General features: G+C 42.5%; 4 protein-coding genes and 1 non-coding gene across 9 annotated transcripts; 4 read left to right on the top strand and 1 right to left on the bottom strand.

Moving 5' to 3' along the window:
• The first annotated feature begins 74,630 nt into the window (after window positions 1-74,630).
• On the top strand, window positions 74,631-95,659 carry PLIN2 (perilipin 2). 3 transcript variants are annotated; one of them, XM_054031592.1, is made up of 10 exons: window positions 74,631-74,770; window positions 76,803-76,893; window positions 79,876-79,932; window positions 80,016-80,211; window positions 80,970-81,052; window positions 82,632-82,917; window positions 83,231-83,415; window positions 84,250-84,384; window positions 85,598-85,888; window positions 94,261-95,659. In XM_054031592.1, exons 3-10 carry the CDS (start codon window positions 79,903-79,905, stop codon window positions 94,393-94,395), a joined length of 1,341 nt encoding a protein of 446 aa, XP_053887567.1. In that variant the 5' UTR covers window positions 74,631-74,770; window positions 76,803-76,893; window positions 79,876-79,902; the 3' UTR covers window positions 94,396-95,659. The 3 variants fall into 3 exon arrangements, with proteins under 3 accessions (XP_053887567.1, XP_053887566.1, XP_053887568.1); XM_054031591.1 differs by lacking the exon at window positions 76,803-76,893; XM_054031593.1 differs by lacking the exons at window positions 76,803-76,893; window positions 94,261-95,659 and having other exon boundaries at window positions 85,598-86,845.
• A 2,077-nt stretch (window positions 95,660-97,736) lies between these two features.
• HAUS6 (HAUS augmin like complex subunit 6) lies at window positions 97,737-120,207 on the top strand. Its single transcript, XM_054032507.1, has 17 exons — window positions 97,737-97,999; window positions 99,428-99,523; window positions 100,326-100,404; window positions 101,802-101,934; window positions 105,134-105,281; window positions 106,435-106,500; window positions 106,613-106,664; window positions 106,873-107,046; window positions 108,083-108,276; window positions 109,088-109,217; window positions 109,817-109,919; window positions 111,721-111,808; window positions 112,965-113,037; window positions 113,710-113,895; window positions 115,398-115,533; window positions 116,035-117,081; window positions 118,817-120,207. The coding sequence occupies exons 1-17, from the start codon at window positions 97,884-97,886 to the stop codon at window positions 118,912-118,914; spliced, it is 2,919 nt and encodes a 972-aa protein (XP_053888482.1). The 5' UTR covers window positions 97,737-97,883; the 3' UTR covers window positions 118,915-120,207.
• LOC128839906 (small Cajal body-specific RNA 8) lies at window positions 112,760-112,891 on the top strand. The gene has a single exon (XR_008445559.1). It is a non-coding gene; the product is annotated as a small Cajal body-specific RNA 8 (non-coding RNA).
• Window positions 120,208-123,558: 3,351 nt separating the features above from the next.
• On the top strand, window positions 123,559-196,600 carry SAXO1 (stabilizer of axonemal microtubules 1). Its single transcript, XM_054032528.1, has 4 exons — window positions 123,559-123,869; window positions 186,660-186,839; window positions 189,991-190,193; window positions 195,573-196,600. The coding sequence occupies exons 1-4, from the start codon at window positions 123,811-123,813 to the stop codon at window positions 196,598-196,600; spliced, it is 1,470 nt and encodes a 489-aa protein (XP_053888503.1). The 5' UTR covers window positions 123,559-123,810.
• Window positions 196,601-212,854: 16,254 nt separating this feature from the next.
• ADAMTSL1 (ADAMTS like 1) lies at window positions 212,855-910,835 on the bottom strand. 3 transcript variants are annotated; one of them, XM_054032714.1, is made up of 31 exons: window positions 910,447-910,835; window positions 723,563-723,682; window positions 509,418-509,474; window positions 448,537-448,664; window positions 430,167-430,212; window positions 415,401-415,637; window positions 393,385-393,511; window positions 386,301-386,375; window positions 384,192-384,349; window positions 372,450-372,561; window positions 364,584-364,722; window positions 349,254-349,304; window positions 344,107-344,311; window positions 342,548-342,695; window positions 338,218-338,302; window positions 327,007-327,308; window positions 317,861-317,990; window positions 296,564-296,774; window positions 291,036-291,215; window positions 285,266-285,419; window positions 282,675-283,803; window positions 272,187-272,314; window positions 267,394-267,522; window positions 252,306-252,485; window positions 248,586-248,720; window positions 230,163-230,363; window positions 226,401-226,581; window positions 222,882-223,089; window positions 217,914-218,023; window positions 216,797-217,017; window positions 212,855-214,833 (listed from the first exon to the last, which is right to left on the bottom strand). In XM_054032714.1, the coding sequence occupies exons 1-31, from the start codon at window positions 910,531-910,533 to the stop codon at window positions 214,727-214,729; spliced, it is 5,481 nt and encodes a 1,826-aa protein (XP_053888689.1). In that variant the 5' UTR covers window positions 910,534-910,835; the 3' UTR covers window positions 212,855-214,726. The 3 variants fall into 3 exon arrangements, with proteins under 3 accessions (XP_053888689.1, XP_053888690.1, XP_053888691.1); XM_054032715.1 differs by lacking the exon at window positions 509,418-509,474; XM_054032716.1 differs by lacking the exons at window positions 509,418-509,474; window positions 723,563-723,682; window positions 910,447-910,835 and adding an exon at window positions 476,844-477,101.
• Window positions 910,836-926,491: the final 15,656 nt, after the last annotated feature.

Below are 926,491 nucleotides of genomic sequence, written 5' to 3'. Positions count from 1 at the left end.
AGGCTCTCCAGGCGCAGAACTTTTACAAGCCTACAAGTATTTATACACCAATGTACTCAGACACACTGCACTCATCCATTAAGGCACTTATATTTATGCTGTTGTAAGTGCTGACATTTTACTTTACCATCAAATACTAAAGTGTGTCTACATACTACATACTACTGTGTGTCTTCCAAAGCAGGCACCATTTTCTACAGTGGGAAAAAACATAAGTGCTAAACAAATACAAGAGAGCTCATGCATTTCTTCCCTCTGTAAACACAACAGGTCTTTGCACTAATTTTTCAGAGACCAAAAAGCACCAATTTCCTTTAATGTTAAAGGTCCCATTGTTTCCTTTGAGGTAAGCTCTCAGCTTTTTTTTTGCTTTTTTTTTTTTTTTTGTGACCTACAGTGGGTACACTGCTGAAGATCCATTTACAAATATTTCACATCAAATCTCTGGCAAAACTATAGAAGTTAAAAATTAAGGATTGAGGGCCTGATCCTGTATCCCGTATTCATCTGTGTAGTTTTTAGACCTGATTCTATTACACCAGTGTAAATCAGAAGTAATTCCTCTGAAGTCAGTGGTGTTACCCCAGTATAAAGTCACTGAAAATGAGAGGAGAATCAGGCCCATTGCATGTAATGACACAAAATGCGCCAGAAAGACTTCTTCAAAGCCTCTTCCATAGCTGCCCCTGTTCATCCTTGGAAGACAGTCAGAGAGAAAGTGGGGCCAGCAGGACAACACAGAAGAAATGGATCTGTACTTCTTAGCAACTCCCTTCCACAGGGTTAGTAAGTGGGAATAACTGTTCCTCCCACTTAAAAGGCTGATTTTCTGGAAATTCTAGAGGGCAACCTCAGGGAGTTTCTTGCCCTCATTCTGCAGATTTTATCATGGGAGATGACGATTTAACCACCAATCGTGTAAAGGCTGCTTGAAAGATAATACCTAAATTATTTACTTTCACTTTCCAGTCAACCCTTGAGTTTTGCTGAGAGCCTATAATTTTAAAATCTTACATTATAATCATCCATTCACTTCTCTTTCTGCACAACAGTACGGAGATCTCTATTTAGCGTGGGTTCAGCCAATTGCCAAGAATCCATTACATTAATTTACCACACAATGCTGACAAACCTGCAGCTGTAGGAGGCCCCCAAGCAGAGCATGGGCCTCCCACTACAAGTAAGATGTTTACTACTCATGTTTCAGTGGTACATGGGTGGAGTATGAGATGATTTGTATGATTAAGCTCTGTGATGAAAATAGTTTGAGTTCTTGGGGAATCAAGATGCCTTCCCTTTACCATGTCCCTGGCAGAGTACTTCAGATCCCTTTTACCCTCCTGTTTACAGGAAGCATTCATTCACTCATACACAAACACACTAGTTGTGGACATGTTACTGAGAGCTTGTCTACACTACAGGTTATGTTGGTATAATTTATGTCACTCGGGATATGTCTACACTACGAAATTAGGTCGAATTTATAGAAACCGGTTTTATAGAAATCGGTTTTATACAGTCGATTGTGTGTGTCCCCACATAAAATGCTCTAAGTGCATTAAGTCAGCGGACCGTGTCCACAGTACCGAGGCTAGCGTCGACTTCCAGAGCGTTGCACTGTGGGTAGCTATCCCACAGTTCCCGCAGTCTCTGCCACCCATTGGAATTCTGGGTTGAGATCCCAATGCCTGATGATGCAAAAACACTGTCGCGAGGGGTTCTGGGTACATGTCGTCAGGCCCCTCCCCCTCCATCAGAGCAACAGCAGACAATCGATTCACGCCTTTTTACCTGGGTTACCTGTGCAGACAATATACCACGGCAAGCATGGAGCCCGCTCAGCTCAGCTCAACTCAGCTCAGCTCACCATCACCATATGTCATCTGGGTGCCGGCAGACGTGGTACTGCATTGCTACACAGCAGCAGCTAATTGCCTTTTGGCAGCAGATGGTGCAGTATGACTAGTAGCCGTCATCGGCTATCTGGGTGCTGGCAGATATGGGGCTGCATTGCTATACAGCAGCAGCCCCTTGCCTTTTGGGAGTGGATGGTGTATTAAGATTGATATCCATCATCATATTCCTCAGTGAGTTCGGTCAGAGGCACCTGGGCAGACATGTTTTGTCTCCTGGAGACTCAGTCCTGCCAGCAGTCCTATTGAACCATCTTGACAATGATGGCTAGCAGTCGTAATACAGCATTTTCTGCCAAGCACTCAGAAGATGCCGATGGCTATCAGTCATGCTGCACCGTCTGCTGCCAGCTTAAGATGTAAAAAATAGATGGACCAGATTTGTTCTGTATTCATTTGCTTCCTCCTCCCTCCGTGAAATCAACGGCCTGCTAAACCCAGGGTTTTGAGTTCAATCTTTGGGGGGGCCATTCTGTGTGACAGTTGTTTGTGTTTCTGCCTGATGCACAGCCACCTTTGTTGATTTTAATTCCCTGTAAGCCATGTCGTCACTTGCCCCTCCCTCCCTCCGTCAGACAATAGTTTCGCACCTTTTTTCAGCCCAGACGCCATAGCACTGGGATCATGGAGCCCGCTCAGATCACCGCAGCAATTATGAGCACTATGAACACCACGCGCATTGTCCTGGAGTATATGCAGAGCCAGAACATGCCAAAGCAAAACCAGGCGAGGAGGCAATTGCAGCGATAGCAGCGCGGCGACAAGAGTGATGAGGAAATTGACATGGACGTAGACCTCTCACAAAGTACAGGCCCCAGCAATGTGCAAATCATGGTGTTACTGGGGGAGGTTCATGGCATGGAACGCCGATTCTGGGCCCGGGAAACAAGCACAGACTGGTGGGACCGCATCGTGTTGCAGGTGTGGCATGATTCCCAGTGGCTGCGAAACTTTCGCATGCGTAAGGGCACTTTCATCGAACTTTGTGACTTGCTTTCCCCTGCCCTGAAGCGCCAGAATACCAGGATGAGAGCAGCCCTCACAGTTGAGAAGCGAGTGGCCCTGTGGAAGCTTGCAACACCAGACAGCTACCAGTCAGTCGGGAATCAATTTGGAGTGGGCAAATCTACTGTGGGGGCTGCTGTGATCCAAGTAGCCAACGCAATCAAAGACCTGCTGATATCAAGGGTAGTGACTCTGGGAAACGTGCAGGTCATAGTGGATGGCTTTGCTGCAATGAGATTCCCAAACTATGGTGGGGCGATAGACGGAACCCATATCCCTATCTTGTCACTGGAGCACCAAGCCATCGAGTACATAAACCGCAAGGGGTACTTTTCAATGCTGCTGCAAGCCCTGGTGTATCACAAGGGACGTTTCACTAACATCAATGTGGGATGGCCGGGAAAGGTACATGATGCTCGCGTCTTCAGGAACTCTGGTCTGTTTCAAAAGCTGGAGGAAGGGACTTTCTTCCTGGACCAGAAAATAACTGTTGGGGATGTTGAAATGCCTATCGTGATCCTTGGGGACCCAGCCTACCCCTTAATGCCATGGCTCATGAAGCCGTACACAGGCAGCCTGGACAGTAGTCAGGACCTGTTCAACTATAGGCTGAGCAAGTGCCGAATGGTGGTAGAATGTGCATTTGGACGTTTAAAAGCACGCTGACACAGTTTACTGACTCGGATAGACCTCAGCGAAGCCAATATTCCAATTGTTATTGCTGCTTGCTGTGCACTCCACAATATCTGTGAGAGTAAGGGGGAGACATTTATGGCGGGGTGGGAGGTTGAGACAAATCGCCTGGTGCAGCCAGACACCAGGGCGGTTAGAAGAGTACAGCAGAGCACGGTGCACATCAGAGAAGCTTTGAAAACCAGTTTTGTAACCCGGTTCACTCTACTTCCCTAACCACCTTCCCCTCCCCCCTTCGAGCACCGCTTGCAGAGGCCATAAAGTCATTGTTACTTCACATTCATGCATTCTTTATTGATTCACTGGGGGATAACTGCCAAGGTAGCCTGGGAGGGTGGGGGAGGAGGGAAGGAAAAGGACACACTGTAGTTTAAAACTTTAAAACTTTAACACTTATTGAAGGCCAGCCTTCTGATGCTTGCGCAATCATCTGGGGTGGAGTGGCTGGGTGGCCGGAGGCCCCCCCACCGCGTTCTTGGGCGTCTGGGTGAGGAGGCAATGTAACTTGGGGAGGAGGGCTGTTGGTTACACAGGGGCTGTAGCGGCGGTCTCTGCTCCTGCTGCCTTTCCTGCAGTTCAACCATACGCTGGAGCATTTCAGTTTGATGCTCCAGCAGCCATAGCATCGACTCTTGCCTTCTGTCAGCAAGCTGACGCCACCTATCCTCTTCAGCCCGCCACTTGCTCTCTTCAGCCGCAATTCAGCCCGCCACCTCTCCTCTCGTTCATATTGTGCTTTTTTGCACTCTGACATTGACTGCCTCCACGCATTCTGCTGTGTTCTGTCAGCGTGGGAGGACATCTGGAGCTCTGAGAACATATCATCCCGAGTCCGCCGTTTTCTCCTTCTAATCTTCACTAGCCTCTGTGAAGGAGAAACATTTGCAGCTGGTGGAGGAGAAGGGAGAGGTGGTTAAAAAAGACACATTTTAGAGAACAATGGGTACACTCTTTCATGTTAAATTTTGCTGTTCACATTACACAGCACATGTGCTTTCGTTACAAGGTCGCATTTTTCCTCTTATATTGAGGGCCTGCCGGTGTGGTGTGAGAGATCACTCACGCAGTGCCAGGCAACAGAATTCAGCTTGCAGGCAGCCATGGTAAGCCACAGTCTTTTGGCTTTTTTAACCTTCATAACATGTGGGAATGGTTTCAAACAGCAGCGCCCTCATTTCCCATACCAAGCACCCGTTGGGTTGGCCATTTAAAATGGGTTTGCAATGTAAAAGGAGGGGCTGCGGTTTCCGGGTTAACATGCAGCACAAACCCAACTACCCCCCACACACCCAATTCTCTGGGATGATCACTTCACTTCCCCCCCCCCCCACCGCGCCGCGTGGCTAACAGCGGGGAACATTTCTGTTCAGCCGAGCAGGAACAGGCACCTCTGAATGTCCCCTTAATAAAATCACCCCATTTCAACCAGGTGACCGTGAATGATATCACTCTCCTGAGGATAACAAAGAGAGATAAGGAATGGATGTTGTCTGCATGCTAGCAAACACCGGGACCATACGCTGCCATGCTTTGTTATTCAATGATTCCAGACTACGTGCTACTGGCCTGGCATGGTAAAGTGTCCTATCGTGGCGGACGGGAAAAGGCAGCCCTCCCCAGAAACCTTTTGCAAAGGCTTTGGGAGTACATGAAGGAGAGCTTTCTGGAGATGTCCCTGGAGGAGTTCCGCTCCATCCCCATACACGTTAACAGACTTTTCCAGTAGCTGTACTGGCCGCGATTGCCAGGAAAAATTAATCATTAATCATTAAACACGCTTGCTTTTAAACATGTGTAATATTTACAAAGGTACACTCACCAGAGGTCCCTTGTGTGCCCTCAGGGTCTGGGAGCATGCCTTGGGTGAGTTCGGGGGTTACTGGTTCCAGGTCCAGTGTGATAAACATATCCTGGCTGTTGGGGAAACCGGTTTCTCAGCTTCCTTGCTGTGAGCTATCTTCATTGTCTTCATCATCATCTTCCTCGTACCCCGAACCCGCTTCCCTGTTGCGTGATTCTCCATTGATGGAGTCAAAGCACATGGTTGGGGTAGTGGTGGCTGCACCCCCTAGCATGGCATGCAGCTCCGCGTAGAAGCAGCATGTTTGCAGCTCTGCCCCGGACCTTTCGTTTGCCTCTCTGGCTTTGTGGTAGGCTTGCCTTAGCTCCTTAATTTTCACGCGGCACTGCTGTGCGTCCCTGTTATGGCCTCTGTCCTTCATGGCCGTTGAGACTTTTTTAAATATTTTGCCATTTCATTTACTGCTACGGAGTTCAGCTAGCACTGATTCATCTCCCCATATGGCGAGCAGATCCCGTACCTCCCGTTCTGTCCATGCTGGAGCTCTTTTGCGATCCTGGGACTCCATCATGGTTACCTGTGCTGATGAGCTCTGCGTGGTCACCTGTGCTCTCCACGCTGGGCAAACAGGAAATGAAATTCAAAAGTTTGCGGGGCTTTTCCTGTCTACCTGGTCAGTGCATCTGAGTTGAGAGTGCTGTCCAGAGCGGTCACAATGAAGCATTGTGGGATAGCTCCCGGAGGCCAATAATGTCGAATTCCGTCCACACTACCCCAAATCCGACCCGCAAAGGCCGATTTCAGCGCTAATCCCCTCGTCGGAGGTGGAGTAAAGAAACCGATTTAAAGGGCCCCTTAAGTCGAAAAAAAGGGCTTCGTCGTGTGGACGTGTCCAGGCTTAATTCGATTTAACGCTGCTAAATTCAACCTAAACTCGTAGTGTAGACCAGGCCTCAGGGGTCTGAATAAGCCACCCCCCTAAGTGACATAAGTTATACGGACCTAAGCAACAGTGTGGACAGTGCTATATCAGCGGAAGAGCTTCTCCCGCAGTGCAGACATACATATTGCCTTTCAGGGAGGTGGTTTTATTATGCTGATGGGAGAGCTCTCTTGTGTTGGCAGAAAGCATCTTCATACGCACTAGAGTGGTGCAGCTGCATCAGTGCAGATGTGGCCTTGTAGCATTTCTAGTGTAGACTAGCCATGAGACTCCCTAATTTCCCAAAGCTGGCATATGGCATAGGAGTTTGGAGAAGAAGGGGGAAGATAAGTGAAGAGAAGACCACACACTGAATCTGGGTCCATGCAGCTAGGTAGCCCCATTCAGTCAAACAGCTGTTTAAGTGTGAAAGAACTGAGCCTGAGTGTTTCATTTGATTTTGCAGCTGGCTATAATTTTGCAATACTTAACTTTAGATTTTGTGAGAGAGGATGGAAATAGAAGGTTTACATGCTCCTCATGGTTCTAACCACTGATCACACAGTGCTGAAAGTTAGGACAATGTTACTCTTAAGCTTTAGTTTAAAGTACAGTATATAGGACTTACATTTGGCATGTAAAAGGTAAAGCTTGTACAAATACATTTGAAGGTAAACCATCAACTTGAAAATCAAATTTCTGTCTGAAACTTTTTGGCCAACAATTATTACAAGTAATATCTGAGATAACTACAACTAAAAGAATTTAGTGGGGGGAAATATTTTTCTCTTTTTTTCAGTTTGGTTATTGTGTACTTGACAGCATAGTGTAGTACAGTTTTCATTGTTTTCCTCTGTATTTTCAGTTGGACCCTGATCCACCTTCCTAAATTATGTTCAGGAGTATCTTTTGGGGTTACCCCTGGCTTAAATTCACCCTGTGTAGAGAGCCAATACAAGGTTTGTCCACCACTTAAATTCCACTGAAGCTCTAAGCAGCCTGCAATACAGGAGCAAATTGTATCCCAGGAGTGAAATCCTAGCTCCATTGAAGTCAGTGGGAGTTTCTGGTGTTGACTTCAATGGGAACAGAATTTCACCCCAGTTATGTAAAGTCATTTGCAGGATCAGAACCTTGGTAACATCAATTTCTCCCTTGCTGGAAAGATCTTCATAAACACCACCAAGAAAGCTGAAATCTCTCTCTCTCTCTCTCTCTCTCTCTCCCCCCCCTTTTTGTTGTTGTTAGGAATTTCTTTAAAAATTAAGGGATGCTTTAGCAAACCCTGGAATATTTTGAAAGTAGTCATTTTGAAAAAATTCAAGTTGACACTTAAATCCCTTTAAGTGAAAATAAAACGATGTAATTTTTAGGAGAGTTTATCTAATAGACGGGGTAGATTTACGTCAGCTTATTTTAGCTTTTAATTTTCTCAAGAAGCCTCCAAAGCTTTCCTTAGAGTCTCTAGGATCCCTCTATTCTGTTCTCCAGACACACATTATGCTCCCTTTCCTCTCAAAAGCCTCACATCACAGCCGCTCTCTCTTCAGCCTAGAATGATTGGATATGGCTCCCATCAGTGCTTCTTCTTATATCAACTATTGTTAGCTGAAAGTGACAGAAATGGCACTCCTTCCCCCCACCACGCCCCCACAGGGGCTGAGTATGCTGCCTCACAGCCAGGGGACAATGAGCCTTCCCATTAAATGGGTGCACTATACTAGACTCTTCTTGGACATGATTTTGGGTTGTAGTCAAGGGGTGCACTGACCACCCACAGCTTCACCCTCTGTTCTGGCATCACAGCCCTAATGCTAGGCCAATGCAGAAGGGAGGCAGTGGGTAGGAGGGTAGCCCTGCAGCAGGAGCTCCTGTCCAGTGGGGCTGGACCCAGCTCCCCACTCCAGGCATCGCAACCTGGCCTGTGAGGTCACAGCACCATTCAGGTTCAGTGCAGCCACTCCTCCTTCATGACAGAGGTGTGGCTGGGCCAAATTTGAGTGAGTAGTGTTGCAATCTGGCATACAGAGTCACAGCACCACTCAGGTTTGGAACCCTTGATTTTATGATTTCTGTGGGTGCAACTGAACCCATGAACCCACACTAAAGTTGCTCTGCTCACAGCACTGACAGCCCACAGAAAACATGACTGTGAAACACACATTCGACCTTTTCTGTACCCCCTTTTTGCTGCAGGTCTCTATTGTCCCATCCTCATTGTCATCTTTTTGTTTGTTTGTTTGTTTGTTTGTTTTTTGCATGTATTATGAAATTAACTAGCTGCTGTACAGATGCAGCACGGCCCTCTATAGAACAGAATACCAGACATACTCAAACGTTTATAGGCTCTCCCTATTGGTTCATCCAGTCCATTGAGCACATAAAGGACTGTGTTTTTGCAGCCATCGGTTGCGACTTCTATTACCTGTACCTCCAGTAGGTTGTTAGATAATTGCAATATACGTTAGGAACTTCCTTTTAAAGTTTGGATCAATTTGCCTGACTCACTCTTCCAGCTGGCCACTAGCTCATTTAACTGCTTTGTGGCCCTTAGACACTTACTTAGATCTCATTGGCTGAGTCTATACTACTCTTTATTCTTAAAATCTCCCACCATTGTTAGCAGGAGGACAGCTTCACCAGTGGCAGCAACGGGGAGCCATCATGTAGACTGGATGCTGGCTTTTTAACCACTGTGTTCCCTTGCTCCACTCAGAGCTGGTCTCAGTGACATGCTGGTTAAAATGCTGCCAGAAGCTGATGGTCCGTCTACACTCGAACAGACCTGCCTGCATTTGCAGACCGAAAAGCCAGAGATTTTTCTCAACATCTCCTCCCATTTTCTCTGTGGCAAATGACATGCGTCTGATGAAGTGGGTATTCACCCATGAAAGCTTATGCTCCAATTCATCTGTTAGTCTATAAGGTGCCACAGGACTCTTTGTTGCTTTTTGCAAAAAATCTGACATTACTGGAATTTATACACACACATACATATAAGTTTGTGTGAAATATCAGATCGTCATGAGATGCCACCTAGTGCATAGTTAAGTCCCAATCTCCATTCTGGGGGACTTTATTGTTATTCTGCTATGCAGGCTTCTGAGGCAGTCCTTTCTGATTGGAGTGAGGCATACTGTATTGCTAAAGTTAATCATTTTGAGGCTGGTTTTGATCCCTGTCCTTTAAATAACTATTTTAGTTGCATTATAAAAACCTCATGCTGTGACTGTCATCTGGAAAATTAGCAAATCTGTGACCCATATTGTCTCCAGAGGACTCTGAGTCATTCATTCAAGCCTTTCCTTCATCTCAGCTGGAATTTTGCCATTCATTGTTCACAAGCCTCCTTGACTGGTTTACATTGTAAGTTAGAACTTATTCAAGACTGCTTTTGGAGCACTAGCTGTCTAATACCCAGCCAAAGCATCAGAACAGAGTTGAATGAGATTTTCACCCTTGCTTCCAATTAAATTTCAGACAGATTTTCTTTTCATTTGGCTGATTTCTTGGCTCTTGAGTTTAGCTGTACCAGAGAAATTGTTGATGCCATAGGCCCTGCCTACAATAGAGAAAACCGGTCTGTTCACCATCACTTGGTCCCCTTAACACAACTGTGACACATCATGTTCATGCACAAAAATACTGCAGACTGTGTACAGGCAATCACCAGCAGGTAGATTAGATTTGCTTTGAGATAAACTAACCACTGTGCTAGGCTCTTCCATTGTACTGCCAGTGTGAACAGGAATAGCTGGCATAACAACTATAACAGTGCAAATAATTCTCCTTCCACCATTCCACAGTGCACCAGTCACCATTTGATCTGTTTGCTCTACTTTTTTAATTCTTCGGAATAAGAGTCAAGTTTGCCAAAAGTTACTTTTCTGTGCACTGCAAACACTGTAGAACTCATTTGCACTCTTATCTGGCTAGCATCAATGTCTTCCTAGCAATCTACTCCACTGGTAGCAAGCATGCCTGAGATAAAAATTTCCTACAGATGGGCTGCTAGCTGGCAAGATACAGATGAGTGGCACTAGTAACTACCTGATTTGATGAAAACATTCCGTGCCAGTTTACCTCAGTCATTTTGAACAGTCTATGGCAAATTTTACCTTAAAATCCAGTCTAGTAAGTCCAGGGGCAATAATAGTGTGCCTGGTGTAAGGAGAAAAACCTGTCCTTTCTTTGAAGAGCTGGATTGAATTTGCTCTATTGGACAGCACAGAGGCTCAGTGTTGTAGTGATGGATGAGAAAGAGCAGAAGGCGAGCACCATTTCCATGAACCAGGCAGTGCACAGGAATGAGAGGCTGGACCAGGAAATGCCAAAGACCTTTCCAGGATTTCACACTATTCTGGGAGTCTGGGAATCCATACAACATAGCAAAGATGGCGGATGAGCCACTTCAGGAGAAAAAGGAATCAGGGCTCTCTACACAAGGTATTTATTATAGTGTGTACAAAAGGGGACTGATTTTGCAGGCTCAGGTCAGAATTTTATAGGCCTAAATAAATGTAATTAGTGTTGTTGCCTCATGAGGTTGGAAGCGTCCATCTCTCCTTCAGCTCTGCTAGCCCTCCTTCTGCCCCACCTCAACAGCAGAGACAACGACTGCTGAGCCTGTCCCCAGACTCAGTTCTTCTGTATTTATCCAGGGGGGACAAAAGAATAATTTACAGTTTCTTAATTCTAGGGTTGATTCTGAACCAGCCCGGTCCCTTCTCTCGTTCAGAACAGCCTTACCTAAGTAGTTTTCATGATCCTGGCCTCCAAGCTCACCTCTATACCAACCAAGCTGAGGCGCACCGCTGCACTTCATTCTGCACTACCCCAACTATCCAGAGGATCAGTCATCATGCTTTGCTGCTAGGCAATGTGAGAGCAGACATCTAACACAATCCATAATCCCGTACAGACCCTACCCCAACTTATGCAATCGTTCCGTTCTGGAAAGCCTTGCATAACTCTAATTTTGCATAAGTTGGAAACGTATGAACCCATATGTTATGCAAAAATTTCCACAACTTGAAAATCCTATTTCTGGCTTATGGAACTTTTTCCATAAGTGCAAATTTGCGTAAGTCGGGTCTTGCGTAACCCGGGGAGCATCTATATAGAGATGTCAGGATTTAGCCCTGTGGTAAAACGGAGTCAAGAATATCTCTCTATTTTTGCTGGTTGTAAAAGGTCCTTGGTTTATTACTGACTGACTTAATGACACTCAATAAAGGAATTTTATTTGGAATTGTACATAGTGGAATGAAGGGAGGGGGAAGGGAGCAGAGCTCTGGTGGCATGAACTTTTCACTAGTTTTGGTAGATCAGTCCCTTTCCTGAAGCATATAACTAGCTTCTTGGATTCTTGTAACACAGTTAGGAACATAAGAACATAAGAAAGGCCGTACCGGGTCAGACCAAAGGTCCATCTAGCCCAGTATCCTATCTACCGACAGTGGCCAATGCCAGGTGCCCCAGAGGGAGTGAACCTAACAGGCAATGATCAAGTGATCTCTCTCCTGCCATCCATCTCCATCCTCTGACAGACAAGGCTAGGGACACCATTCCTTACCCGTCCTGGCTAATAGCCATTAATGGACTTAACCACCATGAATTTATCCAGTTCTCTTTTAAACTCTGTTATAGTCCTAGCCTTCACAACCTTCTCAGGTAAGGAGTTCCACAAGTTGACTGTGCGCTGCGTGAAGAAGGACTATAAAGAAAATCAAATTAGAGGTTAATGAACTTGGTTTCATTTCTCTCATGCTAATAACACTGTTATGTAAGATACAATGATCAAGGTGCAGGATGTATCTTGGAGATTACTGCTAACTATGAGGAGTTGAAGGCCCAGGGCAGAGACGGTCATTAATCTTCAGAAAATGCTCTTTTGCCAGGATAACTATTGATCTTTTATACTGAAAAAGGCAGTGCTGGGAGAGATAGCTGTATACGTTATTTTTATGGGTGATACAGTTTCAATTGAATGTCTAGAGCATTTCTAGAGAATTGGGGTTATTATAGGAATCCCAGTATGCAAAAATGAAAGTGCAATTGTGTGCCTAATTTGCAAATGCAGCTACTGCAATTGTGTTGAAAACTGGGTACTTTTGTATACAAATGGCACCAAAACACATAACTGGCTGAATAATTTGCATGCACAATTGCATTCATTGCACACACAAATTAGACACACAATGGCAAACTCATTTTTGCATGTACAAGAGTGCTTTAATTTCTGCAACTCTGCCCCACAGTGCTTTACACAGTAGCCAGATTTCTTGAGTACATGTCAATGGGGAATCATCATTACATAGGGGCATTTCTAGTGGAGTTCTGTAGGGACTGACACTATTCAATGTTTTCATCGGTGATCTAGAAGTAAATATAAAATCACTGCTGTTGAAATTTGCAGCTGACACAAAGATTGGTGAAGTGGTAAATAATGATTAGGAAAGGATAGTTATAAAAAACAATCTGGACCGCCTGGTAAACTAGACAAAGTCTTTTAATTCAACCAAATACAAGGGCATAATCTGGAATGGATTGCAGATCCATCAGAATGGGGGATTGTGTCCTGGAAAGCAATGGCTCTGAATAAAAGATTCAGTGGTAATAATGGACAAACAACTCAACATGAGCTTCCGGTATGATGCCGTGGCAAAAAGGGCTAATGCGATCCTTGAATATATAAACAGGGAAGGAGTGAGTAAGAGTGGGAGGTGATTTTACCTCTTTAGATGGCTTTAATGATACTGATGTTGGAATACGGGGTCCAGTTTCAGCAGCCTAATTTTTAAAAGGATGTTGAAAAATTGAAGAGCCACAAAAATTATTTGAGGGCTGGAGAAAATACCCAACAGTCAGAGACTCATAGAGCTCAATCTCTTTTGTTTATCAAAAAGAAGATCAAGAGGCAATTTGAGCGTGATATCTAAGTATCCTCATAGCGAGAAAATACCAGGTGCTAAAGGGTTCTTCAATCTAGCAGAGAAAGGCATAACAAAAAACAATAGCTGGAAGTGAAAGCCAGACATATTCAAATTAGAAATATGGCACACATTTTTCACAGTGAAGATAGTTAAGCATTGGAACAGACTATGTAGTGAAGTGGTGGGTCCTCATCCCTTGATATCTTCAGATCAGACTAGATGCCTTTCTGGAAAATACACTTTAGTCAAACACAGGGCTCACTACAGGGGTAACAGTGAAATTCTATGCTTGTGTCATACAGGAGGAGTCAGACTAGAATTAGATGATCCAATGTTCCCTTTTGGCCTCAAAAATCTATGAATCACTGAATAATCTCAACATTCCATTCAATTTGTTAAGAGATAAAGCCCACCCTGAGCAGCCCTTTACTAGTCCAGTAAGAACTGATTGGGAGTGCATGAGATGAAGCAAAAGTTACTTAATATGCTGCCTGTTCTTAATAGACAAATAATAGGCAGGTCGGGAGGATCTTTTAGGTATTAATAGTTTGTTCCTTCTTAAGACTGTCTGTTAGTGTAATGGATGCATGATTACAAGCTGAATAGAAAAGAATATGAGATGGGGGTCAGGTGCGATTTTAGGGGGTTCACATCCTCACAGAAAGATGCGGGTGGGAGTCTTCAGAAGGATCTGCCAAATTCAAACAGGGCTGGCTTTTAGAGAAACCTCTGCTCTGGGTGAATGACTTGTAGAAAAGCCACCACCCTTATGTGGTCCCAGAAGTTTATACTAAGGGTACTTATCTCTGAGATAAACAATCAGTGAGAACAATAACAACAAAGAGTCTGGTGGCACCTTAAAGACTAACAGATTTATTTGGGCATAAGCTTTCGTGAGTAAAAACCTCACTTCTTCGGATGCATAGAGTGAAAGCTACAGATGCAGGCATTATATACAGACACATGGAGAGCAGGGAGTTACTTCACAAGTGGCGAACCAGTGTTGACAAGGCCAATTCAATCAGGGTGGATGTAGTCCACTCCCAATAATAGATGAGGAGGTGTCAATTCCAGGAGAGGAAAAGCTGCTTCTGTAGTGAGCCAGCCACTCCCAATCCCTATTCAAGCCCAGATTAATGGTGTTGAATTTGCAAATGAATTTTAGTTCTGCTGTTTCTCTTTGAAGTCTGTTTCTGAAGTTTTTTTGTTCAATGACAGTGACTTTTAAATCTGTGATAGAATGACCAGGGAGATTGAAGTGTTCACTTACTGGCTTGTGTATGTTACCATTCCTGATGTCCGATTTGTGTCCATTTATTCTTTTGCGGAGGGACTGTCCGGTTTGGCCAATGTACATGGCAGAGGGGCATTGCTGGCACATGATGGCATATATGACATTAGTGGATGTGCAGGTGAATGAGCCCCTGATGGTGTGGCTGATGTGGTTGGGTCCTCTGATGCTGTTGCCAGAGTAGATATGGGGACAGAGTAGGCAACGAGGTTTGCTACAGGGATAGGTTCCTGGGTTGGTGTTTCTGTGGTGTGGTGTGTAGTTGCTGGTGAGTATTTGCTTCAGGTTGGGGGGTTGTCTGTAAGCAAGGACTGGCCTGCCTCCCAAGGTCTGTGAGAGTGAGGGATCATTTTCCAGGATAGGTTGTAGGTCGTGGATAATGCGCTGGAGAGGTTTTAGCTGGGGGCTGTATGTGATGGCCAGTGGTGTTCTGTTATTGTCCTTGTTGGGCCTGTCCTGTAGTAGGTGATTTCTGGGTACCCGTCTTGCTCTGTCAATCTGTTTCCTCACTTCCCCAGGTGGGTATTGTAGTTTTACGAATGCTTGATAAAGATCTTGTAGGTGTTTGTCTCTGTCTGAGGGGTTGGAGCAAATTCGGTTGTATCTTAGGGCTTGGCTGTAGACAATGGATCGTATGATGTGTCTTGGATGGAAGCTGGAGGCATGTAGGTACGTATAGCGGTCAGTAGGTTTCCGGTATAGGGTGGTGTTTATGTGACCATCACTTATTTGTACTGTAGTGTCCAGGAAGTGGATCTCTTGTGTGGACTGGTCCAGGCTGAGGTTGATGGTGGGGTGGAAATTGTTGAAGTCCAGGTGGAATTCTTCAAGGGCCTCCTTTCCGTGGGTCCATATGATGAAGATGTCATCAATGTAGCGCAAGTAGAGGAGGGGCACTAGGGGACGAGAGCTGAGGAAGCGTTGTTCTAAGTCAGCCATAAAAATGTTGGCATACTGTGGGGCCATGCGGGTACCCATAGCAGTACCACTGACTTGAAGGTATAAGTTGTCCCCAAATCTGAAGTGGTTGTGGGTGAGGACAAAGTCACAAAGCTCAGCCACCAGGCTTGCTGTGGCCTCATCAGGGATACTGTTCCTGACAGCTTGTCCCATAACCTCAGCCGTATAGAACGCAATGCCATCCACAGCCTCAGAAACAACTCTGACATTATCATCAAAGGGGCTGACAAAGGAGGTGCTGTAGTCATAATGAACAGGTCAGATTATGAACAGGAGGCTGCCAGGCAACTCTCCAAGACCACATTCTACAGGCCACTATCCTCTGATCCTACTGAGGAATACCAAAAGAAACTACACCATCTGCTCAAGAAACTCCCAGCTACAGTACGGGAACAAATCTACATGGACACACCCCCAGAACCCCGACCAGGGGTATTCTATCTACTACCAAAGATCCATAAACCCGGAAACCCTGGACGCCCCATCATCTCAGGCATTGGTACTCTGACAGCAGGATTATCTGGCTATTTGGACGCTCTCCTCAGACCCTATGCTACCAGCACTCCCAGCTATCTTCGAGACACCACCGACTTCCTGAGGAAACTACAGTGCATTGATGTTCTTCCTGAAAACACCATCCTGGCCACCATGGATGTAGAAGCACTTTATACCAATATTCCACATGAGGATGGACTACAAGCTGTCAGGAACAGTATCCCTGATGAGGCCACAGCAAGCCTGGTGGCTGAGCTTTGTGACTTTGTCCTCACCCACAACCACTTCAGATTTGGGGACAACTTATACCTTCAAGTCAGTGGTACTGCTATGGGTACCCGCATGGCCCCACAGTATGCCAACATTTTTATGGCTGACTTAGAACAACGCTTCCTCAGCTCTCGTCCCCTAGTGCCCCTCCTCTACTTGCGCTACATTGATGACATCTTCATCATATGGACCCACGGAAAGGAGGCCCTTGAAGAATTCCACCTGGACTTCAACAATTTCCACCCCACCATCAACCTCAGCCTGGACCAGTCCACACAAGAGATCCACTTCCTGGACACTACAGTACAAATAAGTGATGGTCACATAAACACCACCCTATACCGGAAACCTACTGACCGCTATACGTACCTACATGCCTCCAGCTTCCATCCAAGACACATCATACGATCCATTGTCTACAGCCAAGCCCTAAGATACAACCGAATTTGCTCCAACCCCTCAGACAGAGACAAACACCTACAAGATCTTTATCAAGCATTCGTAAAACTACAATACCCACCTGGGGAAGTGAGGAAACAGATTGACAGAGCAAGACGGGTACCCAGAAATCACCTACTACAGGACAGGCCCAACAAGGACAATAACAGAACACCACTGGCCATCACATACAGCCCCCAGCTAAAACCTCTCCAGCGCATTATCCACGACCTACAACCTATCCTGGAAAATGATCCCTCACTCTCACAGACCTTGGGAGGCAGGCCAGTCCTTGCTTACAGACAACCCCCCAACCTGAAGCAAATACTCACCAGCAACTACACACCACACCACAGAAACACCAACCCAGGAACCTATCCCTGTAGCAAACCTCGTTGCCTACTCTGTCCCCATATCTACTCTGGCAACAGCATCAGAGGACCCAACCACATCAGCCACACCATCAGGGGCTCATTCACCTGCACATCCACTAATGTCATATATGCCATCATGTGCCAGCAATGCCCCTCTGCCATGTACATTGGCCAAACCGGACAGTCCCTCCGCAAAAGAATAAATGGACACAAATCGGACATCAGGAATGGTAACATACACAAGCCAGTAAGTGAACACTTCAATCTCCCTGGTCATTCTATCACAGATTTAAAAGTCACTGTCATTGAACAAAAAAACTTCAGAAACAGACTTCAAAGAGAAACAGCAGAACTAAAATTCATTTGCAAATTCAACACCATTAATCTGGGCTTGAATAGGGATTGGGAGTGGCTGGCTCACTACAGAAGCAGCTTTTCCTCTCCTGGAATTGACACCTCCTCATCTATTATTGGGAGTGGACTACATCCACCCTGATTGAATTGGCCTTGTCAACACTGGTTCGCCACTTGTGAAGTAACTCCCTGCTCTCCATGTGTCTGTATATAATGCCTGCATCTGTAGCTTTCACTCTATGCATCCGAAGAAGTGAGGTTTTTACTCACGAAAGCTTATGCCCAAATAAATCTGTTAGTCTTTAAGGTGCCACCAGACTCTTTGTTGTTTTTGTAGATACAGACTAACACGGCTACCCCCTGATACTTGACAACATGCAAGGCACTAAATTTAGCCGTATGGAGTGGAAATCCATCAACCTCAACAAAAAACTTGCACAGATACAGACAGACATCATCTTCCTCTCCAAATGCAAACAGATGGACATCATACCAAAAGGACTGAAGGTAAAAAATCCATTGCAATCAACATACTACACTGAGTATGGTGAGAGACTGTGCCACACACTCTCAAAGAAACTGAGGAACCACCTGATCAGCATCCTATACAGCAGACAGGAGAAGATCAAGAATGAGCTCTCAGAACTGGAGACTCTCATACAATACCAGCCTTCTACACAAACTTCAACGTGGCTGGACTTTACAAAAATGAGACAAGCCATTTACAATGCACATTTCACTTCTCTACAGAGGAAAAAGGACTGTAAGCTATCTAAACTAATACCTGCCACTGGGGGCTATAACAATGGTACCCTCAACTCATCTAACAACATTGTCAATCTTTCCAACCACACACTTAGCCCAGCAGAAGAGTCTGTCCTATCTCGGGGACTCTCTTTCTGTCCCACCATCCCCATGAACATGATACAGTTCTGCGGTGATTTGGAAGCCTACTTTCGTCGTCTCCGACTCAAGGAATATTTTCAACGCACCACTGAACAGTGCACTGACCCACAGGAACCTTCCTACCAACACTACAAGAAGAGGAACTCTGCGTGGACTCCTCCTGATGGTCGAAATGACAGACTGGACCTCTACATAGAGTGTTTCCGCAGACGTGCACAGGCTGAAATTGTGGACAAACAACATCACTTGTCCCATAACCTCAGCCGTATAGAACGCAATGCCATCCACAGCCTCAGAAACAACTCTGACATTATCATCAAAGGGGCTGACAAAGGAGGTGCTGTAGTCATAATGAACAGGTCAGATTATGAACAGGAGGCTGCCAGGCAACTCTCCAAGACCACATTCTACAGGCCACTATCCTCTGATCCTACTGAGGAATACCAAAAGAAACTACACCATCTGCTCAAGAAACTCCCAGCTACAGTACGGGAACAAATCTACATGGACACACCCCCAGAACCCCGACCAGGGGTATTCTATCTACTACCAAAGATCCATAAACCCGGAAACCCTGGACGCCCCATCATCTCAGGCATTGGTACTCTGACAGCAGGATTATCTGGCTATTTGGACGCTCTCCTCAGACCCTATGCTACCAGCACTCCCAGCTATCTTCGAGACACCACCGACTTCCTGAGGAAACTACAGTGCATTGATGTTCTTCCTGAAAACACCATCCTGGCCACCATGGATGTAGAAGCACTTTATACCAATATTCCACATGAGGATGGACTACAAGCTGTCAGGAACAGTATCCCTGATGAGGCCACAGCAAGCCTGGTGGCTGAGCTTTGTGACTTTGTCCTCACCCACAACCACTTCAGATTTGGGGACAACTTATACCTTCAAGTCAGTGGTACTGCTATGGGTACCCGCATGGCCCCACAGTATGCCAACATTTTTATGGCTGACTTAGAACAACGCTTCCTCAGCTCTCGTCCCCTAGTGCCCCTCCTCTACTTGCGCTACATTGATGACATCTTCATCATATGGACCCACGGAAAGGAGGCCCTTGAAGAATTCCACCTGGACTTCAACAATTTCCACCCCACCATCAACCTCAGCCTGGACCAGTCCACACAAGAGATCCACTTCCTGGACACTACAGTACAAATAAGTGATGGTCACATAAACACCACCCTATACCGGAAACCTACTGACCGCTATACGTACCTACATGCCTCCAGCTTCCATCCAAGACACATCATACGATCCATTGTCTACAGCCAAGCCCTAAGATACAACCGAATTTGCTCCAACCCCTCAGACAGAGACAAACACCTACAAGATCTTTATCAAGCATTCGTAAAACTACAATACCCACCTGGGGAAGTTAGGAAACAGATTGACAGAGCAAGACGGGTACCCAGAAATCACCTACTACAGGACAGGCCCAACAAGGACAATAACAGAACACCACTGGCCATCACATACAGCCCCCAGCTAAAACCTCTCCAGCGCATTATCCACGACCTACAACCTATCCTGGAAAATGATCCCTCACTCTCACAGACCTTGGGAGGCAGGCCAGTCCTTGCTTACAGACAACCCCCCAACCTGAAGCAAATACTCACCAGCAACTACACACCACACCACAGAAACACCAACCCAGGAACCTATCCCTGTAGCAAACCTCGTTGCCTACTCTGTCCCCATATCTACTCTGGCAACAGCATCAGAGGACCCAACCACATCAGCCACACCATCAGGGGCTCATTCACCTGCACATCCACTAATGTCATATATGCCATCATGTGCCAGCAATGCCCCTCTGCCATGTACATTGGCCAAACCGGACAGTCCCTCCGCAAAAGAATAAATGGACACAAATCGGACATCAGGAATGGTAACATACACAAGCCAGTAAGTGAACACTTCAATCTCCCTGGTCATTCTATCACAGATTTAAAAGTCACTGTCATTGAACAAAAAAACTTCAGAAACAGACTTCAAAGAGAAACAGCAGAACTAAAATTCATTTGCAAATTCAACACCATTAATCTGGGCTTGAATAGGGATTGGGAGTGGCTGGCTCACTACAGAAGCAGCTTTTCCTCTCCTGGAATTGACACCTCCTCATCTATTATTGGGAGTGGACTACATCCACCCTGATTGAATTGGCCTTGTCAACACTGGTTCGCCACTTGTGAAGTAACTCCCTGCTCTCCATGTGTCTGTATATAATGCCTGCATCTGTAGCTTTCACTCTATGCATCCGAAGAAGTGAGGTTTTTACTCACGAAAGCTTATGCCCAAATAAATCTGTTAGTCTTTAAGGTGCCACCAGACTCTTTGTTGTTTTTGTAGATACAGACTAACACGGCTACCCCCTGATACTTGACAACATGCAAGGCACTAAATTTAGCCGTATGGAGTGGAAATCCATCAACCTCAACAAAAAACTTGCACAGATACAGACAGACATCATCTTCCTCTCCAAATGCAAACAGATGGACATCATACCAAAAGGACTGAAGGTAAAAAATCCATTGCAATCAACATACTACACTGAGTATGGTGAGAGACTGTGCCACACACTCTCAAAGAAACTGAGGAACCACCTGATCAGCATCCTATACAGCAGACAGGAGAAGATCAAGAATGAGCTCTCAGAACTGGAGACTCTCATACAATACCAGCCTTCTACACAAACTTCAACGTGGCTGGACTTTACAAAAATGAGACAAGCCATTTACAATGCACATTTCACTTCTCTACAGAGGAAAAAGGACTGTAAGCTATCTAAACTAATACCTGCCACTGGGGGCTATAACAATGGTACCCTCAACTCATCTAACAACATTGTCAATCTTTCCAACCACACACTTAGCCCAGCAGAAGAGTCTGTCCTATCTCGGGGACTCTCTTTCTGTCCCACCATCCCCATGAACATGATACAGTTCTGCGGTGATTTGGAAGCCTACTTTCGTCGTCTCCGACTCAAGGAATATTTTCAACGCACCACTGAACAGTGCACTGACCCACAGGAACCTTCCTACCAACACTACAAGAAGAGGAACTCTGCGTGGACTCCTCCTGATGGTCGAAATGACAGACTGGACCTCTACATAGAGTGTTTCCGCAGACGTGCACAGGCTGAAATTGTGGACAAACAACATCACTTGTCCCATAACCTCAGCCGTATAGAACGCAATGCCATCCACAGCCTCAGAAACAACTCTGACATTATCATCAAAGGGGCTGACAAAGGAGGTGCTGTAGTCATAATGAACAGGTCAGATTATGAACAGGAGGCTGCCAGGCAACTCTCCAAGACCACATTCTACAGGCCACTATCCTCTGATCCTACTGAGGAATACCAAAAGAAACTACACCATCTGCTCAAGAAACTCCCAGCTACAGTACGGGAACAAATCTACATGGACACACCCCCAGAACCCCGACCAGGGGTATTCTATCTACTACCAAAGATCCATAAACCCGGAAACCCTGGACGCCCCATCATCTCAGGCATTGGTACTCTGACAGCAGGATTATCTGGCTATTTGGACGCTCTCCTCAGACCCTATGCTACCAGCACTCCCAGCTATCTTCGAGACACCACCGACTTCCTGAGGAAACTACAGTGCATTGATGTTCTTCCTGAAAACACCATCCTGGCCACCATGGATGTAGAAGCACTTTATACCAATATTCCACATGAGGATGGACTACAAGCTGTCAGGAACAGTATCCCTGATGAGGCCACAGCAAGCCTGGTGGCTGAGCTTTGTGACTTTGTCCTCACCCACAACCACTTCAGATTTGGGGACAACTTATACCTTCAAGTCAGTGGTACTGCTATGGGTACCCGCATGGCCCCACAGTATGCCAACATTTTTATGGCTGACTTAGAACAACGCTTCCTCAGCTCTCGTCCCCTAGTGCCCCTCCTCTACTTGCGCTACATTGATGACATCTTCATCATATGGACCCACGGAAAGGAGGCCCTTGAAGAATTCCACCTGGACTTCAACAATTTCCACCCCACCATCAACCTCAGCCTGGACCAGTCCACACAAGAGATCCACTTCCTGGACACTACAGTACAAATAAGTGATGGTCACATAAACACCACCCTATACCGGAAACCTACTGACCGCTATACGTACCTACATGCCTCCAGCTTCCATCCAAGACACATCATACGATCCATTGTCTACAGCCAAGCCCTAAGATACAACCGAATTTGCTCCAACCCCTCAGACAGAGACAAACACCTACAAGATCTTTATCAAGCATTCGTAAAACTACAATACCCACCTGGGGAAGTGAGGAAACAGATTGACAGAGCAAGACGGGTACCCAGAAATCACCTACTACAGGACAGGCCCAACAAGGACAATAACAGAACACCACTGGCCATCACATACAGCCCCCAGCTAAAACCTCTCCAGCGCATTATCCACGACCTACAACCTATCCTGGAAAATGATCCCTCACTCTCACAGACCTTGGGAGGCAGGCCAGTCCTTGCTTACAGACAACCCCCCAACCTGAAGCAAATACTCACCAGCAACTACACACCACACCACAGAAACACCAACCCAGGAACCTATCCCTGTAGCAAACCTCGTTGCCTACTCTGTCCCCATATCTACTCTGGCAACAGCATCAGAGGACCCAACCACATCAGCCACACCATCAGGGGCTCATTCACCTGCACATCCACTAATGTCATATATGCCATCATGTGCCAGCAATGCCCCTCTGCCATGTACATTGGCCAAACCGGACAGTCCCTCCGCAAAAGAATAAATGGACACAAATCGGACATCAGGAATGGTAACATACACAAGCCAGTAAGTGAACACTTCAATCTCCCTGGTCATTCTATCACAGATTTAAAAGTCACTGTCATTGAACAAAAAAACTTCAGAAACAGACTTCAAAGAGAAACAGCAGAACTAAAATTCATTTGCAAATTCAACACCATTAATCTGGGCTTGAATAGGGATTGGGAGTGGCTGGCTCACTACAGAAGCAGCTTTTCCTCTCCTGGAATTGACACCTCCTCATCTATTATTGGGAGTGGACTACATCCACCCTGATTGAATTGGCCTTGTCAACACTGGTTCGCCACTTGTGAAGTAACTCCCTGCTCTCCATGTGTCTGTATATAATGCCTGCATCTGTAGCTTTCACTCTATGCATCCGAAGAAGTGAGGTTTTTACTCACGAAAGCTTATGCCCAAATAAATCTGTTAGTCTTTAAGGTGCCACCAGACTCTTTGTTGTTTTTGTAGATACAGACTAACACGGCTACCCCCTGATACTTGACAACATGCAAGGCACTAAATTTAGCCGTATGGAGTGGAAATCCATCAACCTCAACAAAAAACTTGCACAGATACAGACAGACATCATCTTCCTCTCCAAATGCAAACAGATGGACATCATACCAAAAGGACTGAAGGTAAAAAATCCATTGCAATCAACATACTACACTGAGTATGGTGAGAGACTGTGCCACACACTCTCAAAGAAACTGAGGAACCACCTGATCAGCATCCTATACAGCAGACAGGAGAAGATCAAGAATGAGCTCTCAGAACTGGAGACTCTCATACAATACCAGCCTTCTACACAAACTTCAACGTGGCTGGACTTTACAAAAATGAGACAAGCCATTTACAATGCACATTTCACTTCTCTACAGAGGAAAAAGGACTGTAAGCTATCTAAACTAATACCTGCCACTGGGGGCTATAACAATGGTACCCTCAACTCATCTAACAACATTGTCAATCTTTCCAACCACACACTTAGCCCAGCAGAAGAGTCTGTCCTATCTCGGGGACTCTCTTTCTGTCCCACCATCCCCATGAACATGATACAGTTCTGCGGTGATTTGGAAGCCTACTTTCGTCGTCTCCGACTCAAGGAATATTTTCAACGCACCACTGAACAGTGCACTGACCCACAGGAACCTTCCTACCAACACTACAAGAAGAGGAACTCTGCGTGGACTCCTCCTGATGGTCGAAATGACAGACTGGACCTCTACATAGAGTGTTTCCGCAGACGTGCACAGGCTGAAATTGTGGACAAACAACATCACTTGTCCCATAACCTCAGCCGTATAGAACGCAATGCCATCCACAGCCTCAGAAACAACTCTGACATTATCATCAAAGGGGCTGACAAAGGAGGTGCTGTAGTCATAATGAACAGGTCAGATTATGAACAGGAGGCTGCCAGGCAACTCTCCAAGACCACATTCTACAGGCCACTATCCTCTGATCCTACTGAGGAATACCAAAAGAAACTACACCATCTGCTCAAGAAACTCCCAGCTACAGTACGGGAACAAATCTACATGGACACACCCCCAGAACCCCGACCAGGGGTATTCTATCTACTACCAAAGATCCATAAACCCGGAAACCCTGGACGCCCCATCATCTCAGGCATTGGTACTCTGACAGCAGGATTATCTGGCTATTTGGACGCTCTCCTCAGACCCTATGCTACCAGCACTCCCAGCTATCTTCGAGACACCACCGACTTCCTGAGGAAACTACAGTGCATTGATGTTCTTCCTGAAAACACCATCCTGGCCACCATGGATGTAGAAGCACTTTATACCAATATTCCACATGAGGATGGACTACAAGCTGTCAGGAACAGTATCCCTGATGAGGCCACAGCAAGCCTGGTGGCTGAGCTTTGTGACTTTGTCCTCACCCACAACCACTTCAGATTTGGGGACAACTTATACCTTCAAGTCAGTGGTACTGCTATGGGTACCCGCATGGCCCCACAGTATGCCAACATTTTTATGGCTGACTTAGAACAACGCTTCCTCAGCTCTCGTCCCCTAGTGCCCCTCCTCTACTTGCGCTACATTGATGACATCTTCATCATATGGACCCACGGAAAGGAGGCCCTTGAAGAATTCCACCTGGACTTCAACAATTTCCACCCCACCATCAACCTCAGCCTGGACCAGTCCACACAAGAGATCCACTTCCTGGACACTACAGTACAAATAAGTGATGGTCACATAAACACCACCCTATACCGGAAACCTACTGACCGCTATACGTACCTACATGCCTCCAGCTTCCATCCAAGACACATCATACGATCCATTGTCTACAGCCAAGCCCTAAGATACAACCGAATTTGCTCCAACCCCTCAGACAGAGACAAACACCTACAAGATCTTTATCAAGCATTCGTAAAACTACAATACCCACCTGGGGAAGTGAGGAAACAGATTGACAGAGCAAGACGGGTACCCAGAAATCACCTACTACAGGACAGGCCCAACAAGGACAATAACAGAACACCACTGGCCATCACATACAGCCCCCAGCTAAAACCTCTCCAGCGCATTATCCACGACCTACAACCTATCCTGGAAAATGATCCCTCACTCTCACAGACCTTGGGAGGCAGGCCAGTCCTTGCTTACAGACAACCCCCCAACCTGAAGCAAATACTCACCAGCAACTACACACCACACCACAGAAACACCAACCCAGGAACCTATCCCTGTAGCAAACCTCGTTGCCTACTCTGTCCCCATATCTACTCTGGCAACAGCATCAGAGGACCCAACCACATCAGCCACACCATCAGGGGCTCATTCACCTGCACATCCACTAATGTCATATATGCCATCATGTGCCAGCAATGCCCCTCTGCCATGTACATTGGCCAAACCGGACAGTCCCTCCGCAAAAGAATAAATGGACACAAATCGGACATCAGGAATGGTAACATACACAAGCCAGTAAGTGAACACTTCAATCTCCCTGGTCATTCTATCACAGATTTAAAAGTCACTGTCATTGAACAAAAAAACTTCAGAAACAGACTTCAAAGAGAAACAGCAGAACTAAAATTCATTTGCAAATTCAACACCATTAATCTGGGCTTGAATAGGGATTGGGAGTGGCTGGCTCACTACAGAAGCAGCTTTTCCTCTCCTGGAATTGACACCTCCTCATCTATTATTGGGAGTGGACTACATCCACCCTGATTGAATTGGCCTTGTCAACACTGGTTCGCCACTTGTGAAGTAACTCCCTGCTCTCCATGTGTCTGTATATAATGCCTGCATCTGTAGCTTTCACTCTATGCATCCGAAGAAGTGAGGTTTTTACTCACGAAAGCTTATGCCCAAATAAATCTGTTAGTCTTTAAGGTGCCACCAGACTCTTTGTTGTTTTTGTAGATACAGACTAACACGGCTACCCCCTGATACTTGACAACATGCAAGGCACTAAATTTAGCCGTATGGAGTGGAAATCCATCAACCTCAACAAAAAACTTGCACAGATACAGACAGACATCATCTTCCTCTCCAAATGCAAACAGATGGACATCATACCAAAAGGACTGAAGGTAAAAAATCCATTGCAATCAACATACTACACTGAGTATGGTGAGAGACTGTGCCACACACTCTCAAAGAAACTGAGGAACCACCTGATCAGCATCCTATACAGCAGACAGGAGAAGATCAAGAATGAGCTCTCAGAACTGGAGACTCTCATACAATACCAGCCTTCTACACAAACTTCAACGTGGCTGGACTTTACAAAAATGAGACAAGCCATTTACAATGCACATTTCACTTCTCTACAGAGGAAAAAGGACTGTAAGCTATCTAAACTAATACCTGCCACTGGGGGCTATAACAATGGTACCCTCAACTCATCTAACAACATTGTCAATCTTTCCAACCACACACTTAGCCCAGCAGAAGAGTCTGTCCTATCTCGGGGACTCTCTTTCTGTCCCACCATCCCCATGAACATGATACAGTTCTGCGGTGATTTGGAAGCCTACTTTCGTCGTCTCCGACTCAAGGAATATTTTCAACGCACCACTGAACAGTGCACTGACCCACAGGAACCTTCCTACCAACACTACAAGAAGAGGAACTCTGCGTGGACTCCTCCTGATGGTCGAAATGACAGACTGGACCTCTACATAGAGTGTTTCCGCAGACGTGCACAGGCTGAAATTGTGGACAAACAACATCACTTGTCCCATAACCTCAGCCGTATAGAACGCAATGCCATCCACAGCCTCAGAAACAACTCTGACATTATCATCAAAGGGGCTGACAAAGGAGGTGCTGTAGTCATAATGAACAGGTCAGATTATGAACAGGAGGCTGCCAGGCAACTCTCCAAGACCACATTCTACAGGCCACTATCCTCTGATCCTACTGAGGAATACCAAAAGAAACTACACCATCTGCTCAAGAAACTCCCAGCTACAGTACGGGAACAAATCTACATGGACACACCCCCAGAACCCCGACCAGGGGTATTCTATCTACTACCAAAGATCCATAAACCCGGAAACCCTGGACGCCCCATCATCTCAGGCATTGGTACTCTGACAGCAGGATTATCTGGCTATTTGGACGCTCTCCTCAGACCCTATGCTACCAGCACTCCCAGCTATCTTCGAGACACCACCGACTTCCTGAGGAAACTACAGTGCATTGATGTTCTTCCTGAAAACACCATCCTGGCCACCATGGATGTAGAAGCACTTTATACCAATATTCCACATGAGGATGGACTACAAGCTGTCAGGAACAGTATCCCTGATGAGGCCACAGCAAGCCTGGTGGCTGAGCTTTGTGACTTTGTCCTCACCCACAACCACTTCAGATTTGGGGACAACTTATACCTTCAAGTCAGTGGTACTGCTATGGGTACCCGCATGGCCCCACAGTATGCCAACATTTTTATGGCTGACTTAGAACAACGCTTCCTCAGCTCTCGTCCCCTAGTGCCCCTCCTCTACTTGCGCTACATTGATGACATCTTCATCATATGGACCCACGGAAAGGAGGCCCTTGAAGAATTCCACCTGGACTTCAACAATTTCCACCCCACCATCAACCTCAGCCTGGACCAGTCCACACAAGAGATCCACTTCCTGGACACTACAGTACAAATAAGTGATGGTCACATAAACACCACCCTATACCGGAAACCTACTGACCGCTATACGTACCTACATGCCTCCAGCTTCCATCCAAGACACATCATACGATCCATTGTCTACAGCCAAGCCCTAAGATACAACCGAATTTGCTCCAACCCCTCAGACAGAGACAAACACCTACAAGATCTTTATCAAGCATTCGTAAAACTACAATACCCACCTGGGGAAGTTAGGAAACAGATTGACAGAGCAAGACGGGTACCCAGAAATCACCTACTACAGGACAGGTCCAACAAGGACAATAACAGAACACCACTGGCCATCACATACAGCCCCCAGCTAAAACCTCTCCAGCGCATTATCCACGACCTACAACCTATCCTGGAAAATGATCCCTCACTCTCACAGACCTTGGGAGGCAGGCCAGTCCTTGCTTACAGACAACCCCCCAACCTGAAGCAAATACTCACCAGCAACTACACACCACACCACAGAAACACCAACCCAGGAACCTATCCCTGTAGCAAACCTCGTTGCCTACTCTGTCCCCATATCTACTCTGGCAACAGCATCAGAGGACCCAACCACATCAGCCACACCATCAGGGGCTCATTCACCTGCACATCCACTAATGTCATATATGCCATCATGTGCCAGCAATGCCCCTCTGCCATGTACATTGGCCAAACCGGACAGTCCCTCCGCAAAAGAATAAATGGACACAAATCGGACATCAGGAATGGTAACATACACAAGCCAGTAAGTGAACACTTCAATCTCCCTGGTCATTCTATCACAGATTTAAAAGTCACTGTCATTGAACAAAAAAACTTCAGAAACAGACTTCAAAGAGAAACAGCAGAACTAAAATTCATTTGCAAATTCAACACCATTAATCTGGGCTTGAATAGGGATTGGGAGTGGCTGGCTCACTACAGAAGCAGCTTTTCCTCTCCTGGAATTGACACCTCCTCATCTATTATTGGGAGTGGACTACATCCACCCTGATTGAATTGGCCTTGTCAACACTGGTTCGCCACTTGTGAAGTAACTCCCTGCTCTCCATGTGTCTGTATATAATGCCTGCATCTGTAGCTTTCACTCTATGCATCCGAAGAAGTGAGGTTTTTACTCACGAAAGCTTATGCCCAAATAAATCTGTTAGTCTTTAAGGTGCCACCAGACTCTTTGTTGTTTTTGTAGATACAGACTAACACGGCTACCCCCTGATACTTGACAACATGCAAGGCACTAAATTTAGCCGTATGGAGTGGAAATCCATCAACCTCAACAAAAAACTTGCACAGATACAGACAGACATCATCTTCCTCTCCAAATGCAAACAGATGGACATCATACCAAAAGGACTGAAGGTAAAAAATCCATTGCAATCAACATACTACACTGAGTATGGTGAGAGACTGTGCCACACACTCTCAAAGAAACTGAGGAACCACCTGATCAGCATCCTATACAGCAGACAGGAGAAGATCAAGAATGAGCTCTCAGAACTGGAGACTCTCATACAATACCAGCCTTCTACACAAACTTCAACGTGGCTGGACTTTACAAAAATGAGACAAGCCATTTACAATGCACATTTCACTTCTCTACAGAGGAAAAAGGACTGTAAGCTATCTAAACTAATACCTGCCACTGGGGGCTATAACAATGGTACCCTCAACTCATCTAACAACATTGTCAATCTTTCCAACCACACACTTAGCCCAGCAGAAGAGTCTGTCCTATCTCGGGGACTCTCTTTCTGTCCCACCATCCCCATGAACATGATACAGTTCTGCGGTGATTTGGAAGCCTACTTTCGTCGTCTCCGACTCAAGGAATATTTTCAACGCACCACTGAACAGTGCACTGACCCACAGGAACCTTCCTACCAACACTACAAGAAGAGGAACTCTGCGTGGACTCCTCCTGATGGTCGAAATGACAGACTGGACCTCTACATAGAGTGTTTCCGCAGACGTGCACAGGCTGAAATTGTGGACAAACAACATCACTTGTCCCATAACCTCAGCCGTATAGAACGCAATGCCATCCACAGCCTCAGAAACAACTCTGACATTATCATCAAAGGGGCTGACAAAGGAGGTGCTGTAGTCATAATGAACAGGTCAGATTATGAACAGGAGGCTGCCAGGCAACTCTCCAAGACCACATTCTACAGGCCACTATCCTCTGATCCTACTGAGGAATACCAAAAGAAACTACACCATCTGCTCAAGAAACTCCCAGCTACAGTACGGGAACAAATCTACATGGACACACCCCCAGAACCCCGACCAGGGGTATTCTATCTACTACCAAAGATCCATAAACCCGGAAACCCTGGACGCCCCATCATCTCAGGCATTGGTACTCTGACAGCAGGATTATCTGGCTATTTGGACGCTCTCCTCAGACCCTATGCTACCAGCACTCCCAGCTATCTTCGAGACACCACCGACTTCCTGAGGAAACTACAGTGCATTGATGTTCTTCCTGAAAACACCATCCTGGCCACCATGGATGTAGAAGCACTTTATACCAATATTCCACATGAGGATGGACTACAAGCTGTCAGGAACAGTATCCCTGATGAGGCCACAGCAAGCCTGGTGGCTGAGCTTTGTGACTTTGTCCTCACCCACAACCACTTCAGATTTGGGGACAACTTATACCTTCAAGTCAGTGGTACTGCTATGGGTACCCGCATGGCCCCACAGTATGCCAACATTTTTATGGCTGACTTAGAACAACGCTTCCTCAGCTCTCGTCCCCTAGTGCCCCTCCTCTACTTGCGCTACATTGATGACATCTTCATCATATGGACCCACGGAAAGGAGGCCCTTGAAGAATTCCACCTGGACTTCAACAATTTCCACCCCACCATCAACCTCAGCCTGGACCAGTCCACACAAGAGATCCACTTCCTGGACACTACAGTACAAATAAGTGATGGTCACATAAACACCACCCTATACCGGAAACCTACTGACCGCTATACGTACCTACATGCCTCCAGCTTCCATCCAAGACACATCATACGATCCATTGTCTACAGCCAAGCCCTAAGATACAACCGAATTTGCTCCAACCCCTCAGACAGAGACAAACACCTACAAGATCTTTATCAAGCATTCGTAAAACTACAATACCCACCTGGGGAAGTGAGGAAACAGATTGACAGAGCAAGACGGGTACCCAGAAATCACCTACTACAGGACAGGCCCAACAAGGACAATAACAGAACACCACTGGCCATCACATACAGCCCCCAGCTAAAACCTCTCCAGCGCATTATCCACGACCTACAACCTATCCTGGAAAATGATCCCTCACTCTCACAGACCTTGGGAGGCAGGCCAGTCCTTGCTTACAGACAACCCCCCAACCTGAAGCAAATACTCACCAGCAACTACACACCACACCACAGAAACACCAACCCAGGAACCTATCCCTGTAGCAAACCTCGTTGCCTACTCTGTCCCCATATCTACTCTGGCAACAGCATCAGAGGACCCAACCACATCAGCCACACCATCAGGGGCTCATTCACCTGCACATCCACTAATGTCATATATGCCATCATGTGCCAGCAATGCCCCTCTGCCATGTACATTGGCCAAACCGGACAGTCCCTCCGCAAAAGAATAAATGGACACAAATCGGACATCAGGAATGGTAACATACACAAGCCAGTAAGTGAACACTTCAATCTCCCTGGTCATTCTATCACAGATTTAAAAGTCACTGTCATTGAACAAAAAAACTTCAGAAACAGACTTCAAAGAGAAACAGCAGAACTAAAATTCATTTGCAAATTCAACACCATTAATCTGGGCTTGAATAGGGATTGGGAGTGGCTGGCTCACTACAGAAGCAGCTTTTCCTCTCCTGGAATTGACACCTCCTCATCTATTATTGGGAGTGGACTACATCCACCCTGATTGAATTGGCCTTGTCAACACTGGTTCGCCACTTGTGAAGTAACTCCCTGCTCTCCATGTGTCTGTATATAATGCCTGCATCTGTAGCTTTCACTCTATGCATCCGAAGAAGTGAGGTTTTTACTCACGAAAGCTTATGCCCAAATAAATCTGTTAGTCTTTAAGGTGCCACCAGACTCTTTGTTGTTTTTGTAGATACAGACTAACACGGCTACCCCCTGATAAGTGAGAACAATGGAACTCAGGTCCCCATGGGTATTTAATTACACCAGATGGATGCCTTTTTTACTGTAAAACCTGTCTGGTTCTTTAATAGTGCTGACAGGGTAAGGGTGTAGGAAGGCACTGTGGGGGGAGGACTGGCTTGGTCACAGCAGCTGGAGTCAGACTGCAAGTAAAATTTTAGTTTTTATTTCTTTTGATCCTGTTAGAGATCCACAGAGCACAGCAGTGACTGCTCTCTTTGGGCTTGAGGGATAAACATTTAACTAGAGAAATGCCTCCCGCTCCCACCCCTTTTGTTTTCTCCCTGTATTTATTCAGTTAATGGTGTTTTCATAGAACAAAAGAGATTGCAATCTCCACAGCTCCTCCTCAGCTCAAGCTCTGCATTTCTCCTGCATGAACAAACCTGAGGGGAATGACCTTGTAGCATGCTGCTGGCATCAGATGAGTGAGGACTGAGATAGGCTACCTGCCTACTCTATGTTCATATCACAGGTTCAGATCCTATCAGGAGTGATTCAGTCTTTCATCCTTCTGAGGTAAATAAATGGAGTTGTGTGCAGTTTGCCATGTGCAGTGATTTCAGATGTGACCTAAACTAACAGGTTCTGTAGGCTGACCTCACTGCACACACGAGGGGCTCCTTGCATCCCTCTATTCCCCCAACAAGCTCCCTGTGTAGCACCCTCCTATCTCCCTCTATTTCAGGGACTTCCTGCAACTCCCTCCATCCCACCCTCATGCCTGGGGCTTTGGACATCCACCATTCCCCTCTGGCAAGGGGTCTGTGTTTTTGCCCCTCTGCCACATGCCATGGTCACTTACTTTCCCCATTCCCCCATACCAGGAAGTCTGTCTGCTCCACTTCCCCCCACATGCTAGGGGCTCTGTTTGATTCCCCTACCCAATTCCAGGATCCTTCATTCTCAGCCCATGCCAGGGGCTGTGTCCGCCAACTCTCCCTCCACTACATGCCAGGGTCCCATATTTCTCTCCATAACATGGGCTCTGTGTGCACCTCCTTCCCGCTATCCCCTCCATTCCCCCATTCCCTCCATGCCAGAGGCTCTGTATGCTCCACTTCCTCCTTCCTCTGTATCAGAGCCCCCCAATCTCCTTCCCAACTAGGAGTTCTGTGTACCTCTCATTCCCCCCATGCCCATTCCAGGTCCCGGTACCCCTTTCTCCTCCCCATGGCATGGGCTCTGTGTTCACTCCCATCCTCTCTTTTCCCCTCATGTTCCCCATTTCTCCCTTTGACCTTTGCCAGGGTTCCTCTTTCTCCCCTGCCAGGTAATCCATGTGCATCCCCTTTCCCACCTTTCCCCCCAAGCTAGGGGCTCTGTGTGCTCACCAGTCTTCCCCCCCCCTCCAGAGTAGGGTCCCCCAGTCTTCTCCCTGACAGGGGTTCTGTCTGCCCCCATTACCGCCTCCCTTATTCCAGGGTCCCCTGTACAACTATTGCTCCTTTCATAGGAGTAGGTGTTTGCCTCAGTATGCTTGGACTAAATTTGCTTTCCTCTCACAGCTATGCAGTGTGCTGATTGACAGTTATCCATGACTAGTAGGCACCCTCCCCCCCCCAGAAGTGATTGCATTTCAGTAGTGCTTGCTTGTGAAATGTGTTGAGATCCTTCAAGGTGAAAGGTGCTATATAAATGTTTTTTGGGAAACAGCATGGTCTTATGGTTAGAGCATGGTACAGGAATCAGCATATATACACACCAGTGCTGTTCCCAACTCTGTCATTGTTCTTAAAGCTACCGTGGATAAATCACTTAATCACTCTATGCTTCAGATAATTATGCATACATACTTCTTGTAAAGTGTTTTGAGATCTTTGTATGAAAAGCACTGTATAAGTGCATGATATTATAGGTATTAATTAATTATGTGGAATTTTCAAATAGAAATAAAGATTCTTCACTAACATAATATTTAGCAGACTTAGCTTTAACTTTTGTGCATATTTATATGTGAAAGGTTCACCCCTCCTTCATCCCCTGCATTGGGTAACCCAAACACAGAGAGTGGATTTTCCTCGAATTGTCCAAAAACAAATGTTGTTTTACAAATAAAAGAGGAGGAGCAAGGAGGCATGGATTTTTGGCATTACACTGGGGGAAAGTAGTTCATGCATAGCGTAACTTTACAAAAATATTGCTCTTGCACTGCTTGCCTGGGTCATCAGCCTGCCATATTTGCTGTTCAAATTATATTCCTACAAATTAGACGATATCTAGCTTAATATGCACATCCAACTTTTCCAAACATTTTCATTTGTAAATCAGTGTTCTTTGCTTCTTTGTGATGGATTAACCCACTCTTCCTCTCATTCCCCATTTTCTTTTATGCTCTTAACTATCAAATAATTAGAGATAGTGTGGTCATCTCTTTGGTATTTGAACACTTGGCTTGTACTACTCCTGACTGCATACTAGAGGTGTGTCTCAGCATTCCAAAGGCAGCAAAAATGAAACTCCCAAAACAATGAAGTTGCACAGGCAAAGCATATATAAATTAAAATTGAAGTTTGTGTGGGTCATTAATCATTAAAATCCCCCAGGGCTCAGTCTCACCATCAATCTGCTGACATTTAATTTGTTGGTGTCCCCAGTGCATAAAACTCAAAACCTATATCAGCCTATGGTACATTTATTGCCAGCTGTACATTGGAACAAGCAGCAGTCATAATAAACAACTTCCCGATGCCAACATACCGTATATGTTTTCTAGGTTTTCTTCATTGTCTTTATGTTCTTATTAAGCACTTTTATGGCTTTGCTTCACACAAAGCAACTGATATGACAATGATCTCAGTCAGATAAGAAATGGGGATCACTTTAAAACAGTGTACCATTGTTTAATGTTTGGTTGCAATGCTATCATATGACACAATCAGATTCCTGGTTCACTAGTAACTGGTCTAACTTCTACGATATGTTTAAAGTAACTAGATTTAACTGAAAATGTTGATTGATGCTACATACTCCAGGACTCGCTGCAAAGTATCATTTTGAAGCGGTCAGTTATAATTCTGTAGTGTTCACATTTCCTTTTTTAATATAAATCTGATGAAAGTGCAAATCCATAAGGTGGCATAGACCCACTTTTGTTTTGTTATTTTTGGGTCTATTTAAAATGGTTGAATGATTCACATTTGGAAATCAGCTTTTACAGATTCAAGAAGCTTTCCTCCATATGTCACCCCTATAGTACGTTTTATACTCTGTTCTGTGGTATAGAGTCATATGATACTTAGTTCTATACTAAACGACTCACATTTTCAGAATGATAGGCCTTATTCTTATTTACACTAAGACCCCTTTACACCACTGTGGAAGTATAATGATTTTTTATGTAATGCCTATTTACACTGCCAGAGAAGTGTAAATAGGCCTTGATTAAATGAGTCTCTGGCCCAATAATTGTAAATGGACGCGTATTTCTGTGTGTAAAGATAAAAGGCACTGTAGTTTCTAATCTAGGCATCCAAGCTCTTTCATTATAAACTTTCTGGTTTATCTATCTTTTAAATTCAGAAGAAATAATGTGAATTTGCCTAGCATTGCCTGCCCTAGCTCCACGTGGCTCCCGGAAGCGGCCGCCTGGTCCCTGTAGCCCCTAGACGCATGGGCAGCCAGGGAAGCTGTGCACACTACCCCTGCCCGAGGGCTGGTTCCGAAGCTCCCATTGGCCGGGAACTGTGACCAATGGGAGCTGCGGGGGCAAAGCCTGCGAGTGCGAGGTCATGCGCAGAGCCTCCCTGGCTGCCCATGAGGCTAGGGGCTGCAGGGACTTGGCAGACGCTTCCTGGGAGCCGTGGTAAGTGCCACCAGGACCCTGCACCCCGACCTTCTCCTCAACACCCCAACCCCCTGCCCCAGCCCGGAGTCCCCTCTCGCACCCAAACTCCTTCCCGGATTCCACACTCCCCCAAAACTCCAACCCCCTGCCACAGTCCCCTCCTGCACCACAAACCCCTCATTCCAGGGCTGGCGCTTCCACTAGGCGACCCTAGGTGGTCACCTAGGGCGGCAAGATTTGGGGGGTGGCATTTTGCCATCCTCGGCGGCAATTCGGCGGTGGGGGTCCTTCCGCTCCACGTCTTCAGGGTGCTTCGGCGGCGGGTCCTTCACTCGCTCCGGGACCCGCCGCCAAAGCGCCCCGAAGACGCGGAGCGGAAGGACCCCCACCGCCGAATGCTCTGAGGAGGAGCGCTGCCGCCTTGAGCGGCAAAAACCCTGCCTCATCCCCAGCCCCACTCCACAGTTGACACCACCAGCCAGAGCCTGCACCCACTCCCGCACTCCAAACCCCTCGGCCCCAGCCCAAAGCCCCCTCCTGCACCCCAAACCCCTCATCCCCAGCCCCACCCCAGAGTCTGCTCCCCCAGCTGTAGCTCTCACCCTCCTCCCACACCCCAACCCCCTGTCCCAGCCTGGTGAAAGTGAGTGAGGGTGGAGGAGAGCGATGGAGGGAAGGGGAATGGAGTGAGCAGGGGTGGGGCCTCGGAGAAGGGGCAGGGAAGGGCCTCAGGAAGGGCAGAGCAAGGGGTGGAGCAGGGGTGTTCGGTTTTGTGTTATTAGAAAGTTGGCAACCCTACCTCAAGGCACCAGCCAGCACAGCAAAACTGGGCACCACAAGAAGTAATCTGTACCAGGTTTAGGGTACTTATGCATTGCCCATTGCTCAGAACTTGTGGAAAAGCCAAAATCTTTGACTCATAGGTGCTGACTCCGTGGGTGCTCCGGGGCTGGAGCATCCATGGGGAAAAATGGTGGGTGCTGGGCACCCACTGGCATCCCCCCATCAGCTCTCCCCCACCTACCCAGTGCCTCTTGCCTGCCGGCGGGCCCTGCAGATGAGCACCTCCCATTCCTTCCCTGCACCTCCCACCCTCAGCAATCAGCTGTTTTGCGGCATTCAGGAGACTCTGGGGGGTGAGGGGGAAGGACCGAGGATGCGACATGATCACGGGAGATGGTGGACTGGGTGAGAAGAGGCGGGGTGGGCATGGAGCGGATGCGGGAAGAGGCGGGGCGGAGGTGGGTCCTCGGGGAAAGGGGTAGATTGGGGGCTGGACTTGGGGCAGAGCCAGGCACTTTGGAAAGTCAGCGCCTGTGCTCCAGTCATCTCACAGCATATAAAATACAACAGTCTCTGTAACACTGAAAATCTTCACTGCAGTACTTCAGTTACTGAACTATTGGACTTCCCTCAAGAATAATATAATTAACCACTAGACTCCAGCTATGCCATCCTAAATTCCACAGTTCCACCTCTTAAAAATTCACAGCTTTCTCCAAAGCCTATGAAAAAAGATGGGCTTTACAGCATACCTGGAAGTATGTCTACACAGCAGTGGAACACAATTTCTAGCTCAGGTGGGCAGACGTGTGCTAGGTCTGTTCGAGCTACTGTGCTAAAAATAACTGCGTGGACCTGGTAGCACAAGTCACAGCTCAAGCAAGCCACCCAAGTACGTACCGAGTCACTGCCACTGTGGCCACATTGTTGTTTTTGGCTTGATAGCTTGAGCAGTGCTAGTGCATGTGTTTTACTTGTACTGGGAATTAACCTACCATATGCTGTGTAGTCACGCCCTAGAGGGTTAACAAATCCAAACTATGCACATGTCCAATTGAAAAAGGGTTGATATATTAAAAATCATTGCACTGAGTTGACTACCTATGTTCTAAGTTTGTGCCTGGTGAATACAGGTACAAATTATTAATTCCCAATTAAGCAGTGCATAGATGTTATGCTGTATTTCTTAATGGAGTGAATTTCCTCCACTAAGAATACTGTGTATGATATATATTATTAATATGCAAAAACATCAGTAAATAAAATAGTATATATTGGGCCAGAACTTCAGCTGGTGCAAATGAGTGTAGTGCCATTTAACTGCAATGGTGCTATGCTAATTTATACCAGCTGATGATCTGGCCTGAGTACACCACAGATGGAATAACATTCAAAATATAGTATTCTTCTTATGGAAAGATCACAGCTAAATGGCATAGCTCCACAGATAATGAACGATCCATAACTGTTCCATCTGTGACAGCACATTGAAGTGAGTTACAGATGTAGTGATTTGGCACTTCCTAGCTTTTGTTAGTTTAACTGATACTCTTAATAGTATATTAATATAATTATGTCTCTTGATTTAATGCATGCTACAATGTTGTAACCTGGAACACTGATTTAATATAGAAAATATAAACTGAACAGTAAAATGATTTTCTTTCTGACCATTAGGTGGGGCTAAATATCCTATACAGTTGAACCTCTGAATTACGAACACCAGAGTTACGAACTGACTGGTCAGTCACCTCATCTGGAATTCAATGTACACAGACAGGCAGCAGCATACAACAAAACAAACAAATACATAAAAAGCAAATACTGTACTGTACTGTGTAAAACACAAACTACTAAAAAAATAAAGGAATGTTTAAAAAAAGATTTGACAAGGTAAGGAAACTGTTTATGTGCTCGTTTCATGCAAATTAATATGGTTAAAAGCAGCATTTTTCTTCTGCATAATAAAGTTTCAAAGCTGTATTAAGTTAATATTCAGTTGTAAACTTTTGAAAGAACTACCATAATGTTTTGTTCAGATTTATGAACATTTCAGAGTTACGAATAACCTCCATTCCCAAGCTGTTCATAACTCTGAGATTCTACTGTAAATGGAAAAGATGTTTTTTTGAAAGGTCCTCTCACAATACCAATGAGGCTTGACCAAGATTTCATTTTTTCTCCTCTGAATGTGGCATTGTGCAGTAGGTTGCATTCAGAAAATCCCATCCCATATTTCAATATTACCTGAATAATTCTTTAGAAACTTAATAATAAAGTCTTCTGGAGAATGAAACCCTCTTTAATTATACTGTGTTTTTATCTGCCTGTATTTTTTTTACAGAATTTGAAGTGTAGTTGATTGTTTTGATGCTTTAATGGTAAGTCAGAGTGAATCAATAAAAGACATACCAAAAGTAATAGACAGCATGGATGTGTCAAGAATAAATCGTGCCAAACCAACCCAATTACCTTCTTTAACAGGGTTAAAAGTCTAATGGATGGGGGGAAGCAGTAGATATGATATATCTTGATTTTAGTAAGGCTTTTGACACAGTCCCACATGATATTCTCATAAGCAAACTGAAGAAATGTGCTCTAGATGTACTTACTATAAGGTGGGTGCACAACTGGTTGAAAGACCGTACTCAAAGAGTAATTATCAGTGGTTCTCTGTCAAACTGGGAGGGCATATCTAGTGAGGTTTCCCAGGGGTCATTCTTGGGTCCGGTTCTATATAAATATTTTCACTAATGACTTGGATAATGGAATGGAGAGTGTGACGGGTTCCCCCCAGGGTGACACCTGGAACTGGGGTACCACTGAGCCCTCTGACTCACCAGCTTGGGCTCCCTCTCACATTGTACTTCTGTGACAAGCTGCAAAGCCCTCTAATCTGCATTTCACCAGCATTCACACAGACAGGACACTACCCAGCTGCCGTGACACACAGGTTCTCTAACCACCAGCTTCCCAACCTCGGGCCCCAAAGCAGTGCCGTCCTACCCTGGTCAAATCTGGCTAGTATATGGGTTTAATACCCGGTCCGCCTCTCCCTCAGTGTGGAGAGGAATATGCAACAGCCTTTTCCCCTTGAGTTACAATTTTCATACACTTCACTCCAAATCACTGGTTTAGATAAAACCAAAACAAGTATTAACTACAAAAGATAGATTTTAAGTGATTATAAGTGATAGCGAACAGATCAAAGCCAATTACCTAGCAAATAAACAAAAAATGCAAACTAAACTTTATATACTAAATAGTTTGGATATGAACAGGAGATTCTCACCCTAACTGATGGTACAAGCAAACTTGTAGATTCTTAAGGCACAAGCTGCATTAGCTTTACAGCTTGGGTTTCTCAGGTCTTCACACACAGGCTAGAAATCCCTTTAGCCTGGGTCCAGCACTTCCCCCAGTTCAATCTTTGTTCCTCAGGTGTTTCCAGAACTCTTCTTGTGTGGGGAGTGCATATGGCGGGAACCCTTTGTTTCAAAGCTTGGTTCCCAGACCAGTTTGTGGAAAAATATTGACATCCCAAGATGGAGACCAACATCATGTGACCTCGTCACATGTCCTTGTAGAGTCATAGTAGCCATTACTTACAGGTTGTCTGTAGCATTCTCAGGAAGGGTCACCAGGTGAGGGATAAGCTTCTCCTAAGGCCTATTGTTTTTCCTAATGGCCTATTGCCCTGAATAGGCCCTTCCCCATGCACTATAGACTGAAAGCATCTTGTCTAGTGGGCATTACCCAGTGAAACTACATTTGAAGTACAGATACATAGTCAGTATTTATAACTTCAGATACAAAAATGATACATGCATACAAATAGGATAATCGTATTCAGCAAATCATAACCTTTTCAATGATACCTTGCATGACCCATCTTGCATAAAATGCATCATAATTATGCCATAATCATATCATAATAATATCACTGTGAAGAATATGGGGTGCAGTGTCACAGAGAGTATGCTTACAAAATTTGCAGATGACACCATGCTGGGAGGGATCGCAAGCACTTTGAAGAACAGGATTAGAATTCAAAATTACCTTGACAAATTAGAGAATTGGTTTGAATTCAGCAAGATGAAATTCAATAAAGATAAGTACAAACTACTTCACTTAGGAAGGAAAAAATCAAATGAACAACTTCAAAAAGGGGAATAACTTGATGACTTCTCGAGGTCCCTCCGAGCCCTACATTTCGATGATTCTATGAGCTTTAAAATGCACTATGGCCCAGATTCTATGAAACATTTAAGCACATGTATAAATTTAGGCATATGGGTAGAGTAATTGAAATCAATGGATTTATTCACATGCTTAAAGTTACAGTACATGCCTGGTTAAGTGCTTTGCTGGATGGGGTTTAAATGTCTACCTCAGTGGCTTGAGCTTGATGCACATAAATTGCCTCTACATTGAGAATGAAGTCAATGGAGCTAAACTCATTCACACCATACGTTTCAGTGTAAGTGGTTCTAGATATCCTTATAATGCAGATTTTATTATTAAGGACCATGAGCTACAACAGTTGTCTTGCGTAAGGCCATGATCTTGCAGATGGATTCACGTGGGTGCACCCTTTACTCTGTGCAGTGTTCTACTGAAGTTAACTGGACTCCGCCTGGGCATAGGGGTCTTCCCACACAGATCCAATTACAGAACTAGGCCATAATTTGGCCATAATATGTGTATTCCAGCTTTGTGTTTCAGAAAGATACAGCTGCTCCATGAAAATAATATGGTCTTGTGATTTACAGGTTTCGTTATGCACTGAGGAAAAAAATTCAGATCATTCAACTTTAGCATTATTTTTATAGAATAAGGGAAAATAGTTCAAATTTACAGTTATTTCCCCAAGTGCCTTGGTAGTATGCTTTAGATGACAAATTATCCATGGACAAAACCACAAGCTAAGTGTATATTTTGCTAATGTTCCATGGAGACAGTATAAAAGATTCTTTCCTATGGGAGAATTTTTGGCTATTTTTCCTCATCCTTCTATGGTAGCCCTTCATGGCTCTATGTAATAGTGTTATTTGTAATGTACAGGGCATTCATGTGGAAGTACTTCCAATGTCTTTTAATCTACCAAACAACATTGCAGGCAAAGATTTCTCTTGTGTCTCCAGTGAGACAAACTTCTTTATATTTGTGTCACACAGGTGTAGAAGTTAATATTCTTTTTAATTAAAAAGTTTAATTCATGTGTTTTATATGGAAAAAACAAATTAGTGCTGCTGCTGATGATTTATGTAAAACCAATATAATAGTGCTGAACGGGCAGGGTGACAATTGGCAGTCAGAGCTAAAGCTTCCATCTGGTTTTGGTGACAGTTTTATTGGGGATGGGGGGAGTTTTAGAATAACTAGATTTGTGTCCAGATATATAATTATTCTGTTCTATTTTAGGGACTCATCTTGCAAATCATCACTCGCACAAATACGGCTCAGTACTGCACCCAGTGAAGCCAAAACTTTCATTGTTTTACAGCAATGTAGGATCTCGTCCATAGTCTTTACTCTCTTCGAATGTAACTCATCTCTGTGCAGAAGGCCAGTATAAAGCCTTGACACCACTTACATCCCCTGAGGGCTTCAGTGGGACTGACATGTTGCATATGCACTTTCCTGACCCTCTACACTGGGTCAAATTTTCCCCTTAAATGTCCCACTGAAATCCATGGGCATTCTGCCTGTGTTAGGTCTACAGAATTTCACTAAAAAGGTTAGCAGTGATCTGACATCTAACATAGTGAATTCCAGTGAAAATGAGGTAGGAATCAGACGCTAAAATAGGGAAAGAACAAGTTAAAAATTACTTAGACAAATTAGATGTCTTCAAGTCACCAGGGCCTGATGAAATGCATCCTAGAATACTCAAAAGAGCTGACTGAGGAGATATCTGAGCCATTAGCAATTATCTTTGAAAAGTTTGCACAGGAGAGATTCCAGAGGACTGGAAAAGGGCAAATATAGTGATAATCTATAAAAAGGGAAATAAGGACAACCTGGGGAATTACAGACCAGCCAGCTTAACTTCAGTACCCAGAAAGATAATGAAGCAAATAATTAAGCAAGCAATTTGCAAACACCTAGAAAATAATAAGATAAGTAACTATCAGCATGGATTTGTCAAGAATAACCTAATAGCTTTCTTTGACAGGGTAACAAGCATTGTGGATGGGGAGAAGTGGAAGATGTGGTATATCTTGACTTTAGTAAGGCTTTTGATACTGTCTTGCATGACCTTCTCATAAACAAACTAGGGAAATACAGTCTAAATGGAGCTACTATAAGGTGGATGCACAACTGGTTGGAAAACTGTTCCCAGAGAGTAGTTGTCAGTGGTTCACTGTCAAGATGGAAGGGTATATCGAGTGGGATCCCATAGGGATCAGTTTTGGGTCTGGGTCTGTTCACTATCTTCATCAATGATTTAGATAACGTCATAAAGAGTACACTTATAACGTATGCAGATGATATCAAGCTGGGAGGAGTTGCAAGTGCTTTGGACGATAGGATTAAAATTCAAAATGATCTGGACAAACTGGAGAAATGATCTGAAGTAAATAGGATGAAATTCAATAAGGACAAATGCAAAATGCTCCACTTAGGAAGGAACAATTAGTATCACACATACAAAATGAGAAATGACTGCATAGGAAGGAGTACTGCAGAAAGTGATCTGGGAGTCATAGTGGATTACAAGCTAGATATGAGTCAACAGTGTAGCACTGGTGCAAAAAACCCAAACATCATTCTGGGATGTATTAGCAGAAGTATTGTAAGCAAGACACAAGAAGTAAATCGTTCACTCTACTTTGCCCTGATTAGATCTTGACTGGAATACTGTGTCCAGTTCTGGGCGCCATATTTTAGGAAAGATGTGGACAAATTGGAGAAAATTCGAAGAAGATCAAGAAAAATGATTAAATGTCTAGAAAACATGACCTTTGAGGGAAGATTGAAAAGATTGGGTTTGTTTAGTCTGGAGAAGAGAAGATCGAGGAGGGACATAACAGTTTTCAAGTACATAAACGGTTGTTACAAGGAGGAGGGAGAAAAATTGTTCTCCTTAATCTCTGAAGATAGGACAAGAAGCAATGGGCTTAAATTGCAGCAAAGATGGTTTAGGTTGGACATTAGGAAAAACTTCGTAAGTGTTAGTGGTTAAGCACTGGAATAAATTGCCTAGGGAGGTTGTGGAATCTCCACCATTGGAGACTTTTAAGAGCAGACAAAGACCTGTCAGGGGTGGTCTAGATCAGTGGTGGGCAACCTGCAGCCCGCAGGCCGCATGCGGACCATCAGGATAATCTGCTGGTGGGCCAGGAGACAGTTTGTTTACATTGACCATCCACAGGTACAGCTGCCCACAGCTTCCAGTGGCCGCAGTTTGCAGTTCCTGGCCAATGGGAGCTGCAGGAAGTGGCGATCAGCATGTCGCTGCGGCCTGCGCCGTTTCCCGCGGCTCCCATTGGCTGGGAACAGCGAACCGCAGCTATTGGGAGGTGCGGGTGGCCATGCCTGTGGACGGTCAATGTAAACAGGAGTGCAAGGAGTGGTATGCTCCAGTATGCAGTACCGGCAAGAGATTTTTAGCGGATACGGGTTACCAGAAAGACTTGGTGAGGCTAGCCGCCCCCCCTGGAGGGGGTGGAGCTTCACTCTGCTCCTTAAAGGAGCAGAACATGGCAAGGGAGGGCATTAATTCTTTATATGGGTTTAAGAGCACAATACATATGTTAACAAATTTAAACAAAGGCTTTAAGTTTGTTAGCATATGTATTGTGCTGTTAAGTTGGTCAGGAGTCCTCAAGAGGGGAGGGGTAGGGGGACGGAAGGTGTTTAAACGGTGTTTTTGATTCCCGCTCCAGCCTCTGGACTATGAACATATACTGATGGGAGCATTCTAACCAAAGGACTGAGGACTTTAAGGTAATCTGGAGCCTTCATATTTCCTTGATCCTTTGCAGATGGACTTATCAGTTGGATATGGTACAAAGACTGTTCTAGACTCATTGATTGCTGATTTCTCCCTTGCAATGGACAAAGATCAGATGTCTGCTGACTTTCTCACATGAGTCAACTGCCTTTGATACCTGTGGTATAAGCAACATAACCCTTGCTTGAGTGGTTTTGTTCTTTCCTCTTCAAATGTCAAAGCCTGTTCCCATTGAATTCAATAGCAAAACTTCTTTTGATTTCAATGGGAACAGGATTTGGCCCCAAGAGATCAGAGAATGTGATTTTGATCAATTGCACATCTGTCCAGAGATAGTTCTCATGCACATTCTGCTAGGCTGATTTTGCTTGCCCCTCCTATATGTCATGCTGAGGAAAATAATAAAACAATTTGGGGTATAATTCTATCAAGATGCACATGGCGCACACACTTTTCTATCAAATCCAGATGGCGCAGCATCTTTGCATTCCTAGTGCCTGGCGGAGAGCAATACTTAGGCCTTGTCTACACTGCCACTTTACAGCGCTGAAACGTTCTTGCTCAGGGGTATGAAAAAACACACCCCGAGCGATGCAAGTTTCAGCGCTGTAAAGTGGCAGTGTAGACAATGCACCAGCGCTGGGAGCCTTTCTGGGAGCTACTCCCCTCGTGGAGGTGGGTTTTTTACAGCGCTGGGAGAACTCTCTCTCAGCACTGGTGCCGTGACTACACAGCCATGTTAAAGCACTGCCGCAGCAACGTTTTAATGTTGGTAGTGAAGTCATACCCTTAGATAAAGGTAAGGTCGCGGAAGCTTAGTTTGGACATAAGGGAGGCACTGATAGCGTGTTAAGAGAAAGTGGGGTGCTTGTCCTTCCAATCCTTCTTTCATTTAAGAAGTTTTCAGTTTGGGGTGCTGCTGGATCCTCAATGACACCTGGAAGTACAGGTGGCACCAGGGGCCCAAAGCATCATTTTACGGCTGCAATTGTTTAACAGATGTAGTTGTAAAACTTTAGACAGGTAAGGGGGGGCGTTGGAGGGGACGGAGAGATCGTGTGGACCCTGGGCTGGGGTGGGGAGGAGTCACATGGAGGATCATATCGGTAGGTCACGTGCCCCCCCTTGTGTCCCTCCCATGCAGGGCCGGCTCCAGGCACCAGCCCACCAAGCATGTGCTTGGGGCGGCACCTGGAGGGGGGCGGCACAGCGTGGTGCTCCGGCCCGAGAGCGGGGCTGCGACTGGGCTCGCCGCCCTCCCCACGGTGCTCCGGCCGTCGGGGAGAGCGGAGCCACAACGGGCTCGCCGCCCTCCCCCGGTTCTCCGGCCGGTCAGGGAGAGCAGGACGCCGGCCGGGCTCACCGCCCTCCCCCTGGCGCTCCAGCCAGTCGGGGAGAGCAGAGCCATGGTAGGCTCACCACCCTCCCCCCGACGCTCTGGCCGCCAAGGAGGGCAGAGTCCCGGCCGGGCTCTCTGCCCTCCTCCCGGTGCTCCGGCCGCCGGGGAGAGCGGGGCTGCAGCCGGGCTTGTCCCCCTCCCCTGCCGCGCTCCCCGCCAGGGGCGGGGGGCGGCGGGAGGCTTTTTTGCCTGAAGCAGCAAAAAAGCCAAAGCCGGCCCTGCTCCCATGAGTGCAGTATCGGCAATAATGATTTCTACTTGTACCACTGAATGTAAACAAACTGTTTTGTGGCCCGCCAGTGGATTACCCTGATGGACTGCGTGTGGCCCGCAGGTCACAGGTTGCTCACCACTGCTTTAGATAATACTTAGTCCTGCCATGAGTGCACTCTTGAGGTCCCTTCCAGTCCTACAATTCTATGATTTGGCCCTCTAAGAATATTCAGCCACTAGAATAATTCAATTGCTGGTCATCCCCTTCGTGATTTGTAATAGAAGTGAAAATAGCAACGCTAATTAGAAGAGAGACAAATAAATAGGTAGCCTACAAAGAAAAAAAAATTATATTATTAAACACTACTAATGAAGCTAGTTCAAAATACCTTATGCATAAACACTGACATAACAGGAAAGATCTTTTCACTGCAACACTGAATACATGTTGAAACAGACAATACCTCTGTCCTTATAATGTGGTTAGAGTTTTCATATGTATTTTATGAAATCTTCTTTCATATGCATCGCAAGTCAATATTAGGTTGATTCAGTGGATAGATGGCTGAACATTGAGGGTCGCAAGGTGTTGCAGTCCACACTCCAATCTTCTAATGGTGCAGACTCCCACCACATTTGATCATCTGCACTGCTGCTCTGCAGTCACACGTGAAGACCGGACTAAGCTAAATTTCTGCATTGTGGCAGCCACTCTGGCCATCCAGACAGCAGTTTGTTAAGCCTAGTCCAGGATCTGCATACCAAGTTGCAAACAGGTGGGTATAAATTAGGGTTTCAGAAGTTCGTCAGCATGCCTTTCTTGTTATCCCAGAGCTGCTGCCACTCTGAGAGGACATAGCTGTTGCTCCTGATATACCATTGTTCATCCGCGTCTGGCACTGGCTCACCTGCACTGGACTTGAACACATGAAAGGCTATGGCAAAAGGATGTTGCAAAGTCAGTCATGGCAAGTCAGCAGGAATGGCAAGGGAAGGTATTTTCTTCTGGAATTGGGCAGATCTTCTTGTGGGAAGTATGCTTATTTGCACCTACTGGAACTATTATTAGGATTCTGTGCAGCAGGTTGTTTTAAGCAATCTTAGCCCTCCAGGCATTTTTAAGGGTGATGGCATCTCATCGAAGTTTTGTGGAAGCTATATGAGCCAACACACATACATTATATGTTAATGTGTGGCTAATGGAACTACTGATGATACGGTCAACTGTATTCATCTCCGAATCAATGGGATCATATGCCAACTTCTGTCCCAAACTGCTGCACAACATTCCAATGGAATGAATATCAGTGTGAGGATGGAGGTTTGTAGAACATTTGCTTCTGCTTCCCAGGAGATTCCTCCTAGCTGCTGGATCAAGGCAGTGTGGGAAGTGATCGGGGGACATGTCTACTGCCTCCTTGTTGTATCACCCGTGAGTAGGGAAAAGCAAAACAAAAGTAGACAAAATGCAGAACATAGGCTACACTTTATGCAATGTTGCATGGCTGCTGTTGAATAATTTCCCTTAAAACATTATTTCCACTTTTTATGGGCTGCATACTTTTATGGTGATACATGTTTAACTGTACTATTACATAAGTCTTAAACTTTGGTCAGTCTCGTGGCAATTACACATTTACACTGCACATCTACTGTAGACTTTCACCTAGGGTAAAGGTCCCAGATTTCAGTGACGATGCCACTTGTGCTGTGTCAGCACTAAGGGCGTCTCTATATAGAGAACAAGCTCGGAGTATCTAGTGCAGAGTAGCTAGTACACTTTAAATTCACATCCTAGCTCACTCTGCACTAACTCCCCTGTAGACAAAACCTAAAAAATGGAACAGTTGCTCAAAATGGTTTTCAGCAAGAATTCCCTTTAAACTACAATTGAAAACAGTTTAAAACGTGTTTCTAACCTCAAAAGTGACTTTGTAAAAATGTCATTGTAGCTGACTGAGTTCCATATCAAATTAGCTATTTGCAAGTATCTACATACATACGTATATAACTGCCAACTCCTCCTGCACTCTGACTGTCAAGCTTGGGTTCTTTACATCTCAGAGAACACTAGCAATAGAGGTTCTTCAAGCAAAACTATGCCTTTGGCTACAGTTTACCTCATTAACCTTGAGTGGGTGTAACCAGGGGCCACTGAGAATATAACCTGAAGACAATGGGGTTGCACAAGTGTAGCTCAGGGTCTCATTTGGCCTGGAAAACTGCAATTCATGGCAATGATAGATGAGATGAAAGTCTAGCTTGACTGTCAGAACCATGTGGAGTTTATGGGGCTGGCAATTAGAAAAGAACTATTTTTAATCAGTAAATTTGATAAAGAAATCAGAGCCATAGTAAAAAGGAACCTCACAATGGCATTTATAAAAAGACTGTTTTCAATACTGTCTGGTCTACACTAGCATTTACACTGTTTTCAATATTGGTCCGGGGAGACTATTGTCAAAAACCACTTCCAGCAACAGCATAATTTATAAAGCCTTGCCTTAGCAAAATTTGGATCCATGGTTCAGCTCTTGTTTAGTTCCATCAGCAGTAGCTACAGTAGAAGGGGTAGTGCAGGCAGACTGCAGGTATTTTAACCACTGTATTTTCTGTCCCTGAGGCCCCATCTACACTAGGGAAATATTCTAAAAATGTCCTGTCGTTGCTAACTATTTCAGCTCTATTGGTGTTAGCAAAACTGGGAGTACTATCACAAAGATGTTGTTGTTGGCTGGCACAGATGTTTGACATGCTCTGACCAGGATTACATGACCTGGTGGTAAAAACACCCGCAGCATCTGATGACTTATCTACTCTAGGGTCCCCAACATGGCTACCATCAGTGGAGCTGCTCAGGTGGGGAATTACAGGTCCAGTAGACTCACCCAAACTGTGTTGTTGCATCCCACAATGCCATATACAGATCCTTGGAGCTTCCTTGTAGCAGGTGCATAGTATGTCTTTGGTAGGTAGGCCTCAATTCGGAGCAAAGCACTTAACTATGCACTTAACTTTAAGTATGTGAGTTGGCCTCAGTGGCTACTCAAATACTTTGTTGCATTGGGGCCACAATGTCTGTTTGCACCTTGTTCACATTTTTGTTTTTTTCCATTAGCTGATTTGAATGGTTAGATGAAAACACTAAGTGCTGTTCAATGCACTCCTTGGATGTGCTGGAAGCACATCATGAGGCACCTAAAGTGTACAATAATTAGAACCATCACAAAGTCTTGTTACTTCTTTTTATTATGTATTTATATCGCAGAAGTGCCCAGAATATGCTATGCACTTTCCAAATACATAATAAGAAACAGTGCTGTATAACTGAATGGAGTAGGGAAAACAAATATTGCATCAGCTACTAGACGTACAACTTTAATATAGGCATCAACATTCAAATGTTAGAAGAAACATCAGACATCTTTTCATAAGAACATAAGAATGATCATACTGGGTCAGACCAAAGATCCATCTAACCCAGTATCCTGTCTTCCAACAGTGGCCAATGCCAGGTGCCCCAGTCTAGAGGGAATGAACAGAACAGGTAATCATCATCAATCAATCACTTCATGATTACCTGTCGCCCATTCCCAGCTTCTGGCAAACAGAGGCTAGGGACATCATCCCGGCTAATCGCCATTGATGGACCTATCCTCCATGAATTTATCTAGTTCTTTTTTGAATCCTGTTATAGTCTTGACCTTCACAACATCCTCTGGCAAGGAGTTCCACAGGTTGACTGTGCATGGTGTGAAAAAATACTTCCTTTTGTTTGTTTTAAACCTGTTGCCTATTAATTTCATTTGGTGGCACTTAGTTCTTGTGTTATGAGAAGGAGTAAATAACACTTCCTTATTTATTTTCTTCACACCAGTCATGATTTTATAGAACTCTATCATATCCCCCCTTAGTTGTCTTTTTTCCAAGCTGAAAAGTCCCAGTCGTTTTTATCTCTCCTCCTATGGCAGCTGTCCCATACCCCTAATCATTTTTGTTGCCCTTTTCTGAACCTTTTCCAAGTCCAATATATATTTTTTGAGATGGGGCGACCACATCTGCATACAGTATTCAAGATGAGGGCATACCATGGATTTATATGGAGGCAATTTGATATTTTCTATCTTATTATCTATCCCTTTCTTAATGATTTCCAACATTCTGTTCGCTTTTTTGACTGCCGCTTGCACATAGAGCTGATATTTTCAGAGAACTATTCACAATGACTCCAAGATCTCTTTCTTGAGTGGTAACAGCTAATTTAGATCCCATCGTTTTATATGTATAGTTGGGATACATTTCATTCCATGGTTGTTCTTGATTTTTTTTCCTTAAAAGTTCTGCTCCTGTTCTCATCAATGTCAATTATATAAATGTCATTTAAATCAATGGGAACAATAGTGGGTCTAAAAATCAATCATATTTTCTTATAAACACTGTAAATCCAAATGACCTAAACATATAATTTAGCACTGAGTATATCTAAATAAAATATATTCAGTATATTTAAACAATACCCATAGATTATGCTGATACTAATAGTTTCTTAGAAGTTAGTAATAAGAAATCAGAAGTAGTTTTTGGAAATAACATTTTAACTTTGTAAGAAAAACATTCATGTCTACAGTGACTTCTGTATACATTACAACAATTACAAATCTATTGTAAAGTCACAAACAGTTGCATACAAATCACTTTTCAGACCATATAAAAATGTAGCAAATACATATAACACTGAAATAGCACACATGAAAAATGCAGAAACTGAAATGCTTTGAAAATAGCCTACATTCAAATACTGTATCTTTCTTTTTTTTCATAAAAACAAACATTAGTTTGCAGTAATTGTGAGGCATTTTGGAATGTTCTTTTAATCCATTTCAGTTCAGTTCAGCCATGAGTACAGTCTAAGCACTCGCACAGAGTTCTCCAGAGAAAATAGCCATATTTGACTATTACTCAGAAAGGCATGCCAGTGATATGTCCCTAGTAAGAATGCAAAAGATCTAGACAACACCTCCAGGGTGGAGTTAAAGTTAAGATGTGGAAGAAAGGAGTAGAATAGACTCTCATGAGCTAATCTGTGTCAATAGGGAAGAGAACAACTTTACTTGGTTCAACTTTATTTTTATACTTTGAAAAAGGCTTCCTAGGAAAAACAGGTTAGAAACATAGGGGTGAAGAGAATCAAAGAAGGTATCAAAATACAGTCAAGTTAAGTCAAAAAGATCAACATTAATAATACTTATATATTTGTATAACTAGCTATTACTTGAGCCTTTAGCACAGGGCCTCTCAGTTTTTAACCTAAATACAGACTGTTGGAAATTTGCCAGGAGCCCAAAAGCTGCATCTAATTTGGATAATATTAGAGGTCTAATCACATAAAAGTTGATATGTACTGTGGAAGACCAGGAGTAGAAAACTTGTGAATAACTGGTTTTTTCAATTCACTGGCAGTTAAAAAAAAGACCCAGACCAGTGGTGTACAGGAGTCTGGTAGAGAGCAAATATACTGGTCACTGGATGAGTAGTTTTCTGTTCCCTGAGTGACCAGAGCAGGGGCTGCACTAGAGTAATCAGAAACCTGCTAGAACCAGTTAAGGCAGGCAGGCTAATTAGGACACCTGGAGCCAATTAAGAAGAAGCTGCTAGAATCAATTAAGGCAGGTTAATCAGGGCACCTGGGTTTTAAAAAGGAGCTCACTTCAGTTTGTGGTGTAAGTGTGAGGAACTGGGAGTAAGAGGTGCAAGGAGCTGAGAGGGTGTGCTGCTGGAGGACTGAGGAGCACAAGCGTTATCAGACACCAGGAGGAAGGTCCTGTTGTGAGACTAAGGGTATGTCTACACTACGGGATTAATCCGAATTTAGATAATTCGGATTTGAGAAACAGGTTGTATAAAGTCGAAATGAGTGCGGCCACACTAGCACAGTAATTCGGTGGTGTGCGTCCAAGTACCGGGGCTAGCGTCGATTTCTGCACCGTTGCACTGTGGGTAGCAATTCCATAGCTATCCCATAGTTCCCGCAGTCTCCCGCGCCCATTGGGATTGTGGGTTAAGATCCCAGTGCCTGATGGGACAAAAAACATCGTCGCAGGTGGTTCTGGGTACAGCCTCACTTCCTCCCTCCCTCCCTGCATGAAAGCAATGGACGTCAGACAACCATTTTCGCGCCTTTTTTCCTGGGTGGGTGAACACTGCAGACTCCATACCACGGCAAGCATGGAGCCCGCTGAGGTCAAGACAGCACTCATGAATATTGCAAACACCTCGCGCGTTCTCGTGGAGTTTATGCTCAGCCAGGACCAGAAAAACGAGGCGAGGAGGCAGCGGCGGCGGCAGCGCAGCGACAAGCATGATGAGGACATGGACACGGACACAGAATTCAGTGAAACTACAGGCCCCGGTGCTTTGGAGATCATGTTGTTAATGGGGCAGATTCTATCCATGGAACGCCGATTCTGGGCAAGGGAAACAAGCACAGACTGGTGGGACCGCATAGTGTTGCAGGTCTGGGACGATTCCCAGTGGCTGCGGAACTTTCGCATGCGTAAGGGCACTTTCATGGAACTTTGTGACTTGCTGTCTCCTGCCCTGAAACGCCAGAATACCAAGATGAGAGCAGCCCTCACAGTTGAGAAGCGCGTGGCGATAGCCCTGTGGAAGCTTGCAACGCCAGACAGCTACCGGTCAGTCGGGAATCAATTTGGAGTGGGCAAATCTACTGTGGGGGCTGCTGTGATGCAAGTAGCCAAAGCAATCACTCAGGTGCTGCTACGAAAGTTAGTGACTCTGGGAAATGTGCAGGCTATAGTGGATGGTTTTGCTGCAATGGGATTCCCTAACTGTGGTGGGGCAATAGACGGAACCCATATCCCTATCTTGGCACCGGAGCACCAAGCCACCGAGTACATAAACCGCAAGGGGTACTTTTCAATGGTGCTGCAAGCACTTGTGGATCACAAGGGACGTTTCACCAACATCAACGCGGGCTGGGCGGGAAGGGTTCATGACGCTCGCGTCTTCAGGAACACTACTCTGTTTAAAGGGCTGCAGCAAGGGACTTACTTTCCGGACCAGAAAATAACCGTTGGGGATGTTGAAATGCCCATAGTTATTCTTGGGGACCCAGCCTACCCCTTAATGCCATGGCTTATGAAGCCATACACAGGCAGCCTGGACAGGAGTCAGGAGCTGTTTAACTACAGGCTAAGCAAGTGCAGAATGGTGGTAGAATGTGCATTTGGCCGTTTAAAAGGTCGCTGGCGTTCATTATTGACTCGCTCTGACCTCAGCCAAAGAAATCTCCCCATTGTTATTTCTGCTTGCTGTGTGCTCCACAATCTCTGTGAAAGTAAGGGGGAGACCTTTATGGCGGGGTGGGAGGCTGAGGCAAATCGCCTGGCTGCTGATTACGCGTAGCCAGACACCAGGGCGATTAGAAGATCACACCATGAAGCGCTGTGCATCAGAGAAGCTTTGAAAACCAGTTTCATGGCTGGCCAGGCTACCGTGTGAAATATCTGTTTGTTTCTCCTTCATGAAAACCCTCCCCCTTTACTGACTGATTTTCTGTAAGGAACCCACCCTGCCCCTTCCCCCATCTTTCTTTCAAACCAAATAAAGTCACTATCATTTAAAAATCATTTATTCTTTATTAATAGATTAGAAAAAGAGGGAGGGAACCCGGGTGGTATTTGGGAGGAGGATTGCTGGGAAGGAAAAAGCCACAAAGAAAAGGTTAAAAAAATGACAGCCTTTTGCTTGGGCTGTCTACTGGGGTGGAATGGGAAGGTGTACGGAGCCTCCCCCCCCCGCATTCTTACACGTCTGGGTGAGGAGGATACGGAACATGGGGAGGGGGGAGGGTGGAACAGGGGCTGAAGCGGCAGTCTGTTTTCCAGCAGCCGTTCCTGAACCTCCACCAGACGCCGGAGCAGCCCCAGCGTTGCATCCTTCATCCTCTGGTCTTCCTGCCGCCATCTCTCATCTCGATCGTCTCTCCTCTCCTCACGTTGGTCCCTCCTCTCCTCACGTTCACTGACTTCTTTCCTATACTTTGAAACTGTTTCCTTCCACTCATTCAGATGAGCTCTGTCACTCCTGCTGGATTGCATAATTTCAGAAAACATGTCCTCCCGCGTCTTCTTCTTACGACGCCTTATCTGTGATAACCTTCGGGATGGAGGAGGGAGGCTTGAGGAATTTGCAGCTGCTGTAGGGAGGGGAAAAAAGAGAGAATTGTTTTAAAAGCTACATTTTGCAGAACAATGCTTATACTCTTTCACGGTGACCAACACTGTTCACATTACATAGCACATGTGATTTCTGTGCAAGGTCGCATTTTGCCTCTTAATGCTGAGTGCTTGTGGCTTTGCTGCTAGAGATCACAGGTCTGGGCAACAGAATTCGGCTTGCATGCGGCCATGGTAAGCCATTGTTTTACAGCTTCTGCACCCTCCTTTCCCACATACCAAGCATAGCCTGTAGAGTGCTGCAGAAGCCTGGCCAATCTCAGCCAGTTGGGGGGGGGGGGGGGCAGTGTGTGGGGGCTTGTCTGGGCCCCTTCAGGCAAGTAGAGTGCTGCGGTTTTTCTGTTAACATTCAGCAGCACCAGAAAACAAACTAACCCCACCCCCCGCCATGAATTCTCTGGGATGATCACGGTACCCCTCCCCCCACCGCGTGGCTGGTATCAGGGAAGATCCCTGCAGGCACCAAACTACCCCCCCCCCCCGCCGCCGACCCCCCCCCTCGCCATGAATTCTCTGGGATGATCACGGTACCTTCCCCCCACCGCGTGGCTGGTAACAGGGAAGATCCCTGCTAGCCAAACGCAGAAAACATCAGGGCCAATTTCCCATCTGCGCTTGGCTAACTGCAGGGAAGGATTTATTTTCCGCCACAGGCAAACAGCCCAGTAGGAACGGCCACCTCTGTCCCCTTAATTAAGTTCCCGTATTTCAACCAGGTTACCAGGAGTGATATCACTCTCCTGAGGATTACACAACAAGATAAAGAATGGATGTTGCTTGAATGCCAGCAAACACCGGGACCATACACTGCCAGGCTTTGTCAGGCAATGATACCAGATTACTTGCTGCAAGCATGGCGTGGTCAAGTGTCCTACCATGGAGGAGGGAATAAGGATGCACTGCCCAGAAACCTTCTGGCAAGGCTTTCGGAGTACCTCCAGGAGAGCTTCATGGAGATGTCCCTGGAGGATTTCCGCTCCATCCCCATACACGTTAACAGACTTTTCCAGTAGCTACAGACTTTTCCAGTAGCTGAACTGACCGCGAATGCAAAGTCAGGCAAAGTAATCATTAAAAACCGTTTGCTTTTAAAACAAGTTTTATATTTTAAAAGGTAAACTCACCTGAGGTCCCTTCCATGGGGTCAGAGTCTTGGGTACTGGCTTGGGAGGCTTGGGAGGGTACTTCAGTCAGGGTGATAAAAAGATCCTGGCTGTTGGGGAGAATGGAGTGCTGTGTGCTCTCTGCAAGCTCATCCTCCTCCTCCTCCTCCTCTACCCCATCGGCAGAATCCTCAGGCGTCGAGACTATCCCCGACCCAGAATCCATGAACAAAGGTGGGGTAGTGGTGGCAGCCCCCCCTAGAATTGCATGCAGCTCGGCGTAGTAGCGGCATGTCCGCGGCTCTGACCCGGAGCGACCGTTTGCCTCCTTTGTTTTTTGATAGGCTTGTCTGAGCTCCTTGACCTTCACGCGGCACTGCTCAGAGTCCCTATTGTGGCCTCTCTCCATCATGCCCTTGGAAATTTTTTCAAAAGTTTTTGCATTTCGTCTTTTAGAACGAAAAGCACTGAATCCTCTCCCCATACAGCGATCAGATCCAGTACCTCCCTCACGGTCCATGCTGGTGCTCTTTTTCGATTATCAGCCTGCATGGTTACCTGTGCTGATGAGGTATCTGTGGTCACCTGTGCTCTCCACACTGGGCAAACAGGAAATGAAGTTCAAATGTTCGTGGGGCTTTTCCTGTCTACCTGGCCAGTGCATCCGAGTTCGGATTGCTGTCCAGAGTGGTCACAATGATGCACTGTGGGATAGCTCCCGGAGGCCAATACCATCGAATTGCGGCCACACTAACCCTAATTCGAATTGCTAAAATCGATTTTGGCGCTACTCCGCTCGTTGGGGTGGAGTACAGAAATCGATTTAAAGGGCCCTTTACATCGAATTAAATGGTGTCGTTGTGTGGACGGTTACAGGGTTAATTCGAATTAAAGCTGATAAATCCGAATTAAAGTCGTAGTGTAGACCAGGCCTAAGGAAGGTGTTTGGAGGAGGCCATGGGGAAGTAGCCCAGGGAGTTGTAGCTGTTATGCAGCTGTTACAGGAGGCACTATAGACAGCTGCAGTCCACAGGGCCCTGGGCTGGAACCTGGAGTAGAGGGCGGGCCTGGGTCCCCCCTTCCCCATTGACCTGGACTGTGGGTTCTTCCAGAGGGGAAGGTCTCTGGGCTGTTCCCCAACTCACATGGTGAATCTCTGAGGCAAGAAAATCTGCCAATAAGCGCAGGACCCACCAAGATAGAGGAGGAACTTTGTCACAGTGGTTAAACTAGAACAAAAACTGGAATTTTTCAAAATTTTTGGCAAATTGAAAAAGTCATAATTTCATTTTGAGTTAAACAAAACATTGCATTTGGGTTATCTTTAATAAAAGCAAAGGAAATGAAAAGGCAGATTCACAAAAAAGCCAACCTCCCACCCCAAAATGAGAAAGTAGTGTCTTAATTATACTTAATAGCCCAGTGGTTAGGCTCTGTTCCCAGCTCTTCCACAGACTCTGTTTGTGACCTTTGGCATATCACTTTAAAATATCTCTACATTGTGCACTAAGCCTGGGCTCTGGCTTAGGTTCCAGACCAAGCCCCACTTCAACGCACACAGAAATCAGTCTCTCTCGGGTCAGCAAGCACTCAGGACCTGCTATAAGGGTGAGTCACAGGCCAAGCCCTATCATTTTGCAGTGTGGATACAGTTCAAACTGCAGATCTGAGTCAGAAGGTCTGTGTAGTGCAGTATGGACATGATAGCACAGCTGTGAGACCCAGGTCCAGCAACTGTAAACCCAGATTGACAAGGCAGGGTGGCTGCTCAAGCGTGGACTTCTAAACACCAAGTCCGCAAGCTTGCGTCCCACAGACCTGCGTTTACAATGGTGTGTAGATATTAGGGGGTAATTGAAACTCCCTTGAGGTCAAAGGGAGTCTTTTCATTGGCCCCAAGGGGATTTGGATCAGCATTTAATCTCTTTGTGCTTCAGTTTCCTATTTGTAAAAACTGGGATAATATTTCCCTTTGCCTAATCTCTTTAGACAGTAAAGTCTTCAGCGCAGGGACTGTTTCTCACTATATGTTTGTACAACACCTTGCAAGAATGGGGCCCTGTTCTAAGCTAGGGCCTCTCAGTGCTACTGTACTATAGATGATAATTATGGTCCTCAGCTACACTAATTTACACTAGGGAGTAGACCAATGCTTGGCCTACTCAGAAGCATACATTTGTAAAAATGGATTAGAACCAGCATTGTAATCTCCTTTCCCAACTGCTCCAGGCACACCTGGCCCATCTATTGTAAATGCAAAGTATTTTTATTGTAGAGGATGTTGCTGTTCCAGCTCTCCATAGAAAGCACCATCAGTGTGCCTGAAGAAAGCAGAGTGAATTTAGAAATGTGTAGTGATGCAGAGAGTTAATAGTAGAGAATGAGAATTATGCCTGGTGTCTTCCAGTGTACGAGGAATTTACAGCTGTAACTCCCATTAGTTAATAGTTCCTAGATTTAATGTTTTTTTATGGTATAATTAAAATGACAGATTTTAGGTCTGAAGTTGCTAGGATCATATTGATACAACTGAGTTCCTTCTGGGAAAAGTAAGTTTATAAAGGGAAAATATTAGTATGATTCCTTTTGCAATAAATTTTGGCTGAAGGACCCAAGATTTAAAAAAAAAAAAAGATGCCTACATCTTCATTACAAATTGGAGGATGGAAAAATATCAAGCTAGGAGTGAAAGGTGGAGAACAGGGAATGAAAAGCTGATACTTATAAAATCTTCTAGGAAATGCAAGATGGTACATGGTGGTGGCGGTTGAGAAGCACCCAGGCAATTCTGAAAAGAAGGTCATATTTGGGAGGCTGTTGCAACAGCCAAAGGTTTTTTTTATTGTAAAATGGAATCCTTGCGCGAGCAAATGCTTAGGCACATCAGGGCCTGCAGATATGTTTGTGAAGGTATCTGTAATGTTTCTGTTGCAGGCTCCATGATCCTCTAATTTGATAAGAAAGATGGCATTGTTAGTAAGGGCCTACTGGAGGGATATAACAAGAGTTAGGCCATTGACATTGGATATCTGTTAGTTGTAAAGGGCTGGAAAGGTCAAGGATTATACATTTGTTGTCTGAATATTTGTCCTCAGTATTTGTATAAGTGTGGTTACCTCCCAGGCAACTGATAAAGAAAGGGGGTGAGGCAGGGGATTGTTGTAATTAGTTACTCAAACTATTCCCTTTCCTTGTCATCTTTGGTGATCAATGGACATTGGTTCTGATATAGGAGGCCTTAGGACTTTTGCAAATGGCAAGGAGAAAGGTACAGAGAAGTCAGCAAAAGATGCAGTGATTAAATATGACAGTCATGGTAAGGCTCTGCAACAAGCCTGACATACCCCAGTCCCCACCACGTTAGCAGGTGTTGATACTGCAGGAAAAGGGTGAGTGGGTTCTTCTGACTCACTGAAGCACATGGTTTCTTACCTTCCACATCCAGGAGGCCTGGTTCTTTAGAAAGGGAGAATCTAGGATTTAACCTGAACAGTTTTGAGGGAGAAACCCTAGGAGCCACCAAATCTGGGGAGAAGGGTGGATGGGTGCTTTTTTACCTTATTGTTTTCTTTCTAAAGAAAGCCACACCCCAGGATGGGGGTGAATTTTGACTCTACAGAGTGAGCAGATTTTTTTGTAGAGCAGGTTAGCCAAAAACCTGCATTCACAGTGCTACCAAGATTGTGTAGCTAGAGCAGGATTTTGACAAGGGGGGGGGGGAAAAGAGCAATAACTGTTACAAAAGTCACTGGAGACTTGGCAACTAATGTAATAAAGAATGGGAGAACCTGGGCTCAAATTAGGTAGTGTTTGTGAAGTAGTGGTACTTTCCCAAACTCTGTCCACAAGCCAATGTCCACCTGCTTGAGCTACCCAAGTGAGTTGCCACTCACAGAGATTTCACAGATGTTCAAATTGTGATTGCTCATGATCTGCTGGCTCCTCTTTGAGGTGGGTTCTGCGGTGGCTCAGCCCTTGGTGGGACTCCACTCCCCCGGGCAACAAAGTGGAAGGTTGCTCATGTAGAGTCTGCAGACCCCTCCTTGCTTTGGTCAGCAATGAAGCAGTTAACAATATTCACAGATAAATGATAATTACTGGACATCTGACTTAAAGCCTCATTGAGGCGAATGGGACAGGTCACACCTCTAAGGCTATGTCTTCCTAGCATAGAGAAGCGTAGAATGAAATCCTGGCCTTGTTTTCATCAGGCAAAAAGGTGTGTTCTTACCTCATATTAGTTAACACATGGTAACTAAGATGAGGTAAAATTCTAGTGAAGATAAGGCAACACAAGCTAACACATCAAGATAAACCCCCAAGATTCCCCAAATCTTTACCTCAACCTCTTACTATGTGAAAACTACAGACTGGCATTCACAAAATGGCAGCCTAATAAAAAGTACCAGGTCACGGGTGGCCTCTCCAGCCCAATTCATTCCCTAGGGAGAATCATGGATCATCTTGTGTTTAGGAGATGTAGGAGGAGTACATAGGGTTTGGGGACTAAAGGATCCTGGAAATCAGATGGATGATTCTCAGCAAGTTCTCAAGCCTGACCTGCTCCTTGTAGTTCTTCACCAGACCCTTTCCAGAGACATAGCTCCTGTTCTCCCCTAGAGTGTTCACAGCTCTGTTTAAGTAGTCATCTGTCTGAAAACCCACAGTTGGGGTCAGTCATTATAATTAAATCTCTATCACACTTAGCTAGGTCACAGGCAAGACTGAGCCCAGCTTGTCATAAAGAGCCAGGCAACCTGTCACACTCCCATAGTCTTTAATTCAATCTGCTAACTCATGTGAAACTTACAAACTGCCCTGTCTGCACTAGGATTTTATCTTGAGTTAGTTAACTCAGTTGAGAACACCTTTTATTTCTGACTAAAGACAAGGCCTCAGGAGCTTAAGATTTGATCCAGCATGCATTAATGTTAATAAGAACCTTTCCACTGACTCTAATGAGCACTGGCTTAAGCCCTGAGCAGGGAGTTATTCCCCTGTTTGCTGGCAATGAGGTAGGGGCACCTTTAACCAAGTTCCAGTGACAGAATGGCAAAAGGAAGAGTGATCAATAGATCAAAACCTAGTTGTATGCATAAAGGGCCAAAACTTGCCTTTCCCAACGCTGCAGAAGGCCCTCTTAGCATAGCATAGCAGTGGATGGGGAGCCCATGCGGAACCTGTACATCCCCTGCATGCCACACAATCCCTGGGTCAGGGTGGTCCCTCCATGTTATTGCACATGAAAGATTTGGGGTATCTGGAGCTGGTAGACCCACCTCCACACCAATCCACAGACCATTCTACCACTCAGAGGACCACAAGCAACACAGGTGCTTACTCAAGCCCTGAAATAGATAAGCCATTGAAAAGCAGCTGTTCTGTCACTCTACAGCCCAGAGGGAAGTTGCCTTCTTCCCCCTCTCAGCCCCAAGTGAACTCTTCAGCAGATGTTCGGGCTGTGCTCTGAGCTCAGGATTTGGGTCAAAATCAGAGTTTGACCAATGGGGTCTTAAAATCTTAGATGACAATATCAAAGTAGAATTTCAAATCAGTGCCAAAGCCAATTGTTTACTAACCACTAATAAACCAGCTGCCCTTGAAAAAAGTATCTCATAGCAGACTACAGCAATTACATTTTGACATCAGGAACAGAATTTCTGCCAGAGGTGAAATTTGCATCCTATCTTCACTGCTGTCTCCCATGTCAGTCCTCTGCATTGTGAATTTAAAGCCATCACCCCTACTACAGAACTAGGGTGACCAGATGAGATGAGAAAAATATTGGGACACCGGGGGCGGGAGAACACACAAAAAAAAAAAACTGAGTGCTGCCGGCCAAGCCAAAAAAACCCAGAGTGCTGCCAGCTGAGCAAAAAGGGGGGGGGGGGAGAAAGCCGAGTGTGTCCTGACCGATCTCTGGGGGACAAACAGCTAAAAGTCTGGACGGTTTTATCAGGATGTCTGGTCACCCTATACAGAACTGAACTACAGAGTACCTCAGAAAGTGGGATCAATGTAGAAAGGCGTCACTGTGGTTTAAATAGCTCATTGTAGAGTAGATTTGGGCCAGTCTGGGAGCTTCCAATCAGGAGACCTCTTTGCCAGTAACCTCCCCTCCTCCAGTGATTGGTCTGCTCTGGATCAGTCATAAGCTTTGTTTTGAATGCAGCTGTCCTCTCTACCCCACAGCCTCTTTGCAGTCACTTCTGTCCTAACTGGAATGCCATGAAAGTGCAGCAGTTGGTCAGGGATTGCTTACATGTGTCCCTCTTTGTCCATCTTCATGGTGACCAGGCCAACTTTCACCTTGGGTCAGGCCTCCCTTGTACCTGTGTTGCACAAATATATCTATCGACACTTTTATAGATAGGCCTGAGCATAAACTTTAGATTAGAATTAAATCTTCCCCAAAAATCTGATGGCGCTTGGTTAGATCTCAGTATTGTGTTTTGATCCACTTCTCTCTACAACATCCATGAAACCCACTCTTAACAGAGTGAGTACTTTAATTATCCTATCTAAAACTGTATGAACAAGTTGCCTAAAACTGCCAGTTTATTCTTATCAATGACTAATAAATAATATAACAATAATAAATAATATAATTAATAATTATCTCTGTTTTTCCATCTGTGAAACTGGGATAATTATACCCTCCTTTGTAAAGCACTTTAAGATCTATGGATGAATAGCACTACATTATCACTAAGAATGTATTGTTTACAGAGCATCTTTCATCAGAGGATCTTGAAGAATTTTATGAAGCCTTTGATTAATTAAGCAAACTGATTAAACCTCACAACATCCCTGTGAAACTTTTTACAGATGACACTGAAAAATCAAGTGACTTGTCCCAAGGTACACTGAATAAGTGTTACAGCTGGGTTTAGAAACTTGCTCCCTTGACTTGAAGTTCTATGTTCCACTGGCAAGACCATATCACCTCAGTTACATGTTGTATAACTCTGATGGACCATGCCAACTGTCTGCAGTACATTTCACTAACTAAAAATCTGTCCAAACAACATTGTTTGATTTAGCAGGGTAGTGACCTTTGTATTACAGCAACAGAGGAGTCATTTCTTATAAATGATATCATTGGAACTAAGGTCCAATGGAGTCCAAGGTTCATTAACATTTTGACACATTACTTAGTTGCACAACAGTTTCTCATGTTCTAAGCTGATTTCTTCTCAAAGGGACACTGTCCAACATCTGCTCTGATGCTAACATGCTCCTGAGAGAACCACATCTGGCCCTGTTCAGCTGAAGAGAGACTCACTGAGATGTGGAGCTATCAAAGGATGGTGAAGGGAGTAAATGGAGGGATTGGGGAAGAGATCCCAGAGGATCTCATTTCTGATGCAACAAAGGGAATTTTGCAATGTTACCCCTAAAATTTGATTTTCTTTCCAAAGCTTTTAAGGGTAGATCCTCAGATGTTTTAAGTCAGCATGTCTCCAATGAAGTCCACAGAGTTGCACTGATTTACACCAGCTGAAAATGTGGCCCAGTTTTCTTTTCCTACACCAAGGAAACCAAGGTATAAATAGAAGGAGTTTGAATGGGTTCATATCACTCAGTCCTCACTGCCCTTTAACTTTTCCTGTCAAAACTTTTCCTTAAATATGTTTTTTCCATAACCCCCCTGGTAGCCTTCTTCACAACAGCTTCCCTTGATAGCAAGCCCCAAGGAGACATTTGTGGTTACTTGTATCTTTATTAACTAATGCTTTACCCTGATAACGACCACACAGTATATTTAATGGGTATATGTTACAGACTTCTAAAACACACCCATCCCATGTGTTTGCAGCAGCCTTGAGCTTAGTTAGGGCCTGTTGGTGATACTGTGATAATGAAGTGTCATCAAGATCTATACCAGTTCTTGCAAAAGCATGGAGCACAGAAGATGTATACATTAAAAGTTGTAGGCTGTTAAGAACTTATGGCAGGAGTGCAGTAGGTATGTGATTGGTTTCATTTTCCTGAAGCTTTCAAACATTTGAGAAATACTACTTTAAATCATTCAAAACTGTATTGAACAAAGCACTGGAAAGGGTGCTATAGGGAACAAGCCTGCATTGCTAGAGGAACAGACTGGACTAGACAACATAAGGTCATTTTTATTTCTACTTTCTCTCATTGCACAGGCCAGGAGCTAAGTGACTCATGGTAACAGTTCCAGTGGAAATCCCCGAGTCACTGACCAAACATTTTGGAGGGATCTCCCTGGGTATCTGAAGTGTTATATTGTCAGTGATTGCTTTTGAAGAGGACTACAATGTCAAAACAAGAAAAACACCACTGATAAAAGTTAATAGCAACACCAGAATGAACCAATCCACCACTGAGTACTAATTCTATTAGAATTTAGCAAGGACACCTATAAGTAAAGAGAAGCATTTTATGAACTTGTAACACAGGCTAAATTTTCAAAGGCTTTGCACCATTAAAGTGGGCTTTTGCATCCACATTTACAGGTGCAAGTAGAACTTGGGTTGCTGAGTATTTTCAGAGATGCAATGAGGCACAAGTGAATTGCACCTGGCAGGAGCGATATGGGTGAGTGGGGCTAGGAAAAATGTCACACCATGGAATTTTCAACCAATCACACTGGGAGAAGCAGAATTTAGCCTTATCTTTATACACTTGCCTTATTATCCCCACCATGTTTTATGGGGCAGATGTAGGAAAACCAGAACCAACTGTCAACTGGTGACAGAGACAGCATGAAACCTGGAAACATTTTGGGTAACAACGGACTCTAAGGTCCCTGAAGGATGAGAGATCAGGGAAGGTGAAGGAGGGGGCCCAAATGACCCAGGCAAAACAAAGAATCAAACTGTACTCTGCTAACAGGACCCACTCGGGGGGAGATGGGGAAGGCTTCTTGGATTTATCTGAGGAAGAAATCATCTGAAGGTACAAGTTTAATTCTGCAGTTGTCCTGCATTTCTCTGAGGTGTTGGCCAGGTTTTGAGTCAAACACAGAAGAGCCATACATTACCTGTAGTAGTCAAAATCACCTCAGCTCTGGGATTCCTTCACAACAGGAGTATTTCAGAGATTGAGTGGTGGCCATCACAGGAATAAACCAGTCTGCCATCTACACCTATGTTAATCAGTTTCTTTATGCCATTTTCAAGAGGTTTAATTTATACTGATTTCCTCCCACCAGCAGATGGCAAGTCCTAAAAAATGTGACCATCTGTGATGAATGCTGTACTTGTGTTCCCCCTAAGGGTACTTTCAGCCACTGACAACCCCTTCAGGGACAGAAAAAAGCTCTACTCTATTCATGTGCAGATTACCTACCATGCCAATTACATCATCACAGAAAAACTGACCTGGTACTCAGAAGAATGTCACAACTCTGCCATTGGCAGGTTCTCTGGACTAGCTGGGGAGTTTGGGACTGGCTGGAGTGCTAGAGCTTGGGTAAATACAGATAAGTTAGTTACAGTAGCCTTAGGAGTCTTGATCATGTGTTTACCATGTGCAAGACTGGTTGATATGCACATTTCCCTTTTGCTGGGGTCAGGGCCTACCGCTTGAAAATATGGATCATAACTCACACTGCAAATCCCCCAGAAATAAACTATAATGCAGCTCTTCCTGACAGCATTCTGTGATGCTTTGGGGGTTTCACCCAGACCAATAAGGGGTTGTATCACTCCCTGCTCTGTAACCCTGGATGCCTCTGTGCTGTGCAGCTTTGGCTCAGAGCCCTGACATCAGCAGCCTGCTTACAGCCTCACCATAGCTTCCACCAGCCTGGTTACTCCTTGGATGCTGACACCAATAGCCCTTCCAGTCCCAAGTGTCCCCAGAATTGTCTTCTCGGTCCTGCTCAGCCCTTCTCACTGTAGCAGTCACAAAATCTTATCAAGTGTGTTGCACCTTTAAAGAGACAGTCCATGGCACCAGCCTGTTAGTTTGGCTGAGGATTTTACTCCTCCGTTTGAAACACTGCACTAAGACGGTTGTTTAATAAAATAAGATTACGCATATTAACAAAGAACAAATTTTTAAATGATCTCAAGTAGAATGAATTGGTTACAAACAAACAAACATACATTTCTAAGACCAAAACCTAACTTAACAAACAAGAGTCTTTTGATCAAAGTAGTTTTCTCACCCCCATTCTTCCAGCATGGTTGGCCAGTTTTTACACAAGAGCCAATGTATAGCTTAAAGTGTTTGGTTTCTTTGTCTTTTCAGATGAAGGATGCCAAAATGACTTTTTTCTCTGTTTATATTCTGAAAGTTTATCTTTGTTTTCAAAGCCAGGAAACCCTTCCTGGGGCTCAGGGAGCTGCACTATGTTAATTTTTGCAGTCTTCTCCCCTTGTCATGATAGGTAAGTGGCTATCTCCTCCATTTGCTAATTTGATCACTTTGTTCATCTTTTATGTAAATGTGCTTCCATGATCTCTCCTTGCTCAATTTACATTAGAAACCGACATTCAAGCAGACAAAACCACATTCCTTTGTCTAGGGCCAAGCACATTTGAAGAACATATTTCCAGTACACATTTATAATTCTTTATACGTTAACCATGCCTACTTCACACAAGGCTATTAATGATCAGTGAGATACTAGTTTTCCAGTAATATACTACAAGACACCTATTAAATTAATATCATGGCAACACTGTGTGAGGTGCCATGAGCTGGTCAGACCAGCCGAGACTCTCTGCTATATACCAGGGAGCCTTCTGGCATTGGCCTGTTCTTAGAGTCACACATTCCTTGTAAATTGTCCTTTTTTGGATCAGTTCTGATGTGTTTGTCCCTCCCTGTGAATAGACACAGGAGAGTCACAGTGCTGCAGTGTCAGGGTATGTGCTGGGGTGGGGTTATTGTGACATGCTGCAGTGTGACATGGAAGCCTATAGTGATCTTCCTGGGAGGGTATATTGTTGCCATAGCAACATGCTTGTTGCCTGCCCAGTATTCCTCTGATATCTGGACAACAGTGGCTGAAGGAATGGTGACCTCCTGAACAATATGCAGGTACATGCAATTGATATTGTGCCTCCACCTCCAACATGAATGAGACACACTTCACTTCCCCTCCTGTGTGTCTTACTTCACCATGCTTCTCCCACCTATGACTTGGAGCACTGTGCTGTCCCCTGTATGGACAATGGTGTTTATCTTTACCCAGTGATATTTTTGTTCCTCCATGGCTATTTTGTTTGTCTAGATGCTATCCTCTAAATCCTGGGAGGGAACCACTGTGCATGAGCACAGTGAACACAAACTGGACACTTCAACATTATATCTATCTGCAGATGATACTTCCTTATGTGATCACCTCCACCCTCTGCAGTCCTTTTTGTGTTTCCTTTAGTCTTGCATCTGTATCTCTCCTGGGGAAGTGGGTCATTTCCCCTCTTCGTGCCATGCACAGGAAAATAAATTATTGAATTACTACATCTGTCCATGGGTCCTTAAGTCATCTGCAGCCCAGTAGATTGATCTTCTGCAATCAGCTCTTGCAGCTTAGGGACTGATCTGTTCCCTCCCCTTTCTGTGCTATATTTTCTGGAAATCAGATGGGTGAATGGATGTATGATAGATACAGATAATTGTGCAATTTTCTCCCCACTTGCTTTTGCTCCCACCCATTGTGCTCATAATTGTTGACTTCCAAACTTTTGTTCCTTTTTGCTTATTTAAATTGACAGGACATCAGTGTAGCTCTAGATTATGGCCTCTGCATAAATGACTGTAACAGGAAGCTGGCACATTTGAAAATTTAGCCCACAAGAAGCAAGCTGGTGGAAAGATTTTTGCAGTGACAACCACATCCGAAGGAACAGCATAATGAGACAATATCTAAAACCAAGATAACTTGCAAACAGGACATGCTAAAGGTAATGGGAAATCTCAACAATCAATCACAAATTAGGGTCAAATTCAACCCTGCACTGAAGCCAATAGAGTTTCACTGTAGAAATAACAGCAATTTGGAGGACACAAGTACAGGGCTGCTTTCTTGTACATGGCCAGACTGATGCCTTTCAAACAGAAACCCACAGGAGGCAATGAGACAGTCAGGAAAACTCTAGTGCCTTTAGTGTTTAAGAAAGGAAATAGGAAAGGGGAAATTCTCAACTGTCACAGGAACTCAGTCACAGTAGAATAGGTGACAAAGAAAAATTAGAGTGCCTAACAACTGATGAGACACCTTCCCAGAGAAAGTAGAGAGAATGTCTGCTAGAGCAGGGGTTCTCAAACTAGGGGTCGGGACCCCTCGGGGTCACAGTCGCAAGCTGTCAGCCTCCACCCCAAACCTCATTTTGCCTCCAGCATTTTTAATGGTATTAAATGTATTTAGAAGAGTTTTTCATTTATAAGGGGGGGGTCGCACTCAGACGGTTGGTATGTGAAAGGGGTCACCAGTACAAAAGTTTGAGAACCACGGTGCTAGAGGATATAGGCAGGATACAGTGATCAGAAACAAGAAGGGAGGACTTTATAGGAGAGATGCTGTCATTCGTAAAAACAGTCACCATGGATTCACGATCATGCCTTAAAATATGATATAATCTTGTGAAGAAAAAACAAAATAAGCATCGCAGGGAAGCTAAGGATATGATTACCCTAGACTAGGAAAAAGCTTTTGATACTGGAACACACAAAGGCTTATCCACAAAGCCAACAAGTACAGTAAAAGAGACAGACTACTTAGATGAATAAAGAATAAGTGCGGAGTCCAAAGACAAAAGGATGCAGTACGGGATTGCAAAACCTAGAAAAGAATTATGTGAGACTGGAAAGGATGAGGAAATGTGGGAGAGCCAATGGGGACAATCTTGAGTTAAGTTTGATGATGAATAACATATCCCAAACAAGGATATGTTGATTACCAACTCAGAAGGACCATTTGCCATATCTCTGATAAGTAGATAATTACAGACATTTGGTCTGAAAAAAAAATTATGCTTTGAAGAGCATGGATTTTTAAGACCAGAAGGGGCCATTATAATATAATTAAGCTATTTGTCATTTATCTTACATACTTATAAGGCTCTTTCTAAGCACTTCACAATCTTCAATATCCTTACAACACACCTGTTGGGTAAAGAAGGGTTATGGGACATATTTTACAGATGAGGAAATAGGGCATAGAGAAGCTAAGGCCTAGATCCTCAAAGCTATTTATGTCTAACCAATACTGATTTCAATGAAATCAATTGATTTTGAAATCAGTGGGAGGTAGACACCTAAAACCTCTAAGGAACTGGGCCTAAATTACTTGCCCAAGGTCACAAAGGAAGTTTATGGGAGCATAGGGAATTGAATGCAGATCTTCCAAGTTCCAGACTAGCACCCTAACCAATAGGCTATTCTTCTTCTCTGTATCCTCTTCCCCTTTTGATACAAGGGTGCTGTGGAACTTGGTGGAGACAGGTCAAACATTTAAACTAACTAAATATTTGGACTACTTATAGCCTTGATTCAGCATAATACTTAAGCATGTGCCCTGACTACTCATGTATTTAAAATTTTGTATTAAGTACCTCATGGGACCAGTGTGTGCAAAGGTGTGCAAGATTGGAGCCTAGAGCATGTACATTTGTCAGGACTAGATGCAGTAACATTAACTTATGAAGAACATCAGCATACTCTTCTGGAGCTAATTTTGATGATGTGATGTCAACTATGATCTGAGGGTCCTGTGGCACCTTTAAGACTAACAGAAGTATTGGGAGCATAAGCTTTTGTGGGTAAGAACCTCACTTCTTCAGATGCAAGTAATGGAAATTTCCAGAGGCAGGTATAAGTCATGCCTCCAGCTTCCACCCTGGACACACCACACGATCCATCATCTACAGTCAAGCGCTGAGGTACAACCGCATCTGCTCCAACCCCTCAGACAGAGACCAACACCTACAAGATCTTCACCAAGCATTCTCAAAACTACGATACCCACACAAGGAAATAAAGAAACAAATAACAGAGCCAGATGTGTACCCAGAAGCCTCCTACTACAATACAGGCCCAAAAAAGAAACTAACAGAACTCTACTGACCATCACCTACAGTCCTCAGCTTAAACCTCTCCAATGCATCATCAGTGATCTACAACCCATCCTGGACAATGATCCCTCACTTTCACAGACCTTGGGAGGCAGGCCAGTCCTCGCCCACAGATAACCCACTAACCTTAAACATTTTCTCACCAGCAACCACGCACCGCACCATAACAACTCTAACTCAGGAACCAACCCATGCAACAAACCTCGATGCCAACTCTGCCCACATATCTACACCAGCAACACCAACACAGGACCTAACCAGATCAGCTACAACATCACCGGCTCATTCACCTGCATGTCCACCAATATTATATATGCCAGCAATGCCCCTCTGCTATGTACATTGGCCAAACTGGACAGTCACTACACAAGAGGATGAATGGACACAAGTCAGATATCAGGAATGGCAATATACAAAAACCTGTAGGAGAACACTTCAACCTCCCTGGCCACATAATAGCAGATGTAAAGGTAGCCATCTTACAGCAAAAAAAACTTCAGGACCAGACTCCAAAGAGAAACTGCTGAGCTCCAGTTCATTTGCAAATTTGACACCATCAGATCAGGATTAAACAAAGACTGTGAATGGCTATCCAACTACAGAAGCAGTTTCTCCTCCCTTGGTGTTCACACCTCAACTGCTAGCAGAGCACCTCACCCTCCCTGATTGAACTAACCTCGTTATCTCCATACTGATTTATACCTGCTTCTGGAAATTTCCATTACTTGCATCTGAAGAAGTGAGGTTCTTACCCACGAAAGCTTATGCTCCCAATACTTCTGTTAGTCTTAAAGGTGCCACAGGACCCTCTGTTGCTTTTTACAGATTCAGACTAACACGGCTACCCCTGTGATACTTGAAACTATGATCTGAGATAATTAGTTGTAGTACTTTGTAACCCCTATTTTGAAATGCTGCCATTTATAACAAACAGCATTGTGTTATTACTGCAATAATATTGTTATTTTTTTTTAAAAGCACAGGAGATAAACCCACTCAGAGAAAATAAAAAGACTAATGATAATTTTAAATTGCACAACTATAGTGTTGCAATTTAAAATGTTGCTAGTGGAGGTGAACCCCAGGAGCAGGGCATAGGCTAATTTCTACTAGTTACATCAGCATAAAAACTAGAGTGCCTTGTCTCTACTAGGATTTTACAGTGAGATAGGTGCGTCTTTACATCAAGAAAGCTATTTTTGTAGTGAAGACTTAATTTCCTGGCTTAGAGTCCTCTCTCACACGCCATGTATACTCTTCAGTAACCTACAGGTCCCCTCACACACTCCAGCTCTGAAGCTCCTTGCCTGGCAATTGTCTCAACTGTGCTTTGTTGAATGGGAATGTAATCTCTGCTCCCTCACCATGCTCCCAGCCATGGTCCCTGCTATGTATGCTAGCCAGAACCATTTCCCCTCCCCTCCAGTTGATATTCCCCTCTCTGTTACTCAGCTAGTGATTGGCTAAATATTTAGCTCTGAGGAACCACAAGAAGTTAGTCTGAGTGAAAATAGCAGCAGCCAGCTGAGACTGTAGCAGAAGCGGAGCTAGTAATGTGCTCCTCTCATCCCCCAGCTTCTCAGAGCAGGGTTACAAAACATACTGGTAGGAATGTCTGAGTTCACGAGAGTATTGTCTACACATCAGTTTCTTCCATTGCTACCACTGGTGGAGGAGCATTACATAAGGCCCAAGAGTCTGAAACTAGAGTCAGTATTTAGTAGGCAGGAAGCTATGGTGAGGTTGTAAGAAACAATCAGCAGGCTAAAGATACAAGCTGGTTATTGTCCTTTTCCTTCTCTATAGGTTGGTACCTCTTTAGATGAACTCTTACTGAGTTAGGGCTGGATATGTTTACATGTTAGGTATTTTCAGCCAAGCTCATACAGTGTAGTGATGGGTGTGATATAAGAACTTAGAAGTTGTTTTAATATTATTTCCTAATCAATCTTGTTTTAATAAGATGCATGTGGCCTAACATTAGCTTGTTTGAGAAATTCACACATCCTGTGGCACAAGTGATAACAAATCTTCAATCACTAAGTGACACTAAAGTAACAAAGGTGCAGACCCCCAGCCCTGAAATTTGTTGCATGAGGATGGAGATTTGCACTCAGAACCACATTGAGTTAAGTGAGGCTCCAGCCAGACACAAGTCACAGGATCTAAGCCTTACCTCTTAAGGTGTAGGACAGGAGTCGGCAACGTTTGGCATGCGGCTCGCCAGGGTAAGCACCCTGGTGGGCCAGGCCAGTTTATTTACCTGCTGACGTGGCAGGTTTGGCTGATCGCGGCCCCCATTCGCCACCCCGGGCCAATGGGGACGGTGAGAAGCGGTGTGGGCGAGGGATATGCTGGCCAAGGCTTCCCGCCGCCCCCATTGGCCCGGGATGGCGAACCGTGGCCAGTGGGGGCCGCGAGCGGCCAGACCTGCTGTGTCAGCAAGTAAATAAACTAGCCCGGCCCGCCAGCGTGCTTACCCTGGTGAGCCGCATGCCAAACGTTGCCGACTCCTGGTGTAGGAGGTAGCAAAGGACTATGTTTTACAGTACTACTATCCTAGCATAATGGGTCCCTGATTTCAGTTGGGGCTGCACGGTGCTATTGTACTATAAATAATAATTAATGTGATCTAGAACCTAATCCTGCTCAGAAATGTCAGACTGCACTGACAAAAAGGCAGCTATCCTATAAGGTGTGTTTTGGTGCCAGGGATTATAATCTGTGTTACATGGGAAATGCCTCATCACTGTGGATGAGAATCAAGTTACAGGAGCTTAAGAACTGTAATGCAAGAAGAGATTTAGCATGCTAGTAGGGCAGCCAAAGTGCGAGGTGTAGGTTACAGTGAAAAGGCAGAATAGAGACACTGTACTGAGATGAAGGCACCCTACTCTGGCTGGGCCAGGAAAGGATTAAAAGAACCTTAGAAGAAAAGGAGAGAACCAGCTCCTCTACAGAAACAGCCTATGGGTGCTGTCTGGGGTCCTCTGCTTAGTATCCCCCTCTGCCTCTCTACTTTAGGGTGACCAGATGTCCCATTTTTAAAGGAACAGTCCTGTTTTTTCTTATATAGGCGCCTATTACCCCCCCCCCCCCATCCCATTTTTTCACAGTTGCTACCTGGTAACCCTACTTATAGTCCTGTAACCCTCATGCCCGTCCATGTTTTATCATTAGTTGTCTGCTGGAATTGCTTGGGCTTTGGATCCCGTAGCTCCTCCCCTTAGGCTGGGAGGAACTTTTAGCTGTGGGTGGGCTTGTACCCACCCATCCCTGGATTCCCAATAGGTACAGAAATGGCACTGTCTGGTATTCTCTGCTTGGTGTCCCCTTCTGGTTCCCTTCTTTTGAGTTTGTAACCCTCATTCCCATTCTTGCATTGTCATTTGTTGTCCCCCGACTTTATTTGAACCCTAGGCCTAATGGTGCCTCCCCTTAGACTGGAAGACAGACCTGCGGATGCAGGGGGGCGCCAGCAATGGGTACCCTTAGCGGCCGGGCCCAAGAGCTGATCACAGGGAAACGTGAATTGATCATGAGACGTAAGTAGCACAGACACCTAAGCAGGGGTGAAAGTAACTTAAGAGACTTACCGGTACACAGGGCCGGGGTCCTCAGTGGGGGACGGGGCCTCAACCCGAAGAGGCCGGGCCATTAAATCCCCAAGACATTTAAATCCCGATTTAAAGGGCCTGGGGTTCCAGCTGCGGCAGCTGGGAGCACCAGGTCCTTTAAATCGTCGCTAGAGCCCTGGGGTTCTCAGCCACTACCCCGGGGCTCCAGCAGCAGGGTTCTGGCAGCAATTTAAAGGGCGCGGTGCTCTGGCTGCAGTAGCGGCGGCTAGGAGCCCCGGGCCCTTTCAATCACCGCCAGAGTCCCGAGGCTCCCAGCCGCTATCCCAGGGCTCCAGCAGTGGGGCTCTGGCAGCGATTGAAAGAGCCAGGGGCTCTGGCTGCTGCCCGGAGACCAGGGCCCTATTAAATTGCCAGCCTGGGGAAGCTGCCCCTGGCCGGTACGCTCGGCTGTGTACCGGCTCTTGACGACGCGCCCTATCAGCTTACTTTCACCTCTGCACCTAAGAGGCACAGAACGAACCCCAGGTTGGTGGGAACACTTGAAGCTAGCCCCTATCCATAGATCACTTCAAAACGGCCTCCCCTCGTCTTCTAGTGCCGCCGGTGCCGCGCTACAAAGCAAATAACGGCATGACCGCAGGGAAGGCAAGGGCCGCAGGCTTCTCTCCCCACCCCGATCGATCCCCGCATCAGCGAGCACCCCAGATCCGGGCAGCCCGGCAGCAGCGGGGCGTTCCCCGCCGCAGCAGCGGCCGCGGGCAGGCCGGACCCAGCGCTCGCTCGCTCGCTCGCTGGGCCGGATCAGCTGACAGAGCGGCCTTTCCCAGCCGCAGCTAATCACGTGAGAGGGGAGGGGGAGGGGGAGGGGGAGCAGCAGCAGCAGCCATGACACGCAGCGATCTCGCGAGAGGAGAAAGCGGCCCCGAGGCAGCCGCTCTGCATAAATAGCCGGGGTAGGCTGCCCTGGGTCGCGGCAGCGTCCGGGAGGCGGTCAGAGGCAAGCGAGGGACGGGGTCTCAGGGCCGCTTGGCGCTAGCGCAGGGGGTGTCTCTAGGCGCAGGAAGCCCAGCGGCGGATCGGCAGCGCTCTCTGCTCCCGGGTGAGTGAAGCTGCCCTTGGCAGTGCGGGACAGCCTGTAATCTACCGCGGTGGCGCATTTTAAGCGGCTGCGGAGCCGGGTTAAACCCCGGGGCTCGCTGCGGAGCGAGACCCCGATAATGGGGCTCGCTCCCCTTCGTGCACGGAGCTAGCACAGCGCTGCGATGGCTCTCGCCCTCCCATGCCGCAGCGCCGGGTGGCCGCCAGCGCAGCCGCTGACACAACTGCGGCAGGGCTGCAGGGGCTAGGGCAAAGCGCACGCTGGTGTGGAAGGAGAGGGGAAGTGGCTGTATTTCTGGGATGTCCAGTCCAGCTATCTTAATCTGCAGGGTTCCCCTTTCAGCCTCACTCCTGTGCTAGCCTGGGAGGCTGTTCAAACCCGTCTCCCTGGGGGCAGAGAGGGTTTTGTGTTGTTGCTTTAATGGGGCATTTAAATTTTCACTCCTAACGTTGTGTGACGCCTTCTTCATTCAGGTGGCCCTAGCAGGAGAGCTCTGTTGAGAGTGGTCCTTGTAGCTGGAGTAGCCTGTGGGCGTGACCAGGTGCCCCTCTCCTGTTAGCACACATGATGCTGGTCCAGTTTCTGCCCAGTGGGTCACTGAAAAGCTGCAGTTATGATATCCATATACAGGTGTTTTGTCTGCAGTTTACACAGAGCAGATAGGAACAAATTCCTGTGTCCACTCAGTGTATTGAGTGGAAAGGGGGTTTCTTGTCACCTTGCTTGAAAGTTGAAAACCATTCACTTCTGTTCCTCTTTATGAAAGTAGGAACAAAACTTCTGACTCAGTCTGCTTATTAATTTTTCCTGTCTATGGAACTAAGCTGTCTCTAAAATATGCCTTCAAACATGCCAAACATAATGTGGGTCTGACTCCAACACCTTTCTCAAATGTGCTTTTTTTGGTAAGGCCCACATTGACTTTTAACTAGAAGGGATAGTAAAAGTGGCTGAAAATACACACTAGCATTCTTGTGGGGTTATATTCATGTAGTGAACTCTAAAATATTTTGGAACCTGCAGTAATTATGGTCTGGAGATGGCTTAAGTAGTATTGGGTTAGCTCCTGGAATGAGAGGTTAAAATCATGCCAGGAATGGCTAAACTCAACTTTTCCATGAGAGAAATTCAGTATGTCCTCTGTGGTGTGGGTCTTTTGGACTAGACCTTTTAAAAACTAAGGTCACGTCTGGTCTGCATAGATATTAAAACTTGCACAGCTTTTCATAGAGTAGATTTCTCTTCGTGTCCTTGCTTTTAGCTAGGTGCTGCTACCCCATCCCAGTGTTGTGGTACTTTGCAGTCCAAAGGTGGTGGGTGAGGTTTTTTTTTTTTTTTTTTTTTTTCAGATGTGCTCTATGTATATAGTCCAGGGTGGATTTGATTTAAATCACTAGTAAAGAAGACTTGCTTTAATCATGGATTTCTACATAAAAGTGCATTCTTGTTGGCTCTTAATACATTCTTCGCAACTCAGAGATGTAGGTTTCATTTTTAGAAGGTACACACTATATATATGTTTTTAAGTGATTTATTTTGAAAACTTTTCAGATTAGTTTTACAGCTATATCAGAAAATGAATGATTGTTTGGTTATTTAATTTACCAAAGGTAATTGAAGCAGATATTCATGAAGTCATTGAGAGGTGAACCATCTCCAATTCAGCAGGTTAATCATTAACATTTGGAGGGTTTTCTTGCTTTGCTGTATTAGGAGGAGAACATCACCAGACATTTAAATTGTTTTATTTAACTAAAACAAGATTATGTATTCTGAATTTTTTTCTTCAACAGCAAACCTTAACAAAACAAGCATATGAATTTTTGAATTTCATTAAACATTCAAGTTTTTTTAAAATTCGGTTTGTTTTATCTAAAAATAGTTTAAAACCCCCCACAAATTAAATCTACTGTCAGACAGGTCAACATGAGAAACTTAAAATATTGGCTTCTGCAGCTAACTCTGTCGTCTTCTCCATTTTCCTGTTTGTTCATAATCTGGAAAGGAAAAACAAGCTTTCCTGCTTTTTCAGGTCCCAAACGATTCCTCAGTTTGGAATGAATTAGTCCAAAGGAAGAAAATATTCTTTCTACACCAGAGGAAGAAGCTACTGCTATTTAAAAGTGAGATTATTGCTTCAACAGTCTCTGAATCCAAGTGCTTAAGTGACTTCCACCAGTTCACTGGTGTGACTTTCTTTAAAACATTAGTAGCAAACATTTCTTATTCCCACACTGGGTCTCTTTTACAGCCTGCTGCCGTTATAGGGTTTCCCTGCTAGTGACGGAATGCTTTGGTAGATCTCAAATCAATGAAGGCTACACTCAGAGTTCTAGAAAATGCTGCTCAAACAGTTTCACTTTTGTTTCTACTGCCTGTCCCTCCCTTCTCACATTTACCTCCAGACTTCTTCTCCAGAGCTATTCGGGCCCCAAACAATCTTCTATTATTGAACTTTTTGAAGCTTTGCACCCTTAGAGAGAAGGGATTGACTCTGTACACAAATTTGCAGAGGGACAATAGGGTTGAGATCTGTCATTTCTCACCTCTTTATTTAAAAACATTATTGCTGTGAACAAGCATGTTATCTCTGGACACACAAATCCACAGTTTGAGAACTGCAAAACTAAGCATCTCTGATAGTATTTTCTAGACTGAGACCCATTGGATAGATAGAAAGATTAACCTAAAGCTATACAGAAGCCCCTAGAACCACATAAGATTGGGTCCCTAATCCATGAACTATTGGAATTAATTTACCAAAACTTAAACATTACATGAATAGATTGTCTCATACTATAGAATTAGACTTTACAATCACTATTCCATGATGAGTTTTAATTAATATAGCTTTTTCCTCAAAGCATTTTATCAAATCTGATTTAAATCAAGCTTTTTAAAATCCTGGATTTTTATCCACCCTGATAGTCTATAAAGGAAACATGACTACAGTATTTTATTGTCATCTGATGTGGAATCTATCCTGTAAGCCTTAACACTTTATACAAAGTTTCCCCTGCCCCCCCCCACGTGTCTATTTGTATTCCTTAGTAATAGTCTGCTGCATGCCACATTTGTTTTGCATACAAATGGTGGCTGATCTTATTACTATATCAGAGAGGGGAGAAATACAAAAGGCATCTGTGCACAGTCATTCCCTGTGGGTCACCTGGCAGTGGCCACTGTTGGAAGGCAGTATACTGGGCTAGATGGACCATTGGTCTAACCCATGTGACCGTTCGTATAATGCTATCACTCCTCGGTGTTTTGTGTACTTTTGTCCTTGTTCGTTGGGCATTAGAGGAAAAAAGCTGTGCTTGAAGCTGTAAGCAGAACAATCGAACTGAAACAGGAACTCTAGTGTTAACTACTGTACTAACTCTGTGGCACATATTAAATGTGGAACTGTTTGTCAGGAGCTCCTGACAAACACCCCCACACTGAGGGTGGTGGCTTGCATGTGGTGTGTGTGGGTTGTGTGTGTGGTGTGGTTTTTTTAATGGTTCTTTTGTGGCCTAAACTTTATAGTGGCATTCTAATGTTCTGAGACACATGGGTCTTTTGAGACTGAACAGACGCTTAAAAAGGCATGGTTATGTTTGACTCTTACAAATAAAGAGCACATTCTTGTGGCTTAGTTTCAGTGTCTTCTGTCATGTCTCTCTACACTATGAAACTACACCATGGCTTGTTCAGGAGTACTAGTATAACCAGTCCTAACTGAATTATCTACTCCCCCTGTATCTCCACAGACAGGGATGAAAGCCTGGCAGATTTAGGGGAGTTGTGTGGGAGGACTGCCAATACCATTTCCCTGGCACTACAGATGTCTGCCTGTGGAGAAGCAGGATGGGTGGGTCTTGGTGTGACAGCTGCTTTCTCTTCCAACCCCATGTGATTTGGCAATAAATGTTTAGCCTGCCAACTAATTCAGGGTTCTCTGCAGTGGGGAAACCCTGCCCTGTATGTGGGACAATGGCTTGCCCTAGAACGCCCATGTGGTGGGCATGACCTTGGCACACATAACCCAGTCCTAAATGATCTACAGCTTACATGTCTTAGGAGTGACAGGCTGAAACCCCCTGCCATTTTGGTGCAGGTGAGGAAGGAAACTGGTACAAATGCCAGCTATAAAGACAGCTATGTTACAAATTTGTTTATGCCTCTACAATTTAAATCCTTTGTAGGGGGTGGGATGATACACTACCTAGTGTACAGCAATATGTACACTAGAATCTGATCCTGCAGAAACACATGTTTAACTTACAAGTTACTTGTGTGCTTAAAGTGACACATGTGCAAGTGTCTGCAGGATTTGGGGCCTTAGCGATACATAAATTCCTAACCTTTTTCAAGGTTCTCCTATGAGTTGACCACTTTAAAATCTAACAGAGTCCTGTGGCACCTTTAAGACTAACAGATGTATTGGAGCATAAGCTGTCCCCATCCGACAAAGTGGGTATTCACCCATGAAAGCTTATGTTCCAATACATCTGTTAGTCTTAAAGGTGCCACAGGACTCGCTGTTGCTTTTTACAGATCCAGACTAACACAGCTATTCCTGATACTTTAGTCCATTTTGAAATATTACTTGATTTTAAAGTAGCTGCAGATATTCCATTTTACTCAGTCCTCCCACCTAAAATCACAATTTTTAACTTCAATATTTTTCTGTTGCTATGTGGAAGATGCATACAAACAGGGGTAGCCTAGATTAGAGAGACGGACTGTCAAATCAGTGAAGTAATCAGTGAAAAATTTGTTACAAACCTCTCAAACTATTTAGTTGACCATCCTTTTTATTTTCGTATCTAGTATCTGAATGCCTATTACCCAAACTGGTGAATGTGGTAGAGAAACAAAGCTGTAGCTGTCTAAATTATTACAGTAGAATCTCTAATTCATTACGGCCCACATTGTCTGTCTGGATCCTTCTCATGAAGGAGATGGTACACTCACAAGTATTCAAAAGCCTTTTTGGGTGGCTTTAAGAACTGCTTTCTTCTCCAGAAGGGAAAGAACTCCAGCCTAGATTATTGAAGTGGAACAGTGGTATGGCTATTTAGGACTTAACTTTTTTAATTTGGATTATCTTGTTCTTGTAGGCTGTACAAGATTCAAGACCTAAAAAAATGGCATTAGTAGCAGCTGACTCACAACAGGTATGTATGAGCTGATAATCAGTCAGTCTTTGTCACATAGCCAAGAAGGATGTGAGTTTAAACTTCTCTCTCTGTTTACACAGAATGTGGTAGCCAGGGTTGTCAACCTTCCCTTGGTGAGTTCCACCTATGACATGGTGTCCTCTGCTTATGTCAACACAAAAGATAACCATCCCTATCTGAAATCAGTATGTGAGATAGCAGAGAAAGGAGTGAAGACCATCACTGCAGTGGCCATGACAAGTGCTATGCCTATCATCCAGAAGCTGGAGCCACAAAGTAAGGCATGACTCTACTTTACTTTTCTGTGCATTTGTTCAACTATTCCATTGAGTTCCTATATAAATATATAGGCTTTTTTTTTTGGAGGGGGGGGGGGGGGTTGAAAAGAATCCGGGGGCACTATGAGTTAAACCTACTTGTAACAAGTTAGTGACAGCAGAAAAACTGTTACCTTTGTGCAATAAGCCATGAGCAACTGTAATTAAATGAGCTTTTATAAATAATAAAGTCAAGCAAGTTCTGGATCTCCTAAGATTAAACCTCTAATGACTTGTTCCTAACTAACATTGATTTCTAAGTTTATTGCTTGAGCAAGAAGCCTCTTGCTCAACTTCTGTCCTAACCCTTCACCCAGTTTTGAGCTCTGCATCATACTTCCCTTTCACCTACTTCTGAGTAAAACTTGCAGTTACAAATTTGGCAACTGTTTCATGGCTGCTTGCTCTGGTTTTAGCTCAGAGCCTATTCTTAAGAATTGGCAAATGGCCAGGAAATATTTCATCAGTCTGTTCTCAAGGTCACTTCCTTGAAAGATATGTCAATTGTTTTTTTTTTCACTTGCAAAGCACTTGAAAGCTATTCTAGAATTAAGCTGCATGAACTTTTTCCCTTACTCCTCTTAAGGAAGAAACTAACCAAAATGTTACTTGTTTGGACTGGGCTTCCTGTTTCAACAAATGTTCACCTTTAGCTTTGTGTGTAGGGTGTTTTTAAACATCACAAGGGCAACTTAATCATTCTTGAAACTTCTCTAGTTGCAGTTGCCAACAGCTATGCATGCATAGGACTGGACAAAATTGAAGAGAGGCTGCCTATACTATATGAACCAACTGACAAGGTAGATTCAATTACTGCATTTAAATCTCTAAGTGGGACAACCAGAGATTCAGTAATTCCTGGAGTAGCAAGGCTAGGAGCAGAGCACAATGTAGAAAATTTGGAAGCTTGGATTTCTCCTGGACACCCTATGGCCTTTGGAGTCACTTAGTGCCTTCTCTTCCTCCCTCCCCCACCCCCAGGTGTGAGTATCCATAACTCCAACTGAAGTCAGTGGCTGCATGGCACTATTGTAATTCCGGCCCTCCATCTGTTTCCCCTCCCCCATTTAAATGGGGGGGGGGTAATACTTTTCTGACTTACCCGAGCAATATAAGGGTTAATGTTTTTGCAGTGCTTCAGATATCTAAGCATTATAGAAATGGCTTGTATGTAATTTAAGTAGAAAACTTCCACATTAAACTTATATTACAATGACTTGAACATACTTCATTTAAAAACATTTTCTATAACTTAAAAATGAGCTCTAACTGGAGAACCAACTATGAAGTGAAAGTTTGTAGCTTTCACTATTCATTTGGGTGGAAAGGAAAACTAAGTAGTGAATTTATAACTTGTCTACATATTGCTGTAGTGCCCAAGGGTTCCATTTAGTATGAGGGCCCCATTGTGCTAGGTGCTGGTCAAGACATGACAGTCACTGCTCAAAGAGCTTAATTTAACTACTTCCCTGTGGCTTAGCATACTGCAAAGTAGGAGGATCTACTTTCATCCATTGCTACCATGTGAGTACAATGAAAAAATACTTTTTGTGACTGAGAGCTCACTTTTTCTTCAAATTTTCATTACAACAGTCTCTTACAAGAGAGATCTTTCGACTCTTAACACTGCTGCCTTCTAGCCTGAAGTCTTTCAAGGTCTTCTAATAAAGCTAATCTCCTGGCCCTCTCTTCATATTGAGTTACTGTCGTTCCTTAAGGTAGCTGGAAGCTTCTTTGCAGGGGTTTGGGGTTTGTGTTTTGGTTTGGGGGATTAGGGGACCTGTCATCAAGTAGTCTTCGGTATGGTGCTACCAAATGGGCCACATAGCTGGGTTTGTCTATTATGCTACTTGGGTTCCTTTTGGTAATGATGCTTCAGTACTACCTGGAAGGTTCTCTAGATATGGAGAGACACAAACCATCTATGACCACTTAGCCTAATTATGACCTGGTGGTATATCTATACTAAAATCCACTGTAGGAAGACTAAATCTTCCTAACCCAAAGGACTCTTGATCAGAACAGGGCATTAACACCTGGTCCCTCAAAGTCACAGGTTAGGCACACACAACTTTTTGGAAAACTTGTTCCTTAAGGAACAAGTCTCGTTTTTTCCTATCCTACTCATTCTAGGCTTGCATCAGTGTAAACTACTAATCTACTTTGTGGTGGAAATGCCTCCTCTAATGCGGATTGAGTAGCTGTAGGTTTCTGCTTGTTATGACAGCCAAAATTCTATCACTGTAGTGAATGCCTCTTAAAGAATCCTGAAACCAGTTATACTAAACATTAGTTCTCTACTTTTGGAAAGTGCGTATAAATCCAGAACTTAAATACCTCCCCACTATTTAATGAGGAATGTGCTTGTCTTCCTTGCAGGTGGTTGCCGATGCCAAGGATGTAGTTGTTGGTGCAAAAGATGCTGTAACAATCACTGTGACTGGTGCCAAGGATACTGTTGCCCATACAATTACTGGAGTCATGGACAAGACTAAAGAAGCTGTGCATGACAGTGTGGAAATGACTAAGTCAGTTGTCAATGGCAGCATTAACACTGTCCTGGGAAGCCGTGTGGTGCAGATGGTGAGCAGTGGGGTGGATAGCGCACTCAGCAGGTCGGAGATTCTTGTAGACCATTATCTTCCACTTACTGAAGAGGAGCTAGGTAAGACTACTTGAGATGAGACACTAACTGGGGATGGGGATTGGCAGTGGGGGAGAGACTAGCAGTGTCCCTTGACAACCCTACTAGCTGAATGGAGTGGCACTGTAATGAAACTAAACTCAGACATGGCCCTTCACCATGCCAACTAGGATGCCTTCTTGTCAGCAGGGAAGGCATATGAAGGAAAGTGATATTTGGAATGAAGGGGTAGGTTTTTGCCCCATCCAGATACACGTTGGGCTGCCATGTAATCCTTCAGAGGCTGGACTGCTAACCTAACTTTCAGTCAGTTTTAACTAACTTTTCTCTCTAGCAAAAGAAGCTACAAAGGTTGAAGGATTTGAAGCTGGAGTTCAAAAGCCAAGCTACTACATTAGACTTGGATCCTTGTCTTCAAAGGTCCGCAGCCGTGCCTACCAACAGGCCTTAATCAGGGTTAGAGATGCTAAGTACAAAAGCCAAGAGACCATTTCACAGCTCAATTACACTGTTAATCTGGTAAGTTAACAAGAATTCTGATTTGGGGTGTGAAGTGTAAATGCAAAATCTCTTGGTAGTCTTTTATCTTAGAACTGTTAAACATGGATAACTTAACTAAAATTGTTTCACTAATTAAATCAAAGGTTCTTAATGGTACAAAACACATCCATTATCTTTCAAGTTCTCATCTCTTAATCTAAAACAGATTCAGTCTCCACTCCTAAAATAAGATTGCATCTATCTTGCAAGGCTAAGAGGAAAACGTACTTGTTTAATACTGGTTGCTGTTTAAAGGACCAGCTTAGACCCTAAAGTGAAGAATGTCTTGCAGTTCTAGTAAAAAAAAAAAAAAAAATCCTACTCAATTCCATTAGTAAGATACTTTAAATCTTGATATGACTAACTTTTTGAAGTTGGAACAGAGGGTCCTGTGGCATCTTTAAGACTCTAGTCTTAAAGGTGCCACAGGACCCTCTGTTGCTTTTTACAGATTCAGACTAACACAGCTACCCCTGTGATTTTTGAAGTTGGAACTACTTGTTCTTGCATGCTCCTGCATTGTTAGAATCATGCAACAGAATACTCCTCATTCTCAGTCCTGGTATACAGTTTCTCGTTTCTTTCTAAGACCTGTACATTACTTCAACATTTGCACATACTACTAGAAAACAAGAGGAAGGCAGACTTCTTCTCTCCCCCCCCCACCCCCGTCACTCTAAAAATATCCTTTCACCCAACAAAACTGTCCCCCTTGTATTGACTTTTTTGCAGAGTGGGAGGGCTAGAGAACATTTATAATAACCCTAAACTGTTTGGGATCCTTGCTTCACTACCTCATTGGTTGTTTCCTAGATTGAGTATGCCAGAAAGAACATGAATAGTGCCAACCAGAAACTTCATAATGCCCAGGAAATGCTATATCAGTCCTGGGTAGAATGGAAGAAAAACACAGGCCAAAACGATGGTGATGACTCTCACAGTGCTGAGGTAAGTAAATGTACCAAGAGTATAAATGACATATTACAAAGTATATACATACAAGTAATTTTTGGTCCTTGAAGTTTTCAAAATGATTCATGGAACATCCTATGCTGTGAAGATGCACTACAAGCATGAAGAACTGGAATGGTGTCTCACCCCTTCCCCCTGCTGCTCCCATTGCTCTGCAAAATTAATTAAATTTAGCTCAATGGTGGCCAGCTTAAGTAGTGACTTGATTATTGGCACCAGACATAATTAGTGATGCAAGCTAATTGGCTACACCTATTGTGTTCATTTCAACAACAAATTAGTTTAACTAGATGCAGATGTTTCCTAGAACCCTAAACATTGCAGTAATGGTCTAATGCAGTAACTGGGTGCCATTTTCTACTACAGTCTCCAAATGCTGCTATAATTTTAGCAGTCAAGCTTTGGCATACTTATTGCAGCCTTTTTTTTTTTTTTTTTTTTAAGAGAATTAAAAAAAAAAAAATTGGCCTTTTGACCTCTATACTCAGCTGCCATGACCTACTGTCCAGATTGAGCTTGTGAGTCTAACTATTGCTAGGGGATAAGCTACTGATGACTTGCTCTCCCACACCTAATCAGGCATTCAGATCTGTCCTGGACACCTTTTCATCTAGCTTATCTTTGGAAGGTCAGAACAATTTGGGTGGGACTGACAATGCAATTTTTTTTTTTCTTTTCACTACCCTGCCAGACTATTCCCTCTCCTTCCAAGCCTCTTAGCAGGATTGGTTGCTAACTGCACAAATGCAGTAATTGATTAGCTGAACTTAAAATGCTATCTCATAAGTGCTTGTAGCTTTAAGCTGGAAGCATTAACTGTTTCACTAAAAACCAATTGAATTATTGAGCTTGTACTACAGTACAGTTAGCTGAGACAAGGAACAGCCAGACCTCTTCTATACATGACATGTAGTGCACTTCAGAGACTTGCAGCCTTCAAGGGTTCATGTAACCCAGGTCTGTCAGACATGTTTTCAAAAGCAAGGACCCTAGTAAACTCCTTCAAGCCAACCGCTTAAGTTTTCTTTCTATGAAATGAAGGCCCTGCTCTCATCTGCCACAGCTTCAATTCTCCATCTCCCCTTCATTCCATGGTGTGAGCTTTCAGCAACAGTACAGTTGCTGCAGTGACCAACTCTCTGGTCAATGAAATGCTTAACTCTAAAGTGCTATTATGCTTTGTTTCCAGCACATTGAATCACGCACACTAGCTATTGCACGGAGCCTGACTCAGCAGCTTCAGACCACTTGCCTCACCCTGGTGTCCAGTATACAGGGGTTGCCGCAGAACATTCAGGACCAAGCCCATCATGTTGGGGCAATGGCAGGAGACGTCTATAGGAGTTTCCACTCTGCTTCGTCTTTCCACGAAGTATCAGATAACCTTCTCACCACTAGCAAAGGACACCTGAAGAAAATGAAGGAGTCTCTGGATGATGTGATGGATTATCTTGTTAACAACACACCACTCAACTGGCTGGTAGGTCCCTTTTACCCACAACTGGCTGGGTCTCAGCATGCTGAGCGCAAGGGTGAAGGGGAGAAAAATGCCAGCCAGGATGACAAACAGCCTGAACACAGCACAAATTAAATTGCATAGCCCACACATACTCTGCAGTCTGAGCTAACAAGGTGACTTAACTACTGTAGCTGTCGGGGGACCTATGGGGAAAAATATCCACAGTGTGGGGATGGTGGAGGCCTAAAGATATGAATGTGTCCTTTCTCCTCTAAGGAGAGGAACTTTCATTAGAAAAAGGATTTTGCTGTCCTGTTTAAGTGCCTCTGAAAACAATGACCAGCATAATGTGCCTTGAGGCTTGAAAGTTCAGCAGCTTACAGCAGTGGTTCACCTTGTTTAGTTACCTGGTTAAGAAGCCTCTTGTCTGACAAAGTGTCCAATATCAGACCTTAAATGGAACTCATTGCACCCAAAAACTTTGACTAGTCTGTGACCTGTGCAGGAAAAATATAAAAGTACTATGATCTCATTTGGCACTCCATTTAAAAGTCCTGTAGCTCAGCAAGAGAACTTGATCAAACTTCCACGGATGTTTCAGTATCCGATTGTGCACTTGGCTATGATGACTCAGACTGTACAATTGTCTTAAGAATCGCCTCATTGGACAGGTCACACAAGCATAATGCCTTAATATGAATCTGCTACTTGATTTGCTTTCAAGTAAGGCTTCTAACTTGTTCAGCCAAAGTTATGTAAATGCTGAGTTTTCATTACCCTGATTAAAAATTTTTTTCTAAAAAAATCCTTATTTAACTACCCAATAAATTAACTAAAACCAGTACTGAGAATTAAATCTGCAGTATGGAATATGAACACATGTTTGTACCAGGGTGCCTAGTCTCATGTGTCTTTGTAGTGCTTTTTCACCTTTTTTGTAATTTTGTATGTTCAGTAATAAATGCTTCAGCAGCCAAAGTCTGTCTCATTTGAATGGTGTAAAAACAAACATTTTAGCACTTCCTTATTAATACTGTGACTCACTGTCTTGTTAAATTGAATTGGGTCCAGGAGAAGGCAGGCTTGAAATGCAAACAAAGTAGATACAAACTACTGGTTACTAACCCACATCAGATGCATTACACACAGAGATGGGTCAGATGTTGCTGCTGCATTTGTTTCCTACCTGTGAGTCCCCATCCACCCTTCCGCTCCCTCTTAGCTTTATTCCAGCTTGTCTGTGCTTATTGTCTGCCTTAGTGAAAACCTGGACTGTAGAAATGACTGCTCAGTAATGTAAAGGAGGTGGTCTGTGCAGTATGGCCTGGACAGATGTTTGTCCTGCTTGCAGTATGGGCATTCTTGCATGTGACTTCTAATACCTACTGCACTGGCAGTCCTCCCCCCGCAGCCAATATACTCTTAGTTTGAAAAATCAGAACTGAAAATAGATGGCTGTCCTGTGTGGTTTTTGTATTATCAAACATGCATTTGAAACTACAAAGACTTGAAACTTAATCACACTACTTAATTTGCTTATTATGTGTGCTGCATATTGTACACTCTGGAGAGATGTAATTTTAAAAAATTCTGATATGTACTAATGGACAATAGTTAATTTATTCTACCCTAGGTCAAGCTTGGACTAACCAGTTCCCCCATCTGGGCTCTCCCTATTGGCACAACTAAAGCCTCAAACCACTGCATATCCACTACTAGAAATGAGGATGGCTTTTTTGTGCCATACTGCAGTAAAGCAACCATTTAAAGATGAAAATCAAAGTGGCTAGTGAACTCAAAGTGAATAGTGGGCCGAGGCTGGTGGAAGAGACCTTCATGCTTAATGAATGGGCAGGTTAAGATGTTCAAGCTTCTGGGTTAATAGCATCTTACCAAATTCATGGTCCATTTTAGTCAATTTCAGTCATGGGATTTTTAAATAGCTGAAATTTCAGTGTTGTAATTTTAGGGGTGGGGGAGTCCACAAGGTTATTGTAGGGAGGGTCACAGTACTGCTACCCTTAATGCTGCTGCCAACAGGGCATAAGTGCCTTTGGAGCTGGAGAGTATCAGCTGCTGGCCAGGTGCCCCGCTCTGAAGCCAGCAGCACAGAAGTAAGGGCGGCATGGTATGGTATGGTATTGCCTTCAGAGCTGGGCACCCAGCCAACAACTGCCACTCTCCAGTTGCCCAGCTCCAAAGGCAGCACAAAAGTAAGGGTGGCAATACTGCAACCCACCTAAAATAACCTGGTGCCCCCCTACACAACTCCCTTTGGGTCAGGACCCCCAATTTGAGAAACACTGATCTCCCCTGTAAAATCTATATAGTACAGGGTAAAAGCGCACAAGACCAAATTTTTATGGGGGAGACCAGATTTCATGGCTCATGACACTTTTTTTTTTTATGCCCATGAATTTGGTAGGGTGCTAGTTATTAGTGGACTCAAGAGTATTCTAATGGATTTGTTTTTAATGTACCATGAGATAGGGACTGATTTCTGCTGTTCCCTTTAACCTGTATTTTACCTTGTAAAATCTCTAATCTTAGGGTTTTGGGTGGGTTTTTTTTTAATTATCTTACAAATGTAAGTAGGACTGTGGATACTGGAACAACTGTTTGGTAGCTCAGACAACCCCCTGCATTCTCCCTTATTGTTGGCTTGTGGTTATCAGTGGAGAACAAAGTCCTAATTCAAACTAAGGCACTAGCAAGCTGCTGTAATTTACATATTGAGGGACCAAAAGTGCGGGAGGAAAAGCCAACAGGAGGTTGTAAGTTAAAGTAGGAGTCCTAGTGCCTCCTGTTGGACCCTCTTCTGGGCCTTTTGGCATCTAAGTTACACACCAACTTAGACTATGGGATGAATTCAGAGGATGTGTCAGGAACTATAGCACACCATGAATGAGCAAGTCTGTGTAACTCCCTTGCTGAAGGGATTTGAAGGTGTGGAAAATCTAAAGCAGCTTAGATCTCTGAATTGGCCCTAAACTTTCTCCATGGTAAATTGACAGTTTAAGAACTCCTTAAAACAAACCAAAAACCCACTTTTTTTTTTTATGCAGAAGCCACACAATGGAGTTTCATGATCAGTTGAAGAGTGAGTTGGTGGTAGAGGATTATTAGTAAAAGCACTTGCAGCTACAGTAGCTAGGACTGAGGACAAATGGGTTGTAGTGCTAGAGTCATTTGGACCATGGGCCAAATCCACACTGCCAGACACTGAACAGACTGCAAAATCTTATTTACTTAACATTATTGTTGCAGTGGGAGATGGTTTTTCTGTAGTTTAGACCCTGACTATACCTTGATCAAGAAATTTGGACTTTAACAAAAAAATAGACTATCCCTGTGCTAGACTCTATCCAAATGGGTGCCTGTGAAAGCATGATGCTGTCAGTTCTCTCAATCTGAGCACAGGGGCAGCCTTGGGCAGTAGAGGGAAGACTTAAGAAACCAACTGCTACTCTGAGGTAGGCTGAGAGATTCAGGATTGAATTTCCAAATGTCAGCTGTTTTGAGGCTGTTGGGTCCCTGGGAGTGGAGCTCTTGAGTAGCCCTGGTCAGCCATTCTCCTGAACCATAAGACTGAGCAAAAGTATTCAGGTGACTTACTGACCTCTTTCTAAGAAGGTAAGACTTGCCACCTGAGGAAGAGCTCAGAAAAGGTTTCCAGGAAGAGACAGCTACTACAGCATTAGGAGTAATTTCCTTAGATGAATAGAGAACTGAGGTCAAACAAGTGAATATTCTGGGTTCTTTGCCCTCATAGTTGAAGGGGAGCAGTATGGTTCACAAATGCTAGTTAAACTGAATCACAACTAACTCTAAAGGAAAGAGCTGAATGAGACACTAGCTGTCTGTATACAGATGTTCCCTAAGCAGCTCCTGACACGTGACTCCAGACATCAACTGTGTCTAAGCTCCCATTAGATAGCTCCAGTGCTAAATTACAACACCTAGTGCAGATACATCCATGGGCTGGTCTGTGGTTTGACTACATCCATATTTGCCTGCTACTTTAACCAAAATGGCTTAACATTGTACTATATTTGCTATGGGACTATTTTGAAGCTATAGCCTAAAAGCATAATAAATCTTCAAATGTGAAGAATCTGTACGGCTGATAAAGCCCTGGTAAGAGTAGAAGCTGTTCATATAGATGTTTAACTTTTTTTTCTTTTTAAACCTTCCTTACCATGCTTGTATAATAAATAGCTCAACTGCACTTGGTAGAAACTCTCCCCTCTACCATCAGCCTGAGAATAAACATGAGCTTTCATCTTTTTTTTAAACATGGTTTGATACACTATTCCAGTAGGTCATTATACAATGTAATGTGATTGCAGTGACATAATGATTAGTGTGGGTGGGGGAGAGATCTGAAACAACCAGACACTCTTCTAAATGTGGGAGGAAAACAAAAAAACAAACCACTATACGTCTCAGCTATTGATTTCTGCAGTCAGCTTCACCTCCTAATTTCCTTTCCTATACAGTGACAATCATTTTGTAAGCTACCCGAGTCTTCAATGTACTGATTTATAAACAAGTACACTGACCCCTAGAGTAAAGTGTTATAAAGTAATAATTGGTAAAGTTAAGCCTCACTTAATTGTAATGCAAGATCTTTGACATAAAGATGAGCCTGACTGACTCTACACCCACTTTTAGATACTGGTTACTACTACTTCAGGTTTTTGGTCTAGAATAACAATTTAAGGTTCCAGAAAATACTTGTACCTTGCAATGCTTTTCTACTCCAAAAGTGAATACTTAACCTGAGGAAGTTAAGTTCTGGAATATGTACTTGGATATTATTACAAAATATGTCCCTACTTTACACAGTGCTCTCTGGAACAAAGAGCTTTCAGTTTCCATAATAACATAGTGACAGCTTCTTTGGGGGATCAAGAGGGGTTGGAACATATTCGACTCTCAGCAGACTATCTTAAAAAAACATGTGTTGGTGCTCTTTGTAATATTATTACTGACTACACCAGGACTCTCAGGCTTCATAATGCATTGACTGCTTACACATCTTTTTTTTCCCCCATATGAGTTGGGAAAAAATTGCCAAAAAGTCTCATCCACAAAAATGAGGCCCCATATTCTAACCTGCAATTATCAATTAATTTTGTGGATTGCTTTCTCAATAGAGTATTAAACTCAGGCAGTTCAGTGCTTGTTGTTTTAACATCTGGTCAGTAGTAGTGTGAATACTCATTAATTAAATATTGATATCTGTTTTGAATGTATTAGTTTTGAAACTTCTTAGATTGAAACTTGAGTTTTTTTGAAATTTTCAGTCTCTTAGATGCATGCAAATAAAGGCAGAATCCATGTGCTAAAACTGTAAAGTAAGGAACTGCTTTTCTATGCTCATTGTGTGTAGTTGTTTCAAAAGTCTCTTCAGAGCCCCCACATTTTTCTTACTAAAGTTACAAAATACACATTAAATTCTGATAAGACAGTAGCTAAATGCACATATCACTAGAGTACAGTTTAACTTTTTATGGAGTAAAGTAACTTAATAGATTATATAACTAGTGTTGATGGAGGGGGAAGGAGTGCAAGAGATGTTTTACCTGCCTTTTTTGGTCATAATCACACAAAAAATGAGGATTACACGTTCTGCCATTCCCCATCAAATATGAAACAAGTGATCTATAAGGGCAAATACAGAGGTGATGTAGAAGTTAGACTCTCTTACATTAAAGGCTTATAATTGGGAGGGGCTTTTGCATTGATCTCTATGGGGGTTTGTATAAATGTGCTCCACTGGTGCAACTTACCAGATTCAGAATAAAGATAAATCTGATGCAAACCCTGTTGTTGGCTGACATGGTGCATTTACACAGGGTTTGCAGCTGGTGTAGCAATCGCTAATATTAATAGGCCCTAATTTAGAGTCCCTTAGAGCTACTTACATCCATTCTTTTAATATCTAAAGGAGTTTAAGTGCAAGTAACTTGACAAGGTGGCTGGAGAAGGTGTAAATGACTGTGACTCCAATGTAGACTCCCTTAAATATGAGTATAGTGGGTGGGTAGTAGTAGTTCTGCAGGAGTGTATTGCAAGTCTAAGGCTATGTCAACACTGTGCATCTTACAGTGGCACAGTTGTATTGCTACATCTGTGCCACTGTAAGGTACTCCATGTAGCCCCTCTGTCAGCAGGAGAAAGCTCTCCTACCACCTACCAACAAAATAAAACCACCTCCAATGAGGGGTGATAGCTTTGTTGGTGAGAGAGTCTCCCCCACAGACAAAGCGCTGTCCACACTGGCACTTTTCATCAGGAAAACTTTTGTTGGGCAAGGGTGTGTTTTTTTTCACATCCCTGACTGACAAAAGTGCAGTGTAGACATAGCCTAACTTACTTACCGCCTCCACATTTGGCTCCTGATATCTTGGTTACATTGTTTTAGATTTCCTAGTCCGTTACTAGTGTGGCAAGGAGTGCTATGTCCAGATCCTGAAAGTATACAGAGTTATTTTAAATGTGTTACTATGTGGAGTCTTTCTTACTATGTGGATGTTTTGTGCAGCAGCGTGCAGAGTAATTTCTGCCAATAGAGGGATGGAGCCTCATTCTTGCTGCCATCTGAAGTCAGTGGGATTAATGCTATTGATCTCATTAGAAGATCAAGCTCTATCTAAAACTAGTCAATGGCTGCTGTAGGCCTTTATGCTGCACTCCTCATGCTAAGTGTCATCATCCTGGGGCTCAAGCAATGTCTTTTGAAACCCAGTTTTATTTTACAGGAGGCACTCCTCTCTCTGGAGCCCTGTTCTAGATTCCCTACCTGTAAATCAACTTCAGAGCCAGAGCTCCACAATCTAGAGAGGTTGCTGAATAAGATGAGGAGCCACTTCCTTCTTGGGCCCATGCCTCCCTGTTCCAAAGGTGTCATCCCCGATAACAAGGACTGAGCATAGTTTGCTGCATAGCAGTGCATACAGTGCATCAAGATAGTTCTTTAAAGAACAAACTTAACAGAGGGGGAAAAAATAAACTGGGTTGCTTCTCAGTCTAGCATGTTTCAAATAGCAATGAATCTCCTACTCCAATTGAACTATTTGCTTGCTATTTTATCCTAACTGTAAACCCCAGCACCACACACATCCTGCAGTTGCTGCACAAATGCTGTAGCTGAGTTTGTGTTTTCTCAGCTTGCTTACATTTAAGCCAACTCTGCATTAAACTGTGAAAAATATATTTACTTTGCTCAGACTGGGTAACATTTTCAAAAACGCCTGAATCAGCTAGCGTAAATCCCATTTTCAAATGTTCCCAAGCTCCTAAATCACATACATTTCACTGACAGGAATGGAAATTAAGCTCCTAAATGGCTTCTGAAAATTTTGCCCAACATCTAGATGTGCTAAGAGCTTTACTAACCAATTTAACATAGATATAAAAATCACTTTGACCGTCATTGCTCATTCAACAGTTAACGGTCCATACTAATTCTACATACCCAGTTACGGTAGGGATTGAATAATATGCAACATTGAAACTGAGGAGTGCATGAGTGATGGAATGGGTATTCTCCACTTGTAGTAGGGTAGTGTCAATTCTGCTGGGGATGATGGTGGTTGGTTTAAAAATATATTATTAGTAGCTCTTGAGTTGATAACTATTATGAAGTTACTTGGTGGCAGATTTGAGCTTTGACAAATGAAAGTTTAGCCATGTAGTCTGTTTCTTAAAATGTTGATCAGTGTGAGTCCATTACAAATATAAACTTTCCTTGGCAAACTATTGTGAAATGTTAATTTCTCACAATTAGAGGCAATCACTTCCCCATACAATTTCTTCAGAACAAGATTGAAGCCTACTGCCTCAATTGAGTGCAGTGTAGAAGAGCTTGTGTTGATATCACCTGTGCTGTATCTGTTCTGTGAATAACCAGGCTCTCCAACTAGCTCCTTACATAACCATTAATTTTTTCTCTATTTCTCATTCCCCTCTCAAGTTTGAAGAGGACTGAAGATAAAGATGATATAGCAAACATATATAACACCTATAAATTGATGTGAGATATAATATACACTGTCTCTGCAAGAGACTAATCTTATTAGAAAACCTTCTTAACATACCACCCCAAAGTATTATGAAATGTTCTGTGTTTGAGTGCAGTTCTGTTCCACCTTTATTATAAGAATGTATCCATTAATACACTAATGTATATTATTTAAGATGTTTCTGTCATTCTATCTATCTAAAATAAGACTGAGAACGTTTGATTTGCTTAATACTTTGGGCCTGATTTTCAGAAGTACTGAACACCTTGGTTGACTTCAGTTGGAGGCATGAGTGTTCAGTTCCCTGCAAATCAGGTCCTTCAGTTTTTACCTTCACATTTATTTGGATTTCTTCCTCTGCAGGTGCCAGATTTCACTATCACAGATTTGTCTTCAGAATCTGATGAAATTCCAGACATTTTGGGTTTGGATGAGGAAGACCAGCAAGATTTTTCACGCACAAATGGTCCTATCACCACGGGACCAAGAGCTGAATAAACATCAGGCACAAAACTGTTCTCTTGATTTGATATGGGGTTTTTTTTGCCATGTTAACTTATATTTCTGCTTTTTAAAAAGAAATCTATCTAGCTCTTGGAATGTACAGTTTTTGGATCAATTTTGTTTCACTTAGCTGCATTGAAATTCTGATTTGCATCTCTTTTTTTAAGGACTGCATTTTAGTGTAACTCAATAGCATGGGTGTCAAACTTCCATCTTCCAGGCCTCCTATGGCCCAATCAGTGTGTAGCCGACTGGTGTACACATCCATTTAAAACTGCCCTGCTATTTTGTTTGCTGTCAGGAACAGCCAAAATAGCACTCCAGCATTTTGCACAAAGGACTGTCAGTAAAAGGAAACTGACTAGGATTTGCTGATAAAAGTTTCCCTTTTTAGTCTATGTGTAAAGCACTTCTGCATCTACCTCTTTGCTGCTGAAAAGGATTACAGGCTTGGCTTGTCCATGGGATCCTAGTCAGTTTTGGTGAGACTCTGTCTCTAAAGAGCTTGAAACAGTGTCCTTTGTAAGAAGAGTTTAGAATGAAAAAACTCGATTTCCCACTGCATCCCTTCCATGTGTAAGTACTTCTGCTGTCTGGGGGAGACTAAGAATGGGAATTGGGGTTAGAAGAGCGCAAATATGGGGCAAAGTGCAGAAAAAATACAAATAAGAAGGCAGGGAACACAAAGGGAGAAAGGAGACAGGAATAAAAAAGACATAAAAAGGAGAGCGAAAAGGAGAAAACGAAGTATGGAGGAGAGATACAAATAATCATGGGCAAAAGACAAACGGAAAGAAAGATAGAGGAGAAACTGAATTGAAGGAGAAATTGTGGTGGTAGTAACTTAGACACACACCATCTTTTTTGCTGAATAACCAAATAGAGCGATTAACTTTAATAACTTAATGGCCTGATACTGCACTTCTTGCATGCACCATTGACTTCGGTGGGAGTTTTGGAGTATGCGAGGAATGCTGCAGGATCAGACCCATTCAATGTTATGTTATTATTTATAGATCATGTTCTATTCTTATTCTTTGTGCAAAAATCCTACTGTCATCACTGGGAAGCCATTGTGGATTTGTGGGTTTTATATGGTGCTAATTTTGTAGACCAGGCCCACAGATCCTGATTAGGCTCTCGCTATAGAATGAGGTTGACACTCCTACTCTATCATAAGGTACTATCTGATTTTTGTGAAAGCTTTTAAGTCTAGTCACTGAAATGCCTTGAAATAAAGTTTGATCTATAAATCTTAGAGTTGGTATGGTTGGACTTCTCTTCTTCGTTGTCTCTTGTACTTAATTCCTGTCTAAAGAGCTCTCGTTTTGATTATTTGAAGTAGGGGAAAGAATGCACTTAAAAAGGACCAGATCGGCTTCTGATTCACAAATAGTCAGATATACACTGAGTTGCACCTGACCCTACCCAGGCAAGGGACAGACTCATTTGTGGGGCTCACAGATACCCATTTGTGGGACAACCCAAATTGACTCCTGTATTCTGAATGCAGATTCACAAAGCCAGATAGGGACTGATTATATTTGTTGTAATATAACAGGTGCTATGGTGTAATGATTTTATTTGCAAAGTGACAGATAATGTTTGACAATGTGGCATGAATGACTTTGACAGGTAGGGTATGTCTAAGCTTAAAACGCTACAGCAGTACAGCTGCAGCACTGCTCTTGTAGCTCTTCAGTGTAGATGCTCACTACAGTGACAGGCGCGGTTCTCCCATCATTGTAGTTAATCCACCTCTCTGAGGCTATGTAGAAACTACAGTTTATGTTAATACAAGTTATGTTGCTTAGGGGTGTGAATAAGCTGCCTCCCTGAAAGACATAAGTTACACTGACCTAAGTGCCAGTGGAGACAGCGTTATGTAGGCGGGGGAGCTTCTCTCACCAACATAGCTACTGCTCCTTGTTTGGGCTGGATTCATTAAGTGAGCGGGAGAGTTCTCTTCCATAGGCTTAGAGCATCTGCCCTAGCAGTGCTACAGTGCAGTGCTGTAAGCTATGTAGTGTAGCCATGGAGTGCTGCCTACACTGGGGGTTAGACTGGCATAGCTATGTCTCTCAGGTGTGGATTTTTCACACCCCTCACAGATGTCGCTATGCCAAGATAAGTTTTCAGTGTAGACCAGCCTGTATTAAAATATTCCAAAAGATAGCAGTAAGTCCAGTCTTTTTGGAGTTGCCCCAAATCTGCCTGGCTGAGGGAGGTGTGTTTAATATGCATTAAATGTTACAAATTTTAGTTTGTAATCTTCTTTAGTTTAAAGGTGGTGGGGGGGAAGAGATTGTCTGTTTGTTTATGATGCATAGAGAAGTCCTGAACGGTTATTGGTGGGTTGGCTATCCAAGAAAACAATGAGGAGTCCGGTGGCACTTTAAAGACTAACAGATTTATTTGGGCATAAGCTTTCGTGGGTAAAAAAACTACTTCTTCAGATGCATGGAGTGAAAATTACAGATACAGGCATAAATATATATTGGCACATGAAGAGAAGGGAGTTACCTTACAAGTGGAGAACCAGTGATGACAAGGCCAATTCAGTCAGGGTGGATGTGGTCCACTCCCAATAATTGAGGAGGAGGTGGAGGTGGCAATACCAAGAGAGGGGAAATTACTTTTATAGTGAGCTGGCCGCTCCCAGTCCCTCTTCAAGCCCAAATAGATGGTGTTAAGTTTCCAAATGAATTGTAGCTCTGCAGTTTCTCTTTTAAGTCTGTTTTTGAAGTTTTTTTGTTGGAGGATGGCTACTTTTAAATGTTATTGGATGTCCAGGGCGATTGAAGTGTTCTCCTACTGGCTTTTGTATGTTACCATTCCTGATGTCAGATTTGTGTCCATTTAGCCTTTTGCGTAGAGACTGTCTGGTTTGGCCAATGTACATGGCAGAGAGGCATTGCTGGCACATGATGGCATCCAAGTAGTAAACCCTTTATCCTCCCAAGGACAGGCATGTGTTTAACATTAGAAATCCAGAGCCTTGTTTTTCTCTACAAGAGTCTCTCTGAGAGCTTCTGATTAACCCAGCCAAAGCCTGGGGCTCCCCATGCTGCTCTGAGGAATCCCTGGCCCCGTGCCACCTATGACCAGAACAGTAGCTTGCCCTTAGTAGTTCATAGCCATAGAGACTACAGTTCCCAGCTGGCAACATGGCTGAGACTACAGCTCCCATCAGGCCATGCTTTACCCAGAAGGAAGGGAGTGTGCCGCGCTGCACGTTGGGATTTACATTTCTGCATCTTCTTTCCGGGCTCTGATTGGTCGGCGACGGACGCGCTTTTATGGCGTCACTTCCGCTGCGAAGGACGCTCCGCGCACTGTTTTTTTCTTTGGCGGGTTAAACGAAATGGCGGCCGCGTTAGGAAGCGGGAACGGCGGCGAGAGAAGGCCCCGCCGGAGACAGAAACCCTCGGAGTAGAGACGCACGATTCCTCCGGCCCCGCCCCGCGCTCCCGGCCCTCAGCATGAGCGTCTGGGAGAAGGAGCATCTCTGGCTCTACCTGCTGGCGCTGGGCTTCGAGCCGGGAGCGGGAGCGGCCGCCGCTGCCGGGAGGCTCAGCATCCACCTCAGCCTGGGCGTGTGAGTGCAGGGGGGAGCGCCCTTAGGCCGCGTGCGAGCGTTTCAGCCGTGACCACCCCCATCCCCAAGCAGGGTGCCCAGGCTACTGCGAGCCTGGACGCTTCTGAGCTAGTGCTGGCAGATTTGGCGGGCCGGAGGGGGTCAGCGGGCCGGGGGGATCCCTTGAGCAGGAGATGCCTTGCGTTGGTATTTCCTGGTCTGGTCACCTGGGAGCATCACATGCGGCCCCGCCGGGGCTGCGGGGCGCAGACGCTGCACAGTAGGGTTACCATATTTCGTTTTTCCAAAAAAGAGGATGTTGTGGGGGTTGGGGGAGCTGAAGGGGGTATCTGCGGCGGGGGTACTCACTGGATGTGGGGAGCAGTATCACTCCCTAACACAGTGGCAGGCTGGCGCAAGCCCAGGACATGTCAGTCAGTGCCTTCCTACGGGGCCCCCTGCTCGGGGCTGGGTGCCAGGGCCTTGGTGGGCAGCTGTGGATGCTGGGGAGGGACTAACTGGGAAACGGACCAATCGAGGTTCTTTCTGAGCTGCAGCGTTTGCTCTGAAAAAATCCAGAAATTTCCTGTTTGAAAAATCTGCACAGACAGAGGATGAATCCTCCAAAAAGAGGAAATAGCCAGAAAAACATTGACTGTGGTAACCCGCACGGGGCCTGGCTCTTCCCCAGTGAGCCCTACCCATGACAGATGGTAAAAGGGGGTGGGACTCCCATTTTGAAGGCAGGGTGGGATGTGTCCATTCTAACACAGTGGCTTCGAGAAGCCTGTCCCTGACTTGCTGTGGCAGCACAACTCTTTCACCAACTCTACATCTGCCAACATGGAGCTAGCTGTCCCTGAAATCCCTTCTGTTGTGGATATCGACCAGCGAAATGTGATGTTATGCATGTTATTGTTCACTGGTTTATAGAAAGGTCTTTCACATGGAGCAGTCAGACTTTACAGTGCCCTGCACAGTATCTCTGGTAAACAAAATGGACTTTTTATTGGGTTGCTTTTCACTACCAGTGTACGTTATATTTGTCAGAAAAAATGAGGTCTGGAAATAGCACTAGCTCTTGCTGTGTAGATTTGACACAATTGGATGCAGTTTATATGGAAACAGTCACTTTGGTAGTGTGTTGGCACTGAACTGACATAACTCTGCTTTCAAGACAGAATAAACTCTTGATGGAATTGTCTAAATGTTATTAAGGAGACTAGAATGCTGCAGATTCCTTCATTGGATTACAAATTGGCTCTTTGAGCTCTGGTCAAGTGAAAAATTCTCTAAGTTATATCTGGAAGAGTTCTGCCAAATTTGCAGGCCAAAGAATTTGAAGGGTTTTGTAGTCTTAAATTCACATACAAACCTTAAATTAGTTTGTTTGAATGCTTAAATGTCAATTATTTTGGTTGTTTTCACTAACTACTTTATATTTATCAGGAACATGTTTGACAAGCCAAACAAGGATGCTTTTCATGTGGTTGCGCGCTTCTTGTTTACTAAACTGGATCATTCACGCTCAATAGAGATCTTCCGGTATGCACAATTTTTGTGTAATCAATAACAATGTTCTGTACACACACCCAATAGGAATAATCACTGATGTAGTCTCTGGGGCAGAGGTAACCTGTTTGGAGATTGCGTTACAAAACTACCATCTGTGTAGGTTTCTCACACTTGGGTTACAGCTTCTTAATGCATGACAGACAGCTTACCTAGCTCAAATTTTTACGGCAGTAGTTGTAATGTAGACAATTTTGGGGAAGTTTTCACAGAGATGGCAAAAGGCACATCTCTTCACCCTCTATCCAAATATCAAGTATCAGGTTCAAGCCATAGAGCCTCTCAATGAAATGACAGCAAGCATTTTTTTTAACATGGGCAAAAGATTTTCCCTAATCTGGTTCTCAGGCAGCCAAACTGTTTTTTTTAATCAGAAACTTTCTAAAAAAAGAATTCTGTCTAAAACAGACACCTGGCATGGAAAATTTCAGCCCAAACAGCTGGGCAAAGTTATAAGCAGTTGGAAACAGGGCCTTATAATACGGAAGGGCAATCTTAAATATAAGTGGCACTACCAGCTCTGGCTATAATGTATTTACTGTGAGCCCTTATAGCAAAAATCTGTGCGTGTGAACCATTTCACTGCTAGTCATTTTAGGAAACTTCCAGGTACCCTTTGATCATAGTTTGAGTACTGTTACTTCTTTCCGACCTTATCTTCCTCCTAAAAAGAATCACTACAAATCTTAGCATTTTCCAGCTACATACTTAAAGAGGTAAATTAAATTATTTACAAATATACTGAAACTGACTTTTCTTCTTTTGGAATGGAAAGATTTTGTTGCCCTCCAGCGGATAAAAAGGGAGATGCTGAATTCAGGAAGCAATGCTGCGAATGGCTAAAAAAAATTTCAGTAAGTATTGGCAAGTATGAAATGATCGCTGCAGGAAATTCTTGTCTGTTTAGAGTACCACATGTATAAGTAGTGTTTTAGGTTATTAAACAAAGTACCTGCAACCAAAGAATAACTCTAACTTTCCCGAGTACAATATATGGCATAGATCAATTTTTTTAGACTTATTTGAACTAAAAGTTACAGCGTGGTATGGTAAAGCTTAGACTGCAAAGCTGATACATTTGGGCTTCATGCATGCAAAAAGCTATAGCCATGCACTTAGTTTTCTGTGTATTTCATGCCTCAGATAGCCTGTTCACTTATAGGTTTTTCTTAAAAGGTAAGTTGGGAAGAGTTTATTTCAACATAAATATTGTATGTTTCAATTAATTACAGCCATTGTAGAAGACCTTGATATTGAGAATGCAATTTTACTGATACAAGAAACTTTGCAGCTGTAGAATATTAGTCTGTCTTGGGTAAGGGCAAAGCTGCTAAAGTTTAAACAAGCTTCTTGAATTGAAATGATAATCAGGCCCAAAGCAAAATTGGTTCCCTAACTGTATCCTGGATCTTTCCTCTACATTAGCTTCTGTCTAAATGAGATTCTGCTAATCATGGCCTTCATGCTTGAGGGTTTCCAGTTTGTCATAAGATCCTAACCCCTTTCCATAATGTCAAGTTGGGTGAACTCTATGGGCTGGTCCACACTAAGCCCCCAGTTCGAACTAAGATATGCAACTTCAGCTACATGAATAACGTAGCTGAAGTCGAAGTATCTTAGTTCGAACTTAAAGGTACTTACCACGGGTCCACACGCGGCAGGCAGGCTCCCCCGTCGACTCTGCCTACTCCTCTCGCGGAGCAGGATTACCGCGTCAACGGCGAGCACTTCCGGGATTGATTTATCGCATCTAGACAAGACACGATAAATCGATCCCAGAAGATCGATTGCTTGCCGCCGAACCAGCGGGTAAGTATAGACGTACCCTATTATGCAAAATCATTGAAGAAAAGGAAAAAGTACAGTCAGTGCCTTTGATATGGAAAAGAAACAGTGGCTAAAGTATTTTCCAGGACACTGTAATTGGAATAGAGCACTTACCTTTTAAGGGGTTGGGACAGCAGAGGAAGTCTAACGGGTATTCATAACTAATCCCGACCATAGTTTTGAAACCATTTGTTCCCATCCCGGAGATGGGGAGGAGGGGATCCAAACTTTCAAATTACCATATCACAACTGTCTATTATTTTGACAACACATAGACTGCGTTTGCTTCAAAGTTATGTAGCAGCTAAAGACCTTTATGCCATTACAGTGTCCTTTATATTTAATTAAATGTGTGGTAGTTTTTGCTTTGACAAAATCACTTCTTTGGAGAATTTATTAATAGTAGCCAATTTCATTTCCTTAGGATGAATGTGGAAACAGCTTTCCCCCGGTTGTAGCCTCACTATTTCTTTCTCCTGGTGGTCCTAAATTTATTCATCTAATGTACCACTTTGCAAGATATGTAATATTACAACATATGAAAAAAGATTCTGAAGGTAAGTTTTTGTTGCCTGTTTATTGATTCATTCGTAGTATGTTACACAGTGTGAAACTGTTTGGGGCTTAATCCCTTATAAAAATCTTAAAAGGGCCTGAGTTGTTAATCCAGATCTTCATTGGAGGTTGGAAGGGAGTGGGTTCAGATCTGGTCTCATTTTAGACCCATTTTGAATTACTGGTAGTATTGCTGCCCGGTAGTATAGTAGTTTTGTTTGGAAATTGATTTATCTAATATTATCTTTTCTAGTTCCTAACAAAAAACACTTGCCTGTATCTTGGTGCTAAAACTTATGTGTGTGTTCTTGCTCCATGTAGTTCTAAAATACTCATCCTCACAGAAATGGCAGCCATTTAGAGTTTCCTTTTTTTTTTTCCTAAATGGAAAACTGGTAATCAGGCAGTACAAATCTCCTTAAGCGATAAAGGTGTGTAAGGTTCTACGGGTTGATTTTTATTCACTTAAAGGCGTGATAAACAATATTTCTGTCTGCATGTTTCAGAATATTCTGTGAACTGAGCTGGTAGTTTGTCTCCAGTTGTCTGACTGTCAGTAGCACTAGCTGATACACTTGTTCAGCAGTGAGTCAAGATATGTGCATGAGCATGGAGACTAAACTACTCACTTCACTCTTGCAGCTTGTGTTTAGACAAGGTAGACCAACTTAAATAAACTGGTCTGGAAACAGGTTTGAGGCACAATGACAGCAGCTTAGGAATCTGTTGAGTGTTCTGTCTTTATGTAGAGAATTTGTCTCCTAGGTGTGTACATCAGGTACCTTTTGTAAGTACTAAATGCACTGGTATGGGGTGAGAGCAGCAAAGCTTTCTTCTGTTATCAACCCCATCTGGTCCAAGCTGAATGAAACTTAATGAATGAAACTAAGTGAAAACATGACTTCTGAAATATCAAGTGCTTCAGAAATCATAATTAATTAAATTCATTCTGATTCCAGTGCAAGTGAGCTGACAACACATGCAGGCTATAGCATTGTACAAGTTGTGTAGGAACTTAAAAACTGCAGTCTACACTCTTCGCAGTGTTACCTGTTTTTGTATTGTTTCCAGTGTTAAACTTGTTTTGCTAATAATGGCTGCAGGGAGGGTCTTGGGAAGATGGCAGAGTTTTATTACGGTCTAATTGAAGAATAGAACAAGCATGTTGTCAGAAATAAGACTAGCCTGCTATTCTTGGTGGTCTGAGTTACTGCTTACTAAAATACCCTTTATCACGTCACCTGTTTTTAAAATGGGAACTAAAAACACTTAGACGGATGATTGTGGTCTCACTGTAGTTTCTTTGAGTAACTCCAGCTCTTATGAAAAGCTGCCTTAAGTTAAAGGGACAGTGTCATCTTATCTGTATTTTTCTATTGTTAAAGTAATTGTTTACTGTAACTGAAAGACTAGCTTTTTGTAGTTGGGTTGCTAGACACACCTGACAGCGCTTTGTGCGTTTATAGTGGGGTGGTAACACCAGTATAGTTAAGATGGTTCTTGTGGAAAGAACGAGATGAAATTTATATGTGACTTTTACTTAAAAAACTGGCAGGGGGAATTAGTTTCCCTAATACTAGTTTAATCACTTTCTGAAATTGACTAAGTTGAATTTCTATCTGAACAAACTTAGTCAAACGCAACCAAATACCCCTCTGTTACATGCAGGTACTGTGAAGTAGAGGAACCAGTTTCTTCATGCTCTTATGAGATACTGTGTTAGTGTTTCCTAATCTGGGGGTGAGTAGACAACATATTAGTCCAAGAAGGGTAGTGGTATGAAAGGTTATGTCTACACAGCAAGCAGAAACCCGCAGCAGAAAGTCTCAAAGTCTGGATCAACAGACTCGAGATTGCACTACAGTGCTAAAAATAGCTGTGTATATGTAGCTTTGGCCCTGAAATGTAGAGAAGGGGTTGGGATTCAAAGCCCAAGCCCAAATGTCTACAGCAGGGATCTCAAACTCAAATCACCACGAGGGCCACATGAGGACTAGTACATTGGCCCGAGGGCCGCATCACTGAAACGTTTTCATACAACAATACAAAAGTATAGTAAAAAATGAAGAGTAATACAGTATGCTATTAAAAGTCAATGTATTAACTTTTTAAAACTGTAATGTGCAGAGGGGTTTTAATAAAATATAAACACTCAGTAATGTACCTCAGTCAAATGACAAAACACGCATTTACTTTTAGAATTACTTTGGTTAAAGCCCCCCTTCTGCCCTGCCCCGCCCCCACTCCACCTGTTCCATGAGGACCCGCCTCTTCCCACCCCTTCCCCACCCCCACCCCCATTCCCACTCCTTCCCCAAATCCCTGCCCCGGTCCTGCCTCTTCTCCACCACCTCCCCGCTCCTCCCTCCTCTCTCCTGGAAAGTCCTAATGGGAAGCGATGGGAGGTAGGCGGAGGAGCAGGGATGTGGTGCACTCAGGGTGGGGGCAACAGGGGCTGACAGGAGCTTGGCTGCCGGTGGAGTCGGCGCCTATGGCGGGCCGCAGGAAATAACTCAGTGGGTCGTGCGTGTTTGAGACGCCTGGTCTACACAGCTATTTTTAGTGCTGTAGCATGAGTCCAAGTCTGTAGACCAGGGTTCTGAGACTCACTGCTGGGGTTTTCTGCTTACCATATAAACATACCCTCTTGTACAGTATGCTGGAAGGGAAAGGTGTATGACAAACTAGTCCTCCTACTCCTCCCTGCCCCATTTCAAAAGTGCTCATGTAACAGCAAGAAAGTCAGCAGGCAGGGTCTTAAAATCTGCCTTTCCTTCCCAGCTCCAATAGTGGTCCTTGCTGCAGGGGAACTTTTCCTCTACTCAGCTCAGATAAGCTTGGGCAGGAAAGCTACTGTCTTCTCTGTTCTGATGGCACTCTTCACAGCACATGCGGGTTGGCTCTATGGAGTCCCCAAGGAGCAATTTTCCCCCTTTCCAAGGAGCATGTAGTCTTCTGGTAAGATGGTGAGGGAAGAATGCAGAAAGAACAAATGTACCCTGAAGGGGAAAAAGGCGAAGAGAAATGGATAAAAGGACAAGGTGAATAGGGGCCATATATGTTGATCCATCCCGTCTAAAGAGATGGGAACCTCCGTTTTATATTTTGCATTTAAATTAAATCACCTAAATTAGAAACATGTCTTATTACCTATAATTTTGACGGCACATTTTGAACTTTCTGTTTAACTGATCTATATAGACCCCAATATACATCTTCCGGAAGCTGTGAATTCAAGGCCTCGTGACTCATATAAGGCAGCAGCAAGATACAGGGTGGCATGTATTAGATTTTTACAGTCTATACAAAGGGAAGATTTTGTAATTCGAGAGTACCAGAGAAAAGCACAGTAAGTAACTCTTGTGGGGGAGGATATTTTTAATTGAATGTCTTCATAAACATTACTTATTACATGTGTGGCAATATAGATAGACATTTCCAGCTTATAGTAACATTTTTGCAAATGTCTTGCCTACTAGTATGAAGAAATTCCAGCTTTTTGCAATTGACAACACTTTGTGCATATTATTTTCAGTTGTTCCCTGTATAGTCTTGCTGTTTTTGTAGACCTTAACATGTAACAGCAGAGAGAAATTTTAAATATTAAAATGTGATTATTCATCCACCAAAATGGCTGGAGCACTCTGGGATGGGTATAGAGTAGACTTTAAGTTAATAGTGTATTTAAAGTTACTGCTGTTTAAAAAAACATAGTAATTATGTTGTGGTTATAACAGCTGTTTGACCTCTGAGTTTATCAGTTTGAGATATGCTTTATCAGTATCATGCTTTAGTTGTCTTACTAAATTATCCTCTTCGGTCTTCACCTGGGACACATCCAGTCTCTTCCTGCTGGGGAATAATTAACATCCCGACTTCCACTGAGTGACATCTTTTCAAAGCTTCCTCTTCTTTATTTTTCGTCTTCCATCAAAACATTTCAGAATACTTGAAGAGCCCATTGTACTTTTGCAAATCAGGCTATTTATATATAAATGGCAAAATAAAAAATCAAGTTAGGCTGCTAGGCTCTTGGGTCTTGAAAAGTTTAGCCACTGCAGCTATGTAAATCCCAGTGCTCTGGCTCCTAGTGGGTACTAGTCAATTAGAACACGGGTATTTGTATGCCAGATAGTTGAGAAACTGTATATTAACATGTAAATTGGCCCTCAGCCATAATTTAAGTACTAGGATAGCTGAGAAATAATATTTCTAGTAACTATATCATTTCTGTAGCTACTGAAAATTATGTTTCAGTGTAATCCAATGGAAGACAGTCAAACTTTCAAGTTTTTGGTCAGATCTTTAGGAAAGATCTTGCACAAAATAACTTGTGTGAGCCTATTCATAGTGAACTGTGCAAGGCTTCAGCGCTATCTGGATATTCAGGTTGGGCTTCATATTTTCCAATGTCAATGGCCATTAGAATTGGGATATCAGAACAAAAATGAAAGTCTTCAACTTGATATAGTAGCTCTGTTTTGCTCATTTGTTTTTTGCAGATTATTGACTAAACAAATAAGAGATCCAAGATCTGAATGTGCAGAGCTGCACAAACTGCTTCAAAAGTAGGTATTCCTTCCTAACTGTTCTTCAGATTCATGAAGTTAAAGGCAGACTATTGTAAACTTTAATGGTAGTTTCATCATAGCTAACTCAATTATCTATTTTTTTAACTAGAATGGAGCAAAATAGCCAAAAGCAAAGTAATAAAGCAGAGAGAGTTCAAAAGGTGAGGATTTTCTTCTTGATGGCAGATGGCTGACTTTATTTTTTTTTTTAGTTAACATACCCCTCCACCAATTACTCCATCCCAGATACTGCTCTCCTACTTCAAACATACTAGCGTTCCTCATTTAACTTTATGCATTTCTGGTCTTTTAACCAAGATAGTGTGGCAAACGTTTGAGCCATGACATTTTTTTCCTTCCCCCATTAAGGTTCGCTCCAGGTGGGCATCTGTAATGGAAACACTTACATTCTTGGAAAAGGAGAAAGAAGTTGTAGATTCTGTTATTGATGGTCACGTGGACCAGTATGCTTTAGATGGAACTAATGTCACTATCAACGTTCCAAGGCTGCTGCTTGACAAAATTGAAAATCAAATGTACAAAGTATGTGATTCTTTAAAGTGCCTAATACTTGTCTCTTCATGTTTGTGCTTTTTATTCATAGAACTCCTAGTTGCCTTACAAAAGCAACAAGTGAAATTATTATCACTTAATGGAGCTGCACTTCTGTTTTGTCATCTGTTATGTGCCCAGAGTAATGCAGCATACTGCTCATAAACCTGGGAACATGCCTTGATTAGTGTTGCATCAGATGCCAAGTATTTTTGCGTAGCTGGGGAGAACGAATAAATCTGATCTGATTAAATTTAATGTTCTTACTGTAACCTGCCCTACAAACATGCACAAATGCAGTAATGATATCATGTTTGGGTGAAGAAAAGGCCTAGATTACTTTTGGAAAAACACAAAGGGGGGATTTCTAAGACCTATATGGAAAACATGATCTTTCCTCAAACTTAAAAAAAAAAAAAAAGTTTAGAGAGGGAGATGTTGGTCATTGTCAAAATTGAGGAATAAGGAAAAGTAACGAGACAATTGGTTGGGGGCTTATTTTCTTCTACATTCAAATGTGCTTGTAGGTATTGAGGTAAAATGTCTTGCAGTATGGTGTTACAAATATTCTTTATTTGAAGTCCTATTTTAAGTGTAAACATCACTAAAGCTATTAAATCAATAACTGCATTGCTAATCCCATATTAAAATTAACACTTAAAACTAACTTTATTTTTTCTGATTACATTTTGCATTTCACTCTGCTTGGACAACAAAACTAGACTGGTCAGACTCATGCATTGTGCATGTTGCTGTTCAGGTTCATAGAAGTGCTGGGTGGTTACAAACTGTGTTCGTTAAAATGTTTTCATTTCATGTTATATATAACCCTCTAAGCAGCCTTAATTTTCTGGATCTAAACCAAGGTGAGTATCTCTTAATTAAAAAAAAAAAAAAGTACAGATTGATAATCATAAGAGTTTTTTGTATCCCTATACTATACCTCCTCATAGAAAAAGTAGCGGTCTAATAACTGATGTATCTATGTAACTACTAATCAGTTTTCTCTTATTTTCAATATTTGAAGTTGCATATAGGAAATGTATATGAAGCTGGAAAACTCAATCTGTTAACAGTCATTCAATTATTAAATGAAGCATTGAAGATTTTAAGATATGAACGTCAACAAGTTGACCATGAGGCACTAAAATTAGATCTTCAGTATATTGAAGGGAAGACCAAATTTCAGAATAAAATTTTATTGGGTCTGAAGTCCATGAGGTAAACTCTCTTAACATTTTTTTCTGAGGCTCTCTCTGCTTATTTTCTTGCACAAGGGAAGCTGTAGTCTCCTGTGTCCCTCTTCCAAAATAACACAACACTTCATATTTTGGCCTTATTTGCTTTACTTAGAGAACATGCTGATATCAGCTCTACTCTTGATAGATATTTTGGCTGACAAATTCATTGGTGTTACTTGGGGTTTTACATCTACAGAGGTATCTGCAAACTTCAGCATTTCCCCTCTTCTCTCTTTATGAGCAAGCCAGCTTTGCTCCTGGCTGTGTGAAAATGGAGGTTGGGCATCTTAGTTCAGTGATGGTAGTGAAGGATTCTTACTCCTTTGATCTTAAATGATAGGTGAGAAATCTATTGTACTGGCTAAATTTTAGCATAGTAAACTGAAATTAAGATTTTAAATCTCTTGTATTCACCCTTTAATTATTTTAGGTATTGTGTTCTTAAAGATTCTAATGACAGTGTTTTAGTCATTTATCTATGCTTTCCTTGCAAAGCTTGTATTTGGTATGTAAAACTGGTTTGTAAAAAAGAAACAACTGGACACTTAAGTGGGTGATACTCTAGAACTCTGTCTTTTTAAATTTCAGTGACTATATTATCTGACAATTGTTACAAGATAAACAAAATCAGCAACTAAATATACTTTATGATAGCACAGAGTTGTCCATCCCAAGCAATTGCAACATACCCAGGGAAAACATCTGATCTCTATCAAAGTCTGCTTTCTATGTAACATGATTTTACTTCCAGTACAGATACTTAAGGTCCGTTTGTTTTTTAAATGTTGCAGGCACAAACTGAAGCGAGAGGATCACGTGTCCATAGTGGAATCAATTGCTGAAAAACAAAGAGATTGGGATATGAAGTGGGAAAACTTCCTTGGCCAGTCTCCCTTCAGTTTAATTAAAGATCAGAATCCAGTAAGTAATATGAGCTTTTTGGAGAAGTTAGATTATGGCTGTTTTCTGGGGTTGAGAGAGCTGAAGCAGACTTTCTAACAAATATATAACTGCAGTAGAATCCTTTTAATGCTTCCAGTGTACCAGATATTAAAAATGTTCTAGCCTCTTTGGCCTTTTAAAAATGAGTAGGTGTAAGTTTAGTTCAAAGTAGACATGAGTCCTTTATGATAACCAATCAAAGTTGGTACCCTTATAGGTAATTCAAAGTTGGTCCCTTCAGGTCAGGAGTGAGTCATAGTAGCAAGTCAGTGGGCAAACTTGCATAGCAATTACCTCATGAAATTTTCTGTAGTTAAAAGAGCACTTAATTTTCAAGTCGTATCTGTCTTTGAGCATAAAATGTACTTTATAAAATTTGATCTGGTAAGTTTTTAGTCTATTTCCAATGAATGAAGGATAACGGTTTCATAGCATCTGCTAAACACTTTCTTGTAATCTCACTGCATCTGGCCTTTAGCTAAAAAAATATTGCATCACTTTCAGTAGTGTCAAATATTACTGATCTGAAGTCTTTCACAAAAAATAACTATTTAATAATTTATTTTTATTTTGAAAAGGTACTTGATTTGTTACCAGCTATGTCTCCTCTTTCTTTCGATCCTGCAACAGAAGAGGCTTATAAAAGCAGCGTCTTCTGTAAATATCCAGCATCAATTCCAGGTGAGAAAATTGGATAAGGTTTTTGGTTATCCCTAGGGTGTTGCATGGCCTGAAAGGATTCTCTGCTTGCCTTTGATACTCCAGTCCTCAATAGTTCCTTGTCATGGCAGTCTTCTTCTGACAGATGAGTGCTGAGGATTTTTTTTTTTTTTTGAGCCTTTCAGTACTGCTTCTTGTATCTGCCAAAAAATAAGACTTTCTTGTTCATGGAGGAATAAGGAAACTTGGGCTGAGAACCCAGCTTTTATCAGAGGAAAACTGCTAATAGGTCTAAAACCTGGATTTCAGTGCCACTTTCATCTCACTAATGCATGGTGAGCGTTTAAAGTATATTGTCTCTTGCAGTTGTCGTGAGCCTTGTTTCTTCCCCACTTAGTCAACTTTTTTTTTTTTAATTAAAGTAAAACCCTTGTGGGTCCAGCTATTAGATTTCTAACTGCAATAACTTAAACCTGTTTCTAGTAGAAACATTCATTTTTAGGCTGGATAGGTAACACTACAAAAACCTAAGGAAGTCTCAGAATTCTGGTAACACTTCCATAGCATGTATGTTTGCCGTGGCTTTTTTGCATGCAGATTCCTGGCTGGAAGTTCTTTTAATTTGCAGTTTTTAATAATTCTAGAGAACCATCCTGGTTATTACTCTGCCTTTGTGATCTATCTGTTGCATTAGCACAATGTGTTTTTTAAGTTAGTTAAAATTGTATTCACTAACATCCATTTCTACAAAGAGCTGCCTGCATATTAACTGTAGCTAACTCCTAGAGCTTAATTTAGAATATATTGGCATTGTAAATGTAGTGATATAATAAGAGGTTCTTGTGGTTGAAGTGGCCTTATCTTTGACTTAATTAAAAAAAAAACAAACCCTATTGTCGGGGACTCGAACCCAGACGGCACGGTTCGTTGTCTGACCGCAGAGAGACAGGCAACACCAGCAAGGTCCAAACACAAGCTCTTTATTGAAGAGTGCACACAACAATAGAGAGCGGCCCGTCTCCAGAGAGAACCAGCCCCAATTACAATAACTAGTAAGGTTATATAGACAGTTTCTTCACGTCATAGTTAAAACAACCCAACCCCCCTTTATTAGTTAGAAAGCTTCTAATATTCATGCATATCTATCTATCTTTGACACTACAAACAATTTGTGATGCCTCAGCAACTTCTTATGAGCTTTGTTGTCATGCACCAGAAACTAGGAGAAAGGAGGGAGTTAAGAACAGATAAAGGACAGAAACAGGGAGTGGAGACTGCAAGTTTCCATATGTCCAAACAAACTGTTCCTAGCACTTCTGGTACAAGAATGCGGCCCCCACCTCTTATCTCATTCTCTGCAGCTCAAGCAAGCATGCCCTCAGGTTTCACAGAGAGACAGGAATGGCCCAGCAACTACTGTTAGCTTAACTTTGGCTAAGCTGGCCAAATAATGTTCTATACTCCATATTTTTTGGGCCTAACACTATCACTTGGGTTGAATTTTTATGCCTGCAATGAATCAAAATACTGAATTTCTGTTAATTGAAGAGCCCTTGTACTAAACTGTGTATGTGTTTGCTATTGTTTGATATCTGCACACTTTTCTGCCCACTAGCTTTGTGCCATAACTTATTTTCTGGTATTGGCAAATCACTGTAGAGTACATAAGGGTTTTGTTAAATTGGCATTTTGAATAGCCTTTTGAACTGGTCTGCTTATAGCACTCCTAGATCTAAAATTGTTGTCACCTCTGGTCCTTTATAATCAAAGAAAACAGACCAGGCAAAAAGTGGTAACAAATCTCTTCCATTCTCTATTCTAGATACGCCAAAAAAGGATTGTCGAGCAAATGACGATAAGAAAGAGGATGCAACAATGGAAAGTATAATGGAAACCACATCTTCAGGAAGGTATGATTAAAAAATGATCTAGGACCATTTAATACATGAGTAAAAGAGGTCAACTGGTGCAGATGGTTACTTTCCTCATTAAGATTCTTCCTCTAAACGCTTTCTTCTATGAAGCTTTAACATATTCCCTACAAAGGATGAAACTATATAACTATCCCTATCTTGAGGGTCCAGAGTTGCATGGCAGCTGTTTACCCTAATTGGTTCTCTATGGCATTTTAGAAGGTTGTATTTTTCATGGAGCCACATAAGGACTCCTACAAACCTGAAAGCTGTTATGTTTGAAAAAATAAAGGGAGTAAAAATTTCAACAAATTTTGACTAGTTATCTCATTCCTAGAAATCAGTTCATATCATCTGCATCAGAGTTCTCTTCAGATTATCAAAGCAGTTAAAGCTAGACTTGTGCTATACTGAGTGACTTTAGGTAACTTTCTGAAAATTCCAAGAAACTAAATGTGTAACATGGACAAATACCTATGTTATAAAAGGTGGTAAAATGGGTAGGAATACTACTATACATAATTAGATTACTTGCTTCCTAGTGAGTGAACTGAATTTTAATAGCATAGTTTTTAAAAGAGAAAAAGGTAAAATTACTTAGAAGCAGTGATGGTATTTAGTTTAGTTCTTCTGCTTTGCCCATCAGAGCTGACTTAAACTTGTACTAGTAGCCAACTATCTGACTTCATAAAACACCTAAAACACAATTCAAATCCACAAGCACCAAAAAGCTTACAGACAGGTTACTTAACACTTAAAGAATACATACTTTCATGTGGTGTGACAAGTGAACTGAAATACATTGATACTTAAAATGATGCCCTTATCCTTCAACCGTTTGCTGTAGAACTCAAGTTGATCTCAAATTCCCAATACAAATAATACACTTCTCTTTATATAAAGTTCCACTCTAGAAGTATATGTGGGGGTTTCATATTTATTACTGCTTGGGAGACTGATACACAAATAGGGCTAAAAATTCGCTCTAATTGTCACAAGTCCCTCCCTATATAAAACTGCCTTCTGATGACCGGGATGAATTGAGGGAAATCATAACGGACAGATACGGGGCAGACAATAAACTGAGCTTCGTAAGACTTGTATGCAGCATGTTTGGTTTAGTTTCAATAACTGGAATCTTGTCTGTTTTTAGGATGCTCTCACACTTGCAGTCAGCTACACAGAGCTTTCTCACAGCTGAACCCAGCAGTGTGGTACTTGAAAAGGTCAGTTTTTAATAGCTTAAATTGTCTTTGGAAAAAAATTAAACACTTGAGAAATTTATATTCTGTCTGTCTGCATTAAGAGACTGCAAGGTAAACTTGGCATACTTTCCTGGGTCCTGATGGTAGATTGAAAATAGTCATGATGTTAGCAGAACCACCTACCAGAGGATTCCCCAGGCATTGGGAAAATTGCCAGGCTGCATAGCACCTGTGATAAGTTTCCAAGCCCGACTCCCAGCATAGGAAGTGTCTGTACTACACTAGTAATATCTGGTTGTTGGAACAGCTCCTTCTGGGGGCTCTGAAGTGGCAGCACAACTTGAGCACCATCCATAGGGCCAATCCTAAATTATGCTTCGGGGTTTGCATGGTGGTCCCAGGTTGAGGAATGTAAGTATGGTCTAAAAAGCACCTTTGCTGCATCTTGGCTGCACTAGGCACAGAAAGGGCAAACCCAAGGGCTTGCTGTTATCTATATGCAACACTTTACCTACGTAGTAGGCATGCTTTGTGTCCACTTAAAATCTGACTGGAACAAATGTTTTTCAGTGTTTGATTTACTATTTGATTAAATAGTTGACACTACAGGTGCTGTGCAGTTTAGTATGGTAGTTCCTTCAGGTTTTACATTTTCACAATATAAGGCTTAAAAACTTCTTTATATTCCTTTAGGATGTACATACTACAACTCCAAAAAGGAAAGAACGGTCTGTTTCTCAAAAAATCTTAAAATATGCAGTGCACAAACCTAGACCAATAGAAGCTTGGGAGAACGGAGACACTCATGTACTCCAATCACCAACTGCAATTAGAAGAGAAGATCCCGTTAAGAAAGCACAAGAGCAACTGGCAGAAGAGGTTAGGAGAGGCTTCATTTCTTAATTACACTTCATTCACTAATCCTGATCTTCTAAAGATAATTTGATCTTGGTACTCCATTTGTTTATGATAACTGTTCTTATTTAATTGTAGCTGTCTAAGCTTAATTTTCAGTCCTTTAAGAAGAAAAGGATAAAGGCTATAATTTAAAAGTACACATTGCCCAAATACAGTACAATAGAATACTCTTAATTGGAATATCCTAGTGGGTGGTGGCCTTTCTGATTTACCAGAAGAAAAGTAATGCTGCTGTGCAGGAATCTATAAAGCCCATAATATTACTGGAGAGTGTTTACAGTGCTTGGATTTTTCTAAAGTACCTCATTTCTGTATTTGTATTAGATTTCTGTAAATAGGCCTACTTCCACTGGGAGAGGGCTTAAGCCTGTCCCTCTATTGCATCTACTGCTGACACTGTGCAGTAAATAGAATAATAGTCAAGTATACGTAGCTGCCGTTGATGGAACAAACTAATAGCCCAGAAGAGGGAGGGTAGAAAGTTTGAATTCCTTTTCTATATCACACAAATATAGAAGGGACTGAAAGCTATTAAGGCAACAAACTATCAGAGCCAGTATAAGATTCATGAAACTAAACCATGCTGTTAATCAAAGATTGCTTGTTCTTATTAAGCAGCCGTCATTGGTCTTCCTTGGGAGACTATGTGATTAAGCATACCCTGGTGACATAGAGCTTATTGTACCATTCATGCATTTTTTTTTTATATGCTTGACAGAGTTGATGGTTTTTCCTTTATTTCACTTACTGAAAGCTTTCTACAACTTACAAAACTGATCTTAGGTCTATAACTAGTACATATTTTGGCATTTAACTATAGCATCTGAATATTGTTGGACAAACATTTGGACGTGGCCGATGTGTCCAGGCACTTTAAGTTCTTCGAAGGGACTTTTTGTTACAAGAACCTCAAAGTTGTGCTATATAGTGAGATGGAAGACTAAGTGTCTTCATCCCTGAAATGGTGTAGTTAATTGTCAACTGCACTCAAGAATATTTGTTCATTAATAGAATATTGACATCCTAAGTGATTGTGATTTTTCCCATAATTGTACAGATTGGAACTTAATACTTCTCTTAAATGCTTTTCATCCAGGACTCTTAATTCCTGGTTAATAATGAATCTCACTTCCTTGTCTCTCAGGGAATCTTGTCTCAATGTTAAAGAAAGATGGGTGAACTAAAGCATGGGCTGAAACAAGTCAGTGGTAAATTAGAGAATAGAATGCAGAATTTGATTTCCAGTCTCATATTCTGACCAGGAAGCTTTCCGTTCTTTTCCCACTTCCTCACTTTAAAAGGCGCATTTTCCATAATGACTCTCTCTCTCTCAGCAAGGGTTGTGGAACTCCTAAAGCTTTGGAGCGGGTGGAGAGAATGGGATTCATTCAGTGCTATTATTGGCAGGAACAAAAGTTATTATCTTCCTCAAGAGTTTCCATTCTCTAAACTTTCTCCTACAGGTTGCAGATGTAGTGGTATCAGAATCGACTCAGGGTGCTGGAGGAAAAGGAATGGAGTTAGATGACCTAATTGGCTCATTAGCGTCTAACCCTTTCTTAACAAGGAAACAGATCCCACGAACTCCAGAAAATCTGAGTAAGTTCTGTTTTCATAATGTAGAGTAGTTAAACTTCAGTGAATTTCTGTTTAATAGAGATGCTGCCATGTTAAAGGACAGCCCCACCCCTCCAAACACTGTTCAATCACAATGGCTTTAACTCCTAACAGTTGTCATCAAGATGACATACTTATTATCTGTAACACAACATAGTACCTGTAACAAAATGAACATAGTATGACTAAGGCAGTGTAGAGCAGTGTTTCTCAATGACTGGTGCACGGACTGGCGCCAGTCCCAGAGATCTCCCTGACACAGTTTAGGAGGCAAAAAGTGGTTTCTGGTATCTAAAAGTTTGAGAAACACTGGTATAGAACTCCCATGCCATCACCTCTGTGCTGTCGGCATTCGGGGCATGGGTGGGAAAACATCAATCGTTTCAAAGGTAGCATGTTTACATTTTTATAAAAGTAGAAAAATAGGTGGCTAAACAATATGGAATTGCCCTTAAGTATGTTCTTAATTTGTTTCAATCTTAGTTACTGAAATTAGAAGCTCATGGAGAAAAGCTATTCAAGCTGAAGATCCTTCGGATACAGAGTTGGCTCAGACTGAAATGGTGACAAAAGAAGCTCCATTGGATCTAGAGTCTGCAATTTGTAGCCGAATAGATTCTAGTATGGCCTGCTTTATGTCTTCATCTCACATGTCTGACCTTAATGTTTCTAATTTACTAGAAGGGAAATCTTCAGTAAGCTGGATGACACCTGCACCTAAAAAGCAGGTGGTGGTTAGTCACATCAGTGAATTGCCAACACAGATACCAGCTACAAGAATGCCAGATAACGAAAGCTCCTGGGAGCTTGGATCAAAACATACTGTTTCAAGTAAAAGTCTCACAGAAAATCTAGAAGAATCTGTCTTTCCAGCTGTAGATAAGAGCATGAATCCTCTGGATAATAGTGCAGAGAGAGAGATTAAAACAGATGCTCTATCACCTTATTTTTGTCAGAATTCTTCAATGCATACAACTCTGTCATGGGATGCCTCTCAAATGGTAAGTGGTACTAGTTCTGACAGTCATGAAGTTATCCAGTTTGGAATACTACATGAAACTCTTCCAGAGGAACTTGGCAACATAAGTCTTAATAGCTCTAAAAGTTTAGAGACTGATGATGAAGTCGAAGGTAACTCAAGGGACAGCAAGTCTTTAGAAAACATAGTGAAAAATGAATGGGCCGCTCAAGAATGCAAACAGGATTTACAGTCTATTCGCAACAGGTATGAAGCACTGAAAAAGACAGTTTTTGGAAATGAGGCAGATTCATTTCAGTCACCTAGAAAACAATTTCTGAGGCATAGATCAGAGATAAACCTTACTCCAGGATGCACAGAAACAAAAGAAGTATTTAGTCCTCTAGGAAAACTCTATGCATTGGATGCAGAGTATATCAAGACACCTTCACGCATGTCTCTTTTTGAAAGAAGGCACACTTTTTCTCCACTGATTGCATTTTCTCCAGTTCAAGACAGACTAAGGCCAATGATGCAAAAGAAACCTGGAGACTTCCTGCATAACTTGAAGGGTAAGTTTGTGCTTTTGACAGGATTGTGCCACTATCTGTACATGTGGAACTCTTCACTTCTGGGTTTCCTGAACATAATCTGAGCACTTGGCTTCTGCTTTAGGAGTTAAGGGGAAGAAGGGAACCACCAAGGTAGTGGATTGTTGCCACAATTACAGCTACTGTCATTCTCCCTGGAAGGAGCAATGTAGGGGTGTGTGTGTGTGTGTGTGTGTATATATATGTATATATATATTAAAAAAAAAAATCATGGAAGGAGCGAGAAAGATGTAGATCTGACCTTTGGGTTGTGTGCACTTTCTGATGTCTTAGTCTTTTCAGCAGTGGAGTAGAGGGAGCCTTTTAAACTTTTTAAAAAGTGTATATTCAGTACAAGTATCAGAGGGGTAGCCGTGTTAGTCTGAATCCGTAAAAAGCAACAGGGTCCTGTGGCACCTTTGAGACTAACAGAAGTATTGGGAGCATAAGCTTTCGTGGGTAAGAACCTCACTTCAGATGCAAGTCAAGAAGTGAGGTTCTTACCCACGAAAGCTTATGCTCCCAATACTTCTGTTAGTCTCAAAGTTGCCACAGGACCCTCTGTTGCTATATTCCGGACAGTCATCCTCCAATATACTCGTTTCTAAAGATTTCACATATGCATAGTTTTCCTTTCTTGAAAAATGACACTTCTCCCCAGAGGTGGGTGATTAAATTGATAAAGTCCATATCTTGCAAGTTACATTTTCCAAATATGGAACTATGGGAGTCTTTGCCAGACTATAGACCCCAAAATGCGAGAGACACCTAGGTAATACTTACGCTAATGAAACACAACATAGCTTTCCACACCAGAAACAGAAATACAGTGACACTAGGCATTTACTGGCACACCCTTAAGCATCAGTCAGTATACTTGAGTAATTAGTATGACAGGAATTAGCTTTGTAAGTGCACTTGCATTTAACGTGGACCCTACTCAACTGTCAGTCTGCAGTAAGTATCCAGGACACTTTCACTTAAATGTCAAATGAAAAAGTTGATAAGTTGAATTTAACAGGTTAATCTTAAAGGGACAATGACAGACTACAAGATTGCAATGCACTCTACGGGGCTGCATCCTGCAGCTATCAAGAAATTGAAGATAGTAATGAATGTAACTGCTTGGTTAAGTGGTCCTTCTTAAATTGTACTTGCTGTCAGTTAACTTATAAACAGCTTAGATGACACCTGAAAGCTAAATGTCCTAAATGGTTTGGGACCAGATTGCTTATTACGAATACATGCAATGCCATGGAAGGAAATCAAGCAGACACTTAAACTAGTTCTCCCTTGGCCCTGCTTGCTGAGAGCTCTGAGTAATCCACATTCAGTAACGTTCTCATTTATTGGAAGTGACTTAAAGATCATCACTCCTGTAGTCCACATTTGATAAGCCTTTTCTCCCTCGGCAGCAGCGGGTAGTTAATATATATTGCTACATAATTGATGCTTTTACATATACCAAACAGCAATAACACTTCAAATTGGCTGCTTACAGGTTGTACTTCCAGTGTTGGTGTACACCAGAATCCTCTCTAGTTATTAGTTGCAGCTTCTTTGGTTGTGCAGATATGGGAATTTTTCCTTTCCCTGATTTGGAACAATTGTATCTGTAGGAAGTGTCCTGAAACACTACAGCCTTTTTCCTAAGGCTATCTGGTATGTCAAATTTTTTAATACTATACGTTTATATACCACTACATTCTTTTTCTAGAAGAAGAGAATTTGAAGGAGAAACTGGATGCAAAAGAATCATCATCTGATATAAAGACACGTAAAGATGAAGCAGTTTCACACTTAATAGAATTATGATGCATTGGATGCGTAATGCTTGTGTACTAAACAATTAGACGTATAATTTAAAATGCTATTTGTAACTTACATTTTTCAAACTCATTCTTCCATTTCAGACAGAAATTCTGCCAATACATCGTTAAAATAAGCATTTAAATGTAACCTGGGAAGAAATTTCCTTTGTGTACTGTGTCCATTAAGGCTGAATTCTTTCTTTGGTCATTGACCAGAGGGACTTGGAGATTTTTGACCATTGATATGAGAAGACTAATAGTCAGATGTGTGGAATCAAACATTTTGTTGGATTGTGTGGTTAAGTCATGCACGCTGAAACTCCTGAGGCTGACGTGACTTCCTAAAACAGTTCACTTTTTAATCTGAAGTATTTAAAAAAAAAAAAAAACTAGTCAAGGACCCTGTTGAAAAATTACATTTAACCACGTGCATTATAAGATATCAAGGATATTATTTAATTTTTGAAGTCTAGCAAAATTGGAACTTTAATTACCACACAAATTGTGAATGGACTTTGTAGGAGAAAGAGGATGGATTCTTGTAAAAGCCTCCTCTCCCCAGTTTCCTGTTTGGGAGGCAAATGTCATTCCCCAATCTGACTTGTCAAGTTTATTTTATGGAGGCCCTTTTTCTGCCACCAGCTCTGGTGCCCCAATTCCACAGCAGCATAGTTCCACTGGTAGTACCCTTGGTTATAGCATTGTTTGTCAGGAGAAATGATGGGGCTATTCAGAGAAGGCCGGGAGACCTTTCCAGGTTGGATACCTGGGACTGAAGGGGGATACATTTGTATCCATCCTTCCCTGCCCATTGTAAGCAACTGAAAACTTCTGTGTGTTCAGATCAAGGTGTGGGTGTGATTTAGCCTAATTTATTGACTTGCAAGGGAAGAGAATCAGTTTGGTAAGATGGAGCCCTGATGTCTATGGCCTCACTATTCCACCTTCCATAAACAAACCTCTTGACTTAAAACTCTGGGGACCAGTGACTGTTCAAGTAGAACTAAAGGCAAAGTGAGGAAAGATTTAGGGAGAGGGGAGTCAAGTGGAAGAAAGGCACATGAAGATTAGGACAAAGGAATGCTCCCAAACACTGTAACTAAGCCCACTAACAAGACCAATCAGAAATCCACTTGTGGGTTAAAGTAATTTAGGATTTTTGTCTAACTTTAGATTTCATGTTTGACTTTGTCTTGTGTTTATTTAAACTTTGTTTTTAAATAGTTTATTAAAATGAAAAACAGTTTTCAATCTTGTTACAGAAATATTTAATTTTATAAACTTCATCCTGCAAACCGAGTCTAAATTTGTCTACTTGTGTTCTAGGCAGTGAAATGGGACTTGATATCTAAAGTGACTCTGCATTACTATGAAATAAAGAGAATTAGCAGCATATTTACTCTGAAATCAAACTGAGCTCCAGTCCAGCACTGGGCTGAGGATTTTGTAGAGTTGTCTTTATCATTGTTGAACTTCAGCCACTGATCGGAGTATACAAAATGATATGTGTCAATGAATTTCCATTTTAAATGGTCAAAATAATTGACACCAAATGACCAGGATTTGCTGGATAAGGTATTCTTGTAGAAGACCAGTAGGTATTGTTGGAGCAAGTACAGTAAGAACTAGATAATCTTTGTCTTCATGAGAAATAATTGGATATAAGGTTTTAATTACTAAACATGTTAGAAGGGTTGGATTGTTTAAGCATGGAGAAGTTTTTTTTCCATCAGCTTGCCTATGAACAGACACTGTAGCTGCCTCCCTTCATATAATTCTCCACTGCTATAAAAATGCTTACACAAGTATTTCTTCGCCCTTGTTTGTTTTTTAAAAATCTGAATTCCATGGGCTAGGAAAGATGGAATTTCTCTTCAGCAAACAATGCAAGAGTGAAAAAATTAAGCCCTTTATACAAGTCTTTGACCTCTTGGGCCCTCCATGTGATTTTTGCATTCATCCTTTGTGATGGCAGGTAAGTTAGCAAATGGCCATCACCTTCTGAACTGCTAAGTAAAATGTCATGTTAGAAAAGTATATTTCTATTTTTTTTTTGCCATCAACTTTCTCCTAGCAGATTAATTCACTAGTCCTACTTTACACAGTGAATTCTGCTGACAGCTAAATCTGAATTTGGAAGACAGAGCACCATTACTTTCACTAGCTGAAGTTGTTACTCTGAGAGGGGGGGAAAAAAAAAGTACAGTGTGGGCTTGTTTATCCTCCATGATTTTCGATATCAGTATACATTGATCCAAACAGTCAGTCACTCATTCTGTAATCCACATTTAGCTGCCACTATTGGTGCTTCGTTCTAGCTCACTCTTCAGTATTAAACATGTAACTGTCACATTCAGTGTACTGGTGCTTTGTGATATGCTGATGGGGTACAAGGTGAGGATATGGAAGAAAGATGAATGGTGCTATACTAAAGTTGCTTTAATCTAAGAATCTGAAATATGATAAGAAGTACCTTTAAAACTACATAACCCACTCAGCCTAGAAGCTATGTGGTCCAGACTCTAGGTGTTTGCTATGTTGGCAACATCATCATTAATGGAAGCAGAGTAACTGTGTTGTTCAATAGGTGAAGCTATGTTGCCTTTACATTAAACTAGTGTGACAAATCAAGATTAAAAAAGAACATAACCTACATGGAGGCCAGAATCTGTCCCCTGCAACAGTTGAGCAGCAGGTGCTGCTGTCAGGGCCATTCAGAGTGCCAGCAGCAGCAGGGGGATTGCAGAACAAGAATTTGAGTAGAGAAGGGAGAATTCAAACATACCTGCTTAATGTATTGACAAAAACAAATTTCCTATTACCAGCACTGGCACTATATTGATAGTTGATCTAGTGCATTGACTGTTTAAGTTACATATTTCATACATTTAAATATAGGAAAGGTTTGTTAAACTACATTGTGCAAATGCATTTTGCTATGTTTACTATAGTGTATGTGTACTGCAGGCTACTGCCCCAGTCACAATATGGCAGTAATATCAAGGTTGCAGTGACTTATTTGTAAGACAAAGCCATGGAATGTCCTTGCTGGTGGGGAAACCTTTCCACTCCCTCCACAATGAAATAATCAGTGGTAGATGTCAGTTCATATTTTATTGATGCTTTTTTATTTAATCCCATGCTTTAGGTTATAAATAACTATTTAACCACTTCTCATAAAATCAAATATTGTGTACCAATGATTTCACTTTTAATGTACCTTAGCATTCTTCCACATCAAATGAGCTCTTGCATACTTCAGTTGCTGTGTGTAGTGCACATGCTACTGCCATGTATCCAGCTCTTTGGGAAGAAACATATCTACTGTCTAAGAACCTAACACCTTCACCAGTAATTCAGGACAGAAGAATATTGTATCCCAGTGTTTTTCTAACTCTTCTGTAGTTAGATGACTTCTTAAAACAAGAAATGTGCACTGCCTAACCTCCCACTCTATTTCCTCTCTCTGGTGAGGGAGGGTGGCTGTAGTTTAAGAATTACTGCTCTAGCCTGGTGAAATGCCAGAGGAAGTGCAGGTAGAATGTACTCAGATTGTAATTTGCCCAGATCAGCTAGTGTTAATGTGCCACCTCCTGTGCAAAATGCTATTGTTCAAAAGGTCACTGCTGCTTAAAGCCTTGAGTTCATCTTATCCAAAGGACAGCTCTTCCAGTACCACAGGGCTCCCTAATAGGAGATTGAGGCAGTTATTCAAGAATGACACAGGGCAGGTCTTCACTGCGGGGGGGGGGGGGGGTCGATTTAAGAGACGCAAATTCAGCTACGCTATTCGCGTAGCTGAATTCGACGTATCGGCGCCGACTTACCCCGCTGTGAGGACGGTGGCAAAATCGACCTCCACGGCTCCCCGTCGACGGCACTTACTCCTATCTCCGCTGGTGGAATAAGCGTGTCGATTCGGGGATCGATTGTCGCGTCCCGACGAGACGTGATAATTCGATCCCCGAGAGATCGATTTCTACCCGCAGATTCAGGCGGGTAGTGTAGACCTAGCCTCAGAGAAGAGCTGGTACTGGACCATTTTCTGTAGCTCTAGTCCCTTTATTCTACAGGCTGAGCTGTGTTCAAAAGCATTTCTGAAGCAGTTTCAGGTAATGCAGTTTTGCCAGCCTGTGTACAACTTCTTTCCTTTAAACTAATTAAACTGCTCATGCCAAAGGCTGTGCCTACCCTAGACTTTTCATTTCAACTTCCTTACTCCAGAGGAGGAAATTTCATTCTTTCTTATCCAGTAGTCCTGCTCCACCAGCTGTGATAGCCTAGATGGCCTAGTGACTAGCTGCCAGCATTTTAACACTATCTAGAAGAACAATTGGTCCTTAAAATGTGAGTGGCTAGTCTATACAAGTGTGTCTCTCTTCCCCCATCCACACCCTCTTTTTAAGTAGTGTAGACAAGGCCTTGTCTATCCAGGTGCCAATTCAGCCCCATTGTGCCCAGCCCAGGTGTCGGGGAGTCATTAATTACCTACACTGTAGGGACTATGCTGACAGCAGAGCTGAGCGCTAAGGCTTGCCCTGGTGACCTCACAAAGGCACCCTGGGTGACCGGGTGGTTGTAATCCCCTGGACCTCACAGTGCTGTTTGGGGCTAGAGGAGAAGCAAGAGATTGAGGAGAGGCTTGAGAGCAGAGGTGGCCGGGAAGCTCGGGCGTGCGGCCGCAGGGAAGCGGACTAGCTGTGCTATGTAGTTCACTTAGTACCGTTCTCACCTGCTGCAGCGAATCCGGCTTCCGGCCGGGGCTAGCCCTGTCCCTGGCGCTTATAGGAACTTTCTCCGAAACACGCCCTTGGAGGGGCTGCTATTAAAGCGGCTCTTGGTCCCAGAGCTTCTGCTGGAGGGGGAGAGACAGCGGCTCTAGCTCCAGCCCGCCGCAAGGATGTCGCCTCCCGTGACTCCGCCCACCAAGAAGTGCATCTGCCAGCTGTGCTCCTGCGGGTATGTAAGAGAGCCGGCCGGACTGGCAGCTTCAGGGCAGGACCCTGCTGTGCTGCTGCCATAGGAGCCCGTGGGCATTTAGCCGCTCTTATCTAGGAGTAGTATCGTGTCCCCCCCCCCCCCCAAATCAGAGGGTTTCCAGGATGGATTTTGCTTAGATGTTAAATTCCCCTGAGGCACGTGTGACTGCAGCTGGTAGGTAGTGCCCCAGTTGCTAAGACTTCACGGGGGGATGAATAAAGGGAAGAGGGCGAGAGAGAGGAGTTTGAGTGGATTTAAATATTTTCTGAAATAGTCTTATTAAAATATACAGGGATGTAACCTTTCTGTGTTGTATCCATCTGCGACAGTATCACTCCATTATTTGTAGCTTGTTTTGTTTTCTATTTATTGTAAAATCTTCATTCTAACTGTTCATTATTTATTTCTAAACTTTCTTGTAGGTAATTGAAATGTGCCCCCAATAAGACAGCTTTAAATTTCTTGGCTAGAGCCATTCTGGGGGACTGGTATCATTGTTACAAGTCTTTGCTTTCCTGTAGTGAAAAACGATAGTGCTTCTAAATGTGTTTGTTCCACAGGGTATGCAGGGTGAGAACGGTAGAAATGGAGCAGACATCTAAAAATAACACTGTTCATTCCTCACTTTTTAAATTTCAGTTCTCTGGTGGCTACTTGTCCACCAGCAGTGGTCCAGAAATAACCAGATCTCCTTTTTCATAGGATCCATCCTCCCAAATCTGCAGAGGAAAGAATAAGATTATCAATCAAAATACTCTTTCTGGTTGCAGCTCAATTCCGATAGTCACCATAGATTTAAGACCATAAAACACATCTAATTTCCCCTCAAGGCAAAGGAGAGCTCTGAATAATAAATGAGGGAAATAAAAATACTATAGTTCATAAATTTATGTGAATGTTATCCTGAGATTATTCTATGTTTCAACTTGCTTGGGCTTGTTAGTGAAAAGAATTCTGCTAACACACTTTTGTATTTCAACTATGACAATAGATACATTTTTGCAAAATCTTTCTTTATTGTTCTTGCTTATGGTCTGTCTAATGTCTGTCAACAATTTAAATTATATTATGTTAATTATTTTTTTCATTTTATATTTATATTGTGGTAGAAACTAAAAGGTCACAACCAGGTTGGGCCCCATTGTGCTAGGCCAGGGATCGGCAACCTTTCAGAAGTGGTGTGCCAAGTCTTCATTTATTCATGCTGATTTAAGGTTTTGAGTGCCGGTAATACATTTTAACCTTTTTAGAAGGTCTCTTTCTATAAGTCTATAATATATAACTAAACTATTGTTGTATGTAAAGTAAATAAGGTTTTTAAAATGTTTAAGAAACTTTATTTAAAATTAAATTGAAATGCAGAGCCCCCCCGGACTGGTGGCCAGGACCCGGGCAGTGTGAGTGCCACTGAAAATCAGCTTGTGTGCTGCCTTTGGCATGCATGCCATAGGTTGCCTACCCCGTGCCAGGTGCTGTACAAACATAATAAATGACCATCTCTGTTCTTAAGAATATAAAATCTAATATAATTGTATTAATCTAATCTACCTGTCCAAGTACTTGTATCAAACTCTTTGTAATATATGAGCATCTCTGTGTTCATTCCTTTCATCTTTCTAGCTCTTTTTTTTTTTTTAATTTTATTATATATTTTTTTATCTATGTTGATAACTCCACATTTGGCTCTGTCTGGGAAATGTAACTGATACTTCAAGCAATGGTGTAGCTCTCAGACTGACATTGTACTTTGGATGTGGTGACGGAGCTAAGTTTCTAGCTTTACGGACTGGATCCACCAAGATGTTGTGCATTTTGTCCCCAACAGAGCGAAGTACTTGAGCACACAGTTATCTTCATGCGTGTGAGTAATTTCATTGAAGTCAATGGAACTACTCACATGCTTTAAGTTAAGCATATTGGGTGTCTTGCTGGATTTGGGCCTATTTTGGCAAAATCTGTGCCATGGTCTTTAGTACATTTATCTTTTGATGGCAATGAGCTAAGAGAGTTGAACATCCAAAAATGTTTCCACCTGGGTTGTGAAGCTCAGGTATGGGATTAAGGCTGTATATTTGGCTCTGAGGCCTGGTCCCCACTTAGTCCGGACTTCGGACTAAGGTACGCAAATTCAGCTACGTTAATAACGTAGCTGAATTCGAAGTACCTTAGTCCGAACTTACCGTGGTCCAGACGCGGCCGGAAGTCTCCCCCCGTCGACGCCGCGTACTCCTCTCGGCGAGCTGGAGTACCGGCGTCGACTGTGAGCACTTCCGGGATCGATCCGGGATCGATTTATCGCGTCTTAACCAGACACGATAAATCGATCCCAGAACATCGATGGCGTGCCGCCGGACCAGCCGGTAAGTGAAGACTAGGCCTGAGGGTGAAATGGCTGTTTACTTCTGGAACCCTTTTGCTGCTTGCTGACTTGTGGAGTTGTCAGTGCTGTAGGCAGCTACTTGCCCGCCCCTCAGTTTAATGAGGTGTGCAGCAATCTTGTTTTAGCTAAACTAATGTAAAGTGTTTTTATAATTATGCAAATTACTATTGGCATTTACCCAGTAATAAGCAATGGTCTCACTTACTGAGGATTGAGGTGACTTTTGTCCCTAATGGCCAATAAGAGTTTAAAAGTCAGTCTTGCTGTATCTTTTTCAGAATTAAAATTGAACCCGAAACAATGTACTCTGCTCCTCTTGGGCAAAAACTGCCTTATGTTGCTTAACTGAACAATTTAAAGAGGTGGCATGGGTAAGGCCCCAAAAGATTCTTGCCAAGATGTTGGATGGTGGATATAGATACACTGTTGCACACACCTTTGTGCATCTTACTCTGAAAATCAGACCTTTAGTGTCCAAAGCTATATCCCACTGCAGAACTGTCATGACTATGTCACAGCCCAGATTTGCCCACCTTTAGCATGCTGGTGTAAAAAGGACCATTTTATTTACCTCTCATAGTTTTCCCCAAACTTCAAAAAGCTGTTCTTACATTCCCTCCTCACCAAAGGGGATAAGCATTGTCACCAGAGGATGTTCCACAGTGCAGAGTATACATTGGTTTCAACCAACATTACTAAGCATTCACTTTCTCTAATATAACATCTGGTGTATAACAAAATACATCTGTCTATAATTTTAAGCAGGACAGCAGAGATCAAAATTTGTGATGTTTCTGTAGAATGTTCTATAAAAATGCTGCACTTCCAGTGCCAATATATTTTCCCATGCTTTATTCTGTGTTTAAAAATAAATAGCCTAGAGGATAACATGAGTGGGGTGAGGGTCCCAATTAGGGGCTTTTGAACATGCCTAGATTTACCCATCTGTCTTACCTGACTTTCAAACATACATTGGTCATAAAAAAAAAAAAGTACCCTCAAAAAGTAAGAGGGTGAAACATCCCCACTCTCAGAATAGGAATACCCATCCTCCTCTTCTAAGGAAGGGGATGGACTGGGCTCGATTTGGAGGGGGGGGGAGAACAGGACGACCATACTAATCTCCAGGTGACTTGCAAAGCATCCCCTGATTGACAGAAACATCTAATAATGGGGAATCGGACTGCATGGAAATGGCCAAATCACTGTGTGCCATAGAGGTCGGCCCCAAGTGGTGCTGTGCCATAGGCTGACCTGGTAATAACAAAGCCCCTGCTGCCTGGAGATACTAATACTGGCAGTGGTCGCTCTGCTGCTGGAGGAGTCAGAGCTGCTATGTTAAAAGCAGCCACAGCAGCTGGCTCCAAATGCTAAAGGCACAGACAGTTGCTGCTCTGAGCATGCCTGGAGCAAGTCAGTGCTGCAGGGGTCCCTGTAACTGACCTGGATGTTGGAGGATGAGCACTCTCACAATGAGCTGGTGCAGACCGATAGCAGCAAACATGGACACCAGTGAAGTCTTCTGGGCTGCTGCCTCCCACTGAGACGAGGAGTGAGGGCTGCTTCTCTTCTTCCTGGAGACAGCAAGGGGTGAACCAACCCCTTTTCTTTCTGAGGAGGTCTTGTGAGGAGATCTTCCTCTGTGCTCCTCAGAGGAGTGATGCCTGTCACTACTCACAGCCACAGAGGCAGGAGCAGGCAGCACCCTGAAGATTAAAGCCATTGTTGGGACACTTCTCATAGAAGACTCTCAAAATTTAAATTTGGGGGGGGGGGGAGAGGAGGCAACATCACACCTGATCCCTTTGTACAGAACAAAAACTAACCCAGAAAAAGCTAAAACTTCCTAAAAGCGCCATACTAATCACTATGCTAAATACCTCATCTAAATCAGTAATTAACCATTTACAAAACTGTAATAAAATTTGCATTTGGAAAAAAGAGTGGACACTGCTACCTGGCTCCGTCTCACAGCCAGGAGTGGTTAAAAGGAACTGAGGGTCAGTTGATTGCTCTGCCCCCTTGCTACCCTCAAGGGCTCTATGTCATCAGGGGAGCAGATGCTACCAATGGGCACTGCTGGCTCTCCGGTGGTGCATGCACACCGGAAGTGGAACGCATGTAAACAAGTACTCAAAGCAGAAAAGGTGGCTACTGTGTCTTTAAGAATGATTATAAAGAGAACACAGAGTTGTATTCTGTCTTCATTCCTCATCCAGAACTTCCATGAATGCCAGTGGGATTTGTGCATGCAGTTTGAGGGAAGTATATGGCCCTTAAGGGAAACAAGTTATACATACTTCGGCACTGTCTTGTTACGGTACTCATCTGGACACAGGGAAGATATGATTTTTCTTTAACCACCAGGGGGAGTCAAAGGACATTTTTGAAGCTCTAAGACGCTATGTTCAATTTTGTTAGCACTTTCAGAGGGTAGGAAAGGAATCTCATTTGATCTAGTTCTAGTATAATGAGTGAATTGCTGGGATGTTGATCCCATTTGGCTTCCCCATATTTTCTAAAAATTGTAATGATGCTCAGCACTCATCTAACACGTTGTATCTGGGAATGCTACCCAAACATCTGCTAATGAATTATAAATAGTATTTATGACTGGTTTTAGATCTGGGGTATATCTTTTATTCCTTTAGGGGCAAACCCAGACCCCCCCCCCAGTGAGTTCATGAGATCTGAAAAAATGGTGGAATGGCACAGATTCTGTTGCCTGGAGCATGTGGGAGATGATGCTGGGGTTCTGTCAGGGTCTGTGTGCCATGGATCAGTGCTCCATGGATCAGTGCTCCATGTTGGTTCTCTGTGCAGTACCACAGTGAGGAGGGGGTTTGGGGGCGGGCGCATGGTCAGTGAGTTCACAGCTATGTGGATTGTGATGGGGCCCACACTGAATCAGGGCAGGGAGTAGAGAAATACTGGGCTAGGGAGGCATCGTCCCTCAATAAGTGGAAGGCTTGCTCTCTGTGGAGGAACCGTTTAAAAGAACACTGGTAGCCCAGGAGACGGGAGGAATTAGCAGAAAAAAGCAAGACTGATGCTGAGAGCTGTGCAGGGAGTGGCAATAACTTTGTGAAGGCTGCTCTAGCAGCAGGGACTTGGGTCCCTGCGCTATTCGGAGTCGAAGGCCCTGAGAGAGAGGGACCGACTGAATTGGATGCTAAGAAACTGAGGAGAGCCTACTAAGCCTGTGGCCATGTGCCAAACTGAGGCACTCCAGACTAGTAGGAAGTCACCTAGGGGAAACATAATTTTGAGCTGGACACTTTGAGAGACCCCTAAGGTCAGGGCCCAGTTCAGTGGGTGGGCCTGGGTCCCCCTACCTTGCTTTCCCCCATTGCCCCCAAGCTCCTTTGGTCCCTCAGAGCTTGGTTACTACAATCAGAGCACCAGGGGGTGAATAAGGCTGCAGCTGGGGTCCCCTCTGGATGCCTAGAGTGGCAGAAACAGTAAGGCCATGAGCTGACCACTAGGCCAGCTGGCCACCAGACCTTCCTTCTATGTGGATCCACTGGCAAAAATACCGCTTGTAAGGAGAGCTTAGGGACGAGCTGCTGTGGATCAGCCGGCTTGATGCTCTGTGACCTGAATGAAAAGTTCTGTTTTCCTTCTCCCTTGAGTATCTTGTGCAAAAACTATTTACTCCCATGGGCGCAACATTTGGCCCTTAATAATTACATTTGCCAAATTCAATAGAGTGAAGCCTTCTTATCTGGTCACTCAAAGGATGAACAAAACTCAAGGAGGTAATCTTCTAATAGACTGGAGCAGAATTTTGTTCACTACATTTGGGAATATGTTAAAGGGGTCTCCTAAGGCTGGAGGTTGCCTAACAATGACCCTCTGCTTTCACTGAATGCCTTACAGGGACAATGAGCCGAATTCATCTCTGGTGTAACCCTAGTGTGTTTTCACAAGGAGGAATCTGGCCAACACAACTAGCACTGCTTAACTGTACATGACAGTAAGTGGGAATTCTTGACCTGTTGGCTTAAATCCAGTGCGGTATGATAGTGTCTGATGCACCCTTCCCCAAGGGCAAGAATGCCCGAGATAGGATGGACTCAGTGGTATGATTGGATGTATTCTACCTCCCACTGCCATGATTATACTTCTGATAAAGACTAGCAAGCCCTGACGTCTTCATTTCAGTCTCCCACGGGGGCGGGTATTAGTATTCCTTCAGTAAAATGGATTTATTTCAAAAAGTATTTTAATTGTCTGCAAAGTATCGTTTTGTAGGTCTTCTCTTTTCATTTTAGAGGGGGAGTGAGCGTGAGTAGGATGATGGTCCTTCTGGGTATGTCTACGCAGTCATTAAAAACCCATGGCTGGCCCATGCCAGCTGACTTGGGCTCACGGGGCTCAAGTTAAGGGGCTGTTTAATTGCAGTGTAGGCATTTGGGCTGCAGCTCTGAGACCCTCCCACTGCCTTATACAGCCCCTTAACTCCTACCCTATGAGCCCCGAATTGGAGAAACTTTTTTTTCTTCCCACCCCTATAAGGAAGTCTGGATGTTAGTTGTCTTGCAATTTAACTTCACTCCTACCACTTGAGCATGAACTGAGATGCTTCTTTTAAGCCCCTGCACATCCACGTACCTACAGTGAGTGAACATTCTGGCCCCTCCCTGCTGCTGGTGCAGGAAGTGAAGGATGGAAGAAAGGTCCTGAGCTCAGACCCTTTGCGTGGCAGTATGTTCCCTGCCACTAAACCATCAATCCAGATGTTTCCATTCTTTTGTTTATTTTATTTTCTAAGCTGGGAAGGAATCCTGAGCAGTTGGATGGCTGTGTCAGTGTCATCTTCATGTTAATTGTTTGCTCTTGAGACTGTGTGCACCCAGTCTCAGCTGCCTTCTTCTATTGGGGAACTAACCTTTTTTGTCCTTTTTTCCTTTTCTATTTAAAAAAATAAATCCTTTTCACCTAGGAGGTGTATGTGTGCTTTGGTTAGGGGGCCCAATGGGATCCTTGTTTGCAGGCCTGAGTGCGTTTTTGGCTTGATAGATAAACCATGTCCTAAAGCTAGAGGCAATACTTGCCCCGAGGATGCTGCCGTTAGTTATGTAACCCTTCTGCCCATCTAAGTTGGCAGCAACAAGGGCCGGGTTCTGTATCTAGGGGTTCCGTTTCAATAACGCAATGCAAAACCGGCTCGACCCCCCACCCAGTGACCTGGGAAAATTACATACCACCCCCTGGGTGCCTCTAAGAGGCAATACTTCCCCTCTTGCAAGCACGGAGTCTGAGTGTAACAGAAAATGTTTAATAACATGAGGTAAACGACATCAGCATTAAATTGGAAAAACACCACAAACAGGATTCATAACACAAACCATGAGCAAAAAACCCACCCCAGCAAATTGGGCTGTGTCCTTTCCCTTTGGTTCTTGAATCCAGCAACCCAAAAATCACTCAGAGTCCCCAAAGTCCAACACCCCCAAAGTCTCTTGGGTCCAGCAACCACCAAAAGTCCAACAGACCCCGAAGTCTCTGTCTCTAGTCAGTGCAGCCCCAGAGTAAAAGGGGGGGGGGCACGCAGGGTGTTAAGGGGCACCTTACGTGATCCGAGGCCAGCTGGCCGTCTCTCCATGGGGTTCCGCCACAGTCTTCACCACAAGCCAGTCCACTTCCTGCCGTCCCACAAACTGCTCCGCTCTACAAGCTGCTCCGCTCCGCTCACCGACCTGTGAGCCGTTCCAGCCATCCCCACAAACAGCTCCGCTCGCCGTTCCTTGGACTGCTCCAACCGGCCCCACACCACTCACTGCTCCTCCAGTCGTCCCCACAAATTGCTCCACCAGCTGCTTAGCAATATAGCTTCAGGCTCTCCCCTCAGTTAACACAGCACTCAGTGATCTCAGCTCTTAATAACTTTAGCTCTTTTGTGATTTCAGCTCATAGTAGGGGAGCCCCAATGCTAGTGCACCATTGGCCCAAAGGGAATTCAGCTCAGCAGCCTGTAACTAAACTCCTAATAGAATTAAAGTTAGCTCTGATATTCAACAGTGGAGAGAGAAGGTGGTAAAATTGGTTTCAGACCCTCAGAAGGGTGCCCATACCATCAGGTACAAATGCCTATCCCCAGCCTCTCTCAATTCACTGGGTTTTGTAACCCATGCCCCTTGTCAAGCAAGTGCTACTTAGGTAATGGTGAAGGACTCTCTCAGTCCTTCTGTCATAAAACAGTTCCACTGGCCTTGATTCACAGAATCAGGGTAACAAAACTTTATTCTTCCTGCCCCAATAACAGAGAAAACTGGGGATCTCACACCAGCCAAAGTAACCACTTTGAGTTGCTGCTGTTTCATGCCAGGCGAGTGGGTGTGCCTATGCAAACAAGATCAGCCCCTGAAGTTCTTTTCCACACTCGCCATAATTCACCACCAGATGTCAGGGTAGAGCTCATCCTGACTCTGCTTACAGTTATAGAGAGAAATGAGCAACTCCAGGGCGGGTGCTGGTAGGGACAGGATTTTAAAGGGTCATGACACATTGCTGAGGAGGGAAGAATGTGAAACCTACGATCTCTGAAGAATTACTCTTGTATTTTGCATCAAAGCCAGGGACCGGAAGTATATTTTCTATCTCGGATACAACACTGAACAATTAACACCTGCAGGTGAATATGAAAAATGGTTAGTAAATTTAGCATTTATGGATCAAAAAATGAAGGGCAGTCACATGGGTAAATCATGCTGTGCAGGGAGGATGAAATTTGTGTGCATTACAATGAGTAACTTGCCTCAGGTGGCTTCCCCTTTTGACTTAGGTCGGCGTGGTGCTCATCCGCACAGACCGCACATCAAGAAAGATGGGCATACGTCGTCTGCATTTGCAGTTGGGCCAATGCCATAAAGCATGGGGAGAAGGTGTGATCAGAGGCTGGTTCAGCATGAAAGGCCTAGGAGTAAAGGCTCAGGAAGGTGTGTGTGTGTGGGGGGGAAATAGGTTCACTCATCTGTGTGTAGTATATCACTTGGGTGGAGTGCCACAGCTGTGCTGTGTGTGGCCTGGTGTGAGTTCTGCCTACCCAGCTGCAGTGCTTGTGTAAGTGCAGCTAGGATAACTGGGGACTATGCCTGGCACTGGCTGACACCTTGTTTTAAGAGTGCTGCTGCCTGCATTGCTTCCTTATGATCTGAAAGCCCCTTATGTACTGCAGCTCACTCGGCCGTGTGCTTTCATGATCACCCAGATGCTGTCCTCCTCCCTATGCCCTTCCCCCAGTCGCTCGTAAACTGCTCTACAATCCAAGTACCCTCAAATGTCAATGACTGACAGCATTTAGGAGTGATCTGGTTGTCTTGAGCCGGGGTTCATAACCTTGACGCCCCAGTCTGTGGGAAGCTGTTTAGCTGTCTGTGTCTGGAGCAATGTGTGTGGGCTCACAGCTGGGGAACTCCCTGTAATTGGCACAGAGCAGAGAGACACACACATCGCCCACAGTTAGTACATCTGTGTCTTTTTATTTTGGGTATATTAACACTTCTGCATAGCATTTCACATCTGGTGGTGCTTTTCCACGGTACTGACAGTGGTTTCTGATCATTTACACACAATCACACCAGCCGTCAATCTGGTTCATGATTGCCTTAATCACTGATTTACCTACTGTGTGGCTATTCAACCATCCCATCCAGCTGCACGCATTTCAGCAGTTAACATTACAGATGTCATGCCGTGATATCTGCGAGAAGCTGGGTTTGGGTTACATGTACAATGCCGCACACAGCCAGCGGCACCATAACACTATTGTGCAAATGATTTGTGTTTGTGGCAAGACGCTTACTGTGTGCAACACAACATTGCCTAGCCAATAGGCAATATTTATTTTATTTATAATTAAGCACTGACAAAGTGTTTGATTCTGTACAAGAGGCAAATAGACACAGTTCTTGTCCCAAACATCTTGTAGTCCAAAATATAGACAAAGATCTAACAAACAAACAACCTCCCCTAAACAACAACAACAAAAAACAACCCACGGCAAACAAAACAAACAAGCAAGCACACACCAAAAGAAACCCTGCTGGGTGACCCAGAGGATGGATGTATTTTTAAAAAGTGGAAATCAGGATGATCTAGTGTTTGTGGGTCTCATGGAAAATATTTGAATAAAGAGAGGGAAGGAACCTGGCACCCTGGACTGGAGAGGTTGTTTCAGGCATAAGGGACGGCACGAAGAGGAGAGGGGGAGAAAGAGACATAGGAAGAGGAGGGATTGGCATCACTGTTGAAGTGGGTGAAGTAGGACATAAGGGACAAGAGCATAGATGTATGCGGGAGCAATGCTGTGCAGAACATAGCCTTCAATGAGACATGGCACATAAGGGACAACTTACCTGGTACTTTGACATGGCCTGGAGCAGGATGTGCTGTAGCACTTACACCTCCATGGACACTCTTTCCACATTTCCCCCCCCTACCGGCTCTCGTATGTAATGCACAACCATGTTTAGGATCTAGGTCAGCTGTGGTAATGGAAAGAATGCTAAGAATGCTTGACAGTAACACATCAAGGGGTCTTGCTCTGATTTGCAGTATTGGGTGCTGTAGAATTCAGGTGAGGGCATAATCAATTTGTAGATCATGTATAAGATACCAATATGCATATTGCATTGCCTTCAGTTCAGGTATGTAATTCATTCTTTTCAAAGCCTAGACTGCAGGGGGGAAAAGGTGGTACCTTTCCAAACTTTGTCCACAAAATAAGCTCAACTCATTTAAATTGTCAAAACAAGACTCTATTCATAGTAGATCCTGCAGATGTTCAAAACATGATTGTGCAGCTCTGTGAGCTCAGCTGGGCTCCTTTGCTCCCTCGTAGTGGGGCTTGTATATGCCCAGGGCATTGCTAGGCTCCTTGAGCTTGGCTCTTTCTTGATTGGGGGGAAAAATTAATGATGGGTGTATTGTTCCATGCCCTCTGCAGATTCACATAGACCTCTCTGCATTGGTTACACTGCCTACACAGTTTTGAGACTTTCTTCACACACAGCTTTTTTCTGTCTTTAAAAGTTGAGATTCTGAAGAAGAAGATAGCAGCTTCAGAGAGGTGCTAGCAAGATACATTGGCATACACTGGCTGTTACTCAGTTGTTGTTGTTTTTTTAATGATATTGTAGCCAAAATTGTTGTCAGTGCGTGCTCAGCCCCTTTGCGTATCAGGCCATTTACACCTCTACCCCGATATAGGGTGACCAGATGTCCCAATTTTATAGGGACAGTCCCGATTTTGGGGTCTTTTTCTTATATAGGCTCCTATTACCCCCCACCCCCTGTCCCGATTTTTCACATTTGCTGTCTGGTCACCCTACCCCGATATAACGTGGCCCGATACAACATGAATTTGGATATAACGCGGTAAAGCAGCACTCCGGGGGTGGGGGGGGGGGAAGCGGGGCTGCGCACTCCGGCGGATCAAAGCAAGTTCAATATAACACGGTTTCACCTATAACGCAGTAAGGTTTTTTGTTTGGTTGGTTTTTTTTGGCTCCCGAGGACAGCGTTATATTGGGGTAGAGGTGTATTTAGATCTCTAGTAAGAATTTAGGAATCTAAATTCAGGCTTCCTTTTCCTTTTGGAAAATCTTGGCCTATAATGTTATGATGGCATTTTGGTACTTAATTCAGTTGTTGCAGTTAGTGAGGTATGAACAATCAAAGCCAATCAGACGACACTGTATATTTTGATCAGCCTAGCTTTGCATATTTAGGCATCTATAATAAAAAACACTTCTTTTTTTAACAAGCTGCACGTCACCACTCTGTCACTTGCAAGAGAATTCTTCCAATGCTGAACACCAAGTCCAAAAATATTGCTAATAATTCTTCTCCTGACATTCTCTTATACCAACTCCAGACATTCAGCGCAGTGATACACTGCCAGAAGCTGGAGACAGTCATGCTAGGATGCTGAGTGATTTCATTCCCCTGTGAAAGGGGAACTTTCCAGATTCCTCTTGCCAGTTCTTTCTCTCTCCTCTAGCAGACCTTGCCAGCTGGAGTGTGCAGTTTTTAATATTTATTTTTAGATTTTTCTTGAGCCGTGCATGGAGCATTTACTCTTTTGCAGTGAGAGTTGGTATGGAACAGGGGCACCAGAATGGGGTGGGAGGACCAGGGGCCAGGGCCCCCATCACTTTTTACCTGCCTTAAGGGCGAGGAGATGGAGAAGAATGAACAGGGGAAGGGGCAGGGTGGGGCCAAGTTCTGGCAACCAGTGCTCCCCTCCCCGCACTTCTAGGAAGCTTCCAGTACTCTTGGGATGGGAACCATGAGGCTGAGAAACCTGCTTAAAGTTTAGATAAGCATCTCAGTGTTCAGACTCTTCACCAATCTTTTTCTGAATTGGGATAAGTTGAAATTTCAAGACTTATTGAGGAACAGAAATTCTGATTTTTTTTTCCTGAAACATTGAAACAATCTTTTTTACAAATGTTTTTATGTCAAAACATTGTAATTCTATGTGGGTGTATATATAATATATTAACACTGAATTCAAAGTTAATTTTTAAACACTATCATTTTGGTTCAGCTTCGAAACTCAGAACAAAATGCAACCAGCAAGTTGAAATAAAACAAAGTTGAAATATTGCTGAAATTGACACATTCCACCAAACATTTCAGACAGTATTTTCCAACAGAAAACTGTTCTGTTGAAAATTTTTTTGAACAGCTTTAGTTATAAGAGGGCTTGGGACTCAGCTGTCTGACAGCTCAGATAACTGCTCTGAGATGCTTTTAGAGGCAGTTTTCAGGAGCTGTAGGTACTGGTACAGATTTCTGAGGCTGCTTAAGTCAGTTAGGAGTTTATGGCCCTCAATTCATTCTCCAGTTCCTTCCTTGGATCTTCTCTTTCTCTTTGATAAAGTCTGTGTTTGAATTTTTTCAGGAGATATCAAAGTATTGTATTTCCTATTCCTGGAGGTACCATAATATTCTTAACAGCCATGTGCTGTCACTTATGAGCGCCTCAGCTACAATGAGGGATCATTGAGAGGGGCACACCTAATCCATCACTACTTGACCTGCCAAAGTGCTGTGGTAGACAGTTCTTCATTTTGTACCTTTTGGTACTGTTTTGAGATTTAATTGACATTAATCAGTAATATCTTCCTGTGATCTGTAACAGAAACATGTATTTTAGCTTAAGTGTCTCATAGATAGCCCTCATAGAACTTACTTTTTGATCAATGAATTAAGTTCTAATTAGTTAATATTTGTAAAGTGTCTTGAGGTCCTAAATGATTTCAAATTATTATTATTTATTTGGTGTTCCGTTTGGAAATTTTAAGCATCTAAACTGATGTAGGAGAGCAAATTTCTCATCCCCATTTCTTATCTCCTCTCCCACTTCTACTGAGACGGAGAGCACTCATTTGGTTGGTTCTGCAGATGAGTAGCTGTTTGTTGGTTTCACATGCCCAAGTCAACTCTTGTCTCCTCTTGTAGAAGGGAATAATCTCTCACAGATTTCTAGCATCCCTGTGTATTCATTGTCTAGTAAGGAGGAACTATGCCCAACTGTCTAGACTAACACAAAGAATATAAAAGAAACAAGATTTCCTAGCTGGGAAAGTGAAATAATGGACCAGATCCTCAGCTATTGTAAATCAACAGAAACTCTACTGAAATCAATGGAACACCAATTTTCACCAGTTGAAGATTTGATCTGATTAATTTATACTTTAATTTTCTTAGCCTTGAGTAAAGATAGAATTGAAGAATCCACAGTAAATGGCAGAATATACTTTTGAAAAGTAGCTGGGCTGACTGATTTATTTGACTAATTGAGTACAGTAACTGGTACCTTTTATATTGAATCAGGTTTATAACTCTGAGCATTTCCACCCAAGTTACTTAGTTATGACCTCTTTAGAGATGTTGTATACAATAGGAAAATGAAAGCTATGAAAGGAGTCACAACTTCCCTGAGAAATCACTACTGGATGAAGGAGAGAATCATGCCTGGTTTGTGTCTCATGAGGCCTCTGGAGGGTGACCAGACAGCAAATGTGAAAAATTGGGACGGGGGTGGGGGGTAATAGGAGCCTATATAAGAAAAAGACCCAAAAATTGGGACTGTCCCTATAAATTCGGGACATCTGGTCACCCTAGGTCTCTGCTACAGCACCTCATATACTGTTTGGATACTGTAAAGTATGACACAATGACTAGAGAGTAGGACTATCTAGGTCTAGTCTCTAGACTATGGTTCAGTCACCATAAAGACCCATAGTCATTTTTAGCATTGTAACTGTGTTGGTCCCAGGATACGAGACAGACAAGGTAAGTGAGGCAATATCATTTATTGGACCAACTTTTGTTCCACCAACTGACGCTGGTCCAATAAACTATATTATCTCACCCACCTTGTGTCTCTCATAAAGTTTCATGCATTCTTTAGCATCCTGACTTCTTCTAACCAGAAGATGGCAGCATTCTACTAACCAACCATGTGCTGTAACTCCAGCCAGCGACTTTGTGTCATGCCTGTGTTATCCTTTGGCATATAAGAGAAGGAACAAATAATTCTAATCAGTCATATTTCTGTCACATAGTGTTGTTGTGTGATGGATGGATACGGTGTTAAATACATCGAGCTGAAGAGCTTGTCACAGCTCAACAGTTCACAGCAAGAAAGAGGAAATTGCAAAGAATCAGGTTTCAAAGAGTTCAGTAGGTTTAGAGATTTATAAATCTCTCTGCATCACATAGCTTTAAATGGCACAGACTTTTAAACATAGACTTACTCAATTCAGACACAAAAATGTGCATTGTGCAAACTGATAGAGGGACTGCCATTTACTATATGTATGTACAGTGACTAGCACAATGGGGTCCTCACATGGTAAAGGTCCCTAGGCACTTCACAAGACAATAAAGAAATAATATAAACAGATTCAAATGGTTTATTAGGCTCTTTGTGGCCAATCCTTAGACTGATTGATTGGTATTAAAAGGGGGGGAAAAGTTAAAATTCTTCTAAGACATATTTAATAGGTTTTTGAAGTCCAGAAGGGACCATTGGATCATCTATTCTGGCCTCCTGGCGAACCCAGGCTGTAGAATTTCACCCAGTAATTTCTGTATCAAGCCTAGAACTTTTGGTTAAGCTAGAAAGTCTTTTAAACTCTTGATTGAATGACCCCAAATGATGGGGAATCCACCACATCCCTTGATATGTTGTTCCAGTGGTTAGTTACCCTTGCTGGTAAAAATGTGTGCCAATTTCCACTTTGATTTTTGTCTAGCTTCAATTTCCAGTCACTGCATCTCAGACCTGTGTCTGTTAAAGAGCCCTCTGCTATTAGAAATCTCTGTGGATTACTTGTAGACTGTGCTCAAGTCCCCTCCCTAACCTTCTCGTAACCATTTCCTGTTGGCAATTTTGGAACCTTACTAACTTTTCAAATTACCTCAAGGGGGAGAGTTTCTAAAGCACCAAGGGATTTGGGCACCTAAACCCTACTGACTTTCAATTGGATGTGTTCCTAAAACACTTAGTTGCTTTAGAAAATCTCCCCTTTAGCCTGTATATCTATGGACATCAAAGGCAGACATAGGCCTATTCAGCCACACATTCATTCTTTTCATATCACATGAACCCACTTGATGTGCCAGCCAGAACAGCATGCATAGTCTGCTGTCCATACTCCCATCTGATTGGTGCCACTGGGCCTCAACAAAGCCAACATTCTCTAAGGGCCTGATCCAAAGCCCTTTGCAGTAATGGAAAGACTCCCTTTGATTTCAATAGGCTCTGGATCAGGCCCTAAGTGTCCCCTCCTGCTTTCTATTTGGAAAGCTCCACCATGTGGCCTCCTGATGCATGTAATAGGATCAAGAGAGGTTTCAGAGCTTCATAAAAGAGAAAGGTGTTCTAACAGCCCAAGCAGGGGTTACAAGAAGACAGTCATGGTCACTGGGTTTCCTGACTAGGGACATCCAGCCACAGTTGTGGGAGAGAGGCCCTGCACTTGTATTGGAGAGAACCTAGCCAAAGTTAGGGTCTGCTCTAGGCACTGTACATGTCATGGGACAGTAAGGAGTGTGGCACAAGGTTGAGTGTCACATGGAGCCATCATGTGGACCCTGTAGGCATCTAACAAGCAGTAGGCTAGAGAGAGAAACATGGAGACAAACTGAATAAGATCCTGAATCCAGCTTCATCCAGAATGTTGCTGTTTTATACTGGGTTTTTCCCAGCATAGGGAAAGGAATCAAAGGGGCTGAAAGGAATCAAGCACCCAACTCCCAAGGAATTTTGATGGGATCTGGGCTAGGGTGGCCAGTACTGGCATTCCGGTACTCCTTTACCAGAACTACAGGGAATGGCATGGGCACGCTTCCATGCATGGAGGATGCCGTTTTGAAGAGCACATGCCGTGTGTGAAGTCATGCTGGTGGGCTGGAGCAGCACACTCTTCAAAGTGGCATTCTTCCTGCATGAAACTGGACAAAATCACCTCTGATTTTTATAGCAATATTGGACTGGGACAAACCCCCATTAAAAAACAGAACTGCCTGGCTTAAAACCAGATGAATGGCCTGCCTAATCTGGGCACCTGACTCCATTAGACTCTTCTGAAAATCCTGGCTTTCATTGTTCCATAAAAGCATTTCACTGAAACCCGAGAGTCCCTGCTCCCTGAAGAATGCTATGACAGACCAAGAGCTAATAGAGCTGCTGCTTAAATCATATTGCATCGGTTATGTATTGCCTTTTAATTCTGGAAAATGTTTGCTTCCATGCTTGGAATTAATTTCCCTGGCAATAAACTTTATTTAGTTAAATACATTGTGTGTTCACTCTGAAACAAAGAGAGAAAATGAAGGCGAGAGGACTGGAGTTGATATTACATGTTACAGGAAGAATTCTTGTTTTAATGAAAAGCCTGTCTAAATATTGATTAAATAAAAGGTGACATTGAACAGTTTTTGCAGATACTGTGCAGTATCTCTGGTGGAAAATTGTCTCTGTGAGCCAAAAAGCAAAAGTTGTTGTTTTTCCCCTGCAGCCTTGAAGTAACCTTTATTGTACTAGCTGTTTTCCATATTAATCAACGCGGTATGTCAGTGTCTAGATACGTTATGGGTTGTCTCCTTTCTGTATGCTCAAAACAATTACAGATAATTTTGCTGTTGGCAAAATTTCCTCTGAAGAATGTAACCATCTGCATTTTGTTTTACTTCTCGTCTAAGAGAATCCAAAATATTATCAACCATCAGATTTCGGTTTGATAGAACCTTATATCAAGCCCTGGGATTGCAACGTGCGAGGCAAAGGCCCTAGTCCTGCAAGGTGATCCATACAAGCAGAAGCTCATGGAGTTCCACTGAGGTCATTGGGGTTCTACATGGGCACAGGAGTCTAGATCAGCTTGCAGGATTGGGCATCAACTCACTGACTGAGACAGAGTTGCTTGGTTAGCTATCTTGCATAAATGCACCAGACTAGCAATAGCATAAGCAGTGTTCATGGCGGCTGTTACTCCTTCCCATGAGTTGATATCTAACCTTCATCTTCAGTAGTGACATACCAGCAGCCATTTTTACAAAGCTATTTGGCCTAAAAAATCTACAGTCCTGAAACAAACAATGGGCCTGATTGAAATCCCTTGGAAATCCAGTCCTAAGGAAATCTTTCCAATGATTTCCATGGCTTCCTATGGAAAATGTGGTATGTGATCATGTAATTGAAGACTACCTCATAATGCATATATGCAATGGGGCTGAATTAAGGTGCCACTAACTTTTTTTGAATGCTTGACTCTGCAACTTTGATGTTCTTTTAATATAGTTTTTTTAAAAAATGTAATTATATGTATAATCCTGGGTGAAGTCCTTGAGAGAAGTATTATCTAAATCAACTTTCAGATCCATAAAGTGAATGCATCATTTGCAGTGATTACAGCTTCTGATGACTATTAGGGAAGAGGTTTAATTCATGATTTGCAATTAATTTAAGATTTGCACCTTCACCCCTAAGGGGAAAGGCTAGTGCACGAATCCCCTCACTACACAATGTATGTGTCTTTGTGTAATAAAGACCCACATTTTCAAAGAGCCTTCAAAAATGTACTTACCTAAAATGTGCCCATTCACCTGTTTGCACACTCAAAACCTGCAATTTCAATATTGGTGCACGTCATTATAAGATATTTGTGCACAGATGATTTTGTCCATCTTTATCTCCGAATTTTTCTCTTTTGGTTAGCCATACAAGCATGGGTATCACTTTATTGCTGTGCTCATGAAACTGTTTCATATAAATCAGGTGCTTTTGTGTCTTGTTTCTGAATGAAATAAGTTCAGACCTGACTGCCCTAATTCTCTTGTCTTCCTTTTCCCTTCAAATAGGTGACCCCTAGTTGTAGCAACTCTGATTTCTTTTTTCTCTCTCCTATTACGTCTTTGAATAACTGTTGTCTTTTGCCCTTTGTACAACAATATTCGCACAAAGAAACAACATGGGCATGGTAGGGCCAAATAACTGTTTTCTCAATAACATGCAAGGCCTATTTCTATATAAATACATGCACTGCAGTTCTGGCTTGTTTCTAGAACACAGTGGGCACCACTAGAGGGTTCACAAACTATTTAAAGGGATACTGTTGTTGTCTTCTGTACACAACAAGCTTAAAGGAAGGAACAAAACTACCTGGGTGCAATGAGGGCCTAGTAACCCTATTTACTAACTCTAGACAACATACAAGGCCTTCCTACCTATATACACTGCTGCTCTGGCAGGGTTCTCTGATGGCTTCTACCACACAAAAGAGAGGGAAGGCCCTAGAGGGCTCACAGACTATTTAAAGTGCTACCACCTAATTTCTATACCCTACAACTCTCAGAAAAGCTTGTTAATGTTTCCCAGCACATTCCAGGGCCCATATGCTGTGTGTAATTATTTGTGGCCTTGTCCATTACAATTTTTGTCTGCGTTACATGTGAAGAAGTCTATATCTATCAACAAAAAGGTATTTAGTCTATGCTGTGGAGCCAGTTTTGGGATCTCTATCGTAGCTGTGCAGAGTGCTGGGAAGTGGTTCAGGAATGTGTGTGTCAACAACGTCAATACATCTGTGGTTATATATACCCTCCTGCATGGCTGTGTTTAATTTTCCAGACTGATCTGCACTTTGCTGGAGAGATTTAATCATATGAGAAGCTATTATCCAGATTAGAGTAAAAGAAAAAGAGCAATTAAAATTCCACTCCTCTACATTGTGAAAGTAATTTGGAAAGCTGGCCAAATGCATAAAAATACCCGGTATGACAGATTAATATGACTTTGTTTACTTTTAAAGAAGTCATTCAACACCTATCGGGGTTCCCATAATTAATTTGGATGAACAAGCAAAGACTGGACCCAATCCTTCCTACTGAACTCAATGGGAGTGGCTTTGCTGGGAACAAGAACAGACCCAGTAGTGGTATGTAGAAAAAAGCTAGCTTAGGAATAACTTTATCAGCATTATAAAATATATTAAAATTGCTGTTAATAGAATGATCTGTCATATTGATCCAGAATTCTGAACACCCTCCCAAGATTTGTTCCTGGTATCTGTCTGAGAAGGCTACTTCCATGTCTATGATTTTATTTATTTTTATAGCATCCACATATGGCCAGGAACTCCTTGGGAAACACCCATCTCTCCCTCCCCAGAGAGTGTGCAATCTAAATATGCACCTGAGAGACCAGGGAGAGCAGAACCTTCCACAGGAATGGCTCTTCCCAAAGAGACCAAAGGCCCTAGTTACACTAATAGGATTATATAGCTATTCAGTTTAGGAAACCAAGATGATTTGGGTTTAATCTTATTGTTTATTATTTGTATTACCATAGTGCTTAGGAGCCTGGTGCCAATTTCTTATCTTTACGGAAGCCCTCCCTTAATCTCTCAATTCTAACACTTCCTGTTTTACAGTTCCATGCTATTAACTCTGGGCCCAATCAATCCCTCCTGCAGGAAGAGCCATGTGGGTCACTGGGGGCTCCCTCTGTGAGCTTTACAGACATTTCTCCCTTGTTGTTCTGCCTTGGGGGGCCTGAGGTTTGTCCCCAGTGGACAAGCCACAGGACCTGTCTGCAAACCTTATTGGTCCCTGGGCAGACCTCAGGGGATAAGAGAGGTCAGAACCTTCCACACAGAGGCTCTGTGCCTCTGTAGCAGTTTTGGCCCCCTGTGCCTCTGGTCTAACTCCTTGGCAGTGTGGATTCAATGGAGCTGCAACCCTGGGCCTTTGTGAAAGAGAGAAGCCCCAGTCACAGGCTGTATTACTTTCTGTCATAAGCTGGTGCTCAGGGCTGATAGGGGAATGACATATGTCTCACGCAGCTCTATTCTTGGCCAGCCCGCTCCTCCTCTGACCCATCCTTCCTATGCTGCCCATCTTCTCTCTTACATTGGTGGTAGCTGACCCCTCTTTCTGCCAAGACACGGAGAACTGTGTAGGGAGTGTCGCCTCTGCACTGGGATCTTGGGGCCACATCTTTGGACCATCACATGAATTATTTTTCTGCAGACAAACACAAAGCTTCAACGTCTACCTTTCTGCGGGCTGATTTCACCATGTAAATATGTGTCTGTACACCCTACTACCTCTGCTAATTTCTGTTTGGCACCTTCTGGGGCAATGCTTCCTTTTCTGAAGAATACAAAAAGAACCATGAATGTGTAAAACAATGAGAACATTGCATTGTGGTGGCGTTTGTATTACGGTGATTCTCCATTGCACTAGGCACTGTGCAAACACAGTGAGAGACAGTTCCTGCCCTGAAGAGTTTACCATCTAGATAGCCCAGACAACCAAAGGGAATGTAGGGGAAAGCGAGAGACAGAGCTGAAGTCTCTCAGCAGGTCACTGGCAGATCTAGGATTCCTATACTCTTTAGTGTCACCATGTTTTGTCAGCAGTGAGTATCTTGGGTCTGAATAGTTGGAATAGAGATTAGTGGAAACAGCAGCACTTTTTCTAGAGAGGTTTTTCCTATTTCTCATCAATTTGACACTGCAGCTGGTTTCCACAGGGTGGCAATATACACGTTAAAAAGCCAGTGATTTTCTGTAATTGCATTTGCCTATTTTCACGGCACCCATACAGCTTGGTGCATGGATTTTAAACGTCTTTCTTTATTTTAGAACATTTTCTAAACATTCGGGCCAAAATTTAATAGGAGTTCTGGATGCTCCTTGCCTCCATCAGACTGCTCTAATTTAGGTGTCTCAGTATGGATTTAGGTGCCTAACTTTAGAGACACATCCATGAACATTTTGGCCTCAGTTTACATTGATTATACTTTGTGCTACTGATAATTTATTACACACAAATACTGCTTTGGTCTTTAAAGTAGCACAGACTTCTACTTTTAACGTGATACGTGATAATTTGTAGATTTCATTCCTGGTGGAGAAACTGAAGGGAAAAAGAGAGAGAAAATAAACTAATTCCCACCCTTCCCCCAAGGATAACATTTTTACTCTAAATAAGCCCACTGCACCTTTTATTAGGGGAAGTAGTATAGTCTAGTGGTTAAAACACAGATTTAGGACTCAGGGATGGGGAAATGGAACTGGTAAAACACCAAATTATGTACCAGTTGTTAAAAGGGACACCCCGTCAAGTTAAAGTCCTTTTTAAAAAAAAGTCCTTTAACCCAATAGCACCTTAGTTATAAAAAATGGAATGATTCATTCCATCTAATTTACTTGTCACTGATGATGCTGATACCCTGCCAGAAGACAGATTCATAGATTTTTTTTTTTTTTTTTTTTTTAAGGCTAGAAGGGACCATTTTGATCATCTAGTCTGACCTCCTGTGTGGCACAGGCCATAGAACTTCCCCAAAGTAATTCCTACAGCAGTGATCTTTTAGAAAAACATCTAGTCTTGATTTAAAAATTGTCACTGACGGAGAATCCACCATGACCCTTGGTAAATAGTTCCAATGATTAATTACTCTCACTGTTAAAAATGTGTACCTTATTTCCAGTCTGAACTTGTCTACCTTCAACTTCCAGCCATTGTATTGTGTTATACCTTTCTCTGCTAGACTGAAGAGCCCATTGTTAAATATTTGTTCCCCATGTAGGTACTTCTAGACTGTGATTTCAAGTCACCCCTTAACCTTCTCTTTGTTAAACTAAATAGACTCAAGGAACTCAATCTATCACACTATAGGACATGTTTTCTAATCCTTTTTTAATCATCCTTGTGGCTTTTCTCTGAACTCTCTCCAATTTATCAACATCCTTCTTGAATTGTGGACACCAGAACTGGACACACTATTCCAGGAATGGTCACACCAATGCCAAATACAGAGATAAAATAACCTCTCTAATCCTACTAGAGATTCCTGTTTATGCATTTCAGGATCACATTAGCTCTTTTGGCCACGTCAGAGTGGGAGCTCATCCATGACAACCCCCAAATCTTTTTCTGAGTCAGTGCTTCCCAGGTGAGAGTCCCCCGTTCTGTAAGTATGGCCTACATTCTTTGTTCACAGATTATTCTGAATCTGTGACCTGTCCTCTTCATTATTTATCACTCCCCCACTGCAATCTTTATCAATGATTTTGTGTTTTCTTTCTTTATCTTTAAGGGCCAAGAACTGTTCCCTGTGGGACTGCACTGGAAACAGTCCTGCTTGATGACAATTCCCCATTTACAGTTACATTTTGAGACCTATCAGTTAGCCAGCTTTTAATCCATTTAATATATGCCATGTTAATTTTATATCCTTCTAGTTTTTTTAATTAGAATGTCATGCGGTACCAAGTTAAATGCCTTACAGAAGTCTAAATATATTACATCAACACAATTATCTTTATCAACCAAATTTGTAGTAATCAAAAAAAATATCAAGTTAGCTTGACTGGATCTATTTTCCATAAATCCATGTTGATTTGCGTTAATTACATTTCCTTCCTTTAGCTAATTATTAATTGAGTCCTATATCAGCCTCTCCTTTATGTTGCTCGGGTCCAATGTCAGGTTATAATTATGCAGGTCATCTAGTTTATCCTTTTTGAATATTGACACAGCATTATTTTATTACCTGTCTTCTGGAGCTTTCCCAGTGCTCCAAGACTTATTGAAAATCAACATTAATGGTCCAGTGAACTCCTCAGCCAGCTCTCTTAAAACTCTTGGATGCAAGTTATTTGGAGCTGCTGATTTTAAAATGTCCAACTTTAGTTGCTTCTGTTTAACATCCTCCAGAGGTAGTAGTTGAATGGAAAGAGTGTTATCACGAGACTGCATCACCTACTTCCCCGCTCCTCCCCCAAATACAGAACAGAACTATTTATTGAACACCTCTGCCTTTTTTCCATTATTGATGATTCTACCATTTCCATCTAGTAATGGACCAATACCACTGTCGGGGTTCTTCCCTCCCCCCCCGAATATATTTTAAAAACTCCTCCTTATTGTCCTTAACTCTGCTAGCCATAGGTTTCTCCTTGTCCCTATGCTTCCTTTATCAATTTTGTACATTTTTAACTTCTGATTTATATTCATTACTATATTTGTTACCTTTTTTTTTTTCCGTTTTTTTTACAACTGCCTTTACTTTCTCTCTAAAGCAGGTTGGTTTTTAAACCAGCACAGCCTTCTTCTTTGACCATAGCTTACTGGGCATCTTGTAAGGTGTTCTTAAATGATTCCCAATTATCATTCACATTTTTCTGATTAAATTCTTCCTCCTAGTTGATTTGGTTCATAATTGTTTTCAGCTTTGTGAAATTGGCCCTATTAAAGCACCAAGTATATATATTACTACTCTATTTATTCTGTTTGCACGTTTATTAATGTGATCAAGTCATGATCATTTGTACCTAAACTACCATCAACTTTTAGTTCTGTGATCAGTTCCTCTTTATCTGTTAGGACAGGCTCTAATATAGAATTTCCCCATGTTGGCTGCAACACTTTTTGAGTTAGGAAATTGTCATCTATAATATTTTGAAATTCCAAGACTGTTTTAGTACTGGTTGCATGAGGCCTCCAGCATGTGTCACTCAAATTGAGGTTCCTCATGATCTCGCTGTTTTTTTCTTACTCATAGATAGGCACATAAGGAAATGATCATCTGGTTCCCCAGGGTGATTTGGTGGTCTGTAGCAGACACCAATTAGTATCCCTCTTTGTGCTTTATTTGTTAAGACGTTTATCCATAAGCATTTAAGATCATTTTCTTCTGAATTATCAGTGACTCGGAAACAGGTAATACCATTTTTGACAGTGCCACTCCCCTCCCCTTTTGGTTCTTCCTAAATAGGTTATAACCATCGATTTTTAACATTCCGGTTGTGCAAATCATCTCACCAGGTTTCAGTAATACCAACAAGATTGAATTTTGCTCATAAATGAGCAATTCCAATTTTTCTTTGTTATACAGGCTCCTACCATTAATGTATAGGCAATTAAAGAATTTCTTCTCTTCATGTCCTTTGTTTCCTTGATTTAATTTAGTTTTGAGCATCTTAAATTCGTGTTGGGTGCTCATATCTTAAGTATGTATGAGTATCTCAACCAGAGGGGGAGCTCCATGCCCTTTCTCCTATGCATGTACCACACATAGCAGATGTTGGTCATAGCACTTAATGCACTACTGGAAGGCACTCAGTTACTATGGTGATGAGGGTAGTATAAAACCTATATAGACTAGAATAGCACAGTGGTGGTGATCTTGATCATATGATGGAGTCTATATAGTTCTAAGCACATTGTGAGTTGCATTTTTATCTTTTTCCCCTTACACTAAGCCTTGTTCTTAAGGCCAGATGGGACCATTATGTTCCCAGATTTGATCACAGATATCTTCTCTTGCTGCCAGGTATGTCAGGCACTGTGTTCCTTAACTGGACAGAGTCACAAGAAGCTTTAGTGTATGCACAATATCAACCCTGTTTTATTTTTGTATTCAAACAGTTCCTTGTTTAAATATACTGAGGCCTGTGTCTTGGCAGGCATGGCTGATACAATTGCAGATACTGAAGGAAGGCAAAAGGGAAATCTATCAAGTCTAATTTCTCTTTTGAAAAGATGTGACATACAGTCTACTCCTGTGTGGCTCCTGAGGTCATGATGTGATACCTTGCAATTTAAAAAAAAAAAAGTTATTTGAAATCATACAATGATAATAGACTTCAATGGGAACTGGTCCTCTAAATCTCTTAGGTGTCTTTGAAAATCTCAGCCATAGTTCTTAAGGCCAGATGGGACCATTATGTTCTAGTCTAATTGATAATCTAGTTTGACCTTCTATATGATAAATAGAATTTCATCCAGTACTTTCAGTATCAAACCTAATAACTTGTGGTCAAAATACAGCTAATAACCCTAGCTACTGTCCTGCATTCAACACTCAGTATGCTGCTGATAGTCCATCTGTCTCTCATGCCAAAGGATGTGGAGAATGATCCTTTTTCTCTGTCCACCTAGTGATACAGCTGCTAAGGAGGAATGCCAATAATGGAGGTTTCTGCAAAAGCAGGTCCAGTCATACAGCTTCAAGAGACCTAGTTTTAGTTGTCTTTTTTGTCATTTGTACTCATGAAACCATGTGCTTTAACATTTTAAAGACAATTTGAGGAGCTGCATACAAATCTTGGCGGGGTAACTATGCAGGTTATGTTCACTCTGCCTAGCTAGCTAGTTCTTAGGGGTGCCTATTCCGGCAGATTTTTTTTGTTTTGCTTTGGCAATGGGAGACAATTACATGTGTAAAGATCTGCTGGATGAGGAGTTCAGGGTGAAGGCACAAATGGAGTCTAGGCACCCAACTCCAGTTGACTTTCAATGGGTGCTGGACAACTTTCTGCCTTTGAAATCTCCTTTTTAATGTATACCAAGATTAATTAAGCCTTTAGTGGGAAATGGTAGGTGAGGCAGGATCCATACATCTGCTGCTTGATTGTGTAATCTGGGGCGAATCCCATAGCATAACATTTGGAGACCTGTACTATGCACTCTAATCTGGCTTTGTACAGTATATGCAGTAGCTACTCTGGACAGATGCTGTTGGGTCATCCATGGTGTTTGTTCCTCACCTGGACTGTTATACGCTCTTATTGCAGGTCATTTGAGCGGGGTTCTGGCAGGAAAGCTATGTAACCGCAAGGGAAGGAGGGGAGATAAGGAGGCAGCCTCTAACCAGCTGGCAATTTAGCTTTTAGTTCTGCTTTCATTTCTTGTAGCAGCAACTCTGAGGGGTGGTGGCACACAGTATGTGGTCATGATCAAAGGGATCCTTCCCAAATCTCATATGTCCCAGGACCTTTACCAGAGGTAGCACCATTCAGTATTGTCAAAGGCCTTCTGGCATCTAGTGCAGATAGAATAGCATCTTTTTCAAGGATCTTGAGCAGGGTATCCTTGTGCCCTCTTGATGTGGTTATCTGTAGCTACTCTCACATTGATAAAGTAAGGTCGCCTTTAGTTAGGGCATTGGGCTGGGACTCAGGAGATCAGGGCGCAATTCCTGGCTCTGTCATAGGCTTCCTGTGTGACCATGGGTAAATCTTCACTCTGTGCCTCCATTTCCCATCTGTAAAATGGGAACAATATTTCCTTTGCCTGTCAGGTTTATTTAGATTATAAACTCTTTGTGGGCATGGACTGTGTGAATGTACATCTCTGAGCACAATGGGGCCTCAGTCTTGGTTTGCACCTCTCAGGGCTGTGTAATATAAATCTCCACCGTACACTCTACAGTTTAAATGATAAGTTCATAGATCTCTCTTGCTTTTCTTCCACTTTCCAGAATTTTTGGACAAGATTTTAAAGACATTGTTAGGAAGTAAAATGGCATGGTAGCCAGAACATTCTGTTAGAGGTGCTGCTTAGATGGTGCACTGTTGGGCACCTTGTAAATAAATTAAATTAGATATCAAGTGTGCAACATCTTATGTGCAGGTAGAGAAGCACAGTACCCTTATCAAAAACATGGCTCTTTTACCTAGAAGAAATTAACAAAACTTGTAGTGAGAAGCCATCTGGGCTTATTGTTGTTTCCCCATTTAGTCGAATGTGAAAATGTTGACCATGATAATTCAGAACCCAGCTTTAATTTGACTGGTGAAAGTTGGCCAATACAATAAACCAGAGATGAAAAATATAAAGGCCATTTTTACACTAGGTGTGCTAGAAAATAAATCTCCCCCCTCCCCACCCCCAGGAGGATCAAATATTCTTTTCTTTGAGAAGCATGGAAATGTTGAAACCCAGAAGCAAAGGAAAAGAAGTGATTGTTTCAGAGAGGAAGAGAGCTAAAGAATTTCAGGATTTCCGACTGATTTCCCATGGCTGAACTACTTCTGGTCAGGGAATAGTTCAGCCAGAAAAGTTGATTTTTCCTGATGTTTGGCCCATTTGTTTCCTCAGATGATTTAAAATCAAACTTTTTTTTTTTTTGGTATGACTACAAAACCTCCATCCTCTGTGTGTGTGTGTGTGTGTGATTGAATCTTTAATTGTTAGCCAAAAAAGTGCCTGTAGCTCTCACCTAGAAAAAGTTCTAAAGCCGCTCACCATTGGGGTTCTCTGTCCATGCTGTTTATATAATCAGTGGTGTATCTCCCTGCTACTAGCCAGATTTTCCCATATTGAGTCGGGTTCAATTGAGGAAGTGGGGGTGGCAGAAATAGGGCTTTTCTTTTGTGCTGAAAGGTGTTGGGTTAGTGTAGTGATGAGTCATTTCTAAATCTCTATCCCTGCTGCTTATTCCTGTGCACATTCTGCAGAATATATTAGAAAGAACTCAGTTCACAGCAAATTAGGATAGCCAGATGTCCCAATTTTATAGGGACAGTCCCGATTTTGGGGTCTTTTTCTTATATATAGGCTCCTATTACCGTCCCCCCCACCCCACCCCCCGCCCCCTGTCCTGATTTTTCACACTTGCTGTCTGGTCACCCTACAGCAAATAGAAGTGGAGACTGTCCGGCACAGTTTTATCAATGCAAACCTTGTGCTTCCAGAATGCTGGGAACAGTTGGTTAAAACAGCTTTGGAAATTGTTTTGCGAAGGCTTTTAGTTTCATATGGCATCAAACAGCTCAGGTCTAATAGATGAATACAGGGTCTGACTCCCCTGTCAGTCACCCATTTTACACCAGTGTCATTCCATTGACTTCAGTTGAGTTACTTCTGATTTACATCAGTCTGAGAAGAGAATCGGGCCCAAGAAGTGTAGCCCCATCATTGGACCATCCACAGCAGTTTTTTAAGACCATTTAGCAAATAGCTGTTTTTTCCTAAAACCACTGGGATCCTGCCTCCCTTGTATAAACAACTTTATTTTATGGGGCATCTTTTATAGAAACAATATTCCCCCAAAGCCTTTACAGAACTAAAAATGACTAGACAGTGATGAGGATATGGATAAATTACAAAAATGGGTATCGTGTATGTGGTTAAAGCATCTGCTTGGTCAAAAGAACAATAACAAAGGGAGAGAGAAGTAAAAGGTATCTGCATAGCAAGCAAGCTATGGGACCAGGTGGTCAGCTGGTGTAAATCTGAGTAGCTCCATTGTCTTCAGTAGAGCTTCAGCAGCTGAGGCTCTGGCCTGTATATTTTCATGTGAGGTTTGGAAAGATATGGAGAGTCCTCGAGGGATGAAGGAAGGCTGTTAAAAAATTACAGAGCAGCTCTCATAACAATAGCAGTGAAGTTGTGAGAAAAGACCTATAGTGCTGCATGAGTTTGGAGAGCCATCCACGATGCTACTAACTCATTTTCTTCCATGGTGCAGAGGGAGACCATGGTTTTCCTTTGCCATGTTGGTTGTTGCTTTTCTATGATATCCAGGGATCAAGTCACGGTGTCTGACATTTATATTGGTAGGTAAATTGCTGTGTGTTCCTCAGGAAAATCTGTTTCTAAGGGCTGGACTACGCTGAGAATTGAGGCCTTGTCTACACTACCAAGTTTTGTTGCCAAAAACTGCCTTTTGTCGACCAAACAGTGAGTGCATACAGTGTGGCTTGTGTCAAGGAAAAATGCCAGTTTTGGTGACTAATTACATCCACCCCAATGGGAGGTGTATGTCTTTTTCCTATACATTTTTCTCGACAAATTACCAGTATAGACACCACGCTTGATTTCACTTTAATTGGCCTTTAGGAGGTGTCCCACAATGCCCATCCTGACTGCTCTGGTCAGCAGTTTGAACTCCCCTGCCCTGCAGTCAGGTAAACAACCATCCATCCCTCCCCCTTAGAAGCCCTGGGAATTTTTGAAATTCCATTTCCTGCTGGCTCAGTGTGGAGAGGTTTAATCTCATTTTCCCAGGTTACCATGGTGGGTTATTGCCAGGGCCGGCTCCAGGCACCAGCCCAGCAAGCAGGTGCTTGGGGAGGCCAAGGGGAAGGGGCGACACATCAGGCTGTTTGGCTGCAATTCAGCAGTGGGTCCCTCTCGGAGGGAAGCACCTGCTGCTGAAGAAGAAAGCGACGAGGTGGAGCTGCTGCCGGAGTGCCGCCAATCGCAATTGCGATCGCAGCTTCCCCCCCTCCTCCCCGCCTCTTGGTGTGGCAAAAACCCTGCAGCCAGTCCTGGTTATTGCACCAAACACTCTCCCACTTGGACCACTGCGGTGCTGTAGGGTCTGATCAGTGTATGGGGAGAGGAGGCTGTGCAGTCTCAGCTGTGCTTGAGCTGTAGGAATTGGGATATCTGTGGGCACATTTCTCGAGTCTTGTGCAAAGAGGGCTATGATCAGTGCAGAGCAAAGATAAAGGAGTGGTGGCAGGCGTACCATAAGGCGAGGGAGGCAAACCATCACTCCGGTGCTTCACCTCAGACCTGCCGGTTCTATAAGGAGCTGGATGCTATACTTGGTGACCCCACCTCCACTGCCAAGAGCCCCGTGGATACGTCAGAGGGCCCAGAGACCGTGGAAAGAGGACCTAACTTGGAGGACAAAGTTATTGATGAAGAGGTGCAGGTCCCGGCGGGGTCGCCCAGTGAGGCAGGCAGCCAGAAACGGTTCTTCACTCCAGAGGTGTCTAGCCAGTCTCAGCAGTTGCTATCCGGGGAAGCAAATGAGACGCCTGGTAAGTGGCTGTAACTTGTGTAGGGCAGAGGTGGGTTCAAGGTATAGAAATGTCCAGCTCAGAGAAACACAGCCAGCCTTGTACATTTCCCCGGGTAGCTAATCAATACTGCAGAACAGTGTATTGATGCACGCTGAGATCTCATGGGAATCCTCCAGAGAGATCTCCAGGAAGGTTTCCTGGAGGTACTCTACAATCCTCTGCTGAAGGCTCCTTGGCAGAGCAGCTTTGTTCCTTTTCCCCCATTGTAAGAAACTGTCACACACCATTCGACAATCACTTGTGCAGGGACCAAAGCAGCACATAGGCATGCAGCATAGGGAGCAGGATGGAAGCCACAACCATGAAGTAGATGTAGCCTTGTTTCCCTGCTTACCCTTAGCAGTCAGATATCTGCTAGAATGACCCCTGCTTGTGGAAAAGCGTGGGAGAATTTTATAATTATTTCCCTAGAATGCTGCACTGTGGCCCTTGCAAAGAGCGTGCACTCTTTTTCCTCATGTGGAGTGCATCCCCATACCACACCAACACTCACCACGCTTTGGGTGTTCAGAGATGTGTGCCTGGCTGGGGCCACTGAGAAAGTGATTGCAATGTTGCAAAAGGTGTATTTCACTGAAATGTTTCAATGCAGGGTGTGAATTTAACAATTCAACTTCTGTGCATTGTCCCCTGTGCTTCACCAGATGTGGCCTTCAGGAACCCCCCATGTACCCCAGCCGAGCATCTCTGCCGGATAAGAAAGCACCCAAGACGCAGCAAAAAAAGACATGTTCGGGGAGGTACTGCACTGCTCCAGTGCAGAGAAAAGGGAATGCAAGGAGTGCTGGGAAGCTGAAGGGCAGGATGGAAAAGAGAATCACACGTTTGTTAAGGAAGCAACTGAGTGGATAATTAAAGTAATGGAGGAGCAAATGTTGATGGTGAAGTCCTTAATAATGCTGCAGACTGAGCAGATCCATGTTCCAGCTCCACAGCAGCACGTTTAGAACTCTTTTCCAGGCCCCTTCCTAAACTCTGCCCACACATTACTTCTCGGTTTCCCCGTCACTCCACCCCCTCAGACAACTTTCACAGTGATAGCTGGACCTACATACAGCTGTGAAAGTCTGCCCTTCCCTGGTTCCTCCTTTGTGTGTGTGTGTGTGTGTGTGTGTGTGTGTGTGCTGTTTCTTGTGCAAAAGCAAAGTTTTATAATGGTAAATCATCTTTATTTTTTTTTCTATAAATTGAGAATGCAGGCACCACCCACCCACCCACACACACACAGACATTTTAATCATTTTCTTACTGGAATATAAGGCACCAACTGTCACCATTGCCTCATAGGAAAACTACATGTAATGTAACATTGAAGCACCTCTGACAGAGAGATATGTTACTGGTGGTCATTGTCTAAGTGCTGCCTCAAAGCCTCCCTGATTGGAATTGCCCCCTTCTGGCCTCCTCTGACAGCCCTGGTATCTGGCCACTCAATATCAGTGGCCAAATGGTCTGCCTCAGCACTCCAACTCCTGAGCAAGCCTTTCACCCTTAGCTTCACAGAGATTATGCAATGTACAGCATGTGGCTATGACCAGGGGAATATTAGCCTCAGTAAGGTCTAACCTGCCATAAAGGCATCACCAGCACCCCTTTAATCTGCCAAAGGCACATTCATCGGACAGCTACTCAGCCTGCTGTCCAGGTGTCCCGTGTAAGGTTTCATGAGCCACAACTGTAAGGGGTATGCCAGGTCTCCCAGGATCACTATGGGCATTTCAACCTCCCCTACTGTAAACTTCTGGTTTGGGGAAAAAAGTCCCAGCTTGCAGCTTTCTGTGCAGGCCGGGGTTCCTGAAGATGCGTACATCATGCACCTTCCTGGACTGCCCCACTTTGATGTCAGTGAAATGCCCACGGTGATCTACAAGATCTGCAATACCATGGAGAAATACCCCTTCCTATTGATGTACTCCATCACAAGGTGGTCTGGTGTCAAAATTGGAACATGTGTGCCATCTATTGCCCCTTCACAGTTAGGGAAACCCACTTCTGCAAAGCCATCCACTATTTCAAGTACATTTCCTAGAGTCACGGTCCTTCATAGCACAATGTGATTTATTGCTCTGCACACTTGCATTAACACAGCCCCAACAGTTGACTTACTCGCTCCAAATTGATTCGTGACCGACTGCTAGCAGGCTGGAGTCGCCAGCTTCCATACAGCAATTGCCTCACGCTTCTCTATGGAGAGGGCAGCTCTCATTCTTATGTCCTTGCGCTGCACGTGTGGAGCGAGCTCCGCACCCAGTTCAGGAAGGTGGCTTTCCACATCCAAAAGTTCTGTAGCTCCTGCTCTTCATCCCACACCTGCATGATGATACACTCCCACCATTCAGTGCTGGTTTCCCGAGCCTAAAAGCGATGGTCTACCCTATACAGCTGCTCTGTGAATGCCAAAAGCAATCTAAAGTTATTCCTATCCATATCACGCAGAATGTTGGGCACTTGCGAGTCATCTTCAGTTAAGAACGTGATGATAAACTGCACTGCCCTCTACAATGTCTTCATGACAGTTAACAGAGCATAGGAGAGCAGTATGGGATCCATCCCTTCTCACAAAGATGCCGGGGTGCACAGCAAAGAAGGGCCATTGCAAAAATGTCATGAAAGAAAGCTGGAAATCTATAGCATGCTGGGACAGAAAGCAATGCATCATGGGACACTGAGCCTGGTCCCAAGATGTGCTGTGATCCGCTCCACCTTCCCACAACACCTAACGACAGGAGGACTGTGGGATAGGTACCCACAGTGCATTACACACATTGTCGATGATGGTGCCCCCACTGTGGACGCGATCTGCCGACAGAGGAAGCAAGTGTGACCGTGCAATTCCAATTTCTATTATGTCAACTTTTGGGTGTCAACATCACTTTTGTGGACAAAAATTGGTAGTGGAGACATGGCCTTACATGGCCATAGATATGTCTCTCGGTGTGTGTGTGAACAATCCCCACCCTGAGAGCTGTAACTATGTCAACCTGACCCATGGTGCAGACAGTGCTAGGCAGCTGAAAGAATTCTTCCGTCAACCCAGCTACTGCCTCTCGGGGAGGTGGATTAAGCGCAGTGATGAGAAACAACAGCAAGTGGGAGGGGTTGAGTGTCTACACTGAAGCGCTACAGTGGTGCAGCTGTAACGTTGCATCTGTGCTGCTGTAGGGGTTTAAGTGCAGATGAAGTCTAAATGAATTCCAAAGACGGTTCTGAAAAAGCTAGTCAAGCACCATGCAGGGCTACCCGAATTCACAGCCACATTACATAACAAAGCTGTTCTGACAAAAGTCTGTTTCAGATGCATGTTTTCAGATCTCATAGATTTTCCACTTCTAACTTACTGCCCTAAAACATGATGCCAATCAGACAACATCAAAAATAAAATCCATTTTTATCAAATCATATTCCTCTTCCTCTTTAAAATTTATAATAAAGTGGTACCGAGAGGCGATGATCAGCATCGGGGCCCTATTGTGTTAGACATACAGGCCAAAACAGTCCCTGCCCAGAAAAGCTTGCTTTCTGATCATTGTTGTAGATGATTTATTTATTTATTATTATTTGTATTGTGGTAGCAGCTAGGCTACCATGGAGTGAGACCCCATTGTGCTAGGCACTCTGCAAACACACAAGAATGGATGGTCTGTGCCCTCACAAGCTTACAATCTAAGTGTTTTGAGATTTTACACAATAATTTATGAGGCCATGATGCCCCCTTTCTTGTTGTTTTTTAGATAAACAGAGGCCCCCAACTAAAAGTGCCCTACAGATAGCCATAATGAGCAGAATAGCAGTGCAAGGTTAAAAAAGACTCCAGCAAATGCGGTGGTGGAATTATGGGGCCACATTCTGCACTCAGCTCCTTCGGCTTTACACTGGTGTAACTGAGAGCCGAATGTTGTCCAAGATAATCTTCACACCTCAAACAAAGACTCGAAAACAAAACTGTTTCTCTAACAGCTCATCCCAGTCTGATTTACATCCCATGTGTTTCTTCAAACGCTCATCAAGCCCAGGGCAGAAATTACAATGATGTTTTATAAAAAGATTCAGTTTTTATATTATGTAGTTCAGTGGGATCCAATGTACAAGCAATTGTTTTCTGCTATAGGAACACAGGGCCTGGTTCTCATTTACACGGAGATCCCTGTATACCACTTCATCTGTGTAAACTGGCCTTACATAAATATAAATTATACTGCTTTTAAGGCCCCTTTATATTGCCACAGCAGCATAAAGGGGCCATAGTATAAAAGGAAAATCAAGCTATGGAAATTAAGGAATGGTCTTGAATCAAAACTCTAGATCTGAACCCCCTCACATTTTGCACAGGTTTCAGTCCAGACTCAGATCTGACCTTTGTGGCTCAAACCCATCTCTTGTACAGATTTATCCAAATCTCTGCTTTGGTGACTACCGGGTGAGAAACCTATTCATTCCTCAAATAGTGAGAGTCATGCCCTTTTTGTGGTCAGATCACCACCTCCTGTGGCTTAAGGAAATATGTTTAGATGGCCCAACCTCAGGAGATTAATAGAACCAGAGCTGTTTGAGGGAGAATGCACATTATTTACATCCTGGTGGGCACCCTTTGTCTTTGACTGTTTATAAGGTGGCTCCTAAAGTTTCCCCCCGTTTGTGCCATCCTCACAGATCACTGTAGTTTACAAATAATCCGCTGCTGCTGCTACTCCTGTGCAGGTAGTGGGCAGAGTTTTGGGAGGCAGTGTTGATTAGTGGATAGAGGACTAGACTGGGACTCAGGAGACCTGGATTCTATCCTGGATGCCTCTGGTATGCTGGGTGACCTTAGGTAAATGACCTCAACTCTGTGCCTCAGTTTCCCCATCTGTAAAATGGGGATAGTGCTATCCTTTGTAAAGAGCTACAGATGAAAAGTTCTATATAGGTTTGCCTCTAGGATAGTGCAACTATATACTCCCCTTCCCCAGGGCTAGTGGCACAATCACTTTAGCCCTAAATGAATGACAACTTGCATATTAAAGCCCCCTTCCTGTTTCACTGCATTGACACTGTATTCAGTCTCATCTGAGTCTAGGTGACATTATACCTGAGAATTAAACTTACTTAATTCTTTATTAAGATTAAGTAACTGTTTACAGCAGTGGGCTCTCAACCTTTCCAGATAACTGTACCCCTTTCAGGAGTCTGATTTGTCTTGAGTACTCTCCAAGTTTCACTCACTTAAAATCTACTTGCTTAGAAAATCAGGCATAAAAATAAAAAAGTGTCACAGCACACTATTACTGAGAAATTGCTGACTTTTTCATTTTTACCATATAATCATACAATAAATCAATTGGAATATAAATATTGTACCTAGATTTCAGTGTATAGTATATAGAGCAGGATAAACTAGTCATTGTATAAAATTTTAGTTTATACTGACTTTGCTAGTGCTCTTTATGTAGCCTGCTGTAAAACCAGGCAAATATCTAGATGAGTTGATGTACCCTCTGGAAGACCTGTGCAAACCCCCAGGAGTATGTGTACCTCTGGTTGAAAAACACTGGTTTATAGCAAAAAGAAGTAGGAAAGTCCCAAGTAAGATTTTTTTTTTTAAATTGAAGAATTTCTTTTTAAATTGACATCTCAGACCCGGAAGGCAATATTCAGCTGATTATCCAAGCAGGTTCCATTTCCCACGTCTAATCCTGCTGAGCACCTGCATATCAATTTCTCCATCAAATTCAATGAAAGTGCCATTCAGGGCTGCTCATTCCAGAAGCTGTGCCTCCTACTAGCTGAGCCCTTCTGGTTGCCAGGAAAGCTGCCCTCTTGCCTCAGGAACTCTGTGATCTCCCCCATGAAAGCCTCTTTGTTAGATTTAGTTTCACCAACAGTGGAAATATTATATTCCTTCTATTTGATGGATATTTGGGGTCCTAATAGTTGCACCTGCTGGTAAGCTGTACAGTTTAGGCCTTGTCTATACTGCCAGCAGCAGGTAGGGTATGTGTAGATACACGCAGCAGTGAAAAGCAGACTGCGGGGTGTAGCTACATGTGGCTGGGAAAGGCTCTGGCAAGAGGAAGGCGGTGGGGAAAGGCTCCAGCAGTTGGGCACTATGTTGCTAAAAATAGCAGTGTAGATGGGGGAGGAACTGGTTGGGTATGTAGAGCCGTATAGGTACATACCCATAGGTTCTGGTGTGTCTGTTCTCTCCTCGCCTAACCTGCGCCTCACCATCTCTGCTGCTACATATTCCTGTGCTAGTTGGGCATGTGGTGTATGGACTATACACACCACACTGTGTAGACATAGCCTTAGTTAGCTACTCTCCACAGAGAGCCTGGCTCCTGGTCCAATGCCCATCTTGTCTCATCATCCATCTCTTTTGAAGAGTTTGGCCTTTCTGTAAGATTTTTTTCCATTTGCTATCTTGATTTTAGAAGGCTTCCAGTGCATTCACTGTCCACATTGGAACCGAATATGTGACTGACTATTTGCACTATTAAATTACAAAACTGTCAGGGTACGTCTGTACTTACCCGCTGGTTCGGCGGCCAGCAATCGATCCCGGAAGTGCTCGCCGTCGACGCTGGTAATCCTGCTCTGCGAGAGGAGTAGGTGGAGTTGACGGGGGAGCCTGCCTGCCACGTGTGGACCCGCAGTAAGTACATTTAAGTTCGAACTAAGATACTTCGCCTTCAGCTACGTTATTCACATAGCTGAAGTTGCGTATCTTAGTTCGAACTGGGGGCTTAGTGTGGACCAGGCCTCAGATTCAGAGTCCCCAAAAGAACTTATTTTGGTTGGGGCTGGGTGACACCTGCCCTCAGACAATCGGGGCCGTCTAAGGTGAGGCACCTCAAATCACTAGTCATGGCTTTAGATGAGCTGGGCCATGAGCAACAGGCATGATGGCGCTACCCTCCACAGGAAGGCAGAGATTTTAATGAAAATGCCTGCTCTTATTTCCATTTGACTTAGTTGTGCTTTTCATAGAAGGTAGAGGTGTGTTCCTTAGGCTGCATAAGGAGCAGGTCTTCAAGACTGAGCCCCACCTCCATCTTCCTGTGGGAAGATCTGTGCTGCTATAAGCCGGACTTTGCATGTACATTAATGCTGCTTCAGTAGTATAGGCGTCCATCGTTGTTTATGAATCTATACCTTGTCCCCATTGTGGGCCAGAAATTGGCCCATAGCTTTTTAACCTCCAATCAAATTTTCTTAGGCCAGGAGGGCTTCCAAAGAAAAGTGTTCACATACCTTACTGAGTCTTACCATGATACATGAAATGAGGCCGAACAATATATATTGGTGTATATACATAGTCAAAACATTTCTCCATCATTTCCTCTGTAACGATGATAACTCTCATATCTCGCACAGGGACTGGAATTAGAATTAGTATTATATTAATTTTTTATGGTAGGTTCTAGAGCGCTCACAAAAGTGTGGGCCCCATTGTGCTAGGCATTATACAAACAAAGAGCCTGATCAAAGGTCTCTGAGGTCAATGGAAAGACTCCCATTAACCTCAATGGGCTTTTGATCAGGCGGCTACAGTAAATTATAGTCATTGCCCCAAAGAGCTTACAGGGTAAAAGATAAGACATCATAGGTGAATGAATCAAACAAGCAGACTAGTGGGGTACAGATGGTGGGGTAATACAAAAGATATTTTTAGCAGAGACAAATACATACATATGACTGAATACATAATTTATATGAGGAAACGTTTACTAGTAACCTGGTTTTCTGAGGAGTCATTCTATAGCTCAGTATTATGTCCATTTTACAGATGAGAAAACTATCTATTTTACAGTGCTGGGAGGCTTAGCTCACCTGTGGGAGATATTTGATTAAAAAGTATCCCATATTTTACACAATAAAACTTATTATTTTGATTGCCTTAACATTGAGTTGAAATAATGCCCTCCCAATGATACACTAGTCTCATTAGTTTACACAGTACATTCAGATGTTCAATATCTTCTTTCTTCCCTGTTCCTCTTAAGTTTGCACAGCAGCATTTGGTCTGTGCTACACCATGTTTATTTCCACTGCAATCATGACTTATTGTTGCTGCAGATGCTAAATTACCAACATAGAAAGGAGTTACCACATAGGCCAATGAGGTTCTCAATAGATACGTGGAGGCTGCACTTTTTAAATTATCACTTGGATCACTGGGTTACTCGTTTTAGGTTGCCAGTATTTTCTGCTGCCTGTGGGGTGCCAAATGAAACCATCTGGAAGGAAGATCATCCAATAATCCAGGATGTTTCCTAAGCGTGCATATGGGGTTTGTATGACGAACTGACTCCATGTGTATCTGTGCATGCATGAATGTATTGTGACAACAAAGGGCCTGATTCTTCTCTCTCAATGTTTTTACACCTGTGTCACTCCATTTCCTTCGATGGAGTTACTCTCCATTTACATGGGGGTGAGAGCGGAATCAAGCCCCATTATTCTGAAACTAGTGCGCTCATTTATTCCGTTGAGCTGCTTTCAATTTTCACAGATGTTTCATTTCTCTCAGCCAAACTTCTTCTATTTCTCCCCCTCTGCTTCATCTTCCATGTATGTGTCATTAAACAGGATTTTGCTTTTGTTCTTACAAGTGCATACAGCAAAACATTAATTGAAATGAGAAGAGCAATTAATAAAAATCTAACACATAGAGATGGACTGGAATCACAAAGTTCTGCTCAAGATCTGAATCCACCCCCCAACTCTAGGAGGTGTTAGGATGCAGGGTTTTGGTTCAGCCTGATATAAAGCTAGAGGCCATATGTGAAGCTTGGGTCCATACTTAAAATCTGGGGAGTTCAGACCCAGGGATGGGGTTCACATGCATCTTTAAATACAGAATCTACCCACCTAGCTGTGTGCGTGTATGACCATCAGCACTGAAAAAGAGTAAATCCAAAAATCACACCCACCCCTTCATGAAAACTGATATTTTCCCATTGATTTTTGTATAGTTCTACAACAGCCTGACCTTTTGAACAAGTAACAAATAGACAAGTATGGAGGAATGGGGTCTATACTTATTTCCCATTTGCGACGATAAGGTAATTTTACTGCAATCAAATGCAAGTTAACATTTGAAATTTTGCCATGTGTTTGAGAGTCAGACACACACACTTGCACCCTTCCCTGCCCCATCCCACACAAAGACCAGTAATAATCTGGTCCATGGTACTTACAGGAATTGTTTGTTACCTTTAAATGAAATCATTTTACATTAGTAACTGTTCAGTATAGGTGCCGTATATTACTGCCACGTGACAAGCCAAATGATCACAGTACACATAGGAAATTAAGCCTGAAAGAACCATTATCCATCTAATCCATTCCCCAGGACTAACTGACCTTTCAGCAGGCACATCCAGAAATGTTGGAAAGCCCAATATGTGACCTTTGCATTTATTTATATTTCATTATAAAGTCAACCACCAAGAGCCTTTTGCCAGACAGAGAGCCAAATACTGCCCTCTGTTGCACGCCCAGTGCTCCCATACACATCAATGGAAAATGCAATGCTATTCCCAGGGCAGAATCTTGCGGTAGACACATTGTTGCCCCTTCTCCCGACATCAGTGTCCTACTCTTACATCAGCATTGCCTCTCTGCAGTGCAATAGCAGAAGTCTGGGGCCTTGCAGGTTGGCTTCCCAGAGGCGGAGAAATCAGCAACAAGGAATCTGGGAATATTCTTTGCATACCTTGGTTTATTTATACATATACTTGTCCTGGAACAAAGATGATCAAACAGCATGCAGGACAAGCGCTTTTTTTCAGGAATCTCAGCCCCACACCAGTGTCCAGTTCCTAGAGAGCAATTCTGTTTCAAAAATTGACTCTAATCAGAGATCAAGGCAGAGAGCAAACTCTCCTGCTGTCCTCACAGATCTCTCTCCAATGACCACTGGCTCTACACAATGCCTTGTACAACCCCCAAACTAACAGTGCAGCATGTCTCTCTAACACTCAACATTTGCTCACACACTAGGAAAAAGAACTTGGAAAGCTATATGTAAACACACCTCCTGGTGATGCTTGCCCTAACAATATTCAATTCATTATATGTCCTCTTGCATCAGTCCATTTATTATTATGAATAGGTCAAGTTTCCAAATTTGTCATTATGGATGTTCCAATTGTGGTCCCATAGTGAAGGTTGAGTGAGTTTTGCACGTAAAGCAGGGATTCAACCCCTGTGTTGTGTGAGGAATACAGCATCTTGTCCACAAAAATACTGCACTTACTCTTTGCGTATAGAATGAATTATCTGAGAATTTACAAGTAAATCTATGAATTAAAAATTAAAAATTAAAAATAAATAATTCAAAGGTATTCTTTTATATTTATGCATTCTCCCTCTTTCAAATATACATGAAGTGTGTATGTGTGTCTGTTAAAAAGCTTAATTTATGGTAGAACTACACAAAATAAATCAAAAATATGAGGGCTCATGAAAGAGAGAGTGCTATTGGATGTATATGTTCCTGGTTCTGACAGAGGTGTGTACACATGGGAACAGAGTAGAACCTCACCAGTTTTCACAATGGTAAGCCACAGAATCCATCCTAGTGAGGCTGTGCAAAACATAATATGCAATGCATGTATTAATGTGTTTAAAATCTAGAAACCATTCAGACGTGACATAAGGAGGGCATTACAACATGTTATTGCTGATCAAATTATCCTGTGATTGCTTTCTCTGGGAGGATAAAATCTTAGTCCTCAATAAGAAATCACAGGTAAATCAGTATTTTTAGTTTATGAAACTAAACTCCATTGCAGTTATCCACCAAATTTTAACATACTTTGGATACTGATGTCTAGCTGTCTGCTGTCAAGATAACATCTTATACCTAGTTTAAAAGATAGTGTTCTTGTAAGTAATTTACTTAAATGATTAGAACATATTGAGTCTTTCTCTTGCTAATGATTTGAGTCCAGCTGCCAAAGCTAAGGCAGCCTTATACATTTATTCTGCACTCCCACCAATAGTTCTGGGGCTCCTTGAACTAGTGAAGCTCTGTCCCGGCATAATTTCATCACTGTTTGCTACATTTGCTAAGTTTAGTCATCTCTGAAAATCCAAATCGGTCACTCCCCTTTAAATCTATACAGTGTAATGTGACAACTTCCCCACCCCTGACTATGGATAAATGACAGCTAAAAACAAACATGATAATTTCCATTGATTTCAATGGTGCTGGATCAATCCCTGAACCTCAGCATTTGGTTTGTCCCCAGACTCGGAGCTCAGCATGTCTGAACTTTGGGAGTATTCAAAAGCTGAACCCAGGTGTGAATTTTGAAAGTGGTCCAGCTCTTAATGAGAGTCTGAACCAAAACCCAAGGTCTGGACACCTCCAATCATTGGGCAATCGGCAGGTGTATGCGTGCACACACATGCTCTAGCACTATCTTTAAAAGATGTAAACATCAAGGAGAGAGAGGAATTATTTAGGATGGTCCAAGAGGGTATGGCTAGGAGTAATGGGATGAAATGAAGAAAAGATATATTTCAGGCAGACTATCAAGAAAATTCCCTAACATTGAGATGTTAGCTTGTGGAATAGCCCAAGGATAATGGTGGAAACCCCAGCTCTTAGACATTTAGAACTTCCCTTCATGTCTAGAATGCTTTGATGACAAATCTGCAGATATATGTTAGAACATCCTGTGCCAGAGCAGGGCAAAAATCACTCCTAAGCAAAACCAACCTCCCCACCCCCATATTCAATTGAGCATTATTACAAGGGGGCCTTACTGGATTGGGGACTGATCCTACCCCACAGGAGGGAATGGGCATTTTGCCTTGACTTCAAAGGGTGTAGGATCAGGCCCTGATAAATGGAGATGATCCCAAAGGTCTGTACAATTTCATCTAAGATTATTAGGTCATTTGAAATCACCTGTAAGGGCTGTTACTTTTTGAGAAGCCATCAGTTTTAACCATCATTGCTATGCCCACTGGGCTTTCTGTTTTAAATGGTATATGTATTGCTTATATTATTATTTTATTATAACAACGCCAAAGTGGGAGGACATAGCTGTCATAATAATCATTAATAAATACTTACCTTTTATGTACAGACCGTTAATGGGGACTTTTGAACAGCAAAATGAAGGCAGACATATAGCACCCTTTGAAATGCATTGGAGCAGCTGGATTATTTTGGTGTGAGACAGCATGAAAAAAAATGGGAAAACATTTGCTCACAGTAGAGAGAGCGATTGTCCGTCCCAAAAAGGGATCTTTGGGAGCAAATCTATTGAGTAGGAAGGTGAGGTTTGTGGGTTTTTTGTTTTGTGGGGTTATTTTTTTTGTTTGTATAATCGGTTTTTTTTTTTGGACTGCTAGTGCACTTTGAGAGAGGGGGAAAGAGATCTTAAGAAAATAGCTGCTAGGCATTGGGGCTGCCTTGTGAAATATAGTGACCTCATTGTGGATCTTTTGCTGACCTGGTGAACATTCAGCAAAGACGATGACCTTGGCACATTATCACAGCTTGTAAAGGGACAAAATTCACGTTGGTTAATAACACGCTCCAAACTGTTGTCCTCTTTTAGGAGGTTGAGCTCATTCCAAATGAATAAAGTGTTCCAAATTGTTGATAAGTGGTGGCAGAATCTGTCATGGCCTGCAGAGTTGGTCAAGAACAGAGGCTAAGCTTTTGTCTTTCACAGTTAATCCACACTTAAAGAAAACAAAACAGCTTTATTTTGCCCACATAGTGCAGGCTCTGTGTATGTGTTCATGCACATGCCAGTGTCATGTGAAATAGAATCTCTTTACTATTAGCTTTTTGTGTGATATGACCCATATGTTTTAACATGTTGGGCTGAGAGGTGGGGGCAGAGAAGTGAGGTTTACCATCCAGAGTGTAACATTACACCCATGACATTAAGGGTATGTCTACACTACGAAATTAGGTCGAATTTATAGAAGCTGGTTTTATAGAAATCGGTTTTATACAGTCAATTGTGTGTGTCCCCACATAAAATGCTCTAAGTGCATTAAGTCGGCGGACTGCATCCACAGTACCAAGGCTAGTGTTGACTTCCGGAGCGTTGCACTGTGGGTAGCTATCCCACAGTTCCTGCAGTCTCCGCCGCCCATTGGAATTCTGGGTTGAGATCCCAATGCCTGATGATGCAAAAACAGTGTTGCGGGGGGTTCTGGGTACATGTCGTCAGGCCTCTCCCCCTCCGTCAGAGCAACGGCAGACAATCAATTCACGCCTTTTTACCTGGGTTACCTGTGCAGACAACATACCACGGCAAGCATGGAGCCTGCTCAGCTCAGCTCAGCGTCACCATATGTCATCTGGGTGCCGGTAGACGTGGTACTGCATCGCTACACAGCAGCAGCTCCTTGCCTTTTGGCAGTGGATGGTGTATTACGACTGGTATCCGTCATCGTTGTACTCCTCAGTGAGTTCGGTCAGAGACACTTGGGCAGACATATTTTATCTCCTGGAGACTCAGTCCTGCCGGCAGTCCTATTGAACCGTCTTGACAATGATGGCTAGCAGTCATAATACAGCATTTTCTGCCACGCACCCAGAAGATGCCGATGGCTATCAGTCATGCTGCACCGTCTGCTGCCAGCTTAAGATGTAAAAGATAGATGGACCAGATTTGTTCTGTATTCATTTGCTTCCCCCTCCCTCCATGAAATCAATGGCCTGCTAAACCCAGGGTTTTGAGTTAAATCTTTGGGGGGGGCCATTCTATGTGACAGTTGTTTTTGTTTCTCCCTGATGCACAGCCACCTTTGTTGATTTTAATTCCCTGTAAGCCATGTCATCACTCACCCCTCCCTCCCTCCCTCCCTCCGTCAGACAATAGTTTCGTGCCTTTTTTCAGCCCGGACGCCATAGCACTGGGATCATGGAGCCCGCTCAGATCACCGCGGCAATTATGAGCACTATGAACACCAAGCGCATTGTCCTGGAGTATATGCAGAGCCAGAACATGCCAAAACAAAACCAGACAAGGAGGCGATTGCAGTGATTGCAGCGCGGCGACGAGAGCGATGAGGAAATTGACATGGACATAGACCTCTCACAAAGTACAGGCCCCAGCAATGTGCAAATCATGGTGTTACTGGGGGAGGTTCATGGCATGGAACGCCGATTCTGGGCCCGGGAAACAAGCACAGACTGGTGGGACCGCATCGTGTTGTAGGTGTGGGACGATTCCCAGTGGCTGCGAAACTTTCGCATGCGTAAGGGCACTTTCATGGAACTTTGTGACTTGCTTTCCCCTGCCCTGAAGAGCCAGAATACCAGGATGAGAGCAGCCCTCACAGTTGAGAAGCGAGTGGCGATAGCCCTGTCGAAGCTTGCAACGTCAGACAGCTACCGGTCAGTCAGGAATCAATTTGGAGTGGGCAAATCTACTGTGGGGGCTGCTGTGATCCAAGTAGCCAATGCAATCAAAGACCTGCTGATATCAAGGGGAGTGACTCTGGGAAACGTGCAGGTCATAGTGGATGGCTTTGCTGCAATGGGATTCCCAAACTATGGTGGGGCGATAGATGGAACCCACATCCCTATCTTGTCACCGGAGCACCAAGCCACCGAATACATAAACCGCAAGGGGTACTTTTTAATGCTGCTGCAAGCCCTGGTGGATCACAAGGGACATTTCACTAACATCAACATGGGATGGCCGGGAAAGGTACATGATGCTCGCGTCTTCAGGAACTCTGGTCTGTTTCAAAAGCTGGAGGAAGGGACTTTCTTCCCGGACCAGAAAATAACCGTTGGGGATATTGAAATGCCTATTGTTATCCTTGGGGACCCAGCCTACCCCTTAATGCCATGGGTGGGGGAGGAGGGAAGGAAAAGGACACACTGCAATTTAAAACTTTAAAACTTTAACACTTATTGAAGGCCAGCCTTCTGATGCTTGGGCAATCATCTAGGGTGGAGTGGCTGGGCGGCTGGAGGCTCCCCCCCCGCGTTCTTGGGCGTCTGGGTGAGGAGGCAATGTAACTTGGGGAGGAGGGCTGTTGGTTACACAGGGGCTGTAGCGGCAGTCTCTGCTCCTGCTGCCTTTCCTGCAGCTCAACCATACGCTGGAGCATTTCAGTTTGATGCTCCAGCAGCCGGCGCATCGACTCTTGCCTTCTGTCGGCAAGCTGATGCCACCTATCCTCTTCAGCCCGCCACTTGCTCTGTTCAGCTCACGATTCAGTCCGCCACCTCTCCTCTCGTTCATATTGTGCTTTTTTGCACTCTGACATTGACTGCCTCCATGCATTCTGCTGTGCGCTGTCAGTGTGGGAGGACATCTGGAGCTCCGAGAACATATCATCCCGAGTCCGCCGTTTTCTCCGTCTAATGTTCACTAGCCTCTGTGAAGGAGAAACATTTGCAGCTGGTGGAGGAGAAGGGAGCGGTGGTTAAAAAAGATACATTTTAGAGAACAATGGGTACACTCTTTCACGTTAAATTTTGCTGTTCACATTACACAGCATATGTGCTTTTGTTACAAGGTCGCATTTTTCCTCTTATATTGAGGGCCTGCCGATTTTGTGTGAGAGATCACTCACGCAGTGCCAGGCAACAGATTTTGGCTTGCAGGCAGCCATGGTAAGGCACAGTCTTTTGGCTTTTTTAACCTTCTTAACATGTGGGAATGGTCTCAAACAGTAGCGCCCTCATTTCCCATACCAAGCACCCATTGGGTTGGTCATTTAAAATGGGTTTGCAATGTAAAAGGAGGGGCTGCGGTTTCCGGGTCCTATCATGGCGGACGGGATAAGGTAGCCCTCCCCAGAGGGCTTTGCAAAGGCTTTGAGAGTACATGAAGGAGAGCTTTCTGGAGATGTCCCTGGAGGAGTTCCACTCCATCCCCATACACGTTAACAGACTTTTCCAGTAGCCGTACTGGCCGCGATTGCCAGGGCAAATTAATCATTAATCATTAAACATGCTTGCTTTTAAACCATGTGTAATATTTACAAAGGTACACTCACCAGAGGTCCCTTGTGTGCCCTCAGAGTCTCGGAGCATGCCTTGGATGAGTTCGGGGGTTACTGGTTCCAGGTCCAGGGTGATAAACATATCCTGGCTTTTGGGGAAACCGGTTTCTCCGCTTCCTTGATGTGAGCTATCTTCATTGTCTTCATCATCATCTTCCTTGTACCCCGAACCCATTTCCCTGTTGCGTGATTCTCCATTGATGGAGTCAAAGCACACGGTTGGGGTAGTGGTGGCTGCAGCCCCTAGCATGGCATGCAGCTCTGTGTAGAAGTGGCATGTTTGCGGCTCTGCTCCGGACCTTCCGTTTGCCTCTCTGGCTTTGTGGTAGGCTTGCCTTAGCTCCTTAATTTTCACGCGGCACTGCTGTGTGTCCCTATTATGGCCTCTGTCATTCATGGCCTTTGAGACTTTTTCTAATATTTTGCCATTTCGTTTACTGCTACAGAGTTCAGCTAGCACTGATTCATCTCCCCATATGGCGAGTAGATCCCGTACCTCCCGTTCTGTGCATGCTGGAGCTCTTTTGCGATCCTGGGACTCCATCATGGTTACCTGTGCTGATGAGCTCTGCATGGTCACCTGTGCTCTCCACGCTGGGCAAACAGGAAATGAAATTCAAAAGTTCACGGGGCTTTTCCTGTTTACCTGGTCAGTGCATCTGAGTTGAGAGTGCTGTCCAGAGCAGTCACAATGAAGCACTGTGGGATAGCTCCCGGAGGCCAATAATGTCGAATTCCGTCCAGACTACCCCAAATCCGACCCGCAAAGGCCGATTTTAGCGCTAATCCCCTCGTCGGAGGTGGAGTAAAGAAACCGGTTTAAAGGGCCCTTTAAGTCGAAAAAAAGGGCTTCGTCGTGTGGACGTGTCCAGGCTTAATTCGATTTAATGCTGCTAAATTCGACCTAAACTTGTAGTGTAGACCAGGCCTAAGAAAACTGTTTCTGAGCTTTGTGTGAATTACAATTAGCCTTGTAAAGGTTTCAGATTAAAGTCTTTTGTACAGTTATAATCACAGAAACTTCAAACTTCTGCTCTCCTGAGGGAACAGTTGCCTTTTATTGTGCATTTAAGTCTTATTTAAAACCATGTAAAACCAACATATTCTATTTTCCATATGCCTTTATGCACAATGTGTTTCCATTTTCCTAGTGGTGGTATCACACCCAATGTATGTATGTGATACATTTTGACACATTATGCATGTTTTTTTCCTCCCTAAACATCTATCTATAATCATATGACTGAACCTCGGATTGTTTCTCCATTGCTTGCGAGAAAGGAGACTTCTATAAATATAGTCTGAACTTCAGTGAGTTGGTTTGCAGTCTGCCCCTGACACTAGATTCCTGCTGTAGTGCTAGAATGTGCTCCCCAGTCCTTTGTTACTACCTCTCTCACACTTGCTATGGTGGTGTCCTAGGGATGGTATCATCTGATCTGAAGCAGAGATTTGTATAAACGTGGCAAGGCCTGGCCAGTACTGGAATGAGAAACCTCCAAGGCAGACCCAGCTGCTGCAGGAAGCAGTGCTGGTGACCCAGCAGGTGGACCTCTTTCCTATGAGTCCGCACTGGACCAATGACTTAGGGTGGCAGTAGGGGAGATTGTACTGTTGGATACAATATAAAACCAATGGCTTTGGGATGCTGTGAGAACCACTTCTGGTTAATTCATGAGACTTTGCTCTTTAGTAACAGTCATGGCACCCATTGTTAAGTTATCCTCAGCTGTGTGTGCAGCTATAGACAATGAGACGGAAATGCTTTAATTAATAATAGTAACCCAGTGGTCCTGGCCAAATTCTAATGTGGGTACTTACATTTTGCTTGCCTTACATTCTTGCTGCAGTTTCAGCTGGATACAATATTCTCCCTCACTTTGTTTATTATTAATAGATTTTTCTATGGCATCATTGCTCTAGTATGAGATGCTCACAAACATTACTGAATTTATTCTCAACCTTCTGTATCTGAGAAATGTTATTCGCCACCTTGTACAGATGGGGGTCAACAAGACTGAGGGACTTCCCCAATGTCACAGAGAATAGATTAGAATTGAACCCAGATGTTTTGAGTCCCAGTCCAGTGCTATGGTCACAAGACCATCCTTCCTGACCTAAACGATTGTGTGGTGTGAGCTGTTCAGTTGCTACTCTCACTCTCACTCCAGTGTTGACTGCATTCCAGTGCTTAATGAAGCGAATCTTGTATATATGTGGTCAGATTTTTTACTAGTGTAAATCGGTGAAACTCTCTTGAAGTCAATGGAGCTGTGTCAATGGAGCAGAGAATTTGGCCCAGAGCTTGTAAGGAGCATAAGTCCTACTTGTAATCATCTTGCAATCTGCTTTTAATTACCAGAAGTGCTCTGTGCAGGACAAGGAAAGCTTCATAGAGTGCTCAACTACTATCAGCTCACACAGTGAAGGATCTTTAATCCATACCTTTAGTCCTACTTCATGAAGTGCCTTCTATAGTGCAAGGTATTACAGAGAAGCTTATTTAACCATCAGATAACACATGTTTTAGCTGGCAAATCATCATGGCACAAGACCCAGGCGATGACTTAGTAGCTGCAACATATGCTGTTCCATGTCTAAATAAGCTTTTCTGCAATACCTTGCACTACAGAAGGTATGTTATGATGGAGAGAAAAAGGTATGGGCTGCGGATTCTTCACTGTTAGGCGCTACCCCTTATGATTTGAGAGTTTCTAGGAAGGTAGGAATTGCATTCCAGATGACATCAGTGGTCCATCTAGTCTAGTATCCTGCTTCTGATAGCAGCCAGCACCAGAGGCATCAGTGGGCAATTTGAAGTAACCCCCAGCCGAAAGGGAAAGAATTTTCTTATTCCCTGAAGCATGTGAGTATATCGCCATTATATATATTGCCCTTTATCAAACAGTAGATGATCTTTCTCATTATCCATACAAATGTCCATCCTTTTAGGAATCCAGAAATGCTCCTGGCCTAGTAGCAATGAGTTCCACAAGCTAATTACATGTGTGAAAAGATATTTAATTTGTCACCTTTCAAATTCTTTAAACATCCCTTTGTTTTTGGATCATGAGAAAGGGTAAATAGGAGCATTCTATTTACCTTCCATCCTACACACCAATCATAGTTCTGAATGCCTCTATCATGTCCCCTCTTATTTGTCTATTTGCTAAACTAAAGAGTCTGGATCTTTTCAATCTCTCTTTGCATGAAAGTGTCTCCAGGTCTCTAGCCATTTTGTTGTCCACCTCTGCACCCTCTGTATTTCTGATAATCCTTTTTGAGATGGGCTGGCAAGAACTCCCCCCAGCATTCCAGGTGAGGGCCTATCATTGACTTATGTAATGATGTTACAATATTCCCAGTGTCATTTTCTATTTTATTTCTTATTCACCTTAATATTGTGTTTGCTTTTTTTGTCCAATGTTGCACAATGAGCAGCGGTCCTTCCCCTGTGCACTGCTTTGGGATCCTTTGGAATGAAAGGTGCTGTAGAAACATAAGATAGTATTGTTATAACAGGTGGCATCTGGTGGCGTTGTTACACACACCCTCCCAAGTTCTTCTTTGTATGGGCTGAGCAAGCTCTGACTCTTGCAAAGACATGCTGGGTTGGTTAAATGTTTGGTTATGCAAAGTTTTGTGTAGAGGTGGCTTTGGGAGAGAGGGATCTGTGTGAGCAGAAGAGATTGCTCTCTGCTTGGGCCTCTTATTAGAGTTAATTCTTGAAGCACTGGGTGTTTGGCGTTGGGTTGAGATTCCTAGGAGAAGGAATTGCCCTGCATGTTGTTTGACCACTTCCCTTCTAGGAGTGGCTTGTATGTGTAAATAAAGCAAGTTACACTTAGAGTCTATCCAGATTCTATGTCACTGATTTCTACTCCACTGGGAAGCTGACCTGCAAGGCCTGCTACCCACTCAGCAGAGGGGCAACACAGGTATCAGAACTGGACTTCTGAATAAGGAAAAACAATATTTTTACTAAAAAGAACGAGGAGTACTTGTGGCACCTTAGAGACTAACAAATTTATTTGGGCATAAGCTTCCATGGGCTAAAACCCACTTCATCAGATGCATGCAGTGGAAAATACAGTAGGAAGATATATATATATATACATACACACACAGAGAACATGAAAAAAATGGGGGTTGCCATACCAACTCTAATGAGACTAATCAATTAAGGTGGGCTATTATCAGCAGGAGAAAAAAAAACTTACATAGTGATAATCAGGATGGCCCATTTCAAACAGTTGACAAGAAGGTGTGAGTAACAGGAGGGTGAAAATTAGCATGGGGAAGAAACTATCATAGTACTATCACTAACCACTTATATCATGCATCACAGGCCAAATTTGGCCTTAACATAAGTGGGTGAAATTTTGCTGTATCACCCTCTTACACTAGGACTGAATCTGACCCTATGTCTTCAAAGAGCTGCAAGAAAGAAAAAAAAACCCTGTAACTCATCAACCCTAGAGTCAAGACCACACTTTGGTGCTGGGCAAGAAGAATTCAAGATTCTGTCTTCCTTTATGGGGTCCCTGAAATTAATGGGCCTTAGTTGTACCCTACAGTGGGAGACTAAGGTCGCTGAAATCCATGGGAGTTGGCAGGAGAGTAAGATCCTGGGAAAGCTGTTGATTACTCCGAGGTGACTGAATCATAACCTCAACCATTGGAAGATATGGATAGTAGTGAGCAAGCGACAAAACATGAAGTGATCAGCCACTGATGTTCTAGCCTTGTTTCAGAGCAACTTCAGAACAAGGGTTATTTACAAGCCCTTTCAAAACCATTCCTAGGAGGATGAAAAAAGCAGCCCATGGGTTTAGTGCCAGGACACTAGTGCATCCTAACTAGCTCAATCAAAATGTGGGGCAAAGCCTCAGTGGGTGTAAACTGCCATTGCTCCATTGACGTCTATGAAAGCTGAAAATCATCCCCAGGGTGGCTTGGTCATTCATCAGTACAAACCTTGTGTTCTGTATCTTATTTCCCACAAAGAAAATGTATGTGCTAACCGCTTTCAGGTAGGCAACACATTCACTTGTTTTCCTAATAGTGACTATGGGACCTGTTTTCTTCCTTCTAAAATTACAGACATCCTATATGTGGCTCAGAGTTAAGCAGCTGTATGAGACCACATGATGACGACTATCTTATATCTACAGCTCTTCTTCTTTAGCTTTGATTTATGATTACAAAACAATACTGCACATCTGCCTCTAGTAGTGAGGACTCTTTCTTTCTTTGGATTGACATTTGGTTTTTCATGTAAGTGCTCTAATTTCATGGCCAGAAGATATAAAATTTGCTTGCTCTGTGTCTAATGACACTTGGAGAGTTGGCTGCCCTCGCTTAGGTCTCAATCCTGCATTGTCTAATCAAGAATTTGTAAAACTATTGTATGTGTAATGTGTATTAATGTAAAGATGGCCATAAAGTGGTACCTCTACTGTATGATTAAGATTAAAGCATAAGTCTAGTCTTTTGGGGTCACTGATGAAATGAAAATATTAGCTATGGATGGATAGAGTAGTGTGTATTTCTTCTTTTCTCAGAGCACCGCCCTGGAGGCAATTACGGAATTTATGTGCATTGTCTGAGACTTGCAACCTTAATTCTGCATTTCTTGGGTTTCTGACGCTGCTTCTTCATTTTCAGTTTTAATGTTCTTGAAAGATAATGTGCTCAAATTTCTGATATGTGCCTGCAACCTTAACCACACCAAGGTTTTGTGTGGAACTATAATTTATTTTTTTCCTTCTACCCCATTCCCTAGCCTCACGACACTGCCTATAGTTGTTTGGTTTGATTTTCTTTTACATGACAAATCTCCTCAGCAATTGGGATGTACTTTGAGGTGTACCACTGCAAGGAAAAGTGCTAGTGATTTACATTTTCTTAAATGAAAGTTTAGGTCTCTAGCACTCCTTTGATGTCCTCACCTAAGCTTGTCAACACCTGTACCGCATAGCTACATTATCACTCTTCTTACAGAAAAAAAAATATGAAAAGCCTTTTTGAACACTACTGAATATCTCTCTGTCTCGGGTTCCACCATTCAGGAGCCAAGGCCCCACATCCTCAAAGGTATTTAGGTGCCTAACTCCCATTGATAACAATGGGAGTAGGGCCTAGATCCTCCAAGGTATTTTTGTGCCTAACTGTCCAATCCACTTCACGTTTTGTAAAAAAATTCTACGTCGAGCCCAGACCTAACCTACTAAATTTGAAGTCAATATTACTTGAAGGATTTTGGGCTGCAAAGTTAGATTTACAATGGAAACTCTCTGGAAGTACTACTGTTGCTTCCTAATTATTAATAGAAATTAAAAACATATGGACTGATTCTCCTCTTACTTATACCAGTGTAACTCAATTGACTCCAATGGAGTCATGTATAATTTGTGCTGGTTTACGTCAGAGGAGAATCAAGACTATGCAGCATCCATGGGAGCATAACAAATGTCACAGTTTATGGATAATCAGGGGTTAGAAATTAGAATCCATGAGGTAATCTATCATTTGCCCAGGTGTATTAACTATTAAACTCTCACTGATATACCGACTTACCATGTTCAGATAACAGTGACTTCAGTGCCTAATGACTGTGTAATTGTTTTATAAATATTTAAAGGCCCAAAGGAACAGTAAAGTAGAGCTCAAGGTTTGCTTCAGTATTGGTCTACTCCTTGTTTTTAAGTATCTTGCTCTGTGATTTACAGTAGTGTCCATTTAAAATATTTTTTAAGAAAGGCTCTCTCGATGCAAAAGTGGCTTATTTTATCAGACGTCAGCGGTGAATTACCACCAGTTTATCCTTTCCCCTGCTCATTGTGTGTATGGGATATTGTAAGTGTTACAGTAACATGTGTGCATACGTCACAATTTTGGGCAAAGAAGTAGAAGGCAAAACACTTAGGCCTGGTCTACACTAGGCGTTTATGTCGAAGTTAGCGCCGTTACATCGAATTAACCCTGCACCCGTCCACACCGCGAAGGTATTTAGTTCGATATAGAGGTCTCTTTAATTCGACTTCTGTACTCCTCCCCGACGAGGGGAGTAGCGCTAAATTCGACATGGCCATGTCGAATTAGGCTAGGTGTGGATGGAAATCGACGCTAATAGCTCCGGGAGCTATCCCACAGTGCACCACTCTGTTGACGCTCTGGACAGCAGTACGAGCTCGGATGCTCTGAACAGCCACACAGGAAAAGCCCCGGGAAAATTTGAATTTGAATTCCTTTTCCTGTCTGGCCAGTTTGAATCTCATTTCCTGTCTGGACATTGTGGCGAGCTCAGCAGCACTGGCAATGATGCAGAGCTCTCCAGCAGTGATGGCCGTGCAATCTCAGAATAGAAAGAGGGCCCCAGCATGGACTGATCGGGAAGTCTTGGATCTCATCACTGTGTGGGGCGATGAGTCCGTGCTTTCCGAGCTGCGCTCCAAGAAACGGAATGCAAAGATCTACGAGAAGATCTCTAAAGACATGTCAGAGAGAGGATACAGCCGGGATGCAACGCAGTGCCGCGTGAAAATCAAGGAGCTGAGACAAGGCTACCAGAAGACCAAAGAGGCAAACGGACGCTCCAGATCCCATCCCCAGACATCCCGTTTCTATGAGGCACTGCATTCCATCCTAGGTGCGGCCGCCACCACTACCCCACCAGTGACCGTGGACTCTGAGGATGGGATATTGTCCACGGCCGGATCCTCGGACATGTTAGCGGACGGGGAAGATGAGGAAGGAGAAGAGGTGGACGAGGCAGTCGACAGCACTCACAACGCTGATTTCCCCGACAGCCAGGATCTCTTCATCACCCTTACAGAGATCCCCTACCAACCGTCCCCAGCCGTTACCCCGGACACAGAATCTGGGGAAGGATCAGCCAGTAAGTGTTGTAAACATCTAAACATTTATTTTTAACAGAACAGGAATATTAACAATTAAAAAAATGGGTTTCTCATGATTAGTTTGCCCTAGGCGCTTAACGGTTCAGTCATGGGCAGTGCAACTATTGAAAAAAAAATCTAGCAATGTCCAGTTTTGCATGATTGTCCTGCCCAAGCCGCTCTACTGTTTAGTCACTGCTACAGCAGCTAGAGTAAAATGCGGTCTATATGTCCGGGGATGGAGCAGAAATCCTCCTGTGACATCTCGAGGAAGCTCTCCTGGAGGTAATTGGAAATCCGTTGCATTAGGTTCCTGGGGAGAGCGGCCTTATTGGGTCCTCCGTAGTACGACACGTTGCCGCGCCACGAGACAAGCAAGTACTCGGGAATCATTGCTCTGCACAGCAGGGCGGCATACGGCCCTGGTCTTTGGAGGCTTTCCCGGAGCATTCTCTCTTTCTCGCTGTCAGAGATCCTCATGAGGGTGATGTCGCTCATGGTGACCTGCTTTGAATGAGGTAGGGGAATGTTAGTGTTGGGACTGCTTTACCGTTCCTTTACAGAACTGTAACCGCTGGTTTGCAGCCACGCGGTGGAGGCGGGAGAGGGGCAGCCGAAAGGGATCGTTCCCGGGGACAGCCGCGAGGGTGTGGGACAGGAGCAGAGTTCCTGCTTGCCGGATTGCTGGCAGCAGGGACCGACATTGATTTCAATGTGAAATGAGGCCATTGCTAATATTAAAGTTTTAAGCTGCCACGAGTCTACGGCTTACCATGTCTGCCTGCAACAGAAATTCCGTTGTCCTGACACGCTTCTCAAATGTGCTGTGCAAGACCCCAGGCACTGAATGCGAAGGCCGAGAATTCGACCTTGTGCTGAGTGCGCATGTGATAGGTGCTGTGCATGGTCTTGTTCACAGAGAAAGACTATGTTCTTTATTCACAACTACATTTATCTTTCTGAGGAATTCACTCCCTTTTTCCCATTCCCACAGCCCCATCTGCGACTGTCTCACAACCTAGCCTGGCATCACACTCCCAGAGGCTAGCGAGGATTAGGCATAGGAAGAAGAGGACACGGGAGGACATGTTCTCAGAGCTTATGGCCTGCTCCCGAGCCCAGGCAGCACAGCAGACCCAGTGGCGGGAGAACTTGTCCCAAATGCAGCAAGCAAACATGGATCGGGAGGAGAGGTGGCGGCAGGAAGACCAGCAGGCGACTCAAACCCTGCTTGGACTACTGAGGGAGCAAACGGACACGCTCTGGCGCCTTGTGGATGTTCTGCAGGAACGGAGGCAGGAGGACAGAGCCCCACTGCAGTCCATCTCTAACCGCCCTCCCCCGCCACCAAGTCCCATACCCCCCTCACCCAAAGTGCACAGAAGGAGAGGCGGCAGAGTCCACGCAAACTCTCACTCCACCCCTGCAGAGAGCTCTAGTAGCAGAAGGCTCTCATTCCCCAAAATTTGACAAGTTCTTTCCTTCCCGCCTGACACAAGCCCCCGTCCAAGTTTCACCTCCCAGTTCCATGTGTAGTTGATAATAAAAAATATGTTTCTGTTAACTAATGTTTCCATCATGTTCTTTTGGAGGAGGGGGGGAAAGGGGGATGGTAATTGGACAGGACAGTCACCTTTGGCAGGGTACATAGGCGGGGGCAGGTACAGCAGCAGGGCACATACACAGTGCAGTGACTAGTTGCCCTGGTCAGTCTGGGAGGTGGTTTTCATGTTCTGTAGTGGGGGGTGGGTTGCTCTGTAACTTTGTGGCGGGGGAGGGCAGTTACAGATCTTAAGCGGCGGTCCTTATGCAGGATCACAGAGCCACACAGCAGGAGATCTGTAACCGTCCTCCCCCTGCCACAAAGTCACATAGCCCCCCCATACACACAGTCCCGATCAGGAGGGGTGACAGGCTCCGTTGAAAGAACCAGCCCACCACAGCGGAGCCTGTCAATCCTTGAGTTTAGAAGCTTTCTTTGCGTCACTACACTACACCCGCTCCGCACCACAATCCGCGTCCCAGTTTTAAAAAATTCCCGCGAAAACAGTAGTAAAGAAAACGGTGTTCATTAACAAAGTAGAACTGATTTTATTTCGAAACGTGTGTTGGAAGGGGGGGAGAAGGGGGTATGTAACTGGAGAGGATAGTCAACATTAACTGGGTAAAGAAACGGGGGCAGGTTCGGCTTCTCTGTACACAAACTTTACAGTCACAGGTTACCCTGCTCACTCAGGAACCTAGCTTTCAAAGCCTCCCGGATGCACAGCGCGTCCCGCTGGTCTCTTCTAATCGCCCGGCTGTCTGGCTGTGCGTAATCAGAAGCCAGGCTATTTTCCTCAACCTCCCACCCCGCCATAAAGGTCTCCCCCTTGCTCTCACAGAGATTGTGGAGCACACAGCAAGCTGCTATAACAATGGGGATATTGGTTTCGCTGAGATCACAGCGAGTCAGCAAGCTTCTCCATCTCCCCTTGAGACGGCCAAAAGCACACTCCACCACCATTCTGCACTTGCTCAGCCGGTAGTTGAAGAGTTCTTTTTCACTGTCCAGGGCGCCAGTATAGGGCTTCATGAGCCAGGGCATTAGCGGGTAGGCTGGGTCCCCGAGGATGACTATAGGCATCTCCACATCCCCAACAGTTATTTTGTGGTCCGGGAAGTAAATACCTTGCTGCAGCCGTCTAAACAGACCAGAGTTCCTGAAAACACGAGCGTCATGAACCTTGCCCGGCCATCCGACGTAGATGTTGGTAAAACATCCCCTGTGGTCCACCAGTGCTTGCAGCACCATGGAAAAGTAGCCCTTTCTGTTAATGTACTGGCTGGCCTGGTGGTCCGGTGCCAGGATAGGGATGTGAGTTCCATCTATGGCCCCACCGCAGTTTGGGAATCCCATCGCTGCGAAGCCATCTATGATCGCCTCCACGTTTCCCAGGGTCACTACCTTTGGCAGCAGTACATCAACGATTGCCTTGGCTACTTGCATCACAACAACCCCCACAGTAGATTTGCCCACCCCAAACTGGTTCGCGACTGACCGGTAGCTGTCTGGCGTTGCAAGCTTCCAGAGGGCTATGGCCACTCGCTTCTGGACAGTCAGGGCTACTCGCATCCGGGTGTCATTGCGCTTCAGGGCAGGGGACAGCAACTCACAAAGTTCCAGGAAAGTTCCCTTCCGCATGCGAAAGTTTCGCAGCCACTGGGATTCATCCCAGACCTGCAGCACTATGCGGTCCCACCACTCAGTGCTTGTTTCCCGTGCCCAGAATCGCCGTTCCACGGCATCAACATGACCCATTGCGACCGTGATGTCCTCGGCGCTGGGTCCCCTGCTTTCTGAGAGGTCTGTGCTACTCTCAGACTTCAGGCCATCACCGCGGTGACGTAGCCTCCTCGCCTGACTTATCTGCATCTGCCTCAGGGAAAGGTGTATGATAAGCTGCGAGGCATTGAGAGCGGCCACAACTGCAGCGATGGTCGCAGTGTGCTCCATGCTCGCAGTGCTGTGGCGTCCGCGCTGTCACTGACTAGAAAAGTGCGCGAACTGATTTCCCGCCGGCGCTTTCAGGGAGGGAGGGCGGGAGTGATGGACGGATGACGACAGTTACCCAAAAGCACCCTGGACACATTTTTTTTACCCAGAAGGCATTTGCGGCTCCACCCAGAATTCCAATGGGCAGCGGGGACTCCGGGAACTGTGGGATAGCTGCCCACAGTGCACAGCTTCCAATGTCGACGCTTTCCCCGTTAGTGTGGACTCACAAAGTCGAATTACTGTCCTTAGTGTGGACACACACGTTCGACTTTGCAATATCGATTCCAAAAATTCAATTTAAGTAAAATCGAACTACTCTCGTAGTGTAGACAAGGCCTTAGAGATTTTCTACCCTGCCATGGATGATTTATTATGGGTAAGCACTTGACTCAACAGCTAACTTTCAGACACCTCAAAGTGTTGTTTTCATAATCTGATATTAAATATAGAACATACACTTGTATAGCTTGGAGAATGAAAAAAATAATTGAAAGAGGCTGAGTGTATATATTGAGGCAGGCGAAGAGTCTGGGTTTAAACCCAGGCCCATCTCCAGACCACGCTGGGCTCTGCTCAACACAATAAATGTCTGCCCCGGTCTGCCACAGTTCCATGGGCCTGGGATGAGACTGTTTGCAGGAGATTGAGAATATTTCCAGGCCCTTTCCCATTAGAAGGATCATCTCCCTCCTGAGGTCCACATCACTCAGCACTATCTTACCACTGTCTTCAGGGGAGCCGATTCCTGTGACCCCTCTGTTCAGCAAATGAATGAAGGAGAGAACCAATGATAGAACAGCTAGTGAGCAAGGTGTGAGGTCAGGGTAGAGGAAGGAGTCTAGAAGTTGTATGGAACAATTTCAGCTCTATCTGGTCAGGGATCCTGAGGCTGGAGCTCTGAGCAGCATTAATCATTGCGGCATTTTGCTGTGAATTTTAGCTCTCCTGTAATCTTGCCAGGAGAACCTGCAGCTTCACGGCTCTGCACTTTGTTGGCATGGCAAACTCACCTCTACACAATTTGTAACAGAGCCCTCAAATGACCAATGTTCACATGGAGGGGCTGCTTTCACCTCCAGGCAGAGTGAGGGCCTTGCACGCATAATTGCTGCCTCCTTCCATGCTGTGCAGAGGACAGGAATATCTGGCACCTATTAGGTGAAACTAAAAGGCACAATGCAGAGCACAGCTTTGTAGAAGGGCAACTAGAGAGGCATGACTATTGGGGGTGATGTTTAGGAAAAGTGGGGAGTACGGCTTACTTCTGCTTGGTTACTTAGCATTATTGTATGTTATGGGTGTCTGTTTTTCCTTAGATTTATAAGTATCTGAGGAGCCGAGACTGTCTCCTGTGTTTTTACAAATCCAAATAAGTAAATGAATGAAATCACTCCTTGATTTAATGTCTTCAACCTTTTAGGACATTTGATTAAGATTGTTATATAGAACAACAGAGGGGCCCCATCTTTCTTATCTACTATCAACAGTATACACAGGGCAAATGGATTTTTAGCTAGTGCCAGTAAAGCTCTGTGTTAAGTATCTGTGCTCCTTGTAAAGCACCTATTAGCTAGGCACTACTCCAGCTTAGTGGCATACCCCATACTTCAAAGAAAGTTAGGACCCAGTTCACTGTTGCCCTGCATTGCATGCAGCCACTTACTCCAGTGTAAAGTGAACTCTTTGCACTTTCTTTGCTCTGGTGTAAAAGACTGGTCACAGTGCAGGGCAATGACAAACTGGGCATGAGGTGTCCATCCTGCTCCGAATGCCTCCATTTTTTTGCAGGATAGATGTTTTCTCCATAGTCTGAGTAGTAAATAAGAGTGGATTCAGTGTGGTTCCACTGTAACTGGCTGGATATCAGGGCCCCATTCACTCCTTGCTCACTGCAAAGCTGAACTCAGCAGGAGTTCACCGTGTCCAGTCCGCAGAGGAAGGAAAGGAGCTTAGGGTCAGGTATGAGACAAGCACATTTGAGGCTGGAAGGATCCAGTGTCCATTGCCTCCCCTGGAGGGCTAAGGAGGAATTGCTGGGGATGCTATGAGACTGCATCAGAGGTCACTGTCTGTCTGTCGCTTCTGAGTGGCCTCTTGTTTGGGAGGATTGAGTGTTTTCGCCATCCCCTCGAAACACGCTGCACCAAGGCCAAGTTGGGTTAGGATTGGGGGGAAGATTTGCCCCTTATTTTCCTTTTTGTCCTCTTTCCTGCTGAATAAAATCTGGGATTTTCAAAGGCACCTAAGAGTTGACCTTGAATGGGGAGTGGTGCTATTTTCACTAGCCTTTCATTAGGAGATGGGTCCTACCTCTCTTAGGCTCTTTTGAAATTGCCAGTTTAAACTTAACTCTTCGAACATGGTAACAAACTGGGATGATCTCCTTCATTCCACCGTCCATCCAAGCCCTAAAGTCTCTCCAAGGCAAAGATGAATCTACTGGGGCTCTTTCTGATTTACGGTTTCATGGAAAGATTCATCGCCAGAGTAGAAAATTGGCTTGTCAAGCAAAGGCTGAATTTTATCTGAGCGCAGAGTCTGTCCTTCCCTTGTGACCTGCAGTTTGGAAAATAATTCTATGTGACCCCATACATAGATCAGCGGCTACCTCTGTAACTTTGGGTAATCAGACATTGACTGATGCTAGATAGACAAACATTTGATTTAACAGCTACTTTATTAAGTATGGAAGCCCCATTATTTGAATAACTTGAAAGGAGACTGGCTAGAGCACTGGAGAACATACAGAAGGGAATAATCACACACTGGCAGGGATGATGCACTAGACATAAAACCACAGGTCTTTTCTAGCTGTAATCCCTGTTGGCCCATTCCTGAAGTCTTTACTCAGCAAAACGCACATCGACATCAACAGGAAGTTGAGTTAGAAAAAAAGAAGAATATAAATCCCCATGTTTCAGGGCATAAACTGGTCACTGAGGACCTGGTCAGGAGCCTATCTGAGACAACACGCCTCTTTCCCATGCTGACTTGTGAACACTGATGCTTGGAACAAGGTGTAGCAATAGTTATTCCCTTCATGCACTTTCCAGCACTCCCAAAGAGATGTGTCTGCCTCAAGCCCTGGCTTAAAGCCACAAATGAGCCATTAAACTTACTTGTTCTAATCAACACCATTTCATTATTTCTAGTGTTGTCTAGAGAAATATTATTACAATTTACCAATTAAGTCTTTCATAACAACTATTCTGAATCTGGTTTTAGATCCTTCCTTAAAGGATCACTGCCACCTAGATTTGTAACCCTCTTTTCAGGGCTGGGCCTGTCGTCTTTGTGTTTTGTTTGTACAGCACCTAGCACAAAGGGGATCCTTGACTGAGATTCCTGGATGCTCCTGTAACAGCAACGATAATTACTACAAATAACTTGAAATCCCGTCAATTTCAAAAGACAAGTTAAAAGTAGCTCCTTTCTATACCTACCTCCAAGTCCCTTTGGGGCTGGGGGGAGAAGGGCTACAGTCACATTTTGTATGGGACAGTCTCTCCTTTGCTGCAATGTGAAAGAGCCACATAAACAAGAGAAACTGAGTAACTAACCATACAGTGAACCTGACTATACACAAAGCGCTGTCAAATGCACAAAGAAAATATCACCCCCCGCCAATTTCTTTTGAAGTGATTTCAGGGGTTATTTGGAACCATAGTATGTAAAAACTTTCCAGACAGAAGAGTGGTTTTTTTAAGTAGAGGGAACCTCTTTAAAATTACAGATAGCATCAATCAAACTTTGGCTAATGGTTTTGAAATGAGTATATTATTTGATGATTTCCATAAAGCTCCTGACTTACTGTCAATGAAAAACGGAGTGACCTTGACTTTGGTTTTGATTTGCTTAATCTGAAAGAGAATGTTTGTTTAGCTCAGCACCAGATTTCAGAATTTTTTAAGCTTGTGCAGAGTGTACCTCAGGGATCCATACTGAAAGGTTTATTGTTTACAATGCTGGCTTATGACCTGCATCAACTTGAAAATCCAGAGGTATGCAGATGTTTCCAGGCATTATGCTACTTTGCCAATGCAAGATGTGTTGAGAGCCAAAGAGATGGTTTTAAATGTGCTAGATGCGAGTGCGGTTTGTAAATAAGTTTAAAAGGAAGTAAAGCACTGTAAATATGCCATTTGGCAGTAGATTGTAATAGAGTGTTTCACAACCTGACAGGCCTTCGGGGTTTCAGAAGACATAGCTACCAAGTGTCAGTGGGAATCGAGAGCACTCAGTGCCTTGCGGGATCGAGTCCCTTTGCTTCTGTTCCTATTGACGGCAATGGAAACGGGAGCAGGTTTATGCTGTTAGGGCTGGATTCTCCCTTGTCTTGCACTTGCATAGCCATTTAGTGCTGGTATGACGTGAGTGTGAAAAGCCACACAGAGGTGAGTGCTGACCTGGTAGTACTTCACAAACACTTTGCATAGCTTTGGACAATTGCACAAGGTGCAGGTTGTGGAGACTCCAATTCTTAATCAGAACAACTGAGCAAAAGGGTGTTAAATGGAGTGCCCAGTCTGGCACAGTAGGGTGTATTTAGCTAAATCTAGGATTAGTTAACCTTGAGCTAACTCCCTGTTCTAACCTAAGGCTGGTGTTTTTTTATAGGTTGTCATTAGTGCAGGCTATTGTAACCAAGGGAGGGGGTGTCACTATTTTCACAGGCCAGAACTTTGCCTGATGCTTCATAATGCCTATAGTTAGTTGTAATTAGTTACTTGTGATGGTGGGTGATTTGTAACCAGTGCTGCTGAAGCCCTGCACCAACATCTCTGCTCCTTCCTGAAGCTCAGTCGATAATGTCCATGCTACTCTCTTGCACAGGCGCCACCATTGCCCACATCTTCCCACCAGGATCTATGAGAAGAGCGAGAAGCCATGCTTCCTGTCGGAGTACGTGGAGCAATACCCCCTGTATCCCTACGCCCATCCCAGAGACTCGTTCAAGCCCAAGGCAGAATACCAGAAGCAGCCAGTGGCTGTGGAAGGAATGACAACGTTCAAGTAAGAAACAGTGAAAGGGAGGGAGGGTGAGAGAATGAATGTGGGGGTGGGGCATAAGCATTGCTTCCCTCAAGGAGCGCCTGAGGAGAACAGTTAGTTATGTGCTCCATACTGGGGCTGTGTAACTTTGCTGGGGGGGGGGTGGCATTGGGTAATAATGTAGGGAGCCAGAGTTTGGGGTGAGCTGCTGCTGTGAAGGCAGCTGACCCTTCCAGGATGGGGAAATGTGATCTGCTGAGAGAGCATGTCTGGGCTCTTGGCTTTCACCCTAGTTTTACTCACTTGCAGCATTGGGCAGACTCCCTGGGAAGTCAACAGGAATTCTGCATGAAAAAGAACTGAGTAAGGCTGGCAGGCCTAAGCTCATTGGATCAGGGACTATCTTTTTATACAGTACCTAGCACAACAGGGGCCTGGTCCAAGAGTGGGGCTTCTAGGTGCTAAACCGTACATACAATAAGTGGCCATGTGCTTTTAATGATGATGGGGAAAATGAGATACACACAGAGTACCATGCCATGCAATGCTGAACCATTTTTGAATCGTAGCTGTGCTGCTGTTCAGATTGTGAAATTTAAATACAAGACCTTGGGTTTAACTGTGCCCCTTCCTGACTTCCCCCTAAATTAATCAGCAAACCTGCTCCCTGCTAGTGGAGCATGTGGTGTGTTATGCTACTGAAATGCAAGACTCTGAATCTTCAATACACAGCTGGCAATTTGATTTCTCTTTCCTCAGCTGAAGGCCTCTGGTTGATGTTTGAATATATTGCTGTTACTTACTCTGTGGCCTCAGGCTCTGTCATCAATAATCCCTTCCTCATCTGTGCTCCAGCTAATGCAAGACCCAAAGAGCTGCCGGGGAGGGTACTTTTCAAGCCCCGCTTCTCTCTTGGAGGGGGATGTGCTGGTGTGTGATGGGTCAGGCGACCTCTGCTCTTTCAGTAGATCCCAATAGCAATTTGTGCAGCCCTGGTTACTTTCACTGCTGAAGCAAGAGTGGCTGGACGTGGAACACTTGTCCAGAGCTCATACAAATGCCGGACTCAAGTTCCGCGTGCAGGAGCCACTCAGGGCTTTCAATCATGGTATCTCTTTGTTAGTCTAGTGGAAATGTAAATTTCCATCTGAAATTCCGTTTTCCTATTCCAAATTCTCAGTCCTCTGGTTAGATTCGGTGACTTTTGTATAATCTGCAAAAGCTAAAGGCCTAGATCCTTACTACACAGAGCGCCACTCAAGGTGGGGTGTGCTGTCTCAATACCGGGACAGCTGTTGTGCTGATTTAGTTCCCTGGCCAGTGACCCCAGGGGCAGATACAGCTGCTAGGGATCAACAGGGTACAGAGACACCCCTGCTGTGCTCCCTCCACCAGCAACAAGGTGTAGTGGCACAGTTGTTGCTATGTTGTCTGATGTTGGAAAGATCCTTCAGGGGACAGTTACTGTAGCTTTTGGGCTGGTGGTTTGGTGCAAAGTGGCTGTGGTACCCCGTACCACATGGTACAGCATGACATAGGACCATGTTAACAAAAATACAATAGATCGGTCATCCAGCACTGGTCTCTGGCTGTTTAAATAGTTACCTTCCTCCAGTAAAACTTTATATATTGGGACAGACCCAGACCAGTGGGGTACAGGAGTCTGGGTAGAGGGCAAATATACTGGTCACTGGATGAGTAGTTTTCTGTTCCCTGAGTGACCAGAGCAGGGGCTGCACTGGAGTAATCAGGAACCTGCTAGAACCAGTTAAGGCAGGCAGGCTAATTAGGACACCTGGAGCCAATTAAGAAGAAGCTGCTAGAATCAATTAAGGCAGGCTAATCAGGGCACGTGGGTTTTAAAAAGGAGCTCACTTCAGTTTGTGGCATGAGTATGAGGAGCTGGGAGCAAGGAGCTGAGAGGGTGTGCTGCTGGAGGATTGAGGAGCACAAGTGTTATCAGAGACCAGGAGGAAGGTCCTGTGGTAAGAATAAGGAAGGTGTTTGGAGGAGGCCATGGGGAAGTAGCCCAGAGAGTTGTAGCTGTCATGCAGCTGTTACAGGAGGCACTATAGACAGCTGCAGGCCCCTGGGCTGGAGCATGGAGTAGAGGGTGGGCCTGGGTTCCCCCCAAACCTCCCAATTGACCTGGACTGTGGGCTCTTCCAGAGGGGAAGGTCTCTGGGCTGTTCCCCAACCCACATGGTGAATCTCTGAGGCAAGAAAATCTGCCAATAAGCGCAGGACCCACCAAGATAGAGGAAGAACTTTGTCACAATATAAAGATATTGCATCAATGTGTTGTGTGGTGTGTTTTTTTTTTTTTTTTTTTTTTTATATATAAAAATAAAATGATACACACAGTAGAAATTGATCCACACTGAGAACAGAAAAACACCAGTTGAGGAAATGGTTACTATTTTTTTCATTAATAGTGCCCCATCCAGAAATGCAGCAGCCCCTTCGTTGGCTGGGCTGCTGTGGAATGCATGGTCAGAGGATACCTGCCATTTCCCCTGCACAGAGGGGGGTCTTGCATGTGTCCCAAAATAGTCATGGGGCTGAAATACTTTAGGCTTTTAAAAGGAGCCTATGGGAGCTAGGTGCCCAACTCACATTGAATGTCAATGGTATTTGGGCACGTCATTCATTTAGGCACTTTTGAAAAATTCCAGCTTTAAAGAAATTATTGCTCATGAATATTATGGAGTGATGGTGTTGTCTCAGGCCATGCCTATTACAAGCGCTGGCCCAGCTCAGTGCTTAAGAGAAACATGCCACCTGTTCCACCAACGTGGACCTTACCTGTAACATGGGCCTCTGAATAGTGTGGTGAGCTTTGTGATGTGCACAGATTAGAATGAGTCCACAAAACTCATTGGCTAGATTCTTTCTTGGTCTAACTTCATTGAAGTCCATAATTAACTCTGTGTAAAGCCACCGAGTTCCAACAAGGAAGAACTTGGCCCACTTGAAGGAGTCCATGCTCCTGTTTCACACATACAGTAATTACAGGAGTACTGCCAGCTTTCTACATGTGAAAGTCTTGTGTATTGCATTAGCCACCTTTATTGCATTATCCAAACTTTCTTTGGGTATCCAGCAAAAGGAACATATACTTAGTCCTCCAGACAAAGACACAAGTAAGATGTATTGCCTTTATTATTCACAGGAGAGATTACGTACCTCATGAAGTGTTGCCAGTGAAATTCAAACCACCTGAAAAGTATGTCAAGAGTGACGAGAACATGGATTTAATCTCAATATATAAACAAGACTACAACCCCTATCCTATCTGTCGAGTTCCTCCCTGCTTGCCCCGTGAGACTAACTACACCTCCAATGTCAAGATGGACACAATACCTACTTACAAAGGTATGTACCCTCGCAGCTGTTTTGTAGGAGAGCTTCACTTGTAACATCTTGCTTCAAGAGAACAGAATGAGGATACAGAGACTTCTGCATTTGTTATTTCTTATATTGCCCTGATAGGTTGGTTCTGTAGGAACCTTAAGAGAACGACTGGAAAGTCAACTAACCTGGGCGCTTTGGGCTGGACTGAGGCTAAGGACTGAATTTTAATCTAATTTAACTTTCTTCTTAGTGTCAGGTTTGTCAGGCCCTTTTTTCAGGGTGGGAGTGGGCTGGCTGTTGGGTCTTTGTGGAGCCTTTCCCGTCTCTTGCCCCTTGCCTAGAGCATCACTGAAAGCTTCAGCACTGCCCTAACATCAGCCATGAGGTGACAGGGAGTGCTGAAAAGCAGTGCTGAATTCTCTACCGGCGTGGGCCAGGCTAGCCCGGGATCGTAACTAATTCCTGATTAGCTCACTAACTCAGTTAGTCCAGTTCAGAATGGCGTCTAACACAAGGCAAGAATCTGCTCCCAGTGATGCTGGTGTAAACTGGGAGCCGTTCCAGTGTTTGTGAATTAATTATATATATTTTAAAGAATGAATAATTGCTGCTGTTTCATGTCATGAGGGGTGTGTGTGTGTGTGTGTGGGGGGGGGGCTCCTATCGGGGCTGGAATGGAAGTGGCATTCTCCTTTTTCGTCCAAGGTGAAGGAGTCCTTTAAATTCTGACAACTGCTCCCACAGATAAGGCTCAACTTCTATTGCACTTCACCATCATAGCCCACAAAACATGTCAGATGGGTGGGCAAGTATTCCTAGCCCCATGTGATGGGTGAGTTACTTAATCTCTCCCTCTATGCCTTAGATCCCCATCCAAGGCCACACACCACGTCAGTGGCAGAGCCTGGTCTCCCAGTCTTGTGCCTGGTCTACTAGACCATTACACCCCATTTAATTTTTACTGCCCTCACCAGAAGGTCTCTCACTGCAGGGATCATCTTTCTTGGCTCAACGAGTGCTAAATGCTGCTCCCTCCAGAACCTGTAAACGCTACTCATGAAACAGCCATCGAATGGCTACAAAGCCACCTGCACTGCTTCCCTCTCCCTGGGGGTTGAGCACACTGGGATGAATACTGAATTGTTATACTAGCAGGAATCCAGAGCAACTCCACTTGCTTTAGAGTTTGTCATAGAACACTAAGGCATTTTGCCTCTGCTTCTAACCTCTGCTGGATCAGGACCTTGGTCTTAAATTGTGATCTGCTAATGGCAGCCTGTCGTGCTACCACTAGAGGGCTGGGCTCGCACTTTGTGTATTACTTTAAATAAGGGTGGAATATTTAATTTTTTTTCCTGCTGTCAAACAAGAAGTCTACTTACTCAGGCTGACTGCTAGTATAAGGGTTTGGCCCTGTTCAGCATAAATAATTCTCTATATTTAAAATAAAAATCATGCAAGAAAATAAAAATGGGGGGAAAAAACCCATGTGACTGCAATGTTAAGGTTACACAATTAAAATGACAAAAAGCCACAAAATCAGTGTCCATGTTAAAGCACTCAATGCTTTATACCAGCTGAGGATCTGTCCCTATGTGTTTAGCCATGCTTCCATTCGACCTAAGAACCATATGTAAATCTTTTTGTTTTATCCGTGTTTCGGTCAGGACCTTTACTAGTGCGCTCAAGAGCTCTAATAAAATGCAGTACAGCCACATTTGGTTGCAATTTGCAGTATTTTTCAAAACACTGTGCAAATGGAAAGCTCCATCTAACAACCCCACAAAGATTTGGTTCCATATTGTGTTAATTCATTTTAAAAGGCCATAGGTCACAAATGGGAAGGTTTTCAATGTGCTTTTACCTATTCAGCCTTATGGCATAAAAAGGCTTTATTAATCACCTTTCAAGGTGCAATTTATTTGTAATGTGCTGCTCTAGGAGGTTTCAAATAATGCCACCTTGGCAATAAATGCCTTTCATATGAAGTCGTGAGTCCGCCCAACCCAGTGGTATAGGGTGGTTTTAAATTATGCTATCAGATATAACAATTAATGTTGGACAGCTTTGAAACTTGATTTCTTAACACTGCATGAAGCCTGGTTTCAAAGTTTTCATCTCCTCTTAGTCGTGTGTGTCTATCTACAGGTATATAATCGAATTAAAGTGTTGTCTAGCTTGGTTATATGGAGAGCTGCCTGAGCCTAGGAACATGTGGTTTGTATTGTAGGCTCCTTCCCATACCCCCTAAAGTTTTCAAGCTGGTGATACATGGGAAACCATTAGTATCTACTGGAAAAGAATTTTTTTCAATAAAACTAACATTTTGAAGGGATAGTAGCATTGTTGGCTTAAACTAAAGTAAATTCATAATGCCTAGGAGGACTCCAAATGTGTGGCACTTATCGAAGTTTAAAATTGAAGACATGTGGAAACTATTTCTAAAACTATGGTCTCAGTGAAGTGCCTGGACTCGATTATCCCAACTGATGATGGGAAGCCCTGAACAGTTTTGGGGTGCAGTTTGGTTTTGATTAGCTTCTAATGCTCATCTGAAATGTCAGGCCTTTTCAACTGGATCTACACTTGCTTGGAGACTGCATGTCATAAGCAGTGGAGACTTCAAAGTCACCCACTTCTTAATAAGCCCCTTACAGCCTCTCTGATTCATCTTAACATGCGCCCTTTGTTTCCCCTTCTAGACCTCCTACTTTGGTAAAGTGATGTGGCCCACCCACCTTTCAGTTGGGTCTGGGAGGGTGCTCACTTCAAACTTCTCAGCATATGCCTCAGAGATCATGGGGCATGTCTGTGAGGCTGGAGTTAGCCTGAGGGCCAGCCCCGCTGTGCTGGGAAGTGTGACCCGAGTGCAAGGGCAGCTTTAGCTTTAGGCAGGATAGACTGTCATCTCCAGGATGCTGCCACATCTTGGGGGTGGGGCAGGGGGTGATGGAATGACTTTATTTTAACTCCCTAAAACCAAGCATGTGCTTGGGGCAGCACTTTTCAAGGGGTGACACTCCGGCTTTTTTTTTTTTTCTTGGGGCGGCAAAAAACCTGGCACCGTCCCTGGGGTGGGAGGACAAATGACTTCAATGTGCTTTGCCCATAGGCACTGAAGGCGCAGCAGAGCATTCTCTCCTGCATTAATAGGCTTTAAAAGTAGAGAAAAGGGATCAACAGAGGGGGGCTGGAGTAGATTGGGGATCAGTGAGAGGCTGCAATGGGCAGATGAACTAACTTAGAAAGGACAGGTGGGATAATAGCAAAGGGAATTGATCAGAACTAACATCGGCCTATTTGGATCAGTCCTTATAGTTTCCAGGACTAATGCACCCAGTCTTGATCATTACCTTTAGCTCATGACTCTCATCCAGGTGGGTACCACACCACTTTATATACTTAACTGGTTGTGTAAGCTGCACAGAGTGGGCATGGCCATGCAAACAGTATATTTCTTGAACAACATCAAGACCATTGCTATTTAGATTCCTAGCAACAATCTGAGCATTGCTGATATCTTTGAGTGTCTGGAAAAGTTACTACTTCAGATGTGCTGCAGGTGGCAAAACACCCTTCCAAATCTCAGTAGGGCTAGACATCCCCACAGATCTAGTAGTGGAGCCTGATGGACTGAGGCCAGGACTTTAGGGCCATATTTTAAAGGTATTTGGGCACCTAAAGATGAAGATTAATGATTAGTGGGATTTTCAAAAGCTCCCAAACTATCTGACTCCCATTGATTTCAATAGTAGCTAAGCTTCTAGGCACTTTTGAAAATCCCATTAGGGACCTATCTTCATCTTTAGGTGCCTAAATACCTCTAAAATCTGGCCTTTAGTACCTAAATATGAGGAAGGCTGGTACTATGTAAACACTTAAAATAAATGAGGCCAGATTAGTTTAGACAGATCTTCACTCTGAGGAAGAAAATAAAATCCTGGCCCCACCAAAGTCACTAGAAGTTTTGCCATTGATTTCAATGGGGCCAGGATTTCATCCAAGCTGAATTTTCAAACATCAGCCATGGCACTTGGAAGGTCTCCATGCTAGCAGGCCCTCCTTGCAGTTTTGCATGGAATCCATTTTTGCCTGGTGCACTGGGGAAGCTAGGCTGAGGTCGGAGTATGAGCAGTAGCAGTGCTGGCTACTGCTGCCACTTCATGCTGGGTGTCAGGGCAGAGAGACTGGAGAACAAATGCTTAACTTAAAAATAAGCTTTAATTTTTCAACTTTGCATTGTAACAAGCGCAGCTCTAATGTAATTGTGCTGTATTATAGCACAATCATTCAGAGGGACTAATACTGTTTGGACTGGAAAATTCAAATATCCCGATGCCTAATTGCATCATTTACTTTCTGGTACTTTGAAATCCAGACTTCCTTCCTATAAAGAATCAGCTGGAACGTTATTTGTCTCATGCCTCTCAATGTGGTTTCAAAGCAAAAAAATAAGACTTGGGTTACTGCCACGGTTATTTCATTTCAACTTCCTACCAGTAACCATATTGCTCTCTAGGGGCAATTGCACAAGATTAGTAAGAAGGAAGAAAGATGGCTTTGTGGCTACAACACTGGTCTGAGAGCCAGGAGTTTTTGCCACAGATTTCCAGTGTGCTCTGGAAGTCAATTTAACTCCCTAGGCCTTGGTTTCCCCATCTATAAAATAGGATATAATATGCACCCATCACCCAGGGCTCTACAGAGAGTGTACTAATGTTGGCAAAGTGGTAGATTATACTTAGCCTTATACTTAAGACTGTAAGCAGTTTGGGGCAGGGATCAACTCTGTTCTATGTTTGCACAGAGCCCAGCACAATGCAACTAATTAATAATAATAATAATAGAGGTCAGGTTCTGCACATGTTGATTGCACTGTTCTATATGTTAGCAGTGCTAAGAAAGCAGGAAATGCCTCTCAATGCACTACTCTAGATGTCATCAAGAAGAAACCCTGAACTCAGTTCTGGGCCGGGAAAAACTGTCTAACCAATTGAAAAAATCAGTTGTCCTCAAAGAGGAAGACACAGTGAGGAAGGACTGGCTTGTAGCTGAGGCTCTAGATTGAGACTTGGGAGGCTTTGGTTCAATTCCCAGATTTCTCCCAGACTGTGTGTGACTTTGGGCAAGTCACTTAACTCCCAGTGTCTTATCATCCCCATCTTACTGAGATGAACTAATCCTCCTCTCTTCCTACCATTCTCTGTGTGGTCTATTTAGATTGTAAACTACTCAGGGGCAGGGATGGTCGCTCACAATGTGTTTGTACGGTGCCTACCTGATTGACACGACTAACACAAACAACAAATACTAATAACCAAAGCATGGGCTGTTATATTTTTAAACTAACTACAGAACTTGTGCATTGATGGACACTTAAATCAGATTCTTACATTTCAGGTGATTATGTGCCATGGAATGAATCAAAACGAGAGATGATTAAACCAGACAATAAATACCATCCATCAGAAGCAAAATTTGACTACAGAACCACTGTCCAGGATGATTATGTATATAAGGGACCAGTCGCCACTCACAGCTGCAAACCTCTGAATCCAGCCCACATGACCAAGGCACCTTTGGAGGACCTGACAAATTATAAATTGAATTATGTACCACATCCCTTGGAGAAACGCTTTGTCCATGAGTATGAGAAGTATAAACCCACTGAAACCCCATTTGATGGCCTCACCACCCACAAACAATCATACAAGGGTCTGGCTGGCCCGCCTGCCAAGATAGTGAAACCGTACCAGTCAATGCCAACCCACGATCTCCCATTTTCCTCTTCCACAGAGTTTCGGGAAAAATACCAAGCTTGGCCACAGCACCCCATGTTCACCAGAAAACCTGATGTGTATGTGCCCCCCGTAGAGAAAATGGACCTTCAGACAACTACTCAGACTCATTACACATACCCTAAGGGACAGCCAGCCAAGGCATGTCGGCCCTTGGGCCATGTTCAGAAAACCACTGCACCCTTTGACAGCTGCTCCACCATGAAGGATGATTACAAGCCATGGCATGGTAAGAAAGCAAAACCCATCATACCTGTCTCAGAACTTACTTTGCCAGCAGAACCAATGGAGAACCTGACCACCTTTCGGGCCCATTACGTGCCTCACCCCCCCACTTTAACTAAGAGCTTTAAGCCAGGTTGGTCAGCTGCACGGCCTAACATGCCACTCGATGCAGAAACCACCTATGCCACCAGCTACACACCGAAGGAAATTGTCAAATGCCTTGCCTCCTACAAGGAACCCCCAGGCTATGTGCTTCAAGAAATCGATGCTGTCGGTCACAAGTTCTACCGCCCTGTTTCAGAGGCTGAACGCCCAATGAGTTCAAAGAGTAAAGAGCGAAGAAGCAGCTTTTCTGGGAATGGACTATACCTACCTGGCCCAAAGGAACTACCAATGACAGCCTGATTTGTTTTGTAACCCTCTTTTAAATTGATCATTGATTATTGATTTTATTCCTTTAAAGAGCTTAAAATAGCTCCCAGGACCTAGCTCCTGGTGGAACACCTGAATAATAAGAATCCTAATGTCTGGGGCAAGAACATTTTAATCACTGGATTGTCAGTGTTTTTCCTATCTCCCAAACTCTGTCTTTAGTTAAGCAATGTCTATGGTGTGGTGACAGATTTCTTGTTCACAAACGTATCAGGCACTAAGTTTCCTCCATGATGAGTGTGGTACAGCAGCCTAGATCATAGGTAGACAGATCCCTTAAGTTACAATAAAAACAGAGGTTAGTTTTGAGTGCAGGTAAATAGCACAAACCCAAGGTCCAGCCTTATTTGAGTCCATAAAAGACAAGAAAAAAATGTTTAAAATTAGATTTTTCAGGGTTGTCTCCTTTAATAATCACAGAATTGTAGGGCTGGAGGGGACTTTGCAACATCTAGCCCCCTGTGCTGAGGCATGACCAAATAAACACAACCTCCACCTTTGAAGCCTATTCCAGCACTCAACTATTCTTATAGTTAGGAAGTTTTTCTTAATATCTAACCTAAATCTCCCTTGCTGCACATTAAGCCCATTGCTTCTTGTCCTACATTCAATGGACACAGGGAATAAGTGGTCACCAACCTCTTTATAACAGCCCTTAACACATTCGAAGAGTTATTAGGTCCCTGCTCAGTCTTCTTTTTTTCAACATTAAACATGCCCAGCTTTAAAAACAAACAAACAAAAAAAAACCCCTCTTTCCTTATAGGTCAGCTTTTTATTGTTCTCCTCTGAAATCTCCGCAAGTGATCTACATCTTTCCTAAAGTGTGGGGCCCAGAATTAGATGCCATAGTACTCCAGCTGAGACTTCACTAGTGCTGAGTGGAGTGGACAATTACCTCCCCTATGATACTCCTGTTAATATACCCCAGAATATTAGCCTTTTTGCAACTGCATCACATTGTTGACTCATGTTCATTTGTGATCCACCATAACCCCCAGATCCTTTTCAGCTATACTACTGCCTAGCCAGTAGTTCCCAATTTTGTAGTTGTACATTTGATTTTTCCTTCTTAAGTGTTTTGCACTTATCTTTATGAATTTTCATCTTGTTGATTCAGACCAATTCATTGCAGTTGTGTAGAATTCAAATTCGGTCTTCCAAAGTGCTTGCAACCTCACAGGGTGGTGTCATTCACAAATGTTATAAGCATACGCTCCATTTGATTATCCAGGTCATTAATGAAAATATTGAATAGTACCAGATCCAGGACTGACTCTGGCAGGACTCCACTAGATATGTCCTCCCACTTTGACAGTGTACCATTGATGACTAATTTGTGAGTACGGCCTTCAACTACTTGTACATCCACCTTATAGTGCAGGGGTCGGCAACTTCTGGCATGCGCTCACCAGGGAAAGCACCCTGGTGGGCCGGGCCAGTTTGTTTACCTGCCGTGTCGGCTGGTTTGGCCGATTGCGGCTCCCACAGGCCAATGGGGCTGCTGGAAGCAGCATGGGATATGCTGGCTGCGGCTTACCTGCTTACGTGGCAGGTAAACAAACTAGCCCAGCCCACCAGGGTGCTTACCCTGGCGAGCCGCGTGCCAGAGGTTGCCAACTCCTGTTATAGTGATTTCATGTAGACCACATTTCCCTAGTTTACTTATGAGAATGTCATGTGGAACTAGGGCAAATGCCTTAGTAAAATCAAGATATCAAGTTACATTACTGCCCAGAACTAGAACACTAAATGGGAAATCTTCAAATCTCACAAAGTAGGAAGGGTCAGTACTTGGATAGGTATACCTGGAGGTCTCTTGCTGCAGGAAGTTGTACAAGTACTAGGAAGTCAATACTGTTAGGTAACACAGCGGTTCTCAACGGGGGGGCCCGCAAGGCCCCATGGCTAAAACCCAGAGCCCGAGCACCAGCGCCTCCCATGGGTCTGAAGCTCCAATCCTTGGTGCCCCCCACAGGGCTGAAGCTACAAGCAGAAGGGCTGAATTCCAGAGCCCTGGTGCTCCCCACAGGGCAGATGCCCTGAGCCAATGGGCACAGTTGAGGGGGACATGAGGGTGTTGCCCCTCCCAAAATTACAGTGCAAGAGCAGGGCAGTCCCAGGGCAGCTCCACTCCCCCCACCTCCTTCTCTCCCCGCCCCCTGGCCAGGTCGGAGGGGGGAAGCCAGAGCCAGGCAGTGTGGGACGGCTGGTGCCATGGAGCAGGCAGCCACAGCATTTCCTCGCTTCCTGCTGCTGCAGGGGGTTGAAGCTGCTCCTCAGCTCCCAGCCTCCTTTGCTCATGCAGCCGGTAAGGGTCGCCTGGGCGGGGGACCCTGCTTTGTGGCTGGCAGAGCCCTTAGGGAACCGGGAACCCTCCTGCGACACAGCCCCTCCCTGCACCCTCAGCTACCCCCCTGCCGGCATACAGCCCCTACCTACCTGCTGCCTGCACCCTGAGTGGTTTTCAAACTTTTTGAGCTGAGCCCTGCACCTTTGAGTTATAATTTTTGGTCACCCCTCCCCCCAACCCAGATAGGCTGGGTGGGTGGGTGGCCTGCTGAGGTGAGTCAGGGGGTGGAGGTGGTGCTCCCTCCCTGGACCCCGCCTTGCAGAGCTGACAGGAGCCCTGCTGGCCCCTGCCCTCCCAAAATAGAGTCAAACTACACCTATGCCCAAGGGTCCCCCCTCACTGAGCCCTGGAATTTTTATAGCATGTTGTGGGGGGCCAGAGAAAGAAAAAGGTTGAGAACCTCTGAAGTAGCAAATTTCCCTCTGAGTCAGTGCTAAAGCAGTGCCCATGCATGTTGCTAGGTGGGTCACGGTGCAACTGGAGGTGGCATCTTCTGGCTGTGATGGAAAACCAAGGTCCTGACCACTGGTGCTTATTTAAGTTCCCATGGTGCTTTTCTGCAAGATAGATACATTAGTTCTGTTATCCAGGCCAATTTCCTAAAATCCCCCCCTGTTGTAAATTAAGCAGTGGTTCTCAACCATTTCAGGCTCTCGACCCATTTGTAAACCTTGATGGCCCATCATGACCCAGAAAATAGCTATAGTGCAAACAAAAATTAAATATTTCTTACCCACGCTGTATAATGTACACATTAATGTGGTAAGTACTAAATAAGTGTACTGTGCGTACTGTAGTGCATCTCCTGTCCCGTGTGTCTGGCTGGGCTCAGCTCTCTGCTCTCTAGAGTTGGAGTGCCGTTCAGGTTTGACCCAGGCCCCTGATGTGGGGGCTGGTTGGACCACATTTATGAGCATGGCATTGCAACCTGGAGTAGGGTTACAGCAGCACTCACTCAAATTTGGTCTGGACAGCTCCCCTTCCCCCCGTCCCCCCAGCATCAAGACAAAGGGGTGGCTGGGAGAAACCTGAGCAGCACTCTGACCCATGCACTAGGTTGCAACACCTTCTCTGCCTCCCCCCCCCCCCCCCCGCAACTGCCCATTCCCCACAGGCGCAGTAACTCCCTCTCCCTCTCCCACCCCCAGGCCATTGACACAATTGTGGATGGCTACCCACAGGCTGAGCAATCATGATCTAAAGTATTGTTAATTTCTAATCTCAAGTGCTAAGCATTGTTGCTGTGCAGTGTTGCAGAGAAGCTCTGTTTCAACCATAGAGGTGGCTCTATTTAAATAGATTGAAGTGATCCTATGTATAATATGCATTTTAGTTATATGCGTGAAGCCCTCTGAAGCCCTTGGGAATGCAAGTTCTATATCAGTGATTGGAAACTGACAAATTCAGACAAGAAATAAAGTATTTTTTTTTTTTTTTTACATTGAGCTTAATTAACCATTGCAACACTTGAAGTCTTCAAATCCAGACTGGATGCCTTTCTAAAAGACATGCTCTAGTTAAGACAGAAGTTCTGGGCTTGATGTAGGAGGAACTGCATGAGATTACAGGGTCTGTGTTATACAGGGAGGTCAGACTAGAGGATCAGAATGGTCCCTCTCAGTGTTAAAATCTAGTAAATGTTCTCTCACCTCTGCTGGTGCAAGAACTCTCTCCTTTTACAGTTCATGCCACCTGTAACAGACTTTATGGCGCATCAATAAACCATCTCAGGTCAAATCTCAACTGAAAAGATTTTACTTGCTAATCTCTTGCTGTTTGCTGCTATTTATTACAGATATTTTGAAAACTCTCTGGAACACAGGTTCTATGAAAGGTGCTACTCAGGTTAAGTGCTGGGGAAAGAATTTGTCTTCTTATACAGTAAAGCTCTTTGCCTGTTAATTTAACACTCTCACTTTAACCTGACCATGAAAATGGAGCAGCATGTGTCTAGGATGTAAACCTATCTTTTTTACTGTATTTTGCCATATGGAATTTATCAGTATCAATATGGATTTAAGTATAAATGTTAGAGCGTGTGAGTAACTGCTGGTTTTCAAACATTAATAACAAAAGTCCAGATTCTGCAAACACTACACCAACTTCCACTCCACAAAAGCATGTGCCAAATCAATGGAACTGATTTTTTTCCAGGGATTTCACAGCATGGGAGCTAGCTATGTATTTTTGCTGACTTGTACCTTAATAAAATGCTTTAATGTTTTAAAACTAAACCAGAATAATACAAGGAGCCTAATTTATTCACATGAATAAATAATTTGCAAAATCCCACTAGAATGTCCTTTGGCTTTTTTTTTTTTTTTTTTTTGGTGTGGTCCACATAACACCTTAAGTGTCCATGGTGCAGTGTAACAGGTAAAATGACAAAAAACAAACAAACCAACTTTCCTGCCCTGAAGAGCTACAAATTAAACACATACCACCCCCCCCCCCCAACAACAGGACTGCTACTACTTCTGAACAGAGGTTTCTGCTTAGAGCACAAGGAATTTCATGGACAAGTTGTAAACTGCACAGTGTCCGTGTTGACTTTTTAAATGAGCTTTAGTGATGTGTCTAGGTTTGTCACATGCATAACATGAATATAACTAGCATTAGGACTTAAGTTAGACCCGCTGACTCCAGAACAGTGACTTGGTTCTTTTTATTTGCCCTCGTGTTCTACAGAAGCTCAGCTTCTTTCCCATACTTGGGACACTGTGTGCCCTCCCATTCTGTCCCTCCTGCATGACAGGGTTCCCCCATTCCTGGATTTTTTTAGCATTCTCCCCATGTCAGGGATACTGTGTATCTCTTCCCCTCCCCACCAAATAGCTTTCTTCTCTTGGACTGGAAGGGACAGGCCGACAGCTGGCATCTTTCCCACTGCATGAAGCAGGCACTGGAGATGTTGAGAGTTAGGAGGGAGGAAGGAATGAAGCCTCCTTTACTCTCCTTTCCCTCTGGCTCCTCCTGCTGACTAAACAGCCACCGGATAGGTGTTAGGGACTTTACGGAGAGTTAAGAGCAACTTTTTAAATAATGATAGCTCTTCCAGTTTTCACTAAAGTCAACAGGGGTCTGCCTATTGATGCATAGAACATTGCCTAAACATTTGCAATCCATCAGATTTGGCATTCAGAAGTTATCATGTTACATCAAGACAGGCAGGCAAACAGAGAAATGCTGGGCCTCGTTTCATCTGGTCCATGCCCTCATCTCCTACTCACCCACTCTGCCCCACTAAAAGTAGTAAATAAAATACCCCCCTTGAGCACAGCTGTATTTAATTTGCTGTGATTTGTATATAACGGGTTGACACTGAGATTTTCTTTTTTTGGTATTGAAACCACTAGGATGGCCTGTTAGTTGAAAACTGACTCCATAAATGTTTCAGTAAGTGAAGTGTTTTAACAAGCATCCACCAACCTCAGAGGCTACTTAAACCAATAATGTATGCTTAAAAAAACAGTGCATGGAAAAGGAAAAAACACAGCCTAAACCAAATTACTCCTCAGCCCAACCATTAAACGTTTCCTTAAAGAAGGCAAGGAAAATGTCCTGGCTCCTTGCTTGGTGATTAAGCTCTTCATGGCTTGTCTGGTCTGATCTTTCTGGTTCAGGTTTTATTTTTGTGATTCACCATTGGCCCTGGGGATTTGTAAATGAGGTCAGCCCAAACCCCACATGAGATCTAGAGGCAGCAGACGGTTTTATAGTACTGAGGAGGGTGCTAAGGGAAATGGTTTCCCATGCTGGTGTGATCTTAACCACGTATGTGTATCTAAATGCTGACCATGCACTCAATCACATCCTGCTAAGGGTTCTGCCTAAACAAACCCTATTTATGTGCACCAAGAGTACAGGCTTCCAGTGCCCACTTCCTTCTCAGCCACATAAAACTGCCATGTTTTACTTATGTCGGCACAGAACTAAATAAAACAGTTAGTTAGTAAAGGCTTAAATGCAGAGTTTATAGAACACATTTATATGTACAGCCTTAGCAGACAGGCTGGAGGACCACATCCAAAACAAGTGACATTTAGCTTGTTCACCCTCTGTAGGGGCTTTTAGCTAATAGCACACATGAGCCATCCTCCTCCTGTCCCTGGCCAGCCAAATTGCCCTGAATGGTTGAGAGCAAGTGCTCTGCAGGGTGCAAGGGGAGTGGACTCTCTGGGAAGTCTCACAGAATAGCAACCCCTGTATAGGCGGAAGGATTTAGCTGATTGCATGGATGTCTCATTGGCATCAATGGAAAATATGTATAAAGAACAAATGTGGAATGTCCCATAATGCTCCACAGTGCAATTGCAAGAAGAGAATTTTGTCTCTAGTGAGGAACAAACCCTTAGTGATAACAGGATAGCTCCTGCCCTTAGTTACACCAGTGTAAATCTGGAGCAACTCCCCTGAAGCCAAAAAACAACAACCCGGAACACAAAACTATCTTGCCTGTCAAATAGCACAAGTGGACACACCACAGGAAAAGCAGTATTGTGGCCTCCTTCTTCAACTCACTTGATGATGGAGAAGGTAACTTTGGAGGACACATGGAAGGTGTGTGGTGGAATAGTACCTCTCCTTTAAAACATTGTATTGTGCTTCGCTCTTTAAACAGCTTGGTCTTGAAACTCATAAATAAGTTCTCACTAAGCTGCAAAAAAAAAAAAAAAAAAAAAAAAAAAAAAAAAAAAAGAAGTAAGGGGCCAAATCCTAAGCAGCCTCAAAGTCAGCATAACTGGCCCAGGAGCTCTGCAGATGAGATGCCTCAGCAGCCAAAGACCTAAAGTAGCAGAGACTGTACCATCATTTCATCTCTCCATGACTAGGACAGAGAACATGGTTGGGGTCAATGGGCATCCCCAGAGCAGCCCAATGGTCTTAGTGACCCCTGTCTTCCATAATTGTTCATTAGGACCATTGGAAACTGGTGCAATTTAGAGCAGCCTTCAGGCTGTTCCAAGTTGTACTGGGGTCTTACTTGGTGTAGATAGCAGAGAATCAAGGGAGCACAAGAGAGTCTTAAAGCCACCCTTGCACCACTTTGTCTAGGGAGGTGTGCCACGGACTCCTCAGCCACCACACAGGATCTGGGCCAACAAATGTACACCAGTGTCAAACTGGTGTAAGTGAGGGAGGGGGAAACCAGGCTCTGTGTGCCTGTTGCAAAAAAAAAAAAAAAAAAGAAGCAGCAGCATAATTCACATGGGAATTAAGGGTCCCTTTTTAAAGTAACATGATTATTATACTCAGCAAATATTCCAGCTTTTCATAGAATCATAGAACTGGAAGTAACCTCAAGAGGTCATCTAGTCCAGTCCCCTGTACTCAAGGCAGGACTGAGTATTATGACCATCCCTGACAATGATGGAGATGCCACAACCTCCCTAGGCAATTTATTCCAGTGCTTAACCACTCTGACAGTTAGGAAGTTTTTCCTAATGTCCAACCTAAACCAGTCTTGCTGCAATTTAAACCATTGCTTCTTGTCCCATCTTCAGAGGTTAAGAACAACAATTTTTATCCCTTCTCCTTGTAACAACCTTTTATGTACTTGAAAACGGGTATGTCCCACCTCAATCTTCTCTTCTCCAGACTGAACAACCCAATTTTTTCAATCTTTCCTCATAGGTCATGTTTTCTAGACCTTTAATTATTTTTGTTGCTCTTCGCTGGACTTTCTCCAATTTGTCCACATCTTTCCTGAAATGTGGTACCCAGAACTGAACACAATACTCCAGTTGAGGCCTAATCAGTGTGGAGTAGAGCGGAAGAATTACTTCTCACGTTTTGCTTACAATACTCCTGCTAATACATCCCAGAATGATGTTTGGTTTTTTTGCACAAGTGTTACACTGTTGATTCATATTAAGCTTGTGATCGACTATGACTCCCAGATCCCTTTCCGCAGTACTCCTTCCTAGGCAGTCATCTCCCATTTTGTATGTGTGCAACTGATTGTTCCTTCCTAAGTAGAGTACTATGCATTTATCCTTATTGAATTTCATCCTATTTACTTCAGATCCTTTCTCCAGTTTGTCCAGATCGTTTTGAGTTTTAATCCTATCCTCCAAAGCACTTGCAACCCCTCCCAGCTTGGTATCGTCCACAAACTTTATAAGTGTACTCTCTATGCCATTATCTAAATCATTGATGAAGATATTGAAGAGAACCAGACCCAGAACCGATTCCTGCGGGACCTCATTCGTTATGCGCTTCCAGCATGACTGTGAACCACTGATAACTACTCTCTGGGAATGATTTTTCAACCAGTTAGGCACCCACCTTATAGTAGCTCCATCTAGGTTGTATTTCCTTAGTTTGTTTATGAGAAGGTCATGCGAGACCATATCAAAAGCCTTACTAAAGTCAAGATATACCACATCTACCACTTCCCCCCATCCACAAGGCTTGTTACCCTGTCAAAGAAAGCTATCAGGTTGGTTTGACACGATTTGTTCTTGACAAATCCATGCTGACTGTTACTTATCACTGTGATGGATTCGGTCACAGAGGCCCTCTTGGGACTGTCACCTGATGTGCTGAAACTACCCCTGAGCCCGTTTTCCCTGTCAGCTTGGGACTCCAGAACCCTGTCCTGTTGAGCCAGACATGCAAGTCTGCTGCAACATAGACCCAGAGTCTGAACCACGTCCCCAAAGCTGCAGGCTTGAACTGAAAACCACTCAGCAGAGACTCCTGTCTCCAGCACCCAGACACCCTGCTCCCAATCGGATCCAAATCCCAAATAAATCCGTTTTACTCAGTATAAAGCTTATACAGGGTAAACTCAAATTGTCCACCCTCTATAACACTGACAGAGAGATATGCACAGTTGTTTGTTCCCCCAGGTATTAATCACTTATTCTGGGTTCAATAATAAACAAAAGTGATTTTATTAAGAATAAAAAGTAGAATTTAAGTGGTTCCAAGTAATAACAGACAGAACAAAGTAAGTCACCAAGTCAAAATAAGACAAAACATGCAAGTCTAAGCCTAATACATTAAGAAACTTAATACAATAAGCTTCTTTCACAGACTGGACTCCTTCTTAGTCTGGGCTCAATCCTTTCCCTGGTACAGTTCTTGTTAGTTCCAGCAGGCATCTTAGGTGAAAACAGGGGATTCCACATGACTGGGACCCCTTTGTTCTGTTCCACTCCCTCTTATAGCTTTGGCACAAGGCGGGAATCTTTTATTTCTCTCTAGGTTTTCTCCCTCCTTCTAAATGGAAAAGCACCAGGTTAAAGATGGATTCCAGTATCATGTGACCTGTTCACATGTCCTGTGAGACTTCATTACCCATTCACTGGCACATATGTATACAGGAAGACTTACAAGTAAACAGAGTCATCTACAACCAATTGTCTTAGTTAATGGGGGCCATCAAAATTCCAAACCACCATTAATGGTTTGCATAAGTACACACTTTGCGTAAGTACAACAGGACCTCAGAATTATATTTCATCTTCCTAATTTCAGATACAAGAATGATACATTCATACAAACAGGATGAACACGCTCAGTGGATTATATGCTTTGTAATGATACCTTACAAGAGACCTTTTGCATAAAGCATATTCCAGTTACATCATATTTACACTTATAAACATATTTCCATAAACATATGGAGTGCAACATCACACCCTCCTCCTGAACTTACTGCCGGAGTCTTGGACACTGTCCATGGCGGAGGCAGTACATGTAAAATCCCTGTTTATCTCTAGTCACACCCCCTTCCAATACCCTTAAACCCTATGATGTCATTCACAGGTGTCCTAGCAAAGTTCTGTGTTCCTGGTCCCTGGGTGCCTTAAAACATGTTGGGGTGCAGTATTGCTAACAGAATGCAGATAGCAATATCTGCTAAAGTGTAGGTGTCTTGGCATTTAGCCACCAATGCCATGAGGCAGCATGCCTCAGTTTCCCCATCCACACAGCAGTGTAGGCCTGTTATGCTTCTGCTGCTGTGCCAAGCTCTAAGCCTGTTTACAGGTATAGGCTGAAAAGCAATATGCTTGTGGGACTGTCTTGTTACCATCCCTAACATGTACAAAAGTTTTTTCCACAAATGAGGTATGTTACACATCTTTAAAAGGTTTACCATTAGTATTAACTCCCTTCTCTTGACCCATAGATGAAGAAGCAAAAGGCACAAGATTAACAGCCAATTTATGACAGATAGACTTTGTTCACACAGTTTGACTTGTTCAGTGTCTATTCCATTTTCCAATCCCTTTGTGTACCATGGTAGGTCCTCAGCTACAGATTCTTCTGCCCCTTTGGAGAAGGCTCTTAATTCAGGCATGTGTTTGAGGTTTCGGCAAGGAAAGGGTGCCTGCCTTCAGCCCCTCCCTCTGGAATCTCTTTATAGTGGACCTCACCCCCTTGTGAAGCTTACCAAATGCAAAGTTTTCCTTCTTCCAGCCTTGAAGAGACAGTGTTATCTCTCACAAAGGTAGCAGGAACAACATTTTTCAATGGAGTGCTTTGGATTGGTAAGATCCCCTCGGTCACCCCATTCTCTGTTTCCAAAAGGTTTGCGGGGTGGACTTGCTCCTCCAGGAGATCTGACCCCCAGTCTTCCCTTAAAACCTGCTCCATAGGTGGGGGGTCTGGCATTTTAGATGCAGATCCTTCACCCTCCTCCTGGGGAAAAGCCTTCCTACAAAAGGTGGGCGGTCCCTCCTGTCCCCTCATACCTTCCATCTGGACTTCCTTCTGAGGCAGACACTCCTGTGTCCCCTAAAAGGGAAGGTGACCCTTATCCAGCTGTGGGCTCATAGCTACCAGCTATGACAGACTTTTCACTGGCCAGCAAAATTCCCCCTTTCACTCAAGTTGGGCTTGCTTTAAGCTACAGAGCCCTTGGGGTCTGTTCCCACTGCAGCAGTCACCAGGACCCCAACTTCCATCTCCGGGATACATGGCTCTGTGCACCCCAGGGCAGGACCTGTCCCCTGCTGGCCTGCAACTCCTGGAAGTCAGCAGCTGGGAAGGCCTCCCTGTTACAAGGTGGAACATCCCCCTCCCCCAGGGAGATGATCACAGGACAGGAGCTGGCTCTATCCAGCCCTTCTCGCAGGGATCTGCCTTGAGACCCGGGGCTGTAGGAACTGGTTTCAACCACCCTGCCCCAAAGCTGCATTCTCCACTGCTAGAGGAATTAGAGAGACACTCTCCTATTCCCCCAGCAGCACATGTGACTTCAGCCTCCCTCTGGGGCTTTTAGCACAAGATTCCTTCTTGCTGCTAACAAACCCTGGGACAGATTCCGCCACATCGAAAAAATCATTTCCCAGTAGAAACGGTGGAAAATTACGTGTCACTGCTGCAACAGTCAGTTCAGCCTGCAAATCACCAGTTTCCATGTGTACCTTAGCTAAAGGTGCAAGGACTTTGTAACCTCCCACCAATTCTAATTCTGCCATTTTCCATGGTAACAAATCCTTCTCCTGGATCAGGCCCCTCTTGACTACGGAAATTTCTGCACCAGTGTCTCTCCATCCTTGGAGCACTTTGCCATTAAGCTTAACAGCATGCATATGCTCACTGCTTGTACAGGAGACTTGGGACAAGTAACAGGGGAATGGGGAGGTGAATGACGAGCCTTTTTTTTCCCCAGGGGTAAAATGGTGATTCTGCTTTCCACCAACCCTGTACCCCTCTGCCAGTGGTTTATGTTTAACTGCAGCTTGTGACTGCTCGTAAGAGTCTGCAAACCCAGCTATTTCCCCCCCTGCATTCACCTTTTTGTCCCACAAATACTGCTTTACATCATCACTGCGCATATTCAGGAACTGTTCCTGAGTAACCAAATCATACAATTCTTCGAAGCTTGTAATGCCTTTTCCCCTCACCCACTTGTCTAACAAATCTTTCATTTCATTTACATAAGCCATATTACTCAATCCAGATCCCCTCTTAAGACTCCTGAATTTAACCCTGTAAGTTTCAGGTGTAATCTGAAAAACTGTTTCAAAACCAGTTCCTTAAATTTACCATAGTTTGAAGCATCAGCAATAGTCATCTTACTGAATATGTCCAGAGCTCTCCCAGTCAATTTTGCAACCAAAGATCATTTTTTGATCTTCAGGAATTGCATGGAGAGTGCAAAGTCTCTCCAAGGGGAGGAAATGTTTGGCAATATCACTGGATTCATCATACTACAGGCATAACCACTCCCATTTATGGATTTTTTGGGAAGTGGAGCCAGCTGCTGAAGGGTTTTGTCTCTTCCACTACGTTACAGCCAGTTCATGCTTCTGGGTCTCAATCTGGGCCTGTATTTTTCTGTCTTTTAACTCCAGAGCTAACCTCCTCTCTCTCTTTCCTTCTCCACCTGGCCAGCTTTCTGGTCTTCAAGTTCTTGGTCTTTTAGCTCCATGGCTCTTTCGTGAGCTGCTTTCTGTGCTTTAATTTGAGTCTATTTCTGGGCCTCCATGGTTTCTCTGGCCACAGCTGCTTCTTTGAGCCTCATTTCTGCCTGCCACATTTGAAACTCACGGTCCTTTGCCTTCTCTTCTGCTTCCAGTCTGGCCAACTCTAATTTTGTAGCTGCCTCACTGGTGGTCATTTTCCTGCTTTCTTGTGCTTATTTCCCTCACCCAAAATAAACAAACAGAAAATAACAAACCAGTAACCACTTTGTCTGTTCTCTGGCCACCACACTTAAAACTCACTTAAAATCACTACCAGTGTCTCAAAGCATTCAGCTGTGCACAGATCCTGTCGACAACACCACTGTAATGGGTCTGGTCACAAAGACCCCTTTGGGACTGTCACCTGACATGCTGAAACTACCTCTGAGCCCGTTTTCCCTGTCAGCTTGGGACTCTGGAACCCTATCTTGTTGAGTCAGACACACCAGCCTGCTGCAACACAGACCCAGGGTCTGAACCACGTCCCCAAAGCTTCAGGCTTTAACTGAGAACCACTCAGCAGGTACTCCTGTCTCCAGCACCCAGACACCCTGCTCCCAATCGGATCCAAACCCCGTTTTACTCAGTATAAAGCTTATACAGGGTAAACTCATAAATTGTCTGGCCTCTATAACACCGATAGAGAGATATGCACAGCTGTTTGCTCCCCCACATATTAATCACTTATTCTGGGTTCAATAATAAACAAAAGTGATTTTATTAAGAATAAAAAGTAGGATTTAAGTGGTTCCAAGTAATAACAGACAGAACAAAGTAAGTCACCAAGTAAAATAAAACAAAATACGCAAGTCTAAGCCTAATACATTAAGAAACTGAATACAGGTAAATCTCACCCTCAAAGATGTTCCAATTAGCTTCTTTCACAGACTAGACTCCTCCTTAGTCTGGGCCCAATCCTTTACCCTGGTACAGTTCTTGTTAGTTCCAGCAGGCATCTTAGATGAAAAGCAGGGGATTCCACATGACTGGGACCCCTTTGTTCTGTTCCACTCCCTTTTATAGCTTTGGCACAAGGCAGGAATCCTTTGTCTCAATCTGAGTTCCCTCCCTCCTTCTAAATGGAAAAGCACCAGGTTAAAGATGAGTTCCAGTATCATGTGACCTGTTCACTCACTGGCACACACGTATACAGGACGGCTTACAAGTAAACAGAGTCATCTACAACCAATTGTCCTAATTAATGGGGGCCATCAAGATTCCAAACCACCATTAATGGCCCACACTTTGCATAACTACAATAGGGCCTCAGAATTATATTTCATCTTCCTAATTTCAGATACAAGAATGATACATTCATACAAACAGGATGAACACGCTCAGTGGATTATAAGCTTTGTAATGATACCATACAAGAGACCTTTTGCATAAAGCATATTCCAGTTACATCATATTTACACTTATACACATATTTCCATAAACATATAGAGTGCAATGTCACAATCACCTCATTACCTTCTAGGTGTTTGCAAATTGATTTCTTAATTATTTTCTCCATTATCTTTCCTGGTACAGAAGTTAAACTGACTTGTCTGTAATTCCCCGGGTTGTCCTTATTTTCCTTTTTATAGGATGGCACTATCATTTTAAACGTTTTAAAACGTTGCTTTTCACATCTAGAAAATGTCCAGCTACTGCCAAGTTCAGGTCACAGGATATGGTCTTTATCTCAATCTCCATAGCAACTGTGCTTCCGGGGGCTCTTTTATTCTCAAACAATCTTAGCCACAAAATAGAGTGAAGCCATTTTACATAGTGCTACCCCTGTCCCTCCCCTCATTAAATCACCCATTACAGGTGGATGAAATAATATACAAAGTCTGGACTTTGGGAAGCTGCTGTTGACAACTCTGTTTTAAATATGGCTCCTTGTGCTACTTTGTTACCAGAGTGCACGGAGCCAGGTAACATCAGTCTTTGTGTAAAGGGGCTTTTGTGGAATCCTTTTGTCACTGCTGAGCAGTATTCAGCTGCCAATAAATTCAGAAGTGACTGTTAAGGGTGAGGTTTTAATTAATCTCTGATTGATTCTGATTTTAGATTAGACCCGCCCCCCCCAGTCACAAGTTGCTCCCCCCGCCACTCTTTTAAACCAAAAACTTTTCCATGTGGAATTTCCTGTGAAACTTACAATTAAAAGCCACCTATTGGAAAAACTAGATCAGGTTTTGAATTACAGGAGAGCGAACAAAATCACTATTCCCTTTGTAAAAGAGCTGCAACCTCACTTGTTTGAAAAGGGCTCCAGCAGAAACTTGAAACTTGGCACAGACATACTCCTAACTGAGGATTAATACCTTTGCTTGCGCTTAAAAAAATATTTTGATTTAACGACTATATCACTTTTATCAGTCTGAGCCCCGTGGAAATCAATAGCTGGGCAGAAACAGATGCACCATACCTGTGTGTACTGAATTCGGACTCATTGTTTATTCAGGATTTGTAGGGCTGGGGAGGACAGAGTATCTGCCATGGAATGACAATCCTCCTTCCCAACTGGACCTGGGGTATGGCTCAGCTGTACAAGTCACTGTTGTTTGAGGCTATTCTAGTGGTTGCAACATACTACCCTCTTCTTGCACAATGGGTGTTTGTGAGCAAATCTGTGTTAGTTCCTGACTCATGGCCCACCCCATGCTCACATGGGGAGAGTTAGCCACACTGCTTTTCAGGCTCAGTGTGCCAGTGCAAACAGAGGCAGGATTTCCCCCTAAGTGTGCATTTGATTGTTCAAGAAACTTACGAGATCCATTGGCGATGGCATGGAGATGATTAGCTTTGCAAACCTGAGCAACTGTGGAGATAGAGGAGGAGGCTGGAGAACCTTGAAAGCTCTGCTATCCTGGTAGCTCCTGTTTTAAGGTTAATAAAGAACGAGTCAGACAAAAGTAATTAAATAAATAAGCTGCATTATCTGTACAAAAATGATATAAATACAGGTTTTCTGGGGAGGAAATCCTCCTTCTATAATACTCAGCAATCCTCATCATCTTATGGGGGTGCTGCCAAGTCACAATTCATAGGACAAACATCTGAAATTATATTTATACGGTGTGAAAGGGACACAGTGGCCTTGCCAGACCTTGTCTCCAAGTGTTTATCCTAAGCACAGTTACACGGCTAATATCCAACATGGGATTGTCTGAATATGTTTTGCTATTAAAAAATGTAAATACTTCCCTGCAATGCTTTTCATTAGCTATTGTACTAGAAACAACCACCAAATTATTAGTAAGGAATTTGTCCTTCTCGTTCCATGCATAACTATAGTTTCACAAGTAGAAAAGCCTCTCCCCCCCAATTGTCATAGTTTATGAAGCAATCTGTACACAATGAAACGTATCCAAAGTTAAATGAAAGTGCTAATAAAAACAGGAAAATTACACTATTACCACTAATTTTAGAGGAACAAAATTGCAGGGAGATCACAAAAAAGTCCCCAAAATAGTTTTTATCTGGACAACAATGTACAATTATTAATATTGCACTTTTTATACAAGGAATCCTAATAAATATACACAAAAAGATATACATTTACATACATAAAAAGACTTTTTTTTTGTTTGTTTTTAAATAAAAGTTACACTGATTCTTAGCAACGTGATTTCTCAGAGACCCATTTATAGAGAGAGTGTTCCCTGCCAGACACACTTTGGAATGACCAAACTGGAGGCAATTTAATGCAATGGACCTGGTGTTAACCTCACAAGAGAACTTCCAGGCTTGTTGAAAAATCCACATGTAAGGTAAGCTGCAACATATCAATACTTGAACAGTGTTTTATTACTGCATCACAAGACGAGAGTCCCAATGGGGGTGCTACAAGAGGCACAGCCAAACCTTACATTTAGAGATAGTCCTAAACCAAAACTCCGGATCTGGGCACCTCTCCCTCAGACTTCGGGTAAGTTCAAATTCAAACTTTGTAGTTAAGGACGATTTCTGCAAGGTGCTGAGCAACCTGGATTTACACTGACTTGAGGATGCCTAGCACCTTGAAGGATGAAGCACTTAATTTTTGATTATCGATGCAATTAGGAGAGAGAATCACAATGAGCAGGCAAAATCATGTTATGAATGTGAAATTGGACACTCACTTCTCAGCTCACCTCTGACAGTAGAGTTTTATTCATGGACTACAACTGCTTCACTTACTAGCGTCCACCTTTTTTGGTGTGTCTTTTAGGAATCTGTGCTACCACTTTGGGACCAAAGCTGATGATGTAGCATTCTGCATGTCTATGTGACAGAAAGAACTATAACAAATCAGAGCAGCTGAATTCTCCTTCTTGATAAATTAATAATTATCACTGGAGGATCTGGCTGTAATTGAGAGAAAAATTCCACACTGGCAGGACATAGAAATCATTTCTACAAATTCAAAGTTAGAAATAGACCAAAACCCCAGATCTGAAAGCCCAATAACTCTGGGATCTCAGGCTTTTCTCTTCCCCAGATACATTTTAATCATGTTAAGATGCAGCATGGTAAGTAGCTCTTGTTGCCACAAATATATACAACCCCTCCTATAAGTGCTCTGTACAGTGCAGTGATGGCAGGTATGCACGTTGGCCTGTCAATAACAGATCATTCTGTCACTCACTTTCCTTTTCTGTGTAATACTGTACTTCATTTTTTTATGTTGAGAGAAAAAACTTGTTGCACTTATTTAGATGTATTTTAAACTCATTCATGCTTTCGCACAATGTTTAACCTCTTTTTCAGATCCTAAGTTCTTAGCATGAGAGGGAGAGAGAGAACAGGAATACAGCTTTAGGATAGCAGTTTTAAAAAAACAAAACCACACGTTTATGTTAACAAACCCATCTAGGGCAAATGATGTCTCTGCCCATTGCTTAGCTGAATGTTTAGTTCAATCCCTTTTTTCAGTAGTCCATGATCTGTCAAGCTGTTTGATCCATGCCCTGGTGGTCTGATCTGCTGCTAATGGGAGTTTTTGCTTTGGTGTTTTTCCCCATCTGCTGGTTGATGTGTATCACAAGGCCTGTACGAGGATTCCTAGGCAGCTCTGTTCCACTCAGGCCCGACATGTTGCTTGTCTTCTCTTTCTTTTTGGTCTCCCACCATGACTGTGCTTTGCTGCATTCCATCTCCCAGCCTCACTGAAGGGAAAACTTGCCAAGTCCTTTACAACAATGATTCAGTAAAGTTAAAAAATAAAAAATAAAAATAAATAAATAAAATGAAGAAAACTGAATTCTGTCCCATTTGTTTTGTAACAGTCCTTCCTGTAGTGAAGCAAAGGCTGATGCCTCTGATTCCCTATCTCAATTGCTCTCATCTTCATGCTTTTCCACAAGTCCCACAGCAGCGAGATTTGAACTGGGTGAGCTGGCAGAGTTTGAGCTGCTTCACCTTCTCACAGTACCTGGTGGTGTCTCTGCACTCCACTGGCAAAGGGGGAACAAAAAGGAGATGCAATGAAAGAACAGTGACTTACCTCCCAGTAACTGTGGTTCTTCAAGATTTCTTGTCCATGTGGACCTTCCCCGGAGGTGCACATGTGCCTCAAGAATCTACACAGACATGGGCTTGAAGAATTTAACATCCAGCGGTTGCTTTTAGACCACACAATCAGAGAGGGGAGTTCTGGGTTAGTAGTAATACTGTTGACAGGTTAGTGGGATACCTGCACCTTGCGGTTGTCATTGCACTTGTGGGAGTTTTGCTCTTGGGTACCCACAGGAGATATCCCTATTGTCAAGTTGGCATTAAAGATACAAATAAAATAAGGAGCTGCTTTTTTAAGAGAGTCGCTCCATGGCACCTTTATGTACTTTATTGGCTTGGGAGGTCCACACTGGTTGATCTGGAGCTTGGAAGCTCCATACTGGCTAGTTCTGAAGTTATCAGGTGAGATTCTGTGCTGTGTTTCTAACAGGTGGAGCACTGAACTTGCAGCCTGGGGAAGGGGTTAAGCAACCTTTGTGCTGTTTCAAGGCCCAGAGACCCTCCCAATGTAACTAAGGCTAGGTCTACACTACCCACCTGAATCGGAGGGTAGAAATCGACCTCTCGGGGATCGATTTATCGCGTCCCGTGGGGACGCGACAATCGATCCCCGAATCGACACTCTTACTCCACCAGTGAAGGTGGGAGTAAGCGCCGTCGACGGGAAGCCGCGGAGGTCGATTTTGCCGCCGTCCTCACAGCGGGGTAAGTCGGCTGCGATACGTCGAATTCAGCTACGCTATTCACGTAGCTGAATTTGTGTATCTTAAATCTACTCCCCCCTGTAGTGTAGCTGTAGCCTTAGACAGCCCTAGGGGCCTGTCTCATTTACAGCAGCCTCTTGGTGTTGCCCTATGGGCTGCACCAGTGCCTGGAATCTCCACAAGGCTGTGTGTCGTGGCCACAACACACCCTTCCCCATGCCAGCTTGTGAGAGGACCCTCAGAGGGCAGCTTTATTGTTGTCTGCTGTAGTGCTGGTGCCAAAGGAATTCTCCCCTGGCTGGAGCTGTGGCTTTTAGGGTCCTTTTATGCCCTTTTATCTGGCAGAAAGGGGCCAGAGTGAGGGAGAGGGTCTCACGCACCTCCTTTAAACTCCACCTCTGACAGTCCTGTCCTCCCTCAGCAAGCCAAGCCATGCTCACTGTGTTTGGTCTGGTTTTACCGAGCCCCTGTATTTGCCTCTAGAGGGGGGAGAAGGACTGTAGCAAGCCCTTCTGTAGTCTAGTGCTGCAGAGTGGTTCTGCTGCGGCTCCAGAATGCCCAGCCTCTGTGGAGATCCCCAGTGCTCAGCCTCAGAATTGCTGGCTGCACACTAGACTCCAGGTTTTGGCCTTTAAATGTAATGCTTCAGAGTATTTGGGAACCGTGACTGGCAAAGAGGTTGTGATTTACACTCACGCTGCTTGGTGAACACTGACATAACACTGGGCTTGGTTTCCAAAGAGGCACATCTGTTCCAGATCATTTATTCTTTTTGCAATATTTATAATGTGTGCGTTTTTTGGCAGCTCCAATTAAATGCTAGTCACCTGAAAGCCACTCCAGGAATTCTCAGCACTAACCAACTCAGCCGCTTCAGGTTTGCTTGATGTTAACATCAGCTAACTACCTGTTTATGACTTATTATTTCTCTCCATACCAACAATGGAAACTTAGGACAACACCTATTACTTTTAGCCCTATTAGCAGGGAGATGAGATCCCAACTCTTAGAAAACAACAACAACAAACAACACTGAAGCCATTCCAATAGGAACACTTGATTTTGCAGGCTGCAATTTGCCATTTTTCAGACAAATGTTTTCCCAAGAAGCCCAGCAGTGGGGCCCAACACCGCGCTCTGGGGGCCCAGCTCTGTGGTGAAGATTCACAGATGGCTCCTTTCTCCCACAGGAACGTACTGTTTTCGCAGGGGGTGATGTTGCAGCGTTGCCAGTTCGCAGGTCTTGGCCTCCAGGAACAGTAGTGCTCCGGCACAGGTTTGTTGGTGCGGACATGCACGCATTCCACTCGCCTGGACTGGAAGCCATAGTTCCCACACGTAGCTGTACACAGAGTCCACAGACTGACCCTCCAGTGCACACCACAGATGTCTGTCCAGCAGTTCTGTGTGCTCAAAGGCCTGTTAATAAAAAGGACAGAGATATTATTATAATACCAGGCAGGAAATAAGAGGCTTAGTCACACTGGGTATTCCTCAAACACAGGGGATACTATGGGCCCTATAGCTCTGGACCTGATCCACAATAATTGTAAACTAGCGTAGATCCATTGTCTTAATGGACTAGGTTGAGGCTCTGGCCCATTGACTTCAACTGGCAATTAAAGAACAGGACTCAAAAGGCCAGATCCTCAGCTGTTGTCAATTGGCATAGCTCCAATGAAGTCTATGGAGCTATGTATCCATTTACGCCAGTTGAGGATCTGTCTCAAACAACTTTAGCACTCCTTCTGTCCATAAAGTAGTTAACAACCCGATACTGCCTGCAGATCTACTGAGGAGTTGTAATGAACCAAGAAGTGGCTGATGTAAGCCACTAGAGCTTCATTACTATAAATGCAACAAACCTAGGTTTCAGATGTTGTTGTTATGGTTTTACAAATGGCACAAACAAAAACCTGTGTTCAGAATCCATCCTTTTCCTTCTGTACACGCTATCAGCTAATATTCAAGAGCACTTGGTGCTCATTTAGTTATTGCACAGGAGAAATATTGAGATGCTGCCAAGCAGTGCTAGTTGGGATGGCTTTGGCAATGTGAATGCTCATCCACTAATAAAAAACTTGAAGGGAGAATTGGGGTTTCTCCTTAAAAATGATCTCAAACATACATGGAACCTGATTCTCCTGTAACTTGTACCAGTATAACTCCATTGACTGCAACAGAGTTATTCCTGAGAAGTGAAAGGAGAATCAGGCCCTCAAATCCAAAAAACTATGAAGGCAGTAAAATCTCTGGCCTAATTCATAGGTCTCTGTACAGAAGCATGGTTCTGATGACGAGGGATTCTGTAATACCTTGGCAGGGCACCGCACTGGTCAGAAGACACAGAATTCCCATCCCTGGTCTGGCAGAAAATCTGTCTGTGCTGTACAGCTAGTCGTGGTCCGATGCATGGCCCATTACACTGCGAAAGTAGAAAAAGGACAGTCGGTGGCATAAAGTGAGAACATGCCCTGCTTTTATGAAGCCCTTCTTGGGAGCTGATGAGCAGAGATGTATGTTGCTGAGATGCAGATGCTCTCAATCTCTTCATAGAGATCAGTAGGTTTTTAAGTCCAAGTGCACAGTCTTTTTGTATCCCACACAGCCTCCCCAAGGCAGCATTAAAACTCATTTCTGTATCTGCTCTATAGATTAATTCCCCTCCCCCTTTGCCTATTTCAATCTTAAATCCATCTGCTTGGACAAATAAAAAGCTCTCATCTTATTAGCCCAGAGCTTGTGATCCATACAGGAAATCTTGCTGCAGTCCCTTTACTGTGTATTTTACAGCTTGTACTATCACAATTTATAGCCAAATGGTTCATAGCAAGACTGAATCAGGCCAGCAATGTTTTTTTCTTTAACACAAAGATGTCCTAACTAATTCAAACCTGTCAGTCAGCCTTTTGTGGTTTAATTTGTTTCCACTCTTCCCAGCTTAAATCACAGAAAGCTAAAGGCATGAAGCATGTGACCATGGCACCATCTTTCATCAACCTTATGAAAACTGCTTGGTTTCCAGGCAGCCAATATCTGGAAACTGTTTTTGGAAGGGGGGGACTGCTGATTTGGAGATGGACAAGAAGGGACATGAATGTAGAGATCAAGGACAGGGCCGGCTCCAGGCACCAGCTTAACAAGCAGGTGCTTGGGGCGGCCAAGGGAGAGGGGAAGCACCTGCGGCAATTTGGGGGTGTCAGGTCCCTCACTCCCTGCCGCTGAACTGCTGCCGCCAATCGCGTTTTTTTTTTCCCCCCAATTGCCACCGCCAATTGTGGCTTTTTTTTTTTTTTGCTTGGGGCGGCAGAAATGCTGGAGCCGGCCCTGATCAAGGAGTTTCCATCAGTGCAAAGGTGGAGCAGGTTGGGATTCCTACCTGACACTGACCTGTGCCACCTCCCTACTGCCAGGAACCCTCTTCCTCCCTGGCATGCCCTCCTCACATCTGGTACTAGTTCTCAACCAACACCTGGACCAGGGTCCAGCAGAAAAGAGGAAGCTTGGTTGGGATAACAACAACTAGGGTGAGCTGGAGTGGGGAGACAGATTAATTGATTGCAAGGAAGGGTGTTAAGTAGATAAGATAGGTAGACAGGGCCTCAGAAAGAGGAAAGGGAGTAATCACCAGCTTGGCTGGGGTCAGAGAACCAGTTAGGTGGAGAAAGTGGGATCGAATATGCTCAAATTCATCTTGAATGTCCACCAAAGACCTAAGTGGTCTACAGAGTAATACTCTATTGTTAGGCAGCCTAATGCTTTGGTGCAGGCGCAATAAGGATAGCACTTCCCTGCAGACTGAAAAAGAGAGATGCAAGTCAATGCAAGGCTTTCCACAGGGGGTTCTGGTTCAGGTGCATGTAAGTAACATTAATTTGTGTACTTAGGGCAGGACTGCTATAGCTGTACATGCTGGCAATCTTCATCATAAACAACCCTGAGTGAATGGGAGTCTTAGGGGGGATAGCTCAGTGGTTTGAGCATTGGCCTGCTAAACTCAGGGGTGTGAGTTCAATCCTTGAGGGGGCCACCTAGGGATCTGGGGCAAAATCAGTACTTGGTCCTGCTGGTGAAGGCAGGCGACTGGACTCAATGACCTTTCAGGGTCCCTTCCAGTTCTATGAGATAGGTATATCTCCATATATTTATTTTTTAGGGGATACGTCTTGATGCTTTATTGCACTATAAGAAAACACAGGCTGTGGAGGTTAAATAGCCACAGTAATCCACTTAAAACTAAATGAAAGAAGATGGGAGGTACAAGAAAATAACTCGTTTTGGAGGGGTGTAGGTCATCTATTTATTTTCACTTTAGTCTGGGAAAGCTAATCACTAAACCTGACCAATATGAACCTGACGTCCCCCAGGGTGAAACCTATGAAACAATGGAGAAATGTCACTGATCCACAGCCAGTGGTCTGTTCCTAATTGTAATTAATGTAATTGTCTTGTAGACATGGCTTGGAACAGAGCTGTATGGGTTTACATGGAGCTTGAGAAATGCTTTTTTCAGGTAGGAGAAATATTATATTATAAAGTACAAAGGTCAGTTATAACAGATGAATTCATGCATCTTTGATGATTGAGACTAGGTATGACATCATGGGGAATGATATAAACCACCACAGGTTACAACCACCCATGTGAGTTAACTGGCCAACAGCTAGTATTACACAATCCTTACCCGAAATTTCAAAGAAAGTACAAATTGAGCAATTTGCTTCTCTGTTTTGAAAGAATGTTCAGCTCTTTACTCCTAAACGCAGCATAACTCTATGTTCTGAGTGAACTTTCTCCAAAATACACAGACATAGGATTTAATGAAGTTATTTTCAGTTAGCTAGTAGTAACAAATCTCATTTTAATGATGGCGCTGGGTGCTCTGCAATAACGTTTGTCCATGAACATTTCATAAAATGAGTTACTGACCTTGATGGAATAAAACAGTCAATGTTGTATGCTGGGTAATGAGTAGCTTTTGTCTACAAGGCTGTATTTAGTATATTAGTGTATACACCTCTACCCCGATATAACACGGTCCTCGGGAGACAAAAAATCTCACTGCCTTATAGGTGAGACTATGTTATATCGGGTTCAGTCTGGCTTCCCCGGGGGTGATTTAAAGGGCCCAGTGCTCCAGCCGCTGCGGGGAGCCCTGGGCCCTCTAAATCACTGCCGGAGCTCCGGCTGCCGGGCTCAGGCGGTGATTTAAAGGGCCTGGGGTGCCACATGAATTCAGATATAATGCGGTAAAGCAGCGGGGCTCGGCTGGCGCTTTAAAGGGCCTGGGGCTCCCCGCTGCTTTACCGCGTTATATCCGAATTCGTGTTATATCGGGTCACGTTCTATCGGGGTAGAGGTATACTATATATATAATATATGAGACTATATATGGTCATATCAGAAATTACAGAATTTATGTGGCTAATATCTACTATCATATCACTATGAAATCTAACAAAATGAGATAATGTGATTTATTTACCATTGTTTCCACATTGACTTACCAGGCAGTAATCATGAAAAGCTGCAAAATATTTCACGGTGACTCAGTGTATATTGAAAATGAAGCCAATCTCTGCATGCACAAAGCTGACTCTGCATAATGTTTTTATTAGGCTTTTAGTGTGCTCCTCTAAACTTAATTTCCTTATTGTTGCCTGACTAGTACTGATTAAGGATATTGATTTAAAAGTATGACCTCTTCAGATTTGTTATAGATGAACTGTTCTTCACTTTTGGCTTAATAAAGGTTTTCAATGGATGTTAAAATAACAACATTAATATCTGACTTTAACTCATAACATCAAGTAAAACTAGCCTGTGGATTAAACTCTGGCCTTCACTTATTCCATTCTGCCCCTGGATGAGTCATCATCAGCATGGACTGACCCTCAGACGTTTGCAACTAAATATATAAGCCTCTTCTACCTAAGCTAAAACTCTCATCAGCCTGTACATGTGGCCCAGCTACAGTTGGGAGGGAGAGAGACAGAATACCACACTGACTGGGCATGGATTACATTCACAGCATATATATGCTACAATCCTTTCTGGAGATCTGCTGGCCCACACAGATCCACGGACAATAAGGGGATCTCCCATGAATCTCCCCAAGAGAAGGATTTCACTCATAATACTATGAATCATTCACTATTTACAGAACATCTTTTTAGTATCTGAGCACAACATGAAGCAGTAAGGACGGTGTTTCAGACTGACTTGTGTGGGATTCTTAAAATGCTTTGAACCCAATGTCTTGTATCATCATTTCAGTTTCCCTTACATAGTGGTTCAAGTACATCCTGATTTTATGAGGTGTTAGGGGATATTCAAAACTTTTGTAAAACTGGGTGTTTGTTAAAAAAGACACGACAGCCCAGAACAGGACCAGATATAAATGTTGCATAACAGAGGCAATCAGGGTCTGGAAATGTGTTTCACTGTGGCCAGATATATAGGTGTCAGCAGAGATAGCAAGGATTGACTAGGCCATGGAAACTGACCAATTTCTCCAGGTCATTACTGAGGCACATTGGCAGAACAGGATGGGGACGGTTGAGCTGCCAATGTCCATGCTCTCCAGGGTTGTGTCCATCACTACAAATAAATAAATACATAACAAGAGGCTGCAAGAAGAAGCCTCTTCTTCTGTGAAGACAGTCCAGTGGAGAGGAGTGAAGGGCCAGATTGTGACTAGCTCTTCTAGGGTGTACACAGGTTTGGGGATGGGAGAAGATGCAAGGAACTTTCCTCTGCTCCTTGCTTGCCCCAAGCAAAGATTGGTCACAACCACAGTCTTTGTACTTGGAGGAGGGCTGGGACTGTTCCCTCCAGATTGCAGATCTCCCCAAAGGAAATAGGGGAGAGGAAGAGGCAGGACCACATCCACCTTACAGAGCAAACTCAGCACACACTGCAGGGGATAGGGAAAACAGGCCGCACCATCCCAAAGGATGCTTACTGCCCCATTGAGAACTGGGGAGCAGTTATGCCTGCCGGAGATGTAATCCCTCCACGAGCTCCCCCGGGACAATGTGCCTCCATGCTCTAGGCAGTACCAATCTGGCACAATCTAGCCCTGTCTTTTAGGCTGCTATCTCTTTCACGAAATGTGTGAAACTTTGTTATCCCAATCATCCAATGCGTTAAACAAAAGACATGAGTTGTCTCTTAAAAGCTCATATGATGCATTAATCACAGATGCAAAATCATTGCTCTCGTCTTCAGGCACCTCTTGTCACCGAACTGTACAAAGATTTGTGTGTCTGTGTGGCTCTTACCTGACCCCAAGAGGAAGCCACCCACTCCATGCACAGCTGCCTGTTACAGATCTGGGTATCCACTGGGCGTTTGGCAACCTGGGCACATGCCTCATTTGACATGGGGACAGAACTGCCCATAGCGGTCAACCTCTGACATGTCACGCGCCGGGTCTGGACGCCTCCACCGCAGCTCCGTGTACAAAGGGACCAGGATGTCACCATCCACCTGATGGGAGAAATGCAAAGGGGTCAAGGAGCAGTACAGAATTGCCAGAGGCAGAAATGACAGTGTCACAGGGATCTCATAACACAGATCCTCTGAAATCACAGAGGCCCTTGTGGAAAGCCAGCCATTTGATCACTTTGGGCTCAATCTTGGGGGATGCTGAGCAGCCTCACCATCCACTGAGGTCAATGGGAGCTGAGGAAATTCAGCTCCTCACAGGATCACGGGCTAGGGACTAATGTTACATTTTAGTGCCTCTGTCAAGGGGGTTGGGCCCAGAATAGAAGCTATTCTGTATTTTCTTGGCTCTGTTTGCAAAACCCATGTAAATACTTCTAACCCTGGGTGCAATATGGTCACTTTGCAGCATCAGGTTGGCAGATTCTGGACCTAAGGCCAGTATTACAAGCCATGGGAGGATCAGCCAAATAAGGGGATTCTTCGGTTATGTAAAGACCACACAGCAGCTCCCACTCTCAATTTGCTGCTGACATAGATGCATGACTTGTACATCTCCAGCCCTGCTGACCCCTGGTCGCTATATTGGCTTGTTGGGGCCACTGGTTCCCTGGATAACTTACAGCAGCTTCTAGGCTGCTCTTACTGCACGGGAATGGGCTGGTGCACAGCCAGGCAGGGATTGGGAAAGCACAAAGGGAGTTGTACCATTTTCCCTGAGCTGCATGGATGAAATAGAAGATCTGGCCCTATATGTATTGACTTTTTAAAAACACTAAAACAAATTAACAAACTAACATTTAATAAATAAATAAATAAAGTTTATATTATTAATAATATTATTATACTGGTCTACCACTTACTACTAACTGGGTAGCAGATTTAGCTGGTTGTTCAGAGATCAGCAACCTTCCTCCAATCCCTGGATAATGTGAAATAGCCAGGCCCTCCCGCTCAGCTAGTCTGCAGCTTATTACTGGCTGTTAATACTACTTTGTGGAATGTGTGAAAGAAGCGAGTCCCTTGGTAATCATGAATCACAGGCCATTTTCAGGCATGCACATTGCAGATAAGGGTGATGCTGAACACTGCAAGAGCTGGGCCCATGTGCCAAGCAGTTAGCACAAGGAGGCAAAGAGAGTTGTTTCCCAGTGCAGTGGTGCGATATTTACCCAGATGGTTTTTGAAGAGAGTTTGGGGGAAAGGAGGGAGGGAAGTGATTATTAGTTCCAGGGGGAGATTTCTGGTCAAGTCAGGAGCTCTGCTGAACTAGGCTTCAGGCTACTTTGCAGGATTTGTGTGTTCTGGGTGGCGGGGGGGAGAGTGGGGGAAGCCCAGCATCTCCCCAACCAGCAGCACCATATTTATGATTACTTTACAAAACAGGCAGTAGGTGCTTCCAGTCCTTTGCAGCTCTGATATTCAAGTAAAGGCATCCATTATATTTTCATTAATGCTCTGCTGACTGATTCCCACTGTTACAGAAACAATAAAATAAATAGAGTTCTTGGCAAGGACAAAAAATACGTCTCCACGTATCATAGAGTTTGGCAAGGTTGATTCTGCAGCTTCTCTGCCTTTTGTAAAGCTCAGCTCTGCATTTCAATCAACTTTTATTTCCAAACATACAGTTCAGCAGCTTTCTCGGGAGCCGGGAAGAGAAGCGTGGGCTGCATTATAGCTCAGGAAGGGGATAAAAGGACATAAATCATTCCTGTGGAAATATTCCCATCAGCAAGTCAAACTGCTGATATTAATGAGTGCGTTTCATATTTCATCAAGTCTCTCGTGGTTTCAGCTGCTCCTTATGACTCAGCTGGCAATCCAGAAAACATTTGCCTAAATAGAGGTGCAGGAACACATTATAGAAAGGTAATGAAATGGGAGCCATGCCGCCTTCCCAAGCCACAGCCAAAGCAAATGGCTGGAAAGTTGGCTGCTCTCTGCTCATCAGGATACTTTCTGATTCTCAGCTCCTCCGCTGGTGTCAGAAATTGTGGCCAGATTCTGATCTCAAATATATGAATGCAAAACCAGAGTCATGCTGGTGAAGTTACTGGAGTCACTCTGGATTTTAACCTGAAATTTGTAGTTTGGGCCTATCTCTAATTTTGATTTGTTAATTTTTGATTTGTTACAAATGTCCCATCACATAACAGAATATTAATACTGATACAGTTCTCAGAGGAGTCACTAGTTGGTGTGGTTACGCAAGCAACATACAGTCATTGAATAAATGGTACACTGTTAGTTTTGGGATGCAGTTTCATTTGTGGGAGCTGTTGTAGGCAGCTGGAGAATTTACTCGCTTCCCTTTATCTCTCTATCTAAAGTCAATTCTTGGGGCAGAGTGGCTTCTTGGGAACTGAGCATTGGTGCTGGGGCTGAATTTCTGAAACATGGGTTTGCTTGCATGCTGTTTGTGATCACCTCTGTTTAGGGGCTGGTCTATATAGAGTATACAAAACCAGCCATGCTAAGGCTATGTGTACACTATGGGGACTATCCTGGCATATTTATGTTGGCATAGCCAACTTGACAGGAAGATGCAGGAACACCACCTCTCTGAATGACATTAGGTACCCTGGCAGAAGCACACTTCCATCGACATAGATGCATCTACACCGGAGGTGGGTGTGGGTGGGAGGTTGGGGTTCACCAACATAAATATGTCAGTCAGGTGTGATTTTACACACTCCTGCCTGACATAGATATGCCTCTATAACTTTGCAGTGTAGACCAAGAGTAGGAAAATAAACAGACTACACATCACTGATTTCCCCTCCAATGGGAAACTGACTGGCAGGGCCCTGAAATCTGCTACTGATTGGCAGAGGGACAAAAATACATATATATTATGGTAGTACCCAAAGGCTCCAATCAGGATCAAGACTCTCTTTTCTGGGTGCTGTACAAACAAATAGAAGGGCACGGTCATGTCCCCAAACAGCATATCTTTAGTCTGGAGTTGACAAAGATATGGTTGACTAATGAGTCAAAGAGGAAAATTCAGTCCCCTAGCCAGCCACCTATAATGAACAGCATTCTTGGGTACTGATCCTTCCTGGGAAGGCTCCAAAAGACCATTAGGTTGTGAACTTTGCTAATAAAAAGATGATAAACCACTTTAACAGAGGGAGTAGACATAATCTCTGCCATGTACTGTGAATGTTTTCCCCAATCCACCACCATGACCTCTAATTTATCTGGATTAAGCTTCAGTAAATTTACTCTCAGATACAATTGTTTCCTGCACAGACATTAGAAAAGCAAAGATAACACCTTGTCCAGGGCAGAGTATTATTAAATGCCTCATAAAAGCATACACGGTATACTACAGCGCAAAGACAAACCTTGAAGGGCAGTCTCTTCTGTTACAAGCAACAGGCTGTAGCACTGGCTTGGGCTTCTCTATGCAGTGGGATGCATTGACCTCAGTCCTGTCCAGTAAGCACCTCAGCTGGGGTTGCTGCACTCCTTTGTTACCACAGGAGGCCGAACATGCCATCAGTCTGTCCGCTGACCACCAATATTCTGCCACAAGCACAAGACACCCAAATTAACATTTAAAAATCAATCAGAAAAGCCAATTAGTGGTAAAATATCAGTGATTGATGCCAAGGTGCTCCTGTCATTTTGGAGATGTTTTGTAAGATAAAAACAACGAGGAGTCCAGTGGCACCTTAAAGACTATCAGATTTATTTGGACATAAGCTTTCGTGGCTAAAAAACCCACTTCTTCAGATGCATCCCCAGTCCCCAAATCTGAAATGGTTCTTCAGACGCGAAGTGGGTTTTTTACTCATGAAAGCTTATGGCCAAATAAATCTGTTAGTCTTTAAGGTGCCACCAGACTCCTTGTTGTTTTTGTGGATACAGACTAACACAGCTACTCCTCTGATGTAAGATAAAAGTGACTCCTACAGAAATGCTTAAAATAGGTGAATTATGTATAGGAAAAGCATGTCACCCTAGGAATCATCAGGCACTGGGATACCAGCCTTAGACCGACCACCAATCCTCTCTGATAGGGCAAATTCTATGTTTTGGAACTCATCACTGTAAGGCATGGCGACTAAGTGATATGTGACTTCAGTGCTGGCTAATGGATGGTCCAGTAGTTAAGATGGAAGTGTGCAACTCAGGAGACTAATTTAATTCTCTGCTCTGTCACAGACTTTCTGTGTGACTTCAGACAAGTCTCTGAGTCTCTCTATATCTCAGTTCCCAGTCAATGGGGTGGTGTGAGGATAAATTCATTCCAGTTTGTTAGGTCTCAGAAACTGTGGTAATGGGGGCCATATAAATACCTAAGATATATACATACCACACTGGGGAAACAGGGCCTGGGGACTATTGTATCAGTCCCACATGATACCTATCCCTTATGGAAAAGTCCTGCAAAATTTAACAGAAAATAAAAACCTTTCTACAGCTTTTTAAAAAATCATCCTGAGGAATTTAAAGGAGAACATCTCTGATACAGAAGTGTATAGGACACTCAAAATAGTATAGAAATTATTTCAATGTATATTAAATTCTATCATTTTTTAGAATAATTTCTGTAGTACTCTATAAAATTTCTATACATATCCTTTAAAGTAATCCTTTTAAATTTAATAAGACTTTCCCATACTAGGTAGGAAATAAGCATATTATTAATCCATGCTGTAAATCAATCCTTCATTCCTTTGCAGAAAGGCAGCAATCCACATACTAGATGTACTCCTGACAGAATTCTGTGCCCCTTTGGGGGTGAAAAATTCATATAGACCACATTTTTCTGTGCCCCCCCCCCCAAGCAGAAAAACACAAAAATAAATCTGCCAGGGGACACGTGCCTCTTCCCCAGCAGCCCAGGGTGTATTATGCATGAGGCATGCTAGAGGCAGAAATGTAGCAGCCTGCCTGTGTAGTAACATTGTTAAAGTTGCTGTTGATGGTTAATTGATCTCATTCTCTGAGGCAGACATGTAGCAGCCTGCCTACGTAGTAACATTGTTAATGTTCTTATTGTTAGTTAACTGTTCCTATTCTCAGTCAATTCCCCCAAGAGCATAAAACCTGTGAAAGTTTTAAGACCCCAACATTGCCAGAGTGACGTAAATGAGCCTTATTATACATGACAGTACGGGAATCCTCAGCTAGGAAGATGTATGTGCTTTCTTACTTTCTTCCTGTGCCAAAGTGGCACAATGGGGTTAGATTACAGCTCAGGATTTATTTTACTTCCCCATTAAAAAAAAAGACCTTGAGGGCAAATAAAACATTTACTAAGCAATCAATAAAATGTCAGGACATTCAGGACCAAGCACTTCTCAAAGTACCTAGCCAGGTCCAGGACAATGATTAGCAAAACTGTATGACTTTCATGTATGAAAGTCTGAGCAATTTAAAATGACATACTTTTTTTTTCCTGTTTGGTGTTCTGTAATGTAATTTAAATGAAAATCCAGAATTATAACTGGAATGAAGGGTATTAGTTACCAAGTGTTTGTAACTTAACTTTCATGTGTTTAGGAAATGCTCTATAGTAGTTGTGACTTTTTTCTGTATTGTAGTTTAAATAAATTATCAAAAACAATTGCAACTGGAGTGATGCATTATTTTGACAAATAAATATGCAGAATTTTGAAATTTTTGGAGCAGAATTTTGAACTTTTTGGTGCACAATAACCCCCCCACCGGTGTAAATCATCAGAGTTCCATTGAAGGCAGTGGAGTTACACAGATTTACAGCACCTGGTGATGTGGTCCAGTGTCACTTACAGATAGGCTCAAACCAGAAAATTTGGATCCAGGTTTCAGATACCAACAAGTTATGGTATATGAACTTCATGTTTAGGTTTGATCCTATTTCTAATTTCTGCATGAAACAGTTCACCCACACAGATTAATTAGAGGATGATTGTAAAGCACTTTGAAGATGCAGCTTCACTTTCTTCAAGTATAATGTGCTAAATAACATTATTCAAGGAAAACGTATCTAAATATAGAAAAGAAATCAATTTTGCACTTGAATTATCATTAATTCCTAGATGCAAGAATCTCAAAATAAAAACACTCAGTAATGTTGATGCATTGTACAAAGTTCTAGATGCTATTGGTGTCATGGGGCTGAAACTCCAATGCAATGCTTTCAAGGGACATAATTAATTGGGCACCAAAAATATTTCATGATTTCCTTTGAAAAACCTATCCTTAAAACTTTAACATCAAAACTTAAATTTAATGGAAATATCTACCCTCAAAGTAGTCTTTTTAAGAGGAAAGGAAATATACGAATCACGCATTAAAAGATCAACTAGTAAGATTAAGCAATTTTCTTTGTTAGCACCTAGAAGGGATGCTGCCAAAATAAAATTCACATATTTACAATTAAAAACCCATTACCTGTGTTAATAACAAAAGACTCAGATCAGTTTTTCTCAATTGGTGGGTCCTGACCCCCCCCACAGGAGTGATAAAAGGCATTCGGGGAGTAGGTAGTCACGAGATGTTGAAAATATTATTACAATTTAAATGAAAGAAACTCTTGCTCCCCTACTCCTGCCCACCCTTACTCTTCAAAGTCAAGTACTCTGTAAATTTTTTGGAAAACACACACACACACACACACACACACAGTGTGGCTAGATCATTTTTCTCATTGATACATGTTTCACGCTTACTGTTATATCAAATATAAGATGGTAGCAAAATTTTTGGACTTCAGATAAGGTGCTCAGCCTGAAAAGGCTGAGAAACAGCATCATTAGGTTATTAAAATTGGTGGCTTCTAATATTGGCGGCCCATCCTGTGATGCCTATGTCCTGACTTTCAGATATGTTGAAAATGTACAAGTCCAGCTGAAATCAGAATGATCTGTATGTGCTCAACAACCCTGAAAATCAGGTCCAACGAATCTCAGTGTAGACCTCTAAAAACCAAGATACCCAGAATTACTGGATATATCTACAAATTCACTCTTAGTGGTGAAGGTACCAAAACATCTCTTGGTTGCCGTTTCTTGTGGCCTCAGAGTGAAGGAATCCAGAATGATGATGAGCCAGTTAACAGCACCATCCTGGCAATGCCAAGATCTTATAAAGGCAGCAAGATAGAATTATTTTACCTCGGATTGTCAGAGATGTTTTTTGCATAAGTGAGCCAGCTTCATTCTGAGCCAGGCAGCTGAATTCACCTTGATAACCGTCACTGATGTTTAGTAGCTGAAGAATCTGACCAGCTGCCAGGATGTTATGTCTCATGCTGATGGGTTGACCAGCATAAAACCAAGTGATGTTTGGAGTTGGGTGACCATCCACTGGGCAACCTAGAAACCAGGGAAGAGAAATAATAAGCTTTCTGCCAACAAAATGAGAATAAAATCATCCATGAGTTACCTACAGCAGAACATGGTGTTTTGAAATCAATACAACAAGGAAAAAAAGTTGTTGTTCTCTGATTTTCCCTCTTCCTCTCAATAATTAAAGATCTAAGAGATGTTTATAATGGGTACCTTCTTATCAACGGAAAAACAGTTTTTAAATGGTCCATAATGCTTTGCATTTCCATAGTGTCTTTTATGTGAAGTTTTAAATCACCATACACATCTGAGTGAATAATTCATGTTAAGCCTTGTAACCCTCCCGTGAAATAGGGCAGTATTATTCCCCTTTTCGTGATGAGGAAACTGAGGCACAGTGAAGTTAAGAAACATGTCTTTGGCAGAGGCAGAAATAGAACCCACACTGTTTGATGCCTAGTCCTGTGCTTTAAGCCACAGGCTCATCTTTCCATTTGTGATTTAATGGGAAAGAATTAGCATCCATAACAAGTGCAGGGATGTATATGTGTGAAGGTATGCGAGTATAAACACACACACACAAAACTTGCAAAGTCAAGCACTCAAAAACTAGGAAATGCTAGCATTAAGGTTGTCAGTGCATTTCCTAACTTTTGAGTGCTTGACTTTGCAGTGTTTATGTTCTTTTAACACAGTGCCATCATATTGACACCCACATGGTTCGTCCCTGACACAAAGGCCACACCCTTGCCAAATTTCAGGTCCTTGCTCCAAACGTGGGGGAGTTAGAGCATCTCAAAGCAAAGGTCACCAGAATTTTTTTTTAACATTGAAAAAAAAATATGCTTCCCCCCCCACAACCTCATTCTTGGAATTGGCTGAACCATTTTGGCTGACATTTACCTGGATCTCCCCACACCCAAAAGAAAAAAAATATTAGCCTGATGCAAACACCCAGCATTGGAAATTTTAGCCTAAATGTTTAAAATTTACCAAAGTTATAAGAAACTGAAAACAGGGTTTTATAATGGAAAGTGTTGGGTAATCTTATTAATATAACATTCTAACCTATATATAGTTTTTTTTAATGTGATTACAAAGAGGTCTCTCAAAGATCAACATACAGACATGCAGTTAATTCAGTTTTACTGTGTGTCTGCAAAATCAACTACCATGGTTTAAAATGAGAAAGTAGAAAGATCAACCCAATAACACGCAAGTACAAAGGGAACTGAAATTAACTACAATCCATAGCTGAGCTCTTTTGTTTCTTTTGCAGATTTTTCTGCCAAATAAATTAATTACTGCCCTTCCCATCACTGTATATTTTATTTGCATCATCTATATTTCTTTTTCCAGATCTATATATAAAATAATAGGCTACGGGAATAGCTAGTAACCAATAATATGGGAAAAAAATCAACCCCCCATTCTTTCCATATGTGTTACCAATGAATAATTAGTAATTTTTTCCACTTCTAATGAAAAAAACCTTGCCTGTACCTACGAGGCTCGTATGAAATGGATATTTCCCATTTGTGTACGCAGAATGAGCATCAATCACCCTTCACAGATGATATATCCTACATGTATTCACTTGGACAGATGCATAAACTGTGGGATGATATGTTAGGCATATTTAGCAAAAATCAGACTGTAATGAAAAATATGTTCCCATAACATCCCTTTTCCCCTCTCCTCCCAGCAATAATATGAATACCATTTAATACAGATTACCAACACCTATTTTCCATTTCCTCCCAAACATGTCATCGTTGACTGTTTTATCCTTCCAGTGTTCAACACCTGCCCCAAGCATGGGATAAACAGTATGGGAGTGAAAAACTGTCTTCATCTCTAGCCAGTGCAGTTACTAAGGGGTGTTAGTACAGCAGGACTCTTATGATGGGGAAGCAGTGTTTGGCAATGTTTCCTGACTAGAGAGAACTCTGGCAGTAGAAGACCCTTCTCTATCAGCCCTTCTTAACCAGTGAAAGAAAATATTGCTTTTAGGCCTCCTCTTCCAGGTCCACTGTGACTCTAAATTGATCTAAAGCCAGGGTATGATTCACAGATGTGAGAGATATTTTTTCTTTCTTTTTTTTTTTTTTGGAATTGCAAACAAAAACGTATATAAATTATACATTTTTGTGGGCGGTGGGACACTGGGGAGAAAGGGAAAGTTAATATTTCAAAGTTAGCAAAAAGGGCTTGGCCGGCAGGAGACCAAGGTTCTACAGCAATGCCAATGACTGCATGAGAGGAAAGAATAAATTAACACTGCAGGCCAAATCCTGTTCTCAGTTACACTAGTGCAACTTCATTGCATAGCTGTAGCTGAAAAACAAATCTGGGCCAGCAGCGCTAAAGCTAAGGGAACAAATCACAGAACAGACATAACTCCTCTTTTTCACCTGAAGGACAGAAACAAATGAATCCAGCCACACTGCAGTTGTTCATTGGGTGCAGTTTATTACTGCATCTGAATACAGAGCTCCTTTTAGAAGCCTGTTACAATTCCCAGCAGAGCCCTATGGCCAGCAGTGGTGATGTCAGATGTAAGCCTGGCATTTGAAAAAATGATTGGAATTTTCTTTAAAAAAACAAAAACAACCCCCCCAAAACAATTACAAATTGTTCTTAAGCTCCTGTGTCTGACCAACAAAATGTTCTTTGGGATTCTTCTCAACCTAATACTAGTGCCCAGCAGATCTTTCTAATAGTTATTAGAGATTGGCCCAAAATACAGAGTTCAGATACGGACCGGATGTGGGAGAAGGGGCCTCTTTGGATTTTGTGTTTCAGTTTGGGCCTAATAATGACACATAGCCTTTTATGTAGTGGTTTTCATCCATAGATCTTAAAGTGGTTCACAAAGGAAGGTAAGTATCATAATATCCAATTTAGCAATGCATAAACTGAGGAAAGGGGAGGTGCTCTCCACCCTCCATGTCTGGCTGGGCCCCCAGGACGGACCCACCTCTCCTGCTACATGGCATTGCGTCTTCCTGAGGCAACACGGGGGGTGGGGAGGGAAGGGAGGGGAGGAGGTGGGAGGTCACGCAGGATCATGGACCCCCCTCCCCAGATTTCTCTCAGGGTTCATACTAGAATGTGGCCAGCAGCAGCCTTTCAGTACTGTGCAGGAGGGAAGGGATGAGAGCTGCTTCCAGCCGCCAGGGGAGAGGGGAGGGAATAACCTAGCTTGTGTCATTGCAGAGCTTATCTCTTCTCCGTCCCGCCCCCCCCTACCCAGAGCGGCTGGAAGCAGCTTGTTCCTTCCTGCCTGCACAGGGTCCAAAGGCAGCTAACACCTCCAGGCTGCTGCTGGCCACTGACATAACCCAGCTGCCTCCTGTCCCCCAGCTACAGCACAGGCAGGAAGGGGTTAAGCCCTTACAATGTATTGTGCACAAGGGCCCAGAAAACCTGACTGCAAGGGCCTTCAATGAGGGTCAGAGATGTGGCTCACCAGGGGAGGGTGGGGATGGAGCAGCCCCGTGCTCCCAGGGGGCAGGACCCGGGGGGGGGGAGGGAGGAGGAGGACAGGTGAAGAGGGTGCTAAGCCCCTGCCCAGGAGGCTGCTGTGGAACCTGAAGGTGTGGGGCCTGAACAGGCTCGAATTTGCTTCCTCCCCTGCCCTCCAGAACTTAGCTGAGGGGAGGAGAGGCTTCCCCGTGCCAGTGCTGTGGCACATGGAGGGCTCAACTGCTTCTGGCCAGCACTCCAGGATAGATGGTCTTGGGCTTTCCCGGGGTGCCGGCCCAGCCACAGGCAGAGGGGGAAGGAAGGAGCCTGCCGGCCAGGCTGTTGGTAAGCTGAGCACTCCGACCAGGGGCTGGTTCTCTGCACAGTGCTGGGAGGGGAACACGCCCCAATGGGGGAGATATGGAGGAGCAGCGGGGATGGGGGTGTGAAGGGACAAAGCAGGGAGAGGACAGCAAGAGGGGGAGCATGTAAACGTCTGATGGATGGGCAACAGAGGCGACACGTAGCCAGCCCCTGCCTGGCGCCTGCCCATATACACCAGCAGTCGCAGCTCGCAGCCAGTGCTGGCCGGAAATGGGACAGAGGATGGAGCTGGCACACAGTGGGGGCTGCACTGATGGACCAGCAGGGGGAGCAGTCAGCCCTGCATGCTGCATCTTCACCCTGACACCAGCCTTGTACACCCGCCTCCCAACGTCGACCACTGGACCCCCCCATTCACAGTTGGTGGGTGAGCGGCAGGCGAGCAGGGATCTGTCCAGCAGCAGGACCCGCCAGTACTGATGGGTGGTGGTGGTGGTGGTGGTGGTGGTGGTCGTGGGGGTAGGGAGGAACAGAAAATACATGACAATTAGCCCGTTTTTAAGAAAACTCAGGACACCTGCAGGAGGGCTTAAATATGGGACTGTCCCTTTAAAAACGGGACATCTGGTCACCCTACCCCTCAGCAACGTAATTAAGCCAACGTAATTAAGCCAACCTAAGTCCCTGTGTAGACTGTACTAAGTTGATGGAAGCATTCTTGGGTTTCTTACAGAACCCATCCAGTCGCTGTAGTAAGTGTCTATGCTGAAGTGTTACAGTGGTGCAGCTGTAGCTGTGCTGCTGTAGCGTTTTCAGTGCAGATACAGCCTAAACCTCTCCCTGTCTCCATAATATAGAAAAAATAAAACTTCCAAAGGAATATTGTGAGGCTTTATTAATATTTATAACATACACTGAGATCCTCAAAAGGAAGGAGCTGTGTAAGTGAAAATATTATTATTTTTCCCAAACTGTATGACAAATTAAAATCAGGCAGAATTAGCATGAATTAGTTTTAGCAGAGTAAAGCTGAGTATTTAGCATTTCTTAATATATACCAATACAGCTGATGACAACAGTAAAAAACCCTGGTATTTTAAATAAAGCTTTTATGGCACCAAAGGAGCAGTTAAAATCTATGGTATTAAGTAAATGACATGGTTTTAAACAGTCCACAAACACTTATCACAGAATCATAGGACTGGAAGGGACCTCAAGAGGTCATCTAGTCCAGTCCCCTGCACTCATGGCAGGACTAAGTATTATCTAGACTATCCCTGACAGGTGTTTGTCTAATATGCTATTAAAAATCTCCAATGATGCAGATTCTAGGCAATTTATTCCATTGCTTAACCACCCTGACAGTTAGGAAGTTTTTCCAAATGTTCAACCTAAACATCCCTTGCTGCAATTTAAGCCTATTGCTTCATGTCTTATCCTCAGAGCTAAATGAGAACAATTTTTCTCCCTCCTCCTTGTAACAACCTTTTATGTACTTGAAAACTATTATCATGTCTCCCCTCAGTCTTCTCTTCTCCAGACTGAACAAACCCAATTTTTTCAATATTCCCTCATAATCCTATCCTCCAAAGCACTTGCAACCCCTCCAAGCTTGGTATCATACACAAACTTTATAAGTGTACTCTTTATGCCATTACCTAAATCACTGATGAAGATGTTGAACAGAACCGGACCCAGAAATTATCCCTATCGGACCCACCTCGATATGCCTTTCCAGCTTGACTATATATCTTGGTTATATAATACCACACGTTATTTTTCTTAGAAATCATGTATGTAGTGCTGTAAATTTATACAATATTTCACAAACATAGATACAGATATGTTCCTTGCCCCATAGAGATTGCTAAAAATGTTCCCAAATACCTAACCACATGGTGGTCCCTTTAAGAGGTCAAAGGGTTTTCAAACTGTTGGGGGAAACAAGGTGCTTTGTAAAATAATTCTGAAAAGGAGAATCTTATACACCGAGATACAACTTTACAATATCATTAAGAGTCAAGCTGAAGCCACCTAACGGTTATGAAAAATGGAAGCTGAAGTCTGAGAGGATGGAAACTGAAGGCTGAAACTCCATCCTTAACTCGCTCTGATGCGTCTGTTCATGGAGACACACAGATTGAAAAAGAATATGCTGTAGTTCATCTCTGCTCCACCACCACAGCAGCCACAGGATAGCCATATATTTATACATGAGATGAAGGATGGTTGATATTCACAGCAGGTATCCTGAGAGGCGCCACTGCACCGTGTGGAGTTCAACAACAAGTCACAGGAAGGAATGACTGCTCCATATGAACACCAGACAGAGGGGTGTCTGGCCAAATGCTTGCACCAATTAAATTGTCAGTGTGGAGTATTGTGGGACAGCTTCTAAAAGTCAACTACACTTGATGTAAGCAACACAGTATCTACACACACACTGCATTGACCTAACTCCATCAACATCGACTCTCTGCCTCTAGTGGAGGTGGAATTATTAAGTTGGTGTAGTGGGCGAGTTATGTTAGGGGGAGTGAAATTTTGGTGTAGAAACATAGTTAGGTCAATGTAAGCTGCCTTGCGTTGCCCTAACTCCGGAGAGTAGACCATGGCTTTGGGTCTGTCCACCAATATTGACTACACTTTGCCAGCTTTTCAGCTTTGGTGTTGTCTGTTAATTTGATCACAAGTGAATTCACACCAAAGAAACATCAGGCAATGAATGACATGTTGCAGGGAAGAAAAGGACTTTTTTAGGGGCTTAACTCAAAAAGTTTGAATGTTTACCTGAATCTCTTCAGTCTGCAAAACTGTGCTGGAAATCTCACAGGAGCAAGAATTCATGAGAGATTACCAGTGTTTCCTGCTTCCAGTGAAGCTGGACACACTGAGACAAGTCTTTCTTAGGGCATTTTGTCTCTTCCACTTTTGGACCCAGCAAGAGATGAATGAAAATAAAAAACAAAATAAAAATGGGTAATTGAACTTTTATTTTTTTCTCTTTAAACTTTTGAGAAGATTAATTTTAAGTTTTGGACACATACATTCTGCTCAGGTCTTATTTTATCAGAATCTGTCCAAATCTCACTATATGAATACGTCTTCCACTTAACTCTGTCCCTGGTTTAATTTGGTCAAATCTGCAGGAACTAAGCCATGTGTGTAACAAAAGAATACAACCACCATCATTTATTTTGATCTAGTTTGATCATGTTAGACAGATATTATTGGAAAATCCAATTACTAGCAATAGGGAGTATTTAGGGCTGTAATTGAAATCCATATATTTGAAAATATAGAAAAACATCAAAAAATATTAAATAAATTTCAATTGGTAATCTATTGTTTAACAGTGCAATTAAAACTGTGATTAATCACAATTAATTTTTTATTATGATTAATTTTTTTGAGTTAACTGCGATTAATCGACAGCCCTACTTTATACCAATGCTTAGTATGAAATTAGAGTGATAGCATCAGATTGGTGAATGAATGATATGGTTCCTATGAAGTAATATATATCCAGTGATCTTCTATTTGTATTTAACTTTGATCTTGACAAATATACAACTTACATGTGATATGATTTATATTTAAAAATCAATATGAATGGAAATGTTATCATTATGCAATCTACAATTGCTCAAGTAACATTATTTAAAATGAATTCATGCTTTCAAAACACACTAAAGTCCAACTTCTTATAATAATGAAACCCTCTACAATGTTCTGAAAAACAGCCCATTGGATATTCCTGAATTTATCTCACCCCAAATATGCAATTTCTGTTTTTCCTTCCTTGGTCTAGATACTACTTAGTCCTGCCATGAGTGCAGAGGACTGGACTAGATGACCTCTCGAGGTCCCTTCCAGTCCTATGATTCTATTCCACAAGGGAGCTGAGACACCAGATTTATCATAATTATGTGAGTTTTTCCCTGTTCTGTTTCCTTGTGCACAGTGTAAATTATTCTGTATTTCTATCAATAACTTTTAAATCATAACAGTAATTGCCAAGCCTAGTAAGATTTACATGAGAGAACTGGGGAGTGATGGGGGAGGGAACAGGACAGGAAGGTATTTAGGAAAAATTCTGATGTTTCAAGTGGATGAATTAATCGCTTTTGCGTATATCACAGAGCTTCACGTTGGACTCATATTTACAGCTCTGATGATATTAAAGAGTATATTATTTTGGTTCATTTCACACTGATTTTTAACAAATATTGATATTCCATGTTAAGAAGGTGAATTTTGTGAGACTGTGATGTCCTGAGTCCAAGAAAGTGTTGATACATTAATGTTGGCCTCTCCTGGTCAGCCAGTCAATCACACTGGATTGTACTCACTATAAAACACCCCACGACATCCAAATGAGATGAACAAACTCCTTCTATTCATCACCAAATCCAGCTATACTCCCCAGTCTCCAGAGATGAAAATACTAGCAATAAGCCTGAGCCAAGCCTCTGGATTTGAACTCCTCTGAACTTTGAGTTCTGCAAAATCCAGATCTCAATTTTTGCAGATTTATAATTAGTTGTTTAATCATACTGTGTAAAGAGAATGTATATAGCTATAAACAATAGCTAGAGCCAGAAAAACAACTAACAAAAGGACACCTGGCTACTGAACCTGTGATATCTGCTCTTTATGGGCTCTATTCTCCTGCCACATCATTAGAGCATAGGAGAGAATGACTCCAATGGAAAATCCATGTGAGATACTGTTGTGGCAGAACTAAGCCATTTGTATCTTTCAAGTGAATTCCACTTTCTCTACTGATGTAAACAGGGGGGTGGTTGTTTTTTAAACTAGCATCACCACCAAAGAGCCTGTTTATTTGCAGAACAGGAAATTGTAGTCTAACTCTTCTGCCTCCTGAATCAAGAGTGAAATTGGCAGCTAAGCTCTGACTCTCCAGTCATTGGGAATAAGGTATAAAAGTCGAAAGGAGATTGCTTTCCAAGACTGTGCTCACAGTGCTGCCAGTTAGGAAAATCTTGCTCTGACTTGTGAACTGAGCAAATTTGATATGGAAGTCACCAAGGGAGAGCACAAAACATATGGAACAGCAGGATTTCCTTTTTACAGTCGATTGTACTTTTCTGGTCATAAAAAGCACACTTCACCATCTAACTTTACTGTTATTGTTCAGTATCCCCTACATATAGGAACTTTGTTATTTTTTAAGCATGCCACACTCAACAGGCATGTCATAGTTTGGATCCCCCATAATGAGTCCAGTGCCTCCTGCTGCGGTGATGGTCAGGTTTCCATTGAAGGAGCTGGTGTATTGTGATAGCCACAATAGTTATATGACCCCAGAGTATCTGGGCATCTCACATCTTTTGATGTATTTATCCTTAAAGCGCCCCTGTGAGGTAGGGAAGAAGGATGTTTCCTCCCATATTACAGAAGGAAAACAGAGGCAGAGACTCTGCCTGCGTAACCTTGAACAAGTCATGGACCACTGACTGTGGCACTAGCCTTGGAGTCGAAAGATTCTAATTCAGTTCCCTGGTGCATCCTCTCCTCATGCTCTCAGATACCCACTTTGGGTGATGGTCTGTGAAGGCTCCTCAAGATAGGCGTTGCTCTCCTAGATTTGAATCCAAAACATTATGATCTTTACCCATAGACTCCAGACTGGCTTTGAGAAAACCAGTCATATTACAGCCACTTAGCATCAATCTCCACAGTTCCACGGCCATCATTTACAGCATGATTGCTAAGCATACTGCATCTCAGGGGCATTCCTATGGCTCCCATAGATTTCATTATGAGTGGCATGGGCACATCTGAGGGCAGCTGAGTCCAGAACAAAGTGAAAGCACCAGAAATGTTGGCTAGAAACCACTAAGAACAATTGTAAAAAAAGGTTTTGAAATAAAATATTACAATGAGATTTTTAATTGAAATATCAACCAGAACAACTACAAAATAAAGGCCTAGAATTTTCACAGAAATGTTGCATCCTGCATTTTGGCCAGCTTTTGAGCTAAAATGTTTAAAATTCAGAATATCAACTTATTTTTTTGTCCAAAAAATTCTGATTGTTTTCCCCCCCATGGTAAAATACCATCTGTTTTTTTGACCAGCTCTTCCTGCACGTAGGTATCATGGAAATGTGTGCTTTAAAAATATATACTGATGGGCACAGCAGATACCAGTGTCAGAATATATTGTAGGTATCATTAGCAGGGGTATTAAAATACCCAACATTTGTTTGCTATTTTCTCTTCTTAAGGATGATGCTTAAATTCTTCTCACAGCTCTTAAGCAGTGGCTGGAGCAGATGGATTTACTGCCTTTGTTTCAGTTCCCAGCTATTTTAAATGTTACCTATGTTCCAGTCTCCCTCTAAATTCATGAGCTTGAGCTTCATTCCAAAAACCTGCAGCATCTCTTCCTGTGGCTGCCTTGTAAATGCCATCCACAACATTTATTTGATTATATATAGTGCATGCTGCTGTGCTTCTCCCTCCTGCTATATACTTATCCTCGGGTGTGCATTATATTTTCAAAAATCACCACACATCAGGAAGATTGTATTTCTGCTGATCTAAAAAAAAACACGTGCAGCTTGTGGACTGATGCTTTGGGGAATGATTTATCAAATGTTTTCATATCCATTTTCCATGCAACAACAAGCTGCTAATCTACAAGGAAATATTTAAATGAAGAAACAGATGCCAAGTAACCTCATGCTATTTTAAAAAAGTGGTCAAAATATATTCTTCCTCCTTCTACTGTGCGTCATCTCTGCATCGGATAGTTAATCACTGTTTTCATCTGCAATGCATCTTCAAACTCCAGTGCGCCTGAAGGCAAATGCCCTCACTCAAAGATTATCTCTCATGTATAGAAAAAGGAGCCATTAATGATTCTGCATTCACCATGCCAAGTATCTGCTGTAACCATGGTATTTTACTATACTTTGATGAGGAGGTATCATTATACCACAATCATTGGGGAATTACACATATTATAGTTTTAATGGCAACAAACTTCACTTAGGGCCCAAGCAAAGTCTGACTCCAACAAAACTTAGCTTTTCCAGAGTGAGGATTTCAGGAGAGACTCTGACTTTCTAGTTGAGATCTTCTCTAATGTAAGAAAATTATGATCTTGGGCCTGAAATGAGCAATTCTGTCTCTGTTCTAAACCTGCAATTTTTACCATATCTTCCCCTTCATAAATGAAGGTATGAACTCTGCTGCCCTGAGATGCTTTCTGCCAGGTGCTGAGTGCCTTCTCAGATACATCAACGCACCATGAGACCTCACTAAATTCCAGGGGACCATCAGGCACCTCACTCAATGGGAACTGATGTGTTCAGAACCCGGAGATGCCCAGTATTTTACAAGACCAGCCTCCTTGCTTGCATATGGAATACAAGCATGTGCGAATGAGTTTGTGTAGTTCCTATCCCCCAAATACACAACGCAGAACATGCCATTGCTGGTACAGTTTGAGATGACAGTCCATTGTCCAATTCATTTAAAAAGGTTTTGCTCACTTTTAACATTCATGGGTATGATGCTACTCACGGATAAAACATCTGTCTTCTTTCCCCCTTATTACTGGGCAACCTCATTTCAGCAGCAGCTATCACATGACGTATTGCTCTACAGCATCACTTGCCACCATAAATCTCTGTGACATCTCTTCAGCACTAAGCATTAGCAGCAATTGTTGTGTCAAAATACACCACCACATTGCAAGCAAAACTGCTTCCTGACTTTTTGAACTCTAAACTTGGATATGTCACGGAATGATATTCCAGTGAGACTTATTCCCAGTGATCGCATGTGGGCAGGCAAAGACTTTGATCTAAAGCACAGGTCTTAAAGAAAGCCCCCACTCCTAGAAATATGGATAAGGACTGACTGAGACTCCCCTTGAGGTAACATAGTAGAAAATGTGTCTCTGCCTATTGGCCCAGAAGGCAGAGCCAGAGAGAAACATAGCTCATTTATGAATAGAAGTGATTTATCTCCTTTCTAGCTGGGGGAACCTTTGCAAAGCACCAGTGAAGAAACAGCCTGCCCCAGAGTCAAAAAAAGGCATCATAGCTGAAGAATAGCATCTTCTTGCATGAGGTAGACTGTCCTTGATGTTTTCTCATATATGGGCAAGTAAGAGGGCATTTCCCACCAAATCTACTACATCTCTTATTACTAAAATCAAGGGAAAAGGAGCTTTAAGCAGAAGTAGGAGCATGGGTGCGAAGATGCCCTTTAAGCCCTCTCTACGCAACATGGCCCAAGATGCACTCTGAAGTTTGACTGCAGCTCAGACCTGGCCCATAGGTTACTCTTATGATTACATTTTGCTTATGAGCGAAAGGATGGGCAGACTGTGGTGACTCCCCGCAGTGACTTCCATAGAACTACTTGTGTGGGTAATTGCTCTCACCAGTAGGAGTAACAGAGTCACAGCCTGCCCCAGTATAAGCCACAAATTCCATATTTTGTTGCCCGCATAAAGTGGTGAGAAAATAAAGTTAAAAACAAGACAAAACAATGTCTTTAGATTCTTAAAAAAAAAAAAAAAAGTCTGGTATCTCTGAAAAGTCCCCTCTTGGCAGCTCTCTAGCAGCTCTATGTAGCAGCTCTATGTAGCAGCCTGCAGAAAAAGCAAGCTACAGTAAACTTTAGGACAGCACCTAATAATTGTTCTGCTAGTTTCAGAATTTTGCTGAATTGGTCAAATTTAGCCCACATTTTAGGTTTTGTCCAAACATATATTTACTAGGGCTGTCAAGCGATTAAAAAAATTAATGGTGATTAATCGCATAGTTAAATAAATGATATTCAATTATTGTTTAAATATTTTTGGATGTTTTCTACATTGTCAAATATATTGATTTCAATTACAACACAGAATACAAAGTGTACAGTGCTCACTTTATATTTATTTTTTATTACAAATATTTGCACTGTAAAAAAATAAAATAAGTAGTATTAGGTGAATTGAAAAATACAAGTACTGTAGTGCAATCTCTTTATCATGAAAGTTGAACCTACAAATGTAGAATTATGTGCAAACACGTTTGTTTACATTTACAGGAGGTAATGCTGCTCTCTTCTTGTTTACAACGTCACCTGAAAGTGAGAACAGGCGTTCTCATGGCACTGTTATAGCCGGCATCGCAAGATATTTATGTGCCAGGTGTGCTAAAGATTCATATGTCCTTTCATGCTTCAACCACTGTTACAGGGGACATGCATCCATGCTGATGATGGGTTCTGCTTGATAACAATCCAAAGCAGTGCTGACGGATGCATGTTCTGAAAACATGCTCCACACCCCAGCTCGATCAGATTTTGGATGGCACTTCAGATTCTTAAATCTTGGGTCGAGTGCTCTAGCTATCTTTAGAAATCTCACATTGGTACTTTCTTTGCATTTTGTCGAGACTGCTATAACGTGAAATATATGGCAGATTGTGGGTAAAACAGAGCTAGGGACATACAATTCTCCCCCAAAGAATTCAGACACAAATTTAATTAATGCATTATTTTTTTAACGACTGTCATCAGCATGGAAGCATGTTTTCTGGAATGGTGGCCAAAGCATGAAGGGGCACATGAATGTTTAGCATATCTGGCACGTAAATACCTTGCAATGCCACCTACAAAAGTGCCATGCAAATGCCTGTTCTCACTTTCTGTTGACATTGTAAATAAGAAGAGGGTAGCATTATCTCCTGTAAATGTAAACAAACTTGTTTGTCTTAGCGACTGGCTGAGCAAGAAGTAGGACTGAGTGGACTTGTAGGCTCTGAAGTTTTACATTTTTCTGGTTTTGAGTTCAGTTATGTAACAAAAAAAATCTACATTTGTAAGCTGCACTTTCATGACAAAGAGATTGCACTTCAGTACTTGTATGAGGTGAATTGAAAAAACACTATTTCTTTTGTTTATCATTTTTATAGTGCAAATATTTGTAATAAAAAATATACACTTTGATTTCAATTACAACATAGAATATAATACAGTATATATGAAAATGTAGAAAAACATCCAACATATTTAATACATTTCAATTGGTATTCTATTGTTTAACAGTGCAATTAAAACTGCGATTAATCGTGATTAATTTTTTTTATTCGTGATTAGTTTTTTTGGGTTTATCGCTTGAGTTAACTGTGATTAATTGACAGACCTAATATTTACAAAACCCAACACCACTGGTTCCATGGGGTTGTTTTAAAAATTCCAGTGTTTTTTTATTGTAGCGTAGGCATACCCTAAACACACTTAAATGGTTACAGCAGCACAGCTGCATTGCACTTCAGTATAGACACTACCTATACTGACAGGAGGGGTTCTCCCATCAGTGTAGGTAATCCACCTCCCCAAGAGAAGGTAGCTAGGTTGTTAAAAGAATTCTTCCATCGATCTAATGCTGTCTGTACCGGAGGTTAGGTTGGAATACCTACATCTCTCGGGGGTATGGATTTTTCACACCCCTGAGAGACAGAGCTATGCCCTTGTAAGTTCCCAGTGTAGAAAAATTCACATCCCTGAGCGGCATAGTTAAGCCGAACTATGGGGTAGACAATGGTAGATCAACAGAAAAATTCTTCTGTCAACCTAGCTACTGCCACTTGGGGAGGTGGATTAACTACAGAGACAGGAGAACCTTCTCGTCACTGTAGTAAGGTCAGGTCTACACTAAAAAAGTAAAGTCGACCCAGCTACATCACTCAGGGGAGTGAAAAATCCACACCCCTGAGTGATGTAGTTAAGCCAACCTAATCTCTGGTGTAGACAGTGCTAGGCTGATGGAAGCATTTTTCTGCTGACCTAGCTACTGCCTCTCAGGGATGTGGATTAACTACAGCGACATGAGAACACCTGTCATCACTGTAGTGAGTGTCTACACTGAAGTGCTACAATGGTAAAGCTGCAGCTGTGCCGCTGAAGCAATTTAAGTGTTGACATACCCATAGGGTCCTAAGCCACTTAGGCACATTTGAAAACTCCACTTATAGTGCTTACTACCATGAATAGGTCCCAGTGAAGTAAAAAGTGACTACTCGTTGAAATAAGCACTATGTTTGATAGCAAATGTATCTGGCATGAGATCCTTAGTTATTAAAATTATTTTAATTTGCATGAGTTTTTATTGGGAGTGTAGGTAAAGAAATTCTAGTTGAAGTATATTATTATTAATCTTAAATTGTCCTTTTAACCCAGAAAAATAATTCTGCATTTTGACAGAAGCGTAGGAAAGTGCCAAGTGGCCAAAAATATGGTTATAAAATCCCAGCATGAGAGAGTTAACAGTAACAGCTTCTCTTTTCGCATACTTATCTCCCTCATAGTAATCTTGTGGTCAACGTTTGAAGAACTGTGTCCAAAATAAAAATATTTTTGTACTCCTGACAGAAAATCTTGGAAGAATAAGGACTAATCTGAAAGCTTTCAAAGGAAATAAGTGTAGTTGCAGAAATTTACTACTGTTTCCCAGATATAAAAATACATGTTAAACTTTCTATTGGTTTTCCATGATCAAAATATGGCTAAATGCTAAGTTTGTGTCACTTTAAAGCACTTATGGAAATATAAAGCAAAGAACTGGACCTGTGACATGAAATCTTATTTTGCACATACCACAAGTTAAGCAAATCAGAAATTATTGGCATATGTAATATTTGGCTCATCACTTCTTGCCAATTTCAGTTAATACAAAAAATTGGGTATGTTCCCAAACTGAGAGGTGCTGCAGGTTCTACTATGAGAAAATCTTGTCTTTAATAGTAGGAGTTGTGTTTGCTAGATAGCTGAGAAGAGCCTGCTATAGGGTCATCAGAAAAGGGTTGCAGGGAGAATGGCGGCATAGCTGGATGCATCTTACTGATGATTTGATAAGGAGCAATGGTACCCTCAAGTCACTAACTGAGAAAGATAACTACAGTGTACTAACTAGACAGCTGGTGGGCACAGCTATGGAGACAACTGTCCCTTCACTTCTAACAGTGGTTTGCTTCTGTTACCTCTAAAAAGGACATTGTTTAAGGATCTGCTCCTCCACCTTGGAAGACAATCAGAGTTTTGCCACCGACTCCAATGGGCAAAGGATGAAGCCCCAAAAGAACTCCTTCTCTGCCCCTGCAGCCAAAATGACACAGTTGGGAAGTGTGCTACTTAAGGACCTCTTTCACCTGGTGAAAAGCAGCCCCCAAAACTTGGCACCCATGTTGTGGCCCCAAGACTCAGAGCTTTACCACAAGGGAGGTCCACAGGGGTTGAGATAGGATGGCAAATGGATCCATGTAGTCATTGAAAATATATTGGGGCAGACACACTAGAAGAACGTATGCAGCATAAATGACAGGCTGCAAGCCATATCCTTCTGCTTTTAATTCTCACTCAATTAAGTAGTGCATTCTTCTTCTCAATGTGCAAATTTAACCTCCTCATCTTCTCATGCTGCACATTTTTTCCTCTTCCTGTTAAGGAAGTTCTGTTTAACGAGGTAGCAGGCAAACCTCACCAATTCAGATTCCCATTTCTCATAAATCCCGAGAAGTCTGGATACTTATCAGAATTTATCCAAGGGTTTCAAAGTTCTCTTCTTTCCCTTATCTCTTAACTCCCTCTCCTCACTGCATCCTTCTGCTCCCATGATACCCAACTTTTCCCCAAGAGAATTCTCCACTTACATCCTATCTCCCAATCACTTGACTCCAAGCTTCTTGTTTCCTTGCAATTCCCAACAGCATCCTCTTCACTCACCACACCCTCCCACCATCAGGTCTTTTAGAATTAAATTAGAATATCACCATCCAGAGCATGTGAGATCTCTGTGTAGAAGCTGACTCAATGCTTAGGAGGCATTAAAATGGACCTTCTAGATTACACAATAGGAAAGACTAGAGGGGACAGCCAGATGGGGTAGCTGTGGAGAGGGGTTATGGAGAACGAATGTCTATTAGATAGTTGCAGAGAAACAAAATTTGGAAGCCAAAGGGGAGGGAGACTTTTATCCTAGTCCATGCTGACAAAATCTTAAAAATGAATCTAGTGTCAGTTAAAAGAATGGCTGAGGTGTGGGTCAATTGTTTTTGCGGAAGTAAGTGGTCTATCTGTAGCTGAATGCAGCTGGACAATAATTGTTTGGATAATTTGTTTGTGTATCGAATGCTTTGTGCACATGGCTATGCCATGTTGTGTCACGCACTTACGTATGGACATTTTGGTTGTATCTGTATGAATTCTAGCAGACTGGATATTTCAGTCCCAGCCCATCTCTTATTAGAATATCTATCAAGAACTTTCCTTAGGTTTTTATAATATCAGGTCAACTTCAGCAATGTGTATCTTCATGGAATAAATAGAAGTACATCAAGAATAAATTTTGCTTGATATTGGGAACTCCTGGAGTTTCCTGTCCCCTAAGCAGGAGCAGCAGGCTGGGGGATGATATGGCCCCACGAGACTGAAGTAAAGGTTATTATGTACAAACAGATGCAAAACCCATTTTATGACCTCTTTCAAACCCCAACAAAAAACTTCTAAAGATTTTGCTTTGAAAACCTGCGAAGAAATGGATGAAACAGAAGTGTGACCAAGTCCTAGGACTGAGAGTGCAATAAAACCACACCTGAAATGATTTATTGAATGCTATCAAATACCTTCAGATATTTCCCTCCCCCCCCCCAAGAGCTCCTTAACTGCAGGTTTGGTGGAAGCACAAATGCAATCCAAAGCAGCTTGCTAAGAAACAATTACAGAGGGACACAGATGTCAGCATTGGGGAAAAAATAAATCCAAAACAAATAAAAATGTAAATGCAACCCCCCATCATAGAAATATTTGCTATTGAATGAAAGCAAAGAGCTGGTAGGAGGCCTGTGGAGAGGAATACAATCATTCTTATCAGCACTGAGACAAGGTACAGATCCTCTGCTAAAGATTTACACTCCTGCTTCTGCAAGGCTAAAAATCAGTTTACAAGAGAAAAGTAAATGTAGAGAGCTGGACAAAGCTCTGGGAGAAACCCTGCAGAAAGAACAACAGGAATGGATGACTTTGAAAAGTAGAGACCAGTAGTTATGTGGAGAGGAAAAAGAGAGAGAAGCTCTATCTAGAGTACCTTTAACCTCATCCTGACTCCTCCCCCCTCTGCTTGTTACAGCCACTTGCTGTGGCTCTTACTTCGTGTATGTACAGTGTCCAGAACAAAGGAGCCCTGAGCCTGTCTGAGGCTTTTGGGAATAACAATAATAATAAACCCTGCACTATGGTGGTATTTAAAATTTGAACTTGAGTCCCTGAATCCAGAGCAAGAATTTGCAAATGGCCCCCATTTATAATGGGCTGACCCAGCGCCCCCCCCACCCAATGCCCCGGATCTGGATGAACATCTGGATCTGAATTTTGCATGTTCAGCCTATTTCTCATACTTTTATCCAACAAACTTTAGAAATCAACTTACCGATGAGGACAGAACTTCCAGGATTTAGCACCATCCTTGTTCCTGAAGGAGAGGTCAGCACTGAGGGAATATCCGGCCCCGTGATTAAAAGCATGGTTGTCAAATCTTCTAATTGAAGGAGGGTTTGTGGGGGATCTGGAAACAGATTGAGAGACTGAGATGACAAAGACGACCATAGCGGATAAGATATTGAGGAAGTTTTAAACCAGCTGTCACATTATTTGCTGTGCTGGAACATCAGCATTCCAAAGGGGACATACTAGGTAACATTGGACAGCATTAGAGGTGTGCTTTGCCTGATGTATCAGATACATGAGGAGGCAGGGAAGAGGTTAAAATAATAATTCAGGGTCAGGCACAGGCCCGCAAATGCTAAGAACATTTGCATTAAGGCTATCACAGCATCCTTTTTGTGACTAGCCAGGCACTGCAGCACATTTTGTTCAGTAACAGATACAGTAGCTAAGAACAGATGGTAAATTCACATAGCACAGCCAATACAGTATCTAGTCATAACATACTACTGCTTGAAGTATGCCAAGCCACACTCGGGGATATTCACTGCTCTGTAGCTGTGTCCACATGGGACGTTATTGAGTAGCAAACTGGTACAATCTAGATTCACACTTTGGCTTGCCACCCAGAAATTTGCCACATAGAGAAGCCTCAAATCACAGTGACAATACTAATGGTCTGATCCAATGCCCACTGAAGCCAATGGGAGCCTCTTTATTGACTTCAGAGGACTTTGGATAAGGTCATAATTCAGGATTGTTTTAGCACTGAGCCAAATCCTGAGAGCTACTCAGGCAAAACTCCAAATGCCTAACAGGCCAAAGCGGCAGAGAGTTATTACATTGAATATAGTTACTCTTGTGTACAGTAACTCCTCACTTAACGTCGTCCCGGTTAACGTTGTTTCGTTGTTATGTTGCTGATCAATTAGAGACCACACTCATTTAAAACTGTGCAATGCTCCACTCTTATGTTGTTTGGCTGCCTGCTTTCTCCACAGCTAGCAGCCTCCCTACGCCGCTCCCCCCCCCCAGCGCCTCCCGCCCGCTGGCAGACCCCATAGATCAGCACCTTCCCCCTCCTCCCCCAACCTCCTGCCCACGGCAATCAGCTGGCTTGCAGCATTTAGGAGGCAGGAGGGAGGAGCGAGGACTGAGTGTACAGGCTCTTCCCCCGCCTCCTGTCCGCGGCAATCAGCTGGCTTGCAGCGTTCAGAAGGGAGGGGAAGGAGGGGGGAGGAGCGAGGATGCAGTGTGCGAAGTAAAGGGGAAGTAGGTGTGGGAGGAGAAGAGGCGGATCAAGGGTGGGGTCTTGGGGGAAGGGGTGGAGTGGATGGGCCGGGGTTAAGCCCCCGGCTCCCGGCAAAGTCAGTGCCTGCACTTGCAAGAACAGCAAGAGGAGCAGCTAGACAATCAATCCTCTTCCACTCTCTGACTCCACCACCTCAACCAAGCTTCATACTCAGCAGTGATGACTGTAGTATTAAATTGTTTCTTTAAAATGGTTAAAACTTATACCTGTATTAAATTACTTGTTTAAAATGTATATAATGCCTTTTGTCTGGCAAAAAAAAAAAATCCCTGGAACCTAACCCCCCCATTTACATTAATTTTTATGGGGAAATTGGATTCGCTTAACATCGTTTCACTTAAAGTCGCATTTTTCAGGAACAGAACTACAGCGTTAAGTGAGGAGTTCCTGTACTACTGAAGTCAACGGGACTCTGTGCAGGAGTAACTGTCTGCGTAAGGATCACTTTTCACAGGATCAGTCCCTAAAGACTGTAGGATTTGGCCCATTATTAATTACGATGATAACAATGATCCAATTTTTGTATTTTGTTTCCTGTTTTCCCCCCACTGTCATTTAAATGACGGTAAATGTGATAGAGGACAGAGAAGGTGAGTGAAGTGATATCTTTTACTGGACCAACTTCTGCTGGTGAGAGAGACAAGCTTTCGAGCTTACACAGGTCAAGACCTAGTTCAGTGAAAGATACTACCTCACTCAGCTTGTCTTGCTAATATCCTGGGACCAACATGGCTACAACAACACTGCAAACAGTAAACTTGATGTAAGGGAATGGTGGCACCTTCCCATTCAGTTAAATGGGGCTGCATGTTGAGCCGGGGTTGCTACTGCCACGTGTGCTCATTATGAAATGTATGTGGCTCATGTGTTTCATACTATTTCTTTTTATTAAAATGATTGTGAAAGTGATTTGCCTACAAATGGGTATAAGCTGCCTGGAGAAACAACGGTAACTGTATCTTTAAAAAAGAAGCCATTTTTTCGTGAGCAGGAAAAGGGTCTGAAGACATGTGAGAATTATGATCTTTAAGATGAAACTCAGGTTGTTATTTTTTAAAATCTAGGCAGACAATTTTTAGATCAAGTTTCTAGGGTTGATTTGAAGTCACAGGGGACCCATGTGCAGGGCTGGCTCAGGCTTTTTAGCCACCCTAAGCAGCAAAGGGGGGGGGGGGGGAAAGCCGCGATTGGTGGCACTTCGGCGGAGCGCTACCGCGCCGCTTCATTCGCAATTCGGCAGCGGATCCTTCACTCCAAGAGGGACTGAGGTACCCACTGATGAATTGCTGCCGAAGACCCGGACGTGCTGCTCCTTCCCATTGGCCGCCCCAAGCACCTGCTTTGTACGCTGGTGTCTGGAGCCGGCCCTGCCCATGTTAACATCAAACAGAGGCTTCAGCGCTGTCCATAAGATTGCAAGAACTTTCACTTTCAAATCTGCCCCAAGAACTGGAGCCCCTGAGGCAGCAGATTCTGCAGGGCCTAGGTTCACCCTGCAAGGTTGAGTAGTTGAGATTTAAAACAGGCTATATACTAAGCCCTGAAAACAGAGTTCTGTAATGGACGCTTTTTAATGGTGTTGCTGCAATAACATGTACAGGGTTACAAAATGTGCACACTTCATTACCCAACGTACAGTAGCGTTTACATAGTCCTGCCGGATCTTTCATCTCTCAGACAGCAGGAAATGACACAGATGTGTTATTAGGGAGGAAAATCCATCAGCAAGCACAATAAATCAGTCGTGGGTAACACTTCCATCCAGGCTTTGGGCCTGACAATATCTTTCTAAATCACCTAGCTAGACATTCAGCCTGCTACCATGAAACCCAAGACAAAGTAAACTTCACCCTTCAATGAACTGAGTTACTGTTTTGTAAAAGTGCACAGGGTTTATGCATCTGTTAGTGAGGTGTGAAATTGCTCAGTGTCACTCAGGGGGTCTGCTTCTCGGAGATGGAGCATTACACAGGGTATTGCCTTCATTTCACAGGTGCCATTTTGGGGAATGGTCAAAGGAGGGGACTGGTTCTTTTATTAACCATAACATCTGAATGTGTGAAAATGACATATTAAAGTTTTTTTTTAGCTTATACTTTTTTTTTTCCTTCTAACCCATGCACTCTTCCCCCCAATTCCAATATCTTCTGCCTTCTCCACAAATGAAGACAGCCTTATGTAGGCTGCTTATGTAGGCTGCTAACACAATTAGAGGTTTTTTTCCCCCCACTGGAATACAAGGCTGTTTATATCACTCTCTCGTCTGTTATGTTGTCTGACTAGCTCCAAAGAGCAAGGTCTGTTTGGTGCCTAGGTTTCATTATTACAGTGACATGTGGGAAATGTCATGAACAAATAGCCGTTACAAAGGCGACATGCATTTCTGTAGCTTACCAAGAATCAGCAGCTGTGTGCTTTCAGTCACCTCCCCACGAAGATTGGCTGCCCTGCAGGAATATAACCCCTGATCGGACAGAGTTACATTTGCAATCAGCAATGAGCCATCATGCAGATGATAGGCAGGGGCCAGCTTGATCCTATTCCTCAACCAAGTAACTTCTGCTTCAGGTACACCTGGAAAGGCATTAAAAAGAATAGGAGCTGGATGAAGGTTTTACTACTTGGGACAGACAAAACAGTTGGGATAAAATAATAATCAAAACAAACCTTTAACCAAACTTCCAGCCCAAGGCTTTTTGAGGTTCAAGAGAGTTTGGTCAACTCTTTCAATACATTAAAATATATATTAAGATAAAATAAATGCCTTTGGATTTCCTGGATCCACTCTGGCCTGGAAACAGAAGGGCCACACTTTTCCGAGGGATGATTTTATAGTAGGATTTGTGTTCTGACTATAAGCGGACAGCACCACTGGAAATCCTAAGAGAAAACATGTTCTTAGGGGATTTCCAGTCCAATTTAGCAGAGGGAAAGGACACCCTTTTCTATAGCTTCTTCCCATGTCATGATCTAACACAGGGGCAGCATACAAGGAACAGAACATCCCCCTCTGCAGCACCAGCATGGAGGTACCACCACCTGCGTGGGACTGTCTCACCTTCATTGAATGGTCTCTATGTAATATCACTGAAGAATGTTCTGTATTTTACAATATGGTGCAGATAAACAGGGAAGAGATACATCAGGATAAGCAGTCGATTTAGTGGAGCTATACCTAGCTAGAGAATTTTTCAGATTTCCACACCTATGGTTCAAATTTCAATAACTCCTTCAACTTCCAATTTGTTGTCTAATCCCAAGGTTCTTACACTTTTTCCACAGTGCAAAGTGCATGTGAACATGGCAACTGTCTTGTGGGCCACCCTCGCCATCACGATCATATAACATCCTTGTGGCAATCGCTTACAGAGCAAAGTAATATTTAGGAACATATTATATTTTTACAATCTTTTAAGATGATTTAGAAGCTGAGAACACGGTGCAGGAGACAGTACAATGTGATGAGCCAGCTGTTGGTGGGCCACTAGCAAGTGCTCTACAGACCATGAGTGGTCGATAGATGACATTTTGTGAATCACAGGTCTAATCCTTTGATATAGACTGACGAGACTCTTCCTTGGGGCTGTTACACTTCAAATTCATGTTGGGGTATGTTTATCTGTGACTATCTGTTCAGAAAGATAGATCTTCCCAACAAACAGATGGTTTGAGGCAGTTGGGAGGGTGCTGTACGTTTTATGGTAAGAAGTCTATTAGACTAGAAGAGGTCAGTTATTTTTGGAGAGTATTAAGATACAAAGTAGCCTTTTGAAATCCCCCAGACCTGCTGCAATTGAGTATTAAAGTGTGACCCTACCTTCCACTTCGCTCCAAGTAAACTGGCAAGGACAAGGTACAAAAATTTAAACAAGGTTTGAAGTCTGCCTGGTAGTTATCCCAGTTTGTAAAACAGACAGTCTCCACCTCTGATCTCTGTACTCTTTCACATAACAGGGATACTTCTGTCTTCTTTTTCCTCTAAATCAGTGGTTTAAAGCCACCCCAGTGCAGGTAATTCCTTGCCATCGGACAGCTGTTCGGTAGCTTAGGCAGAAGGAACTGGTGGTCTCAATACAATCCTTGTGGTAATGTGCCCACATCATGAAAACCATCATACAATTGGCAATTTTGTTGTCAGTCCCAGCAGAAAGACAAGACCCAGGGGGCACAGAGAATGAACACATCTCTAGGGACTAGGCAGGCACTGCATGAAGTCTCAATGACTAACTTATTCTAAATGTTCCAGGGGGCCAATAAGCACCATACAGTGCTAAGCAGCCAGAGCTTGAAAGAGAACAGCTTGCCCACGTTTGCATCCCACCTGCACCACCAGCTGACTTTGCCAGCATGTGGCACGTGCCTTCCGTGCCACGCCAATTTAGGCACAATCCATTCTAGAATAGGTATTTCTGCTTTCAAGTCTAATACAGTAGCTGCACTACTTCAGGCTGCTTACAATGAATCACATCTTCATGTTACCAGCACTGCCAACCCCAATCATTCAAAAATCATGAGCCAGGCTTAAACAAACAAACAAACAAACACCAGGAGATTTAAAAAAAAAAATGTTTGGAGCTCTTTTTCATTGCTTTCTGAGCCTTTTGGGTGCATGTGATCACATTTTCAAACTTTTATCTGCAACTGTGAGGCTAGAAATTTGCCTTTTTTTGTTAATGAAAGCTGAGATCTTCCACAATCACATGACCCCTGGAGCTGGGACTTTAAGAAAAACATCAGATATGGCAATACTTGTGATCACAACAGTTGCCAACACTGTGTTACATTAATTCACTTCTTTGCAGATGACTGCATATCTATTCAGATGGGCCAAATCCTGAAAGACTTACCCAGCTCTTACTCTGGTAAAACTCTCATTCACGTCAAAGAGAGTTTTGCTTCAATAAGTACCACCAAGGATTTCAGGATCTAGTTTGTACACCACTGTACAATCTGCAGCTACCTTTGCTACAGAACAGATAACTATGTACATCCAAAGAGTACAGAACATCTATAAACACCTTCTCTGACCACCTGTACAAAAAGGTCACTCTTCCTTTCTTCTTTAATCTAAAGATTCCAAGTTAAACATAAATGTATTGCAACCAAATATTATAGCAGCACAGAGCAAATTGGATGGGGGAGGATGAGAAGAAATGTAGATCTCAATGAGCAGCAACTTTGTTATTGTGTATCCTTCTTACATGAGTGGCTTACACAGGTTTATACTACGGAAACAGGTAATGAAACCAAGGTCATAGCAAGCTGGCAAACACTTCAAAAACTGAAATATAAAGATCCAGGTGCAAACATGTGCAAAGCCACTCTTCCAAAGCCTCACCACAAGAGGGAGCAAGAGCATTTCAGTCAGCCCCAGCTTTCTGTTTTGTCATGCAGTTGTTGTCCAGAGGAAAGTAGCCTAAATAATAGTGTCCAATATAGGAGAGAATGCAGTTTAAAGAAAATAATAATAGAAAATGAATGGCTGAGAGAAGGGAACTGAAACCAAGTCTCCAGCGTGAAGTCATAATACAATACTTTTCATAAATGTGAAGGAAAGAGCAGCCTTCAGGGTCAGATCCTCAGCTGGTGAAAGTTGGCATCACTAATTTGGTTTCAATGGAACTACATCACTTTACACCAGGTGAGGATCTGGCCCTAAGCCATTTAAATTCCCCTTTGGAAGTAAGATTCTTTTGTCTTTGTGAACTTTTCTTTTGTTGAGCCTATTGGGCATTGAATGATGGTGTTTACACCGGCAAGTCAATACTTGCTAATAGTATTTATGCCCCCTGAAGACTTCCCTTTTCTCCATTCTTCTTCAATAGCAGATGTCAACAACTTTATTCCTCTACCTTTCACTGGACTTAGTTTATCCCTCACACAAAAGGCTGACTGGTATAAGTGACAAGCAGCGTGTGCTAATTCTGCTGCTCCTTTAGCTATATGATGTGCATATTCTGTTAAAGGCAATTTGGAGATCCTATAACAAAAACTAGTTTCCAGTGCTGTGATGTTCTGAAATTGTGATACTTTTACGGACGGTGTTGTAGTGATAATGAGCAACACCAAGGCTTAAAGAGAAAGCCAGGAGCCCAAAAGAAAACTCTTGCGTTTGAATGAAACACAGAGGGAAGAAACTTAGGGAAGTGTTGGAGGAATGAAGAACATAAAATACAAGGAAAAGAGAGAGTTTGCAAAAAATATTAAGTTGCCCCTTCTAATTTGGCCAGAGTCAGTAGCGACCAACACCAGATTTTTAAAACTGACCTCACTTTTAGCACCCAACATTATTTCCAATATTTCCAGATATCGTTTTGATATCTAAGGGCCTGCCATGCAGATACAGTCAGGGCATTTGAATTTAGGACCTGAGCTGATGTAGTGGAAAGACTTCTATTGACATCTATATGATCTAAATTGCACCCAGTAGTCATTATGTGAGTACAACTGAGCCCATAGACGTTGAATCTTCAGACACAAAAAAGGTGCTTGAGTTACAGATGGGCTGCAGATCGCTTCCTAAAAGGCGCTGCCACCTGCAGGCTGCCTCGCAGGCTAATGGGTAGGAGTTGTTTCTCTTTGGCCTGGTCTACATGAGAAAATTAGGTCAGCATAATCGCATCACTCAGGGGTGTGAAAAATCCATACCCCTGAGTGGTGTAGTTAAGGTGATTTAAGGACCTTGTTGGCAGAAAAGGAAGTTATTCACCTTGTGCAGTAACGATTGTGCTTCGAGATGTGTCCCACTATGGGTGCTCCACTGTAGGTGTATGTATGTCCCTGCGCTTCTGATCAGAGATGTTTGGTAGCAGTTTACATTCAGCCCACAAATGTGCTCTCCCCTCCTTGAGGCTAATTAGTGCTGCGGGGGCGAATCACCTTCCATTCCTTCTCTACCGCATAGTCCTTATCAAGAACTCCGAAGTAGAGGGGAGGAGGGAGGGTTGTGGAGCACCCATAGGACACACATCTTGAAGAACCATCATTACTGCACAAGGTGAGTAACTTCCTCTTCTTCTTCTTCGAGTAGTGTCCCTACAGGTGCTCCACTGTAAGTGACTCCCGAGCAGTATCCCTAATCGGAGGTTGGGGCTTTGGAGTCCAGTCTGTTCTGGATGATAATACGGTAGAGCCAAAGCTAGCATTGGAAGCAGAGTCTCCAATAATCACATAGGTGTTCTGCGAAGGTATGTACAGATGCCCAGGTGGCTGCTCTGCAGATTTCCAAGAGAGGGACATTCTTGAGGAAGGCGACAGAGGAGGAAACTGACCTTGTGGAGTGTGTGCAAATTCCAGATGGAGGTACTATAATGTGAACATGCTAGCAGAGCTAATACAGTTTGAGACCCATTTTGAGAGCTTCTGGGCCACTACTGATGTGCCTTTAGACCTTTCCGCAATGGAAAGGAAGAGCTTGAGAGATTTTCTAAAAGTCTTTGTCCTGTCCAGGTAGATGGCCAGGGCTCTCCTAAAGTCTACCATGTGTAGCATGGCCTCTGTTATTACAGTGAGGCTTGGGTTAAAAGGCTAGGAGGTGAATTGGTTGGTTCATGTGAAACGATGAGGACACCTTGGGAATAAACTTTGGGTGTGGCTTCAGAATAACCTTGTCGTGAAAGAATACTATAAAGAGGGTGTGCCATAAGTGCTGCTATTTCCCCTATTCTCCTCACTGAGGTGATGGCCACGAGAAATGCTGTCTTTATTGATAGGTGTGTTAGCCAACAGGTGGCCATAGGTTCAAAGGACTGTCTAGTCAGGCTCTTTAAAACTAGATTCATGTCCCATGTTGGAGTGGGGCATCTGGGTTGGGGAAACTGGTTCGTTATGCCCTTGAAGAATCTCTTTGTAGTTGGGTATGAGAAAACTGAATATCCTTCTACTTGTTGATGGAAAGTCGCGATGGCCACCAGGTGTACATTGAGCGAATGGAGGGATAGGCCTCACTTCTTGAGAGCCAGTATATAAGCTAACACTACAGGGAGAGTAGCAGATATTGGAATAATTTTGCCTGGAGTCGCACCATACCTGAAACCTGGTCCACTTTTGTAGATAAGTACGACAGGTAGCTGATTTCCTATTGTGTAGTAACACTTCCTGTACCTCCTTGGAGCAGGAGCTCTCTATGTGTTGGAACCATGAAGGAGCCAAGCCTTGAGCCAGAGTATCTGCAGGTTGAGATGGAGAGTGTGTCCTTTGTTCTGCGAGAGGAGGTAAGGAGCGGGTTGAAGAGAGATCAGTGGACATGTTAACATGTCCCCAGCTGTACCATGTCTATCTCGGCCAGTGGGAGCAATCAGTATAACATTTGCTTTTTCTCTTTTTATTTTCAACAGGACCTGCAACCACAGAGGGGGCAGGGGAAAGGTGTGAAGAAGGCTCTTGTCCCATGAAAAGAAGGAGAGCGTCCCCTACTGAGTGCAGTCTGAGCCCAGCCCTGGAGCAGTAGTGTGGGAATTTCCCGTTCACGTAAGTAGCAAACAAATTTATTGCTGGCATCCCCCATTAACAGAGTATGCTGTGAAGTACTGCTGGGTTCAGTTCCCACTCGTGGTTGTGTGAGAACTTGTGACTGAGACTCTCCGCTGTTGTATTCTGCACTCCTGGCAGTAGGTTGCTGATATTAGAACATTATGGCAAATGCACCAGTTCCAGAGTTTTAGTGCTTCTGTGCAGATGGAGGATGATCTGGCATCTCCCAGACAATTTATGTGATGTTGTCTGTCATGACCTTCGTGTGTGTACCTCTGATCAGTGGGAGAAAGTGAGCGCAAGTGTTCCTGACTGCCCTGAGTTCGAGGAGATTGATGTGGAGAATCACTTCCATGAGCAACCATTTGCCCTGAGTCGTGAGGTTGTTGAGGTGTGCTCAAAATTGTTCCCATTGTGATTCTGGGAGACGGGTCAATAGGGTGTTCAATTTGGTATAGTTCATATGTAGTCATACTTTGCTGTTAAGGCCTGGTAATTTGCAATTCTAAATTGCAGAGTAGCAGAAGAGTAGCCCTTTCATCCAAATAAGTCAAGGTGCTCCCAATCCCTATCCTAAGGGTCTGACTTGGAATGATGTTGCCAGCCATGGAAGTACACTGCTACGATACTGCATCTACCACGATAGAATTAGGTGGAGAGTAGGAAAAAAAAAAATTCCATATCCCTGGGAGGTACATAATATTTTTTTTGGCCTGTTTGCATGTCGGTGTGGCCGATGCTGGCGTTTGCCATATAAACTCAGCTGGATCCAAAAGCGCCTCATTGATGGGAGGGCTATCCTGGAGAAGAATGATGTATGTGGAATATCCAGAAGCTTATGGTGAGTGTCTCTTACCTCCTTGAGAGGTATCTGTAAGGTGTCTGCCACCTTTTTAGTCAGGTCTTGGAAGAATTGAAAATCATCTGCCATAGATAGTGGTTCATCTGTAGAGGAGGAAGAGATGTAAGTGGTGTAACCTCCTCCTCTAGTCTGACCTCCTGCTCCTCCAACATCTCCTGAGGAGGTTCTGAGGTTCTTGAGATGGTGGCTGAGGGGGAATGGCTCACAGTCTCTCGGTTGGTCACGCTAGATGTCAGAGAAGCATGATGCCTATAAGCTACCCACAGATCCCAATAGGGCCACTGGGGCAGTGGAAAAGGCATGGGTGATTGAGCCCATGCTTGGTCATACTACAAGGGTTGGCTATACCGAGAGTATGACTGGGCAGGCCCGCATTTATAGTGGAAGGAAGGATGATGAGACTGGTGGCAGAGGACCTTCTTCTGGTCACTATCTGACGCTCCACTGGAAAACAATGAAGCCGATATGGAGAGTGGAGGTGCAAGACTTGGTGCCAGTGGTGATTCCTGGGCTCAAGATGTGCACGGTACCGGGGATCCGGTACCGATTAGAGAAGACACTGGTACTTCAGACAATGTGAGGTTCTTAGAGAAATTAAATTCCTGCAGTGCTGCAGTAGTTGGTACCATCGGTGGTTGCTCGTATTGAGTCGGCAGTACTGAGGGAACTGGCAATCTTGTCCGCATGGAGCAGTCCAATGATGGTTGTCTCGCAGCTGTCAGTACTGAGAATGTCCGTATCAATGCCACCTGCCCGAAAGTGGTACGGTCTCCACTTCATTCCCTGACCGGTGGTACCGCTGCTTTGGTGCCTGTGCCCATAGGGTCTTTAGGCATACAAGCGGTATCTGTTTCACTGGACCCACACGATCTGTGAGTAACGTGCTGAGATGCCTTCAGTGCTGTCGGTACTGAAGAGACCGAACATGGTGGAGATCTCCTCTCCTTGGTTTGGGGCTCACTATGAGGGCTTGAAGCTTTCTTTTTAATCTTACGTGGGGAGCCCAAGGATTTCTTTCTTGGTTCACTGGACTTGGAGGTAGAAGTCTGAGGAGAAGACTTATGTTGCCTGGGAGTCTCTGGGCATGGGACAGTTGCAGGCTGAAGAGCTCCTCCATGAGGAGCAGCTTTGTTTCAGAGAAAAAAATCAAAGGAAACCCCCTGAGATTAAGAAGAAAAACACTAAAACAAGCTGGAAACGAATTTCTAAAGAAGTAAGGTATCTGTGAGTGGACTGCTAATTGCTCCATGTCTAGCCAGGGGCGGTTGAGAAGGAACTGAGGGTGGTTCGCCCGCGCAGTGCTAATTAGCCTCGAGGCAGAGCATGAAGAGGGGAGATCACATGTGGGCCAAACGGACACTGCTACCAAAGATTTCAGATCAGAAGCGCAGGGAGGCACATACACCTACAGTGGAGCACCCATAGGGACAAGAAGAAGAATTCTTTGTCAACCTAGCTACCCTGTCAGGGAGATAGATTACCTACACTGATGAGTTCTCCTGTTGTAAGGTAGCACTTCACGTGTAGATAAGTTCTTAGGCTCAGTGCCAGAGGGATCCTGGGGTTGGCCACAATCACCTACCAAGTCTTTAAACACGCCCTGGCCTCTCTAGACTAGGTGCAAAGTCCCATTAGTTAAAATGTTTTTCCAATAGGACATATAGTCCCAGTGGGGCAAACCCACAGCAGAGTCCTGGTGAAATGAGAGAAGAACTGGGTCCCACAGCTGCACATGCCTTGGGCCACATTCATCCTTGGTGTAACTCAGTCAAGGTGTATCAAGCAGGAAGTTAGCCTCTTTTTAGAACTACTATAATTTTTAACTACTTTTAAAAAACACCTATAACTCATTTCAGACCACAGAATTTGTCAGCATTTATGCCCCTAAAAGAAATTAAAGCGCTATATAGAAACAGTTCCCCAGGCTCTAGTAATGGTCCCTTTCATTATCTCTTATTTTCGAAGAAACCAGGCTTATCAGCACCTGTCAGCAACCAGCCCCTATTCCTGCCTGCAGTAGCTATAGCAAATGTCATAATTAAGCCTTGCAGCTAATATTTCTTTTCTGTGTATATTCATTCTGCTGCCCTGCAGACTTTCGTTAAAAGTATCTCTCTGCATGAGCCAGAGCTGCAAGTTGTGACCCTAGAAGCCCTCCATCATGGACAATTCAGAGCAGTGCCATCTGCACAAAGCTTCTAAGGATGAGGTGAATTGGGCTTTCAGTTGAAAGGAGAATGGCTCCAAGGCTGCTTTTTGGAGCAATTCTCCAATCCTTGTGCTACTGGCTGTGGTGCACCCCTGAGATTCATAGAGAAAAGAAATAAGGTTTTACAAACTTTGGGAAGTTTCTGCCTGCAGAGATTCCTGACATTGGCTTTGTAAATATCACTTTGACCTCTGATTCTCTCCTCTTACCTCCAATATTCTGCTTCCTTTCCCTCAATGTCTATAACAGGCTGTAGGATTAAGTACTCTATATGAATTTAGTAGCACTTTCCAACCATTCCTTTGCCTCTAGCACACCAAACAAGATGTTCTGGAGAGCTGCTCATGACACCTGGGGAACTGTGACATTATGTTCTGCCATCAAGTTTGTCTACACTGGGAAAATACATTTTCTAACCAACACAACATCACAAATGATTTTCTCCTTAGAGTGGACCAGGGCAGTTGTGTTAAACCACAATCAGATAACTTAATCCTTGGCCACACTAAAGGCAAAATTGTATTTCATGTCACGCTAGTTTGCTGACATGTTTTCTAAGATGGTGCCTTTTCTCACTATAGACAAGGCAGCAGACAGAAATCATTTTGTTTCTATGGCCATGTCTACACTACAAAGTTAAGTCGATTTTATGTCAGTCGACATTGTGCCCCTGATTTAAGCAAGTCCATCTTGTGTGTCCCCACTGTGCTCATTGTGTGGGTGGAGTGCATTCTCACTAGCAGGGCTTGCATGGACACATGGAGCACTACGCTGTGGGTAGCTATCCCACAGTGCATGTAGCCAAGTAGAATTTTGGCCTGGGCTTGCAATGCCTTATGGGACTGTAGTGGGGCAGCTGCCCCACTCCCCGGAGAGTATGGGCTGCGGCAGGCCAGTGGGCCTGCACAGACAGGGAGCCAATGGGAGAAGGGCTTACTGGGAGCCAATCAGGGCCCAGATTGGAGGCAGCCAATCAGGGCCCGGCTCAGCCCTATAAGAAGGCTGCTCAGGGAGCGGAGAGTCAGTCTGTCCCAGGCCTTTGACAGGGGAAGGTCTGTCTCCAGGAGGGGAGGTTAGCACCTAGGACAGCACAGTGCTGGGCAGGCCCCGGGGGAGCAGAAGCTAACTCCAGCCCAATGTCTGCCAGGCTGCAGGCCCTGAGAGGAAGGGCCTAGCCGGTGCAAGGGGCCGTAGGGGAAGCGGCCCAGGGAAGTGGACAGAGAAGGAGAGAGAAGGACAGTGAGGCTGCCGCCAGAGGGTCCCTGGGTCGGGACCCAGAGTAGAGGGCGGGCCTGGGTTCTCCCCTTTCCCCCTTGCAGTACACCCAGCCATCGGCCATAGGGAGTAGCCATCATAGACCCGCCAGGTCCCTGACGAAAGGGATTAGACTCAAAGGGTGTGGTTGGACATGGTGGCTGGATAGTAGGTCTGCTGATCAACCCCCCACCGGAAGAGTGTGTATATGGACTAAGGGGCACTGCCAGAGGGCAGTGGCTCAAAGAGGACGCCGCGAGCTTGGGAGCGATGCGGGTCCAGACACGCCAACCGAGGGCGAGGTGACGGACTGGATACCACCAAGAGGGGGCGCTCCACTGGACAAAGAGCTAATTCCCGAGACAACCAGTAGGAGGCGCCAGGTGGTGAGTCTCAACTCCATCACAGGGACCAAAACATTTGCGTGGATGGTTATGGGAACATGGTGTTAGCCTCCCATGATGCACTTACCTCCCTCCCTCCCTGAAATCAACAGCAAACAAAACCAAGCCTTTTTCCCACCTTTTTTCATAAGTCTGGGTTACCCATGCAGACACCATAGCACAATAAGCACGGACCACGCTCAGCTGTACACTCCGCTGCTAACTGCTTCTGTGAAGAGATGGGCTCCAGGGTTAAAAATAGTTCTTGATTGTTGGGGAGAATGGATCCTCTGCTTGCCTGCCTCACATTCTCCTCCTCCTCGTTGTTGCTCTAGGTCGCCCGGGGTTCCTGGGAGGTATCCACGGAGCGTTTTGGGGTAGTGGTGGGGTCGTCACCGAGAATCGCATGCAGCTCCTCATAAAAGCGGCATGTCTGTGGGGCAGAACCAGAATGACCGTTTGCCTCCCTTGTCTTCTGGTACGCTTCCCGAAGCTCCTTTATTTTCACGTGGCACTGCTGTGTGTCCCTGTTGTAGCCCTCCTCCCCCCTGCCCCGCACGATTTTGGCATAGATGTCAGCGTTTCTTCTGTTGGATCGGAGCTCTGCCTGCACAGACTCTTCTCCCCACACAGCAATAAGATCCATCATCTCCTGGGTAATCCATGCTGAAGTGCGTTTGTGGCCTTGAGTCTCCATGATCCGCTGGAAAGTCCTCCACAATGATCAAACAGGAAATGGTTCCTCAGAAGTAAAAGATACTGTGGCAACTTTGCACTGCCACATCCTCCTCCCTGGAAGCATCTCCACCAGTGTAGATTTGTCCTTTGGTTTATGCTGCTGGAATCCAATGTTAACTCAGGGTGAATTTGGCCACAGTTCCTTAACAGTATTCACCATCTGAATCAATGGCATTTCCCAGGTGCTGTTGCAAAGAGCCCGGCATCCAAAAAAGGGAAATCTATATGTCCATATTTAATTTGCTCTCTTTTATATTCCATCAATGCTGGTGGCCATGAAGGTGCTTTGGGAAAGTTAACAGAACCTTCCTTAGAAGGCATTGGGAATCAGTCTGATTGCAAGGGACTTTGGCAAGAGAATGCTGCAGAATTACTGAGTTTAATCCTCCTTGAGCTGCCAGGAAGAGTAATACTGTAATTTTCTTTCGTTAATCCCAGAGACAGTAATTAATTATCTGGGATCCTATCCGAGTGTTGTACTCCACATGTCATTTGGACTGTTTTTATCCCCGCTGACCAGTACCACATGTACCTTGTTAATTTAAAGAGATGACAACGCAGTGCAAAGATGCATCATGCACTCATTACAGTCAGGGATTTTGGGGGAGGGGATTGGAAGGTGGGGTGGAAGATAGTCTGCTGAATTTTCTATCTTGTGGAGAGACACGCTGTTTCTCCATAGTTAAGATTGAAACAAATCTCCTGCCAGAAGGCCGATTTCCCTCCTCCTCCAATTTAGTCGAAAAGGAAGGAAACAATCAAACTTAGTACTTATCTTCCATGGCCACAACATAAACATTTCCTACCAACTTTGGTGTAGGTCAGAAACTGGATTTTGTGTTAGTGGATCAGATCCTCCACCCCCATTCCAGCTGCTCTGCACTATGAATAATTTTCAGGTATCCCTTACACAAAAGTCCCAGCATGGTTATACCACCTCTGCGCCACCCGCTTCTGATCTCCCTGGTGTAGGGAGCATATTTCAGACTGGAGGGGATATGGCCAAAGCACCCAGTGCTCCAGTGATGCCTGGATGACAGACTATTTCTTAGGGGGCTGTTACTGTCAGCATAATTTAATGATCACTCTATATCTGACCTATCAGTCCTCATCCTCAAAGGAAACCTGAACAACACTTTAAAAAGATGAGCCTGGGAACTTAAATTCATAACTTTGCTAGATACAAAAATCATGGTCTTAATAAAGATACTGGATTTATGGCTCATTACAAGCTAACCCACTAAACCACCATTTTGTCTTCTGACTACAAGGGTGTTAACAGACCACTTCACCTTGAATGGTCCCTCATAATATGTGCTAACTACTTATGTTAAACTATCTGTTCGTATTTATCTGTGACACTCTGGGTGGGTCTACACTGCAATTAAAAATCTGTGGCTGGCCCATGCCTCGGGTTTGCAGAGCTCAGGCTAAGGGGCTGTTTAATTGCGATGTAGATGTTCGGGCTCAGACTGGAGCCTGGGCTCTAGAACCACGTGATTCCCAGGGTCCCAGAGCTTGGGCTACAGCTTGAGTCCAAATGTCTACACCACAATTAAATAGCCCCTTAGCCTGAGCCTGAGCATGGGGCCAGCCACAGGTGTCTAACTGCAGTGTAGACATACCCTCATACCTTTCCCAGACCTGAGAAAGAGCTCTTTGTATCTCAAAAGCTTGTCTCTCTCACCAACAAAAGTTGATTCAATAAAAGATATTACCTCACCTATCTTGCCAGCATAATTTAGAGTAGTTTTGAGCAGCTCAGTGTGTCCAAAGAATCTGGCCTATTGTATCTGATATCGTAAAGTCCCCTCTTTAAAAAATGATTCCAATGTCTTATTATTTATATAGTTGTATACAAAAATACCTGTCCAGAGTAGCAAAGTATGCAAATGTGCACAGAAAATTATGTTTATAAATTTATAAATTCTGTGCCAATTTGGGAATTTTACTCTTACCCCCAGGCAGGTAGTGGCTGGCTTCTATCCTGAAGCATGAGAGCTGAGATTCCTTACACATTTTTTATTCTACCGTGTGTATCAGTGACCTCTTCTATTTTTTTTCCCCCATTTACATATACCATATACAAATGCATGGGTTCCCTGTTGAATTGGTCATTGATTTGAATTATACACTTGTATATAATATTTTATATACAAGAATAACTGCAGTATATAATTCAAATCAATGACCAATTCAACAGGGAACCCATGCATTTGTATATGGTATATGTAAATGGGGGAAAAAAAATAGAAGAGGTCACTGATACACACGGTAGAATAAAAAATGTGTAAGGAATCTCAGCTCTCATGCTTCAGGATAGAAGCCAGCCACTACCTGCCTGGGGGTAAGAGTAAAATTCCCAAATTGGCATAGAATCACAGAAATGCAGGGCTGGAAAAGATCTCAGGAGAACATCTGTTCCAGCCTCCTGTAAATCTAGACCATCCCTGACAGGTGTTTGTCTAAACTGTTCTTAAAAACCTCCAGAGATGGGGATTCCACCTCTCCCTTGGAAGTCTATTTCAGTGATCAGCTATCCTTATAGTTAGACAGCTTTACCTAATATCTTACTTAAAACTCCCTTGCTGCAGATTAAACCTATTACTACTTCTCCTACCTTCAGTGGACATGGAGAACAATTGATCACCATCCTCTTTATAACAATCCTTAAAATATTTGAATAACTTATCAAGTTCCCCCGGTCTTCTTTTCTCAAGACTAAATATACCCAGTTTTTTCAACTTTTCCTCATTGGTCAGATTTTCTAAGCCTTTTATCATTTTTGTTGATCTACTCTGGACTTAAAGTGTTCCACCCAGAACTGGACACTGTACTCCAGTCGGAGGTCTCACCACTTCCAAAAATAGCAGGACAACTACCTTCCATATCTTACATATGACACTCCTGTTAATACACCCAAGAATGATATTAGTCTTTTTCGCAACTACATCAAGTTGTTGACTAATTCAATTTGTGATCCTCCATAACCCCAGATCCTTTTCAGCAGTACTATTGCCTAGCCAGTTAATCCCATTTTGTAGTTGTGCATTTGATTTTTCCTGCCCAAGTGTAATAATTTGAACTTGTCTTTATTAAATTTCATCTTGTTGATTTCAGAGCAGTTCTACAATTTGTTAAGATCACTTTGGATTCTAATAATATCCCCCAAAGTGCTAGCAACCCTTCCCAGCATAGTGTCACCTGCACATTTTATAAGCATACTCTCCACTCCATTATCCAAGTCATTAATGAAAATATTGAATAGTTCCAGGATGCCCACCAATTCTCCATTACAGGGATTTTACACTTTCATCTGAAGTAGTTGTTATTGACCACTATTGGAGACAGAATACCAGGGTAAATGGACCACTGATCTGACAGGGGATGACAACTCCAATGCTCCCATAGTATGAAAGCAAAGAAAATTTTTGCCTGATACCCAAAAATCTGAAACAATGGCACCTGTGCACAGACACAGACATGCCAAGGAACTTCAGAGGAAATCTATAGCTAAAAACACACTTGGTACTTGCTAGCTATAAGGACCGAGCTGTCTCTCACCTGCAACTTGGCAGCTAATGGTAACATTTGCACCTTGGATTGTTTTCACTGTGCTTCCAATGTCAACCGTCACAGCGGAGGACTCTGTGTTGATCAGCGTAGCTCTCGATGCCTTGATCAGTGGTTTTCCTGTACATAAGAGACACCATGGTTCACAAAGCAAAGTACATGGTAGTCACAAAGGGAAGACTGTGAACAATATGCTTGGTATAGAAATACAAATGGCTGATGTAGGACAGCTGCCTGCCAGCATGTGATGCTGGAGTATGAGTGATGCAGGCAACCTGCTCTTGGCCTTTACTATATTATGCAGGAGTTGCTCAATTTCATAGTTGATGTTGCTTTGAAAAAAAATCCCTTAAAGCAGTGAATGAATAGCATTAAAGTCATGCCAGCACATCTGAGAACCAGCTGAACCAATAAACAGCAATGCAACTGGAGCTGCAGCAAGTTGTTCACCTGATATTGCAAGGCAGACAGGACCACTTGCCAAGGACCAAACATAGGACAAAGCCCCCAAAGCGTGGATACGGGCTCTTTAGCAGTGCAGGAGGCTTAGAACAACATGTGATCCATTTCTTTAACATCAGTCATATTTTCCATAAACTCCATTTTAGGTGCACAAAATAATCGATAATAACAGAAGCGAGACATCAGTAGTTCTGCATGGGAGTGAGGTAAATGTGCCAAAAACTCACAGTCAAAGGTTCTAGCCCTTGACTGCTGCCCTTCTGCTTAACTATGGCGTTGTGCATTATGTTGCTCTGGGACATTTTTGTAACGTATGACATGGTGGCACCCTAAATGCAAACAGGGCAGCTGGCAGAAGAGAGAGAAGGGCAGCCTATGCAGCAAGCCCAGCACGTAGAAAGCTGGGCCCAGCGGGGACTAAGATGCAATGGCAGCTAGCAGTGTGACTGTAAGAGTGGCCTGGGAGCAGCCGGTGCTGGAGGTGAGTGCGGTGTGTGTGATGGTTGGTACAACAGCATGACCGTGAGGGTGGGGGGGCAGCAGGGGAAGTGTGTGTATTGATGTGTGCATGGGGCCATAGGTGTGTTTGAGAGTAGCGGCGTGAGAGCTGTATGACAGTGACATGAGTGCAGGGAAGCAGCAGCATATGTCTCTGCATTAAATGGGACTTGGGGTTGGTGTGGTGTATGGGTCAGTGCCAGGTTTAGGCAATCTGGGGCTCTAGACACAGCAGCATGTGGAGCCTTGGCCCTGTATTTTGGCCCACTCCTTTGGGGATTGCAGTGGCCACCCATACAACGGCCGTCTGATGGGGGCCCACTACTGCTACATGTTACACGGACTGGGCCTCCTCTCTCTGTTTTCAGGAGGCTTGGGTACATCTTAGTGGAGGGAGTGTCCCCCAACCAAACAGATGAGGGGAGGGAGTGTCTGTGTGGTCCCTGTTGACACTGCTGTAGATCCATGACAGGATGATAACAGCAAAATCCATCCCTCTTGGGTGATGGCAGTAAGGGACCGAGCTGTGGGGTTCAAAGTTAACGACCCATTAAAATGGAAATTTCAAACCTCTCAGAGCTATTTTTTGGGCTGTCTGCATGCTCAGGCAGATGACATTGCCTCAGTTATACCTGACTTACATTTTCCAACTCATCTTCACCACCATAAGGGCTGGAAATGTTTTTATAAATGAAAGCTTAGATTGTGACAACATCATGCAACTTCAGGGGCCAGGGCCTTAGGCTTGTGCCTATATTACTTATGATTTAATCTGGCTGTAAATCTGCAATGGCAGCAGAGGAGGAAACTGGCCTAAAAAGCCTGAGTGGAGGTAAGAAAGGCGGGGGGAAAGGGAGAAAGAGTTCAGCTTGTTTTGGTTGGATGGATGATTTTGCTCAAACAGTTTCAATTGCCCCAATTAAAATCCATAAACTGCCATGTGGATTTAGAGTATTTCCAGGACTGTTAAAAGCACTTTTTATATGGAGTTGCTAGTGTATCAATCCATCTATCCATCAACCTACTGTGTCTATCATGTGAATGGAATATCCAGCAACAAATGTTTCGCTTCACTGATGAAATGCTCACAAAGTTCTGATGTTTTAATGTAACTACTAAATCATAAAAGAAGTAAAGAGACCTCAAATAGCAACTCAGCTTTTATTTTCCCAGTGGGGGTTTCATGATCTCTTCATTAGATTAAAAATCTGTCAACTGTTCAACCAATAAAAAGTAGCAAACCACTCCAAAAATGGAAGCACATTTTCAGTGTCTCTGCACATGCTAAATTCATCAGTGAGGCCAAGTCCTTCATTTTTAATGAGATAAGCTTTCCCCACATTTCCCAGTTCCTCTGAAGAAGCTCTCTGGCCTCCAATGCATTTGGGAAAATACTTCTTTTGTGCCAAAAAGTTTTGTTGCGTTGTTTCAAAAACTGCCCATTATCTCATCCGTACAACTGGGGATCATCTTGCAAAGTGCTGGCGGAAGATGTAGATGCACAGCACCTTACAGGAGGAGCTCAGGGGCCACCAAGATCACGTCCAGGAAGTCTGCAATTGATAATTCACCTCAGAAAGTTGACTGAAGTCTTGGATAATTCATTACCTCAAAAGAGCTGCTGGGTCTGTAAAATCCCGCCTGCATGTCAGAGTCTGTGTGGACACTACTATAGCTTGAGATCCATTTGTCTCCATAAATTGCCTGGGATGAAAACTGATTTGACCGTAGAGGCTTCCTAATTATCCCACAAGGAATTCACCCATCAGGACTATTAGGACTGTAAAGCCTCTTTACCACTATGCAACTTCCTAAAGATGCCATTTTAAAATTGCATGTTACATTCATCTCTGATGTAACTCTAGAATTACACTAAGCATGAACTTTGTCTAATATTTTATAATATAGTATCAATACAAAATTTAGGGCCTTGCACCAGTTTTACAGTGGCATAACTCCAGATTTACATAGGAGTAGATGAGAGTAAAATCAGGCCCTTTGTTTTTGCTAACTTTAAATGTTTAATTAAAATATTATTTTAGGTTTGATTTAGCTCTTCCCTTGTCCCTGCAAGGGCTCCAGCTGCTTCTACTCCATGGGGTAGGTGGGGTGTCTTTTCAACCAATCTTATTAATGAAATAAAAGAGCTGTTTTCAGCACAGGCCATGTCTCTCCTAGTGCTCCCTTGCTCTAGAGTCAGCCTGTGTTCTGTGTTAAAACACTCACTCACAAGTCCAATGATGCACCTCTGCCTCTCTAGTCAGCACACCCACCGCTGAATATTATTACTTACATAGACACATACTGGGGAGCTGCAGCAGTGAAACACGAGTGAGCTATACTGTTAGATATGGAATTTCAAACTACTTAGTGGTAGTTTTACTAATATGTTTTCTTCAGCCCCCCTCTCTCCCATTAAAAAACACATTCCACTTCCCCTTGACCTCTTTGTCTTGTTATAACCCCTGAGCTTTGACTGTCCCACCTTCCTACTCCCCACCCTTTGCATCCATTCCCCATTCACCCTCTTGCTGCTTTGGCATTCTCCTCGTCCTCCTGCTGTGGCTCTGAACCTGCTGGAACCCTCTGCGGAGACAAGCACAATCTTACAATTCCCATGTTTTTCCCCAGGGAGGTTTTTATTAGTTTTGATGCCTAAATGAACAAAGAATATTTAGTCTGGTGTGGAACTGAACCATTACTGGATACATATGAAGCAGAAAGTTAATCCTTTATGAATCTTTATTTCTCAGTGGGTGGAAGAATGTCAGTCATGCTTTGGTGAGAACAGGTTAGAAAGGACATAGGGCTTGCTTCTGAAAAGTGCTGAGCACTCTGGTCCCAACCCAGCGAAGCACTTAAGCACTTGCTTAACTTTATCTACTTGAACATTCCCCTTGACTTCAACAAGACCGTTCAACAAGGTTTAAAGTCATGGTTTATGTGCTTAGCTGGATTGGGACTAAAGTGCTCAGTGACTACAGGATGGAGCCAATAGTAACTAGAGTCTCACAGGATGCATGCTGTACAAGGGTGGTGAGAAAATCACTGACGATTTGAAATAGTCACTGAAAATGCACATATTTTATAAATGAAAGCTCTCTACATAATTTGAAGCTTGAGCCTGGGACGTGGCCTGCGGCTGTCCAAAATCCTGGATATTATCTGTCTGGCCTCAACATACATCTTCCCTCAAATCTAGCTCATTCACTGGGGCACCCCAGCTAACAGAGCAATTTCCAGTGGAACAAAGTGGATTGACGTTATTTCCATACAGACACGAGAGGGAATAACTTATGTTGTCCATTTTGACATTCGGCTTAAGAGGTTCCATGTTTTTAGTCACACAAGATTTGGAAGGAGGAAATGTTTTAGGGCCTAAGCACCACAGAGACTGCCTGTCTCCTCTGGTGTTCCCAGGGTAGTTGAGATTGTCCAAGCTGCTCAGGCTGCCACTCCCAAGTTTAATTATGCACATGGGGAAGAGGAGCTAGCGGCAGAGTGCTCTGGGTGCGGGAACTTCTAGAACTGTTTTCCAGTCTCAGTTTGCTATAGCTGGAACCTGCTGATCTTCAGACCATGCTGCAAAGCCTATTTGTCTTTCCAGGGTTTTTCTGGAAGGGAGGGATAAAATGTTAGGTGGGGGTTGAGGGAGAGTTTGGGGATTATTTTGGTGAGCTTTGGAGAGTTTTATTATTGTTTTTAGGATTTTGCAATTTGTGTTTTAGTTACATAATATCTGAATGCACGTACCCATCTGTACTTGATAATAACATACCAGTAGCAGAAAGAGTTCTGTATAACTGATATAACTTTTCCGTTACCTGCTAAAGTGACCGCAATGGAGACAGAGTCAGATCCCAAAGCATTAGTTGCATTGCAGGTGTAGAAACCCACATCAGCCTCCACTGGTGCTAGAATCTGCAAAGAGTCATCTGGCTGAAGGAGTATCCTGGAGCAACAGAGAAATACAGAAGCGAAGGTCTCAGCAAGTCTGTGTGAAAATACTTTCGCAAGGATTTAAGAGTTATGTTTAAAGAGACACAGAATGACAAGTAAATTACACAGTTTCCTCACATTTTGGGCCTGCAGATTTTCTTTAAATAAAGAAATAAAGTTATGAAAATCAGGGGTTAAACATCTTATGTGGCGACTGTGATTACATGCAGGTTAATTTCATTCTCAACCCTGCTGCAATAGGTTGCTGATGGAAGAGGCAGAATGGTCCAAAGGCTAGGACTTGGAAAAGTGGGGTCTCCACTCTGTCACAGACTTCCAGTGTGATCGTGGGCAAGCCACTTAGCTTCTCTGTGCCTCAGTTACCCACCTGTAAAAAGGGGATAATAGCACTACCTTATGTCTCGGGGAATAGTGAGGATAAATACATTAAAGGTTGTTTGGTACTCAGATACTATGATATTGGAGGCCAGGTAAGTACCTTAGCTAAACAGGAGCTAGCTAGCTAGATTAGTTAGACATGCCTTGAAGTGTGGGGTGGGTGTAGCATGTGAGAACAGCTAGGTGCACTTTTTGGACTGGTTTCAGTATGAAAGCTCTCTTTCATTTGCCTGTATTGGACAATGAATCTGGTGATTCCTGAAGACCAATCAGCAGCAAATTATGGGTCTGATTCTCCACTGATTTAAGAGGGATCAGGATCACGCCCTATACCATAAATAACTGAAACGTTGAGAATGATTCAATTGATTTTAAAGAAAAAGGTACCTTCACAACTGGAATGTAAAATACAATTTGTTTAAACTCTCTTACACGGAAATCTTCAACGTTACCATTACTTAAGTAAATCAATTCACACAAAGAGCAGGACTCCAGTGCATGGCCTATACTGGTAATAACTACAAAGGCTTTCTAAACCTTTTATATTTTCCAGTCTTTATTACAGGTCACATTTTAAAATAATTACCAGATTTTCTACAAATTATTTACCCCACCTTTTAACAACACTGCACAATAAGGTGGTACATATTTTTATTCATTCAAATTTTATCATCAAATTTTGCTTCTTACAAACTATCTCACAAAAATGATATCGATTGGGGACAACTGAGAGGCTTGAGGCACTGCTAAACTGCTACCGTAATTGCACTTTAAAATACTAATACAGTTTTTAGAGTGATTCCGGATTCCAGCAATATTCACCATTTTAAGTTTCGGGACTCTCTCTTAAATGGGTAGTATCTTTTAAAATGGAATGAACCTCTATAATTAGTTAGTGTTTGTTTTTTGGTGGCGTCTGGATGCCTCAAGTGAAACTGAAACCCTATTGTGCTAGGCACTGTACAAAATCATAGCCAGAGACAGTCCCTGTCTCGAAGCGCTTACATTCTAAAGAGACAAGATAAATAGAGGGTGGAAGTGGAAATGGAGGCATCACTATTGCCAATGCCACGTCTTCAAAAGTTATGATTCTGGAGGTCCTAACTCATAAGTTTAGCTTGTAAATCAGGAGGTTTTAAAAATAATACATTTGGGGTTCTCTTTATTTTCTTTGTCTTTTTGAAGTCACATTGTCAAGCTTTTCTCTGAAATAGTGGGGAATAGAACCTGCTTTAGAAAAAAAGAACAGAAAACAGATTCCCTCATAATCAAAGGGCCCTCAACATTGGGGCTTTAAGGAAAACACTGAACATTGAGAGACCTGTGATTAAAAATTGTGAGAGTTGACAACACTGAGCACAGAGAGGTGAAGTGAGTTGACCCAGGCCAGATAGTAAGGCAGTGGCAGAGGTGGAAACAGACTCCAGGTCACCCTGACGTACACTGTGGAACTTTGTATGAACTGAGAGCACTAAAGCTTGGTTCTATACCTCTAAACTAGTTTTACATCAGTGTAACTCCACTGACTCCTGATTTATGCTGTGTAAGTGAGATCAAAATGGGCCCTGAGAGTTCAACCAGCATGTGTATCAAATGTCCTCAACTGCAGCATTATGTATTTCCTGTTAAGGTAGGAATATAGAACCTACTTCCATTCAGTCGTACATTTAACTAATGACAAAACCTAATGACAAATTTGCTTTATTCACCAGAAACTTTCAGCAGCTGTTCTGCATAAAACTCTTAGCCAGGATGGAGATTAACTAAGACAAGGGTGGGAGTGGGAGTGGGAAGAGAGGTGGAAGGAAAAAGCCCATCCAAGTCATGCAATCAAAGTCTGATCCACTAACCCTGAGCTGATGAGAGTTTTCTTTCTTGAATGAAAACTGCTGTCTCATGGACCACAAGGCTAGGGATATTTGATCCTGCTCAACACCATGGGTGGTAGCTCTCTAAAACAAACCAGATTCAGGCCACCCATTGAATTCTATTAAGATCTGAGAGGAGTCTGATTTCCTTTAAAACCCATTTTTAAAATAATAATCACAATAATAAAGATTCAGCTTGTGCCAACCATGTCTTGCAAGTGCTTAGTGAAATGCAGAGTCATTTACAAGCCAAAAATGTTATTCATATTTAAATTGCTGACATGCTTGTGTAGCAAAAGAAAATAGTTGATAGAAGCCCCTCCTTCGGATTTAAAGATCGTTTTATCTCTTAAAAACCTGTGAATTTAAGGGGCAAATTTTCAGCAAGCCGGTGAGATCGTGCCAGCAATATTTACATATGCAAACAGCTGTGCATGCAAAAATTTGGTAGTTAGAGGTCTATTGGTTCAATCTGCACATAAAAAGGACTTTAAACCCACAAGACTTTGCAATTTTTTCCCCAGTAGCATCCTTCCAAACAACAACAAAGAAATGGCTTAACTTTGCTTTCGGGGATATATCAAAGAATCCAGAAAACAGCAAAGCAAACACATTAGTACTAAGCATTGTGTTGATGTCAAAATGAAAAACACTTGATGGTGATGAATAACGGGTATCCTTGTATCCATCATATTTAATCATGGCTGATTTAACTGGTTTAAGCATTTTAGCTGACTCTTGATGAGCCATCCTGGGCTAAAAATTTGTATGTTACACACCCACTCCCCCCACAAATATAGACTCAGGGCTTTCTATAAACAGACAGACTGATTGATCCCTAGGGTTAAAGCAACACACTTTTTTTAAAACAGATAGGAATCTTTTCTAAAAAGTCCACATCACCATCAGGGTAGGAATACATTTCTTTAATTTAGATGGTTCTGGTTTTAATGCTACTATAGTGCTGGCACAACAGTTGATTAACTCTGGGTGTTTCCATTCTGTTTTGGGGTGAAGACAAAAACATAAGGGGCTAGATCCTCAGCTGTTGTAAATTGGCTCCATTGACATCAATGTAGCTGATGATCCAGCTCAAGTCCTTTTAGGAACAGGAAAAGACCAACTGAGTTCAACACACTCGCCTTTAAAAAAAAAATCTGCTTCATTTAACCTTCTGGCTTTTTCAGCATGTCTCTCAATCCCCTCCTCCAGAAATAAATCTAAGTTTCTCTTGAATTCATTAACACTTTTTGCTTCAATTGCTTTCCTTGAACACTTCTTCCACATTATTATCCTTTGCATGAAACCATTCTGCCCTGAGATTCCTATTTACTCCTAGTCTCCTGTTTTTATTGTTAGGTTTTGAGTGTCTTATCTGTTGTGAAAAAATACCTACCAGATGTAACAATCCTTTTTATAACCTATATCATTTCAAAAACTGTTTTTCCCTATGAAAATAACCCAGCTCCCTTCACATTTTAATCTGTCTGATCTTGGTTGACCTACAATGCATCATCTCCAAGAAAATATATTTTGAGCCATATTGACTAATTCTGTAGTCCAGATGGCATCTAACAAATGCCTAATATAGAAACTCCTTATTCTCAGGTTCCCGTATTCAAAGGGTTCCTACCATTGGAAATTACAGAATAGTTGGAACACAAGACACTTTTTATAAAGTTACTGAAGCTAGAGCAATTGAGCAATTCATAATCTCTTACAAAGATCTGTATTCCTCAGATTTGATTTCTAAGATAGCTAATCTGAATACCTTCTTTGCCTATATTAACTTTTCATAATATATAGAAGGCCCAGGTGCTGGAATTTGCACTTTCCCCCTCTGAAACTGAATAGTGGATGAAGCTAGACGGAACACATGATGATGTCAGCCTGGGTAACACTTCTTTTAATACTATAGTGTAAAAATTGACAATGTAAAGTCAAGGATCAGAATTCCTGCAAGTGCCATCAAACATATTTGTCCAGCCACTGAAACTTTTTACGATGTATGTTTAGTTTGCATGAGCAAATAAAAAACAACAACACTGCTCTTATTTTGTTGGCCTGTCCAGTATACAGATAGAAGTAGAAGTATATATTAGTAATCATGTATGCTTTTGGGTTGACTAGGTGGCTTGTTGGGCTATGTAATGGGTTATAAAGTCTTCCATTGGAAGGTCATTGGTTCAAATTGAGCCCATATCATACAGGCTATTACCCTCTGACCCCACTGAGGATTACCAAAAGAAACTACATCATCTGCTCAAGAAACTCCCTAAAGAAACACAGGAACAAATCTACACTGACACACCCCTAGACCCCCGACCAGGGGTATTCTACCTGCTACCTAAAATTCATAAACCTGGGAATCCTGGATGCCCCATCATCTCAGGGATTGGCATCCTGACAGCAGGATTATTTGCCTCAGGCCCTACGCTACCAGCACTCCCAGTTATCTTTGAGACACCACTGACTTCCTGAGAAAACTACAATCCTTTGGTGATCTTCCAGAAAACACCATCCTAGCCAGTATGGATGTAGAAGCCTTCTACACCAACATTCCACACAAAGATGGACTACAAGCCATCAGGAATAGCATCCCCGATACCATCACGGCAAACCTGGTGGCTGAACTTTGTCCTCACCCACAACTATTTCAGATTTGGGGACAATTTATACCTTCAAGTCAGCAGGACTGCTATGGGTACCCGCATGGCCCCTCAGTATGCCAACATTTTTATGGCTGACTTAGAACAACGCTTCCTCAGCTCTCGTCCCCTTACGCCCCTACTCTACTTGTGCTACACTGATGACATCATCATCAGCTGGACCCACGGGAAGGAGGCCCTTGAGGAATTCCACCAAGATTTCAACGATTTCCACCCTACCATCAACCTCAGCCTGGACCTGTCCACACAAGAGGTCCACTTCCTAGACACTACAGTGCTAATAAGTGATGATCACATAAACACTGCCCTATGCTGGAAACCTACTGACCGCTACACTTACCTACATGCCTCCAGCTTTCATCCAGACCACATCACATGATCCATTGTCTACAGTCAAACTCTAAGATACAACCGCATTTGTTCCAATCCCTCAGACAGAGACAAACACCTACAGAATCTCTATCAAGCGTTCTTAAAACTACAATACCCACCTGGTGAAGTGAAGAAACAGACTGACAGAGCCAGAAGGGTACCGAGAAGTCACCTACTACAAGACAGGACCAAGAAAGAAAGTAACAGAACGCCACTAGCCGTCACCTACAGCCCCCAACTAAAACCTCTCCAGCGCATCATCAAGGATCTACATCCTATCCTGAAGGACGATTCCTCACTCTCACAGACCTTGGGAGACAGGCCAGTCCTCGCCTACAGACAGCCCCCGAACCTGAAGTAAATACTCACCAGCAACTACACACCACACAACAAAAACACCAACCCAGGAACCAAACCCTGTTACAAACCCCGGTGCCAACTCTGTCCATACATCTATTCAAGGGACACCATCATAGGTCCTAACCACATCAGCCACACCATCCGGGGTTTGTTCATTTGCACATCTACCAACGTGATATATACCAGCAATGCCCCTCTGACATGTACATTGGCCAAACCAGAAAGTCTCTGTGCAAAAGAATAAATGGATACAAATCTGACATCAGGAATCACAACATTCAAAAACCAGTACGAGAACTTCAGTCTCTCTGGTCACTCAACAACAGACCTAAAAGTGGCAATTCTTCAACAACAAAAAACTTCAAAAACAGACTCCAACGTGAAGCTGCAGAACTGGAATTAATTTGAAAATTGGATACCATCAGATTAGGCCTGAATAAAGACTGGGAGTGGTTGGGTCATTACAAAACCTAAACTTAATTTCCCCAATACTAATTTCTCCTTACTGTTACTCACACCTTCTTGTCAATTGTCTGTAATGGGCCACTCTCTTACCACTTCAAAAGTTATTTTTCCTCCCTTGGTATCCTGCTGTTAATTGATTTATATCTCGTTAGACTGACCTCACACTTGGTAAAGCAACCCCCATCCTTTCATGTATTTATACCAGCTCCTGTATTTTTCACTTTATGCATCCGATGAAGTGGGTTCTAGCTCACAAAAGCTTATGCCCAAATAAATTTGTTAGTCTCTAAGGTGCCACAAGGACTCCTAGTTGTTTTTACCATTATTCATGAGTGTTAAGTGCCAACAGTGTGCTTGGTGCTGTGCAGGACACAGGAAAAGACTCAGCCCCTGACACAGGAGCATACAATCTAAATACACAGACAAACCAAATTACCACGGTCGAGAGCCTCTCTCTTCAATGCTGATACAGGAAGCAGTATCCACATTCTTTTTCTCCTTCCCTTCTGCCTGGGAGGTTGGCTGGCAAATTAATTTCCTCTCCCTTGTGTGGTCAGCAGAGCATGAAGAGGACAGACTGAAGAAACTCAGGCATACCTACTGGCTACATGCAGGCTGCCTTGTCACTCCTAATGGAAAACATCACTTTTGTTCTGATTTACACAGGTGATTGGCAGCTAGCAAGTGGCTATTTAGCCAAGAAAGGAATGCTGCTTTGAAGCACTTCACAACTCATCTGTGGCCTGATTTTCAAATGTGCTGTGGTCGCTCAGCTACCACTAGGTTCAAAGTTATTGGTCCTCAGCACACCAGAAAATCAGGGCACTGGCATTTAGAACTTCTCCCACCCCAGTCTGGAGGGAAGATCGGGTGGTGGTGGGGGGTGCAGGATGACAAAATGAGCACTGCCTGCCTGGCTGTCTGAAGTACAGCTGTCAAATGGTACCATGGGCCACCAAATAACTGCACGCCCCTACGAGCAGTTCTGATAATATGTTTGAGCATGTGTAGAAGTAGTCTGTTGCCAGCCTATCCAGAATGATAGCATATCATTTGATGCTATTTTAGTCAAGTAGAATGGAAAAAAATTGAAAAGCATAATATAGACCATTGCCAGGTGTCCAGTTTTTAACTGGAAAGTCCGGTTTTCAGAGGACCTATACAGTCTCTGGTCAGAAGTATTGACTGGATACCAAAAGTCTGGTTGCCACAATTTTGTGGTCAATCCAGCCCATGGCCCCCCTTAACCTAAGAGTGCTGGGCCCAGAGCCAGGGAGGGGCAGAGCTGGAAGCATCCCAGGTGCTAGTCCTGGCCAGGCTGGGGAGGGACACTTCGTCTTCCCCTGCAAGGGCTACTCCCCATCTCCGGAAACTTCTCCCAGCTGCAGGAAGCTCCCCCGCCCCCACTTTCTGCTCCCATCACTCCCTGCAAACTCTTTGCCTCGGAGCTGCTGCTGGATGGAGAAGGAGAGACGCAGTCCCTTCCAACCTCCCTCTTTTCTTTATGGTGAGTTCAGCCTTTGGACAAGGAGGTGGGGGGCCTTGGTTTTGTAGTGTCCAGTTTTGAGAAATTGGAAAGTTGGCAACCCTAAATATAGTAAATATATATTATTTAAATTAAATTTTAGAAATCAAAGGCTATTTGTTCTTTACCAACAAAACAGTAAACCATCTATTGCTAAATTATGGTCTCTCATATGGTGTGGGATAAATATATAATTTTCTCATGAGTCTAATATTCAACATAAACCACAGGTGGACTTTATGTAACCTATATTCCTTTTAAAGCATGCCACAAAAATCACAGTAGTTTCAAACAGAAGAAATCACTCGATGGCAAATTTCCAACAGGATGTAACCACCGGCAATGGAAATCTGTGCATGCAACTTTTTGGGGGCCAAAAAGATATTTTCACAGGACTATGTCCAACCAAATGTATACCATAGGCCCAACTCTTGATTAAGACTGCATGTGGTTTCCACAAGAGATACATTCTTGTTCTCATAACCAAGAAAATAGTTCTCATTTTTTGTCAAACTTAGCACTCTATCTGCCAGAAAGAGAAAAGAAAAAGAATCAGAAAAAGCACAGTTGAAAGGGCAATGACACTGCAAGTGCCAATAAATTATAGAAACCATTGAGTCTGGAAGTGATTCAACCATGAAAGTGAGAAAGGAGCAAGCAAACTAACTGTATATCTAAACCAGGGACAAACTGCACCTTTGATAAATCAAGAATTTACTAGATGTTCCACAGCAACAGTGCTTGAAATTAATGTTAGCCTTGAGACTAGACTCCTGAGTTTCTTCTCATTTCCCAGGCTGACCCTGGTGACCAGACTTAGATGTTTAACCTCACTCCTATAACTTATGCAGAGGGAACTGGCAGCATATTCTTGGACGGCTGGCTTGTACTACATCAGCTAATGTAGCTGCCTCCAAGCACACCATCACCTCTTGTATGCTACTTGGAGTAAACCATAAAATCCTGAGTATATACAGGATAACAGCATGTTACCAACACATAGCTAAGTACATAACTAGAAAATAAAGTGGCTGTGTGTTTGTGTGTGTGTAAATAATGGTAAGTAAGTATTAGTCTTTCATAGTGCTCCCAAAAATTTGTTGCAAATGGGTACTTGAGGGGGTCAGTCTAAAGGTTTATAGGAGTGTGCACAGGGCTGGCGCAACCCATTAGGCGACCTAGGCGGTTGCCTAGGGTGCTACAATTTGGGGGGCGGCGACCGTGGTGATATTTTGGCGGCGGGACCTTCCGCCGCCTCTGTGGGGGGCAGCATTTCGGGGCAGGACCTTCCGCCGCCTAGGGCGGCAGAAAAGCTGGCAGCACTCCTGAGTGTGCAGATTTCTTTCCATTTAGCAAAAACGGAAGATAGGATACAGCATTCTTCATGCAATGAAATATGACATTTTCATACAGCAACATTATTTTAGCAACATTTCCAATGTCTAAGGGTTGAACAAAAAATGTGGCCTTTTCAAACCCTATTTCCTTTACCTGCCCCTTCACTTGAACTCCTGTCTAGTGAAAACACCCTGAAAAATAAATGATTGTCCCCATATCAATTCTATAGGGGCTAATGATGGCTAGAAACGCAGCTCAACCCAATCTGTGGCTACCAGTCTGTCACAAAGCAGCGCAAACAGCAATTGTGTATGTTCTGTATATGCAAGATGTATCAGAGAAATATGTGCTACGAAGGTCACTGGAGGATAAAGGATAAAGGCTGGACTCAGCAGACCTGGCAGCATTTCAGCCATTAGCAAATTAACATGGAGGACCATGGACAGTATTTTTCCTGCAGTTGTTCTCAAGCCACACTCAAGAGTAGAATTCTGCATACTGGCAGTCATGATGCACCTAGTCAAAGCAGAAGACTTTGATGCAACGGAGCATCATATTGTGCTTGTAGCAATGATGCCTGAAAATAGCTGTTAAGCATGATCCTGCCATATTAAGAATAAATACGACTGACATCTATTTGCAAACACAGTAGTAGCCAGCTCAGTTTGGTTCTCCGGCATGGACCACGCTTTGCTAAGTTTCCTAGGTTAACTGAAACCATGTTCAATACCAAGACAGTTACCCTACCAATGGACTGAGTATTGTTTCCAATCACTCTTATAGTACAACTGGGCAACCGTGATTTTGGATACAAACTATGTTGCAGCCATCTTCTAAAACAGTTTTAGATATGGTTACAAACTCTAGGAATATAGCCTCATCAGAGAACCTGGTTAAAGTGCAGTTATAAATATCACTCCAATTCATAGTGGAGATGGGACCCTAACCAGCAACCACAGAATTCACTCGTTGCCAGAAAACTGTACCCCAGAATCTCATTTTTACTATTTCATTGCTGATCATTTTAGCAGAAACATCCAGCAAATGTGTTTAATCCACTACCCAAAATTGCTTCCTGCACCTCCCCATGTGGTGAATTTAATATCAAAATAAATAACACAGAGCACTGTGCTGATTGTCTCATTTTCACAATTAACTGAAATATTTTTTTATTTAAATGAAACTGCCCCATAGACTCCTGTCTGTAATACCAAGCTGCTCCAGAATCCAGGTACCGAGCTACAGAGTTAAAGTCCAGCTTGCCACTGCATAAGCGTGGCCTTATCTGTGTCATGTAACCAGACTAAAGCTAAATATGGTTCTATTAGTAATGTAGACGGGCCCTAAAAGAAAGGGAACTGAAAGTACTTCTCCTACCTGTCACTGTATTGCACCTCTGCTCCATTTTTAGCCCAGCTAATGGTGGGCTTTGGGTTCCCAACAGCCTCACAGTGAAGCAGCACACTTAGGGTCCCGCTGGCTAAGACGACTGTCTGTCCCAAGTGGGTGACAACTTCAGAGGCTGAGAGCTGCTGAGCTGCAGAAATCTTTCTGAGGATTGCAGGCTTTCGATGGGGCCTGCGTGAGCCATTCCCCACCTCCACTGAAGTAGGCAGGTGTGCTTTGGCAGACGACGTTCTCAAGGAACTGGTGAATCCAGACATAGGGTTGCGGAAAGAGAACTCTGCTGTAGCTGAAAGAATTCTCCCCTGGAAAACAGATTCTTGATTTTCCAAATGGCTCCTGAAGATGTCATCAGCCAGCTGCACAACAAGCTGCTTGCTGTAGACATCCTTAAGTTCCTCAGGCTGCTGAGACAAATTCCTTATGATATCATCCAAGCGTTTCTGCTCCGTGACCATGGTAAACGGAAGGCTGTAGTCCTGACTGTGCTCCTCCTCTGAAGAGGCATTTCTCTCTGTCGACTCCTGAGCCTCCCAGGATTCCAGGTTTTCCCCAGGCCAGCCTCTCTGCTCCAGAAGTCTTGAGACAATGTCATCGTACTGGCTGCTAGGATCAGCCAGATGCCCTCGTTTCTCGGCCTTGCTCCTATTGAAGAGAATCCCATTCTGATGCTTCTCCTGAGTGTGCAAGGCTTCATTCAAACTGGACTTCCTTGTACCCTCTTCCTCTCTAATCCCAGCTGGTTGGTTGATGAGCTTATTGTTGCCTCCAATTAGTTTAATCACAAAATGTTCCCGGGCTGGCCCTGCCGTGCAGGTGTACGTCCCAGCATCTGAAGGCTTTAAACGGTGGATCTTCATGTACCCGTACGGTGCAATGGTAATGTGAATTGAACTGAGGAGTCGCTTGTTGTCTTTCTCCCAGGTGATCATTGATTTACGGAACCTTCTCACCGGACATCGGAGGACAACAGAGGTTTTGGGCAGCAGGTAGGCATAGCCACCCACAATAAAGTGTAGCTTCTTCTGCTTCTTTGTCTGGATGTAAACTTTCTTCAGGGCCATAATATGGGGGCTTTGCTTTTGAGCTGGCCTGTTGTGCCCTGAAATGTAACTAATAATATTAGCATAGGGGTACTGTTAAACAAAACAAGCCACTTATTTTGGCACTGGCAGTAATTTCACCTATTACGTTTTATGGGAATAATAGGTTAACAGCTGCTGAACATCAAGCTACCACCATCAAAATGCAAGAAATAAGGTGCAATTTAGCAACACAAATGTCATTCTGCGGAGGTTAAATGTAGAAGCCGTAGTGCCAGGGATTGGACTGAGAGGGGAACTTGGTGGGGAAACACAGTCCCTATTGGGTGATATTTAAATGAAGAATGTGGTTAATAAACACGGAGAAAGGACAACAGGGAAGGAGAGTTCCTCTTGTTAAATGTTTACCATTCAGGCCCTGCAAGGCACCACAACTTTGTATCTCATAGCATTGAGAAGGAGTGAAAGTGTTACGACCTCAGTGATTCATACTAAACAGAACAAATCTGTTTAGAGTAGGTTTAAAACCCCAAGGTGCATAATATTGGACTTAATTAGTTATGTGGGTCCCTCCAGCTTCCAGATCTCTCTGCCAGACAAAGGAAAAACATGGCTCCATGGGAAGCACAGCATAAAGCAGCATAGGTGTATTATTAGCAGAGACGTCTTGAATCTGGACATTTGGTTCTGAGTTTGGCTCTGGATTTCAAAGCTTCTGCTTCTCTTCCCCTCTACACCTGAAGTTTATGAGGTCTGGGATCTGGGATTCTCGTTCAGCTCATTGTAGATCTAGGGACAGATTTGCTTTTAAATCTCCCTGCACCAGACTATCCCGCTTCATCCAAGTGCATACAGGAGTGCTGACTATTTCATCCTGCATACAGGATCCTACTGTCTTCCCAAAGGGTCTCCACCAAGAAAGCAGGTTTAATTTCTGCTGTAAGGTTCCATAGGAGCCCAGCTGGCACAGGTTGCTGAGGGGATGTGCTAAATGAGCATGTCCTCAAACCACCAGGACACACCCTCCTCAGCCAGTGCTGTCCACTTCATTGGTGGCCCTTACTCCCTATGGGCCCCTGGCAGAGAGGACGTTGTAACTGCCAAGAGGGTATTATGCCTCTAAACCCTAACTGTGAAAGTTAGATCTGGGTTTCAGTCTGGATCACTCCTCATCAAATGGAAGAGGTTCTGGTTCAGGGGGTTTGTCTCAGACCCACCTCTAATAATTACCATTATAGCTCCCATTCCCTACTCTGTCTTGTTGCTATGTTCACAGCCAACACTGGCAAAGCATCAGCCACTCAGCTCTCCTTATAAACCATGGGAGAAAGGCTCAAATAAGGAAATACAGGCCCCAGTAGTCATTCAAGGTGCTGAGCACCTTTGACTCCCAGTGAGGTAGTTGGGAGCAGAGGGCTCCCAGCACCTTGCAGTGCATTTAGCAATCTGTAGTACCAGATACTTAGTGGTGGAGCTCCTGCCCTCTCCCCACAAACACACCCAAGTTTCTTGTGTACTCACTTGTGCAAGCTGCTGGTGCACAGGACCTGACTAAAGAAGAGAGAGGCAAAGGTGGGCACATTGAGGAATTGATAATGACAGAACCTCCAGTTTTCAGCATCTTCCTGCAAATGGCATTTCGAGTCTGGGTGCCCTCTCCACAACTCACTGAACACTAGAAACAAAACGAGAAACAGTATGTGAAACATTAGGTTTGACATATATCCCACTGCCCAGATACTATGTAGTCAAACGCACCGTACATCTATGTTATATCCAAAAAACCTATATATGGGGTCCTGTGGAAAAAGCAATACAGGACAATGTAATTAAAGACTTTATCATAATGGATATGCACAAGCAGGATGAATTAAGGTAGCATGGGTAACCATAATTCTGGCATTTCCTAACTTTTGAGCATTTGACTTTACAACTTCGACATTCTTTTAAAGTAGATTTTTTCTATGTAATGTCCTATTTTTTTTAAACAAACTGAAAAAACTAAAATACTATCATGTGGAACTACACTGACACCCCAGTTTGGGTCTTCAGAAGGGTTGGATCCATCACACAGACTTCTCCTCTTGAGACAATGGAGTAATGGATAGCAGTAGTAGATTGACATCCTTTGTGTAGACCCTGCACTAGCAGGGGGATAAGACACACACTTGCCAAAGGGTTTCATAGCTATTTGCTTGAAGCAGAGGAACGTAGAGACTCAGCCACTCTTGAGATCAACTCCAGGTTTTGGAAGGGAGTGACCTCTTTTGATTATACAAACAATTGAAAACTGGGTCTTATACTGGGAATTGTCAGGCAACCTTAACTATAGTAGTGAAGTGAGTGGCCTCTCCTTTTGTCCCTCCAGACCCATGAATATGATACAGTTCTGCGGTGACCTAGAATCCTACTTTCGACGTCTCCGACTCAAAGAATATTTCCAACATACCTCTGAACAGCATACTAACCCACAGAATCCTCCCTACCAGCACTACAAAAAAAAGGATTCTGCATGGACTCCTCCGGACGGTCGAAACAACAGACTGGATTTCTACATAGATTGCTTCCGTCGACGTGCAAAGGCTGAAATTGTGGAAAAGCAACATCACTTGCCACATAACCTCAGCCATGCTGAACACAACGCCATCTACAGCCTCAGAAACAACCCTGACATCATAATCAAAAAGGCTGACAAAGGAGGTGCTGTCGTCATCATGGATAAATTGGAATATGACCAGGAGGCTGCTAGACAGCTCTCTAACACCACATTCTACAGGCCATTATCCTCTGATCCCACTGAAGATTACCTAAAGAAACTACACCATCTGCTAAAAAAACTCCCTGACAAAGCACAGGAACAAATCCGTACAGACACATGCCTAGAACCCCGACCAGGGGTATTCTATTTGCTACCCAAGATCCATAAACCTGGATATCCTGGACGCCCCATCATCTCAGGCATTGGCACCCTAACATCAGGCTTGTCTGGTTATGTAGACTCTGTCCTAAGACCCTACGCTACCAGCACTCCCAGCTATCTTCGAGACACCACTGACTTCCTGAGGAAACTACAATCCATCGGTGATCTTCCAGAAAACACCATCCTGGCCACTATGGACGTAGAAGCCCTCTACACCAATATTCCACACAAAGATGGACTACAAGCTATCAGGAACAGTATCCCTGATAATGTCACAGCTAACCTGGTGGCTGAACTTTGTGATTTTGTCCTCACCCACAACTATTTCACATTTGGGGACAATATATACCTTCAAGTCAGCGGCACTGCTATGGGTACCCGCATGGCCCCACAATATGCCAACATTTTTATGGCTGACTTAGAACAACGCTTCCTTAGCTCTCGTCCCCTAACGCCCCTACTCTACTTGCGCTACATTGATGACATCTTCATCATCTGGACCCATGGAAAAGAAGCCCTTGAGGAATTTCACCATGATTTCAATAATTTCCATCCCACCATCAACCTCAGCCTAGATCAATCCACACAAGCGGTCCATTTCCTGGACACTACTGTGCTAATAAGCGATGGTCACATCAATACCACCCTATACCGGAAACCTACTGACCGCTACACTTACCTACATGCCTCCAGCTTCCATCCAGGACACACCACACGATCCATTGTCTACAGCCAAGCTCTAAGATATAACCGCATTTGCTCCAATCCCTCGGATAGAGACAAGCACCTACAAGATCTCTATCAAGCATTCTTAAAACTACAATACCCACCTGCTGAAGTGAAAAAACAGATTGACAGAGCCAGACGAGTACCCAGAAGTCACCTCCTACAAGACAGGCCCAACAAAGAAAATAACAGAACACCACTAGCTGTCACCTTCAGCCCCCAACTAAAACCTCTCCAGCGCATCATCAGAGATCTACAACCTATCCTGAAAGATGATCCTTTACTCTCACAGATCTTGGGAGACAGACCTGTCCTCGCTTACAGACAACCCCCCAACCTAAAGCAAATACTCACCAGCAACCACACATCACTGAACAAAACCACTAACCCAGGAACCTATCCTTGTAACAAACCCCGATGCCAACTCTGTCCACATATCTATTCAAGTGACATCATCATAGGACCTAATCACATCAGCCATACCATCAGGGGCTCGTTCACCTGCACATCTACCAATGTGATCTATGCCATCATGTGCCAGCAATGCCCCTCTGCCATGTACATTGGCCAAACCGGACAGTCTCTACGCAAAAGAATTAATGGACACAAATCTGACATCAGGAATCAAAATACTCAAAAACCAGTGGGAGAACACTTTAACCTGTCTGGTCATTCAGTGACAGACCTGCGGGTGGCTATATTACAACAGAAAACCTTCAAAAACAGACTCCAAAGAGAGACTGCAGAGCTAGAATTGATATGCAAACTAGACACAATTAACTCCGGTTTGAATAAGGACTGGGAATGGCTGAGCCATTACAAACGTTGACTATCTCCCCTTGTAAGTATTCTCACACTTCTTATCACACTGTCTGTACTCGGCTAGCTTGATTATCACTTCAAAAGTTTTTTTTTTTTTTTTTTTTTCTCTTAATTAATTGGCCTCTCAGAGTTAGTAAGACAACTCCCACCTGTTTATGCTCTCTGTATGTGTGTATATATATCTCCTCAATATATGTTCCATTCTATATGCATCCGAAGAAGTGGGCTGTAGTCCACGAAAGCTTATGCTCTAATAAATTTGTTAGTCTCTAAGGTGCCACAAGTACTCCTGTTCTTCTTTTTGCGGATACAGACTAACACGGCTGTTACTCTGAAACTTGAGCTGCTCTTGCGAAGGCTGAGTGGCTGTTTCCATTATATATAAAATCCCACGGTCAGTGTTTCTTTTTCTGTTCTCTTCAAATAAGCTCGATTTTGGTATTACATGTACCTTAAGATCAAGCTTTTAAACCACACCTCTGTAGAAGGGGAAGTGTGGAGCCAGGCTCCACAAGGAGAAGCATAAAGGCACAATCTCTCCCAGCACCACTCCTTGTGCCTGGGGGTTGAGCAATTTGATGCATCCATTGGCACAGAGCAGATTGCTCCCCTTGGAGCATTAGCTCAGCTCTGAGAGCAAAGAGGGCAGGGCCATAACCTTTCTTCTTTCCTGCTTTCTCTTCAGCATACTTTTCTCTGGAAAGGGGAGCAGAAGCAAACAGTGACTGTGCTACTTAAAGTGTAGGCAGCACAGCTATTGCGTGTGGCTGTTTTGCAGTCACACGAAGTAGAGGGAAAGGCACTTGCTCACAGACATTCAAGGGCAACACACAATCTAGCCCTACATTGTCAAATTTGATGCAAACTGGCAAAAATTCTTCAGATTGCATTAAACCTTTGATTTTCTGTTTTACTGTTGTAGAACTATTAAAAATTAACCTGGGGGATTAATGATGCAATGATCAGATGCAAAAGAGATGCCCCCGTGCAGTTGTCCTCAAACTATGGCCTGTGGATTATGGTCCATGAAGCAATTGCTGGTGGTCCACTGAGATGGTGTTCATGCAATGAAAAAGTTTGAGAGCCCTAGATCAGGAGACTCAACTCAATCCTGGACCTGGCACACAGTTTCTTGGGAGCCACCATACCTAGTATTTTTCCAGCGCGTGTGTGTGTGGCTGTCAGTCTGTTACAGAATTGGGCATGAGAGACAGAATGAGAGGAAAGAAAAGAGTTGAGTGTGATCAGAGAAAAAGAAAGAACCAAATGAAAGGCTACTTAGAGCAGAAAAAAAATAAATTTTAAAAAGTGCCAGCGTGAGAAACATGAGTTGTATGGATTTTAATGTAAATAATGTACAGTAAAAATGTTAAAGCTGCACTTCTTGCGACGGAGGATAGGTTGGGATGGGTGGGAATAGAATTACCCCTTTGCTGCCAGAATGGGTGTGTGTCCTGGCAGCAGATTTCATTAGAAAATCCATTTATTTGACTGGAATGTCAAGAGAGATCGCCACCCATGTGGGGTCGAGTGGAACAGCTCCCTTCCCCAGCACGACTGGTGCTTCCTTCATGATGAAGTTATTAACCATCTCCTTGTGTGAAGGAGAAGGGGGGAATTAAAAGGGGGAAGAGTTTACAAATATCCTTTCATAAAGGGACCAGAATCTGTTCTCAGTTATGCTGGTGTAAATGTAGAATAATTCCTCTGAAGTCAAAGGACCAAAAGCCCCTTGACTTCAGTCGGGTTGCATGAGTGTAAGTGAGAGCAGAATTTGGTACAAGGAGAGCAGGGGCAATGTATCAGGGTATACTATCCCTTAAAGGGCAGGGACAGCCCAGCACTCCTGTCACTTGACCTTGGCCTCTTTGAGGCCTGGTATTCTGGGGGTTGTGGACTCATAGGGAGCATGTGACTGAGAGCAAGGCTTGCTGGGAAGAGGGAAAGCAGGATAAAAGATGGGCTGTTCCTCAGTAAGAAGAAAGACTAGGGATTTGTCGGGACCTGGGGTAGGGCTCTGCTCTAAGGGAGCTGGAGAAGTTAGCCCATGGAGGAGCTTGGGAGAAGGGAATGCTGTGGAGGCACAAGCAAGTTCAGTGGAGTAAAAGTCTGCTTGTGACACTGAGGGGGTGAGGTTCAGAGGTGCAGGAAAAGCAGGAGAAAGCACTAGCCTGGGTGACAGAAGAGGTGTAGGACTGCGGCCAGGCATGTGAACCCTTTCTCGTTTAGTGGCCCAGGCTGATGCTTCTACAGAGAATTGGAAGAAGTTCCATTCACTTCCCTGCATCAAGGGAAAATGCCAAGGTGGGCTCTATTGGCATCGGCCTGCATCCACAGAGGGAACTCTAACAAGGGGAGGAAGCCTGGGGGAGGGTAAACCACTCTTTGCAACCATCAACAGAAGTGAAGGCAGTGGCCTGGGAAAGGTCAGTTTATTATTTTGTGTTTGGATTCTTGCTTACCCCGGAAGGGAAGGTCTTTAGGGTTTGGCTGGAGGACTACTCCACATCAGTGGAGCCAGTCTCCAGAGAGGGGCCACAGAGCAAGTGGTCATACTGGATGCCAGTAAGAAAAGAACCCCACCACAGGGATATAGCTGGGTAAAACTGACTCCTCTTTTTGCAGTCTGGGCATAGGATTCCCATTGTTATAAATGGTTTCTGCTTCATCAGACCCTCTAGTGATGAGGATTTGCTTTTCATTTCTCGTCTCAAGAACTTTTCCGGATATTTGTAACTCAAAAAAGACACTAGGAGATGGCCCCTCTGGACAATGAGATCTATTTCCAGTATTGGACTCCTCACTTATACAGATACCACATACCTGTGTCCAGTCGGAAAGAAGCCATTCGCTGGGACAGTCTTTGTTTTTGCAGGCTTGTTGGGCAACTGGTCTCAGAGCGGAGCAGAAGGTTTCTGGAAGCTCCAAAAAACTTCCATCTGCCATGCGCTGCTTACAGAGCACATCTCGCTTCTGAGTGCCTGCTCCACAGGTCTGTGAACACTGGGGGAAGATCGAGAGAAGCTGAGGGAGTGGGAGTCATCCATGCTGACCTTAAATTCTGACTTGTGGCCATTTCCAGGTAAAGAGCAAAGAAACAAACAGCACAATGGAAACTGCCTATTGGTCTTTCAGCTCACTCTGAACCCATTCATTAATCAACAAACCCAAACTTAACTCCCCACCTTAAAGTCCTGAATTTGAAATAAGTACTGCATTGTGGGATTTCTCGGATTTTTAATTCGTGGGAAAGCTGCACACGGCCTCTGATCTGCAGCTACACTAAACAATTTGTTTATAAGGTTAGTATAATAAACCATTAAGTAGCCACATAGCCCTTTATATTTATGACTGTCAGTGACAACAGTGTATGTTATTTCCAAAAGGGAAGGAGGAAGGTTTATTTGACTCAATGTAGATCTGGGAGATTAATTTCTAGGGATTCCAGCTACCCTCTCTCCTAATATAAATAACCTCCTCCATATCCATTTCCACCCAAGGAGGGCAGGAACTTTAGAACAAGCATATTTAAGAGCTTTCCTTGACCCTCTTCTATAAACATGGCAGCTCAGCCCTACTTCCTGATGCACTTGTCATTTGGCTAGAAATACGCTCCTTTTCTCCTGTACGATCCAACTAATACAGTTCCAGGTCTGTCTCATCCTATCAGAGGAGAAAAGAAAACCTGAACTAATCTTCTGAAATCAGTGGGAGCTGCTTATAATCTGCAGCAGGGGAATCAAGCCTGAGAAGTAGAGCATGAAGTGGAAAAATGTTAACAAACATATTCAAGTAGTTAAAAAATGAACGCTCTATAAAACATTGTAGACATCATAGGTCTCTCTCTCTTTCTCACACACAGACATGCTTAAGTGCAGACCTCATGTTACTAGAATGTAATTGGTCTTGAAAGACAAAGTGGGGAGTGCAGACATTAGAATTGTGTAAAAAGATTTGCATTCAATTTTGTTTTGCTCTCTGAGGACTAAAAACAGCTTTTGCCCAACAACAAAATTGTTAGAAAGCACAAAAGCTTCAAGAAAAGTTTAACCCAATAAAATACTACTTGAGTTTTCAGCAGATGAAAAGATTGAGAAGCCTCACATTCAAGAACAGAAAACAAGTAAAGCTTATTATTATTATTGTTAGAAGTAGTAGTATTGCAGGAGCACTGAGGCACTCCAATCAGAGATCAGAGTCTCATTGTGCTACGTGCTGTACAAAACACCTAACAATAAGATGCTCCTTGCTCCAAAGAATTGACTGTCTAATGTTGGGGAATCGCGCCTTTTCCAAACCCCATGCATTTATTGAGAGTAGAGGGAGAAAACAGAATTTTTCTACCAATTCTTTTTTCTCCGGCCAGTCAGGCAATTTTGTTCTGTGAAAATTAATCAGCTACTCTAAATCAGCCTCCGTATTTCAAAACACTGGATAGAATGCAGAGACTGCAACCGATTCCCATTCTGTCCTGATGACTGTATCTAGTGCAGGGCTAGACTAAAACCTGGGCACTATTAGCTCTCAGAATCAAGTTATTACTTCAGACTTCTTTTTTAATGGAAGTTTCTAGCCCTCATGGCTTGCCCCTTGCGTCTCTATGGTGTGTGTTAACTTTTTCTACTGCTCTTGGGCCCTCCATCAACACCACTCCAGCAGAGGACTTTGTGAGTGTGGCAGGAGGAGAAAAGCTTAGGGGTTAGGCCCATTTGCCTAAGCAGGCACACTGAGTAAGTACCGGGGGGCCACCGTACTGCTAATCCTGCTTCCCCAGAGGGTGGTGCACAAACTGTGGAGAACAGAGAGGTGTGGAGAAAGAAGGTGGGGCAATGGCTCTGTGCCCCATCTTTGCCAGTTCATGGAGCTGGCTGAAAGTTCTGAGGGAGGGTGTAGCATTTGCAGTTCTCCCTGTCCACTGGGGCATTCGGGAAGGGACTGTACCTCCTAAGGACAATCCCCCCACTCCAAGTTCCTCCTGTAGCAATCCAGATCTGCATTGCCCCCTACACAGGACAATGTGCTGCAGTCTAGCCTTCAAGCACAGTTTTTACTGTCAAAAACGACTTGCTTCTACGGTTCCGTAGCAAGGCAGAGCAGCTGCTTTGGGAGCCTAGAGCAAGCATCTTCCTGCCAGCAGCTCTGCGTGATCCAGCTGGCTTCTAAGGCCTGCCACTTCTTAAATTTAAAAATACATTTTAAAATAAGGAGAAAAATAGCTTGGAAAAGTCTGAAGAGGGCAGTGGTTTTCCAGTGCTGATCTAGGTCAGGAAATTGTTCCAGAGTAACCTTAGTGACAGGACAGCACTGAGCACCAACAGAGAGGGACAGGCCTGAGACTTCGCCCTTTATTCAGTAATAAAACCAAGACAGATGAAGATTTATTAATGTGACATCTTCCACTTGATCTCTGCAGAGCAGATATTTACTAGGGCTTGTAAAAAATGAATACTTGGTATCCACTTTCCTTCAGAAACACACTACTGAAAACAAGATAAACATCCTAATGGCTCAGTCCTAGGGACACAGCATTTTTAAAATAAATATAGTCTTGAATTTACAAGGATGCATTTTTAATCATTCGGAATGTTACATGCTCGGATGATTATTGGGACTTTATTTGCCAAGAACATGGGGCTTTTAAACACATCTAATTCAGACCATCTTCCTTTAACAAATACAAAGAGCCTCAGAGAAGAAAATATCATTCCTGAACCTTTGTAGGTTAAAACTTTTGCTGCTGTTTAAAAATTACCAGGAGGGACTGCTATGAAAAGCAGAACCATAGACATTATACGGGCAAAATTCACAACTAGTCAGGAGGCAAGCACAAGGGCCTGTGTGGCACCTTAAGGGCTGAAGTGGGCCTTAGGGCTTGTCTACACAAACACTTAGCCTGTGGCAAGCTGGGGTGTGAATCTACCCTGCACTAGCCTTCCATGCTGTAGCTGTGGTGGACTCTGCTGATGCATGTTAACAGTTTGTTAATGCACTTTGATCCAGTCCTGTTTCAAAGAGGATTCTGAACTGCAATTGTGCATAAGCAAGGTCCACATGGACAGCTAAATCATGGTAGGCTAGTGCAGGGTAGATTCACAACCCAGCTAGCCACAGGCTAAGTGTTAGTGTAGACAAGCGCTAAGTGATTCATCAGCTTTGCATGGGCCCTGCAAGGGAGTAGATTTCACCCTATGTAAATTCTACTTCAGATAAAATGCTTATAGGGAAATTGCAGCATACCTTGTTGTGGGAAAGGTGTGTGTTCCTATAGGGGCTTGATTCACCTCTGCTGGAAATGAACCCTCCCCTGCACCCTGGGAGAGGGATTCACTCTGTGTCAGGGCAGGCAGTGTTTAAACTCTTCATGCAAAGTTCTGCAGCTTTAAACTGTGGCCAGACCTTCACAGGAGCTCTGCCAGTGGAGGCTCCCTGGGAGATAAGCTGAAACAGTACATACCCCATCTGTCAGGCCAGACCCTGGTACCCCATACCGTGAGGGCTGCACTGGCCAGTTGTGGCTTCCCCAAAGGAGAAATGGCTGCTGACACCTGGAGCCATCACATCCAACTCTGGGTGTCCTTTCTACCATTGTATGCTTTGTTCCAGATGCCAACCAGTGCACTGTACATTCCACAACAGTGAAGAGCAAGAGAACTCACAGCTAGGGACACCAATGGAAACCCTTACTCTTACAAAAAGGCCCTAGAGTGGAGATAGGGCCTCAGCTTTAAAGCCTGCTTCCAAAAACCAGCCTCCCTACCAAGCTCAATGTCCTAACTTAGATGGAACTGCAGCATACCGATATTCTAACAGTTCTCAACTACATTAGAGCAGTTTCTACTCTGCAAGAACTTGTTATATGCTTTTGTGTAGGCACAGGCAACCTTAAATCTGGCATTTCCTAACTTTTGGAGCACTTGACTTTGCCACTCAAACATCCTTTTAATGTAGTTTTTTGGATGTAGTTTATAGTTACAGTGTGTATGTCCAGGATGTGGGATAGACACATTTAAAAATACATGTGTGTAATATACATATATACCTTAATATTTTAAATGTGTAGATAATGTTGAGTCTTTTTAAAGAGATGTGATGGACTCACGCTGTGGGGTTTTAGCAAAAGAGCACACTGAATCAGAGCTTTGTTGCAAAGATGGCTGCATAAGCCCTGAGCTCCCTCATGTATTACTGCTGTACAAGTTTAATAGCACCACTAGGTGAATATATACGAAGATGTCATCTAACTCAACTGGCTTTTAAATAAGTGGCATACATTACAGCTGGAGCCAGGCATAGCACGGGAAAGCACTGGGTAAAACTCCCACTCATTTCTTATTGGTCAAAATTAACCCACATACAGAGGGCCAGCAAAGGGCTGATGTACCACTTAAAATCCTACTCAAACCATATTTTGAAGGTTTTAATGGGAGGTAAGTGGTGCATTGGCCTTTTTTCTGGCCTCTCTGTTGGGGAGTGAATTTCACCTTCAGTCCTGACCCGCAAGACCTCTTGCTGTGCAGGGTTACACCTAACTCAAGCACTCTCTGTTGTGTCAAGAAGCTCAGAGTTTTATTTTGCATCTACATGGCAACAAACTCATTTCAGTTGTGATCTAAAATAGATCTTCCAATTGCCTTCCAAAAACACAGAGCTACTGCACTGACCCAAAGTATCACACAATTTAGAAGGAGATTTTTAGACAGCAGTCAACTAGGCACCTACCACTACCACTGAAAGTCACTAAGACTGAAGTGTCTAAACTGCCATTTGTGCCTTTGAAAAATCTCACCCTTAATAAGTAGAGGAAAAATCCCTCCACAACTAAAATATTACTTTGATTTTCAAGGAGTACCCAAAAACTTGTTCTACTCATTCTCTCCTTCCCCATCTGGTATCAATACAATCTCTGTATAGCTCGACTCCATGGACCTTTGTGTGGCTACCCTGCAAGCCATATGATGGCAGCTAAGAAGTATGTGGCATGGCACCTTTTTTCATTACTCGTGACTCTGATTTATGATCCTTTTGGATTTGAAGCTGATTCAGACTTAATAATAGTCAATATTTATTTGTGAAAATCAATTACAAATTAATAAAAATCACTTTCGTGAAAAAAAATTCTCTGTCTCTTTGTTTTTATATTGACCTTTAAGATGAGATAACAAGATACCACTGTCCTGGGATCTTCAAGACAGACATCTATGTTTCATTTTTTAAATGAACTTACCAGCCTGCCCTGGGTGATAAATGAATCTTCTTGCCTGCACTGAATGACTATGTATCACTGACTAAACTAGATCAGTCTGTTTTATGAGCATCAAATGGGATACAATGGATTAGGTGTACACTCTTACCTGTTGCCATTCTGTAGGGTACCAGGATGGTGGGCAGTCAAAACGATTGCAGGCTTGCACTAAGGAGGGCTTGGGTTTATGACACAGCTCATCTGCCAAAATCACTGTCTCATTCGTCTCTCTTGAGAGGAGGTGAGAGCAGAAGACATCTCGAGTCTGCAGTCCAACTCCACAGGTGAGACTACAGGAGCTCCATTTCCCAATCTCCCACCTGAGAAGGGACCAGAAAGAGGAAGCCTTGAGTATACAATGAAAACAACATCACCCACTTCTTATCCCAGTGATATCTGGACTGGAGAAGCTGTGACTGAATGGAAACCTCTGAAGCTTCACTTTCAGATTAATTTGGATTATTTTGCCCTTCTTCCCCCCCAGCATCCTCATGTCTGCATTATAGAAGCTAAACAGAACCACTGATTGATTATTGTTGTTTTGTATTGTAAATTCAAATCAAAAGCTCTTTGACTTCATGTCTCTCAGCAGCCTGCTGTCCCATGGAAACATTTCTGCCTCATAAAAAAAGGTTATTGCTGGCTGGAAATAGGCTTATGAGCTCAAGATAGAACAAGCTAAAACAGATGGACTCTTTTGTGGAAGGGCAGGGAGGAATAATCTAGTAGCAATTTCATCAGTGTAAATGCTGCTGTAGTATTGGGGAGGAACCTCTGCCAGGAGACTAGGTTGTAGGATTCCTAATTTACTTGCTGTTGAGGTTGGGGAATGCCAGAGCCTTCATGAATGGCAGTAGGATGGCACCACTAGCGTTCCAAGTCACTGGCTGGATGCCTACAGTTACAAACATCACCTCTGTATCAACAGAGGGACTGTAGGTGCCAGCATAAATCTGGGCTGAATTAGCCCTTAAAAATACCCTAATGTTCATCACAATAAACACAAAACTTTCTTGCAGCTGGGTCCCTCTCCAGCCCCACAGGTTAATTTCAGGAACTGATTGTTGAAAACATTTACTAACATGGTCAACCATGCACAGACCCCAGCACAAATAGCTGGGCCCCACTCCTTGTACACCAGAGAAACCTAGTGGCTGACTTAAGGCTCTGACTTACACACACATTATTAAAAGTGATGTTCATGACAGGAGCCCAAAATGTCATCTCATCAACCTTCCCCAAAACACTAGGGCTAGCCTTGAATGCTCCTATGTATGTATGGAAGACATGAGGGCTGGATTCTGCCACCTTTCCTAATACTGAGTCATACTTTCCTTCCGGAGTAGTCCCACTGAAATCAGACTGCGTGGGTGTAAAGCAATACTCAACACCAATAAGGATGGAAGAATCTGTCCCTGAGGAAGCAAAACAAGATAAAAACCAAAGGAAACAATCATCAGGAGAGACATGGAAGTTGGAGACTCTGAATAGGACAAAGGTAGAAACTGAAGAAAGACTGATTAAAAGCTGTAGAAAGAGCAGGAGGGAATCATTTAAAGAGCCATTTAACCTCACAAATCACAATAGTTATTCCACCCATGACAATACAGAGCTGAATCAACAGCCACATGGAAATGGTTGGAATCCGAATGCCGAGCACACACTGCACTAATAAATGCACTGTGCAGAACAACCCTGCACTGGCAAGGAGATGGACTAGATAAAATAGCAGATATATTCCATCTCCAACTCTTCTGGTTCTATGAGAAGGGTAGGTTCTATATTTGTTCTCTCTCTCAATTATGTCTATATCAAATTGTTCAGGTTACAAGTAAAAAGATTCCCTCCCGCAAATGACAGGGCTGAGCTGCTCTGAGTGGGACCCAAAAGCCACAGTGTGCCCTTTCTGGGCCCGATCTGTCAACAGGGCTATATCATTTGACACCAGCAGAGGATGTGCTTTGTACACCATCAGAAACAATAAAGATTCTGTAGTTGGAACTTAGATGCCCATTTGTTGTTGAAATCCAGTCACCCTTATCTAGCTGGTTTGGCTCTGCAAAGCTAGTGACAATAATAAAAACTTGTTTTTGTCAATAAAATAACCCTATATAACATGGAGCACATACCAAGTAAGAAGGTGCCATTTTTACATAGTCACTTGCCTGACCATAACATATTAAACGCCAGTAAGTCTGATCAGTGCACCAGCAGCTATATTTCCATTAAACAACAGTGACATCTGGCAGCCAGTTCCGCTAATCCAGTGTGCTCCCCTTACAAATGAGAGTATTACATCAGATTTTCCTATAAAGTTGTCAATCAAAATGAATGTGGATATCAGCTACCCTCTGTTCATTGAACGTCTTAGATTGAGATATTTGAGCTGGGTGCTAAAAAGAAGGCATTTTCCTCCTCGTGAATTTATTTTGATACAGGGCTCATTATATCAGCTGCCAAAATTTCTTGTCTTCAAGAGTGGCTAGTCACTGTTCCCTCCAGCAACTCGTTGTTTGTTTTGGTATAAATGTTTCTGTTGACAGTTCACATCCAAGTGGCTAGAGTGCCACAGTAACGCTTCCTAATTCTTGGCTTCTGCGAAAGAGGGTGTCTGTTTCTTTATACAAAGAATAATGTCATTTTTCAATAGGAAGAAAAGATTTGCCTTTGCAGCCTTTAAATTTCTCTGTTGAAAGTTTCACCTATTGCCCCATCTGTAACACTGGCTTGTTCAATTTTCTCCATTGGCTCCAAACGGGAGAGTCTTAGAGGATCAGGAAATATGGGGTCAAATTCTTCCTTTGCTTACACTTGTGCAACCCCACTGACTTTAATGGCATTTCAGGAATATAAGTGAGAACAGAACTTGGTCTTTAATGGGCAGGTCTAAATAACCAGAAAAAGCAGGAGTTATGTGGATAATCAGTAGTATTTACAACCTAATAATAAAAAAGGACAAAGATCAGTGATAACATCACAGAAAATTATCATAGAATGTTATGGATAGTGTTGGTAGCATCACTATTATTACTAAAACTGCCTAACACTTCCCATTATAAGACCCTATTTTTTCAGTTGCTTATAAAACTGTCCCAACTTTTGATAATGTTCTTTTAATGTATGCATGTGTGTGTGTAATTTTCTAGACTTTTAAAATATTATTTTTCCATGGGACCCCAGCCTCATCAGTGCACCAGATGGACCTGCCCTGGGGATAAATCAAATTTGAGTGATGAAGAAGGCTGTTGTTTGTAGGAGCCCTGCTTCATTTGTTGCAGTAATTGGAAGGTGTGTAGTGAATGAGGCAGGGGATTTCAGGAAGAGAAAGGATGATCTTGTGGTTAAGGCAGCTGAATGATGTGCTAGGGAATTGGATTCTATCCCTGTCTCTGTCCTGGGGTTCTTAAGTGAAGCCAAAGAACTCACTTAAACCAAACTTCTCATAGGCGGTCACTAATGGTGTGTTCCTCATTTTCTGAGCTTGACTTCAGACCCTGGCGTCTGATTTGCAGAAATGCTGCGCACTCACAGCTGCAAATGAAGTTAATGGGAGTTGTGCTTTGAACATATAAAATGCTAAATAAAGAATTTTTTCACTTGACCACAGCTCAGAGAGCCGGGAAGCGATAATGCTACATACTCCGAAAAACCAGGATCTAGGAGTCTCAAATTGGGCATCCAAAATTAGAGAACCTTAATGTTTGTGTGTCTCAGTTCCTCATCTATAAAATGGGGGTAACAACTCCCCCTGCATCTCACAGGGGTGTTGTGAAAATAAATTTATGTTTGTGAAGCTCTCAGATACTATAGTGATGAACACCGTAGTGAAGACCATGAGAAAATTAATAATTCTGTCTTCAGAATAGGGTCTGAATAGTGTGCAGTAAATAAGATTTGGGGCCAGACATTTAACAATGGGGAGAAAAGACAATATCAAATAGCTGCTGGTTAAATGAGCACCATCTATTCTGTGCATTCAATGAGGCAAGGATCCTGTGGAAAATATATCTGTATCTTAATGCATATGCCCAAGGGGGCTGAATTAAAAGTATACAGGCAATCTTAATTCTGGCAGTTCCTAACTTTTGAATGATTGACTTTGCAATCTTGATAATGTTCTTTTAATCTGGTTATTTGCTGTGTAATTATATACGTGTCTGTCATACTGCAGATATTTCAAAGTCCTTTATAAGGATGAATTAAAGACTGGTACTGCAGAATAGCTATATAGGCAACGATTATACTCTCCCTGCGCTAGCCTTGGGCATTAAAATCTGTTTTACCAAAATAGAGAATACTGGTTAGGACAAAGGGTTAACTCCTGTTCTTTCCGGGATATCATGGGATTTAATTTCCACTTGAGCCACCAGTGATAGGCACCTGATGAGTTTAGAGACTCATCTGAAGAATAGCCGCTCTCATGACACTATGGTGAAAGTTGCTGTATTAGGTTAGATAGCACAATATCTCTTCACCGCATGGCTGTGGGCATAACTCAATCATGTTGCTAGTAACAGTACTGAATTATTATAATCAGTTAATGTCTTATTTTACAGTCACTTATACACATGAATAAAGTGTTTGCAGGATCAGGAACTGAACAGAGAGAGGTTTGTTTAACTGGAACTGGTGTCTTAGTGAACTGACTGTGGCAGTTAGAATAAAATAACATAAAAAGCTATAAGGAATATTTATTCTTGCTGGTTGACAGACCAGCTGACAGTTTTTGGCTTTGTACTCTCTCTATTGTTTCCTGAAAGCGAAAGAAAAAGATTGCATGATCTTTGTGTAAAACACACTTTGTCTCTCTCTCTCTCCCCACCCCACACATCTGCCAGTGCCCAAAGTAACATCAATAAGTAGCAGCAGAACTGCAATGCCATTCCAGCTTTTCCCACAGAAAACTTTGGCATGTGTGCGTATCAAACCATTAGGCTGTGCTTGCTCTAGGTCTATTAGTTTACCTGTAAGGGCAACGGCTTAAACAAGTAACCTCCCCAAAACCTCTCCTCACCCCACTTAAGTCCTGGAAAGCAGTTTTATATTTTAAACACAAATGAGACACCTAAAAGATTTCAGCGACCATAGCTCACAAGGACCAGAAGCAGAAAGCTTTTGACCTTTGCATAGACTTGCACACATACTCCACACTGAACTTTTGAACTGGCTGAAGAAAAACTGTTAATACTGCTGCAGAAAAACAAAGGCATTCAGAGATTGCTGAAAAGAGGAAGGGAAAACGGGGGGAAAAAAACTATTCACAGCGCTTGATGTGGTTGGGATTTTTTCCCCATAGTTACACTTTGCAAATGAGCATAAATGAAAGGAGGTTTATTTTCAAAGGTTCCTATGGAACTGCTGAGTATGCAGATGACAATCAAAATTATACATCCTGATTATTGCTGTTGCTAGGTTGTGTGAAAAGTCTATGACAAAACTGAAACACACCTGATTTTGTATCATTACAAACTTAAAACAGACCAGTTTTCTTAAAAGTTTATGATCCTTTCAAGTGAAGCCAGGCTCAATTTCCTGCAGATCTTTATTATTATTTAGTATTTGCTCTGCACTGACAATACACTTGGAGCTGTACAGTACACAAAGACAGCCACCAGCCCTTGTATTGAACCTAGGCTGGTTCTGCCATGAAATGGTCAAACGGTGCAGCTTCCAATATGTTTTATTTTGAGGTTATGGGTTCACGTGTATGCAGCTTCAGAGGTACATTGGAATGGGACAAAATGTCCATTCAAAGCCCTGAAAATCAAAAGCACTAAGTGTCATGTAACTCTAATAAGTGTTAAAGAATAAAAGGGGAGTAGTGATGTATGGTGTGATGGATGTTATAAAGTCTGAATAATTACAATTTCCAGACAAATTATGTGCACAGAAAAAACATCCATTTAGGAAATCTAGAGAGATCAGCTCCTGCAAGGAGCTGGACAAATAATCTGTAATGAATAATTTATTTGACTAATTCCACCTTTTTTTTTCTATTTTTTAAATTATCCATGAACAGACTGATTTTCCTGAATGGATTCATTGTCCAAATTTAGGCCTGATCAAGCCAAGTACTTAAGTCTGTGCTTAACTTCAGGCATGTGAGCGGTCCCACTGAGTAAACTGAGGACTAGAGTGCTTAGCAATTTGCAAGAGAGAGAGAGAGAACAGGACAGAGATACAGACAACTCAAATCTAGCAGCAAAAGAGCGAATGTACCAGAAAATGCCTTCATTCTGCAAACCTTCATTCATAATTTGGGCATTAATTATACTATATTATTACTATTACTGGTAATGTGAAACAGGATAAGTAGTTTCTAAAGCAGAAGCACAGGTAGATAGTAACTTAGAGCTGCTCTAAATTAAGAGTCTGATTCTGTAGCTGCTACACAGGAAAAGCTCCCAGAACAGTCAATGGGATTTTTGCCAGTAGTCCCTAAATCAAAATGTCTTCATCATGTTATAAGGCATTTTTAGTTGTGTAAGGGCCTAGGGCTTGGAATGGGAGAGGACCCAAAGGTTTACATCCAACTCTTAAGTTTTACATAACCTAATATGAATGGAAAATTTTAAATGGCCTTTTAAAATAATTTCAATGAAAGCATGTTGTTTTTTATTTTTAGAATGAAAGAAAAGTAACAGAAATGATGGCCTTGCAGTACTGGATTAAGGCTCAGGACATCTGGGGTCAGTTCCTGGCTCTGCCACAAACTCCGTCTCCGACTTTGGGCAAATCATTGAAGGCATGATTTAGTAAAACACTTCAGCATGTACTGTACTTTAAGCTTGTGACTAATCCTATTGACTTCCATGGGAATACGCAAGTGCTTTGCTGGTTCAGGGTCAACTGTTCTGTGCCTCAATGCCGCATCTGTAAAATGGGTACAATGATACTTCTGTTCTTTCACCCGTTGTCTGTCTTAAGACTATGCTCTTTGAGGCAGGGACTGTTTCTGACTACTTGTTTGTACAGTACCTAGCACAATGGGACTCTGATCTTGATTGGAGCCTCTAGGCACTACAGCAATACAAATAATAGTAAACAGATAATTTTGTTAATAATCCTCTATTCACCATAGTGATTGGTGCCAGTATAAGGTCCTAGACAGAGACATAGATCATAGTTTTAAAGATATGGGAACTAGAAAGTGATGATAGCTATTAACTAACTATTCATGGAAGGTGAAACTTACAAATCTAGTTTCACTGTCAAAATTGGGCCCAAAAAACTCTAGACTTCAGACACCATGGTGATAAGCACAGTATAGATAGATTAGATAGGCAGAAGTTTAAAAATGTGAAGTGCCTGCTCCAAAGCCTGTTTGAGGCCAATGGAAAGAAGTCTTTTGGATCAGGCCATAAATGAAAAGCAGAAATGACGAAAAAACAAAGTAAATTTTAAAACATTCTTATAATCGAGATGTTATAAGAAAGGAACAATTTGAAAGATATATGATTGTCATCTTGAAAGTTTCCCTTCAAGTAATGCCAAGAAAATTGAACAGCACATGAGAAAAGCAAACACAAAGACCTCCCAGCCCAGTTATTAAAAAAAAAAAGGAATTATCATTTTATGTAGTTAAAGCCATATGAAAACGATACAAGAGGACTTATTTTTAAAATAAGCATTCTTCAGTTTGGAGTGAGGTCTATCTGTGAGCCTCTTACCTCTTAACATCTGGCACCTGCACATAGAAACCCTCCTTATTGTTCAGGGGCTGCATGGCAACAGTGTATATTCACACACATCAGAGTGAATTAATCACATATTACATCAATACTGGGGGCTTTTTCTCTCTGCCTCTCACCCTACACGTCCTGCACCAGACACTGGAGACAGAGGAATCTCTGATGGGATGCACACATCCTTTTGATTTCAGTTCCAGTGCTCGATTTGTATTTGTGGCAATGCAACCATTCTCTGTGTGCATATATGCTTGTTGGACACTTGGGTATAACATCCGCTATGGGGTGAATCAGTTTAGTCAATGTTAGATTTTAATTGCTGACAGGAAATCCAAGATCCAATTGTAAAGCTACCAGCGTTAATCCTGAAGAGGAAAGCATTGCCTTCTAATAGATCAGATCAGACAGGACTCTTGAGTTCTATTCCTGGCTGCTTACTCATACTTGTTTCAAACTAGGATGAGTAAAGTTAAGAACCTAAATCCATATTTGAGCACTTAAAGAAGTGGGCTGTATTACAGGTGCTGAATACCCATATTTCCCATTCCTTAGCTATAGGAGCTATAGAACCTCAGCACCTCTAAGAGCCACGCCACATATTTAGGAATCTAAATATAGATTTCAGGGTCTAACTTCAAGCACCCAAGTTTGAAATTTTTGAATTTTTTGATCTTAATATTTCCATGCCTCGGTTTCTCCATCTGTAACACGGAGCTAATAATAAATGCACACATACCTCAGAGGAATGTTGTGGGGTTTCACTAATGTTTGAAAAACTACTTTGAACCTTAGATAAAAAAGGGCTGTATTTATGCCAAAAATTATTATTAACAATAACAACCATAAACAACATTATAGCCATTCATGTTTATAGCACCTCAGTGCTAATCTGACAAACTAAGGCCCAGGGACTAAAGGTCTAGTGGTTTGATTACCGGTCTTGGCAGTGGATCAGAACTGCTCTGTACAACCTAGTGGGTTCTAGGGTTCTTTGTGAGCAAGGTAAAAAGATGGGTGCTTTTTCTCAAAAAGCATCCATCTCACAACTGAGGAGAACCTATGAAAAGTGATAATTGTACCACATTTCAGCCACTTTAAGCCAGTGCATGCAGACCTATCAAAGGCTTACTGAGATTACTTTGGGAACAGACAGAGGGGGCCTGCATTGACTCTGCAGTTTTGTCAGTATCAATGAACACTGCAGCTCATTATGAATAACTGGGAGGGAGCAATATTTCTATAACAAAGTTAAAGAGAGGAAAAACTCTAAAGCCAAAGAGGGAGAGAAGTTACACAGAGCTGGTACTGCTGCCTCCTGGAAGCAGCATCTCCACTACTGACCATCCTGATTAGCTGATGTTTTGACTTTTTGATGAAAACTAAAATATTTCAGCTAAAATTTTATTGGATGAAAACAAAAAATGTAAATTTGGACATGGTGCCACAGTACATTATGGCAATAGTAGTTCAGGTGCCTTATGCTCCTATTTCTCTTCTAGAGACCGAGCTCCTTGGCTGGACTACATCTCCCATGATGCACCATATTCTCCCCTCTTGCTAGGCTACTATATTGCATCATGGGAGTCCCTAACCGTAATGCATCATGTAATCTGGCTGCAGAACATAGACAGTAGAGGAAAAATAAGTACACCTCTACCCCAATATAACGCGACCCGATATAACACGAATTCGGATATAACGCGGTAAAGCAGTGCTCCAGGGGGGGCGTGGCTGCGCACTCCGGTGGATCAAAGCAAGTTCGATATAACGCGGTTTCACCTATAACACGGTAAGATTTTTTGGTTCCCGAGGACAGGGTTATATTGAGGTAGAAGTGTATGAGGTTTCTGAACCACAATTCCCATGAGACACTGTGGTGGCATTTTAAAATATTTTTTTTCTTCAATTTTTAGCCAAAAATGTTTTTTTAAGCCAAAATTAAAAAACCCCAAACCGTTGGGGATTTAAAGCAGATGCTTTTTGTGAAAAAAATTATTTTATTTGAAGACACAATTTTCCATTAAAAACCATACAGATGGAAAAATTTTGACCAGCCCTAGTAGACATCTCTTTTTCTAGTGTAAGAATGGTCTCAAGTTGCGGTGGGGGAGGTCCAGGTTGGATATCAGGAAAAACTATTTCACTAGGATGGTGGTGAAACACTGGAATGCGTTACCTAGGGAGGTGGTGGAGTCTCCTTCCTTGGAGGTTTTTAAGGCCCGGCTTGACAAAGCCCTGGCTGGGATGATTTAGCTGGGAATTGGTCCTGCTTTGAGCAGGGGGTTGGACTAGATGACCTCTTGAGGTCCCTTCCAACTCTGATATTCTATGATTCTATGATTCTAAGCCAAATAGATGGATGCAGTCTAACACACAATGTGGGTTTCCTGGTGGACAACACCAGAATTGCACACACTACATGGACCACAAGGGAATTTGCAATAGAAATATAAGCTCAGCAAATTACAACAGTGGGAGAAAATGGCAACCGCATAGTTACCACACAGAGTTTTGTGACCCAATATAACAATTGAGGCAGTGAGGTATGATGGTGACAAGCATGATAGAAATAGGTAGACAGATTACATTAAATAGAGACACCCATCTTGCTGATTCAAATCTAGGCTCTCACCTAAAACAGCAGTGATGGAAAGTCTTTCCCATTAGAAGGCTGTTCAGTGGTATATGTGAAATACAATAAAACCTGGCCTAATATCTTTCATAAAAACATATTCCAAAAGGTTTACATAATTAAATAATACAATTACAAATTAAAATGCAAAATAGTAGCAGAGGGTGAGAGAAATTAGTAGAAATAGGAGCAAAGATGGAGAACTGGTGAAGGAGAGTTACAGGAAGGCGGTTACTACAGATGACAAGAGCTGTACTTGGACCATCTGAGTGAAGGACTGAGAGACAGCTAGTACAGGATGAGTGTAAGGTACAGGGATGACAGAGAAAGGCGCAAGGCCTGTGAGACAGAGCAGAGGGTTTTAAGGTGAAGGGATGGTCTAAATCCTGTTTCCTAGTGGAAAAACGTCCACACCACAAAACCTATCATCCTATTGGCATTCTTGTTCAGAGTATAAACAGAAAGGCTACAGATTGAATGGGCACAGGAACTGTGAAGCACCCTACTGTCCTAGAGGTGGTTCCTCCAGGAATCAGAATGAGGAATGTTGCATGGTTACTGCCCACATTGTATATGATTTTTGGTTGGAATGTGGATTTTAGCTGTCAAAACTGTCAATCCAATTGATATCACCCATGGCAGGGGTCTTTCAGGGACTCCATCTCCTTCTATGGTGGTCAAATAAACCAACACCTTTCCCCTGTACTAAGTTAACGTAATCTGGAAAAAGTGACAACGCACAACACAACCCCACCTCCCACTTTAAAATGACTATTTGCAAAATGATCCATTTTTAGTTAACATTAGGGCAGCCAGTAAAAATTGACAAAAAGACTGCAGATATTAGAAGGCAGATGTGTATGAAAGTGTTCAGTTGGTGGGGGAGACGTGCAAGAAACTGATTTCCTTGTGATGGAGAAAAACACATTTTAGAACCTGCAATGAAATGTTTTTAAAATGAACAATGTACCCTGTGTCAGCTTGAATTGTCTGTGAGCTGCATGGGGAAAAAAAAAATCACAGACATAGCCTTGACTTCATAACCTGAAAGATCAATATTCATCAACATGAGATTTTATTCCACAATGTAACAAGACACTTTTCGAGTTGAAGGATGCCTGTGCTAAAATGGAGTCAGAGAAAAAAGGAGAGAGAGGAGGTGTTACTGAAACAAATGAACAAAGAGAGTAGATTCACAAATGAAACAATGTTGGAAAAAGTGGTCTGTGGATTGAAGTAACTCCCTGTCCGGTCTCACTTCTGCAACCAGCGCTGCCACTTAAATGGCAGATAATGCAACTCTTGGTGACCCTGGCTGGCAGCATTACAGAGATAATATTTGCACTGGGATGAACTGTTCTTGAACTATTTCCCTAGTGTATCAGGCACAAACAGTCTCTCTCTCAATTTCAGGCATGCACATTTATTTCATCATAAAAATATATTTACAGCATTGGAATACCCAACCTCTGCTTGTATTTGAGCTCCCCATCCTGATGCCTCTTTTGCAACATGGTGGTAGTGATGCAGCATAGAGGCTTGTTCCAAAATCATGTCCAAAACCAGTGTTTTCTCTTTAATTCTCCCTTTGAGATAATGCTGCCATTGCCGGACTAGAACTCTGTTTAGTAACCACTTCAGTCTTTTGGAATAGAAATTGATTTTTCTCATCATGGCATACAGAGATCGAAACACATGTGTGCAGCTGCTCCAGATGCAGAGAGCCAGATTGCAGTCTCAGTTACACCGCTATAAATCTGGAACTAGCTGAGGAAATCAATGGATATATAGTGCTTAAAATGAGATCAGAATCCTGCTCAGAGGGTCTGGAAGCAGCAGCTTTAATGGTATCCAGGATGATGGCAGCAGAAGTATCATTATGAACATGAGTAGACTTATGCTGAGGCACTTCTACCAGATGCCCTGAAATTAGCGTGTTAGGCCTTGCCTACACACAAAATTTGTATTGCTTTAACTATATAGGCATAATTAAAGTGGTATGACCCAGCTAATGTGTGGATGCAGTTACACTTGTATAAAAGTGCCTATTCCCACATGGGATGGGGAATAAGCCATACTGGCATAAGGCACCTTTATACTAGTATAACTGTGTTCACACTGTACTAGTAGTATAACTATTTTGGTAAAAAAAATTCATATCCCTATCCAACATATTTATACCAGTCCAAAATTTGTGTGTATCCCACGGGATGTGGTATTATTGTGTCAGTGGACATGGGGGGGGGGGGGGGGGTCCTGTGGGTGGGACACAAATTTAGGTGTGGACTTATGCAAGCCTGTGGCAACTAAAGTTGACTCCAACAAAACTCTGTAGCATAGACCAGGCTTTTAGAGAATTAGACAGTCCAAGTAACTGTAATGAAATATAAAGCCTTCACCTCTGTGTAAGTGGTTCAAATATCTCTCAAGGGTGTTAATAACCAAAAGTTGTTAACGTCTGCTGCTATTCAGAGGTCTGTACGAAGTGAGTTGCTCTTAGTTCTGTCCCTACGGGCAACAGTGCACGTGACAAAAATCTACTACTACAGTTGAACCTTTAGGTTAGCAGAGAGGCCAAGGACTTAATGGGAATGGAGCCTGAGGAGCTGCATCCTCATCCCTAGTGGAAAAGAAAGTTTGATGGACACGTGTGGGGAAGCTAATCCTGCTACTCCCAGGCTGCACCTACTTTGTGGATACAGAGCACTTTGTTTTATCAATCTGGCACTTTTCGTGGGAACGTACTTCACTCCAAATTCAATTACAAATGAAAATCAACCTGTTTCCTCCCTTTATTTGATGAATAAATGTGACTGACTGAATTAATTATACAGTTCCTTTAGAGTATGTCGGGTCTGCTTTTATTTGTTCTTCTAATAGAAGCCGCCTGTTTTCATTAGTAAATCTTTATTGATTCCACAAATATCAGACACTCCTCAACTTACTACAGCAATAAGATGCTTTAACAGAGTTGTGATTGGAAGATAACATGATGCTAAATAAAAAAATAAAATAAAATAAATGAATGGAGATATCCTATCTCTGTGAACTGAAAGGTCATCGAGTCCAGCCCCCTGCCTTCACTAGCAGGACCAAGTACTGATTTTGCCCCAGATTCCCAAGTGGCCCCCTCAAGAATTGAACTCACACCCCTGGGTTTAGCAGGCCAATGCTCAAACCACTGAGCTATCCCTCCCCCGAGTATATGCTAGTATACCCTCTACTTCATGTTAGGCCTCACTGTGGCATATTGCTGTTTTTTTTTTTTTTAATTAAAATAGTGGTTTCACAGTCAGATAAACCAACTGGGAGATCATGTAAGGTATTTTGCAGAATAACGCAATAAATGTGAAATTAACAAAGGCCATTGTTGTGCAACGTATTGGACTGAAGCAATTTTATTTTTGGCTTGAAAGCAGAGACTCCCTCTTTACAGCCACGGTTGGGAAATCGTTCCTTTTGTAGTAAAAAAATGTGAATTCCTTCTACTGAGGCAATTAAGCAGAAACCAAGAATAAGAAGTGAAAGTAGAAAATGGGAAACTGAAAGCACAAGTCTTTCAAATATTGAAAAATATTATATGGCAGCAAGTATTTGGTTTTGATTAAATGGGCACTAGAAAAGAGAGGGGTGGAGGGAAATCGACTGAAGCAAGCTGGCTGCAACCAGGAAAACAACAGTGCCAGGAAAAGGCAAATGAGGAGAAATTTTCCTCTACATGGCTCACAAAGACCCTACCCACCATGTAAGCACAAACTCATCACCAACTATTCTATGAGGAAAAGTATCAAATTATACTCCAATTTGGGGATGTACTAACATGTCTGTCAGTGCCAAAGTTTGTGACCATGAGACCTGTGCAGAGAAAGGCATCTATCTAACTATCTGGTTCTCTGACTGAGAAGGGTAATCTGATGTCCTTAGACGTAAGAGGGAAATATAGAATGTCCAGAAGTCATTTTCAAAGATTATTTAAAGATGTGCTCTAATATTTCACAAACATATTGGACTATGAATTGAACATGAGTTGAAGTGAAGGAGAACATTCATGGGTAAAAACCTATATTATTAAAGAACCAAAATGGCCGAAGAAAAGATGAATATTAATCTAGAGAAGTTGGATTGAGGAAAAAACAATTGCAAGGGAGTTTCTAAAACTGTTTTATTCAAACAGACAATTTGGAAGTTGTTGAATTATTGATGTGTACCCTGACTCTGTGGTAGAAATCTTTGTGCTGGAAATGAAGTCTCTGTCTGGGCATGATTGGGTAGGCGTACTGGGACTGGTACAGAATAAGATGTACAGGAGTACATGTTTGATATTGAATCAAAACTGATGGCTATGAAGCTACTAATATATCCAAGTATAGCTGGGAAGGTAAATTTAAAAAATGAGCAGCTTTGGGCATGACAGGCGCTTGGCATCTTTTGGACAGCCTCTTAAGGGGATGGCACCCTTGAAACCAGAAGGGTTGGCAACACGTGCGGAGATTACAGAGAAGATAAATGGTTCTCCAGGTCAAAGACGTATAGATTTTAATGCCAAAAGGGATCATTAGGATGAGTTAGTTTGACCTCCTGCATAGCAAAGGCCATAGATCCTCACCAAGTGATTCCTGCACAATGCCCAGAACTTCTGGTTGAACTAGAGCATGTTTTAGAAGACAGCCAATCTTGACTTCACGTGAGGGAGAGTGCACCGCAGAGGTGCTGGAATTAGGGGTGCTGCCGCACCCCCTTGCTTGAAGTGGTTTCCATCATATACAGCAGGAGTCGGCAACGTTTGGCATGCGGCTCACCAGGGTAAGCACCCTGGTGGGCTGGGCCAGTCTATTTGCCTGCTGACGCGGCAGGTTCGGCCGATCGCGGCCCCCACTGGCTGTGGTTCGCCGTCCCAGGCCAATGGGGGCGGCGGGAAGCCGCGGCCAGCACATCACTCACCCGCGCTGCTTCTCGCCGCCCCCACTGGCCCGGGATGGCGAACCGCGGCCAGTGGGGGCAGCGGTCGGCCGAACCTGCTGTGTCAGCAGGTAAATAAACTGGCCTGGCCCGCCAGGGTGCTTACCCTGGCGAGCCACATGCCAAACGTTGCCGACCCAATATACAGGGTTTACATGTTGGTTCAATGGCTCTCAGCACCCTCACTCTACAAGTTATTCCAACACCCCTGGTGCACCACATCCCTTGGTATGTTGTTTCAATGTTTAATTACCACCTGGCCCTACTAGACAGTGGCTCAGGCAGTCAGTGAAGACAGGCAATGCATGACATAACTTAGGCTTTTTCTGGGAAATGGCTGTAATGAGAATAAGAACTGGTATTTCCTGCCAGTGGCGCTGTATTGTCATATCAATGTACCAATGATAACACAACATGAAATCACAAGTCGCAATTGTTTTTCAAGAAACAGACCGAGAGGCTTCAATTCAGCCTGGCTACGTAGGATGGGTAGGCTTCTTATGGTCTCCCCCACACACTGAGCACCTGTGTATGGGTCAGAGGAAGTACCTCAGGGTTTGACCCTTAATACATGCTTAATTCATTTCAGTGTCTAGGTGGAATTCACTTATAGTAGGTTTGGCCCACAAACAATCTGACACCTCCAGGTCCCCAAACAAAACAAAAAAAGTAAATTCTGTTTTCACCTGTATAATCTGAATTCAACTGGGAAGTGAGAAAGAACAAAACGGGGGAAAAAAATACAGCATCCAGCAGAGAAAACAATACATTCAAATGTGTCCTATGTTAGACAAAAATAGAACAGGCAGCATCAGAGTGAAAAAAAAGAAAAACGGAGGTGGTTACTGAGCATTGAGCGGGTGCCCAGCCTGGCTTATGGTGCCTTGTTACCTCAGCCATGTATTGGGTCCATCAATTTGCTCTTACAATCCCTGCTCTATTCTCATTAGAACTACCGTTTTGAGAAAGAGGAGGTAGGGAGAGGTGAGAAGGAAAACCTTGTGTTATTCCTGGAACGATGTGCTTTTTCTTCACTGTTTATCTGTTCTGTACCATTCAGCTGTTCTTTATTGCACAGGAATAAAAGTTTAGTTTTGAAAGTATGTGAGAACAAAGCTGCAGAAATTGCCTGGAATTTCCTTCTTTTTCAGCCATCTGGCTTTCATTGCTTTGCTTCTCTCCCCTCCTCCACACACGTTTACCAAATCTTTTCAACACACAGTGACCAAGCTATTGAGCAGTTATAATTAAGAACACAGCCATGGCACACTCTTTCTTCCTTTTGGTAGTGCTCAGTGGTTTATCGTGAGCTGCTCATGCCATAGCAGTTATAACCAAGGGTGATTATATCTGATTAAAAGATGACTGCCTTTGTATTTTGGGCGGGGGAAGGAAACGTTTTTAGACATGGGTCAATTTTGCTGTCAAGAAGAGTGAAGACATCACTGGAAATTAATTCTTCAGACTATTTTTAGAACAATTTAAAATACAAACATAGCAAGCAGAAGAAATGTGTGTTTTTCTCTCTCAAAGAATCGCTCTCCCAGTGCAGTGGGGGAGGGGAGGACTTTATTTTTAACTGATGAGCTATTCTGAATCTACTACTGGATATATCTATTCTATCTTCACTAATCAATTGCTTACAGCTTGATTCTGCACTCCTGTTACACCTGATTTTCACTGATGTGTGATCAGAATTATGCCCTGGGTGTATCTCTGTTGTGTGCACTCAGAAATAACAAATAAGGATACCTTAGTCTAAGGACAGGCCATTCTATTCTGTTAATTTCTAATACACCAAAAACCACAGTATAGAGGCACCAAGTTCAAAAATAAGAACTGCCAGTGTCCTCTACATTCCACCATTCCTTGTTTCAACATCTATTATTTATGGGGAGGTTTTGTTTAGCTGTATCCAAGAGAAAAGTCATTGGGCTTTTCTTCTGCCATTTTTCTTGAAGGAAAAACTTCCTCACAACAAAATCCAAAACCACGGGACACTCAGCTGCTTTGAGGTTTGAACAAGGAAACAAAACCAGCTAAGTTTTGTGTGAAACTTCTCTGGGTTCTGAAAATCTTCTGTCTAAACTCAAAACAAAATTTTTTGTTGACTCCATATAGCTGTGAATTTTTGAAAACTTGAGTTTTGTGGTTTTGTTTTGGTTTCTCACGAATAGATGTATTCACAGTGTAAAGGTTCTAAGATAGCAGGCCAGATTTACAAAGTTCTTTAGGCACCTAAAAATGAGGGTAGGTGCCTGGTAGTATTTACAAAAGCAGCTAAAGCAGGGCAAGTGCCTCATTCTATTGGGAGTTAGGGGCCTAACTCACTTAGGTGCTCTTATAAATCCCATAAGTCTGCAGTCCTTCAGCCTACTGCCCTGATCCTGACTTAAAGGGAGAAAAGTTGTCACACAGTAAAGTTCCCTTCCCTGGGCTATCTCAAATGCCCAAGAAAAATGATGGAATAACAAATAGAGCGAAAGTCATTCTTTTCAATTCCTCCTGTGGTAAGTAATTCTCTGTTTTGAGAGGGTCTTCTTAAAAAAATGGCCAATCATAAAAATCTTCTAGAATTCCAACGTCCACTATTCTTGCACATACGGTATGTAACAAATAAAGCTGGTTGTTGCCCTGGAAAAGCTTGTTTTTAAGCCTTATGCCTGGCTGGAATAACCCTTCGAGAAGCTATGGAGATTGCCATTCGTAACCCGAGAGTGACTGTAGCAGAGGTAAAGCCCTTAAGCCTACAAATGTTCTCACTCTTAAACCAACAGGAAGTTCTTAAAGTGGATTAGACTCAAAATGTAACCATGTTTTGTCCCTTTGCTAGCTGAATCTCCACTGAAGCAGTTTCTCCTGACTGCCTAAATAAAAAGGGAGGGAATTCTCATTTTATAGGGCAGGGATTCTCAGAGTTTTTCACAGTGTGAACTACAGTCTAGTATCTTAAGGGCCACCTGCCACCCCATTTGCTATGTCCAGTGGACTCCCTCTCTTCTTATTCACAATAAACACAATTACAGCAGTCACTTACACAGCACAGTCATATTAGGAAAGAATTTAATACATTTTTAGCTTCTTTTAATGTAGTTTAGCAGCTGGAAACAAGGAGGAAGAGCCAGCACCACGAGACGAGCCAGCTTTCCCCATAATTCATCAACAAGAATACTGGGAATCATGGATTTCGGTTTGGGAACCTCTGCCGCAGAGGCCTCAAAGCACTAGAGGTAAAATCCTGTCCCCAGTGAGATCAATAGGAATGATCCCATTGACTTCAGCGGGGCTAGGATTTTACTTTAGATCAGGGGTCGGCAACCTTTCAGAAGTGGTGTGCCGAGTCTTCATTTATTCACTCTAATTTAAGGTTTCACATGCCAGTCATACATTTTAACGTTTTTAGAAGGTCTCTTTCTATAAGTCTATAATATATAACTAAACTATTGTTGTATATAAAGTAAATAAGGTTTTTAAAATATTTAAGAAGCTTCATTTAAATTTAAAATGCAGAGCCCCCCGGACTGGTGGCCAGGACCCAGGCAGTGTGAGTGCCACTGAAAATCAGCTCGCGTGCTGCCTTTGGCACACGTGCCAGAGGTTGCCTACCCTTGCTCTACATTGCCACCAGAACTCCTGGCTCAAGATTTCTTGAGTTAAGATTCTGAAGGATCTTTCATTAGGATGATGGGATTAAAAAGCAAACAAACCTTTTTGATGTTATGTGCGCCCCTTTGGAAGCTGCGGACTGTTGCTATTAATATTACTTGGTAATTTATATTTATATAATGCCATTAGTGGAATGGCACTTTGTAAGCCTCTAGGAAACTAGGCTCCTGTCCTAAGGAACTTAAGGCATGATTCTCATTTACATAGTAAATATAATTAATGCCTACCTTAAGGCCCCTTTACATTGCCAGAATTGAGTTCAGAGGCCTTAGCCCAAAAGAGAACCAGTCCCTTACAATCTAACCTAGATATACTTATCCAATGGAGCTATGCCACTACATCTACCACAACTGCTGTGGATCTGTCCTATTATACATACCACAACAGGTGACAGTTCAACTGCAAAGCAGTGCTGACAGCAAGAGAGATGAGATCAGTGTTGGAAACATTCATGAAATCATGTGTTAAGGGGGGATTTCAAAGAAGAAAGGGAGGTTGATTGGTGCATAAAGCGTGGAAGGCTGCCCCAATCCAGGGGGCAGTATAAAAAGTTACAAAGCCAAGAGTGCAAGGTGAGAGGTAGGCTGGAGAAATGCACAGGGAAGGAGGGTGGGGAGAACATTTAGTAAGAGGTCAGAGGAAATGCGAAGAGAGACATAAGAATGAGCAGATTGGATCTACATACTTCCCTTTTTCCCACTCCCACCCTGACCTTCCATCAAAGGAGAGTTAGATATGGCTATGGCTGGAGAGGGGCAAAATTGCCACCTTTAAGTCTGTTACTTAGTGACCAGAGAGGTTGAAGTGTTCTCCTACTGGTTTTTGAATGTTATGATTCCTGATGTCAGATTTGTGTCCATTTATTCTTTTGCATAGAGACTGTCTGGTTTGGCCAAGGTACATGGCAAAGGGGCATTGCTGGCACACGATGGCATATATCACATTGGTAGATGTGCAGATGAACGAGCCCCTGATGACATGGCTGATGTGATTAGGTCCTATGATGATGCCACCTTTTCATGTTCTCTGTATATATATATCTCCTTACTATATGTTCCAGTCTATGCATCCGAAGAAGTGGGCTGTAGCCCACGAAAGCTTATGCTCTAATAAATTTGTTAGTCTCTAAGGTGCCACAAGTACTCCTGTTCTTTTTGCGGATACAGACTAACACAGCTGCTACTCTGAAACCTAAATCTACTGATATAGCAGCATAACCATACACCCCTGAGTATACTACTCACACATATAGTACCATACATGTGCCTATGTAAAGGCTAAGAGATTGTCATTTGCAGCAGTGCCCCTTTTATACCACTCCGTCAATATAAAGGGGCATTAAAGTGGCCTTATGTTATCTTTAAACCCATTTTAAGGTCATTTACATTGCCAGAGAAGTGTAAAGCGGCTTTGATGTAAAAAGAATCAGGCCCTAAATAATTACAAACATATATAGCACATTCACATACATAATACAGTATAATTACCCACAGACCTGGAAAGGCCTAATCACATCTAAACAAAGCCCTAAGAATCTTTTAAAAGCCATTTTGCTTCATGAGTGACAGAGATAGGATACCCTGCCTTTTTCCTGGAAATGGGCAAGTGTGCTATCTTTAGGGTGAGTGTTTTCCAAAGCATCCTTCACCATAGTATCTAAGCACTGGGAAGAATAGGTTCTGGAGGACTTTTGAGGGCCAGGTGGATTGAGAGGAAGGAGGGCAGACAATGTGGGCATCCAAAAGCTTCAGGTAAGTTTGGATAAAGTTCAGACGAACAACCAAACACTTGGATGCTTATCTGATTTAAATGTATGAGCCTTCTGAGATATGCCCCTCCATTTTAGCACGGTTCTGTGACTCTAAGCAAAATAATACTATAAAGTGAAAAAGTTATAATAGATATTGTGGATATTGTTTAAATAGCTTACACTGAAATCACCTCATGATAGTATATTTGATTTGTTTCTGCTGTGGTATCTTTAAATCCCATTGAAAAATCTTCAAGCAAAGCTCATGATCTTGAGCCTTCCATCACCATGGTACACAGCTAATAATTTTTTAAAGCCAGAAGGAACCATTAGGTCATCTAGTCTTACCTCTTGTATAACAAAGGCCATAGACTTTCATCCAGTTAAATTCTCTCTCTTCACTTTACAACAATTAAAAAGAATCATGTGGGATTGAAACAAAACGTTTAGTTTATGAGGTGCCACTTGGCTAAAAACCTCAGGCCCTGATACTGTTCTCAGTTATACTCATATACACATAGAATTCCAGTGAAGTCCAGATTCACACCAGCAAATCTGGCCCCAAATGTCCTAGTTTCATAGACATTTAAAATAGTTTTAAGTGAGAGTTTGGGACATTGCAAATTAGTTTTAAGCATCAAATAATAACTATCCTCTCCTGCATGCACAGGAAAGCATGTGCTGCTGAAGGTAAGGATATAAGCCGCCTACCTTGGGGGGCAGGGCTCCAGATTACAGGCTTTCAGTAGCTGTGGAGGACGGCGGCTGGTCACACACAGAGTTTCATCTGCAATCTCTCTTGTCTGTTTGTTCAAGCAAGTCACGACAGCCTCCTGGACACCTGCATACAACATTCCGGTCAGGACTCAGTGCATAGAACCCAAGGGGTGATGAAGTGCAGACATGGCACCTGCAGAGGTCATGCTAAATTGCTGTGGGGGCCTCTGCACATGAGAAAATACAGTTTGATACTCAGGACGATCAATGGAGCCAGTTCAGACATTGTTGACAAACCTGCAGATGGGGGCAAAGGGAGGGGCTCCCACACCCGATGAGCTGATTGACATGCTAGCGTGAAGTTTTGCTGCTCACCCTCTACAGCCATGTAGTGTGCAGGGCGAGGTGTTCCATGCTGACTGGCAGCTCAATGAGGACACTAACTTGAGCACCTAAAGACTAGGAATGTCTCTCCTGGCATGTTGGCCCTGAGTGACTGGGGTGAATCACAGGCCTCCACTCCCTTTTGTTTTAACAGGAAACCTCCACCTACAATTCCTGTAACTCTCCAGAAACAAACACGCCTCTGGCCACATTCACCATTGCCTCTCCTTTCCTCCTGTTCCCCACCTACCAGAAGGTAGGGTGACCAGATGGCTTGATTTTGTAGGGACGGTCCCAGTATTCGGGGCTTTGTCTTATATAGGCACTTGTTACCCTCCACCCCGGTCATGATTTTTCACACTTGCTATCTGGTCATCCTACATGAAGTTCCAATAAAATAACTAAAAAGGAGGCTCCAGCTTTGCTTCAATCAGCCATTGCTGTCAATCTCATAAGAAAACTTTATGTGGGTGACAAATTCCTTGGTCCCCCACCTTCCACAAGTGTTACTGAAACAAGCAGAAGCACAAAACAAATGTCCTTCTAACACTGAAACAATGAATGCAACCATTCTGCATACCAGCCAAGGCAGCGATGTGATCATTCAATTAAGAGTGGGCGTGGTGTTAAAGATGGCCCATTTATATGTTATATTTTAAGCAGCAACAGGATTGTTCTAGGTGCACAAAAAAAAAAGTGATATGATAATATTCAACATTTGTGAACAATAGCTGTTGTCAGACTGCCGCATCCAGAGACTAGAACTCTAACTTGCACTCCCCTAAATCCAGTGGCGGCTCCAGGCACCCGTGCTCCAAGCACATGCCTGGGGCGGCAAGCCACGGGGGGCATCCTGCAGGTCCCTGCGAGGGCGGCAGTTAGGCAGCCTTCGGTGGCATGCGTGCGGGAGGTCCGCTGGTCCTGCGGATTCAGCAGCGGGTATGCCAAAGCCGCAGGACCGGGGACCTCCCACAGGCATGCCGCCGAATCCACGGGACCAGGGACCTCCTGCAGGCATGCCACCAAAGGCTGCCTGACTGCCGTACTTGGGGCAGCGAAAAAGCTAGAGCTGCCCCGCCTAAATCTAATCTGGACACTGGTCATGCAGGGGAGTAAGGCACCTTGGAGAGTTGGAATGAAGGCAGGGAACAGAGCAGGAGCAGCTGTGGGAACTAACCAGGAGGAAGTATAGTCCTGTGATTAAGGTGATGGACTGGAACTCAGGAGTAAAGCTTGGTGAATAAAGCATTTTTGACTTTGCTGGACATTTCAAAGAATCAAAAGAAATTTGCTTTGGATCAGGCTGCAAATGATTTTTTATTTTTTTGGCAAATTGAAAAGTTAAAAAAAATTGTGGCGCAAACAAAATATTTTGTTTTGCTTCCAACCATTTAAAAACTTTTTACAATTTTTAAAAATAAAATGGAAACATTGAAACAAGTCGTTTCAAACAGAAAAATCAAAATATCTATTTTTGAAGGTTTTTTTCAAAATGAACAATTTTGTGAAATTTACATAAACTCACAATATGTTTTGGTGTCACCAAATCTGCATTTTTCACCTAAACAAATTTTTGGATGAAAAATTTCACCCAGGTCTACTCAGGCGATCTAAGTTCTGTTTCCAGTTCTGCCAGCTTCTGACTGTGCTTTGTGACAAAGTTCCTCCTCTACCTTGGTGGGTCCTGAGCTTATTGGCGGATTTGCTCACCTCAAAGATTTTCCCCTCTGGTGGAACCCACAGTCCAGGTCAACCCGGGCCCGCCCTCTACTCCGGGTTCCAGCCCAGGGCCCTGTGGACTGCAGCTGTCTATAGTGCCTCCTGTAACAGCTGCATGACAGCTACACCTCCCTGGGCTACTTCCCCATGGCCTCCTCCAAACACCTTCCTTATTCTCACCACAGGACCTTCCTCCTGGTGTCTGATAACGCTTGTGCTCCTCAGTCCTCCAGCAGCACACCCTCTCATCTCAGCTTCTTGCGCCTCTTGCTCCCAGCTCCTCCCACGCGCACCACAAACTGCAGTGAGCTCCTTTTTAAACCCAGGTGCCCTGATTAGCCTGCCTTAATTGATTCTAGCAGCTTCTTGATTGGCTGCAGGTGTTCTAATCAGCCTGTCTGCCTTAATTGTTTCCAGAAAGTTCCTGATTGTTCTGGAACCTTTCCTGCTACCTTACCCAGGGAAAAGGGACCTAGTTAACCTGGGGCTAATATGTCTGCCTTCTGTCACTTCCCTTTGTTTAGCCCTATGACTTCACTCCCATTCCTGTTTTTTTCATTAGTTGTCCCCTGTATTTATTTGGTATCATGGACCTGTGGATCCTCCCCTTAGGCTGGGGGGAGGTCCTTTCGCAGTGGGCAGGCTTCGCCCACCCATTTCCTGGATCCCAATAAGATCACTTCCCTTTGTTTAGCCCTATGACCTCACTCCCGTTCCTGTTTTTTTCATTAGTTGTCCCCCGTATTTATTTGGTATCCTCCCCTTAGTCTGGGGGAAGGTCCTTTTGCAGTGGGCAGGCTTCGCGCCCGCCCACTTCCTGGATACCAACAGGATCACTCTCCTGTAGCCATCTGGCCTGACCCTGTCACAGCTTTTAGGCATGACAGTTTCTCTCTCTCTCTCTCTCTCTCTCTTTACCCAAGTGTAAAATGGGGATATTAGTACTTCCCTATCTCACAAGGATGTAGTGAGGTTAAAATCATTAATGTACGTGAAGTGCTCAGATATTGCTGTGAGAAGCACCAGAGGAAGACCCACATTTTAAAAAAATCCATGTAAACTAATTTACTGTTTAAGCCCCTTGAACATGTCCAATACAAGGGTTCATGTAAGTTGATGATTTGCATATGCTACTTGGATAACCCAACCCTCAGTAATTCAAGGGAAATCTGAGCACACTTTCTATAATCGTGACTTCACTTAACTGGGAAAAGTTTAGCTAGACTTGTCCTTTAATAACTGGTCCACCACCACCACCACAGTAATCTGTTTTCCAAAACACCCCTATCCCCTGAAGATGACAACATTCACAAAAAAGTGTTGGACAAGCTTGAGTAACTATGGGAAAGCAGCAAGAATAATATTGCTGTGTGTATAAACAGAACTTGCAATACACTGTGTTATTTTTGAAGCTAAAACTGATGCCACTAGGAAAACAGCAGCACAATATTATTCACCAATATGCAACAACTTACAATAATGCTACTGGAGTGCAGTTTGTTCAAAGTCATAGATCTTCCTATTCATGGATCTATTGGCCCTGCTTCTCTGTTCTCTGCTCCCAACATACACTGCAGGCTGGGGTGGTGATAGCCCCATAAAGCACAGCTCTATAGTATGCAGGGGATATAGACAGGAGTGGGCTGCTAGAGTAGTGCACATGCCCATTCCAGGTGTGCACAGGACTTCAGGAGCTACACCATTCCCAGGTGTTCTGGTTGCAGCCACAGTGAGCTGGGGCAAAGGGAGAGGGAAGGAAATCCGCCTCTTACTGAATATTTACATCACATGGGACACTACTGAAATCCCCAAAGTCAGCCAATATCATTGTGGGTTTTTAACCCTACCAGATGACCCAGAGAATGGTATTTATAGACACAATATTTTGTTAGTGGGACACTTAGAATAGCCCCCAAAGATGATTCTATTTGATTTTTAAAAATAAAACAATAGCTGATTGAGAGATTAAAACAAATGTCAGTGATTTATTTGTATGAAGGGAAACCAAACAAATTCCCTACATGTTCCCTACCTCTAAATGTTCAATAACTTTCTAACCAGGTCACTTTTCTGCTGAATGCATTATCATATGCTCTAAAGAGAACACTGTTTTGACCATCCAAGGGTGTTACAACTACTGTCTGAATAGTAGAGAAGGTCTTCTAATCAAAGTAAAGCATCATTGTGCTCAGGACATTGGACAGTTCTTTGGGGTGGTTTCTTGTACAGACTTAACCGTACAGAGTGTATTTTGTGAAAGCAACAATCAAGGTGAGAACGGGCTGCCAATCAATGCAGATGGAAACCAGAGAAAATGGTTTGTACTGCCTCCTATGAAATGAAATCAATGAGTTTCACAGAGCTCTCTGACAACTGGCTAGAGCAGAGGTGGGCAAACTACAGCTCGCGGAACCATCCTGCCCAGCCCCCGAGCTCCTGGCCCAGGAGGCTAGACCCTGGTCCCGCCCCTGCTGTCCCCCTCCCCCACAGCCTCAGCTCGCTTGCTCCACCGCCGGTGCAATGCTCTGGGTGGCGGGGCTGTGAGCTCCTGGGGCAGCACAGCTGCAGAGCCCGGCCTGACCCGGTCTCTGTGCTGCATGGTGGTGGTGGTGTGGCCCGGCTCCAGCCGGGTGGCATGGCTGGAGTGCTGCCAGCCACCAGTGCTCCAGGCAGTGCGGTAAGGGGGCAGAGAGGTTGGATAGAGGGCAGGGGAGTTCAGGGTGGTGGTCAGGGGGCAGAGGTGTGGCTAGGGGTTGGGGTGGTCGGGGGAGGAACAGGGGGTTGAATAGAGGCAGGGGTTCTGGGGGGGGGGGGCGGTCAGGAAGGAGCGGGGGTTGGATAGGGCGGCAGGGGGTAGATAGAGGCAGGGGTTCCGGGGGCGGTCAGGGAATAGGGAGAAGGGGTGGTTGGATGGGGCAGGTGCCCCGGAGGGGCCGTCAGGAATGAGAGGAGGGGTTGATGGGGTGATGGGGATCCGGTCAGGGGACAGGGAGCGGGGGTGGTGGTGGATGGGGCAGGGATCCTAGGGGGGGCACAGATAGGAGGTGAGGGCCAGGCCACAACCCCCTCCCCTAACCAGCCCTCCATACAATTTATGAAACCTGATGCGTCCCTCAGACCAAAAAGTTTGCCCTCCCCTGGGCTAGAGATAGGCCTGGACCACAACTGTGATAGGAAATACCTTCAAATTTTCAGATGTAGATTTTGCAGCTAAAGTCCATCTCTACTATTTATTTTGATCTGGTAGCTTCAGTACCTCATTGTGGCTTCCCCATGTAGGAGTTTCACAAATAAATTGCTGTCTAATGTTATGTGCAACATAAAAGTGTTAGCATTTTCACTGTGCTTGCCTTGGATTTGTAATCCACAAGTGGTCTAATCCTGAAGGTGCTGAGTCTAATCCCTCTCCCCAATCCTCCCTGCAACTGAGGAGTCTCTACTGCTCTCAGGATCAGTCTCTTAGGCTACTCTTTACTGTACAGTATTTTTTTTAAACTTCCAGGCCCTGTTTGCATCTCCTCCTTGCTTATTCAATCCATCTAAATTGTCTCTCAGTGTATGTCCAGTAGCTTTATTGTCTATCCTGCAAGGATACCACCCCACTCATTAGAAAGCTTGCTAACTTTTTAAGAAATTCCAGATTTTATTTCAAAACAGTTATGTCAATGAAGGGTGAAGTGTTTGAAACTTACCACTAAACATCCCCTACACATATGCTGTAACGCTGACAGCAGGTTTCAGGGGGTAGTTCATTTGTATTTTGCTGCAACAGGCCATTGCAAATCTAAAGTCATGTCAATATCAAAATATTTAGCATGAACTGAGGACATATTAAGTAGCATGTTCAATTACAGTTGACTGGCAATGCCAACAGAATGTTTAAATTAATATTCCAACATATACACTATCATAACAGATGTACCCAAATATTCAAGATGTGTTGGATGCAATCTCAGAACCTTACAACAATTATCCAAGATAGGAACAGACTCAGTTATTATTTATTGCTTGTATTTGCCATCTAAGACGCCTACAAGCCAACAGCATTATGATAACTTTGTAAGTTGCACTGTACAACTTCTAGGGTTAAACCCTCCCCCTGCTACACAGACACATATGGTGGCAGAAGGGGGGTAAAAAGTCAAAATGCAGTGTGGAAATTGTGGTGCTCATGATGTGGACTGGATACAACATCTAGTCATAATGCACAGACTTGAACTGGCATTCCCCCCGCCCTCTCCTAATATGATGGGACAGGCACCAGAGACACAGGGGTCATGATTATTCAAGCAGGGAGCATGGCTAGCACTCAGCCCAGCAGACATGATTTCTGACACCGTCAGCAAGTGCAAACAGCAAATACATGTCACAGCGCAGTATGCTGGCCCTATTGTTAACACCTTGCCCGATGACTGCAGGATGTCTCTTGCCTGCTCTGTACAGGTCTGCCTCCCAGGCTGACTGCATTTTGCTGCCACGGGGAGGATTTGGATTTGGTCTTGGGAAATAAAAAAATCTCTATCTTTCTAATGAAAATGAAGAGTTCCCAAAGGAACTCATTGCAAACTGGAATTTTTTTTTTTAAATTGTTTTTATCGCTATGCATGAAAAGCTGATTTCTCAATATAAATGTTATAGGCTAAATTCAGTGGTGTGATCCTACTGATGTGAGTTACCACAGTAGTACAAAAGAGCTGGAAACCTGGTTCAACTGGCACTAGGGGGACTCTCCGAATATAGGGGACTTCCAGTGGCACAGGACCACCATAGTGGCTCTAACATGACCTGCCATCTTGTCTGCCAGCATACGTGTTGTGGAAAACTGCGGTGGTGGCTAAGGAGCCCCTGAGTCCATCTAGTCCCTGGCTGCCAGATTGACTCCTGAAGGCTATGGTCATAGGGTACAGGCTGCAGTAACTCGTGCCAGGAACCAAACAGTCTTCTGACTTGGCCCAGCATCAGGGGAACATAAAGGTGGCTGAAAACAACTTTTGCCTGCCCACCTCTCCCCACAGTCTCACACTTAAGTGTGTCTCAGCAGGCTAAAATAAACTGTCCCTATATTTTGGGTAGGCCAATGCATGTAATTGAAGACAAGTTTTAAATCAATACAAGAACCATTGCTTATGTCCTCCAATATTCTTCTTCCATTACCTGTCAGAAACTGTGCAGGAAAGTACTAATAAAAAAATAAGAAAAGGCTTCTCCTTCCACTTTCCAGAGGACACTTGATTGAGGTTCACTTCTAAATATTATTTATCACACAACATTTCACCATAATGAAGCTGTCCTGCTTCAAACTGTTTTCTTTCAAAATACCTATCAGTTCATGAATCGGAAATTAAAATGTAACAGGGTACGGGAGTGGGACATGAATCTAAGAAGTTTAAATTCACTTTCAATATACCATCAAATGGGATTTTCTATGTTTATATCTACCAGAATAGCATAATTGTTACATGATATTTGATGACAGCTCTGGGAAATGTAGCCACTAACGCAGACGAAATTACTAACTAGTTCCTTCTGGTTGCTACCTCTCCAAGGTGAAAGGTTACTTCTATGTCTATCCAATTTCATCTCCTGAGAGTACAAAACCAATAAAATTAGCTTGACCTGACTTGCAACTGTAGCTACAAAAATTTTGATTTAGAATCTATTTTTTAATCTGGAATATTTTTGGTTAACCATATAATAAATAAATAAATAACCCCCCCAGCTAACCATTGTCGATAATCAAAAGATCTTACATTGGTAAAGCAAAGTATTTCCGTCATAATAATTTATGTATTTTATGTATCTTCTATATGAAAATGCATACACATATATATACTGTATGTACTGAAATTGTTTCTTTTCCGTTCAAGGGACATTGCTTGAGCTATTCAAGATTCCAGGTTCAAAATATAAGCATTACAAATCATTATTGGCCAGTCAGACTCAAAATACAGTGGTTGCTTGCTATTAAAAAGTCAGCATTTGCCTCTAGTCAACATGCACGGATATAACTAGTTATAATTAGAGCAAGAAATAATGGTGGTAATTGTTGGAAAACTGTACGTTAACTGCAATCAAGTGCCAGCTACTGTAGCCAGCAATATATAAGCACTTTGCGATATGCTTTGCATCCTTTTCTATCTTCTGGAACCTTTTTCTATTGTATTTGACTGCTGGAGGATCAATATTTAGCCAACTATTAAACTTCAATCCACTACTAACTTCTTTCCAATTCTGCAATATCATTCTTATTTAATACAGAAAATTGATTCTTTTGGCCATATTATTTATCTGCATTCTTTTGAAAGCAGCCTGAAAATTGCCTTAGAAGGGCAGCAGCTGGGAAAGCCTAGGGTTTTAAACAATTGCAATGGGAAAATTTTTCAGAGCCAACTGGACAAAAGATAGTATAAATTCAAATTAATACTATACAATGTGTAAATAATTATCATAATATTCAGAACCTTTGACTTTCATCAACTTTTAGACTCTCCAAATGCAAAGTCTGTTAAGCTTTAGGAAATTGAATGGTTGGCTATTTTTGCCATATGTTTTCTTTTTGCACTGGGATCCAAGTTAACGTCAGATGGTAGCATAAGCTACAGAAACCAGCTGAGCCCCCAGTAGTTCAGTAAGCAAATGCATCTGCAGTGGCAGAACGATTTGGTTCTGTATGTCTGTGCATATATGACCATGTCAAGAGACAAGCACAAAAAATGATGCTAGTTCATCTCACTAGGCTGCTTTATATTATTCTTCCTTGTGTGAATAAAAAATGTGAGTCATCAAGAACGAAATGTAAACAGCAGTATTAGCTGCATTAATCATTCACAGCTCAGAGCATGAGCATGGCATTTGATACTCAAGGGGTCCAAATGGGAAATACATTTAGTTTATTCTTAATAGCTTTCCATTGAAGCCTTTTTTAGTCTTCAAACAGACGTAGCAAAGCCGTCTTTTAGACAGTGTGCATTGCAAAGCATTGTATACCGGAAAAGGGGAAAACAAATTAACCAGAGCAAAAAGCAAATTGCCCTCACCTCCTCCACAGGATTCTGAGCATTCCGTAAAGCCCTCGTATTCCCAGTCATAGAGTTCATCAAAATCCTGGAGACCTCCATAGATCAGTTCGGTTTCCTCAGGGTTAGATTCAGCAGCCTCCCCACTGCAGGGGCCGCTGTAACAGGCTCGCTGTGATGCAGGTTTGGGACCTTCACATTCATCGATAGGCAGGTCAGCCACAGACTGAGAGAAAGACAGGAGCACCTGACACTTCACAGGCCGCACCTGGCTGCCCACCCCACATGTGACACTACAGGCAGACCAGGCCTCAGGAATAAACCTATGGTAAGCAAGAGAAAGGGCAAAGTAAGCAGCAATGTTCAAGATAACTGGGCAGCATCCCTTGTCCAGTGGTTGCAGAAAACATCATGATTTGTCTGGGAAACAAGTGTTTCATCTCATCATACAAGTACTTCTGTAAAGTGCTCATCACAGCCATACGTCTTCAACACGTTATGGTTCTTAGGGCAAAACTCAGTATAATTCTCTCACCCCCTTCCTCACTCCTCTGATCAACACACACAACATTCAGAATCCCAGATGTGAGAAATGAAAGACACCTATTACATCATCTAGTCCATTTATACCTAAATATATATAATACACAAGCAGACCAAAAAAAAAAAAAATACTATGTTACAGCATCTTGGAGCTCTTTGGAAATGGGAGTTGCTATATAAATACCATCTATTATTATATAATTTCACCATCCTCAGCAGCTGATAAGGCAAATACTGGAAATAACTACAGGAATGTATATATTTTTTCCAGCTTCCTAGACCCAACTTTTACATTATGAGTTCTAGGTCTGGAAGGATAGGTTTCCTCTACTATAATCACTGACCTCAAAAGCACATAGGAATTTGGTGGAGCTGAAAACAAAAAAACCCATACATGGGTTGCCATTAGAAATACATTTACTAACAGCAACCTCGTAATAGTATCAAAATTTCTCCGTACACTAAAACCAGGAAATAATTATGGGCTTTCAGATACTGTTGTGTAGTTATCATTGGTGAATGTTACTTACTGACTAGTGCAAAATCTCACAAGCTTTGGAATGCAAAGTTTTTCTGATTGGTCTATACCTAACATACCTATCTTTGCTGACACGATGTGCTTTTCTGTGTATGAGTGACAGAGTCTATCTTGCAGACTTGAGGTAATGGAGCAGATTTACCAAGCAGCAGTTACCCTAGGAAATAAGAAGCAACTGTGGTGTTTCAGAGCCTATGCTGTGGTAACTACTGGTAAATGTTGCCTTCTCAATTGTGTTCACAATAATAATAATCAATAATTCCCTAGAAGCCTGAATCATGGACCAGGACTCCACTGTGCTAAGCTCTATAAAAAGACGGTCCCTGCTTAATTCTAAATATTTTAGTGAATTAATACAAAATGCTTTCCAAACTTGCTATTTAAGTAACACAAAAAAGAGTACACTTCTCTGGCACTGGTGCATTGCTCTGTCATATCTAAGGTAATTTTCTCCCTTCCTCTGTGCAGCAAAAGTGATGCTGCTTCTTTCCCGAAGCAACAAGGGTGTTGGCCTGCCCTCCCAAATGGATTCTGGGGAGATGTCCTTTCTTCTTCTCTTCCCCTGCCGCTTTTTAAGAGGACTCACTCACTTACTCTTTCAGGGGACCCACTATTAAGAAGAGAAGGGAAAACTGGAAGGAGGGCACTTGGTGACCTTGTTCTGTTATGACTGACCTTATAGTGTTCGTTGTTACTGAATGGCTGGAACACAGTTGACATTATGGAGCCCAGCTGTGGGAAAGTCTGAAGGATGCTACTGTCTGCCACCCCCCAGCGGGCGTCTCTTTATCAGTGGCACTGACAAGCCGGTAAAAGGGGAGGGGTTGGGATCAAAAGTGGATTACTTGAGAAAGAAAAATATGAGTTAAAAATAAATGGTTCTTGTAAAGAAAGCCATGTACTTGTTCCTTTTAGCTGCAGACACTCATCTGGTGGACCACACAGCCTTCTCATATTACAAGAGTTTTCTAGGCTCCCTTGCAATGTGACTGACCCTGTATTTAAAAGAGGCAGTGTATTATGATTTCTTGGTTGCTGCTGTTGGGCATAGAGCACAGGACCTATTTCAGCTGAAAAGATTTTTGCTGTACCAGTTAGTATGTATGCAAGGTTCATAAAAATGTAATAAATACAGCATTCCAAACTGTGCACGCCGGTACGCTGAATGAACCCAGCACCATTGACTTCAATGGATTTACTCTGGATTGATGAGATTTTGGCTCATTGGTTCTGTAACATAGCTAACAAACCTTGATGAAAATATATTTTAAGGAAATGTGGGAATTAAAACAAAAACAACATAGAACATGGATTTGTAAGGCAATCAAGAAAAGTGGGCCAAATGTTCAAAGGTCCCACCATCCGGCCTTCAGTTTGCACATACAATCAGTTGCATGTGCAAGTGAATAGTGCTTGTATGTGAAAACCCAGCTGTGCATGACAATTGGATACAAATCCATTTACCTACTTCGTGTACATAAGCAATGTTTGCACATTTAGGCTTTTGCATGCAGAAATAATTGCACCTGCCAAATTGTGGACACCAGAATCTTTTTGAAAATAGGTCCTCATTAAATTCAATTTTAATTTTTCCAGACTCATACTCAAAACACAAGATGTCAGCTCACTTGCTGTCTCATGTGGTATGCTGCATGGTATTTTATATCTCTCCCTCTTAGTTTAGATAGCATGATCTAAGATCTTCTATAATTACATAAGGGAATTTATTTCAAAATTCAACATGATTGGCATTTAGAATGTGGCTTTTCAGCTAAAGATCATCTCATTTATAAAAACAACATAATGGACTTGGCTATTTTAAACAGATATTGGTGGTGAGAACATCCATACTTTGTTTTGTCATGAAATTATCATATGAATTTAACTTCAAAACTCTCCAGAGGGCAGCTGAGCAGCAGTGCATACTTTGCTTTGTGAAAGTAGCTGCAGGGAAACTGGTGAACTGGAGGCTGAAACATAGAGCCTGATCCAACATTCACAGTCAACTCATGACTTCAGTGGACACTGGATGAGACCCACAGCTGGCCCTGTTGTCTTTATGGGGAGATCCAGACCATTCCATTTGACTGTACATGCCATGGACACTGCTCCTTGAGAATCTGCGTATCCACAGGTATATTATGAAGAGTCAGAATGAATACTGATTGACAGAACATACATGATCTAATGGGCATGGTGAAAACCTCTTCTCCCCTTCTTCACTGCCACTCCTCCATCTGTTCCCTTATGCTTCCTTTTGTTCCTTTCTTAAGATGCTATTTACATTTTTTAAATCTTCTTTGGGTTACTCTGGGGTTTAGCTAAAGATCTGGGTGCTCAGAACCTTTGAAAAAAATCACAGGTGTCAATTTAGACACCCAAAAAATCAAGACATCCCAAAGCACTTTCAATTGAATGTAATATTTTTCTTCACATAGGGTCACACCATTTTGTAGTCTCAGTATTTAGTGTTAAACATTTACTGTTTTTCTCCCCAGTGGTGGATATAGCAATTCTGATATACAGTATGTACATATTATACATGTTAACTCCCTAAGGCACTGCAGGATTCTTCTACATAAAAAGACACAAACATGATCTAATGTTAGTTTAACACATTTATGATCTTTTATGCAGCGGCACTTATAGCCGAATTGGATATGATTAAACCCCAATAGGGGAAGAAGTTTTCCCTGTTTTTGCTTTTTCTTCTGTTTCCTGAAATTGATGGAGAGAAGCACTGAAAGACTGGCCCTGTTGGTAATATTTGTATGTGTCATTACTGCCATCTTGCTCCGTCAATATATTTGGCAAAAATAATTAAAATATCATATATTTAGTATTTTTAGTCTAAGTCGGAACAACTTTTAGTTCACTTTTTAACCTGCTAACTAGTCAATTTCTATGTATAAATATCTAAAAGATGCACTATTTTAATAGGAAAAATGGGATAAACTATATATGGATGTTTGCATACACAAAAATCTTATTTAAAACTGTGAAATGGTGCTTAGGTGACTCTGGTACACTGGGCTTTCTGCCGGTGTGCAATTTCCTGTGAGTTCTGTTCACACAGATGCATGTCAGGAATTTCCTTTTGTTTCTTACTGATTCAGCCCCATCACTAAGCTGGTGCCATCTGGCATCCAGATATTATTGTTTGCCCTCTGTTTTTTATGGCTCACACCAGGGTTATTTATGGCAACATGTTAAAAGCTGGGTATCATGTTAACGTACAAAAGTGTTTTTCAAGAGTTACACAGCAAAAAACAAAGCCCTTCCCAACAAAACCAATCTGATTAATAATAGAGCATCCCATACCTTTTCAGTCATGCCTGAGGCTCTTTCTGACACTGGCTGTCATAGGCTGTTGGTATAAAACTGAGCCCCAGTGAAAAAGCTCTCACATAGATATAAACATCCCTCATGTAAGATTTTCTGGAGAGTGGTGAATGACCATTCCCCAAATGGGTAATATTAGATACACTGTACATGTAGAGACAAAGGAGCACAAAGAATTATAGAACTACCTTCTATAGTTTTAATAATCATTCTGTGATTTTCTTTTCATTCGAGGTTCATTCATATAAAAGGTGTCTAACTCATTATTAATTATATATATATATATATAAATTTATATATATATATATATATATATATATATATATATATAAAAAAAAACTATTTCAGGAGCATGTCAAAATGAAATCCTCTGGCCTGTGTTATGCATAGGCTTGGAAGGATTAGATGTTTATTGGTAAACATAGATAAACATCAATTTCACCATATACAAAAAATATTTCCATTGATAACAGAAATTTACTGATATGCAGAGTATGAAAAATGATACTTGAGAGCTTAGAGTTTGATGTAAGGATATTTACTTTGTATATTTTGACATGTGATGTTGACAGTTAGTGTTTTAATGGTTACAAAACTAACCTTTGAATCTCAACATCTACTGTCACTAAAACACTATTCATAAATTCCAAGCCCAGAAGGGACGATTGTGATCATCTAGTCTGACCTCGTGTACAACACAGGCCATAGAACTACCCCCAAATCATTCCTAGATCAGATCTTTTAGAAAAGCATCCTATCTTGATTTAAAAATGGTCAGTTGATAGAGAATCTACCACAACCCTTGGCAAATTGTTCCAATGGCTAATTACACACATTGTCAAAAATTTATGCCTCATTTCCAGTCTAAATTTGTCTAGCTTCAACTTCCAGCCCTTTGATGATGTTATACGTTTGTCCGCTAGATTGAAGAGCCCATTATAAAATAGTTGTTCCCCGTGCAGATACGTGTAGACTATAATCAAGTCACCCCTTAACCTTCTAGCTGTTGAACTAAACAGATTGAGCTCTTTGAGTCTGTCACTATAAGGCATGTTTTGTACTCTTTTAATCATTCTCGTGGGTCTTCTCTGAGCCTCTCCCATTTATCAACATCCTATTTGAATTGCGGGCACCAGAGCTGGTTGTCTGATCCACCCCCATTGTTCTACCGCCTACCCCGCAATTATTTCCTGAAACGGTGAAAATTTAAATAAATAAAAACAAATGGTTAAAACCCATAACTTTGTACAGCTATGATAATTTAAATCGATAATAAAAATACTTCTAAACAAACATTGAAATCAAATTCTGCCAAGCCTAATTATGCAGGAGGTGAGCCTAGATCAGGGGTCGGCAACGTTCGGCACACGGCTCGCCAGGGTAAGCACCCTGGCGGGCCAGGCCAGTATTATTTACCTGCTAACGTGGCAGGTTCGGCCGATCGCGGCCCCCACTGGCCGCGGTTTGCCATCCTGGGCCAATGGGGGCGGCGAGAAGTGGCGCAGGCGAGCAATGTGCTGGCCACGGCTTCTCGCTGCCCCCATTGGCCCGGGACGGCGAACCGCGGCCAGTAGGGGCCGCGATCGGCCGAACCGGCCGTGTCAGCAGGTAAATAAAACTGGCTCGGCTCAGTAGGGTGCTTACCCTGGCGAGCCGCATGCCGAACGTTGCTGACCCCTGGTCTAGATGATCATAATGGTCCCTTTTGGCCTTACATTCTATGACTCAATCAGACAGCTAGGTCCCATTATGCTAGATACTCTATGCATATGAAATTAAAAAAAAAGAGTCACTGCTCCTAGAATCTTACAAATATAGCATTGACCACAGACAACAAGTAGATACAACAAACAAATGGAAGGGATGTAACTGTGAAACAGACATGTTTAGTATAATGTCACAGTCACAATGCACCAGCTGACCAGACATTGCTATATGTCTGGTAGGCAATCAGGACAGAAGTAAATTTTATGACTGATGATGTAGTGGCTTTATACGCTTTTATGGGATGGCATAGAAGAAAGTGTGAAGGTGCTTGGGGGAAAATTGGATTAACTGGCGACAATGGCTGGCATTATTAACAAAACAGAGGCAGGAGTTGAAGGCTTGATAGCATATTAGAGCTGACTGATGCTATCTTGTCAAGTATATTGAAAGAATTACTATTTATTCACAATTAATCATGGGCTGGTACAGTGTAGGCAGGAAAATCTCATGGACATGGTATGGATGAAAACAGCAGTCTAACTGGCTGAAGAGACTTCCAATCTTTATAATGGTCTTCAAGAAAACACAACCATCAAAACTGTACAGTCTCTTCACCAACCAGATCACTGCACTACCAAATCTGCCACTCAACTGAATAACAGGGGCTTCTGTTTTAAAAAACATTCCCCTTCTCTTTCTCCCTCTATTCACCTCTTCTCCTCCCCTCCTTTCCTAATGAAAAGGGGAGAGGGACTCCCAAGGAGAAGACAACAGCCCTGCTCTACTGAGCTGAGAGGGGGGCTTCAAAGGAGAATCAAAAAACTTTCTCAGATGAAGTCCTGCTACTGGAGCCCAGCTGAATGGAGTGGAATAATATGGATGGCTTCCCTTTGGAAGCCCTCCTCCTCTCCCCACCATATGAATAAGAGACGATGAGGTAAGAAACAACTATCATATTTGCAAAACTGCAGCATTTTTGGAGCTATTCTGTACAATGTTTATAATGAGTTAACATGTTAAAACAGAACTGTATCTCTTAGGTGGATGAATTTTGATAGCTATATGATATTTCAGTGGTTCAAATTCAGAGCTGGTGTAAGAGGCTGGAACTCCATTCACCCTCTTATACCAGTGCTGTATTTGGCCCAATGTCTAAAAATGTGTCTTTCCCCACCCCATCAACCCTACCCAATAAATTCAAGAATAAGGGCAACAAAACTCCAGGGCGTGCTAAAATATGCACACTGTGGATGTGCTGAGGCACACGATTCTAGCTTGTGTCTCAGTATACTCAAGAGGTGTGTATACTGACTGTCAGATTCACTGTCATGTATTATTGGGTACTTATCAACTAATGTTTATGTTGGTATTTCTTTTGTAATTCCTATGTGTTAGACTCTGACAAGCAGGGCCGGCTCTGGCTTTTTGGCCGCCCCAAGCAAAAAAAAAAAACCTGCAGCGTGGCCGGAGCGCGGGTGCAGGGGGACCGGCTGGGGGAGGGAGCGGGCGGGAGAGAGAGAAGGGGGCGGCCAGGGCTACAGCAGGGGCGCTGCCACGCGGCCCCTCCTTCTGCGCCGCCTTCTGCCGCCTGCCGCAAGGGCTCCGCTCCGGTCGGCGGGGAGGGAAGGAAGAGGACTGCCCTGCAGGGGGCTCTGGTTCTCTGAGCCGCTGCCCCCTACAGGGCGGCCGGAGCGGAACAAGAACAAAACCAAAAAAAAAAAAAAAAACAGCCACCGTGCCGCCCTAGGATTGGGCAGAATGCCACCTCGAACAGTCTGCCACCCCAAGCACCAGCTTGCTCAGCTGGTGCCTGGAGCCGGCCCTGCTGACAAGTGACTGTATAAAACCAGCAGTTTATAGCATCTCAATGAGTTCAGAGTAAAATTTCCTCAGTTTTGTTTTCTCAACTCCAGCCCAGCAAACCCAACTTGGGATCTGAAAGTTAAGATGTGCTCCTTCTGCCTCATGCACCACCAGATAGGGACCCAAACTAAAACCCAAGATTTGGGCACCTCTCTTTACAGAATATTGAATATGGATGGACCTTTTGCAATCTTGTCTCACATCTATTAATCACCATTAATAAAAACTCGGTAGCTGGATCTTATTTAACAACTGTGTTGATTATGCATGGGCCATAAAAGAAACTTCACCCTGGTTTCTAGTATAAACTCAGAATGGTGACACACGGATGTTCCACATGGGACAGGATCTGCAGATCTCTTTGCAGGATCGGGACCTTAATTTGGTCACTAAAGCGAGCAAATATGACTCTACATACACACTGAGAGCAGATCTGTTCTGTAAGAAGGTATCAGAACAACACTTTAAATGTTTTAAAATTCTTAACGTCCTTTCCTCTTATAACCCAAGCCCTGTTTTTATATCATGGATCATATACTCAATTTTTCTCAAGAATATTTTGAAAATACCTCTTCAGTATTTTCTCTGCAATTCATCCACTTTCTGCTAAGATCCAGCCATGCTGCAGTTCACAAATCCCTCATGTTAATATTAAAAAAAAGAATGTAATAATATATAAAATAAATTAACATTTTTTAAAGCAATGTCAAAATTAAATTCTCAAAATTCAGCTTAGACTGTTGTCAATAGGCTAAAATCACAGCCTCCTCCTTCATCACTTTCCAGCAGAAATGTGGGCTGCATTTCAAATCATCATCGTAGTTAAGCAATATGATTCCTTTTTTATGAATTTGCTAACAATACAGCATTTTCGTTATGCTTTTAGGGGGTAATTATAGTTTGTTAAATACATATTTAGAGGAGTGGTTTAATATGGTAGAAAAAAAATAAAAGCTGAAAACACCAACTGTGCTCCACAAGTTAAAAAAAAATTCAAATAGGTTCATTTGTTTTTCTGGATCTTCTCTATGCATGAACTGAACATATGAAGTACATAAGACTATGGAAGCAGTATACATGTCACCATATTATATGCTACAGCTGGAACTCATCTATATATCAGGGAGATGGGGTAAAAATAATTATTGTCTTGAGCACAATATTATACATTTCCTTTGTGTTATACCAGTGCTCCAGCTATAATCTACTTCAGTTTGGATTAACTGTGCCAGAACTACAATTTTACTCCATGAAGGATAACATTTATTAGCCTAATAGATGGCTGTAGTTACAGTGGAAAGAGCCATGTGTTTAACTGCACCATTCTGATTAAAACTATAAAGAATTTATTATTATAAATACACATTTACCACTGTTCCCATGTAAAATAAAATAAAAATGCAACATGTTCATTATGTATTTGTAATTTCTCTAAAGAAGCTTCCTTTTCATAGCAATTCAATTGTCCTAGAGAGATATTTAATTGTCAATAAACAGATTGTCTAACAGATTGTAATTTATTGAAAATTAAACATCTTTCACACAATTACATTGCTATGAGAAGGAAGCTGCGGTGGAAGTAATGGGATAAATGCAGGCACTCTCAGCAGGGCCACAAAACTTCTTCAGAGAAATTACAAATACCATAATGAGCATGCTTCCTTTCCCCGCCCCTTTCCTCCACATTGGAACTGTGGTAAATGTGTGTTTCTGATGGTTTTTAAAACCACATATAACCCCATATTTATTATGGTATTCCTACTGTGAATAAATACCGCACATACAGTATGCAGTAGTTCCATCTGGCAGAAGCATATTTCTCATTGTGGCTCTAACTTTGTGTGCCTTACTCTAACTTGCTGTATCAAGGTCAGATTCCTGCAATCCTGGTGCAATCAAAACTCCTACTGGTTTTACTAGGAATACAGGTACTAAATTGAAGAGAAAGTATTTAGCATTTTTAGCTCCCTTTTTAGGTTCTTGTTGGAATGTTTTGTTTTAATTTTGCAGCATTAGCTGTAACTGCATATTTTCCTTCAGTTACACTGCTAATTTTTCCATAGGAGCAATACAAACACGAATAGAAAAAAATATCTGTATGGTTTCAAATGCAATAAATGCATAGATTTAGAAAAAAAGGCATAAGGACATTCCTTCAGGAAACCCTGTGTTCCGACTTTTAACTTAAGGATGTAGCCCAATCTGCTATCCAAACGTGCCTGCCGCATGATACAGGGATACTACCTGGTCAATGGGGAACAAGGTGTTAATCAAGATCAACTTTGTATAGGCACTTTGGGGAAGAACTATAAACCAGATGCTCGGGGGACTGAGGGGAAGAACCCCTGTAGGGGTGACAGGATTGGGTTAAACCCTAAGGTTGTAGAGTTTTCTGATTTATTTTCTGCTTATGGTAATTCATTTCACTTGCTACCAGTGCATTAGCCCTTGAGAAAAAAGCCCTTGCTGGCTGCTTCTGTATTTTTCTCTGCTACGTCATTTCACTAGCTTACAGGGCCAATCCCCCAGCCTTTCCACACAGAGCTCCCTCTGAAATCAAGAGGGAGTTTGCATGTGAAAGGACTGTAGAATCTGAAAAAGCATGTGATTGAACACCACTTGTTTTAAAGTGATGCTGGTCATTGGTCCAGCTGTACTTTCCCCGAAACTACTGTGTTGTGTCTACTTGAGAGGAAGGATGCTCCAGTGGTTAAGGCATTAGCTTGGGAGACCTGGGCTCAAGTCCCTGCTGTGCCACTGACTTCCTCTCTGACCTTGGGTAAGTCACTTAAGCTCTCTGTGCCTGAGTTCTCTACCTGTAAAACAGGGATAATAGTGCTGCCTGACGTCACAGGGATGTCGTGAGGATAAAGAAAGACTGCGAGATGCTCAGATAGCATGGTAATGAGGGCCATACAAGTACCATAGATAGACAGACTTTCCACACAGTATTATTTTAAATGCCCTTAAATAAAAGACATCATGATTATAAGTTTGCCTGAATTCAGTCAGTCAATCTCCAACGTACACCATACTCCTGTACTCAATTTCTCCATCTCTTATCTAGAGCCTGATACAACTTCCACTAAGGCCCATTAACTTCATCAGGATTTGAATAAGGCCCTTATATCTTAATGAAAGAACCAAATACAATTCAGGGTAGAGTATTATTTTAATGCAGGCCCTGAATCCTGATCTTACCATAGCGTGTTTTCAACAAATTATGTTTTAAGACTTACGATGGTTCTTCAGACACCATTGCTCCTTCTTCCAGCTCTTGTGCCTGCTTGTACCATGGCAGTTTAGCTTCCACAGGAAGTTTCTCTAGAGAACATACACAGGCACATGAAAACAAAAACTGTATAGCTATGCACACTGCTTTGTTTCTGTAAGTGACTATATCTGCATTTCTGTAATGTTCTTGTGTGTATGGATGTACACATGCATTCTGAGCAGCACAGAAGAGGGCCAGGGAGAGAGAGAGAGAGAGACTCCACTATGGTGCAGAATATACAGTCTATAAAGAAATACAGAGTTTCTATGAAGAAAGAGAGTTTGTTTTTATAATGCTAGAATGGCAAATTAAATGCCATTTTAGAGGCAAGCCAAGTGGTCTACACAGATGGGCACTTTAGCAAAGTATTTTTCAAAAACTCTTCTAACATCTATGGGGAGAATCAGGTTTTCATCTACACTGCAGAGCTACAATATTCATGATGGTTGTTTTGGCTTTGAGTTTTGTATTTGCACAATAACTGCACTGCCAATAACTGTACTTACCACATGGAGATAAATAATTGGAAATTGCAGTGCACCAAATTCATCTGCTCAAGTAACTTTTTTTGGGGGGGAGCAGCCCAGGCCTAAGCATGAATTAACCTCATGTAAACCCTCAAAATAAGGCTTATTAGGGGCCTAAGTAATACATAAACCCTTGTGAAGACCGCACCCCAAAAGACTTAACGGGGGGGAAAGGGGGGAGAGCAATCTCCATAGTAACATTGTTGCTGACTCTACAACAGACCTTCACCAACCTTGCATTGGCCCTGTGTGTATCCTTAAATTTTACAGCCTCATAAAGTACATTAAATTCACTTTTGATAGATTATGACATTGAAGAAAATCCACATCTGATGAGTGATACTGCAAGAAACTGAGAAACTAGAGTGAAATAGTTCAGTGATGTTCTCTGACTGTAAGCTTATCAGTTCATCAGCTATGTGGATTTAAAAAAATGAGTTGGATATTTTTTCTGTCATTTTTGATAGAAAACAGTACAGATGCTTTTTATTCTCCAATATCTGCACATAAGTTGATTTGGGGAAGAAAAAGTCCACTTTATGAGCCAAATTCTACTTTCACAGCAGTGTGAATTCAGAGTGTCTGCACTGAAGTCAATGGAGCTGTTCTGGTTTTACAGTGATCTAAAGGGAGAGCAAATTTGGCACAATTTCTGTGAAATCAGCTCTGCATTTCTTCTGAGTAGTTTGGGTCAGGATTAGAAAAAAACTGATAAACACACAAAGAGTGGTATTCAGCCCTATACAGAGAACCAGTGCAGGGTCTCTGTACCACCTGAGTCTCATTTGAGCCTTTTGGGTTTAAGTGGCAGACACACCTTGCGCTGGCCTGCTGCAGAGGATTAATTTCACCCCAAATATATGAGAATTTTCAGGAAACTGGTGCATACAACATTGGAATTTTTACATAAACATGCAAACTACTGAAACCGTCAGTAGCACCATTAGCAAAGTACAGGGATCATAACTTGCCATTTGATTTCACAGCTACTGCAGCTTCAGCTGAGCAATACAAAGTTTTTTGGGAGTAAACCAGTGGCTGGGAAGAAAGGGTGCAGTAACACTTATTATGCCTTCACTTCCAGAAATAGCAGGCCAGGCTTCTACTCTGATATATTTATTAGTGACATTTAAGGATGAATATGTGCCAGCACAGCTCTTAGTTTACCGCATTTGCTATCCAAAATATGTAAGAGATATTTTTATTTATATACCATACAGCTTATTTTTATGAGCTTTGGAAAGCCAGATCTTACTCTTTTGCTTTCCTTGTTGAATGCAAAGTCTTGTAAAAAGCAGTTTGTGCTTTCCTACACAGCTGACTGCAAAGTGACTTTTATTTTAACCTTCCCTTTTTTGGGGGTGTGGGGAGCAGTGTTATATGTTGGTGGGGAGAAGCAGGTCAAATCAATTCCAATAAACTGAACTGTAAAACACACTTCTGTATTAGAGATGTTCACTTTTATTAAATAACTTGTTACAAATAATGAAACAAAACCAATTTCTAAAGTAATTTAGTGAAGAAACCAAGACTTTGGAGATAAAAGAAAAGCCCCCTGCTTTTACAATAGATTCATGTTTTTAGCCTAGTACAAACTCTTAAACTCTATGCCCTGTGTTGTGCAGGAGGACAACTATATGAACACAAAACCAACGAGGAGTCCAGTGGCAGGTTAAAGTCTAACAGATTTATTTGGGCATAAGTTTTCGTGGGTAAAAAACCCACTTCTTCAGAGGCATGGCATGCAGAGCCACTGAAGAAGTGGGGTTTTTTTACCCACAAAAGTTTATGCCCAAATAAAACTGTTAGTCTTTAAGGTGCTACTGGACTCCTCGTTGGTTTTGTGGATACAGACTACCACGTCTACCCCTCTGATATATGAGCACAGTGGTCCTTCCTATCATTAAAAACCACAAATCACTATTTAAGTTAGGGATATCTTAAATTTTCCCTAGGATTCTCCAGTACATTATGAGGCACCTAAGAGCTTTAATGAGCTAAGAGTGGGATAAGTTACAGCAACTGCATACCCTTCATTTTTATTTAGCAGACGTGTATTAAGATAAAGACTTGCTTTGTATTTTTTTCTTATAATCTTGACCAGCCATAATCACTGATTTTTTACCCTGTGGTAATCCATCTTCAGAATGCAATGGCAGGCTTTGTTGAAGTGTTGACTAGCAGATGCATACTTTGCCACAGGTATTGACTCGTTCAACTGTAATTTATAACTCTAAATTTATTAAGCAAATCACCTCTTTTTGGATAGATTTCTAGTAAGATTCAGCCCTGCAAGTGCATGAGGCAGGAAACTGTACCACCGGCACTTGAAAGGGCAACTGTGAAAGAGGAGGCATTTGACCTGGAAAGGACAGCAAAGTGTATTTTTAAAATCAGACCAATCCCTCCCCACTCCCAAAACAAAACTCTACCAAACCAAAATGCTACACTGCATGCACATTTCTCCCCTCTGGGGAGCTAATAAGAGAAAGAATGAACTACGTGTCACAGATGTTGGTTACATCACTTAAAGCGCTACTGGAAGGCACTCAGATATTATCTTGATGAGGTTGGCATAAGAATCTACATAGAACAGGATAGAATAGAATACTGGATCAGAAAAGTAGCTTTGCCATGTGGATGGGGTTCTATAGGAGCCCCACCAGCAGAGGTTTCATCATGGCATTTGATGCTCTCACTTATCATGGGCCACTGGGTATGGAAATAAAAATTCCAACTTTCTCCTTTCCATTTGCTGTCGCTAAAAAAGTTATAGGCCACTTTTATTGGATTTCAACCATTCAAATGCCCTTAATGTGTATTATCCGTAGTGATTTACAAAATTATTTTACTTTTATTCATGAGTGGCTCATGTTGGGTCTGGAGCCTCCAACTCAGAGAAATGAAGATCACATTTATCGTATTTTAGCCAGGAAAATTTCCATTAAAAATAAACTCACACCACACACATGAGAAGGGTATATCCATGTGGAGGTATATATATATATAAATAAAATTGTAGAACCATGTGATAATTTATCAAGGACCGTTGACTGCTGCACCTGCCCCCTGCCCATTACTCCATTTACCCCAAGATTTACTCTTACATTCCAACCCCATGAGCAGCTTCAAATAGCTGCCTTTTAGAAATCAACATGGCTCAGCAACATTTCCTCCTCCCCTCAACCAAAGTGGGGAATTCCTCTCAATGTCACTTACTGTCTGAGGCTCAAGACAGGGACTATTCAATTCTGCAGCAGCGAGGGGTTCTCTACACATAAAACTGTTGTGATTTTCAAGTCTATACAATCTTGCGGCCTGGCTAGTAATAGGAGCTTCTCCATGGGACATACAGTGCTTGCTTTTAGCTTAGTTAAAGCTGCTGATTTGCCTGAAGGCTGTTTAAACTTATAGGTAAGTTTAAACCAGTCACTTTAAACATTTTTGTTTCCCTTTAATAAAGCACTATGGGCCAACTTTAGCCCTGATGTAGTCAGTGAAGTTGCACCCACTTACATCAGGGCTGAATTTGGATTTTTTTCTAGGTTGGTGGATCACCAGCTGACAGTAATAAGATCTATTTTGTTTTGAAAGATCTACAGGTTGCCAGCATTTCAAACCCCACCACTTACATCCAAACTGGTACAGCAATGGCAGTGTCTCTCGATAGAAAGTCATGAATTACTGCATTCAGACAGACTTGGGAACTTGTAGCCAACAAGCAAAAAACCGTGTGGCAGAGCTGTAAAGCTTCATCTGCCTTTTTACCTTTGGGTTTGTAGCAAGGAGTGGGTACAATGCATTCTTCTTTTATATGAGGCTTTGTTTTAGGGCTGCAGCCTCCTGTATGCATCCCTCTGTGATCAATGCAGAGAACCACACGGTATCTCAGCCCCTGGCCACATGTCACAGTGCACTGAAAGAAGAAAAGAAAAAGTAGCAATTAAAAAAAACAAAACAAAAAAACCCACCACACCCTGTGAGAAAATGGAGTACACATGTAACAGCATTAGAGGGCAAAATTTGGATCATAAACAGCCCATATTGGCCCATAGATTACTTGTTTGATACTGGTTAGGGATAAAGTTGACAAACATTCCTTTCTGTTCTGCACAATTGTTTGGTTTAGAGATTCAGCTGCTGGATTTCTCTCTCAGTGTCACTCTACTAACTCCCTCAGCATTGGTCATTTGGCCTGTGGCCATCAGTCTCATACTGGATGTATTCACTAACACCTTGTCAGTTTCATCTGTGGCCACTTCTGCTCTGCTTGGACAAGGCACTGGAGTTTATGGGTTAATGGGTGTAACAACAAAGTATTTTGGAACATGGGAACAGAGTGTATAGAGTGGGAAACTATTTGGGCTTTAAACTCCATGTATTTTCTCAAGTTGAATTCTTTTATATGGCACGTCATTTTCCCCAGGATAGTGGGTTTCTGAAGCCGCAAGGACCAACCAAACAGGAGAGAGCAGAGAGTAATAATAATGCTTTGCAGATATCTGCAATCTTTAATCTGAAAATCACCAAGCACTTTATAGATAATAATCTACCATGCCTCACATTTTGGTACAGTAGGTAAGTTTTTAAAGTCAGTTTTATAGGTGAAGAAATTCTGGCATAAAGAGGATAAATGACTTGACTAAGCTCAGACCTGTTGGGATAGGACCCAGACCTCGTTTTCCTCCAGTCTTGTGCCTTCAGCACAAGTCTTAAAGAAAAAGTGGTGAGTCAGGGCTAGACAAGTAGGTAGCGACTGTGGTACTAAACACTGATTATAGAGCAAAGACTCTCATGACTATGCTTGCATGGCTGCTTATATTTCAGACTGCAGAGCGGCAGTCCAGGATATTTGACTTGTGGACAAAGAGTACAAGATAAATGGGTATTAGAATGTGTCCATGAACAGCTTGCATCTCTCTGCATGTACATATATGTTTCTACTTCATCATTTATATCTGATCATTATTTAACATGACTGATCTGATTTGCTCTTCCATCATTCTCCTCAGCTAATGTTATAAATCCTGAGTATTCACTCTGTAGTAGGATAAATGCCATTGCTTGAAGCAGAAAGATCTGAAATTTCCACAAGGTAAATAAGCTTAGTGAACATTCTTATTCTACTACATTCTCACACACAGGGCTTTGGAGTAGAGCACGGAGCAGCTCCAGAGCAGTGGAGCTGCAGGTTTTTGCCTGGAGCTGAGCCGGAGCACAGCTCCAAAGCCCTGCTCACACACATTAACAAAACAGAAGATTTGTTCCCAATGCCTGGCTTAAATACAAACAACAACAACAACAAAATCCAACAAAGAACTGTGTACCGGAGACCACTCCTGGGCCAGCCATTTTGGGCAGTCAAATATGTTGCAGGGCTGGACAATGGGCATCTTTGGTGTGTACATGCACTTCCACTCTTCCACAGGGCTGATGTGCCCCTGAATGTCCTCCTCCACACAAGAGACTGTGCGGCTCTGAATGCCCCCTCCACACGAGGAGGAGCAGGCTGTCCATGGAGTACTCTCCCATCTGCAAAAAAAAAAAAAAAAAAAAGGCATCAATGAAGGGGTAAAAAACTCCCAAATGCTTGAACTTTCCTTGCGGTCTTTTTTTTTTTTTAAGATTATTATTATGAGCAAAACTTGGTCATTTATATGTATGGCCCGAACAACCAAGCACTCTTACATCTGGCGCCTTTAAAAGTTTTCTTGCCATTAGTATTTAACTTACAAGATGTTCCCTTCTCTCCCACACCCAGTAGTCCAGGTTATTACCACAGAGAATTTAACTTATGTTAATTAGGGAGACTATTATATCTTGGCACTATGTGCCACATATTGGGAGACCCAAGTTCCAAATTGTTGAAAGCTCAGGGCATGTCTACACTTAAAACGTTACAGCGGCACAGCTGTTGTGTACTTACTACCTATGCTGATGGGAGGGATTCTCCCCTTGGTGTAGGTAATCCTCCTCCCCGAGAGGTGGTAGTCAGGGCAGAGAAGAAAGTTTCTGTTCATAGATCATAGAATCATAGAATATCAGGGTTGGAAGGGACCTCAGGAGGTCATCTAGTCCAACCCCCTGCTCAAAGCAGGACCAATCCCCAACTAAATTCTCAAATAGCCCTCTCAAGGATTGAACTCACAACCCTGGGTTTAGCAGGGCAGTGCTCAAACCACTGACCTATCCCTCCCCACTTTTAACCTAGCACTGCCTAAATGGGGACTTAGGTCAGCTTTACGTCTCTGCTCAGGGGTGTGAATTCCTTTACACCCCTGACTGACATAATTGAACCCACTTAATTTTCTAGTACAGACCAGACCTCAGTGTGTTATGAAGTTGATGTCCTTCTTTGCATTGCAAGGGGAAAGGGCAATGCCATCCTGAGCTGCTACAGTCATCATATGCACAGTGGGTGAGGGGAAAACAAAGATAGAAGCAATTTTCTCAGGAGAATAAAATGAGTGTGTGATGAAGTGTGTGAGAACAGGGGATAGAACTATAGCTAGCATTACACTGATATGGTTAGTGACTATTAGAGAAAGACTGGTTAGTTTGTGAAACACTGTTGCTTTTGTCTGACTGCTATTGAGGTAATGAGAAGAACATTTTAATTTGATTATATAACAAGTGACATTTTGTTGAGAAAAAACAGTGAAATGTGTGTGCTCTGGCTGCTTTATGAGAATGTCTATATATATACACACACATATACACATAGATTTCAGAAAAATATATATACTGTATATATGCATAAACAATGTGTGTGTGTACGCAGAATACGCACAAACAGAGTAATGTTGCTTCTCTTGAAGCAGTTGTATTAGCCATTGTCACACATAGGATCAAAGACTAAATGGGCCCTGGGTCTAATCCAGACTGGTGATTCCTACACAGTGAATATATATTAGAGCTAGTCAACAGTATTCAGTGAAACATTTTTCCTGGAGAAAATGCCTTTTCAATTAAAATGAAAGTTTTTGCAAAAACAAAACAAAAAATGTCTGTTTTTTTGACAAACAAAAACAAAAATTTCATTTTTAGGAAAAACTAAAATCTCCCCCTCCCCCCATTCTTTATTCCAGGAGATAAAAAAATAAGCAATAAAAAAAGAAAGTGTGGTGCTCCCCAATCAAAACAAAATCAATATTTTAATTAAAAACAAATGAAAAAAATCATGGAAAAATTCAGACAGGATTAAAAATTTTCAATTCTTCTCAAATGTTTCACCAGCTACACTTACCTTTTTCTGACCAGCTCTAATGTATGTATATCTGCACACACACTAGCTAATGGCTGATTGTATTGTGTTGTATATTGACAACAATGTGAAATGGCCACATTGTTTACCAGTGGCAAAGCCATTGATCCGTTATGTAGTTCATCTCAAAGGAGTGCCAATAAAACTTTTACACCACACCTTCTATTCTGCAACTGCTACAGAAGTTAAAAAAAAGGTATTTTTAGAACTTAGTTTTAAAATATTTTGCTAGGGAGTCTTTCCAATAATGCTCCCCCTGTAGAGCCAGAGTTCTGTTTGAGCCCACCTAGACAGGCCTAAAATTGGAACTAATAAACATTAAAAAAGCCTGTAATAATTACCTACAATAACTTTTCCATACATAAAAGTGTGATGTTGGAGTCTGATACCCTGGGACTTGGAATCCAAATCTGCCCTTTTACAGCAACTTTCCAGCTGCTTTGTGCTACCTCAACACTACAAAGCAGCAGAAACGGGGGGGGGGGGGGGGAGGAGAGAGAGAGAGAAAGAATTCAGCCCTCAGGCACTATACCAATATAAAATTTTTGAAAGAGTTTCTGGGATCATGGCTCTCAAAGCATAGGGGTCACAGTCACCTGAAACTCAGGGAGGATTACCAACTACCAAGAATTTGGGAAGAAAGTTGTGCCCAGTGAGGACTCTGGTACCACAAGAGTGTATTACATGCAATGGACCACATCATCCTCGCTCTATGATAAAAAGCATGGCAGAGGGAAGTTCCTGCAAGGATTCCCTCCCAGATCTCATCCCAACCTGCTCCCAACCTTTCAGATCCAGTGGAGCCTTGCTACCTACTCCACTTGGTGCTAACCAGCCTTGCAGTGACTAGGCTACACAGACAAGACAATATGGCCTGGGGCTGTAAGCTCTATAGGTCTAGAGGCAAGACAATTTGCATCCCCCTGATCCTGGCCCTGCCTCAAGTCTCCCCAAATCCTCCCTCTAGTCCCTTTAACCTCAGCCCATTCCTTCCCCAAACAGATTGTAGACCTGTCACATCTGGAGTGGGAGTGGTGATGCTAAGGAGGTGTCTGACCCTGATCCATGCACAGAGGGTTCCAATCCATATGTGGATTTGGGGGGAGGGAAATGATACCACCCATGTATAGAATGGTGGTGGGGTTGGAATAGTGGATCTAAAGGGATTGTTATAGGTTGAGACCAAAGCCCAGAAAAGCTGAGAAGCACTGCTTTGGGCCTTTGATCATTTCCCATGGACTGATATTTTCTTTCTTTTTGTGTTGCTGAAAGGCAAATACTTCAGGGCATGTCAGTCCTTTATTCTGGATTTTCTACAACTGTTAGAAAACCTCTGTCTAGCTGCCAGGTTCAGGATGCTTTTTGCTCAAATACAGTCCTTCCACTGTTGAGTGTTGCTGGTTCATCCTGTGATCTATAAAATTCGGTCTCTCTCTCTGTCAATGTTCAAGAATTTTGTTCATAATTAAGACAAAATACTTTTTTACCCCAAGACCCTCAGATCTTATTAATGATTGTCCTTTACATCCATTTTAAAATCTTTTGTAAAGTTTTGAGGGTGGTGGGTTTTTGTTTTATAGGAAAGAGAAAAGAGGTTTCCAGAAATGAGGAACAGGAAGTATATATATATATATATATATATTTTATAAGAATATGTATAGTGAGGTAAATGACCAATATATTAACTCTGTGTAATCATATGTAAACATGCAGGCATGGGAAAAAAATCCCTAACCCACACAAAATATGTATCTAACATTACTAGAAGGTGAGAAAGACAGGCATTTGGCATATAAATATAAACTATACAAATGATAGGTCAGTGGTGACAATGTGAGCAGCAGCCACAAATGCAAGCAAGAGCTGTTTTCCTCCCTGTCCTTCTACTCTCAACTGGGAGGTCTGTTGTGTGGTCCTATACCATATTTCAAATCTGAATGCACTGCCTTTGTTCACACACTATAGCAAAGCTCTGTGGTACCTATGCTAGGACTCACTGTGGTTGGGGAAGGATCACTTTCTCAGCGTGGTGAGATTAACACAATGGCTAGCAGGTGCCTTTAGTGCTAGGAGGCCCAATGACATAATAAACTAACAGCAGGAAACAAAGCAGAAAAGCAATACTATTTCAAGCTATTGCCTCAAGACAGTGCAGATTCTGGTTATTGATGGGCTTGCTTCAACTGGGAGAGCACCTTTGTTAGCGCTCTTACTCTTACTTTATTATTAATACAATCACCAATGTAACAGACTTATATTTCCTGTTCATTTATGTTCCAGGTTTCTAATGACACACATAAACACAGCTAATAACATGAGATTTTTCAAGCACCCCCTCATGCTTTAAAGACATTCTTAACCATAAGGTAATTAATAGGATATGTCAGAACTCTCTTGCATTGGCCATATTTTTAACGGAGTGTTAGTTCATCGCAAGCTGAGGTGTAAATTTATGCTGCTCTAGCTTGCCGCACACTAACTGCTCTGTGGAACTTGCTACAGCACACTAAAAATTCCATAGTGCGCTTACTTTTAGTAGATGGTAGCAGGGTCCACCCAGCCAGTTAGTGCGTGGCAAGCTATAGTGCTGTAGATTTACATCCCAGTTTGATCCTGCAAACTCATGTGAGTACATTTACCCATGAAAGGCAAGCTGGGTGCAAACATACGTAAAGAAAAGTTACTTGCGTGGAAATGTTTGCAGGACTGGGCCTTTGAACACTATTCATTGTAAAAAATAAAACCCTTCACAATTAATAAACTTGTGACTTTTTTAAAACAGAATTTAATACACAAAATGAAACTACAGAATCTGGAGTTCTACTTTCATAGCAATATAATACACTATGGCATATGCTAGATACTTTTGAGGGGGAAAAGTTGAACAGTTAGTTAGCCATAAAGCCAGTGGTTTAGGTACAATTCATGGAAGGGCTGGGGGTGGGGGGAGGGACATAGAGAGATAGATATCCAGTAGACAATCAGACTGAATTACTGCTTCAACTTACTTTGATGTAATTTTAGCTCTGCTTCAATAGTCTTTATAGCAACAAGTTTAGCGCTTGAGCAACTCATGATTATTCCATAGGAGAGTTCAGAACAAGGGGCAGGCAGCATCAATTGTCTTAGTTCTACAGAAAAGCAGCAATGCAGGAAAAAAGCAGTAAACTTATTTGCTAATCCTAGCGTCTGGTTGATTGTTTTACATACCGAGGAAGGGGATGGTAGAGGTCATAGGGCATGATCTGCTTGTATCCATCACTGTTAGGAACAATAATGCCAACCCTCTGAGTAGAAGGTACACACAATAAAACAAACACTAAATGATTACATTATACAATTGTTTTTACATGGTATTAAAAAACTGTCAAAATATTCTACCCACATTGCTAACGTTTTGAAAACAAAACGTAAGAAACCTTTCCAGAGTAATTCTCGCAGTTCACAAATTGTTCTACAAGTTAACCACTTAGCATACCAATTAACCCTCTGCTTCTTAGTAAGCTACCCCCCACGTAACCAAAAAGTTGGTTCCACTGTTACAAATGACACTAATAAACACATAAATTCTCTCTTCACTTACAAAGTAATTACATGCCATGAGGGATCATTTTTATTCGTACTCTGAAAACATAGATTTAGAGCTTGATTCAAAGTCCATAGAAGCCAATGAAAAGACTTCCATTGACTTCAGTGGGCTTTGGATCAGCCCCTTACTTAACAATTACATGGTTGTTTCTGCCCTGCAGATGAAACAGTCCACTGGATTTACAGGAACTTGTGATGCGTAACTAAGGGCATTTTCCATTCCGGGTCCCTGACACTGGGACTCACATCTCTCCAATCCAAAGAAACTCAATTATGTTCCTCTTCAGGGTTCATTTATTTACTTGGCCTTTTTGGAAGAAGTGTTTGTGTGGAGTGAGGAAGACTGAGCTGTTGCATTTTTTGTTGTTGTTGTTTAGTGATTGTTCTTTGAGGAGTTTATGGCGTTCTTGTCTAATACGATATTGTTCGTGTGTCTAAAGACTGCGATAGGCACTTATGTAAATCAAAATATGTAAAACTGAGAATACCGTGTAATATGTGAAAATTTATGAAGTTGATTAGTTAAAAGGTGGACAGCACCTAGGAATGGCCACTTGGGGGGGGGGGGGGAGGGAGGTGAGAGCAGGAAGGTTTAACTAGAGGGGTCCTATTTGGTTAGCCCAGGATTTTAAGTTTTGGTGGGGTAATGGGGTTTGATGAACTTCTTGCCCAGAGTGGTGACTCCCTCCCTGCCACTGGAAGCTCTCATTGATCCTTGGTCAGTGTTCCCAATGTCACCCATATACCATCCGTTATCATTTTGTCAGGCTGGGAACCTGCCAGAGGCTTGAAGTAGGAGCTTGTGGAAGAGCTGAAGTAAGTCACATTGGAATGAAGTATCTGGATGTAGAGGCCAAGGCTTGGATGATTTAGAGAGGCTTCGATAGCTGAGAGAGGTTGGGTGAAAGCAGATGAGGGCATCTGTTAGGGGAATGGGTAAGAATAAAGAATTGAGAACAAGTATTCTTCATCCTCAGTGCAATGTACTGAAGAGACATTCTCCAAGAGTTAAAAAGGGTCTTGGCATGTTCAGGCTAAAGAGTTCTGTTCTCCTTTTGATGGGCAGAGTGTTTATGTGGATAATTCCTCCACAATGGGAGAATAGATCCCACTGTATTTCCACAGTGAGGAGTCACAGCTAGGTCAGTGTGATGGAATTTTCCAGCTAATGCATTAGAAGATGCTGAAGCCACTAAAGTGTGTGTGATGAGAACTGGACTGCTCTCTGTCAGATTAACAACTCTCTGACATGACAGCAGTTGTGTGTGCGCACACTGAGAGGAGTCCAGCCTCCCCATCGACTTAAAATCTGAGAGAGTTCCAAGATTTGGGTAGGTTTGGAAAGGGAAGGATGGATCAATTAAAGTTTGTTCAGTAAGCAAATAATTCCAGTTTTGTTCTGACTGAACAGAGAGAGGGGTACTGATTTGGGAAGCTCTTGGTAATATTTTAAATATAATGGACATTTTGTAATGCTCTTGCAAAGTACACCCTCTTCCCCCATCCCTCTACTAGTGCTGCTCCAATCAAAAGTTGTTAGCTCACTCCAGCTCCTCAACCTGCTGAGAAACATACAGGAAAAGATTAACAGCAAGTCCAGAATTGAAGCAATTATATTGCCAAAGAGGCTACATTGTTTGAGAGCCAAATGGGTTTCAAATCCTAATTTGTAACTCTTTGCAGTAAATAATTAAAACTTTTTAATAAGTTTTTCTTCGAATAAAACCCGGTTTGAACAGTTAGTCAGGAGACTGACTCTCGAGGTTAAACACTGCCACACCAGGGCTGTTGTGAGGATTAATTAGTTAATGTTTGTAAAGCACTACAGAAGGGCCAAACAACACTCTTATTCGGGATGTACAGAGTATTTGACATTGTAAAGCATTTTGGGGCCACAGTTTGTATTTTCATTCACATGTAATTTGTATCATATTGTTTATTCAATCACTGTGTATTTGGGAAATATTGTCAAGGGACTATAATACCATATAATAAATTCTGTAGCAAAAGTGCCAGAGAGAAGCTGAAAAATTTATTGAACTAACCCCCAAGCAGATTTTTCAAAGCAGAACATATTTATCCTATTCCTTTAACAACTTTTACTACAATGACTTTGCTTTGCCATTGTTATATGCTGACTAAATCCCCCCCGCGCAAAAACTACCTAAGGGCATGTCCACCCTGCAGTCTATGGTGTGACTGCAGTATGCACACACACGCACCTCCCCCCCCCCAGCTAGCTTTGATTTAGCCAGCGTGAATACATAGCAGTGAAGATGAGGCACCACGAGCTGAAGGAGCCCACTGCCTGGATGTGTACTGGAGTGGCTAGTTTGTACAGCAACTTCACTGCTAATGATCAAAGCTAGCTCAGATATATCTACAGGTGCTGTAGTCACATCTCTGACTGCAGTGTAGACATATCCTAAAACCGGTTCTCAAACAGGGGTATGCATACCCCTCGGAGTACACAAAGGTCAGGACCCTGGGGGGGCTTGCAGGATGGGTTTATGGAGGGGGTCGCAAGTGCAGGGCCAGCGTTAAGGGGTGGCAAGTAGAGCAATTGTCCAGGGGCCCAGAGAAGCTAAGTTACATGCTTTAGCCCAGGTGGTGGGGCTCAGGCTTCAGACTCCTGAGAGGGGAACAGTAGTCAGGAAAGGTTGAGAACCACTGTCCCAAAAGACACAAAACAATAGAAGATGATTACTGTAACATAACTGCATCCTAGCTAGTCAGTTTACACAATGTACCTGTTGCTACCAATCAAAACAAACAAAAGCGATTCACAAAAAAATACATTTACTTAAAGATCTTCTCTACAGTTCTGAATTGTCTGGCTTCTGACTCAGCAAAAGGTATTTCTGGGTTTTTAAAACTCTTATTAATCAATTGTAGCATCATTGAAATTAATGATGGAAGAGATCTACAGCCAGATCATGGACCCTGGCTCTGTTCACTTTGTGGTACTCTGACCATGCCAAGGGGATGCAGAGCTGCTCTAGGAGGGCAGCTGGATATTCCTCTGATGTAATGGAATCCCTAGGTGGTGTGAAGCTGGCATAACTAGCTCTGTGCCACCTGCTCCCCATTTTGGGCATAAGGAGCAAGTGAGAGAGGCGGAGACAGAGTAAAATGTGCAGAGAAGTCTCCAGGGGACTGCTGCAGCCAGTATAATTTAAAGCAGCCCCCAAACTGCACTAAGATATACTGGGGTCCATTTTGGTCAAATGGAAAAGTGTCTTGACCCACCATTCCTCACCCCTAGTTTCTGCACCCCTAGACTCGGGGGCTGGGCCCAAAATGTTTAGGTGACATTTAATAATACTTTGGACTTCTTATATACGGGGGTGGGAGGGTGGGGGAAGAGAGAGAAAAAAAACTTGTTTAATAAGGCTGCTGTTGGAGTAACAAATGGGACTTTTCATGCACCACATGGCACAATCCTACTCCGGCAGGGGCATGGGCATGGACTAGATTTTAGAAGGCTGTCCTCTCTCTAACATGTAAATTATGTCTTCTCCCACTTGACAAGTTGCTTCGTTCACACTGCAGTTTTGCTTTATTTCTGCATGGAACCCTGGCAGGTTTGCTCTTTGAGTGCATATGCCAAGCTGCCTTGGGAATGAAACATGCCAAGACTGGGTGCACTACGAAGGCCGGCTATTTACCTAGAATGCCCCTTTTCACTGTTAAAGCCACAAAGTTGGTCCTAGAAGCTGCTGCTGTTCAATTGTATGGAAAAGCACCACTGCACCTCCAAGTGATTAATCTAGCTTCTAGACACTTGGGGCCTTATTCAGCCCCATGTCAGTGCAGGTGCCGACACAGGGATGCAGGGCAGGCAGTTTGCCTCTCCCCCAGTTCATGATGAGCAGGGGCTTGAACAGCCCTTGGGTGCTCGTTAAAGCAGACCTCAGGGACATAGAATATCTGGGACACAAGCCTGTCCTGGCCATACCCACTCTTGCCTCTGATCTATTGCCCTCTGCTTCAAGGGCTCATGTGGAAGTGGCTTGGACTATGCCCGCGGGGGGAAATTTACACCTATGGAGACAGTGGAGCATTGCTAATGCTAAGGACCAGAGGCTAATGATGGTCTTTCGTCTGTCTAAATGGATGCCTATTATTGGTTTAAATCAGAGAATCTTTTAGGGGCTGAAGCCCCGCTTTGTGGTGGATCTGCACCTGGGCCCCACATATACCTAGAGCAATTGCTGCATCCCACCTCTTCCCCATTCCCTCCCTTTTCTCATTTTTAATGATTTTGCTGTCCATTTGTGACTCTTATTCTTCCCCTTCCTTGCCCCTCTGTGAAACCACCACTTCTTAATCCCCCTCTCCAAGTTCTCTCCCCCAGATTCCTCTCCCCACCAGTTTTTCTTCACTGTTGCTCCTAGATCCCTCCCACTATGAAAAATGTGGCCAGAGTCAATTCTCCTAATAATCAGGAACTCTGGGGTCTGCTAGGTCCCCAGCCAATAAACAGTTCTTCTGGCTTGCGGGTGAGTTACAGGGGTGTTTTCTTCTTAGGAAGTGAGTGAAGCATGGAGAGAAAAATCATTGCAAACTCACCAGCATGCACATCAACCCCCGAGTTGTCCCAAATTTCTGGCTGATGTTTAGTGCAATCCCTTGAAAATAGTGTTTGCCCCTTTCTTCTCCTATAGCTCCCTGGTCCCCCCTCCATTCCTTGTGGCTTAACTCAACTCCTCAAATGGCTTCCTCCCATAGCTCAGCCCATCTGCCCTGGAGACACTGACACAGAGAGTGCAGGCTCCTCTCCTGGCTTGTTAGTGGCCTCTTCCCCACTTCACTACATGCATCTGGCTCCCAGATCTGCCACCTGTTGAGCTGAGCACAGTTCTAGAGGCAGGTGCAGAGGGTTGGAGCTGGGAGCAGCAACCAGCAGGAAATAGAGAAGGGGACTGCAAAGCAGCTGTCTTCCTCACAATCTCAGGATAGTGTGCACATGACTTCTCTGTGATGGGCTCCAATTGGGTCTGTTGTCATCTAACCAGGACTACTGGCAGGAATGCTGGCAGTTTCCACAGCACTGCTTACTGGAAGGATCTATGCAGGAGGCAAGGGCAGGATCTCTTGGTGCCTCTGGACTATCTGTGAGCTCCAAAGGGAGCAAAGAAGAAAAACTTGGCCTGATCAGCTGCTTGAAGAGAAGTCAGGTTGGGGGCTTAAAAGGAACTCTCCTGGTTTCAGCCTTCTAGCTAAAGAGCATTGGAGGGCACTTCTGCACAGAAGACAGGAATCCTGCAGATCCCTCATCCCCACTTCTCTTCCCCCAATCTCTGCAAGCCTTTCTGCCCTCACCTCCAAATCACATTGGGCTAATTGGAGACAGAAGTAGAGAAACTAGAGAGTCTCAATCCAATCCCCAGGTTACCGGTACTAGATAAGTTCACGGAGGATAGGTCTATCAATGGCTATTAGCCAGGATGGGCAGAAACAGGGCCGGCTCTGGCTTTTTTGCCGCCCCAGGCAAAAAAGCCTCCGGCCGCCCCCCCCCCCCCCCCCCGGCGCGGCAGGGGAGGGCGGCCGGAGCCCCGGGGGGAGGGCAGCGAGCCCCAGCCGGGGCTCCGCTCTCCCCGGCAGCACCAGGGGGAGGGCAGTGAGTCCCGGTTGGGGCTCCGCTCTCCCCGGCGGCCAGAGCGCTGGGGGGAGGGCGGCGAGCCCGCCGCGGCTCCGCTGTCCCCGGCGGCCAGAGCGCCGGGGGGGAGGGCGGTGAGCCCCAGCCGGGGCTCCGCTGTCCCCGGCGGCCAGAGCGCTGGGGGGAAGGCGACGAGCCCACCGCGGCTCCGCTGTCCCCGGCGGCCAGAGCGCCAGGGGGAGGGCGGTGAGCCCGCCGCGGCTCTGCTGTCCCCGGCAGCCAGAACGCTGGGGGGAGGGCGGCGAGCCCCGGCCGTGGCCCCACTCTCCCCGGCGGCCGGAGCCAGAGCACCGCACCGCCCCCCTCCAGGTGCCGCCCCAAGCACAAGCTTGGTGGGCTGGTGCCTGGAGCCGGCCCTGGGCAGGAATGGTGTCCCTAGCCTCTGTTTGCCAGAAGTTGGGAATGGGCGACAGGGAATGGATCACTTGATGATTACCTGTTCTGTTCATTCCCTCTGGGGCACCTGGCATTGGCCACTGTCAGAAGACAGGATTCTGAGCTAGATGGACCTTTGGTCTGACTCAGTATGGCCATTCTTATGTCACACCTCCACTAGTGATCTGCACCTGAAGGCTGTAAAAATGCTGCCATATAAAACTAGAGTTACTATAGGGCCAATATTCACAGGAGAGTCATGATTTCATTGCACTGTCCCATGCACCATGAGAAAGTCTCATATTTTAGGTTAGGCATTCTGCCATTAAGTCACAGTGTGATGCTGCTGCATTGTCACATCGTGAGGACGATGACACCATGATTTTGTGAGATAATTGCACTGTGATTGTTTTGTTCTGCAGAACAGATACAGTACTCACCCTTAAAAGTGAAGCATTTTCATACATTACTATCTGAGATCACCACTGACTCCCCCCAGTCTTAGGAGATATCTGTGTTAACTGTGTGGTAATGGTTGCTAATGACTTTTTAATTCAAACTTCTGTATGTGAGCAGCCTACTTCTAAAGTAAAGTCACTCCCATTTCTGGAATCTGGATCATCATGCTTAATCCCTAACTATATAGCCAAAAGACAAGTGCCTTACACTTCACCAGTGTCAAAAAGCCACAAGTGTAATATTCTATTTATCAAGTTGACAGTGCCTTACATCTGCCAGGTGCATTAGACAGGTAAAAGCCATTGTTGGCTCTCTAAGGAACTTATGAAACTGAGCTGATTGTCAGTGGCTACTTAAATACTCATAATAAAAAACTGCAGATGATCCTTTTGAGAAAGCCAGCTTTTCTCACATCTCTGGCTCAGCATTCTAGAGTGTCTCATACCTAGATATTGGTGGATTCTCATCTCATCTATCTAGAGCTATAATATCTTGTCATTGTAACAAATGAAAGCGACCTCCCTGGGGTGCATCTCTTTCATTTTTCCTTGCAGAAACGCATTGCTAGCATTTACTATACATGACATTGCTATAGACTTCTGAAGACCAATTCCAGAATCTGTATCAGACTTTTTGAAGCTCTCATAACTGAGGTTAATCAAAAGTGGCAAACAACAGTTTTGTTTTGTTTTTTAGAGAAGGGTTCCCAGAGTAATGTTGTGGGTTCTGATTAGGCTTGGCAGTTTGTTTAGATGCCTTGGAATGGGTAATGTCAATTTAAATTGGGAAGCAGCAAAAGCACAAAAGTTACTTTTCTTTCTGTGGCACATATAATAAAGCCCCTTAAAATATGCTGTGCCACCAATTAAAACAGAAGATGTCAAAATCAACAACATTTTCATCTAGTCTAACTTTTCCATAGTGATTTAGATGAGGTCTGATGTACATAGGGATTAACATTTGCGATATCTTCTTCCACTAAACAACCACAGCAGAATATCCAGTGCGAACCGGCCAGGTCTATTCTAGCGAGCTTACAGCGGCACAGCTGCACTTATGCGGTTGTGTCACTGTAAGATTGCTCGTGTAGTTGCTCTATGTCAATAGGAGGGAGCTCTCCCATCGACCTACTTAAGCCACCTCCAACGAGCACCAGTAGCTGTGTCAGCAGGAAAGTGTCTCCCACCAACATAGCACTGTCCACATTGGTGCTTCTGTCGGGGTAACTTATGTCACTCAGAGGGGTGTTTTTTCACACCCTGAGCAACATAAGTTATGCCGACAAAAGTGCTAGTGTAGACATAGCCGATTCCAGTAGTCAACTTTCTTTCTATATTTGCTGGAGTTTCATTCTCAACAAGTGCTTCATTAAAATAGCCTGCAATCAACTTTAACATATCTTGCTCTAGGACAGACAGAAATCTGAGTTTGGTGCTAACACTAGCACGGAAACTGTTCTCTGCCATGTAGCTTATTAACTGCTGCTGATGGCACCCTCCTTGTTTCCCTTATCTTATCTTGTCCTTTAACATTAATTAACACTTTTACACTGATGTTACTCAACTGCACATAGCTTTTAACACCTCCCAATCCACCCTCCCTGCCTGTCCTAACAAAGTCATCTTGTGGCTTCATTTCAGATTCCTTCAGCTCTATGCAGCATTTCTGGTTTTTACCTACATGTCCGCAAAAGAAAACAGAAAACTGCTTCTTCAGGCAAGCAGAGGATTCACAAGCACAATTCTATTTTATCCATCCTCCTGTGCAACTCTAATGACCCACTTGCCGCTACTCTGGTATCATCCTTGACTCTAACCTCATTCTCTTCCCATATTTCCTTTGCCTTCAGACACGTATATTATCATCTCAACTGCATTGCTCATACCTAGTATATCGCAAATTCAATTCCATGCCTACTAAAATCCTCATCCATACTTTCATATCCGCTTGCCTTTACTATTCAGTTAGTCTCCTCTGGCTCCTAAATCCTACCTATGAAGACTGCAGCATGTGCAGTACATCCTACTGTCCACCTTCTCACAAATACAAAGAAGGATGAACAATTTCAGTAATACCATCCGACAGCTACACTGGCTCTGCATTCATTTAGGAATAAATTAGAAATTGCCCTTCTTACTTTTATAATTCCATGCACTTCACTCTACCTTGTATGACAGAGCTTGTCTCCCCACTGTTATTTATCCACTCCCTACATTTAAATAATATCAGCCTCATTTCTCTAGTACACACAATTTCATCTGCATTGATGTGACAGCCACCTTCTTTGCATCTCCTACCATCTGGAAAAGGCTTCCTTGTCTCATCATCTCATTGACTTGATCTATTTCTAAATTGAATCCAAAATAATCTTTTTGCCTCTCTCTGGTTAAAATCTGCAATTAAATTATGTACAGTAACTATAAGGCATTTTGCAGTCATTTTATATGGAAGACTATTCAAAATATAGTTTATTGTACATCGCATTGGAGGGCAATAGGGATAAGTGAACTATCATCTCTCAGAACCTCATAATCACAGATTTACTGTTGCTACTGCATGCATCAGAGAGAGAGGGCCCCTTCTCTTCAGAAATGTGCCAGAACTCTAATTTCATTTATCTTCTGACAAAGAGTGCAGTGAAAACAGGAATACTGATTTACTGCGGTAGTTGCCTCATAATTGCTATCAAATTAAATACATTTAAAGGAGGTGATGACAAGCTAAAAGGAAGGCAGTTGGCAATTTCCTGCACTGACTGCCAATTTGTAATGAACCAAAGAGACCTTTATGATTAGTTAAGAAAATATCTTAGTCCGCTTTTTAATTGTATGTGTTCATTCATGATACTGAAACACTAGCTGCCTCTCTGATGAGATTCACAAAAGGTCACCACACAAATGTCTTCTATTGTTGTTGAAGAAATACTAGTGACCTTCATAATCAAATCATCACAGAGTGAAGTGGACTATAAAGTCCATGCGATCTTGTTCTCTGATGGGTTTCCAAGTACTCTGGCTTGATCTGAATGGTCATGACATACTAGGAATGCTTTCATGTGCTATGATTTGTAACACGCTGTTGCTGTTAGAATAGCTAAAAAGTTAACAACTACAACTAAAAAAAAATAGGGACAATAATTTTTATTTAATACTGAAGTTTCATTTTGCTTCTTGGTACCTATCAGACATTGTGCCAAATAATATTACGTATACTACATACACGCGCATGCGCATACAGAAATGATACGTCAGAATGCCAAAGGGAGATGGTTTGTTGCAATTTTGCTGGGAATGCTAAACATTGAAACTATGTTTGGGAATGACCTCAGGTCTCCACCTGTTGAAGGCCATGTTTGAACCAGAAAATCTTCCAAAAAATTCCCACCAGTATTAGCACCAGTTCTGGTAGGAGCCATAGAGTCAAGGCTTCAGGTGACTTCTGGCATTGTTACCAGTGTCAGTTAAGCAGGTTTAATTGATGAAGTACTCCACCTGCCAGGGGCGTGTCACAGGGAATATTTTTTGAAGTATAGACAAGGCTTATAGGTGGAATGCATCTTGGTGAAGAGGACCTGCACAAAGCCGTACATACCACTGAAACCATCCAATAAAGCAGTTGTTCTCAACCAGCGGTCCGGGGCCCACTGGGGGGCTGTGACCAGGTTTCAGGTGGTCCTCCAAGCAGGGCCAGCATTAGACTCACTGGGGCCCAGGGCAGAAAGCCAAAGCCCGCATGGGGCTGAAGCCCAGGGCCCTGAGCCTTGCCACCCGGGGCTGAAGCCAAAGCCCAAGCCCAAGCAACGTAGCTTTGCGGGGGCACTGTGGCGTGGGGCCCCAAGCAATTGCCCTGGTTGCTACCCCCTAATGCCGGCCCTGGCTTTTATATGCAGAAAACCAGTTGTTGTGGCACAGGTGGGCTGTGGAGTTTTTATATCATATGGGGAGGGGGGGGGAGGGCTTAGAAAGAAAAAGGTTGAGAACCCTTGCAATAAAGGCTTAAGTAGAGCTTAAATGACTCAAAGGACCATAGGTTCAGAGACAAAGGAGATAGGAATGGTATAAGATCATGGAGTAGATAGAGAGATTTCTGTGCATCAGTGAATGTCACCTGAGATAGCTTGGGAAACTGGAATCTAGATGCAACTTCAATGCTGGAAATTGGGGTAGGAACAGTGGGGGTAGGAACTAAACAGTGACCTGGAACGGTGTGTGAAGTGAAAACCTTTCAAACTCTTGTTATCAACACTGCTTTGAAGAATGCCTTTGAATTATGAAAGGAACAGTTTGTTCAGTTTACAGCACCTCAAAGATATAAGCAAGTCCACAGCACACCCAGTTAAGTCAAGTCCAAACAGACTTCCTTTCTCAAACAGGAATAAAATTCCATTCTCCGGTCATTAGAAAAGGGAGTCATTTTGTGCAGCCATCAGGAGACTATTGATGACACCTGAACTTCCCATCAATTTTTTTTTCAGCTGAAAGCTCTCCATCATGTGAATGTTTTGGAAAGTTAAAAGAGGGCTGCTATGAATTTAGCATTCATGAAAACCTCAGCAACTGAAGTCCTGAATTTTGTCACAGAGCAGGTACAGCACAGGATTTGGCAGTGTAAGCTTCCCCACGCTGCTCCTCAACTCTGAGCTGGAGGAACAACCTCTAAGGAAGAGAGGGTGGTTCATTTTCCACGTCCATTCAATCCTTGGCCTCTCTGCTGCTGACAATGCCAAAAATGGTGCTAATTATTGCCAATAGGGAGCAACAAGCTAGAGGTAAAGGACTGTACATATATCCACTGTAAATCCCCAGAACCACAGAACACAATTATTAGAAAACAATGCTGTCCTTCCTCTCAGTCTGAATTCAGATATAAACTCCATTACAGTAAAGCCTCTTCATTTCTTTTTTCAAAAACACTTACATCTATCAGCTTTTCTATGGCACTTATCACCATAGTTTATGAGCACCTGGCAAACATTAGTGAATTAAGCCTCGCAGCAACCACGTGAGATAGGGAAGAATTATTATTCCATTTTTACAGCTTTGGAAATTGAGTCACAGAGATTGTGTGTTTTAGCTACTCATATAATGAATTCATGGTAGAGACTAGCACCCCAAAATCTTGATCCCCCCAGCCTATGCTTTAACCACAAGACCATCCTTATTTTCTATAGTTTTCTGAATCTTATCTTCTTATCAGAGACTGTCCTTGATTCTGAGTCTGTGTTACTGATTCTTTGTGTTCTCCAGAAAGTCATGGTTGTCAGTAACTTGGCATTCTGTGGAGACACTTCCAGTAAGTTGAGTCATTTCTGGTACTCCCTGTACATTAGGACAGCATAGCTTTGTTTCTAAATGACTCTCCTCCCCAGAGTCTTTATGTCAACAGCTCTACCTAGTTATGTGCCTTGGAGAAAACAAAAATTACTTCCTGACATCTGCCCAAAAGCTTTTTTCTCTCTCTTTCCTCCCACGTATCTTGCAGCCACCTGCCTTAACATTTGAGCATGTGCAATTTCAGATTATTAAAAAACAAAAACAAAAAAACCCTTGGGGTAAATGCCAGAGAGAAAAGACATGTGTGATCCAGAACTGGATTTTTAAAAAAAACACAACAAAAACCAGGTCAGGTAACAGTTTGTCAAAATCAATGCCAAAGTAAAATTATCCCATTACAGTAGGTGCTGCTCACGCCTCCCTTTGAGCCAGTGGTGTGATTCCCAGCTCAAGTAAACATACCAACACGAGCTCGAATAAAGCTAGCCTGCTAAAGTAATGAAGTGTAGCCACGGTGGTGCAAGTGGTGGGAGGGGCTAGCCAACATGCATACATGTCCATCGGAGACACCAGGTACATATTGGGGGCAGCAAGCTTGTGAAGCTGTGGCTACATTTTTTTCTTTGGCCCACAAGCTCTATGAGAGCTAGCCTGAATAGGTTTCCTTGAGCGGAGAATCACATCCCTAACTCAAAGTGTAGACATACTCCCAGTACTTGATTTCCATTATAGCCTGCCGTTTTTCCATAGTCACGCTTTCTGAAATATTTTAGCTCTAATACTTGACCATGGTTGGTCTGTGCTCACTGGGAAATTTGTTTTGGGAAAAATCACTCTCCCACCCCCGCTCACCCCCCCAAAAAAAGATTGTAATTGTTTCAGTGGAAAACCACAGAGAGCAAAACCCCACAAAATGTTGCCTTAACATCAAGGGCAAGAGAACATTGAATCCAAGGGAGAGAGGGAGAGGGAGAAATGGATCCAGCAATTTTAGTCTGTCTTCCTTTATCTAATCTATTGAGGGTTTTATACTGCTGCTCATTGCTGTAGTATCTGAGCACCTTCTATGTAAAAATCAACAGCCATAGCAAAGTCCCTAATGGACCTAATGGAATCTCTGGTTCTTCTCCCTTTCGGGGCTATGAAACCTCTGTTTGGAGCATGGTTATGGTTTTTTGATTTGTTAGTTATTTTGAGGCATGGTTTTTGTTTATTTTGATTGGGGGCGAAGAAGGCAAGTAGAAGAGTGTGTTGACAGTGAGTGTCATTGGGCTTTGTCCAAGAGAAGGTTTTGCAGTGTTTCCTAAACATGACCAGCCTTTGGATTGGCCTAATCTTCTCTGGAAGTTTGTGCCATAACCTATTCTCAATTTGGCTGCATTCATCAATATTATGCTATTTTCTAATCTTTCATTTTTTTTTCAAGACAATGCTTCTTCTTGTACTAAAGTTTTGGGCATTGTATTCTATTCCTGGATCCATAAGAATCACCAAGGGAATAGTGAGAGATTGCAGTACTACCACTCCCTTCTGCTTCCCAGCTCATTTCCCTTTGCCACTAATGCATGCCTAACTAAATATAACCCCTTATTAGGGTTGAGATACTGAGCTAAATTCTGCCTGTAAATTAGACGCACACAGAGCCCACAGTAATACCAACTGAGAGCCAGCGCTGTGTGTTAGGGTGTGACAGAAACACATGAAAGCCAGGAATATCAAGTCCATCATCTCCCATTGCACACTCCCTTCTCATCACAAGGGCAGTACAATTTAAGGAAGGTTGAGACCAAATTCTACCTTGACATAAATCACCTGCAATCCTCCTGATGTCATCTTTAACTTTGGATTTCCTGCTTTTATACCAGTCTGTGTCACATCATTAATCATAGCTCAGTGGGCTTTGTTCCCCTCAGTCTTTTTGAAAGATTCTACAAGGTGTATTTATTGGTGTAAGAGCAAATGTACTTCAGGTTTTCTGTCAAGTGTGTAACATTACCTGTCTCCATGACTGTAGGAGCTTGAGTGATTTCCCAGTTGTGACTATGCCAATGGCTCTGTCATTTTTTAAAGGGATCAAGGGGCAGTCACCTAATGTGAGAGCAACTTTGTGCTCCTCTGCCAAAAGCCAGTTTACCTGGTTAAAGGAACACCACCCACCACTGAAGGCTCCTTGGGTGGTGCAGAGAAACCATAAGGGCTCCAGACCACCCTCCTCCTCCCTGCAGCTGGTGCTGGGAAGGGGACTGGGGATGGCCTTACACCCTGGCATACCAGAGGGTGTACATGCAGCGGGGCCACTGGAAGCCATTGAGGCTGCTCTAATTTGAGTGTGGTTTGAGCCTGGCACAGAGCAACCCCAGGGTAAAGGGAGAGAGTAGGTGTCTTTAAGGCATCTTTGCACACTTAACCTCGAAACTGTGTTGAGCACACTTCTGGCAGAGCCATGAATTGGGACACATGTTTAGAAGATACATGTAATACGTGATTTGTGAGCAGTTACAGCCCCACCATTCAGCACCCTCAATTCTCACTGAGTTCAGGGTGCTCAGTACCTCACAGAACTGACCCCTAAGTGGCTAATTGTTGAATTTTAAATGGATCAGAGAGCTCTAACAAGCTGGTGGATGCCCTGATTTTGTGCATCTCCTGTTTCTGCAATTAGTTCTATGGGACGGGGTTCTTGGCAGGGGACAGGGAAGGGGTCTTTTGCTTTTGGTGAAAGGTCAGAGGATGTTGATGATTAGACTATGTTCCTGCACTTAATTTTTCACAAGCTGCTGTTGTGGCAAGCAGTCCTTTTTCAAAGGCAAAATTTAATGCCTATAAAAACAAGATCTACCCACTGCTAGCCACATGTTTTCCCCTTCAGGATTTGTTATTATCTTAACACTTTTAATGACATGTGATTATCATAAGATATTATCTTGGGTAGTTTGTTTTCCCACACTTTACAATACACAATGAGGCAGAAAAAATCTGGAGGGAAGAAACAACCATCTCTAAAACTGTTCTCTGCACTGTACCTGGGATAAACATGCCAATTTTACTTTACCCAGTACACACTGCCCAGCGAAAAAGGTGGAGATATTCTGTAGGTCAATAAACAAACAGGAAGAGGAATACATAGATATTTGGTTTTGCTCAAGTAAAGCCTGGTCTCTTCTAATGATAGAGCTGACTGACCTGGCAGGACAAGGGTCCAAGTTGCACTCCTGAAGTTTTGGCTTTGGCTTAATATTTTCAGGGTAGTAGTGACAGTATTGATCAGCCACCACCCGGCTGCTTCTCAGATCATAACACTCAGCAGATGTCAGCTGGTAACCTGTGACATTCAAAGAGTCAAAAAACAGAGCATCTGAGCTCAATTTCTTTCTCTGTATATGTATTAAATACAAGTAAACCCTGGTTTTGTACAACATTATCCAAAATGACAGTCCCCCTCAATGTAACAAAAGGCTTACCCCAGATTTAACAAACTTATTTTACAAAAAGATTAGGTGTCTCCCCAAACCTTCATAAAACAGATTTGCCCCCATACATTACCCATTAAATCTATTAAATATAGATAGGATCAATGTATATAAATAGATCTATAAACACTCACACATACTTTAACTCACAAAAATGCCTACACTACTGAAATTACTTCTTAACTTTTATTTATTTATTTTACTTTAGAGCCAAAGAAGCAATATAATTCAGTTAGCACTGCAAAGGTAAATAGTCATGCTTCACAGTTCATATTATTGTATTATAAAAGCATATACATTAAAAGACTAAAGAGCTGATTCGGCTCTTAAATGCACTATTATTTGTAGAGCCCTGTGTGGATACAAATTTATACCCGCGGATGCAGATATCTGTGAATATAAATCGGTATCCACAGAACTACAGGGCTCTCCCAGGCACCACAGCACTGAAAGGAGCAGAACATGGGGCTGCCGCTCCCAGGAGCCCAAGGTCCCGCTGTACGTTTGTGGCAAGGAACCCAGATCCCTTGAGTAACAGTCAAATACCTTAGCCACACGACAATATTTCCGGTTAATGGTGTTATGCTGGTGTAAAATTTATTTCATTTGTGCTGGTGTAAAAACAGTATAAGTGAAATCTGCATTAGGGCAAGAAAGCCCAGTTTTCAAAAGCTTATGCCTAAACTGCATGTGCAAATGGACATTTAAAGGATAACGGTGCACCTCAGTGGCCATTTAACTCATAGCCTTTAAGGTCAGATAGGAGCATCATGATCATCTAGTCTCACCTCCTGCAAATTGCAGGCCACAGAACCTTGCCCACCCAGTCCTGTAATAGACCCCTAGCCTCTGGCTGAGTTACTGAAGTCCTCAAACAATGATTTAAAGACTTGAAATTACAGAGAATCCACCATTTACACTAGTTTAAATCTTCCAGTGACCTGTGCCTCATGCTGCGGAGGAAGGTGAAAACCCCCAGGGTCTCTGCCAATCCGACCCAGGGGAAAATTCCTTCTCAACCCCAACCCAGCGATCAGTTAGACCTTGACCACATGGGCAAGTAGTAACTTGGAGCCCTCCCATCTAGTGTCCCATCACCAGCCACTGGAGATATTTACATGATCAACAGTAGATATGCAGTTTTAGTTAGTAAGCTATCCTGCGTCATTCCTTGCATTTCAGTCTGCACTCTAACCTTCTCCTCTTTTGTAATTGTAATGCTGCCAGACTCACTTCATGATCATGTAGTTTTGTTTTATTTTCAACTTAAAAAAATAGTTAAAAAAAATAAGAAAGAAGGAGAAACCTACCATGCAAGTGTTGAAACGCATGCAGCATCTAAATGTATGTATTGTAAACAGTAATTTTTATGACATTATTTAAAGCTACTATGAATGTGCAGGACAGAACTTTGAAGGCTCACTACTTCACATGTGTAGCTATTATTTAAAATATGAAGGCAGTCAAGACTGTAGTCTTAGTTTCATTTTAATAAATTTTACACGGACCAAAGATTTACCAATACAGTATTTAATAAACTGCAGCAGAGGTGTGACTAAGTAACAGATCCAAAATGCACTGATGTCAAAGGCAGTTTTTCAGTGGGTTTGGATCAGGGGTAAAATTTTCAGAAATACCTATGTGACTTGGGACCCTAAATCCCATTTACAAAAGTGATGTAGGTACTTCAAAAATGGGACTCCTAAGTGCCGAAGTCACTTTTGAAAATGGGACTTCGATGCTTTTGAAATTTTTACTTCAGACCCTAACAACCCAATAAGTAACACTGTATGTGGCCAGCACTGTACTGGTACTTAAGGGAATATGCATATTTTCTTTTCACTGAGTTCCTTTTGATTTGACTACATATCTAACTATCTTATATATTCATTGAATTGTGTTATCTATTGTTGTAATTAACCTATATGCAATCAATGTGTGATGAATAGATTAAATTTGTAGGTATGAGTATAGGAATATGTAGAGGTATTATAGAGGTATAGGATTGATAAGGATGTATTATTGGTAAGAGTTTGTTAGGTATATAAGTAATATAAGGCAGTAAAGCAACACCTACAGGCCTGAGGCCTGCCAAGTTTTAGCTTAGCCATATCAGGCCTTAGGTCGGAAAGAAGTTGACACAACTAGCTGACCCAAGGGCAACCTTGTAACAATAAAGTTTCAAGATTATTGTAACAGATGTGATAATGGGTGATTGGAAAATATGCCACAATATGCCCATCGCTATCGCAAGATGCCCAATTGTAACATGATGGGAAATTCTGCATTGACTGCAAGTTACAATGGGGACTTGTTGATTTAAATGTTAATGAAGATAAGGAGAATTAAGAAGATGGCCTCTGCAAAGTGGGGCATCCCAACATTTATTAATAAGGGTTACGAGCGTGAGTGTAACTCAGGATAAAAGGGGTACCCTGGCATGAATAAGGGAAGACAAACCCATCAAGAGACCCACCTGTTGAAAGATTCACCCATTTCTATGGTGCCCTTGGGGATGTGAATATGTAAACATTAATAATAGACTAGGACTTTAAGGTCAGAAGGGACCATTATGATCTTCTAGTCTGACCTCCTGCACAACGCAGGCCACAGAAACTCACTCACCCACCCCGTAACAAATCCCTGACCTATGTCCGAGCTATTGAAGTCCTCAACTTGTGCTTTAAAGACTTCAAGGTGCAGAGAATCCTCCAGCAAGTGACCCATGGCCCCCTGCTGCAGAGGAAGGTGAAAAACCCCCCAGGGCCTCTGCCAATTTGCCCTGGAGGAAAATTCCTTCCTGACCCCAAATATGGTGATCAGCTAAACCCTGAGCATATGGGCAAGACTCACCAGCCAGACACCAAAGAAAGAATTCTCTGTATTAACTCATATTCCACCTTATCTAGTGTCCCATCACAGGCCCTTGGGCATATTTACCGCTAATAGTCAAAGATCAATTAATTACCATCCCACCATAAACTTATCAAGCTTAGTCTTGAAGCCAGATATGTCTTTTGCCCCCACTGCTCCCCTTGGAAGGCTGTTCCAGAACTTCACTCCTCTGATGGTTAGAAACCTTCGGCTAATTTCAAGTCTAAACTTCCTGATGGCCAGTTTATATCCATTTGTTCTTGTGTCCACATTGGTACTGGGCTTAAATAATTCCCCTCTTTCCCTGGTATTTATCCCTCTGATATATTTATAGAGAGCAATCAGATCTCCCCTCAGCCTTCTTTTGGTTAGGCTAAACAAGCCAAGCTCTTTGAGTCTCCTTTCATCAGACAAGTTTTCCACTCCTTGGATCATCCTAGTAGCCCTTCTCTGTACCTGTTCGAGTTTGAATTCATCCTTCTTAAATATGAGAGACTATCAGAATGGACGTTATAGTTACTCTCCATCTTGATTCACGTACATATAACTGGCATTAGCATTGATTATCGGCATAAGAAGATTTGCAATAAAGGGACAACTGATAACTTGTGAATGTTGATGAGGTCATTGATTCTGTTCTTCATGTGCTTCTAGAGTCCCCCAACCCAATGATGTTCCTCATGGTGAGTCTCACCTTGCTCATTCTGATAATGTAGCCATTAGGGAATGTGAACCTTTGGCATCTGTCACTGTGGTTTAAAATGTGGATAAAATATCACTGGCAATACCAACCTATCAATATTCTAAAAGGCTAAACTATATATCCTTTAAAATAAAATTCCAAGAATTTCCAACATTGCAATGGAAACTCTTTGTCTACTGCACTTAAGTATGGTTAAAGGTAATAAAATAGAGCAAGATCAAGGGAAAAAACCCACATAGGGCCAGGAACTTCCCTCATCTCTCACCCAGGCAGGAGATCTGTGTATAGAGGTACTGCACCGGAGCCCAATGCCAATCTCATACACCCTGGGACCTGATTGTGGACTCACTCTCCAAGTATATAAGTTGCAGGTTACTGTCCATCTTTTCATTCTGGGTGAACCTTTCCCTTGCCCTCCTTCGCCTCATCCATCCTCCTCATTTCTTTTATAGCAGCAGCAGCAGTTGGGGTGACACCCTCTCCTTTGTGGAATTCTTGTTCTCCCTAGAAAAGGGGCTTTCATCAAAGCTGTTTGACAGATTGGCCAGCAAGGATTTATACCTTTTGGTATCTAATTATAAACAGTTGTTACAATCAACTTTGTAAATTAGTTTTACATGAATGCAGTGTAGAAAAGTATGAGAAGAACACAAAAGCAGTAAAGCTGCAAGATTTCCAATCTGATGTCACTACATGTATTACTGGGGTCATGAGCAACATATTGCTCATGACATTGCTACATAGTATCACATTGCTACATAGTATCACATGTGTTGACAAGACAGCTTGTCTTACAGTTTTTGTTTTCATTGTTGGTCTTCAAATTGGGAAAAGACTGGACCAGGCACGAGCAGGTTACTGGGAACTCCTTGAATTAAAGCCCTGAGGCTTAATATCAAGCTACATAACTGATCACGTGTGCCCTGATTAAGGGAATCAACATAGAATAGTCTAACTTCCCCAGATCCCTGGTCCAGGATGCACTAGGCAAAAGCCTGGAATGATTCTGTTGACAGACTCTTCTTCAGTTGTTCTAGAGTCAGGAAACTGGAGAGCATTTTGTCAGGAACATGGATTTTTCTGCCTTCATCAGGAGGGTTAGAAGGCAAAGGAAAGTCAGTTACCAAACACTGTCAAATACAAACTCAAGAGCCCAAAAGAAGAAAGATAAACTAATTGTGACGATTGCTTGCATACAAAGGCCCATATCCTCAGCTCTGGAAGGGGACAGTAAAGAAGACCTTTGCACTCCCAAGATTCTGGGCCTGCTGAACGGCACACTGGTCCCAGGAGTAACAGCTCTAAAGGGCCCAACAGAGCAGCCACAGATCAGCATGAAAAGGAAGTCCCTGGCTATGCTCCATTTTCCTTAGTCACATCCCTAGGCCATTAGCAAGGGAAGAGTGGAGCAGTTAACTAATATAGAATATGTATTATGTGCACCATACATGCATGTATGTATGCATTGAGCATCAATAACATTAAGCACAAATACTGTAACAGTGATATAACCTAAACTGACTTATACCATAATCCTGTTCACTTATGCTAAATATCTCATAACTCCTTGCATTTACTGAAGTGAGCATTTGGCATAAGCAGACAGGAAACTTGTCAAAAATCAAGATACATCATTGTGACTCAGTACAAGCTAGGGAAATACCTTCACAGACAAGTACCTGGAATGCTAGTTGTGACACTGGCAGACCAGGTGCCAACTCATGCCAAGGCCCCAGACCTCACTGAACAGTGACAAATGCATAGCTGGAAACTAGTCTGACTCACCTGCATGTTAGCATTTTTAAAAATAGATGTTAAGTTTATAAGAACGTGTTTAGTCTTTAGGAAATATTTGTAAATTGCTGCATGCGTTAATCTCAAGCAATTAAAAGAATTAATCACGCTGTTAAACAATAATAGAATACCATTTAATTAAATATTTTGGATGTTTTCTACATTTTCAGATTGATTTCAATTATAACACAGAATACAAAGTGTACAGTGCTCACTTTATATTTATCTTTGATAACATGGTATTTTTCAATTCACCTAATACATGTACTATAGTGCAATCTCTTTCTCATGAAAGTTGAACTTACAAATGTAGATTTATGTATGAAAAAAACTGCACTCAAAATAAAACAATGTAAAACTTTAGAGCCTACAAGTCCACTCAGTCCTACTTCTTGTTCAGCCAATCGCTGAGACAAACAAGTTTGTTTACATTTACAGGAGATAATGCTGCCAGTTTCTTATTTACAATGTCACCTGAAAGTCAGAACAGGCGTTCGCATGGCACTTTTGTAGCCGGCATTGCAAGGTATTTAAGTGCCAGATATGCTAAACATTTGAATTCCCCTTCATGCTTCGGCTTCCATTCCAGTGGACATGCTTCCATAATGATGACGCTCAATAAAAATAATAATGCTGTAATTAAATTTGTGACTGAGCTCCTTGGGGGAGAATTGTATGTCTCCTGCTCTGTTTTACACACATTCTGCCATATAGTTCATGTTATAGCAGTCTCAGATGATGACCCAGCACATGTTGTTCATTTTAAGAACACTTTCACTGCAGATTTGGCAAAAGGCAAAGAAGATACCAATGTGAGATTTCTAAAGATAGCTCCAGCACTCGACCCAATGTTTAAGAATCTAAAGAGCCTTCCAAAATGTGAGAGGGGGGTGAAGTGTGGAGCATGCTTTCAGAAGTCTTGAAAGAGCAACACTCCAATGTGGAAACCACAGAACCCAAACCTCCAAAAAAAGAAAATCAACCTTCTCTGGTGGCATCTGACTCAGATGATGAAAATGAACAAGCATTGGTTCACACTGCTTTGGATCGTTATCGAGCAGAACCCATCATCAGCATGGACGCATGTCCTCTGGAATGGTGGTTGAAGCATGAAGGAACATATGAATCTTTAGGGCATCTGGCATGTAAATATCTTGTGATGTAAATATCTTGCAGCAACAGTGCCATGCAAATGTCTGTTCTCACTTTCAGGTGACATTGTAAATAAGAAGCGGGTAGCATTATCTCTCTAAAGTTTTACACTGTTTTATTTTTGAGTAGTTATGTAACAAAAAAATCTAGATTTGTAAATTAGACTTACACGATAAAGAGATTGCACTACAGTACTTAGATGAGGTGAATTGAAAAATACTATTTCTTTTGTCATTTTTATAATGCAAATATTTGTAATAAAAAACAATAATATAAAATGAGCACTGTTACACTTTGTATTCTGTGTTTTAATTGAAATCCATATATTTGAAAATGTAGAAAAACATCCAAAAATATTTAGTAAATTTCAATTGGTATTCTATTGTTTAAAAGTGTGATTAAAACTACAATTAATCAGAATTATTTTTTTTAATCACAATTAATTTTTTGAGTTAATTGCGTTAGTTAACTGCAATTAATCAACAGCCCTAGTAAAGAGAACTTGTAAAATCATCATATAAATAATACCAGCTGAAATTTGTAACTTGGGAAGCACGTAATGCTGTAAAGTAACAACGCTGCACAATACGGTTCCCGGAGACTGGTATCATATAGAACCTTTCCCCCTGTACTATATTATTATTGGCTTAAAGCAATAAACCTGGCTGACATTGGTTATTTGGCATCTTGAGTATATTTTATAACAAACCAAAGTGAGGTCAAGCAACTGACTATACAATTTATCAACAGTAGCCATCACACCAGCTTTATACCACTTAATCTGGGCCATTATTTGATAGCTTTATCATTCACTATGGCCACATGGTCTTCAAGGTTTCAGCAACAATAGAATTTAGGACTTTCTAATCCAAAAATACAGGCTACTACCATGGAAGTGACAGGAGAATCTCCCTTACCTGCAGTAGTATTCGTGCTCACGTTTTCTGTAGACTAGCCACTAGAAGGCCACAGTCACAAATAACTGAGCAGGTCTGAGCTATCTAGTAGGTGGGATCTCTCTCTCTCTCACACACACACACACACGCTATATATTACCTCCTCCACAGGATGCTGAACAAGGAAAGAAATCAGTTTCCCTCCATCGGTGAATGATGGGCTGATAGAAGATAAACTGAACTGCGCTGTCAGCAGCACCAGCGTAACGGACCTGAAAAAGATGTAATGATAATGGTAAAGCTGCCACGGTTTGTGACACTAACACTCATTTTGCTGTAAGGATCTTGTAAATACCATGCATTACATGAAATACCAGAGGCATTTTGTAATTAAAAACTGAGAGGCACAAACAGAATGTTGCCTCTTGATATTCAGACTGAACCATTGCCAGAAATTACACTCACACAAATGGTTAGCGAGTTGGGTCCATGGTGTTTTACAGCTTGTGTTCTGTAATGATGAAGGAACAGAAGTGTTATTGCTATTGAATAACTTTAAGGAGAGCTACCACACAGAGGACCTGGACTGAACTTCACACCACCAGGAGATCATCCACTGGCATTTAAAACAACACACCTTTCCTCTGCCTCACTCCAATGAAGGTTACATTCTTAAGAGGGGGAGTGGCTTCAAGACAATGAAAGGCTAGACCCTGTAGTAGCATAGAAAGAAAGATAGCTGATTGTACCAGAGAGAAACACATGCACATAAAAGAAACAGATGCAACTATCAATGTTACTTTAATATGTAAAAGGAAGTAAAATACTTCAACTAGAGCAAACTAAAGCTTTCAGGAAGGTCTCATTCTTTACTATGCCAGGAGTATCTCTTATTCGGTCAGTAATGCATTCATATTCTCTCTCTTTACTGTGGTGCTGTTACATATTATAAACTAGTCCTTTTAGTTAATTGAATTTTGGATTTCCACATACAGTTTAGGATCTGATTGTATTTTTAATTACAGGCTCAGGTTCTTGGTGGTGGCCAAGGCGCATATGCTAACACTCAGGAGGGATGTGTGTGCATGTGTACTGAAGTCATTCTTTGTGCTCCTCCCCCCCGTCTTGGGTGATCTGTGTGCAGGACTGGTCCCCTGGCATAAAGCAGAGTGCCTGGCTGGTAATGGCCCCACGGGGTTGACAACAACGAGGCACTGTAGGGCACAGGGAAGCCCTGGTCCCACACCCTTTCCCCCAGTGATGCTCCTTACACTGACAGCTGGGAGGGGGATAGCATGGGAGCTGTTGTGCCACTAGAGAATCCCCCTAGGCTGGGTGTTATTGCCAGGGCTGAATGTGTCAGTGTTGCTAGGGCTGTTCTGCACCAATGCCATGGTGCAAAGGGGACACAGCACAGGGGAGATTCTGACCCACAAGTCAGAAATGGAGACGGCTTATTAGGTCACCTAGTCCTTCCCCTTGCCAGTGCAAGATTGTTCCCTGAAGTGAGTTTTTTAGTGCTTTATCCAGACTAGTTTTAAATGTTTCACTCTCTCTCTCTCTCTCCATATAGTCAGTTAGTTGCTCCATTTTAATCTTTTGGGCTCTAATTGTTTTTAACTCTGTCTTTATTTCTCCCTCCAAAAATTGAGAGGCACCAACAAAGGGAAAGGGACTAGACAAAAAAACAAGAATGAAAAAAAATGACAAATCAAGTTGAATTGAACAGCAGAGTCTGTGTTGTGGGTTTCTCCCCTGCCCTCCGTAGATGGACAGAAACATGATAACAAATCACAGTAAATCTTGAACTGCATGAAGGGGGAAAGAAGAAAACAGAAATGCTGCAGGATATGTTGGGGGCCACAAGAGTTCTGGTCCACTGAGAGTATGCTGGTCTCTTCTAATTAGAGTAAACACTGAGGTAAATTCCCAACAGAAAAAATACAGCTGTAGCAATACAGGTTCCTCAACAAATGAGAGGCCTCTTGTATGGATTCATATCATTTAGTTCTGTATGTCAGAAACAGGATATCTAATTCCTTGTGCTGGGATGGTCCATTAATCAACTCTTCAGAAAGACCTTTCTTAGTTCACAAGAGCCCAGCACACTCCTGGGACTAGCACAGTATCATGCTGGAAGCCATTAGAGAAGGTCTCTGGTTTGAACACACAGAAACAAAATTCACTGGGGAGAATTTACTTTTCCTCTTTAAAATAAAGATCAACAATGATGCTTAAACCAAAAAGATCCACTCAGCTGTGCAGTCTTAGGTGGAACGAGATAAATGAGAAGATAGATTACACAGGGCTTAGTAAAAGGGGGTGCGGGGGAAGGAGTTTCACATCAAAAGTCAGGAAGACATAATAACCCATCTCCCCAAAGAGTATCCCTGTGTGTCTGTGATTGTCTGTCTGATCTGACAGAGAGAAAAGGCAGATGCGGATCTTTTCCAGAGCTAGGTGGAAGTTACCCACACAACCATGACAACCACATGGGTACAAAGGAATCGCAATGAGCTACAGATGCGAACTGAATGATACTAAATAAGTCAGGTGAAAGAATCAGACAAATCACTGTTTATTTTCTCTATTGAGTACTATAAGCACAGGAAGACCAGTGTATACTGATTCCATGCAGCAACAACGTCTTTAGAATTTTGTTTGACAATTTGTTAAAACTAAGGGTTTGATCCAGCAGAAAATATCAGTGGTTGTCTAACCCAGGCAAGGCCCAGAAAGTAACACATGCTGGCTCTGTAGCACATCAAATGCTTCAGGAGACAGTTCAGATTGTTGCACAGGGCCAACTCCCACACACACAGTCCAAATTGGAAGACTAGGAAACTTGTGAAGCTGTCCCATCTCCAGTAGCCTAGCTGTCCTTCTCCTAGACTCTGCCCTACCAATGGTGGTAACCAGCACCCTGAGAAGAGGAGGCAAAGTCTTTTAAAATAATAGAGAGAAGAAACTCCAACTGACGTTGATTTGCTGTGTGGTCCTAGGGATATCACTGAGTCTCAAAATGGCATATACCCATTTATATTGCATTTAAAACTGTTTTTGTAAATCAATTATCAAAGTGGTGCACATGTGTGTGTACACAAGCACCGGCTGTTTAGTTCCCTGATGAATAACTGCACTTTGTTAAAATACTATACTGATTTGGGAAAAACTGCAGCATCCTGAATGAAAACCAACAAATAACCTAACATTTGAAGCACAAAATTAACTATGTTTTGGAACAATTAAATTTCCAAATGGCCCTTCTGTAGCAACAGATTTGCTAGTGTAACACTGACAGACCCTGGTAGTTGGCGGGCGGGATCAAATGTGGGACCTCTGGAACTTAGTGCATGAGCCTCTACAGCAGGGGTTGGCAACCCTTCAGAAGCGGTGTGCCGCGTCTTCATTTATTCACTCTAATTTAAGGTTTCACGTGCCAGTAATACATTTTAACATTTTTAGAAGGTCTCTTTCTATAAGTCTATAATATATAACTAAACTATTGTTGTATATAAAGTAAATAAGGTTTTTAAAATATTTAAGAAGCTTCATTTAAAATTAAATTAAAATGCAGAGCCCCCCGGACCGGTGGCCAGGACCCGGGCAGTGTGAGTGCCACTGAAAATCAGCCGAAGGCGGCACGCGTGCCATAGGTTGCCTACCCCTGCTCTACATCATGAGCTAAAAGCCAACTGGCTGTTATCTAAGCCTGTAGAGCAGACTCATTAATTGCTCTCTCTTTAAGTGGTCTCGGTGGCAATAGATGGGATAGAACATCACACCCAGAAGGTGTGTAGGTTACACTGGCACTGTGCTTAATCCTGCTAGCTCTGGGGTTAAGTAGGTTGAGCATCCCAGCCGGTTGCCCTTCACTCCCATTGAAGTCAGTGGGAATCGGGGGAAGGAGGCTCATCACATCAGATAGGTGCTAACATCTTTCAGGAACAAGACGCAACAGAAGACCACCAGTTTTGTGAAGATTTGGGAGAATGCATATACTCACATCTGCCCCAGGGGAACCAACTGGTTACTTCCTCTTTGACAAACAGTCACTACTGATTTTTTTTCTCTAAGGCAGAAAGGAAGGAAGGGCCCCCGTAAATAATTCTTGTCCCACATTTCTCTCCTTTTTAAAACTGTTTTTGTAAATCATTTCTCAAAGAGGTGCATGTGTGTGTACACAGGCACCGGCTGTTTAGTTTCCTGATGAATAACTGCACTTTGATAAAATACTATACTGATTTGGGAAAAACTGCAGCATCCTGAATGAAAACCAACAAATAACCTAACATTTGAAGCACAAAATTAACTATGTTTTGGAACAATTAAATTTCCAAACGGCCCTTCTGTAGCAACAGATTGAAATATTTAGGCTTTATTTTACGTAGTGCTGAGCTGTCCTTTGAGTCATCAGAACAAAATTAGCCTATATCGTTAAAAAAAAGTGATTTGGTTTTTGCAATGTATGCCTCTGCAATCTATTTATGTCTGTCTGTTATAGATCACAGTAATCTGACTGCCAGGACTGTACTAAGTTTACATCAGCAGTTGTGCTGTTTAATCAGCAGGCATTATTAACTCATCCTTTCCTGCCCATCAGGTAGTTGTCAGTGTACGATCTATGGTCAAGTAAGGATGTCTGCATTCTAATAAAATGCCCAGAGACTTTATGGAATTTGTATGTGTGCATGTGTGTGTTTGTGTTCTTTTTATGTATAATCCAAACCAGGGGTTGCATCACTCTGCACTCTCTTTTGTCTAGTCAAGTTTGATCTGGCATGTTATGATCTAACTCAGTCACCACCATCCCTACCATAAAAGTTCTGAAGAATTTTTCTGCATCATTATCACAGATGCTTTTGCAAGTGCCAAATCCCAAACCATCAAGTTTGATTTCTTAATGGCAAACTGAACATTAAAGCCTTATATTAAGTAACATATAAAGAGGGGGGGGGGGGCGAGTGAGCCACATCTGGCATATGTAATTTTGACCTTTTTATGTTAATAAAAACAAAAATGGCAAGACTCTTTTATACAAAACTTTCCTTTCTATAGTTATAGTGCTTTAATATTCCTAATTATATCTACAATTAGAGAGCTAGGGTGTGTAGGAGACTAATTGCTGTTCCTAATTTGTATATGCAGGAAAAATAATTTAAGATGATCATTTAAAATAAAACAATAAGCACAACAGACTAAATAAATAGAGATGCTGAAGGCTTTCAACTGTATAGTATAAAACAGAATTAGAGGCTGATTCCTTTAATACTTTTTTGTTCCTTGGAGGAAGGAATGCATGGCGTTTGAGCCCCACGGATTATTCTCCCAGTCGATTTTTGGCCTCAACTTCCCTTAGTTTCAAAGGACCCGAGAGTGGGGCCAACTGTCTTTCTGACAGATGAGAGCTCCCTCTGGTGCCTGTCAATGTCACTTCTTAATCAGCCAAGGGAATCACCAAAAAATGACAGGAGGCACCTTGCTGACCAGGGACCAAGCACAAATCTTTGTAGTGGTGTCAGCCTCTGCTCCCCAAGAACAAAGGATCAAGCATGATCACTGGGGCGACTATTAAAACGGACTCTTTAAAGTGTCTTTGAACCTAAGCTTTCTACAAGTCTAAAATAAAAAGCTATCAGGTTCAGGTGACTGCTTGACTCTCAGTAGCGTCCCCAAGAAAAGAACCAGCATGCAAATGAATGGAATGGAATGGGGGAGAGGGAGAAACATAACTGCAATGAACAATCTACATTATACACACACACAAATTATAGCAGGCCAGGCAAGTTCCCCCTCCCCCAATTACATTACTGAAATAGGCCCCCCCGCTTTTTTTGGTTACTATGGACTTCATGAAGAAAAGCAAAAAAATATTTTTGAGGGAGAATGCACCCTTATCACCCACCTAATTTTGTTTGACTCATGCCAGGCCCATTCCCCACACCTTAATAGCTCAACTTCCTCTCCCGAGTGGCTTCTCTCTTATTCATAGAATCATAGGACTGGAAGGGACCTCAAGAGGTCATCTAGTCCAGTCCCCTGCATTCAAGGCAGGACTAAGTATTATCTAGACCATCCCTGACAGGTGTTTGTCCAACCTGCTTTTAAGAAATCTCCAATGATGGAGATTCCACCACCTTCCTAGGCAATTTTTTCCAGAGCTTAACCACTCTGACAGTTAGGAAGTTTTTCCTAATGTCCAACCTAAATCTCCCTTGCTGCAATTTAAGCCCATTGCTTCTTGTCCTATCCTCAGAGGTTAAGAAAAACAATTTTTCTTCCTCCTTCTTGTAACAACCTTTTACATACTTGAAAACTGTTATGTCCCTCCCATCCCCCATCCAGTCTTCTCTTCTCCAGAACAAACAAACCCATTTTTTTCAATCTTCCCTCATAGGTCATGTTTTCTAGACCTTTAATCATTTTTATTGCTCTTCTCTGGACTTTCTCCAATTTGTCCACATCTTTCCTGAAATGTGGCACCCAGAATTGGACACAATACTCCAGTTGAGGCCTAATCAGCGTGCAGTAGAGCAGAAGAATTACTTTTTGTGTATTGCTAACAATACTCCTGCTAATACATCCCAGAATGATATTTGCTTTTTTGCAACAGCGTTACACTGTTGATTCATATTTAGCTTGTGATCCACTATGACCCCCAGATCCCTTTCCACAGTACTCCTTCCTAGGCAGTCATTTCCCATTTTGTATGTGTGCAACTGATTATTCCTTCCTAAGTGGAGTACTTTGCATTTGTCCTTATTGAATTTCATCCTATTTACTTCAGACCATTTCTCCAGTTTGTCTAGATCATTTTGAATTTTAATCCTATCCTCCAAAGCACTTGCAACCCCTCCCAGCTTGGTATCGTCCGCAACGTTATAAGTGTAATCTCTATGCCATTATCTAAATCATTGATGAAGATATTGAATAGAACCGGACCCAGAACTGATCCCAGTGGGACCCCACTTGTTATGCCCTTCCAGCATGACTGTGAACCACTGATAACTACTCTCTGGGAATGATTTTCCAACCAGTTATGCACCCACCTTATAGTAGCTCCATCTAGGTTGTATTTCCCTAGTTTGTTTATGAGAAGGTCACGTGAGACCGTATAAAAAGCATTACTAAAGTCAAGATATACCACATCTACTGTTTCCCCCTATCCACAAGGCTTGTTACCCTGTCAAAGGAAGCTATCAGGTTGGTCTGACACAATTTGTTCTTGACAAATCCACACTGACTGTTATTTATCACCTTATTATCTTCTAGGTGTTTGCAAATTGATTGCTTAATTATTTGCTCCATTATCTTTCTGGGTACAGAAGTTAAGCTGACTAGTCTGTAATTCCCTGGGTTGTCCTTATTTCCCTTTTTATAGATGGGCACTATATTTGTCCTTTTCCAGACTTCTGGAACATCTCCCATCTTCCATGACTTTTCAAAGATAATTGCTAATAGCTCAGCTATCTCTCTCAGATATTGAGTCTCTCTGCTCACTTCCCAGCCATCTAAGGTATGTCTGCATTGCAATGTAAGCCCAGGGTTAGCAGAACTCAAGTTAGCAGAGCCTGGGTTTGTTAACCTAAGACTTGAGCATCTACACTAATTTGTAACCCCAGGTCAGGAATGCTTGTATCCTGGGTCCAAACCTAGGTCTCCAGCATCTACACTGCATAATATGGGCTCAAGTCCCACCACCCATATCCCAGTCATCTTAACACCCTCCCAAAATATGGCTTCTAAAGCCAGAGGAAATGCATGGGGGGGCATGTGGGGCCATATGCCTTCCAGATTGCATGGTCATATGGTGTGGCTGGGTCCCCTTCCTGTGGGGCAGCTGAGGCAGCGAGCTGTGAGCTATGCCAGGCAGGGAGCGGCAGAGGCAGGAGGAACAGTTGGAAGCTGAAGGGAGGGGGGAAAAGGTCATGACTCGAGCTGTTCCAGGGTTGCGTCCCTAACCCCTCACTATCAGCAGGCACGGGTCATCTCTGGATTTGTTCATGCTGCACTGTGGGAAAACTTGACTGTCCACCAAACTTGACTGTCCAGAGGACAAAAAAGTCGGCCTGTGGGATGGTGTGATACTTTTGGCAGACTTTCAGAACATGAGTCCAGTGTGGTTGAGTCTACACTGCATGGTCGTGGCTTAACTCAGGCTGGGACCCCACACACCCCACAAAGTCCTGGGACTCTAAGTCTGAGTCCTGCATTAGCGTGATGTGTGTGTAGATGAAAAGGGGGTTAGATTGGAGCCTGAGTTAAAACCCTGGACTTTCATTGCAGTGTAGACTTACCCCTAGAGGTTTTCATATCTGATGGAGCTGGCTGGTCTGTTTTGTTCCTCTATTATTGGAGCCAGTCAGTCATTCAGCTACTCTCCCTCTCTGAACAATCAGGGTATGTCTACACTGCAAGTAAAAACCATGGCTGGTCCGTGCCAGCTGACTCATGGGCTTTGGGGCAGTTTTAGGGTTAGGCTGGAGCCCAGGCTCTAGGACCCTGAGAGGCCCAGAAGTCTACACAGTAATTAACACTGCCCCATAGCCCGAGTCCCACAAGCCTGAGTCAGTTGGCACAGGCCAGCCCTGGGTGTCTTAACTCCAGTGTAGACATACCCCCAGTCTACTTAGCTCTTTCCTCCTCTCCAAGAGCCCTATTTCTCCCAGCAACCAAAGCTGTAGCAACCACTGGCTCCCCACACTGCCCGGCCACCAACTGCTTCTGATGGAGGGTGAAAAGGCTTAAGTGGGAATTAAGTGGAGCATATGCCCAGTGCTGGCCACTGCATAGGGGTGAGGAGTTTCACACATTATGGACTCTAAAAACAACAACATGGAACTGTCAGGACAACTCCAGGCTTTTCCTCCTACATTTCTAGAGACCAGGATTCTTTAAAAACAGAATTGGAGTTTGCATTCAATTCTCCTGACTATTCATACATTCTATTACCAAAATGTGGAAGCAGATGATGGGTGGCTGGACAGCACGGTCTATGGACTCCAATTTATCACTCACTATTACTAAGTAAAAGAAACCAAAACAATTATTTCAGTACAACTCCTGTAGGATTTGCATGCAGTTGCTTCCTGCAATTCAAAGCAATCAGTACTTAACAGTAAATAAGCCCAAATGTCAGCCCTCCTTTGGTTTCTCACTTCTGGTAGCAACTTTTCAGCCAGTGGGAATGTAATGTTTGCATACCTGGGATTATAACAAGTTTGCTAACTTGACTTTTCTAAATGAAAACATTTTCAGCCAATCTAATAAAGATTCTAGGAGTGTTTCAAGAGACAAGCCCCTGAACTAGAGCCCTTTTTATTACATTTTCACTTAGCTCTGTTTGCACAAGAATTGCTTTTCCAGGGAAGTAAATCAGGGCACTCAAGTGAGGACACCCCTTTGTGAGTAAAGCTGGCTGCCGCCATTCTAGGGCCTTTAATTGGCTTTTCAGAGATACGTTAGCTCTGCACATTGCCAGCAAAACTCTCATCGCTCTCGTGGACAGGAAAGGTTGTGGGCACACCTGGTTTGGTGTGGAGATGCCTGCATTTGTATATTCTGCCTTCTGCAAAGTTAGTCTTAGGGTAAGCCTAACAAAGAGAAAATCTAGCAACTAAAAATTAAAAAAAAAAGGGGGGACTAATTAAATAGTAAAGAATAATGGGGCAGGGTTTGTTGTGTTTGAGGATAGCTGTTGGCTAAATATATGTTCCTCTAGTCTGCTCTTACATTTACTGTGAGTAAAAACTGAAATTGTCTACATATTTAAATAATGAAGTGTCAGAAGGATTTTATTCCTGCTTTAAGAGCCTGATCTAAAGCCAATGAAATCCTTGGAAAGATTCCCACCAACTTCAAAGGGCTTTGGTTCAGGTTCTATATGCAAATTTCTATGCAACCTTAATGAGAAATATGCTAAAGTGCCTCCATAATTTTTTTGTGTGAAAAAAGAGAACAGAACCTGTCTTTGCTTTTTGTGTATTGTGCAGCACCAAGTACTTTATCAGCATTTATCAAATATCTCCTTATCTTGTTCATTTCTTATTCTGCACTTAACAATTCCCTTTTTCATACTGCAACACAGGAACATTCTTAGTCAAATTTGGCCAAAAATTTACCAGCAGGTTTTGTGAAGATAAGTCTTTACATAACTTAAGACCAATAGAAATGTTTCCTTGCATTTATTTATTTTAAATTCCAAATGAATGTGTTATAAATAGAAAACAAAGCCATAACTTTACGGAGCCCATACATAGTGGCCTGGTGCTAGGGAAAACCTGAAAGCGTTATGGACTAGAGACACAAGATACCTTCCATTGAAATCAATGGCAAAATTTCTATTAAGGTCAATGGCAAGCAGGAGCAGAATGTAGAAGCTAAGCCTTTGCAAATAATACCACTTAGCTCTTATATGGCATTTTTCATCCCTGGGTCTTAAAGTGCTTTATAAAAGGAAGGGAAGATTTATTATCTCCATTCTACAGATGAGGAAATGGAGGCATGGAGAGGTGAAGGGACTTGCCCAAAGTCACACAACAGAGCAGTGACAGAGCCTGGAACACAAGCCAGCTCTTCTGATGCTCCGTTCAGTGCCCTGGACCATGTTGCTTCCAGCTATTATATTTCAATCATCCAAGCTGAATGAAATTCCCAACCACGAGTAAATAATGAAAAGTAAATTAAATCTAAGATTATTTTGGCTTTTATAAGTGAGGGTGTAATTTGTAAAACAGGAAAGGATTTTTTAAAATATATAAACATTTTTAATTGAAAAAAGTATTTTGAGTTGGAATATATACAATCAGTGCTGTGGGGTGACATTTAGGGGGTTGAACTGCTCTCTTTAAACTATTCCCGCCTTTGACCAGGAAGATACAACTTCAGCTTGTTTTCCTTTGGCTCTTTGTTCACCAGACACTTTTGGTTGCGGGGTCTGGACTGGATTAGGGGCCGCTACCATGCTGAGAGAGACAGAGGACAGTGCTCTAGTGCAGTGCTCCAATTCAATCCAATCACCTATCACATTTTCCAATACAGCATTCATACTTCCAGCTGCCACAAGGTCATCAGCATTAGCTTAAATCAAACATCCTCTGGCTCTAGGTCCCATGATGAAAAATTTATGGAGTCCTGGACATGGTACAAGTTTTACAGCTTTATGGATGAAATTCTTCAGGTCTCTCTGACCTACTGAAAAAAGGTTTTATTTTATTGTAATCCCCAAACGTTCAGTTTTGTGTGTGCGTTTTTCCTACAGAATGTGTGCATTGCTTCCAGCAATGTGTTTTGTATTACCTGGAAGAACAGAAAAGCACTAATGGGAGGAAACAACTTGATTCTTATTGCCAGTGCAACACAAAACAGAACCTCCAAACAATACAATGGCTTCTTGACCAAAGCCATCCTGCTTACCTTGGGGTCTTGGAGCCTAGTTCTCTACTCTATTACACCCATTTTACACTTTCAGTGGGGCTAAACTGGTATAAAAAACAGCATAATGGAGTGAAAACTCGGGCCCTCGGTCTTTTTTTTTTTTTTCATGTCACAAGCTAAGTAAGCTGCTTGGCTTTCAGTTTATACCTATCCCAGACAGCATCCATGGAAAGTAATCTGCCTTCTCTTGCCATTAATCCATCTTTTGTGTGTAAGACACACATGGAATGTGTGTTCCTCTCCATAAACTCAGTCTCCTTCCCAAGGAACTTCCAGTGAAACTTTTATAATCTATTTATCAAGAAATTCAGAGAGGGTGCAGGAAATAGCCTTCTCTAAGCCCTAGATATAAACATTTCCTGGCAAAGGATGCTGTCTAGGAAAGATCCCTGTGGTCTTTCTGCTGCACCAACCTGGTTTCACTTTGGGCTTTTGTTTTTACAAAGCCATGTTTGGGCCACCTCACCTTGACTGTGAAGTCTGCACTGAGAGGCCCAGATATTCTCAGTATCTCCTTGTCCGGAAACTTCTGGAAGTCGACGCTAGAATTGTCCACCAAGAAGGAGCCTGTGGAGCTGAGGCTGTTTTCGCCCTTCACACCTTGTAGAGTCTTGGTTTCCAAATCTGACAACCACAAAAAAGATTATCCAGAGCAGGCAAGCACCTGACAGTGACAAAATAATAATACCATGGGGATGGAGTGTAATAAATAGTAAAGGAAAACCAGGCCCAAATTAACCAACGTGCACTCAGTGCCTCTCGGGGGGCGAGGGGGCAACCACCAGATTTGTGTGGCTGGCATTGGAACTGAGCAAAACTGATTGGCGTTGTGGCCTTGTACAAAGGGTCACAGAGCCACTCAGGTTTGGCCTGGATGCCCCTCCATCATGACGGGGAAGTGGGTGGGGAGAGTGGGATTGGTCAGGACAAATTTGAGTGAGTGGCGTTGTGCCAAGTGATCCAAATCCAAATCTCAACCTAGTGACTTCATCTATGCCCCACTATCCCAAATCTTCGCTGAGGCAACATCTCATTCCAAAATAAAAAAAGATCCTGGATTGACCTTTTCTCTCTTCTAAAAATTTCCTCGCTTGGCTGCCATACAGCTTAATTCTATTGCGAACGTTTGCTAAGTTGGGAAAGAGCATATACGCTGGGAGAGAAGGCAGGAGCAAGGGAAGAGGGAAAGTAATTTACAGGGAAAGGAATAACAACTACACTAGAGCAGGCCAGGAATACCCGACAGTCCACTTAAAAATTATGCATTTCAGAGGATTTGAACTTTTAAGAAAATGTTATGTATTTTTTGTTCTAGTTTATAACCTGTAATTTGCTGGTCATTATTCACAGCTCTAAATCTAAACAGCTATAAAAAGATTATTAAGTAACTACTGCTGTCTCAACACAAATAGCAGATCATATACTGGGATTTCCAAACACCCTTTCCATTGTACCAGGATGCAAGCACTTTGGCATGATTGCCTGTGCATTTCAGCTCTGTGCTATTACTGGTGCTCTGTTAACGTTGACATATGGCTTGCTGTCTCTTACTGGGGTCTACGCTGTCAGAAAGGTGTATCCAAACTTAAGGGAAAAAAACCACTACAGTATTTTGTAATTGCCCCAAATGCTACATCTTACCAGTTACACCACTTTGAGTGTTTGGGGTTATTATTAGAGAATACTGCAGCATTCTCTTCTATAAAAGCATGGGCAGCATACTCAGCTCACTTCAGTTTTGATCTATCTTCAGTGCCACTGCTGAAAAGGAGGCAGCAGGTGGCTGGCTACTGCACGGGTATGAAAGAGAGGGGAAGAGTACAAAGAGCTTTACTGCCCTGCCTTGTGTCCTTGCCCACAGACCAGTCAAAGCTGTGTTCTCCTGAGTGTAGAGAATGTTCTCTGCTTGCACGCTCTGGGGTACATGTCATTCCAAAAGGTACAGGGAGGAAGCAGGGCCATCGTCCCGTCTCCCGCTCCCTCCACACCAGCGGCAGATGTTGCAACCATGAAAGGGTTAGTCTAATAGTCAGTGGGCTCATCCCCGCTGGGCAGGGTGACTCCTTAACTGCACAATTTGGCTCTACACATGTGTATCTTTTCTATTCTTCTCACCATAGATGAATGGGGAGGGGGTATGTGGGATAAAAAGAGCAAGAGATTTGCATACGAACAGAAGCATGTGCTAAACTCATGAGCAGTTTGATGACAGAGCTCAGTAGCAGGGAAGCTTGTCCTCTAACCTCCTCAGTATCTCTGCAGTCAGTGGGATTTTTTTTTTTAAACAGAAGTGCTTGTCATCGAACGAGTCAGCCAAAAGATGAACACACAGAAATGGTGGAAAAATTGTGGAGTGACAGAAAGATTCTGAGCCTCTGGCCACATTCTACTCTCAGATGCATATGTAAGTCCACTGATTTCACTGGGATTGTCCAGAGCACCTGAAGGCAGGATTCTGTCCCGTGTTGAAATCAGTGATTTGAGAGAAAGAAACCAGACATTTCTGTTGTAAATAAAACACCAGAGGATACCAAGGCTCTTATAAAGCAACACCACGCTGGCTTTTTCTACTTACGTAAGTGATCAGGTCCTTTCAACACTAGACGAACATGCCTACTTCCATAGGGAACAGCGACAACTGTATCTTCCGCTGCAGAGAAATGCAAAAATGCATGGAGTCAGTAAGCAAAGGAAGCCTTCCTGTCTCCAACCAATCATTGAAAGAGCTGTTCACAGGAAAATTAAAAGCCAAGCGTTTGGTACCATAACCCTTCCACCCCCACTCCCGCCAAAGTCCTGACAAAAGGCAAAGGTCAGCAGTCATCTTAAAGGGATGTTCACATTCCGACTTACTGATGTTATTTATACTCCACTATTACCCAAGTGTCTAAAGAGGGACTGACAGTTTTTTATTTCACCTGGCCTCCAATTAAAACAAAGCATATCTTACTCTTCCAAATTATTTTGGCATGTATATTTGTGCTGAATTAGGGAAGTATAAAAATATTCAAATGTTCAAAGGGAAAAGTTAAAACACTGAACTCTAGAACTCCCTGTTCGTTCACATGCCACATGATCCTCTCCCAGCTGAACCCCCAAAACCCTTTCCCTTCCACATGCCTTAGCATGCCATGTGATCTCCCAGCTAAACTCTGCAACTCCTTCCTGTCTCACAGCACACCCTACTAAGCCATGCCCCTATTGTGATGGTCTAATTGTGTTTTCCTTTCCATACCATCCCCAAAAAGCCATGGTAGTACACAGGCCCATTAGACCTGCAGCATAAACAGGCTTTTGGGGCCTGATTCTGCACCATTGAAGTCATTGGGAGCTTTGCCATGGACTTCAATGGAAGCCATTTTGCGCCCTTAATGAGTCCAAGGCAGTAGTCACTTTAACCTGCTCTCTCCTGCTGTTTACATGCTACTGTTAGACCAATGAAGCTAAAGAACCAACTATCTCAATAGCATCTTGGTGCTCTGCGGGGGTACAGGAGGGGAGAGTGTTGTGGCTCCAGAGAGCAGATTCCTCACCTTCCTTCTAATCAGCTGCTAAGCCAGGCAGACAGGAGAGGGCTCAGCTACACTCAGTAGCAGCCTCAGGCTGTTCCGTCCTCCTCTCTCTGCTTCCTGTCTCTCTCCCTCCTCTCGAGCTCAATGCTGACAGTTGGGGGCAGGAATCAAAACAGTGTTGTCCCCCTCAAAGCTGAAATTTGCACGGGAATGCAACCCCCATAAAAATTATTCCCAGGTTGAATCATGTGACTCCCTTCGACTAGGAGCTGTGAGGCCTTGCTTTGAAAGCAGCAGGGTGCTATTTTGGCACGTGAAAGCAACACAGCCAGTAAGAGGCTAGCTTTCATCTGAAGATCTGAACTGTCACCGGGACTTTTTGAACAGTGGTCAGACATTGGCAAGGAAAATAAAAAGATTTACAGTACTCAGGCCCAACCCTGGATCCTAGAATGATGAGCATTTCTATTAAAAACAACCGATCGTGAAATAGTTAACAAGGTCAACATTTTAATTGTCATTATTGTGGTTCAGAATCAACACCCTGTTGTGATGACTAGGGCAGTTCAAACATCTCTTAGAATTATTCTTTCTGTCTGCAGGCTCAGGAAGATGACATGTGTTCTGTTCTCTCTTCTGTTTTATTCATAACAACAACAGCCAAAAAGTTATCCACTATATGACACTGCCTCACAATGATTTTCCATAAAGGAAAGCTTTGGGTTCTTCGTAGATATATTTAAAATGTTGCAGACAGTGGGGAAAAGGTTGATGGAGCCTTTAAAACTACATCTATGAACATTTTTAGTACAAATGTATGTTCATAAAAGTTAATGGACTGAGAGTGCTGAAAATAGAAAGTCTCTGTTTACCCATAGGTCATGGAAAGTGCAAGCAAAGACAAACTCTCCATTTTAGCCCTCAGTGTGCTCAACTCTGCCTTAAAAGGGCTCCCCCCTCCATGATTCCCCACCCTTACTCTTTTGCAAAAAGTGATTCAGTGTCCACACTACTCTATGACCCTCTGATGACCAGATATTAGCACCTCTGTCATATTCAGTGTATAGTTATGGAGTCTGTTTATAAGCCAAGTTAAAGTCTTGTAACTCAGTTCACCGAGTCATGTCACCGTCTAGACTTGTAGGTGTAAGACCAGTTCAGTATTTACAATACTTTCTATCTAGCTGCCCGATCAATACGACATAAATCTCATCTGGTCCAGACACCACAAAACTGTTCCCTTTTTTGGCCCGGTGCAGCTTTCATAGCATGAGTGAAACCCTGAATAGAAGATACAGCTTTCATTTATGATTGGTTGGAATATCACTAAAGAAAACTTTCTTCCTAGGGAAAATATTTGGGAGCCATTAAGTCCATAATCAACTTAGGACAGTCAGTGCTGGGAAAAAGTTCAGCAAGCTTCCCTGCTGATGTCCTAAAGGATCTTTTATCAGCTGATGCCACTTTATTTTTGTGGAACAGTGGCCAAATAAGAGCTGACAGTATGTGTACGTGCATGGCAAGGAGAGGTGGAGAAGGAGGAGTGGGAAGCTGGAGGAGGAAAAGATAGGGATTCTTTTATACAGTAATGATAATAAGTTCATTCAATCAAAATTTGATTATCCAAACCCTGGTTAACTAGAACACTTTCTTATCCAAGGTTTGGATATGTCCCTAGGGGTTTGCTGAAAAATTGTTCAAAAGATCTCCCAAATACTCTAGGACCAGATCCTAGAAGCAGCACAAGTCTGAGCTGGGGTCCAACCTACCAGACTGATCTCTTCTGCAGCACAATTGTGCAGAACCCTTAGACTCTGCGGGGCTAAAGCTCCAGTCTCGGGGAGCTCCTACACTTTGCAGAATAGAAGCTGCAAAGCCAGCTAGACTTGGTGAAGCCGGATAGTGTCTATAATTGGGAGAGCAGCCCAGAGGATTTGAACACTGTGTTCAGGGTTTCCTGATGCTAATTAGTGAAAATTATCCCAGCAGATTTTGAAAGCTATTACCCTAACCCAAAATAATCCAAGGCTTCAGGTGTCCTCTGAGACCTTTAGAAAATTGAAGTTAAAACAGTCAACTGTGTTCTGTAATGTATCCTGCATATGTGTGTGTCTGGTATCATTCATGATAGCAAACACAAATTTATTTCATTTTTACACATAGGTTCTTGTTCAATTATTTGACCAGCTATAGATTCTTACCTGTTTCACTATGTATTAACAGATTTCCCTGTTACCCTTGTGACAATAATGTTTAAGGAACCCAGTAGCACAAGTATTTTTCCTTGCATGAGATTCATGACTATGACATATAGTTTCCCTGCTTAACCAGTTTTCTGAGTGGGTTTCAGAAAACAGAATATAGTGTCACGTTTCCAAAAATGTTAATATTCCCTTTACAAATGTTATATTTAAAAAAATCACTAGACCTCCCCATCTGTATTAGAAATCTTATTGTTCAGTAGCTCACACTGACAGGGTTCCTTTTGTTTTATGAGTTTTGTGCTGAAGAAAATAGAGAAAATTGTCCCAGCAGATTTTGAAAACTGATTAGTGTCAGGATACTTTGAACACAGTCTTCAAATTAAAGACTTACTAATGTGCCATGGAACAATTGGAAAATCTTATTGTTTAAAGACCACTCAGCTTATATCACATAACTTCTTTGCATTCTTTCTCTCTCCATTTTATTACTAGGGATATAATTCACCTACTCTTGTTGCTTATTCTCCATGTGAAATCATAGTACGCTCTTTGTGAACTAGCATCTCTCCAGGGGATTCCTTATTATCATAGCACATCCTGGAAAGTTTCAGCTTATGTAAAGCAGCAGCAAGACAGTAGGGCCATTTCTTGGGGCTTATGAGCTTATGAGGAGGAGAAGGGAAGTGGACACATTCCTCCCTCATCCCCAAGAAGAGACATGGTGGGAGTGGGAGAACACCTGGTGATTGAACCCTCAGACAAACAATATGGAGAAAAGAGGATCAACTGGCTGCCCTATGAAGCTGAATGGAGAGAGGGTGGGGAAGAACATGAGGCCTCTGGCTCCTTCCTCAGAAGATACCTAAAGGTATTGTGAAGAGGGAGCCCTGGCCTGATGGGTGGAGGGAGACAGAGGAATTGTGGAGGGGATACAAAAGTCCATGATCCACCCAAGTGTTGATGTTTCAAGAGCATGCATAGAAATCCAAAGTCAGATCAATTCTCCTGGCTTTGGGTTTTGATGCAAAAACTCTGTGCAGTCCTACCAATGATACTCATGCTTAAGGGCAGGAGCAGAAAAATAATTAACCCCCCATTGTCTAGTAGCATTATATGGGGATGGTGGACCTGTAACTACATTTGAAGTATGTGAGAAAGACAAGGTATATAAAGTAATATCTTTTATTGGACCAACCTCTGTTGGTGAAAGGTACAAGCATTCCAACTACACCTCTACCCTGATATAACGTGACCCGATATAACATGAATTCGGATATAACGCGGTAAAGCAGCGCTTCCGGGAGGGGGGGAGGCTGCGCACTCCGGTGGCTCAAACCAAGTTCGATACAACACGGTTTCACCTATAACGCAGTAAGATTTTTTGGCTCCTGAGGACAGCGTTATATCAAGGTAGAGGTGTATACAAAATTCTTCTTCAAGACCTGAAGAACGAATGCGTTCTTTTGTACCAAAATCTTGTAATTATCTTAATGGGTGAAAAAGGGCATCAGCACAGCTGTTTCTCCTGTAGAAAAATGCAGGGGGGAAATCAAGGACACATCTTTTCCTACCCTGCTGCATTTCAATTGCTGATGCCTTTGGCACAGATATACTGTCCCTATAAATACTGAGGAAGTCATTTCTGTAGCAAGTGCTAACTGCTTTAAAGCTCTGTGAACCTCTTCCCTTTCTGGTATTATCCTTCCTCCACCTATCTGCATGGTATAAACAGTGTGGAGAACAGAGATAGATACAAGCACCAAGAGAAAATGAATTCAGTGTGATGAGCACAACAGCACGTTTGGGATGGTTTTGAGAAAATAAACCATTTCCACCAACTCTTAGCACACTAGAAAAAAGCCGCTGCCCAATTCCTCCAGCACAGCCTGAGAAATGCATGTTTGTAAATGTTCCAACGACCATCAAGGGTAATAAAATCATACACATGCCCAAGGGACACCTACGATGACTTCTAGCCACCTGCTTCACATATACTCCTACTGATTCTTCCTATCTCACATAACAACATGGCTCAAAAGTCTCTTATTGCTGCCCTCAGAGCTTTTCCTGGGGGACACAGGAAAGAAGCATGAGAAAAGAAACGTGTCCTTCCTGGGTCAACCAATTCTTTTTAAAGAGAAGGCCTGAGATTAAACTGGCCATTACTCAAAAGTCACCACGCATCCCAGAGAACAGACTAAGCCCCGATCCTGTGAACACTTAAGTACATGCATATATTTTACTCTTGGAATTAGTCCTACTAACTTGAGTGGGGCTATTCAGATGAGGAAAGTTATCCGTGTGCTTAACTGCTTGCAGGATCAAGGTCTAAGGGCCCAATTCTGCCTTCAGACAGGCATGCATGACCTGCACTGGGTGAAATTTTTGGTCAAATAGTAAATTTGTTGAAAAACACAGTTTTGGGGCCACTGAAAATATTTGCAAATGTTGGTAAAATCAATTATTCCCTCAGTTCTATGCAGGACTCCAGTTTGCTCCTCTGGAAGTTACACAGGTATATCTGAGAGGGCTCTAACAAAATTTCTTAACCTGGTTTTTCTTGTCAGATGTTTGATGCGTCCTGAATGATATGGAGGGAGGTTACCTTGTACCTCGCCGTCATGTATGTGTTTCTGCCTGTTGTTTCTTGTCTTATACTTAATTGCAAGCTTTTTGGATCAGGGACTGCATTTTAGTTATGTGTTTGTACAGTGTCAACAGTGCCCTGATGTTCGATGGAGGCCGTTAGGTATTACTACAGTACAAATAAATGATGATAAAAATGAGCTATTCATAAAATATATTTGTAAAGACATTCAGAAGTGATTTCAAGTCTGAGGACTGCGCAATCTGCTCGTGAACATTTCAGAGGCGAGATTCCACTCCTTGCTTTGCTATGAATTATTCCCTCAGCTCTGCCATATGCAGTCCTACCTCAACAATGCCAACTCCTTCCACAGATGATTCCTTCCCCTCCTCTGTACAACAGAAGGTCTCAGCCATCTCCCTCCCACCTCAGCTAGCACATTAAGATGCAGAAGGTCACTGTGCTAATGAGTGGTGTGTGCTGTGCTCCCTGCTCAACAAGTTATTCTCTGACAGAGTAAAGATGATTCTGTAAACAAACACCTCTCATTGTTCCCCACAGAAACCAAATGCAAATATAAAGAGCAAGATATCCAACAGGAATCCACAAATGTACATACACACACTCACAGGAAATTAGTGTTATTTGAAACGTTTAGATCATGTACCATCCAGCATTTAAAAAAAAAGGATGATAAAAATATAGATCTGGCCCATGTAACTCCAATGGAACTCACTGAAAGAGTAAAGCAGGTGCAGGTATTGTAGGAAAAAGCATGAGCTCCCTTAGGGTTAGGCTCAACTTGTAGCATAAAGGGCAGCATAGCTACACCATCCCAAGAGGAGCTCTGTTGTAGAAATGTGCCCCAGAAAGACATGACAATTCCTCCCCTGCTCCCCCTGGTGCTGGTGGAGTAGCATAAGTTACTTCTTCACCCCTATACAGGATGCAACACACTCCAGGCTATGTGCCCAACCAGCTAACCTGAGTAGTGAGTGGAGTGGATGAAGCCAACCCTCTTCCCATTCCCTACTCACTATCTTGAAAGGGGGAGTAACGGGCAAGAAGTCCCTGCTTTCCCACTCTCTTCCCTCTGCAGACAGCACCACAATCTGAGCAGTTCTTACTTAGCCAAGAAGGGTTATTGAGGATGGGGAGGACATGGACTGACTCTACCTTACTCCCCTGCATGGCTTAATAAGGCCTGGGGACAATCTAGCCCTTAAGAAGCTTGTGTACTTCAATAAGAGGAGGAAAGTTGGCATTTTACCCGTCTACTTGTCCCTCTGACACCTCATCACCACTTTCAGTTCGGAGGGCTTGTTCTACCCTTTGAGGTTAAAGTCAACAGCTTACGTTTATTTGCTGAGAGCTGGGATTTATACTGGCCTCGAACCAGCCGGCAGGTGGACCCATCGCCATTGCAGACCCCACAGTTATCTTCCTTGACAGTGCTTCCCAGCTGGTGATCACAGCCAACGATCTGACAAGAAAGAAAGATGTGCAGTTCAAACTGAGCACCTACTGACTGCTGGATACATCTCTGCAACTAATTACCGCCAAATTTCTCTCACATCATCTCCAGAGGGCCATAAAGTACATTAGCAATGAAAGAATCTGAATGAATCTGGCTGAGAGCTTCAACTGAACTCAGGAGCTAGATACTCGGCAGGTCTGCACTAAATGGCTTTTGCAGTTCAGAGAAGGAAAAAGCATGTTGATTTTTTTAGGGTCTTGTGAATGCTTCTTGGTAACTGTCCTATCAGAGATAATGTTTTTAAAAGGTTTATAAAGTAAAATAAATGATTCTAGTTAGACTGATAGATACATACAGAACAGATAACTAAAAAGCTCTGCTGTGATCCCAGTAGTGTCTTACCTGATATGCAGTTGGGAAAGCCATGTGGTTTTAATTACATTTGACAATAATCCCATTCCACACAATCAAAGCCAGCGTTCGGATAATGTTAAGGATTTGATGAAGGAGGGGAAGAATGGTTAACACAAAGGACTGAGAGCCAGGAGATCTGGATTCTATTCCCAGCTCTGCAAAAGGCTGTCTCTCTTTGGGCAAATCATTTTAGTTAAAAATTTTAAACTTGGGTGAACAAACTGGGCTCCTAAATCCAGATGTAAGCTCCTAAACAACCTATAGTGCCCACTGAAGTAAACAGGATTTAAACTTTAAGCCAGGGGTGAATTTGGCCTTTTATCTGAACTGATCCTGGACCTGAAATTATGGAGTTTCACCCAACATTGTTTTAAAGCCAAGAAAATAAGCAAGTCCATATTACACACATTAAATAAGCATGAAAGGCCTCCTAGCACTCTGGCTTTCAAAGCCAGCCATGGACCAGGTTTGTACATAAAATTCTTTTCTACAGTGTTTGTGCTAAGACTTCAAGCCAAATTTAGAATAGATGTAAACAGTAGTGAGTTATGAATAAAGTGTTAACCTTAATGCTAAATCTGCATGCTTTTGTGGGCTTCAGTTAAATTCAAAGTGCCAAATTTTAGAAGGCGATTACAACAGGTGCAGCTGTAAAAATGTATGCTCATCAGCTGGGCTCATAAAAACACACATGTACATGTGCAAATTGGGTTACTGAGCACTAAAATAATGGTGCATGCAAATGGGTTTTTAGACATGAGTCCCTGACTTATACGTGCATATGGTTGTTTGTGTTTTGCTGGGCTTTGCTGAAGCAAGGGGTGTTCTCATTATTTTTGTCTGTTCCCCCTTTTATGTTCTCCTGGGAAAAATGTTGAACCTGTTTAATGTTATGACTTAATATTAACTTTTTAGTGGTTTAGTTTCTCTCTCTTTTTTTTAAAACTTAAAAATTGTGTAGTAACTGTGATCCAGGGAGTCCCTCAATGCCAACTGGCAGAGGGCACACCGTACCATAACTCACATCAGGCCTGACACACTCATTGCCCCAACACACTCTTGTCATAATCTGTATCTAAAAGGTGTCATATTAGGTATCATATGCAAACTAGTAACATGCTGGTCAAAAATATGTACGGGAGGTGTATAAAGAATTAGAGATGTGTAATGGAAATATGTTCTCAGAAGGTGTTTTGCAAGCAGGGCATACACGCAGCCTGTCCTAAACAAAGGAATGCTGTTTTGCCTGTCTTCCTGTGTATTCACTGTAAATTGATCCAGGTAACATCTGAGAGGACAATGAAAAGCAATGAAAGACCTCTGAACAATCACAGGGGATGGAGCCTGCACCCTCAGGAAGCCTTCTAGGTTCTTGAAACAGAGATAATAGCAAAGGCAGAAAGCCATTTTGGCATCCATGATAGGGGACAAGGATGACCAACGTCCTAGGAGATCACAAAAAGTGGATCCTCTTAACCTAACAAAAAGAATAGCTGGAATTGACTATAGGTGAGAAATCTGCTTAGATAAAGATTACAAAGTGCTGAAATTAAGTTTTAGTCACTAGAAAGCATGTTTTGTTTGACTTGTAACAATAACTGCTTTTTCTGTTCTACTTATTATAACTTAAATAGATGTTCTTTGTTAATGAACATATTCTTGGTTTTATTACAAAACCATCTCAGTGCTGTACACTAAACTGAGGGGTGAAGTCCTCAGCTACACGAACAGGCAGATGTGCTCTGCCTCCTGCGAGACTGTAAACTTAATACCTCCTGTGAGTAACCAGTGAGCGGCACTGGGTGCTGCAGGGTAAATGGTTTTGGGGGGGATCGGGACCAGAAGCGCTGTTGGTGTCACCCTGCCAGGAGTAACCAGGCTGATGGAAGCTAGGCTGAGGCCATTGTGCTGCAAAGAAGCTACTGGTGTCAGGGCAATGAGCTAAAGCTGCACAGCACAGATACACCCCGGGTTACAGGTCAGATGGTGACAGAGCCCCTTACTGGTCTGAGTGAACCCCCAGAGTGTCACAATAATAATAGTGATATTACTCCGTACAGTGAAAGCTCCTGGAATTAACGTTGGTCACATCAACACACTATGTAGACATTTTAAAACACAATGGGGTCAAATTCAGGCTGGATGGAAGCAGACCCAATTTCTTTGACTTCACCCACTTCAACCCTGTTCAATTTGGCATACTATACTTCTGTGTGAGGCCATAATGACGCTATAGAAGCTAACAAAGGCCACGGGGTAAACGTTAAACATGTTTGATCAGATATACATGTACAAAAACTGCCAAGATCTAAAGACACACTGTTCAGCTTTGTAACAATGTCAGATAAAGGTGAAATAATCAAGTTTATAGTTACTTCTAACCTGGCTGGAAACTACTTAATCCATTTGAAGCTCCTGCATATATGTTTATGAATCCTGTGGGCAGAGCCATAATAGACCTAATTTTACATTGTCAATCTTGACCCTATGTCTAAGGCCTTGTCTACATACAAACTTGCACAAAAATAACTAAACTGGTTTTAATTGGCACTTTTTGTTATTTCAGTGCAAATTCTGTGTGTGGACAGTTTTATTCTGAAATAAATATACACACACAGGCTTGCACTGAAACAACAAAAAGTGTGAATTACAACTGATCAGTCAGGCTATATATGGAGTTTTTTTGCCCCCATATTAGGACACTAGGATATGAAATCAGATTGATACAACGGCATGATTGAAATGCTTTTGCATGGAGCTGGATTACAGCCCACACCTACATACTAGGCAAATAGGCTCCTGTTGAAAATCCTGATGCCAGAGGATCTGCAGGCATTTCCCCTTCCTAGATCCTGGCACTATACAACAATTTAAAGGTATGCTCTACAATGGAATGCAAATCTAAATGTGCCCACGCATACCTCATACTGTAAAGCACATCTGAATTCCTTCGGTGTGAAAGGGCCTGGATATAAAAACAAATTCTGTTCCATCCATCCAATTTCAACATCAACTTTTATCCCCTTAAGCCTTCATAACTTTGCATGTGACTCATCAACAATCATATCACCTCCGGCTGTGATCTTATTATATCTCATTTATAAATTGAGCAATGTTGGACCAGGTCAGTACTTGGATGGAAGACTGCCAAGGAAAACCTCAGGTGCTGAAGGAAGTTGTGTTTGTGATTCAGTATTATTTTTGAAACAGTATGGAGTCATTGCCCCAGCAAGGCACTTTTCTGCTGGAAGTGCTGTATTTTAAATGGGACAAAACAGCATTCTCTAACCACTTGTGATCCTAAAAATTCTATGGCACTGTATACAAGATCAGAGATGTTAACCTCACTGTCTTGGCCAAATTCTAGTTTAGATCATTATATTCTGCCTAAGTAAGTTCCTCTGCAGCTTTAACTGGACACAGTATTTTTCTTCAGTTCTTCTCCTAAATTGCTGCCCAATTTTGTTGTTATTTATGTCAATGTATTTAAAATATCCCCATCCAAAACTCTGGGCCCCTATACAGATTATAATAAAAAAAATCCTCAACAGATGAACTGGACCAATTGTTCCTTACAAGACAACAACTGGACCAAAATTAAAAATGCCCTCCCCCCCCCCCCGAAAAAACGTTCCCTCCAACTCATTCTTCACCCCCTCTCGGCTCCAGGAAAAGCCTGGGAAAACAGATGTGTTTATCTGTTAAATGGCTGCCACGTTCCATTCCCCAGAAGTATCTGTATTTAAGTGAGGTGGCTGGGGGTGAGGGGAGAAATGGGGAGAAATGATTTCTGCACAGTTTGTAATGAGCTTGGTGATTCTTTAGGATGAAAAAAGATGTAGAAAATCCTCTTGTGGCGTTTATAGGAAAGAAACTGTACAAGTTGGGGCTGTGCTTGAATATGGTAAGTCAACCTAAAAAAACCCACAGAGTTCCTGAAATACTAAGGAGGCTGAAGCAACTCATCTACGAGTATAGATCTCTCATTTCCTCCACTAGCAGAGGGAATCTAGTTCTGGTGGAGCTGGGGTAGGGACATGCCAGTTCTGTAACATTATTTTCACCTCCCTAGGACCTCACAAGGTCCTCTGCAAGGATCAAGACCAGAAAGAGGGTGAGAGCGGGGCTATGGATATGACCATGGTCCATGGCATTGTATCCCCAGAAACCTGCACAGAATCAATGAGGAATGCAATGCTCACTCAGTCAGCACTCTTCCTTGTCCATCTCGGTGATGTGAATCAATTCTAGAGAAGAGGTTCTGGGGTAATGCACATCAGTGCATTCACAGGAGCACAACTCCTAGAGAAATCCTTCTGCCATCGAGTCCAGGATCAGTTGGGTTGAAATGGCTATGAAGTATTGCCAAGGCACAGGGCTCCTGGGCAGATTATTCCCAACCATCTGTAGTCAGGACAAACTACTGAAAAGTGTACCGTTGGAGATGATGTATGGCCAGAGTTTGGCCCATGAGGGAGAATGGGGCCATGAGGCACTTGATCTACAACTCCCCTGAGGCACCGTGACTGCTCAGGTGGACAGAGATTAATGTCACCATGACGTGAAACAAAAAACTTCTGAATGATAAAATTGCATGATTTTTCATTCCACAAAAAGTTTTGAAATTTCGACTTTTAATTAATGATGAAAACAAATGTCAAAAAATTGGAATTTCCCCTGGATGGAAATTCTGCTTTTTGATTAATTTTAGTTCTGACCTTCATAGATCTCAGGAGAATATGGAATATAGGGAGATGAATCCCTGCCCATTTCACAAAGGGTGGGGAAAGGAAAACCTGCCTTATCTCACCCAGATAGGGTGATGAAGTATAAACTTTGCAAGTTGAAATTCTTGGAGTTTCTAATCCCTTCAATACACTCTCACAGTGCTGGGACAACCTGTGCACTGCAATATGCTACAGCATAAAATGTCACAAGTAGCAATCATGACATTCATTTTGGGCCTGATCCCAAACCCATTGAAATCAACACGAAGGCCATTATTACGTCAGTGGATTTTGGATCAGGCCCTTATTTATTTTTATAGGCATTTCTATGGCGCTTATGGCTGTAGTACATTTAATAGTATGAGGTGCTTGAATACATCATGTCAAGCCTTGGAGGCACCCCAGACTTTGTATAATATAAGGAAGATGACAGCTACTTTGCACACCATACAACATTGGGGAAAATCACCAGTTAGATCAACAATAGTGTTTGCTCTCTGCACAACAGATGTTAGCAAGTGTGTCATCTTCTGACAGTGCACACCCTTAGCCGAGCTGACTTTTAACTCTCCTTTTGGGTTTAGTAAAGAAATAGCCCAACAAGAAAAAGCCAGAACAATAACAGCTCAGCCTCAGTTGGCTCAGACTATATTGTTCTCTGGATGCAGCACAATGGCTCTGCTCAGAGGCAAAGATTCAATATTGCGTTTTAGGCTGAAGTCCCATACTTCGTGCTGCGTTGGATTCCCTCCCACCACCATACTTGACTGAACTGACAGCAAAGTAAGTTGGAAGAGTTGGGATACTCCTGACATTTAGCTACATACATAAAAATATTTTTACAAGACACAACATGAGAAAGGAAGGCCATTGAGCTAACAGAGCAAACTAGGGTGACCAGATATCCTGATTTTATAGGGACAGTCCCGATATTTGGGCTCCTATTATATAGGCTCCTATTACCCTCCTGATTTTTCACACTTGCTGTCTGGTCACGCTAGAGCAAACTGCTTTTGTGCAGTTTAAAGATACCAAATGGAAGGTCTGAGAAGATGACTTAGAGCTGAGTGTGTGTTGCCCTGGTGGACATGAACTCCGGCTCTGCTTAGCAGTCTTTTCCAGGAATAAAACTGCACCAGCAATGACATGTTCTGGTTGAATCCTGCCTGCCTGAAAATGCCCTGGAGTAAGTTTTCGTAATCATTTCTTTTCAGCATTGAGAAATCTTGGGCAGGAAATAATATGATAAAAGTAAGCTTGCAAATCTAGCCAATTATAAATAAATCTGCTTTCCAAAGGCCCTGTCTACATTACAAATACAAACAGCTAAAACCCCGTTAGCAACACTATTATCCCTAAGCTGGTTACAAATAAGGGGCCAAAGCCTTGATTTATGTAAATTGACATAGCTCAATTGAAGTCAATGGAGCTGTGACCATTTACAAACAGCTGAGGATCTGGCCCATGGGTTCAATTTAGACCTTAACCATGTTTTATAATCAGGCTGACACATTATGTGCCCTTGAACTTTAGTCTATTTATGAAATAGGACTAAGGTCCAAGTTACTCTGAAAACTCATACCATGTTTGTTACTGGGTTATGGGATCACTGAATTGTAGCCTTATATTCCTGGTCATTGCTGCATCTGCAGTGCAGCTATGCAGTCCACTTACATTCTGCATTTGCACTTTTTGCATTTGCTCTCAATATTTTTAAAATACAGCCTTAATATAGTAAGTATGAGAGCTGAATTTGGCCTGCAGAGCCTTTGTCTCAGATGATTTATTACTGGTGATGACATCCAAGGAGGAAAGAACCTTTTGCGATACAGATTCCAAGGTGAATTTTGTAGAGTTAGCAGTAAGAAAACACACTTTTGATTTGTAAATTGAGTACAGTTTCTATAGAATTTGTTGAAAAACAAACATGGAACCCCACAAAATCATTTCTATAATTACCTTTTAAAACTGAATTGCATTTTAATATTGCTACCATATTTCTCTCCATCTCCTACTGTCATTATTATTATTCATTATTTGTATTATAGTTGCACCAGGAGTCCCAGTCATGGACTCAGGGTCCCATTGTGGTAGGCTCTGAACAAACACACCTGTAACCGGGCGCAAACTCACCCGGCAGCGCCTCCTGCTGGTCGTCTCGGGGAATTAGCTTCCAGCCTCCAGAGCTCTGTTGGGCTTCTGGCTCGCAGCCTCTTATAGGGACCAGCTGGGCCTGATTGGGGCATGGCCCCAGCTGTTACTGCCTCCCCAATCAGCCCAGGCTTTCCTTCACAGCCTCAGCCCTCTCCCAGGGCTGGCTTTAACCCTTCCAGGGCTGGAGCGGGCAACTGCCCCGCTACAACACCAAAAAGATGGTCCCTGACCCAAAGATTTTACAATCTAAGTTTGCTCTGCCTTTCTACCTATTATTTAGTAACCCTTTGTTGAGCCCAGACTATGACCTTAAGGGACTGCATGCAGATGCCAGGGTCCATGCTGCAGAATCAAAACCCAGGAGACAAAACAGCTAGTTATAGTAGTAGGAAAAACACTGTAGACATTCCCAGTGGTCAGAGAGGGGAGGCATCAGGGCCGGCTCCAGGGTTTTGGCCGCCCCAAGCAACCAAAAAAAAAAAAAGCCGCGATCGCGATCTGCGGCGGCAATTCGGGGGGAGGTCCTTCGCTCCGAGCAGGAGTGAGGGACCGTCCGCCGAATTGCTGCCGAACAGTTGGACATGCCTCCCCTCTCCGAAGTGGCCACCCAAAGCACCTGCTTGGTAAGCTGGTGCCTGGAGCCAGCCCTGGGAGGCATGGTGGCCATCATGCATCTTCTGTTACAAGTTACCCCATATTTAGAGGCTTCACATTTACTAAGCAATCCTCAGCAAAGAGAAATGAATTTTAAAAAGATGTAGCCTCCTTGTGAAACCACCCTTGATTTAAATGAAAATCATCAGAGGTCACCCTTCCTATGTGAAAAATGTTGCCTTTTCAGGCTCAACTGTTATTAGTACAGTAACTCCTCACTTAACATTGTAGTTATGTTCCTGAAAAATGCGACTTTAAGTGAAACAATGTTAAGTGAATCCAATTTCCCCATAAGAATTTATGTAAATAGGGGGCAGGGGATTAGGTTCCAGGGAAATTTTTTTTGCCAGACAAAAGACAATATATATACGTTTTATACAAACAATTTAATACTGCAATGATGATTGTGAAGCCAGAGGGTGGAAGAGGGTGGGATATTTCCCAGGGAATGCCTTACTGCTAAATGATGAACTAGCACTCGGCTGAGCCCTCAAGGGTTAACATGTTGTTAATGTAGCCTCACACTCTACAAGGCAGCAAGGATGGAGGGAGTGGAGACAGCATGGCAGAGAGAGAGAGACAGAGACACACCCTGTGTGAGAGAGAGAGCCATGCATTGCCCGTTTAAATACACTGACCCCACTCTAAGTACATTGCCTTAAGTAGATCAGCAACTAGAGACAGCAGCTACTGCCAGCAAGCTCCCTCTGTCCTGAGCACTGTCGTGTCTCTCCCCCCCCACCCCCTCACCCCCACACTCTGTGGAGACGAGATACAGGAGTGGGAGGCAGGAGCAGAGGGAGGGGGACACCCTGACATTAGCACCCCCACCACCACCACCCTTCACAGCAAGCAGGAGGCTCCTGGGAGCAGCTTCAAGGCAGAGGGCAGGAGCAGCACAGGGTAGTGGGGGGAGGGACACCTGAACTGGCCGGCAATTGATAGCCTGCTGGACGGCTGCCGCACAGGGAATTTAAGGGGCTTCCAGTAGACAAAGCAGGCGGCTGCCAAACAACATTATAAGGGAGCATTGTGCAACTTTAAATGAGCATGGTCTCTAATTGATCAGCAACGTAACAATGAAACAACATTAACCTGGATGACTTTAAGTGAGAAGTTACTGTAGAACATAGGCAACCTACCCATTGGGGCTAGTCCACAGACAAGGACACAAGAGTCTGGGAACAGAAAAGCATAGTTTGTTAGCTTTCTGGTTACAAAGAAATCCAGAAGCTGTCACATTCTATAATAGGCACCATTTAAACAGGAAACAGTCCCCAGTGACTTATAAGCAGAGGATGAGAGGAAAAAACTGCTGTGGAAGAAAAAGGCTTCTGTAATGTTTACTAACTCTTTTCCTTTATTTTACTCGGTCACTTTGTTCACAGTTTTCTTTCTTTGTTTTGCTTCAGTTTGGTTCTGTGGACTCTACTTTGCCAGAGCAAAAATAATTTTCTGGCTTTATCCCCTGGACACTCAGTAAAGTCTATGGGTTGAATGTTAGTGGTAGTGTTGACAAGTGAGAATGTAAGTGACTTTTAAAAAAAAATAACAACTCGACTGTAGTAGATTCCTCCTGAAATATTTACTGGTTCCCTCTGTAGGAATCCTGCAGGTCCCTCCCTTGGATAGTTAGCTCATTTAACTTTTTGAGGGGAAAAAGATGCCAGGTTTTCCAGAGGAGCAGGAAAATATTCCAGCAGAAGATCCAAGAATTATCTAGCACAGGACAGTATAAATTAAAACACAATGTTACAAAATGGTCAGGGCAACTCTGCACCAACATCCTCAGAACAATGTGCCCTAAGAAGTTGAAAGTTATATAAAAAGTCTGCCCTCCAGTATCACTCTGGTCTCCCAGACTGTGAAGTATTAGAATAGTGAGAGCATTTAATTTGCCCTTGTTTCCCATTACACTGAATGTGATCCTTTGTCAATGGTGATGACTTCATGGCATACTTGGATATCTCCACTGAGCCCTCTTTTCTCTTGGGCATACATGCTTTCTGTTTAAACACAGGGCTCTTTTGTTGATAGGAGCCAGTCTTCTATCCTGATGATAATGTGGATCCTGCTGGAGGACGTCGTTATTGACAGAGACAATGCTAATGCAAGCCTTTCTGATGCTGCAGTCCAACAAGCAACCTGTCCCCTTGAACAAATTATATCCACAGCTCACAGACTTAGAGATCCCAGGTCACTGAGCCATTAATAAGACTCCCTGTGCTGTATCATTAAGCAATATGGTATCACAGCCTAACCTCCATGCTGTAACGGAATAAGTGCGTGAAAAAGGAATGAGATTCTCAACTATTTCAGGGGACTATGGCCTAATCCTGGGAGCTTTGCCATCAACTTCAACGAGAGTACAATCAACCCTATGTCCCCTTCTTTGTAGATTCTTAAAACTGCTGCTCATTACAGATATCTCAGTGCAGGTCACACAGCATTCTGTACATGACTAAGTTCATTAAGAAAAGATACCTTCTGAGGAAAATAATCAGAGCACCTTCTTCCAGCTCAGCAGGGGATGACAGACATTCCCGACTCTATCATGACCCTGAGAGAACAGGTCTCACCTGGAGCTATCACTTTTTAAGCATCTCCCAATTCTTTTTTCTGAGAAACTTCCCCAGGAATCCTCAAATATTGCAACGTCTTTCCATACAGAAAAGGAAGGTGTGACATGTCTCTCTCTCTCTGGAGCTCTTCAGTGCTATACCTTGCAGCAGACAGAGGGCTCACTTCTGAACACCACAAAGTACTCATTCTATTGAGTCACACGAACACATTGCTGCTGCAGTGCTGCCAATCCCGACTGGCTTACAATGGGAAGATCTAAGCTCCGGGCCTGGAGAGAAAGGACCAAGCTAATGACTCAAATTCTGATTCTTCCACATGGCAGGGTCTAGATCAGTGGTCTCCAAAGTGGGGTGCATGTACTTTAGGGGGTGCGCAAAAGGATCCTTGGGCAGCAGGAGGAGCGTTTTTTTCTTTTGCTTCATCCAAGCAGCTTATTTATTTATTTATTTTGGCTACGGCAAAAATGGTAGAGCCAGCGCGGCAGGGGGTGCGTGCTCAAGATTTTTTTACTGATAGGGGTGCGCGATCAAAAAAGTGTTAAGACCACTGTTCTAGAGCACCTATTCTCCTGCTAGCCCATACCACATGTATGTTGGTAGCTGGCACCATGATGGTTATATATGCATATAAGTGCATAGCCCTGGCAGACTAGAAAACCTGTTGTGCTCTTGACTTCATTCCTTTAGGGACGGTGCTGAAACTACACTGAGAAAAGGCTATTTCTCCATGACAGAATGATGATTTTAAACAACAAACTCAAAAATTAAACTACCTTACACACAAAAGGTCTTTAGATGGGGATGAAGGTAATGGAGAATGCTGTCCAAGGGTATGTCTAGACTCCAAGCTAGAGGCGTGATTCCCAACTTGAGGAGAGCAATGAGCTAGTGTGCTACAAATAGAATGTAGCCGAGGCAGTGTGAGGGTTGAGATAGGCGCCCCAAGTACATGCCCATCAGAGATGCTAGGCATGTACTCAAGGCAGCTAGTCCCTTGTGATGCCCAGGCCACTGCAGCTACACTCGGTTTTTAGCATGCAAGCAAGATGAGAGTGTGACGGTTTAGATCACAGAAACCCTCTTGGGAATTGCCACCTGATGTGCCAAGACTACTTCTACCCCTGCTTTCCCTGCCAGCTCGGGGCCCCAGCACCCTGTCTTGCTGAGCCAGACACTCCCGTCTACTTCAACAAAGACCTAGGGTCTGAATTACTTGCCCCAAAGCTGCAGGTTTACCTGAAAGCAGTTAACAGAAGTGTTCCTGTCTTTAACACTCAGATGCCCAACTTCCAATGGGGTCTAAACCCAAATAAATCCGTTTTACCCTGCATAAAGCTTATACAGGGTAAACTCATAAATTGTTTGCCCTCTATAACACTGATAGAGAGATATGCACAGTTGTTTGCTCCCCCAGGTATTAATACATACTCTGAGTTAATTAATAAGTAAAAAGTGATTTTATTAAATACAGAAAGTAGGATTTAAGTGGTTCCAAGTAGTAACAGATGGAACAAAGTAAGTCACCAAGCAAAATAAAATAAAATACGCAAATCTATGTCTAATCAAACCGAATACAGATAAGATCCTCACCAGTTCCAGAATGCTCCCTTTTACAGACTAATCTTCTTTTAGCCTGGGTCCAGCAATCACTCACACCCCTTGCACACTGTCCTTTGTTCCAGTTTCTTTCAAGTATTCTGGGGGGTGGAGAGGGTCTCTCTTTAGCCAGCTGAAGACAAAATGGAGGGGTCCCCCAGGGGTTTAAATAGACTCTCTCTTGTGGGTGGAGACCCCCTCCTCACTCCTATGCAAAGTCCAGCTCCAAGATGGAGTTTAGGAGTCACCTGGGCAAGTCACATGTCCATGCATGACTCTCAGTTGTTACAGGTAGCATCCATTGTTTACATGCTACCTTGAACATCCTCAAGTAGACTTCCTATGTGGATTGGAGCATTCCAAGAACCATTGTCCTTTAAATGTTTCTTGATTAGGTACTTAATTTCAACATTCCTTTCTCCAGGAACTGACCAAATCCTCTACTAAGGTTATTTAGAAATCAAGCCAGTACACAGCCAACATTCATAACATTCATAACTTTGAATACAAAAATGATACATACAAATAGGATTAATACATTCAGTAGATCATAACCTTTACGGAGATATGTTACATGGCATATGTAGCATAAAACACATTCTAAGCATATCTCCATAAAGCCTTATGGGAGGTACCATCACAGAGAGCTAACACAAGTGCATCTCCTCGAGCTGGGAATCACCCCTCCCCCTCAGTACCCTAAACATTCAAAAGGCAATTAGTGATTTTGGGTGCCTCAATTTTCAGGTGCCCAAGCTGAGACAACATAAAAGCACCTGATTTTCAGAGGATGCTTTCAGAGAGTCAGCACTCTCTGAAAATGAGGCCCCATTCAGATGTCTCAAGTTGGCAACTAAAAATCGAGGCACCCCAAAATCATCAGTAACTTTTTGAAGATATAAGTCTGGGAGCCTAGCACATACTTCAAGAGTCATGAGGCTATCATGATCAGCACAGGAGGATGTTATGCCAAGATAAAACTGATTAAGGACTGATCCCATCACTAATGCTTTCTAAATTTTTGGGAAGGTAGCCACCCTTGTACCTAGGAACTACAATAATGGGTGCATTACAAATGTCAAAGTTCCCATTTAAGAGGAAAAATTAAATTACCAAAAAAGGAACCAAGGCAGCTGAATTACAGGAGACTGAAAACTATGCTTTGTTTTAAATGCTTTCTTTCATTTTAGTCTGGCTTCTGCACTACTTCTGTCATTGCCTTGAGAAAAGAAAGAAAAATTATCAACAGTAGCAGCTGGCAAGGAGAAATGAAGTCCCTAAAAATGAACAGATATTGACAGCAGCCCAAATGCTGGTTGTTAGATAATTAACCAGAGTGTGTTTATTTCCAGTTCACCATCAAAGGGCCTGTGATAACTGTTCCACTCCAGCCTCTCTCGCCATGGGAAGTGAAAAGCAACAACCCAAGTATGACAATCTCAGGGCTCAGTTACACTGAAACTTCAGTCACACTTAGTTGTCATGGATAGTTAACATGCTGTATTTAATGATATGGACACCTGCCATGCCTGGTCTGAAAATAATGGTGGTAAGTGTTTAACAGCACTTTGCTGAAGCATATAAGAATATTTGCTACAATCATAGTCATGATTTTGCAGGGTGTGCAGGGGTAACAACAACAAAAGAGGAAAAAAAACACTGGTGAAAAATACACTTACATAAAAAAGAAATCATTGAAATGAATGGTACACACAGAACAGGAGAAAGAGAATGAAGAGAGGAAGTAGAAAATAAAGCAGTCTGGAACTTTAGTAATCTTAAACAATTATAGACAATTGTATTTATTCTTCATGTGTTCTGTTTTTTTTTTAATTCTTTTTATATCGTCCCAAACCTTACCACATTATCATTCAATCAATATATCATCTGAAAGGAAGCCATTTCTCCCGTCTACTGAAACTAATCTTTTACTATTGGTGGATCTGGATCCATTATCTTGGTAGTGGTACAACAACTTTTCCAAACATCATACTGGTAGTGTTACATGCTTCTTCAACTGTGATAAGTTCTGAATTGCAGTGAAATAATGCAAGAATATTAAACTGTAATACTAGATGTCAAACTGGCTGTACCTGTGATCAAATCCACAGGATAGGATTGTCCACTTGACACCTCCAACAATATGTTTAGAGCTCAATGAATCTAATGCCTTATTTTGGACTGAACTGGACTAGTCATATTTTACAGACTACCCGAGTGTTCTTTTGAGCACAGCTAGTAAAATACTATTCCTCTATTTGCTTCAGAAAATCATTTCAGAGGACAACTGCACTAAATCTTCTCTTATTTTAGATGTTTATTAGTTGTTCCATTAAGACCAGTTTAACGCTACTGAAGAATAGTTTACATTGAAAGTGGATTAATTAGTTCTGAGAATGTCATGTATGTTTTCCACCTTCCCCCCAGAAAACAGAGCAAATGCCAGTAGAAGCAGACAACAGGGACATTGTACATAACAAAGCAATCCTAGCTTAGGTCATAATTTTATGAACACAAGCTGGGTCTGGTTTGCGCTACTACAAAACATACCACATAACATAGCCAAATGCAGCCTGACAGATTAGCAGCTAAGAGGTCCAGGACTGGAGCAATCAATAGTGTTGCAAGTCAGGACTGAGGAACATTGGCAGAGTTTGATGGGAATCTTGCGAAGTCCCTGCTCACAAACTCAGACCTGCCCAGACTTTTGCCTGAAGCCAGAGTGTCTTACATTTGAAACTTGGTGCCTCTCATGCAAGACCTGTCTAATTTCTCATTAGTCTCTTTTGATCTCCTGCTTGCCCAGCAACTCCCCTTTACCATCCACCTCCACCCCCGTATCTGTGCTGCTCCACTAATCAATTTCTCTTCCTACTGTCACAATGGGCACCCCATAGTGAGAAGCTGAATGCCTATCTGAAGAGCATTCTATGGTCAGTGTTCCCCAAATTACTCTAGGTTCCCTTCTGATTCTGTGTTTCAGGCAAAACAGAATGTGCTGATGAGGAATTCACTGATAGGAAGGAATCTGTAGGGGGGTATAGGAGGGTAGCACTCTTACCCTGACAGCAAGAAAGGAGGCAACTACTAACAGGGGAAGAAACAGATCCACATCTACCTCAAGCCAATGGTTGGAACTGGACAGCTCTTTGAATATTGGGTCTAATTCTGCACTTCAGTCTACACCATGAGCCAAATGCTGCCCACTGTTACACCAGGGTAAATGTGGAGTAATTTCATTGACTTAAACAACAGGCAAGACTGTTTAGCATCAAGAAGTGGTTTGTCAATGAACACACAATCAGATTAGAGTGGAATTGTTCCAGACTCATAGCAGTAAAACTGAAGGCAGAACTTGGCCTCATGCATCTTCCTTGATTCCTTGTGATATTTTATATAATTAAGCAGCTGTTTTCTGCCTGCTTATGTATGTACCAATCTACTTGAATTCTTCCATATCCAAACATGCACCTCTTCAGGTCTGTATGTAGATTAGTGACTCTCCAAAAAGAAGCAGAGTACTAACAGGTTGCAATTCTTCGTATGGTCGATTTTTTGCAAGTGAGTTCAGAATCTGTTTCATGTGCATTGGTTTACAGCTAACAGACTTTTGACAGAATAACTTACATGCTTGCACCGCTTCAGATATTTAGCTAACAGGGAGCTGTCTGCCTACATGTGTTTTCAAAGTCTAATCCTTTAACCTGAAAAAGTTGGAAGTTTCAGGATGGGACTTCATTTAGTATCGAGACTATCATCACAAATAGAGATAGAGAACTCTCTCCACAACCTGGAGCCTCACAGATAAACTGAGTGTAACACTGATTCACATACTTTGTCTTGGGCTGTTTTCAAGAAGCCTATTTGTGGAGTTAGCAAAAGTAGGAGACAAAGTGAAACAGAGGGAGAATAACGTGTGAGGGTTATGAAAACAGGAGGGACAAGCAAGGGTAAAACAGTGAAGATAGAAAAGGCCAACAATGAATAAGAAGCATTTCCCTGCTCATCAGAAACAGAGCAAAATCCAAGTTTTTTGGTGTAAGAGAAAACAGGGAAATGCTAGAAAGAAATCGGTCACTGTGGGACAGGAGATAATTTTTGTTTTTATTTTTAAAAGTCCTAGTAACTTTCATGGAATATTGTTATTTGTACACACCAATCAGAGGGGCCATGCTTCTTTCTGTTTCTGTGCTACAGACATCCAGCACTAGCTTACAGTACACATAGGCTGGGATTAGGAGGGAAAGGAGAACTCCATAAACAGGCAGTTGATTATTTGGATAACCAAGGGAAATGCTACATCAATTACAATCGGGACAACAGATAAGAACAAAGTCCACAAACTACCGAAATTTACTGAATGAATGCAGAGAGAGAATATAAATATGTAACTATATATGGAACAGTTCAAAAACTTACACATTGTTACTGAAGAAAACAATAATTCTACATGCAGTGCAGTGTTACTGAACACTGACTGGGGCCCAGACACTGGTTGGGGCCTCTTGGTGCTACCATAATACAAATAGCGCAGGAACTCCCCCACGTGAACCTTACAAACTTCCCTTGGAATACTGCCCTTGCAGGAGATCAATTTGGAGTGGGGAACGGTGGAGGAGGGAGAGTATGAGACTTGCAAACTCTGCCAATCCTGGGGATCTTTGGGAAAAGGAAGCTGCAGAAATGGAATACTTATTAAAAGGGATTCACTGTCAATTTAAAAATCACACTTCTGCCTACAAAATGTTCACCCCATTACTGCTTGTTAGAAGATTTACTACAGCTTATTGGAACTGAAAGAGGTTATAGAAAAAAATATTCCAATGCATTTTCAGTTTGGATCCTTGCAGCATAGAAGAGCATTTTTAATTCTTTTCTTCCAAACAGATAATCATACTTCTCCTCTCTTCGAATGGACCTTTCACACAGCAATGAGGGAGAGAAAAACATTTTAAAATGCAGGAAAATATGTTTGTAAAACCACAAAGATTGGGCAGGGAGGACTCACGGGCAGGTGTAAGACCTGAAACTACTTTAAATTCACTTAAAAAAAATAACCAAGTAGATTGTGAGCTGATGGTATGTACCTTTAAGTCTGCTTTCACGTTAGGTGTGAGCTGCATAAAACAAAGTGACAATATAAGTGCTTTAACAAATGCTCAGAGCTGTTGGCTCACCCTCTGTTGCTGCTGGTGACGACGATGATTGAAGTATGATGAAAAATGGCAACCTTGATTTCAAATAAGTGTAATATGATATTTTATAAGAAAAGCAGAATGAAAGAACAAAGAGCCCTGTTATACAACTTAACCATTCAGCAGCGAAAGTAGAATTTTCCACTTATATTCAAATTCCCATGTATTTTTTTATTTTTTCATGCAAAATATTCTTTTTTTAAAAAAAAACATAGCTAAACTGCTTTCATATCAGTTTACTTTGTTATAGCTTATGCATTTCTAATGCCAGGAGATTTTGATCCTTTGACATAGACTGAAAATTGAAAGCTACCAAGTTATCATGACTCTAGCTAAAGTGACTGTTTCTGAAAGCAATTAGCAACTTCATATCTCCATCAGCTCACAAGCAAAGTGTCACAGATGGCTACTGAATCAGAGATGAGAAGGCACCAACAATATCTGCACACAGTAGAGTCAGTGGGTTGGTTTCTGATGTTCGTTATCTTGTTCGTTAGTGTAATTAAGAATCACTGGTGGAACAGAGATCAGAATGTGGCCCGTGATACCAGGAAATCAAGATGGACCCATTAGTTAGTCAAGATACTGAAGGGAGAGTGTCCAACAGCCTTTTGAGGAAAATCCCAAAGCCCAGATATATAGACTAGAAATAGGAAGAGCTGAAGTTAAAAAGGAAAAGGGACAGTTTTAAATTGCTCCAATCTTTCTAGTGTGCCCAGGCTCCCTTTTCAGCAAGTTTGTTGCCCTCCAGACACTTTCTATTATAAAAACTACAATACTGATCCTGTAAAAATGTATCTAACTTTATTCATGTGAACAGTTACATTGACTTCAGTTCAAGTACTCATGTGGGCTAAAGCATACATATGTAACATACGGTTTGCAGAATGGGGAGGGGGCTCTAAGCTAAGAACTGCTCAGTATTTCAGATCTGGATTTTATGACAGAAAAATGAGTTGAAGATAGGGACAAGAAACAGCTGCCAAAAGGCAAGATGGGCTTCTAGAAGATTGGAGGAAAGAGAAAGGGGTTCAAATAGTCCAGGAAACCAAAGAAAAAAAGGAGATTTAAAATCGTTAGAAACAACAATGAACAGGAAGGGTGGGATTTTCAAAAGTGCTCAGTGTTGGCCAAACATTGCTCCAATGGAGGTCAATAGCAAAACTCCCAGCAGCATTAGGCCAATGTGGAGTTTGCTTTTGAAAACCCCACCCTAAGTGTATTCTAAATATTAAAGAAAATCTGTTTACAACATTATCCACACTATTCCTATTCTTCCACTAGAATCTGCCTTTCCTATTGACGGACACATTGCATGAAGTGCACTAGAGCCACAATTAACAAATAGAGTTATGGAGGATAGGCAAAGTAGGATTCTTAAACTTCTACTGCTGATAAGAATGTACGCGGTCACCGAGGTTTATGTGAAACTCCCATTGGCTTCAATGGGTGTTGTACATCAGAACAAAGGCAGGATATGGCCCTTATGTGTTAGCAAATCGTTTCATATTGTAATCAAAGGGACCTGGGGGGGGGAAGGGATACTGTATATCTTGTAGGACTCCCTAAATAGCAGAGCCATCCTCTCTGCTTGCTACCATAGGAAGGAATAGTCAAAGGTGAAAAAGAAGCATTTACTGAATCAGCAACAACAAATGAATGGTACATTTCTCGCACACACACACACCCCTCCCCCGCCACGTTGTAAATAAAGATAACGTAAGCATCTCTGCAACAACATCTAAACGTTTTCCTAATGAGTCTAGGATTCCTGATACAGCTGCTTCTAACTCCATAACACATGATGGTAGCTTTGCTTATTCTGAATATAGTCAGAAGTCTGTGTTGATTTTATGCTAAACTGGTGGGTGGTCATATGTAGAGCAAAAATGTCAGATTGCTTGTAATACTTATTACAAAAATCCTCATAAATATGACACTCAGCTACTGGGATCTCTAAACCTCTGAGAAATATGAAAAATAAGGAATAAAACCCTGAAAAATATATCTTAAATTCTGCATGGAACAACTTGAGAAGGAAATTAACAAATGCACACTCGCCAGTGCGGGGCAGAGAACACCACCTTCTACTCAGGGAATGGTAGTGAGTCACACAAAGAAAGCTAACTCTTTATTCCTGACATTACCCCCTTTGGGAACAGCTTGTAGACGCATGATATGCCACAGACTGACTCCTGTCACATACACGAAGAAACAGTCATCTAGTTGGGCTGGAAATCTGACACATATAGCTTATTGTTGGATCCACTGGAAAAACATGTGCCATTTCTATAAAAGCCCATACCTATCTTAATGTCACTGATACCAATGGAGAATTGTTACTAAGATTCATTAATCTTAGTAGCAATGTTTATATGCTTTACAAAGTGCACACTTTTTTTTCTAGCTTTAAAACATTAATTTCCTGCTCTACTGCAAGTTAGAGAGTATAAGAAAGCTATGGTCGTGTAATCAGAAGAATATACTATGAGAGTCCATGGGGTTCCCTTTATTACAGAATCAGTCAAATGGTGCCCCAGGTCAGTGGGAACCTGCAAGTGAGCCAGCAAGACACTTTTTGACTTTCTTGGATTTTGTGACAATTTCAGCATGAATAATCTAGAAAAGGTACCCCTACCTCCCTGTGACAGAGTGATCTTGGGGCTTGCAACCAGTCTATTCATAAACACGCTGTCACTCCAGGGTCATAGAAGGACCTCACAGTAAATTTGCAGCTGTGACCTTTGAAGGTTGCCTTTTTCTGTAGCCATGACAAATTCACATGGCTGCAGGCTTGAAACTGTCTGCTATGGTGTCCTCATTGACGCAATTGTGATGTCATCTCCAGTGAAAATATCACAGAAATATAGATAGAAAAAGTTACTTTGAGTTTTGAGATGTTAAGGTTAAAGTTTATGGACCTGATTAACAATGGGTTACCAACCTGGATATGCTAGCTCTGCCTTAATGTAAAATATTAACTTGAAAGGATTATTTTTCCTCCCCTAAAATCTGTATACACCCAAAATGTATGCAGCTGAGAGTTTATCCAAATAGAACCTCCAGGCCAAAAGGTTCCCCCATTACTAATTTTAACAAGGATACAAGAGTCTTTTCCCTTTGCTCGTCTACACTCCTAGCCCTGTCCCATGCTCTCAGGAGTCACTAACTTTTTCAGCATAGCAGGTACATGAAAAGTACTACTCAGATTGTGATTCTTCATCAGACACAAAGAGTAAATACAGTTGGCCAGATGCAGAGGTGGTGCAATGACTGAACCCCTAAGTTGCCTTAAGTATAAAAGGTACAGAAATCTCAATGTTAATTCATTATGAGACATGGAATTTTTTTTGGTCAGAAATTATGCAATATTTATATAGGTCACAAATCATGAGGAAAATTTTGGAGTAATAATACTTATGGTTAAGATAATTTCCAAGATCTTGGAAAAGAGTTGATCATTTTATTTATGAATTTAAAAATTATGCCACATATACATGGTTGATACATCTAAGGAAAAGATCAGTGTAGCCGAAGTTTCTCAGCTAAGGCCGGTACTAATGTGCTTTAGGACAGCAGCTAAAGAACTTATCTATCTATCTTAGAAATACTGAATGCACCTGTCCTCGTGGTGTCTAAGCAGCATAGAAAGTCCAGAGTCTTCCGAAGTTCAGGGATGTTTGGATCCAAAGTTCTGGTTTGTCACATGAGAGAGATAGAGCCCCAGCAGCTGAGTTCAGATCTCAATCTGAACCTCCCCAAAGGTTAGAGTTTAAGTCCATCCAGTCTCTAGATAGCCCCATGTGTGACAATTTAAGTACAATCTCAAAAATAAATAGCAATGCTAAACCAGTACAATGGAAGAAATTAGATGAATTAGAAAATCAATAAAATAATTAAAGAATCAATAAGTAAATCTGAAAAATCAAAGCTAATACAGAGCATTTTGACAGCCCTTTCCACCTGTAAATCTGAAAGTACTTTGCAGAGCAGGGTTAACAATATTTTCCCTATTTTACAGATGAGGAAACCGAGGCATAGAAAGACTAAGTGACTTGCTCAGAGTTACTCAACAAATCACTGGCTGAGTTTCCAGTTTAGTGCTCCATCCACTGAATCACTATATTGTTTGAGACTTTTAGAGAGAATAATTTGAATAGTAATATTCCAGGGCAGATTAATTTCCTCAATCCTGGGAAGTTTTAAAATATAATTAAATATTAAATTGTTCCTTTTGAGGGTATTTTTTCCAATAGGATCAGCTGCTATAGCTAAATGTATAAAATGCACAAACCATCAACCACATTTTTTCCAGGTGAAAAGAAAGGAAAGTCCCCCCCCCCCAAAAGAGAAAAATCCCTTTGTTTCATGAATCCGTCAAGCTCTTCCTATAGTACTTTACAGAAAGCGTATTAAAATGATTGTGAAAATAGAAATACATAAAAAGAACCCCTACAGCTGTGCAAATAAAGGGGGGGGGATGGAGGAGAAGAGAAAGAAGGAGTGAGTGACAGACAGATATTCAGGAAAAGAATCATTACAACATATGCTAGAATAAGAACTCCTGGCTTACTTGGCACAAGCCACTAATGCACATATCCAGTGACTCAGTGTAGCATCGCGTGCCGTCAAGAACCTTTGGAGCCAGTTCCACAACAAGGGTTGTCCCTTTGGCTTGGCACTTCAGTGAACACGGGTTGTCAGGGTCATTAGAGACAGGAAGCCATTCATAAAACTGTCCCTGGTACTTGACATCGTTATGAGCAGAACACTGCTGGGCCCGAAAATCACCGGCTTCTGGAGGGCAATCCTAAAGAGGAGAAAACGGAGAGAGGTCAGCTCCAAGGGGGGTAATTACATTTTTGTCAAAGGATGTACAGCTGGCAGCACCAGAGTAACACACTTAGATGTAGGAGTTTTTCACTTAGGCAAACACACTGGTCAAAGTATTCCATGCCATTTTATCTGCCGATAGTTCACCAGGCTACTATGCATTCAGGGGATTACTGTAGCAATACTGAAAAACACCAACGCCACTAGGAAATATGTTTCAGCATAGGACAGACACATGCTTGTCCTACCCATAAAACTTATCAGTCATGAAACGTTCTTATTAACTTTAAAACTACATACACACACAAATCTTTAGCTAACTTTTCTTTTTCCTTTGGAAAAAAAATATATCACAAATTACTCAATTCAAATGTTTGTTTGTATAAGCATTCCTAACTAGCTTCCCCACCCCCCGAAGTGACCTAAATCAGTCAGTGAAGCAACAAGAGCCAGAAAAATGCTACGTATATTTGTATTACTTCAACCTGGCTAATACAGGCACAGATTTCACAATCCACAGAATCAGCAATTTTTTAGATTTTGCTGTACAAATGTTCAAAACAAAATCCTTTCTTAAGCTCTCTGGGAAGGTTTCTGAAACATTTTGGGTGCAGACATAAATGCCCTAGTTTGCAATAAATTATGTGATAAGGACTGCTAGCTGCTGATATTCAGACCACCCAGTACAGATTTCACTTATTGGTGAATACAGATCTTATTTGAACTGCTCTCTCTGAGATGACAGTTGAATGCTTTCCATAGACAGAGAGATACTGTATCAGTATTGCTAAGCCTTAGCATTCAAAAATATTTAGTTGAGTCTCATGAAATCATGAGATTGACTTAAAATCATGAGATTTCTAAAAATAGTAAAATTTGTCTTCTGCTTTTTGATCCCGTAGGTTTCACATTTTAAAGCTTTTCTCTGCAACCACAGGGCTAAAAACTCCTTTTTTTTTATTAAATGGAAGCCAAGAGTCTTGAATAATCACATGATTTCAGGCTCTGGGTCTACAGGACAAACACTAAATATCACAAGATCTGTGGTAAAATAGCAAGAGTTTGCAACGCTGCTGCATTAGGATTTCAGTGACCCTTGAATCCTCCCTAGCTCATCCTGTTTCTGCAGTGAAGGCTATTCTTCTTGGTGTTTGTTTAAGTGCTGGTTCAGTGTTATATCTGTCACCTCCTTTATCTGGGGGCTATATCTTTTATCTACTAAGGAGTATAAAAATGGACCCTGGTCTTGATTCAATTGGTCTTTAGCATATCTAACTACAATGATCCTAGTATTCACAAAATTTTACAGTATCCTTATTAGCTTCCTGTATATTTAGTCTTGCCTTGAAGTAAACCTCTTCTCTGATGGAGATTCCAACATCTTTCTCGACAGCTTTGTCCAAAGAAAAGCCTTCCTGCTATTTAGCCAAAATGTGTCCTCTCAGTTTTATACCATCACTCCCAGTTTCTGCTGTGCTACCTATTTACAATACTTCTCTTGCACTTCAATTTGTTAACTCCTTGCTGGTATTTTTAAACAGTTCCAATTTCTACATTGTTCTGTAAGAAAGGTATAGTCATTGTGAGTGTTGCAGGTAAATTTTAAAACTTAAAAACTTTATGGCTTGTATTGATCAGGTTCTAAGAAGTAGTATTTCTTACTTGGCAAGCTTTCAGACTACGTTTGTGAGCAAACTGGGAGACACTTTTTATTGGTGCACTCAGGCTGCACGGAAAACAAATATTCTGTTTCGTGAAAAAATGCAATGTTTCGACATTTGTTTTTGTTCCGCTTTGGAACTAGAACTAAAACTAGACCTTGCCAAAAAAAAAAAAAAAGTGTTAAAAAACAAGCAATAACAGCCAATGGCCCTGTGTTTATGGCACTTACCAGGGATATAGAAGACCTGGGCTCAAGATGCTGCTCTGCCTGATTCAGAGCAGGTTCAATCTCTCCTGTTGGAGCTATTCCACTTTGTATAAATAATTAACTATTCATTGAGCCACAAAGAAAGACTGACACAGTAGCCTAGTGGTTAGGGCACTTGCCTAGGAATCCTGCAGAGCAAGGATTTGAGCCTGGGTCTCCCATATACTATGGGAGTGGATGGATGTCTTCCATGCTTAGAGTGTGAAATAAATGGTGTCCCCACAGCAGACAACAGCACAACTTTATGACAGTCGGAGGAGCGGTGGGAAAAGGGACTTTGGCTGCCCCCTACTCTAGAGTAGTGTACATCGAAGTTCTAAAATGAGCTTCAATCACCCTCTCCCTATAAGTGTAGTGGGTGAGGACAAAGTGGGTCAACTGCAGGCTTTACTGCTGCAGAACTCAGACAACACACAACTTCTGTTAATCCATAATGGAAGAATACAGGAACACATACATGTTATGTCTAGATGCATTTATTTTCCATTCTAAAAAAAACCCTGTAAAATTATACACAAGTTAGTTGTGTCCCTCCTCATGCTCCTGGCAAACCGCCAATGCGGATCTGCATGGGGCAAAGTTTGGGCACCCTTTACACTGACTGAACAGAGTAGAGTAGATTCATATTCTAGGTCCCGTTCTGCCTCCATAGATGTGTATCTGCAGGCAGAATTGGGCCTTCCGTTCTACTTTTAAACAAAGGTGAACAAGGCAATCAAAGCTTGACCCAAGATCTGGTTTAGCTATGCGTTCAGGACAACCTGTGGCCTCACTTCCTGCCACAAAAACCTTACAGTGCATATCCCTCTCTGAATTTTCCTGTCCATAAGTGTATAGAGTCAGGTCTAATAGCTTGGCTTATGCTGTAGCTCACAGAGCCAAGCCAGAACTCTTGTTTGGTTCTAGCTTGGCTCTGCCTTCAAAACTTCCTGGCTTGTACAGTTTTATTTTTATGAAGACAAAAGGCCCAATAAAGTGCACAACATGGAGAGTTCATAATCCTGCTTTGTACAAGTTTCACTACATTTGTTTATTTGGGTTTTATTTTTAAATCAAAGAAATAAAAATACATAGTCAACATAAGCTCTCAGGACATTGCAGGTAACCAAGACCCAATGTTAACTACTTCCAGTCTTTGATTTCCCTGATCAGAATAAAACAATGGATTTGAATAGCATATAGAGCTAGTTTTTAAAAGAAGTTTTCATGGGAAACTTGAAGCCATTCAAAGAATAAATGTAAGCATCCATACCTATACTGCACAAGCATACACATACTGGCATGCACATGCAAAAGAGGGTGAGAATTTGACCCTGTTGTGCAGAAAACCATTACAAGCCATGTATGCCACTTTTTTCCCATTGATGCCCTAGGCCTGGCACTAAACGTGTTTGAAGGCCTTGTTTGAGCCTCTTCACTGGGCTTGGGGTGAATTCCACTGCCATGCAGGGCCGGCTCTAGCTTTTTTGCTGTCCCAAGCAGCAAAAAAAAGCGCCGCCCCCGAGCCCCCCCGCCGAGCGCCATGCCGCCCCCCCCCCCCGCCGAGCGCCGGAGCCCGCTCCCCCTTGCGCCGAGTGCCACTGGAACCCCCCAAGCGCCGAGCCCCATGCCGCCGGAGCCCGCCCCCGCCCCCTGCCGAGCGCTGCCGGAACCCCCCTCCAGTGCCGCGCCCACGCCGCACCCCCACCGAGTGCCACGCGCCGGAACCCCCCCAAGCGCCGCGCCCCGCGCTGCCCCGCCCCGCCCCGCTGAGCGCCGCGCCGCCAGAACCCCCCTCAGCGCCGCACCTGCGCCACCCCCTCGCCGAGCCCCGCGCAACCGGAGCCCACCCCCCCCCAGCGCCGCACCACTGGAGCACCCCCCCCCACCGCGGAATGCTGTGCTGCGCTCCCCCGGCCGCCCCTTACCAGGTGCCGCCCCAAGCATGTGCTTGGGTGCCTGGAGCCGGCCCTGCTGCCATGTATACATACATACATACATACATACACACACACACACACACACACTTTTATTCTGTGATTCTGCTTGGAAATGTAAGCAATTAGTATCTTTTTACACCCAAAGGGAGACCATTAAGAAAAATAACAGCCCAAATTCTTTCTTCCATTATATGGGGTATAATGAAGACATATGGAGTGTCAGTACAGAATTTGGCTCATCTTTTTTCCCCCTCATGTGCAGGGGTGTTGGGTTTTTTTTTTTTTTTTTTTTGGGTAAGTATTATTATTTGTTGTTTGTAGTATGGTAGTGGGCAGAGCCTCATTGTTTTGGGCATTGTGCAACCATTCAATTAAAGACAGAATATAGTCCCTGCCCCAAAGAGCTTAGAGTCTAAAAATTGGTATTGTAGCTGCTGAATGAGCAGGCCAGACAAAGTCATGATATTTGGCCACGTTTGTTCCACCCTGTAAAATATGATTTACTGCTAAACAATTATTACACCTTCATATAAGATAATGAACTTTCTTTTCTTTTCTGTCACAATCTCCCTGCACCTCACTTTTTAAAATTTAAATGTCAGACGAGCAATTTTTCAGTCAGCAGAAACCATAGGGTCTGATTTCATGATGCTTTTCCACTTCTGAAAATGCTTTGTTCCAACCATTTAAAAAAATAAATAAATAAAAAGAAGGTCAGCTGTTGCAAATGGATGGGGTTGGGAGAGTTGGAAGATCCTCCACTAGTGTAAACTGGCATAGCTCCATTGCACCCCTACAGCATTAACGGTTTTATACCAGTTAAGTATCTAGCCCTGGAAGAGTAACCTGCCAAGCTGACTGAACCGGAGATGGGAGTTACTCTAGCTTAGCACTACATTCAAATTTTAATATTTTTTAGAAAAGATGGCTGTGGGCTTGGGTAGAAATAGGACATAAAGGCCTTTCCTCTCCCTGGAGAATCAGAAAGAAATGGATAGAATGGAAAGACTCATTCAACTAAGTCTCTTTTCAGCTGTTCTCCCCTCTCTCCTCATTAAGGCTTCTCAGGGCAGGTAAAAGTCTAATGAGTTAAAAAAAAAAAGAAAAGGCATCAGTTCCTGAATTAACTTTGCCTAGAATCACTCTGCTAGGTGTGGAAGGCTGATCATCAACATACAAAGGTTTATGGAATATTTCTGACCAACAGAGTCAGTGCAGGATGTCCATAAACTCAGTTAATCCAGTTAGGTCGATATTGTCTCCATCCCTGCGAAAACAGACTTCACTTTAATGATGGCCAGAAATTCCCTTAGGTGTATAAACCTACTATTTTAAAATAAACACAAGTTTCAGCCTCATCTCTTAAGCACCTAATCCTGACTGCATTATTAAGGCTTCATTCACTCCCTCCCCTCCAATTTTTTTTTTAACCTGACCTTTTATTTGCCCCTATTGTAATTCATAAGGTTCGTGGAGTTCTGCCATATCTGAATCCAATTCAAAACACTTTCTATTAATCAACGAGCCAGTGGAAAAGATAAGATGAATCCCAGATGTCCCTTGATGGCGATAGGTAGATCAGATTACATGGGACAAAAGAGGGTCAGCCTTTTAAAAGTTTACTTAGTGGGTGAAATGTAAAAGATCATATCTAGGCTGTTATAAGGTGGAAGCAGTTGTGGAGTCTTTAAAACAGTTTACAGTGTAGATACTTGTATATTTTCAGAGGCCAAGAGAGATTTACTGTAGATTGAGCTTTTCCTTTGCGCAAAAAATGGCAAACAACTGGACTATTCTGCGTAGCATCTGACATAACAGCTTATTGAATCAGTTCCATGGCATATGTGCTCTAGTTTGACTCCACAGGCTTATTTAAAAAAGATCCTCCCGACTCAGAGTTTGTCCGAGTAAAGACTGAGTAAGCACCTGAGAGTACGTCTACACGACCTGCAGCAGTGAGCCTCCCAGCCCAGGCTGACACACATGAGCTAGCACGGCTCACACCAGTAGCCTAAAAACAGCTACGTAGACAGTGCTTTGAAGTTGCAGCTCGGGCTGGAGCAGGGGCTCTGAAAGCTAGGAAGGAGGTGGGCTTCTCCACACCTACCTGTTAGCCCAAGTCAATCAACCCGGGCTGGGAGGCTTGTTGCCTGCTGCAGGTTCTATAGACATATGCAGAGATGCAAGCAGTGGGAGAAGAATCAGCTGCAATAGGGGAGATTTGCTATAAATGTAGGACTCACATTACAGAGCTCTCACTACTGCTTAGCTCACTACTATTTTTTCCTCTGTACTATTCTAATTATTTTGAACAGTTTCTTTGGTATTACACAACCAGGGCCGGCTCCAGGCACCAGCTAAAGAAGCAGGTGCTTGGGGCGGCCAATACCAAGGGGTGGCACTCTGGCCGCTATTGGGGCGGCACGTCTGGGTCTTCGGCGGCAATTTGGCGGCGAGTCCACCAGTCCCTCTCGGAATGAAGGACCTGCCGCTGAATTGCCGCCAAAGAGTGGAGTGGCGCGATCGCGTTGCCGGAGTTCCCCCCCCCACGTGAGGTGGCAGAAAACCTGAAGCTGGCCCTATACACAACCTTACATTTCTTTAAGCCTTCCATAAAAAAAATCTTTAAAAAGAGAGAAAAATTCATTGCATGATGTCATCCAAAGAAAGAAAGAACCACCACAGTGAGAGGAATTTTTTAAAAATAAGATCAGGTCGCACCTACATTCTCTTTTGTTTGTTAAAAGCAAACTATCTAGAGGCTTTACCCCACATTCTGTTCCCATTGACATTAACAGCAAAATGTCCTGTGATTTAGTGGAGCCTTCACTGGGCCCTAATGCCTTGTCTATACTGGTTGGGGGTTTTTTTGCGCTAGTGTAGCTACTCTGATTCAAGTGCAAATTCTTAGAGCCTGAATCGCCATTGTTCTGCCCCTTCTGTTGACTTTCACGGGACTTATGCACATGTTTAAATGCTTTGCTGAACTAGAGCCTATACAACAAACTTTCAGTGAGAACCACTGCAGAACTGCATCACCTAAAGAAGGAGACAGCAACGTAGAATAAATAAATACCTACAAATAAATGAGGTACTGTCAACTGGAGTGTCTATTCTGTACCAAATTCCAATCTCTGTGTCACCACACAGTGACAGCACAACTAAGATAACCAGCCAAATAATGACCAAAGATCACTTACCTCTGTGCAATTGCGTAAATCCACTAGGATTACATGGGTCTTATGCCAAGGTAGGATTTTGCTCTGAGAAGGCAAAGCTACTGTCCCATATTTTTAGTTATCTTCAGAATAAGGACACTTTCACTGCCTGTCCCAAGGATATCCCTCGATGAACCCACTGAACTGGATACCATCAGAGCAGTTTCCAAGGAGGTTTGTTATCAGAGCTCGTTTGTTTTGTTTCTAATTGTAATGTTCATCTTTCGAAGTCCAAAATGCAATGAACATTTTTGCTTTGTTTCTTTTCTAACTGAAATTTTAGTTTCATTTCTGTTTTCAAAATGCAAACTAAAACATAATGCTCAGTTCAAAATGAAAATTTTGTTTCAAAATTTTTTTGTTGAATAATCTAAAATGTTACAGAAACTTAACAGGTTTCATGAAACAGTTTGAATTGGAGAAACAGTTTTTCAAAAAACAAAAAATTTCAGTAGAAACATTTTGACTAGTGATATTAGTTATGTAGCTGGGATAGCACTGTATTTTGCACGAAGCATTTGGGGTTTATCTATATAGAGACTTAGTGCATGGCAATCTGGGGTGTAACTCTATGCTCTTATGCGGACTACACTGCATTAAAAACCTACGGCAATAAGTCTCATAGCCCGGGTCTACAGATTCGGGCTTGCATTACAGCACTAGGAACAGCAGTTTAGACATCTGGGCTCAGGCTGTGCAGCCAGAAGTGGGGGAAACTTCAGATCCCATGCTCCAGCCTGAGCCACAGCATTGACACAACTGTTTTTAGCATCATAGTGCGAGTCCAAGGCCTGGTCCCAACTTCGGAATAAGGTACGCAAATTCAGCTACGTTAATAACGTAGCTGAATTCGAAGTACCTTAGTCCGAACTTACCGCGGGTCCAGACACGGCAGGGAGGCTCCCCCATCGATGCCGCGTACTCCTCTCGCCGAGCTGGAGTACCGGCGTCGACGGCAAGCACTTCCGGGATCGATCCGGGATCGATTTATCACGTCTAAACCAGACGCGATAAATCGATCCCAGAACATCGATTGCCTGCCGCCGGACCCTGAGGTAAGTGTAGACGTACCCCAAGTCTGTAGACCCAGGCTCTGAGACTCACTGCAGTGGGTTTTAAAATTCAGTGTAGACATACCTTAAGTATTCATATGGACCATGCTGCCATGTGCTAAAAGTTCCATAGTGCACTTTGATCTACTGCTGTTTCAGAGGGACAAGAACAGGTTATCAAAGGTGTTTCTATATAAGGATAAAAAAAATTTCAGGGGGCCAGTACTTTGTTTGTAGACTTCTATTTGTTTCATTCCCAGTGCTGCTTATTTGTACACAGTGGTAATTCAACAGCTTTCCAAACAAACATGAATCACTTCTGTTATCAAGTGAGATCAGGACATGAGTGTGTACTTTACAGATGTACAGTAACTCTGTAAACAGCACTACTGATACCATACAAAAGTCATCACTAACTCAACAGCACATACATTGGGAGGCTTTGTCTTTCTGCTAGCAGAAGCACCTGAGGAACAAGTTGATTAAGAATTCCCAAATTATCATGACCCTGAGTTCATATATGAAGACTGCTTTTCAAAGTCTAAGGAGAGTTTTCTTTCCAATGATACGTAGCACAGCACAACATTCAACTTCTTATACCAAATAAGGAGCTTGTGGCTGACTATTTGAGGTCAAACCCAAAAAGTCATGAATAAAAATTCAAAAAAATAAATTAATGAAGATCTCGAGAAAATTACATATCCAATTCTCTGACACAACCTTTAATTCCTAACCCTCTAAGAAGAGTTTGCCTCTACCTATTACGAAAATACTCACAACTGTAGTTATGGTATAAACGTAGGTAGCATGCTGTCAAACTGAACTGCTCCGGGGTGTGTGTTTGTTTCAGGGGTTGGGATGGTGGGAATTTGGTGACACTTTTCTCATACTTTACTGCACATTTAATTACTCTATTTCAGTAAAGAATCACTGATTTGATACAGATCAAATCACCTATAATAGACTCTTTCATTTGTTATTTCATGTTAGTTAGTGGATTGCAACCTGAATTTGCTTTGGGCTCTTGCTGAGTAGCACAGCTGTGTTGAGAAACAAGATTCTCTCCAGCTGCAGAGTGATCTTCAATATGCCACTCTGGACACTTTGTGGTCTGAAGGGTGTATGATAGAATAATATACTACAACGGTGCTTACACAGAAAATGGAAATACAAGGGCTTGAAATGAAAGACTGAACAGAAAAACTGAAAACAAATCCTATTAAATTATCCAGATCAATTCTAGTCTGATCAGAATCCTAAAATGCCTCTTGTGTAGAGGGGACAGAGAAGAACACCTGCAGTGGTCCCCCTAGTCTGCCCTGCCAATCTTCTTGATATATTTATTTAGGACAAAGCCTACCTTAAAAAAACAACGGTTGTGCACAATCACAGTTATTTTGCTAGATGACAGGGAGACACGAATTCAGACCTTAAAGCATCTATCATTACAATAACATAGTTAATGGCACTTGTTCACTAACATAAAGAACTAAGTCTTAGGCAGTTACTATGAAAATAACTTCTGAAAATGTACATGTCCAGAGGAAAAACACAAACCAAACACCTTCCACAATAAGGGATGTAGCCATAATAAGTGGTCTGAGTGCAGGAGAACTGTCATTTAAAACATAATTCAGTTCCTACTCAGGAAGTTTAAGTAAAGTTGGTGTTAATAAAGAGATTCGAGTTAGCTTATGGTTGCCTTCTTCATATGAGCAAGTTTGCACATATTGGCAGCCTAGGCAAGTGGCTTATAGAATCATCCAAGTGAAGGAAAATGCCTACATTTGTAATAAAGCCCCAATCTAGGTGGTTTTGTTACAAAAGATTTTATTGATATGCCAGCCACAGGAAGGTAGAAAAACTAAACAGTGCTAAACACCTGAACAGATCTGACATTCCCTCCGGCAAGGACAGTGCTGCCCACAGGTACAAGCCAGTATAACCCGTCTGAGAACATTTCACATCCCTTACAGGTTTGATATTTTGAAGTGTATTTATGTAACAACATTGCCCCTTTTAAAAACTGGACAGTGGTGTTGATGCTTGTTTACACAAAAGGAGCACATGGTAAGAAGCAGGAATGGAGGAAGTTTGTATGGGAGTCAGAAGGTGGTGTAGTCAAATAAATAGACTCAGATTCCAAGGCCAGAAGGGACCACAGTGATTATCTAGTGTGATGTCCTGCATAACACTGGCCACAGAACTTCCCCAAAATAATTCCTTTAAAAAAATCCAATCTTGATTTAAAAATTGTTAGTGATGGTGATTCCACAACATGTTCCAATGGTTAATTACTCTTACTGTTAAAAATGTACGTGTTGTGAGGTAGCCAAGTAAAGAAGATAGGCTTTAGGGGGAAGTGGTTATGGGCAACGCTCACAAGGTTTGGTTTGAACTAACATCCATAGGTTCAATCTTGGGTCTGTATAATTGATCTAAAAGGTATTACAAATATAGACATTCTTGGGGGATTTCTGGCACATTCTTGTTTTCATTTGAGGAAAACACCACAAGAGCCTTATTTGTGGTGTTCAATATCTGGGAATGATTCTTTAGTGTGTTGTAACATACTGGCGTGCTCGTGGGAAGTACCAATCCAACAGGATGGAATGTCAAACCTGCTCAAGTGCTTATCACTGTTTCTGTCTAGAGCCAAGAAGCAGTATATCAAAATGAAAAGTATTCGTGACAAATCTGAACATTTTCAACTGTGCAAAAATGTTTGAATTTTGGGGACAGTGGATGTTTGGATCAGACAGAGAAAGCAGTGGACAGTGGGGGGTGAGAGGCTGGTGAGGGAGAGGCAGACAGAAAGGGAGAACAGGAGGTTGAATGATGACCTGAATATGATAAATAAGAGAGAATCTGGTAGCTGAGAAACTGACTGAAGGAAAGAAAAGGCACAACTCATCAGCTGAAAAAAAAATCCATCTATAATCTGCTCACAATGCAGCATTGCAGAAGAATCCAACTCCAGAAATTGCACCCAGAGTGAATGTCACTTTTTAAAATGTTTGTTTATTTTTCATACCATAAGATGTGTAGTTATCAAACAAAACATGTTTTTATTGCATTCAGAATAATTTTCTAAAAAAACCCAACTGGGTTCTCAACCCCCACCAGAATTTCTACAATGGTTGGAACCATATTTGGAATTAATATTAGTATTTATACAAAAATGTTTCCTAAAATAATTAAGAACCCAAATCATCATCAGATTCTTTCATTCTTACTTTCAATATTTACACATGTGGCTTCATATTCATAATATTTCTAGTTTCTGATAGACATAAGGCAGTAACTGGTAAGCAAGCCAAATCAGATGTGTTCCTTTACAGGACTGCTCAAAAGCTTTCTAGAAAACAGTGTCAACCTCTCTCACAGCCCCCAGCTGTGGTTGGGGCTCTCAGAAGAATAATACAGGTCACTGAAGAAACAGATGCACCTCTCTCTCCTCTTTCCTTTCCTCTCCCTTTTCCCGTTCTACATTTTTCCCCTGTAATCTAATTTCAGGATGAATTAAAAACAGCTGTGGCAAAAATCCTACAAATGATAATGTCTGTGAAAATGTGTTCATTGCCAAACTCCACGAAGTACACTTCCAGTTCTCTAATTTCATCTCCCCCAAATAAAGAGTTTGCTTTTAGCATTTATAACTGCCTTTCTCTGGGAGAGGACAGTCATATAAACAAAGGCACGTGAGCTCTGAGAGATAACTACACTCTGCAGCAAATAAAAAGACTGGCTAATTTTATCCATGAAGTTATCCATGCTAACATAGTGGTAATCAAAGCTCGTGCATAAGTTGATCCCTGCAAGAATCAGAAAGGAAATTTTCCATGTGTTAAATAATGAAGAAGAGGCTAGATTCATTATGGATTTTGAAAGCCCTTGCTAGAGGCAGAATGTTCATCCAGGATGGTGCTTTCTGTTTTCCAGGTTTTTATGGAACAAAGTTTCAAAGCTGGATACTTGACATTTTTGAGCAAAAATGCACATGCAACTGTGTTTCCACATTCCTGTACCTGGATACATAAGTAAGTTATATGAGTAACTAGCCATTTGCAGGACCAGTTATTGGATTTACATGTATACTCATGATAATTGAGCATGCAAATACAGAAGTTATAGTTCACAAGAAACATACGACTCTTTTACTATTCTGAAAGACATTAGGGATATCCTACTACCAGAGCGACATAGGGAATACATCCCAACTTGTTAAAATGATTCAAAATGGTGAAAAGGTAAATAGAAAACACTTATTTGTATCCACTCTATAGACATGTAATTGCATGAGGTCATCGGGCTTTTTCTTTAAATACATGACTATCTGGAAACTGTTTCTTGTTAATCAAGTATGCTGAGCATTCCAGTCAGATGCTAGGACCATCCAGATGGCCAAAAGCAAGCACAGTGGAGGTCTGAGTACACTAAGGTCTGAATCTAGAAGGCCTAATTAGGTTTATTTCTAAAACCTATCTATTTATTGACAATAAGTGAACAATGGAGGAAAATTCAGTATTGCACCTTCTTCAGAATAAGTTCATGTTAGAGTCAATCCAGGCCCTACTGAAATCAAAAGGAAAACTCTCACTGACTTCAGTAGGGCCTGGATTTCACACCAGGAGTTTAACTTCTCGTTAATTGGTGTTGGATAATCAAGAGAATTTTACATTACTAACATGATCAGAAGTTTGGAGCCAATATTATTAAGTATTAGGTAAGTAAAGATCCTACTTCTAGGCAAAACTACAGGAGCTTTTATTCTGAAGAGAAACCATCCAGGTCCACAGGCCCAAAACTGAACCTAACCTAAAAATAACATTTACAAAAAAATCCTGTCTTGGAAAATCAGCTCAGCAACTCCAAAACCAGGGTTGTAATCTACATGAAATCACAGCTTCTCAGAAGGGTGATCCAGCAACAGCAAACCCATGCAGAGCAGGATCCTAGTACATTTCGCTTCCCTCAACGCTTACAGAAGCCAGGCAGGCAGGCAGGAGGGCTGACATGATGTGCATGCACTTGAAAACCAAACTAAAGCCAGTGGGTCTAATTTTAGGCCTATCAGCCTCGACAGTGTCTCTTCCTTTTGTTCCATGTCATATTCCATGGAGCTACAGCTATGTGGCTTGACTGACACAAATTAACCTTCCTGCTCTCTTCAGTGTCCTGGTGTAGTGTAAGTGCCTCACAGTTGGAAAACGGCCCATGAAGCAGCAGGCAGGCTTATTTACTGACTGCTCAAGTTGTTGTCAGTTAGTGCAAGCACACGTCTAGACTGAAGCAAGATTTCAGTGACCCAAGGAAAACCCCTGGAGTCGCACAATTTTTGACTGAAGCAGAAGTGAAAGAAAAAGGGACAATGATTCTCTCTGCATGGGGATGCTAGAGCTGTGCAGAAATGACCAATTCTTGGTGAATTGTGTTCTGTGAAAAACATGAGCCAAATCCAGAGGAATTTACTCAGTTTTTTACCCTGCTGTTTCTCAGACATAGCTCCCATTGAGAGGCCTCTGCATCTGACCCTGTGAGGTGTGAAATTTTTACCGAATGCATGACTGGCTTTAATTTCCATTTTTACCAATGAAATTCATGCTGACCCAGGTAATTTTGGAATTTTTACAATTTTTAGCATAATACAAGACTTTTCACATTATAGTCTTTGCTTCTGTTTTCACCAGTGTAAATAGCTTATTGTTCTGCTGAGAGAAGTTGGAGATGCTTATTTTCTTGTATTGAAAACTGCATTTCACTACCAGATATAACTGAAAACCTTTAGAATGGCAGACAATGGCAAAATATTATAGGTGAATGCAAGGGACCATTGCAAAACACCCTAATAAAATGTTCAAAGGGATTTCAACCCTGGGGAGGAACAGAAGAATGAGAGAGAGAGAGAGACACACACACACACACACACACACTTCTCTTCAGTCACCAACTTCCTCCCATTCTCTGTGGAAGTCAGTCCTTTAGGGCTCAGTCCTGCAGCCAGACAAATCTCCTATTCAAGTCAGTAAGAGTTTTACCAAAGTAAGGACTACAAGAGGACCAGGCCATTTCTACCACCAAACTAACTATACAGAACAGTGAATCCACTTCTCCATGCTTCATGGGCTCAGTCCAGTTTATAAAGGAAGTAAATAATCATGGCTGGAATGATGCTAGTATCATGGTTCTACCACGCCTGCTCCATACCCTCCAAATTAGCTCTAGAAATGGTGAGGTACATAACAGTATTCCCATGGCACCAGCATTATTTAAATAATTACATTATTAGTACTACCATCCAATTTTTATTATTTACTTATTTTACATAATTATATTAATTACAAATAAATGCTATTAGCATTACAATCATAAGTAAGGTTCACTTACCACATTGCTGCATGTTCTGTATCTAATGTTTCGCCCTTCACAGCTCCTGCGTCCAAAAAGAAAAATACCCCCACACATTAATAACTTAATATCACAATTTTTAGTGTTTACTGTATATTGCAACTTTTCATCCATAGATCTCAAAGCACTTTTTACAAAAGAGAGTAAGGATCATTATGCCTATTGTACAGATGGGGAAATGGAGGCATAACTCTGTTTCTTGAATGCAATTGCATATTTGTATAGATACTCCTAGCATTAGTTTCTTTTCTCCATTCCTTCCCTAAAATACTCTCTCCTGATGTGGAGCGGGTTTCCTGAAGAAGTGCATCAACTATGTAATCAGAGTAAAGAAATGCAGCGTCAGAAACTGAACTGGAAGCCTATACCTGAATTTCATCAGTAATTTTTCACACCTCCCAAGAACGCATAAGTGACCTTGCAGCAGTGTGTATCTGGCTGCATAACTATACTTTGCATCCACTTCGGCCCAAATCCTAACACTGACACACAGCATTGGCAGCCAGACTGCATGAGGGGGTATTCCTCATGGGCTAGGAGAAAAGGAATCATTTCACTAAGCCACAGAGCAGCAGTGGAGCCATACAACCTCCTCAGTGCTTGCCTCACATCTTACCTGGCAGGGCAAGAGGATAACTGTGTAAAAGCAGATCTCCCAGCCCCACTTCACTCCCAAATCTGTGCTGCAAAGCCACTGAGCAGCTGGGCCCTATGGAGCTTAGGGACTCCGCACCCCTTATGTGGACTTCGCTAAATCTTTCTTTTTCCTCCCACACAGCAGAACCACATCAGCAGGGCCTTCTAAAGGACATTTTGAAACAAAAAATAATTTCAAACCAACAAAGTTATTATGTTTTATTTAAGAAAATGTTGAAACAAAACATTTTGATTTTGGGGGAATTTCCTGACCAAAACAATTGAGTGAAACAGATACAAATTTGCGAAATGTTTCAATAACATCAAATCTTTATTTTTGCCAAAAAAAGGTTTGGGTTGAAAAATCTCATCCAGCTCTGTTCAGAATATTCAGCAGAGGTTCTCAGTGAAAAACAGAATGGAGAACTCGGCCCTTACACTGTTCTTCATCTATACCAGAACAGAATTCCCTTCATTTTTAATTTCTTTTTTTTCCAGATTGAGCAAAGCATGCATTCCTTGAGGACTACATGCCTGCCAAGTCAAAAGTTTTAAACCCAAACCATTTCTGAATTATCCAAGTGCCAGGACAGTATCTGCATGATTTTGATTTTTTTTTTTTCATTAAATGATCGAAAAACTTTTTCCATTCTGAGTTAACTCTAAAGTCACCTGAATAGGTTTTCTTCACCCTACTCAAACAAACTTAGAAAACTCACAAGACTCAATTCTCTGCTGCCTTGCACTATGTGTAGCCATTTACACTTAAGTGAGTACAAAATGCTACCAGATCAGAAGGGTAGCTTTACACTGTGTAAATGACTGCACAAGGTGCTAAGGAATGGAGAAAAAATACCCAGTCAGTCTTCTGGGATGAGAATGAGCATGAGAAATTTCAGCCCAAAGGTAATAAATTTGAAAATAATTAATATGTAGGAAAATGCTGTGTGAACCATAACTATAGTTCTGTTGATGCAATGCTTTCATGGTGCAAGAAAATTAATTCAGATAAAAGTTTGACCATTTCGATATAACAATTAAGGACCTAATTCTCCTAGTAGGGCTTGTCTACACATACAAATCTGTCCTGCTTTAAATATAACAGTATATTTATATATATAAACATTTAATTTATATAACAGTATCTTTAAAGCAGTACAACTTGCCAGGTCTGAGCATAGGGTACATCTACACTACAGCGGGGAGTCGATTTAAGATACGCAAATTCAGCTACGTGAATAGCGTAGCTGAATTCGACGTATTGCAGCCGACTTACTCCGTTGTGAGGACGGCGGCAAAATCGACTTCTGCCGCTTTTTGTCAGCGGCGCTTACTACCACCTCCGCTGGTGGAGTTAGAGCGCCGATTTGGGGATCGATTGTCGCGTCCCGTTGGGACGCGATAAATCGATCCCTGAGAGGTCGATTTCTACCCGCCGATTCAGGCGGGTAGTATAGACCAGACCATAGTGTACTAGTATAAAAGTACTTATACAGGTTTAGCTTATTCTGGTTCAGGAACAAAATAAGCAATATAGGTATATCTTGCTATTGGTAGAACTGTGTCCGTACTAGCGCTCATTCTGATATATTAGTAAAAAATACAACTCTAACTGACATAGCGATACCGGTAATTTTTTTTCTAGTGCAAGGCTTTATACTAGTTAAACTGCACTGTCAATGAAAGTGAGGGAAGAATGAGTCAGAAGACTCCTTTACTTAGATTACAGGCAGATTTTAGAACTTTTGCTCCTTGCAAAGTCACTTTTTGGAAATGTAAACTTCTTTGACAGAAGCCTTCCCAAGGCTGGATCTCTGTTTCTTCATATTATCTGATCTAAAAATCAAGAACATCACTCATTCATTCCCTGTATTTGGTGGAAAAACAAAGTACTGTACTTTGATTAGCCAACTGTCGCACCCGCAGCCACTTTTTCCTCCCACTTCACTCCTTTGGCTGGCAGCTGTGCTTGTTCTGAACAAGTGTGCAGATCTGCATGGAACTACAGCCACTATGACTCATGAAAACTAGGAGTTGGTCTTGCAAAATCCTACTTATCCACTTGCCTGGAGTACGTAATTTTTCTTGTGTATGACTACAGCACCTTTCCTTCATTATCACCACTCATCGTGATCAAGAGCAGAAAGGTAGATTTTGTCTGGGCTGGTGCTTTTTCATGGCACCTTGGCAAGGCTGCTAAGATTACTGGGTTGTACAGGGCAAGGTACCAGATAATCTTAAAAATGAGAGAGACCTCTGCAATCATTAACATTTTATTCAAAATGGTGTGGGCTTAGGGAACCTCAAACCTGAAAATGACGATGCTAGTAACCTCTGTACTTTAAACACAAAGTTATGTCTTGGACTATCTCAGCATTTAAAATAGGGCACCATGAGTATTTAATTTAGTTTGATAGAAACTTTTTGCACGACATTAACATTAATGTCATTTCCTCATCTGTTTTTCACCCTGTCTAGATGCTGTGCTGGACTGTGGCTGCTTTGCAGTACACTCCAACCCAAAACAGCTTGAAAGCTGGTATGGTAGAATTGGGAGCATCACCCTAGACCAGGGGAAAACCTGTGGTGGCACAGAACTTAGGTAGCATTCCCTTAGCTCCTGCTGACAAAGAGGTGTGGCTGGGAAATCCTTATGTCCCAATGAATTCCGGCATCTGAAGAAGTGGGTTTTTTACCCACGAACGCTTATACCCAAATAAATCTGTTAGTCTTTGAGGTGCCACCGGACTCCTCGTTGTTTTTTGGATACAGACTAACATGGCTACCCCTCTGATACTTGGTACCAGCATAAATATTACACCGGGAGTCTAGCCCCATATCAGGAAAGTGCAAAGGCTACTGTTACACATCCCCTCGTGAACTGCACTGTGCGCTCCTTGGCCTTACCTGACTATCTGAGCCAATACATGCAGCAGAAGGCTGCCCTCCGTTGGTGGATGTTGAAAGAGGTTGTACATTCCTCTGAAGTCTTTGAGACCTCCAAATCACTATTTTTTCAGAAAAGTGTCTAAAAGAACCAAATGTGCTGCAAAAACACCTTATCATGAGGAAGAGCTAAATGCAGAGCTGTGGTCTAATCCTGCTCCCATGAATGGTAAAAGCATTATTAACCCGTGGTGCAGGATCAGACCCTTGCTTCCATCAAAATAGGATTTATTATGGGTAGCTGCAGCCCAACAGATGTTTCTTCTGAAGCTTGTATTTCTAATGATACCCTTTTGTTCTCTGACTGAGAAGGCACGTCTGAGAGCAATGATGATCCACAAACTGTGCATCTGTACAACTGGGGCTTCCATCAGGCACAAGCTGTAGTGGATTTTACATAGGAGGGGCTTGTTGGGGGTGTGACTTGATATTCAAATCAACTTGCAGGTTGTATTAATATGCAAATATGGAAGAAAAACCCAGGCTGCTTGGACTTGAACAAGCAGGACTTTTAAAAGAACACAAAAGAACACAACTTTAAGTTTATTAAAATATTCACCCCCTATTTAAAGTAAACAATTCCAAAGCTTTCTTACCATGTTTTCTTAGAACACTTTCCCACAAAAAAGAAATCTCACTTTTTCTTTATCTCTACAGCTGTCTGCATGGGGGCTTGGTTCAAAGTCCCCTAATGTTCACAATGGAGATGGAGATGGTGCTCCTTGCACTCAGCTGGATTTAGAAACCTTTCAACAGCTCATGTAGTACAACCACCCTTCTTCCAGTGCCGCAGCTAGCCCCTTTTCCTTGTATCTAGCAAGGGTGACACTAAGATTCGCAGAGAGGGTATGACACCAGAGCCTACGGAAATGTCCCTTCCCCCAGAGTTGCCAGCATTTGAACTGTTTTTTTTCCAGAAACAAATTGCTGGGGGTCTGGGCCACTAGGCTCCAGTCAGTGATGGGAATATTAATTTTATTTTTATATGAATATCCAGCATTGGGGTCTGAAAACGGATGTAGTTTTTAGATTGTTCTCATTCTCCTTTATTTGCAAACACCTCCCCCCGCCTTCCCTACCACTTGCCCGCGTTGCCTATGGAGATGTCTAGCAAGCTCCTACGTCCTCTGGTATTTCAGGGAAGTTTGAGCACAGGCTACCTCCTTCCCTACCCCTGGAGGGGTAGATGTTAGGCCTCCCCCTTGCACCACATATGGGCAACACTTCAGCCCTCTCTTTCCCCACAATGATGCCCTGACTTCCCTGGTATCATGCCCTCTCCCCTTTCCTGAAGTTCCCCCCTCGCTCACCCTTCCCATACCTTCACTTTCCTTTCTCCCTCTCCCGCAGATTTCCCGATCTTCTTCCATGTACACTTCCTCTCTTTCCCCATTAAAGTGTTCATCCCCTACTCTTTGCTGCTTCCTGTGTCTCTGCTCCTTTCTCACCTGTCCAGCCACCCAGGACAGCTACCAGAGCATTCTCTCCTGCTATGGAGCCCACATGATTGTAGCAGTGAGGCACGTGGCAAGAAGGTAGCAGAAGCCAGTGAGGACTAGAAAGACAGGCAGCTTCTGCAGCCTATAGAACACACTTGAGATTGGCAGTGGCCCTTGCTAGTGCAAGGCAGGACTGCAAAGGCAACTTCTGTCCTGTTCCAAGTCTTCAGAACAAGGTAATAGCTAACTAGGACCCCAAGCCTCAAGATAGTGCCAGCAAAAAAGGGACTATCGGTAAGAATGATACCCCTGGGAAAGGGCACTCAAGTCAAGCCATGTCTTTCCTCTTAGGAAGAGGTATGGAAACACAGTAGAAGCTCATTTCCTTTGCTGTGTCCCACTTCTCCTCAGCAAGGAGTAAGGAAACAAAACGGGTGGCTCATTTCTCTTATGTTCCTTTTCCGAGACATCAAACGTAGCAAGAGGGCAGGCCCAAGCACTGAAAATCAAGGCCAAAAAATTGTTTTTTTTATAACCTGGAGGTGTGCATATATTGTGTGTGCAAAACAGGCCGTTAACATGCTCAAAATGAGAAATTGTCCAAAGAATTTACAATTTCCCATTGTTATGTTGCCACTGAGCTGCCCCGTGTTTTGCACATGCAATTTAACCTTGCAGATTTTAGAAAATTTAGCTCTTTAAGTTTAGAAGACTAACAGCTTCTGCTAGACTCCCACACCTTGTCCTGTAAAACATCAGACATGTAATGGGAATAATTAACTTTAAGACAAGAAAAGTGGGCAGGGATAGACAAGCCAAAATGCCCAGGCAAATTTAGAAATACATCTTATGAATAACTTTCTGTAGCAGTAACAAAATAAACAACCAGAAGGCAAAATGCCAACTTCACTCACTGCAGTCAGTGAACTGGCTAGGAAAATCAAAACACAAGTCATACGTCTCAGGTTGCCAAAGGCCCACATGTGGGAAGCGGAGTAGGATAATGACCTAAAGTGAGAGCAAGACTAGAAGTAGTAATGCAGGAGACTTAAAATAATTAGAGATTAATACCTGGGCATAAATAACATTTCAGACAGTTTCAATTTGAGGGAATCAGCATTTCTGGTGTAAATAATTTATCACAATTAAAATGAAACAAACACCGGCCCTGTGTGTGATGGCAGTAAATTTGGGTTCTGCTTGGTGTTACACTGATGTAAATCTACTGAAGTTAACTGAATTACTCTGGATTGACCCCAATATCACTGAATGCAAAATAAGGGCCTGTGTTGTAACAAGAGAGACATTGTTATATAGAATAAAGAGAATTAAATTACTTTAACTAAATATAGGCCTGAGCCAAAATGAGGATGCGAACACCCTGAGACCTTGCAAGTGTTTGAAAATCTCAATCGCGCATATAAACAATCTGCTTTTCAGCCACTGAGGGTCTTTTTAAAATTTGACATTAATGCAAGGAAAATATTTCTTTCCTGGTGTATGTCCTTTCATAGTGCTGGCTGACTGACTTAGATTAGAAGTTCTCAAAGTTTTTCAAGATAGCCCACACTTTAACAATAATCTTGTGGATTATATCACGCCCTACCACTCATAAACACACAACATTCTACAGCACTACAGCAATTGTTTCTATGGAAAAGTAATACTAGTAGTTCATTTTTAGTGGTTTTTAAATCCTCTTCAGTGGCACCATGGAGGAGAACCAGAACCATGTTGACCAACCATCTCTTCACAGGATCACCAGTCAGAGGACCATTGACTTGGATATAACTAGTAGTAGAACTGATTGAAAAATTTAAAAAAAAATTGCAAAAGTTTTCACCTTTTGAATTTTGAAGGCAACTTTTATCAAAATTTGATAATTTTTTTTTGACAACTCTGCCCAGTAGAGAGAGCTTGATCAACCATCAGGTATGAGAATTAGTGAACTTTAATAGTTTAATATCTTATTGTTACCCAGGGTTTTCAGAACCCACAGCAGGGGCAACTTAACCATTTTACTCCAGATGGTGTCAGGAATAAATTAATAGGAACACAGAAATTCCATTTGATAGGATTTATGCAGGTAAGCGTGCTTTATTTAAAACGGCAGTTTATTATATATAAGCACACACCAACATAAGCAATAGGTTTAGAGCATTCCAGATATTTACCTATATTCCGAGATGATATTGAGTAATTAACGACAGGTCAGCGGTGGCCAAACGCCTCCCTGCTGGGGAGTAAAGATGTCAGGATAGCTTTCCCAGGATCGCTCCAGAGAACTGTTTGAAAGTACACTTTTTGATTTAATCTTTTTATAACTTTACAAAACACACAGGTTATAATGACCCCTATGAAATTATCATTTTTTTTTAAACTTTTAATATCAGAGACATTTAGACTTTAAGGCTGTTTATTTATATTTTTTTTCATTTTTAATTATTTACTTTTTTCCTCCTTTCCCATTCTGATTAGCAAAAGTGCCAGTAGTTATGGCCCTGCTTCTGAAAGCCTGTTTTTAAATAAACCCTTAAGTATGTAGTGTTTTATTTTATTCATTTATAGTGGCTGAGTGCATATAATATGGTTGCAATTAGCTTGATTACATTCTGGGGTATATACACCCTTCAAATTCAGGGCAACATTATAGGCATGACCTTACACATTGCTGCATCTTCCCTTAGTCACCAGTGGAAGCACATGAAAATGGGAGCACATACTCAATGCTGCTGAGCAGCGGAAAGGGAGCCAACATTGCTATTACTTTACTCTATTCAACCAAAAGAAAGTGATAAAGATAATGGTTAAATAAACGGTATTACCTGAAGATGCTAAACATGTGTTAAAACCCTAACCATTTATCTAACCTCCCTTTGAGTTTTGAGGATTCAGACAAACAAAGACCCTGGTCAATACCAGCCAGAATCACAATTTGGCCAACCAAATTCTTGACCAATGAATGAATGGCAAAACCCAAATCACAACCTTGTTTTTGCTTCCATTGAAAATTGAGAAAAATGGGTCTGAGACCCTAATCACATTCGTTTTGGTTTTCTATAACCTTAACATGAGTGACGGGACTTCACAAAACCAAAGCCATGTCTGGTCTTGCCTGTCTCTCTATAACTAAGGGTGGGATTTTCAAAACAGAGAGCATAGGTTTAACTCCATTCCCAATGAATTCAATGGGGTTTTACTATGGACTTCAACAGGAGCAAAGTTAGGCCAATGCTGTACATTTGAACACCCTGCCCTAAAAGTCTAATCATGAGAAGAGTTGCACCCAGGACTCCCACTGGTTTCAGCAACAGTTACAGAAGAATCTACTGGAGACAAAGATTGACATGGCAGTCGGAACAGTGAATGTTGCTATCCCTTTGAAGTATCAGAAGCAGGGATGGGTTGGGGACACAATTTGGGTCCATATTTTAAACACCCTGATATTTGTGAGCAAGGAAGGTTGAGATCCCAAAGTTTCATTTGGCCCATTACTGAAATAAAGGTTAGTTACAAAATTTGGATCCTAGTTCAAATTCTGATATACATACCACACTTGTGTCCAAATGTGGGGTTTGGTCTCGTAATGCTGTAGACCATAGTGTTTTGCTTCCCCCCACCCCTGTATGTATCAGTTTCTACTTTCAACAACTCTTTTGCTACCTGAACAGTGAATGTTGGACTATAGTAATAATCCTCAGTGAGACATCTCTAGTCTAACTAAATTGGCAACAATAAAACTTGAGAGACTAATACACATGCTAAAGAAGAAAAAAAAAGTGCCCACACTTGGCCAGATTACTTTTAGACTTATGTTTATTTTCATATATTTAGTCTCTCTCTGGTTTGTTTGTCACTACAGTATCTTTGCTTTCCCTGAGAATAGTTTAAAACAATGCCTTTGGCTTTAGAATTATCAGTAAAATACACATACAGTGCATACTGTATATATACACAAAGCCCATTACATTTGCAAATATTTTTGCAGTTGTTCCTTAGCCAAGAGAGGCAGAGAATGAAAGGGTTAGAATTAATATAAATGTTTTTCAGTAAAAAAACAATCACAGCTTTCTCCATTACTCCAGTGGAAAGCAAGTACAGTACTACGAGTTACTCTTGGAAACCTAAACGAATATAACCTGGCCTACTGGTAGCACAGAGATGGGTCTGAGCCAAAAGCATCTAGAACATCTTTGGGATGCAAAATAATAAAACCCCAGATCTGACCATGCCTGACCTCAGTAAAATCTCAGATCTAGATCCAAATTGTGTGGCTGGTCCCAATGGGCCAAACTAAATTCTAGACTCTGAAACACAGTAAACTTTGAGGAAATTTGAATCTGGATCTGAACTACATGACTGTACTATAATGCTCACTTTCTTATACATCTAATCCATTTCTCTCTGTAGGAGCTTTAGTGAATGACAATATAACTTCTTGCCTGTAGCTAATACAGTTGTGCAAAATATTTACAATGAAACTCCAAACTACATAAAAAACTTGGCTGGTTTCATACTTTTTCATTCAAAAATCAGAACAGGTTTGTTGAAAGGCTTATGAACATTCTTCAGGTGAACTCGGGCATATTTACCATCTAAATGAGCGATTCCCAAGAATTTTCATAGTGTGGGCTACAGCTCAGTAGACAGACTTTTACCTCAAAACTAGGATTTAAACTTGGAGTTTTTGACATTATCTTAGTTGGAAACTATAACATCTGTGGAAAAATGGGGATGTTCCCCCACCAAATTAAAACAACGAAAGTTCTCCCAATCACTGTGAAACCTTGTTTAGCCCTCAGCGACTAAAACAAACAAAACAAAACAAAAATGATGCTAGGGGATGTTCAAATTACCCAAGTGAATTCTACCAAATAATGATATTCAGAGTTTCTTCCAGGTTTTAGATCTGTAACCACAGGACAATATTATGTACACACACACATGCCCAGTTTCTATTCTAGGATGATGGTGTCAGTGAGAATCATTCTCCCAAATCAAATAACTTTGCCTGTGCAAGCTGCTTAGTGATTCCACAAGTGTTATAATGACCCTATTAATGATCATATGTGTTTCATTAGAATACTGTATCTAAACTTTTGGATACATATGTTATTAATAACAATGCCACTTTTACCCCAGAAACATTTCTGCTATGTAGTATATGGAATTTCTAATCCAGTGATAGCAGAGGGAACATTATAAAGAATAAATTTAAAACGTTATTTAAAAAAAAAATCATTCCTACTCTGCTCAGAACATTTAAAAAGTCAGTTTATGTAACAAAGGAAGCAGAGGGAATAATAACTAGAACAGTTATTTATTTTAATTAGGGTGTGCGCTTGTTACTTTCGAAAAGGACCCATCTCTAAATACAGTAACTGGGATGCTGTGAAATATGACTTAGAACAAAACTGGGACCAGTCCAGATGTTACCAGCCAACATAAACTTAGGAAAGAAAACAAAATTCAAAGGATGTGATGATGATGTAAGTGATTAAAAACAGTCACAGCGGGTGCCAAGCAACATAGAAAAGCCAGTCACAAAACACTAGAGACAGCCCCTGATGTCTACATTGCAATTAAACATCCACGGCTGGCCCTTGTCAGCTGACTTGGGCTCATGGGGCTTGGGCTGCGGGGCTGTAAAGCTGTGGTGTAGATGTTTGGGCTCGGGCTGGAGCCTGGGCTCTGGGATCCACCCCTCTCATGGGGTCCCAGAGCTCAGGCTCCAGCCTGAGCCCAAACATCTACACTGCCATTTTACAGCCCCGCAGCCCTGCTAGCCCAAGTCAGCTGATTTGAGCCAGCCACTGTTTAACTGCAGTGCAGACATACCTCAGGGACTCCAGATGTCATCCTCAGGGTAGGAGTTCCATTAAGAAGGTCCCTGATCAAAAAAAAAAAAAAAAAAAAAGCAGAGCTTAACGGAGAATGACAGCCATGTTAAAGAAGGTGTCATGTTCAAAACTGAGCCTAGGAAACCTTTTTCCATGCAATGCATAATTAAGCCTATGGAATTCACTGCCACAAGGTCTGATTCATGCCAGGAGTTTACCAGAAGTCAAAACAAAATTAAACATTTCTAATGAATAATAAAAATATCCAGAGTTATAACAGTAAACATTAAAATGATAAGGCGTTGTGGAAAGGCAATAATTCCTCATGCCTCTGTGAATAAGCCAACTCCCTAACTAGTTGGGGGAGGGAGGAGGAGACTTTCCTGGGGGCAGTACAGCAAGTGTGCCCCCTCCTCTGAAGCATGTTACTAGCCTCTGTCAGCAGTAGGGTACTGGACCACATGGACCACTCTCTGATCTAATACAGAACTTCATATGTTCTTAGAATTCTATAGGTCGGTTTAAAAAAAAAAACTATAGAAATTTTATTTCTAAAGAATTTTTTTCATTCTCTACTAAATAAGTTCTGTACATAGAGTCTTGGGACAGAGAGAAAAAACCTTACCCATCTCAGTTGTACTGGAAGGACACATGCATTATATCTTCCTAAACCTAAGGTTTCCTTTACACTACAATAAAAGAATTCTTACAATTTGTGGTGATCTGTGTTAAGATATTACAGATAAACCTGTCTATCTTCAATTTGTCATTTGGTTTTTATGCCATTTGTTTCATGCTGAAAATATGCAAATACACCCATTGTATATGACCCAACGTATAGTCTCATATTATAAAGCTATACAAGGGCACTTCAGAGATGACCATCATCATCACCCTCCCACTTTGTGATTATTATTATTCTTTACATCAATAATAGCCACCAGCCTTATGTGGCTACATTTCTAGCCCAGTGTTAGCTAGTCCTACATTTTTGCAGGTGCTCTGGCAATTGACATTACTGAGACAGCTAAGTCCATGATTGCATCCACAAATCAGGAGCATAGACCTCAACAGTTATTCTGAACTGAGGCTTGGAAAAAGTGCTGGAGCACCAAGGTTAATAATGCGATAGTAGACTATGGTATGGACCTTAGAACCAAGGATATATTGCAGCAGTTCTTAAACAAGACGTAGCATAACATATATCAAACTCAGAAGTACTTGGTGTACCATCTTCATAATGTTAAATAGTGTTGTTATAATGGATTCTTGTTCTGATATTGCATTTTAAAGCAGCCAGTGCACCATGTGAGTGCACCATACACACAGCGGTTTCAGAATCACAGGTCTATATGAGGTTGGGTTATTTTAATTCCTTAATTGATAATCTGCAGCATCAAGAAGAGATGACATCTAGTGTCTGGTGTAACAAATCCACAGCTAGACACTGTCCTGGAAAAATGTTACACAGGATACAGGCATCATAAAAGTATGCCATTTATCCTCTCTCACTCCACAAAGAAAAGGTGTCTATCAATGGCTACTATATTGAGTGACTGAATCAAGCTGGAGTAGAACCAAGGATCATTCTAACTTAGCAGAGACATTGGATCCACTCTGCCATATGTAATAATAGGAATGCTGAGCGCTGCCCTAAAAATCTAACCCACTACGTCACTATCTTCAAGCCCTCTGAGCGATGTGCATCTGCCAATCTGGCTCAATGGATACCTTGCACCGCTTGTAACAGCTAGTGAAAAAAGAGTGGGATGGGACTGCTCCCCAATGACAGATGAATTCAGAGACCATTTCAGTTAGCAAAACAAGTGGAGCTGGTGCAGCTGGATTTGTGGTTTGGACGTATTACCAAGGAGAAGTCACCATCAGGAAGGAAGGGAGGGATTTAAATAAGGGAAAAATGAATTCAAACAAGTGACTGGACCAGCATGAAGACACTAAACAATGCTAGGATTGTGACTCACTCGTGCGGATTCCTTCCCTTTCTCACCCCCATTGCTTTTAGTGCTGAGGAGAGCTTGGCAGGAAGATGTTAATGTTTACTTTCTTTCCCTCCACACATATATCACCCATCTAATGTCAAGAAAACCCTCCATCCTGTTAAGCAGTTTATACAGGATTTCCTAGAAGAAAGAATGATGATAATGGATTTTGACCCTTAAACTCGAATTCAGCAGGTCAGTATCCATGGGATTTCACATTCCACTAAGCATTCTGCTTTACATTCACAGAGCCATGTTCCATCCTTCTGCCGGAAACAGCAGCAACAATAATGGCTAGGAATTCTAAGCAAATACTCTGGATTTTCAATTAACCTATTATCTCCTAAAATCATTCGTATAGTCCCGTGAGTTTCTGCTTTCCTGATGTCTCCTCCTTCCTTCCTTATTATAACTTGATGAAGAATCTGGAAGATTATAGGGAGGGAAAAATCACATTTACCTTCCAGCCAAGACCAGAAGCAGTAGAATAATTTTAATATTATGGCAACACTTGTTAACATGCAAACTTCAATTCCAGAGCTCCCTGTGTATTTATAGGATTAGGGTGGGGTGAATTTAGATGAGTAGAACTGATGTAACAGCTCTTTGCAATTGTAAAATATTTCCAATGAAAGTTGGACTCAAAATAGATTTGAAATATACGAAGAGTTCCCAGCCACTTATTTTTCTGCGCAAATCCACTTGCATCAACACACGTGCTGGGAATATTCTTTACTTGATTGCAACGTACACTTATTCTAACAGTCACAAAGCTGAAGGATATAATGTTATTTTCATTCCAGTTGGGTGCTGAAATAACTTCAGTTCCTATAGTAGGCAATAAATAAAGGCTAGATCCTCGGGAATGGAGCCAAGCCCATGTATAAGGGCTTTTCTATCTGGTCTATCTATGTATTTCTAGGGCTCCCATAAACACAGTATTTAGCAGCTAATACAAATTTTGTCTGTGTGAAAGCAGTGCCATGGTTGCTACTACAAGGCATAGGAAGGAGTAGCAGATGTGACCTGCTGCTCTCCCATACCTGAGAATTTTAGATCAGTGGATGCATGTAATGTGGGGACCCACTGGACATTCCCAGGGCTGCCATGTTGCAGCATAATCTTAATCCCCCTCTCAAGGAAACCTGTAGAGATACTGCATGAAGATCATCCCCACAGTGCCAGGGTGTGTGTGGAATCTCCCTACATCAGGTCTCCATTACTGATACTGCCTTGTGCCACCACACTGCAATTTAAGTACTTTGTGGCGTTTTGTTAGCATACAGGGTGCCTCACCTATCCTCTTTACCTTAAGTCTCAAGAACGAGATCTAGAGAATGTGTCATCTCTTCTCCATAGCTCATGGATTTTAATATTGTGATGTCTTATTTTTTATGATAAAACTACTAATCAAATGGCAAGTCACAGTATAGAGAAGGCAGGTTGGGAGCTTCTGTTCTCCCTGTCTCCCAACACAAGAATAAGGGGACATTCAACGAAACTGAAAAGATAGCAAATTCAAAACTAGAAAAAAAGGAACTACTTTTTCACTCCATATAAAATTAGACTGTGGAACTCACTGCTACAGGGCATTGTTGAGGCAAATAAATTAGTAAGATTCAAAGAGGTATTAGACATTTATACAGAGAACATGAATATCCAAAGTTATAAAAATTAATGCTAACAAAGAATATTTGAATGGAGTAAAAGCCGCATGCTTCAGGATTTAAATCCATCTAACTACTATGGATTAGGACAACATCTTCATGGAGTAGATTAAATCACATGTGGGAGTTCCTAATCTTCAACTGAGGCATCTGGTGCTGGCCACTATCAAAGACAGTATACTGGACTGGAGGAATCTCGGGTCTGTACCAGTCTGACAATGCCTGTGTTCCTAATTTAGTTATTTTATTACTGGTATTACAATAGTTCCTGTAGTCCCCAAAAGTGATCAGGACCCCTTGTGCTATGCACTGTCCATACATACACTGTATGACAGTTCCCGCCCTGAAGAATTTATTGTCTAAAAGACAAGCCTGAATGTGTGGGAGAGGAAACAGACACAGAGAGGCAAAGTGACTTGCCCAAAAGTCGCAGAGACAAGATTAGAACACAGCTCCCCTGGCTCGCAGCCCAATGGGCTGTCCACTGGACCACATGCAAATAAGGATCACACAACTGGGTCCCACATCTTAAATGTACTGTACATGCAAAATACATACAAAATGTGGGGGGATGGAGGGGGGGTGACAGCGAGATCAAAATCCACAGCTTCTCTCATGATTTCTCCTTTGCATTTTGTAAGAACTATTAGAAGCAGTACAGAATAGCCCTTTTGTTTTTGTGGATATTATTTTCCCTCTCTTTTCTTCTCATGCAATATGCAGTAATATAATAATATATATTTGGCCAAACTCTTCTCTCATTTACACATGTGCAAGCCCCACTGACTTCACTAAGGGTTGTAACCATATAACTGAGACCAGAATTTAGCCATTATATTTAAAACCACATTTTCAAAAGGAATTGGCTGCATTACTAATTAATTATCTCTTACTTAACGACCAAAAACCTTACAGCACAGCTCAACTCCAATATTCTGCTCCTCCTATAGTACGTGTATTTATATCCCACTGGTATCAAAAGTAGCTCTGCACAGAATATTAGTTTGGAGATAAACCATGCAGCTCAGAGAAGAGAATTAAGTCCTACATACCCATTATGTTATTTTATTGACTTATGCAAACACTGACGTTAATTGGAGTTTGCTGAACGTAAGAGCATCAGAATGTCAGAGTTAGGATCTTCCATGGGGATCTGAAAACAGAATTTCAAGCTAACACTTCATTCTTGCACAATTGCCACAAAGGCTTAACAACAAAACAGTACTGAACCTAACGAAGGGCAGGAGCACTGTGATACCAATCAGAACATTGGCAACTGCAGGTTGGAAAGAAATTGATTTCAGTTAGTCAGCTGCATTTCGTTTAGAAATGGAGCAAGTATTCTTTGCATAGCTTTAGAGCTGAAAAGATGGGCTCCCTCTCTGTTTTCCCTTACCATTCTGGGAGCCATCACATACCATGAACATTCCTCACAGGAGAAGAAATCTTTAGATTTGCTTTGTGGGTTGGTTTGTTCCACAACATTGAGCTAACTTGCCAATTTTTAATTTGTATAAAAAATTCTAGCTTCCTCCTTGTAATGTTATTTGTTGTACAATTCTATATAGCATATACATTTCTGTAATGTGATCAAATGTATCAAGCAATGAACTGTCCCACACATATACCTTCAGGTATTTCTTCATATAGTCTTGCCAGGTTTTCAACTGTCAAGTATTTAGGTTTATTTCAAAATCCCCAATGTTCGGGTGTGTTTCTTTCCTCCCTCCCTTACACCCCACCAGCTTATTTTTTTTATAAATTGTAAAATGCTTTCCCAGCACAAAAATTAATCATTTAACATTTTTAAAATTTGGAACTGCATACAAACCAGAAAAAAAGGAAAAACAGTTTTACATTTATGACAGTGCTAATTCCGGGTCAAATTTTACTGTTTACAATTTATTGTTACCGGCTAGCAGAAGTTGTGCACGTAATAACCCCCTGCATTCCACATTAAAAATATGGAGATCAATCTCTGATTGGACACAAGCTCTCATCTAGTTTCATAAGGCAGGAAGAATTGATTCTGTGTGAATGGGGCAGTGAAAACCTACTGTATTAAAGACCAACAATGGAGCTGATTTATGAGTTTATTCCATAGACACTCTCTGACTCTCCTCCTTCCTTCTCCTTATTTAAACACAAGGACGTAAGTAGTAGCAGATCCACCGTGGTTCTGTTGCATGTAGGGACAGGAGGCTGCATAGGTGAATTTCACACATCCTTGTGCACTATGGAACATTGATCACTGCTCCTCCCTCTAACACGACACTGAAGGTAGTTGGGTGGGGCGGGGGACAGAGGTGTGGCCAGGAAGCCCAGACATTACACAGATCCTCTTGCCAGACATCAATCCCCACATAAGGGCATGTGGTGTGTAACAGATGCTACCTTAAGCTGGACTCAATAGCATGCTTGACGTCTTGCATGCGTGAGAGCCACTCTTTGACTCCGAAGTATGGTTGGGTAGAGAAGGTTCCCATCCTGACATCTCCTGAGTCTGTGCTGAGGCTTTGCACAGGGACAAGAATTTGGCTTTCAGTATAGAAGCAGAACAATCCGCTGGCAGTTTTACCCAGGGAGGGAATGGAAATATACAGTTTTCTCTTTGACTTCATGGGGCACTCACTTATCAGACAGAGCACTCTACACATCAGCCTAGTAATTACAGGTACCAGGAGAGTCAACTCTAGTCTCTGTGCTGTCTAGATCTGATGCTAAAACACATAATGTTTTATTTTTGTCTTGTGATACAATGTCTTATGCCATCTCATGTCTTTGCTAAGCAGTGTTATGTGTTGTAATATCAGACCTATGCAACACTTTCAGAGAATGCTTTTCTTGATTTGTTTTATTACATGTTTTAATTTCATCGGTACATGAAAGTAAACATATGCAGGATGGAAAATTATATTATGTTCATGTGCTACAATATAAAAGGTGTCGGAGATGAGTTTTAAGCCACAAAAGTTACATCTGGAGTTTTTCTTCATACCCTTCTCTAGCAGATGCCTATTTATACTGATCACGTAGGCTTGGCTTATGAGGGCTATACTGACTTGAGTCGACGTAAATAATACTTACTAGAAATATTTCAGAAATAATGCTTATCAATAGTACAAAGTGCTTTCATCTACATTTTACAGAATGGGAAACTGAGGCACAGATAGGTTAAGTGATTTCCCCAAGGTCCCACAGCATATCAGTAGCAGAAATAGAACCCAGTTCTTCCATCTTTCAGCCAAGTGTCCTGACTACTGCTGCATGCTGCCTCTCATAACTATTTGGTAATTTTATCATAGCCTGTGATGGAAGGAGACTTTATTGCATGAACTGTTTTTAGGGAACTCTGGTAAATTTGAAGAATACCATCTGTAGAGCTGTTATCATTCTCACTTATACAGCCCAATATATTATTTTGTGTCTATGTGATGCATTTGCAATCTCTATGCTGCTAAAGATTTTAGGGTGCTAAACCTGGAGAATTAGCTCCAGTTCAGTATGTGGGTGTGAAAAGGATTACCACTCAAACACAGATGGTGCATGGGAGTTTCACTTTTCAATAGCTGGCAAGGTACAGTATGCTTAGGTAAAACTGTGCAGAAAACTTTTGTTCCTCTATGGGTTTCATATTTTAAATGGTATAGTGGACTATCAAACCTGCTGGCTGGTTGCCTGAATAAAAAAAAAAAAGCAACCTTCTTCCACTGAGGCTGAAATTTCAGCACCATCCAACACATCCACTGCTCTTTATGCTGTGACATATGTCAGCGTGTTGAGTTCTCCCACCGCTAAGATAAAAGCATTTATCAACTTACTTGCTGCTCAGGCAGCGTCTGAGTGAATAGGAAGCCCCTCCTCCACAAGTGCGTGAACATTCACTCCATGAACCCCAGGCATCCCACAGTGTATCTCGGTCTTCTTCAGACCGAGCTGTTCTGGAACTCTAGAAGAGGGGGAAAAAAAACATAACCCAGGAGATTAGTGAAGAAAAACTTGTTTTAAATCAATCTTATTGTAATTCACTTAGTCTTTCTGCATATCAGATATGCTGCAGGTCTTAGCAGACCCTGCAGAAAGATGTTTTGCTGAAATTCCTAACTGCTGGGCATTAATGTGGTGTTCGCAGTAGGTGGGTATTTAAGGTACCTAATTTCATCCTTTTAGTGTTCACATTCCATCCCAGCCTCGAGACGGGAGGATTAATATGAAAGAGCATTTTATACAGCAGTGAGATCAGGCATTTTCTGTGCTTGTGGAGAAGGGGGCTGTCATTAGGGCAGAAGAAAAAAATACAGGATTGTTCATGAGAGTATTTTTGCTGCACTAGAAAAGAAGAAAACAAAGCCCCTTTGGACAATTGGTTTTTTGAGGCGAAATTCCATAATCTGTGCAGGTGATTGGGCTTGTAAAGTATATGTGTACAAATGGAGGCCAACTAAAGTACTCATTGAAAAACTGGCTCATTGCACTTTGAGCCATCCCTAAAGAATGCTGCATTTTAATTGTATTTAGAACAGACTAGAGGAATGAACAAAAATAAGGGGGAACTTTTGCAGAGGACCATCTTAAGCATCATTACTAACCACTTGTATAGTAGTCTGGGAACCTGTGTTAGCTGTAAATCTGCAGGGATTCTTCTCGGAAGCAGAGACAGATCAACATAGAAATCACTTTATCATCATAAACAGAACTATGTACAACTTTTGTAATGAAATCTGAAACCTGGCAAAGACTCCAGTGTTATTCACAGGCAGAAGAGAAAGCATTGACTGATCTGGGGCAGTGAACAGTTACGTATATGTCTATTCAGAACAGCCTTAGAACATATCACAAACCTAGACCTACATCCAAATTCAAACCCTCAATATCTACTGAGTTGGGCATTATGCCTGCTGCCCTCAGTCTTTAAAACTGTTAACCAACTGGGACTTACAGTGTGAGAAATGTGTTATTCAGTGTAAAGGTACCATTGTTTGTAATGCAAGAACCAAGAGTTAATTATTTATCCTAATTATTCATACTGAGGGAATGTTCTAAAATGGGAATTTTCTAATCCTATCAGAGATGGCAGGGTGTGCTGTAGTATATGTTCTCACAGTCATATATTATACAGGGTAAGCACCCAGAAACAAGGCTGGCTGAAGAGAAGACAGCACTTTTATACAATGCCCCAACACCGAGCTCAGCTGGCTCTGCTCAAGCATCTGGACACATCTAGATCACACAGGAATGCTCAGAGGCTTAACTTCGGTATTAGCGTAACCACTCTCATATTAGTTACTTGAGTACAAACAATTCACCATGACTTAGTGGTACACTGTATGTCCTTAACAACCAAATAAGGGGGAAATGAAAACTGTAGAAAAGAGACAAAGCAGATTGCCTTCACTGGAGTTGCACCCATTTACACGGAGATGAATTTGGTACTCAGTTCGTGTGCGTTCCTATGCCTGTGTTAATTCACGATATTAAATAGATTAACATTACAGAAATGTCTGATTTTCACAATGATCAGTACGCTATTAAACTCTCCTGTATATTACGGTATGAGTTCACTTTATTTGATGGGACTCTATTCTTCCTACTTCATTCTAGTTGTTACATAGTGGTTTCTGCATTTGTTTTCCTTTGAGAAGTTGTTGCTACAAGTGTCTTACAATAAGACCCCTTATTACTTCGACATGTGTTAAGAAAAGTTATGGGTAGCTTACACTTTGTGAAATAATTGATTAACCCTATGCATGCTGTGCTGCAGAGCACATATGAAAGCATTACACCTTTTTTCAAGGCATTCCTTTTAGTTTTATTGCCACAAATATCCATATGGCAATTCAGGTGTTGCTTCTCTAGGAACACAGTTATTCTGCAATCTCTAAAGACACCAAAGGGCTAAATCGATTAACAGAGAATAGATGTTTTCTAGTTCTCTGATGCCTTCTGAAGAGCCCCTTTCTGAAAAAAGTAACAAGTAAATACTTATAATTAAAAAAATTGCTTAAGTTTTGAAGGCCCAATTTTGCCCTCAGTTACATGGGTGGAGGTATATGGAAACTGCTCTTGACTAACAATTTAGTTCATGTAAAAATACTTAGACTGCACAGGTTGAAGTGATAATCAAATCATATTGTTATATTCACTCCAAAGGCCTGATTCTACTTTCACAGACACTGGTGTGAATCAGTGGTTACCCTGTGGAAGTCAATGGTGTTAAACCAGTGTGAGATCAGAACCAGGCCATAAATTGGCAACTGTTAAGAAAAAAAGATTTTCAGGGCAGTGATCAGGCCAATTTTTCTTCTGCATCTCTGTACTTGTTTTTTTATCTTACACAGTCCAAGCCCAGTCTTGGAAAATGAGTCACATATATATGGGCCGCATGCGTGAAAAAGCAAGTTGTTACTCTCCAGCAGCAGCACTGAATACAGCTGTTTGTTTTTAAAGGAAGCCCTGAGTCAGTGGCGAGGCTAAGGTGAAGGGCTGACGGAAAAGACATATAATACCATTGTCCGCTGGACCCTTGCAATGGCACTGGTGCTGCATTCCTGACACTATTGCTCATGTATCCTTAGAGGCATAGAATCATAGAACATCAGGGTTGGAAGGGACCCCAGGAGGTCATCTAGTCCAACCCCCTGCTCAAAGCAGGACCAATCCCCAGACAGTTTTTTACCCCAGTTCCCTAAATGGCCCCCTCAAGGACTGAACTCACAACCCTGGGTTTAGCAGGCCAAACCACTGAGCTATCCCCCCCTTGCATAACAGGTTTTTTTAAATTAGAGTATACATTTTGAAATATACATGTGTGTAAAGTCCCGCCCCCCAAGTAAACAGTCACCTTTTCAATTCTGAAGCAACCTCTATCCACTTGACATGATACTCATGATGCCAGATCCTCCTGGTACACCCCTTTCAAGAGGGCATTAAGGGCCTATCCAAAGCCCACTGAAGTCAATGCAAAAACTCCCATTATGTTTAGTGGACTTTGGATCAGACTTTAAAATAACAGGCTGCAAGCAGGCCCCAGTACAATTTTTAAGGTGGAGTGCAAAAGAGGATGTGATGAGTAAATGACTTTGTTTGGATCTTCTTAAAGAGATAAGCAAGTGAATCTAATGACTGAGGGATCACTGGCTTGAGCCAGAAGCATACAGTGGGCAAGCTTTTCTCATGCAGCTCTACTAAAGCTCCTTAATTGTGACTCTACTACTCCATTCCCGGACCTCTCCCATGCTGAGGTTGCTTGTCATGCCAAATTGTGTGGTGGTTTTGAGGATGTGGCCAATCTCCATTTCAACTCTGCTACATGGCAAGGATACTAGAAATGTGTCTAAAACAGATGCAGCACTTTCTTCTCCAGATGCAGCTTTCTTAAGAGCAGGTTCTAATTTAGATGGGTAACTGAATCATGTTTTAACCACCGTGACCATGCAGTACTATGTTGTTTTGCTTTGGATCCACCAGCTGTAAAAAACAGACCGAATTAATTTAGTGAGAGAGAACACTAGATCCAACCATTGTGTGTATTATACTGATTAGTCACACTAAATTCTATCCTCTCTTTCTCATCTTTATGAAAATGCAGCTCAACTTAATTTTGAATCAACCCTATAATTGCTAGGAATAAATGCAGCAATTAAAATGAGTATGATAAGGGATTAAACTCTTGACTATAGCCAATCCACCCACCAGCTGCAAAAGATCACACATGCAATAGATTCCCAGATGCATTCCATCCCCTCGATGCAATCTTTTTAGCCTTTACATGTGAGATAAGAATAGCTGGGTGCCAGTTCACTGAAGTTATTTCAACTGGCAGCTTCCTGGCTACCAGCTTCATAAAACAAAAATGTGTGCTGCTTGTTTCTATTTTTCAAAGAAACAAATATCATCAAATTGCATACAGATACATGTGCTAATTATTCAGCACTGGTATCAAGTCCACTCTGAAGAGCAGCTAAACAGGGTTGCAAGGTGAAGCCACATAACTGAGGACTCTAACCTCATCACAAGTTACAAGCAGCTCAACTAGACATGCGAAGGGTCCAAATTTATCTGAAATAAATTGCACACCCACCCAGAAGAGATTCATGTGCCAGTTATTTGCATTCCAAGATTTGTTATAAGACCTATATATTCCCAGAAAGCATGTGATCTCAAGTTGGAACAGGCTCCAAGTTTTCTTTTAACAAGAAAACTTTTAACAAGTGGAATAAACATAGTTCATTTTCAACTCACTCCATGTTTAATGTTAAAGAAAGTAAAGTGAATTTCCCTCCTCTGAACTGTGCATTTGAGAAACAAATCCAAGGTATTTCAAATCTAAAATCGTTTGTTTATTGCAAATTTGAAGAGCCTGGAATATAAACATATAAGTAGTTTAAGCCAGTTGAATCTATTTTCTTTTTTGGTTTATGGCATTAAGGATTTACTGTACTGTACAGATTTAAGACAAAAATTTATACCCCAAGGAAAATAATTTCAGTCCCACATAGCCAATGACTCTAGAAAGAAGATTTGACTAAACTGAAGAATGCATATTAAAAAAAACAACCTCTACATTATTAGGCCAGAACATTCTAGTTATGCTACTATACACTTTTGTAATATTTCAACCATTACCATAGAATTCTTTAGCAGATGAGAAGCAGCAGGACTATCCCACGCCAGAGCAGCTGAGAAATTCTGCCACCATTTGAAGCTCCCTTCAACTAGCACTTATTTCCTTCTTAGAAAAGCCTTTATAAGCTGCTGGTTGCTTTCCTTCAGGTTGATGTTTCTCTAAGCACTAAATGCCAATTGCCCAGAATGCAGACTCTGAGCATGGCTCATTGTATGTTTCCAAGGGTTTTTCTCATGCTGGCAGTCATAATCAGGACTCTATTTGATCTCCCTTTTTGCCATCCACTGATTTGTCTACAGTCATTTCATTTATTTGTTATATTTGCCCCAACATCTGAGATAGCAACTGCAGAAATATCACCTCATGCAAGAAATTCCCAACAAAGCTTACAAATAACAAGCATTAAAAATTAACTGAAAGCAGATCTTTCCTTGTACACCTCTACCCCGATATAACGCTGTCCTCGGGAGCCAAAAAATCTTACCGCGTTATAGGTAAAACCGCATTATATCGAACTTGCTTTGATCCACTGGAGTGCGCAGCCCCGCCCCCCGGGGAACGCTTTACCGTGTTATATCTGAATTCGTGTTATATCGGGTCGCGTTATATCGGGATAGAGGTGTACTTCATTGCCTTAACATACACTTCACCTAGGACTGATCCTGTAACTACCATGGGACATAGCAACAGACCCCCGCCAGAAGAAAGGAAAGTGAAAATTGAAAAATTCTTTAAGGAGTCAGAGAAATCCCCATCACTAGTGATTATGAAAGCTGGATGAATCAGGCGCATACATAAAGAGTGGTGAATGCACAGGGCACGTGGTCCCAGAGCCTTACAAAGGAGAATCAGGTTTTAAACTACAGAGCTATACAAAACCTTCACCTAGCAGATAAATAGACTGGATTTTTCAAAGGAATCTAAGGGAGTTAGGCACCCAAATCACAATAAACTCAGTAGGAGTGGGTGCCATGAGCTACCCCAGGGTCTCCCTTAGGCTTCTCAGAAAACCCCATCTTCATTGTTTAACAATCTGCCTTGAAGGACTGTTTATTACACGGTCTTCAGGTTTTCATGTTAGTTGCAGAACAACAGGTCTTCCCTCCCCTAATACACAGCACGTAGTAGTCACTTAAACCATTTGGAGTAGTATGTGATACAACCCAAATGTCACACCCCTTGAGCTACAGCAGCCACCCTGACCAAACAGGAGCTGTGTCCATGGTGAGAGAACCATGTTTCTTCAATGTGTGTGACGGGAGAATGGGATGGGGAGCAAGACCTCAATTAATATTCTAAGCTCTATAAAAGAAGCCCATCCCTAAGAAAATAAATGACGTGTTCACATACTGGAATTCAATTAAAAATTCTGTTTGAAATGGGAGTCTCCCTATTGAAACCAACCATTTGCCCATGTCACACAGAGACCACCACATACAAATGTAGATCACATAAGTTTAGTTCAGATTTTCCTCCTCCTCCAGTAAATTGCAGCTGGAGTCGTATCCTCCAAGCAGCCAGTGAGTTCTAGAGATGAACCAGTAACAGAGCCCGTTGAAAATGCCATTAGCCCACTGACGGATGAGGATGCTGATGTGGAATCTGAGTCACAGCTATTTCCCAGATGACAACTGCTGCTGGTTTTGGTTGGGAAATTCAGATCATCTGGTTCTTATCACAGCCCCACTTTTGGGGACATGATGATCTGTCAGTGACAGTACGCAAGGCTCCTCTGAGGCCATTGCCCAAACTTGTCTTTTGCTACTGCAGAAATGAAGCCAGTAACAGAAAAAATATTTTTTCCATATAAAGCCCTCCTCTCCCTCCAGACACACACAGTTATATCTCTACACGGGTTTCTGCCAGGCTATGTATTCACTCTCTTTTGCAATTGTGGGTGTTTCTTATTCTTCAGGTATGTCTGACAGGTCATGAATTTGCTACAGTATAACGATGCTGTCTCTAGTGTGTCAAGAAGTAACTGCACTCAGGGCTTATCTAGGTGCATAATGTTAGGAGACGGGATAAGTGACCTCATCCTTTTGTAAGGAATAAAAAATTCAAAATTTTCCCCACTGTAAATATATGTTTTACAAATTTTCACTTGCAAAATATTGTGCATCTTTCTTGTGTTCCATCCAAGGTGACAGCTTCATTAAAGCTTGGCTAGGAAATTGCTTGGAAATCTGTTTTTTTTTGACAGAAGGCAAAGCTAGAAGATAACTTCACAGCCAGTTGAATTAATATTGATAATTACTGTCAAACAAAAAGTTAGCTGCTAAGGCATTTCTGACTAGTTGTTGGAACTTTCTGGGTTATTTTCTCTGGAAATCTCATGAATCAAATATTCTAACAGTGTTTCCAGTGACCAGAGCACATGTTTACTATATTTAGGCACAAAAAAAGAGTTGTACACTATGATACCGTACCACAATAGTGATGTACATCAGCTGTACCAAAATATATGTTACCATTCTGCATATCTCATCATAGCAGGAGCATAGTGGTTATCAACAATCACCAGGCTCTTCTGTGAAATGCATTAGTAGTCTCAGTCCAGCTTCTAATGGACACATGCCCATTTCATGGAAACCAACACCACCACAACAGGTGACCCACTGATGGCAAACTCAGTGGAGTTGCAAGGACTGAATGGGTGTGAAGACTGAACTAGCCTCTTACCCCAGAGGTGCTTACTTCAGGTCAGGATGAAAGGATGGGGAAGCGGCGTGGGGTTGCTTGAATTTCTGTTCCCCCCTCCGTTTCTCTTCTAAGGCTAAATAGAAGACTACAGTATTCAGAGTTGCCAGCCTGCCAACTTTCAAGAGAGTTTCACAAACTGTAAGAGCTTGATTTTTGGCTCCTTGCACACACAAAGCTACTGAATGCAAATGGAGTTTTGCTTGCACAGAAGTTTTACTTTAAAAAGTAAACAGTTAGCTGTCCACTGTTGTTGTTAGCAGCCCACACGTGGGGTTGTTTCATGACAACCACTCTGTTAGAGGAGGTATGATTTACTGTATATTGCCCAATCAAAAGGATGTTGCTGCTTAGAAAACTACACAACCCCCTGGAAAGCACTTAGTTTTCTGGCAAATACCATGGAAGGAATCACAGAATATCAGGGTTGGAAGGGACCTCAGGAGGTCATCTAGTCCAACCCCCTGCTCAAAGAAGGCCCAATCCCCAACTAAATCATCCCAGCCAGGGCTTTGTCAAGCCTGACCTTAAAAACCTCTAAGGAAGGAAATTCCACCACCTCCCTAGGTAACCCATTCCAGTGCTTCACCACCCTCCTAGTGAAAAAGTTTTCCCTAATATCCAACCTAAACCTCCCCCACTGCAATTTGAGACCGTTACTCCTTGTTCTGTCATCTGCTACCACTGAGAACAATCGAGATCCATTCTCTTTGGAACTCCCTTTCAGGTAGCTGAAAGCAGCTATCAAATCCCCCCTCACTCTTCTCTTCTGCAGACTAAATAATCCCAGTTCCCTCAGCCTCTCCTCATAAGTCATGTGCTCCAGCCCCCTAATTATTTTTGTTGCCCTCCGCAGGACTCTTTCCAATTTTTCCACATCCTTCTTGTAGTGAGGCCCAAAACTGGACACAGTACTCCAGATGAGGCCTCACCAATGCCGAATAGAGGGAAACGATCACATCCCTCAATCTGCTGGCAATGCTCCTACTTACACAGCCCCAAATGCTGTTAGCCTTCTTGGCAACAAGGGCACACTGCTGACTCATATCCAGCTTCTCGTCCACTGTAACCCCTAGGTCCTTTTCTGCAGCACTGCTGCCTAGTCACTTGGTCCCTAGCCTGTAGCAGTGCATGGGATTCTTCCGTCCTAAGTGCAGGACTCTGCATTTGTCCTTATTGAACCTCAACAGATTTCTTTTGGCCCAATCCTCTAATTTGTCTAGGTCCCTCTGTATCCTATCCCTACCTTCCTGCGTATCTACCACTCCTCCCAGTTTAGTGTCCTCTGCAAACTTGCTGAGGGTGCAATCCACGCCATCCTCCAGATCATTAATGAAGATATTGAACAAAACCGGCCCCAGGACCGACTCTTGGTGCACTCCGCTTGATACAGGCTGCCAACTAGACATGGAGCCATTGATCACTACCCATTGAACTCGACGATCTAGCCAGCTTTCTATCTACCTTATAATCCATTCATCCAGCCCATACTTCTTTAACTTGCTGGCAAGAATACTGTGGGAGACAGGATCAAAAGCTTTGCTAAAGTCAAGGAATAACATGTCCACTGCTTTCGCCTCATCCACAAAGCCAGTTTTCTTGTCATAGAAGGCAATTAGGTTAGTCAGGCATGACTTGCCCTTGGTGAATCCATGCCGACTGCTCCTGATCACTTTCCCCTTCCCTTAGTGCTTCAAAATTGATTCCTTGAGGACGTCCTTCACGATTTTTCCAGGGACTGAGGCGAGGCTGACTGGCCTGTAGTTTCCCAGATCCTCCTCCTTCCCTTTTTTAAAGATGGGCACCACATTAGCCTTTTTCCAGTCATCTGGGACCTCCCCCGATTGCCATGAGTTTTCAAAGATAATGGCCAATGGCTCTGCAATCACATCCGCCAACTCCTTTAACACCCTCGGATGCAGTGCATCCAGCCCCATGGACTTGTGCTCGTTCAGCTTTTCTAAATAGTCCTGAACCACCTCTTTCTCCACGGAGGGCTGGTCACCTCCTCCCCATGCTGTGCTGCCTAGTGCAGTAGTCTGGGAGCTGACCTTGTTCGTGAAGACGGAGGCAAAAAAAAGCATTGAGTACATTAGCTTTTTCCACATCCTCTGTCACTAGTTTACCTCCCTCATTCAGTAAAGGGCCCACACTTTCCCTGACCTTCTTCTTGTTGCTAACATACCTGTAGGAAACCCTTCTTATTACTCTTAACATCCCTTGCTAGCTGGAACTCCAAGTGTGATTTGGCCTTCCTGATTTCACTCCTGCATGCCTGAGCAATATTTTTATACTCCTCCCTGGTCATTTGTCCAGTCTTCCAGTTCTTGTAAGCTTTCTTTTTGTGTTTAAGATCAGCAAGGATTTCACTGTTAATCAAAGCTGGTCATCTGCCATATTTACTATTCTTTCTATACATTTGGATGGTTTGTTCCTGCAACCTCAATAAGGATTCTTTAAAGTACAGCCAGCTCTCCTGGACTCCTTTCTCCCTTTCTCATGTTAGTCTCCCAGGGGGTCCTGCCCATCAGTTCCCTGAGGGAGTCAAAGTCTCCTTTTCTGAAGTCCAGGGTCCGTATTCTGCTGCTCTCCTTTCTTCCTTGGTAACACTGACAGTAACAGTGATGGGTGTCAGTTCTTAGAGATAGAAGTCATCATAGTCTGCTTGCCTTGTGGGTCTTCCACTTCCTGGTCAGCGGTAGTTTTCTCCCATCTGCCGATGTGCCACTGATGAAGCACTAGTTCAGTGCACAATAATTCTCAGCAGCCATTACTGTTACTCGGCCTGGAAAATCCACTTCTTAACTGTGTCTCCTTTTGCACCAGCTTAACCCGGGCAAAGGGATCACAAGTCCCCCCGTGGAATACCTTGGTACAGGACACCCCCAGTGGGCTCTCTCTGATCCACAAGGGAGGCTCCACGGCAGAGGCATGGAGGGCATGTGCTGGAGGTGTAAGGGGCAACTGGCTATTTTGGGCAAGTGCATTGTCCCATAAGCCCATTTTCTAAGTGGATAGGGTTTGTTCTCTACTATGAATGTGTTAAAAATTTCTTAACAGAAGATTCCTAGTTATTCCTAGATTATTTTTATTTTAGCCTTTATTATTATTGGTTTGGATCATCCCTCTTGCAGAACAGGGAGAGGCAACTCAGGGGAGGAAATCTCTATGAGAATCCCCTGGCAAAGGTCTCCCTGACTGTTTTGCTTGTGTCAATGTGGGACAGAGATCCCCTCTTCCCCCAGTGGAAAAGACTTGGCAGACCTGCACCAGCCCCAGCAGCCCCTGGTTCCCAGCAGTGGAGGTCAATTGGAGTTGTGATATTAGGGGCTCCCCCTGATAGATGCCAGGCCACGGAAAGGGGGAGTGGAAAGGTGCTGCAGAGGTGGCCGACCCTCTCTCCTTCAGCACAGGAGCAGTGACTATCTGCCAGGCAGGAACATCTGGACAAAATCTTGACTGTTTAGTATTAAGACTGAAGTCACCCTCTGAGCACCAGTGTCCTTAACACAGGATGACTTTAACCATAAGAATGGGGGAACACACACACATTTACTTCCTCTACTTATTCTGCAGCTCAATATGCAGAACAATATTTAATGGGAGGTGGCTGAAGGGGGTACATTGTCTAGGTCATGCCCATTGGATTATCCTCATAAAACTCCCATTGCCTGAACATGTGCCACGTGGCTATACTGCCACACAGCACTTCACAAATGTATCCCTTCATGATTTATAATGCATGCACTAGTCCACAGCAATAAGTAAAAAAAATTGATTTATTTAAGATCCAAATAATCATTTCCCACAGCTGGACTGATGGTTGTATCCCAGGAGAAATGTGCCAAAGGTGAGCTCACTTGTTCCCCTTTAAAGAGCAGCAGCCAAGCTGGGAGGCGGGGGGCGCGGAGAGGGAGGTTGGCAGAGTATGGCGCTGACACTGTATTACTTCAATATGTGGCACACTATGCTCACCGTAATATGTTATAACAATGCCTTATAAAATCAGTCACACTCTCATTCCGCTTAACCACCGAAAAATAGACATCACTGGGCAACGTGAGCGAGAATAAGAGAGAGAGAAAGCGCGCTCACACAGATGAAAGTTACAATGCTCTTCTGTATTTTATTCATTCTGCACAAGTGTAAACACCAGACATGGATGATCCAATAGAGAGAAGAGTACAAGCTGGCTCAATGTCAGCCTTGTTTTCTAATTAAATCAGAACTGTTTTTAAGGCATGGACTGATTCACTTTCAGTTTGGGTGAAATCATTTTTGTAGAATTCTGAACCCATCCAAACATTGCTGGGTTCAAAAGTTCACCTTAAACTCCAACCTTTTGGGTTCACCTTCCATTTAGAAGACACTGGGAAGGAAGAGAGGGGCAAAGAAGGAGCATAGAGAAGCAGGATACTGAGTAAATTAAATTATTGTTTATGGTAGGTGCTTTCCAAAAGGTCAAGAAGGGAAGCTGCTCCAAGAAGCTCACAACCAAAGGACAAGAGACAAGTGGACAGAGGAACAATGAGAAGAACAACAACAATGCGCAACTCAATTCACTGTAAGTCGCACAGAAGAAGTGGGTAATTCTGAGAGACTTAAATATGCACAGGTCAGATCAGGCATGTAAGGCCAGTTACTGGTACCACATAACTGATTATAACCTGCCGCAGGTTGGGTGCTCATCAACTAAACTAGGAACCCCACCATTCACTGAACTATGTGGAGTATGCCAGACACCCATTGGAGTGAAAAACAATAGCCACAGAGGAATAACTCCATCTGGCATTGCTGCCTTACAGCTAGTTCTTGATTGAACAAAGGATGGGGAGGAAAACCCTGAACTAAGGGTATGTCTACACTACGAAATTAGGTCGAATTTATAGAAGCCGGTTTTATAGAAATTGGTTGTATACAGCCGATTGTGTGTGTCCCCACATAAAATGCTCTAAGTGCTCTAGTCGGCGGACCGCGTCCACAGTACCGAGGCTAGCGTCGACTTCCGGAGCATTGCACTATGGGTAGCTATCCCACAGTTCCTGCAGTCTCCGCCGCCCATTGGAATTCTGGGTTGAAATCCCAATGCCTGAATGATGCAAGACAGTGTCGCGGGGGGTTCTGGGTACATGTCGTCAGGCCCCTCCCGCTCCGTCAGAGCACCGGCAGACAATAGATTCGTGCCTTTTTACCTGGGTTACCTGTGCAGACAACATACCACAGCAAGCATGGAGCCCGCTCAGATCAGCTCACCGTCACCATATGTCATCTGGGTGCCGGCAGACGTGGTACTGCATTGCTACACAGCAGCAGCTAACTGCCTTTTGGCGGTAGATGGTATAGCATGACTGGTAGCCGTAGGGCTGCATTGCACCAGCCCCTTGCCTTTTGGTAGAAAATGGTATATTACAACTGGTAACCATTGTCATTGTACTGCTGTCAATACAATGGCTGTCAATCATGGGCACCTGGGCAGACATGCAACTGTCTCGATGATGATGGCTATCAGTTGTAGTATGCTATTTTCTGCCAATCGCCCAGTATTGTCTGCTAAGCACCCAGAAGAGGCCGAGGGCGATCTGGGTGCTGGCAGACGTGGGGCTGGCAGATGTGGGGCTGCATTGCTACACAGCAGCAGCCCCTTGCCTTTTGGTAGAAGATGGCATATTACGATTGATATCCGTTGATGTCGTACTGCAGTGGTTATCAGTCATGTTGCACCATCGACTGCCATCTTAAGATGTAAAAAATAGATTTGTTCTGTATTCATTTGCTTCCCCTCCCTATGTGAAATCAACGGCCTGCTAAACCCAGGGTTTTCAGTTTAATCTTTGGGGGGGCCATTCTGTGTGACAGTTGTTTGTGTTTCTCCCTGATGCACAGCCACCTTTCTTGATTTTAATTCCCTGTACCTGTACGCCATGTCGTCACTCGGCCCTCCCTCCTTCCCCTGGTCCGTCAGATACTAGTTTCGCGCCTTTTTTCAGACCAGGCGCCATAGCTAGCACTGGGATCATGGAGCCCGCTCAGATCACTGCGGCAATTATGAGCACTATGAACACCACGCGTGTTGTCCTGGAGTATATGCAGAGCCAGGACATGCCAAGGCGAAACCTGGACCAGCCGAGGAGGTGATTGCAGTGCAGCGAAGAGAGTGATGAGGAAATTGACATGGACATAGACCTCTCACAAGGCACAGGCCCCAGCAATGTGCAAATCATGGTGTTACTGGGGCAGGTTCATGCCGTGGAACGCCGATTCTGGGCACAGGAAACAAGCACAGACTGGTGGGACCGCATCATGCTGCAGGTGTGGGACGATTCCCAGTGGCTGCGAAACTTTCGCATGCGTAAGGGCACTTTCATGGAACTTTGTGACTTGCTTTCCCCTGCCCTGAAGCGCCAGAATACCAGGATGAGAGCAGCCCTCACAGTTGAAAAGCGAGTGGCGATAGCCCTGTGGAAGCTTGCAATGCCAGACAGCTACCGGTCAGTCGGAAATCAATTTGGAGTGGGCAAATCTACTGTCGGGGCTGCTGTGATCCAAGTTGCCAGGGCAATGAAAGACCTGTTGATATCAAGGGTAGTGACTCTGGGCAACGTGCAGGCAATAGTGGATGGTTTTGCTGAAATGGGATTCCCAAACTGTGGTGGGGCCATAGACAGAACCCATATCCCTATCTTGGCACCGGAGCACCAAGCCATAGAGTACATAGACCGCAAGGGGTACTTTTCAATGCTGCTGCAAGCCCTGGTGGATCACAAGGGACGTTTCACCAACATCAACGTGGGATGGCCAGGAAAGATACATGATGCTCGCGTCTTCAGGCACTCTGCTCTGTTTCGAAAGCTGGAGGAAGGGACTTTCTTCCCGGACCAGAAAGTAACCGTTGGGGATGTTGAAATGCCTATCGTGATCCTTGGGGACCCAGCGTACCCCTTAATGCCATAGCTCATGAAGCCGTACACAGGCAGCCTGGACAGGAGTCAGGACCTGTTCAACTACAGGCTAAGCAAGTGCCGAATGTGCATTTGGATGTTTAAAAGCGCGCTGGCGCAGCTTACTGACTCGCTCAGACCTCAGCGAAAAGAATATCCCCATTGTTATTGCTGCTTGCTGTGGGCTCCACAATATCTGTGAGAGTAAGGGAGAGACATTTATGGCGGGGTGGGAGATTGAGGCAAATCGCCTGGCCGCTGATTACGCGCAGCCAGACATCAGGGCGGTTAGAAGAGCACAGCAGGGCGCTGTGCGCATCAGAGAAGCTTTGAAAATGAGTTTTGTGACTGTCCAGGCTACGGTGTGAAACTTCTGTTTGTTTCTCCTTGATGAACCCTCCGCCCCCCCGACCCGGTTCACTCTACTTCCCTGTAAACCAACCACCCCACCCTCCCCTCCCCACTTCGAGCACCGCTTGCAGAGGCAATAAAGTCATTGTTATTTCACATTCATGCATTCTTTATTAATTCCTCACACAACTAGGGGGATAATTGCCAAGGTAGCCCGGGATGGGTGGGGGAGGAGGGAAGGAAAAGGACACACTGCATTTTAAAACTTTAACTCTTATTGAAGGCCAGCCTTCTGATGCTTGGGCAATCATGTGGGGTGGAGTGATTGGGTGGCCGGAGGCCCCCCCACCGCGTTCTTGGACATCTGGGTGAGGAGGCTATGGAACTTGGGGAGGAGGGCTGTTGGTTACACAGGGGCTGTAGCGGCGGTCTCTGCTCCTGCTGCCTTTCCTGCAGCTCAACCATACGCTGGAGCATATCAGTTTGATGCTCCAGCAGACGGAGCATCGACTCTTGCCTTCTGTCTCCAAGCTGATGCCACCTATCATCTTCAGCCCGCTACTTGCTCTGTTCGGCCCGCGATTCAGCCCGCCACCTCTCCTCTCGTTCATATTGTGCTTTTCTCATGTCTGACATTGACTGCCTCCACGTATTCTGCTGTGCTCTATCAGCATGGGAGGACATCTGGAGCTCTGTGAACATATCGTCCCGCATCCTCCGTTTTCTCTTTCTAATGTTCACTAGCCTCTGTGAAGGAGAAACATTTGCAGCTGGTGGAGGAGAAGGGAGAGGTGGTTAAAAAAGACACATTTTAGAGAACAATGGGTACACTCTTTCATTACAAGGTTGCATTTTTCCTCTTATAGTGAGGGCCTGCCGGTTTGGTGTGAGAGATCACTCACGCAGTGCCAGGCAACAGATTTCGGCTTGCAGGCAGCCATGGTAAGCCACAGTCTTTTGGCTTTTTTAACCTTCTTAACATGTGGGAATGGTTTCAAACAGCAGCGCCCTCATTTCCCATATCAAGGATGAATTGGGTTGGCCATTTAAAATGGGTTTTCAATGTAAAAGGAGGGGCTGCGGTTTCCGGGTTAACATGCAACACAAACCCAACTAAACCCCCTCCCCCCACACACCCAATTTTCTGGGATGATCACTTCACCCCTCCCCTCACCACGTAGCTAACAGCGGGGAACATTTCTGTTCAGAAGAGCAGGAACGGGCACCTCTGAATGTCCCCTTAATAAAATCACCCCATTTCAACCAGGTGACCGTGAATGATATCACTCTCCTGAGGATAACAAAGAGAGATAAGGAATGGATGTTGTCTGCATGCCAGCAAACACCGGGACCATACGCTACAATGCTTTGTTATGCAATGATTCCAGACTACGTGCTACTGGCCTGGCATGCTAAAGTGTCCTACCATGGCGGACGGGATAAGGCAGCCCTCCCCAGAAACCTTTTGCAAAGGCTTTGGGAGTACATGAAGGAGAGCTTTCTGGAGATGTCCCTGGAAGATTTCCGCTCCATCCCCATACACATTAACAGACTTTTCCAGTAGCTGTACTGGCCGCGATTGCCAGGGCAAATTAATCATTATTCATGCTTGCTTTTAAACCATGTGTAATATTTACAAAGGTACACTCACCAGAGGTCCCCTGTGTGCCCTCAGGGTCTTGGGTGAGTTCGGGGGTTACTGGTTCCAGGTCCAGGGTGACAAACATATCCTAGCTGTTGGGGAAACCGGTTTCTCCACTTCCTTGCTGCTGTGAGCTACCTACATTACCTCCATCCTCATCTTCCTCGTTCCCCAAACCCTCTTCCCTGTGTGTTTCTCCAGTGAGGGAGTCATAGCACACGGTTGGGGTAGTGGTGGCTGCACCCCCTAGAATGGCATGCAGCTCCACGTAGAAGCGGCAAGTTTGCGGCTCTGCCCTGGACCTTCCGTTTGCCTCTCTGGCTTTGTGGTAGGCTTACCGTAGCTCCTTAATTTTCACGCGGCACTGCTGTGTGTCCCTGTTATGGCCTCTGTCCTTGGAGACCTTTTCTAATACTTTGCCATTTCTTTTACTGCTACGGAATTCAGCTAGCACTGATTCATCTCCCCATATGGCGAGCAGATCCCATACCTCCCGTTCGGTCCATGCTGGAGCTCTTTTGCGATCCTGGAACTCCATCACAGTTACCTGTGCTGAAGAGCTCTGCGTGGTTACCTGTGCTCTCCACGCTGGGCAAACAGGAAATGAAATTCAAACGTTCGCGGGTCTTTTCCTGTCTACCTGGTCAGTGCATCTGAGTTGAGAGTGCTGTCCAGAGCGGTCACAATGAAGCACTGTGGGATAGCTCCCGGAGGCCAATACCGTCGAATTCTGTCCACACTACCCCAATTCCAACCCGCAAAGGCCGATTTTATCACTAATCCCCTCGTCGAAGGTGGTGTAAAGAAACCGGTTTAAAGGGCCCTTTAAGTCGAAAGAAAGGGCTTCGTCGTGTGAACGTGTCCAGGCTTAATTCGATTTAACGCTGCTAAAGTCGACCTAAACTCGTAGTGTAGACCAGGCCTAAGTCAGCTCTGGAGACAACATCAGGCAGTTGGCCTTGTAACTCAGTTGTGCCCTACAACATCTGCTGCAACTGTGCTGGCTTCCAAACATTTTGGTCTCCATTTTTTGGGTACAGTCCGTAGTGCTGAGGGTTCAGGGGAGGGCTTTGGTCCGAAGGCAAGCCTCTACCACCTCGTTTTTTTTCTGCCTAGGCACGAATGCCAAAAGGTTGCTTGTTAGTATGTCAAATGTTCTGGATGAGTTCAATGACACCATCACCAACAGAGAGCTGAAGAAGCTTGACATCAATGTAGCCGCTCTCTCTGAAACCAGACTAGCTGACACAGGCTCTTGATGCAAGATGCATTACACCTTCTGGTGTGGAAAAAGCAAACAAGACTTCCAACACAGGGTGGGTTTTGCAGTCAAAAACTCATTAGCATCCATGGTTGAATGTCCCATTGCAACATCAGAATGCATCATATAACTAGGAATATCTACAACAGGTGGTTTTGCCATCATCATCAGTACATCTGCCTCACCACTTTCCTCCATCTCTCAAGAGAAAGATTTGTTCTAGCAGCACTTCTGCAACATTGTCAGTAAGCTGCCTTTGGGTGATCAGATCAACTCTACCTACTGGGAGATTTCAATGCTAAAGTCAGCTCAGATCACTGGATGTTGCCACTATATATAGGCCACCATGAACGAAAAAAATGGCTTATAATGGGCAAAGACTACTGGAGCTCTGCACCCACATTACTAGAACCTAATTCCAGGGGTTCACCACTGGAAGGTCTCATGGAGAAACCCTAGATCTGGACAGTGGCACCAAATGGATTTGTCACCCATAGAATTATATACAGGATGTTCTCCATACTCACTGTTTTTCACAGTGTAGACTACTGCACAGACCATGTGCTTGTATTCTGCAAAATAAAACTTTCACCATGGAAATTTCATCATGCCAAACAAAGAAGTTGCCCATACATTAACATCAACACAAAAGATGACTAAAGAAGGTATCACCAATTCACTATGAATCTCAGGGAAGCTAAGCCATTGATTGCACCTCTCTGAACATTGATGCAGCATGGAACACACTCAGAATGAATATTCATCTAGGTGCAACCTTGTTTTTGGTAAAAAGACTTTACAAGATAAAGACTGGTTTGCAGCATATCCTGAAGAAATACTTCCAGTTATCAAAGCAAAATGCACAGCACCACCGCACAATGAACCCCACTCCTGAGACACATGCTAACCTCAGAGTGGCTAAGAGCACATTACAATGAACAGGAAGGGAATACATTCAGTCACGCTGGCTCAAACTGTGTGAGAAGGCACAAACATCCCTTGGAAATGGAGATGTAAGATGTATGACGAAATCAAGAAATCAATAGGTGCCTCAACCAAGAAGATTGCCCCACTCAAATCTCTTAATGGAGACAATATTATTGATGGAAGCAAACAGATGCAATACTGAATGGAACATTATCATAAACTCTATTCATGTAAAACCACTGTTTCTGAAGCAGCACTACATGCAACCATCAGGCTTCACACTATTGAAGAACGTGATCTAGAATCATCTATGTATAAATGAGCTTGAAAAGGCAACCACATCCCTAACAGGAAAGACTACAGGAAAAGATGGAATTCCAAATGAAGTACTGAAACAAGAATGACAGGTTGCATTTAAACATCCTCACAATGATGGATGCATTCTAAACAATCTCATGCATGGGGAACTTGAGAGACCAGTAGTGACCTATGCTTAAGGATGTTTGCAGCATGGACACCACAAGCTGGGAAGATACAGCTAGCAACAAGCTACAATGGAGAGTTGCACTGTGCCAGGGAGTCAAGAGAGGCTGAAGAGAGGTAGTTGAGAGAGAGGAAAGCACAGCAGGCCTCAAGTGCTAGTCTTGCATACTCTATGCCTTCCATATCAGAAGTGCACAATACACCCTGGGAAGGATTCTGATTTGATATTAAATTTGAAAGGGAGAGTGAAGGCTGTGGAATCTGCTTTCCAGGTAAGAGAAGAGGTAGATGGTGTCAAGTCCATGAGATGGAAGTCAAGGCCTGAGTAGACACGTATGGAGATAAAAGAAGGATGATTACATGGAGGCTGGTTGATGGTTGGCAGAAAGTGTGGAAAACCAGGGAATAGAAGTGTAGCAGACTCATCAACTTTTATCTGTGGCTCAGCCATCTCTAGAGGGAGACAGAGTATCACACTGAGTGGATGTGGGTTATACACTTCCACCTGGCTCGGAGAGCTCATCCTGAGCTTTATAGGTTCACCCAATTCAAATCCCTGTAGGGGCTACTATCTGTAACCCCCCCCCACCCACTCACATGAGTCATCAACAGCAGAACCTGAGATCTCAGGATCTAAAAGCATGATTCTGTACTGCCTCAGCTAAAAACAGAGTGCTACTCTAAGTGGGTGTTACAATAGGATGGAAGGGAAATAGGGAAATGATCTCTGGACAGTAGGTGGAAAATGTTTGGGAGTGGGGAGAGAGATCGCCAAAGATTTGTATAATTTCAGATAAGCAGCCACAATTTTGGGGCTTATCCAAAATAAACCTCCCAATCTTTTGAGCATTTCCCATCACTCACAGTTACCTCATGGACTCATATTTGTATTTATTTTAATGACGATGGGCCATTCAGAGGGTTCAGAACTTTAGCCCTACCAGAGCCAAAAAAGGGAAAGGCATGTGTTTATGTGAAATATAAAAAGAAATTAAAAAAAAAAAGCATGATCTAAGCTCAAGTTCCCGCATCAGAATTAAAATAAAAAAAAAAAAAAAAGGGAGGGGGATGCACACAGAACACAAAAGAACTACTATAAATCTTGGAGTTTGTCTACCACATTTTTTTCCTCTTAAATCATTGTAAAATATAGGTATGTTGACCTCATATTGGTGCGTGTATTTTTTTTAAAGATGGAAAATACACCTTATCTCATTATTACTTTATATATACCAAGCAAAGCAAGGTTTGCCATGAGTAGCAGGGATTTTATTTAAACTGAATAACATATAAAACCCACATAAATTACCAGGATATTAATTATAGCTGTCCTTACGAGTTCCCTCTGATATCACATGTGGAAAAATACATATTTGCACGGCTTGCGCTCTCTCTCTCTCTCTCTCTCTCTCTCAAAAAAAAAAAAAAAAAGACATCCACACATTGGAGTCAAAATGTTTTTCATAAGAAACTGTTCTCCTATGTGTTCTACTCACTTTTGATATAAATCTTTGGTAAGAAGTTTCCATCCCCCCTTCCCTCTTTTAAATCACTAGCTCAGCTATTTCTTCTTTGAAAATCGCTGCCTGGGCTAGATATTTAAGGAACACGTTGTTGATATCATGCTGACTTGAAATTTTCCTTTTTTTTTTTTTTTAAGTTACAGTAACTATGAAAATATCACATCCAAAGTACAATTATAATCATAACCCACCCATACTGAAATGAAAAAGAAAGGCAGGGCATGGCATGCATATCAGGCAGTTATATATGAGCCCTCAATGACAGATGGTTTTAACAGTTGAATGAAAGAAAGAGATATAAATAAATAAATAAATAAATAAAATAAAATTCTCCACTTTCATTTCAGTACCAGAGCAGTAGGAGTCCTTATTGCTTCCTTTATTCCTTTTCATTTCTGGCTCTATTGATGCAACACAGGATTTGAACAATACTCTGGCAGACTTCAAATGGAAACAAAAATTATATCCAACTAAGTAGGGAGGGGAAATCTGACACCGCTATGGTACCTTCGTGTGGAAGCAAAATGACTTATATTTATTTTATGGGACAGTTTAAATTTATTATATGTTGCATATAATTTCCTGTCTCATTTCTTTAGTGTTCTTGGAATTTATTCTAGGATGTCTTACTTTATCACATACCCCCACCCCTCTGCCCTGACACCCTCTGTTGAATTTGCTGTAAAGGAAATCCCAGAAAGGCAAAAAGCCTAGAGCACCACTCTAAGGAACAGCTGAAGCCATAGAAGAAATTCTGTAAGACCAATGAAGATGAAAATGGAAACTCTGTGAAAATTAATGTACTATAGAATCAGTGTATATACCACTTATTTCTCTACGCAAATAGAAAAAGGAACCCGCTTATGAGATGTATCCAAATAATTCACAGGTGGTGAAACTATTAGAGAGTTCTGCAGATGCTTGCCTCATAAGCAGAATAAATCTCACATGCTACATACACTGCTTTCTCTCCTTTTTCCCCAGTCACCCGTCCATAATGCCTTCCGATTTCACCACAACTATTTTGGTTATTTTTACAAGAAATTGGGACAACGTCTATATCTGGCAGGCGAGAGAGGCTGCTCACATGTGAAAGGAAATTCTAACCAGTGTATTTAAAAGGAAATAAAAGTGTTTATCCATTTCTGAGAAATGCAGCACAATCTGGGTACAGTGAAGTCTGATATGGTGAAACTCCAATGGATAGTGAAATAGAAGGAAAGTTCCAGATTGTTTCAATGGATTTCAGGGGGGCCTGTGAAGTTCAGGTTATAATGAACCCCCAACTTACAGACAAGTTGTTCTGTGAAATAAAATGTCTCCACAATAAGACAATTCACAATCTAATACTACACAGTATACAAATCATGGTAATTGTGAATGATCACTTTTTAAAAATGGATACTCTCTACTATGTGCACATGCTACACATGTAAATGCTCACTTGAAATAGGTATTTAAGAAGATACTTAGGCCCAGATCCTAAGTTGGTATTAATCAGCATAGCACCATTGAAGTGAAGGGAGGTGAACTGATTTACACCAGCTGACGATCAGTTTTCAGCTAGCACCACATTTACAAATGTCCATTTAGTTTTGGCATCACTACTTTAAGTATAATATTTGCAGCTTGTGTAGAGATGTGCAGATGTTTAAACACCAACTAACCAAGTCCAGTCACAGGAGACACTGCAATGACATGTATGTGCAGAGTTTTCTCTGTCATTCTTGGTAGGAAGGTGAAGCATTTGAGAATGACATTGCAGCACCATTAAATGGCATTCAATCTTTCCAGCACAACATAATCCCCACAAGAATCCTCTTCTGGATGTGTTCCTCCAGAATGAATATGGAACTACTTCTTCACAGGTAACTAGATACAGAAGCTTTGTTAGATTTCCATAGTGCAGTCCAAAGCAACACACAGCCCCAGGTTTTGTTACAAACGGAAAACCTCAGGCCTGCTGTGCAAGTTTGGAGAAAACTTGGAATAGGGTATATATTTGGGTGGAAACTACGTGACATTCAGTGGATTTTTCATGGGTTTCAGCAGAAACTAGACAATGCTAGGTGGCTTTAGCTGAGGCTTGGTTTGAACTTTTGGGGTTTCCCAAACCCAAAACCTCAAAGTGAAAGTCAAGGAGTAAGAACGTATGTGCGTTACATCTGCCAAGCTCCCACAAAGCTCTGCAAAAAAGTCAACCTTCTCGATGCTGGGGTGTGTGTATGGGGACAGGTAATACCCCCAATGTTCAGAGATATCAAAATGTATTTGCAACATCATGTCTTGATTATATAGGTGCAATTTCCACCCATGCAGAGAGGTAGCACAATGATTAACATTGCTCCACAAGGAGGCTTCTACCCCTCCCCTCAACTCCTTCATGTGTGGGTGCATCTCCTAGGGATGGATGGATTAGCCAAATTTTAGCCCAATCCCAGATTAAAATCCAATATTTTGTTTTAAGATCTGGATTTGTTCAAGAGTCCTTTCTCTCTCTGCTGTCTACCCAAGACATCTCTATCTTCACTGATAAAGATAGAGGTCTCAGCAGGTGCAGCAGTTTCTCTGCTGGGCCCCCAGCACCACAACGGCAAATCTCCCAAGCTCTGATATACAGTGAAATCTTGGCACTCCTGTCAGAAGGGAGCAAACCACGAGAGAGGATGATATCTCAAAAGATTCAGGTTGGGATAAGCATTGGTCATCACCAATCACCCAAACGAAGTCTTACCCATCACTAACTACCCTTTGCAAAGCTTTCTCCATCACTAGGCAGAGAGTGGCTGGAACCTCTGATAGATCACAGTGTGTCTTTTCATGATTTATCTTCTCTGCCTATTTCTTCTTTTCCTTCTCTCTCCTTGCCCTGTATTCTTTTTTCGCTCACTCTCACTTTCCCTAAATTATATTTTCTACCTCCTCCTCCATATTTTCTGTATCCTCTCTATATTGTACTCCTTTTTTCTAACTTAACCCATATCACTCTCTCCTCCTACACATCACATTCCCATCCTTGCACCCCCACATACAATGTTTGGAAATGTTACCAGACACCTAAAACCTAAAGGACTAAACCTAACAGCCAGCAACTGATATGAAAGATGCTTCCCACTGACCAAGGCAATGGCCATGTGAGAAGCCAACTGCTCTCCTCTACAACTGCTAGAAAACGGGAAGGTGTTGTGATTCCTAGCCGGGTGCTGTCCCTCAGCCCTATTTTGATGACTCTAACTTGTCTACTAGCTTTTGGCTACATTTGAAGGCTGCCTCCACAACTCTCACTAGCTACCAAAAGAAAGATGGAACATTCTCTTTCTGTTGCTCTCTGTTCCCAGAGCATTCAGGTTGCAGCAACTGGTGGGAAGTGTCTTCACTACTCTACCTTTGGATCAGCATCCTGGTTGTTGCTATGGGGATGACCTTGCTACTCTATCCCTCTCCCAACCTCTGTTTCTGTGCCGGCCTCTGCTAATGCTCAATGCCATAGCAGAGTGAAATTGATCTGATTTTTTTCTTTTTTTAAATCAGCTTCACTGCTGCCAACAGACTGTACAGCAGTTTGAGAAAACAGCTATGAGCAGCAGCAGAGGCAATGCAGCTGTCTGCAGTCTCAGACAGACAGCACTGCACCAGATATTCTTGGTTCACATTTGGATGGCTATCTTCACAATCATAAGAGCTAGAGACTTTTTTAAAGAACAAAACTGCACCACTAACTCAGTTCATCTGATTACAGCAGTTCCCACAAATCCTTGCCCTCAGTGAATGGAGGGACAATAAATGATATACTTGGAAAAGCAATCTGGAAAAGTTCAGCAAAGCAAGTCTAGACATGAAACTCTAGCACAAGATATCAAAAAACTGACATATTAGACACACTTACTAGTGATTTGGCCATTCATATAAAGAAATTTGTATGTTGTGTGTATAGATGTGAAACATTCAGATTGAGAGTGTACTGGCTAGGTTTTCAAATGCCAAAACTGTGCAAAGTTTTGAGTGCACCTCATTTGCACGAATGAAGCCTGCATTTGTATGTATAAACTGTGTAGTTCAGCGTGCCACTACCCAGTCGGAATGTTCAAATGCCAGTTTGCGCACACACACGAGCGTGCATAGAAAGTGTACATGTGCAGTTTTGGAGTCCAGGCTGGAAAATCCATCCTTATACAGCTATAAACGTAGAAACAGATGGGCATACATACAAGTGATAGACAGACATATCTGCACGTGAAGAGAAATGACAGAGTCAAGCTTTCTACATTCAGCTGTAAACAAGGAATTTAACATTCATTCCACAGACTAATTGTGCTTATGGTCATCCAAGACAGATCAAGTTAGATAATAGAGGAGCAGAGTGCCAGAGAACCTGAAAGGAATGAACTATTGTGCTTGACTAGTTTCCATGTATAAATTAGTGCAGAGAGAAAAAAAAAGAAATTCTACAGACACATGTACTTTATTATAATTCCTAGTGTTATTCCCGCACAACTACCACAATAGCAGGCCAGAGAGCTAAAACCACTAAAAAGAAGCGAAGAGCAAATGCAAATTTGATTAAATGCCTTTCTGACAAGAAGTGGCTTGACTTCAGGTTTGGATGAACACACGTCAATGACTGGTCTTAGACATTGTGGTTTGCTGGTGATGGGTTTTTATTTTTAAATGAATAGAAAGGAAATCTTTGGAAGAGAATGCCTGCTCATTTTTGTTTCCCTCAAAAGAGGTGTGTTACAACTTCCTTAGCATGCAAAAGTCTGTAGGACAATGAGCAAAATTCCCCAAATATCTCATTTTAGTCTGGAGAGAGAAAAATATATATTTTAAGAAAGTATCAAGTCTGCTTTAACTCTTACAGACTCAGACTCTGGGCACTCAGTTCCAGGACAATTAACAAGTTAAATACCTGACCCTGCGGTCCTTCCTCAGGGAAAACACCCCATTGAAGTCAAAAGGATTTTGCTCTGACTTAATCCTAAGGAGCCCCGGAGGACTGCACCCATCAACACCTATTGCTACATCTTTTTAGAGGGTGCAAACTGGTCTAATGGTCTGCCCTGCCCTGGCTCTGCTCTGCTCCTTGGGGTGAGGAGGCAGAAAGACTAGCACCACAGCTGGCTCTAAATTCCTCCATTCTTTTAGCACCAGCAATGCCAGGGCTGGGGTTGCATCTGGACTATGCCAACCTTCCCTGCTGGTGCACCCGTGCAGACCAAGCCACTCTCTAGCCTTGAGCATGTTTTTCTTTCAGGGGGGTTTGCTGCACACACATCACACACAGCAACACATGTGCTAAGTGACTTAAGAGACAGATCCTGTGAAGGCTTTCTACTGGATGTAAACTGCTTACTCCCAGGAGCAGTCCCATTATAGTCAATGGGGCTACTTGCTGCCCCAAGCGGCGAAGCGAAAGAAAAAAAAGATAAAGCCGATCGGCGGCACTTCGGCAGCAGGTCCTTTGCTCCCTCTCTTCCTCTTCAGCGGCAGCTCAAAGAGGAAGACAGGGACTGAGGGACCCACTGCCGAAGTGCTGCCGAAGACCTGGACGTGCCGCCCCTTTCCATTGGCCACCCCAAGCGCCTGCTTCCTTCGCTGGTGCCTGGAGCCGGCCCTGCTCACAGTGCTAACTTTTTGCAAGACTGAGAAGTTAATTTTTAAGTACAGATCCAAACTCTGACTTTACTTACAGCTGAAGTCAAGGGGAGTCTTTCCATTAATTTCAATAGGCTTTGAATCAGTCCCTTTATGAATTTACTGTTTGGTATACTCTGGAGTGACACATATATTAATATATCCCAACACTTCACCATATTAACATCCAAGTCAAAATCCTGTAGTCGTTACTCAGTCAAAACTTTCACTGAAACCAAATAAGGGATTTGCCTAAGTGGGGACTGAGAAAAAATGCCCTGACTCCAAAAAAGAAAGTTTTGCTTGTTTCATATCACTATTCTTAAGGCACAAAGAGAGTTTTATTTTAAAAATCTCTGCTGGAGGGAGGGACACACAAAAAAACCCCACACAAACTGGTATAGTATTAAATATAATGCATAATGGTTGGCAGCAGAATGCACTATTTATTTTCATGAATTAGGGACTGAGTGCGCAATTCACAAGCAATGGAGTGAAGCAAGTACAAGTGGTGAGGCTAGGGGTATTAACCTGGAGTCAAATCCTGCAGTCCTTACTCAGTTCGAACTTAAGAAAAACTCCTACTGATTTTCCCTGAGTTAGGACTGCAGAATCTGGCTCATAATGCGTAACAGTTGCCAGGCTAATAAACTTTTCATTGGTTAAGGAGAGCATGTTCTACCCTCTCATGCCTCTCTACAGTAATTTGTGTGGCTTACATTTTATTTTATATTTGAAAGAGCCTTTTTTAACCAAAATTATTTTTGTGGAAGATATTCATATTTACAATTATTTTGAAAACTCATATTTAATGATCTGTGAATAACTGTTATTGAGACCTGACAAAGATCCATAACATGCATTTTGAATAGGGATATATTGTTTCTGATACTCTCGTGGCTATCAACGTTAACATTAGCATACAATAATTAGCACATTTTGTTTCATTCACATGTATATGAAAACATAAGCTCAGTTTGATCTGGAAACAGATAATGAACTTTGGAATAAAATAATGATTCTTCAGTAATTAAGTATATAAAATATGCACTTTGCATTGGAGTCAAAGTTGTAAATTAATGTTTAAAAAAACACAAGAGTTTTTGCTTTTGATCACAATTTACAAATTAATCTAACCTTCAGATGAGCTTAGCTAACGTGCATGCCCACGACACTCTCCTGTTAAAAATGTGTGCATTACTACTAATGTTTTCACTGCAGACTTTCTGGAGAGTAAACGCGCAGCTCATACCCATAAAATTAAGTATGAGTCACAATGGAACATTTACTTTCAATCAAACAACGCAGCAATGGTGTTCAGTTGTAGAGCATCTTATCAGTCTCCTTGGGAGACACAATAAAATAAACAAACATCCACCAAACAATAACCACCAATTTTGCATCTGTAATGTACACCTGAGATCACAGAACAATATTTTGCTTCCAAAACTTAGAGTTAACTTGTCTCTCTAATAACTTACAGTAATTATCAGAGATAATCCAAGCTGGCTGCAGAAGTCCCAGTACATGCTGTACATGGTTTCTCTGCATTTGCAGAGGAAAAAATAGTTTTTAAGAAGAGAAGAAAAACCCAACCCCTAGTACATAAATTTCCAGGAACACTACAACATTTTACAATTTGATTTCAACAGGGAAAAAAGGCTGTTGTCCAAATTCCAAGCACTCAATCCATCATTCACAGTTCATCTCTCCCCACATTTATATAATCTATGCCAACATTAAACTTTTGGTTCTACCTGGAGCAACCTATACTACAAGACCCCTCATAGTAGTGTCCTGGAGCCTGGACTTCGACACAGCAGTTTTATAGCCCCGCAGCCCAAGCCCTGCGAGTCCAAGTCAGCTGACACAGTCCACCCTTGGGTGTTTAACTGCAGTGTAGACATACCCCTAGAACCTGTGTTGGGTTAGAGGGGATGATACCTGCGGAATCATTTCTTTTTACCTGGGTCTTAAAGATTTAGAAAAATGGATCTCTCGACTGCAACAGTTAAGTATTTAAATAAAAGAAATGACATTTACCAGGAGCAGAGACGCCAGGAGCAGGGTGCCAGCAGTTGCCCAACTGCAGCATTCCATGCTTGGATCCTTGCCGCAATCTGAATCGGACACTGAATAAGCTGCTAAGTGCTCCTCTGCCTGCTGTCACATCCAGTACTGGTGCTAACACTTCAGCCCTGCCTATCAGCTTCCATCAGCTCTGCTCACATTTCCTGACTAAGGGGTGAGTGGGTGGGGGGTGAGCTGAATGGAATCTCTCTCTGAGCAGGCAGCTAGCCAATCAGGCTCTTGCTAATCAGACATGCAGAATAACAAAGCCAAGGGGTCCAGGGAAAGTATAAGAGAGAAAGAAAGAGGGGAAGGAATGAGAGAGAGAGAGAGAGAGAGAGAATGGCAAAGCTGAAGGGAGTGCTCTGCCTTTAGTTAACCCGACTCAAGAGAGCTAGTCCTCTACTTGCCACAAGCTGTTTGTGGCTTTTGCTAGTACAATCGCGTTCCTTCTAACTGTGCATTGTTCCATTCAGGAGAGAAACTTAATCTGTGTCAATATAGAACACATGCCATAAAGGGCACAAATCATAAGAGACAGAAATTTGCCAGAGAAAAATAAATTCTACTTAAATAAGGTCCTCCTGTATTCCTTAAGGGAACATGGACTGTGCAAATCTTTTTTATGCCACTTCGCCACAAAGAAGCATCTCTTCCCCTCCCCCCCATCATCTCTTGTCATACTCATATCTATCTATTTTTAAACTGGTTTCAGAATTTCCTGCTTTACATGGATGATGGCTGCAATGTTGTGGTAACCAAGTCAGCTGGTAAAGATGCTGGTCTGTAAAACAAAGAATGAAGAAAAACGTTCTCATCACCTAAAGAAAAGCAATTTCAATTATCCACATTCAAAAGGGACCGAGATACCGACTGAGGGATGTGCTTGCTTAGCTCCTTCAACTGATGAGTTAGGTAACTACCAGTCCAGAGCTATATTGACCACTTTCTCACTGAAGTCTGTGATGCCTATTATACGAGCACAGTATCACCGCCTGTTAGTAAGGTTGCCACTTCCCATCATAATACCTTGTTTTCAGTGGCTTATAAAACCTTGCCAAACTTTAAATGTTTAGGCAGAAATTTCCCCTGCCAGGCCTCTGCCTCATGCTGTAGCTTTCTGGAGAATTTCAGCCAGAATGGATCAGCCATTGCTGAGAACAAGAATAAGGGCAAATAAATTTTTGCCCATGTTAAAAACTTCTGGCAACCTTTTCTTTCAATAGCTCTAGCACCTTCTGGTTTGGAGCAAGAGCCTGAAGTTTGCCACATGGGTGGCCTCTGTGTCTGTGATGGGCCTCTTGCTGTCCTTTTGAAAGTCTGCCATCTTATAAGCTTTAAAAAAAAAAATCACAGGTCACACATACCTCCCCACCTACCTATTGGCTCCCAGCCTCCCCACAGCTAGTCCAGCTCTTGTCCTCTCTGCATTCAAGTGAGGCAGTTTTTTCCTCTATGCTGCAGGAGGGCCTCTCCGGTGCTCTCAATGACTCTCCTGTGAGCAGGACAAGAGCTGGACTGGGGTGGGTGGAGAGAAGGGGAGCAGGTGTGTGTGGGGAAACTGGCATAAGGAGCCTGGGGGCAGATACTGGGACTATAGGCTGGCAGGAGATGGGGAAGAGACTGGAAGTGGCTTGGCAAATTGACAGGGACTGGAAGTCAGGAAGGGAAATGTGAAGAAAGGTGGGGAAGCTAAGAAAGGAGGAGGAGCTGTGGAGGGAGAATAGAGTCAATGGCAAGGAGACTGGGACTGAAAACTAGTGGGATGTGTGCATGCTTATGGGGGTGGGGAAGAAGGGGAGATAGATCTGATGAGGAGCCAGGATGCAAGGGGAGAACCGAGAGTGGCTGGGCGAAGAGACTAGACTGGAAGCTGGAGGGTTTGTGGAGAAGATTAGCTGGGCAAGGAGACCGGTACTGGAATGAGGAGTCCAGAGGGTTGAGACTAGGATTTGGGCAAGGAATGGGGGACTCGGGCTGGCTAGGGTAAGAGAATGGGACAGGGATGAGGAGCCAGGGGTGGGACATGGACAGGGAAAGGGAAAGGGCAAATTTGGTAAACCTTGCGGGAGAATGGGCAAAATCTAAAGGTTCTAGCCCTGCTAATGAGCCATGTTGGTATCAATATATGGAATTTCTGTTTTTTTCAGTTTGCTTTTTTAAGAAAACCTAAGAAAATACACAAGTTTAAAAACACTACGACAAAAGAACATTAAGGTTGCAAAATCAAGTACTCAAAAGTAAGGAAATGCCAGAATCTAGATGGCTTGCACAACCTTAATTCGGCCATCTTGTGCCTATGCATTATACTACATTATGATAGCAATGATGCAATTAAAGATAGTATCACAATGCATACACAGAAGGAGGCCAAATTAAGGTTGCTCATTCAACCCTCAATTTTGGAATTTCCTGATGTTTTGAGTGCTTGACTTTGCAACCCTAATAATGTTGTTCACATATTTTTGGTGTATAATTATAGCATTTTCAAAAGCAGCCTGTTCTTAGTGAGTTAATTTTTGGGCACTCAACTACCAGGCAACACTGTTATGATCAATACACTGGCTTGCAGTAGATATATGAAGTGATCCCAGTAGAATGCTTCCAGACATGCACAAAATTCTGCTTTTATTTTTCAGAACCAAACCACTCAATTCCTGACTACCTGAATGGTAAGGGATGTACCAATTAGAGATGGGCATGCCCTTTAAAATTCCAGTTCATATTTCTGACTGAAGCCAAAACACAATAATATATTCATTTGTTTGGTAGCAAACAGTTAATGTGGAAAAGCAGATACTGATGCTACACATGCCCATCCCAGATTTACTGACTCTTGAAATGCCGTGTTCAGCTTTGGAAAAGGTAAGTTGTTGCATTTTTTTTAAAGAAAACTCTCAAAAGGCACATAACATCCTCTAACGCTAGTAAAACCGGAGCCTACACATGCACAATTTATAGTCCCACCATTGTTCTGTGTATGGAACTCCCATTGCAGTCAATGGAAATTTTGCACGCAAAATCATGGCAGAAGAAATATATTGGTAGAGGCCAAATGGTGTTGCCTGCTATTATCAGATGCCTAAAAAATGTGATTTGGCCGAAAAGAGCTCGTTTTTGTTCAAGATTGATATTTAAAACAATAGCAGAGCTGTCCAAGACTTTCATAATGAAACAGAAAATGGTGCAAAACTCACATGACTTTAGATTTTGTTGCACATTTAAAACTCAGACCAGGTTCAGGAACTTAGGTCCATTTTTGATTCCAAGACAAAGTCATGTAAAACCCATGGTTTTGACATGAAGCCAGGTGAAATGTCACAGTTCTGAGAGTTTGGCTTTGAGTTTCTGAATGCATTTGAACCAAGAACTCAAAGTGAACCTCAGGGAGTGGAAACTCACATGAATCAAATCCAAAGTAAAGGTCCATGCAAACTCTTGAATTGCAATAGCATTAAGTTTCATAGACATTTCAGTCCAATCCTGAATCCATATCACTCAAAAACAAAACTCCCATTAACGCTAGTGGACACAAGATTGGGCTCCAAGTCACAAGTGAAGGGCATCCACTCACAAGCTCTGAAAATGACCACTTCTGGTATCCACGTTGACCATTAACTACACTCCTTTTTTCCCCTTTCAGGTGTCTAAATTAAAGCAGTCTGCACAGGTTTGTAAGCAGCGGTGCTGGTTAGCAGCACTGCACAGCAATGGCGGATTATGTGGAAAGAGAGCAGAAATGAAGGAGGGTGTCAGGATTGTCTGAAGCATCATTCCAAGCTGTACAGATTTTAACAATGCTTAATTTAAAAAACACTAGCCCAGGAAGGAGAAAGCTGGTAACATCAATATGCTTTATAGCAGGAAAGAGTGAACTAAACTGTGGAGTTGATCTCCCTGGGGAGAGTATGTTACAGTTTTCACTCAGAAGCCACCTGCCTCTTCCTGGAGCTGAACCTCCTTTTTTCCCCATCAGATCTGCAGCAACCAATATTTTTTATTTCATTTTATTTTTCAGTTAGCAGTTATTCTTAGATTGCCTCGTATTAGTTTGGATTGGTTTCTGGGATGTTGGATGCTCACATAACCATGGAAAGTGGGAGGGAGCGTGTGTGTGTGTGTGTGTGTGTGTGTGAGAGAGAATTTAATGGCTGTGAAAGATGTCAGATTGACAGCGGTGGGGACCACAATCTCCTGCAAGTGAAGTTCACCCCTGTGCGCAAGGCTGACACGGCTCTTAAATCCTACATAAACCCCTTCTTGGGGCTTAAGTGATGCACAGTCTTTGTGCAAGCACTCCATACAGGAAGAAATGACTTCCCACTGAACAAACATAGCATTACTCTGCACTGTGCAGGTTTCCTTGCTTTTATCTGTAAGGACAGCCTCTAGGGGTAGGGTGACCAGACAGCAAACGTGAAAAATCGGGACGGGGGTGGGGGGTAATAGGAGCCTATATAAGAAAAAGACCCAAAAATCGGGACTGTCCCTATAAAATCGGGACATCTGGTCACCCTATCTAGGGGTGAAAGGATAGTTCAGTCTCCAGACCCACTCGGTCCTTGGCCTTTATGCTGAGAAAAACTGCCAAAAAGATTGCCAAATAGTACATAAGAGCGGCCATACTGGGTCAGACCAAAGGTTCATCTAGCTCAGTATCCTGTCTTCTGACAGTGACCAATGCCAGGTGCCCCAGAGGGAATGAACAGGACAGGTAATCATCAAGTGATCCATCCCCTGTCACCCATTCCCAACTTCTGGCAAACAGAGGCTAGGGACACCATTCCTGCCCATCCTGGCTAATAGCCATTGATAGACCTATCCTCCGTGAACTTATCTAGTACCGGTAACCTGGGGATTGGATTGAGACTCTCTAGTTTAGATACTTTTATGGCCCCCTTCAGCGTAATAACTGATCACCTTACAATCGGTAATATATTTATCTTCCCCATACCCGTGAGGTACAGACTAAAGAACACAGCAATATATGGCTCTATATTTAACTGACTAGATTTCAAGCTGACGATGTACCTTTAAATCATATGACACATTCCAACCCAACCTTGAAGAACTACAGTCTGCTTCACCCTCAAAAATGTTGGGAACATTTGAGAAAAGGAATGGTCTCTCTTCTTTCTTGAGACGTGACTGCACTGATCGAATTGGTGAGGTTGGAGCAATCCCCTGTATGTATCATAAAGCCACCAGCAATGCTGCTTTACAACTGACTCTGGCCATTTTGAAAGGTTCTTAGCATATCCAGCAATGAGCCTGATCTCAAGAAATAGGACAATTCCTCTGGATTACAGTTAAGGGAGTTAGTGGCACATCAGGGAGGTGGACTGTGTGAAGTGGCTGTTTGTACTGCCTATCATACAACCTTGTCCAGTGGTAACAGTTCTTGAACCTTTGGTAGCCAAAAGACAGACAGACACAGACACAGACACACACACACACACACAGAAGGAAAGATAAATAAATGTTAAAATAGTTCATAAAACTTGCATTGCACTCTTCACAATAATGTTATATTACATTCACAGTTTTCCACTGGTAGGGTGTGGCTTAGTGGCTTAGCCAAACATCTTGAACAAGCATGCTTCAGATCTGAGTCACAACATCAAAACAGGGAAATTCTACAATAGAAAATACAAAACTGCTTTTCCATCCTATTTAGGAGGGGAATCTCAGGTACAATAGACAAGCAGATTTCAATCACTACACTTAGGCATGATTGGTTTATCACCACTTGGCCTTCCATTGCGCTAGCATCATTCTCCTTTGCATACCCTTAACACCTCTCCTCCCCCAACAACAGCCTAGGATCTTTCTGGTCAGACTGAAAAGGTGAGCACAGGCTTTTAGCTCAAGTTCAGTGCCAATCTGTGAGCTAACACAATTTAATGCCCTGACATCACGTCTCTATCAAGGTCCCCTTAAGAATGATCATGACATTTCTTTAATGCTCCACCTTTAGCTCTGTCTCCAGATCACCTGACTGCTTTTCCCCAATCACTCCCTTCCCCCTGCCCTCAATACCTAATTAATCACACAGCGGAAATTCTAGCCATCAGCTTGTCAGATGCTGTGTACTGACCACATTCATGGTGCTGGTTCTAGACAACTGAAATATGTGGAGTTACTAAAAGTAATTAGTTTTGTAACCCTAACAACAAGTGCATTAGTCTTTGAAGTTACCACATCATCTGAATGTCTTCAGCCTCCTTTCCCTGCCATTCTTAATATACTGCTGCATATTTTACAATTCTGGAAACACTTGCATCCTGTCTTAGGTACTTATATGCCCCCTCAATACCACAGTATCTGAGCATCTTTTTAATGTATTTATTCTCAGAACAGCCCTGTGAGGTCAGGAAATACTAATTTCCCCCCTTTTACAAATGAGGAACTGAGGTACAGAAAGAGACTAAGTGACTTGCCCAAGCATGGTGGGGCAGGGAACTGAACACTGGTCTCTCAAGCACTCTAACCACATAGTACTGGCTTTCATGTGTACTCCCAATTAAGTGACTAGGACTACTCGTGATACTAAGCACTGCACCAGGGACAAGCATTTGTAAGATCTCACCCTTAATTGTAGCTCTTTAGGACAGGGAATTTCTCACTCTATTCTGTAAGGTGTCAGGCATATTTATGGCATTATATAAATAATAATATTGAAAGGACTTAAGGCTCCAATCCTGCACTGAGCGCTGTTCACGCAGATCTCTGTGCAGTGCTGCCAACTCTTGTGATTTTGACATGTTTGTTTGTGTCTATGTGGAGCTCATTGCAAGAAAAGGGCATACTCCCTCCCCCCTACCCCCTTTGGTAAGCTTTCAAATTAATTTGGATCCAGTTTGGGCTTTGAAAGTTATACCAGACTTTATTTAAAAAAAAACCACACATTTGAGCCTCCTCAGCTCTTTAATCTGCAAGGCTGTGCATTTTTTCTCCTTACAAAAGTTTGTGATATCTACGTAATTCTTTGTATGCTTTTTTGCTTTTCCAAAACAATACCCTTCTTTTTATAAAAACAAACAAAAAAAAAACCTAAACACTCATGAGCAACCCTCAAATAAATCAGCTGAATCTGCCAAAAATATCAATTTTAAGCTTGTAATAAATAAGAAGGAAGAGAAAAGAAGTTTTAAACTAGAGAAGGTCTCAAACTGTGCATTTTGGATCTGGATTTGAAAAACCCTTAGGATAGGGGGAGGTAGGGCTGGTGTTTGGCCCAGTATAAAGATGGCCATTTGCAATATTCACATCTGCAGCTAGATTCAGATTTCCAATGCTTCCAGAATCCAGGGGAGGGGTGTACGCAAGTTAAGGTTTGGGCCCATCTCTAGTGTTAACAATTATGAAGAATGCCTGGACAGCATAAAGCAGACTTTGAAATGATGTGGAAGGATTTTTGAATAGAGAACATCTAAAGCAGGGGTCGGCAACCTTTCAGAAGTGGAGTCTTAATTTATTCACTCTAATTTAAGGTTTTGCGTGCCAGTAATACATTTTAACATTTTTAGAAGGTCTCTTTCTATAAGTCTATAATATATAACTAAACTATTGTTGTATGCAAAGTAAATAAGGTTTTAAAAATGTATAAGAAGCTTCATTTAAAATTAAATTAAAATGCAGAGCCCCCTGGACCGGTGGCCAGGACCTGGGCAGTGAGTGTGCCACTGAAAATCAGCTCGCATGCCATAGGTTCCCTACCCCTGTTCTAAAGGAATCCCTTTTGTCATCTAACAGCTTTCATATGTCACAATATCAGTGAAGTGCTTCTGCAAATAGAACTCTCACCAAAGCTAATGGGAGCTCCGCCTGCGGAGGACTGGCAGGATTGGACATCAAGTCAGCAGAATTAATGCATATTAGCATTTGAAATAAATAGTATCACAGATTACAGCCTGGTCAATTTAAAAGCTGGAAACATTGTGGCTCCTGTGATTTGATGATAATGATTAGGGTTTAGTACTGGCAGAGAAGCCCCCAGCCCCCAATTTAAGTCAAAGCACATTTATATATATAAGGGGGAAAAAAAACCTGTCATAAAACATAAAAGATAAGTGGTAGGATTTTGGAGCAGCACCAGGCTCAAACTGCTGCAACACATGCACATAAAGGAAAAGGTATTTGGTGAAATATTTGAAACATATGGTTTTGTTTGTGTTTCTTGCAAATGTCTGAGAACAGTGAACAATTCCTACCTGTATACAATCGTGACCATGAATGCACTATTATGTTGTAACAAAAATGTATTTATAAGCAACCAGTAAAATACTGGAAGAAATCATAATGTTAATAACTAAGAGGTTATCAAGTTCCATATTGAATTTCTCAGTGCTAAAGATTGCCATGCAAAGAGCAGCAATTTTTACTTGATGGATTAAACAGTTTCAATATGGTAGAAATACAGGAAACGATTAAATAAAACAGATAAATTTCTCCCCTCAAGCTGAGCAGAAAAAATTCTCAGCCTCAGCTAAACAGGTGAAAAAGCAAATCTTTTCCGTATTTTAAGTTTCTCTCTCTAACTGGAACCCCACTTTGAAACCACAGGTTTAGGGGCTCTAAGTCCAAACCCAAACAGGGATCAGAACTTCATCACTCAGGGCCACCACTCAGGTTATTGAAGACCTACTGCTGCTGATGCATCTGTGAAAGACTAGATTATCTTATCATAGAATCATGGAATATCAGGGTTGGAAGGGACCTCAGGAGGTCTTCTAGTCCAACCCCCTGCTCAAAGCAGGACCAATCCCCAACTAAATCATCCCAGCCAGGGCTTTGTCAAGCCTGACCTTAAAAACCTCTAAGGAAGGAGATTCCACCACCTCCCTAGGTAACCCATTCCAGTGCTTCACCACCCTCTTAGTGAAAAAGTTTTTCCTAATATCCAACCTAAACCTCCCCCACTGCAACTTGAGACCATTACTCCTTGTTCTGTCATCTGCTACCACTGAGAACAGTCTAGAGCCATCCTCTTTGGAACCCCCTTTCAGGTAGTTGAAAGCAGCTATCAAATCTCCCCTCATTCTTCTCTTCTGCAGAATAAACAATCCCAGTTCCCTCAGCCTCTCCTCATAAGTCATGTGTTCCAGCCCCCTAATCATTTTGGCTGCCCTCCGCTGGAGTCTTTCCAATTTTTCCACATCCTTCTTGTAGTGTGGGGCCCAAAACTGGATGCTGTACTCCAAATGAGGCCTCATCAATGTCAGGTAGAGGGGAATGAACACATCCCTCGATCTGCTGGTAATTCCCCTATACAGCCCAAAATGCTGTTAGCCTTCTTGACAACAAGGGCAGACTGTCGACTCATCCAGCTTCTCGTCCACTGTAATCCATAGGTCCTTTTCTGCAGAACTGCTGCCTAGCCATTCGGTCCCTAGTCTGTAGCAGTGCATAGGATTCTTCCATCTTAAGTGCAGGACTCTGCACTTGTCCTTGTTGAATCTCATCAGATTTCTTTTGGCCCAATCCTCTAATTTGTCTAGGTCCCTCTGTATCCTATCCCTACCCTCCAGCGTATCTACCACACCTCCCAGTTTAGTGTCATCTGCAAACTTGCTGAGGGTGCAGTCCACACCATCCTCCAGATCATTAATGAAGATAAATTGATCACTACCCATTGAGCCCGATGATCTACCCAGCTTTCTATCCACTTTATAGTCCATTCATCCAGCCCATACTTCTTTAACTTGCTGGAAAGAATACTCGGGGAAACCGTATCAAAGGCTTTGCTAAAGTCAAGGAATAACACGTCCACTGCTTTCCCCTCATCCACAGAGCCAGTTATCTTGTCATAGAAGACAATTAGGTTAGTCAGGCATGACTTGCCCTTGGTGAATCCATGCCGACTGCTCCTGACCACTTTCCTCTCCTCTAAGTGTTTCAGAATTGATTCCTTGAGGACCTGCTCCATGATTTTTCCAGGGACTGAGGTGAGGCTGACAGGTCTGTAGTTCCCCAGATCCTCCTCCTTCCCTTTTTTAAAGATGGGCACTACATTAGCCTTTTTCCAATCATCCGGGACCTCCCCCGATCGCCATGAGTTTTCAAAGATACTGGCCAATGGATCTGCAATCACATCCGCCAACTCCTTTAACACCCTCGGATGCAGCGCATCCAGCCCCATGGACTTGTGCTCTTCCAGCTTTTCTAAATAGTCCCGAACCACTTCTTTCTCCACAGAGGGCTGGTCACCTCCTCCCCATGCTGTGCTGCCCAGTGCAGTATCTGGGAGCTGACCTTGTTCATGAAGACAGAGGCAAAAAAAGCATTGCATACATTAGCTTTTTCCACATCCTCTGTCACTAGGTTGCCTCCCTCATTTAGTAAGGGGCCCACACTTTCCTTGACCACCTTCTTGTTGCTAACATACCTGAAGAAATTCTTCTTGTTACTCTTAACATCTCTTGCTAGTTGCAACTCCAAGTGTGATTTGGCCTTCCTGATTTCACTCTTGCATGCCTGAGCAATATTTTTATACTCCTCCCTGGTCATTTGTCCAATCTTCCACTTCTTGTAAGCTTCTTTTTTGTTTTTCAGATCAGCAAGGATTTCACTGTTAAGCCAAGCTGGTCGCCTGCCATACTATTTACTATTCTTTCTACATGTCGGGATGGTTTGTTCCTGCAATCTCAATAAGGATTCTTTAAAATACAGCCTGCTCTCCTGCACTCCTTTCCCCCTCATGTTATTCTCCCAGGGGATCCTGCCCATCTGTTCCCTGAGGGAGTCAAAGTCTGCTTTTCTGAAGTCCAGGGTCCGTCTTCTGCTGCTCTCCCTTCTTCCTTGTGTCAGGATCCTGAACTCTACCATCTCATGGTCACTGCCTCCCAAGTTCCCATTCACTTTTGCTTCCCCTACTAATTCTTCCCTGTTTGTGAGCACAGGTTAAGAAGAGCTCTGTCCCTACTTGGTTCCTCCAGCATTTGCACCAGGAAATTGTCCCCTACACTTTCCAAAAACTTTCTGGATTGTCTGTGCACCGCTGTATTGCTCTGCCATCAGATATCAGGGTGATTGAAGTCTCCCATGAGAACCAGGGTCTGTGATCTAGTAACTTCTGTTAGTTGCCGGAAGGAAGCCTTGTCCACCTCGTCCCCCTGGTCTGGTGGTATATAGCAGACTCCCACCACATCACCCTTGTTACTCACACTTCTCAACTTTATCCAGAGACTCTCAGATTTTTCGGCAGTTTCATACCAGAGCTCTGAGCAGTCATACTCCTCTCTTACATACAATGCAACTCCCCCATCTTTTCTGCCCTGCCTCTCCTTCCTGAACAGTTTATATCCATTCATGACAGTACTCCACAGTCATGTAAATTATCCCACCAAGTCTCTGTTATTCCAATCACATCATAATTCCTTGACTGTACCAGAACTTCCAGTTCTCCCTGCTTGTTTCCCAGGCTTCTTGCATTTGTGTATAGACACTTAAGATAACTCATCAATCGTCCTGCTTTCTCAGTATGAGGCAGGAGTCCTCCCCTCTTGCGTGCTCCTGCTCATGCTTCCTCCCAGTATCCCACTTCCCCACTTACCTCAGGGCTTTGGTCTCCTTCCCCCGATGAACCTAGTTTAAAGCCCTCCTCACTAGGTTAGCCAGCCTGCTTGCAAAGATGCTCTTCCCTCTCTTTGTTAGGTGGAGTCCGTCTCTGCCTAGCACTCCTCCTTCTTGGAACACCATCCCATGTAGGGTGACCAGATGTCCTGATTTTATAGGGACAGTCCCCATTTTTGGGTCTTTTTCTTATATAGGCTCCTATTATCCCCCACCCCCTGTCCTGATTTTTCACACTTGCTGTCTGGTCACCCTAATCCCATGGTCAAAGAATCCAAAGCCTTCTCTCCGACACCATCTGCGTAGCCATTTGTTGACTTCCACAATTCGACGGTCTCTAATCGTCGTGCAGTTTGTAAGCTGATCACCCTCATCCTACATCCGCTGGATCCAACTCTTCTCACTTACAAAGAAGAATTCAGGAACAATTGCACTGCAATAAATGGAGTTTTAACAGTTGAACATTGATGTAAATGGGATGTCAATTTGTATTTTAGGCATCAAGGGATCAATTAATCATGCAACTCTATATGTGCAGGTACATTTTATTGGATAAAAGCCTATGTTATATTAAATAACTGAGCTGAAAGTCAAAGGCCCTACCTCATATTAACTGAAATAAGTGGCAACAAGTGTGACAAAGACCACCCCCTGAGTAATAAGGCTAGTGAAAGAAATGGACGTGACCGACAGAATCAATGCCTCTCAACCTCTCATGAGGCTAATGTGACATTCCAGACAAATACATTTGCATGACGGGCAGGATCGGGATTCTCTGCCCTGCAACTGATGGGAGATAAAAACAACGGAAAATGAAGGACCACCGATGAGAAAAGTCTTCCAAGGTTTCTTTTATAAAAATGCTTTTACTCTTCTGCAACATGTGAGCCCGGATCCAGCTCTGTCCCCAGATTCTGAGGGAAAAACACTTTGAGCTAGTCACAATTTTTTCCATCAATACTTTTTTTTTGGGGTGGAAATTTTTCATTTTGAAAAACTCTACATCTCTGTGGCATTCCTGATTTCCACTCACCTGAGAGCAAATAGTCCCAAGGTTGTCCCTAAATCCAAATTCCGAAACGGAAAACTTTGCAGAGTCAAGGCTTAGCACTCATTTCTTCTCCCACTGATATCAATGAGCATCACAGGCATGAAGCCAATCTTACCAACACTTTTCACTGTGTGGAAATGGGAAAGCACTTTGAATCCACTATCTTACCACGATTCCATTTTTGAGAAAAGAAAGAAAATCTGTGCTCAATTACACTGGTGTAAATCCACAATAACTCCACTAAAACCAACAGCATAACTGTTACAGGATTTGGCCTAGAGCTGAGTGAAAGTGGACAGTATGGGTTTTCAGCGTTCATGCAAGCCTGTTTTAAATCAGTTTCATTTCAAGTATTCTGTGGCAGACACCCTGCTGTCAGTTCTCTTGATTCTCCCAATAACTCATTCGCCAGCCCAAATTATGTGAAGTAACATGTCCCAAATTTATTAATCTAATTCATTAAGTTCTTACAGGCTACAGTTCCCTCTGGCTCTTCAGGCCCAAGCCTTTCTTCTTGGGGCTTCCGATTCACCTTTATTCCAGGCATTCAGGTCTCATGTCCCTCTCCCACCTCAGTTTCCTCTGCGCCAGGGAGCTCTGAAAGTCCCACTGTGGCCTGGAACTGTTAGGTCAGCTTCTATTTGGTCTATTTACATATATTGCTCTCATCAGTGCAGAACTGAAACACCTCACAATCATTACTAAATCTAGTCTCACAACAGCCCTGTGAAGTAGGAAAGTGTTACCCCCATTTTTACAAATGGGGAACTGAGACACAGAGAGATTAAATGATACACGAGAGTCTCTGGCAGATCCAGGAGTTGACCTCATACTTTTTGAGTCACAGTCCAGTGCTTTGACCAGCACAGGCCTTTAGGCACAAGCCCATCCTTCAAATAAATCTTTGTGACAGTCTGAGCTATGCCAACTACCCACTGACTCCTGCACTACAGAGCGCACAAGGTGTGGGATTCTACCTCCCCTCCACAGGAGTGTAGAGATAGAAGAAGGAAAGGCTATCATGCCTTCTCTTGTCCTCACAAAAGAAACCTATAGCCCCATTCCACCATAGTCTCGGTTTGTCACCGATTCACAGTTTGCTCTCACTAGATAGTCCCTATTTTGCTAGTACATTTGACTTGTCTGTTCAGTTGTCCTTAGTTTTGCATCATCTAGCATCTTGGATACAGTCACGGTTATTGTAGGGTCTTCATCCTACACACTTCTATATTCCCCATTATATATTATAACCCCCCATCCTTTTAAAGCCCCATGCCTTACAGTTTTACATCTTTTGCTGTTTGAATCTGATACCATCTATTGCATCGGTGTATTTTATCCACATATACTTTGTGTATGTCAGTGTCTATTTGTTTCAAAATGCTACTTCTGCCCAGAACACAGAATGGCCTGCTGTATTTTTAGCTTGGAAACATTTTTTGCAGAGCCATTTAAATGAAGTTTTTGGCTATGCCTGCTTCCTTTTATTTGAGTTCTGATTTATAATTGACTTTAACAATTGCTCTGAGCACTGCAGTCCATAGTTTTATGCACCTGCAAATCAGCATTTGAGCTGGTAATCCCTAATCTACTGCTAGGGTATGTCTATATTCTAACAGTGCAATGAGAGCATGGGGAAGGATTCACTTTCCTTCAAAAGCCTTGCTGCAATAATTAGAAAGAAAGAAAAGCTGCTGAACCAAGGAGACGCAAGGAGCAGAGTCCACTATAGGGAGCTCTAGATGAATCTTAATTGTTTATTGTATTTAGTATTCTGGTGATCAGAATTTTTCTGCAGCACTCACTGTATTTTACAATATAACCACTGTGCACGAATTTACATTGCTGCACTACAAGAGTTGCCACTTTTTTCTTCCCACTTTGACCATTCCACCTATACCGGTCTTGTGCCTCTGCTCGAGTTCAGAGTACAAGGTATAGCAATGCAAACATGTTTGTACTGCTAGCCTCCATTGTAATTGGTCTGTGGATAACCAGAGGATTGTGATTTCCTTTGTTGGTAATTCTTTAACATTTATGAACACAGAACTACACTACACATTAAAAAAAAAGAGAGCGAGAGAGAGTGAGTGTAAATCATACACTGCTGGGTCATAAAAGGCTGTCAGCTCATCAATGACTTCCTATGATGTCATCATCAACTGTGATGCTAAAGTGGTTAAATTATAAGAAGCTGGAGATGAAATTACAGCTTTAGTATTGACCCAGCAATAGAGCTCAATAAGGCTAACAGAGTACACTTTAATATGCTTCCCTATCCCTATAAAATACATCAAAGGCTTGACTTTCAAAGGCTTGAGTATAGCTTGCCATTTGGAAAGACGCAGAAAAGACTTCATTTGAAAATGCAGCCAGCAGTGCAATGTAACAGGTGAAGTTTAGGAAGTGCAGTGCTCTACAGGATTGTAAAATCACTGAGTTTTAGCACTGACTAGAACACTGGACATAACTACCGATTTTAGGTAATCTTAACGTACCTATCACAATGCCTTCTAGATGCCAATAATACTTTGCACTTCTAGGGCCTTCTAAGCGAGAACTGAAAAGGGCTTGGATGCCATGAATTAATGTGACCAATAATAAAACAACCTTATTTACCACTGTGAAGTAGGGAAGTATCTGGACTTCACAGCTGAAGAAAGTGATGCACAGAAAAATAAAATGACTGACTTGCCCAAGCTCATACCGGGAGGAGGGATAGCTTAGTGGTTTGAGCATTGGCCTGCTAAACCCAGGGTTGTGAGTTCAATCCTTGAGGGGGCCATTTAGGGATCTGGGGCAAAAATCTGTCTGGAGATTGGTCCTGCTTTGAGCAGGGGGTGGGACTAGATGACCTTCTGAGGTCCCTTCCAACCCTGATATTCTATGATACCAGAATTATCTAGCAGAGTTGTGAGTAGAACCCAGATCTCCTGACTCCCAATCTCTTCCTCCTTGGCTGTCTGGAACATAGATAGAGACCACTGTTTTAAAAATAGACTTAAGTGTAGCATGCTTTGTGTCAGAGCTGGCCTTACCATAAGGCAAACTGAAGCGGCCACCTCGGGGTGGCAGACTGTGCGCCACTAGGACCCAGAGTGTAGAAAATTGTGTCTGCTGCTGGTGCATATGTATTCTCTCTGCTCTAGATGCACAGAGATGGTGGAGTGCTGTGCTGGAGGGCACAAGAGACATAACAGGCAGGCAGGATTAAAGGTGAGAGGGAATAACAGAAAGCAGCAGGAGCTACAGGGAGAGCGAGGAGGAGGAGCCTCTTATGTACCTCTCTAGCACCCCCAGGAGCCTGGACTGATTAACACCAGCTTCTCAGGGAGCTTCCTGTTTCCTGCTGCTTCCCTGAACCCTCTTGAGGAGAACAGGCAGTCAACTGAAGTAGTAGGAGTCAGTTAGGCCCTTAAGACATTGATATCTTCCCTCACTCAAGGCCTGCTACCAGCCTGCTTTTTTGTCCCCTTCAATTGAGTGTTGAGAGCCACTATAGCTGGCACAGAACAGCAATCATGAGTGAAAGAAGAAAACGCCCCTCTGGGGCAGCATTCAGAAAAAGAAAGAAAGCAAAGGAAGCTTTTCTATCTAAGCAGGAAGGAGCTCTCCTGAGATACATAGACACAAATGTTCACGGTGAGCCTTCTGGCCCCAGTGAGGATGTGAGTGGTGAGGAGATGCCTGATCTTCCAGTTAGTCAGAGTGCAGGTGACCTGGCAGCTACTGCAGCATCCATATCTCCATCTCAAATGGATGTAACCATGCACATTCCTGGAGAAAAGTGTAGATCAGAGAAGAGTGTGATGGAGGTGCAAGAAACAGCTGCTGATGAGTTTAGTTCCTTAAGTCTAGACGATCCAGGACTGTGGACCCATTTGAGCAGTAGCCTGACGGATTTCCTGGTACTGCATGGGCCACAGCAAGTGAAAAACTTCATGTTCCCCAAAGACAATGAAAATAGAAGTTTCCATCCAACACATTACTGGCATGAAATCCCCAATGGTGACAAAGTGGAGAGACCATGGCTTATGTACTCAAAAACCCAGAATGCTGCATACTATTTTTATTGCAAACTCTTCCAGTCTAATGTTCCAGCCACGTTGGAACAAAGGAACAAAGGACTACAGGAACAAAGGACTGGAAAAAAATCTGGCTAGAAATCTGGTATGCCATGAGAAGGCAGCAAATCACCAGAGAGCATTCTATAGGTGGAAAGAGCTTGAGATGAGACTAAGGTTAAAGGCCACCACAGATGATCAGCATCAAGAGAAGATTGCATCAGTGTCTCTTTACTGGCAAAATGTTCTGAAAAGGCTCTTTGCCATTGTGAGAATACTTGCTACCCAAAACCTAGCACTGCATGGCACTTCAGATCAGCTGTATGTGCCAAACAATGGAAACTTCCTTAAAATTGTGGAGCTGATGGCTGAGTTTGATGCTGTACTCCAGGAGCATCTATGAAGAGTCACCACCCAAGAAATGTACACACACCACTACCTTGGAAAAACAATTCAAAATGAGATCATACAGTTACTGGCAATAAAAGTCAAACAGAAGATTGTGGCAGATCGGAAGTCAACAAGATATTACTCTGTTATTCTGGACTGCACACCTGACATCAGCCATACAGAACAAATGACTTTAATGGTGTGTTTTGTAACAACAACAGAACCTAGTGAAAATGTCCCTGCAATGGTGACGATCAGAGAGCATTTTCTAGAATTTATTGACATTGACGATACTATAGGAGTTGGTATTACAAATGTGCTTCTTAAAAAGCTGGAAGATATGGGAATTGCGATAGCTGACATGAGAGGTCAGGGCTACGGTAATGGTGCCAACATGAAAGGAAAGAACAGAGGAGGGCAGACACAAATCCGAGAGTTAAACCCTCAAACTTTTTTTGTCCCGTGCAGTTCTCATTCATTGAACTTGGTGGTCAGTGATGCAGCATCAGTTTCTAGTGAGGCTGCTGAATTTTTTAATGTAATTCAAAGTAGCTATGTATTTTTCTCTGCATCAGCTCATCAATGGCAAATTTTGAAGCAACATCTGTGAACATCCTCTCTGACACTGAAACCACTGAGTGCCACACCATAGGAAAGTCGAGTGGAGGCGATAAAGCCTATCGAACACCAATTGGGAAGACAGATGATGCCATAGTTGCCATTATGGAGGATAATGCTACCACAGGAACTGTTTGTGGGAGAACAGTGGCAGAGGAAAATGGAATCACCAGAAACATACATAACTTCAAATTTCTGTGTGGCTTAGTGTTGTGGCATGACATACTGTTTGAAATAAATGTTTTAAGCAAGAGACTCCAAGGTGTTGACCTTGATATATCTAGAGCAATGGAACAACTGGACAAAGCAAAGTCATACCTACAGTCTTACCGGTCAGATGAGGGATTTCAAAATGTTCTGAAGAGTGCACAGAAGTTGGCAGAGGATCTTCACACTGAAGCTATTTTCCCACCCATTCAAGAATACAAGAGTCACCAAAGAAGAAGACATTTTAATTACGAGGCATGGGATAATCCCATAAGAGACCCCAAACAACAATTCAAAATTGAATTCATTAACCAAGTGCTAGATTGTGCAATACAGTCATCTGAAGAACATTTCATGCAGCTCAAAGACCACAGCAGCATATTTGGGATGTTGTATGATATTCCAAAACTCCTCACTATAGCTGAAGAAGACCTACACCAGCAATGTAGGGCACTAGAGACAGTGTTGACACATGATGACATGCGTGATATTAATGCAAGTGATTTAGGTGATGAACTGAAAGCCCTTTCAAGATACATTTCTGCAGGATCAACTCCAAAGGCTGCTCTGGAATATATGTACACAAATAAGATGATCACCCTCTTTCCAAACGCTTTTGTTGCTCTGCGCATACTTCTAACATTTCTTCTAAGAGTTGCCAGGGGAGAATGCAGCTTCTCCAAGCTAAAGTTACTAAAAACACATCTAGTCTCCACAATGACACAAGAGAGGTTGGTCGGCCTTGCAACCATCTCACTAGAACAGAGGTGGGCAAACTATGGCCAGCGGGCCACACCCGGCCACGGGATCATCCTGCCCGGCCCCCGAGCTCTTGGCCTGGGAGGCTAGCCCCTGACCCCTTCCCTGCTGGCCCCCTCCCCTTCAGCCTCAGCTCACTTGCTCTGCACTGGTGCAATGCTCTAGGCAGCGGGGCTGTGAGCTCCTGGGGCGGCGGCATGGCCCGGCCCGGCTCCAGCAGGGCAGTGCAGCTGTAGCACCACCAGCCACTGGTGCTCCAGGCAGCGCGGTAAGGGGGCAGGGAGCGGGGGGGGGTGTTGGATAGAGGGCAGGGGAGTTTGGGGTGGTGGTCAGGGGGCAGGAGTCCGGGGGGGCAGTCAGGAAGGAGGGGGGTTGAATGGGGCGGCAGGGATTCCTGGAGCAATCAGGGGACAGGGAGAAGGGGTGGTTGGATGGGGCGGCGGAGGTCCAGGGGTGGTCAGGACAGGGAGAAGGGGTAGTTGGATGGGGCAGGGGTCCCGGGGGGGGGGACGTCAGGAATGAGAGGAGGAGTTGGATGGGGTGGTGGGGATCTGGTCAGGGGACAGGGAGCGGGAGTGTGTGGATGGTGCAGGGGTCCCAGAGGGGCTGTCAGGGAACAGGGGGGTTGGATGGGGCAGGAGTACTGGGGGGGGGCAGATAAGAGGTGGGGGCCGGGCCACAACCCCCTCCCCTAACCAGCCCTCCATACAATTTACAAAACCCGATGTGTCCCTCAGGCCAAAAAGTTTGCCCGCCCCTGCGCTGGAGCATGTGCATTTACTATGCAGAGAAGACAAGTTAACTTTCAAACACCTGAACAGCAAATGTAAGTGTTACTTAAAAGTTTTGAATAAGGCATTTTAAGTTGTTAGTTCTCCTTTATTGGGGTAGGTAGCAGAGCAGTACTATGAGGGGAATAGAACAGGAAGAAGGTAGAATTGAGACCTTTCAAAGTTTTGGCCCAAGCAAGGGGGATGGGGTCGTGATTTGAGCTCCCCGCCTCAGGTGCCAAAACGTTGTGGGCCGGCCCTGCTTTGTGTACAACACTGGAAAAGTAAAGCGCCTCATAGATACCTTAATTAAACTGCAGCTATCTTGGTTGGGTATCCCAGATAACCAGGAAATCCAAACCCACGGATCCACACTCACCAGTGGGGGAATTTAATAACAAAAATAATTAGTTAAATTAAACAGTATTTTAAAACACCAAATTTAGCCTTGAGATGGGGGTACCCGTGGCTCCCTCTGCGGGTAGATTTTTGGTCCTTGGCAAAGTGTTAATTTGTTGGCAGGAGCTCTCTTAGTTCTTGACCTGATTCTCCTCTCACTTACACTTGTGTAAATAAATTAGGAGCAGCTACACTGGCATCTAACTGGTGTGAGAGAGGTGAAGCAAAATCCTTAGTTGCTCACATTTTCCTGCATTTTTAGCAGCATTTTTTAAAAATAAAAAAAGTATTTTATTGGGTAGCAAAAACTATTTGGCCCAATTATGGCCTGACATCTATCTAAAAGATGTGTTAATTGTTCATGTTCTGGAAAATATGCCCAAATGTATCTGTTAATATTGCATGATGGCTGATAGTAACTTTTTTGGGAATGCCATAATAACCTCATGTTACCATAGTAACTCAATGTATATGTTAATGAAAATAAGGGGAACTAAGGGGATCAACTATGAGAAATGGGGCACCTGCAGATTAGCAAGGTGTAGAAGCACAAATAAGGAAAAGGGGCTGATATTTTTATGCAAATGCAGAAGCTTAGTGGGCATAAGAGTAACATAGGATAAAATGTGCTGCCCAGCCTGAGTGTATGTGTTTGGGAAGCACATGAGCAGACACCCAACAGGATGGCCACGGCCACCTGATGATCATCTTACTCATCTATATGGTTTCCCAGGCAATGAGAGTATGAAAGCTCAGATGCTGGACATCTTATGGTTTATTTCCATCGCTGTGTATGTTTCACTAGTTGCGGCATTGTTCATCTGCTTAACGACATTGTTAATAAAAGGACATTTGATAACTTGTGAGTGTATGATGTATGGTCACAGTTCCTTGTGTATGTCTAGAGTCTCTACATCTAATGATATTCCTAAGGATGATTGTCATCCTGCTAATTCCAACATTGTATTCGTTCAGGAGACTAAACCCTTCACAAAGGTCACTGGTTTAAGATACTAATACCAATTATTAGTAATGGGTAATACCAACCCAAACATACCAATATTATAAAGGCTACAAGTGCATCCTTTTCAAAATATAGCACTGAAGTTTAATTCTAAAATGGCAGCTTTAATAAAGCACATGAAATACCTGTAAAATTGATGCGCCTCCCACAACGTGTTTTGGATTAAGAAGCAACTTGCAAATTGAAATAGTACATCCCTTCTGATGCCATAAAAGCTACAGAGCAAGATTTTTGAAGCGGCACCAAATAGACACATAGATTCACGTTACATGTACAGACACCCTAGTCCTGCACTGTAAGAAATAATGGAACCAGCTACAAAAAAAGGTCCAGGAGTGCTGTGCAGAGAGATGCAGCAGGCGAGGAGTCATCTTGGGGATTATTTTTATACTTACTACAATACTTATTCCATTTGTTAGGCAGGAAATACCCCTGGAGTATCATGTAAGGCCTGGTCTACACTAGGCAGTTATGTCGAATTTAGCAGCATTAACTCGAATTAACCCTGCACCCGAACACGCAACGAAGCTATTTAGTTCGACATAGAAGGTTCTTTAAATCGATTTCTGTACTTCTCCCCGACGAGGGGAGTAGCGCTAAATTCGACATGGCCATGTCGAATTAGGCTAGGTGTGGATGTAATTCGATGCTAGTAGCTCCGGGAGCTATCCCACAGTGCACCAGTCTGTTGATATTCTGGACAGCAGTCCAAGCTCGGATGCTCTGACCAGCCACACAGGAAAAGCCCCGGGAAAATTTGAATTCCTTTTCCTGTCTGGCCAGTTTGAATCTCATTTCCTGTTTGGACATTGTGGTGAGCTCAGCAGCACTGGCAACGATGCAGAGCTCTCCAGCAGAGGTGACCATGCAATCACAGAAAAGAAAGAGGGCCCCAGCATGGACTGATCGGGAAGTCTTGGATCTGATCGCTGTGTGGGGCGATGAGTCCGTGCTTTCGGAGCTGCGATCGAAAAGACGGAATGCGAAGATTTACGAGAAGATCTCAAAAGCCATAACGGAGAGAGGATACAGCCGGGATGCAACGCAGTGGCGCGTGAAAACCAAGGAGCTGAGACAAGGGTACCCGAAGACCAAAGAGTCAAACGGACACTTCGGATCCCAGCCCCAGACATGCCGTTTCTACGAGGCACTGCATTCTATTCTAGGTGCAGCCGCCACCACTACCCCACCACTGTCCGTGGACTCTGACGATAGGGTATTGTTGACGCCGCTTCCTCGGAGATGTTCGCGGACGGGGAAGATGAGGAAGGAGATGAGGAGGACAAGGCAGTCGACAGCACTTTCAACGCTGATTTCCCCGACAGCCAGGATCTCTTCATCACCGTCACGGAGATCCCCTACTAACCCTTCCAAGGCGATCCCCTACCAACCCCCCGGACCGTGAATCAGGGGAAACATCAGTAGATAAGTGTTTAAAACATTTATTTTGAACAGAATAGGAATGGTATCTTAACAATGGGTTTTTCATGATTAGTTTGCCCTAGGCGCTTTACTTTTTAGTCCTTGCCAGTGCAGCTACTGGAAAATTCTGTCAATATGTCCGGATAGAGCAGAAATCCTCCTGGGACATCTCCACGAAGGTCTCCTGGAGGTATTATGAAAGCCTTTGCATCAGGTTCCTGGGGAGAGCGGCCTTATTGCATCCTCCATGGTAGGAAACTTTTCTGCGCCAGGCTAGCAGCAAGTACTCCAGGATCATTGCCTCGCAAAGCATGGCGGCATATGGCCCTGGTGCTTGCTGGCATTCACGCAGCATGTGGTCTTTCTCTGTCTCCGAAATCCTCATCAGAGTGATATCACTCATGGTGACCTGCTTTGAATTAGGGGAATGTTAGTATTGGGACTGATTGCCTGTTCCTTTACATAATGTAACCGGCCGTTTACAGCCACGCGGTGGAGGTGTGACAGGGGCAGCATGCAGGGATCTTTCCCGGGGACAGCCACGAGGGGGGTGGGACAGGGGCAGAGTTCATGCTGGCCGGATTGCCGGCAGCAGGAACTGGCCAACGCTAGGAGCATTGGTTGGAATGTGAAAGGAGGGCACTGCTATAAATTAAGCTTTAAGCAGCCAAAAGTCTACGGCTTACCATGTCCGCCTGCTAGCTGAATTCCGTTGCCCGGCCCCGCTTGTGTGATCTGTACAGCAAGACCCCAGGCACTCAATGGGAAGGCCGAAAATTCGACCTTGTCCTGAGTGCGCATGTGATAGGTGCTGTGCCTGGTCTTGTTCACAGAGAAAGACTATATTCATTGTTTGCAAAACTGTATCTTTCTGAGGAATTCACTCCCTTTTTCCCATCCCACAGCTGCGAGTGTCTCCCGAGCTACCCCGGCATCCCCCTCCCAGAGGCTGGCGCAGATCTGGCGACGAAAGAGAAGGACACGGGACGAGATGTTCTCAGAACTTATGGGCTGCTCCCGAACCAAGGCGGCACAGCAGACCCACTGGAGGGAGAACATGTCGCAATACCAGCGATCACACAGCAAACAGGAGGACAGGTGGTGGCAGGAAGACCAGCAGGCGACTCAAACGCTGCTTGGACTAATGAGGGAGCAAACAGACACGCTCCGACGCCTTGTAGATCTTCTGCAGGACTGGAAGCAGGAGGACAGAGCCCCGCTGCATTCTATCTCTAACCGCCCTCCCCCGCCACAAAGTCCCATCCCCCCCTCACCCAAAGTCCCAAGAAGGAGGGGCGGCAGGGGCCGTGAAAACAGTCACTCCACCCCTGCAGACTGCTCAAGTAGCAGAAGGCTCTCATTCCCAAAGATTTGATAAGTCCTTTCCTTCACTCCAAAAGCACCTCACCCAAGCCCCCGTCCCAGTTTCAACCCCTAACTGTGTAGTTGTTAATAAAAAATACGTTTCTGTTCATTACTGTTTCCGTCATGTTCTTTTAAAGGAGAGTATGTTTGAAAGGGGGGAAGGGGGTTGTTAATTGGAGAGGACAGTCACCTTTACCAGGGTACAGACACGGGGGCAGGTTCAGCAGAAGGTCACACACACATTGCAGTCACTAGGCACCCTGGTCAGTCTGGGAGGTGGTTTTCCTGTTCTGTGTGGGGGGGCTATGTGAGTTTGTGGCGGGGGAGGGCGGTTACAGATCTTATGCAGCGGTCCTTATCCTGGATGACAGAGCCACGCAGCAGGGGATCTGTAACCGCCCTCCTCCCGCCACAAAGTCACATAGCCCCCACACACAGAGTCCCAAAAAGGAGGGGTGGCAGGCTCTGTTGAAACAACCAGTCCACCACTGCGGACCGCTCTAGGAGCAGAAGCCTGTCATTCCTCGAGTTTAGAAGCATCCTTTCCATTACTACACCCACTCCCCACCACAGTCTGCGTCCCAGTTTCAACACTTTACCACGAAATCCTTAATAAAGAAAACGGTGTTAATGAACAAAGTTTCATTTATTTTATTGTTAAAGGTGTGTTGGAAGGAGGGGAAGGGGATTGGTAACTGGAGAGGATAGTCAACATTACCTGGGTAAAGAAACGGGGGCAGGTTCAGCTTCTGCTTAAACAAACTTAATAGTCACAGGTTACCCTGCTCACACTGGAACCTAGCTTTCAAAGCTTCCCGGATGCACAGCACATCCCGCTGGGCTCTTCTAATCGCCCGGCTGTCTGGCTGGGCGTAATCAGCAGCCAGGCGATTTGCCTCAACCTCCCACCCCGCCATAAACGTCTCCCCCTTGCTCTCACAGAGATTGTGGAGCACATAGCAAGCTGCAATAACAATGGGGATATTGGTTTCGCTGAGATCAGAGTAAGTCAGTAAGCTTCTCCATCTCCCCTTCAGACGTCCAAAAGCACACTCCACCAGCATTCTGCACTTGCTCAGACAGTAGTTGAAGAGTTCTTTTTCAGTGTCCAGGGCGCCTGTATAGGGCTTCATGAGCCAGGGCATTAGCGGGTAGGCTGGGTCCCCGAGGATCACTATAGGCATCTCCACATCCCCAACCGTTATTTTCTGGTCTGGGAAGTAAATACCTTCCTGCAGCCGTCTAAACAGACCAGAGTTCCTCAAAAAACACGAGCGTCATGAACCTTGCCCGGCCATCCAATGCTGATGTTTGTAAAACGTCCCCTATGGTCCACTAGTGCTTGCAGCACCACTGAAAAGTAGCCCTTTCGGTTAATGTACTGGCTGGCCTGGTGGTCTGGTCCCAGGATAGCAATTTGACTTCCATCTATAGCCCCACCACAGTTTGGGAATCCAATTGCAGCGAAGCCATCTATGATGACCTGCACGTTTCCTAGGGTCACTACCTTTGACAGCAGTACATCAACGATTGCGTTGGCTACTTGCATCACAGCAACCCCCATGGTAGATTTGCTGACGCCAAAGTGGTTCGCGACTGACCGGTAGCTGTCTGGCGTTGCAAGCTTCCAGAGGGCTATGGCCACTTGCTTCTGGACAGTCAGGGCTGCTCGCATCCGGGTGTCCTTGCACTTCAGGGCAGGGGAGAGCAACTCACAAAGTTCCAGGAAAGTTCCCTTCCGCATCTGAAAGTTTTGCAGCCACTGTGATTCATCCCAGACCTGCGGCATTATGCGGTCCGACCAGTCCGTGCTTGTTTCCCGGGCCCAGAATCGCTGTTCCACAGCATCAACATGACCCATTGCCACCCTGATGTTCACGGCGCAGGGTCCCGTGCTTTGTGAGAGGTCTGTGCCACTCTCAGACTTCATGTCCTCACCACGCTGCTGCAGCCTCCTCGCCCGATTTCTCAGCATCTGCCTCTGGAAAAGGTGGATGATAAGGTGCGAGGTGTTGACAACGGGCATAACTGCAGCGATGATCGCAGCGGGCTCCATGCTCGCAGTGCTGTGGCGTCCACGCTGTCAATCACCAGAAAAGTGCGTGAACTGATTGCCCGCCGGCGCTTTCATGGAGGGAGGGTGGGAGTGAGAGTTGAATGACGACAGTTACCCAAAACCACCCTCGACACATTTTTGACCCCAGGAGGCATTGGGGGCTCGATCCAGAATTCCAATGGGCAGCGGGGACTGCGGGAACTGTGAGATAGCTGCCCACAGTGCACCGCTTCCAACGTCGACGCTTGCCCCGTTAGTGTGGACTCCCAAAGTCGAATTACTGTCCTTAGTGTGGATACACACGTTCGACTTTGTAATATCAATTCCACATATTCGATTTAAGTAAAATCGAACTACTCTCGTAGTATAGACATACCCTAAGGCTAACACACCTTCCCGTGGCATGCACACACTCAAACATAAACAAACATTTAAAAACTGCTACATGTTTGTGGAAATTTCAAAAGATATGGTCACTGTGCTTTTCAACAGGAGGACCAGCCAGCTATGCTCTGACTGCAGACCATAGCTAGATAAGGGAAGGGAATACGACATGATAAAGACAAACCACAACTCTATAGAATGAGGAAGCCATGCAGGAGCTTGATTTGCAGAGAGCAGTTCCATTAGTGTAGACAGAGTGGCCTAAATTCATCACTGGGGTAACTCCCTTGAAGTCACTCAGGATAGCTATGCCAGGAATGAATATGGCATTATGTCTCTATGTAAGAACAGAAAGTGTGTAAGTGCACGAGTAACGGGAGAGCAAAACTTCAGCGCTGACGAGCTGGCACAGAGCCTCACACTAACACCCAACAGAAGCAGGCGACTGCTGTCAAGAAGCAGCCAACAGTGCTACAGCGCCCTCCAGCGTACCACTGAGGAGCTAAAGAAGAAAGCAGTAGCAGGATGGATGTGAGGAAGTGGTGGTGGTGGTGGGAGGCTTGGAAAGGGGAAAAGGAGGAGGAAAGAGTGTGCAAGAAGACAGGAGAAGAGAGAATAAAAGTACTTCCAGGGAAAGAGTCTGCAAAGTCCTGCTGGACATATAAGGAATAATCTTCCACTGCAGTCCACAGGTATCTCAGTGATAAAGGTCAACAGCACAGTGGGGGTTTGGGGCTCCCCAGCATGTGCCACTGGAATCAATGGGAACAACAGCAGGGGCTGTTAAAGAGACCAAGCAAGACTTCTCCAGGTTAGAGAAAAACCCCACCATGCAATAAAAACAAGTTCCAGCAAGGAATATTTTTTAATATGAATTCCCATTAAATTGTTTTGTCTCCATGGGGTTGGAGGGTTTTTTTTTTTTTTTTTTTTTTTTTTTTTTAAATTTGGCCTTTAAATATGTCATTACTTAGAAGTGGCTTGTCTGGGTAAAAGAAAAGATTGGCAAGTTGGTGCACCAGTATAACCTGTCTTGTCTCGTCTCTTCAGCAGGGCCGGCTCCAGGCACCAGCTTCTCAAGCAGGTGCTTGGGGTGGCCGGTCCGGAGAGGGGCGGCAGGTCCAGGTATTCGGCGGCAATTCAGCGGACGGTCCCTCACTCAGCCTGGGAGTGAAGGACCTCCCGCCGAATTGCCGCCGCAGATCGCGATCGTGGCTTTTTGTTTGTTTGTTTGTTTTGTTTTTGTTTTGGCTGGTTGGGGCAGCCAAAACCCTGGAGCCGGCCCTGCTCTTCAGATGAGCACAGCCATGCTTACTTGATCTGGCCTGGAATGGACAGGTGGGAGGCATGACTCACATAGCAGGCTCATTAATGAGCAATACTGCTCTCCTTCCCCATCCTCCCCAGAATGACTCAGGAATCCAGTGGAGATGGTGAAGTGCCCTGGAAATGCCATCTGGTGCTGGCTCGGAGACGATAGCAGAGATAACAGCTGGGTACATAAGTCATTTTCAAAAAAGATTTAGTGGTAAAACTCCAGTGTTCAGATTAGGCTGTATATCAGACAGCTGTTGGTTTCTAAGCAGCGCTGGGCAGTGGAAATGTCACATGGTTCCCTGGGATCAATACCTGTATTTATTAAAATGCCTCTCATCACATTAAAAGAACAGGAGTACTTGTGGCACCTTAGAGACTAACAAATTTATTAGAGCATAAGCTTTCGTGGGCTACTGCCCTCTTCATCAGATGCATCTGAAGAAGTGGGCAGTAGCCCACGAAAGCTTATGCTCTAATAAATTTGTTAGTCTCTAAGGTGCCACAAGTACTCCTGTTCTTTCTGCGGATACAGACTAATACGGCTGCTACTCTGAAACCTCTCATCACATTGTTAGGTCAGCGGCTGTGTTTCTAATTAGAAGATCACTTCTACAAATAAACAAGGAGACATGGCAACATGTGCTATTGGTCTAGCCTTTCAGCATAGCTTATCCATTCACCCTTGACCATAAGCAGAAAGCAAGTGAGCATCCTGGATACAAATCCGCTGAGCCAGATCCCCAGCAACCGTAAAGCAGGGTAGCTCCACTGACTTCAATGGAGTTGCATCAATTTAAACCAGAGGAATATCAGGCCCGAAGTGTTTTCAACAGCAGATGAGTAAAAGAACTCACAGCAGGTTATACTGATACTATGTCCAATTAAAACTTATTTAGACTGAATTGATTCAGAGGGCATCCGGCAAAGATTGTGTGGGAGGGATATGTAAACTGACACATTCATTTTGCAGTATCCCACAATACATTACACGGTTATTTGCAGTTGGCCAAATTCTCACCTCGAATGAATGCACAACTCCAGGTGAAGTCAATAGGAGGTGGGCACAGGAATCCAACAGGCAGAATTTGGCCCACTGTACAATAGACTTTTCTTGCTGGCTCCTTCTTCCTAAAGAAACTAAGAGCAGGAAAATATAGACTGAATATCAGGAAACACTTCCTGACAGAGAAATCTATTGGACTGTGCAACAGTCTCTAACCTGGTAAGCGCAAAAAAAAATTCACTTGAGATAAGAGACAAAGCACTTAGGCAGCTCTTAGGGGCAGGACCATCTTTTTGTTCGGTTTGGGTATAGCAACTATGACAATGGGGTCCTGGTTCATGCTGAAGCTCCTAGGTGCTACCACACAATAATAAATACTGCACACAGCAGGAGGATAGGAAAAGTCACCTAATAGTTCTTCTCCACCTCTGTCATTTCTTCTCTCTTGTTCAGGAGGAAACATTAAAAAGAACTTTGTGAACTGACAGAACAAAATCGATGCAATCCTGTCAGCTCAAAGAGGTAACTTTCTTCACAAGTAATTAAGACATAATGTTGATGCATCAGAACATTGTCACAGGATAATGGTTTCCTGCTGCTTGATTAATGCTATGGTAAAGCAGGGATGTTTATTTGCCCAGCAGAAGACAGGAATCCTGCAACAGTGATCAATTAAAATGACACTGTTTCTCTTGTATCAAATGATGACTGCAGAAAGAGACATTTTTGTCTCATACTGTTGATGTTGATACTATGGGGTGAGAGCTGGCTCCTTTTACTATGATTGATTTAGAATTGGCTTGGGAAACACACTGTGCGTGTGGATTTGTGTGCATGCACATATGCACTACAACCAGTCAAGAAAGTAGCTTATCCAAACACAAGGCCAAGCTTCACCTTTGGATATGCACAAACTGCTTCAATCGATTATAATGGGAGCAGCTCTGAATGCAGAACTTGGCCCATGGTACTACAAGGAGCATGATAATTTGGCTCAGTAGAAACTCTCTTCCCCTCCCACTAAGAGAAGCAGGGGTCAGATGGCCAGCAACACAGATTGCCTGGCAGAGAAAGTATCTTTTAGTTTGTACATTTCCAGGGCTGACACTGTCTTGATCCTTGTCATGTTTAGCACCGAGCATATTGTTGTTTTTTTAACAAATAAGTGATTATCCTCCATAGCACCTCAGAGTTAAACCAGTTTCAGTCCAAGAGCACCAACTCTCCAAGGCTGCGATGAATAATGTATTACTTGTTTTATGCTATGGAGTGTTATCAAGTGGAGAGACTCCTCCTATTGCAATCAAATAAGTTATATAACGTGGTTACTATTTTGGGAATTTCAACAAAATAAATATAAAGTTAATGATGAGATTGACCAAAAACAAATGGGTTTTTAAAAGATAACAAATATGGGTTCATTTTGATAATATTTGTATGAAAAGTTCATGTATGTTAATATTGATTAAATAATTTTTTCAAAAAAGGGAAATGTCTATATTTTTGCGATCTTCTTTATAAGGAGGACAATGCTGTTGTTTTTATGTAAGGTTTATCCTGAGTTCCTTAATTATTCTTGGCATTGTGCCAAAAGCTAATCATTTTTCTTATGAAACTGACGAGCAATTGCTTTTTTTATCCTCTAAGGAGACGTTAGGAATAATAGACGAAATGTCAGGAATAAGTAAGAAAAATAGTGCTGTGTATATATCCCTCTCCTAAAAGAAGAATACATCCCTTGCCTTTAACTTTATTTTTCTTAAGAATATAATCTGGGCTCAAACGAAGAGCCCAGTAGGGAAAGACTATTTTTTACCCACTAAATCAGCCTGCAGCATTTCATGACTTTCCTTCCAAAGATTACAATGATAATGTGATTGACACAAAGTGTAACCTTTATAGTGTAAGCAGAAGACCATGAACAGCAGTGGTCAATTAACAAGCAGATATTTGGTGAAAAACAGAAACTCATGAAAAGCAAATTTAAAATTTGACTTATTTTAGTTAGTAGTTCTGAATGGCGAAAAATGCTCTCATTATAGCTAGATATCTTGGATTCAAGACTCCAGAGGTCACAATTACTTCCAGACATCGGAGATTTTAGCAGCCAAAGATACACTACACAATATTCCAATCACACACACTCAAGGATTTTCTCTTGGGCAGAGAATATTTTAAATATTAGTGATGCCATGACACTTTTCACAAGCATAGCTTGCTTCACTGCCCTGGCTCAAATCTTATTTCCTCTAATTATGTTGTACCAAACTACATTCTGTCCTTTAAGACTAACAGATTTATAAAAACAAATAAATCTGTTAGTCTTTAAGGTGTCACCAGACTCCTTGTTGTTTTTGTGGATACAGACTAACATGGCTACCCCTCTGATAATTCTCTCCTTTGTTTCAACTGGATAAGTTCTTGTTCACCTTCCCTTCTAAAGCCACTCCTTGATCACTTTCCCTTCTAAAGTGGCTGTTTGTTTCTAGTGGGGAACGACTGATTGCTGCATTCCATCTCAGAGGTAGATGCATTTCAACAGAAGATGGCAAATTGATCCCTGCATCTAAAAGCAAGGCACTTTGGGATGTAATACATTATAGCAGGGGCGGGCAAACTTTTTGGCCTGAGGGCCACATTGGGTTTCAGAAATTGTATAGAGGGTTGGTTAGGGGAGGCTGTGCATCCCCAAACAGCCAGACTTGGCCCGCCCCTGCCCCATATCCCCCCCCGCTTCTCGCCCCCGGAACCCTTGCCCCTGACTGCCCCCTGTTGCCCCATCCAACCCCCCCTCTCCTTCCTGACTGCCACACAGGACTCCTGCACCCATTCACACACACCCCCGTTCCCTGCCCTCTGACCGCCCCGACCCCTATCCACACCCCTGCCCCCTGACCACCACCCTGAACTCCCCTGCCCTCTATCCAACCCCACCTGTTCCCTGCCCCCTTACCACATTGCCTGGAGCACCAGTGGCTGGCGGCGCTACAGCTGCGCCGCCCAGAGCACCAGGACAGGCAGACGCATTGCCCGGCTGGAGTCAGCCACGCCGCCGCGCAGCACAGAGCACCGGGTCAGGCCCCGGCTCTGCAGCTGCGCTGCCCGGCCACCCAGAGCATTGTGCCAGTGGCGCAGTGTGCTGAGGCAGCAAGGGAGGGGGAACAGCAGCGGAGGGGCCGGGGGATAGCCTCCCGGGGCAGGAACTCAGGGGCCGGGCAGGAGATAGGAGGCTGTAGTTTACCCACCTCTGCACTAGACCATGATACATTAATGACTAAAAAAGTACTACAAAAATATCTGAATCTAACACAAGGCCCCTCCATTTGCAGAGGCTGGACAGCCAGGTACAGCTGGTTTGCCTTCTGCTGCTGCTACTTAGATCAAAGCAGTGATTTCTAAATATGAGTTATTGATTATTTTTTAAACAAACACAAAACATAGATTGCAAATATGCTCTGGTTTTCTGCATTTTTAGTGAGCTTATGAGATCCTAGAAGAGCGAGCCTCATTCTCCTCTTGGCTTTTATCCATGTAACTTCATTGACTTCAATATGCCCTGAAATTTGATGGAGGCAGGCTACATTCATGTTTAATTCATTCCTGTGCTTATCACTGAGTGAAATCAAGCTCCAAGAATGAATATTTAGGACACAAAAGCCTGTTGACAGCATACAGTTGGTGGTGCTACTAAAAACGAGATGTTTACTAATCAGCGGAGATACATTTAGAGCAGTGTGAGCTATATTTCCCATCTTAAGGTGCACATTGGAGCATCCCGCGGCAAACCAAAACACCAGGGCATGGCAATTGCCCATTTTCAACAACACCCACAAAGATGCCTGTATTATATTTATTGTTAATGACGCTCTGAATGCCATTTGCCAGGTAAAATAATTTGTGAGTGTTACTCTTTGTGCAACTGCTAAGGAAGTGCAAGATTCTCTAATTGACGATGCTTCCTAATTGTAGTACATTAATTTGACTGGATTGCCTAGTGCTACGGAGACAATGCAATTCCCTTATGCCCTCATTAGACTAATGTGAACGCAATATTTCTAGAAGCCACAATTTTCATTTTCACTGATACCAAGTTAACTGAAAGCACCTCACAGAGTATTATTACAAATATTATGGAGAGTCTTACTGCTTTGGTTAACTGTTCATCAAGTAACTCCAAACCATTATCTCCTCCTCCAGTGCCCTAAAGAAAAAAAGAAGAGAAAAGTAACCACAAGAGGAAAAGCTTTAAAAACTAGGAATTAAATTAACATTTGGAGTTATTTGGAGTTATACTGATGATTCCTCATCATCAGTATAATTCCTTGCACTCCTACTACTTTCCGGTTGCCTCTAAGACATCTGCTGGTGATATACTGCAGCCTTTACCACAGCTAAAGTAAGTCAGCTATGTCACTCAGAAGCCAGGCTGTGTTCTTGTACTGGAAACCCAAAGGGAATTAGTTTATGCAGGACATAGCTTCCTTTCAATAAATTATAACCTTCCCATCCCATGAATGCTCAGATCCTGCATCTTAACATTTATTTTAGTTGACAAAACACTGGCTGAGCCAGCATGGTCTGGATCATGAGGCATATTCATAATATAACCTACCCAGTTTAGAAGCCTACACTCTTTAAAGGGAAAGTTCTGCCTGACAGAAAAGCTATAAGAAAACTCTGAGGGAATGAGAAGTTTAAATATTTTGGACACTGAAAAACAAAATAGAAAAAGAAGAGCCTGAATACGTCACCAGAATATTCAGATCTTAAAAGATAAATATACAAGGGAATACGGACAACGACTCTCATAACAGATATGCACAAGACTAATTTAAAATAAATTTGTGATGACCAATGCAACAAACTTTTGGCGTTATCCAGGATGCAAATACCGGATTTGATCAAAGGTTCAGTGAAGTCAGTGGGAGTCTACTGACTTCAGTGGGCTTTGCATAAGCCCATAGCATCCCCCTCTTGCTAGCAGACACAGGCACTTGAAAGTCAACAGTTTCGAGCCTCTTGATTTGCATATTGGCTTAAGGTTAGCACCCTTTTGAGCATCTCCAACAGGAGATTCTTAAAACTAGATTAGTCCATTCTCCCTTTTCACAAATATGGGAACAGGGTTTTAAAAGCACAAATCTGAAATTATTTGCAAATCAGAATGAAATACTCAGCCATCAGTTTCTGAAATTTCCCATCTGTTATTTTGAGAAGGGCTTGGTGGTAAGGGAATTTGGGACTGTTGTTGTGCTACCTTACCCAAATCATGCCATCATCCCTCTACCAACTAGAGGTATATATTTACATGCATATCGTAGGGCAACCTTTCTTGGAGTGCTTCCCTGATGCAGGCCATGGCATGACAGGGACAGTTTCCCCTCTCAGAGCCACCAGTAATTCCATGCAGGCTTATCCTCTCATTCAGCAATGTGGTTATTAGCAGAACATAGTTCAAAACAGTCCATAATAAGAGTCCCAAACATGTAGTTCATTTCCCATTCAAGTGCAAATGGTCATTAAGATCCCCTGACGTCTCTTCCCACGATGCTCGACGTATCATATCATATACTGGTGCCTTCGACCAAGCCTAGACTCTGTTGGTCCTTGTACCAGGACAGACACCCAGGCCTTCCAAATGGAGTGAACACCTGCTCTTCCCAATGGGAACCCCCCAGCCTCTCTGCTGGAAAATCATCCTTGCCAGAGGTGCATCCATCAATTCCTCTGGCCCTCTCATGGCTCTTCTGGATCCAGTTCTCTGGGCATAGAGATGTCAGTGGGTAAGCTCCTCCACTACTCCCCTGCCTTCAACCCTCTCCAGGCCTTGGCTCCAGCTCTTCAGCTTAGAAACATCAGGTAACTTCTTTTTTCCACTGCTCCTCCTCCCTTCAGCCCTCTGATCCTGGCTTGGGGATGCCAGCCAGCAAATCCTTCTTGCTAATGCCCTGCCTTCAACCCTCTTCCAGGAACCAAACATACAGTCTCCTAGCCAATTCCTCCCTCTGCCAGGGAGAGTCCACAGAGAGCTTTCTGCAGCTTTCTCCAGAGAGCTCCTCCAGTCTCCTGATATTTCCTGACTCTCACCAGGACTCCCCCTGACCCTTTATAGCTCCCAGGTACTGCTCTAATTGGCTAATTAGGAGCACTGGCATATTGAGACCCAGTGTAAGCCACTCTGCTGCACAGAGAAACATAATACAGAAGAATGCATGGATGAGGTATTCTGGAAGTACAAGAGGATTGAGTGTATTACATTGATCTATGGGATTCTTGTAAGGCCTGAGTCTGCAGCTCATCAAATGCTATAATATGCCAGATGGCGAAGAAGATGAGGGCGGCGGTGAGCAGCAGCGCCAGCATGTAGCAGAAGGCGGCGAAGGTGAAGGCCATGGCGGTGAGAGCGGGCGGCACGGCCAGTGGGGCAGCAGGAGAGCGAGGGATGCCGGGCCGGCTCTGGCTCAGGGCCGCTGGATCTACTTTATTTACAGGGGCCTGCCACCCTATGACAATGCACATACATATCATATAGCTCACTCTAATGCTATATAATCATTAGTAGTATTCACATAGAGTTTACTTTTTGTACACATTAATGTTCAATGTCAACAAGAAACTTAAAGACAAAAAGATTAAAAATGACTTCACTTTCCTGGAAACATGTTCACATTTTGGAGTTATTTTCTATTAGTTTTTTTAATTATTTGCCTTTCTTTACTCTCCTTCCCACTCATGTGTTTACTTGTAACCAGTTGAGCTTACCCATTATCTCTTAGTTTTCTTACTGAGAGTACTTTAATTATTTTTTGCTTCTCCCCTGAATTCATTGTTAGCGAGAGGATAATCACATGGCCACGTCAAGATACCAATTCTTATTCATTCATATAAGTTCTACTAATATGGTGATGATTTGTCTTCTGAAAACAGGTATCATTAGCTGAATTCCATTTGAAAAAAACTGTAACCCCAACTATTTCCCCCCTCCCACCTTTTTTAACACACGCTTGTTTTTTATTTTGAAATTATGAAAAATTGATACCAACTGGTTTTGAAAAGCAATGGAGCAATACATGCTAACAAAGCATCCACAAAATTGAAAAAAAAACAACCACCCCAAAACAGCAGTACAATACATACTTCTCTTCACGTTTGAAAGAGAGAGAAACAAGAGAAGAGATATGGAAGGTCTGCATGATCAGACCTTATGTGGAATTTCTGTCAACTCCAGCTGGAGTTCAACATGTGGTGGGCTTGCAGAATCAAGCCCCAAAAATGTATGTGGAACCAGTAGGTGACTTTTGCACATGAAATCTGAGGCAATTAACTTACTTCACAGAACACAAAGAGGCCTTCAGGGTACTCTAAGTGTGATTTAACTGAAATCAAATTAGTGGCTGTAGAACTGAAAGATGAAATTTCATTTTAACTTAAAGACAACAACTCCTTCCTAACCTCAATCTTCCCCGATCTCTCACACAAATTCTTCCCAAGCAAAAATGTAAACTATTTTTTTTTTGGGGGGGGGGGGGGGGGGGAGAGGAGGAGGTGTGCACAGATTTCCATTGTGCCACAAAATCAGTCATTTATTATGCAATAAAAATAAAATTTTTGCAAAAGTAGTACAATATGTGATCGAAGCTGCAAAAGCTATTAAGTCAAATTTAGAAAGTCTAAGCTTGTGATTTCTAAGTGGAGTTGTGTAATATTGCCCAAAATAGTTCTGGTATTCTAAGAGTGAGAACACAGAATTTATTTATTGTATGCATATGTATAAAAGATTCTCCTTGGGGAAACTACTATTCCCTTTCATGGGAACATAATTTGGTATATTATGTACATTAAATATCTCACTTAAAAAATTGGGAAGACATTGTAACCTGTAGGTTACTTTTGATTCATTTTTACACAGTCCCAGCACATATAGTTTTCATAGATTCATAGATTCTAGGACTGGAAGGGACCTCAAGAGGTCATCGAGTCCAGTCCCCTGCCCACATGGCAGGACCAAATACCGTCTAGACCATACCTGATAGACATTTATCTAACCTATTCTTAAATATCTCCAGAGATGGAGATTCCACAACCTCCCTAGGCAATTTATTCCAGTGTTTAACCACCCTGACAGTTAGGAACTTTTTCCTAATGTCCAACCTAGACCTCCCTTGCTGCAGTTTAAGCCCATTGCTTCTTGTTCTATCCTTAGAGGCTAAGGTGAACAAGTTTTCTCCCTCCTCCTTATGACACCCTTTTAGATACCTGAAAACTGCTATCATGCCCCCTCTCAGTCTTCTCTTTTCCAAGCTAAACAAACCCAGTTCCTTCAGCCTTCCTTCATAGGTCATGTTCTCAAGACCTTTAATCATTCTTGTTGCTCTTCTCTAGACCCTTTCCAATTTCTCCACATCTTTCTTGAAATGCGGTGCCCAGAACTGGACACAATACTCCAGCTGAGGCCTAACCAGAGCAGAGTGGAGCAGAAGAATGACTTCTCGTGTGTTGCTCACAACACACCTGTTAATACATCCCAGAATCATGTTTGCTTTTTTTGCAACAGCATCGCACTGTTGACTCATATTTAGCTTATGATCACTATAACCCCTAGATTCCTTTCTGCCATACTCCTTCCTAGACAGTCTCTTCCCATTCTGTATGTGTGAAACTGATTTTTTCTTCCTAAGTGGAGCACTTTGCACTTGTCTTTGTTAAACTTCATCCTGTTTACCTCAGACCATTTCTCCAATTTGTCCAGATCATTTTGAATTATGACCTTTGTCCTCCAAAGCAGTTGCAATCCCTCTCAGTTTGGTATCATCCACAAACTTAATGAGCGTACTTTCTATGCCAATATCTAAGTCGTTAATGAAGATATTGAACAGAGCCGGTCCCAAAACAGACCCCTGCCGAACCCCACACGTTATGCCTTTCCAGCAGGATTGGGAACCATTAATAACAACTCTCTGAGTACGGTTATCCAGCCAGTTATGCGCCCACCTTATAGTAGCCCCATCTAAATTGTATTTGCCTAGTTTATCGATAAGAATATCATGCGAGACCGTATCAAATGCCTTACTAAAGTCTAGGTATACCACATCCACAGCTTCTCCCTTATTCACAAGACTCATTATCCTATCGAAGAAAGCTATCAGATTGGTTTGACATGACTTGTTCTTTACAAATCCATGCTGGCTGTTCCCTATCACCTTACCACCTTCCAAGTGTTTGGCAGATGATTTCCTTAATTACTTGCTCCATTATCTTCCCTGGCACAGAAGTTAAATTAACTGGTCTGTAGTTTCCTGGGTTGTTTTTATTTCCCTTTTTATAGATGGGCACTATATTTGCCCTTTTCCAGTCTTCTGGAATCTCTCCCGTCTCCCATGATTTTCCAAAGATAATAGCTAGAGGCTCAGATACCTCCTCTATTAGCTCCTTGAGTATTCTAGGATGCATTTCATCAGGCCCTGGTGACTTGCAGGCATCTAACTTTTCTAAGTGATTTTTAACTAGTTGTTTTTTTATTTTATCTGCTAAACCTACCCCCTTCCCATTAGCATTCACTATGTTAGGCATTCCTTCAGACTTCTCGGTGAAGACCGAAACAAAGAAGTCATTAAGCATCTCTGCCATTTCCAAGTTTTCTGTTACTGTTTCTCCCTCTTCACTAAGCAGTGGGCCTACCCTGTCTTTGGTCTTCCTCTTGCTTCTAATGTAGTGATAAAAAGTCGTCTTGTTTCCCTTTATTCCTGTAGCTAGTTTGAGCTCATTTTGTGCCTTTGCCTTTCTAATCTTGCCCCTGCATTCCTGTGTTGTTTGTCTATATTCATCCTTTGTAATCTGTCCTAGTTTCCATTTTTTATATGTCTCCTTTTTATTTTTTTAGATCATGCAAGATTTCGTGGTTAAGCCAAGGTGGTCTTTTGCCACATTTTCTATCTTTCCTAATCAGCGGAATAGCTTGCTTTTGGGCCCTTAATAGTGTCCCTTTGAAAAACTGCCAACTCTCCTCAGTTGTTTTTCCCCTCAGTCTTGATTCCCATGGGACCTTACCTATCAGCTCTCTGAGCTTACCAAAATCCGCCTTCCTGAAATCCATTGTCTCTATTTTGCTGTTCTCCCTTCTATCCTTCCTTAGAATTGCAAACTCTATGATTTCATGATCACTTTCACCCAAGCTGCCTTCTACTTTCAAATTCTCAACGAGTTCCTCCCTATTTGTTAAAATCAAGTCTAGAACAGCTTCCCCCCAGTAGCTTTTTCAACCTTCTGAAATAAAAAGTTGTCTGCAATGCAGTCCAAGAATTTGTTGGATAGTCTGTGCCCCGCTGTGTTATTTTCCCAACATATATCCGGATAGTTGAAGTCCCCCATCACCACCAAATCTTGGGCTTTGGATGATTTTGTTAGTTGTTTAAAAAAATGCCTCATCCACCTCTTCCACCTGGTTAGGTGGCCTGTAGTAGACTCCTATCATGACATCACCCTTGTTTTTTTACCCCTTTTAGCCTAACCCAGAGACTCTCAACACTTCCGTCTCCTATGTCCATCTCTACCTCAGTCCAAGTGTGTACATTTTTAATATATAAGGCAACACCTTCTCCCCTTTTCCCCTGCCTATCCTTCCTGAGCAAGCTGTACCCATCCACACCAATATTCCAATCATGTGTATTATCCCACCAAGTTTCAGTAATGCCAACAATGTCATAGTTGTATTTATTTATTAGCACTTCCAGTTCTTCCTGCTTATTACCCATACTTCTCACATTTGTATATAGGCATTTAGGATACTGGTTTGATCTTTCCTCCCAGTTTTCTAGAGAAACAGTCACATATAGGTAACAGAGAAGAGCAATAGCTGAACTATGCAGTCTTTGAACTACTGTAACTGTTTTCAATTATATTTGGAAGATTTATAATGGGCACAGTGAGCTTTTCATGTATGAGACACCACATTTCAACAATACAGAGTGATAAAAATATGAAAAGAACTGGCTTGATTTTTTGAATACCTAAATATAATGCACTCTAGCATGACGACATGACAAGCCATACATAGCCCTTTAAGCTGTAGCCAATCACTTAAGTTGTACTTGTGACAACATGGCATGGTACAGGTGTCATTCTACAAACAAAACAGCCTGGTGGTTGGGTGGCGACAGACAAACCTTGACAAGTAGTCAGAAGAGCCGGGACATGTCTAAAATGGGAGGGACCAGTTCAGTTGGTGCTCTCCTCACCAAAGCTCCCCAAAAAGGTTATTAAGTAGCAACATACTCAGCAAATAAAATGTACGATGGAAACATTACATCATCAGAACAAACTTTCACTGCCAAATAAGTGATTTTGAGAGCAAAGAACTATTGCCTGATAATTTCAGTGTTGTTCTCACTTGATTACCATTTTTGTGGGTGTCATTTACTCCTACCTGAAATGCCATATACAGTACACAGATGACATGTGTGACACATGCCACAACATTTTGCAGCTTCTTCTTCTATTTTAGATAAATAAATCTTGTCCCTGGGTGTTTGCCCACACATGGTGCTTGGAACTGGAAAACTGCACCCCTCGTGTTCCTACTGGAAGCTTTAAAAGATGACAAATTAAGTTCATAAAGATATCTTAGTTTATGTCTGCTTTGAACAGCATTTTATCTTTTGAAATTTCAAAGTGCTGGTCTTCTGATGAAAACGAGTCAGGTTTCCTTTGACATAACAGGAGCAAGATATAACTGTCACGGAGGAAAATACTATATTTATGTCTCCACGTAATCCATTCATTGCTTTATGGAACTAAGGTCTTCTAAGGAGTGTTACAAATCCAGTTAATGCTTCTGCATGCTGTATTTTGTGTTTGGTTCTGTGATTGAGCTGACAGATGTGGAAAGGCACATAAAAGTCTCTAACGTAAATGTACACATACGCTGATGAGCTCAGTTTACTTCTGCTAAAGCTGGCATCAACCTGAGCTTAATTCTTTTCCTCCAGATAACGTTGTTTGGCTTGATGTGCGTTTTCTTACACTAATTCCACACATTCTGGGGTTCAACTAACATGAAAACAGAAAACATTGGGATACCATGTTAGTGCATGAGCTCACACTCAGTCATCTCCCTACAGACAAGAGAGACGATACAGTTGAAAAAGAAATCTAAGTTAACCGCTCCATTTCAAGGTCACAACTCAAACCCACAGCATTTGAGTTTTCTGCATTCAAACATCAGTGCCTCTTGTGATACCAGTGATTCACCTAATGTCACTCACGACCATCTGATCCCATCAGAGCTATACTGTCTTTCTCCAAAATGTGGGTGAGAGATGTTTAGGACCTGGCTTTCAAAGATACACATGAAATGACATGAGACTAAGTTCCATAGGATCATACACAAGTCATATTTGTACAAATGAGCACACTGAGCATATGTTTAAATAATAGATTTTGCACATATTAGCTATACATTTCTGACTATCGTGAATAGGGAAAGCCAAATTTCAAAGAAGTACCTTGTGGTTCCAAAGTTCACATATGGGCCTGTGAATCATCAGATGAATGTAACAGTACTTCAGAAAAATTGATATTCCAGTACTGAAAACTTCTAGTTGTGCTCTAATATTTCTAAAAAAGCTTGGGCGATATAAATTTCTTGATCTTCTCCTACATTTCCTGTAGATAGAAGACCATAATAAAGAATGCTGTACTCACATGAGCATCAACTACCATGAGCAGAATATGGAGGACAGAGGACTTAATGAAGCAGGGCAACAGGGGCTTGGATCCATTAGTTCTATTAATACTAACTAGTGTACAAAGAGCTACAAAATGTGACTGAAAGAAGTGGAACTGCTATGTAATAATGTTATGAATACTGAGCTGTAACAATTTTATGAACCTTGTCTGTGATCTGGACAGTGAGGGTAAGCTGTTGTAAACTGGGGTTATAAATCTTTCCTATGTGAATGCATTGATCTACTAAGAGAGGAAGAACCAGCAAGCAACACAATGGCTTCCAAGATAAGAACATCTAGGTCATCCCTTGAAAGACAATGGAGAAAGTTGTTGGCTTTATAGATTCGGTGTCCTATTACCAACATGCTATAAGCCTTGTTTTTCAGGAGCTGCCTAGAGAGCGTCAGTGAGCTCACACAGAAAGACAAGGTAACACAGTGGAAAGCTCTGTAGAAAAGCCTATAGGCAGTTATACATTCCAAAGTCCCCACGTGGCAGATGGTTGAACATCTGGAAAACAGGCATGCATATAGGCTGTTTTATTGTTTTTAAGATCTGTTTTACCTCATATGCTTTTGTTCTAAATAAAACAATACTTTGCTTTAAGAAGGCTGTTTGATCAATGATTACAACTGTCACTGCTGCGTAGGGAGTGGAACTGTAAAGTCTGAGCCTAAGGCCTGGTCTACACTACAGAGTTAGGTTGACATAAGGCAGCTTATGTCGACCTAACAATGTCAGTGTACACACTCCCAGCCTTGCTCCCGCCAGTGTAAGTGTCCTACTACTCTGACATAACTCCACCTCCATAAGAGGCGTAGGGTTTGTGCCAGTGTAATTAGAGCAACACAGTGTCTGTGGAAAGACTACATTCCCTACACCGGCTGTTGGCTGTCTTGTCAATGTTACAGCTCCACTGGAACCATGAAATTGGGGAGAGCTGCTGGTTCCCAGCTCCCCAGCTGGTCTGCTTCCAGGTCTCCACTCCAAGGCGGGCTACCACCCAGGCTCCTGGCTTGGCCCACTGCCCACGGGAGCTGACTGGACTCTGGGTGCGGCTTCCCCCACACACTCTCAGTTGGGAGCGCAGAGGCAAGAAGTCCTGTGGGGGCAGCTGGGCTCCCAGCAGGGAGCAGTGCAGAGCTGAGAGCCCTGGCTCTTGGCCCCCCACCCCCCACTCAGTGGAAGCGCACCTGGTGAGGACATGCACCACTGACAGAAAGAGGGTAGTGGGGACATCGGGCCAATTTTAGATTGTAGTGTAGACATGCCCTAAGTCAGACCCGTTGAAGTAACCATGGGGACTACAACTGAGCATCTGCACTGAGAATGGGAGAATCAAATGTTTCCACCCTGAGAGACAAGTGACTGCCAGAAGCCAGAGACCTGCAGGGGGTGCACTTAGAGACACTAAAAGTGGTCAGAGGTACAGTTTGTCCACTAACTGAGACAGTGACATCTGCGGTGTGACTCACAGGACAGCAGATAATGTGTACAAACAATTTTTTTTTTTTAAACTGAAACAAAATTAGGAATGAAGTCCATCTGGAGAACCTTCCTTTCTGCTCCTACTTGATGGAAGAGAAATCTCACATTGTCAGCATGATCTCCCTCCCCAATAAGGATGTCTGCCACGTTCAGGAGAACTCTTCAGGCATGAGAGTTGCTTCAGGGGAGTTGTGGAAGGTTGAGCCCAGTGAGAGAGGCGAGTGACTAGATACATTGTATAGCAATTTAAAAGCTTTTCTTCCATAAACACGCGTGCGCGCGCACACACACACACAATTCCTATTTAAATTGAGCAGAAAGTAATTTCTCTCCATGAAGCAATAAACCATCATGAGGATTTGGGCATGAGGCCAGATTTGCTTCTGAACATGAAATCCCTATGGGCCTTTAGGTCACCAGTGAAAGCCCTGGAAAATTTAATTAAAGTGGGTTCCAGGAAGAACTCTGAGGCTGATATGGTTAGCTAGCTACCACTAAATAAGAGAGTGTGTTCACATACAAGTGTCTTATAAGCAAGACATGCCCAAGTCTGGACTGAGAGTTAAATATTTCAGTGACCTTGCTACAATAAAAGTAATATGGTAACCAGATGACAACTAACACCATTTCTAGCTATTCTTAAATACAATTTTTGGGGGGTAAAATTATTTCCTGCCTTTCCTCAAAGGAAACATTATTATTATTGGACATGCAAAAAAACCCTGATGCTACTCATTTTAAAAACGATTATATTTTCTCAGAATGAAATTATTATGAACTAATAAGCAAAAGTGGAATCAGCTAACCCCTTTATATATGAACTAGGTTTCAAATTATTTAAGAACCAAAACATCTGCCCAATGCCCAGGCACCTGATTCAAACAAACTATTTTATACAAACAATATTAGAATAATTTTGAATGTAATTTTATTGGGGCGGGGGAAGAGGAGATGAGACTTGATAATGTCTCAATAGTGAATGGGCAAACAATAATTGGATAGCAAGAGCATAGACATTTATGAGGTATTTCATAATATTAGTTAAACCTCAACTGAAGCAAAGAGGTGTGTTTTGTTTTTCCACACATAAAGAGCAACCATATAATTTCATCCAGAATGTCCTTAATAGAAAATAAAGAGAACAACCAAAACAAGAAAAAGACAGATTTTCATGAGACAGCACACAGGGTTTGAGTCACTTTGAAACAAGGGGCCCACAAAATACAAATTCCTGCTTTATCTGCTGATGGAACTTCTCTCCACTTAAAATGCAGTATACAGCAAAGAAATCATAACAGGAACAAGGAACATATACCAGAGTCAGCATTCACCCTCAGTCCCCACAGACTGATACCTGGGATAATACAATTATGTTCTAATTAAATGAAGGGAAACTATTGTGGTATTCCAAATACCTATGATAACTCTAGGTAAATGATTTTTTCCAGGGGCAAACAATTTAAGACATTGTATAATTCAATAGTTGTAATAGGTTTTTGCATTGAATAAATAAAAAGAGGGTGATCTTACAGGAGCCCTGAAAAATCTGCATCCAAGTTAACATACAACTAGGGCTCTTAAGTGATAAAAAAAATTAATTGCAATTAATCGCACTGTTAAACAATAATAGAATACTATTTATACATTTTTTAATGATTTCCACATTTTCAAATATAGTGATTTCAATTACAACACAGAACACAAAGTGTTCAGTGCTCACTTTATATTTATTTTTATTATATTTGCACTGTAAAAATAAAATAGCATTTTTCAATTCACTTAATACAAGTACTGTAGTGTAATCATAAAGTTGAACTTACAAATGTATAATTATGTACAAAAATAACTGCATTCAAAAATAAAACAATGTAAAACTTTAGAGCCTACAAGTCCATTCAGTCCTACTTCTTGTTCAGCCAATTGCTCAGACAAACAAGTTTGTTTACATTTGCAGGAGACAATGCTGCCCACTTCTTATTCATAATGTCACCTGGAAGCGAGAACAGGCGTTTGCATGGCACTGTTGTAGCCTGCATTGCGATATATTTATGTGCCAGATGCAGTCACATGTCCCTTCATGCTTCAACCACCATTCCAGAGGACTTGCGTCCATGCCGATGATGGGTTCTGCTTGATAATGATCCAAAGCAGTGTAGACCAATGCATGTTCACTTTCATCATCTGAGTCAGATGCCACCAGCAGAAAGTTGATTTTCTTTATTGGTGGTTCAGGTTTTGTAGTTTCCAGATTGACGTGTTGCTCTTTTAAGACTTCTGAAAGCATGCTCCACACCCCATCCTGATCAGATTTTGGAAGGCACTTCAGATTCTTAAATCTTGGGTTGAGTGCTGTAGCTATCTTTAGAAATCTCACATTGGTACCTTCTTTGCGTTTTGTCAAATCTGCTGTGAAAGTGTTATTAAAACGAACAACATGTACTGGGTCATCATTCAAGACTGCTATAACATGAAATATATGGCAGAATGCGGGTAAAACAGAACAAGAAATTCTCCCCCAAGAAGTTTGGTCACAAATTTAATTAACGCATTACTTTTTTTAACGAGCGTCATCAGCATGGAAGCATGTCCTCTGGAATAGTGGCCAAAGCATGAAGGGGCATACGAATGTTTAGCATATCTGGCATGTAAATACTTTGCAATACTGGCTACAAAAGTGCCATGCGAACGTCTGTTGTCACTTTCAGGTGACATTGTAAATAAGAAGCAGTCAGCAGTATCTCCCATAAATGTAAACAAACTTGTTTCTCTTAGCTATTGGCTGAACGAGAAGTAGGACTGAGTGGACTTGTAGGCTCCCAAGTTTTGCATTGTTTTGTTTTTTAATGCAGTTATGTACCAAAAAAAATCTGCATTTGTAAGTTGTGCTTTCATGATAAAGGGACTGCACTACAGTATTTTTATGAGGTGAATCTGCCTGCAGCTCCCCCCAGACACCTTAGCTCTGTGCAGCTGAAGAGCGGAGCTGCCCGAGCGCTACCGGCTTCACTGTTTGCCGGGCAGCCCCCAGATCTCTACACCCTGCACCCCCAGCTGGGTGCTTCCCCTCCCGGGCTCCGTCTGCGCTGGGGAAGCACCCGCCCGGGGGCGCAGGGTCTGGAGATCTGGGGGCTGCCCGGCAAACCGTGAAGCCGGTAGCGCTCAGGCAGCTTCGCGTGGCTGTGAGGGAGGAGGGGGAATGCGGGGTGTTCAGGAGAGGGGGTGGAGTTGGGGTGGAGACTTTGGGGAAGGGATGGGGCCAGGGAGGGGCTGGGACAGAGTTGGGTGGGGATGGGGGCAGGGGCAGGGCCCCGTGGAGTGTCCTCCTTTTTTAAGGTTTAAATATGGTAACCCTATTACTGCTAATATGTTAGAGCTAAACCTGGCTCGGTCACAAACTGTAAAGTGTACTGCACTGCTTATCTTCTACCACAGTTCAGAGCTCTGGGGAGGTTTTTTAAAAAACATTCATATCAGACAAAAAACAACTCAGCCATCCATTTGCAATAAAGTAATGCATGTATGTCTCTCGAGATTCAGAAATGTAGCTACAAAAAAGGCTTCTTGTTGCAGACACAGTAATTTCTCCTCAGATTTCGTCCTGCTCATAATTGCTTAATTTACCAATAATTTCTGGTTATCGGGGTCCTGCAGCAGGGGAGGGAGGTAGAGAGGCAGCGGGCCCAGGCCTCTAGTCCCTAGAGCTAGAGGAGGGAGGCAGAGAATCAGGGCACTCAGTTTTGCAAAAAGGGCATTTTTCATCAGAAAATTATTCAGATTACATTTTTGACCAGCTCCAACTCTGATTCAATATTCCAGACTAAATGCCTCTAGTAGAGATGGACCTAACTCATGAAATTTGGATCTGTATCAAAACTTCTCCAAACTCTGAATGGATTGGTATCTGGTGTTCAGCTCACAACCCATCCCTATTCTTGATTTGTACCTTCTGAGTAAGAAATCTCTGCAGCTACTTTTAACGCCTATCTGGACACATTTTCAAAATGTGGCCTACACATTTGCACAAGATCACTTGCTAATACCAGTGGCTGGAATATACCCACGCAAAGAGAATTTGTACATTCTAGATTAGATGCCTGGTTGAGCCCTTCTATTTTAATGTTGTCCTTAATGCACGGTGCATTTGAATGTTCAAATCTGCTTTCCCAGCACAAGATGAAGAGGTGAAAACCTCTGCAAACTACCACAAAGTCTTCCTCCTTAAGTGGAGCAAATCCAAGATGGCAATCAGGATTTCATTGCTCCTGCAAAGGTACATATTTGCTGCTGAATAAGTCAGGACTGTAGCTACAGATGAATAAAGTGTATTTTAATTTGCCTCAACCCAGATAATACAACTTCAAAAAAAAGTTCTGAGGGCCAGATCCTCAGCCGGTGTAAACCAGCACACAGAGCAAGCTAGAAGCTCAATACATATATAAGCAGAGTCACATCCATTTTAGTGTTATATCATCTTGTTTGCAGTTACCCTGATAGCAGTAATTTGATACCTGTTTCACAACCGTGCTTCGTTAAAGGGGTAAAAAAAAAAACAGCTTCATTTTCAGATATCATTTATTGGTATCTGAGTGAGGGAGAGTCTGCTGTGCTGGCAGTTAGAAACATGTTTTAACTTGTAGACTGAGGACTTTTGGGAGGAAGGCCAATGAGGGAGAATAAATATGGATCAGGAAAGTGCTCTTTTACTGCCACTTTTTAACTGTATCTACCCTTTTTCAGATGTGATACTTTTCCTACAGGATGCATTACAGCTGGAGCAAGTCACTGGTTATTGGAGAAGTTAATTTATCATTATTTTCTATTACAACTTCCCCCCCTAACCTTAAAGCAGTTATTGTCTCTTTGCATTTTTAAATGACATCTGTCCAAAGAGAGACTCTTTTAGGATCACTAGGAATTAGGAGTTCAAATCCTTTTCAGAAGTGATTTAGGAACTTAAAAGCCTTATCCCCATTGACTCTGAATGAAACACAGGCTCCTAAGCACCCAAGCATTTTTGAAAATGTCACTCTTTGTCTCTGATAAATAGTGCTTAATTTCCCATGCTAACAACTTGTGACTAAAGTCATTTAACTTTTTCTGCATGGACTTTCTCTCCAGTTCTTATTTAACACAGTATCTCCAGTCTAGCGTGCCACAATCAAATACAAAGTCTGGCAATCAGTATTACTCATCTCCAAGCACACGATCATAGTTGACAGAGATGCCATAGCCAATGTTAATTAGCATGCAGTGGCCTCCAAAGTTCACAGTGGCAAGATGAGCTGCAGAGACGCATCCACTTCCAGATGCCAGCTGCACACTTCCAGTATGAAGTAAGGTATCAAATGAGTGGCTGCTAACTTCAAAAGCCAGATTGCAGGTGGCAGGGTTTTGACTAGGATTTCAGTGAAATGAGAGTTTGTTAGTAATTTATAAACATATGCTTTCCAACAGTCAGAGGCCTTGACATGGCTTGGAGAAGTTTTGCTCTTGTTCTTCAAAGCCTGTACGTGACTGAGTAGTTGTCCCATTTATTGAAGTGAATTGAATATTGATGAAATTTGCCATATTCATAACTCAGGATACTCAAGTTCTCCATTTACAAAATTGATGCAGCACAAACATACAAGCGTCCCATGTTGCCTTAATGTGATTCAGCTTTCCCCAGAGGGGAAATCCTGGCACCACTGAAGTCAATGGCAACACTCTTATGAACTTAAAATGCAGCTAGAATTCCTCCCCCAAGACTAGGGGTGGCTGGGTACTTTTCCACCCTAGGTCTTGTCAATCCTTGGTCTCTTTACTTAGATGGCCATCAAGTGTGTCCACTGATATAAAATCTGATCTTAATATCTATTCACTAGGAACTGCCTGCCCAATGTGGAAAAGTCCTATAGTATTTAATAGAAAAATGATAACTTTTTATAGGTTTTTATTAAAGACCTTATGATGATATCCCTGTTGAAAAATCCCATGGGAAAGCTCCAAAATCCTATAGAATGGATTTCATTGCCTACTGAATTCTGTAGTATTTAGAGTAATTTCTATAGAACCCACCTGGTTTAATCCCTGCTAAATTCTATAGGATGTTCCCATAATGAAGAATTGAGACCACCAATTTAATTCACATAGACCAATGGACAAACACAAAAAGGTAACAACATTCCACCACTGCTAACCTGAGACCCAGTCCTGCAAACACTTACGTATGTGACTAACCCTTTGCTGATGTGAGGAGTCATCCCATTGAAGTAAATAGGACTACTTGTGTGCATAAAGTTATACACGTGCTTCAACGCTTGTGGGCTCAAACTCCTAGGCTGGATTTGAACCTGTGTCCTAAAGGTGAAAATAACCCAAGATAAACCTTTTGCCATCCTTAGTGTTTTTTGTGGAGAGCACCAGGCACCATTAGGAGATACAGGGGAAAGGTGTAGTAGCTAGGAGAATTTATTATGCACTCTATTTCTTCTCTCTGCAAATCAGGACACAAATTCAAAGAAATTACACAAATATATAAATAACACTCCCTTTCTGGAGGTGGTGGGTTTTTTCCTGACTTGAGTCATCATAAAATTCCTGAAGACTGTTAATTGCTATAATTTCATAATAGATTGTGCAAGAGTATGCAGACTTTGAAGTATGATGCCTGTTTCATTATTTTAAAAAAGGAAAGATATATGGCTTTTAAAATTTAGCTAACATTTTTTAAACTAAAAAGTAGTTCTGATGTCATTCCATCTGATGCTTAAAAATGAAGCTGCATCAGCAGAAGTAGTTAACTGTTGCTATATATATAATGAAGGCAACACAGTAGATGGATGCCTGATCAGCCTGTGGTATTAAGGGATTTTCTGAAGAAATTCTGATGACCACAGAGCTTAAAACAATAGAGAATTAATAAAATGCTTATGCCAGCAATAGTAATAATGTATATTGCTAAAACATCTTTTATCCTGAAGGATTACTAGAGGGTGGTTGCCATATCTACTCCCAGTTCATTATCTGTGGATCCAATATATGTCTCCACTATATTTTCCTGCCAGCAAACTTCATGCTTAACTCTATTCTAGTCACCAAGATGGTCCACAATACACTGCATAGTAACAAAAGTGCTGCAAAACTGGTGACCAGACATCTTTCCAGTCCCCAAAAGACACGCTTATTGTTGGGAGGAGCAGAGCTCTCTTTACCAACCCTCCTTAAAAAAAAAGGGGGTGGAGGTCTAGAGGCAAGATGAACAGTGGGGCAAGCCAGCCAGCCACCTCCTGAAAGCCCCAGAAAGTAGGGTATGAGCCATCTGTCTTCTCCGTTGCTATGTCTCAGACAAAAGACAGAACTTCTATCAGTGGAGTGACATTTATCATCAGACTGGGGAAATGGTTCAGTACCAACTCAGAGGTTCATCTACTGAACTACAAATACATCTTGATTTATTTCTGGAGGTCTAAGCCTAACCAGGCCTGTTCCTGCTTAGATTCTGAACCTAAAATGAAGGTGAAAAAGAAGGAGCCTAACTCCTCAATCCACACTGGACTGTCTGAAATTTAGTATCAACATGCATGAAAATTCCCAGTGTTATTTGCAGTATAGATTAGGTTTAAATTGTGTAGGTCTGGTGTTGTGTATAGTTCCAGGATACACTGCACAATGGTTTTGCTTCATACTTTACTCTTTAAAAAAACGCACTAGCTTTGGAATGAATTAAAATGGAATCCTATATAGTATGCAGCCATCCTTCAAAGGTTCCATGGTTTGATTTGGATCTGACTTGAAAAATTGGGATCCTTATATGATTCTTTGGGAAATGAATGAAGCTTGGAGGAACAAACAAAAACAAGAACACCTGGACCTTCTAAATAGAGACATGCCTAAAACAGTCTTCAATTAAATCCAGCATTGGAAGAGTATGAGGAAAAGTCCATCTTCATTTGAATTAGAAAAAAAACTTTCTACAGTACAGAAGCAGTGCCAGGCTGAGAGGGCACAAAGCATCCTCTGCTACCAGGGAGGGTGATACTGTTTCCCTCTACAACACACAGAGGGTGTAGGAGGAAGAGGGATGTGCCAAGATGCTCATAAGAGAGGCGGGATATGTGCTTATATGAGCTTATGGAAGCTAATAGAAAAGCATGGGATGCAAGTTATTGATAATGCCTGCTTTGGAAAGGCAAAGGGATATCCCAGGTTGGCTGAAATTTGACACTATCTGGTGTCTAATATTCTAGCTACAATTCAGCCTCAAGCATTTAGCTGAGTCTCCAAGAGACTAAGGACTGAACAAGCCTGGAAACTGAATTACCATCTCATCCTGTAGGGGGGAGACATCGGTTGGGAAGATTGTACTGCTGTTGCCTACTTGGTACAAGTTCTGTGGTAAAAACCCAGGCATGTCATTCTTGGACTTTTTCCAATAATTATATTGCCTTTTTTTTTTTAAAAGTTACTGTGTGCAGAAGTTATTAGAAACATTAATCAGGGATTGTATTACATAGCTTCCAGTCCAGATTTATACACTCATATAGGCAGTGTGGTCCAGTGGACAGAACACTAGCTTGGAATCAGGAGTCCAAAGTGCTATTCCTGACTCTGCAGCTAACATATAGGACAGTTTTTTAGTGTACCTCAGTTTCTCCATCTGTAAAATGAGGATAATGGTACCTATCCTTCTTTGTAAAGCATCTTGTGATTTGCAATGAAAAACAACATATACAAGAGTTAAATGCCATTAATTGAAATCAAAGTGTTACAAAACTAATGTCAACTTTATGTGTATCGGATTTAAAATACTATTATATTCTGGTTTTCTGCCTTTTTTAGGAAGTATATAGAGTTATATATATATATATATATATATATATATTAATTAAGAATAAATTGCTAATTGTAGCTTTTTTAATGTTCCAGATCAGAGAAAACAAAACATCTACCATCCATGCTACACACCCTTAAAGAAACCCTGAAACAGCGGCTCAGGCAGTATAGGAACTGGCTGGATTCTTGTTGCTCAGTTGGGCACTATTTAACATAAGTAGCAGATGAATAGCTTTTTTGCTTGCAGTTTTGGGCTTTTTTCACTGCTTTTTTGTTTAAAAAGTATGTATTATCGTTATTAGTATGCAGGGGAAAGAGAATGAGTAATTTTATTTTATTGTTTTTAATCTTTGTCAACCAACATGGTTAAAGAGCAATGCAGGGATAGAGCTTTACATGCCCAGAAATGTTTGGTTAGAAGTGTGATTGTTTTTATATAAAATGCATGAACAATGTCCCATTCTGTCTAAGATTCATTAGCAGCTGTGCAAGATATAAGAAAATGTTTTTTTAAAAGGTGTGCATGTGTAAGTAGCTGCACTCATATTACCCACCCTGCAAACCTGTGTACTTCATAGTGAGTTTTCGTTGATAAATTGATATTAAAATATTAACTTCATGCTTCTGGCTAATGTCATTCTTCTACATAAAAATGTGTATCCCAAGAGCCCTATATTGTAAATATTCTTTTCAAACCTTAAGACATACTTTCCCTGCTTTATTTGTGCTGTTTAAAGATTCAAAACTTAGACCCAATACTGCAAGATTCTGAGCATGCTCAAATCTCATAGACTTCCATGAGTCTAAGACCATCAGCATCTTGCAGCATTAGACTTTATGCAAGCAAACTGGTTTCTGACACCATCTCTGAAATGACAGAAAAGCTCCACCTTCCATAAGGGAGTGTAATCTGATTGATTTTACTGTGGTGAAGGTATGCCCATAGGATACTCATAAATTTGCTAATAGCTCATATGTATAGTAACTTTGGTTTCTTTAATTCCTGGGGGTAAGGGTGGGGGAGGTTGTACTTTACATTTGTTGACCATTGCTGTACAGTTTTCCTTGAGTGCCAGATACTAGTACATTTTACTTATGCAATATTTGGAATGTAACATAGCACCGTTTATAAACATTAATAAACATTTATTTAACAAGTTAGACCTAAGTGCTCATTAAAAAAGAAATGTAATTTCTATACCATTTATGTCTACTCATAACTACTTCAGCAAAGATTCTTTAACAATCTGTTCTTTCGATTTTCTCAAATTAAATCTATATTCAAAGGAGGAAATCTCATCCTTGTTACAGCATGTCAGTCAGGAACCCTTAGGTGTTTTCTGTTGCCAGTGATCAGTTGTCCTTAAAAAGCTACAAATCACTGACCACTATTTTCTGGGGTTGCTCAAAAATCATTTTGCATTTACATCTCATGACCCCTCATTAAAACACAATTTTCTAGAGACCTGTAAACCCTCCTCCACCTCTCCAAAGAGTGTTTACAAAATATACAGAAAATGGATTCTAGAAAAAGAAAACTCATGGAAACTAGACACATGAGAAACTTGACAGCTTCAGCATTTTAGTTCTAGTTATATCCCGTCTCCATCTGTACGTGTTCTATTTTGATTTTAAGCTCTTTGGAAGAGGGGTTGTGGGCCAGAACCCAGCTGATGTAAATCAGCACAGTTTACCAATTTATGCCAGCTAAAGATTTGGCCTCATATCATCTTATTGTCTGAAAAGTACCAACCACATTTTTGGCACAACATAGCTGTATCAAAATAATAACGTAACAAATGCGTTTTTGAACAAAACAAAGAATGAGGCTGAATGCTCCATACTGTGCTCTGAAGGCAAAATTTGGCTCTGAAGCAGCTAAAATATAAGTTGTCCACTTATTCAGCTCCACTGGAGCAAAGCAGATTTAGGCAGAACCTTACAAAGTCACGTGTGGTCAGATGTATATTAAACCTATGCAAATTCACATAGACTTAATGTGAGCTCTTTTGAAAACAGGTTCACAAGACACTATTTCTTATTTTCCATGACATAATGCATTTGGATGAAATAATACTGAACCCGGTAATGGCTCAGAATGAGAATCAGAGAGAAATGACTGACAAAACTGTTTTGGGAATTGCTTGAGCTATTTACAAAATCTGAAAGCCAAACCTCCCAGCACACACAGATCTAGTTAAATCTGTATTTTCCAATAATAGCCATCAGTCTACTCTTTGTACCTAAGACTAGCATACAGAAGAACCAAGGAACTGTAAATGTAACATTACAACACTAAAATTTGCCTGTATGTTTATTTCCCCCCATCACAGTGTTTATAACTTGAATATAATGGGAAGCTTTCTTTTGGCAAAAAAAAAAAAAAAGGCTGATTAAGTGTTCCATTTAATAGTGTAATGCAAAGAATGCTTTCTTCTGTCAAACCCACTATTACTTTACTGACCAAATGGAGAGCTATCAGCGTTTTTGTTTGTACTTGTTCAACTTGTATACAAAATAATCAAATTGAATAATTCAATTATACGTACACCAAGGTAAATCTTTCTGTGGCTAATACACTAAATGCCAAATAGATTGGACCTATTTTCTTCTTCTAGCCCTACCACCACCTACTCTCCAGACGCATCTGACACAGCTTAAATCTGATTCCCTTTGGAACTCATCAATGCCACTTTTCTTAATAATGCTAGAGGAGGTAACTTGAGGAATGTGGGGCAATTCACTCCCCCATTTTCTCCCCCACAGCACACACAGAGCCTAAGCATGCTGCTGCCTTTCTAGATCTACCTACCCTTGCTGGCCAAAGCAGCCAGGCTCACAATCACCTGGACCTAGGTGATTTGCCAAGGTCACATAGGTAGCCTATGGCAGGGCTGGGAAGTGAATCCATATCCCCTAACTCCCAGCCTAGCACCCCAACCACTGAGCCACCCACCCTCTCTAATCCTTTTAAAGGTTTTCATCCACATTTACTGCCCTTCCCCTATTCTCTGTTCCCATCCCATTCCATTTTCCCCATCACTCCCATTAAGACTGTTTTCTCCCTTGTGCAATCTGTTCCCACATTATCCAAGCAACCAACAGGTACATGGCCCTCCTGATTAGCATACCTTCTTCTTAAATACCTCAGCACAATTTCCATGTTCCCTCTACGTTGTTGGCCATGTGCTCTGGAACTAATGTTTTCCTTTGATTGGTATCAGCCACATGAAATCAAAATGGGGATGGAGGAAAATTGGGGGCCATTGTGATTCATTTTGATTTACTGCTTTTCTCTCCCCCTTTCCTTCATTTTCTCCCATCTTGTGTGTCTGCTTTCTCAGTCTTCTCACTCTCATTTGTGGCTCAATTTTCTCTCCCTTTACTGTCTTTTATCTTGTTTTCCTCCCAGCTCTGCTATCATTGCCTCCACTTCTCACGATCTGCTGATCCTTGATTGCTTCCCTCTCTACCCACCATCCCCCATTCTCCCGCATCTTGCTTGTAATCAGAACAACATGTTAGAGTTTCTGAGCCAATAACATCCCAGAAATTGGAATCTTCACATAAAACCAGCAAGTTAAAGTTGATGAGGCAGTAATCACACAAAGACGGACTGCACCGTGACATCACACCACCCTACAGCTGTTGGTCCAGTAACACTCATGGAGGCCTGTGCCTTGACATCAGACCAGCTCTTAAGAAGCGCAAAGGCATTTCCCTCTCAGAGGCCCATCCCTTGACATCAAACCAGCAGGCAGGTGGTACTGATAAGCTAAGGAGCTAAAGAGACCTTGACATAAGCTCTGCAACCTAGAGTTGTTTAGCCAAAACCTCAAAGAAAAGCCTTTACCTTGATATCAAACCAGCAAGTTAGAGGCACTGACCCAGAAACGTTATTGAGGCTTGTATGTTGATCTCAGAGAAAGAAGATAAAGATTCTGAGTCAGGAACTTCAAAAGAGGTTTCTGTCTTAACATTGTCACAGCAAGGTAGTTGTATTTACTAAGTAATCTCACAAAGGCCCGTGCACTGGAATAAGCCCAGCAAGCTAGAATCGCTAAACCTGTGAGCTCAGAGAGGCCTGTCACTTGTCCAACTAGAGATACTCAGTAAGAGCAGCTTGTGAGGGAGCCTGTGGGAGCACTGTTCCATCTCTACACCCTCCCTGAGACTTGGGGCAGCTTAGGTCCCTCAGAACTCTCCTGCCTCTTCCTTTACTGGCTGGTGAAACAAGGACTCACTAGGCAGAAGAACCTTAAGTGGGAACAGCAGGAGGAGCTGGTGCCTAGCTGGGGAGTTTATGGATCTCCAGAGCTTTCCACTAGAAAGCTGGAGGAGCACCGACACCTAATGGGAGAAGAACTGTCCAAACTGGGAGTCCAACTCCGTTCTTTTAGAGGAAGATTTCCCACTTTCCTCCAGCTCTCCCTACTCCACGCGTCCCTCCCTTGTTTGAGTGGAAATACTCAACTAAGGATTTTATTGCAGAAAACACTGATCATGTAGCTAATGAAAGGCACAAAGATTCTGGCAAGTGATCTGCTGTTTTGTCTTGAGAAATTGGTCTGAAGACAGTAGCACTTGCAATGCCAGTTGCCCCTGGCCCACAGATTACCATTTAACTATCTGAACTTTGTGAATAGTCTTTCTAGCACAGCAAAGAAAAATGATGCCTAAGAACAAAACAATACACTTACTGTGTTGTTAATACATTCCAAAGTCTCATGCCAAAACTTAGAGGAGGAATGAACTGCAGTAACACGGATGCAGATGTACTGAAATAAGGGAACTCCATGCAGGTGTAAAGATCTGTCCATATGAACCAGAACGCAAGAGCCTTGCTTTGAACACTATGACGGGTTGCTAGTTTCTGATGATAAATGCATTTATATCTCATGAGCCAATATGGATTTCTTTATTTTACCACCACAGAAAGGCAGGTAGGGTAGGAGTGGAGGAACAACTGAAACATTAAGGTCAAAAGGTAACTGCAGTGACAGACAGTCCCATATCACTAAAACAAAATCCTGCCACTGTATTCTTAGAATAGTTTTCTTGTGCCATGTGTTGCTGGTTAGCAGCTCTAAATGTGGCAAGCATCAGAGAAAGTGAAATGTCAGCCAAGTTCTGCTTAGCAGTGAAGTACAAACAAGAGCCAAAACGACATTCTTAGATACTAGGGACTTTGTTTTTTAAAGTAATTAATAAAATGCTGCTTGCTGCAAGAATCACAGGTTGCGATAAAAAAAATAAGCTGGATTGATATCCCTAGATTTAGTTTAATTACTATTGTTTGTTATTAATTCATCTGTGTGTGCAAAGTGCCTTGAGATCTTTCAATAAAAGAAGCTATTATATGTGCAGAGAGCTATTATGTATGTATTTCTTTTGTCACAATAAGATTGGGCAAAGTGAATACAACTAATCTTACAGCCCTTTCTCAGACATAACTGTCATAGTCACCAAGAGACTCATGTCAGTTGGATCAGGCTTAAAGATCACCTATTAATTTTGTGAAGCTAACTAAGGGCCTGGCCCTGGTCCCATTGACGTGAATGAAATAATCCCCATTGACTTTGATAGCAGAAGGCTCAGGCCTTCTGTGTGAATGAAAGGCCAAATTTCCAAAGTGAGTTTAAATGGCCTCTCAAACTGTGTCTGCTATTTCTCTGGGTAACATTTTTGTGTATTCAAAAACTTACAGATGGAAAATGCACCACCAGAAAGTTGGACAGTGAAAAGTTCGGGACTACTTTTGAAAGAAACTTGGCCTTAATAAATATGAGGTAGAATGATTAATTATTATTAAAGCAACACACAGAGTGAACACAGAAATACATTGCACTTTACAAATATAGGCCCTGATCCTTATGCATTTGAGTAACTTTAAGCACCAGGGGCCTCAATCCAGCAAAGCACTTAAGCATGTGCTTAATTTTAAGTACCTAAATAGTCCCACTCAATTCAATGGGACTTCTCCCAGGGGTAAAGATACTCACAAGTTTGAACTCAGCAAAATTAGGATCACTGTGCAAGTCATGACCCCTCACCCAAACTGCTTGAAGTCTTTATATTTCTTTTACAACCTTATGCTGACAGTCATTTGTTGTTTCCATTTAAATTGAGTTTTCTCTATTCCTCCGGCTCTTAATGCTGTTCAAGAGGACAGTATAGAGTATTTGGATTCAAAACACTCTTTTCTAAATCATCAAGCAAAATGGTTCCCATTGAACTGTTGCTTCCTAACAGCTGTAAAGTACTCTTTTGTTCAGCAGGATATATTGGCCAAAGAAAATTACTGGCCCTCTATTATTAAAGAAAATTCATTCTCTCGGATACCCGATCCTGTTCCCATTGAAATCAATGGCAAAATTCCCATTGACTTCAGTGGTGCAGACACTCTTGATGAACTCTAAAGTTATGCCCTTCTTATTTTCATGCTGATTCTGATATTTCTGATATGAGAGTAAATAATAATAATATTTATAACATTTATAAGCAGGCCTTCTCCTGCAAAGCAAACCCAAACAAACATACATATTCTGTGCACACAGCCAGAAAGATACTAAATGGTTATGTTTTATTAAAGGAAAAATGAAGTCTTTACATTACAACCAAGGGGGGGAGGGGAAATGGATAAGCTTCACATTTGGTCTGGATTTTGGATTCAGACCCCCCCAAAACAAGTGGCTGTATTTAAAATTCCAAATTGATACTAAGCCTGAAAAGAATGCATAGTGGAAAAAAACCCCAAAAAACTAAAAAAGGAAAAGAAAGGAGGGATGGGGTGGGTATATTCAATGCAGTGGTTAGCAATGGATTTGGCAAACAGAAGTATTAATATCACTAAGATACAGGGTGATTATTTTCTCTGTTCACTCTTAAAACAGTCAGACGTTTAATCACTGGCCCTTCTTTATATCTGCAACAACCTAGAACACATTCCCAAAACCACTGCTGCTTTAAAAGCAGTGCTGATCAACTCCTGAATCTCCCAACATCTTGGCAGCAAACTGGGTTGCTGAATGATGGAATTTTTCAATGCTTCTCCACCACTCTGCCCACTCCCGCAGTGAAGAACCAGCTCCCTAACACGTACTAACTCCTGCCAACAGAGATGAGAACTGGAAGCTCACTGTGCTAACAACGTGGAGTATCAGCTTCTCATATAGAAAACTGTCCTGGGATGTAAAGTAAAGCTGCCACAGACAGGGGAAAAACCAAACACACCATTTAAGGTAAAGGAGTAAGTTCAGCCCCACTTTATTAAACAAATACAACTAACTCCTGAATGTGGGCAATCTAGAACTGCAGGGCCATTACAAGGAGTCACACCTTGCAAAGTCACCACTGGCCTGTCACAATGCTTACAGGAGGTTAGCACCTGAAATAACAGCTGGTTCAAACAGCCCAGCCAACTTCAAAGAGATACTGGTTGGAAAGGGGGCTTCAAAGAACAAGCCAGAACACTGTCCTCCACTGCCATGAAAGATAGCTGGCCCATTCATCGGATTGAAACGAAGACTTGAGGACCTGTATAAGTCATTTCTAAACCTACGTGATCAGGTAGAGTTTGTGGTGAAAATAAATTTTTCCCTACAGCTTGTTAGGAAACCTCACTCCTTACTCCCTGCTCTCAGCTATCCATTAACTCATCATCTCAGCATTCTGCCTGGACATCAACTGAGCAGGCCAGTAACCCAAGACATCTGTGTCTTGACATCAGCCAACCATGGTAAAGATAGCAGACCAGCAAATAGACATTCTGAACCAGTAGACTCTGAAGCCTGTGCCTTGACAGTACAACAGCAAGACAGAGAGAGGTACTTAGCCAGCATCCTCACCAAGGCCTGTGCCTTGACATCAACCAGAGAAATGAAGTGAGGTCTCTGAGGTCTGAGCCATGGCATCCGGCCTACAAGCTTAAGCTGTTGCAACAGAGAGTTTAAATGCTGCTTTCTAGTTCTCCCTCCTCTGCAGGGAAAAAAGTGAGATCCTGCCACCTGATTCCCGAGCTACAACCCAGAAACAGAGTGGTCCTATTTGTTCTTTCTGCCCTCTTAGCATTCTAGTAGGGTGTATGAATGGGAGCACGAGAATTGATCCCCAAGAATTGCGCATGCTGTGTGAACACATGCATGAACACACATAGAATACTAGAATATCAGAGTTGGAAGGGACCTCAGGAGGTCTTCTAGTCCAACCCTCTGCTCAAAGCAGGACCAATCCCCAAATAAATCATCCCAGCCAGGGCTTTGTCAAGCCTGCCCTTAAAAACCTCGAAGGAAGGAGATCCCACCACCTCCCTAGGTAACCCATTCCAGTGCTTCACCACCCTCCTAGTGAAAAAGTTTTTTCTAATATCCAATCTAGACCTCCCCCAGTGCAATTTAGGACCATTACTCCCACATCTTTGTCTGTCTACGTGCTTGCTTGAGGACATGGACTGTTTAGTTACAGCTTGTGCCCACTTTCTTCTCCCAGCCTATCCCATCTGCCAAAACAGGGACATTGTGAAATTGTTTACAGCACATAGGACTTATGCAAATAATGTATTTGAAAACAGATAGAAAGTAAATTTGATGTGCAAAATATAGTGATAGCGTAAAAAGTTATCAAAGGGTCAAAATTCTCACTTAACTGCTGATTCCCATTGGCTATAAAGTCATGAGGACCAGTCAGTCCTTAATCCTGGAAATCTCCCATTAGTGTCAGTGGTAGTTTTTCTTAAGGATAGGAGAACTGGCCCCATGGAGTGCATCGGATCGGCCTTTAAACTGATGTTAAATGGATAACTTTGAAGGTTCCAACATCCTCCAAGACCCTATACAGCATTTCTCATTGGCTGCACGGACACATCGCTTGGGGAAATCAGAGTCAGTGATTCCTTCCCTCATCATCAGTGATTTGATTCTGTATTCTCAGGTTTATCTTTCCTTCATCTCCCAGGAGCAAATGATATCAAGGCTATGGAACAAAAACTTGTCTCTCAACACTAAGAGCTAGACTAACCCAAAAGGCAGCAGTGGAATGTGAATCATGGCAAGGACAGGGGGCTCTCGGTGGTTTGGAAGGGCGGGGGAGAAGAGGGAATTTAATAGATGGAAGAGAATGTTTAATTGAATAGCATGAAAGTGCTCTCTAACCATAGTGACAGATTAAGTATAGGTCCACAATCCTGCACACAGCACTGTGATCCATATCTATTCATTGCAATCTCCTGTACAGTACAGTAGTGGCCAGTGGACTCCCTGTGATTCTGCACATAGGAGATAGCTTATGCTTCTAACTGGCATAACCTCTCATTGTACTTCTAGCTTGGCGAACACACTGGGCAGTACAGTCTCACCTGATTGCCTCGCCAGAGTCATCTCAGTCCTGCTTGAATACAGAGAAGAATGTTTTCAGGCCCCCATTAGGAATGCAGTGTGTACAAAACTTAAGTAACAAATGCTAAAACGTTAACATACTGTGAGCTCAATTATGGTTGCTCCCAGGATCCTATCCCTCACATCAGTGTACTAATGCAGAAACCAGTCAGCATTCATGTGACTGTTAACGTATCTGATACTACTGCTCAGGCACCAAGCTGGAAAATGTGGCCAGTCCTCATATGGCATTGGGCAGGTGCTGAAACACTGCAGGAGGCACTGCCTCCAAGACCTCCCAAAGCCATTTTAACAATATCTGACCTGCACTTGCAGAAAGATTTGGGGAGACTACTGCTGCTCTGTTCCCCTTTCCTCCCAGTGCACTTCTGACAAGATTACAAAATACTGACTGTTCTCAGTGCCAGAAATCAGCATGGTACTTGCTATAACTGAGCCAAGCTCCAAGGCCCATTTTATACACATTAGTCCTGTGGCACCAAGAAAGAGATTGCTTTCCTGAAGTCAGGTCCGCATTTAGTTAGATGCTATACAAAACATAAGATGACACAGTTCCTATCCTAAGGAGTTTACTTTTCCTGTGTACTGCAGATTAAACTACTGCAGAGACAGTGTCAGAAGCCATTTGCACCCATACAGCTCAGCTAGGGCCCTTAGCTGGTAAATAGCTTTTAATTTCTTACTCTTCCTAACGGCTTGTGATTATTGCTTGCTTATAGCCAACTTCATGCGTTACCACAGCACTGATTATTATGTACAGTCTCAGCGTTGGACTTGGAATTCAGTGAGAAAATTGCATTCTGTCCATGTACAATACAGCTGCAGGCTGCCAAAGTTTATGAAAACGAACATTCGTTTGCCTGCTACAAGCATCCCTTTCTCAAACATAGATATTACATTGAGAACATTATTGGTCCCTTTATAAGAAACCGACACCTTAAGACAAAGAACTTCCTAAGCTACTAGGTATAAAGCCAAAAATGTTTAAAGATAATTTGCTCCTTTTCTAATGCTATAAAGTGGTTGGTCCTCACCAGAGATGATGTATTTAGATCTGGATCCAAACTTCCCCAAATATCCTCCAAACTTTGGATCTGATAATCTGACCCAGGTTTATCCATGTCTAGTAGGCAAGACACAGGAGAGCATTTTTATCTAAAAAGAGAGTCCTTTAGATACCTAAAAACAGAGATGACTATATGGGAGGAGGGATGGTCTTACAATTAAAGCCTATTATTAGGACACAGGAAAACTGGGTGAAATTCTGGTCTCCATGTAGTTTTGCCACTGACTTCAACATAGCAAGATTTCATCCAGGGGTCTATTCTGAGCTCTGCCTCAGACTTCCAGGGTAACCTTAGGCACACCAGTTTCCCCATCGGCAAAATGGAGTTTAAAACATTTAATCCATTAATATTAGAGCCGGTTGAATAATGCTAAAGACTTATGAAATTGTGAAATAATTTTTGTTTCACAGGCTCTGAAAAAGGATTTTTTTTCAAATTTTGTTTTAGTGTCCACATTTTAAAAAAAATGTTGAAAAATGGGAAAGGGTATACAGAAGAGCCACAAAAATTATTCAAGGGCTGGAAAATATGCCTTACACAGTGAGATTTCAGGAGCTCAATCGTTTAATTTATCTAAAAGAAGACAAAGAAATGAGTTGATTAAGGTGTAAGTACCTTCACTGGGAGGAAATACTAGTCAGTAAAGGACACAAATCTAGTGGGAAAAGGCATAAGAAGAACTGATGACTTTAAGTTAAAGTCATTCAAATTCAAATGAGAAATAAACACATTTCTCCCCCTCCTCCATACATTTGTGGCTTTCTTTTGGGTGAAACGTAGGAATTGGATAACGTTTCTGATTCCATATTTGCTAGTGTGACACACATGGCTGCCCTATCTATACAGATGGAGATAGTGTTTTTCATTCACATTACCAGCTTGTAGTGTGAGCACAAGAGCCAGATTGTTTGGGGTTTTTTAGGAGGAAGAATGGCACAAGATAAATCTTTTTTATTTCTTTGAGCACGGGATGGATTGGGGCTGGAAGGCAAAACTTGCCCTGGGCATGTCAGAAAACATTACTGCTGAACCTGGTTAGGTCTAATACTATAACAAGGAGTTTGCTGATGAAATTTGCTGATGATACAAAGTTGGGAGGCATTATCGATACAGGGGAGGATTGGAATATTATACAGGAAGATCTGGATGACCTTGAAGCCTAGAACGACAGAAATGGGATGCAATTCAACAGTACCAAATCCCAGATCATGCATTTAAGATCTTCTCATAAGAATTTCTGCTGCATGTGGGAGCTCATCTATTGGAAGCAACAGAGGCGGAGAGAGGCCTGGGCATGTGTGTTGATCACAGGATGACTGAGCTACCAATGTGATGCAGCTGTGAAAAAGGCAAATACAATCCTAGGAGGTATTAGGCAAGGCATTTCCAATAGACATAGAGAAGTATTAATGCCATTGTACAAGGCATTGGGGTAAGACCTCCCTTCGAATACTGTGTACAATTCTGGTCATCCATGTTCAAAGATTAATTTAAACTGGAACAGGTGCAGAAAGAGCTGTTATGATGATCAGGGGAATGATATTGTGAGAGTTTGGCTTGTTCAGTACAGCAAAAAGGTGGTTGAGGGCAGATATGATTACTCTCTATACATACACTAGCGAGGGTGAAGAATTTAAGCTCTAGCACAATGTTGACACAAGAACAAATGGATATAAACTGTCCATGCACAAATTAATGCTTGAAATTAGAAGAAGGTTTCTAATTATTGGAGGGGTGAGGTTCTGGAGCAGCTTTCCAGGAGAAGTCATGGGGGCAAACAACTGAATTTGTTATGAGAGGGCTGGACAAATTTATGAGTCTGACTCTATTATGGTGTTGTTTTTGATGGTAGAAGGCAGGGCTCAGCTACCCTGGAGCTCTCTTCTGGATTATGTCTTGTGATCCTAGAGCTCATGGTTCAGGGTTCCAGCTGGACCATCAGCAGGGGGTCAGGAAGGGATATTTTCCCCCAGTGTATTCTGGGAGCTTTTTTGTTTGGTTGTATATCTCCTTCCTCCTAAGCATCAGGGAGGGCCACAGCTGGAGATGGGACATTAGACAGGGAGGACCAGAGCTCTGAGGTTGCACTGAGTGCTTGACTGGCTGGTTCTTGCTCATATGCTCAGGGTTTCACTGATCACCATATGTGGAATCAGGAAGGAATTTTCTCCCAAGGTCAGATTGACAGTGACTGGTGTGGGGAGGTTTCACCTTCCTCTGCAGTATGTGGGGTTTTGTCACTTGCCAGGATTATCTGGGTGTATCTCATTTACCTCCCATTTACCTGCCAGTGTGGGGGCCTCAAGCACCTAGGCCCCTCCTATTCTCTGCCTGTGAAACATAATAGTTGAATCTCCCAGGGATTGGCATACTTTGGTCTCATTTCCATTGCTGGGTTAAGTTTGTGGGTGCTGGGTGGTGTTGGTGATCTGTGATATATAAAAGTCAGACTAGATTATGTAGCAGTCACTTGTGACCTTAAACCATATGACTGTGAGGTATAGTTAAGAGTTTTAGAGAAATTCAAATGGACTTATATATTCTACAAGTCATTACACAAATGATTGCTACATGCTTTAAGGGGCAGGACCAACACAATGGCCCCTGTGTCCCTTGATCAGACGGAGTGCGAGGGAGAGCACAGAGTCAGTATAGCCAAGCCAAAAACAAGAAAATGTGCTTCAACCTCAGTTCCCTGTTACACTTAAGATGTTCTCATCCAATCTCCTGCAAATTACCACTATACCCAGGTCACTGTGGACAGCAGTGAGTTCTTCCCACCTGCTTTCCAAAATAGCAGTTAGATTGTATCTAAAAAACTAACTCCCTTTAGCCATGTATGGAGTAATTTTGGCTTTGGATATAGGGTGTGTTATGCCACACTTTCCTGAAAAATAAAACTAACTTAAAAAAAAAAAAAAAAAGGCAGCAACAGTGAATACATTTTACAAGCTTTGTCCCAGTCTGCACTCATGTATCCAAGCCATACATATTTATCTGAAATTCAAGCAGACTTTATAACTGTTTTTTTTTAAATCATCACTACAAAGTTATTATTGAAACAAAGCAAATCTGGCTCAAGAAACCTCTCTCAAAAACCAAGAGATGGTCACTCCACCCACTTCTACTGTCCAGATATGTGGTAAGCAATGGAAACTTATCTGAGATAAATGAATACTAGATTCATGTCAATATTCAGGGTGACGTAGTAAAGAACAGATTTCAGAACGTCAATCTCATCATGCTTAAAATAATTGCCTGTTTTTTTCCATTGCTATTTATTGTTTTGTACCCAACAATAGCTGGAATTTCCAAAGGAGCTGTATAAGGCCATACATCAAGAATGCAGTACATTTTAACAAACATGTATTTAGAAGCAAATAAAAATTCCAAGCAAACCTAACAGTAACAACTAAAATAATATCAGATTCCATTACAAAAAATCCTCTAGTGGCTATAGCTTGTATTTAAGGTTTGGCAACATAAGCAGTTTGCAATGTGATATAAGTTTCAGATGCACTCCACCCTTGTTAAAATACCAACTTTAGGAGACAGGCATTTTGCGTGTTAGCATAATGTATTATTCTAATGATGGTATGTATGATAGCTCTACCGGAGCCTTATACCAAACAGCATGTTAAAACAGAGACAGCCTCATAATGAGGGGGACAGTGTTTGTGTATGATAGATTATACAAACCTTCATCTTGTAAATGGGATATATTTGAAAACCTAACAGAATCAAGCAAAGTATGATGGTAATGTATTGTTTAAAAATGCAAAATAATTTCCAGATTGTGGGGAAAGTTTTTCCTTTCATTTAGAAATCTACATATAGAAATCTTATTCATAAGATAAGGTTAACACACATTAACCAGTCAATTCTGCTATTTCTTAGCGAAGGTACCATAGTATTTTGTAATTTAAAAACAAACATCCATCGCATATTACAGCAGGTAATTTGTTGTTTGCAATATCTTATTTCATCCTGAAAAGATTTTTCCTCATCTACTTCTATTATTTGCAAATGGAGACATACTCTAGTACAAAAACCAAACTGTCTTGGGTTTTTTTTTTAAATGGAGTACTCTAAAAGCAGGACTGGCCTTCTGGCTTATTGATGCCTCATTTTCCAGCAGCCTGCCCTCTCCCATCCATCCCAACACATTCACCATATTTGACATAAGTATCTATATACGTAGACACACACAGGGGGAAACTGATTTTTTGAACCTCAAATATCAAAATCTGTGTTCAGAATCAGTGATTGACCAAAAGTATGTGTGAAGTCAGAACTTTTCCCCCACCTAGTTAGAAACAAAATTAATCACATGGACCCAGTCCTGAAAACTCAAGGACACAAGAAACTTCTAAAACTCCTGTGCAGGGAATACTATGTAGCCCAAAAGCAAGGCACTGATGATCTGATAAAATACCATGATGACCCTACATATACCAATGTAACCCAACACCTCCTGGATGTGGTGTTCTGTCCCATCTGTGGCACTGAGACCACTGAGAGAGAGATATATAATGAGTTTGCTCTACAGCCTTAGCTGCTAGCCCATGCGGTAGAGGCTCATCCTTTAAGCTCTAGAGGCCCCAGGTTCAATCCCGCCTGCCGATGACTGGGGTCTGTTGGTGTTACAAGTGGGGACTCGTCTGGGATTTCAACTGGGAAGACTCCGAAGCTCGGGACGTGCTTCCTCAACTAGGGGAAGTATGTAACCCACACCCTTCTGGGTGTGGTGTTCTGTCCCATCTAGTGGCACCAAGACCACTTAGAGCGAGAGAAAATGAGTCTGCTCTACAGCCTTAGCTAACAGCCAGTTGGCTTTTAGCTCATGCACTAAGCTCCAGAGGTCCCAGGTTCAATCCCGCCTGCCGACGACCGGGGTCTGCCAGTGTTACACCAACAATTGACATACTGGTTACAAAAAGCTTCCTGGGAGCACATCCTATTCACAGGCTCCTGATTCTCTGATTAACTCAGACAGCTAATGTGTGAAGACAGGAAGCCAGAAAGCTGGTGAAGGGAGCCTAGCTGTGAGCCAGACTGCTGCTATCTAAGGAATTCTAACAAAACTATAACGGTAGCCCAACAGATCCTTTTTTGCCATCAGCCAAATGCTGAACAAAGGCACTGTTCCACCTCATAGGCCCTCTAAGTAACCCTGAATTCTTTCAATCACAGGCCCAACCACTTCATGCTGTGGGGAGGAAACTGAGGTGGGGAAGAGCAAATCCATGGAGTCTTTTGGGACTGGAGATAAACATACTGGAAGAGAAAACAGCATGCATGCAAGGATTCCAATCCTCTGACACATAGGCCCAGTGTGGTATTAAAAATACTGAAAGAAGTCTGTGATGCTACTATGATGCAAACAAATTCATGATCCTCCTGGCTGGTGTGACAAAGTTCCTCCTCTATCTTGGTGGGTCCTGCACTTATTGGCGGATTTTCTTGCCTCAGAGATTCACCATGTGGGTTGGGGAACGGCCCAGAGGCCTTCCCCTCTGGAAGAACCCACAGTCCAGGTCAATTGGGAGGTTTGGGGGGAACCCAGGCCCACCCTCTACTCCGGGTTCCAGCCCAGGGCCCTGTGGACTGCAGCTGTCTATAGTGCCTCCTGTAACAGCTGCATGACAGCTACAACTCCCTGGGCTACTTCCCCATGGCCTCCTTCAAACACCTTCCTTATTTTCACCACAGGACCTTCCTCCTGGTGTCAGATAATGCTTGTGCTCCTCAGTCCTCCAGCAGCACACCCTCTCACTCTCAGCTCCTTGCGCCTCTTGCTCCCAGCTCCTCACACTCACACCACAAACTGAAGTGAGCTCCTTTTTAAAACCTAGGTGCCCAGATTAGCCTGCCTGCCTTAACTGGTTCTAGCAGGTACCTGATTACTCTAGTGCAGCCCCTGCTCTGGTCACTCAGGGAACAGAAAACTACTCCTCCAGTGACCAGTATATTTGCCCTCTACCAGACTCCTGTACCCCACTGGTCTGGGTCTGTCACACTGGTCAAAAGCAGTGAGGAATGCCTTGGTCTACTGCTGATAGAAATAACACCACCTCCTTCATGGAAGGCATGCGTAACTGCCGTGAAATACTGGCCTATTCTCAAAACACCATTCAACTCTTAGGACTTCCCTCGCTACTGTCTAGTCTCAAACCACTCATTCCTCAGCAAAATTATTGCAGAAGACTTGGAGTGAAGCAGCTCCAACAATACATGACTTTCAGGTATGTCCTAGTCCCCCCAAATCTGACTTCAGGCCAAGGTATGACACAGAAACAGCACATAAACTGACGGACATACCTCCTCATAGCACTGGAGAACTGTGAAACATCTATGCTGATATTACTTATTTGCCTTTGCCGCTGGTGATCACAAAGCGCAGCTGACCCACCTTCATGACCAAGTGGGAGATGACAGAATTGTATTAAAGTGACTATGCTCATTTCTTTCAAAGAGTTCCTATGATAGGTTATAGGCAGCTGCTGCTAACCTATAGAGATCTGACAGATAAGGCCCAACAATGCTCTTGTCACCACTCTTATTAAACATCTACATACAACCAGATAAAGGATATAATGAAGTGACATGGAGCAAAATTCCACCAATACACGAACAACTCTCTCATCTCTGTGTATCCTAGTCATCCACTACAGATAGGGGTCTCCCAGCTGTCTCAGTGCACACAGGAAACTTCAAGGTGAACTTTTGTAACTCTCTCTCTCGAGGTCTAGATAAGAAGTCTACAAAGAGGCTGCAGTTAGTGTATAATGTAGCAGTCTGTGCCCTGAGTGGAATGATCTGTGACAGGTGAAGTGAGAGAGAAGATAGCGCACCAGTGACAGAAGTCTTGTACTGAAACTGATCAGCTGCAGCAAAGTAATTTTTACCATGTCTATGCAAAAGGGAAATAAATGTTTCCTTGCTTCCACAGTAGTGTCTGCAAATTCTCAGTCAGTGTACTGGTTCAGAGTGGTGGGCACACTTTCATTTGACTTTTTTTTTCAGCTGGCTGATGCATTGTGAGGAAATGTCAAGTTATTTATTGATAAATTTGGATTCAGACCAGACTGTCTGTAGGAGGTACGGCAATATCTGGAGGAGTCATATGTTAAGTCTTCCCTGCTTGACATGTGGGGGGAGACAATCTGGATGTGTCAAGAGAACTTTGCGCCACACCTTGTGCTTTGGATCCGTGCCCTCCCTGGAGAAGCCTGTGGGAAAGTAGCAAGCCCATTGTTGGTGGAGCCTGTCTTCGCTTCCTTTAGAAGAGGGCACGGTGCCAATTGCTTTAAAGGAAGCATGTGTTTGACCTCTGCTCAAAAAGTCATCCCTTGATGATGACAGTCTATTTAATTCCGGACCAGCATCGAATTAGCTCTCTTTGTTAAGAATACAGAAAAGGTAATGGTGAGACAACTCTTGTAGTGTTCCAATCCCTCCAATCTCCTTCATCTTTATCACTTGGGTTCCAACCATCAGATAGCACAAAGACTACACTTGTAGTAATGACTGATCTTCTCTTGGCAATGGATAAAGATCAGTAATCTCCAGCCTCATATGATTAGATCTATCAGCTGCCTCTGATGCTGTGAATCATATAAAGTGTGGTTGACTCACCTTTGATCGTTGGTGGGCATGGACAGAGATGCCCTCAGGTGGGTACATGCTTATTTCATGCGAAAAACACAAGGGTTGGTTTTAGGTAATTGCTCTTTGTTCCTAGAGCTCCTGTATTCACCCCCTCTATGTAATATATAAATACGTGCAGGCTGACGTACCTACAGTTTGCTGATGAGATCCAGCTTAGCACAGCACAGTCTCTCATTGACTGGGCCAGATAGGGAATGGATGAAAACAAGTTGGCTGAGTTTCAATCCAGATAACGCTGTCATCATGGTGGTGTATTGGGGGAAAAAAACAGGAGGATTTAGCAGAGATTATACTATTCCCCTCCAACTCCCCTATCCATTCACCCATAATTTGTGACCAAAACTTGAAACGTGGGGGTCTAACTAGATTTCCAGCTGCCTGATGATCAAATTGCAGCATCAATCAAGACTGCCTTTTTTTTTTTTTTTTTTTTTTTTTAAATCAGCAGCCCAGCACTTTGTAACCTTGTCTCTCAAGATACTGATCTTGCTACTGAGATCCATTCCTTTGTAGGGTAGGCTCCTGCAATGCACTGTCTGGGAATAGATCCTACCATCCATTCGGAAGCTGAAAAGGTTGAAGAATGCAGTGGATCTCTTGCTGAATACTCTTTAGGGAGCAGATGGTGCCAGTATTTCAGGAATTCTTTTTTTAAAAACATGTACATTCTTAATTGGCCTGGTTCCTGCCTATCTTAGAAACTCTCTCTCGCCTCCCAGGCCTTATTATTGCTACTTATGAGCTGTGGTGGCTGTATGTGTGTGCGCGCGCATGCAAGATGTGCCTCATTGTGGCCGACCCAGGGACTGAACTGTGGATCTCCACAGTTAAAAGCATGAACTGCTACAGCCTGTGCTAAAGAGCCAGGTTCTGTATCTAAGACTGAGCGAGACCCATATCCTCTGCAGATGTGGTACCGAGGAGCACTTAAACACACACTCACCAGCGGGTTACATGCTTTTTTTTTTTTTTTTTTTTTTTGATCAGAGAAAGTATGTCCTGAGTATCTGAGGCGCACACCAGTTAGAATCCTGGATGTCCAACTTATGTGACAGCCTCCAGAGCTAAAAGGGTGAGCTGCTACAGCTTGATCTAAAAGCCAGAGTCTAGCTGAGACCTGCTGCAGACAAACATCCTCTGTGGATCGGGCACAGAGGGCAATACATCACAAACAAAGACCTGTGGGTCATACATATGTGCAGCAGGAGTTCTTAGGGACTCTGAGGGATGGTGAGGTTCTGTTTTGGAGTATTTTGTTGCTGATTGTCTATTATAATGTTGTGGGGATTTGCTGCTGTTTTGTTCTGCTCTAATTTTATCATTTGTTAGTATTTTTAATTGATGGCAGGGTGCCTAGAGCTTAGCATGGGTGCTTTATATTTAAATCAAAATTAATAAATAAAACAAATTCACAGCAAATGACAGTTCTCAGAAGATATTAAGTTTGTTTTCAAGAAGAGTTTGCATGCTGAAGAAGTGCAGCTAAATATACTCTTTTGATCCCTTGTCTGGACCAACTCGAGCTGTGAAGTTTCCCCACTCGCTTTGAAACTGAAGCATCTCGGGACTAATGCTGCTACTGCTTTAGAAAACAGCGTTTAAATTCTGGAGCCAAGTTTAAGTGTGACTCCACAAATTGAAGAGGGAAAAAACACTAATTTTCTTCATCCCTGAGATGACTCAGTTTCAAAGCTAATGGGCAAAATCTACAGCACAAGTTGGGCCAGGCCAAGGATCAAAGAAGCAACATTACTGACTTTCAAAATGCAAGCACTTCTCAAAATACACTTAAATCAACAACAAACTGACCTACCCAAAATGAGGAGTTCATTTTATATATTGTTGCATTTGGCTCTGAATAAAAAACAAAACAAAAAACAATCAAATCAAAACTTAACTGAATAAAAAAGGGATCGTTTTTAGTACACGAGCAATATCCCAAAGGGTTCAGAATCTCTCATTTTATACCCTGTTGTAAATACCACAAAATGGTGGGGTGGGGTGAAAATGTCTTATGACAGCTGCCATGAAAGATGGAATAAGACATGAGTTCAGAACAAAGTTGTAAGCTGTTACCACCAGAAACTGGGTTCTAGAACAGCCCCCAAGAATCAAGAATTAGTGAGATTCAATACAGGTGACCACACTACTACTTTTTAATGTAACATATAATACATGGGGGGCAAGCGCCTAGCCCTCCCCCCCCTCCAGACCCTTTACACCAGGTAAAAAAAGCATAAAGGGGCTCTAAAAGCCTCCACTGAGAGAGGATTCCCTTGGTGCAGGCACAGCGGGAGACAGCAGTAAGGTTGCCTTCCAAGGCCTTGTGAAAGTGGTGTTCCATGGGGGAGGGGCACAGAGGGGGAGGGGCACGGTGAGGTTGGGACTGCAGAGATTGCTGGAGCCCCCTGAGGCTGCTGTAATTTGGACCAGAAAGATGCAAAGGTGGCTTAAAGCCACCGTAATTTTACCTTGTCCTGGGCTGTGAATTCTGTATTGCACAGGAGAGACTCTAATCCCTCTGTTTAGATGGGAACATCTATCTCTTGTCTATGTAGATGGTTGTGGTTGCATATAGAATCATAGGACTGGAAGGGACCTCGAGAGGTCATCTAGTCCATCCCCCTGCACTCATGGCAGGATTACGTATTATCTAGATCACTCCCTGACAGGTATTTATCTAATCTGCTCTTAAAAGTCTCCAATGATGCAGATTCCACAACCTCCCTACACAATTTATTCCAGTGCTTAATCACCATGAAAGTTTGGAAGTTTTTCCTAATGTCCAACCTAAACTGTCGTCCTTGCAATTTAAGACCAAATGTCCTACCTTTTATGTACTTGAAAACTGTTGTCTCCCCTCCCCCCCCCCCGTCTTCTCTTCTGTAGACTAAACAAAGCAATTTTTTTTCAATCTTTCCTCACAGGCCATGTTTTCTAGACCTTTAATCACTTTTATTGTTCTTCTCTGGACTTTCTCCAATTTGTCCACCTCTTTCCTGAAATGTGGCACCCAGAACTGGACACAATACTCCAGTTGAAGGATAATCAGCATGGAGTAGAGCAGAAGAATTATTTCTCGTATCTTGCTGACAACACTCGTGCTAATGCAGCACAGAATTGTGTTTGCTTTTTTTGCAGCAGTTTGTATGTGTGCAATTGATTGTTCCTTCCTAAGTGGAGTACTTTGCATTTGTTCTTCTATGGATGAGCTGGTATCAAGATTACATTGGGGAGCTGACTATGTGTGGTTATGTATCCTTTCTGGGTGTTGTGGGGCCTACTTACATAACAGTTCCCACTAAATTATTATTTATAAAGTACCATAAGCATAAACTATACAGATAAATACAAGACAACATCCACACAGGGGTGACGGAAGCTTCCTAAAAGTGGGGTCGGGCACTGGTGCCCAAACTGTGGCCCTGCTCTCCAGGCTGCCCCTTCTCCTTGAGGTCCCACCCTCATGCCGCCCCTTCGAGGCCGTACCCTCGTACCACCCCTTCCCCGCCCCCCGAGGCCCCGCTTGCTCCTCTCCACCCCTTCTCCCCCATCACTCACCTTTACAGGTGGTAAAAAGTGATGAGACCATGGCTCTCTGCCCCCCGTGTTCCACATCCCAAATGCAAGTGCATGAACTCTCACTCCCTTGAGTAGCTTTTATTCATCTGAATAGTCTCAGTGGCTAGTAAAGGACTGGATTATGGTTTGCAGGAACTCACCTTAAATTGAGATATTCTTTAAAAAGGGATGGCAACTACCCTAGAAGCAGTAAGGGTGCTTTGGGCCATTTGAAGTGGAGTTTGAGGGTCACTGCCCCAATGAAACCACTAAAATCCAAGATTATATAGACAAAAGATAAGTGGGGGTATAGTGGATACTCCAAGTCTGATGGTGAAAAAAAGAGAAAGAGAGAATGAAGAGGAGAAATGATAGACAGCATCCTTCCTACTAAGAGTGATTAGGAAGTGTTTTTAAATAGGACTCTAGGATGCTGCAATTCTATCTGAAATAGACAAACCCTGATGTTGTAAAGATTGCTTTACAAGACTCCGAACTACCATCAATCAGGCCAATCATTTGCTCATGTGTTCGTTCACTTGATAATCCTTTACCTCTCTCTGAATTTAGGGTTACTCTCTCTCCTGGGCTTTCACAAACCTGAAGTTGGGGTACTTCAGCTCATTACATCCCCATCTCTTGCAGTCTCTCTAGCTGTGGAAAGCTTTTTATTTCTGCCTGCTCAGGTTTCCTGCTCACACATAATCTGTTAACTCTCATCTACCTTTTAGTGTTCTTCCCATATTTAAATAAAGATATCATTACAAGCTACATTCCTCAGCGATATTAACAGAAGCCCCATCTTGCAGACCTACCCTCTGAGGCTGAGCATTGCTTTTGCAAGGTTACATTGTTTTCCCTCTGAAGTGATATAATTCAAAGGACAGTATATTTTTAATGAAGTTCTATTGTTGAGTGTAGAATTACAAGTGCCTTCTCTGGATCTAATAAAGTTTAACCTTCCTATTAAGAGGAGGCAGAGAACTAATTGAATGGGCAGGTTCAAAGCTTTTGCCTCAGAGGGTAAGACACACATATTGTTTCACCTTTCTGCCTTACACCACCTTTTGTTATTAATCATTTCTTCTAGAATTTGAAATAAAGCCAAAACAGCACCTACAAAATAAGAGATCATTCTTTGCAGTAGTCTTGAGTATTAGTTATATGGAGAACAATGAAAGAGGTTCAGTATGTTTGCTATGACCAATATTGCCAAGTCATCCAGATTGGGACATCCAGTTTTTCTTCCCCATGAAGCATGTAGAAGAGGCATATTCCAACTGAAGGGTTCAATTTTTTAAATGTAAACAGCTGGTCAGATCTAGTGCCTTATGAATGTTTAAGATCGCCAAGATCTTGGCTAATGTAATTCCAGTGGTCAGTGGGGATGTCATGTGTTCCTCTCTGTGACTGATACACAGAGGACACGGGATCTGCGTCAGCCAAAATGGCAGCACGCAAAGTAGCTATGTACATGAGAGCAAGCCACCCCACTTCATTCTTTGTGCAGGGGCCAGCCATACTACTGCTGGGAAGTGGTGCCATTGCTCCATGGTAATGGCATTGCAGACACTAGCCTCCCCAAAGGGGAGCACTCACTACACCTGTTCAGAGGTGGCACAGCTGCCACTGCAGTGCGTGCTCACCGGAGCTCCAGGAGGGGTTCTGGTTGAGTTGGTTTTTTCCCCTCTACCCTTTCCATGTCTTTGCTGCTCACTCTTTTCCCGTAGAGTAAGTCTCTTTCTAACCACAGGCAGTTAGTGGTCGGTGTATGAGAGTTATACCCAGTCTTCTTTTATCCTGTCTGAAATACTCACATTATCCATACAATTGTTGAAATCTTTTGTGACTCTGATTGATTCCTTGACTGCAATGATACCTTAGCACAGCAAGTCCCATAGCTAGTTATGCTTTGAGTAAAAATAGTACTTGTTTCCTTTTATTAGGTTTAAATGCGTTGTTTTTCAGTTTCTTTGCATGTCTAACTTGTACTATGAGAAAAAGTAAATGACAGCACTTAATTTACTTTCTTTATACCAGTCATTCTATGTCCATCTTTCATATTCCCTCTTATTCGTCTCCTTTCAGACTGAACACTCTGAATCACTTCTTCCATGCCTCTAGTCATTGTCATGATGTGCCCTTCTATTTCTGTAGCACTTACCTATTCCTTCCAGGCCTCCAAATGCTAAGAGGGCAGGCAATTAAAAACATCAAGTACTTAAGTAGATCTAACATTCACTACAGCAGATTGCATTGGCACACAAACGCAAAAGCCAGCCAAATACACCATGTTTAGGTCATGTGAGCTACATTACAAGAAAAACAAAACAAGTTACACAAGCATACAGTAACAAAAAAATTATTCTATTCTGCCCAGGGAGGCAAAACAAAAACTGCTAAGATCACTTTGTGACATGGGAATTCCTACTTTTTTTAACATCCATGCTTTATCTATCAGTATACCACTATAACGTGCATTTCTTTACACAACAGGCAAAAATTTTATGCTGCAGCAGAGAGAGAGTTGATAGTTGCAGGGGTTCTCACAGGGACAATATATACCTTAAAGTCAGCGGCACTGTATGGGTACCCGCATGGCCCCACAGTATGCCAACATTTTTATGGCTGACTTAGAACACTTCCTTAGCTCTTGTCTCCTAACGCCCCTACTCTACTTGCACTACATTGATGACATCTTCATCATCTGGACCCATGGAAAAGAAGCCCTTGAGGAATTCCACCATGATTTCAACAATTTCCATCCCACCATCAACCTCAGCCTAGACCAATCCACACAAGCGGTCCATTTCCTGGATACTACTGTGCTAATAAGCGATGGTCACATAAATACCACCCTATACCAGAAACCTACTGACCACTATACTTACCTACATGCCTCCAGCTTCCATCCAGGACACACCACACGATCTATTGTCTACAGACAAGCTCTAAGATACAACCGCATTTGCTCCAATCCCTCAGACAGAGACAAGCACCTACAAGATCTCTATCAAGCATTCTTAAAACTACAATACCCACCTGCCGAAGTGAAAAAACAGATTGACAGAGCCAGGCGAGTACCCAGAAATCACCTACTACAGGACAGGCCCAACAAAGAAAACAACAGAACGCTACTAGCCGTCACCTTCAGCCCCCAACTAAAACCTCTCCAGCGCATCATCAAAGATCTACTACCAATCCTGAAAGATGATCCCTCATTCTCACAGATCTTGGGAGACAGACCTGTCCTCGTTTAAAGACAGCCCCCAATCTGAAGTAAATACTCACCAGCAACCACACACCACAGAACAAAAACACTAACCCAGGAACCTATCCTTGCAACAAAGCCCAATGCCAACTCTGTCCACATATCTATTCAAGTGACATCATCATAGGACCTAATCACATCAGCCACGCCATCAGGGGCTCGCTCACCTGCACATCTACCAATGTGATATATGCCATCATGTGCCAGCAATGCTCCTCTGCCATGTACATTGGCCAAACTGGACAGTCTCTACGCAAAAGAATAAATGGACACAAATCTGACATCAGGAATCATAACATTCAAAAACCAGTAGGAGAACACTTCAACCTCTCTGGTCACTCAGTAACAGACTTAAAGGTAGCAATCTTGCAACAGAAAAGCTTCAAAAACTGACTCCAATGAGAAACTGCTGAACTTGAATCGATATCCAACTAGATACCATCAATTTAGGCTTGAATAGAGACTGGGAATGGCTGAACCATTACACACCTTGAATCTATTTCCCCATGTTAAGTATCCATACACTTTCTTGTCAAACTGTCTGAAATGGGCCATCTTGATTATCACTGCAAAAGTTTTTTTCTCCTGATAATTGCTCATCTTAATTAATTAGCCTCTTAGAGTTGGTAGGGCAACTCCCACCTTTTCATGTTCTCTGTATGTGTATATATATCTCTTTACTATATGTTCCATTCTATGCATCTGATGTAGCCCACGAAAGCATATGCTCAAATAATTTTGTTAGTCTCTAAGGTGCCACAAGTACTCCTGTTCTTTTTGCAGATACAGACTAACACAGCTGCTACTCCGAAACCTGTTATTTGGTTTGGTGTTTCAACAAAAGTTGTTCAGATAACCTGACGCAGTAAAGGATTCCCCAGTGAGCCTACATAAGCATACCCACCCTCCACGCTACCAGTGCATGTGATAGATTTGGGTTTGTAAACTATTTAAGACCAACATGCACAGGATATGAATTTTAGTGTTGTTTTTTCAATAAAAAAAATCTTTACCTAAAACATCACAACAAAAGGAAAGGTTGAAGAATGAGGCAGCTCCTCCCCACATATATGCAGAACCTTTGAAGAGGAATATAAATAATTAGTAACGTATTTCAAAAAATCTTTCTTTCATACACATGCACTATCATAATATTGTTTCCAAAGAAGCTATTTAAATATTGATATTCTTGCATAGCTCCAACAGACTGGTGGTAATCTGAGGATCTGCTTGCAGTTCTCACCACCGCACAGCCTTCCCTTTTAATTTTGTGGATATCACTGTAAATGTAGAAATAGTCTTTGGTATTCCAAGATTATCACTAGATCTAATTCTGGAGTCAAGGTGGTAAGAGGGCTGCTCCACTAATGCAAAGAAAAAATAGGCTTAAATTGGACAAAGTGAAAGAAACCTCTAACTGTTGTAATCCAGTTCAAAAGGTTTAAAAACAAGTCTCAGCAAGGACAAAGAGAGAAGCTACAAATTGCTGGCTGTATTCTTCCCCTAGAGTAAAACTGGTGAAATCAGAAGAGTTATTCCACTGATTAACTTGACCCACTGTCTTATCCTTTAAAATGTTTTACAGTTATATAGCGCTAAAAGATTTACAATCTATTGAACATCATGATTTCCCAAACAAACAACTTCATTTTAAAGGTTGAAAGTGTATTTCAGTGGAGTCCAATGTGGAAAAGGAAGTGTTTTGAAATCTTGTAAAGTTTTATGGGAAAACCATGTCACACCCAGCTCTAGTTGAGATTCTCATTTTCCTAACCACGCGTGGACAATACTGAATCAGGGCTAGTGACATCTGAATGAAAGCTAATAAAACTGCCATGCAGAGGTGAATCCAGAGGTAATTTAATATTAAACAAGTAAAGTGCCTAGTGAACCTGACTTGAACAGGAAAGAGAAAGGCCTGCTGTGAGCATCCTCTTGTGATTCCTAGATACCAGCAGAGACTTTACATTTGTCCGTTGTTCGGATACAGCACAACAGTTGCTAAATCAACAAGTGCTTGACAACACTGCTCTGTGTCCATGATATACATATACCCTTGATCTAGGAGTACTGCTCCCTCTAGGCATGGGAAGTAATTCAGTCTTCTGTAGCTCAGTCCAGAGAGCCTCTTCTAAACAGGGGCTGGCAATTGTACCAAATTGCACATAATGAATTTGTAATGCAGGCTAAAGCTTGCTAGCAACTCAGCTGAGACCACCATACTCATTTAGCTTGGTTTGGTTTGGTTTGAGGCTAATCCTTTATTCACTAAGCTACAAAGTCTTTGGAGTTTTTTTCTGTGCTCACAAAAGTATCTGGATCCCAAACAGAGCCTTCCACTCTACGAAAACAAAATCAGTTTGTAATGTGCTCTGAAACCACTTTATCAATTGACTATCTATAGCGCAGTGCTACATGATTTAAAAAGAAAGAAAGACAGCACACTATTTAATTTCACAGCAACTAACAAACCTAAATTTTCTCTCCACCTTGGCACAACACAGCAGCATTTATGGAGCAACTGAGCAACATTTAAGAATGATTCCTTGAAAAAAAATTCAGGATCTTTTTGTTTTTAACTATATGCTTTAGTTCTGCAGTGTTCATACTGAACAGTGCAGTGTAGAAAATAAAACTGCTGGGTTTTGAACTAGGGATGAGTGAATGACTACAGAAAACTAAGCAACAACCTGAATGCTGAACTGAACTTTCTTGAAGGCTGGGACAAAAGTAAGACACTCCTTTCATCTGGAACTAAGATCTACTCTGCATCCTTAGTCGCCTTTGCTATTATTCTGCCACATATTTTGCAAGGTCTTAGCAGGTCTAGCAGATTTCGAGGAGTCAGATGATGATGTCTTTGAATCTCTTTAGTATTACAGGCACAAAATGCATTCTGTGGCACCAGTGGCCTTGAGAATCCCAAGGACACTGCAAGATTTGGAGGCATCACAGTATGCAAAACAAGTCAAGCTCCTACAGTAGATGGGGTTGAGTATCAACAAAGGTAGGGAGTCTGCTCAAGGTAATGAGAAGTATTAGTGTTATGTAGGGATAAGAAGGGGACACTCAGTCTATGCTAGTTGGGATTGACCTCCAGTATTCTTAAGTACTGTCTGAGCGGTGTTTAGGGAAGGATCAGGCAGAGGGAGGGATACCAGTGATGAGCACCATATACATTCCTAGATAGATGCATACATCCATAGGTAGGAAGAAGACTTCTGCGGGCATCCAATCTTGTGAAGCAACCCCTGAACATTTAGAGGTTTGCCTATTATTTAAAACACTAATTATTGACACAAAATGCAAGGTTAGCCCACACTCCCAAACTACTCTTCTAAACCACGGTCATGTCTTGGAATGAGACTTGTCCACTTCACAAGAGGACAAGTGTTTAATGTCTGATAAGGAACACAGGAGGCTTACACCATCAAGTCCATCTTCCCACAACTGTCACAACACAGTTCACTGATTTTACAGCAGTATCACCATTTTGTTGCCTCTAACACACACAGTCTCCTTATACAAGCAATCACCACAGGTTTCATGTGAGAATCGTGGCTTCCTTTAGGAAAGATAAATGGTTCTTTTTTTCTGAACCAATTCCTTTCTTTGTGGTTTTAGAAGTTACAGAGCAAAAGTGGGGAAGAAAAATAAGACAGGTTACCTCCCTGCTTTTACATTGCATGACCTCTTTATGAAAATGACCAGAACGATTAGCTAAAAGAAAGCACTGGCTCCAACTGACTAAATGTATCAAGGAAAGTGTAGCTGCATTATAACAACCTGTTTTCCATTTAACAACTATTTTGATACTACAGTAAAAACATAGGGTATGCTTATTAAAGTATGCCAGGACATCATATGACAAAGGGCTGTATCAAGCAGCTACAATAACACATTCTGCTTTCGGAGGTTATCACCACTCTGTCTTTGATCCGCCCCACCCCAATTTATTATGAAATATAGCAATTCTCTAGTGTCGAACAAATGTTGGGGAGGGGGGAAAACTGCAGCTGATATGAGTAATTTGTCGTCTAAAAACAAATAAATCTTTATATTTATTATACTCGACTCCCAGGGCTTATTAGGATGATGTACAGAACGTGTGTGTTTTTAAAAATAATTCATCTACGTCGCACATAGTGAACCAGATGCTCAGCTGGTGTAAATCAGTGCAGCGTCATGGAGAGCAGTGCTGTAGGGGTCCACAGAGGGGAGAATATCATACGCACGAAAAAAATTCAGGTTTGTAGGAAGGCTTTAGGTTATGTCTTCTAAAAAGTATGTCTGGATTTTTCAAAGATCAAGGGTGTTAACTGCCCAACACCCAATTCAATGGACTGAAATTTGGACACCTTGCTGCGATAGGCCACTTCGAAAGTCCCACCGACACATTTTGAGATGTCTGAAGCCTGCCGTTGAGAGGTCAAAGAGTTATTTTCATACAAGGATTCATTTTAAACGTAATACTGACTTTTTTTTAAGCAGTGGGAGTGGGGAGATCAACCTTTAGCAGTGCCCCTTTAGTGCCGAGAGCCACAGAGTAACCACCACCAATATATTACATTATCTGCAACAGTCACTCAGTACAGAGATTATGTTCAGGATGGTGGCTTTTAGCTCTAAAGGTCATTGCATATATGTCTGCAACATATTTGGAATGTGATAACATTTGTGTGTCTTAACAGCTTAATTAATGGGCCCAAATGTTTTCTTTCCCAACCAGCTCAATTAGTGGCACATACCAAATTCTACTTCACTTAGTTTATCTTTGACCGCAAGGAGCCAATGGTCAAGTTCTGGCACTGAGCAGTGTCAGCCCTTATCAGCTCATTTTAACACCCTGCTCAGTACATCATAATGCCAGGTGAAGTACAGGGAAGTTAAGCTGGTTTATTCTGATGACAGTTATGTTCACTGGCAGTCTGAACCTCTCTCTCATGGTGAAATACTGTGCCTGGGGGTTGAAAAGATGTGCCTTTTTGTGAATACAGCAGTAGTTCTGCTCACAGGCATCATCCATATGTGCAATAGTAAAGGGACTGCTATAGGTTGCTTTCTTGGTCAAAACCGCAATATTTGTAACAGGAATCAACAATGTATAGAGTCATATACTCATTTCCTGGGTGACCCATGTTTGCTTTCCAATAGACATGCATCATACCATAGCATCTCTTCTATAACCCAATGGCTAATATGTGGATTAGTATTGACCAAAATGAAGTAGATCACTCTTTTCCCCCTTCCAGCTAGCTCCTTAATGCCACAATATCTAATGTAGTGACTTCTGTCCAGTGAAATATATAATTCATCCTAGAATTGGTGTAGCATCCTCACGCAGACTGGGAGAATGCAGAAGCCAGACTGCACATTACGTACAACCAGGAATGCAGTTTCTCTTGGAGGTTTTCTTAAGAAAAGCAAATATTTAGGGTGGGCTATTTAAAAGTGCTCAAACATTGGCTTAAGTGTGCTCCACTGAAGTCAATGGTAAAACTCCCATTGGCTTCAAGGGGTATAAAGTTAGGCCAGTGCTGGGAGCTTTAGAAAATCCTACCCTAAATATTTCATTACTCATTATGTTGTCTCATTTCAGCTACCTTAGTGGGATATTGCAGGTAAGAGTTTCTGTAAGGAGGACAGAAAAGTCACCTTGCTATAGCATGGAACTCTGTAGGGTGAGTGCCAATCTGGATGGAGCAGTTTAAATTTGCACATGTCCAATTTCACCCCCAATCTACATAACTGCTGAATAAATCTTTGTAGTGAAGTTCGGGGAAGCAAAACAAACGCAAATTCTCTCCTGTGGCTCGTGGTAAAGAGGCCACCCAGAAAGGGGAGAAAATATTAAAGGCTCATCAGGAGCGTAAAAGAAATGTAAATGCAAGCTATTAAAAAGCCACACAAAGACAATGGAATAATACTGTACTGTTTCAGAAAAACACAAACCTTCCATTTAAAACACATCTTTGGTAAGATTAGAAATAGTTAGTTTACTTAAGTTTTAATTTCACACCGCACACAGTGACAAGTACAGTATTCAAAGCTAAAATGCTTATAATTTTTTGCCAAAGGGAAAATACGTAGTGACCAATAAATAAATAAATAAATAAATAAAAATCACACTCCCAGTTAAACTGTGTTATTTGCAGATGTCAAAACTCACTAATGCTAATGTACTAAATGTAATCACCAAAGAACAGATACAGTTGAACATAAAAAGAAGCTGTCCATAGCACACATTGTCTTTTTATATCTAATGTAGCTATTAGAGTAAGAGGTTTGGAAAGAGTGGTTCATTGATTAGCTAATGCAGTTCATTCTACAGAATCAAATGGCAATTATACAAGACCAAAATACTCATGGACAAGGAGGAATATCAAGACTTGCAGAGACCTATCAGCCTTGGTGAGTGTATGAACGGTGAACTCAGGTGCATGGATATCTAGCACCAGTTTGATGCCCCACAGGGTATAGGGTTGCCACATGTCTGGTTTTCAACTGGAATGCCTGGTTGAATAGAGACCCTGGCAACCCCGGTCAGCACCACTGACCGTGCTGTTAAAAATCCGGTTAGTGGCGCAGTGAGGCTAGGGCAGGCTCCCTGCCTGCCATGGCTTCGCGCAGCTTCGGAAGCAGCAGCATGTCCCTGCTCCAGCCTTCTACGCGTAGGGGAAGCAAGGGGGCTCTGCACGCTGCTCCTGCCCCAAGCGCCAGTTCCGCAGCTCCCAATGGCTGGGAATCGTAGCCAGTGGGAGCTGCGGAGGCAGTACCTGAGAACAGGACAGCATGCAGAGCCGCCTGGCCACACCTCCAAGTAGGAGCTGGAGTGGGGATATGCTTCTGCTTCTAGGAGCTGCTTGAGGTAAGCGCTGCCTGGAGCCTGCACCCCTGACCCCCTCCCGTTCCCCAACCCCCTGCCCCAGCCCTTATCCCCCTCCTGCCCTCCGAACCCCTTGATCCCAACCCAGAGTACCCTCCTGCACCCCAAATCCCTCATCCCTGACCCCACCCCAGAGCCTGCACCCCCAGCCTGAGCCCTCACCCCCTCCTGCATTCCAACCCACTGCCTCAGCCCAGAGCCCGCTCCTTCACCTTGATCTCATTTCTGGCCCCACCCCATAGCCCGCACCCCCTTCCACACCCCAGCCCAGTGAAAATCAGCGAGCAAGTGAGAGTGGGGGAGAGCAAGTGACAGAGGGAGGGTAGATGGAGTGAGTGGTGAGAGGGAGCTTGGAGAAGGGACATGGCAGAAGCAGGGCCTGGGAGGAGGGGCGGGACAAAGGTATTCGGTTTTGTGTAAGTAGAAAATTGTCAACCCTAACATGGTAGTGAGCTGTCACAAGGATGAATTCCATCTGCAATAGAGGTAATCTACAGAATTTCCACTCCATAATTCCCATTCTTTTGCTAGACGCTCCTCCCTCAAACGAAGAATGTTGCCACTGCTCATTCTTTTATCATGATATTTGTGGGTTTTCTTAAAGCTCCTGCTCCTGGAAATCAAGTGAATTTGTGAAAATCTCAGATTTCATTAATTTTTAAAGGACATTTCTAGCCCTTGTGGCTCAGGATAAAAGCTTGACAACATGAATCCTAAAGGCCCAAAACCCAGAAGGCAAATAAAAAGAATCCAACATTTATTATTTTTAAAATATTATTTTTAAGCCAATCTCATAAATCTGGGGAGTCTGCCACATGATTTTTCATCACTGGGGGTTGGCAATACTTCACTCCCCTTCCTGTCCTTCCTTGTTGGGTTACATCTATTTAAAGGCTGGATACTGGGGTTTGTTCCCTCCCCCCCCCCCCCCAGACAGAGTGCAGAGAAGCTACACTTCAGCCAGAGCCTCCAGGAAGACTAATGGCTGACTCAGGACTTCTGGGAAATGCCCACCAGTGTGGTGCCCCAGAAGAGGCCATAATTCACACCCCTTCTATGCCTGACCAGCTCCTTTGGCCACCTTTTGAGGGACTGGAGGGTCAGCCAAGACTTTATTCTCACCTTATTCCCTCACATTCACTGTCAGAAAGCCAGCATTATCGGGGTCCCAAAGGGACTGGCCTCTCTGAAGGAATGCAAGAGTCAGGGAGGCTCACTGACTTGCTGGAAATATATCTGGAAAGTTGTGGCATATTCAAATTCCCTGCTGGGAACACAGACAGCATTCATTTTGGGGAGGAACACATGGAGGCAGCATATTGGCCCAGATTCTCATCTCACTTACAAAGCAAGGTATATCAGTAACTTCATGGATGTCTCTCCATACTTGGAACAAAGTAAGTGAGATCAGAATCTGGTCCCTTATGTTTGTAAGGGAGTATATATTAAGTCTCATTTAAAAAATAAATAAAGACAATGTTGAACTGAGAGATGAGCCCAAACCAAAATCCTGGTTCTTAGCCCTTCTGATCATTGCAAGAGTTCTGATGATCCTGATCTGAACTTTGCAGCTGATTTCTAGCTCTTAACAGGCCAAACAAAACCCAGAAGTCAGTTCTTAGCTAATGCCTGCAGCCCCTGGCATCTGGCCTGCCAGCATCACACTATCCTCACACTTTGGAGAATTTCAGATCCAGCCTCGTGACTTGGTCCCGTCTCTAGCTGGCAAGGATTGCTTTGATGTGGTACAAGAAGTCAGCAAGAGTGAGTCAAATTCAAGGTCACAAGTCCTTATCTTCAAAGCCCTCAATGGGGTGAGGAGAGGATGCTTTCACTGCTACTGTTCGTGCTATATATCTTCAGTTTCCAGAGCTGTCAAATCCTGCCCCTTTCACCAGGTCTAAATTAATGGATATTTATAGAGAACAAAAACTGAAAAATTTAAATGAAAAAATTGCCACTTCTTGCTGTGATAGAAGAGTTCATGATGAATCAGGGTTTTTCCAATGCCCACTGCTACTTTTGGTTGGTTGTTTAACAAACAGCACCTCCCTCCCCAGAGAGCAGATGACTCCATTTGACACTTTCTCAGGGTGTCTAGGACACAGAGTCACCACGCTACCCTCCTGCCTTCAGCAAGAGGGAATCTTTCTGTCAGCTCCCTGACATGGACAGCCTTTCAGCCACTCAAGCACTCTCTCCTGGGCTCTGCCAGCCAGCTATGTTGCCATGGAGATTAACACTGGGCATACTTCTGTCCCCAAACTTTTCCGAAGCATCCCCTGTAGTGTCCAGCACCTGTCACAGGACAAATTACCAGATTTGCTACTCCCAAGGGAACTGATTCAGCGGAGTATCATCTCCAATAACACCACAATGCTGTAACCTATTTATAGTAGAAACAAGTATAAGCTTGTTAACAAAAGTAAAGATTTAAGAGATACGAGAAAGGGTAATAAGAACAACAGGTTACAATAAAAAAGTATAAACACACTTCTACCAGATGAAGACTTAACTTTAATAGGCTAACCTCGACTAAAGCAACTTCTTACCACACCCTTTATTGAAGCATTTCAACCAAAACTGGTTGAGATCCTGTTTTCATGAGCTCAATCACGCTGCCCAGTTACCCTCTCAAGTGCAGAATAAAAGAGGGGTCGTTGTGCTTTCCTCTTAGACCACAAAGTCCATTGTTTTTGTCCCCAGAGTCAGGATAACTCCCTCTGGTTTCTTTCCCAGAGTGTTGGCTCCAAGGTATCTTCCCATACGCCTGCTAGTTTCACCTCCCTCCATCAACCTATTTCTCCTATTGACTTTCACGTGTAAATTATGCCTCCTTTGTGGTGGCTTTAAAATGATTAATTTACATATGAACTGAGGCAGGTGATTTCACACCCCTTTGTCCTGCAAAACTCTGCGAACCCTGCCTGGGACACAGATTCTAAAACATACCTACAACTTCTCAAATATCACCTGTACGTACACCAGACAACGATTATGAGGATCCGTGTGACATAAGCTTCCATTAGACACTTCACAGGACGCTTTTGAGGTAAATACTATGAAAGCAATGTGTTAGGAGTTGCTGCTACAGAACAGTGAACCCTTTTGCCAGTTGGCATTGAGGGGTTCTTAGGGTTACATTTCATGAATTAAAAGCATAAGTGCTTTAAACTAATATGCCTAATCAAATGAAGACTGAGGGTACATCTATACTTACCTCCAGGTTTGGCGGTAAGCAATCGATCTTCTGGGATTGATTTATCGCGTCTTGTCTAGACGCGATAAATCGATCCCGGAAGTGCTCGCCATCGACACCGGTACTCCTGCTCCGCAAGAGGAGTACGCGGAGTCGACGGGGGAGCCTGCCTGCCACGTGTGGACCCGCGGTAAGTACCTTGTAGTTCGAACTAAGATACTTCGACTTGAGCTACGTTATTCACGTAGCAGCTGAAGTTGCATACCTTGTTCGAACTGGGGGGTTAGTGTGGACCAGCCCTCAGCTCCATATACCTCTCAGGTGGTGTTACCTACTCAAAATCCCATAAATCTACGACATCAGTTTTCATCACTGCTTCTCTCTACTGCGATTATTTAAAAAAAATAGTTTAGTGGGGAAGAAGGAACAGCTGAAGTTCCAAGGCAGGCATTGCAAGTGACACAAATATTCTCCAGGAGTAATTCCTGAGGATTATATATTCTCCTGGTTTATCAGGAGAGGTTGATTTGAAACTAATCTGGCTCCTGTTGGGCTACAGTTTACAGTTAACGCTCACGTCATTTATCACTGCTCAGGCACAAAACGGGCAAAGGAAACCTCATTTTCAAATAGTAAAACTGGGGAAGGAGGAAAAAAAGCAGGAAATAGGTATAGTGAAAGAAAAGAAGTTCTTAAACCTAACAAAACTGCTGTGGGATGGGGGGAAGGGACAACTCCAAAAAGGAATATTCCAGTTGGATATGGGTCTAAATCAAACTCCTGTTCCACAACCCACCCATCCAATTTCAATCAGCGTTTGCAGCTTGGACTTTTTATTATACTGGGCTAAATCCAAACACCATGCATTTCAGGAAAGTTCAGATTGGGATCTAGGTTCCAAACCCTCAAATTTAGATCCAGGGTTTGGGTCTGTGCCCATCTCTAATTTCAAAAGCACTAATCAGCTTCTTCTTGATTGAATAAACAAGCCAGGCTGTTCATCAAGGAAGAAAGAGCATTTGAGAGACAATAAAAACATACAATAGAGATGAGCCATGCCCACCCTATTTCCTTTACAATAACATGCTTCCTTCTTCAATGGCTATGCTTTGAAGCTGATGCAAATTTAGCCTTCTGCAGCAAACTGCTAGACAGAGAAAGTGAATAATCTAAGTCAGAGAAACAGAAGCTGAACCTGTAGTGTTATTGAAAACTGTGTTAGAATTATAATTATATATCCACTTTAAATTCTCAAGGATTTTACTGGTCCTGCTTGCCAGCTAGGGGTCTCAATAAGGAAGCATGCAACTGGGTCTTCAGAGTCAGTCTGAAAAGAGCCAGCCTAGAGCAAGCTGCCTTAACAAGCCGCCTGCTTTCTCTATCTCTTTCGGTTCTCGCATGTCAAGGTTCTGGATTTTAAGAAATAAAGTAATGTTTTGCTGCAACCTTCCAGGAAGAATATTTTATGTTTTTAATCTAACTTCTGTTTGTATGCTGCAAACATAAGAGAGCCATAGCTCATTTGTTTTACCACTCATTTTCTGTTAGAATACAACAATACCACTAGGACCGGATTAACTCTCCTGGGTGTAATAGTAGTCGCTGGAGTCATTGGATACTGACACCTGTCATGTGACTGAGGCCAGGAGACAACTTCCTGCTGGCACCCCTGTGACTTAGCAGATCTTTATTACAACTGACACTGGCAGAAGCACTCATCCTCCAGGGAGGCAAATGACTGTACCAGTGAGAAGGATGGTTTATCACTCAGCGGTACTTATATGACCTCCGCTACCACTGTATCTGAATGGCTCACAATTGTTAAGGTATTAGTCCTCACAACATCCTGCAAGGTAGGGAAGTGCTATTCACTGTATTTTACAGATGGGGCACTGGGAAACAGAAAGGGTAAGGGCCAGATTTTTAAAGGGATTTAGGCTCCTAAAGATGAAGATAGGTGCTTAGTAGGATTTTCAACAGCTCCTAGGCACCGAGATCTCATCGATTTCAATAGGGGTTAGATGTGAAGGCACTTAGGAACATTCCACTGGCTGCTTATATGCATCTTTACATGCCTGAATATCTTTGTAACTCTGACCCTTAGTGACTTTCCCAAGGCCATATGGAAATCTGTGGTGGAGGAAGAAACGAGGTCTTTCAAGTCTCAGGCTGGTGCCTTAACCATTGGATCACCCTTCAGCTCTAATATCTAATGGCTAGGATACTGGACTGAGACAAGGGTCAATTTCTGCCTGAGCCACAGACTTCCCATCTAACAGTGGGCAAGTCACTTAACCTGTGCCTCAGTTCCCCCATCTATAAAATGGGAATAGTACTTCCCTGTTTCACAGGAGTGTTACAAGGCTAAACCCCATTGATGACAGTGAGGTACTCAGACACTGGGGTAATGAGGGCTAGGTAAGTATATAGATCAATATGACCACAGGGCTCCTCCATGGTAGCAAAACTTTATTTTACAGCCAGGACTCCAGGGAAGCCTGGCTGTGGAATTTATCAAGCAGAGATTCTGAATCATTTAATTTCCAGGCCAGCCCTGTCCTTTCCAGGGTTCTCTGATGGAGCTGGATTCTTGTTTCACTATGTATATGTATTTATTCTACCATTGTCCCCTTTCTCAACAGCTAAGACCCCTTGGAATAGTTTCTAGTTGTGATACAAAATAGAGAATTAGTTAATTGATACTTACCTTTCCTATACTCAATGTGTTATATACATTCAAGTTGTTTTAAAAAAATTCTGGATTTCAATTATCTGTATATTCTTTGTCCTTTTTTGGAGTTAAATTCACAGAAGTATTTGTACAACCATACTGAACTTTGCCTTCCCATGAAATAAAAGTTAGAAAATAAGTTAGCAAAGAAATCAGTAGTTAAAAATTAAGCACAACTGTCACCTCCATTAGTCCAGTTGTGCTTGCATATTGATGTACAAAAATAGGATTATTCCCTCTGCTAATCAACATGCCAAAAAGAATGGCCAATTTCTGATGCCATTTCAACCAAAGCAATACTGCAGATCACACTGAAGTCAATGGAAGTTTTACCATTGACATAAATGGGAACAGAGGTAGGCTAGTACGGAGCGCTTTTGAAAATCCCATCCTAAGTGACCAGAAACACACACTCCATTTTTATTTGGCAACACCTAAGTCTCACCATTAGTGGCATCCAGGGCCATGATATAAACAACCAAAGCAGTATATGAAACCCTAAAAGATTCCATAAATACTGCTGGAAAGTAAAAATAAAAACAACATCTGGATTGCTGTATGTCCCTATACAGAAACATCTCACTGAGCTTTGCAAGTTTGACTGTAATATAATAGTCTCACACCAAACCCAGAATTTAGCAATCACAAAGTAGTACTGTAAAAAATCAGCAAGATAGATACATAGGTGCTGGAACTAGGGTTGCTGGGGGTACTGCCGCACCCCCTGGCTTGAAGTGGGTTCCATTGTACACAGGGTTTACCGTTTGGTTCAATGGCTCTCAGCACCCTCACTATACAAGTTGTTCCAGCACCCTGGATAGATATCAGTTATACTTTAGTTTTGTGAAAATGGTAACATTTGGCAACAGTTAAGTTTATTATGTTTGTTATACAACAACTTTATGTAATCATGTTCACCTAAAATAGTTTGAGGCTGAGTTCTTTCTCTGCAAAAAGAAGTTTGCATAACAAGTATAAATGAATTAGGAAGTATTTGCTATGCAATACAAGGATGGGGAAAACACAGCAGGAACTCAGTAAAGGGCCTGTTAAAAAGAGGTAGAAACAGAACATGAGGGAAAAATTTAGCAGCCAATGAAAATCACCAGCTGAGATTTCTACATTTACTTCCCAAGGTCATAAAGCATCCAGGTTTTGAGGCTGGAAGAGATTTGGGGATTCTAGACCCAGATAAATTGAGACTCTGAGTTCTAATGGGATGTAAGGAAACTCAAGAATGTGGGAAATAGAACAGTAGGTTCCAGTTTTGTGTGTTCCGATTTCACTTCAAGATATTAAAGCCCTTACTCAGCAAAGCACTTAAATCAAAAATTTAAGTTCTATTGATGTCAATAAGCATGTGCTTACTTGCTTTGATGAAACAGAGCATCAGAGCTGATTCCTTCCTAAGGCCCTGTCTAAATAGGCAAGTTTCTAAGCAGTAAAGCAGCTTTCTGCATTGTAACTCCGGTATACACATTGCCAAGCCACTTAGTGCACAGAAACTGTGCAGTTGCAGCGCTGTAAAAAAAACAAAAAACAAAAAAAACAAAAAAAACCCCCACAAATCCACCCCGACGAGAGCCATACAGCTTTCTGCGCTGGGGATACAGCACCGTGGTGCCAGTGTAGACATCCTGGTCGATTACAGTGCTGCGATTGGCCTCCGGGAGGTGTCCCACAATGCCTGTTCTTGCCTCTCTGGTCATCGGTTTGAAATCTACTACACTGCCCTCAGGCAGTCCCCTTCCTGCTTGCTCGGTGATTGGTGCAGTGGTCTCAGCTCATCTTTCCAGGTGGTCATGCATGCTCCACGTACCAGGCGATTCCCCACTTGGAGCAATGCTGAGGGACTGGACCTGGGAAAAGGAGACTGTCCAGTCCCAGCTGCACTCCAGCCGTAGGACTTATGATACCTACAGACAGATTTCACGATGCACGACAGAAAGGGGCCATGACTGGGACACTACTGCAGTGCAGGGTCAAAGTGAAGGAGCTGCGGAATGCCTACCACAATGCGCGGGAGGCAAACCGCCACTCCGGTGCTGCGCCCAGGAGCTGCCGGTTCTACAAAGAGCTGGATGTGATACTCGGTAGCGACCCCACCTCCACTGCGAAGGCCACTATGGATACTTCGGTGGCTCACGTGCCAGTCAAGAATGGACCGAGCCAGGAGGAGGAAATCTTGGACGAGGATGTGGAGGGGGAGGAGGACCCAGAGGCAGAGGACAACTCAGAGGTCAGTGATGCATGCAGCCAGGAGCTCTTTTCTACCCCGGAGAAGGCTAGCCAGTCACAGCTGTTGGATCTTGGCCAAGTGCAAACAGGAGAGGAGGCCCCTGGTAAGTGGATTGCATTCTGGGATTAACTGAAGAAAGTTGTTGAGGGCAGAAGGGTTGCAGAAAGCAGGCTTGTGTCTGTATGATGTGCATACCAACACATGCTTAGTCTGAGCGGCGGAACAGGCTGGTTGATTGACTCCCTCACTTCACATAAATCTGCCTCAGATCTCTGGGAAACTCTAATGGAGATACTGGGCAATCTGCTGCCGCAGATTCTTTGGCAGAGCTACTTTGTTTCTTGCCCCATTAACAGTAACTCTCTCACACCACTCTGCCCCTCTAATAGCCCTGGTCTCTGGCTGTTCAAATTCAGCCTCCAGGCGCTGAGCCTCAGTGGTCCAGCCCTGAGTGAAGCTTTCACTCTTCCCTTCCCAAATATTATGGAGCATACAGCGTGCGGCTATAAGCATAGGAATATTGTCATCGGCCAGGTCCAACCTGCCATATAGGCAGCACCAGTGGGCCTCTAATGGCCAAAAGCACACTCAACAGTCATTCTGCATTTGCTCAGCCTTTTGTTTAACTGCTCCTTGCTGCTGTCAAGGTGCCCTGTGTATGGCTTCATAAGCTACGGTATTAAGGGGTAGGCAGGGTCTCCCAGGATCACAATGGGCCTTTCGACTTCCCCTGCGATGATCTTCTCTCTGGGAAGAAAGTCCCTGCTTGCAGCTTCCTGAACAGGCCAGTGTTCTGAAAGATGTGTAAGTCATGCACCTTTCTGGACCAGCCTGTGTTAATATCCATGAAACATCCACAGTGATCCACAAGTGACTGGAGAACCATTGAGAAATACCCCTTCCAATTAATGTACTCAGTGTCTAGGTGGTCTGGTGCCAGAATTGGAATGTGCGTGCCATCTATTGCCCCTCCGCAGTTAGGGAAGCCCATTTGTGCAAAGCCATCCACAATGTCACGCACGTTGCCTAGAGTCACGGTCTTTTGGAGCAGGATGCAATTAATGGCCCTGCACACTTCCATCAACACGAGTCCAATGGTCAACTTTCCCACTCTGAACTGGTTAGCAACCAATCGGTAGCAGTCTAGAGAGTGCTTCCATAGTGCAATCGCCATGCGCTTCTCCAACGACAGGGAAGCTCTCATTCTCATGTCCTTGCGCTGCAGGGCTGGGGCAAGTGCATCACACAGTCCCATGAATGTGGCTTTCGCCATCCGAAAGTTCTGCAGCCACTGCTCGTCATCCCAGATGTGCATGACGATGTGATCCCACCACACTCTGCTTGTTTCCTGAGCCCCAAATGGCACTCCACTGTGGTCAGCACCTCCATGAATGCCACAAGCAATCTCATGTTGTAGCTACTACGCGTGGCAAGATCAATGTCACACTCCTCTTGCCTTTGTAGTTTAAGGAATAACTCCACCATCACTCATGATGTGTTAGGGTATGTCTACACTACGAGAGTAGTTCGATTTTACTTAAATCGAATATGTGGAATCGATATTACAAAGTCGAACGTGTGTATCCACACTAAGGACAGTAATTCGACTTTGGGAGTCCACACTAATGGGGCAAGCGTCGACACTGGAAGCGGTGCACTGTGGGCAGCTATCCCACAGTTCCTGCAGTCCCCGCTGCCATTGGAATTCTGGGTCAAGCCCATTGGAATTCCCCAATGCCTGCTGGGGAAAAAAATGTGTCGAGGGTGGTTTTGGGTAACTGTCGTCATCCAACCGTCACTCCCGCCCTCCCTCCATGAAAGCGCCGGCGGGCAATCAGTTCATGCACTTTTCTGGTGAGTGACAGTGCGGACGCCACAGCACTGCGAGCATGGAGCCCACTGCGACCATCGCTGCAGTTATGGCCATTGTCAACACCTCGCACCTTATCATCCACCTTTTCCAGAGGCAGATGCTGAGAAATCGGGCGAGGAGGCTACAGCAGCGCGGTGAGGACATGAAGTCTGAGAGTGGCACAGACCTCTCACAAAGCACGGGACCCCGTGCCGTGAACATCATGGTGGCAATGGGTCATGTTGATGCTGTGGAATGGCGATTCTGGGCCCGGGAAACAAGCACGGACTGGTGGGACCACATAGTGCTGCAGGTCTGGGATGAATCACAGTGACTGCGAAACTTTCGGATGCGTAAGGGAACTTTCCTAGAACTTTGTGAATTGCTGTCCCCTGCCCTGAAGCTCAAGGACACCCGGATGCGAGCTGCCCTGACTGTCCAGAAGCGAGTGGCCATAGCCCTCTGGAAGCTTGCAACGCCAGACAGCTACCGGTCAGTCGTGAACCACTTTGGTGTTGGCAAATCTACCGTGGGGGTTTTTGTGATGCAAGTAGCCAACGCAATCGTTGAGCTACTGCTGTCAAAGGTAGTGACCCTTGGAAACGTGCAGGTCATCATAGATGGCTTCGCTGCGATGGGATACCCAAACTGCGGTGGGGCTATAGATGGAACTCACATCCCTATCCTGGGACCGGACCACCAGGCCAGCCAGTAAATTAACTGAAAGGGCTACTTTTCAATGGTGCTGCAAGCACTGGTGGACCATAGGGGACGTTTTACAAACATCAACGTCGAATGGCCAGGCAAGGTTCATGACGCTCGTGTTTTCAGGAACTCTGGTCTGTTTAGACGGCTGCAGGAAGGCATTTACTTCCTGGACCAGAAAATAACTGTTGGGGATGTGGAGATGCCTATAGTGATTCTCGGGGACCCAGCCTACCCGCTAATGCCCTGGCTCATGAAGCCCTATACAGGCGCCCTGGACACTGAAAAAGAACTCTTCAACTACCGTCTGAGCAAGTGCAGAATGGTGGTGGAGTGTGCTTTTGGACGTCTGAAGGGGAGATGGAGAAGCTTACTGACTTACTCTGATCTCAGCGAAACCAATATCCCCATTGTTATTGCAGCTTGCTGTGTGCTCCACAATCTCTGTGAGAGCAAGGGGGAGACCTTTATGGTGGGGTGGGAGGTTGAGGCGAATAGCCTGGCTTCTGATTACACCCAGCCAGACAGCCGTGCGATTAGAAGAGCCCAGCGGGACGCGCTGTGCATCCGGGAGGCTTTGAAAGCTAGGTTCCTCAGTGAGCAGGGTAACCTGTGACTATTAAGTTTGTTTAAGCAGAAGCTGAACCTGCCCCCGTTTCTTTACCCACTTAATGTTGACTATCCTCTCCAGCTACACACCCCGTTCACTCCATCCCCCCCCCTTCCAACACACCTTTAACAATAAAATAAATGAAACTTTGTTCATTAACACCATTTTCTTTATTACGGATTTCGCGGTAAAGTGTTGAGACTGGGACGCAGACTGTGGTGGGGAGCGGGCATAGTGATGGAAAGAATGCTTCTAAACTTGAGGAATGACAGGCTCCTGCTCCTAGAGCGGTTTGCAGTGGTGAACTGGTTGTTTCAACGGAGCCTGCTACTCCTCCTTTTCGGGACTCTGTGTGTGGGGGCTGTGTGACTTTGTGGCGGGGGAAGACGGTTACAGATCCCCTGCTGCATGGCTCTGTGATCCAGGATAAGGACCGCTGCATAAGATCTGTAACCGCCCTCCCCCACCACAAAGTCACATTCCCCCTTCCCCCCCCGAGAACATGAAAACCACCTCCTAGACTGACCAGGGTGCCTAGTGACTGCAATGTGTATGTGACCTTCTGCTGAACCTGCCCCCGTGTCTGTACCCTGGTAAAGATGACTGTCCTCTCCAATTACCATCCCCTTCCCCCCCTTCAAACACACACACTCCCCTAAAAGAACATGATGGAAACAGTAATTAACAGAAACGTATCTTTTATTAGCAACTACACAGTTAGGGGATGAAACTGGGATGGGGGCTTGGGTGAGGCGGGAAAGAAAGGACTTATCAAATCTTTGGGAATGAGAGCCTTCTGCTACTTGAGCAGTCTGCAGGGGTGGAGGGACAGTTTTCACGGCCCCTGTCGCCCCTCCTTCTTGGGACTTTGTGGCGGGGGAGGGCGGTTAGAGATAGACTGCAGCGGGGCTCTGTCCTCCTGCCTCTGGTCCTGCAGAACATCCACAAGGTGCCGGAGCGTGTCCGTTTGCTCCCTCATTAGTCCAAGCAGCGTTTGAGTCGCCTGCTGGTCTTCCTGCCAGCACCTCTCCTCCCGTTCGCTGTGTGATCGCTGGTATTGCAACATGTTCTCCCTCCACTGGGTCTGCTGGGCTGCCTAGGCTCGGAAGCAGCCCATAAGTTCTGAGAACATGTCGTCCCGTGTCCTTTTCTTTCTCTGCCTAATCTGTGCCAGCCTCTGGGAGGGGGATGCCAGGGTAGGTCAGGAGACAGTCGCAGCTGTGGGATGGGAAAAAGGGAGTGAATTCCTCCCAAAGATAATTTTTTGTGAACAATGAACGTAACCTTTTTCTGTGAACAAGACCATGCACAGCACCTATCACATGCGCACTCAGGACAGGGTCGAATTTTCGGCCTTCGCATTCAGTGCCTGGGGTCTTGCAGTGGAGATCAGACAAGCGGGGCAGGACAGCGGAATTCGGGTAGCAGGCTGACATGGTAAGCCGTAGACTTTTGGCTGCTTAAAACTTAAATTATAGCAGTGCCCTCCTTTCACGTTCAAAGCAATGCTCCTATTGTTGGCCAGTTCCTGCTGCCGGCAGTCCAGCAAGCATGAACTCTGCCCCTGTCCCACCCCCTCGCGGCTGTCACCAGGAAAGATCCCTGTATGCTGCCCCTCTCCCGCCTCCACCGCATGGCTGTAAACCGCCGGTGACGGTTCTGTAAAGGAACGGGCAAGCAGTCCCAATAGTAACATTCCCCTAATTCTAAGCAGGTCACCATGAGCGACATCACTCTGCTGAGGATTTCTGAGATCGAAAAAGAACGCATGCTGCATGAAAGCCAGCAAAAACCAGGGCCATATGCCACCATGCTCTGCAAGGCAATGATCCCAGAGTACTTGACGATAGCCTGGCGCGGAAAAGTTTCCTACCACGGAGGACACAATAAGGCCGCTCTCCCCAGGAACCTCATGCAAAGGCTTTCCAATTACCTCCAGGAGAGCTTCGTGGAGGTGTCCCATGAGGATTTCAGCTCTATCCCCGGACATATAGACCTTCTTTTGCAGTAGTTGCACTGCCAAGGACTAAAAAGTAGAGTGCCTAGGGCAAACAAATCATGAAAAACCCATTGTTAATATTCCTGTTCTGTTCAAAATAAATGTTTACATGTTTAAAACACTTACCGACTGATCCTTCCCCTGATTCAGGGTCCGGGTTAACGCCTGGGGACGGTTGGTAGGGGATCTCTGTGAGGGTGATGAAGAGATCCTGGCTGTCAGGGAAATCAGCGTTGTAAGTGCTGTCAACTGCCTCGTCCTCCTCATCACCTTCCTCATCTTCCCCGTCCGCTAACATCTCCGAGGAAGCGGCCGTCGACAATATCCCATCCTCAGAGTCCACGGTCAGTGGTGGGATAGTGGTGGCAGCCGCACCTCGAATTGAATGCAGTGCCTCGTAGAAATGGCATGTCTGGGGCTGGGATCCGGAGCGTCCGTTTGACTCTTTGGTCTTCTAGTACACTTGTCTCAGCTCCTTGATTTTCACATGGCACTGCGTTGCATCCTGGCTGTATCTTCTCTCTGTCATGGCTTTTGAGATCTTCTCGTAGATCTTCGCATTCTGTCTTTTCGATCGCAGCTCCGAAAGCACGGACTCATCGCCCCACACAGCGATCAGATCCAAGACTTCCCGATCAGTCCATGCTGGGGCCCTCTTTCTATTCTGTGATTGCATGGTCACCGCTGCTGGAGAGCTCTGCATCGTTGCCAGTGTTGCTGAGCTCGCCAAGATGTCCAAACAGGAAATGAGATTCAAACTGCCCAGACAGGAAAAGGAATTCAAATTTTCCCGGGGCTTTTCCTGTATGGCTGGTCAGAGCATCCGAGCTCGGACTGCTGTCCAGAGCATCAACAGAGTGGTGCACTGTGGGATAGCTCCCAGAGCTATTAGCGTCGATTTCCATCCACACCTACCCTAATTCGACATGGCCATGTCGAATTTAGTGCTATTCCCCTCGTTGGGGAGGAGTACAGAAATTGAATTTAAGAGACCTCTATGTTGAACTAAATAGCTTCGTTGTGTGGACAGGTGCAGGGTTAATTCGACTTAACGCTGCTAAATTCGACATAACCTCCTAGTGTAGACCAGGCCTTAGTGAGCAGCATACTGGTCAACAGTGCATGATCCATTCCTGAAGACCGAAGAGGTGGAGTGTGCAGTACACAAACAATTGAAAGATGGCTCCAAATGTGGACAGAAGTACAGGGATTTCTGGGATGTGAAGCAATGAATCACGGGGCATTGGAACAGGACCCAGGCTGCCCCACGACCCCTTCTGCCTTCCCACAACTCTTAGTGGCAGAAAAGGAAGAGATGTTCTGTGGGATAGCTGCCCAGAGTGCACCACTCTAAATACCGCTGCAAGTTCTGCAAGTGTGAACATGCTATTGCGCAGGCAACTGACAATGTGAACACACAACAGCAGCTTCCCTTCAGTGCTCTTTGAGCAGCACTGTAACTGCCGGTGCTGTAACTCTGCCAGTGTAGACATACCCTAAGATTTAAGGACTAGAGTTGTTAGAAGAGTACATTGTATATGTCAGGAGTTAAGCCTGCTGTTATCTCCTACTGAGCGGAGCCAATTACATCTGAACAAAAGCTGATGTATTCAAAAATGTTTACAAATATGTAGGTATGTAACTGCAATTCATTATATAAAAGTTATTGCAACTCAAACTGAATACACATGCAAACTAGATAGCTCTTAATGAATGTTATATTAGGTATGACAGTAAAAAGATGAGTTAAACATGTGTACAGATTTAGGTGTAGAAATGCATGCTGCAAGCGGCACAATCATGTGTAGAATCATTTAATAATAGTACATTGCACTTACAATCGTCTTCACTAAAAGTTGCTCCAAGTGTCTTTATAAACATAGGTAAGAATTATCGCTATCGTGGGGGGAGGGGGGAAGTGGGGGGGAGTGTGGCAGGTGTATGAAATCCTGGTTTCACTGAAGACAAAGGCAAAATTCTCATTGACTTCCATGGGGCCAGGATTTCACCCAGGCTGACTTGCCACAGGTCACATAGGGGAACAAGTAGCAGAGCAGGGTATAAGTTCCATCTGTCCCAATTCTGAGAACTTTGCTCCTACCACAAGCTATGCTGCTGTAGGATGTCAATGTAGGTAAGATGCATTTGAGAATGTACCCTGGAAACTGGTAAGTCACTACTGAAATACAATTCAGGATAGCAGCTGAATATTTAAACAAGCCTCTTGATTGCTTTGTAGCACTTTGTAGCTGAGATGCAGGAGGCACTGGAGAGAAGGACCCCTTTGAGTTCGCTCCCTGACACAAGGGGGTGCTATGGGTGATGAGTGCGCTACATTACAATGCACAACAAGTCAATGAAGGTGGTTGTTAATATAGACTTAGCCGCAATATGAAAAAAAAGAAAAATAGTAAATACTTCTTAGCACTTACATAAAGTTTTACATTTCCGGATCACTGTGAATGCAACTTATTCACTTCAGAAAATGAAATTCTTCCCTTTCTCTTCAAGGGTTTTAAAGTGGTACATCATGGTAGTGACAAATATCTAAGTAGAGTTGGGAATAAATATGGAGCTACTCAGTGTGTGAAATAGTCACTCATCTAGGGAATGGCTAGCATGATGGTACTAGAGATCCAGGACCCAATCCCGTAATCAGTCTCTCTCTTTTTCTCTCTGTCTTGCACGCGCACACACACACACCTCTCTCCTATGATTTAGTCTATAGGATTTATGCATATGGGTGGTTTGCTGGATCAGGGCCACAGTGCAGTTTGTCAGAATGACCTGGCCAAAGCTTGCATTATGTGTAATGTAAACACATGGAAAGGTGGCCTTTTTTCCAAGTGTAGAACCACACACTAGGTTTTGAAGATCACAATATACCATGGCCCCAGTCCATAAATTTCAATGAGCTTTGGATCAGGCCTTATAGGATTATACATATTTGGATACATTTTAGCATGCAAAAATTGATCTATTTCACAGTATATTTATATGGTGATTTTCCAGGAGAGTATTTTTACTTTCATATTCTCTCAGGCTTTAGTTCCATGTTCACTATATGGAAGACATTAGTATCTGAATAAAGCAAGCACTCCCTTTCTTTTACTGGATCATTAGGCACCAATGAAGTAGTTTAGAGCGTCCAATAAAGCAGGCGCAGGCCTGCAATTTTGTTCAAAGCTTAAGTCTAATCCAAATGAACCTTGTCAGATCCTAAAAATCTCTGCTTACATAGTTAATTTTACATACCTCTGCACTTCCTGGTTCTAGTTAAGACTTGAAGCAAAGTGATAAAATACCAAGAGAAATCCTGTTCTTGTGAGAAATGCCTCAGAACAACAGGACAACCTGCTACTACATCAGAAATGCTAAACAGACTTGAAGCATTACTGCACAGCTTGTTCCTAGATAGATAGTTGAAGTAATCGATACACTGATAAACTTTTGGCTACTTGTATTCGTTGTCATACCAATTAAGAGTCTGGAATTGAACTTGTGCAATTTCCATCCCCAACTTCCAAATCAAGAGAGAATCTCGATCAGCATCATAGCTGGAGTTAGTGCTGGGGTTGTTCATCTGACCCCTGGGCTCTCTCATCCGGGGGGGGAGGAGGGGGCGTTTCTCACAAAAACCACATTACACAAACACTCCCCGATCTGTATGGGTTACTTGCTTATTTCCAGTGGCAATTTAAAATGTGTGTGTCATAACTTAAAGCTTAAAATGGGTTGGGTTCTGGTTACCTCAGAGGCTGCTTCTCTCTTCATATGACCATACAGTAGCTGAGGAACTTGAGCTAACAGTCGCCTTAGTCATGAAGAAAGCTAGTGGCAGAGTATTTTCAAAGAGGAATCTCACTGATTCTGCCAAGATCAAATTAGTTAACAATCAGGGCATGATCACAAGCCTGTCTGTGCTCCTGGGCCTCTCTTCAAGGGGAAAGAGGAAATGCTGAGTAGATAGGAGCTGATGGTGGAATGGTTTTGGATTTGATTTGATCCTATTTGTTATGTAGTTTTACTGACAAAGCTTGGCACCTGGAGCATCAAGTGAATCTTTATTTTAATAAATTATATTAAATAGCATGTGTGAATGAGAGTAGATTGTACATACACTCATGCTTATACTGAAGACAGAATGGCTTGTCAAGTCATATAATGTTAGGGTTTGTTCTACAGGAATTATTCCTTGCCTCCAGCTCTTGAATTTACTACAGCTGCCAAACACTTCCAAACCTCTCAGTCTCAATCCCAGTGTCGAAGAAATTCCATAGCCCAGGCAGATCAGATTTCGCATCAATATTTTGGTGGGCTGCTTGCCAGTGCCTTATCAAGAAAAAACATAATTACAGGCGAGACTGTTGCAAGTTGATTCTACAATACACCCCCCTTCTGTCTCCACAACTAATATAATAAAAGTGTTATGAGATATGGTATCTGTTCTTTCTTTAATCTTATTTTCATTTTGGTTCAATTGCTGAATTGGGGAAGGCTCAAGGTAATGTCAGAACTACTGACACTCATGTGCTTTAATACAGAGGTATCTTGAATGTTAACCGGATAATGATGAAGGAAAATATTTTGTGGGGGGAGCTCCCTGTATAGGACTTACAAATACATGCAACTGTAAACATGATATCTAAGACACCTACAACTTTGCTGTGATCCCTGGCATTCTGCATTTCTTTCCTTCCTCTACTGTTTGTATGTCAAAAGGCTCTGCGTTACTTGACTCAGAATTTGGGTCTTTACAAATCCATTTTTTCCTGGAAAGTTGTCATTACTTGTAAATGCACTTACCAATGCTATACTTACCCATTTCTTTTTCTTATTCCTTGCATTATGGAGCATTGTCACCCTTCATGTTTTGATAATGACAGTTCCAACCCAGGGCACCTAGATGCAGGCCATAATTTGCAGCACAGTAATATCTGCTTCAGCTTAGAAAAAACAGCCAGTGGGTAGCATGATTTCGCATTTCCTTTCCTCTTACACACAGCACTGGCATAACTATTTCAGGCGCAAGCACCCCTGAATGTCCTTGTGTCTGTCTTTAATGCCCGTACTCTTCTTTAGCAGCAACAAGTGCCTTACTCTTTTTGCAATATCTTTGTATAGACAATTATCTTATGGGGAAATGTAGTCACACTGGCAACTCAGTGAAATGCAATGTTCAGGCAAGAGTTGCAATTGCAAGCAGGTCTGGCCTGGAGCTGAGAATCTGAGCCTACTTGGGACCTTTATAAAGATCCTGTTCTAGATGATAGGAGAAAACAATGGGGGAGGGAGGGAGGAGATGGACTACCCTTCACTCTTCCTCAGTTAAACCGTGTGTCCACTGAGAAGAAATATCACAACTGGGTTCCTCACAGGTCAGCATAGAACATATGGCCATTGGGCAGGCCTCACATTTTATAGATAGGTCTTTTGCGCCACTTCTGTGTATTAGCAGTATGTGAAAATATGTTGTCACTGGAAACTGTCGGTCTGCTTCCATACATCCTCCAGTACATGGGGAAAAAATAGCTGTCAATGCCCTCTTGCACTGCCGGCTCCTGCATAAACCACGGAAGCCCTGCTGTTTTGAGAGCGTGAACACATAATTCAGAATGACACACACCACATAAATATGGATACAGGCACGTGAACTACTTAGTTGTCCATAAAAAATACCAGCATTTAATATATCAGTTTCTGTTACTTCAATCTAGCATCAAAATGTGATCAAATCCTCTCTACAATGAAGCACTAAGGAACAGACCTTGAATGCAACACATTTATGTTTATATTTTGCAGAGTAAGTTTTCCATTGCTATTCCATCCAGGACTTTGCTGAGCGAAATTCAGATGCCTATTTCATGCTACTTGTCGTGCTTTAGCACATAACAGGGCAGACCATGAGAATGTTGTTGTCACCGTCTACTACAGAAGGCCTAAATAATATACCAATCCAGAAAACACTTTGGATTTGTAGTTCAAGACCTACTGAAGAGTCAGGGTTTTCCCTGAAGATCAATGGCAAGTAAAGTGGAAGGATACCAACGTTCTGAATAAAAATCTCTTCAAGGACCCACCCAAAGTACCCAGTGGCTTTTCACTCCCCAGGAAAATATGATTCACTCTGAATCTTATCTGCACATTACCTAGCAAATGTGCTTACCTTCTCCATAAATGGGGACTGAGACACAATCCTATTTCTGACTGAGGAAACAGACTTCAAACTATGGAACACCTCATCAACATCCCAAACTATTATATTGGGGTATCTCTGCCATCCACGCCATGTCACCTGCAGCAATCAAATGGATCACCAATCTAGACTTGGACATCTAACATTAATATTTCATATGACTTAAAAACAGCACTTTTTTTTTTGCCATGCGTGGAAATGAAGTATTATTTTTCTCTTACTTGGACTTGTTAGGCAAGGGAGTGGGAGGTACAAAATGAAGAATACCCATTTTATTTTAATCAGGGCTGAAAGACAAAGATCATATTTTACCTGAGTAATGACAGGTAGACTTATTTTGTAGAAATTCTTACATGAGAGTTCCACAGTGAGGAACAACAAAAACAAAAACTGAAAATGCAGCATAAATGTGGGAAGTAGAGTCCTGAGCAGCAAACCAGTCACAATCATCTGCATTCATACTAAAAAGATGGAAAAGACAAGTGTGAATGCATCAACAAAGTTCTGGAAAAATCCATAAATCACTTTGCAATGCTTTCTATTGAAGTTACTTCATGTTAAATGCCAACTGAATGTTTAAAAAGACTTTTTTTTGAAGGTGCAGGGAAGATTCTTGGCCCCTGCTCAGTGGATCAAGACAGCCAAAGAGCTGCACTGAAGAGGCAACCAAGTGTTCCCCTTGGGCGATGTACAGTACAAGATGGGGGGAAACATTTGAACTTACTCCCCAAGAAGACAGAGTGGAGAAAGGAAGCATTTTGATGATGCAAGTATTTTTTTCAGCTTTCTATTCTGGAAGGTGCTCAGATACCACCATGACAGGCACAGTAAAAGAATCTAAATAGAAGAGAAAAGGTATGGATAGTGATGCCAGATTGCCTGCTATTGGGCTCCCCCAGGCAGAGCACACAGGTCAGACTACTGAGAGCAATGGGTAAGAAAAGAAAAGAAAACATAGGAGAGGGGCCTAGGAAAAAAAGGAGACCTTGGTTTTCCCCAAAGAAAATGGCAGTATTCTCCCCTACTCCTAGTAGGCTGTTGATAGGCACTCAAATACTATCTTGATGAGCACAGACATGCCAGTCAAACTATAAATCCCTTAGAACTTGAGGCAAAATTTGCAGTGGCAAAAAAAAAAAAAAATAAATAAAAAATCACTGATGCAGTTAAAAAACAAAGAAGACAGGGTATAAGAGCTGACACTAATCATTGAACCAAACACATTTTCAAGGATTTCTAACTTCATATTAGAGTTCACATCTGAGAAACTGTAGCACAAAAGATGACCAAATACAGCTTAGGGTCACTTACAGTTTGCATTTTTCCAAACTGAACAAAGGCATTTGTAACGAGTATGAAAGAATTCAGAGCTAACTTTTAGGAACTCAAAATGGGGAAAAAAAAAACACTAGTATCTATATTTTACCTGATTTAGTGCAGACATGCAAGTTATTACAGCATGCAGTTCTTAACAGTAGAAGGAGGCCTGATGGATAGCAGCTGACAGAGATTGCTCAGAGCACACATGATTATAAATGAAACAAAAGGAGCCAAAACAAAAAAATATGAGGGCTTGGGTTTTTTTGGTCTCCACAGCTTGCAACATTGCTTAGGTTCATATTACTAATAAGGACTCAATCTCTGTGTTACTCCAGGTTTTCAGCAAAAACAGTTAAATGCATATTGTATCAAATAATATTTAACGTCTGTAAACACACACGGTAGTGTTGTAAGTTTATGTACATGTGTACACACACACCCACCATGGTCTGGAGTTTTATAAAGAGTATATTGGTGAGAGTTTGTGATGGCTACATTATTGACAACTCATAATAGATATTGGAGATGCACACGTAATGCTGACAGACCCTGGTCATCGGCAGGCAGGACTGAACCTGGGGCATCGGGAGCTTAGTACATGAGCCTCTACTGCGTGAGCTACAAGCCAACTGGCTGTTAGCGAAGGCTGTAGAGCAGAATCATTTTATCTCTGTAAGTGGGGTCGGTGCCACCAGATGGGACAGAACACCATATCCAGAAGGTGTGTGGATTACATACACACTCACACACAATCACATGCCAACCTTTCACAAATCCCCTATACCTATCAAAAATGCATGTGTACTGGAACATCATATTCAGTGCGCTCTCAAAAACTTTTAAAGTATTACTAACTTTCCTTCTCCAAGCCTTTTGGTATTACCAGTTAACAGTAACAAATGAAATTTTTGCAGTAACTTTTTAGTTGCCAAAAGAGTTTGAGAAAATGGAAATCTGCACTGATTCCTCCCTCATACACAGATTGGGTTCGTGATCTCTCTACTACTACATTAATAGAAAAAAAAAAGTCACTCCGTCTAATAGAAACACTTGGAAAAATGAGGATGTCTGGTCACACATGAAAGTATTACATACTTTTGCAGTTTAGTATACATTAGTCCTGGATACTTGTAGTTATGTTTTCATTTATCTATTTAATCATTTTAACTATTGATGCTCTGCATGACCTCTATGGGTTTTTGTTTGTTTGTTTTGTTCCAGGTTTTAAAAATAATGAATGTTGAATAGTGTGACGTAATGCTATTTCCATCATGCACATGTATTTATATGTTTTGTTTTGCTATATATTTTATATGAAAAATAAAATTAAAATAGGTAAGATCTTCAAATACCTTCTGATTTTCACACGCATTATAGTTTACAAAATGAGAGTAAAACCATGTAACACCTCAACTTTCTTAATGACGTCCCACAGAAGTACCACAATTTACTCAGAATGACTCCTCTTAGCAACTCATCTTGTCCTAGATCACAATTTATTGAATATAAAATGAAGGAAGGAACCCTGCATTAGTACATAGCCACCAGAATCCCCATAGCTAACAACTCTGAAGATCATGATTGGATTCAGAATGTGGTACACTCACTGATTTTTGCCATTAGAAGATAGCAGCAGAACTGATGATTGAAATCTGGTTATTTCAACAAGTTGAGAAGATTATTATGAAGAAGATATCTCTGATAAATTAACAATTTTTCAGTCCACGATACCTTTGAGATCATACTGTTCTCAGAGAATAGTACTTCAGATTCTCTTTCATGTAATAAAAGTTATTTCATCAGGCCCAGTGAGTTCACTCTTGAGATGATCAATATCTGATGCATAGATGCTCCATAGGTTTCTGTAGTACAGGAAGTCCCAAGTTTTTGAGAAGCTGTTTTCCAGGAAACACATTTAAAAAACAAATTGTTGAAAAAGATAATCAGAGTAAAATTCAATATTCTCCAAAGCAACATAAATCTAACAAATGTTATATGCTGTAATCTAATAATATTCAATGTTCTCCTGGACGGTATAATGCTTCCTTCTTATGATGAGGAAAGAGAAAATAGTTTATTTAATCCATTTACATATTTCCCTGCTAACTTAAAACAAAATTATTCCAAAGTCTACCTGTAATTATTAAGAGCACTTCAGGCACTTTAATGCCTTTTTGTTATTTAAAAACAGCCATCTATTTCAGAAGCACAATTTCTCTTCAAAGTAATACTACGTGGAATATGGTCTCATGTTGACAACATTCACGGATCTCTGTTGCTTTAGTCTTTCACAGGTTGGTTTTAATTTTTTCAAAACATACTAATATTTTGGTTGGGGGTTGTGTATGTGTGTGTGTGTGTGTGTGTGTGTGTGTGTGTATTTCTTTTACCTCAGCTTCTTGTTCCATTTTAGTGATATTTTATTGCTCTTTCAACTGAAATTCTACCAGTTTTTCTTTATGCTCAAACTGCTGTTTATTTGCCACCAATTGCATTCTAACTGCTTCTGCTGCAATTGCATCTGAGACAGGTAAAGACAGACCCTGTTTTCTGATCACTGTCCCTTAGCAGATTTTCCAGTTCTTGCTCTGGGGCTTTCTTCTTAAAGGATAACCTCCTTTGTAAGCATAGATCTTCAAGGGCATTTCTGTCAAGACCTTCATATGATCACAACTCATTCATTGTAATTAATCTTTAACCCTTAAAACTCAAGTAGCGTGCAGATTTTGATCCAAACCCAATTGACCTGGTTCTGTGGATCCTGCCAACTATGCCAAATGTGACCAGGTGCCTGGATGGGCCACACTGATAATGCTATAATCAGGGCAGACTGGAAGGAATAGGGCAGACAATCCTTCAAACTATATATCCTTCAAACTATATGGTTTATTCTATAATTAGATTCACCAAGCCAGTAACAGAATAGCTTCTGTAATATCACACTAGTCATCAAGAAGCCAAATACCGTCCCCTTTAAGCATTCTAGTCCTCAACTTCCATCTAGACAGCAAAGTCGAATATAGTGAGGAGTTATTGAAAACCTGATGCACCATATGCGAGGTCCATCAATCCCAAAGGACCAGACACTTATCTCCAGGTCAATACGAGTCTCAGATTTTACGCAGATGCCAATCCTTTAATAACTATAAGACTCAAGGTTTAATAATAAAAGGAAGGAAAGAACAGAGTTGCTGTGGTTAAAAGATCAATATACATACAGATATCTGAAAAGCCCTTAGATCAGTTTCATAGCAGAGAAGGTGACGCTGCTGATTTGTAAATATATTTCTGGAATAAATTTAGAAGGCTATAGTCCAATAAGCGGTCCAGGTGTATCGTTTGTTCAAGTTCTTCCATGAGAATTCCGGAGTAAATCCACAGTAAACCTGGAGACCTCAGTCTTGTGGCTTAGACCTTCCCAGTTAAAGTTTAAGCAGAACTGAGATAAAAAGGATCAGGCCCTAAATTTTCTTTAGAGTTCTCTAGCAAGCTGATAAGCCTCTTGACAGCAATTGTCACAGGAGAACCTTTACCCAGTGAAGAATAGTCAGTGCAGATTGTTGCTTTGAAGCTAAACTTCTTTTTTCTATGCATACACAAGTAAACCAGTTGCATTCATTTACATAAGGCAATTAGCCATTACAACTATCAAAACAGTTCACAAATGGTTTGCCATGTGGAATTACAAGTTTCAAGGTGAGATTAGGACAATAATATTACACCAAAAGTCTCATCTAAATGATAATATCCTCTTTTGAGCTCTGAAGGAATCAATAGAATACAGTAATAACGCTTTATGAGACAGGAACAGTATTTAGCATCTACAAGCTAATTAGATCACACTGTTAAACTTCTAACAAGATACAGGTAAACACTAACAAATACACTTAGCACCTATTCTTGAATCTCTAACAATACAGGCCAACATAATAAAGATTTGCGTTTACTTAACAAGGCTTTGATAACTATCTACAAGGAATGGCTTTGTTTACTATTTCAATATCCTTTTGATATGTCCTTAAGGGCTGCTTCCAGGTCACCCGGCTTGCTGACTTTTTAACTTTCACTGGTGCAGTGTTGCACTATGTTAAAACAGTAAAAACAGCAAACACTACAAGAAAAAACGATACACAATTCTAAACCTTTTAAGGTGTGTCGTACACAAAAGGACACTAGTAGCTCTGACTCAGATTATGTGGCGTTGAGAAGGAACTGGAGTTGCAGTCGGTACCCTCTATCCTTTATCACCTTGGATAGAAACCAAGGTGATAAACCATGAGGAGAGGAGAGGGTGTATGCGCAGACCAATGGACACTATTTCTTTCAAATTCTCTGGCTCCAGACTCATGGTGTGCATGAGTGAACCCCTCCCCCCCCGTGGACCATTACCTGAAGAAGAATTATGTCTTTTTGCAATAAAGTATTTCTTCACACAACGCACAGTCAACCTGTGGAACTCCTTGCCAGAGGATGTTGTGAAGGCCAAGACCATAACAGGGTTCAAAAAGAAACTAGATAAATTCATGGAGGATAGGTCCATCAATGGCTATTAGCCAGGATGGGCAGGAATGGTGTCCCTAGCCTCTGTTTGCCAGAAGCTAGGAATGAGCAATAGGGGATGGATCACGTGATGATTATCTGTTCTGTTCATTCCCTCTGGGGCACTTAGCACTGGCCACTGTCGGAAGACAGGATACTGGGCTAGATGGACCTTTGGTCTGACCCAGTAGGGCCGTTCTTATATTCTTAAGGTAAACACAATTCCATATTTACACACAACTTCAATAGGCAAAGACAAAAAATCCTTTTTAACATGGAGGCCTTTATCCCATCAATTCTACTCAAGGGTTTGAACAGGAATTGTATGTCTGTGTTTTCAATGTGTTTTTTTTTCATGGACTTTCTTAATGCCACATGGATGTATAAGACTTGAGGCAATTTTTTTTTGTTCCACAAACAATTTTAACATGTTTCCTTCATGCCTGAGTGTACTATTTCTTGCTTGCAAAAGGAAACCTGTCCTTAAAAAAATAAAGACTAATAATTAATGGTATGGATCTTGATTGTTAACATGGTTAGAGGCACAGGCTCAGATTTGACTGCTAGATTCACTACTTTTGCAAAAAGACCAAAACAAAACCATAAACAAAAGCACAACATGTAAATCATCATCACGATACATCTCAAATGGACATGGCCTACTTGCAAACCAAGGGTCATCTGAATCTCTCTCTGGCAAGGTGCTAAATTGGTCTGATTGTATATTCAGTTTATGTCCATCACCGGCCATCTTCTTGTGCCACCAAAGCTTTTGGCATCCACACGATTGCCAGCTGTGTATCAGCTTTGGCATTTGTTGGTATTCCAGTCTTATAATATCTTCAATAAATGTAAATAGGTAAGCTCCTCTATTATTTACAGGACATTACTTAGCACTTATCACTGCAGTACCTGAACACCTCAAAATCAATGTATTCTCGCAAACATCACTGGGAGATAGATTGCTGTTATTATCTCCATTTTACAGATTGGTGATTGAGGCACAAAGAGGTGAAGTGACTTGCCCAGGGTCACACTGAATACCACAAAGTCACAAGATAGTATACTGTACTAGTTAGATGTAGTGTGTAACCAGAACTATACACAGCCCCCCAAAATGTATAGCCATTGTGTTTATTTGCAAGGATAGATATGGAGAGACAGGGGTCTCTATTCATTGGAATAATATATGGAATGATATAAAAATAAAAGCCAAATATTCAAAAACCTCTTCACACTGAAATATAGTGGTATCCTAACCCCATTGTTTTCAATAGCATTAATAGTTTGTACTTTATAGAACTCAGGGCAGATCCTCTGATGGCATAAAATGTCATAGCTCACAATGTAGCTATGACAATTTACTTTGAGGATCTGCCTAAGACATGGAAATTGTTGATGTTATTGTGAGAGTCTGAAGGCTACTGATTTCAGGCTCCAGTGTTGCATTTCAGTTCCTGACTCAGTGCTGTCTCTCTCTGCATACAAGGTGATATGTCAGCTCCCACATAGGCTAAATGACGTCACAAGATATGCCAAGTGTTCCCAATTCCAGCCCAGGAACAAAACCAATTCATTGTCATTGGCAATCATCCAGTTCCCTCATGTCTGATCAAAGATAATCTTGGAGGAGGATGCAGCAGTGTCCTCTGTTTGCTTCTTTTCTAAAATGTACGTATCTTAAAGAATGTCCGTTTTTGGTTTTTTTTTAAAAAAGTTAGTTTGAAAACTAAACTTACCAAAAACCATTTGCCCCCCCCCCCCCCAAAAAAAAAAAAAAAGGCTTTTCAGATTTCATCTGAAGATGGAAAATTTTCAAAGGAAATTAAAAAAAATCAAAACAAAAACAAAACAAAAAACTTCCTGCAAAAAACGGACTTTTTTTTAACCTACCCTAATAGTTGAGGAGCTGACTTTCTATTGATAAAGCTTCAGGCATGGTATTTAAAGCTCATCTGTCATGTTTACATCCAGATTTAAAAGGATGATTCAGAATAGGATGGAATATCAGCATCTTTATGAGATTTTCCCCTCTCATGATAGCCTACTCTAGATTAAAAGTGCCTCCACTCACCATCTTCCCCCTAGCTTATCTAGGTTTTCCACTGAGTTTTGCACTGACCACTTATACAGATTTTCTTGTTTCATATATAGTAATGTGTGTTCAGATCCACAGAATCGATTTACAACTGATCTGGAGGGTGAGGGGGGGGAAAACCATCTCCATTATTTCTTGGGAATGGATAAAATGACAATGGTCCAAACTGTCAAAGAGGCCTCTCAACACAGCTTCTAAATTTGTATGCAGTTTTACACATGCAGTGACTTGGAGCTCAGCAATATAAACTGTGCTCACAAACTGGGTAATCTATCTACCTGACAGGCATTCAAAGACAGTAGTTTGTGACTTCCTGGTTTGCACACACTATTTATATAATTTTTGCTCACAACATTATACATGCAAATAGAAGCCATTTAAAAAAATATACCTCAGATCTAGTTTAATACATTTAAATCTCTTCCTTTCCCACTCCATGGCTGTCCATGCTCATCTATTACCTGGTAATCTCTACCTCAGCTACTGCAATCTCAGTTCTTCATCTCTGACCTGTCTCTTTCCCAGTCTTGCCTCCTCTCACCTATCCAAAACACCACTGCTGAAATCATTGTCCTCATCCACTGCTCATTCTTCATCCATCCTGTATTTGACTCTCCACACTAGTTTCCTCTCATCTTCTCTATCAAGGTCACACGTCTACAAAGCCCTACTCCAACTTACTGATGTTCTCATTTCTTCCTCCTCCTGTTTCCTCAAGTCCTGTCAAGTCACCATCCTAAACACTCCCTTTGTTTCTTTATTCCCTTCTACTCTTCAGGCCTTCCATGCTGCCTATTATGCTCAGAACTTCCCTCCTTTCATTGTTCAAGTGACAATTCTTTCCCAAACATATTTTTAAGATATTCCTTCTCTGGAGCTTAGGATTAATCTGTAAAGCAATCAAAGAAATAGATATAGAAATAAACAATGGTTATACAATAAACAAACCACATTGCTAAACCTACGAGATTCAGGTCATCTGGTGCATAACACAATATGGCCCTGATTTTGATCTCCCTTATACCAGTTTTATACCTGTGTAACTCCATTAATTCCAGTAGTTACACTCCCAAATCATGCCAGAATAGGCAAGATCGCATTCAGGCAGTGTCGCTCTACCATTATGTTCACTTTAGAAAGTAAGTTGCTTGTGGAAGGGACCTCATCTTCCTCTTTTGTTTGGTACAATACTGAGTGCACTAGACACTACTTATATGAATGATCATTTTTAAAATGAAAATAAGGAATATCTTTTTCCATCTCTAGGTTCTTTTTATTCGCTTTAAGGACTTATCTATACTATTTAAAACATTCCTTCATGCCATCCAGTAGAAAAACACAAGAAGAGGGGAGGAAGGGAATTGAAACATGTCTCACATTTTACTCATACCTTCCTCTCTTTCTTAGCTGCACTGAAATTGAATTAATCAAACAGTATCAAAAACAAAATCCCGATAAACAGATCACATTACTGGCAAACTTAACTGAATTTCATCTTCTTAAATATATATGCACAAACCTCCATTGCTTTTTTAAAAAGAAAGGGTTTCTGGAACAATGCCAGAGTTTCCTTCTTATTTTTGGATTAAAATTATACCATAATACTAGGTACACTGCAGTCCGTTTGTTTTTTTATTCCCCTTGGTGTTTCCTGCATTTTAGCAGGCCAGCATCACCAGTGATGATGCTTAACAAAAAGCAAACAAAAAATAGCAGACACAGCAAGATATATTAAATTAGAGACCCACAGCATATGCATTTAAGGGCAATGATTCTGCATAGATGTATTTAAATTTACCACAATTGTAGGGATAAAAAGTTACCTGTCTTTGTTCCGTATTTTCACCTGCCTCCAAATGAAGACTGCAAGTGTTTTCAAAAAGGCTGAAAGGTTGTCTGGTGCCAGGTACTGTTACACCTTTCTATCACCAGCACTGCAAAAGGTTGTGCTACAAATGATAAAGATCCCTCAGCATAAGGGACAAACAGAACTAATGGAAACAGTGTGGGGGTGTGAGGAGCAAAGCAGGATCTGACCAGTGCACGGGGGAGAAGTACAGCTCCATGGGGGAATACCTGGTATTCCAGAGCAATCAGGTCTGGATTAAGGCCTTCCAGGGCCCTAGGCACATTAGAGCATCACATCATGACTCCACCCCCACACAATGGCCCTGCCCTGCCCGCCCCTAATGGCAGTGGCAGAGGAGACCTCCTTCCTTTTCAGAGACAGAAACTCTTCTCCTCTCTCTGGGAGCAGCAATTGACATGCCACTTCCCTCCTGAGCAGCAGGAGTGGCAGCAGAGGCTTATACTTACCTTAGCAGCTTGGTGTATAGCACTGACACCCCTGGGTGTAGGGTTACCATATTTCAGCAAGCAAAAAAGAGGACGGGAGGAGCCCCGCCCCTGTCCTGCCCTAGCCCCGCCCCTGTCCTAGCCCCGCCCCCACCCACTTCCCACCCCCCCTCAGAACTCCCAACCCTCCCCCCCCGCTCCTTGTCCCCTGACTGCCCCCTCCTGGGACCCCTGCCCCTAACTGCCCCCCCAAGACTTCACCCCCTACCTAAGCCTCCCTGCCTCTTGTCCCCTGACTGCCCCCTCCTGAGACCCTCCCCCCCATCCTAACTGGCCACCTAGGACCCTACCCCCTACCTGTGCCCTGACTGCTCCAACCCTTATCCACACCCCCACCCCCAGACAGACCCCTGGGACTCCCAGGCCCCATCCAACCACTCCCCACCCCCTGACAGCCCCCCCCAGAACTCCCGACCCATCTAAACCCCTCTGCTCCCTGTCCCACTGACTGCTCCGATCCCTCTCCCCACTCCTGCCCCCTGACAGCCCCCCCCAGAACTCCCAACCCCCCCCGCTCCTTGTCCCCTGACTGCCCCCTCCTGGGACCCCTGCTCCTAATTGCCCTCCAGAACCCCACCCCCTACCTAAGCCTCCCTGTTCCTTATCCCCGAACTGCCCCTTCCTAAGACCCCCCCACACCCTAACTGCCCCCCAGGACCCTACCCCCTACCCGTACCCTGACTGCCCAAAACCTTATCCACACACCTCCCAGAAAGCCCCCCCCGAACTCCCGACCCCCCCCGTCTCTTGACTGCCCCCTCCAGAACCTCCCTGCCCCTTCTCTGACCCTCTGGCCCCCTTGTTGTTGGCCTTCGGTTCGCCTAAGGTCTCTCTGGGAGCTTGCTGAGTCTGAGCCGTTCTCCCGGCACGCTGGGCAGCAGCGGGGGAGGAGCTCCAGACTGCCGGAGGCGAATGCAGGGAGGGAGGGAGCTCTGCTGCAGGAGGAGGAGGGGCTCTCTCTCGCTGTCGGAGCCCCATGTAAGTGGCACCATCCGGCTGCCCTGTTAGCCGCACGTGCTCTGCATGGGGGGGGGGGGGGGAGGGAAGTCCGGACATTAACAAATTCCCCCCGGATGCTATTTTTAGTTCAAAAATCCGGACATGTCCGGGGGAATCCGGATGAATGGTAACCCTACCTGGGTGGGTTTGTCAGCAGTGGAGATTGAGATTGAACTTGGGACCTCTGGATCTTAATGCGTGAGCCTCTACTGTCTGAGCTAAAAGCCTCACCTCTTTCAGCCAAGGCTGTATCAGCCTCATCAATTGCTAGTTGACCTAGCCCCAACTTGACAGGGACAGATTGTGATACTGAGTAGGCATGGTTTATAGGGGGTTGCGCTGGGCTCACTGCACTCCTCACCTCTTGGTACACACTGAATCCTCTTCTGGAGCAATACTGACAACCCATAGAGGCGAATGGGGCAGTTCACACACTTCCCACAGCTATAATTTTAGGCTCTCTGCAGGTTGACAGATGTTACTGCCCTGGTTACACCTAGTGTAACATTTTTCAAGCTTCACTTCATATCCACAATTGCTAAAAACTTACTCTTTCAAAAATGAAAGCTGAGACTCTGATGTAAACACATGACTCCCAGAGCTAGGGCTATAGGCATGGTCTGCAGTACTTATGCTTCAGTCCAGTCCTGTGTGCCATAAGCACTTAGGGGAGTAGCTCAAGGGAAGCCACTGGCTCTTCTTATATCTGGATTCTCTAGTCCTTGTTCTGGTGGGGTAGAGACAGTGCAGATGTGACAGAGGCTACCCCAAGCCTGGGGGTGGAACAGCTGCTGCGTGTAGGTCAAATGACACTTCATGTAGGGTGGGGGGTTTCCTTCCTTCCTAGACCTCCAGAGATTCCCACTGCACAGCCCAGCTACTCAGACTGTGCCCTACTGAAAGACCTTTGGCATCAAAGAGAAAACCTTAAATAACAGGAGTTTAAGAAGATCCATAAGGCTATTTGGTTTTGTTCTGAGCCAACTTTCATCCATCATAACCACAAGTTCCTCTGGCCTCATTCCATGGCACGATCCCAACCCTCCATTCTTCCCCGAAACAATGCTCTTCTGGGAACTAGGAAGCAAGGATTAGGCAATGTAAATTCTAAGATTAACATCAAGGCTGCATGACAAACTTCTTTCCAACAGAAAAGCACTCCTAACTCACAGGGCACAGCAGCAACCATCAGCAGAAGCATCCATGTCCTGGCTTGCGTCAAATCTGTGCCATGGCATCCTCCTCCTTAGGCAAAGGCCTCCTGCAATGTAATATTCCATATCTAATTCTGCCAGTAGAGGCTGTTACGATAGCAGCATTTAACATCCCACTCCTCATCAGAACGGACTGTATAAATTTGTCTCCACAATGTTCCCACGAGGCTCTGTACTGAAAGACCACAGGGTACAATGTGAACTTTGAGCTATTCTCACTATCACCAGACCAATCCCCTATACCTCACTTTAATTCACTTCAGAAGCTACCACTTTTAATTTTAAAAGCAAAAACCTCTCCTCATGTAGAGGGAAATGTTGGCATGCCAGATTTCTGCTTGGAGTGCTCACCTTCGGCCAAGCTACAACCCCCTGAAAATATAGGTTTATGCTGGAAGTGCTGACACAACCTAAGATACAGCTTTGTGAATGGCATGTTACTATCTTTTATGAAATTCCCGTTTCACTGCAATGATCTACCTCATTCAAGGGTTTTGTTGTTACAACCTCAAAAGAGTGATGCTAAGCCCTTATTGCCAGGTGCTCGCAAATTAACCTTGAGTGCCTCAGAACAAATATACTCATCCAAAGGGGATAAAGGAAAGCCTGGTACATTTAGCGCCCATTTCTCTTCCTCTTTCTCCTCCCCACTCTTTGCCACCAGCTCTACATTGCTCCCTGCTCTTCCTTGAGACCCCATTCCGACCTATCCCCCCTATGCTCCTGTTGAAACACTGTGCAGGCCTTTTTACCTCAATGACTATATATTCAACCATGCATTTGTTTTGATCTGTGATCCTCTAGGCCGGTGAGCATTCAAACATAATAAACGCCTGTATTTGCATTTCATATTGCACATTTGCACACAGCCATTGCACATTCAAATTTATTTGAATATGTGATCAGAGTTCTCTTACATTTAAAAAAGTAAAGATGTTTATGCAAAAACGGTCTTAAGCAACATTACAGTTGAAATTCTTCTGGGAGCAAAGTGTTATTCAATTTTTAATAATGTGAACAGCATCAAATTTTTCAAAGGTAGGCACCAAAAAAGTTAGGCATTTAAATCCATAATTAGAAACCTCAATAAGTGACCTGGTATTCAGATACTGAGCAACTTCTATTGTCTTTGACTTAAAACTGTTTTAAGTGCTCAGCTGGTCAAAAAATAGACCCCCACTTATAGCTTCCTAATTTTCAGCAACCAAAATTGGGACAATCGGTTCAATACAAATGCTACATTAAGGTGTTATGGCAGTATTTCTTGGACAGTGAAATAGTAGAAAATATAGTTTAAGCATATTTAAAAAACAAACAAACAAATATTATGGAGGCATTGGTTGTGGCCATGCATTTAAGGCCGAGTTGAATTTTACACTTAAAGCAAGGATTCATCATCTTGGCTTTTCATGATAACCATATGGTCTTTTTCACTGCTTAGGTAGCTGTAAAGATAACACATGCATTCAGGAGGAAATGGAAAGAGTGAAAATATATTGACCAATGTACCTGTAGATATAGGAGGACACAGAACTAGATTTGAGCAAAAAGTGTATCCTCTCTCAGCTCAGGTCCAAAAAGAGTGGTTATTGTGAACACCCAACAACTGCGGAATTTGCTTAAAAAATCCCTTAGGGCAGATATCAACATTCTCAAGATGGCCATTAACCCCAGGATAAGTTCTATGAGCTGAATGATCTCACTTTACATTTCAGAAAGCACATTAAGGCATATTGACAACATCTTCAGGGTTTTTCAGTGGGACGGTACGAAAGCAAGGCTATATCCAGATAAATAATACTGTATTGCTCGTGTACCAAAGGAAGAAAATATATTCATTTATACCAACTAGATATTACACAAAACATTCTTTGCAATTGAAGCACATCTCCTTGGAACCCAAATAAACACTGAAGCTATAATGGATTACAAACATCAGCGAAATAAGATGCCCCAAAAGATGGAATTGCAGCCTTAGGAACATTTATGATGATTCAAATGAAAGATTTGTACGTCAAAGCCATCAAGTTAATCCTTCATCGAATTTTGTGGGCACCATTCCTTTTACAAAGAATGAGTCTACTTGCCCGTGAAGAATGCTGGAAATTTTAAGGTTGAGATTTTAAATACTAAGTACTGCACCCATATACCCATGCCTTGCATATGTTAAAGCACAAAAAATACCATAACAAATAGTAATTTATCCCCCTTGCTTTGTATTTAGGACCTGATTGTCAGATTCAGCCAAGCCCTACTTGAAGTAGGAGACAGTTTTGGGGGGGTTGTGCATACAGGGCACAAAGATGGCTTTCTGCTGTCTTTGCAGCTACTGCATTCTGGGGCCCAGTTCAGTCTTACTTGTTTATGGTAAAGCAGCCTATTAATTATTATCATTAAATTGTTGTACTATAATTGCACCTAGCAGTCCTAGTTATAGACCATGCATAGCCTCCACTGGCAATGATGCCACAGAATCACCTTGGGAACCAGGCATGAAGACAAATTCCAAACACTTATCCTTTGCCCCAGTTTACACAAGGGACACAAAGGGGTGTATGTAAAGCTGCTGTGCAGACCCTATGTGATATACTGGCAGAGTGGCACAAAGGAGATAAAGTACACAGAATCATACCCATTTAAGTTGTATTTTGTATATTTTTAGTGTTTATCTGGGATCCAAGGAGATATGTTTGCAATTGCAAGGATAAATTTTAAATATCTTAGCATGTACAATGTTATTGTTGCTGTGCAAATCAAGCTGTGTTTATTTAAAATCTTTAAGGGCCTTCCCAAACAAAGTCACATCAATGATTAATATCTATTTGTGTATATACAGAAACATAATATCCATTAGTGGAGGACTGAATAGCTGTAATTTCTAGATTGCAGATACAAACCCAATTCAAGGTGGTAGTGATCAAGGATTGAAAACCATCAGATGGAAACAATGTAAAATGGAATAAATCTGTAATCTGTTTACAGTCTCTTGAGGACAGGTGTCTATAAAACAAACATAATCAGAAGTGGTATATTGCCAACAGTCTCATTCAGAGCTTGGTCTTCTGTAGAAACACATTTTAGTCCTCACGTTCAGCATAGGGAAGCTTTTTCTGTGGACCAGAAGAGGATTCCAGGTGTTCTCCATCGCTCATAATTAGAGCTAATCCAAAAATTGGAACTATTAATAATTTCCTGTGTGTGCATTTTTCGACCTGTTACAGTGGTCAATGTTTTTTCAAAAACTTGTTTAAAAAAATTGAAAAAGTTGTTCTGGATTTTTTGACAACCTCTCCCACATAAGCATCTCCAAATGTACTTTGACAAAGTTCTTAGGCTCAGTGATATGTTTTCTTCAAAGACAGCGTACTATCTATGGCCTCTATTTAGCAAAGCACTTCATACAAGCTTAACACCACTGAGTTCAATGGGATTTAAACACATGCTTACACTTCAGTAGGTACCTAAGAGCTTTGCTGAATTGGGACATATTTTCCACACTTCTAGAGCACAGCTAACTAACATTTAAACACCACCTTGTCTTGTTTGAAAAGATTGGAAGTAATGGTAGCCAAAAAATAGGATACTGCAAGTGGCACTCTAGTCATCCAGCAGTAGGCAGACCCAAAACCCACTACAAATACCAGTCAGCTGCTGCCATATTCACAAGGCAATATCCCAAGTCATGCCAATGAAAATTCACTTCACAGAGAGTACACAGTTTCATGCATGTGAAAACAGGGTAGAGCTAAATACATGGTAGGGATGTATAATAAGTGACGAAGAAAAAGAGGAAATGATTTCTCAGTGGAGTTTCCCCACTTTGGTTTGTGGTAGCAATTCAGTTTATTTCAAGTTCTGGGAAAGGTTGAGAGGGTTTGGGGTTTGAATGTAGCCCAAACCTAACTTCAGAGGTTTGTCCATCCCCTTTTTCATGGAAATGGCATTTTTATGGCTCACCACCTCTTGAAACAGATTTGTTGTAAATTGAAACTTGACCTTTTTTGTACAACCAGTTAATGACTAACACTGTTCTGCTGTTTAATAACTGTACACACTAAAAAAGAATATTCAAAATGTCCATAAACAAGCCATATTTGGTTCTTTTTTGAAACTAGCAACCCTTCTAACTTATAAATAGTATTCTATTATCAGGAATATTCCTGGTGTCCTATTCCATCACCCGAGGACAGGTTTTTTTGCCTCTATGTACTGGTACTTAAACTGACCCAACACTTCTAACACCAGGGATGGGGCCATCCCTTCCCCCCCAGTATATTAATACTCACACAATGGTGCAATTTATGCTTTTCGACTGTAATTTCCTCCACCGTTAAATTGTTATTGGATGATTCAGTTTAGCTACAAAGCAAGGGTACATACTCTCACCATCATTGACATCCGATCCTTGAAAACTTAGTTAATTGTGGGGCCCTTGATATTCAAGGTTAGGTATCAAAAAGAAACAAAATGTCAGACTTGCAGGTTTTCCAGTTCTCTCGTTTTTCTGCATCCAGGCAAAGTAAAGTATCCTCAAAGTAAAGCTGCTAGACACTATACCACTTATAAATAACGTACCTTCATGTTTTCTTATCCATAATATACAGTGAACCTCGGCAATCAATCAGTCAGCTACAGAAATAGTTCACAATTTAGGGAAGAGTATGTTGCCCTTTCTTTTCTTTTTTTTTCCATTCTCATTTTTAGTCACACCACTCTCTTGGAAGGAAGCAAGAGAGAATTCCCAACAGCGTATAGGGAAATGAATAGAAGTATTGTTAGCACAAAGAGGATCTGAATGCTTCATAAGAATATCAAAGTTTGCTTGTCGTTTTTTCCCTTCTTCCTTTAAGTGTTTAGAAATTACTAACACGTTACCAAGAAGCAGCTTCTTAAATCTCATCCAGACTAATTAACCAGGGTTCCCGTTACGTCGGCAACCAAAAGAATCATTTAACAGAGCATGTTATTGGCCAGGAGGGGAGGGTAAAGTGGTGCATGCACGTGGGAAGGTGGGTAGTTTTTTGTGTGGTTTTGTTTTTCCCCTTTTAATAACATGTCAAGCATAATTATACTCCTGTCATCTGCATCTACAGGACAAGTTTTTAGTCACGATATCTTGCCTAGCATGTCGATGTTGACAGGCTCCTGTGACTCTATTCCAGGCACTCTGACTCTAAAGACGACAGGACACTTGCCAAGATCCAAGTAATAGAATCCCTAGGAGGATAAGACTGCCCTAAATGACTGGGATAAGAGAACATTACGCTGGAGAAGGGTACGGTTCACTTTTGGGCCCATGGGGTAGAGATCAATCTACTTGGGATGAGGGACTTTGATTCAGGATGTTGAATGTAACCTGCCTACACTTAAATTTTAACAACTCAGAGTTCTGGGTAAAACGTTGTCAAGGCACAGGTTCAGAGGACTAGACCACTAATACACTTTTGTAAGATCCTTAAAAATAACTTAACTGGCATGTGAAAGAGCTACCTAGAACTACAACAAGATCATAGCTTAAATTCACAAAAAGTCATTACTGTTGTAAGGAATGAAAGTTCAGAATGCATGAAGCAGCACAGCAAGTGAAGTCACCTGGCAATGAGTGTTTGTGGTTTGATGTCATTATCCGGGGGGGGGGGGGAGAGGGGGGGAAATCTACATACACACCTCCAACAAGGACTGAAACATTCACCAAAACATTAAATACCTCAGGGCCTTCTGGAAAAGGAGAAAGACAGATTGATGCTTATACACTAAAAACAGCACAGCCTGCATCACACTTTTCCTCCACTGCCCTGCTAGAGGTACTATTGGCTTCCTAATTGAGAAAAACATTCATTCAGATGGGTTAAGGGATCAGCTCTCCCAATGCCCAGAGAAAAATATTTTCAGTCTTGAACATTCGGTTTGGGATTTGGAGAGCAAATCTGGATGTTAATTAAGAGGGAACCTCTGTGGCTGATTTTGCAAGTCACACACTTAAGAATGGAAATGCCTGACTTTTAAAATTCCCTGCTGTTTGTCTTGTTTTTACTGATGGCCTGTACATTTCTGATAAGCACTTGGCAGTGAACCAATATGAATTTGATTTAATCACTTTACAGACTCATCCTTTGAGTATTCAAGGCATTTTTACCTCTAAGGATAAATGATACCTGAAGAACCACATTTTAGAGTATTGCTTGCTGTTGTATTCAGTGCTCTGCAAATATACAACATACCATATATTGACAAAAAATCCTGTGAAACTGCACCAGCCTTAGAATTACCCAAGAGGCATAAAAACACACCTGATTGAAGGCTTATACTAGAACTATACTTGAATTTCTTCTGGCTCACTGTAGGTTGGTATGCAAAAGCAGCCAGGGCATGAAATTAATAGAAACTGCATGTTGGATGAGATCAAAAGCAAGTTTTGCACTAGTGTTTCAACTTTATCAAGGTTTGATAGCTCTCCTTGGAGAAGTCACTGACACTAATTCACAGCAATTCTTGAATTGTGGACAGCAGGTCAGGTTTTCTTTGGCAAGCTCCTTACTTTATGGTATGAAAAACCAAAAATAAATACCATATAGGGAACACATGATGGTGAGGCGTAAAGGTTTTATCAGCATCAGTTAGGAAAGGCTGCGGGAACTCCCAAACAGCAAAGCCATGAATTGAGCTATGCAGTTTCATCTGACATAGGCAACAATAAAATATTTATGCCCCACCACACCATCTTATTTTCTCTACTGTTGGCTGACCTACTCCAAAGTCCCATGGTGCTTTGCAGCCAGGCCAAAGGCAAAAGGGAAAAAAATACTAAGTTTTAGTTACAGACATTGCTAACTATCTGACAACTGCTCCGACAGTAAACAATGGACTTTATAAGAGTCAGCTTCACAAACCTTGATAAACAAAATATACTGGGAAACCAGTTCTCACAATCAAAATTAACAACCAAGAATTGCTTACTTATTAAGTACCAGACAATAGACTGCATCACTCACAAGCAAAATTTTATTAAACAAAACATGGGATTTGTTTGTTGTTGTAGTTATAAATATTATTAAAAAAGAGATACGTATCCAGCATAAGAAAGTAGTTATTAAGGAATTAGTATAGTATATTTAGAATTCTAAATGATGTTACTCTAAAACTGTACTATAGTTAGGTCCTGTAAACTTTGCATGATTGTTGCTCTGTATATTGCAGGAAAATACAACAAGGCTTAAGAAATATACTCAACTCTCTGCCTTTAGGTATTCTGCTATATTTGGCTACTACAGACCTCCGATCTTGCAAATATGTATGGAGTCAGATAAGAGAAAGTCTGTAAGGATTATAGTGTTATCCAATAGCACATACAATGTTATATATAATATCCACATATGTTTTGTATAACTATGCATTTTATTCATGTTAATCTCTTCCAAAATGCTTTTTATTTAAGTTAAACTATCTAACTACAGGGAGCTGTAAAATGTTGTAATTTTAGTGCTAGGTAATGAGACATTCCAGGGCGCAGGACAAGGCATACATTCTACTAATGCACAGCTAATGTGCCCTCTATATCAAACTATAGCTGGTGCAGGATGTCTCTAAAGATCAACTAGTTACAATCTCTGCCCGGTTTATTGCAGAGTATGTGCCAGCTAGCAAAAAGTTTTCAAAGACATGTCAGAAAAAGATAGAGAAGAACGATGTGTTAGGTTTAAAGTAATGCAAAGAAATACTGAAACCCTCATCTGTTGTAAACAACCCTAGGATATAAAGAGATAAAGTGAAGTTCAGATTTTGAGACAGTTGACCAGCTGCACTGCTGCCTCCCAGATCAGTTGGTAAAGTACTGGCCTTCCTGTCTACATTAGTTTTTAACTAAGAACCTATATTAATCAAAATTGACTAAGCCTACCTATCTGACATCTTGTTATTGAATCAAATTGAACCTGTTGCAATACATACCATATTACACAAACAAGCTATTTCAAAACAGAATTATTGGGATTATCTTGCATATTCTTCCACTTACAAAATGAAGCTTCCTTAAAACCATGAACCTAAGTGTACTACACTCAGAGGAAGAAAAATTATAACTAATACTTTTTGAACCCCCCTAAAATTACAAAATGCTGCTGCAATTTTAAGGGCTGATATCTTCTTACCAGGGCTAAATAGAAGGTGCTTTTCACCATTACACAAACTCCCAATTCTGGCCCAGATGGGGTGCAAAGATATCAGACTCTAAATCTGTCACTGGTACAAGATGCAATATTACTCATCATGCACCTATGATTATTGTAATTTTAGGGGGGAATCCCATATTGTGGTAAAAAGTAGAAATCATTTCTGTGTTATTTATCTTTTTAAGCAGCTGCTATTTGAAGCTTCCAGGAGACCTGAAACATTACAGTGCCTAGCACAATGGGACCCTGATCCACAAGTAGGGCCTCTTAATGCTACCACAATACTTTAGAATAAGTCTCAGGGTGATGAGTTAGTGCACACAGTGCAGGTTAGATATTCAAATATACACAGTAAATACTATTATGCTGGAAGGTTAATGGCTGAGATCAAATAGACCTGGTTAAAGAAAGGAACAATTTATTTGAGGCTAAATAAAGGCACAATTAAGTCCTTTTATTTAATGAGATAGCTGGAAACAACGGAAGCCACCACCCAAGGCAATGGGTAGCATACAGCCTAATCCAGTGCTAAATTGTATGGGCTGAGGGGTTTCTTGGCTGAAAACACAGGAACTTGTTTGGCAAGCTATGCATGTTTTTGGGGGCAAAGAAAGACAGCGAAAAAGTCAGCAAATAGCAAGAAAAGACAGACACAACTCTCTGGGCACAGAATTGGCTGGAACTGGCCAGCTTGGTGATCAGAGCAAGGAAACTGTCGGCTGCTGTTTGTTTCTATTGCTTTCAGAGAAATATGATTCTGTGTGCATTCTTTGTAAATACACAGAATTGCACCAAAGAGTATACCTGCCTCATTTCATCCATCTCTTCTCCTAATTAAAATAAACGTGCAAGGCTCCAAATATTGGCTAACTACTTGTGCCAAAGCAGTAACAATACAAATGAGAGATTCTCAGCTTCCCAATAGGATAGACTTCTAGCTTTGGTAAAAGCTATTGTAGAGGACTTTAGTTTTAATGCCTCCTTCTGCCCTATAGTTGGACTTGTGGTGATTACAGCATCTACCTTTACAGTCAGAGGATTAAAAAAATAAATAAATAAATAGTCCCAGCTGATGTACACTGATGTAGCTCCACTGAACTTCAAAGACTGGGCTATATAATTCACACCAGTGGAGGATCTGGCCTAATATTTATAACTCTCGAAACTGTTTGTAAAATAGTTTAATTATGGCATATATAGAATACATGATAGCACGGTGGTCTGCACAGGGTTTACTGGCAGTAGTTTAGAATGACCCACCTAATTCACACATGACATCAATATTCATGAGCGTTGTGGTCATCCCAAACTCATATGACGAAAACCTTTTTTGATCCACCTTCATATGTTACACAAACACCTCTGCTCCCTTCCATTCCCCGAAAAGTTTTACAGACTGGATATTTCTGCAGAGTGGAAAAGCATCACAAAGTTAACCATGAAACAGGTTGTGATTAATGGTGACCAATAAAACCTATTAAGAGTATTGCACATCCTCAATACCTTCTGAATCCATACTGTAGAGTACTGGGACTATCAGTTTTTCTCCCTTTTTTCACATGATTACATTAATTTTCCCCAAGCCTTTTCCACTACTCTCTGTGCCATTTACAGTATCAATGGAAACTGATCAGAGAGAAATGTGTCAAGATTAATTTGATGAATGGACTTAAAAGCACAAGAGGTAAGAAAAAGAGTTAGTGTGAAGTAAGAAACATCAGCATCAACAATGGTGAGCAAAACAAATACAATAAATTGAAAACCTGCATCTTTTCCATTACAGGTATTATTCATCCCAAGCTTTTAAGTGGAAAAGATTGACTCTTAAAACACTATCTCTGCCTCACGCAACTAGATACAAATCAGGAGTAACACACAGTAAATCAAATAATTAGACAGATCAAGACAATGTAAGAACTGTGCTGCAAATAAAGCTGCATGATGTTCCCTTTAATAGCCATGATACAACCACAATATTTAAATATTTTCAGTTCTCCTGTGAGATACGTTAGATGAAATATTTAGTGCCTGATCCTATGAAGACTTAAGGACCAAAGTAACTTTATTCACATGAATGGTCTTGTTGAAGCTACTCACATGATACTCAAATGCTTAAATTGTTGTGGGATTGGACCTAGGGAGATATTTACCTACCAATAATAATAACAACAACAAAAAAGTTTAATTGTGTAAAGCAATAGTATACAATATTTTTAGAGAAGAAGCAAACAATCTGTGTGGCACTGATAGAGGGAATGTAAATCATCAGAATGCAATTACCTAGAGTAAAATTATTTTTATATATGTGTATATAAAATTATTTTTGTGTGTGTATATACACATACACACACATATACACACACACACACATAACTCTACCCCGATATAACATGAATTCAGATATAACGCGGTAAAAGCAGCACTCCGGGGGGGCAGGGCTGCGCGCTCCAGCGGATCAAAGCAAGTTCGATATAACATGGTTTCACCTATAACGCGGTAAGATTTTTTGGCTCCCGAGGACAGCATTATATCGGGGTAGAGGTGTATATGGATTAACATGCCACATCACTCTGACCATAAGTGCAATGGGCTTTTCAATGACAACTTGAGGTCCGGACTGCATTTCTAAATATCTAATACCCAATTCTCCTGAACAAAATGAGGGTCTATAAACACAAAAATGACAGGGATTGACATTTCTTCTTAATCATCTCTTGCTCAAGGCCCTGGTATGCAGCTGTAGCACCAAGGCTTCCTCTCTGGAGGAACTGTCTTCTCTAACAGCCCAACAGGGGCCCATCTTCATAACCTCGGCTGCTGTCCTTTCAGGAGCCCTCCCTGGGCTCAGTCTTTAAACAGACCAGCAGGGCCCATCACGGTAACCTTGCCCAGTCTTCTTAGGTTCTGGGCTCAATCTGCCCGCACTGACCTGCCCGTGGTTCTGCTACCAGGCACCTGGTCTTCGGCAGCCTTCCCTGGGCTCAGTCCTGCCTGCAATGAGCTGTCCACAGTCCTGCTGCTCTTCCAGCAGCCAGGCACCCAGTCCCCACCTCTTCAAGCTCCATGCAGCAACTGATTGTGCTCTCTCTCTGCTGCTTCCTTTTATATGGCCATTCTGCCCTGATTGGTCACTCTAGAAGCCCCTCTGATTGACTGCTCTCCTACAGACACTTCTCTTCTCTTTTCTGGGGCAGGGTGAGGCCTCCAGATCTAGTCCACACCATCACAATCACTTATTTACAGGAGAAATTAAAAACAGGAGATAATTTTTGCAAGTTCACACTTGTAACTGCACATTGACTCTGATTTTTGTTCCCAGGAGAGAAAGTCCATAAGTCTTTTATGTGCAAATGTCTTGGGACATACTAGTTCCACTTTTCGAATTTCAATTGTTAAAGCAATTATTGGACACCTGCACAGAACATACTTTCCCAGGGCCTCTGTGGTCTATAAAAAGACCCTCACTAGTCAGGGTGGTGTAAACTCCTTGGCCAATTGCATAGTGTTTTGTGTTCCTTTTCAGGTTGAAGTTTCTCTATCAGCAACTATAATTCCTTGCAGAGAATGTCCATGCTGAAGCTTTTTCTAGGCTTAATATAAATATGCAAGATAAGCCACTGAATCATCTATTCTCCAACAATCTTAGCATATGTCAGCACCAGCAGGATGCAACAGCTGGATAAATTATTAATCTCTGTATAAGACCATAAGAATGGTCACACTGGGTCAGACCAATAGTCCTGCTAGCCCAGTATCCTGTCTTCCAACATTGGCCAATGCCAGATGCTTCTGACACAGTGAACAGAACAGGGCAATTTATTAAGTGATCCATTCCCTCTAGTCCAGTCCCAGCTTCTAGTAGTCAGAGATTTAGGGTCCCCCAAAGCATGTGTCCCTGACCATCTTGCCTAATAGCCAGTGATGGGCCTATTCGCCATGAACGTATCTAATTTTTTTTTAACCCAATTATACTTTCGGCCTTTACAGCACTCCCTGGCAAGGAGTTCCACAGGTTGACTGTGCACTGTGTGAAGAACTACTTCCTTATGTTTTTAGTCTGCTGCATATTAATTTCATTAGGTGCCCTTTGGTTAATGTGTTATGTGAAGGGGTAAATAACACTTGCCTATTCATGTTTTTGATGCCATTCATTATTTTATAGACCTCTATCATATCCCCTCAGTTGTCTTTTTTCTAAGATGAACAGTCCCAGTCTTTTTAAATTTCTCCTCATATGGAAGTTATTCCATATCCTTAATAATTTTTATTGCCCTCCTTTGTACTTTTTCTAACTCTAACATACCTTTTTTGAGATGGGGTGACCAGAACTGCCCCAAGGTGTGGGCGTAACAAGAATTTATATGGTAGTAGTAGATTTTGTCTTATTATTTATGCCTTTCCTAATGGCTTTTTTTGACTGCTACTGCTCATTGACCAGATGTTTTTAGAGAACTAACCGTAGTGCCTCCAAGATCTCTTTCTTGAGCGGTGACAGATAATTTAGACCCCATCATTTTGTATGTATAGTTGGGATTATGTTTTCCAATGTGTATTACTTTGCATTTATCAACACTGAATTTCACCTGTCATTTTGTTGCCCAGTCAACCAGTCTGTGAGATCCCTTTGTAACTCCTTCCAATCTGCTTTGGACTTACTATCGTAAGTAGTTTTGGACCATCTCACTGTTCACCACCTTTTCCACATCATTTATGATTATCTTAAACAGCACTGGTCCCAGTACAGATTCTTGGGGTCCCCACTATTTACCAGTTTCCATTGTGAAAACTGATCATTTATTCCTACCCTTTGTTTCCTATCTTGCAACCAATTACTGATCCATGAGAAGACCTTCACTCTTATCCCATGACTCCTTACTTGGTTTAAGAGCCCTTGGTGAGGGACCATTTGAAAGGCTTTCAGAAAAAGTCCCAGTGGGTATCATGAACTTGATCACCCTTGTCCACATGTTTGTTGACACCCTAAAAAAATTCTAATAGATTGGTGAGACATGATTTCCTTTTACAAAAGCCTTGTTGATTATTTCCCAACAAATCATGTTCATCTGCATGTCTGATAATTCTGTTCTTTATTATAGTTTTAACCAATTTGCCTGGTCCTGAAGTTAGGCTTACCAATAGATAATACAACAGCCAGGATCATCTCTGATTTTTCTTTTTAAAAATCAGCATCACATTAGCTATTCTCCAGTCATCTGGTACAGATGTGGATTTAAGTGATCATTTACATACCCCAGTGAGTAGTTCTGCAATTTCATATTTGAGTTCCTTTAGAACTCTTGGGTGAATACCATCTGGTCCTGGTGACTTATTACTGTTACATTTCTCAATTTGTTCCAAAACTATCTCTAACGACACCTCAATCTGGGACAGTTCCCTAGATTTGTCACCTAAAAAGTATGGCTCAGTTATGGGAATCTCCCTCACATCCTTCATTTAGCTTTTCTGCAATGACCTTGTCTTCCCTTAGTGCTTCTTTAGCACGTTGATCATCCAGCAGTCCCATTGATTGTTTGACTCCCATTCTGCTGTGCAAATTTTTTTATTGATAGTTTGTGTGTCTTTTGCTAGCTGCTCTTCAAATTCTCTTTTCGCTTGCCCGAATTTATATTTTCCTCAGTAGGATTTGACTTACCCTTTAAAAATTGGATCTTTTTGTCATTACCACTTCTTTTATTGTGTTGTTTAGCTATGGGTATCAATACCTATTTATTCTCTCCTTTTCTAATGGTGGAGTAAATTTCATATCTATATTTATGAGCTGTGTATCAATATACTACTACACTGGGAGTAAACAAACCTTGTGGCCAGTCATTTATGACAACTCACTTTGGTTGGGCTTACCTTGAAAAATTTCACTTCATGTTGACTTTGACATATAGAAAAGTATACATTTTGCCTAGTTAACATACAATACTTCAGATGTCAAAGGTAAGTGCATTAGTTACCATTCTTAATGTACGTGATCAGTGTTTGTGGTTACCATCTTCCAGCAATAGACCATCCTGTTAAGCTATCCTTTGTCATTCTACAGAGTTTGTAACCACAATTTAAATATCTTTAGCTCCTCAAATTTGATCAATCTTTTTTAATAATAAGTCTGATTTCTTATGAAAGGAGATTTTATTTCCTCAGTCTTGACTACAGCAGCAAATATGACAAATTTAAACCACTATACCATGTTTCAATGAAAACCAAATCACAAAAAGGCTGTTCCTCTTGCGTAAGTGTTACAGAAGTGTGCACTTAGCAAGGGAACGGTTTCTCAGTCTGAAAACTCATCTTGTATGAGTCACAGAAAACAGTTTCTGTTAGCTGGTTTAGGGGTTCAAGCCCAGAATCATTACTGATATACAAAGCTGTCTAAATATTATTAATCAAATCAACATTTTCTGGGTACTAACACACCATCCATAGAAAGGTTTCAGAGTAGCAGCCGTGTTAGTCTGTATCTGCAAAAAGAACAAGAGTGCTTGTGGCACCTTAGAGACTAACAAATTTATTTGAGCATAAGCTTTCGTGGGCTACAGCCCACTTCTTCGCATGCATAGAATGGAACATATATTGAGGAGATATATATACACATACAGAGAGCAATGAAAAAGTGGGAATTGTCTTACCAACTCTGAGAGGCCAATTAAGTAATACCCACCTGCTGAAGTGAAAAAACAGATTGACAGACGAGTACCCAGAAGTCACCTCCTACAAGACAGACCCAACAAAGAAAATAACAGACCACCACTAGCTGTCACCTTCAGCCCCCAACTAAAACCTCTCCAGCGCATCATCAAAGATCTACAACCTATCCTGAAAGATGATCCCTCACTCTCACAGATCTTGGGAGACAGACCTGTCCTCGCTTACAGACAACCCCCCAGCCTGAAGCAAATACTCACCAGCAACCACATACCACTGAACAAAAATACTGACCCAGGAACCTATCCTTGCAACAAAGCCCGATGCCAACTCTGTCCACATATCTATTCAAGTGACATCATCATAGGACCTAATCACATCAACCATGCCATCGGGGCTCATTCACCTGCACATCTACCAATGTGATATATGCCATCATGTGCCAGCAATGCTCCTCTGCCATGTACATTGGCCAAACCAGACAGTCTCTATGCAAAAGAATAAATGGACACAAATCTGACATCAGGAATCATAACATTAAAAAAACAGTAGGAGAACACTTTAACCTGTCTGGTCTCTCAATAACAGACCTGAGGGTGGCAATTTTGCAACAGAAAAACTTCAAAAACAGACTCCAACGAGAAACTGCTGAACTTGAATTGATATGCAAACTAGATACAATCAACTTAGGCTTGAATAGAGACTGAGAAAGGCTGAGGCATTACAAACATTGAGTCTATCTCCCCATGTAAGTATTCTCACACTTCTTATCAAAAACTGTCTGTACTGGGCTATCTTGATTATCACTTCAAACATTTTTTTCTCTTACTTAATTAGCCTCTCAGAGTTGGTAAGACAACTCCCACCTTTTCATGCTCTCTGTATGTGTATATACATCTCCTCAATATATGTTCCATTCTATGCATCCGAAGAAGTGGGCTGTAGCCCACGAAAGCTTATGCTCTAATAAATTTGTTAGTCTCTAAGGTGCCACAAGTACTCCTGTTCTTCATCCAGTACTGAAAGTTTTAGTGATATACTAATTTCTTGTAGGGTCTGAAACCATATCTATTAAAAAAAATCACATCTTATTACCATCTTGCTTTTTCCTTCCTGCCCACTCTAACTCTGGTATGATTTTAAGAACCAATCTCTCATGAACTCCTTGAATTAGAGATTAGTGCTTCATGACATTTGAAAACTGGGCTCTAGTCTTTTATATGGGATACATTAGAAACTACTTCTATAGCTATAACAAGATTTTGAGAGAGGGAACATAGTTTGTAATGGCCTAACTATGCTCCCATCAACTTCAACGTGAGCAGCGATAGGTGAGGACTGAGCCCTTTGAAAATCCCACCCTAAAATCATTTTGGAGGTGGATAAAGTCAGACAGGAATCAGAATATATTATATGATTTTTAAAGGTTTGATGTCTCACTTGCTAGGAATATTTTTGCTGACAGTACAAAAATGTTCAGGACCAGTAAATAGGTTAATGTTTGTAAAGCATTTTGAAAATGTCAAGCACCATATAAATGCTTAGCAGTATCATTCTCTCTTTAGAACTATCAAGGTATGAAAACTTAGCACTAATTCTGAGAAAGAAATCTGAGAAGATCCTAAATTTTTCAATTGTACAACGTTTTTCAATTATACAACATTCATCCATTGCTTTGACAGTAGGTGATCTTTTATACTTCAGAACTGTCACTGATCTCTTACTCTAACAGTGTTTTGGGTTTTTTTTTACATTGGGTCAGGTTTGACCATAACAAAGTCCCAGCCTCTGGACCCATTTAATTTCTTGGGCATGAGCATACTCAAAATTAAATACAAAGGTGAGTTTATAAACTCAGCTTGTGAGAGAATTTTTCTGAATGAAAAATACCCTTCATCTATGCAGTAGTGCTAGAATTCTATGCACTAGATGTGTGTGCATCATTATTTCTATTATTGATAATTATTGCGGGAGGAAGGAGTAAAGCTTTGATTTTGACTATTCCTTAATCAACTGCAGCACACAAGGTCTCAGTCAAAGATTTACCTTTGTCCATTTTTGGTTGTTGTTTTTTTAAGTAATTCAACAGTTTTTAAAACATTGACCTGTGCGTCCGTGTATTGAGACAGTCAATAGTAGTGATATTTGTGATGCTAGTTATTCCAATGGGAATATCCATCCATTGGGAAGTGGACTGCATTCAAGAACTTCACCTTTTTAAAATGTGAAAAACAACCACCGGCAATCAAATGGGTTCATAAATTTGAAATGGTCTATATATGTACTAAATATCAGCTGGCACCAATAAACTGTATGTTCCACAAAGAAAAACATACATAGTGTGTGGCCAACATACAGTAGGTCATTAAACAAACCTGCTCATGTCATGAAAAATATGGGGAAATACCTTATTTAACCAATAGACTCAGAAGGAACAGCTCCTGTTCATTCAGTATATACATCTTTTAGAAAATAAAACAAATATTTATACTCCAACATGGACTGGAAAGAACAGATTCTGGTGGATCTATTGCATAAATATGGATTGTTGGGGTTTCTCTCACCCCTCAAACTGCTTTGTTACTGTAATTAGCTGAGTCAGGGAACAGGCAACAAAGGAGTTTACTTCTGGGTCATACCACTAAGTACGCTTAAATGAAGTTGTTTCCGTCATGGTACCTGCAGCAGGGTCTATGCATTGCCATGGTGATTTCAGTCCCCTCTGCCATGACTCTGAGTACATCAAGCTCTTACAAATCAACCTCAGTGATAAGTTCATCCTTCGTCCTGGTCAGTATTAATGTAAAGTAGTTTACACATGTTGGTTATCCAGGGGTTGTATGAGACTTGTCTCAGTCCATCCCCTTGTGGACAGTTGCCAGGAACAGAAAACCACACCACAATTGGCTTTAACTGACAACTTGTGGGCAGGCTGAACAGAGAGATGGAGAAGTAAATGGACATGGAAACTGAACTACTCTCCCATTGCTTGTGCCTGCTGCATACCTTTCTTGTGAATAAATAGATGACACCATGACTACCAGTCTACCACCTTCAATGAGCAAGAACAAGACTCCTATCTAATTAACTATTTACCTGAGGGACTGATGTCTAGACTTAGGGCAACTCATGTTGGTATTAAGTAAAGACCGCACTTTTGAGTTCTTAGAGCAGGGGACTGAGAATCAGAAATCCTATATTATACTCCTAGCTCTGAGCTTGAGCAAATTATATAACTTCTCTGATCATCCATTCATAAAATGGGTATAGTAATACTTACATCACAGGAGTGCAGCGATTCTCAGTGTTTACAATGACCTTAGAAGAAAGGCACTAAGAGTACAATCATCATTAAAACCTTGAAATAAGAAGGTTTTTCTTAATTATATACACAAACCCCAAATCATTTCAATATAAAACCAAGGCTTTAAATGAGAAAAAGGCAACAAATCACAGGCTAAGGATAGTGGCTCTGTCCTTAACCTGAATCATTGGACTTTCCTGCCCCATCATTATACGTATTCACAGGCTAGGAACAGGATATCAATGTTAAATCAACCAGAGTCAGGACAGTCAAAGTTAAGTCAGATTCTAAATGTTAAACGTAGTGTTTTGCATTTAATAAGAAACACATTGTTTCCTTAGGAAACAAAAAGAAAAAAATAAAAGGCTCTTAAGTAGAACAGCAGAATCTCTTTACTTTTATCTACACACAACTTGCTAAACACACAGAGCTGAAAATAGCCAGAGCTGAGCGAGAAAAAAATGGAAGAGTATTTTAACAGTGAAGTAAAACCACAACTAATGACTTTAGGAGACAGGAGCTAGGTGGACAAGCAAAGCATTAGGGTTTTAAATATACGGTATTTGGCTTCACCTCCCAAGTAAGTGGGCTGGCACAAATTCAAGTAGGCTGGTCTGGCATGCTACTGCCTCTGAAAGGGACCACACTGCCTGATGGAAACAACCTCAAAAGCCACAGAGAACACTGGCTTCCAAAGCCAACAAGGCGGCAACCAGACTGGCAGACAAACAATGCCAGAGGTTCTGTCTTGGCAGAGAGGAGCCAAGCATTGGGAATGGGTTTCTCTCTCTCTAAGAGCGATGACCAACTATGATCAGTAGAGGGGATACAGGGCCATCAAGTAATATCGTAAAAGGCCACAATGAAAGTAAGTTAAATCCAAGTATACTCCCAGAAAAAAAAACTAAACCCTAACACCCTGATTGCAGAAATTAAAAAAGTCATGCATATATTTAAACTTACCACTATTTTGTCAAAAAAAAAAAAAAGATGTCTTTTTCATCTCACTGATGATTGCCAAACAACTTGTATTTGAACTATTTCCCCCTGTGCCATGAGATAAACTGCACTGTTGATTAGTTTCCTTTGTTGCCGATACCTCCTGAGCATACAAACCAGGCACCATGGTTTCCCATGAACTTCTATAAAAAATTCTGTTTTTCCCATTTCAATTGAAAACTAAAATTCTTAGTCTTTTATTTATTTATCTTTCACTCTGCCATGTAAGACATGAATTTGTAAGAATTTGATCATGACTGATGAAACAAGTGGTGTGATGAACCAAGAGCTTTCATGTTTTATTAAAACTTTGCAGGCAGTCCAGAATTTGAGAGAGAGAGGTCCCAGTTGGTCATCCCTATATATCTAATATCCATACAAAAGAATGCAGATGTGTCAAACTCCTGGGTAGGGGCTAGGGTCTAATGCATTTGATACCTCTGCAGAATCCCAACTTCAGTTACAAAGAAATTGTTTCTAGCCTTTATGGTTGCCAAGAAGATGTGAGTGAGCAGAGCTCAGTATTAGATAGCTTAAAACAACATCTCTAAAAGAAGCATAAGAGTACACCCTTTGCATCTCAGTAGTGTGTTATCTCAAATGTAATGGGGACATTTAAGGGACACATTTTCAAATGTTTTAGGCATGTAACTGAGTGCCTAATTTGTACAAAGTTATTTCAATTATGCATATAAATCCACCATGCAAATGGCCAAATAAAGGAATATCAGAAACAGTGCTGATGCTAAGAATATCCTGGACCATTCCTTCCCAGAGTGATGCTGAATACAGCAGTTACTTTGTATTTGGTTACTACATAAAGGCTATATTCTACATAGTTTTAGTAGCAGCCGTGTTAGTCTGTATCCGCAAAAAGAAGAACAGGAGTACTTGTGGCACCTTAGAGACTAACAAATTTATTAGAGCATAAGCTTTCGTGGACTACAGCCCACTTCTTCGGATGCATATATCTGATATATCTGATATATGCATCCGAAGAAGTGGGCTGTAGTCCACGAAAGCTTATGCTCTAATAAATTTGTTAGTCTCTAAGGTGCCACAAGTACTCCTGTTCTTCTATAGTTTTAGTGTGAGCCTCCCCATTGTCATCAGTGCAATCCACAGAGGATCAAAAGTAGCATACGGTCTTAACTGTGCAGCTGTAACCAAAATACCATAATTACAAATATAAATTTGGCCCTCTACAGAGTGAGTCTGACAGCTCTAGCCTACATAATAAGATGTGCTGACACAATGGTGTCAACTTCAGTGATACACTATTCACTTTCTGTAACAGACAATTAAAGCGCCACAATGAAGATGGATGTGTGAAAATGATGCGGAAGTGTATTGAAGATCACAAATAATCTGTACAAGGTTTTGAGCTGAGCATTTCAATTTGTTGCTCTTATGCTTCCATAGTAACATGCTTGCTTTGGGTGTTCCCAACAATCAGGTGTCTCTCTAGTGTAGGGATGGGATTTTGAGCAGGAGAGAGTCTCTTGGGAAGAGGTTTCATCTTATCACACCCCATACACACAATTTAGCACTTTCACAGTTTATTTTTAACTCTCTGGTAATAATCTCTTTACTCAAGTAGCTCACTCCCTTCTTCCAGGGTCTATCCGGCTTGGGAGGTAAATGACTAACGGACAAAAAACTTTGTTTAAGGGTTTCAGAAGCAACGAGTGATTTTGGGAGCCCCAAATTTTGGGTGCCCAATTTGAGACACGTTAAAATGGCTTGATTTTCAGCGGGTGGGTGGTTAGCAATACCCGAAAGTCAGGCTTGAGAGAAATCAGTGAGACAGGTTGGGCACCCAAAAAATCACTTTTGAAAGTATTGACTCCTCTCCTTCCCCTTGCTGACAGGACCCAGTAGTCACTTCACTGTAGTGCTTGTTGTATTTGGCAATTTGATGAGTGTGCCTTGAGTGTAAAACACCATGAGAATCTATTTTTCCACTGAATCTCTTTACCATTTGAAAGGTGCCCACTGGGAGAGGGGTGCAGAAAAGAGGGGAAAAGGACTAGAGCATTCTGGTCAGGAGCCTGGGTTTCAATACCTTACTAAGTAGTTTTTTGGTACAGATAGAATTTTTTCTTTTTAAAAACTAGCTTTCAAAGGAGATGTCATTTTGAAACTTTGAATTACTCACGTGAATGGTTACTTAAGTACAAAGGAGTGGAAAGACATTTATTTTAGTTTCAGAACTCAGAGTCAAAAGTGAGCCAGGGAAACTAAGTGTAATTTGTGTTCCACTGACAGTTCTAGAACCAGAGCCAGGATTTCTTAAAGGGGGAGGAAAAAAAGTGGTAATAAGAATGTTTGAACTTTGAGGTCCAGTACCTGATTATTTTATGCACTCTGAAAATCAGAAGTGTGCAAAGTAAAATAGTATTCCATTTTCAGAGAGGGGATGAATCCAAAACCAGTCATGGCTTTGCAAAACCAAAACCTAACTGAACACATTTTGGTAAAGCCAAAACCACCCTGGTTTTGCTTATTAGCTATAGCAGATATAATTAATTTGAAGAAAGTGAAAGTCAGAGAAACCTCGGTGTTCTCAGGTAATGGCACAAACAGTGAACATGTGCAAATATTCAGCTTTTATTCATATGTACTTTAATTCCTATGTTCCAGTTAATCAGATAACTACTTCAGTTATCCATATCGCCCTTTGTAATAGCTTGTTTTGTTTAGTATTTCTATTGGTCAGTTTTAATCCCTCACTTTAGAAGCTGTTGAAGTAGTTCAAAATGAAAAATCAAAATGGCCACCTTCTTTTCTGTGGATATTGTCCGACTGTAGCCCTCTCTAATTTTGCCAGTAAACCAGTCTTCAGACTCTGCCATATGTGCACTAACTTTAAAGTTTTTAATATACATCTGGTAGATTAGGTAGTTAAGTTAAACTACTACAGTTGAATGCGAGTTGCCTAAACCTACTTCTTGATTTTCAGCACAAATTGACACACATTTTGATGTTCTTGGTGCTGCACAAGTTCTACCTACAGCTGATCAAAACTTTGCTGTCTTGAGGGGCAGTTTGTTCTTTAAAAGTTTAGATTTGCATTCTCAAATTCACACACTTCCGCCCTGGCATGTCAGTGCTTTCTGTCTCTTTGAGAAGGCAAGTGTGAAATTATATGGTCTGTACACTTTTACATAAAACCACTCAGTAACTTTGTAACTACAATATTTTTGCTTTTCACAATCTTAATCATAATGCAGTGTTCACTGAAAAGCAACAGCATTTTTCTGACTCTATACCAATCACGTTTTGAGAATTAGACACACGAAGTTTCATCTGTTTTTACTCTCAGTCTTATCTTTTTAAGTTTGAAAGTAAACATATATCAGATGTAAATTATTATTACTGTGCCACATTATCACCAGTTACAGCTAGCATATTCTACAGTAAGTATATGTAACAGCACCCCCTTGTGTCTGATGTATTTGATGTAACTTGTGTAATAGAACCTAACTTTCATTGTTTATCATCAAAGCCTCTAAAAACCAGAACTACTCTTTGTAGGAAGTTAAAATGGCACAGAAATTACAACTACAAAAGAAAGTCTAGTTAGCTCCTGGAGAAAGACTAAAATAATTACATAGTGTATAACTTTACTAAAAGACAAGAGTAAAGGGAAATAAAATTGGGCAAGAGTATTTGAAAGTGTAAGCATCAACTGGGGAGAGAGATGTTTAGGGTGCTCCAAAGTGGTATAATTAGAAATAATGGGTGTATAAATAGCAAAGGCTGACTTTCAGGAAAGCCTTCCTAAGAGGCCTATAGGTTTGTGGAATAATTTCCCAAGTGACATGGTGAAAAGGCAGACACTCAAGCCATTTACAAAATGGACAATACAGTCAATTATATACGGTAGAACACTCTTTCACTGGTAACCAGCATCTAAAATAGCCGAATTCTGCAAGGGCCTGATTTTCAGATGTGCCAAACACTTGCTATTCCCATTGCCTTCAGCTGGAGTTGGGGCTACTCAGCACTTCTGAAAGTCAAAGTCTACAACTTTTAAAACTAATTTCTTTGATCCCCAAATATTTTTTTAAAAGAAAATGTTCAATTAAAAAGACCAACAATGAACTATGTGGCAATACAAGGTGAATACACTACTCTACAAGAGAACATGATTCAGGGCCACATCAGAACTCTCCTTCCAGACTTATACCTATTGGAAGAAGGGTGAATGCGAGTGTCTGGGACCTATTACACCACAGGGGTCCTTGTTTGGATCACCGTGTTACAAACTATGGATGAAAGGATAAGTATCAGCTTCAAAACAGCTACCTCCACAGTGGGATGTGGTCTAACCAGTTCAACTGGAGAAGGTGAATCTATTCAGGTGCACAACACAATCCCCCAAAAGATGTATTTGTTTTCCTGCTTATGAAAAAAGTAAGTATGGCAGAACCAAGGGTATAACACTGGTCCCGATGAACCCCTCGGTGGAAGAGTAACCTACCCACATCACCAATTGCCCCTCGCCCCAGGCTTTTAAACATAGCTCTTGAGATGTTCAAACCCCTGGCTTCCCCTGGGACATGGCCACACCGGGGAAGGCTTAAGGTACTGCAGCTATAAAGCCGACAGACCCCGGTTGTCGGCAGGCAGGATTGAACCAGGGATCTCTGGAGCTTAGTGCATGAGCCTCTACAGCATGAGCTAAAAGCCAACTGGCTCTTAGCTAAGCCTGTAGAGCAGACTCATTTTATCTCTCTCTTTTTAAGAGGTCTTGGTGCCACTAGATGGGACAGAACTCCACACCCAGAAGGGTGTGGGTTACACAGTCAGAGATAATATGCTATAATTAAAAGCTAAGTGTATGTCTTGAGAAGTGTGACCTGCTTCTAATTCCCAAGTCACTTCCCTCAGGAAGTGAGAGTCCCATAGAATATATAACTTGATTGACATTGACCGAGGAGGTCTTCCACAATACAGAGAAATAAGGAAAACTAAAGGAGGACTATTGGGTATTGTGGACTCTTACAAAAAACGTTTAAAAATATGCCACTCAAAACATTTGGTTTGTAGGTAAGCATTTCTCTGCAATTCCGCACTAATTCATGAAAACAAAGTGAAATGACTAGTCTATTTTTATTATTCAAGCTGAGTGAAATGAATCTGGTAAGAAAACAGCATAAATGAAGTGCTAGCCTCTGAGTCAGGCAACCTACATTCAATTCCCTGTTCTGACACAGACTTCCCCCTCAGACCTTGAGCGTCTCAGTTCCCCATCTGTATAATAGGGATAAAAGAACCTCCCTGCCTGATACAGGTGCTGTGAAAATAAATACATTAAAGATTGTGAGGTGCTCAGATACTATGGTGATAGGGGTCACGTGAATAAGTAAAATTAGAGACATTTGATAAACTGATATTGTCCCTTTCAACACTTTAATAAGGCCACACACCTCTCCTGCTCCAAAATGCTCTACTGCGATACATACAAGAAACCAGCCAGATCAAGTGATAGCCCAGCTGAGAAGCTGGTTTTGGCTGATATTGTGTTTATTTTTAAAAATGTAAATAAATACTTGGAAATGATTTTGAAGTATCCATTTATGCCTTAGCCAGCTTAATTTACCATGTGATCTTATCACGGTTACTCTCATCCTCTCTTCACCTTCCCTCCTACTGGTTGTCACCATCACTTGTTGTGCTTCTCAAATTAGACTCTAAAATCTTTGGAACAGGGACAGTGTTTTTCTGTGTGTTTGCACAACACTTAGCACAACATGGCCATGATCTTAATTGTATTTCTGTAGCTCCCAAAGGCACCAAATTCAGCATGCACTCAGTCTCATCAGCACTGATGGGAGTTCTGATACATGGGTACTGTGACAGATGGTGGTTATAAATTGTGAACTTCATTTCGTTTTGGTGAACCCTGTTTCTTTTCTGGGACTTCACTTGTGGATCAGTAGAGGATTGATATCTAGTTGAAGGGCTATGTCTGAGAAGCTGGCACAGACAGAGCTAGGGACATCAACTCTGATTGTTTTTGTGACTGGGCTGGTAGTTGACAATGCAATTTCTACACAGAAGCCAATGGTGGTGAGAGGATGGGGGAGAAGCAGCTGGAACCTGAAATTCTCCCAGTTCATGCATATGGCCAAAAGGGTGAGAGACTATATTTAAGGGGGAATGTGAAGGTGACCATGCAAGAAAAAACAGGCTAAGGAGACGGTCTAATGATGCTGACCGAACCCTGGACTCAGAGGACAGGTTGAGATCAAATATAAGGTGTCATGTTCAAGATGGTTTGTTATTTTTCAAAGATCAGTAACTCTCTAGTGTGCTTTGTTAAGAGCAAAGTGGTTTTGGTTAGGAAATTCCTTTGTTATTCCTGGCTTGCCTGACATGTTGTTCCTGAAGGGGTTAATCAAGAAGCTCAGAGCACCCCCAGAGAAGTGGAACTCTGAGGGAGGATGTATAAGAAACTGGGTTTGTAGGGACGGGTCACTGCTTCTGGGGCCTAAAGCAGCAGGACTGGAGTGCAGGGTCTCATTGCCCAAGAAGTGTGTCAAACGTGGGGTTTACACCTGGGAGTGTGCCTGACAGACCCAGAGCTAGGAACAGTGATCAGTAATTGGGGGCTTAGAGACCCATTCGATTCAGCAGTTGGGTCCACCTACAATAGACTGGTGTCCATCCAGAGAAGGAGACTGGGCCAGGTTGTGACAAGTACATTAAAAAAAGTGTTCTTAAAGTGTGTTACTAGGTAGCTAAACAAAACCACTGGCGCCAAATTCTGCAGTCCTTAAATGAGGAAAACTCTAGGAGTTTCACCTAAGGACTGCAGAATTTAGCTATATAGAAGAACATGGACAGAGGTCATATTAAATAGGACACACAGCTATAAAGACTCCTCATTTCTAACAAGAAAAGGGTTTAAATTTGTGTCTTTCATCTTCCTAGACATCTCCATAAATGCAACTGGATAAACAGTTGTGTGTTGCCACCTTTCCCCATCTCTACCCCCTAGACACCAAGAGGAAACCTCTAAAAATGATCATTAACACGTTTTGGAACTTTGATTTTGTCATCCGTCCATCAATTAATTCATTCCAGAATTTACACTCCTCGTATCAACTGAGGCATTAATTGCTTAATATTATACAAGCAAATTACTGACATTAGTAGCATCAGTTTTTTTCTTCTTTTGGGGATTTAGCACCATGAACCAGATTTTTTTTTTCTGGTTTGTCATTCCAAACCTCCTTCCTCTTAAAAAACAGAATACTGCAAGAAATAAAAACAAAAAGCCATAGCACCTCTGTTTTAAAAAAATACCATATTATGATTGCACCTATATTTCCTTCAGCTTACTTGAGCAAAAGTATCTTTAAAAAGTAATGCTCTTAAAATTAGTCTCTAGCCATATTAGAGATCTGCCACCCAAATCATATTGTGGTAGCCATTATTTAACCTAAAAAAAAGTGTATACTATGATCGACTATAGCCAAACTTCATGTGATACTGGCTCTGAGCTACAGGTTTAGAAAAATCATTCAACTTAAATGTAATCAAACACTTGAAATTGTTCTGCTCTATGGAAGTCTGTGGTTAAAAAATCAGATTACAGTACCTGTAATCTAGATATCAACAAGAGGTGCAGGCTGGCACTGTGCCCTCAGCATCCATACAGGAAAAATAAGAGAAGCCTGCACTATGATTATGATATAATGCAGTGAACCTGTCTATTTTTGAGTTGTTGGCATGAAACTGCACCTCTCTTGGATAGATCTCGGTGTAGGAAGAGATGAAAAAAGACTATGGGAAATTTAGGATTATTTTCCTCATTAAGATAAAATGATATATGCATTTTCCAAAGATGAATAGTCTCATTTAACGAGAAGTGAAGTGTATATTTGTCGACATTTAAAGTCACAGTCACATAACTGATAACAGATGTTGCTAGCCTTATTTTCATGTCATGATGTCCCACTACCTTATCTCAAACCCTTGGAAAGGTGTTTCTTTTTATGGTTTAATTATTTCTTGTTTACATAGTGTGATATGTTTGGGGTTTAAAGTTTTCTTTTAATCACTTCTCTGACCCATAACATAGAGAGGATGTGATGAAATAATGTGATCATACATTCACACTGGGATGAGGAATCAAATGGTATGACAGAGAGGAATCAAGGTTATATTTACTGGTGTGAGAGTTTCTAAAAACAATAGGCACCAAAACAAGTGGCCTGATTCTCAAAAGTGCTGAGCACCCAACATCTTGCACTAATTTCAGACTACCATTTTTTAAAATCTTGGTTTATTCTCCCTTTAGAGCAAAATTTTCAGACAGTGCCCTCCATTTTTGGAGGTGCAAGCCTTAGGAGCTAAATTATGGATGTGACTTTGTGCCCATTATTTATATAATATAATTGATCAGCTGAGACAACTCAGTTTCTGATTTGTGGGACTTAGATATCTGACTGACCTAAACTGCAGGCACAAAAAAAATTTAGATGAAGAATTTCATTATTTACTCCAATTATTGTGGGACTGCAAATATAAAGGGCTGCTGAAGGCCAGGCTGAAAATTTGATCGTAGGCCTGAAACTTTTAGAGCACTTTAAAACTATTAATTAATTAAGCTTTACAACACACCTGCTAAATACAGTGAGTACCATTATAAAAACACAGTTGCCAACATTTACCACACTGGCATCTTAAATACCACCATTTTCCCTATCTTAAGGATACTGCAAATCTCTCTCAGAGATCTCAGATGTCACTTGATAGCAAAGGTTTGCTAATGCTGACTTTAATATAGATCAAAAGAGGGTAAATATTACTGATAAACTGAGAAAGAGGTTTAATGGGAGCAGCAGCAATTCTTTAAGTCAATAGGAGCTTTATTATTGATTCGATGGGAGCTATATGATGCCTCAAATGACTTTCCGAAGGTCACACTGCTGTTCTGTTCAGAATTGGTTTCAATTCCCAGGAATTCTGACTCCCAGTCCTTATACTAACCATTAGACAATACACAGTGAGTGAAATCCTGGCCTCACTGAAGTCAATTGGGGTTTTGCTTTTCATTTCAGTAGAGCCAGGATTTTACTCAACATATCTGAGACCATACGGACTGTGTCTTTTTGTTCTGCATTTGTACAGCCTAGAGCGCAATGGGGTCTAGTCCATGATAAGAGAAAATAAGCATTTTGTTGCCTCCCAAAAATGTGCAGTAAAGCACCCAAAACAATTTTCTCTTACCAATGTTATCTATAGATTACTACATACTGCGAAATAATATTACTTCTTTTTTAAAAAGAGCTGAAAACTAGTCATTAAAGCCTTAATTCAGGAAAGTTTTTGATGTGAGTACCCAAGCACAGGCTTAAGTACCTTGCTGAATTGAGGCTTAAATAAGAACCCATACTGTACCGAAATGACTCATAAGAGATTTTTTTCTTTCAGGCCTGACAAATCATTTCAGCTCTTGCCCCAAAGCTATGTACCTAGGAATAGGGTTACCATTCGTCTGGATTCCCCCGGACATGTCCGGATTTTTGAGCTAAAAATAGCATCCGGGGGGAATTTGTAAATGTCTGGACTTCCCCACCCTCCCATGCAGAGCGCGCGCGGCTAACAGGGCAGCCGGCCGGATGGTGCCACTTACATGGGGCTCCGACAGCGAGAGAGAGTCCCTCCTCCCCCCCGCAGCAGAGCTCACTCCCTCCCTCCCTCCCTGCATTCGCAGATCACCTCCGGCAGTCTGGAGCTCCTCCCCCCCCGCTCCCCAGCGTGCCGGGACGAATGGCTCAGGTCCTTCCTGAGCAAGTTCACAGAGACATTAGGCGAAGGCCAACAACAAGGGGGCCAGGGGGTCGGAGAAGGGGCAGGGAGGTTTTGGATGGGGCAGTCAAGAGACGGGGGGGGGGGTCGGGAGTTCGAGGGGTGCTTTCTGGGGGAGGGTGTGGATAAGGTTTTGGGCAGTCAGGGTACAGGTAGGGGATAGGGTCCTGGGGGGCAGTTAGGGAGGGGGGTCTTAGGAAGGGGCAGTTAGGGGATAAGGAACAGGGAGGCTTAGGTAGGGGGTGGGGATCTGGAGGGCAGTTAGGAGCAGGGGTCCCAGGAGGGGGCAGTCAGGGGACAAGGAGCAAGGGGGGGGGTTGGGAGTTCGGGGGGGGCTGTCAGGGGGCAGGAGTGGGGAGAGGGATCAGAGCAGTCAATGGGACAGGGAGCAGAGGGGTTTAGATGGGTCGGGAGTTCTGGGGGGGGGCTGTCAGGGGGTGGGGGTGTGGCTAAGGGTTGGAGCAGTCAGGGTACAGGTAGGGGGTAGGATCCTAGGGGGCCAGTTAGGATGGGGGGAGGGTCTCAGGAGGGGGCAGTCAGGGGACAGGGAGGCTTATGTAGGGGATGGAGTCCTGGGGGACAGTTGGGGGCAGGGGTCCCAGGAGGGGGCAGTCAGGGGACAAGGAGCAGGGGGGAGGGTTGGGGGTTCTGAGGGGGGCGGGAAGTGGGTGGGGCAGGGGCAGGGCTAGGGCAGGACGGGGGCAGGGCTGGGGCGGGGCTCCTCCCGTCCTCTTTTTTGCTTGCTGAAATATGGTAATCCTACCTAGGAAGCAGTTCTAACTCCTTGATACAATTCTGTTCTCCTCAGGATTTAGGAACCGTAATTTCAATCACATCTCAATCATGACTCATTATAGCCTCATTCTCCACTACTAAAAATGCCAGCTAGTTCTGAAGAACACTATAATGGATTGCAGATTTGCAAAGCCCAAGCAAGTTCCTGGTGAGTAGCACATACTGTAAAGTAATTACAAAGAATTATGATGCTGTATTTTAACATGTATGCACCTGCCTCCTTGCTTTGTACAAACACACACCACATTTCCTTTGCAAAGACCCACCTTCTTTAAGGTGAAAAAATATAATAGAACAAAACAGAATTATAATCTTTTCAAAGTGCTCTCTTTGTTTTAATGAGGAAAGGTGTGTGTATGGGGGTGGGGGTCCTTCAAGTGATATCTTTGCTTCTACAGAGCCACAAGTTCCTTTCCAGACCCGCACTATTAAACAAGGCCCAAGTCTACATGGTTTGCATCAGACCCACTTTGCTCCCTCATACTGGGGCATCCAGGTGCAAAACCTGCAGACATCTTCCCTCTCTGCACAAATAAATTAAGGGGCGAAGAACCAGAGATCACTTTGGGAGAGGTTAGACTGTAGTTTCCCCCACTCCCTATTTCCTCTGCCTGCCATGCCCCTCATGGTTATCTGCAAAATAAAGAAACCTTAGGTGGCTAACCTATTACTTTTGACCACAGTGGTCAGGACTGCCTGTAGCATTGGCAGTGCCACAACCACAAGCCATTGCATCTTTGATCAACAGAGGTGTCAATTAGAGTCAACCACAATGGCAGCTTTTGTGGTGCAGACATCAGGCTGATACTACCAACTGATAGATGCTGTGAAGATAGCCCAGGGAAATTGGGACAATTAAATTAATTGGGAATGAAGCAGTTATGTGGACGCTTAGAATTCTATAGCTGGGAGATCATTAAGAATACAGAATAATTCAAAACTCATGCAAACAGCAGCCATTTGCTTTGGCAGGTCAAATGTAAAACAGCGATGAAGGATAAAACTGAACAACAGTAACAATATAAAGACAAATTCTTTAAAAGTATATCAGAACCAGGAAACCCAAGGGAGATTTAACGTTTGCAGGCTATCAGGGTGTACAAAGAGTAAAGAGGATAGAGAGATTTCAGAGAAGTTAAATCATTTATTTGCATCAGTCTTCACCATAGAGGATAACAGGAAAATAGCTATCCGGTGGTTGCCCTACAATTAGAGGCACTGTCGATGACAGCAAAATTAGTGATGCAGGTGATGAAACCACTCAGGAAATTAAACTGGATAATTAATAAAAATATTTAACTTATTTATACACCCAGCCTTTAGGTGAATTAGCAAAGTACATTCGGGGGAGTATCACATCCAGAAGGAGTTCATTGTTTTCCCGCAGGAAACGGGACAAGAAAGGATGCTGGCAATACTCCAGATTAGATGGTGCCAGGCAATGGGGGTTCTGAAGCTTAATGTGGTGAGGCTCCTTTCATGGGTGGGGCTCTGTTGATGAAACTCATTTTCATTCCATAACAAAACAAGTACTTTTTCCCCACTGGAGTGTCTCAGAGTTCTGGGCTTGTATAAAAGCAGATCAAACCCACTGTTGTGCGATATTATATATACCTAAAGCTATTGCTGTCATAAGCGCAACTAGGAAATGCATAACTGTTCAAAGTTAGTCTGCTCCAATAATCAGCCTTAAGAGGGTTTGTGTTTTATTTAAAAATTCCTTCTTCTCGGTCTTATACTATATAGAAAATGAGACAAGTACTGGAATACAGAAAGCTTCACTGCAGCCAAGAGTGAAAGCAAGCTGTTGGCCGGATATCCTGATCAGATGGCTACTGTCACTTTTGCCTATGGTTCTCCACAACACCGCCAACACCCATTAGTCTAGACCCGCAGAGAATTCAGAGTTCAACCCTGCCAAAGGCAGATCCTTCCGGGCCTCTGCAGCTGCTTAATCACCACAACATTGAGTATTGAGCAAACACTGCATAACGTTTGCACTTTATGTTTTAGGTTTTGCAAAAAACGTGACATGGCTATGTATGTCAACATCTTGGAAATATATATATTTGTTTTTCCAATGTGCAAATACATATGGGTAACATATTCAAAAGTACTTCAGGGCTAGATTTTAAAAGTGTTTAGATATCTAAAGATAGGTACTTAGTGGCATTCTCAAATGCACCTAGATACCTAATTCCCATTGATTTCTAACCCACTTAACCTACTTAGGCTCTTTTGAAAATCCCACTAGACACCTCTCTGCATCTTTGAAAAGCTGGCCTTAAGAGCCCAAGTTTTGAAAAATAGTATGTAATTTAGAGAAAGGTTTATACCATGGTGTAGGTGTATGTACACACTTACTGACCCTGAAACAAACAATAAAAGGAAAAAATATATTCCTAAGAACAATGTGAAATTACTATTAGTCTTCTGACTATAATGATTTCTGTTGGAATACAGTGATATTTACTCTGCCCCTTATAAAGATTTGTAAATTGTAAAAAAGAAACACAAAACAAAACAAAAATCTTTTTCACAAGAGGTTTAACTGCCTGATCTCATAGTTTTGGGGGTTTCAAAAAATCCAGAAATGCTTTTGCTATTACCAAATAGCTAATATTACATCTATGGAATACAGAATCACTATCTGAGTTATAGCATGAGCTTAAAATACAAAGAGAATAGTTGTTTTCTACTGAAATTCTCTCATACAGCCCATAATTTTACTGATTCACAAAGATTAGAGCTTTCTAAAAAGCTAAGCATAGAATATTACCTCTCAACCTGCCATACTGTTTGCTTGATACCAGCCTACTACAAAAATTGAACCAATACCAAAAAAACAAATCATAAGAACAGAAAATTCCAAGCAATGCATATATATTGTGTATGTATATTCTGTATGTACCAATCCTTCTGGCCTCAGATAGGCAACACTCCCATTAACTCAATAGTTTTGCTTGAGCAAATGAGTATAGGTTGTACATCAATGTATAACATTTTTAGAATACCATTTTAGCATTTCCAGAAAGATTAAATAATAGTAACACAAAATGAGACAACAGCAGGTCTTTGTGAAACACTTGGACCCCAAAGTCGGAGGCTGTATTAGATAATGAGGAAAAAGCTGAAATATATTCTCCGGAGTGAAATAAATGCTGATACTGCAATGACAAAACTCAAAGAAAGGAGCGTAAAATACAGCTGTAGTATGCATGGTTATTGTGATTCTAAATCTGGAACTTATCACTAGCAACTACATTGTTATGCAGATGTGTATCAAAATGCATCATATGCTGGCTGATAACTGTGGCCAGGGCTGGCTCCAGCTTTTTTGCCGCCCCAAGCGGCAAGGAGGGGAAGAAAAAAAAAAAAGATAAAGCCACGATCGGCGGCTGCTCTACCACGCCACTTCATTCTTTGACAGCAATTCGGCAGCCAGTCCTTCCCTCCAAGAGGGACTGAGGGACCCACCGCCGAATTACCACCAAAGACCCGGACGTGCCGCTTCTTTCCATTGGCCACCCCAAGCACCTGCTTCATGCGCTGGTGCCAGCCCTGACTGTGGCTACAAATATCTCAGAATGATAAACATCTACATTAAACAAACAAAGGGAAGAAGTTCTCCATCTATGGTTACCATGGCTGCTTTGAATTTAGGCATTATACACACAGTCCTTCCTCTCACTGAACAGTTTTTCAAACCCTATGCGGTTCTTCACATTTGCAATTAGATATTACACCCAAAATTTTCATGTGCATCCCAGACATTCAACATGTATTTTAATGGTCATTTTGATATTTTACCAGTAGTACTGTATGTTGTATAAACTAGTGTTATAGGACCCTCTAATGGAAGAACATATGAGCTGCAGAGCCTACAGCTAAGAAGGTGCTGGGGTAAGAGGACTGTCAAAATTCCCTAACTTATGTGGTTCAGGGACAGACTCTCATTATGTTAATGCATTTTTATATTTCTTTGCTTTTTAAAAAACAAAGAAAATACATTTATTCTTAAGTCTTTTCTTTTTCATGTATCATCTTATTAGACTTGCACTTGAAGGCACCGATGCTGTGGTTTGTAATAAATAGTTGAAGTTGCAGGCTGAACCACCAGCAACTCACTCTGGCAAATGCCTGCACTATCCCATCTATCCCTATTCTCTTCACTAGAACACCCTGAAGTTGCAGCCAAGCATCTAAGAGATAGATGGCACAACAGTCATTTTGCAGTTCTTGACACTCACCAAGATAGCCTAGGGTCAAACCGCCAGATTTGAATATGGATGGCAGCTTCCTCAAATCTTTAGTGTATTTGGATCAAAGCTTTTGCTTTGGGTCCTCTCTGCTGTACTATTTTTTTCTGTATCTGATTATTGTATACCTGTGGCTAGGTGTCTCAATCTACTGAATGTCTGACTAAATTGGAACAATTAAGAATATGGGTTTAAGAGGACTAATATCAGGGTGACTCAAGATGCTAAGATGTGACAAACGTTCTTTTTCATAGTAACTGCAAATCTACCTCAATCTTTTGTGCAAGACACAGACAGTTATTACAACTGAATGTAGGCTCAGGATAATTCTCCTGCCTTTAAAAAAACAACAACAAAAACTTCACACAGTCTCAAAACTTGTTTTCCCATTAAATGCTTTGGTGTCTATAAGGGAGCTGGCTACCACCCGAGCACCTCCTCACGGTCAAAGATTGCTCTGCAACATCTTGCCTCTCTTCCCCCACACCACTTCTATGGGCACCAAAAAGAGCCACCTCCCTCTCCCTTGGGATCAGTTGCCTGAATTCTCCACCATGTGACACACAGTAGAGCTTCTCCTTAGCTTAACAAGGACTCTCTGCAATGCCCAGTCTCCTTTATGTAGGTTTATTTGTCCAAACATACTCACATAACAGACAAAAACAGTTGCTCAGCTCACCTTTTGTCTCAGGGGTCTCTGGTAACCCTGCTCTTCCAGTTTCTCAGTCAGTTCACTTCTCCCAGTCAGTTCTCATTTGGCCAGATCTGTTCCCCTTCTGGAACACTAGCCACAGAGCTACTTCCCTGAGCTCCTGGCCCCTTTTTCCAGGGACCCACAACCAGAGTTAGCTTCACTTCTCTGTAGTTCCCATCCCCAAGCACAGCCTGCCCAAACACTACTTCTCTTTCTCTCAGGCCTTTATAGCATCAGGTGTAGCCCTGCCCCCCCTTTAATTGGCTCAATTGGGTCCACCTGCTGTGACACAGGAGCACTGGGCCTGGTCTACTCACAAGACCAGCTACCCTATGACATCTTAAGGACATCAAAAACAAGAACAGAGGGAGGGAAAGTCAGAGACAGTGCTGTAGAAAAGCTGTTTTGATTTTTGCTTTCTTGTAATTTTAATTTTAAAAATACAATGAAAATACCATTGTTGGAAGGTAAACCCTTTGTCTGCTGCTCTCCTTGGTGCCCCATGTCCTTAGGAATCATTTACCTTACATGCTCTGCCACAAGATAGTCAAAGGGCAATACAAGCCTTCTTATTGCTGAAAGTGTAACATACACATTAGGATGCTCAAAGGTTGGGGCATAAAACAACAAAAACAAAAAAATACTCTTCAATCCCAGCTTGTTCAAAACTTGCTTTTTTCATCAGAACTGTAACCCCTTTTCTCTCTCTCAAAAATTTTACAACTACATTGTACAAATAGGGATTTACATCAACTTTGTATCAGTCCCCCCGCCCCCTTTTCTGACAAAGCTTTGCATTCTCCAGACACATTGAGATACAGCCAGATTTTGTCAGACAGCACTGAAATTAATTATTTGAGTCAGATCCTTTTCAACTTAAGGCTTCAGTGAGGAAAAGTGAAGGGAAGAATAAAATGAGGGTAACTGTCATTTCTAAGACTGCCACTCATGTGACATACTAATTGAATTTCCAGGCCTATGATGTGCTGTTACTAACCCAACCAGCATTGCTCAGTACGGCATTTGTTTTGTAGTTTGACAGATAGGGGGGTACTTTGACCTCTAATCCCAATAGAGGATGCTGGGTCATGAGTTGTGTGTTTTGTGCTGGACTGCTACCTGCTGCAAATTCCCATCTGAACATGTTTTTGTACATTGCTTTCAACACTATCAAGTAATTTGTAAAACAGGCCTGATGTCCTCATAGAATAGTCCAAGAGGTGAGACTGGGGGGGTGGCAGGAATCAAGTGGAACTCATTTTGATGTTGCTCAACAATGAACAACTTTCTTTGTTAAATAGACAGGTTCAAAGGTGAAATAAACCAAGGTAAGAATTTAACAGGGAGCTGGCAAAAAAGAGCCCATCACAGGACTTAAAGTTTTGGGGGGTTGCTTTAAATAAACTGAGGAAGTGTGTGCATTCATTTCAGTGGCTCAGCATCAATATCTTATTTTTAACACCCGCCCCCTTTTCTCTGTGGTCTGGTCTACACTTACAAGTTAGGTCGACATAGCTACAGCACTCGGATGTGAAAAACTGAGAGCTGTAGCTATGCTAACTCTAATCCTTGTGAAGATGCAGCTAGGTCAATGGAAGAATTTTTTCATTGATCCACTTACCACCACTCAGAGAGCTGGATTACCAACAGCGATGGAAAAAACCTTCCATCAATGTAGGAAATGTTTATACTACATCGCTACAGCAGCATAGCTGCAGTGCCATAGGCAGACTCCTGTGATGCCTCTAGTGTTGACATGGCCTCTCTCTCTGATGCCATGAATTCATCTACCAGCTGTAAGAGGATTCAATCTTACAGGAAGGCTGTGGCACATCTTTAGATTACAGCTGAGCTGGCACAGGAATCAACAGGAAATGTAACTATCAAGCTTAGTAGTCAAATAATTTCTTTAAAAAGGAAGAAAAAAAGATCTATCCTGCATCAACACTCCACTCACCAATGTAAGCTGGTGTCTTGGGGGATTTGTAATGGGATATTGAGACTTTCACCTACAGATCATCAGCTCAAATCTGGCCCAGACTGGCGGTGACCAAAAGTTGTTACCCCATCTGCAAGCGGTTTCTAGTGCCTTGTGTCAAAACAAGGTGGTGGTGCTTCAGGGGTGGCACCCACAGGCAAGGGCAGCGCGCGGTGGAGTCGTCTGTCCCACCCCACCCCCAGGAGCCACTGCCGGACATGCTAGCCACTTCCAGGAGCGGCATGGGGCCAGGGCAAGCAGGGAGCCTGCCTTAGCCCTGCTGCGCACCGCTGTCACTTGGAGCTGCTCGAGGTAAGTGGCACCGGGCCGGAGCCCGCACACCAAACCCCGTCTGCACCCCACACCGCAACCCCCTGCCCTGAGCCCCCTAATCCCCTGCCTTGAGCCCCCTGCTCCACCCCTCCTGCACCCCAGGCCCTGCCCTGAACCCCCTCCTGCACTCCACACCTCTCCTGCACCCCGACCCCTGCCCCAGCCCTACATTCATGGCCCTGCATACAATTTCCCCACCCAGATGTAGCCCCCAGGGGAGTTAAATGCTGAGCTGCTTGGTGGTGTCAAGACTCAGGCAGCTGTGCATATGCCCACTAGCAGAATTTTAGGCACCCAAAAAGTTTGGCAGCAGGTAAGCAGGGGTTTTGAGGATCTAAATTTTGGATTTAAGTGCCTAAAGTGGCAGCTAGGTGCTTTCCTCACTTCCTGTGAACACTTCCTCTGAAAATCAGGCCCCTTTAAAGTGTCTAAAATTGGGTCACACAAAAACGGAGGTACCCAAAACCTCTGGTCAGTTTCAAAAATCTTGACTTTATTCTTGAACAAAAGGATGTAAAGGATGTATGTGTCTGCTGCTGAATAGGAGACTGTGTCTAGCCCAGGTGAAAAGCTCTAAAGTTTTGACAATATTTGGAAGTGACTGGATTGACAGAGAAACAGCTTCCTCATGTGAAAAAGAGTCATGAAGTCTTAGAGGCTTGCTGACCGCTGCTTGAAGTAGCAGATTCTTCATTTATCATCTATGCTGTATCAACTTTGAAGGAGAATGTTGAGTTGAGCTCAATATGTGCCTATCTTTAAACAGCAGGCTCAAAGGTAACTCTGCAGAGGTGACTTACTGAAGAAGACATCATACTGCATGCATTTCAACTTTTGTCAAAATATAAAATAAAAGCTATCTCTCAGAAGGGAAACATACCAACAGAGAGAGAGCATGCCCATTTCTGTCCATGACATTCATGTGGTCAAGAAGGTGAGGCAACGTAACAGATATTATGGTCAAAGCAACTCTCTGACTTCAGACTACAATAGCATGAAAATTAGGCAGAAAAAAAAAACGAAAGACAGATTACACATTCCTGAGGTATACTCCAGCTGCAGTCCTGCCTTCCTGAGGACAAGTTAGCATAGGCATCATCTAAATGGCTCTAATAGAATATTAAATTGTTCAAATAATGAAAGCTAGTTAATTTTGGTATTTTCTCCCCCCTCACCTCCCTTTGCAATACATTCATAACTGGACATTCATTCATAAGGTGCATCAGCCCATTTGCTTAGCATGACCCAAATGTCTTTTAACTGTTTTTCTGTAATAATTTCAAAAGGCACAAAAGAAGGCTGTGGAGGAACAAGAGCTACTCCCGGTACATGTAAAAACAGAAACTGTCTATTATTCTGTATGCACAGCACCTCGTACAATTGGGCCCTGATCCCCTAGGAATAACAGCAACAACTATACAAGTTGAGAAATCTCTGTGCTACATCAATAAGAGGATCAACTTTTGAAAAATATTAGAGATGATTTGCATTTGGACTGTAAGGTCCTCAGAGTGGGGAGAGTTTCTTACAATGCGTTTGTCAGCACCAAGTAGAAGGTCAGAGTTTAAACTCAGAGCCTCTGGTCACAATCACAGTATTAAAACAATAAAGTAACAAAGCTCAAACTCAAATAAAAGATAGCAAATAAACTATTCTCTATTCAGTTGTATAAAAAAACCTAGAAATTAATACAAGTCAATAGGTGCATATTCTTCCCACATTTTCTTCTCTCTCTTAAAATCTAACCATAGCAGACATTGGCACTAGCTTCCACAAGCTGAAATGTAGTATGTAGCTAAAAAAATTATTCATCTATATGAATGAATGCTGTAGGTATTCACTATTTCACACAGTATTGGTAAATATTCTATACTCTAAGTGGTGTTGCAAGAAAAATGCACCAGGTGGCTCCGTGGTGACATTTCCATCGAATAGAGCCAACATTAATACTCTCTTCAAAACATGTTTAGAATATGTATTTTGAAGCTCTAGATGAAGATTTTAAAATGCACGTTGTTGTTCTAAGGCCTGGCTCAGAGTGAGGAGGGCAGAAGAAAGGAAGGAAAAGAGGCAGACAAAATATAATCTTAACATAAACTGCCATTTTCAGAGTTATGGATAAAATCAGAACCTTGAATATGAGAAAACAAAAACCTGAAACGAGCCAGAATTGGTGCTTGGGATAGGAGGGACAAGTTGCATTCGCATCTCCAGATCCTAATTTGTTCCTGTGTCATTGATTTTAGGTTGGATATAAAACCAGAAGAGAATGTCAAACTGATATATGTACAATGAAGAGTGAATTCTCATCTATGAACAATGGGGAACTGGTAGTCATAGGAAAAATTTCCATTATCATATTATTTCAAACCACTTCTTTGTATCCTGGTCATAGGATAGAGTAAAGCAAAATAAAAGTAGTATCCACGCTCCTCCAGATAAAATCATAAAGAAAAAGATTCTAAAACCGGATTCTATGGTAAAATGTAGGTCCTGTTGAAAATTCTACAGCCGCAGAACCCCATGGTACCTAGGAACATTTGGTTACAATATGACGCACTGAAACGCTGATCACAATAGACTTTTTCTGAGTCATAACCATGAGCAAGCCTCAAAAGGCTCAGAGGTCTGATTAAGTTGTGGGGGAGGGTCCAAGAGAGAAAGATACTCATCCAAATTTTTTCAGTCCAGCCCCCTGCCTTCACTAGCAGGACCAAGTACTGATTTTGCCACAGATCCCTAAGTGGCCCCCTCAAGGATTGAACTCACAACCCTGGGTTTAGCAGGCCAATGCTCAAACCACTTGGTTGAGAAATTTTGCACAGAGAGGTTCTTGACAATCCTGTTCAATCAGAACTACTGCAAGAGCCTCCATTGTATTATGATAGAAGCTGATCGAGAAATAACCCTGTTAAATCCCTCAGCAATTTAAAAATGAAAAATGTTTTAAAGGGTGTCATCAGTGGATAGGGCACTGGACGGGGAGTTTTAGGTGACAAGTATCTATTCCTGGCTCTCTCACAAACCTACTGTGTGACCTGGGCAAGTCTCTTCACCCCTTTACCTCTGTATTCTCTCCTACCCTTTGTCGTCTTATCTATTTAGATTAGAAGCTCTTTGGATCAAGAGCTGTGTCTCACTCCATGTTTGGAGAGTGCCCAGCACAATGGGGCCTCCATTTTGCAATTTAATATCAATCATAATAATCTTCCATTGCACCAAAGCATTCAAATGCAAAACAACATTAATTTGATAAAGCAACAGCTCTGATATTTTTCTAGGGAGCAAACCAGAATAGATCTTGTAAATCAGTCATATCCTCTTGAATGAATAAAAACAGAAACGGTGCAATAAATTTATCTGTAACTAGTTTTCTATCATAACAGACGACAATTAGGAGCATGGACATTCCTTTATAACAGTCATGTAATTAACTGTAAATAATGAAATGCAGTCTTCTCCACTTAATCAGGATGCAACTAACCAAGATGCAATAAATCAGAATGCCTCCTATTTAGCTTAATAGTGAAATTATAATGACTGCTCTTAATCATCACTGAATTACTTTAGCATACATTCCATGAACCTGCTGTTCTTATGTGACTTGTAGAGAGAGTAAATTATGGACAACTACTATTGTACTCCACATTTCTGCACTTTAGCTTAACTCTTTGCTGAAGCACAGGCCAGAAGTTCATTCTTTACAGGACTTTGTGTAAATGCTTTTCCAGGGCTTCTGTACTGCAAAGTCTCCATGTCGGCGTTAGTAATAACTATCAGTCAACTTCAAAAAGAGAGAGGACTACACAACTGCTTAGTAAACAGATATTTACATTTAAGATACAAAACCATTTGTTGCGCCGTTGCTCTCTGCACAACGTTAAGAATATGGGGAAGCCACACTAGTACAGATGGATTCCAAATAATCCAGTTTCTTAACTAGGGTTGCCAACTTTCTAATCGCACAACACCAAACACCCCTGCTCCGCCCCCTGCTCGCTCAATCACCCCTTCCTCCATCACTTACTTTCACCAGGCTGGATCAGAGGGGTTGGGTGCAGGAGGAGGAGGGTGGGCTCTGGGGTGCACCCAGCTGGGGGTGCAGGCTTTGGGGTGGGGCCAGGAATGAGGGCTTTGGGGTGCGGGAGAGGGCTTCAGGTTAGGGCAGTGTGTTGGGGTGTGAGGTGGTATGGGGTCTGGGCTGGGGGTGCAGGCTCCAGGTGGGGCCAAAAATAAAGGATTCAGGGTGTGGGAGAAGGCTCTTGGTTGGGGCAGGAGGGTGAGGAGAAGGCTCCAGCTGGGGGTTCGGGCTCTGGGGTGAGGCTGGGGATGAGAGTTTGGGGTGCAGGAGGGGGCTCAGATGTGGGGCAGGGGGTTGGGGTGTGTGAGGGGGTGAGGGCTCCAGCTAAGTGCAGACTCTGGGGTGGGGCTGGGGATGAGGGGCTTGGGGTGCAGGAGGGGGCTCAGAGCTGGGGATGAGGGTTGGGGTGTCGGAGGGGGTTCAGGGCAGGGAGTTGGGGTGTGTGTGGGAGGTGTGGGGTGCGGGCTTTGGGAGGGAGTTTGGGTGTGGGAGGGGGAGGTGTGTTGTGAGCAAGACACGAGAAGTCATTCTTCCGCTCTACTCTGCTCTGGTTAGGCCTCAGCTGGAGTATTGTGTCCAGTTCTGGGCACCGCATTTTAAAAAAGATGTGGAGAAATTGGAAAGGGTCCAGAGAAGAGCAACAAGAATGATTAAAGGTCTTGAGAACATGACCTATGAAGGAAGGCTGAAAGAACTGGGTTTGTTTAGTTTGGAAAAGAGAAGACTGAGAGGGGACATGATAGCAGTTTTCAGGTATTTAAAAGGGTGTCATAAGGAGGAGGGAGAAAACTTGTTCACCTTAGCCTCTAAGGATAGAACCAGAAGCAATGAGTTTAAACTGCAGCAAGGGAGGTCTAGGTTGGACATTAGGAAAAAGTTCCTAACTGTCAGGGTGGTTAAACACTGGAATAAATTGCCTAGGGAGGTTGTGGGATCTCCATCTCTGGAGATATTTAAGAGTAGGTTAGATAAATGTCTATCAGGGATGGTCTAGACGGTATTTGGTCCTGCCATGCGGGCAGGGGACTGGACTCGATGACCTCTCGAGGTCCCTTCCAGTCCTAGAATCTATGAATCCCGGGTGTGGGAGGGGGGTTGGGGTGGGGGTGAAGGGTCTCAGTGGTGCTAACAGTGGCTCCCAGGAAGAGGCCGCCAGGTCCCTGCGGCCTCCAGACGCATGGGCAGCTAGAGAGGCTCCATGTGCTGCCCTCGCACCTGCAGGCGCCGCCCCTGCAGTTCTCACTGGTCACAGTTCCCAGCTAACGGGAGCTGCGGAGCCGGCACTCAGAACAGGGGCAGTGTGCAGACCTACCCCGGCTGTCCATGCGTCTAGGGGCCACAGGGCCCTGGTGGTCGCTTCCAGAAGCCACACAGAGCCAGGGCAGGCAGGGAGCCTGCCTTAACCCCAGGCCCCCAGTGTGCTGCTGACTGGAATTTTAACGGCCCAATCAGTGGTGCCAACTGGAACCCCCAGGGTCCCTTTTCGATCAGGTGTTCTGGTCAGAAACTGGATGCCTGGCAACCCTATTATTAATTATGTACAAATATACAAGATCTAGCTACCCATGTACATTGCTGCTCCAGTAGGGTTCTGATGGCTTCTACAACAGAAGACAGAAAGGCCAACTAGAGGGCTCCAACCCATTTAAAGGATGTTACCCAATTCCTTTACACTACACCATTTTAAATGGTATTTGGGATATTTCTGAAATAACTTTAGTTAAACATTAAGTGGTAAATCTTCCAGTATTTCTTTTTATACAGATTTCTAACACTCTGCTTCTATTATCCATATTACAATGTAAGTATAACATTAATTTTCTGTACTTTAGCACTATATATAAACATTATTTTCCTTTCTTTACAAAGATGATTCTTAGCCTATAATGTGACCTAAAATGTAGTATGTCACATGATTTTCTTTAGAATTGCTCAGTCCTTATCGAAAGACTTGTCTTGTCAATAATCAAAAGTCTGGGGGCTCCTTGCAGCTAGTAAAATTTCAGTACGTTGATTAACAGTTGACTCATACCTCTGTTTGCGGTCAGCTAGAAAATCTGTGGCCTGTATCCAAAATGTTTACAGGTATTGGGATCCAGTCTTGCCTATAGACACATTTTATGGTTTTGCATAATTTTCTAGGGTGGTCACTAGTGATTATATTTATATCCACCTCCCCCATACCTAAAGCTCTGATTGGATCTTCTCTCAAGCTGAAGACATGTCAGCCATGCAAAAAACTAGCTCATAATGAAAGCTTTCTATAAAACTAGATAAAAACAACTGAGCTTGCTTAGTAATTACCGCACCCTTCTGGTTACTTCTGGGCCCTTCTAGTTGAGTTGCCCTGCTCGGTTCTCTGTACATGTGCAAAGATACAGATGATTCAAACAAATCCATACCTCCTTAACACTGCTCTTCTCTCTTTTTTTTTTTAATTCTACAGTATAAAGCTCTTAGTTTAATGAGAGTTTTACCTCATTAAGTTTAAGTAATGGATTTGCCTGAGTAAGGACTACAGGATCAGACCCCAATTAGGGATTTATTTACTGAGTGCCAAAGGGTTAAATGGTGTTTAACTATAAATTTAAAAGGTGTAAAATTCTAAGTTGTAGGTTTGGTTTTATTTAATGCCACAGTTCTGAAGTAAAATTAAAAGAAGAAAGGAAGATAGAACAAAACAAATTAATTGCACTGTATTTTCTTCATTACGGTATTTTATTTAGTTTCAAAGAATCTCTGAAAAGACTTTAAAGGCTTCTTAACTGGGGCAATAGGCTTTCCACTGGGCTGTCCAAAATAAGAGGTTTCTATTGTAATTAAATATAGGAACAAAGTCAGCCTGGCTATTCTAAATGCTATTCTAAGTAAGTAAATTTGTTTTCTGAAACAGGTCCTCTATGATTGAATCACTTTGTGTAATACTATAGCAACAAAATGTACAGAGTCACATTTGGGATTTTTTCCATCAACACTATATTCTTGGAGGAAAATTGATATAATTATAATCGAAAATGTCAGTATCAAATAAGAGGCTCTGGACAAAAAAGTATATATTTGGTCATATTAAGCCAATTTCTCACATTCCTAAAAAGCATCAGTTTTAACCTTTGTCACCATTACCCTAATAACAGGACCCCTAAAACTGCATCCATACCCAATTATATTATATGCAGTTATATATCTTTTCAGTTATTATTGGCTTACTTCAATAAGTAAAAACCAATGTACCTAATGGTATGTTGTGATGGATTAAGGTGTATATCTATAGTTTGATATATGCATACAAACTCCATTTTGCTTTGTGAGTCCCATTTTGAATATACACTGCCCTGTGTCAGGAACTCAGCTGCCTCTGGGCTTGGCTACCGAGCAACCCAATAACCTCGGCTGTGCCCAATAAACCTGCACTAAGGGACTGTGCAAGCCTGCAGTTGCACCAGACTTGCCTTCTGTCCAGCTCTTGCTGCACCCTTTTCCTGCTCCACTCCAGCCCTAGTCCCTGCCTGCTTCTGAATTTCTGATTCTTAACTCCTGGCTCTGACCATTGGCTTGTCTCCTGACCATGACTCTGGCTCTGCCCTTTGGGTCTCTTTTGGCTGCTGACTTCAACCCTGGGCTCAACTCCTGACCACAATTCCAGCTTTGCCCACTAGGTCTCAATGGCTGGTAGCTAAGTAGACCATTGGCTTTCCCTAGCTATTGCTCTGATGCCACAATGTGTAGCGTTTCCCTAACTACCGTTTACGCTCCTGGGGAATCTGGTAATAACTAAATGGAGGGGAACCAAACCAACCAACATAACCACATTCCTGGATATCTTTAAGAAACAATCTCAATATGGTTTAATAGGAGAATGATGATAAAAGTTCTGCATGTGCAGAATGGAAAGGAGTGCAGCAGGATAATAATCCAGTCATCTTGTGAAGCTACTTAATGAAAACAGCTAATGGAACATGCACGTACTTCAATATCATGTATGAAAGGTACCAGGACAAGTGGAGAGTCATGGTACAACACCTCTATATTCTGCCAATTGCCAAAGAGCAGCAGGATTCTGTTTTGATCCCCATCAATCTAAATTAAATCTACAGTTATAAGAGACTAATGAAAACATACACTGGCTCCACTGTGTTGTATAATAAGGGCCCAATCCTGCTCCCAGCGAGGTCAAAGACCAAACTCCCGTTGACCCGAATGGAGGAAGATCAAACCTTTAATGCCCAAGAACATGTTCAAATCATGTTCGGAATGATAATAAATAGATTTGATCATTCAGAACAGCCACTAGATTTTTTTTTAATCAAGAGGTTAAGTACTGCCTGGTCCAAGTAATTATGAACTCAGTGTGAAAATACTAAGCTACAAAAGCTAAGCCAATATTTAAGGCTACCGGGAGAGAGTCAACCCCGGATCCTCAGTGGGTGTAACTGACAAACTCCATTGGAGTTAGCTGAGTTATGTTGACTTACAGTCACTGAGGATTTGGATACAAGAGCCCAGTCCTGCAAGGCGGTGAGTGCCCTCAACACCCATTGCATTCACAGGAAGTTTAGGGCATTCTCAGCATTCCAAAAAAGGGACTCAGCAGCACTTTGCAGGATCAGGCCCCTTGAATATGCTAATCTCCTATAAGATGACACTGAAGCACTGCAGTCGTTCAGTGCCTTACATAGGTATCCAGCTGCAAGTCTTGTTAGTTTTTTAGGGAATCTGAAGTTCTCCAGACCAATGGCAAGATCTACTAATGATTTTCAAAGCAAAAGAAACATGCCAGGGGGTGGGGCTGGGGGGGCGGGGAGGAAGAGAGTGAAACTCAGGATCATTACTTAACTCAGAGTAAATCATCCCTGTGTTTCTTGTAGTGGTAAAGTAAAATCATTGTGCTCTGTGCAAATCTTCTTGTGGTAACAGTAATTTATATTGCTGTCATGAGTAAATGAAATCTAGTAATAAAATACAGAAACTAAAGACAAAAGGCTAAGCTTGGAATCTTGCTCTGAAATCAAGGGAGTAGCCAGATGAAAGCCTATAGCACAAGGAGTAAAATCCAATAACACAGCAGGATGCAACACCATATGAATTATTCCCCATTGTAGCATATCATTGTTGTGACATCCCCGATGTCTCAACTTCCCGTGCTTTCAGCTCTGCTTAAAACACAGTAAAGCAGCCACAAATCAAGGAAACTGTTGATAGATAGGGAATGCCATTGAGCCTTTTCTCACGCACACATGCACACTTTGAGTCATGAGAAAAAGTTGCTGGTTATTAGAGAATCAGAATCTCACTCCTGGCTATGACAGGGGCAAATCTGATTCGGGGAAAAATATCTTGGAAGTTGTTCAACATTTACCTCGTGTCTGCAGACAGAAAGGAAGTGGAGGGAAGCCAGAGGAGGAGAAGAGGAAAAATGCTTGCCTTTATGGAAAGAAATATCAGATAGCACACAACATTATCACATTAAGATGAAGCTTGCATGTTGTTGCTGCATGCCTGGATTAATTATATAACCTCTGTTCTGTCACTACCAGGAATTATACATTTCTGTACAGTAGCTGTAGGGGTTTTCCTGTCAAGCATCTGCTGCTGTTGCTAACCCTCAGAAATCGACTTATATTGGCTGCAGACAAGTTTGTGTCAAATTCTTTTACCTTTAATACTTGTATATGGTTTCCTCATACAATTTAAAAAAATTAGACTCAGTGAAAGATGGTCGATAAATGACTAAGCGAGTAGAGCTTCTGTCCCTTGCATCCAATGGAATCAAGGCTCATCAGACAAACATACGTAACTCTAAGAAATGGGATTACACCAGTTTCTTTTGACAAAGTCCACCACAGGAGGATAGAGTGGTGGTACAGGCTAAAAAGTGTGCAGTGTTGGCCTGGAAGAAAATATGGACAGGACAGAGAATACAGTGAAAGCAATGTGACCCAATAAGCTAAGTGTGAGTTTTGATCTCAGATCTACCACTGGAGAGGTATAGTTTGGATGGTCTCACCCTCAGCAAAAGGGAAACCAATCTCCTCAGAAACAGGTGGGCTAGAGTTGTAAGGAGGGTGTTAAACTAATAATAAAAAGGAGAGTAAGAGATGAGCACTCATTTAGCACAAAATCAAGATGTTGAGGAAAAAATTAATCAAGGACCAAAGAATATGAAGAGAAGAAATTCTTTAAAAGCTGATGTTGTGCCAATATTTAAAAAAGGGTAAACAGGATGACTGTATAATTACAGGGCTGTCAATCTGACATCAATCATGGGCAAGATAATGGAGTGGCTGATACAGGACTCAATTTATAAAGAATTAAAGGAGGGTAATATAATTAATGACAATCAGCATGGGATTATGGAAAATGGATCCTGACTGACTAATTTAATATTGTTGACGAGTTTACATGTTTGGTTCATAAAAGTAATGGCATTGATGTAATATATCTAGACTTCTGGAGGCATTTGACTTGGTACCATATAAAATTAACAACACATTAAATGGATTAAAAATTGGCTAACTGATAGGTCTCAAAACATAACTAAAAGTGGGGAATCCTCATCAAGCAGGTATATATCTCACAGTGATGTGTTCTTGGCCCTATGCTATTTAACACTTATCAATGAACTGGAAGAAAGCATAAAATCATCACTGATAAAGGTTGCAGATGAGACAAAAATTGGGGGAGTGATACACAATGACAAGACACGTCATTGATACAGTGCAATCTGGATCGCTAGGTGCAAAAAAGCAACACACACTTTAATGCAAGGGAGTTCTCCAGGTGAAGGAGGAGCAATTATGTGACCCTTGGAGTAAGTTTGTTGTCTGTAGTGTGCGTGTTTGTGGTGTGCATGCTGCTTGACTGAAATATACCGTGTGGTCTGTTTGTTTGGGGGTACCATGTGCTGACCGTGTGTGAGCTGAGCCTAGCGGCCTGGTAGACAAGGCTGAGAGCTTCTTAATGAGGTTTGATCCCTAAGCCCTTTAGCACCCATCAACCCTTAACCAGGGGACGGGTCTACTCAGGAAGACCAGGGCTTTAAGAAGCCTGCTCCTAAGTGACCAGAGGAGCTAGGGAACAAGAGCAGTTAACAGGGGAGTTTTGCAAGGGAGTTTAGAGGGGGGAGTGTGTGGGAGGGGGCTAGATAAGCTTAGCATTCTTTAAACTTAAAGCCAAAAACAAAGCCAAAAATACCCCGATAAAAACAAAAAACAACAACAACAAAGGAACAAATTTCAGGAGTAAAAAGATAATGCAGGCAGAAGTCCAGCAACAGAGTAGGGGCTATCCAGTTTATTGCAATCAATGCAGCATGTATGATTACCTTCCCTCTGGACAGGTGGCGTATGTGTGCATTCGGTGCAAGGAGCTCTGGGCCCTCAGAGACAATGTACGGACTTTGGAGACCAAAGTGGCTGAACTGAAGGAGCTAAGGGAGACAGAGAGGTACATAGATGAGACTTTCCAGGACACCGTAGAATGGTCCCACCTCCGGTATGATGGCCTCTGTGATGTTGAGGAGGATGAAAGTCTCAGGGAAGGAGAACATCCAACTGGAGCAGAGGGAAATGATCCCATAATTGGGACCCTCCTGATGTTGTGGTATCATTTCACACTGAGGATACCCCTCCAGGGGAGAGAACTCCAGTTATTAGGAAGAGACAGGTAATAGTTATGGGAAATTAGAAACACAGATAGCTGGGTTTGAGATGACCAGGAGAACTGCATGGTGACTTGGCTGCCTGGTGCGAAGGTTGGAGATCTCAAGTCATCTAGATAGACTTATGTGTAGTGCTGGGGAGGAGCCATTGGTCATGGTACATGTAGGTGCCAATGACATAGGGAAGGATAGGAGAGAGGTCCTGGAGGACAAATTTAGGCTGCTAGGTAAGAGATTGAAAGTCCAGGACCTCCATGGTAGCATTCTCTGAAATGCTTCCAGTTCCACACGCAGGGTCAGTTAGGCAGAACTGCAAGGTTTCAATGCGTGGATGAGATAATGGTGTAGGGAGGAGGAGTTGAGATTTATTAGGAATTGGGGAAACTTTTGGGAAAGGGGGAGCCTATACAGGAAAGATGGGCTCCACCTAAACCAAAATGGAACCAGATTGCTGGCACTTAAAATTAAAAAGGTCATAGAGCAGTTTTTAAACTAAGGGCTGGGGGAAAGCCAACAGATGTGGAGGAGCAGGTGGTTCGGACAGCGACATCCCTTAGGGAAGGATCTATTAATGGAGATTCTCTAGGTACTAGTAAGGAGGAGAGGATAGAAGATGATTAAATATAGATAGGATCTGATGAGAAACAGTCAAATGAAAAAAGTCCCAGTCAATTACATCATGTAATGGCAGAGAGCTAAAAAGTGACAAGTTTTTAAAGTGCTTATATACCAATGCTAGAAGTCTAAATAATAAAATGGACAAACTAGAGTGCCTCATATTAAATGAGGATATTGATATAATAGGCATCACAGAAACTTGGTGGAATGAGGATAATCAGTGGGACACAGTAATACCAGGGTACAAAATATATCGGAAGGACAGATCAGGTCAAGCTGATGGGGGAGTGGCACTACATGGGATAGAAAGAAAGAATCAAATGAAGTAAAAATCTTAAATGAACCAAACTGTACCATAGAATCTCTATTGAGAGAAATTCCATGCTCTAATAATAAGAATATAGCAGTAGGGATATATTACTTACCACATGACCAGGATGGTGATAGTGACTCTGAAATGCTCAGGGAGATTAGAGAGGCTATTAAAATAAAAAAAATCAATAATAATGGGGGATTTCAACTTTCCCCATATTGACTGGGTACATGTCACCTCAGGACAGGATGCAGAGATAAAGTTACTAAATACCTTAAATAACTGCTTCTTGGAGCAGCTAGTCCTGGAACCCACCAGAGGAGAGGCAATTCTTGATTTAGTGCTAAGTGGAGCACAGGATCTGGTTCAAGAGGTGAATCTAGCTGGACCGCTTGGTAATAGTGACCATAATATAATTAAATTTAATATTCCTGTGGTGGGGAAAACACCACAGCGGCCCAACACTGTAGCTTTTAATTTCAGAAAGGGGAACGACACAAAAAATGAGGAGGTTAGTTAAACAGAAATTAAAAGGTACAGTGCCAAAAGAGAAATTCCTGCAAGCTGCATGGAAACTTTTTAAACTTAAATGTATACCCCAAATTAAAAAACATAGTAAGAGAACCAAAAAAGAGCCACTGTGACTAAACAACAAAGTAAAAAAAGCAGTGAGAGGCAAAAAGGCATCCTTTAAAAAGTGGAAGTTAAATCCTAGTGAGGAAAATAGAAACGTGCATAAACTCGGCAAATGAAGTGTAAAAATATAATTAGAAAGCCCAAAAAAGAATGTGAAGAACAGCTAGCCAAAGACTCAAAGTAATAGCAATTTTTTTTTAAATACATCAGAAGCAGGAAGCCTGCTAAACAACCAGTGGAGCCTCTGGATGATTGAGATGCTAAAGGAGCACTCGAGGAGGATAAGGCCATTGCAGAGAAACTAAATAAATTCTTTGCACTGGTCTTCACGGCTGAGGATGTGAGGGAGATTTCCAAACCTGAGCCATTCTTTTTAGGTGACAAGTCTGAGGAACTGTCCCAGATTGAGGTGACATTAGAGGAGGTTTTGGAACAAACTGATAAACCAAACAGGACCAGATGGTGTTCACCCAAGAGTTCGGAAGGAACGCAAATTTGAAATTGCAGAACTACTAACTGTAGTCTGTAACCTATCACTTAAATCAGCTTCTGTACCAAAGGATACTAACATGATGCCAATTTTTAAAAAGGGCTCCAGAGGTGATCCCAGCAATTACAGGCCAGTAAGCCTGACTTCAGCACCGGGCAAACTGGTTGAAATGTTAGTAAAGAACAAAACTGTCAGACATATAGAGGAACACAATTTGTTGGGGAAGAGTCAACATGCTTTTTGGAAAGGGAAATCATGCCTCACCAATCTACTAGAATTCTTGGGGGGGAGGGGCCAACAAGCATGTGGACAAGGGTGGGGCGGTCCAGTGGATATAGTGTACTTAGATTTTCAGAAAGCGTTTGACAAGGTCCCTCACCAGCAAAGTACGCTGTCATGGGATAAGAAGGAAGGTCTCCCATGGATTGGTAACTGGTTAAAAGATAGGAAACAAAGGGTTGGAATAAATGGACAGTTTTCAGAATGGAGAGAGGTAAATAGTAGTGTCCCTCTGGGGTCTGTACTGGGACCAGTCCTATTCAACATATTCATAAATGATCTGGGAAAAGGGGTAAACAGTGAGGTTGCAAAATTTGCAGATGATACAAAACTACTCAAGACAGTTAAGTCCCAGGCAGACTGCGAAGAGCTACAAAAGGATCTCTCAAAACTGGGTTACTGGGCAACAAAATGGCAGATGAAATTAAATGTTGATAAATGCAAAGTAATGTACATTGGAAAACATAATCCCAACTATATATATAAAATGATGGGGTCTAAATTAACTGTTACCACTCAAGAAAGAGATCTTGGAGTCACTATGGATAGATCTGTGAAAACATCCTCTCAATGTGCAGAGGCAGTCAAAAAAGCAAACAGAACGTTGGGCATCATTAAGAAAGGGATAGATAAGACAGAAAATATCATATTGCCTCTATACAAATCCATGGCACGCCCACATTTTGAATACTGTGTGCAGATGTGGTTACCCTATCTAAAAAAAAAAAAGATATATTGGAATTGGAAAAGGTTCAGAAAAGGGCAACAAAAATGATTAGGGGTATGGAAGGCCTTCCATATGAGGAGAGATTAAGAAGACTGGGACTTTTCAGGTTGGAAAAGAGACAATTAAGGGGGGATATGATAGAGGTCTATAAAATCATGACTTGTGTGGAGAAAGTAAATAAGGAAGTGTTATTTACTCCTTCTCATAACACAAGAACTAGGGGTCACCAAATGAAATTAATAGGCAGCAGGTTTAAAACAAACAAGAGGAAGTATTTTTTTTCACACAACGCACAGTCAACCTGTGGAACTCTTTTTGCCAGAGGATGTTGTGAAGGCCAAGACTATAACAGGGTTCAAAAAAGAGGATAGGTCCATCAATGGCTATTAGCCAGGATGGCAGGAATGGTGTCCCTAGCTTCTGTTTGCCAGAAGCTGGGAATGATCGACAGGGGATGGATCACTTGATTACCTGTTCTGTTCATTCCCTCTGGGACACCTGGCATTGACCACTGTTGGAAGACAGGATACTGGGCTAGATGGACCTTTGATCTGACTGAGCATGTCCGTTCTTATGTTCTTATATTCTAATGTAAGACCAAAGACTCTTCAAAAAAGTAAGCAGTCATGGAATAAGAGGGACAGTCATCTCATGGATCAGTAAGAGAGAGGAAACAAAGGGTAGGAATAAATGGTCAGATTTCATAAGTAGTAAATAGTGGGGTCTCCCAAGGATTTGTAGTGGGATCTGTGCTGTTCAACATATTCATAAATTACCTGGAAAAGGGAGTAAACCGAGGTGGCAAAATTTGCAGATACTAATAAATTACCGGTACTCAAGATAGTTAAATCCAAAGCTGACTTTGAACAGTTGCAAAGGGTTCTCATATAACTGGGAGACTGGGCAACAAAATGGCAGATTAAATTCAGTGTTAATAAGTGCAAAGTAATGTATACTGGAAAAAAATAATCCCAGCTATATATACAAAATGATGGGGTTCCAATGAGCTATTACCGCTCAGGAAAGAGATCTTGGAGTTATTGTGGATAGTTCTCTGAAAACATCTGCTCAATGTGCAGCAGCAGTCAAAACACCTAACAGAATGATAACATTAGGAAAAGCATAGATAATAAAACAGAAAATATCATAATGTCACTATATAAATCATGGTATGACCACACCTTGAATACGGCATGCAGTTCTGGTCGCCCCATCTCAAAAAAGATATTTTAGAATTGGAAAGAGTATAGAAAGGACAACAAAAATGATTAGGGGTATGGAATACCTTCCATATGAGGAAAGAGTAAAAAGACTTGGACTGTTTATCTTAGAAAAGAGTCAACTAAGGGGGAGGGGGGAAATGAGAGGTCTGTAACATCATGAATGGTGTGGAGAAAGTAAATAGGGAAGTGTTATTTTCTTCATCAAATAGCACAAGAACCAGGAGTCACCTGATGAAATTGATAGGCAGCGGGTTTAAAAACAAACATAAGGAAAGTACTTCTTCACACAATGCAGTGTCAACCTGCAGAATTCATTGCCAGGGAATGTTGTGAAAGCCAAAAGTATAACAGGATTCAAAAAAGAATTAGATATGTTCTTGGAGGATCAGTCTGTCAATCACTATTAGCCAAGAGCAACTCCATGCTGTAGATCTGTATCTGAAGTGCCAATACGTAACATACCCAACGATCAGGGTTTCTCCCCCAAACTTCTACTTCTTAAACACTGAAGTACATTTATACAGAAGCTCTAGACCCCCATGAGGTACATATACTAGTGAAAGAAACTTAAAACTGCCAGCATTAAAGTAGAGGAGAATCAAAAGGAAAGAACTAGAGCCTGACTTATATAAAGATTACTACCCCACCCAAATGTGCCAGTGAGAACAGACAATTAAGGAACCCATCAGGATCTTACTTGTACATAGATATCACATGCTAGACAGTTCAGTGTCTCCCAGGAATCTACACCAAATACTTTTATATACTGGTACATTACCCCGCACTGAAAGGAATCTGCCTGAAGTCTTCATAATAGAATATGTTTAAGAAATACCACACCTCCTATTAGCATTCTAACTGATACACACAGCCCCATCAGACTTCTACAAATCTTAAGTCATCTATTTATGTATCCACCTACAAGAATGCTACACTAAATATTTGTGCTTGTACAGACACAGACATGCTGTGCCAAATACATGCACTATTAGCAGCTATCTGGTACTGATAATGTTCAACTACAGAGTACCAAGAATCTGTCTAGCCACCTATTGAAAACCTTTCCCTGTGTGGCTACCTGTGCTGTACACTACATATAAATGAACACTGTATGTACCTGTAAATGTCTATTCAAACACAAATACTGGGAGACAGGGGGAGAAGGAGGTCTATACTATTTGTTCTTATCATTACTTCTCAGGCATTTGTGGTTTTATTATATATTTGTACACTCTACTGCAAATGTGTGCTACAAATTTTTCACCATTTGTGTAATGAAGCCAATAAAGAGAAAGATTGTTGGGTGGGGTAGGTAGAATGGAAGCCTGTTCTGATAATTGTTTTTTTAAAAAAGCACAATTCCCTCCACTGCAGGAATTACTGAGTGAAATTGTATAGCTTGTATTATGCAAGAGCTCAGGCTAGAGGATTAGAATTGCCCCTTCTGGCCTTAAAATCTACAGAGGGAGAAGAGAAGACAATACTCAAAACAAACAGGTATGTGCAAAATCAATTCTAACACTCAACGCCTTAATCCAGGCTGACAAATATAATCCAAGGATTTTCTGCCAACCAACGCTCAAGACAGCAGTTTTGTACTGAAAATCTCAACCATAGACATTACATTTCCAGTGTTGCCAACTCTTGTGATTATACTGTGCGAGTCTTGAGATTTTGTATTTTATTTCAAGCCTCAGCTACTGTAGTCAAGTGATTGTGAAAATTTGTTTTCATTAAAAAACAAGCAAGTTTCTAGCACTCATAGTTGCAGAGAATAGCCTGAATATATTACCTAAATGCATCCTAAAGGCTCAAAATCCAGAAGGCAAATAATCCCCCCATCAAATTTATTATTATTAAATCTCACAGTTTTAAAAAAGAACGAGGAGAACTTGTGGCACCTTAGAGACTAACAAATTTATTTGAGCAGAAGATTTCGTGGGCTAAAGCCCACTTCATCAGATGCATGCAGTGGAAAATACAGTAGGAAGATGTATACACACACACACACACACACACAGAGAGAGAGAGAGAGAGAGAGAGAGAGACGGAGAACAGTTCGACCTCCCTGGTCACTCAATTACAGACCTAAAAGTTGCAATTATTCAACAAAAAAACTTCAAAAACAGACTCCAACAAGAAACTGCAGAACTGGAATTAATTTGCAAAATGGACACTTTTAAATTAGGCTTGAATAAAGACTGGGAATGGATGAGCCATTACAGAAACTAAAAACTATTTCCCTATTCTAATTTTCCCTCTACTGTTACTCACACCTTCTTGTCAACTGTTTGAAATGGGCCAATCTGATTATCACTACAAAAGTTTTTTTTTTTCTCCTGCTGATAATAGTCCACCTTAATCGATTAGTCTCATTAGAGTTGGTATGGCAACCCCCATTTTTTCATGTTCTCTGTGTGTGTGTGTGTGTATATATATATATGTATATATATATATATATATATATATATATATATATATGTATATATCTTCTTACTGTATTTTCCACTGCATGCATCTGATGAAATGGGCTTTAGTCCACGAAAGTTTATGCTCAAATAAATGTGTTAGTCTCTAAGGCCTTGGCTACACTTACCAGCTAGTTCGACGGCTGGAAATCGAAGTTCTGGGTTCGACTTATCGCGTCTAGTCTGGACGCGATAAGTCGAACCCGGAAGTGCTTGCCGTCGACTGCGGTACTCCAGCTCAGCGAGAGGAGTACCGCGGAGTCGACGGGGGAGCCTGCCTGCCGAGTGTGGACCAAGGTAAGTTCGAACTAAGGTACTTCGACTTCAGCTACGTTATTCACGTAGCTGAAGTTGCGTACCTTAGTTCGAATTAGGGGGGTAGTGTAGACCAAGCCTAAGATTCCACAAGTACTCCTCATTCTTTTTGCTGATACAGACTAACAAGGCTACCACTCTGAAAACAGTTTTTAAAGTCACTTATGATTTGGGGGATCTGACTCTTGGTTTTTGAATGCTTGGGGTTCGCAATATGGCAATTCTCCAGCAATCAGCTAAACTACATATGTAAACTCTTTCTCTGCTTTCCTATTCCCCAGGTTTACTCTCTTGGAGGGAGGGTAGGATGAGGCTTACAGGAGACAAATTTACTGCAAATGTCATGTCAAATTATATCCAAGCTGAATTTTATAAAGCACCAAGAATAAAATGTTTCCTACCCTAATTACAAAGAATTAATCTACCCATGGATGTATGCCAGTCATTCGAAGACCAAGCCCTGAGATTTGAATAGGCTCATATAATCCAATTTTGTCAAGACAGAGAATGTAATTGGCAAACAGTATTTCCAAGTTTAAAACTAAAAACATGCAGACATTGAATTCCTTTGGGGACTTACAATAGATACCAATGTATTATAATTAATGTTATATGACTTATGATGTGACTCAGTATAACAGACTGCAATTAAAATTAACTAGACTCAGCACCAGAAATGTTTTAAAAATGAACACTTCTGGATTTGATCTTTGCCAACAGTTCAGCAAGAGATTTATCTAATGAAAGGCAAGTTGTTGCTACAAATGCTGCAGGTTGTTGCTGCAAAACTGTCACTTTCATACATTGCAGCAACAACAACAACAAAATCTTGATTTCCCCCACGTCTACATTCGATGGCAAATTGATTGACTTTGCTTGGAGAAGGACCTGGGCTAACATGATATCTGTACAGCATTTAAGTATCAGCTAGGGATAGAACAAATTTAAACTACAGGGTCAGTTCTTCTGTCTGCAACATGAATCGCACATGACAAAAAGGGTGTAAGCCAGGGTAGATAAAAATCAATGATTTAAGATTTTTTTTTAATTTAAATCGGATTTTTTTGATACAATGCTTTTTTGAGGGGAAAAACCTATCTAAAGATAGTTTTAATTAAGATACATTATAGCTCAAAGATATCTCATCATGGAATAGGGATTATAAATTCTAATTCTATAGTATGAGACAATATATTTATGTAATATTTAAGAAAAGTTTTGTAACTGAGTTCCAATAGTTCATGGATTAGGGGCACAATTTTATTGGGTTCAAGGGGCTTCTGTATAGATTACTTAGGTTAATCTTTCTATCTACCCAATGGGACTCAGTGCTCAGTGTAGAAGATACCACCAGAAATGCTTAGTTTTGCTGTTCTCAAACTGTGGATTTGTGTCTCCAGAGATAACATGCTTGTTAACAGCAAAAATGTTTTAAAATAAAAATAAATATATATAGAGAGGTGAGAAATAACAGACCTCAACCTTATTGCCCCCCTCTGCAAATTTGTGTACACAGAGTCAATCCCTTACCTCTCTCTAAAAGTGAAAAGTTTCAAAAAGTTCAATGAATAGAAGATTGTTCGGGGTGGAATAGAACTGGACCAGGAGAAGAAGTTTGGCGATAAATGTGAGAAGGCAGTAGAAACAAAAATGAAACTGTTTAAGCAGCATATTCCAGAAGTCTTGAGGTCTTTCTGAGTGTAGCCTTCATTGTTTTGAGATCTACCATACCATTCTCTCACTAGAAGGGAAAACCTATAATGGCAGCAGGCCATAAAAGAGACCCAATTTGGGAATATTTTAATGAAGTTCCTCTACCTTTGGCTAAGACAGCTGTGCGTGCAAGATGTAAACAGTGCAACGAAGCAATGCAAGGCTTGGTTGCCCGAATGAAACAACGTCATGAGAAGTGTTCCTTTTTAGAAGGAAGCTGCGTTGAAGATGATGAAAGGAACGTGTCTGAACATGCAGGATTCTTCAGGTTGGTAAACTTTTTTATTTCATACTTCTTTCTTAAGGACTGCCTGTCTTCCTTCTGAACTATTCTTGAATTCTCATGTTTGAGAAAAAAATATAGTTGTTACTCTATGGTATTGTGATAAAAAATGAATAGTTGAAATAGGCAGATCTTCCTTGTACAATTTCACCTTTAAAGTACTACTGAGTGTCCATGAATGCAATGAGTAATACTAAATGAGCAGTATGGTAATAATAATTAAATAACTGCATTGACTTATTTGTTTAGGAGATCCATCCTCAGCATACAGGATTCTGAAGATTATCCACCTTCAAGATCACCATCATTTTCTATAGTTTCAGAGTTATCTGCCAATGATAGTGTTTCAGTCACATCATGTATGTCACATAGCCACAGTATATCACCAGTAGCAAAAACAAAACAAAAAAAAATCTCCATCGTCCAGAAACAACCATAGATAAGTTTGTGATAAGAACTAGCAGATTACAAAAAGAGGTAATTGATGAAAAAATTGCCAGGTTTGTTTATGCAACAAACTCTCCTTTCTGTAGGATTGAGAACCCACACTTCATTAACATGGTTCAGTCATTGAGACCAGGATACAGTCCACCCACCAGAGCAGATGTCGCAGGCAAATTGCTGGATAAAGTGTATGAAAGAAAAATTGAGCAGTGTGCAAAAGGTCTAGAGGGTGAAATTGTTAACCTGAGTCTTGATGGGTGGCGCAATGTCCACAATGATCCTGTTGTATGTGCTTGTGTGACAACAGAAGAAGGGAATGTCTTCCTTAGAGAAACAATGGATACATCAGGAAATGCACACACAGCAGAATACTTAAAGAAGTAGCAGTAAAAGCTATAACGGGTAGGCAACCTATGGTACATGTGCCAATGGTGGCACACAAGCTGATTTTCAGTGGCACTCACACTGCCCAGGTCCTGGCCACTGCATTTTAATTTAATTTTAAAGGAAATTTCTTAAACATTTAAAAACCTTCTTTACTTTACATACAACAATAGTTTAGTTATATATTATAGACTTATAGAAAGAGATGTTCTAAAAATGTTAAAATGTATTACTGGCATGCGAAACCTTAAATTAGAGTGAATAAATGACGACTCGGCACACCACTTCTGAAAGGTTCCCAACCCCTGAGCTATAACAAACTGTGAAAAAAAAAATCACATGTCTAGTACGCAGCTTGGTCACAGACAATGCTGCAAATGTACCCAAGATGAGAAGAAATTTAGAAGAGTAAAAAGAGTCCTAAGCTAACAAAATATGGTTGCAGTGCTCATTTGATGCACCTCCTAGCCAAAGACTTCAGTGTTCCAGAAATAAAGGCTAATGTTGAAATTGCAAAATACTTCCATAACAACCACTTTGCAGCAGCTTCTCTGAAAAAAGTGGGAGGAACCAAGCTAACTCTCCCACAAGACGTGCAATGGAAATCAGTAGTGGACTGTATTGAGGTCTATAACAAGAACTAGCCTAATCTGATGACCGTTTGTGAACAAAATCATCAAAAAATAGATGGCACTGTCACAGCCAAAGTTCTCAACACTGGTCTTAAGAGAAATGTTGAACACATGCTGAGTACCCTGAAGCCTATTTCTGTAGCCTTGAACAAAATGCAGGGAAATAGCTGTTTTATTGCTGATGCTGTTGAAATTTGGAAGGAACTGAGTGAGATCGTAAAAAGAGAAATATGCAACGACAGAGTTAAATTACAAGCATTAAAAAAACAAATGGGACAAGCACAATCTCCAGCTCATTTTCTTGCAACTATTCTCAATACTCGATACCGGGGTCAAACCTTAACTGCTGAAGAAGAGGAGATGGCTATGACATGGACAACCAGCAATCACCCCTCCATAATGCCAACTATAATAAACTTCAGAGCTAAGGAAGAACCATTCAAGAAATATATGTTTGCTGATGATGTTTTAAAGAAAGTCACACCAGTGAACTGGTGGAAGTCATTTAAGCACTTGGATTCAGAGACAGTTGAAGTGATAATCTCACTTTTAACAGTAGCTTCTTCTGCCGGAGTAGAAAAAATATTTTCTTCCTTTGGACTAATTCATTCCAAATTGAGAAATCATTTGGGACCTGAAAAAGCAGGAAAGCTTGTTTTTCTTTTCCAGATTATGAACAAACAGGAAAATGGAGAAGACGACTGAGTTAGCTGCAGAAGCCAATATTTTAAGTTTCTCATGTTGACCTGGCTGACATAGTCAATTTAAATATTTTTAAAAAATTAATTTAACTATTTTAGTTAAAAACAATTTTAACAAAAACAAACCTGATTTTAAAAAACTTGAATGTTTAACTAAATTCAAAAATTCATATTCTCGTTTTGTTAAAATATTATGTGTTTGCTGTTGAAGAAAAAAATCCAGAATACATAACTTTGTTTTAGTTAAATAAAACAATTTAAATATCTGTCTGGTGATGTTCTCCTCCTAATACAGGATGGCAAGAAAATCCTCCAAATATTAATGATTAACCTGTTGAATTGGAGATAGTTCACCTCCCAATGACTTCATAAATATCTGCTTCAGTTAGCTTTGGTAAATGAAATAACCAAACAATCTTTCATTTTCTGATATAGCTGTAAAACTAATCTGAAAAGTTTTCAAAATAAATCACTTAAAAATGTATAGTGTATACCTTCTAAAAATGAAACCTACATCTATCTCTGAGTTGTGAATAATATGTATTAAGGTTATAACAACCAACAAGAATGCACTTTTGTGTAGAAATCCATGATTAAATCGAGTCTTCCTGACTAGTGATTTAAATCAAATCCACCCTGGTGCAAGTTACATTAAATCCTCTCATAGGATGACAGTCACCCTGTGCAGGTGTCATGTTCAGGTGTGCAATCCAGACCAGTGAGGGGGGGTTGTGTCACTGCTTGCCTTGTAACTTTGGGTGCCTTAAATTGCTCTGTTGCTGTAGCTCTCTTGTCTGGATGTTCAAGGCAGCATACAACACACACTGGCTGTCTGTGTGAAAAGCCGCTCTGCACCAACAACTCTGACTCCAGCAGCCTGCTTGTCACACCCTAGCCACACATTGGTATTCACCAGCTTTTTGGTTACACCTGGCAAAATGACCCCAACACACCACTGCCCAAGTCCAAAAACCATGTGCTGCGCAATGTCCACCCCTTTCCTGGATCATTCAGAGGAATCAAAGTTTATTTTCTCCTCTCATGAGACAAATGCACAGCTTATCATTTTAACTGGAGATAACTATCTTTTCAATTCAAATACAGCACTGGGTTGGTTTAGATTAAAAGTAAAATTTATTAGCCCTTGGAGATAGAATTTTAAGTGAGTTCAAGTATAAAGAAAATAATTAGAAATGGATAGAAGAAAATAAGAGAAAAATGCTTTCTAGAGACTAAGACTTAACAAAACTACAGTCTTGGTTCAAGGTAAGATTCTTTTCGCACTTCCTTCCAGCAAGATGGTTGACTAGCCCTTCTGATCAGAATCTCCCACAAAGTCCAAAATGTTCAATTTCCCTGTCATCTTAGGTGAAAGATCACTTGGGGTCCTTTGCCCTTCTCTGAAGTTCATTCAAGCTATGAGGAAGGAGACCTGGAGTCTAGTGGTGAAGGAAGTACCATGCTGGTTTCTTACCCCCATTGGAATCTGCTAAAATACAAATTGATCAGTTCTGGCCCTATCCCAGGCAAATGAATGACCACCAGATGTGTGATTGCCCATTGATTCTGACCACACCTGGCTGGAAGCATCTGGTTGTCCTTTGTTTGGGAGAAACCTGCTTACCCACTTCCCAGACTTGTCCAGTAAACACATTTTAGTTCCACATATTCTTCATATTTGTATGGTCCCTTGGACATTTACCATACACACACCATGAAAAAACATTAATGATCAGTGTAGTATTAGTTTTCCACTGATATTCCACAGGGCACATATCAGATACAGCTTGTACAGTAGTGAATTGGGGTACACTCACAACCAGACATCACTGAGTACCTTGCCATCTTTCACGGGGATGCTGTTAGGTCACAGCAGAATACCAGCTCACGGCCTGTGCAACACTTAAGTCTCTCATAGAACTTATATTGGACCTAAATGCTATAGAGACCTTGGGGTGGCCTCCTTCACAGGGTGAACGTCACCCAAAAGGGGTAAGGTAGATCAGAAAAGAAGTAATCCTATGCCCAAAGGGGGTAGGTGGAGCATGATGGTTTGCTCATATTTTTGGCACCACATAGAAAATGTAGGTGAGACTCAAGTAAAATCCCTTACTTGGCATGCTCCCCTTCAAACAGCCTCAGGAAGAGGAACAAGTTAAAGTTGCACATTTTACAGTCTGCATATGCAAGCTCATAGCAGACATTAGTGTCAGTGCAGGGCTATATGTCTGAGGGAGGGCCGGCTCCAGACACCAGCTGAGCAAGCTAGTGCTTGGGGCGGCAGATTGTTGGAGGCGGCATTCTGCCCAATCCTAGGGCGGCATGGCCGCTTTTTTTGTTGTTGTTGTTCTTGTTCCGCTCCGGCCGCCCTGTAGGGGGTGTCGGCGCAGAGAACCGGAGCGCCCTGCTGGGCAGTCCTCTTCCTTCCCTCCCCGCCGACCGGAGCGGAGCCCTCACGGTAGGCGGCAGGAGGCGGCGCGGCGGGAGGGGCCCGCTCCCTCCCTCTCCCCCCCCAGCCGGTCCCCCTGCACCTGCGCTCCAACCGCGCCACAGGTTTTTTTTTTTGTTTATTTGTTTGTTGCTGTTGTTTTTTTGCTTTGCTGTTCTGGCCGCTCCGTTTTTTGTTTGTTTGTTTGTTTTCTTGGGGCGGCCAAAAAGCCAGAGCAGGCCCTGGTCTGAGGAACTGTGGATACCTGATGACTACTGTAACTACGTTTAATATGTCCTCCACAACACAAACAATTTCAGTGACAACACAGACAATGAAACCTCTATGTGTTGGGGTACAGTCCATTTGGAGCTTGAGAGGGATGGGCCTGCGGTTATAGCGCTAACTTGCCCAGTAGGAGACACACATTCAATTCCTGCTCCTCCACAAACATCCTGGGGGACCTTGGGCAAGTCACTTAGTCTCTTGCTGCCTCCGTTTACCATCTGTAAAATGGGGATAATAGCAATACCTTAAATACATGAATGATAGTGAGGAGCTCAAATACTATGGTAATGAAGGCCATATAAGTACACAAATAAATAAATAAATTGGTATTTGGGAGTAACTAATGCAGTGTGTAATGCACTCTGATTACTAAACATTTATTTATTTTTATTAGTCTTTGAGTAGGTTAGATGCCTGTAATAGATGTGATTCTTGCTCATTTTACTGTGTTGTTGAATACTTTGGTGGAATGCCATACGCTCCCTTCCCAACAACATGTGAATCATTGAGATTATCAAGCTGGAGCTGGCAGCCAGACACTGCACAGCAAATTTAATATTGTACATGCAGCACTATTAGACATGGTACATAGAATCAGTAGCTGAACATATTCATACCTGAAGCAAAGGAGCCTTTCTCCTTGTACAACTCTGATTTACCTCCATTGTTATTGTTCGCGCTCCTGGGATTAAGTACAGCAGCCCCATTTTTCACTCATCCGCCACACTTTTCCTATCTGTTTCTGGTCCTATCAGCTGCAACTATCCTTGTTCTCTGCATGACAGAGGGCTTTCATATGCAGGCTGACTGCTGTAGTTCAGGCATTCAGTTGTGCAGGGGGTCTTCAAGAGCCATGAAGAATTGTGCTTCTGCAGCATTTAAGTACACATTATCTCTTTTCTTCTTTCCTTGCATGGAAGATCCACCCTCATTTAAACCACATCAACTGTTTGTTGTCATTACTGCAAAGTTGGATGGATGAATAAAATGCAGTTATCACTTTCCTGATTTGGAGCAATTTTTTAGAATTTTTCTTCTTTTTTTCCCTGCTGCACTTTTTACTCAAAAAAGATGTAGCTAAATGCTCCAGAAGTCCAGGTGAATTTCTAAAACTGACACCACAGTAAGAAAGCTGAAAGGAGAGAAAGGGCGACATACTTCATTTGTATGTGTGTGTCTGTAAGGGAGATAAAACTGGGTTAAAGCAATCCATCACTAGCTATAGCCAGTTCAACTCTTAATATCAATACCTGGTAAATTATTTAAAGCTATTTCTCAAAACTGTCACTATGCAGCTGTTTCACAGTATTGTAGGCTGTAATATGGCACTTTGTGTTATTTAACTGTTAGCATGTGTTTGAATTTACAAGAGCTGTAATGCCATACTGTAAAATGGTAGATATGAAATTCTAGGAGATAACCTGGTGGTGTAATAGTAACCAATTGACTTGGTGCTAATTCAGAGTATTGCATTCGATCTCTAGTCTCAGTCTCGCAACTCTTGGCTCAGCAGAGAGTGCTTCAGAGCCAGAAAGCTCAGATAAAGGAATGCCTTACACCATTTAAGCAGTCCCACTGACAGATGAAGTATGGGCAGACTCTAAAAGGATACCTGTCTAATCATTGTCAATGGGAGAGATGATAGGCCTCCAAAGGTACCAGGTAGGAAAAATAGAGGTCTCTCTCTCTCTCTCTTACTTAGGAAGTGCCAATCACCATAGTATCTGGCCCCAAAGGAAACTTCAACTACAAAGGGACTCGTACCATCAATCTTCTAATCTGAAACCAGACGCCTAATCCATTAGGCCATGCAGACAGCTCTGTCAGGGAAGCAGAGAACCGCAAGAAGAAACAAGGGAAATAAAATGGACTAGCAGCACATTGCAGTGCTATTATCCAATATGAATGTTTAAATAAAGGCACTGTTTATTAAACCTAGCCTTTGTCTATCATTGATAGATTCTCCCCCATAACACTTCAATTTTTTTTAAGACCCTACAAAATATCCCTCTAGCCAGCTGACTGTAAATACTGTGGCCCCTGGGTGAACAGTTTAATTATACTTTCAAATTAATTCTTCTGATCCCAATAAAAAAAAAAACACGTTATGTTTTGCTGACTTTCCATGTTTGGCCCAGACAAGGTCAAGGGCTAACTGAGTAGGAAGACTAAACAACTATATCATTTCAGTGACGGGCTGACACTTCAAGTCAGGACTGAAGCAAATGGACAATGCTAAGTGGACAACTTCACCCTGCCTTTAGACTACCTGCCAGTTGGCTGTTTGAAGGAAGCTTCATCCTCCACTTTTCACAAATCATCAGAAACACAACAACAAGACTGAGCAGTTAACCCTTTGTTAATTCAATCAGTTCATCCTTAAAGTCATAACCACCTCAATAAATGCTGGAATAGAAGGCACCTTTATAATGTTTCTCACCCCACCCCACCCACTGGGCCAACCGCAATGTAGAGAGGAACTCCTGTACTATGCAGAAAATACACCAACACTTTCCTTACACATACTCAAGCCTCCTCAAAAAAGTTGTGGTTTCCCACTTGACACTTCCCTGTAAGTAGACTGTTTTTTCTGACGACACCCCGAATCTTCCGATACATTAATCACAACAAACAGGGAGCACATACTCCCTCTTTTAAAAAAAGAGGAAAAGTCACATTTTGGTGCAGCTATTCCTTGTTTTAGCTGCATCTCATCTTATGATGGCCATATTACTGCTTTGCAGCAGGACTACTGTACTGTGAACCGGTACAACTGGAGGGTCCAAGTCACCAAGAAGCTGCTCATCTGGACTCTTGAGTCAGCAGAAAGGCACGCTCCATTTTTAGCTGCCCTAGGCAAACACTGCTCACATTCCCTCACACATACATAAGCATCTTGGTGCTTTAGACATCACCTACACTTCTATGAGAGGTGGCTGGCTCTGGTCAGCAGCAAGCACTGATACCTTGTGGCCTGTCATGGCACAACTCTATGCTATTCTCTTTCCTGGTTGAAACCCTTTCCTCACACGACTGAGTGAATTCTTCCTTCTTTCTCATGGTCATGGCTTTTCCTTGATAGCTTCATCTATATAAATTCACAGTAGTAACCAGTGGCTAGGAAAAAAAACCAGAGACACGAACCACGCCTGGCTAATTCAGCCATTTCTTAATTCAGGAAAAGGAAAAAATATGTTCCCTATTCCAACCACGATGTAGAACTGACAGAAGGCATTAAGCTGGTAGCGTCAGTACCATCACAACTGTAGCTGCCCATTATTTCCTTTATTTACCCAGCATAAAATATTAATTTCGTGCCCTGACCTCAAACTTGGCATTTCCTTCAACAGAACAGCATTTGTAATAGCAGATGTCATGCTTTCTTTTGTTTGGACTAAATCCTTGGGGCCTGCTTTGGAAGGCATGACAGTAACTATCCACTCCCACTAATGCTGAATCAAATAAAACCCATCCAAAGTGCTAGTGTAAATGAAACCACAATTTAAATTCACTGGGTCCAGGTTATACCACCAACCCACTTTCCATTGCAGACCCTTAAAACATTTTGAATGAATGTGTGAACCCCCCATCCCAGATTCCCAGGGGTCCACCAACCACAGGTTGAAAACCACTGCTCTAGGCAAACATCAGAATGATTTCCTTTTACCTTGGAGTCCCGGTACTGCCCTTTCCCCGGAAGCCTCTGATTCAGTTCCTCTGTGGTAACAGTTTTACAAAGGAGGGTAAGAAAGTCTGTGTGCATACTAAACTCCTAGGGAAGTGGGAATGAGGCCTCCCAATCTCCCGCCCCATGAGGATTGAAGAGTTGAAAAGAAGTCCTAATATTCAGCATTCTGCATTAGCAGTCTCAGGTGACACTCCTACTCAACTGTCTATCTTTCTCTCTGGCTTCCAGACCAACCAGCTTCTGCCTGACTAACTCTCCTAGGGTATGTCTACACTACGGGATTAATCCGAATTTATATAATTTGAATTTTGGAAACAGATTGTATAAAGTCAAATGTATGCGGCCATACTAAGCACATTAATTCGGTGGTGTGCGTCCATGTACCGGGGCTAGCGTCGATTTCTGGAGCACTGCACTGTGGGTAGCTATCCCATAGCTATCCCATAGTTCCCACAGTCTCCTCCACCCATTGGAATTCTGGGTTGAGATCCCAATGCCTGATGGGGCCAAAAACATTGTTGCGTGTGGTTCTGGGTATATCCTCCCCCCTCTCCAGGGAAGCAACGGCAGACAACCGTTTCACGCCTTTTTCCTGGGTGAATAGTGCAGATGCCATACCACGGCAAGCATGGAGCCCGCTCAGCTCAAGACAGCAGTCATGAACATTGTAAACACCTTGTGCGTTATCGTGCAGTTTATGCTGAACCAGAACCTACAAAACCAGGCGGCGAGAAGTAGGCTATGGCAGTGCAGCGGCGAGAGTGATGAGGATATGGACATGGAATTCTATTGAACCGCGGGACCCGGTGCTTTGGAGATCATGCTGTTAATGGGGCAGGTTATAGCCATGGAACGCCGATTCTGGGCCCAGGAAACAAGCACAGACTGGTGGGACCGCATAGTGTTGCAGGTGTGGGATGATTCCCAGTGGCTGCAAAACTTTCGCATGCATAAGGGCACTTTCTTGGAACTTTGTGACTTGCTTTCCCCTGCCCTGAAGTGCCAGAATACCAAGATGAGGGCAGCCCTCACAGTTGAGAAGCGAGTGGCGATAGCCCTGTGGAAGCTTGCAACGCCAGACAGCTACCGGTCAGTCGGGAATCAATTTGGAGTGGGCAAATCTACTGTGGGGGCTGCTGTGATGCAAGTAGCCAAAGGAATCACCAAGGTGCTGCTACGAAAGGTAGTGACTCTGGGAAATGTGCAGGTCATAGTGGATGGCTTTGCTGCAATAGGATTCCCTAACTGTGGTGGGGCGATAGATGGAACCCATATCCTTATCTTGGCACCGGAGCACCAGGGTACCCAGTACATAAACCGCAAGGGGTACTTTTCAATGGTGCTGCAAGCACTTGTGGATCACAAGGGACGTTTCACCGACATCAACGTGGGCTGGCCGGGAAGGATTCATGACGCTCGCGTCTTCAGGAACACTAATCTGTTTAAACGGCTGCAGCAAGGGACTTAACCTACCCCTTAATGCCATGGCTCATGAAGCCATACACAGGTAGCCTGGACAGGAGTCAGGAGCTGTTCAACTACAGGCTGAGCAAGTGCAGAATGGTGGTAGAATGTGCATTTGGACGTTTAAACAGTCGCTGGCGATCATTACTGACTCGCTCAGACCTCAGCTAAACCAATATTCCCATTGTTATTTCTGCTTGCTGTATGCTCCACAATCTCTGTGAAAGTAAGGGGGAGACCTTTATGGCGGGGTGGGAGGCTGAGGCAAATCGCCTGGCTGCTGATTATACGCAGCCAGACATCAGGGCGATTAGAAGAGCACACCAGGAAGCGCTGTGCATCACAGAAGCTTTGAAAACCAGTTTCATGACTGGCCAGGCTACAGTGTGAAATTTCTGTTTGTTTCTCCTTCATGAAAACCTGCCCCCTTTATTGACTCATTCTCTGTAAGGAACCCACCTTCCCCCTTCCCCCAGCTTGCTTTCAAAGGAAATAAAGCCACTATCATTTAAAAACCATGTATTCTTTATTAATTGATTATAAACATAGGGAGAGAACCGACAAGCTAATCTGGGTGAGGTTTGGGAGGAGGATAGGAGGGAAGTAAAAGGCCACTGAAAAAATTCAATATAATGACAGCCTTTTGGTTGGGCTGTCCACTGGGGTGAAGTGGGAGGGTACACGGAGCCTCCCTCCCCGTGTTCTTACACGTCTGGGTGAGGAGGATATGGAACATGGTGATGGAGGGAGGGAGGTTATACAGCAGCTGCAGCGGCAGTCTGTTATCCTGCTGCCGTTCCTGAAGCTCCACCAGACGCCGGAGCATGTCCGTTTGATCATGCAGCAGCCCCAGCGTTGCAGCCTGCCACCTCGCATCTCGAGCGTCCCTCATGACCTCATATTAACTGGCATCTTTCCTAAATTTAGATACCGTGTCCTTCCACTCATTCAAATGAGCTCTTTCATTGCGGGTGCATTCCATTATTTCCATGAACATCTCATCTCGCGTCCTCTTTCTCCGCCGCCTTATCTGAGATAGCCTTCAGGATGGAGGAGGGAGGCTTGAAAAATTTGCAGCCGCTGGAGGGAGGGTTGAAAAAAAGGAGAGAAGTTTTTAAAATAATACATTTTACAGAATTATGCTTATACTCTTTCATGGTGAACAACACTATTCACATTACATAGCACATGTGATTTCAGTATGTTGTGGTCAAAGACACCCACGCAATGATTTTAGTTCAAAGACTCAAGCCTGAGGCCAGTTTATTGACCTACATACCAGTGCACTGGGGTGCAGTCCGAAGACTGACACACCGAGGGCCGCTCGCAGGCGGGCTTTTATTTCATCAAACCGCAAACAAAGTACAAACAAAGCGTCATGAGCTAAGAAATTAGGGTTGGGGTCAGTTCCTCCCCTAAACCGCGAGTTAAGAAACTAGGGTTGGGGTCAGTTCCCCCCCCCCAGGTACCTTCCTCATTTTTCCGAGAATTGGATGTTTATTTGGGTAGAGGGGCGCTTGGTGGTTTTCCCCAGGGGTGGTACTTGGCACCAGTTTGGGTACATTTCTTAAGACACAAGTTATTTTCCGGGGTCTTTTGGTTAAAGATTGGGGGGGGGGGGTTTCCATGGGATGCCTAAAGAGGATCTATGATTGGCTATTTTGCAGATAGCTGGAATCACGGAATGGGTCACAGATAACCCAAAGGAGAAGCTGCATAAGTTAAGAAATTGCATTTAGCTAAAGTTACCTATTGCTTCACACAAGTGGTTATTATATTTCATTGGTCATGAACAATATTTCATTAGTGCTGCTGCTGGGGCTTTTTTATTCTTTGCCTCCTTGCCCCCCCCTCCTCTGGTCATGACCGTTGACCGAGTTTGGCAGAAAACTGTGTTGTTCAGTCTTGCTCAGGCTTAGGCCTGCACCGCCCTGTGCAAGGGCAGTCAGCATAACAGATCTCTGTTGGAGGGTTTATTTTGGGGCCCACAGATCCAAAGCTCTGGCTATCAAAAAGAAGGCCCCCCTGCTCTATTTCCCCACAAGTACAAGGTCGCATTTTCCATCTTAATACTGAGTGCCTGTGGCTTTGCTGCTAGAGATCACAGACGCAGGTCCGGGCAACAGAATTCGGCTTGCATGCGGCCATGGTAAGCCATTGTCTTTCGGCTTCTGCGCCCTCCTTTCCCATATACCAAGCAAAGCCCGTTGACTGCTGCGGTTTTCCTGTTAACCTTCAGCAGCAGAAAACAAACTAAACCCCCTCCCATCCAATTCTCTGGGATGATCGCTGTACCCCTCCCCCCACCGCGTGGCTGGTAACAGGGAAGATCCCTGCTAGCCAAACGCGAAAAGCTCAGGGCCTTCCCCCGCCCCCGGCGCTTGGCTAACTGCAGGGAAGGATTTCTTTTCAGCCACAGGCAAACAGTCCAGTAGGAACGGCCACCTCTGTCCCCTTAATTAAATTCCCATATTTCAACCAGGTTACCATGAGCGATATCACTCTCCTGAGGATTACACACCAAGATAAAGAACAGATGTTGCTTGAATGCCAGCAAACACCGGGACCATACACTGCCAGGCTTTGTAATGCAATGATACCAGATTACTTGCTGCAAGCATGGCGTGGTCAAGTGTCCTACCATGGAGGACAGAATAAGGCTGCACTGCCCAGAAACCTTGTGGCAAGGCTTTTGGAGTACCTCCAGGAGAGCTTCATAGAGATGTCCCTGGAGGATTTCCGCTCCATCCCCAGACACGTTAACAGACTTTTCCAGTAGCTGTACTGGCCGCAAATGCATCCCAAGTCCTCAGGGCAAAGTAATCATTAAAAAACGCTTGCTTTTAAAACAAGTTTTATATTTTAAAAGGTAAACTCACCTGAGGTCCCTTCCATGGGGTCATGGTCTTGGATATTGGCTTGGGAGGGTTGGGAGGGTACTTCAGTCAGGCTGAGAAAAAGATCCTGGCTGTTGGGGAGAACGGAGTGCTAGGTGCTCTCCGCAAGCTCGTCCTCCTCCTCCTCCTCTTCCCCGTCCGCAGAATCCTCAGGTGTAGCTGATGAGATTATCCCCGCCTCAGAATCCACGGTCAGAGGTGGGGTAGTGGTGGCGGCCTCCCTTAGAACTGCATGCAGCTCGGCATAGAAGCGGCATGTCCGCGGCTCTGACCCGGAGCGATCGTTTGCCTCCTTTGTTTTTTGATAAGCTTGTCTGAGCTCCTTGGCTGTCACACGGCACTGATCTGAGTCCCTATTGTGGCCTCTCTCCATCATGTCCCCTTGGAGATTTTTTCAAAAGTTTTGGCATTTCATCTTTTCAAACGAAGTTCTGCTAGCACTGAATCCTCTCCCCATATAGTGATCAGATCCAGTACCTCCCATACTGTCCATGCTGGTGCTCTTTTTCGATTATTGACCTGCATGGTTACCTGTGCTGATGAGCTGAGCTATCTGTGATCACCTGTGCTCTCCATGCTGGGCAAACAGGAAATGAAATTCAAATGTTTGCGGGGCTTTTCCTATCTACCTGGCCAGTGCATCCGAGTTCAGATTGCTGTCCAGAGCGGTCACAATGGTGCCCTGTGGGACAGCTCCCGGAGGCCAATACCATCGAATTGCGGCCACACTAACCCTAATTCGAAATGACAATATCGATTTTGGCGCTACTCCGCTCATCGGGGTGGAGTACAGAAATCGATTTAAAGAGCCCTTTATTTCGAAATAAATGGCTTCGTTGTGTGGACGGGTGCAGGGTTAATTCGATTTAACGCTGCTAAATCCAAATTAAAGTCATAGTGTAGACCAGGCCCTAGATTACCAGATTAGAAGGAGCTGGCTATTGGGATTTAAAGCCACAGCATCAATTGGGTATAGGTATCACTCCATGACATGTGCACATGTGAGAGTATACACACACAAGCATCAGGGCCAATCAGAGGGGGCCTGGGCCTCAAGCTCAAAGGGGGCCTCAAATTTAGACACTTATTAATTTTTTGGCATTGATAAGTTTCGCAACTTGTTTTCATGCACATCCCTTTCGGACCAAAACTTGACGCACTCTCTCAGCTTAGAGCTGCAAATGTAAGCAAATAAGAGATATGATTTGGTAAAAGACATTTTTTTTGTTAACTGATATATATTTTGCCATATTAAAGAACTAGAAATGTTCATAAATATTAATAAAAATATATCGGTTCTGATGGCACAAGATTAGACCACGATGAGTGTGTCCTCTCAGATCAGCTGATTATATAAACAAACCACTACTAGTGGCTGGTGCTGGATCACGTGCGTGTTGAAAGATAGAGAATTGTTACATTTTCATGTCTTTATAGTTTTACGCCTAGTTGACTAAGGAATTATTCGTGTGAGAATTCCTTATTATCTTCATATGGCAGCTAAAAGAGGTGACTGGTTGGTTGGTTGAGCCCTAGCTTGGTAGCTTGGCCATCATCATAGGCTTTCATGGTCTATAGGCCCAGATTCGAGGTGAAAATTTGTGAGGACACGCATTTGAAATTTTTGTACATTATCCCTCTATCTGTATCCATGTCTATGTCATCTCTTTGTCTTCAGCTTAGCCTGTTATACCTTGCGTATCCTCATTTTTCCACCTAAAATGGGGATAATGCTCCCTTTTCCCTACTCTCTCTCCTGTCTATGTCAATCATAAGCAATTTGGGAGGAGGAGTGTTTCTTACTGTTTTTGTACAGTGCTCACAATCGACATAGACAAGAGAGAGTGAGGGAAAGGGGGCATTATTCCCACTTTAGGTAGAAAAATGAGAAACAGCAAAATTACGATAATGGCCAAGGTCACACAAACAGTCTGTTGCAGACTCAGGAATTGAAGCCAGTTCTCCTGAGTTCCAATGCCATGCCTAAGTCATCATCATTTTGACAGATTGATGCAATCAGACATATCTAATATCCATCCAGTGATAATATCTAGTCTTAATATTAAATTCCCCTGTTGCCATTTTCATTAAAATTAAAAGCAAAAGAACCCTGCCAGTTTCTCTCTCTTTCCCTTTACTTGAACATAGATCCAGCCCAGAAACTAAGACAAGTGAAAGAATGCAGCTTGCTGATAGAAGCTGCTTTAGCGTAGAACTTTTTGTCTCCAGTCACACATTTCAGTGCATTTTCCCCAGTGCAATCTTTTTTTTTTTTTTGGCCAGGACATTGACATTGTTACATCTGGAAATCTTTTCAGTGGTCAAGTTTTATATCATCATCTATGCCACATTTAGTTGATATTTCACAACATTGTTCAATGAAGAGAATAAAAAAGGTATCACTATAACAAAATCTCAAAGTGCTGCTGGTTATGCAGAAAGGACCCTGTGCTATGAGCAGTATAAAAGTTGACATCAGAAGAACTGAATAATCATTTGCAGATGTCTGAATTTCGCCCCTTCCTCTATGTTAGCTTAAATATTGAATTTAGATAGCTTTTCTTTTATTCACCCAACCAAACTGGGCTCTCTCACATTTCTCTAAAGTAAGGTCTGGTACATGAAATTAAGCAACAATACATCTTTCTTCAGCACTAAGGTAATGGAATATTTTCAATAGATGCACTGAAGCTCTAGCTGACTCCAAAGTTTAGAAGTGTCACCACTGAGATAAAGATGAATAGCACCTTTTACTGCCAACACAGAAAGCATTCGTATAAATGTAATCTACGGTTCACCTTTCTTCATCTTTCCCATCCTCCCAATTCAATTTGGTCAGTGACATTGACCTGGTCACTTTCGCCTTTTGGTTCTTATGAACTTGCATAAGTTTCCGAACGCTGTTTGAAAATGTTCAAAACAAAACCCACACCTTACACTGATATTTTTATTTTAATTTTTAGCTGTTTCATTTTAGTTTAATAAAACTCACATTTCAGTTTGGAGCGGCTTTAAAACTACGCAGCCCTTTAATTTGAAAACACACATGCATGAAACTGTTTCCTACCAAAACCTTTCTGCCAAAATCATGAGCCAGGCATAGACTCTGCAAAGCCTTATACCCGTGGATGGACCCACTGGAATTAATGTGACAAGTCAGGATTATTCAATGGAACGGTCTTGAAGGATCAGTCGCCTAATGCATACAATAAAAAGCCGAGAGCTAAAGCTAATAAATTAATTAATTTGATTTGTTTTCCATAGTAATCCCTCAGATTTATATATTTAAAAGAGGTGCTCTCTCCTATTAGCTTTACCGGTGCTTTACAAAACAAGGCTATATCCTTTATCATTTGTTCTGGATATCTGAGGGATTATAAATTGAGGTCTTGCCTAGTACAGTACATCCTGCATAGATTCAGGTACTGTACCTCAAAACAGAATTTGTGCACATGCCTGCATGTACGGCAGAGAATATGCTATGTATAGAATAGGCATGCAGCCAATTTAATATTTATAATTGTGTTTTTTTTTTTTTTTACTACTTGATGTAATTCATTCATGCATGATGTCACAAGGAGTTAAATGTGGTATGCAAAAAATAAATCATATCAAATCATTATTATTTACTTATTCCCATAATACAAGAACTAGGGGTCATCAAATGAAATTAATAGGCAGCAGGTTTAAAACAAATAAAAGGAAGTTCTTCTTCACGCAGCGCACAGTCAACTTGTGGAACTCACTATCTGAGAAGGTTGTGAAGGCTAGGACTATAACAATAACAGAGTTTAAAAGAGAACTGGATAGATTCATGGTGGTTAAGTCCATTATGGCTATTAGCCAGGACGGGTAAGGAATGGTGTCCCTAGCCTCTGTCTGTCAGAGGATGGAGATGGATGGCAGAAGAGAGATCACTTGATCATTGCCTGTTAGGTTCACTGCCACTGGGGCACCTGGCATTGGCCACTGTCGGTAGACAGGATACTGGGCTAGATGGACCTTTGGTCTAACCCGGTACGGCCTTTCTTATGTTCTTATGTTCTGTTGGGCCAACATAGTACCTTGAAAAAACCTACATTCCAAATATTTACAAGGGACTTTAACCAGAGCCCACGGAAGTCAACAAAAAGACTCTGACTAATGTCAGTGAACTCTGGATCAGACCCTCTGAGAGAACAAAAGTATTAATTAATGTAAAATATTATTATATATAAATTCTTAACCACAACAATCAGTATATGAAGATGACTATTCGAGAATGTGTATGGTGAAAATGCTAAGTGGACTCTGAAAACTGCTAGATGTTTATTGCTTTTTCATCAGAATGTTATTTGTGACATCAGAAATAAATTAATAATTCACTATACAGTAGAATTTAGTATCCTTGCAACCTGTATGTACACTACCTGACTGAAAATGCCATAAATGTTGCTCTGAGTTCTTCTTACACATTAAGGATTATATTTAATAGTACAGTACAACCTCCACGGCCCCTCTGATTACGATTCATCATAAGAAGAAAATGTCTTGTTGTTGTTCAAGGACAGCAGTTGAGTACACAGTACACCTCTACCCCGATATAACGCGACCCGATATAACATACATTCAGATATAACGCAGTAAAGCAGTGCTCGCGGGGGGAGGGAGGGCTGCGCACTCTGGCGGATCAAAGCAAGTTCGAGATAACGCAGTTTCACCTATAACGCGGTAAGATTTTTTGGCTCCCGAGAACAGTGTTATATCGGGGTAGAGGTGTATATTGTACTGTTTATATAGTCTATAGTTACTCTTGCACAAAGTCTGGTCCCTGCACTAAAACTAAGTAAGTGGGCTGCAGTGTGGTTTACTGGTAGTTGTATGGGAACAGAATCCTTCCTCCATCTCTACTCCTAAGGGCCCGAAGCAATAATATAGGGGCTCTGCACCCCACCTGGCAGCTGCAGTCCCTATGTAGGGGAGAAGGGGAAACTGGCTGGTGTATATGCATAATTGTGGATCTGCCAGCTCCATCTCAAACCCCCATGCTCCACCCCTCTGTCATTAAACCCTTCCTATGACAATGGAGATGGGACTCCCATAGAGTACCAACCTCCCTGTGCTGCTGTTCTTGCAGCTGTGCACAGTTTCTGCTATCAGACAAGTGCACATCCTTGGAGAAAAGATTTGCCCCAAGGGACCAAGTTTTCAGAGTGCCCTTAACCCAGGCTCTGACTTCACACACTAAGTTGTACCCCTTTACCCATGTTTTTTCATGCCCCAAAAGTGCAGTCACTCATGCCATTGCACCCACAAACTGGGCATGCAATTTCAAGAGCCCAAAATTAAAGGCCCCTTTCGAAAAGCTGCCGCCTCTATATTTGTGCACACCATCCTAACAAGAAAAAACACTTTTTTATCTTTTTATCAAAGACATTTGATAGCTGCTAATTTGAATGTTACATGCAAGCAATGCCTGGACTCGCTCTAGTAATGACTGTTGTAGCATATCAGATTCACAGCATTACCCAAGTTTTAAATGAGGCCAACACAAGAACATAAATACTTGAAACGAGACAACACTTTCCCCTTTGATAATACCACCGTATTGAATAATTCTACATGAACAAGTGAAAGGCTTGGCAAGATGCTTCACTTCAATTAAGCAAAGCTACACAGACCTGTGCTGCAGCTCCTGACATTCATGCACTTGGCAGTCCTGTCAGATCGGTCCATATAGCAGGTAAAAGCCCACATATTTGAGAGATAGAGACCACGATCCTTCCTGCATACAGAATCCCGAAGCCCATTGGAAGATGCATGGGTTCTGGTCTTAACTCTTTCTGCTAAGTGCCCTTAATATTTCTGTGCAATCTAAAACTTTGTTACTGACCAAGGTCCTCTCTCTCTTCTAGTACTAGTGGAAATTTTCCAAATTTCAATTTAACTCAATTTTTCATCAGCAACAAAACCTGATGATTTTTTCATAAAAATTGTGAAACATTCACCCTGGTTTTCGAACAGCTACATAAGTGGTTGAAGTTTTCCAAATTTTGACAAAACATTTAATCAACATTTTTAATTTTGATAAAAAGGACATTTTTTCCTCTCAACATTTTTTGCCAATTTTTATTATTTTTTGAGGAATACTAATCCCAACCCTACAGGCCAGCAACTATTATCCATCCCGTTTTATATACAAGATAAGAGAGAGACTGCACAGAATGAATTTAGACAGAACTGGTAATAGAGCCCCAGTCTCATCCATTCACCAACGTTGGTCTTTCAGAAATAATGTGCCAAATCTGTGTGCTTGGTTTTCCTGACTGTAATCACTGCTCTAACCATTAGACACCACTCCCAGAGCCAGGATTAGAACCCAACATTCATTACCGCCTAACAATTAATTGTGGCAAAGTGCATTTTATGTCTCCATTTGATAGGGACTGGTCCTCAGAGGATAACCACCTACTTCTGCTGGTAGTTACCCCATTAGCCCAAATGGAAGAGGTCTGTGTTGTGGATCTGAAGGTTTCAGGTTCAAATTCTGCTGGCCATCATATGGGGGGAAATAGTATACTATTAAGTGATTAAAGATATATCATAATGCTTATGTGCAAGACGACATAATTCAGGTTACACAGATAAACTTAATTCTAGCATTTCCTAACATTTCAGTGCTTGACATTGAAAACTTAAAATTCTTCTAATGGATTGGTGGTTGTATGTACATGTGCTCAGGGTCTAACGGATCACCATATTTGGGTTTCGGAAGGATTTTTCCCCTGGGTCAGATTGGCAGAGACCCTGGAGGGTTTTCACTTTCCTCTGCAGCATGGGGCACGGGTCACTTGCAGGTTTGAACGAGAGTAAATGGTGCATTCTCTGTAACTTGAAGTCTTTAAATCAAAATCTGAGGACTTCAGTAACTCAGCAGAGGTTATCGGCCTATTGCTGGAGTGGGGGGGATGAAGTTATGTGGCTTGTGATGAGCAGGAGGCTAGACTAGATGATCATGATGGTCTCGTCTAGCCTTAAAATCTATCAGTTTATGTAGTAATGATATTGTGAAAAAAATACTTAGAAGCAAATATTGGCAGCTCTTCCTGGAAGATTAGGGAGGGCATGTGATTACAGCGTGGTTTGCAAGAGAATGGGAAAAGTGGGGGGAGGGAGATTTCATGGGAGCAATGTATGGAAGACCCCGCCTGACTATGTAAACTCCAATCTCATTTGGGACTGGTTGACTCAGGGAGTTGCTAATGAGCTGTCAAGTCTTTCATCTGTGCATCACCGGTTTTAATCAAGACCAGCTCAACAGAGATGAAAAAATGTTTCCATCTGATAAATGCCAGTACCACTAGGAAAAGTCATCCTTCTGGATTAGTGCTGATGTCTGTTGGCAGGGCAGCATCCAGCTAGCAAAACACAGGACTTCTTCTACCAAAACTATCTGATGCCTTTCCCCAGCACTGTATCCACTTAATTATTTTTCAGCAGCAGTTTATGGTTACATGCAAACTCTGTGCATTTTAATATGCAAGTTAGCACATTGTATAATTTACATAAATGTCACATGGAATTGCACAAATGTTGGCACTTATGAGTACACAGAAAAACACGCTATTTATTGTAAGTAAAGACAATCTTATCTCTAAATCTGTAAGAAGAGACCTGTGACAGGACAATTGTGAAATTAACATTTCATGTTCATGGCTCAGTTTAATTTGCAGTGCTATCACTAACATTACACTGTGCCTGAGTAGGAAATGCAAAGAATATGCATTAATGTTAATTTTAAGAAAAATTGTAATGTTGCTGTAAAAGATAAGTCCTTGAAAAGCTTGCAATTTATGAACATGTATGTTAAATATTAGTTGAAATTTATGCAATCATTCCTCATTCTAGGTATGGCGGTTACCATAAATAGAATAAATAATGGTAACAGTGTTAAGTAGCAGCTTTTTAAGGGAACTCACTGAATATGTGAAATACAAAATAGCCAAAAGTAAATAACATTGTTGTATAGTTTTGGGATACTAACACATTTTTTCAGTTGTCCTCCTATCAACATCCCCCAGCGTTCAAATAAAAGCCCTGCCTCGTCAAGAAACCACCATTGCTAGATGATATAAAGTAATAAACATTGGCAAGAGTGAGCAAGCAATCTGATTAGATAATGAAGGGTCCAGCCAATCTCATTATGAGACAATCCTCACATAAATCAGAAGGTAGCCTGAATCCCTTCCTCATAAAATCCAATCCATATACCCAATGAGAAAGGAATATTTTTATTTTCATTTATTTTCCTATCCATTTTAATCCATTTCAAAATGCATTAAAAAAATTGGAGGCCCCAGGATCTTTAGGTTTCCTCAAACTGGTTGTTTTAGCTTCAGCCTGAGTTGTGGTGTCTGATGTTTTGAAGCCTTTGAAGTATCTGCAGATCGGACTGACACTGCCCTAAGCAACATAAGGGTGGAACTAGTGGTTTGAAATGTCTGCTAACAGCCAAGTTTTGACTTATCCATCAGCTTCTTCAAATGGTTTCAAAGTGCAGACACAGTGGGGTTGGGGCTAAACTAGACACTGGAGATTTTAGGATCCTAGGCTCAGTAGTGTTTTTTAAAATTAAATTATAGCAGAGAAGAGAGAGAGATTGAGATTGATTCTGATCCTCTCTGAGATCAATTGAGGAAAAGCACTAAAGAAGAGCTAAATATTATAATACCACTGTCATTTAATTGGGATTTTTGTTTTAATTAATCATCTGTTTTATACGTGAATTAACATGAGGGGTGAATGGTTACTGCAAGGTAACTGCTTGCCTCAGGTGCTGAAAGAACCTGTCTTGGTGCCTCATGATGGCACTCAAGCAAGCAGCTCTCACTCAGAGACACACTGCCTGTCAGGTTATTATATAGACACATTATGCATGTTCACTTTTCTGTTTACAGATGTCTGAACGCCTGCGGCGGATGCATCAGCTAAGATTTAGAGGGTGTAATCAATACAAGAAAGAATAATTTTTTAAAAAATTATATTTCATCATACCAAGATGAGCACATGCCAAAATTAAGTAACGGCGTCTTCTCACTACTGTAAGACACGTCCCTCCTTGCCTTACCCCATCTTTTTGGCTTGTTATTTTCATTTATCATATCAAATCTAAATTTTTGCTTTGATCTACATGTACACCCAGACACCTACAAAAAGCCCCACTGAGGTCACTGGGAGTCACTGTGGGTGTAAGGATTTCTTTGTATATATCAAGGCTTTCTATTGTAAGCACTTCATGGCAAGGACATTGGGTCTGATTTTGATCTCATACTAGTGTAGATCAGGAGACTACATTGAAGTCAATAGACTTACACTAACAAAACTGATGAGATCAGAACCAGGCCCCTTGTCTTCATTTCCTTCTGTAAAGTATTGTTTTCTATAATGTCTCTCACACTCATATGTAAGTGATAGAACGCTTTTGTATAATATAAAAATAGTAAATCATAGATGTTTATTATAGTTATGCCAGGATTGATTTTATTTTAGCTAGAATTCTAATTAAGATTTTATTGTATAGAACATGCATTTTTTTTTAAAAAGTACATACTTGGAATAGTCAGAAACTCAGGCAAAAATGATGACCAATATATTGTTTTGCTGTGACCCAGATCCTCTGCAATATTCTTCATGCAGGCAGCCCTGGTGCCAGTGAAAAGTCACATTATGGTGCAGTGTGCAGAGGCGGTATACCATTACAGGTCTCCAGACTAGAGCAGGATTCTGCCCACACAGGAGTGGCGCCAGGGTTTTTGCCGCCCTAGGCAGCAGTGCTCCTCCTCTGAGCATTCGGCAGCGGGGGTCCTCCCGCTCCGCGTCTTCGGGGCACTTTGGAGGCGGGTCCCGGAGTGAGTGAAGGACCCCCCACCTCTGATTTTCCGCCAAGGGTGGCAAAATGCCACCTCCCAAATCCTGCCGCCCTAGGCAATCGCTTAGGGTCGCCTAGTGGAAGCACCGGCCCTGTGCCTACACAGGGTACGTCTATGCTGCAAGTAAATACCAGTGGCTGGCCCATGTCATCTAACTCGGGCTCATGGGGCTCAAGCTCCAGGGCTGTAAAACTGGTGTAGATGTTTGGAGTGGGAGGGTCCCAGAGCCCAGACTCCAGCCTGAGCCCGAACATCCGCACTGCAATTTTACAGCCCCACAGCCTGAGCCCTGTGACCCCAAGTCAGCTGACATGGGCAAGCAATGGGTGTTTAACTGCAGTGAAAACATATTCATAGTGCTCATTGCAGGATGGGGCCCATGTGCCTATCTGTTATTCAAAATACACTTCTACCCCCATATAACGCTGTCCTTGGGAGCCAAAAAATCTTACCGCGTTATAGGTGAAACCGCGTTATATCGAACTTGCTTTGATCCTCCGGAATGCGCAGCCCCTACCCCCCCGGAGCACTACTTTACCGCATTATATCTGAATTCGTGTTATATCGGGCCACGTTATATTGGGGTAGAGGTGTATTAACTTACACCATTGCACTGCATTTTAATAGCCCTTTAAAATCAAACTGGGATGATTTCAGCTTATCTCTCTACATCCAGACATTTAAGTTTAAAGGTAATACTATATAAGATGAAAAGCCTGGATTCTTATGGACAGAAACACTCCATTATCAAGATATTCTGCCACTTCTAATCATAAGTGCCACCTTCATACACAAATCAGTACTCAACATTATATATTCTTATACATCTGTGTGCGGGGCGGGGACTTTTCTTTATACACTTAGGCACTCCAGTGCAGGAGGCAAGTATAAGCAAGCTACAAAGCAAACAGAATTAGCCAAAATTCTCAGTTGTAGCACATGTCCTGAGTATCTATTACAGATCCTGCAACTAGACAACGCCCTAGATTCCACAGTTTGTTACTAAATGGGAACTTCTAAAATTGTATTGGTAACCACTTTAGTTTCTCAAATGGCATAAATGAACTGTTACCACGCAAGTGGGAAATAGTACATAAACCTCTAGGGCCTGATCCAAAAAAAATCTATTGAAACCAATCAAACAACTCCCACTGACATCTATGAGTGTTGGGTCAGATTTTTAGAAATCCATTCCTTCCATATCCCAGGCTTGCTCCCTATCTTGAGAGCTGGACTCCCTACTGAATGAATGAAACCAATTCAGATTTACTTAATTTTCAGTTGTGAACACATGCCCCCATCTCTCTATCGACAATGTGCTGGTCCGTAGCTTTACATTTCTAACACTGCAGGTGCACCTAAACTAAAGCCTCACTAAGACAATTTTAATAAAACAGTCAATATACAGAGAGATTTCTATATAATGCACAAGAGGGAACAATGTCATATAATAATATAACTATGTACTGGCATAGATCCTTATAGGAAGGGAGCCAAGTATGGGTTATGGTCAACCTCCTTTCAATACACTTTGATGGCCAGATAGTTTAAAAGTATCCTCCCACCACCCAGACCTAAATGCACAAAAATCAGTTACACAAGCACATGTGCACTTATACAAACACGTAAAAGCTTAAGCATGTAGAAAGCAGATGCACACGCTTCAGAAAATGTCTGAAACTCCACACCACACACAGCTTAGGGATGTGCAAGAACTAAGACAAAATAAACAGGACATTCCTATAACATGAACCTGTTTCTGAAATTGAATTCAAACTGTGACTTTCATACATGGTATAGCACAGAAATAGGACTGTGGAGAAATGGAACATTCATACGCACCATGAATCCAGCTCAGAAAGCTGCCCATTTTAAGGACAGGTCAGTACAGTTTCAAGTGATTTCTTAAATCAGGACCCAGATTGGCTCCTTTTGTGTTTTTAGTCATGTCTGCAGACTTCAGGTTTTTTTGTTTGTTTGTTTTTTAATTGCTTTTTCATTCCCAGTAGCCTCAATATGTCTAAGAGATTCTACTCCCACCTCATTAGAATTGTTAGGTCAATTTAAATTCCAGGGCCAAACTTTGCCCTCATACCTCTGCAACCTTGGAGCGCTTTCAAGATTATGCCATTTTACTTATGCAACCCCAAAGAACCACAACATAGTGGCATCAATGTAAGTGAAAACAAAATAATTTGAAGACAATGGAGCTCCACATGTGTAGCTGTGGGCAAAATATGGCCTGTACATCTATTATTGGTGATGATAGAAGGAACATAGTTTCATCTCTCAGATCTCAGAATTGGTTTGAAGGTATGGAATTTAGAAAAATCATCATCTTTTTACACTTATAAAAGCAGCACTTTTGATCTGGAAGCTATTGACCCTCATTTTCAGAACACCACTACATTTAAAAGTTTCTTAACTATACAAACACAAGGCCGGTTTTTCAAAAGTGCTTTCTTTTCAAACACCAGCTCAGATGCTGGGTGTAGAGTACTTTGAAAAGCTGGCTGCTTTAGTTAGGTGCCTGAATAGGATCAGAATTTTTTTGACCTTCCAACCACTAATTTAGGTACCCAAACAGGAGCTGTATAGCCGTTTTGAAAATGCAGACCATGTGTGTGTGTTGTGAAATGGAAATTTCAATTCTCAGGTGATTGCCAACTCTGTTTTGAGATTCAAGGGAGTTGGACAGTTCTGGTGTGCCTTGACTAAGCGTCTTAAGTATCGGAAGCTTATCTGAGCCATACCTAACAATCAACCATTAGTGTAACAATAACAGGGTGACCTATTCTGCCACTTGTTGTTAATGTAGCCACCATAACTTGTGAAAATAAACATCACACTGTTCCTGTAGTTAAGAGCCTCCCTAACGCAAGCAGTTTCCACCTCTCTCAAGTCAAACATCTGTGGGTGAAAGGATTTAACTAGCCACAAGATAAACACTAAACACATCGGTTTGGTATTTTATTATACTGTATGTGACTCTCAAGAGATGTAATATAATAGAATAGAATATCAGGTTGGAAGGGACCTCAGGAGGTCTTCTACTCCAAGCCCCTGCTCAAAGCAGGACTAATCCCCAACTAAAACATCCCAGCCAGGGCTTTGTCAAGCCTGACCTTAAAAACCTCGAAGGAAGGAGATTCCACCACCTCCCTAGGTAACCCATTCCAGTGCTTCACCACCCTCCTAGTGAAAATGTTTTTCCTAATATCCAAACTAAACCTCCCCCACTACAAACTTGAGACCATCACTCCTTATTCAGTCATCTGCTACCACTGAGAACAGTCTAGATCCATCCTCTTTGGAACCCTTTCAGGTAGTTGAAAGCAACTATAAAATCTCCCCTCATTCTTCTCTTCTGCAGACTAAATCCCAGTTCCTTCAGCCTCTCCTCATAAATCATGTGCTCCAGCACCTTAATCATTTGTGTTGCCCTTCATTGGACTCTTTCCATTTTTTCCACATCCTTCTTGTAGGGGGGGGGGGGTCCAAAACTGGACACAGTATTGCAGATGAGGCCTCACCAATGTTGAATAGAGGGGAGTGATCACATCCCTCGATCTGCTGGCAATGCTCCTACTTATACAGCCCAAAATACAGTTAGCCTTCTTGGCAACAAGGGCACACTGTTGACTCATATCCAGCTTCTCATCCATTGTAATCCCCAGGTCCTTTTCTGCAGAACTGCTGCTTAGCCAGTCAGTCCCCAGCCTGTAGCAGTGCATGGGATTCTTCCGTCCTAAGTGCAGGACTCTGCACTTGTCCTTGTTGAACCTCATCAGATTTCTTTTGGCCCAATCCTCTAATTTGTCTAGGTCCCTCTGTATCCTATCCCTACCTTCCTGCGTATCTACCACACCTCCCAGTTTAGTGTCCTCTGCAAACTTGCTGAGAGTGCAATCCACTCCATCCTCCAGATCATTAATGAAGATACTGAACAAAAACAGCCCCAGGACCGACTCTTGGGGCACTCTGCTTGATACCGGCTGCCAACTAGACATGGAGCCATTGATCACTATCCGTTGAGCCCAAAGATCTAGCCAGCTTTAGCCAAGTCATTAGCCAGATATGAAATAATGACCTGGATATTGATATAAATATAGATCTGACTGGTAACAGATGCTAACATCCATGAAGTTATGATCTATAATAAATTAGTTCAGATGCAAGATTTTAAAATCCACAATCTTTTATTTACCATCAACCGCAAATAAAAGGGTCAAATTCTGACCGGGGAGGGGAAAATGACATCCTAGTCCACTCTCACCCAGGCGCATATATATGCTGGAAAAATGTTAATGCTTCCAATGGTTTCGCCAACAGTGACCTCATCTGTGACTGTCTGCAGCAGGATACTTATGGCAGGAGCAAGAATAATGTGTACATGAGGGTCTGCAAGTAGGTTCCAATCCTGAGTCAGGGCACAGGTGCACATCCACCCATGCTCCCTCTGATCATGCTGCAGAACACTTTTCCTGGCTGTTGTGGAAATGACATGAGGTGGCCTCCCCGTGGGGTTTTGGGGGTGGGGAGGGAATAACAGAGCTGATTTCCACCCCATGCTTTGCCTGCAAGCTGTGTTTTTTCTGGTATGCACATTGCCTGCCAGAATTTGGCCAGACCTGCAACAGCAGCCTCACTTAGCAAGTACCACATACCATGAGTCTCATTATTCCATCATTTGTGGGAATGTCCTCCCATTAAAATTATTTCTGGCCACAAATTCAGACACTTTATAGAGCTAAAACAACAAGCCCCTAAAATAAACCCCGTGCTTTATCTGCTATAGGCGTGAGTAATATGAAACCCTAAATGGAGCTGGAGATACTTAACACACTTCCCCTGAAAGCCAAGAATATTTATATTACAGTAGTGCCAAGAGCCCCCCCTCCCCCCAAAATCAGGATCAGGGTCCCATTGTGTGAGGCCCAGTACAAACATAATAAAGGAAGACATGGTCCCTGCCCCAAAGAGCTTACAGTCTAATAATATTACTAGGAACAGTAGGACTCGTGAGCTAAAACAGTTATTTTGTACCTACACATTCAAGACAAATACTGTAATGCCTGGATTTCATTCATTGACAAACTACAGCTGGAGTGCAACTTGGGATGGACACAAACATAGGATATTAAATCTTTCTGTAAGCATTCCCAGGTTTAAAATTTGTTTCTTTTTTGTAGGGCTTTGTTTTTTAAATTTATTTGGGGAGGGACTGAAGAGGTGTTAAAAATTTATATCTAGATTTTTGCATAATTCGGAGCAAAGCATACATCAAATGAAGCAGAAGATTGAATATGTCACAATCACTGTGCATAAAATGTCAGACTATTTAGAGAATATATTGCATACAAAGTTTTCCAAGACTATTTTGGCTGGACATATCTAATCAACCGCAAGCTACCTGGTGCAGTTAGTATCTCAAAGGGTTGGGGTCTTCTGAAATTTAACTACTCAAGTAGTCTGGTTTTCCTCAATAAACTTGTGAAATGGCAGCATCAGTACATGGAAAACAACTGTGTATTATTCTTTGCATCCATCAGTGTTTCCATGATTAACATTTCCCAAATTCCCATAAACCTTTTATTAAGCTTAAGCCATCCTTCCACTTCCAATTGGCTGTGATTTCATATCAGGTTGCCACTAGCTAAAAATAAAAAACTAATCTCCCATTTAAGTTCTATTTTCCTTTAACTGGCATCCTACGTATAGCAGAGTGACCACTGGGTTGAACAGAATGTGAGCTTCAGATTTTGGCCCAGATGTCACTCCAAAAACAGAGGGGATTGGCTCTAGATCACCTGGCTGATTCTCAGTGAAACAGCTGGCCCAGAGCTGGGTGAGGGGTAGGGGAAAGTGATTGCAGCTGTCTGGACTTTCACTTTATGCTTAGAAAGAAGAGGAACCAAGGGAGCAGAAGGCGTGCAGCTGTAAGTAGCCACAGAAGTGCCAAGCCAGGAGGGCAGAGACAGCACAGCTCAGAAAATAACGATGCAGCCCGGAAGCAGAAACCAACCCAGCAGCAATAGCACCAGAATCAACTAGTGCAGAAGTAACAAAGACATGCCCCTCTGAGCTCATAACATGCCCCAGAGAGCATCAGAAAGGGAACTAACAAGTCTCTTTGTCCAGAGTCTAAGAGGCTGGGAATTGGGTTGTTTGAATGCTTGATCGGGTTGGAAAGCATTAATATGTATATTACACATTGCCCTGTTGCTGGGGTAGGATATGTGTAACTCCCTTTAGAAATCTCCTCCTGGGATTCCCCTGCTACAGATGGAGGACTCCTCCCTCCTCTGATAAAGGTATTGCTCCATGGTTAAGTGTAGAGTTCATTCCTAGGGATTAACCATTGCCTACTGAAAAAGGGGCTGCTTTTTAGTTAGAGGCATGTGATCGGGGCTCCGGGAACCACTTCGCCAGCCCCAGGAGTCCTCCACCTGACACTTTGTAGCTATTCCCCACAACATTTTATTTACTGACAGTGATAGAACAGCTGACTCTTGAGACTGTAATAAAGGGATTCAGCCAATCAGCATACTGCTGATTTCAATTCATTTATTCGTTACAGTCCTATTGGTCAAAAATGGTTTGTGGGGGATGGGTTCAACACTTGGCTTATTAAAATATTGTATTTCATAGCAAGATGGTCAGAGACATGAAAGAGAACTTTGATTTCATCTCTGATGTCATTAGAGACTTATTTGCCAGCTGCCATGGAATCTGGCTTTATCTTTGAAATATGATATCCGTATATAGATCAGTGTAGATCTGTATGTATCTGTATCAAAACTACCAAATCCATTTGAATCTACTATGCCTATTCTTTGGCCTTTTACCTTCCATCTTGTGCTGAAACATCCAGGGAGTTGTCAGGAGAAATATTTACATCTAATAGATGGCTAAAAATGCAGAACAATCAAGGGTCATTTATCTGGAGGGTCTCCCATTCAAATGCAATCACCCTAAGCCAAAGCTAGGCCACCCAAGGAACCGGTTCAACAAGGTGAGCTTGTAACCAAGCTATGGGTCACCAGATGAGGGACTGGAACCTTATAACATGGAGGCTCTCTCACCAGCCATTTGAGAGAGGGGAACAGACCAAGACCTGAAGCAGACAAGGCTTAGCAGGAGAAGAAGGTGTGTCCTCCATTCAGGTGTCCTGTATTACTTGCTTTCAGTGTCACGTAGTTCCTGGCGCGGGAACAATAATCCAAAAGAACACGTTTCAGTGGAACTCAGAAGGTGCAACACCTACTGAGGAGGCTTGCGAGAGCCAGCACTGGCCTCAGTGTCTAGATCAGGGGTCGGCAACCTTTCAGAAGGGGTGTGCCAAGTCTTCATTTATTCACTCTAATGTAAGGTTCCACGTGCCAGTAATACATTTTAACATTTTTAGAAGGTCTCTTTCTATAAGACTATAATATATAACTAAACTATTGTTGTATGTAAAGTAAAGAAGGTTTTTAAAATGTTTAAGAAGCTTATTTAAAATGTAGAGCCCCCTGGACCGATGGCCAGGACCAGAGCAGTGTGAGTGCCACTGAAAATCAGCTCGCGTGCCACCTTCGGCACCCGTGCCATAGGTTGCCTACCCCGGTCTAGATGATTGAACTGAGGGGTCCTTGCTGCCAATAGCAGTATCAGACCCAGGGACTGTATGCCTAGAAGTCTACAATCAGAGTGAGTGCCTAAGTTCTGCACAACCCCAGCAACCCAAGAGCACATGGGACCCAAGGTTTGGATTCTATAGAGCAGCCTGGTGAGTATCCATGAGGGAGAGCTCCTCTAGCACTGTAACAATGCCCATACAGGTTAAAATTTTCCTAAAGACAACATTATATTTTCACTGTTTATCAGTAATGGCCAAATGGTTACGGGTTTGAAAGCTCATTTCAGCTCCAATAACACTGGTCTACAATTTTTGAGAAGTCGTCTGCTTCAGAGATAAAATGTGCTATTTATTATGTATTTTGATGTGCTGAATTCAAATATGACAATTAAAACAACTGATTGGCTACTGTTTCTATGATATTTAAGTTTTTACATTTTATGTCTATGTATATTGTGTAGATAGTAGAGTTTTAATCATAAATTGTAAACCTTGGTCTTTTCATGTGTTTATGGTTGCTTTACATGATAATCTTTCACCTGTCCTGTTTATGTAATGTTTTAAAAATCAGCAAAAGGGTTATATAAATAAAATTTATTATGAAACAAAATGCCAAAAACTATCATGTACATAGTTTAGTCCTATTCAGTGTCTACTCGGCGCTTCTTGGCTTGTCTCTTGTATTCATTAAATGGAGCATCTCTTGTCACTGTCCAGCAATAGTCTGCAAGCATTGATGGGCTCCATTTGCCCTGATAGCCTTTCTCCATTGTTGCAATGTCCTGGTGAAACCACTCGCCATGCTCATCGCTCACTGCTCCGCAGTTCGGTGGAAAAAAATCTAGATGAGAGTGCAAAAAATGTATCTTTAGTGACATGTTGCAACCAAGGCTTTTGTATGCCTTGAGGAGGTTTTCCACCAACAACCTGTAGTTGTCTGCCTTGTTGTTTCAGAGAAAATTTATTGCCACTAACTGGAAGGCTTTCCGTGCCGTCTTTTCCTTGCCACGCAGTGCATGGTCAAATGCATCATCTCAAAGAAGTTCACAAATCTGAGGACCAGCAAAGACACCTTCCTTTATCTTAGCTTCACTTAACCTTGGAAATTCTCCACGGAGGGATAGCTCAGTGGTTTGAGCATTGGCCTGCTAAACCCAGGGTTGTGCGTTCAATCCTTGAGGGGGCCACTTGGGGATCTGGGGCAAAATCAGTACTTGGTCCTGCTAGTGAAGGCAGGGGGCTGGACTCGATGACCTTTCAAGGTCCCTTCCAGTTCTAGGAGATGGGATATCTCCATTAATTATTATTATTATTATATCATTATATAATTATTATTATTATAGGTACTTGAAAGCTGCTTGTGTTTTGTCAATGGCCTTGACAAAGTTCTTCATTAGACCCAGCTTGATGTGTAAGGGTGGTAACAAAATCTTCCTTGATTCAACAAGTGGTGGATGTTGAACACTTTTCTTCCCAGGCTCCAATGACTGTCGGAGTGGCCAGTCTTTCTTGATGTAGTGGGAATCTCTTGCACGACTATCCCATTAGCAGAGAAAACAGCAGTACTTTGTGTATCCAGTCTGCAGACCAAGCAAGAGAGCAACAACCTTCAAATCGCCACAAAGCTGCCACTGATGTTGGTCATAGTTTATGCACCTCAAAAGTTGTTTCATGTTGTCATAGGTTTCCTTCATATGGACTGCATGACCAACTGGAATTGATGACAAAACATTGCCATTATGCAGTAAAACAGCTTTAAGACTCGTCTTCGATGAATCAATGAACAGTCTCCACTCATCTCGATCGTGAACAATGTTGAAGGCTGCCATCACACCATTAATGTTGTTGCAGGCTACAAGATCACCTTCCATGAAGAAGAATGGGACAAGATCCTTTTGACGGTCATGGAACATGGAAACCCTAACATCACCTGCCGAGAGATTCCACTGCTGTAGTCTGGAGCCCAACAGCTCTGCCTTACTCTTGGGTAGTTCCAAATCCCTGACAAGGTCATTCAGTTCACCTTGTGTTATGAGGTGTGGTTCAGAGGAGGAGGATGGGAGAAAATGTGGGTCCTGTGACATTGATGATTCAGGACCAGAAGTTTCATCCTCTTCCTCTTCTGACTCAAGTGAGAATGATTCTGGTGCATCAGGAACCGGCAGTCCTTCTCCGTGGGGTACTGGGCGTATAGCTGATGGAATGTTTGGATAATGCACAGTCCACTTTTTCTTCTTTGACACACCTTTCCCAACTGGAGGCACCATGCAGAAGTAACAATTGCTTGTATGATCTGTTGGCTCTCTCCAAATCATTGGCACTGCAAAAGGCAAAGATTTCCTTTTCCTGTTCAACCACTGGCGAAGATTTGTTGCAGTGTATGTGTGGGGCCCACCTCTTGTCCTGATCTCCAGTTTTGCAGCCAAAATAAAGGTGATAGGCTTTCTTAACCATAGTGGTTATACTGCACTTTTGTAATGCAAAACTCACTTCACCACAAACATAGCAGAAGTTATCTGCACTGTTCACACAAGTACAAGGCATCTCTGCTCACTCTGACTAAACAGAAATGTGTCCCTTTGTAAAATCAAACACTGACAAATAAGAGAGCATGACACTGTATGATTTCTAGAGCTGATATAGGGCAATTTGTTCAGCAGAGTGATGTAAGCTTCGTTATGATTGCATCATCCATGACTTCTAGGAATAATATGATGCAATTCATATCATGTATGATGCAATACCAGCTTCAGATTGCATCATTAATTGTTTTGCCTAAAAAGCAAGTACTGTCCAAACCCAGTCATAGATTTATTCATAGATCCAGTCAAAGATGTATTTTAGTCATTTCTGGTTTAAATTGAGATCCCTTCCCTTTATAACTCACTTATCCTCCGCAATTCCCAAGTCAGGGGTTGTATATACTGACCCAATAGCATATCTTGAAAACTAGAGCCAATCAACAATTTTAAGCATCATTTTCGTTCTCAGTGACCCAGAATTAGTAAAGTTTGACTACATTTATTTCAGAAGCATTTTGGCTGTAGAGCAGTGTAACCAACCAAACTTTTGGATACCTATCTCAATTTACAGAAACCTCTTCGATCTAGAAATCGCATGAAAACACAAGATCTCAATACCCCACCTTGTAGTAACAGTATGCTAGGAATGTTGCAAGAATGTTCTCTCTTGCTATTTCAGTACTGGTATGAATATACAAAAACAGGAAAAGGGCTCTGAAAGTTAACTATGGTAACTTGCAAGTTTTAAAAAGTTCTCAGAGTTCTCAGGTGTGATCTTATTGTACCTGAATTGGTCCACTCATCCTAAAACAAGGATATTTTCAAGGGGCCAGATAGACTTCAAATATTATTTCATAGAGTCCTGGATGAATTTGTCAGCTATGGCCCACGTGGGGGAAGCAACTGAAGGATGGCACACAAAATAAAAGATGAGCATGGAGAATTGTAAAAATATGGATGCATAACACTCTCCTCTTCTTTGAGCAAATGCAGCAAAGCATTATCGCAAACAGTAAAATAAATCTTTAGGCCAGAACTACTATTTTTCAGATAACTTCTCTAATCAATACAGACATTTTCTTTGCAATGTGGATGTGCTGTTTTCATTTCTGGACTTGTTCTCGCTTACCGTGGAAATCCCTTTCTTTCCTCTAAGTCCCAAAGATAATTTATCTGCACTGTACTTTCTAAGAGAACATTTTGAGATCAGTCCAATGGGCACAGCAGGCAAATTTTCTGGGGATGAAACCAAAAATATTTCCAGATTGTACACTGGCCCTCTTATGGGGAAGAAAAGTTTCCAAAAGGTGCAGAAATAAGTAAAAACGGGAGTAAAAATTATCTGGCACTGTCCCCTGCTGGACTTCAAATGAGTTTTAGGGGGCCACAATTCTATCCTTAATGAACTAGGGTGAAAGGAAATGAACATATTCGCTAGTGTCAAAAATTTCAGCACCCCTGCCCCCACTCCTTTACAGCCTTTTCAGTATATTGCAAAGCACTTATCCAACATTTAAAGAGCAGAATAAAAAAGAAAAAAAAAGTCTCTCCTTTTCTAAAGTACAGAACAAGAGCTTGTTTAATTATGTCTCTACTTGTTTCCAGGTTCTGAATCAAAGTACAACATTTTGTAAAACAGCCATGAATAATTAAGTCATTATATCTGAGTGATCAATTAAATTGTTCCACATCCTGCAAAATGTAAGCACTTTTATTTATTGTTTAGGGTGTATCATATGATTTTTAAAACCTGACATTTTTTTCCCTTCAGGTAAATGATATAAAACAGTAGGTAAATTATCTAATGCCCTACAGCTAATAAAAGTCAAGACACATCCTAATTAAGAAGTTAGGATGACTCACAATACAATACACAATATTCCCCAAGTGATGGGATTAAGTGTGGAGAAGGTTTCCAATATAAGATACTTAAAGAGATTTTAGTACTCGAGGAGGTACCAAAGCTAAATGTCTGAGTGCAGTATGGTTTACCCAGTGGATTTTCAAACCCTGCATTCTGGTAAGAGCTCTTCTCTTTGATTGTTGGGAGAGGTAGTATAGGGGTTTTAAAAGTACTTTATATCTTTTGTTAGCCTGGGTTAACTACCTGAATAATTCCCTTTTTGGTGGAAGCCTTTATACTTACTCATTTACACAAAACGTCCCTTGTTTAACAATAAGATTTCAGTTGCATTTAGTTAAAGTTCTAGGGGAGAACAGAGTTAGAGAGTAAAACAAGGACACAGTAAAATAGTACACTTATTTTTAATGAATGAAATTCAGGGTGGATTTGCATGGGGTATTATTTTTTATTTTATTCTTTGCAGGTTGCGCATAAATTCACATCCATATTTCAGTCAAAAACTAAACTCTAACTTGGGTTAAAGTTTTTCCTTGAAAGTGAACAAACAATTCTGAGAACACCCATATGCAGAATGCCTAATTACAGTCATGATTTGTTTTCATGGCATTACAACCACTATTCAATTATGCAAACAAAGACTATGAGTTACAAATTAGGACTAATTTTGCAAATTAATCCAGTATAGCGCACATTCACAAATGGGCTCTGTTTGCTGTCAAATTAAATTGATACAAATAAGTAAAAACAAATAATAAATAAAAAGCTGTTGTCCTTTTTTTTAAATGATCAGAAATAAGAGATTGAAACATTTAATTCCAGCTCAGACATAACCTTTCCCCAGTAAAAGTATACAGACACAATGAAGGAAGAATCTGGACTGCCGTAGTAACTGTCCCTTTATATATAAGGGATAATTACCACGGCAGTCTAGATCCTTCCTTCATTATCTATATCTATATCTCATGAGCCTATTGATCATCAGACAGGCAAAACTACTGAGAGAGACAAGGTGGGTGAGGTAGTATCTTTTATTGGACCATGTTCTGTTAGTGAGAGAGACAAGCTGTCAAGCCGACACAAAGCTCATAACCTGAAGAACTCCGTGTAAGCTCAAAAGCTTGTCTCTCTCACCAACAGAAGTTGGTCCAATAAAAGATATCTCACTCACCCACCTTGTTTCTGTAATATCCTGGGACCAACATGGCTACAACAATCTGTCATCAGGAACTAGCTAATTTGATTTACATCTGCAATGTAAGCAGATGAAGCTGCTTACAAGCCTAACTGCTTTTCTTTGTCCTAAAGTACCTGACCTTAATTTTTTCTGGAGATGACACTGGATATCTGTAAAGTTATTGGCAAGAGAAATACCACAGTACAGAAGGAAAGAAACATCTGAAAAATCTGACTGCTGCTCACCATGTCATCTCAGGAAATGGAGGGCAAGGACAGCAGAACCTATGAACATAAATAAATGCCATCCATTGAAAAATAGGGGAATCGTTTGTAGGATTTAATGACTGTCTTGTTGGGACACACTTGAAGCCCACAGAAACCTAGGTATGGCTTTTTTTGCCTCTCAAAAGGCTCATAGTAATTTTTAGTGCTGGTAACAGTGTCGTGCAAAACCTACCACATTAGGTCCAGAGCAATGTAAGTTAACCCAAAATGACAGGTTCATTTGGACCTGAGTTCACATCTCTATAGTTACTAGATTGAGAGTCAGGAGACATAGATCCTATCCTTGGCTATGCCATGGCAGGCTGGTTGCCACTGAGCAAGCCATTTCACCTCTCTGAGCCGCTACGCTCCTCCCCACTCCTCTTTTCTGTCTGACTTGTCTATTCAGTTTGCAAGCTCTTTGAGGCAGAGACTGTCTCTGTCTGCTATGTGTTTTTACAGTACCCAGCACAAATGGAGCTTCAGTCTCAGTTGAGGACTCTAGGGGCTACTGTAATACAAATTAATAAGTATAACAAAGGCAAAAGCTTTAATAAACTTGCCAGTTTTGTAATAAAACAGGCATATTTTGCTAATCCTAGTACATATACCAATCCCTCAACCATCCTACAGGTCTAGCAACAACTCCCCTGTTAACTGGTTTTGTCTTTACAGGGTTGGGCAGTAACTTGCAGCCAACCTTCCCATTCTTAAGTCTTCATGTGCAGCCATCTGAGCCTATCCCATCCTGCATCTTCAGGGGTCAGCCATCTAGTTTAACTATTACATCTTTACTGCTAGGAAAGCTGGCCACTAGGTCGACTATCTCACAAATCATAGTTATTTCAAAGAAGCAAGTCGGCTGCTCCCTTCCCACAGTTTTTGTCTGGGCTTCCCATTCCACAAGCACAGAAACACACTTAGAACAATCTGAGCCCTCTCCTCTTCCCCAGAAACTGGAAACACTGTCCCCTGACTGCATATGCACAATGCCTGGACAAAAAAGGTTCACCGCCTACCTCCTGTGGACTCCTTCATCTTTGCTAAAGACAAAGGCAAAAATCTACACAGGTGTGAATGGAAGTTAATGGAGTTATTCCAGATTTGTACAGGTGTATCTGAGAGTAGAATTTGACCCCAAAACTTTGGGGCTTAATGGTCAGAGTAGTATCAGGTGGACTGTGTGCAAGTGCATGGGGAAGTCTAGAATTGTTTCAGAAGGGATACGTTTGAGAGCAGGCCAGCCTTGACTCAAGCCATAATTGACCTCAAAATGTAAAGCCAGCTTTACCACTGACAAATATCTGGTGATCACACACAGCAAGTGTGCTAAAAGCTGTATACACTCAGGCATAGGAGATCTAAGGATGACAGTGGCAGGTTTTATCAAGGATTTCTTTGATGCCTTCAGCGTAAAATACAGTTTGAACATCATTCAATCTGCCAGTGAAACTGCTGCATCTGGTGACCTTTTAATGCAGACAAATACAGATCATGTGGTCCATGCATACCCCAAAAAACTTACAATCTAAGCCCACAATTCACTAAATTAGCTGTTCATCTGCTGTTCAATTAAAATGGATTCCATTCCCCCTCCCACCTCCACCCCCTCTGTCCCCCAAAGAATTGAGAAGGAAAGAGAAATACAGGAAAACTAAATGATGAGCTCAGGGATTCTCAGTAAAGCATACGGTCTTGCAGTAGGATAGGCTGACAAGTGGAAGGGAAGAGGTGGTGATATAAAGCAGTGGGTCTCAACCTTTCCAGACTACTGTACCCCTTTCAGGAGTCTGATTTGTCTTGTGTAAGTTTCACCTGATTTGTCTTTGCCGAGTTTCACCTCACTTAAAAACTACTTGCTTAGAAAATCAGACATAAAAATACAAAAAAAAGTGTCTCAGCCACACTGTCACTGAAAAATTGCTGCCTTTCTCATTTTTACCATATAATTATAAAATAAATCAACTGGAATATAAATATCGTACTTACAATTCAGTGTAAGGTATATAGAGCAGTATAAATGAGTCACAGTCTGTATGAATTTTTAGTTTGTACTGACTTTGCTAGTGCTTTTCATGTAGCCCGTTGTAAAACTAGGCAAATATCTAGATGAATTGATGTACCGCTTAGAAGACCTCTGTGTACCCCTGGTTGAGAACCACTAATATAAGTGAACTTATAAAGGGGTGGACAGTGGGCATTGAGAATCCAATGCATTTCCACTTCCTGACCTGAAAAATCAGTACTCTTCTGATAGACTAGGTATAGTTGTAGGGTATGGGTTGGGTGACCAGACAGCAAGTGTGAAAAATCAGGATGGGGGCGAGGTGTGTGTGTGGGGGGGTAATAGGAACCTATATAAGAAAAATCGGGACTGTCCCTATAAAATCGGGACATCTGGTCACCCTTAGGTATGGGACATGCCTTTAAGTGCTTGACTCACACAAACAACTAGGGAGAGTTATTTGTACTATTAAACATGCATAAGCCACTGCAGCCAGGATCCTCAGTATGGGGAGCCCAGAGTTGGGTTGCAGGCTTGTTGCTAACATGACTACCAAGGGATTTTTATTGGCTGCTGAAAAAGAGTCAAACCCAACAGAGTGGTGCTGAGAAACGTAAAAGCAGTAATCTGGGATTGACTTGAGGGGATGGAAAAACGGGGGTTACTATCCTGAAACATCACAAACGAGCTAAAGCAACCCTCACCCCAACCCCCAGAGGTCCATGATGAAGCTGTACATTTATGGAAAGCTGAACTGCAAGGACACACTCAGCTCAGGGAGCTAATTAAAACCTTCGTTAGAAGTCTGGTAAACTGGCACAAGGTTTGAATTTCATCAAGAAAAACTCATCTGGGGGAAAACAATTTGAAAGAGAAACAACAGATTGTCATCTGCAAAGCCAATGTCTCTGCGCAAGTTACAAATAAGACTTGTGGAGAATGACATCTGCTTTATACAGAATCTGTCCATGGTGATAAATTCACCCACAAAGCCAAACTTCAACAGTTACTAGGCCTTTGTGATCTTTAGGCCAAACAAACAAACAGCATCACTAAAACTGTTCCTTCTGTAGCACGGAATGTTGTAGTATTAAGTTTCCGAATCTCAGACCTTTTCTACATGGGAACGTTCTTTCAGTATAATCTCAGATGTTATTTAATCCGACGTAAACCCCTCTCCTCCTCCAAATTCACACACTTATTCTGGAATAAACAAGACTTTTTCAGTTTGGCATATGTTGCCTGGGAAACAGTTTAAGCTAAATTGAAGCGTTATTCTTCTACCAGAATAAGAGTGTCCACATTGGTTGCTATGCAAGTAGAGTTATACAAGGGGAAGTTTTGCCAGTTTTACACATGTAGACAAGGCCTAAAGTCATGGATTCCTTACCCAGGGGAAAAGGAAGGATAAATAAACTGGTGAGTTTCCACTGATACAGGACAGATCAGAGTTGAGCATGGTTTAAAAACACAGTTTAGTGAGGAAAGGGAATCAAGCCCCAGATATTCAGATCACTCTTCCTGCTCCCTTCATCTTGTACTGTAAAAATGAGAGTTATGAGGGATGTGCTTAAGATAACTGAGGTTCAGATTAATCTTGGCCTTTTTTCCTTCCCAAGCCCCAGACATGCACAGTTACCCCTCAGCTTTCCCAATCCTGCCAACAGACTCCATTAAAAAGTCATTCATTTTTTTCCCCAAGAACATCTTGGCTGGCTCTCATTTTGAGCTCTTTTCCTTGCAAAGACAACCTTGAAAACATAAACCACTATAAACCAGAATAAACTGATCACTAGAGTTAAAAAAGGAATGAGTAACAAGTACCACTTCTGGAGCTGGAGATTAAGGAGGGAGTCAGATCGGAAGATCCTCCTCCTACAAAAAGCACTTTGTGTAAATCAAAACTATCCCAAACAGAAGAACTGGCTGAAAAATGCAGAAATATTTTCATCAATAGTTCAACATCTCTTTTCTTTTTAGCGGCACTCATATTTAAAAAAAAAAATTGACATCTCTATAGGTTGTTAAAAATAGCAAATATTTTTCATGAACACTGGTGTCTCTGAACAGAGAACTCATCCACCAGGTAAATCTAGCCTGTAATTTGGCTCCTGGCTGTTGAAACAACTGTTCTAGATGTTAATCAGAAAAGGAGATTTCAGACAGGATCATTTACTAACCAGACAAGTTAGGGGAGGAGGAAAAATTGAGGATCAGAGGTCAATATGAAATTCTATAATCTCCACCATAATAAAGCTGACTTGCTTGAAAAATAAATATAGTTTGCATGGATTAAATGGAGTTTCTGAGCAAGCTTATCTCATTCATACAACATTCTACTCTTTTTGCCATGATTTCCATCCATCTGCCTCTGAAAGAAAGCTGCCTTGTTGTGTGCTGAGGTCTGAAAGCAAAAGTTGACACTAAACCACAAAGATTAATTTCTGTCAGATTTAAAGTACTGTGCGTGGCCTATTTCTTTAACATCCTTAGCCTCTGAACAGAAGGGAAAGAAATTTCAAGGAACATCATTAATTTTAGTCCTGAAATTACTTAGATTCTGCACTAATTTGGTGCCTCCTCTGTTTCACTATTGAAAATGATTTAAATCAGAAATAAAGAACTCTGTAACTTCAGTTTCATGTTATTTACAATAAAGGGACAAATAAAAACGGCATTTTAAAGTTTCCTTCATGAATAATTTTGTATGCCTCTCATTTTAGACCTATAACAAATTGAATCCCACATTTGGAATTCGGCAGGCTGAGAGGTACGCTCCTGCAACTGTGCATCCCACCACAGAATTTGCTTTTCTCCAGCAATAAACTGTTTTAACAAATTGACTGCATTTATGTGCATTCTCAACAAATTTGCTAGCATTAATCAGACAAATTCATTGGAACACAATGTTTAGCAGACATACCTTAAACTAGCACAAGTTATAAAATCAGGGCCGGCTCTAGGATTTTTGCCACCCAAAGCAAAAACAATTTTGGCCGCCCCCCCCCTTATGTAATTACCCCACCCCCGGCCCCGCCTCAACTCCGCCCCTTCCCCAAATCCCCAGCCCTGCCTCCTCCCCCCAGGCTCCCAAGCCTGGGAGGGAAGGGGAGCAGCGGCATGCGAAACGGCCGCTCGGGATCTCCCCCTCCCTCCCAGGTTTGAGAGCCTGGGAGGGAGGGGGAGATCCCGAGCCGCCGTGGCGCGCGAAACAGCTGATTCGCGCGCCGCTGCTCCCCCTCCCTCCCAGAGCCTGGGAGGGAAGGCGAGTAGCGGCGTGCGAATCAGCTGTTTCGCACGCCGTGGCAGCAGCAGCGGAGGTGAGCTAGGGCGGCCGGGGAACATTTTTAGGGGCGGCATTCTGGCGCCGGCCATGCCGCCCCTAAAAATGTGCCGCCCCAAGCACCAGCTTGTTTTGCTGGTGCCTAGAGCTGGCCCTGTATAAAATGTCTATTGGACTTGCCTGTCCCTAAAACAGAAAGCACAGTGGTAATCATGCATGTTTCAAAAGGTGCTTCTGACTCAAAGGGTAATAAAGTAGGTGCCTCAGTAAGAAAGCAAAACCTGGTAATCATCTCCTAATTCAGGGGTAGGCAACCTATGGCACGCGTGCCAAAGGCGGCACACAAGCTGATTTTCAGTGGCACTCACACTGCCCAGGTCCTGGCCACCGGTCCGGGGGGCTCTGCATTTTAACTTAATTTTAAATGAAGCTTCTTAAACATTTTAAAAACCTTCTTTACATACAATAGTTTAGTTATATATTATAGACTTATATAAAGAGACCTTCTAAAAACGTTAAAATGTATTACTGGTACGCGAAACCTTAAACTAGAGTGAATAAATGAAGACTTGACACATCACCTCTGAAAGGTTGCCGACCCCTGTCCTAATTGATAATTTCACAAAAACCTCAAATGGTCTTTTCCCAATGGTCATCTCATTCGCTGATGTCCGTTCCATTTTTAATTCCCTTATGAAAGAATTTAATTGAGTCTGAACTCTCCTGTCTCTGCCTCGGCAGTCTTTATGCCCACAAACAATTTCAAATCAAATACATTATTCTAGCTTTCTGCTCACACAGACCCGTCATTTTGTTGCTTTCTCACCTCTTGGGTGGGCTCTGGAGACATTATATCACATACACCCGAGGCAAACATACATCTTCTGAGATATTTAAAGCATGCTCATCAAAGGTAACAGTACAGAATTCTAAAAGGGAATGACACATTAGAACTAATTAGAGAATTAGACAGTTTAAGAGCTAATTAGGAAGGAGTAGCCACTATCAATTGTACAGTCTTGTCAGAGCAGTACACCTGTAATTAGATAAACTCAGAAGTTCGAAAGCAACCTCTTCAAATCCATACAATAATTTTAAATACTTAGTAACACGTTGTCAAGTTGTCTGTCTGTATTAGGAAAGTAATCTCTTTTAGCATGTAGCTCTGAGGAAGAGCACACATTTTAGGAAATGCTCACTTGTAATCTCAAAAGCAGGCATTCATTTTGCCATATTTGAAAGCCAAGGCCAACATTTTAAAGAAATGGTTACCTAAAGTTAGTCTTCTAAGCCCATATTCAGTCACTAAGTTAAAGGCCTGATTTTCAAAAGTGCTAGAATACCCTGCAGTTCCCACTTTACTGCACATTAAAATCAAGTCAAAAATTAAAGGGGCAAATTTTGCCCCTTGTTTATGGCCACAGAGGGCTTTTGCCTGCAGCAAAATTAGTCTAGTTCTGTTAAGCAAGGGGGTGATTTGAAGAGGCAAGACTGGTTTGTAATTCCTGTTTGCCATATAGCTCTTCTCCACAGCTGGGTTGGAGGCCGAACAAGGAGCAAGTGATAGTAAAGTCAGATGATTCACGTGTAGCTCAAGTCCATAAGACACTGCAGCCTACAGAGAGGGACTATTACAGCCTCAGAGTTGCAGTTGCTGACATGAGTGCCTCAGATGTTGACATTTTATCACATGCTGTTGCTTCATCATCTAGGGAGAGAGGATTCTTAGCCCTCCTCTCAACAGAATTCCCCTGAATCAAACCTGTCTCCTTAGGTTCAGAGTGGAGAAGGAAGGTGGATTTTGCCCAAACAAAGAATTATATGTAAAGTTAACACATCAAATGGCAGATTTTCATAGCATAAATCTGGAGATGAATGCAGTAAAAACATTCAGTCAAACTACTGCTTTTAAAACTGACATTATTCTTAGGGTATGTCTTCACTACCTGCCAGATCGGCAGGCGCGATCGATCCAAAGGGGATTGATTTATCGCATCTAGTCTAGATGCAATAAATCGATCCCCCCCTGAGCGCTCTCCCATCGACTCCTGTACTCCAGCTCGGCGAGCGGCGCAGGCAGAGTCGACGGGGGAGCAGCAGCAGTCGACTCATCTAAGTCCATCTAAGTACGTCGACTTCAGCTCCGTTATTCACGGAACTGAAGTTGCATAACTTAGATCAATCCCCCTCCCCCCCACAAGTGTAGACCAGGCCTTACTTGCTCATTACTTAGTCAAAGTTGGCAATAGTGTCAATAAACAGTGATGTGTTTGTACAACTGCATTTTTAATCATTGCAATAAATGACTATGACCTCCCTTCCCCCAAAACTAATTTTATTGCAATATCAAATATGTTTTATTATAAAATAATACAATACATTAAACATATAAAGCTGTTCAGAATGTTGCTTGCAAGCTCTTTTGTTGGCAGTATAAGTTAAGAATGTAATCAGTGTCGCCTGCCATCTTTCAATTCCAGTAAATTAGATGATTAGTTTGTGGTTACCTATTACATATTCATAAATAAACATTTTCCACTAAAAAAAACTTCCCTCTGTTCAGTTATGCTAGATTAGTATATGAACATAGCCAGAGATGTGTACCAAAGTCAGTTCAGAAGAAAACTTGCAAAAACATTATGAAAAAGCCATTCGCTGTGGTACAGATGAAGATGAAACCAACATGGCAAGATAGCTTATTATAAGTTAAAATGGCTTCAGAAACCCAACTTTATTCCTCAGAGTTTATAAAAGTCACATGGTCCCATAAAACAGGAAGGAAAATAGTGAATTTTTAAAAATTGCAGCCCAATCCTACAGTCCTTCAGGAGTTTTGCCTGAAAAAGTACAGCAAAGCTGGAACCCAAATGCATGTGTGGAAGTTGGGAGTGGTGGTGGGGCTTATTTATTCTTTTTAAATCAACAAATGACCAGTTCTAGAGATTCTACTGGGAATTGTTTCAGAGTGGTAGCCATGTTAGTCTGTATCAGCAAAAACAACGAGGAGTCCTTGTGGCACCTTAGGCCTGGTCCCCACTAAGTCCCCACTTCGGACTAAGGTATGCAAATTCAGCTACGTTAATAATGTAGCTGAATTCGAAGTACCTTAGTCCGAACTTACCGCGGGTCCAGACGCGGCAGGAAGGCTCCCCCGTCGATGCCGTGTACTCCTCTCGGCGAGCTGGAGTACCGGCGCCGACTGCGAGCACTTCCGGGATCGATCCAGGATCGATTTATCACGTCTTAACCAGACGTGATAAATCGATCCCAGAACACCGATTGCCTGCCGCCGGACCCTCCGGTAAGTGAAGACGTACCCTTTGAGACTAACAAATTTATTATTTAAAGACTGGGAAAAAAGATCAAGTTGAAGGGTCTGATCCAATACTCTCTGAAGGCAATAAGAGTCCTTACTTGATTTCAATGATGTGGGCTCACACTGCAATTGCACAAAGACCAGACTTGACCCTGAGGAGTGCTGAGCACTGGCCCCTCCCACTGACTTCTCAAAGGAAGACCCTTAGATATGGAACTCCATTCTACCATATATCAGGACAAAACCTGTGTCTTACCCCTTTCAGAAAAAAAATCTAATGACCTCACAAAAATTGGCTTCAATGATGAAGCTTACGCATGGTCCCAAGTATAAATGGGAGGAATGGAGTGATGTTGAGCTAAGACATATTTTGGTGGATTCTGAGATAATCTTATTTTCTGGGAAGATGTTTTTATTTTATCGTGAGAGAGGAAGGAAAGGGAAAGTAAGAGAAATACATGATGCATAAGTATAGGTGTGCATAGAACTAGTCACATGCATAAAAATTAGACATTTACTCAGTAAATTACTGTTAGAAAAAGAGGCAAAATAAACTTCTGCTGACTTCAGTGAAATTGTATCAGGAATGAATTTGGCCCAGTATGTTTAATACGTAAATAATACAAATCACATAGCCCAGAAACAAAGGACCATATTCCTTCAAGAAATATCTTATCCTTCAAACCATATGACATCCTCTCTAAAACTCACCCCAAAAGCTTTTGTTTCATTATGCAATTCAGATATATTTAATCCAGATGCCGGCTTCCATTTTTTTTCCACTGCTATATATTAAATTGTGCTGTAAGGGGCACTTTCAACAAGAATTATTTATGTAATTCATTTAAAGACATTCATTTAAAATACAGATATTTTCCAAGTCTTGCACAACAAAAGTCCTTAAATTGCTCAGAATATCACGATTTCATATACCACCAAACATGGATCTAATCTTTACCCAATGTGCTTATATTAGCACGCACAGGAAAAGAAGATTCTCAGATCAGATGTCACCGAGCCAAGGGAGTTACACTTGTGATTTATTTGGTGCATTAAGTTTGTGGAGAACAAGCTGGATATCTATTATTTTTAATGAATATTGTGTACTTCAATTTACCTGCTAGATATTATTGTATCAGACTACATGGAGTTAACTCAAAAGGGGTTGCTAGGAAGAATAGGGAGGAAATGAAACAATAGCCAGAGATAAGACACCTCTGGGTAAATAACTTCAAGGACTTAAGAGAACATTGGCTGGGCCATTAATTGGCAAGATGCTATTTCCAGGCACCAGCCAAAAGTAACACAGCGGTTTGCCATGGCTAAGGGCCTAAGATCAAAAAGACAATGGTTAAAAACCCTATCTAGAGAGGCAGAGCAGTTCAGCCATCAGCAGCTGCTCAAAGGGAGACACAGGCAGATCAAAACATAGGCCCAGAGGAAAGGATCTGTGGCAACCTGTTGCCCAAGCTTTGAGGGAAATCATAAGTTTAGGTAAGACCCAGGTGCACTTAGGCTTTTGTCATTTTAATCCTGTTCTCCGATTGCTATGTACCTTTGGGTGAAAAAACAATAACTTTGTTTTGAAGCAGTTGTTTTAACATCACTTTAGTCAGCCACTGGTCAGAGGCTCCAGAAGAGGAGTTTCTTACATGTGCAAAACGCCAGTTGGCGCTGTTGTGGTGACATGGTTAACAGGGGGCTGCAACCCAGATATCTATTCAAAGAGTGGTGGGACCATGAGGTTCCAATCTTGAGAGAGATGAAGGAAACAAAGTCTGCCACCTGAGGGGTGCAGTCAGGAGTGACTACAAAAGGATCTAAAGACACAGCTCGCCCTGTAGCTGACAATGTCTAATGAGCATCTGTTTACGTAACCAGTGGGTTATAAAACTATTTCTGTTATGGTAAAACACGGAGGTGTGATTAGGGCCCCATTCTGTTAGGCACAAACAGAGTACAAGACAACCCTATCCCCCCCCCCCCCCCCAAAAAAAAAACCCAACTTGCTGTCTGTGGCCCTAATCAGCATATTATCTGGGCATCTCACAGTGTTAATGCATTTATTCTCTCAACACTCCTGTGAAGTAGGGAATTGTTATTAAGCCCATTTTACTGATGAGGACAGAGACACTAAGTGTCTTGCCCAAGGTCTCACAAGAAGTCTGTGGTACAGCAAGGAATTCAATCCACATTTCCCATATTTCAGCTAGAGCCTGAACTAGTGAACCATCCTTCCTGTTTCTAAGGTCCCAGTCCAGCAAATCAGTATGCATATTCTTAAGTATTTGTAGGATTTAGGCCTAAATTAAGACAAAGTGCAACTGTGGATGTGATGTACCAAACAATAGATCAGGGATCGGCAACCTTTGGCACTTGGCTTGCCAGGGTAAGGCCCCTGACGGGCTGGGCTGGTTTGTTTACCTGCCACAGCTGCAGGTTCGGCCAATCGCGGCTCCCACTGGCCGCAATTTGCTGCTTCTGGCCAATGGGGGTGGCGGGAAGTGGCAGCCAGCACATTCCTCAGCCCATGCCGCTTCCCACAGCCCCCATTGGCCTGAGTCAGCGAACCGCAGCCAGTTGGAACTGCGATCGGCCGAACCTGCAGATGTGGCAGGTAAACAAACCGGCCTGGCCCACCAAGGTGCTTACCCTGGCGGGCCATGTGCCAAAGGTTGCCAATCCCTGCAATAGATAGTACTGGGGTGAGAGGGAAACAAAAACAAGATGAGGTGTAAGCACAGGCCAACTTTATGCACAGCTAAATGGCCTGAAGTGAGTTTTTTCCAATTATTACAAAGCTATAAATAACAGAAAATGAGTTACGGAGGTTGTGTGCATTTGGTTTTACTGAATTAAATGAATCTACACCTTCAGCTGGACTTTTGACATTCTGACATGTCCTCTGCAAACACACGGATTTTCTAATTAGTCCCATGTGCTACTCAACTCATGTATTTCACACCTGGATTAAATTAATATAGTTAACACTAATAATCAGATAGAGTATATTCCTGAGTAGAGAATTAAGAAAAAATCCATGCATGAAATTTAGGTCAAAAATTCCTACCAATTAACAGAGAACTGCCTCAATGTTGTTCTTTTCTGGAGGTATTGCTAACGCTACCATTACTCCAACTGAAGAACTATTCTGAGCTATCTGAATGAAAGCAATTTATGCATTCATACTAGGGGCTGCCAACTCTGACTGAAGCTATTCCGGGAGATTTTTTCCCCCCCAACATAACGCAAAAATCTCCCAGATTGCTTTCAATAGTCACCGGGAGATGGATGCTGATTCCAGGAGACTCCAGACCAATCCTGGAGGGCTGGCAACCCTAATTCATACAATTTCTTTTTCTATCCAGTTAACTCCAAAGTGGTGTTCTTCTCTGAGGGCAAGGTCTTTGGCAAAGTCATTCTTAAACCACAGACTACAGGACAACCAGTGATAATGCACAACAGTAGGTCTTTTTGCCCACGGGTCTGACTAGCTGGGTATCTGTGCTGGAGGAATGCTAGGATGACCTTGCCAGATGGTTGCACTGGAGACATCTCATTCTCATCTCTGTGAAAACAGGAGTCTCGTGGCTGGGTAGGGGTCATCAGCACAAGGAAGCTCTGTCTTCTATTTATAAGGGTCAAATGTTCATAAAGGGGCACCAAGCAAGGACCTTGTTGTCATTTTCAGATATACTCTTTCCATATAACAAACATGATACAGAACTCGTACAGGTTGTATCCTTACGTATCCTATGATTATCTCACAACACATGCTTTCATGGACCATGGGAATCTGTCATTGTAATTCCCTCCTAGAACATTCAACGGTGCTTTCTCATTGCTTGAAGGTAGCGCACAATACCCCGGAATACCTACTTATAGGACTGAGCAGTCATGATCATACTTTATCTGCCCTGGATTCTTTACACTGGCTATCTTATGAAATGGTGCATTTATTTGATGCTTGCTCTGTTGGCTTTTAAAGCCCTTAGCTGGATGATGCCTAGTCATATCTAAATTTGTGCTCTTGTATGTGTACTCTAGCTTCACATGCCTTAGAATAAGATGCATTTACACGGTGCTCATCACAGTAATATAAGGGTGCACTTTAAAGGAAATCACCACCTTTTGGAATTCGACCATTAACACTTCGGCTGTAGTAGGTGCCTGAACCTTTACTGTTGTGGTCCCAAAAGTACAGAACTCTTCCCTTTTGGTTATCCCACTCAATCCATCCATCCATCCCCAAAACTTCTGAAAACACTTCTCACATGATCTAGTGTGACTAAGTTCTCTGAGCATGTTAAATATTAACTCTCAGTTGTATTTTCTTTAAGGACTCTACTGAAAAACAGTAAATAAGCCATTTAATATATTTCTCCTCCAAAACAACTCATCCTGGTAAACAAATGTAAAATTTGCCACGTGACAGATGCTATGTGATTTCACCTAAAATTAAGGAATTTAAAACACTCCAAATCAGCAAGGAAGAATTAGAAAAGAATTTCCTCTAACAGAAAAGGAAAACAAGTTGTCTTCCCATGGGGTCTGCTACAGTTTGTGAAATGGATGCCAAGGGGAAAATGGTGGAGGTTCTGTGGCTCAAATCATTTAGAGCTTGACTGAGCAAAACACTTGAGAATATGCTGAATAAAGCACTCTATTGCTTTTCCTGCTGTGGAAGTAGGAGGGATAAGATGGTTTAACAGGCCATCTCTATAGTTAGTATCCAATATTCCACAGTCACTAGTGCCTGAAAAGTCAGCCTTTCATGGCAGTTGCTCATTAGCATTCCTGGTTTTTCCCCCGCATTAAATATTAAAGCTATTCATGTCTCATTTTGATGGCACATTTTTAAAATACCTTTGCTAACAGCAGTCTTTTTACAGCATCTCCCATCATTAATCTCCATTATTATCTAGTTACATGTCTCTAATGCACTATGCTCCTCTGCGGTTCACACCATACATCATTTCACACACTGTGCTGTGACATTACGTTTCTCATGAGAAGAGCAAAAAAGGAAAAGATTATTACAGAGAGCTTTGGTGTTACACAGCTGCAACAGGTATATAGATATTTTCTAATAACCAGATATTGGAGAGTCAATATAGTGAGTTAAAACGAAAACCATGTCACTATCTGAAATCTGATTTATCCCTCCCCTTCCAACTTTCTACCCCCCAAAAAGGTTTCTTTCCTGACACAATAGAACAGATATATTCTATAACCAGAGAAGAATTTTTCTTTAAACTTAAAGTTAATTGGACAAGTCATTTCTGAATTACGAGACTTTGAAAAAGTTCTATGTTTTCTACTCGTTAAAATTTGTCCTAACATTTTTGTTCATCCATAACAACCTTCCATCCAAAAAACTCTTTATGACAAAAGCTTCCATCATGTTTTGTACACTAATCCTCAATGATAACTGGTGCACAGCACTATTGTTATAGAGCTGGAGTGCCAAAGTTCTTATAGATAGTTGAGAATGTATTTTTTGTCCACCCTTAGTTGGTATTTTAGACATCAAGGAAAGGTCTAATGAACGTTACAAATGTCAATAAATAGCTGACTACTAGGAAGTGGTGAGTTTTAATTATTTCAATCAAAAGATGCTGTACTGTTCATTCCCTTTTTTTAAAAAAAATGGAATCTGGCAAATCTCTGTAAAAATTACATGCAGTAAACAACCTGGACTAGCATTATTCAAGTGCTGATTATCATTGAAAGTGGCAAATGTGAATAACCAATATCCTAGTTGGATCTGCAAAGGCTTACATTTCCTATGGGATCTATCTAGGAGTTAGAATATGTTCTTATGACAAAAGAGTTTCATTTCTTGCTTTGTTTTTCATTTTGCTTCCGATTATCTGACCATTTCCAACATTGCGATGGACTCCTACACAGTACCATATAGATCACATTATCTGAATTTATTTTAATCCTCATTGTTCTTTTCCCTTTGTTACCTTCACACTGTAGGTTCAGGAATAGGTTTGCACAAATGTAAATGACAGCAACCTTTGGCCCGTAGAATCCTTATTGGTAGTAATACTCAAAACAGAAAGAAAACTTGACTTTCAGATCCCAGATGGACTTTGAGGGGTTGCATTTTAGGACGAGTAGTTACAAAAAACATTTTACTTGTGAAATGTTTAAATCTGATGTGGAAACCACCAAGACCCATTAAACTTGGAACATTGGGATGCTGTTATTATAAAGTGCAAAGTAGACCCATGCTTTAAAGTAGATATTCTTCATTTGAATGGGAAAGCAAAGAGGTAGCAGGTAAAGATACCAAAGAATACCAGTTAAGGAAAAAGCTGGGATAAAATAATTTAAAAACTGTTAGATATAATTAAAAAAATAGAAACAGAAAATAGGGAAGTTTGATCTCATTGATGAACAGGTAGAAGCTAGTTACACACATATTTTTCTCATCTACAACACCTATTTCACTCCAAGAGTTTTTCTAGTTAATAGGCTGCTTTAAGCAGCCCCAGAAAACAGAAATACATTTTTCTGGATATAATTCATATTGTCAAACTGTCAAATAAGTCATATTGCCTATCACTGCTCCATTCTACTTATGCATTATTTTCTCACATACTTACAGAATTTTCTATTGAGTGGAAATGAAGCAGTGGGAGACTTCATTACAAGACCAAAGCCTTTCAGCAATCCATTTTCAGAATTTTATCACTGTTTCATCAAGAGAATGACTTTTCTCTTCAGACATTGGACATTAAATTTGGCTTTTTAAATCTAATCTAACCTTATGTCTGTTCATCATTTTTAGATGAACTATTCGACTATACACTACATTTCTTCTGCTTAAAAAAGAAAATGGAATAGAGATCTAACAGTTAGTAGCACATTTATGAGTTCATGAGTGATATCACCAGGGTTCCGAAGGAGACTTTAAGGACCATTTTGAAGTCCTGCATTTTGCACACAATTCAGCAATTTTATTTCCAACTGCAACATGCCCTGAAAGATGACAGAACTTTTAACTAGAAAATATATGGTTTTCAATTTTCAGTTCCTTGCACTACCACAGACTTCTTGTACAACCCTGAGCAAGTCACTTAATTTCTCCATAGAAGTATTTATTCTTGAATTTTTTCCTCATTCTAAAGCAAATAAAATTATCACCTTTGCACACTTTCCCCACCTCCATGCACTTTCCCAGCCCTTAACTTTTTTTTATGGACAGTGGATATTACACGTCAACAATGCTCTATACAGTGCACTTTTCCATTCATAGTTCAATGTGTTGGTTTTAATTTATAAAGCCTTATATAGCTTAGGTCCTAGCTACCTTTGACTTCTCTCTTTCTTTGCACTGTATCCCAGCAATTGAGGTCATCTAGGGCAGTGGTTCTCAAACTTTTTTTTTCGCAGACCACTTGAAAATTGCTGAGGGTCTCGGCGGGCCACAATGATCTTTCCAAATGTTTTTTGTACTGTTAGCTAACTATTGTAAAGGGCTTGGGATAAAAACGCTACATAAAAAAACTTTAATAATAATTAACTTTTTTTGTTCTTCAAATAAAAGCACACCATTCATATTTTAATATCAGTAGTCTTACCTTTCTAATGCGATGGATGTGTCCTCTCTCCCTTGCCACAGCAGCCCCCAAGCTGGGGCTGGGGCGGAGGAGGTCTCTCCCTCTCTCCCCTGCCACAGGACCCACAGAGTTGAGGCTGGGAAAGGGGCGGGGGGTCTCTCCCTCTCTTCCCTGCCATGGCAGCCCTCGAGCTGGGTCTGGGAAGGAGAGCCGTCTCTCCCTGGCAGCTGCAGCCCTGGAGCTGGGGAAATTCGCCTCTTTCTCTGGCCTCCACAGCTCTGCACATCCCAAATTCCCCCCACATCCTCTTCTCACCCCACTGCCTCCTCCCACCTATTCCCTCCAAGGCCACCACCTCACCTTACTTGTGCATCTGCTCCAGGATCCAGGCACCTGTGTGGCTCCACTTATTAGGTGGGTGGCCTTTCATTCTCTTATATGTGGCTGCCCAGGCATGCACCTTAGAGGAAACTATCCGTGGACCACCTGAATGGAGTTCATGAACCACAGTTTGAGAACCTCTGTTCTAGGGGGCTCCATTTAATGACTAATGTCGGTAAATAGCCCTTGACTCTAGAATGTGCTCCCCACTCCCCGCCATGGGTCTGACAGAATCAATCTGTTCACCAAGCTGCTTTTGGAGCAAATGGAGGTATGAACATTAGGATGGGATGTGGGCATGAATTATTCTACATTTGGCACATATGCCTAGAGGTATTTATAGATGCAGTTAATAAATCAAAAATAGCCAATACACACTAAGACATCCTAGAATCAGAGACATTTTTACATCAGAGCACTAGAGATCTCATGTAATTAATCCTTTATGAATAAAAAACATATATGTAGTATCATACATTTACACAGAGCTTCACAAGAGAGTAAGACACAAACTTTGACCTGAAGAATCTTAGTGATGGAAGTCAAAGAACAACACTGCTCTTTTCCCCAAGTTTACCCCTACCCCTTCACAGGAAAGTAGACAACCCCCACTAAGGATAAGTCTACACAGCACACTAAGCCCAGGCCTGCTACGCCCGGGCTTGTGGACTCATGTTTCCAAGCCCACATATGAACATCCTCATGTTCTCGTCCATCCTCCCTGTGGAAGGAAAAGGCCTGGGTAGAGTCCGTCGAATCGTGGAAGTCAACGAATGGCTACGCAGATGGTGTCGGAGAGAAAGCTTTGGATTCTTTGACTATGGGATGGTGTTCCAAGAAGGAGGAGTGCTAGGCAGAGACGAGCTCCACCTAACAAAGAGAAGGAAGAGCATCTTTGCAAGCAGGCTGGGTAACCCAGTGAGGAGGGCTTTAAACTAGGTTCACTGGGGGAAGACGACCAAAGCCCTGAGGTAAGTGAGAAAGTGGGATACCAGGAGGAAGCACGAGCAGGAGAGAGCAAGAGGGGAGGACTCCTGTCTCATACTGAGAAAGCAGGATGATCAGCGAGTTATCTTAAGTGCCTATACACAAATGCAAGAAGGCTGGGAAACAAGCAAGGAGAACTGGAAGTCTGGCATAGTCAAGGAATTATCATGTGATTGGAATAACAGACTTGGTGGGATAACTCATATGACTGGAGTACTGTCATGAATGGATATAAACTGTTCAGGAAGGCCAGGCGGGGCAGAAAAGGTGGGGGTGTTGCATTGTATGTATGAGAGCAGTATGACTGCTCAGAGCTTTGGTATGAAACTTCAGAAAAACCTGAGAGTCTCTGGATTAAGTTTAGAAGTGTGAGCAACGAGGGTGATGTCGTGGTGGGAGTGTGCTCTAGACCACCAGACCAGGGGAATGGGGTGGACGAGGCTTTCTTCCGGCAACAAACAGAAGTTACTAGATCGCAAGCCCTAGTTCTCATGGGGGACTTCAATCACCCTGATATCTGCGGAGAGAGCAATACAGAGGTGCACAGACAATCTAGGACGTTTTTGGAAAGTGTAGGGGACAATTTCCTGGTACAAGTGCTGGAGTAACCAACTATGGGCAGAGCTCTTCTTGACCTGCTGCAGGGAAGCAAAAGTGGATGGGAACCTGGGAGGCAGTGACCATGAGATGGTCGAGTTCAGGATCCTGACACAAGGAAGAAAGGAGAGCAGCAGAATATAGACCCTGGACTTCAGAAAAGGAGACTTTGACTCCCTCAGGGAACTGATGGGCAGGATCCCCTGGGAGAATAACATGAAGGGGAAAGGAGTCCAGGAGAGCTGACTGTATTTTAAAGAATCCTTATTGAGGTTGCAGGAACAAACCATCCTGACGTGTAGAAAGAATAGTAAATATGGCAGATGACCAGCTTGGCTTAACAGTGAAATCCTTGCTGATCTGAAACACAAAAAAGCATCTTACAAGAAGTGGAAGATTGGACAAATGACCAGGGAGGAGTATAAAAATATTGCTCAGGCATGCAGGAGTGAAATCAGGAAGGCCAAATCACACTTGGAGTTGCAGCTAGTAAGAGATGTTAAGAATAACAAGACGGGTTTCTTCAGGAATGTTAGCAACAAGAAGAAAGTCAAGGAAAGTGTGGGTTCCTTACTGAATGAGGGAGGCAACCTAGTGACGGAGGATGTGGAAAAAGCTAATGTACACAATCCTTTTTTTGCATCTGTCTTCATGAACAAGGTCAGCTCCCAGACTACTGCACTGGGCAGCACAGCATGGGGAGGAGGTGACCAGCCCTCTGTGGAGAAAGAAGTGGTTCGGGACTATTTAGAAAAGCTGGATGAGCACAAGTCCATGGGGCTGGATGCGCTGCATCCGAGGGTACTAAAGGAGTTGGCGGATGTGATTGCAGAGCCATTGGCCAGTATCTTTGAAAACTCATGGCGATCAGGGGAGGTCCCAGATGACTGGAAAAAGGCTAATGTAATCTTTAAAAAAGGGAAGGAGGAGAATCCGGGGAACTACAGGCCAGTCAGCCTCACCTCAGTCCCTGGAAAAATCATGGAGCAGGTCCTCAAGGAATCAATTCTGAAGCACTTAGAGGAGAGGAAAGTGATCAAGAACAGTCGGCATGGATTCACTAAGGAACCTAATTGCCTTCTATGATGAGATAACTGGCTCTGTGGATGAGGGGAAAGCAGTGGACGTGTTATTCCTTGACTTTAGCAAAGCTTTTGATACGGTCTCCCCCAGTATTCTTGCCAGCAAGTTAAAGAAGTATGGGCTGGATGAATGGACTATAAGGTGGATAGAAAGCTGGCTAGATCATCAGGCTCAATGGGTAGTGATCAATGGCTCCATGTCTAGTTGGCAGCCGGTATCAAGCGGAGTGCCCCAAGGTCGGTCCTGGGGCCGGTTTTGTTCCATATCTTCAGTAATTATCTGGAGGATGGTGTGGACTGCACCCTCAGCAAGTTTGCAGATGACACTAAACTGGGAGGAGTGGTAGATACGCTGGAGGGTAGGGATAGGATACAGAGGGTCCTAGACAAATTAGAGGATTGGGCCAAAAGAAATCTGATGAGGTTCAACAAGGACAAGTGCAGAGTCCGGCACTTAGGACAGAAGAATCCCATCCACTGCTACAGACTAGAGACCGAATGGCTAGGCAGCAGTTCTGCAGGAAAGGACCTAGGGGTTACAGTGGACAAGAAGCTGAATATGAGTCAACAGTGTGCCCTTGTTGCCAAGAAGGCTAACAGCATTTTGGGCTGTATAAGTAGGGGCATTGCCAGCAGATCGAGGGACGTGATCATTCCCCTCTATTCGACATTGGTGAGGCCTCATCTGGAGTATTGTGTCCAGTTTTGGGCCCTACACTACAAGGAGGACATGGACAAACTGGAAAGAGTCCAGTGGAGGGTAACAAAAATGATTAGGAGGGTAACAAAAATGATTAGGTGGGATGGAGCACATGACTTATGAGGAGAGGCTGAGGGAACTGGGATTGTTTTGTCTGCAGAAGAGAAGAATGAGGGGGGATTTGATAGCTGCTTTCAACTACCTGAAAGGGGGTTCCAAAGAGGATGGATCTAGATTGTTCTCAATGGTACTAGATGACAGAACAAGGAGTAATGGTCTCAAGTTGCAGTGGGGGAGGTTTAGTTTGGATATTAGGAAAAACGTTTTCACTAGGAGGGTGGTGAAGCACTGGAATGGATTACCTAGGGAGGTGGTGGAATCTCCTTCCTTCGAGGTTTTTAAGGTCAGGCTTGACAAAGCCCTGGCTTGGATGATTTAGTTGGGGATGAGTCCTGCTTTGAGCAGGGGGTTGGACTAGATGACCTCCTGAGGTCCCTTACAACCCTGATATTTTATGGTCTGCACAGCAATGGAAACCCAGAATTCACAACCATGCTGGTGCAGCCATACTGCCGTACGCAGACCCCCAAGTCAGGACTTCAGCGTTGGTGGGAGTGTACTGTCTCCAGGTTGCAAGTGCCAGCTGAAGCTGCTCTGGAGCTTTTTTCATCATGGGTTGTGGAAGAATTTGTCTGTCTGTTCTGCGAGAGTTGACCAGAATTGTTTTGTGTGGTTTTATAGCCCTACAAACATATCCAGCTGAGCTATTTTGTGTCTGAGCACTCCCTGCAGCTAGAGTCAATATGGATCCCACCCTGGGGAAAGAAAATCTCTACCTAATGGTGTCAGTCCTATTTCAAGACGTAGGTGGAGCATCTTCAAGATACTGGTGGACATTTTTGAACTGCCAAAGGAGGAGGGTGCTGACATGCCAGCTGTGAATAAGCTGATGCTGATCATGCCGGTTATTGCTTTACCTACAGATTCCCTCTGTGTAGACTGGTGCTTCTGAAGGAGGGTCACAAGCACAGACTGGTGGGATTACATATTCATGTGGGTCTGGTATGACCAGCAGTGGGTCCAGAACTTTCTTATGAAGAAGCAGACATTCCTGCACATGTGGGCAGCCATGCTGATGCAGAAGCAGGTTGCTTTAAACGTCTGGAAACTGGCCATCCCAGGCTGCTACAAGTCCATGACTAGCCAATTTGGAGTTGGCAAATCAACTGCTAGGATTGTTGTGGCAGAGTTTTGAGAGGCAATCAGGACTGTGATTTACCCAAAGGTGATGGGCATAAGAAACGTTCCTGAAATAATTGCTGGTTTTCTGAGAATGGGCTTTCCAGTCTGCACCAGAGCCATTCCTGGGACTCACGTGCCTATAGTTTGCCCACCACAAGGACGACAAACTTTTTATCTTTTTCAGACTTTTGTTTGTTTTTGTTATTAATGATCCCATCCATTTCAACAGAAAACCATAACCTCACAGCTCCAGATGGAATTATCTGTGGGGGAGAGACTTGTTACAACATCACATTATCTTTGACACTGGGACCATGTGCTTTAGATATCTGCACAAGCTCCTATAATTAAAAGCAATGGTACATTTCCCTCAGTGCTATGTGCTCCTTGCTAATGAGAAGAAATGTCCCTCACCATTCAAGCTGAGCCCAGTAAAGAGCCTTGAAATGGTAACTGGTTTCTGTATATCTGAGAGTCAGGAACAAATTTATTATTCTAAAACATGCTAAGTTATAACTATTAAAAAGGCATGCACCAGAACCACAGAATTGGCACAAACAGGGAAAACATGGCTCCAGATTCCCATTTTGTGGCTCAGGACCATCTTTCATACATTATCTCTGTGTGTGCATGTGTGTGTGTACATTCACAGAAATCCTCATTAAACTAGTGCTAAGGTCTGAATTACAACATCCCCATGTGGATAGAAAAGTCTGCTGTGATTTTTAGCCCCTACCATTGCTATTTAGGTTCCATTACTTGTGCTTTGGGTTAGGGATAGTAGCCAGCCCATTCAAAAGGATAACAAGTAGCTGTCCTATTTGCAGGGTTTATTTTTCATTAGGATTTCTCTTCCCACACAATCTCACCTAAACAGATTGCAACCCTGTTTGATTTGGGGCAAGACTTTTGAGCCCATGATAGTAAAATGGGTTTAAAACTGATCAAAACAAATTCACCCACCCTTAAAATACATGCAGACAGCCATATTTTACAGATTAATAACCTGCATTTGAGAAACCAGTCAACTCAGACACAGTGGTAGCATGGTCTGCATTTTCTGTGAGAATAAAAAAAAAATTGAAACTCTTTCATACAGCTGCTCCTTTAATATATTACTCAGGTTTCCTACTCTCTGTAAGCTGGAAAAAACTCTTTGGGGCATGTTCCAAACACAGCGGGAATAACTTTACTACATCCCACCCAGCTTTATTACTAAATCAGCCTTTAATCTTTGGGATTTTTTCAAAATTCTACACACTTTTCTTAATACATTTGAAATATTAATACTTTGCACTTTTATAATGCTTTCCATCTGAGGATCTCAAAATACTTTACAAACACTAATAAACTTTTTTACAAAATCCCTATGAGCTATTTTACTTCTCTTCCCATTTTACAAATGGGGAAACAAAGGCAGCGAGAAGTCATTTGCCTGTGGTCACACACCAGATCAGTAACAGACCTTGAAATATAATCCCTAACTAACTGTCCTGTGTTGGGACATTTGGTTCCCCAGGAACTCAGTTCGCAACTCCAGTCTCGTCACTCAGGTTCCTTATTTGCAAAGCTATGCTGAGTTAATCAGACTCAAGCATAGAGGTGGATATGGGGCTTACCATACATTCAATGTTACATAGCAAGCAGCTTCCTTTATTTATTTACATATTACACTACATATACATTACATCACACTTGGTTGCTTTGTAGGAACCAATCCTCATATAGCACGCACTGTACATGCACGACTAACTTTACCTCATCTTACGTTCCAGGCTTACCTTATCCATTATCAACTTGTTTATTGTAAATGGTTCCCTGGGTGGTCCCCCTTATCTTAACTAGTACAGACATTCTGTTTACAGCCTGCTGATCCATTTACCTCCCTAATACTGTCTCCCAAGAAATGAGGCCTCACCCATTACTCATGTTAAGCCAGGCATACATCCTGTGATAAAAAAAATTATTCCTTCTCTGTAGGAGAAAAAAGGGAAATACCCTTCAGGATAAAAAGAGAAGGCCAAAAATTCCAGTAGAGCTTAAAGGAGTTGGGTACCTAACTCCTTTGAAAATTCCAATTTAAGTGATCCATCCCCTGTTGCCCATTTCCAGCTTCTGGCAAACAGAGGCTAGAGACACCATCCCTGCCAATAGCCATTGATGGACATATTCTCCATGAATTTATATAGTTCTCTTTGGAACCCTGTTATAGTCTTGGCATTCACAACATCCTCTGGCAAGGAGTTCCACAGGTTGACTGTGCACTGTGTGAAAAAATACTTCCTTTTTGTTTGTTTTAAACCTGCTGCCTATTAATTTAATTTCTTCTTTCCTAGTTCTTGTGTTATAAGGAATAAATAACACGTCCTTATTTACTTTCTCCACACCAGTCATGATTTTATAGACCTCTAGCATATCCCCCTTAGTCGTCTCTTTTCCAAGCTGAAAAGTCCAAGTCTTATTAATCTCTCCTCGTATGGCAGCCATTCCATACCCCTAATCATTTTTGTTGCCCTTTTCTGAACCTTTTCCAAGTCCAATGTATCTTTTTTGAGATGGGGCAACCACAGCTGCACGCAGTATTCAAGATGTGGGCATTACATGGATTTATATAGAGGCAATATGATAATTTTCTATCCCTTTCTTAATGATTCCCAACATTCCCATTAATGCTTTACAATGATGGTTGGAGAACTGCACTGTGATATACCCATGCATGAAGACTTTAGCACTTAAGAAACGCCAACTAGGACAGAACACACTAATGCAGCTTCTCAGCAACACAGGTTATTGCGAACATCAAACCAGTCCTCCGCTCTCTACACTGGTTTCACATAGAATTTCTAATCAAGTTCAAAGTCCTGGTCCTTATTTTCAAAGCACTTCATGGCCTGGGTCCAGGATATCTAAAAGACCATCTAAGGCTCTGGGATGAAGACCAGAGTCAACAGCTACACTCCTCTGTGACACAACTGAACTCCCTACAATAAAGGTAAAGCTTATCTGTGAGAAAGACAATTTTCTCGGTGGCCAATCCAAGGCTGCGGCTAGAGCTCCCTCAAGACCTGTGGGCCATCAAAAACCTCAGCACCTTCCACTCCAAGTCCAAGGTGCATTTCTTTGACCTGGCCTTCTCTAACAAATACGTAGCAACATGTATATTTTTTAAAAAGCCCAAACCCTACCAAAAACAGACACTCCACTGCACTTCTCCCCATGGATAGAGGATGAAAGAACAAAACAGGTGACAGCTGTTAGTCACATACCTTAATGCAGTACTGGAAGGATTCAGATACTATGGTGATAAGTGCAATATGAAAACCCTAGAGAGAACAGAATACAATTTTCTATTCAAATCTTTTAGATCATGCTGAACAACAACTACTATCCTGTTGGATCAGAATCACAAGAATTCCTCGGCAGGAAAGAGGGGTGTGCAAAAGATTGCCTGAAAGAAAATGCAAAAATCTAAATGGCTCCTGTTTTCAAGTTCACTAATCTATAGCCTCTACACAACAGAAATAAAACTACAGTGAACTGGCACTTCTTAACTAGAAAGTTTATTTGTATTAGATCTCTTAGGAAAATTCTTCTCAGATCCCTAAGTTCAGACTGTATCAAGAAGATCTTACTGTTTGCTTTTCCTGAAAATCTGAATCTGGAATAATCAGAATCTTACAAACATCTCACGATAAGGATTGATGGAGCAGAGCCAAGATATATGGATATGCATCTGTCTCACTGATCTGCAAGCAAGATTGGTAGCTGCCCACAAAGACAAGTAGAGAAAAGCTTCTAAAAATAAAACTCTGGGGCTTACATTAATGCAATCCTCGGATAAGGATTTAATAAGAATTATGGAATGTTAATTAAATGCCATTTGATTAAATACATTATGATTTAACAATTATGGCATGTAGCAACTCATTATTAAAGCCAAATTGTTATGTTTGACTGTACTGCAGCAGCAACACTGTATTTAAAATGGAGATGAGCATTTTATCTCAACTGCATTCATGCATTGCTTTCTCATCAATTACTTTTTAAATATGCATAATGGAAGCTGGGCAAATACCACCTAAATGTTCCGCAAGCATCCACTTGATTTTAATCATGGATTTGCCACACTTGCACTCTGTTTTACATTTCTTTATGGGAACATTTAAAGGACTGAGTTTTGCTCACATGAATGTTTGTGTGAAGCGTTTCATTAACTACTTGAATTATGGTAGCCCTGAGTTCAGGACCCCATTTTACTAGGCCCTGCACACACAATAATTTGAGTCAATCCCTGCCCCAGAGAGTTTATAGTCTAAATAGACAAGACAAAGGATGGGAGGAGAAAGAGGCACAGGGAGGCAAAATGACTGGACTAAAGTTACACCGGAGGTCTCCTGACTCCCACTGCAACACAATGCCCTCTCTGCTTTCATGGAGAATTTGCCGGCACTGAAAATGATGGTATCCTGCTTAACACAGCAGGGCAGGGTTCCCAATACCCCCTCATTAGCTTCCTGGATCAATGGCAATTAAATGAGCCAGACCAGGATATGACAGCACACTTGACAGGTAGGAAATATACAGGCATGCACAATTACTTTGTGTGAATGTTACAAGAGAAAACTAAATTTAAACTCTGAACCCTGGCAATAAATTTTACAGTACTATAATTTTTTCTAGGAATGATGCCTTCATAAGGCTCTGTGTGATCCACAAAGGAAGAGGTTTAAACATTTCTAATATTCTCTAATCCTTTGCAACTGCTACCTCTCCCTGACTCTAAAAGCACCAGTGGCTTCTCAGGCCTCCTTACTGGCTATAAAAATCTTATGCTCATGCAAACAGGGAATAGGAACAAATATTTATTTGCTTTTCAGTGCTCAGAGGCTCTTGTGAGGATCAAGGTTGCACTGGGCACTTTATATACGAATAGCAAGAGACTGTCACTGCCCCCAAAGTCCTTACCGTCTTTGGCTCCAACATTAAATTTAGACAGAGGAGCAATTTGGGACGATGGAGGGAAGCATTTTGCAAAGGCGACTTTCAACTCCTCTGAGGCTGCTCCATCCCCCAGGCCAAGTTATAGCAACCTGAAGGTTGGCACTGGCAGGCAACATTTCCAGTTGGCTACAACGGCAGCTGGTGATTACCAGGGAATAAGGTCCTCTGGTCACACCTCATGCCAGCCACAGGGTGGAGGGCAGCATAGGGGCTGCTATATTAGTGGTGGATGACCAATTAAACCAATTTTGTGCCAGCAGAGCGGCACAAGGCTGCCCTAATGCAGAGGAGAATCTAGGCTTCATGTATGACCACCACCACCAGTACAGATCAAATTTCATATATTACAGTATCATGCTGCTCACAAGAAATCCATTGAATTAAGAATTCTAGAAACACATTCACTGGGTTAATTTGAATAATAGATGAAGTGCAGGAGGAAATTGTGATCTGCTCCTCTACTTATTTCTAGACAGCTTAGCTGTAGGCAGTTTGATTAGAGGAGATTCCACTAGGTTCCTATGAAACTTCAGAGTTCTGAAATTCACATTGTAGACATGACATATACCTGTTATCTGCTTTAAAGACGATCAAGCCTTCGAAGAAAAGCAACAAAGTTGTATGCTGACTGTAACACAGAAATAAGAGGGCATAAAGAAATGCAAATTTGTGGGCTCTGAAAGTACAGCGATCGGTTTTATATCTGTTAATGCCCATGAAGGAAGGGAAAACATTTAAAAAAAAACACACAAAAAAACCCCACTGTCCTAACCAAGCAGGCAAAAAGTTTTCCTGTTACTCTGGATTAATACTAAAGTCCCACAAAAGGGAAAACTGATCACCAAAACATTTGAATTAGCAATTTGTTACACCATACTACCTGCTGAAAACTTTTAACTGTCTATATGCAGGTTTTCATCTACTCCAGAAAAAACAGAATTTGTAATTCACCACCAGAACAGCTCCAGTAGTGGTAACAGCAAAGGAAGATGTAGCATAGCCACAAGTCGGTGTTCTTACCACTTTATCATCCAACACTATTCAGAGTCTTTTTGTATTATTTGTCTGTCCTTACTGGTATTTGCATCTACATATCATAACAGTCCTACTGGGTCAGACCAATGGTCCATCTAGCCCAGTGACAGGTGTCATACTTCAAAGGGAATGAACAGAACACGGCAATTATTGATTGATTCATGCCCTGTCATCCAGCCCCAGCTTCTGGCAATTAGAGGCTTAGGGATATCTAAAACATAGGGTTGCATCCTGATCATCTCGGCTAATAGCCATTGATGGACTTACCCTCCATGAACTCAGCCAATTCTTTTTTTAAAATCCAGTTATACTTCTGGCCTTCACAACACCCCCTGGCAATGAGTTCCACAGGTTGACTGTGTTGTGTGAAATACTTTATTATGTTTATTTTATATCTACAACCTATTAATTTCATTGGGTGACCCCTAGTTCTTGTGTTATATGAAGGGGTGAGTCACACTTTCTTATTCACTTTCTCCACATAATTAATGATTTTATAGACCTCTATCATATCCCCCCCTTAGTTGTCTCTCTTCCAAGCTGAACAGTCTCAGTCTTTTTAATCTCGCCTCATATGGAAGCTGTTCCATACCCTTAATCATTTTTGTTGCCCTTTTCTGTACCTTTTCCAATTCCAAAATGCATTTTTTGACATGGGGCAACCAGATCTGCATGCAGTATTCAAGGTGTAGGTGTACCATGGATTTATGTAGTGGCATTTATGATATTTTCTGTCTTATCTATCCTTTTCCTATTGGTTCCTAACATTGTTAGCTTTTTTGACTGCCACTGCACATTGAGCGGATGTTTTCACTTGCATCCATTGTGAATGTTTCCTCTATCCACAGTGACTCCAAGATTTCTTTAACGGGTAATTTAGACCCCATCATTTTGTATACATAGTTTGATTATGTTTTCCATTGTGCATTACTTTGCATTTATCCACACTGAATTTTATGTGCCATTTTCCTGCCCAGTTACCCAGTTTTGTGAGATCCCTTTGTAACTGTTCAGTGCCCGTTTTGGACTTAATTATCTTGAGCAGCCTTCTGTCATCTGCAAATTTTGCCACCTCACTGTTTACCACTTTTTTCCAGATCATTTATGAATATGTTGAACAGCACTGGTCCCAGTACAGATCCCTGGACCCCGCTATTTATCTCTCTCCATTGTGAAAAGTGACCCCTTGTTCACTAACTTTTAGCCAGTTACTGATCCTTGAGAGGACCCTCCCTCTTATCCCATGACTGCCTACTTTGTTTAAGAGCCTTTGGTGAGGGACCTTGTCAAAGGCTTTCAAAAAGTCCAAGTACACTATATCCACTGAATCATCCTTGTCCACAGGTTTTTTGACACCCTCAAAGAATTTGAATAGATTAAAGGGAAATCATGCCTCACCACAAAAGCCTTGTTTACTCTTTCCCAACAAAACATGTTCCTCTGTGTGTCTGCTAATTCTGTTCATTACATAGTTTCAGCCAGTTTGCCTGATACTGAAGTTAGGCTTATTGGCTCATAAGAGCCACAGGATCACCAGTGGAGCCTTTTTAAACATCAGTGTTACGGTAGCTATCCTCCATTCTTTTGGTACAGGGACTGATTTAAGCAATAGGTCACATATCGCAGTTAGCAGTTCTGCAATTTCATATTTGAGTTCCTTCGGATATCTTGGGTGAATACCTTCATATCCTGGTGACTTCTGATAGTCTCTTCCCAATTTAGCTTAATCAGCAATTTTCACAAATACCATTTTAACAACCATTTGCTGAGGATATCAAATTTACAGGTGTTGCAAATACTAGAAGACAGACTAACAAAAAGGCAGTAGGAGAGGGGTAGCAGTGCTTAGAGAGAGGGACACAGCAGCAAAGGCAGTAGCGTGATGGAAAGGGGCCCACAGTAATTTCATACAGCAAACGGAAAAGCTACCCCATACATACACACACTTGCTGTGTCTACATTAAGGAAATTATCCACTGCTGAGAACAGGTGTCAGTGAGAGGTACATATGAATCCGTTTGAACACTGATTAACTAGAAGTGTAGACCAGGACAAACTGTGTTCTAGATCATTTCACAAGTAGTAGTTAAATCATGCTCAGAGCACCAATGTCAGTAAAGGGTAGTTTTTCTAATGTGGAGAAGGGTAATAACATTGTCTTTTTCAAGACATCCTTCTTTTTCTCCTATGTCAACTCCCACACTAGATACAGTTTTGGCAATTTTGGCAGCTGCGGGACTTAGAGTCCAAGCTTTGGAGTGCAATTTTCTTTCAGCAGTGGTATCTTGATTGGCTTTCTAACAAAGAAAAAAATATATAGCCACAGTAATGGGTCTCAAACGTTAAAAGGGTCATGCTCCCATTTTTAAAGAGACATAGAAAAAATGTCATTGTTAAGAGCAGATCAGGGGAAATGGACCAGAAAACAATAAGAACCTTTAAAGTCTGAGTACATCTAGAAGGACTGGAATTGAGACACATGGGAAATGCCAGTTCTCTGTCTAAGTTTTTGAAGATTCACAGATCCCTAAACATATTTTAAAAACGTTGCCTTTTTAAAGCAGATAAACCATTAAGATAACAAAAGGCTTTAGCAATTTAAAAGTAATTTAATCTGCAGGAAGCAAGTAACATTTTTATAAAGTAAATATAGACCCAGAAATATTTATTGGAGACATTTATAAAGTAAGGTTCTTTAAACAGGCTGTTCGCAAAGAAGCACAGCCTATATTCAAAGAACTGTGTGGACCCAGGGACACTCACTCTCCTAGTCCAACTCACGTTCATGAAGTTTAATGCTATACATATTTTCCAAGTAAGTTGCGGGACGTCAAAGTGGAGAGCAGTTTATCACCTCCTTTGAACTTGAATGCAAAACATCATAGTACTGACAGGGAAACAACAATATGATTTATGAGACACCAGACGATCAGTTCTCTTACATGATGAACGCAGGAACAAGCTCAGATGGAAGAACAGAATTCCTTTAATTAGAATTTTGTTTCAATTATATGGCACTTTCAGGTTGTACTCATGTGCAGTGATTTTCAGATTCTCTTCCAGCAGTTGGGACCAACCTGTGGCCCTGGAGCCACGAGGGGTCTTGAAGGTGACTTCGTTAAGAAAATGTATATTTGGTTATGAATTGAAAATGTGCTCCCTAAGCCTCACCGTGGAAGGGAAATTAAGTGCTTGAATCAGTCCTATTGATAAAGAGAGGAGGTAGGGTGTATGACCTCCCCAACTGCCCTCTGCTGCTTCCCCTATCGCCCCAGGAGCAGCCATGGCATGAACTGGGAGCAATCTGAGCAACTGTTGTCCATTCCTTGATTCCTTGTCAGATTATGAATAGGAGATCAGCTGACTCTGTGTTAAATCTCCTTATTTTTAAGCCAGTCTCATGATTTTGGTGGGCCTGACTCACAGTTTTCAAATGTTTGGTGTGACAATCAGGGTCCAGACAGCCCCTGGAGAAAACAGGGGGCCCAATCCCCAAAGAACAAACAATTGAATCAGCCAGTTGTATACAATGTTATTGTGTATAAATAGATGACCAGTAAAGTTTTTTATGAATGCACATAATGTTCTGAATCTGATGGCCATTGGGAGGTGTGTGTGCACGGTAGGGCTATGAATGTATGCATGTTGTAACCAGGGTGCTACTCCAGCATCACCTCACAGTGATGTGGGGAAGCAATCAGGCATGGACTAGTGGTTCGCATGAAGCGCCTAGCTTTGTACAACCTGGGAAAGACAATGGGTGGACCATTAAAGTTAATGGAAACTAAAAAGGAAACCCCACTCTTGGAACACTCAGGAAGGAGGGAGTTTCCTTGCACCATGTAACCATGAATGATCATAGCCTGAAAGAAAGAAAAAACGTCTGCCCATCTTGTTAAAAGGGAAGGGGTTTGAAGTAAAGGTGATCCCAGAAACGCAGGACCAGCATGTAAGCAGGGTGCTGTCCATGAAACTCCAGCTCTCCTCTATGACAGAGGGCACACAGGGAAACTGTTCAGAGGCAACAGGTAACTTGTATTAGAGATGAGAATTTAGCGAATATAGAAGCGTAAAGCTTGAGGTGACATCTGTGTGTTCTTTATTCCATGTAACTTGTATGCATTTGTTTTGTCTTACTATTTCATCTTTGAAACTGTGATTTTTCTATTAAACACACTTTTAGATTATTTTTACCCTATGCAGGTCTCTGTTGTGCCAACTAGGTAGAGCGTGCAATCCCAAGTGGACTGATAACTGGGGGAAGGTTTCACTCCTTCAGGGGTGAACAACCATAAGGGAAAAGTCTGGTAGTTAACACCACAGGGTGGGGTGGGGGATGGATTTGGGTGAATTCAGGACAAGATGGGCTATTGGGGTAACCCTGCAAGGAGAAACTAGGCCGTTGGAAGCCAGTATGAAACCTTTGCGCTTGTAGGCTGGCTACTGGTGTCAGAGCTCTGAGTCACAGCAATGTAGCATTAAGGCATACAGTTACAAGGCAGGTAGTGACAGAACCCCTTACTGGTCTGGGCAGTCGCCAAAATGTCACACTTCAGGTTGGCAACACTGATGATTCTAGCACCCAGGGGATGCTCTAAATAGCATCCAAGCAACGCTATATATCACCAGTGGATAGTTAGTAGGATACTGATGCCCTCCTCTCCCCAATGGACTCCTCTTCACCTCCTGAGCCGAGGGCTCTGGGGAAGAAGACAAGGGAGCAAGCTATGCTGTCTCTGCACCTGCTGGGGACTCCCTCATTACCAAGGAATCACTAGCAAAGAGTTTAGAGGTTGTTTCCATTCCCTTTGTGTCACTCAGGGCAGAGAAACTGCCAGAAAGTATCAATTGTGACCTCAATCTTTTTGAAACAGTGCATTTGTACCTCAGCCTAGAAAGGCCGAACACTGCTTAACTAGAGGGTAGGTAAGTGTTCTCTACCCTTCCACATCACTTAAATCAGAGTAAAATGTTTTTTTAAGAAATCAGGAACTAATGTATCAAGAAAACAAAGTCAATGCAAAAGCACCTGTGTGTGTGTTTATATATATAAATTTAAAATACTCTAAGAATTGTCCACTCCATGTGAAATGAAAAAACAATAATATATCAGAAGCATAAGATTAAACTAAACACTATAAAAACCAGAGTAAAACCTAAGCTAAGATCCAATTACTGAACACAGAGGGCTTAATTCTACTCTACTTTACACTGGTGCAAGCCCGGAGTAATTCCACTGTGCCGAAATCAGACATATCCATAGAATACTTCAAACTTTAACTGTCTTTGTTTTAAAAATCATTGCTTGCTACAACAAATAATTCTTGTACTGATACCTCCAACTCCCCTGTGTGCATGTCACTGATGTTATTACCACCATTTAACAACAGGCTGCAACATAATCAGTAAAGCATTTGGAAAAATAAGACGACACTATTTCTGAAAAATAAAATAAAAAACCTAGCAAGTCTGTAAACTGTTTGCATTTGGTTACCGCTAAAGCCTCAAAATGCATGTGCACTGATAACTGTCCTAGCTTCCCTCTGTCCATCTCTCTTGTTAATAGTTCTTTGTTTTCTCATTTTTCAAGAAAAAACAACTGTTCAGGGGATAGGAGATTCATCACTCTGCTACATTCATTATAATTTTAATTATTGGTTTAGCACAGAATGGAAAATACTCAAAATATGAAATCTTTCCCCAGCTAAAGAAGCCTTTTTTAAATCTCAAGTACCCAAGGTTAATGCTCGCAGTACTAGTTCAACAGGCTTGTTTCTTGACGATAGTATCAAAATGAGAGTTAAAAGCCACAATGTCAAAAAGCTAAGATTTACTGCACAGAAGAATAGGCAAAAAGGAAGAAAACAGAAGCATTTGTTCGAGGTCTCAAGCCATTGAGCAAGTGGTGCACAAGCTCATGGAACTGGGGTTTGTGTGATACTGTAGTTGAAAGATAGGAATTACTGTGCTGTACTGCACTATACCAGGTGTTATATGCAGTAAAGTAAAAATTTGGGCAACTCCATATTCTACTTTACTCAAGAGTCCCCATATGGTTGCTAATAGACAGTGACTGCACAGCCCACCAACCACAGTGGCTGCAATAGTTACTCACATGTCGCACAACTACACTTGACCACACCCAGCCCTTCGGCAGAGGCTGCATGAGGTAGTTACAATACCAGTGCTAAGTAAACCAGATTATCCACCACATAGCCACACACATTTCCCTTATGAAAGGCAGCACACTGGGGCAACTGGCATCATTGACTGTGGCTGTCTAATAAATATATGCATGCCTATGGCCAGAGGTGTGTCCCAGAGAGCAGCACTCCTTTCCTAGCACATTGTGGTCATTACCCCAATTGTGCCAGGTAAAGAAGATAATTAACTGCTGGTTAACATCTCTCTACTGCTCCTCCTTCAAAAGGTTTCTTGACAGGGGACCCTAGAGCCTACAGCTATCCGAACTGGAGTAACTTCTTGGGCTGCCAGAAACACATGCATAATCTTTAGGTTAGATAGTGAATGTGTCTAGTGCCTCCTTTCCCATAACATGAAAACTCTAAACAAATTATCACACAAAAGTGCAGTGATTTTAATATCTCAGTGCAGTTTGCAGTTAGCTTGTTGATTTCACTAACTCAGAAGATCAGGAAATTAAATACAGTGAATGGATAATTCAGGTGACCACTAAACATTTATTGCTTTGCCATCTTAAATACTGAAGAGTAATTAAATCTAAATCTTTGAGGTAGAAAGCAAGGAAGCCAATTCTCTGCAGGAATCAGAAGAAAACTCCCTCCACCCCCACTCACTGATACATAATTTCATAAATATATGGAGGGTTTCACAGTTCCCTCTGAAGCAGAGATATTGGCCTCTGTTGGAGGCAAGATACTAGAGTAGACAAATTATTGCTCTGATCCACTATGGCAAATTCTATGTTACCAGATACCCAAGATGAGCTTTCCTTGTATTAAACTGTCACTTCATTTTTTGTTAGAAATGTTTTTATTTGAAACATTATCTGCTTGCATTTCTTATTCCAAAAATTTATCAGGATTCATTACGTGTTTTGCTGATATGTCATTAGAAGTTGTATAGAGAGTAGACAATAGACACTTTCAGAAAAAATGTCTCATTTTATTTTACATGGCGCAGGTAGTGCTATCTACAGTTAAGATCAATCCACCACTTTCCATTAAAAGAGCTTGTTTTCTAGTTGCTTAACAACTTTGTCAAACTTGAACCACCCAGCCTGAAATTTCCAATGCTTGGTATCTGGCTCATGTTAATTTGTTTTTATATATATATATATATATATATATAAAATACCAGCAAAAACAGTACAACTGTTTCCCAGAACAAGGTTAGGGGGAAATGTTTAGCCCATGTTAAAAAAAAATCTTACAAACATTTTGTTGAGAAGCTGCTCATACAACCTTAATTCAGCCCCCTTTGTGTGTATGCATTATGATAGTCTTAAGTTACATGATCACAGATTTTTTTTTTCCACAAGACCCTTGCCTCAATCAGTGCACATGATGAATAAGGGTTGTGCAGTGAGGAAGGTAATTGTCTGTAGGATCCCTGTTATTTGTTGCAGAAGTTGGAAGGGATGCAGCGAATGAAGCTGTGAATTACAGTCAGAGAAAGGATGGTCTCATGGTTAAGGCAGTTGAATGTTACCCTGGAGAACTGGATTCTATCCCTGCCTCTGCCACACAGTTGTTATGTAATGCTAAACAAGTCACTTAAAAATCAAACTTTCCACAGCTGGTCACTAATTGCGTGTTCCTCATTTTTGGAGTGCTTGACTTGAGATCCTAGAGAGTCTGATGTGCAAAAGTGCTGAGCACTCACAGCTACAACTGGAATCAACTGGAGCTGTGCTTTGAACATATTAAGTGCTATATAATACTAGATCCAAGGTGTCTCAAAAATCCACTCAAAATTAGTGGATACTTTTGACCTTAATCTCTCTGTACCTCAGCTCCCCATCTTTAAAATAGATAATACCCCTCTCATCTCACAGGGGTATCATGAAGATAAATTCATTAATGTCTGTGAAGCACTCAGATTGGTAGCCATGAGCAACTTACAAAAGCCTAGGAGGATATTAATAATTGTGTCTTCAGAACAGGGTTTGAATTGTGTGTCGTAAACAAGGCCACACACTGAACAAGGAGAAAACAAAATATTGAATAGCTGCTCATTAGTTAAGCACCAGCTATCCTGTATACTGAAAGAGGCAGGGGTATTGTGGGAAAAAACAGTACGTGATTATGTCATTAGAGACGGTGTCAATATACATATGCATAAGAGGGCTGAATTAAGGTTGCACAGGCAACCTTAAAGTTGGCATCTCCTAACTTTGGAGTGCTTGACTGTGCAACCTTAATAATGCTCGTTTAATGTAGTTTTTTGTGGGATGGAGGAAAACGTTGGGTAATTTACACAATGCTTTCACTTGTCAACAATATCCGAATACACTTGCAATCAGGCACAAGACCAAGACATTCCAAGACAACAACAGGCCAAGTCAGTGATACAGACAAAACTGTAATAAAAAAGCTGCTTACTAGACTAGGCTGCATGGCCTCAATAGTTCTAATACACAGTGATTCAGGCCCCACATCATTAATCATTGCAGGAAGGAGGGGAGAAATTATAGTATCTTTACAAAGAATCTTTATTGCACTGGCAGTAAAGCAGTTGCTTGATACTGCTCTGAACTCCCTATAAAATTACAAACACTGATAAAGCAAAGTGTTGATTTTGCCCAATCTGTGAACTCTTTTAGTGGGATTGTAAAACGCCAAGGACAGTTTGTCAGAAAGCAGATGGATTAGCACAAACACAGTGGATTGTTTAATGTTTTGTATTCCCTTTGTTAACTGGGTTCTTTAACCTAAGCAACAAGATTTATTAAAAGTCATCCCTCCAACGTCCCAGTACAATTATGTTCTCACAAATGGTAATTGGCTAGTCTTTCATGGCCTAGAAAAGATAACTTGAGGTATTGCTTTCCTAGACTACTAGATAAGTAGATATAGTATGCAGTAAACATCATCACGCCAATCTTCTTTTCAGCTTCTTGTTCTTTCCTTCACCCCCACAGGATCATTATTCTGGGCTATAACCTCTAAGACACATCAACAATCCAGGAATATATCAGCTACTGATTTGCCACTATTCCAGTTTAACCACAATGTATTAGAAAACAAGAAGACCGCCTTTGAAAGGATTAGGCCGGCAAATTACTGTCATGATAAAATCATCTGATTTGTTTCGTTTCAAATTAAAGCACAATTCAACATATCACTCAGAACTGTTTTGCTTTGTAAATGTTTTAACTTACAAGTATCAGAGACAAACTGCTAACTATTCAGTTTGAAATCCCTCACACTTCTAAACCGAAATCTTGCACCGACACACACAAAAGAGGTAGTGGAAACAGAGTCCATCAGACTTTGGATAACGAAAACTTTCTTTTTCTAAATCCATTCTTCTCTCATCCTTTTTAGTGCCATTCCATCTATTGACTTTTCGCAAAACATCATTTGTTTTGTTTATTGTTCCTTCAAATGAACTTCAACGCTGAAGTAATTTTCAGGATGATATTTTCAAATCGAGATGCTGAAACAGTAAGTGTTATTTTCCACAACAAAGCTTTTTGTGGTACACAAAAAAACTTGTGCAAACCGCCTTGTGTGCGCAAATGAAATTAAGGCAGAAACCTAGACACCCAAAATCTCAGAGGAAGAATATTGCTACCATAATTTTAGGGACTACATTATGGCTTCTTTGAAAAAATTGTCCCTAAATGTACAGCAGGTATATCATGCACCAGAAATTTTCCACACAAGCCCGTCACTATTCTAATTGCATTTCTATTCTGGTCATATTTGTTGTTTTCTTCATAACATCTAAGGCCTGAACCTTTCCATAAAGGGACAACAGAGCAAAGGACCGGATGCAAAATTTCACAGCCCAGAAAATGTTCATTTCAGTATGAAGTATTAATAAAACAAATATTTAAAAAAGGAGAGTCCTACCGGATCTTCAGTTTTATGGTTATTCAGCAAGTCAGACAAGAAATCGTCATGGAGGCTCTCTCTCCGAATCAATGTAAATTCACGCAGAAAAATAGCTCCTTGGTTTTGGTCTCCACAAACCTAGAAAGATAATATGACATTAAAAAAAGCAATGCCCCAACATTGCCATCAGGAATGTATCCGAGAAAGAAAAAGAGGAGACCTAGTGAACTAGCGTATTTGTTAATTGCCTTCTGTCTCTTAGATTACTAAATTAATTCCAGCTCTGACCAGAATGGCCATTAATGAAAATGGAGACCTGCATTTAAAAGAAATAAGTAGTTAATAGTTTACTCTGTTGTCCAATGATACAAAAGCTTTGTTGATGGAACAAGCTGGAATTTTGTTTCTCAAAAAGTATGGCCTGCAGAGCAGTAGTTCACAGTTAAAACACTGGTGAGCTGGAGCTGGTTCACAGGAACCGGCTGTTAAATTTGGAAGCCCTTTTAGAACCGGTTGTCCCGTGTGGGACAACTGGTTCTAAAAGGGCTTTTAAATTTAACAATTAGTTAAGCTCTGGCAGCTCTCTGCCCCGCCCTCAGGCCCAGCTCACCTCTGCTCCGCCTCCTCCCCTGAACGCTCCACCCTGCTTCTCCTCTCCTTCCCCCCCACCCCCCACTTCCCAAGAATTAGCTGTTCGTGCGGGAGGGCTGAGAAGCAAGCAGTGGCTTCGTGCAGGTGAGCAGGGGTGGGTGGGGAGAAAAGAGCTGCCAGAGCTTTACCAGTTCTCAAATGTGTGTAAAATGAAGAACTAGATCAAGGCATGGTTTGGGAAAGCACTGTGTAAACTTCAAAACACAGCTTTACCAATGTACTTCAGTACCACCTCCAGACAGCGCGCTAAGGCAGTAGCGGAGTTCAGGGTGGGGGCGTGGATAGGGGTCGGGGTGGTCAGAGGGCAGGGAACAGGGGGATTGAATGGGGGCAAGGGTCCCGGGGGGCAGTCAGGAAGGAGCAGGGGTTGGATGGGGCGGTGGGAGGCAATCAGGGGCAGGGGTTCCAGGGGCAGTCAGGGAACAAAGAGAAGGGGTGGTTGGATGGGGCAGGGGTCCCAGGGGGGCCATCAGGAATGAGAGGAGGGGTTGGATGGGACGGCAGGGGGCAGTCAGGGAACACGGAAGGGGGGTGGATGGGGCAGGAGTCCGGGGGGCGGGAGCGGCCCACGACCCCCTTGTGGGGTGAGGAGGAGGGAACCGGTTGTTAAGATTTTGGCAGCTCATCACTGAGTTAAAATGCCATGTGGTGAAGTGATAACTTCTTAAAACATATTCTGAACTATACAGACAGAACTCCCAGAGACATCCTAACCCATTGGGCCTATGTAAAGGTTGGGTGGTAAGAAGGGGAAATGTTTAGGTATGTGTAGAGATGGATGCTACTAAGGCCAAAATCATGTAGGTATACAAGTAAGTGCATATGCACCTTAATGGGTAAGGAAAATAAAATACAGCACATGCATGGTTGATCATTTTAATTTAATTTCTGAATTACACCTCTACCTCGATCTAACACTGTCCTTGGGAGCCAAAAAAATCTTACCGCGTTATAGGTGAAACTGCGTTATATCGAACTTGCTTTGATCCGCCCGAGTGTGTAGCCTCGGCCCCCTGGAGCACTGCTTTACTGCATTATATCAGAATTCGTGTTATATCAGGTCACCTTATATCGAGGTAGAGGTGTAGTTATTTCCAAGCCTAGCAAAGTTTGTAAGCTCTTTGAGGCAGAGACAGTCATTTCATTACATGCCAGAACAATGCCTTAGGTGCTACTATAATGCTACTAATGATAATTAATTTCTCACTGTGTTCCTTGGTATTATCAGAGCCAAAAAGAATCAAAACAAATTTTTAAAAATTAGAACACGTTTTAAATTCTCAAAACCAGTGATAATTATGGGTTTTTTCCTTCAAAGTTCTAACAAACAAAAAGCTACCTTTGGGCTGAAACAAGGAATTCCACAGCAAAGAGAAATGTTTGAGGAAATTAGTAACAGAAAATAGGGAACTCATTATGAACTGGAATTCTAGTAACTTTTCCAATTTAATTTCTGTTGCAACATGTTTTGAACAAGGCTCAACTTGCTAAAGTACAGTCTCGCTAGATTTGTTTTTATCTAAATAGGTCCAGGTCTGTATGTAAATAAAGACATTTTGTTTTTACATTTTAGTAATTGGGATTACAGCCTATACATCTAATATAATCCTAATATATACATCCTTCAAGATCAACATTTATGATCAGATACTAACGCATGTTAACTGTTGATTTTGGAATGGCAACCACTCTGGGTATATATGGAATACCAAGTGCTATAGTAATGTATGATACCGGGCTAATTGCTTGCGAGCTTGAGAAGAGCACATTACTTACAAATGGAGAAGCATTACTCACAAATTCCTTATTACACACCCGTCTACCAGCTATTTTGTAAACAAGAAATTCTAGTTCCGAATCCCCCCCGCCCCTCCGGCTTCTGCTGATACTATTTCTTGTATCCCTGCACCTGCAAAACTAGATGCCATAATTACCATGAGTCTAGCTCTAGTTTTAAAAGGCTGTGCGGGAGAAGAGTATGACGTTGCACTCCATATGTTTTACGGAAATATGTTTATGAGGGTAAATATGATGCAACTGGAATATGCTGTATGCAAAAGGTCTCTTGTAAGGTATCATAACACAGGTTGTAACCTACTAAATATATTCCTCCTATATGTATGCATGTATCATTCTTGTATCTGAAGCTAAAAATATGAAGTATAACTATGAGGTCCTATTGTAATTATGCAAAGTGTGGGCCATTAACGGTGGGTTAGAATGGCTCCCATTGACCCAGAAAATTGGTTGTAAATGGTTTATTTACCTACAAACCTTCCTGTGTATGTGTAGACCAACCCAGGAAGAATGGAGACTGGGGGTCTTACAGTGACATGTGACCATGTCAAATGATGCTGGAATCCATCTCAATCCTTGTACTTTTCCATTGTTAAGGTGGGGGTGGGGACAAGCACAGACAAAAGATTCCCACCTTGTGCCAAAGCTATGAAAGGGGGTGGAGCAGGAAAAAGGGGGCAGCCAGTCATGAGGAAACCCCTGCTTACTACCTGAGATGTCTGCTGGAACTAACAAGGACTGTACCAGGGGAAAGGATTGGGCCCAGACTAGGAAGGAGTCTAGTCTGTGAAAGAAGCTTATTGGAACATCTCTGAGGGTGAGATATTACCTGTATTCAGTTTCTTAATGTATTAGGCCTAGGCTTGCACGTTTTTGCTTTATTTTGTTTGATGACTTACTTTGTTCTGTCTGTTATTACTCGAAACCACTTAAATCCTACTTTTTATACTTAATAAAAACACTTTTATTTATTAATAATCCCAGAGTAAGAGATTAATAGCTGGGGGAGCAAACAGCTGTGCATCTCTCTCTCTATCAGTGATACAGAGGGCAAACAATTAATGAGTTTACCCTGTATAAGTTATATACAGAGTAAAACGGATTTATTTGGGGTTTGGAGCCCACTGGGAGCTGGGTGTCTGGGTGCTGGAGACAGGTAACCTGCTGAGCTGTTTTTAGTTAAAGTCTGCAGCTTTGAGGGTGTAGCCCAGACCCTGGGTCTGTGTTGCAGCAGGCTAGTGTGTCTGGTTCAATAAGGCAGGGTTCTGGAGTCCCAAGCTGGCAGGAAAAACAGGCTCAGAGGTAATTTCAGTACATCAGGTGACAGTCCCAAGGGGATCTCTATGACCGAACCCGTCACAAGGAGCATCTGGGAACACCATGAATAGGACATGCAGTATGGCCAATGACAGGATGAAGACTATATTTATCACTCTTTGGGAGCTAGCTGCTATTGCAGCCTGAGAGGAGGGAGTCTTCCCTTCCAGCTGGGCAGTGAGAGCAGAGATGCTGCAAAGTCAGTATGACTATAATGGGGTGGTTGGAAGGAAAAGAGCTAATAAGGAAAGAGGGGAGGAATTAGGAAATAATACAAAAAGGGCAATGGATGGAAAAACCTGGTGTGGCTGCACAGAATGACCTGAATTATATGCTTGTACTGCTTCGGAAAGCAGATAGCCCCTTCTGGGTACATGTCAGACTTGGTAAAGGGCACCTTACTCATTTGAGCTACTCAGCTATAAAAGTAAAAAAAAAAAAAAAAGTTTCTATGAAAAGAATGTGGTTTTATGATGTGAGGTTTAATTTATATCCAGCCTGATACTGTAGTGAACATCGAGTAACACACTCATGTATGGTTGTGTCATAGCAATGATAGATCCATTAAATATACAAGTTTTTGCGACCAAAAATTACCACTAAAATACATTTTCCATTAAAAAAAGATTATGGATTATAGATTTTATTACTACAAAACCTCCCCAAAGTAGCAACTCATTAATCCTGAATGGTTCATCCCATGGTGGCAGCTGTGATTCAGCAATAAAAAGTAAGTGACTTTGACAATAGAAATTGTAGGATTTGGGGGGTTTTTTGTTTGTTTTAAAGCGCCCTTCTCTACCTGTGATTTAATCACTTCAGGTAAGTGAGGCTAAGAATATAACTAAGGTCAATTAATTATTCAGGTGAAGTTTTGGGAAGCTGCATACAGGAGCTGATAAGCTCAGGGGTAACACTTCACTAAATTTGTATATGTGTGTGGCCCACACGACATGTTCAGATTCTGCAGAAACTACGTTTTCATTTTAAAAGCAGTGAGTTACAAAGGAAATCTTCCAAATAGGAACCAAGTACAAACCAACCCGTGGTCATCTTCCAGACCCTGCAGACAACCTGAAATAAAGGCTCTGGAAGCTCCCAACTGCCCCAGTCTTCATTAATATCATTGTGTTGTTAACTGTGAAGCTTAGCACTACCACTTGACATTTTAGCAGATGGGATGAAAAGGGTGTGTGTGTGGCGGGGGGAGACAGGGTCGGCTCTAGCTTTTTTGTTGCCCCAAGCATGGCAGGCAGGCTGCCTTCGGCGGCATGCCTGCGGGAGGTCCGCCAGTCTCGCGGCTTCGGCGTACCTGCCGCCGAATTCCCGCCAAATCTGTGGGACCGGCGGACCTCCCACAGGCATGCCACTGAAGGCTGCCTGACTGCCGCCCTCAAAGGAACCGGCAGAGCACCCCCCGCGGATTGCCGCCCCAGGCATGCGGTTGGAGCGCTGGTGCCTGGAGCCGCCGCTGGGGGTGGGAGTCTGAAGCTGCTATAGGAAAGGAGATGCTGAAGGAATTAAGGAGAAAGGAGACAATGATAAGGCCTTGCAAACAACTTTGAAAGCAACATTTGATGAAGGTGAATATGAAAAGAGGAAACAAACAGCACAATTGTTGCTCACTATAAGGAAGGAGATCAGAGCATCATTTCATGCGTGTTTTAGGGCTCTCATGGGTGCTATTAAATGATGAAGGTGCTCTTCCATTCCTTAAGGTTGCTCAATACTCTGTACAGTGCTTTGCAGTACAGTATGTTAGGGTGCTATAAAAAAAACAGAAAGTATTGTTTTATTAGATGGGAATGGGGTAACATTAATTGTGTAAAAATCAAAACAAGGCTTATTTGGTTCATTTCCCATCTCCTTCAGATCCGTGTAAACCATGAGTAACTATTACACCTAATGGTGTAAACTCAATGCAGATGAGAGCTCTGTTCAGCCTACAGAACAAATACAGAACAGCAAGAGAAATGAGTTAACACTAAGTAGAAGGGAAAAGATGCAACTTCTACTTCTGTTGAATAGTGCCTCCCTCTACAAGCAGTCTCATTGACTTCAGTGGGACTAGTCATGGAGTAAGATACTAATCACCCTGAGTAAGGATGGCACAATCTGGCCCATATCAAATATAAGTATAATATCATAGGACTAGATTTTTATATCTTTATTTATATTTATATCTTTTGTGACAAAGTTCCTCCTCTATCTTGATGGGTCCTGAGCTTATTGGCAGATTTTCTTGCCTCAGAGATTCACCATGTGGGTTGGGGAACAGCCCAGAGACCTTCCCCTCTGGAAGAACCCACAGTCCAGGTCAATTGGGAGGTTTGGGGGGAACCCGGGCCCGCCCTCTACTCCGGGTTCCAGCCCAGGGCCCTGTGGACTGCAGCTGTCTATAGTGCCTCCTGTAACAGCTGCATGACAGCTACAACTCCCTGGGCTACTTCCCCATGGCCTCCTCCAAACACCTTCCTTATTCTTACCAGAGGACCTTCCTCCTGGGGTCTGATAACACTTGTGCTCCTCAGTCCTCCAGCAGCACACCCTCTCAGCTCCTTGTGCCTCTTGCTCCCAGCTCCTCACACTCACACCACAAACTGAAGTGAGCTTCTTTTAAAACCCAGGTGTCCTGATTAGCCTGCCTTAATTGATTCTAGCAGCTTCTTCTTAATTGGCTCCAGGTGTCCTAATTAGCCTGCCTGCCTTAACTGGTTCTAGCAGGTTCCTGATTACTCTAGTGCAGCCCCTGCTCTGGTCACTCAGGGAACAGAAAACTACTCATCCAGTGACCAGTATATTTGCCCTCTACCAGACTCCTGTACCCCACTGGTCTGGGTCTGTCACACTTTAATCATGCATGTAGCCCCACTGATTCCAGAAGGGCTACTCACAAAGTATGAGTAGACGAATGTGGTCCAAAATATATATACACCGTATTTCGAACACCTTTTTACACCTGTCAAGAGAAGGTTAGATAGAACACCTGTTCGGTCCAGAGAACTCAAACTATTTAAAGTCTATTTAAAAATCAAACAGGAAACTCATTACTGTCAGAATTCTGGGTACAAAGTGTGCAATGCTTGTATTATAAAAAGCCCCCATGGAAGAAATGTCTCAGTCTTTATGTGACTGCCTTCTCCTATGTGAAAGAGTGCTATCTTCTTCCTCTTCTATGAGCACTAAGTGAAAGTCCCACTGCAACTCTTGACTCTACACAGCAATTACTTAAACAGGAAAAGGCACCCTGGAGCAGTCACAAGTGTGTCCACATACCTGCTGGCTGCCAAAGGCACTTGTTGATTAGCACTGCTATGTTGCCTCAAAGGAGGATTTAACAAAAACTCCCTAGGGGAGTGCTGAAATCAGATGAAAATTATTACTGCATTTAATCTCTGACAATTTTCGAACCTGGTTTTGATATGAGCTCTTCATTTTTGTTCTTGACTAGACCTGGATTCAAAATCTGAATCCAGATCTGAATTTTGCAAGTTGACCTCATCTTTATAATGGGCCAAATCAAAATTGCTGAATCCAAACACTTCTTAAACGTAGAAGGGAGGCTGCAGTTTTGGGGCCTGAGTCTGTCAGTCTTAATCACATTGGGCAACATTGGGTTGATAGCCAGCAGGCTATGCACTGTGAAGCCCTATTTTGAATGTTGCCTATTGGGAAGTACCTTACTTGTACAGTCCCACTGTCATCAGTGCAGTTAAGGTTGGCAGAATCAAGCCCCCAAGATGCTAAGTTTACACAACTCATCCTGGATACTAAAGCGATATTAGGAGCGTTCAAGGTCAACTATCTAGATACCCAAAGGAGGCGGCTTTGCTATGTGTAAATCATCTTTTCAGATTAAACTGAGCGAAGCCTGAGAATGTTTCCCCAATGGTAAACTGAAAGACCAGGTATGACCAAAATACAAAAATCTGTCTCTGGTGTAGAGGTAGCATGAATGCTATTGGAACACTAAATCTGTCCTACCTCCTGACTCTCTGGCAGCCACTAGTTGCTGCTCTGAGGTACAGGACGCCTATCAACCTTGCCCTTCCCCCTCCTTTAACATCAAGATCTCCCACACACAATCCAGTGGCATGGCAGCAGCAGCAGCTGTCCAAAAGCTGCAGATGGAGAGGAGTAGGGGCTGTGTGATAGCAATGAGCTTTCCTAGCTGCCACAAAGCAGTGAGCTTTAATGGGATACCGATCCATTTCAATTCTCTACGATCATAAAACAAAGACACATGGCTAAACAACCAGCTGAGACAGGACCAAACCTTGAAAACTGCACTACTGTTACAAATAGGGAAGGATCAACAGGAGAACCCTTTTATTCCTGGGGTTGTATAAGGACAAACCAGGTGGTAGGTGGCAGCAAAAACAAATTACTGGTAATTTACCTTTTAGAGAATTAACCAACTCTTTTCTTACAACAAGTTTTTAGACAGAGAATACTAGATGTGACAGAGAAACCATATGGAGTGAAAAGAAAAATTCAGTTTCCAAAATGCTTCCAATGTTCATACTCTAAGGCAGTGTTTCCCAAACTTGGGTCGCCGCTTGTATAGGGAAAGCCCCTGGCGGGCCAGGCCCTGCAGGTCCGGCCGATCGCAGCTCCCACTGGCTGCGGTTCACTGCTCCAGGCCAATGGGAACTGCTGGAAGCAGCGGCCAGTAGGTCCCTCGGCCCGCGCTGCTTCAGGCAGCTCCCATTGGCCGGGAGCCGCGATCGGCCGGACCTGTGGACACGGTAGGTAAACAAACCAGCCCGACCCGCCAGGGGCTTTCCCTACACAAGCAGCATCCCAAGTTTGGGAAACACTACTCTAAGGCATTGGTAATATCACATTATGATTAGCATCTTGGTAGTGTTACTTTGATAAGAAATAAGAAACAAAACTTGGAGAATTACATGCCACTAATTTTTCCATTTAAAAAGGCAGCACAAGCTCAGAACAACTAAAAGTTACTGGGTTTGATTCAACTCACATTTTGACTGGGGTAATACTAATGTAACTCCATTGATTTATTCCCCTCTCCATTCCATCACTTAACACGCTACATGCTGCTGGGTGTACCTATTTGGAGTTGAATGCCTTGGGAGCAGACAAGAAACTTGGGGTGATGGCTTACTGCTTGTACACATAAGATGCCCTTGTAGCCAGGAAAACTAGGAGTCACAACAGGAGCAGGAAGGGTAACAGACTTTTAAGGAGCCACCTGTCTCTACACTTACAGATTACCAAATCACTCTTCCAGAGGGCTAACTCTGGAGTCTCACTGCTTTCTTCATCTACAAATGTTCCTTTCACCCACTCCATAATTCCCCCACTCCCAGAACTACTCTGGCACCACCAAAACTGGGAAATTCATAAGAACACACATACTGGGTCAGACAAATGGCCCATCTAGCACAGTGTCTTGTTGTTTCACAGCAGCTGGTGCCAGATGCTTCAGAGTGAATGAACAGAACAGGGCAATTATTGGAGTGATCTATCCCGTCATCCAGTCCCAGCTTCTGGCAGTCAGAGGCTACGGACACCCAGAGCATGGGGTTGAGTCTCTGACCACCTTGGACATCAATGGACTTATCCTTGAACTTATCTAATTCTTTTTGAATCCAGTTATAATTTTGGCCTTCACAACATCCCCTAGCAAGGAGTTCCACAGGTTGACTGTGCACTGGGAGAAGTACTTCCTTTTGTTCCTTTTAAAGGTTCTAGCTATTAATTTCATCGGGTGACCCCTGGTTCTTGTGTTATGTGAAAGTGTAAATAACATTCCCTACTCACTTTCTCCACTCCATTCATGATTTTATAGACATATCATATCCCCTCAGTTGTCTCTTTTCTAAGATAAACAGTAGCAGTTGTCTTAATCTCTCTTCATATGGAAGCTGCTCCATACACCCAATCATTTTTGTTGCCCTTCTCTGTCCTTTTTTCAATTCTAATACCTCTTTTCTGAGATGCGTCAACCAGAACTGCACACAGCATTGAAGGTGTGGGTATACCATGGATTTATATAGTGGCATTATATTTTCTATTTTATTACTTATCCCTTTTCCTAATGATTCCTAAAATTCTTTTAGCTTTTCTCCCCCCACTACTGTTGCACACTGAACGGATGTTTTCGGGGAACTAACTCAGGCCTTGGCTACACTGGCGCTGTACACTGCAACTTGTTGCGCTCAGGGGTGTGAAAAAACACACCCCTGAGTGCAGCAAGTACAGCACTGTGAAGCGCCAGTGTAATCAGCGCCTGCAGCACTGCAAGCTCGCTCACAGCGCTGCAAGCTACTCCCCTCGGAGAGGTTGAGTACATACAGCGCTGCGAGAGCTCTCTCGCAGCACTGGCGGCGCAACTACACTCGCGCTTCACAGCGGTGCCACGGCACCGCTGTGAAGTCCCAAGTGTAGCCAAGGCCTATGACAACTCCAAGATCTCTTTCTTGAGTGGTGACAGCTAATTTAGACTCAATCATAGTTAGGATTATGTTTTCCCATGTTCATTACTTTACATTTATTAACATTGAATTTAATCTACCATTTTGTTGCCCAGTCACCCAGTTTTCATAGATCCTTTTGTAATTGTTCACAGTTCACTTTTGACTTAACCATCTTGAGTATTTTAGTATCATCTGCAAAATTTGCCACCTCACTGTTTACTCCCTTTTCCAGATCAAGTATGAACCCTAATGCAGATCCTCAGGGGACCCTGCTAGTTACCACATTCCACTGTGTTCTAGTCTAAGTATTGGCTGCATTCCCTTTACTTACTGCCCCAAACTGGTTTTGAAGAGGAGTTTGTGTTCACATGGATCACAATGAGGGAGATTATCAAAGCACAAATGGGAGTTATGTGCTCAACTTTCACTGATTTTCAGTGGGAGCTGGGTGCCTCACTGCTTTCAGCCTTTGAAAATCTCCCTTTAATTTTGATACTGTTGCATCTGAGCTTGAAAAACTAGTTTTAGAAATGGGAGAAATTGCGGTTTCATCAAAATCAATCCTAAAATGGCATTTCTAGATATTGCAACGTGTTCTTCAGGGAACTGAAGATAAAAGTACATACCTTGAAGAGGGGAGGGGGACAAAAACCACCCCCCTTCACCTAAACTCCTACCCAGTTGCAGTACAGAAAATATTTTTAACAGTGGAAAACAAAATTGGGGGGGGGGGCTGTATATCAACAATTTGGTTTTCTGTCTCTGGCCTTTTCAAACCATTGTATTGTGATTATGATGTTTCTGAACCAGCAACTTGTCTTTTTGGAAACTAGCTACTGTGTGTGGTGCTTTTGTAGATTTACTTCTGTGAATGAAAAGGAGACTTGTTATTTAGCTTGTCTGGAGATACTCACAAATGTCACAAAATACAAATACAAATAGCAATATATTTCCCCAGGGAATGTTTTATTCAGCTGGGAAGCATTCCCACCAGAAAATCTTTCAGCTGGGCTTGAAATATATTTAATCTTTTTTCCCCCTTTCTTCCACAGAGAAGATTTAATTCATGATTCTCTTAAAGGTAATGCCCTGACTTCTTTTAAAAGTTCTGTGATGGAAAAGTGGCTTTGTGCTAATTATTTTCAGTTCTTAAAGAACCACAATAGAAGAGTCTGGTTAATGTATTCATTGGAGGAATTATTTAAGCTCCATCAGTCTCTCATTATAAGTGAACAAAAGAAACAAAGTGATTTGCACTCGAGAATTACAGCATGAAGTGTCCCTCAAACAAAACCACCGACAACTAACATCTTAGAGAGACATTAGCAATGATGGGGATAAATTTGTAAAGCATCCACACGCCTACACTTGACCCACAGTGTTCCGACAAGGGAGAAAGCCAATATGGCCCCATCAAATGGAGTGGCAAAAATGCAGAATGTACAAAACACATCAGTCGTACTGCTGCCGAGCAACCTTTGCTGGAAAAAAAAAAAATGAGGCCCAGACTGTGGGAATGAAAGATGAACTAACATAGAAGCAAACAAATCAATGCTACACAACTACTTTTAAATCCTGTTGATTAAAGCCTTCTTCCTAGCAGTTAACAAATCACCACAGAACATGCAGCTGCAAAAAGGTACTGTACTAGTCTGCTGAGATTCTGCTTAACAGTACCACCTATTTTTTAAATTTACTGGTACTCCGTAGACAATATTTATATTTCTTTAAAGCCCAGTTTAATAAAACAGGATGAAAACTAAACAAAACAATCTACTCTACTTTGACAGTGGGATCCATCCAAAGCTGGGATTCCATCCATGTGTTTCTTGGCAAAACATGCCAAACTGTTGTTGTTGTTGTTGTTATGTATTGGAGATACACAAATTGCTGTGGGATATGCCATAGAAAAACCCAAAACATACAACCAAGGGAATTCCTGCTGTCTCTTATCTCAGTGCATTATTCAGCTTTTCTTAGACAAGTATAAAACCTCATCATGCTATTCTTAGTCACTTTTCAGGGCAAAAACACATTCTAAAATGTGTGTAAAATGAGGAACTAGATCAAGGCATGGTTTGGGAAAGCACTGTGTAAACTTCAAAACACAGCTTTACCAATGTACTTAAGTCCTGACCTGCCACACACCTCAGTCTCCAACCTATTCCAGGAGATAGGCCATAGAGAATGCAGATTACATGGTGGTTTAGGGCTGTGGATAAATATTTACTTGGGATTAGCGAGACCCAAGTCATTTTTAGTTGAGAGCTAATCAGGATTAGTTAATTATCAGACAACGCTAGAATTAGGTCAAAAAGTACAATTACATTGCAGTACACATTGTTATGAATGTACTTGGGTTACTATATATTTTATTCCACTTTGTTGTTGTTTTTAAGAGTACTAGGAAAGGCCGTTGCATATTAGGCTTGTTTTAAAGATCTGACAAACCATACAACCTCCAGTCTCACATGAATCATTAAAAATAATGTGAATTAGATGCAATGAAGACATTTAGTAAAGCAAAACCTTTAATATCTTCTTGTACCACCCAAATTTCATGTGACAAATGGAACGCTTGATCCTCCTCCAGTGGCTTACAGAGGTTTTTCCTCATGGCTTTATTTCTCAGCTTGAAAAAAGCAGAGGCCATCATATTATTTTGATTTTAACTGAGATAAAATCCTTTAGGCTCCTTTTTTGTTGAACTTAGTTGAGATCCTGGAAGATGAAATAATAAGGTGTTCTGCAGAAGATATGATCGGTCTTCCTCGAAACTCATTGCACTATATTCTGCTCTCGAAAATAAAACTTCAGAATGATGGGTTACAGTTTTACTTTGGGCTGGTGTTTTGATACTCAAGCGTCAAATCCCTATGAGCCATAGTACTAAGTCAGTGAACTCCTAGCCAAGGGAGTCAAGAAATAAGATATACATTATTAAAGATATTCAATTGCCAATAACTAAGGCCCTACCAAATTCATGGTCCATTTTGGTCAATTTCCCAGTCATAGGATTTTAAAAAATTGTAAATATCATGGTTTCAGCTATGTAAATCTGTAATGTCACGGTGTTGTAACTGTAGGGATCCTGACCCAAAAAGAAGTTTCGGGAGCTCTGAAGGCAGCAACGCAGAAGTAAACGTGGCATGGTATGGTATTGCCACCCTTACTTCTGAGCTGCTGCAGGCTGGGTGCCCAGCCACTAGCCGCTGCTATCCAGCCACCCAGCTCTGAAGGCAGTACAGAAGTAAGGGTGGCAATACTGCACCCCCCCCTAAAATAACCTTGCGACCCCCTTTTGGGTCAGTGTGGTGTTTAGATGTTGCTTGTAATTATTAGAACTGGGAGCACTGACTGTTGGGAGTCTGAAAGGACAGGAAACAGGGAGGAGTTGAGGAGGCAGAGTGAGAGTTACAGAGGGTGCAGCAGCAGCTTGGTAAAGAGGTTTCCACTTTAAAAATAAAGTCCTGTTGAAGTTTGTTAGTACCTTGCCTGGTTAATGCAACAGTCAGGACCCCCAATTTGAGAAATGCTGGTCTCTCGATAGTGTATAGGGTAAAAGCACACAAAAGACCAGAGTTCACAGTCCGTGACACGTTTTTCACGGCCATGAATTTGGTAGAGCTCTACCAATAACCCTTCATTTGTTCATTGCCATTAGGTTCTCTTTGCTGCCCACTTTGTTGAGACTGAAGTCTACTTTCTTTTAAAATATTATGGGAAAATATTTCCCTTGAGGACAAGTGATATTCCACTCTATCTTAGATCTGTTTTCTGCTTCATTCTACCTTCTGCCTACAGAGTCCAGTTTCTTTTCTATGGCCCAAAAAACAAAACAAAACGAAGTTCAGACAAGATTCCATTTAGGCTCTAGGGGCCTCTATGGGGAAATCTTCCCATTGACTTTAATTTGCTTTGTACCAGGCCCTAAAGTGCATTTTCCCAGAGAAGTTCAATTATTGGCTGTAAAAGTTCCAGATTCTCTTACTGTACTTCTGTCATATTAGATGGTATGAAAGGAGACAACTCAAAATAATGGTATCTTCAGTTTGGTGATTCCTAGGCAATTATAGCTTGTCTTTGCAGTCTTGTCATAGGATTGATCATCACACCAGTTAGCTGATTAAATAAGAATTAGAATTCCAACAACAGCCTATGTATTGCAGAGGGAAAAATGTCTTTTGTTTTCATTGTTTCTACTGAGCAAATCCTATATGTAGTGTTGTAGCTGTTGGTGCCAGGATGTTCTCATCCTCTGGACGGATGACAAACTCCCTCAGATTTCTACCACCAATCCATTAAACTCTCTCTGGAACACTCCCACACCAGCATCAACTTTCTGGGCACCTCAATCAGTTTCAGCAATGGAACCCTACAGACAGCTCTATACAAGAAACCCACAGACCACCACACCTTCTTTCACAGATCCAGTAACCACCCCAAACACACCAAGAAATTGGTTATCTACAGCCGGACACCCAGATACCACAGAATATGATCTGAGGAGAAAGTCTGGGATATACACTTTAACACACTCAAAACCACCTTCACCAAACAAGGACACTCCACCAGAGAAGTAGATCGCACCATGGAACGGGCCATCCTAATACCCTAGGAGAACCTGCTTCAATACAGAAATAAAACCCCTTCTGACCACACCCCTAATTGTCTGACCTACCACCCCACATGGGAACCCATATGGGGCATCATCAAACAACTATAACCCATACTTGATGGGCACCACATCATGAAAGAAGTCTTTCCTGAACCCCCACTTCTGGTCTTCAAACAACCCCCCATCCTCTCCAGCTCATCAGAAACAAGTTCCCCACAGACCACGACACTCTGACTCAAAGTGTCACCAGACCCAGCCAGAACAACGATGTAAAACTGCAGACATATCTCCACTGCTACAATGACAACAACCCTCTTCCCTACATACCTTTCAAGATCCATAGCTCCTACACATGCCTATCACAACAACATGTGGTCTATCTCGTGCAGTGCACTAAATGCCCCAATAGCAACTATGAGGGTGAAACCTGGCATTCACTATGCTCTCGAATGAACTCACACAGAAAAATAATAAGACAAAAACACCTATGGGTGAAAACTTTTCACAAAGCAATCACTCTATATCTGACCTATCAGTCCTCATTTTCAAAGGAAACATGCACAACGCTTTCAAAAGACAATTCTATGAGCTTAAATTCATAACATTGGTAGGCACTCAAAATCATGGTCTTAATAAAGACATTGGATTTATAGTCTGTTATAACAATCTGTAAACCACTAATCCCACTATGACTACAGTGTTGTTAACAGGTCACTTCAACTTGAATGGTCCTTTATAATGTGCACTAATTACTTATACTAAACTAACTATCCAAACTTGTATTTAGCTGTGACACTCTGAGTACCTTTCCCAGACCTGAGAATGAGCTCCGTGTCGCTCAAAAGCTTGTCTCTCTCATCAACAGAAGTTGGTCCAATAAAAGATCTCACCTACCTTGTTTCTCTCAAATCTTATATAGTATTTACAACAGTTTAGACAACTGAAATGGCCAATAACTGAGGTCAGAGTACAATAGTAATCCTATCCATATAACCTGCAACTCAGTTTTGCTCTGGTTACCTCCTTCATTTATGATCGGTTTTTGAAAAAATTTATGAAATCTAGGCTAGTAATTGGTTTTTTGGATAGGCAAGTAAACAACTTAATTTTCCATCCTCATGGCAGAGGGTCATCGTACGTATTTTGTGCCCAGGCTGGTAAGTTTTCATGAACACTTGTACAAGGCTAAAATAAAACTCAGGGTTTTTGCATGATTCTGAAGAAATGAAACTTTAAAAGATCCATCATGAAATATTCTAGGGAACTAACTTCATACAATGAGATAAATATGGTTCATTTAAATCAAGACCAATTTTCTAGACATTAAAGGGATTATTTTTCCCACGTTTGATTTTTTGTGTCTATTTTGTTTCAAGGATGCATTTGATGGAATTTTAATGTTTCCTGCCAATAGTAAAACTGGTTTTCATAACTGTTGAGTCATCTTTTTTAATTTTGTACAGTATGTGGATGTAGTTTTTTATTTTATGTATGTTTATAATGTTGGACCTCTCTTTTGCTCTCTCCATTTTTGGTATGCTGAAATTCTGTCACATGTGTTGTTCATGAAGTGAGTTGGACCACACTCTTACAATCAGAATCAAACTGCTCTCCGATCTTTATGCACTAAATATGGAACAGAACAGTTTCTGTAATTAAAATAAGTGTGGGATATTTGACATATATTAGCAAATTATGGGCCAGATTTTCAGCTGGTGTAAAATAGCATAGCTTTAAGTCAGCGATTTATGCCAACTGAGGAAATAAATCAATACCTGCTTCCTCTGAAACATTAACTCCTTCCTTTAAAAAAAATCATTTGTAGAATCCTTGTTGAGAATGTTCAAAAAGATGACATCTTCTTGCAATTATTTTTTAAATTTTCATCCCTGTGTTTCTTCTTGGTGGCGGTCACTTACTAAAGTATTATGACCTACATTCCACCTTTTGCAGAGATCATGTGTCCCCATGAAGAATTCTGTCAGACAGGTGCACAACAGAACAGGACCCACACAGCCCCCAGGGCTGGTGCTGCATACCCTCCTCTCCATGTCTGGCAGGTGAGCCCAGCCACTTTCCCCACCTACTTTCAAGCAGCTATCATCTTCAAAGCACCATCATGGTCCATCCTCCTCAGCCACATTATAGGGATGTGCAAAAAGAATACTCTTCTCCCTATTGTGTAACCATGCAAGGATTAGCCATAATATATCCACGTAGTATCAGGACAACAATTTCTTGGAATGCCAACAGTACTGCTTCTTTAACAGAGTTACCAGAAGCTTGTTTTTAACATGCACCTCTCAGATAATGCTTCAGCGCATTTACAGAGATTGATAGATTTCTGAGTCCAGAAAGCATCATTATGATCAACTGGTCTGACCTTCTGCATAACACAGACTAGAGAATTTCACCCAGTAATTCCCGCATCAGGCCATCATTCATCAATAACTTGTGGTTGAAGTAGCGCACATCTTTTAGAAATGCATCCAAAATTGATTGAAAGACTCCTAGGGGTCTCAAGACACATATCTCTTGTATGGGTTTCGTGAGCACGTAATCTTTTGCATTCATTTAAGAATACCGTATTGGAGATACAGCCATGGCTGTTCTCTCCTTTTATCACCCAACCTGAACTAGAGCTATTTTCCCCCTGAATTTGAGAGTGAAAGAAACACAACATAAACTGAGAAAAAGTAGTGTCCAGCAGCCACTGAGAATCACGAGGAGAGTACCCCTTTTATTTAAGGTTATGACTGAGAGGCAGCAGAATTCCACAACTTGGAAATTCTGGAAAGAGACAGACTACTAAAAAAAAAAAATAAACAGAGGAAACTCTTAGGAAGCTAGGAATTTGTGCAATATGGTCTGCATTGTGTCCCAACTTAGCTCTAGGGAATTTAGATTTGATTCATTCTGAAGACTCAGACTGAAGTTGTTGGAACTGTAAACTACCTGTGTAAACCAGATGAATTTATTGCATCTATTCAAAGTTCAGCATATATTTCGAAGTAAAATATCTTGATCTGGAATGCTAACAGCTAATTTTTACTTTCAGCTCTTCTCCACTTACAATTCCTTGCTAGCATTTGCTTTAAAAAAAACAAAGGATACGTGTGAGCTACCAGAAAAGCTATGTGGAGAGAAATTGCTCATTTGATTGCAATCTCTTGACAGTTTAAATAGGATTCTTCACTATTTTTGATGGTCTTAGACAACACATCTAGCTAATATGTTTATCCTGTGTGGCTTCATGTTTCATTAGTTTGACAGGACATTCCATAGAAACAAGTGTGCAAGTATTAAATATGCAAATAGCTAAACATTTTGACAGATTAAAAAATGTCTTGTTTCATCAGAACTGAGGGTGCTCTTCCCTCCTCCTCTCCCAAAGCACAGGGTGATCAGCTTATTAGGTAGCTAAGAAAGTCCCAGTTTCTTGGGGTGATCCATGGTGATCCACTTCCAATGATAGCAAAATCCAGATTTTGCCCACACACCAAACACAGATGTGCTACCTACTGCATTGCAGGATTTGGAAGGTCCATTGGGCTCACCTTGCTGAATATGAAAGTGCACAGGGGACACGCAGGCAGGAAAAGCCAGGATGACTCTACAGAGGAAAGCTGGAGCAGGAGAGGAGCCATTGGGTGAGGGATTCTGGAATGCCTGGAGGAATGAATGGCAACCTTTCTACTCATCCCAGCCCAGTGGTAAGTGTCCCTAACCTAAATGCTTTCAAAGGACCAATCCAAAGCCCAGGGAAGTCAATTTCATTCCTGATTCAAAGCCTTTCCATTAACTTTAGTTGGCTTTTGATCAGACCCATATGCATACACCATGGATGTGTGCGCATCTCTGTGCCCCCCTAGTGGCTAATCTACATAAAAGGTTTATGAACCTGCACCAGTTTCTAGCTAATTTAATTTAGTCCTTTCACTCAGTAGGCAGAGGCTTGTGCTTTTAGCAGTGATGGTCTGGAAATCCTAACCTTTTTGTTAATGCAAGCATGATTGGTTAGAAAAGTGGCACCCAATTTAAGGCTTGAACTCATACCCCTGGGATTAAGGGTCCCATGCTGTCCTGACTCAGCTAATCAGTTATACATACACATATGTACATCAGTGACCACATGCTCTTTACCAAGGTCTGCAGCTTTGAGAAACCTATAGCTTCCCTACTGTACAAATTTCACACACAGAGCCCGCATCCCAGAGCCTGAACATCAACACTGCAATTTTATTGCCCCACAGCCCAAAATTAAGTCAGCTGACGTGGGCCAGGCACATGTTTTATTGAAGGGTAGAAACTCCCACCCACAGATAAAAAAAATAATCCAGTTATTATAATTAAGGATAACAAATGTCATGATTCATCCAGTCGCTATTAGAGATCAGTTTAAGACCTAATAGGAAAGGGAAAGGGGGCGCACAGATTATCCCACATCTGGAGGGCTCTTACGCCTTCCAGTAGAGCATCTGCAACTGGCTACTGGCAGAGACAGAATGAGCTTTGGTCTGGAACCAGTCTGGCAGTTCCTGTGTACCATGAAGAAAGCTGTGGGAATGGTCTGAAGTTTCTGTTGAAGAGCACTGACTGCAATTTTAACAGGAACTAAAAGTCACATTAAGTTAATGGTGGCAAACAAAATAGTTGTTTTATATAAAGGGAGAGATGCTACAGTTTTTAGAATCTTTTTAAGGAAAGAGTACAAAATAGAGCTGCACAGACTAGCATTTTGTACTGAATAAAAAAAAACATTCAATGTGGAGCAGATCAAAATGATTTTTACATCTCCAAATCGTCTGGTTCTATTAAAAAAAGAAAAAAAAATGTAACAAAGGAAGACTGTCATTTGTTCAGAAACACCTTTTTATGTGGATCTGTTTTTCTTTCATTTCTGTTGAAGAAAAAAGTTACCTTGAAAATACTACAAATTAGTCAACCCAGAGAAGGTCTGAAGTCACCAATCATTAAGCAGGAGTTGAAAAAAAACATGAAATTATAAAACTCTATGAGCTCCAGGGTTTAAGGTGGGAATTCTTTATAAGAGATTTTTCTTTTGTTGGGGTTTTATTTCAGACTGTCTTTTGGGTTCCCTGAAGCAACTGTGCAACCCCCAGGGGATAAATTCAACTATTACAGAGTAATGAAATGTTTGCTGAAAAATTCCATGACCAGTTTTATTACCATAGGTCATTCAACAATTTCTCTCCATGCTCACAGATTTACAGTTAAACCATTGGGACTTTGGTCCAAACTGGAGTCTTCACATTTACACTCACTTGTACGTATGACATTAACACTTCCAAAGAATATCCTTCTGTATCACCACCCAACTTAAAACAAGTAAAACACGAGGGAAATAGAAACAGGGAAAACAGAAAATTTCTTTGTTTTCGGCAATTTACAATCCCTTGTTTTTCTTTTATAAAGTGAATTTAGTAGTAATGAACAGACAATATACATGGTGAGTGAAGTCGTCAATCCCTCGAGGTCAAGGATGATCTCTTTCACAGGTTTTATTTTTCATGGGTCCTTTGGTGGCTGAAGAGTCCGATCCTTGAGCCACAGGCTCATTGGAAGACATTGCAGATGGTGTTGGAAGACAGGGATGGGCCGCGATTGCTGCGGGACAGTCGTCTTTCCTTTCTTTTCTGGCATTTTTCTGCGACCAGGGCAAGGCGATTTTCCTCAAAAGTGGACATTTCCTCTCAGACAAGTCTTCACCAGTTACCCCTATCCTGCTGTCTCCCAGTATGCAGTGTCGATGCCACATCTCTTGATGTTTATCTTGAGGATGTCTTTAAAGCATTTCTTTTGGCCTCCCCATTTCCTTTCTCCTTTGGTGGGTTGGGTATACAGCAGTTGTTTTGGTAAGCATACATCAGGCATGCGCACACAGTGCCCGTTCCACCTCAACTGGTGCTGGATAATCAGGGCCTCGACACTGAAGATGTTGGCCTCTGTGAGGACTCTGACATTAGTGCGATGATCCTCCCACTTTATGTTGAGGACCTTCCGAAGAAAGTGCTGGTGCTGGCGTTCCAAGTTTTTCAGGTGTTTTCTGTAGGTCACCCAACTCTCTCAGCCACAGAGGAGAGTTGGGATTACCCCCACTTTATAAACTAAAATTCTAGTACTTGTTCTGATGTTGTGATTGTTGAACACCCGGTAAGACAGTCTGCCAAAGGCAAGGCTGGAACAGTGAATTCTATGCTGAATCTCAACATCTATGTCTACCCTCTGTGAGAGATGGCTGCCAAGATAGGCAAAGTATTCTACATTTTCCAGTTCTTTGTCAATATACATCTTCCTTGCTGGGTCTCATGATTGACCAGGGACTGGCTGGTGGAGAACTTTTGTTTTGCCGATGTTCAGAGTTATCTCTAGGCTTTTGTAAGCTTCAGAGAAGCAATTGAGGGCTGTTTGAAGACCCTCCTTTGAATGTGCAACTACAGCACAATCATCTGCATACTGGATTTCGGTTATTGTTGACGATGTTACTTTAGTTCTGGCACGGGGATGAGAAAGGTTAAAGGGGTTGCCATCAGTCTGATATTGGATACCAATGCCCTGTGGTAGATGGTCTTGCGGTAATGTTTTCATAGGTGCTAAGAAAACAAAGAAAAAGGTGGGTGCCAGTACACAACCTTGTTTTACACCAGTTCAGATGACAAAGGGCTCAGAGATAGAGTCACTGCACAGGATGGAGTCATCTAGTCATGAAGGAGTCTTGCAATGGTGATAAATTTGCTTGGGCAGCCAAACTTTGACATGATTTTCCACAGATCGATAAAGGCCACATACAGATGTTACTCTTGACTTTTTCCTGGATCTGCCTGGCTGCGAAAATCATATCAGTTGTGCCTCATGATGGTCTGAAGCCACACTGAGACTCTGGAAGTACTTGATCTGCAAGAGGGATCAGGCAATTCAGTAAGAATCTTCCCAGTAATGGAGAGGCGGGCAATGCCTCGATAGTTGCCACAGTCAGCCCTGTCTCCCTTTTTGAAAATGGTGACAATGTTAGCATTACATAAGTCAGCAGGGATTTCTTCGGTGTGCCAGATTTTGAGGAGCAGCAAATGAAGCTGGTTAGCCAGTGAAGTAGTCATTCATTGAACAGTTACAATATGGGAGACCCTCACTACTCACCAGCATATTTCAAACTGACCTAGAAGAACCTGTTACAGGAGTGAGAGGAGTTCATTCTCCATCATGCCTTGTCAGTCCTTGGGCTTTCTACAGTAAGACCGAGAATAACGATCATTGTCATTTCATGAGATGGGCACCTGTTATCTACACTCACTGCCCAGTGGCAACCGGGTGTCTGAGTACAGCCCATAGTAGTACACTTCACATATCATTGGTGCTAGCTAGAAGCCCAGAATTAGGACTTAAGGAGGAAGGAGAGGAAGACACTGGCCCAACCCATTGTCCCAATGAAGGATTGCAAAGGTGAGCAAGAAGTGGTATGCTTCACAGCAGAGGAATCAGCAGAAACAGTCATGATAACAGGAACAAGACTGGCACTACACATCACTAGGATACACACACCTTGGCCCATTAAGTCATATCACAGTGTCATGTTGTGACCATAGAGGACAGCAACAGGTTATAACATCTAGGAAGTCCTCATGTGTCAACTTCTGGAGAAGGCTGAGAGGTTTGTACTAAAATGGGTAATAAGGAATGTGGTTAACCACTAACCTTAAGGTAGGGTACCACACAACAGTCTGACCTGGATAGCTTGTAGAATAGAAAACCACCTCAACCATGTTCAGCCCTGCTTACAGACTCCATGACTCATCTCAAATCTCAAGTATGGAAGATGAAGGACACCTTCGCGTCCACCTACCAAGAGGGGGCTCATGTGAAAGTAAATCCTTTATGGCTACACAATCTGCAAATCTAGAGACAAGATTAACACGGGCATCCTCCTAATCTACAGGCCTCACGACATTGAAGGTTTCTGAGAGAAAGTGACAGAGATGTTGTCGATATGGCAACAGTGTTCACAAGGCTCATCATGGTGAGAGACTTCAACATCCATGCAGATAATGCCTTGAACACAGAGGCACAAAACCTCCTATCCAAACTCCAGACAAAAGGCAGTTACCACTGTGGCCCACCTCCAAATGTTCATGGAAAACCATATTTTAAATTTTACTTAAACTATATAGTGAGCCAAGAGACCAAGGAGCAGAACTGATAAAACACACACATACTCCCTAACTACTGCTACTAATACTACTCTCACCCAGCTCCCACACCCATTGGCATGCTTCTCAAATGACCTACAACAGAAGAAGCAGGCAAGATAAATTGTCGAACACTGGTTGTGGAAAACACCACATGACACAGTAGACTTTGGCACAAGGGATTCTCACAAACAATATTATTCACTAGTTTGAACCTGAAAAGTGAAAACTTTTGCTATCCTGCTGCTTTTCCCATTTCACACATATACAATATTTCTATTTTCATGTTTCACACCACATTACTTGCTTAAAAATGGATCCCATTATCACATACTGCTGATCCCCCACTTCAAAAACCTCTCAGTTATTTTATGGGTTTCTGTTTCTCAACACATTTAAAATGTAACAAAACCTGATACCTTTCAACACATGCAGCTTTATTTCTCCCAAACTTTAAACTTATGGTCTACTTAAAGTGTAATGTTTATGCTAAGGAATATCTTTAATTAGCACCTGCAGAAATGCCCATTTATGAAAATTATAGAAGCTGTAGATAAAGCACATGGCAGGCAGATTAAGGGCTTGTCTACACAACCCAGCAGCGTGGACTATGAAGGTGTGCACTGCAACCACACTGAAGTGTTCCACTGTAACTGCCCCGTGTAGACGCTGCTACCGTGAACTAAAATGTACCTCAATCATGTTAATGTAGTCTTGGTTCAAACAGGACTATCTACTTATTCTATCAAGGGATTTAAACTGTTTGGTTTTTTTCCCTCTCTCTCTCATACACACACACCGGACACTAGCTAGCTCAGGGGATTGATATAATTTTCACCTCTACATCATTGGTTCAAATGCACATCAATAGTGACAACAGCTGAGCAAATACTTAAAAAAAAATGTATTCCTAATTATTCATTAGAGTAAAACCTAACAGTTTGCTTTGTTGGTATTCACAAAGCCCTTTAATTCAAGTTCCAATAACATTTGTGTGAGAGATTTGTTTTGTTTTGTTCCCAACAATGTTTGCTTGGAGTCTCACAAACACTCATGCAAACATTTTTGCATAAAGGTTCACACTAGAAGTTTGAAATCTTATTTCCTCATTGATCTAAGAAGTTGTCATTTAGTCAGTTCCAATAATCTAGTCAAAAAGCAGAAACACTAGGAACACTATGCAGTTGGGGATATTGTTTAAGCAAATAGTTTGAAAGCAATGCATAGGCTGGAATAGGTTCACATAGGATATTCATTTCACAGTTCAAAGTAACAAACATTTGTTTAAACAACAAGGAGTCCGGTGGCACCTTAAAGACTAACAGATTTATTTGGGCATAAGCTTTCTGAAGAAGTGAGGTTTTTTTTACCCACGAAACCTTATGCCCAAATAAATCTGTTAGTCTTTAAGGTGCCACCGGACTCCTTGTTGTTTTTGCAGATACAGACTAACACGGCTACCCCGATACTTGACAAACATTTCTTTGTGTATAATTCTCAACAGAAAGAGCTAACTCGTTTCATTATTTACAGCACATCATTTGTCAAGCTCTAGTGGTTTCTGAAAGTTGGCTTTTCAGTGGCCAGTGACAGATGATGTAGTGGTCTTGGTCCAATTCGTAGAGGTCGGATGATCCAGATCACAAAAGCCACCACCATAACAGGGGCACTTGTCACAAAGACTAAGGGCTACATGGGAATGGAGACTAAACTAGCACACTAGAACAGGGTTACATTGAGCACATGCATAAGTCTTTTCCTCAATCAGGGATGGAGTGAGGGGTGATGCTATCTAAAGTGAAAGGTGGCTTTCTACACTAATATGGTCACCGTTACAAAATTGTGATAAATCCCGTACAAAAGTATGCCTTGTGAGGCATCATTGGAAAAGTTGTAACTTGCTGAGTATTATCTTGTTATAACATGTATAATCAACATTGTATGTGGAGTTATGAAATTTTGCTATATGTTTGTAACTCAAACATGTTATGAGTCTGAGAAACACCCACAGATTAGCTCTTCAGGGATAACAAAAGAACTAAACGTGGGCCTCTGCATATCATTTCTAAAGACACCTAAATCACACATATGCAGGAGGTGCCAGCAAAATTTATAATTCATGTGAAGGACTGATGGCAAAGCATGTATGCCATGGAACTGCCTGACCCACAACACAGCCAGGATTTTTCTAGCAGAAAGAGTCAAGATATAAAAGGGAGAAGAAAGGCCCCTGGCCATCTCTTTGCTGATGAATTCTAACTGGAGAAACTTCAAACAAAAGGACTGAAGTTCCCAAAACTATTTGGACAACCCAGAGAGACTTGTAGAAAACTAGCAGATTTAAAATCCCTGCTATCATGTTGGACTTTGAGCCAACTGTAATGTATTTTATTTGCTTAGACCCTTTCGCATAATTCCCACTGACTTCAGTGCAAACAGAATCGGGCCCTATGATGTCTATATAGCATTCGGGAGGTTGTGTGTGTGTGTGATTGCAGCACATGTAGACATACCCGAGCTAGCTTTAATCTAACAGTGAAGCGCAGCAGCCCACTTGGGATTGGGGGTCCTTACTTGGGGGACTAGCCCAGGATGACGTCTGTGCTGGTGTGGCTTCATTATTGGCACCTGAGCTAGCAAAATTAAAGTTAGCTCAGAAATATCTACACATGATGCAATCAAATCACTTAGTGTACGGTAGGCTTACCCACTGTGTCTATGAACATAGGCTATTCAGACAAAGTTCATTAGAACTTCCTCTCTGACACATGGAAACATCTGCTCCATTAGAAAGCCCAATCACAGTTTGATAAACCAAGCTCTCTTCCCAATTCCCATTTTCATTCTTTCATTACAACCTAATAATTTATCTTTTTATTTATTAAAACTACCTATTCCTTTATTTCATATGCTGGTTGCTTTGGATTTCTCTTCCATTTCAAAGCTGTCTATAGTACTCACAGCAGAAGAGGTGGTCTCTCCCTCTATGCTTCGGTCCATGTTTTGGGATACTATTAATATCAAGAATCATCTCAGATTTCACCTCAACACAAGAAGCAAGAAGGTATAAAAATTCTCTTAGAATATTAAGGTCTGTGTAGATGGAAATTGATTGATTTGGCAGAGTAATTATTCTGGATCAAAAGTGATCTTTATTCTGGAATACAGTGTTCCTAAGGGGAGCTATTTGAGATTAGCTATTACAGAATAGTTTATTCCACAACAGCTCTGCCTGTCAATTTCCTCATCTAGACAAGGCCTTAGAATGGCTATTGTATTGTCACACATTTTATTTCACGGGCTAGGTTTTGTTGTCAGATGCATAGCATGAATCGCCCCTAGCATATGCTTCCTTACATACTACTTTCTTCTTAATATTCAACTTGAAGAACAAGAATGAATTCAAAGTACCTTTTGGCAAATTTTACAAATGGATTATTTAAGGCTGGTTTAAAAAAGAATCCTGGCAAGTTTCAGGCATATTACAGAGCAGATGAAAATTAATGGTACCTCCTTGTAATGCCTAAAAATGTGTTTCTCTGAAGTTTTTATGTAAACTTTAGGAAGAATTTAAAGACTATCATGAACCAGAGACCACCACTTAACTCATGTCAAATAATCATAAACCCACTCTACAATATATAGTCTCAGCTATTACACTTTCTCAGCCATCTGCAAGAGCTCTTCCTGTATTTAGTAGAAATATAGAGGGTTCTTTTCCTATAATTTTAATTTTGCAAAACGGGAAATGTGATCACTACAGTATATTCATATTGCAAAAATAATGCAAGAAACAGGTGTGCTCTAATAATAACTTGATTCCCAGTTGCACTATTCTATTAAATAGATTTCACTGTTTTCTTCTTGCCTGACAGTGACCTGATTCCAGAATTATTCATGTATTTATTTATTTCTAAGACAGAACAGAAAGCAACATATGTGTTTAATTACTTAGCATTTTGTTTGTAAGTCAAATGATCATTTGATTTTGATGCAAACTCTTATTTGGATTACTATAGCGCCAAACGCCCCGAACAAGATTGGGGTTTTATTGTGCTAGGTGCTGTATAAGAACAGAGTAAGTAACAGTTCCTGCTGGAATTACTCACTAGGGACCCATGAACTGGTTTGGAAAAATAAATACCTCCCTCTATTTACAAAAAAAAAATCATGTTTCTAAAACCAAAACCACAAATGAAACTTTTTGAGGTTTCAAGTGTTTGGGTTCATGTTTTTCCCATTAGGTTTCATTTCTGTCAGGGTCTGGAAGTGCTAAACGCCTTAAGACTGTGCTTGCAGTATTTCCAGCTCAACAAGCGGCAGAAAGTACTGGAAGACTCACAAGAAATTCTCATGAGATTTCTGGTCAAATTTTGCAGATTCAGGCAGCACAGATACAGTACTTGGGATAAGCATGAAAACTCTTGGGTGCTTATCCAATCTAAGCTGAAATCCAGACCTTCTGTGGTTTGTGACCTTCCCCGTCACTCGTATAAACTGATCACCCAGGGCACAGTCCTGCAATGTTCTCATCACCCCCAACACCTACTGAAAAGGGAGCATATCTAACACCTCAGAGGATTAACCCTAATGCACTGTCAAACATGATGCTCTCAAGCCAACTTTGAATAACGCTGAGCAAACTGGCATTAACCATAAACATTTAAACATTTATCATTTTATTTCAAATTATGATTTTTCATATTTTATTTAAGCTGACTCACTTTATTTTTATTTTTTAAGCAGAAAAATATCTAATATTGGCTCAAGTATTTCCTTTCTCCTTCACCTACTTGACTTGCAAATATCACTTTAAAAAAGAAATGAAGTCAGCAAAGAAATTCCTATTGGGTAATTTTTTTTTTAAATGCCCAAATGCATTAAGGAGTTTAAGTCCCATTTTCTATAATGAGGATAATCTACACTATAAGCACTACAGCAGCACAGCTGTAGCACTGCAGTTATATCACTATAGTGTAGACACTTGCAGCAATGGAAGGGATTTTTCCTGTCACGCTAGTACTGCCTCAAAAGGCAGTAGCTTGGTCACTGGAAGAATTCTTCTGCCAACCTAGATGCATCTACAGTGGAGGCTTGGTTGACATAGCTACATTGCACAAGGGTATGAATTTTTTTGTAGCCCAGAGCAATGCAGGTAGATCACCCTAAGTTTTAAATATAGACAAGGCCTGATTTAAGTGCTTGGAGGCCTAAGTCTCATTGAAAAATCAATGGCACTTAGACTCCTAAGTGCCAAAGTCCCTTTTGAAAATGGGATCTAAGCTGGTAAGTAACTCAGGCTCCTTTCAAAATTTTACCCATTATCTTTCAATCATGCATCTGTCAGATTTGGACTCACACTATATGTTGTATTTTACCATTGGGTTACTCACCGCCTCTGTTTTTCTGGCACAGAGTGGGAAGTTAAGCCAATTGTACCTCTTTGTGGTCGACATTATCTGAACAGCTGGTCACTTCCAGATGGGGTGGAGGGGGGGAAATCAAATACAGTTCTAGTCAAGTAAAGAGATTTCATTTTACCTGTATTGGGCAATGTATGCAAAAAAAGACGTTATAGTCATTAACACCTGTCTACCAAGTATATACTGTTCTAGCAGTATAATGCATCTCCAATTTCCTTCAAATTCATTTAATGTACTGATGCTTAAAAATTCTAAGACACACTATGATTAATAATATGATTGAGAATAGAAGATTATTAAGGTTAATCATAACTGGCCTCACAATAACATTTTGGAAAAAAGCCATTCAATGGTTGCTGAAAAGAGTCAAGCCACATGTGTCTACCAATGTTGAAATAGAATTATTTTTGCAAAGACTTAGCAGGTCACTTTTCTGGCTTGATTCTCTATAGCAAGCCCTGGCTCAAAACACTTTCTTGGAGCCTTAATTCATTTTCTAATCTGAAAATAAAACCACATCTAACAGAGTAGTTCAACAGTTCATATTATAAAGGCAGATCCCAAATCAATGAGAAGATAGGGAAAGAAGCATTTGTTCACCACATTTTGAGAGCTGAAATATAAAACAAGGATGATAAAAAGCAGAGCCATATGGTCATTTCTTAATGAGAACCAGGAAGATGTCACTGGAGAAGAATGGGAACTCATTTTTAGCACTTTCCCCTAAGTGTTCTGCATAAAAAGGGTTATCTTTTTATTGGATTTACTAGCCTAGTAGCACAGAAGAAATAAAAACCCGCATTGTCATAAGGACAATACGGTTTCAGAGCGACAATGAGACACTTACTATATTTTATCCTCTCTTGTTCCCTGAACCTCTGCCTTGGAAATCTTGAACATTGGGTCTCCAAGGATGAAGAGCTGCCAACAGTGATCCTCTCAAAGTAGACCTATGCTGCTAATTCATTAAGTGTCAATAAAAAGAATTGTTCATTCTATTCCTCCAGCTGGCTGTCTACAGTGGTGGGTGGTGACTAATAGAATGATGTAATCTGAAGCGGCCGTCTGTAGGAGGTCAGAGTTCATCTTCCAGTAAGGAATTGCAGCTGCAGAATCGGCAGCTTTTACTTGGGAGTAGCTTGGCCACATCTTGCATTAAAGAGTCTTGTAGCAGTTGCTTCTCTTCCCCAAAGTAAGACATAGGAAAGGAGGAAATTACAAGGAACCATAATGGGGGTCAACAGTATGGCTGACATCCAGCATCAATGAAACAAGGACCATTAAAGTAATCCCAATGTAGTAAAACGTAGGGAAGAAAACTTGAGGAATAAAAATGCTAAATCAAACACAGTGTTTTTTAAAGTTAAGTCAGCTAAATTAAAATACAAACCAAAGCAGCTTCTGCTTCCCTTCACCCTTCATCAGGACTGCTGAGACAGGCCTCAAGGTGCCCAGTTGAGTTTGCTAGTGCTGGACCCTCTGTACCCTTCCACCAAGGTTAGGGTATGACACTACTCACACTGTGACACTGCTACTGTGTAGCCATCTGTTGCATACCCAATCTGCTGTGCTGCTTCCCTGACCAACTGCTGTTAATGGCAGTACTAGGACAAGGATCTTGCTGTCTGAACCGGTTTCTACCTATGGCTCTGGTGACTTGAAAGCAACACCAAGACAAGCCTTTTTGGAACCTAGACTCTCCCTCCTAAAGTAGGGTTACCATACATCCGTTTTTTCCCGGACATGCCCGGCTTTTTGGTAATCAAACCCCCGTCCGGGGGGAATTGCCAAAAAGCCAAACATGTCCGGGAAAATACCACCAGCTGGGCACTTCCCCTCCCGCAGCTGCTGTGCTCCTCCCCTGACTCTTCAGCTCTGTTTAAAGCCGAGCTGCCCGAGCGCTACCGGCTTCGGGCAGCCCCCATGCCTCCGGACCCTGAGCCGCCGGCCGGGCACTTCCCCTCCCGGGCTCCAGGGGTGCAGGGTCCAGAGGCATGGGGGCTGCCCAAAGCCGGTAGCGCTGGGGCAGCTCGGTGCTTACAGAGCCCAGGAGTTCAGGGAGCACAGCAGCCGCCGAAGCCCGGGAGGGGAAGTGTCCGGCTGGGGGCGCAGGGTCTGGAGGCATGGGGGCTGCCCAAAGCCTGAGCGCTACCGGCTTCACGGTTTGCTGGGCAGCCTCCAGACCCTGCGCCCCCGGCTGGGCGCTTCCCCTCCCGGGCTCCGGTTGCGCTGGGGAAGCGCCGGCCAAGGGCGCAGGGTCTGGGGGCTACCTGGAAAACCGTGAAGCCGGTAGCACTCGGGCAGCCCTTTTCGCGTGGCTAGGAGGAAGGAGGGGGAGTTAGGGCAGGGACTTTGGGGAAGGGGTGGAGTTGGGGCGGGGCCGGGGGTGGGAAAGGGGCGGGGCCAGGGCCCGTGGAGTGTCCTCATTTTTTATTTTTTAAATATGGTATCCCTACCTAAAGCCTTGTCTACATTAAGGATTTTTCTACCGGTTTAACTACAATGATGTAGCTGCACCCGAGCTAGGGTGACCAGATGTCCTGATTTTATAGGGACAGTCCCGATTTTTGGGTCTTTTTCTTATATAGGCTCCTATTACCCCCCCACCCTCTGTCCCAATTTTTCACATTTGCTGTCTGGTCAACCTAACCCAAGCAAAGCCCTAATAGACACACAGCACTGGTGTAAAACATAGCATGCACACTGCAGTGAGTCCACAGGAGGGGTTTGCAACGGAGTTGGTTGAAAGTTTTCCAACAGAACAGTTTTCAGGCAGAAAATGCTGATTTGACAAATTCTGAACATTTCACAGGAACATACAGATTTCAATGACATTTTTAATGAAAATTATCAAAGCATTTCATTTCAATGAGGTCAAAGCACTTTGTTTCAACTTAATACATATAAAAGCTGAAACAATAGAGCCGAAATGAGGTGTTCTGTTTTTCTGAAATTTTGTTTCACAGGAAATTTCAAAAAAATGTTTTTTTCTGATTCAGGATGAAAGGAAATTTTAAGATGTTGGAATTTCCCATGGAATGGAAATTCAGAGTTTCAGCCATCTCTACCTTGCAGTGGGGCAGCTACATCAGGATAACTACACTGATGCAAAAATCCTGAGTGATCATAAGCGGCAAGACTCCTAGCTAGCCAGTGTTTTCTTCCCCCAGGTTAGGGATTGTGTTCCTTCAAACACTTGGTAATAACTGCAATGCCTGATAAAGAGAGTCATCATGCCCTTACAGTATGAAGCACTATACATATTGTTACAGTTCCCGGGCAACTGTACCTGTATTCCCCCTTCCCCACCTCTCTCTGTGGTTCACTCCAGGCGTTGAGGTCTCCTACTATCACCTGTCTCTAGATAGGGACTCTTGTCCCACTCACTTCTGACTGGAGGATTTTAAGGCTGCACAGCTCCCTGCCTTCCACTGTGACAGTCCAAGCAAGCCCGTCTGCCTCAGAGCCAGAGCCTGTATTACCAACATTTACAAGTTACCACATAGCTCTTTCTAAGCAAACACCTTTATTCTTAAGGGAAAAGCATTACAGAAACAAAAACCAATAAAAATTCCTATGCACATGCTAAAAGCTCACAAGAGGTCACCAGTCTTCTGAAGGTGCCACAGTAATTCAAGTCCTTCCAACCTTTCCACATGGATCAGGAGCCTCCCTTTTGGACAGAGGTCCTTTTCAACTGCTGGATCAGAAAGAAGGCCCTAAATCAGTTCAAACTCATCCTTTTATACCAAAAGCCCTTTCTTTATCTCCTAGTCTCTGGAAAAAAGAGTTTGAACCAATGCATGTAGACCACTCCATTGGGTGATACCGTTCTCTGGAGGTGGTTAATCTCAGTGTTTCAAATTAATCACCTCCCACTGTTTGGTTCCTATAGGAGCTGTGGTCATGCACACACACACACACCCTGCCCCCCTTAGAGTGGAATACAATCATACCTTTAATACAAGATGGTCCCCAAAAATCCTGCATGCGATTGCAATATCTGTCACACATGCCTGATGGCATTTGTAGGCATTACATTTGTTTATGCACAGTTTCTTTTACAGATGTGGACACAGGGATTGGCTTGAAAACGAGGGACTTTTTATAATAGTATTAATTACCCAGCAATCAGTTTGTTTCAAATAATTGTTTTTCTAAATCACTGTGAGAATCTACATTTTTAAAATGTTAGTCTTATTTCAGAGCAAGTCTTCTAAAAAAGAACCAGCAGAGGCATATGGACTGTTATTTTTATACATCCGCTAGCACTGGAGATGAGAAAACATTAGGGTCACCTAGTGCCATTTTTCCAGCTCCATCTCACCACTCGAGATTTTTTATTTTTATTTTTTTACTCTAAAGTATTCAATGTGTAAGGTGGTCATTAAATCTAACAATAGTAAATTGGATGCTCTCAAAACCTAGAATAATTTTAACCCAGGAATACATGGGTTCATTTCCATAGAAAAATTGTATTATTTCCTGCAGGAAACACAGTTAAATCTGAAGCAGAGATTCTCAGTCTTTGGTTCATTATGATTAGGTCTACGATTCCAGGGACCACCCTGACAATTTCTGCCCCAGGGCTAGACTACTGTCAGCAGGCAGCCCCACAGCTCTCAGCCGCTGCTGCGGGTGGGGGGGGGGGGCCCAGCAGCTCCAAGCCTCTGGGCAGCAGGGGAACCCCAGGGCTCCCACTTGACATGGGCAGCTAGGACCCCCCGCAGCAGCCCAGCCGCGATGGGCAGCAGGGAAAGGGGACCCCGCAGCAATCCAGCCACAGCAGGCAGGGGAGGGCAGGGGGACCCTGCAGCAGTCCAGCCACTGTGGGTGCTGGACCCTCCTCCCTCCCCATTTTGTCAGGGATACTTTTAGTAAAAAACAAGGACAGGCCACAGGCTTCCGTGAAATTTTACTAAAAATATCTGTGACAAAATCGGAGCCTTAATTATAATGCAGTAGTACCTAAGGCCCCGATGCTGTAAATAGAACCCTGCAGGAGAATCCCGGTGCCCCCGCACAGCCACATTGAAGCCATTTTCAGGACCATTTGAAAAGAGCCCCAGTGATGTCAGTTAGGCTTCACATATGCAAAGGGATTTTCCCAAAAGATTCAATCAGGGCCTTAAAATGGGAATTATTTCCTAGAATTTCAGTTCCATTAAGACCTGATCCTGCAAAGACAACAGCACAGGCAGAACCCTAGAATTTGCAGACTCAACAAGACGGGGGGGGGGGGGGATTGGAATTCCAGAATTGCCAGCTGCAAGGGTTCAAAAATCTTAAATCAGATCCCAAAAAACATGAGATTAGTTTTAAAATCATGTAAAAATAATAATATAAATAAAGAGTCAGACTGGCTTTTGTCTGCCTTTTCATCGTTTTCAGTTGTAGGGGGAAACTGCCATTTTTGTGTGGTCCAAACTTGTGTGGTCATCTCAGGGTCAAAACAAAACCTTAAACACTCACAAATCCCAGTTCACTGCTCACAGGGTATTTTATTTACCGTCTCCTATCCTCTGGGGGTGTGGGAGCTGCCATTCTCTCTCCTCCCCCATACCTACACATGATAGGCAGATGCCCCGCTTATGTGCTGCTCCACAGACTCCTGCATCTCACATGCCCTCTACATTCATATGTTCCCAGTATTCCCCTATTGTTCTTCTCACAGTCACCTGCCCATCACATTGTGTCTCTGCCATGGCACATTCCCCTGCTACTCCCCTCCACCAGCCTCCTGTCCCCACATTCCCCTGCACTTCCCCTCAGTTAGCCTCCTCCTACATTTGCACAGGCTCCTATCCAGTCTCCCAACACCTCCCTTGCCTGCTGCCCTTGGAGTTTCCTTACAGAAACCTCCACATTCTTCTCCTCTTCCTGGCCCTCACCTGGAAAGCAAGATGTCACCCATTTTCCCTGAGGGCAGCCTGACTTCAGCCCCATTGGGAAAAAATAGGAGAAGATATCCTTCTTTGCTGGAGACACCCTATGGGTTCAGTCCCATTGACACTGATGGGAGATTGTGACCACTTTGGGTAAGGACAAAATTTCAAGTAATTGAAGGAAATATCAAGAAATTCTTGAGAACTCTCTAAAAAAACCCATCAAGTATTGTGAGATTCACAATAAAATTGTGAGCCAGCAACATCAACCTTTATTTGCCAGATACAGACTGAAAACTTTAGGTTCCAGACAATTGACTTTAAAGAACAGTCTACAAGAGTATCAGATGTTGTTTCTTTTTCTCCTATTTATTATAAAAATAGAATAATTATTGTGAAGAACAAACATTTAAAAAAGCAAACCCACTTTTCCCCTAATGTGATGAAAGAAGCAAGACGTTAATAATGTTTTACTCCTCGGGGAATTACGTGCCACTGTGCATGAGCAGAATTTATGTCCCCTGCAGATTTCTTTGCTTCCTCACAGAAAAATGACTTTCTGATGGGGAAGCAGAGGGAAACCAGAAGAGCGGTCATGCAACCCTCCCCAGCAGTATGCTTTGGTAAATCAAGCAGAGAGGTAAATCATTGTGGGACAGGAGGTGGGACTGCGGAAGACCCAGCTGGTGGCGCCTACCCTGCGCCGGGCTCAGCTTCTAGTCCCGGCTGGGTTGGGGAGGACTGGATTTCCGCTTCCCCTGCACAGCATCCGGGGCCAGGTCAGACCCAACCCAAGATTTCCCCCCCAGCTGCAGGAAGCTCTGCAAACTACCCTCCACTCCCACCCCCCACACCCATCACTCCTCAGTTGCAGGGGGAGGGATCCCAGTACAGGGAGCAGCTCCCCCATTCACCCAACCCCCATGCATCCAGACCCCCCTCATAGCCAGACCCTCCTGCCAAGCCTCACCCCCCACACACTTGGGACTCCCCCAGCATCTGGACCCCCCCCAAGCCCACTACTCCCAGACCCCCCTCACTGAGCCCCAACCACCTTCACCTGGACCCCCCTGTGGAGTCCCATTACCGTTGCACCCAGAACCCCCTCCAACAAGCCCCTGTGCATCCAGATCCCCCCCGTATCCAGATTCCCCACTGAGCCGCCCGCACCCAGATTGCCCCACACAGAGCCCTATCAACCCACACCTGGATCCCCCCACACTAAGCTGCTCCACACTTGGATCCTGCCTTGCTGAGTCTGCCTGCCCACACAGAGGGGCAGGGCCCTGGGGCATTTCTGGGGCAAGCCCAGCCCTTGTGTTGTGTCAGGGTTGGGTGCAGCCTCACCGCTGAGTCTGTGTCCTGGCGGGGGGGGGGAGCTGCACAGTGATCTTCCACCTCTGTGCAGCCAGTGGCCTGTGCTCCCAAATGCCATGCTGGATCCTCCACATTTATTTGACAAATAAAATGTGCAGAATTTGCTGAATTTTAAAATACCGTGAGCAGAATTTTTAATTTTTTGGCACAGAATGCCCTTGGGAGTAATGTTTAATGCAACAAGTAGGCAAGCATCCATCTTTTATCCTGCCAAATGGAGACTTATGAAGATAATAGTCATGATTTTGAGGAGGCAAAACAATATGCTTGGACTCTAGTACTGTATTCCTTAAATATACAAGTAGGAGGATCTATATATACACAAGTTTTCTGAACAATTATTTACATGCCATAATTCAATAATCCCTCCTCCTCGTCCCTTCTCTCTCAGTACCTTTATTTTTCACTTATGAAATTAAACTAAACAGCTGTTTATTTTGAATTGCTCTCTTGTAGTTTTTTAGGATTGAGATTGTTAATTTGTATATAAACCCACCTCTTTAATCCTAAATGCTGTTTTGCTGCAAGATCACTTAATGTATTTGATATGACTGGCTAATATTTAACTCAGTTTAAAAAGCTACATTAAAAGAACAATAAGTTTGCAAAGTCAAGTAATAACATTTAGATTTCCCTCACAACCTTAACTCTGCCCACTTAGGCATATATGTTACAATACAGTTCTCAATTACATGATAAGATAATGATTTCCACAGGACTCCTACTTCCTTCAGTACACAGGTTATATAGCAGATATTGAATATTAACTACAATTGAGCAAAAAAATTGAAATTTCTGTTCTGCAGGAAATATCAATATTTCAACATTTGTTTTTCCCCTTAATTGGGACAAAAAAGTTGAAATATCAAATATTTCTGTGGAATAAGAAGTTCTGAAATGTTTTGATTCGGGAATGCTGAAACAAAACACTCCATTTCAAGTCAGCTCAACCTTAAATTGCATCTTTCTAAGATGTCACAATGGATCATAGTTCAAGTGTCACATGCCCTCACTCTTCTATAAGGGGCAGGCTTCCTGGCTGCAATACATCTCCCATGTTGATGTATTGACAGTCCTGTGTCACTCCCATGATGCACTACATGACTCAATCAGAGAGGAGACCATGGTGCATTATGGGAGAGATAGTCCAGCAAAAGAACCCAACCCACAGGAGAGAATGGTGGCATGAAGAGTCCAATCTATAATTTCCATGAGTAGGGCCCTACCAAATTCATGGCTGTGAAAAACATGTCATGGACTATGAAATCCGCTGGTCCCCCCCCCGCCCCCCCCCAACCCTCATGAAATTTGGTTTCTTGTGTACATTTACCCTATACTATACAGATTTCACAGGGGGAAACCAGTGTTTCTCAAAAGAGGGTTGTGGGAGGGGGTCGCAAGGCTATTGTAAGGGGAAGGGGTCACAATATTTCCACCTTTACTTCTGCACTGCCTTCAGACCTGGGTAGCTGGAGAGTGGCAGAGGCTGGCTGGCCACCCAGCTCTGAAGACAGCACCACAACAAGCAGCAACGCAGAAGTACAGGTGGCAATACCATACCATGACACCCTTATTTCTGCACTGCTGCTGGCAGTGGCACTGTCTTCAGAGCTGGGCTCCCAGCCAGCAGCTGCAGAGCTTCCTGCAGCAGGAGGAGGTTTCTGAAGGTAGGTCTTCCCCATCCCTCACCAGTCTGGCCAAGGCCAGCAGCTGGAGTCTGGCGTACAGTAGGAGCTCTCAGCCAGGGCACCCCCAGCCCAACCTCTCCCTGGCTTCAGGCTCAGTGCCTCAGCACTTGGGAGTTACCGGGGCCAAGAGCAGGGGGAAGTGGGTTTGACTCCCCCAAACCATGGTGCCCTGGGCGGTCGCCCATGTCGCCCATCCATCAGACCAGGCCAACCCTGCCCCCCTCCCAATGAGGACCCCCCCCATACCATGCCACCCTCACTTTTGCGCTGCTACTGGTAGCGGTGCTGCTCTCCCACCACCCATCTCTGAAGGCCGTGCCACCACCAGAAACAGCACACAAGTAAGCGTGGCAACACCGCAACCCCTCTACAATAGCCTTCCGACCTCCCTGTGACCCTGTTTGGGTTGGGACCCCATGATTACAACACTGTGGAATTCAGATGCAACTTTCTGAAATGGTGAAATTTACTATTTTTTAAATCTTATGACCGTGAAATTGATCGAAAATGTGGTAGGGCCCTACCCATGAGGCATTGCAAAAGCCTAGGCAGATGGAATTGAAGGTCAAGCTGACTTGTATTTGTATTGCTCGCCTCAAGAGATCAAAATCAGCAGGTAGACCCCTAAAGATTGACCCTAAAATCATGAGATTTTAAAAACAGGGTTTTGGTTTTTTTAAGCCTGCCTTGACTTTTTTCTTCTACTCCTCTGCCAACGTGTGAAATAATTTCAGATTGAAACAATAACCTTTAAGGCATACCTCAACCTGGATGCTACAAAGGAGACTCGCCTTATCCTTCGCCTCATCACTAAGAGAGAGGAGCTGCCATTCATTTCTTCTTCTTGTATTGACTCCCTACTCTCTTACTTTCTGACCTTCCATTCAGATAACCTTATTCCCTGAATTTCCACCCCGGCTTTCTCTTGCCCTACTACACAGTCACCTGAACCTTCCTAAAACAAAGAATCATGAGACTATTTTAGAAAACATTAGATTTGTTCACACACCACACACACACACACTTCGGAACGGAGGGGTTGCAGTACAAAACCCTAAGACAGCTAGATAATGTGCACTGAATTCAGTACTGATCCTTACATGATTAAGATTTAATGCCAGAGAGAGTTACTGTTTTAGGAGACAGTTTAACATAATTACACAATCCATTTGAAATACAATAGCTATATTTATAATCTTTAAATATTATTTTTAAAATATTTTTTGCATTCAATCATTTAAAAAAATTGCAAACCATTCTACCTTCTTTGTATTAGTTTGAGTCAATATAGTTTATTCAGTAATTAAAAAAAATCTAATGACAATTAATTGTACAAAGAGCCAAAAATTAATGTTAGGTTTTCTTTATCCTGCTCATTCACTGCTCCTGGACCCAGCTTCAGTTCTTCCTACTCCCACCTTGTGCTGCCCCAACCCACTACTCATTTATACTCAAACAGACCCTGCCTTTAAGGACAGGTTTATGTTCTCCAGCTAGAAAGTTTTTTGCTGAGAGTTAGAGATATGTGGGAACCAGAATTTCCATTTCATGGGAAATTCTGCAATTTCAAAATTTGTTCTTTTTCCAAACTGGAACATCAAAAATATTATTTTGGCAGTTTTCCCTGCAGTGTACTCCCACAGTAATAATACCAGTATGCAAAGAAATAGCTGATCTCCAAAAACTCAAATCCATGTTGCAGTTACAAATACTGAGCCCCATTATGTGTCTAAGTTCAGACTTTGTACAAATGTTGATTATTCCCTCATCTTCCTCCTTCCAGAGCTACCTGAATCTCTTACTACAAAAAAGTTATAAAAGGTTCTGGTCCTATCATAAAGTGGAGTGAATTTAACATGTTTTTTTCAGTTACATCACTTTTTGTCCAATTTACTATAGAAGTTTTTGTAGTTACAATGCAAAGCATTTGACAACTCTATATAAATAATTAATACTTGGCAGGTTTTCAATTTATATAAAATACAGCGGCCATCTGCCAACCCTGACCCTCCTTCCTCCCTTCCTGCAATCTCTACCGATGATCTCTCTTCCCAGCCTCTAACTGTTTTGCCGACGCCTTTAAAATTGTTTTTGTGAAAGGTCTCTTCTCTCTAAATACTGCTACAGAGCAAACAACTATCCTTACAGAAACAGCAGGGTATTGCATGCACTGCGTGTCCAGTAAGATCTATATACTACCAGAAATGCTACATGCATCTCATTTCTGTAGAAGCAGTGAACTGGGCTCCAGAAACTGCAAGTTTCCTCATGACTGTTTCCTGCTAATAATCTGAAAGTTGCCAGAGTAACTTGAACCTCTCCCCTCTCCACACCCAATCCCTAGGTCACTAACCTTCCCAGCACTGACAGCAAGGACTCTCTGAAAAAGAATGACAAAATCTAAAACAACTTTGCATATACAGGGAATGGTTTGCCAGAGATTTGAACTATGATAAAAAAAATCAGCCCTTCTGAGCCTACCATTATTTTTAAGAGCCCTTTGGTTATAGGCATATTAGGATTTTGCACTTTACAGTTAAAAACAAAAATACAAAAAACCCCAAACCTGGCAACAACTATGCAACTATTTGTTCAACTTGCCCTTAATTCTCCTACTCCCCTTTCCTCCTCCCCACATTTTATATCGTTATTACATCAGATAATGCTACATCAATGATGTAGTACAATACAGTACAGTACATCTGGTGGCTTAGGTAATAAATCACAAGTCTATTTTTCTAAGCTTTTACAAAAAATGTTATCTGCTTCTTTCCTACTAGCAGTACTATAGATTTAAATGGCCTGCTTAGCTTCATAAGCTAGCTCACCAAGCCTGGCACAAGAGTTTCACAGCTACGTCATATGCTTGACATGTTAACAGTGAGTCCCCAGTTACATTCTGAAATTTTCATTTTACAGTTTTTAGAAGTCTCCACTTGCCACATTATACCAAGATAAGGGACAGTTTGAGAGATCTGTCCTGGCCTCTCATCTGGCAATAGAGGCAGCAAACACTAAAACCAACCTTCCTGTTTGGGAACTCCCATCATCTTCTCAAAATGCAGCTACAACATACTTCCAGCACTGCAACAACATTTGACGCATAGGGTCAGATTTTCAAACCAGCCTCAGGAATTATGAGCACAACACCCATTTGTGGTAGATCTCAGTTACTCAATTTGCACATGTAAACAGCTGCTTGAACACACAGCATTCACATGTGCATTTCAGAGGCTTAGTTTGAAAAATTGGCCCCCGCCACAAAGGATATGCCAAACCAGGATTTTAAAAACTTTAGATCTGTTCCTACCTTCCTTTTACTTCCTAGTCCTGTCAAACTACCACAGTTTGCAGATTGCTTAAAATACCATATTTAATGCTCTCCAACTGAAAGTAAAGTGCTTAACAGTAACTTCAGCTCAGTCCAAGCAACATCAAGTAACAGCTGTGTAATCAGGATTTCTGCCACTGGTTACATGGATGTGCTTATACTCTAGTGCATCTTCAAATTATCCCAAAGAGGAGACGAATGCCTGGATTTCACAGTGGAGTCTCTTTTTAAACACATACAAAGTATTTTAATCATCATCATACCAATGGATTTTAAAGATTGAATGTCTGGATTAAAGTATCAACTAGAAAAACTTGTGAGCCACACTGCAGTACATTTAAATCCTGAGTTACTAGCTCAAAGTTTCAATATGTTTAATTCGGACAGTCACTGGCAAATTTTAAAGCATTTATCCCCTTTACATTTTGTCAGACATCGGGTTGGAAGTGAACATGTTGAAGACTAAGTGGATGCGGAATGAGCATTGTGCAGAAGGAATCATCACTGAAAATGGGAAAGTAATCGAGGAGGTCAATAAATATATTTACCTGGGTCAACAGAAAAGAGGAGGAGGAGAAAGGTGGGGTGAGCAAGTTTCAGCAAAATAAAGATGTCTCTAACAGATGATGAGCCTCCATGAAGAAAAGGAAAGAACTGTTTAACTCCACTCCCAACTTAACTTTAACTGCCAGCAATGATATACGGAGACGAAAGCTGGTCAATGACGAAAGCGGAGGAAGAAAAATTTGCTGTCACCCAGAGAGCAATGGAAAGGGGAATGTGTAAGATATCGCTCCAGGATCACATACCGAATGAGAAGATCAGAAGGCATACAGAGTTGGGCTGTCAACCAATTTAAAAAAATTAATCACATGATTAATTGCACTGTTAAACAATAATAGAATACCAGTTATTTAAATATTTTTAGATGTTTTCTACATATATATTGATTTCAATTACAACACAGAACACTGAGTACAGGGATCACCTTATATTTATTTTTGATTACAAAAATATTTGTGCTGTAAATAGGAATAACTATTTAGTGTTTTTATTTTTCTAATAAAGTTTCCTTTACTGTGATTCTTCACTGTTGTCATGCCATCTTAGTCCCCCAGCTCTATACTGCTTTTTTGTAGGGGACAGATAAAGGGTGGTACTCTCCCTCAAGCCCCATCCATACCTCAAGCATTTGACATTTATAATGCCAGAAAGCACCACTCAGTAGGTCTCTTTATGACACAATAATCGTGGGTTTTTTTTGTTATGTTTGTTACTTTGATCATCAGTGAAAGTACATAATGTTTGCAGTTAAATCATCATCATCAAGCTTCAGAATCAACACACGATTGAGATAAAGGAAGCAATTCACACCTGTAAAAGCTATTGTTTAAGTCTCTGTGCAGACTCAAGTAGACAAAACAGCATTGGCTTGCATTCAGTTCATATTCTGAAGATTATCTTCACAGCCATAGGAACCAGAGATTTAGGGCCAGATTCTTAGGGTATGTCTACACTACGAAATTAGGTCGAATTTATAGAAGCCGGTTTTATTGAAATCGGTTGTATACAGCTGATTGTGTGTGTCCCCACATAAAATGCTCTAAGTGCATTAAGTCAGCGGACTGCGTCCACAGTACCAAGGCTAGCGTCGACTTCCAGGCCGTTGCACTGTGGGTAGCTATCCCACAGTTCCTGCAGTCTCCGCCGCCCATTGGAATTCTGGGTTGAAATCCCAATGCCTGAATGATGCAAAACAGTGTCACAGGGGGTTCTGGATACATGTCATCAGGCACCTCCCCCTCCGTCAGAGCAACGGCAGACAATCGATTCGTGCCTTTTTACCTGGGTTACCTGTGCAGACAACATACCACGGCAAGCATGGAGCCCACTCAGCTCAGCTCACCATCACCATATGTCATCTGGGTGCCGGCAGACGTGGTACTGCATTGCTACACAGCAGCAGCTAATTGCCTGTTGGCAGTAGACGGTGCAGTATGACTGGTAGCCTTCATCGGCGATCTGGGTGCTGGCAGACGTGGGGCTGCATTGCACACAGCAGCAGCCCCTTGCCTTTTGGTAGAAGATGGTATATTACGATTGATATCCATCATCGTCATACTGCAGTGGCTGTCAATCATGGGCACCTGGGCAGACATGCTCAGTTCTATCGAACAGTCTCGACGATGATGGCTATCAGTCGTAGTATGCTATTTTCCGCCAAGCACCCAGAAGTTGCCGAGGGCTATCAGTCATGCTGCATTGTCGTCTGCCAGCTTAAGATGTAAAAAATAGATTTGTTCTGTATTCATTTGCTTCCCCCTCCCTTCGTGAAATCAACGTCCTGCTAAACCCAGGGTTTTGAGTTCAATCTTTGGGGGGGGCCATTCTGTGTGACAGTTGTTTGTGTTTCTCCCTGATGCACAGCCACCTTTGTTGATTTTAATTCCCTGTACCTGTATGCCATGTCGTCACTCGCCCCTCCCTCCCTCCCTCCAATACTAGTTTCGCGCCTTTTTTCAGACCAGACGCCATAGCACTGGGATCATGGAGCCCGCTCAGATCACCGCAGCAATTATGAGCACTATGAACACTACACGCATTGTCCTGGAGTATATGCAGAGCCAGGACATGCCAAAGCAAAACCAGGACCAGCCGAGGAGGCGATTGCAGCGTGGTGACAAGAGTGATGAGGAAATTGACATGGACATAGACCTCTCACAAGGCACAGGCCCCAGCAATGTGCAAATCATGGTGTTACTGGGGCAGGTTCATGCCGTGGAATGCTGATTTTGGGCCCGGGAAACAAGCACAGACTGGTGGGACTGCATCGTGCTGCAGGTGTGGGACGATTCCCAGTGGCTGCGAAACTTTCGCATGCGTAAGGGCACTTTCATGGAACTTTGTGACTTGTTTTCCCCTGCCCTGAAGAGCCAGAATACCAGGATGAGAGCAGCCCTCACAGTTGAGAAGCGAGTGGCGATAGCCCTGTGGAAGCTTGCAACGTCAGACAGCTACCGGTCAGTCGGGAATCAATTTGGAGTGGGCAAATCTACTGTAGGGGCTGCTGTGATCCAAGGTGCCAGGGCAATCAAAGACCTGCTGATATCAAGGGTAGTGACTCTGGGAAACGTGCAGGCCATAGTGGATGACTTTGCTGCAATGGGATTCCCAAACAGTGGTGGGGAGATAGACGGAACCCATATCCCTATCTTGGCACCGGAGCACCAAGCCACTGAGTACATAAACCACAAGGGGTACTTTTCAATGCTGCTGCAAGCCCTGGTGGATCACAAGGGACGTTTCACCAACATCAACGTGGGAGGGCCGGAAAAGGTACATGATGCTCGCGTCTTCAGGTACTCTGGTCTGTTTCAAAAGCTGGAGGAAGAGACTTTCTTCCCCGTCTGGAAAATAACCGTTGGGGATGTTGAAATGCCTATCGTGATCATTGGGGACCCAGCCTACCCCTTAATGCCATGGCTCATGAAGCCGTACACAGGCAGCCTGGACAGTAGTCAGGACCTGTTCAACTACAGGCTGAGTAAGTGCCGAATGGTGGTGGAATGTGCATTTGGACGTTTAAAAGCACGCTGGCGCAGCTTACGGACTCGCTCAGACCTCAGTGAAAAGAATATCCCCATTGTTATTGCTGCTTGCTGTGCACTCCACAATATCTGTGAGAGTAAGGGGGAGACATTTATGGCAGGGTGGGAGGTTGAGGCACATTGCCCAGCCACTGATTACGCGCAGCCAGACACCAGGGCGGTTAGAAAAGCACAGCAGGGCGCAGTGCGCATCAGAGAAGCTTTGAAAACGAGTTTTGTGACTGGCCAGGCTACGGTGTGAAACTTCTGTTTGTTTCTCCTTGATGAACCCTCTGCCGCCCCCCCCCCCACCTGGTTCACTCTACTTCCCTGTAAACCAACCACCCCGCCCTCCCCTCCCCCCTTCGAGCACCGCTTGCAGAGGCAATAAAGTCATTGTTACTTCACATTCATGCATTCTTTATTAATTCATCACACAACTAGGGGGATAATTGCCAAGGTAGCCCAGGATGGGTGGGGGAGGAGGGAAGGAAAAGGACACACTGCAGTTTAAAACTTTAACTCTTATTGAAGGCCAGCCTTCTGATGCTCGGGCAATCATCTGGGGTGGAGTGACTGGGTGGCCGGAGGGTGGCCCCCACCGTGTTCTTGGGCGTCTGGGTGAGGAGGCTATGGAACTTGGGGAGGAGGGCTGTTGGTTACACAGGGGCTGTAGCAGCGTTCTCTGCTCCTGCTGCCTTTCCTGCAGCTCAATCATACGCTGGAGCATATCAGTTTGATGCTCCAGCAGCCGGAGCATCGACTCTTGCCTTCTGTCTGCAAGCTGACGCCACCTATCATCTTCAGCCCACCACTTGCTCTATTCATCCCACGATTCAGCCCGCCGCCTCTCCTCTCGTTCATACTGTCCTTTTCTGTAGTCTGACATTGACTGCCTCCACACATTCTGCTGTGCTCTTTCAGCGGGGGAGGACATCTGGAGCTCCGTGAACATATCATCCCGAGTCCGCCGTTTTCTCCTTCTAATCTTCACTAGCCTCTGTGAAGGAGAAACATTTGTAGCTGGTGGAGGAGAAGGGAGAGGTGGTTAAAAAAGACACATTTTAGAGAACAATGGGTACACTCTTTCATGTTAAATTTTGCTGTTCACATTACACAGAACATGTGCTTTCATTACAAGGTCGCCTTTTTCCTCTTATATTGAGGGCCTGCCGGTTTGGTGTGATAGATCACTCACGCAGTGCCAGGCAACAGATTTCGGCTTGCAGGCAGCCATGGTAAGCCACAGTCTTTTGGCTTTTTTAACCTTCTTAACATCTGGGAATGGTTTCAAACAGTAGCGCCCTCATTTCCCATACCAAGCACCCGTTGGGTTGGCCATTTAAAATGGGTTTGCAGTGTAAAAGGAGGGGCTGCGGTTTCCGGGTTAACATGCAACACAAACCCAACTAACCCCCCTTCCCCCGACACCCAATTATAGGGGATGATCACTTCACCCCTCCCCCCCACCGCGTGGCTAACAGTGGGGAACATTTCTGTTCAGCCGAGCAGGAACAGGCACCTCTGAATGTCCCCTTAATAAAATCGCCCCATTTCAACCAGGTGACCGTGAATGAGATCACTCTCCTGAGGATAACAAAGAGCGATAAGGAATGGATGTTGTCTGTATGCCAGCAAACACCGGGACCATACACTGCCATGCTTTGTTATGCAATGATTCCAGACTATGTGCTACTGGCCTGGCGTGATAAAGTGTCCTACCGTGGCGGACGGGATAAGGCAGCCCTCCCCAGAAACCTTTTGCAAAGGCTTTGGGAGTACATGAAGGAGAGCTTTCTGGAGATGTCCCTGGAGGATTTCTGCTCCATCCCCATACATGTTAACAGACTTTTCCAGTAACTGTACTGGCCGCGATTGCCAGGGCAAATTAATCATTAATCATTTAAACACACTTGCTTTTAAACCATGTGTAATATTTACAAAGGTACACTCACCAGAGGTCCCCTGTGTGCCCTCAGGGTCTGGGAGCACGCCTTGGGTGAGTTCGGGGGTTACTGGCTCCAGGTCCAGGGTGATAAACATATCCCGGCTGTTGGGGAAACCGGTTTCTCCGCTTCCTTGCTGCTGTGAGCTATCTACATTATCTTCATCCTCATCTTCCTTGTACCCCGAACCCGCTTCCCTATGTGTTTCTCCAGTGACGGAGTCATAGCACACGGTTGGGGTAGTGGTGGCTGCACCCCCTAGCATGGCATGCAGCTCCGCGTAGAAGCGGCATATTTGCGGCTCTGCCCCGGACCTTCCGTTTGCCTCTTTGGCTTTGTGGTAGGCTTGCCTTAGCTCCTTAATTTTCACGCAGCACTGCTGTGCGTCCCCGTTATGGCCTCTGTCCTTCATGGCCTTGGAGACCTTTTCTAATATTTTGCCATTTCGTTTACTGCTACGGAGTTCAGCTAGCACTGATTCATCTCCCCATATAGCGAGCAGATCCCGTACCTCCCGTTCGGTCCATGATGGAGCTCTTTTGCGATCCTGGGACTCCATCATGGTTACCTGTGCTGATGAGCTCTGTGTGGTCACCTGTGCTCTCCACGCTGGGCAAACAGGAAATGAAATTCAAACATTCGCGGGGCTTTTCCTGTCTACCTGGTCAGTGCATCTGAGTTGAGAGTGCTGTCCAGAGTGGTCACAATGAAGCACTGTGGGATAGCTCCCGGAGGCCAATAACGTTGAATTCCGTCCACACTACCCCAATTCCGACCTGCTAAGGCTGATTTTATCGCTAATCCCCTCGTCGGACATGGAGTAAAGAAACCAGTTTAAAGGGCCCTGTAAGTCGAAAGAAAGGGCTTCGTCGTGTGAACGTGTCCAGGCTTAATTCGATTTAACGCTACTAAAGTCAACCTAAACTCGTAATGTAGACCAGGCCATAGATTGTGTAAATTGTCATAGCTCCATCGCACCCATAGTTTTTGTTTTTAGTGAAAAGTTTTTTTTTCCTTGAGTACGGTGTGTCATCCACAAAGAGGAGGTTACTTACCTGTAACTGGATGATCTTCTAGATGTGTGGTCCGTATCTGTATTCCACTGAGTGTTACGAACACATACCATGCTCCCAGAGTTGGAGAGCTTTGAAAGCAGGGTCCATTGATCCAGGCACATGCCCTGACTTGCCTCGTACTTCCATCTGAGTTCATAAAGGGTGAGGTAGACCAACCGAATCCCCAGTTCCTTCTCTACTTCGAATCTGACCAATTCAATGCAGAGGGGAAGGAGGGCAGGAAGTGGAATACAGAGAGGGACCACACGCCACAAAGAATCTCTAGTTACAGTTAAGTAATCTTCTCTTCTTTGAATGATAGTCATTATTGTATTCCACTGAGGTTGATTGAAAAGTAGTACCTAAGTTGGTAGAGGGTGAGAGGATGAAAATGGAAGGGTCGTTCAGAGGACAGTCATGCCAAAGGAGGTATTCATCACTGAGTCCTGCACAAGAGCATAATGTGTTGCAAAGGTGCGCACCGAACTCCACATGGCTGCTCTACATGTGTGTATGAGAGGCATGTTCTGGAGGGAAGCTGTAGTTATAGCTAGAGCCCTAGTGGAATGAGTCCATATCCCTGCAGGCACAGGTAGGCCTGATTGATAGCACAGCTTGATGCAGTTAGAAATCCACTTTAAGATTGTCTGGATGGAGATAGCCAAGAGACTTGGGGACCAAGCTATGGCAATGAACAGTCTATGGGTTTTCCCGTAGGTTTCATTCTCTGTAGGGAGAAGGCCAGAACATACCGAACAGAGCAGAAACGGAGTCGACATTCTTCTGAGGAGGCATGCAATTTCAGAAAGAAAACAAGCAAGTGAATAGCTTGGTTAATGTGAAAATGGGATACCACCTTAGGTAGAAATTTAGGGTGCTGGCATAAGGAGACCTTGTGGAATATTGTGAACAGCGGGTCTGCCATCATAGTGCTGAGTTCCCCAACTCTCCTCACCGAAGCGATAGCAACCAGGAAGGCAACTTTCATGGACAAGAAGGACATGGAGGAAGATGCCAGCGACTCAAAGGGGGATTTTGTTAAAGCGGAGAGTACCAAATTCAGGTCCCTTCGAGGAATGATTGGCTGGAGGGGGGCAGAAGGTTCTGAGGAGGCCCTTCCAAAATCTAGCAGTTAGTGAATGTATAAAAATGGAGCGACCCTCCATAGTTGGATGGAACACACAGACTGCAGTCAGGTCGACTGTCAAAGTGCTGAGGGCAAGACCCATGACTTTAGGAACAGAATCCTAGTAGTAGAATGAGGGGGATTTCCACCTTGTCTGGTAGAACCCCTTTATGTTGGGCCCAAAGACAAAAAGTGCCTCCATTAAGCCTGGTAACATTGGCTAGTGGATTCCTTCCTGCTGTTAGAGAGAATGGCTTGTACAGCCGAGGAGCATGCCCATTCTAGCATAGATGCCAATCGAAATACCATGCCCTAGAATGGAGCAGATGTGGATTGGGGTGCTTGATTCTGCCATCATGCTGGGTCAGGAGATCAGGGAAGTAATGGACAGGGTTCAGGGGATGGAACAATATGCAGAGGAGACTGGGGAACCAGAATTGTCTGGGCCAGAAGGGGGCAAGGAGAATGACTGTCGCTCTGTCTTACTTCATCTTGTGGAGTACTTGAGGTAGGCGCAGTAGTGGAGGAAACGCATAGTTGAGTTCGTCTGGCCATGATAGGAGAGCTTTGCCCTGGGAGTTATAACCGAGGGCTCCTCTGGAGGAATACGTGGCGCACTTGCTGTTTGTCTGAGAAGTTAACAGGTCTGTGATTGGGGTCCCCTGTTTCTCAGAGATGTTGTGTAACATCGTATTGCAAAACTCCCACTCGTGGTTGATGGTAAAGTGTCTATTGAGAGAGTCCACAAGTCCGTTCTGTGTCCTCAGAAAATAGGTAGCAGATAGAGTGATCTGATGCACCAGTTTCAGAGACTGACTGTTTCTGTGCAAAAAACAGAGAATCTTGCTCCAGGCTGCTTGTTGATATAGAAAATCGAGGTGGTGCCTGACATGATGAAAGTGAATGAGAGGGAGAAACGATTTTCATGCCCTTCACACTGCTCTAAGTTCCAGGATATTGATGTACACCCTGGATTCTTGAAGTCTCCACGCATCTTGCACTGTGAAGGCCTCCATATGGGCTTCCCAGCCTTCGAGGGATGCATCAGTGATTATAATCTTGCTCAGAGAGGAGGGGAGAAAGGGAACGCAAATGTGTACGTGGTGTGGATCTGTCCACCACAGAAGAGAAAACAGCTGGGACTGTCAGCCCAAGGTCCAAAGAGTCACTGCTTGGAGAATACACGGACTGGAGCCATGTCTCAAGGGAGAGAAAGTGGAGCCTTGTGAAAGGTCACAGGGAGCACAGAGCCACATGGCTCCAAAAGACAGGCAAGTCCTGGCTGGTACCCGTGGGTTGCTTGTGATGTGAGAAATGATGTTCATTGTCTGAAATCTGTCTGGGAGCTGGTACACCCATGCTGTGATACAGTTTAAGGTAGCCCTGATGAAGTCTAGTGACTGAGTGGGGCTGAGGATCAATTTCTCAATGTTAATGCTGACTCGCATTGAAGCAAGGAGATTGAGTAACATAGAGGTTGACACAAGGGCTTCTTGAGGGGACTTGACTGCCAGGAGCCAGTCACTGAGATATGGGAAAACAAGGCGGCCATAACATCTGAGCTGAGCTGCCACTACAGAAAATACTTTGGTGAAGAGTCTGGGATCGTTAGCTATGCCCAAGGGAAGCACTTGCTACTAGAAATGCTACTAAATTTTAAATTTGCTAAAATTTACAGATTTACCCATTGTAAATCTGAGAAAATGTCTGTGGGAGGGATAAATGTCAATGTAAAAGCAAGCATTCTTCATATCGCAAGCCATGAACCACATGCATTTTTATAGGGATGGAATTATTGCTGCCAGCATTACCAAGTGAAACTTGAGTTTGCGGCTGAAGCAACTGAGGTGGTGAAGGTCAAGGATTGGTCTCCAACCACCTTTCTTCTTGAGGATTAAGAAGTAAGTTGAGCAGAACCCTGTTCTTTGATATTCTGTCTATAGGAATGTGTTATTGCCCCCTGTTGCAATGAAGTGTTCACCTTGAGTGAGGATACTGTCATGAGAGTGGTCCCCAAAGGGGCACAGGGAGGGGGGATTTGGAGGAGGTAGCCTGACAAACTTGATTGTATAGCAAATGCAGATGATATTCAGCACCCATTTGTCTATTGTGCTAAGTGACCCCGAAAGGAAGTGGAGGAGTCACAAGGTGTTAGGCTTTGTGGTTGGCAGCTCTCGAGCTCATGTCAAAAATACATCTTGGCCTGAGGCTGGGTTTGAGATGAGGAAGCCAAAAGAGGGGTGCGGAGGAAACCAACATCTTTGAGTTTTCTGGCATTTTCACACAGGGTTCCAGTGGATGAATGACCAGAGAAACTTGTGTTGGGGCAGGAGTGTATATTCCCAAGGAGTTGAGGTCTAGCCCTAGATTTTTTTAATGTATGTAAAGACTCATCTGTCATTTGGTTAAAAAGATAGGATTCATCAAAAGGGAGGTGCTCAATGATATTCTGGACCTCCCTGAGAAAACCAGAAGCATGAAGCCAGGACCCCCTATGCAACACGATAGCAGTGGCCATGACCCTGGAGGAGGTGTCAGCCACGTCTATGGTGGACTTGAGAGGAGTTCTGGCTATAAGTTCCCCTTCCTTGATGAGGTTCTGGAACCAGGCACGGTCTTGTTGAGGTAGGGTACCAGCAAGTTCCTTGAAGTTAGCGTAATTCAGGATGTCATATTTAGTCAATAGGGCTTAATAACTGGCTATCCTGAACTGCACACTGAAGGAAGAGAAGACTTTTCTCCCCAGAAGGTTGAGGAGTTTTCCTTTTTTATCCCCAGGAATGGACTGAAGGGGGGTGCTGCTTGGTCCCCTCTGCAGCAGCCTGAACTACTAGCAAATTTGGAGCAGGATGGGAGAAGAGGAATTCTGATCCCTTGGTCAGGATGTAGTATTACTTCTCCGTTCCTTTGGGGTGGTGGAACAAATGTCAGGAGTATGCCATACAGCTCTGGCTGGCTCCACTGTTAATTGGGACTGCAATTCTTGCCAGTGCCAAAGCATATAGGCTATCCAGGAGTTTATGCTGCGAGTCCTGAACCTCCTCCAGTGGGACCTGGAGTTCTCCTGCAACTCTCCTCAGAAGCTCCTGAAAAACTGTCTCAAGTCATCTGATGGGGAAGAAGATGATGTAGCAACCAATCATACAGTGAGGAGAATGGGAACCTAGCAAGTTCTGGCAGAACTTCCAGGACCAGGGATCTTCCACCACTATTAGATCCACAAATGTGCTTGATAGATCTCTTGGGGTTGGGAGAGGGGAGAAACAGGAGGTGATTCTCTTCTAGACAGGTTGGTTCCAATGGAGTGTACTGTGTCCAGGAACCTCAATATGGCCAGTAAGCTAGATCCTCTGGAGGTTATAGAAGTCCTCCTGGCTTTGGGTACCAATGGCTCCAAGGAGGGTGATGGGGTAAGTTGTTCCCATGGACAAGCAAGTCTCCTTGATGGTACATAGGAGCAGTATGGAAGAGGTGGTTCTTTGTCCAGCTCCGATTCATCTGAAGAAGAGAAGGCAGATGCAGTTCTAGTGGAGGTACTGCCAGAGCCAATGGAACAGAGTATAGTACCTGTGAGGAAGGCAAAGACCTGTACTCTAGAACATCTCATTGAGGGGATATGATGTCCCTGGAAGTGGAGGGGACCAATGGAGGAGAGGAAGCTGGGTCTGTAAAACAAAGACCTCATGAGGTTCAGGCCTGGATCCAGATGTTCCTGGTGTGAGGGGCACGCTTTCCCTCTTGGTACTGGCGCTGAGGACTTCCCCAGTACAGGCAGTTGTCGTGGCCTCATGGTGTGCTGCTAATGGCAGTATGGCTGTTCAAAGCTCGGGACTGTGGGACATCATAGTTTCTGGGTCTTCTTTTTGTGTCTGTGGGACTTGGACCACGCACTGTTCCCTTGTGCTGAGCTAGTGTAGGGAGCATCCATTTTTTTGGACTTGGCAAAAGACTCAATCCCATGCTTATGGGAGTGCTTCCGAACTTCCTGACTAGGCCCCACCATAGGATCAGTGTGGGGTAGTCCTGCCAGCACCGGAGTCAGACATACTAGCTGAGGTATGCTTCTCACTGAATCAGGCCGATCTACAGGGGGGATTCCCTGGCCTGGGTCTGAGTGCATCCTCACAGCCATCTCCATGAGATACTTGCAGAGATAAAAAGCTGGCCTTCGTGGGTTTGTCTGAGAAAGGATTAGCAAATACTTCACCTAGCCATAACATGAGCTTCTCCCAGGCAGCAGGGGCAGCATTGATACTCGTCGCTACCAGAGAAGGATCACGGGCAGGAGGTGTAGAGTTTGAAGTCTTAGGTGCTGGGAATAGTGCGGCACCTGCCTAGGGGTTTGGGAGCGGTTAGGGGAAAAACCCAATGCTATCCTAAAACTAATGTTAAAAACTATAAACTATTAAACCAGGAGAGATAAAAACTAGTAAAACTGTAGATAAAACCAGTAAACTAACTATGATCTTTTCGAAGTACATCAGAGATGAGGACACTAAAATTCCAATCTGGACCATGCGGCAGTGAGAAGGAAATGGAGACGCAGTCGATCCACCCTGCCCTTTGTTGCCTTGGATGGAACTATGAGGTGAGTCATGGTGCATGCCCGGACCGATGGATGCTACTTTCAGAATTCTCCGACTTCAGGCCCATGGGGCATATACATAACCCTCAGTGCAAGACCATCACTCAAAAGAGGAAAAATTATGGGGTTCCTGATCCAATGTTATCTTGCCCAGTCCAACTCCTGTTTTTATTCAATGTCAATTCAATACCCATATATGAATCACTGCAATGCATTTTATAAACATAATACATGCATCCAAAAATGTTCTTCCTTTATAGTGGTACCTGATTAAAGAAATGGCATAACTAATTAATGAAGCAGAGTAGAAATCCTATGAGGAGCTTATTGGAGTTATTCATTTAGTACTCAAGTTTACCATGCTTATTACAATAAACATCAAAATATTTAATAACTACTAGACAGTTTTCAAGAGTGTCACTATCTTTGTATAATCAGAGGTAGCACTCAACAGAAACAGTATTTATACTGGTACTTATCTTGTTCTAGAGCTATGAATAGGGCCTACCAAATTCAGTGTCCATTTTGGTTCACTTCATGGTCATGGGGTTTTAAAAATCATAAATTTCATGGTGTTGTAATTGTAGGAGTCCTGACCCAAAAAGGAGTTGTGGGGCGGGGGTGGGGGGGAGGGGTTGCAAGTTTATTGTGTATGGGATTGGGGGGGTTGCAGTACTGCTACCCTTACTTCTGTGCTGCTGCTGGCAGCGGCTGCTTTCAGAGCTGGGCATCTAGAAAGCGGTGGCTGCTGGCTGGGAGCCAGGGGCGGCTCTAGCTTTTTTGCCGCCCCAAGCACGGCAGGCAGGCTGCCTTCGGCGGCTTGCCTGCGGGAGGTCCCCGGTCCCGCGGATTCGGTGGCATGCCTGCAGGAGGTCCGCCAGTCCCGCGGCTTTGGCATACCTTCCGTCGAATCCGCAGGACCGGGGACCTCCCGCAATCATGCCGCCGAAGGCTGCCTGACTGCCGCCCTCGCAGGGACCGGCAGGGCAGCCCCCGTGGCTTGCCGCCCCAGGCACGCGCTTGGAGCGCTGGTGCCTGGAGCCGCCACTGCTGGGAGCCCAGCTCTGAAGGCAGAGCCACCGCCACCAGCAGCGCAGAAGGAAGGATGACATGGTATGGTATTGCCACCCTTACTTCTGTGCCGCTGCCTACAGAGGTGGGCCCTCAGTCAGCAGCCACCGCTCTCCAGCTGCCCCGTTCTGAAGGCAGCAGCATAGAAGTAAGGGTGGCAATTCCGCAACCCCCCCTAAAATAACCTTGTGACCCCCCTGCAACTCCCTTTTGGGTCACGACCCCCAATTTGAGAAACGCTAGTCTCTCTCCGTGAAATCTGGTCTTGTGTGTGCTTTTACCCTATACTATAGGGATTTCACGGTCCATGACATGTTTTTCATGGCCATGAATTTGGTAGGGCGCTAGCTATGAACTATTCAGAAAGGATATTGTCAATAATAGTCCCAAAAAGGGCACCCTAAGAAATGTAGCACTAGTGCTACTACCAAAATAAAAGCGAAACGAATTCAAGATTTTGTAAAACTTTGTTTCTATTTTCCAAAAACGGTAACTAAGCAGCAGGCCAAAGCCACCAACCCCTCCTCCCTTTGCAAAGGAGTGGAATGGGTAATGCCAAAGCTCTGCCTTCTGACATCTCTACCATGCAAAAGAAAACAGTTCCTTTGCATGCACATACACACACACAAAACAGTAATTCCAGCTTCTGCTCTTCTTCCTATTCATGTAACTTGTACTAAGTTAGGTATCATCCTGTGGTAATGCCACACAATTCCTCCTTTTATTTAAATAATAATGAAGGAAGGGATGAAGGTTGAAAGAAAGAGTTAATCTTTCAGCATGAATCCAGATCATTTGAATTTTCATTCAATCCATCAATCACATTTTGGATCATACTGCAGTTTTCAGGAGCCCCATCTATTCTTAAGTGGTGAGTGTAACTGGATAAAATCATCATGTCTCCATTATGTGATTAAAGCTCTTGACCATGTTGTTTCTACATCTCTCTTTGTTTTCAACTTCTCCATGGCTCCAAAGTTTCCCCCTTGTCCCCATTAAAGGCAATCCCAGACATAGTTGGCCGCTATGCCTCTTTATACATACCACTCAGATCTTGAGTAATGAGGGGCATTTTGTGTAGGGGGTGTTCCTAACAATGGGACCTCATCCAACTGCTGCGTGTTGCCTTAACTGAATGTTAAAACAAGGTAGGCTAACATTAGACAAGTGTCCTTGGAAAATTATTAACACAAGTGATAGTTTATTGCTGAAACATTCTTAAACAAAAATAGAAATGTATTTAGCACAGTGTCTTAGATTTCCAGCACAGAAAAAGGGTCTGAATTATTTTGCATGGTCTCTGCTCTTCTTAATAATAGTCACTAGCTACACTGATAACCTCAGTCTCCCCTTCCCTAAGCCTCACAAAAACAGCTCTTTCATAGTTTGAAGTACCAAAAACAGTTTCAAGACTCTAATAAATGTCTAGCAGAGTGATCTATTATAACAAACAACACCGTGCACTAGCTTTACTGTATCATCTTTAAACCCAAACTGTCAAATCTTCACTAAATCTCATAACAGCCTGTGGGAAAGGAACTTATTACCTGCATTGTACAAAAGGGGAAACTGAGGTCCAGAAAAGTGGCTTGCTTGGAATCACAGAGAGGCATTAGCAAAAATCAGGTCAGGAATCTAGGAGACCTGACACAAGGAGAGAAGAAAAAAGAGTGAACCAAAGTGAAACAATTTAAAATAGTATGGAGATAGAAATAGTTGGCCTGAATCTCTTCCCACACTGGATTTACAGAATTGTACTTCCATAGTCTTAAAGGAGAAGAAACTGAGGCTCAAGGAATCAAATGGAGAGAAAAAGTGGTGAATAAACTCTGGGGAAACAAGCCAAGAAAGAAACCAACCTGAAAGTGGTGTATTTTACATACCTGACTTATGCTCGGGTATTTTATTTCCACATCTAACACTATCATATATCTGTATGGGGATGGAATGAAGGAATGGATAGGATGAGTATTTTGAACACCTGTGTTACATAAAATTGCTGGCTATTTTGGATTCTTTACTTAAATATTTGGTAAAAAGACCGAAAATAATCTGAAATTTACACAAGTGCTCCCAGAATGCTCCTGCAGATGGGGGACCAGTGGCATCCAGTATCCTGCTTTATTTAGACAATAGCTCTTTGAAAGGTTTGATTTTTTTTTAAAAATAGCTACACTTATGCAAGGCCCCCAGGTGAACATACTGAGTGCCTTGGAGCAAGGGAAATGGATGGTAGCCAAAAGATGCCCTCTTACTGTATAAAGGGACCCAAACTGCATATATACATAAGTAACTTACCACCCCACCTTAATTCCCTTATCCTTTCTTTCATTATGGAAACCAATAGGACAGATGTCTTCTTTATCCCTGTCCCTCCCCATGTTTCCATCAGTACAAAAGAGAGAGCAACATGTGGTAGGTGGGGAAAGCAGAAGTGGAGGCTGGCAGAGTCTAGCCTTTTCAATACAGCATAGCTAAGTGCAATCTTGTGAGGAAGGAGCTGGCAGCTCTCAGGATAGTAGTGCCACAGAAACAGTCAGGGGTAGACAAGGTGTGTAGGAAACCCAGCTTCCAACCCTTAAGAGAGCTCCTCCCACCACTGAAAACTCAGAGCTGAGCTGAGATCAGAGCCTGGTCGTGGGCAACCTTCATAGTCCTCTTTGGGGCTAAAGAACATTTGCTTCAAAACACGAGCACAGGCATAGCCTCAGTGAAGAGTTCAGGGGCAGCACTAGGGAAAGAAAGGCACTGGCCAGCCTGTGATTTTAAGGAGGCAGCGGGGACAGAGGGACCAGGAAGCCTGTGAAGGGACATGGAAGGGGGGAAGCTGTGATCTGCAGTGGGGAGGGGAACAGGGAGCACAGATGGGCTGCCTGCTCATTTTCAGGAGGAGATGGGGAGCAGTGGTGGGAGTTACAGCAGATAAGAGATTGGGGGATGAAAAATTCATTTATTGTGGGAGGAGGAAGAGCTCCCAACTGTTCAGCAGGCCTGAACCCCACTGCTACTTTTAATGAGTTGTTCTTGAAGTTCCAATCACATAAGTTACTGAGCACCCTCTACTCACAGTTCCCCTACTCTGCTCCCACACTGTCCTCCATACTCAAGGCTTCTGGCTTTCTTCTTCCCACTTCCTTTCTCTCAGACAAACAAGAAGGGGCTCCAGGGCAACGGGGAGGAAAGGCAGCAGCCACCAGCAGCACTGGGACTGCTGTTGCAGAGAGGGAGAAGCCTCATAGTAGCCCTACTAGATGGAGGCTGGAATTGCAAGATTTCATTTAAAGAACACCCTTTGCTCAGTCCTCAGTGCTCTTACTGAGGAGATCAAATTATCAACACACTAGTCACTGTCTCATTTTGTTTGATGCAAGTCATCTGTACATCAAGGTGACTTGTGAGAACAAAGCCATGGAGGGGCCACTTACTTGATATTAAGGGCAAAAGACTGTTACATAGTCTCACTGAACCATCAATGGACTGGATCCAGAGGTGAAAAAAATTTCCTGTCTGAAAATCCTCTAATTGCACCAGCCTTGGAGGACAGAAACAGGTCCCTCACCCAACAGAAGAGGTGCCTCTCCACTTCAAGCAGGAGGAGCGAGGGTCTTCATCGGAGTTGCCAGTCCAGAAAAGAACACCATCCTTATCTGATACAACTGACCTGAAAATTGAACTTTTCATCTATGTCAAACAAATTTTTCATGTGGGTTTTATAAAAGCTGGGCCCTCTCCACGATATATTATGTGCAGGTGATTGCTTTATGATTGGGCTTCCATTCCACGCTTATACGTTCCTAGCCCTGAAAACAGGAACATTTTCATCTTAAAACCCTTTCCCCCCCTTCAAATAGAGGTTTGGGTGGGGGGTCTTATTTTTATCATCAGAAAGCTGAGAGGATCCTATGGCATAGTAACATGCCAGTTGTAAGTACAGTGCTATCTAACTTACTATTAAATGCCAGTAGGGGAATGTGACTTGAACTGAAGTCCACAACTGGTCTGAAATGGTACAAATTTGATAATGTTATGGGCATATTGCAAACACCATTTACTTGGCAGGGTTTTGAGAGGTGGCTGACTGTACCCATTCCAGGAAAGGTGTGCTAAAGGGGCTATTTAGCTGCTTTGATTAGCTGGGCAAGTTAATTATTTGTTTGCTATTAGGTTGTCAGCGTTTGACTAACTTTAAATAATTGTTAGGATGCCTTTTTATTATTTATATCGAAACAAAATATAGCAAGGAAGTAGGAATTCTGACTTCAAAAAACAAGACTAAAATGGATCTAGCCATTTGTTAAGCATCTCACCTCTGCTGTATTGTCCTCTCCCTGTGATTAGCCTCAGGAGCATATACTCTCTGAGCAAGAATACATCGCATACAAATGCATATGCCAACACAAAAAATGTTTGCAAATAACATGTCCAGTGAAAAGTGAGGAAGACAGGCTACAGCTAGTTTTATTTTATTTTTCTTATCCTCTTTTGACCGCTCATTTTCATGGAAGAAACGGATATCTACTTATGCTTTAGTCAGGAAAGAGACAGCTGGAACCACCTTGAACTACTTTCTGTAGTCCACAGTTCAAGCGGTGGGAATTATTTCAGTTTATTATCTTCTAAACATGTTGCTCAAAAACTCTTTGGCACATATTCAATGGCCAACAAAGTTGGACAATTTACTAATAAAGCATAACTCATTTTCCAAAGTAAAATAAAAATTTGTTTCCAAAACAAGCAGTGTGTTTAGATTAGAAAACAATACCATTCAAATCTAAGAATGGCTACTTCAGGGCAGGGTGGATTTGCATTGCACTGCAGTAATAAGCCGGTATTCACTGAAGGGAATCCATGAGTACCAATTCTAGTCAGTTTTTTTATTACAAAATATTTGTGCACAAATTTAATGCTCGAGAAAGTTACCACTTTGACAGTTGCGAAGAGTTAAATCTTCAACTCTTCCATGAAACAAGCACAGTAATGCCATGACAATGTGTCTAGCACAGAGGAAGAGGTTCGGTTAGGCTCCATGGCCACTTAGTCCTTGACCTCTCTTCTAAGACTCTTAACATGGGTGGCAATCAGTGCTAGCTGTAGTGGTAGTTTTCAGAATATGGAAGCAGACTGAACTCAACAATCTGTTACATTAGTCACTGAACAGCCGTCAGATGATATGTTTCAGTCACTATAATTTTCCCCTCAATCAGTACTTACTGATAAGGTTTTTAAATACTTTTGTCACAACACACTCCAGAAGCAATACAAATAAATAGTAATAGTTTGTTCTGAGCTCATTACCACTATGGATTCTGTTGTTGTTCCAGCTGTACAGCCCTTCTGCTTTGCCTAGAAGAGACTGCCTGGATGGTTTCCAAGACCTTGAAAGTTAGCTAAATGAGTTTTAGTGTATATTTCATTCTCTTGACGTTCAATGAAAAAATATCATTGAATTAATGAGAAAAAGATGTCTGATAGCAAGATTCATTAATAACTGCAAGGAGAGTGCAAATAAGGAATTGTCCTTATGTTTTGAAGGGATGGAAATCTGTTCAGAGTTTTCTAGACATTCAAAATCCAATTTTGAACTCCTAATGTAATTTCCCCATTTTTTATTGGGCTAGTCAAAATTAAAAACAAAGATCCAACACTGACTGTTACATCAGATCGATGAATCCATCCCATAGCTTAGCAATGATCATCTCTCTTCTAATTATTGTTAAACCTGTGTCTGTTAGAGCAGACCACTGAAGTCAATACTCAATGTGTTCACTTACCATAATAAAATAATAAATAATAATAATAATAATGTTTATATAGCACCATGCTTCCACAAGTGCTATAAAAACTGTTAGAGCTAGTGGGGAATTTTCCATCAAAATGGCTTTTTAAGACAGAAAATGCCGTTTCTGCAAAAATCAACAGTTTCTGTTGGAAAACTGAAATGCAATGTTTTTTTTTTTTTCAGATCAGTTCAACCTAAAATCAAAACATTTTGGTTTGCTGAACTGAACCAAAACATTTTTTTCCAGTCAGTTCAGCGTGAAACTGCATCTGCCTACTATGCCCTGGTGCCTCCTAGGACTTCTAATTTAGAAGCCTCATGCGCCAGTTCTCCTCTGTGGGCCAAGCTTTTTTAGTCAGACTACATCCTACACGATGCACTGCAGTCTGCCCTCTGACTAAGCCAGTGCAGTGGCTCATCAAGGATCCATGAAGGGGGTACACAGGTGCAGCTGCCCTGAAACTATGACAATCAAGTCCCATGGAGATTGCAGAATTTACATAGGGAGAATTCTAATACATGATGCAAGTGGTGTATTGCAACCCCTGCTTAACATGCTCACTATTATCTCACTGCTACTTTGTGCTCCACCATCTGGTTTTTGTGATCACTTGTCTCTTTTCCTATATTTAGACTGTACGCTCTGTAGGGCAGGGTCCATCTCTTTGTTATTTGTTTGCACGGTGTTTAGCATAATGGAGCTGAGGCCTATGGGCACGACTGCGATCCAAATAAAGAATTGAACAAGGTATCATTTGGCCAGGACACCAGAGTTAACACTTCTACACTTGGAATGAAAAAGTACCATGGCATGTGATATTGAATGATCAGAAATAGCAAGGACCTTCAGATGAGATGTAAAATAGTACATCTAGCAACACACTGCCTTCTAATGCCAGGTTTGAGTATTGGTCTAATTTAGACTCAGATGAAAGAGTGCAGACTGCTGAACTGACAGCACACTTACACAGACCACACTGGGGAACTTCCAAGGAAAGCCATTCAAGTACGCTACCCCTGCTCATCTTGTCAGTTATGATGCTATGACACTCTGAACTACAACAGAGTGGTTGCAATTTTACTGAGGAAATCCGTTTTTATTACACATATCATTCTCTCAAACTTTTTTGATCCTCCTCTTGTATGGCTGGCATTGTTTCCCATTACATCCACTTCTGTTGAACAAAACATTTATTTTTGTGCAAAAGCCACCTCACTTGTAGTTTAGGTTTGAGGGGTTTCCTTGATGTGTTCTTCAGATTGCCAGCAGTTTAATCAGAAGGAAATTATGACACAATCATTCTTCCTGGCATTGCGAAATCCAGAATCAGTCTCCTCTCGCTAGTCTCAATATAGCAAGCATCAAATGATGTGGAATCAGCAGCAGATTTATCTTGAACAGCATATTCTGTTGTGGAATTTGTACATTGCATCAAAAGGCCGAAGCCCCCACCGATCTTCCCGGCTTTTTTGTTCATTCAATCAACACATTTATGACAAAGTCAGACAGACGATGGAGAATGAAGTCCTTGAGCACTGCAACCAGGCTGCCAGTTAGTACCATTTGTGACGTGAACTAGGAAGTGGATTGAAAGCAACCAGTTCATTGTTTGCTCATCGCCAAACATTCATCATGTAGTAATGATAATCACAATCAACCTGGGCCAGATTTAACCCTGTCAGGGCATGTCCATACAAGACATAAGCCTAAATGTAATTGCAGACCTTTGTATCCCGGAATAGGGAATGTACAAACTAGCCTTTATGAAATTATTAACTGTCAAGATAACTGGCAATCAATTAATGGAAGATGAAATCCCTCAGGGGCTGAAATGGAGGTAATTGTGGTAGTAGTAAAAGTGGCAATGGTATCCAAATCATCAGCAGTTTCCACACACCCCATTTCAAATGTTTCCATGTGCCATACCTTTCCCTCCCCTCACTTTTGTAGGAATAAAGAGACACATTAGTGTTAAATGCCTCATCACCAGACTTAAGGGTATTAGTCTGTTATGACAGTTACAACAGGAGATATCTAGGATGTTATAGAAACAGACTTTTCAAAATCAGCAGTATAGAAAAATAAATGAACTGGGTATATACAGATGCAATCCTCTATGCTTCCTGTTACATCTCACTTGTTTCAATTTCTATTTAAAGACGTCTGTGAACAACAGGTCCCTCCACAGGCTGTGGCTTCCCTCAATATGAATGATTCCAATTAAATTAAAATGCTTTATAACAAACATAACTAGTTCATGGCCGGGAGGGCAGAAATTCATCTTTTCTGGTAAATTGTTTCCCCTATTACTCACAAGCACACTTTACTGGTTGAACTAAAATAAAAATGGATTAACGACTTTTAGGTGACCTCTAACGGTAAGTATGACAGATATTATGGACATACGGAACACCTGAGACTATTGCATCAACTTTTTACATGTTATACGTATAGGTATGGGTTAGAGATTGTATTTTAGCGCCATGGGGGTGTTCCAGGCATTTCCTGGGGTGAGGGTGTGTGTAATTAATCCATATTCCTAGGCCAGTAACAGCTCTGGGAAGACTCACCCTCTGGGATAGTTGTCAGGCTTCTTCAGCCAGGTCAAACTGGTATATGCAAACAAAGAACTGAGAACTGTATAAAGTGATCACCCTAACATGAGGGGAGAAGTCACTCACTCAATCCAAGAACTGACATGCAACGGTGATCTACAGACAGGCCCTTTACAAAGGGCCAGATGTACTTAGTTCCTATCAGGCTCTTCACATAGAAGATGGAGACTGGTTGGTAAGTTAAGAGCTGCAAGTGAGGAGGGTATGGTTTTTAAGGTAGGTTTTCTCTGTAATGCTTTTGTTCTGAAAAAATAATACTTTGCTTTATGAAGTCTAGCTGGACATTGGTTAACCCCATCATTGCCCCTGAGAAAACAGGGCTGCAGATGCTGAACTAAAGTCAGACCTGCTACATTGATCAGAGTGAATTGCAGCCTAAATCCTCAGTCTAGAGGGAGAAAATATCACAAGACTCCACCCCTAGAAAGGTGACAGCTAGCGGCGTGAGACCTAAGGCTTGGTCTACACTACCCCCCGCAATTCGAACTAAGGTACGCAACTTCAGCTACGTGAATAACGTAGCTGAAGTCGAAGTACCTTAGTTCGAACTTACCTTGGTCCACACGCGGCAGGCAGGCTCCCCCGTCGACTCCGCGGTACTCCTCTCGCCGAGCTGGAGTACCGCAGTCGACGGCGAGCACTTCCGGGTTCGACTTATCGCGTCCAGACTAGACGCGATAAGTCGAACCCAGAACTTCGATTTCCAGCCGTCGAACTACCTGGTAAGTGTAGCCAAGGCCTAAGTGGGATGCCCTCAAGGAAACCAGAAAAGAGTGAGTAGTGCAGTTACCTCAGGAAGTGTGACAGGAAGATCAGTTTTGAATCATCTCTCTCGCGCTCTCTCACACACTCACTCACTCAGATCCCCCCATACTCAAAGACTGCACCAGATTTTAAGATTCTAGCTAAGCTGAAATGTAGCTATGCAGTGTGTCAGTCAGCTAGAGTGAGTATTAGCTTGTAGCAGGTCAGATATCATAGGGAGAGAAATGTCAACTGCCATAGAAATAAAATATTTCCATTATAAATTTTCGCCATAACTAGCAGGTATATTGACCTTTTGGCTATAAGTTATGGGTAAAAATCCCGGCCCCCTTTAAGGCAATGACAAAACTTCCATTACCTTCAATGGGGCCAGGATTTTGTCCCCTCTATGTAAAGGTGAATTTATGTTTATTTTTTAAATAGACAAGAATATTGCAAAAAATAGCATATTTGAAACATAGGCATAGTACACATGCTGTGCCAAGTATTCTCTATTCTTTCCTTTGTTCAATGTGAACCTTATATATTTGTTATTATAAACAGAAACAGATTGTACAACAGCGCAAAGCTACCAGTGAAGGTTTAAGGTTGTTCTGGTAAAGTGAAAAAGTAAATCTTGCAACCTTAACAATGTATCAGGGTATTTTTTTTGGCGGGGGGGAGGCATGGGGGTGGAAGAGAGAAGGAGGAAACAGAGGGTGCTCCTTTGAGTTCGATACAATCTGTGTGTGTACATACGTATTTCTTTTTAAAAAGTGTTTGAAGTTGCTTACTCATTTAAATACACTAGTTCAGAGTAAGCCTCAAACTTGATTTCTAGTGTATACAATATAATGAAGCTTTGACAAGGGAGCATGTTACTGCCTAGATTTTAGGGTAGGCTAATGACAATGCTACAAACTTAACACCCTGGTTGCCAGTTTACTATTGGATGCAATCTAAGATGTTTATTATTTACGAAAGCCCTTAATATCCTAAGACTGGGTTACTCCTCTTTAGCTTGTCTCCTATATCCTGTCAAATCAGTTCCAGTTGGCTTATAAAGAATATGGTTCTTGGTGTGAGATGACAAAAAGCCGTTATGTACATCTACAGAGCAAACAAATCTATTATATTTCTATCAGCCAGCATACACATGCACACATTCCAGCCCTTGTCCTACATGGCATCCGCCTTTCCCACATACTGCTTTCCTCCGACCACTATGATGATAGGTTGCATAGCTTTAAACTACACTACAAGGAGCTTATACAAAAGGTGGTGAATTTCACCCAAGGGATAGTTTTATGTATGTAAATACCCATACAAATACCTGTTGCCTGAGCAAACTAATTTATAAGCCTTCTGAATTTAAGTGAACCCATTAAAGTTCTTCTTTGTTGGGGCCAAATTTTGTCTTTCACTGTATAAAGCCCAGAAGACAAGATGCTTACAGCCGGAACGAGAAAGATGGTACATTCCAACACTGATATAAATACATACAACATACATTTTTAGAAAGTTAATTGTCAAAAGCAGATACCAGTACCACCTCAAGCAGTATTTATAAGGAGAAGGGGAATGTGGCGATGGGTGTTCATGGCTTGTCTAATGCACAACCTGACAGTAGTTCCAAATTCACAGATTTCCTTCTAACCTCTAGAGAGAAATTTACCATCTCAGCTGTCATCTCATATAGGAGAACTATTTTCTCCTTGCCACTGATCTAAATGGGATTATGTTCATATCCATCTACACTGTCTAAATATTTTAGGTGTCTTTTCTGTGAAAAAATTCCATGACCCTTTTGTTAACATTTGGCATAATTAAACTAAATCCCATTAAGCTGTGCTTCTCTGGATCACTAAGTTTACTCCATTTCTTCTTTTATGTTGCTTTGAGAGTTTTACAACATGCTGTACAAATCCTTGGAGTATTGTGCCCCCTCCCCTATATCAGACAATCCAGCATCCCAGACACAAGGCTGGTCTCCTGACTTATAAAAATACTGCATAGTAAAAGTTCAAAACAAAAAATGTGGTTTCCCAAAGTTATGAGATAAGTGTGGGGCAGCAAGAAGGACTGGTTGAGCCAAGAGGAGATATACAGGCTTCTAGAGAGCCAGGAAAGTGTCAGACACAACCATTAGGTAGGTGTCCTGAATAGTCAGGGGAGCTCTGAAGAGGTCCTAGAAACTGTTTTACTCTGACTCCTGGAAAACCAGAAAAAAAAAATCTTTCACCCTAGATTGTGGAGCATTGTAATTAGACTGAAAGAAATCCACTTTAAACTAGTTATTAATTAGTATCTTAATGTGATAATTTTGCCATATCTTACACAATACTGCTTCATTTGTTCAAAACACCTTTCAAGAAATGAAATACACCTGAATGCACATTTAAAGATATTATACACTGTGTGATACTACAATGCAAGTGTGTAGTCAAAGCAGCGATTAGCAGGAATGTATTGTAACACAACAAGGATAGATTTCAACCAGACAACTGCCTATCTGGTATGTTTGTTTGTCCTGGCATTCGTACTGTTTAAAGGCAGTTCCATTATTTCCAATACCACAATGAGCTCCTTCTTAAGATGTGCACTGTTCACTTAAAATACTAGGACTATTCCCCATGAAGTGCTGAGTGAGACATCTAAACTGAGGGCATTCACGATCAGGGCTGGATTTACACCTTATGCGCCCTTAGGCGCAGCATCTTCAATGCCCCCCGCCTAAAGCTGACTTTTGTGTTTTCTGTAAAAAATGAAGCTTTTAACCCACTTAATATTTAGGTGCCTGTAGAATGCCAGTGCCCTAGGCACGTGCCTATTGTGCCTAATTGGAAATCCGGTCCTGTTCATGATCATGTCCTCAAACTCAAATACTATATTCTATGCCATGTTTATTTCTTGGAGAACTGAGAATTTTTTTTATTATTATTATATGGAGATATACCTATCTCATAGAACTGGAAGGGACCTTGCAAGGTCATTGAGTTGAGTCCAGTCCCCTGCCTTCACAGCAGGACCAAGTACTGTCCCTGACAGATTTTTGTCCCAGATCCCTAAATGGCCCCCTCAAGGACTGAACTCATAACCCTCGGTTTAGCAGGCCAATGCTCAAACCACTGAGCTATCCCCCGCTCCAAACTGCTTGCTTGGAGAAAAACCATCATGAGTTTTGACATGTATCACAAAATATTAACGCATTTACCAAGTAATTGAGGTTGGTAAGAGAACACAAAATGAGACTGTAAAGAAAAGTAATTATACAAGAAGAAAGATAATTTAGAAAAATAATTGAAAAGATTTAGGTTTTTTTCCCTCCAGAAGTTATTTCTTCACAGACTTTCATTCTTTGTGCCATGTTTGTGCTAAGCATGATCAGTCACTGGGTTAGTTTGCAATTAGCTGTGTTTGTCAAATCTGCCACCAATGCAACTCCCTCTCTGTCTCCACCATCAGCACTCATTTGCTGGTCTCAACATTTTTCAACTCTAGTCAACACCACACCCAGGCCCATTGGTCAGTTTTAAAAATGGCTCAGCTGCAAAGCTAGGGTCAGTTATGATTCATCCCTAATTCTGCCTGTCAACAGCCTTGTTCTACTTCCCAAATATTCCAGCTTGTTGCCAAGTCCATTTTGTAAACAAAATCTCCCTTTTGAAAATCACCATATGAATATGTCAACAGGTCATGAAATATTTTCATTACAAACCTTGAAGAAAAACTAAGCTCTAAAGTAACAGTTTGGAAAAATGTCTATTTCATTAGGCATGAGTCTTGCTGGAAAACATTTACTTTGGCAACTCCCTTTTCTGTTGGTGGCCCAGAGGTAACCTGACTAGACTATCCTGGTGGGAGGCTGCGCTAGCTCCAATGAGGAAGCTGTAGCAGATGAACAAGTCATTACAAGGTGCATTCTGGTGTAGGAATTGGTGGTGTGCAAGGGCATGAGCATCAGCAAGGCAATTCCCAGTATTGGGAATTTAAAGGCTACTTTAAGGTAAATTATTAACATTGGTAAAAAAACATGTTCACTTATATAGAGTATTTCATTTGAGGATCTTCAGGTTCCTTAGAAGAACTCACAACACTACTGTGTGATATGTATTATCCCATGTTAATGGCAAAGCTAAGGCTGCAGGCACAGTTTAGTGGTCTAGGTGCTTCAGACACACCATGAATCTAATAGGCTTGTGCCCTCTCCATGAGGCACAGGATGTTTGCTGGGGCCCTTCAATTGCCTGCTGGCTTTAGTTGGCTTCCCAGGGTTTCCACACAGCCAGAGAAAGCTCAACAACCTCCCACATGAGCCAGAACAGGCTCATCTAAGCCAAAAAGCTCACGGTGGCAAGGAGTCAGGAGTGGGCCCTAATCAACTGCATAAGGCACAGGGTGGACCCCCAGTGAATCTAAATCTGCTGGGGAGGTGAGCCCCAGAGAGCCTCTGAACATTCAGAAAGGGGCAGTGACCAATTTGGGGCTCATCAGAAGATCCTCCCCCTGGCAAACATCCTCCCTAAGTTCACAGGAAGGAATGGATTGCCTCCATAATCAGCTCTCTGAACATACTTGTTCTCTCCCGCCTTAACCCACCTTTGCAGATGTCAAGGTCTGCAGGAGCAGGACCCACTTGCTACCCACCTCAGGAGGCCTGCACAGAGCAGGAACTGGGTGAGACTTTTGTTGTTCAGAGGACCATTCCCTTTTTCCTGGGAACCATTGACTCTGCAAGAGGGAAAGCCCCCAGTGAGCCTTGGGAGAGCTCAGGTTCCCTTGTAAAGCCTTTGGAGGCTTGTGGGAATCATACCCCAAGAAACTTAGGAGCAGCTGTGAGTTCTTGAGTCCTGACTCCACTCTGTATTAAATACACTTCTAATGTGTTTAGCAGATGGACTTTTTAGACAGATAATACGAGTTTAAAAGTAGCTAACTAGCTAAAGAAAAAATATCAAGTGGTGAAAGCACATGACCGGGAAAATCAAGAGATTGACGGCTTGTCTACATGGATATTTAGTTTACATCAAGCTCAGGTATCAATCTACCCTGCACTAGCCTGCTGTGCAGTGTCTCTGTGGACCCTGCTGATACACACACAGTCTATTAGAGCATTTTAATCCACTCCGGATTCAAAGAAGGGTAAATAGCTCATTAGTGCATTTTGAGCTATGCTGCTTTGAAAACAGGAACAAATTAAAGTATATTAATGAACCGTGCACTACAGCAGGATTAACACGGACAGTTAGAACGCTAGCGTGGGGTAGATTCACACCTGCTTGCCATGAACTAAAATGTTCATGTAGACAAGCCCTAACATTTGTTTCCTGGTTCTACCATAGACTTCCTGTATGACCTTGGGCATATCTATAAGTCTCCGTTGCTCCATCTGAAAAATGGGGATAATACTTACCTACCTTACATGTATGTTTAAGCATTAGCTCAATGTCGGCAAATGTTTAAAATACTCACATGAAATATAAAATATTGCATGCCAATTGTTGCATGAAAAAATATCAATAAAATTATTTATTGTGTGCTCTCTCTTCACTCCTTTACTTATTCATGGTTTCATTTGTTATTTAAATCCCCTTTTAAGTTGCCTGTTGAAAAGTGTCTATGTCCCATACCATACAACCCCCAAATCCCAAAATATTGATTTTTGTAAACAGTCAGGCATGGCAAATGTTTAGCCAAATGAAGGAATCTGGCGGAAGGAAACACGATGACCTTCACAGCAAATCACCCCACCAATAGAGGAGGTCAGAAGTTTTAACTGACATATTCAGGTAGAGAAAGGTAGCGGTCTTATTTCCTGGGAAGTGAGAAGTTATTCCTCAATCAAATGCAAGGTAAAGCAATTGGATGAAGCTCCCTGAAGGAAGCATCTTGCCCTTGCAGAGGATGGAACAGAATTCTTAATCCATCTCTAAAACAGTTGGCTAAACTGTGCTCTCTGTTACACTGGCATAAATCTGGAAGGATTTCACTGATTTCAGATTTACAGCAGGATAACAGAGAGCCGAACTGTGTGTTATGATTCTAAGTCTCATTTCACCTGTTTGATAATTATATCTCTCAAGCAATTTGTGGAGGTCAAGAAAACTGTCCTAGAGATCTGCAAATTATAGAGAAGATGTTTCCAGTGACTAAAATAAATACTACATATTTGAATAGTGCTTTTGATCCTAATTTGCAAATAGTACTTGATTCTGTGGCACCTTCCATCAGAGGATCTCAAAGCCTTTACATACATTAATTTAGCCTTGCATCATTCTAAGAGATAGGTAAGTATTGCTGCCCCCATTTTATAGACGAAAACATAAGTGAGGCACAGAGTGAATAATGGCCAATATTTTCAGAACTGGCCACTGATTATAAGTGTCTCAAGTTTGGGGTGCCAGATTGACTCACCAAAGGGCTGATTTAATGTGCTGAGCAACTACACTTCATACAAAGTCCTAAGGAATTGTGAATATTGGCCCTCAAAATCAGCTCAAGTTGCCTCCTGATAGGCACCCCAAAAATGAAGGTAATTTGGGCTGTAAACATTTTACCTACAGTTGCACAGTTTATGACCGAAGCAGGAGCAAAACCCAGGTCTCCTGACTCCCCATCCTGTTTCTTACATAGAAGACCATCTACAGAAGTACTTAGAGGCATATAATGAATTGTTTAATAAAAAAAAAAGGTCACTTTTGTATGTCATACCTGGCTCTTTTATAGCCCTGTTCATCAGTAGAGCTCAAAGTGCTTTATAGTGGAGGAGGGGAGTACCATTACACCTATTTTACAAATAGGCAAAAAGAGGCGTGGAGGGATGAAGTGACTTGCCGAGGTCATCCAGCAGGTCAGTGGCAGAGCTGGGAATAGAACCCAGGTCTTCTAATCTTAGATCACTGGGCTATCTGCTGTGCAATACTACCTCTCCAAAACCAAAAAGATTTATAATCACATGAGAGAGTGTCATGATTATGTGAATGTTTAAATCACAAACATACCCACCAATGCATACAAATGTAGGTTTCCATTATTAATTACACAACCACACTAGTGTAACCCACGTCATAAGCATTTCCCCCACCCTCCTCTCCACCCACATCAAAATAGCTATGCTACTGCTGTAAACAAAGAGCGATCCAACATAAATCTTAGAAAAGCACTGTAATGGTACTGTTAGTCTGCTGCAGATAATTAGCATTTTCAGAAAACCAAAAAGAGGATGTACACTGACTATATTAGAGATCTATAGAATGAAAACTAACAGGGAGCTGGAAGGATTTGCCAACACTAATATGGTAGTTTCTGATTAGCACCATCTTGTAGTATTTTGCTCTGTTAATGAAGACAAGTCGTTAAACAATGTAATTGCTATACAATGCAGCATTTACAAATTGGACCCAGTTTGTGTATATTAAAAATAACTATGTTTGTTTCAATGGATGTGATTTTTCCCACCATCCTAAGCATAGCAATCTCCATTTTAAATGTTTTATGGAAGGATTGTTATATGTTCTTCTGTAAAGAGCTTTCAAAATGGGTACAAACAAACCACAAGAAACTGACATCCCCTTTTCACTTTACAAGCAAGGAGGCCATCTCAACAAAGGGGGTACCCTATAGCCTAGGCTTGAGGATTCCTGTTTTCTTTCCTCTTGACTGAAGACGTAAGCATTCAGTGAGGAAAGCAGCACTGTTGGACCTGTTACAGATCCTTGACTGATCTTGGATATAGCAAGTGGAGAGTGAATGAATGATAAAATATTCAAACACGCAGTGTTTTACCATACGAAACATACTGAATTTTAAATGACTCTTACCAAGATCCACCTGCATGCAATTTTTGCAAGACTTGTTAAATGTTTAATAGGACTATAGAGTACTACGATATACAAGGTCAGATGCAGGCTTGTTAACTGTTCCTAAAGATTGAGAATGTTTTATAAAGTGAGACTAACAGAAGGCAGGGGAAACAATGAGAAGTTACTTAAATATCATGTTTGGACACAGCATCTCTTCTCTCACTATAAATTGAAATGCTGAAGACTAGAAATATAAAAGTCATCCGACCATCTTACTGGAACACTGACTACTATTCACATGATATTCATATCCTTGATGTTCTGCTTGCCTTTATAAAGCTGACTTCTTAAGTTGTACCATTCATTCAAGGATAGATTGTTCTAGCTCTGCATGCATTATTTGTAGAGATTCACTGTTGTGTGTTGAACTGATTCACACCACACCAGCAGCATATACAGATGATTTTCAACAGGTGTGAACAAGATGAGTCTGTACTGGGAGTTTAATTATGTGCATATGGTGCTAGGGGCATTCCAAGGGTGTGGTTGCCCAATTAGGCTTTTCAGTAGAAATCTTAAGCAAGCACAGATGGAAAGACTTTTCCAATTAGGGACTTTAAAGGGGTTGTACAATTTTCTCATAGGATGAAATCGAGTTAAACTCTAAGACTGCTTCATATGCCCCATTTGAGTCTCCCTTTCCCCAAACATGAGACAGGGTCAGACAGATTAAGTACAAATGTATACAGCATTGGAAAGTCACATTTTAAATGCTATTACTAACGTTTAGATGAGAGAAGAGAAGGGAATATTTTACTTGCGGTATTCACTATTCTACAGATAGAGTTACCTCCCTAAATATTAGAGGCAGACAGGTGAAATCACTGGGCCTTTGGTCTGCAGGACATGGCATGGAGTGATTATCTAGGTTTTTATAGTGCTTAAATATCAGAGTACCACACAGCAGAATGAGGAAACTGATTTACACAGAGACTTTCTAGTGCAGGTGGCTTCCTAATGACTATTATTTGTCCAGTGCAGGTTTGGAAGGGTTCTGTTGCCAGAACTACTAAGGTGGTTATTATCCTGATGACTAATGTTTGGCTGATGTGTCTGACTCTCCAGGTGCCCTTTAACTTCCTCAGGAGCTCAGCTGTTTGCTCTTTCACTTGATGTCCTTGAAACGTTTGCTCAACTGTATAGTTGAGGAAGCTGACCTTTTGCCTCTAGGTCCTGTGTTTCAGGCCACAACATGCTCTCTCTCCCACCTCAGTTGCCAAAATTGTAATGAAGACATTTTAAATAGGACTCCTCTCTCAGATGGATCTGTAACTCTCTGGTCTCCAGTGGGAGTTTTGCCCTCAGTGGAAAGGGAATCGGATAAGCATCATGTGGTCATAGGCAGCCAGTATATTTCCCACATCAGATAGGATTTCAAAGACACCACCGTGAGCCTCAACATGAACACTTTTCCCCTCCATTGTTCTGCCTGCTTTACTAGCGCATTAGTTAGCCTCATATCTCCCCTCATTCCAGTGTAGTGTTGAGCAGGCTGCTGTTTTCCCATAGCAGGTGCAGTAGTTCTGCATCTGGCTATATCATGTAGCATCCTTTCCCTGTTCTTCCTCCAATTCAATCTCAAGAGGTCACCAGAGTTCATAGTCCTCCGCTGTCTCTTGTTTCTTTAACCTCTCACAATCAGAACTCCTATTTCCTGCTAGTCTTCTTTTTTGTTGAGTCCCAAGGGAAGGAACATTAGTTGTATTCAGTTTATTCCCTGGATCGTAATCATCCACCTTTCCTTCCTTAGAGGATGCTGCTGTTATTTCCCCACATGTAGACCTGAATTCAGCATCTCTAGTAGCACTTACATATCCCATATGAAGTTTATGTTCCCTCCTCCACACCCCTGCAGGCAGCTGATAGCACGGCAAAATTGCCCACAATATGTGATATACGTTTTCCAAGTTGTACTAAAAAAAAAAAAAAAAAAAACCACCTCCACATGAATCTCTGACTTTCCTCTGATGTTTCTGTGGTATCCAAGCCTGATAACACATCTCTTCTTAGGCCTTTACCTCAGTTGTCTGGCAACCATTTCCCATAGGTTTGTTAACAACTCCCTCCAGGATGTGTGTTTAGACTGGCTACTTTGTTTGGAAAGTCATTCTTCTCCTTTTTGATTATTCTATCCCTTACTTTCAGGTTTCTAAAGACTTAGGCCTTGTCTACACTACAGGGGAAAGTCAATCTAAGCTATGCAATTTGAGTTACATGAATAGCATAATTCAAGTCGACGTAGCTTAAAACATCCCTAGAAATCCAGAGCATAAATGCTTGGATTCCCCTCACAGCATCCTAGTAGGTGGCCAGGAGGGGGCACTTGCTAGCATCTGTGAAAGAACCTAGTCTGCAATGAACTTCATGCAAGGATATCCTTGCCTGCCGCCCCCTTAAAGTCAATTGGACGATGAGTGAGCATAAAGCTCATCATAGGATCAGAGCTGTATTTGACAAACAACTCAGCCTGCAGAGCCGTACTATTGAACTGTAAGAAAAATGAAGAAATAAGAGACAAAGCAAAACCCCCTGAAGTTAATGGGAGTCTTTCTATAGACATCAGTGGACTTTGGATCTGGCCCTACACAATTAATTGGCAAATGGAAAAAAAGATGACAAGGCAGGAAATAAATGTTATTTTTAACTTTCCAGGAGGATTATTACACACAATGGAAAAGTAAAAATAATTTAAAATTATTTTTGCAAGTATTTGACACTGCTTTCCTATAAGTGAGTTAGCTCATCTTTTTCACTGTGTGTCAGAACAGTTTTCCCCACTCTTGGATTTTTACATATTTCTTATAATCTCTTTTTATTATTTTACTTACCACATATATCATCTTTTCCTGGCAGCGTACAGACATTCAGAATTGAGCTTCATTTTAGTTTAGTTTTATAGAAAGAAGTGACCCTTGAATTCTAAATATGTTTGGTAAGCAAATAAAACCATAACTGAAGTTATTTTGGTCAGATGGCAACCCCTTTACTAACCAAGTGGCCTAGCTTTCTCTCCATATGGCTTAAGCAAGAAGTCTCTTCTGGCATGCTCAGTACAGTCCAATCAATGCTAAACCAGTCCACAAATGTAGACCACTTTACTTGAAATTGTACTTTCCCTTGATAAGAAACAGTCAGGATTCTACACTAGTGGGGCAAAACATTAGAATTTACCCTTGCCCATTACTTCACTTTTGGGCTTGATACTCTGTCCTACCCCATTCACCTTCCCACTATTGGTCAGATACACCACAATACAATGTCAGGCTATGTACTAACTTTTTCATATCCATTCTGAGCACAGGGCACAGATACTCAATAACCTATAGATAGCTGCAAGGTGGGCCCCAGGAGTGGAGTGTGCCCATTGTTGCCCAGGAGAGCACGTGCAATCCACTCCCACTCAGCGTAGGCTGTAGTAGGTTCATCAACCTTTATCTGTGGCTTAGCCATCACTAGAGGGGGACAGAGCTGCCACACTAAGTTGATGCAAGTTACAATATTTTTATGAGAACCTGTGCTTGTGTATGTATTTTAAATCATATAAGAGAAGATACATTTCATGTAGTAACTGGATGTGCATTTGCTGGAAAGTGTGATGGTGGATGTGTGTTATGGACACTTGATCATCACTATTGTTGTGTTTGAGAAGGTGATATGAAGGGAATATTGCATAAGCTGGGAGGATGAACCAAAATAGGGGATTTCCTAAATTTTTAAGGTTTGGCTTGGCAGCTGATGGATTTGAGTAAACCTTAATCTTATACAAATGTAGCATTTTGGCTGGATTTCTGAAATATCAGGAAAGGTACTCCGAGCAAGGGAGGTTAGGAAAGGAATAGAGTTAAGATTGGTGATGGCAACTCAAGTGAATATCTGTGGTATTTAGGCTTTGAACTACAATCTTCTAAATTCTTTGCTAAAAAACAACACTACAAATTCCCTGACTTTTGACTTTGTGTTAGCACACTTCATAGTCCTAATGCTGTCAATTAATGGCCTATTTGCAATCTTAACCCTACTTTAAAGGGTATTTTTTTTTCAAAATATTACAATTTTAGTTATCTTAAATGTTAAAACCTTAGAATATTGACAGTAATTTTAATATCTCATTTGTAACTTTTAACTGTATGCATTTACCCCAGCATGAACAATGAAAGTAGTTCATTCCTCTGTTTTTTATAGTCAGTTCCTAGTTAATCAGTTACAGATTACTCACAATGCACGCAATTCAATAGATCCCTAAGGCTTTGGAAGGATACGGGCCTTTTTATTTTATAAATCTTACATGTTGGGCCACTGATGCCATGTCTGCACTACCACTTATGTCGGCAAAACTTATGTCACTCAGGGGTGTGAAAAAACACACCCCTGAGTGACATACATTTTGCCAGCGTAAGTGGTAGTGTGCACAGCACTATGTCAGCAGGAGAGTCTCTCACGCCAACATAGGTACTGCTGCTCATCGGGGTGGTTTAATTATGTTGCACTGGTACAGCTGTGCCACTGCAATGTCTCTAGTATCGACATAGCCTTGGTTTAACAGGGTCTCTTTAAAATATATGGGGCTTGTGGGTGGTTAAAAACCAGAGCATTTATAATCATCTCACCTGTGTACAGTATTTTGCTGATACCTGGGCACAGTTATAGTTAGTGATTTGTCTATATTTCCATTATAAACCCTTGGTTTACTCAGAGGGAAACATTTCCTGTTGTGAAACTTGTCTTTGTAGTCTGAGACACATGAAGCCTTTTTTTTAAAAAATGGAAGGAAGGGTGTGGGCATTTTAAAAATTACATGGGCACACCAATGCAGGTGTTCCCCAAACCCTGATAAGGTTTTAAAAAAAAATATTTAGGATTAAAATATCAGATTAATTTAAAAGCAATCAATCACAGAGAAAATTCATTCCTGGAGCAGAAAGCTGGTGCCTAGACCTCTGAACCACCTATGCAGATCTACTGCATCCTTTATGGGTGTACATTTATCTGCATTCCCACGTGGTGTGCCCACACTAGCCCCAAATAAGCCAGCATGAACTTGGAAGGGCCACTAGATCCATGATTATAGAGTTACAGTGGCCTAGAATCATGACATTGGAGAGGTGAAGTAGCAATGACTATTATTCCAGCAGCCAAGGAGCTGTACAGTGCAGCATTGTGACCGGTTTGTAATTTGGAGGTGTGAATTTTAGCTTCCATGGAGATTGCCATCTAAAGTTCAACCATGTGATAGCTGGAAGGGAAAAGGGGTGAGAGTAGGACAAGGTGTTTACTTCACTCCAAATGTTATAACTGATATAAGCTGTAGCATAACTATAAGCTTGACTGAAAATGTGGGCCTTTGTACTACGAAAAGGGCAGCAAAATCAGCTTGCAATTGGAGTCATTTTTCTTTTTCACTAACTTAAGGCCTCACACTCTTAAAATCCAGAGAACAATCTTTATAAAAGCACTTTGTATAAAGGCAGCCATTTCACATGTGTAATAACGCCTTCCCAAAGGACTATCGTGAAGACGTTTACAGTGTGGCCAAGTTAATTGGCTACACAACAGATGTTAGTGGCGCCAAAAGGTATAGTATGAACTTGAGAGTAAAATATTGCTTTCTAAAAAAATCCTTCACAGGGATGATAAATAAGCAAAATCCTATCAAACATGATAATTGAACAAATTATACAACAAAACCCATTTCACAATCATGTTGCTCCTTCTCCTCCTTTCCCTTTCATTATTACAGACACACACATTTATGAAGCCATACACATAAGAAATTGAAACAGTTAAAAATAATCTAAATTTCCCTTGCAATACTTCCAGAGCACTCTACAAATGATGCTCAAGGGGCAGCACAAACCAAAACCTCTGCAAACTGTAAGTAACCATCTGAAGCTTGTATGGATTGAGGTTTCATTATGCAAGAGAACTTCAAGACTAAATAATCTAGCCCTTTCCAATAGTACTTGGGAACTCTCCCGCAAATGGCTGCTGTCATCTGGTGTCTAGCTGATGGCCTACAATTCCTTCAAGCCACAGTATCTATGAGATGCTGTCTGGAGTCCTTCCAGATACTCAATAGTTTCAGGCTTCCCTGCTACTGCCAATTTCAGTAGATGGGCAGGCCACCTCAGATACACCCCTTGGGAGCACCAGGACCATGAATACACTGCTTCTACCTACTTGTTCTGGTCCTTTCATGCATCCCAGAATGCACAGACAAAAAATCACTCTGATCAAAATAGGTTATTTTAATCTCGTCTCTTTTGGTTTAATGTGAACATGAAATTACAAGCCAGCCTGAGGGGTGAACAAGTTGAACTTAATCGGTTTAGGTTCACAAAACCTGTGCAACCAAACCAAACTCATTTCACACAAGATCACTGCCAGTGCATTTTTCCACAGCTTCCATTGAATGGCGATGCTCAGTTGTTTGTTAGTTACAGTTTAGTTCAATCCAAATATATCAAAGGGCTTCACCAACTTGAATGAATCAAAGTTCACAATGCTCTTGCAAGGTAGGTGTTAACCCCAGTCTACGGAAGGGTCATACAGAGTTGAAGTGATTTCTCCAATGCTATACAGGGAGACCATGACAAAGAATGAAGTAGAACCCCAATCCCGTCTCTCAGTCCAGTGCTCAAACCACTAGAGCATGCTTCCAATTCTAAAAATGCATCAGTTCCCTTGAAAGCCATCTGATTGTGTTCAAAGTTACCTGACAAAGCTCACCCTTCTCCCCATTCCCGTGCATCTGAAAGAGGAAAATGCTTATGAGGGTGCTTAATGGTGGGAAAGTTTTGCTGGTGGCTGTTCTTCTCTCATCACAGGGAGTACCACAAGGATCAGTTCTTGGCCCTAAGCTATTTAACATTTTTATCAATGACACGGAAGAAAACCTAAACCACTGATAAAGTTTGCAGACATGAAAATTGGGGGAGTGGTAAATAGTAAAGAGGACAGGTCACTGATAGAGCAATCTGGATCACTTGGTAAGATGGGTGCAAATGAACAATATGTCTTTTAATACGGCTACATGTAAATGTATACAACTAGGACAGACAATCTAAGCCTTACTAACAGGATGGGGGACTCTATCCTGAGAAGCAGTGGCTCTGAAAAAGATTTGGGTTTGGGGTATATAGTCAACAATGTGAGCTTCCAGGGCAACTCTGTAGTCAAAAGTGCTAATGTGATCCTTGGATACATAAACAGGGGAACCTCAAGGAGAAGTAGAGACGTTTTTTCATCCTTGTATTGGGCACTGGTGTAACCACTGCTGGAATCCTGTGTCCAGTTCTGCTGTCCAGAATTCAAGAAGGTGGTTGGTAAATTGAAGTGGGTTCAGGGAAGAGCCAAGAAAATGATTGAAGGATTGGAAAACATGACTTCTAATGATACGATTATAAATAGATTGTTAGACTCAAAGAGCACAAAGAGTAGGGTAAGAGATGACTTGATTACAGTATAAATACTTACATGGAGAGCAAAAAATGGATAATGGACTCTTTGTTCTAGCAGAAAAAGGTATAACAAGATCCAATGGCTGAAAGGTGAAGCTAGACAAATTCAGACTGGAACGAAAGCACAAATCTTTCACACTGAAGGTAATTAACTACGATTAACAATTTACCAAGGGTCATGGTGGATTCTTCACAATTAGCAATTTTTAAATCAAGATTAGACGTTTTCCTACAAGATATGCTTTAGTTCAAACAGTAACTATTCTGGGAAAATTTTACAGCTTGTGTTATACAGGAAGTCATACTAGATTATCAGTGTTCCCATCTGGCCTTGGAATCTATGCATCTAGGACACTAAGCATCATTTATCAGGGTTCAGGGCTCTAACGTACTAGGTGCTGAACAAATAAATAGGACAGTCCTGACCCATAGTCTAGAACAGAGTTACAATGGCTGCAGTCTTGTTGTAACAAAAGGAATTTTAGATACTGTATATACTCGATCATAAACTGGTTTGTTTATAAGCCAACCCCTCCCCCCCCCCCGAGATGGAGAAGTAAAAATGGAAAATGTTTATGACCTATTCATAAGCCGACCCTATAATTCAGGGGTTGACAAACTTTGGCTCCAGGGCCATCAGGATAAGTTGCTGGCGGGCCGAGACAGTTTGCAGTTTGTTTACCTCGAGCGTCTGCTGATAGGCCAGGACAGCAACTGGTGGGGGAATTTTTTTTTGGTGGGGACGGGGGGGGGAGAAGCTGGGGTTCAGGGGAGTAACCCCTGTGACCACCCCTCACATGACCCCACCCCTAGCCTGGGACCCCCACACTCTCCCCATCCCATCACTTCCCACCTTAGCTGGGGCAGGCCAGGTGAGGATGTCTCTGGCCTGGCCGGAGCTGCTCTGGCAGGCTGGGCGGCACAGCCGCAGCATGTCGGCCCTGGAGCTGCAGCTGCTTCGGAGGCTGGGGGGAGAGCAGCATGGCCAGAAGAGGAGAGACTCTGGCCCCTCCTCTTCCCTTCTGGCTCTGCTGCCTCTCCTTACCCCCTCTGTTGGGGGGAGGGGCTGTATCCCACCTCTCTCTCTCTATATATACCCATTCATAAGCCGACCCCCTTCTCTGATGCTTCCTTTTTTTACTAAAAAAATTCAGCTTATGAACGAGTATATACCGTATTTGTATTTTCAGTTATATCAAGGGAGCCCAGAGCAAATGGTTAGGCACCCTTTTTGCTCTATAAACATTGAAAGAAACAAAATATGTATTTAGTAACTTTCCTCACTGGGCTCTTCATCAGACTACAATAGTAGAGCAATAGTGATAACTAATAGTAATAAATTACTGGGCAGAAATCTATACTGAGCTGTATTACCTGATGAATAATCTTTCTGAAGACCACATTCTTCTGATTCGGTAATACCCTACTCCAGTTAAATCCATGGGACTACTCACTAAGGCAAATATAACTCACCATGAGTAAGTGTGCCAGAATCTGGCCCTAAATCATACCCACAGTATGATATGACCTTTCCCCACCCCTAGTATCTTATTTATTGTGCACTGTAGTGCAGTAAGGTTCTCACTAAAGTGTCCCTTTTTATTTTTGAGTGTAAAATGAACCATAGTAATTTACTTTGTTTTCAAGCCAGGAGGCGGAGTAGTTAAATAACATTCATTAACAATTCGTTAAGTTGTTTATGCCAAGACAGCTTGCAGTGCAATATTTCATACAGTAATTCCCTCTTCAAACTTGGCTTAATCATGTCTTTTTTGGCATGCCATAAACTGCAATGTTTGTTCTTCTCTAACAGTTGCATCTCTGATCTGCCATGAGGCATTCACCTCTACTGCTCCTTCCCTGCACTGTTATCGCTCAGTTTCTTTGCTATGCAGTGTTTCTCACAGCAAGCTGTGCGTCCTGTGTATGTTGTGATCTACCCTATCAGTACCACTGAGCTGAATCACAGAAATTGGGGGGGGGGGGGGAGGAAGTGCAGGAATATGTAACTTTCATCTCAGCACTGATGACATTTGTGCTTGCCTTAGCTATCATTACATATCCTTTCTAATATATACAGTATTTATGCTAGGAGCTTCAGATGAATAATATATATTTTATACAATCTGTGACAGTTTTGTTATGGGAGGGAGGGGAGAGAGAAGGTGGATTTCTACCTGAAGAAACCTGAACACAAGAAACTAAACACGGGGCCTGAATCTCCACTTTCTTCCCCTTGTCTAATCATTTACGTTTGTGGCGAATGGGTGTAAAATGCTACCATAATGATTTATAACTACACTGTGCACAAGTATAAATGACTACAAAGGGCAAAGCTGTGGAGAAACAGATTCATTACACAGTAAAGCAGAGACATTCACCACAGTGTGTTTTTCCTGAAATATCATTTAGACCAGGGGTTCTCAGGACAAATTATTTGGTGGCTTCCGAGTGCAGCCACCAACTCTTGCTGTTGGCCACTCTCACATTTTTTTCCTAAAATACTTAATTAGCTTTAGGAAAAACAAATAAACATGCACATATAAACATCCAAATCCTTTTAAATGTGTTTATTGCTAGTTAGTAAGTCTGTTGTGAAAAGTGATATTAACAAACATACACGTATCACTTTTCACAGCAGACTAACTCAGCCCCGGCAAGCCAGGGGACAAATTAAGCCCTGGATATGGGGGGGGAGGGCGAACAGAGGCAGGCAGCAGGGGCCAGGGACAATGTGGGGGAAGGAAATGGTCTGGGGAGGCAGTGGGGGGCCAGAATCCGAAGCCCCACACCCTAGGTGGGGGACGGAGCCTGAAGCCATGTAGCCAGAGCTTAGGGCCTGCCCCTGCACAGCCAGAGCCCAGGGCTGGAGACTGAAGCCCCCCGCAGGGCTGAAGCCCAAACCCTGAGCCCCAATGCCCCAGGAAAGGCGGGGAACTCACAGGCTGCCTGCTCCTCCAGCATTGTGTCCCAGGTATCTCCAGAGGGGGGCAGGGCCCATCCTCTGCTGGCAGCCCCAGCAGCCAACACCAAGGCGGTACATTTAGGAGCACCAGAGAAAGGGAGGGGCTGCTGCTTCTCCCCCTCCCCCACCCATTACAAGCCAGGAGGCTGTGGCCACAAGAAAGGCCCCTGGTGGCTGCATTTGAGAAACACTGAGCCTGCCACACTTGTGCTAGGTGCAGGACTTAAAAATGAAGAAAGTCCAGCAATAGGGAACTGGCTATGGAGAAAAGCAGTCATGCTGGGCTGTGGCTGGAGAGCCGAACCACGGGAGTGGAGTTAACTCCTGTTGGAACATAGGGCCAGCTCCAAGGAGGCAGCCTTGGGGCCAGTGTTCCACAAGAGGAACAGGGAACCGCAGAAGCACAAGACCATTCTGGCTTATGTTGTATTTGGACTCCCAGTTGGGAAAAACTTGGGGAGTCAGTGCTCCGATAAGAGAAGAACTGTGAGCTGAACCCAGGAGAAGCAAAAGACCTTTTGTTCCTGTTAATTTGGAACTAATCTCCAAGGTGATTATTTGGGGACTTTGAGTATCCAGAAGGGGATTGACTTTTAAGTGACCTGCCTAGAGGACTAGGTCATAGAAGGTCCAGACTGAGGCAACCAAGGTGAAGACCCAGCAACCCCACACCCAGCCACCAGGGGACACTGACCAGTGGCTCATTTCTGTATAGGTGGGGCTTGCTCTGGGGCTGGGCCCTCTGACAGGGATCATTCACATTTTCACCCTAAAATGGGACACTAAGGGAGACTGAACAGGAACCAGAAAAGTCATTGATGTTTTTCATTATCCTGTGACCAAATGCACCCCTGTATTCACATCCTACCATTGTAATAATTTTCCACAAAATGTGCCATGTAAATTATCATTTGAAAACGAAATAACTCACTGGTCAATAATACCATGATGAAATGTGTGTAGTAACATTATATGCAACGTTATAAACATAAGCTGAAATTAGGTATGAAATGTGTTTACCAGACAAGTCTGGATTAACATGTTTCTCAGAGACAAAGGACAAGCTGAAGCTTTTAGCAAAGTGTCAAAGTTGATGGGCCATCACCTATCAAGTGGCCATTCTTTGGCAAGGAAATGGGGTAAGAACAAACAGATCTGCAACTTAGCAAACAGCATGAAACCTCTTTCACTGCAAGACTCCTTGTCTCTATCCTCACTGCAGGAATGAACTTTATCGAGGGGTAATCCTCAGGAAAATGCATTTCAAAGGGTGATGGAACTATCAGAGTGAGGGGCAAAAACACCCCAAGTTCCCTCACCCTATCTTTTCCTCTTTTATTCACCAAAGATGACAGAATATATAGCCTTTGGGAGCAAATGCTGGCCTAAGAATTTGGTCAGTAATGTTACTGGAAAGATGTGGTAAAAGATTTCACCTTGAACCAAGTCTAGCTGTTAAGTTTTAGTACTAGGAATTTTTCTTGTGATCATTTCTGACTTTAATGCCTTATTTTTGTACTCGCTTAAAACCTCTCTTTGTAGTTAAATAAACTTTTTATTAATTTATCAAAACTAATCTAGTGTTCTTTAAACTGAATTGTGTGGGTAACTCTCTAAAATAGCAAACTGTTGGATACTGATGCCCCTAGAAGGGTAATGGACCTGAAGTATCTGAACTGTCCAGGAGAGGGATGGACAGTGCAAAATATGCTTTGGGGGGAAATTCAGGAGTGGGATTACCCAGCGAGTGGGTGAGTTTATCACTAAGTCCAGTCTGTCTGGATGACAAGATAGACTAGACTCTGTGATAAGATTAATAAGAGGCTCCTGGTTGGGAGCCACTCCAGACAACATGACACAGGAATCAGTCAATAGAAAGAATCTTAACGGAGGACTGGTTTTGCAATGTATCCATTCAACAAACAGAACATTACTGTAACAAGCCAGGTTTTCAGAAGCAACCAATGCGGGCTTCATGGATTTGAAAGTCCATTCTAATGCATCCAATTGCTTGACAACAGTTACCACACCAGAGTATCTGACTAACATGCTGTATCAAAATAATTTGCTCTTCCTAATCCTGGGTAACCCTACATTATTTCCAATACCATGATGTGTGAACTGTGGGTAAAGGATGACTTTTTTATGGCAATCATTGTAATGATATAAAAGATTGTTAGTTTGAAAAATAACTTGCATGCTCGAGAGCAGTAGACAGCCTCTGTGCAAATTGGAGGCAGGTGGAGGCTGCAGTAATACAGATCCATATCCAAACTTCTTTGAAGTTCAGGGGTGTTCAGGTCAGGGGGGCTTAGGACTAGCCCAGAGTTGTCACTCTGTTGGAGTGAATTTTGTACCTGGCTGTGTGGGTGAATTATAAATTGGAGGGGGAGGGATAGCTCAGCCTTGAGAGGGCCATTTAGGAAACTGGGGTAAAAATCTGTCTGGGGACTGGTCCTGCTTTGAGCAGGGGGTTGGACTAGATGACCTCCTGAGATCCCTTCCAATCCTATGATTCTATGAAAGCATTGCAAAACACATGTATGGATGTTACGCAAGGAGTTAGGCATATACATTAAATATTATGTTCTTAAAGTCTATTTAGGGACTGATCACCAGCAAAGGTAAAAGACAGATAAACATATCTTGTCTGACAGAAAACCTATCTGGCTGTTTATATGCAAGTTTAGTAGTGTATGGTTCATAATAGGTCTGCTCACTTGTCTGAGCCAAGTGCTAATGAAGGATTGAAGAAACTTCAAATGAAGACAAGTAACAGGAAGGAGTAAACAGAGGGTTGTCTTTCACCTCCTTCCCCCGAGTCTTTAGGTGAACAAAGGTTTGCTGCAGTATACCTGGGGGACAAAGATAGCCTGACATCCTTCACCTAGGAAGTAAACGGCCAGTTTGCATCCATGAAAGAATAGTCTCAACCAGGCATGGCTGAAAATGCTAGTTAGAACTTTGGGTTAGAAGCCATATGATGATTTTATTTTATATTGGAAATAAATGGTTGCATATTCTTACTATCACTTGAATCTCAAACACCTGAAACACCGCAGGAGCCATTCACTTTGATGTTCTGGCTCAGAGCCCACCAGGACTAGCAGAGCTAAAAAAGTCTGGCAAGAGAGGAGATGAACTCTGACTAGTTTTTAAAAGGATACACTTTTTCTGAGGGGTAGCATTTGTTGCAGAGACTTCTGGGGAACAGACTGATCCCCAGACTCCCAGAGATTAGAGACTTTAGGTAAGGTAGTCAGACATGTAGTCATTTTGGGGTATTTAGAATCCTTTTTCCTCTTAATGTTAATAACAAAGTATAAGATAAAACAATACTTTGGTTTCAGAAGGCCTCTTTGGGGTCACTGTACTCGCTGCTGGTCAAACTTTGAAAGGGAAGAACCACACATACCCCAACCCAGATGGACTGGTTGGGGTGAGCACAGTTGACCTGCAGGTTACTGTAGCCTAAGACCTGATCTAAGAACGTGAGAATCACGGGATTCACCCCAGAAAATAAAGGCATGAGGACTTATTCCTGAGCAAGATGCACTCAAAGGACTGCAAAAGGTCAGCAGTTCAGCTACCCCATAACTATGACAATAAGCACTATACCTAAAATTGGCTAACTGTTAGGCCTCAAAATGTAATTGTAAATGGGGATTCATCTTTCCAGTGGGGTCTATGCTATTTAACATGATGTTCAATGACCTGGAAGAAAACATAATATCATGGCTAATAAAATTTGCAGATGGCAAAAATTGGGGGAGTGGTAAATAATTAAAAGAGTAGGTCACTGATAAAGAGTGATCTTGATTGTATGGCACAAGCAACCAATATGCATTGGCTAAATGTAAATGTATACATCTAGGAACACAGAATGTAGGCCATACTTGTATGTTCGGAGACTCTAGCTTGGGAAGCAATGACTGATAAAGATTTGGAAGTCATGGTGGATAAATCAGCTGAACATGAGCTTCCTGTACAACTGTGGCCAAAAGGGCTCATGCAACCCTTGGATGCAGAAACAGGGAAATCTCGCACATGAGTAGAGTGGTTATTTTATCCCTGTATTTGGCACTGGTGCAAGTGCTGCTGGAATACTATGTCTAGTTCTGGTGCCCACAATTCAAGCAGGATGTTGATAAATTTGAGAGGCTTCAGAGAGAACCAGAAGAATGACTACAAGATTAGAACACATACCTTATAGTGATAGGCTCAAGGACCACAATCAATTTATCTTAACTATGAGAAGGTTAAGAGGTGATTTGGTTATGATCTGCAAGTACCTACGTGGGGAACAAATATTTGATAATGGGCTTTTTGATCTAGCAGGCAAAGGTATAACACGATCCAATGGCTGGAAGTTGAAGCTAGACAAATCCAGACTGGAAACAAGATGTACATTTTTAACAGTGAGTAATTAACCACTGGAACAATTTACCAAGGGTCCTGGTTGGGTCTCTGTCACTGACATTTTTAAAATTGATATTGGAGGTTTTTTCTAAAAGATAGACTCTAAGAATTGTTTTGGGGAAGTTCTATGTTCTGTGTTATACAAGAGATCAGATTAGATTATCACTATGGTCCTTTGTGGCTTTGGAATCTATGAAAACCTGCAGTTATTGGCCAAAATTAGTCCTCCCCACCCCCGGGTTATTTGGTGATATCAGATTAAATTATGGACTACTCACATCATTTTCTCTATATTAATCAGTTAATAACATTCTTCTCTGCTCCTTGAAAAGTGTGCTGACCACCTGACAGCCAACATGCACAGAGAAAAATCACCTTCTAAAGGCAAAATAACTACAAGCCAATGATCATCTCTTTGTAAGGCAGTAATATTTAGAACTGTATCCAAAGATTTCCAGACAGGTCCTCGGGTGTTATAAATCATTTCTTCACTGTGGATGTGGCCCATTATTTCCTAGGGTAACTTCTCTCAGTTAATAAAACCCACAAACCCATGCAGAATATAAAAATTGTCACAAGGAAGAGAATGTCCCTGCTTTTGGGGGGGTATTGATTTATTTTGAAAATCGACTATGGAAAAGTGGCACTTTCATACTCAACTGATCTGCTTCCTCTATAGTCAACATTGCATATTTTGACCTGACAAATGTAAGCTTCCGTTAGCCAACTAGAGCCAGCACAGGCAGGACTGAGCCGCATTCTATTCCTTCTTGTTCATTAGGAAAGTGGTTTCAGAAGTTCCTATCCCAAGACCAAGCAGCCCCCCTCATAGTAACAAGGTTGCACAGGTGTAAAAGAGCATAATTGGCTGACAGAACTCTTCTCTCTGGTCAGGAAATGAGAACCCCAGCTTGATTCTCAGATCCTAATTGAGTTTGCAAGGCTGGCAATTAGAAATCCCAGCTTTTTAACTGGTAAAATTGGATGCATTGCATGTGGATGCTATGGAGGCATTCCAAACAAGGCACGGTGTGATGCCATTTTTCAGAGTAGGACAGCACTTATAGATGAAGTTACTTCTCACATCTAAACCACAAGGGCATCAGCTATCCTTGACTGTGTAAATAGTTTGTGTGATAAGTGTCTGTTACAGCTGTCCCCCTGGGATTCCTTTTTCCCCTTCCTTTCTGTTTGTGCTGAGTGGCCGCCCCCCGGCCATGGAACTGACCAAAGTCACAGCCTGGCCCTGCTCATGGAAATGGCTTGTGCAGACTGACTGGAGCCATTGCTCTGCTCAGAGAGGAGGGGGCTTTTCGCTCCTTTGTCTAGTTTCTTTGTTCGGACCCGGCTCGGTGTAGGGTGCTCTGCCCAGGTATGCAAGACTTAAAGTGGCCACATAGCTGAGCATATGAGTCATACCTGTGACTCAGAACTTGCCCAGACATGTCCTGTGCCTATCTGCAGTTTCCCTGCCTTCTCTCCTCCCCTGGATTAAGGGGAACCAATCAAAGTTACTGGCGGGAAACTGCCTGAGTTCGCCCTTAAAACCAGACATTTTCTGATCAGACCCCCGGAGAAGGTCCTTGCTTTGCCACCTGGTCTGATCAGCTAGGGGTCTTTGGGGGGCCTCTCCCTGCTCTCGTTTGTTTTTGAGTGTACCCCCGTTTTTAAACTCCCCTCCCACGAACAACGAATTTGTGCCTGGAGATCTCCTGATTGTTGTAAGTGAATTGAGCCCTCTCTGCGTCCTCTGATGCTGAAACTGCTGTTCCTGCTGCTGCTTTGGGGATTGGTGAGGAAAAACTGCTTGCACACTCCCCTTGTTCTAGCTGCTGGCTTTCTCAGGCAGACCCAAGCTAACTCCTTGGTCTGTATCTGTAATCTGCTTCTAGCTCCGCAGCGCCTTTGCTGCTAGAAATAACCCTGCTTGCAGCCACCACTAATTAACGCCCCCCCCTTGAAGCTGTATCCTGGGCACACACCACACTGCCCTCTGGAACTACCCCTAGTATAAGGTGCATCCATTAGGTTAAATTTAGCCTTTAGTCTAGATAAATTGTAATTTCATTTTGCATAGTTGTGGTTAAGTTAGGTTTAGAAAATTGCTTGCATTGTACTCTGCAAGTTAGGCTGAAAGAATTGTTGCATTGTGTTTTGTTACTTGCTAATTTATGTAGTCTTGGTTAAGTTAAATCATAGATAAGATTTTGCTATGTTCTGTATAATTGTGTCTCTGCTGTTTAAACTTGCAGCCTGTCTGCTCTCTCTCTCTCTTTCTCTCTGCTGTTTAAACTTGCAGCCCGTTTGCTCTCTCTCTCTCTCTGCTGTTTAAACTTGCAGCCTGTCTGCTCTCTCTGTCTCCCTAAGTTTAAATCTCCCTCTGCCTTTGGCCTCTGCTCCACCACGTGCTCCTCTTCCCCCATCCCCCAACCTCACTCCCCTACCACTTTCTTCCTCACTCTCTCTCTTTTAATCCCTTCCCCCACGTGCTCACCCCGCTCCCACTGCTGCCAAACCTCAATTGTATTACTGAAGTCTAGCATAAAACCCCATTGGTTACCCCTTTTCTCTCTAACACACCTCACATTTTACATTTACACCACTGTGACATTTTTTACCTAAAGTTGTTGGTTAGTTAACATATTTTACCCATACTGTTAGTTGGTTATATGCTGCTGTGACACACTCTTTACATAGAAATTGTTACTACCTGTTACATTTATACTTCAGTGTTAATTGGTTACCAACTGTATTGTACCCCACTATTGAAACCCCCTATCCTAAAAGAAACCCCTCCCCAATTGTCTACCTTAACAAACCCCATACCCCTCACTATTAAATTTTCCCTGTTTTTGCATTTTCTTAATAAAGTTTATTTTATACCCCACCGGTGCAGTAGTTGTCCCCTGCTGGCAGGGTCAATAAGGTGATCACCTCAGGGCCAGATCCTTGGTTGGCATAAACTGGCAATATAGCTATGCCAATTTACACCAGCTGAAGATCTGGCCTGCAATTGTGCTATGTTCCTTTGGAGCGTGTTTCTGCTGTTCACCTAAACTACAATTGCTTAACCATCCATCACAGTTAGCAGTTTTAATGTGTTTACGTTATAACACCAATCACCATATCCTGAGATCACATCATGCAGAGTCAGAAGAGAGGAGTTCCCACATTCCTCTGGCATGTATGGTTGTGAATGTCTGGAAGTTTATGTAACCCCAGAAGATAATCTAGGATGCCAGTGTGTCAGGTCAGTTCAAACTCCCCATGGATTTCTGAGGAGTCTTCTCGCCTCTTCCTAAAACAGTAGGAGACCCAGGTTGTCTTCTTTAAATGACAATGAATTAGCTTGCAAATGAATAAAGACATCAGGATCAAGACAGCAATGTAAGTGGGCTCATTTGTCACATTGCGATTCTGAAACCATAGCACAGACTTGGATTCTGAATGTAATAGATATTAGAGCGGCATTCAGGACAGGAATCAACAGATTCAGGATATCAAGAGATTCAGACCACCGAGATTTTTCTTCCAAACAGTGTCATTTTATTGGTATTTTGTTTTGTCACAAATGCACACGTCATTTTCAAACTTTGCAAACACTGATAAAACAGGAGTAATCCACCTAACACCTACTGTATGGGTCAGATTAAAGTAGTGTGCAGCCTGCAAGCCAAATCCTTTCAGGTAGGTTCCATGCTGCATTTAATCATATTTGACAGTGATACACAAATGCAGGGATGAAGTTTGTTTGAAGTTTTCAGTAATACCTTCAATGAGCAGCACCAGGATGGGATCAAGTTGAAGGGAGATATTTAGAACCCTAATCCTCAGCATGAAAGAAAAAATGAAGAGAGATTCAAACACAAGGACTCACTGCTGCACTTATTCTTTCAATAAAGTTTTGATTCTCTGTCAGGCAAACAATTGAGAAAGCTAAAATGCAGGCACCCCAATTGAATTTCAGAGCAACACAGACTTTCAATTTGGAAGCTCACATGGGACTGGCAGAGTAATGTGTTAGAAACTTAAGACTGGCAGTTACATCTGTGGTTTCTTTTGCTGGAATAATTCTGGTAAAAGATTTATGGGATGCAAACGTTCCTCTTTGGCTTATTCATAGAAGGAAACACCATATACACAAAAGACATGCAGGCAAGACTGTTTTCTCATATTTTATCTGTGTATGTCTACACGCAGATGTATATAAACAGGGATTTTTCTTTCAAAAGTTAGACAATGAGACAGATTTTCTGGGTAAAAAGTCCTTAGTCTTTTGGGTGATTATGTTAATATTTTATGCTAGCTAATAGCTTTATTCCTGAAGGATCCCAAAGTATTATTCAAACAAAGTACTGTTTGTGCCATAAAACAAATACTCTAGAATACATACACACACAGAGAGAGAGAGAGAGTGTGTTTAATATGGCTGAGTTAGTGTCACTGTAGAATCTACATTTCTGCATTTTCTAATTTTAGCTACTCAACTTTAGAGTTGATTCATTAAGCCTTATAGCCTGTAATTTCCTTTAAAAAAGAGGGTGGGAACCTGCTTATTCTTAACAATATTCACACTTGCATGGTCCAAAATAAACTTTGAAGCTCACACGTCACAGATGGGAATGTAATTCCCATCTTTGCTACCACTATTTCTGAGCGGAGTCGGGTGGGTTTGGAAACTAATTTCACAAAAGATGGGTTAAAAAGGGAGCAGCACTTCAATTAGGCCAGGATTTCACCCTGCAGGTACTTCCAGACTACCTGCTGAATCAGCAGGTAGTAATCGATCCATCGGGGATCGATATATCGCGTCTCGTCTAGACGCGATATATCGATCCCCAAACGCGCTCCTGTCGACTCCGGAACTCCACTAGGGCGAGCAGCGGTAGCGGAGTCGATGGGGGAGCCGCGGCTGTCAATCCCGTGCCGTGAGGACCCGAGGTAAGTCAAAATAAGATATGTCAACTTCAGCTACACTATTTCCATAGCTGAAGTTGCGGATCTTAGATTGACCCACACTCCACCCTCGTGCCCCCATGTAGACCAGCCCTAAGTCACAGTTAACAACAGAAGAAAGACTTCTCTCTGCTATCCAGCCATACATCTGGAGTAATTCCACAACTCCAAAGAAGTCTGGAGTCATTCCAAATTTACCCCACAATATAAACTGGTCAAAGCTATTTTATGTTCATGAAAATTGAGAATGTTTTCAATATTGCAGAAAGCAATAAAACAGTGCTGAGAGATACTCAGATCAAAGGGTCCACAGTTTTTCCTGCACCCATGATTATGTTCTTTTCCAGATTGAGGATTCTGTTATGTTTACAAAATTTCCCATCAACAAACAGCCTGTTGGGCCGACTGCCTCGACTGGCAGGGAGAATGTACTGTCATGTCATAAAGGGGACACAACTTTATTGGAAAGGGAAGCATCTCAACAAACAAAATTTCCCCAAAACCTTTTCCAGCATTAAATTTAGTAAACCACAATGTCTAAAATCAGATTTATTCAGCAAATAACTGTACTGGAATAGGGCAGTATCCCATGAATTTGTGAGCCCTCCAGCTCACTGTGGTCTAAGTTTTAGAAGCTGCCAGAAACCAGCTACAGCAGCAGTGTTTATATGTAACTTGGTCTTGTATGTTTGCATAGGTTCAGTAAATATTTTTATGTGGGACCCAAGTGTGCCACTGTGTTTCCTCATATTGTTTTTAAATTGGGTTAAAAGCAATAGACAACACTCAGGAAAACATATCAGCCCTTAATTCTATCAGATATATCTTGAGTTGCAGAACTGTTGATTAGATCAAATTCAGGAAATAAGCAGGACAAACCACCCCTCATTCTACAACATTATCATTCACTATCTATATTGCAATAGCACCTAGGGGTCCTAGAGTAGTGGTTCTCAACCGGGGGTATGCAGAGGTCTTCCAGGGGGTTCCTCCTCAACTCATCTAGATATTTGCCTAGTTTTACAACAGGCTACATAAAAAGCATTAGCAAAGTCAGTACAACATAAAATTTCACACACACAATGGCTTGTTTATACTGTTATATATAATATACACTGAAATGTAAGTACAATATTTATATTCCATTGATTTATTTTATAATTACATGGTAAAAACAAAAAAGCAAATTTTCAGTAATATTGTGATGTGACACTTTCATATTTTTATGTCTGATTTTGTAAGCAAGTAGTTTTTAAATGAGGTGTAACTTGGGGGTACACAAGACAAATCAGAGCCCTGAAAGGGGACAGTAGTCTGGAAAGGTTGAGAGCCACTGCCCTGCACCAGGAAGTACAAATAGAGTGAAAAGAAGGCCTGAAGATCTTGCAATAGAGTCTGTTCCTCCCAAGCTCTCAACATGAATAGAAAAATAACCCAACTATAGAAAGAAGGAAATTCAAACTTAAAGGTTCACCTAAAAATAACAAAATAGAACTAAAAACTGGAAACATTCAGAGAGGAGAATGCCACCTACTGAGGCCACAAAATCACTTCCTGTAAAACTGTGAATTTCCCTCTGAGGTCTCTCCTTTATGTATTAACCAATGCCAATTCATCTTCACTGTAGACATATCACGCAATCCTTGGTGCAAGCTGGATTGGCGGCAAATTCAGGTAAATATGGCAATAAGGGATTTCAACTATCCTAAGAAACATGATGTTGGATTAACCAAGAAGGAAAATGGTAGAAATATCATGAACATAAGCATTTATAGAAGTCTGATGGGTCGCTACTAATCTAGGATTAAGAGGTTGTTGATTTTATTATAATTCACATTAATATTCCAGACTGGGCATTTTGATTCAACAAGTGGTAATGAATGAGAGATTCCTGTTCTATATCATCTAGAGTACTACTGTATCAACATCTTCCAATATATCTGGATCACTTCTTCCCAAGGAACAAATAGCAGAAAGTTAGTATCAGTTTACAAAATAGGGATCTTTTGTCAGAGTTAGACATGGCCATGAACTGTTCTTGCAGAAAACTGCTAGATTATGGATAGATTCTGATGTAATGCACATAAATTGTGCTTACTGTATATTTTTACATCTTGGCAAACTTGCTTTTTTAAGAGCTGAACTGCAAAGTTTTGTTTTTGCTTTTTTTTGTTTTAGATTTTTTTGTACATTTCCCAACACAACAAGAGATACAAGTAGCAGTTTTCTAAACATTTGAACTAAGTTGGTTTGAACAAATTGATGGTTTTGAGCCACCAATAGGAGGACGTCATCTTTAAAAAAAATGGTATGTTTTTTGGTACTTTAACAGGTTCTTTTTACGACATTTTAATGTCACACTTGCCATGGACTTAGCCTTCACTGCAAGAACGGTGCTTTTAACAAATCAGAGGAAACCTGTCTCAAAAATAATCAAAACTTATGAGTGATTTAAGATGATGTATGGTTGTATGACCTGTTTCAAAACTTTCACTGTTTAGCCTTATTTGTGAACTAAATATACATTTAGCCTCTATTTAGCTAAGAGTCAGATTAAATGCAAATCACTTAAACATTCAATTTCCCATATTTTTTTCCTCCTGTGCACATGATATAGATGACTACCCCTAAAAATTCACTGTTCTTCAGTGTGAGGCCTCTTTTGAGAGAACTGTATCATATGTTACATGAAATTTAAAAATATATTTAAAATATCTTTTCAAACTAGAAGTTTCTCTTCTCTCAGGGAATACAGATTTGAACTTTAGTATTAGATGGTAAAGGAAGTTCCTTAATCAAAGGAATTAACCAATGCCTAAACAATTTAATATATATGAAAAGAACTAAAGCTGTTGAGTGCGCATAGAGTCCTGTCCTTTTATTTGTTTTGGAGAAGATTAAACCCTCACACAGCCCCAGAGACCAAATACAGTTCTCCACAGTGAGACTTTACATTGCCAACAAATACTCCCCTAGGCTCACTAGAAAATGCATGGCCCCGAGCCTTAATTCCAGTGATTTTTCTATAGTGGAGATAGCTGCATTCAGCATTTCCCAAGACTGTTACAAGTTCTTTACAGTGTGTAGTTTTTGTTGAAGCAAACCTGATTCCATTCTAAGTTAAAATAAAAACATTCCTCTGTGCACTTGCCCTCAGTTATATTTAGGTTTACTCTGAAATCAAAGTTTTGTTTCTTTAAAAAACAATCTTTATAGCTTTTGGGGGGGGGGGGGGGAAGTCAACATATACTAACATACGCACTTAAAGAATGTAAATGAAGGGCCCAATTCTGCTAACACATACTCAACAGGAACTCCTGCATGAGGAAGGATGACTCACTGAAGAGCAAGAGAACAGGGTTTGTTTGTTTCAGACAAAACAAATGAAATTTTACAGTTTTTCCATTTCACCTGTTTTTCTTCTCTGAATTTCACCTGCCTGAATTTGCACTTATTTTGTCCAACACAGATTTTTTGTAGAGGCCACCAATAGCAACAGCTATAGTTTATTATACCAAGTCTCTTTCTGGGATTTCCCAGGTGGTGAAACAGAAGCTATGTTGTCCAAACTCACAAAGCAAGCTAGTGTCAGGCCAAGTAGTAGAACCCAGGCTTTTGACTGGTCGATCTAGTTCATAGAGCTCCTAAGGCAAGTCGCTTAATTGGTTTTCCTCTCCATTCCCTCTGTGTGCGCCCTCACGTGCGGAGTGTGGAACTGCCCCAGAGGAACATCTGCTGTGATGTCAGCCACTCACCCCACCCTATCAGAGCAGGTCTGTGGCTCGGGGGGACGGGCGACATGCAGACAGGAGTAAGGGGCTGAGGCTCGGGCCACAGCTGGGGCCCCAGATGCAGGGCCGGGGGCCAGGAGTGGAGCCCCTCCCCATCCCCAGTGGGGGCTGGCCCAGGCCCCAGCCATGCCCCCCCAAACATTCCTCCATGCCCCCCGTTTGGGGACCTCTAGAGACTTTGGAAGAGAGGGAATCCATTTCCCCTGGATTTGGGGGTAGAAAATAAGAAGCCACTGGAAGGACTCCTTTTTCCTCTGGAACAGAAGGAATGATGGATGATGCAGGCTCCCCCTCCTCCCTTTTCCCCGGAAAGCCATCCTGTAGAGAGAGGAGGTAGGCAGAAAATGAATTGCCCAAGAAGGGAGCCTCTATTAGGAACTAGTGCTGCTTCACCAACTGGAGAGAAGACTTAGGGCCAAGAACTCCACAACCAGGCACCAACTCCTCCTACAGTCCCCATTTCAGATTGTACATATTTCACCAGCAGTTGAAAAGGAAGATACAAGGGGAGCTGACCAACCTCAAATGGCTCCTTCCTCTACTTTTTGCAGAGAAGGGGATGCTGCACACTTTCCCTTCTCTTTAGCCCCTACACAAACTATAGTTAAGGTTGCCTAATGCTTTTCAATTGCTTATAACTGTGCCAAAACTCAACCATTCAGGCTGAAATTGCTCATGCCAAGTGTCTCCTCAGGATGACTATTTTTGGAAAGTTTCATCAACAAGAGTTCAGCTTTCTCTCTCAAAATAAGGTTAGGGAAAACACACTGTGGAAAAAATGCATTGTTTTGCCCATGTTAAAAAATCCGTACAGCTATTTCATTGAGAAACTCTAGTGCCTCCATGTTTTGGAGCAGGGACTTGAAATTTGGCAAAAGGGAGCTAGAGGGAAGGGGGGGTTAGAGAGAGAGAGAGAGAGACTCTGCTGTAAGGATGTGCTTTTTAGCCACAACTAAGAAAATCCACCCAAATTTGCACAAGTTATAACTCTGTGAAAACAAATTATAGTTTGCACACGCTCAGTGGTGCATGCTAAATTCTCAGAAAGTTCCACTTGCACTGGGCATGCTCTATCCTGAGGCATCAGAGACTAAGCCAGACCTCTCTGGCAACTGTTCTTCCAAGGAGCCAGGAGCTGCCGTGGCATCAGGCTCAGGAACCAAGAGCACTGAATGAGGCAGGGATCTTATAGAAAAAAAGCAGTATGTGATCATGTAAGTACAGACTAACATAATGCAGACCCACACAGGGTCAAATTAAGGTTGCACAGACAATCTTAATTCCGTATTCCTAACTTTTGAAAGTAGAGTTGGAAACCTTAATGTTCTTCTAATGTAATTATTTTGGTTGTAATATCAATAAATAACAGTAGCACAAATCAAATGATTTTATTCATGAAATTCTTATACTTTTCAACCTATTATCCCAAAAGGACATACTAAAAAGAATCACAGACAAGACGGGGGTAAGAGCTACTCTACCATATTTAAATTAGAGAAAGTATCTGGTTTTGGTACAAGTTGCTATTTTTTACTGCATGGCACAGGACCAGAGAAGAAAAATATTTACCCACAAAGCCAAAATGCATCACAAGGTAAAGGGAAAGTAGGGCTGGTCAAAAGTCTTCCATTGAAACTCTGAGGGAAAAAATGGATTTTCAACCAAATATGTTTTGTAAAGAGTGCTTTCCATGGAAAAAACGTTTTCAACAAAAGCTTTTGGCCCAAAGACAAAAAAAAAAAAAAAAAAAAAAAAACTCTCTCAGTCATCATCTGACAATTTCTCAGTTGTTGTTGTTTTTTTTTTTTAAACAAAGTTCTGGTGGAAAAGTCCTTCCCATTTTCATCAGTATTTTTAGTGGGTTCCCTCCCCCTAATTCCAAAAGCCTGCTCTAGTAAAAAGCCATTTTACCAAGGAGAAAAAAGCAAGCATTCTCATAGCATACCCCTTTCTCAAGGACTGTGTGATGGCAGAGAAGGAGTAAAGGGAGTGTAGACGTCTATGGTAGAGCCCTCTTCCTGAGGCAGAGGGCCAGATCCCTGGTTGTTATAAGTTAACACGCCACCAATGGAGCTAGGTCAGTTTACATCAGCTGAGATCTGGCCCAGAGTTCCTTCACTTAACCAAAACATCTACCCAGATCTAAGTAATCAGCCATGTACAGCAGTATTCATACGCAGGCTTGAGAATTAAATACTATGTAAAAATCAGTCTCTGTGGATTTCTTCTCTGATTTACCTAGTTATCACAAATATTGGAAGTGATTTTTTTCCTCAAGTGACTACTCCCACAGGGCCCAATCCTGCACTTAAGTATGTGGGAATCTGGCCAGTGAGTTTGATGGGCGCTATCAAGCTAAGCTGTATAAGTTTATGCCACATACCACAATGCCAGCTCTAGCTGCTGATATAAGGAATACTTTACAAGTATCGTGGCAACCAGATCGTTCAAAATAAGCACCACCAATCCTCCTGCATTACAAACATTGTACATACTATCTCCACAGCAGGGAGTTTGTCTGCGTTCTCTTCTGACCTGGGAAGTCCTCCCAAGTTTATTTGTGGCTCCAGGCAAAGTGAGAGGGTTAAATCCAAAGGCCAAGTTACTGCAAAGTTTAACAGCTGTAATCGCTCCGACAGTATTATTTACTTGGCACTTACTCACACTAACGGCACACTGACAGTGCATCTATTGTTGGATTATGAAATCTGGGCCAGCATGCTCAGTTGTTTACTGTAGGCTAAAAGGTATAAAAATATCAACAAGAAATACTGGTCACAGTTGAAACCACAGAAAAACAGAGTGAGGAGAAGCACAATAAATGTACGGATTTTTCCAACACTGCATATGTGGAGAAATTCCAAGGAAGATCATGTAAAGCAGAAGGAATGAGAAATACTTTAAGATGTATAAGGTGGAAAACCCTATCAGCTAAACATGTATTCAAGTGATAGAATTCAGTTTTTTGGTATACACGGCATGAATTAACATGGATAGGGAAACTATTTTTATTTCCTTAACCATTTGACACTGAAATAGAGAATGCAGAATTAAACCGGGCTCTCCATTTCAGTGTCAGTTTCAAAGCTATTGCACTGAGGCATAGTGATATCAGTATATTGTAACACCAAGTAAATGTTAGCTCCCCTAAACTGAACTGAAGATTCACAGGTTACCCAAGTCAAAGTGCACATTAGAACAAGGTGATGGCTAAGCTAATATAAAGCAGTAGCATCCAAACAGAAGATGAGCTATAAATTGAATGCTTTGATGAACAGTGATATGATCCCAATATTGGTTAATTCACATATAAATCAATTGGTTCCCATCTTCAAAAATTTAGAACATACCAATGAAATATCGATGATTAAGAAAATTGCAAGGAAACCGCCCAGTTCGCTGCACTTCTTTCAAAAAGCTGTTGAAAAATTTCAATTAAAAACTTGCAGGAAATACTAATAATTTTCGGTAGTCTTGTATATTAGTATATTGTGACTCATTACTTGTGAAATGTCTCATTGTGCAGAAACACAAGTAGTTGTTCATTTGCGCAGCATCCCTATGAATCCGACACCTTACTAAACACAAAAGAAGTGGAAAAGAGTTTCCATGTAGACATTCGACTCTTAGTGCCTGGCCAATGAAATTTGACAAGTGGACACAAAGGGATGCCAAGATTACTGAAACACAGAGGCTCAATTTTTTAACAGTGCATATGTATCTTTGCATATACAAAATTGTTCCATGCACATGGCACAAGTCAGTCAGGGTTGTGTGCACACAAATCCCAGACTCACGCAGTATATCACATTATATGAACACTTAAGAATTTGGATCATGCTTTTCTAGGAGAAAAGTTCTCTAATGTGGAAGGACTATTCAGTGCAGATTAATGAGTGAGGAGGACAAAGCTTTATTTACTCATGAGCCAGCCAAATGGGGCAGGACTCAGGACAATATCCAGCAGTAAAAAGATATACTCAGATGATTCTTCATAAGCATTTCCATTTCAAAATTATTCACTCATACACTGACTTCTGAGTCTGTGATCATGATGAGACTAATTCAGTTTTCGATGTACTTGAAGTATTCTGTTTGCTGAATTTGGCACCATACAGTCGAGATCAGACAAGAATTGGAGGCCGGAAGCAAACTTTTTAATTTCATTAATGAGGAAATAGAAGATTCATGACTGCAGGAGGTTCCAGTAATGGTGAGCAAAGTTTCTCCTTTTCACATTGCAAAGAATTCATGGCAAAACTGGAAGATGTTGCAAAAGTCGCCAAATTAGTTAAATTAAATAACTTTTGCAAATTTCACTCTGTGGGTTATATTGTTGATTGTTTGAGCTTTTTTAAATTATTATTTCTTTGTTCAATTTAACAGGAATCTTACATAGAACCAGATTCTAAGATCTTTGCACAGTCTTAGTAGTACCTTACTGAGAGCAGTCCTGCTGAAAAAAAATCAATGGGAATCCAAGTTAGTTACTACTTAACGTGAGCAAGGGTTGCACAATTTGGATATATGTTTTAATGCAAAATCTTTCATTAAACTTCAATGAAATGTAATTAAGCTGGTTAAAGCTACCTCCCAAATATGAAAGTGCCTTTAAAGAAAAAAAGGTATAGTTTTTCATTATGCAAATGACTGTGGTTGAAGGAGACAATATGAGAACTGGAGGGTGGGAAGAAGTGTTTCGTTAGAGTGGCAGCAAAGCTTTTTATAAAGGCAGACCTAATGATTGTTTCCATGTCAAGGTTTGATCCTGCTCTCTGAAGTCAACAAAAGTTTTGTCATTGACTTCATGGGGAGCAAGGTCTGACTCCTGTTACTTTCCCCCACCTTCAGCCTCCAAAATAGCTAACACAAAATAAAGAGTAGCCTTTAAATATCATTCAGGCTCTAAATGACTAAACTAAAGGTCAATCCAAAATTATAATTGCCTCAAATACTTTCAGTTATTTAAAATCTCTCTCTTGTGCAGTGAAGATAAGTAAGGTTGGTCAGGGTGAATAGAAGAGTTCAGCAGATGGAAAGATCTACTTATATTTAGAGCAGGACACTAACATCCTAGATTCCATGATCCTATATGCAGCAAAAGGTGAAGTGGGTTGCAAGCCAGGATCCTCATGATCCTGTTAAGAATAAGGAAGGTGTTGTAGCTAAAACACACGGTTGGGACTCAAGAGATTTACATTCAACACCATACTTGGCTGCAGTCTGACTGAGAGCAATTGACTTGCTCTCCCTGTGCCTGAGATCCGGGTCACTAAAATGAGGAGACTATCTCCTTACTTAACACAGGGGTATTTGTGAGGGACTCAGACTTCTGTGAGCAGGGCCATACAAATACCTAGCTCAATCCTTGGCCCAGACTGTGACCAGACCTTGTGGGTAGTGCACAAGAGCATTATGGTAGGGACCAGACAATCTTGAGATGTAATGTGAATGCTTTCTGTGGGTAGGTTGGCGCTACACTGCCTTGGATTAAAAATGCATGAACCCCAGCCTCTCCCACTTCACAAGTACCCTACAATATCAAAAAAAGGGACAGAGGCAGGCACCATTGTCTTCCCCGTAAACATCACTGCTGCAGCTGACCGTGGCATAGCATACCATCTCACCCATATCATCTAGTTATACAGCATCATGAAGACTAGAAACTAAAGCAGCACTGAGAAGGCCTCTATTGGCAACAGCATCCAGAATAAGCAATAGCATCTGCTGGGAAGATCAATCTCTAAGGCTACGTCTTCACTACCCCCCTGAATCGGCGGGTAGAAATCGATCTCTCGGGGATCGAATTATTGCGTCTCGTCGGGATGCAACAATCGATCTCCGAATCGACGCTTGTACTCCACCAGCGCAGGTAGGAGTAAGCGCCGTCGATGGGGGAGCCGCGGAGGTCGATTTGCCGCCATCCTCACAGCGGGTAAGTCGGCTCGGATACATCGAATTCAGCTATGCTATTGGCGTAGCTGAATTTGCGTATCTTAAATCGACCCCCCCTTCCCTCCCCAGTGAAGACGTAGCCTGAGGCTACATTCTCCAGCACGCTATGTGCTGCCAGCTGAGAATTCCCTTTGGATAAGGGGAACTATCAACTGGTGTAAAGCTGGTGGAAGTGGTGTAGCCACCTCCTGAGCCACCTGGTGTAGGGAGGCAAGGCATATGTAGCAGGGGGAGATGTAGCAGAGCTCCACTGTGTCTACCTTGCACTGGAGTAAGGTCACTTACAGATCTCCTCTTGAGCTGCACTAACTTACACCAAGGAGGGGTGGTGCACAACTCAGGAGCCATCACTGGCTCACTGCATCCCCCAAATTCTGCTTGGGCACAGTGGAAAGTCTATCATCAAAATGTTCCATCACTTGATATTTGTATCACACAATGCAGTTAGGACCTTTTTAGTTTATGTATTTCTAACAAAGGCACAAAGAGCCATGAGCTCTGACGGCAAATGATCCCCATTCATTAAGGAGGATAGCCATAATTCTCTGTCCGTTGAGACCCAAATGCTAGACAGAGTTAACATCGTGGGTTCATTACCTACTGATAGTGAACATAGATTTATATTATGGCTCACTATTACCTAAATGGAGCCATCAAACTATTTACTATCCACAGCGAGCACCAACGAATACCAGACCACAATACTGACTTGAACCATTTTCTATATTTAGTACGCAAACATAATAAGTTTACATAATACCACAATAGATACTTTTTAAATAGTACTCTATGTATGTAAAACACATCCACTACTGAGCTGAACTGAGCTCTTGAGGCCAAAATCAGCCCACAAATATGAGCATTTAACTCTCATGGATTTTAATCGAAGTTCCACATGGTGTTTAAAGGCAGAATTTGGCAATTAATTTTTTTAAACTATAAAATCAGTCTGAATAAAGGATTTTGTAGCCCTACAGGCAGCCTTTGGGGTATACTGCCCGCAAAATATAAGATTTGCCATCTTATTTACGCACAACAGCTCCACTCAAACCAAGAAATGCACTGCCACAGAGCCCTTCCGATCTGTATGCACCAGCTAGTGACTGACAAGCCAAACTGCATGGTCAGATACGAAGAACTTAAATTCATTTAAGCTACTTTATTCAAATAATATAATCCACAACTGAAATGAATATGTCTTTATAAAATAATTCCTTGAGGTTTTAATCGAGCTTCAGACAGCATATCTAAAAATGTGTTTTTGGTTTTGTTACCACAAGGTTTGTTTGCATCAACAACTCCTGAGATTTGACATTGTTTATTTTAAATGAATTATTTTCCCATTGTGAGGATTATGGATTTATTAGCTGCCTCCTCTCTTCAGTTCTGTTTTACAGATTATGCCATGAGTTTTAGTCCGAGACACACAGACTAAGGCCCAGACTTGGTTTTATCTATATACATACATACACTCCTCACCTTCTATTATTCCTACTTGTAAACTGCTGACAAAGTGCTGGGGGGGATACACACATTTTTCCTCTCTCCCCCACCCACTCATGGTGGAAAACAATAGGAATGTCAAATCTACTTCTCCTTCATAGCACTGGTGAGAACATTACTGGATTCTAGTCCAGTTCTGCTGTCCACAGTTAAAATGAGGATGAAAGTCTGAAAAGTGTTCATTAAAGAAAGCTACAAGAATGATGGAAGTATGACACCTGAATTTCTGGTGTGAAATACAAGCAAGAAAAAGCCCCTTTATAAGTCATGAAGCAGACACGGGCATAAGCCCTGTTTTGGTTTCCTTTGTAGGTTACCATCTTCACCCTGTCACATCAATCTGAAGTGTTTTATAAATGAGGTAATAGGTGTGACAGTTCTGGAAACCTGTCTTTGTAAACTTATGGATTCCATTTGATTTTATGAACTCTTTTTAGGACTAGAACCTTCAATGTAGATTAAAGTTTCCATTTTATAGTTGGCAGACCATGTTTGTGAACCTGAAACAGGGTCATAACAAGAGTCATCAACAACTGATTAGCCTTAGACAGATAGTATTAGGGGGAAAGGGGATGACAGACTCAGGAATTAACTTTTAGTGATCCTCTGCCAGCATCCCCACTCAAGGGCCAGAAGAATGAAACAATAGGAAAAGATGTCAAACCCAGCTTTTAGGAGAGCCAGATTCTCTAACAAAATGGCAGAGAGACCATTGCCAGAACAGGAGGAATGAGGGTAGGATGACCAGACCTTCCCAAACACTACAGTTCAAAACCCAAAGACTCCCAGGACTGAAAACACTGGAGAGAGGGGTTGCATTCAGGTTTTTGTTATTTTGCCTGGATCTGTATCTCTTCTGTGCTATCTATGAATCAAGTGAGTGTTTTAGAAGTTCCTTTGCAAAGCTTGCGTGTTCCTAGCTTTCTCTGTCACATGCTCCTTGGAGAGGAGCATGTGACAGAGAAAGCTAGGAACACACAAGCTTTGTGTTTACAAGAGGTAAACTGGAATGCCCATGAGACTGGAGCTCTGGAGAGGGTGCATAAGCTACTGGAGAGACTGGGAGTGGTGTGAGGGTTCCGCACTGACCTTGAGGCCTAGGGCAGCTGGACACAGGGTTCCTCATCCCAATGAGGGGGGCAGACAGGGAGTCTGCACCCTCAGAAGTGTACCTGAATTGCCAAAAATAGAAATAGTGCCACTCAAGCCCACTTGCTGGAACCAAAGTTTGGGTCTGTGGTTAGATGTTTGGCTGCGTGTATGTTCTCCACCTGCTGCCCAGCTCTGCGCAGACAGACAGCCCAGCAGACCTTGAGCAAACTGCTCAATGACCACAAGATCCATTAAGATACAAAGGCGCCAGGCCAGGTTTATTGTCGACAAAGCACGGTAATAACACCTGGCAGACTCTATGAGGATACTAAGGCAGGTATTCCTGTGACAATGGATGCAGCTCAGTGAACGGCAGGACTTTCCATTCCCCCCTCTGCTGGACAAAGATACTCCCTCTGAGATGCATCTTTATACCCTGATACAAACATGTTAGTACTGCCTCTCTGACATAGTTCGCTTAGCTCCCCAATGTCGCTATTTATCACTCATCATCTTGTACATGTTGGTTAGATCAAAACATCTCTATTACATATTGTCATCCTGACCTTATCTTTTAGGAGGCGTCGGTGTGTTTCTCTTATCCTTGCGGAATGTTTTTGTACTACTTATATCGAGATGTGTTTGCGTGACCACTCTCTGACTAGCACTTCTTAGGAATGTCTATTTCTGCAATATCAGCCCTATTCTTGACAAATTCTGTGAGCGGGTCCTGACTCATACCAGGCAAGGGATTATGTCTCAGGTTCTCTTCCTACTACAGGGTCCACTTATGATAGCCTGGTGTCCTGGCAGAGTCCCCACCTTGGGTATGGTCAGTAACACAGGCACATGGTAAAAGGCCATATAACTAGCCAGTGTCAAAGTAAGGAATTCCTGGCTCTCCTCCCACTAATTATGCTTTTTATTTCCAAAAACACGTTGTTACTGTGTGCCATAGTCACATATATAGGTTTCATATACAGTGCACTACTATGCAGGGGAAAACTCACTTTAATTCTATAGTCCAAAGTTTTCAAAAATAGAGGCCTAAGTGACCTATTTTCAAAAGTGATGACCACCCATAGCTCTTATTACCCAATGAGATACTTCCCCACCACCCCAGCATAAACAATTTAGTCCTCAAGCTTTGACATTTTCTGCAGATCCACTCAGTGCATGTGATGGTAGCATTAAGGCCTATGAAACTTACAATTGTTCTGATTCTGTAAGAAACATACCAGTCTCCTGCACACTAATAAATTGCAGAATGAGAATTAATGTAGAGCCTTTACTGCACTGTCCCACTTAGGATTAACAGATGCCAAACCTTCAATTTGCCGAAGGAGTACAGATAATTACTTGTTTAACACAACAAGGAATTTATGACCTAGGGTAAAACTTTCAAGAGCATCTAAGTTACTTAGGATTCACTGGAACTAAGGTGCTCTTGAAAATTTTAACCACTAGTTTGGAGGACAAATCAAGATATAGGAAATGGACCCTGTTTCCAAAGCACACAGCATTGTTAATTTGATTTTGGGTGAGAGGGAGCAATTTGCTGTAAAGGAGGAACAAGTATTAATTGTGTTTTTCTTTCTCTTACTTTTTTTTTTTTTTTTTTTGCCCTCAAAGAATCAAGCTGCTTTGCCAAAATATAAACAAACTTTTAATTGAAATTTCACAAGTTGTAACACGCTAACCATTTCAGGTTTTCAGAGTTAGGGGTATTTTATCGAACACTGACCAGTAGGGAAGAGCTGATGCATCTGTCTGTTGACCCCAAATAGGGTTTCCAACTTTCTACTGGCACAAAACTGAATATCCTTGACCCGCCCCTCCTCAAAGCCCCTGCCCCTTCTGAGGCTCCACCCCTGCTCATTCCTTCCCCCCTTCCCTCTGCAGCTTGCTCTGCCCACCCTTACTTGCTCATTTTCACCAGGCTGAGTCAGAGGGTTGGGGTGCGGGAGGGGATGAGGGCTCTGGCTGCGGGTGTGAGCTTCGAGTTGGGGCCAGAAATGAGGACTTCAGGGTGCAGGAGGGGCTGAGGGGTTCAGAGTGCAGGAGGGGTGTGTGTGAGGGCTCCGGCGGGGGGTGTGGGAGGGGCTGAGGGGTTCAGAGTGCAGGTGGTGGGGTGTACGGGCTACGACCGGGGGTGCAGCCAGGGGTTTGGGCTGCAGGAGGGTTAGAACAAAGGGGTTTGGAGGGCGGGAGGGAGATCAGGGCTGGGGCGGGGGGTGAGGGCTGGAACCAAGGGGTTCGGAGGGTAGGAGGGAGATCAGAGCTGTCCCCCATCTGGCTCCTATGCGGAAGCGCAGCCAGGCAGCTCTGTGCACAGCACCACCCGCAGGCACCACCCCCACAGCTCCCACCGGTCGTGGTTCCTGGCCAATGGGACTGATGCTTAGGGCAGAGGCAGCGCATGAAGCCCCGTGGCTACCCCTACACATAGGAGCTGGAGGGGAGACATGCCGCTGCTTCCAGGAGCCGCTCGGAGCCATGGCAGGCAGGGAGCTTGCCTTAGCCCCAACTGGACATCTAACAACCCAGTCAGCAATGCTGACTGGAGCCATCAGAGTCCCTTTTTGACCAGGCACTCTGGTCAAAAACCAGACACCTAGCAAGTCTAACCCCAGATCACAACTGTCCTGCACTGAAGCTATTATTGCTTTACGATAAGCATCTGTAAGAGATATTCGAAAGAAAGGCTCTCTTTTCCTCCCTGAAAGCCCAGCAAAGGCAGCCAGTCTCAACACTCCAAGACATCAACTCCGTATGACATCTCTGGCTGATTTAAAAGCAGCCCTTATGTACTCAGAGGTGCTTAGCACGAGGAACAAAATTTTTCAATTGGCAGAAACATCTGAGCATACTCAAGCACGCTTTTTACCAGGATTACTATGTGGCTACACTCCAGAGCAGAAAGGCTTTGTCCGTTCAAAGAGAGTGTGTGAACGATGGGCTGGGATTTTGCTGCATTTTATCCTGCTTGGGATCAGTTTTTGAGCACATATCATACTGTATCTGTTTCTCTCCCACAACAGCTACAGAATTGTTGGAAAAACAAGACCAACTGCTTATAGGGTAAAAGAAATGGCTTCAGGCGACTGATAGCTTCAAAACACAAACACACACACACACAGGTCCTCCCTTAGATTCTATTACACTTCTCACAAATACAAGGGAGTTGACCCCAATGTCCTGTTTGAATTCTAGTGTGGATAACTGCATTTAGCCTGTCTGTAGTATTCCCAAATACTCAAAAATCATGAGCCAGACCTCTTTAAAAAAAATCTATGAGATTATCTTAAATAATTAGGAGATAACAGCCTCAAATTTATTAATTTATTTTGTTTTCTGGCACTGAAGTCACAAGCTTTTCTCTGCAACCATGAGGGTTACAAACAACGGGGAGGCTGACATTATCACATACACAACTGCAAAAGGGGGAACTTTAAAAAAAACAAACCCCAACACCTAATATCACAAAACTCATGATAAAAATCACGAGTTGGCAACTTTGCTTTAGTTTCAGATGGATAAACTAGCCTAGCTTGTCACAACTTGGCTATATGCTGTTAAACAAATGCCACTGTCCACTCCAGGGATGGATGATTTACTTATCCTTTTTTATAAAAGGGAACACAAAAATGCAGAAACTTTGAATGTATTTGTGAACCCTGGCTCCTGTCCTCACTGGGAAAGAAAGGGGACGTACATACATTAAAAATAAAAATGTACCTACACAGTGAGAAGAAGCAGCTTAATTTTCTAAGAAACCTCCCTGTAGTGTCATAAATGACAATAATAGTTCTTGTAAGTGGCTGTATTTCACCAGCAGGTGAAGTGATCATGAATCCTCCCCAAAATGCTTTACACTGAGTGTCATACTTAAAAAAGCCAGTTTCATTTTTCTTCCTAGAAGCACTGAAGGAGGGATTGTAAGTGATTCATCTATTCCATATGAAAAGACATTAATGGGACATTAAAATTGCATGGTCAATCACTCAGGTCAGGAAATGCCAACATTAAAGCTGTAGGCACAACCTTCACGATGTTCCCACATTTACACTTCGTGATGCAGTCTTCAATTGTGTGATCACATCACTCAGTGTTGCCAGATCTCATGATTTTTTTCTGAGTGACTTGATTTTGGCTGGGGCTGGAGCCAGTCTGGGATGACTGGAGAGGCTCCAGCCCTCTAGTGAATTTCAGCCCTCTGACTGGCTGCCTGCCCCCATCCTGAGCCACCTTGCAACATCCATCCTGAGAAAGGGGCAGAAGGGGATCAAGAGCCCCTGGAGCTGCACCCACAGCCTGGAAGAGGGACCCTGTTGCAGTCCCTAGGCTAGGAGAGAGGGTGAAGAACCACAGGACGAGCAGAGGGGAGGCTGAACTGAGTGGGGGTAGGGTCTGAGGGTTGCTGAACTGAAGTGGGTGGACAGAATTAATTGCTGGGCAAGGGATGGGCAGATGTAGAGGTGAGAGCTCCTACAACAGGGCCCAAAAATTACCTTAAAAATTTATCTAATAAATTTGGAAGCTCTGGCAACACAAATTGTTTATTTGGAATGCACAGAATAGGACATGGTTGTACACAGTGCTACATGCATATTAAAGTTTTAAGAAATATTTAATTGAAAGTGAATTATTGGAGAAAGTGTGCAGGACTGCTAAATTCAAGAGATGAAAAATCATGAATTGGACCCCAAATATCGTGAGACTACTTGTGGGGTATTTTGCACTGTCTTCTGATTTTTTGAGCTCTCCCTAGCCATCCCCTGTGTGTGAGAGAGAGAGAGACAAAGCCCTTGGATGGCACAGATATGGAAGTTGCATAGTAAATTGTAGTTATACAACAGACTGCATTTGTAATAGCCAAGCGAAGAACCATTCCCCAGAACTTCAAAGTGCTAGAGGCTTTGCAAAGAGAATAGACAATAATATAAGTAAATTCCATAATCTGCAGCTCTCTATAGAAGAGGGTATTCCAGTGGGGTGTAAAAGTCTGGAAAAGCCCCCCTCTTGCAACCTATGGTCTGGATAGTATCTTTGCTATACAGCCTAGGAGGCAGCATAATGCTGCACTTCACAAGGAATAGGTTAGAAACCAGACCCTGACTTCTACCCAGGCTCACTATTGGTTCCATAACCAAGGCACTCATGTGTACACCTTGCAAAGCCATGCCACAAATTCTGCAGGAGCCCTTGCTTCAACCCAGGCGTACCTTTGGTACACTTTTTACTATGCAGGTGTGGTTAATTTAGTTCCAGAGGCTTCCTTAGTTCCACATTTGACAAGCTTCGCAGTTTTGTCCATCCTTTAGTAAAATATACTGCACTTGGCCCATAGGTTTATGCTAAAAAAAGGGTTTGGTTTGTTGGTTGGTTGGTTGTTAACATAGGGAAATAGCTCAAAGATGGCTGAACAGCTTTTAGTCAAACATTAAGAAGAATTTTTTTTTATAGAAATCAGTGGTTACTGTCATAGGGCGTGCCTGCCCTGTTACAGCCCTTGACAGGCATGGTTCTGAAAGCATTCCCGGCCTTGATTTCCCCTCCCCATCGTTTTTTGTCTGTACCAGAGATGCAGGGAATGGAAATAGGGTGACCATATTTCCCAAAGAGAAAATGGGTCACCGTGCGGGACTGACCCCAGCCTGCTCTCCCCGGGCAGGGTTGGCCCGAGCCGCTCACCCAAGCCCTGCCTGCCTGCTGCACAGGGCTTGGGCTGGTGTTGCTGCTCGCCTGAGCCCTACCTGCCCCCTGCCCAAGGCCTGCTTCCTTGCGTGGGGTTGGCATCGCCTCTCACCCCTAACATTCCTCCGCACCCCACTTTTTTGGACAAAAGTGAGCATTTGTCCCATTTGCTCTTGCCAGCTGATCAAGTTGGCAAGAGCAAATGGGACGAACACCCACTTTTGCCAAATAGATCAGGACAGCCGGGACATGACTTAAAAAAGGGACTGTCCTGGCCAAAATGGGACCTATGGTCACCCTAAATGGAAACCACTATGCAACCTTTACTATAGCTATTGCTGTCTTTCCTGCTATATGTGTTTCCTATCCCCTCACTGAATAGAACTACTCCCATTCTCAAAGTTAAGCATGTGCATCTTTGCAGGATCAGGGCCCTTGGGATGAAAGCTACTTTTATCTTAAATACTATTACTATCACAATTTGTGAAATACCACTTACATTAGCTACTTCGTGATTTCATGCAAGGACCTGTTTTTAATGTTCAGGAATAGTTTGTATTCACAGTGATAAAAACTTTCTGCTGGATCAGCAGATGAGAAGTAGAGCTGAAAGCCTAAACTGGCTACCTCTCTACATGCTCATGTTCTAGCTTGAGTTTGAGATACTTGGCAGAGTCTGGGTCCAGATGACACCTATCTCTATCCAATTTTTAATGGAGCTAGGATGTAACATATTTGATAAAAGCACTTCATGGATTTTTTGGTATTGTCTCCTTCCCCCTACTCAGAGAAATTCGTAAATAACTACAATAATATTTACTAGGGATAAGTCAGGGACCTAAAATTAGGCTCCTAAATCGTTCTTTAGGTGTGACAGCCACCATCTCAGCCAACAAACCAAGGACCTCTAGAGCCAAAAAGCATGAGTTGCTACAGCTGGAACTGTAGAGCCAATCCTCTTTAGGTTGGGACTGTCACAACTGATACCCTCTGCAGATTGGAGGCAGTGGGGTACGCAACATGTAACACAGTCCTCAGTAACACACTCACCAAAACAAGTAGCCTGATCTTTAATAGCACTGCGCACCATGACTTCATTGCACATTGCTAGAAGCTCAGCATCTTTTTAAAAAAAAAAAAAAAAAACAGGTTGCTTATTTGCATACCTAAATTTTGTAACTTAACTTTAGGCACCTACTTCTGAAAAAACTTGGTATTTGAGTTCTGGGAGTGGTTGTATTCAGGTTTGTCACTTTAAACCTCAGATATTCTGTGAAATGCATGCATTCCAAAAGAGACTGGATTTTTGATGAAAGGACCATGATGTTCAGAGATTAACATGTTTTGTTCAGAGATTAACAAACAGATACTGCAGGTTCTGAGACTGTTTTTCTAACCCGAGGTATGAAATTCTAACTAGCCAGACAGCGCAGAAACCAAAGTGACTGGTGCAATATAAGAACCTTGGTACAACAGAAATACGCACATCTGACAATTACTTCATCACCATTCAACTTTTTTCCCCTTGTTTCACAGTGATCACTCACCTTACCCCTCTCCAAAGATACTAAATACATCAAAACAGCACTCTCTCCAATGCCTCCAAGGTGCTGTGGCAAGGTAAAACTTACTTCTGGCACCACTATGATCAGATCTTACTGCCAGGGTAGCTGCAGAGGTAAAGAATTTGACCAAGCTTTTTACCTTGGGACTAATTTCTTCAAGTGAAACTACTTTTGCAAAAAATCAGCATTGTAGGAAGCAAAAAGCTGGTGACCACTGTTTTAGTCACAATGAATTTATTCATTAAGTGGTTTTTTTTGTTCAAGAAATTATAAGCACTGTACTTAAAATACACTGATTTTTTTTGTCTCCACATTTTGGTTGCAGACCAGTTTAAATGCATGAGGACTATTGTAATGAGTTTCTAGCACTTGTGGGGGGAGAGCAGATAGCAAAAGGTCAGTCTTCTATCATTTTGGCTGCAGGAACAAACTTTTTTTGGGGGGCGGGAGGTTATGGGTGGACGGTAGTCTATACTAAAAAGAATTACCCGCAACATCAACTATATAGAAAGTTAGAACCTACTGGGTGAAATCCTGGCCCCAGTGAAGTTAATAGGAGTTTTGCCACTGACTTCAGTGGAGTCAGGATTTCACTCTGCATTTATTCAAAAGCACTGTAGAAAGGGGGAAAGAAAATCAAAAAGACATTGATTTTTCTTAAAATAACTTATAAAGATAAGTACACAGTTTGGTCTTATTGATATGTGATTAATAATTAATGGTGCTCTGTTAGTGACTAGTTTCCATTTACAAATGATTCAGCCTGACTTACCAATTAACCTCTTCTTAGGGAGTTATTTTGTTTATTTCATGATAATGATTTCCAAATCAGAGCAAGTTTGAGAGTTATAGCATTAAATATATTGCACTTACGTTGATCAGGGCCCCATTGTGCTAGACATGATACATATGCGTAGTAAGAGTCTGTTCTTCCCTAAAGACCTTACAATCAAAAAGCTAGAAGTACCATCCCCATTTTACAGATGGAGAAACTGAGACACAGAGTGTGTCCTAAAGTCCAACAGTAAGCCTGTGTTGGAGCCAAGAACTGAATCCAGATTTCTTGAGTCTCAACCTAGAGTCTAAACCACAAGAAAATCCCCACTGGCTATATTTATTCTCTTAATATTGTTTTTTATATTATTTGTAATTCATAAAGTTATTGCATTTTTTATCATATTCTAATTGTGTTTAATTCAGATGTTGGATTTTTGTTGATTTTTCCTTATTGAAATTAATGAGTTTTCAAAGTGCACACCTGGCGACCTATTCTATACCATTCCCGTGGACTCATTAAGTACAGTAGCTTCAAACAGAACTATCACTTCAGTTCAAATGTTATCTCTGCTCTGTTTTTTAATGCAACCCAGTGACACAGTATTTTTGTTTAAGTGACTATAAAAATGGCATCATAGGGCACGTTTGTTGGGTTAATGATTCAACACTGAAATTGATTTCATTTTCAATTAAAGAGACTAAGCCTGGCAGTTGGAATAACAAACGCATCTTTAGCTCTGAAAGTCTAGCTCATACATCCTCACTAGTGCGTTAGCTAAATTCTGCCATCAGTTACACCCATGCAACTCCATGGTCTTCACCATGGAAGCAAAAAGTGCTCAACACCAATGCAAAATACCATACCACTTCTTTTTAGATGTCTAATTTTAGGCACCCGGGTTCGAAATTCTTGGCCTGAAGTTCTTACAATTAGAAAAGTCTCCAACATCGCCCAATGAACCAGAACGTTTTTAGAGCCAAAACACACACTAATGCAATTAGGGGAAAAAATATGGGAATAAACCTAGTCATTAGGATATTTCCTCCTATTTTAAATTATTTGTTTGAAGTCACATTTCACCATAACTGAGAAGAATGAGGTGTTAAGCTTAAAAAAAATTGTGAAAAGTAACCCTTGACAAGCACTTTTCAGACCCAGAGTCTTACAACAATGAGCAACACAACATCACTTGAGTTTCAGCCTCAGAAGTCTTTAATTTGTCAATGGTTGCTAAATCCTCTCCAGTGAGATATGCACTCTGATGCTCCAGCATGCAAGAGAGGTATTTGTATGTTTCAGTGATGCCATTCAGAATTTCAATAAGCTACATGCCTGTTTCTTCGGTAACTGGATGCCTCTGTGTTTTCACACACCGCTGCTAAGCAAGCAAGCAAACAAGCCAATGTCCCAGCAGTGCCTAGCAATAGAACCATTTTGTCAATCAACATCTGTTGCTAATGTAGCCAATTGAACAGGTTGCCAACCAACAGGTGTTCTTAATCTAGTGAGCTATAAAACCACTGTGACGGCTGTCAATAACTAAATTTTTTCCATCCTCTGCCAAAGCGCTCTAATTGCAAATTTTACATGCGACAGACATTAAACATAAAGTACGTACGTACTTATTAGGCTGCACTAGTGTAACCGTAACCACACCACGATATTCCACTTAAAGGAAAAAACAACTTCAGTTGGGTTAACTGAAAAAAAAAAAAGCTTACTAATTTATTGGCAGTGATACGATCACCCATGATATTTACTGTAGCATCATCATAGCATAAAAGGCTTAGATCGACAGTATGCTAATACTTCACAATGACAATTTAATTCCTTTCATCTGTTCTGTATTTTCTGTTAATGCTATTTTTAGGAGGTATTGGTATTTGCAGAGGGATTTTACAGCCAGCTTTTACCTTAAAAGTGATTATTCAACAATAAAAATCAGATGTTTAACTTGTGATGGAAATGACTGACATTCATTTTGACTACACTGTTTGACTACACCGATACAATATCTCAGAACAAAATTAATACAGCACATATTGGCTAAGGTTCCCCAAATGCTTTAAAAAAAAAATTAGAGGGCCAAGATCTGCACTCACATCTAGTGACTTCTATGCATTTGCACTAGGAGTAAGTCAAGGCAGGATGTGACACCAAGTCTGACAATAGCCTTGTGAGGTAGGCAGTAAAGTCAAGCGCTTCCAAATTAGGAAGTGCACAATTAGGGCTGTTAATCCAACCTTAACACTGCCCCTTTCCGTGAATACATTATGAGGCAGCGTTTAATTATATGAACACATACTATTCTCCTCCTCCTGGCGCGCACCCCTCCCCCCGAAGGCACTTTACTCTGACTGCTCTGGATATAGTGGCCACAGAAGCAATTCTGTTTGTATCTCATCTGGATGTTTGGTTGTCTATGGCTGCTTCAGAACTATACAAGAGACACAGCAGAGGGCTGGGAGCATAGGCAGTGCAGTTAGGAGCCTGAAAATTAAGCGACAAAGCTCTAACGAGTTCTTCTGTGAATGTGCAAATGGAGATTTTTTTAAATTGTTAAACAGGATTAAAGTTCAGCCAAGTCTGGATGCATTTCCACTGATACAGGAAATGGCACGTCTCTGCCAAATTTTGCGTTCCTGCTTGAAAAAACACAACTCTATTAAAGCTGCTAAAATATATATCAAAGAGTCAGAACATTTTTACCATTGGCAAAACTGCCAATTTGCCAATAGCCGTTCTCAAAAATGGCTTCATCAGTTTTGGTCAAACATTAAAAAAATAATTTCATACACGGAGCCGAGACCAAGCATGGAAAATTTCAGCCTGTATAATTAAAGTCTGCCCTACTTATATGCAATTGCAAATTAGGTTATAACAGGAACTTTGGGCAACTTGCTACCGGTAAACATCTACTTCATTTTAACAATCTTAAAGGAACACCTAGCCTCAGGAGTTCAAATAGAGTCAGCATTTCAGCCCCCGTTTTAAACTTCTTATACTAGAGAAGAGTTTAATATAACCACCACCCAGCTAAGCTGAGTGAAAAAAGATTAGTGAAAATGTATCTCATATCTAGTTGGTTAAATTCCATCATGAAAGGAAGGGAAACCCATACATACAACATCATATAGTGAGATGGTACTGCGTCACCCTGTGTGACAGGACATAGCACAGGGAAAAGAATGGAGACAAGGGAACAACTATCTGTAGAGGACAGGATGAAAGTAGGCTGATATGGGCCAGTACCAGTGCTTTAATGACACTGCCCCTTTTGTTCCCCCCCCGGGACGCCAATGGGGGGGCGGGGGGAAAGGGGCAACTGCCATGGGGCTGGTGATTTAAAAAGGGCCCTGGGCTCCTGGCCACCGCTGCGGCTACCGCGGCAACGGCTGGAGCCCAGAACCCTTTTAAATCGTCGCCGGAGCCCCGGGCCACGCAAGCCAGGCAGTGCGAATGAGCTGGCTGGGAGAGGCTGACCCCCAGCCCCGCCCCTTCTACCCAAGGCCCTGCCCCTTCCGGGGGCCCAGAGCCAGGCCCCCATACTGGTAAGAGATTAATATACTTTCACCCCTAGTAAAGGAGTTCATTTTCCTAGGTAGGCCTGTAGCCAGCAGGGACCAGATCTTCCCGTGTGTTGAGTATAACAGAGCCCCAATTCTGAGGGGCAGTATTGCAGAAGTGCTAATAATAAAGCATGTTCAAAAATGAAAGCTTTTGGCTCTGTTTTAGTGTCACGTGTGCTACTCATTATCACATAATTCCTTATAATCTCATATTGTTCACTACAAAGTCATTTTAAAAAAAAATGTAATTTTTTTTAAACAATAAAACTAAATTAAAACAGTACTGTGAATCTTTCAGAGCTAGATGCAAGTTGTTACTGGTGAAACTGAGCCTTTAAAGTTTTTCCCTTAAGAGTGAAGGGTTCTATAAAGTTACTGTATAACCTTTATTCTTTCAAGACATTTATTGGCATGGGCAAGCCTCGCTAGGGTCCCCTCTAAAAGAAAAATGGAGGAACACAATTATATATGAACTGATATGAAATCACAAAAGGTTTTCACAGGGTCATTATGTTTTATAGGGGAAATTTTGAAGTGAGGGAAGGTTTAACCCATCCATCTAACATCATAGTGCTAGCATGACTGGAATGATGAAAGACCAAGAAGCTTTCCACATCTTAACGTGGTCATTGTTAAATGTAAAGAGAATATCAAGTGTCAAAGTATGTTGTGCTAGGTGTTGCAAGGATGAGCTGAATAAGCAGACTTGAAAGATGCTTCACATCTGTGCATGCTCTATTTGTTCACCACCTCGTTTTCCCTCATCAATGTATTAACTACTGCTCTATTATAATTCAGCACTTTGAGAGGAAACAGAAGAGCTGACCGCTGGGAACGTAACTTGGATGCCTATGGAGGTCCTTGAAAATAAAAAAAAATTGATGGGGCCTCTGCTGTGGTAGCAGAGCTGATGGGACTCTCAGTTTCAAATATTGTATCACATTGTGACCTTTCTTTGACGTATCCTGGTGTGGCTGACAGATGTACTTCAGCATTGACATTCAGAACGTTTCAAACTAATCTTGCTCTTCATGATAGGATTACAAGGCAGAAAGGGCCTTCTGTATGATCCAGCTTTATAATAAAAGTGAAAAAGATAAGTGAACCCCAATTTGGCTACAGAGGACTGTCAAGATGGAATTCTACACCTCCTGAACAATATCAGTCTCAGTCTCTCTAGATGCTGGAATGGTAGCAGGGATAAATTAAAGGAGATAATTTTGTATGTCAATGTGATCAGTCTTTGGTCTGAGGTTCCCTTTTAATTCATTTTGTTTGTCCAATCACAGTGCTGAGAAAACAAATTAAATCAGTTTCCAAATGAAAGGAATCATAATTTGAAAGGGTTGGAGAACTAACATTCTAGAAACTTTCAAAGAGCTAACAGAAAATTTCGCTGCTTAAAGAAAATAGGTCTACTTGAGAAGTATTTTTTTCCTGTAGTTTGAATGTTTTAAATGCAAGTACATGGAGTAAAAACGGATATACTGGAACAAAACAAGGGTTCAAAAGGGGTCAGAGTCGCCTACAGCATACAATTCAGAGACAAGGGTAAAACAACCTCTAATGTACCTCACTTAATTGTCTAGTTCTATAACATAGGGAGAAATTTCAGTCCACCCAGTGATTAAGTTTACACCCTGAAATCTGGTGATTTTTAGGAATGGCACCTTACACTTGGAAAGTCCATATGCAAATGGTTACAGGTGGAGACACCTAGGTCTGTTTGTATATTTCAACAGTAAACTAGTCTAACCTTCTGCATTACACAGGCCATAGAATTTCACCCAGTAATTCCTGCAGTGCAGGAAATTATTTTTTCCTAGTACTCCTAGGCGCTGTCATGGATTTGCAGCATAGTGCCTCTTGGGTCATCAAGCCTATTTCCCTGCTATTGCAGACAACCTACTCAAATAATCCTGTTCATATACTTAGCAAGCTCCATCTTAAAATTAATTAGGTTGTTTGGCCCTGCTCCTCCTATTGTAAGACTATTCCAGAACCTCACTCCTCATTTCTAGCCTATATTTATTCATGACCTTTCTGTGCCTCAGTTCATCCATCTGTAAAGCACAGAGCTGGATCACAACACTGAAGTTCTGATTTAGATCAAAAGTTTGGAGGCATTTCTGGCGTTTTGGTTTGGTGCATTACAGACTCATCGAAGGGGCAAATCACAGAGGTCAACTTGAGGTCCAAATTTGCCCCAATTTCAGAGGTGTTCAAACAGAGGATTCTGGTTCTGACCCACCCTTAATAGAATGAATATACTACTAAACTGCTTCCCACAGTGCTATGTAATGTTTGCTTGGGGCTTTGAGATCCACAGATGAAGTGTTCTACCATGCAGGGGAGAGAACTGATTTTTGGTTTGTTTGTTTAAAAAAGGACAACAGTTTTAACCACCATCATCCTGGTTTCCATGGCTATTTTTAGAGTTCCAAGATAATAGCTCTGGGCAAAGAATGGGTGAGACAGCCTCTCACCACAGTGGCTGTGAAGATTGTTTCTCTCCTGCTGGGAAAGTCCAGTTCATGCTGGTTTATTTGCCTACTTATAATGTATACTGACTTAATATTTCCCCCTTTATTGCCTTGCTGGAGTACAGTATTCCTGGTCCTTCATCTGTATTAGGGAGGCTGCTAGCCTTTTATGGGTAAGTCTTATAGAATTCCATAGAAAAAAAGTCAGCTGATAATATTGGCTTAGGCACAGTGTTGCAGTCTTGGAAATGTTCATCATGATCTACATCGCCCTGATGCCCAGCTCTCTCTTCAGTGCCCATCTTGGGGAGGGAACTGACGTTCGAAACCAGACAGAATGTCTAGCAGATTGACAAGTGGCAAAAAGAAGTTACCAGCCCTTCTCCTGATTCATAGCAGTGTAACAAAAAATTTTACTAGCACAAAGTGGACGCAGCCCACTTCAATGACCTCAATTATTGTATTTGTATTATTGTATTGTATTTGTAATGTTGTGCAGCTGGACAGTTCTGTAGAATTATCCCACCTTACAACTCCTACTTTTGCTCTGCCAAAGATGCCAGCCACGATCACCTCCAGCAAGTACTTTCACGCTCTCTGCCACCCGCACATTAAAACCAGGAAATGCTCACAATCCATCCAGCCCTGACCCAATCTGTAAAGCCACAATCTTACCCTTCCTTGAGTTCTTCCTCAAAACTCCTCTTTTGTAATGCATATAGAAAACCGGCCCCTGATAACAGCTACATTGGTGGCAAATTGTGGTTACTGCTCCTGACTAAGAATTACACACATCCTATTGTTTTCATTACCCTTCAAGCCACCCCCCAAACCACCTTTGCATCTTATCCTCTTATGTCTTGCATTTAAGACTGCAAGCAATTTGGGACTGGGGCTATCATTTTTGTTTGTTTGTACAGCACCTTCCATGATGGTGCCCAGGTCACAAGATGCATTTTAAGAGGACCAACTTATTCCCAAGGGAGTAAGGGCTAACTCTGCATTTAAACACATGCCAGTTCAAAACAAAAGAAGAAAGCTGCATAAAATAATTTGGTAATATATTAAGCCATCCTAGTGTTTGTTACTGCATTTACTTTGCTATGGTAGCAGCACTGGGAACTCCTTGGCCATTAAAGATCTGGGCCAGTAGGTTGTACACACCACTATAGAAAGGCAAATAACTACTGCTCTATACTGTTTCAAATCATTTATCAACCTTTTTTAATTTGTGGACCCCTAAAAAATTTCAAATGGAGATGTGGACCCCTTTGGAAATATTAGACATTGTCTGTGGACCTCCAGGGGTACACAGACCACAAGTTGAAAACCATTAGTATAGAATGTTTGATAGTGGCATTCTCCCAACATACGGGGAAAAAGGGAAGAGAGTCAATGTTCTAATGAACTGTCTTTACAGGAAGCACAGGGATTCTCTTCTGCAGTTTACTGAGGGGGTACTGCTCTAACAAGTTCGAAAACAACAATAGATAAGAGATACACAAATAGCAACTGCCTCTTTTTTAAACAAAACATTTACTTCCTTCTGCCTCCATTCTACCCCTCCAAAGAGCTCTCTAGTTTACTGTATGTCAGTGGTATTTAAAACTATGCATATTTCCCTCCCCCATCCCCTACTGTCTAAAAGCATTTAAATGTTACTGTAAATGTCCCTATTTACAGCACTGAAGTACTGGCAGGGATACAGGAATTCTAACCAAAACTAGTGAAATTAAGATAATTTTTCAGTCAGTTCAGAGCACCCAGTTCCCTATTTCAGAAAGAACAAAAAACTAGAGCCTGAAAAGTTAGGACCTGATCCCGCAAAATTTTACTCTTTAAAAAAAAAAAAAGTGCTTACTCACATGACTAATCCATTTTTACTAGCTTTATTTACTCTTAAAGCAGACAGACCTGTGCCCTGTTTACATTTATTCAGCTTAAAAAAAGCAAACTTTTGGTGGTTTGTTTTTCTTCCTTTGTTCCATGCTGCACTTCTCATTTTGAATGTCTCCTTTTAGCCGTCTTTACCATCCAGATGCAGCCAGCAAACTCATTTTATATTAAGGGTTGATAAAATTTGCTTTAGCAAGACTCAAAAAGAAGCTGAATTCTTTATTGGGCCATTGGATTTGTCAGATGCAGCATGCAACCTGTCGTTATCAGAGCTTTTGAAAAAAACCAACAGCAAGTTTTACGGGTTTTGTAATGTATCTACACAGTATCTGAGCTTGTTCCAAATTATCTCATTTTGGGGAATTTTCCGTGTATATCATCAAAAAGAAGGCCTGAATGCATGTTAAATTCATATTAGGTGTTTTATAGACAATACAGCATTTGACAAGTTACAGAATTCAGATATTTGCAACTGGGGGACGGGGGAGAGGGAGGAAAACAAAAAGCATCTCAGCCCCATCCATTCCCTCTTTGACTATTAAATACCTAGCTCTCCTTATTGCTTTCCCTCTCTGTAAGAGTCACAATAAGACCTTTTCATTCTGCTTATTCCACTCTTCTAATTAACTCTACATAAGCAGCATCCTCATCCTTGGAACAGAAAAGCATACTTGAAAGTTTTCTTTTAACATAGTTGATGGCTACTTTATCAGAACCATTGATGTTAGAGCCTGTAAAATCCACAAGATTTCCAAGCCATAACCTCAGCAATGTTTTCTCTACTCACTAGACATATCTATAAACAGCTGATGTCCAGACCAGGCTTAAAAAGTGTGTTTTTAAGATAGCTGGTTAAGGTGAAGCCTAGACTAACATGTCAACATAAAACCATAGTGTAGGCAAGGCAAGTTGTAACATGTTAGTTAAAATGTCTGAAAATAAATAAAAAACATCTTCCATTTTAGTCCAGAGATATAGCTTAGAAATCTGGTTCAGACACACCAAAAGTAGAACCTAAGGAGCCCACAATGATGGGTGTTCTTTAAGACCCCAAATCAGGTTATTTGTATCAAATAGTGCTACACAAGGATTGACCTAAACAGCTCAATAAAATTAATTAGGAGCCTGCTTTTGGCAGGTTAGCTTGTTTATTTACAAAATATTCCTGTTTTGTGTTCTGTATGAGTTTCAGCTACACTCTAACTGATTGGAACAAATCCAGCTCCATACACTAATCCTCTAACATAAGGACCCTGCTGAAGGCTAATAGCACTAATGGAATGTAGTAGTGGACTGGGCACCCCATTATCAAAAGATCAAGTTTTAGGCAACCTGACTAAGTAAATGGAAGTACTATTTTTTTCTCTCTGAAAAGAAATGGAGTTCAATTAAGCACTCTTATCTCCAGTTAAATGGAAATACTTGTATATTGATGGTAAATAGTGGGGCATTCATGACCCCAGTGGATTCTGTTACAAAAAGTAAGAGCAGAAATGTTCCATTTCCAATGTGCCATTGTACTGCACAGTTTTTGTATTGGCCATTAAAATGAAAGGGAGAAAATGGAGATGGAAGGCATAGTAGACAAGAAGGAGCATAAAGAAGACTGAAGTGGGGCAAAAGAGAACTCCCACAAGATTTAGGTAGAGTAATTTACAGCTCATAAAAAAGTTTAAAAAATATTTATAACATGCAAAAAAATGTAAACAGAACTGCAGTGTGCTTTAAAGAAATCTAAAGACTAACCATAATAAAGTTATTGGGTAAAATTTTCAAAAGCACTTAAAGTGACAAGTGCCTAAGTCACTTTTGGAAACGGAATTTCAGCTCCTAGGAACCTATGTCCCACTGAGAAAAAAAATCAGTGAAACTTAGCTCTGGTTTACGCTACGTGGTTAGGTCAAATTTAGCTACATTAGGTCAATTTTATAAGCAATGCGACTACACAACCAACCCCATTCCATCGATCTAAAGGGCTCTTAAAATCGACTGCTGTACTGCTCCCCGACAAGGGGAGTAGCGCTAAAATTGACCTTGCTGGGTCGAATTTGGGGTAGTGCAGACACAATTCTACAGTATTGGCCTCCAGGAGCTATCCCAGAGTGCTCCAGTATGACCGCTCTGGACAGCGCTTTGAATTCCGATGCACTAGCCAGGTACACAGGAAAAGCCCTGGGAAATTTTGAATTTCATTTCCTGTTTGGTCAGAGTGGCGAGCTCAGCAGCAGTGGCCATGCAGTCCCAGAATCACAAACGAGCTCCAGCATGGACTGAACAGGAGACACTGGATCGGATTGCTGTATGGGGAGAAAATTCTGTGGAGGCCAAACTCCGATCAAAAAGAAGAAATGCTAATATATATGCCAAAATCGCACAGGGCATGGTGGAGAGAGGCTACAACAGGGACACACAGCAGTGCCGCGTGAAAGTTAAGGAGCTCAGGCAAGCCTACCAAAAGACAAAGGAGGCAAACGGTCGCTCCCGGTCAGAGCCCCATACATGCTGCTTCTATGATCAGCTGCATGGCATTCTGGGCGGGGGGTGGTGGTGGGAGGGGGTTATACCACTCCCCCACCACTGTCCGTGGACACCCGCAAGGGAGGAGTCTCATGCAACAGGGAGGAGGATTTGGTGGATGAGTAAGAGGAGGAGGAGGAGAATGCATAGCAGGCAAGTGGAGAATCCATTCTCCCTGGCAGCCAGGACCTTTTCATCACCCTGGAGCCAATACCCTCCCAAGGCGGGTTCCTGGACCCTGAAGCCAGAGAAGGCACCTCTGGTGAGTGCACATTTGTAACTATACTACAGGGGTTAAAAGCAATTGTGTTTAATGTCTGATTTACCCTGAAGACTTGGGATGCATTCGCGGCCAGTACAACTACACCTCTACCTCGATATAATGCTGTCCTCAGGAGCCAAAAAAAATCTTACCGCGTTAGAAGTGAAACCGCATTATATTGAACTTGCTTTTTGATCCACCGGAGTGCGCATCCCCCCCCTCCCCCCCGAGCACTGCTTTACCGCGTTGTATCCAAATTCATGTTATACCGGGTCATGTTATATCGAGGTAGCGGTATACTGCAAAAGTCTGTTAACGTGTCTGGGGATGGAGCAGGAATCCTCCAGGGACATCTCCATGAAGCTCTCCTGGAGGTACTCTGAAAGCCTTTGCAGAAGGTTTCTGGGGAGGGCTGCCTTATTTTGTCCTCCACAGTAGGACACTACCATGCCAAGCCAGTAGCAAGTAGTCTGGAATCATTGCAGCACAAAGCATGGCAGCAAATGGTCCTGGGTTTTGGTCGCATTCAAGCAACATTCGGTCTTTATCTTTCTGTGTTAGCCTCAGGAGAGCGATATCATTCATGGTCACCTGGTTGAAATAGGGGAATTTTTGTAAGGGAACAGTAAAAGGACCACGTTCATGCTGGGCTGTTTGTGCTTGGCTAAAAGGGATCATCCCTGAGAATAGCCACAAGGTGAGGGGAGGGGTGAAGGGATTGTCCCAGAGAATAGTCACGCGGTGGGGTGGGGGGAGGGGTGTGCTGCATGTCCACCGAAAAACCGCAGCCCTTCCTTTTAAATGGCAAATCCAACCGGCATTGCTTGCTATGGGAAAGGAGGGCGCTGCAGTTTGAAACCATTCCCACATGTTAAGAAGGCATAAGAAGCCAACCCCACGTACCCTTTGGCTTACCATGGCTGCCTGGAAACCAAATTCTGTTGCCAAACCATGTATGATGTGTCACCATGGCGCTCAATATAAAAGGCAAAATGCGACCTTGTACCTAAAGCACATGTGCTGTCTGCTGTGAATTGCTTGATTCACTGTGAAAGTCTCCCTTTTGTTTCTATGCTCCCCCTATCATCTCCGTCCCTGAGGTTATCACAGATTAGAAGGTGAAAAAAAACGCACTCATGATGACATGTTTTCCAAGCTCATGCAGTCCTCCTGCACTAATAGGGCACAGCTTAATGCATGGAGGCATTCAGTGACAGAGGCCAAGAAATCATTAAGTGAGAGCAATAAGAAGAGGCAGGAGGCAATGCTGAGGCTAATGGGGGAGCAAACGGACATGCTCAGGCTTCTGGTGGAGCTGCAGGAAAGGCAACAAGAGCACAGACCACTGCTGCATTCACTGTACAACCGCCTGCCCTCCTCCCCCAGACACCGAAGAATGTGGGGCAGGGGGTGGGAGGGGGAAGGCTCCAGGCACCCAGCCACTCCACTCCAGAGGATGGCCAAGCAACAGAAGGCTGTCTACAAATCAAAACTTTTTGAATGTGTGGCTACAATAAGCCATGTGGCCTTGTCTGTCCCTCCTCCCCCACCCCATCAGGGCTACTTTGTCAGTTATCTCACTTTTTTTTTTTTTTTTTTTTTTTTTTTTTTAAAAGAAAGAAAGAATGCATGCATGGTTTCAAAACAATAGTGACCTTATTTCCTTTGCCAGCTGTGATTGAAGGGGGGGAGGGTGGTTGGCTTACAGGGAATTGAAATCCACAAAGTGGGTGGGTTTGCATCAAGGAGAAACACACACAACTCTCACACGGTAGCCTGGCCAGTCATGAAACTGGTTTTCAAAGCCTCTCTGATGTGCAGCGCACCTAGCTGTGCTCTTCTAATTGCCCTGGTGCCTGGCTGCTCAAAATCAGCCACCACGCGATTTGCCTCAACCTCCCACCTCACCATAAATGTCTCCCCCTTACTCTCTCAGATATTATGGAGCACACACCAAGCAGCGATAACAATGGGAATATTGGTTGCGCTGAGGTCTAACCTAGTCAGCAAACAGCGCCAGCGAGCTTTTAAACGTCCAAAGGCACATTCTACCACCATTCTGCACTTGCTCAGCGTATAGTTGAACTGCTCGTTACTACTGTCCAGGCTGCCTGTGTATGGTTCATGGGCCATGGGAGCAAGAGGTAGGTTGGGTCTCCAAGGATAACTATTGGCATTTCAACATCCCTAACAGTCATTTTCTGGTCTGGGAAGCAAGCCCCTTCTTGCAGCTGTTCAAACAGCGCGGAGTTCTTAAAGATGCGAGCGTCATGCACCTTTCCCAGCCATCCCACAATGATGTAGGTGAAACATCCCTTGTGATCCACCAGGGCTTGCAGCACCATTGAGAAGTACCCTTTGCAGTTTATGTACTGGTTGGCAAGGAGGTCGTGTGCCAAGATAGGGATATGCGTTCCGTCTATTGCACCACCACAGTTAGGGAACCCCATTGCAGAAAAGTCTCCACTATGACCTACACATTTCCCAGAGTCACTACCCTTGCTAGCAGTAGGTTAGTGATTGCCTTGGCTACTTGGATCACAGCAGCCCCCACAGTAGACTTGCCCACTCCAAATTGATTCCCGACTGACCAGTAGCAGTCAGGCATTGCAAGCTTCCACAGGGCTAACGCCACTCGCTTCTCAACTATCAGGGCAGCTCTCATCTTGGTATTCCTGCGCTTCAGGGTGGGGGAAAGCAACTTAAAGTTCCAGGAAAGTGGCCTTATGTATGCAAAAGTTTTGCAGCCACTGGGAATCATCCATACCTGCAACACTATGCACTCCCACCAGTCTGTGCTTGTTTGCTGGGCCCAGAATCGGCATTTCACTGTTTCAACCTGCCCCACTGCCACCATGATGTCCCAATTGCCATATTCCATGTTTTCAGGAACATCTATGTCCATGTCCTCCTCACAATCGTCCTCGTGCTGGCGGCTCCTAGCCAGGTTCTGCACATATTGCAGGATAATGCGTGAAGTGTTTACTATGCTCACAACAGCAGCAGTGAGCTGAATGGTCTCCATGCATGCCATGCATGCATGGATGACCCAGGAAAAGAGGTGTGAAATGATTGTCTGCCGTTGCTTTCGGAGGGAAGGAGGGAGGGGAGACAGACGACATGTACCCAAAACCACCCGCGACAATGTTTTTGCCCCAGCAGGCATTGGGAGCTTAACCCAGAATTCCAATGGGCAGCAGAGACTGCAGGGACTGTGGGATAGCTACCCACAGTGCACCACTCCCTGAGTCGATGCTTGCCATGGTATTGAGGACGCCGAATTAATGCCCTTAGTGGGGACACACACAATCCACTGCATAAAATCGCTTTCTAAAGATCGACTTCTATAAAAATCAACCTAATTTCGTAGTGTAGACATACCCTTAGGCTTCTAAGTCTCATTGGTTTTTCAGTGGGACACAGGCCCCTAAGTCATTGTTTAAAATGGCACTTTTGCAAATTTTGCCTATTTTTAAGTTTTCCAAAATAGGTCTCGTTCATTGATGCCAAAACAGATGCAAATCTAATACTGTTGCTTATTCTGTATAAATTACCAAAGACATTCATCACTATTTCTAAAGTAGCTTGTTCTAGAATCAGTATCTTGGGCTTGATCTAAAGCACACTGTAGTCAATGAAAAGGCACCCTGGACTTCTGTGACCTTTGGATCAGACCCTTAAATGACTGCAAACTCGTTTATAGCTCGAATTTTGAATGCACGGGATGATATACCTACCTGGACCCTAAAAGGCAAAGGTCTGTGTGTAACTTTTCAAGCAATATTGGTACGTGTACACACACACACACACACACACACACACACACACACACACAAAGTCTCTTAAGTCTGGGAACAATGACTCTGAAACTAAGTTTTAGAGCTGCAAGTTTTTCATCTGAACCTTTCTTCCTTGTTCCAGAGAAGCAGATGTGAGTCAACCAAAACATTTTGTGAATTTATGTCGATCTTGGCTGATTGCTTCAGTTGAAATTAAACGGAAAGAAAAGAAAAAAATCATTTCAATATTATCAAAACAAAATATTTCATTTTTCAGGCTATATTCACGAGGGGATTTAGGTGCTATTCACAAAACCAAGGCGGTGGCAGTGGCCACAGCACCTTTTACCAAACAGTCCTGTGGTTAGGGCACTGGCGCACTGAACCCAGCTCTCCCTCTCCCAGGGGAGTCCCCTAACCACCAGACAATAGGCTATTATGGGGTGAGTCTCTCAATCTCTCCTGTTGAAGCAGCTCCACTTTGTAGGATAATTACTGAGCCAGACGCAGGGAATGAGAATGACTTGCTAGCCTGGTGAGTAGGGCACTAACCCACAAGGGAGGACACCTCAGTTCCAGTTCCTGCTCTCATGAATATTTATTCACATGAAGTGGAATATCTTAAACAGGAGAGACTGACACTCACCCTGGAATCACTTATTCACACAGCTCTATTCAAGTACTGCCAATTAGTGGTTAACTATCTCATCAGAAAACAATATTCATTCATTATTCCTCCCTTTTAAAGAGATAAGACCGCACTTTTAGCTTTCTGACTGACATGTACTGACTTGCTTCCCTTTGGCCAATAGATGTAGCATGGTATTTTCTTTTGAATACTTCCAGGCTCTAAAAGGCCAGATACTGTAAATGGCCTTCCCAGTTTCAACAATATATGCTGTCTTTGCATCCGAAGGTAAGGGGTTGTCATGTTAAAGAGTAGCATAAATTTAGAAACAGTAAGCCTGATTTTCTTACTATGTCACTATTTTTGCAAGCATAGTTTTGTACCTGAAATGAACCTCACTCACATTTCATTCATGCCTTCAGTTAGCAAATCATTATTCATCTCTCTTGTGGGTGCAAATAATATCTTCAAAAATAAAGGAGCAGTTTTAATATTGGCTCTTATTATTTTACTGTTAAAGTAATGAACTATGACTGGAGTACTTGTGGCACCTTAGAGACTAACAAATTTATTAGAGCATAAGCTTTCGTGGACTACAGCCCACTTCTTCGGATGCATCCGAAGAAGTGGGCTGTAGTCCACGAAAGCTTATGCTCTAATAAATTTGTTAGTCTCTAAGGTGCCACAAGTACTCCTGTTCTTCTTTTTGCGGATACAGACTAACACGGCTGTTACTCTGGAACTATGACTGACTTTACTCTATCACAACAGCTATTACAGAACTTTCTTTAAATATAGTTGAACTATTTTATTAACTATATGCAGGTTCCACTGCATGTTTTAAACTATGGTGCTCACTGCATTCTTAATCCTATTTCAATGATTAAACCAAGTCTTTTCTCTCAATGGATTTTTTTCACGATGATTAGCTTCCTGATGTCAGTGGTGTTACCTATCTGAAAGAATATTTATTGCATTAGGCAAACAGAAAGCCTACTAGACAGGGCTGTTAATAGTATTTTCATGGCCCCCTAAGCACAAATTCAAAGTGTTTTCCCCACCCTTACACAGCTTTGAAATTAATTTTCTCCAGCAACATGGTTATTCCTGAGACATCTGGGAAATCATATTGTTGATTAACAATGTCATGATCTGCCTAACCAAAAGTGGCCACAAGATATCCCAAGAGTTCAAGAAGCTGTTCCATTTGATTGGTCTGATAAACCCTACATGTGTATATAATACACACACACACACACACACACACACACACAGAGTCATTTGGCGATTTAAAACTACTCCTCCATTCTGTGACTTATTTTAATGTAAGGCCTGCTACAGTGCAATTAATTTCACCAAGAGGAAATACTGGCTTTAAGACACCGGACTAGGCCTAAGAATACCTGGGTTCAGTTCTGGTTCTTTCACTGAATTCCTGTGAGACCTTGAGGAAGTCACTTCATCCCTCTGTGCCTTGGTTTCTCGTCTGTAAGATGGGGTAACACCTGCTTTCCCCCCCCCCCCCCCACCTTTTGGCTGTCTAGTCTATTGAGATTGTCAGGACTTTGAAATAGGTTCTTCCATTTCTGACAAGACATTATATAATGGAGCCTTGATTATGGGTGGGGCCTCTGCTCCAGCAAGAGGGAATAGGATACTACACAGTTTGGTTTTTTGATTCTGGGAATGCATCCTAATACGGACAGGGCACAGAGACAAGAATACACATACATACCAGGAGTCAGATTTCATAGATACCAAGGCCAGAGGGACCATTGTGATCATCCTGTATAATACAGTCCACAGAACTTCCCTGGATTAATTCCTGTTCAAGCTAGAATCAGAACTTCACCTGACACAGTAAATCGCAACAACTCCATTAATGAAACCAATGAGCTTTATCTGTGGTGGCCACCATCTCAGCAAACACCCTGGGGAATGAACTAGGGACCTCCAGAGTTGAAAGCATATACTACTACAGTTTGTGCTAAAGAGCCAGGCTCTATAGCTAGGAACTGTAACAGACTCTCATGCTTTATGATCAGGCAAAAAGGAAATGTAATATATACTGACTAGTGGGTTACATTGGCTGCTGGTCTGACCCTTGCTGTCTAGTCCAACAGTGGGCATTTGAGTTAACTGAGATTGATTAATGTAACTAAGTCAAAAAAGCAGTGAAAGTTCTTGAACTTTAGTATGACCTAAAAAGCACTGAGAAAGCATTATACTTATTTGAAAAGGCCAATATCTATTTTTACCACATTTTACTTGGCATCTAACTCCTGTCAGTGTCAGTTGACCAGCTAATCCTCCTCTCTCATTAGGTGAAAACTTCTTCACATGTCTAGCAGACAAGACTGGCTCCCTATTATGAGACTGGATTATCTATTAATGCCTTCTATAGCTTTGAAAGATCTCAGGCCTGGTCTACACACACTAATTTTTACCAGTATATTCATTTCATTTCGGGGCATGATTGACCAAATTAGTTATGCTGGTACAGTCCCTAGTGTGGATGCAGTTATATCTGTACAAGTGTGCTTGTCCCAGTAGAGTTTATTCCCCTTGTCCTAAAGGAATAGCTATACTGGAATAAATCACACTTGTATAGTCATAACTATCCACACTGTGGAGAGGCAGGGAGGGATGGGTGTTGTACCACTAACTATACTGGCATTGTTAAAGTGGTACCACTTGTGTGTAGAAATGCCCATAGTAAAAAGAGTGTAGGTCTTCCCCTCTCTCAAGAGGCAATAACATCAATGAGCACTAGTGGACATGTTCATCTAAGGAAAGAATATATTAAGATTGCCCAACAACAGACATGAACATCACAGGTCAAACCCATATCTCAGTTTCCTGCTTAAAATCCCTCCCCTCCCCCATAAAATTAGTTTTTTCTTTGGGGGGGAGGATCCCGGTTTGATTTTTAATAGACCCTGCAGGGATTCTGGACAGAGATGCTCATTTTCATTCTTGCACCACAACAGAGTACTTCACCATCGCACTTAGTACTTTTCAGTCATCCTTCCCCTGCCCCCACACCAATTTCAAGCTACTTCTCTACGAGAGAGACATTCTTTCCACTGATAAATGATCATCCATCTTAAACAAATCCTTAGGTACCAGCCTTTGAAAAGCTGCTGGGGGCATCATGGGAAACATAGTATTATTTATTTCTATTTATATGACAGAACTGCTCGCACTGTGTTGGGTGCTGTAAAAACACACAGGAATGCAGGGTACCTGCCACAACAGAACTCAAATGCAGAATTATCTGGGATAGGTAGCCTCCTGTGAAGATCAATTGTTAAGTGGCAAACAACCACTAACCAGACCAGAACTGTATCCATCCAAGACATGGAATGTGTGTCAGACAGCAGTAATCCCTATATGATGCAGGTAGACCAGGTGCCATCTCCTGCTGAAGCCCTGGACCAATTCACTTGTGCATTAGTATAGGTCAACATTATTGTTACACGTATAAGAGTGTATTTGGTGTTTAAACTGCAGGAAAACCAATGGTCTGTCACTTGCATGATCTTCAATTATCTGTATTCTGTTATAATGCAACAGCAAACGTTTATATTGTGTATACTCCTGTAAATAAATAATCCATCAAATGAGAAAGAAGCCTTGTGGAATGCAAATGAAGAACTCTAAAAGAAAAAAAACTGATTTCAAAGCAAGTGGTCATTGGGTGTGATGACTGAACGTTAAAGACTAAAAATGCATTCCTCACTTTGTTATCAAAAGGAAAAGCCCATGTGGGTAGTGACACTGTCAGTTTGTTTTCTGTGAGAAGAAGCTATAAGTATGGATTCAAAAGGGATCCTGCATCTGTGAGCTGTTTGGACTCTTACAGGGAAGTGTACCAGATGCAAAACAGAGATCCCCAGAGATAATCTGGGAACCCTGAAAAGACTTTGGGGAAATAGTCAGTTTATTACATCACTGCCACCATTTGGAATTATGAACTCTAACTCGCCTGTACATATATTTCACCTGCTTTTGACCTCTCACTTCCTTTTGTTAGCTAATTACTCATGGGGGAATTCTGCACCACTGGGCATACACAGAAATTATGTCCCCTGCAGATTTCTTCGCTTCCCCACAGAAAGATGATTTTCTGAGGGGAAGCAAAGAGAAGCCACAAGAGTGGTCATACAACTCTCCCCAGCAATATGTTTCGGGTGCCCAGGGCAGCCAGCAGAGAGATAAATCACTATGGGGCAGGAGGCGGGACTGGGGAAGACCTGGCTGGTGGCTCCTACCCTTCATTGGGCTCAGCTGGTACTCCGGGCTGGAGAGGAGGCAGGGCCGGCTCCAGGCACCAGCCTGGCAAGCAGGTGCTTGGGGCGGCCACTCCGGAGAGGGGCGGCACGTCCAGGTATTCGGCGGCAATACGGCAGACGGTCCCTCACTCCTACTCGGAGCGAAGGACCTCCCACCGAATTGCCGCCGCAAATCGCGATCGCGGCTTTTTTTGTTTGTTTGTTTGTTTTTGGCTGCTTGGGGCAGCCAAAACCCTGGAGCTGGCCCTGGGAGGAGGGGACTTCCTCTTCCCCTGCACAGCATCCAGGGTTGTGTCAGACCCACTCCCAGATTTCTCTCCCAGCTGCAGGAAGCTTTGCAAACTCCCTGCCTCCCACTTCCTGCGCCCATTGCTCCTCAGCTGCAGGGGGAGATATCTCTGTGCAGGGAGCTGCTCCCCCATCCACCCAACCCACATGCATCCAGCCCTCCTCATACCTAGACCCTCCTGATGAGCCCCACTGCTCCTGCACCTGGACCATCCCAACGAGCCCCAACCAGTTGCACCTGGATCCCCACCCCACTGAGTCGCACTCCCCCAGCATCTGGACCCCCCACTGAACCCCACACACCCGGACCCTCCTACCAAGCCCTATCCCCCCCACACTCAGACCCCACTCCCCATTTAGCCCCAACCACCTTCTCCCCACTGTCGAGTCCCATTACCATTGCACCTGGATTCCTAATTCAGCCACCCACACCCAGATTGCCCACACAGAACCCTCTCAACCCTCACCTGGATCCCTCCACACTAAGTCCCTCCACACTTGGATCCTTCCTTGCTGAGCCTGCCTGACCGCACATACCTGTTGCACCTGGCATGGATACAGGGCTCTGGGGTGTTTCTGGGGCAGGCGCAGTCCTTGCACTGTGTCAGGGTTGGGTGCCGCCTCACTGCTGAGTCCATGCCCTGGGGGTGGGAGCGAGCGAGCTGCACAGCGATCTCCCATCCCTGTGCAGCCAGTGGCCTGTGCTCCCCAGTGAAATACTGGAGCCTCACATTTATTTGACAAATAAAATTTTGCAGAATTTTAAAATAGTGTGTGCAGAATTTTAATTTTTTGGTGCAGAGTGCCCTCAGGAGTAAGGCTAATAAACCTTTTGTTAGTTTACTATAGAACTGGCTACCAGTGTTGTCTTTGGTGTAAGATCTAGAGTACCAGTTGATCTGGGGTAAGTGACTGGTCTCTTGGGACTGGGAGCAACCTGATGCGGTGTGATTTTTGGTGTAAGAGACCATTTTATGACAAAGTCCAGTTTGTCTGGGTGGCAAGGTAGACTGGAGAGTCTAAGGGGACTGTCTGTGATCCCATGGTAAGACTGTTATAGTGATCCAGGAGTTCACATTTGTCACTGGTTTGGTGAAATCTAACACACCTCCAGCTTGGGATGCCTGTTTTCTAATGTCTGCCATGTGGTAGTCACTCGTAGTCATGAGCCATTCCAGACAGCATGATACCATGCCCTTGCTCTCCAAAAGGAACACACACACCAACCAGAATTTTTAGATAATTCCTCATTCCAACTCATCTTACAACCATTGCATTCTTTGTACTTTTTACAACTAATCCGTGGTTGGGCTGGGTCAGGGGAGCTCCAAACCCAGCCTCCTCCTCTCGTACAATTAAATAAATTCATTCTAGTCTACCCAAGATCTCAGCATCAGGCAACAACTCTTTCATTAAATGAACCCTTTATGCAAGTTTCAGCTGCTTGGAGCCAGACGCATACAGACAGACTACATCCATAAGGGTCACCTTTCTGCTCTTTCCAAGCAGATTCACTGTCCCTTCCATCATCGCTAACTCCACCATGTCGCAGTAGAACAGGGGTCGGCAACCTTTGTGTTGAGTCTTCATTTATTCACTCTAATTTAAGGTTTCACATGCCAGTAATACATTTTAACGTTTTTAGAAGGTCTCTTTCTATAAGTCTATAATATATAACTAAACTATTGTTGTACGTAAAGTAAATAAGGTTTTAAAAATGTTTAAGAAGCTTCATTTAAAATTAAATTAAAATGCAGAGCCCCCCAGACTTGTGACCAGGACCCGGGCAGTGCGTGCCACTGAAAATCAGCTCGTGTGCCACCTTTGGCACACGTGCCATAGGTTGCCTACCCCTTCAGTAGAACATAGCTGATTGTGTCCAATTCTTGTTGGACAGCTCCAGGACAATTTATCTTGTTCACATGTCTGATCACTCAAGAGGATCTTCCCAACCTGCCTGCATCGTATTCTGTCTAATGGGAAATGAGCACCTTCACATCTGATCCAACATGAGAGGACATGAGCACTATGACCAGAATTGTGCATCTCTGACTGTGACACAATAGGACTGTTGATTTTTTCATGTTAATACCAGGAATTTTTCTTCAGGATTTCAAACTACACTCAAACAGTATCCTTTTATGGCAATTATGCCTTCCTATAGTTCAAGTCCCCTGCCTGTTGTTTTTAAAAGATATGAAATAGTACCTTTGTATATCAAACCAAAGTATGAGGTGATTATACTGTATGGATAAAAATCTAAGAAAAAATATTGTATCTGAATTATTCAAACAGCTAATTCATTTAAAAAGATAAACTGCCATGCCAGCAAGAAACTATGGTTACAGCATATCAAAAAATGTGTTAAGTATTTTTCACTAATAAGACCTAATTTGGTGTTTAGAGCTTCTTGACAGTAATGGAAAATCAGAACTAAATAGAGTGGCAACAGAATAGAAGTAGTGAGTTCAGACATGGAGAGAATTATTAATAAGCCATTTCCTACCACTAATAAATAATCAAATAAGGGCTTGACCCTTAATGGATACAAAATAATCCTTACCCTCACAAGAAAGGACTGTGGGATTGGGCATTTTGAATAAGATTCGGATTCCAGTTTTAAGTTGATTTTTGATAAAGGAATAGGTGGTGGATATTAGAATGCAAGTACAGGAAACCCATCAGTGTGTGACAAATGACAACATTAAATATGAAAAGTATGTCAAGTTTATTTAGGAATTCAGTGTATTCAAATATATCAGATAAAGAATCTTAGCAGTTAAGAAGAAAAATACTAATTAATCATAATCATTTATAGAAAGAGGTTGGGCAGCCACACTATCCCTATTACACAAATTCCTTACCCTTTCAAGAGGTGCAAGCCCATTTAAACAAAAATATACACACACACATACAATTAGGGTAGACATTTCAAGCAAACTTACATTGTCCTTGCACAGAGTACGGTGCTAACGACCTCTAAGAACACTGGCTTCATCAACAGCCTCCCTTTGTGCATTACACACCCTATCTCAGAAGAAAGTATTGTTTTCATTAAATTGCTTTCTTTGTAAGCAGACTTTATTCTTGAAAGCACATGACAACGTGTCACCTTGATGGCCTTCCCCAGGCTTGAGGTATCCCCTTTTAATCTGGAGAGTTCTTAACTATACTCCTAAAGTGTCTAAGATACAAAGAAACCAGAATGATGCCTGGTTTATTTTTTTTTTTAAATAATTATTGTTAGCTTAATTGAATAAAGGTGAATCCAGACTATGGAACCTCTGAGAAGGGTTTCAGTTACCAAAAACAAAAACAAACAACCCTTTACCATACTACACCGAGCATTGACAAATTTCTAGTTCTCCCATCACCATAGTTTCTAGGCTCCAAATCATTTCCTCATTAGTTTCTAGCTGATCAAGTAGAACATGATACGTATACATTCATGCATGCACATATACATACACGTGCACAATTTGTTTCTCTGTAAATTGCAGGTCTCCTTTCACGGAGGACTGGGAATGGTAACACCCTTTTACTGACGTAAATAAAAGGGAAAGTAAAATCATTAACAGACGTTAAAAATTTATTTGGCTACTTCTGACAGGTGAAGTCAGATTTTTTTTTAAATGAGGATTCTTTTGGCTTTTTTGTTCAATAAATTGATTTAATGAGGTAAGGACTGATAAGGGAGTTTTATATAAATAACAACACATGGCTCTAGAGCAAATATTCTTGTGATTGATCACGTCAGCAGTGTCCCTTGAGTGGCTTACAGCATATTCAACCTGGAACCATCTATTATATTATCCCACATGTTAACCAGATTATAAACTTTCCCATAGTGGGAAGTTTATATAGTTAAGACTAACTTACATAACCGGTTTTGTTACATCATCTCTGCAGTGAAAAATAAATGTAGAAGTACAGCAATATTGTATGCCTTGCATTGGGGAACCTGCTACCAAGTTTGAAAGCTCCAATCCTCTAAATGACAGGTTTCAGAGTAGCAGCCGTGTTAGTCTGTATCCATAAAAAGAACAGGAGTACTTGTGGCACCTTAGAGACTAACAAATTTATTAGAGCATAAGCTTTCGTGGACTACAGCCCACTTCTTCGGATGCATACCTCTCTAAATGTAGAGAATAGTTCTGATTCTACAGTCAGAAAGGAATCTGTACAAATAAAATGGTACCCACAAGTCACTCTCATTCTTTGCCTGCACTTGTCACTTCAGTTATTACAGCACATGACTTCCAATGTGAAGTATTGCAAACATCAGAATGAAGGGGATCCAATAATTAACAGCAGATAGTGAAGATTCAGAGACACTGAACTATACTGATAGACACTACAGGCGTTACCATTTCAGGAGCCCCAAACACACGCCTAATTTAAGTAGAGATGCGAAAACACAACTCCAGGTTCCTAATGGAAATCTCAAAGATTAGCTTGCAAGCCCTTCCCAATTAACACAGAGGCTATTTGCAGGTAAACCTATTCCAAGAGCAACTTGGGTTCCAACTTGCAGTGGCTAAATCAGCACTTTGTTTTCACTTTTCAATAGCAAGTTTATGGATCTTGACTCTACTGATGTGTGTTCTGCAGAGAAAAAGGAAAACCAGTCCATAAAATTCCCAATGGCTGAAAAGCAAAACCAGAAATGTTTGCTGGAATTAAGAGCAGATTGCAGGGTGAGTTCCACAGCAGGGAATTCTGTAGTCAATCAGCCCCCTCCTTACCAAGTGTCACTTGAAGAATTCTTTCCAAGCAGTTCACTGGGTAATTGGTCCTGCAGAAAAAGCAAAAGAGCTGAAGCTTGGTAGCCAACTACAAGAACCACCAGAATGTCCATTTGTTAACCCTCTTTAGGTATGAAAAATGAGACAGTTCCCCTCATTGTCACCACCTGCAATAGGAATCTGTAAAGGATTAGACCTATTTTATAGTGCCTTTTTCCTCTTGGACCAAGTTCTGTTCTGCCAGTTCTGCTCACTCCCTAGGCTAATTCACGTGAGATACCTCAAGGAATCCAGAAGCCACTTTCAGCAAGGGTATTTCCTTTTAATTAAGCCTAAACAACATAATCAAAGCCTTACAGACTCTTTCTTCAAAGTCTGTGTAAGCATAGTAGTCCCTCTCCCAAATCCCTCTCTTCAACTTTAACTTCAGTATCAAGATTTCCTGGCTCTTACCTGACAGTCTCAGCAAAGAGCTCTCACCCTCTTATCTATTTGGTTCTCTGGAGCAGTTCCCCTCAGCAGAAACTCCAGTAACAGTCCATCAAGATGACCATCTCAGGCCCCTCAACTTCTTGGAAGGTGTTGCAGCTTTTATTTTTCTTCTGCTTCCTCATTTCCTGCTGCCTCCCCCCTCCCCCCCATTTTTTTTTTTTAAATGAGAAGCAGATAATAAAGTTCCACCTCTTTTTTCCAAGTGCAGTGGGCAGGGTTACTCAGACAGGTAGGCCAGCTCAAGTCTTCTGACCCCAGGGATATAGTCTCCTTTGCTCTTTCACAGAATCATTACATTTTAGATTGTCAGATTCCCCCATCTATACCCTGCCTGTGAACTTACTGTTATTTATGCAACTAACCACCCTTTATTCACCTACATTACAGTGAAATAAGCTATTCTCTGGGTTACTCCACCAAGTCTCTCCCTTTACGCATCCATTTTTTCATTTTAGCACATTGTTTACTTTTATAATCTCTGCCAACTGTGCTGATGTTAAATATATTCTTAGGTAATGTTTGCACCCAGATAACAGTCTTTAAATCTAGTCATCTGTCAAGGGAAAAGTCAAACACTGGTACTGCTTTCACACCTGGTGCTTAAACAAACCTATTGTACTGTACTTTTACAATGCCACGCTATGAGTAAGAGTTATCGTTTGCTCGCACAGGAACAGTGATGGGAGAGATCTCACCGAAAAGTCCTCCATTCATCTTTGTCGAGAGAGAGACCTCTGCACAGAGTTTAAGATGTGAAAATGGCTATTACCCACCATTCCGACCTAAACTGAAAGCATTTCTCATCAGGCTGTGTCATAGTTCATTTCCATCCCACCCTCAACAAATACTTGGAAGGAATTTACACCAGTGTTTACTTACAGATCTACGGACAACAGCATCTACCTGTCCCACCCCTCTTCACATATATTTTTATGGATATATATTAGCTGTTCTCCCACAGTTTCTCTCACTATTTCCCCATTCCACCAGTTCCAACTGCAAGTCCTCCATCTACTCCTACCAGCCAATGGTTCCCTCTGTTGACGCTCACCTACCATAGCAAGAAACTACATCAAGAGCAACCAGTTCAACAAGTCAGGATCAGTAAGAGCCCTTTAAGCACTGCAAAAGGGCCAATCTAGCACTAATTGCTGTACCAAAAAAGATAAAGGCAGCATGACTAGGCTCCTCCTTTACTACTTTTAACAGCTACTCAATATCCTCAGTATACTCCTGACAAGTATCAACTCCTCAACCTCTTATAGAGGAAAAAAAATAAGATGGTCACACGCAGTTAATACTAAGTTGAAAAAGATAAGAAGCCTGTTAATAAGGTAGAGTATTCAAAGAAACCAATATTTCTTTAGATTGCAAATCCCCCTCAAAACTGATACTTTGCCACTGCAACACGGAACAGCAAAGAGCAGTAGAATACTACAGCAGCATGAATCTACTACTCAGCTGAAATAAGAATTTGGTTTAGTTTTGATTTCTTTTAAATAGACAAGTAAAATAAGATTAGCTTTTTTCATTTTGATTATCATGGCACTGCCAGGGCCAGGCAAATAGATCATATCCTGGAAAGGGTTGCAAGTGCTTTGGTGGACAGGATTAGAATTCAAAACTATCTTGACAAACTGGAGAGCTGGTTCTGAAATCAACAAGATGAAATTCAGTGAACACAAGTGCAAAGTACTATACTTAAGGAAAAAAAGGCAAATGCACAAATACAAAATGGAGAAGAACTGGATCGGCAGTAGTGCTGCTGAAAAAGATCTGGGGACAATAATGAATCACAAATAAAATATGAGTCAAGAGTGTGATGCAATTGTGAAAGGCTAATATTCTAGTGTGTATTAACAGGAGTGTCATATGTAAGACACAGGAGGTAACTGTCCCACTCTACCAGGCACCAGTGAGGCCCCAGCTGGAGTACTGTGGGCACTTCTAGGTGCCACATTTAAGAAAGATGTTAACAAATTGGAAAGAGTCCAGAGGAGAGCAAAAAAATAAAATGATAAGCTGTTTAGAAAATCTAAAAAAACAAAACAAAAACCTGGGCATGTTTAGTCTTGAGAAAATAGGACTATGGGGGGGGGACCTGATAACAGTCTTCAAATACGTTAAAGGTTATAAAGAGGATGGTGTTTGTTTGTGCTCCACGTTCACTATAGGTAGGACAAGTAGCAATCTGCAGCAAGGGGGATTTAGGTTGAGCTATTAGGAAAAAGAATTCTAAACAGAATGTTACATTTTGGAATACGCTTCCAAGGGAGGTTGTGGAATACCTGTCATTGGAGGTTTTTAAGAACAGGTTAGACAAACGCCTTTCAGGGATGATCTAAGTATACTTGGTCCTGCCTTAGAACAGGAAGCAGGACTAGATGACCGCTTGAGGACCCTTCCAGCCATAGAGCTATGATTTTATGCATCATATCAAACAAGTATTCTGAAGACTCATTTCTCCATCTCATTTTGTGACTATATGTTCCTTTGAAGTGTGCTTTCTTAGAAAAATTATCAAAAAAGTTGGATGGTTGGAGATTTTTTGGGTTGGTTGGCTGTTCTTTTTCTTCCCTTTTTTCCCCTTTCTTTCTTTCTTTAAAAGGAGCCTCCAATGAATTCTGAACAAGTCACGCCATAGACCATACTGTACATATTAATCAGGAGCAGAACATTACATAGTATACCATATACGGGGATTTTGGCATCTTTGTTTTAGCAAGGAATAGAAAAGCAAAGCCTAATTGTCGCTGCTCTTAACTCACACATCTTTCTGATACATGGATGGTAGTTCCACTAACATAGTCAGAGACCTTTTCAAAAGAATGTATACACTTATTTCCTAGTAGTAGCTACTTTCACTGCATCTTTAAACTTACTGCTAATGCAGCTATTCAATGCATACTTTCTATAAAGCCTCACTGTGGCTGCGGATAGCCTCAAAATCCTGCACCATTGAAATCAAAGAGAACTTTGCCATTGTCTTCAGTAACACCAGGATTTCACATCAGACAGCTATACTCTGGTCTTAGTTTCCATTTATTCCCTGTGCATTCTGGGATGATTCCAAAGCAGAAGCAACATTAAGAAAGTTGTTTTTCTGGCTACTTCAAATACCTTACCATAGTGCTCAAAGTATCACCCACCTACTGGAATGCTTGCTTCATTAGCTCGATCACCTCCATCCTGTTGTGGTAAGATCTATCTCTTGGTGCTACAGTCTGCCTTGGGAATGGGCTTACACAATCCCCAAGACCTTTGGACATCCAAAATCATTGTAATGGGTTCCTCCCAGGGGTTACAGTACAACACAAGCCATCCTTTGCCCCAAGTGGCAATGCTATGTCCTGCTATTCTCCACCATTTATGCATTTATTTTGAACTACAGGTACCATTCTTTTAGCTGTTCTTTAGGCAGTGTTGTCATACAGACATTCTAAACTCAAAATCCCACAAGTTATTGCTCTAGATGCAAAGATCACTAGGTGACACTCTAGTCCAAATGGCTTAACATTTTAAGGGCACACACCCTGTGTTTAAACCAGTGGTTCTCAACCTATTTACCATTGTGAGCCACATATTCAGCTCTCTGTGTTGTGGGCCACATCTACACAATATATATACTACCTGTATGGCCCTGAGGATATCACATGTGCCACAGCTGTGTGCTGATTGGGTTGCTGGTTCCACTTCCTAGTACCCAGATCTCCAGGTCTTTGCACTGAAAAGCCTGGACACCTGAAGCAGCTGCTGGAAACAAGGAGGACACCATAAAACCAGGAAGCTCTCCACACATCACTAGTATGATCTCACTTTGGGAAGCGCTGATTTATACTGTCTTTTTAATTATAATACACCTCTACCCCGATATAACATGACCCGATGTAACATGGTAAAGCAGCGCTCCGGGGGGGGGGGGGGGGGGGATGGGGCTGCACGCTCTGGCGGATCAAAGCAAGTTCGATATAACACGGTTTCACCTATAATGCGGTAAGATTTTTTGGCTCCTGAGGACAGTGTTATATCGGGGTGGAGGTGTATGTATAAATAAATAATAAAATGGGGCAAGTGTGTTGGGAAGGGAAATATGGGATGATGATACGTCTTGTTTTTTGTTTCACAGAACCTCTGAATAATTTTGTCAAAATGCCTGTAGAACTCCTACCCTCATAAGGGACCAAATTTATCCATGATTTAACTACTTCAAAGCCAATGATGTCACATCAGGGATGAATTTGGCTCAACTTGTTGCATATTCTGGTGGTTCTAGCATAGCAAGAGAATGTTTAAATACAGAACTAAGCTTTCAGATCGCTGTCTGGCAGTCCCTGATTAATAGGGCAAAAAAAAAAAACTGTTTTAAACCACAAGCCCACACATTAGGGATAAGACGGAATTTGTTCCTGTCAGATGAGGAGATAAATGTGTCTTTTTACAAGCTGAAAAACCAATTCCTGACTAGCAAAATTCTGACTTGATGCCCAAACTACATTTGGTATATGGTGTCTAAAAGCTTTCTGTTGGTCAAAATGCAGTAACTGGAAACAGAGCTCTGATTATACAACCAAATAAAAGGGAAAGATGGACAGTGCTCTGAGCCTCAGGTCTGAACAGCCATTAACCCAGTCAATCAAACAGAGCTGGGCGCCCAGCCACCGCTCTCCGGCCATCCGGCTCTGAAGGCAGGGTGGTAATACTGCAGCCACCCTAAAATAACCTTGAAACCCACCCCCCTGCAACTCCCTTTTGGGTCAGGACCCCCAATTTGAGAAATGCTGTTCTCCCCTGGGAAAAATAGTATACTATAGGGTAAAAGCACGCGCATGCATACACCCCCCCACACACAAATTCATGGTGAGACTCGACTTCATGGTCCGTGATGCATTTTTCATGGCTATGAATTTGGTAGAGCCCTACGTATTAACTAGTACATAGTGAGCCCGAAGACATCTGTAGGTGGAAATCGGTCCAACTCATTCACAAAAAAATAAAATTGAGTGTTTTCTTCAAAGGAGAAGTTAAATTGGAAGGTGATGGTCCAAAGTGGGGGTAAGCTATTCATTTTGTCTCTCATCTGGCAGACTAGCAGTGTTATTCTGGGAAGCAGAAGAGTGAGCGGAGCTGGAAAACTGACTCAAGGTGGGCAGAAGGAAGAGGAATGGAGATGCAGGGCTAGAGAAGTTGTGGGAAGACAACTAGGGCCCTTCAGCTTGACTTGAGGACCCTTCCTCTTTTCGGGGGTAAACTGACAGCCACAGAAGCCCAAGTGAAAGGGAGAATTCAAGGGAAAAAAAAAAGATTTTGGCAGAGCTCTGTTCAGAAAGGAGAGATTTGCCCAGGAAAGATAAGGAGCAACAGGAGAAAATAATGACTTATAACAATACAGTTCTATTCAGCTTCTAAAGCAAGTATTTCTGAGTCTATATATTCCTCCAATTCTCCCTTCCATTCAGAATGCAACATATTGTTCCATATTATTACTCAAAATGCCTCCCATGAGATCAGAGATTCTTTTGCCTGCTTGTTAATGTTCCAAAAGGACTCGAAAATACAGCTCATGGTCTATTTCATTTTCACAATTTCCTCTAAGACTTGTATTTTGGCCTGCTAGCAAGGATGTTACATACCACTAATCTGTGGATAACCTCAGCAGATTCCTGGGTTTACAAAACATTAGTCAATAGGTTGATAATGTGCCATCGCTGGTAATTAGCAACAATGGTCAATGATGGGATATTAAAAGTTACTACAGAGAACTTTTTCCAGAGGGTCTGGCTAGAGAATCTTGTCTGCATGCTCGGGGTTCAGCTGATTGCCATATTTGGGGTCGGGAAGGAATTTTCCTCCAGGGTAGATTGGCAGAGGCCCTGGAGGTTTTTCGCCTTCCTCCGCAGCATGGGGCAGGGATCGCTTGCTGGAGGATTCTCAGCGATTTGAAGTCTTTAAATCATGATTTGGGGACTTCAACAGCTGAGTCAAGGGAGAGAATTCTTCCAGGAGTGGGTGGGTCAGCTTTTGTGGCCCGCATCATGCGGGAGGTCAGACTAGATGATCTTAATGGTCCCTTCTGACCTTAGAGTCTATGAGTAACTGGCGGGCATATAACAAGTAATTATATATAATTAGAGCCCTACCAAATTCACGGCCACGAAAAAAAAAAAAAAAAACCCATCACGGACTGTGAAATCTGGTCTCTCCCCATGAAATCTGGTCTTTTGTATGCTTTTACCCTCTACTGTACAGATTTCACAGGGCCAGATCAGCGTTTCTCAAATGGGGGGGGGTCCTTACCCAAAAGGGAGTTGCAGGGGGGTCACTGTATTGCCACCTTTACTTCTATGCTGCCTTCAGAAGTGGGCGGCCAGAGAGCGATGTCTGTTCGCCGCCACTCTTACTTCTGCGCTGCTGCCTTCAGAGCTGGGCAGCTGGAGCGTGGCGGCTGCTGACCAAGGGCCCAGCTCTGCAAGCAGCAGTGCAGAAGTAAGGGTGGCAATATCATACCACGCCATCCTTACTGCTGCTGGCAGCGACTCCGCCTTCAGAGCAAGGATCCTGGCCAGCAGCCGCCCAGTTCTGAAGGCAGCGCCATCGCCAGCAGCAGCACAGAAATAAAGATAGCAGTACTGCAACCCTCCCTACAATAACCTTGCGACACCCTCCACCTCACACACAACTCCTTTTTGGGTCAGGACCCCTACAATTACAATACCATGAAATTTCAGACTTAAATAGCTGAAATAATGAAATTTATTATTTTTAAAATCCTATGACCATGAAATTTACCAAAATGGTCAGTGAATTTGGTAGGGCCCTCTATATAATGATATAATGTATTAAGGATGCCACATCTAGGGAGTTTCTATTTGAAACAGTACCGTATGTATCCACTTCAATCACTGTGTTACACACAGCACTATTCTAAATGCCATTTCTTCTCTTATAATGCTCAAATACACACTTAAATGGAATTGTGGTTTTAGCCAATTAAACCAAACCAGACTGTGATTGTAGTTAATCAAAAATTATACAAATTGGCTACATTAATTTATTCCATTCATATGAATTATTTACACTAACTGACATGCTTTCCAATTACCTTAAAACTAGACAGTTTTATACTGACTACCTTTAAATAATGATAAATATGATTTTAAATTATTATAACCTGCCATTGCAGACTACTTGTTGCTACCTTGCTGAGATACGATTGAGATTAACACAGTCATTGTCAAATCAATTGCAAATTGCTGACACATTTTATTTAAATACATCTAAAATGAGCTGGTGATTATCCAGTACACAATCGAACACATGAGAGAGAAAGAGAAAGAGAGAGTGTGTATATTCTATATAAAAAAAAAAAAATCACAAAAATTGTGTTCTCTGTCTCTGCCAAGACATTTTTTTTTTTATTTCAATGACTGTTCTGCCTCATTCTGTAAGCCATTCAGATATTTCTTTTGGTCCTCACCAGCAGAGGCCGGAGAGTGTAAAGTATGCAATACATTATTGCACACACTTTCTACATACTGTGGTCATGGGGGAAACAATGTAGAATTAACCTACATGAGCTATAATTGCCTCAAGTTTGCCAGCTTGTCACTCTCAAAGCTTCACATCCATAAACTCATTAAGGAGTCAAATGATTCTGATTTTCTTCAGGTATACCTCAAAGAATGTAGTTTATTATGTCTCTAAAACTGGGTTGTCAATTTTCCCATTAAGCTGATACCAAACAAGATATCTCATTCCAAATGTTCATATTCCCTTCCACTGTATAAAAGCACTTTTCCCTTTAATGTGTGTTACTATGCAGTCACTTGTTGGAGCCCTTCCTCCCCTCTGACATGGCTTCTTTAGCAGTGGCCCCATACTGACTTACCACTTTCCAGGTTTTATGGAAAGGTGGAAGATACACCTACTTTAGAAGACACTTTATGTTCAATTCCACAATTGTTAATTTGAAGACCTCTAATTAATGAGAGCATTCAAGGATGCTTTCTAGGTATTGATGACCTCAGTAAGGCCAAATTTGTGACTGCCTGATCCCTGGCAAAAGAACCCACCAGAACTATGTGTCTGTCTGTCTAGAGGCTTGATGGACTGCTCCCTTCCTTCTGGTCTCACCTCAGTTTCAAAGACGAACCTAGAAATGAGTTATTCTTTAGCTTCACCTTCCAATGCCGTTGAACCCAGGAACAGACTGCACCTACAACCCAGGTACACGCACTCTCTCTTCTCTCCCACTATTTCAGATCATTCCCCCAAACCTGGCTAACGCTGACTTCAGAGGAACCAAGTTACACCATGGTAAAGAAAAGGAGAAATCTCAAAGTCAACAACAAGGAAAGGCACCTTCATCCTTTCAATAGGGAATAGTAGGCTCTAGTTCCTGGCTCTAGATGCGCCCTTCAACTCTACTTCTCTAGTTCCTTCAGGACACTCAACAGCGTTGAGCACCATAGAGCAATGGCTGAGGTAAGAAGCTCTTGGTTACTGACTTACAAGCTAACCAATTTAAAACATCACCATTCTTTTAGAGTAGCCCTTCTAAAGTCAGAGGTATGGGACCTTTCCTTGTCAATGACATGCATTCTGAAGGTTTGTATTCAAGTTCTGGAACTTTTGTATCACCTTCCATCCATTCTAAAGTGGGTTTCAGAGGGGCTAAAAATTGACTTTTCTTTTGAATCCAGTGCAAGGTGTTCATCCTTCACAAAATTAAACACATACATCTCAGGTTCTATAGGACACACTTCAAGAGGGTCAAATAAGTTCGGTCTTAAAATGGTCTTCATCTCCAGTGGAGTTTTTACAATGGCAATCCCTTAAGCCTTTTTATGAGTTTGGCCTTTCACAAGGGCATTCTGAAAGACTTTGTATACCTGTGAACAGAAGAGAGAGTCTTACAAATAATATGACTAAATGCTTCTGTAGTACAAGGGAAAGACAATGAAGCAAATAATCAATTTTTAAGCATCTAGAAGATCAGACAATAAGTCAGCATGGATTTGTCAAGAACAAAAACATATCAAACCAACCTAATATCTTTTGTTGACAGGGTAGCAAGCCTTGTGGATGGCAGGGGCAGGGGGGCAGTAGACATGATAGATGTCAACTTTAGATACTGTCTCACATGACCGTCTCATAAGCAAACTAGGGAAATATAGCCTAGAGGACCCTATGATAAAGTGGGTGCACAATTGGCTGGAAAATGATATTTAGAGAGCAGTTATCAATAGTTGACAATAAAGCTGGAAGGGCATAGCTATTGGGATCCCACAGGGATCTGTCTGGGGTCCAGGTCTATTCAGTATCTTCAAAACTGATTTGGATAATATCAGAGTACATGTATAAAGTCTGTGGGTGATGCCAAGCCAGGAGGGGTTGCAAGTGCTTTGGAGGCCAAGATTAGAATTCAAAGTGATCTTGACAAACTGGAAAAATGGCCTGAGATAAATAAGAAAATAGGATGAAATTCAGTAATGATAAATGCAAAGTACTACTTAGAAAAGAATAATCAATTGCACAAATACAAAATGGAAAATAACTGCCTATGAAGAAATACTTCAGAAAAAGATCTGGGAATTAGGAGATCAACAATGTAATATTGTTGAGAAAAAAAAATACTACCCATTACACACCCCCACATCATTCTGGTACGTACTGGCAGGAGTTTTATAAGCAAGACACAGGAAGTAATTCTTCCACTCTACTCAGCGTTCATAAGGTCTCAAGTGGACTTGTGTCTAGTTCTGGGCACCACACTTTGGGAAAAATGTGGACAAATTGGAGAAAGTCTAGTGGAGAGCAACAAAAATGATGAAAGATCTAGAAAACATGATATATGAGGAAAGATTGAAAAAAAATGGGTTTGTGTACTCTGGAGAAGAGAAGACAGAGGGGACATGCAAGTCTTCAAATATGTAAAATATTGTTATAAAGAGGAGGGTGATAAATTTTTCTCCTTATCCACTGAGGACAGGACAAGAAATAATAGGCTTACATTGCAGCAAGGGTGGTTTAGGTTGGACATTAGGAAAAAATCCTAACTGTAAGTGTAGTTATGCACTGGAACAAATTACCTGGGAAGTTATGGAATCTCCATCACTGGAGGTTTTTAAGAATAGGTTAGACAAACACATATTAGGGATGGTCTGACTCTAGATAACACTTAGCCCTGCCTCAGTGCAGTGGACAGGACTAGAACCTGTTGAAGTCCCTTCCAGTCCTACATTGCTATGATTCCTATATATGCAAGCTACAAACAAACCCTAATATTCTTCTGGAAATGGGTATTGTAATAGTGGACAACTGTTGGTATGTGCACTGTTCCCAGGATAGGTACCAGGATTATGAGGCCAATTGTTTGTTTCCAGAATTCTCAGACTAAAGATGTTAATTCATGTGGAGGACACTTTCATTATTCCACAGAAATATTGCTCAGAGCAGAGACTTGAACCTGGGTTTTCCATATCCCAGGTACCCACTGTAACCACTGGCCTGTTGGCTATTCTGAGGCAGGTGGATCTCTTGAATTTTTTGTGAAAAAATAAAGGTCTCCATTTAATCCTGATGCAGAACAGGAAACATTTTTGAAATCTCATTTCTGTGGGATGGGAAAACAGTTTACTGCCCAGCTCTAGTCAAGAGTTCACATCAGAGGAATTGAGCAAGGCTGTTACAGTCTGAAAAGCCTTACCATCCACTTCTCTTAGTTCAACCACTCTATATTACAGGGATAGATAGAGGTGTCTATTGCATAGAGGGAAAAAAAATCATATCTGCTTCTGATTTATGTATATATCTTTTCAGTTTGCCTTCTCAAACTTCATATTGGTGCAGGGAGAACCGCAGTGTTATTAGGCCCCACTTCTTTCTAAATTTTCACACTATACAAATCCCAGGCAGATGTCTGAAAGACAGGCTAGGCCTTATTTGATTACCAAAAAGCAGACAGGCTGTGGGACCACTCAAGGTACTTGTTACACTTAAACAAGATAGACATGCATTGAATTTTGAAAGCTGTTAGCGGGTTATGGATTCCTCAGGGCATTACTATGTCAGACAACAGTGCTGTAGTGTCTTACCTTATGAAGCCAGGGGGAAGCAGGTCAGAAGTGAATAACCAATCTGACAATATAACTCTTCAAGTTATGCCAGAATAGGAAGTACAGTCTGTATAACTCAAAACCTTCCTGGGACAGAGCGTGCAGAAGCCAGTGCCTTGTCCAGATGCAATGGCCTGTGGAGAAAAGCCTCTGTGACACCAAGTTATTCTTCAAATTGAGTCCACTCCAGAGCTGGATATGCTTGCCAGCCTTCATACTCACAACAGTGAAATTCTTCATGAAGTTTAAGTCTGCAGCAGGAGGGCATATTCCTTGTTTCTGTTCCTGTCTCTTTCATTCCAACTATGTCAGAACGTGTTGGCAAAAGCAATAAAGCGCTGGCAACAAAAGTGGCCCTTGACTCTACCCTATAGGCTTTTTTCCCAGATCATGGTTTGACTCAATCTTACAAAGACGACCATCAGAAATTGTAGTCTTGGAGAAACTGAATATAGTGACAAGGCAAATAAGAGCGAAGGAAAAACTCTGGAGTGAAGGATTTTCTGATTGTAACATGACTGTTAGGGATTCTTTGCAAAATGAAGAATTTCAGGAGACATTAAATCTTGATCTTACAGGTAGTAAAAATGCAAATCAACAGATCCTACAACAGTGAGATTTGGAATTGTCTTATGGGCAAAAATCTAAATCCAGAACATGTTAGAAAATCATTCTTAGTAGTTAAATGTCTCATCCTAGAATAGCTAGCCAGCAAGGTGGCAGACTGTAAATACACCGCCATTAACACCCGTGCTTCTACTTGCTTATTACAGTTATTTTAATAGTGTAATCTAGGGGCTGCAGCCAAGATAGAGGTTTTCATTTGTACTGGGCACTACACAAATACATTAAAAGACATGATTAAAGATACACTACTATCCTTATTGTACTGGGGTTAACAAGAAGAAAGAAGTTCTGAATAGGAGCCAAAGCTGCCTTCATGACTTGATTTCCGGGTCTGAAGTCTAAAGCAGAAATACATCCCACTTCTATAAGGCTTTTGACTGTGCACTAGTTCGGAGACTTTCAGAGACACAGCACAGGACTTGCAGCCCAATAGCAGGGGACTAAAGTTCAGCCACACCGAACACACACCGAACACACCCTTCCCACTCTATACCCCACTGCTGTACCAGGACTTGCAGAGGGGTCCTTAGAGAAAACAGTCTTGTGCCGACACAATTTTCTCCAACCAGATAAAAGGATTTTAAGTTCCCTTCACATTGCTCTGGTCTTTTACCTGCTGTAAAGGGCGAGAATCTCAACCATTGTAGCTACATGTCAGTGTATGGGGAACAAAGCATCTTTCCTCTCTACTCCTTGACATACGTTAATTTCATATGCTTAATCCTCCCATCCCTTTCCTACCATATTAGTGACACTTTTTTCTGTATTGGGGCTATTAAACTTTCTCCCTTCCTCCATTACTTTAAACTTACTTTTGTGTATGCATCAGTTTTGAAACTGTTTCTTCCATAGGTGGGTGGAATTTGCACTTACATCCTAAGGTAACTTTTCTTCCTAACCCATCATCATCTTAAAAAGCAATAGGTGATGGCATTTTTCTACAACTAAGTTTCGCTTTCTCTCCAACAGAATTATCTGTTCTTAAAAAAAAAAAAAAAAAATCAAATCTGTTTGAACACATCCCAACTAGTTGAGGCCCTTCCTCAAAATTCTGCCATTCCTCACTATGGCATTACAAACAATTTCATGCCCTTCTCCACCCTCTGCATCAGTTATGGATACATGCTAGTTATTGAAACTTGGTACTTTGATATCCTTTCAACCTTCTACAGTACTTGCTTCCTTACCACAATAAAGAGGAAAGCTTTCCTTTCATTGGAAAGCTAAGGACTTATTTGTATCTGGGAAATTAGCTAATACAACTTGGGGGGGGGGAATTTTCCATCCCTCAGCTCTGGCTTGTCTAAATTTGATCCCTGACCATTTTTATTATGGGCAGCCACTACTGTGTATTAATATCTATTATTAAATCAAAATATTTTAGGTTTAGTATAGCAGCTTTACTAGTAGATATAGTTATAGACTTAGCATGACCAATGTTTCTGTGTTTATTATATCATTTAGATTACATTAACAAGTCTTTTCTCTTTGCTGGCATACTGAACATCCAGTGTAAGCACCTGCATAGGTTTGGTTGATGCTTTAATGTTATGTTAATCCTCTTTTGTATTAGAGGAAATATTTTTTTTCTTTAAAAAATGAGCAATACAACATTTGACAAACATAGCAGAATCAAACACCTACACAGAATTCTCTTTGAAACACTGGCAATAAGTCAAATAGCCCATCCTAAGAATTCTTTTTTAACCATCATACTCCAGCAGTGGCTGATCTCTAACTAATAGCAATAGTTTTTGTGATGAAATATCCTCTCAAAACCTAGTGTAAATTCAAAAAGTGACTGAACTATTCCATTATTTCTTCTAATAAAAAATACTTAACATGTATTTAGTGCAATACATCTTCTATGTGCTTTACAAATCTATCCTTCTCATAATACCCTCTTACTTTAGGTAGGCACAATATCACCATTTCACATATGGACAATCCAAAGAAGTTTAAAATTATTTACTGAAGGTCACAAAGGAGGACCAGTGAAAGCTGGCTTGGAATTCAATTCCTGTGCTCAGATCATTAGTCCGTTGTCCCACATATTTCTGTATTTCAATTCTTAGATTGCATTGAGAATATGCATTAAGTAATTAAATTTAATTCATTTATGATGTTTTCTTTGTGGGGAAATGGTCTTTTATTGTATTTACCTATTAATTTGTTAGAATGATGCAGATCCTCAGCTGATGTAAATCTCACCAAGTTGGATCTATGCAAATTAACAACAGCTGAGGATCTGCCCCCCCCATGAGACAGATGTTTGTAGACAGGGTAGATAGGCCATCACTCCATTTTAAAGGCTATCACCTATTAATGTACTTTAGACGGACATCTCTCGATTGTGCTGAAATTGGAATCTACAAATCTATTTCCAGTCAATAAATATATCTACTATTTAACATAGTTGCAGTGAATAATAGATATTATAATCAATAGCTATACTATCTAGTTAATCGTACGTCTTGGGTACAGCACACTGAGGTTCCAGTGAGTGAATGAGAATCCTTTAGAAATGTATTTCCAAATATTCCCTGAAAAGACTACACAGAAGGGAGTACTGTATATCAAGTTTTCTTCCTGATTAAAACACATCACTACTTTCCTTATTGATCTAGACAATTACAGTTTAATACAATTCTAGGATACAATCTGCCTTTACAGTTAGTTTGCTTACAAATTTCCAAGTATATTAGCCACTTGTATTCCAATTTACTTATCATACCTGATTTGATATCATACTTGAATGCCTATGGACAGCCTCTCTCATTCATGAAATAATGTTTTTGTAAGGTGGCATTTATACATCCTTAAACAGCCTCATATAAAGAGGAAGATCTCCTTCAGATTTAATATAAGGGGTAAGAGATGAAATGGCACATGTCAAATCATTACTATTTGATCCAACAATTCAAAAAAATCTATTCAGTTATTTACCAGTCCTCAGTTTAAAAACAAACATAAAAAACTCATACTGCAGTATCAGATTCCTCTTTGTGGAAGGATAATAATAACTAGGGGTTGGCTAGATTAACCCCATTTCCTCAAACCCTGTTCTACCGCAGAAGATGTATCGCTTATAACAATTACAGAAATGTGTTGTCAGATGTGATGTGCATAATCTGATTGCAGCAAAACGTGCCAGCAGCAGAAACAAAGTGTTTATAGCTGTCTCCCACTTGAGTCCCAAGTGTACTGATGCCACACGATGATCCTGCTACTATATGCCAATTGACGTTAACTTGAGCTAACTTTAGCCTAGTTTAAATATAAACCACTTCAGGGAGATCATCATGTACAAAAGGATAAAAACTATTTAGACTTGTTCTGAAACACAATTTAAATAAATGTGCATTGTTGGTAATTTGGAGGAATATATTTTGTAACACTCAGTTTTGTCCACTCTACTTGAGGCATCACAGTTTGAATCTCCTTTTAAAAGTATGTTTGCTACAAACACAGTAGGCGAAATCCTGTATAGCAAGTCTGCCCAAAATGTGGCTCATGCCAAGTGTGTCCTGAAGAATCCTAAAATCCAGCCCACATCCCACCTCATTCTGAGCAAATCCTTAATACAGAGTTGCAGCAAGCTGATTCTACGTGATTCAACATGTACTGCTTCCTTCCTAGCAATTTTCCACTCCATTAGCATACCAATTCATCACACCAGACGTCTTGGTCAACAGATGATTATATATATTTGGATCCAAAAATCAGGCCTCCAGAGCTGACTCGGTAAGTGCAAAGAAATATATCTTTGCGGATTCTTGGGTGACTAATAAAAATGTTCCCATCCACATCTGAGATTTGTAATTCCTGCCTATGACTGAACTATTTTTAGGTCATAATTTCATCCCATCCAGGAGGAGTTTCTTTTGCTTAGAGACAATATCTTAAAATATGTTGCATTTCTCTAGTGCCTTAGGAGCTTCAAGTGCTTCGCAATATTAATTTCTACTCATAACAATGTTGGGCCACAAGACCTCGTATGTTTCTAGGTATTGTGTAAACAACGAACACCCCGTGCAGAAGTAATATCCCCATTTTTAAGGCCATGTTGAAGAGTTGACTTACTCTTGGCACACCTCTTCGTGGCCGGGCATAGTGTATCAGGCTCTCCTCATTTATCATCCTGGGCTGGCAGCCACTCTAGCCCTGTGGTGGTCTGCCTGTTCTCATAATTTGACACTCACACCACATCACATTTAGTCCTACCCCTTCCAGGGTAAACAGAATCCAGTAAACTAAACTCAAGCAAACAACTCTTCACCCTTACCCAGGCCCAGCCCTCCACAGACCTTTCAGAGCATTGGAAGGGGTGATCCTCCCGCTCTTGGGCAGACACACACCTTCCAGAGCTTTCTCCCTGGAGATCTGGTTCCAGTTCAATAATCCTCCTCCCCTTAGTGTCAGTGTTCCCACACGACCTTTTCAAGTCAACCAGTAGGGAAACCCAGGCCCTCCGTCTCCTCTGGGTTCCAGTCCAGGGACTATGTGATTAGCAGCTGCCTCAGATTCTCTCTGCCTCCTGGATTTCTTTCCATCTTAGCCTTCCTTCAGGCCCTTTCCTACAACCCCTCCCTTAGCTCACTGTACACCTGCCTCTCTCTAGGCCTTTCCTCCACTCCCGCAACCAGAGCGTTGCTCCCTCTCTTCTTGCTCCTCATTTGGGCTTCCTCCCTTTATGCTTACAACCAAGCTCCTCCATGAGCTGGACTTTATCTTCAGTTAGGCCTGGCCCACACTCCAGGTGCAGTAATTGCTCTCTGTCTCCAGTTAACTCCTCCATTAAGATAATTATTCCAAGGCATTTTATTCAAGCCTTTGCCTGATTCGGACCATTTTTGTTGAGTGAGGTCAGTCCTTTCAGTTTAATGTTGTCTATGGTCACCTAAATTTTAGCATTTTAAAGACAGTGTGCAGCCATTTTGACATTTTTATAGATTTAAAAAAAAAATACATGAAGAAATAGAAGCATGGAGGGGTTGAGACCCAGACCCTCCGAGATACTTAGGTGCCTCACTCCCATTGGTATGAATGGGAGTGAGGTGCCAAAATACCTTTGAGGATCTGAGCCTAAGTGACTTGCTCAAAGATGCACACAGGAAGCCTGTAGCAAAATTACAGCTAAAGCCCAAGTTTTCTTACCCACAGTCCTTTATCTCAACCACCAGGCCATGCTACAGCAGTTAAATACAACTAATGTGAAGACTGTTGGGAACAATATTATTGTGCCGAATTCTAAAGCAAAACTTAAAAGTTAAAACATTGCTTAAACTTTTGATGGTGTTGATGATCTTAAAGTGTTTAAATTGTTGGCATCTAGGATCCTATTAGTAAAACTTCCAGGGCCAAATTTTCAAAAGCAGCCTCTAAAACAGCATCTGTGACTTTACATGTCTGACTTTTGTACCTGTATTTGAATGCCCAATCATCTGCTTGATTCATGCGCAAGTTAATTTGCACGCACAGCTCAGTTGGTCAAAAGCTTACCCCTATAAAAATTGTGCAAGCAAAAACTTAAAACAGGAGACATCGCAGGCACAATTTTAGAGGCCAAGATGAGGCACCTTAGACAATTTAGCCCCAGTATTACCATCATCACGTTCCCATTACGTAGGGTGACCAGATAGCGACTGTGAAAAAACGGGACAGGGGGTGGGAGGTAATAGGCACCTATATAAGAAAAAGTCCCCAAAAATGGGACTGTCCCTTTAAAAACAGGACATCTGGTCACCCTACCATTACGCCTCTGGCATTTAGGGCAGTGACGAAACTCCTCCACTCCTGTCTGTTTCTGGCAAGTCTTCCCTCTCCCCCGAGTATTGTACTCACTGCTTTAATAATAATTAAAAAAAGAAAATGAAACTTTGCTTGAAGTTTTTAATTGACTAAATGACTCCAATTAAGTTAGCTAATAAACATTTAAACAATTTTTCACACTCTCTTATGGGAATACAAAAGTGCACAACTATGAATAGAATGAAGGCATCACATCACTTCTTTAATATCACCAAAATCTGTCTTTTCCTATCATCCCTGTCACTAATGCCCTTACCCATACAGTGACACTCTAGAGTTTACTGCACAGATTTTGCCTAAGTTTTACCTGAGCTGCCTCCAGTCTATCTAAAATACTGCTGTATGAAGACCTTTCTGTCCTGCCATTCTTTTCACTGGCCTCCTTACCTTTAGTGTATTAATGCAAGCTCCTTATCCCCTCCTTCAAGACCAATTCACAGTCTCATTCATGTATATCTTTGTTCTCATACCCCTCATACCCTTCCCAGTCCTTTTAACATTTCTCCCATTTCAGCTTTTCTGTCATGCCAATCCCTTTGCCTCAAGCAGTTTCTCTGCCAAGTGTCCTCCCTTTAGTTCAGATCACTCTTTAGCAATCCTTCCTACCTTTTTATCAAGTATTCTGACTGAATGCCTTTCTGTGTAGGTTTTTCTTAACTCATTCAAGGACTATTCAGTTTTCTCAAGGCAGGAAACATGCCTTACTATATATTTGTAAAGCACCACTATACATGCAATCTTAATAATGAACAGCAGTATGTAGTTCAGTAGTAAATAATATTTCCACAAAACTTATTTTTTAAATTTAGCCCCCACTGTACGACAGTATGGCCACCAAAAGGACACTGTTATTTGGACCAGTGGTTTCATTGGTTGTGGAAGATTCTACTTACTTTTTAAACTATCATAGCTTTATTCTACCTTTTAAAAAAGAAATGCTAAAAACAAATCAATGCCTAGGATCAGTTCTAAAAATAGAATAGACATTAAATTAAAAATCAAGACACCACTTTTATGCAGCCCTGTAAAACATTACAATACAATTCCCTTGGTAGATCAAATACTCTCAGGCCTGGTCTACACTAACCCCCCAAATTGAACTAAGGTACGCAACTTCAGCTACGTGAATAACGTAGCTGAAGTCGACGTACCTTAGTTCGAACTTACTGCGGTCCAGACGCAGCAGGCAGGCTCCCCCGTCGATGCCGCGTACTCCTCGCGGCAAGCAGGATTACCAGAGTTGACGGGGAGCACTTCTGGGTTCGAATTATCGCGTCCAGACAAGATGCGATAAATTGAACCCAGAAGTTCGATTGCCAGCCGCCGAACCAGCGCGTAAGTATAGACAAGCCCTCAGACTGCTACCCAACGTTACACATCATCCGTACTCCTTTATGGGCCAAGGATGTCACAGCAATGTTTACCAGGCATTTCTTCATTTAACTTTAGTGAATAAACGCTTTAACAAAGGTGTCTGTTTAACTGCTTTTTACTGTCCAATAGTTGTATCTTTCTGGAATTAACGGTAATTAAGCTGCAGCACTTTGTCCACCATGCACGCATGGTTTTATGTAAAAAGGATTAATACTGAGAAGCCCTAAAACAAATACATATAGTGCAAACAATATGTCACTATCTTTAATCAATATCCTGAATGCACTTAGTCTAAGCATATTCCTGCATATATTTCACCAATTAACCATGGTCCTAGGTTTATTTGTTTTTCACACATCCATGCCTACAGACAATTATTTCCTTTGAACATTTATTTCAAGGCAGAATTTCCTTTTTATTCTGAACTGCAGCTTTTGTTTCCCTTGTGAATTTCTTCAAAAGTACTGAGGGTAGAGAAGTTATAGCTGAGAACACTCCTCTTACATCATAAAATATGCATAAAGGGGCAAGATACATTTGGTATGATGCAATATAAGAGGATATAAAATACCACAGAAAGCAAAAACAAGTATCAAAAGCTAAAGCAACAATATATAATCTATCACCTTCTTTTAAGACCACTCTCTCCTCAATTTATAAGATTTTTACACTTTAACCAAATATTTTAATGGCCAAGTGCAGATCTGAATAGAAATGCCTACAGTAAGGCAGTGGGAAGAGAGGGGAATTGACCATTTGCCCAGGACTGCACGTTTCAAATATTTGGTGATTAGAAAAGGAAGTTTCAGAAGATGGGAGGAAGTGGAGTGGAAAATTCAGCTCATCACCATATAGATACAGATGGGTGAACTGTAAAGACTTAGCAATATCAACAGCTGGGAAGGATACCAGAACTGCAAAGTGAGCTGGGAGCCTGGGCAGAGTGCCACAGCTAGAGGTCCCAGGAAAAACTAAACATAGATAACAAGGATAGGAGGCACTGGTGAACAGGAATAGTGAGATGGCAGAGACTAGCCGAGACCAAGGGAACATAGCTGACACACAGCAGGTGCCCATATTGAAAGAGGAAGACACCAGTGTACAAGTATCAGAGGGGTAGCCATGTTAGTCTGGATCTGTAAAAAGCGACAAGGAGTCCTATGGCACCTTATAGACTAACAGACGTATTGGAGCATAAGCTTTCATGGGTCAGAGACAATGTGGGTATTCACCCACGAAAGCTTATGCTCCAATACATCTATTGGTCTATAAGGTGCCACAGGACTCCTTGTCGCTTTTTACCAGTGTATAAGGTTTCATATCCTTGGGCTCTAGAGAAAAAGTTAGAGAAACAGTCTTCTACTGCCATTTTAAAGGTACAGAATCCCCCAAAAGGCTGTTTCAGGCAAAGGCAAACAAGGTATTGCAATTTTAGCCTTGGGGAGATCAGGCATGGGTAAACCTCCTGGGAGACCCATCTGAGAAAGTTTGATGGGTTGTGTGTTTAAGAGGGCAGCAGGTGCACAGACCTTAGAAAGACATTAAACTCCTGATTAGGGGATTCCTGTTTGGGACAGTTCTTAATACAAGGAAAGAGAAAATGTACACCAAAGGCTTGTGAATTGAGCCATTTGGCATTCTGGTCAGAGAAAGCTACATGGCACCATATCAGTTGTGGAATTTCCATGGCGGAAGTTGGGAGATGCTCCTAACCCAGTTGTCTGCCCTATTGGGCATAATCTCAAAGAGGATGAAGGACTAGTCCCTATGCTATATAGGGTGACCAGATGTCCCGATTTTATAGGGACAGTCCCAATATTTGAGGCTTTGTCTTCTATGGGTGCCTATTACCTCCCACCCCCTGACCTGATTTTTCACACTTGCTCTCTGGTCACCCTAATGCTATATTATAATGAAAGAACAAATTGATGCTGAGGAAAACAAGTGAAGGACACCCATACAACAGTCTTTGGGTTTAGCTAGGGCATGTAAAGCCTAAGGACCACAGACTTTATTGTTCTCTAGATCATGATCCAAGAAATCACTCAGGGATGTATGTAGCTTCAAGAATATCATTAGTGCCAGTGTCATCCCTTAAAGTTATGCACATGCTTAAGTGCTTTGCTAGATCAAAGCCCACTAATGGGATGGACTTGAAGCATTTCAAGTACTAGACGTGATAATACTTGTGGGGCGAGGTTATCCTTGCACACACGCGTGTGCACACACACACACACACACACACCCTTTTGAACTGCTAGGACTTAATCTGTGACTAACCTTTTCCTACAACTATACATGGAAGAAACACTTCTGCAGGAGTTTTTAAAACATTTTAGATATGTCTAACATTTATAATATATGAGTGAAATTTGAGTCAAGAATTTATAGACATTTGAAAAAATATAAAATACATATATATACACATTTATTGTGTCAAGTTTTACATTAGTATGTATTTTATCAAATACATCAGATTTTTCATATATCCTATGTATTTTAAATATTATTTCAAAAGGGAAAGGGGCAACTGTGTAATATTTAAAATACTATTTAAAAGTTGAAAATAGCTAACATAATTTTTAAAATACTTTTTTTCCATATGGGTAAGAACTGTGTTCAGAAAGTGTCTCTACTAACCAGAAGCTAAATAAGAGGGATTGCAGTTCTCCTATGCTGCTAAATACTATGGGGCAACCCTCACTCCTTTCTCTTGCTTGACGGAGCAGGACTCCCTCTCCTTTCTGGCAGGTGAGGTAACCGCACTCAAGGGAATAGAAACTTAAAATGAGAACTGCTGGTGTCTGGCTCAAGAATTTTTGGGGGCTCCCAGGCTTTCCCACCAGTAGATGGAGCAGCAAAAGTGCCTGATAGGAGAATTAGATAGATTCTTTAGAGGAGAGGAGATGAATAGGGAATAACCAGGGAAAGAGGGAGAATGTCATGTGGCCTCAGACTACCTTCCAGGGAAGATTTTACTCAAAATCAGTGGGTATCTTGTGGGGATAAGGTAGATCAGTATGTAAGGAGAAGTATCTGGTGCACTACCATCACTTACAATACACAATATTCCTATGAAGGAATCAGTTAGCCTTTCCATTACAGTCTGAGGTTTGTTCTTTGTGATTCAGTGCTGCATGGTGGACTTGATTTTATTCTCAGTCAATGTGAGTAAGTTAGAGGGAAGGAAAGGGTTAATGAAGTGCAAAAGCAATCACAACAAATTCTATGAAAAATATTGGCTATTTCATCCTAAATCAAGAAATTTTACTTTTTGCCAACTTTTTTTATTTTTAAGAAAGGACATTTCACTTGAAAATACTACAAAATTATAATTTGGACATGACCATGTGTTTATAACTGATCTGGATCCAAAAATAACCCCACATTTTGAAGTTTCAAAAATTTTAATGGGATTTTCTCATAAATAGGCCATTTTAAGTGAAAATGGATTTCACTTATTAATTTCATTTTTGAGAAAACATCCATTTTTAGTCAATGGTCATTTTCCAGGCAAAAAAAATCATAAAATTGAAATTGCACAAGTTTTTTGGGAAGTCATTATGTGTTTATGAACTTGAAACATAAATGCAAGAAAGCTAGATCTCAGGGTTTCTTTCAATTTTAATGCATTTATTTCACAATGCTCTAAAAAAGGATGTGTGCAAACATTCCTCCCCAACTGAATACACAATCTGTAATATTTTTCAATCACACAGCTTAAAAAAAAAAGAAATCCAAAGAACTCGAAGTGCTTTATTTACCATAAACATAAGAACTGTTATACTGCGTGAGACAAATGGTCCATTTACCCCAGTATCGTGTCTTCCGACACTGAAGCAGGTGCTTCAGAGAGAATGAACAGAACAGGCAATCATCAAGTGATCCATCCCCTGTCATCCACTCCCAGCTTCTGGCAATCAGAAACTAGGGACATCCAGATCATGGGGTTGCATCCCTGATCATTTTGGCTAATAGCCATTGATGTACCTATCCTCAATAACCTTATCTAGTTCTTTTTGTACCCAGTTATAGTTTTGGGTTTTGCAACATCCCCTGGCAACAAGTTCCACAGGTCAACTGTGCATTATGTGAAGCAGCACACTTCCTTTTGTTTTAAACCTGCTACCTATTCATTTCACTGGGTGACCCCTGGTTCTTGTTATGTGAAGGAGTAAACAACACTTCCTTATTTATTGTCCTCCATACCATTCATGATTTTACAGACCTCTATCATATGTCCTCTTAGTCATCTCTTTTCCAAACTGAAAAGTTCCAGTGTTTTTAATCTCTCCTCATACGGAAGCTGTTCCATATCCTTAAACATTTTCCAATTCTAATTTATTTGTTTATTTATTTTGAGATGGGGTGACCAGAACTGCACACAGTATTCAAGGTGTGGGCATACTATGGATTTATATAGTGGCATGACTTAATTAACCCTTGGGAAATACAGAATCATAATCTTATCTGCATTTTACAAATGAGTACATTCAGCACAAAATGGTAAAGAGCTCAGTCCTTTACACACAAGAGTGCTACCATACACTTCTATGATTGCAGGATCCAACACACAGCAAGTCAGTGGGAAACCCAGGAACAGAACACAGGAATTCCAGCTCCCAACCTTGTCGTCTTATTTTTAGAAACACTCAGTATTTCAACATAAAACGGAAATTCCTGAAATGATTCTTCTGCAGATTTACTTATACACCTCCACCCCGATATAATGCGACCCAATATAACACGAATTCAGATATAACGTGGTAAAGCAGCGGTCTGGGGAGGCGGGATTGCGCACTCCAGCGGATCAAAGCAAGTTCAATATAACACGGTTTCACCTATAACACGGTAAGATTTTTTGGCTCCCGAGGACAGCGTTAAATCGGGATAGAGGTGTATTATTACATTTCTAATTGTTTCAATGGGACAGAAAAAATAAGGCTTCTCTGAGAATAAAACAAACAAAACTCCTGAACAGCTCCCAAATAAAACATTAGCAAAACAATTAGTTGTCACAGCATGAACGCATGTAACTCTTTCATGCTTATAAGTGCAATTTGTTCATTTAATTACATCATTTAATTGCTATCTCAGGAAAACAAACAGGTTCCTAATGAAATCGTTCGCAGAGGAGGCAAGAACATTTTTCCCCTTTACTCTCCTCGGAGACATTTTACCAAAAGATAGTAGTCATCTAAGCTGCTTCATTGCACTTCTATCAATCTCCTAGGTCAGATAATCATAGCTGCAGCAACCCCCAACAGCAATTACATCATGAAATATTTTTGGGTCCTATAAATGCTTGATTAACCACCTACTAAATCATTTTGCCAAGTATCTTGGCAAACGGTTTTATCTTATACTACTGTGTGTCCAGGTTAACCCTGTGATATAGCTATGGTTTCTGATGCAAGATGACATATTTGGATTAGTTACACATGGTACAGAATCCTGATGAGGGTTTAAATAAACTTCTTATAAAGCTTTATATTTTACCTTTGTTCTATGTCCCCTCTTACTTTCTATTATCTTTGGCTGCTAAGATTGTCTCACAGACCTAAGAAGATCTCAGCCTTTAGCTTTTACAAAAGTACCAACATACAAATTAGAACCTGTTCCACACAATCAGAGAGAAATCAGTAGTGATTTAGGCATTGTGTGGCAATAAGAGTCACTGAGTATACCAAGTTCTGTATTGAAATAGGCTCCTTTCCTCTATTAGGCGGTGTCCATGCTGGGGAAAAGGTGTGTTTTTGAAAACATGTTAAAATCTTATTATAGATGGGAGTTGACCCTCTACCAACTAAAACATTAGAATACAAATGGCCTTGTTAGGGTTTTGACATGTTTTTAAAACATGCATCTGTTTTCCTGGTGTTCACACTGGAGCTGAGCGAATAACTCATTTTTCAGTTTGCTGGCAATTTCAACAAAATAAAAAGCAAGGTTTCTGATCAAGGTAAACAAATGAAAAATTTTGCAATTTTCAGCATGTTTAAAAACGGTTTCATTTCTGGGCATCTTTAACTTTTAGTTCAACAGAAGCAAAGGAAATTAAGGGTTAGATTCACAAAAACAATGGTGGTGATTGTGGTGGCTGCCCCCTTATTATCCTCTCTGGTTGAAGAACTTGAACCCCTCACAGGTGAAGGTGAGTGCCCTGACCACCAGACTATAGGTTATTCTGGGGTGGGCCTCAATTTCTTCTGTTGACATTGTCCACTGCATATTAATTAATAAATAATCTTTGTAGCAGGAACTTGAACTTGGCATTCCCTCATCCCAAATGAGTGCCCTAACCAATGGGCTATTGGGTATAAGGACAGGACAACCACCAGCAATTTTGTGAATGGTATCTAAGTTCTTTATGAGGTAACCTCCCTTTTCTCCCATCCAAAAAAGGCATCTGAAACTATATGGCAAATTTACCTAAATTTGCAAACTGTCTGTTGATCTAAAACTGCTTCTTTCAGCAAATAAACTTTTCATGCAAAATATTTTGCCCAGCTCTGTTGGACACAGTTTTAGTGTAGTCTCAAACTCCACTGTGTCTAGGACAGTGCCTGGAGTAAGGGGAAATCTTTCTGACCCATTCTTAACTGCACATTTTCTTGCTTTCGTGGCTCTAATTCAAATCCTTCAAGTTATTTTAACTAACTCTTACGTTTTCATCTAGATATACGTCCGATATCACACAAATGGTATGGTTTATAGATGTAATATATTTTGCAGTAGTAAAACTGCTTGAAAAGGGATGCAGTAAATATTCATGTTAACTGAGTTCCAGCATACAGAAGTCTTTAGAAGTGATTTGTGAAAACATGTTTCCAGTGTTATTGTAGCCATGTTGCTCCCAGATATTAGCGAGACAAGGTGGGTGAGGCAATATCTTTTTTTGGATCAATTTCTACTGTGAAAGAGAAACTTTCAAGCTACACAAAGCTGTTTGTCAGGTCTAGGAAAGGTACTCAGAGTGTTTAACCATGAAAACATGTCAGTCCACAGTCTCAAAAACCGGGAAAAAGGCTGTGCCACACCCCACAGTGTTTTAAGGATCATGTTAGAATATCAGATCTCATTCTGTCCAGTCAGCTATTTCATAGGCAAAAGTGCCAATGCTAAAAGTGTGACAATACAGAAAAGCAGTAGCTGCTCCTAATAAAGGTTGAAGGTTGTTTCTCACTCTAAACCTGAAGTCCAGCTTCCCCAGAAGAGAGAAATCCCACTGGAATATCACTCCCAATATGTTATGCCAAGGTAGAATTTTTCCTGAAAGTCTGGGAGAAGTTCAGAAAAACAAATATCAACTTTTTGACACTTATCTTAAACTGAACCAAATTATGAGCTTAACCTCTGTATCCTCCCACTTCTTGCATGCAATAAATTCTAGATCCTCCTAGATCCTCTACTCCAGTTCTACAAGGATCATTCAATCTCATGGAGAAATTATTTGATCTCACAAAGTGCACTGGTCAGTTACCCTTTAGAGTTTCAGTATTGGAGGGAGAGATTTCACATACTCCCTGATTTTGTAACACTGTGATGTATCTGCTCCAGAGCACATTAAGATGATTAAGCAGCACACAAGTAGAATTCAAGAGAGACTCATCTTCACTGGAACAAGATAAGGTGTGGGGACCAAGACATTTAGTCTAATCTTCTACAGAAAGCAAGCCACCATAGTAGTTTTGGAGAACGCCAAATATCGAAGCATGGGAGCAGGACACCCTCTTGAGGGGAGAGACAGTCACTGGAAGGGAAAAGTAAGATAGCTGCCAACTCTCTTCCTTTAAAAGCAAAGAAATGGCCAGAGGCTCACTAAACTTCACCATACAGATGATAGATTTATGAGGAGGGGCCCACAAAAGTTCAGTAAGCAAACATTTGTAAACCATCACCATTGCAGGTATGGCCTCCAGGTAAGGGTTGAGGCTGCATTAGCAGATCATTGTAGGAATCCTACATCAGTGTGGTCCCTGCTGTAGTAGTTAGGAACATAAGAATCACTATACTGGATCAAACTGATGGTCCACCTAGTTCAGTATCCTGTCTCTGACAGTGGCCAGCACCAGATGTTTCAGAGGAAGGTGCAAGAAACCTCACAGTAAGCACATGTGGGATAATCTGTCCCCCATACAAGTCTCAATCTAATCCCTAATAGTTAGAGATTATTTTAAGTCCTGAAACATGATGTTTTAGAGCCCTTCCAAAACTTTTGTTTTAACATTAACTATACCAACAACAACTCTGGACATTTTTGCTTTCCATGTAGGAGCCCAATACCTCTTTAAATCTTGTTAAGTTCCCTGCTTCAATGACATAATAATGATAAGGAGTACCAAAGTCCAGAAGTATTGCAAAAAAAAGTATTTTATCAGTTACAGACAGAGGCCTTCACTCTCCATGGTCTCATCTACCTTAGGAAAATTAGCACCCATTACCCAACCCACTGCCCTTCACAGATGATAGCAATAAGGGGGCTACAGCATGGACAGGGTGCAGTGATTTTTCTCATGTCATGTTATCCTAACCCTAAATGCACACCTAATGCACACGCCTCAGAGAAGCTAGCAAAATGGCAACTGCAAGCTCATCTAACCTAGTGAGGAGGGCTTTAAACTAGGTTAGACGGGGACAGGTGAGCAAAGCCCACAGGTAAGTGGGGAAGATGGAGACCTGGGAGTTGGGTCGGAAACGAGAGGGAGTGTGGGCTATATTGGCAGAGAGAAAGGAGGGTCAGGACAAAACTGGGAGGAAAGATCAAACCAGTATCTTAGATGCTACTGGCCACCTAACCAGGTGGAAGAGGTGGATGAGGCTTTTTTTAAACAACTAACAAAATCATCCAAAGCCCAAGATTTGGTGATGATGGGGGACTTCAACTATCCGGATATATGTTGGGAAAATAACACAGTGGGGCACAGACTATCCAACAAATTCTTGGACTGCATTGCAGACAACTTTTTATTTCAGAAGGTTGAAAAAGCTACTGGGGGGAAGCTGTTCTAGACTTGATTTTAACAAATAGGGAGGAACTCGTTGAGAATTTGAAAGTAGAAGGCAGCTTGGGTGAAAGTGATCATGAAATCATGGAGTTTGAAATTCTAAGGAAGGATAGAAGGGAGAACAGCAAAATAGAGACAATGGATTTCAGGAAGGCGGATTTTGGTAAGCTCAGAGAGCTGATAGGTAAGGTCCCATGGGAATCAAGACTGAGGGGAAAAACAACTGAGGAGAGTTGGCAGTTTTTCAAAGGGACACTATTAAGGGCCCAAAAGCAAGCTATTCCGCTGATTAGGAAAGATAGAAAATGTGGCAAAAGACCACCTTGGCTTAACCACGAAATCTTGCATGATCTAAAAAATAAAAAGGAGACACATAAAAAATGGAAACTAGGACAGATTACAAAGGATGAATATAGACAAACAACACAGGAATGCAGGGGCAAGATTAGAAAGGCAAAGGCACAAAATGAGCTCAAACTAGCTACAGGAATAAAGGGAAACAAGACGACTTTTTATCACTACATTAGAAGCAAGAGGAAGACCAAAGACAGGGTAGGCCCACTGCTTAGTGAAGAGGGAGAAACAGTAACAGGAAACTTGGAAATGGCAGAGATGCTTAATGACTTTTTTGTTTTGGTCTTCACCGAGAAGTCTGAAGGAATGCCTAACATAGTGAATGCTAATGGGAAGGGGGTAGGTTTAGCAGATAAAATAAAAAAAGAACAAGTTAAAAATCACTTAGAAAGGTTAGATGCCTGCAAGTCACCAGGGCCTGATGAAATGCATCCTAGAATATTCAAGGAGCTAATAGAGGAGGTATCTGAACCTCTAGCTATTATCTTTGGAAAATCATGGGAGACAGGAGAGATTCCAGAAGACTGGAAAAGGGCAAATATAGTGCCCATCTATAAAAAGGGAAATAAAAACAACCCAGGAAACTACAGACCAGTTAGTTTAACTTCTGTGCCAGGGAAGATAATGGAGCAAGTAATTAAGGAAATCATCTGCAAACACTTGGAAGGTGGTAAGGTGATAGGGAACAGCCAGCATGGATCATGTCAAGGGAGGTTGTGGAATCTCCATCTCTGGAGATATTTAAGAGTAAGCTAGAGAAATGTCTATCAGGGATGGTCTAGACAGTATTTGGTCCTGCCATGTGGGCAGGGGACTAGACTCGATGACCTCTCGAGGTCCCTTCCAGTCCTAGAATCTATGAATCTATAACCGAAGCTAACGTTCTAGACTCAGCACAATTTGGATTCTGGCCAGGACACAGAAACAAAACTGCTTATGTGGCACTCATGGATAAATGTCCTCCTATCGGTGGATGGAGGACAGACACCCTCTCGTATCCTCCTGGACCGCTTTGCAGCATACAAAACTGTTGACCATGAGGTTCAGCTGACTCACCTGACACAGAGGTCCATGGTAATGTTCTAAAATGGTCTGAATCCTTCCTGGAGGGATGGACCCAATAAGATGTAATGGGAAAATGCACCTTCACCACTAGACCCCTTATTAGTAGAGCTCAACAAGGATAGATTCTCTCTCCGGTCCTTTTTTTAAAATCTACACGCAACCATTAGGTGAACTGGTCAGACAACATGGACTCAAGTGCCCGGAACATGCAGATGAGGTGGTCCAGTGCTTGGATGAGATCAGCTCATGGATGAAGAATGACTGACTGAAGCTGAAGCCAAACAAGACAGAGGTGATGCTTGTGGGCATAGAAAAGTTGTTCAAAGAGTTTGCAGCCACAGTGCAGTCTCCATTGGTCAAAAATATACACCCACAATTGGTCAGATCAGTCCATATTCTAGAAATAATCTGATTCCTGGTTGATGCTGAGCTCTAACATATCAGCATCAGCAATTAATGCTTTCTATCCACTCTTCTTGGCTAGGAAACACCCTCCCATCCTGGCAAATGAAGATCTGGTACCAGTTATTCATGCCTTCATCACATCTCGGCTGGATTACAGCAATGTAACATACGTGGGCATAAAGCCTTCAGCACTTCGGAAACCCCAACCAATACAAAATACTGCAGTGTCTCCCCTCAGCGATACACGTTACAGTAAACATATCAAACCTGTCCTCCACTCTCTACATTGGCTTCCCGTAGACTCTCAAATCAAGTTCAAAGTCTCAGTCCTTATCTTAAAACCACTCCATGGCCTGGGCCCAGATTATCTGAAAAAAGATGTCTGAAACTTCAGGATGAAGACTGTGGTTGACAACTATGCTCCTGTGGCACAATGGAACTCTCAATAATAAGTGTAAAGATCATCTGTGTAGGAGACAGAACCTTCTCCAGGTGTGGTCCCTGACTGTGGAATGAACTTGCCCAAGAACAAAGGACCAGCACAAACCTCACTACTTTCTGCTTCAAATTAAAGGCACATTTCTTTAACGTTGCCTTCTCTAATACAAACACAGAGCAATGGGTATATTTAGATTTAAAAACACACACACACACACACACACACACACACACACACACACACAAAACCTACACAAGTCACTTCATTGTGCATACTTCTCTCTTTAAGGACAGGATGCGAGAACAGACAACATGTGACAGATGTTTTGTCAGGTTGCTCAGTGCGCTGGAAGGCACTCAGATATTAGTGAGGAGTGCCTTATAAAAGCTACATAGAATAAAATAGAAGACATGTAATTTTAGATCTGAAAATTGATGCCCTTCATGGCTGGTTCTCATTTTACTGCCTGACATTGGTTATGCAAGGGGCAAGCTGAGATTTCTGCTTAACTCTGTTAATTTCATTACCACCTCTTCCTCCCAACACCCTTTCACCCCATTTGTCTGTTTCATCTACCTTGTGTCTCCTATCTGACATGTACATAGTCGTCTTTGTTACTTGTCCATTCAGTGCCTAGCGGAACGGCGTCCTGACCCTTGACTGAGGCCCTAAGCACTATTGTAATAAACAGAGCCTGAGATTTTTCAAAGGGGCCTAAGGGCAAGTCTACACCTAAAACACTGCATCAGCATAACTGCACTGATGTAGCACTTTAATGAAGACCCTCTAAACTGATGGGAGACAGGGCCGGCTCCAGGCACCAGCTTAACAAGCAGGTGTTTGGGGCAGCACCTGCAACAATTCGGGGGGCGGCAGGTCCCTCACTCCCTCTAGGAGCGAAGGACCTGACGCTGAACTGCCGCCGCCGATCACGGCATTTTTTTTTTTCTAATTGCCGCCGCCAATCGCGGCTTTTTTTTTTTTGCTTGGGGTGGTAGAAATGCTGGAGCCGGCCCTGATGGGAGAGAGCTTTTCCTGCCGACATAGCACTGGCTACACCAGCACGTTGGTTGGTATGGATTATTCAGACCCCTGAGCAACAGTTATTCTGAAGTAATTCTGCAGTGTAAACCAGGGCTGAGAACTAGGCACCCAAATCCCATTGATTTTCAACAGAAGTTGGGCACATAGTCCCTCAGACCCCTTTAAATATCCACCGAATTACTAATTAAACCCTTTCTACACTACAGCCACCACCATTGCTAGCACTGGGGGAGTTTCAACAATAGGGAGCTATAGATTCTAAGTTTACCAGTAGAAATTCAGCCCAGTTGATTCAACCCAGCACCTGCCACAAGTACTGATTTCACTTTAGAGAAAGATTTTTCCCCCTTGAGATCAGTTTCTTCTTCCTTGACACAGAGAAAAATGTTCACAATTCAAAATGCCACATTCTGTTTTACAAGGAGCACAAATTAGAAGCCAAAGCAAGAGAACATCCTAATACGGGATTCAACAAGGCAGAGGCCCTATGTCTCAGAAAGCAAAACAACATAATAATGACCTTTTTCCATAGTGCCAATGTACACTACTGTCAAAAGGATGTGCATTGGCATGGTTCCTGCGTTGATGTGGTTCCAGGGGAAACCTTCCTAGAGGTGCTTTCCCTTGGAACACTGTAGCCTTTGTACCTTGAAACAAATTGAACAAGCATGCGTGCGTGCGTACACACACACACAGCACAGAGAGTGGGTATTGATGCTGAGTGCCCGAGAACAAACACAGGATGGAGAGAGGGCATGAACAGTCTCATAATAAAAATATAGATACAGCATCAGCAACTGGATAAAAAGAAAAAGTACTTTCCCGCCTGCATGACACCTGGGACGTGACACTTTCAAACTTCCTATTGCTTTTTTTTAAAATACATATTAACTGTATGTCATTTCTATTTGTGCATAGCTCATCTCAGCACACTGGTCTGCTATTGTAAGGCATTCCCTACCTCCTCAGTTCTCCATCTATAAAATGGGGTAATAGCACTTCTCTACTTCACAGGGGTGTTGCAAGGATAAATAGGTTATGATTGTGAGGCTTACTCAGATACCATGATAATGGGGGGGGGTCATGTAAGCTCTAAAACAGAGAGATAAATTCCACCTTATTGCACTTCCAGTATGGATGTACTTTTTTCTGGCTGCAGCTCTGAATGCATCACCCATATACATTCAAAATGGAATGTGACAACTATTAACAGAAGTTTTAAGAGACCATCTAGTGAGACAAAATTTTGGTTACACATTTAAAAAAAAAAACCCTAAGTGGGGGATATGATAGAGATATATAAAATCATGAGTGATGGAGAAAGTAGATAAGGAATAGTTATTTACTTATTCCCATAATACAAGAACTCGGAGCCACCAAATGAATTTAATGGGCAGCAGGTTTAAAACAAATAAAAGGAAGTAGTTCTTCACACAGCGCACAGTCAACTTGTGGAACTCCTTGCCTGAGGCGGTTGTGAAGGCTAGGACTATAACAGCGTTTAAAAGAGAACTGGATAAATTCATGGAGGTTAAGTCCATTAATCGCTAATAGCCAGGATGGGTAAGGAATGGTGTCCCTAGCCTCTGATTGTCAGAGGGTGGAGAGAGATCACTTGATCATTACCTGTTAGATTCACTCCCTCTGGGGCATCTGGCATTGGCCACGGTCGGTAGACAGGATACTGGGCTAGATGGACCTTTGGTCTGACCCAGTATGGCCATTCTTATGTACATAAAACCATGCAACACAAAAATGGTAAAATTAAGTTAAAACAAATATTTCACCATTTCATCATCTGAGCTGAACTACAGTATTAACCTCTGAATCTGCAGAAGTCTGCCAGTTTCATACAAAGGGCAGCATTCTCCAAGATCAGTTTTCAACATCTTGGAGTATTCCTCTCAAACTTCTTCACTGTAGGTACTTAGCACCTCTCGGGACTTAGCCATATATGGGGCAGATGTAATCCATTTAAGTAAATGGGTTGATAAGTATAAAGCTGCCTGGAACTCGAAGAGGATCTCAGAGAAAGGTTTGAATCATGAAGTCTGAAAAGCACTTTCCCTCAGAGCAAACACTGCCTTCAATTAATCATTCCAGCATGGTATAGAAACTCCGTAGATAATTTACTAGTTTACTTTAAGTAGCTTACTTCTTGGCAGCCATCTGCCACTAAACAGAATCGATAAATGCACTGTACAATTCACAGGTGAAGCATTGTCCTAAAAAATCTCAGGTGCCTCACAATAAGCCAGGCAATATCCAGTGCCATTACCTAGAAGCTAAAGATTAGAAGTAAAGAGGAATTAGAGTGAGCATACCAAACACGGGGTTCTTATTCCAATTTTTAGAGCTGTGCAGACTTCATGCTCAGTGCTGCAAAGCATGTGTTTAACTTTACTGATATGACTGGTTTCATAGACTTTGATGGGATCATTCAGGACTGACATTACACTCACACACTTAATCATTTGCAAGATAAGGGCCATAGTGATTTGGGGGCGGGGAGAAGGAAGGAGGGTTTAAGAGAAGTTATTTGGAATTTAATTCCAGACTTTTTAGTGACCCCATCTTTTTGCTATGTGTGACTGTCATAGATCACACCTGCTGCAGAGCACCCCTTCGTGTTCTCCACATGCAATGCATGCAGGAGGGCCATGGCCTTCCAGCCAGGCTCTCTGTAATGTCTGGCCCCTTTTGGTGTTACAGAGTCTTTAATGTCTTTCAGGTCACCTGCTCAACAGTATCCCAGTGGCCAGTCTTTCAGTGACTGGGTGGCTGGAGCCTGAGTCACCTTGTCTTCCCATACATTTCTTTTTAGTTCTGACCCTTCTTTCATGATCCAATTTCCTTCAGCCCAGACCTTCTTCCAAGGCCCAGTTTCAGTTTAGTTTTTCCCTTCAGTCAGGGCTCACTGCCCAAAGACATTCCTCTCCTCTACACCCTACCTTTCTCTTCTAAGCCTCCTCTCCTCACTCACTACCATTTCTCCCACTCCCTTTTAATTCCAGCACTTCCTCTTCTTGAGTGCTCTCTCCTCCTGAACCACACCCACCCTTGGTGATGGTCAATTACATTAACCCTTTTAGATGATCCCTATGCCTTAATTACCAATCAATCCTTTATTAGCGCCATTCCAGGCTAGCTTCTCCCCATCTCTGGGAGACAGAACAAGGCCCTGTAAAGGGCTACACCATCCCACGACAGACATTTTGCAAAATTTGGATTTCACATGGAAACACCCCCCCAACCTTCCCTAACGCCAGATGCTTCCAATTTCAAAAAAGCGAATGCTATCAAAACAAAAGTGTCACATGAGGAGGCTTTCATAAATGGAGGTAAACTTGGGCCCAGTTTCACTCAAAGTTGTCATATTCGTCACTCACATCATTCTAGTTGAGCAAGGAGCCATGACATTTGAGGTACTTCATGAAATTGGACCCATTTTCACAAAACTGAGAAGAAACATGAAAAGCGTAGTCATTTTACAAGCACGCTGTCCATTTCCCCCCACCAGTAATTCCCCAGAATGAATGTGTATTCATTTACATGCGCAGGACTGTCTTCTGCTCTGTGTTCCACTCACCAACCAATCACAAAACATTAAAGCTATAAACACCAACTTTAACAAATCTAAAAAAAGCATGATGTCATCCATCCATCCAAAGACTCTCTTCTGCCTAACTCCCCACCCCAGGATGTAAGGCCAGATATTTATATGGAAAAAAGGGAGGGGTACTTTTCACATTTATGTAGCATAACCCAGATGTTGGCCAGGCATTTCTTTGGAAGTTAATACAGCTTACAGCTAGACTGACTCCCCCACATTTCTCTAAAAAATTAACGATGGAAATAAAAAGAAAATGTGTACAGCCATGGAGGGCCAATTTTCACTATTGGAGCTACACAGAGGCAGTGAAATTCATTTAAATGAAGTCTGTCTTCTGTGTCAGCTCTCCACAGAAAGACACCTGTGCAATCTAAAGAAAGGATTCTGCAGGCTGTGTGTATTAGACACAATGGAGACATTATAATCACATCAAAAACCACAAACAGTAAATTCAGTTCACTACAGTGTATTCACATGATGCATATAAAAATAAATGCAAAGCTAAGTGAAATAATTATTGGCAATTTTGCATAAAGCCATTCTCCCGCTATTAAACGCCTCATTAAAAGATCTCACATTTATGTGGTTAGTTTAAAAAAAGTATTTGTATGGAAATTCTGGAAACATTTTGTCAAATCAAAAGCAATGGTATCAAGCTAGATTCCATGACCCATATCTAAGACTGATGTAACGCAGTCATTATTTAGAATATGCAGCCACATAGGATTGAACAAGCTGAAGCATGGATGCAAGAACAGGATTTGTTTTCCAATATCATCCATCAGAGAAATTAGAGATGAGAAAGGCCCATCAGATCATCCAGTCAATCCTCCTGCCAGTCCAGAATTCTTCGGTACAGCCTATATGCTACTGCTTTATCCAATCTATATTCTAATAGGTTTAAAGCAATTGGTTTTCCACTACTTCCCTTAGAAGGGCTACTCCACAGTGTAATAGAGCTCAGTGTTTGAACCAAACCTACATCTTTGTTATCTTAATTCCAAATGACACAAAACTTTCTAGTTTTAGAGAATCTCATCATGAGTGTAATGATTTGGGGGATCAGTCTGTACAAATTATGAATCCTGGCCGATTCTATGAAATTACTACTATGAAAATTGCTGTATCATGAATGCACCTCTGTACATGTATCCACCATGAGTGGGCAGGGCTGTGTCACTTCTCTGCCAGATCAGAGATCCTGGTGGTCATTAGAACTCAACAGCGATCTATTCAAGGTAAAGTACCTTGGAATGATGGGTCTGCTAGAGCATGGGAAAAGATACTTTCTCCTGCTGTCTGAAAGGAAGAAGAGGGACGTGTAGAGCAGTGGAAAGGTATTAATACCGGGGGGGGGGGGGGGGGGGGGGGGGGAGGGGAGCAAACAGCTGTGCATCTCTCTCTATCAGTGTTATAGAAGGCAAATAATTTATGAGTTAGAATCATAGAATATCACGGTTGGAAGGGACCTCAGGAGATCATCTAGTCCAACCCCCTGCTCCAAGCAGGACCAATCCCCAGACAGATTTTTGCCCCAGATCCCTACATGGCCCCCTCAAGGACTGAACTCACAACCCTGGGTTTAGCAGGCCAATATATATTATATTGACTGCACAATATCCCTCTTAAAAGGCATACAAAATACATAAACACACAAGTCTGGGCAGACTTTAAAGAATGATTTTTTGGATAGGGTCAAATTTCACTTGGATAACGTATTCTTCACCAGCTGTTGTGAACTAATGTTGTATCATTGCTACGTGCTGTTAAAGACATGTCATGTTTCACCCCAGAGGTGGTTGCATTTCAGATGTGCAAAGTGCTTCAAGAAACATGATGAAAGAAACTAGATAAAAAGTGTAAGATAGTAAGTGAATATTTAAAATACCTGCATGTTTGATTTCCTTTTTTGATCACATAAGGCAAAGCTGCATGAACAATGTATATTTTATGCTATTTTGCTGAGGAGCTGCAGCCTTAAATCATGGACCTACTATGGAAAGTCATTACAAAATGGCATTCCACATTTATTATGTCTCCATATTAAGTTAATTCAGTTTAAAAAACAGAAAGATAAATTTTCTACCTGCCAGAGCTACAGCCACTACCTCAATCTGATCTAACAACCAAGCTGAATTTGGTCTTCCTCAAGCATCAGCAATAGTAATAAATATCCCTCAGAACAAACTATGTCTTCAGTTATACCTGTGCAGCCGCATTAGACTTCATTGGGCATGCAGAGAGTGGCCATTAAAAAAAACAGACTTTTTTCCAGAGTAGAACTGCAGTTTAATAAAAAAGAATCTGTTTATATTCATGGGAGAGGATTTGGGTGGACAAGAAATTGGGTGGAACAGGGCAGCTGGCCCATTACACAGAACTGGGCGCAGCTCTCCTGTTCCAGACTAGATGCTCCCAGTTGGGTCAATTAAGAGGGTGGAAAGAATATAGGGGGCTATACAAGATTAGCTGGGAGTCACAGCAGACTGAGTCACTCAGGAGAAGGGCAGGAGAGGAGAGCTTCCCAAGACAGACAGTGATTCATGGGAAAAGGTTGAAGGCAGGAGAGCAGAAAGAAGGTGTTGCTGGATGGCTCTAGGCCAGAGAGGGCAGAAGGAAGGCAGAGCAGTAGAGAGCCCACTGATGACTCCGTGCTTGCATCCTGGACCCTGAGGAACCGTGACTGGGCCAGGGGAAGCGTGGGGTGCTACCAGCAGAGAGGCTTTTCATAGATTCATAGATTCTAGGACTGGAAGGGACCTCGAGAGGTCATCGAGTCCAGTCCTCTGCCCGCATGGCAGGACCAAATACTGTCTAGACCATCCTCGATAGACATTTATCTAACCTACTCTTAAATATCTCCAGAGATGGAGATTCCACAACCTCCCTAGGCAATTTATTCCAGTGTTTAACCACCCTGACAGTTATGAAATTTTTCATAATGTCCAACCTAGACCTCCCGTGCTGCAGTTTAAGCCCATTGCTCCTTGTTCTATCCTTAGAGGCTAAGGGGAACAAGTTTTCTCCCTCCTCCTTATGGCACCCTTTTAGATACCTGAAAACTGCTATCATGTCCCCTCTCAATCTTCTCTTTTCCAAACTAAACAAACCCAATTCTTTCAGCCTTCCTTCAGAGGTCATGTTCTCAAGACCTTTAAGCATTCTTGTTGCTCTTCTTTGGACCCTTTCCAATTTCTCCACATCTTTCTTGAAATGTGGTGCCCAGAACTGGACACAATACTCCAGCTGAGGCCTAACCAGAGCAGAGTAGAGCGGAAGAATGACTTCTCCTGTCTTGCTCACAACACACCTGTTAATACATCCCAGAATCATGTTTGCTTTTTTTTGCAACAGCATCACACTGTTGACTCATATTTAGCTTGTGGTCCACTATAACCCCTAGATCCCTTTCTGCCGTACTCCTTCCTAGACAGTCTCTTCCCATTCTGTATGTGTGAAACTGATTTTTTCTTCCTAAGTGGAGCACTTTGCATTTGTCTTTGTTAAACTCCATCCTGTTTAACTCAGACCATTTCTCCAATTTGTCCAGATCATTTTGAATTATAACCGTCCTCCAAAGCAGTTGCAATCCCTCCGAGTTTGGTATCATCCGCAAACTTAATAAGCGTACTTTCTATGCCAATATCTAAGTCGTTAATGAAGATATTGAACAGAGCCAGTCCCAAAACAGATCCCTGCGGAACCCCACTCGTTATGCCTTTCCAGCAGGATTGGGAACCATTAATAACAACTCTCTGAGAACGGTTATCCAGCCAGTTATGCACCCACCTTATAGTAGCCCCATCTAAATTGTATTTGCCTAATTTATCGATAAGAATATCATGCGAGACCGTATCAAATGCCTTACTAAAGTCTAGGTATACCTAGAGTTTGGGAGTTCCCAGTGGGAAGAGCAGGGTTGCACCTCAGAAGGAAGGGCTGTAGTGGGTTTCCTGGCAGAGTGATGGAAGAGACTGGCTAAGGAACCTAGTTGTGACAGAAGACACTGGGGTATGGTGAGCACAGGGAATAGGTGCACTGGGGTAATATGGAGTATACATTGAGACTGTTATGGATTATTTGCACTATGTTTTGTTAATAAATTGTGTAGATGGACTAGAAGACAAACTTGAACGGCGTTACTGGGAACCCAAAAAGGAAACTGAGGCAAGGGGCCACCTCCATGGCTTCCATGAGTGGGAGCCTGGGAAGAGACCACAAATTTACCCTGGGCAATAAGACTAACCAAACCTAGATTACCAAAATTGATGTGGTCACTTTTGCCTCCTGAAGAGCGTGGTCTTCACAATCAATGCTCCTGTTAACACCAAGGGAGATAAGATATGTGCGAATTCAGAGTGCTCTATCTGCGTGACAATATTGTTAACCCAGCTACTGATGGAAATAGAGAACAGCAACACTACATACTATACCCTTTGCTCTATGGCACTGACATCTTGAAATAGGAATCCTGAATATACTAGTGCAGAACCAAATCCGATACACACATACCATCTGCTCCTATGGCAAGGAAATTAGACAAAGATGATCATATCCTTGCAACAGCCACAATTCACTAGCCTGAAAAAAAACTAGAGACTAAAGACCAGGTTATGATGTATGAAAAGTATTTGAATTTAGTTTTTGCACACTTTCTCCACTGTAAAAAAAGTTGATCCTTATAATTCTGTAAAAAGCAACAGACGGTCCTGTGGCACCTTTAAGACTAACAGACGTATTGGAGCATAAGCTTTCGTGGGTGAATGCCCACTTCGTCAGACGCATGGGATGAAGTGGGCATTCACCCGCAAAGCTTATGCTCCAATACATCTGTTAGTCTTAAAGGTGCCACAGGACCCTCTGTTGCATTTTACAGATCCAGACTAACACGGCTACCCCTCTGATACTTATAATTCTGTATACATCATGCACCGTCTATGGATCAGATGTACATGTTGACCATAAAAATTCGATCTTTAATTTACACACCTACTTCCCCCACTCAGATTTGGAGAAGAGTATCTATATTCTGTCACTTTCAGTATTGGCCAATTTCTACCCTGCCTTTATTCCCTTATTGGATCTTGTCGATTTGGCCAATTTCCTCAGCACCTGCACCAATGGAGGGCTAATGCCAATGTCAGGGGCAGCTCTAGCTTTTTTGCCGCCCCAAGCACAGCAGGCAGGCTGCCTTCAGTGGCATGCCTGCGGGAGGTCAGCTGGTCCCATGGTTTCGGCGTACCCGCCGCTGAATTGCCACCGAATCCGTGGGACCGGCAGACCTCCCGCAGGCAAGCAGCCGAAGGCTGCCTGACTGCTGCCCTCGCAGGGACCGGCAGGGTGCCCCCCGCGGCTTGCCGCCCCAGACACGCGCTTGCTGCGCTGGTGCCTGGAGCCGCCGCTGGCCAGTGTAATTTGAGACAGTAATCCATTTAAAGGCCAGAGTGGCACGTTTTTTTTTTATTATTGTTATTCAGCTTACATAAAAATCTATTCTAGATAGTATACAAGTAAGATATCTTTCAAATTTGGTGCCCAGATTTGAATCAGCCAAATCCCTAAATCTTCCTTTCAATTTAAAGAAAATAATTATTTCTTAGTTCAAGGAAGTATGGTTTTTTTCTTGTAATTAAAAGTACACCTCTACCCCGATATAACACAACCCGATATAACACGAATTCGGATATAATGCGGTAAAGAAATGCTCCGGGGGGGCGGGGCTGCGCACTCCGGTGGATCAAAGCAAGTTTGATATAACGCGGTTTCACCTATAATGCGGTAAGTTTTTTTGGCTCCCGAGGACAGCATTATATCGGGGTAAAGATGTAGTGATGTTCTTGAAGTGCAAAATAAAATGTTTCCTTTGAGTAACATCTTCCCCATTCCAGGAGAGTCATAATCATCCCCTTACCAGACAAAGACGGATTAGGAGCTGCTGAGAGATTGAAAGGCTAACACTTTCTTTGATTCAGTTTTTCTAATCTTTTACATGAGGTTACCATCACAGGTGGGAGTTGGGACATTACTTCACTAATTAATTTTTTTAGAATTTTGCCCAAATTCATCGATCAGCTCCATCCCTAAACCCAGATTGCAGACAAAAGTGTTTTGTTCTAGAATAGGCAAGTAAAATAGATCAGTCAGAGGATGATGGAGCCCATACAGCTAAGATATAGGATAGAATTTCACAGCACCCATCCACAGATCCCTTCTGTCTTAAGAAATCAGGTGGGAGAGGAGAAAGTTAGGCATGTTGTAGGCCAACTTTTACAAAGAATTCAACTAGTACCTTGAGTGGTGGGTGAACTAGTTTCTATTTAATTTTATTCGCACTTCCTAATGTAAACTTCACTTGGTATTTGCCAGCTCTTGGAGTGCCAGACTGAGCCTATTGGGGGCAGAGAGGGTGGGGGAAGGGTTCCTATCCTAGGGACTACAACTGTAATGGCTACCAGAGTACCCTGAATCCACTTCCCATAATGCTTGGAGCCAGGGGAGGAGAAAGATTGGAGTAGAAACTCTCGTTGAGGCCAATATGGAAATTTCTCCATGGAGTGACCTGGGCAAGCAGTTTGCTGGGCCAATTCTGAGCCAGGGCTGCTCAGCCCCTTCAGTGGGGGGACGGGGGACAGGACAGGACAGGACAGGACAGCCTGACTCAGAGACAAGGGCACGTCTACACTTAAAATGTCACTGTAGCACTTCAATGACGGGGAAAGCCCCCATATCGACATAGCACTGGCTACACCAGGGTTTATGTCAGTACAATTGTATCACTCAGGAGTTTGGAGTTTTCACACCTTAAGCAACACAGTTATATCCATGTAAGTTTATAGTTTAGATCTAGCCAAAGAAACTTGGTTTAGTTTCAGTTTTGAGCTTGGAGCGTGGGAGCGGTGAGAGAAGCAGAACAGCATGATTAACTCCCTCTCTCCACAAAGGGAGTCTTTGACCTGCTGCAGGAAATGGTGCATGGGTCAGGCAGTTCCAACCCTGCAGAAAGTAGGAGAGCTGCAACTTGGCACTGACTTGCAAGAGCCAACTAAGGCCTCCGTAGCACTCCCTACCAGGCTCGTTGGTAGGAGGCAGGTGAGGACCCTGCCCCGCCCAGGGGCAGGAACAAGTAAGGGAACCCTTGTTGTTTAAGTTGGCCATTATTCACAGCTCTGCAGCCCTCATCTCAAGACTCCAGCCTCTAAGTGCCATCTGCCTGGGAAGGTGCCAAGGAGGGAGCTGGGGTTGGGAAGATTTGAGTGTGCTGGGAAGTGGTTGATTTGGTGTTTAGTACTTGTTAGCTAACCCTATCCCTTTCCTTCCCCAGATCCTATTTTCCTGGTCCTAATAAAGTCCCTCTTTGTTATACTGTTATTTTTCGGTGTGTCTTATTTTTCGGTGTGTCGTGTGTGGTTGGTGCTGATGTACTTTTAATGTTTCTTGTGTATTGGATTTCTAACCCTTGCCTGGGAGTAGCATTATTCATTTTCCCAAGGGACAGCACCACCTGTGTTTTGGGGATATTGAGGAGTCACCTGGGTGGAGGCACCTGATGTCTGAAAAAGAAACCAGGATCCAACCCCTGGGAGAAGCCACTGCAAGTAGCAAATACCAGGAAGGAGTCTTGAGCCACCCCTCGAGGGATAGAGTGCATTAAAAGGGTGGAGTTTGCAAGATAGTATTGACTTGCTGATACTTAACCAAATGAAGGGGAAAAAAAACACATCAAGACACCAAGAACAATGCTACAGGTATCCAGCAAGGGACTGCTTATCTAAACATCTCAACAGCATTTGTTTAGAGTCTAAAAGCCTCATAAGAATTGGAGGCACACTGTGCTAGGTGCTGTACAAATATAGAAGACAACACTGTTAGTGATACAGTCAAGGAGTGCAGCCTTAACCCCTATTAATATATGGCAAATCTGAGTCCTTCTCTCAGCTATAACTCCTAGCCTGCATAAAGAATGAAACTACTGAAATTACCATCAGCTTATTTGGTGAGACAGCTGGGCACCAAAGATGACTGGCTAACTGGCACAGATCAAATCCAAGGCAAAGTATTTCTCCTTCCCTCCTCTTCCCTCCCTCCCCCCCCCCAAAGGTGGTGCCTATTACCCTCAAAGGGGAATAAGGCAGAATGGCATCGCAGCAGATACAGGGAACAAACTCATGGGCCAACAGCTAGAAGTTTGACCTATTGCGTGCAGTCCTTCTCGTCTCCTCTCCCTGAGTGAGGTATCATAGCAGAAGAACTGGTTCTTGGAGGCAATCATAGAAAGAGATGACCTCTTCAGAGGTCAGAAAACAACATCAAATAATCTTAAATGAATCAAACTGTATCATAGAATCTCTGTGGATAGAAATTCCGTGCTTTAATAAGACCATGATAGTGACAGTGATTGTGAAATACTCAGGGATTACAGAGGCTAGGGGGAAAAAAACAAACACACACCTCAACAATAATGAGGGATTTCAACTATTCCCTTATTGATGGGTACGCGTCACCTCAGGATGGGATGCAGAGATAAATTTCTTGACACCATTAATGATTGTTTCTTGGAGCAGCTAGCCCTGGAATGCACAAGGGGAAAAGCAATTCTTGATTTAGTCCTAAGAGAAGCACAGGATCTAGTCCAAGAATGAATATAGTTGAACTCCTCCATAATAGCAACCATAATGTAATTAAATTTAAAATCCTTGTAGCAGGGACAATACCAAAGAAACCCCCCACAGCAGCATAGTAGCTATGAGGGGATGAAACCTGCTCAGTCACTCTGTGCCAATGCTGCATGAGCAGCCTGGCCAGCATTAGGAGCTGTGAGGGGCTGGCAGTTATTTTGGAAGGACAGAATCTTCTCAATGTTTAGTAGCTAAAATCTCAGAAGTCTCTGCTGGGCATATACAAATGGAGATTTTTCAAAGATTTAGAGCTTGTCTATACAACAAAATTAAGTCGACTTAAGTCAAGTTGATGTACAGCCACCACAGCAATTAAAGAGGTGGTTGATGTCCACACTTGCTCCTTCGGTCAGTGGTGCACATTCTCACCAGGAGGGCTTCCATTGACTGAAGTGGGGCACTGTGGGACACTGACAGCTGGAGCCCAGCAGCCCTGGGGCTGACAGCCTCAGGCATGTCAGCCAGGCATGGGGCTCACAGCCGAGCCTCCTCTCCCCCCACTCCAGCACTGACAGCCCAAGCCCCCAAACCCACCCCGGTGCTGACAGCTCAAGCTGTAAGCTGAGAGAGCCCTGTGCCCAGCTGACTGTTCATGCTTTCAGCACTGGAGCAGGGTGGAGGTCCAGTTGTGAGCCCACATCTGGTTGACTGCTCAGGCTGTCATCGCCGGGGCAGTGAGGGGAGCACTCCAGCTGTCAGCCGCACTTGCAGTTGGCAGCCAACAGACAATTTAACTAATGCAGCGTCTACACCAACACTGTATCGCCCTAACTACATGGACCTAAGCGCTACCCCTCTCATGGAAACGGAGTTACAATGTCAGTGTACTTAAGCGGAAGTAGCATTGTAACCTTCTGACATAATTAGCTGGTTGTAAGCTGCCTTATATCTACCCAACTCTGTAGTTTAGACTGAGCCTTATAACTTGGTCAAATTTGGGTGGATTTTCACAGAAATGGCAAAAGGCACATCCCTGACACAAGATCACCATGTTGCCAAATTTCAAGGCCTTGCTCCAAAGCATGGGAGTATTAGAGATTCTCAAAGAAGAGTCACCAGAAGTTTTTTTTTTAAGTGACAAGACAATTTATTTCTTCTTAACCTTATTCTCTGAAATAGCTCCATTGTTTTGGCTGAAATTTTCAGATAATCAGCCTGAGGCAGACACCCCTTATGGAAAATTTCAGCTCAGTTTAAATTTAGCAAAATTATAAGCAACAGAAAACAGAGTCTCATAGTGGAAACCAGCAGGCAACCTTAACAACAAGTAGTGCTACTAGCACCACATACATTAATGGATGTTGCTGTAAAGAAAATATTCTCCCACACGGCTCACACCTTCATCGCACGGTATACCAAGATCCAAAACTAGTATACAGTAAAGTTCAAAAAGAGACGTTATCTATTAAAGACGACAAACATCTAATTAGATTGTAAGCTTTTCAGAGCAGGCAGCACCTTCTCATGTGTTTGTACAACACCTTGCATAACAGAACCTTGATCCAGAATGCAAGGTACTATCATAATTCACACAATACACGTACATCAGATTAGGTTGATAGATACTAATGATTTCTGAGGCAACATTGCTTTATAATAAAGATTAAAAAAAATCAAGAGGGACGTTTTGATATCAAAGTGCTGGTTGACTAGATAATTTAAGTTTGCTATTCTCATAGGATTCTATCTCCAAGTCATTTTTGGAGATAAAAATGGTCTTTACAACAGCCCATATGTTTTAAGGCTGACGTAGTTTGATCTTTCAACCCAACTAACTCCCTAATTGTAACGTGAATGTAGTCTTCAAAACATATGGATTGCAAAAGCATCTCTATTGACAGTGAATTACCCTATTTAAAATTGAACCTAGTTTTTAATTAGGTAATTTTTCTGTGTAGTGAAATACAAATCAACATGTCCTTGGAGTAGACTAGCATGAAGTAAATATAGCATGGAAGAGAAGGCAAAGCTAGATGTAACCTTCTGCAGCTTTCAATGGGTAATGTTACTGTACTACAAACATGCAGAGGTGAGCTGGAGCTGGTTCCCACTGGTTCGCAGTTGTTAAATTTAGAAGCACTTTTAGAACTGGTTGTGCCGTGAGGGACAACTGGTTCGAAAAGGGCTTTTAAATTCAACAAAAGTTCCAGCAGCTCCCTGCCCTTCCCCTGGCCCCAGCTCATCTCACGCCGCCTCTGCCTCCTCCCCTGAACGCTCCCCCGGCTTCTCCTCCCCCTCCCCGGCTTCCTGCGAATCAGCTGTTCGCGCGGGAAGCCTGGGAGGGCTGAGAAGGAAGCAGCGGCTTCCACAGGTGAGCTGGGGCAGGGGCGCAAGTAGGGCACCCCGCTCGGCCCCAGCCAACTGGGCACCCCGGCTCCATCCCCCCGGCCCAGCCCTGGCCCCGGCCAGCCGGGTGCCCCGGCTCCGGCCGAGTGGCTCCGGTCCCAACCCCAGCCGAGCAGCTCCAGCTCTGGCCGAGTGGCCCGGCCCAGCCGCCACCTCCAGGCAGCGCGATAAGAGGGCAGGGAGGGGATGTTGGATAGAGGGCAGAGGAGTTGTGGGGGGTGAATTAGTGTTGGGGCGGTCAGAGGGCAGGGAACAGGGGGATTGAATGGGGGCAAGGGTCTGGGGGGGGTAGTCAGGAAGGAGCAGGGGTTGGACAGGGCAGTCTGGGACAGTGATTCCAAGGGCAGTCAGGGGACAAATAGAAGGGGTGGCTGGATGGGGCAGGGGTCCCGGCAAGGCATCAGGAATGAGAGGAGGGGTTGGATGGGGCAGCAGGGGGCAGTCAGGGGACAGGGAAGGGGGGGTGGATGGGGCAGAGCTCCCAGGGGGGCTGTCAAGGAACGTGGGGGGTTGGATGGGGCAGGAGGCCTGGGGATGGGGGGGGGCACGACCCCCTCGTGGGGTGAGGAGGAGGGAACCGGTTGTTAATATTTTGGCAGCTCATCACTGCAAACATACAGTAAAAGGATGTCCTTCACTCCCAAGAATAGCTTCCTATGCCACTTGTTAATATTTTATAATAGTGCCTAGAGGCCCCAATAAGGATCAGTGTATTGTGCACATTCAGCGCCTAGTACAAAGCGAGATGCAGTCCCTGCAAAGAGCTTACGATTTAAATGCACAACACAGAGAGGGGAAACAGGACGTATAATGAGGGGCACAGAGATTAAGTGGCTTGCCCAAAATCACATAGGAAGCCAACAAAAATGACTAGGGGTATAGAACAGCTTCTGTATGAGGAGAGATTAATAAGACTGGGACTTTTCCGCTTGGAAAAGAGGCGACTAAGGTGGGATATGATAGAGGTCTATAAAATCATGAGTGATGTGGAGAAAGTGAATAAGAAAGTGTTTACTCCTTCTCATAATTCAAGAACAAAGGGCCACCAAATGAAATTAATAGGTAGCAGGTTTAAAACAAACACAAGCAAGTATTTTTTCATGCAGTGCACTGTCAACCTCTGGAACTCCTTGCCAGAGGGTGTTGTGAAGGCCAATACTATAATAGGGTTCAAAAGAGAATTAGATAGATTCATGGAAGATAGCCATTGATGGACCTATTAGCCAGGATGGGGAGGAATGGTGTCCCTAGCCTCTGTTTGCCAGAAGCTGGGATTGGGTGACAGGGCCCAGATCACTTGATGATAACATGTCTGTTCATTCCCTCTGGGGCACCTGACATTGGCCACTGTCGGAAGACAGGATACTGGGCTAGATGAACCTTTGGTCTGACCCAATATGGCCATTCTTATGTTCTTATGTTGCAGAGCCAGGAATTGAATCCAGATCTTGAGTCCACCACCATCAGCATAATACTTCAACGAAGTTAGAGTCAGTCTAGCTTCTTGCTCCCAAAAATTCAAGAGGCAGAAATCTGCTTTATTTTCTGTTACCTGACACTTCCAGCCTTCATAATTCCAGAGGGAATCTTATTAAACACAATAAACAGTTCAATCTTATTTTCAAATCAATGTGGGGCAACAGAAGACTTCGAGTGTTATCTTTTACCATGATATTTTAATGCCATTTAAACGCTTCATTCATAGTCAAGATAGCATTTAATGCAGAAAAACCCAAATATTAATATGTACATTTTTATGCCATTCCAAGAAACTGTAAATTCTTCAAGGCAGGGGCCATCTTTTAATTGTGTGTGTGTTCTGTGCCTAGCACAATGGGACCCTGATCCTAACCTGGGGACTCTTGCTAGCTCTTTACAAAGAAACAGCAACGGTGTGCTGGGGTAGCCCCAAGAGAAGTTGTTCATCAATCCAAACCATCTAAATGTAAAATCGAAGGCAGCCATACAGTGAAGAGGCAATGCCAAATTCCACTACTTCAATTGTTACACTGAGTATCTAAATGAATTTCAATTTAGAGTTAAGTATTCAACATAAGAGCCAAAGAAAACTTCACTGCATTTCTGTTGCAGCTCTAACCCAGCCCCTCTGTGCCCTGTAGAACTATTCCACGAACTCTGAGACATGATTGGAATAATTTGAAAAAAAAATCCTTCTACAAAAAGCAAGAAGTTACTTTGACCCCTCACCCCCCAAAGAAAAGTTGCTTTGGAAGCAGAGGAAAGCTGAGAACCAGATAAACAGAGTAAGAGCAGGTGTGCAGAGACAGAACCCAGTGCTAAGAGGCAGATCTGATTGGTCTAGGGGCAGGACTGAGAAGGTAGATAAGGAAAGGGTAAGGCAGGAGTTCCACCAGGGAATCCAGGCTAATGTGGCTTTAATAACCTGTAAAATAAGGTGCAGGGCTTACTTTGTCTCTCAAAACAAGTCTCTTCCAGCATCAGTTTCCATATTATGGTGCAATCTGAAGACATTTACCTAAGCAGGCTAATATGCAAGCTCTGTAAGTACACCAATATTAGAATAGTAGTATTTTGCCCAAGTGTACTCTGGTGATGCACTTATGAGCCAGTCCAGAGAGGATCATACTTCTACATCGACACTTCAGTTATTTTGTCTGTGGCACTGTTTTTTTCACAGACACCTCAATGTTATTTCTCAAGCCTGGGAAAATAACCTATACCTTAAAAACACAACGATCAAAGATTCACACACACACACACACACACACACACACACACACACACACACCCTCTCTGAAAGTGATTTCATTAACTGTATGTCCCAAGAGCACTGAATGGGGATCCCCTGTCTTATTTCCCCATGACTACACTCCCTGAAGTAAAAGCTCCATAACTGTGAATCCATGACTAAGCAAAGTAAATTACTTTGCAGAGCATGCAAGTGGGTGTAAATTATACTCATGAGAAACCCATTGACACAGCCCACTTCAGCACATTGCTCTCAAAAAGTGAAATACTCATTTGAAAATACAGACAGGATACTACCAAAGTTATTCTATTTCTTGGAAACATTTCCTCCCCACAAGAGGATAAAAACCTGCACTCCTGACATTCAGTAAAGCTTAATAGTACGCAACTTTTATTATAAAGACCCTCCCATCCTCCCTTCCTGAGAGCTTTAAAACTAACCTCAGTTTGAGTTTCAACAACTTTTGCTGGGAAAGCATGACTGTAATACAGGGCCATTTATAAAAAGGGATGCACAAAATCAGCCATTACTGATGTTAGTGCATCTGGCTATAGATTAGGAAGGGAGGGGATAAGTCTGCAGAGGGTAGTGGTCTGTTTTGGACACACAAGTTCGTAAGAACTGACTATTATTTCTTCCCTGTATTTTGATGTAGGCCCTTTGCAGACTGGGGAACCTATTGTGGCACTATACCTAGAATTTAAGGTATTTGGTACAGGGACCCTGCCTATCTAAGCTCTGTCCTATACAGGTTCTTGTATCACCTTCATCCAAGCAGTATCCACCACCTTTCAGTAGTGCATCAATCAACTTTACTACTATTGGCGACAGGTGGCTCATTTGCTCTCCCCATTGGGAGACCTGTGTTTACAGTCTAGAGTTTGTTTTGATAGGGTTTCTTTGTTTTCTTAAACAAAACACACAACATATCAGCAAAATGTTACATATAAAATACAAAACTAGTTAGCTGCAGGCTCACCTTTACTGCTGCTATTAGTTTCCCCAAAGCTATCCACTCCCTGCCTAACCAGGGCAATCTACTCCGCTGCTGTTAACCCAGAGTCCTTTCTGCCTGCCTCCCCACAACAACAGCTCTCCTCTTTTACAGGATGAGCGGAGACCTGATGACATCACACCCACCAGTATGCAAGTTTCCAGACCCACAGTGGCACTTCTAAAAAAAGTCTCTGTAGGTGCCCCACTTACCAGCTGCTACGGTGTTCTAGCAGCAGCCAGGAAGTGTGTCTGCCCCCCAGGTGAGGGAGGAGCTCCTACCCTGCATGGTACATTTGAAGAGGACAGACCACTTGGTGCATGGGCTGGATGCAGGGTGTGAAAGGGGTGCTGCTACTGCTGTCCTGCCTCGGGAGCAGGGCACCTGCCCCAGATGGTGCCTGGAGAATAGTGGAGGCCTCCCAGACCTTATTCAAACCTGAGGGGCACAGCCTGACCTGGATTTGCCTGGCCCCCCCCCCCACTACTACAGGCCTACTGCATGCACAGGTTGTGACCCTGTCCCCAGGAAATGTGCGGGGCTCCTGCCCCACCCGGTGCCCCCAGAAGTAAGGAGTCGCCGCTGGGGCCATGTGTGAGGAGAGTGGGGACCCCAAACCCGGCTCCTCCCTCCTCCCCATCCCAGCTGCTCCCGCTGCAGCAGCCAAGGGGTGCCAAGCCCCCAAGCCTGCCGGGATGGCAGCCGCTCTGGGCACACGCGGGCGGGCAGGAGCAGCAGCCGCCGCTCAGCGCCGAATGCCGCACGCCTGCGAGAGCCGCCCCGGCCTGCGCCGAGCGCGAGCGGTGCGCGGGGGCTGAGCGCGCCGGACTCGGCTCCAGCCAGCAAGAGCCACCCGGTGCCCGCCCTCGCGGGGAACCTGCTGCCGGCCGCCGGCGCGATACCAGGGCCGCCCTCCGGGGAGAGGCGCGGGACAGCCGGGCGCTGCTGCCCCTCGGTAATGGGGGCGGCTGGAGATAACCGTGCCCGGCCCTCACGGGGGCGGCAGAGCGAAGCCCAGCACGCGAGCGGCTAGCAGAGGAAATGCGAAGCAACTTCTCTTACCTGCGTAGCGGAGCACAGGAGCCACAAGGTGGCTGAGAGGATGGGGGTCTTAGCAGCCCAGCTGTGCTGCTCCCCTGGCGCTGACATCCTCTCCCCAGGGCGGGGGAGGTGGAAATCTGCCAGCAAACCTCCCCTCACCTCGGACCTCCTGCCTTAGTCCGTCCAGAGACGACTGCGGCTGCTCCTGCTTACGCTCCGCGTCTGGTGGCGCAGCTCAAGCTCCAAGTGCCTCTCCCTTGGTGGCAGGCCAGTCTGTCCATGGGGCATAGGCAGGCTTGTGTGAATGGTGCATGGGCGGGGGGATACTTGTCCTGGCTCAGGAGGGCAGGATAATGTGTTGAAACGCTCCCCCCTGCTCCTCCCCTCCTCGTGTCCGGGCTGCTAGAAGGCGGAGAGTAACAGACACCGATCCGCCCGGAGCTGCTGCGGTGTTAATTTCAGGATCCAAGCGCCTAAAACATATTGTTACTAAATTTATAAGTTTGCTGAGCGGGCGGCTGGCTGGGGAGGGACTAGCCCCACCTTGCACGCCTTAAAGAGACACCGCTGCTTTCCCTGGAGGTCTAAGGTTTTCATCTCACCCACTTCCCAGCCCACTGTCACTCTCCTCCACTTCTACTCTGGAGGCTTCCCCCACTCCACATCTCTCTCTCCTACAGCTGAGCTATTCATCCTATTGCCTTTCAGCTGAAACAATCTGGGATTCCAACTGGATCCCACAGCATTCCTAGCCAGAAACTGTAACTAGGATAACCACCCTCCCGAGCCAGTAGGATTTCGGGTGGCAAGTAAGGGGATTCCAAGTGAGGAAATTCACCAGTCCTGTAGTATTAGAAATGAGAAACTGCAACTGGAATTTCAAACGGAAAATCGGGTAATATTGCTATCAATAGTCTAACTAGGGGGCTCCTGTTTAAAACAAACAAATAACTCTTAGCTTGCAAAGAATCCCCTAGATCAGTGTTCAGCCTGTGTGGTTGGGTGGGAGGAAAAGCAAGGAGTTTAAAACCATGCAGGGAATCATAGCCCAGGAAATCATTTTAAATTAGCTGATGCTCGGTGCAAAGCAAATGCCAAATATTTCCTCTTAAGTGTTTTTATGAGTCCCTGGGGAACCATCTCTTGTAAGGAACATTTAGCAGCTTGCAGAGAGAGGTGGTGAATTCCCATGGGAGGCAGGGAAATCCCCTGCTGCCCTGCCTGCAGTCTGGTAATGGAATTTTAACAAGGGTCTGGCAGGAGCCTCTGAGAACCACGACCTTATAGTATTTCAGAGGAGAAACTTGTAATTGGGAAATCCACCAACCCTGTAGTATTGTTTCCATCAGCAAGGGAAATGCATATTAAGATATAGAAACAAATAGAACAGTTTATCATCGGTGCAATAATTCACACCTGCTAGTTGTCTCTATGTATGGAGGCAAAGGCCCTATTGTTGTAAGATACAGTACTGTTGTCAGTTTTTTGTTTTGCTCCCTAAACAAAACTCACATTTTCACTTCATCATTACAGCAGACCAGGTGAGTCCCTCTTTCTCTCCTACAATGTCTCTTCTTGTAGATATTTTTTCCCCCAGTATATTTCCTCGGGTGGTGGTGTTGAAAGCTCTCTACCACAGAGTACATTTTTACCCAGGAAGTTTTCTAAAGGATTACAACACTTGTCTTCCCATTTCTTGGCAGGATGGATGTAACAGGAATCTATCATCCAACAGAAATCTCTGCTTTAGCTAATATACAGTCTCATTAATTGCAATGAGTTCTTAAGCTAATTTAGAGTTAGTCAAATATTAAAAAAAGAGTAGCAGTAAGTTAAGGAGGACTATGATCCTACAAACACCTACACAAATGCTTAGCTTTAAGCATTGTGAGTAGTCCAATTGAATTCATATGGGATAGATAATAAGCATAAGGCTGGGATAGACTTTGGTCTATCTATCTCCTGGTCTGTTCTTATTGGTGGTACTTTCATAAGAAGCACTTAGGGAGCAGGTAGGGATGATTGAGGACCTGTGGAGTCTTTTGCACTTGTTCAGCATGGGTGCAAAATGTTATCAGATCAGAATGGTAGTGTTGCATACTCACTTTACACTGGTGTAAATAACTACACAGAATGCAAGGCAGTGGAGAATCAGATTCCCTGATGGTAATGTAAAGTCCCAGGCCTGCAACCACTGATGCTCATGCTTAACTACAATTATGTGAGCAGCCCTGTTGTCTTCAAAGTGCTTATAAATATATATATTTAGGCACTTAATTAGAACTGGTCTGATTTGTAGAGGTGTTAATTAGCCTCAAATCCCACTGAAGTCAGCACAGCAGTTGCTCAGCACCTCTGAAAATCAAGCCATTTCTAGTCAGGTGCTGACCTATGGATTTATTAGCCTAACTTTAGGCACTCAGGTTTGAAAATGTTGGCTTGAATGTACAGCTACACATCTGCTAATGGAAAAGTCACAAAACAAACTGTAGCAATCAAAGAGGAATATCAACCTGGATGAATTTGTGTTGGCAGCTTGTGAAAGGTTCAGTGTATCTCCCATAAGTCTCTTCCAAAACCACAAGAAACTGTATTATTATTATTATGCACATTTCTGAAGCTCCCACCATGCCTTTATGTGAATGCTCCCATAGCATCTGGGCATATACTATTTACATACTTGGATTATTCCTGGAAAAATGCACACCTCATTGAGGAGCCAAATACATCATATGGGAATCCTAACAAAAACTATATGTTGATGAAGCAGCATGTTGTGTGGATTAAAGACTGCCTCATCTTTCTTCATCTTTTACATATTATGTCAGCCATTGTTGAGACATATTTTTGACTCCTGAAAAGAGAGCAGGATGGTTTTAATGTTTAGATTTGAATGTGTATTCTTAGCAACTATTTTCTATTGGGATTCATACCCTGTTTCATCTAATAACTCTCTACAATCTGTTGTTCATATGATGAACATCCCCCCAAAAATATAGTAGCTAAAATTAAAAAAGCAAGTGCTTATTCAAATACACCCACCTAAAATCCACAAAGTGTGTGTACAGTGAATAAACTGCTAGCTTCCTTTGTTTACTTAAAAAAATACCGTTGAGTGAATATGTAAACTTTCTGTTTGCAGTTCTTATTTTTATTCGCACATAATTCTTGAGGTTGAAACTCCTACAGCTTTGGAATAATATGGATGGAAATATGCCATAGAAAATGCATGGTCCAAGAAAAGTGATTTGGCTAAACAGAACATGACACCCAGTTTGTTAGGAATGCCAGTGAGGTAAACAGCTCAGATTTCATATTGCCAGATAAGCTTATCTACTTAAAGAAATAATGACCAACAGAGAGGGCATTTCCTGGCATTTAAATTACTGGTTGAAAGAGGGCCTGAGACTTCAAGGCAAAACCAAGGTGGTCATTAAATGCCAGGAAACTCCTTCTTTATTGACAGTTACTAATGTTATAATGTGATAATAGCCTGGCACAGGCACTGTTGCCAACTCTCACACGTTACCTTTTGGGGAAGGTGACTGAGATTGCAGTGACTATTCAGGTGCACTTAGACTAGTTTGGCTTTCATCTGGAGCTGAGAACACCCTGATTAGGGTCGTGAGTAAACTTCCTATGGATAGTAGAGCTATGACTGCTGGTTATATTGGCCATGCTGGGTCTTTCTGCAGCTTCTGATACAAATGACGCTGGGCTGTTGCTTTGGTGACAAAGATACATTGCTGCTGTGCCTAGAACTGCCCTCCTTTTTTTCCAATTATATGCAGAAGAAAAGGTCACTGTCTTGTCTTCTGTTTTTAAATCACACATGAGGCCAATTGGCAAAATGATTTCTAACCATGAGGTAGAATAGTAGGATGCTCATCGTTCATATTCTGCAAAGTCTGATGCCTGATCTCTGGGAATGTTTGAACAATATTGCCAACTGAATGCATCAAAACTATTTCAGCAGCAGCCCTTGAATCTGGGAAACAGAAGATTTGGACAGAGATAATTTAGATCAGCAGTTCTCAAACTGTGGGTCGTCAGGGCTGGCTTAGACTTGCTGGGCCCCAAGGCCAAAGCCAAAGCCTGAAGGTTTCAGCCCTGGGTGGCAGGGCCCAGGTTACAGGCCCCGTACCTGGGGCAGAAGCCCTTGGGCTTTGGCTTTGGCCCCCCTGCTTGTTGTCAAAAGGGGGTCAGGGTGGAATGAAGTTTGAGAACCCCTGATTTAGATAAAGAGGCTCATTCCTATGTGACTCCTCTTGTTCAGGGGTACTGAGTCAAGTTAAGAACCCTGGTGTCAGTTTCAGCCAGACCTTTAGCTTGACAAGCCATGTGGTTTGGCATGGTATTAAAGTGCTTTTTTCCCCACCAAGTGCACCATTTGTGCAGGCTGCACTCTTATTTAGAACACAATAACCTTGAGTCCTCACGATGATCCTGGTAATTATAGAACTGTCAGTCTGACATTGATCCAGGGTATGATAATGGAACAACTCATATGGGATGCAAATAATAAAGAATTAAATAAGGATAATATAATTAATGCAGGTCAACATAGGTTTATAGAAAATAGATCCTGACAGACTAACTTGATATCTTTTTATGAGATTGTGAATTTGATAAAGATAATAGTGTTGATGTTATATACTTAGACTTTTGTAGGGGTTTAACTTGTTACTAAATGATATTTTGATTAAAAAACTAGAACGATAAAAAATTAGCATGGCACACTGTGACACTAAGCATCCTTGTATTCACACCCTACATACCATTGTAATAATCTTTGTACAAAATGTGCCTTGTGAGGTATCATTTGAAAACTAATAATTCACTGATCATTAATATTCTTGTGATGTATGTACGCAATGGGTATGAAGGATTATGGAATTATAACTAAAGTGTGTGTGAATCAGGTATGTCGGGGAGTTGTTAAACAGGTCCATCCTAAACAAAAAATGTGTGTTTACCTCAATTTTCATATAAGCAGTAAACAGACCCATCCAGGTAAGAAGGGATAGAGGCAAACCTCACATTAACAAGAGGGGGAGAAGACGGCATGGTATCTACATCCAGCAGGACAGAGAAGCTTGGTCTGGGTTTTACTTTTCAGAAAAATCCATTTCAAAGGTTTACTGTTCTATTAAGATGGGGCTGAACCTCAAGTGATAAGCAATTGAATCCAGTGATTGTATACAATATTATTGTATTATAAGAGTGCATAGTACGGTCATTTCTGAAAGCTAATGACACAGTGCTGATTAATATCATTGTGAAATGTATGTATTACCACTATATATGGAATTATGGATACTCATGGATATTAGGTTATACAGTCTGCCCAGACTGGAGGGAATGTCACAGCTATCTACCTGTCTCCTATGTATGTAAATTAAGCATGATGTGACCAGATACAACGGAAGCTCCATTTACATAGAAACCAGCAGGGGGATAGGAAGCCCAAAGGAAGGGAAAAGCACCATGAGGTCATCCTGCCTCTTGAAACAAAGCCTTGGGCTTTGGAAAATATAAGTAAGGACAGAAGCCATCTTTGGCATCCATCCTAAACAGATAAGGGAACACAGCCTTTGCAAGCTGAGAAAGATGAGACTTTCAACCACGCGGGGGGTGGGCGGGAGGCGGCGGAGGGAGGGTGATGAAATGTCTGGAACTGAATATAGGTGAGAATCCTGCTTAAGCATAGGTGCGGACTCCATGGGTGCTCCGGGGCTGGAGCACCCACGGGGAAAAATTGGCAGCTCCCCACCCCCGCTCACCTCCGCCTTCGCTCTGCCTCCTCCCCTGAGCACGCTGCATCCCCACTTTTTCCCCCTAGCTCCCAGCACTTGCGCCCCAAAACAGCTGTTTCATGCAGCAAGTGCTGGGAGGAAGGGGGAAGGAGGGGGAATGCGGCGCACTTGGGGAAGAGGCAGGGCCGGGGCAGGGATTTGGGGAAGGGGGCCAATAGGGACATGGAGGGGGTGGCTTTGGGGTGGGGACTTTGGGGAAGGAGTTGGGATGAGGGCAGGGCAGGGGCAGGGAAAGGTGGAGTTGGGGCGGGGCCAGGGGGCGCGAGCACCCACCGGCGCCGGGGAAAGTTGGCGCCTATGTGCTTAAGCAAAGATCTTGCACCTAAGATGACAAGGGAAGCCAGAAGCTTGTATTTTTGTAGAAGGTTCTTACTGAGGGAAAGTCAATTGTGGCTGGGAAGAAAATGACTGATGAGAGAAACCATCTTGAACAAAGCCCGTGTCTTGCTAGATTAAGTTGTAGACTTTTAGAAGCATGTTTTCACTTTTATTTGCTTGTAACCCTTTCTAACTTTATTCCTTTTACTTAGCATCACTTAACGTATGACCTAGGATTAATACATTTGTTTTATTTTACTGGAAAGCAACTCAGTGTGGTATTTAAAAGGAAGGGTCTATTCACCCCAGTTAAGTTAATAAACTGTGATGTGGTTTTGTTTCTTTACAGGAGCAATGAACCTTATGATTTCTCTGAATTGTCCAGGAGAGGGCTGGACATTGCAGAGCACATGGTTTGGGGAATATGCAGGACTGGGAGTGTGTTAGGGTCACCCTGCAACTAGTAACCAAGGCTGGTGGAAGCCAAAGTGGGGCTGTAGCCAGGCTGTTGGGGGTCACTGCTGCTGAATCAGGACTGTCTTTCACACAGACTCTCAGAGTGTGACCTGCAGGCCGACAGGCTGCTTGAGTGGCCCACGTGGGAGCTGCAGCAGCAAAGCACTGTGAGATTCCCAAGGTTACAGGACAGGTGGTGACAACCCCACATTGGTCTGGATTTGCAACTCAAAATATATTTAGACTTCTCCAGGAGTTTGACTTAGCACTGCATGACATTTTGATGAAAAAACTGGAACAATATAAAATTAACATGGTACACATTAAATAAAATAAAAGCTGACTAACTGATAGCTTTCAAAATGTAATTGTGAACCGGGACTCAACATCAAGCAGGTGTCTTTCTAGTGGGGTCTTGCAGGGATCGGTTCTTGGTCCCATGCTATTTAACATTTTTATCAATGACCTGGAAGAAAACATACCATCATGACAGATAAAGTTTGCAGATGTCACAAAAATTGGGGGAGCACTAAATAATAAAGACAGGTCATTGATATAGAGCGAGCTGGATCGCTTGGCAGACTGAGGGCAAGCAAACAATATATATTTTAAAATGGCTAAATGTAAAGGCATATATCTAGGAACAAAAAACATAGGCCATATTTACAGCTTTGGGGATTCTGTCCTGGGAAGTATGATTCTGAAAAAGATTTGGGGGATCATAGTGGATAATTAGCTTTACATAAGCTCCCTGTACAACTCTGTGGCCAAAAGGGCTAATGCAATTCTTGGATGCATAAACAAGGGAAGTAGAGAGGTTATTTTACCTTTGTATTGGGCACTGGTGCAACTGCTTCTGGAATACTGTGTCCACTTCTGGTGTCCACTGTTCAAAGAGGATGGTGATAAATTAGAGAGGATTCAGAGAAGAGCCACAGGAATGACTAAAAGATTAGAAAACTTGCCTTATAGTGACTGAGCTCCTGGAGTCTATCTATTTAGCTTAAAGAGAAGGTTAAAGGGTGATTTGATCACAGTCTATAAGTACCCACCTGGGAAAAAATATTTGATAATGGGCTCTTCAATCTAACAGACAAAGGTATAGCATTATCCAATGGCTGGAAGTTGAAGCTAGACAAATTCAGATTGGAAATAAGGGGTACATTTTTAATTGTGAGGATAATTAACTATTGGAATAGGTTACCAAAGGCCATGGGTGAATTCTCCATCAATGGCAATTTTAAAAGCAAGCTGGATTTTTTTCTAAAAGGCACGTTCTAGGAATTATTTTGGGGAAGTTCTATGTTCTGTGTTATACAGAGGTCAGACTAAATGATCACACTTGTCCCTTCTGGCTTTGGAATCTATGAAACAAGATAAGCTCATGACCATAAGACATGATTACTGTAATTCCCTCTCTCTCAAACTGTGAGTCGGTCTTTTCCATTGCTGCTGTTTCTGCAGAATGCTGCAGCATCTTTCCTCACATGTTTGCCCTGTAAATCTATTATGCGTACTCTGCATGCTTTACAGAGGCTGTCTGTAAAATAGCAGATTGATTTTAAGTTGCATTCCTGGGACACACAGCCCTTTGTGCTATAGACCATAGCAACACTATGGCACAACTGTCCAAATGCCCCTTAGTACCATAATGCCAATGGGAATTGATGTTCCTGAACACTACGCCTGAGGTTCTCAGAACTTTGCAAGATCAGACCCTTACGATGAGATTTTTCAATTGCTCAGAAGAGTGCAGCTTCCATTTAGATTTAAATAAGGGACTAGAATTCAAGAGCGAATCACCCAGCAGCATCCTTTGTAGACATTGAAATCTTTTAAAAATCTGGTCACTTAGCATGATGCCCAAATGGGAGCTGAGCTCTTTTGGCTCCGCCTGGGTGTGCTAAGCGTTCTGAAAATCTGACCCTTTGTGTCTCACCCAGGGTTGAACAGAATGAAGCCCTGCTTTCCTATATTTCAGATGACTTCTCACAATGGACATTGAAGATCGCATGGCACTTTTTGTAAGAACAGAGTTTGCCCTGGGCTTTGTCCAAATTTTCCCTTTTCTTCATGGTTGACAGCTAAAGGGCTGTTTGCAGGTTGATTGCAACCCTCTTCTTCGAAAGTAGTGGCATTTCAGATGTGCATTGGGGTAGTTTGAGATGAACGGCACTTTGTAAATGTAAGTTATTATTGGTTAATGCCACTTCCACTAGGTTTGTTTACAGTAAGATGCTCAACTTTGAACTAATTAATTTAAAAATCATATTCATAAATGTTCTTCAAATTTCTATATGCCATGTTTATTAATTTCCCATTATTTAACATAATTAATGACCAGCATAAAAGGCATTTCTTGGCAGTTAACGTCTGCTTGGTTTTGGCCTCAACCTTCTGTCAGATGTTAAACAATCAATCAACAGAGAAGGCATTTCAGTAAACAACCATAACTTATAGTATGAAATATTTCAGTGAGTTAAAGATCTCAATCCTGACAAATTGGATGTCATTTTCTATTCTGCCAAATGATCTTTCCTGTATTAGGCTGTCTCTATGGTATATTCCCATCCACATTATTCCACAGCTGTAGGAGTTTCAACCCCTAGAATTATGTGCTAATAAAAATAAGAATGTTTACATCTTCACCCAACCATTTTTAACATAAACAAAGGAAGCAGTTTGTTGATTAAACACACATCTCCTGGATTTAATGTGGCTGTATTTGAATCAGCACTTGTCTTTTAATTTTAGCTACTATATATTTTTTTCTCCTGTCCATTGTAGCCCTGATCCAACACCCATTGAATTCAGTCATAGCCTTCCCATTGACGTCAGCAGATTTTGGAACATGCCCTATATGAAAAACAGAATGTGGAAAATAATTAGATAAAATGGCATAGTAATACCAGCAGAAAATAGCTGCTAGAAATTCACACTCAAAATTTAAACATTAAAACTAACTCTTTTTCACAGGGGCAAAAAAATGTCTCAATGTTATCTATAGCTTATCAATAGGTTATCCTTTCGTTTTGCAGCCTACAGTTTACTTGAAGAGGTCTAGAGAGTGAGCCAGAGAGAAGAGAGCTAAAATGAATTATTGGCACTCACTAATTGGATAAATATTAGTATGTTTGGAACATGTACACTTAATCTCTTGAAGTTGGCTTGGCTAAATCTCAAACTCAAAATGTGACATTTGTTTTTCTTAACACATTAAAAAAATGATATCACAAACTGTTAAGAGGTTAAACAATACAGTGCAGCTTCAGTATTGTTATTTTTTTTAATCCTTGCTTGCATCATGGAAGAAAACCTGTTCTTTATATAAAAGCTCCCAAAAGGGACTGCATCTAAAACACTTAACATTCCAGAGTATAACAACATATATAAACAGTACTGGGTGAGGCTTAACCAGCCACACAAAATCTAGGATTAATAACAATAAAAAATTGCTGAAATTGTCACTCATGGTGTTTAAAGATCTCTCCAAATCATAGTCTTGGGGCACAAAAGATGGTAAGTGCTGGAGGTATGCAAAGTATTAAGGTATGAAGTGCTTCAGTTGCAGGTACAGTATTGCAAGGTTTTCTTCTAAGAGTCTACACTGACATACCTGGGTAACTATAATCCAGTTTTTAGAAAGCAGATATAATGTACTGACAGGTAGTTATTAAAAAGCTTGCACCTTGTCACTAGGGACCACATGACTACCACAGAAATCAGATGGCAAAAGGGACAATAAGTGTCAAAAGCTACATTCTTAACATAGAAGCAGAGTGTGTCATCAAAGTATCTCAAAAAGTATTGTCCTAAGCCGTAATGACTACAAAGCATGTGCACAGGAAGAGACACCTTAGAAATACCAGTGGAAACCTGGCCAATGGTAAAAACACCAATAAGTTCCCTAAGTATCGGGTGGGATTTCCAAAGACAACTAAGGGAATTAGATACCCAGCTCCCATTAAAAGTTACTGGAATTTGGGCACCTAACTCCATTAGGTTCTTATTAAAATCTCAGCCCAGGTTCATTTTAGCTCCTCATACGTGCACACAAAGGCGCTATTATAGATAGGAAACTCAAGACCCCTCATTTCAGATCAACTATATGAGACAGCATGGTCCAGTGGATAGGATACTGGACACCAAGTCTGGACAACTGAGTTCTAATCCTGGCACTGCAAATGACCTGCTATGTGACCTTGAGTAAGTCTCTTCACCTCTGTGCCTGTGGTTTTCTGTCTGCCTTCTCTGTTTAGATTGTAAGCTCTTTGATGCAGGGTCTGCCTCAATCCATGTGCCTGAACAGCACCTAGCACAATGGGGCCCCAATCTTGATGGGCCTCCAAGTGCTAGAGAATTACAAATAATATCAGCCCCACCATTGCTATGAGAAACTTTGATGTGCATTTAGTGGTTTATTAATGTTTCTTTAACCCATTTAACATCTTCTGCCTGTAATATCCTGGCACATATTTTATTTCTCCATGAGCAGTTTGAATCATCCCTGAGTATAGTAGGATGCAGGACCCCAGTAACAGAAAACCTGCTTGGATGGGAATTGTGGTGGTCCAAGAAACCCTCAATATTTACTTCACTGAAGTCCTATATCTAGCCAGGGCAACCCCATAAGTCAGTGTTGGTGGCCAGGGAGTGAATGACGAGCCAGGAGATAAGTCGATGATGGGCATTTCATGAGCAGTCTCTGGGAGCAGAGCTTCATCATCATTAAAGCAGAGGGAGGGCAGGGGTGCAAGAATTGCCTGCCCCCACGTAGGGTGGATTCCCTTAGGTATTGGGGTATGAAATCAACCCCCTCAACCAAATGGATGAACTCAAACAAGCAAGGCACTATTGACCTGCTTGTTAAGACCCCGCTGCAAGGGGGCAGTGCAGAGCCACCCCAGGGGGAGCATTAACACACATTGTACCACAAGTAATACAAACTCTCTCAGGGACACTCCATGAACGCAGAGTATACACATGCTGTGTCGTTCATTAGGGGGTGCGGTTTGATCTGCTCCCTCCTTCCCTAGTACACTGGCATTGTTCCACGTGCTGGTGTGGGAACCTCTGCCCTTTCAAGTGACTTTCTCACCCAGTGGAGGAGGACACAAGCAGGACTTCTGTGGTGAAGAACCCTGTTCAGACCACACAAGGGGTAGCAGTGAATAGCCTTCCCTCTCTCCTGCTTGCTTGCACAAGGCCACTTGCAATATAGCCCTAAGTGTTTTAACACAGTGCATGATGTATCCAATACAGGAAGTTTAAATGGCATGGGAAACATTCTAGTGATACAGTAGTTCTCAGACAGTTACACATTCCAGCACAAAAGGCAGTTTTCTACTATATTAGAATGGCATTCTGACATGAGCCAAATATTTTTGCATATTTTGGTATGTTTTCCTTCATTACAACATCATCCAGGCATAGGAGTAATTTGTGTGTGTGTGTGTGCTTACAGGCATACCTGGAAAACTCATAGTTGAACTAAGGTACTTATTCCAAAACAAACAGCTGCAACTCCTACACTCTATCACAGAGTATCTGTACTATGCCCCTTGGAGCTTGTTTTTGAATGTTTCTTAATAGTCTTTTATGTCTCACAATAGAAGCAGGCAGTCCAATTTGCCTTCTAAGAAACTTTTCAATATTATATGCTTCTACTTATATTCTCATCCATACTTTCTATCTGGTTGCAGTCAAAAGCAAAATAGGCTTCCTTACTTTGAAGTAACTTATCATTAGTTTCCTCTTGCCAAAAGATGGCAATGACTTCATTTAACCCGCTGCTTCATCTCCTTTTAGAATAATATCTAATAGTCTGTTGCATATAATCTAGATCTATTTGTTTTAAGTCAGTAAAAGGACATTGATTAAAGACAGGCAAACGATGAGGACATATTTATAAATTAAACACACCAATATATCCTCTTCATTATTTATCACTCCCCCAGTCTTTGTGTCTTAAGCAAACTTTATTAGTAATGATTTTATGTTTTCTTCCAAGTCATTGATAAAATGTCAAATAGCATAGGGCTGAGAACTGATCCTTGCAGGACACACCCACTCAATTATGTTTCCCCATTTACAATCACATTTTCAGACCTATCAATCAGCCAGTTTTAATCCATTATGTGTCCCATTTTGATTTTGTGTCACTCTATTTTCTTAATTAAACTATTGTACAGTTCTAAGTTAAATGCCTCACTGCAGTCTATTATATAGCACTATTACCTTTATCAACCAACCTTGTAATCTCATCAAAATAGATAAAGTTAGTTTGACAAGATTTGTTTCCATAAACCCATATTGATTGTCCTTAATGTTGCTGGCTATAGATTTCTTCTTAGGTCCCTTTGCTTCCCTTATCAATTTTCTACAATAACTAGTTTATTTTTCCATTTATTCTAATATATATATCATGCTGCTCTCTCATTCCATCTGAGCCAGTGTGGTGGGGTGAGGTTTCTTTAAGCATGAGTAGCCTGTAGTATTGAGGCTTTTGGGGCATCTAGTAAAAATGTTCTTAAACAATTCTCAATAATCATTTATATTTTTTCTGTTTAAATTCCTTCTCCCATCTAATCTGGCTCATTGTTTCAGCTTTGTGAAATTTCCCCTTTTGAAGAACCAAGTACATATAAATTTAACTGGTTTGGACTTTATTCTGTTGGCACATAACAAGTGTAATCAAGTAGGGATCATTTGCATCTAAGGAACCACTGATTTTTAGTTTAGCAGTTCATTTAGATAATCTTTTGCCTTGTGTCTTCTTTTGTCCATGGGACTGGAAGGATCTCCAAGAAGACCATTTGGACATTCTTCTTCTTTAATACCTTTCAGAGTTCCCTGAAGGCATCTATAATCTGTGAGATATTCTGCAATCATACTGACCTCCTGATACTGAATGTACCAGGCCTGATCTATGACAGGTGTTGATCACCCACTGCTCCACAGGGCTGCCCAGAGGGGTGGGCAAGTGGGGCAATTTGCCCCAGACCCCAGGCCCCGCAGGAGCCCCCACGAGAGCTTTTCGGGGCCCTTGGAGTGGGGTCCTTCACTTGCTCCAAGGGCCCCAGAAAACTCTCGCGGGGCCTGGGCCCCCGGAGCCTCTTCCGCTCCGGGTCTTCAGCGACGGGGGGTCCTTCCGCTCCGGGACCCGCTGCCAAAGTGCAGGGTCTTTGGCAGCAATTCGGTGGTGGGGGGCCCCCGCCGCCAAAGACCCCAAGCCCCCTGAATCCTTTGGGCCACCTTGCTGCTCCAAATGAAGTTAATGGGAGCTGTGAACACTCAGTATCTCTGAAAATCAGGCCCATCAGTGCTGTTCATTGGCCTGATTCTCCTCTCACACTAGAGTAATTTAAATAACTTCAGTGGAGTTATTCCTGATTTGCAGAGGTGCAAGATCAAAAAGTCAGGCCCGGCACATGTACCTTTACCAGATTATGTCATTTGAGGGAATGTTGAGATTCTATGGAAAAACTGCCTGCATGGAATCTCTTTTAAGATGTGTTTCTTTACCTAGCACATACAGTGCATGCATAGTGAAAACATTTACATTCATCAATGGCATGAAGAAATAACTGAAATGTTTTTCTTTTTGCCAGTAATAATCGAACAGGGGCTTAAATTAGTCTGAAAAACCAAAGCAATCTGAACAGTTTAGACAATCTTAAGTAACCTTCCTTTGGAACTGAGAAGCACTTCACATTTCTGTGTTAAAGTACAAACGCAGAATAAAGCAGAAATCCTGTTATCTGTACTAATTCTTGTGAAAACGGAAGCAGTAGCTAACAATAATGCATGTTATATCTTGATAGTTTGAAGCAGGACATTATGAAATTCTACAGGTGCATTTGACTTTCTGGAACAGTGCTTGGAAAAACTTGATCTCTTCCCTATTAGAGCAACAGCAATCATTTTGCACTAGTGATCGTGAGCTGATTCACTGAGGAGTGAGCTGCAGATTGGAAATACAGCTTATACTACTAGTGACTAGTGAAAAAGAAATCTATTTCCCTTTCTAATTAATTTACTGCTTGTAGATCCCTGTTAATTTGCATAATAAACAGACATTTCAATGAGAAAGTACTTTTAGAACCACATGCAAGTACATAACGATACCAAGCTGGGAGGGGTTGCAAGTGCTTTGGATGATAGGATTAAAATTCAAAATGATCTGGACAAACTGGAGAAGTGGCCTGAAGTAAATAGGATGAAATTCAATAAGGAGAAATAAAAAGTACTCCACTTAGGAAGGAACAATCAGTTGCACACATACAAAATGGGAAACGACTGTCTAGGAAGGAGTACTGCAGACAGGGATCTGCGGGTCATAGTGGATCACAAGCTACATATGAGTCAAAAGTGTAATACTGTTGCAAAAAAAGCAAACATCATTCTGGGATGTATTAGCAGCAGTGTTGTAAGCAAAACACGAGAAGTAATTCTTCTACTCTACTCTGTGCTGATTTGGCCTCAACTGGAGTAATGTGCCCAGTTCTGGGTGCCACATTTGAGGAAAGACGTGGACAAATTAGAGAAAGTTCAGAGAAAAGCAACAAAATGATTAAAAGTCTAGAAAACTTGAAGATTGAAAAAAAATTGGGTTTGTTTAGTCTGGAAAAGAGCAGACTGAAGGGAGACATGATAACAGTTTTCAAGTACATAAAAGGTTGTTACAAGGAGGAGGGAGAAAAATTGTTCTCCTTAACCTCTGAGGATAGGACAAAAAGCAATGGGCTTAAATTGCAGCAAGGGTGGTTTAGGTTGAACATCAGGAAAAGCTTCCTAGCTGTCAAGGTGGTTAAGCACTGGGATAAATTGCCTAGAGAAGTTGTGGAATCTCCATCATTGGAAATTTTTAAGAACAAGTTAGGCAAACACCCGTCAGGGATGGTCTAGAGAATACTTGTCTGGACATGAGTGCAGAGAACTGGACTAGATGACCTCTCGAGGTCCCTTCCAGTCCTACAATTCTAAGATTCTATAATTCAAAAGACTGAATATTTTCTTACTTTTAGGGAGGATTTTCCCTTCCCTTTATGCAGCACAGAGGGCACAGAAGGACATGCGATGCTAAAAAGGGATAGTGGCAGATTCACTGAGGAGGGTGGTTAAGCAGCATTATCTGCAGCACCAACAGCCACTCTGCATCTCTTACCTACGAAGTAGCACACAGCAAATGATCTCTGTTTGAAGCACAGTCCCGTTCCAAGTATGTATAATACAAAACAAACATTAATTGTCTGATCCAAAGCCCATTGACCTAGCAGGCTTTGGATCAGGCCCAAGCTTCTTATATATTATCAGAGGAGTTGAGCGAGGCCAGTTGCAGAATGCCTACTGAACTAGCAAAGCTGCCATTGCTAAGAAGAAGAGAGAGGCATTGAAAACCACATCAGTAGATCCTTGGCCTACGTGTATTCCACTGACCATACTCCTGTCACTTTCTCACCAGATAGTCCCACTTC

This window comes from Malaclemys terrapin, chromosome 6 (assembly GCF_027887155.1).
Source record: "Malaclemys terrapin pileata isolate rMalTer1 chromosome 6, rMalTer1.hap1, whole genome shotgun sequence".
In the NCBI taxonomy this organism is placed as follows: Eukaryota; Metazoa; Chordata; order Testudines; family Emydidae; genus Malaclemys; species Malaclemys terrapin.
This window is presented reverse-complemented; position numbering and strand designations above follow the sequence as displayed.

Bases quoted from the DNA above. Each gene is read 5' to 3' on its own strand.
- PLIN2 (XM_054031591.1), top strand. From the start codon at position 79,903: ATGGCATTAGTAGCAGCTGACTCACAACAG. The intron at 81,053-82,631 runs GTAGATTCAATT...TCTTCCTTGCAG, and splicing joins TATATGAACCAACTGACAAG to GTGGTTGCCGATGCCAAGGA. The intron at 85,889-94,260 runs GTAGGTCCCTTT...CTTCCTCTGCAG, and splicing joins ACACACCACTCAACTGGCTG to GTGCCAGATTTCACTATCAC.
- HAUS6 (XM_054032507.1), top strand. From the start codon at position 97,884: ATGAGCGTCTGGGAGAAGGAGCATCTCTGGCTCTACCTGCTGGCGCTG. The intron at 105,282-106,434 runs GTAAGTAACTCT...TGTTTTTTGCAG, and splicing joins GAGTACCAGAGAAAAGCACA to ATTATTGACTAAACAAATAA. The intron at 109,218-109,816 runs GTAAGTAATATG...TATTTTGAAAAG, and splicing joins TAATTAAAGATCAGAATCCA to GTACTTGATTTGTTACCAGC.
- SAXO1 (XM_054032528.1), top strand. From the start codon at position 123,811: ATGTCGCCTCCCGTGACTCCGCCCACCAAGAAGTGCATCTGCCAGCTG. The intron at 123,870-186,659 runs GTATGTAAGAGA...TCTCTTGCACAG, and splicing joins TGCCAGCTGTGCTCCTGCGG to GCGCCACCATTGCCCACATC. The intron at 190,194-195,572 runs GTATGTACCCTC...CTTACATTTCAG, and splicing joins CACAATACCTACTTACAAAG to GTGATTATGTGCCATGGAAT.
- ADAMTSL1 (XM_054032714.1), bottom strand. From the start codon at position 910,533: ATGTCAGCGCCAGGGGAGCAGCACAGCTGGGCTGCTAAGACCCCCATC. The intron at 296,775-317,860 runs GTAGGCGGCTTA...GTCCCTTCTCAG, and splicing joins CTGGAGCCCTGCCCCCCAAG to GTGGGAGATTGGGAAATGGA. The intron at 291,216-296,563 runs GTAAGAGTGTAC...ATCTTCCCCCAG, and splicing joins ACCCTACAGAATGGCAACAG to TGTTCACAGACCTGTGGAGC.